This window comes from Nomia melanderi, chromosome 8 (assembly GCF_051020985.1).
Source record: "Nomia melanderi isolate GNS246 chromosome 8, iyNomMela1, whole genome shotgun sequence".
Classification (NCBI taxonomy): domain Eukaryota; kingdom Metazoa; phylum Arthropoda; class Insecta; order Hymenoptera; family Halictidae; genus Nomia; species Nomia melanderi.
Genome location: NC_135006.1, coordinates 468,781 through 1,622,213, shown reverse-complemented (window position 1 = coordinate 1,622,213; position 1,153,433 = coordinate 468,781). Strand labels below are relative to the sequence as shown.

Sequence of the window (1,153,433 nt, the reverse complement as noted above, 5' to 3'; positions counted from 1 at the left end):
GCGCGCCACGATATTCACCAGCGAATGCGCTGCGAGTACAGAACCCTTGCGCGACCGGTTGCACTGAGTAACCCACGTCACCAAGGTCCACATGAGCGGGGGAGGGAGTACTCGCAGTGATTCAAGACTTCTCCTTTTAACTGGACACTTAATATTGAATCGAGTCAAAGCGCCGCTGTCGAGGCGCAGTCCTACACGTGGGTCGATCAGCTGAGTGAATCACGTCTCGTCCGAAGCCTTTCAAAGCATCCCAGTCTTGCGAGCATTTCCACGCGAACAGTTATTTTCTTTTTCTGCTAGCGACTCGCAACCTTCTTTTCATTTTGAACGCACTCACCGGACACATAGGCTTATACTAGCGATCATGAAATGAAAATAATGAATCTTACATTAACGTTTGAAAGAATAAATAGTTGTAATTCGGTGAATATATTATATTTGTGAATGTATAAAAAATTTGTTCCTATATACAAGTCTCATTTTTCTCCAGGGTTCGACAACTTGGATACAGATGAATTAATTCAAGCGTCTAAATATTAGTCGGTGTTAGTTGTTTCGAAACAGGTTTCGTTAAAATTCCCAAGTGTCCATCCACTTTAAGGAGTGCATTGGACTTTCGGGATCATGGGCAGATGGGCCAACCATACCGTACGCCAATGGTGAAAACAAATAGAAACTGAAACAGACGTATGTTAATCATTCATGTATGTTATTTATGATCACTTGTTTCTTTTCATTATACTCACCTGTATGCAGTACTTGAAATCACAGTACCTAATATTACGTGATAGATCACGTATCCCACTTTGTTTGGAAACATAATGAGTAAAGTCTCTATTATGTAGTTCAGAGTTATTCCACTTAACATTGAACTATATAACAAAGCAGGGAAGTAATGATGAAAATATAAAACCCTACTCATCGTCCAAAATGGCGCGTAATGCAATATCCAGCCAAGAAATAGCCATTTCCCTGCATTTACAATTTTGTTTCGTTGTTCAAGTAAAGCGGGCTGATCCATACAGCCACGCTGCTGTCGTACACAAGCATGAACATACAAAATGATAAATAATATTAAGAATACTATGTTGCCCCACCATATGATTGGATTTCCGAGTAAGTATATTCTTAAATTGTTTCCCGAGAAGAATTGACCCTGAAAAGATTACAATTAAAGTAAACATACACGTTTTCATTTAGCGAGCGAATAAAACTTACTCTGTAATTAATGGGCCATTGCCATGGGCGTGAAGATACTTCTCCTTCTTTTACTTTTAAATCTGAATTTCCTTGCAGCATCACCGCGTGCGATTCTAAAAATCTATTTAAAAATCCTGGCGCGTAAACTTGAAAACTTACATTTGGTACTATACAAAAGGAAAGACATTAACAAATAATCAATATAATTATTAGTATACTTTTTCTCTTATTAATGTTTTAGTACTTACACTTCGCATAATTGTTATCTTCAATATTCCACAACGCATTCTTATCTCTCATATTTGGATTGCAAGAAACTTCCTGCTGACTGTACGCCCTACACACCATATATAATGATTATAATATTTTTAAAAAATTGATTTTTATCTGTTTTAAAAATGCAGCTAACCATTTTGGCAATGTTTTCCCGCTACATGTTAAAACGCAGTGCTGTAGATAGTGCACGAATTTTAATTTACTCGTTACTGTTTCAACTACATCGCCATTTTTACCATTTGCTATATACACTATCCATACATCGTTTGCGTCTCCGGTACCATTCTAAAAAATAAAGATACGTGTAACTGCACAATAGACCATATTATTAAAAGATAAACATACTTCTCCGTAACCGGTAATTTGATAGTGTTTCTTTGATAATGGCGCGTACTCTTTATGCGAATGTAAATTTCGACGCGTAATAACATGTTCTAATCGAATAAGGTCACCATGCTTCACAAGCACCGGTTCATTTGGAATATCATCAGTATCCAGTCTTTTTACTAACCACATATTATTGTCATCTTTATGCGAATATGTCGTGATCTGAATAAATCATAAGTCTTAATATTTGAAAGAAATGTGCTTCCGAAGTGCGTATAAAAGTAAAAATTAATACTTGTTGTTGCCTAGCTCCAACACTTTCAGGATAAAGATGCCAATGAGAATGCAAATATCCTCCTCCAGTACGGTGATTCTTTAAAGTAATACTTGCCCCATAAGCTAATTGCCTTGGCATTGTTGCATTGTATAAAGAATTTCCTTCTAATAAGGACTGGAATTCAGAACTATAAAATCCATCTCCACTTCCACTAAAACGATTTAAATTTAATACTTTGTGAATAGTGTATAATATTTATTTTAAGTTATTTCCTTACCTTTTATTTAAAACAGAAAGATGTATATAGAAGAATAACATGTATAGTAGTACTGGCAAAAGAATAAGACAAATGCATCTTGCCACCAAATGTTTACCTACATAAGTCTGAAAAAGAATACATATTGTTGCAGACATGTATATACACAAACTCCAAGGCATCGACTAAAAAACTTACAATAGGTTCTGTAAGATTTCCTAATTCATTCCATAATTCAATGGCTGTGTGAAGCCCGACCAAAAGGACAGCAAACAGACCAACAAATTTTACGCTAATTGTACATGCAAGTGAAATTCCTGTAAAAGATAGCCAACCCCACCATTTCCACGTGAATGGTTCATTGCGAAGAGAACTCATGTGGGACATACCCCATGTTGCACACATCATAAAACATAATAGTATGGGATCCAATAATATGTATTGATTTAATGTCAACAAGCCAACATCTACAATACATTAATTATTAAAAACAGTGTCCTTATTAAGCAGAAATGTTAAAATGCACATACCAAATAAAATAAATGATGCAGAAAATACAGCTGCCTGAGTAGATTTTGTTAAATCCCATACAATTAGATATGATAGAGGAACTGTGGTTGCACCTAAGAACGTACAAAACTGAAACATAACGCATTTAATTTGTTTTTTTTTATAGTAAATAATTTAATCATTATAGTTGTATTAACACATTTGTGATCATGTGTCACATATGTGTGATCACAGATGCTTTTGTCGTCAAAACCCTATTGTCGTATTGGCTATATAAAAATATTATTTATGTAAAATACTTTTATCGTTTTATTTACTATGTTTTAAATGTGTATAAATTATTGTTCACAGTCTATAGTAAGGGTAATTCAAATTTGATAGTGGTCGCGAATGTGTTAATCTTGAATTATACTTACAAGCCTCATACCAATATATTTTACATTTTCGTATTTATCTCCTGGCTTGTCAAAAGCAAATGTTCCATTATATCCAGTTAAATATCCGGATAAACCTATTAACATCTGTAAATTAACAATGTACATTCTTAGTATACACATACAGATTTTATAAATGAAATACTTACCTTTCCAAGGGGTGGGTGAACATCGAAAAAGAATGTTCTATTTATATACCAACTTCCCATTTTACCAAAATGTGTCTCATCCCAACTAAAAATTAATACTTATGTAAATTACAAATTGTACGTTTATTCTATATATTTATACACTTACCAAACATGCTGTGGTTCCGTTACTTTGTAAAACCTTGTTCCTCCAGTGAGTATTACAATAAGTCCAAAAAGTAGCCACCAATTTCTATGAATATACATTTAAAAATGAAAAGTTTCATCATAGTTGAATTCTTTAAATTTACATTTAAAATAATAATATAATTATACATACATATTTTCAACTTTTTTACTTTCTATCTTTTTATCCTTCTCATCCCATAATGGCTGTTTATTTGTAGGTAAGTTTTTTATTTTATTCAAGCATTCCGAATTATTTATATTCTTCATTTTATCATGTGATTTTAATACTTTCATCATATAGATTATACTAGACTAAATATTGATTAATAAATACAGTAACGTAAAAAACTACACACCGTTATTTTAAATATATAATTCCAAAATTTATGGAACACGCAACAATCGCGCGCTTGTAATACTTGTTGAACTTCCAGTTGACCAACACAAATCTGTGAAAGTACCGCTATTGTCTCGCAGTAACGTACCATTTAAAAAACGAACCCTCATTTCCAAATATTGTTTACATATATTTTTCTAAATATTAAAATAATTGTAATTCTACCAAGAAATATTAACAACTGAGATAAATACATGAGAATTAGTTTATTTTAATCACAAAAATGTATTAATAGTGTGATAGTTTCGAAATATTTTGATTGTTTTGATTTGAATAATCAAAAGCATTAGGTGTCACATGTAATCAAATGGAAGCTACAGTTTGATACGGTAAGAGCGCATAATTTGTAAAGAAAAATAGTAAAACAAGTGCTTATAATCCTTGTCTTATTACATTCGAAAGTTATTTACAGATAAATATACATTGTTTACTGTTTTATTAGACATTAATCGAAAAATGGATGTCCTGGACATATTCGGTCCAAATGGCACATTTCAAAGAAAAACATTGGTGGGTCCTTCGAGCCGAAAAGAATTACCGAAAAACATGTCTTTATTAGACGCACAATTAAATGTAACAATGAAGAGCATAGGTGGTGGAACAGATTATGTAGCTGAATATATAGAAAAAGAAGAAAAAGAACTCTTAAAGGTACAGGAAGTTATTATTAAAAAATATTTTCAATTTTGCTTAATATTTTTTTCATTTTTAGTCGACCAATTATTACAACACGAATGATAAAAACAACTTTGAAATTGTATCACATGGCACGGAAGCCATCCAAGATATAACAAACAATGAGGACACATTAAAAATATACAAAACATATGATTTTGCTTATCATCCAAATATTAAATTAACGATTACTTCTAAGAAAGATGAAATAGTGTCTATGATTGAAACAAATTCTGTTGTAGCAATTCAAGGACCAACTGGTTGTGGTAAAACGACTCAGGTACCACAGTATATTTTAGATTCATGTTATAAGAAAAAACTTCATTGTAATATTATAGGTAATTTTCTTCTTTTTCTTAATGTATAAATTAAATTAAATAGAATCTTTACAATGTTACATGTTTAATAGTTACACAGCCTAGACGTATTGCTGCCATAAGTATTGCAAAACAAGTTAGCAAAGAAAGAGATTGGCCTATAGGTACTCTTGTTGGATACCAAGTAGGTTTGATAAATAATACAAGTAAAGATACTCGTTTAACATATTGTACAACTGGGGTCCTATTACATAAATTAATAAATTCTAAAAACATGTTGGATTATACGCATATTATACTCGATGAAGTTCACGAAAGGGAGCAAGACATGGATTTTCTTTTACTTGTTGTTCGTAAACTGTTACGTACCAATTCACGATTAGTAAAAGTTATTTTGATGTCCGCAACATTTGAGGTACAAAGATTTGCTAAATACTTCTCATCGCCTGTAAGGAACGAGCTTGTACCAGCTCCTATTATTGATGTTGCAAAGAAGAGTTACTTCAACATTGCTGTATATTATCTCTGTCAAATGGGTGCATTGGGTCCGGTAAATATATAAAATAAGTTACAATATTAATCTATTTTAGTTTTCATAGTCTATTATACTTTTCTTTGTTGTAGTTACCTGAAGTTTCTGCCACAGATCCAAGGATTACAAAGAAAATGCTGGATTTTTGTGTGAATCTTATAAAAATTCTTGATGATCTAGATATAAAAGCCGACGATGCAAATGAAGCTTACAACGCAGAGACAAATGTTTATTTAAGACATGTAATTCTTGTATTTCTACCAGGAATTAACGAAATTGAAGAATTACATAATTTATTGTCATTACCGAAACACGAAGAAGCTAAATGGGATATAGTAGTATTACACTCATCGATTACAAATGAAGAACAACAACGAATCTTTCACAAACCACCCCACGGTTACCGTCGTGTTATTTTATCTACAAATATCGCTGAAAGTAGTATCACAGTGCCCGACGTAAAATATGTAATTGATTTTTGTCTGACAAAACAACTTGTTATTGATCCAAAAACGAACTTTCAATATTTGGACCTTATATGGGCAAGCAAGGTGAATTGTGAACAAAGAGCAGGTCGCACAGGTCGAGTAATGGAAGGACGAGTATACAGACTAGTACCGCAAGCATTTTATAAATCTGTACTACCTCAAGAATTACATCCTGAGATATTGCGAGCTCCGCTCGCAAATCTTGTACTTAAGGCAAAACTACTAGACATGGGAGAACCAAAAGCTCTTTTAGCACTTTCCCTGGATCCCCCTGATCTCAGTAATTTAGAAAGAACGATCCTGCTTTTGAAAGAAGCAGGTGCACTAATCGACACGCCCAATGAAATACAAACTTTCAATGGAGAACTGACAGATCTTGGCAGAGTCATGGCTAATCTCCCACTGGACATTCACATAACAAAATTGATAATGTTGGGTCATGTCTACAGTGTTTTGAAAGATACAATCATTATTGCAGCCAGTTTGACAGTAAAAGATATGTTCAACAGTCCATTTCAGCAAAAATTGTTGGCGTACAATGTTCGACTCAGTTGGGCAGATAATTCTTGCAGCGATTGCATAGCTTTTATGAATGTCTATAAAGTATGGATCTGCGAGAAAGCAAATCGTCGAGTAAGAAACGATGCTGCAGAGAAGAAATGGGCAATGAGAAACTTTGTGCAAATCAGAGTGTTGCGCGAAGTCAAAGCTTTGGTTTCGGAATTGTCGAGTAGATTAGAGAAACTAGGCATAAGAGAAAGCGAAGGCTTGAATAAAGTAGTTTGGAAAGAAGCGGAACGACCGTTCGTTCTAAAATTTGTGATCGCAGGGGCATTTTATCCAAACTATTTTATCAAACATGTTTCAGAAGCACAGGCTGAGGAACATGCCGGAATAAAATTATTGGGCGGTTTAGATCCGTCTAAAACAGTATATCTGCAAGGATGGCCTCTAAGGCAACCTGGTCTTCTGTATGCTCGAAAAATCCAAGATGTTTTAAAGAATACTTTGCAATCTCCCGCTTGCAAAATAAGAGTATCCTTCGACGCTTCGTCTCGAATTTATATACAATTTATAAAAGACAAATTACACGAAAATCACAATAATAATACGCCGAAAAAAGTGTCTCCAATTGTGTACAAAGCTATCAGAATAAGACAGTGTAATATACCGTTAGAAATACCAATTTTGAATGAGGATATCGCTGTTCAACGGGCAGAGGAAATGAATTTAAAAAGAAAAGACTTCTTCACTTGCGACAACCTCATTAAAGATCATATGAGACCAAGGTTACCGAGTTTACGAGTGCATCGTATTCCCATTATAATACAATATGTACATAATCTAAAAGTATTTCTAACTTAATGTTCCGTGCGATTAATTGTATATTAATAACTTGAATTTTTTCAGGTTAAGAATCCCGGTCGATTTTGGGTGCAAATGCGCGACTCTAAAGTGAGAAAGGAAATAGAGAAAATAAAATTCATTATTGAAAGAAATATGTATCATTTCGGTCATTTTACTACAGCTCCGGAAACTGGTACAATTGTGATTGCACCGTACGAAATAAATAATTACAAATCATATTTCCGAGCAATAGTTGAAGGGCATATAACTTCACCAGAAATATTGGTACAAATATTTTTCATTGATTATGGTTATTCAAGCGAATGTCGTCTACGTGATTTAAAACGTTTGAACGTCGACGAGATTGCTAATATTCCTGCATTAGCCATGGAATGCGTTCTAGCGGAAATCCAGCCATCCATAGTGCAAAATTTAAATGACAATTGGTCGGAGGCTGCTTGTGACTTTTTCTGGATGTTAGTGAATAAGCCCGGTATATTGTTCGGTGAAATTTATTCTATTGTTAACGGTGTTATTGCACTGGAGCTAATACTTAAACATAACGATGAGGAAATTAGTATCAATCAATCACTGTTGGATAAAGGGTTTGCAATTGAACAAGCAGAAGGCTACTTTTCACGTTTTAATCATGATTTAAGACTGAAACAGGCGGACATGTCGGACGAACAGTGTTATCATTACGAGCAATTACAGTACAATGAAGATTACATGCCAGACATTTATCCAGAATCACCAAGCGACTCAGAATGTTTCACAAAGGTGACTTTGCGGGGGCCTTTCTCACCCCTAGAAATAGAAATGAAACACCTTACTATGGCTGGCAGAGATAAGAGAGTACACATGGCCACAAATTCTGTAAACTCCGTTCTTCTTGATACCGACCCGGAAGATTGTCATCAATGGCTTTTTGTAGCTGGATCCGTGTCCCAGAATGCGTACGGCAGCAGTTTAAATTTGTACAACACAACGTTAATGCCACGTCTTTCTGGCTTAACTGCGTTAATCATACTGATATTTACACCTTGTATGGAACTAAGACGTAACACTTTTGGTACATATTACATTGGCGCGTTGTGCGGACTTGGATTTAATCCTACCACCAAGAGAAGTCTATTCCCAGAACACGACATAGAGCTTCAGTTCGATGCCGAGATTACCATAGACGATCTGCAATATGTAAGCAATTTATTTAATTTATTTTTGTTTCGTCGTATACTTTCCTAATTTATTTTTTCTCGTTTGCTTGTGTATTTAGATAAATAGACTGCGTCATTGGATGAATATTGGAATGCAAATTAATCACCATTTCCAAAGTAGCGATAACATGGAAGACATAATAATCTGTCAAAACAGGATAAAAGACGCGTTACTCAAATTGATTGATAAAACACGAAAATCTCAAACACTTGAGAGAATTAATAACTTTGACACATGGAATCTCTATGATGAACGCCTTTATCTACGTCCTAATAAAACATCTATGATCGTCAATAATATATATAAGTTGCACAATGCATTGGAATTAGAAGAGACAGATCAGTTACAAGAAATTATAGAACACGTAAAACAATTACGATCGCTAATAATGGAGTAAGTAATAAACAAGTGAAAATATATTTTAACTAATGTACCAATTACTAATAATACATATTTTAATTGAATAGAGATCCAAGGAATCCTGAAAATATTAATATCCGCTGTAAACTGTGTCAAATTGTAGTGGACGACATTTATGACCTTCGTAGTCATTTATTCACTATCAGTCACAGAGAAAAGGAAAGACAATGGGGCATTCAAATTTAGGTTATTGTAATTAAATAATGAGATACGTTTAGTAACGAAAACAGTATTATTAGTCATTACTATATATTTGTTTACCATTTTTGATGAATACTATAAAATTATGTTAAGTTTATTTTTAGACAAAATATTTTGTTATATACTTCTAACTCAGGATTTACAAAGCTATATTTTGTTTTAACTTCAAAACGTAATTATTAATTTCCATTCAAATGTATGATAATTGTGTTTTCATAAGAAAAATATTGACCGTATGAAGAAACGAATACATAAATAAAAATTAGTATTGCGTACTTCCTACCAATGTTATATCTACAGACTGTGTATTTTTACAATGTATGTGATTAGTTCACGACGTATAAAACATGATTTTTTACAATTGTGATACTATCGACTATACAAAGAATATATTGGAGTACCTTAATGTAAGCAAGTGTTAATCGATATTTTAAACCTCTCTCTGAAGGTATCTCGCACTAGGTTGAGTGTATAATAACCGTCCAGGAACGTTTGCACCAGAAGCACTAACGTAAGTACCAGGTGGTGGTGGTGGGTACGGAGCAGGTGGAGGTTGGGGTGCTCTAACTGGATATCCTGATGTAATACCTCCTGTTTTCGCACCCTGTATAAAATTACAATATAAAGATATTGTATTGTTTAAATATACTACAATATGCAAATGAACCAAACCTGAGGTGGCTGTTGAATTGGAATAGCTCCACCATGTACAGTAACATGACTACTTGGACGTAAATAAAATTTATCTTCTGCATAGGCACCTTTATGATCCAATGAATGTAAGCTTGTTACATATGCTGGCAAGTAAAAAAACAAAACATGTCAATACTTGTTGAATTCTGTAGTTTACCCTTATCATAAAATATAAATTTATAAATTTTAATATACCCGTTTGATGTGTTGATAAAGTTCCTCTGTTCCCTGAAAGGTATACAGACTTTGCAGGTTCGGGTTCTCGAGATGGTTGCGTGGTAGGCGCTGAATAACTGTAGACACTTTGACCGGTAGGAGTTGAATAAAAGCTGGAGGCAGAGTACTGATTGTTTTCTGCAAGATAAGACACAATGATAAAATTAACAGTAGAATAATGCAAATGTTTTTGTTGATGGTTTCTTAAATCAAGAGCATAGAAATTAAAGAAGGTTTATTCACTCACTGTTCCAGAGAACAGCTCGGGAATCGCCAGATCTCCTAGCAGCTTCCTCAGATTCTATAGAGGCACAAACATCTACGTTTAATACTGTCTTTCTTTTACTTTCATAAATTATTTGTTAAATATTTAATTTTAGTACAAGGGTACGAGTAACATACGACTATGTACTTACTGGAAGGTGGAGGATTATAACTTGGAATCGAGGGTGCTGGTTTGTACCCATAACCAGCATGATACGGGGAGGCTGTTGGTGGTGGTGATGGACTGTGTGTTCTTTTCAAAGGTCCCTGAGGAAACAAAGGGTACAAATGTTACAGTTGTTCATGGAGATATACAAATAATATGTACTTACACTTGGCAATAAAGTATGTGTCGGTGTGCCAACAGTAACTTTATAAAGAGGGCTATTGCTTTGCGGTAATGGAAGGAATACTTGAGGATGAACCACTCTAGGACCTGCACCAGGGTATCCACCCACTGCATTTAATACTTCAGTGCATACACTGTAGAATGATAAAGTTCAATTATGATGTATCAACAGACTATGCATTTTATTCCGTACAAAATTTAATACAAACTTTGCTTCTGTAATTAATTTCCTTCTTCTATTATCATCTTCGTTCAATACTTTCTTTAATTGTAAAAACAATTGATGCTTTTCATCTTTTAACTGCGAGAGTTCATTTTCAAGATTTGATATTTGTTCTCTGGTTTCACCTAGAGTCATTACATCTTGTTTTTGCTGACGTTCCCTTTCCTTCCTCAGGCGTTCTTCCTCTGCATCTGCTTCTTGTTCTATATATTTATAATACACATAAATCGATTACAATTTTTTGTGTAAACTACATTTTTAGGGAACAAAAGCAGCATAACGATTTAATTTATATTAATTATAAAGCTAGAAACTTCAAATTTTAGAAATAATTTAATATGTGGGCTAGGTTACCTTGTTTCTTCCGTTGCCTTTCTCTAGTAATGTGGGTTTTTAATGCTTGCCACATTTGCTCGCTACGTTGAGGGGGGCCCACAATTACCGCTGGCATTTTTAATTAATTGTTCTTTAAGCTTAATACAATATAATTCTGTTACAATGCAATGACAAGTCGTAAGTACATTTCCAGATGTACTTTTTGTATACATTACTATACTGACATGATACATACATAGACAATTTTTACTACCGTTTTTCAACGCTAGGTGGCGAACAACTTAGATCGTAAATGCATAGAAGTGTACAAAACTGGAATTGCATTTCTTTTTTACAGACAGATCAACCATTGTGGAATTGTTTTCATGTTGTATAATCTTATTTCCAGTTAACATCAATAAATAAAAGATATTTAGTAAGTTATACCTAATTTCTTATTAAACCGTATTGAATAAGATACTACATAGTGTAGGTTTTGTTTACATCCGCATGAGATATATATTTGCCGAGGTACATGCTACTTTATTGCTAACTTGAATTTTCTTTTTCAGATTGTGACTGTAACTCAGATTAAGAGACTAAATTTTGTTCGAAATTTTAAAATAATTCTAAAACATGGCACATTACAAAGGAGCAGCCAGTGAAGCTGGCAGAGCGATGCAATTAATGAAAAAGAGAGAAATTGCTCAGCAAGAAATCGAATTAAGGAAAAAGAAGATAGAAGATGATTTAAAGATTCACAATATAGAGAATAAATTTGCAACTCACTATAATGCTGTTGAACAACAATTAAAAACATCCACTATCGGTTTAGTGACGTTAAATGAAATGAAAGCAAAACAAGAGAATATAGTAAAGGAACGAGAAAGGAAACTTGCGCAGAAAGAACGTGAAAAAGAACAAGAAAAAGAGAGAGCTCTTGCCGCGAAGCAAGCTGAGAAGAATAAACAGAAAAAACAAATACAAGCTTTATCATTTAATTTGGATGAAGATGATCTAGAAGTTTCTGATGAAGAGTCAGAATTGAAATTAGAAAAAATGAAAGACCATGATGATGATGATAAACCAGTAATAAAAAAGATAAAGAAAAATCCAGATGTAGATACAAGTTTCTTACCTGATAGGGAAAGAGAAGAAGAGGAAAATAGATTAAGGGAAGAACTAAGGCAAGAATGGGCTAGAAAACAAAATGCGCTAAAAGAAGAAGAAATTGAAATAACTTTCAGTTATTGGGATGGGTCTGGACACAGACGAAGTGTTGTAATGAAAAAAGGTAAAGGCCTATACTTATATGTATTTTCTTGTAAGATTATGTTTGTCAGATAAATAATTTGATGCTAATTGTTATTAGTTCGCACTGTTGGCAGGTAATTCTATCTATCAACTCCTTCAAAGATGTCTAGAAGTTTTAAGACGTGAATTCAGTGAATTGAAAACAGTTATGGCTGATCAGTTAATGTATGTGAAGGAGGATCTTATTCTACCACATCATTATACATTTTATGACTTTATTGTGACAAAGGTAAATGTTACATGGAATAAATAGATGATTACAATCATAAAACTATAGAAATCACCCATTGAAATTTGTTCTAGGCACGAGGTAAAAGTGGACCCCTTTTTACATTTGATGTTCACGATGACATTCGTGTCATGCATGATGCTTCTGTTGAAACAGAAGAATCTCATGCCGGAAAAGTGTTGCTTAGGTATTTAATTCTTTAGCAATAAAGGGTTTCTACAACAACATATATTTTACTAAATCATCGATTATTTGCAGATCTTGGTATGAAAGGAATAAGCACATATTTCCTGCTAGTAGATGGGAACCTTTCGATCCAACTAAAAGTTACGACAAATATACGGTATCCGATAAAAATAGGAAAAAGGATAAAATTTAATGTATATAGTATAGAAAATTATTGTATATGGACAAGACTGTGTTCAATAGAAGAGAATGAATACTATACAGTAAGTTGAATATTGCGGCAGGTATTAAATATTCGAAACTTGTATTAATATATATGTATTTAATTATAGTCATTCGAAATTTACAATTTCTTTAATCATTAAGGGTAGTGAGTAGGCACTGCTTAAACTAGAAGCCAAATATCATTACATATTTTTTGTACATTTAAAATAATGCATAAAAATTCCATTAAGCTATTCTTAGAAAAATATTTCATATGTATCATTAATATAATATTTTCAGAGATGTTTTATTTTTCGATGGTCTCATTTATGTCATTTCAGTGTTTCATTTTGATTCTGTTAAAAGACCTGACAATACTAGGAGAAATTTGACACTGTTACGAAAAAGTTGTAAATGTATGAGATGAATTATATAATTTTAGAAAAGTACATTTGCCTCATACGTTTATCTCAACTTCGGCGACATTTAAAATTGACGATGGATCAATGATTCGGGCTTCCTTTATCACTTCATCCAGAAGATTTTTATCGGTATCTTGCAAACTTTTCATTGTTGGTACACTGTTTACCGTGGAAATCACAATACTCGCATTAAACACGCTATCATGCGGCTTCATAAATTGCCCTCGATCATTGCGGAAGTCCTTACGATAGACCTGTTAATTTAAAAATTTTAAACAGCATTTTCCTTATGAACTTTTTCTCAAACTGTTTCGTTAACTCACGGAAATGTTCTTGTCCACTTCTAGAAGTACATTCTTTGTTTCCTCATCCACGACATACGGATTAATATCAGAATCTAATACTTCATCGATTACTCTTTCAACATCGCTTGTTGAATTCGTTACTCTCCAACTTTCATTCTCAGCATTGTTAAACAATTCCAAATCGAAATCGTTCGACTAACAAAACGCATTGAATCATGCTTCCTAAAGTTTATGAGCTTCAAGAAAGATGATTTAATACTTACTGAATTGTGAAGATAGCTAAGATTCATGGTATCTTCATTTCTAAATGTTTGCGGATTAAAACCGTTCGCCCCGATCGATATGTTTGATACGTTATCGTTATCTGATTCTATCTTCGCAGCGGTTGAATCGTTTTTTTCGTATTTCAAACGCAACTCTTTAATATTTGTTTTTTGGTTTTTTTTTAAATTATGTAAATAAATAGATCATTAGATATGTACATTTGAAACGTATGCTATCTATAACAGCCGATGATAATGTTCTCACAGTTTTATAAACTGACAGAAAAAATACATTATTACCAGTTTTTTTTTTATTTGCATATCATTTTTATTGTCATACCTGCGCTAAGTGTTATATATGTCGGACATAATTGAAGAAACAGCTGTGTATTTTCAGCTAGTTTTCCAGTTTCAGATGGACTGGCTGATAAAATGTTTTTCAGCCTTTTCCGATTTTCACATTGGCAAATCAACGTTTCTTCTCTTGCTTTCTGCGGTGTGATTTACATGTTCACAAATGTTCTTTCTAATAATATAACGAAAGGATATTCACCTTTACTCGATCATTCATTTTCCATATAAGATTATCAAGATTCTTCATATCTAAGATTTTTCTTTCTATGTATTCCTCTTTCACGTCTGTAGCCGAACTATCAATTTCATTTTGACTCTCATTATCAAACGATTCTTCGGTGAGGCGCGATTCTAGGGATCTCGTATCCAATTCGGATAATTGCTTCAATGATCTTAGTCTCTTCAAAGCGACCATCGTGTTGTCTATGTCTGCACTTTCGTACATTGTTTCCCGTTCTAATCATACACAAAATAGTAATACACAGGATGTCTCAGGTGTGTTATTTGTTTGAGATATCCTGTATACGTGGAAATGTGTATGCAACGAAAATCAGTCGAATAAGAATACGCGGCGTATCTTAATTCCTGCGGAAATGCTGAAATGTGCAGAAGCGAGATCGAATCGAACATTCAAAGGGCTATTTCTCGACTAACGATTTACACAAGTACACGAGAGAAATATTTCACACGACGAGAAAAGTCGTGGCTCTCGAACAAATGTACTCTCTTATAAGAATCTATTAGGTCGTTCCTTAAATTCACGTTGTCATTTCAATATATACATCTGTTGACTTTTTCATGTTGAATAAAGCGACAAAGCATTTGAGACTGCGCGATATTCAAAATGTTTTATACATTACAATAACAATACTAGACCCATAACTTACAAATCGTTTGATCAAAGTTATTGAAATTTAATTGCTAAATTTTAGTGGACCCATCGTACTTTACAGATATTTTACTGACTGATTATCGTGTGTTCTTTTCTCAACGTATAGAATTTGTTCCTAAATAAACAATCTAAATGCGTGGATGTTGTAAGAAATAGCATCCAAGAATATACAGTGAAAAAATGGATTATAAAAAAACTATTTTATTATATACACTAAATTAAAAATTATTTCCATCAGACTATAATAAAAAATTATATTCTCATAAAATGATCTGATATAATTTTTAATTTAGTGTATACTAAGAACAGTGTTGATAACTGAAAGCAACATTATAGTACAGAAATCGACACGAATTTATGAAATGACCTAATAATAACGACGATAAATTATTTTAGTGTCTGTCAGCATTTATCTGCCTCTTCTTAGGCATTATTACTAGAAGTAGGTAATACAAAGGTACCTCTTTTCGTTTTCCACGAAATTTTCGCGTCATCTATTTCATCCCAATCGGTAGGGAAATCAGATGAATTTGTATTTTTCATGACCACAGTAGGTGATTCCCCTACAGGATGATGAAGTATTTGTGGTGATTCCGTTACTGGTGGGCTGGATGTTTTGACAGGCGTTGATGTGTTTTTAGGTACTTTAGGTGTATGCCCTTCCGTGTTGTTGCTCTTGGGAACACTGGTAGATGAGACCTTCACTTTGGTTTCGGTAGAATGAGTGTCAGTTGACGAAATATGCGATGACTGGTTGCTGTTTACTTTGCGACGCAATGTTGATTGTGTTGTGCATTCTTCCTCATCACTGCTACCCTCCGTATACAGTTCTTCTCCTGATATCCATAATTCTTCTTCTTCTTCCTAAAAGAAGATAGGCTGTACAATGGGCAAGCATGTTATTATTAATATTGAGGTAACTAGATCTTTTTTTTAATAATTATTAGGATATTAAACATGCATCTATTAGAACTAATAAAATCCACTAATTTATTCAAATATATGCAACAATAAAAATCACGCAAATTCTAAAAAGATGTATTCTCAGAATTTTTATGAAAAAATTCTAAATTAGCAAAATTGACTATTTCGTAGATTTCGAGCTTAAAATGAATTTCCGAAGCATTACGCAATATCCACAAATAGAGGAAAGCGGAAGTCCTACCTCTTTTTTTATCCTGGCAAGTTGCGATTGCACCGCGGCTTTCATCGCCTGCTCTTGCGATGTCATGTTGCTCATTTTATTGGCCACCTTAGCCCTAAATAGAACACAAAGGATACATGAATAAATAATTTCATAGTTCACGATACGCGAATATTGTGTAAAGAACACCAAGTGTATTTAATATCGCAGGACCGTTGACGTGTGAAAAGTCATTTCAAGGGACCAATCGGACCGTGTAATCGCGGGCTCTATCCTGTTGTAAACGTTAGTTAGGCGATATGATATATCCGCAATTTTTTGAAAGAGATGAAAATCAACGGGAATTGATTGCGACTGCGTTCACGAGATTTAGCTAACGTCTTTTTTTTCTTTCTTGCAATTCAATCGATCCGAAACACTGTACAGTGAGTCCTTGAACTAGGAAAATCTAGAGCAAGGGTGATACGGGTCAGGGTCATGCGTCACGATAACGATGTATGGTGTTCAAATTCAGGGTTACCGGAGTTCACTGTAACTCCAAATGTTCAACAGTGGAACATTGTTATGGATATGTTACAATGAACCATGCAGATTTTATGCATTCATGACATACTCGAATATGTCAGACACAATAAAAACAAACCCTGATTAAGGTTCAATCAATTTTATTTGTAAACACATAAAGCTCCAAGTAGAAAATACAAACTTCGAATCTATTTCAGTTATAATAAAAAATGTTACGAGTGATTCATATCTGCACAAAGATCCACTGTCTAGTTACTGACATTATACTTCAAAGATATTTTAGTCGACGCATGTGTACGCGATGTATTTGTATAATGGAATATCTTTTTTACTGTCAACTATTAAGGGGTTGTTTCGTTACAACATCGAATATCATGTTTCATGTAATACATGAAATGTATTAAATTCAGCGTCAACGGATACAAGTTCAAATTGTTTATACATATAGTCACCTTTTCATAATATCTGTTTGAATAAGCTTTATTATTTACAATGAAATGTCAAGAGTAAGTATATGATGGTGAACAGCGAGCGATACTTAATGCCTTGTTTACCTTGCTCTCGTGGACCAAACACCGTCGGGAAACACGAATTTATTGTGGCAACTTTGATTTTTAATAATATGACAGTTTATTTTCAATAATGACAGGTGTTATCAGGCAATGTCTCTGTAAATCTGACTTAATGTTTTATTGATTCAAACTTGTTTCACGACATGTTTGAATAACACTGTTGCGGTGTGTATTTCACGTGACGTTTTATCGAGTTTAATTTACAAATGGATTAACAAAAATAAAGAATCTTGACGTTTCTTTCTTGTTGCACAGTTTAGCAAGTAGTCGAAAGCTGCACGAGATACTCCATACTGGCTTTATAATCGCGATAGCAGCGGCGCCTATGGCCAGATACAGCTCGATATATAAATAAATGTATTAGCTCGCTTGCGCGGTGAACCATTTGTGTTTTCCCACTGTCACTCTGATCTCATTTTTTCTAAAATATTTACAATTGAGTGGAAAGGAAAGGAGAAAGGCGGGACATGCTTGCCGCTACGAAGAATAATTATGAGATATAAAAGACTAACATAAAATATCAAAAATACTGTATTGCATTTATTAATTCCTTATCATACAAATATCACATAATATTTAAATCTCTGCGAAGTCATATGGAATTAAGTTGTGGGTTTGACACAAGCGGGATCCATGTATGTAATATTATCTGGGAAATGATCCATGATTATAAATCGCTTCTCACTAGGTTCGGCTAAGGTATCCAAATATCCAAACCAATATATTACAAGTCCTGGACCAAACCTGTTCCAATAACTTAAAAATTGTGTTTTTATGTATTTGTGGTGGATTTCTTTATTGCCGAACCTTGCCTTGCATTCAATCCAATTAATTACAAAACCGTTTACAGCAATTGGTACTTCAAGTTTAAAATCTGGTGTTTTGTCGTACCCTCTTGTTCTCAAGTGTTCTTCATTACGAAATGCAAGATTTCTCTCTGTTAAATAGTTCTGCAGTTTTAACTCATATTCCTGACCAACTGACCTAAAAGTATAATGTACAAGAACACATATTAAAAATGTAAAATAACCTACTACAGTTATTAATGAACAATAAGATACTTACAGTCCAATAGCATCTGCTATGGGTCCATACAAATTATCATATAATACACACTGCAAGAAAAGTATACATGTTCAGCCATTTGAAAATAAATTAATTTATTAATTGAATATTTTGTAAAGTCAACATATAATTACCAAATAAACTTCATATGAGAGATCTTTGTCCTGGATCAGTGTGGTGTCTTTAAATAATTTACTAATTTCATCTCTAGAAACTAAAAACTTTTTTCATAACAAAGAAACAATTCAGTCTTTATCAGATTTATTAAATTGTATAAAAATTACCATTGGGATCATGTTTTTCACAATGTTTTTCCAGAACATTCCTAGCTAATAATGCAGGGGGTGCGCCAATATCCTTGGCCAGTTTTAATAAAATGCCAACAGGTTTACCATTTTGTACAGCTTCCATGTAGCTGTTGTTTAAGTAGAATAACAATCATTATATACATTTTAGTACAAAAGAATATGATATACTGAATGCTTACGTATCGTAATAGTTCCTATTGTTACCAAACAATTTGCTATGATTGATTTTCATCTTATGTTGAATATCTAAGGATAATATACTATACAGTGTATTTGCTGGAACACTAAATAAATAAAATGTGTATATGTATTCAAGCACAATAAATAATCATAGAGATCACAATAAATAAAAATAATCTTACTCTTTGTATTTTTGTTTTAATACATCACGACAATCCTTTGATAAACCCCGAAAATTTCGTATTGTAGACACAATATCATTGTACACATCAAGCTTCATGTTTGATTATTGTTTTTCAAACTTTCAACAGAAAACTTTGTGAAGATATGTCAACTTTTTGTCATTGTAAATATTTAGACATGACAATATTTCAAATAAATATCAACAATTAACACATGCTGACAGATAATTGTACTCTTCTTGCCAAGCAATTGAAGTCACTTATTAATTAAATTTAAGCGAAATCAAAATTTGTCTCACAAAAATCACATCTCTTCAATGATCTTTCATTCTTATGAAAATATATAAATATACCTAATGTTTAACTACGTGTAATATATATTTTAGGGAGTGATTGTACAAGTCATGGTAAAATAAAAATCGAAAGTAACTTATGATTTCAACTTTGCTTTCAAGTTATTGACGATTAAAAATCTCCCAAAACTATGGTGTAGATTTAAGATCTCTATAATCAAAATACAGCGGTACCATCTACTCACAGAAAGCTGCTATTAATTAATCAGTTGAAAATTGTTATCAACAGATGAGTTACCGACTGTGTAAAAAACCAAATGTTTTATTCTTCAGGTCTTATTCAAAGGTTAATAGGAAAACTACATCAAGTAAAATGATCGAAGTTGACCAACTAGTAAATATGGTAAATAAGTATTCAAACGTATCCGTTTTATAATGTTGTCATGTTTCAAACTTCCAACGCACGAGCTATTTAGATACTTATGTCGGTACCTCGTCTGTGGTAGAACATAAAAAACGACCACTTTTTCTACATGATCGGTATTGCAGATTATCAGATATGAAGTTACCGTCAAGAGATAAGACAGACTAGATATCTTACGGGATTTCGTGTCCAATGCTGTCAAAAATAATATTATGGTAAGCAAATAAAAGAGAACGTTATTTATTTATTTATTTGTCTTTATTTATACTCTGTTGGTACGATTGTAAGTAACACGGAAATGATAATGAAGTCACATGACCTCCATGTGACCAAAATTTACATTGGATGTCATCTAATATATTTATCGATAAATTTGTTGCCCCGAATTGTTTAACAGTTGTAACAAATGCTTCTTATGGAATGTTATTGCATAGTTTATGGGCTGTTTTCTCATGTAAATTGTTATAAAGTATAAGTAATAGAAATGGAGGAGATTAGAAAAGAAATTTTTTATATCCAAACTTCATTTTCTTTCATCGGAAAGATAATTGAAGGATGGGCAGCATTGTTTCTTAAATATTTAGCAATACTTTTTATTTCTTTTTTCATTTCCAAGCTACACACTAACAACATTACATAGACAACAATACGATTTTCAAATCCTCGAAGCTTCTTATTAACATACACACTCAGACGATAATTTAATCGTGGATATATTGTCAATAATCACAGATACTTTTATTCTCTGCACGTGGTAGGCCTGTGCCGATAGTTCGCAAGAGAACAAAAAATACGTCGCACTCTCAACAATTTATGTACAAAAAACAGGTATCGGGGCGGGGCGGGGGGTGGTTAGGTACTGATGAAGATAAAAATGTTTTTCGGAAATGTGCAATTGAAAAGAGCGGAAGACCGGTGGATACACGTTGTCGGTGGAATCCTTTAGATCCCGATTTCCTTCCTCCTTGTGCAAATAAAATAAAAATGAAAAAAGGTGATTCTCGTCGAAGAACGAGGCGGAAATCGAATCAAGGTGAATGTTTGTGCTGTAAATTATGCGTCGATCGACGAAATACTTAGGACTATGCCGATACTTTGGCGCAAAAGGTTGCTGATACAGCAAAGTTACAAACGTGTAAAATAATCTGCGCTCGCGTTTGTCGACTCTGGGAGCGTTCAGAAATCTTAATAATTGGAGAAACCAACGTCAACGCTATTATTTCTCTTAGACATCCTTCAAATTTCAAATCAGAGATATGTCTTTCGTAAAGTGGATTAGAAACAACGGAACTCGCGTTTATCTAATGTGTCAGGTCGCATCGCTGTTGAATCGTGGGAAGTGATATAGATTATTTTACAGTACAATTCCAGCAGAAACGGGCATCACAGTATTCTCGTATTACATCGAAGTATGGTAACTATCATCATCGTAACTCTTCGAATTGTACTTCTCTCTCTATTCATCCGACTATCAATCTCAATACTTTTACAGAAATATATTATATCTATGTGTATATATTATATCGTACAACACTCGATCCTCTGAAAATATATACATATATCTATACACGCTACTATTAACATGTAAACATCTCAACTGTTCAACATCGTCGATTACGGGAGCATTCGTTTCGCATCGTAACAATTAATTGACTAACATTCCCAGAATTCCTCTCACCGCCTCTCTCAACTGTTCCAGCAATCAGAATCAATCTTTCATCTCAAACTTTGCTCAGCAAACTCTATCAAACTATGGAATGCAACGACGACACGACACTCTAAAAATAACTTTTCAATATAATCCTAACGAATGCCGCGCCGTCGGAATAATTTACGTTAAAATTTCAAGTTGATAACAATTAGAAGAATACGTCGATTAATTGTTAACACGGTAGAACCTCGCTTATCCGAACTAACTGAGACTAAAGTGGTTCGTGTTATCAAATGGTTCGGGTAATCGAACAGTACAGTGGAACCTTGGTTATCCGCGGTAATCGAGACCAAATTGATTCATACGATCAAGCACATGGTTCAGATAGTCGAATGGTAAGCCGAACGAAAAACGCTGAGTCAGTGGTTCGGATAATCGAGGTTCTATTGAATATTCACGCGAGACATAGAAACGTCGTTCTTATTGTCGACACGATCGTGCTCGTTGGCAAGGGAGTAATGCAAATTTAAATCTTGGTCAGTGGAACTACGATATTATTTATCAGTGATCTAGAAAGCGGAATTATCGAAAAATCGAATTAATCCCCCTCGCAAATTGGTCGTCGAGCGGCACGATAATCGAATGCCCGCAGCCTCGGTAGATGAATTTTATTAATCCGGTCGGATCAACCGGCAAATTAAATTCCTGCGGTGTTGGGGGATGGAAGCGTTCGCATCATTCGACCCGTTTCTGGGTCATCGAGTTATCGAAAATTGCTCCGGCCTAAGAAAAACGTGGTCCATTAAAATTCCGAGCGGAGAACGTTAAACCTTTGCTCACTTGAGTATTTGTCAAACTTCTGAAAGCTCTTTCCTTAAGAAACTGAATGATACATCGAGATCTTGAATCTCCGAAGTACTATGTAAAAATAAAATATTAACATATAAAATTTCTCTTTCAACGCGAATAGATTGCAGATTTTCATGCGAGGTATGCATCCTTCGTTAATGATTTTAATTGATAGCTTATAGTTCTCAACTTTTCATAGTAATGTCGCGTACAGTTGAATTTCATACCTCGCACTTAAATGTGTCTCTTGCACCTGCGTTTATTATAAACGCATCAAAATCTGTACTTTATTACAGGAGTTGCTCTAACGGATACTATTCATGAATTCAGTGCAATGTGTTTGCAGCGAACCTGGAACTCTCGTCTGAATGGTCAGATTCGAAGACGCACGCCCTACTCACACGAATTTTCGGTTTTGGCATACGATTCGTTGAGGCGCTCACGCACACTAATCGGGTCGCGCGACAAAGGGCGGGGAGAGCCGTTTCCGGACTTGCAATTGGATTTCTCGAAGCGACTGTTTCTGCCCCTGTGACGTCACGAGTGCCAGGTTTGTCGCAACAGACGGTACTTATCTGTACGTCGCTGATTCCAAAGAAATGTTAAACTCGTTTTTCGTGGTTACGTTCTTCCATCACGCAGTAGATCACCGAGATCATTTAGTTCTTCGATTTATTGTACTTCACAGATACTCCATCGTTTGTTGCTCGTCTTTTAAATTGCTATCTTACCTCCTACGTATCCGGCTAAATTAAATACACCGTGGAAAGTATGATTTTCACGTTCGTTTCGAACCCTATTCCGTAAACATTCGAATTCTTCGTGATATTTAGGGTAACATTTGTACGTCCGACGATTCTCGTCGCGATTAAACAGGAATGGCGAAGCACCATCTTTTTTCCAACAGCCTAGGCCTCTATAAGCTTCGGACATCCGAATCTTCCGTCTACCCTGCTTATAAATATCCGATTACAGGCAAACTGCGAATATTTATGCATTCATGGGAAATTTCAAGGTGTAAGGTTGCACGAAATGAGCACTATAAAGAGAGATATATAAAATACCTAAAGTGCAGTGTTTTTTTTACGCTTTTAAATATTTTAATGTTTTATAGAAGAATAAATAAATATTTGAATATTTCGTAGAAAAAAGAATATTTTCTATCGTGATCTGTATCTGTATCATAATGTGCATATAGCGTTCCGTTTCTCTAATTATATTTCTTGAAACCTTGAATTTCTATAAATGCTCGCAGTCTAATTATTATAAGCATCGGTTCACGGCAGCCTTGGCGCGAAGGTTTCTAATCTAAGTTCATCTTCGTACGATGAGTCGATGCACAGCATCTCGAAATCGTTTCAACAGGGCTTAAGGGCTAAGAATATTATTATCATCAATATCACCGTTTCTTTTCCTTTCATTAGCTACACGAAAGACTACCTGAGCACGTTCCAAGTCTCTGATCCTATGCTAGCTTGTACTCGAAATGGTACGTTATCGACAATGGATTCCTTGTGAAATACTCAATAGAATCTCAGATCTGGAACGATGACCCACATTCACACTGCTTCCTCCTGTATTATCGTTATTATTATTCTGAATTTACTGATTCATTATCAATCAGATCATTCTTTGAGTAATATTGTTTTTAAGGTTCATCTTGAATCAGGCAAGGAACTTATACTTTAGCCGTATTTAATTATTGTCCTTTGTTATTACACTTTATCTCTTGATTAATCTTGGCTTGAATACTCTAAAAATGATCGATTGGTTGATTGTATAAAATAAAAGGGAAAAGACATTGCTCGTGGAATGATCTGGCATATATTTGGACCATTCTGTTATTTCTCTCTTTTATGACAAAACATGGTCTGAGATATGTTTTGCTATCTTAAATAATTCCGTGTACGTCGACATAATTTTAGTTGATCACTCATTCGAGATTTCTTTAATTTCCTAGTAAAAATTAGGTAACACAGGAGAATCAGAATAATATTAACAATAACCTCGACAGTGTCTAAAAGGGTCCTATCTATTCTTTTCCACAAAATAATTTTATCTCAACATTTAAACATCTAGAATCTCAGCAACAATTCGTATTCTCTACCTCAAGATTCATTCAAACACGAAACGCTCGATCCGATGAATCGAGGAGAGGACTGGCAACTTTTCGATCTCTTTTTTCCTTTCGATTTTTCGTGCTGTTTAGCATTTAGCATTCTGCCTCCGAAGATCGTTCGGTATGATGGTCGTCAGGAACGATCCGACGGCTAAAGTGACGCAAAGAGCAATGTTCGCCCAGAAGTCGCCCCATAAATTAAAGAACTGATCGTAAAGGATCGTGAAGACAATACCAAACACTTGGCAGACCGCGTTCAGCAGGCCGGCCGACGTTCCTTCCGGTTCCGGGTACGTTAATTCTGCTGCGAACTCGAAGCCCACTGGCAGGTATCCGGTCATAAAGAATCTACGAAGATATCAGTAATTAAATTCTTCGTGGAGGAAGGAGGAAACGATTTAAACTTTTATATCGATTTTTGGAAATATCCTGGAAGGCGCGTATTCTAGGATTTAGCGGGGGATGAAGAGTTAAGGGTTTCCAAGATGATAAGAAAATTAATACTTCGGTAACTAAATTTTTCGTGGCAGAAGAAGGAAACGATTTGAATTTTTAATTTTTAGGAATACTCTAAAGTGTGAGTATCCTAAGATTTTTTTATCGGAGGATGAAGAATCAAGAGTTTCAAAGTTGATAAAAAAATGAATAAATTTTAAACGAAGACTTGTTTTAGTTTCTAATTGATTGTTAAAGAGACTTACCCCAATATACCGGCTGTTATATAGATTACATAGATTTGACTGGTGTTGAGGGTGAACGTGAAGATGATCATGCCGAGGAACGAGAGCAGGTAAACTCCGAGCGTCGTTTCTCTGTGGAAATGTTTGGAAAAATATTAGTAAAAGAATTGAAGTTGATAATGAAGTAAATTTTTCTGAACTATCATAGTATCATAGAATTGTTACTGACCATGATTACATTTTCTTATTCGCAAAAACTATCAAAATGTGTCTCGAATTGTCAAAGATATCATTTAAAAATGATTAAAGATTTATTTACTTAAATCTGTGCGTTTTGTCGAGAACAATGCCGCAGACAACGGATCCCAGCATCCCAGCGCAAACAATGGTCAAACCTATTCTCCCCGCGTGTATCTCATGATGCTGCAACAAATAGAATTCAAATAGAAATATTGACTCAACTAAAATAATAACGTAAAGAATCGACCATTATCAATACAAAAACTCAAGAAATTATTATTTCATCATCGACTATGGTGGAGTTATTATCTGTTCAACATTATCCATCATCGATTCTATACAGCTGACAATTGCGAATATACATATGTTATCATTCGTGAATTAAGAAGAAAGAAAAAAAAAGAAAGGAACAAGGAAAACGTTCGAAGATTAACGCACGATAATTTCGATTTTGTTATCCTGGACCGGTTAAAGTTTAATTAACGACCTCAATTTTAATGATCATCAGTGGATTGCTCACCGGGAAATATTTAAGAACGATAGGATTCAGGTGCGTGCTGATAGCATAGAAAATGCCGACATTGATGCCGTAACTCAGCAGGAGCAACAAGTAACCGACGTTCGTGACCAGTTTTTTCACTGACTGGAAGAAATTCTCCGTGGTTTCCGTTTCCCTCTGCACGGCTTGGGCCGGGCTCGGTGGTAAAGGTGGCTCAGATTTGAAGACTGCAATAAAAGTGGATTAATTACACAGCTCGTTGCGATTTCAAACTGGCGCTACTAACTGGATGAAAACGACTAATTTCTAATTTCTTCTTTCACCGTTATTGTTAACACTAGAACTACCAAACAGTCAAACTGTCTTTTCGAAATTTCTCTGTAGAAACTAAATGGTGCAACTATCGAGACATCGATTGATTTGCACTGTAGCTTATGTATTACTAAATCAATTTCTCTAGTAATCTCTCAGAGAAGCATTCGTTATCTTTTCAATAACTGGAAAAAAATCATGAATGGGTCATTTTGACCCATCCGATAGTTCTAGTGTTAAGATAAAGCTGCCTCACCGAGACGTTTTAAAGAAGTCGATTCAATGATATAAGTCAAGTAAGCTGAAATATTATACAGGTGAATCGAGATCTGATAAATGTTATATGTAATTTTTCTACGAAAATCGAGAAAACTCAATAAACTCTGAGCATTTCGAATGTTCGTGTAATCAGAAAATAGCAACGAAAGTGTAGTTTATGGTTTTTACTGCATTAACGATTTGCGCGTTCGACTTATGTGTTAAATGAATTTTCTTAGAAATTTCATGTTTTTCTTGCAAAGTTTACATAGAAATGCATTTATCGAGTGATCTATTCGAGTAAATAAATTCGTTTGAAGACTGCTTCACGTACAGATTACTATGACGACTAGAATCACTGAGGTGAACGTAGCCACGATGTAAAACATGACTTGCAGGCCCCGGCCCATGACTGCGGGGTCTTCGCTGCTTGGGACCAGCATTGGTGGGAATAGGAAACCGATGGCAATGCCCAGCTGCAAATAAAAGAAAATTGTTCGCGCGTTAATTGGAAATAAAGACATTCTAATTCTGAATTCTACAGGTGAAAGAGAGAGTTGTTTGCGAACTGTTCGCGTAGTAAGTTGCAACAACTTTCAATGCAATGATTTTGTTCCGTTGTTATAACGATCATTAATATATCTAGATCTTATTTACATTCATATTTTATCGCAGAAAAAATAAGTTACAAATTATAACTTTCAATGTAGCAATCTTGCTATCTTAGCACGACAATCATTACAAACTTCAGAAGTGATTTATGTAGATTTATGTAGACAGTTCATTACACTTTCTGAAAATAAATCAGAGTAAATTAGCAAACTAGTGGATTCGCAAATAATTTGTAAATTATGATTCTTGTACGTTCAGTTGATGCAAGCAGAATGATTCCGAAGTGAAATTACAGAGGAGCGGAATGTTGCCGCGCGGGGTTGCAGCGCTTGTTTCAAGGAAGTAAGAGATCATTATTCTTTTCAGCTCATCACGAGTGATTTCAACGAGAGTTCCGCTCTCGAAAGCTCAGCGGAGTTCTCTGACACGTTGAAGGTATTTGTCGTCGACAAGGTCAACAATCCGTCAATAAGTTCGTTTCGAGTGACGTGTTGCGTGAAGTATCATAGACGGCGACTGACAGGAATTTAGATAGGACTCGCGCGGATCTAACGCTGTGACTTTGAAATTTCAATGAGAACTTCAAAACTGAAGTTTACAGTCAGCCTAGAATCAAAGTGAAAATCTAAAATCCAAGTTTGCTCAAAAATTGATTTTCAGATTTCGTTCATCTTAATATATGAATTACTTGAAAAAATACAATTTATAAAATATATTTTTCTGTTATTCAATCACGAAGAAGGCAATCGAAAGATTTCAATCAATTATTCTTTTCCATTTCAAATGAACGGAAATCAATGAAAATATATTCAACACTTTAACCAACACGAGGATCACCAATGATCCCCGACCAAATCAAATCACTATTATTCATCCACTTAAATGATAATCGTTCGCTAATTATACTTATCATACTATGAACAATCCAAAATGGTGACATTCAAGATAAATCTGCAAGGAACAATAATGCAATTGCAATTACACAACTTGACATTAAATTCGTTGCATTATGCATATTATGCTCCGCACAATCTCTAGCATCTTAAACAATTCACACGAAAATCGTCCAACATTCAACATATTAAACGACTTCTAGTCCATAGATTGTGGATTTTTATACACTTTGAGAAAATTTCAACGTTCAAAACTACACAGAATCCACACGACAATGAAGAATATATAAAATATCCAACGAACAGAGATTTTTATAATGTTCCTCAGGAAAAACCATTCTTCGTTGTAATTTTGTTTTTGTAATTATCTTTTACAAAATTTGTATTTACATAGAGATTCGCAGTCCGCTAAGGTAAGGTACTGTCTCGCAGTGTTCACTTGTCTAATGAGGAAGCAGAAAATGAAACGATATCAAGGGGGTTCCTGGGACGGATCACACGGGCCGACAGGGTGCGCGGTAATGGCGGCCACTGAAATATGGCGGTTTAATTCGCTGGATGGGGCCCGACCCCCTGCCGTCGTCGCGAAATTAAACGTGGGTGCACCGTTCAGCTCGGTTTCCCACCTAATCACCTAACAATTTAACTCGCAATCGACCCTGTCAGTCGAACTAGAATTTTAGCCGGCAGGTAGTATGTGTACTCGAGTCCTATTTACATACGTTTATGAACGCGTTTGAATTCATTTGACGAGTCCGGCGATATTGTTTCGCCCGGTGCAATTCGAAACACGAGTGAAAATGAAACGAGAGAAAAGTATAAGCCGCCGAAATAACAATGACGAATCATTCCGCTGGTAATCCATGTGCTCGCAGCATGGGACCCGGGAGTTGCGACCCTGAGACCGCCAATTGAAGTCTCTCTGAGCCGATTTAATGAGACCAGCAATAAATGAAACAAGTGGTCTCAAAGAAATTGCCGTGGTTGGCACTGTCTCCTGTTATTGTTGCGATCGCACCGTTATCTCTTATTAGAGAAATGAATTTCCAGCGCGACTGATAAGTTGATCCGTGAGCCACAGTGAAAATTAGTGATAATTGCTTTCCGTTGAATTTTTAAACTTGAAGGTCCGGTAATTTTAATGTTTTATTAGATCGATTCGATTATGTCATTACCGACATTAATTATTACTCAATTCAGACGAGTTTCTTAATATTCAACAATCAAAGGATAAGATTCCAAGTGATGAAACGGTGGATTAAGATTATAGATATATAGAATTAGAAAAATAATTTATACTAAAATTTCAAGTATTCCTTCCAATCGGTACACAAGTTTTTCTCGTTTTTTATTTACGATTAGGTTCAACGGTTTCCTCGTTTATCTATTTACTAATTATCAGTTCCATGAATATGCATGGTAGCTCAAGATTAAAGTGTTCAACTGAAAACAGGATCACCGGTGGGCGGCGATTGGGCGGGCTCGTTGAAAAAGTATCGGAAGTAACCGTGACTGACCTGATTTCCAAAAACGCCGATGCTGCACGCGCTGCTGACCTGATCCGGGCCGAACCAAACCGCGGCCAGACGAGCTGGGACCGACAATATGAAGGTTTGGCTGACGGCAACCACCGTCTGCCCGATGAAAGTCAGCCAGAACAGGTCTGGGCTCACGCTGAACACTTTGATCCATGCTCCTAACGCGTTCATGACCGCGCCGAGCAAGGCTGCGAACCTCAACCCCTGAAAGAAAAGTATTTTTGTTTAACTCATTCGATACCATCGCCGTTTATAGTCAATATCCGCATAAGCATTCATTTATTTATATTATTGCATCGCACAGTAGAGGGAAATATCCGTTTGTTACTTAGTAATGTTTCAAGTTTCAAGTTTAAAGGTTCAAAGTTTCAAAGTTATAAAGTCTCAAAGTCTCAAAGTCTCGAAGCCTCGAAGTCTCAAAGTGTCAAAGTTTCAAAGTTACAAAATTTCAAAGTTTCAAAGTTTCAAAATTTCAAAGCCTCTATGTCTCAAAGTTTCAAAGTTTCAAAGAGCAGGAGCAGCTCGGGGGAGTACAATATCAAGTAATTTCTTGCAAATTTAAACCGATTTAAATAGTTACACGGAAAGCTTATCTGCAGAGAAGCACGTAGTGGGAAAGGGTTAAAACGTTCATTGCCATGGAAAACTTGAGCGCTGTATTAATTATTGATAAAAGAAACAATTATTAATTACTTTAGTATCGCAATGCCTACGGTACACTACTATCCAGTTATTCACGCTATTAGTATATCTAACAAATAAAATATAGAATCATAAACCCATTGATAAAGAAGAATTTTATAAATTATTACAAAATCATTTTAAAAACTTTAGACTATCCGATGAAAGTTACTTCACCGAGAAAAGAAATAAACTTTATTTAACAAAACTTGAAGTTTAACACGGAAGCATGAGATACGTTGAAAGAAGAAAAGAGGAAGAACTAATTAATCGTAACAGAAGAAGAGTGACTGAAACTGTCACGTATTGAAGTACCTGTGTACTACTTCGACACAGCTTAATGGAATTACCTCCTCGAGTCCGCAGTCCACAAAACTAAATTCATTAATCTCTCGAACAAATTCCCTTGTCAATCGCAGCACTGAGGTGTTCGTTTGTTGAACTCCTCGCGAGCGTTAATCGAATTAATTATCAAGCGATTAACAAAACCGGCGACACAAGCGTCGAAGGAAAACAGACGGAATAAAGTTCAATTTTCGATATCTGGAATTGAAATTCGAACTTGATCGGCTGGCGGAGCGACGAGGAACGATCTGTTTGTCGGTTGATACGATTTTATTGCTTTTTTCCCTGGGATCCGTTATCAAACACGGCCTTCCACAGCCAGAGATGCAACTTTTGACGTGCACGTCTCGTCAGATATCGCTCGTCCCCATCATGAGATCCGATTAGATCACTCGGATCCGCTTTAATTAATTAGCGATGTTTACCGTGACGTTTAATGGTCTGTCAACACGTAAATAAGGTGTAAACAATTTCACAAGTTGCAGTTACGCTCGAGTTACAGAAAACTTCGATAAGGGAAGAACTCTTGATCTGGTAGCGTCGCGATGTTCATAGTTCACGAGAACAAAGCGTGTTTCAGCTGTGGACGAACTATTGGAAATCAAATAATTTATAACCTCAAGCTTCGGAAAGTTTATTATTCATTTGAAAAGTTGTGAAATTTTTAATTTTCAGTGCGTTGTCGATAACGCGTTATACGATATTGGTTATCGCTGGTTTGTGTCACGATAAACGCATGGACATTCTGTGTCGTGCGTAATGTTTTATTCATGAACGTTTATTGATGACCTATCGATAGGTCAATTTTGATCAATATTTAAATGTTCAGTTGCTTCCATGGATAGATAATCATTGATATAATTAGAATAACAAATATTGACTGTACTTGGATAATTCTTGGTATAATCTCAACGAAAAACTAATCACTGTAGTTAGATAATTATTGACGTGATTCGAGAAACAGTATTCGATGTAATTATTGATATCTGGAAATGGTATTCAAGCAAATTTGAATTTTCTCGTACTTACGAATTTGTCAAGCAGATAGCTCGCCGGAAATATGAATGGAATGTAGGTTATCATGAATATCATGCTGGTCATGTCCACCAGAAAGCTGGACACTTTGTAATAATCCGTCACGATGTTCACGATGATGCTGTACTGGATCCATTGCATCGCGTTGCTGGCGCTGTACACCACGAAGATCATCAGGATCAGCCATCGTCTTTTGTATACCTTTGTCTCGACCACCTACGCAAACATCGAATCACACCTGTTACTCGATTTACGTTCACTCGATCTAGAAACTATTCATTCAAGATTGCACACTGAATTCTGACAACAGAATCAGATAACTCTATAACTCTCCTGGTACTAACTTTTAACAAGCAAAATATTGACATTTACATTCATTTTAAATGATTGAATCAACAAATTTGTATTATCATTCTTTAAACTTCCATACTATTTTTCGCTTCAAAATGTAACATAAAATTGCGAAACCACGCAATGAATCACTTTCTATATCAAATCACATTCGTTCCACAAATATGCTCTATATAACGGAATCCAGTTGTAAACCATTCCAATGACAACTCAACTTATACAATTTTTAAATAAAACAATGTAAACCCAACTTCGACGTCGAACTTCACTCTCCAAGAACACAAAATTCCTTAAAACAATTATTTGCCTTTGAATTCAATATCCTTAAAGGAACTTTCAATTTGTATCTAAAGTTTCTTCTCAAATTCCCTTGAATGAAAACAGACTTTAAGAAGCCTCGCGTTTTTAGACGAGAAGGACTGAACAACGGATTCTCCTAAATCTTCTCTCGGAAACGTGTCGCCTTAGTCACCTGGGTCGATTGCACGCCGCTCTCGATGGCCTTAGCGTAATCCGCGGAACTTTTTGCCATTTTTCCTTCCTGTCCTTGCTCCATGATCCGTTGGCGAAAAGAGGCGAATGATACGAAATGATGTCTCCAACGTCGTCGCGATTAACTCGGATCGATCCACGTAAATTCCGACGATTCTTCTTTAGCTTCGGCCGGCTTTCATCCAACTTTGATCAACTTCTCGATCTTCTGGCGACACTGGCCGCCTGAAAAGGGAGACGAACAGGAAAAGGAAAATTTCAGACGCAGTATCCTCTGTCGCAGGGTGATCCGAAGGAGAACTGGTCCCCGAGGTTTTCCCTCTCGGCCTTATTCTCGAGCGAAGTCGCGGCTTCGAGAATTCTTAATGATTTCGCGCTAGTTTAGAGTACCAATTAGCGGCGCGAAGGCTTCTCCATTTCTCTCTGTCTTGTTCAACTAGGATACAACGTCGCCGTACGTGGACAATAGGTCACAGTGAGAAAATGTTTGGAGCATCCTCGACCCTCGTTTATATTCCTACCTCGCGCGAACTTCGCGGTGAACGGATCGAAAAGTGTGCACCGATGCAGAAACATTTTTGGGGAATGTTTATTACATTGTTTCGTTGGGCAAGATGTAGACGATTGGTATATTGTATTGCGAGAAATTGATAAACGATTAGTATTCTGTTTTTTGGAAGCGGAGAATGTGCATTAATGTTTGAAACTTTGAGGAAGATGGGAAAAATCGTTAATATTTGTTTCGCGGAGGAAGAACAATGTTGGAGGTTTTATGTAAAGGTCTTTCTGAAGGACAATTAACGTTAATAATTTGATTTTTGTTGGGAGTTGATGAAAAACTGCGGATTAATAAGTGTGGAGACTCCATGGTTTGTTTCCTTGGATATTTGCTCCTGGAGAATAAGAAGTTGCGATTGAGAAGATTGCTATAGTGTGATTAAAAAGTGGAATTACTTAAGGTAATACAGTTTCGAAATTTTAGGGATTCTTTTGATAAGGATGAATAATTAACTAGGTTTCATTTAACTTCTTGCTCTGTGATTTATTTTTCATCTATGGCCGATACAACTATATTCATTCTATGTGTACGTCTCCTCTAAAGTATATTAATAGATAACAAAAGAATAATATTTAATTCAAATTCACAAGAATTCAGTAATATTTATGTTTGTTAAATTTCGTTGAAAATTTTCACTACGAGTCTGACACGTTATTTTAAGGCAAAGAGTTAATATATTGTTGTAAATATTTATGTGTTCCTTCAAACTAAAGGTGTATTGTACGTATGGTGATGACGTGGAACTGATAGTGTCAATCATGCCACGGAAATCACGTCAACGCGCAATGGAATTATCTTTCCAAACAGATAAACGTACTCCTATTGACAAATTTACCGTGTTATATAACCTGAACTTTGGATAAGCAACAATCCCGTGAGAATTTATGGCTATTGTGATTATGATTACGATTACGAATATACTGTAATCCTTTGTTTTTGTTAAAATTTTCGGTATCTTTCTAATTGTAGCATAAAATCACAACAAATATGTATCATAGTACAGAACTGATACATGTTGTATCAAAGAATAAATTTATAGTCCGTAAATCATCTTTGTAACTTTTTAATAGAAATATTTACTTTCACAATCTGTTTCACAGTATTTAATGATCCTTACAGACGCCATTTTCGTTTGATTTCACTGAATATTAATTAGGCACGGTATCGCTACAAACGAGTCGGTGTTAATTGGACGGTAAATTTTTCTGCTCGGTCACCGTGCACTTCCGAGTAAAATGAAAATATCGTTCAGCGATAATTGATAAAAATGCGAGAACGCCGGGTGATAATCATGCGAAATAGTGAATCGGGAATTAGCGTAGGCGTTCAACAACGTTAAGAGTATAGTAATGCTAATCTCTACGACAAGAAGAAAACAGGAAAATAGAATATTTTACTTCGCAAACGAGGAATTATTCTCAATTATTATGATTGAATAGTAAAATTAAAATTGAAATTAAAATTAGGACTTCGTTTCAGTTGAAGCAGAAAATATTTTAGTCGTGAAAAATATTGATCTAATACCGAACAGACACAGTCGAACTAAATATTTCAATTCTTAACATTTACTGTACTAATATTATGGTATAATATAAAATTGGCAACTAAACTACGCATATCGATGCAAATCTAAGTTTTCTCAAATCAAAAGATTCAAGTGACAAAATTCACAGAATATTAATATTACAATATTAATATTACAATAAACAAATAATTAATTATCTTTTCTCAGACTTCGAAAGTAAGTGCACCAAATGGAAATTAATATTCTTCGGGGCAATGAGTTAATTAAACTCAAACTAAAGTAATGAACTCGCGAAAGGATTACAAAACTTCCAGCTTTATTGGTTCCGTGCATTCTACTTTCCAGTGAGTTAATAAAGTTCATAGTCTGCGGATGACATTTTCAGAAGTTTGTTCCATCACTTTACGCGCAAGGGTTCTCCTTTCCCTATTACTCGATTCAACACTGTTCCTCGATGGATCCCGCGATCGTATTGGCACAGAATGAGTCTTTCGAGCGAAGGATCCCCGGAGGTCGAGCCGCGTGGCCACCGTAGCGAATTTATAGGAAATCGATAGAAGGTCGATTCGAGTTTCTTCTAGAATTCGAGATTTTACGGTCAAGGATCATGGGGTTGGCGTTGCCCGTGTCTGACGTGAATGCAGAGACATCGACAGTTTCCGGTGACGAATCGCTTCGCGTGATTTCGTGGGATAGTTGACCTTTCACTAGATAAAATTGATATGAAACTAAAACTTTTAAAGTTAATCGAATAAAATTAAACACCATCAATTTTGCTTACGACAGTACCATTATTCTTTTATAATCGGTGTTTAATGGCTCGAGAACAAATGAAACTACAGTAACAACGGAATTCTTTTTCCTTGAACAGATAACCGATAAGGGCTTAAAGGTTAATATATTAAAATATTGAAAAAATGCAACATGAGAATTTAATATACTTTGAACGACAAGTTACCTGTAAAAAACCATTACGTAAACTGTATGCAAAATTATATTTGACACGTGTTATACGTTTGCAGATATTTATGTAAATATACGTTTTCGAAAACAATAGATGGAAAAAGGAATTGCGCACTTCAAGCCGAACAATGTCGCTTCGAGTAATGTAAGAATATTAACTGCTTCTATTAGAAATTTTAGTTAATCCGATTCAAAATATTTCATAGTCATACCTAATAGACGGGATTTTAACCCTTTGCACTCGAAAAATTTGTCACTAGAAATATTCAATTTATCTTTATGAGATATAGATGACATTTTTTTAAACTAACTTAACGAGGAATCTATTCACAAAATAAGGGGAACAATGGTATTTTATTTCCACATTTCACGTATCGACAGATTACTCAAGACTTAATGTTAAATATTACAATTTTGATGCACGAAATTTGACAATTTTTATGCACCAATCGGGTGGTGATTGAGAGGCACCTTTGCAGTGCAAAGGGTTAATTTATTTAGGGGGAGCGTATAAAATGGAGCTGCGAGTGCCAGCTACCGATAAAACAGGTTCCTAATCTTTCTAATTCGAAGTGTTCGTACAGTAAAAGTAATGTGAACTTTCAACAATTTTCTTGTCATCATCTTGTCATCTTGTCACCAGTGACCCCCGACCAAATCGAATTACTATAGTTTACTCAGGTAAACGATGATTATATGAAAATATTTCTATATTATAAATAATGTTATCTAATATGGTGACATCCAGCTAGATGAATGTGGAATAATATTAATGCAATTCGATTAAATGATTTAATATTATGTTTTTTCCATTTTGTGTATTTCCCTTTATAAAATCGTGCGGCGTTCAACGTGTTAATCATGCTCGATATCTACTGGCAGAGCATGATCGCGGGAAACATTCCGAAACAAACCCGATGAATCAGGTGCACAGGAAACGGACGTTCGAGGCGGAACATTTCCAGGATTCACATGGTCCCCATCAGCCGCAAATTATTATCAATTATCAGCTAAGTTTATAGATCCCCGACGAGCACGCCAGGCCATCCGCGCGGAGCCATAAACTAGAATAAATTATGAGGATTGTTTCCCGAGCCGGCGAGTCTCCACGGAATTACTAAATTATCAGATTCATTCGCGAATTCTGTTCCTCCCCTTTGTAATCCTCGCACCGCGGTGCCTGGGTCTATTTTGGCCGAGGTCCGTAAAAACTTCGTCTATCTTCCCAGTTATATATAACTTACTTTTGTTCTTAATTGATTATATCAGATTTAACATGATCAATGCGTCTCGCAGAAATACGTTTGAGAAAATGTCTGTTTTAAAAATCAATATAATTATCGTGTAATTAAATATAAAAATAAATACTGATATTAGACTTTCAGATCTAGAATGTAAAGTTACAAAATGATGATTTAGTAGGTTCTATTTTGGTGTTCTTACAAATACACTTTACTTGACACTTTCTGACAAAATTATCTTCATGATTTAAATAATTGCGAAACGTACATTTTGTGACTCATTTCGTCCTGTTTGGTAGTTCTAGTGTTAAGTAACAGAAGATTAGGCATTTCCTCCTTTTTTGGTGGATATTTAAAGGTTCTACGTATAATATAGATTTTAATTATAAGGGATTTGAACAATTTCAAATATGTTCGGCTGCAAACGGTTGATAAGTAATAATTGCAAAGGTAAATGCGTCAATTATCGTAGCGAATCTTCGGTTCTCACGTTTCGATACGAGATAACCGATTTCCTGTTTTGAGGCGGGTCGTTTTGTGAATCCCCGGCCTTCTTTCATGCGAGATATCGTTCTAGATTGATACGGAAGCAGACGTACAAAGCTCCACGGAATTGGAAAACCTCTGGAACAATCCGATTCGTCGAATCATGTTTCCCTGATACAATTCTCGTCGCAAAAGACGAGATTTTTCGAGCTTTGACGGCCGAAATTGGACACGGAAATGTTTGCGGATTTGTTTTTGAGAATTTGAAACGAAAAAAAAAACGCTTTGAGTGCCGCTAATTGGTTATCGTGCTAATAAAACCTACGCTGGGCGAAAGGATTTTCGGGAAGGCCAGTTCTCCGAACGAATTATATAGGTGATTGGAATTTTTCTGTGTAAAATAAAATTGGAGTGTTAATTTTCTTGGAGATAATGAACGAACGAATTTCTGAGAAATTTGAAAGATTAGAAGGATCCTTTTGATTGTGATTATGTTTATTGAACTTCTAATTTTATGTTTCTTTAGGTAGTCGAGAATAATTAGAGGATTGTGTGTTTGTAAATGATAATTTTTTTTAAAGTAATTTGTGGATTTGTATTGTAGAATTTCTGAATTTTTAAAGTTTAGATCTTAAAGTTTAAACGATATTATCATTCTGGAGTCAATCTGAGCGAAATGTTTTGAGTATAACAGTCTGTGAAGGTATTCAGTTTGAATTATTTATTTTTAGAATACTAGATTAGAATTGATGTTATGAATCTTATCAAGAGATAATGTCACAGTTGTTTTGAAAAGTGTGGTACTTTCGTTTCAATTTTAACAATGTCAATGAGTCATCTAACGTAATAGAAGCTAAATAAACAAAACTTGGGACGTATCTTCTTAATTATGTTTCTCAAAGCTAACGGGCTTATAATTGAAGTATTTAGTTTAATGAGATTATATTGCTCCCATTATTATATTGAACAACATAATCCTTACTGAATCGTAATGCGTCCCGAGAATATTTTTAAATGAATAACTTTTTGAAAGCTGTGACATTCATTAAAATTTCTTCTCACCTTTCCTACAAAATACATTTATCCTCTAATTATTTTCAGAGTGTAATGAAAAGTCATTCGTCCAAATATAGACTTCAGTTCATATAGCCGTTCACTAGAATCGTGTCTAATAAATAATACGTTGACTGCGAATATTTATGCATCTACAGCTCGGAAAAGTTTTCAGAAAGCAATATCATATTGACGTCATTAGAATATCCGATCATTTATCAATTCCATTCAAACAAAACAGAATATTTATCAATTATAATAACATAACGCATATATTAAGTATAAATACAATTTCGAATTATCACACAATATCAAAACATCATAATCATAATCATAATCATCAAAATATAAATATATGCATTCCTACTTCAACTTGAATTGAATTAAAAACAGAAACTTAACCATTCGAATATCCAAACATTAGAACAATGTAATTCAAGATGCAAAGTATTAACCTGATTCCCCCAAAACCCGTTTCCCAAAATAGAACATCACACAAATACCCCGTAGTCGAGCAACAAAACATCGTTCACTATCCCCATAAAAAAACCGCGTGAAAAATCGCACCGCCATGAAAAAGGAAAAAAAAAGAGACTCACCTCTGTCTCAAACGCCAACACCACTGCTCTCCCGAAATGAGAGACTCGCGTCCCGAACCTCCCCGTTCACCGTGTCTCATAAATGACGAACGATCGATCCGCACCCGTGAATCTCACGAAAACGGTGGCTGTGGCGCGGTTCCGCGCAGAATTTCGCGCAAAACCACGTGGATATCGCGGTGGCTCGAGCCGGCCACACGATCAAAACAAACCTCTGTTGCTCCGTCAGCCGAACGACGCGCGAAAGTCCCGAAAATCCAGCTCGATGGCTCGATCAAACAACAATCTATCTTACAAATTCTGGATCGAACTCGTCACGGAACTCTTCCTTCTCCAAATATACGCCTTCGGGAAATTGTGGGCAAGATCGGACAGAAGGATCTTCGAACGGAAGACTCTACCAACAGGTTTCCCGGGCGAAAAGATCGTCGAACGAAAGGATCTCCAAGGATCTTCGATGTCGAGAGATGCGCGCCGACTCGTCCCTTTCTCGTTCTGTGTACGGGTCTTTCTCTTTCTCTCTCTCTCTCTCTCTCTCTCTCTCTCTCTCTCTCTCTCTCTCTTTCTCCCTTTTTACGTTTTATCGATCAGCTGCGGGGGTTAGAGGACTCGATGAGCGGACCAGCTCCGTCGGCAGGTTTCAAGGAAGCAATAAGGGGTGAGACGTTCTGTGCTGACGCGGTACGCGTTTCCCTGTCATCGCCTCTGGCAGCTTGCCGATGCGACATCCGAGTCCACGGAGTGCTGGACATTAACTAAATCCGATGGATTCGGCGCGGCCCGACACCACCTACGTCCTTCCTCTGATAGCGGCTCTCTTGTCTCGCGCATCGTCCGACCGCGGGCCGCCTATTGCTTCTGCGCGAGGCACCCGGTCTGCGGTTCGAAGCCCGCTGTCGTTTCGCGATTAGACGCGCGGTACCGATAACGGCCCCGTCTTTCTCCTAATTCTCCTCGTCTCGGTTCAACACGACAGCTATTTGTCCGTCCCGGTAATTATATAGATTAGCGTTACTAATCTTGATGAGCTTGGGGTGCGTTGCCAAGGTCATCGGCTTTCGACAATTCTTTGATGTAGGTGCTATAGGCGGTCGGTCTTATTTTGCGGGAGGATTATTTCACGTTGTGTGTTTAATGTGGTAATTATACAGATTAGCGGATAGTTATTGATATTGATGAACTTGGGGTGCGTTGGCAAGGTCATCGGTTTTCGGCAATTCTTTGATGTAGGTGTCATAGACGGTTCGTCTTAATTTTCGAGAAAACTTGGAACGCTGTGTGTTTAACCCTTTGAGCGTTGAATATTCCCAGCTGGAACGTTTCGTGTTGAATATTTCTTTGCTGATCTGAAGATCGATGAATTATATCATTCTATACAATTAATTGAGTTGTACTTACATTGAAATTGTAATTCTTCTGTTTCGTCATTGAATAATGCTAAGAAACGCGTGCATTAATCTCATATACCTATAATTATCATCACGGCACGTGTGAGATTAAAAAGATTGAAGAACGCATATATGCGCTTATATCACTTAAAGGGTTAATTAGCAGTTATCGTAACTGATGTCGATGAATGTAGGATATATTGTCAAGGTCATCCGAACGATTTTCGACTGTAGATGTTAACGCTGGTTGGTCTTACATTGCGAGATACAGCTAAGAATACTTTTAACGCTGTGTGTTTAATGTGGCGATTATACAGATTAGCGAATCGTTACTGATTTTGATGAACTTGTGATAGGTTGTCAATGTCATTACTTTTTTTGGACAATTTATAGGTGGAGGTGATACGGTGTGCCGTTACAGTAAGCTTGCGAGATATGAGATATTTTCAATATTACATGTTCAGTGTGATTATATAGATTATAGACTACGTAATTTTGAATACACACGAAAATATTTGTAACAAGTTAATCATCTATAACCTACATTTTCAAGTTACTTGGAAATAATTACAATATGTTACATGATCAATATGGAATAAAAATGTTTAACAGTGTAAGTACTTAGATAATAGTATGAGGTAGTTTTTTATAGTCTATTGTTTCAGGTAATTCACTTGTTTATCTTACAGGGATAATCTACAAGGAAATTTTTTTCACGGAAGAAATGTGTTTGGAAAGTAAATGAAATGGGGTGGTTGTTTGAGATAGTTGAGAGAGGATGATAAAATTTGCTCTGGATTCTATAACCGATAGATAAGGGGTGCATTAGATTCTGTGAGAGACATAGATAAAGGTTGCTCTAGATTCTATTCTATTTTATATTAGCATTGTTTCGTAAAGTTTCAGAGTTTGGATAATCTGAATTTATTTGTTTGATCTATTGGGAGTATAAAAAGATTAGAAAATTAATTATGATAATCAGTCGAGATAAATCCTGAAGAGCACAGATTGTATTAAACTCTGATGATTTATCCACTCGAGATATCAAGGGGTCGTTTTTATAATTAATAGTGATTATAATTAATCATTCGAGATAAACTCTGAAGAGTACAAAATGTTTTAGATTCTATGGCGATTTGTCCACTTCATACATTACGTACTTCATACGTTTTTGCTGAATCTAAAAAGTAAACAGTGCTTCACAATTTGTTCGTCACCGAAAACGTTTTTATATCTTGTGATACCTGGCATCCGGTTCACGAATCTTGAGATAAAAATTACCGTTTGATCAATTTCTTTTGAAGAATTACCAGTGCGCGTATTGTTACTTTGCTCTTCCTGCTGGAACACCAGATATACATCGAAGGTTGTCTCTTCTCTACAATTAAATATTCCGCCAGTGAACGGAGCACTCGATTTTTTAATACCGAAAGATTAGTATTCCTCGCATCCATTCGATATTCACCGTGGATCAGTCCAAATATTTCGAAAGAATGATATCGTTGTATACACGAGGATGTCAGCAACATATCTGATAATTTCACTGCTCGAATATGTGCACGTCATGCGTGAAACGAGAGCATTACCGTAAACAGAAAAAGTTCATTCTCGCAATAATGGCGGTGAACGATAACGACACGACGGCCTGGTGCAAGGCCATCGCTGTTGTAATGGAACTTTTGATGGTCTAGTAATCTGGAGCAACGCTGGATACTGGACTTTATATACAAAGTTTACTTTAAACTGGACTTTATAAACCTGGAATGGTACATAATATACAATACAAGAATGAACTCCATATTACCGTTCATGGAGATTCACAACAACCTTTTACACATCGATTTCACTCCTAGCATTTTCCTTCTCATTTCAAAATTTCAAATAAAATACAAAACACACCGAAATAGTCTATAACATGAGTACATTATAACACGCGTCACTTATCATTGTGAAAAAGTACCGTGACTCAAATTAAAAGAATGTAGAACTACAAATCTGTTTTACCGACAGATAACACTAACGATCCATTTTGTGTTCTTTGAAGACTAATTTAAAATTGAAAATATAAAATGAAGCGTGATAAAGTTAACCATGATGTGATCATTTTATTTTTAATGGAATTGAATTATTGACATTTCTAGAATTAATATGCAGAAGTATAGAATTGTATTGCGAAACCGTTCTAGTCAATGAGTGTCTGACCAAAGACGCGACGATTCCACTTTCGATTCGGAAACATCTCGTACTACGCTCCGGAGGATCAACGAGGATCAAGTTTATAGAAATCCTCGGTGAGGCAGACCAATTTCTCGAAACTAGTGTTCTCGATTATATGTTTAACGACACGTCACAGATAAAACGCTCGAGTGAACCATATCGATAGACTTTACTTTATCGTTTCATAGACGCGAATTTTGCTATAAACATACGAAGCGTTCGAGAGACGACAAAGCCGCCATAAACATCGCGAAGTTGCGATCTAACGGACTGGTTTCCTTTGCTGAAAAATTGAGATTGAATGGATCGGATTAAAGACGTACTTCACGGGATCGCTGGAAAATGGCGGACTTATCCGTGACCGTTTTATCGATTGTTGGATATTCTAGTATCACGTTGCATTATCAGCCATCAAATTATATACAATTAAAATAATTTTCCTAAGGAGACAGAAAAATGAACATTTCTCGTGATTGCTCTCTTGATTTTTTTAAATTTCCTAGCTTCAATGAAATTTGATCGGTTAGATATGTCAACGAGAAAATGAATTTTTGACCTTTTGAGAACAAATCTCGCCATCTTGGTAGAATCCAAAGTTTCAAAGAAATAACTGAATTATTCGAATAAAAAGAGATTGTTATATTTTTCTCTAGCATTTAGGAGATCGATATGTAAGTTAACTGTCTTAGATCAAAGTTTTGAATACCTCAAAAAATTCTCGTTCGCAGAGGGGTGAATGTATACAACAACCGATGTTATCGGAATTCGGTTGACACAGTGCTTACAGTGTTAATCGAAAGGAAAAGCGAAGACAGAGAAAATAAACTGGAAAATAAATAAGCATCGCCGGCGAAAGGTGCGGTGCGTGACGCCGATACCGATCGCTCGGTTCGTGCTCGGAGCGTGATACAACGGCGAGCAAACAGCGATCTTCCGAGAATACGAGTTAAGTCCCGACAAATCCGATTTTACTGGCGCGGGATTCTGGAATCGACGATTAGAGAGCCTATTGTAAATTATTATTGCACGGCGAACGACGATGCAGTCTCCTAATAATAAAACGTAAGTCTGAAATAGATCGACGGGAGCTGCGATTTTCAGAAAATAAACGTGGCTTAGACAGTTTCGATTTATTGCAGTTTCGCGTTATGGGTTTCAAGCGATTCGAGTTTTTCTAGGGGATTCCACTGAATACTATTGGAGGCTTCAAAACGATACGTTGACGAAACTGATCTTCGATAACGGTCGATTCGAATCTCTGGATTTAAGAATAAATCAGTGGAACTTGATTCCAAGATTCCATCGACTTCGATTTATTTTTAATATCGTTTAAGTAGCTTCAAACGTAAAACGAGCTGACGCTCGTAATCAGCAGAGTACATTCTCGAATTTTATATAAAATTATAGATCTTTGTAGACTATTTTCATTCATGAAATCACGCTCGTGCGTAATTTAATCTAAAATTTATCGCGATGGAATATTTCTACATTCCTCTCAGAAAAATTCCGAAGCTTGTAAACATTTCGTTGAGATCTAAGATAATTAAGTTTTGATCAATTGTACAAAGTGGTTTAGATTAAAATAACCGATCGATTAGAGATCACCAAGCTCCATTACATACATTAAATAATTGAATGTGTGCTTATCTGTTCAACGGGGGAACGGAATAATTCGGAACAAGCTTCTCGAATGAGACGGTACATTTTTTTCTTATCGTTTACCCGATGTTTCTACTCAATCGCCGAGAATGCATGGCCTGATCGATTTTTAACGACGCAGAACATAACCTCGCCGTCTCGAGAGTCAAAGATAAGGGAAGATTCAATGGTGGTAGAAATTTTCTACGAGATCTCCTCGATAACCTTTTTATTTGTTTCAATGTTTGCAACTGGTTCTTTTGTCATCGTAACGTGAACGGTCTGTGGAACCTAATTTGTTTCAAAATTTGCAACTGGTTCTTTTGTTATCATAACGTTCACAAATAATGTCAAAGTGTGCAACTGGTTGTTTTTTTATCGCGACATTAACGGTTTCTGGAATTCGAAGAAGATTATCTGATCGATCCGTCGATGGATCACTTCGACAGATGTTATGTCATTGATGACATAACACGGGAAAATAAAAAAGAAACGTCTCGGCGATCGCGAATGTTGCAGAAATCACGACTCGAAATCTAAACAATCGATACGTGGAACGAGGAAAATTTTTTCCAAATCTTCGTTATTTTATTGTTTACCTTGTCAGTCCTATTGTTGATATCAAAGCTAACTGGATATCGTAACTATGTTCCAGAAATATTTTTAATAATTTTATCTTTGAAATTTGAGATTATAATTTGGCAAATATTCTAAATGTTTCTATAGAGAAGTTAACATTTTCTTAGAAGAAGAAAACGGCTTTTTATAAGAAAATTATTGAAAGATTAGAAATGTGTTTATTTCGTATTTTACTTAATTATTATTAGATCTTTATTTGAGTTCCTACAAAACAAAGCACGAAAATATTTTAATGAAGTTCATGAATGAAGTGTACAATTAACAGTTAAGAGTCATTAACAGTTTCTTGAGAGAACACCTGACCTAATCTACAATCGCACGAGTGTTAATCTCCTCCAGAATTTAGATAAGGGACGGACAATTGTTCAGTTTATTGGATCGTAATATAAACACGTTCCGATATACTGAATTCCTTTTATGCTGTTAGTTTCATGGCGCAGTAAAATAACAGTGCTTAGCTTAAATTAATCAGAAGCGGCTTCTTATGCATCACAGTCATGCGCATCTTCAATTACTCGTAAGTGATACTATATCTATGTACCATGCAAAATAACTAGTTTTAATTCTCTTAATTCGCAAACAGTGATAGTATAGAACCGTTAGACGTTTAAAATTATTTAATACAATTAATTATTTCACTTAAATACTATAATAGATGTCATCAGAAATTAGAATTGAATTCTTATAATTTTTTGTTAAATTCTCTCTTTTTCGTTAAACTCTTGGAATTGGAGCATGCCCGTAGTCGCGATCGAACATATTTGTTTTACTAGTAGTTAATAACTCGCTATTATTTTGGAAGAAAGATAACTCGCGGTCGATAAGGAACAAACGGACTCGCGTCTTTCTGAAATCGTCGGAAGGCCGAGGATTAAGCGCCATCCGCATGTTTAATATTTATGGAACACGTGAACGATTTACATGCACCCGCGCGGACTCGCGTTGCATAACTTGACGCGCGTAGTCAAGTATCATAATTTATATCGTGTAATGCCAGCACGGCGCGCAGATAATATAGATAATACTCATCGTGGCTAAATGTTTTATCAATGATGCGTCTTATCACGACGTTTCGACCGTTTCCTCTTTGTCAGATGTTCAAATTGCCCGCCCAAAATGGCGTTTCAATGGCCGCAGACAAACGTCGCTTAATATTCTTAAACTTTCTTCATCCTTTGCGAATGAGGATTTTTAAAAATGTCGAAAGGATCTTCTATAGAAAATGAAATTTTATATCAAACTCTAAAATATTAGTAATGAAGAAAGCTATGTATATACTTTTGTTTATATAATTAAATTTTTGTAGCCTCAAAGGGTTAAAGAAATGATCGCTGTATCTGTAAATTAAGAGGAAAATTCTGATGTTTTAATAATAAAAACATGACTCTGCCGTTTTTACTGGCCTCTTTTAAATATTTTTGGACATTTCTTGATTGGCACAAGGAAGGTAAGTACCAATTTATTTACACAGTTGATTCCATTGTCGAATATTTTAATAGATTTAATGAGGAAGGAAATTTTATTGAATGTTCGATGAAGATTTTCTTTTTGTTTGTTATATTTTATACTTGAATTGTAACATGTGTTTATATGATATGGTTTTATCTGCATGTTCGTAATATGGTACAAATTCAGTGCAAATTTAAATTAACTAATTACTATTTATGAGATAATTATGCTTCGGAGTAACAAAGCATGCAATTGGAAGCATTGTAATGCTTTACTGCGAAAGTGGTAGATACACTACCCTCCAGGAGTTTGGACTGTAATTAATTTTCATTTAGGTACAACGTGAACAATTTGCCCCTGTTTCAAGATTAATATTGCTTGTCAAAGGCAATTACATTCTTTTTATAAATTACTACAGTTACCAGTAATTACTTAACTTCATTCATTCATTCGTTCACAGTGTAATTACAAACTTTTGGTTTGCAGTGTACGTTCGCTTCATTGCAAGTTTCCCGAACTCAGTGAAACAAAAGATTCGTTCCAAGCCATTCAAATTATTCATTCACTTCACAAGTTTATTGCGTAATTGTTTAACCATTGGAAAGCAAAGCAATGACCACAGACCATTTCACAATCCAATTCGAAATTTTCAAATAAGTAATAAGTTTCAAAATTGTCATATCCTTTAGACACTTCACACTATATAAACACTGTAGAAACATTATTAGCAAAATAGCTTCACAAAACTTTAATTGTTACTTCTCAATATTCAAAGCCTATAGAAAAGAAGTTAACAAAACAACGTCACAAATCTTTACTTGAGACTTTTCAATATCCAAATTCTATAGAAAAGAAATTACCAAAACAACTTCACAATGTGCGCAATTGTTATTTCATAACACTTGTGATTCATTCCACACTAACTTTCTTTTGATAACAAAGGCTCCATCTGGCCGACAACATTTCGAAACAAACTTGCCACGTGTTTTCTCCCTTTATCGGCAAGTAAACCTATACTTCCCGCTAAAAGGGAATGAAAAAGGATCCATTGGAACGCACGGTATCCTTTCACAAGGAACAGCGTGCGTTATGGTTCGAAAGGGTTCATTTCTCTTTGCATGGATACCTACGACCGCAAAAAGCGCATAAAAGTTGGCGCTCGGTCCTTAGATCGGTGCCGAACAATAGGAAAGTTATTCAGCCGACTATCTCCCAGGTTATCTAATCAATTCGAGCGTAGTAGAAAACGGGAAAAGTCCGTACCTGATTGCGTGACACCGGCCGAAGGGAGGAGTCTCGATTCGGAAATAAAAGCCCATCCAATTCCTCCGCATTCCCTCTATCTTCATTCATTTTCAAAATGCTCGCTGATTTCTTCTCCATTTTGCTGATCACTTTTATTCTTCGTAATTTTCGATAAAATTCTACTATACGTTTATTTTACTGAGATATTTCGTTCCAGTCACACTAGTTTATTTACTTTTCTTTCTCTTTATTAAGATGAAACTTTATGTTTTTACTTCTGTACTTCGATAAATCTTCGCGGGTTTTTCTTTTACTTAATCAGTTTTCGTTTCCAAATTCTCAACGCTTCTAAATGTACTTTGTCGATATTCTTATCATTTGTGTTAAATTACTTCGTTACCAAAACCAAATGAAAATCTAATTTAACTTTAAATTACTTCTCAATTTCCTATTATTCTTTTGGCCACTCTATTCCAAACTCCCAACAAACTACTCTTACTATTTCCCTCCGAAATATCCTATTATTCACCTTAGAATATTCTTTTCATTATAAATACCAATGAAACTGCAATACTACTTTTATAAAATTAACGAGTCACTTCAAAATTAGGCAAATTGGAATCGTCACCATCGATCGACATTCAGAACCAACATTTCACGCGGATGGGTTAACGAGGAACGTAATTGCACTTGGTTTCGGTTGCGTTAATTGACGGTAGCCGTCGTTTTCACAGCGTCGTCGTCGCGCCGATTAGCGAAGCGGATCCGCAGCTTCGATATTAATTTCGCTCAGGCGTTGATGTTTGCAGTGGCCGGGTTGAACACGCGTGTAACGGCTGATACAGCAGGTTCGTGATCGCTCGCTCGCCGCGCGGGATCGCGGAACTGCGACGCTCTATCGGCGCCTCCGCGAATTTCCGTCGATCGGACGCTCTTATCGGACACTGATTTCAATGCTAATCGAGCCAAGCGGCTCAGCGACTCGCTCAGGAATCGCTGACGACCGCATTAATAAAAGAACGCCCCGGTCCGGCAAACAAGTTGTGCAAATATTTGGATGTTACGTCGCCGGATGGAAATGTTGGCCCGACAAGGAAAGACTCTTTCGTTGAAGGAGTTTTTTTTCCTTTGCGGCAGTCGGACATTAAATTGGATCGCAAACAACGCTGATTTGGAATAGACTTGTTAATTTATTGCGGGTTTTACGGTGTCGTTTCTGAGATTACAGCCAGGGTTGCTTAGTGAATGGATCGGATCGACGAGTAAATCAATCGACTATGGGATTTTATGGGTCTATGATAATTGGGGATTGGAAGATGGGGAATAGATAATTAGATGTTTTGAAAGCTTAAAAATTTAAATACTTGAAAATTTAGAAATTCGAAAATATGTAAATTTGAAAATCTGAAAATTTAAGGATTTGAAAAATCTTACAAATTAGGTCACAAAAGAAATTTCTTGATGTTTCATGACGTTAAGGTTGATGATACGTTCTTCAACAATTTACCATCAATAGTAGTGAATTCTAAATGTCATTTCGAAATATACTACGTGTCTTGGAAATGAAAATGTCGCTACCAATGCTTAGAATACTACTAGTATAGGAAACTTCTAGAAGAACGAACATTTAATCGAAAGTGAGCTACGTAGCTCCGAAGGTTTGTTTACGAGGGTCTCAGGAGATCCATCGAAAAGAGAAGTAGGTTGTCAGGTGATCAGGTTATAGTCGGAATGATTTGTTGCATTTCTGACCTAGTTTCCAAGGGAAACAAACTTTGCTTCGCTACTTCAACGTGACTGATAACTTAGAGCAAGTGTCTCGTATCAGAGGAGGCTAATATTTTTTAGTGTCACAATTTTTTCGATTCGAGGATTTAAATGAAAAAAGGATACAAGTTTTATGTGCCCTGAATGAAATAAATGGCCGGACGTTATTAAAACATGAGTGTTTATTGAAGTAGCGTCCGGTGATCAATTCGGACGTGCTTGATGTGATAATGAGACTGTACGTGTATAGGCATAAAACTGTCCTTCGCCAACACTATTCGATCAGCACGAAATTCTCCACAGGATAAATCTACATTGTCGACCTGTGTATTGTCATGCATAACAATACTCTTGTATTGCTGTTTAATTGAAAATTATACCTTATGAATGATGCTGAGAATGACCGTTTATGGTAATGGTAACTCACAATAATACTTGACAGTGCAAGAAACGAATCTTTTTAATATTCATAACAAGCATTTTTCTTTTCGATAAATGAGTATGAACTGTAATTTAATTTCTTTTATGAAATGTGAATAAAAAGATTAGATAAATAATACAGAAGGATTAAAAGGATATTTGAGATTATGTATTTATTATACATTTTACAATGTTCATAATGCATTTTATCAGTTGATCAGTTGATAAAAACGTGAATTAATACAAATATTTTATAATGATATATTTTTATTTTTAATGCCTGGTAGGACTGCTGGTAGTAGTTACCGACAGTGTTAGTCAGGCACTCCTACCAGGCAGGCAACCCAACTTACACAGCGAATTGCATCTGCACTCTCGTAGGAGCAGAATTCTCCATGACGTAAAAATTGCATATGACTCACCAGAGACAACAATTCAAATCTTCACGTAATAACAATCTCCAAAACATCTTGTTACTTTAATAATTTTTAATACTTCAATTTCGATGCTTCACGACCACCACTACTATAGGATATTTCTTCGAAAAAACAGGAATAAAGAATTCTTGGCCCATTAAAATCTTAAAAAATTCAAATCGATCAACAAATTAATGTATGATATATAAAATAAAATTCCAAAATAAAATTCACTAGAAACGAAAAAACAGTTCAAGAATGCATTGAATTACCGTGAAGAATATCAGATTCAACAGGAAGCGAACAATCTGTAAAATCATTTTTTGAAACCATTTAATGGAACTATATATAACGGAAGAAAAAAAAAACATTATTCCCGTTCTTTATCGGCAGCATTGTACCAGCCACACGCGAATTATTTTTTCTCCTTTCGCGAACGACATGGGCCGAGGTAACGGTGACGCAACGGCCTCGAACGAAAGTTACATAAGCATCCCTCGGTCTTTTCTCCGTTCCTCCACACTTTTGTCGTTTTCCTCTGTAGTAGGCTTTTTACAAGGGAACGTTTTTCCATCTCCGTAAGCATCTCCGCGGTTTTCACTAAGGGTTGCCCTTAACCAATCAAACTACGAGGACTCAATCTCCAGGTGGAACGGGAAAAACAAAAACTGATAATAAATAATGAATAATACAAGATGAAAAGCATTTAATCTTTCAAAAATTAAAGTTACCATTTAGCGTATCAAATTCGGTGTATAGTAAAAATCATTTCGAAGGCAAGTATTCTTTGCATCATTGATAAATATATAGACATTAAACAAATGTTTGCAGCACTTCTGAATTCCGTTTTATAATTCCAACATTTCTTCTAATAATAAATCAATTTTCAACCAAGGAAATGTCTCGAAAAATATATCTTTCACGTATTTATTAAACTCTTTAATGTATTCCATTTTTTGTACAATTTTGGTTAATTTTAGTGAATGTTACTCCGAATTGTAACCACACCTGTTAACCTTCGAACACCCTGTAGAATTGACGCACTCCTGCGAGAAGGAAAAAGATGGTTCGCTTCAACCGTCGGTATTTTTTTCCTAGAATAGTGGGTTACCCCGCTATCACGGTAAATTGATCGAGCGATTTTTATTCAAAAGAATTTAGCTGAAGCTAACTCTCCACCGCTCGCAGTAATGATAATGAATTTCTCTTTGTGGAAATCTTTTCTTTCTACCGAACCCTTTTTCCCGGGTGAAGCATGAACTTTCTTCTAGCCGACTTGTTCCTTCTTTGACTCTCGGCGAGGAGAATGGATTCTTGGAGTTAAAATTCTCCTTTACCCTCGGTTCTCTCTGATTTTCTGGCTGATTTAATTATCGGGGCGATGTAGAATCACGGGACTGCGATTGCAAATTTTAATTACGTTATGCAGTAGGACCTCCTGTAACGTGATGAAAAAATCGTCGAAAAATAGCTATGGAAGATTTTCCATAAGAAATTGATAAAAACAGGACCAAGTTAACAGTATACCTACCAGTCGGATCGAATTGACGTCAGAATGTTGATTTTGCAAGTATTTAAATTATGAAGGCGTTTTTGCGAAACATTTTCAATGAAATTCGTGTGTTCGCACAGATACAAGGCCAGGAGGTCCTTCGAATCTCAAGAAACGTATTGTTCTAATTTGATAAAACATTGGAAACAAGTCACTGTAATTGCTCGGTAGTTTTAGTGTTAATGCAAGTTGAACCAGCATCAAAAAGGGGAATTTAATGTGAAATTCGTAAACGGGAAATTAAGTACGCGGGCCTTTTTATCGTTATAAAGGGTTCTATTGTAAAATATTCTAACGTTTAAAATAATGTAAATAAATGTCTTTACGTAAGTTGATGAATGTTTGTATTCTCTTCGTTTGATTGAAGCGTTTAAAAGTGTGTAAGTTTTTATGCGTGATTTTCTCGTATGTTTGAGAAAAGAATCCATAGAAAACAAGACTTTCCAAACAATGACTGATAATAGAGAGTTAGACGCATTTGTGGCTGAAGCTACTCGTATATATTATTATCCGAACGAAGGAAGAAGAGTTATGAAATAAATTTCACACACTTGACGCGTGAATAAATGGATCATGTACTTCATTCGTTTCACACGCTTCATATATTTCATGTGTTTCATGCTTCCTGTAATTCATACGTTTTCACGGTATATTTCTTACGTGCATAAGTCACGTGCATACATTCCATTCGTATCGAATGTGGTCCATTAAAAATATACCCTGTAAATTACGATTCTATAAAAATGACTATGTATAAAATACATCCTACAAGATCATGAAACTTCAAACTTTTGATTGTCCATAAACATTTCCACCAATTAAAATAATATTAGAAGGTATTTCTTCATTAAAGTACATTATTAAGTGTTTACTTTCGCGTAGATTATTTTATTTAATACATTCCTCCACATAACATCTCGCGAAGGAACTATCTCTCAACTCGTCGTTTTGTTTATCATTTAACAAATCATGCCATTAATGAAATAGATAAAAATCTAGCCGACGCTGAAAGAAGCAACCGGTTGACTAATGCAGCGGCGAATGAGTTTGCTTCGGGCTGGAATTGCTCTATGAGCGAGCAATCGTCGAGCAATCATCGGGCTCTCGCAAATCATCGAAACCGTGACGTCCGGACGAATCCTAGGCGTATATCGGAGCCGCGCCGAGGCGCAATAACGACGGCCGCGCGACGATCTTGGGAATGTGCACGCGTGTATGCACGCGGGACCATTGCTATGCTTCAGTTCAATCTTATCGTGCGGTCCGTTCACATCTCCTGGATACTCCAGTTACCATTTTAATCACGGTTACCAACGAGCACAGCGCACCGCGCCCGAAGAGCTTTCGGAATTTTCTCGGGGAAAAGTACGTGAAAGTGCGACACCGTTCGACGAATTGGTCCTCCTTTGACCGAGAAGATTCGTACCACTGACGTTGCTCCTGAATTATTTCCTCTCAAAAAACAGAGAGAGATTTCGACGATTTCTGTTGGGTAACTGAGACATGTTCGCGCAGTCCTCTGCCTGAGAGATTGTTAAACGAGCGTTTCGTTTGCCGAAGTGATTAACTTTACCGAATGAGAGAGAACAGTTCGATGGAATTGTGTACATAAAGAGCCAGTCAAGTGGTTCAGCAAATTGAAGAAGCCCAGAAATTGAAATTTGTAGTCTGGAGTTTGAAATTCGAAGTCTGGACTCAGAGATTTGATGTCTAAAACTTGGAACTCGAAATTTGAAGCTTGAAGTTTGAAGTTTGAAATTCGATATTTCAAGTTTCACACTTTGTAACTTGAGAGAAAGAAGAATTTAATCTCCGCGTAATAGAAAGAAGAAACGGACTTTCATCTTAATGAAGGAAACATGAAACAGCAAAGAAGAATAAATGAGTTCCAGTCTTCAGGAAAATTGAATAACCAATTAGTACGATTTCCTCGGAACCCATGACATTTTCCTTGTAATGGCCTGTTTTCGATTCGCTTCCTACTAGAACGTAAAATATTTCATCAAGATTTAGTGTCCATAAAAGCCAGCAAGACTCAGGAACACTTAGCTTCACTTTTTTAATCAAGAAAAATGATAACACTGTTTACGTTTTAACAGCCCCACGAGGAATCTCTTGAAAACTAAAGCCTGCAACATCGGTAAAAATTGAAGAAACAGAACCCCATTGCTTCGAGAACAATCGCAGTAACAATTTCCTGTTTGTATAAACAATCTATGGTCCTAGGGGAAATCAGAAGAAAATAATCGATGAGCTCGAAGTCCATAGGTTCAATCGGGGATCGATCCCGGAGAATCGCGGCGTTCTTCGATCTCGCGCAATCCAGATCGACCGAAATCGCCGATCGAGGCTTTATCTGAAGTCAGATAACCAGCTCGCGTATCGATTGCCCGACAGAAATCAGTCGGCCTCAGTATCCGGGGAGCAGTTGTACCGAGTCCTCGTGTAATCATTCATCATTCGATTAATTGATTCGCCTGCCCTAGGAGGAATTTAACACGTTGGTTGCCACAGTGGTCACTAATGACTCTCAGCTCCCTGATTGCTGGAAAACAATTGCAGTACGAAGATTGACGTCTGATAAGAATATTCAGTAACGTGAGTAACTGAATAATAGTAAAACGAAAGGACTGTGACGCCGAATTAATAATTATTTCTAATATCATTTAGCATAATTGGTACTTATCAATTGGTTACCATTTGACGTGTAACTCGCTTCTACAATTTTTCGGTTAATCGTGTATATAATCACTTAAATTATTTTGTATATGATATGATTTTATATGAATAAATTAAATTAAATGAAATCTTTGCTATGAAAGAAGAAACAATATTAAAATATATAAATTAAAAATTTTCGTGGGGCAGTCAACGTGTTAAACGAGACTCAAGCCTACCGGAAAGTGTGGAAGGATATTTTTTATTTCTGGATGAGAGAATCGCTCGAAGAGGAGAGCAAAGGAAAAAAATGGAACTCGGGGGTAACAAGGAACTCTCTGGATCCATCAGTAATAATTAAACGCGACGAAGAGTTCGTATATACAGTGTGATCGCGATCGATAGCCACGATTCCACGAAATATTCCGCGACAGGGGAAGAAATGATCGCGTCATCCGGGATCAGCTTACTGGCGGCGGGCGTCGCTTCCGGGATCTGCTTCCTTGTCTTCAGCGCTATCCTCAAGGGGTAAGTGAGCGAGAACAGACGTTTCACCGTTTATTTCCTTGGGGAGGGAGCCTTTAATCGTCAACTGAAAATGGGAACCTTCCTGTCGATGCGAAGTTCAACCTCAAATTGCTTTTTTAATGAATTATTCGAGATAATTAGTGGATTGAACTTCCGACGAATGTATATTTCAATCAAATGATACTTTATTATTGCTGATTGCTGATGATTGATGAGTTGACTGGACTGTTTATCTCAATAATTCTTTTCTGTTTATTGGAACAATCCGTATTTACATGTTCAAAAAGTTCAGTCATATTTTTTCGAATACTACATTGCCATAGATTGGAATGATATTAATTTTGATTGATTGGAATCGTTTATTTTATTTTAATAACAGTGCAAACAGGACAAGTGTAAACAAAGCTGCGAATAATTCGGACATCTAACGCAGATACTTCGAGTAATGAGTAACTGATTTATTCGAATAAATTGTTAAATTATTCATTATTTAAGAAATTATTAATGACAGACTGAGAAAATTTGATGAATCAAGGGGAAAGAACGCGAATAATTCGCGAAAGAAAAAGTGGAAGGAGACACCGATGAAAGGAACGAAATCGATTAAGATCCAGCCACGATTAGACGCGATTTCTAAATTTCACAGTGGACCACCACGCTGTCTATGTTATTTTCTAATCCCACGAAAGCTCGAAGTCCGCGCACGGACTCGTTTCTCCGGACAAAAAGTCCCCGAAGAGGCCTGAAGCGCGTCGCAAACAAGCCGAGCGTGTGTTCGCGCCACGTCACGCGTCATTAACGCCCATCCGTGATATCCTCAAGGCTCGAAAGTGAAGTTTTTCACTTCGCGTCCATCTAAGCGATCTCAAACAAAAATTATCTGCTGCTGGATCACGCTCGATAACGAATGAAGCCGGTGGAGATTGATATTTTATAGCATTTTCCCTTTCCTTGAAAAAACGAAGAGGAACATAGACAATTCTACTGGAAGACGGATATTATTAAACATCCACGGGAAATTTGAAAGTATAAGATTGCGTAGAATACACAGGATACGGTAACATATCCAAAATTTAGCTTTTTTCATAATGTTTGTTAGGGAAAATCGTTTCCTGTTGCAATTCGATTTTTTCAATTGCATTTTTAAATATTTGAATTTGCATTAATAGCCGATGAATAAATATTATTCTTATGTTTGATTCGATTGTTGAGAAGTAAAAATTCTTTGGTTGCAGTGCAGGATGCAATATGCATTTTTTGTTAGGTTTAATTACCATAGCCGATGCTCGACCAATACATTAAGCGGTTGTGCCACAATTTTACAATCGTTGAATCTGATAACGGATTGTTACATACGCAACCGTGTTTTTTTTTGTTGAAGAAGTATTTAAAAGAAATATTGAAGAAATAATTCTTCGATGGATAATGCTGAGCACCATGTACAGTAAATTATACGTTGTGTGTTTTTATACGTCTGTAACTTACAGAGCAATGGAAATAAATAGGAACGAATTATCCAAGCGTTTAAAAATTAATTATACGGAAGTTGGGTACGATGATTTTCTAGAAATAATAGATAATTACTATCCTGGCGGAATATTCGAATAACTGAAACTTATTTATCTATTTATCTTAGATCAAGATTCAGCCAATTCAATTTCAAATAATGTTCAACTTCGCTACATAAATACTCTGTAATCACTTTTTTCACCTTACGTATTAATCCTTATAAAAATTGTAATATTTCTTTTCGGTTTATTCATATATAGTACTGAACTGAAATCATTTATTTTTCAAATCATTTCAGATTAACGCTTTTAACACTAGATTTATGGAACGAAGATCAATCTGACTCATATTGACTTTTATAAACATTATTTGCCAATATTCAGATCGATTTTGATTTATGCAGATACGTAAACATAAATTGTCTACTTTTAAACCTATAATTTCCAAACTCTTAACGAAGGAATATTAGTTTCTATACAAGCGATAGAATAAACTGTAAATGTCCTTAAATCTAGTGATAAGAGATGAATAAGTACAGGTTGTAATGATTTTCACGAGTGAGGTTGTTCTACTGTTAAAGTAGAGAAAACGATCCGTGGACCGGTTTCGACAGGTAAAATATCGCGAGATAAATTCGAACGGAGATTAAGGCGAATTAAAAGCTTATCGTCGCTCGATTTCTTATCGCGGAAATATTGCCATTCTCCTTCGCGTAGAATCGAGGAACGATCGTGCTTCCCCGAGAGAATCGAATGTTTTCAAAAAACGGATTCTGCAAATGCGATTCTAATCGATTCCCGCGATACATTCCGATGCATAATTCGTTGGGGGAAGAGAAAAGGAGGAGAATGATTAAACATGGACGTTAAACAGGCACGATAACGGTACATATTTACGGCAAACAAGATTTTAATAAGATGTGCCATTTTAATCTAGATAAATGAACATATATTCTTTTAATACATACAATATTATTGAGTGCCATTTTTAAAGTGTTATTTTCCAATCTTTACGAATAGATTTTATTTACAAACACGATCGAAATGCAACGCAGTCTTAGCAACAACAATTAATAAATTAATTGAAAGGGTTAAACAGTAAATATACGCCCACAAACAAGACGAATAAAATAATATTAATTACTACTTTGTTCATTATCCCGATAATATACAAAATTGTATTAGACTCAATACGAACATTGAATTCGAGAAATCAAAGTGCTATATATCTTTTTTACATATGAATTAAACATTACTTTTTCATTATTCATCGTTAATCTTCGGTGTAAAAGTGTACATAGAATAGACATCAAGATGTTTTCTTCCCTTAATAAATCATTAACGATAAAGTAATCGTATCGATCATAGATACGAAATAAATCATGGGGCAAGGGGTTAATTCGCAGTATCCTTCACAGGAAGTACCATTCTTTAGAGAAACTTCCACCAAACAAGATTTTATATTTCCACGATCTTATTCAAGATTTCGTATAAAACATACTATTCACTGATCACCGGCGAAGATAATTAGTATAATAATAATTACAGTAGTCTACGATGGTCGAAGGAAGAGGAAAACCGAAAAAATTCTTTCATAGATTCAGGGAACGATTAGCGACTGACCTAACGCACAGTTCACGGCGGCTAGAGGTCGCGGGGCAATCGCTCCGACTAGACTTTGTATGTAAACAACAATTATCTCCAGTGACATTCGCGATTAGACGCGGTACGCGCGGTCGATGGCCATTTTAGATCTTTATCGGCGGTGATACCGATAACGAGCGAGGAGGTGGGGGTCCTGCAAGTTGTCCGAGAGGTCTGCCCGGTTCCTTAACGATCTCGTTGGAATTTCTCGGTTCGGTCGCGTCGCGGGACGAGCCTCGCGTCATTTCGACTCCGTTGGGCAAAGTAGTCCGGGCAAAGGCCTCGGAGAAGAATCTTTGGCCGTTATGACCCGCGAGCTATACGAACGATCGCTCGACGTTCCACAACGCTTGTTCGCGCGATAATTAAAATGTTTCCTAGGAGCCCGGCTCGACAATCTATTCAACCAACAGGTGTAACCCATTTGCATCGCTAAGTGGAATATTCCGCGAAATATTCCGATGCAGAATAATCTATGACTTAAGGTTAATTAATATTCTTCCAGCGGAATATTTCGTAATTTTCGTATTGTTCCGAATGTTGTGTTTATTATTAATACGTAATATAGCGTTTTGAAATATTTATTATTGTTAGCTGGTAGTATAGGGGAGTAGCAAATGTTCGAACTAAAATAAGTTGTGATTAGCTTGATGAAATTATGAGCACGTAGGTTATTCGAAGTATTCGAGGGTTAATTAATAAATTGTGGTAACTATGATATTCGATAAGGTTTTGTACAAAACCTTCAATACATGAAGTTCCACACAACAGATACTACTTGTTAAAAATATTCGTTAAATTAAAAATGCTCTTATCTTGTTTATTAGATAAGCTACTCAATCGTATCTTTAGCTCCGATATAATTAAAACGAATAATTCGACCCGAGATAAATGATAAAGTAAGAACGAAGAAAACAATAGTTAGCAACGTCTACTTCCTTTGTAATATTCCCTTTTCCTCCAAAGTGTCAATTACTATGATTAAATAATTTTTAGTACATGTGCTTAGAAAGTAGTTTAAGAGTGTTCTGTTAACAGAAAAGAGGAACGAACGGGTCTTGTGGTTCGTTGTAACCAAACGTTTCGCTAGAAAGCGTCAATCGAGATGGAGAACATGTCCCGGCCAGCATAAAATTCGAACAAAAATGAACGTTCGGCCGTTCTTGCAACGTCCAGTACGTGCTCCTCTTTATAAACGAATATCTTCCCGCGCGCCGCGTGTACCAAATATGTGGCCGTGCAACGAAGTTTGGTATGCAGGGCCCGGTTTTATTTACTCTCTTCCTCTGACCAGTCGGACGAGTGTCGCTCGATATTCTCCTTTTTTCGCCGGACTTCGGGTAAATTGCTTTTCGGCGATTTCCCTTTGACGAGAAGAGGAGCCACGGCTGAAATTGGCCTTAAATCGCTAAAGAATTTAGGGTGGAAGAATGTCATAGAGCGTTCTACAGAAATTGAGCTAAATTTAAACGAAATTTAATCAAGTTATCTGAACGTCGCCCCGCGATTCGTTCGACGGCGGACATAGTTACGAATATTCTTATTATCTGTACCACTGAATCGCGGAGTATCGAATTCGATATTTCTCAATTGCTTTTATTACGCAATTGCGAAGAAAGTTCGGGACAGATTCCTTCTTTGTAGTTTCATTTTGGCAGTGGATTGCTGCCTCCATGAAATCGCGAGGTTTGTTTGTTTATTACGCGAAGGAGACTCTTAATTGAAGTCTCGAGAGCTTTGAATTTTAATATTGTATAATCTTGAAGTTTCTTGTTGCTTTTCGTATTTTTAAGTGAATTTGAATACGAAAGATCAATTGAAAGTTTCTGTTCTCGTGGAAATATAACTATGGTGTAATTTTCTCAACGTGTTATTGTGTGCATATTGAATATATCTAATTTTGTTAATTTTTTATATGTTTCAAATAGACATAGTATACATATAATAATACACTACAGAAATAACGTATGTTTGAATAAAATAAAAATACATCGGCACTACTCAATGGCAGAAAATTATTACTCACTGTCATCGCAGACACGAGTGTTCCGAATGTTTACGACCACTGTGTACACTAGTAAATATTCGACTGAGCCTGTATCAGGCAGCGATGTCTTACGTTTACTATAATCAACAAATTCCTTGGAATTCGACGATACTATTTCCGTAGGCGACAAACACACGAAACAGTCTAAGTCACTTCTTTTAATTTAGAGGCTTTGTCGCGCAGTAACGTTACCATCATACGTTAATTGTTCAACAATGACGCAAGTCGGTCAGCGATAATGTCGTGGAAGAATTATTTCCTTGGTCAAACTAGAGAAACAATATATTCTTCTAGCCAAAGGAACAATGTTAATGAACCATTCATTAATTTCGTATATTAATTGTTATCAATTTGAATTTTAAAATACAGTTTCAAGCTATACGCACTTAGATTCTTTATAAATTTAATTCAATTCAGAGTACTATTATAAACATTTATAGGTACGTGAAAGGAAAGAAATATATGAAACAAGGATCAAAAACGAGAAATACACAATTCAAGAGATGAAATGTTAAACTGATCCAATTACTGAATCCTCTAAGGTACTCACTACTTTCATAAAGGAACGCGCAGAATTACTCGAAATATTCCAAAATACTGAACAAAGCGAATGATATGTACTAATGAAACTCAAGAAGAAATAAGAAAATGGAAACAACAATAAGATCGTAAAACGTTCGCAATGAACTATGCTCGGATAATGATAGGCTGCTAGCCTCTTCGGTAAATCGAGTTTAAGAGCATTAAGAACAAATGAAGTTCCGTGCCGTTCGCCATCATCTTCGATTACGCCACGATTACACGCCTCTTGCAACAATGTTACGGACGATTAATTAATTAAACAGCAAAAAGTTTCGTACGGTTCGCGACTTCCATCGCCAGCAGCCTTAATAATTCGGAGCAGATCGATATCAGGCGCCGCGTTCCAAGATAACGAGTCGCGCATTGTTTCGTTGTAAGTTGACCCAGATGAAAAAGGAAGGAAAAAAAGGTAATTACTCAACGAGCGCTGCGAGAACGCGTGCCAGTCGTGGGATAGAGTGCGTCTACAGTTACATCGAACGACTGTATCTTCGTATCGTAACGATCAAACGCTTCAGAAGCGATGTAAGTCCAGAAACAATGAGTTTTCAAATGGTCTCGAATCAGTTTTCGAATTAGTTTATTTTTCTGAATACAGCGGAGCACAATTTAACAGTGGTAAAGACAATTAGAGTGCATAGCTCATAGATGTTAAGATTCTTCAAAATGTTCCTTTCGGAGACGACTAATATTTGATAATTTGTTTAGAATATTAAATAACACGGATAATGTGTATAATAATGTAATGTAAATATTAACTATCGTTTCTTTAAAATATTAAATAAAATATTAGAGTTTCTTTATTTATAATGATATAAGTTGATTTCACTGATAATCACTTTTCAATTTTTTAATAATCAATCTGTACCGAATATATTAACGGCGTGTATTAAGGAAAATTCTATCTTAATAAATGATTCTCCGAGTTAGATAGATGAATAGTTTGCCTAAAATTAGTAGTGTATTAGTCAAGTTTGTTTTATAAGACGCTTGTCACATAATTGTGTAATATGAATGGTCAACTTCTTCGAAAGGACGATATTCTAATTCTCGTCGCGATCCGAACAAACGGGCAGACGAAAATAAGTACTTCCGATCGAATCCGTGATCCTCGGCATTTCTCAATGATTCATGTCGCGTCCGCGATAAACGCGTCGATAAAAAAGTCTCCCGCTGGTTCCATTATTCACGGACTAGATTCAGGTTCACGGCCCGCCATCTTTGTTTCGATTTCCTACTCGGCTCGTGTTCCAATTAGCCGGGATTGATTTACTCGACAGTGTTTCGATTCCTTGCTCACTTTAAACGATTTATTACCTTACATGTTTTAACAAATGTATTTTGACAGGATACCGTAATACACGAGTCGTATTAAAAAAGCAAAACGAGTAGATTTCTTGCTGAACCAAATAAGAAATACAATAATGACGTTAAAGCACTTTAAAAGAAAAATTTCACACGAAAAAGGAAGTCTCTTGCATGACGATAGCTCAAAGAGAAAGGTAAATATATATCTTATCCGTACAAATATAAGAAACTACGATAGAAAAAATTATGTTACTGTTATATAGCAACCTCTTTCACTGCAAGCTACTTTAGATAAATTTTCATTGTCGTGGCGGGAACTAGATGTTCTATGCTTTCGTTACATACAAAATTCATTTGACAAGGAAACGAAAAGATTGATCAGAAGAACAAAAAGAAATGATTACTTATATAACCAACTATATAAACCAACTATAACGATACAATAGTATCGTTATCAAATAAGTGAATCACCTATTATTCATCCCATAAATGATGCAGTTTCTTATATTCCTTTTATTTTTAAGAATAAAGATAGACCAAACTTTTTATTAAAGTAATTATAATGTACCGATAATCAATTTATAAGTAACGAAGGAGAATATGTTATCAGATTAAGAAGAATAAAAGAAATATAAAGAACCGCATTATTTATGGGGCGACCGAGTATTTCCTAGCTTCTGTAAATAAATATTTAACTATAATATTGCCGATGTTTTTATTATTCATTTAATCGTCTCGCTTACAGTTAGATAATTACAATGCAAGTGTGTAATTTAATATTAACTTTGACCTTCTCATGCCGTATAAGCACAGTTGCGAGTTAAACAGCGGGTCGTTTAAGTGTTAATAGCACCAGTTCACGCGGAGGACCGCGAGTTCCTGTGGCACGGGGAACGAAATGCAAAGCAGCCCACGATTTCACGGGCAAACTGTCCCGACAGATGCCGGCGGCTCCCGCAAACACGGAAAATGCGTCGGTGTATTGTAAACGGGGCCGGGAATTTCTGGTACCGTTAATAATCACGATAATTCGCGCCTGATACCGCGGCGAGTGCTTCCCCAATCAGAAACAGGTCTACGTTAAAATAGCAGGAGGATCAAATAATACAATTATTTTAAATAATAATTATTTTTATTTAAAAATACGACACAAGCAATCGAACTTTTGAAGCAGATATATTGCAACATCCACATATTTCAAACCATTTTAATTCATCCCGGTCGGTGCACCTATATTCAGCTAACCGGAAGTGTCTCAATCGGAAACATATAAAACCTTCTCAGCTTCACATGTATAATAAATTTCCATCGAATTGAAAACTAAATTCGTTGAAAGGAAGTTTTCCTTGGATTATTAATGTATGGAAATGTATAAATAAAGTCTTCGTATTTGTTACGTAAGTAATAGGATTCTTCAAGTGGATACGATAGAAATCAGTAGATTGTAGAAAAATTGAATCATTAATGATCGATAAGCGTTTAGGAATGTTCATTTTACCTACAGAAGAAGATAATATTCATAGAATGTGGGAAAATACTGATAAGATTTTTCATACAATAAACTAGAAAATAAATTCGCAGCAACGGCAATATATTGAAAATAAATGAAAACAAAATTCACTATGTTCGCTTGAGCTAATAGCAACTGAAGCAACATGAAGTGACGCGAAACGTCAAGTTTGTCTTGACGCAACACTGACGAAAGGTTAATGCACGAATTGTTCGATGCGGTTAGTTAATTCGCTTCGTGTTACGCAATCTGTACGCGTCGTGAATGTCTTATTAACGGTTCGTTGCTTGACGCAAGGCGATCGTTGCGTTTCGCCGGTATTTTTTCGATCGCGGCGCTCTCACGATCCTCGGAGCCGGTCTCGTTCCTCCGGCACACATCCGGAACAATTGAAACTGTTGGCGCGTGATACCTAGTACCACGTTTCGCGCGAAAACCGTTGTCAAACAGGGCGGTCGTGATCGACGCGGATCTCGCAGACGTGCGTCACAGTTAATACCGCGCTAACGAGCGTTCCTCCCCTTTTTCATCGCTCGTTTCAATATTACAAAGCGGAAATTCAAGTGAGTGATATTCGGTAGAAAAAAGTTGTAGACTATGTAATTAGTCAGCGAATCTTTCTGGCAAAATGAAATTCTTTTGCCGCAATTTCCAGGTGGATAGTATACTACCTTTACCGTTGGAAACTATTTTAATAGTATTACGTCGCATTTGAAAGGAATATTGAATTTAATTGTACGGTGTGTATTATTGCGTATCTCAAATGTGTATTTGCTGAATTAATTAATTACAAACTCGTTGAAAATTTCAAGGCTTTCCGATATTTTGAGAATGAGAACATTTGCAAAACTGATCTAGAAAATCCAATTGTAAATTCAATTATAAATCTATACGAAGTTTCATGTTTACCATTATTTTCAATATAACAGTACCATATCGTTTCACATTCATTGTTAATTATAAACAAGCTGACATCAAGGTGAAAATGGAATAAACGAAGAAAAGAAATTTTCGGTTTAAACTGTTCGCCTCAAAATGAACAATTTCGATTTCTTTTCTGCGCCCCCCTCAGACATATAATAAAAAATATATGTTCAATCGTCGACTTAGAGGGGCGTTTTCACTCGTTTAAAGTTGTTGTTAGCCGATAAGAAAACATACGTGTCGAATATTTACCTGAGAACTGTCTCACGTAAGTTCCATCAAAATCGGTGTGTACTGGTTGAGAAGGTTCCCTTGTTAGCATAGGAAAGAAGTCGACATTACTTACAGGATGACCTAACAAATGCCTGTCACAGAGTCCCTCGAGCGGACGAAGGAAATTTCCGTGGCGATGCGAATATGATGCACGGAGGCGTTTAAGAATGCGGCCGATGTATGGTACGCCCACGGAGAATCGTAATGTATTCGCGGCGGGTTCGTTGAAATTTGACGGCCGTTAAGAAAACAGTTATCCAACCCTGCTCGCTCCCCCGTTCGTAATATAGGAAACGGAGGAAGAAGCAGCCTGATAACATGAATTTTAATGAGCATAATCCCGTTCGTGGGAGTTATTACTCTATTTATCGAAGGACTCCGTGCAAGTACGGTTAAGGATGCTAATATCTGGCTAAAGATGTTCGTTGACCGACAGGGGGAAAGAGAACGAGAACGAGAACGAGAACGTGAATAGCGAGACAAATCGAAAACCAGAGCGCCCGGAATCCAGGAAAGTTAATAAAGAAACTTTTCATGGCAGAATAATGTCAGGTTTCCGAGGAATAACGCTCGAAGAATTTTGAAATGCTCATTGGATGTTTAAAGTATATGTAAATACAATTTGAACTTTGGGGATATGGAAGATGCTGATGAAAGATCTGTAAAAGCGAGTGACAACATTGAAAAGAACAATCGAATGAATTGATGAATTGAAAGAAACGTGTTGGAGATCGAGCGTATTTTCGTAAATGTGTATTTTATTCATTTATGTATTTTGGGTATAGAATTTTATAAATATTTTCTTGTTAAGAAGTGTTTCATTAGATTATACAGTATCCTTTCAAATTGATAAATTTAATAAAATTCTTTATTAACCAATAATTATTTTATCAAATGTATATTTATTCGTTTTATTAGTTCATTAAATATCAACATTAAGAACTCCGTGAATTGGCTCTTGAATATTTTTGATTCGATATATACTCTCCTTTTACACGCAGCGAAAGTCTGTTGGATTTAATTGTGCGATGTCTGTAGAATAAGCACAGCTGCTTTAATGCACGCTACGAGACCATTAGAGACGCACATTCAGACAAAAAAGATAGCAACGGGTGCGTAAAAAATTCACAACAGTAAAAATGTCATAAACAAAATCAATTAAAGCGAGATACGACGCGAAGAATGCTTAAGCACCTAAGGCAAATGTCCTCGTTCGCGGGCACGACGTTTCTATTGCCTACCGACCAGTCGCCGCTTTCATCTTATCGAAAAACGACAAATAAACATTTAAGCTTGTAATACTTTAGTTTATAATTCACTTGGCCGGCCGTTATGACCAGTATTACGTGCAATTAACGTAAGAGTTTTTAGTTTTTGATTGGGGTACTCGATAGAAGATCAGAACAGGGCAGTAACGTTAACTTGAGGGATAATTATTTTCGTGGCCGCTTATTTCGTATCAAAAGTTTATGATCCTATAAAATTATAAATTGACGAGCAAGAAAAATTCGAACAGCTATTAAATGAAATAAACCCGAACCTTTTTACAGAAGATTTCCATGTAACCGCGATCGTCTTTATCTTATTGTTAGAATGTTATGTCTCGAACAATGGAAACATCGAGGAACGATCGAAGCGATGCATCGAAAGGAAAGGTTCGTTAACAACGAGCACGTCGAACTCGAAGAACCGTCCCAGAGCATTGCTCGTCCGGCGGACAGGTGTGTCCACGTGTAACCTCGGCGCGCACGTGAGGTCAGTATCGGTTGGTGAGTCCGCGCGCGGCAGAACCGGAAACGCGTGTGCGCGCGACCGTCCGACTCTCGATGCGTGTTTCGGTTCCGCAGCATCGTCGCTCGATGCTGAGAGAAAGAACAGAGAAAAACTCGATTTAACATTAGGTTTACGGAACGAACCAACTTGACGCGCGTTGAATTTTGTAAACACTGTTTGGTAAATGTTTACGTCGATTCTGATTGGTGCAATCTTAGGAATTTGTATGCTAATCGCCTGTTTTTGTGATTTTCAAAGTCTAAAAGAAGGAACAGCAGATTTTGTAGGAATAATGGAATAATCTGTACGATAAATTTCTGTGGTAAGTCAAATTTAATGTCACGTAATAACTCGAAAGTAACTTTATCTCTAAATCATTCAAGTAACCCATATGTTTTTTTTAATAGTCCTTAGCTTTCAAACAGTTCGAAGAATTCAAACGCTTATCTCGGGTTGAGCAACTGAATGAAATTCAAATCAGCTCGCAAACACAAAGTAGTAGTACCACTGTAGCATCCAGCAGAAATTTTGGGAAGATAGCATTATACAGTTCGTAGTAAGATGTAGGACGATATGTCAGAATGGATCGTATACAATTCAATAACTGCGCATTCGTTACGTATTAACAAAACGAAAGAAACTTGTGGGACAACCTAATACTTGCACACTTCTAACATTTTTACCTCCACGTCAAAATCCGGACGGCATAACCTTAATACGCATTTAAAAACGAGTTTCCTCGATACTGTGTCAAAGAAACCCAATTTCACACTACGAAATGCATAAGATTAAGACAACAATTATTATGAGAAATGTTCACATTTCAATATTTCTTCCTTTAACATTGAGTATTCCGATTGTCTATTTTTGGACCCCTAATTCCTCAGATCTAAATAAACGAATATTAATTGTTCCAGGAACAATAAAGTAAGCTGTACAGTAAATATCCGTAAACCTAGTGTTAAAAAGTTTGTTCCGATTGCACGAGTAATTCGACGAGTGGCCATTTAGCGGTCAATGCGTTAAGAAGCTGTCCGAGTTCGGTCTCGATTCTGTCCGGCGTCTGCCGTCGTCTCGCCGTCGCTAAATGGTAAACCGTCGGTTACACAATGGCCGTCGTATCAAACCATATTAAACAATAGGTTCGAACGGCGTTTGTGTAGGGGGACCGGAAGCAGAGGAGGAACCGTGCGGGGAGCCGAACAACGGCTCCCTCATTGTCGAGATGCTACGTGTCGCGGATAGTCAGTCAGCCGTCGTGTTCTGGCACATCTGTTGCCGTTAGAGCGCCGGTTCTTCCATTTTTTGTTTCTTCCTTATTCCTCATCTCCTGCCTCTTCCGTTTTTTTTTTCGGCAAAAAAAGTCAAAGCGAAGAGAGATCAGAGACGTCGGTCCCGATCGAAGAACGGTGCTGCCTGTGACCGGAGATCCATAATCTATTTTTCGCGCGCGTTAACACGTTCGCTGACACCGTTTCCAGTTTATTGTTTTTCTCGTTGGCGATGGTATTTATTATTCAGAGTTTTCGTTGAATGCAAGGTGGCCTTTTTTTGTGGGACGTTCCTGCCTGTTCGTTGGGTGATCTTCGTAGAATTAGTCATTGTTCTGCTGATGGATTATATGTAACAATGAATCAAACAATGATCTGAAGTTGGAATGTTTTGGAAATTTTCGAAGTTGTATTGACTATGTATCGAATATTGAATTACTATTATAAAATGGTGACCTCATACATTCTATATATTATGATAGCATTATTAGAGCAAAGAATTTCTTGATAAATAAATTCAAACGATTAAACAGGTTTTTCTCGATTGACAGGCTAAACGAAGCATTACAAAAAAAGGATCGTATATTCCATAAATACGACACCATGTATTTTAATTAATGAAATATGTAAAATTAATTTTACTTTCTTTATTCGAAATACAAGGTAATATAAATATATCAGCAAACCTGTTAACAAAGAATAAGGGCAAGTTAAATGAATCAACATCAGTGATTGTTCGATAAAGACGTTGGCAGTGTGACCATTTATCACCAGTGCCTTAGATTCTCAGTGACATTTCGATCGAGCACAGTGTCCCGGATGATCAAAGGGTGGTAGCTAGGTCGAAGTAATCACTCCTCGTGCTTAATGAAATCGGGCGAGGCAAGGCGGCTGATCAAAATCGTCCTGCTGCGGACCATACTCTGCCGGAGAAAGCGCGAGAAACGGTAAGGATGACGGTTCACGGTACAGCAATGTATAATAGGGCAACCTCATAATAATGTTGGACATGGGAAAATATCGAGGATCAAATTTACGAATTGGAGTATACTCTCATGAACCTATGAACCTTCCACAATTATTACACAATGAACAGGAATTAACTTTTACACGTTAACTGTCATGATGACCTATGACCGGCGCTTCCAAATTAATTGCACAGAATTACAATAACGAACATTTCTAATAACGTAGGCAACTAGTTAATAATGCAGCATAAGAACTATGTTAAATAATTATCTTTTAAGGGTCGATAATATTTTATTTAATTGAATAATGGTCACTCTACGATACAACAAAATATTGACTAAATATAAAAGAAGACGATAGAGCTTCAATCGTTGTATCTCATTAAATAGATATGAAAACATTTTCTACACTTGTTCCTAGAAAACTCAGTATTCCTCCATTTTGATCTCAGAAGCAAGAACTTGCATCAAATAACATCTACATAAACATTCCTTACCAATCTTCAAAAAATTCAATATTCATAAAACGGACGTGTTCAGTAAACCCAGTATCAGAGGTCAATAACAGTTTTCAACGCCACTTACCTTCACCGCAAAAAAATAACCAACACAATAAAAGATTCACAATTCTCTCAGCAGTGAACGTGTTAACACATTGTTGGCCGGTCACGAGTTAACTGTTTCCACTTGCATTAGGCATAATAACCGGTGACATGAGATAGCTTCCGCGTAAAATTGCCGGTCAACAGAGTGCTACCACTGGTTATACGGGACGCGTGAATTTGACGCATATTGAATTTGATAAACGCTATTTGGTAGATGACTGAGTCAATTTTTGTTGACGCAATTACACAAGTATACATCTTAATTGTCTATCTTTCAATCTCCGATGTTTGGGATCGAACGAACATCAATTGTTCTAGGAGCAAATAGAACAAGCTGTTGCTATGGTTAATACTAGATTTATCGAACTCGCCAATTTCACGGACACCGAATGTTTTAAACGTTACTTAGTAACAATTTAAGTTGATCGTGATTCGCGCAATTATGCGAATACGCATTGTAATACTCTAGCTTTGAAGCTGAACTTTCGCGTTTTCAAGAATAACTTATAAATTATTTATTTTTAATAAAACTGGAAGATTAGGTTCATAGTTTGGTACAGAGGACAAGTATTTCTACAGGCATGTCGAAATCTCAGCCGGCCTTACGCGTCATTGATCTTAAACTAAACTTTCTTAAAATTCTAAGCGATGCCTATGCATCTTCTTCGACGGCGTCGATAAGTGCAAGAAAAACGGTTTCTTGTTTAAGCTACCTAATGCCGTTACGCATCAGCGTCGCTATATTCCTAACCTGTGATGCTGCGGCTGAGGTACTAGCAGTTCAAGTCTAATTGCTGCTATGATGCATCAACAGGCCAAAAATCGGCTCCTTCGGAACGAAGCCTAGCCGTACATAAACAATTAACTATTCAAAAGAGAAGAGTTTACGCTACGAACAACAGAATCAAGTGTAGAATAAATGTCCGTAAATCTAACGTTAAAGTGTCAATCGGTCAACGGAATCTCGTTGCATCTTACGGCCGGAAACCGTCGACGGCTGGCGTGGCCCCGGTCGATCGAGTCGCGGCGGCACCGTACTTTCTATCGATCGCAAGAAGATCGAGGTTAACGGTTTTCCGCGATAGCCGAGGGATCGGCCGTGGTGAACCTGAGCGAATCGGGACCGCGCGAGCGCGCTCTAAACTCCGGGATTCGCAGTTTCATCGGTTCACCGAGCCGAGAATGTTAATTGCCCTGGCGCGGCGATACGGCAAACGCGGAGAGTTCATCGGGACCCGCTCGTTTCTTGCCGCGGCGCAATTATGCACGAGAGATAGGCGGTGCTGAATGCCCGGATTTTTTTCGCTCCGGCCGAAACACGAAAACGTTCGCACGATTACACGGCAACGAACGGCGGTGGTCACCTGTGAGGCTTGTTAGTGTAGGGACTAGATTTTTTTTAACGCGTTAAACGTGCAGCTCTTTCCGCTTTGCTTTCCATTCGGACGAGGTGTAAATTAAAAATTGCCTTTGTGCCCGATATGCACGGGAAATATACAAACAAAAGAATATTTTTATACTGTAGAGGAAATATTTGTATTTTGGTTTTAAGGGATTATGAAGGATACGAATAGAGGTTTTTGTAAGTATCATATGATTTATGAAATAGTTCCTTGGGTTTGATATTGTCGGTTAATTAAATCAGACGTTGTACTGGTGTTAACGATACTGGTGACAAGCTTTTTTGTCTGAGGGTTAATTTTCTATAGAACCGAATTCGAAAGATCATTATTTGTAATAATGCTTATAATAATAGCTACGTGATACTTAAGAGTTGCCAGATTCGATACAGAAAAATATTGAAGCGTGTGAGGACTATCTTATTTAAATGAAGCAAATAAATCAGTTATGTTATAGATCAGTAATCAGTAATGTAAACGTAAAATAATTACTATCTTGCCTTGTAATTGTTGATATAGACGAATGGAAGAACAAACGTGGAATGTTATTATTATTTTGTTTACGTTTATAATGACTTATTAATGAAGAAGTTACAGCTTTATAGACTCGTCAGCAATTCATCGAAAGAAGTGAAAGACGATTATTTTGGTTTATACGATTATGTAATTATGAATTGATATGTCGGACTACTATTGAATCGCTACGAATTGAGTCTTCCTCGTCAAAACGTTCCTTTTTATTGAAACTCCTGCCCCCGCAATGCTATTTTCGTTGTTTGTCGCGTACATGAAAGGACGACGGTCCATAAATCTACGTCGAGTTGACCGAAGTCGAGCAAACATCGCGTGTAGCTGGTCTTCCGCCGCGAGTGGTCCGATGAATTGCGGATAATCGTTCGATTAAGGTATTATGCAGTAATTCTGTACTCGACGCCCACGTTGAAAACGAAACGAGACGAGTTGCGTACACGTGATCACTTTCCAACTCTCTCGTTCGATATTCAATAACAGACGAAAGCGGCGCAACAGCGATCCGTGAATTGTTAGATAAATACAAATTCCTACGAATTAATTAATAGAAACAAATTCAATTGAATCCTTTTTATTCATTGTTGATCCATTGCGTTTCACAAATCTTCTCTATAAGAATCTAAATTATATGTAAAATTCTTAAATCCTACTAAATTGTTATTTAAATAATTAAAATATTTACTGATAATTTGCGATTTTAGATAGCAAAATCTATTTCCACCAATACGACGACTTTCGTTTTAAAGAGGGTTAAGGAGTTCCATCAGATTAAAAAGAAAATATGAACTCTACCAAACTTTTTGAAAAATTTCGTTATAATACTGAATCTTAGAAATTATTAATCGCATAAACTACGATCGAAGGTCACGGAATAAAAATCAACAACGGTATTTTTAAATGAATAAATCAGGTTTCGTTACATAACGGATTACCAAATTTTTCATCTTGAAACGAAGGTTGCTTGCCACTGGTTTCGAGAGGAAAAAATCGCCGAGAACGATAAATAGGAATTAAGGCTCGATCGATCTCCGTCGCGATTTCCGACGGGCGTCTACCGCTTTCGACGAACGCGAATGTGTTTATTATGTAAGGGGCGAAAAACAAGAGAGATGGAAGAAATTACACGACCGTTATGTAACTGGATTACAGCACCACGTGGATTTGTGAAACGCGGCGATGGGGAAACGAGGATAGAATCTGTCGTGTAACGTTACGTGGTCGCCGATAATGTTAAATGAACGCCAATCTCTGATTATAAAATGCATTTTGCGCCACGTGAAACACAGTTTCCTAGAAAACTGGCTGGCGGAACTTCAATTTGTAACCCAAATATTGGATCACCAGCGTCGACGCGGTTGAATATCTACAATTCACACTACCGTTCGCAATTGTTCGCACGTAATCAACGTTTTATCAGTCTTCCGCATGGCGTCGCAATAAGATATTGTTGGAAATTTGTATAATAGTAATTAACAGTTATCTATTCACTTTATTCATATGGTCATTATTTTTTTATAAATACTATTGATATGATAATTACTTCTTTATAGATATGATTGATGTTTAGTGTATACAATCGTAATACAGAGTTAAAATACTAACCAATTCAATGTATTGTTATTTTAATTTTGATTTTCTCTGTCAGACTGAAATATGTATTCAAGTATTTGTGGAAGATACCGTAGATCTGCCAATGAAATTTTTTGAAACTTCTTGCATCCGATTTTTTTCAATTTCTTTAAATTTCATTGTACTTTTAATAAATTATTTTTGTTCCAAGTAGATGGATGATTTTTATTTTATTTTTGATTGTTCGTAGTAGACGTTTCCGAGAAATAGTGAAATAGAAAGTAGAATAGTTTTATGATACGCTTTGCCTGAAAATGATGAAACTATTAACGCACAATAATAGATTTCATCTCGTTCAGCTTTCATGCAGTTTGTTGATAAAAACGATGATTTACATGAGTAATCGCATGCAAATTAATTATTTTACTTCATGCAGATTAAGAGTTTCGGTTTCGTACTACTCGGTTACGCGAAAATTTCATTCTTTTATTGCCGATTGCGTTATCAGGATGGTAGTGAAAAAATCGTTTGAGATTTCAGTGAATTTCTTTATTTTCCATTGTGCATTGTTTACGAATGTTGTAAACACGTAAAGTACGCAATATGATAATGATACTCGAAATCCTTGTCTGATAACGGACGCTTTGTTTACTAAACGAAATAAAACTTCAAAAATCATTTAACACGAGGAATGTTACCATTTTATGGGCAAACATCTAACAAAGTAAAACCAATTTACTCCGAACTCAACATTATACTTCAAAAATAAACAAATTTTTCTTCTGATATTAGTACACATTAGGTTTAACCTTTCAAATTTCTCACAATATCTGCAGTACGTCATAGGAAAACTTTAAACTGAAAGATTATGAAGAAATGTCTGAAAGATGAATGTTAAGGAATTTTAAACTACGCCGTTGCCTTCAATAAACAATTTCCGCCTTCAATAGCGTTTACAATTTGTCGATAATACCTGTGGTCGAGCAATATTCGCTTCCATGTAATCTCCGTAATATTGTCGGCGAGGAAAACGCCCACGTCGAGATTAATCGTACCGCGGCGCGTCAGGTGAAATCAACAGCGTGATGCAATCGATCATCTTATCAGGAAACGTGTTTTAAAATTATCGGTCGCTCTTCGTATCTGGGGAATCTTCGCGCGGCGAGCGAACGTCGGCTGTCAAACGTACGAAGTAAATATTTGGGGGAATTATCGGCAATCCCTTACACCCTGTTTACCATGGCTGGTTCGTTCGTTTTAATTATGAACTGATTAAATCGCGTATAACAGTATTCTAGGCTTGGTTGCATCGCAGCGAGTATCTGGTAGCATTCATTAAAAGAATCGAGGAATAATGAAAAATATCATTCAATACTCTATACGTTCGAAAGAGTTGAAGAAATTAAGGTCAGATTTATCTTCGATCGAAATGAACCTCAGATTCTCAAAAATATTAACACTAAAACTACCGAGCATTTAATACAATTAATAGGCAATCAATATAAAAACTATAACAATAGATTATTTTCAGTTTCGTCAGACATTTATTATCGTACTGAAATGAAACTATTTATTTTCAAAATCATTTCGAACATTCAATGCTTTGAGATATCAATAATTGCGAAACAAAAAGATCGAAACCAGTCGTTTTGACTGGTACGGTAGTTCTGGTGTAAATAAAGTATATTTACATAGTGAACAATATTAACCTTTTGCACTCGAGAGGCGACTCACAGGCACCATTTGGCATAGAACAATTATAAAATTATCTATTCAATATCGAACTTTAATATAGTGCAATTAGATATGAAATAGTTCTATCTCTTCATTAGTATATTATTTCTGTTTAACACCATAAAAAATTTCACTGGCATTCCATTAGAAAATGATGAATATACGAAGCAGAAAAACTTTTTAGTGCAACGGGTTAAAAAAATAGAATACCAAAATCAATCTACTATTATCTGAAGTAAGCAAAAACCGAAACAATGGTTAATGACTTTATTAAATGCTCGAGGGGAGGAATAAATGAATAATGATTTAGGTAAGTTACTTAAATTAGAAATGATTAATTTATGGGCAGCAGCTCAATAAAAAGAACTCCTGTGGATATTACACAACCTAAAATTATTAAAAGAAGCTTCAATTGCACAAACTGTTTAAAGAAGTCAGTCAAGAAATCTTGTTTCCGTGCATAAACGATGAAGTGTCATTCTACACGTGCCAATCTTGAGAAACCGATATCAGCGACGACGAAATCGCCTGAAATTCAAAACGAATTAAACACGAATGAAGAGACTTTGGCGAGATCCACGCAAATCCATGTAACTGAAGTCGGTCCCGTGAAAGGTTGATGGACCACGTAACAATCGCTTTCGAAGTTACGTCACTGCGGCTCGCGGGTTCTCGATTTCGACGAATGAGGACGATCGGCTCGACGACGATTTCAGCAATCTCAATTTCGCCTCTAACAACGTTTTTATATACTTGTATGTATAAGGTGAACAAAGATAAGTCGAAAGAAGGAAACAAAATGAAACCGTGACGAAGATTTCAAGCAAGAATTAACAAATGTAAATATCGTTCTAGTATCTAGAAAGGTAAACATAAAATGAAAATGGAATTCTTCCTTAGTAAATTATTAGAGGTAAAGCTGTCATAGCGCTGTCCTGAATGAAATCGTAGTACAAACCGTTAAATGTTCCTTTAGTGTTTAATTACAAATATTCTTTACAAACACAAACAACTCATTGATTCATCGAGAAACTCCTACTATCTATACAAATATATTCAATCTCAATTTTCCAAAAACGAAGCGTCAAGGGAGCCAATGTTTCCTTTCTCACTTAGAATATACCAAGATAAACCGAATCACAGGGTGTTTCGAATCGAAACAGCAATCTAACCCACACCTGTAGTCTCACAAATTATATTTCCCTTTCTTTATTCCTCATTTGCAAAGGAAGAAAACAATCTTTTTAATTATTAGCCACTGACGTTCAACTATTTTCATTTCCGTACCAACGAGCAGTAACTGATCCGATTCACATCGGTCTGCCCTATTTTCGCGTATAGAATCAGCTATCGTCTGCTTGCGTCATGATTCACGAAACACCCTGTATATATTTCCTGTGGCTCGTCGTGTCGCGTCGCATCGCCTCGCGTTCGCAAAACGCACGGTCGAAATCCAGTGAAAGTACACATTAATTGGTAAACAGTGGTGCTCAACACGGTCTGCCCGAGGAAATGGCCGCAGCCGTCGGGGCCCGGCCAGAAATCTCCTACCATCGGCGGAGGCTCGTGTGCATAACGTCGAGTTTCCCCGGCAACCAGTCCACTGTCACTTTCAAACCGGCAGCCCGACACAAAGGAACGAAGCACCGGCGCAACGCGGCATCATGCCCACGAAAATGGTCCACTGGAAGCCAGCGTAAAGGAAACCACGGACACCGCTGACGATCCTCGAGCTTTCGCGAGCTGTTCGAGCCGAACAATCCACCGAGATCCGTTCTCTTCGACTCCGAAGCCCTTTAAAAGCGTTCTTCCTAAAGAAGCTATTGGCTAAACATTGTAAAGAGTCGCGCGAAGATCAAAATATCGAGAGGACTGTTGAACTTCAGAGATGAAGTTGAATTCAAGGAGTGGCAGCAAGCTGATCTTTATTTCCGATACTTTGGGATCTTATGACGATTGACATTTATTTTGGAGAATCTCGTGGGGAGTATCGAGGAATAGTGGCCATTTTGTGAAGTGTCGATGAAAACGTTGTTGATTTGATTGTTGGTTCTTGAAGACTTCGAGAAGTTTTTGGAGGGAAGCAGTGAAGAGTAAGTTCAGTGGCATTTTGTGATGTTTGGAAGACTGAACGCTAGGAGAGATTCGGTGTGACTTTTGGAAAGTGTCTTGAAGAGTTTCAGCGGTAGATTCTGAAGAAGGTACTTCGTCGCAGTTGACATATTTTGGAGAGTTTGAGATTTAAACGGCGTTTGGAAAGTATATTGAAAGGTGGTTGAAAATCGCGAAAGAATTATTTGACACTGCGATCCGCTGCGCAGCCACTGCCATCTTCAAATAAATTAGCTGACGTCATCAAATTCAGCAGGGCCTTAATAGAGCATTGGATGCGCGAAGAATCTTAACTCGACTCTCGCGAAGCCTCCAGAAGAATAATAACAAGAATATCAAGCTGAGGCCAGAGGTCTTCCGAGGCCGAATAAATCATAAAAAACTCGTACAAAATTACCTTGTTTTTTCTAAACTGAATCCGCATTAAAGAATTACGTCATTAAACCTATTAATAGGTTTCCCATTAATTCCTAGTGTTACGTGAAGCCGGGAGGTCAACGCAAACACGAAACTCAAGAAAGCTGTTATAAAGTTGCGATAGAAACTCGGTAAATCTATCAGTAGGTTACAGTGAATGTTAATGGACACTGAAAAATCACCGTAGTTCGCCTTCACAACAAGTTTCGATTTCTTCGAGCGGTTGTAATCGGTTTTGTTCAGTTTCTAATTACATTTCATCGAACTAGCGTGGGTGAGAGGGACCAAGGATGAAAAATCGATCGAAAAATTGATAAATTAATGTTGTAAGCAACGAACTTCGATCTTTTAGGAAGCTTGATAAATCAAAGTGAATATTGAAGTCGTAAATCACGAGATTAAAGTCGATAATTAGAGAAGTAGAGAATAATTTCTATAAAGGAAAATCAGTTTACGGAGAAGTAAACTCTCGTAAACTAGTAAGTTCTTGTCGATAACTAAAAGATCAAAGAGCAATCTCAGCGAAGGTGCTTCATTAATCCAAGTGACAGTTGGGTCGAGACAACGAAACGTGACCGACCGGTAGTGTATTACAATCTAGACGTCCAAGAACCACGTGCCATTCGTGCTCAGGTGAAATAACACGATAACGCATTGGGGACCCGGCGCTGCACGTTCCCGGAAACTGTTGCTCGTTAATGCTACGCTGATTGAGCAATTCAACCGTTCGTTCCAGTATTACCGCCGTCGCTTGGTTCGTACGACCAGCCGCTAGAAATTGGCGGGAAAACCTCTTACCGCGATCGAACACGACGATCAAACGACGATCAAAACGGATCAGTGCGTGTGTCGAGTAATCAACATCCATTGAACTGTTGCGTGTGGTTTATAGAATCTGTAATACAGAATAGTCGTTGTTTCCTTCGAGTTTCTTCTTTCTCGTCGACAAACAGAGAATTGTTGAATCGTTGGAAATAGGGAGAGATAGATTGAAAACAATTTTGCGTGTGCCGAATAATAAACATCGATCGAATCATTAGATGCAGTCTTGAGAGTCTGTGAAATTGAACAAAAAACTGTTGTTTTTCTAATTTTCGTCTTAATCATTGAGAAAAAGAGGATTATTGGGGAGCCATTGAAAGAAAGAAGGTGATTAAAAGTAATTTTGCGAAAGGGGATATTGAGCCGACATGGTGCAAGGAAAAGCGGGCGTTTTTCCGGTTAATTAGCTGACTGCGTGATGAATTGTGCGTTGCTCTGCGGAAGTCAGTGTTCATTTTTCCATCCGTGACGCAGTTATTGCGTTGCGCGCGCCCGGCAGCCCGCGAAAGGAAGATCGAGGTGAATGAGGCGGACGTTCGGTGGATCGAGAGTGAAAACCGTGCCGCAATGTTGGCGGTCGTGTCGAGCATCATCTCCACTTTGTTGCTGGAGGGCGAAAAGGTGGTCACGGCACAGGAGAAGTACAACATGGCGACGTTCATGGTTCTGTTCCTATTGATCACCATTGAGGTGGTAGTCGTCAAAGTGGTTACGTCCGACATGGAGAGGGACGAGGACAGCCACTCCGGTCTGAGGGCTGCTGCAACTTTCTTCGACCGCGAGGATTGATCCTGGATCGTCTTCATCATTGGTGTTACAGCTAGCTGTGTTTTTGTAGTTCGTTTCATGAAAGGACTTTTAAATATTCGCGAAGTCAATTAGATTTTCATTCAATTTTTATTTAAGATTTGGTCATGGATGTTGAATTTTTCAAAGAGTGATATGTAGTTTTAATTATTCTGTGTTACATAATAATCCTTTGAATAGGAGAATTGATCCTAGATTGTTCTGTATTGGAGTTTAAACTAGCTGTGTTTTTGTCATTCGTTTCGTCAAAAAACTTTTAAATATTTGCGAAATTATTTAGATTTTGTTTAATTTCCATTTAAGATTTTGACGTGAATTTTTAATTTTTCGAAGAGTGATATGAATTCTTCATTATTCTGTGTTATATAATAACTCTTTTACTAAGAAGAATCGTCCTGGATCGTTCTATTCGCATGCGAACTAGCTATGTTCTATATATTTTTGTATTTTGTTTCGTGTAAGAACTTATAATTGTTGGAAAAAATTCTAAACTAGCGTCTATTCGACTATGCTCTTTCTGTAAAAGGATTAACATTTTCTTATGGTATAAAAGAATACGTGAATTATTCTAAATTTCGCTTAACTGCTGTTTACATGATCGTTTCAGATTAAAAACATCTGGTCCTTTCAAATGAACCTAAATTTTATTCAAATTCACTTGCACGAATTCGAGATCGAGATCGAGATCGAACTCGAGCAGACCGAAATTCTTTTCAATGCTAACGTTTCCGAAGCGTGACGAGAGAATGAAAGTGAAATACGTTTCGGCTCGCAAAATAAGGGATACCGACACGTGTAATTGCTCCGCTTGGAATAATTAAAGGCTCGCTGCGTTGAAACACTTAGGTAACACCGCGAGCAAAGTCAATCGAGTCGAACAAACACCTCAACATGTTACGTCTCTAATTATTAAATGATCAAACGTGACGCAGCATTTTTTATGAATCATTTTGGGCTGCAAAAATTAGAATTTCACAAACTTATAAAAAATAATTTTACACACGTTCTTAAAAGAAAAGAACAGAACGCTTTCTAAACGTTTGAATTTCAATTTTTTCTAATTAAGCAAATATGTTTGAATAATTGATTGTGCGTAATATTACACATATTTATTTTCAATAAAATATCAATTTCATCGAGAAATCTCCTTATTTGTTGCCAAAAGTGTTCCATAAAGAGGGATTCGTTTATATGTCGATGTTTTTAGTTTTCTAAGAATAAACCGACGTGATCCAATTAATCGAAAGTGAGAATCGATCCAGCGTGACTCGAGAATACGCAACAATGCTATCTGACATGGATGTGTACCGTGAAACGCGTGGAATGGCGAGGAAAGCAGGCCGAAACGCACGCAAAGCGTGCACAAGACAGTAGGAAACATCGAGGAGAAAACGGATCTCGTCTTTCTGGTTCTCGGTTTACGATCGTGCTCGGTGCCGCGGAGCTACTAAACGCGTAATCCGTCGGGCCCGCATGAATAATTAATCGGCGAGCGAAACCGGGAACAATGAACAAAAGTCGACGTGTCAAGGATGATAGTTGGAGGCGGCGTTTCGCAAGTGCAGCGGAAGTAAAGGGTGTCGTTGACGCTCGCGCGAGCGAATTGATCGCGCCGTATCATTTTGATCCTTGGAACATTTCATTTAAATCATTTCAAACAAGGAAACGTAAAGATCATTGAATTCGAATTACGTTTGAAGCAGTTAATATTAAGCTTTAACATTAAGTTTGACAGTCAATGGAATCACGATTAGAAAATATTCGAAGCAATTGTCCTTTCGGGTTTCTGCAGAAATTGATACAAAATGACTTTCGTTCGTTCCACTCTCGCCAATAATCTTCGATTATAAATACACAAATCGATTTGAAATCAAATTTTGAACACCGTATATTATTTCCAGCTACTTTCCTTTGGGTCCAATGATTTTCTCGTTTGAAGATGGAAAAGAAATGAAATATAAGTTGAAGATTACACTTTTATTTTTATAAAATGCTTCAATGTTATGTGGTTAACTATTGAAATAAGAATGGACAAACGAGAAACCTTGCAAGCGACCTTAAGAAAGTATTGATGTTACATTGAATGTATATGATTGCTTAGTGCTTGAATTCGATGGATTACCGGCTGAGCATGAAAACGCATCTTCTTGATAGAAGCGCGTTTCGTAATCGAGCGGTCCAGGAAAGTTGGCTAGATTTGATACAAGAAAGCATTTCGAAAGTGTATTTATTTAAACCCGTTATTGCGCAACGCAGCCACGTTGCACGGCTCGCGGTTACAGGCAGAAGTTGTAACGCGTGTAGCTTAACCGTTTCAGTTTCGATACGGGACGCGACTGCGCGGCGTTGCGTACTATGCAATTAACCTGCTAGCTGTGTTGCCCTATTTTAAAATCGTGTACCCGAATTATGACGCAATAATGAAAAGACGAAGAACATGTTCGTCGAATGCAGGCTGTACCGCTGCTGTTGAATTGGATAAAATTGTAACGAAATGATATACTGTGTTTTGCTCTTACGAAATCAATTGTTTTTTTATTTGAACTTGTTGACAGTGAATGGTAATTACACACGACGTCTAATGACGTCTATGCTTAATGTAAGATAAAAACATTATTATTGTTTCCTCGCGATGAGTTCAGTCGTCGCACACAGCTGACGGGTTAACGAATTTTGTGGATTTTTGTAAATATTTGGAAAATTAGAGAAACTGTGGCTTTAAGATGATTTATTAATAAAATTCATTTATTCGATCGTTGTGTTTCTTCCTTCACATTGTGTTCCTTAATTATCCTCGCCGCGTAATGGAATCAATAATTTTCAAAATACAATTTACAACTATAAATGTTCAATGAAAGAAAATAAAACACGATTACTTAACACTAATGAGTAGACACCGTAGTCGTCTATGAATGATTCATAAGGACGCATGAGTCACGCTTACCTCCCAATCACAGTGTCATCGCCGCCACAGTGCATTGTATCCCACATTGCAGAAAGTCCGGGAGCTCGAAGGAGGAGAGGCAGCGGATCCCAGTCGATGAAAATCGTTGCGCCTGCTGTCTGAAGCCGTTCATCCTCGTCCGCGGTGTCCGTTGCGGCGATTGCTTCGCGAGATCCTGCAGGAGCGGCTGTTGTCGTTGGGACTCGACCGACAAATCCTGGCGTTGCATCTTCTGTCGCCAGCACAGGTTCATCATTAACTGTATCACTAATTAACACGTGGATCGGCGGATCAATAACATTTTAACGATAATTCTCTCACCGGATTCGAAAACGAATGTTTACGATAATTTACTAGATGAACCAAATCGAGATCTATTGGTTTACATTCGATTTTATACGGATTTTCGTTTAATTAGTGAATTAAGTTACAACTGCACATATTACAATTTTAAATGATCGAAAATTCATTATTTATGAAGTCTATCACCTGTATGATCATTAATTTGCTGAAAAAGAAAAAAACTCATTCGTTATGAATCCACATGTTTCACATGAATCCATATGTTCATCTCGAAAATTAAACATGTTAATAGAAGAGATTACGTTTGATTTCGATTTAAATTACACGACAGTGCATCTGAATCAGTTTAAATCATCTCTCGGTGAAGTCGTTTCAATATTCCAGAACCAGACGAATCGGACATCAAATGTCTTTTAGAATTTGTGAGATCGAGGTCTCCATGTTCGCGTACGTCTATGTATTTTACTGATTCTAAAAGTTAGTCATGGCTAGGCCGCGGTTCCGGTTCGACTAATTTTGATATTAACGAAATATAGGCAATGAACTCCCAGTAATGACTTACCGAATAATAATCCACGCGTAACTGTACACTAAAACGTTACTTAATTATCGCCAGAAAATATTCTAACGGTTCTTTAATGAGAAATACTTTGCCAGGCACTGGTTAAATAAAACCGGGCTCACGGCTGACAGCGGACCGATCGACGAGAGGGATCTACACCGATACTTCAATACGGCCAAATCACGGGTCTACGTTGCAGGTTTGTGTCGAGATATCTTTACACGATTTTGTCTCGCGTTCTATTTTCCGATCGGTACTCCCGCGGACTCGCGACTCATTAACGATGGCAAAACAGTCGTCGCTAATTGTCATGCTTCTTCCATTAGTGGTTTACCATTCCCGTATTAATGGAGCATTTAGTAGGAAAGGCTTACGTCTAACCTGTCATGACGTGAGAGGTAAGAAGTAAGACTCAATCGAATAATGAAAGAGCAGATACATAAAATGTCCCAGATTCTCTCTGCAAAACGGTGCTACGTTAGTCTTAAGATAAGAGTAATTCGTGGAATAGTTTATAAAGAATTTAGTATTTTAAAGAATGCAGTTGCCTCGGTTAACGAGTCAACGAAAGAAATAGAGACCTTGAAAAATTTGAAATTTCTGTCTCTTAACGTATTCGACGAATACTGGCATATTAGAATCTTTTTGGTAATCTTCATTTAATAGTGAGTGGACAATAATAATCAATAAAGTAGGCAACCATTATTAATGTAATTGCAGTACGTAAGTCTCATAAATTCTCGGGTCGACTCTACCAACAGATTGAACCACTTCGTTTAACATTAAATTCGTAAGCTTTTAATATACAATTTATTGTTTCTCGAAAACTGAATCTTTGTTTGTACAACATATAAACAGAAAGTACAGCGTCACAGCCAGAGGATTAAGATGTATACCTATTCCTGTAATTGCATTACTCACAATTAACGTAAACTTTAACGTAATGACGTTTACAAAAAAGAACATCGAATTAACGTCGAGTTAACGACGAGTAAGGCACAGGATCGTTCGAACAAAGGAAAAAATGGTAGGTGGATAGTTTGCGGGATCGAAGTAGCAGCGAGGGGACGAAAATATCCGTCGCGCCGTGGAAATCAATCGAGAGCGGCGGCGATCCGCGATCCCTTATAAATAATGCAGCCTCGAACGCGGTGTAGGGTTGAAGCATTCCTACGAGTTCCTCTCTAATGCGGTCCCGCCGGCAAGAAACGACGGGGAAACCGTTGTCCCGGTCCCCGGGCGGACGGGAACGGGCCCCGAGGACGACACCCGGTCAATTGTTCGTCCCCACGGACGAATTGATTTGCAGGTGGGAGTCCGTGGGCGCGGTGAACGATCGACGGATCGATGCACGCTGCGCATACAACTGAACGGAATTAATTGCATCGCTAGCCGCGGAACATTCGAATGAGTTTTCATAGTCCAGCCGCGCGGTGCACCGAAGAACCTCGTGTTGTTTGGAATTTTTCACCTCTTGGCTGCGCGATCACGAATATACTCGTCGTGAAGGAATAGTAATTTTTAGGGGAAATGACAAGTATTTTCGTCACTAAGAAATAGCAATATTATTGATGTTTCGAAAAAAGACTAGTGTTCTTTTTTGTGTTTATGATGTTAATTGTGTTTTGGATCTTAAATATTACTTTTTTAATGATCTTTGATGTTCATTTATTTCAGTCTGATAAAAAGTAATGAGCCATGATAGAATGAAATGTATGTGCATGTTGATAGAAGATCGGCTGATCTTACAATTACACGTGTGATTTAATTATAAACTATTTATGTGCAATAACTGTACCGTATGACGAACGGGACTTGGTAAAGTGTATTACAAGATTTTTTTCAATTAAATGAAGCAGAAGAATCTAGTTGAACTTCGTCGAGATTCTACATCGCGTTTTAGACATTCCACTACAGTATTCTACTACAATAGAACTCGCAATCTATAGATAAGCGATCTACGGAACTTATCTTTCAAACCTGAATAACGAGTTTTTCTATAATCAATATCGGTCGTTCGTATTGTTCGATCCTTATCTTTATATAATTCAGTGAACACAAGGCTCTTAGATCGCTAATCCCATTATCAAGTTAGTAACTGGCACGTCGGGATTAAAATTCCGAAGAGAACTGCAATCACATCGAGACTTATGAAATTTCTTTCTAAAAAACGAAAAGAACTCCACATATAATAACTAGCACATCTTGCATTTGTGGAAAAATTCGAAAGTGCACAATTGGAATGCACACAATACAAAAAACTATACAAAATATCCAGAACCTAGCGCTCAGAATATCTATTAGAAACAACTACCTTCTCTCATAATTCTACTTTCCGAATTATATTTTCAAAACGTCAAATCAGCATAAGAATCTACAATCTAATAATTAAATTTATAAATCCCATTCGAAAACATGAAACACACCAAACCGGATTTGAAAATATCAAAAAATTTCTTACATAATACTTCAACGCAATAAATGTATATAATACATACAATATAACATATGTATATAACATAATACTCAAACGCAGTAAAACTAATCCTTTGAAAAATACTTTTTACCATATCATAAACAAAGTATCTCCAGAATTGGTCGCTAAAATGAGTGACCAGAGTTTCTCCAACCCGACGAACCTTTTAAACGAAGTTTAAACGACATTTGATGCTTGCGAGAATCCGTGACACGCTCTGTCTGAAAAAAGGAGGGAAAGAAACGCGGAAAATGAGATTAACCCGGAGACGACGACGGGCTGAGAAAGTCGCGGGTGAAATGTTAATTGACGTTGATTCCATTTTGCCCGGGCTCCTCTCGAGCCCATTGTGGCGCGCCGGAGGAGGACGGTCGTCCTTGTTCCTCGGCAGAAAAGTCGTGTAACGGAAGAGCAACAATAAGAACGGCCCCGCGAAATGTCTCACGCTGGATTCCCCGTAATGCTCATTGTTCGCCGCGCAACCTACGATCTTTCCCCGTGAATCGTATCAGGCCGTTTGATCGGGAACGAGCGGTTCCAGTGTTTTCTTCGGACCGACGAAAAATCGTCGCGTCGCAACCGGATGTCAACCTCCTAGGTCTTTGCGAGACACGATAATTCGCGTTTAGATGAGTCACCGTATGGGTAAAACCATATTAAACGTTATCAGTTGCGAATTTTATCGATCAGAACGCGATAATCGCTTAGAATTTGTGTTTAGGCACTTTGTGGAAGTTGAAAGCTTATGTATGGAATCTGTTTTCGAAGGAATTATTTTCTGATATTTTGATTGTTATAAATTCTATTAATCGTATGTTTATAGCGGGATATCGAAAATTTGAAGTTATTACGGTAATCCCTAGAAATGAATACTTAGAAATGAATACCTAGAAATACCTTTCAAAAATGTCACACTAAACCTTTAATTACTTGAATGATCCCTGATCCCTTCGAAATTCCCATCAATCACTCCGTTGTTTCACACTTTACTCCTGCAATTACTCGATGTTTCATCCGAAAGTATTAATCGCATCAGAATGTAGTGTCGAGCGAACGTAAAAACTGGAATTAGAGAAAGAAATTGTGTGGCGGATATTAATTCCTCGGCCTACAAGAAAGTGGCGAATGAAAATTTTACTGCTCGAGAAAATTCAATTAAGGAAAGGATCAATTAAGGTCTAGGATCCTGACGATCCAGAAGGCGGTGAGACTAATCCGATGGAATCCTCCTTCTTTGTGCTTGAGGCGTACACCAGGTTTCCACGTTTGCTAACTGCGGCCTATTCCAAGGATCGGTACTGGCCAAACATGGTCAGACGGCGTCGTGTCCCGGACACTTTTGTCTCTGCTTCTTCGTTTTTCGCGCGCCGAAAGATGCGCGCTCGTTATTTCTTCTAGGAAACGAGTGGGGATCGCGGAGCGATTCGCATTCCGGCCGGTTGCATTTCTCCAAACCAGATTCCACGGCTGGACGCGAAATAATAAAATACAAGGGGGATCTTTTCGTGAAACAAAAAATCGATTTCGTTCCATTCTTCGATGGAGTCCGCGGTGGATTATTACGTATACATAATACACCGGCGCGTAAACGCTAAATTAAGGACGGATTCAATATTCCATCGGAACTAGGGGAAACATTTATTAAAATAGTAAGCGCAAGGCTAACTGTTTATTCGCTGAAGGGTAGTTTGAAGTACCACTTTCGTTAAAGTACTCGTATAAATCGGATACGCATCGATTTCACTTGGAAAATTATATTAATTTAATTTAAAGTACTCTGTAGAAATTTATGGGCTAATTATTTGAAAAGAGAATTCCGAGGAATAATAAGAATTGTAGGAAAGATTTATACGTCAGCTGTTGATTCTCTTGAACCCTGTCTCTAATAACATATACGGATCCAAACGCCCGTAGCGATTAAATTGAATTAGTAGTAAAGTTGGATGCATAAAATGAATGAAATTTCTATTCAAAGTACTTGGGATTACGAGTAATAGTTAAATAGTTGAATACTTTTCGTGTAATGGCAGCACTTAAATTGAATAATACGTATCTATTAAAATTTCCATTAATTCGTATCTCACACTGCACGTTAATACGTCAAATCATTCAAAACTTTCTTAAAAAAGCGTGTGGATCTTTTCAACAAATTTTAAATAGATTATTCTACTTCGTTTGGCAGTTCTTGCGTTAAACGGTATTATTACTAGTCCAAGTCTTATTACTAGTCCGAGTTTTACTTACGACTATTTGGCAACTTCTCTATATCATAAATTACGCTCTGATTCCGCTGTCATTCGCCAAAAGAAAACTTCAATAATAATAACGCAATTCAATTGATTAATTAGTCACTATATTTTGTTCATTCTGTATATTTTACTCCGTAAAATCGTGCAGCATTCAACACGTTAAATATTTTTATCAGGTCGAAAACTTCGTTTTATACGCGTGTCAAGGGGTTACAGAGAGGATGCACGAGTCCCGAAAGAGGATCGATTAGGGGAATCGCCGGGGAGCCGGGTTCCGATCGGTTTTCGGTCCCCGTGGAAGCGGAACTCGCGGCGATCGGTCTCATTGTCTCCCGGGGCCCGAGGTGGCGAACCTCAGTTCTGCTCCAGTACTCATGGGAGTAACATCGCGCACTCCCGCGATCCTTCTTTTCTGTTGCTCCCAGCGGCCGGGCTCGTCGAGTTCTCCCAGCTCCGTTATACTCATCGTCCCCGGAAGACGAGCCCGCGAGCCGCGATCGTTCGGTCCACTGTCATTTTCATCGATCGGATGAAGCGCGGATGTCGCGTGACACCTACCGGTGTCCGTAGGATCGATAGACAATCTATCGGTCGAACAAGGTGACGGTCATGGTTCTTCCAGAACAAGTTGCTCATTAATAATTTCGCGTCACGGAGCTAGAAATCGATGGCATCGAGGAAGAAGGCTTCTTAAAGACTCTTCGCTCCTGGAAGTTTCGTCTTTAATAAAGGATTTGATTCGGTTCGGAATTCCAGTGGTTGGAACCTGGGATTTAAAGACGTTTCGTGTCTGGAAGTCTTGGTGTAGTTAGAAGATGTACTTTGCAATTCCGGTGGCTGGCATCTGTTACGCTAACTCCGTTGACAGTGAGCCAAGATTTTTACGCAACGATAATTGTGCCTCTGCTGTGTTCCTTCTGACTAATAACTGACGATTTTATGCAACCGGCGGTCGCGTGCCGGCAAAACGCTAAGTAACCGACAAGGACGTCGGAAACTGGTGGGAAACGCGCGAAAGTCGCGAGACTTGATCGAGATTGGAAACGAGCATCGGGGAAAAAACGATCGGCGCCGGTAAGAGCGAAGACTGAAAGCGGATTTATGAGGTTTGGCGATTGAAGAGGTCGTGGGAGTGTTCGGAAGTTTCGAGGAGTTTCTTTGCAAGAATGTATAGAGAGTTAAACTGTTAAAACAGAGGTGCCTTTTGATGATTTTTAACGGCAACAGTGGTAGTTTGCATTTCATTAGATGTTGGCTGAGTGTATCATAGCAGCGCGAATGATGAGAAAAGTAGACATTGCGAAAGGAGCGTAGGAATTTGTGCAGAGAGATTTAAAGATCTGCCGAGCGGAATGCAAGAATGTTGAGAATGTCTCGCAATGGAAACGGCGGAAAGCAAGTTTGATACCAAATCTGGAAGAAAGAGGGTAATCTTGGTCTAGAATCTAGTTGGCGAGAGACTGTGGCGGTTGCCCATAAAAAGGGATCGGACTTCGGTGAAACGAGTGACCCGATAGAGACGCGAGATCCTCTGAAAGTTTCCAGAAACTTCGCCGGGAAATAGCAATATCGGGGTGAATTTGTAGAACAGAGAATAACATTCATCTTTCGGAAGCAAGGAAACCTTTCTGAAGATTGAAAGAGCCCTGAGCCAAATTTTGGTAATCCGATGATCGATCTTGTTCATCTGAAATCCGTTTAAGTCACGCCGGAATCTTCGGATCGCTTCGTAATCCTGGATTAAAGTTTGTCAATCCTCGGAGCTGATAGTCTATTAGTCTATAGTCGATAACATAGAAATCCGCGCAAGTTTCTCTGGACACTTAAGATTGATTTGCTGAACAGAATCTCTACCTTCTTCTAAAGGCTTGAGGGGTTTACGAAAGAACTGTGGCAAGTTTGTGATCGGAAGATTCATCGTGATCACTTAGAATCCATTAAAACTCTCTTAAATCTTGTAAGACACTTATCATTTCTTTCCAAAAATTATAATCACTATCGAGTTTTAACCTCGATTCACAGCTTTCCTCAGAACAAAATCCTCAAAACAAAGTCTAAACGACCTATGAACAGAAAATTCGAAGCACCAATTTTCTATATACATTCTATGTAACTTCTCTATAAAAATGTAGCCACTGCCAAGTTTTAATCTTGACCCACAGTTTTTCTCAGAACAGAATCCCCAAAACAAAGCCTAAACGACCTACAAAACAGAAAATCCAAGGAACCAATTTTCAAGCAACTATACCGGATCCAGAAGGATAATTAGCAGAAGGAATCTATCGCGACCTGGATACGCTGCCGCGGACGGCGTCGGAAGGTCTCAACCTTGAACTACAGCTTTCCTCGGGTCCAGCCGTGGCCCCCGGTGATCGAGGCTGCGAAGCCCGGCCGTGATCGGCGTGGCTCGGCCGTTGCAAAAGTATCCTCGGGCGAGGATGAACGCGCGGCCCTGCGCGCCTCCGTGATAACTGATAAATGTATACCGGTCTTGCGGTACCCAGCAAGAGAATGCGGTTACAAACACCGATGAAAAAAAAGGAGGAACAGGCCGCCGGTAGATCTTTAATGGTCGTCGATACTTTCGTTTAGAAAGCGCTCGGCCGTGTCAGTTGGACAGGGATTCGCGACCGCGGTGCATCGTCCTAGCGGAACTGTCCCACGGAAACGCATCCGAAAACTCGACCGTGAGTCCTTCGAGGATCACAGGAAGCCTGTTCGTTGTTCAGACATGTAAACATCCGCGACATGTTCGCGGCCCGCGAAGAAACGTCAACCTTGACGGGAGAAAGTTTTTGCCGCATGAATGAGTAAGTTTTTGCTCCGGTGTTTCCGATTCTTCGGCGTTTCTTCGTCCTTTTTTGGTTGCTTTTCACGTGTCTTCGTTCGAAGACATATTCGAATGACGCGCGACGAAGGTATAAATGACTGATGGGAGAAATGCCTGGGAAACGTCGCGGATCGCCGGCTCGATTTTATTTTCTAAAGGATCGTCTGAGATGATTCTTGTTTCGGTCTATTTAGTGCCGCGAACGGGACACCGTGTATCTTATCCGCGCGTCGCCACAGAGGAATATTTATGCGATGGTTCGATAAGGTGGAAGTTATGTTAATGTCGCACCGGTTCCACCGTATCCGATGACCCACTTCGAAATGACAACGCACGAACAGCTGTTTTGCGCCGTATCAGCACTCGCTATAATCCTTTTCCCATAGTCCGCTTCTAGAAAGTTTTGCTGTACAGTTTGCACAGCACCCGCCGCGAATGGGAACGTTAAACTTCGGGGATCAGGGGAATTCAGGTGAGATCTTTCAGCCGAAATTCGGCCGATCACGCGCGAGGAATGATGCCGCGGGGTTTAGCGTAACGTCACACTGGAATTGAACCTTTGAAATCACCTGGGACGTGTCCTGCTGCTTGATTCGGACCCATTGCTTTGTAACGGTCGTGAGAATCTGTAACGGATCGCTGTTGGGGATCAAGTTATTCGAGAATTATCGTTTCATTTGTGTATTAGAATAATTCGTTTATTGATGAATCCAGAATGGAGTCAAATGTTTTTAGGTTTAATTCAAGCTTCTCAAGTTTATTATTTAAATTCAAACGATGGAATATTTTCATTAAATTATTCTTTGTGTTTCTTTGAAACGAGGAAGAAATTGTAGATAATCCTCTTAATATTAATCCTACATATGTATCCGACTTTGTCCCTAATTGCCATATCCTTGAAGTCTAGGGAAGCAAATGTAATTTGCCGAATGTAAAAGTAATTTATTACGCTTGTTAATATTCCCTGAAGTGTAAGAGGATCGCAAACTATGTAGATAATATTAGCCTAGAGTCAAACTGCATATTAGCCTGCGGCGCTTTCTCAGTTCCCTAAAGCTGGATATCGTAATATTCTGCCAATAAAATGGAAATTGCAAAATGTACTTTAAAATGTCACGGCGGTGATAATTTAGTGTTTGAGTGCTGGGGAAGCCTTTTCATTAATAATTCAGGGAGACATCGAATATACAGACGCAGGAAACATTTATATGAGGGAAAGACTTATAAAAGGATATAGTGATACATTAGCAACACCTAACTACACTGCATTACATGCAATTTACGTAGCTAAGAAGTTAAACGTGTCCATTTCCGCTCAAAACTTTGGAGTACCATATGATTTTAACGCAAATAAAATATTTCTACGCTCGAAAAGCATATAATCCTATAAAATATTATTCTGTCACAGTAACAGATAACACTTTCAAAAGTAGCGTCTATTATTGTTTATTTGCCGTTTTCGATTTATAAGAAAATAATGCTATATACATGATGATAATGATAAACAAAATAATGCGACAACCGAGATCGAAGTGTCAAGGAGTGCTCCAAATTTTTTAACGGTAATATAAACAGTTTTACGTACATGGGTCAACCGGTACAAGCGAAATATGTTTGCAGGAGTGGAAAATGCAGCTGCCAGCTCGGGCCTGGCCGTGGCCCGTCCGAAAGAAGAGGCGAACGCGATGGAAACGGTCCGTGACTTCGTCGAAAAGATCGTGGAGGGTTTGATCGGCAAAGTGGACGACGCGCCGATCGATCGGCTATACGATCATCCAGCATGTAAGTTAAAAAGTATGACTTGTTCGCAACATTTACGCTCTTCCACCAGTCGTTTAAATTTTGAGCGAATCGAGCAAGGAAAAGGAGAAAAAGTTTGACATTGAAATCGAAATCGCATCCGTTGATCTCAAAGAATTCGATTGCGTTTAACCCTTTGTGTCTCAAATGATATTTTTTTACTATTTATCCTTACCTTCACTCCAAATAGTACTTTCTCACAGAATTTTATTCTAAATTAGTTTCCTAACAACATTTACCAAATATCATCTAATAATTTGCAAGAAAGAAACGGATTAACAGACTCTACAATCACTTAGAATATTCAGAATTTCTATATTTCCCTTAACAGTATCTCGTTCACAATCCCCTGATAGACCTACATAAATGTCCATTTCCCACAGAAAGAATTTGTGCGATTTGAAATATCGAGTTTTCGACGACCGCACACATTTTCCCACTCAACAGCTGGAATTAAATGTAGGAAGGAATATTTCTCGAAAGTTATTAGGGCGTAAAACCAAGCGTCAAATTAAATTCAGTGGAACTGCTTAAAAAGTCTAAGTGCATTTAATTTACGGCAACGTTTCATTGCGAAGACATGAAGGGTTAAACGATACGAGTACCTACTTATGTACACCCGACAAAACCATCAGAGCGTGTCGCCTCCGTTCACCAACAAATGCTGCCATCTGCTGAAGAGCCGCGGACACTGCGAGGAACCGCGCTCACGCTAATCCCTTCCCCGATATCGCGCCGACATCGTTTCCGCTATCTGTTACCCACTTAACTCCCGACGTTCTCGATTACCGGTTGTTATTTTTTCTCTACGCCTTCGGTTACTCTACGAAACACGAGGTTTACCACCCAGCAATTAACTCTCGGCCGTGCTGAGATGGCTTCTTCGACACTCTGGAAACAGCTGGCAGAAAAAAAACGGTATAAGATTATAATTACCGGAGCGTGGATATTAATTGATAATTTATGGGAATAAGGGTCAAAGTAATTTATTCCTAGCATTAAAGATTTTTGTTGTATTACACGTGGAAGGAGTTAATGAAATGTAACTGGGGCTCGTAGTTCACTCCGGAATGTCGTATCTGTCGCGGAAGATGGGAATTATGTAGAGATCAACGAGTGAGCGGAATGTTGAAATTAGTTTATAGCATGCCGTATTGTTAGGGAACGTCGGAGAAGCTATCTGGAGTTTGAGAATGAAATTGTATTGTTCTGTGCTGTCCACTAACTACTCGACTAACGCTAATTAACAGATAACAAGCTTTTGGAAAAGCATATTGTTCCCCTGGTCGACGCGCTCACTCGTATGGCCGTGGTGCTGCGATTGTCTTTGTCAAGTAAGTAACTTCTAACGCGATAACAGAATAATTCGGTCAGATTTCTGTTAATATTTGAGACTTTCGCAAGCTTTACAAGTATTTCTAGTATCAAATTTAAAGATCCTTAAATATTTGAACGAAAATTTTCATGACCGAAAACATTATTTTTTAATTATCGTGCACCTTTCGTACAGCCGTGTAACACTGGTTGCTTGTTCCAGGCGCTTTCTGCTTTGCTATTCGTTCTCCTTATAATCATTGTAAGAAAAGATATTGCGACACAAATTGAAATTGAAACAGTACATCAATCTTTGCCTGCAAAAGTAAATAAGATTATGTAACATATCCTTATCTTGCGTCTTTGAAGTTCTTTTCACTCTATCCGTCAAACAGGAAACCCTTCGTGAAATATAATTTACTAATTGCAAGAAATAAACTGTCATAAACATAGGAAAGCAGTAAATCTTATATATCATTCGATTCATAAATAACTCTACCAGAGAAAAATCCGAAAACAAATATTTTTTTAACTGCCGAACTCTTATTTCGGATAAATATCATATAGAGATAAGATACGGCCTACAGGTTGCTTCAAAACTACTCGATTGATACTCGAGAAACAAACTGAATAAAAACAAGCCTACTGCAACACAACTGATATTTCACTGAATACAAGCAAATTAATTGTTTCACTCGGATTGCTGAAAACATTCGAGCAAATTAATTGTTTCACGCAATTTGCTGAAAATATTCGAACAAATTAGAAAAAACCTCTTTCCGCTACCGATCTCCGGTGACCCAGCAAATTATCGAGGCCAACAGACATCGATCCTCGAATCAAAACCGCTAAGACGTCCGTCAAAGCTGATTAGAGCATCGCTAGATCAGCTAAACGGTCCTGCATTCTCTCTCCGGCGGCAATTCAATTATATTCGAACAGCTCGAGGGTTGCGCAACACGCCGCGCAGAAATCATAATTGTCACTGACAGCTCCGCAGTCAGAACTGGCTGTTTATTTACCTTCCCACGGAAAAGAGAAATCTATCTGCCGCGGAAAAGTGTCAATCGGAGCGCGGACCACCTCGCTGAAAGTTCACGAACCCGCGATTCCCACACAGCCAAAAGAATTTCCTGAACAATATAATTAAGACCGGCTTCAGTCATGGGAATCGACTATTATGCCGGGCATAAACACAAAAAACAGAAACCACCAAGTATTTGATAAACACAGTCAATCCTCAAATAAGGCGGTTAATTGGCTACATTATTGTTATTCAAAATAGCGTCATAGGAGAATTAGAAGTCATAGAAATGTAACGATAGTATTTTAACACTACAACTACCTGACAGGTCAAATAGACCTATTTCAGAGTTTTGATTTCACAAGTGTTTAAACTATGAAGGCGTTTTTGCAAAAGGTTTTTAATTAAATTTTTGTGTTTGTATAGACATGGGACTACAAGGTCTTTGAATCTCAAGAAACGTATTATTCTAATTTTTACAAATAATTGGAAATTAGTCAACTGAACCGTGCAATTGAAATTCAAGTTATATGTAATAATAATAATGACGATGAATTTTATTGAGAGAAACTTTTTGATATAGCAGAGATAACTATTTCTGTGTTTCGAGAAAAATATTTGTTATGAAACGTTTGTGGATTAATGAAATACTAATACTACAGTGTTATGAATGATATTAATTATTTTGAATTATTGATATTAGTATATAATTAATCCAAGAACATTTCACAGAAGCTTCTTTTTCTCGAGAAGTCAGAAATAAGAGTTAGACGATTACTATTCCGAGCCATTCATATTTTTGACTGTGTTATTTGAGAGTCAAGTAATTCATTCAATTCGTTTCACGGTCGAAGTTGCTGTTTCATCGATATAAATTCGGGTGGCGAGAAAAAAGTTCGGGGTGGATGACTTGTGATTATTTTAAATAACCTGGAGAGAGTATTTTGAGAGGATAATTTGTTATTATTATTATTTTGGGGGTTTTATTAAAGGATGATTGGAATCTGGCACTTTGGTTACATTGTTGCATGAAACTAATAAAAGGGTGCTTTAAAATTTGACAGGAGAGAATGAAACACGAGTTAATCCTTTTTGGGATTTCTTTGATTGCGGTGTTTGTAAAAGCTGCTTCACTTTGATGCAACCGCCATATTGAAAAGGAAAGAAGACTTTTTGATAATGTTCTATATTAGAAAGTGATGAAAGAATTTCTCTTATGATTTTAAGTTGAGTTCTGTAGAAGTTACCAGTATCCGCCATTTGTATTTGAAAGGTCGCATCTGATAATTTGCTAAGGCATATGAAACATGCAAAATGTTGCATAGGAAGGATATACATATTTGCATGAGGAAGTGATCGTTGTACCGAAGACGCACATAAAATTTGCTTAGATCATTAATTAAATATGCGAAACATCCATTTATTCAATGAAGACACGTGTCACTGTATTTACATGGATAGCAGTAGAAAAATGCGTTGACAAAAAGCTAAGATATATATGGGAAAAATTCGAATTGAATATTAAAGTATCCATTTCCTTTGTCTTCTCTGGACGCTCGGTAATTTTCTATTTTATTCAAACAAAATGCAATAAAGAAAATTGCTGCCGGATGAATAACTGAACAAATATTACGAAACTATGTTATTATAGATGATTCACAAATTTCAGGAGCGTGCGGCGTTTCGTAAGATGATTGAATAAAAATGAAGATTGCTTGATGTTTTGCTTTGATTTGATGATTCCTTTCATATTATGAAAGAACACTCATAAACCCGATTTATCTTTTTCTTACGTTTCATCTGCAATGTTTTCAAGATTATTCTGGATTCTAATTAGAAAATTCATTAAAGTGGAACTCGATGCGAGGTAAATCGTTAATTATTCCTGTTCGAACTCAGAAAACCGATCTTAGAAATCACCAAAGATAAAATGCGATTACTTAACTGTTAATTACAAAATACCAATTATTATAATACTATATTTATAATATTAGTCATTCTAAATTAAAAGATCATTATTATTAAAAAAAGGTATTGTAACATTAATTATTCTAAATTAAAAGATTCTTATTATTAAGAAAGTATTATAATATTAATCTTTGTAAATGAAAAGATTATTACCATTCAAAAACTATTACAATATTAATCATTACAATACTTTAGATAATTTTAAACATCCATCGCCAATAAAATTTAACGATTTCCGACGTTACGGTAACTGCAAAATGAGTCATCCGCGTTTTATCCATCGAAGGACGGTGCTGTCCAGTAACAATGGAGGATGCAGTTATCCGAGGACAATAATCTCGAACTAGGCACACTTGACTCGTCTGTCGTTTACGTAAGAAGTGAGTCAGTCGAAATTCAAAGGAATATTTGCCTTATCATTATTCCAAAACGGAACATGACTGTTCGTTTCATCTGAGAAATGCGATCGACGAGGGATATTACTTGAATTAATTATGTATTCGGCGTTCTGTTTACCCGACAGCTTATTTTGGAACACCGAATTTTCCGTCTGCTGAGCACCATTTTCTTTCATGCCTATTGTATTCGGAACACACACGGCTGGAAAAGAACGCGTCATTCGCAGTATAATCGCGTGACCTTCAGACACGCTGTTTTATGATAAGCTTGCAAATTTTACTTGTTTCTTCTGCTCCGCTATTTTTAACATTTGATTTTCATTTGAAACACTTCGACGCAAGAAAACGGTTTCCTTTTAGCATGATCGTAGGTGCCGACACTTTCCTTTTAGCATGATCGTACTCGACGATCTACTCGAAGAATGGAGTTGTGCGTTATTGAGATAAAATTAAGTTATTTTATGAGATTATATAAAGTATAAGGGAACAGTAGAAAATTACAAAAGGATAAAAAGTTTCGTTTGAAGGTGTTATTTTTTCTTTTTAATATCTTGCATTAAATTTGAAGTAATGTGGAGAATATCTCATTTCTTACGATTTTTTAATCTTAATCTCATAATATGCGTACAATAGAAGGAATATTGACTAGGATTGTGTTATATGTGAATATAATACTTTATTGTTTAACGTTTCTTTTAGACATTTCACGTGATCACAAACGAAACATCAATAAAACCCTCGTTACGGGTTTTTATTTTATATTTCACGCACACTTACACGTCGTAAAATCCAATCTAATCATCATATAGTTATAGAGAACGATCCACGTGGATAGGATCAACTAAATTATAAAACCTGTTGAAAGCATAATAAACTTCTTTTTGTGTGCCAATAATAGGTGAGGATATTTACGTAATCCCATTTATATATAACTGTGTAGCATGCATACACGTCAATGGTTTAGTATGACAGTAACAATCTTGATAATAATGTTAATAGCAAAATCCCGCAGCAATAGGCCTCAGTATTTATTCAATTTTAAACGAAATCTAATTGCTAATTATGAAAGTATTGACAAGCCGATTATAAACGTTCAAATTGATCTATTTAATACCTGTATTATATATTATTGCCATATCCACGATATCAGATAACTGCCATGAAAATTAAAATGAAAAATATAATGAAGACAATGAATTCTATATAGAAGAAATCATTTAGTTTTTGATCATATTCTTTAATAACAACGACACAATTATCAACGTGCGAAATAATAAAGCAATTCAAGCCAGGATAAGAAATTGTCCGGACAATTTGCTTGCGATAAATATTAATCGCGCATAAGCCTGCAGCACTTTGCATAGAATGACGCTGCTCGTTTCGCCGTTTATTGCAATCGATCCCGTCGCCGGTGTATTTCAATCGAATTCAAATCGAAGCGGTCCCTCGACCGAACGGGAAACACCACGAACATTAACCTTTCCTGACAGGTTAATTAATTTAAGTCTTCGAAATCGGTGTCGCCGCTATGACAGTATAATCTTATTCTTTAATACTAGAACTACCGAGCATTTAATACGATTAATATGCAATTCTCATAAAAATTGTAACAATAGATTATTTTCAATTTCTTTAGATATTCATTATAGTACTGAAATGAAACTATTTATTTTCAAAATCATTTCGAATATTCAATGCTTCGAAGATATCAATAATTGCTAAACAAAAAAATCTAAACCAGTCATTTTGACTGGTACGGTAGTTCTAGTGTTAAATAGATACATGTGTTATTTTGTGATAAGGGTAACAAAAATTGAAAGCTTTTTGTTTCCATGAACTGTAGGTAATATTCGACGAAGTATATTTAGTTGAAAATAATTTGTTTCTTTAATATATACTAATATTTACTTAGATATCGCTTGAGCGAAAATAATTTTGTCATAGATACTATGACATATCTGAACATTTGATTTTAGTTTAACATCAATTAGAGTTCAACGAAGAAACACTCGTCACCTTAATATTGTTCAATTTATGTCAATTTGAATAATATAAATATTTAACAAAAAGAAGATATATTTTATGGAAGTAAATACAGAAAAATAGTTAATCAGACCTCTGTGCATCTCACACAGAATTACTATACTTATAAAATTATTCTAACTGCATAATTTTATAAAATTATTACTATCTGTTTCAAAAACAAATTTGGTCCCAAAAACGTAAAATATAAACTTGCTTCTGCTGGTTGGTAGTATTACCAAAGAAATCTACCGATCGCAAAGGGTTAAACCTTTGTCGCACGTCCCAGGTCGTAAACCTGGGAATGTTTTATCAGCATACGAACGTTTTAACCTAGCCTGGCACGGATCGCTTGCGTCAAGCCAGAGAAAACAGTCTTGTTCGAAAAGTTTCCGCTTCACCCGATAAAGAACAGCTCCGACGTTCTTATTATTCATTCCTTGAACCTTTGCACGCGGTAAGAGGTCGATGAATTTTTCAGTTCCTCCGGCGATCGACGTTACTACGTATTTTGGGATTCATGATTTCTTTTGTGGAAGTTGGAAGGTTCCTTTTGGAAATGGTAAATGTCTGTATGAGGGGACAATGGATAGATGGATTTACATATTCCATGGCCTTTTTTTGATATGCATTTGCTCTCTTTTTGGAAAAGGAAATTTTTATCGAATGCGAAATGGGAATTGCGAAAAATTTTGCAAATTGGAAGTTGTTAATTTTGTTGAGAATAAAAAGGAGTAAATGAGAAATTAGTAAAACAGACGAATGATAATACTATTTGACAACTGAACGCAGAGATAATTAATACTATTTTAAGTCTTATTATTATGGAATAAGGCCAGTTTTTACTGGAATTTTTCAAGAATATTTCAGAATTCATTCAGGAGCTATTATAATTCATAAATAGTCAACATTACGCTGAGCCTGATATGGAAGACCTCGTTCCAGTACCTTCAAATATTTACACAATTCTCTTAACGAGTTTGTAAGAAAACATTGAATATTCCTCTGGCTTATTGGTACTCAATTTTCATACAAATATGGCTGATACTATGCTGAGCACGGTAGAGAAAACTATTCTTATCACTTAACTATTATCTTTCTAGCAGAAATAACACCTGCAATCGTATCTCGCGCAACAGTAGTTTCTTTGTGCTGATACCGAGACACATTTTAAATTCTCTGATAACCTATGTACAATAAAATTCAACTTCAGTTAGCTACGATTAATGCCTTGTTTACTTTTTATAAGTTAAAATAAAAGGCAACTCTGGAGAAGCTTGAAACTTTACTCGTGTTAGCACAGAGGAAATCGCGAGTAAAACCGTACAATTTCTTAACAACAAATGTTCCGCGAAGCCACTTAACAGTATTAAGATCGAGAAAACAAGGAAAAGATCGTACAATATTTTTCATTTATATACAACGTGCAAAGACATTTCCTTTAAAGATTAACGCCTATAAATACCGATGGACACAATGTTCGATTTCACTTTCAGTTTCAATTCGATCCGAAAATTACAATTCGAATTCGAACTAAAACGCTTTCAGTTCCAATTATAATTATAATAAATAATCTCAATTGAAGAAATATCAGTTCGAACCTAAATTTCATTAATTTCGTCGTTGAAGTTTCACTTACATGGAAATTCCAGGCCCACTTCGGCCGATTAAAATTCCACAGTCGAATATCCGTGCGATCCAAGAAAAATTCTCTGGGATTGCTCTATCAGGGAACAGCTCGAGCGTTTCCCATCGGAGCAGGCGATCGTCTCGGACGATTTAACGATCAAGACCCGTTCCGTGAAGCGAGACATTTTCCCCGGGCGACGCGTGAACGTACGAAAGACGTTCGTCCGGCGATTTTAGAAAATGTAGGTTCCCTTGCAAAAGTATCCCCCACTAAAAGGAAGCCGTACCGCGGCGTATGTGGGGTACGTAGCTCGCGTATCAGGCCGCTTTGGCAAACGCTCAGTCGCGAGCGGCGCAAGCCTGCGATTACACACAGAACACCCGTGTGTTCTTTCGTTCATTCCCCGCCGGTAACCATTCGCGCACGCTGAACAAGATAAATCAACTGTGTGTCCGCGAAAAGTGCAAACTCCGTCGTTAAGTGATACCACATTAATTAGAGCCACGATCGACGCGTCCGAACTAGTTTCAACCCTGCATATCGTACACCCTTAGTGACAAGTGACGTTGAAGTGGAATCGCACGCGATGGCAACTCGGTAGGATATACAGGGGGATATTTGGGGAACGTTTTTCATTTTTTAGTGGACGAGGGAACGCAATCGACCGATCGTTGAAGTGCATCGGAACGTTTGAACTTACAGGGATGACAATTTTAGTAGGGCAATATTTGGTAGGGATAGTAGGGAATATTTACTTTAAGTTAATTTCATTGAATTTAATTACTTTGTGTGTGTTCCAATCGTTGAAGGAAATATTTATAGTTGTCCAATGGTTAATAAGATTATTTTGAAGCACGAATCCGCAACAAAATTCAAAATACGAAATCGTAAAATTCAAGAGAGAATGGGTTAAAAGTGTCTGCAAATGAGAGAAATGCGATTGAGTTTCTATTAAAAGAAAATTTATTTCATATCGATGTATTATCTATTAATTCACCTGGAAGGAGGAATGATATCATCGCCGATACATGATAGGAAATTAATGATCGTGAGAGGAAAAGTATCTGTTTATGGACTCGAGGAGGATACCCGTAATTATCAGCTGGGTGTACTAATTGCCGGCTAATTGCGCCCTTGAAAGATAAGATATCGCGCTGAAGGAAACTAAGAAAAAGAGAAGCTACCGGGATCGATTTCCGCAGCCTCTCACAAGTTTTAATTGCCTCGTTTGGCACTCGATTGGAAAACCCCTCTCGCTCTCGATCGGTCTAATCGATGTAAACAACGTGTGCTCGTTACGCATAGTACCTATATACACGTGCGCGTTTCTCTCTTTCTCTCTCTCCCTCTAACTTGCTAAAAACAGTGTTGTGAAAAACGTAAGCTTTGATTACGCATTAACCCTTTGCCCTACAATATTGTGTCAGTCTCGTGGCAAAGATTCAAATAGAATGTAATAAATATAAATATCACTTAATTCTTTTAAGACCAAATTGAATATTATTTTTCTTTATTAATTGCAATTCTTTTACGTAAATGTAGACATGGAATACGCATAGAATTCTCCTCCACTTTTAATGAATTATGTCTATTGAGCGCAATTAAAAAAGAAATCATAGGGCAAGGGGTTAAGGCTAATCACTAACCCTTATTTTAGCAACCAAAGTGTTTAAATTCTTTTATAGTTCAATGTTTCTCGCGCAAATGTTTTATTTTCGAAACTTTTTCATTGATTATATGTCTTTAAAAAATGGAACTGTGAAGCGATTTTATTAATGTTTTAGGAGAACATAACAACTTGTGTAGAATGAATAATAAAAATGATTACTCAGGTACCTATTGCAAACTACTATCCGCAATCGTTAATTAGGATTAACTACCTCAATTTCAATTGCAGATTAGCAGTAATTGATGGTCATGCAAGATGATTTGTAATCGAATCAATTGCATTTCAATCATCGTCAGTAATACGTAATCAGATTACATTTTCCACAATTCTGGCTGGTTTGTAGCTTTATCGATACAATTCACGAAGTTGCACAGGGGGAACGGTAATTGGCTTTGATAAGCAGGGGAATAGAGGAGGAGCGAAGCCATTCAATGACTGTTCGCGGATCTTTGGATCGAGGCAACTCGCTTGCGTCTCTAGGAAAACATTTTAACGGATCGTTTTATTTCCCTTCAGTAAAAGGGATATCGAGTCTTTCAACATACTTTTCAAATTATAATTCCATTCTTCGAAAGATATGCAAATTGTACGTTTTCATAGACTTCTTTACTTATTTCTTTGAAAGGATGTTAATCTTTTGCATAATACTTCGAGTCGTATCATGTTCTATAGAATTTTGATTTGTCAAATTATATAATTCAAGGATTTCTTCGAAAATCAATTTTAACCCTTTGCACCTGACAATATTTTTCATTCAAATATTCATTAGAGAAACAACTATTTTATTTCTATGTTTCATATGTTGACGCATTACTTAAAATTCGATATTGAATTTTGAATTTTACAATTTTGATGTGTTGAATCAAACGGCGGCTAAGGGCCGCTTCTGGAGTGCCAAGAATTAAGACCAGGAAAATCGTGTTCTCCAGAATTAAACTTGTATTTTTGTTAGTCGTATTTACTTTCTCATTTGCATCGTCTTCTAAAAATCATCAAAACAGCAAGGTGGTGTTTCGTTCTACTTGAAATATCAAAGTGAACATTGCGCAACGATAATTACGATTGCGGGGAATTAAGAGGCCGTGTCGCGAAAGAGAAAAGGAAAAAAGACGGCGGCCATTTTCGCCGGTCACCGGGACACCTGAAAAACCGACGCAATGGCGGCGAGAAACCTGAAATTCGCGATCGCTGATTTTTTGTTGGTTTAATCCGGATTACCGTGTCAATTCATTAAATCCTGGAATGCCGCGGTACTCAACGATCCGGTCTAAATGCTGAATAAAATGTGATATCGAATAGTATACAGTTCATTTCATACCAAATCGTGCGTGCAACTTTGAAAACAAAACGCCTGATTCATGTGCAGTCAGTTTGTAAAATAGTATCCAAAGGTATATAGCAGTATATTTAAAGAATATCGATGAAACTTTTGCTTCTATTCCGAAACATTTCTGATCGGGTTCGTTAGATTGATTTCATATTCTCGAACGAGTAGCTTAGACGATGCAAATATTTCCAAACGATGCATATCATCCATGATGCAAAAAATCAAATTACTCTTCTGTCTACAATTTCCACTTTATATTTACAATAAAATGTTAACCAATTAATGTCTAATACATTTTGAATGATATTTGAAATATTTCTTCTTTCCTTTTTAAATTTCAAACAATTCAGTCTGAATTCACATTCCACAAAGTCGAGCGCAGGTGATTGAAAGTCACGGAAATCGGTGATTCGTTATCAGTGACGAACAATCAACGACGATCCAACAGGACGCCGCGTGATCAAAGAAAAAGTCGTTCAGTGTCGATCGAGAAATTTCAAAATTCAGAGGATCGTCGCCGGACGACTATTCAAATGAGGGTTTAAAGGCTGTCCCCCATTGACATGTACGAGGATTCGTTACACATCCTTAAGCCGCGTGTCGCGTGTACAGGTGTGCCGCGCGCGTAATTAACCGTGTTAGTAAATGTGTTACATGCTGAACGTGTTATAGGTGAATCGCATGAAGCATATGAAGACATTAGCGCGACAGAATGTGGCGTTCCTAATGTAATCGTCTGAACTCAGAACATAATCGTTCGAATTAAAAATATAATTATTTTCGATTCAACCCTTGCCCAATGAATTATTTCTCAATTACGACTGATGCAACTACTTTATCGTTAATAATTTATTAGGGAAAAAAGAAATTTTGATGCTTATTCCATGTATATGTTCACTCAAAAGTCTAACGATTGATAATAGGAAAGTAATTTTTAATTTATGTTTGAATAAGATGAATAGATTTATCGAATTCAGTTTAAAATTTTCGTCACGAGCCTGACACGATACTGTAGGTTAAGGAGTTAAAAAGAAATTGAAGAAACGATCTATAAAGATTCAATTGCAAATTTATCCTACGAATTAAGGAAATAATTTTAACAATATCATTTTCCTTAAAGAAGAATATCAAATGACAATTTTAATTATAGAAGACGAAAATAGTATGCAATAATTGCAGAATAAAAGGTAAAATTCAGTGAGATCGTATAGAAAGATATTGTACTGCGCGAGAACAATCTAATGTATCACTTTTTATCAAAGCAAAAAAAAAAAGGAAAAGCGTGGTAATCAGGCAAGGAAGGAAAGTAACGAAACTGATACCGAAAATTTCGATCGTTGAATGAAGTGATGATTTCCGGGGTAGCCGAATATCACCACGACCAGGGAAATTTTTTCCGTAATAATCAGAAATTGCCGGCAGTTAATCGCCGTGGCCGAGGATGCTCGCTCGGAGTCTTCCGGTATTAACCGATCATGAGAAAACGAGAAAGTTATGGCTTCTAGGTAATATCTTTAACTGATGCGTTCCCGAGCGGAGCTTAGCAGAAAATGTTTTGAATACTATACCAAATGCCAATCGCATATCTCGAATAAAACCATAAAGCAAGTAGGCAGTGAAATTTTAAAAAATTTCAAAAAATACAGATTCAATACTTTCTTATTTATATATATAAAGAAAAAGAAAGTAATAAGAAGCTACGATATATAAGTAAAATCGATGTACAAGTAAATTCATATTTTTCAATTTCATTTTTAAAATTGAAACATATCAAAATGGAACTCGAAACGAAATATTATTATTACTTATGATTTCAAACACTCATTGCCTAAATATTTTTTCGTAAACTTCGTGAAATCTAAAATAACGATTTAAAATAAAACAGACGCGTCGAAGTGATATTTTACCGAGCACCGATCTCAGGTTATCGATCAAGGCATCGTTACGTTCGAAACTCTCTCGCGTAGCATAGTAGGAAGAAACTGAAAAAACGAGAGGAAAAAGTCGTGGCAAACGACAAAAAGGATCGTTAGCGTGATAAATGCACGATGCACCGCAGATCGTCGTTTCCCTCGTTCGACTGTGAAGTGAAAATCGATTTTTTTCGAGTGTAGTTCCTTTTAACCGGGATACGAAGACCGTTCGAGATGACGGGCGACAGGAGAGACTGGATGAAAGAGATGCTCGTCGAGGCGAAATCTGATTCGACGTAGCGAGCCAGCGAACGCGCGCGCGTACGTGTCCCGCGAATAGTGGAAAGTGTGAACAAATATTTAATGTTCGTCGGGGAGAGATACGATGTGAAAGAAGAGATAAATGTTGCTGGAACTCGTCGTAGAGATGCTGACGCTGATCGGCGGGCTGCTCGTCATCTATTTCGTCTACGTTTTCTTCACCAGGAAAGATGGTAAATATCGTGTTCTTCGCTTCGATGCGCACTGAAGGGATCGCTAATTAAAGCGGATCGCGTGATTGGATGAAAAATTTCCTTTGAAGTCAAAGAAAAACATTGAAATTCCTTAAAGAACGAGGTGAATTTTATTCGAGAAGGTTAATCATCTTCTTGCTCGCGCACGGTATAAATGTGAAAAAAATTAATTTATTTAAGATTAATTTTGTTTGAATTTTATTTCTATAATAATATTAACCCTTTGCACTCGAGGGATGCCTTTCAGTCGCTATTTGATTTGACTCAAGAAAATGATAAAACTTAAAATTCAGTATTAAATTTTTATATATCACTAAATTTTTATATGTCACTTAATTTATGTAAGGTATTTATTTATGTTAATTGTAAAAAATATCATTGACATTTCATCAGAAAATAATGAATATTTGTTCAGAAAAATATTCTCGAGTGCAAAGGGCTAATAAAGTTATAGAGGAAAGACTTTCAATTGAAATGTCGAATAACGGAAGATCATAAGGAGAATTACGTTTGTTGGTCAGACCACGTACAATTAAGAGTTTCACAATCTCTCCTTTATCTAAACCAAGACAATGTTTTCCAAATACGGTTTATATTTTATTCCTATTAACAGCTCCATGCAATATTTATATTGCACTGCCTTCTGACACAGTTTTACACAATGTATCATTCTTTCACCGTTACTTGAAAAATTTCCTACGGTGTTTCACCGTTCCATGTAAGTACGTAAAGATTCAGGTAGCAAAGATCATCTGCCAGCCGAGTAAAACCGGTTGCGAAATCGCTGATCGAGATTCTACCGTGGAAGCGTTGACGGCATAGATTCGTCGCGATTATTGCGAATTGTCACCGCGACAGACGCGTCCCTGGCACGGTTGCGCGTAATAATCCGTCGCCGAGATTCATCAGACGAGTTACCACCTTTTCCTATCCTCCTTATCCGTCCCATCACCTTTTACGGTTTCGCAGGATATACATCGTAATAACAGTCGGTCGCGTTTCACAAGAAACGAAACGCGAATCGCGGATCCTTCGGGATCGCTCGCGCCATTGTTACGCACGTTTTCACACTTTTTTTTATTTCCCTTGAATCCTCGTCCTGATCTTCATTGGTTAACGCGAGAACAGCTAGACAGATTACAATTCGTCCACTTTGGATTTTGCACTTTACAACTGGGTCAAAACGATTAACTGTACTTTTCACTTTTTTTTTAAATCATTTGAAATATTGTTTTAATATTGTTGGCACTACTTTTAATGTTGCTACTATTTTTTATAATATGGTTCAGTTTGGAAACAAATGATTCTTTCTAAAGAAATTATAAACTTTTATGGGACCTCAGAGGGAAGTATTTTTTCATAAAAGTAGTGACACAATATTTATACATACTATAGTATTAAAATATACCTGTAAGTCAATTGTAGTACCGACATATGTATACTTGAAGGTTGTACAAGAAAATACAAATGACTCGATTTAATTGGTAGTTCTAGCGTTAAATGCCAAGACTACCGTGGATGGCAACGTTAGCTGCATTTCTTCGTTGTTACGTAGTGACGACATTCGTGGATTAATCATTGCTGATTCGATTACCGGATTGTAATCGGCCGCTGAAGAACAACGACACGTTGACGCGATAACGCGGCTTGCCTTCGACGAGGTTCTAAGCCATTCACCGAATGATTTATCTGATTTACTCTATACTCGAAAATGTTCTCGCGTGTTCGACGTTCTTCGTGTATTTATCTATAAAACTACAGCTAATTGCAGGAAATTGAGAAGTATTTAATAGTGTTCTCTGCTCAAAGCACTTAGCTTATCTCTTAAATTAAATTAGTCGTTATCTCTGATAAGCTAAGACGCTTGGCATTTTGGAAACCGAACACTGCAAACTGCAGCATCGAAACCTTTGCATCGCACTCTGTCGTTTCATTAATACTAGATTTACTAGCTATGAATTAATACATATTTAATACTATAAACATTATTTCCTGAATGCTTACGTTGTCTTTGATTGATGTAATCACAGGAATATGTCTCCCGATTGTCTCTTGTTAATCCTCCAATTTTCAAGATCTAAATCGTACACAATATTTCCTGGATTATTCTCAAATAGCTGACTGATAATTCAATGGTCATGATTCATCCGGTATCTTATCAATTAAAAGAAACTTTTATCTCGGGCAAAGGAAACCAGAGTTACCGATACACTTGCCAGAAAAAGGGAAATCATGGAAGCATTATCAGTGTTCCCTTTCACCTAAAGAGTCATTAGAGAATTTCTGTGCACGGCAACGTTAAACGTGAAACAATTTTATACGCTACGCCGCCACAGTCCATTGACATAAGATTTCACGATGAAACATTCAATTGTGCTTCCTACGAGGCACGATTTTCCCGGGTCGACGTCTTACCGTCGATTCGACACAAAGAAACCTTTCCGCGAGGCTGTTACGCGGTACGTTCGATAATCACTATAATTTCGTTACGTGGGAACGTTTACGGGCACGTTCGAGGGCCAAACACGAGTGGGAAGTCCGAATTTCATATCTTCGCGAAATTTCAACTTTTATAGCGGTTTGATTCTGTATCTGAGATACAAAATTGGTCACTATGGCTCACAAAATTATCCCAAATAATTAATCAAGTGAAGTTTCGTTAGTTCAATATTTAATTCGAATAATTACTCGTTGCTCGCGATAAATTTGATATAAATATTTTAATACGTATATACTATTAATAATTTAATAATTTACTTGAACAATGTTGTCTACTACTAATTCGATCAATGAAACGAGAGTGTTTGGATTACTAGTCATTCAAATAATGAAAAACTCTTTCGCAAGAAGGAAAGAATTGTACATCTGAATCATCCGTTACTAAGAAACATTCTGAATTTGTATAACAATTGTACAGCAATCATCACAGATCTTGAATAATGAATTTTCGAATGGAAAAACTCCATTGTATGAATTTATAATCAGTTGCCGGTGCAATCGTTGTTTGACACGTGCATTCAAGACCGAACCCATTGAAACCGCCACTTTTTCGCGTCGTTTAATTACACCCCTGGACACCGTGCTCATTGTTTGCGTAAGTTTATCAACATATACAACTACCGATCGATCAGAAGCGAAAACACTGTTGCTTCAAAGTCTCGTAAGGAAAAACGTTCGTCGCTGATGCAACTCTGTATTTTTTGTCGTTCGATGGCGGAATAGGTCGGATTTATGCAAACACGTCAAATTAATTTCCAATGTAAAAAAATTGTACGCCGGTGTCGAGTGTTTTTGCGGAAACGAATAAATTGCGGATCTGTATATAAATCGGCTTTTTCTTCGAGATCATCTTATAAACAGAATTAAAAACTTATGAATTATTCCTTAACTTCTTCTTACAACAGAAATAAATCTTTCTTCCTTTTGAAAATATTAGGTACCGGAAAAAGTTCGTCCGTCTTTTTCCTTAATAATGAATTGGATCCTTATTAAAGTTCCAACAGATGCACTCTTGAAGTTTCTATAGAGAAATTTCAAGAAGTCAATTTAAGTGCTCGGTAGCTTTAGTGTTAAGCATACCTTGCTCAGAGTTACGGACGGATGATCACCGATCCGGTGTTTTTTATTGGCCAGCTGATCAATTAGGAAAGAGAATAACTTATTTTCGATAATCTTCGATAATTCCCGGACGAATTCTGTCAGGCGTTAAAACTGAGATTCCCTGATGAAATTATCGAAGCGATTCATCTCAAAAATAAATCTGGAGCGATCCGAATAACTGACGCGACACGAGGCCGTGAGAGATGGCTCGCTAATTGATCAAAGTTACCATTTAATCACGCGATTCAATGAATAATTACGTACGCGGTTAGAATCGGCTGACGAGAGTAAGATTAGAATCGGCGACATTGTTCGAATAGGGAAAGATCGATCGACGTGTAATTAACTGAAAGGCGACAGTGCGTTCGGTGTAACTAATGAATGGCTACGGAGATAGGCGAGCGACGCCGGAGACAGGTAACAGGAAATAAATGTAGGCGACCTTCACCTTCCAGCGAAGGATCAGGGTTAGAAAGCCCATTGGCCGGCGGCGTCTGCGTTTCGTACGCGGGGAAAAGCTGTCTCTCTAATCTGCCACGAAGAATGCGTATTAGCATACGTTCTAAATTTAGCTGTGTTCCGGCGTGAAAATGAAGACAGCTTGGCATTTAACCCTGCCTGTGTATAGCGAGGTGTTATTCTTATTACAGGAGCACGTGACCTAGAAATCGTGTTTCCTTAAATTAAAGGCGTTTTAACACTAGAACCACAGCTTCTTCATATATTGATTGTAGCAGTGATTGATTGTTGAATCGAAACTACTTATTTTTCAAGTAATTTCAGATATTTAACGCTTTCAAGGTATCAATAATTGCGAAATAAGAAAACCACCATTTTGAAGAGTACGGTTGTTCTAGTGTTTTTATTTAAAAATGGAAGAATATATTCAGCTAGTAATTGCATTTTCCATGAAAATGATGCTTTTAAGAGCATCCAAGGCACAAAGGATTAGTTCATCAAAAAAAGGGATACTTAAACGAAGAAAAGGAGACTGAGAAGAAATCGAAGGAATAACAAAATTCACTGGCAATTTTCTAAGCAGGGTTAATTGGATTGAAGTTATAAGATTACTTATAACTTGGTTTATACGGTAAAGCGTGGAAAGTGTCTCTTCCGACATAGAAAACAGAGTATTCGTTTAAAACATTTTATTATTCTGCGGAATGGTTGCACCTCGTGTACCGTTTAATATAAAAAGCAATTAAAGTCGATAGTTGCAGCAGTTTCTAAGGAGTGCAAGAAATAGAAGTAGAGAGTTCTAGGAAATACAAGAAATAGAAGTAAAAGAAATGAAGAACTAGAGTTTCTAAGAGGTAGAGAAATAGTATTCTAAGAACAGTATCCTCTGAAAAGGATGCAAGGACGGATCTTGCTAGATCTTTACTGCCAGAGGTCCGAGTTTTCCGCCGTAAAGAGTTCAGCGGGTCGTCCCGATGGATTTCACTCGGGAACGGGGCGAGGGAACGAGGAACGGGAAACAGCCGACAAGGCCGGGCCGGTGAAATTACGTGTTGTTGCTTTGGAACGACCGTCTCATCGTCTGATCCATTACCGATACCGGGCTACCGGCTTGAGGAAAGTACGCCAGTGTGTTTTCCTGCCGCGTCACACTCGTTAACCCTTTCGCAGAATTTATTTCCTTATCGAGAAAGTTTCTCCTCAGCTCGATCTGTCGTGCTATTGAAGGAGCTCTTCGTGAATCTCGTGTCTAGAGATACTACTAACAATCTGGCTGCTTAAATTGAAATAAAACAAGAATAAATAATGGGTTTCTATTAACGAGCAAACGTTTGTTATTTAATTATTCCGAAGATGAAGAAGTAGGTAGAAAAGTAAAGAATACAACGAGTCATTGGTTTTAATACTACATATTCTTCAACCTTACGCATCATGATATGAAACTTTGGAGAGTTGTATTTCTATAAATGTGGCTGTCGTTGATGAAAAATGTTACGTGGTAGATCATCCGACTACTAAAAAATTGCAATCTAAATTCAGGGTCTCAAGTCAATGTCACATAAATCACTAACTTCTGTTTTATTGTGCAAGAAATACCAAGTCGAAAGTCCGAAGATATTATTTAAAACAGGCAATCGAAGAATCAGTGTGGAACATAAATTACCAACTTTAAGAATCTCACTAAGTGTCGCTAGCGAAAAATGCACGGTGGTTAAACGTACAACATTGTTTCAACTCGAATTCAACCCTTGCGTTAGCGACCAAAACGTCTGAATTTATCCAAATTCTAACGTTACAATATATGTGCAAAAATTTTTGAAAAAATCCAAAAAAATCCAAAGCAATTTTGTCAAACTTTCACGGCCACAATATAACGCGTATCGACTATTGCGAGCCAATGCCAGGGTTAATCAACCTCTTGCCCTACGCTTCATTTCTCTACTATGATCGCAGCAACTACTTTGCCATTAACAATTTATTGTAAAAAGAGAAAACTACTATGTATATTCTATCTATGTTTGCTCTGAACTGTAGTTCTTGATAACAGGAGGATAATATTCCATTTGAATTCAAAAAGGTTGAGTAATATTTATGCTTGCCAAATTCTCTTCAAAATCTTCACCGCGTTGTTAGAAGGCGAGTGGTTGAGACTCTGCATAGTCTGGATCGCGAGAAACAGCAGTTTAGTTAATTGAAGACCTACTCTACTAATACAATAATTAACATTCCCGTTTCCAGACAAATCCAGCGCAGACTCGCCGACAATGGCGCACACGGCGCTCCGCGAGATCGTGGAGCGCGCGGTGGAGGAAGCTCGCAAGCTGCCAGGTCTGGGCAGTTCCGTGGAAACCGAAAGCACGCGGGAAGGACGGGACATCGTGGACCACAGCTACGAGGATCTCCTCGCCACAGCGATACTTAACAAGGTTGCTATAACGAATCGTCCCGGGTGTTCGCGCGCGTGACGCGTCCGTCCGTTCGCGGAATTCGAGATATCCCGTGGCGATCGCGCGAGCCTCGGAATAAATCGATGACTGGATTTTCTAGGTCATCGAGAAATACCAAAAGGAACAGGTGGACGGCAACAGCAACGTTCTCCACGGGAAACCGGTGTCGACGGCCAAGTGCGCGATAAGTAAGCACCGGATAATCAACGATTTTACTCTCGCGATTTAGAAAATACGAATAAATACTCGAGCACGGGTGAAAGCGAGAAATTATGTTGACTGTCTCAATATTCATTTCTTTTTTGTTCGTTTTTTTGTTTGTTTATTCTCGAATATAGATGAAAGCGAAGGGGGACTTGACGAAGGTGTCGAGGAAGGTTGCAGCAGTCTCGAGCCCCTGTCGCAGGACGACTGCAGCAGCGAGTGCAGCGCGTCCTGCTCGAGACACCCGAGAAATCAACCGGAACCATTATCCCTCACGGTGGGTCATTCTCGCGATACTTTACGGCGAAAGTTTCACCGTGACGGTGAATTTATGCGGGATTCGAGAACTCCTTTCGTTCGTCCTCCCGATCGTTTAGATAACCAGCCCGAGTTTGATATGCGGGCTCGTTCCTGAGGGGCTTAAAAGTGATCCGCTAAATTTAGAAAATCGCCGTCGCGCCCTGCTCGGTTTGAATGACTGGCTCTGCCGGAGCTTTATGACTTTTGTATCGCGTTTCGCACTTTTTCGAACCCTACTCGACGGGATTAAAGAGCGCGGATCCGGAGCTGTCCTTAGGAGATCTCGGTACAGCTCGATGCTCCACGCGGTGAATATGTTTTGAGGTACCATTTTCATTAAGATACCGCCCTGAAGCGGATACAGCTTAGGCGCTCGTACAATTTAACGCATAATTTGAAATTTTTCGCGTCGCTTAAACTTAGAAAGTGAAACAATTGAAATAAATAGAAATTCAAAGGAATATAGAAACTGACATATAAAAGAGATTCACGATACGAAGGATGAATGGGACAATCTTAAGTTTTTCAACCGTCGAGTGTCCAATAAGAACAAATGGCAAGATCCTTTCTGACGAACGAACGGAGGTGTAGTTTCGCGAGTTTCAGAAATCCAGAGAAATAGAACGGGAACGACTTTTATCGATTCCCATTCTCCCAAACACGAGCCACTTACTAGACAAATTGATTAACTCCGCTAAATAAAAAGTAGAGAAAGTTAATGCAACAGTTGTTTGTTGAGTTTGAAAATTTCCGTTTACATACGAAATCAAATAATCATTATAGAATGTATTTTACTTTATTATTACAAGTACAGCTTTAATCTAACGGATATGTAAAATGTATAAAGTAGTGCATCCTTGAAGTAATTTTTATTATTATTGCAATTTTTACATTCCCAAGAGACTTTGTATTATTTCATGGTACCAAACTCAGTCATAATGAAATTTATTTTAAATATAAGGAGTTAAGAGGCAATGCAGGGCGTTTATGATAAAATCTTGAAAAATTCAAAAAGTAGAGTTAATCGATTTGGCTAATGAGTGGCTCATTTTCGAACGAAAATCGCGTGTTTCATCGCTCCAGATAGAGGAACGCATAGAGGAAGTGACCACGGTGTACACGTCCGACGAGGATCCCAAAGATAATGACGTCTTGGCCATTAGGAACACTCATCGGGTGCCATTTCCGGAACTTGGAATGGACATTATCGATCGTAAGCAACCAATCAATTTTTAATGTCGAATTCCAATAGATTAAACATGTTTCAGAATAGCATTTACTCAATTACACCGTACATCTTCGATATTACACGGATTTCTTATAATTATCAATAATTTATATTTCAAACGAGGTGTCTAATAATTAAATAATTTCCCTTGTTCTTCATGATCAATCTTTTCAAACGCCAGTACGTAAACAACCGTTGAATACGTAACGTATTAGCGACGATTAATTTTTTATCCAGTTATTAGTCTGACTAAAGTTCTAATACAATTAATTACGTAATTCGACTTACGACTGAGGAAGCATTGTCAGAGCATCATGGTGTCGCTTATTGGATAACGATTCAACTTGCGTGCAGCATTACTCTTTCTTCTATATTATTACATCAGTGTTTCTCGGTCGATGTAAAATACAAAATTTTCCACCTTTTTGTTCTATGATTATTAATTATTATTAGACTCAAGATTTTCCATGTATACAGCCTGCGTTTATAGCACTAGCGCGCTGAAGTGCGATTAAACGAAGACTATAATAAAGGTTTAATAAATCGATCATTTTACTCGCGATTGAACAAATCGGTTCCGAATAAAAAGAATAAATTACTTATTTACATATTATAATCAGTTTAGGTAAAAAACTGGGCAATGTTACGTTCAGATATTTATTTCAAATGTCTAGTAAAGGAAAATTAATTATTGATCTAATAAAATCTAATTAAATTGATTTAGTAAGTATATAATATTACAAATTGCAGAAATGCAATACCAGTTATTTAAATTATAATATATCTATGGAAAAATTAATGTTTCAGCTTCACAAGAGTCCTCGGAGGACAGTCAAGATGAGCCAGACACGCTGACGACGCACATAGGTCTGGTTTCTCCGATAGAATCATGGGAAGAGAACTGGTTGTTCCAAAAGAAGAGGGTGCAGACTCAGGCGGACCCGGTCGCCATGTTGGTGCCGAACCCCAGCGCCGATTTCAAGGCACTGATCGGCGACAAGGACGCGGAGGACACTTCCGACTTATCAGAGTGTTCCTCGGCGCAGTCGGACGAGGAAATCGAGAAAGAATTAATGGAAGCGATAAACAACGTGGTACCTCGAACTCCCACCGACCTAGAATTCGAAAATGGCCTGGACAACCACTCGGAAATTCCAGGCAGCCTTTCGAAAATCGAAACCGTGGACCAGGTTCCTCCTCGACTATTTATTCGGCCAGAAAATGAGAACAAAATTGTCGAACACGAAACCAAGAAGGCAACGAACGATCCAAAATCAACGCCGAAGAACGCAGAAACCAACGAAGCCAAAGAAGTCAAAGAGAAAGATGAAATTTCAGAGAAAGTTGACGAGAAACCAGTTCCAAGCTCCCCGAGCGACGATCATCCGAAGATTCAGGTGGAAAGTCGATCGATCGCCGAGGAGTTCGAGGGAACAGGTGCAAAATGTTTCGAGAATTCGAACAATTCGACGAATGCGAGCGGATCAACGGAGCGGAAGGAGCTCGATCAAAACGATCCTGCGAGCCCGAGCTTCTCCAAGGATGCGGAAACCGAAAAAAATGTCTCGCGTGTACCAATCACACCCACGTGCACGCCGAGAAGGATTTCCGAGTCGGAAGTCGGTGCAGGGAGCGCCAGCCACGTGGAAGTGTTCGCTCTGAAGGACGAGAATGTCCTGAATTCACTCGAGTGTGCTAAAAAGAAGTTGCTGGCTGTCGATGAAGATATGTCGAACGTTTTCGGGGAGGAGGAGAAATGCGGCGAACAAAGAAACGATTATCACGGTAAATTAATGTTAATTTGCTATTCGTTTCACGTGGAAATAATTGCGGTTTTTGTTACTTGAAATTTCGGAGCTTGCTTCGAAAATTTGGAACCTGTTTTAAAGCAGAACATTTTTTTTCTACTGATTTGGCGAATGAGTTTGTTCTGATTGTTCACTGTTATTTATTCAAAATTCTCAAAATGAAAATGGAACAATTTACAATACCTGTGCATATATACTTATTTCAATAATTAATAAAATTGTGGATTATTTATCATCGCAACGATGATTATTTGGACGTTGTTACAGCCGAGGACATTCAACAAGAGAGCGAGTACACCGAGCATTATGACATCGCGACGCAAAGACACTTGGACAGTTTAACAAAAACTGAGATTCCAGTCGTGGAAAATGGGTCGACTGATGCTGAGGTGGATCGACAATTACCAAAAGACGAAGACAGGTGACGAAAAAATCGTAGACTAGGGACAGATTGCGGATTCACGCGTTTCTATTCTGAAAAGGTTTAAAACTTGAGAACTTGCATAAGAATACTGCAATACTGATTTCATATGATTTTATACATTTGCACATTACAACATTCACGAAGACCCGCAATCTGAAATAATTAAGGATTTGATCGATTCGAGTCGCTCCTCGGATGTTCCGTATCGAAACGACTTGACGCAACGTTCGTTTCGTAACGTGAACCGTGTTACGGTCTGCCAAATGCCTTAAGGGTGTTTCTTTTTGCCAATGATATTGTGATACTATTTCAACATTCCTCTGTGCAGCAGGTGCCGGGAAGCTATGGCACTCGCCAAGGCTGGCTCGGCTTCGCGACTGTCTCTGCGGAACGAGAAAGATGAGAGGACGCAGCTGGCAACCCCTCCGAGGCCAGGTAACCGAAACTTGATTTTAGTGAAATAAAAAATCTTAGATTTTAATTAGACTAAGATAAATGTGTGTGTATTTCGTATTAATTGTATGCTTTTCAATTCAACAATTATATTTTTATGCGCGGCAGGCACGATAGCTGAACGGGAGCATAAAAAGTGGGAAAACGCGCCGCCCATCGAGAACAATCCCTACAGCCAGGAGAATATCCAAAAGAGGTTGTGGGAGAGACAATACTCGAGAAGACCCTCCGACATTCCTGGGTAAAAGTCCATTCTGATTCTTAAACTGACCAATCGACCGTTAAATCGGATGTTAATCGACGAATGATTTATGCAGAATCCACACCGAATTGCCGAAGAGCAACGGGACGGATTTGGATGTGGTTCTGACGCCCCAAGAACCGGATATCAAAAGGTAATTTCGATTTCTGCATAAAGATGTCATACTTAGCGAATTATCTGCGGTTCATAATTGCATAAATATATGTAAAATTAAATATTCAGTAAAAAATATTTGAATGCGAGGAACATTCTAAATCTTTTTATACATTCTTATCAAGTTCATTAATACCAGAAAGTCTACTTTCTACGAAGACTTAATTTAAATTACTTCTTAATCTATGTAAAATCTTAGTCCTCGTCCGAAAACAACCTTGGCTTCGTTCTTTTGAATGTTTTCAGAGGATCTTCGCTGTTCCCATTTATTTGCTCCTAACTAAAATAACCGAAACATATTAATGTAATTGTTTCTGTCATTGCTTTTGATAAATTAAACCGTGTTTTGTGTAGGTTCGGCAGGGACTACTACATCAACGACTCGCGAGCGGCAAGCAACGAGAAAGGGAGGAGATCGGCCGCGTCCACCTCGAGCAGACCGAGCAGCTCGATGTCCCAAGGATCGAGCTCGACAGGTGCCGACCAAGAACAACAGGTGAGTTTCCAGCTCGAAAAGTTCGAGGAGGCTTCGCTGCGCGGCAGCCTCTCTAGGTGGACCTATCGCGATCCGTACTCCAGTCCAAACTTCGCGGTGAACCCTCTTCTACGCATGGAACTCGACGGTAGCAAACCAACTAGCACTGATTGCGCGAAAGAACATTCCACAGAAAGTGTCACGACCAAAAGAAACTCAATTTGTTGGAATGAAACGATCGTCGATGAAGAAGAACAAGTATCAAGGAGAAATATAAAACAACACCACATTAATTCCTTCGGCAAATCTCCACGTATTCATCAAGATCAGCCAAAAACAATAACGACAAGTTTGAACTTGGACACAGCTGAAAAAGTGGCTTACAATCCTCTCTACGAACTCAGCCAATCGCCACCCTCGTTTCCAAAAAAACTGAAACTAAATCGCAATTCGAAGGATTCAGGAATGTACTCTATAGAAACGGATTCGCAGGATCTAGAAGACCAGAAGCAAGTGGATGACTGTAAAAGACTGTGTAGCGACGATTGGTCCAGTGACCAAATTCTGTCATCCAACGGCAGAAGGTACTGGGGCTACAATGGAACCAAGTACCACACGTTTGGTGGAATAAAGAATCCCCTAAGATCCATAAACGACTCGGATGAAGACAATTTTGAAAACGAAATCAACGAACCTTCCAACGCTAATATCGCTGATTTCAGCAAGATGAAGTTTCAGACGTTCGGAGGAATCAAGAACAGCAAGACAGAAGGAAAGGGGATACCTATGTACAGGAAGATTAAACTAAGATCACCATTGAAAATTCGAAAAACCAGACGCTCGAAGAGTCCTCGAAGCGATTCTAGTTCGCCGGACCATAAAATGACACCCGAAGATTTCAATTTAAAGTCCATGTCCGGCTCTCAATGGACGGAAGAGGAATACACCGAAGAGAACAGTTCACCGAGAAATGTGTCACGCTCTTCGAACCGGTATAAAATGAATAACAGAAGAAGTCTAGGCACTGAATCGCTTGGTGGAAAAGAAATGATTCGCTCTTCATCGTGTCGATCATCCTCGGAAGACGATTGGCAAGACAACGACTCAAATGTGCCTGACAGAACGGTGATGAACAAGTTCCTGAAAGACATATCGAATGAGGCGAAATCGCGACGCAGTCCTTCGAAGAGTCCTTCGTACTTTTTCAACACTTCCAAAAGGAAATTGTTCGAGGACTTGAAGAGAACTGGCTCTCCAAATAAACATCGTTCCGATGATGACAATGAGAGTCTGAAACTGGAGCCACCAATCGTGCCGCAAGTGGTTGAGAGGACCTTCGAGAGTCTGCGAGACATTCGAGTCGCAGAGGAAACGAGAAAATTTAAAAGCCGCGAGTCGAGACGGAAACGAGCTGCGTGGAGCTTGAACAACGTCACGATCTGGTGAACACGGAAGCTAATCTAATTAATCTTCGTCATCGAAGGGATGATCTACGGTTTGTACAGTTTTAACGAGGCTTCTCACGAGGTTCCTTTTCTGTACACACGGTGCCATATCGTCAACGATGTTCCTTGTTCCGAATGTATTGGACTCGATCGGAACTTCCACAGAATTGACACGTTTCATTGCACTTTCGAAACTTTCATCCAATTTTTTAGCAGTCGTGCATTGTAGAAATATATGGAAAAAATATAGCATCTCATTTAAGAAAAACGGAATCTCCTCCGCAACGCGGCATGCAAGTTTTGTACGAAAATATTCAATCCCTACCCTGTATATATGTTTATAATTTGTAAGTGTACAGTTTGTTTAACCTGTTGAGTTTGACTACATTAATTGAAAATGTTACGAAGTTTTCGGACGACCGTATATTCTTCAACGAAACGTGTAAACGCGACTGCGTCGCGACGTAGAACGTTAATATAAGAATGTCAGAGGATGTATATTTTATTTTTTAAATATATTTTGTTCATGACACAATTTGACCGTACTTGAAATGCATGGTATACTCTTCTGGTGTAGGCTCTCGTACCTCTCGATCGACTCATAACAAAACCGATCCCGATTAAACGAAGATTAACAACCCTCTTCTCTCACCGCGCTCAGAACTTGTAAATATAATATTCTGTGGCTGTTTCTTGTAGATGCGCGCTCGAGTAATATCAACCCACTTACGGTACGATACGAATCGATTTTCACGTGTCTTCTGTAAATAGTAGATGTAGATCGTAGCGAATGAAAAGAAATGAAAAAACTAATAATAAACGAGGCCGGAACGCTTGGTCGAGCGTTCTACGCGATCGATCCTGCGATCGGTAAGTACCGTTTTTATGCGTTTATAAATCGGGGGACCGGTGACTAACAAGATTTATACTAATGTGGTAGTGCATGCAACGGTTGAAAGGAATTGTCGGTATGGTTTATTAGTTTCGCCGATGGTAAAAATCTTTGCATCATTCGGCACTCGGAATATGGTATATGAACGTTTACTAACACACAAGAATTATTTACTTCTTGCTCGAGACGAAAATTACTTGGCTGTGGCGTAATGATTCTGAATACAGTACGCTTCGCGAGAGGAACACTTATTTCCACTTCAATACTTTCTTCTATCTCATTTTTTAGCGCTCCATCTTCTAAAAGCTTTTTCATACGGTATATACAAACTTTCGTATACTTGTTGCTCAAAAATTAATAAAGTCCTCATTACTTCCTCCGTTAATTACAATATCTTCTTAGTTCCGCAAGTAACACAGTTAATAGCAGGAAAGCGTTAATTGTCATACGAAATCACTAGACAACAACATCGTAGATCCAAAAAGTCCCTGTTTCGCGAGGTCTACTGTATTGCAGCGCTTAAGACTGGGCTGATCCATTTGCTGCAAAACTGACCGCACTAACAGTTGCAAAGACCAGTCAGGAGACGACAAAGCTGATCGCTACGCGGATACGCGGTCTGTCATTCTACCCGAGCTTCTTTCTGTTCCAGGAGGACCCGCAGTACAAGGAGACCGAGTACCTGCTGAACAAAAGCAACGACGTGAAATCAAAAGTAGCGAAATGGCAGAGAAACAACAGCCTGGAGAACAAGTACGAATCGCCGGTGCGGAACGGCGAGGACGCGCACGAGACGGAGAGGAAGAATGGGGACACGCAACGGATCTGGGAGGACCAGAAGATAGAGGAGATCCTGGAAAACGAGAGGAAGAACAGCAAGAACGAGATTAACGCGAAGCTGAACAACCAAGAGAACTACGAAACGATCGAGACGAAGAGGACGAATTCGGATGACAATCAGAAGAAGATCAAGAGGATCGATCTAAAGGCGTACGGCTTCGAGAACGAATTCAGCTTGGGCAAGAGCACTAGGACGTCTAGCCCCAGGGTGGTGAATAAACTGGATCTGAAATCGTTCGGCTATGAAGTCGGCGGGATTCGACGAACCCAGTCGAACATTTACCTCAACAGGATCGCGAGCGAGGACTTCAAGCCGAGGATCAACGATAAGTCGAACTTGACGCGTCGCAACGACTACGGAAACGATCAGAACATGATAGAAAGCAGGGCTGCCGGAGATAATAACCTGGCTCAGAGCTCGGAAGCGTTGAACGAATTTGAGGACGAGGCTTACAACGGATTCGGCTTGAAGTCTGCGAAGTCGGTACCTAACATCGCCAGATGTTACTCGAACGATAGCAGCAACCAGGATGACGAAGAAGTGGAGAGTTACAATCAAAATTCGTACACGGAACTGGAGACGATCAAAAACGGGTCGGTTAGAAGTCTGGCTAGTACTTATAGTTTGGAAAAGAGCAACGCGAAGAGCAGCGTGTCCTCCGTCGATGAATTGGAAAACGATACGGACAATTATTCCGAGAAGAACCAGGGCCAGACAATAACCAATGGAAATAAGAAGAGTCTGAGCGATGAAGATACCGATAACAAGGTGCTTCCGCTGCCATCGGTTAGGAGACTTGCTCAGGCGTTCAATAGGCAGGCGGAGCCTGCTGCACCTGTTTCGAAGGTACAAGTTTGTTTTTTCTACTTCATTAGTTTCTTGGTAACATAAAGAATTAATGGAATGGACAGGTAAATGGTGAAGTTTGTGAAGTCTTTTATTGAAAAGAGTTATTTTATATAATGATATCTATATAGAGTGAAACTTCTGCATATAGTCTGAGCAAAATAATAGTCTGTCAAGGTAATTACCCCCTCCAGATTTCGCTGATCTGTTGCCTCCCCTCGTATTTCTTTGTTCCGCCCTTACAATACAAAAATGATGATTCTTCAGAAAATATTTATTTCCGGCTTGTTTGTCAACAGGGAAATAAAACAACAACTGTGAACAAGGACAGATCGTCAACACCAGAGATACAAATAGTCGAAACTCCAAGACAAATGCACAGTTTGACCGCCAGATCCCTCTCGAAACAGTTTCGGGAGGGTCTCAGGCAAATCCCGAACAAGGTCACCTCCCCGCCAGCTAGTCACGTGACGATGGAACAGACCAATATATCGGAGAACCAAACGGAAGTGGTTCAAGGGAAGAACGAGGGCGTGGCTAGTGACACGAACGTGATTCTGCCCGGGAAATTGAAATCGAACATAATATTCTGGGAGCAGATGCAGAGGAAGAGTTGAATTGCTCACGGTCCGTTCGGGGATGCGTATTTTGTGGACGAGATGTGGAAAATTGTAATTAATCGTACGAACGCCCTGTTTCCCAATCGAGAAAATAAATGAACCGAGGAATCGAATGGAACTTAAGTCCGGGAACGATGTGAAAAGAGTCCGAAAGTGGATAATTCGCATATTTTCTTTGTTGTTCGAGGAACAATTTGATTAGCGGAGAAGATAGAACCCAGTAGAACGGTTTGACATTCTTGCTGTGAACGTAAGCGTGCGCAACATCGTTCGAACGGAATCGACTAACTGTGCGAAACAATGTTGATCGATGAGTTCGTCTACCGGTGCAACGTCAAAGGTAAAGCATCTCGCGCCATTGCGATCGCGATCGTGCCAAATAATACCCGCTTGCGATTAGCCAAAGAAAATATGACAAGATTCTTGCGTTGCAGGACTCAAAAGAAATTTTTCGGTCATAATTCTGTCCACGATTTTTTCCAGGAAATAACAAAGCAAATTGTTAATGTACATAAAAAATGCAAATATATACGGTATCTTTTGTTGCTCGAGCGGATTCATATAAATTTCTGTCGGCGGAGATTTATATAAATTCCATTTTTAGAACAGATATGTAAGAAACATATAGTATTCTCGTATGTTATTTATTATTTATTAACATCGGAAATTTTATGTATATAACAAGGTATCCCAAGGATTCGGTGGACAGAGACACTTTCCTTTTATCGACTACCAAAATTTGTAACGACTTTTGTGTTGTCTGTACACTAAAACTGTACTATATTGATATTATATAAATATATTGTTTATTATTACAAAACGAAGAGTGTTATAGCTTCATGCCACGTTCGACGTAAATAAAAGTAGAGGATCGAGGACCTTTCGAAGAGGGATTCAACCAATTCATAAAAGTGTTCAATTTTATTCGAACGTTTCGGTATACATTAATTGATAATTCATATTACGACTGAGTATTAGTTAATCATAAAAATATATCTTCTCCTAATCGTTTGTAAAACGTGATCACAATACCCATTGCTACATATAACTGTATAAAAAAAGAACATTATTCGTGCGTCGATATAGATCCTACACCCCCTCCTTGAGCTGTTTTTAAAGTTTCTAGCATTTAGAAACTGTGGCACCAGGAAAGACATAGAACGCTCAGTAATATATGCACCTGGTTTTGTGGAACGGTATGTGTTCCAACTCAGTAGCGTGTTCCCGCCGATAGTCCCATAAAAAGTGGTCGATTAGTATCGCGTTAATATCAGACTTTTTCAATTCTAAGTTGGGATAACGCTCAATCAAGGCACGAATTTCGTCCCTCACTCTCTCAACAGCCTCAATCGAGCAACCACGAATTTCTATCTCGTCGTCCCCTCCATTTTCTAACTCTACGTCTGAAAATATCACCGTTTATACTACCTAATAGTTAAACTATTCCCTCGTTATAGAATACATTATCGACAGTTACCATTTAAATATAAATATAACTATATTTATACATAACTAATTGGCTCTCATACCATTGAGGGGCGACAATCACTTAACAACTTACCATTCTGTAACCTGCTCATAAGTGGATTGCTATATCGTATTGCACCAAAATGCACAAGAACCTGGGGAATTCGATAATCAGCGAACATCGTAACATAGTCTATATCATAAAATTCGCCTAGTCCTTTTCCCTTGAAGCAGGCCCAAATATCGCCTATCAATATCTGAGCCCTTTTATAAAAGCTGACTAAAAAGAATTAATTTATAATTTAGCCTATCTCCTAGGAAAACAATTTATGCGTTTATTGTACATACCTCTGTGACCCTCATAGTCTGCCTCGTCCTGGTAAGACTCGAACTCGTTTACTACAAGTTTAAGCAATTGTTCAGCTGAATGTGAACACGATTTGATACACTCCACAAAAGTTCCTACAATTGAGTTAAACTTTATAATCCAATATAGTGACTACAAGTAAGTGTTCCTGTACATAAAGAACCAAACATTTGGATATGCATTCTACTCAATGCAAATAAAAAAAAATTCTTTTCGTCATTGTATTGAGTAAAATGCACTTCTAAAATTTAGCTCTCCACTTTGGGAACACCCTATATGTGAACATTAACATCTAGTGAATTGAGCTTGAATATTGGTCCCCAAAAAGCAAGCTCAAACACGTATTTACAAAGCATTTAACTGTCCAGTGTATAACTTTACAGTCTGATTTGCAGCTTCTTCAAGGAGTTTTCAAGATTTAGGAAAGTCTTCCTTAGTATGTACATTTTTTTCATAGAATAGTTCACTGATTGGGCTATAGGTCGGTAAAGTTCTGCACCAGATTCTCGTGGCTTAAAGTATAAAACAATTGCAAGACAACGATTTCGGGCCTGTACCTTGGTATTTCCCTAATAAAATCTTTCCAGCATCTCTCAAAGACTTTAATCTTTCGTCTAAAAGCGGTATAGTAGTTTGATTATCTCCCCGAAAAATGTGCTCGGCGTCGGACCTTGTTATATGAGAGTAATACTTGGGGTCGATTATGGGTTTCCCCTCCTGTTCGGAGCAAATTAAAAAGAATGCATAATGTATCCATGTACAGCTCAAAACATGATGATTTCGAAGCAGTGCATGTACATGGAACTGTTTTTCAAACGTGAACACATAGTTTGTAAACAAAAGAGGATAGACATTAAACGAACAATACAATGACAAATTGAATATAGTGAAATCTCAATGTAACCACTATGTAAAATGTTATTAAGGATGTACTGAAAGTTTATTCATCCAAAAGCATTGCTTATTGAACAATAAAATGAAATCAGAGTGTAACAAATATGTAAATGACATAATTGGTCTCAAAAGGCCAACGTGAGTATTTAATAATTAATTAAAATTTAATGAAACATTATCATCTTTTCTTTAGTAGTATCATTTCATTTTTACATATTATACAATTTATATATGAATTAGAGGTTTGGACAAGCTTGCAGAATCAATTCCTAAGCCTAAAGGTGCAATACCAAATTTTGGTCTACCAAAATGGAAAGTGATGCCATTAGAGTCAAAGATACCCATGGTCCCTGGACCAGAAGGAGCATATAATTTCACCCGTCGTAAAATTGGAAAAGAATTATGGATCCCTGCACCTGGTGGAGATTTCAACTTAAGTGATCCATACTGCTATGAAATGGAACTGTCTTATGATTCGCTTCATGATAAACACTTAGTTTCTTACTTCTCTAGACCACATAACATTCGACATTTGATAAAAGCTGGTCTTATTACAAAGAGTCTGGATGCAAAGTGTTCCTTGCGTGATTACAACATGTATAGAAAGTATTTACGGAAGTTACACTGCGACAGTATAAAAAAGGAGTTAAATAAAAGATCCAAATTGTCCACAGAGGAAAGAGCTATTTTATACGCACAAGAACAGGCACAGAAAGAAGTGAGAAAGTAATGTCCAAACTGTATGTTAAGTAACATATGTAAATGTATTATTTAAACATAATATTGAACAATTTTATTAGATTGAAGAAAAGAGAAAGATTAATGACATTAGTGGGAGCAAGCATCAGAAAACGTGAACAAGCTGAAAAAGTAAAACTTCAGAAACAGAAAGAGAAACAACAAAAGATAGAAGAAAGATTACATGCTTTGGCATTAAAAAAACAAGAAGACAGACATTTGCAATATATCAAGAGTAAAGCAAAAGCTGAACAAATTCAACAGAAACAAAAGGTAGCAATAGAGAATGAACGACATAAAATAATTCAGGTTCTAATAGAATGGACCAAAAAGGAACGAATTCGTAAGAAAACTAGAGAAATGAGACTGATGCAAGAGAAGGAAGAAAAATGCCAAAAAGTGGAGAAAAAGTACATAATAAAGTAACAAAAGAAATAAGTTTATAACTATTAATATTTGATATTGTGTTTAAGATGGCAGGAAAGACTAGAATTTCAAAAAAACCAAATGAAGAAAGAACAATTTTTGCTTCAATGTATAGAGGATCAACGTACACAGTTTATAGAAGCATATAATGATAAAGTACAGAGGGAAAAGGAGAGAATGCAAAGTATGAATTACATAGTAAATATGAATTGATAGACATACATTAAGATATAATATATATAAATATTATATTTGCAGAACTTTTAAAAAATATTAAAATGTTTTTGAAGTGTTACTTTGCTAGACATTATGGAGGTATAGAACGTATTTGCTGTAAGAAAGATTCTGATGATGACATGGTACTAATATAAACTTATATTTGATTGTTGAGTTTATTCAATTTCATACTATTAATATCATAAATCATATTACAGGAACAAACTGTAACATCATCTATGACTCTAGGTGGTTACAAACAAGGATCTTCACAAGTTTATGAGGTAGAATTATTAATATCTTTTAGTGACATGTATGTTATCTTTAGTGATATATGTAATCTGATAACAATTTCATCTCCTAGGGAGTAAGATACCATGATAAAAATGTAACGCATGATCAGAAAGATAGAAGTAAACTTATAAAACATTCTAGACGAAATAAAAAGGGGGCAGAGAAAGAAATGAAAAAGAAAATTACAAAAGAAAAGAAAATAATTGTTAGCGCTAAAAAAGATTATAAAAAGAAAATAGGAAAGAAGAAAAAGAAACAAAAAAAAGAAATAGATGAAGAAGAAAAAGTGGAATCAGAAGCCACAAAAGAATCTGAATCTACCATGAAAACTGACACATCTCAATCAACGATGACACCTACAGTGTCAGAAAAATGTAGATGTCAATCAATTAAAGATAACATGAAAGTTACTTGGACATAGTAATCTTAGTATTGACAAATCAAAAAAGCACTATATTTCTATTAGCAGAAATGAAATTTCATTGTTAAGTACTGAAATTATAAAACTGCATTCACTCACATCTATAGCCCTCTTAATAGCAGCACACAACGCAAAATATCCACTTTGACCATTAACAGTCCACCAATCCTTTGGAGAATCCTTCTTGCTCCAAAAGGAATAATTCAGCGTGTCCAGAACAAATATCCAATCAACAGCTCTTGGATCATCCATAGATGGGTGCCACTCACATTGAGAAAAATTATTCATGTTTATTTTTTGATTTTTAAGGCCTTCTAAAATCTGTAAGGAAAATCCATTATTTAGATTTAACTACAGCTATTAAAAAAAAATATATATTTTTCACATTTATTTTTAACCAATAGGAAAACAAAACAAATCCGATAACATATGTGAAAAATAATTTATATAAATGAAAAGTAGAATTCTAAAATAAAAAGTAAATTCCGAAGACGCTGAGAAATTACTCACCGCGCATGCAAGATTTTTAACGCCTTCTTCTTCGATAAAAACATTCTTCGACAGTCTTGCTATCAATTTGGCGGATTCTTTCGGCATTAGAGCCATGATTGGAAAAGTATCACAGTTTTTTTTAACAGAAATTAAAAATTAATATCAGAATAATTTTTAACCGGGTCTACCTTCTGTGATAGTCAACGCACTACATTGTCCCGCAATCAAGCCAGTGATCACATGATAGTGTCACGTGACCGATGATCCGTGGCACGTTAGCAACGACCGCGTTGTAAACAAACATGGCTGTGAATGTCAAAATTCGTAGGATCGGATTTTCGATCGTTTCTTAATTATACGCACAGATGTTCGGTTTGATATGACAAGAATGATATTTCAGAAACTTATAACGCGTCAATATAAGGTAAGCATTTTCTGTTTTAAAATCACATATTTAGTACTACACGCACCATTTGAGCACGGTAGCACATGTATACTATGTTTATATGGAGCACAATAACAAAAGAGTAAATTTAATGACATAAACCATAAAAAATAGTTCAAAAATAATATGGAATTTGTACGCATTTTACTATCCTATTTTTAACGTTAAAATATTGTTTTCTGTAAAATTGTAATACAATTGTAAATGTATATGCAACCCTTCATCTGTTTACATTACATAAAGTACAAAAATGAAGTATGTAACATATTTTTTTACATCTTCTTTTCATCTCAATTATTATGTAATTGTATTACCTACATTCATTAATATGTATATATTGAATAATAAAATTATAATTCATTAAGGGTTTAAAGCTATTCCTTTTCCACATTAAAGCATGTAGTTCTTAAAGTTGATAAGCAAAATATAAAGTGTCATGTCACTTTATTTAATCAATCATAACATTTAATAATACATAATTTAACTGATAAATGTATTCTGGTTTAAGTTTTTACATAAGGACATGCGTTTCTTATTTTACGATACACTCGATTGTAGGTAATACCTAATTTTATTATCATAGGCAACTATTCTTCTGTAAAGTTTGATAAGATTCGAAACTTCAACGCTTCATTTGTAATTTACATACGTAACACAAATTACAATGTGGAAATAATATGCGTGTTCATATTTACATATAAAATTTCATTATTGCAATATTTAGTATACTAATTTTTTTTTTTCTTCTTTGTATCATATCTCTGTATCTCTCTTAATTCTTTCTTTCCGCAATTAATAAAACGATCCTTTAGTCTTATACATTTAAATTGTTGCGCATGCAGTTTGCTCCAAAGATTTTTTTCCAAAAGTTATCAAATAGTATGGTTAAATAAAATATTTTGAATTACGATGTAACTTACAAAATATGAATAATATTACAAACATGTTTCGAATCCTAATGTCTGAGAAGTCGAATGGTAGTGTGCTTCATCGCATTCATTCATTCAAATAACATATGTACATAATACCCCCTCAACGTAAAGTGAACAGATTAAGGCTCCAGCAGGCTATAGGCTACATTCTACAATGTACAATGCATTATGTACTTTGTTAGTTTCCGTTTTCGCGTACATGTCTGGTTGTGTAATGTGTGGTAAGCGATAGCACCAAAAGATTCTCCCTTTTTTTCCAACATCATTACTCGATACAAATGACCCATACAACTACAATATGATTAACACAGAAATTAAGTTGCAATGATTAACATTCATTTTATTCAATATTATTAAACTTTGCAACGTATCTGCCATAATAGACATACTTATCGTAAAACAATACATCTTAACAAAAATGTATAAATTTATACTTTATGAAATATAAAGTTAGACAAAAATAGTAGGCCTTGCCCACCAATATTTGTTCAGAATTAAGTTTTCCTTTGTATATTTTGTGTACTGAATGGTATGAACACGTAATGGTATTCTGTACTGGATCGTGAGTTGAAGATAGACATACCTATTCCGTTTGATATTAGATATTTTGACATCACCTGTGGCCCCAGCATGCTATTATATTTGTACATAGCATGAAACCAGTATGGTAATATTCGTTTAAAGATGTACAAGATGTGTTATTGTGCTTTTTAAGTGTTACAAGGCTTATGTGTTAGAAGAGGTTGTATTTATTGTGCATCTAATGAATTGAAATTTTAATCCTCATTGTTTCAAGTATTTTAACTCGATGATTTCATTAGGCTGACCGAACATGCACATGTTAGACAGCTATTTCCTTTCCACTGTGCAACATTTTTCATTATGCTATACCTTGACTGTTAACATCACGATATCGATGTAATTTAAAAGAAAGGTATTCAACCTTTTTCTTCTTTTAGTGTAAAGCTTCAACTTCAAACTGTGATTGTAGTAGGTTGCATAGAACAGAAGTTACGGAGCAGAATAATCCGTTCATCCAAATTATCAAAAAGACAATAATCTCTATAAGTAATTGTAATGGATAAATTCAATAAATGCAACTCATCAGAAGTGTTCATGTTAAAAGATAATTATTGCACGAGATCAGGAAAATATAAATTAGCTATTTTATACCTGTTCAATGCTAACAGAGTAGATTACTATCTAATTGATAAACTTTGAATGAATCCATTAAATGCATTAATGAATTTCAATATTCCACTCCCAAGTTTCAGATTCATATTTGATTTTTGCTAATAATTACAGATTTAACGTGGTTTGATTGACTAAATATAATTCTAATCAAAATGCTTACCAAAAGTAAGACCAAGGATCCCCGTTACCCCGAATGTGTATATTATTAAGTACCACTAATTTTATAAATGAATGTAACATGGATCCATTAATTGAAGATTAACATACAAATCAATATTATCTTGAATATTGTAAAGCAATAACTGTGTGCTTTTAGCAGCATATAAATTCTACTGTATGTGAAATCAATTATAGCGAAACATTTACTAACAATAAAATTCATTAAAAATAAAATACAAGGTAGTGAATATACATTTTGAGCAGTTAAAAATTATTAATATAGAACTTAATGAATAAAAAAAGCAATAGTATACTTTCTCTCTTTTTTTAAGCAGTGTATGACTATGACGATGTTTCTTATTTTATTGCTTTAATTTTTGCAATAAGATACATTAAGGGGTCCAGAGGAACCTTGAGTGGCATGCATGAGTTTCAGTCGAACATCTTTAACCAAACATTATATAGCATTGTTACATTTGCTCCCATGCACATCACACCTCCAGACTTCACCCATGCAGCAAAATGCGCTTTTTAATTATTTCTCTTAATATTATATAAAAAAATCTATTTCTATTGACTTTTAAGCTCTTTGCCAATACTGTACGATACAATTTTGTTCCAGTCAATTTTCGTTCGCATAACGGGTAACTGCCTTCGCAAGGCCTTGAAGGTTGTGTCAGACATTGTTTGGTAGTTTTCCGAAATCGCAGTCTGATAAAGATTTTCTGATTCCTCAACAAGACGTATTAACTCCTTCGCTGTTTGTTTTTCATTCGAAATTGGTAAGCTTTCTTTTACTTCTTTGCTACTGACCAGTTGTACATTTCCATCTTCATAGTAATGAACTTGTACTTTAAGGCTACCTCTTAATTCTGCATTTCCTGAACTTGGACTAAAACTTACAGTCCATACAGAACGCCAACGGCCGTTCCAAAAATTTTTAGGTTGAAATTGATGATCCTCTATGCAAGCTGTTAATGTAATGTTACCTACATACAAATAAACACCATTCATATTTGCATATTTTACTTCAAAATAGCAGATTCTGTTCCTTATTATTAAAAAATAATACCTCCTTGATTTTTGCCAAAAATTGAACATGCACCGTGTCTATAATGACTTTGAGTATAAGTTGTTATTTCATCCTGGAGAGCTGACCTCCATGGTTCAGCTACAGGATCTGGTTCATATGGTTCATAATCCTGCGCCTCCTTTCTGAGATGATCATATTTAAAACTTTGCTTACTACGAGCATCGTAAAACCTTTGTCCACCTAGATCATTGTGTTCTGTTATAAGTGCAGGATACTCGCTGCCCTCAATCTAAAGCGAAACAGAACAAGTAGATGTAACATAAAATTCTTCAGTTATCATCTTGAAATCTTTAATCACAAAATATCAGTGTCTAACCTTAACTGAATTTAAATGGTTCAACTGAAAGGTTCATGCATATAGCCCCGAAGTTACAAAATCAAACAATAATAGAATCACAAGAATTGAAATTAAAAATCGATTCTGAATATTTTCTGTAAAAAAACAATCAAGAAAATGTAACTAAAATTAACCCTATACCGCCACACGAATTCGATCGAAATTTCACGAAGATTTTCACGCAGGAACTTCTTCGTACTAAGTTGACCATATTTTAAGTAAACAATCACACTAGCCTAATGAACATTATCGCGCTCCAATTTCACTATAAAGTCAACGTCACCTGTCGAAATCCCGGACGCGTGTTACCCGATTAGGAGCGGTACTGGACGTTGAAATTCGATCCCGCGCGTTCCTGAGATACCTTGATCTTCGATTACCACAAATACGAGACAATACCGCGGATACTATCATAAAAAATCGTAGAAGATCGCCAGAGAGGTCGATGATGTACCTTAACAGGCGTGAGCTGATCCTTGTTGTATAAAGCAAATGCCCCGGACGCACCCTCCTTCAACAGGTTGTCGTTATTCAACAAGACCCTCACATCATTGAAAACCTCGTTGAATTCACCCGGTGGTGAGTGTAGTATAAAGTCCGAAACTATTCGTACTTTTTCTTGATCAGGAATCACATCTCCGTCCGCCGCCATCTTACCTTTCCACTGGCACGCACACTCCGCGATGTCAAACCAAGGTTAGTGCAGTGCAGGTTGTACCGGCGTATCGAAGCACTGCCCCATATACCCGGTGACGCATCATAAACGGGACACGTAATCCATGATTGACTAAGAATTACAGTCTTCCTTATTCTCTTTCACAAAATGTTTTACATTTCACAACGTTTTATAATACGAAACAGAAATATTCTCTAAACAATTAAATATTTTGTTCATGTTTCCGCGGATCACGTAAAAATACTTACAAAATCATATTGAAGTATTTTACACATTTTAATTCATAAACTGTATACAAAAGTTATTTTACATGCTATAAAATGAACTTGTAGCAAGATTGTATCGCATGAGAATGTATATGTAGTTTCGTGTTGTGTTTACTGCGAACAATTATAGATGGTGCTTACAATTATAGCGTACAGAAATAGTATCATATAATTTATTCAATATCGTTTTGTTCGAATTAGGAGAAATTATATGAAATGACGGGACAGGAAGATGAACAAGAAGATAAAGTTGAGATGGTTCCCGACGAGAATTATCGGCCCCAAGGCAACCACTGTGTTCAACGAACCTTGGCGAGCATAACCCTTGAATAGCATTTGTGGTCTCTGGTGCCTCTTCTCAGCCAGGCGTAGTTCTGTTGCTGGCCGATATCGCGTTTTATCAGGATATTTCTGTCCGTTCGTGTAAAGCACCGACCGCACCAAAGTACCGTACTTTCCATTGAAAGTTCGCCGCCGGGTATCTCGGTTTGCCCGCCAAAATTTAAACCGCTCTCGAAACGAAAAAGAAAAGGGGTTCGAGTTCGAGGCAGAACCGTACCGCGCATTCGCGCCCGAGATATGTGGATTTCCATATATGGCAATCTAACCGTTCATTCAACTTCGAAATTGAAAACATTTTAAGCCCACTCATTCACATGCTCGTTCTTAATGTTTCACGACCGAACCTTAATAAATTAGGAAATTAGTTATAAAATTAATGAAGTTTCATTCATTCTATCAAATTGACGATGTAATTCTGTTTCTCAGTAACGTCTCGTGAAAATAGTGAATTGTGGGAATTTAAATATATGGCGGACGATCCAAACCGAGACATTTTGCCTGTGAAGGAAGGTTCCTACACGGACACTTTCCGAAGTTCCATAGGTTCGTACTTGTTACATTATTCATTTTTCTATTGCATCGAAATATAAATCATTGAAATAAATGCTAACGGTAAGATTAATTATAGATCCTAGAGAACGGCACTCGGTAATCAAGCTTGACCGTTATGAACTGGAGGACAAGTATTTACGTCTGCTCGACGAAGCAAGCAACTTGAAGAAACTGTCAAACATTCAGGAGGACAAGATCAAACGTTTAGCGACGAAGTTGATGAGAGCGGTTGCCAATCCAAGGCCGTCGTCATCCTGCTTGAACGTTTGCGACGATAAAAACAAATTAATCGCTCTAGAACTTGAAAATTCAAAGGTACTCAGGTACCGCCTCTTTAGAAAGAACAATCATCAGTCAAACGAACCACTGTTACAAATACATTTTCATATTCAATGTCATTCAGATTTTATGGTAGATAGTTAATATGTGCACGCCGATCGCGTAAAAGCATTATAAAATAGGCGCATTTCAATCGATGTTCCAGCTGAAAGATAAAATCGTTGTGCTGAGGAATCAATTGTTGAGTCACACGATACACGGTAGAACGTCATCGAGGAGTCGCAATCCCCAAACGAGGCCTTCGTCCGGTCGCACGTAAGTGCACAGCGTCGTATTACAAGCGATTCGAGACGATCTATGATTCACGCTGCGCGCATCGCGATAGATCACTGAGCCGTGATCCTTGTTTTAGAACGGGTCGAAGCGAGAACAGCCGCATCAAGATACCGTCTTGTCATTGCATCGTTGAGACCGTGAATGACGACGACCACGACAACGGCGACAACGGCAACGGCAACGGCAACGGCAACGGCAACGGCAACGGCAACGGCAACGGCAACGGCAACGGCAACGGCAACGGCAACGGCAACGACGACGACGACGACGACGACGACGACGACGACAACGACAACGACAACGAGACACGAGTCAAAGTCGAGGTACTCAGGATCAATGCGGATCTTTAATTGCGTATAATTGCCTTGCGCATTCCTCCGAGGATACAAGGATAGAGGATTGAAACAGCTGGAAATTTCCTCGCGTTTGCTTGTTTCGAAAATTAAATACATGAACTATGCAATTAATTGGGTAAGCGTTAAGCGTTAAACTTCTTGAACAGGAACTGGAAACGCAAAAGAAAGAGATGGCTAATCGAATAGTGGAACTGGAGAAGGAGCTCTCGTCTCGCGCTGTCAACAACCAGAGGGAGAAGGTCGCGGAGAACGTCGAGTACATTAGGTGCTGGCGGCAAATGAAGCAGATGAACGATAAACTAATAGCCGTCGAGAACACAAACGAGACGTTGAATGCGCAAATCAACGATTTGAGGAGGATGCTTCAGGAGGCGACAAAGTATGCTCAACGTCTCTTACGATCTCCTTGTGCACAAACTGTATGCGCGCTCGTCGCACTAGAAACCATTTTTTCTCTCGTCCATTCTCACTTTAATAACGTCCCTTTTTCTATGCTTTTCTCCGCGCTTCGCACAATACGTTTCACGATAAAAATGATGCAAAATGTTTAAAAAAATTATAATCGACCCTAATACAATTATAGAACTAAATGAAAATTCCTCTTCTATCTCATCCTTCTCTTCGTCCGATAAATCGCAGTTGTTAAGTATTTATTGCAATTGTTAAGAATATAATAAATAAAGCAATTTATACGTGAAATCCTTATAACAATGCAATTAGGAAGAACGAAGAGACCACGTCGGCGCTGTTGAAAGAAAGGAAACGTTCGTCGGAATTGGACGAGGAGGTGCTGAAGGCAAAGAGCTTCGAACTTGCCTTACGGGAGAAGGACGAGCGGATAAGGGATCTGATGAACGAGATAAAGATAGTGCAGCAACACAACAACGAATTGGTCGTTCTGAGTTCCAAGAAGGGCGAGATTGAGCTGGAAAACGTCGAGCTGAAGAAAAAGGTTAGCGAGCAGCGTAAAGACCAAGAAACTTTGCGGACAGCTTATAATAGCGAGCAAGCTAACATCGTGACCCTACAAGCCTCAAACGAGCAGCTGTTCGGGAAACTTCAAGAGCTTCAAAAGAATATAGACAGTTTAACGGTACAGTTAACGGTCAGTTCATAGTTTCTTTAAAATTAACGCGTATCAAATGAAGTCTATATTAAAATGTACTGTAAACATACGTATTATAAATGCAGTTTGAACGGAGAATGAGAATAAAATGTGTTACAGTCCTTCCAAAGCAAAACCGAGAAACAGGAAACGCAGATACCAGCGAAGCCGGCAGATAACAAGATTCCGCCGATGACTAATGCAGAGCCGTGCGAACCCATTGTCAACCGAGCTGTAATATGCAAGAAATGTTGCGAAGAGCCTAAACCTGTAGTACAATTGAAAGAAAAGGTTTACGTGGGTGTACAGCACCCGGTTCATCCGTTGGTAGACAAATACGTGCAGACGGAGTTCGTAGTCCAAGTGGTTGCCACGGAGACGAACGATCAAGGTACATCAATGATGACTCCCGTTAAAGAGAAACCGAGGGACGAAGAACGGACGATTCCCGTTACGAAATCCGAAAGAACGATAGTAGCGGAGAATTCATTGACGCCAGAGACGATGTTGAAACTATTGGAGCAAGCTCAAATTACTGCGCCCGTAGATTCATCAAAATTCGCTCATAAGAATGTAGCCAGCAACGTGGACTATAACGTCCTGGATCTGAACCAGAGGCACAGGCAAGTTGTCTCCCTTGAAAAGCTGCTCTTCGGCGACTCTAACTGTTGACAAAGACTGCCAGTAGTTAGCTACAATACACTTTGACTTCAATGTTCCTTTCCTTGAGGATGTAGTTGAAAAAGCGTCGACCGCGAGAAGTATTAGAATCTTGGTGCTTCCAGATTCGTATGTAGGATAAAATAAAATATTTCAATAGGATATGGTTTGAAGTAACTACAAAATAAAACGCTGTTTTACCTAATTTTAATTTTGTAAGCCTCGATGAAGTAGTTTAGCTTATTTCACATGTTATTTTGAATTGATCTTAACATGTAAATGATGCCATGTTATTTAATGTTTTTTTTATCTCTCACAAGTACATGTATATTAGAATTACTTTACGTTGTAATATGTTCTGATATTACAATAATAATAGCTACTGAAAGTGTAAAGTTTCCTGATATTTATTGTTCATCGGTTATAAAACCTTCTAATATCTCTGTAGCATTAATTTCAGGATTTATCGTTAGATTATGTTACAGTGATGCGGCAAGTCTTGCTCAAAGGATCCCAGCGTGCCAATCTCAATACGAGCAACAAACTTTTGACGCGTGTCCCACGAAGTGCCAATCACCCTCTACCGATAAAATGTTGTCTGTTTTGTTTAACATTTTCCAAGAACTTTCCTTGTCTGCCAAAGTGCTCGACAAGGCTACTAATTTATATCGTCCCGCGATAAAGAACAATCAGATCGACGTTAACAATAATATCGACGCGACGTGCGTTCAAATTCAAAAAACAGGTCCTTTAAAAAGCCAGCAAGTCGTGAATTGTCCCTTCGAAATGGATACTGCGAGTGAAAAGAACAGAAGCTTGAAAGTGGCACGAACTGGTTGCAGTTCAAAGAAATTCTGTTCGAACGTTTACAACAGACTGCGCCGAGAGAAATTTAAAAAAAAGGGATTTTATCCGAGCTTGAAAAGAAGCACTGAAGTTATGAAGTTAGTGGATAACGCTGATTGCACTTGCAGCAAGAATCTCGATTGCGAGCATCGCTGCTGCGACATAGGATTCGCGAAGTCTACTGGAGAGTGCTGCAATAGCGGCAACGTGCAATCGATGATAATTAAAAATAGTAGTGAAAATGGACCTGCCATCAAGAACGAAATATTTGATTCTATGATTCAGAATAATGGACAGACATGCGTTAACACGTTACACATGGCACGGTAAAGAATATTCTTCACCCTCTTTAAGCGATTCAAAGAGGAACAAATTTCATTGACGCGAAAGCGGAATGATTATTTTTTTTAAGTAAGCTGCAGGATGAGGATAGCAGGGGTCCGTACAGATCAAAGAATAAGAACAGTCGATGTTCAGGGGTGGATCAAAATGAGCTGGACGACGCCAACATGTTGCAGGAATATATTGCTAAGCTGAACAGATGCAGACAAATCCTGGACAAGAATTGTTCTCCCAACGGTGTTGCCGGAATTTCAGTAAGAGAAAATCGTATTTTAGCTCGCTGAACTTCCATTTGAGAAGTTAAAATGTTGATAATAACAGAGACGTCTAGGTCAAAGAGATAATACAACACGCGAAATTTGTGGATCCTCTGCGGTGCTGTGACATGCCGAATGCGGAGTCCATGTGTAGCAGGGATTGTCCCGACGAGTGCGTCGATATTGCCAGTTCAGTCTTTGACACGTTTCCGTTGGTAATTCCGGACGGTCAGGGCCTCGTGGAGCTTCATGTATTGTCTTTGCAGCTTTCAACGTCCGTTAGTATCTATCTATAAAATGGGAGGAAGATTGTATCCATTTCAACTACAGCTTTTAGTAGCAAAACCGATATTATTGTAGGGTTATTTTTATTTAAATCCCACGTGTTGCCGTGGTGAAGAATAAAAAAGAAACGATTAGATTCACTAGATAATAATAATAACAAATACTTTATTCTATTATAACTCGCTGACTCGCTAAATGTTACTCGCTAAAAAGATCACGCTCCACAATGTCTCTCTATCCGCTGTCACGCACAAAATGTTCTTCTCCGCGGTCTCGCACAAACTGTTCCTCGCGCACCCCTTCCCACTCGCTTTTAACACACACCCCCATTCGCTCTGTCTTTCTCACCCTTGCACTCTTCTCACTCGCATCTTTCGCTCATAGTCAAAATTCACGCAATCATGTACACGCTTTTCTCGCGGTCCAATCGCTCAGTTCCAGACACTTTTCCTCGCATTCTTTCAGCCACTCAAGATTTTCTAAACGCAGTCACACTATTTTCCAAACATCCCGGCGCCGGTCCGTCGCAATACGACCTGGTCGCCCCTACGCACGCACAACGAACCATTCATCTTACATTATTATATATTTTTGTAATAAAATACGTCTAGGCGAAGCAAGTGTTATTCCGGGAGAACGACATGAACAACGTTCGTCTGTTCATAAGCTGGAACATGTGGGACCAAGAGACAGCCTTCACGCCGACTCTCAAGTGTCCCAACTTAAACTTCAATTCCTCCATCGTCTACCGCATCTCGAACTTATTCTATTTCTTCAATTACCTCTTGTCGGAGGTCATCACGTTCCAAGTGAACGTTCACCGCGACGATAGCGACAGCTACTTGGTAGCCACCGGGAAGCTCTTCATCAAGGATATACTGGACTATCCTCAGAACAAGCTACACTACATCGCACCGATGAATAGCGTGATTCCCTGTTCACTGGGCGTGAACTTCGGCCAATTGTCTTTCTGGGTCAGGCTGAGCTGCGACGTCGAGCAGGTGGAAGCGTTCAAGAAGAAACTTAATCTACCGATGCAGCCTGAGTCAAGAACAGAGGCACTTGCTAGACGAAGCACTGCACCCGACTCCGTGTTGTCGGTACAGCAGCCCGGGGCATTCGCGGAGAAAAGTTTCATATCGTTGAGGGACGAGTTCCCGTACAACGACACTAAGGACGTATACATATCGCATACATCCCCTATAAGCGCATCAAGTAAAAGACGATAACATTCGCAGGAGCTGCTTCTGAAGTTTGCCCCAGTTTAGCCCTAAATTATAACGGAATTCAGGATGGAAAACATTATTTTCATGTCATTTAAAGTTTATATTAAATAAATAGAGATGTGTATATAAATGTTGAAGAAATTTTCATTGAAATCCAAGGGGCAATGTCCGAAGCCGCTCTTGTCGGTGAAGCTTTTAAAACTCGTGCCGATTCAATAGAAATGAAAATTCTTTAAAGACCAGTCCTATTCCGACGCAGTCGAGAAAGTCGTATCTCATCCTACCGTGGACGAAACTCAGCTGACTGTGATGAAGGAAAGCGCATCTAGGTTTCAACTATATGTCTCTCCCCTCGACGTAACGGAAGAAAAAGACACGATCACGATCGATAATACGAAAGAGAAATCAGATTTCGCTGATGAACTCGGTGGCGGGTAGTCGATGTGTGATCTTGTGTAATATTTTCGATGTTTCCCTGTTTATCATTGAGATACGCATTCCTATTTAGCGGTCCGACTTCGGATCAGGAGGCCAACAAGAAGACAGCGAGCAAAGTTCCCAATGAGTCATCAAGTGTGAGAGAGTTTAATGCTGTCTTGAAGAATGGTTCGAGCAAGCAGGATAGCCCTAGTAAAGACGATTCGGATGACTCTTTGAAGGAGCTGAACGACGTTTTATTGGAAAAGAATTGGCAGCAATACCGCAAACGAAGTTTTGTCACGTATAGCCAGCTTAGTAATTTCAGCTTCGCGATTCACATGCATTGCCACTCGAATGCGTGGAATCGTTTATCATTACCGATTTTAATTGGTTATGGCAATTTTGATTGACTAAAATTCAGGATAACAGAATATTTAATGCAGTTCAATGTGGCGTTTCTTGCTTGAAATATGCTGAAACTTTTTACGCGAATTGAGTCACAGTCACTAATTCATAATATTGAGAAACAGATAGAAATAGTATGAGTTTTATTCTACCAATAATTATGTTCAAATGCTTTAATGCAAAAAGCATACGTTCATAAAATTTGCACTGCAGTTACGAGCGATCCTACTCTTTCAAGTGATTTCATAATTTTTACAATCGCGTGTAACAAGTAATTGAAAATGAAATTATAGAGCAAAATGGAACATCGGAGAGCCAAGACAATAAGGACGGCGAGGACCTGAAGAGTAACGTATGACTCTCAGTTTATCCAAGACATTTTAATCCTCATCGATCTGACTTTGCTCGTTCTTGCAGTCGCTAGAGGAAAACACGATAGTCATTGAAGTTGTAAATATCATTCTATTCCCAAAATGTTCTGTAATGAAGAACCCCGATATACAGCTTCTTTACGTCGAGTATTGTTTCCTTGGGTATTGTGGAGCCGACATGGAGACCATTTCCGTTAGAAAACCGAAATCGCCTGATCAAAAGTTGACGTATAATTTTCGAAAAAGTAAGAAAAGACCATTAATATTCTTCCTACAAATGAAGAGAGAAACAAGAATTCTCGATTACAGAGTTTCGCGTGGACATGGAAAGGCACACGGCGCAGGACAACATTTTAAGGTCCATGCTGAACGAGACCGTCAACCCGAATATCAAATTCATTGTTGTCTGCGAGCCCATTCCAGAAGAAACCGAGTCGAAGGAGTGCATAGAAATCGGGTAAGAGAAAATGGAGTCTAAAATGCAGCAATCATTAAATTAATAATCGATGATTCCGAGACAACCGAAATTCTAAATCAATCCTAGATACGCCCACTTCAACATTAAAAAATACGCGTTAGGGGATGGCGAAAAGGTCACGTCCATTCCGATTTACACTCCGGACGAATCGGAACAAATTGGTTTATTAAAGGTAGAGGAAAATTCTTAATTAACATTATAAATCACAATTTAACTTAATTCATGTAGATCTCGGTGTTGGGTTTCGACGCTATACGCCAACGTTTGGTAAAACCTGAAGCCAGTGATTAATCGATTGTTCAAAGCGTCCGTGTACCTGTGCGTGTGAGAAAAACTAAAAATTTGTGCAGTATCCAATGAACAGTTTCTTCTCTTTCAAATGTAAAGTCCCTCAATTAAAAGGGGTCCGTAAAGAGAAGTTGAAGTTTATTAGCAATTACCTACATCATAGTACAAAATAGTCTATAGTGTATCTGTGTGCGCATTAGTATAAACTGGTACGTTAGTTGTATTTGCCTCGTAGTCTGTATTTGTCTATCGGTACTTCCACCTTTCAAGCTACAGCCGAGTGATACAGTGTACATTTTCAAAATATTCCTCCGCGTCATACGGATTCCGCTGATGAGGGTACCTAGCTTCGTTTCTTTTTGTGCTCTGCCGTCCCGTTTTTCGATATAGTTGTATTCTGCGTCTCCTTCAAGCTGGACAGCTCCGTCTTCCGGAATATGTCGTTGAAGACGCTAGTAGCTACTTGAAAATCCCTGCAGTCTTTCGGGGACCGAGCGACCGACCAGACACCCGCTATCGTGTCGATACCTTGGCACACTCTGCATGCACCTAAATATTGTTTCTTAAATCAATCCGTTGTTCGTTGTAAAATTATACAGCCTGGCCGTTTGTTATTGGCACCCCATTAACGTCAAATCGAATACGTTAAGCTAAGAGCTAATATTTTAAGTTGGATCATGATCAATTGGCTCGATCGCTGCCAGACTTTCTCTACTTTTAATCTACTAAAACTGTAACAAGTGATATAAATTTACTAAGCTATTTGGCAAATAAAAAAAGGTATCAATCTTGAACAAGATTTGATAGTCGATAGTTTTTCTTGATAGACTCTAAGAATCACGCAACGCGAAAGTTCTCGTTAGAACTAGATAAAAGTTGAATTTGCTTAAGAATGACGTACCGACGAAGACAGCCATTGAGTTGGTGGTGTTATCGGTCGCGATCAGAGTGAAGGGTGAGCCACGGTTGAACGGGGCGTGACCGGAAACGTTCCAAGTCCCATTGAGCAAGGTCTCGTGGTAGCGCGGGGTCGCGAGCGCCGAGAGCGTCACGATTATACTGTGATTCACGACCTTCATATCCAGCTTCACGCCCGCCTGAGCCGTTGACCAGGACCCTGACAAACGGCAAGGTAAGCCTAAAAATATCGCTTGTTTCACATACCGGGGGCAGCCGAGACGCAGTCCGCGATGCGTCTCAAAAACCTTCGTCGCGCGTTATTATTTATAAACGCAGGATTGATGCAACGTTACTTACCTTCCTTCTTGCTGCTCTTCGAGCTGTCCAGCTTCAATTCCGCCAGCTCCTCCATTATCGTGTCCAGTAACTGACTGGCGATCACTTTGGTGTTCTGCATCGAGTCGGACATGTTCCCATTCTTCTCGCCTTCTAGCAACGAGAACAAGTTACCATTTTGTAATCCCGTCCTGAACAACTGTCTTCGACGGTGGTCCCCTCGTAATTTAATGTTATCGTCTTTACCGTTCGACGCTTGCCTAGTATCTTCCACAGTATTCACTTTATCGCAACTAGAACTCGCTAGGGCGTGATCCGTTGGCCGATCGTGCGGTTCGTAATAGGACAACGATGGATCGTTCGCATTGTCCGCAACATTGTTCAGGTAAGGAGGGCTAACGTTATCTTCTCCGTTTGAATTAGGCGAGTCTATGTGCACGCTGATCCCTAAGGACTCCAGGACCTTTCCCAGCGGTTGGTCCATGGCGTTTGGAATATTCACAGCGGGTAGATTACTGCTCTCCATCACGGGAATACTTTGCGAACCCTGATTCTGGTAATTCAGATCACCCATATTCGAGATCAGCTGAGGCTGGCCGTAAACGCTCTGATCGATATTGCTAAAATGTTGCAGACCGTTCCCAAAGTGCCGATAATTGTATAAATTTTGCAAGTCGAGTGCGGTGAGTTTATGGGACGCTCTAGGAACCTCCACAACAGAATTCTCGCTTTGAAGAATAGTTTGAGGTTCGACCGTGTCCAGAGATTTGTCGTACTGACTGGAGTAATGAAATGGATCGAGATTCTGTGAAACCACGGGTTGTTGGATGTCTTGGCTTATCGGAGTCGCGTCGAATACGCCGAAATTGTCCCGAGGCTCGGGGGCGATATAATCTTGTTCAATTAGTTGCGGAGATTCCTCTGTGCTAACAACGTACACCGAGCTTTCGATTCGGTCGTCAGGCAGTCTGTAACTAGGTTCTTGATAAAGCAAAGTATCATCCGATCCAAGGAGTCGAGGTGCCCGTTTCAATCCTGCGCGACGTCTGATTGATGGATATCGCTGAAAATCATTGAGAGAATCGGCGGAATAGTCGGTGTGTCTGAAATCATTGCTTCGCGTGTCGTAATCGTGATAATAAGGCTGGCCAATGTCGATCCGATCGTCAGAGCGATAGACTGTAGAATTTCGAGCCTGTCGAACAAATCTGTCATTCGGATTTGTCAATTCCGCTACGTTTATTGGGATCTTGTTCGCCACAATATCTTGGAGCACGTCGTCCTCGCTGTAGTAATCTGAATATTCGCTTCCTTGATCATCAGTGTTGTTCTCCAATGGATCTTTCGTCGTAGTCTTCATCAGACTCTCGATCATAGCACTTCTAGACTTCACGGACCCCACGTGTTTACGTGTAACCGATGAAATCGTGGAAAAGTCAACATAATCTTCGTCGTCTACCTTAAGGCCGGTAATTTTGTCGGTGGACTTTGAAACTGAAGGTTTATTCTTCTCGCGATGCTTACTAACGGTTGATCGATCATATTCGATCTTCGAATTTTCGTTTCCTCGGTTATTCAACGTTCTCTAATCAAAGGAACATTCTTCAAGCGTTTATCTGATGCTCGGTGGATTTCGTCCCTTTATGTCCTGAATCATTATTCCTAGTTTCTATTATTACTTTCATATGGAATATGATTATTGATAGTTAATTTACAGTTGTACGCAGATTAATTCATATTATACTTTGAGTTTGAAGGAAAGCATCTTCAGGAAATAAAGGGTCAACGCGCGACATTAGAGCGCGAGATACGAGAAACACGCAGAACGAAGCTTACCTACCTTTGCGGACACCCTTCTCGGCCACTCAGCGCGTTCTTTTCTGTGCCGTCGATGATGCCTACGATAGAAACACACTTTTTAATTTTTAACATTCACATGTTACCTATTGAAAATTGTATCAAGCGATTCTCAATGCACCGTTTTCGTTTCTTCTTTTTTCTTCCCTTGATTCTCGCGCGGCGGCCATTTTTCCTCGTTTCGCCATTCAACCTTGAATGACTCCGCGGTGGCGCTGGTACCTTCACGGACACGAAAAGCTTCTTTTTTTTGGGATCCCCGCCGCGCGAGAGCTTCTTCATCGTTTCTTGCATTTTCGGGGACTTCAGCGCATCCTTAGCCATCTTCCTTGCCAAGTTTTCATTGCCGGATCGGGAAATTCTGCCTTCCAACGCGTGCATTCCGTGCGATTTTAAGTTGAGTTCACTCGAGATCCTGTTCCTGCTCGCCTGTCTTTTCCGTACGATCGAATCTTCATCCTCCTTTGCAAGAGGACCGCTCTGTCTAACTCTGGTTAAGGATTTGCTACCCTCGGGCGAAACGAACGATAATTTGTCACTGTTGGTTACGATGCTAACTGCGCTGACTAGTAGCGGAACGATCATGGTCAATCTATCCAATTAATGAAGCCACTGAATTTCGTATTTTTAATGTTATATTGATAACAGTTATTAATCATGTGTACCTAAGTAAACTTAGCAACATTCCTCTACAAGGTGAATCGATCGGAAAATCGTCGCTGGTGCCATTGAATCCATGCACACCGATGAATAATCGCTACTTGTAGCTCACTTGTCACCGTGCACGTTCATTTCGTTCGTTGTTTCTAGCTTTACGAGATCGTTGCGTTGATTAACTTCGATTAAAACGTTTCCAAGCTTAATAACGCCTCCCACACGGTGGACATATCCTCGATAGAAGTTCGCGGAAAGCGCTCACGTGACGTTCGATGCTCATTTCTCAGCGACCAACTTTTGTCAATCGAATCCCATTAACCGGGATTCACATGTCGGTCAGTTTGCACGCGCCCTTAATTATTTTTGTATCATTACAAATTTAATCTTACTTTAAATGTAGTACAATATAAAGTATCAGATTAATAGAAATTTCGTTTTTACTTTAACTTTAGATCACTAATCTGTTGTCAATACATCTATCGCATCTTTTATACCTATTCATAAATTTTAGTTTCATCAATATTTGATTTTTGTTTGAAATTAACCCTTTGCGGACGAAGATTCTCTAAAGTATACAAAACCTTTTGTAGATTCTACTAAATCACACATCGAATGCCTAAATAATATAGAATAAGGAAATTATGTACTGATTTCTTACTGTTTGAGTATTTTAATCATTTGTTTGCAACTGAATATTACAAACATGAAAGTTAAATCTCGGCAAAGTGTCGACATTTGTCCGCAAAGGGTTTATGAGTTTGAAATTTAACATTCAATTGGCGATCACCTTTAATGAGGGATGAAGTATGTAAAGAACGTTGAAATGCAGTTTGGAAGGAAATACCCGGATACCCGGTTATTGGCACGGAGGTTAAAGCGTGGGTCGTTGTAAAATAGGCCTTTGAGGACCGCGGAATAAAGGGTACGGAGATACTGGTCCATTTGTTTGCTCTCGAAAGCGGCAGCGCGTGTTTAAATCTACGATGAACACGCATCCAGGAACACGCGTGTATATACGTACATGGTCGCACGTACACGCGCGTGTATCTCGCGTAGGGTCGATCCCGGTGCGATCAAAGTGACTTGGACCGGCGCCAAGTACACGCGTCGGCCTCAATTAGTCAGATATTACGTATGAATGTCCTACACGCGGCCACTCAGCATTAATAACACGGAAATGAACTTATAGACGTCTGTTGCAGTGGTAACGCATCCTTTTTTAATCCTTCCCGACTTCGTACCTGACTAATACGAGTCGAACAGGGAATTTCAAGCGCAATTAGAGTCCTCGTAGTATCCTACAGACCTCTTTTAACAAAACAATAACGTTGAACTTAATATTCGTCTCCTCGAAAAGTGGATTCATTTTCGTTGCTAATAAAAGCCAGTTTTCGTGAAAACTAACTTTTAAGATGTTAACTGCCACGAGAAACACTAACGTTTTATGTATGACTTATCCTTCCTGTACCAAAGATGAAGAGGAAGAGTTATTCATTGTTTGGTATCACAATTCTTACATTACACTATTATCTAGTAATTTACTTATTTATAAGTACTGATTATTTTCTTGTAATTTGAAAGCTCTGGTCATCGGTGATCTCCATAATAGTGTTAACGGAGCTCGATGGATTGTTTGGAAAAAGTAATCTTCTCTTGACAGAGAATAACAGACAGTTGGACACCGAGGCTAATCTCGTGGCCATTTCCTTCGATAAAATGGCGCGATGATTAGGTTACTTTTCCAGCGGAAATGCGGACTTTCCAGAGTTTTCGAACGTGGTTGAACGAGTAAGGAGAGGCAGGATATTTTCAATGAGATATTTTCAGCGAAAGATAATTGACGAATTCGAATGGTAATTAATTTCCGTTTGGGCTCGATAGGTGGCGAAAAAGGAGCATCAAAGGAGGAATGTATACGTCGGGGTAGCATATTTCGTCGGTCGTAAAAGTACTTAGGCGGTCAGGTTGTACGGTGCGCGTATTAAAATCAAGTCAGAACACAAATAGACTCCCAACGATCCGTCGAAGTACCATCGGCGCCGGACAGAAGCCGGCTGTGGGCAGCAAAAAGGACGAGTCGCCGGCGTAAGCGACTGGCTTGCGCAGCCGGAGAAATTATAACAACGTACATACATATCGGCGTTGGACCGGCAAGAGAAATCCCTGGAGACACGTAGGCATTGATTATTATTAGAACCAGCCAAAGTACAACCGATCTACGTTCGTCTGGGAACGTTATTGCAAGTGCACGCGACGACCAAGATAACTCACGACCCTCGGCTTTCTGGATCACGATTTCTCCATGCGGTTGGACCTTCCCCCGTCGACAACTTATTTCTTCGTTAACGCGTTGAATGCTACAAGGGTCACCGATGACCCCTGATTAAATCGAATTATTGTAAACCAGTCAATTAAACAATGATTATGTGCTAACTCTTTTATATTATTAATAATGCTGCCTAATGCAATGACATTCGGTAAGATAAACGTGCGATAATAATAAAACGATTCAATGAAATGAATTGATATTATATTTTGTTCATTTTGCGTATTTTGTTACAGGCGGTCGTGCCGCATTCAACATGTTAATACAAGACGAGCTTCGCGTAATCGAATTAATAAGGAAACGAAAGTGTTCAAACGGTGGAACGGAAGCTGTTCTAATATTAGAATGTTCTTAATTAATATTCTTTTGTGACTTTGATATTGACTTTTTATTAATAGTCTTTGTATGAAATCATTGTGATTAGAGGTTTTCTAGGATTTCGTGGTAACTTTGAAATAATAACGATGTTCTCTAAAGGTAATTGATATATTTAAATCTTCTTCAATGAGGAAGTACAATGATTATGTACATACATGTAATCCGAGTAATCGTATTCTTAGTCTAAACCGTTAATTCGGTTGCTCAGACGATCTTGTTCAACTGGTTCATCCAACGAAAAGTAGATGGCAATTAATGTTCGTTGATCCTGTTCTAACAAAGATAAATTATCTTTACAGGTATAGTAGAACGAACACTGTACACACTAGCAACGGTAACACTGTGCTGGTCACTGCGCGACAATTCTGTTTACATCAGACGGATACACGAAACGTCCACGATACTGCGATCCTACAGAAAGAGCAACATATAATTGTGAAAGCGATCGTATTTTTAAACGATCTATCTCGCTTAATTGCGTAATCGAGCATTTCCGATTATTTAATTGAACCTTGGCGCGCGTACAGACGTTTCAACGAGTACGAATCGGAGCACAAAGAGATTAGACATTAATTCACTTTTGGGAATGGTAGAAAATCCGTTGTTTATTGCGGATAGAGTGATCGGATCTAATGGACACGATATCGTTGAACGTCGATAATTCAGAATTGTGCAATGGCACTGCGTTAATTAACATTTGGCGCGGTTACAGCAACGGAGGAAGTTGCGGACGAATACCAAAGGTCACGGTGTCTGCATTCCGCGAGGAAAACAAATCTCGCGTTATGGATTTTAGAATCAAAACATTTAATTAAGATCCACTTTACACACTTCATTTAAATTTCCAATGACTCTACATCTAAAATTAGTATTTAATAGTTAAAAAATGGTTATAGTAAATAGTAAACAGTAAAAAGTGGACCTACCAATGAGTAACTTACTCTCTCCGTTTGTAGAAAAGGAATTATTGAAATTTGACGAGAAAAATGACTAAAAAGACTTCAAATTTGAAATTCTGATTCAAACAATTTCAATGCTCGATCTAAAGAAAAATTTGTCACTCCCTCTACTTTACAAGACATTACGAGCCCTTAATTCTGGAATCTATTTTCATCCCCGCAACATAATCCTTAACAAGGAAGGAAAATATTTCCCCTAAAGCATATATCCGATATAATCTAGGTGACTTTTATTGCGATACGAAGACATGATATCCCTAATCTCACAAGCAGCAGAGCCGTCAAAAGGCAAACTCTTCGATGAAACACAGACGACCCAATGAAACTTTCCTACACATTTAACACTAGAACTACTAAATAATCAAATCCACTATCTCCTATAAATAGTTAAATCCACTATCTCCTACTAATCAAATCCTTCTATTTCCATCTAAAAATAGGAAGTCCCATTTAGTCAGATCCTAATTCGCTTATGTTTCAGTTCATTTAGTAATTCCCCACGAAATCCTACAAATCTCCTCAACCTTCATAAGACAAAGGCCTCGGAACGGTTCATTTCGATCTGTCCAGTAATTCTTAAACCACGACAGGTGCGTTGTTCTCGGGGAATCTCCGATAACCGTCAGGAAACAACGGACCCGCTCGGTGCTGTCCGACGAACCGTCGCACCGACGTCGTTCGTGGCGAAAGAAACGAGGGAAGAGAAAGAAGAAGACGACAACGCGGACAGCAATGAAGAAGAAGAAGAAGACGAAGAAGAAGAAGAGGTAGAAGAGAAGCGCGGAGGGTGTCGGGACGCGTTGCCGCTGGCATTGGTAGCAGTCTCGAGATAGCCGCCGGCTGGCTTCCTCGCCGCCTCGGGGGATTTATTCGGGGATTCCGAGCGCAAAGTGGCGAACGATATATCCAGTGGGCCCGATCCCGTCGATCGTGCGCAGCGGCAGTGGTCATCGAACGGCCTGGCAAGGGTGGCACTAGCGAACCGGTCGCGCGACCCCTCGATCGTCTCTCGAGCGCCTGCCTCGAGGATAAGCCCTCGAGCGTGTGTTTCCTTCGGTTGCGTTCTCTTTTTCTCTCGTTTCTCATTAGGTGAGTCTCCTAATCGCGCTCCGACCCACCGAGCGTTTCACCGAGCCCCTCTTTCCGCGCTCGTTCTCTCCTCTTCCACACGGCGTCACCGTGTCAGCTCTTCGTCGTGCTATTTTCGTGAGTGTTGTGCAAGTGTCGAACTGCGTTCGAGCGGCATTCGAACGCCGTACGCTGGGCCGCGGATCGAACCGATCGAACCACGTCCGCCGGACGTTCCTCTCGTCCGATCAACCTCGGTGAGGCTGCCCCGCGACCCTTCCTCGATCAGAACCGCGAGTTTCCCCGTGAACCGTCGCCCTTGGACACCGACGCGCGATCGTCGATTATTTCGGGAAGTAGAAGATTAGCAGGCGAACACGCAGCATCGAAAAAATTGCGATCACCGCGGCTCCGGAATGTTGGAACGTTCACGAGCGCGGCCTTGGGGATGCTGAAAACATCGCCCGCCTGCTACTGTTTTCGAACGCGGGGAAATCATGCACTCGTCTTTAAAATAGACAGCCAGCCCGAGCAACGCTTTTCCCGTTGACCAGCGACGCCGGATGGAATCTTGATGTTCGATCTCGTCGAAGCTGATTCAAGCTGGTAGAGGGAGGAAATCGTTGAGGCGGCATTGGGGGTGGATCGCATACGCGACGTCGCGGTTCCGGTCGTCGAGCTGGTCGCCAGGTTGACAGATATGGCATGTTGTCAACTCGCCATGTGGAAGCACATGGACAGGCCGCTACGAATCTTCCAGTGATCGCCACTCGATCAATGCCGGCGCGTCTTCTGATCGGTTCGCGATGAGAGTGGCTGATAATCTTGATACACCGTGAGATATGATTGGAAATGAATTGTTTATAACTGTTCATTGGCTTTGAGTCTCTCAGTTGATGTTAATAGTAATCCCTTCAGTGATGCGAAAGATATAATTAGATTAAGAGAATTGTTGTGTATCTCGATATTTATATCAGATGCGCTAAGTTGTGAGACCGTACTGTGTTAGACGTTGAAACGAGCCAGAACACTAATCGACTTGTTTAATATCTTCTTCTGTTGCATAGTAAATTCAGTTCACAAGATGTTCTTTAGCAGCTCCACGTTTCTAGCGATTAGTATCTTTATCGTTATCTTGTTCACTGTTTATGAACCGCAACGCTTAACGGATTAAATTGCAGAATTATTCAAGTTAGATTTTTGAAGACACGACATGATAGGCAATCGATTTCGATCGTTTGGAAATATGAAGTGCTTTTTCCGTGTCCGTCACGCGACGTGATTCGAGTAAACGCGTCGCTTACAATTAGAGAGCGACAAGGTTAAACGGTGGTCGCGGTCCTCCCTTCGCGACGAGCCGGTGACACTGGCCGCTCCTCTAATAAACGTAACCGCGGCGGAAACCTGGGGCGAAATGAAATTCTGTGTTACATGCTCAAGGTGCCTCATAAAATAGTCGTGCTATTTTACTGGCACAGTTTCCCTCGCGAGTCGAGACCGTCCAGTGAATCAAACCGTGGGGTTCAGTCATACGAAGGCCAAGTTTTTAGGTTTGCGGAAAGATGACTGAACGCGACAGAGAGAAAGAAAGAGCGAGAGAGCATGGCCGTGAAGCGAAAGCGCTCGTGACCGGAAGTAGCAGACTATGCTTAACTTGAACTCCATAGAAATGATTGTTTCGATTGAATCGATCATATCTTCAAAAAGCTTCGTACATTTCGTATATTTTGAAAGTATAAAATCAATATTAGGGATTCTTCAAATGTGTCACGGTGCATTTTTAAATTATTCTCCTTTGAAATTGATTCGTATCTGAAATAGTAGTTCATCCGTATTCGTGTTATGATAGATGTTGGTTACAGTTTAATTGGGTTTCCAGAGCAAATATATTTGCATTGGGTGGGCTGAAAGTTGAGGCTCTAGGGCGTTTATCAAACCAGTGTGGCGTTTGTTAGCTTCCAGTAGTTTATCCGTTAAAATTACTCGAAGATGAATATAGTTTATCTTCTGAACTAATTAGGGAGCTAGGAATGACTGCGCGAATTCACTAAATTCAGTAACGGGAATTTATGTTTCCTATCAAGATTCTCTTTACATTAAGAATAACGCGATTCAGAAATGAGTATTCTTTCATTTTATGATGAGGATTAGAGTTTATTAAAAATATTTATAAAATCCGCAGACTGATATTTCTACATTAATTCTATTTTCTCCGTTTTTCGCGGCGAACTGGATGATTTTAAAGTCGTTCGAAATTACGGAGCAAGATATTCATTGGATAAAGTGCAGCGGTGTTCAACGAGGATGTATCGATGACGCTTCCTCGATCGCGTGAATCCAGGTCCTGCAGTTCGTCGATCGTAAACTGCGAGGATTTATTTGTTCGTGGCTTTACGCGCACTCCGCGTGGATCACCGGCGTCGAAATCAATGGCGGAAGTGACCCGATTAGCAGTGAAACACAAGAAAATGCGGCCAACCCCGCACAGTGCTAGCGGGCCAGCCAATCAGACGAACGAAACGGGTGCTGCGTGTCGGAAATAGATTTCGCTTAAACTAAAGGTTGATCCACCGACGCCACTTTAACCATCTACGAGGATCGTTCGATTTTGTCGCCCAACGAAATCGATCGAACCATTGGGTGGCACCGATCGTTGCTCAGAATACTTAGAACTACCTGCCAAGACATGAAACGATACCCGAGTTATCATGCTATCCCTATAAAATGAGTAAATTGTATTATTCGTGTGGAACCAGTTTGATTTCCGTGGCCTGGATCAAATCAAGGGATGATCATTATTTTCAAACTCTTCGAATTGCCACCAAAATCAATTATTAGGATAGGGTTCGTCTTAAATCATCATTTATATCGCGTATAAATTTGCTCAAACATTTTATTATGAGTTTGCGAAAATTAGGTGTGTTTAATGGAAAATACGGACACTAACGTTTGACGTTTCGAAGTCGATAACTTACCATCCGACCGAAAAACTGTTTCCGCGGCTGCTGAAATCCGGTACTCGAAATTAGGTGGCAGCACTATTATGAAAATTTGGTGTCGGTCATCTTTCCTTCGATAGATAGGATTAAAACTGTTTAATTGTCGTAATCACGATAAAAAGGAAACGCTAATGCATCTCTTTTCTTGTTTCCGTGTTTTAGAATGATGGTGTAATGTGGAATTTACTACAATGGCTTCCAACATTTCGATTACATCTAAAACGAAACAAGGCAAGTTGTCTCTAACCCTTTGCTTCTATTCTATTATAATATTCCTCAGAAAGTATTCAAATTCTAATCAGATCTATCCAGATTTAATATCAATTTTATTCTATTAACAATTCATTTTTAATTCGAACAGCCTCAACGGAGGTAACTCGAGTGACCAGAAGAGAGGGAGTCACAGTCGCGTCATCAGGCAGGGTGAGTCCCACTTTCATTTACTCTTCTCGGTTTAATTATTATCGATAGACGTAAGATAATCATCTACAAATTAGTCGATACTTTGCTGGTATCTTCGAAGACAATTTTAACAGTGAGAAAACAATGTTTCCGTGACCAGTAAATATTATTCCGAATATCTGTTTCGTGGGACCAAAGAGTATCTATGTCCGACTGGAATCGCGGCGACAATTTCCGTTCCAGAGGAGGCACCGCCACGGATAAAGAATAAAACATCAAACGTTTTTGAGTAATAGGCTAAACGGCAACTAACAAGACGTATATGCCTCCACGCTAAATACGTTACGTCACGACACCACCATCTAAATTAAACTAAAACCAAGGCGCACCACGAAGGTAGATAGAATATCTGGTTCGATGCCAAAGCCTGAAGACAACCAAGAACTCACCGCCATTCCAACTACTCCCGCAATGCACGAACACGTCCCTCATTCTTCTCGGGGATCGTTCCTCCTCCTCCTCCACCTCCTACCTTTATCGGTCCCTTTCGCTAGCCTGCTCTCACCCCTTAATTCACTCGGACGAATTCCCCTACATATTTTTTGTCTTCCCTCTGTCCTTTTGGCCCCCGCGCGACATGATTGATACGAAATGCATTTCTGCCGGCGTTTCACGCTTCCTGGAAGAACGAACGTCTTCTGTTAGCATTCGCAGAGCGCATGCCACTCGGTTCCGAGCGTCTCGGCACCGTTCTTAATTAGGCCTTAATTAATTGCGGGATATATGGGATTCTTCGGCGCGCCGGTTGCGATTGCAGGAAAAGTCACTGCCCATTGTGAACCGTTGACTTTCTCTAACAAGAATAACTGGCATGACGCTCGTTTTCTTTTATAGTCCCCTATTCAATATGACACATGTTGCTGACACATCCACCGACACCAGACTTCACGAAACCTGCATTGTTTCAGCTAGCTTCCACGTTCCCGAAATTTTTCAGTTCATTATGCAATACCGACGTGGAGAGTTAAATTCATGAATATTGAACCTAGGCTTCTGATTCCTGTATCAGATATAAGTTGCATTAATGGAGATTCACCGGTATCGACCTACACGCATCGAAACATGTGTCGTCAAAGCTTCTGTTCTATTACCTTGTTTGGTTCCCGGGATTAGCGGGGTGTTATAAATAGAAGTTAAGACAGTTCAAGTTCTTGTTTTACCTGTTATTTATGATCGACGTCGCGTCACGCGTGTATCAATGCTACAATCTGTTCAAGTCTCATACTTTGAAATGTCTGATGTATAAATACGTCGGCGTGACGCGTCAGGGTTAAAATAAGATGACAGGTTCCTCGTTACAAAACTCCCTTCCGGTCCAACCTTCGAGGAATGTAATTGTCTCTCCTGTAATTACTTTTCTTGAAATCTTGATAATCCGTTCGCTCGATCGCGCATACGGCCGTTCGTTTTTATTGCTCCCGTCGCAACTATTTACCTCTGGTTCTTTAGGTACCCTGTCGAACCAATCCGCCGGAATCAAAGTTCATCAGGTTTATATTCGAGAGATTTTGGCAATGCATCAAAGTCTTTGATTCGCGTCAGCGATCGCTCGTCGCCTAGCCAGCGGTGAAAGTCTGCAGTATTTACTAATAGTACTGACACCCGACGAGAAGCAGAGTTTCGCCGTTCGGTGCTCAGAACCAACGTCGCGCGTAACGGGAATATTAATTCATTGTTGCATGGAAAAACAAATTGTAGTCGCACGGTTTATGCTGTTGAGACACTCCGCGTTGATGATCGCGCACGTGATCCTTATTAATGACGGACCCCCTAATTGCGGAACGACTGGCTCACGTTACAGTTTAATATCTAGCACTGCACGAGTTCTAGGTTGTATATCTTCGCCGTGAGAAATCAAAGAGTCTTGCAAATTAAGAATCGAGTTTCATTAGTTATAAATTGAGGTTTGAGAATCGAGTCTATTGTAGCAGCTGAACTTTTCACCGATTGATTGTCATCAGATCGTAATACCTTAAGCAATTCTACACCAATATTAGGCGCCAATTCTCCTACATTTCGATTTGCCGATTAAATCATCCACGATTCTCGTCTTCAAAATTCCGCAAAATACCATAACGATGAGTATTCAACTTAGTCATAAGTGTCCCGAACGCGTTGCCAATTGAACCATACAAATCGAGTCAATTGACGTGTATCCAAATACCCACGTTTATGTTTAGAATTGGCGTTCCCCAAGCCGTAAATCACTGTTTAAACCGTTGGTGCTTTGTAGGAAACGCATTTGAGCAGTATAGCGCCCCAGCCAGATACGCGCGAAGTAAAACCAACGGGATCGTCGGTTGCTACTCCGATGGCGGTCCTCAAGGTGACCCAACTTATATTTCACTTAACCGTGGAATAACTCTATCGAGTCGGTGACGGTTTAATTAATTTATTGTCGCAGTTCTCGTCGGGTGGTAGCCGTGAGGATGATTTAGACGTTCGCACCGTGTTGCTCATTTCGCGGCGGCCATTTTGAAGGACACCGCGTCGCACGCCATTCGTTCGGGAGTCAGACAACCGCGACCACGATCGCGATTCATTTCGTGAATCGCGTTCGAATGTCAACGACTCGATAAGATGAGTCACGGGGGGCGCCGCGTCGGCACGTTCGGTTTCGTCCAGGTCGAAATCTGTAATCTTTGGCAGATCGTCAACCGACCGCGGTTTAAACGAACGCGCGTCGATGTGCCAATAGGTGCCGAGCCGACCGTTACTTCGCGCGGAAACTTAACGTGTACTTAGTTTCGATGAATAACGACCGGCTGTCAGCTGGTTGTTTGGCAGGTTTAAAAACCACACGCTACGCGCTATTGGCAACGGCAACATCCGTTCCCGCGATCGTTTTTCTTTCATCTCATCCGTGGAAAACGGCTGTTTACGAGAATATTTAAACGTAAAGAAGACCGCGTGAGCTTCTCCGACGCGCGAATCTTATTAAATGTGTACACAAACGTTGTAAAATGAATGATAGAGAGAGAACGCCGAGGCGACGCGGTTTTTTATCGTTCGCTCGGGATTGCGCTGCCGCGACAACCCTGTGAATTATCGTCACGGAACCGGCCAAAACGCTGTGACAGAAACAATTCGTGATAAATCAGCATCAGCCTTGGCCCGTCCCACAGTTATTGCTCGGCTATAAATCGAACTGTAATCGTTCATCATCCTGAACCACTTGGGGACAAAACGTTCCTAGATGAGGCTCCGTTTTTACCCTTCCAACGTTTTATAAAAATAGAGAATTTTCCATTCTTAGGACTCCCTTTTCTTTAATTTCTCTTTTTATTCGGTGAAAATTAAAAGTAATGGGCGTATTTTCATAGTTTTGATTGCTTGTTGTATGTGTTCTGCTTTTATTGGCTTCTCTTTAGACATGTTAGACAAATTTTAATAGATTTAAATGATTGAATAATAGATTGAAACCCTCTAGATGCTGTAACAAAATAAACCGCATCTCGCTGTTCAGTCTGACTCTCCATATTTTTTGCATTAACACTAGATTCACAAAACTCATCAATTTGTCGGATAGTAATTTTCATGAATATTATTTGGTAAAAGTTTATATCAATTTTAATTGATACAATTATAGGAATACGTATTTGAATCCTTTGTTTTGGAGGTTCTAATTTCCAAGATCTATATGAATGAACCGCTGTTGTTCTAGGAACAATACGATCGAGTGTACAGTAAATATGCGTAAATCTCGTGTTAATTGACTGTTCATAATTTAGAACGATGTACGGCTCAGTTCAGCCGTTCCAAAAAGATCTTTTTTTAGTTCGAGTTTAAGACTCCGTACCAAAACTGTTTGTCGTTCTAATTAAATACAATAGGTTTCGCCGGCCCTGTTTGCTGTCCAACCGAGGCACGTTCCGCTCGTTTTTTGGCGTAAACATTATCGTTCCCGGCTGTACGGCTGCCAGAGCTGATCATTATAGGATTAACAGCCGAAACGAGCCGAATTCTTGTTTCGTGAAACCACGTTGCAGCGTTACCCGTTTCACCAAGAAAAACGAAAACGCACCGCGTGGCGCACGGGAAATATGTATCTTAGATTCAACACTAAAACTACCGAGCAATTAAAATGACTTATTTTCAATTTGTTACAAAAATCAGAAGAAACTCTCTCGCAAAAAAGCCTCCACAATTTCAATATTTGCAAAATAAAAATTCTGAAGTGGGTCAATTTGACCTGTCTGGTAGTTTTAGTATTAGCGATTGAAGTATCTTCCCGTTAAACATTTGTGTACACATTGCTCTGAAAGCAGAAGCTTCTATAGTTTCTTTGCCTCATAGACTGATGCATACTTTGCCCACACGTGGCATCGCGTAGGTGATTTTACCCTTGCTTCAAACCAATTACCCGAAGTCGTAGTTACAGATACACAGGTTGATTAAAAAAGCAATAATAAACAAACGCTGCAAGAAAGTTCCTATAAACGTAAGCCATAAAATTATCAAAGTTACTATCATTAATTTTTAAACTTCTAAACAATTTTATGTTTTCATCGAAGCAATTGATTTTTTCCATCCGCATTCACTAGAATTTTTTCGCAACACTCAACGGGTGCTAACTCCCCTAGCCATCATGAACGCCTTTTCTTCATCACCCTGTATATATTCCAACAGTTTATCGCACTCTCGATCCCAAAACATTGGCAAACGAGATCGAAACGCGGATCGACGATGCACGCGGATCAATCGCATCTCATCTCGCGACGTTTCGCGCGTTGATCGCTCGCCGCATCTGTTGGCACCGAGGCGTGGCCGGCTATCGAAATTTACTGGCATTTCAGAAACCAGAATTCGACCGATAATTCGAGAGGGGTACAGACGGGAGGGACGGCGGGGAAGCTGACTGAGAGGGCGTGACTGAAAAATGGTAACAGGTGTCTTATTCATCTCCGGCAAATTGCGTACGGTGACACGCGTACGCGCCAGATTTATCACCCACTATATCACTTACTCTTGCTCGAGCGCACTTCGAAATAAATAAACTCACTTGTCGGCGGCATTAGTTATCTTGACAATACTCAATTTCTGCCGGGGTTTCCGTATTTCGTATGAAAATCTTTTCGCGCCGGTGCCACGTTCCCTCGCCCCTTCTCGTTGCGCGCTGGATATCGATGGTTTCACGAGTGTTTCGCGTGCCTACTTACTTGCCCGCGTACAGTGCGCTGCGCTGATAATTTTAGAGGATCAAATCGGACGCGATATTTCATATCGCAGCGTAACTGGGTCGAGAATAGTTTCTCACGCGCGTACTCCCCGGAAAACCGGCAGGATTTATATCAAATAATGACGCAACCGGTACTAAAGAAAGAAATCGGGCCTGCAGTAGGCGGTTGAGGCGATAATCGGCATGCTTTAAATAGCTGGGCTGCACAGCGTTGCCCTTTTCCATCTTCGCTGGTTCAATTATCGAGTTGAATCGAGTATTCGCGTTATCGTGGGCGTGCGTATTTGGTATCCGAATTCTGAATGCTTTGTGATTGAAATGTATGGTTCTAGCTCATTAATTGATTAATTGATTAATTGTTTTAATTGGATGAGAGTTCAGATGAATTTTAGATAGATTTGTTGTACTTCGTTTATTTTAGATTGGTCTTTTGTATGATGGGTTTAATATGGTTCTACATTCGAAGATGGAGTCGTACATCTCGAGTAGCAGTATCTCATGACAATTTCCTAGGTGACGCGAAATGTTACGAATTTCTCGTCGAATGTTTACAGGGATTCGACAAAATAATGGAAACATTACTTATAAACCGTGTACCGTGTAGCAGACAATGAAATTAACTTCTCAACGAACAGTTGTATATTATATCATTACCTGTTAGTCAAGACTTATACGATTTCATTTAAGTTCAGCTGTATGAGACTCGAATAAATAGTCCTACTCTACATTAACCCTTTGTCGTATATCGTATCACACTCGTGACGAAGATTTCAAACAGAACTTCGAAGATTCAATTTCTTCGAATCAAAATTATACCTACATTATCTTTCCCTTATTAATTGTTAATATTTGAAGAGGTAAATAAACGATGGCACTAAATGTAGACATAGAACGAATATAGGATTCTTCCTTTAGTAATAAACTATTGACAATAAAATAGTTGTAACAAGCTGTTACAAAAAAAATCATAGGACAATGGGTAACACTAGAAGCATTTAATTCTTTACACTCGAAAGTTTTTCACTGGAAATATTTTATATTTTTCGACGAGATATAAACGACACTGTTTGAAACTAATTTAACGATAACTCACAGATAAATTAAGCGACAAAGTTATTTTATTTAAATATTTCCTATAGCAATACAAAGTTTAATTTAAAATACTAAATATTCAACTTCATAATTTTGCTGTATAAATGCAAAGGGTTAATATACTTAACATATAGTCCTTGCAAAAATATACTCGTTGCAGTATTCAATCGAACCTACTCACGTATAAAATCATTTCAGCTATTTAGCATTTTTGAGATATCAATATTCGCGGAATAAGAAAACTGAAATCCGCCATCTTGGCAGTTGCGGTAGTTCTAGTGTTAACGAAAAATTCGTTAAACGTACGATCAGTTTCCGTTATTTGGTCGAATCCCCGTACCGACACCCTTATCCCGCGTTGTCGCGGACACGCGCGCGTCTTCCCCGGAGCCCGTGTAACTCCGTTCTAAAGATGTATTGGAGAAGTGTAAGAAGGGTAGCTATTTCTGGTCGTGGGGAGCCGGAGAGACTCGTCGCGCAAACGGCTCTTAGCCACTTCGTACACCGAGAGGTAGTCTGGCGTTCGCCGCGTATCGGCAATACGCATTTCGGTGGGAAGCAGAGCAGCTACGGTAGCGGCAGCGCGAGAGATGACACGCGCGCCGGCTCTCGCGTCCTCCTCCGTCTCCTCCTCGCAGTGATACGCGGCTTAAAAACGACTCTTCGACCGGGAGAAACAGATCTCGCGACGGATCAACCGGACCAGTGTCCATCGGAATGTTCCTTTCGGCGTGTTCATCGCGCGGAATCTCTAAACTCGACGATAACGATGAATCTCCCAAACGGAGAGGATTAATCGACATTTAAAAACGAACGTGTCGCAACGACTCTGACTCCAACGTCTCATCTCGAATTTCTGTGATTCAGTCAACCGGGGCCAGAATAAAATTTGATCTCAATCCCATCGGGATTTTCTATGATTTTCTATAAAAACCGTCTCCGAGGGGGTGGAAAGTGGTTCACGCTGGTGGAACAGGTGATGCCGTACGTGTATTCCGCGCGAGCGTTCTGCTAATTCATTGTGTTCCGCGAAACGGCGTCGGTTAGGTCTGACAACCGATATAGAGTGCAGTGCACCGGCGTGAAAATAGATGGTGGTTGGTGAAGATCGGTGAAAGTGACGAGGTGGAAACGAGCGGCGGCGCCAGGGGAAGACGGATTGGAGCTACGGACGCTCGGTGGTTTATCGTGAAATACCGGGGTATCAGGGACAGCGTGTCGTTTCGTCGCGCAGCAAACAAATACGTCCAGTGTTTGAAACATCGACGACATAAATATCATTGGACAAAACGCGTCGACAGTGTCGTGTCATCGAGAATTTGTCTTTGGGAAAGAAAAATACTCTAGGAAAACAAGCTCGGCTGCTCCGTGAACCGGTGAATCCCACTGAAAAGAGAATAATCATCAATCGGGCAGGATGATGGACGACATTTTGACAGTGCCGGGGGTCGAACGCGTCAAGCCAGCGTCAATCGTTTGACGCCCCGTTGCCAACCGTGTTGGAGCCTCGAGGGCGGCCAAGAATCCCCTGAGCGAGAACTGACTAGTCGCGTAATCGGAACGGGTCGGCGCCGAAGGGGTCGGTCGGCCGCACGAAAAAAGAGCCTCCCCTTTTCTGCCGACGAGGAAATCGTCGAATTGGCCGGGTACCAGGCAACAGCGGTAACGAGGAGAACGGAATCCTCGCGGGCATACCTTACGTAAAAATAAACCGTGGCTGGCGCGGGGTTTGACGGGAAACTTTTTAACGAGCGGTCGGAACGACGACGCCCCGGGGGAAAAATTACGGCTGCGACGAGCCAGGCAGAAGAAACGAATCGAATCTCTCCTCGCGCAAGCATCTTCGGGTTGAAAAGTAATTTGGGTTAACAGGGACGCGCGGAGAGGCTCTTTATTTTAAGCGGGACTGAAGTGAAAATAAGAATAGCCGCGCGAAAAATTCGCCGACGAAAAGTTTAAATGACTGGAAACGGCTTCTGGGCTCCGACTGGTTCGCAGTCGGATGTTCGAGGAGCTGAAGTTTAATTGGTGAAAGGACCCGCCCCGCGACGCTTTGGCGATCGCCTCCACGTGGACGAGTTATGGCGAGAAAGAACCGAGGGCAATGGGGGCCGACGCCGTATGCGTTCACTGACGGGTCCGTTGCGGGCAAGCCAAGAGGAAGTCACGGCTGACCGATCGGGTACAAGGGTCTCCTCGTGGCGATGCCAAGCCCTGGGCGAGACGGTCGGGGTTAATTGAAATAAGTCAATCAAAGCTACGCCTCCACGGTGAACATTCGATTCCCTAGTGGACGGGGTATAGTGTATCGATGAGAGTTTGAGTCAACTAAAGGAGACAGGATGTCCTTCTGCAGGATAACCGGTCGGAGCAGAGGCCTGCCGAAGCCGAACTATTTCCCGCTGCTGCCACCTATCAGCCCCGCCGACGCGAAACGCTTCTGCCGCATCACCGGGAAATCCTACGGCCTGCCCACGCACCATTACATTCCAGTCCTACTGGGCGTGCACAGCCACGACAAGTCGAAATGCAAGATCACGAACGCGTCCGGACTTGGACCCCATCATTACACTGCTGGCTTCGTTTTGGGCGAGAAGAAGAAGCACGTGATCCTCAAGGATTATCGTTACGTGTTCCCTGTTCTGGAAGGCGAAGGCGAACAGCAGAGGGCTCTGAGGGATTTACTGAATACAAAACATCCGTCTGCCGAAGAAGAGGCTGCTAAGTTTGTCTACACGGTACAGGAACGAAGATGCAGCCTGGTGTTCCCCTCAAGACTAGAGGCAGCGGTCCGAGATGGAGACGTAAAAGACGTGATGCTCTCCAGGGACTGCGACACCGTGTTGTTTAGGTTAAAGCAGGGGAAAAATGTTTCGGTGGACTTCAAGAACCTGGAGGATTTCGAGAACCTCTATGATGGGCTAGGTCCCAGAGAAGACGTGTTGAAGGAGAGAGAGAAGCAGGAAGCGGAGGCTAGGAAGAGGAAGAGGAAGCGACAGGCTGGGCTGAGTTATGCGAAGAGGATCTTTGAGGAGAAAGAGAAAGCTGCTGAAGAAGAGGAGTTGAGGAGGACGAAGCAAGTTAGGTTGAGAAGCGTCAAGGAAGAGGTTCAAGAGGAGAAAGTTGAGACTTGGAAGAGCGTCGACCTGGAGCAAGCTAGAATCAGGGCGTGCGAGTTGATCTCTGTTACGGGATCGTTGAAAGAGACCGCCAAATCTCTTCCTCAAACCTTGGACTGGAATTCGTTTCAGGAGGCAGCGAAATCTCCATTGTTGCCTGTGGCGGAGAAACTGCCATCTCCTATTAAAACGGACCCTCAGGTCATAGAGCAAGGTGCCTCATCTGGGTGCACCAGTCCGGTTTCAGAGAACACTGGCGGCTTCGAGGCGATATCGGTGGTGAAGCCACTGACGCCGCTAAAGATAGACCTGGACTCGTCTGTGCTGTCGGCCATACAGAATATTCCAGCTGCAGATTTGAAAGAGGTATCGAATGTGAACGTAAAGCTTCTGCAAGCTGGTGAGCAGGCGCTGGACGAGCTGCCGAAGGTAGAGGAGATCCCCGAGCTGGTGCAGAACATCGCGAAAGGAAAAGAGGCTACCATACACCGGATCAAGGGGTTGAAGTTGGACATCAAGTCCGCGCAGAGATTTATTGCCGGACAGACGGTGCAGACGCCGTCCGGCCCTATTTTCGTACCTGGCCAGACGCTGCAGACACCTCAGGGACCTGCGTTCGTGCCTGGCCTGACCGTGAACACGCCTGACGGTCCTGTCCTCGTGCCGGGTCAGATATTCAACGTCCAAGAGCAAGACGACAAGAGGACGCCGGTGTTCGTGGCTGGACAGACACTTCCCACCGAGGAAGGTCACCGGTTCATTCAAGGCCAGACCTTCCATACCAACGAAGGAGCTAGATTCGTTCAAGGACAGACTGTACTCACTGAGGAGGGACCAAAGTTCGTCGCGGGCCAAGCGAAGGAAGATGGAACCTTCGTGCCTGGTCAGACCATCCTCACTGCTGATGGACCTAAGTTTATGCCAGGTCAAACCATAACCGATCACCGAGGAGAACAAGTATTCATCCCAGGGCAGAGCGTGCAAATAAATGAATCCTGGGAGTTCGTGCCTGGGCAGTGCATAGAGTCTCCGACGGGTGAAACCAAGTTTGTACCTGGTCAGACGCTCCCGACACCTCAAGGACCACAGTTCGTACCTGGACAATATGTGGCTAACAACTCAGGGGAAGGCCGCTTCGTGCCTGGTCTTGTAAAAGACACGGACCAGGGCGCGACCTTTGTGCCCGGCCTGACTCTAGACACGCCGAAGGGCCAGAAGTTCGTGGAAGGTCAGTTGCTGAGGACACCAGAAAGCGAGAAGTTCTTCCCAGGGAAAACAGAGCTGACGAAAGATGGCTTTCAGTTTGCTGCTGCCACGAAGTTCGACGAAGTCGTGTTCCACGACGCAGGGCCAGTCGGCATACCCGTCGACCCGAAGACTGCGAACGTGTCCTTGCAACAGAGCGAGATCTTCGGCCACATGGTGCAAACCGAACGAGGTGTGGAATTCTTTCCGGAAAATGCGAAGAAGTTACCCGAAGGGCGTCGGATAGTCCCGGGACAGCTGGTCCGCGGAGGAAAGGACGGTCCAAGATTCGTGCCAGGTGTGATGACGGAAGACGGTTTCTTGCCTGGCCAGATTGTGATGACAGAGAAAGGTGAACAGTTCGTGCCTGGCCAGGTGATAGACACCAGCACAGGGCCGAAGTTCGTTCCTGGACAGATGGTAGAGACCAGGACAGGGTCGAAATTCGTGCCGGGCCAGACGGTGGAGACTGCTGATGGGCCGCGCTTCGTGCCTGGTCAGATCGTCGAGACCAAGGTCGGTCCCACTTTTATTCCTGGTCAAGTGATCTCCACGGAGGACGAGGGATCTCGATTCGTTCCTGGTCAGGTGGTGGATACTCCGGAAGGGCCCAGATTTGTACCAGGTCGCGTGGTGGAGTCTGGAGAGCTAGGGGTAACCTTCGTGCCTGGGCAAATCGTTCAAACGGAGGAGGGTCCGCGTTTTGTCGCCCCGGATCTAACGGACACACCCGAGGGAGAAGTAGAGTTTTCTGTGCAAGGGTTTGAAGTCACTCCAGAAGAGCTGAGGCTCCTCAGACCGCAGCATTTGCACTACAATCCGCATGTGCAACATCACGGGGAGACCAGCATTGACGCTAGAATGTTGAGACAGTTGTCGGAGGCAGGATTATCGGTTGGAAGAAAGGTTGCTACCGACTTGCCAGCTGTTGACGTCGACGTGGACCCAAAGGCAGTGGCTCTAGAACACGCGCTGGTGATGGCAGAGAAACTGGGACTGCATGGCAGCACCGCAGTTAAAATGGCGCAGATAGTTTCTACCGTTGCCCAGCTGGCGAAGAACATTGCTGTCCAGCAGGAGCTCGATGAGAATCTCGTTACTTCTAAGATGTTGAAGAGTAGCAAGTCTTCGATGATTATAAACAGCAGTAAAAGCGATGATCAAGGAAATGGGAGCGAGAATGATGACTGGTTGCGAGACGCGATCAAGTCAGCGTTATCTAGCGCTGTCCTAGCAGTCGCGAACTACTCCATGGAAACCAACACAGAAGAGCAACAGGATTTCGTTTACTCTTGCATCAGCGAGGCTTTCAACGTGCACCTGCGGCAGAAGTACACCAGCATGGAAGAATCTGTCGAAGAGATCCTGCATATACTTCTAGTCCCTCAGAACAGGAGCAACCTGTGTCAATCCGCGTTGCTAGAGCTGATAGAGAGCAAAAACAACAAAGTGGACATACTAAAGTCCACCGTGGTTAGCCAGTCTTTAAAGGACGAAGTGGTGCTGGACAGACTGTCTATGGTCCTGGAAGAGGATCACGGAACGGATTTAGTGGGTCCAGCCTTTAGAACCGTTTCCAAGAACGACCCGGAATTGGTCTCCAGAGTTCTGCGCAAAGTGTCCGAGGAAGTGTCTACCATATCCACCGAAAAAGAAGCAGCGGAGAGCGTTCACAAAGCGATCGTCCACGCGGTTCGCGAGTCGAGCGAGATTCGAGTGCAAGAATTGCTGAACGACGATGGAGAGAACATTCGGGAGCTGCTTCTTCAAGCTGTCGGTCTAGCTAGAGCTTTAGGGATGTCCAGCATCGCGAGTAGCCTGCTAGCAGTGATCAGCGACGAGCAGTCCACGCAAGTGTTAGCCAGCGACAGAGTGACACTGGACGTTTTGAAAAGGCTGACAGTGATGAGGAAACTAGCCGAAGAGAGGCCGCCATTCATGAACGCCCTGACGCAGCTCTGCAGCGACCCAGAATTAGCGAGGACCGACCCGAGGCTCCGAACTTTGGTGCGAGAGAGTGCAGCGCTAATGATCGTCCCTGAAGAAGCGCCATTGCAATCGTCCGCTGATGTACCCAGCGTTCTGCTTCAAAATGACAACAGTCTAGCAATGGAGGAGTTCCTTCTGAGGAGAAGTCACCGATCGTCGTCCATTTTTATGATCCTGAAGCAAGGCATGCAGGCGGTAGTGCCGAGGGAAGCTTCCAGATCAGTTCTCACGGGTCAGGTGGCATACACGGTCCTCGACGAGGACGGTATCAGCCATTTTGAACCGCTGCACGTATTCTCCGCTCTCAGACTCAACCGGCCCACCGCTCATCGCTTTTCTATGTACTGTTGCCCGGTCGCGAAAGAGGAGGACTTGGATATCGAGATAGTGTCTACGTTCACTGGGACTACTTCCATCGCAAGTAGCCTCGATGGGTCCGGAAATGGGAACGGCCAGAAACAGGAGAGTAATGGAGTCGTGCTCTCCAGGTCGGACAAATCTTGCGCATATTCCGCTAGCAGAGAAAACACGCCGAGTTTGAGAAGATTGAGCAGCCTCCAGCAAGACAGTAGCTCTGAGCGGGTAATGTTCGAGGAGAGGGTTTCTGTTATGAATAGAGATCCTTTTATCAACAATAGAGTCGTAAAACATTCAGATGCATATTCATTTCGATACCTTCAAGCCTACATTTTCGTTCAATTATAATTTTGTTGTTATTACGCTGTTGGAATTTAGGTTGATGTTGGGAACGGGATAATATTCCTAATTATTTTATACAAATTCAAAATGTCAACTCACTCGAGTTTCTCGATTCTTTAAACGGAGTTCAACGAAAGAATTCATTTTCTTTTTGCTAGAGTCGTCATTGCGATTCATCTGTGCGATATTTCGATCTTTCGGTGAAAACTTGAAGCAGCCACGACTCGATGATCGTTTTCTCTGTTACAGAAATCCCTGGACAACTATATCGTCGTGAAGGATTACAAGAGCGACACGGGCGATTTCTCCGTAAATGTCGGCGATATCGTCGAGGCCCTCGAATACGCGGATCCAGCCAAGTAAGCAGTCTCCAGCCAGCTTCATAAAATGGAAGGGAAAACAAATGATCCGTGTTGTTTTGTTGGATCGTTGACTCCGCGTGTCGGGGCATTTGCGTGCGCCGTTAAAATTCTATTTCCGTGTGTGTGCAACGTGTGCGCGGCCGAAAATAATCCTCAGCCCCTATATAGCCTATGCCCGATGGGATACGGGAGTTTGTTGCGAGCGATCTGTCACTTTCGGAAAACTCCTCCGGTTTTCGGCCGCGTAATCAGGCTTCTCATTAACGGGTGCTGCTTTCATTAACGCCAGGTTCGCGTCGCGTCGTCATAACTCATTCATTTCAGAGAGGGTACGCAGGAAACTTATGACTGCCACCCGCTGTCGACGTTGATTTTTGGGATACATTGAATTTATTATACTATCGTTATTGAGTTCAATCAGGTTACACCAGTAATCCTCGCTGCTTTCTCTCATTCTATTGCACTGGCTCGAGTGTTTCTTTATGTTAGATTATTAATCATAAATAATACACTATTTTTCTAGTTCGTCCATAATTTTCAAATCGACGAATCAGTGAGTTGCTATTTTTGAAAGTAGAAAATTTACTTCGATCTCTTCACACTTCAATCTTCTGTTATAATTGTTCTGTGGATCTTTACGCGAATTCCTGTTTTTCGAGGTTGAGTGGACATTGCTAAAATATCGCCGGACAAAATGGTGCGTCAACCAGAAAACAAGATGTAACCTTGTTTGGCGACTGTCTTTCTTCTCATTCACGAGTCGCTCGGATAACACATTGAACGTACAATCAACGTGACAAAAGTCTACATCTCGTACGGATCCACAGTCCAGTCGCAACACTAATGTATAGCCTAATGGTGCGCGCTGCATGAAACATCCAAAACATCGCTGGAAAATGCATTAACCTCGAAGGATAACTCCGGTGCATCGAACAACGCGAAGGAACCACCGCGGTGGCTCGAAGCTCGGTCGATCCGCGTGTCAAACCACGGGAAACCGTCCCACGGGCTCCCCTTTGCTTATTTTCGCGGCGATATTTTTACGCGAACGACGTACCGGTCCCGCGTTTATAAAACACGTCGACGGCACTCGCCCGTCGGCAGATGGAAAGTTTCGCGCTTGAAACGGCTTCGTCGCTCGTCTCCAGGTTCAGCGAACGGTTCCGCTCGGCGCGACGGAAATAAAATGTTCGGCGGACCGTGGACAACGCGTCGATGATCGAGCTTTCGGTTCCCGGAGGAAATAGCGATAACAGACGCCTGTGAACGCCGCGAATAGACACGCTGGAGCCATAAATATCGGCAAATCGAAGCCGAATAACAAACGGAACGGTGAGAATGCCAGCGGAATGAAAGCGTACCGCATACGCGTTTTAACCCAGCACGGCCTCCGCTTGCTCTGCGATTAACGGCGAATGATGTTTAGTCTGCATGGAAGCCCGAATTAAAAAATCAGCGGAACGTGGACGACGATCGGGGCCTGACTCGGCCTGCGGCTAGCTCTATTCTGGGCGCTTTCGCCGTGTTCTAGGAAGATCAAGCTGGACCCTGATCTGGATATCGGAGAGATCGGCGACGTGCTGGACAACTCCGCCGCCTGGCACAGGCTCTCCGTCAGACCGCGACGGAAACACGCTGACCCCCGCGCTCGGTCCGTTTCGCGATCGAGCTCGGACACCAGCCTTCAGAGGTACCGTATTCGCGCAACGGCGTTTCCCGGGTGATTGTAGAGGTTTGAGGAAAGACATACATTTGGATTAGTTAATACTATTTCTACCGGAGGTATTGAAAGTTATCTTTTGACGTTTTAATTATTCTCTCAGTTTAATCATTTTTCCTCAATTGAATTTTCGACATTTCTTGTAGTTAATCGTATAATCGTTATTGGAACAGTCGAAAAGTCAATTCAGAATATACGATTAAACTTGGAAAATGATTTTAAGTTAAAAATTCGAGGTGTCTTTTGACACCTTCCGTGGAAAGAGTGTTAAGATCGTTGGCAGAGGAAGATGTTTGTAGCGTTTAGAACTTTTATTGTGGAAAACTGCGATTTCAGGTTCATTTTAGAGTCGTTATTGATTGAAGACCTCTGTAAAGAGCGATGTGCAATAATGACGCACGTGAGGCAGGTCAGTGCCCACGCTGCCATTGACTCATCGAGCTGGAAGCAGGGTATAAACCTAATTCATGTGACGCTATTGGTTGATTGTTGGTATCTTGAAAGCGAAGCTGATAGTTGAATTCTTTTACTATTACTGAACAATCTTTAACTTTCTTGAAACCTTGGGAAACGCTGTCGTAAATCAATTTGTAGAGCTCAACTAGATCAAAAGGAATTGAAGAACGTAAGCGAATGGACACATAGTAGTGAATGAAGTGTGTTAAGAAAATGATAAATTGGATGGATCGAGGAAGATATCTTGACTCTATAAAATATTGTCGTCGAGATAACAACCGAAGCTTGAAGATCATTCAATGACAATCTCAACAATGGATTATCGTCAGAACAGAGTTCCGCATCGAAGCGTGAAAATTTCGCCAAGGACGCATCATCGTTACGCCTCAAGATCACTGGTACAGGTCACTGAGTTATGGTCCTAACAGGTGCAAGCTGACCGATAAATTTCACTCCTTCGACCGTTCTTCGTTAAACCATGCGTGCCTCTGTCACTTTCTAATTTGACGATATCTCGTTGAAGGATCGGAGAACTGGAAATCCGAAATGTCTACTTTAATATATACGATATGCTTGAGAGTTTCCAAAGGCGAATTCCTTGATCAAATTAGAAACTACATATTAACTCGATGGTTATAGTATTGTTTTGACAACTACAATACCGCTTTAACAGTTATATTATTGCTTTCAGAATAACACTATTGCCTTGCGAACTACAGTGTCGTCTTAACTGCTTTAGTATCGCCTATAAAATATAGTACAGGCGTTAGCATCGCCTTAGAAACTGTTTTATCATCTTAAAAACTATAGTATCGCCTTGAGAACTGTAACATTGTTTTGGAAACTATAATAACAGCTTGAGAACTATAGCATATCCTTGATTATCTGCCTTAAGAGGTACACCATTGACTACAGTTGGGGACACCAGTGGAAAACTGATATCCGCTTTGAGAACTAGTTTCGATCCGCATTAACTCTATTAAGAGAACCAACATAAAACATCAATTCGACAATCGAGCGATATCAAAGGCAAGATAAAAGGAAAGATAAAAAGTCACTGTCGAACGAGTCGAGGAGTACTGCGGATTTCACGGAGGCCTCTCATGACTATATCCGTGCACGAAATATAGCAACGACAGGTGTTGCGGTGAAACAGTAGCCCGGGCATTACGTTCACGTCGGAGCCAATGAACTCGTCGTATTTCAACCTTCCTGCTTTACAACGAAACGACTATTAATCCATTAAATGTGCCTGTTCGCTCCTTGATTCCGCGGGAACATATTGCATCGACCGTTCATTACAGTTTTCTCTTGCCTCCATTACCTTTATTTATCATTCCACGGCCGGACAGCGATTTCTCTTTCAGATCAAAGTCCCTTTGATCAGAGCTGTTCTGTGCTCGATCCATTCATTGAATCTCTAATTTTATTGTTAATACGACATAATCATAGATTATATTATCCCAGAACCGAGAACGTTGTTCGCTCGATTTACATTATGATCCGAGAATTGGAACTCGAAACAGAAGCAGGTATGTCCTGCGCGAAGGATGCTCGAGGTTACATTGTCTGTAATATTAATACCGATGATGTCTCAACTCGATGCGCTCCAAGATAAAACCAACCGCGCTAATTTATGACGACGTTAATGAAGACGAAACGCTTATAAACGTCCCTACGGCAATAATATCCTGAGACACTTCGCATGATTGGCCGCCGGCCAGAATAGTTGCAGAGCCGATAATGTATAAATTATCCTTCGGGAAATTACCGTTCTCGCGCGTATCGGGAAATCGCGGGGGCGTGATCGCGTGTTTCGTTCGATTTCCTTTCGTCGAGCAGCCGCGTCCAAGCTCGGCTGTACGCGTCGAGACATTTTGGAGAATGTGTCGCGTTACGTCGGTTCGAGATGAAATGTTGCGTAGCTAAATAAAATTCGGTTACATAATTTAACGAGTTTCGTACTATTGGCTCGCCAAGGGTACCTCGATTCCGGGGAAGGCGAAATATCGGCCAGTTCTGAAAATAAGCTCGCGTAAAGGTGAGGTTCAAACTAATACGTCGGTTTCGCTGGTTTGGCGATAAAGACATTCAATGGACCGCGGGCTATTTACCACGTTCCACATTATGTTCTACGGGAAATTTTATTGAGAAGCTTGCATCGTGTACCATTTCTCTTTAATAAGCGTATGTACTAACGTTAAAAAATATTTGATCCGAGGAAAGAACGAATTTCTTTTGTTGGCAATTTAATCGGAACAAGGAAATAGAAAGCAGGACAGTTTTGTCGAATTTCACAGGTTGATTTCAATTTGTATAATTAGTTTAAGTCTCTATTTTCATTTGATTTAATAAAAAATAGAGGATCATTTGTTTATTAAAGAAATAACCGAATATTTTAGAACGTTAGTAAATTTATTAAGAGGTGTGTAAATGTACGATTTATATTTGACGATGTTTTGCACCGTTTTTGTACAATGTTACGTTTTCGTGCGTTGAGAGCGAGCCAGAATACGATTGATCAAGATGCATCATCATCGTGAGGAAAATATCTTTTCTAAGTTATATTCCAAAAAATAGCCGCATAGACAAGCGGGTGGGCGGTCGGAAGTTATATTTGAGTTTAGTGACTAAGGCAACAGGCTTCCCGGTTCTCGTATTCGTCGTTCATTCAACAGAACGCAAAATTTGTTGGCGGTCTGTTCGGCCCATTAGGCCTTGAATTCGTCAGTACCATTTAAAGTGGGCCAGTGGATATTACTGGCGGCGAACCTGAACATTTTTGTACTAAATTTACGTTCACGTTTAATCATGCGTAGAAATATCAAGTCTGATGTGGTCCCTTCTGCAATGAACGAAGTATGAAAATGTTTAAAATTACAATATTTAATATTAAGCACTGGCTGTTAATTGTTTCCATTAATCAAGTTATTATAAAAGATCTTTGGCGCCGATATGTACTTAAATGTTCTGTATAATGTGAAAAGGTAGAGGGGAAAATTTGAGGAAGTTTCTTAATTGTGAATGAAAGGACAAGTTGTACAGTCTACTCATTTCATTATATTAGAAGTTGTATACATTTTTTCTGATATATTTTTCTATATAAAAAAAAGTCATTTATTTTAATCTCAATTCCTTTTTTTTTAAAGGGAAAATGAGAATAAATATGTACCACGAATTTGAAATTTTTCTTATTTAAAAGATATATTGTCTGATGAAAGTCCCTTTTCGTAGAGTCTACGTTCGCACAGCAGACTCTAAGGAAGGATGGCTGCCAATGTCGATTTTAATGCAAACCGCCCTCAGCGAGGACACAGCGGCTGGACACCGCCCCGAGGACTCGCATTATCGAAGAGAGTACGTCATCAAAATAATATTAACGCATTTTTCTTGTCAACATTTTACTTACTTGATATTAAATAATAGCCTCCTCATTTATTGTGATGAAAAAGAATTTAATTAACTTCCTTTGAAATGTAAGTAATTAGATTTTATTGGTCGAGATCACTCGTTGATTCGTGATTCTAATGTCTATTGCCATCAAAGAATTTATTAAGAAATTTTTAGTTGATAAACATCAATTTTTAAAAGATTATTAAATATGTTACTCGTAAGTTAAGTGTTTATCATTGATCTTACAACAAAGTTATAAGTAGTCATAAGTAGTTGTAGTTACTCTATGAATGATAAATATTAGAAATTTATGTATACCAGTATATTTAGAATATGTTATATGATATGACAGTATATAATTATGATTAACAATAACATTTTTCTAGAGCGGTGGTGAAAGAACTGGTCGAAACCGAGGAAGAGTTTGGCAGGGACCTACAGCTGGTCGTCGAACGTTATTTGAAACCCCTCGACAATCCGGACGTGCCGCGAATTGTGCGCGACAACAAGGACATCATCTTCACGAACCTGAAGCAAATTGCCGATTTCCACAATACGTACGTATAAACGGACGCGTTGGCAAAGGAAACGGAATTCACTGCGACACATCGAACGAGATATTCATTACAAAAACGAAACAATTTGCTATTCTATCTGAATTTACCATTTCACAAGTCACATGACAGAAGATACAATCGTGATGACCAATTTTTCGATCAGAAAATGAACCTCAATACTCTACTACAAAATTCGGTAACGAACAATCACAACGTATCTCATCGAACGATATATAAACACAACCATACTGAGAATCAAGCTGAAAAAATACACGACACGCATCGCACATTATTCGCCAACGTATATTTCTTTTTTCTTTAGATCGTAAAATGGCGTAAGTTCGGCAATGAATCATAGTTTTGTGTGATCGTGTGTTTCGTGTTGGCTGTTTATACAATAGTCGAACTAAAACCGTTGATTCCTCGAAAGTTTTGATCACCTTCCCTCGTAGTATGCGAAAGCACGCTTTTATTCACCCTATAAATTGATTATTCCAACGAAAAAACGACACTCCCAACTAATCGAAAATATAAAACGAATCTTTTACTTTCTGTTTGGTTTTTGAAAATATCTTGCATCATGTCTAACTGTGTCGTTGCTCGTTGGAAAGATGTTCGATTCTCACCCAAAAACGTAAACCAAAAAAATAAAATAAATTCTTGTGTCTCACCCGTAGAACTATTTGATAATACGAATACTGACTTGTGTCTCACCTCAAGGATTATTTAATAATTTTAATTTGTGTCTACCCTTCGATATAACCTCCTGTTCAAGCAGCTCAATAGATAGTCTAATGGTGCATCGATTTGTGAACGATTAACGGCCCCCAAAATCGTTGTCAGTAGTAAAACTGCACCCTATATGTCGCACTGAAACACTGGAGATGGGAGTGGATCCCGGCTCGTAGGCATGGTGTGTGATTTAGCGTGAATATTAATTAGAGCCTTACTTAGATCGTTCGGCAGGGTGTTGATCGAAGGGGTCAAGTACTATGCGGATCAACCACGTATGCTGGGCAAGACTTTTCTTCGATTGGTAATATTTTTATCGTAATTACACGCATTCTAAATAGTTCTAATAGTTCAACAAGGCAAATTGAGCAAAATGCGAAATTTTAACTTTAGATTTTAACTAGAATTACTAGGTTCTAACTTTTGATATCAACTTTTTAGATTGTAACTTTAATATAAATTATTTTAGAGAGAAATAAACGTATATTGAGCGAATGAAACAAATTTAAACTTAAGAAAGATTTAAAATTAATATAAATCAATCAAATCTGCAGTCTATTAACATCGTGGCATCTCGAGAACCTTAGAAAGTTAGGGTATCCAAGTTTAAGTTCAGCGCTTCAATGCCACAATCAGTAATTCTTAATCAAACAAATAAAATGATATTCGACGACCAAATAGATTAATATTTATGTTTATAAAACTATTTGTTCGTGCAGGAAAGGGATTTCGACAAGCACGTGGCCTACTGTAGGGACGAGCCAGCTGCACAGGAGTTCCTGCAAATGAACGACGCTGCGCGAGAATATTTTGAGGTTAGTCCATCTCAAATCGAAATCCCTGACAATAAAACATAACAATACCCTGAACCAATCACTAAAAATCTCAAAATTGAAACTTCAAACTTCGGAATCCAAACTTCATCCATCGAGAAGTTGGTAAGACAGATCTCTGTCCACCATTTTGTTAGTTCGCCGTCCCGACGCAGCCACCGGCCATAGCACCGCTGCGTCTTCCCCAACCGAAGCTCACATTTGTTTCTAATAAATCTAAACGCGCGCGTTCCGCTTCAATGTCTTCTGCGCTTTAACGGCTCCCTTAAAAATAGTCGACGGTTACGATCTCGAACGGACCGTCCATAACATTCTGCTTATGAACATGCTTTATTCATGCGAAAACTTTCCTTCCGTTTCGTTTGTTTCCTTTTCATGTCCAACGAGATACAAAAAAATCATGGAACGATCGATGGCTGATGTTCCACGGCAGTTTCGTCCTGTCTATGTGAATCGGAGGAAATTTCGCGATTACGTAACGAGCAGGAGGGAGGGGGGCTAAGCGGGCGTCTGTCCAGCCCCCGAAATAGCTCGGTTTATTCTTGACGCGCGGAACATCTTTCGCTCCTCTTGCTTATGCACGAGAGTCTCGCGGCGAGACGCGTGCCCCGCAAAAGAAACGAAAGAAAGCGCTACGTTATCGGCCGGTGACGTCGCGGCTGTTGTCATTACGCGATGACAGCGTAATCCTCGCATCGATGATGGAGACCGGCGTTCATCGGTACCTACATAAGTACGGTGTACGGGCTGGTCCTGAACTACCGACGAGAATATTCACTTACTCCCCACGCTACGAAATTAATTAAGAAGTTCTAACTGTTCCTTCGAGACATTTATATATTTACATATTTTATTAATATAGTTTTACTTGTCTGAAAATTATAGAATTTATTTTCAAAGTAAGAAAATTATTAGATTGAAACTGTAGGACTGTAGTGGAATTGTAAATATGGAAATTATGAAGGGTTAAAGTTGAAAACTCGATGGAGTGGCGAATTAAGGATTCAATTCGATTCAAGTGTTAAGTGATTTAACAGAAATTTGAAATGACCGAAGCCGTGGTAGATATCGATGCTGGGATGTTTGAAGTTCGTTAACATTTGAGTTTTACGTTTCGAATTCGTATCTTCGCGAGGAGCATTGTTCTACGACGATTAGATTCCGCGCAGTTTCCGTTGCTCACTTTTATAATTATAATGCAGGTGCTACGTGGGCGGCCGAGAAGTTATACGTCAAAGTTTTGTTATATCCAGCCTGTTCGCTTTTTTCCGCGTGATCGCGGCGTCGTTATTTCTGGAGCCTTGACTCAAGTTCGCCGAGATTTTCACACGATCTCCGGTGACCGTTTTAATGATACGACATTAAAATTAGATCGGTCGAATCGTGTCCGGTTACAGGCTCGGTAGCATTAAGTGCACCAGGACAACTCGTAGATTAGCCATGTTTACGAGCCACATTTCCGTTTGTTCCGTGTTTTATTTGGATTCGATTTGCGTGTATTTCGGTCCGGGCCATTAAAATCGGCCCGACACGGATAGGGCGTCCCGGGGATCTAAGGATGCCGATATGGCAGTGAGAAGGTGGTTCGTCTGTCTTTCGTATTATTCTCATTGGGAAACTCGATAACACACAGTTACCCAATGGGAAATTGCACATGAAAATATCCTCTGGTCACTTTCCTTTACTCTATAGTCGTAGTTTTTTAGAATAGATGACTCAAAAGTTCGAAAGTTGATTAAAAAGGACAATCGAATGAATCAGTGTTGTAGTAATTACCTTGAGTCGCAGTTAAAGTCCAATCTTTTCCATTTTTGTCAAACACGACTGTCCGAAATTTGATGTAACTAAACACTATCATAAAATATTATAGAATTTTTATTTAATTTAAAAAGTGAGTCTAAACCAATTCCGTAGTTTCTCATAAAAACGTGGATAAAAATGCACAATTAATTCTTCCAACAAAGAACTATCGATCAAACTATATGCTAGTCGCAAAGTTCGTTACGATACCAACTTTTTCTCGAAAAATCCGCAACGTCGTTCAATCTATTCGATGGAACACGGCAGTCTTCAAAACAACGTATACGAGCAATTTCTAAAGCCGGCGGATACTCGATAGAAAAAGTTTATCTCGCGTTCCCGGCGGGTGTCTTCCGGTGTCTCCAAGAATCTGGAAGAATCGAATGGACGCGAGCCGGGTGCTCGTAAAAGCTGTCCGCGATCCGGAGACGGGCTGCGTTGTTTTTGTGCGTGGTCAGTCCGCGAGTTCGTCCGGCGTCTAAGTATAGCCGTGGCCGTATTGGTCTCCTGGCGGGTGATTTTCGGTAACCACCGACTGCGGAGGAAGAGAATCGACGGAAGAGCAGGGACCTGGTCCAGTCTGCGACCAGCCACGGTTATCTTCATCCAAAACCAACGACTCCGAAACACGAAGAACGGTGTTTACGCCCCTTGACCTCCGTTAAGGTGCGCCCGCCCTTCCGGTTTGTCGGTTCCGCCCTCCACGTTCGCCAATCATCATTCTTCAACGTTATCGCTGTGAAAGCTCGTTCCTCCGAAAAGGATTTATCATCGATCAGACGAGATTTCGGACTTTTTTAGTGCAGTCCTATCACTTTGTGACAACAGTTTCTTCGATATTTGGGATTAAATCAGGCCAATATGGTTTTAGTTTGCACGGTTATCGGTATTTTGCGGTAGAAGTGGAAAGGTTACGTTTTATTTGAAATTTGTGTGACGACACCGTGACGTTTGTGATAGTTGTGCCGGATCTTTGGAGGGGAACTCCTAGATCCAGTGACTCTCAGCTTCGAAGAATACCCCTTTGCCGATGAAGACTTCGCTCGTTGAAGTAGCCGCGGGACGTTTATTCGCGTTGTTCTCGTGGAACGCAGCGTCGTAAAACGTCTGCTCGGCCCCGACAGATTTACAGTTCGACAGATTGCGAATAGTTTGCGTGGAAAATCCAATACCATCCAAAAATACGCGATCGTCTTCGCCCGGGTGTCGAATTACAGTGACGGGCGACACGTGCGAATTAGTTCTGATCTGCGCGCGATATCGAAACCGAAAACGTACGTACTTCTTTCTTAGGACACCGATAACGCTGAATTCGAACGGATTAATCTTCGGATTTGTGATTAAAATAGCCACGATACGTTTAAAATGAAATTATTTTCGACGATCTTCAACGACAGAGGTTCCAAAAATTCAACACTCATAATTCTCTTTCCATAAATTGATCCCTGAAAATATGATATTATGTTCGTAGCAAGAAGCTCGTCGAAAATTGTACGAATCCGAGTTATAATAGGGTTTAACCGAATTTCAGTTCCTTTGAACTCGCCCGCGATACGTGCGTGGATCGGCATGGGGGCCTGCCGCTTGTCAATTAGCCCGGGAGATATGTTCGAATAATTGACGAAAAAGAGACGCTGGGATAACGATATTCATCTGAGATTCTTGTTTGCAGGAGCTGAGCCAGACTCTCCGTGACGACAAAAGTCTATCGGAACACTTGAAGCTTCCGATACAACGCATAAACGACTACCAGCTCCTGCTCAAGGTAACGCTGTCGATTCCGCGGTTCCCTCGCTCCCGTTCCGAAAAAATCCATTTCAAAATACATTTCAAGGGTGTTTTGACAGAAATACAGCATGCCGAGTATATCTTTTGAAAGCATTCCAGCAGTTGTGCATAAACCACCCGCGTAACTAATCGTCATATAAAGTTTCTGCTGAAATTCGATAGGTTTCGTCACGTCGACACGAGCTTCACGCTTTTTTTTCGTACCCCGGATAGCTCGTGTGCATATCCTTCGCGAGGAAGCACTTGCAACCATTCGTTGTTTACGTGAATTTTAATAGATTCACGTGTCTGACACGTGTGGGTGGCAAGTTTGGACGTGAAGTCGAGAATTAATGGTTGATTGATGGGTTGAGAGGAATTCTGTTATATATAGAATCTGTTTCATTGAACTTTGCGGTTCAAGAAGTTTAGAATTAATAAATGGAAGATATAGAAGAAATATATGATATCTTTGACGAAGTTCCTTTATATTATATCACAATAATCGCACTACAATGAACGATTAACTTATAAATGAACTAATTTAACATTTTCATATTGACAGAAGAAGCTTCAAAGAAGTATCTCTATTTTCTAACGATATCAGTTTGACATTCAACCTGTCAGAATCAAAACTTCCACTTCCTAAACTCGTTGCTTCCCCCTCAGGCTCACACGTTGACTACCACGAAAAACTCCAGAGCTTTATGTATCGCTTATTCTTTTGCAGCAAAGATAAAATATCGTGATTCTTACGTTATACCATTCTCTAGTTGTTTACTCTATTCAACATTCTCATTCGACGTCAATTGTCTGAAAAATTGTAATTGTTCTTCTAGTGATTAGGAAGCTCCGGTCATCGATGGCCACCATGACAGCCAACGTGTCATGCGAAAGATTCCATGGTTCCACAGTTTTCTTGAAAATTGATATTACGTTTAACAGATATGCATTTCATTGGATTTTAATCGACGAAAATTGTTGTTAATCATAAACGAGTGTTTGCAAGATTCGTTCTCACGGCGGCTAGACACGACGACCCGCAAAATCCGCACGTGACCTATATCCGTGCCGAAATTTCGATCTGTCGGACGAAAATAGCGCGGCGCTAAAATACTTCCCGGTTCGCCTTGAAAACGCATGCCGATGGATTAATTGTTCCGCGCGAGTTTAATTTCCTCGCCGAGGTCGTGTCCGCCCCCTCGGGTCACCGATTTCGGTTGACCTCGCCGGGAATTATGAAAATATTTCATTCACCGCGTCGCGTACCGACGAAACTCGGCTCGCCATTGGCACGGTTGATTTATAACCATCGCATTACGTTAATCTCATTTTGTTGCGTGCAAATTTCTGGCTCGCCGCGAGGATCGGTTTGACTCGCGTCTGGGCCCGTTGCCCGAAAAAGAATTAGGAACATAAGATGCTGGACAGGAGACTGTGCGGCTCGAAAATAAATGACGAGGCGGAATCATTGAAAAATGTTATTTTGTAGCCATTTAAATTCTGTGTTATCCAATTACGAGTTTCAGCTAATGTTCTTTAACTATTACGTCGGAGGATGTTACGTACTGTACAACACTTTGTTGCATTGTTTCCTTCATTTTATACGAGTCGCTCAGAAGCGAATGCGATTAAGTCCAGAAAACGAAAAATTGAAGAAATTAATGTTCTGACCTCTGAAATTATTATACAACATATTCAGAAGCTATATAAAGAACGGCTTTCTGACCTAGAAAAAACGAGTATAATCAGAAATCCGAGAAATAACTAAAGTTTACAAAAATCAAGAAATATAAAAAAATCGTCTGAACTTCATTGGCTTCTGAACGACTCATATGTTACAGAAATTAAAAATTCGGATCATCTGTATTTATAGGTGTACACTTATTCGTTTTATTGTATTATTAATGTACGAAGGTTTATAGAAATATTTTTCGAAATTGAATTTAAATTCTTTCTATATATACCGAGCTGGTTGACAGTAACGACAATAACGAATAATAATTGGGGTACAAACTCTTATTATATAGCATCGAGAATACTCGACACCGCTGTTAGGGCAGCGTGACGTCAAGCTGTCCGGAATGCGTTCACATTAATGCTGTCCTTAGTGGTTCCATGATCCGCGGGGTGGATATAGATCAAGGAAAGTCACAAAGTTCGACGATGTATAGTTGTAATATCGCGACAGAGCGTTTCTCAGTAGTGTGCGAACGAGTGGGTGCCGTACGGATTTAGCGAGCTAAAAGCGGGTCGTCTTCGCGTCGCGTTATCCTTTTCTCGTTCACCGTGGAAAAACGTTATCTGCTCTGTCGCTGAAAAAAAGAATCCATGAAAATCGATTCTTGATGATACTCCCTCGCGAAATCTATTTTCAATCGATATACTCCAACTCTTATAATACAGATTCGTACACCCTCGATATTTTCCGAATCTCTTTAAAAAGTTCACTGAAATTTCTGGAATCGTTATACTTTAATTTTTACAGTCACAAACACTTTAATTTTTAAAATCTAGAACTGACAGAAGACTGTAATCTTTAAAATCTAAGATTAAGAGAACACTATCTTTTTTAAACTTTAAAACGGAGCATTAACTTTTGAAACTTTGAAAAGTGTTGAGTCCATAACGATATTAGATAATAAGATGCCCGAAATGCTTGATAATTTGAAAGCATAAAGATTGTTAGTATTACTGGGTTTCGTTAGGTTTCTAATAATTAGACTTTAAATCCAGGAGCTGGTGAAGTATTCGACCCGACTAGGCGAAAACTGCGACGACCTCCAAAAGGCTTTGGAGTTGATGCTAGGTATCCCCCACAGGGCAACGGATAACAAGTTCATTAGTAATATCGAAGGATACAAAGGGAATATCCACAAACTTGGCAGATTACTCACACACGTTAGTGCATTGAGATTCTGAGTTTTATTATAATAAACATTTATTTCTATACCGTACCGGTTCTATGATCCTGCATTCACAGGAGTGGTACACGGTAATCGACAAAGACGGGAAGTGCAAGGAGAGATACCTGTTTCTTTTCAAAGCTCGCATACTCGTCTGCAAAGTTAGACGAATATCGGAAGACAGATCCGTGTTTGTCTTGAAAGACATTATCCGAGTGAGTAATCGTTTTACTTATGAACATACAAATTTATTTTATCTAATATTCAAACTCGTTGCATTATCATTTTCAATATTTATATCACGAATTAATCCCGAAACTGCATTTTACATTTCAATTCCAAATATCATTTTATCAGAACGATGTAGCAGCTGCTGTATTAACCCTTAGCACTCCAGGTTGTTTTGTAATCTATCAGCAACTGCAACTAATTTTTATAGTATTCTTAGCGAAAATGAGAAATGCTATAACATTTCGTCGAGCTTTTATTTTCCTTCTTTGCACAAAATTTGGATGTATGGAGAATCGAATGATTTTAGGGTAATTTCTTTTAGATTCATTAAAATATTTAATATTGTAATTGTTGCAATATTGGAGCCTACAGAGTTCAAAGGGTTAAACAGTATCACTGAAGTTTCTTTTATCCAAACTTTGCTTAACCATTTACCATTTATTTCACTTTTGTTTCAACGTGATCGATTTCTAGTTACCGGAAGTAGAAGTGAAAGATCACCCAGAGGACATACGATCCTTTGAACTCCACTGTCCAGGGAATTCTACCTATCCAATCACTTTGGTAGCCCACAAGGATCCTGTGAAGGTTTGCTGGCTAAAGGAGATCCGACAGTACGCGAGCGATGTGGTAGCGTTAGCCGAGCACGCTGCTGACGATCTGCAATTGACCGAAGTACCCGAACCGAAGGAAGAGATCAAAGCGAACCCGGGCAATCCGAAGGCCGAAGGGAATCCGGGACCAAAGAAAGAAGGGAATCCAGGGCCGAAGAAAGAAGACAATCCAGGACCGGAGAAAGAAGGAAATCCAGGACCAGAGGAGAAGGTCGTGGAGAAGAGGGCCAATCCGGGTAATCCGGAAAATCCAGAGTCTAAAAAGGCTAAAGTTGAAGAAGAAACTGCAGACATGTCGCGAAGATACTCGTCCAGTCGATACAGCAGCTCTTCCAAAGTTGTGGAAGGTAGAACATGAAATTCAAACTTTTTACGTAACAATTATTATTCACTATTACTGATGATGTTAATATTAACCCTTTGCAATAGAAAGATTTTCATTCAAAATATTCACCATTGTTTTATGAAATAAGGGTAATATTATTTTAAAGTAACTAATAAGGGAGCACACATAAATTAAGAGACAAAGCTGTTTTATTTAGATGTTTCATATATTGATGTATTATACAAAGATTAATTTCGTATATAAAATTTTATAATTTTGTTATATCAAAGTAAGTGGTGACTGAAAGTTACCTTTCGTGTGCAGAGGGTTAATACATATTGATTATTAACGGATACTAACTGAATTATGGTTACTTATTACTTACTGGTTAGTCTATTGACTGATATTAACTGAATCTACAACTATTATTCCATAATAAACTTCCGATTCACAATTCTCCCTCGTTGCATTAATTTTCACAGAGTATTCCGCAGTGTCCAGCAGCACTCGCAATGGCGTATCCGCGTACGTGGAGTCCAGCAGCGCGATGATGATGGAAAGCAGCTCTAGCAGTTATCAAGCCGCCGGCAACGTCTCTTCTGTAGAGACGAAAACGAGCACGGCGAAGATCACAGAGGGCGCGAAAGGGAAACCTGTGTTCGTCAAAACGATCGAAGGGTCGAGTGTTGAACGTAAGTATCGAAATTCAAATTCAATGTGCGGTGATTAATTGTATATAGAAATCTCTCTGGTTGGCGACGAATGAATGGTTTAAGTTGTACGAAAAACTTGTACGATAGCACCTACGTTTATTGATAGAAGGAATCTGAGGATAACAGAAAATATCTGTCAGGCATCCTTAACATTTATTATTCGATATTCGACGTTTAATTCTAAGAGAGTTGATTGAAAGTTGATAAAGAATAGGAATGGAGAGCCGAGCACGTGACATAAGACACATTTTTACTGTTCTAGCGATACCAGAAAATAACGTGGAATTGATACAAGCCGTAGGTAAAGTGACACGCAGTTTGCCTACTATTCTGAATCATCCACTGTACTATGCACATTTCTCTCTCAGTCTTCTATCGTACTGTATCACTGATAATTATCTCTTTGTCCTCCTGTTTATTATCTTCTAGCCAGCTGAGTAAAACGCTTCTATACGTTCCACTAGGCGGTTGGTTGAGCTTCACTGCTAACCCTAGATGTTGTCAATCTCTGTTCATTTATATAAACACGTTATATACACAAACACGCAAACAGGCACGCACACAGATACATATTTACACGATTTCTATAATTTTCTGCGAACACTCACAGACTCACCACGAACACGCTTTACTGCCTTGTCTCTACATTTTTTCACGTAGCCACTATTTTTCTACTGAATGTTTTACTGTCTTCTTTTCGCATCAACAATTCATCATCGTCATCCTACCTCCATTTTTTCGTAGGAGACCACGCGTTTTTGCCCCAGCCCCGAACTGCACTTAACGATCGAACGGAAAAAGTTTATAACAGTGTTGTAATAAAACAAGCACCGAGAAAAGCATCAGTCTTTTAAAAATCATCATAGTATCGTAGATCTAAAATATGCTTTGGTCGCAGTTGTACATTTATCGAGATCTACTTAATGTTTCACGTAAAAATCAAAGATCCCGTACTTCAGTTTTGATCGCTGTTCCATTTTATCTGAGTAGATACTACCCGTTTTCTTACAAACATCGGGTACGTTTGTATGTAAACTTGTAGAGAAACGAGTAAAATATCACCAAGCAAGTAACAAATTTGCACACCGGAAATAAGCGCCACGTCTGTGATTCTTTTATCATTGTCTAATCGTTTCTCGTTCCTGCAGCTGGAGAAATGGCGTCATTCGAGTGCACCTTGCTGCACACTGACTCGACGACTATGGTGCAGTGGTTGAAGGACAATAAACCACTGGAAGATAAGTTGGCTGATCGTTTGACAGCCTCCGCTGTTGGCAAGACCTTCAAACTCACCCTGCAGAACGTCCTCGAATCGGATTCCGGCATTTATATCGCTCGAGCCATGAACAGTGAGGGTCAGTCCACCTGCACGGCTCAACTCGTGGTGCAGAAACGTAAGTTTGTTATAAAAAAAAATATATGTGACGAGTATTTCATCGTTAAATCCATTACAGTTACACAGGAAGAGAAGCAAGCAAGAGCTGAAGCGAACGCCCCCATCTTTTTGGTACGCCTCAAGGATACCGAGCTACTGCAGAACACTTTCCTGCGTTTCATGGTCAAAGTGAAAGGCAACCCGAACCCTGACATGAAATTGTAAGCCTAAAATAATTCAGCCATTTGCCTTATACAATAATTAGGTCTTACGTACAGTAAGTTAGATTGATAATTTGCTAGAAAAAAAGAGTAGTAAGTAACTTAAAACTTCAAACTTAAAGTCTTTGAAAGATGAGTAACTATAACAGAGAAATAATATTCTGTTTCAATCAAATTTCAATTCGTATTTCTCAAATGCTGTCTTGCAATCTTTCTTGCAAGTCTAACATTACGAGGCAAAAGATGAACTTTTAGAATCGTATGAATAGATTGTGTTAATACATTGTTCACTTCTTAGCTACAAGGACGATGTTCTGATCGAAGCGAACCATCCACGCGTGAAAGTAGTCACCGAGCAGGCAGAACACGGATTCTATGAGTTGGTTTTAGCGGATGTTCAGAAAGAGGACGCCGGAAAGTACTCGTGCACCGCGAAGAATCGCTTTGGAGAAGCGTCGTGCGAAGCCGTGGTGACGGTGACCGACGACAAGGTGCTTCTCCTGCCAGAGAACTTCCTTGAACCCGGCATGGAGCCTACGTTCACTTGGCTCAGGGATGGACAACCTTTCGATCCTGAAGATCGGTTCAAGGTCCTCTTCCAGGACAACGAAGACACATTGGCGTTGGTATTCCAGCACGTCAGGCCGGAGGATGCTGGTCTCTACACTTGCGTAGCACAGACTAGCACAGGTAATGAAATGGAATTATTACTTTTGCTTGTAAACACGTTTGTTCCACCATTTGTTGGCACAAAAGTCTACGAAAGTGTTTTGTTAACCCTCGCGAACTTTCATGATAGTTAAACAGAGAAACAAGATGATTACCTGAGTACGTAATTCGAATATTATAGGTAACATCAGCTGCAGCGCCGAGCTGACAGTGCAAGGTGCAGTGAATCAGCTGTTCAAAGAACCGGAGAGGCCGAAATTGGGTTCAGAGATGAAACATTCAGAAGTGAGCGCCGGTGGTTCGGCGATGTTGGAGCTTCAGATCAGAGGATACCCTAAGCCGGACATCAAATGGACGAAAGACGGCCACGAGATCGTCGCTGGGGGCAGGTACAAGTACCTATGGGAGGATGAAGAATCCATGTCCTTGGTGATCAAGAACGTCACCGCGAAGGATGCAGGTGTCTACACCATCCTGGCTAAGAACGAGCTAGGAGAAGACACCACACAGATCGAGCTGATCGTTAAGTCCGCACCGAAAGTCATAAAGAAGCAACCGGATATAACTGTCGCCGTGGACGACACTATCACGATGGCGGTGCAGATCGAAGCTACACCAGCGCCGGAAGTGAAATGGTACAAAGACGGCCAGGAGCTTAAAGAGGACAGCCGCATCAGCATCGTGAAAGAACAAAACGATATGTACAAGCTGATAATGAAGAACTCTAGGATAGAGGATGCTGGGTCCTATTCCATCGTCGCTCGCAACGATGTAAATCAAACCACGGAGATCTGGAAAGTCAGAGTGCTCAGTCCACCGAAGATCGTCAAGGGATTGGGTGAACCTCAGATTTTGGATGGAGGAGATACTCTTATATTGTCCGTCGATGTTGAGTCCAGAATGCCTCCTTCTACCAAATGGTTCAAGGACGGAGTACTTCTCGAACAAGACAGCCGCGTGAAAATGGTGAAGGAAGGTAACAAGTTCATCTTGAAGATCGTTGGCGCCACAGTTGAGGATGCTGCAATCTATAAGGCGGAAGTGTGGTCCGATCACGGCAGTGTGTCCGACCAAACGAAGATCCAGGCAAGGAATATTTATGATCACAAATCTGTCAGATTCTGTTCTATATGAAACTGTACTGTTTTAGAAGAACTTCTATTTAATCGAAAGATAAACATTGCCATTACTAGCTTTTCCAACGAAATATTGATATATTCCATTTTTATGAAAACACGAATACTCAAATCGAAAAGAGATAAAGCAGTACAAATGACACAAAAGTAGCACAATATCATTTTTAACTATCTTATTGTATTCCAGGTACGAGGTCTGCCGAGGTTCAAATCGAAGATGTCAGACATTACGGTGAACGAGGGTGAAACGAACGTAGAGTTCAAAGTGGAGATGGACGGTTGTCCAAAGCCAAGCGTTCACTGGTACATCGGCGACGTGGAGATCACTGAAAAGAAGAAGGAGTACATTCGCACGGAGGAGGAGAACTTCTGCAAACTGGTGATCACGGAGGTCAAGTCCGAGATGACTGGCACGTTCACTTGCAAGTTGAAGAATGAGTTCGGCGAGGTCAAGACCAGCTCGACGCTGACAGTGAAAACGCGACCGAGATTGATCAAGAAACTCGCCGACTTAAGGGTAAAGGAAGGAGACACCTTGAAGCTGGAGTTCTCAGTGGCCGGCACGCCCGCACCTGAAGTCAAATGGTACAAAGACGGGCAGGAGGTCTCAGCGGACGCTAGGATCAAGATCACGAGGGACAGCAAGCGTCAGGAGAATTACGATCTCACGGTTACCTTGGTCAAAGGGTCCGACGGAGGTGTCTACGAGGTTAGGGCCGAAAATGAGCTCGGCTATGTGACCAGCAAGAGCAAAGTCATCGTCATGAGTAAGGATTCCTTTCGTTTCTCGAAATTTCTTTACGCTTTGGGGTCGGCGATGTTTGCTAGTCTCATCGAGCTCTATAAATTCAGAAAAGCTACATCCTTGCTCGCTTTTTATAATAGGATTGAAAGTTAGATATAGATCTTAGATGTGGACTTTAAATAAAAGAGTCCATAGAAATTTGTATTTATCCATGAATTCTTCTGTTAATTTTGTTTATTCAGGATCATATTTTAAATTTTGGATTCTTCTATCTATCCACTGTCCACCTATAAGCCGAATTTATATTAATTTTCAATGAGACTGTTCTGAGTAAGCTTCAGACATAAGATTAACGTCAGCGCCGTGCTGGTGACTTCAACGCCTGGTAAAGCGGCATCGCCGACCTCCCAGCGTCGCTCACGGTTCAATCGTCGCGCCGCTCCATCGCCGTCGTCCGCTCTCGGCAATTCTTTGCTCTGACGATAACTGATACTAAGAATCGGAGAATGAAAATTGAAAAAATAGAGGGACGAATTTTCCAGAGTGGAAAGTGTCGATGGGGCGACACGCCGAGCGCGTAAAGTGCCCGTACAATTTCATAATTTCCGAGAACCACCAGCGAAAATCGTCGTGTTTTATCAACGTTCAGTAAGTAATGCCAAGGTACGGTTTCGTTTTTCTACGGTTTGCTGATTTTGATCGTCACCTATGTGAACGAGAGCGAAGAACCACAAAACACAGTCGTTGACAAGATTTCCAACGAAGTCTCTTTTTAACAAGACCAACGGAAACCAATTTGGGAGTAACTAAAAAAATACGATCGCGTCAGATGCCCGACGTTGACGTGAAACTTTCTCTATCTCTCTCACTCTCTTTTTCTCACGTCTCTATCTCTCTGTCTTTCTCTGTATATTTGTCTCCTCCGTGTCTCACAGCAAGAAGCATTTTTTGCGATGTGCGATATCCGTACGTTTCCTATTTTTCTGTTGGATTCATGTGTTTCTCCCAAGTTACTTATTTTATTTTCGTTTTCCTACACGTTTTTTCTACTCGTCACTTAACTGCCTACAATTATGTACCTTACACGTAACCGACACGAGACGACACAACGACGACCGTGTAAATGATTCTGTCGGGACCGGTACACGTGTCTCCAATATGTGTGTGAAATTCCGTAGCGAAAACGGAGGAAAGCGTCGAGGAAAAGACGGAATTGAAGAAGGAAACCGTGGAGAAGATCACGGTCGAGGAGGAAGAGAAAATCGTGGAGGAGGAGATCGAGCCGACCGAGCAACGCGCCAAGGAATCGGGACCGGAAGGTAATCCTGTCGATCGCGGGAAATCGAATCGGTAGTAAAGCTAAAGAGATGAGTGTTAAGCGAGTGAGCTGTATAGAAAGATTTAAAATAAGCTAGATATGCTTCGATGGCTTCGATCTGTGTCCCATGATCGACGCGATGTCGCAAGATTTTGGTAAGAGGAGTTTTTACACATCTCGGGAATATTTTGTTTTTTTTCGTCGAGCTCTTGCTGACATACTTTTCACGCCAATGAGTCCGTGGATGTAATGCAAAACAATGCGAATCGTATTTACATGTGGAGATAAAGTTCACGTATTAATTAAAATGCAGAAGATCGGTGATACTAACAATAGCGATTATAGCAATGATTAACGTATACAACATTAGAGGTAAGTGAAAATAGAAAGCTTGATGAATAGTAAAATTAAATATTACTATACCTCATTCGCATATTCTGCTTTCATGTAAAGAAAACAACCGAAGGCAACTTATTTGTTTTACGATAAGAATTTAATGAGTTTAAAATGAAAAACTCATAGAAACGGCTCACGTCGTTTTGCATTGAAACCGCGGAAATATCGCGACATGCGTTTAATTAAAAACTCTAGCATAAACAGGCTTCGTATTTTCATGTTAACGTTTGATTTTGGTACGCACACGTTCATTTTTCTTTTTGGTGTTGCGATACGACGTTCGAATACGGCATCGTCGGCGGCCAGATCATTGTTTAATAATTAATATCTTGTCGATGGATTGATGAGAGGTGGCTGATTGAGTGTAACGCGGTAGATCGTAGTCGAAAAAACTATGTCTGGTATAAATCTCAGGTCGAGTAACGCTGGAGACAGCAAGCGTGGAAGTAATACGTGACCAGGGTGACACGATCACGATCTCCGTGGCCTCCAAGACGACCCACGAAGCTATACTCACAGGTAATGACACACACGCTCGCGTAACCATCTTCGCAATGGCGGCTTTTGCGGCTGAAACAATTCAGAGTGCGAGATACATTCATCTATAAGGGAAGCACTAGAAAACAGTGGTAAAATATATTTAGAAATCTAATATCAAATGCGCTTTAAGTAATCTAATTTTTCATTCGAGTTTAATATTTGCCATTGGTTCACTATCTCCGTCAATTTCGCTATTTTGAAACAGCATCGAATTAAAACACTATCGAGTAAAAAAAATATAAAAAGCAGCAAACAAAACCTTTGGAAAATTGAAAACTGAGAGTCAGAGAAACTTGGAATTCAAACTAAATTCTTAATTTGTTTAAATAACAAACGACATTTAATTCAATGAAGCACACAAAAATCAACAACCATAGTCTGTAAATGCAACTTTTCATTCCTCACTCGTTAATTCAGCCGCAAGCTCCGTCGCAGCGAGAGCAAAATAACGCCACACCAAACAAAGCTTTCACGAGCCTCAGACGGAGTAAAAGCGGTTAGGTGGGTGGCAACAGCATCGACTAAAACTTCCCAAACCCGAAGCTGCGGGTTTTCGGCTGCATCCGGTGGCTCGCGGCGAGATAAAAAAAAGAAAGGGTCTCCTCTTTAGTATCGTTAGTCAAAGGTATCGGTGACGAGCCAGACCGTTCGCAGGTCCCGACGAGAGCCACACGATCAGCAAGATGACCGCGACAAAGGTCGAGTGCCAGGAGTTGTACTCTGAGAGCCCTCGGGTCGAGGAGATCGCCTCGTACAATTACACGGTGCAGGAGGAGACTACTCAAAAACAGAACGGCGGTCCCCTGATAGAAGAGTTTTCGGAGGCCAGCGAGGAGAATCGTCATCTTCAGGTGAACCGCGGCGTGTCCATAGTTTCCGTGTCCGACGACGAGTCGACGCTGAAAGCGATCTCGAGGGACGTCAGCACCGACGACATGCAGTGCGCTGAGCTTTCAGAAGACCAGAAGCTGACTAATGGTTCCTACGAGGAGTTCAATGGAAACGGGCTTGAAGAGAGGCTCCTGGACGAGATAAAACCGTTTAGAGGCAGCTTGTACACGGAAACGATCATAGAAGAACGATCGATAGACGAGGCACCGTCCGAAAAGTCGACGCAGGAGATCTCGAAAGAGCCTAGGAATGGTACGCTGGAAGACGGCCTCTCCAAGAAGACCTCGAAATTGGAGAGAAGACCCTCGTCGGAAAAAATCATCGAAACCGTGCTGGAGCAACCGCAGACTCCAACAATCGAGGAGGGCAAACTGCGTAAACAGAGTTTGAAACTGGAACGAACGAATTCGATCGCTGAAAAAGCTGTCGAGAAGAATCTGGAGGAAGGAAAGGCGTGTGTTCAGAACGGTCTGTCGAGGCAGAGCTCAAAGATCGAGAGGATGGATTCCAGAGAGTCGATTAAGGTGGTAGAGAAGTCGTTGTCGAGGCAGAACTCGTTGAAGGCTGCACAGAGCGCTGACGAAGAGGTCGACGAGGAGCTCGAGGCGCTTCTAGACCGCGTTAAACGGCAACGCAGCGTCCTCGACGATATTCTTGAGAAGGAATCTAGCAGAGACTCAGGTAGGACCGGATCGATCAGCTGCTGGAATGGATCGTTCGTATCGAGGGGGATCTGACTGCTATTCTTCGCCGTTGTTCGCTTCTTGTCGATCATTCGCTTCTCGTTTCTATGGAACGTTACCTTCTCTTTGTGTTCTAACTCGTTTATTATTCTATATTAACGGAACCATTCGTGCTTGCCACCTGTATACGTTAACACTTGCGGTCGGAAGCGTTTGACAAAGTTAAGTCGGTAGTTAATGATATTTGTTCGTCGAGAGAAAGGAAATGTTTTGAAATAAGTGCTAGGAGAAGATGTTTTGGGGTGGGATTATAATTTTGTCAGCGTTTCCGAACACGACCGATACTCACTGTTTGCACGAAAGGTCAGTCAAGAACTGTTATAATGGTCTCGACAATTGGTAATGCGAGGTAAGCCGATATCAGAGTCACTGAACAATATAAAATTAATCTTCCATGCGTTGAGAACACTTGAAATTACAACTCGCGCATCTGACATTCCAAAATGGCGCGCACGTGGGCCGCCATTTTGGTTGCTTCTTGCCACATGGCAGATTAGCTCGCCGATAATCGCGTATCAAGCGTACCAATGAGTAATCAACGCATACTAAATTAATATTAACGTATGATAGAATCAGTAACCAACGTTATCATTAAAATATTAATAAATATACTTATCGTATTTCGACATTAGCATGTTGTATCGCCATGTTATACCGCCATGTTGTATCTAAAAAGTACAATCCCGTTCAAGCTTACAATATTTCAAACTTAAATACTTGTTTGATTTTCAATTGACAGAGAAACTAACGCAGATCGCTTATTGGTATACTTGGTTCAGAAATTAGCAAAACTGTCTGGCGTTCGAAAACTGTCTTAACAAAGTATCTAGTAAATAACAAAGGCAGCACGTCGCGAGCGGTATGCATTAGCTGCACGGCAAACAGAAATGTTTAGAGGCGAGATCCGCCGAGTCGTTTCCTCGCGAAACTGTATTCACATTCTCCTTCTTCACTTAGCTCCTCCTCACATCACCCACGCGAGTCTCTCCGATCTAACGATCTACGAGACTCAGAAGGTCCTCTTCGAGATCACAGCGACAGGTCTGCCGAGGCCGGACGCGAAATGGTTTAAAGATGGGAAGCCTTTGCGAAGTGGAGATCGCGTCAGGATCACCGCTGTCGGCGACCATTACAGTTTAGAATTGAGCAAAGCCATCCTCGAGGACGAAGGTGTCTACACGTTCACGATGACGAACAAACTTGGCGAGGACACGGCCGAGGGATACCTAACCGTCGGCACCATCGACGACCTGAAAAGACCGAAGTTCACCGAACCACTGAACGATGTGGATGTAGCCAAAGATGATTCTGGCCAGTTCAAAGCCACGTTCACCGCTGATCCTGTTCCTGAGATGACTTGGTGAGTGGAATTGATGAAATATTAATTGATCGAAATACGAACGTTTAAGATAAATTGAGAAAATCACAGTTTCGTTTTTTCGAAACCGTGCTATTGATTTTCCAAAAGCTTCACTGCGAATAATGATCACAGTGTGACAGATTAATCTTAGAGATTATTAAATACTTCCTAAAGCACTCTATGTAACTTGTACGCTATTTTATATTATCTTTTTATACTAAAGCTGTGTACTGTTTCTAATTGTCGCATACAGAACGAAACGTTAGGTAGGTCAATGCTGAACGAATAATCTAAGAAATTAATTGTGGAACGTTTAAAGGATACTTGAAGGTAATTTGCTCGTGTAGGTACTTCAGAGGAGAGGAAATCCCAGTTGACGATAGCCGACTGAAATGGACTGCTGAGAATAAACCAGCTGCGGATAAATTGACAGAGACCACGGTTACCTTGAGCGTACCTAAGTGCACGCACGATGACACCGGAGAGTACACTTTGAAGCTGAAGAATAAATACGGCGAGGCTGAAGCTAGCGTCAGTAACGATTCAAGTTTACTAAAAATAATCATTGTATTCGGTTTCTAACGATTCAAAATTATGTAGGCTTTCCTCAATCTTCTATTGCGACCGGAGATCGAGGAATTCAAAGACGTGGTAGCGTCTGTCGGAGAGTCACTCTCATGGGAGGCTGTTGTAAAAGGAAACCCCAAGCCAGACGTCACGTGGACGAAAGATGGAAAAGTGTTGGAAAAAGGAGAGCGATTCGACTTCGAGGAAGATAAGAGAAACAATAAATTCAGGCTCATAATCAAAAGCGTCGAGGTAGAGGACAAAGGAACTTATAATTTGTCCGTGAAGAACTATCTCGGCCAAGCGAGCGCGCAAGCGAAGCTGCAGCCTCATAGTAAGCGCCGCCATCTTGTTTTCTGTAGAAACGTGACTTCGCTTCAATTTATGATTCAAATGTTGAAATAGAAAATAGCTTTTAAATATTATAATTTAAAAAATTGTAACTTCGGACTAATGTAACGTAAAATATTACAGCTGAAACACCAACTTTCCTCAAGGAGCTCACCGACATGACTTGCAAAGATCGCGATGACATAGAACTGAAAGTTCGAGTCACTGGTATTCCCAAGCCGAAGATCGCGTGGCTGCAAAATGACGTGGAGATCAAGGAAGACAGCCGTCACACGATAACCACTCATGTGGATGGCCTTGTGGACAGCGTCTACTCTGTCAAGATCTTCAGTAAAAGCGACGTAGGAACTATAAAATGTCAGGCAACCAACGTGATCGGAAGTGCTCAGACCAGCTGCAACTTGAGCATGGAGTTAGTCACACCTACATTCTGCCAGACTTTGCCAAGATCTTTAGATGTTGATGAGGGTGAACCTCTAGAACTGAAAGCAAAGGTAGATGGCAGTCCTATACCCGAGGTTGCCTGGTACAAAGATGGCGAGAAACTTGTTCCGGATGATCACGTGAAGATCGAGACTCTTCCGGACGGCACCACCAAGCTTACCATCGACTGCATCAGTCCGACAGATTGCGGAGCTTACAAGTTGGTGATCTCTAACTCCACTGGCGAACACGCTTCTTTGTGCGCTGTGGCTGTTAAACGTGAGTATCGTTTGTTTAACTTTGTAGCTACTCTTCTGCAGATCCATTCTAACGAGATCGAATGTGATTACAGCTCAGAGAAGGAAACCATCCTTCTCAAAGCCACTGGAAGACACCAAGGCAATAGTTGGTCAGCCTCTAAAACTAGAAGCGCAAGTAGTGGCTTTCCCCAACCCTCAAGTTCAGTGGTTCAAGGACGGATTACCGTTACGACAAACGAAGGAGATGTACTTCATGAACGAGCCGAATGGTTTGATCGGTTTAAGAATCGACAACGTTCGCCCCGAAGACGCTGGAACTTACTCCTTAACAGCATCGAACTCTTTGGGAGAAATCACTGGGTCCGCTAAAGTGGAGGTCGAGGAGAAAGAGAAGCGACCTGAATTTATAACGAATCTTCAGCCACTGGCTGTAGTCGAAGGCTTCCCAGCTAAGATGGTGGTGAAAGTTCTAGGGAAACCTGCACCGCAGCTTCAGTGGTTCAAGAATGGAGAAGAGGTAACTATAGTGTAATAGCATTAGGAAACGTGGTAGACGTTTTTTGTTATTGAAAATATTACTGGAATCTTCCATTTCTAGATTAAACCCGATGGTAAACGTATAAAAACAGTCGCACTTCCGGACGGAAGTCAAGCACTGATCATCGAGAAAACTACACCAGAAGATGCAGGAGAGTATCAAGTGATAGCAGGCAACACGGAAGGCACATCCTCCTGTAAGGGTGTCATCAGCATCATGGGCAAAACTCAAGCGGACTTGCCTGAAGAAAAACCTGTTTTCGTGAACCCGATGAGGGACGTGTACGTAGAAGAAGGACAGCCATTAAACCTATCCGCCTCTTTCACCGGAAATCCCTTGCCAGATGTGAACTGGACTAAGGACGGCTTACCTGTGTCGCCTTCCGACCGCGTGACAGTGACCTGCGATGGAAAGAAGACCGAATTGGAGATCAATCCGTGCGAACCTCAGGATGCCGGTGTATACGAGTGTCGCGTGACCAATCCGCTCGGCGAGGATTCGACCAAGTCCACCGCTAACATCCGAAAGATCTTCCAGTCGCCGATCTTCTCGCAGACGTTCACAGATCTGCAACAATTGCCAACATTCGACGCTAAGTTCCCCGCGCGTGTTTCTGGTGTCCCACGGCCGGACATCAGCTGGTACTTCAACGACAAGCCGATACTGCACGACGACGATAAGTACAAAATGAAACTAGACGGCGACGCTTGCTGCTTGTACGTGAAGGATTGCACCTACGCTGACTCCGGAATGTACAAGTGCAAGGCGGTGAACCGTTGCGGAGAAGTGGAGTGCACCGCTAACTTGGCCGTAGTCGATAAGATGTACGTGTTACGAGAAATTCGATTAGCGTTTCAGTTCTGAGAACGGGACAATTGAAAACCGAAGGTTTCCATTTCATGGACACTGTTCTTCGTTTTTCAGAGGAAAGATGCAGAAGATAGAACCACCGTCCTTCCTGAAGAGAATCGGCGACACCGAGGTGTACAGAGGAATGCCAGCCAAGTTCACAGCGTGTATCACAGGCAATCCGGAGCCAGATTTCGAGTGGTATCGTAATGGCGACCGAATATGGCAAACGGATAGGATCAGGATGGACCAAGAAGGTAGCTTGTTGCGTCTAACTATATCTAATGTCGACGACATGGACGCAGGAAAATATGTCCTGAAGATAGTGAATCCTCACGGCTCGGACATGTGTAGCGCGGAATTGATCTACGAATGTAAGAATCTTATCTTATAGCATTAACCCTACAAGAATTCTATTGAAATTCTATCAAGTCTATTATCAATCTAACATTCATTTACAATTTCATCAGCACTGGAGCCAAGACCAAAGAAGCCACTGGCCGACCAGTACGCAGAATTCGACAAGTACCGGAAGTCCGGTGTCCCGTTGCCCCTGGCCGATCGTCCGATCATCAGCAGGATGATGGATCGTCATTTGACGTTGTCCTGGAAACCGTCCATCCCGATAGGCCCCAGAATCCCCGTCACGTATCAAGTAGAGATGTGCGAATTACCGGATGGCGATTGGTTCACCGCTCGCTCGGGAATCCGCAGCTGTGTCTGCGACATCCGCAACTTGGAACCGTTCAGGGACTACAAGTTCCGAATCCGCGTGGAGAACAAATACGGTCTGAGCGAACCATCACCGTTCGCGCAAACGTTCCGCGCGAAATTGGAACCTGACCCACCGAAATTCTTCCCTTACTTGCCGCCGGGCATCGACTTCCGCCCGGAGACCAGTCCCTACTTCCCCAAGGACTTCGACATTGAAAGACCGCCGCACGATAACTATGCTCAAGCGCCCAGGTTCCTTCGCCAGGAACACGACACCCAGTATGGCGTGAAGAATCACAACTGCAGCCTGTTCTGGTTCGTCTACGGCTACCCGAAGCCGAAGATGAGCTACTACTTCAACGACCAGCTGATAGAGTCTGGTGGCAGGTACGATCAGAGCTACACCAGGAACGGACAGGCCACTCTGTTCATCAACAGAATGCTGGAAAGAGATGAAGGCATATACGAGGCCGTCGCTACTAACGAACACGGTGAAGCCAGGCAAAGGGTTTTCCTACAGATTGCGGAGTACCCGACCTTCATCCAGAGACCGGAAGAGGTGATCGTGATGGTACGAAGAACTGGGCAGTTAACGGCTAGGGTCACTGGTGTACCTTATCCTGAGATCAAGTGGTACAAGGATTGGAAGCCTCTTACTTCTTCTTCGAGAATCAGGGTTAGTTGCTTTGATATTAGCTCTAGAAAGACAAGATTTAAAAAATGGTTTGACCTAACTGAGAATATTCATTATCATCGTTAAAGACATAGACAATACTTTTTGTTAAATATTCTAGATGAGACGAATAATATATCTTGAATGTTAGCAATTATAGAAATCCTTTCTGATATGTGTTTTCGTAGATCGAATTCACGGAACCTGACACTACCGTCATGGTCATCAGCGATACTATAGTGAAGGACGAAGGTCTTTACTCGATCAGCGCAGGGAACGTGGCAGGGTCGATTTCGTGTTCCGTGATGATACACGTTGAAGAGAACGAGCACGAGTACGGATTCAGGACATACAAGAGGAAGAGCGATATCAAAACGCGTCACGACAGACCGTATGATGATTACTACGATCTTGGTGATGAGCTGGGCCGCGGTACTCAAGGTGTCACTTATCACGCCGTGGAGAGATGCACCGGAAGAAACTATGCAGCCAAGGTTATGCACGGCAGAGGAGAGCTCAAGCCGTACATGTACAACGAAATGGAGATCATGAATAGTTTGAATCACAGGAAACTGCTGCGACTGCATGATGCTTACGAGACTGACCAAAATGTCACATTGATCATAGAACTGTATCCTTTGGCAGAAATATTTCTTGTCGTTTTGTTCATTTCCTTTTAATGTTGATATTTAGGGTTTATTGAAATCACGAACACGGAATATGAATCCTGCTATGAAATGTTTCTTAACCACACTTTAGAGCTGCTGGTGGTGAACTCGTGGACACTCTGACCAAGCAGGCATACTATACTGAGTCGGAGATCGCTGGCTACATTAGACAATTGCTCTGGGGACTGGAGTACATGCATGACAGTCACTTGGCTCATCTTGGCTTAACGGTTGGTTGACTTCCCTTCCATTCGCTTGTTTCCATTCACAATTAATTGATTAATTATAAATTATTACGAATCGAATCTTCGAATCTTTATTTCGGTGATCTTGCTGCAGCTTGGAGACCTGCTGATTTCGCACACTGGAGGCGATGACTTGAAGATCGGCGACTTTGGTCTAGCCAGAAGAATTACTCACACAAAGTTGATGACCCTGGCGTACGGAATGCCAGAGTACGTGGCACCGGAAGTAACGAACAACGAAGGAGTCTCGTATAGCGCGGACATGTGGTCTGTTGGTATCATCACGTACATCCTTCTCTCCGGAATCTCGCCGTTCAGAGGTTTCAACGATAAAGAGACTCTACTGAAGATCAGAGAAGGAAAATGGGAATTCGATGACCGGTGGCAGAACATTTCTGAAGACGCTAAGGATTTCATCCGTTCATTGTTAATGTATAATAGCGATAGGAGAATGGACGTCAAGGCTGCCCTTGCTCATTCTTGGATAACCGGTTACGCGGATAGATCTCCTATGGATTTGTACAAGATACCATCTGAGAACTTGAAGAACTATTATAAATTATATCGGTATATGATTCACAGCACGCATGAACGTTGTATTTGTCAGATTGATACTTATTTATTCTAAATATGTTCACTTATTTCAGTGATTGGTACAACAACGCATCTTGCCGCACCTGGTTCCGCAGACGCAAGCTGGAAACTGCTTTCGATCATCCGTCCAGAATGGTCTATCCACCTGGTCACAAGTACACTCCTGAACCCAGTGATGATAGAATATCGAAGAAACCTACAGTCAAACCTTGGGACAACCAAATGGCTACCAGGGAGCCACTTGACACTGAGATTGGAATGATCAAAAGCGAAAGCCAGTGAGTAGTAGTTTGAAGAACAAAAGTAAAACATTTAATCCTTAAATTGTGAATAATATATGATTGCTTGATTTCACAGCTACCAGAATGGACCAGATACGTACCTCCTTCAACTTCGGGACACCGATTTCCCTGTACGTTTGCGCGAGTACATGAAGGTTGCCTGTAATCGCAGTCCAGGATTTTCACGTACCATTGCTGAAGAGAATTTCGATTGGAGGGTAATGAATAGTTCTAAAATTCAAATAGAATACTACATCTCCAGTTCGCTAGATTCTAATTCGATTTTCCTTAAATGTAGGCACCCATTATACGCGAACGTCGTCGCTTCACTGATGTTATGGACGAAGAGATTGATGACGAGAGGCGAGCAAGGATCAGCAGATACGGAGCAGCCGATAACTTTACGCTGAGACGCTTGAAACACGAGTTAGGAACAAGATTGGACAGCTATGCCGAAGCTGAGGCGATGTTGGAATCCAAGAAGGAAGGGCAGTTACCATTCTTCCGTGAGAAACCACAAATCAGACCTATCGAAGAAGGAAAGCCTGCTCAGTTGATGTGCCTAGCGGTAGGAAGTCCTAAGCCGTTGATTCAGTGGTTCAAGAACGATATAATGATCCAAGAGACGAGCAGGATAAAGATTACTGAAGACAAAGACGGCAGGTCTATACTTAGTTTCAGTCAAACGAAAGAACACGACGTGGGTAGCTATAAAGTTGTGGCTAGAAACACGGTGGGACAGAGCGTTGTTAGGTGCAGACTGGTGGAGGCAGTTGTTCCATCTGGTCCTGACTCTCCTGAGGTAATGATAAAGATTTTATGAACCGTGAAGCCTTCGGTTTCTAATAACCATTTTTGCAGGTTTCTGATGTCTCAGACATGGAGATCCTTCTTCGATGGAAGCAACCTAAGTATGACGGCAATTCACCTGTTCTCTGCTATAATCTCCAAATCAGAGAAGGTGATGGTATTGAATGGATAGACCTCGCTTCGAACATCGACCACGAATTCTTCCTGGTGAGAAACCTGAAGCCAGACACCAGTTATAACTTCCGCTTAGCAGCTCGAAACCGTATCGGCTGGAGCGAGAAAGGAATCCCTTCGAAACTGATTAAAACCAGGCCAACAGGATGTCCGAAAGTGCAAATAACACGGGCCATGAGGCATCTTCAAGAGATAACAGAATCTGGACAAGAAATAGTACTGGAAGAAGACAAACCGCACATGGACTATTCCATCGAAGATCATCCTATTGAATGGTCGACCGAGACCAATCTACAGAACAAGTATAGCTTCATTTCCGAGATAGCTAGAGGCCAATTCTCCGCTGTGGTGAAAGGGGTTGATAAGGCCACGGACCGTGTCATAGTAGCCAAGATCTTGGAGCTGAACGCAGACACTGAGAAGCAAGTAAACAGAGAGTTCGAAGCTCTTCGCTCTCTGAGACACGAAAGGATAGCCATGTTGGAAGCAGCATACAAGTCGCCAGGCTCCCCAGTTGCGATATTTATTCTAGAGAAGCTGCAAGGTGCAGATGTACTCACATATTTCTCAAGTAGACACGAGTACACAGAAAACTGCGTGGCGACAGTTATATCGCAGATTCTTGATGGTCTGCAGTATCTCCACTGGCGAGGATATAGCCACCTAGATATTCAGCCTGATAACGTGGTGATGTCTACTGTTAGATCACTCCAGATAAAGCTGGTCGACATGGGCTCAGCTCGGTTTGTAAGCAAATTAGGCACTCCTGTGCCTAAACTCGGTCATCCCGAGTACAGAGCACCTGAGGTCTATAACGAGGAGCCAGCTCATCCTCAAACAGACATCTGGATGGTTGGTGTCCTAATGTACGTTCTTCTATCTGGCACCTCACCGTTCCGCGGTAAGGATCCTGATGAGACCAGGCAGAACATCCTATTTGTCAGGTACAGATTCGAAAATCTGTACAAGGAATTAAGTCAAGAGGCCACAAGGTTCTTTATGTTGGTCTTTAAACGGGCACCTAAGTATGTTGAAATAATCAATTTTGTTCATTATTATATGTGTACAGTGATGTAAATGTTATAAATTTATGTTGTAAATTTTTTTTTAGTAAAAGACCATTGGTAGAGGAGTGCCATGAACACAGATGGCTTCAGCTGTCAGACTTTATGATTAAGAAACGCGAGAGGGCTGTGTTCTTGGGCAATAGACTAAAAGAATACAGTGAGGAGTACCACGAAGAGAAATCAAAAGCGGCATCCGACAGTCAAACATTGGGAAGCGAAAGCTTGTTAGGTTCCACGCAGAAACTTATCAGATCGACTAGCATACAGGAAGAACTGCTCACCACGTTCTAATGAATAAGATACGATTAAGCAACGATTTTTCCAATTTTCTTTACCTAACGTGACCGTAAAACTTCACGCACTTATCTAGTCAGTCTTGTGGAGGACAAGGAATCAGTTACTAAGAAGAAATGAAACGCAAGAGCTTCTTTTCCTTGTTCTCTTTTTTTGTTATTATTTATTTGTTACAACTTTTAATTATTTTAACAGATACCAACGTCTATCAGTACGTGAAAGATTCACAGTCAAGATGGCAAAAGGAATGATCAGTATATTTGAATGTAACGTAAGGGGTACCATGTTTTAATGAATCAAGGTACGAACCGCACCCTTTGAAATTGTACAAAAACGATAATTATATTCTAATAAAATCACCAATAAATGCTAAGTAATAAAGACAAAAACATGTACATTTAAACACGGATATTGTCCCATGGTGTTCACAAATAACGCAATTAAAAATCTTATTATTAAATATGGAATTTATTTACAAATTATCTTCCATCATTACAATGCTCTATAAAGAGGATAAGCATATTGTACAAATGACATATTTCTCTGTCCTCGTTCCTTGTACCAATAATTACAAATATAAATTGTATCATAACTGCAATGAAGTATTAGAACAATCAAAAGCTGCATACAATTAACGACACGGAAGTACAACAGATACGATCTCCGTAAATTGAGAAGACTAGTAGCAAAATATTGTATATGAATTTGATTGGTATCACCTTAAAAAAAGAAAAACACAAGAATCTTTCAAACGAATTTTAAACTTGTCTGTCAAAGTCAGATAGCAACTCCATAATTGTAAAAATACATTATTAGAATATTATTGGCTAATTTGAATCATCTCTTTGCGTACTGCATAACATAATCTTTCACCTTACTCCGAAATGATTCTTTATCTGTTATGAAAAGGTCAGCTGCGTCTCTATTCAAGGGATCATCAAAATTTAAAAGATCCTGAAAAGAATAGAAGTTATTTTTGATGAAGCATTACAAATTTGATAAAATTTATGCCTTATAAATAAGACTTTACTGCATTTATTATATCATGCTTTTAGACTCACAGTAAAAAGGGAATTCAAGCCCCATACAACATCCTGAAGCTTGCGTGTTGGCGCCCATCCCATTCCATCTATACTACTTTGTCTTAATATTGAAAGACATACGTCACCATTTTCACTTATATTAGGATGCCATAATTTTGTTAAGCAATTGACTTTTGGTGGCTGTAAAGGCAGCTTGTTAGTATCTACTTTGTTGTAAGTAACTACGTTATAAACACTAATAATATATTTACAGCCATGTTATAATCTTCGGGTATATAAATTTGGAAATAAAATCGACCTCCCAACCAATACCCTTCGTCAGGAACAATGAGAAGTGTAAACTCATGAAGACAGTGTGGGTCATTAAATGTAACTTGACAAGTACTAGGTAAAGTTTGCTCCATTTCTTGAACCTAAATAAGTAAAAAATATTAATGTTAAATAAGCCACAACACATTAGTCAATTCCAAACATTTTGAAACAATTGAAATAATTCATAATTTTATATATCTTTATATAGCTGTATCTACCTCCTTGACAAGTAATTTATCTCTGACAGAAATGCGTTTGTTATAATCTCTATTTTTTGAGTTCGCCAGGTCACCATCCTTTTTTAATTTTCCTCTTAGAGTAATCATGCTTATCTCAATTAAATCTGTAAACACATAATATTGACAATCGTAAAATGCAAAGAACATACCTGAAATTTAATAACTCGGCGATTCATATAAATGAAAATGAATTACGTCAAGTATAAAATAGTGATCAACCTATTATTTTGGGTTAAGTGATGACATTTAATCGCAACAGAAAAAAATGTCCAATGTTTTATTATGTCAAAATGAGGAAAATTATAATATACCACTGTAAAACTACAATGTTGAGTAATTTTCTGTGTTGACAAATAAAAATTATGACATTCGTTATCGTGTAACGGAAATTTAAGGTTAGGTCATCGTATTAAATTTAAATTTCTGAGAAGTTGTGCCTTACACGATGATTAATATTGTAGCACCAAGTTAAATGTTTATTTATACAATTTCTTCAGTGATAGCACATTTCGTTAAATTCTGTATGTTATTCCCCGATCCCCAACCATTTAAAATAAAACGGTAAATATTTAAGTGCACCAAAAGTCAGTCCTTCTTACTGTAGATGGCAACACCGATTAAAAGCCGAAAGAATGTTTGTTAGAAAAACCAATGCGATGACTGCTTCTCGAAGATTCACGTTTATTTTAAATAACAGTGTACAAACTTAAATAATTTCGAAGTTACCTGATAAACACATAATAATGAAAAGTATATTGTACAATTGAAACGTGAAATAATGATAAAAAATGAAAATAGCACTTTATGAAAGAAGTTTTATTTGAAATGACTTTCAGTCATCACACTATCAAGAAGAACAATCTTTTTTATAAATTTTTGAAAGTTTTACAAATTACATTTTGATAAGATTATATTTATAAGATTTCATAAGAACTTTCCTGTAAGAAAATGTTGGAAAAGCACAGCAACTACCATTTTTATACAAATGCTTGTCATGTTTGTAAACAGTTTGGTGAAGGAATTTCATTAAAAAGATGTGGCAATTGTACAATGATTGCTTATTGTTCTAAGGGACATCAAAGAAAACATTGGCCACAACACAGAGATTTATGTAGTATTATATGCAATATTTTGAATGATAATAAATTATCAAACTTTTTGAATTATGGAGATATTAATATCAAAAAATGGACTGATATGAAGATGAACTTCATGTTATTGGTAGCAATGAAAATTCCTAGAAGATTAAAACATTATGAGGAACAAATGTTTAAATTTCTTAGATCATGTACAGTGTGTCACAACCGAAATCCAAAAGAGCTTGTGGATTGTTTAAATTGTCCTGCAGCTAGTTTCTGTGTAAAACATAAAAATCATGCAGCACATATAAAAGTATGCTATATGTTTAAATTATGTTTTAAATTAGATTTGGCTTTAATAATGCATGAGAAGAAAATACCTGAATTAAAACTACCTTGTCGCATGAATTATATGGATCTACCAGGATGTATTGAAGATTTTATAAAACAGTATGTTAAAGAAGAAATGTCTTTGCAATTATCAATAGAGGAACAAACAATAATTAATGCAGAATATCTTACACGACCTCTAACATGTCTATATGCAATGAAAAAGTTAAAAGAGTTTTTGTGGGAAGATAAGATAATTATTCACATAATTGCAGCAAATATGTTAGAAGTTAGTGGTATAAATTTGTGGGAAATTTTGTTACATTGGTTACCAAAATCAACAGTAGTACAAATCATATTAATAGGGCCTGAAGTATTTCCAGACCCTATATCAATAAATCTTTGTAATCATTGTCAATCTAATAACAAGAAGCTTTTAATTGAAACGCATAATGTATTTTATACAAATTATTTTAATAATATTTCAAATATGAAACCAAATTTTATTATTGGATATAATGCAGGAATTAGTGAATGTGAAGACTTAAAATTTGGTAATGATACATGGGCACAATCTTTACAAATAATTGCTGACCAACATTGTCCACTCATTTTGACATCTTATACAATATCAGAAGCAATGGAAGAACAAGCAAGATTAAAAGTAGTGTTGAACAATAATATAAAGTGTTCATTCTTAGGTCACAATCCATATTCTGGTTTAAGACCATACAGAGATTTTGAATCTGAAGGTGTATATTATCAAAACCAGTATATAATTATTTACAAAACTTTAAGCAATCATAATTATACATGCTAATAATTTTATAGTATTATACATATAGATTAAGGAAAGCACTATCAAAAACATTACTTTTATAGATTACATTTACATAAAGCCACATTTTGATATTTGATGATTATATATGTTAAAATATTTGTACATATTTGGAATAAATAAAAGTAAATAATATTTATAATTTTATTTGTTAATTCTAACAGTTGATTATTTTAATTATAATCAATAATAAGAAAAAATGTAATAAAAGAACTCACACCGTCATCTACGATAAAGTCTTCAAACTTTTAGCACAAACTTATTTATTTCTTTACTCCATCGATAACCTATCTTTTGTGCTATCTTGAAGTTCTTAGAAATTCTACGAACTGTGTCGATGGTGGTTCAGTAGTTGAGCGTTTGATTCAGGTAGGGTCCGTTACTACATCAGGACGAGGGTATTTTTGACGTTGTCGGTATTTCAGAACAGTAGACAGAAAAATATATTGTATACACAGTCTGTACATATCTTAAGTCTGTGCTTCAACTAACTTGATTCCTGCTATAGATAAATATTTTTTAGTTACTGGTGCTCACCACATGTACCTATTAAATCTGACGGTTATGTGACACGTCAAATTTATAATATTTTTATAATTTGTTTTGCGTATAAGAAACTGTACGTATATAAAAATGAAGACTCGATTTAATTCTTACGATATTGTATGCACCGTAACTGAGCTGCAAAGGTGAGTGCATTATGCAAAAATGTAACAGAGTTGAATCCTTCAATTTGAAAAGCTACAATATGATACATTTAGTTTAAGTTCTGTTTATTGCTCACAAATTTTTATGATAGATATATAAAATGGTATATCTATGTATTAATATTAATTTCCAGGCTCATTGGTATGCGTGTAAATCAAATTTATGATATTGATCATCGAACTTATCTCATACGTCTTCAAAGAAGCGAAGAAAAATGTGTCCTTTTATTAGAATCGGGTAATAGGATTCACACAACTGCATTTGAATGGCCAAAAAATGTAGCTCCATCAGGATTCTCTATGAAGGTTTATATTAATATTTTAATTACTATATGCTTTGTAAATAATATTTACGTAAGACACTTCATTTAATATCTGTAGATGCGTAAACATCTGAAGAACAAACGATTAGAAAGTCTTACTCAAATAGGTGTAGACAGAATAATAGATTTACAATTTGGTAGTGGCGAGGCTGCTTATCATATAATATTGGAACTGTATGATCGAGGTAATATAGTTCTCACAGACTATGAAATGATTATTTTGAATATTTTGAGACCTCATACAGAGGGAGATAAAGTTAGGTAAGATATGGTTCAAAAATTATGTTTTAAATTAGATTTGGCTAATCAGTCTGAGATAGTAGGATATTAATAAGACTATACAATAAATAGATTTGCTGTTAGAGAGAAATATCCTATGGATCGTGCCTATAAAAATATCATGCCACCAATAGAAGAAATTCAACAACATCTTCAAAATGCTAAAGCAGGAGAAAATCTCAAGAAGGTTTTAAATCCACTTTTAGAATTTGGTTCTGCATTAATTGATCATGTTTTATTAAAGCATGGTTTCACACTTGGTTGCAAAATTGGCAAAGATTTTAATGTCATAGATCACATGCCAAACTTAATTCTAGCTTTAGAGTGTGGAAATGATATGATGGAATCTGCCAGAAAAAATGTTTCACAGGGCTACATTGTACAAAAGAAAGAAACAAAACCAACTACAGATGGCAAAGAAGATTTTATATATTCTAATATTGAATTTCATCCAGTTTTATTTGAACAACATAAAAATTCTCCATATAAAGAGTTTACTTCTTTCGATGTTGCGGTAGATGAGTACTTTTCTACAATGGAAGGTCAAAAATTAGACATAAAGGCTTTGCAACAGGAACGCGATGCTCTTAGGAAATTAGAAAATGTTAGAAAAGATCACGATCAGAGACTCATCACATTAAAAAAGACTCAAGAATTAGATAAACAAAAAGCAGAATTAATTTCTAGAAACCAAGCTTTAGTAGATAATGCCATATTAGCTATACAAAGTGCTCTTGCTAATCAAATGGCTTGGCCAGATATAAAAGTTTTGTTAAAAGAAGCAGAAAACAGAGGGGATCCAGTTGCATCTGCAATAAAACAATTGAAATTAGAGACAAATCACATTTCGCTACTTTTACATGATCCCTATGAAGACAGTGATGAAGAATCAGAATTAAAACCTATGTTGATTGATATTGATTTAGCTCACTCTGCTTTTGCAAATGCTAGCAAATATTATAATGCCAAGAGATCAGCAGCTAAAAAACAGCAAAAGACAATAGAGTCTCAGGATAAAGCTTTAAAATCTGCAGAAAAAAAAACAAAGCAAACACTAAAAGAGGTTCAAGCCATTCACAGTATTAACAAATTGAGAAAAGTATATTGGTTTGAAAAGTTCTACTGGTTTATCAGCTCTGAAAATTACCTAGGTAAGCTCATGAAATTATATATTTAGAATAATAATTTAGTAATAATTGTACCACATTACAGTAATTGGTGGAAGGGATCAACAACAAAACGAGTTGATAGTAAAAAGATACCTTAAATCTGGAGACATATATGTGCACGCTGATTTAACTGGTGCCAGTTCAGTAGTAATTAAAAATCCTGGTGGTTCTCCGGTACCTCCAAAAACTTTAGCTGAAGCAGGTACAATGGCTGTTGCCTACAGGTATACAAGAAATTATAATTTACTAATAGATATTTTGTGTCATCAGAATTTTATTACAAAAGAAATTTATATTGTTAGTATTGCATGGGATGCTAAAGTAGTGACTGGAGCATGGTGGGTAAACAATGATCAGGTGTCAAAAACGGCTCCGACTGGTGAATATCTTACTACTGGATCATTTATGATTCGTGGAAAAAAAAATTATTTGCCACCATGTCAGTTAATTATGGGATTAGGATTTCTATTTCGCTTAGAAGAAAGTTCAATTGAAAGGCACAAAGATGAGAGAAGAGTTAAAGTTGTTGATGACGAAAGTGAACATACAGAATTAATAGTCGAAGAAGATAAAGAAATAGAACTAATAGGAGACTCTGATGAAGGTAAAATATTAATTTGAACAATTAATAAATGTATTTATTTACAGCATAAAAGTTAATAATATAATATCATTGTTTTAATATTATAATCATGAATTAAATAGAAGAGCAGACAAATAATTTAAATCCTATTCAGGAAGAGTCTAAAGAGGATTTAAATGCAGACGAAAATAATGTTGATTATAATGACAGCGATGAGAGTGAAAATATATCGCACTTTCCAGATACAAAAATTAAAATTGATGTCTCTGGTTCTAAGTAAGTTACATTACAAAGAATACAGATTTAAAATTTCTTTGTCATAAAATCTAATACATAATAAATATTTCTCGTACTATAGAATGAAGTTACATATCGATCAAAATCAAGTATTAACACCGCAAAATGAAAATGAAGAAAATGTAATTTACTTGGGTGATGATAAACCAATAATATTAAATACTGCCATTAAAGAAAAGAGTTCTAATAAAGGAAAACAGAAACAATTTCCCAAACATGAAGATAACAAGATCAATGCGGAAACCAAAAAGAATGAGCAAGTAGTATTGAAAAGAGGTCAAAAAGGAAGGTTAAAGAAAATGAAAGAGAAATATAAGGATCAGGACGAGGAAGACAGAAAATTATCTATGCAAGTTCTTCAAGTAGGTGTAGTTCCAAATGCAATGTACATGACATATCAAAAAATTGCATAATAGTGATGAAAGGGTACATGCAAGAATTATTTCTTAATATTGGATTAATGCAAAAATTTTGATGTTTTTTGTATGTGATTAACAAAAAAATTTTTGTCTTCAAAACATATAACGTCTGTTTTTAAATTATTATAACGCGTATGGAGGACACTTCTTCCTTCATTTTTATTTAGTTTTTGTTTATACAGTGAACAGTTCAAAATTCTTCTTTTTATTTCTTATAACAAATAATGAAAACTTTTGCAACAACCCAATAATACAATACAATTCCTGTAGTCAGCAGGTGCTGCAAAAGAGGATAAGAGAAAAAATAAGAATAAAGATCCGTCTGGGCCAAAACAACAAGGAAAGAAGAAAGGTATAGCGAAACCACCCACATCACAAAATCCTCAGATTATGGATAATGTCGAAGAAGAAGACACTGGTCCAGGACCGGAGGTAGATATGTTGGATCAACTGACGGGAAAACCTCTTACAGAAGATGAATTGCTGTTTGCTGTACCAGTAGTCGCACCTTATAATACTCTACTGAATTATAAGTACATTGAAGTGTATTTATATTAAATTTATATTATAATTTTTGTTTGTTATATTTACGTTTATATATTATTTTTCAGATTCAAAGTAAAATTAACGCCCGGGACAGGTAAGAGAGGAAAAGCCGCAAAAACAGCAGTAACAGTATTCTTGAAAGATAAAGATATTACTTCACGAGAGAAAGACTTACTGAAAGCTGTCAAGGAAGAAATAATAGCTAGAAATATTCCAGGGAAAGTTAAAATAAGTGCTCCTCAAATACAGAAATTGAAGAAGTAAATCTTTTGTGTAGAAAATTCAACAAATTATTGTATACAAAGTGTATATAGAGAAAATTTCAATCTGGACTATGTTCCTAATAAATTATTACTCTTGCTATTAAGAACAAGGCATATATCTATTGCAGCGTTCTAATGCTTTTGTAATTTTTAAATTCTGTTAATAAACAGACATGTGTTTGTATCTATATTAAAATAGTCACATGTACAGAAATCATACATTGATAAAAATTTCAACTTTAGCTTATAACTTAAATCTCTTCTTTAACGTTTAAATAATTTAAAGTACACAAAGTTTATTATTTGTATAAATATAGAATTAATACTGTTTAACAGCCAGCACTTAACGCTACGACTCTTATATTTTAGGTGAGACGTATCAAAATATGTATACAATTTTGAAAAGTAAAATGCAGTTGCAAATAGTATTGGTTTTAGCATAACTAACATATTAACAGACTGTGTTTTTTATAAATTTCGATATAAATACAGTAATGTACAATATTTTACCAAATAGAAATGATTTTAATGCGTGAAATCGCATTCAAAACAGAATTCATAATGTTCGAAATAATTATGCATCAAACATATCATCATCAGATGCACTTTCGTGGACAACCAATGTCCTTGCTTTTCGAGCACTGTTAGGCCGTGATTTTGATCCCTTTGATATAATCTACAAAAATAAAACATACATATAATCTTTTATCGTTACCTTACACTTCATAAATAAAATTAAAGGTATTATTATTCTGTTATTTTATACATGTTTCTTACTTCTGGTTCAGAATCCGAAATTGATTCATCATGATTTTTCGCCTTAACTCGACTCCTGTTTTTAACTACAGTCTTCCCGCCCTTAATTTTATTTACAGAAACTGAATCAGTATTTTTTTTCGCTTTTTTAACTATTTTTATATCGTATTCTTCGTCAGATTCAATATCATTTAATATTTGCTTTAGATCTGCCACGCCACCACGTTTTTTATCAATTATAATGCCTACAGTACTGTCGTCAAGACTTCTTACTGGAGTTAAATTCTTTAATGCCCTTATACGCGGACTTTTCCGATTTTTATCCGCTGTTGTTTTCTTTACTTTCGGCGGATTAGGGGATTTTAAAATATCCAGTTTACGATCATGAATACTATTTTTAAATTCCAATTTCCCATCCGGTTTATGCGACAATTCTTTCAAACCTTCTGTTAGTATCTTTTCAAATTTATCATAAGCTGGTACATCATTGTATTTCATACTCGCTAATAGAGTCATAAACTTAAGAACAGGATTTGGTACTGATCCTTGAAAACTTTTAGTTAAAAATTCCGGAATATTTTGAAATGCTTTTTCCTTCTGCTTTTGTACTGCAGCTGGACTTGATAAGTCTTTCTCCCATAACAGTGAACCGCATAACCATTGAATTATGTTATAACCCAAAATTTCCAAATCACCACGCATTGTTGGCACTGAAACAAAAAAATAGTTTATTCTAATTGATATCTTTCCTTCAGAAGTACAAAGATAAAAGATAAAACAAATTCTAAAATCTAATTTGTGATTATCAGTACCTCCCATGTGAGCATCTCTACTAGTATACTCAATGGTTCCGTTATGTGCTTTCTTTGGATCCAACTTATATTCACCCTTCGTGTAATGGGATGCTAATCCAAAATCTACTAAATAAACTTGATCTAGAGAATTTGAGTGTAACAATAAATTTCCACCCTTTATATCTGCATGAACATATGTTTTAAAATGGATGTACTCTAGTACATGCATCTAAAAATATAAATACATTTTTTTAATTTAAATGCATTACACAAGTGAATTCAAAATGTATGTTGAATTGTTCCTTACTATTTGTAAAGCTATTTTATACACTGTGTGCTCTGGGAATCGTTTATTATTATTTTTAAATAGTTTCCATAAGTCTGTACCATATCGTTCCATCACTATAAATCTATATTTAATATTTTTGTATTCATGACTTCCAGAGCCAATATATGGTGGCATACCAAGCTTAGAAAGTTTCTTCTTCTTTCTCCAATTATCAACTAAAATGAATATCCTTTCTCACAATATCTGAATAATTATATATCATAATGTATAAAGACATAACGTTTCAAAAAGGGCAATATAATCATGTAAAATTGATCATGCAAAGAATCTTATATTTTATTTTCCATTTACCAATACCTATAGAATTATATTATATTCAGTTATATTACCTATCCTGAATCATCTTACACATAACTTACTTTCATCAGATTTAGCATTTCTCATATAAAAATGCATTTCTACAAATAACGGTCCATTTCCATGTGGTTCCTATAATTTTTAATTCCCAAAAAATGTAACACATAAACAATTTAATGCAACCAGTGAAGAAAAAAACACTTACAATTTTAATTACATTTGGATAATCCTTTGGAGTTTTCCCACTATATGGAGCAGCTGCAATTGTTATTGTAATTATATTAAATTTATTTGTCACTTTTTAAATACAAATGGAATAAAATGTTGTTTATGAGAGGAAACGAGGTTTCAATAGGAATAAAAAAGTGTATACCAGAATAAACTTCGCCAAATCCTCCAATACCGATTGACTTGCCAAGAATCCACTGTTTTTTCGTTATGTCTGTTAATATTTCGCCAGGCGATATAGGATCTGGCATTTTATATAATTTAGATGCTTTTTTCTTAGGTGCTCTTTTTACTTCAGCACACATGATGAGGTTACGAATGTAATAATGTTTATAATGCGTAAAAAAATGTGTGTCACTTCAAACAGAAATGACAAAGAACTAAGGATAATTTGAAGTATTATAAAATAAAATTCTAACGCTTGAATAAGTTTAAATAAACACTTTACACGCTATTCAGTGAGCAACGATGTTTCACGTACAGTCTCTGAGCGGCTGTGAATACGAAAAAAATTCAAAGGCGGGAACTGTTCAGTGTAGTTCATGAACGTTATGAAAATTCCTATGACAAGAAATATATAATAACATGAAAGTTCCATTAATAATAAACATAATAAAAATTATAAATATTCTTTGACACGTCACAGAAAATTTTTTTTGTTATTCAATACATTTAGTTTATATTGGTCAATTGTTGTATAGAGGAAAGATGTTGCCATTGGTAGTCCCGGTTATTTCGCGCGTTTTGAAGTATTCAACGTATGCCAGAAATGCTAACTTACTCCCCTCACGCTAGTAACTTGAAAACAGCGTTTCCCCACTACCTTTACTTTAAGAGCTGCCCGAGACTGGATCGTGAGTAGTTCTATGTAGTGTTCAATACAGACAGGTAAAACTAGGTTTGGAGAGGGTAACTTTTCATGAGGAGAAACACCCTCACATATGCCGTCACATGCTGATACACATGTTCATATTCAAAAATGTTAAACAGCCGTTAAAGTGTATTTACATATCACGCGAGAAAAACATATAATATGAAAGAACGATGAATAAAACTTCGCATTTCTTGAGCCGCGGTTTCACTCTATGAATTGAAGCATCAGTATTTGACGTTCCATTAGATAGGTTCGCGACTTCGTACCGCTTAGGTTATTTTTTTAAATGGAAGAGGTCGCAAGTCGCTCTCTAGATTTACGTCTAGACGGTAATGATCAAATCATCGAGATAGATGATGAGAACTCGTGTGGAAACGACAATGATACCGAGTGCGAACGGGAAATCCCGTACGGGGAGTGTACACCGCGGCAGGCATCGAGTAGACACATGGACAACTCAATTTTTAATACAATTTCTAAAATTGTTAACCCCACGGCAAAGGTAAGGAAGAAAACAAAATACTGTTTGAATTACCATTTAACTTGTCTTATCTTATCAATGTTTACACATCTTCATTGAATCACTCATTCGGAGTACTATGGACTTGGTTATAGATCTTACATTAAGCTGCATTGTTCGATTCCTATACGTTTTAGGTATATTTCTGTGTTTTTTTACTTATTACACATTTTCTGCAATCGAGAGATTAATTTACCTACATTGTGTTTAAATTTCAGGTACCAGAAATCCAAGATTTCAAAATTGTGAAACCTATAAGCCGTGGTGCATTTGGCAAAGTATTCCTTGGATACAAGAAGTCCAATCCTGAGAAGTTGTATGCGATTAAAGTAATGAAGAAAAATGAAATGATAAACAAGAATATGGCCTCACAAGTTATAATTGAGCGGAATGCATTGGCTTTAACTCATAGTCCTTATTGCGTACAATTATTTTATTCGCTGCAGTCCCTGAGCAGTGTTTACTTAGTAATGGAATATATGGTGGGTGGAGATCTTAAGAGCTTGCTGGGTGTATATGGGTACATGGAAGAGTCCATGGCAGCTTTTTATACTGCAGAAGTATGTCTCGCGTTGGAATATCTTCACTCTCACGGAATTGTACATAGAGATTTAAAACCAGATAATATGCTTCTGTCACGAGAGGGACATGTTAAACTTACAGATTTTGGGCTTAGTAAAATATCCTTGCATAGGGATTTAGAAATATCTGATTTAGTTAATTGTACACCTAGTCTCTGTATTAGAACACCAGGACAGCTTCTGTCATTAACGTCGCATTTGTCTTTTGGCTCTGGACAGAGATCCACTAGCGACTCCAATCTCAGTGATGGAAGCACGCCCGGTGTTAACTTACTGCCTGCATTACAACGGAAGTGTACTAAATTTCCGTCGTCGCCATGCTCTGTCGTTTCCTCTGCTGCATCGGAAGATTATTCTCGAGTATCTGGTGTTACTCCCTTTCAATCAGCCGAGGATCTCCGATTAGGGGAACGTTTTAGAGAGAATATTATAATTGAAGGCAATAATGACGAAGAGACTGAAGAGAGTAGCTCTGGAAGTTATCACACATGCGAAGCATCTTCTATTCGCGCTAATAGTGGATTGAATCAAAACGTGGACGACGAAGATGAGTCTACGCTGGAAGCAGAACGCTCTGAACGTACTTTTTTCCATACTAGCCCTTTGAGCACATGTGTTAACACGGTCGCAAGAGGTTCTAAAAGGAAGAGGGCTCCAGCACTAGGTACAACGGGCTTAACGTGTGAGATAAATGCAATGGATTTAGAAGTAGACAAAACACCAAAACGGAAGAACCGTGGCTGCATATTTTCTAGGAGTCCTATGAACTCCACCATTTCAGAATCATTGAAAGAATCAGACAATGCTAATAGCGTAACCGGAGGACAAGAAAAAGGATCAGGTGGGAGGGTCGCCTTCAGTACACCAGTGTCATTCACGAAACAAAAAGAAAGAGCTATTCAAAAGAGTAACAATGAGGAAGAAGAGGAGAAAGATGGTGTAGAAACAGTACCATTGGTTAAGACTACAAGGTTTCAACTTCCACCACCTATGTCAGCACACTCAGCTACCAATATACCAATAGATACGTCGGAGCAACACCGCTCTCCTCAAGGTATATCTCCTATCAAGACCCCGGCAAGTTCAGGCAATTGCTACACACCTTATAGAACACCAAAGTCTGTTAGAAGAGGCCAGGTTGGCGTCAACAGGTCAGACGACCGTATACTTGGAACGCCGGATTATTTAGCTCCGGAGCTACTTTTGAAACAAGGTCATGGTCCTGCGGTGGATTGGTGGGCTTTAGGTGTCTGTCTTTTTGAATTCTGTACCGGTGTCCCGCCGTTCAACGATGAAACACCACAAGCAGTGTTCGCCAATATTTTAGCCAAAGACATTCCATGGCCGGAGGACAACGAAGCTCTGTCGACAGAAGCCACAGAGGCCATCGATGCACTTCTAACTCTAGACCAACACGAGCGCCCTTCTGCGAAGGAAGTGCGGACTATGAATCTTTTCCAAGATTTCCCTTGGAACGATTCGCTTAAAACCGTTCCACCATTTGTTCCTCAACCCGATGACAACTACGACACATGTTATTTTCAAGGTAGGCTCGACTAGTGCGGAAAGACTGAATTTACAATTTCGCGATCATATAAATTTGTCTTGTTTTCAGCACGGAACATAATGCAACACTTGAACGTGAGCAACTGTGACACGTGATCATTAGGAAAACTGTTTTTTGCGCTACCTGGTCTATCATGGGAGTAGACGTCATTAACACAAAGATTGTTACAACGTAAAACTATTTTTTATATAGTTGTAAATGTATAATACTATAAAATATTTTGTTACAACTTATAAGTTTCTGTGCGTTCACTTATCTCTAGGCGAAGATTCCTGACTTAACTGTTATGCTTCTTTGCATGGTCGTGATCAAAGATCGAGCGGGACAAGTGTATCGTTGATAGGTTCTCTTGATCAATTATTACGTATTATGTGTTCAACGAATTTCTTTATCATACATGACGATGCATTGCGTTGTTCGATGACGATGAGGATGATAACGAGCGAAATACTTTATCAAGCAGGAATGACACATTCCCGGCGTCGCGATTTTACTTCAGATTCTTGTAAATCCAGGGTAGGAAGTGCGTCACTCTCGTGTACACGCCTGGATATTGACCTTTGCCACATCCGATACCCCAGCTGACGATACCAACTTGCGTCCAACGACCATCGTTGACCATCAACGGGCCACCGCTGTCACCCTGTACAACAAATAATGCTGTGTTAGTTAATTCCAAAAGAAAGTGAAGAACAGGAATATCGCAATACACACCGAGCAGGAATCTTTCGCAACTCGTCCTGCACACAAGAAACTGTCTACAATGCCGCCAGGTGCAGCCGCGCCGTACTTCGATTTACATTCACTGTTCGTCCAAATCGGTATCGACACCTCTTGAAGTATAGCTGGTTGTGGTCCACCTTGAAGAAACAAACGTTACGTTATATTAATCCTAAGGTCAATAATCAGTATTCTTTACAATAATCAATCAGGTTATCGCTATAAAAGTTAATTCGTCGCATGGAAATTCTACAGTCCTAGTTACAAATCTGTGACTGATTTCAATCGAGGTTAGACTTACTTTCCCTCAGGGATCCCCAGCCGATGACTGTCGCGGTTTTCCCTGAGTAGAGCTGCGAACCGCTAGGCAGGCAGATGGGTCGTATCTGTTCGGTGAACGGGACCGGTTCGCTGAGAGTCAGAAGCGCGACGTCGTTGTACAGGGTGCGCAGATTGAATCCTCTGTGTCTGACCACACGTTTCACTCGGCGCTCGATATGTCTGATCTCGGTGTGGGTCTTGATATTGTAGTCACCGAGTCGGACCGTTAGCCTTGCCACGTCCCAAGGATTCATACTGCGAACATAGAGCGATGGTCGAGGTGAAGTGTTTATTCATAATACTTGGAATAACATTAAGTTGTACGATTGATAAAATTGAAATTCGATCTAGGTTACGAAGCTAATACTGGACTGGTACTCTAGCGGCTTCCAAGGTTCATCAATTCTATCTTTAAACGATACAGTTAGGATCCGCAATCTTGAAAGACAATGCTGAACATTACAAGTCGACCAGCAACGTACGAACGACTATAGGCCAAGCGAATTCTTCTCTGGAAATAGAGATTCCTCGTAGGCAGTTTAGTCATGTACTGCGTCTTTCTGCGACTTACTTGGAAACGCAATGAGCTGCGGTTAGTATGTGTCTATCGTCGATGAGCGAGCCACCGCAGAACTGTCTGCCTGCGTTGAAGAGCGCTGCTATCCAAGGCCACTCGCCAGGTTCAGCGTTGTGACCTCCTACGATCCGCTCTTGGTCCTGGTTACCATTCTTTGCCCCGCATTGGGAAGTGTCCAGGGTAGGGAACGTTCCTATCGGTTTCTGGGTAGTGGCCGGCGTGGTCGGCGCGCCCGGCCACCAGGCAGGTTTCTTCGTCGGCCAGGTCGTGCCTAAGCCCGGTTTTTTCGTAGTGGAAACTGGTTTCAACGTGGAGGTCGTCGCTAAATCAAGGTACGGTGGATGCGTTGGCAATGGCGGCAAAGTGTGGTCGGGTGGATGCGTAGGGATCTGCGGCGGCCATGAACCGTGAATCGGAGGTCTTGGTTTTATGGTCGCGGGTCCCTTGTCTTTTTCCTCGGTTTCCTGCGAGACATTTCCAACAATATGAATGTTCACCGCGATGCTATTCGACAATCGCCGAGAAAGATTTCACAAAGGAAAGGCGAGCGGTTAAGGAGAGTCGTAAAAGTTTCGTTTACGAAATCACGTCGCTCGATAGAAGTCCAAGCCTGACTTTCTACACTAGATCTAACGTTTTCGATTCGCATCACGTATTATTTTTACGAGTTCCTGGTAAGTAATCGGACCGCCTCGATCAATCGTAAAATCGCGTTGAACCAAATCTCCGTCGTAGAGTCGACGGAGAGAACCAATAGCTACCAGTAACGATTGTCTTCGAACGTTATCGTGCCGCTGATGCATTAAGATTGATCACTGATGCCTGTTACGAAATTGATGCGATCAATCACCTGGACATCATCGACAATTGGATCAATAGGATCCTCATCGGTGGCCGGAGGTGGAGTAACAACTGGAAGCAGGTTGGAGCAGCAGATTCCAAAATTCGTTTGTCCGTTCTCCTGGATGTAGCTGCAGGTGTCGTAAACTCCGAGCACCCAGCCATCCAGAGCGCTCAAGTCAGGGATTTTGAAGTAGGGGTAGCATTCCTTGAAGCTGGTGCAACGCCCTACTTCGCCTTTCGATGTCAGACAGGACTCGCGGCTCGAGATACCCTTCCATAAGATGCCTCGGCCCCCTCTCGTGTCGAATCCAGCATCCAAATTACTTGCCGCTTCATACGCAAATAATAATATTGAGTTACTAATAGAAGAATAAATACATCATTACAAGTGGAGGATAATTTGATAAACAAGAGAGTACTTTTAAATTTTCTTAGGACAATGCAAGTTGGATAACTGCAGAAACTACTTTACGATTCAAAGATTAAACTAAATCTGCAAAAACAAACTATTGTATGAATAATAAGATCATATCATTCATTGAATCGTTATTGTTAACATCTTAACGTTATAAGCGCTTAGTTTCCTTTTTATTTTTCAATAAATCACTCGAACAGGAAGATGTTTTATTGCATCGATAGAGAAACTGTTTCTCGGAGTTCGCTTCGGCACGTCCGCGGATACACGCGTATGCATTAACGATGTCTAACAGTGAATGACACATCGTCTACCGTTGTAATGAATGCAGATCGTCCGCGCCGCGTGACGCATTTGTCTAAAGACCATGTGTTATTGCCTTCCCTTCGACACTCTATGTATATCGGAAAGAACTTGGCGATCAAAGAAGTCCAATGTTTTTCGAAGGTTTTCGGTTTACCCGAATCGTTTTCATCCGGTGGTCATCAGCTTCGCGTGAATTCACATTGAACCGCGCGCCCGTAGAACGTATCACTGAACTGTGCAGACTTGTACATTTGCTCCAATCGTCGCGAATGGTATTCCTCTCATGTTCCACGGGACACATTCTGATACGTCCTATTGTTGCAGAGAATTTTAATTGCAAAGGACCAAGAAAATGACCCACTTCACGGCGATTGGTGTGTAACGATCGCCGCCGTGTCGCCGGAATGTTCATCTTCGACTGATCAGGAATGAGATATATTATAACACAGTTACGGTCGGATTATTGACAGCGAGTTCGCTGACCCAGGATTATACACACAGGAGTCACACATGTCTCGGTGGCGTCGCGCTTCCGTTTGCCGTCTATGGAATGCGCGAATCATCGATCATTTGTCGATGCTCACCGTTCGTCGTTCGTAGGTATCACACAAAGTTCAAATATTCCTCAATCATTTGATAGAACTTTACCGCATCCGGCAATCTTCTTGCATCTTTCATCGAGATCTTAAAGACGACACTTAACAATTTAAAGTCACGATAACGATGTGTCTCAAAATATCAAATATACGCTACATTTTTATTGAAAAAAAACAATGCCTATTGTTTCTATATTTATCTTTAAGTTACTACGATCATTTACAAAAGGACCAATCGGATTCTGCGGCGTTAACTTGCTATCAACTCTTCTATCAATTGTTCAGGTATAATTGATTGATTCGATTATAATCTTAGATTGGCTCGTTATGCACGACTTACCTTCAATGACCACCGCGTTATCATCTTGCTCATCCTGCCGGAGGTTGTCCAGCGATGACTCGAAGATAACCGACTTGCCGGCGGAATCAGTGTGGCTGGTGTCCGCGACGACCAAGACCGCGAGGATCGCCTGCACGACGAGCACCGTCACCATCTTGGCCTGCGAAAATCGTCGGTTCTAACGCTCGATCGCGGAAATCGAGGGAGAACAACACCTGGCGGAGAGACACGAGATGTTAGGGCCCGTCCGCTGTTACCAGTAGGGACCCTGGGACCGGCACTAAGTTGCTAAGCTGCTGAATAGCCGGTGCTCGAGCTTATAACGGGCTCGTTCTCCCCTCTCGGGCTCTCCGCCGTTCTTTGCCCCTAGCTGATTCGATACGGCGAGTCATTCGGCAGTCATCGGTGGCTCTCCTCTTGTTCTTTTAGCGGTTCCCTGCCAAGTCCGGGTGCACCACGTAGAAGAGGGTGGGCTGAGGGCGCAAACCAGAATATCGAAGTACGAAAATTTCCACTCGAGAGAATTGAGAGATCGCCGCGGCGAACGCGATCACGCGAGGGATAATACTCCGCTTACCGATCCAGCTTGTTTTCATCGGGGAATGGAGATTCTTACGGAGGATGATGGAAATCGTCTCAACGAATGGTATCGCAGAACGATTTTATTTGAATGCTCGACTCATATAACCGAATAGAGTTATTTCAAATAAATTATCTGGAATTACCTCCTCTTCTTGGAAAGAACTATTCCAATGGTCAGGTATTTTCCGATCGAACTAAGATGTCCGTTATAATATACTACTTTCGAAGAAGTCATAAAGAAAGAGTAGTAAGAGAGTAAGTCTGCCTTTAGAGTAGAGCGTTCCTTACTTGAATGAATAAAAATGCACGTTTATCAGGTGATAGGACAAGTACTCTGTTAATCAAGTTTCATTGAAACACAGACTGGGACATTAGATTAAAGATATCTATTGTATTATTATGATTACAGAAACGTCTAGACTGTAAAACGATCGGTTATCAGATTATTCATATAACGAGCGCTCTTGTGCTTAAATCTAACGCAAAAAGTTGAATTAATTTGCATTTACCGTTCAGCAAATCGTGTTCACTGGATCGAGAATAATGGGCAAGCGTTCCGGTAACGGGTCCGAAGAGTCAGCTGCGGTCACCGGGAAGACAGTTCTGATTTCGGGGCTCTTTTTTCTCTGTCCGGTAGAAGAAAAATATCCTCGAGCCGGCCCGATTTGTCAGTCGATCACGAGATCCGTGCCCAATTCGCCCGCTCGGTAACGGGCGAGTGAAGGACTGTTAGCCGATAAGTATCATGAGTGCGTGTGGTTCGTCCTGGGGAACGAAAACATCGATCCCCGGGGCGGGCAATAGCGTATCGGTGATTATGCAAGGCGACGGTGACGGAACCGGATCAATTTTGATTTGTCGCTGGCCGATACTCCCCAGCCGAGCATGAATGCCGGCCCCGGAGTCGCATTTGCATAGAGAGTACGATCCACGGGGCCTGGCCTTGAAGAGGCCGAGGGAAGGCTACACGTAAGGGACGGCCGTGAACTTACCTTCGCCAGCCGGCGTGATCCTCCGCGATCTCGCGCGCCGTCACGAATGCCAATCGATACGCGTGCATTTCCTTCTGACCACGATGAATGGAATTTTTTCGCGTGGCGAACGTGGATCGTATGAGACGTACAGTTTCCACTTGTTTGCTTCTATTTTCGCGGTGGGCCTGCGTGCGCGTACCAGCCGCGATGGGCGTGGACTACTCATTGGAATCTTTGTATCGCGATAAATTATTTATTCCCCGCGCGCCGACTTTTTCCTCGTCTTCGTTTCTGGCTACCGGGAGAAACGGGGATTCTTATTACCCGCGCGCGGTCCCGCATTGACAGAGACGGGACTTTTTGCTCGCGCCACCTCCGACCGAATGCGATTCGTCGGAATTACAGGGGATGCGAATTTTTAGCGGGTTTCTTTATTGCGTGTGACGGAGGTCTTTTGTTTTGTAGATGTTGGTACGTTTTATTTTGGGAGTGGACTGATCGAAGTAGTGGAGTTGGTTGTGGATAGTGGAGATGGTTGTGTTTGTAGTAAAGTGTAGATATGTATAAGTAGATGAAACCTTGTCCATAGTTGGAGTACCTGCGAGGTTCGAATGAATCTTGTTTAGAGCAGAGAGTGATTGGTTATTCACGATACGAATCAATATATCAGTTGAAGGTACAGGTGGAAGTAGATTGAGTCCCTCAGTCAGCCATGTCTGATTTCTAAGTGGAAAGTCGTCGCTTTTGGCTTATCTTTACGTCAATTAAAATGATGGTTATTAATATATTATAATTAGCATATCGAGCAAAAGAATAGTTAAGGATGTATAATGTACAGGCTTTCCAAGTATATATGAATTTTTATCGGGAATTGAGTGTGGCGAGTATCCTTTCAGCAAAAGGAACGAACGAAAAGAAGTTTCAGGCCTTGGGTTGGACATAAACTTTGCGTTTCATGGTTCAATGAACTGCACCTTAAAGGGCAAGGGGAGTAAACACGGCTTCGCCTCGCCTTTTTCGTTTGCTCTTTTCATGCTCACTTCTGGCAGGCCATTAATAATCATCATCGGCGGATCCACGATCGCAATTAGCATCTTCGGCAAGTTCTATGCATCTTAGATGACATCCCATTTGAATAACTTATATCGATGATTCTCATACAATATTTACAATGAATAACAGTCAACGTTCTCAGAAATTTATTATCGCGAATGTACACTATAATCTGAATTCTCTTCCATAAGATACACGTGTATATCATTCTAGGATAATAAAATAGGTTTGCGTCGATAAATTATTTCGCGCAACCTATTAAGCTAATGCAATTATCTCCGGACACACGCTTATAAAAGGAAATTATTGTACCGTATTATACCCAGTATATTAGCCACTTAAGCCTTATTACTGGAAAGAATGTGAAACATAAAGTAATGTATACGCAAATGCGCGCGAATATAAATTTACCCAGGGATTAGACAATCAAAGCGAGGTTGCTAGAAAATTTCGCCGTCTTGCTTGTCAATCTGAATGTCGCTTCTCATCCCTGTCACTATATTTATGCCAACATATTTTATTATTTCCAACCGATAAGTCCGTATTACGAAACACCCCTTCATCTACGTTCACAGTCTCATTAAACTTCCTTTGGCGAACCACGTTCAATATGCGCAGTCGATATTTATGTAAATACGGATTTCCGAACGTTAATTTGTGAATCCCGGAATCGAAAGGTAGCGAGGAATCGAAGATTCAGAGACAATTGCATCTGTCATAAACGCATAAAACCCAGTCTCGTAATAACCCGCAGAGAAGGAGAGCGTCACGTGAGTGGCCAAACCGGCTCGCACCAAAAAATATTCGCGGGCTATTCGTGGCCAAGACCGAGTCGTTTCGAGCTGTCGATACTTCTTTTCCCAGAAGAACCTGGCCGAACTATTGTCTGCCGTTTTAATAGCGCCGGTCAAATCAACGCGCTATCTGTGCGCCTAATTGCGAACCGATGTCAACCGGGAAAATCCTGAGAAGCCATCATCGCTCAGTGACTCCAGGACTCTCGGAATTCCATCTTGGCTCGCACGCACGCACGCACGCACTCATTCCCTCACGCACGCACGCGTGTTCCTTTTTTTCCTTTTTTACCGTGTGTCGGCGCCATTACCCTCTATTGGGGCCAGGCTCGTTCTAATTTGGACTGCCTTAATGCCCTCATCTTGGACCTGATTTAAATACAAGCGAGAGATTTATGGGTGACAAGTTATTCACGATCATCCTCGCGCGACCAGAACAGAATTTTTCTTCTTCTTCTTCTTCTTCTTCTTCTTCTGCTTCTTCCTCTGTTCTTCTTCTTGGTGAGGAATTTTTGTAATCGTTCTTTTGGTTACCCAATGTTTGCACAAGCGTAGGAAGTTCGACGACCGGGCCCGCCGGTCCCAGGGGGGACTTTTTTGCGGCCCGCGGGACGGGCCTTTTATTGCGGGCGAAATTTGTCCGGCGATTTCGCGGTTGGCGCCACCGTTCGATCACCGCTGTCTCCCGCTCCGGGAAACCGGTTGCGTCAGGGCTGCTTTTTATTATGTGCTCGTAAACAGTACCAAAGTACCCCGGGCCCTGATTATCAGCCGCGTCCCACGGCGAGCGACGCACGGAGAACACGTCGATATTCCGCGGACACGTTTGCAAACAACGCGGGATGATCGGTCGCAGACACAGCTTCTGGGAAGATCATTTAAGGACGCGGCAATGGCGCGAGAACAGGGGCTGGTCTTGGGATACTGGAATCGTCGAAGAAGTAACAGTTCACCCCTGCAGCTGGTAATTTAACACTTTGGATTTTAACCTTTTAACGCCGTTGCAATAGCACCTCGAGACTTGGTTATCTTAAATCGACAGATAGAAATGAATAATTTAATTATTTATAGGTATGCAGTTTTCTTATTTTCTAGCATTCCAAGCCTCGATGCAGGATCGAGTTTTTGTGGATAGAGTTCTTAGAACTTCGAAAGGTTTTTGTTAAATCTAGTTATGCTAGACTAATCGTTGACTTTGTAACTTCTGTTAGATTTCGTTTAAGATTATGCGAAGCGAAAGCTTTCTGGTTAATTCCGAAGCGTGAATAAATGGAACAATAATATTTTTTTGAGAAAAGATGGACACATTGGAGGTTTTCAATGAAATATTAAGATACTAGTGTAAAAAGCGGTTGAATATAGTAGCCGGTCGTTTAACCCTGTCCGCCGCTTATAGTAAACGGTTAATAATCGTCTTGTATAATTGACCAATATCGTATATCCTGTACATTTGATCGTTTTAATAGCTGACAATAAATATCTCGTCTATTGCTATTAATTGCAGCGTTACGAAGGAATCTATCCGAGATCGTTAAAACATGTCCTGGTCATAACAAATTCCGGTACAGAGTCCATCCAATGAATCAACGCGAACAAGATTGTTGGTCCTCGAATTTCATCGATTTTCTAATTAATTTCGAGTCAGTCAACGTTTTTATTCTGGAAATCAATAAAATCGAACGAGCAGCGCGATATTAAACGTTACATTTTCATACTCCGTTGATTAGATCGACTAACTGCCACGTTTTTCAACGACACTAGCGATACTAATGGTAGTACTTAACGCCTTAATCAAATCGATTATCACGCCGTCCGCGAGATAATACTCTCCTTTGTTTCGTTTCGCATTGAACAGAACGCCGGGATTGCCAGAGATTTTCGAGGTAAGTTCAATCCCCGAGGGGATCACGCGTGTAATCACAGTAATGGTTACATAAGAACCACCCTCTGTGAGTTATTGACCATCAAGGAATTCACGTAGAGCCGGCCGAAGGCGCAACGTGTGCGGATAACTCAACTCAGGGCCAGTGGCCCCCTACAAGGTCGTGTATTCACGCGCGATCGTCGTAGTGGGTATCCGTGCATACAATATCTTTCGATTAGAGGCGAGCAACACGATCTTGATTGCAGAAGGCTATCGATCGTCCTCAACGGGGCTGCCACAGCGTAAAATCGGTCGGGCTGCGCGGCGTACGGCACGGTTTCATATACCGTACAATCCCCGGGCATAAATACACGATCCTCGGAATCGATTGTAATCTCTCTCTTGTAACAATTTCCATTTTGTTCCTTTAATTAATTCAAGAGGTGTCCGATTTCCACATATTACATTACCCACGTGTAACGTGGACCCTTCTAAAATTCAGCTCGGGCACGCCTCGGACCTTCATCCGACTTTACGGCCAGACCAACGTTCTTTTTTCCTCTCTTTTTCTTCTAACCGTCTTATTTCGCCTTTCCCTCGGGACCATGTACGAACGGAATCCTTTTATTGGATACTTCGCCAACAGGTTTCCTTCCGACGCCTCGTCCGCAGTATCCTCTCGCGTCCGCAGAAACAAATGTATCGGGATTATTTATAAAGATTGCTTTATTATTATCGTTCCACGTCTCGGATCAGGTTGTCAAACGGTTTGGAATGTTAATAGAACCTTGCGGGACGCGGAACGAGCTATATTAGATTCTTAGAATTTCAGATAAGAATTACCGGACTCGGCAGAGTTAGCTAGAAACATTGGTATTTATAGATCCTGATGTATATTCTGAAGATTTCTCAAAGGATTTCGGGAACCTGGAGATCCTGGTGATAGATTTAAGAGCACATGGACCAGGGCATAAGGTTCTTGGATGTCCTAGAGACCATAAAGGGTCCAAGGACCTCGATGATCTTCAACGTTCTGAGGATTGAATATGTCTCAAAGATTTCATTGATTTTAAAGATTCTAAAGACTGCAAGAATATCGGAGATTCTACGGATTTCAAGGATTCCCAAGATCCCAGGTCCAACGTTTACAGGATTCCAGAAATTCCAGGAATGTTAAGGATCGCGCAGTTCTCAGAGATCCCCGAGGATCGCAGACAAGAAGGATCCAAGGTTTCTACAAGCGTTTCCAAGCTTTTCGAAATATTCCAAGTGAATTCAAGTACCACAAGTTCAACTGTACCGACCACCACGACTATGAATCGCGTGAAGTCCTCAACGCTGGAAATGACAACACAACAGTTTATAAAACGTACTAATATAATATTTATTGTTTGCAATAAACAGCGTAATATAATATCACCTCTGGCACAATCTCACGATGGCAAGACAACGCGAAAACGGTACATATATTCGGTATTCTCACATCATTTATCTGTTATCCGCAACATTATAATCCGGGCTTCACGGGCTCCTCTAACAAATTACAGCGTCGCGCTGCGCTAGCGACCGCGCCGGGTCGGTCTGTTCCGCAACGTTCCTCCGTTGACGCGGGCAACGTTTCCAACACGAAATGTGATGGCGAAGAAGCCTGTGGGCTACGTTCCGCATCGTCGTTCACGTTTAAGTACGATATCGGCGGCGGCCGCGTCACGATCACGAGAAAATCCAATATACACGTCCCAAAAACACTCGACGACGCTCTTCATTCGTAGAGAAAAGAAACACAGAATAAAAGTTACGCTTGTTTGTCGCGTAATCAACGCGAAAGAGAGCGCAGAGAGAACAAAAATGGCGTCTCCGTTATCATCTTCCTTTCACTGTTCGAACGAGCTTCGTCCATTCACCGGTCTTGTTCAGGCGATCCACTGTCTCCTCGTGATCCTAACGCGACGGTCCTCCATAATGTATAATTAATTAATAATATTAATAAACGTAAGGATAATAAAGGTTCGATACGATAGCGATAAGAATCATCTCGCGACCGCGGCACGAACGCGATTCCTCCGCGTCTTGCTGCCGGCTGCTTGGCGAATATTTGGGCGTCTTGGGATGATTAGGGTTCGGGGAGGGGGCGGGAGTCTGCTATCAATTACGGAGCAAAAACAATGTCATGGAGCAACGCTAAACGATCCTCGTTAACCTTGCAGTATCTACCACTCCGTTCCGTTTTGCCCCTTTCACGCATACTCGTTTCGGTTTTACCATTCATTCTGCTCATTCTTTCTTACTTTCTCTCTTTCTCGTTTTCCTCGCTTCGACCCTCTTTTACGCGCACTTTCGTACCATGAAAACATGCATTCCTTGTATAAAAATAATAATAATAATAATAATAATAATATAATATAATAATAATATTAATAATAATAATAATTTTATATATATATACTATAAAATATATATATAATATATATATATATATATACGTAATTACGCAGCTCTAATCAATAGAATCAATAATATTAATAATATCAAACTATATGCTGTCTTGCAATAGATGTAACAAAATATAGTACTCATAATAATATGCATTTTACAAGCGTATTTTGATCCTTGCTTTGATATCGGTGTGTTCGCGACGCGACGTGTTCCGTGTGTGAATGTGTACATAATATATTCATATTTATATTCATATGTATAATATATATATTTATTTCGAATGTGTGTATGTGTGCGTGTGAAAGATAAAACAAGTATCGTGATCATAATGTTCTCTAGTCCAATCTAAATGCGAGTAAATTACTGTACTTTTCGATCGGTGATGCTGGATGGATATGAGAGTGTATGTATACGTGTGTTTTCGTGTTTGTATGCGTGTGCACGTGACCTCTTAAAAATGTACGCGACGAGAGTGGCAAATGGCTTGCTTTCACCAGTGGCACGTTAATCCCGCTTCGCTTTGCAACAGAAACAAAACAATATAGCCACGTGCCGTCGAAACACGTTTATCTACTTTTGTCGCTCTCGATCAACGATTTTTCGAGGCGCTGAGAATCGGTTTTCTGCCGTGATCGAGGCAAGCTAGGATTGAACTTTTTGAAAACGATTGGGACGAAATGCTGAACAAAGAGATTCATGAAAAAACTGTCAAATTTCGTTAAATTAGAATATTAAAAATTCATGTTTTCGATACAAAGATACGTATACGCTTCGCCTCCTTGTAAGAACAACAAATTTTCTAAAATATCGGTCGCGTATGTGATTCACAAACGATTGTTTCATCCCCAAAGAGTCCGAGCCTCGAGGTTTCGTATGTACAAAATATATATTCGAAATATTCACAATTGAAAAGAACACGCTTGCCATACGTTCAACTTTCAAGATGTGACTCGTTCGAATTCGATTCTATATTAACGGACACCAACATGTCGCGAATCACCTAAAGATCAACCCTCGGTCCTACGAAATTTCGGGTTCACCTGCGTCGCGGGAATCGTTTAATCCTTTCGCCAGTTATTCGACCGTGTTAATTACGTATCTGAGTAATACTTGGTGTCTTTGTATAATATCAAAGGATCCTGGGACGCTCAGGACGTGGAATGACAGCGAAGTTGCTCGGAAGAATCCTCGGCTTCCGAAATCCTGAGGGCGAGTATGACACTAAGCGGTTCGGAACCCGAACAAAAATCAAAAACGAAACTTATCTGCGCGCGGTACATTATGTATATATGTGTATGTATGAGTGTTACGTGTGTTGCATGTCTGTACGAGCGTTAACGCTATTATAATAATGCTCGATGGCACCGGTCTGTCTTGGAATGGCGTCGGACAATTCGCGACGATGCTTACGCAAAATATAAATCTACGGGCGGACTGTGTCTCGTTGGAAAATAAAAATAAAAAAAAGAGAGAAAGAGAACATCAGCCCGCTGAGAAACGCGTAAACAATGAATTTAAACTCTACAGCGACGATACGATAATAATAGAGTGGCGATCTCTTCATATACATCTTATACGTCACACGTATACTTAACATGTAATGGGTGAGGGGGGAGAAAAATAGGGGTAGTGGGCGTAGGGGAAGATTCCTTAAATCAATTTTGATTGATTTACAATATAGCCATCGCGTGTCACCACGACGTTTTCTCTCATTCTCTCATTCTCTCATTCTCTCATTCTCTCATTCTCTCATTCTCTCATTCTCTCATTCTTTCATTCTCTCATTCTCTCATTTTCTCATTCCCTCATACTCTCATTTTCTCATTCTTTCACTCTCATTCTCTCATTCTTTCATTCTTTCATTCTCTCATTCTTTCATTCTCTCATTCTCTCATTCTCTCATTCTCTCTCTCTTCCTAAACTAACAACCATCGATATAAATTGTTCACATGTGAAAACAAACAAAATATAGAACATTAACGAGCCGCCATGGCGGGGCACATGCCCCCGCCATCTTGGACGCTGTACCGGCCGATTCGACGCAAGGTGTCGCGCGGGCGCGCGAGCCGATCCGGTCGTAAAAAAAATTTACATAATCTCCGACGAACAATCTCACCCGCGAACAATAATAATAAAGATCTGTTATCCGGGATCCAGCTCTCGCGCTCGCGGACGCTCAACGAACGGTGTACAGCTCCGGGCGGTTACTATCGGCTAACGATCAATCTGACTTCTTAAATTGTACGGTACGTTAGTCCCTTGGGGCGGGTCCGAGTCGCGGCTCTCCGTATCTTCGATTCCTCTTCAAGCCAAACATGAAGTCTTTCTTCTTCTTCTTCTTCTCCCCCTTCTTCTTCTCCTTCTTCTTCATCTTCTTCATATTCTCCTTCTTCTTCTTCATCTACGTTCATATCTTTCCTCCGATTCCTCCGGGATCGAGCGCTGCGCCTTGAAACGCTGCTGTTCTCGCATTGCACCGCTGCATTGCTGCCTCCTCAGTCCCTCAGACTTATTTACACCGGGTCACAACGGGATACACGTGGCACGGACCGTCGTGGACACGCGTACCCTCGGCCCGCGTCTCTTTCACGTGTTGCCGGTCTCGTGTACGTGCGCGTGACCGTGCGCCGAGTTCGTTAGAGGCGAATGGGCTATGTGGGCCTGGGACGACGGCAGCTCGATCAGGGTAACGTCGTAGCCGGCTGCTGTCGGCGGGTCCCCGGGATCACCAGGGTCACCCGGCGACCCGGGATTGGGGTTGCGCTCGCTGCTCGGGTCCGGATTCACTCGGGAATGGCTCACCTCCAGGAGAAACAGGTCCTCGTCCACGTAATATCGGATCATGTCGTCGTCAATTTTCGCTGTAATTCTGAAACACGCGGAGAGGATCGTTAGCTACCTGGTAATCGAGGCACTGACGGGCCGTGGATTGTCTACTCCACTTTAAACTGTTTTGTTTTGCCTTGGGGAGCTAAGTTTGACGGTAAAGGCCTTTACACATTGTGCTACGTGTTGCTGATACATGCACCGGTACTTAGATTGCATGGCGCATGTGTCGATGCGTGTAGATCGGCATTAGTGCTAGAGATGTATCGGATGCAGGAATCGGAATCCTAGGCTCAGTAGTTTCGCTTTTTGTAAATGATCGTAGAGGTTATTATTGAAACTAACGCTGGCACTGGCAGAGAAGATATTTCCCGGTGCGTCAGTGTTGCATGATAAATTGAGAAGAATTGGAAGTGCGGAGGCTAGCTGAAATGATGTTTCATGATGTATCAACAGCATGTATCAGAGTGTGTAGAGGCCTTAAAGGCAGTTTCGTAGGAGCGATTTTTCTATGAACAAAGAATCGTGGATTTGTTTTGTTTCAGGATTTAGTTTAGTGTTTTTTGTAGTTGCTATTAGAAGGTGTTTGAATAATCGCTGATACGAAGCAGATGTAACAGAGAGCTCGAGAATAACATTAGTCTGTCATATGTGTGATTTTCGTGTGGTTCTTCGAGGGACTGGGAATTGTGAGTTTTGCACTTGGTATATGTTTTAAGCAGAGTATGGTTAATGGTGATTTTCAATAGGTCGACAGACTTGACCGCGGCAATGAAAGGATCTTCTTGCGGGTTTAGAGTGCGCAGGAACAAGGATCCGTGTTGTTTATAATTTGATGATTGTATTCCTGATTTAGAGAGCTATGATGTATACATAATATTGGCTCGAAGTGTGGGAACATATCTTGATCGTTGTTACATGGTAGCACGCTAGTAAATAAATTTAATTAGTATATCGATAAAAATAAATAAGAAGAGACAAGTATTATATGCAGCTTGAAAAGTTTAAAGTACGAAAATATAATCAGTTCTGGAGCTTCCGAGGTACTGAATTTATTACTACTTAGCAGATAAAGTCGTTTGCTCATTGGGTTGTAAAGTGATTCAGCGTCAGCATTTTTTGGTGAAAATGAAAGTATCGAGTTAAAAGACGCGTGAAAAATATAGGCTACATTCACATCAACAGAAAATTTCAGGCGTCTTACAAAACATAAGAATGCAGAAGAACGAACTACCAGATAAAATTCATTAGAAACATTCATTCAGAAATAAAGAAAGAAGTGATTCCTTTAATCAGTCAAAATCAATTCACCTCGCAACAACTTTACAACCCAATAATGAACAAAACTTCAGTCAAAGTCACCAAAATTAGAACATCCTTAGTATCTGAATGACTCGCGGCGTTACTCCGCGACAAAATGGCGGCTCAAATCTGTCGACTCTATCGTGTCGGTGTATGTACAGTGACTAACGAATCGACCTAGAATCTCTATCCGGTCTAGCACAAGAAAGTGAAAACACAAAGAGCAAAAAAAATACGTGACAAACAAAAAAAAAGAGATAACGGAACGCGCGTTACAAATTACAGGCGAACTGGATACGTGATGCGTCCGAGAGGAATTGCAACGTGCAGGAGAGTTCAAGCGGGTCGTACGAGAGGATTCGTGCAGGCAGGCTGTCGCGAGAGTAAGATGCATTCATGAAAAATTGAAACAGTTACACGGTCTGGCATGTTACGAATATTATTAGTGTTAATATCGTTAGTCGGGAATCACGAAATTACAATTAATAGAGAGACATTCTGGTGACTGAGGAGAAACAGAAAAGTTGTAGGAAATATTAATCGATTAATCTGAAGACGGATCTTCTCTTGGAAAAATGGCGGATGGGCGAGGAATGTTAAGGGGGGAACGATACCAGGCGGAAAGAATTGATTAGAATTCGTAAAAAAAAATTGTTCCCAGAGAGATACAGAGAGACAGAGATAGAGGCGTGTGATCGCACAGCGTGTGAGAGAGAGAGAGAGAGAGAGAGAGAGGGGGGGAGAAAGAGAGAGAAAGACAGAGAGACAGAGAGAGACAGAGAGAGAGAGAGTGAGAGGGACAGACTACCAAACCAGCCAGAGAGAAGTCAGGTAATGTCACCGTTATGGCATGCACTACATGGGCGGTGCATGCAAGTAAAGATGACACTCTACTAAACTTACCCCTTTGTGTTTTTGCGATAGAGGTTATTAATACTCGAGGATGCAATTTTGTACTTTGACTCAATCTGTAAAATAGAAAAAAGTAGAACATTAGAATTTTGACAGTGGTTGCGGACCGTCGGTTTGGGGAGAGGTCAGCTCGGTGCTCGAGACGGTGCCGGTTATCGCTCATCGACAGTCAGAGAGAGAGAGAGAGAGAGAGAGAGAGAGAGAGAGAGAGAGAGAGATAAATAAGAAACGAGAACAGAGGGTAACAGGGTTGGGACAGAAAAGAAACTCGACCAGATGAAAACAGAAAATAAAAAAATTCGATAAAAATTTAAATTAAAAAAGATGTGAACATTCGAGAGAAGATCAACAGAAAACCCGAAGGGACACGATCGTCTTCAATGATTCAGAAATCGAGAACGAAAAAAAAAATAGGATAGAAGGAAAGACAAACAGAAAGAAAAAAGAAAACAGAGAAAGATACAAGATGGAAAGACAGAGAAAAGGAAGAGACGCGATCATCGAGAAAAACCATTTATCCATTTCTTTCCACTTTTTTCTTCTGGCACTGGATCCGTTCAAAAATGTTGCGATCTTGCAACGATGGGCGGCGCACCTCTAACGCCGAAACCCATCGATCGTTGCCTCGCACATGTGTGTCAATATGAGTTTGTTTCTGGGGGTTGGTGGTTGGGGTCGGTGGTTGTTGGGTGAATTAATTGCGAGGAGATTCTTGGTGGTGGTGATGGCATGCGCGTTAATATTAATCAAACCAGCGTTTATGGAACAATGGTGCAAACAAGTATAATTGATTAATGGGGTAGTTTGTGGCTGTGTCCCTCGCATGCATGGCTTTTTAATACTTGAGAATGGCCGTGTCTCTTGTAGAGCCTGTGTTACTCTCGCGCATCACTCGTTAGCCATATCAAAATCGCGCGCGGACGCGCCGCGGTACTTAATAATTAACAATGCCACGGATCTTTCGCAAAAGTTCTTTCGCTTCGTCAAACCGAAAACAAAGAAAAAGATAGGAAAGCCATTAAAAAAAACAGTAGATAGCATGATTACGGTTTTCTAGGTCCAGATTAAAGAATGCCAAGCGTCGCAGTCACGTTAATTTTTTATTTCTGAGAAGGCAATGAATGAAATGGAGGAAAGATACATTAATAAACTCGATTCGAGTCCAAGAATCGATAGGCTAGCTTTAGGTACTAAACGGGAGAAGCGCGATTACGTTTGGCACTCGAACGGTTAAGTACTCAAGAGATCACGTCGAATCAAAGCGCGGCCGCGATACGTGATTAATTGCCCGCGTCGAGATAGCCGCGAGTTAACGTCGCGGGGCCGCCGCGTGTCTCTCGCTTTCTAGCGGGAACTTGTTGCAGTGCGCCGTTGATTTCGAAACCGTGCGTCCACGGTATAAATAGACGCCGGACGGGATACGCGCGCGCTTTCAAACTCACCCGAGCTTAACCGCGGCTCCGCTTATGCAACGCGAAACGTTGTGCTCGATTTTTCGACGGCGATAGGCGTTTTCACCGTTTTCAGACTTTCCCGCCCTTCGGACGTTCAGTTTTCGATGGAACTAGATCGACTCAAGGGGTGCGAAAAACAAGTCTGTTATTTCCTAACTCGTTTTTATGCAGACATTCAGGATGCCTTGATGAGATTCAGGTTTTAACAGGGAACCTGTTCTACGAACCCCTCAACAGCGACTGATGACGGTCGATCCAATTTGTCACCGCGATACTATGCAGAGATTCAGTCGAATAGAGGTAAGAATGCAATCGGAGATACTACTGTTACTAATTTTAATACAAAATAATACTTTCGTTGCTCAGAGTAGTTGAAACTATCCATGTGGAGGTATTGAACACTGTCAGCACTGAAGAAATTAGATACAAATATCTGAATATTGAAATTTTAAGCTAATGAGACTTAACATTACCAAGATAGTCCAGAATCATCAAAGTTAACTAGCAATACTTTAAAATTTACATCAGCATCCCCTACGATCGCAAAATTCTCCTTCCAATTCGATCATCAGCTCCGCCTGACGCTTAACACGTATCCGCTGAAGTGTCTCTAGACGTTCTTATCGGAAAAGATAGAATAAAATAGCTCCGTATCTCTTACAGCGTTCAAAAGTCCCTGGACAGTTGGCGGCGTGACGTGCAGAGGCGTGTACACGTCCTCGGATTCCTGGCGAACGTACAGCATCACTCTTTCTTCAGCGTCCGCCGGTCGAAGATGCGGCGGCTGTTGCTGGAGATGCAATCTGTTTCCAACCCCCGAGACGACCGTAGCCCCGAGACCACCCTGTTGCACGCTCTGCAGCACGGATCCATGCAGCTCCTGCACCTGCATCAGCAACGAGTCCTTCTTGTCGTTCAGGCTAGTCAGATTGTCGGGCGGGAAGTGGTTGTGAAACTTGAGGGCCGGCAGGCTCGGTCTGCCGCAGGCAGGATAGGGGCTGCTGCCCCCGGCCTTCAATCCTCCGCCCTCGCCATTACTCAGGGACGATGTGTCTGTATCGCCACCGCCCCCGCCGCCACCTCCGTAGAAGCCCGACAACTCCATTGTCGAAAACTGTCGTGGAACAAGAAACAGAACATTTGTTCTCCGGAATTTGTCGATGCTTGTTCGATTTACCGGTTTGTGTACCCGTAAAGACGGAGGCAAGGAGTTCGATGTGTAGTCTGTGTCTTGGAGAACACTTGAGACGTACTAGCTGTTCGATTGTGTGTATCGGATAATTTAAGGGATGATCTTGTGAGCCAAAATAAAACATATTGTAGCCTAGAATTGCTGATAACTTAAGAAACATTAGTTGAAACCACAGCTTTTCGGGTGTATCGATATTGGTGTCACTTTGAACCTTGCGAAGTCATCTCTTATAGTATAATATACGTAATCGAACACTTTGTGAAGCGATGGTTATAACGACTATCCACTCTACTGCTGGATAGATATTATGACCGAGAGTGTCCAGTGTCTTCTTTCGAGAAGCAGACTACAATTGCTTCAAAGAGGATTCAACGATTCGTGTTTGCTTGTTCTTGAAGATCAGAGAACATGTATCGGCTCGAGTATAATCGTATTTCTAGCTTGCTACTGACACTACTCTGGTGGGTACTAACAACTCGTTCCTGGAACTCGCTATGGTTGTTATGGCGATGTAAGAGTTGCGGTTAGTGGAGAGTTCTGGCGGTGTTGAGAGCAGAGGATTGTGGTGGAGACTACGTAGATACTTTTAATTTTCTCAAGCTAATCTGAACGTAGAAGAAGCTAACCTCTACCAGCTAAATATATCTACATATCTCGAATCAAAACAAAGAACTTGTAAGAGAGAATACATTAGTTTGGTGGGAATAATATTGTGTTCTTGATATTTGTATACCGTTTAGAAGTACTTTGGTTTGTGTATTGTATTAATGATCTCCAAGTTGTGACGCTCCGCGAACTTAACATTCAAAGTCCGTAAATACTCCCGCGACCCATTAATTTCCCACTAATCTAACAATCTTTCGTTTCGTTGCCTTCGTCGAGATCAGAAGTCTGGATCGGTACCTTGTCGATGGTGTGCTCGGCCGGCGGCGAGAACAGGACAGGTGGTTTATGAAGATCCACCATCGAGTAGAATTCGCTGCGCTCCGTGACGGAATGGTAGAGCTCGTCAAGCTTTTTCCTACCGGTCGCGGTCATTTTCCTCTTCGCCGCTCTCCTCTCCTCGTCTCGTGTCTTTCTCTCGGCTCCCTGTTAAACATCGAAGAATTATATCCCCTGTCATGGTAATCGACGTACAGGCTTTCACATATTCATAACAACAGAAATTGAAATATCTAAGAATGATCACTGAAAAACCGTAAAGAATCCGTTGAAAATTGAAAGGATGACGCGTAGCTTAAACAAGTGAGAAATTTTATTAATTTTGACACCATTCTTCTGTTATAAAGAACACAGGTACCGTGTCTTCAATTCAACTTTCCGTTAACACATTTCACGAAGAGACTTTCCAGATTAATTAATCGTAAATGCAAAAGTAGATTCGACACGGAAACTGTTGATTTTGGAATCTATAATATCGATGAACCCTTCGTCCTAGACGTTCTGTACGTTTCTAACATTGTTAAATAAATGTGTACACGCGTATGTTGTCTACCTTATCGCAGAAGACTTTGATCTGACAATATCCACGGTGCGACGGGGGCGTGTAGGTGTGAGCATGCGGCGGCGGCTCCTCATACGTGTCCACCTGAATGTGCAACGGCAATCCCTTCACGCCCTTCTGACTGGAGAAATCTGTACTAAGACACTGCACCGCCACGTTGATCTGTAACGAGACAAGCGCGTGCGCGCGCGCGCACCGCCACGATGAGCTCATGAAAATATTTTTCCCCGGCTGTTTAATAATCGCATGAATAAGCAGGCTTCCATTAAAGCCACCTATAGATCGTTCTATGCAAATGGAATCTCTGTAATGAACGGACGAAGGACTCTCATACCTTCGCCGAGGATTCGAGTGGGTTCCAATAAACGGCAATCGCATTGTGCGCAACTTCCTCTATGCAGCCCACCAGTCCCACGCTGTTCTTCGTGTCTGTAATCGTACAAAGATTATTGTTAAAGTTGCAAATCACCCTGGCGAAGAATGGCAAAAGGGCGAGTGTAATTCATTTCTTAATTAAAAAGAAAACATTGAAAGAAACATTTTTATCCGTTTCTCTCGCAACGAATTCCGTGATCGATCTACGTGTAGTCTTACCGATACTGCTGCGATCCGAGCGGCTTGCATGGAAAATACGAGACTTCGTTGAATATCGTAAACACATCGATTATTGTAATAAATTACGAGTCGTCTAACATAGAAACGGGGATAAGCGAATAATTAACTTTACAGAAAAAGAAACATTTTCGTCTTTCTATTTTACAGTGAATTTCGCTATGATTCGAAGAGCTTCAGCAGAAAATAGTGACGTTGAATATTCTACACACGATTATTACAAAAATTACGAGTCACAGGAAAGCAACAGGATAGTGCGATCAACTTCTCATTAAGGAATAAGAAATCATTTTTATTCTGTTCTTTCCGCAACGAATTCATGATCTACGCGTAATCTGTCCGATGCCACTACGATCCAAGCGGTTTGCACAGAAAATACTTTGGACTCCAAGAGATCGGACGTTCGAAAAAGCATCAAGGAGTACGGCTAGAAGCACGATACTTGGACTGCACCGATTAGATTGTAACCCGAATGGGTGGGCAGGCGTTGTTTAAAGGAGAGGGCTTAATGGGCACGGCGCTTTACTTACCTGCGTCGAGGATACGCTGCTTGACAGAATGTTGCCTTCCATGCCAGAACTGCCACGCCTTAATTTCGTCTTCGGGGCTCTTCTCTTCTCGGAACATCAGCATTACCACGCTCTGCGCGACAAAACACAGAGAAAACAGTGTAAGTACTTTATCACGCTTAATAACCCGCGGCCCGGATAAATGGTCGGCGGTCCCGATGCCGCACGCAGTATGCTATAGTTTCGCGAAGGTATGCATCATTTCGCGAAAAAACTGTTCACCTGGGACACGGCTGTAGTAATCGCTTCCACGATATTTGCGCTTTATTACAGGTGATTCCCGAGCAACATGGCTGTCGGTTGCTAATAAATTGCGCGCATGATTGCTAATGGGGGCAGCTCAGTGTTATAATTAGAACCGTCGTTGCCTAAAATGCTTCATCTTCAGTAATGGTGGAACGATTAATTAAATGTTGGGTTGTTCCCTTTGAAGCAAGCAAGTGTGTTTCTTCCGAGAGCCAGATGCTGGAGTTTAACTTTTCTCGGTGTAATTTGATCAGGACGATTTCAGATTATAAATTGGGTATTTTTGATCTATCAAAGGTTTGAGATTCTTTAAACTATGAATGGAATATTCATGTTTCGAATGTACTTGTGACTTAAGATTGATACGTTGGCCATCACGAGGCCAAAGGCAAATCGTAATGGAGTTATACAGTTATTAATAGTTTGGTATCATAGTTCTTAAGTTATACTGTTATTTAGTTACTCGTCTTATTAAAAATTTTAGTTCGACATCAGTTTTCTTCCTGTAATTGTTTTCTAGTCAACGTGTTAACCCTTTGCACTCGAGAGGTGACTCTCGATCAACACTTGATTCGATACCGCATAATCATAAAGTCTTATATATACTATTGAGGTTCGTGAAAAGCATCAATATGTCAAATATTAAGATAAGACATTTTAGTTTCTTACTCTGTGTATGTTTCTTCAATAGTCAGTTTCAGAGAATGTCGCGTACGTCTCATGGAGGAATATTAACTATATTTGTTAACAAACTTTCGGGTGTAAACGATGAACAGCAATTTAAGAACTGAAAGAAAAGAAATATTCCTACCAATTAACACTAACCGCATCCTCAACCGGTCAAACGACCGGTTTTATAATTTCATTAAAAATTCTGTTTCCTTTCGTTCATTTAACTTTATATCAATTCTTATATTGCCTTTTTCCAATTTTTGTCCTTCTTTTTGTTCGCACTTCCACTAAGAAAAATGTATCATCCAATTTTCTCACCTTTCTTTTGTAGCCAATTATAATTATTGAATTCTATTAATTTCATTATTTGATTATAAAAACGATCATTTAACCGGTTACAATATTCATAAGTGTATGCAAAGTGTCGGTACGATTAGTGTTAACTAACGTTCGCTAATTCTCAAAATAAACGTCTACCGTGGACGTCGTTGTGACGTTTCCCCCTCGACTAAAATGGCGACGATTTTCCAGAAAGCCGCCGCAGGATCAGGGTTTTGCTCATTTTCGACAGGAAGCGGCGGGGAAAAAACAGTCGGCAGGATGTCTGGGATTAACGAGATTCGTGGAAGAGCCCCGCGGAGTACGGCAGGGAGGGAGCGGAATCGGCGACGATCGCCGGTCGAAAGTTTTCGAGCGTGTTTACGCGACAGAGGCTTGTCGAGTTGTGCGAGCCGCGCGCATCGTAAATTACGCGGCAGCGTGCAATTATGCAACGGAAATTACAGAGATTCCGGTATCGACAGGCATCAATGACCGGTTACGGATCGGTTGCGCGGGATTTTTCGAATTTTACGGATAATCACGCGACGTCCGATCGATCCTTCCCTCCTCACACCCCAGTTTCTTCCAGATAACGTAATTCCTTTAAAGATTAACTCTTCAGGATCCTACGTCGAATCGAGCTCAACATTCAATTTCATTTCGATATCTACTTATGTTAACGCGTTGACCGCAACGAACATTCAGATCGTTTCATATAACATTACTTATCGTATCGTAATAAACGCAAATGATATTAGAATGAATTAGCAACGATTTGGTACCATAACTCCTAAGTTACACTATCATTTAGCTACCTACATAACTAAATATTTCGATACATCGGATTTCTTCTTATAATTATTTTCAAGTACCATGGACGCTTCGGTTATCGGTGGCCACTGTGGCGATCGATGTGTTAAAGTATTCATTGTCACAAGAATTTGTAACATTTTATATAACATTAATTAGGCAAAACCCGCACGAGTGATTTGCAGGAAAACGTTTTGTTTTAGAAGAGTACATGAAGATCTCTAATCCTTCTTCTTCAAGATCTTCTTGAAGGTCTCTTATCTTTCATTTTGTGAAAAAGCAAGACTCTGTCTTTGTTATAATTACTTGCAATCTCGTAATGACATCAAATGTTCTCGAACAAATGATTAAAACGCCATAGGGAACAGTGATTGAGTTAACGTTGATGTTAATGTTCTCAATGATGAACGAAGAATATTTAGAGTCGGAAAGGGTTGAAGGAGGATCGAGGCACAATGGCGAAGCGGAACCGACGGGAAACACGAGACGCTCGCGCGATTGCACGCGAGCAAAACGCGCGAAATTCGCGTGAGCGCGGCGACACGTGGACACGGTCGATCGGGCAGCGCGTATAAATCACGCGGTACCGTATAATCCGGTAGCATAAATCGCTGCATTCGACACTGCTAATTCCCAATAAACGGCCGGCCCGTGTCCCCATCGGACAGCCGTCTTTCCGACGATTTTTCCGTCGACGCGCGACGCGACGCGTTGCGTGATTCATTGGCAACGACGTCGCACGGTGGCAATTATGCTGATTAATCGGGAGAGAACTGGCACGTATGGTCCCTTTTTTCCCTCTTACACCCCCCGTTTTTCTGACTATCCGTCTTTTCGTCCTGGATCGCCTGTTCCGAGCGAAATGGCCGCCCCGGCCGGAGCAACGCTTCCCGGTCTGTAATTACGGGATATAGGGTTTCGACGCGTAACACCGCGCGCTCGGGAAAAATTCAACGGGCCGCGTCCTAGGTTCTACTGGATACAAATTGATCGAATTAGGATTTCCAGCTGATAATTCTGTCGCAGGACGGCACTGATCGTTAGGTATCGTTATTTATAACCCGTACGTGGATTAAATAGCTCAGCGACGAACTATTCATGCGATTTCCTTGGAAGATCCGCGGTAGTATATTAGCTCCGCAGCTTGGAGTATCGAACTTAGGAGGTACTAAACAGAATTCAGCGAATATTTACACTTTGCAGTTGACAATATATCCTGTTATAAATATTCATTACTTTCCGATAAAATCCATATTTCGTACAACTTATACGAAGATCAATATGGAAGAAATCAAGAGACTATTGGATTTGAATGTTTCGCGTGTCGATATATTATACAATAACGTGGAAGTTGAAATTTTCTAATATTCCTCTGTTGAATCGAACGGTAACTGACTTGAATTTCAAACCTACCGTTCGTGTGATATCAATATTCGATCGTTAGAGTAATGTCTATAGATATTCAGCCAGCACAATATTCCTTGTCTCCCAAACAAAAGACGTTAATGATAGAGCGGTGACTCCCGAGAAAGGAACGCCAAGCGTGTAACGCGATTAACGAGCGAATCGTTCCGATTTTTGATCGGCTGCGTCTGAAACGGGGACAGCGTCGTTCCGCGTGCAAAACGCGTCTCGATAGAGACTTCTATCGCGTGCCCGGTACAGTTTCCTTATTGTCCCGCCGTTTCAGTCCGACGATCAGATAAAACGTTAACCTTCGCGGCTAACCAGTTACTTACACGTGTCCCCGGTGCCGTTTTCATGGGTTTAACATTCATGGGCCGGCGGGGCCGCCGGTACAGATTGCCGACAAATAATTTGGGATCAGGCGACCATTCGCGTTTCTCTTCTGACCGGCTGGCTAACTTCGGCGATGGTAGGCGGCGAAAAAGCCCCTGATAACGCGTCGCCCGCGTGTGCGTGACATCGGTCGCGACAGAAGCACGGTCCAGTGCGCAGACCGGCGCACGTTCTGCGCCGATTTTTCGTGATTCGGGTGAATGGTCGAAGAATTGCACGCACCCGGCTAATGCGGCTCCCATTGGCAGATCGGATGTTAATGGGAGGACAGAGGAACCACGCGAACGAAACGGAAAAAGTTCAGGTTGCTAGTTCTGGCCGCTTGCTCGACGGGAGCGATAAATACTTGACAATTAAATGAACGAATATTGAAATTGACAGCGTTATGTTTTCTCATAGGAATTAGAAGTGTCTTATATACTAGAAGGGAACCTTTTCAAATTGCACACGCCGATTTTGATGAAACTTACGAGAGACGTAGTTCTTTTTTCATGTCGGTCAACATCCACTTCGAAGGGGGGAAAAACACCCCTCAAAGTTCAAGATTAAAAGCATATTTTTTGTACAATATCTCTGAAAGTATGGGGTGTATGAAAGAAATCTAAATTGTTCATTTCGAGACGAATAATTTAAAAACAAGAATTTTTTTTCTACACTTCCTAGTTTCAGAGATATTGCGAAAAATATTCTTCCAATTCTGGATGTTTCATCAAAATCGGTATGTGTTGGTTGGAAAGGTTTCCCTGTTAGTTTGGGTGTCATTAAATTCAGTTATTTCATTGTTCCCTGGGAGATGGATGTGGATGTTACTATTTGTGAGGGAAGAAACTTGAAATAGGTTATTTTTACCTATGTGCTAACTTTGGTGAGAACATGATTGGTACGGATGAAAATGAATTTTAAAAGATATTACTTTAATATACCGGGGTATAAGTATGTGGGCTACGAAAGATCGAACGGAATTGAGATAACAGTTTTTATGAATTATATAATTAAATTACAGCATGACTGGTTGAATGAAATTTCATCTGAAATCCACGTGTTTCCGCACAAGTAATAATAATAAAAAAGGTAATGGTGTATTTAACGCGCGTATTAATTTTATAAGGGGCATAAAAAGAATGGCGTGAACGAGAAGGTAGAATAAATAAGTGTTAACACGATTCTAGTCGCGCGCGGGTACATCCGTAATGAATCTCTTGTCTGAAAATGAAAATATGCATTTTATGAATCCGTCGCGTCCGCAAGCGCGCGCGTGGCAGTAAAATAATCATTATTTTGCCATTACTTTTAACGCGTCGAAGTGTTTAGCGTAGGAAACAAGTTTCTAACTTAACGCTTGTCCAATAAAACACACTAAAGCAACATTGGTCATGCAACGTAACAACTTCCTTCATAATTCTCAATTAAAAGAAAATCAGAAGAATGCATATATCTCCGAGGACACAACACGAAAAAGCCTCATAATAAACTTTCAAGCGATGAAGCGTTAACACGCGTCTCCGTTGACTCTCGCCTCAACTGGACGCGTCGCCAGAAACGCGAGAAACCTTTCACACGTCCATTCACCAGAAATCCACGGGCATAAATCCATCTCGCTTCAACACGCTTCAACACCTCCATCAAGGAACAAAATAAAACCTAGCTAAAACAAAAGAACCTGCACAGGCTGAGACGATGAAATCAATTTTTCATCGATTCCGTTCGCCATAAAACATCCTCTACGAACAGGAATTCCCATAAACGTCCGCAACGCGAGCATAACGTTGCCCCGTGGCTCATCCCCTAGCGCTGCGAGCACGCGTGCACCCATGAATCCCGCGAGATCGGCCTGGTCTCCAGCCGAGGGGCGAGGAAAGCCGGCGATGTTTTCCTTTTGGTCGACGCGAAAGGAGATCGTCCGCGAAAAGAACGCGGCGAACGGCGATAAACAATAACCGGACGCGCATAAGCGGGTGAACACGGCACCTCTCTTAAATTGCATTAGAAGCCGCGGCGCGCGTACCCCGCGCGAGCGTTTCACGCTCGTTTACAGACTCCTACGAGCGATAGAATTCGCGCAGCCCGAAAGAAGAAGTCGGACGAGGTCGTTTGTTCTCGCGGCTCTAATTGGCAGCACGGCGCACCGTTAGCAATTTCCATCCTGATAAAGCTGCCGATCCTTTTTTTTTCACTTCCCCTCCCGCTTCCACGTCCCGCCACGGCCGGCTCCCGTCCACCGCTCCCCGCCAAGAGGAGTTACGACTTCCTCGTTAATTGCTAATCGAGCGTTCAGCGGTGCGGCGATTCGAACGTGGGGGAGGGCGAGGAGGGTTGTTCCAGGCTGTTTGCCTCCCTCCACGGTGCTCCGTCTCCGCCGTGGATGCTCGGGTTCGAGGGACTCGCGCGCCATCGATTTGCCCTCTTTCGTCTTGCCACATTAATCCCCTGTAAACCGATTACGCTTTTTCTTTTTTGCCTGGCTGCCGCGCCAGTTGAGCGATTCCGTAGGTTTCTTTAACTCTTTGCGCTTCGGAGGCGACTCGGTCGTCACTTGATTCGGTGTGGTGAAATTGTGAAGTCTGATAGTTTGTTCAGTGAAATATTTTAATGAAATGGCTGAGCTTGTTAATTTGTGCGTGATTTTTCTTTAACCCCTTGCACTATTTATTTTTCAATGAGAATCGATACAACTACTCTGTTAGTAATAATTTATTGAGAGAACAGAAAGATTCTGGGTATACCCTATGTCTACATTTGCTCTAACGTATAATTATCGATAACAGGACAATAATGTTTAATTTGAATTCAAAAGAGTCAAGGAATTATGCTTGTTAAATTCTCTTTATATAGTTGTTATAAGGTGTTCACTTGGTTTTAAACAAATATCTTATCGTTAAGTTCATATTAAATATTGAAATATTGTGCGTGTTGAAATATTTCTAATGAAAACTTTCGAGTGCAAAGGGTTAATGAAGTGACGACGCGATTCGAATGCCGTTTGCCTTCCCGCCGTTCCGCGCCGCGAGAATGGCGCCTGTTACATGGGACTAATGAATAATGGCTTTCTGGATAATCGGTGGAATGTAATAGGCTGATTTTTGCTTTTCGCCGAGTTCCTAGTGAATTTTTTCTCCCGTTTATTTTCTCGTGTTTCGGCGGTAGAGTCTAATTCTATGGTTCGTCAAAATGGGGTTATTGAGGTAGATGGTTAATGGATGCGATTGGAAAAGGACAATGAATCTCTTTTTATCGTTATTACGAAGGAACTGTTCTTAATTACTTTCTTATCGCCTCGAATTTCTGTTCTGACATCGGTTAATAGTTTGTACCATTGGATTTCATAGAAGTATCACTTTCTTCTCAAGCAGGAAATTAAATATACACGTTTGACAAATTACAGAACATTTCTAATACGACAACTCTGTTTTCTCCGTTATACTGTAATTATCATTCTTCATCACCACCTAATTCCGTTCATCAAGGTAGTGATTACAGACTTTCAACAACTCTGTACGATCTTAATCCATTTTTCGCTGGCGCCGTGTAATCGCGACACTCCCGAAGCTCTGCCTATAATTACTAAACATTTAAAAAATAAGACTGTACGATCTTTTGAGTTAATGATACGTGTATTAAAATAAACGACATTGGGGTCATTTTCTCCTGTCTCCCAGCAGGAATAAAAAAACTCGCATGATCGGAGAAAATAAGGTTAATCGAAAAAGTATACAAATCATGCAAATATATTAAAATTCCATGAATTTTACAGTACATTATACATTATGATTGTTCCTTTCGTAAATCTGGAAATGTTAACTAATCCATTGAAATATATTACTTGATCGATCAACGAATAGAGTTCATAGAAATTGTTTGCTCTATTTACAATTAGCGAAAAATGAACGAACATTACATATCATGTTACGTTCTTTCGTGTAAATGTGGGAATATTAAATATCCAAATTCATGGAAGTATATTACTCGATAAACGAATGAAATACATCCAAATTGTTTGCTCTTCTTCGACGATTAACGAAAAATGAGTTAAAATCGTGGTTGGCTGTAAAAATAGGTCACTAATTGGATCGTCGAATTTCTAATCGGTATTTTCGCTCACCTTAACCGTCTGTCCAGTCTTGAGGGTCGGTTTGTCGGGATCCGGCACATAGTCCAACGTGATTCCGTAAAATTGTCCCTTGTTGATGTATGTAATTCTGTCGTCCTCGCGGCGCTGCGACGTGCTAATTGGCGACTCCAGGTGATACTTGAACCCATAGGCGGAGAATCTGCGGACAGAATGTGCGTACGTGAGAAAAACAGTTACAATTTTCCTGCGGCCATGTAATTGGTCTTCATCGGCAACCGCGTCACGCCACGTTGATTTATCGGCGTCGGTTGATCGGTAAAAGGAAAAAAAAAGACAGAGAACCGTACCGTCTCCGATTCTAGCTATCGACAAAAGCGCGAACAGACAGGACAAGACTGTAATTTTCATACATTAATGGAGGTTCGCGATAAAAGAAACGAGGAGATCAGCATTTTCCAGATAAACAGACCGCGAAGTCGATGATTTTCTGTTTAATCGGTGTGGAATATAATTGCCGATTGATTCCTGCCTGCTTCGAATTCATCGAGATTGACGAGCGGCCGAGTTGTTCCGAGCTTCACGCGGAGTAATCGGAATTATTTATCATAGTAATCGAAGCGCCCGAGGAGAAGATTATCAAAGATTCGTTTGTCATTTCACGTTGTTGTCTCGCGGTAGTACCATTCGATTTGAATACCATCAATTGAATGCTTTTCAGGAATCAATTTCTCGAACGACCAGTTCCAATGATAATAAGAAAACGAAACTCACAATTTTTGCCGTCGAAATAAAGAAAAACGAAAATAATCATTCTCTTGTTAGAATTCGATTCGAATACTCTTACATTTCGCATTCGAAAAGAGTCAAACGATTCGCAAATATTCTATGCAAATTATCTAATAAAATAACGACAAAAGTCTACTTTCCTGCGATTCTAATTTTAGAACGACTAGGAGCGTTTCTAGACACACAGCATCGAAATAAAAGAAGATTACAAAGCAGAGCTTTTCTCCAGCAGGAACAGCGGACTTTCCACCGACTTTGCTCGACCTATTATCTTTATCTGCCGCGACGACACGCGTCGCGGACCGACGCGGCGCAGCGTGGTTTCGTATTCTCTGCGGTTTTTTTTAGCACGGTCGCGCCGTTCGCCGACGGAGAACAAGCGGGACAGCGTGGTACGCGCCAGCCGATATAACCGAGCCCAGCCTGGGTGAACGGCCTACAACACTTCTGCTCCTGTTCACCGCAACGCCTACCTCGTTGCGACTTATTAGAAACTCTCCTGTAGGTTACAGGCTGATCGTCGTGAACAGGGACCACCCTAAAACGAGCTACAATTACGTATTCATGCTAGTTTCGCAAGTTAACGTCGAGTATCCTGGCTTCATAGGGTATGTGAAGCGAAAATGGAAATTCGTTGAAGCATTGAAATCTTCGGATCAAGGGTGTCAACCCTTAACTGGTGAAAGGGATCATCGGAGACATCGAGGAACATTTTGCTAAGAGATTTAACGATAAAACTATCAGACTGGTAAAAGTGACCCATTTTATATATCTTTTAGCGATTGTTAAGAAGATACATGTTCCTGTGAGAAGTTATTAAAGAAATTGATTTAGCAATAAATTCAATTGAATGAAATTAATTGAAGTCCCAGTAGACACTCTTGGAATTTCTATAGAGAAATTTCAAAAAGTCAATTCAACTGCCCGGTGGTTTTGGCGTAAATAAAAATGTTGATTGCTGCGTGAATGTTTCTGGTCGAGTTATGTTATCATCTTAGTGAATTTAAAACGAAGTTTCAGGAAGATTTAATTATTGTATTCAAGAATCATGATACTAGAGGACAGTTTGCAGATGGAAGAAGCATCATGTTTGCTACTTACATTTTTGGTATCTGGATTTTGTCCGCGTCGTTCTGTCTCCCGAAATCGTGCCAAGGTCGCGACCTCGGAGGATTCGGGTTGGGGTTCGGGTTCGTAGCGGCCGAGGATACCAAAGTTCCACGTTGCACCTGCGCCTGTGCGTGGCTCTGTTGCAGTTGCAGCTGCAGCGGCTGGTGGTGTATCACTGCGCCGCTCTCGAGGACCACCGCGGTTCCGGTCGCCGTTCCTCCGGGACACAATTCCGTGTAGTCGAAGGAGGACTGTTCAAATCAGAAGCGAATCCTTCATTACTTGATCCACGAACAATCGTTCATCGTTGCTTTGTCTAATACAAATACAACATAGAAATTTCGCAGTTTTACCGTCACTCATTAGCAGTTACTGACAATGGAATCCCCTAAAACTCCACCGAATCTAAAGAATCACTATTATCGCCAACAACGCAACCGATAATCGATCACTTCGCCCCCGAACATAAAGCCGCAAAGTGTCCAAAGCGGAAGCGGAACATTCCCAACCAGCTCTTCATTAGAATCCGATCGCATCGTCGATAAATTCCACCGAGCGGTAACGAACGTAACTTTCCCATACCAGAAGAGACAAAAATGAAGAAAAAAAGCAAAAGGAAGAAGGAAAGAAAGAAAGGAAGAAAGAAGACGGAGAAACGACGTGGCCGATCCACCCTGAAGTAGTCAGCGGCGTATCCCCGTGGGCTGTTCCGCGAAACAAAGGAGGAAGGAGCCGAAGAGTAGAATAGGGGCCTTGCGGTCTCGTAAAATTGGCCGGGACCGGCCGCGCGTGCTCCGAGCGGAGGTTTGTTAATAAGCGGTCTGCCGAACGGTTTATTCCCTCGTACGTCTTCATGGAGTGGCTCGCCTCGAATGTAACGCGGTTACCCGTAGCTCGTTACTCGGCCTGACGAACGGCATCGCGGAAGCCATCCATCGAGCCACGCAGAAACGAACCGCGCGCCGCGCTGCGCCGATGCGTCTCGCCATGCCCTTTTCCCAGCGGAATAGATCCAGCCGATGCCTCCGATCCCATGGTACCCCGACGCGTTCTCGCCTCGTCGCAATCGGCGTAACGCAATAAATTAATACCGCGTCGATCCGCAATTAGAAATAATACTATATTCGAACGGCACGCCTAATCGGTTACCATTTTATCTGCGAAACGGTCCGCTGACTTCCGACTAATTATGCTGGGAAACGGCCTGGCGCGGCGGCGCGGCTTCCCGCGAGGCTCGAGCTACAGTCGTACACCCGGGATACAGAGGAACGCGACGGAAAAACGAACGAGACCGGCGAAGCTCGCCGATAAACACGGACGCCTTTGCCGATTAATTAATCGCGGCCACCGTCGGTGACTGCGATACGATAGCTTTTTCCTCGATCGATTCGTCTAATTGCGTCGTGATCGCTCGGTTCCTCCTCCCACCCTCGTCGCGGTTACTTAAAATCATCGTGTATTCTTTTAGAACGCGTTTTTCCTCCTTTTGTTCCGTTGTTTCCCGCGCGTTACACCCGTAAACCTGACGCGCGCCTCAAGCGAAACCGCGATCCGGAACAAAGTTTGGTGTATTATTAGCGACCGATTAAGCGGACGACATAATCAGGCGATTTCTTTTTTTGCCCCGACTTCGTTCTTCTCTGTCTCCGCCCCTCTTCGTCCGGTTTTTGCGCTTGTTCCGAGATCTGCATGCGCCGACCGTTCGCTTTATTATCCTCGCGTTCTCTTCGTCTTGTTGTTTTCGGTGACAACCTCGCCGACGATACCGCGACGCAAAAAAACTCGTGCTTTTTGCGTGTCCAGGAAAAATTGGTGATCAACGTGATCGAGGTCCGGCGATTTTCGTGATTTATCGGATGCCGATGTCGGTGGGTTCCTTTGATCCTTCGCGCGCTGAATCATAACGATTTTGTCTTGTATCAGACACGTTTCTGTCACTATCTCTCGGACGGGCGAGCACGTCGTTGTTGTTCACGATTTTATTTGACTCCTACGGCAGTTGGAGTGAAAATTCAACGAAGTTTGAATGAAATTACGCCGGAGGAAAAGCCGAGCGTGTTCGATTCGGATCGGGGTCTTAACGAAGGGAATGCATTCAAGTATTTTCAGGATTAAAGCGAATCGTTCTAGCGCGTCCACGGTGAAACTAAATTACTCCAATTACTTTAATGTCGTTATTAAGAAGAGAAAATCAAGAGATTACACGCGTCCGTTTTAAACGGCGAAAAGGGCGGGTAGACTGAATTTAAACCGGTTTACCGTTTTAAAGGAGCAAATAATTGGATTATTTGCATCTAGACCCGACATTGCTGATAATTTCGTTTCAAGGATAAACACCGGAATAAACTCCGTACAAAATTCCAGACTGCTTCTCGTAATTAATCTGTTACCACAACTCCTCCTGTATAAAACAGAGTTCACATATCCGAATTTCTCAGTCGTGATCGATTCGAAGCTAAGAGGTCTACGCGCGAAATCTAAAGGGAGAGGAATATTAGGAACGATTTTCGCGTCAAGGATATCGTCCCTTATAAATTATAAGCTCGCGGTGTATCTGTCGCGTAATTTTCGCCGCGTTCGGTGCTTCCACGCCGCGCCATAACCGATTCATCACTCCCACGCGCGATTCGGTTGTCGCCGGTAATCGGCCGCTTCCGGAAACATTAATCGTGCGACGGGGGCAGAGCGGTTTATCCGCGCGAGTAAGTCATTAGCATTGCGGTTGACATTACGAATTAGAAAGCACGCGTTCCGTTCTGCTCTGCTTGCACGCCGCGGCAAATAAAAGCCGGAGCTCGTCCACCGTGCACGCGTGTGCGTCGCGCGGTGTGCAACGCCGCGCAACCCGCTTGAAAACCGATACGTCCGCGAGGTAATTAAAATATTCATATTCGAGCGGCGCGGTGAAATTCGTTTTTCCCCCCGCCGCTGACGCTGTCCCGTTGTCCCTTTTCCTCGCTGCGGTGAAACCGTCTCGCTTCGAGAAGCAATTTCGGATAAACTGACCGATCGACGACTTCCGCAACGCGCCGAACCGACCGATTACGAGTCGAAACGTGTCTCGCCGCGGTTTTTCGTTTGCGTTCGATTTTTCTTTTTCTCTTTTTTTATTTTCTTTTTCCTTCGTTTTTTCGTCTTTCATTCCCGTTTATCTCTAAGCACGGCGCTTATTAGACACCATTAGCGGAACAGCGGGCGATCGCGGAGACGTGGAAAAGAATCGGTGAGTCTCGAAGTGACGGGAAAAACCTACCCCGTGTCCGTGTCGCTACCTGTTTGCGACGCGTGAAGTGAAATTTCGGGATTTTTCTTCGTTTTATATTGTTATTTCCCTTCGTCCTCGATTTCGTAACTCGTTAATAGGCCACTTTCGTCGGTTGATTTTCGCGCGAAAAATGCGCGGTTTTTGCCTGTCAGCGTTATTTATGAATTTATGAGTTTACTGATTTATGGGGTCTCCAATGCGTTTCTTTGTAAATCTTGACAGCGTGTTTAGATCGGAATGAAAGTTAAAATGTCACACGATAAAATGCAGTCGAGTGTTTGTGAGTTGTTACACGATGTTTTCGTTTGATTTTTAAGCAGACTGTAGGCTGGTGAAGTTTGGGTAGAAACTCATGTCGCTCCTTATAAATACCTACATGCATAGGTTTCTTTAAAGTTTCATTGTGAACTTATGCTGCCTTTTTTTGTGAGTTTCTTTCGTGTGTAGCGATAATGTTCCGTCTTCAATGAGTTGTAAGTCTTCGTTCGGTTGACATTTACTGGAGACTTCAACATCAGCAACGTGTTTCAGCGATCAAACTTCAAACAGCGATTGAAACCACGAGATTTTCTTGTATCTCGCGAACAGTTTCGTTTGTTCTAACAGGAAACGCTTAGTCACGAGTTTTTATAAGTGTCGAAAGTTTTAGAAATATATTACTACGCATAATTAATTTTACACGCTCGACAGGATCACAAAGTAATGTAACCAACGACGCTTATCGCACACGTGACTGTAATTAACAACCGATCTAGATCAATTCAATTCTATTTCCATATTATCGCATCGGCCGCTACAATCGTTCCATAAATCTTCTTTGAAAATCGAGCCGCACGACTTTGTTCACTGTTTCATAAAAAATTAACAATTCATCAACCTCGTTTACTGAACTATTTTCTCGTGTACTTTGATACAGTGTGAACAAATATGTTAGAACTAATATCATTAACGATGTCTCTTTCTCACTGACTTAATACATGCAACTCTCAAAACTGTTGATATATTTCCTTTACTATTCAATTATCATTTTTCCTATCATCTTTCCTTTCCTATCATCGACAATTTGTAAGAATTAAAAGAAATAAGAAATCATCTGTCTATGAAGGGTTAAAAAGAGTACATTGAAAAATTCGTAGTTCGAGGAATATTTAAAGAGAACAGGCAAAATATTAATGAAATAATTCCCGGAGCATTTGGAACAGCACAGGATCAACGTTTTCGGTGCAGCGATCGAGCGGCGAGGGGCGGTTTTTCGACGGAAACTTTCCTTTCCACCCACAGATCCGTCGCGGAGCGCAGGCGTAACACGTTCGCGACGCCGTGTAAAAGAAGTGGCCCCGTATTATATGATTCTCATCGGGTATAAATAAATGTGTCAGTATCCCGGCGAGATATGCGTTGCTGATTATGTAAAACGCTCGTGTCGTTACCGGCTCTCCGTGTTGAAGTTCTGTTCCGAGAGAGCGCGCAAGCAGAAAATTATTGCGCGTCGAAGAAGTTATTATATGCCTACCGTAGACTTTTCGGGGTGGGAGGTATAAAGAGGTACGGCGACGGAGCGCGATAACGGTTTAACGGTAGGTGTTGTCCGATTAATTTGTTAGTAGCGATCAAAACATCTTTACGGTGTCTGGGCACGAAATCAACGCCGATGGAAAGTGATTCCGACGGGGGGAAACCGTCCGACGGCGAAAGTGCACGGGCGAATATCGAGGATGGTTCTGCACGAGTGCCACTTAACTGCGGGACCGCAAGAAAATCCATCGATTATCGTTTGATGATACGAATTGAAAATCCTTTACCTGTTACTGTATTGTTAATGATCACTGTTTAGGTAGCTGTTGTTTATAATTATGTTAAGATTGAGAGTGATTGCAATAGTGGAGAGTGGATTTTTGAGTCCTACAGTTATAAGGTAGAGAAATGTGTTATTTCTTTTCGATAAAATATTAAACAAGTATTATTGATCGTAGTAATATATCTTCGAGATTGCTACATAATCGTTGTTCACAGACACTACTAGATTATTAAATAATACTAAAATAACATTCTCTCAATCGAAATCCCAATAAATCTGATTCTCAATCTCGAAGACTAATCGCGTCAACGATTCTCAAACCAAATTCCTACCATTAACAATCAGTAGATACTAAATCGTCAAATCATTAACAAATATTAACACTAACCGTACCGCGACCGATCAAGTGACCGGTTTCAAAATTTAAAAAGTCTTTACTTCCTTCCGTCCATTTCACTTTCTCTCAATTCTTATATTCCCCGATTAGTCAATTTATCATTCAAATTGTTCACCTTTATTATTGCATAATTATTCAGCTGTTTAGAGTGGAAATAGTTACATATAAAGTGTTGGTACGTTTACTGTTAATATCCCCAGTATCCGGGAAGCTACCTCCAAGTAACGCGAAGTAAATGTCAGCCTGTCAAGCCGGAATCACCGCCGCAAAATTACAAATCAATCTACTCCCCAATCTCGAAGACTACGTCTACCACGTCCGCGATTCTCAGAGGTAACATCGCCTACCCCCGATCGGTAATGAGTGGAAGAAAGTAAATGAAATGTAGGCTCGAGGAGGGTTCAGCCGAGCATAACGAACCGGTAACATCGTTGTCTCTCCACTAACCTGATGCAGCGCCGTGGGTGGATGATGATCTTGCCTGGGCGTGACCGCGTCGGCGCCGATGCCGGAGTCAGGGCTGGGAAGATCAACGGTCAGGACTTTGCTGCTGCTCGAGGACGAGCGTATCGCGTGTGTCGTCGCGTAAGAGCTTGGCACAACCTCGTACCTCGTGTACGAAGCGGTCGTAGTCGACAACGAGGACGAGCTCGAGGACGCCAGCGGCGGGAGTGCGTCACCGGTTACGTACACCGCGGTCGCCTCCTGGTGAAGACCTCCCGGATTACCAGCGTTCGCCGCGCCCGTCGCCGAGGTCGACGTGTACGCCGTGGACTGCAGTCGAGGGCTGCACGAGCCGTAGGGGTCGTAGGGGCTTCCGTACTGTTGCACCTGCGAAATCCGACGATGATCGATTACTTCCACGCGAGCGAGCAACGCCTGCGTCCCGTTCGACAGGATTGATCGATCCTTCGATAGGCCGAGGAACGAACAGCTGGATGCTGTTGATCCAGGATAGCTCTTCCTAGCCGAGTTGCGCAACTCGATGCTCCTGTGACGTTCGATCGGCCACTTTCGATCTGATGATTAAATGCTGGTTTCTAGGAAAGTTTGAATCCCCTTTCATCTCGGTAGGTATAAAATGTAGGTTTGCACGATTAAATATCTGTTTTGGAACTGTTTCTTGCTGCTTGGCATTGATACTTTGTTGAGTATGATTTAATACGTTTCAAGAATCTGAAGTTTAGGAAGGTTCTTCGAAGTTTGTAGCTTTTAGCGACAGTGTCGATGAATAGTGATGCTTGATGAGCGGACTAAGTAAATTATTGTATGCTGCAATATTTGAAATATGCATCGAGGATTGATATGAAAGTGAAAATTCGATCGAGTATATTGTACGTCGTGCGAAATATTGGAAAGTGTACTGATGCGGAGCTTTCGTTGTCAAGAGATATTCGTCCTAACAGTTGACGTGTAGAGACGTAGATTATATATGAGATGAGGGATATAAATAAACAAAAGATAACCGGTTAACGGCGTGAAGTAGAAAGTGCGTCTATCGGGTAATTAATAATGCTTGTTAATAAAATTTATCTTGTATGAGAATGAGATAAGCGATGACCGTGCGAAACGCACGGGGGGGGGGGGGGGGAAGGCTCACGATAATTCTTGTAGAGTTTATGATGTAACTTCATGCATAAATTCATAACAATATAAACCGTGCTCCGATCGTGTACCCGTAAGCTATTAATTACTTCTATAACCATCGTGGTACTGCACAAATTATATATAATATCATTGTAGAGAAGATGCAGATTGAAAAAAAGTTGGAGCACAATACAACAGAGAATGTAGTAGACGGTAATCGGCCTACAAAAAGAACGATAATAATCATGATAACAACAATAATTTATCTTTATTACAAGCACTCATTAACTTATTAACCAAGGACGATGGTTGTCGTTTATGTTCATCTCCATCTTAGGCCGATTTATAATTCTCTCATTTATTCGCCTACAAATTCTCGCGCTAAATTGAATCATAACGTTAAAAAAAAACTCGAATTAAACCATAATTACGTTCATAATCAAGGAACAACACGGTTGACAAGCGAAGTTATCAAAAATGAAAAAGAAAGATGGAAAGATGCTGGAAACCAGTTAATACTGTGCAATTAAATATCGCGATTAATAATCCGACTTTAAATAATACCGCTAATGCGCACGGACATTCCGATTATCAATGAAACGACCAAACAAAACGAACGAATCGCTAATTGGTAAATACACCTGTATACAATCTGTCCCGAGAGAGTGCACTGGCGATAGCCACGAAAGCTGATCCCTAATGAGGGAGAGATCGCGATAATCTAATCATAAACCTTGACGGCGCGGTAACTGATTGAATAAAAAATTCTATGGGCGACCGAATGTTCTATATAATCTCATAAATAACTGAATACCAAATTATCGAATCTCTATAATTACCAAAACTTCATTTCAGTATTTTCATTTAAGTTTCAGTAGGTGAAAGGCAATAAAATGTACAATATAACTAAAAACTTGAAGAAATTAAGGTTTCATTAAATTTTCTACAAACATACTAATTTTCCCAGTGACAGCCAGCATGTTCTCACAACACAAAGTATGAGGCCCATTACACACTATCAGTCTGCTAAAAATTCTTTCCTTATCTATTATTGTCGACGAACCAAGAAGACCATTGAATTAATATCAAACTGAAATCCATTTAAACAAATGAAGAGTATTTCACAGAACCAAAATCGAATCAATCTAACCGATAGTGTGTGTATCAGGCCCAAGTCAAATCAATAGCGGAAAGATAACGGACGCGTCGGAGAAAAAGAAAAGGGCTCACCTGCAGCTGATGCTGATGATGATGGTACATCCCCGGTGGCGTGGGACTGTCCGGCTGGGCCTGTTTGTGCCTCTTGTTGGACTGCTGCGCCCCTCTGGAGGAGCTCAGGTCCTCCGGCTCCCTTTTCACGCCGGTGATGCCGGCGCTTGACGATCCGTCGTGTCTGAGCGACTGCGGGCTAAGCGGAAGCGGAAGGCCGCCTTGCAGGCTCTGCCCGGGACTGTGGGACTGCTGGTTGTACTGATGGAGGAAGTGGTGTAGCTCCCCTCCCCCGGCGCCATCGCCGCCTTCCATGCGATTCGCCGAACCGGAACCGGAGCCAGGCGCCTCCTGCACCAGCAGCTTCGGGCCCATCACACCCCTTCAACAGTCCGTGGAGAATCGCGCTTTAGCGGCGCGCGTTGCGCCCTTCTTTCTTTTATACGTGGGTATTTTGGTAGATGTGAGTCGTTCACAGGGCGAAGTATAATTAATTCTGTTTTTTACATTTTCTCAAGTTTCAGTGATAAAATACTGGACTGCTGTTTGATGTGCTAGAGCTCGTGGAATGTTTGCCTCGCGCAGTTAACGTTGCGGAGTAATGAGAATAATTGATTTATAATTCCTTAGAACACTTAGGAGAAAATGTTTCTTAAGATTTGAAATAGTTTGAAATACCTATTATTATTGTATTGGGGCAAATGCAGGGATTTATTGGAATTTGAAATGGTTCATTTTTAACATTTTGTAGTTCTAGTGTTAACTTGGCAGATGGACGGCTCAGATAGTATGCACGACTTTTGGAAGGGAGTTCTTCCGGGATATCCCAGGATCGATCGTGACCCGTGTGTACATATGCTAAGTGCGCGTGTCGAATTCGCGACACTCCGCGTTGCCTCGATGGAATTCGCTCCTCGTACCCAAAAGGTTCTCTGTCTGGGATTATTGGCAGGAAGCGGCTGGGACCTTTTCACTGGTGGATCATTGTTAGGGAAGAAGGAATAACATTAGGCTGTTGTGCGTATTCCGGGTGTCAATTTCTTAGATAGGGTAGGAAAGATTTTATTCGGGAAACTGTTCTTGTGATATCTGAGATCTGTACGCGAAATTGATATTGAATTACTATGTCTAATGCATTCGAAATTCTGCAGTGACTAATTTGTATATTATATTTTCGAATTGTATCGGAAGGAGAACAATGAACATTGTAAAGTGGCAAAGAAATGAAAGAAGAAGTTTTACACTAGTAATTTTAACACTAGATTTACGGACATTTGTTCTATCGTTTTTAGAAGACTACATGTTTGTTTATATAGGTCGCGAAAATTAGAGTTTCAAGAACAGAGAATTCTAATCTGTATTCGCGTAATTGCATCAATCAAAATCGACTTACACAGTTAACAAATAGTGTTTAAAAAATTCAATGTGCGTCAAATTGACGGGTTCGGTTAATCTAGTGTTACAATAGACATTGTTTGTTTGTAGAGAAAGCAATGCAGTAGAACCTTATGAAGAAACTGCTCCAGAAAGCAACGAATAATCAAATTTTTCTGGAGGACATGATAAATAACCATTCGAACGTTCGTCCATTGAGAACTTATCAATGATGCTTGTCTGCAGCCTCGAGGCGAATCGGCGGGCAATTAATTAACGCTCGAGTGGCATTCGCTTATCGTTTATATTTAGTAATGATTGGAGACCATTGATATTTATCCGGCGATCGCGCTTCGTCTCTGTTTTTCTCTTTTTCTACCAAGAAAAGCAGCTTATTGCGAAACGCAAGCCATAACGTTATTGACGAGACACATTACGCCATATTTATTCGCCGTGACGGACCTTGAAAATCTATGAATTAATTATACTTTTTCCCTCTCGCGGACGCTTGTTACGCCGGCCGCGATGATAATCGTCCATCGCGATGACAAATGTGCCGCAGAAATCGCGGTGTCGATCGATGCCATCGCTTCGTCATAAAAGCTCGATCCCTGCCATAAATCGCCCGGATCGTTAGTTAATACGGTATTAACATTACCGCTTCCCACGGGCCCATACGATTTAGCCAGCGCGAGCGCCAATCGATTCGACGGGCTCGACAACCCAATCATCTGCGACACGCGAAAGCCTATTATTATCTCGACCAGGATGGATTTTATATTTCCCCGGAACAGCATTCGTAATTAAATGATCGGAGATTTGACGCTTGACAGCGTCGAATTTCTGTTGATTTTCATTCAATCTCGGCAGAGCCATTAAACCTCTGATTTATGAATTTTTTCCAGTTTCCCTGTGTCTCCTAGACACTTCTCTATGCCGCAGAGAATACCATTTGTTCAGTGATTTCTTTAACCTTCCCGTTGCTACCTTCTCAAAGCTTCGAGGAGTCACATTACACACTCGGAATCATCTGCATCGTCGCTCGTATCGTTGACGGTAGAATTACCAACAAACTCACAATCGTACGATTATTTTATTACCACGAATCGTTTCATGCAAATATCCCTTCCCCGATCGAGCAGTATCGCCAGCGAAAAGTTCGTTGATACTACGCAGATTCTGTCGACGAAGCCAAACGTGCCCGGGTCTGGGAACGCCGATATCGTTCCGCATCTGCCGAAACGTACCGACGGCAATAAAATGTTCTGGGCGCGGAAACGCGATTCGCCGAACGGTCGTACGGAGAAGAATCGAGAGGATCGCGGGCCGGCATTATGCGAAGTAGTTAACATGTTATATTTAGCATGATAATACGTATCCACAATACCGGGGACCCTTATAAACTGCCAACGCTCTCTCAGTGCACATACTTCGTCCCTCTCGCTCCCTCTAGCCGCGCGTTCTTTTTATCCTTCCCTTTTCTGCCATCCCTGGTCTCGTCCTTGCCGTGTCGTGGCAACCTCCGCCAGGTTCACTATTCTCCTCCTTCTCCCCACTCCCTCTCTCTCTCTATCTCTCTGTCTCTCTTTCTCTTACTCTTCCATACACCGACAACACTAGAGTCCTCGTGTCTCTTTCGTCCTCTTTCTGCCCGCTGAACATCGCCACTGTGGTACCAACCCTACGGTCAGATGCTCCCGTACAATGGCTCTTTTTTTTTGTCCACATGATACCTGATCTCTCTCTCTCGTCGTCTAACCCTTCTCTATCCCCCTCCCCCCTGCCCCGTTCCATCTCGTTTCTCCTTTTTCACCGCTGTTCTCCGTCGTCGTCGGTTTTCTCTCGCCAGGCATCGAGGCCAGGAGATTCGCCCCGAGGGGAAAAAGGGGCGACACGAGTGAAACACGAGGAAAAGGAGTGCGCGAGAGAAAGAGAGAAAAAGAGAGAGAGAGAGGGAGAGAGAAAGAGAGATAGGAAACGCGTCGTCGCCCTCGGCACACTTGTGCCTGAAGAGGTGCGGATAGGAAAAACGGCGTCGCAACCGGTGCGCGGCTTCCTTCGAGTGATGGAAAGCTCTGCGACTCTGTCATAACCGGAGGCCACAGCCTCATGAATTCGGCTTACGTGAAATGGATCTCGCCGTCATTCGTTCCGCGCGACTCGGAGGTAATGCGATGCTAATCCGTGATGTAGCGCAGGAGATTCGATGGAGATCACGACGATCGCTGGAGGAGAAGGGACGCTGTGCGAATATTTTCGATCGCGAGTTGGATTCTGTCGGCCGGCTGACGGGTTAATCCTTGGGGGATCGTGTCTGCTTGCTGGAGTTTGAATAGTAATCGAATTCGTTGGGATTCGTGTTTGTTTGAGATAATCGGTCGATTAAATTATTGCCATTAGAATATTTTGATTTCAGTTGATTTTGATTTAGATTTTATTCCTTTTGCATTCGTGTACTTTCGTAATCGTTTTGCTCGGTTGAATTATTGGTTTTCTTTTATTTATTTGAATTTATGGAATTCAATTAAAGGTTTTTAATTGATTATACAGTCAAGATAGTTTCGACCTGTTTCTAGGAGACGCGGAGCACCGAAGAGCATTGGTTTTCACTTTGATACGATAATACAGCGAAGTGTCTTCTCGATTAATGCAACCACTATGCCACCAAGTTCAAAGCGTACTTTAGGTGAAAAGTAATCTCATGTAAATGTATCCTTCAACCGCTGCCGAGCTACGGGATTGAATTACAGGGAACGTCTTCAGCCTCGAAGAATGAAGTTCTAGAAAGACACCGTCGAGAAACCTATCTTCGGGCGCAAGAAAAAAATCACATTATGCGCGAGGGAAACTTCCAAACAGCATTAGCGGAGAATGAAATGCTAGAAATCCTACTAAATCACGTCATTAAAATATCAATTACCATCAGCCTCCATTTAATAATCGGAAATCAACGGACGACGCGTCTATAATTTATTTCCAATGAATCTTGATGAGTGAACGCACGGTCCAAGAAAAATAATGTCCGAATGAAAGTTTATATTTTCACGATGCTACAAGAAACTCGATTAGCGAACATCGTGTACCGTCAGTGTCTTCACGGTCTTCCGCTCGGCTCAATTAATCATTCTTGATCGACTGGAAATTCTGCGAAAATCATCGTTTCAAAATAGAAGGGAAGAAAGTAGGATGAAGGAATGACGGGAACGTCGATATCGTTCACTTCGTCCAGGGGAATTGACGGCTATTTTCAAACGAAGCTCACGATGAACGCGCGGGGATTTCAATTTCCTCCTTTCCATTTCGATAATTTATAAAACGGTCGTTGCCGTAAACTCGAGACGGCTTGCGTATCAAAGACTGGCTGGCCAGTTACCAGGGCCCGTTATAATGGAACTAATAATTGCAACGAAACGCGCCGATTCCTGTTAGGAATTCCCCCTAACGGCCAATATTTTCGCGCGCCATCCGGCAAAACAATAATGCCGCTGCTTTTCCTGTTTACCGTGTCCTGTGCGCGCGAGAGCGCGAGTGCATCTGACGATTATGTAACGTGTATCACAAATTAAACGTGGAGTTACTTAATGGCGTCGCGGGGACGCTTCGCGGAAGTTGGCCGCGGAACTATGCGCCTGTGACGCTGTATATGACGACATAAATTCTCGAGGCACGATGGAAAAAATACATAATCGATCCTAGGGGCAGATCAATTTCGAGAGGTTGCGCTCGGTGGTAATGTCCCCGCTTAATTGCTTGTAACTTGTTGGGTACTTAGCGCTTGACAATGACTACTTTTACGCTTAATAGGCAGATGAATTTTCGTGAAGTTGCTGTTTCTTTGGACTCGTTATGAACTTCGTGTTCTATTAACAGCTAGTTTGTTCGTAGGTTTTCGAGTTTTGATAAAGGAATAGTAAATAAGAATTCCAGAGACCTTTTATTCGATACATGTAAATAGACCAGTAAGTTTGAAATTTCAAAGATCTCAGCTTCAAAGATAAGTACTAGTTTGAAATTTTCCAAGACAAATTAGAAAATAGCATATCCAAGACCAAAGCGTTTCAGTTTGAAATTTCCTAGTTTACAACTTCAGAAGCCCCGAGGACCGGAGAACAAGAGTCAGAAAACGGGGCGAGAAATTCGCAAAGTGGTAAAAATTGGGGGGCATTAATGCACGGCCAGACGAGTTCGATCAATCATCTTTATCTTTCGGCGATCTAGGCGACGCCCGCGGCGGAATTCCGGAATCCGCGACCGTTCGCCCGTGCAAACGAGCAAATTATTCCGCGTAACGTTACACGGCCGTTTTTGCGGCGCGGCTACGCAACCTGCGTCTGCGTTTGTGTACGCGCAAAACAGGCAATTACGCGGTTACGGTGCGGCGCATCGACGACAAGACAGACGTACCTAGCGAGCTTCGAGGTCGCCGGGTCACAGCGGAGGGTCATGACTGGCTCACGGATTCGCGTGTGCGTTTGCACGTGTCCCGCGGAGGGAAATAGGGGGCCCACTACGCAGAATTCTCGGAAATGGAGAAAAGGATGTTTATAAACCGAACATCGCCGGGGTTTGATCGCGGATGTTCGCAAAGTTACGATTCTCGCGGCTAATCTGACGCGAAGACGCGGACCTTTTCGTGAAACGTCACCATAGAAATAGCGTGCGAAGTGTATATTGCTGTGTACATAATCTAGTGTCTGCTGCCGGTACACTTTATGCGAAATTTAAATTCCTTGAGTAAATAAAGTAGAAATAGTTGATAGTTATAGTGGGACTCTTTGAGATTGCTTGGATGCTTCTACTGGCAGATACGCAATATCAATTCTGCGTGATTTTTTTAATAGCTCTGACTTACCGCACGTTCGAATGGGAATTGTAATTAGGATACGCGAGGAAAGTAAGTGTCGTAAGGTGAATTATCCTCGTCAAGAGTCGAGTAACTTGATAGCAGCCCTTAAACGATCCCTCCTTGCACCCTATTGATTCGATGCTTCCAATGAGGATCTTCATTAGGGAGTACCTGCAGTCGGCACCTTTGAAACTTAAAACCATCCCCTATCCCTTGGTTACAGTCCACCGATTTTCTATATCAATAGAAGTATTTATTCGGAGCGTCATTTGTGCCTTTCAAAACCTATAGTCTCTAAGTCATCGCTGACTCACGATTAGATTCACCCTTCTCGTGTACCAATATCTTCTTCCATACCATTTCAACAGTATTTCATTCTCTTTTTCTGAAAATATACATTACTAACAATATACAACGAAACTGATTGCAACACATATATTAACACCCTTGCATCATACCCCACAATATGAAGTACAATAAACAAAGATCTCAATAAAATCCAATCTCGCATAATACACTTTCAACATGTCAAAACATAACTCCTTCATCCTTACGTATCAACCACCGAAATATCAAATTCCTATATCCCTTCAGAATTCACAAATTACTGATACGTCCGAAAAACAGAGAGAGTCCGGAAGGCTCCAAAAAGCTCAGCCGTTTCCGTCCGCGTACGGTAATTCTCGGCGGCGAAAGGTCGAAGGCTCCGCAGCAGGGGGTCAAGGTGCGTACTCGCGTTCACGGGGGCCCGACGAGCTTGCGGTACCAGACAGGACCCGGTTCGGAACCGGAATCGGCGTCCCTCAAACCGGAAATCGGCCGTATCGGAAGAGTGTGCGTGGACCTGCCGCGGTCGAACTCGAAAGACAGGTCTACCGGCTGGGCCGGGTCACGCGTTTGATTATTATTGTCCGACCGACTGCCTCCTCCTCCTCGTCTGCTTCTCCGCCTCCTTCCCTCGTTCTCTCTCCATCGTCGTCTTGGTTTTTTTCTTCGCCCGCTTTTTCCAAGGCGATGAATATACGCGGCGCACTCGGGCTTTTTTCCTTTGCGGGCACGCACCACGTCACCTGTGCGCGCAGCACGTGCCGCCGGGGAACATGGTATGCATATCTACCAGAGTTTTTCGACGATCCGCCGAATTTAAATGCGCGCGGCGTGGACACGGCATGGCTTCTGCTCGCGACCATGCCGCCTAGATTTTGGCGGTCAGTCTTCGGGGATGAATGCGGCGGGAATTTTGCGTTGTCTTTGGGATGTCGGAATGGAGAGGATCAGAGTCATTGTTTCATTGTTGTTCCGGCGATTTTGGAAATTTTTGAAGTTTTGAAATATCTGGGCTTTTGTTCGGAGACTCGAGTTATATTATTTATTGACAAGTTCTCTGTTTTCAATAGTGTTTTGAGCTTTCTTTAAGGCTTTCTTTACTTGATTCACCTTTATCCCGCCTCTCAGTGGATTCAAGTTTCTAATCAATTATCTTTTTATCAACTTTGGTAGCTTTCATTTGATCTCCTTTTCATTGTCTTCTTTATCTTATAGCTGGCTATTAGCTTTAAGTTTAGATGTTAGTATTTAATTTCACCTACATTCTGATTCTAGAGACCTATACTCTTGGACACCTATTTATATTCGCTAAATGCAATGAAATGTTATTCAATTTTAACCTTGTTATAATCTAGTATACATAAAAAAAGAGCTAACACGTAAATACACGAATAAATCACAAATATTCATATTCTGATCGTATCAAGGAGTATCCGAAAGTTCCTTATAGCTGAGTTTACCATGATTTGTAATGAAAGACGCGTGGATTCGGCTGTCACACGATTCTTTGACCTCCTGAGCTAAACAGTGAACGCGTCGGAACGGCAGCCGTGAACTCTCGCGCCGCGGGATTCCGGATTCTCGCGCGTTCGCTCGTTTTTGAGACTGAAACGGCACCGTCCACGCCTTCCTGTTTCATAATGGTCCGGTTCTATGTTACGTCGAAGCAACCCCTCGCGAAAAACGAGCCGCGAGATCGTAGATCGCGTTTGACCCCGGCTGATCTCTATGCCCGGTTCTCGTCGTCGTTAGACGGAGGTGACAATTTCAGCGGAGACACGGAAACCCGCCGCGGAAAGAGATATCTCGCAGTCGTGCTAATGAAAATTCAAGACGGCCCGCTAATGAAACGACATTGCTCTTTTGTCCAGTTTGACTAGTATCTCCGTTCCACCGTGTCCGTAGTCTTGATCCTTCGACGCAAGAGGAATGTCTTTCTTTTTTTAATCTTTTTACTTTTTCTTGGAACAGAGGTGTTAGTAACCGACTATGTTAGTTTTCGAATGTTGCGTTTCGTTACTTGTCGTGGATTATTTCGTGAGAGTGTAGTTCTTTAGTAGAATTCAGGCTGCTGCGAATGGTTTTGAACTTGCGTGGGAATCTGAACTCAAATTGGAGAGTTTAAATTTAGGAATTCGAATTTAATGATTTGAAGATTTGAAAGTTTCATTTAATAGGTATCAAAGTTCTTTTGGGCTAATGAGATATTCAGTACAAATATGACATATAATTCATTATTTTCCTTATTTTTTGGTTCTTCGAAATGCAGCCGCAATTTTACATTCGTGACAAGTATATTTCAATTATCAGAATGTCCCTTTTCTCTTCTGTTTTACGAAGAACCGCTGCCCAATCAGATAGCATACGCAAGACTGTTTCTTTCGATCTTCCTGGAAGGACTCGTTCCGTCAACCGGACACCGTTCAATCACTTCCACGTCTACCTGCTAGTCTAGAGTCACGTATGTATATATCTAGATCGAGTCCTCGGAAACACCGGCCGCGCATACTAGACGTGTAAGTACGAAGGTTTGTCGTAACTTCAGTGGTTCTGGGAATAGTGGTCTGCTTCCAGGAGTTTTTCAGTCCCATTTGTTTTTCGTTTGGTGTTACATACAGAATAAAAATGAATTTCTAGTGAATCGGATTCTTTTTACGTTTCCCCTCAAATTTGAATGTTAATTTCAAACATACGTATCTACAAATTCAACCATAATTAATCTGTTTACAACGTAAACGTTAAAGTCGCGGTATTCTTAGTTTTTCACTCTGAAAGTTGCAGCACCAATATTAATTCATCTTCATACTGTACTAATTCATTCCAAAATACCTGAGAATTGCTCAAATTATATTTATGGACAACATAATCACAATATTGTAAACAATTCTCTCAAAAACTGCTAAAATACACAGACGAACGATAAAATAAAATGTCAATCTCAACGCAAAACTTAAACATAGATCGATTGAATTTCCAAAAATTCGAGAAACGGTCCCGTAATCAAATCCAACAAATTCCGTTAAAAAAGGTCCCGGTAAAAGTGGAACGAACCATAATCTCCGCTCCCTAATCTACTAAAAATCCGGTATCTATCTCCGCGGAGCATTCTTCTGCTCCGTTCTGCGTCCAAGACCGTTCACCCTCGCCGCGATTCAACGAAACGCTCCGTTATCGCGACGATCTTACGGCTCGGAGCGAACCTCGGCCATCTCCCCGACAGTTTCGTTGTTCGCCTGCGCCTCCCGCAATTACGTCGGCGGCCATTTTTCCCCTAGGACGGTCATAAAACGGTGTCCGGCGCTCCGCGATCCGCGGACGACGCTTCCGCGAGAGTCCGAGGGGTACAGAACGCCCGCGCGAGGGTGTAATTCTGTACGAGGGGGCCAGTGAAAACGTTTACGGCGTTTTGCGATCATAAATTCAAATAAAGGGGAACGCGGTCGCGTTACGTGTTGGGCATAAAGCACCGGTAGACAGCGAAAACGGGGCATGCCACTCGTCCGCGGCCGGGCCCGATTCTGGTTCTTCAGGCCCGTTTCGTTTTACGACGTGACACGAGGCCCCTCGTCAAGTGGGTCAGAGGCCAGCGAGTACCGCGACGCGACTACTTATACTCTCCTCGCGCGCTCGACAGATCTCCGCGTAACGATAATCGGACGACAAAACGCGTAATAAGGAGCCGGCTCGACGCCGGACGCCATGTTCACGCTGGCCCGAAGTTGCCTGCGTTTCAGATGTTTCAAACTTTCGCTGTGTGAAACTATGTGAAACTATGTGAAACAATGTAATACTATGGAAAATATTATAAAAGGTTCTAGATCGTGTGTGATAAAAAGCTGCGTAAGATTTTGACTAGGAATATTCAGTATTTTTGGTTAAGATGTGGACGACATTTTTTGAAACTAAGTAATGAGGAACTATACGAGTTAAGAAAGTTAGTTTATTTGTATTATGTAGAAGATTTTGTGATTTTGCTATATGAAAACAAGTGGCGACTGAAGTGTTATAGTGGTCCTGGTATGTCGAATTGTTTAAACCCGACACGTCCCGAGTCATAGAATTAATTACCTAACCGTCGCGTTTCTTTAACCATCCATGAGAAACAAGTCAATAATGATATGAGAAAGCGCGCGGCGAGGGAATCACGAGTGGAAACGACTATCAAAGATGACGCACGAAGAGACGCGTATAATGACCACCTTCTCGGATGATTCATGCGCTACTGAAAATAGACGTGGCACTACGCGCACGCATGCACAAAGCCTCCGTTTTTTTACGGAGATCGCCGCGAAATGATAACCCCCGGCGCGGGTACGCGAGTAAAAAGCGGCACCGCAAGTCAGTCATTGCGAACGTTACCGCTTTCATTAAAACGCGACCTCTAAATGGGACCCGCGTCGCGATTCACACGGAAACGGAATAGTTGAACAGGTTTCGTTTTTGCTTAAAATTTACAAAATTATTCTTGCCCCTTACTTGAAAAGTGGAACGTTTCGAATGTATTAGAATTGTCTATTTTATTTTCCACTGAAGATATTGTTTAATGACTCTTCTAACATAGAGAAAAGGAACGTGTTAGAAAAGCGTAAACACGTAGTTCTGTCTGCAGATCACTGGAATAGTATCTTAGAAATAGTACTTTTTGATTATTTTTGAAACGTTGAGAAAAGTGAATTATAATTTGTAAGATAACTGATGTCGAATAAAAGTGTTCAACTAAATGCGTAGATAACAGTGTAATGTAGGAATTGTGATAGCATGTGGTTAATAATTGTTCTTTATCTTTGCTAAGAAAGACTAAGTGATAGATAAAATGCTGAGGTTTTCCGTAGCAACGCGTTAAAGTGAATTAATTAAGAACGACGCACGTTCAAGAGTGTCAATGGACTTTCATTTTCGAGAAATGCTGACTTTTTGCCGTCGATGTAACGTTATTATTACGAACGACAGGAAACGCGAGCGAAACGAGATCCACCGCGAACGTCGCCGGCTCGCTCGGTTCGAATTCCGTTTCTCAATACGTAATGCATCCCTCGCTACTATGTAAGTCGGATGTAATGATACACTATCGCGTGTCGAGGAGAAAGAACCGACAAAAACCGTGATACTCGGCTGGATTGCAAGAAACGATTAATAATGCCGGTGAACCTATGCAGTCAGCGATATCGATGTATCCGATCCGTGGTTATTTCTCTACCATCTGTTGCCCTCGGTTTGCGAATGACAGCTACAACGCAACACCTGAGAGCAGGAAATTTTTCAAACACTTTCGGTTCACTTAAAAATTACTCGAAATGAAATTAACAGTCTCAGTGGAAGAAATTATTAAATTTAACATGTAAAAGTAAATCATAATTAAATTAGAAGAGTTCAAAATGTAGCAAGAAATATTCTCAAATTAACCTCAATAGAAGTCGATAACTGCCAAGAGAAAATTCAGAAGAAATATAATTTTATTATAAATGGAATATTATACATGCTGCGTAAATAATAAATTATTTTTTCAAGAAAACAGCGAATAAAGTTAATGCAGACGTTTTCAAAAATTTCTCATTCCCTTTCCGAGATCACCCCGCGCGATTCAAACAAGTATTCGTCCAATTTTTTCGTTCCAGTGTGGTTCCCCGGCTTCGAAGATCGCATATCGCGGTTGTCACTTGTCTGTACAAGCGTTTAGATTAAAGTAGTGATCTGGCGGGACGCGGGCTTTACTGCGGCGGCTTGCTGTGAAACCATACGCCGATTCAACCCCATGGCGAGCCTCAAATGACTCGGGCTCACAGTAACAGCCCCCTCACCGAAATTATCTCGCCCGTTTCGCTGCTCGTCACGCCGGAGATTTCGTCGACTTGACAAAACGTAATGGCGCCATCCCGTCTCTCCTGGTAATAATAATTCTGCTCGTTAAGAGTGGCACGCTTCGCGCGAACTTTTGTGCCGCTCGTTTGAAACTTCTGGGGTTGCACCAGAAATTCAAATTTTCTTCTATTTTCTTCGGTTATAAAATGCTCTTTTAACAAAAAGTTATTTGAAATGGATCATTCTCATAGATGGATAATCAATTGTCCCAAAAAATTTGGATATATGTCAGACTGAAGATAGTATTACTAAAGGAACATAGGTTTTCGGTGAAATTGAGCTCGACACTCTTTCAAAAATATAGTAATACTATGTAATAAAGTTTCGTCGAGTACTCAGAAGTTCAAATGATAGAAATTGACACTTGGTATTCTCCCCCAGCTCCTTTAAATTTCATTCAATCCACCTTACGCGACGATTTTTTATCTCGATGGTAATTTTCTTCCGAATAATTTACTGTAAAAGAAACACGGCTCGGCTGTTGCGTGTAAATATCTGAATTTCGCAAGATGCGGGAACATTACTGGCGGTCCCATGAAAAATCCCAGGATCAATAAAATTAGGATAACCCCCATAAAATAGTTTGAAACACTCCGTCCCTGAACATCGCAGCGGAAAGCCGTGGGTACGTCGGGCCCCGACGTAGTTTATTGCTGCGTCTTCAGGGTTGCGCAATCTCACGGAACTTCGACCGCCGTTAGTAACATCCCGGGATACTTTAGAAACTTTGACTGGGTCTAGAGAGCCCCATAGAATGCTTATATTTATCGTGATCCGTGAGTTCCGGGCGGCGCGGCGCGAGGAAAAAAATCAACGGGCAATTACAGCCTCCGATGAGCGTAATTCCTCCTTCCTATGCGGAGTCGAAAAGTTTGAAACGCGATTTTCAAGTAAAAGTGACAGTTTAATCTACCCAAGAACGTAAATTTGTACGTAAAAATCCATTCAAATAATGAATGTCCTAATACTTTACATTGAAACACGAATACTTTCCTTTAGGTATCTAAGAAAACAATATTAATTCGAATCTCTGACAATAAGAGCAGAAGTAATAACTATATTGAAGGAGAACAGATCTTAAACATTTTAAAATTTAACTTGCTTTAATAACTATTTCGATACATTTAATTATTGAAGATCGAGAAACCATTTTAACACGTCGGCATTTATTTGAAATAATTGTGCAATCTTAAACATCGAAGAATCGTTTCAAATAAATAGTCACAGTAATTATTCACGATAAGTATATATATATATACTTATCTTCGCCACGAAGGAATAACTAATATTATTCAAACACCTAAGAATTCTCGTGGCACTCAACGCGTTAAACAACATTATTAACACGTAATAATACAGTGCACCGCGTTCACGTAGTCTTCACCCCCCGATAGGTGTGGAAGATTATTCTCTGTCTCTACACCTCCCAGGATGCAAAAGTGCGAACGCGAATTCCAAGCGTCTTCGTAGCTCGTAGGTCACGGATAAACAATTTAGAGAAGGAACCGTGGAGATATGGCAGGCAGCGCGATGTTGCTCGCGGGGAATAAACGCGAGGACGTGGCGAGATCCTCTCGCGCGAGCGCGGCTCTGTTCAGGGTATCGCTTACTAATAGCGTGGATATATACGCTTGAACTGTGAATACAAGGTCTGGGTTAGGCATATACCGTTGCCGCGTGTTCAGACGTTGGACGGTCCCGCACGCGAATTCCAGCACCGGATAGCCGATAATATAAACGCGCGACCGTTAAAATCGTACGTCATCGCGATACCGGCGAGGACGCGACAGGCGAAAAAACGCCACCGACAGGATTCTTCGGCTACCGTCCGACAAATTGTCTTGTTAGGCGCTCGACGCGAGGAACCTCGGGATTTCCGTGGGTATTTCATCGATCGTGATTTACTCTTTTTATGTTCAACTTGTTGGGTTTAGCGTTTGATGTGATGTTGGTTAGGTGTGAGGTGATTAGAGATTGTTTAAATAATGTGTGATTATAGTGTACGTTGAAAGTCATTTAAAGATTATTGAAAGGTACGTGTTGAAATGTTAGAGTTGGATGCGTGGAAGCAGTATTTTGAATAAAATCGAAAATAAAGACTGCGTTCGAAACTGAGTTGCTGTTACATCTGACACTGTGCAGTATTTAAAGTGTTCTTATAATTAAAATGAGAGGAAATGTTGCAATGGTAAATGAATTAATAGAATTGTGCTTTAAAGATGGTAATTCTCCGAGTAAAATATTGCTGAATGGATGAGAGGTGCGAGAATTTGCGTGAATATGGAGACAAGCGACAAGCGTTGATTCGCGAAGGAATCTCACAACTTTTGGGATTTTTCGGTTAAACGTTCAACGGCTGTGATTTTTCTGTGTCGGAGATTCACGATGCATCAAACTCAGCTTCTCAGGTGTAAATAATTCCTCAAGGAAGTGGAAAGATAAGCCGTATCTTTAGGTTCGCCGGCAGAGATAGATTCGATCTATCAGTCCCGATTTTTCAAAACGCACCAAGGTTTCAACAAACTTTCTAGATTCCTCCGCATTCCCGAGGCTGGACGGACCCGCTCGCGCCTCGGAGCATTATTCTCGGTGTCACGGAAAATTCAAGAGAACCTTCCCGGCGCATTTGTACAGGCGTTCAACCGCCTGGTAGGTTTGACAAAGCTTAATATCTTCGATTCGTCGCCATTTAAACGAACATTCGCAATTACTTAAATATACTTGTTCGCCGAGGAAGATTCTCACCCTCGATTCTAACGTAAAAGTTCCTTCTCCTACTTACGTCCATAGTAGAAATGTTTGAAATACTGCTCGTTTCCTAATTACCAGAAGTATCACAGTCTTGTCGGTTTGACAAATAACGAACGAATAACTAACGGTAAGATAAAATGAATTTTCAAACATCTACAGCTCTAAAATGATTGTAAAATACACGAAGACAGGAGGGAGCGCTTAAACTGGGAGTTTCCCGCACTTACAACACTCTACGATCTAAATTTCAATTACATATTATTACATTAGATAGGTATCATTATTTAACGAAATTCCTATCAATATCTGGCAAAGTTTCCATTATCTTTGGAACGCAACAGAACCCGATATCAAAACCAATACATGTTCGTTTCGATAAAATGTTGAACCCATAAAAACTTCTATTTGCCCGAGGATCCGCAGTCTACTAATCGCGATCCAGTTTCCATCGGTAACAGCGGCGGCCGCCCGAAGTCAGCGAAGGGGAAGCGAATCGGTGGATCCAGTTCTCCCATGGAGAGATCCCCGGGGCGAGTCTCACGCGTCGATCGCGATCCCCGGCTCGTCCGCGACACAATGAAATTGGATTAAGCTCGTGCTGCCGAGCGGTCTGCACGAGGAGTTTTAACGATCCACCGGCGTACAAATTGTCGAGATGTTATCCGGCAGGCCGCGGGAGCCGTCGAGAGCACGGAGGAAGATGGAGAAAGGTAGAAAGACGGAGAGAGCCTGTGGAAGCGGCTGGCTAGCAGATAGCGGAACAGATAAAGCGGGAGCAAGGGAGATCCAGGAGCTGCGGAGAGATCGGAGATGCGAGACGATCCACCGAGAGGAGATGCGAGGGAAGATTAAGGGCGGTGAATCTCCCTATGGCAATGCGGAGGCTTGCTGATGTCACTGTTGCCGCAGAAAGAGACACGGATACTCTCTCCTCGCGTCTCTTTGTCTAGCTTCTAAGTGACGTCGCCCTTGGTTCCCGTTGGTACGTTGAGGATTCTCAACAGTAAATTACAAAATATGCTAAGCGGTCGATATAAATCAAAAGCCCGAAGCTAGGGTGCCGCCGCCGCCAGCAGAAAGGGGTGCGAAACGAATTTCTTACCCCGTCGCGTACGGATATCCGGCGGAAGGGGTGCCGGCACTCGATCGGTCCGCGAACGAGACCCAAAATAAGGGGTCGCGAGGAACGGGGATGATCAAACGTTTCCTCGATCTCTCTTTCTCTTCCTCTATCGCTTTATCCATATTCTGCCGTCTCTCACGGGGCGACGCGGAGTTTACAAACCGAGCAAATGGACCGGAAGGCTTCGCAGAGACGCCGGTGTAAATAGGCCGCACAGTTTCTTTCTATTCTACGATACCGGGATTCGGTTATGAAATTCGAATTAACCGGTGCCCTGATCTTTGGATCGTGATTTATGGTGGGTGCGTGCGAGAACGATGCAGCTTGATTTTGAAGGTTCGATCGGATGGTTTAGATAAAACTGCGGCCGTATTTGATTCGGAAGCCGAAGATCGATACGCGATCGAGATACAAGAAGATCGAGCTTGACCGATAGCCGCGGAGATCGCCGGCTGCCACTGTTTGCACGAGCTCGCCCACCCCCAGGGAAAACGTAATAATTGCGAGACAGTGAAAAATCCAGTTTTTATCAGAGTTGGATTAAGCTGCGGTGAAAATGCTACAGCCATGATTATAGCAAGTTTTCATAGCCTTCGTAATAGGACTGATCTTTTGGATACCATGGAACTTTGAAGATTGAAACGTTTCTTAGTGTTTAAATATAAGAGCTGTTTCATTTTGTGTATTAAAACTTTAGAGTACCTATGTATGTCTTCTAGAAGTTGGATTTGAGAAATCTATTTATACAGATTTACATAAAGAAGCATTAAATATTTCGAGCAAACATCATTCAGAAAATATTGAAACTAAACGAACAGTAAATGTGATAACTTAAAGCGAAATGATTAACTTTCCCATTAGAATAATCGCATCCTCAAGTTAATGAAATTTTACAGTCTGGCGTTACAACCTCGGTTTTTGAAAAACGTACAGGCAAATAAATCCTAAGCAAGTTTCTAAGACCATTAAGACCCTAAAGGGAAACGTTTACGTTATAATTTTCTCGCAGCTTTCAGGCACGTCATCAAGTGCAACTGGCATAATAAATTGCACGCTAACGCAATAAACCGGCGTATGTACTTACCAGTTCCCGCGAAAATCCATCGTCGTCCATTAATCTCAATTTCGAGCGGCGGGATCGAAAGTGCGAGATAAAACGATCGGCATGAAAGTTTCGCGTGAAATGGGAAACTCGTTCCCCCGGCTCGCGTTTCTTCCTCGGGCAGAACCGATGCCCGGCGTCACGCGATTGTTCCACATAGTCCGGCGTCGCGATAAATTATGCTACCCGCGAGCACTCAATTATGTGCGCGCCGCTATTAATCGAGATACGGGGAAACGTGGATGTTAATAAAGCGGCGAGCCGCGACGAGAGTGTTTTCAGCGACGTTTACACGCGGTTATCTCGCGATCTACGCTAATCGAGGATCCAACCGATCCTGCGCGCGCGCGCGCGCCGCGCGTTAGCTATTTCCCTGGGACGAGATCCTGCGAACTCTCTTGTCTACGACCGATTCGAAATCGGGCCCTTATCGGCTCGTAAATTCGCCCCAACGAGCCGTCGCTCGTGAATATTTATGAGCAGCTTCGTAAATGTTCCCTGCGAAACGAATATTTTTTGGTGTAACGGCCGCGCGTTTCCGATTTTTTTAATACCGCGAGATGGTCCTTAATCACGGACATTTTGTGCAATATTATTTGCATGAAAGTGTCAGCTTGATATTTTACGCCAGTTCCGCAGAAAGAGTAGGCGGGCGTTCGAGGAATTGGAAATTCTGTAAGACAGAGTACGAGCACCGTTTCGATGTAGATTAAATAACGCTCGTTTTTCTTTCGTCGGCTTGGCTTAAGCGTTTGTTTTTCTTCGGAGAACGGCGTTGTATAAGAATATATATATATATATATATATATATATATATATATATATATTATGCGCGTCGCCTAAGGAGAGCTGGAGACTTCAACGCCAGTCACCCGCACAGGCGATGCACGCCGAGTATCTCGGCGCATCGCAGCCGCTGGATAGGCATGTTGGTTGCAGGTATACTCGCGGAAAGCCGCGATTTTTATCTATGCAATGCCCCCAAGGCTCAGATACTAATATGTCATAGGTTAACCTCGAGGCAACGCGTTCGTTTGCATTAATAACGCAATCGTACGGGGCACTTATTAAAAATTACGAACGGGGTATACGTTGAAACTGATGTAAGTGCAGCTGCCGCGCGTCGTACGACGACGTACTAACTCGCGAGTCAATAAGTATAAAATATATGCAATAGAATAAATAATATTGTAGAAATTCGCAGGCTATCATGTCTTTAAATTTTCGAGTTAACGCTTTGACTGTCATCCACTTGCGGACGTCACAATTTATATTCCGAGGCTAGAAAAAGTTAATATCCGTGGAAAAAATCATTAAATAGCATAAATTTATTCGGAGTCAATCATATTTGAAACTGTGATAAACATATAAGTATATACCCGCAAGAGGCAGTAATTACCATTGAAACTTTCTGCAAACTCTGTCATTTTGGAAAAGTAATTGCTAATATTACAGTTACTTTAAGGTAACTTCACAGTTATTCCTTTAATCCAACTATCAACTATATTTCATAATCTACAAGTCCTTACACAGTCTTAGGATTAAATAAATTTCTAAGCGTCCCAAGGATACCTTGTAACGTCCACTTTTCAGCTTCACGATCGTCGAAGAGTGAACCTATTTGTCCCACAATCATTTCTTTGAAAAATTTGAAGAAAATATTTTTCCCTTATAGAAGATACATTCGGAGAATAATATATTTGAATATTTCAAAAATATCGCTAAAAATTTAAAGAAAGCCTACCAGTGAACGGGGCAAAGTGAGTTAAATGTAAATTTCAAAGGATCTCTTTCGTTTGATCAGCAATTATAAAGACTCACGTGGACCATAGTTCATGAGTTGGCGGCAGTTTGACCTCCGCCGCGGTCTTCTCGGGTAGTTTGTAGTACTCGTAGACGTAGGAAGCGGCAGGATCGTCGCCGTGGCTCGCCACGGCCGAGACCTGGTGCTGCTGTTGCAGATTGAGCATCGCCGCGGTCGCTACCGAGAGCGGATGCTCGCAGTAGGTCCGCCAGTCGCCCTCCATACCCTGCACCTGCACCTGCACGGCAGCAACCCTCTTGTGTACCTCCGGGTCGGCGCCCTCGGCGCCGCTTTGCAGGGACTGGGCCGCCTGCGCCGCCGCCTCTTCCGCCCCCAGTTCCTCCTCTTCCTCTGTCTCGCGCTGCCCGGACACGTAGCTTGGCTGCTGTTGCTGTTGCTGCGATGCGTCCTCGCTGACCACGCCGCTGTTCGTCTCCTCCTCGCCGCGGCTTCGTCGTCTGAAATGACAAACCCTTTTGTTAGACACCACCTACTGGGAGATACTTTTGTTCCGCACGCGAGAATCGTCGCGCGAGTCGGTTTCATCGTGGTTCTCGCGAGAGGCTTAACGCTTTCCACGTTGTAGTCGTAGGAATTTATTATTGGATTGCTCTGCGACTAATTCTTATTTTAAATCTGCTTTCTGATACTTATTCTTGGAACATTTTGTTCCTAGGATGGATGATTCAAAGAATGCTTGATTCTGTTCGAAAGGATAGAATTTGGAATTATTCGTGCATACTGTTGCGCGTTTAACTATGTTATAACGCATGTAACAAAGTGGTTTGCTTACTTGTACTGTATTGGTACAACTACCAGCAATACCAAGTATTGGATCCGAAGAGAGTGTAAAAATACGTCAACGTTCAGCGAAGTGTACATTCGTGACAGAAATGATAGATAAGTTGTGAAACATGAAATCGTACTATGATTCGATAGCATGATAAAATCCGCTTGAGTGCGAAACTCAACACTTGTTGGTAAAAAAGCCAATTATTTAATCTGCTTCGGTCATGTTGACCTAAATCATGCTACGGTTCTGTATATGGACCTCGGGTTAACATTTTTCTAGAAACGTCAAATGCAAATTCATTACACCAGGTATAGTACTCGAACCTGTCATTCTCTGCAAGATAAAGCTTTTAACACTATCAGCAATTTCAGGGATAATATACAAATAATATGTGTAATGAGTGCGCAAGCAGTGAATTTCTTAAAGACACATTGAACTACTTATTAATTCTACAAACAACAACTTGTTACTCAAATTAACCACTAGAAATTTAATAAGAAAATGAAGCTTCGGAAACGGTGAGTCAAAACAGACCTAGTCACCGGCGTGCAGGGGTTAAATAATTCCCTGACACAGCAAATAACTCAAGAAAAGAGTAGACGTTCCATGTCCTCGAGAAATTTTTCTCCCCGAGCTAAATGAATTATCCGAGCCCGTCAACAGGACTTTCCCGTCCTGACAGGCTAGACGGTAGCTAACAAATGCATCCGATCCACGCGAGGCCCGTGTCCGCGTGATCCTCGTCGCGATTTCCCGGAATACCGTCTGTTGTATAATGGCTTCAGCGCTGAACAACTGTTAGAAAACATCGTCCCGCGTCCCGGGATAAATCACCGCGGGTCCATCGAATTTATCAATTAACGATAATCGCCGTAGCAAGCGGGTTCCGCCCGGGATGATTCCTCAATTTAGCAAACGGCCAGCGTGACGGAGGGTCCCATCGCGCCTCGCACGCTCGATAATTTATCGCAGTCCTCGACGCCGGTGTCTACTCCGTAGACACTGCGCGAACCGCCATTTCTTCGGCCACCTGGATATTCGTCAGAAGTCGTTAGTTCCCGGGGGACGCGTGACTCGTCTAACACGTTCCAACGTCACATAGATTTTGCGACAACTACAATTTTACGCTTTGCATACAGAAAACCAAATTAATGTCGTAGAAATTATTAGCTAAGTTTACGAGACACGAAGCTGCATTTAAGAATTCAATGATTCTTCTCAGTTCCATTTTTGAATATTTTATTTAGAAGTTGTCTTAATAGAATATCGTGACTTAGAGCATTGTCATTTTAAGCAAATAGTAATGACAAATATGTTACGGTCTTATAAAATTTCTAGCTTCCCTAAAAGTTAATACTATTCATTGCACATCGTTCGAAGTAAAAGATTGGTTCCCTATTACCAATATTGTTCCTTCAAACTAAATGCGCATATACGTTGAACAGAAGATTCCGAGCTCTTGCAGATTATTAATAGTAAAATAAATTTGACGAGCATGGCCCTGAAAGAAATCGTACAGCAAGGGGCACAGGAAAGAGAAAAAAAAAAGTGAGAAGAAGGAAGAAAATATGGCAGACGCGAGCAGATGCCTTCAACGCGAGATACCGAAAAGAAGGATCGAGCAGGACGCGCGGAAGGGTTGAGAAGGATAGGGTGTATGTATATATATACACGCATGAAGATTAATTATTATAAACCCCTGCCTTTTGCCTACAGTCATCAATTTATACTCCTCTCTCGTCCCAATTCCAATCCTGATCCCGATCCCGTGAGTCGCCCAGCGAATAAAGGCTCATCCTCTCTAATTTATGCATGTCGAATCAATCTCCCTCTTCCCCTTTTTGCACCCTCTCCTTTTCTCCCTCTCACTCTCTCCGTCCCTCTAACACGAGAATCTCTTTTTATCTGGTTCGGCTCGCTTCCATCGAATCGTCGAGCGAGACGCGGTTCCTCCTTCTTCTTCTTCTTCTTCTTCTTCTTGTTGCTCCTGTTCACGCTGCACCTGGGCGGGGGGAGACCCCTTCAGCTACCCCGATAATGAGGGGCCGTGTTATCCTGTGCAAATATTTTCCTCGGTCGGTGTTTGCACAGCCACGCCGGGAATGGGAGCGATCGAACGCATCGCGAGATCCGCGGAGAACGATTTAACGAGTTCATTCGTGATCATCTGGGTGGAGAGCAGCGGGGATTCAGCAAACAGAGGATTCGAGGCTGTTTCCGCGAGGGTAGCTGCTAGAGGGTTTGCCGGAGTCCTGCATTTAATTGAGCGCAAGCAGCGAGATCGAAGCAGAATCTCAGTCGTTGGCGAAATTCAATTGAATTCAATTGAATCGCTTCGTGTTTTGTCGTTGCAGCTCTACTCGATATTAAAAGTGAAAGTTGCGATGAATTTATTTCCTCGGAGAGAAGCGTGGATAACGTGTAGCGATGTGAAGATTTTTGTAGATAACGTGAAAAGGTCGCTTGAAGCGAAATTGAAACATCCGAAGACCGCGGGCAGATTTATTTTTCACACGACCACGTTCTTCGCGAACAATTGCGCTTCGACTCGAACATCTTTTCGCGCATCCACGATCGTTGGAGGTATTCAAACGTTTCCAATCGCATGTCTAACAGTCGATGGAATATAGATATCCCTGTCAACCGAACAACCTCTGGGAACCCGTGATCCGAACGTGAAATATCCTTCGCAGATAATGTACTTCGTAGCATCGCGGAGCCGCGGGAGCGCAAACCTGGACCAAACATTCTCCGGATTCGCCTTTCGACATCGGCTCAGTTTCGAAAGACTCGACGATTTCCCAGGAGATCGAACCATTAAGAAAACGACGGGCGGAGGAACGTTTTCCATGAGAGTTTTCGAGTGGAATACCGTTTGCACGGGGGAACGAGAAACGGTGGCAGTCCCATGTCAGCGAAGACAAATTGTAACATAACGAGGCTCGCAAAACGCGGCTAATCCGCCGTTTATCAGCGGCTTGGCGGACGTGGAGAGCGGATTCGATCGTCCATTCGTCTTAGAGCCGGGTAGCTGGATCGCGCGGGAAACTTTCAATGGAAACGAGGCTGAAGGCATCATCGGGTAGCTTGCTGGTGGTCGTTAGAATGCATTAACGTTGCTGTTGGATAGGCACGGCATCAAGTTCATTGCGCGCTTACAATTTCAGTCAATTTTAGTAGATATACTGGTTTAATGAATTTTAAGCATTACTCACGGGAAGGAATGGTTCGTTGAATAAACTTGTAAGTTACAGGTAGACATTCAATCTGTAGTATTCAAGCTACATTTAAACATAGCTAGAAATTTAGGAGATATTATCATAAGTAATTTGATGGTTGACAGAATCAAGTAAAAGAAGATGAATGATCTTATCATGCGCTATTTCTTTGTAAGAATAGTTATCAATCAATGCGACTATTAATTTCATGTATCCAACATTGTAAACTATGTTCTCTATTTATTAAATTACACTTTTAATGAATTTAATTCGAAGTCTCGATAAGGTTTAGGAAGGAAGCAATAAAGTACCCTCGAAACGTTTGACCCTACTTCATCGAGGTTTGAGTTATACGAATAAATTCTGTTACGTTTCTCACAGTAGTTACGATCTAACTTTGAGATTTTAATTTACCTGACAGTATCGTTTTATCTTATGCAAACCAATTCGTATTCATACTCCAATCTATTTAATAATTACGTTTCGCCCCATCTTCGAATTCGAGCGCACCTACCTCAACGCTCGGACGTTGCAGGTAGGTGGGCACCGGCGACGAGGTAAACGGGCACAGGAGGAGTAAACGCGTTTAATATTCCGTGGGAGTGTTGTCCACGCGACCTGGGAACCCACCCCGTTGCTCCCTCGCGTGCATTTCAATAAACCCGCCTCCACGTGCGCGCGAGCACGTTCCGCCGGTTAACATGGCAGTCGATGAGTTTTAAGGGACAAGTCTCGTCCAGCCCGTTCCCAAAGTCGTTTTTATGGCCCTTTTTAAGTCGACCGATAAATTAATCCCGTTCGAAAAACATTGTCGCAATTAACATTCGATAAATCAAATTAAATTCTTAACGAGCGTCGGCCGCTTCGACCAATCGGTACAAACGTTTTATTGGAGATTGCGTATGATGTCAAAATACGTTCTAAATAACAGCATGATTTCGAGAAGCGGATAATTTTATGTGAGTCGCTGCTTTTTTCCCCCGTAATCGAGCCATTTCGCGTTAATACATGACGTACGTTAATTAATGTTTTAATGCAGGACTCGTCGCATCTCGTAAACAAGCGGATCAGGTTCGTTACGGTACACCTTGTACGCGTATATTATTGATATTACACGGAAATCTGTGTTTCTCTAACAAAAAAATTGATGAGAAATATGAAGGCCGGCTGTGTCGAGACGAAACTGGCCCGAGCGATGCGTCGATACATTCCACCGATGAATCCGCGGATAAACCGTTTGCCGGAGAACAGAATCGCCGTTTAAAGATCGTTGTTTAGCTGTTCGGAATCGATTCTATGAACCTCGACCAGTTCCCCTGCTTAAAAAGGAGACTGTTAACATTATTAACTCATTATCGGTGTTCAGCGTAATTGAATACGATTATCGGTTCGTTCCGGTGTGGTTTTATAATGCCGCGGAATGTTGTTTTTCAATGTAACCGATCGTAAAGGTTGTTTGATCGATTGTCGGCGCAAATTTACACCTAATTGTTTCAATGCTCCTTCCCGATACTTCTCCTTTAGCGTTAATTGGTGATATCTATTCATCTGAAAGCTGGCTCGTTACAAGTACAGCCTCGTTTGAGAACTCGAACATTCATGGCAACAACCTAAGACAACGGAATTTCTGAATAATGGAGGTGTTACCATTGGATCGATCGCCGGCGTAGCAATGGCGTCCGCGCAAAAGCTTGTCGATTCCGAAAGGATCGGCCGTTTTCTCCATTGAATTGCTTCCTCGATTGTCTCGTAACCTCGATGCATAATCCATTGGGCCCGATCAGCTCGGTGTTAATAAGATTTATAAAGGAGAAGCGGGGAAAAGAATGCCGCGATCTTTTTTTCCCCCTTGTCGATCGGTATCTCGGCGTAATGTCACCTTTGCTCGCTCACACGTCCCCGGTTGTAGTCGTTCGCTCGCTCGCTCGCTGCCGACCGCCGAGAGTGCGGTATGCATACTAATTCCACAAATAAATCTATTTCACCGCGCTGCGAAGGTCGCTTACACCGCCGGTCGAAGGGTGAATAAATTTCCGAGGATATTTTCCACGAAATTATTTTTCACCGTGCTCGGCTTTTCAATGGCGGCAGCCGAGATTATCGTTCGTCGTCGAACAAGAGACGATCATCCTCGAAACTGGGACGTTTTACGGCTCCTCCCTGTCCCCTCGGGACCCGGGAAGAAAATTGATGGGGGAAATTGTTGCACGGTTTAACGCTTTGATGGTAATATTCGACGATGATACTGCTGCCGGCATTGAAATCTCCGTGACGTTATGACCGTGCGTTGGAATTTTCTACCTCGCGTTTACCATTACGGGTAAGGTGAATCTGCGTCGGTGAATCTACTAAGGATTCGGATCACCGTGATAGTGATTCTATCACGCGTTCGAATCTGTGCCGTGATATTATTACGATGCTTTGACATTTAAGCGAGAGTACTTTTATTGCTGGTTGAGATCTTTGAATGAGTTCGACATGTCTATTCACCGTGCGTTGAAGTCTCTGCGTGGTTGTGTTACCACGCGTTGAGGTTTGCGATGCACTGAAATTTCTAGGATAGAACTACCACGTGTTGAAGTATCTGCAATAGGACTTCCCCACACGTTGAAATCTTTACGTTAGCACCTGGATGATATTAAAATCGTCATTGTAGTATATTTTCACGTATCCATATCTCTTTACATTAATCACAATTTCGATGTCGTGTTTGCAAATGTAAACATGACAATTCGACACGTAAACAGCAGTAGTATTTTCAAGGACAGACTATTCCTTTCGATATATTATAGTTCTCTACAGTTTCGCGCAGGAAGCTGTCGTGTACCGTCTTCACGGTACGGTCTCCGGTCGTTCTAGAGCAGACTCGCGTGTTTCGCACGCATAACCGTGCCCACGTATTAAAGCCGACCGGGGGACACTTTCCTTTTTCTGTTTCGGTGGCTGGGTGGTGCTGCAGCGGCCGGAAGTGGCCGGTTACCTGGCTCAGACACACGAGACCGGAGGAATACTGATCGCGGGACCGAAGGTTGCCTCGAAGTCTCTCTGGAGCACAAAGATGTAACCAACAAATCCAGAAAATGAACGATGTCAAATAATGCTGAGAAACTGACGAGCAACGGAAGTCAAAAAATGATGCACGAATCTCTCCTTTTTTAATTTCATTCTTTTTGAGTCAATCGAATTCATTGATCGATAATTCGTGGACCTAAAAGATATCCAACGTGCTATCAACCGGAAAAATTGAATTCTCATCGATTCAGCGAAACAAGCTGTTCGCAATACCTTCCATCGATCAATGAGAAGAACAACAAAGGACAAGAGCAAGGGAAAAGCAAGAGGAATCGACTAGAATCAAATGAAAAACAGTAGCGACCGCGAATCAGCCGTGGAAAAGTAATAACAGAGAATCGGGGGATTGCCGGTGCCGCGTAACGGCGGCAAATGAACGGCTGCTTTGTTGAAGGGGGCGGTTCAGGAATTGACAAGCCCGGCCAGGAGATAATGGCAGCAATGAATTGACGTCGGGAAACGGCGTGTAATATTCCGTGCGATGGCGACGCGCCGCTTCGAACGCTGGCAACCCGGCCAGGCCGGTCTCTCGTTTTCTGTCCGCTGCCCGACGTGCATGCGCGCGCGGATTATCGTAATACCGGTAGGAGAGCGTTATTAGAGGCCGCCGGGGGCCGAGGAATGTTGATCAATCCCCGTCTTATCGTTCGGATATCTCACGCACCGGGAAACCGCCGAAAAAGCCGCGTGTACGCGCGCCGTTCCGTCCACGATGATCGTTTTTCAATCCGGTTCTCGATTTTCGATAAATCGCGTCTCGCTACGGCGATAGAGATTAATCGCCGGTCGGTTATGCTGAACAAAGAGACGTGTAGACGCGCGACAGCTATGCGAGGCACGCTGTCGCGAGCGTTGTTCCCGTTTTCGTCCCGCTGATTTTTACGTGGGCCGACACACACGCGAGCGGCTGATTTACGAGACCATTGTTCGCTCGTTAGACAGACGAGGAAACGAGAAACGCCGGCGATATACCCGCGGAAGATTTAATTGCGCGATTAATTGCGCGCGCCCGAGCGCGCGTGTCTCGCGTTCCCCGCGGAACTTTTAATTCGCGAACCGATTCCGGGAACCTGGATCAGCGGGCGGCGTTTTCTTGGGTCGGAATGCGTATGAATGATTTTTTAGTGATCGCGCTTTGAGAAAGTGAATCGATATGAATTAATAAAGCTGGGTTATTCAGATTTTTACTTATATTTATTTACACGTTTCGCTTAAGAGGAGGACAGAAAGATAAATCTGGGAAATAACAGAAATTCTACACTCTTTTCATTTGCTTTGTGCAGATGTATAATGGAGTACTAAAGAATGCATTTATGAAATTAGTTTGAAGTAGACATTTATAAAGCAATAGTCGCAGACGATAGGGAAGCTGATATCTCTTCAGAAACTTGTTAAGGACAAATTTAAAATGGCAATATTCAATAGTATCAGTATTGCCTTTAAGAAAGTAACCTTTGCTTGGTAAAAGACAATGTCCCTATTTTTCTCATGCATTTTTCGAGCGTAGCGTTCCGTTTTTCGAAAGACAGTTAATGCTCTCTTCGCCCTAAGAAACGAAAGCACCCCCCTGCCGGTAATAAGTTCGTCAAGCGCGTTCGACATGCTCGTAAAACTTTCACCGGAGTGTCCCACAGCCGTCGCAGTTAAAAATCTGGCTGCAGGCTAGAGGACAGGAGGACCAGCGAGAGAAAAGAACGAGAAAGGGGGTAGGAAAGGTGTCAAGCGTTGACTTTGATGGATCGAAGATCCCCGGGGGCCTCTCCTCTCCTACCCTCGTGAGCGCGCGCGTTCGTACCGCCGACACGTTTTTGTTCGTCGCCGCCGCGGACCAACCGCGTCGCTGTTTGTTTTTTCTTTCTCCACGGATAAAACGGCGTATCCAACAGGTTACTCTCTCACGGTGTATGTTAACGTCCTTTGCACTCGATACGATACGCGCACGCTCGCGCGCGCGTCACGTTCGTGTGCGGATGCGAGCCTCGCACGAGATCGAGCGGCAACTATGCAGCTGCTCACGCCACGCAGCGTCGGGAAATCGGATCCCGAGGTGAATCGATCGGCTGAAACTTCACTTTCTTCGCGGCGGATCGTGATCCGACGGCCAGGAGGCACGCTCGGAGGCGTGGGCGGCCTTTCGAATCGGAAGGTCAGGGCCTCGACCCTTGATCTTTCGGCGAATTCGTTCGGAGAAGCGGCTACCGTGCGTGGAATTCATGTTGTTTGGGAGGAAACTGTGGTTAAGTTTGATGCTTCGTCTATCGCGAATCGATTAATACGTTTCTATATTTTCTAGTGGTCTACTGGTAAATTTGGAATTCTTGGTTTTCCATTTCTCGATCGATGACTTAACTTCTCATACCTCTAACCTGCCGAATTTTCGAAGTGTATTTTCGAATTTCTAATTTCCAATTCACAGTTTTGAATATATAATCTCCAATTTCTAAGTTTCAATTCCTGTTACCTTTAAATGCATTCAAATATTCAACTGAATGTTTCGCAGACTTCGGTCAACTACACTCGACAGAGACGAACTCCCCATTTTCAAAATCCACTGAATAGACCGAGAAATTCTTAAATCTTCTCGCGAAACTATTGAAGTCGTGACTCCGAAGAGATCGGAGGAAAGTGCAAGAGCGCGTTATATAATTTGAAAAACTAGTGGCAAGCGACAGATCGCAAAATGCCGTCACGCGGACATTTGGCGAAGTGTCAAACGATCGCCGTAAAAGGGCAAGCAGTGGCGAGCAGTCGCGAGCGTGGCGCGAACCGACAAAACAGCCGGTCGGCTCTTAATCCCTGTGGTTACGCAAAGCCTGCGAAACCGAAGGGGAGAGATCTCGCGCGATCGGTCGGCCGGCGAACGCGAAAAACGTGGCGGCGAACAAAACGCGCGGTGTGCACGCGCCTGGATAAGTCGTACACGGGACGAAATTACAGGACGGCCGATATGAGCCCAGATACTTACGCGAGCGCGCAACGAATTTGTAACGCGACACCGGGTAACGAAATATCAATAACGCGAAAGATAATACGCGATCCTGTAACGCGAATATCGGCGCAAGACGACGAAGACGAAGACCACGTTGACGCGCGCTGCCCGCAATTTTCATTTCCTCCATGAAAATTACTTGCCCGTAATGATGGGTTACCGAGGTTTCGAATCGCTTCCGATACGGAGGTTGGACAAAATAATGGTACTGCTCATGAATCGTGTATTGTGTAACTGAGATTAGTAGAAATGAAATTGATCGTTTGAACAGTTCCCATCAAGAAGAAAGTTCTAAGAACCCGTTGAATGGTATTCAGGACTTATACGAATCAATTTTCAAGAAAGTTCAGACGAATTACATGCCGATAACCGTTTTCCATGGTATTGATGAAACTTGCTTTGCATATGTGAGATGTTAGAATGGCTTCTACTAGTTTGTCTAACATTGTGCATACGAATGTTTTGAAAATCTTGAAGCGGGGATCCCTTAGAAGTCAATTTTTCAAGACTTCAGGAGTCTATAGATACTCGAGTATTGGTTGTCATCTTACTCGAAGTGATTCGAATTTTGATTTTTGCATTCAGATGTTCGTTGTTACTTGATCGTGCTACAAAAGCTCGGTTTTGCTATCTACACGCGTTTTATTATCGATCCCCAGGGGCGTGACTCACGTCGATCCCGCTCGACCATGGACAATTATGTAAACTATATCGGAGCGGCAACAGTGTGTCGGAATCGGGCCCGCGCGAGAAGTTTTTTTTCGGGCAGCGGTATCGAACCACGGTGTCTGCCGTGCGATACAAATATGGCTGGCAGCTGTGATATCGGATTAGGCAACGCGCGGAGGCGCGTAATGCAGGATATCCGGGGCTGTCGGCCCTATCTCGCCGTGCGTTTCGAGCGATCGAACGCTGCACTTAGCCAAGATCGATGATAAAAGGGGAAATCGACCTCGAAGGCTCGCCTATCGAAATTGCTGGTTGGTATTGGTGTTGAGGAATGTTTAGAGATTTATTTTTGTGTAGGAGACATTTATCTTATTCTTTCAAGCGTTGCGAATAATCTATCTACACATTTTTTAATACGCAAAGGTGGTTATACTGGAAATTATAGTGAAGTTATAATTATTGTATTTCACAAATTAATTTATCGAGAACAAGTTTGTTCTATCAAAAGTCTCATATACATATGAACGTGGATGAACGTGTAAAACGACTTTTAATCGGTTTCAAAAATTTAGCGACCATTACGGCATACCGTGGAGTAATAAACCAATTAATACTTTTCCCATCTAACTTCTTTCCTGCTTGCGAGTGGGATTTTAATCGGACACTCTGATAGGTCTAATGGTGTCTCCTTTTTCGCTCTTTCCGAAGAGCTGCCGGTATCGATTTATATATGCCACTCGAAGCCTTTCGATGAATTATGTTTATGTAAGTCGGCGAGCGAGGAGAAAGTTGCAACATTTTAATACGGTAAACGTAGTTGGACGAGTGCAACATGTATCTACGCAACAAAGATGCGATAGCAGCAACGCTCCCTGAGAGGCCGGGACCGCCCTTCGGTTGTAGCTCCGCTGCCTACGTTGGTAGTCGTCATACCGAGACAATCGCTCATCAAGCGAAGACAGAGGTTACGCAGCTCATTGTCGAATGAAAAAGTCAATGGTTCGGGTTGGCGCGGTGGAACGTGACTTTTAACGCCACCGGCCCAGGAATTTTCCGATGCATATCTCAAGGAGGGTGTGCAACTCATCGGCTCCTTTCGTTTCCTATTCGCTCCGAGCGATTTCTTAACGTTCATCCTGCTTGTAACTTGTTGCAACCCTTTTAACAGTTGCCATACTCTCATTTTACTTCTCTAAAATTGTATAATCCTATAATATCATGCTGTAATGTAAAATAAGTGTTTCCTTTTGCAGAAGACAAAATAATTAAAAATACATAGCATGTTTTGCATAAAAAATATAGGATAATTAACTCATGGTACATGATATGTTATAAATTTATTCTTCAATTTCTCTTATAATACCGCCCCAATTCGCGATGAAACTTCAAATTCAATCGAATAAATATATCACAGCAAAAGAAGAAGTATTAAAACAAACCGCGAAGCGAGGTTAACATTATTATTAGAACAACCATTTTAATACGATTAATATGTAATTCATATAAAAATTGTAACAATAGAATATTTTCAGTTTCTTCAGATACTCATTATACTATTCAACTGAAACTATTTATTTTCCAAGTCATTTCGAATACTCGTTTATTCTACACGTTTATTCTATTGGTTCTTGCAATCTACGTGTTCGTTTATATAGATCGCGAGAATTGTAGCTTCGAAGCTAGAGTATTACAATGTGCATTCGCATAACTGCACGAATCAAAGTCGGCTTAAACTTCTACTAAGTAATGTTTAACAAATTTACTATTTGTCAAATTAACGAGTTTCATAAATTTAGTGTTAAGGTATGAATAATTGCGAAACAAGGAAACCGAAATCAGCCATTTCGACGGGTACGGTAATTCCAGTGTTAAAGGCGAGCCTCGAAACTCGCGGTGGAAGTTCGTCCTGGTTCCCATTACTGGCCGGGAGCGAACTTTTCCTCATTCCCCGGATATCGGATTAGGTAATGCCCGCGGAGGCGCATAATGCAGGCCGTTATCTGTCCTTACAATGTACCTTGTATCTATCTCCCCCCTTTCTTTCGTTCTTCTCGCAGTGTCCGGCCGCGGTTCCCCGTGTCCTCCTATCTGGGAAACGGTGCTGCGGGACGTGGCTACCCAGCGTGACCGGCAAAGCCGATAGGATAAGCGTCACCCCGTGTTCACTTCCTACGCCGCTTGAGAATTAACCGGACAGGATGAGAACAATTAGCATCGCGGCGGCGTAATCGCGCGGAGGACAGGGAGCCGTGATAACAGGCTGCCCGAGCGCAAGCTTGAAGCTAACGGAACCAACGGACGGACGGATGGACGGGTTCACGGTGGACACATAATCTGCGTATCGTGAAGGAACTTGGAAAAGAATTCGCGCGGACGGCTTGGAGACTATTTCCGTATTCACCGAGATTCGTTTAATCACGGTTCAGTAATTTTTACCCTTGTCAGTTTATAAGATACAAGGAGAGAATTGGTAAATTCGTGGTATCTTATTTTTGTAAATATTACTTTACTGTTAATAAACTTTAGTACTTGATTTTCGTGGATCTCTAGATTGAGACAATTTGCAGTATTTATTGCGCAACATTGTTATAGAATTAAAATTTGTGAAATATGATTCATTTTGTATAACTTGAAAGATACTTTCTTCGCAAGTGAAATGTGTATAATAGTCCACAATAATACTTCTCTAATACGCGCTGTTGAATAGGAATCCAATTTGTCCGTTCATAATTCGAGATTTCCAGCGTTCGTAAACATCGATACACGAGTATCAGTGAAGCATTAAAAAACAATTATCTCGAGCACGAAGTCTCCCACGGGAAACTCTTGTTCCATGTTCCCCTTTTATTCCTTTCATTAATTTTCTTCTCGGTTGTACTGCGATTTAGGAAGCACCCTGCACATGCCAGAAATGGAACCGACTACATATCGAGGCAGCGGCGCACGGCAGCATGATTGTCAGCGGTATCTATACCGAATCGGCGTCCCACGAGCGATCGATGCGTCCGGGCACGATAAAACCGGCGCGTAGAAGTATTAATAGTGGAGCAGCTTGTTAGCGGTGCGTTTCGATAGAGCTATCATCGGCGAACAAGGATCCGCACTTAACTCAATTTGCCGTTAATACGGACACGGCAGATCCCCTCGAACAGCCGATTCGATTACACCGATATCGCCCCCCCTCCCCCCCCCCCCCGCACTCTAGCCGAGGATAGGATAGCCCGGGAGTTCAAGTTCGATCGTAAAGTTAATAATCCGCGGTCGGGCTGATTAATGCGCGCGATTATCCACGTCGCGAAAGATAGAGCGACGCCGGCAGAGAAACAAATATCCGCGCGTCCCCACGTTCCACCGTAAAAATCGACCGATCCCAGGGGGCGAGGAACGGGTTCCCGTTTCTGCTCGTCTTCTTCGGACGTTATGCAAATCGGTCACGTGAAATTTTCATGTCGCGACGCGTATGATGTTTTCATCGGGCGAAACCGCCGCGAACATGCGTGCCACCTTCTCGTCACGGCCCATTTTTTGTTTCTTCTCTCGTTTTCGTGTTCCGCGCAGCCTCTCTTTCGCCGAGAGGTTCTTTTGTATTACTCTGTAACGATTTCAACTCGTGGATCCGTGTTTCTCTGCGGTTTTGTTTGGCGGTGGGCGTGCGCGAGTTACTTTTTGGTCTGGGGACGGTGATGCGCACTTTTTGGAGACAAAATGGGAGCTGTTGGAATTCCTTCGTAGCGGAGTACAGTTATCTTTTTTGAAGGGGATTTATGAAATGTTGGTGAATTTGCGAGTGTAAGATTCCTTCAAATAAATTCGTGGAAAGACGAGAATGTAGAGTTCGACGTTGTTTGAATTTTTCAAAACTATTTCTGTCGGTTGTTACTCAAATTTTTTATAAAGATTCGTTTTCAATAAAACGACGTATCAAAACAAACAATCGTCGCCTAAACGAATAACATCAAGCACCACGGAGATACAAAAACCATTCGCCACGGGGTGTCTCGTCATAGTTCTCGTCCGATATCCTACTGCCCAAGTCAATCCGGCAAAAACTCCTCACCCAGTGCGCACGTGTCCTCGTCACGATCTTGCTTCTCCCGTTTCCCGAACCCTTTCGCCGACGAAGGGAACGCGGGAAGACGCGCGAATCGTCATCCGTGAAGCCCCCCTGACTTTCCGCGCGTGCACGGAACGCTGCGCGAACCGCACAGAATATTCGTCAGCGGGACGTCCCGTGCGCGAAGAAAAGGATGAAAGCGACGTCGACGCACGCTTCGTTTACGGTTCTCGGCGAGAGGCGCTGGACCGAGCGACCTCCAGCGTACTCGACCCGGCAGTGAAGGGGTCGAAGGGTTGAGGCTCGCCGGAATAAAGACGAATAAAGAGAGCGGAAGAGGACGCGCAGAATAGAGGCGCGAGAGAAGGTGCAAAAGGGGGCGTGGATTCGCCGATATGAAATATTCGCCGGGAGAGAGTAACTCTATATTATTATCCTCTTTCACACCTCCCTGCACCTCTATGCCGCGAGGAGAGAGCCTCCGGGATCACGATGAACGGACCGGTGGCCCCATTGTCCTCTCATTGTCATGCGCGCGCGCACTGCCGCTGCGGAATCTCTCCACCATTCTCCTCTCCTCGCCTCACCGAGACTCGCTCATCGGAATTAATTAGCCCCGACGTGGCCGCTAATTAGCAAATCGAGCCGGTCGCCCGGGTGTGCCGCGCTGCGCCGCGCCGCGGACGATTGGAAAGCGAGCAACAGCGACGGCGGCGGCACACGGCCTCGGCCGGTGGACTGGACTTTCACGTGGCGAGGTTTTTGCACGGGGATCCGAACGATCTCCTCCGGAGCGAGTCTCTCTTGGACTCTCCTTGCGGCTCGCGAGATTATTAAGTTTCTTTTTCTACCGCGTATCTGCTGCGTGCGTAGCTACGGTTTTGCCTTTAGCTCTTCTTCTTTCCGTCTCTCTCCTCTCCTTTTCCTCCCTCTGTTTCCCCTTCGACGTCGTTCCCCGCGTTGATCTCTCCATTTCTCTTTTCATTCGTCGATCTTCCTTTTTGTCTTTCTTTCTTTCTTTCTTTCTTTCTTTCTTTCCTTCTTTCTCCCCGTCCGTGCGTTTCCTTTATTTTCGTGTCGGCCGCTTAGCAGAGATCCGCGCGCGAGCTGGTTGACTGCCAGCAAGTTTATCTAGATTGGCCGTTCGTCGCGACCGAGTTCGAGAGTTAATTCGTTCCCGGCTGGACAGATAGCATTATACGTCGGCCGGCCAATTGCGGCCGGAAAAATATTAATAAGCCGGGATATAACGCGAATCTAATTAAGAGTAGCAGCTGAAATCTGGAACAGGTTCCCGCGACAATTAGGCTACCGGGATGCTACCGGCGGAATGAAGCCCGCGAGCAGACCGAGGCAGTGCGCGCGCGACCGTCTTCCGAACATGGACGTTAATCGCTCGCATTCCGTGCGGCGCGCGTAAAATCGGGTACGCGACTCGAACGGGGCTTTTAAACGGCGCGCGGGAATCGTTAATCGATTTCGCCGGTTAATCGAACCGAACCAGGACGCTAAATGCAACTCGACAAGGATTTCAACTTCGAACGGAAGCGTTTCGATAGGGTTTGATACTATCCAAGGGAGATACGTCGATGCTCTCGCGGTAATGAGCACGCAGAGTGCGAGCGCGGGCGGGCTGGGAGGGAGGGCGGCACGGCCGCGTGTAAAAATACTGGCAGGCAAAATGGCGGGAACGACGGTTAATTAACTGGATCAGTTGGCTACTGATGAACCTGGTTCGACGGTAAGTGTTAAATGTTATCAGTTATAACCGAAGTAAAATTTCTTCCCCCACCTCGGTGCTATTCGTCGGATGAAAAAACTACCGGGAATTAAAGAATCGTTCCACGGCCAGCTTATTAGAAGAGAGTCGATGAGCATGAGCAAGTTGTGTCGTGGAAAATAAATACGTCGTTACGATGTTGAGGGTCCAAGTATGGTTAAAGTTTCGTTGTTTCTGTTTTGAAAGTTGGCATTGCAGCATTATCTTCTGTGAAGTTTAATAGAATCTGCTGAATTCCGTGGTTGCACTTGAAAAGAAAAGTTTACTAGTTTATAAAACAAAAGGAATTCAAAATTAGTTTCTCATCTTCTTCGTGACGAAAATCCTCACTAGACATTGTAAATTCCCAATTAATTCCAGTTACTGAAAAAGTAGACGCAGGCGAGATTCTACTTTTCAGGAAGATCAACGATCCACCATTTAAAATGCGCCGAAGGTTCGCCGGATTGACGAAACGTGATAGAAAATTCTACCTCGTGTCGCAAGGATCCATCAAGCATCCTCGATCGAACGCTCGACGACGGCGATCCATCAGCCGCGTGTCTCCTTCGTCCTCCTCGGTATTAAATAATTCAATGAACCGCTTGGCCGCAGCATTCGCGCGCGCGCTCGCGAGCAAAGGGAAAGGCAGAAAGGACGGGCAGCGGGGAAACGGTAAAAAGGACAAAATGAAGATAGTCAGGCATGGTTACGCGCCGAACCGAACCGATACGATGCGTGACATTGCTCGTCTGAGTATTTTTCCCGGCGCGGCGCATTGTCGGCGCGGTTATCGCGCGCCAACGCGATACCGCTAATAAGAGGTGTCTCCTGTTTCGAGAATTATTCCCCCCCCCCCCGACGGTTTTTACACGATTGTTAGCATCTCTTACGGAAGTCGAGCCGTGTCGTCGACCTCGATAATCGGCGAACGTGGCCCGATAAAAGGGCGCCGTTTCGAATCGCATTAAGATAAAACCGTGAACCGTTTTTCACGCGTTTTCGCATCCTCTCCGTTCCTTTCCCCTTTCGACGACAACCACTTTTTCGAGGAATTGTTATGTTCAAGAAACTTTTTCTGGTATTCCTGCGTTGGGTTATTGCGATTTGAAAGGAAATATGTTTTAAACAGTTGCGTAAACTGCAATTTCTGTGACCACATTTTTGGAAGTCTACTGTTTCAGATAGCACCAAGGAATATTTAGCTTATTCACTTAAACAGAAACTTATTCGGTGAATAGAAATTCGTTAATTAATAGTTACTAATAGTACTTTCGAAATATAATTAACCCTTTGCACTCGAAAGTTTGTCACTAGAATTATGCAACACTTTCATAAAAGCTTAATATTATATACAATGTCTCATAATTTTGCTTTATCGTATCAAATGGTAACTGATAGTTATCTATCGGATGCAAATGGTTACTAAAATTGTAGCGCCCGACGTCAAAAATGGAAAACCAGTCGCGTTAAAGGAAGGAGGAGTAATCCCCGCAATAAATCGCGCGATACGTGTCTCATTGATCGGCGTATCAACGACAGGATAAAGGATTAACCGCGGCGTGGCCGCGTTATAAATCGTCGTCGGGTACAAAGTAATTGGTTTCTTATTCCCGTTTAAAACACCGTCATTCGGAGCGTTATCTTTGCATCGTACCGGCAAGATGACAAGTCCGCGCCGGCTGATATATCGGGCCCCGTGAATCCTTAAGGGATTTTATTTTCATCGGGCAGATCGTCGATCGCGATACCGCCGTCCGGGGATGCAGGTTTCCAACTATACCGGGGCTCCGTTGACATCGTTCGGTGTTTGCGAAACGCGCCGCATCCGAATCGATGTCACGCGCAGGGGGAAACCTGAATCTTGGCCCCGAGACGCAGAAACAAATTGTTTATTTGCCGGCGGACGCCCGAAAAAAATAGGGACGCCATTTTCGTCGAGGGTTCCTCGTGGAGAGCTTAATTAATGTTACGCTCGTAAACACCGAGGAGAAGCTAAGGTGGCTCCGCGGTTTGTTGAAACCCTCCGGTTGGGACGCGTTATTCGATGAAAATTATTTGATGTGTGCCATATTCAATGTTTATTGGACCACCACAATATTAACTTCTCGGTTTATAAGCGGTAAAGATCTTACGCTGGAATTTCATAAATACCGGTCATCCCCGTAGTAAAGAAATACTTCCTGTACGTGTTGAATAATATAAAACAGTCTGCCGAGATCTAAATCATTATTCCAGTATTTAAACTTATGATCTTTAGCAAGCAAGACTCCGAATTTGAAAATTACCTTCAACGAAGAATAGTTAATTGAGGAGTAGTAAAGATCTGAACGACTGAGAGTCAATGTCATTTATTACGCACAGGGTAAACTAAGAAATGATTTCGCTATTCTGAATGATCCTATCTTCGAAATAAATCTACCTGCAACGAATAGAATATTCTATCTCGCGAACAATTGAAAATCGGCTAGACGATCTTAATCGCGGTGAAAATTGCACGGAAAAGGGTTACACAACGAAAAACATCAGACTATTGAGATTTTGTCCAGCATCCGAGCGCGATTCACGAGCAAAGGGGTCTCGTTAACAACTGCGTGCACGGGTAACGGATGCAATCCCGGCGACCGTCAGCCATCTGCATCCGGTGCAACGAGCGAGTCGGTTGCCCCTCGTGGTGGCGGAGGTCGATCGGCGGTATATACGCGCGTTACCGATCTCCTCTCCTCTCTTTCGCGGATCGTGTGAGCGAGAGGAGGCAGGAACGGCCGAGCGGGCGCGACGAGGATGGTAAATGGTAAATGGGAAATTGTAAATGGTAGGCCACTAGTGCGCACCGAACATGAATGAATGGAACCTGCTTCGCCACTTGCATACCCATTATAGGAACTCAGCTGGTACGTGTACCAACCTCGGACGTGGGCTCGCATGTGTTGACCAGTTCACGCGCGCAGACACACACATTTAGGGCGCGAACACGGACGCGGAACACGTGTAGACACGCGACCGTCTCGGTACACAATGCGCCGATCTGTTTATCTGTCTGTCGTTCGTTCGTGAGCCTCACGAGATGCCTTCGGTTAATAGATCCGAGACGACCGGTGAGTCAGTCACGCGGATTCATCGCGTGCGCCTAGGTCGAGGTATAGTGAATCGTTTCTACGGGTTTTCGTGAGCTGCCGGTTTTCGCCTGAATAATATTCGGTACATAGAAGCGTGAAAAATTTGGAACATACGGGTAGCTTCAACGACTGCATGCCGTTTGGAGTATGGATCAGTTTTATTAGAAGATTGAAATCAATTTTGTTCTGAGATACTTTGCCGGATAGATGCTATCCGAATAGTTTACCGCAATTTTGTGTGTATATTCTTATCTACTATATTATCTACAATCTAGAATCAAAGTAACTCGAATTCTTATCTTTGTCCGAAGATAGTAAAAGAAAATATATAAATCAAATTATAGCTTCAAGTCCAAAGAAAATTCGGATCAGGAATTCAATTAACGCGGGTCCGTGGGTTTCGCAATCAGGCAGGCCGCGGATGTTTTAAAGAGCGCGTCGGCTAATTGGTAGACCGCGTAGCTTAACAAGGCGACGGGGAATGATCAAATTTTCAATCGTTGTCCGCGATCGCTGGTACACAGTCGTCGTTCGCGTCGGTGAAGTGGCTCGTTACTTACGAGCCGGCCGGCCGATAATTACTATCCCGTTTAACACACCGATGAAATTTACAGGGCAATATATTATCCTTTACGCGGTCGGCAAACGGACCGATTTAATGGTTTCATTCGCGCCGCGGCGGATAGGCTGCGGGTCCCAGGCCACGAAAAACCGTCGGTTGCACAACGCCGTCGGACGAACGTCGTCGTCGATCCGTCCGGCGTCGTTTAAATCAAAGCGCGGGTAACGGCCGCCTCTCCCGGCCCGTTTCGCGCAATGTTGTAACGACGAGGTAAATCTTCGCGCTTCCACTCACTCGCACGCTCCTCCTCCTCCTCCTCCTCCTCTTCCTCCTCCTCCTACTCCTCCTACTCGACGTTTTTCTCGTTTTCTCTCTCGTTTACGCTCCCATTCAATCCGTATTCCCCTCTCCGTCGCTCACGGCAAGTTTACGAGCGAATCGGAGCCGACACTTAAACTGCGGAATGTTCTTAATTTCTCTTTTTATGGCGCGCTCCCGAAGCCTGCCGTTAATATCGGCGGATTCGTCCTACTTCTCCGTGCTAGTTGGATCCGAGATACGTTATCTGCGCCGATTATTTAAATCGGATACATTGTGGGATACAGACGTTTGGGAAAAATCCTGACGCACCGATAAAATCGCGGGACTCGCAACACACATCGGCCGGAGACTTCGATGCGCGGCGAGTGGTGTCGCGTGACCTCGAACCGTCGCCGAAATGAATCTCCCGGCTGGCTATGGGGTGGCGGAGAAGTCGGCGACCGATTGGACTGTCGCAAACAGGAACTGAGGGGTAATGATCGTGTAACGTCTTTTGTATGTGGTTTGGTTGTCGAGCATAGTGAAATTTTATGCGGAACTTCTAATCATTAATCTTTCGGTTTGTGGTAATAGAGTAATGAACGTGAAATTTGTAATTTAAGTGGGGAATTATTGGTAACGAAATAATAAAAAGAGCTCTCAGATACCTATCAAACTCTCTGACAATGTAAACCAAAATCAAATCTTCAAAGAAATCAATCAACTTCCGAGATCAACATCAAACTTCAGAACCACCCAGTATCCCTGACCATCGCTACCTCATGCGGAAAAGATTGCAACAGACGCACCGCGGATATTCAATTAAACGGTAATTGCGCGTATCGCTCAACATCATCATCCATTTAATCCGCAGAAAAAAGAAGAAGAGGAAAGAATCTATAAAAAAAGAGGAAGAAACATCTTTGGAAGAAGCCTGCTAACTCGATCCGTCCGTAAGCCGGCGAACACGGCTGGCAGCCGCGAAGGGTTAAGGGTTAACTGGTGTGCGTTCGAAGTGACAACCGCAAGCGGTACAAGTACGCGTTGCCGATGAATCGTGATATTTCGAACGGCGATGGGACTGCCGATTACCGGGACCGGCCGTGAAAAATGGTTGCGCGTGTGGCAGCGCGCGCGGGGGGGTGCGTGGCAGCGGGCAGCGTTATTACCTAACGCGATGTTACCCTTTGGGGTAGAAAGTTCAACCACTGAGGAGCCTCTCGCAATTACCGACGACCCGGGATCGCGAGATCGCTCGATCGAGCCTTCCTGGACAGCTGGACGCTGTCGCGGAGGATTACCGATTCAGCTTGCTCCTGGAAGCGGCGCGGACGTAACACAGCTGACCAATTTACACGCGTTTTACGTAATAGGCCAGGCGGATCGCTTCCCGCTCAGCAGATCACCGAACGGATCGTGAATTTATCGAGCCGCGCGGGAAGAAGCGATCGTTACGTGACCGCTGGGTTAATCGCCAATTACACCGATAACATCTGTTGCGCCGCGAATCGTGCGTGCCTCGGAAAGTGTAACATTGCGTGCTTTGTCGTACAAAAGAATAATTTTTCATTTATGCGAGTTACTTCTGGTTATTTTTTAATTAAGTTGTCTTTGATTTATTGGAAACCGTGGCAGTGGTTTTGAATTAACTTTGCTTTTATGCGTTGTCTGTTTTACGTCGTTTCTGTGAGAAAGTATTTGTACTATTATATAATTGTAATTTTCGCTTTCAATTAGAATTAAGTGTAAGTTGTATCACGATTCTCGTTCGTCGGAGTTCATTCAGGAGCCAGAAGAACGGTAAGTTATAGCTTCCTATTGAGAAGTTTTTCGTTTCGGTTTACATGTTTTGTCTGATTGTCTCTTTGTTTCGCTCCCAACGCTGACCTAAATCGATTAATTCCATGTGTTTGTAACGGTGCCGGCCGCTGCGGGGGATTGTCATTTTTCATACGATTCCCGGCCACTGTTCCCCCCACCATTCCTCGCTTTACCGGTAATCTCTACTTTCGATCTGCACTTTCGAACCGAGACGTCAATTAATTCGGGCGTCCGGCGCAGAACACGCGACGAATTGGACACGTCCGACGGTCGTCTAAATACGGACATGAGAAACCTGATAGCAACCCACCGGGCCAACCAAGGAATTTTAAATCGAATTCTTTACTAATAATTCTTCCGTTTCGACTAATTTCGTTGCAGCCTTCGGATCGTTAACTCTTTTTCTCTTTTAATTGTGTAATGACTTGCACCTTTTTTTCACCTGCTTTTAAAAGGTCTCCCGACGGTTCGACAGAGTGTTGCTAAAGTGACATTTTTTTTCATTCCGCTATTTAAAATTCCTCTTTAAATATGAAATTTGTAATAAAGATATATCGTGTAATTTAAAGATTACCATGGTTAACATCTCAATTTACTGTTTAATACTACAACATTTCTCATGATTAGTTTAATATTTCAAATTTCTTTCATATTTTAACATTTCGCAAAAACCGTAACAATGACCAACGTATCTCTAGATAACAGCTACAAAACGTAAAAAGTTTCAATTTTCATATCAAAAGCATGCAGTATCGTGTAGAAAAACGCGTAATAAATAATACACTCATAAATACAATTGGATAATAAATAACAGGTACAATGAATTCAAATTATGATCTCCGACAACTCGATAGTACAAGGCTAGGGGTTAAAGACAGTTTAAAGACTCTCTCGCGATCCGAGACTCTCGATCCCGCTCCGTTCAAGTACGTATGATAATAAGCGAGAGACAGCTCGATACCGATTTGAAGGAAAGTTAACGAGCTTATCGACCTTCGGTCTCGCCGATCAATTCGTCGACGTGCGAGATAGCTTCCCACCTCTGGTCGTTGGTTTCTGCTTATGCAAAAGCGGGCAGCCTAGGCGTAATTAATCAGCATCGGACTAGCCGATCGTTCTCTCGCACGGTAAGATAAAATTGGAAAAAGAAAGGAACACGAGGAGAAAGAGAGAGAGAGAGAGAGAGAGAGAGAGAAAGAGCTAGAAAAAAGAGACGGTAAGAAAGAGAGAGAAACGTTTACAATATTTTTATTGCCCCGCCTCCAGCGACCGATCGTTTCACGGCTGCAGTAAACAGATAACTGGACAATGATCCAGATCGATTACACGCGAGAGCGCGAACGTCGACTCATGTCCCCTCCCCCGTTCGACCTCCCTCCACCGTGGTTCTCCTTTTATCCCTGTTCCTTTCGTTCGCAGCACGTTGCAAAAATTTAGGTGGTTACAGAGGAAGTCACAGTGTATTACTTACGAAAATAATTACCGTCTCCAGGTAAGATTAATATATGATAATAGGAAGCGATTTTAATGGCGTGCCATTAAGGGTTCCGACTGCGCCTTGAAATTTGCATTTTGAATACCGTTGACGCTTAAAATTCAAGATAGAAGAGATCCTCCTCTCACTTCTTCTTCTTTCCCTCCTCTTCCTCTCTTTCTCGCTTCCCTCTTCCCCGACGTTCGATTATATCGTTCGTGATTCAAGCGATGGAACTAAACCGGCCGACCGATTAATCGATACAATTACTTTGATAAAATGATTAGAACGGGGCCGGGGCGAGGGGGGAACGTGTAATTCGCAGGACTCGTTAGCCGGGCACCGATTTTCCATCGAGCCGCCGTTATCCCGGAAATTATCGTCGGTTGGGTTTCCTCGTAATCTTCCCGTCGACGTCTTCGCTCTCCGTCCCTTTGTCGCCGTTGTTTTATTCCCGGCATTATCCGAAAGCGTTTCGCTGCGCTCGAACCGCGAGGGATTCGCCAGTGACGTTATTGATTTACGTCGCGTAACTCTTCCCCATCAAAATAATATATCCGCGTACACTTAGTCGCGCGTATCTGATTATATTACGTTGATTAATAGCATCGGCCGTCGAAACGATAACGTTTCAATTCAATTTATGATCGACCATACATTAGCCCCGGCCGGTTAATACGCCGCGATATATCACGGGGTCCGACGCCGCGCCGCGCACGTTTCCTTGCCGAGTTTCGCCCTAAAACGTCGAGGGATTCGGCTTTTCCTTTTTTCACGCCGGGAGTTCGCAATTGCATTCCGTTTCGCCGCGCGCACAACGTCTATCGGGAAAGTTCGCGATTGACGCGAAATTACCGCGATTCGTGGACTTCTTTTTGTAGTCTCCTGTGATCGATTCGCGCGTTATCCTGCGATTACTAAGAGATTATTGAACATTGTTAATCATAACCTGGATAATATTAATTCATCTCTAGTTTCAAATCTCAACAAATCATGAAACTTCCGGAGGAAACAGAAATTTCTTTGTAACTCCAGTATCTCCAAACATAACTAAAAAAGATTCAATTCTATCCTGCTTCAATTTATCTCAAATATACAAAAATTGGCGATCAGTGATTTAACATTTAACCAGTGGGAGTCTATGAAGATCGATCGAGATATTTCCATCGCCAGAAGCGTCCGAGCTAAAAATGATATTAAACCGATCAACCGGCCGACATCGAATCCAGCGAGGGTTATTATTACTCGAATGAAAATAAAACGCGCGTTCCCGGACGAACGGTTCAGCTACCGGCGTACGCGTCCCGGCGGATCACCGAGCAATTTAACACGTGATTCCGCGAGCAAATGAAACGTCCGGCCGGAACGAGCTCGTCTGCGCGGCCATTGAAATCGCCAGGCGCCGTTAGCACGGCGAGCGACGTGCCGGCTAATCAAATATATTTCAGTTTCTATGGAACGTCGCCGTGTCGCCACGGCATATTTCAATTCAGCCCTCCCGGCCGATGAGTCCAATGAACACCGCGGCCTGAATTATTCGTACGAACGCATGAATATTCCTCCTAGGATAGCGCGGCCTGTATTCTGGCCTGAGAAGGCACCGCGCGCGGGTTCCCGGCCGGCTTCGTGTATCAGAAAACCAGTTCGAAGTCAGCGAAGCATTATGATCCCGAATACACATCCGTGGCCCGTTAACTAATCTCCCTATGGCGACCTTCCATTAGCTCGATTCCACGGCCGATACATCATCGCGCGCGCCTCGCCTCGCCGTTTCTCTCTCCTCTTCTTCAGGGTTCGTTCCACCCAGGCTGGGCCGGGCGACGCCTGCCAGGGATGAGACGCGCAGCCTTCTGCATCGACGGTTCCCGAACCTTCGACATTTGAATTATTTCAAACGATTCACTTGTTTATTCGTACTCTAACCGCGCGTTTTCTTGTGAACGATATGCAAAAACTGAGTGTGATGTGATGTTTTGAACAGGCTCGATTGTATCTTTTTATTTTGAGTTGTTGCGATTTAGGCTAATGGTTTTTGCGATACCGCGTTGGATGACTTGGCCGTTTAATTTAGTAACTGGGTATTTTAGCAATTTTTTGCAGCAAGTAATGAGCAATACAAGGATAAATGAATAGAGAAACTCGGTTTCTCACTGGTGGTTCGGGAAATGCTCGATGCTTGCCGTGAAGATAAAAACACTTGTTCTTCAATTTTCCACCGGAAGACGCCGCGTTACTCGTCACGCGAGATTAAATACTTTTAGTCCCATTATTTATGCTTCGCAAACATTCGTTTCAGTTTCTTTTCAGGCTCGAATATCATGATTGATGGACGATGACGATAAAGATCGCTGCAGCGTTTCTTTGACTTTAGGAGGAAAAACGCCTAAGGGTGATTGATCGCTTCCGCCGATCTATGATTTTCATTAGTTGCTTTTTTCGAACTTACATCTGACATAACTCGAGCATCTCGGACATCCACAATCGATATGACAAGCAAAGCAGGCCTACCAATGTAGACGTAAATAAGAAGCTAAAGTGTCGATTCGAGACTCATATAATCGAAGCTCAAACTCCTCCTTAAATTCCCTACAAAATTCCGCCATAATTACTGGCAGTCCGCCGCAAGCAGAACCGTCGCTGAAAAAACCAGCCACCCGTGAGTCCGATCGAATCGCAGATCGCGGATCGCAAAGGAGGTTGCCTGCCCTCGCGGCGGTCCGAACAGTCGTTGGGCCCGGAGCCGAGCTTCCGCCGCTCGACAAATCATTTCTCGTTAACGGTGGGCCCGATCTTTCGGGCCCGACTCAAGACAAAAAGTATCAATTTGCAGTATATCTGGCGGTGGGTACCCCGGGACCGGTTAACGGTGCCTGGCGAGCGTCCGATTATCTGCGGTCTCTCATCTTCGTCGCTTCGGTTTTCCGCTTCCCTCCGTTCAGCATCTGATCTACGCGTTCCCCGCCCCTCTCGCCGGTCTTTTCCGCTCGCTTATCGTCGTAAGCGATGATTTATCCCCGACTTCGACGCTGCCGCTTGTTACGGATCGAACGGGACGCGCATTATCCTTGATTAATCGCTCTGTCGCCGTTGTTTGGAGCGCCCGTAATCGATTCGCGAGGTACCGGCGTTCGCGGTAACTCTGCGTGGACACTTTCATCAGTTTCCGCGGGGTGGAACTGGCCGCGGGACTCGGTTTCCCACGCGCGGAGGCCGCGACGCGTCCTTCCGAGCTCGAACGATCCTCGAACGCGACGACAAATCGCTCATCGTTAACGCGATCCTTTTCGTTTCCGCTTCGGGAAGAGAAAAACGATCGAGAGAGACGCGGTCCCCGCGTCCGCCTAACGGTTCGCCAGTCGCGGATTTATCCTCCGTCCAAAGGCGCGTCTTCCGCCGCGTGTTTTCAACGCTTGGCACGATAACCGCTCGGAAACCCTGGCCAGGTAAGTAGAAGGCAAGCGAGGATAGGCGCACCGCGATCATTCTCGTCGGTGTCACGGCGGCGTGAAAGGCGCGCCGAGGACTACGAGGAGGCGCGCGTGCAAATGGCGTCCGCCACGGACCGCTCCGAACGACGATATTAACACGATTTCCGACGTTCCCGCGCCGATCCGCAAAAACCAGACGGGGCAATTAGCGTGACAGTATCACGAGCGGATGTCCGCCGCCGCGGACGTCGCCGTTTTTCCATTCCTCTAGGTTTTTGCGGGCGCGCCGACGATCCTCCCGTGTTGGCGCGCCGATTCTGCGGATGATATGATAATTCGTCGAATGATCTGCACCAGATAGCGTAACGAGTGGACGGCGGACGCGTTTCGAGGATCATGTGCGATAACTTTGGGGTTCGTCAGAAACATGGGAGATTTTTTGTTTTTCTTGTTTTTCTGTTTTGCCCGCGAGGTCGCCCGCGACGTCCTTTTCCCCACTTTTCTCTTTTCAATTTCTCTTCTGCTCGTTTTTTCAGTCGGCTCCCCTGCTTACTTCTTCTCGCTCGCTTCGTTCGTTTTTCTCCTCTCCGCTCGTCGCGTTATTTTTCTACCGTGCCGTATAATTTCAACATTTCGACGATCCATGCAGAGATACGGAATTCCTGCGCCGGGAATTTTTAGCGCTGCATCATTTATCTACGGACCGAGCAATTTTCTGACCGCAGTAAACACCGAGCACTGATATATTTTGCTTGCGCCGAGAGAATCCTTTCCCGCTATTTGCGCCGGGACATTCTATCACTTAAATGGGCCGTGTTTTGGGGGAGCTCGCGTGGAAATTGCGTTTTGGCTCGTGCGGTCTATAATGTTCTGACTGCAACTCGTTTAGCCGATGAAATTTTTGCATTTGGTATTTCGAGGATCTATTTCATTTCCATTCAGTGGGAGGCAAATGAAATTTTCGGATCAAAAGAATATCTTTTGGAAACAGTGTCAAGAACTTATCAATCAATCATGCACTAATCTGTAAATTCATATAAATTTATGAAACGTTTATTTCGTCATCGTAATTCCAATAATAATAAAACCACGAACTCAGAAAGTCAAAAGATTACCGCGTTCCACTCGTCTGTACAGAAACCTTAACGAAGATGATTACAAATTGTAATGCCCAGAAAAACTCGTCGGTTCTCAATTCTAACCACAATTACTACACAAAAAAACTGTTACAAAAACCTCATTTAAACACATTTTTAAAGCTTCTAAAAGAACCATCGACGGAACAAAGTGCAAATATACCTATTAACCATTTTAGGCTAGATACCGCGAATCTCAGGTCCGAGTTCCGTACAATAGGGACCGCACAAGGTCTCGTGCGGTTCAATTAAGCCGAATAATAAGGATACTCTAATTTTCCCGGGCAAGATCGGGCACTGCCCTGTTCCCAAAGGATACCCGCGAGCGTCGTCGACGGGAAACCCTGACGAAAAGGAGGCTCGTCGCGTTAAGTAGCGAACGTCGATCGACAATACCCGACGGGAGTGCTTTTCAGCCTGTTACCCGGTCGCTCCCTTTCGACCATTCATCAGGAAACGCCTCTCGCATTATTGGCATTGTCGCGGCGCGTCGAGAGCCGAAAGAAAAGCCGGGCAACCCCGCGGTTCTGCTCTCGGTGGGCTAACGATCGTGTTATTAGCGCAAATAAAATTGGCGACTGTCTCACGGCAAACGGACAAAAAGGGCGGCGGGTGGCGGGAGGCCGGCCCGGTCCAATTTACCGGTGGCACGCAAAACGAAGCGTTAATTTGCATATCGGAATCGAACACACGCCCAGTAAAAATGACTCTAATTTCTATCCCTGCCGACCATAACATCCGACGCATAGACTCTTCCACCGACACGGGAAGTCTCTTTTGTTTCATTTCTGTTCAATAATCTCTACATTTTATTCGTTCGACTGTAATTGCGATTCCTTAGGATTCAATTCCCTTTTTTTCTAACGAGGGTCAGTTATTCACTGATTGAAATTGATGTAGTACTTTTGTTTCCTTCTTTCATAACACGTTTCCGTGGCAAAACGTTGAATCTTTGTTGTTGTGGATTCTCGTGTCAGAAAAAAAGGGAGGAAAGTGGCGTGCGACGGTCTCTAATAGAAAATTTCTATAACAACCTCATTAACGTATACATAATGCGAAAATTGTGGTTCACGAAGCGAAGGATGGGTTCTACCTTAATAATTTCTCCAACGACAATTGCCAAAGCTATCATCTCTGGATGTTACATCTGTACTCGTATTTACGAAAACCCTTCTAATCACGACTCCTTCGTCGCAATTTCCATGCACTAAATTGAAACTCCGTATCGCCTGAGAACAGACCAAACCATTCAAATCGCGTGACAGAGTTGCAGCGACGAATCAGGCTAACCCAATCCTTTGTCGTTACGCTATGTACGCCAATCGTGAAACGCGGGAACGGTCGTTCTGACAAGTTAAATGAGGATATCCTTTAATCCCGGCTGATTATACTTTCGCGTGACCCTTGTTTCCCGAGAAGGAACGCGCAACTGCTGGTCAACTGTCGCGGAAGACTGGGATTTTCGCGGTACCATCGTTCCCCGCGTGATTTCCATCGGTCCTCACGCGATTTCGCGGGAAGCGCGACCATATCGAGGGAACCCGACCGATCCGTCCGCTTTTCCGTCTCATTCTCGCGGTAATGAGTGGAACTGGTTTGTCGGTTTTCACGGGCTTCGCTTTGCATAACCCTAGCTGCGGCAGCAGCAGTGGCAGAAAACAGCTGCGGCCGCCGCCGCCGCCGTCGCCGCTCGTTCTCATATCTCAGCCATTTTATCCGGTAGTGAACGGCGGTTAATTAGCACGCTGTAAAACAGCCAGCGATACAACAATTTATACATCTGCCCTATTTATTGCTATTATTATCGTGAGCCGGACGATAAACAAGGCAATGCTCGCGCCCGTTGCTAGAGACCGTACGCCCGCTGCGTTAATTGCGCTGTTCCACCCTTTCTTCCCTCTTTCCACGTTCGATTCCCCTTACGCGGTACACATCAACGATCTTAAAGAGACGATAACACGAGCCCCGATCTGATTACAAACGCTTCGATTCCAGTTCGCAGCACGATCATCGACGACCGCCGCAAAATCCGATGTTAGCTCCAACGCTGAACCTTTTTCTCGCTCCAGCGCAGTGATCGCTGTACGTGCTGGGATACCAGGCTTTTCTAATGGCTCTCTCAGTGTCCTCGTATTTCTGCGTCTTAGAGTCCCGCTGAAACGACATGTTACGCGTCGTATCGGTTCAGCTATTCGCATTGGGAAGTTTTCTTTATTGCGCCGGATTAATGGTAATGATATGCGGATCGGCGCGAGGGGAATGCAATGGGGGGTGGTTTTAGGAGACTTCGGGTTTGTTCTTGTCTTAATCTCCAGCTCGGAACTTTCATATACGAATGAGTATTTTATGCGAATATATTGAAGGTATTCGGTTGTTTTTGTTGATAAGACTTGGTGCAGTGGATTTTACTGGAATATTGTTCAAATAAAAATGTATTAAGTGGAAATTCTTTGAATTCTGGTTCGAATAAATTCGGGGAACCTGAGGTGAATTGAAGTTAACCCTCTATGCGTTGATACTTAAATGCTAGGTTTACGAGAAGTCTGCTGACAATCGGTGCGTTTAGATTCTGTGTAAAATTAAAAGTTATCTTACCCTCCACGCTAATTTGTTACCGCCCATAAAACACATTATATACACTGCGTTTCCTTTATCCATCGCACACTCTAACGCTCCAATGAACAACACTTCATATTCAATCTCCGCGTTATAACCTCGACACAAGTATGCGTAATGAAAACGGCCGTGTAAAATAAAATTCGCGTAATTCACGGCGCAGGAATCGTTAAAAAGGAAAGTCGATAGCAAACCGATTCGAATCGTAAAATCAACGGCTACCGTTCGCCGCCGCGGACAACACCGACAAGACATAAACCCCGCGTCGTTCCATAAATTCAGAAAAACGGGCGCAAAAGTCACGATCCCCAATCGATCCGGGAATTCCGAAGCTGGGGCGTAAAGCGGCGCCCATTCGCCGACACGTTGTTCGGCCGATAAACATTGCTTTATCATCGAATCTGATATCCGCGACTCGGGCGTTCGACTGAAAACGGAATCCGGCCGATTCGCGATGCCGTTTTCGCGGCCGTGGCTCGATTACAACGTCTCGGCAACGACGATCGATCTCTCCGATCGGCGTTATCGATCGTGCCCGCGATTTCACGGTGCGCGCGGCCCAGTTGTCGCTAATAACACAGTCCACTCTAATTCGCCCCGCGCTCCCTTACGCAATTCGAGTACCGGCCTCGCCGCGGAACAGTCTTAATCTTAATACGGCTTTATAGCTCCATTAACTCCGCGAGATAGTTCCTCGCGCGCGCTCGGACGCACGAAAGACAGCGAGCTAGCCTCTCAGCGAACGATTTACTTCCCCCGAGGCTCTTTGCAACTCGGTGGATCCCGTCGATCGCCCCTCGGAGACTAATTGTCGATTACATGGATGGCAGTTTGCGACCGTACGTACCTCGCGACGGATCGCGATCGACGTACGTGTCCACGCAGCGAAATCTCGAATTATTTTCTACGTACGAGGCCCCTATCTTCTATCCCCCTGTGTATGCGTGTCGTGTTTTTTTTTTGCCCAACACGGTGGAGCTTCAACGGACGTTTGCCGACTTGTGGGACCTGCGCGTTTCCCTGCATACAGGGTGGCCCATTATCCTTCCACTTTCCCGCCTCTTTAGTTTACCCTTCTTCTCTAGTACCTGGCCCTCGAGGATTTCTGCTGCCTTTTCTCGTTGCTGGCTCGGACACAGGAAACTGGACCCGTGAATTCTTTTGATAAATATTGATTCTACGGTAGCGATCGTTCGTTTGGTCGCGATCGGATAGATTTTTACCGTGGGTGTTTATGTAATGTTTTGCTTCTTCTACTTTTCCTTTTTGTTGGACCATGGTAATAATGTGCGAAGAGTCGAGAATTTATTTTCTGGTTCCGTGAGTTTATTATTAAGTGGGTTAAATTAACTACATTCTTTTTTGTGCTGCTGCTATTCTCACATTTAATTTCCGATGACTTGACTAGTATGACGTAAATCATTCGTTCTAATGATCCTTTTTTCGTTACTTCTTGTATGAATTAAATCTCTTGTAAATGCCGCAAGTGCAAAAAAGCCGTCGTTAGCATTCAAAACTGTGAGCCCGATTCCGGTGCACATGAACAGTATTTTAATCGTGGTCTGTCGACACCGGTATAAATGATTGGATTTCTAGGGAACTTAATTGTAACTGAATCAATATTTTTATGTGTTCTGAAATCGAATAATCGAAAAGTATTCAAAATACAGACTAACTAAATATCTTCAGGTACTTTAGCTCTAGGCAATTTTTCAACGATTTCGAGTCGGCATCTTCCAAGTGCAAAGGCAGCGTATTTAATACAAAAGTAATAAAAAGTAACGGAGAACGCGACCAACTATACAGCAACAGAAATAAATAAATATTTTCACGTATTTCAACCCCAGCAATTTTCCAACGATTAACGTGTTCGGATATCGAATCACGGGTCCGCCAGGTGCAAAGGACGCGTTAGGTATATTTAGACGACACCCTATAGAGGTAGAAAGAGGAACCTGTGGGTCTTCGCGGGGCACAACGGGGGATGGTCAGGAGAGTGTCCGGCAGGCCTGACCGTCTCCGAGCGGTCACCCGTTCTCGAAGGGTCATCCACTGGCTCTCCTCTCACTTAGCATAAAAGGGGTAACTAGCAAATGCTCAATGCGTACACGCTATAATGGGACGAGTGTCCCATGGACATAATTAGGCGCGACCCATGGGAAATTCAGACCCCATTTCGGCTTTCCGTTTTGTGCGGACGCTGCGTAAGCCGGGCAACGCCGGAAGGGTCATCGTCGAAGAAAAAGACAGCAGTGTTCTCTTATGCAACTTTTGCCCATAGAGCACAGGACATGTGCTAGACTTCGACCGTATGAATAGTTGAGAAATGTGTCTCGAAAAATAATTGCGAACGAAGCTACGAAACTCAGGGTAATAAAATTGCCAGACTACGACTGCTATGATCGTCTATAAAGGCGCTTCCAAATCGACTAAAAACAAATGCAATATGTAAGATTAACGGTGAATAAAACTGTTTAATATCTTAAGTAAGTAAGAATTGATAATTGCTTTTATGCAACTTTGTTGAGAATGAATAAGTGACATGCAAAACATTCAAGATGTTCGTGGGCATCATTTTGTCGAACACAATAAGGAACTTCGCGACAACAAGATTTTAAGCAGAATAACAAAGTTTCGGCTATAAAGTATCCTATTTCGGCGATAAATCTCGGGGAACTTTATGGAAAAACAGTGTCAGCTATATATTCTCGTGAGTCACTGCTATCAATCTTATTTGGTCATCGGGCCGTAATTTCTGAGTCAACCTCCAACACCTTCCTGTTAACAGATCGCGGCGATCGGAACTACGAAAAATGGAAACTACTATCCGATATTTAACGAGGCATACATACAGATATATCGCAAACAATAGTGAAATGCTATTTTGCGTGTAAAATACAATGTGCTCCAAACGTTCCAACCAAATTCTTCAAAAATGTTCAAAGAAATTCATTGAAGCAATTTAAACCAATAAAAATTCAAACTTACTAACAAAATCACGTTTCAATGACAAACTCTTTCCGAACAATCAGAACGAATAAAAACGATGATTTGATGACGCGTGTCGAGCAGAAATATTTCGATCCAAATAAAATCGACCGGAGGCACGATTAAATCGCGCGAGTCGCGCGAAGCTTAGCAGCGCGATAATTCGAAGCCCCCGAACCGGAAGTCATCGGGAACACGGCTGATAATACCCGCCCGACAGAATTCCAGTTCTTCGCCGGCTGTTCCGAGGTGGTTATCGTGGGAACGCGTTTACGCTGGATTCCCGAATACCGCAAAAAATTCGCGGGAGTTCAAGGGACGAGTAACACGGATTCCGTTAAACACTCGGATCGATCAATAATACATGAACACCGAAGGGGAATCTCGTTGCGTGAGCATCGGCGGATCGCTAGATTCCTCGAAGAGCTGCGCGTGTCCCGCGTCGCGAGCTCGAGATCTCCGCGACGATCTCGTCGGTCCGTCACCGATTTCTCGATCTTCGCTTCCATCGAATACGCTTAACAGAATAAAACCGTCGCGTCTCCGCATCATTTTTCCCATACGTCTCAAGACACGATCCTCTAAAAGTAATTCAATACTCCGAGCATTGAAAAACACTCGTGTCATTGTTCGGATTCCATAAAACGCTAGATTCCCGAGCGCTCGAAGGTTAAATCTATCCTTTATTTGCGCGGGACCGTCCAGGAATGCCATACGCTGGAAAACACGGGTGTCTATCGGGGTTCGGACTCGAAAACAATGTATCCCGCGGACCGAAAAACGAGAAACTCGACTCGAGCCATTTCGACCGGGACGTTCGCGACGGACCTTTTTGCGTGGCCGGCGAGAGATCGCGTCGCAGACGAACGGGAGCTGGGGGACAGGACCTCCCGCCGGGCGCACACGGAATCGTCGCGGTCCAAGGGCGACGTCGCCGCCAACACCATAGTCGCATTAGCATTTCGCGCGGAGGACGATACTCTGCGAGCGACGACGTTGCGCGATTCGGGATTTCCGACATCCAGCGCGCGAATCCTCGCGACAGGTTACCGGTCGCCGAGGTTTCGCGCTATTCCACTGGGAACGCGGGTAATCCGCTTATAAATCTGAAGAGTAAGACTCACGGTTGCACGGTTTTTCCGTTGACGAGATGTCAGCGACCGTTGTCTGCTCGTCGGACGAGGCGACTCGCCTGCGTAGATCGGGATCTAGACTGTTTATCCGAGCGAGACATACTCGGCCGGTCAGCCGCGGAATGTTCGACTTCTATCGCAGATTTCGAGGAGAAGAATTTGCACAATATACACACACACAAGTACACGTGGATACCCAGAAGGTGTTACGCGCGAACCGGCTCGGTTTGTGGATCTCTGAATGAGTACACCGATGTCTCCTCACTGTTTTTGCTCGAACGACACTTTCACGCACCAGAATAAAAGGAAACTTCTTGGGATCTTCTTCTTAGATGCCCGCGCTAGCCGGCCACCAATCGGTTCACGCGGATAAGAACGATTCTAGTCACTGACAACGATGTATCCACTGGCACGATGACAGCCACCGTCGCCGATTTTCGAGCGGATGAGCGGCCAACCTCCGCCTCGCCGACTATCTACCGAACTGGCTGGTCGAGTCTGCTGCCGCTGCGCGCATTCATTAATATGATAATCATCCAATACGTATACGATGCCTTTCGACGATCATCGTTCTCGTTGTCTTCATCGTGATCGTCCCCGCCGTGGACGGCGCGGTCGCGCCGCGGATCACCATCGCAGGCTCGTTACGCGATCGACGCGCGGAGATCGATGCCGACGCGGTTCGTAGCGGTACGACGCGTTCCCGATGAATAATGTCACGCGGAGCGAGCGAGTCACGGGCTGGTTGGATCGATTCGATTATCGGCCGGACAGATCGAGCGCGCGGCCCGCATCATCTCGATCGTCTCGGATGGTAGGCCCGGTGGTCGCCGGGCGGTCCGTTTCCCGCGCGGTTCCCGCGGATCGCACGAAAACAACGGGGCAGCGGGGTCCGTTCGTCGCGTTCGTTTTGCCCGGTGTCTGCTGTGGCCCCGAGGATCGCTCAGCACCCGGTTCCGCCGCACATCTTTTCCTCGCGGACGTTTTCTTCCTGCTCACCGTCACTCTCCCGTGTCCCGATACGTTTTCACGTATCTCTGCTTATTTCTGTTATCGTGCCTCCGCCTTCACCGCCGCCTCCTGCGTCCTTCTCATCCTCCACCTTCTTCCTCTCCACCTCCACCAACGGCGTCACCACTACCGACCGCCGCCGCTGCTGCCGCCACCACCACCACCACCGCCGCCGCCAACGGCCACCGTCAACCACCTCCTCCTCCACCGGTTTCTTCTTCTTCCACCTCCAGTCCTCTTCACCCTCCTTACGGCTGATACCCGCGGTTGCCTTCTACGTGTATCTCTGCTTGCGTCTTTTTCTTTATTTTTCTTCTTCTCCTACTTCTTCTCCTCCTCCTCCTTCTTCTCCTTCTTCTTCCTCTTCTTCTTCTTCTTCTTCTTCTTCTTCTTCTTCTTCTTCTTCTTCTTCTTCTTCTTCTTCTTTTGCTTCTTCTTCTTCTTCTTCTTCTTCTGCTTCTTCTTCTTCTTCAGTTCGCACAAACCAATTCAAAGCCAAGCCAAGACAAGACAAAACCAAATCGCGTTCCCGTAGCAGGACAACGACGGACAATGGGCAGCGCGGGTAAAAAAGGTTATCGCGCGGTCGCGTCACTCCGCTAATTTTCGTGGTCGAACTTTCCGGTCCGGTGTCTTGTATTGGACTGTGCAGAAGTGGCACCTTCCAGTTTCTGAACTTACATCTTGGCAGGTAAGTGTGAGCTTTACCCGTGTGCCCCGTAGGCGAGAACCACGAGAGTGTCTTGCTGTAGTTGTGTGCGTGTGTGAGCCGCGCGAGTGTGCCGCGCGCGAGTACACGCATCGGGCCCCGGCTGCGTGTGCCAGGGACCCGCCTCTCTATCCCCACCACTCGGGGCGCGACTGCGTCTCGCTCGCTCCACGGGAGCTCGCAATCGCCGCCATACGCGCCTGATAGCGGCACTCTCTCGCACACACGCCCGTTTACCTGCGCTCACGCACGCACACAACGACGCCCCTCGTCCCCGAGCGGTTCACGCACGCGTCCACGGGCTTACCCCCGTGTGTCGCCCGTAGACCACTGGTAGCTTCGTTCACTCGGATAGAGTCTGTCCGTCCTTGTCCCGTTCGTTGCCTTTGTCTCCCTCCCTCTTGCCACGGTGCTCCGTCTCTCTCGCTCGTCGGCACGTTCTCGCTCCGATACCCACTCCCTCTTCCTCCACCTTTCTATGTCCTCTTACCACCTCTTTCCCTAGGTGCGTAAGTGCGTGACTCCGCGGCGCTGCGGGGACGTTTAGCGTGTCGCGATCGCGTCCGCGTCCCCACTCCTCGCGCCGGGCCCGACGGTTTTCTATGGGACCGCGCGGAGTGGGGACGGAAAAAGCCGACCGGCTAGCGGAGCTTCGCCGCCGCGAGAGAGAAAGAGGGTAGGGGGATAGTTTTCGACGCGCGAGGAAAGGGTGATTCTTTCATTAGACTCTTCCGGGGGTGAGCTCGAGGACGTCGGGTACTGGCTGCCGCTCGTTTCTGGTTTCACGATACCGCGCGCGCCGGCTATCCTCGGTGTGACTGACCGATATTTTCTGTTGTTGTTTATGACCCGCGACTGGGCCGTCCCGTGAATGGGCTTTGTGTCAGAGACGGTGGAGGTGTTTCGGATGGATGCTTGTAATTCGGCACGGGGGTGTGGGTTTGGCGTGGGATAGTTCGTAGAAATTGCGAGGAGTGTTGAAGAGGGATCGTGAGAGAGGAAAGAATTGTATGTGAAATAGATTGGAGGAAGACGCGATGGAATTGATACTTGTGTGTATATTCGATTTAGGAATTGTATTGATAGATGAATGGATGTTGAAACTGTTGAATTACTGAGCTTGTTTAATAGATTCATGGATCGGTGATATTTCTCCGAGAAGTTGATTCAACTGATAGCTTTTTTTAGAAATTTTTGGTTTTGTAATAGATTAAAAAGTAGGCGAATATTGATTAAGATTACTACTAGAAATAATTTTGAAGTATTCGAGGTAATATATCTGTAATAATTTATAGGATACTAACTAGAGGAACCACCACCTTTGTGCTTTTTAGTCCTAAAGACACACTTAACAAAATAGAATTCTTTTTCAACACTTTATGTTCTACCGTTAAGCTATTCTACATTAAATATCCCATGACAAAACTTTCTGTCGCATATCACAGGACCTAGAACATAGCTTCTAGAAAGTAGACACCAATAAAAACGGATTCAGCAGCTTCTAAAGACTCTATTAAGAACAAAACACGGCGTACGAATCTCATCGAATAATTCAAATATCACGTTGTTCCTGGTGCCAGATCGCGTCAGAAGGATCCGTTTAATCAACGACCGCGATGGAACGGGAACGAGTCACCGGCTCGCGGCGCGAAGTGCAAAGAACGCATCTGGAGATATCCGGCAGTCGGTCGGACGGATCGTAGATCGTCGTTTCTGGCACGAATAATTCACTCGGCGAACAACCTCGGGCGTGGAAAACACTGATCTCCATTACGCGCCCGATCTTTTTTACCCGATGGGAAACTCGAGCCGAGCGTTTCACTGCAATGTCACCGCTAACTATCCAAGTCGAGAGATGTCGATTATAGATCGAAGAGACGCCGGCCACGTGAAACGGCGAGCGCCTTCGTTATCTGTTGGACGCATCCCGGCGAAACGGTTTTGCAAGAAAGTCCGTGCCTCGAATACGTCGCTCGGCCCATTATAGATCGGATCTAAGGCCGCGCGCCGTTTAATGCCATATAGACAAATAACGGATCGCTTGTTTCTACCTATTATCCGACGAATTGATTTCCTTTATGCGCCGTGGCAAACCTGTAATCCACGGATCTAATTGATCTTTAGAGTGGGATCTCGCTGCACAGCGGATCTAAATTAATAGGTTCGTTAGCGGCGATTGTTTTACGATTGTTTCCCGATCAGAAACGCCGCGTTTCATTTTCCAACGTCTCAGATGCGATCTGGTTTTCTATATTCTTTAAACTAAGAAATATGTTATTTACGGTCTACATTTTTCTTCGCATTCAGAAATAATCATCATCAGATTCCTAGTCATAGATGTTCAATGAATTCACAAAATTATTACGGATCAAAATCCTGATATCATATCCCAATTTCCTACGTTCCATCGCTAATACAAAAATTCATCAAAATTCCTAAAATCCTCAAAACACGTTAAAAGGATGCCTCAACCGTTCACATCTCGGACGACTTTATCAAATTATCAACTAAGTAGTTCAATGCTAGCTACGAGCGAGCTTCGGTAGCATCTCCTTCCCGACAAACGATATCACGTCGTCGTAAAAAGTTGAAATAAATTTGTCGTAGAAAGGCCTGGTTAATAGACTATAAGCCCCGCAGGAATGAGGCCGATCCACGATCGGTCTGCGACGGGAAGACGACGCCCATGGAATCCGTCCGTTCGAATTTAATGAAAACGCTTTCATCGGGTCTGCCGCGGCGAGGCACGTCCGTAACGATTGAATTCGCCCGTTTCAGGCAGAACCTCGGGCGTGGAAAACGCGGATCTCCGCTTCTTGTCCGCGGTTTTTCTCCCTCTGCCCCTCTCTGCCCGCCGGCACAGCCGTCCCTCGACTATTCCCATAGCGAACGGGGCCCGAGCGCGACCCGGCCGGCCGGCCCGGCCCGTTATATATTTTTCCCCGGAGTTTCACCTCCGCGCGCGCGCGCGTTCTTCGTCGGTTATTTTAACGAAGCCGGGGCGCCGCGCCGCGCGGTGGTTCGCAAATAAGAGATAGTTTCACGACCGGCTCGTCGCGCGGCGATCGCCATTTTTCCATTGCCGGCCCGATCTCATGGGCCGTTTACGCCCATAACCGATCGCCGATCCTATAGTCTATAACGAGGCTGATCGAGAGCGCACCGGTTCTCTCTCCCATCGAGGAAAGAGAGAGAAAAAGGGGAGACACTTGCGAAATGGCCTGTAAGAAGGTGGCGGGGGGTGGGAGGGGGGATGACAGAAACGGAGGGGCGAGGGGGAGAGAAATGAAAAGAAGAAAAAAGAGCGGCGAAGAGCGTAAGGTACTTTTAATCAGGTAAAATCCGACCAGTTCGAACCAGTTTCGTTAATGAAGCGGTGACACTGTATTCATTAGCCGGGCCGATTTTTGCTCTCTAAGCGAAATTCGCTCGGGAGAGCTCGCCGGACGTGCTTTCCTCCCATAATTAACGGGATTACGTCAAACGACCGTTCATTGTGCTTAATACGCGATTGTAACGTGTTACGGTCGGTTTATCGGCCGCGGGGAGCTCGATCCGGTCGTTTAATTAACGACATTGTTAATGACGATTATTCGTGAATTGTTTTTATACGGAAGATTTGCGGCAAATGAGCTGGTCGGATTGGGGTTTTAAGGGGTTGTGGACAGAATGTATGTATATTGTGCTTAACATTTGATATTGTTTTGGTGTCCCTGGATCGCAGGTCGTTAAAGTTGTAACTTTGTAAACGTATTGCTTTTCTATAAATTACTTTCTTCCACTGAATTTTGTTTTGATTCATACATACTTTTATTCTCCAAAAGATATCATTCTCCACGTTGCATTTATCTAATCCGTGTCTACACATGTATAATCTACAAACGTACAAAAATGTACAATTCGTTCATCAATCACAAATTCTCCACTCCCCTACAAAGTAATCTTCACACGACAAGTCGCATCGTAGCGATCCGCAAAGATCCGCAAAGATCCGCGCAGAACGAAGAAGCGTTTCACTTTCCGCGTGATCGGGATAGTTCAAGAGTTCAACGAATTGGTTCCGCGCCGGCTAGAAAGTCGCGGGCGCTGTAAATTATGTAAAAATCCGTCGGGCCCGATCAGGTTTCATTAACGAACCACCGACACTTCCTGCATTAATTAATCTGTCGCGGCGGATTTTTGCACAGGCCGCGTAAAATTCCAGGCGGCGTTTAAGTGTCAGCTCCGCTGCCGTAATCGCGGCGGGGACATTTCACGGCGGCGTTTATAACCGGCGTAACGAAGTCTCGAAGTGCCGGGTACTCGTAATCGGCCGCCCCGGCTACGATACCGGACTTACCCGGGGTTTAACTATATGGTGAAAAGACCGGGGCCCCGCGCTGCGCGCCGGGTAACTATACACGGCCAAGCGACACAGCCCCAATAAAATTCTATTTTCTGAATGCGATCATGAAAGTGGACGAGTCGCTTTCACGTTATTAATACTGATAATTCAAACGTATAATCGATTTTTACGTCAGGATTCAAGCAGAGCTTGGATCGCGCTGGCGCAGCTGTCCGGGGACCGTTACCGGCCAGACACGTTGACACGGTATGTCGCAATCGACGCGGCTCGTTCGAGTCAATTAAGATTATTAAGTTTTCCGAGCTTGAGTGACGCTTATCTATACGGACGCTAAATATCGCATAAAATCACGGTCCGGTTATTTTATATCGGTCGCCCGATGTTTCCTACTGCTGCTCGCACCCCTCGGGATTTTCCCGGGATGCCGACGCTTGATATTTATACACCGATGTGCATACGTGTGCTCGTGTTTGATACTTAATATGAATACATTGATCTTAGTATTAATTTTATTATGCCATGCATGATGGACGTTCTTAAATGGTTCGGAATTCGTTAACAATTTTGGAACGAAGAGCATGGATATGAAATTCTCCTTGATTATCATCTTCCTCGTGGAATTTACTTCCTTATAAATTTCTTTCAAAAATGTATCGTTTCAATGTTCTAGAAATTATTTTGACAGAATTCAGGGCTATAGAATTGCTCTAGGGTGGAACAACAAGTTACTCATTCTTAAACTATCTGTTCTGAGAAATATGTGGTTACCGCTAGGTGGCAACACTCACGCAACACAGTCGACGAATAATAAACTTCTAGACTCCCCAAATTATTACAATTCTTTTCCTCCCCTCGTTATTCGTAAAACTACTAAAGCTAAAACCCTGTTTGTTCACCTTGTCAACGATATTCATAAATTTCCGACAAGAAAATTGACGCTTCGTAATTGCAACTCAGGACACTCGGAATAATTATCTTGAGTTCTACAACCGCTCGAATTCGCGTTTCCATTCACCCTAACGTTTAATGCCGGCGAACATCGGCCGCTCGGTATCAGAGCCCATGAAATGCGAAAGCAAAAAATAAACCGAGAGTCAAGAGGAAAGAAGGTGGTTAGAAAAAGAAAAAGGGGAAACGAAGGATTACGAAGTCGAACGGACACGAGACGAGCAAGGATTACATACGCGGCGCGCGTGTGTGCTCGTGTACCGGCGATATATACATACGGTGCGTCGCGGTTGAAGCGCTACGGACGATTTATCGGGTCTCTTTTCGAATTCTTGCCGCGCTTCATAAAAACGACGTCGCACGTTATGCTCATGTGCCCCGTGGGCCGGCCCTACGGTGTATAACCGTGAATTGTCGTTACGTTTGTCATTGTCGTTGTAAATAAAAGAGCCCGCGGCAATCGTATCTGCCGGTGCCGCCGAGAAAGAGAGATCTACCGCAGATATTCCCGGGTAAACGAGTATCCCCTCGCGTCTACAGCGACAGTAATGTCAGACCGAGCTCTTTTATTACTCGACCCACCCCTTCACGACCTGACCAACCCCCTTCCCGCGATCGTTGTTCCACTAAATTTTCTACGACTCGTTTTTCCTCCCTTTTCTCTCTTACTTTTCTTCACCGAGAAATATTCTCTTCACGTTGAATCGATGGATCATAGGATTTTGTACTGGAAACCGGAAATGTAACATAGTTTCTCCATTCTTCTTATTTCTTAATGAACCTAATATTATTTATCGCCGTTCTTATTTTCTGTTTCTTTGAAAAGCTGTATTTATATTAGAAATGTGTAAAAGGAAAATTTCTTGCGATTAGATCACGGGTCTTGTTTGTTTGAAATTGTGATTTTTTACTTTTCGATATTCGGAATTGTAAAGGCGGGGTTTGGTAATTTGATGAACAACAGCTCCAATTTTCTTATCTAATTCTGTCCCTGCGTTTTTCTGTGAAAGAGCCATTTCTATAGGCGCGAGAGGGACCCGAGGGAGGCTCTTTCGATACGTGAGTCGAATTGAAATAACAGTCACGCTTGGAATAGTCTTTTTTGTGAAACGCGGAGACTTGGATCAAATGAAATTTTGAGGACATTCGTGGGGGTCAGTTCGTGGCAAAGATAAGGAGATTTCTTAGTAGTAATGGTCCGAGAAAAGTGACCCTGGGTCGAGGTACCGTTCCTATTGTCCTCGAATCGAGGGTACCTTAATATAAACTTAAAATACCAAATGTACAATGTCCTAATTCCTTTAAAAATATAATTATGTCATAGTTTAAACTTTGACACCGAATAACAAATATATGCAAATTCACTAACAGACAGAACAATATTTCCAATAAAACATTTATTCACTAAATCCACTAACCTTCCAACCCTCTACAAGTCGACAAAAACAAAATTCAAAGATTCAAATGCTCACTATATTTCCAAAACACCTTCAATAAATTTCCCATCACGTTAAGTTCCTCAAACATTCATTTCTCAGGGAAATACAGATTGACTCCTTACTTATAAAAAGAGAAAAATTGTTTAATCAGTGGCACTAGGAAAGTAATGTTTAATTTACGTTCAAAACAGTAAATAACATTTAGATTTTTCAAATTCAGCTGAAAATTATCATTCAGACTCTGACACGGTAGGAGAAAGAATTAACTGAATTGTCCGAATATTCAAGAATCCGAGTATCCTAATTTCGTCGAACGAAACACGATAGAAAATAACGAGGTGGAAATTGTGCCACGAATTGATCGGAGCCTAGTTGCGTAACATCTGGGATAGATTCGGATCGGACGGACGATCGATTATTGCGCGCGCGAACAGAAAATTGCGTCATTTTTCGCGAGTAAGTGACGTTTTCCGGCCGAACGATCTCCGTGGAACTGGAGGGGCGGAGGAGAAAATGAAACACGCCCGATCACCGGGCGGCGCGAGGGGAAAAACGATTTCCGAGGGGTTTCGCAGGTGCGTTAAGTGGTCGGACGTGGCGGGCAGGCCTATCCGTCCGCTGGACGTATCAAGATTTCGTGCGCGAGGAGAACAGGATCGGCATTTGACACTCTCACTACCGGCACGGCCGAATAACACGATCGTTTTAGCGACTCGCCGCTCCAAGGCAACATTTCATGCCGGAAAGACGTCTGGCGGCTCGATAAACGGCAAGGGTTCCCAGACGTGATCGATCCTTTTTTTGCCGGGCCCCCGACACCCACCTCGCGAACCGGAAGCGCGGAATTATCTATAGCCTTAACGGTACTCGCGGAACGGAGATGGAAAAATCAGATAAACACTGGACAGATTAATGACTGGCGATAAGCTTAATTATGAAATCTTAAGGTTCTTCGTCTTTCTCCGAATAACATTCAGACCGCCGCAAATCGTGATGCAACCGTTCGATTGTTTCGTCGAGCACTGAATAGGGTAGACCGAGTCGAATTGGTTCGAAATAAGAAGCCATTCCGCATTTATCATGTAGCAAATTATATTCCTCACCTTTCGTCTCTTCTCTGCGAAACGCAGATTTAAAACCTCTTTTCCATTTCTTGCTATTAACGTTCGAGTACTTTATTTCTATACTGTCAAAATCATTTGACTCGGTCTAGCATATTCGTTAACGGATACTCGACAATAGAAGATTCGTTCAACTCCTCGGAAAGAGGATCGAGTCAGAAGATTCGAGGCTAGAATCGGTCGAAATCAATTTGCAAGGACAATTCAGGAAACATTATTTGTTATCCCGTACACGTTTACGATTTCGCGCGAACGGGAAAAACTGTCGCGAATTGATCCGCGATAATAAAATAATAATTCGCAATAATAAAATCCCGCTGGGCAGTTCGCTCATTACTTACTTTTATTTAACGATCGTGTTTCTGCTCTTCGTTTCGTCTTTTATCCGGCGCGCGCCCCTCCCTCCCTTTCATTACGCGGCAATAATTGTACGAAGCGACGCGGAAATATTGACCAGTAAATCCGTTTCCAGAAAGCCCGCGACACGGCCGCGGCCCGAGTTGCGCTCCGCGCGACACAAGACCCGCCAGTTTCCATCTCGCATCGCATTAACTCTCCACTCCCGTTTCCTGCACCATTTCCTCGAGGGACCGGGAGGGAACGGTCGTCCTATAAACCGTTCCCGCGACATCGGTATCGTCCGAACAAATGTTTCTCTTCACGGTCCCGCCCACGTCCGCCCGGTTACCGTAATCAACAAGCTCTTTATTAATTTATCAACCGGTGAAACGAGCTTCTCGCACCGATCCCTCGATAACGCGGCTGAGCGGGTGAAATCCGCGCGGCCCAGTCCAGCGTTCCGGGAATAATCCACGCGACTGCCGGTCCTTCATTCCTCTGTTTAAAGCTGCGGTTACGTTGGATGTATATTAGGGCGAATTAGCGTTGTATGAAAATTCAAAGTCGAACGAGCAACTAAATGCAAGGCAACGTACTCCTTGTTTTATCGTATTGTATGAAATTGGTAATAGTTGCTTGAATCGATGTTTGTAAATGTGAATGTGATAAGACTGCGGATTTGGTTGAGTTTGTGGAAAATTTGAGAGTGCAGAATACAGAGTATGTGGAAAATGCACAATATATGGGAAAATATCCGCAGTGTAATCATTATATTCTTCTGAGTTCTTGAATGTCATTTTTCTATTATCGATTGGTGATTTTTGGAGTAAACGTGGATGTAGGACGAATATAGAATTCTTCTTTTCTGGATTAACGATGGCGAGCACAGTCGTGGAAGAAATTATAGAGCAAGCAGTTCAGAAGAGTTCTAACATATGTTCAGATTTTTATTGTCAGAATCTTAATTCATCTGAATGCAGAACTGCTTTAAACGTGGCTTTATCCACGGGAAATGTACGCAACGAATAGACGAATTATATATTAATGGACTTTGGCCATCAACGGGGCGAGCATTCGAACAAATTCGTTTCAGGAACTCGTCGAGGTTCTACGAGGATGCGAGGAGAACCAGTCTGCAACCTGTAATGTGTGACAGTTATCTTTCTCTCGCGTTAACGAAACGGCGATGAAAAAGGCACGAATTTATGCGAACGAGACGCTCAGCGATTCCGTCGCGGATCTACACGTTTCTAATTGCGAGCTCAGCGTTGGAGGCGGAACGTTACGACGGCTGCGTAATTGCAGGTTCGATGCCTCCAGAAACGTTGGTATTGAACACTCGATGGCATTCATTTCGCTTCTGATTCTCGGGGAAAATTCTCGCGAGCACGGTAATTAACCGAAGATTTTTGAGAACGGAAATATCTCAGATGCTGTATGCGGTTCTTACGCATTCGTTGCATAACATCGCTGAATTATTTAAGAAAGTCTGACGGGACTTTTAATTTATATCAAATGCGAGGGATCTTTAATCTTTTGCTTCATAATTTCAAAGAGATATTAACGGAGTATTCTATTCTTCGTTAAAAAGACATACTGTTTCCTTTATCAAATCTTACTGTCGATTAAAGTCAATATTTCGAATACAAACGATTCCAGATTCGCTTACGAACTTTATACTCCGAAGTCCGATGACAATCAGAAACGAGCCAGACAATGGATCCGAGAAAATTGAATTTTCCGTTGGTTTCTTTCGAGGAACGATAAAATATGCGTTGCCAGATGAGATATTTCACTTCTGTCGAGCTACTATCGGGCCGAAACGGCGCGACGGTGGACGGTTTCGCAATCCCTCCGATTGTATTCGCTGATTGTCCCCATACAGGGATCGCCGGATTTATTGGGGCGTTCGGTATACGTATGAACGTGTATGTCACGAAATTAACGCAATTTCACTGGGCGACAAACTGGTCCGAGGAGGCGTTATCAGCGGGAGCGCGCGAGCAGGTAACGGGCGGACCGCTAAAATTAACAATAATATATGAATATTTACAACGCCGCGCGTTCACGGTGGCGGTGTAACGATTACATATAAATATTACGTAATTACTTTTACGTTCGCTTCGTTATCGTCTGGTATCAGCGGGGCTGTTCCGCCGGGACCAATGGCACCGGTGGCGACTCGGCCCGAACGCCGAGATAAATTTCACCCACGTATCAACGATGATATCGACTTATTTAGTGTCCGCGGCTATTCACGCGTGATTTAAGCCGCTCGACGAAAATAGATTCGAGCAATCGAAACCCGTAACCGGGGAATGCTAATACGCTGATCGACGCCGTAAATCGTCAGCTTCCCCTTACTCCAAGGATTTTTAAAGAACTCCCGCTCGATCGACACCGGCTCAATTATTTATCACGGAGTACCGCGTGAATGGATTAACCGAGTGCCACGCATAATCTAAAGGTTTTATGCTTCCGTTTTCATACAAGTAGGCGACATTGTTCGATACTTTGCTCCAGATTTCAGTTTGACCTGGCAAAAGATTGTCACGATTCTCGATACAGCGTTCGATGGTTTTAGTATCGAGATCGACAGAGCGTTTCTTCGTGAAAACATTTATCTTCGATTATTCCGCAGCGAATTTATATAGTTGAATCCCGGAATATTCATTGCTTGTTATACGATACTGCGAGTTATTAATAACTTCCGTTCGCGGAACGAGTGTTGAGTCTATTTCATAGTTGACATTAATGTTTTGCGGATGTTCTAGCGATTATAATTGAATCAGGGTACACGTATTTATTATTCCCTTGTAATTTTCTGTTATTCGTAATAAACGTTCGTCTCCTTTCAACTTATCGAAAAAATAATATGTCTCTGTCCCATTTTTATATTTCTGTAGCATCTTATTAGCCATCGCGCCTATTCGCAATAAGATCGAACGGAACTATTTATTCCCTCGAATCGAACGTAGATAAGATAAATCATATTTACTCGAGCCCCTTGTTACAATTCGAATCCGCGTTCTCTTTTTCCCGTTTCCCATGGGAGAGAGTTATCGGCGCCGTCGAGTGTGAAGTACGAGCGGAAAAATCATTTCGGCTCGGGTCAGGTATCGCGGTGAAACGGGCTTAATTATCGCATGCCAGCGAATCGCGCAGCCATTAACGCGAATCCCTTCGCGGAATGGCGAGGATGATTGCGGCTCGCTTACGATCTACGAACGGCGCGGATCGTGCCGAACATAAACGCAGAATGTCCGCAGAAAACGATCATTGTCCGCGACGTTATGGGACGCGGTGTGCTCGGGCCATCTTCAACGGGCCAATTAAACGTCCCCGGGACAATCGACGACATTATCGTCGTAACTTTATGCCCGCCCCTTTCCGTCGATCCTTTGGATCCGGGAACGATTTCATTTCTTCACCGAGAAATCCGTTCAACGGTTATTGGCCGGGAATGAACGTTCCGTGTCTCGTACGATCGCCCGAAGAAATTCAATTCTTATTGTTCCGCGGTCGTTACCGGCCGCATAGACCAGAGTATTTTTGCCGTTTAATCTCCAGACGCAGCAGACCGACATTTTTCGTTTCCAATCGCTGATTACCGACTTCGCCGTTCACGTGGTTTTATTTCCAAAAACTGAAACCGAAACCCCCTGTTCTTTCCTAGAAACGTTCCTTGAGCATGATTTTTATTATACGGATGATTCCGTTTGTCCTAGGATTATTCAATTAACTGTGGTAACTAGTTAATACACCCATCGATATAGAAAACTTCGAAGAAATCATGAAAAGAAACATCGCTGAAAGCCGATTTTCAATTTCCTTGAAAATTAAACCCCGCAGTGGAAAATCAGGATTCCTAACCTTTAGGCAATCAAATTTAACCTGGAATATTAACGTAACATACGACATCCGATTTCTTGTACCCAGCGGAATATTTTCGCGTCGTTTCGCGAACGCCCATGGGAAAAGTGAAAAGCCGTGGCGTTGAGCGGTCTAACAATTTATATTCTCCCCGTAACAAGAATCCTCTCTCGCCTCTCCCTGCGCGAGACTTGCCTGTAGCGCCGCGTTCGTTAGAGTCAATTAATTTCCCCGATGCCCACGGAGAAGATCATATAACGCGCACGTTGATAGCTTAATTAAACGAACGCGCGGTACATTCCGAATCGACCGTTTGATTGGTAGAAAAACCTGATCGCGGCGGCCGTTTTACGCTCGACGCCGGCGATCCCGTTTTCGAAATTCAATTACTCTCTCGAAACTTGTGTCCGCGCGATTTTTTCCGCATTTAGATCATTGCACGCGTGGCCGTCGGACAAATATCAATTTTCTCTATCGCCTCAATTGTTATCCTGCCGCGTTTTCCTCGATTCTCGGCGAAGAAGTCCGATCTCTTCTCCGGTCGCCGACGAAAACAAGCAACAAGCCGTTTCTCCGCGCGCGAGCGCATCGTAAGCTATCATAATGGGAGAACGGAAAACCGGGGCGGGGATGTTTGAACACCTTGCGCGGCCGATTCCTTATCTATTTTCTCCCCCGTCAATTTACCTGTCCCAGGCTCATTTTACACGCCTCTTCCTCCATTCCCGGGCTCGCTGGCCGCGTTATTTGTTTCTTTAATGGCCTTCTCCGCGCTACCGAGCGTTTGCTTATCACCGTATCAATCTGACCGGCGTTATATTCAATACAATCTGCCCCGCCAATTGCATCGGGCGTCGCGCGGCGCTGAGCCGCGGTTTATTTTTGCCACCAGTCCGCACACCGCTATCTGATAACCAGAACGGCCGTCGTTATCGGGCCCGCGAGTCGCCGCGGAACCGTTCCGCGTTTTGCTGTCACGGAGCGAAAAGAAAAAGGGAACACTACAGAGAAGGGATCACGCGGTTCCGCGTGTGGCTCGGACGATCAACGAGTCAATGTCGCGCAATACATTAATCCGCGGACACGCCGGAGCGCCTCGGATACGGTTATCGCCTCGTAGACGGCGGCCATTTTACGCGCGACCCCTGCAACTATACGCGGGATAACTCGTTCTTTCCATTTCGTTCCTTGTCATCGGGCACCAGCGCTTCGCCGCCGATACAGTAGAATGGTGTTTTAGTAAGATGGTCTTGGGGACGATCGGATCCAGCGGAGCTTGGTAGACTATTTAGACGGTTAACGGTGTGTGACGAGAATACTCGTCACGGAGGAATGGAAATTTTTTGCGTTACGACGAATATGGTAATGATACGTGTTTAGTATTAAGAACTATTGAGTAATATTGATATTATTATTTGTTAATAGTATGCTATAATAATAATAATATTGTATAAAAATTTCCATAAATTATAGAAATTTATGTGTCCACGTGTAGAGATCGTTCGAGGAAATGTACATTTGACTGTAGTAGCATTCAGTGAGATTTCACTTTAAGCTCGATTCAACGAATCAAACGGTTTGCGAAATACTAGAATTATCGTGGAGTTCAACGCGATTTCGTTTTGCTTAAGATTTTTGTTATTAATCCTGAGAGTGGTGAGCGAAACGCAAAATATTTGCTGTATTCAGTGAAGTATGTAATTAAATACAGACTTTTTATTCCTTCCAACATAGTTTCGTACAGTTTCATTTTATTTTCGGCTTACCTAACGAAACCGCTGAAGAATGTGCAACGTTACAGCGGTTTCCTGTGTTTTATACGGAAATTTCGTTTTAATACGCTCTCGTAAGTGTCTGATAGGGCAATGGACAGCCCGTTATCAGGAAAGAGCGCTGCTGAAAGCAACTTCTATCGGCTATTAGCTCGTGCACCTGCGTTTGACAGACCGTTCACTCGCGCAGATCGAAGGGGAAAGAAAGGGGGGGAAAAAAAGATCCGCGCGCCGCAGTTCGATCGGTTCGTGGGTTTATCGTGCTCGTGGCTGCGTATCGCACGTGCGTCTAGCCGATTGAAAGGTCGCGAGTGCGTTAATGGTAATAGCGAGATAGAGGCGAATCGGTTAGAGAGAAAAAGAAATATCGATGCCGCTTACGCTGTCAGCGGACGTTTCGAAAGGTTTCGCAGGCGCGAGCTGAAAAAATCATTGATATACCGCTCGAGAGGCCTTTGGGAAATGCGTAAACACGGCTTCTGTGGCCGGGGAGCACCGATACCCGGAGACACGCGGCGTTGTCGCGTGAAATCGCGATTATCATCTCGCCAAGAGTATAATTATGCTTTTCTTGCGGGCTTCATCGGGAGAAATTAATTTTCGATCACCACGGTGAAACGCAGGAAACGGCTTTTGTATGTGTCAACAGTACCGCCGCGACGCGTGCTTTTCTTAAGGAGATTATAACGGTCGCGATCTTTTCATTCAGGATAAGATGAACAAAAATATAGAAGAGAAGAGAACGTCAGTAGACGATCAATCATTCGTCAGCAGAAATTATGAAACCCGGAATTTAACAAAACCAGTGATATTATACACGTTTGAATAAATCTGAATAATATTTTTTTTGCCTATAAACGTTGGGTTTTAATGGGAGCAAACAAAATGTATCGAACGATAAGAGTATCTGTACCCGCAAACGAATTACTTTAAACGGCTCGCATTATCACAAAATTCCCTGTCGTAATTATTTCACAGCCATTTTCCCCGACGAATCTTAATTAATTCAAACCGTAATGACCGTTCCGCGTGCACGGTAAATATCAAAATGCTAAGAGCGTTGCGCAGTTCACCCTGTAAATTTTCCGCAGGAATAAAATAATTGACCGAGAAGGTTATTTATTTTCCGATCAAGTCCGCAGATTGTTGCGCCACACCGTCGATTGGCAATTTCCCGGGCGGCAGGTATGCGCGGCCCGTGGAACCGTGACGCGCAAACGATCGAATTAAGACAAATAAGTACTTTGTCCGACGAGACCCGTGATCGGATCGCCGCGTCACGGCTCGCGTGCTTTCTCGCCGAAACACGCGAGCCGGAACCGTCTCGCCGCCGCGAATAAACGTCCGAATAACATTTACTCGGCCGGGCACGCATCAGTCCCCGATGTAATATGAAGTCCCGGCGCGGGACGGCGCAAAACGTGCACGTCGAGATGTCGTGCCGCGGTTTTCAGACCCGTGTCACGTATTAGAGCCGAGAGACGGATTAAAATATCAAAGATAGCCCGCGGCCCGTCCGCTCAGAGCTGACCCGCCGATCGAGCGATCGTAGCTACAATTATTTACATGCTTATTTAACTATCTAACTAACTAACTAACTAACTAACTAACTAACTAACTCTTTTTTTAATTTGTTTGGAAAATATTTGAGAGGCTCCAAAATCTTCTCCGATTTTGTTATATGTAATATTTTTTTGTTCCCCTGTAGCTTATCAGTTTGAAATTGGATTCTCCGTTTTTTTGTTTAAATGTGAAAGAAATCTGTCCAATTTATTTGAAATGAATAAATAAAATTCTACTTATCTGATGCGATTGTGATTTTATGATTGAGTATAACGGAGGTTGGTGAGATTTGTGGCGATGCTTCGGCGCAGGACCGCGAAGGATTAAACGAACGGTCCCCCAACTTTTCACGACCGCAACACGTCCAGGGGGTTGTTGAACTTCGAAAATTTCAGACGATTATTATGACTTCTTTCAATGAAAAGAATGTTATGGGCGAGTGTAAAACCGAAGAATCGCCGGTTGATTGCCCATATTACGTGTTTATGATGCGAATAAGTAGGACGCAATGAAAACTTCAGTGAAGTTTACCGCGGATTTTATTTTCGTCTTCGCATGATGAAACCGATTATCGAGGTGGTGAGTGCTTATTTGATCTCCAGTTGCTGGTAAATGCTTCTAGGAAACGATGTTGCATAAATGCATACTAGTGTTCTAATCTTCGGCGATGGTGAAAAAGGTTGAAATCCGAAAAACTTGATGCATCCCGCGCGACGGATTTATTTATTCCGACAATCATAAATTGAACGCGCGTTGCCAAGTTTACTATTCAGGAGAGTTATCATCGAAATACAATACGGTTTTAGCTGACCCACTGGCACAGCGTCAATCGCATAAACTTGGCAGTCTTCTCGAAATTCACGCAACTTTCTTGCTTTTACGCTGAATTCCTCAAGTAAAAACGAAAGACCTTTAACATCTTCAGATCTTCATGTATTTATAGCTTCCATAGATCTCTGACAAATAATAAGGTAGAATCTTTAATAAAATTTTAATCCCCTGTAAATTATTTCCAATCTACCGAGACGATCACTGTAGAAAATGAAATTCCTCTTTATTACCGTTCTACCAATAGCGCGGCGGCGCCGCGGTGAAGTTCTCGAAGTACGAAAAGAACGCAAATAGTCGCCGTTTTCCTTAAGAAGAAGCAAAATAGTAATCCGACGCGAGGAATATTTACCTCTCATACTTCGTCTTCCTTCGTATACTTTTCTATCATCGAATCCTTCCCTAACCTACAACAACCAATAATCCGAATACTTATCGAATTTCACAATTCCATTTCGATTTCAGTCTCGCTTCTTAATTTGAAATTCAAATAGATGCCCATTCTCGAAGGGTTAACGCACTTCCTGTATCAGAAGTGTTAACAGAGAGACTCGAGATCCAATCTGGATCAAAGCGTTTCCCGCCTCTGAACAGAGAGACAGGGGAGAAAACGTTCTGGTGTATCGCGTAGCTCTCCGGATCAAAATAACAAAGGTCCCAAGGTATCGTTGGTAAATACACTCAAGGCTCACGACCAATTGGACGCGAATGGGCGAGAGTACGGACAGGCGGTCAGGTCGCTGGTATCCCAGAAAAAGGGGACAAAGGATCGACTAGTAGGGGATCGATCGGTCAATTACCATAATTTGTGTATGAGTGCCACCTGGAAGGGTCGCCGGCGCATCGATCGTCTCGCGGACGAACCAGCCCCCCTTTTTCGCGCGGCGCGCTCCTCTTTCTCCGGCTACTTTCTCCCCGCGGCCCTTTCTGGCTTCCTTTCCCGACGGTATGCGAGCACTCCGCTGGCTAATGCTGGCCGAGAAAAACGGGTTGACCAGGAACGATGCCGATCTCGTCGAAGAATCGGCGTGGAGGAATTCTTCTTTTTCCTTCGACGTCCATTGAGACCTGCTAGAAATCGCCTAGGAGGTTTGCACGTGTCGATTATCGTCCCCTTTTTTCTCCTGTTCGCGTCTCGTTGCTGAGCAACCTGTCTCTCTCTTTCTCTCTTTCTTTCTCTTCTATCTAGACGCAAAAGGGAGGGAGAGTAGGGTGAGGTGGGAAGGGGTGGCTGTGTAGTCGGAGTTAGAACGATGTCGTTCGGTTCAACGACAAATTTACGGCCGCGCGTAGGAAACCGTGTTCACTGTCCAGTCGGCGGTCAGTCGGTTGATAAGGAACTTGAACCGCTACCGTGTCCTCTCGCTGAAAGTACCCCCTATCAGCACAACTCGGTTGATTTAGTAGTTAATCGATTGAATTTCGTTCGCCGCTTCCTGTAATCCCGGTCTCGCGCCTTTTCGTTTTTCGTCTCCTTCGGCGCGAAGGGTGGGAGGGAAAGGGGCATTGACAGCCTTAAAGGATCCGAGACGGCGGTGTTGCGTAAGATCGTTAATTTCCTCGATCGGGTCGGAAAGTTTCCGAGGGAATTTGCATATCGCGCCCGCGACTTAAAGGACGCGTTGCGTTCCAGAGAAAGTACGCGGCGCGTTATCATGAAATGTGTGCATGTGCACCGCTCATTATCTGCCGGTGATGTGGAGTGGACACTGGAATCGAGACTACCGTAATACTGTTTGAGATAAGGGTTCGATTAGCGTAAATTGGAAAAATCATTCGGCCGGGGCCTTTTTTACTTTTTTTTATTATTCCGCGATAAGTGGCTCGTTTTCTATTTTTGTTTTCCCTTTTTTTTTCTCTTCTCTTTTCTTAATTGAACGTTTAGGTGGACATCTGAGAATTTCGAGGGCAATTCGTTATCTGGATTTATTCGTTCTAGACATTTACTGATTTCTTTTGACGCGTTTTAAAAAGTTAAACTGCGAAATGAGATGAGGTGTTGAAGGATATAAGACCGGTTACATTAGCTTCTCGTTTTTCTTCTTCATCTTTTTTATACATTCAATATTGTGTTCAAGTACTTTCATGTGAAATATGTATTAATTGTGCAAAAAGAATCAAACGAGGTGTTACCTTTTTTGGAGCTAAACTAAATATAACCTCGTTCAGCAAGGTTATACGCGAGATATCAAACATTGTTTGTAAATAAATGAATGAAATCTAATTACCTAGCTGCGGGCGACACATGTCATTTCACCGGTTTTTTCGGCTCTAAATTTATTCTCGAAACAGGTTCCACGTATTATGGTACAACCTATATAATGTCGCTAATAGAATACCAAGCAGAATGTTGTAGTATAATTATAAAGTGTTCAGCGCGGAGACAGTATCGACCACGCATTGGAATCACTGAACGGCCAACGTCGCTTATCGCGCGTTGAAGTCTCCGGAGAGGCGAGGATACCACGCGTTGTAAACCTTTGTTCCCGTTTAGTATTCGGGAGCTTTTAATGCCTTGAGTGACCCGCGGACACATTTGAATCACTTGAATGATAAAATTAGTAACTTTACTATTTCGGATTTACTTATTATTATAAAGAGAAAGTTAGAGATATTTCATAAACTTTTCCTGAACGAGCAAAAAGGAAACTAGTACAACAGTAGCCAGAAAAATCGCATTTCATAAAGTACCAATGTTTTCGGTACCTTACATAAACACTGACCCCTGAGTTATTATCCACTAAAAGCCTGATTTATTTGCAATACCTTCAAGAAAATATAATTTATCGCAATACACGCAATACATAGAATGCCGCGACTTTATCGCCCATTAATACGTATTTTATTGGGATCTATAATCCCTGGCCAAAGTTCCGGAGGCAATCTCACATCCCCGTTACGCGGAGACATTAATAAACAATAAAGTTCCCAAACCCCGCGTCATATATCCCCAGGCACGAACATTCCGAAATAACCTAAATGCTGTTCCCTTCGTACCATCGAATCGAGTCATCCTCCACCGTTGTCGTCGTTCTACCCGCGAACAGCGACGCGCGCAGCCAATTATATAATACCGTACCGTAATGAGAGACGACTACAAAGCAGTCGTCAAAACAACCATCAGTCTCCCCCGTCCGACACTAAACTATTCAACGATAAATCAAAAACTTCCCCGGAAAGGTCAAGGCGCTCGTTATCTCCGGGTAACAGTGTCCGCGATTTTTACGAGCACCCGTGAATACCTCTTCCTCTGCGGTTGTTTTTATTCCGGCGCGGGTATACACCCGTGGATCGTGGGTTCCATTAAATTTCACGACTGAGGCCCCGTACACCTGCGTGTTGGGCCGCGGCCGAAACGAAAAGCCGGGCTCACGCGCTCGCGCGCGCGGAGAGACCTCGTCGCGGTAAGCCGAGACCTCGACGCGATCGTATATCAATCGCTATAGGTACATACGTTGCGCGAATAAATATAATTATAAGTAAGAGCAAGGCTGGACCACGCCCTGTCTCCGTTCTGCTCTCTTTTTCGCTCCGACTGGAAGCCGGTACTCCGTCGCTCGGTGCGTGCGCGCGCGTGTATCAGGCACGCACGGTATCCTTGCGCGCGCTCTCCTTTCCCCGTCTCTTTTTCACTGTTGAGCTCTCGATGGCTCGGTCCTCGTCGAGTCGCTCGGCTCGTCTCCGTCGAGAGCATTTTCTGTCTTTCACCGAGTTTTATACTCTCTCTCGGTTCCATAGGGTTTGCTCTCTTTTTCGCCTCACCTCGCCTCGCCGCGCTCTCCTTCTCCGGCGCTCGTCTCCCGGGTACGTCCGTCTCCGTTTCGGTATAAGGTATACTCGCGGCACTCGCTCTTTTCTCTCGTTTTTCCACGGCTTTTCCTGCTCCGTCTTCGTCCAGCACGCGAAACCGCGCTTGCGCTCGCGCCCCTCGAGTCGCGTCCGCGCCGCACGATAAATGGGCTTAACTCCGGTTAGCTCCTCTTTTCTCCTATCGTCCCCGTCGCGCACACACTGCCGAGATGGGTGCCGAGGCTACGCCCGGCAGCGAGCGCCTATGCACGCCGCAAAATCCATGGAGGATCGATTCTGATCGCCCTTGATGGGAGTCGCACCGTTGCCAGCGACGCGCCGGGGAGATCATCGTGGGACTTTGGATGACTTCTCGGGTGGACGTGGAAAGTTTTATGGGCGGTTTTCTACTTTTAACGTCAAATCACTGAAGACTACGTTTGCTGTAGTGCAGCCACTGTTACGGAGTATGGCAAAGAAGGTGGAATGGAAGAGAACCAGGATGAGGATGTAAATATAAGGTATCTGGAACATTGGGAAGTACATGTTTCTTTGTAAAACACAGAAACATCCTCGAAGAAGCTAACCCGATACAGGGAAATATGAAAAATCGAAGGACACGATGTCGGGATTGAAGTTACAGCTTACACATCTCGGCGAATCCGCAAAGAGAAAGAGACCGAGAGGAACGTCTCGAACCGCCGATATTCGTCGACGATTAACGCGAGGAGCCGGGCGAAGCGACACCGGTACAAGAAAAGAGAGCACACGGTCTATCCGCAGAGGCGAGTGTCCGGCTCATAAGTGTATAAATCAGGAAGAGAAACGCCAGCCCGCATATTTTATAAGCCGCGTCGCGCCGCTTATAGTCCTGCACGCTAACAAGATCGCGTTAATGTAAATTAGAGAAAAAAACATTTACAAGCGGGGAGACGGACGGAACGAGTCCACGGAGCCCCGAAGAATATTGCATATTCCCGGTAACGACATGTGATCAACTTGACAAAGAGGTCTCTTCGTGGCGCGGTGTGGCGGCGCTCCGTGGCGTCAGCGGTGAGGACCCCGTGCGCGAAAAGCAGCGTTCGTACAGGGTTGTCGTGACATAATCGCCGGAGCCATTGCGAGCGGCGATACGGTGTCGCGTCTGGCCCCGTCTAGACTAATCGGCAAACGCGATTAGACGCGTCGCTTTTCGTCGTTCCGCGTAGCTCGTTGCCCTCGGCTTTTACGAGGGAAATGGAGAAGCGAGCGCGCTCGCCCCGTCGCGCGTTAGGGCATAAAGAGAAACGAACGAGTTTTGACGAACGCGGTTTAACATGCTCGCTCGTTCGCCCGCCGTGGTGGTCATCCGTGACCAATACCCGCCTTTTAATGCGAACGAACAATTTTAAATAAACGCGCGGCGCTGGCCAACATAAAAATCCCCGACCGGGCAAAACAGTTTTTACCTTCGATTCAATGATCGTAACGTCGTCCGGTGATTATCGAGGACCACCTGTGAGATAAACACACCGTGGCACGGGGATATAGTTTTGTCTAATTACGCGAATATCCCATGCGGATTCGCTATTTTATAGGCGATCGGAATTAGCTCGAGTTAGATCGCGATTTGTTTCGTCCGGGAGATCTACGCTTGCGGAGTTTTTCTTTTGGATCGAGAGTTAAACGAAATCTTCGAGTTTCTATCGAGTTTTTTCGTTTACGTTGGCTTGGAATGTTCATAGGATAGTGTAAATTCTTCGAGATAAATATTGGTACACTTCGAATAAGAAGTAGTAGATTACTAAATAGCACAAATTATAATATATTATAATATACGCGTGACGCGTTATACGAGGTAATCTGCTATTCTTGCGTTCCAATACCCATAAGGATATCAAAAGTCTGAGTAGTTTCAAGTCTACATCGTCTCGCGAAAAAGAACAAGCCGGCTAAATAATTGCACACAGTTAGCGTAAAATGTATCAGAAATGGTATTAATACGATGCAGTAAACAGCCAAATAAGTCCAAATAAAATTATATTGTTAAAATGCGAGGCCGTAAAAAGCTTGCGGCGTTTCTTGACGAGAAGAATGTCTCGATAAGGAGCCATTTATATTCTGCGAAGATTACTTTCGAAGGAATATCGGTAGCGAACGTGTTAACGTATAAAACGTATCGAACACGCGTTTCCTGGATCTCGCCGGCGAGGGAACCCGACGATCACGGTTTATTTAAGGTTATCGAGGCGTAATCTCGTTGCCATTTCGCCGTTCATGATCGCTGAGCTAATCGAACGCGATCAGAGCGAAACTAGATCCGAACGAGCGTCCTCGTATCGATCAAGACGTCGATTTGCATGCGCGTTAACGTTCCCCACCGCCGCACCGTCGCCAGACAACACACGCTCGCTCGAAAGGAAAAGGAAAATCGTCGGCGAACAGTGTGAGTGATTCCTCGACTGAATTTCCGCAAGAATCCGGCTCCGTCGGCTCGAAGATTCTCGGATCGACGGCTTTTCTATGGACAAGGAGTCGCGGAATCGTTCTCGAGCCGCGCACGGAATCTCTAATCAACCGCGGTTCCGCGACAGTTATCGAACCCGACATTACGCGTCGAGGAACGAACGTGTAATTTCCTGGCGGGGAATGGTTGACGTGATTCTCGTTTTTAAAGGAAGGGATCTCGTGATTTTCCTCGTTTCCCTTGGAGGAAATTCGCGAGACGACTCGCATTCTTGGAAAATCGTAACACTCTCGGAGGAGTTGCTTATATCATGTGTTCATTGAAAAAAGTAATCTTCGTTTCATAAGTGAGATAAATATGTAACTGTCGAGGACTACATTGTATAAGGTTTGAACATATACATCTTCTTGAAGTATATCTGAAAATATAATGTTTAAAATGGTAATCGATGCGTGGAGAGAATAATGTCGCAACATAATTTCACTGAAATTGCTTCCACTCTTCACTCTTGACGGTGAACGAGGCGTGTTCGTGTCTGTAGGACTTTCGCGTGGCGTTCTCGACTTAGCAACTGGATGATTTTTCGATCACAAATAATTATATGAATGAGTAACATTGTTGCAGAAACTACTGGAAACTACGGGAGCAACTATTCGAGGAACTTGATTGACACGTACCTATTACAAAGTAATATCTGGACTGTGGATTTTTATGGAAATTTAAGTGGTACTTCATTTCCAGCGCTAATAGCAGCTGCACTAAATATAGTTCTCTCTATGCGACTTTCGACGAGTTTTTAAAGTGGTCGAAACGCCGGTAAACTAGGGGAAACGATCGTAGGTCGAAAAGACAATAAAAATATTGGAAATGCTACCGGATCAAGACAAGAGTATCTGAAAACCGAACGCAATTAATCGAAATACAGAAATTCCTGTGGATCAACGAACACGAATCGAGATTTGCTGTACAAATTGGGCAGGTATCGACGGCGATCCGATAGCATGGAATTAATTAATTTACACAGCTGATCTAATAAAAGATCGTGACTGGAATTACAGGCGCGAAACGAAAGTAGCCGGTCCGGTCCGCGTGAAAAGTCAACGATCAAAAAGCTTATTAACATCACCGCGGCTGTCGCCGTTAGTCTCAGTGATAAGATCCATAAATCGGATGCTTTCTAAATTTTGCGGGCTGGTTACGTTTACGCGCGCCGGCAATTGACATTTCGAGACCGTCGATCGTTCTTAGCCGCACGTTGAAACCACCGCGGTCCACGTTTCAACTCCAGCTAACATTACGCTCTCGAGCTGTACCTACACGGTTACAACTTGTAACGTCGATTTAACTTCTTTACCCGCGCTGTCCGCAGTTTATTGCACGGTAAAAACCGTAAATTTCGAACGGTGTGTCCACGGAGTTTTTACACGGGAACGAGATATTATATTTGAATCATTGGCCACTCGCGGCTCTCGCCTTGTCGCGAGCTAAAAAAGAACAATCAGATAAAGATTCCTTATGCACATTCATGTCTTCATTAATGTGCAAATGTACTTTAATAATTATTTTATCAATTATGCGATTTCTTTTCGTGTACCGTTCCACCTTTCACTCACGCATTGTATTTTTAAACGGCGAGCTTTATGAGTGTACATTAGAGTTCAAAAGCTTCAGCTTGCTTTAATTTCGTGCTTGCAACGTTTAAAGTGGCTCACAAAATATTTTAACATAACACCTGCTCTGCGGTCAAAGTTTCAATATCCAAACTTTCATAATCCATAAAACATTTCATGGAGCACGGATCAAACAAAAGGATCGACAAACCCCATCCACTCAATAAAACCCAGCCAAGACGCTACATTATAACAATCCCTAATCTGCCAACCAAGCGCAAAAAGCACCGAATCAGATTATTATTTCGTCATACCCCGTCCCAACGAGGCGTGACTATTACGCAGAAGCGATCCCGAACCTCCTTGAATCGTCGCAAGAAACCGCAGATTCCTAGAAGCATTCCAGGACGGTCCGCGAGTGGTCCAGTATCGTGGAAGCAATTCTCATGGTAATTTAAAAGCCGATTCGCCCGTCGTCGTGGAGGGCGGCCTCCGGCCCGATTCGTGGTCGTCCAGCCGAATTCCATGGAAATTGCGAGCGAAACGACGGGGGCCGTGCCGGCGCGGCGAGAGTCGCTCGTAACGAGCGAGCGCCGCTAAAAACCGTTCCACGCCCCTTTTCATCCGTGCATGCGAGATCGCAATTGTCGCGGCTCTCCGCGCGCCGCGCCGGTGTACGCGAGAGAGCAAGAAACCGCGGACGGACGGGTAGAAAAGGCGACGCGCGAGTCGACGGGCGCGAGGAGTGCAACCGTCATAAATCAAAAGCATTCCTCTGGCACGGTGACGTAAGAAAAACAGCTGCTCGCCGGACAGTATATACGCACGAAGGCGTCGGATGATATGCATGAGCCGCGATCTCTCTCCTTCTCTCTCTCTCTCCCCCCCATCCTTTCTCATTCTCTCTGTCTCTCCTTCTTGCTATCCGAACACTCTCGCGGAAAGTTACACGTGTGTAAAGCGCGTCGACGAACAATGCGCGAGATAGCACAAGGCTCGCTAATTCCGGCCGATTGTGCCCTCTTCGTGGCTGTCGTTCAACACGCTGACAAAACCAGAAAAAGAGAAAAGGGAGCCGGCTAAAAAAAGGGGGGAGGAACAGAGGAGGAGGAGGAGGAAGGAGAAGTGGAAGGAACTTGACCGTGGATCCGTCCAGACAGCTGCGTTTCTTCTCTCCGCCTCCCTCTTCACGGTGCGTGTCTCCTTGATTTTCTGTCTTCCCCGTGGTCAATTGTGCTCGTCGCGTCGTGGAACGAGACACCACGGATCGCGGCGGCTCCCTCATTCACCGGCCGACACCCCGTCACCTCGTTCGCCGGCCCGTTTCGGGGCTACGGCCGAGCATTGTCCCGTTTCCAGGCTGATTCCCGCGTGTGCCGCGGAATTGCGGATTGTGCCGCGCTGGACACCTCGGAAAACCATGGCTGATTCGCGGCGGACACGCGTGGGAGTGTCCTTGGATCGCCACCGGGAATAATGAATCGCGAGGAAACGAGCGGATTGGGCCGCGAAGGCTGGCCGCGCGCGTGTTACTAGGAGAGTTCGGTTGTTCGCGGACGGTTTGAGAGTGCGACACATCTTGCAGGACTTTTCTTGCACGTTTCGCTTTCGCGGAGTTACGACCGCCATCTGTTTGGATTTGATGCTTAGAAACGGAGGTTGCTATGCGGACTATGCGATAAATGTCAACGGGAAACAGAAGGCGGATCTTTCTCTCTCTCTCTCTCCCTTTATCCGTTGATTTTTCAGAGATCACGGAGTAGGTTGGAATTAAAGAGGCTCGTGATTTGTTGGAATCGGTTCGTTCGACATGTTTGTGTCCACGGGACGCTTTAAGCGGGGCTTTTAACGCGCTTTAACACGCCGGTCGAAGCAGTAACGCCGACAGATTTAGCCCAGTTGTCCGAGGAAAAGTTTAATTTCTTAATAAAAAGAGAATGGAGCATTGTCATCGGTAATCTCGGCCGTTGGCACCGGTCGAAACTTGTAAACCCGGGGAACAATAACGGGGAGGAAGTTTCGAAGGTTGAAAGTGTCAATTCATTGTTCTTAGTCCCTAAGTAATAACGTTCAATAGGGGAAAAGTCAGTTTCATGTCCGAGGAATTTAGTAGGTCGGAATACAAGGGTTCAAGTTGAATGAAATCAATCCTGCAGCAGATTACTCGCGGATAAACGTGAGCGTAATGTAAGTAGGTTATTTTGATTCAACTTATACGAGGCAGTTGAAAGCGAGGGCCATTATGCTGCATTTAAACCGAACGAACAAACGCTCGTTCGACAAATGTTCTGTTCAGATTTTTTCACGTCCGATTGCATTCGCTGGAAACGTTTACTCAGTTGTATTTCAGCGCGAGCAAAATACTTTTGGTACAAATACATCGTTTCACGTGCCAGTCGCTTGTTAAAGCAATTAATTCCGCGAAACGAACAGCGGAAGAATTTTATGAAAGTACGGATGAAAAGATCGGTCGACTGTTTTGGTACTAAAATCCGAAAACATTCTAAAATTGGAACAACTTAAGTGTATAGTAAATCACTAGTTTTATGTATTTGCGTTGGACAAGTGAAAACTACCGTGGAGATCTATAAAAGTCACTTCCTCTTCGATCCAGTAAAATCAATTATTCAAGCGCAACATCTTTGCTCTTTTTCTCTCATAAATTTCTCCGTGTGTGCATGAAACTACACAAAGATCCGACCCACTTCGGCGCGCAGAAAAAGATTCAAAAGTGTTTAGAGGACGAAGACGAGCATTAGAGGCGAGTGAACTCGTCTTCTCGAGAGAATAGGTCAAGAAGAGGCTTCATGCTATGCAGGAAGAGACACCGAAGAATCCGCGCGCGAGGAATTCTCTCGCTGATCGAGACGAGTCGGGGAACACACCCATGTCCGCTGACTATGAATAGACAGATACCGGGTGGGTATCAGGCCACCGGGACGTCGGATGCATAGAGACGCGGCCATGCGCGTTTGATACGCGGATGTAAACGGAGCCACGCACGTCGGCTTGAGCTTTCTCCGATTTGACGGAAGACAGAAGTGGGTATCCGGTGTCTCCGATCCTCGGCCTCGTCTTCTAGAACGCTGCTCCGTGAATAAATTTCTTGTAAAGTTTTTAAACGAAACCGAAAATAAAAACTACTCATTATTAGCCAAAATGATCAACCCCTACTACAACCTATTTAAAAAACACAGATCGACCTTCTTATCACCAAATAAGCGTCCTCGACTAACGCATCTAACCAGAGAACTTTGCGCAACACTCTGTTATACAATCTTATCATTTCACAAGATTATACGCATATAGGTGTCCTCATCAGAATCTCCTAAGCAACTATTGCAAAACTGGTGAAAGACCCGTTCACCGAGGATACCGTTTCATCATTTACAAGTGCGCGACGAGCACGCGGAGACGCGGATACGATTAACGCAAACATCAATTTTATCGTGCCAAAGCGCAACCAACGATACTGTACAATTAATTTGTGTTTCTCGAGTGAAACACCCAATCGATCAGTAGCTAAACAAGGCCTCTTCGCCAACAGGCTAGCTACCGTTACCTTCGATCTCTCCCGGTTCGAATTGCCGCGCGAATGGCTCTGCCAGCCGGTCTAAGGTGAAACGGTCCTGCGCCGCGTTCCCATTCATACGTCCCATCGGTGGCGGCGGCGGCTCGCTTGCTAGCTCGCTCGCTCATGCACGTTCCAGCGGTTAACGATAAGTAAAGGGTCGCCACGGGAACACCCTCGGCGCGGTTAGCGTAGTCGAGCTTTGAAACGAGACGGATGATGGCAGGAAAGATAGAGGCCGCACGGCTGCACGAGAAAGAGGGAAAGGACCGCTGCCTCCGTTGCCGTTGCCGTTGCCGTTGCTGCTGCTGCAGCCGCTGCCGCCGCCGCCGCCGCCGCGCGGAACAAGTGCAGACCTGCCTGGTCTCGGCGCAGGCTGCAGGCGGGCAGACAGGTTGTCCAGATTCCACGGAAGGTCGTTTGCTTTGCTTACCGCGGGTCGCGGGAGACAGACTCGCACGCTGGCCGGCCACTTCGGCCATACTTAGGAAAGAGAGAGACGAGGACGAGGAGAACCAGCCATCCCAGGGGCAGAGAGACAAGAGAGGCGACGGTGGCTGCACGATGGAACGACGGAAGGGGGCGGCCGCGGTGACACGTGCACGCACACCCGTGAAACGACTGTTTACGCGCGAGGCAAAGCGATAGATACTCTTCGTCGCATAGAAGTTGATTCTTGGCAGGAATACGCCCGCAGTTGGTCGGTTTTTATCTTCTAGCGTGGTATTTTTTGTACGATTTTGTTGTTTGTTGATGTGGTTGCTTGTAAGTAATCCAAATTGTAAAGCAATTATGTAACGAGTGACTCCTTTTGCCCTTGTGTCGTTTTGGAGTTCATTTCTGGTGGAACGAAAAGTAGGTCTGCTACACCCTCGAGAGCTTCTACTTTTGATAGGCCCTGCAGATTCCTACCATGGGGAAAGGAAACTATTATCTGTAAGTTAGTGATCTTCGTTGACTGTAGACGATATGCTGACTTTAGAAGCTTTACAACTCTCGATAATGCAGTCTGTGGTAATTGGGGTGTCTTTCAACGGGGAAGGCTTCTTTGATGGTCTAAAAGTAATTGAGCCTGTTTCAATTATATTTTTCAGTAGTCTATAACTCTTGTAAACGAGTTTATTTTTATTAACGAACAGAATGAATAGCAATAACGTTCCGGGGCAATATAGCATCCAACCTGGCAGCGTGAACAGCCGTGATGGAAAAGTGAATCTTTTGTTTTTGCGAAAGCTGAATTTTAAAATGGTAATAATTTATTGCGTTTAAATATTAAGTTTCCCGAGATGATCGTTAAAATTCCGTATGCCCCTCGGTACGCCGGGAAGGGGTTGAAATTCTGGAATCTTGGATTCATAAATCAAGTTGAAAATTTCATGCATTTTATGGTACTTAAATATTAAACGGGGAGTGATGGAGGGGGGGGGGGGGAGTGAATTTAAATTCTCTACACCTTCAGCGCGTGGTTGTAGCTACGGTACAGCGGTTAAAAGTTTGTAGCTCTGAATTCATAGATAAAACCGCAATATGTCGAGGTTCTTGTAAGCGGAGAAAAAGCACCCCTTCGGACAGTACATAAACCATTAATTGCATCCCAGCAGCTTTTCATTTCTATGCGTCGCGGCGCTGTGTATCGCGTAATTTGAATTTCTAATTACGGAAAAATACCTCGCGGGAATAACACCAGGATTGGTCGCATGCATATGTATGAGGGACGAATTTAATCGCGCGCGTGTCTGCGTACTAATGACCGAATAGCGCACTAGAAAGAAAGAAAGGATAAAAAAAGGGGGGAAAGAAACGGCAGAAAAGGAAAAGAAAGGATAGCTGGTCGAATAGCTCATCCCGCGACATTATGATTTTATATTTATTTTCCCTGTATAATGCCCGCCTATCATCGAGCGTTGCCGTCGGTAATCATTTAACCCTCGAAGCGCTAATAGGTTATGTATATTCCCGGTCGCTCGAGCCGCCATTTTTTCTTTATGCTTCGGCTTAAATCAATGTTGGTGTACGACGAACGGTGTCTTGAACGGTTGACTTTATGAATGTTTAATATTCATGTATTTCTGTATGTATACAGGGTGTTCCCGGTGTTTTAACGAAATACGGCGTTAGCTTATCCCTCGACTAAAATTACGAAAAAGTATAAATATAGGCTAGCAAATCCGTTATCGAAAAAGTTTGACGAAAAATACGTAGCAACCAGGCTACTTCATTTTAATTTCATGAGATATGCAAATGAATTACAGATAATTATCGCGCAATTCCATTTCGAATTGTCGTCATTTGTAACGAATCCGCGATTTACGTGTACAAGAATTGAATTTATTACGTTACTCCTTATTAAATCTTCGCCAGTGAGTATCGACGAAGATAGTAAATTCAATTTACAACGGCTTCAATTAGTAAACATTGCATGCGCGCATAGATTAGATACCGACAATTTGTTGCTATGATAGATCGCGCGAAGAACTAGTCCACCGATGCCTCTTGCTTCTCTTACAATTCTTCTGCGAAGCTTATATTTATATCAGAATTTTTTCTTGCTTCGGTTAGATGATAAGATACTCGACATTCATACGGAGAAGGTGAAAGACATCCACTATACCTATCGTCGATAGTTAAATCGCCGGCGCAAGGAATCTTCGATCGACGGGGAGCTCGATACCCGAAAATTCAGCGAGCTGCGTGTATCGACATCGCCCCCGAGCCGTCCCCACATCGTAAAAAGACGATAAAGCATCGTTATCCAATAAAGTGTCCCCGTATTCTCCCGATCGGGAATGAGAAGGAAAAAAAGGAGCTGTTTTCACGAGCGGCGATTAACACGGGCGGACGATTTAAGACGGAAACGACGGCCAATCAGGGGTCCGGGTATCATCTTTATTTTAGGGGCGCCGATGAATCAACGACATCGCGGTTTCCACGTGTTTGTCGAAACCGACGACGGCGACGAGCACCTTTTTATTACCGATTCACGGAATCGTTCCATTCCGGCGCCCGATCGTTCTCCTTCTTTCTCCCCCTTTCTTTCTTTCGCGTTTTCTTTTTCTTCCCGTCGCTTTTACACACGCTGCCTTCGTTTTGTGATTGCGCGCCACGGTCACCGGTGCCTCGTGATGGCCCGCGACATTTATATTACCTCGGGACGAGAAATTAAGGGGCATTAAGCGGTTTACGCTACCTTGTCGTCCGCGTGACTCGGCCGACTCGGAATTTCATTCTCCGCCGTGCTGGGTTTCCTGCGACCGTATACTACGGCATCAATCAGTTTTACGTTTTTCGGCAGGAAAGTTTCGAATTGCGCAGTGAATTTCAACGGGAAGAGGTTCCCGCTAATGGAAAAGTCCGAATTTAAGAATATCGAAGTTTGAGTTTCGGCGATAATTAGATTCGGATCGCGTTAATCGCGATCGCAATGTTCGCGATTACGATGTTTACCGTGCACTTAATCGAAATAACCGTCGCGCTCGTCAAAATCGGAGCGAGATCGAAGAGATTACAGCTCGGGAGGCTCGATACAGAATTATTTAAGACCACCGCGTCACAGTAAACGGGAGAAACGCAATCCCATAAAACGATGCGTATCGCTATTCGGCAAAACACACATAGCCGGATCGCTCGACCACAGGAAACATAATCAATTCTCGTATTACGCGTATAACGACGGAACGGAAGAAATAATTTCGCGCGGCGCGGCTGGATCGTTCCATTGGAAACCGCCGCGGATCCGTTCCGACCTAACGACTGGCACTTTCGATATTTCCATGCGGCGCTCGGTTGCGCGTGCGGCGGAAGCAAAAACCGCGGTCCCGCGGCGGCGAGGGGGAGAAAAAAATCGCGCCGCTTAACCCATAATAAACGCCGTTTAATCCGTGGAGCGTGACAAACCGACCGGGCGAAGACTTTTAATTCCCGTTCAATCGCAGATAAATCAAATTATCGTGAAAACCGATAAATCCAGCGGCTCGTTTCAATTTTTCATCGCTGTCCCTCGTTTACCGTTCCCCTCCTCCGTCCGCAACAACCAATCCGGCGTGACGCGGTGCTCCGTTTAATCGAAAATTGGATTTTTCACGACGAGCGATCTTACTGGAAAAGGAGACGGTTTCGTAAGGAGAAAGACGTCACGACACGGAGCCTTCGATCGGAGAGAGAGCGGGGCCCCCCGTCTAGCGAGCGTTGCGCGATCCTACATAGTTGGTCCCACCATTCGGCGCGCCAAGTTGCACCGCGCCGAACGAACACGCCGCGCTCTCTCCCTCGAGGTGGTCGAATCGATATCCAGACGCGATTATATTAATTACGAGGCCGCGTTATGAAACGGCCCCGTTCCGCGTCGATTTCAGCTTCATTCATTAACCGGCCTTCTATAATTGCCACGGCGATCGCGCGCCGGCCGTAAAGTATCGCCGCGACGTTACACAGCCGGCCACCGATAATTATCGCGGACGATGGATATCGATCGTCGGGATATCGATGAAATATCGCGCGGCGAGCGGTTACCGCGAAACTGTGGTAAATAGAGGGTAACGCTTCGCCTTCGTTAACGAGCCCGATCTCGAATCGCTCGATTACGCTCCGACATTCATTAACAAACCATGCATACGCGCGTCGCGCCATCGTCGTCGTCGTCGTCGTCTTTCCTCTTTTGCCGTTCTTTTTTTTTGACCGACCGCTACGCACCCTATCTTCTTTTTCCTATTTCCCTCTTCCTCTCCCGAGATTTCGCTCCGTGTTCCCTTTCTCACTCGCCGTGTTCGCGCGTAATCCTCGTTCCTTCTCATTGCCCGATTCTTCTCCGTTTCTCGGGCACGATTTCCAGCGACGATATTCACCGGTCGATCGACGACACGCCGGAATCGCTGTTCGCGGCAATTTACGCGCGCGAGCTAACGTTAGAACGCGCGCGATCGTTTCCGCCGCAGCCGGGAGCACGCCGAGGACCGTTTTACCGTTAAAACGATTTTCCACGATGCAGGAAGACGGGGACCATTGAATTCGTGTCCCTCGCCGCGCGACGATCGCCGGAAGCGTTAAATTGGCCCTTTTTACTGGACGAGCGGACGGAATGCCGCGGTAATTGGAAAAATCCGTTTTCCGGGTAATCGCGTCGACGGCCTGCTGCCTCGCGATCTCCGTTTCGCCTGTAGATGTGTAAACGGTCTCGCGTTTCAGTTTTTTCCCCGCGGTCGGTACGATATTTAACACACTTTATTCTCATTCCTGCGCGTCCATTTCGCGGATCGCTACTTTGTTTCTGTGGATCTTGGCGTCGGGTTGGGCGGGATCGGTCTTTTACGAGCCCGTCTTGAGTTTTACGCTGACGCGCGGTGTCGTGTTCCTATGAGTTCTGCCCGTAGATATGGCCTGGTGTCACGCATACGTGAGTCCGCGAGGGTTTTTTGAAATAGATGATTCCCGTTTCAGTCGTTCGAGAAACAAGAATCACAAGTTTTGGACGTATATCAAACAATGACAACATTGACAATGATGTATAATATAGCATTGTAGGCCCACAAACGTATATAAAGAGAAATCTCAAATATTCTTATAAAAGGCGTTTTTAGATTGCTACCTTAATGTTAGAATCGCCGGAATACTACTACGACCGATTCAAAATTTCCTCTTTCACGATTATTGCACAAAGAAATTTCTCCGGACGATATTTAAATGAATTGACACACGCACACACCTATCGTGGAGAAATTCGCGCGTAATCTCGAAAAAATGCATTCCCGCAGTTTCCATAAGAAAATTTTCAGCTTGTCACTTCGATTTCCCGGCAAATCTGCACGGCGTTATATACGGCCGACATCGCTCCACCGCGCGTCAATATCGCCTAGCGCGCAACGCGCGTACAGCGGCGTCGCTGTTCAGTGAATGGACAATTTCTGTAAATTCTATTACCAAGCAAACGACCCGGTAATGAGGCAAACCCGCGATGGGACAGGAATGTCACATGGTGCGGGTAACGGTGCGCGATTAGCAGACACGCGAAATCTAATCGGAATCGTCGCGCGATTAAGTGGACGTGTAGTACCGGTCTACTTACCCGTGTTATCAACGAAGAAAAAAAGACCGACGAAGAAGAGGGAAAAAAAGGAGAAAGAGAAGAAGGAAAGGCGAGTTGACTATCCTCGAAGTACGATGATTGTCTTATTGCCGTTAGCCCGTTTGGGATGTACATAAATAAGGATCGTCAGTGTGAAATTTACGCGTGCCGATGATCTGCGCGGCGAGTAGAGTCGACCGGTCTAACGGTACAGACGTTGAAACGATTAAATCGCCTGAAAGGATTAGGACGAGTGGTCCCGACGCGATCCCGGTGGTTCGTCTTCTTCTGATTTTTCAGCTGGGAAGCATCTGAGACGCTGTTGCAACATGTTAAAGCAACCGTGACTGGCAACGCCGACGATGCAACAATTTGAATTGATTATCGTGTTATACGCGCTCGATAAATCGGAGGCCGGCGAAATGGGCCCCGTGATTTACGCTTGATGCACTTAAGGGCTTTAAATCTCCTCCTTCGCTCGTTTTCCCCCTTTCGGATCGACGAGTCAAAACGGACTTCAACGAAGATGCTTGTGAGATATTTGGTTTGGGTTAAATGTTCGTAAAATTGAAAATTTGTGTGTGCCACAAGGATAAATTCTTTTTAAGCAATGTTTAAAGTAGAATTTAAGTGTACATGGTTAGAAAGGCTTTTACACTGTTTGTGTATTCTTAGAAATACGTCTAAAGTAAATCGATCAATCTCCATACATAAAAGCTATTGCAAAGGGGATTATGAATCATATTTTTATTAAAATGGCACAATAGGCCAAAGGTAGTCAAGAAAACTCAGTGGAACGATTCAATCGATTCAATGATCGTCCTTATTATAACATGTTCAATCTTCTATCCATTTAATTCTTCAATATCCACGTGGACCCTTTTCCTTGCCACGAAATCGCTTATATTCAAACTAGAAATGGGCCATATCGCGAGTTGCGTGCGTTTATTCCGCGATCACAGTATTATTTCTAGCAAGCGCCAACGTTTAAAGGGTGTTATTACGCGTGTCTGACACACCGAGGTCTAGTTTGTGAGTTTCTATAACTTTTTGCCGACAAGAAACGCGATTAGATCATGTTTCTAGATAAATCCTGCTTGTTACTTCGTTGTAAACACATGGTCAACATTTTTAACGAAATTTGCGGTCAACTTTCCGCCAATTAGCGTATCCTTAATCATCTTCGTTTTTAAGAAACCTGTCTAAACGAGCACTGTTCCGTTTTCGTTCTCTTTGCCTCGAACAAAACATTCCTGAAACATTTCATTTAGAACGTTCGTTGTCAAGTGGCTACAGGATATAAACCAATTCTAGTTATACATTATGCGATTACAACTAACATAGATACACATTACTTTATAATACAAGTATTTGTTCTCTTAGAGACGTAAGGAGAAGGCAATTAAAAAAGGGGAAACGAATATTGTCAAGCGGCAACGTCACGCGTTTAAGGGTTGAAACCGCGATTGTCTTGCACGTGGGCAGACCGAGCCGCGGCAAGGAGGACGCGACCGGTTATTACCGATGTCGTTCGAACGAGAACGTGTCCCCGGCTGTCGCGATAACGAGTCCTCGCGTCCGATTGCTATGATCGCGGGCCGATTTTTCTGCTACCGACAGACGGCCCGACAACGGAGCGGTAATTTCTTGTTCGACGCCGCGCCTTGACCGGTGATGTTTGATTTTATTGCTGGAATCCCGATATCCACTCCTCCGCCCCTCTACCGCCGCCCCGTTGTACGTTTACTTTATGCTACTTCTGGTACAACTTGGACGTGTACACGCAACGGTCTATTAAAACAGCAGGTGTTCGCACTTTTAGAAAGCATTAGAAAAACAACCGTCAAATACAGCCCGACTCACGATGTTTCGTACATGTTCGCCAGGGAACTCGAGCTAATTCGTCATTTATATTCAAATGTGCCTTCCGATCGTTTTCTTCGTATTCTTCGGTACCTTTACTACCATAAATTATAACTTCCTCGAGCTTATCGTCGAATCAAACACTTCAGGCACTTTGAGGCGTTTTCATTCCTCTACGACCGCTCTCCAACGCTTTAAAGGACTTCTCTTTTTCCTTTCTTTTCCTTCCGAAAGTGCCTCCCACTTCTCTTTACTTAACATTGAACGTGACAGGTCAAATGACCCATTTTTTTCAATTTAATTGAAAATTCTACGGTTTCTTTGGTTCATTTAACTTTAAGTGTATGAATTCCTACATTGTCCGATTAATTAGTTTTTCAATCGTTATGTTTCCTGTTCTTTCTGTTTCTACTAAGAAAAATTAATCTCCTTATTTGTTCACTCCTATTTTGTAACCACTTATTCGACTGGTTACGGTAGAAATAAATATATATAAAGTACGTCAATTTTCTCTCAGAAAAATTCTGTTTTCTCCAGTAGACAAAATACTTAATATAACGTCCAAAAGTTCCATGATTCTCCGCGCATTTGTCCAGTAAAAATGCTTCACGCTACTGATCTCAAAATAGGTTGTTGCGTCACGTATTCGGTGATCGAGTCGAAGGAAAAAACCATTTGATTACCAAGTATTCCGCGATCAGTCGAATCGCGCGTGCATGCATGGCAAGAAATAATTGATTATATTTCGTGCTCGTTAAGCCGCGCCCAGGGGTGTTGTCGATCCTATGAAAATCGAGTCGAACTATCTGTCGATCGATCGGTGTTGATCGAACGCGTCGACGCACGGCGAAGGACGGGAAGGTGGGATTTGAGCTCGATTACTCGGAATCGTAGTCGAATTCGCTTTTATCCGTCTAAACGAGGCTCATGATTATGGTGTTTTTCGCGGATCTAATATTACGAGGCGAGGCCTCGTGGCCACTCCGATCCTAGACGGGCCGGTAATGATCGTCGCGCGCTCGCTTATTACCCGCATAGTATAAACACCGGTGCTGACTGTCTGTTTCGTCTCGCCTCGATCCTCGACAGAAGCGTGTCCCGGAGACTGGTGCGGAGGGAAGGGTTGAGCCGCGCGCGGAAATTGCGGTTGCGTGGTCCGCGAACGAAATGGAAGGCGTCGAGGAACCGCGTGCCGCGGTCTTAATGGAAACTTATTGCCCGGCGATAATGAAAGTTAATAGTGCAATTTTCGATACGACCGCGACGAGCGGCCGCGGTTGCGCAGTCCGAACTATTGTGCAACTGCATGGACACTAGGACCTAGTAGAAACTACGGGCACAAGCCCGAGCGCTTAATCTGTTGCCCGCGACGTCTTTGTTCGTTTTGAAGCGAATCGTTTGATCGCGCGATAAAAGCGCGTGGTGATACGATTATGACTTGTTAACGCACCTCGCGAGTGCGTAAGTGCATGTGGTGCTATGTGGTACGAAAGCATTGTATAAGTGTATAGCAGTGGTTTATTATCTTGGTTTATTGAGAGGCTGCAGTCTAAAATGCATAGGAGCGCGCGATACAGTTAGAGTCTTGTAGTAGCGGCTGAAAGTATATGAGGGTGCAGTATTAATGTGTAATAGAGGTAAATTGTATTACTGGGTAGTGGAAATTCGTAGTTTTAGTTTATGGTGGGTTTGCATTGTGAAGTGCACGGTGGGAATGAAATTGTCTGCACCGTAGACAGATGTAGATTTACGGTGTGCAGTGTCTTCGGTGTTTCTATAGTTGTACCAAGTAGGGTACATCTGCATCGCGCAAGTGCAAGCTGCACGATCGCAATTTGACTGCACAGATGCGTTGCACAGTGTGCGGTTCTGATAGCAACTGCACGATGCAGTATACAATACGAACGAGTTCTTGCCGGATGATGTAAGAATACCTTGCACTGCTCAGTATCGGACTACTTTATAATACACAGCGCGCGAACTAAAACAGCGTAACACTGTTGCACCACGGAAATAAGGCAGCGCGTATAAGAAATTTATAACCGAAATTCGTTATGCAAATGCACCATAAATGCTGCATATCACGGCTACATTATTCAAGTGCGCAGTGCTTCATAAAGATGTACTCGCGCATAATGCGACTGTGCGGTGTGGACGCGTGACATAAGTGCACGGTGAAAGTGTGTAATGCGACGCATCGTAAATTATATAGTGCATAATACGAGACGATAATGTAATTGCTTAATACTCGCGGTGCGCTACGGACCGCCGCGATTCAAGTTCACGTCGTTGAATAAAAACGGTAATTAACGGTAATCGCGCGATTCAGCCGTGACTTAAAGGTATTTTTACGAACAGGTAATCCTTGGTTACCCCCGAGATAATCCGACGGTACCTATCGCTGTGTAATTCGATGAAATTTTCGATGTCCCGGGATTCGACGGACCAGTAAACGTCCCGTGGTACGCGATCAATCGCGCTCGCGCGTGCGCGCGCATCGAATCGCTAGGCGAACGTGACAAGACCGATAATAAAATTACACGCATAAACCGACAGCGGGGCCCGTGCGCTTACGATCCTATTCGTTGGGTCCACCGTACGAACGGCGCGGTCTATCGAGCAGCGCGCTTGGAATTATTATAATCACGCGAATTAATCGTTCCCCGGGGGCAAGCGTGCGAGTACCGCCATCGATCGCCGCGAAGCATAAAGCCGCGTGTAGGTGAACGCGGGACAAAAGAACTCCCGATAATGAGAGTCTCGTTAAGAACACCACTGCCGGGCCCACGTAATTTCCCGCGGCGGGAACTCGACTGCTGGCAACACGCGCGAGAAAGATAGCTGTGCGACTCGTTCATAGGGTACTTAGATTTTTTCCATTAGCTTAGAGTACCTATTCAGTCAATTCGATTACATTACCGGGAAACTGATAGGCGACTGCACGAGAAAAAAGACGGTTGGTTTTCTAACAGATCCACTTTGAAGGTATATCTAATTTGCGTATGAGCCGTTCCGTTAATTATTTCAGGCTTGAATATCAACCCGTTAATCAATACCCTAACATGTTATAGTGATACTCCCATTAAGGGAAGTAGAAGCAGAAAATCATAGACTAGTTGACGAACTGAATCCATAAGTTCAATAGCCCTTTACTTGAGTAATTTCCACAACAGTGAATTCCATCAACAATTGCTCGCGTATCATCAATTCCTTTTCAAATTTCAATCAGTAAACCCATGGAGCAGAGTCCATCGTGAACCGAGTTCCGTTGTCCCCCATTGGTAATCGATCTTTTTCGATCCGCGCACCCCGTCCCTTTTCCGTCGAACGAAAACACGTCGGGACAGATCTCCGGGGCCGCAGGGACGACGTGTCCGCCATGTTGGCGAGGAGGATGCGTGAACGGCCGCCGCCGCGGGGTAGACGAGGAGAAAAGAGATCTACCGCCGCCGCCGCGGGACGAGCCATCGTAATTCGATAAACGTACAGATCGTTGATTTTGCGCCGGTTTTCTGGGTAGTCGGTCGCATAAAACACCGAACGGCTCCCCGCGTCACGTGGCATCATGGCGATCGACCGCCAAAAGAGGGACGCGGCAGCGCGAGGGGGAGGGAGAGTTTTATGCGGAGGAGCACGAGGGAACCACCGGTGGACCCGAACGCATACGGCAGCGACGAAGGTTTCGAAAAGAGGACGGGAGACCGAATGCGGCGGCCTGGTAGGGGACGGAGGAGGCAGAGGGAGGAGGAGAGAAAGAAAGAGAGAGCAGAAACGAAGGACACACCGGTGGGAATTAAAAGGAGAGACGGACAACGCGGAGGTCCGACGCTTTTCCCCGTACAGGACTGGACCCCAGAGGCGGCCATCTTGCCCTCCTCCTTCCCTGTCCGCGGTTGCCTCGCTCTCGTTCCCGCATGCGATCCGTTTCTGCGCTTCGTCACGGAAATTTTAATCTTCGGTTCTTAATATCGACTATAAAAATGCGTAATATTGTTTCAGGCGAGCCAGTGAAGCAGCGATGGGTAAGACAACATATTGATTCTTGGATGCTGATGTACCGTGATGACGATGTTAAACGGAGAGATGTTTAAAATGGGGAATTACGAAAATGAGGTAATGTTTAGTGATCGTTGTAATATCTAATAGGTTTGAACATGAAGATTAAGAGGTGAATCTTTTCTCGAAAGGTGAAGCGTGTGTATGATAACAATGATCGTTGAATAATTGCAGCGGTTATCTAGGACTTAAACCTTGTCCATCTTTATATAATTCGAACCCATTGTTCAGTCTGAAAGTGGGACAATACATAACATTAATGTTTCTGCTTCAGCGAGTACATTTGTCTACAATCAACCACAATTCATACAATCTTCATAAACTTCAACAACCAAACATGTCACACACAGATCACATTAAATCTCGATCCATTTCCCTGAAACCTCGTTCCAAGTCTTCCCTCCTCAACTCGAACCCATCGCTCCGCGCAGAGACGGAGGAGTACCGCACACACTCTCCCCTGTATCGTCTTACAATGTGGCTTAGTTTCTCACCTACGTCGATCCATTGGCCGGCGAATTATGCCCGACATTACGACTGCTTGGCAACACGGTGACCGGTTGAATTTTCACGAAAAACGAAGCGCGCGGGGGCGGATCGCGCGCCATTACGATGCAAAACAGAAGGAAAACGTGGCCACGCGGATCAAGCAGACCTGGCATCGAGTAGGAAGAACGTCCGCGGGGTTCGTTGATCCCCTATCGGTCGGCCGGCGGCTCTCAGTCGGTGCAAGAAACGGGGCACACGAAAATTTTCATCGTTCGAACGACGCGTACTAAATACTGGCAAAAAGCGCATCGTAATGCAGCCGGCAGAGTTCACCGGTATACCGATCCGGAGTCCCGGGAGTTGTTCGAGAGGATGCCTGGACACCGCGGTATGAGTAATACGTTTAGGTATGTGATCCCGGGGCCCTGTCCCTCTGTTCCTCTCGGTCCCCGGCATGGGTATCGGTGAGATTTTCTTGCGCGCGCGCGCGTGACGTGCACGTACTCACGCGCGCATCGCGAACCACCCGACTTCTTTCGCTCTTCCCTTATTTCGGCATTAGTTTTTACCGGACCGAGGCAGCATAAGGACACCACCGCGACCGACTAATTGGAGTTCTTTGCCCGCCGCGGGGCTGTACGTGCATCCATTTCAAGTACAATTAAAATCGTTTGGGAAATTACTACTACGCGGTACGGAGAGAGGATCGCTGGCCAGTTAGGGTACAGAGGCTGGACTCCGTCACAACGAGCGCATAACGCGTGCGTATGGAGAGACCGCATGCTTCGATCGGACCGGCAGTAACCTAACGGCTAGCCGAGGCAACTCCGTAACATAATTGCACATCGTCGACGCTGGATGCAACCGCGTGATATTGTAATCACGTTACGCTGTCTCGCAGAGAAACGTTATGATAGAAGCCCACGATGAGCTTCGATGGAGATATCGACAGAGAACGGGAATTGTTCGAGAAAACTGCAGCGGAGCATAATGCGGCTGTATAATGAAATTCCGTGTTGTTTGTGTAACTGCACTTTGGATAGACAAGTGCATTGCGATGGAATGCTGAAATGCGTAAGGCAAGTGTAAAAGAGTATTGCAGAATTGCGCAATGTAGTTCCGTAATGTTGACTATAATTGTATATCAGTCATGGTGTAACCATAAACTGGTTAAATTGTTGATGCAGTATACCAGAACAATGTAACCACGCTACACAACTTTGTCTTGCGACTGTATGCAAATAATGCATAACGAGATTACACGGAGGATCTACATGAATTTGCAACTTCGTAATATAATAAAATTCGGCGGACATATTGTGTAACCTCACAATGCATCCGAGGCATATACACGCATAACGCATTTGCATAACTCTTGGATAAACTTGCAACCGCATCCCACACAATTACACACTGTAGCATCGAATTGTGTTACGTCGAAAAAGAATAACTATAAAGTATAATTCCGCGATACCGTTGAGTCGCGTAGCCAGGTAATTCTAGTGTACCATGCGCAGGTGTGCAACGTAATAATGCACAAAGTAGCCATTCGAACGAGGAAAATAATAAACCGTAATCATCGATCCCGAATGTATAATATATATTGCGAGGAGTGAGTGCAAATGCAACCGAACGATCGGGGTTGCAATATTATTACCGTATTTTGCGGCACAAGCGTAAGGAGCTCTCGTATCGCTCGGAATGCCACGGATACATGTCCAAAATCGCCTGAAACGTTCGCCGAATACATTGCGCTCGTCCACGCGCAAATCCGGCCGCGATCTAGATACGGGAAACGTATCTGGCGGAAAAATGGCAGCGGCGGGCGGGTTATATCTTATTGGCGCGGCACGGTCGGTGCGTGGCGTGGAAATATGTCGACACGCTCGGCACACGCGGCCACTATCTCGAAATATCGTAATCACTCACCGGCGCGAACAGAATTTGTCTCAACGTCAGCCGATTTCCATTGGTGAGTGATTACGATCCGGCCAGACGGTGATACATGCGCGCCCGCCCGCGCGCACTGCTGTTCCGCGATGGCGACTGAACCGGAAAGAAAGGGACGGAAGGCGAGGGAAAATGAAGTCGCGAAAAATGGTAAAGAGAGAAAAAATCGTGGCACATCAGGGTATTGGAAAATCCCCAGTTTCTAATTTTAGAGCGGATCCGATGTATCGAGACACCGTCACGCTTCGGATGCAATAAAATTCGTCATCTTTCGGTGACTCGCTATCTTTCGGGGAACTGTGGAAAAGTTTCCTCTACTCGTTGCATTTATCATGCTTGGATATATTAAAGTTCGAAAGATTTGAGAGGTTTCGAGGTATGGTACTGTAGATACAACGTGGCGTGCGATTTGATGGAATTATAAATCACTTTCCAGCAAAGTATAGTACTCATTATTCGTTATTTGAATTGAGGAACCTAGATATTCATGTATTTAACAAAGTTATTGTTATTAGTACTTCTAGATCCTAAAAGTCCTATAAGATTCCAAAATATATTTTATTCTTAACTCGTAAAACATAGAATATTTTATAAATAAAAATTTAGTGAATAACTATCGAAGTATAAATATAGAAATAGTAGCTGCAGATACAAGAGGGTGAACTTCATCGATGCAATAAAGCGCGATTTAACCCTCAAAAAAGCAGTCGAGACACAGTACGGTGGGATAACAGGGTAGCGGGGTGTCCCATTATTTTCGGACCAAGTTTCCTGCCCGTCGAGCTCGTTTTGCGCGTTCGATCGGGCCCGCCCCTTCCTCTTCGCCCTCGCCGGACGATTTTTATCGATCGATGTACCGGTACGACATAATAATTTCTTCTTTACATTGTTCCCCGCTTCAGTCTCGCGTCCCCGGAAGCCGCAAAAAGTCGAGAACCGCGCATATATGTATTCCGAGGCTGAAAACGCGACGGATCAAAGGCACCTCCGGACCAGGCAAGAAGCAGGCCGCGGCGACGACACAGGAGGGACCCGGGTGTCTCTCCCCGTCTTGCATTCTGCTTTCTGCGAACCGCAGGCCTTTTTATCGGCGCACGCCGTCATTACGGCAATTTGGCGCGCATACGAAAACGCGTGCCCCCGGTGATACGAAAATCCCGCGACGGGGGCGAGACCTTCCGTCGTGAGCAATTATGCCTCGATTTACGAGGCATCGTTTCATCCTTATTCCCTTTCGTCACCCCTATTCGATATCTTATTTTTTCGAGAAATCCGGAGAGATAATGGGGAACGCTTTCGATTGCAAAGAAATGCAGTAAAGTTTTACATAATCCTAATGTATTCTTGAATATAATGAAATCTTGAAGTATTCATTTCTACTTGAAGTCGAATTTTCGGGATTTGATCCTGGAAGTTGACGTCGATATCAATTCGTCTTTAAGACAAAGAGAAAGATTGCAATTGCTGAGAAGGGAAAGGAAGATGAAAGAAGGATGGTTAATGGCAGGTGGTTGGAATTGTAACGAATGATAAAAGAAACGTTGTGAAAGGTGGAAAGTGGAACTGCGAGGAAACAGGAATGGTAAAAGAAGAATCGTCGAAGGTGAAAAGTGGTCGGCTAATTCCCTTTAATCTTCGATCGACAATGTTGAGCGGAAATGATACTTCTGTCGGGAACGTATAATTAAAGATCGAGCAAATGAGGGACTTACGTTTGAATTATTTGACAGAAGTTTCATTAATTGTGCCGCGACAGAAGGCCCAGAAAACGGGTACGACCAGGTTCGATAAATCCGGCAAGATGGAATCGCGATCGGCCGAAGAAAAGCTGGATTGCCTGAGGCCCTCGCGCGCTCGTAATCTATGTTAATGCGTCGGAGGTGGGTGCACGCTGTCTATAATAATAGTGTTTTCGAGGATGTGACGTCACGCGGGAACAATACACCCGCGGACCGAGCCGAGCGGTGCGCGCACGCTTTCGGTCGATTATTTATTTGACAGACCTCCCCGCGGGCCGTGTCTGCGTTTACAGCCGGCTCCGCAACGCTTCGTCCCGGGATTTGCAACGCGCAACAAGTTTTTGCGCTGCTAAAACGGACACGCCGGTGTTGCGTTATGCAACCCGGTGGGCGCCGATTGTCTTCTTCTCCACGTTTTTTTCCGACTTCGAACACGATGTTTGTTTTTTGGCGATTTCGAAACTGACGGTCGTTTAAACGTATTGCAAGTTTACGCTCGTTATAGCTCCTTTGATTTTATGCTTCGATACGTTTACCGGATACAACAATAAAGTTCTCGGAGGAGATCCTTCTTTCTGGTTCTAATAGCATGGCCGTTTCTACGGATTTTAATCGAATAGAAGATAAAATTTTTAATAAAAACAGAGAAAGAAATGTTCTTTGAACTTCGAGATCGATAACATATAACCACGCATCGAAATCACTGCGAGCGCTTCGCCAACCGCGCGTTGAAATCTCCGGAGCGTCTTCTCTAGTATTGAAATGCCTTCGTTAATTTTCATACAAAAGCATTTGACTCTATACATCCAAACTAATTACACGCTTCACTGCACCAGTTACTCCAAAGCAATATCAAAATGAAAAACGCTAAATAACTCAAACGGACCAATTATTTCTTCCATTCTGGGTATCTCCATATCACCCAGCCCTCCTCTCAACGATTTCCGATTCACAACCTACATCATCAGATATTTCTTAATCGCGTTAACAAAAATTCTGTCGCGCCGTCTCGCGCGATCCAAAATACAAGCAAAGGAGGTCCGGCGAGCCGTCTTTCACATTAATTTAATTACAGGCCCCGGTCGCCTGTAATTTGGCGTACTAAAAGAGGAAGCTTATCGTAACGAGATCTCGTGAAATGTTTTCGCGCGATGAATAGATTGCGACAAAACTGCGCCGCGTCGTCGAATACCACCGGCGTCGATCGCTGGACGCACGCTCCCCGCGGGCACGCACGACACCGTGGCCACGCAGAAACGTTTCCTACGAAAATGTGTTCCGTGCGTGAGAAACGGCCGGCCGGGATGTTAACCGGCCGCCGGTAATTTCGACTTCACGGCGGGGGCAACGAGCGCGGTCAGGAATTGCGCGAAATATATGCAAATTTGATCGCGGCTCGGACCCGGCCACCGTATTCTTCCTCTCGTATTTTAATTTTATGCTGCGTATCGCAATTTAGCTTCTTATTTCGCAACCAACCACTCGCTCCCGTGGACAGTTAGTACGCGGTCGTACAGTGCGAAACACGTTGGAAGTAATAATCGCTGAGCCCCGACACGTGAGAAACCCGCCGGACACCCGCCGATGACGGTCCCGATCGCGTTGCAAAATCGAATCAGCCGCCGAGAACGGCGGGTCTCGGAATACGGAAGCCCACCGAAAATCGGCGACATGACTGGGCGTGTTGGGGTCACTTGTTTTCGGCTCAAACGTGTGTTTCTGGATCATTATCGCTTACAAGTTACTGCTACAACGATTCCGTGAGTTCTGGACGGTGTGTGAAATCTGAGATAGAAATGGAAATAATGGTTTAACATTTATATTTTTCGTTTAAAGTTTGTTAGTGAGGATTAGACTATGATGAGCTATTGCTAGAACGAATGTATCATTTTTGTTTTATCTTATGTTTTGTTTATATTTGTTACAGTATTCAAGTGATACTATTTTTCAAATCATTTCGGATATTTCACACTTTGAAGATATGAGCAGATGTGAAACAAGAAAAGTGTAACGAGTCACTTTGACGGGCGCGGTGGTTCTACCGTTGATACATGAAAGTTCTGAAATATGTTTGTATCTATCTTTTCATTTAATATTATCAACGGTTCAACCGCGCGCACTGGAGTTACATTCGAAACGCATTCGACTACTTATTTATTTGTGAACGTTGTCGAAACTCGAGATTATTTTCATGGTCGATGAAACGTTTCAGACATTTTGTACATATCGAATTTTCTTCGGTGCGCCCCAAGGCCGACTCACGAATTAACAATCTCTTTCTCTCCTCGGCCGTTTCTTTCCTTGGGCGCGAATAGCAGCTTACCTGGCGGGATTGAACCGCCACGAATCGAGAATCCGCTTCGGATTTCCTTGACGCGTGTGCTTAAGCCCTGGAATAAGGCGCTTACGGGGGGTTGCGGAGACGAATCTTGTTCCGTGACAAGTTCAACGTCGACTGACGCGAAGCTGATCGAAGCTTTAGCCGATTTTAATCTGATTACCAGCATTTTACTCGCGGAGGATAACCTGCTTTCGCCGCGGTTAGAAACATCATTGCGTTTCGATTGTCTTGCCTACTTCCTAGGAATAAAATTTAATCCACTTGCAATCTCGAATGAAACCTTTATTAAACAACCATCACGTTTAACCGCGAATTTGATACAAAAACAAGCTAAGAGACACGATATTGTTTAAAAGTCCACGATTTATTCGTATAAAAAAAGCAACCGACTTCGTCGTTTTACGTTAGCCCCGGAATAAACCTCACTCAGAAACATCATTCTGCAATTAATGAAACACCTAATTCACGTGGCTACCGACTCCTCCGGTTTTATCGTATCATTAAAAAGATAATATTATCCTGCTTCATTAATAACGAACCCCGATCCTATACTTTCGCCTCGAAGCGTCACCGAAAAGAGAAGAAACGGAACTAAGGGGGCAACAAACATTTAATCTACACCGTAGACGTGTCTTGAAAAATATTGCACAGTGTCGCGGCCCGGCAGCAATAAACGGCACTCGATTCCCTGCGGCTCGACACCTTCTTATCTTCGCTTTCATAAAACGCCGTGGCACGACTGGAGTGAAAGGAAGCTCAAATTTTCGAAGACAACGCGCGTCTTCGTTCTTCAGCGGCCCGCAGTTTATACCCGTCTCCGCGATGACGAAGAAAACGAAAGCATGGACGACGGGGAACGAGGAGAATAAAAAAAAACGGACGACCGGGGCCAGCCGAAACGGAGGAGCCGGCAGATTCTGCGCAGATCGGCACCGCAAAACATCCGATTTATAATAATCGAGCGGGAGCGAAAAATAAGCCGCGGCCGTCGGGAGGAGCCCGCTGGTGGAGAAGGAGACACGGTTGTTTTCGAGGCCCCAAGGTCTCCGCGTGCATATCTTACGGCCGATTAATTGCAGCTGATTTTTATTTATTGCAAAAGAGCAAGGCGTGCGCGGCTGTGTGCGAGAGCGTTTTAATGGTTATATCGGTCCGCGTCGCTGCTCCGCGACTACAGGTCGCTACTAAAGACTCGCGCGCAGCCCTGAAATGACAATTCGCGCCGGCTGACTCAAGGTTCAATGATCAGTAGATTGATTTTTCATATTCATATTGCGAGCGACTAAACAGAAACCGATAGAATTAAAATATTCTATGAAATCGATGAAGAGTTTATATGTACTTTGATTTTTATGAGAATTTGGAGATAAATATACGTTTTTTCGAGATTGAATTGGATGTAATAAGAAAGTTCCTTCGGTTGATTCGGTGTACCCATTATTTTTGAGACACAGTAAGATCGAAGTGTTTATCGCAAACTGTTTGATTCGCCGTGGCACTTGCGTGACGTTATTCTGATTTTTTTCCCTCTCCGTCGTTCCGACGCCGATTATTCATTGTGTTACGGTTGGACGCGTGCGCATAGTTCAGCGCGCAACATTTGAAAAGAACGTCATTTCTATAGATACGGTACCGTGCGCCGGGTTAAAAGCGCTGTTCCCGTGTTTACCGATGTTTCGCGCGGCCCGCGAGGATATATTAAAGATACAAGCGCGATATGGAAATGTTACAAATTAGTAGATCCCGATCTTGATTGCGTTCCGATTTTCGAGCACCGCTTTGGAAAACGGCTGCGAGCGTAACCGTAGACACAATGAGCACTTTACGAGCGGCTCGTTGTTTATTCAGGTCGCTCGCCGTGTACAGGGTTATTTAAATGTCGCGGACCGTGGACTGGTTTTTCTATGAAAATTGATTTTAAACAATATCCTCGTCTCAAAGTACTTTTAGAAAGACATTTTTTCGGTAGACATTGGCTAAACGTTCTGGAAGATGAATTTTGGGAATAAATATGATTTGAACTTTTGGTTAGTAGTACTTTATACAGTTTATATATGGGAATTGAATAGAATAAAGAAACTAAAATAATTATGAATATTTAAAGAGACATACATGCCACTACTAATATTTATATATCAATATACGTGAAGAGATTTAGCAACGTCATTTCAAAAAGAAATTACAATAAACTTCATTTCTTCATATATCTGTGTATCCACAAACAACTCAAAATTCACAGATACCACCAACATTAAGACGCAAGCCCACAAGTCTCCAACCACAAGAATCATTTAGCCCGTGGAACCGAAATCATTACTCTTAAATCCGGAAAATATTACAATCCAAGCTCACGAATCCTGCTACCGAACGCTATCAAAAACACCAATCGAAATCCCACCGCAACTGAAGAAGGAGCACCAAATCAACGGCCGCAAGATAAATTCTAGTCGACAGATCGCACATAAAACAGCGAAAAGTAATGAAACCGCAATCAGATACGAGTTACGAGCATCATCCGGTAACAAGTATCGAAACGACGATATCGAAATCGAATCAAGTGGATCAAATGCAAAAACGAAGAGAAAAAAGCAAGTGGAAGATTGTAGATTGGCTCGATGGGGCAGAATCGATCGACGACGCTGACGATCCGGCGGGACACCGCGACTGGGCGGAGCTGTAACATTCGCGCACCGTCGTAATAATAAATTCTACGCAGCAACGTGACTTATCCAACGCGCTGCTCGCGAGTAGGTGTGCGCAATAATTGTTAATTGTCGGCGCTGATACACGAGCCCGATAGCGCGCCACGTTTCAACGTGCGCGCAACGCGGAGGGCGACTCGAGTTTTTCCGTGCGAGCGAGCAGGCTACTGTCCGCGACCGGGGACACTTTTCGCGATACTTTACGGCTTATTAAGGCGCGAGAAACTATCCCGCGCCAAGCCACGTTGGGACAGCGCGCGCGGCCGCTTTAATACGAATCAGTAATTGTCGGCGGCTGCTGCCGGCCGCCATGGTTCGTTGTTGCCGCGGAATTTCATTTTTCCGTGGCACAGTGGCCGGCCGATTGTTCGCCCCATTCCCTTTCCACGGCGCGGTATTTTTGGCGGGAAATGCTTCTGCGCTGACTGTGCCGATAAATTGAATAACGAATCGCCTGTAGTTGGCCGTTCGTGCATCTAGCAGGCCTGTATAACGTGTAAGTGTGCAATGTAGCTTGAAAATATTCGATCGTAGTAACGACGATGAGGTTTTGAAATAGATTGTAACAACGTGGTTGTTGGAATTATTAAGAGGATTGCAAAGGAAACGGTGGAATGAGAAAAGTGTAGAAATTAATGGGGAAAATGGCGAGATATAAATAGTATGGAAAATGGAGACTGAAATCGAAGTGAGAGTAGAAATAAAATAAGCGAGAGGCGACGGTGAAAGAACGATTCAAAGATGCGCGGCGGCTGTGGCGGCGGCGGCGGCGGCGGGATTCAGCGAGCAACAAGCGGTGTTATTAAATGTAATAAATATTCACAATTCATAGAGGAAGATAAATTAGGAGATAACGCAGTCTTCGGTTAAGTATATTAACTTGATATATAGAGAAGTTCGAGCATTTATTCGCATATCTTTCATTGGACCGTCGATGCTTATTTTTTATCGACCATGTGATCGAACATTTCTGGGTGGCGATGAATATACATTGGTTGTATAATTAACTTCACTCTTTTTTTACTCGCGGTCCGCTAATCTAAAATAAGCAAATACCGTTATACAACTAGATTCCTGTTACTTTTTTCCCGTTTCGAGGAGGGAATTGGGTCATCGATGAATTTTTGTAAATACCAAGCAATCCATTAAGAGTGCATTTCATCATTTTCCTTCGTCCACCGGTATATACAGCTTCAAGATGGCATGCGAGCCTTTTTTCCCCCGCGAGTGAATATAGTGGATTAGACATTTCACTTAAAACTCGACGGGAAAGAGATGTGATTTTAACATTTAAATAGACGAATTTTCATAGTTAATGTTCCATTTGTCTCCATTTTTTCCACCTGTTAACTCGAACACGGTTTTCATTTTACAGTATCGTTCGGGCCCGCGAAAAAAATGCAAATTACCGCCACTTTTATCGTGAAACAGCTCGGGGAAACGCTTCGCCGCGAACAGGTTCCCTGTCGTAGGAATTTCGCGTACCGCTTTTCGTTTATACCGTGGATCATGCGAGCCGCGTTGACGAACACCGCTGCGCATTGGGCATATATCTCCCAATACTCATAAAATTGCGAATATCGTCGATGCCTTAAGGAGTGGTGACGCGCGGAGAGTGTCATTGAGCGCGCAGGATGTTTCTTATCATATGCGGACCACCGTAAATATTCGCCCGAAGAGTTACTTGAAAGGATACTCGAAAGGGACAGGAGATTCTCTGATGTATTCGTACAGTTATTACACTGTTCCCTTCCTCTGTCTCAATATACTTGAATGGAAAAAATGCTCGGTCTCGATGCGAAACAATAATTATTAAAAATATTTTCGTACAACTCGCCAAGTAAAAATGTGAACATAGCCAAGAATGAATTTTAAAAGGCATTACGCCCAAACACGTTCCTTCGCTATTAAGCGCTTTTACTATAATACAACATTTACAGTTGCTGCATAACTGTATATCACTTGCTATCAATCAAACCCGATGAATAAATATGACAATAGGATCGTAAAGCGACTGGCAACATGATTTATCAGCGGCCGCAGGTTCTCCAGTTATCAAGGACGTTGAATAAGTGCGTCGCAGGATACACGTCGAACGTATTTATACATTTTCTAGATCTCATTCTATACATTTTATTATTTTTATTTACTCATTCACGACGATCATTTTTCAAGATGATGTATCATATGGGTACATCTTGTACAAACGGATCTCTCGATAACACGTTATCTTAATACAATATATGATCAGATTTAATATTATTTATCCTTATCATAAAAGAATAAATAATATCCGAAACGCTGAAAATTCAGCCAACAAGTTAACGAACCAGAAAACAATCCTCCACCAAACATTCCGAAAGAAGCATTCTTTCACTTACCCAGCCCGTAGCGAGGCAGCGGCAGCAGCAGCGGTGAGGGTAAGTTGCTGTGCGGCTGCGGCGCCGGCAGCAGGATCAGCGGCCACCAATTCGGATAGGACCAGGACTGTTGTGGTGGTGGTGGCAGCGGCGCAATTGGGCACGGTAGCGTTCACCGCGTGGCGCACGCCAGGTGGCAGGTCGTCTTCGTGTTGTAGCTGCAGCTGGGGATAGTGGTGCAAGTGCAGCGCCGCGGAAGCCGAGGCTGATCTTGGTGTGACGCAAGCCGGGGGTAGCAATCCAGTTCTCGTGACGGCGGAGGGTGGCGAAGGGGATGGCGGTGAGGGCGGTGGAGGAGGATACTCCACCACTTGCACCCTGTCAGCTTCGTTCTCGTAAATGATCTCTTTGTCATGGGTGTACATCACGGTTTTCTGACCGTCATTGTAGATCAGGTCAATCATCTTGTGCTCGCCAACTCCGAGCGTCGGATTCCCGGGTCCTGTCTCGGTGACCGGCGTCACCCTACCGTCGGCTTCGTCGCCGGTCCGCTGCTGCACGTCGTCCGGATCACCCTGGATGTGCTGCTGATGGTGATGGTGGTGGTGATGATGGTGGTGACGGTGATGGTGATGATACTTTGGATGAAGGGAATGCACCGACGCTGGCTCGTGCAGGTCCAGCACGTTCACCGGCTGCATTGTGGCGAGTAACACCTGTTGCTCGCTCTCGTTTTGATTCTGGTTGCTCAGGGAGGAGGACGCTGGAGACACTGGGCCCTCCTGCACCTAGGGGGTACAAGAGTGGATTCGTAAAGACATTTTCTCTTTTTTGCTTTTCGGACAAAATTTTCTTGTTTTGTTGAAATTTGTCTCCAAGAATTGTTTGTGTGCCATTGTCATGGCGATGAAAAGTAAATAGAATTGAGTAACGGAAATATTTGTATCTAAAACTATGTTTATGTATATGTTATGTCTGAAAATAAATAATTACTATGGTAGTTTAGAAATCATTAATGCAATTTTTAATAATTAAGAAAGAAAAGATTATTAATTATTTTGATTTAAATAAATCAGTTGATTGCAGTACACAAACCGCCTTTCCTGCGCGCGCAGCTTAACCTACTGATCACGTGATGCGAGAGCGGGAACAAATGTGTCAGTCTAAACCTGATCGAGTGGTGTCTCAGTGTCTTTAAGAAGATTGTGTCTTTCAGATTGTTCTTCATTCAGATATTGGAACTATATACGCTTCTGTATATGTGTTTACTGATAGTTTCGTAATAAGTAGTGTAATTCTCATCATTAGTAAATAGATATTACTTGTGAATAGAACAATAAACTTTTCCATAGTTTAAGCTAACCTATCTGAATGAACGACTGCCTAACAATAAGCCAGTTTCATAAATGATATAATCTCAATATTTAGAACCGAGGGAGATCGTTGAAATTATTTAAACATACCACAAATTAAAGTAATGGCGCAGTAATTCTTCCCATGTATTCATCAGATATTCACTTTTCTTAGGTTAAGTTTGTATTCTTAGGTTCACATAAATATTTACGTACTTTTAAATTCCTTGTTTAGTTTCCCGAAACAAATTAGAAACTTCCGTTGCACAACATTAATCTGACTTATTTTGTTTATTTATAGAACGCAAACTGCTTTTACCACCACGCACGCAATATGTCCAACGGCGCGAAACTGTGGAGCTCTGGAAGCTGGGTCACGTGATCCGCAGATCGAACAGATTGCGCGCGCAGCGAAGAGGTTATTTTACGGTTGTCAGTTAAACGAAGTGGGTGTTGTAACTTTGTGCAACAGAATTTTTTAAAAATTATATAAAAAATTCGAACCAAGTAGATAATTGTGTAAAAATAAGTTGTTCAGTTAACGCAATGTATCTGATGAACAATTAGAACATCTTTGAGTATTTCAATGAGCAGTTCAAAAAAAGAATTAGGACGGATGTTGGCACAGGAACACGTTGAACATCCTTACAGCAGAATTTCAAAGTTACCCATATGCCCCACTTAAGGTGAGTCTCAATATCTTCAAAATTCTTTCTTCACAAAATATTTAAATTATCTATTACTTATACGGTAAATCTATATGTTTATAACCTTGGCACAGAAAAATTTATTATTGTTATCAAATGGATAAATGTACTATCTTTGTGATAAGAAAAAGTGGTGTTCAAATTTAATTAATAATTATGACTAGATAGCAGATAATATACCGTAATTTGCACAATATAATAAACAAATGGGCTCACTAAAATTTAAAGAAATGTCCATATTATTTTTATATAATTGAAATGCTCAGAAATAAGTTTAATCTTCTCGAGTAGTAAACACACAAAAACCCACAATCTAAAGTTAAGTACGCCATTACAATATATCGAGCTAAAAAATTTGAAGGAAATTGTTCATCATTAAAAAATCTGCTAATAATATTCCACCAGACAGTGAAAGTATTTAGAATAACCGAAAAACGTTCCCAATGTACAAATCCGATCAAATTACAAGAGAAAAAGAACGCATAACAAGCAAAAAAAGGCTTATCAAAGTTAAAAGCCCGGTAGATCAACGTTACTTCATAGCCGCCTCTTTTTGTCGTGGTCTAGCTGCTAGCGAGCGCGTGATTCAAGTCAGTCAAGCGTCCATAACTAGGTATCGCCAAAGAATATTCAAAGAAACTATTGACACGATTCAATTACAGGGAATCGGTTTTTGTCAAACGCTAGACGCCTGTTTCTTGCGTGGTTTTTGTCGTTCGACTGCGCGGAGGAAAGGTGTTCCGCGCCGATAAAAACTGTTCCGCGATCGGTTCACGGATCTGTTCATGCGAATGAGACTGTGATCGAATCACCCATCAAAATTTTCGAAATTTTCCATCGTTGTTATAATTTATGCTTTTTAAGACAGCCAATAAAATTTTCGAAATTTTACATTGTTACTGTAATTTATGGTTTCAAGGTAGACAATATGATTTTCAAAATTTTCCTTCGTTGATTACAAGCCAGTTGCTATTCGATTTCGTTCCACTCCCACTCGAAAGGATTGCGGGGCAGTGGTCGAGTTCAAGGCCGTTCGGAACAAGAGCAGAGGAGCGTTTGAATGGGAGCATTGAGGGTGGCGATTCACCGGCGACTCGCAATTCATCGGGTAGGATGGTTCCTTTGACGAGGGTAGATCTAGGAGGGAACCGCAGCTCGATTGAAGCCGAACGCGACCTAATAATAGGGCAGGCGTTCCATGAATAACTCCGGGAAGCCTTTGTCGACCGGCGACAGTAGGAAGAAGGCCTAGGGTCCCGTGAAAGTCTCGAATTTGAATAGAAGAAAATCAGGAAGATCGACTTCGCGTCACGGGCTTTACATAATTTCGTCGATTACATAATTCCCCCTGTCCGCGTCCAGGAAACGTTGGATCGATTGACTTCAACGTGTGATCTAAGAAGTCGCCTCTCCCGACGTGTTATTTATCACGGTTGAACTTCCTCGTGAAAAGTTCGACCCTGTACGCCTATATATCTGCTGTCCGACGGCCGAGCAATTTATTTCTAATTCTCTGGGCCTCGTTCTCGTCATCGCCCCTTCCAGTCGCATCGTCGCTCGTCTCAAAATCCGAATTTTATTAATCACGGTTTACGACCCTCGTATTTATATTCGCGCGCGTTGCAACGCGGCTTAACATTTCCGAATGCTAATAACGGTGCAATAAAAATCGTACTAATAACCGCGAGGAGACCGACTCGCACCGAGTCAATCGGCGATAATTAATCCCGGCCCCCGATGTAACGCGTCCGGCAATATTCTTCTAATATGAGCAAAGATCAAAGGATCATCGGCGAGCTTTCCAGCTGGCTTTCTACGCGGATTACAAGGTTACCGACCCCCGCGAGCGATCCTTTTTCTGTCAGAAAATCGGGACCGATCGGGCGCACTTTCATTTCCGAGAAACGGAGCCGGCCTCGGCTCCGAAACGCACGTTGCATCGAAAATCCCGACGAGCTCAATCCGGTCGGCCCGCATTAATCAACGATTTTGCCGATTGATTCTTTTCGATTCGTTTTCGTCGGTAACACGCGGATAATTACACGTCAGCCGTCGCGCGTCTCGAAAGAAACGAGACTTTCTCGCGTTTAAACACCATTCCGTGAAGCAATTCGTAATTTATCGAGGCGAATTAAAGTTCGTACTTCCGAGGCGGTGCGCTCGCCTCGGCGCACGGTGAAACGCGAAGATTAACATGCTCGAAAGGGCACGGAAAAGCGCGTTATTAGTCGGCGAGAGGGATTTACGGCGGCCGATTCAAGAAATACGACCGGCGCGTGGATGGAAAATAAATAAATTTCCCCACGATTACCCAACTGATATTTAAGCGGCTGGACACGCCGTTGAAACGTGAATATCAGCCAGATGACTCATAACATTGTTAATTACGTTAATTGACGGTGCGCATAGCCACGCGATCGTAAACGGCGTCGCATACTTCGCGGCCGAAGGGATCGAAAGAATGGCCGAACCAAGCGGCCGACCATAATTCAGCTTCGACTCGCTGAAAACCGCTGTGATCCAGCGGCACGTGAGAATTTTCTAACGATACCTTCAATAAAACTGCGTCAGTTCAAAACTGTCTCGTACACTTACAGACTGTAAGGGTGCCAACATTTCTTAAGAGTTAAGGATTACAGTAGTAACATCCTATCTCTCCAAATCAATCAATTTTGCCTTCGTACTCATCTCCTCCCACTAAAACCGTCACGTTCAATTTCAAACAATCAAACACCTCTATTCTCGAATCAATTTCACTGGCTAGTTCCATTATCTAGTATTCCCAGCTTCTAGAACCTTCTAGCTACCAATTTCATCCCCTAACAGCGGAATCCATCGAATCCAATTTAAAACAATTAATGAATCCTAATCTTCCTACAGCTTCACTAAAATTACGTTGTTTTCCCAGCAAATTCGCCACACAAACTCAAGCGTTCCCGTTATCGGTAAAAACATGGCTGTCGAAATGATCGCAGGACGGTAGCGGATGCTGTGATACGTCGGAAGTCTCCGTTTCTCTTAAACCGGGCATTAATCAGCTCGATTACGGAGCCTCCCGCGGCCGCGACACGACGTTAAGTACTCCCCAGCTCCGAAGCCGCGGCCTGTCGTGTACCGACTTCATTCGAAATCTAATCGCGCACCGCTCACCAGGGAAATTTATCGCGATCGTCGCCGGCGAACGCGTTGACTCACGGGTCCCCGGGACTGAATCCATTACGTTTTTACGACGTTTTACACACGTCGGTTGACAACGTTACGCCGACGCGGAAAAGGAAGGGAAACGAGCCCCGTGTTCGTTATGTACTCCCCGCACGAATACATATCTCACGATTTCGTAGTGCTTCTGGAGGATGTTATCTCGGGATTTATGAAATAACGTTCTGCACGGCTTGCGCAGCCACGGGCCCGTTGTACTATAGATCCAATCTAGTATCGCTGTCAAGGTGAACGATTATGTAACCCCCGGGCCCCCGCGACAGTATTTTCACGGCGCGGTGCCCGTGAATAGTATCACCCGCCGACTTCGACCTTGCCGGCTCTCTCCCCTCTCATCTTTTCGGTCCTTAATTGATTTTGGATCGTTCATTCGCGTCGGATAGGCGACGGATTAAGTCGTACCCGCGCACGTTCTTACGTAACCCCGCCTCCTTGGGTCTCGCGAGGATTTAGCGCGCTCCCTGTCTCCCTTCCCTTGCAACTAGAAAATCACTGAATAGCTACGTTCAGCAATTTATAGCGTTCTTACGTACGCTTCGCTAAGCAACCGAGATCTGTCGAAGTAAATAGTTCGGTCTTGTGAAAGCGATCCTTGAAACTACCTCTTCCTCGTGTTACTTCGCTAACTGAATCTTCTCTGGATACTTCTCGAAATAGATGGTATACAGAAACGATCGATGTTAAATTACTTTATGAACTATCTCAAGCAACCCTCATGCTTTTAACATTAAAACTACCAAGTAGTTAAATTGACTTTTCCAAATTGTTTTATATGAACTCTAACAGTTTGCGTAATATATAAATTTCTTCACTAATTCCTAACAGCAGCATCTCTTGTCGTTTCAATAATCGTGAAAGAACAATTTGGCCTATTTACCAGTTCTACTTCAACAGCTCAAAGCACATAGTTCCGAACATCCAACAACAACCTCCACCCTCCAACAAAGAAACCCCAGAGACCCAACCATCGTCGCACACGCTCGTCCTGTCGCATGGTTCCGATCGATTCCCCGTAATAAAAAGGCTCGCGGTTTCGAGGGATCGGAAGCGGATGCCGCGGATGCTGCACGTTGCCTATGACCGGCGCTGTTTACACGCAAGAACCGTCCGATAATAACAGTTAATTGGCCTGCGCCCCGTGAGAGACTGTTCCATGGGACGGTAGTCCCAGACGTGTCTGACGGTCGAACCTCCGGCGCGTAGTGCGCGACGACCGTTGCTCGCGCGGGACCGACGACGAAGACGACGACGAAGACGACGACGAAGACAACGACGGTCGTTTCTTACCGGTTGCGCGGCGTTATTGCCGATCACGTCGTTGGAATACGCAGCTGCGTGCACGAAGATACGCGGAATCGTTAAGGGCCTTTCTTTTCGCTTCTCCTAGCGACCAGTGTTCCTCGTTGTACACGCGCGCATCCTAGCCACACTGGCGAACGCTCATTGTTCCCTCGAGCCGGTCCCCTCCAGCCCCGGAGGCATCCCCGTTCGGCCAGCGGGTACACGATCGCTGAGGGTTTTTGCGATCCGACGTTGAATCCTTGTTATATCGGCCGTGCTCTGCTCGCGGAGTCTACACTCTCGCTCCGCCTCTTCTGTTTCTGGCTGCCCGTCTTTTTCTTTCCTTCCTTCTACCCGCACGGACGGGGAACACCTGTCAGCGTTTCTGTTATTGCGGCTCGCGCGGCCAGCGATTTCTTTCCGCGGCTGCTCGCTCGCCCCGTCTTTGGGCTTTGTCTTAACTTCCCTCTTTTTCACTGGGCTCCTCGTTTCCACGCACGGCCCCGCGTCTCTTTCTTCTTTCCCCTTTGTTCACCGATAATAATTGCATCGCAGATTTTTATGCAAATACATGCCGGGTTTCTTGAGTGCTTTCGGCTGAAACTGGAGTGGTTTGCTCTTTTTTGTTGGGGGTGATTTGACACTTGTTTATCGCGATGGGAGTGTTTGGGTAGTTGAGGTTCCTTTTTTTTCGTGATGTTGAGGAGTAACGCGATTTTAATTGGAATTTACGAGGAGGTGATAAGAGTAATGTGTTTCTCGTCTGATTGTAATATGTTGCGTTAATGGGTTTGGAGTGTATTGGAATAGGAATACGGGAATTGCGCGGTACGGCGGAATAGATGCAGCGTTGCGAGAGAAGGAAACTATACTCTGATTGGTAAATGCTCGGCGGGTAAAATAAAATAATAGAACTCTGTAGAAAAAGAATGAGTTAACTCATGTTCTCCGGTTACCAGTTTAATTAAATGAAAGTATATCGAAAAGTATGTGAAGCGAAAGATCATTCAATAAGAGGGAGGATTTCAATTAATGTAAGTCATGTGGGATAATTACAAGTCACTTTGTGGAGATATAATGACAAGCAAGAAGCGAAAGGTGAAAAAAGGGAATACAAGATACGATAGCCATAATTGTTACTTAAGGTTGAAAAAAGAGACACGAGACGGGTATGCTGGGATATGAAAAAGTAAATTGGGTTTTCCCTTAATCGATCTTCAATGTTCGAGCTTCAAAGAATTGGAGCACATTGTTCTTTCTTGCGGTTCTTGTGTTAATTAACTTTACTCCCCTTCCTCCTTCTATTATTCTGGATAATAATCACCTTGAAGAGGGAGAGAGCTGTATAATAAGCGATACTTTTATTTTGCGACTGATTATTTCTCAATGTTATAGCTTTTGATAAAATTAACGAAAGATACTATTGAAGGATTAGCATAAGAACTGATTACTGTTTCTTTTAATAAAAAGTGTTCCCCTAATCTTCGTGAGTAGGGTATAATGGGAACGGGAATAATGGTAGCAAGAAACGCAGCGAGAGCTGTTTGGAGATATCAATCAAAGGTAATGGCGGTGGAGAGATTTTTGTTGTTACATTCACCGCGACCGCAAACGCGACTGTAGTATCGTAAAAAAAAATGATTTATTGCTCTGTACACATCGGCCAGATTCATGGGACACGTGATAATTATATGAATAATAATGCAATGCCCCAGTGTCAACAATATTACTTGTTTCTTGTTTCGTAAATTATGATTGATGACGCTTAAGTAATGGTAAACGTTCGATGAACAACTACGGTAGATTGTTCCAGAGTTTTAAGATTCTATATACGTTCTATGATTTCTTGGAAAATATTTTTATTCTTCCTGTGACTTAATGTTTTGTTTCGAGAGATTGATAATATTATTAAAATGTGATAATTGCAAGTCGATAGGAGTTTGTATAAGAATGTTTGAAAATTTAAAAATTTCAAGAGTGGACATATGGATATTTAAAAATTTGGAAATGCAGAATGGTCTTAACGCATCAACAATATTGCCGAAGCAGTGAACGAAGAATTCAAAGTGCAAGTGAAATGTCGATCGCCTATCGAAAAAAAGCCATAACGATGGAGCACTAATGATACGATCGTCAGCAACCGTAAACGTATCACAGCAATTCCATTTACCTCGGCTCGCCCGCGGGCATATTCGTGATGCCCGGCGAAGAAAAAAGGAGTATCGCGAACAATCGCGTAGATATTTTCATGATTATCGTGACTCGAAATAGCGACAGGAAGTCGCCAAGCGTAAACGTATGGATACATGTAACTAATAGCAGTAATTTATTCCGGATCATAGGTGTGCCACTCATTCTTCAAACGGAATTTTTTAATAAGACCGTTAAACCCTCTGTTACACACAATATATCCCACAACAATCCCGCACGGCGATAAATACTCAAGACGAAAACGGATCGAGCGACCTAACAATCATGAAACCAGTCTAGAAAATAACAACACCGACAACGGTGAACACGATTTCTCGCAACGCAAGAAACAATTTCATTCGTATTATTAAAAACCACCGGAGTGTTCTCAGAAAATAAGTCTCACCGAAACGAATTCTTCACGCCGATTTCCTTCCGTGCCCGCAACAATCAAATTGATGGGGACTTGTCTCAATTAAAAGCGCTTTAATTCGAAGATCGGCGAGACCGTGCGATCGGTGGGCGCGGTCGTTGAATCGATCGAAAATTCCGAAAGACTGCCGGCAGCTGGTTGTACCGACGGTGAGCGAAAATGAAAAAGAGACGGAAAAAAGGGGAACTTAAGAAAGAAGGTTTAATAAAGAAACAAAGTTCGGAGTTGTCCGGATTCTATTAAGTAATCTCTGCCTGTTACTCCAATAATGAATAGCACGATCGCCGACCGAGCGTTCGACCGGCGAGAGAGCGGTGTGTATCAGGTACGAGAAATCCGGCGAGTCATCGTACACAGCAAAATCGTCTTCCTCCAGTCTTTCTTTTCCCCCTTGTCCGAGAAGGCTTGCCCACCGAGAACGGCCATGGTGGGACGAATGGGACGGCTAACGTACCGTTCGCTTCACGCGGACGAAAGAATGCCGGCGTTCGATGGGGATTCTTGCCCGATGGAAAATTCTGCCGTGCCGCGATAGGATGTTATTGCCATTCTTCGCCGCGAAGAAAGCATCGCTCGTCCTGCATATTCTCCGAAATATATCGTTATGTTGATTATCGATAGAATTCTTAGAGTTCAAACACTAACGTGCCATTAACGGTTCGTAACGCGGAAATTGATTTTTGAAAAGTGTGAATTTGAGGAAAGTTAAATTTGATTGGGAACTCTGTTGCAACAGACGATTCACCAATAGTATCTTTGCGTTGCTGTTTAATGGATTCGATAAGGAGAATTAGGGTTTATGTTGGACACTGATAAATGTCGTTTTGTTGCATCCTTGGGGTGGAGAAATCAGGTTAGAAGTTCGAAATTGAATTAGTTCAAATTTAGGAGTTCCACTTTTTTTTTAAATGTTGCTCGAAAAATAATTTTGTGAGTGTATCAAATGTTTCTTGTTATCCAGAAGCACAGACGTTCTGTCGGATTTTGTATACTCAGCTCATTTTCGTCAAGCAACGATTATACTTTCAAATGAATCAATATTTCAAATACAAAGGAGCTATTAAAAACATGTAAGCATTTTCAAGAAGTATATAAATCGAACGATGGTTAGGAATACATAAACTTCGCGCGCATAAGACAAGTGCATAACTCTTACGCGCTTAATCTTGTTTAACGTTAATTTCCTATTCAAAATTATGCTGCGCTGTATTTTACAATTACCAACTCGAGAGTAGCCGATGAATACTGATTAACGAAATATCTATCCTCTAAACTCGTGCTATTCGAACGCACTCGGTTCACGTTTCAAATAAATCTGTTAAATCCGACAAACGAAACTCATTAATAACTGATTTAACGTGTCCGAATAAAAGAAAAGTATAAAAAAATCTGTCGCAATCAACCTCACAGGTTCCTGACGATCTCGATTTCGTTCACGTTACGAACGCAGAATTAATCACGCGCGAATTGTTATTTAATCCATGAACAACAAACGACCAGCGTAATTTCTTTAATCGTTTGCCTAGAGATTAACGTCGGACGACGCGAAGGATCAACGCGGGAACGTAAACTGAATTACAATCGACGTCGAAGCACCGGTATTTGACAAACTTATTATAACCACGAAAACCGCGCATCAGTGCGAAATTGCGTTTGTTTATTCCGGATTGGATTCACGAACATTCCGCGAAGTGAATTACAGCTGATTCGCGGGAATAATAAAGACGAGCTTGATGGTCACGTCGATCGGCGAACGCAACGACGTGAAGGCAATCGCATTACCATAAATTATATCATCGTTGGGATCGCCGGCCAGCTTGGTGGCAGCGGCCAACGAAATCAACTGTAATAATTCCACGGGGATTTGGCCGTAATGGCCGGAGGCCTCCGTAAGATTCTTAGGGGAGACGCTTATGCACGCGGAGACATTCTCATTGTGGAGCAACGCCACGCAAATAACGGGCTTTCGTCCGGCTGAGTTTCACTTTTTAAGCGGCAGGTATACCATTGTCAGGTTAAAAACCTGCGGCCAGGTGACAGTGAAAATCTTTTCAGGCTTCCCGGCCGAGGAGTGGCCGTCGGACGGGAATGCGTGTGTCGTCCGGCTGGATAGAGTATCGGAATTCGTTTCGGGACACCGAAAATCGACCACGGAAACCGCACACTGACCGAGAATAACGATAAACACCGTACACTTGTAAAAAGTTCGATATTTCCCTCATAGAAGGTGAATCGGTCGCTTAATCGATTAACGCACGCGAAAGTGTGGTTGTCTTATAACCTTCGATTCTATCTTTAACCGTTAATAAATTCTCTTAACACGCGTGGAACACGCTGCAGTCGTTAATTTCTGCTCACGTTTTCTTCTGAAGAGTCATATTTTCATGATTCGGCAACAATACTTTATTAATCCGCCGCTTCAATAAGCTTATCAAGCTCATCGGTTAAGATAAAGGTTCTTGACTTTATTTTCCTAAACAAAAATCCGAATGAAACGTGAAAAAAGCAGGATCAGCGATATTACTGATGTTCCGAACAAAACAAGATAACCAGTCAAGAAAGTCTCCCGTGTACTACGCACGAGCAAATTAATTTCAACGTCCGTGGAAGCGAGCGAGCGAGGCCATCAAAAAATGGGGGACGCTGGAGGCGTCCGGCGCGGCCGGGGAAGCTCCATTAAGCGGGAATCGAAACGGAAGCCTTAAATTCCAGATTCCATCTCCGTGGAAGCTGTAAATTCCGGCAGAAATTCGGCCGGCCCGGTTGGAACCGCGTTTAATGCGCTTAGAGTAGATTTCGGATGAATATAAATACCGTGTCAGGCGGAGTCCCGGGGATTTTTTTTGCCGCGGAGCATACGGAGGCGGTCGGTCAAGGGGCGGGAGGGAGCTGCGCATCGAGGGGCTCGTGATTAACGACGCGGAGGTCTTGCGTCCACGCCCCATTCGATTTCGACAATTCACGGAATGCAATCATACCTCATGGCCGGCGTTTCGTGCGGGTCATCGGTTGACCTTCCTCCCTTTCTCTTTCTTTCTCGCCCCCGTCGCGGCAACGGTTCCCTCCGCCCCCGACCACGGGTACCACCCGTTGCGCGAAATAACGAGAATGGCGGACCCGGTAAGATTATTGCCGGTTGTTGTTGTGTTGTTCATCCGTGCGCCGAGAACTTCTGGGACCGACCCTGAGACGCCAAGGTTCGACGAGTGATGGACGAGTCTGCGCGGAGACCGAAAGATTGAGGATCGGCTGTCAATCTTCCGGCCCGCGAGTGCAAAACTCGGCTCTCCGCTGAACAAAGATGCTCGTCTCTCCCCTGCCGCTCGGCAATTCCCTCAGCCGGCGTTCGGGAACTATCTTTCTCGGCTGCATTTCCTTCTCTGTCCATTCCAGTTCGGTCAATTTGCTGCTCGATCGCCGCTCATTTTCAGTTACGTAGCCGAATTCGACCCGGGGCTCGCTCGTTCGCGTGCGTCACGCTGTTGTCCACCATCCAATGATTCCTCTGCGGTCGCGCTACAACCGGGGAAGCGGTGATTCCGCCACGAAACCGTGCGTCACGGGGTGTGAGTAAGCCTTTCTCAGCTGATTATGAATATTTTGAGGACGCTAGGAGGAGCCTCGACCTCGCTGTACGGCTGTAGTCATTTTTTTACTGCGGACTCTTGAAGGACGCTTTTTGTATCGCTCCTGCGTTTCTGATTCACCCCGTTCCGCCGTTTTTCTTTTTTAGCTCTGTGGAGCTTTCTTTTGTAAACAGCGAAAGATACAGTGTATCTTATTTTGTTGTGTGCTCGGTCTTGTGTGAATGGACAGAAGTTACTTTATATTTCTTCTCAGATATATTTGTGTTGGTAAGTTTTGATATCGTTAAAGATGATTGTTGAATTAATTATTCGAATGTAAAATTTTCAATTTTGATGGAGGCGTTATTTTTATCTTGAATCATGGAAAAATTTGGAGAATCGGTTTACAGTTCCCCAAATTACAATGGGATACTTTGCATTATTGTTGACAAAGTTGCTATGTCTGCGACTTAATAAAAATTTATATCTGTCTCATTGAAGGCTAGTATTTAGAACTGCATCGAAAAAAGTCTACATAAAAAATTCACGTCACGACGCTAAGTATAAATTCTTGATTTCTCAGAAGACTTGAAATATAACGCGACGCACTAAACCTTCGCTCTGGGCTATAATTTAAATAATCAGTCCACCTCTTTCCTTTCACTAAATATTAATATAAAAAATATTGAGGGTCAGATTTAATAACGACGTTGCGTAACTCGTCACGTCCTGTGTGGGTTCTTTAAACCGGCGGTTTCATTAAAATGCCACCATAAACCAAACATGTTTAGAATTTCCTTAATTTAATTTACTTTAGTGCAGTTCAATTTAATTTAATTTAACTTAACTTAACTTATTTTAATTTAATGTAATTTAAAACGCTACCATAAAAAAACAACCCATGCATTATTTCGATAGTCCTCAAGTATCTAGAATAAGATTGCCACTAAAAAATAAGAATTACATAATTAAGGGCATAAAGGCCCGTACGCACGGTCATTATTCTCATTATCTTACACGATAGTAAATAACTGTAATTATTATTGCTTTTATAGTTTTAATGATTGTGCGCGCAATAAAGGCGAATTATTATTACTATTATTAATTTGAACATCCAATAAAGTTCAGTCGCGATACTGATTAAATACCGATGCGAGCGACGAAAAATCCGCGGGGACGAAAAGCGGAGGGAAAGAAAGAAAGCAGAAAGGAAGAAACAAAGAAAACGAGGGAAAAAAAGGAAAAGAAAAATGTGAAACTTGACTAACCGGGGACAGAGCCTCCTGCATGTGCAGGGGTGCGTTGTCGGCCTCGTCGGTGCAAGTCGACATTCTCCTGCGCTGTCTTCCGCTTCTCTTTCCTCGCCGTATCGTGGCGTCCTGTACACGGTCTCCTTGTCACGATGCAGCGAAGCTGGCGTCGAATCTCCGGGACCCCGGCGACGTCTCCTGCAACGTCTTCAACGGCGGTTCCCGGTGGTGGGTTTCCCTAAGCGGTCGACTAAACTTGACCGTAACTACGTTTACATGAGCGGAATGACTCTAGTCACGGGGTAGCGTATCACAGGCTGCTGTATGGCACGTCATTAACGGGAAACGGAGGAGCAGGGGTCGACCGAGAACCTGCGAAACATAAAAACAAAGAAAAGAAAGAACAAACAAAAAGAAGCGCAGCATCAGATAAATCTTTCGACGAAAAATCACAGGGTAATCACTGCGAGAGCGAGAACCTACGAAACACAAGAACGAACAGTCGAATCGATCATCGATTTTCTGACGAGAAAAAATCATGAAACCAGCGAGAACGAAACGCAAGAAGCAAAGCGTTGCGGCTGATCTCGGAGGCGACGCGCGTGTATCGTTCCGATTGCGCAACGTGCAATCAGTGGGACCAGAGCCGGGTTCGCCGTTCCATTCATTTCAAACTGGCTGCGAAGCACGTCAAACTGGAAACGGTTTCGCGGTCGCGGCTCTGATAGACAGGTGTAATAAACCGGCGTCGAAGAGATAGACAGACAGACAGTCAGACGGTCGGACGAACGGAGAGACGGGCGAACGGCCGAGTGTACCGAGAGTGAAAAGTTGAAACAGAAACACGTTCCATTCGGCGGGTCCCTTTCTTCCCTAAACACCATGGAGATGCAGACCCGGTGGCCCGCCGCCGTCCGTGGGCAAGAGAGGAAGGAAGCCGTTGAACCGGCTGCTAATCGAGGCAGAAGAAGAAGAAGAAGAAGAAGAAGAAGAAGAAGAAGAAGAAGAAGAAGAAGAAGAAGATGAAGAAGAAGAGGAAGAAGGAGAATAAATCGGGCTCAACAGGAAGCTGGGAACCGCATTTTTGCCAGGCAAGCCAGGTTGACGTCCCGTCCGGAAGAACGAGATCGCGACGGAATCAGGAAGGCCATCGGGGGAAAGAGGGCGGCGTGTTGTTTGCGCTCGCCACGGATGTGTACGCGCGGTGGCTGCGACGGCGGCAGCTCCGTCGTGCTCGGACAACGCCGAAGGAGAGGTTGAATAGCAGGTTCGACGGTTGATTCAGTTATCACGTGGCCGGTTTGTCCGGCCAGGGAATCCGTTCGGATGTTGGCCAAACCAGTCGGACACCACGAATTCTACATCTTCAGCGGCGGCGGCCGCGGCCGCCGTCCAGGTGGATAGTTAGCGAAACCAGTTGGTTCCCTCTTCTTCTCCTCGGCCGGCTCGTTCATCTCCTCCTACTACCGAGGCACACAGCGCGCGCGCCGCGCGCTCGAAGGAGGGCAGCCGCGTAAAACTGGAATTCAGCCCGCGACCGCCGCCGACTGACGGATAGACAGGTGTAATAATAGACGTAACGAGGAAGCCGGACCATCGAGAGCGAGCGTGCCGCGCTCGGGACCGTCTGGGGAACGGTTTCATCGAGAAGAGGCAGAGCATCCCTTCCAATTTCGGGGACTCGTTCAAGGATCGTCGAGTCGCATCCTCCTTTCCTTGGTTTCCCTGAAGAAAAAGGGGGAAGCGGGAGACTGCTCAAGAGGCGCGAGATGAACCGGCCCTAGGTGTATCGCACAGTGGACGCGGCGAGCAGGAGAGAGAAAGAGGAAGAGAGAAGAGAAAGGGAGAGAAAGGGAGAGAAAGAGAGAAGCCGAACATGGTGGCGGGAAGTAGGTAGGTAGCCTACCTACTACGCGGAAGAAGGAGATTGGGGCGACCGGGGAGAAGGAGTAGGTACACCAGGCCGGTATACAACCGCGGACCGGAGACGAGAAGCCAGAGGAGCAGGTTCGGCCGGTCTAACCTGATTCTCAAAGGGAACCCTGCATCAGATTGGACCCACCTCCGTGGGTCCGTTTGTATTTCAAGTACCTGTACTCCCTCGCCTCGCGTCAGTGGACGATGCCTCCGGAGACGGAGGACTCGACGAGAGCGAGCCAGGAACGGGAGAGAGAGAAAAGAGAGTCCACCTTCGCCGCGGCTCCGATGATCACCAGGGAATAAACGAGCCGTGGTCCCATCACGGGGCACCACGTATTCGCGGTCGGCCCGGGCACGCTGCGGACCCGATCGATCATCGGCCCGCCTTGTGATCGTTCAGTGTTTTTCAACAGTGAAATAACATCAAAGAACACCAGTGAAAGTTCTTCACCCATCCTGCTCCCTGAAGAAAAGGGAGTAAGGACTTGTCAGAAGAGAATCAGACGCGGCATCACCGTGTTATAGGTGGATTCGAGGTGATTCGCGTTAAAGGATCCTCGATTCTCGGGATGATTCGTTCGCCGGTCCAAGCAAACTGGAGACTAAGCTCTCCGTTCAGTGATTCGGGAGTGAGAATCAGTGGCGATTTTCGGTTGCGGGAAAGATCCTTGGCTCGAGACCGGGAAAGCTAACGTGGGCCGAGCGATTAGCACGTGTCTCCGCTGACCGGAGAAACGGAGATATAGGGAGCGATAGAGGGAAAGAGAGACAGGGGAATCGAGCGAAAGAGGAGGACAGAGTGGGCCGGTGCGCAAGGGACTTGCGTTGGACCATTCGAGAATGTTCTCCAAATGCCTGTCGTTCCTCGACGCCGCGTTATATAAACTCGCGGAGGGTGGGGGTAGAAAAGGAACGCGCTGCATTCGGGGCGACGTCCATTAGCGGATACCATAAACCGAGACCAATTATATTCGCTATAGGGGCTTCCATTCACTCTAACCGCGGCCGTGTATGCTAATCGTCGCGGATTTCGAGAACGCATGCAATCGCCGATCGATCCTGGCCAGCGAGAAAGAGAAAAAAGAAATAGAAAAATCGAAACCCGGCAACCGGCAATCTATTCGACCGTGTAATTCGATTCTGGTATATCGCGAAACCGCTCCGGCCGCGAGAAAATTCACCGCTGTTCCTCCGTGGTCTTCGAACGTTCGCCGTTGTACGTCTATTCATCTCGAGGATCTGCAATTATATCTTCGTAGCGTCTCGGTACTGGCAGAGAGAAACGGAAACACGCCGAAGGAAAGAGAAGTAGAAAGAGACTGACGGCCGGAGATCGCTCGACGATCCATTCAAGAATTCAGACTCGACAGAAACCCCTGCGAGAATCGCTTGTCGCTCGGCGACAGGTACACTCAAAAATGGTCCGCGCGAACCCGAGATGGTCCCTCGGAACGACCGCTACCGCGACTCGTTCTGTGTCCCGATCGACTTGTTTACCGGCGGGTCACCTGCGCGCGTCACCTGTGCGTCACCGCGCAGGTAGCCGGTGAACATCCGCCGCGAGGAGGTTCCCGAGAGAAGCCGGCCACGTTGCGTCGTCGGAGAACAATACCGGTACGTTATATACGAAAACAGGCGGAATACTCACTTCTCCGGGGGGTGTCGACGGGGTGGTGGGGAGGTGGCTCGAAAACATGGAGGGAAGGTAGCTCGCTCGGCGGACAGAGAAGAAACGATCGCCGGCTGGTTTCGTCGTCGGGTGAGCGCTCTCTTCGAATTCGGCGGGTGCGAGAGATTCGATAATAATCTATCCTATAAGTCGTTGTGTGCCGGGGCGATACGCGGACGATCCGGCGCGCGATTGCGTGTGTCTGCGTGCGGGAGTGTGGACGCGGCGAGAGTCGCGAGCACGGAACAAGGTGGCGGAACGAACGGCGAAGCTGTAGGTGGTTAGGTGGGTAAGGTTGCTCCGTTGTTGTGCGTTAGGTCGACGGGGGTGCTTGGTGTAGTTGCGTGGGTGGGGGTGGTGTCTCGGAAGGTGGGGGGAGGGGGCCAACTACAAACTACTAAACGTCCCTCCTGTGTTCCGGATCACATCTCAACGGATGATAGTGTCACCACCTTCGGCCGCGGACCGAGGCGTCCCAGGCCGCGTATTCTCGCGGGTTACGTCCGGTACCGGTGCGCGCCTCCTCTTCTGGATCAGGCGGACACCCCCTATTGCCCGCCACCTTCTTTCTTTGTCTTTCCCGTGAAATGGTCCCTTCGACTCCTTTTCAACGGCTGTTCTTGTTCTCCCCCGTCTTTCCAGCCGCCGGCTCGGCTCGCTTCGAGTCCGAGAGAGTCGTTTCGAGAATCCCGGGTTATCGAGAGCCGGCGTTGCGGCGCGCGTCGAGAGGCAGCCGCCGCTGTTGGCGCTCTCCCGGAACAGCCGGCTGGTAACCGCGGCGTATCACGACGAGAGTAAACCCCGTATAATCGGCGAGCACCGTGGAACACACGAAACAGCAATCACTCCGCGCACCGCATTCTCCTAGCTGATCTGTGGTCCGTTTCCAGGACGCGGGCAGCGTCGCGTCGCAGCATCAGATCGTGATCGTCGAAAACCAGTCACCGCGTATCGTTCCTTTCGCGCACACCACCCCTCTACGAAACGAGTCACGAGGAGGTTTTTTCCAAACCGGATCGTCTTGTCCGCGGATTCACACTTGTACACCGGCTTCAGGCACACGCGCACGCTCGCCAGGACCGGGGCGACGACGGGTACGGCAACGACGACGGTGATAACGACGTGGACGACGATGACGATGACGGTGACGGTGACGATGACGATGACGATGACGATGACGATGACGATGACGATGACGATGACGATGACAATGACGATGACGGTGACGACGACGGTGACGGCTGCAACGAAGGCCGTGGTGGTGACGGCGACGGCGTCGGCGACGGTGATTGCGACGGCGACGACGACGACGACGACAACAATAACAACAACAACAACGACAACGACGACCACGACGACATCGTCGCCGGGGATCGAACGCGATTCGTTTACTCCGCGACCGGACGACGGACTCGTCCTGCGAGCCACCGATGCTCCCGCAGCTGGAACGTGGATTCTGACGAGGGTGGAACGATGCACTACCCCGAACTGTACGGCCCAACAGGTAGAATTAAACCGCCCAAAGTTTGGGCAGCCGCTGCAAGCAACAAACGAACCAGCCTCACGGTGCTCTCTCGGATCGTTCTCTCTTCTCTCGGGATACGGCAACATGGCCGCCGTCGCCGCCGCCTCCCAGCATCCCGCTCTCGGCTCCGTGTCTCGTATCCCCCCTCCCCTCTCCACACTCCTCTCTCTCCTCCGCTCGCACGCACACACAGGCACACTCGCGCGAAGCTTCGCTTCTCTCTCTCTTTCCCTCCTCCCGCTCCAGCTAGCCGTCCCGCTCACTCCGCGGAGAATGACGCGTTCCTTCTCTACCTCTCCCAACCTCCCTCGCTCCTGGATCGTCTCGCGGTCTCTCTCTTTTGCTCCCCCTTCGTCGCATATATCCTTCCCGCGTTCGCTTACCTGGCCACCCTACGACGCCTCCCCATTTAGGCTCTTTCTCCTTTGATCCGGTATCCCGCTCTCTCCCACGGCTCACGTTCGCTCGGTCTCGCTCGGTCTCCGTCCGTCTCGCCACAGGTGTCCCACTCCCTCTTGCCACCTACCTGTAGCGTTGTCTCGGCATTACTCCCACTCCGCCCGGAGAGAATCCAGCAATAGGTATATACGCGCCGCTGGAGTAGAGGTGAGAGGAGAGGGCCTCTCCAGCACCGCCGATCGTTTTCTTCTCTCTCTCCCGCTTCGGCTTCGAGATCACCGCTTCTCTATCTCTCCGCTGGACGTCTCAGTAATAGCTCAGGTGAGACGAGAAGGACGGACTCGGGTGTCGGCGCGCGGCGGCCGGAGACCGGCGGGGATCAAGAGACAGGATAGCCGGCGCGCAGGTAGCCAACGGTGAACGAGGATAAGCTTATGCGACAGGTACGTCAGCGGGACAGAGAGGAGGAAAGCCAATGCGAGTCTCTTACGGCGACCTGCACGGATACAAACAGAGCATCGAGTCATCGACGAGGCAGCCAGGCAACCGGGGCTCTTGGCCACCCGGCATTATCGTGTCTCCGCGACGTTCTCCGTCTAGCCCGCGCCCTAGCCGGCCAGCGCTCCTCGTCGGTTCCAGCTACCTTGAGAAGGATACCTGGTCCCGCGGTGGCACGAGAGAAACGAAGAGGCGCGTACCACGCGCACACCTAGACGCACACGGTATTATCGTCCCTCGTCCCGTCCTTCTTCGGCGTCGACTATCCGCCCGCGCTCTCTCCTTGTCCGTCTCGCTACCTTGAGAAGGATACCCCGGAGCCGACTCTCGGGATAGATAGGGGCTGGCGGGAGAGGCCGGGGAGAAGGACACTGCGTACGTAGATTATCGTAATTTTCCCTTCCCTTCAGATCGCGCAGCCCCAACGGCGCTCTGTCCTTCCTACTCTCCCTCTTTCCTTCTCTCTCCCTCTTTCTCCCCTCTCTTTCTTTCTCTCCCTTTTCGCTTGTTCCACCCACCCTCCTCTCGCGTCCTCTTAGGGTACATTTCTCCTGTTCGCGGCGTATCGCCACCTTGAGAAGGATATCCACGGGCCGGACATCCGCCGAGAAGCCGAGGTCGCGTCGTATCGCGGTACCAATACGCCCGGGCGACGACGACGCGGCGGTATCGGTAGGCAAGCGGGTACCCACCTAAACGTCAAGGTGAACGAAATGAGAGAGGAAGGCACGTGTGCGTGCATGCGTGCGTGAGTGGCTGCTGCGGCCGCGTTTATCGATCGGCCCAGAGATGGGAAAAAAAGGTTCTCTCTTCTCTCGTTCGACTTTCACTTCGTCTTCTCTTTGTTCCCCACCCGTGCGCGCGGGCGCGCAAGCAAGCGAGCGAGCGAGCGCGGGTACACGCACACGGGTGGACCGAACTCGAATGATGAGGGGGTGGGAGGAGGCGGGGGACAGAGCGGTGCGGATCGGAGTAACGAAGACGCGAGAGGGACGCGACGTATAGGACCGTTCCCCCCTTTTATCGAGCTTTTTATCGAGGACAACGGTGGGGGAAGGAGATTCCACCGAAGAGGTTCTGTGAAGCTGCCTTCTCGGCTGACTGGCAAAAAACGGCACCCCCTAGAAGAAGAAGAAGAAGAAGAAGAAGAAGAAGAAGAGGAAGAAGAAGAAGAAGTAGAAGAAGAGGAAGAAGAAGAAGAAGTAGAAGAAGTCGGAAATGACGAAGAGGACGAAGAAGAAGAGTAAGAACGAAGGTAACAGCGAGTGGCAAAGCTGAAAAAGACGAAAAAGGAAGAATACGCTGAGAAGAGGCTTCTTCGCGTACCGATACCTTCACAGACACACGTGCGTGCTATTGATTCCCCGTTGCACGGGGACCTCGGCCGCGAACAGAGTATATAGACACGCAAAGACGGCGAAGAGGAACGAAGCTGCCGTTGCTGCTGATTCCGCTGCCGTTGCTGCCGCTGCCGACCAGCTACGAACGGAGATGGACTCCGGGGATCGAACGAGAAGTCGGCGGGGCGGGGGATGTGGCAACGGAGGGAAGGATAGGTTGGGAGGAGAGAGAGAAACAGAGCGAGGGACAGAAAAGAGGTGCGTGTGTTCCGATAGAAGGAACGGGAGAGGCGGAGGAGAAAATAAGCGAGCGGGGACGAACGTCTTCGGTGTCCCCCCTCTTCGCTCCTCGCACCACGTCTCTCTCTTTATCTTCTCCTCTACTCGTTCGACCGTTTTCTTTCGGTTCTCTCGTTGTCCCTCTCTGTCCGACCGCCTCCCTGTTTGGTCCTTCTCGAACGCGCACGAAGGGAGAGATTAAAAAGAGAAAAGGGAGGAGTTGGAATTAAAAGAGGAAAAAAAGAGTCGCCGGTGAGGACGGGAAAGAGCGAGGAGGACGGAGAAGGGAACCGAGAGGGACGGCGTGATACGACGAGGTTGGAGCGAGAAGGAGACTCGTGAAAAATGGGCAGCCAGCGAGAGAAGACAGCCTCGGGCTACATCGCACGATGCGACCCTGCTCAGGGAGGGATCCATCCGTTCCTCAAAGATATATAAACTTCGTGCAGAGCAGCGTGCGGGACTCGCGTGGAAATTATTCTCGCGGTTCCTCTGTGGCGTAGAACGGGAAAGGCAGAAGGAGCGAGAACGAGCAAGGGGCAGGGGGAGGCCGAACGTTGTTCCGCCGCGATGTTTAGCAGGGAGTAATTAGGGGATCGTCTCGTGACAGCGCCGCGTACCGGAGCCGATCATTTGAATACGCACGCCTTCCCGTGAGAATCGTCGTCGCTCTGGTCGTTACGCGTGCACGTACCGCGTGGGTGGCTGCACGCAACCGCGTGGGCGGATCGTGGAGGAACGAAGAGGAGAAACGCGGACGTTTTTCGTCGAGGGAACAGGACGGCGGGAGAGACTACAGGCGCGTATTCGAGCGCGCTGCCTCTTTTTCGTCGACCTTGACTTTTTTCCGCCTCCGATCGGACGCTCGCGGTGCCCACGAAACGCTGGGAACTAAGAGGATCTCGAGTGGACGGGGTGGAATCAGCGCGTGTTAATTATTCGGGGACTTTTCACGTTGGATCACGAAAACTTGGTCGATTCGGAGATCCATCTATTGAATTTTGTAGGAGAGAACCATTCGCTGAAAAATGGTATGAAGCGCACCGTGAGTTTAAATATGGAGGATTGAGATTCTGGTTTCTTTATTCAGGAAATGGCGTGATAGAGTATCAATGTGTTTCTCGATCGATCGCATCGACAAGAGTCACGGAACCGCGGGAAGAGGAATTGCCGGCATCGCGGCGGTGCGGCAAGCGAATTAGTCGATCGAGCAGCTACAAGATCGTTTGATCGAACACATCGCGGCTCGGCGACGTTCATTTCATTTAGGCGGCAAACGATGCCGCGGGAAATACATCACCGTCCGCCGTTTTCAGTGGAAAACGTGCGGCCGGCTCCATCGTGGGTCGTGTCGTTCGTAATTGCACACATCCTTTCGAACGGTCGGCGACAAGTTATTATCGGTGAAATACGCGGCTCCGTCGACTGAACGGCCATTTGTCATTGACCGCGCGAAGTGCGAAAATCTTCCTCTTGCCGAGATGTTTGCTTTATCTTTAAATTGTACAAGCACCGAGTTTCTATGAATCGCATGAAAAATTATAGTCTCGTCGGGAAACTTCGTGTTCTGACGCACGATTTCTGAAGTGCTGAGTATGCAGTTTCCACGCGAAGAGAAGTTTACATACTTCTCTCGTTCGTCTTGAAGATAATGGACCGAAGTTGGCTGGAATTAATTTAATCTGACTTGAAATTCTAATGAATTTTATGCAATCATTGTGTAGGCTAGTGTGCAGAATAAAAAATAAACACCGTAATGAACACAGTATTTGATTTGTATTATATTTTTAACTTTGCAACATCTTTAACTGAAGAGATTACAATCTATTGAATTTCCAATCATATAAAATAATCATCAAAGCATTTTTAATCCTAACTTTTTCCATTTGTTTTCCTATATAATCGACCTGTCTTCCTTTAAACAATTACAAGTACAGCACACTTAGGGTTTCTCCTAACTAAAAACCACATTGTACCGTGATTACAGTGCGCGTACTTGAAAACGGGAGCGCGTAACGCGACTGGCAATTACAGTAGCGGTATAGAGTTCAACGCGCGGCTAGGCGAGGTCGACGTAGTAGATTCGGCGGCTGACGTAGCGCCTGTGCAGGCGTTGAAGTCACTGAGAGCGCGGCCGCTCTGGCGCGCGTTCGCGTTCACCGTGTAACGCTCGGTCGACCGGTTCACGCGGTTTCATTCAGAGAGACAGACGTCAATGTTGCATCTATTCACGTATACGGCCACAATACATCATAGGCTACCTGTTTCTCGATGAAAGACCGGTCACCGGTCGGTCTTGCCCGCGTTTTCAAAGTAAACAGAACCCACTTACACGGGACGAGGAGCGGCGAGACGAGACGATGACGCGCGTTACGGAGGCGCTACGGACGGACAGTAAAACAATTCGTCGTTCAATAAAGGGAAGTGCTAAAAAGGATTTTACAACGAGGGCCCGCGAACGAAGAAAGAACTATTGTTAACGCTCGGGACCTGCGAAGTGGGATTAGTGATTCTTTTCTCGGAACCCGACCACTTCTCTTTTTCTGTTTGCGTTTATGATGCGTGGAACCGTGATTTGCATAAATCGCCGTGATCATTTTAGCGGGACGCGCTCTCGCGCCGCTTGCGACGTTGTCTAAACGGTGTACCATTTTCGCGGTCGTCTCGGTGTAAGCGTATAGCTTCAGCCGTAGCCTTGAACGGTTTCGGATTCGGAAGGTTCTTAACCTTCCAGGTGTGGACACTTTAAGAAACAAGAACGTGGAATCTTGTAAATACATGTACGCGAAGTTTCTGTATCCAGTGTTACTGATCGGTTAAATCTTGATAAAGGAAATTGTTTAAGGAAATTTAATGACACTTTGAAATGTGGTATAAATTAATATGTTTTGATGCTTTTTGTTGCAATATCTCCTATATATCATAGCACTTCTCCCGTTTACATTACACTACCAATTTCTCTTTTACCAACACCATCCAACAAATTCTCTTACCACTTGTTATGCAAGGAAAATTCATATACTTCCTTCCAGTTGCAACTCAGAGAAGCCTCTTATTCGAGAACTGAAGTACTAAACGTTGTATAAAATATAATTTTCCACTATGATTTACTGCCTCTATCAATGACTCTAAACATAGCAACGCTCAAACAAAACTAACACAGCTTTTAATTGCGTTTTTCCAATTACCACTCTGTACGGCATCCTATAGAGCGACTCGATAACCAAGAATTAATTGGTGCCGATCACACCGTGCAAAATTGAGTATTGCGTCCGGAGGTTCGAGCCCGCGAGACGAAAACAGAGTCGAAAGCAATTTATCTCGCGCCTAGCAATGTGAATCTGGAACTTTCACCGGGCTTGGCCAATGCGTGCGCGCGTCGCGTTTAAAAATGATTATCGGCCGTTTACCATTAATTACGCGCTGGAGCGACAGAAAGGAAAGAAGAGGTGGAGGGAGAAAAATTAGCGGAGGGAAAGAAATATTCTCGCCAATTACGGGTCCCGGGACAAGTGTGAGCGCGTTTCGAATCGGTGAACCGGGTATCGGGCGCAGGACGCTCGCTCGGTGCTCCAGCTCGAGATTGTCGGCAGGAAACGCGAGCGGCGTCGTGATAACGGTATCGAAAGTGTTACGCATGCGAACGGCGGCGAAGCTGGTTCCGCGAGGTTATCGGTGGTTAAACGCTCGGTTCTACGAGGCAGCGCGATCAGGACGAGCAGCAACCTCTAATTTACGTCACGGAGCCGTGCTAATCGGCGCACCGCGCGGAAAATTTATTTTCGCGGTACGTCCGCCGCCAGCATCGCGCTAAACCTCAGGGCGCTGTCCCTTATCACTACGCGTCACGGAAGCCGTGTCACGATTACTCTCGAACCGTCTGCCACGATTCGGCCGTGGTTCGATTAGTCGATGCCGAGACGTGTTCATCAGCTCGTACACCATTAGAAACATCAAGTGCCGCAAGAATGTCGGGTTAAAACAACTCCGAGCAGCTAGTATAGTTTCATCAGGCTGCGTTTTATTCGTAGTAAATATCGGTGTAAGATAGAATTCGAGTTATATAATGGCTAGATTATGGGTTTAGTTGATTTATAGCGCGCGCATTATTGTAAAATCGAGTGTTGGGTAAGATTGATATACTTTTGAGATTTTCGTTTTCGGTTGAGGTACGATCGGAGCTTTTTGATATTTCCGAGTCCGAGGAATGATAAATGTTGCGTTTTAGAGTTACGGGTTGTGGTTTTATCGATAAACGGTAATGAATATCTCGGTTCGGTTTTAACACCTACACTCGAATTTCATGCAACTCTACAAAGTATTATTATTTTCTTCTGTCGTACAATAAAGTGTACAATTATTGTTCGTAAATCCAGTGTTAATGGAGCATTTAGGTTTTTCTTTGATTACAGTGTGCAAAAATTGATCAATAAAATTCAATATTTGCATAAACATCCGTGCCGGGGTAATGAGGTTCTGATGCAATTCGCGATCAATGTTGAGTACGAGGCAATTTGCGCTAGTATATAGGTATTATAGTACGTGTAAAAATGTTAGGTGTTTTAGAGCGAGGTAAAAGTTTTCAATTCTTGCCGGGGCTATTATACGCTCGTAAACCTTGATATAAGTAGAATCCAAGCTGGATATTGACGTTTCCATGCAATTTGTTTCGCGATCAATGCGAGTATGAGGTAATTTGCTCTAGTATATAGACATTATGGTTACTGTAAAAATGTTACGTGTTTTAGAGCGAAGTAAAAGATTTCTATTCTTAACCAGGCTATTATATACGCTCGTAAACGTTCATGTAGGTAGAATTCGAGTTGGATAGTGACGTTTCGATGCAAATTGTTCCACGATCAATGCGATTATGAGATAATTTGTGCAATATAGTATAGATGTTACTATACACTTAACAAGATTAACTGTTTTACATCGAAGAAAAGAACATTGTACCGTCAACAAGATCAATCTTAATTGTTAAGCACAATTAAACGTTATACAACATATTGTACAACGATATTTTCAATTCGGCAACTTTCTCACATTTTTAAAACAAATTTAAGAATAAGTATCACTTCATTAATTTCAATTTCAATAAACCATCTATCGTGTCCAATCTTCAAAAATAGGACACAGATACGTTACTATCCTATAAAACCTTAGAAAACATAAAATACGAGATCTTTATTGACCAAGTACATTTTAATCCAACGTTTCAATCGCATTATTGTTGCCTTGCAAAGACAAGCTTGCAAAGTTGCATAATGGTATATCCACGCGAGCCCGATGCGCCGAATATCGAACGTTATAATAAAGGCGTGCGCGGTGATTATCGATAAAATTTACGTGTTTCGGTCCGTCTGCGAAAGTCGAGAAGAGAAAACGCCGCGCGGCCGCAGCCCAAGAGAACCGTTCTCCGCATTGACCGATTCTCAGGAATGGGAAAGTCGCAGATAACAATCATCGCTTAACAATATCGCGCGAGGAATAAACGTTTCATTACCTGCCGGCAATCGGCTGTCATACGATCGTGCGGCGGTCACGGTGTTGCGGAACCGCAAGGAATTACGCGGCCCGTTGTAACCCTTTCGCGCACGCAAAAACATCGAATTCAGCAAACAATAACGACCGCGCGATATTTTCCCGTAATAAATTCTCTTTTATGGTCACCGCGTTCCCCGCGTTTGAAACTCCCCTGTGCTGCGATACGACACGGTGTTTCGCAATGAGCCGCCGCCGTGTGAAGTATGGGGAACGCGGAAAATTTGATTGGCCGTCGGGAGAGAAATTGATTGCATTTCCCGATCGACTATTTTGTATTAGAAAAATCATTTAAGATACACGAACTTTAAGTCTACATACAATTTACGATAGTTTAATTTCGTTTTAGATCAATGGCAGCGGCGAGCACGATTTTTCATTGCATTCCGCGCGAAATATTTCAAAGAGATCGGATAATCGAAGACAAGCATGTTTCGTTCGCGAGAAAATCGTCGGTGAAATTCATCGTTTTCATTTCTCTTTCTCGGGCGGTTACAAAATATTTAAAAATACCTGGACGGTTATTACGGGAATCGTTTCTTGAATTCTGCGCCGCATGCATGTTTTTCACGTTCATGCGAGAAAAACATTAGTCCCAAGGAAGAGCACCGGAAATAATATGCAGTTATTTCAGTGTTAATAGATACTCTTGAAATAGAAGTAAAACGAGCGGCGATCTTTCCGAGAGAGTCGTTCGCGATTTTCAGACGAGCAGAATTTATGGGAGACCGGTGTCTGCCGATTGAGTGAGAACATTACGAACGGCGAAAAAAATCGAATCGAGTAAAATATATGAAAGGTCGAACAGACGAGAAAAAGAAAAATATCGAATCACCAGCCCCCCCGGTGCAGAACGCATCGTTAATAATTCCAATCCATAAACTCGTCGATGTATTATTAGCAGGCGTGCGTTATATAATTATTCGATAATTTATCGACAATCAGGATACGTCATGAATTGATTCTTTGTAATCTTCTCGCGGAGGAATCGGGGATACGAGAGCCAGTTTCGACCGGTGTGTAAAATGAATAATGGCGAATCACCGGTTATAATTCGCCGACGCCGTTTTACAATCCCCCGTAATGCCATAAAACGCATCGTAATTTTCCCATTAGAAAAAGCTATTCTAATATTCAATTTCATCGCGGGCAAAATGCGTTTTCAGCGGGCCTGAATCACGGGGATCGTGTTTCGTCTCTCTCTTTCTAGTCAGCGCGCGCCGGTGTGTATTGTGTAACACCAGCGAGCCACAAAGCCGGCCGGCGCGCGTACACTTGAGCCTATTTCCACCGTAAAAACTGGACTACCTAACCGAGCGTGTCTAAACCGAAATCATTTAATCGAGTCACGATTAATGGATACAATTAGCTTCGCCGGGAGAAGCGTCGGTGTGCGGCCGGCGAAAGAGAGGATCGTGATCGGCGAAATCAGGTTGCTGGGCCGACCTCGGCTGTACCAGAAAAAGAACTTTCTTCGCGTGATACGCCTTCCATGGACCTACTCGAGCCGCCCGCGAACTGATGTTTGCGTACGCGTCACGCTCAACAATTTATTTCATTTTTCAGACCGTCCAGGATTCATTAACAATGTCGGATCAGGAAAAATTGCAGAGATCTACGGCTTCGTGACCTAACTTTTGTGTAGAACGAAAGGTAATTCAATATTTTCAATTTGTTATTGCATTCATTTCATTTTTCCTGCGTTTTTCAAATCGTGCATTCCTTGACAATAAGCGGATGATAAAGATTGAAAAACTAGCTAACTTAGTAACCTGACTTTACATGGAAGAGAAGATTATTCGATATTTTCAAAGGTTTATGACTTTTTTGGCTTTTATAAAATTCGAAAGTTGTAATTTTGGTTTTTAATATTGTAGGAGTGTTACGAATATGAGATATTATTTTTGTTTTAGTGTTTAAGTTTAAATTACGTGGGAAAGGTCTTTTTACTTTATACTTGCAATACACTGATAACACAGAATTATTGTTCGGTCTTATTTCTGAGTGGTGGAAGATACTAAATATAATTTTTGAAGATTACAAGTTGTTTACATCTTTGCCAGGTAATTTCCCATGAAAAAATGGTGAAATAATGTTGGTTATTCGGCAGGGAGACCGAAGCGCATTTAATTATGCGTCGTGTGGCTTCATCTTATCGGCGTGGTGTAACGCGTCGTTAAATATGCAATGCGAAGTTCGTTTAGAGAGATACATAAAACAAGTGGGCAGCGTTATCTGTGTCGCGCAGCTTACAACGTAGTAACATTTTTGTAAAGTAAAATTCTAATTGTCAATGTTGTATACTTTGCCGTCGGTATGAATAATACACGAGCCGATAATGTTTCGTTAACCGAATGAAGATATTGATAACCATTAACGAGTCATAAATCTCGAAGATGAGGACCGTAATGGCTGTTTAGTTGGAAATAATTGATGGCCGATACAACCGACGTTTATCATATTAACCAATGAGACTGTTGCCCGATTAAAAAAACCTCTCTAATTAAGCACGATCATCCTTGACGCGTTTCACCGAGAGAATAACCGACTTCCATTAAAATTTACACGACCCTCTTCTATCGACATCAAAAATATATGCAAGATAAAAGCGAAACGCAACGTCTGCGAATATCGAGGAGTTTTAATACAAAGTTTCACATTAATGCTAATTCGGGGAACAACGTTATTCGTGTTTTCGCAAACAGGTCACGAGCGTTTGTCACGTCGCGAAAATAAATTAGATTTGAGCCTATACCTACGACACTTATGTTAATCATTAACATGCCTAAACCGCGCGAAACAACGATCGAGCGAAACTTTATTCAAATAATACGCGGTTTTCAAACATTTCCAGACGTTTAACCTTCCATCTATCACAAGGCATTCAACATTTCCAATGGAAAAACACAATGCTTTCATTCTCCTTAAACAAATTATAAAACTAATAAATCACACAGGGAATTCCGATTCATTTCAGTATACTCGAACACACAAAACGAAAATTCAGTTCTTTACCCAGTCCGATTAAAAACAAATATTACAGGAAAGCGGTCAGATTGTTATCGTTTACGGGTTAAGCAAAATTCCCTTATCTGTGTAACGAATTTTCTCATCGCGTGAAAGCCCCGAGGAGGAGTAAACAAGAGGCTGGAACGGTCGAAAGAAGTCGAGCGCGATCCGAGGCGGTGCTCCGATAAATCGATCCCCGACAAATTAAGCCGCTCTTGCGTAACGGTACGCGAAAATCGCGCGAATGCCCGAGGGCCGTTCTTGCGATCGCCGTGCACGGCGATCCGCCTCGCCGTTGATGTCGGGCGAAATTGCGCCGCGCCGCGCCGTGCCGTTAACTTTTCGCAAGAACGGAAAACAGTTACCCCGCTCAGACATGCGCGACCGGGGGATAAGGAGAGCGTTTCATTGACTCCGCTCCCGGGACCTTAATGGCCGCTGCGAAACCGGCAGCGATGCGGCCGCCGCAGACCCGACAAGAAAATACCCCGTTTCGTTTCGTTAACGAGCGGAAATTTCGTCAGGCTTGCTTCTTTCCTTTACGCTTCGATCGATCACCTGTAATCAACGATAAAATCCTTACGTAACACTTGTTTTTTTCGGTCTACGTTATTACTATTATATGATTCGCCTTTCGAAAGAATCATTGATTTTTGTTGACCGCCGAGCTGAATGGGAGGATTATTTCAGGCCATTCGTTCGGAGAATTTAATTCTTTCGACAGAAATTGTGCCGTGGCGACGTAAACTTTCATATTCATTAGAAAAGCTCGCGAAGCACTAACTTGGCTATTTAAATAATGAAAGGTTAATATGCATACAGTTTCCTTCTTTTCTAGTATTTAAGAGTTCGATGCATGATATAATATCCGGTAATATTATCTGTGATACAGATTTTGAGTACTTTAAAAAATCTTCGTGCTCAATACCTACTTTCCAATACAAAATTGACTTGAAACTAAATCTGATACTTTCGTTCCATAAAAAACATTACAGTACTTTGCAGAATAAAAGTAATTTAGAATCAGCTACATAGATAAACAGAAATTCCTTGAAATTCCTTGAAATGTAGCTGACAAACAATATTTACCAAGTGTGCAGTATATTCTAGAAAATACTTCTATCCAAGTGTCCCGATAAATTCCACGATAATGTTCGTCAATATTCGATATTTTAACAAGCACGAAACCGAGCCTCGGAATGTTTCGTTGGCCTCCGAAAGCGCGTCGGGTGCATGAAGCCCGGAATAATCGAAGCCGACGGTGAAATTTGCATTCGCCTTCGTTAGAACAGCGCAGCGACGGTTGGGGGCGGCGAGGGCCGAGGTGGGGGGAAGTGCGCCCGAAACGGAACCCAGATATGCCCAATCAACGGCCAAGCAGAAAGAAGGGTTAGCATGAGCGCAGGGTCGCGCGATAGTGTGCGAGACGCGGGTCCCCGTGTCGGCTTATGTGTCGCCGGTGCAACACGGACACAGGCGGCCTGAGTTGGATTGGCGAACAGCCATCGGGGACCCGCCATCAAGGATAGTCCTGAAACGAAGCGGCCGGCTTTTTATCGGCGGTGGTGCTCGGCCTCGACTTGATATCGCCGGTGATTTGAATGCCGGCGCAAGCGAGATCCACCAACGAGGATAGCGGAATTGTTCGTATGGGACGCCGGCGGATGTTTAGATTGCGGACGACAACGTATTTAAATTCTACCCGAGGAATTTTTCGTTTACACGAAGAATTTTCTGTTCCGCGGAATTGTTTCGCGCGAAATTATCGACCGACTTTATCCAGCGGTATTTCCATTACAAAAGCTGTCCCAGTCAATTAGAATAATTTAAAGTAAACCGGGTGGGAAAGGATAAAAAGCGAGAGAGCAGTTATCGGATTAATGGTTCCAGTCGCTCGTAGCTGATTTAGATCGCAGGAGAGATACAAATTTCCTGTGCGTCGTCGTTTTGTTCGGCAGCGAGGCACTCCGAGCGCGCTACAGCCTAATTTTCAGCGAACCGTGTAAACCTTTCAGAACCTGTTTCTATTGCTATTTAATTCGACCCGATACACAGATCGGAGACATTGTTTCAAAGCGTCGCATGCGAGGTTTGGACGGAGGATGAAGAGAAGAGGAGATGCGCGTGTTTCTTATTGCTGTGTCGGTCGCGGCGCTTGGCGATATAAATGCAAAATGGCCGGCGGTACGCGATCGTTTCCGCGCGTCGCGCGACGTCACGGTCTCCCCGACGCGACGGCCTATCGCATCGGTTTATTTAGACGTGCGCTTTTTAACGGCCGTTTAAGAACTTATTCGCGCGTAAACCGGAATCATTAACCCGCACGCTGTTTACCGTCGCCGCTCGTTCCCAAGCGACCGCGCCATGTTATTATCCCGCGGCGCTGTTTAACGCCGATCTAATAACGATTAGTTCGTAATCGGCCCCTCCGACCCCCCGATACCGAGGCAATCATCGCCGTGTAGAATCCTTTAACTGCGGAAAAAGGGAACTGGGGCCCTTTCAGCGGGACTAGATAAGTGAAGCAGTAAAAAGAATTCTGTAACAAATGTCCGCGATCAAGGGGGAGGGGGATATCGCTTAGATCCGCGAGATTGTCGAACGATCGTTAAATTTTCCTGTCCGGCCTGTGTAAATGTTCCGCGAAATCGTTACGTACGGTGTCCGTCGAGCGATTTCTGCGAACCGCGGCTAGAATGCGGTTGGGAATTTTGATTTTTCGAATTTATGAAATATTGCGAGTTTTACGGTGATGTCGCCTCTTTTTTTCCCTCTCATCGTCATTAATTGAATAGGATTAGGAAATTGACTCTTACCGGCAATGAAAAAGGAAGACATCCGCGAAGTTATTTATTTGGATTTGTCTGGTCTCGAAACGACTCTATGGGGATCGCTAACGCTGCTAGTCCATTCTCCAGTAACGTATAAAATTTCAATAGAGTCTTCGGCATTGAACGGGGATCGAATGACAGCTTTTAATTAGCAGCAAGCAAGCGTCGCGTTGAATCCTTTCCATTTTTTGTGCCGAGATTTGTTTTACACCGGAATACGGAAGATTTATATTGAATTTCAACTGTTGCGGAACGTAATGTTGCCTCTTCTAAGCTAGAATGAATTTTAGGCTTTTTAGGATTAAGCGTGAATAATGCGGTATCAACGATTATAACTATCGCAGCTGGAATCGCGTGGAAGATCTAATCGTAGCTCCTAAAGCTATGCCCACAGGAAAAGGAACTTACAGGCTGTTAGAGGAAAAGGTTCGAGATGTTGGCAGCAGATAGTATCCTCGAAGAATGCAGAAATAATCCTCCAATTTCGTTAAGCTCCGTCAGACTGACAGTCCGAGGCCGAATCCTCTCTTTCCGGACACAGTAAATTTCACGTTTCGATTAGCCATTGATTATCGTTCCTTCTTTTTCAATTACCCGTTCAATAGGATCATTAGAGTAGTTTTGTCAATGGCGCTTGATGGGCTTTCGTCGTAACTTACACGCTCGATGCTTTCGTCCGAACCGCAGCCTCGGTTCCTCTCGTCCCTCTCCCCGTAGTAAACATCGCTAACTGTCGTATTATTGAGCAACCAGCTTGTAATTAATATCTCCCGACGAAATAACGACGGGCTGAAAATTTCAGCTGGCCAGGGGTTAGGAGGTGTAATCAACGCTAATTGCGCAACCTGTCTAATGATAAATTATCTCCTCTTCTGCGGGTCCACGCGCGACGCGACCTCGGTGTACATCCTCCACGCAAAAATTGCGTCTGGCCGCGGTGTTGCGAAATGATCTCACGCGGATGCATCATTTATATTCGTCCAGGAGATCGACTATGCTCGAAACTCTCCAACGTCGATTACACCGGAAAAATTACCTGCGAAAAGCGAACGGTCTGAAGATTATGCCGGGCGCCTCCTTATGTAAGTTCATTCTTTTATTCGTATTCCTAAAACTATTGTCGATGAAAATTTATTACATGGTTGTACACCCAATGAGTAGATTTAAATTTAGGGACTTGAATTGAAAGACTCTATAAGATATTTATATTTAACTTTATTTTAGAATACACTATACACGTATATATGTACCTATAAAGAATTAGGAAAATATGAACTTTTACAATTATACAACACTTTCACAATATTAAAATAACAATGACTTCCTTAGTAAATATAATCATAGTTAACAGCACAGTAAAGCAATAGACCCATCAGTCCACTAACCAAGAAACAACGAATTAACTCGTCTCCCCCAAATTGAATAGCGGATCTTAGCATAAGAAAAGCGGCGGACCTTTTCCGTGGTAGCGATCGACAGTTTCCGATCTATCGTCCGTACCCCCGGAGAAAATAAAAACACGTAAAGGGGGCCAGTTCTCACGGCTGGAATGCGTTGGTCCTCTTGGCGTTCGCGCTGCTGCCTTCCTCCTCCGCTGCCCCTCAGCTGGCCGAACCTCCACCAACGCCGAAAAAGTTACGATGCCGAGGATTATGCCGGGGAAACCTTCCCCCGGGTCCCGAGAAAGGTGGTAAAGGTTTTTTGGCTTTTTACGCTCCGCCAGGTAAAGCCCTGACGGGGGTGTTCCTCGACCTGACAGGTGCATCTCCTCCCGACGTTTTCTATGGGGAACCGTCCAACGGTCCAAAACGCGCGTCTCCTCTACGCTCGTTGCGGAGTCGCCGCTCTCTCACCTGTGTCTCTCTCCACGCGTATACACGCCTCGAGATAAATATACCCTCGGCAGCCAGGTAGATGAAGGCAGTGCCGGGAACGAGACGGACAGGTAGGAAGGAGAGTCCCGTATACCTACTTGGTCCCTTACCTGGGGTCATCCGAGTGACCAAAAGAAAAAATACTATCTGATGGCGCGACAGCGATCTAGCCAGGGGAGGACACATGGAAAATTCGCAGCGGAGGAGGTCGATGTGTCCTTTTCCCTATTTTTCTCTTTCCTCAAAGGAAAGGACACTCAAAGTTTGGAGATGCTGGGGATACGCTGGATCCTCGCGGATGTTTATTGGCGGCGCTGACTTCTTCGATGTGAAGGGTGTTCGTGTAGCGAGTTGGGGTCCTGAGAGTTGGGAATTCGATTTGGACAAGGAATGGGGGAATAATTAATGTCTCCATTTTGATTATGAAATTAACTGTAGTAAAGAATGTTACTTTTAATGCGAGGGTGACGATTATATGGCGAATAAGGGTGATACGTGAAAATGATCGGTAACAGCCACTTAAAACGATGCGGCCTCCAAGCTCGAAATCATCGAATCTATCGAAAATCAATTCTACATTCGCGTATATCGTAAACTTTAAGCGTCCATAACCGTGGAATAGTGTTATTCACCCGTGGATCAACGGAGCGTAATTAAATTCAATTTGAAGCCCTCGCGCGCGCGCGACGTGAACGTCATAAGATTCGGAGGGCGGAAAGAATACCGGCGATCTCAACGGTCTATCCAATTAGCCAAAACTCGCTATATCGGCGAAAATAAAATATGCCGGTCTCAATTAACACCGCGGTCCTTTGACTAAATACGTACCGTTTATGGGTCGATTCGCATAAACTGAGACCTGCGGGAGAAGATTGCATCCCCTATTTTATCGAGGAGGGAGGCGAATCCGGGGGCGAACGGATTCGGAAGTTCGTTAAAATTTAATACACGCGATTATGCGGACGCATGAAAGAAGCAAGCGCAGTGGTCTACTTATTAATTTTTTAATTGCCTGCCGTAATTCGAAAACGCCCCGACCGCACCGAAAAAATTATTGGAATCAGTGTGTTCCGCGTGTCCCGGATGCGGGTTATTGAATTATAAATATAAATCCATCGGCTGATTAAGATTCCGGAAGAGGAGCAGTGCCGATCAAAGTTCTCTGGCCAGGCGTTTATGCCCCGGGGACCGAGCGGTCGTCGTCGTCCGATGGGGCCCACGGGTGAAACCGTCCGGTGGAATTGGGAGGGCCAGCCCGACGCTGACGATCGTATCGATCGTTTAATCGATCCTGAGCTTTCATTAAACCGCCTCGAAAGTGACTTCTGGTTGCGTCATCGCGGGGAGAAACTCTCTCCGAGGCGGCGCGCGCACCGGCCCCTTCGAAAAGTCGACTCGACGGGGATTAACTCGACGGATTTAACGCCGCCGCCGCAGCCCTCGGTTTCCGGTCGATCGACGAGCCAAACGAGACGGAAGATTGACGGAGACCCGATCCGATGCTGGCCACTGAGGAGGCGGGGGAACCGGGAACCGGCCACGATAGCCCGATGATATGTTAATTAGCGGGCCGATGCGCGGCCGGCTGTAAAGTTTTCGGGGCAATGAAGCCGTTCGGATGAGTTCCGCGCAATTGTCGCGGTGAATGACGCAGTTCCCGCATGATCCACGCATGGAACGGAGGCGTAATTTGCGGAGAAACTCCGGGATACGGCCGTCGTTGTTCCATATTTCGCGACTGGAATTTTTTGCAGATCGCCGCTTTCGATGGGACGCACGAGACGCGATAATGATTTTTATCTTACCTGCCTCGGGAAACTTTGACGGGACTGTGATTTCTTTATTCACGGACAGCGCGAAGAGCTCGGAATTCTTTCGGTCGTGGCAGTAACGTGTATTCATCGTGCAATTTATTAACAATATTTACGTATGATTTCTGTACCTATTTTCTATTTGATTGCTACTTTCTCGACAACAATCCGGTCATCAAAGTCATACTCCAAGTCTGCAAACAGAAGTGTGCTACTCCCACGCGATTCGAGCTATAGCGAGACGCATTAACGATGTAATAATTAATCCACTACGATTCTGAATTTGCAATTCTAACTTTTCGATTCTCTCCCGAGAAAAATATTCCGTCGCGTGTAACTTGGCAGACCGCGCGGATGGGATCCTCGGAGCTGAGGTATGAGTCGAATGGAAATCATCGGAGAGGAAGGGGGACAGCGGATTCGCAGGGGGAGGAAATGTAGACGGGACGACGCGACGTCCGTCGTTGAGGAAAAAGGAAAACGACGTGGAAACGCGTGGTCGGTGGGGGCAGGAAAAGGAGAAACTGGAATGGAGCGAGTATAGGCGTTTCCTATTCCCTATCAGCAAATTGCGATTGCCCCCACCCTCCCCACGCGCGGCCGGCGGCTGACAGCTTTGTGGACGCCTTTTACGTTATTAATTACGAGCAGGCATGCGAGACGATCCGTATACGCCGGTTTTCTGCGAAACGGCCTACCGATCATAATTATTCCGCCAATAATAATCGGCCGTTGCGCGGTTCCGTGCACTCCGAGCGGCGCGCGAGCTGGCCGCGATCCACGCCCGGCACGTTATGTATATGTACGAGCGTCGATGGAGGATTTATGGATCGGCGATCGCGCCGGGTGTAAACAAGACTCCGCGGACCACGATCGTGACGGGAAATAGGAAAAAGTTGACGCGACACGACGCGGATCTCTCGGCGAGCAGCGCATCGTGTTGGTTCGGTCGTCGACGATTCGTGTGCTCCTTCGACGCGTTGGGTCGTTGCCTGAGTTCTGCGAGTTCCCTGTGCGCGCGGTGGATCGAGAGAGAGGTTCCGTGTGATTTTGTTGGATCGTGAAAGGTCGATGTTGAAGTCTGCGTGTATTTGTTGATCTGGATACGGAATGGATGAAATATCGATGGCGTTAGAATTGTTGGGAATTATCTACGTATATAATGACTAGGAGGTTAATAGATGGTTGAAGATTTTCTCGTTACTGTTGGTACTTTGTATAATATTTACATTAATATTTGCAATTAGTTAATCATCTAATATTTTGAAAGCGAAAAATCGTTTATAACGTTTACATGGGAATTTATGTGCGACATGGGGTTCGTTGATTTATATGATATGAAATAGGTGATGCGACTGTATTTCTTTCAAAAATAATTGATACAGTTTTAGATCTTGTTGATTCTTCGGCGACGTACTCGTGGAAAAAGAACTTTTTAGAATCGTTGGAAAAAGTCGCTTCCTCCTCGATGAACTAGTCGATAAGGCACACCACGATGAAGTGGTAACGATTGCTGCTACGGGCGAGGCGGAAGCGTGCCTCGCAAGATATGAACGCCATTAGTTCGTTTGTTGGAATCGTTGGCTCGCGGTTGCGTGTTACAAAGACGTTTCGTACCATTATTATAATGGAATAATTGTTACTGCCACAGGTAAGCGGATGGTATAAACCACGTGGCCGAGAACTGGATTTATTTTTCTTTCCGGAGATACGTCACGACTTGCCAACGACCGCGAGGTACAATGCAACTGAAGATATAACGCGTGCCAATGAACCCTGTTGATAACCTCAAACCGTTTCGACCTCCCTTCCACTTAAAACACTTATTAAATTGCGTTCACGTTTTACAACGCTACTATCTCAATCATATATCAAAGATCCCCTTTTTCTCATTGAAAATAGCAACACTTGAGCCGAGTGTCTCAGTTCGAAAACATTCATTATAAATTAAACGAAGAACACGAATAAAGTTCGACTCCACCGTCCACCGATCGAATCTTATTAGCGCTATCAAGAAATCGCGACACCAGTCCAACAAACTAATATTTCTTCAACGCACTTTTCCCGCAATTAAACAAACATTTTTAATCCGGCCGTCTTTTAAGTCCACAGCCATCCGGCTAATGATGAACATTGTCCAGGGCAAATAAATCCACTCGCGTCCACGGAAATCCGATCTGGACCTGCGTAAAAAGGCGAACGGTGGACGGTTAATTACCATTTCGCCACTCGTGTAACAGGGAGGCGAGGCGAGCGGCAACAAATTATCATCAGCGCCGCCGTTGATTTATGTTCCGGCGGATTTCGCGATGGAACTCGCGTTCCGCGAATTATTTACGCGTCCGGGACACCGGAATCCCGGTCGTTCCTCAACGGACGCCCGCGTCCAACCGGTCCAAGCGGAGAAAGAAACTCTGCGCCCCCCCTCGATCGCGAAAAATCCTGGTAATTTCGATTCCGGTTTTCCGGCGGACCGTCGGGGCCATTGAACAACATCCCCTCCCATCGTCGGATACCGGCCAGACCGGACTGCGATCTGAATATCAATGAAAATGGCGCATCGCGTAGCGTCGCTTTCGGGACCTGAAGTCCGCGGCCGCGTTTATCATTGCGTCCGTTTGCGAAACATCGCGGTTTCGCGGCCCGTTTTGCATTGCAAAGGCCGACGGACGGTGTCTCGGTAGCCTATCAGCCCGATCGGAACAGCCGGACATCTTTTCCGCGCGTGTAACACCTCGATGTTACGATCCCTGGTACAGGCCAAGTGCAAATAGCAGAAATAATCGATGGTAATAACGCGATGCTGCTCGGTACAGCTCTTCTAACTAATCTAAATATCAATTCCGCGGATCCACCGCTTCCGGAACGGTCGCTGGGCGTCGGACCACAGCGGTTCTCATTCGTCACGCTAATATCGGCTCATTCGAGCGATCGTTACGCGTTTATCGTCGGTTTTATGCCGGATTCCTTGTAGGTTTCTGTACGAACTTTGCTCGTGAGTTTTATGGACTGAAATAAAATTATAGTATGGGTTATTCGAGACGAGGGGCTTCTTGTTTGCGGAATAACTTGTATGTTTGTTCACGCGGTGAGTTTTGATTCGAGTTCTGTCGACGGTCCAGTGTTTTTGTAATTTGAAACTGATGTTTTTGATGGAAGATATTGAGATTCGTGCATCGTTTGTGAACTAATGCGATTGTTTGGAGTTAGTGAAGTTTCTTGAATTGATGATTCGAAGTTAATTGGGTTGTCAATGTGTGTGTCTAGTATGCGAAGAATACTTGAATACTTGAAGGCTTGGTTACGTAATAGCACTTATATAAAAGTTTGAGATCATTTATTTGATGAAAAAAAATGAATTTTCCTTTAATCTTGAAGCTATGAATGAATGTTTCAACTTTACAGACACTTACAGAAGAACGACAATATTACTTACTATATATTGTAGTATTCTGTGCTAATTTCAAATTATATCTTCCGCCCACTTCACGTTTCTTTCGTCCAAATAAACTTTCTGCGCCTTATCAAGCATTTGATCACCATTCCGTCAAGAAAATGATCTCGAACGAGAAATTCTTTCAGAAGCCATAAACATCTAACTTAATCCACCACTTTGACATTCTTAACTTGACTCGGAATCAATATATCTAAACGAAAATACCGAATCTTTTAATGGAACACGGCTTGAACACGACACTAAAGATAAAAATGCGAAACCGGCGGGAAAGGAGGGAGCGGCGGGAGGAGGAAATACCGGCGATTTAATGATAATTTGAGAACCGCTGCGCGGCGACACCGGTTACGTCTATATACGTCCGAGCGAGCGCAGAATTTCTGTCGGTTAATTTCAGATAAAACAGAGATGGTCGCGGCTTAATTACAATTTGAATGTAAATTCCAGCGAGAAGTAACTTACGTCGCGTGTAATTTCAATGAATGGCCCGACGTCGCGTCGGTTGGATCGAAGCAACACGCGCCCGGGAAAAATGAAATTGTTTGCAGACCGTTCTCGATGCAACGCCAGACCCGGCCGACCGGCTGTAATTGGATTGAATAAGAGGTGAGACGGGTAGGCCGGGAACGTTGACGGTGTAATTCTGTCCCTAATAAAAATACGTTAATGCCCGGGTATCGGGCGGTAACTTTGAAAAATGCGACAGTATTTCTGAATTATTGCGTAAACGAGAACCGCGGTCGCGCCGCTCGTCCTGCAACTCTTTCCGCGGCGAGAGAAAAAAAGTTCAGGAATAAAAGGAAACGAAAGGAGAGCGAGAGAAGGGAGAGGTGCAATGAGCAACAAACCAGATTGAAAATCGTAGACGGAACTCTCGTTAACATTAATAACGAAACGCGAGGTCCCGGTCGGCGTTAACTGCGAGGCCACCGTTCGCCATGGACGTTGTTCGGGCGAACACGAACCATGGAAAAAGATCGAATTCCCGCAGCGTGATATCACGCGAAGTCAATTTTAAGGTCCGCGTCGCGCTCAGCGGATAAACGTACGCGATGGATCTCGATTTATATAGTTTCCGTCGTAAAATAACGCGTTCCGACAGTGTGGAAATGTTTATGGATGTTAGCGCGCCGCGGCCGGCGAGTTGGCGCGGTCCCGGGAAAAGTTGCCATTAAGTCTCATTGAATATGAGGCTCCATTTATCCGCTGTCATGACGTATCATAGAAATAGCGACGCTATAAATGTGGAACAATGACTATTCAGAAATCGTAGAGGTCCGCCGCGCGTTCAGTTCGCCCTGCGATATTAAATCACCGCTGGAAAAATCGATGGAAATTGATTCAATCTCGGATTCGATCTAACGTGAAACTTCTCGAAGAATGCACATTGAAAAGGAGTCGCGCCGGTGATTTCAACGCGCGGTCAGCGCGCTGCGTACCCCGCATAGTGGTTCGACCGAGTACAATGCGAGTGCGCTACAAAAAAATGAATCATAATAAAGTCAGTTCATTCGCAATAACCTCAGTCTACCAACTGGACTAATTTAAAAATTAAACAGCACGAACTAAATATAATTTAAACAACATCGTCCTGCCGTTGAACAATTAGACAAGTTTCGAAATTAATCGGTAACTCTTGTCAAGCTTACACGGGAGCTTCCGAATGCTATGAAGCAGTAAAGATCGTTAGGAAAATGGATCTCCGTCGACGAAAACGCCGAAATGAAAGCAAAAGAAAGCTATCGCTTGAGGGCCCCGTCAACCGTCTTACGTCATTTGCATATATTACGCTTCATTACGCGTCTCGCCGTGACAAAATCGCGGCGTCCTTCAATTTATAGGCGGAGCCGCCGCTTTTCCCTGTTCCATCAATTCAGCGTATCGCTCAACCGGGATCTGCATTGCAAAATTCGAACGAGTGCCGCGTAATCTCGTCGCGTATCTCTCGCGGGCGTTATCGTTCGCAAGGGACAGCTATCAGGGCCAGTCGAGATAGCAGGAAGGATTTAACGGAGCAATACGACTTAGGCGGACGACGGAGACCGGAGAACGGCTGCCAGAGGGAGACCGATAGAGATACGAAAAGAGAGAAGAGAGGAGAATATGCACGAGTAACCACGTTTACGCTGTTCTCGGATCGGACGGCTGCTTGTCGGCCTCGGCAACCGATAACGGAGACCACGGGCTCGAATGCTCGAATCGAAGAATCCAGACTTTCCGAATAAATATACCGGCGTCTCTCGACCGGCGACGTTTCCTGCGCGGATTTTGACGCCACCAGGAGAACCGCGCTCGGTGGGCGGTGATCGATGCGCCGCGATCATCGTCGAACCTCATTACGGACGCGCCGTTTAATGAGAATCTTCGGTATTCAAGATGGCGACCGCGCGGCTGGTTCTCTTCTTACCCATGATTTTTTAATTGGCGTTTATTCTCGGTTCTGGTATCTTTAGGTCCCCTTGCGTTTTATCAAATATTCTTATTGTGAATCGGGATCTTTGTTAATGAGATTTCTTCCACCGATCTTTTGGGAGTAGTAATGAGAAATCGTATGTGAATTTGCGTTACGTTTGATACCATTTTTGCTAGCTGATTTAGCGGTACTATGTAAGGATGGACGTTTGTTTAATTAAAATCATCGGGAGGCAATTGTATATCGGCAGAAGGGGTTTAAGAATATGTAGATGCTGAAGAAATTCGATTATGAAACTCAATCTTCGTAGTGAGTTTATTTAGATAAAGGGAAAGTTCAATTCAGGAACAACATTCCTTTGAAGTTAAGAATATTTATTTTTTGATTTTGTTTTCAAGAACACTTCGCTGCAAAGAAAGTGTACGAAAGGATTGGTTGATTGAAGATTTACAGTCGGAGATATTGGAACCGGGCAAGGTCGACTACTCCTGTTCAGAAGGTAAAGAGACTTCTTCTATCCGGAATAAATCTACAATTGTCAATCATCTGTTTACTTAGCGAGCAGTGAAAGACTAAACGTTCATCCGATAGTACTCACCGGCAGACGCGGCGTATGAGTGATGGAAAATGAGTCCGGCGTAAGTCAATTTCTCCATACCGAAGAGAAGTAAGCCACCGAGAATTATAGCTGGCGTAAATCAATCTCGCCTTACCTCGAGAGAGCTTCATGGCTCCCTGAAAGTAAGACGGACGCGTGTCGATTTTACATCACATAATGAATTCGCGTCCGAACAGACGTAGTCAGTATTAATAATGGACAGATCAATGGTGGCGTTTCAATTACCCGATAATTAGCTGCCTAAACACGAGACGGAAATCGAGAGAGTACTTAATCCTGTATCTCATACATAAATTGTCGATCCATTGTGCCGTATAAACCAAGCTCCGCTAACCCTTATCGTTCGACCCTTGAAAGCTTGAACTGTGAACATGAAAGTCAGTCCCGTAGATCGGAATGTTCAAATAACCGACGAACAATCCGAGCGTGAAAAAGAAACTCGGAAAAATGCGTGAAATACGCGAACAGGAAAGAAAACAAAAAATAGTTTACAGACGCGGTGTACGTACATAAATAGAACGAAAGTGTATTTAAAAAAATACGAGGCTGTAAATTAAATCCTCGCATTTATGACTCTGGGAAAACCCACTCAGCTATGCTCGAGTACGTAAGAAGACTATAAGAAGAAACGTTATATGTCCCTTCAATCGTATAACCTTTAAATGGAAGTCTTAGCAAATAATTATTTCTGCGGCCTTAGAAAAATGATAAGACACATTTTACAACCATATAATAGCGCGCAGAAAATCAGTCAACATGTTAACAGCAACCGCATCAACGAGGGACAACTCGAACTCCAGCAGGGACGTTCGACTCTTAATTAACCGTATAATCTCAATTAACCATTACTAATTGATAAGAAACAATCAACAATTAAACCAATTGCAAGGTTAATTCCAACTCCAACTGAAATCCCAACTTAGTTCTTACCGATTAATACAATTAATTATTTTCCGACACTTATTGAACGTCAAAGGAAAAGCTTAGGAATACTACTTCGATAATTATTGCACTACGTTCGAAATCTTCGCCACGAATCTAACATAATATTCAAAAGCAAGTAGCTACATCCTCATCTTCCTTTAAAATACATCTTTCCTATTAATAAAATCGGTTCTCAGCCACAATTTTATCTCTAACAAATACAAGTATATCGGTTTACGAAGATTCACGAAGTCTCTGAGATCCAAGCTCGGTAGTTCAGGGTCAAAGCGAATTCGCCAGGCTGATCTAATTAAGGGTCAGTCCCGGCGGGGACCCTCGGTAGCCGCGGCTCCGCCGATAATTCAGCGGGGATGACGTTCTTAGGGGACCACGCAGGGGCCCGGTGGGCCGCAACGCAGCGGCACCAATGCGCACGAACGTAAATCATAACGCATAACCGTTCCCAAGGCAGGCTCCACCTTCCGATTGCGGCGGGTGCACGCGCGACGTTGTTACCATTATCGCGCGGCTTCTAAACGGCGCCGCTCTGGCGAGCTTCGCGGGGAGCGCACGTGAACCGACGACGCCGCTGGCAAAACAAGCAAAAGCTCGGCGGAGAGTTCCGAGACGGGAACACGTCGCGGGGACGAGGCAGTAGGCTCTCTCGAGGATGAGGAGGGATTATTGAATAACGCCGCAGATTATTCAAGACGTTCTCCGAGCCTTTATACAGGGCGATAAAAAAGAATTCAGGACATTAAAGGTAGATAGTACTCGCCGAATGGAGCAATAAAGTCTGAGTAAACGGGTGTCGAAAAATTAATATTTTCAAAGTTATAAACGATTTTTCGTCTCGCTCGGAACGAGTGGGATATCGCTCTCGCTGGATGGATTATCTTGACGCTTCTTTTTCCTTTCGTCATGATTACGGGGGATTTTCTCTGCGTTCTAGGGTTTTCTTTTTAGAATCGACGGGCGCTATAAGCTCCTATCGGCGCATACATTGAAATTAGAGATTTAAAGTGTTCTTGTTCGTTTTTGTGAATCGGATTCTGTTATCTATTTACTCGCTAGATGGGATCGATTAAAAAATTGAATCTGTATGTTTCGATTCATTTTAGTCTTAGATTGTTTAGCACTTCTGTTTCTCTTTCTTTCGTCGCCTTATTTTTTTGATCATACTATTATTACTTTATCAATACTTTATGCAAATTAGAAAGTACAAACATAGAATGCAAGCAGTACTGAAACATGTATAAAATATTCGAAGTGCAACGTTTAGGGAAACTCATTTTCCATCACAATTCCACTTCTGTTAATTACACTCTGAAGGACTTGAGTTTTATCCATCTACCGATTAACCGTTCGAGTGCCACGGGTTTTTCCGAAAACCCGTTCGAAAAGTGCCCAGCAGCGCGATCGCGCTTCTTTCATTTCAATGCAGAAACTGAACTACGCTTTTCTATTTTTGCACAAAAAGATTCTGAATAGTGCGAACGTTGCGTTTTGTCATTTTCAAGTTGGTAGTAACAGAAATGAAAATAAATAATTAGAAGAAAAGTGGATAAATAAATTTCATTTGATTCTACGAACCGATGAGCTGACACTTCTAGGCAGTGTAACGGAGAAGCGCGATTGCGCCGCTTGGCACTCAAACGCTTAATAATCCACTTCTCCAAGTACGTTTAAACCTTTCTATTACCTCCCTCTCATTGCTCCGAACGTCTCTGAGAAAATGACGATCATTACCATCCATCTTACGACCGGCCCTGAATCAGCCGGGCCCGGATTATGACGTCGCGAATAATTAAACCCGCCATCCGGCGGACCAGTTTAATTGTGAAATATCGTCGACCGCGATCAGCTGGAGGTCCACGGATGAATCGCAAGGGAATCGGGTCGCGCTCGTGCGGCTCGTTCGGAAAAACTCGCAACGAAGAAAAATCATCTGCGTGCGGAGCGGCGTTATATCAGCCGTGGAATAATTTATTGGTCGTTCCTCTGAGGAATTATCGCGACCGATATAGGCGGCGTTTATCAGACAACCGACGCGGAAATAATGTACCGCCGCGTAATTTAGTGTGTATTAATGCCCCGACGCCACGGGATTTTAAGGAATACTTAATTTAATAATCCTCGGTTCCCGGTCGGCTCCGACTTATCGTTCGCCGCGATATTAATTGAACCGATCTCTCTCGACGGGACTGGAGCGGCGGTTCTCGGCTTCCGGTTGCGCGCGGCGCACTATACGACCGCCGACCGGCTAAATTATGAATCCCTCGCGATCTTTACTGTGCTCTCGAAATTTGGAATGTCAAATGCTCGAAAACCGATGGTATTGATAACAAGATATATTAATATTAACGACACAAAAGATGTGTGAATGTGAGATCCAGAGAGTGTAATATAAATTATTACTTCGTTACGTGAATTAAAATCTGTTCATAAGATTGAAAATGATAAGGTTTCATTTTGCTCTAACAAGCGAAAAGTGTAATTACATATTCTACTACATTGGTTTACGAAATACTTGTATCTTTTATAAATGTCGTGTTCCATCGTAGATCGAAGACCGCGTAATTCGACCGGTTCAATCGCCCTTGTCAGACGACGAAACCAGAGTGGCGCGCAATAATTCAAAAAACTTCTGATACATCGAAACTGGTTTGGGATTCCCTTCATCCGCTAGAATAACTCCTCCGTTTGCCCGATAGATACTGCCGTTGCCCCGGCCGCGGATCCGGAGGAACAACCGCATACATTAAATTGCAGGTATACCGAATCGTAACGCGCTGCGCCGATTCCCCGGAATATGTACTCCGTCCCGCCAGAAATCCGCGGCACGGAGCTGCGTTTTCATCGCGATCGAGTCACCGTCCGGCGACATTTATCACGGCTCCCACGTTTTATGGTAATCCGGGATTCCGCGGCGTCGGGGGAATCGATATCTAATAAAAGCAAATGAATCGGTCGGGCGTGGAGAAAAAGCCATCGGTGGCGAGGCTGGCTCGCACGCAACTGGTCACGATAAATCATACTTAACTTCAGCGAAACCTATAACTTGTTGCCCGGCCACGTAACCCGGCGAAAGACGCTGAAAAGCCCGCAGCGTGTACGATCCGGCGGGTATCATCGATTTATGATATCTGCAATTCAGTTGCACTCGATTGCTATTCGAGCCGTGCCGTGAGACTTTCAGCGCGCGGCTGCCCGCAGTTTCACGGATTTTTCTGCCTCGTCCACCGGCGAATCCCCGTCCTTTTTTCTTGACTTCCATTCCAATCCCGATTATCCCATTCGTCTTCCTTTTTATATCGATCCTACAGACGTCTATCGATCTTTCATTGTTTTTGCGAATTTATTTTCGCCTTTGTCCTTAACCATCCTCATTGACGAAGTTTCACCTTATCTTTTCCCTCCACATTTTTCCAGTGTTCTCCAAGTAATTTATGTACTCGCATGTTCGGTTTATGCAGATTAATTCGCTTCAAATGTACGGATGCTACTAATCATTCCTACAGACTTCGTGTTTTATCGATAACTGTAATCTTGATATTTGGAAACCAATGAAATATGTGAGTGGAAAACAGAAATATGTAATGCTCGTTTTGTTTGATTCTTCAGAGATATCGTGTCCAGATGACGGTTAACACGACAGAGTCGAGATTATCGAGAAGTGTTGCGTTAGAAGCGTGTCAATTTTCATTCACAAGCGACACCGAAATATCAAGCTCTCCGAGGAACACTTGTCTCTCGCTTCCACTATCGCGAGGGTTTAAATATTCTTCGTCTGCGCCACAATTCCACCTTTCTACCACCAACAACTCCCATTCACTTCGAATTCTCGTCCTCATCATCCGTTCCGAATCCTCCGCATCTCTCTCTCTCTCTCTCTCTCTCTTTTTCTTTTCCTTTCTCGAATCACGGATCCTCTCCCGCTTTCAACGTTTCGCCTCATCGTCGAAAATAAAAAATGTAGTGAACAAAAAAAAAGAGGCGATCGTTCAGCGTTAAACGCGAGAGAGAAAGAGAGAGAGAGACACGAGTATAAAGAGGAGAGAAACGAAAGGAAGAGAGAGGAAGGGAAAAGGACGAGGAGGATCGAGAATCTGGAAAGGCCAGGAACCGCTTGGAATTTCGAGGCGGGGACGGTGCACGGTATTTTTAGGCATTAAAATCGCTCCATAAATTAAATCCGCAAAAGGACGAAGCGGCCCGCCGCGCCGGAATGAAACAGCGCCGCTGGAATCGTTTCAGAGAGCCTCCTTGAGTTTCTCCGCATCGCGTCGCGACGCGCCGGAGATAAGCCCATAACATGACCTGACTTAACGCGTCGTTCCGCGACTCGCGCGTCCCACCGAAATCTCCCCCACGAGATTTTCGGGACCGCGGCCGAACGCGCCGAGAAATTACCGTCATCGCCTCGAGTAACAAAATGGCCGGGCTCGGGTTTACCGGATGATTTACCGCGCCTCCTTTCTTCCTTATATTTAAATTATTAATGAAATGCGGAGATGAGCCCAAGGATTTGCCGATCGAGATCCGACATGCTCGTATCGCGTCCGTTTCGCATGGACACGAAGCTGTTTTCGTTCGCTTTTCAATTCGGAGGATTCGGCAGTCGATTTTCGGATTATTTTTGTGCGTGATTGATGCGGCGTTAAGTCCCCTTGCGGGAGTTTGTTTTACGAATAAAATGAATCGCTGAGTTTGAGTTTTGAATGATCATTTCTCTGTGTGTATTAGTAGTGTGATTATGTAGTTGATTATAGTGGCGAGGCTTGATTTTTGTGGTTTTAGTAATATTACTGGTATATTGTTACGGTGATGCTAGGAGTTCAGTTTGAAGATATGTCGGTGAAAATCAAATGGATTTTTATTTCATCTTTGGATTGAAAATGAATTATTGTTGAATGAATTGAATATTGTTGGAAGTGAATTATTACCGATTCGCCAAGTAATAAGTTGGTTTATTTCAAGTTTGCCAATGGTATCAATTATCTGTCGCGCGAAATAACTTTGCTGGCATTTAATTTAGAATCGTTGACGCATAAAAAATTGGAAAGCGAGGAGAAATAAGCGCCGTCGCGTGATCGCCGGCCGAAAGTAACAAAATGGCCGGAGCAAAGTTTACCCAATGATTTACTGCCCTCTTTTATGCGTGGAACTTTCGAGAAATGCGCCCGGAACGATGAAGGTTCACTGTTAATGCAAATTCGAAGATATCACCGGCTGGTTTCTGTATTGAATCCGTGTTTCCTTTATAAATCAGTCGACCAAATGATATACGCTTTTAACCGTGCTATCTTCAAATCGACGTTCGGATTTCCGTCAAACGAATTGCCTGCTTTTGCGTCCGTGCGACACCTCTTTTGAACCGTCCGGTACGTAAAGACAGATTTGCCCGGGGCCGGTTAGAAAAATAATTAATTTATACTTTGATATTATAGTGGTTGTAATATATTACGGGTACGAGATTATGGATATCAATTTTATTTAGTTCGAAAGTAACTCACGAAAGTAACTTCACGAGCCACTTAGAGACCTTTATAGCTAATTCAAGAAAGTGTCATAAAACAAAATTCCCATATAAACGAGATATTCCTAATAAACCAATTAAGAGATTTCATGTAACGTCGCGGACCCAGTCGGTCTGTAACTGTAAAGGCATCTGGATCTCGTTCATTTAATTCGCCAAAAGGAACAAGAATTATGTAGACGGTAAAAATAATTCAATCCCGATCTTGTCAGAGGCCAAGGACCATCGTGACGGAGGAGCCTTCGTCCGGAAGCGATAATTAGGTGGTTAATTAAATGTCAAATTTTCGATTCGCGGGAAAAGGGCGAACGACCAAACGGTTGAATGGATACATAAATTATGTGCTGATCGCGGCGTCTCTCCGTGGCTCGGCGTGGAAGGACGCTTGGTTGATAAAATTATAATTTTTATTGCACGACGGTCCGCGGCTATTTTCGTCGACGACGCGGACCCTAACCGCGGAATATTCCCCGGGGAACGTTCGTCACCGACGATATTTCCGTGGAGATCGCAGAACAACCAGAGGAGTTGAATGACTCATTTCTGATTTTACAATCATTCAAAGAACACACATAGATTTCTAGGAGTATTAATCAAATTCATTTGGGAATCTAGGATTATTAAGTGAATTAATATCGTAATTAATACAATCTTATAGTTTGTCAGACTTGTATCGAAAATTTCGAATAGAAGTTATCAAATATAAATATAATTTATACTTCCTAGAGTGAAATTAGATGTTTTTTATCTATTAACGATTTACGAAATTTGCTCTGTTTCTAAAAAATTTCGATCGACTTTCTGCAAAACTTTCATTGAGCGAAAAGATTGGAATATTGCTATTGTCATTTTCAATTTAATAAACTTTCTAAATCTCGTAGCAATATATAGAGTAACCATACCAAAAAGTATTCAAAGATTGTTATAAATGAAGCAACAATAAAAAAAAAATCTCACGTCGATGCGGTATGTTACAGAACAGGTTCGTGAAAACTGAATTTATTTCCATTCCGCTTTGAAATTCATCGTGCACATGTACGGGGATTCTATCGGGCGGCAGCAAATAAAAGAGGGTATTCCATCTCTCAGCACAGTCGGATTACGGGTCTAATGGCCGACGAGCGAGCACGAATGCCGATCACGCGAGGCTCGTTTCGGATTTCTCGTTACTCTCGTTACGTGCGGACCGATCGTTACGTTGTCGAAATATACTGTGGAAAAAATGAAACGCGCAGTTCACCACGGCGAGCGGACACAACGCCGTCGGCTTATGATATAGTTGTCAGCGACACGCCGCGTTCACACTTCATTGGAGCTGACGGTCGACCCGTCTGACAAGTCACCGGGAAATGCGCCTTTCTACTCGCGACAGAATTGATTACGCGGCCTTTCGAAAAATACAAGTGAAATTGTAAAATAGTAACCGTTACCCAAGAAATAATAGACGAAACTCTAGATCGGTTCACGTTTCTAGAAAGTTCCCTTTTCGACTGTAATAGATGTTACATTCTCACGAAAAGCTCGAAGGCTCGAGGAATCCAGAATCCTGTACGATCAGAGAACGCTGGAAGTCCCTGCCATTTCGATGAGAAATGAAGTAAAACGGTCTTGATAATTGTGCATAGTATGGCCTTTAATCCTGACATTTCAAAGTATCCAATTTCTGTGGATTCATATCGAAAGAAATCTGCATATATCATTTTAAAAAATGTATAAACAACTGCTGACATATGGCTCGCATCAATCAAACATGTATTAGATATTTATAATCTCCAATACGAATAACTTCATTATTTACCATCATCATACAACTTAAACACCTCAAGAGACTCAACACTCATCAGAAACTACGCAAACTAACGTATAAACATGCCTCAAAGTAGTTAAAACCTCTTCCACATTTCAATGCCAACATCCGCAATCAAACATCCCCTATTCTTTCTTATATCGTCCATAATAAATTAAACAATCATTCCTACCAAACCCCAAGACTCATTACCATCAAGAGACCCGACTATAGCATCGAAGAAAACGAAAAAGGAAAGGTCGTAGGAAGCGATAGGACACGAGACAACCGACAATGAGAATCCTCGCTCTTGAGACTTGTACCGGTGTCTAGTTCTCACCGGGGCCCGCGTTGGTCCCTGCCGGCGAACGGGAAGTTCGCAGATGTCCGCGAGAGCGCGTGCACAGGTGAACAGAAGGAAGAAGAAGAGGAAGGCCCTTCAATGCCGAATGAACGGCGGGCCGGAGGAGAAGGAAGAAGGAGAAGAAGAAGGATGAAAAAAGGAGGGGAGAGGAAGGGGACAGAGCCGGTAAACCGGGGGGCCCCGTAAGACACGTGAAACTGACCAATAGATCCGGTTTAGCGGGTTTCCGGATTCCGCGGGTCATCGGGCGGGACCCCGTTGCACACCGGTACCGTGGTCAGCCCCCGTTTGTTCTCTTCCGTCTACTCGGGGGCCCCGTGAGAGAGGGAACGGAAGGTCCGGTCGGCTGCGCAACCCCTTTTCCACGTACCGGGCGTAATGCCCATTCGCATACATTAGCGATGGACATCCTGGCTCCGGAATCCGGTTTTCGACAATGAGTGACCGCGCGCTGGCCGCCCCGTAACGCCGATCACCCTGGAGAGAGGACTGCGAGGGTTAGCGCATATTCTGCTGCGGGACACACGGGGGTTGCGCACTGTCACACAGCGGACAAGTTGTCTGAATCGATGATAGATAGCTGCGCTGTCCGGCGTTAGGCACCGTGTGACAATTTCCAGGAGGAGTTTGTTTAGACGTTACACGACTGTTTTGGAGGCATTCGGGGTTTAAATAGGGATTAGTTGTTTAATGGCGATCCCTGGGAATGAGGATTTTTTGGAGAGTTTAATGGCGTTTAAAGGGAAATCAGTGAGTTTCTGGTAGGGTCACTTCGAAAACGCCATCGTGAGTTTTTATTGAATGGTTTCTTAGTTTGGAGTTTTTTGAATTATGTCTTGTAATGATTGTAAACGAGCATTTTCCAAGAGGAATATTGGTTTGAAAATGGCTCACTATAGAAATTTCTGAATGTTCGAGTATATTAACGCATTCGCGTCGGAATATGTGTCTGTATGTTTAATCGTATATCGAAATAATAACAATGTTTGTGAAAGTAATATTGAAGTGCATTCTTTCGTTACGTCTTTAATTTTCTGAGTTGCTAATTGCGGATAAATGTAAATAAATAATTTACTTATTAACTTTGATTTACTTGAATGTTAGAAATTATCTGTGTACCACCGGTGGTACATGCCGAAGCGTTAAAGCACATACTCTTGCAATATTAAACGATTACCATAGGGGATGTTAGACAAATTTCGTCGCACTGGAAAGCCCGTGTCACGTTGACAAAAGTATTAACGTACAAAAATATCAAGGAGCTCGTAACTCGCATAATCGTGACAATCCCCAACCCTTCTTTATCAATTTATTCCATGATCAAAGTATTATACGCGAATAAAGTAACCATTATGCGCACCACCCGATACTTGACTGAAGGTCTCGAACAAAGTGGCGATGTTACGTTAGCCTTGAATTGAAATTGGAGCGTCTTTTCTTGGTCCGAATAGATATCCACCCCTAAGGTGGCGAACAATCGCTGTATTAGACACATGCTCACGCATTATAAATCGCGGTGATTTTTTCTCGCGGCAGGTCCCCGTTTCATCCCCCTGGTTAGGTGAAATGTTTGACCCTCCGAACGGTGCGAGGGCACTGCGCATCAGGTATTGTCGAAAACCGGATTTCGATGACGGTGGACAGTCAGCGGTAAATGTATACGGACGGTCTGCGCGCATTAGATTCCCTGAGGGGGTTGCAATCTCTTACATGATGTTACGTAATTAACTTCGATCACCCGTGAAGAGTTCGAAACTTCTAGAACGTCTGAAAATAGTACAGGCTGGGAAATACTTTTTTGAAGTTGATATTGCAGTTATATTTCATAATATTCAGTACTGAAATAATTCATAAAGGGGTGGGATTCTATTATGATTTTAAGTTTCATTTGTTTCAATTACCTGAGTGCAAATTTCCGTAGACTTCTGCAGTCTTCGAAGTTTCACGAATTGTACTGTAAATTCTTAAATATGATAAGTAAAATGTTCTGTCATTCAAATAGGGTATCCCCTAACACCAAATAATACAACTAACAAATTCAGCTCATAGGAATTCAGTTACAAAATCTTGCCAGTTATTTAGCAACCAGAATATTTAACGAAATTATTTCTACAAATTATCTTGACATTACTATCTCCTTATCAGTCGTGCACAACACACATCGCAACGCTTCAAATCTAATCGCAACCGAAGCGAGTAGTTTCAGCAACAGCCACGACTCTCAAAATCTTCCCATACCTCTTTCGATCATTAAAAATATAAAGAAAAGGAATAGAATAGCCCTGCAATCTCGCACAACCCTCCGATCACATCCTATCTTCCACCGAAATTTTCTCAACTGGTCTGTGCCCCTTCCTCCGTGCTGACCTCCGTCCATCCGCGCCCATCGAAATCCGGTTTCTGGACAATAAACGCGACCGTAGGGGCTGACGGGTCAGCCGGTTCCGCAAAGGAGGCAGAAGATCCACGGCAACCTGTCGAAGAGGTGTAACAGAAGGGACCAGTCCGAGGGTGACTTGAAGAAGGGGAGGACAGTGACCACACGTTTGTCCGGCGACGTCCTTTTTGGGGATGACCATCGATAGTACAGGGGTTGCGCGACTTCGTCGTCCTCCTTGTTGTCATTCCTCTTTTCTCTCCTCCTCTACGTACGGTTTTTTTCTTCTTCGTGTTCTTTTCTTTCCTACAAACTCTCTTCTGCTTCTAATTCCGTCGCCGGTTCTGTGGGAACGAAAACTCGTTCGCGGGAGTCGCAAAACGGCTACCAGGCGAGAAACTGTTGGACAATGGTGAAGTTCGAAAATTGAGCCAGTGGACAGGAGAAAGACAGAGACTAACACGAGGATCGCACCGGTTAATAACGACCATCACCGGTACCGGTAAAGATCGGCGCGGTTGTCGAACGGGCCATGGGAAAAACCGGACCAACCGGACAACTGACCACCGCGGGACGGAAGTGTCTCTCGATAAGACGCGGTTTCGGTGTGCGTGAACCGCGCACGACGGCCAAACACGAAGAATGGAAAAGAAATATCACCTGGCAGTTGGCCTCGAGATTTCACGCGATCCGCCGACGGTTACGTTCTCCGCGCGCCCTTAACGTTCGTGATCTTAACGACTACTGCGGACCTCCGAGGGGTGGACACACCATCGTCGCGACATCACCGTTGATCATCGTATGATTCATAATATGGGGAGAGAGCTTTTTTTTCCATTTCTTTCTTCGCCGAGGCCACGTATGATCGTATTCTTTCCCCATTGTTTCGCGACGAAATCGTATCGTTATTCTCCGGCTCGCCTTTTGATTCGGACTTTGTGGTGAATATTTAATAAAGTTTATTCATTTTTCGCTCGTGATCGAAGCAGTGTTTGGTAGTTGCACCTTTTTTCCGAAGGATATTCCTATTCTTGTTAGAACTAGTGATTGGTGGTTTGTTTACATGAATTTGGAATGGTTTTCTTATTGGTGTAGTGATATTTTTGTAGAATTAATAGTGTTGTGAAATTAGTGACGTTTAAATTAATAGTGTATCTTAGAAACGAGAATTTAGCGATCGAAGTTCAAAATATGGGTATTTACCTATCTTCATTATATCATCCTAATATGGATTTTCTATTTTTCCCGTACTGAATAGAATTCTTGTTGCATATAAACTCTTATAAAATAGGAACTCGCATTAAACATACAATCTGGTTAAAAAGAATTCTTATTAACAGCTGGAAGCAAGAATCAGTGCACGTGTTCTCTTTCGTAGTGCGAATCGTCCAATCGAATTTTCAAGAATCTCCTCGGTGTTCCTCGAAGGATTAAAAAGAACGACAGATCGATCAGCTTTCTCCCGTGCAAAGAGTGGAAAAAGAACACTGGACGTTCGAAAGAAGCACGCCTGAGGCAGGAAACGAATCATCATCGCGTTGCATGCTCATGCAGGATATTAAGCGAATGATCATGGAAATCATAGAGTTTTCCGATCGTTTCCACGATTGTCTGAAAAACGATTATCATTGGCGGCGGTACGCGTTGCATGAGAAGAAGATCCGTTCTCACCGAAAGGAGGTCGGCGGTTCAGGAATTTTTTCGTGGAAACGGAGAAAGAAATTGGCCGTGCAACCGCTCGTCAAATCGATCAAGATGCAAATCGTGTTTCTGGCTGCCGTACGGTGGAGCACTGACAATGAAATCGCGTGATAGCGGTTCACGTGCACGTTTATTGAATAACTGGCGGCGTTCGAGGAAAAACGCGAGCTCCGCTAACAAATTTAAGTGCATACTAATTGAAACGAAGTTTCATGTTAATGTTTCATGGAAGCTGTAGTTAACACAATATTACGCGAATAATAACAATATAAAGCGTTAATTGTTTCGGTATCTGTTTGATGGGGGATCGTGAATATTATTTTGAATTTTAAAGTATAGAATTGTTAAAGGAAATGACTGATGTTAGTGGAATTTTAATTTAAGATGAAATAGTTTATTCTTATAATTATCAGAGAATATTGTTTCAATCAATTTTGTAAATATTGATCGGAGAAAAAACTGTGAATACTATTAATAACTAATAATTCGTAATAATTCTTTAGCTAAAAACTGAAAAAAATTCCATCTTAGGTATGAGAGTTTCTTCTGAATAATTATTAACAATCTTTTAATTATTTCTGGGGCTATCAATGGATCTAGAATTACGCTCGATACATTTTCCATGCGAGGCTGCGCATGTCTCTTCTCGTGATTGATGGACTCGCCGGGGCGCGCGTTCAACTAACGCGATCCGATTCGATTTCTCTCCACCGATTTCGCCTGTCATAGTCTGAAGGCTTCATTATGCGGCGCGGTTTATTACCTGCTGCTTTTATCTAGCCCAGCATGCAAACAACGCACGCGGAAACGTAGATTTACCGATTAAACAGCAGATAATTATTTGCTCCCTCGTACATACACACTTTGCACTACCGTTCGACGCCCGATACACGCGATCCTAATTTTCTTATCGTTTTAATCGATTCGTTCCAATTTCCGTTTTACGAGGACGTAAAATAAGTTTCCTAAACCCTTTCACTCATTGTTCGGAGAATATTATCCTCTAATGCGAAATTTTGAACAACGAATCTTGGTTTGATTCAATTTCATTCGAAAAGATTGCTAATTTGTAACAGTAAATCCGTTGGATTCTTTGAATGTGTAATTTTAATGGAATAAAAATAAGTAAAATATGTAGTTTAATTATCACTATCTTTATGCTACGATCATATAAGTTCATAACTGTACAAGTCAAATTACTAGAACTAAATAATTTCAATTGGTAACTTTAATTCTTAATAATGTTAATCGTTGGCGAAATCAGCAATTATTAATGACTTTCACTTGACTCGTTTCAGAGACTCTTATTTAATCGTGCTCCACGGATTAACAATCGAAATCCGCGATACAATTGTAACGAGGCGTAGTCGGGGAAAGGATACGGTCGCCGACAATGGCTGCGTGCCTAAACCGTCGATAGTTTGACAATCGAACGGAATTCATAATTAACCATCGACGCGTGGAGAATTACGGGTCCGTTGTCCGGCCGCGCAATCGCGCCGATCTGGTAATGTTCCGGCGATCGTTTGATCGTAACGACATTTAATGACTGGCGTCTGAACTGTCGGGGCTGCGTTTGATGCTGTGCGACCGATAAAGCAGCCGCGCGTTTATCGTTGGACCGATTGCTAAACGTTTAGAAGAATGTGAGAGGCGGTGATTGTCTTCGGTCGGGCCGTTTCGAGGAAGTTTCGAATATTTCTGATCGATCGACTTCGAGAATTCCAATTAACTCTGTTTACGGCCTTTTGATGTTCGTTTGATCGTTCTTCCAAGCATCCATGCAGTCAAAATTGCGAAAAGATCGATCACGCACGAGGAAACGTTAGCTTTCACGAGTAACACTTCCTGCAGAATGATTGTAAATTATAGGTCTAAACTATTCGGTATCTCTGTATTTCACATATAATTACGATTACCATTTTAATGTTACTCAACAGTTTTCAACGCGTAAGATCCAACGAAGCCCGCGTTTGAACGAAGATCAACCTCACAATTTTATCTTCTTCCTCGAAAACCTTCGAACCTCAAATTTCACTGAAATTTCACTGTCCACGAATAAACCCAACTGTTTCTCGTCTGTTTTTAGAACAATCCTCGACAAGCTTCGTCATTACTTCGCGACGTGTACATTTCAATCACTGCATAGAACGAAGTGAAATAAACGGGGTACGCGTTGCCGCGATTCATCTTCCGTGGAACCGTTTAATCATAACACCAGCGAACGATTTTAATTGAGTTGTTCGCGCGAACCGGCGATTTTCACCGTTCGATCCGCACATATTGGCCGGTGACGTTGACGTTCGGCGGGGCCGCGCGAAAAATCCTTTATCGCGATCGAAAGGTTCCGTCGACGACTCAATGTTGCTGTGTCCTAGCGTGTACCATTAATTTTCGCTCGGTGCGATCGTTAAAACGCGCGGTGGTGGCGGCGGTCAGAAAAAAAAGGATCGTGCACTTCATCCCCGTCTGGCGCGCGGCGCGGCCAGGGAACGGGCTTCCTGCGAATTCGCGATCGCGAGAACGATAATAGAGACGCGTACCGGTTTCCGGGCAAAAAATAAACGGCGCACGTTTAATAAACGTGTAGTGGATCGGTCGCGGAAAAATCCACACGGGGGAAAAAGGAATCGACGTCCCGAGAAACGATATCGGCGCATGTCATGCAAGAACTAAATTGAGTTTTCCAGCGTGCAAACGCTTCTGGCATTCCTTTTCCGGTGGCTCGACGACTCCCTTGCTTCCAGGAGTCATCTACCATTTCCTTTCCGGGCGAAATCGACAGCTTGTTCTCGAAGTGAAATGATTTCGATGCTCTTTTTGTTCGGAATTTAATATACCCGGGATTATCACTAATTCGTCAGGGGGCGAAGGAATTCTGCGTTCATTGCAAATCGATATCTCCTGTAAAGGTCGGGAAATTGATTATGACGGAAGTAGCATCGAAACAAACGAATGATATCGTGTTGAATCTATTTCGAGACCTTTAGAAACCTCGTTAGAACGACACACGTATTTCTCTCTTCAATAGGTCTGTATCAAGAATGAATTAACGCCTAATCAATAAAATCCTCGGTTCATTCTATCAACTTGTTCCATGCACACATATATCCAACACAAACCAACCATATTCTCCACTACCCATACCTTCAACCCAACCATACCACTAACGTCACCCACTTCCATTCACTTGCAGATCACAATATTCCACCCACTTACATCCTCTACCACCTCAAGCAGAACTCCTAAATTCATCGATAAGAACACCGATATCGAACCCAACTTTTCCGATCGTTAACCAGAATCATTCGATACCTAGCTGCAAAAGCTGCAATTACGTCTACATGCACGGACTCTCGAGAACTCTCGTTACAAGATCCTATAGTACCTATCCAACGCGTTCCCTCCATAATGTCGCGCGGAAGGTATCACTGGGACACGGCGCGAAGCCCTGAAGAATGGGAGAAGTTAAGAGCGTAAAGGACCGCGGGCAAGGAACACGTACCCCATTTCGAGCTGGATAATCCGTGGAACGGTTTCGTTCGAACGATCCTCGTTCCGGTTGTCCCGGTAAATAATTACCGATGCTTAGCCGCGTCTCTAAAACAGCCGTGGCCGAGTGTCGAATGAAGCCCCATTACGCCGTTGCGTCGCGATAGCGCGACGCCGCGCGGCGCGAGGCCATATTCAACCGACATCGACCGTATAAATACGTACACGGACGCGCATTCGTTCCGTTAAAAGCACCGTGTCATTAGTGCGCGGCGCGCGACGATCCCCGTGGCTCCAACAGGGGATCGCTTAATTCGGTGCCGACGCGACGGACACCAAAGACGGAAAAACGGCCGAAAAATCCGGCTGGGGACACCGCATTGAATTAGTGGAAGCAATTATTGTTACGTTCGGAGGAATTTATCGGTGTCGTTGATCGGGACATGTACGGTCTTCGACGAACGCGAACGGTGGGGGTAATGTTTTCCTTACCGAGGCGTACAGGGTGGCCTGTACGCGGATGGAGCTTTTTGCAGTGAGGAGGTTCGCTTTTTTGGGGAGATGGATTTGGAGACGGTTTGAGTATGGAAGTGGTTGTAGCTGTTTGTATTGAAGTTGATTGCGGCTTCTTGCGCGATGTCTCGGGACTGATGGCAGAAAAGACGGATGAGTGGGAAATGTAGATTATCCTGATTCTGGTTTTACACGAGTTTCCCAAGTTCGAAAAATTGGAGTATCAACTTAGGGGAAGATTACATATAATTCATTAAGAAGAAGTATTAAACTGTCTATGAGTTGGTTTCATTCTGCTTCCTTCGAACGTCAACCTCTCCATCATAACATGAAAAACCCATCACTCGGCCAGCTACTCCTTTCCCAAAACAAAAGGCACTAAACCCAGCAGACTTGGATCCCATCATCCCACACGCGGCACCGATCTCAGAAACAACGCTGCCCCGATCGAAGATCCCCGATCCCCGGTGTCGTGACATCGCGTCCCGTCCGTGCTGATAGAGCGCTCACACCGGACACGGTCGTATAACCGGCGGTTCGCTCGATAAATAATGGCCGGTGCTCGAAAAGCGGACGGTCCCGTCGAACGAACGCCATTACGGTGCCGTCGCAGGGCGATAGCAACATTATACGAGGCCGTATAGATCAGCGTATCCGGTCGTCGCGACGTGGCCGAGCGCATAAATTTGCGGAGGGCGCGCGACGTTCGCCGCTCGCGAGCGAAATCGCCGTCGGATCGCGCGCGATCGCCGGGTTCCCCGGTATATATCTCGCCTCGTTCGCCGACCGGTTCGCAGGTCAACGGGGAGGAATCGTTCGCGAGGCCGGTCCCGCGCCATTATCCACCGGCCGAGCTAATTTATGAATGGATTATGAATGAGCGCGCGTGCTCGCGGGACCGCGAACGCGCGACCGACCTCGTTGTTTGGCCGCGAGAGGCGAGACCGGCCGCGGGCCGAATGGGAAATCGGCTTAAACGGTGCTCGGAGATAAATGATTCCGCGGGCCGGTCGTAACGAGGCTTCCTCGTCGCGACGATGCGCTCTGCCCGTCCTGATGGGATGATTTAATAGGTTAGTCTGGAGGGACGGACAGAGGACGGGCTGCCCGGTTTAATGGTCGCTCGGGCCCGGATCGATATTTATTTAAAACTTCCACTGTTTATCGTTACGTGGACAGAAACGGAATTACTATGGAGCCGTTGTGCGGAGGTACGGAGCGAAGAGGAGGAGTCTTTTAATATCGTTTTGTAACGCGCATAAAGCATAAACGGGTTTCTTTAGCCGGTACACCTTGTACCGCAAAAATACGGGACCACCCGGAACATGGGCATTCCCCGCGTGAATACGAAGCGAGGTGTTCTTCGGCATTTTTATTTCTTGCGACTGCTACTCGAGATGACAGTCGGGGGTTGATACTTGGTCGATATTTAGTAACATTGGGAAACGGAACGAGGATTTTCAACCTGACGGACTGACTGGATTTGAGGAATGCTATACGTTAGCAGAGGATTCTTAGTTTCTAGGTCCTGCTATGAGAAAATTTGCAGCTCGTCAATTAGTAGTAAGGGTAAACTATTTCTGGTGTAGTTCTATGATATGAAAGTGTTATAAAAGAAGAAGTAAACGTTCAGGAAACTAGGAGGTCACGGTAACTGGAATACTTCGAAAACAGAAACCCATATATTACGGCATAAAATTGCTGCATTTCGGTATTCTCCTCCTCAGATGATAGTCTCGTAACAGTACTTTATCTGAGAGCCCATAAATATCATCCTCCGAGCCATTTAATGACAATGAATACTTCACTAGTCACCGGTTGCGCAGTCCAAGTGGCTTCGCCGGCGTTCAAAGGTGGCGATGCATCACGGTCAAGATTAGTGGGTAATCACTGGGGATTCTCTAAATAGTGTCTATAGTGTTGGGCCTGGCCCGGCAGCCAGTTAACCGCGAGAAGATCGGCGTCGGTATGAGTTGGCATCAGCCGATGACGCGACTTGATACCGGGACTTACAATGTACTAGCTGCTTCTAACGACCACTGGCAGAGTGGGGCGGCCGCCCTGTAATTTCATTTGTCGAGATCGTATCGGCAGAATTTATACGGTCGCCCGGTGAAAATACGTCGTGGAAACCGATAAAACAGTCACCCGTGTAATGCCGAGCATCGGTGCCCGTGATAGAGCCACAGACGACGGTCGGCCCCACCCCCCTCGACCGCCGCCGCCGCCGCCAATCTTTTCCTGCACGACGATTCTCGTTTACAACGTCCTGGGACTATCGATAATTATTTATCGGTTGATCCTGAATGATGGTCACGTGCCTGCAACCCGAGACAGGATCCCGCAGCACACATCGTGCATCGGTACGCTCGGTATATTACAGGCAACGATGCGCTGGCTGCGTCGAATTATAAGCTTCCGATCGTCCGCGCAGCAGACGTCCGCCTGGAGCGGATCGCGCGAGGATTTCTCGGAGGACACGGGCTATGGATTTTCCGTGGGACACGATCTCGCGTCCTTTCGGATTTCAGTGACAGGTGCGGTTATGCTTTCATTCGAGTTGAGGTATACTTTAACCAAATAGGAGATCCTGAAAGTAACTGCGTAAATGCAAGCAGAATTTTGTATTGGTTTTATATTGATTATTAAAAGAGGATTGATATATTTTCTTGCTTCTGTAAGCACTCGAAGCATTCCGAATTCAACTTTCAAAATTTAGTCAACTGTAGAGTCAAAAGTGCTAGTTCATTCCGTCAACTCGCAGGAAGCATAGATACAACTCTTACACCTTCAATCGCCATTAAGCAATCATCAAACTTCTCCAGTGAAGATTTCCTCGCAAAGGAAACATCAATACAACATTATCCTCGCTTCATTCTACTCGAAGGATCACCCAGCATCCTCACATACAATTATCGCATCGATGAAATGTCGAGTGCGCGTCGGCGCCGCGAAAGGTTACCGCCCGACGATCCGCCTCCGTTATTGCAGCGTCGGCAAGAAAAAGCTTCGCATAAAATACCAAAAGAAGCGATTGCTCGCGCGCGTAGATCCCGTACCGTCAATTTATGGTCCCCGTAGCCGCGGAGCCTGTACACGCAGCGGTCGCGCATTGTTTCCAGGGATTCCCCGAAGATCGTGGGTCGCCAACAGGCAAGCAGCGGCGCGAGTCGGCCGCTGGCGGCAGGTTGATATCGCGTTTAACGGTATTACACCGGCGTCCATCGGTATCGGGGTACCCAGGTTAGAAGTAAATACTCTTGTAACGATATTCGCGACAAGGAAAACGAAGGAAGGAGCGGAGAGGAGGGGGGCGCGTCGGACGGCCCGTTAGCGATGACCGATGACATACACCCAGGGAGTTAGGTACTCCCCGGTTAATAGATAGAACGAGCGTCGCGGCGGCCATTTTTCGCGCGCGGTTCGGTGTCGAAACAGGCTTGCCGGTGGGGTGCTTGCAAATGAGACAGGCATACCGAGACGGAATTAATGTTGTCCCGGTAAACAGTCCGTAAATCATTGCCGCGTAAATTAGACTTAGGGCACGGCCTGATGGTTTGTAAACCTAATCCTCGACGGTCAGGCACAGAGAGATCTGGGGCTGCGTTTCAGTTAATCCGGTCCGGTACCGTAACGACAGTATATTTGACAGGCCGAACGATCCGACAGATCATTCACCGGATAACAGGTATTACAGATATGACGTTTATACAGGGTGTTCCGGAGTGGAACGATCGACCTTTGTTAATATGTTGTCGTAAAGTCGGCCGCGCCGGATTAAATTGCGCCGGTAATGGCGAATTTATTTACGACAGTTTGATTTGACTGACAGATGTGCCTAGCTGCCATTTTTATAGACGAATCATTGAGATAATGAAATTAAACGCGGCCGTATTACCGGAGGTGATACATAGTTTTTAAGGAGAACCGCCAGGAACTGAATTAGATTCCGATTGAGCCTTGTATATTAACTTTTACGAGCTATAAATATATAAATCTCATCAGGTGAACTATAAATTACTCGGTCCTTTATAAAGTGGAATGTTGGGGACAGATAATGAGCGCTGTTAACGCAACAAAGGCGATTAAAGTGCGGGAAAAATAGGGTACTTTTTCGAAACTGAGATGTTAGTGTGTATTCATAGCGCATACGTTATCACCTACGTAATAATAAAGTCTAATCGCTGGATACTGAAACGTGTCTGTAACTACAAAGTTGCTGCTGAACACTCCTATACTCGAACCTCTAAAAATTCCACGCTACGGCTGTCTTATAAACAATGATTCGTATATTCCGCAAGTTTATCATTCTTTTTCTACAACAGTCATCCTAAAAATATAATTCTGCCATTTCTATGCACCTGATTCTCCGACAATGCAAGTAAATCAATTTATCCACCGAAAGAAACTGCATCGAATTCCTAGCTTGGATCCCCTTGGCTACCGTAATTAACAGTCTCGGAGGATTATAAACAGCGGAGGCAGCAATGTGACGCGTCCCGATGTCTCGGGCGGTGTTTACGAGCGATGGAACGCAACTATGTGCAGTTTGATAGCTGGATGCACCAGGAGGCGGCGCCGGTGCGCGCAACGGCGAGCGCCTACCTACCGGACGAGAAGTCGGGGACCCATTGGCCACCGCAATGACCAATCATCATTTGACATTCTTTCACCTTGCTCGTAGTGTGCGGTAACCCGCGCTGGACGCAACTGCAACCGCGACGCCGCCGCCGTCAGAAGAAGAGACGCCGTCTACTTACGCGTGTCGAACCGGCCACCGTGTCGCGAGCCTTGACAACCCCGTAGGGACACCGTGATTTCACTTCGGGAGACCCCGTGTATCGCACGTCGCTTTCAAATTTTTTGCTGGACCAATCAGCGCTGTGCCACTTTATTTTTAGTGCCTTTTTGGAAAAGAAATATCGAAAATAACATAATGGTACATGATAGTTAAGTGTTTTGATTATATAAATGATTTTATGTAGCATTAAAGATCAAGTATGGTACAGTATTTTCTCAGTGTAATGATTGCCTCCAGTGACAAGAACGATAACTGGTTTATGAGTATACTTTGTGCTCGAAAACTAGATATTAGACTGTTCACTCGTAGAATAACTGTTTTTCTCCCATTTAACACTTTGCAATATGATCTTTTATGGGATTCTATTAACCTTTTCTGCACCTGTTTCAGACCTTATCAATATTCAAGTCTACTCACTAGATAAATTAGCAAATCTCCTAATTCAATATGAACATACTTAAATTGATAAAAGATGTTCATAAATTCTGAAAAGTTATCATTCAACAATTTTGCTAGGAAAAATAGATTAAACTGTACAATAAACGTCCTTAAACCGGATGTTAATATCCGTTGATAATATGTTAGATCAAATTTTCTAAGAAACCAGGCCAAGCTCGTAATCTCGATTATCATTTCCGTTCGATCCGAAACGTTAATGTCAGTGGTACTGGGTGAATCGATACAGTTTTCGGATGCCATGGATTCCCTCGCAGGCAGATTTCCCGTAAGACAGTATGCTATGCATGGGTGTGTCCCTTTCCTTTTCGCGAGCCGAACGCGAGTGCCTTTCGCCAACGCGCGCCACACAACTCCAGGAATGCCGTGTCGATCTCCTTCTCGTCGATCCGCGATGCCTGCGTTCGGCCTGCGGAATTTCATTGACCGCTATCGTCCGGGAATCGTCTCGACCTCTAAACCGATGAATCCCGACGGCCATTTAAAACTGGAAACTGCCGCGCCACTCTCAATGGAAGGGGATACGGACTGAGCAAAATGTTACAATATTTCGTAATACACCCGGTATAATAGAAATGTTTCAGTATTCACATGAAGTACGGAAGCACGGAGTTCATTCATAAATAGACCGCAGATTTCTCGCAGCATTCACGGTTTTCTAAAACCTGCCGAAATACTATAATGCTTTATAAAGTTCAATCTGGTTTTCACCTTTTTCACCGAAACGTGACGGAACACTTCGTAAATTAAAGTGATTTTTCTTCGAATTCCCATTTCCATAAATTTGTGCATGCAAAAATGTACATGCGTAAACATCCGCAGTAGTCTATTTATATGTAGGTATGTATATTTTTCTTGTGACTCAGAAACAGGCTAATTAGTTACTTTCTTTTTAGAAATAATTTATATACCTGTTGTAGGTAATATTGAATATTCCAGTCATTGGATTAATAGAAAACTATATGTTCATTCAATTGAATAGATAGCTATGAAGTACTATATATCCCGCAAACAAGCCATGATTTTTACGAAACTACTGGTAAAATTCGATTTTAAACTAGTTCCTTGATATTCATTTCCTTTTCAAACAGTTGAAAAATCAATTTTATATTCGTACCGTTTGCTTAATTTATCAATAACATTAAAACGTTCTTTCGCAATGTTTAATGAAAATCTCGTGTTATACAAGAATTATCTCTATTCACCGCAACATTTACACGTTACGTTATCAACCAAAATATCTTTATTCGATATATTATATTTATTACTTTTATCTTTAATTAAACTTTAGCATCACAATGCTTTTGTATACGTTTCTTTATTGTTATAACATAAATGAACACGAAAGTGTTAAAAAATACAGATCCAAAACAATTTTTTAAAACTTTCACGAGAACGTAGCAAATTCTATAGGATAAAATATGAAAGTAACCATACAAATGATCACCCAGTGGCCGACACAAGGGTTAAATAGATTTCTTAACACTAGAAATTATTTAAAAAAACAACAGATACTTTTCTAAGAAACTACTAAAAAATTCATTTAGCAATACGCAAACTAAATTATAAACCAAACAAAACCTCACTAAAGGCACTCTCGAAGTTTCCGCAGAGAAATTTCAGAAAGTCGGCTCGAGTTTCGATATGTCCAGTGTTAAATAGAAGATCAGACAGCCCAACAACAATTTTCAGCTTGATCCATGAGTCCCCTGCGATAAAACATTAACCAACAGGGAGCTGGCAGCGAACGGAGGAAGCAAAACGATCGTAAGATGCCGCGGATAGTTTCGTATCGTCGGAGCATACACGCGCGGTCTTGCAACGAACGAGTAGTCTGGTGATCTTGGTCTCGCTGGCGCGCGCGCGCGAGTCGCCACGGGGCTTAGGGCACCAGGGACACGGGGGTTGTTGACTCGGCTCCTCGCTTACATGCTTGACGGAAAAACGTCGACTTAGGCATTCAACGTCAGCTGCGACCGATTCCGCGGTAGCACACGCCAGACCAGTTCAGCGAATTGAGTAGCTCCACTTGCCATATCCTGCCACGTCCTGCAGACATTTTCCTGCCTATTACGGCTCGGCCGGATCGGCCTCGGGCAAAGAACTGTTCAATGAAATTCTCCGGTCGCCGCGCGCGGACGATACCAGCGAGCAAATCGCCGACGACAATTCCGCTTCCGTCCATCGATGACGCCGCGGCCATCTTTGGCAGTACTCGATTCGAAACTTTTCGAGGAAGGCTGGGTCAGCGTAGACTTAGAGGATGCGACATCTTGGAATATTTTGGTTGGTATGTTTGTTTCCTGCTATTTCTGTAATTTAGATTTGTTAAAAGCTTTTGGAAAGTGTGGCTTGTCCGGTTTGCAAAAAGAATCTTTTAACGATCAGTTATTTATAGAAAGGCGAAACGAGATCTTGTAATAGTCTGGCTCACGTGCTATTAGTGGTGATTGCGAGTAATATGATTTGGGAAAAGATACTCTGATCAAGTTCGTTGTTTAGATCTTTTTGATAGAGATAACGAGGACTTAGGGGATGCCTATATCCAGCTGTCTATGAAAAGATAGCAAATCTTAATGCTTAGAAAAAGCTCTAATGGATAACTCGTAGGACTTGGTTTAAAATTCTTAAAATGCTGTTGACCGATGGCGCAAGATGTTGTTCAAGTATTGTTAACAGCTTAACTCCATTAAGGATCGGTGCAGTCATGCGGGTTTCAACGCCGCGCTCAATCATATCAGGAGCTAAAAATTCATTGCATCGTGCATTGGACCAAAGTTCAAGGATTAGAAAGTGTCCGGGCGGATCGAGGCAGCGTGTGTTTTCATTCTTTCTCTCTCGTCGAAAGTTCGTCTCCAGAGGTTGTCGGAAGACCATCAGCGTTCCCGCAAAAGGATGGATGCCCCGAGGCGATGAGTAATTTCCCAAGAGGGCTGTTTTGAGGAAAACACCATTAATGGGTGAATTTCTTGCCGCGTTTGTCTAGTTATCCTTGCAACGGTCTCGGAATATATGCATGAGCTGTAGAAAGTTCGCTTTATTTTAAGATAGAACATCGCCGACGAACTACCACTCTTCCAGCTTTTTATTTCAGTTCAGAGAAAACCCCCGGGCATTTCGTACAAAATTTTTCTTCTTGAATGTCCGAGCATTTCCTGTGCAAAGGTTAACGATCACAGTCCCGTGGGTTAAGAAATCGAATATTCCGATATAATCCATTAATATACAGCGGATGATCGTAGAGTTCCTAGTTTTTAGGGACAAGGCTCGCGATAATCGACATCAAACGGAAAATTAGTTTTTTTCACAGAGAATTTCAAGGCATTCGCAAGTGAATAAAACTCGCAAAAAATTGTACACGTATCGACATTCATTCTATTGTTCAAATAAAACTGTTTCCCTCCTCAATACATATGTATTCAAAATTCAATATTCTCGATCTAGACTGTACGACATTCGATATTTCAAGCAGCGATCAGCCATCCTCAATCGACGCTCGCAAGATCCAATCGTCTCGATCTACGAGATCAAGGAAGAACGTTGATCGAACGTAACAAGACCGCGACGCGTTATCGAGAACCTGAAAATTCCATTCGAATTTGCCTCGCGCTGGCGCGGTCGCGAAAGTGAGTCGTAAACGAACCACAAGTCAAATATGCGTCACGGTTCGCCGCGCATTACAACAATCGCGGGAAAAATGGCGGTCATACGACGAAGGTCGCGGCGGCGGCGCGCATTACCATTCAATCGGTCAGCTGGTATGCACTCTCGAGCCGCGTTTCACCTTTTCCGCGAGCGTCGCGGCGACCTAGGAGCCGTGTTGCGCGCTCCGAGACGCTGATAGAGAGACAAGGAGAATGGCTAATAAGAAAAAAAACTGGGGGAAAGAGGAAAATGACGGGAGTATAACAAATGACGGTCACTGTTGTCGCGGCGGGGAACGCGGTATCAGAAAACGGTCTTTAATCACAATAAACGTCGCGATACTGATAACAGGAACGACGCTCGGAACGATCGTTCCCCGTGCGCCGGGAAAGTTACGCGCGAGTGAATAAAATCCGCAGTAAAATAACGTGCGCCGGGGTATCGGCGCACGGGGAACCGGTAAACTGCGTTCTTGTTTCGCCAATTGCGTCATTAGTACCACTCGAAATTATATTGCCCGGCTCGTTAAGGGGCGCGTTAAGGAACGAAGATCACGGATGATCGGCCAATTCGCCAGCCAGTGAGTAACTCCGCTACTGTTAGGCGGGCCCATTGAAATTAATGTTGAGAGAACGGCCCCCGTTTAATAGTCATTTAATATCGTATCATAGGATACCGGTGGGTCCCGGGGTATTTCAATCATAAAAGGCTTTAATTTGTCGTAAACCCGAGGGAGATTCTATTACCCACTTCGCCAAGTAGCAGTAATATTAATGCCGGGAAATATTTTAATAAGCTTTCGGCGATATTAAAAACTGATGAGACTGATTCGCATCGTTTCGCGGGTATCGGTCTGTGAGGTGATCCCCTGGAAATTAATTTGTGAAAGGGAGATGCGGTTCTTTCTGGCAAAAAGAACGGCGGCGTGGCACTGCCGGTGAGACGATGACTAATCAGAAAAATATAAACGAGACAAATAATCGGTTCTTCGAGGGGTGCAATTAAAGTTTCACGAGTCGGACGAAATCTCTGTAATGGTACGCAAGAACTTTTAGTATTTAGAGATATTTGGTAGAAGTAATTGTTTTTCTGATATCTCTGTCGAATGTTATTAGCTCGCCGCGCCGGATTTTTCTACGCCGGCCGAATGTAATGTCAGCTTTCTTTTTTCATTTTACCTTCAGCGCGAATTTTTTACTTCTTCGCAGAGAAAGAAATTCTATCTCTATTTGACTGTTACGCGAACTTACTTATGAAAATTCAAATTTATATAAACGTCCATCAGATTATTTAGATATTGCTGGTACTTACTGTGCCTCTTAATTGCACGTTTTAACAGTAATTACATTTGAAAAAGAATATAAGCATTAATACGGTGGTGAACATAACCCACGAACAAAGCTCAAGGAGATTTCGAACTTTCATTAAGCGTGCGCGAAAAAGAGACGAAACGAGTGTCTCAAGGATTCCACCGGGAGGCGCAGCTCGAAGGGAGTTTGTCCATTGGCGTAAACATCTCAAGAATCTTATCGCGACCATTTTGGTGCACGTCTCGTTTCCCTTCTCCACTAGGAACTTCCATGTTCTTATATTACGCGTCTTCGAATCGCAAAAAGCCAAAAACGCAAACTCAAGACTCAATCAGAAACAAGTCTTTAATCTACATATTAATCGCAAAAATCACTTCCTAATTTATTTACCCACACTAAACCACGCCACATTCATCAATCCTCGCAAAAGTATCTATCAAACAACAAAACCTCCGAACGACATGAATAAATTCCAAAACGTCCGTATTTCCGTTGTTTCACGCGGCGGTCCCCCAAAAGGAGAGCGGCGGGACGGTGTTGCGCTCCTTTCTCCGTGTCCCTGCGGGCTCGAAAACTCGCGCGGAAGGCCGTTTTCGCAGGGAAGAAGACAGGGCGTGGTCGCGATCTCCCGCGCCGCGAAACGCGTTTATTTCATCGAGAAATTTCTCTCGGCCGCTGCCCCCCTCCCGCCCCCACCAGCCGCGCTGCACGGATCGCTGTCCTCTCCATTTCACCTGGTGGCTCTCGATATCGGCCCCCTCCCGCCGATCCACGCTCCCGTTTGCTCTCGTTCCGTTCGCGGCCGACGCACACGCGACATTTCCCTCCCGCTTCTTCGTCCGCGCGTCTCCTAGGCTCGCCGTTTCTCATGATCCCTCTCTTTTTCCCGTATTCCACCCTTCCGTCCCCCCGTTGCTCACCGATCGATCCCTTTTCGTCGTGGTTCTTGCCTGTCTCCGCCGCACGAACGAACCGGGGGACTCATCTCGTTTTTCTCGTGCGTGCCCCCGCGTCCCGGCGTTCCCGACCGGCGACTAGACGCGCGCGCGAGCGCATCGCGAAGCGCGTCACGCGCGCGCGAGAGTTTCGAAAAAACTACCCCTCGCGCGGCGCGGAGACCGAGGAATGAAAGCATGGATCGAGGAATTTCGGTTGCGAGCGTGTTCAGCTTTTGGAGCTTCGGCATTGGGTTTGAGATTGAAAATGGTTGGAGAGGAGATTGAGAATGTAGTTTGATCGATTGTTAGGATCTTGGAATGTAGTTTTTAGTCTTCCTTTGGGCTGCTTCTGTTAATTAATCTTCTGTTGGAACAATTCACTGTTGACTGGTGTTGATGAGTAATGGTGAAGTATAGGTGAAGAGAGGAAAGAATCAAATGTGGAAGTTGTATTTACCAAAATAAAGAGAAACCGTTAAAGTTAGCAGAATATAGGCTTGCGTCTGCAAAAGGAATCGGCATTGGTGAAATTCAAGATTGACGGCGCGAGAAATCGACTAATAGCAACATTTATTCAATACTCGCTTTTCCTAGATATTTTTTAAGTATACCTTACAGTTCATTCCAATTATATGTATCATTTTTACAAAAGTTCATATCGAAATCCATGCAGTATACGATCCAAAGTTCATTCGTTACGTAAAAGAAACACATACGAACTGTCTACAATAATCCTTCGAATCACAATTCGAAGTACACAGAAGCGACACCAGATGAAAAGAAAAGTCGCGGAATCGAACGAAAGAGGAGGAAACCCGGGAAAGCAGGGTCTCAGACGTCGTCAGGAGGTGTCGACGCGTCCCATAGTCCAGTGGCACATGCGCCGACTGCGCCGAGCAAAATTATATCCCCGGATGTTCCGATTAATTGGAAAGAGAAGCCGGCCGCGCGTTTTTAACGCGGCCCGTAGCATCGGCCGGGGGATCGGCTAACGAGTAGCACCGGCGTCAGGGACGTAATTACAGGGCGTGGCGGATGTGGCGCCAATGCACGGCAAATACTTCGCCGCTGGGGAATGAAATTAATCTGCATTAAAGGGGGCGCTAGGAACGCAGGCGCGCGGCCGTCCCGCCTAATAACTGATAATGAGGATAACATGGTCTCGAGGAGATCCGGCCGCTTTCGCGGACACGCGGATGGAAACGCGGTGGCTGCACCGGCGACCTTGAAATAGGAGCTCGAAAATGTCGATGCAACCGTACACCCTGTGGATGAAACAGAATATTGCGAGTTTTTACGTTACCCCGGTTTAATCTTTAATAAATATTCGTCCCAGGAGACCGGGGGGGTGCCGGCGGAGGACCGTGCGAAAGAAACGCGCGAGCCTCGTCAGTCTTGGATTTTATTCACCATTACATTTAATAATAAAGAAATATTCAACGTCGCTTTTTGTTTTCGACGCTACGACCGTTGGAATCTGGATTTACACAGCGAAAACATACAGAATGGAGCCGTTACCGCTAACTGTCGGCGACGGAGGCTCTAGCCTTGCGTTTCGAGCTCGAGACGCCGGGTAATTCGAGCCGTTGGATCTCTTCGGGGTAGTAAAAGTAATGTGGATTACAAAGCATGCGAGCACTGTGAAGAGGTTAAATTATGCTTGATGAGAATACGGTTTTTGCTGGTCGTAATACAGATTTGCTGGAATTGTTCAGCAGTCGTTGGTGTACGGTGTAATCGATCGGAAATGTGGTATGATTTTTTGAAATGCGAGTCGAAAATGTGTAAAGAAAGTTTTTTATTTTACTGTTCCCACAGAAATTAGCGTTAAAAATTTGTCGCGTGTCGACCAAACAGTTTTTAACGGAATCTTGTATATAGCATAGAATTCGTCGTTTGTTCTCCAAAATTTTTCAATCTAAATCAAAATCACGTGCTCAGCGACCACGTTTGAACCCTGTAAGGAAGAAACGAGAATTGTTCCGCCGACAAATCCGTGTCCCGCGCTATACCGTCTTTTGAATTCGACCGAAGTGGCTTGTGGGAGTTGCGACGCTCAAAATCACAACTGAAAAATGCACACCTGACACGATCGTAAATTAATCTCGACAGAGGCACGGCAGCCTTTATGGCGGCTCGTAACGATCTCTTTCTTCTTTTTTTGACCGTGTTAGGCAATATTCAAATGAGACATTCGGTGCGAAGTGGATGGAAGTGTGAAGGCCCAGTTGAACGGCCGCCAAGGGTCAATACCTGATCCTCCGAGGCTCGACTTTAACCGACTCGAAAAATCCGCAACTTTCTAGCGTGAAATTAATTACGAATATCTAAAAGTCAATCTCAACGAAGAAAATAGTACACCTATAGTTCAATTAATTCAACCGAACTACATGCAATGTTGCATTGATTAATGAAGTTACAACTTCAATATCAAATTTTTCCCAGTAGAAAAGAAAGCAACACGTTAAATCTCGTCCATTAATCTGAATTTCAGTCTTCGAGAACGACTTCCATATTGACGACATCAAACTTTCATATCTTAAATACAAAGTTGCGACGAACATTTAAGACTTTGATACATGATTTAGCTCATTCTGAAGATTACGAATACTATTTCAAAAAGGGTTGACGTATACATCGCATATCTTCGACGTTAAAAGGCGACAGGGTAGGTACCAAAGCGGAAGGGCGAACGAAGGAGTAGCAACCATTAAATTTGATTTAAAGCGAGAAATATTATCTCGATATCGAGGCGCGTCCGTGTCTCTGTAAAGAGATTGCGCCGTTAAAACGATCGACGCGCGTAACGTCCGTCGTTCCCGAAGAGAGAGGAGAGCTCCGTCCATTTGCCGAGGCAACACGCAGCTCAATTCGTCCGCCAAAAAGGATCTGTCGATCGTCGCCGGCGATACGCGCCGCTGTGTCCCGTCCGGTAACGGCTTAAGAACGTCTCGCGCGCGGGGCAGCGCGCAGCGATCTCAAAAACGACCTCGATCCACCGGCGACGTATCGTAACACGGGATCTCGTCAAGGCCGCGCTACCGTATGAGACCCGGAATCGAGCGGGCTCGGCGTGGTACCGCGGCGAATACCGCTTGATCAAACGCCGCGATCCCTTCAAAGGCTATCACCTATTTAACCCCTCCTCCTATAATATCGTGTCAGACTCGTAACGAAAACTTTGAACTGGATTCGACATGTCGAAGTGTTACTTATTTATCTTTAACGTTAATGAAATATTACTTGTCGCGTAATTGAGAGGCGACTCTCAGTCACCATTTGATTTGATGCAACAAAATTACAAAGTGTCATATATAATATTAAGTTTTGTATAATGCATCAGTATATGAAATATTTATATAAATTCGCTTTGTTTTTTAAATTACGTATGTTTCCTCATTAGTTCGTTTCAAATAATGTCATTTATGTCTCATCGAAAAGTGTCGAATGTTTCTAATGAAAAGCTTTCGAGTGCAAAGTGTTTATCTTTAGAGTGAACGCAGAGACGGAATAATTATAACATTCTTTTGTTTGGTTGCTGAATTACTAATAAAGTAGTTCCATCACACAGTTGGGAAAGAAATAAGGGGTATAGTAGAACTAGAATTAGCATCAACTTCGTAGTTATTGATATCGTGAAAGTGTAATATTATATAATATTAGAGATTAGTTTTCAGATATATAGTTGCAAGTGAATAGGGTAAGTTGGGGACAGATGGCCCATGTTTATCGAAAGAAACTCTTATAGCATAAGTATCATTTATATCTATGAAAAAGAAACATATTTATGGAAGTAAATACGTATAAGAAGAATAATTAACCTATTAAGAGCAGTCTGCTAGGCAGCGTTAACAGCAGCGTATATGAATGGCACCTGAGCAACGTCAACGCGTTTGCATTATTACGTGTAGTTCAAAGATAAATTCACCTATCTGTAACAGCGCAACATCGATATTCTTCCGGATAAGTATCAGACGCATTCGCGTTTCACGTTTGTACCTACATATAATCATGCAAACGCGTTGACGTTGGTCTGGTGCCGTTCATGTGTAGTTAAACGAACGACAGCCTTAAGTGCTGCACGGGAAACATACGCTACTTACGGTGGCGCGGCGCAACAGAGCGCGTAGCTCGTTAATTATTCTTTAAGCGACTGCCACGCGAGGCGATCCTTTAGCGGGTTCCTCCGTGAGTTAGGGGATACATCGATCCAGCGTAAGATCGTTTGAATCGGGTTTCCGCGTTTAACACTGAACAATCTGTTATGTTTCTGTATGATAATAGATCAGTATCATTCTATGCATCGCTAAAACTTCTTTATAATACAGGTACTAAAGTGAAATAAATAAATTATCGTTGTTATGTTATGTAAGTTATAAATACTATTATTATTATTAGACTAATAAGGTAAAAATGATTGTTATGAGATAAATGAAGTTCAAAGGAAAATTTCATTATGTTAAATTAATCTTCATTCAACTCCGCGTTGGATATTTTATTCGACAGATTCCTATCATTTTTCAGTTTGCCCATTTACAATATTCGTTAGTACAGTATAATATACACGCTACATTAAAAATTAAACCGACAAGACTTTCTTCTCAGCCTATTAATTCAAGAAAACAACGCATGAATAAATTGATTTGAAAACGTGGACGACGAATACAACTGCAGCATCTTTCGAATCAATGAACGAAGTCCAACGGAGGCGATCCGACGCTCCAGACGTTACGAGAAAAAAGAGCACCACGAGAATAAAAAAGGCGACGAATTTCGTTTATCCCTTTGCCTCCTCGGATCATTATCACATACAGAGACGGCCTATCGAACCAACCTCCGAGTTTTTACGTTCGCGGATTATATTATAGCGCTTCTCACGTTTCCCGATACGCAGCCAGAAAAGATCGAACCTGATGCTGAGTGCTCCTCTCCATCCCATTACATAGGGTGTCCGTTCGGTATTAACACAGAATTCTTTACGTCAAAACAAAACCAAATACTACCTCAAGTATTACTCAAGCATCCCCGCTTTTCCACAAACAAAAAATGAAGCTTCTTTCAATCTTTTGCATCCTTTCTTTCAAACAAATAAAAACACCCGAATCATATCTACCTCATAACACACCATCACAAAAAGTCCTCCTTAAAAACAAGCAAACCCTTCAAACTTCCTAGAAGGACTTTTACACAACTATCTACGCCGGATAAATTTCCACAATAATCACTGTCTAAATTACTTAATTCAAAAGCTTTACCTGCAAACGGGATTCATATAAAAGAGTATTAACAGAAACAGGACGTTTCTCCCATCCAACTCTCAATATACAAACAATGTTCCCCCTCATCTGAAAAAGTCCCCGGCAAGTCCGAGCGAATTTCATCCGATAAAGGTGAGTGCGCGGTCGTTTTTACTTCCCTATCAAGTTACTTTATCATTTCCACCGTCGGATTCGGCGTGTCGCCCCGAGAGTAGCGGCGAGAGTCCACCGTGTATTAATCGCGATAATCCGGCCGCCGGTTACGGCAATAATCAACGCTGTTTATATGGGAATGGCGGGGTGGCTTGGAGACAGCGTAGCCCGCGCGGCGCACTCGCCATATTGTAACCCCGAATTACTGTAAACGGTTTAATTCGCCGGACAGGGGCAAAACGCGGGACAAAGGGGCGCCGGCGCGCGGCTAATTACCCAGAGTCCCCTGAACGCCGTCTTATATCCGATTACCGGTCGGCCCGCGTGGTTTCCGGCGGTGGGGGGCGCCCGTCCCCCCGTGGCCGCTCGTTAAATCGCCACGGGCCCGTAAAGCTGGGCGACGCGACCGATAAAAAATGTGCCAACGATAATCCGGCCCGATCGCTTCTTTCTGGGACCTGGGATCGGCGAGCGGATCCCAAGTTTCAGGGTACTGGCAGTGGAAGAAGGGGATCGCGACGAGAGCTAATGCACGGCGAGAAATAAAAGAGGCCTGGAAAATCTTTGACACCTTCGCCGACGCGATTATCGAACCGCGTCGATCGGAGGACGTTCGAACGTTTTTTATGGTTCCCGGAATCCGTTGCTTTGGGTAAAGAGTGTGGCATTTTATTTTATACTGGGGTGCAAGAATGATTGCATGTGATGAATTAGAGCGTGTTCGATGAGGTTTGCTTTTGTAATGTGAAGTTTGAATTTGGAGTTTGGTATTACATGTTGATGCTGTGGATTAAGTATGAGATTGTTTTTTGTGAATGTAATTTGATTAAAGGTGCGCTTTCTGTAAGGGATATTGTACACCGAATACATTTTCAACGAACACGATTGAGATTTGTTCGGAAATTCGATCCCGATACCACGGATACGATGAAAATCGGTTGATCCGAGACGGAGAATCTCCGAGCGTAAGAGAATCGAAGGATGAAGATGGGGGATACGAGGAGCAGGAGAGAGAGAGAGGGATGGCAGTAGGAGGGAAAGAGAAGAAACAGCAGGCGAAAGAGAGTAGAAGGCCGCGAAAACGATGTCAGCACGGCCGTGCAGACAAACGGAGGCGGGAGCGAAGAAAGAGTTTTAACCGGGCTCGGTTTTCTCCTCGGTCCCCGTGATCGCGATCGCCTCGATCGGCGTGCACCGGCCGGCCGGTAGCTCGTACGAGCAACAGGAGAAAAGAAAAATACAGGGGCGAACCGATGCTGCCCAGAGGATTTTTGCATCGTCCACACGCGTGTACAAGACCTGCGCCTATCCCTTTGTGCACCGGTCGGGTTTCGAATCGATGGAATTGAGAACTTCATCGTGACAGCGAAGTCTTGTTTCGCCGTTCTTTCGTTCGCTATATTCTGTTCCCGCAGTATTTAATTATTCAGAAACTTTTCAAGAATAACATAGTTTTGATAAACTCTTATTCTTCCAGTCATCAAACTTAAATTGCTTAAAATTACAGATGAAAGGGAAACTATGATTATTGTTTATTTCCAGGAACTTCTGTTTTTCCCATTTTTCCACAGCTTCAACGTATCAATTCCCTTTACCACTAATTTTCTATCACACTTCCGCTATAGTAATTTTGAAAACAACACGAAACGACGGTTTCAGCCCTCTGAATCTTTACAAATAAACATAACTCCAGTAACCTACTTCGATTTCCAATATTACATTCCAAACACCGCTCAATAAATCAAAAAACCTCCACGAACACTACTACACCATTAACTCCGAACTGTTTCCACGGTGTTAACAAACCCCACACAAATATAACAAAAATAAACAAAAACGCCCAAGGAATCTTATATAAATAAATGAAGCTCCCAAAGAACTGTTGCACCACACGAAATCCAGCGTAACGTGACCAATCCGCGTAATGGGCTAATCCAATTACGAAGATTCGCGCGTTGAGCGGCATCAGGGATCCCGCGTTTATTAAAAGTCCCGTTGCGAATCGGCGTGACGGTAAACGCGTCGCGGCGGCGCGTCGTTACCGGAGAAAGTAGCCGAAGCGGTGCCCGATCCCCGGCCAGAAAATTAATGGCTGGCGCAGTGGACAGCGGGCGCAGCCGAAGAAAGCGAGCGCCGCGCGGATTCCTCTTCCCGTGATGTGTAAACCCATGGAATATAACATTGTTGGGAAAAAGAGGAAGAAAGAGGAAGAAAGAGAGAGAAAGAGAGAGTGAGAGAGAGAGAGAGAGTGAGAGAGTGAGAGAGTGAGAGAGTGAGAGAGTGAGAGAGTGAGAGAGTGAGAGAGTGAGAGAGTGAGAGAGTGAGAGAGTGAGAGAGCGAGAGAGAGAGAGAGAGAGAGAGAGAGAGAGAGAGAGAGAGGCGCGCAGAGTGGCGGTTTGCGCGCATCGCGTCGGATTTCACGTGGCGTTTGCGGTTCTTCGGGAATGGATACTCGGTTATGGGTTACGGTTACGGGCCCCGCGGATCCCAGGCGGTGCCGCGCCGCGAGATGTGGCGCGATTTAACCGTGAACGATGGAAATTACACCGGGGCCGAGGCACGTCGCGGAATTTCGCGCGCGGAACTGCGGTTTATCGCGACGGGTTTCTTATATCTCAATTAGGGGGGCCCTGAAAATCGCCGCGCGCTCACGTTCTTTAACAGCTTCTTATTAACTCCGGACAAGACCCGCGCTGTAACTTTTCGTTTCAAAAGTTCCGTTTTACTGGCTCGTAAATGTTTCGTTCGAATGTTACGGCTGAACTATGAAATAACTGTTCGTTTCTAATTAGTTTGTTTCTGGAGTTCGGCCGGTTCGCTTGTGTGTAACGTGTGTTTCTTTCACTTTCAAGTGTGGTGGAGTTGATGTCTCGCATCGTTGAAAATTCTGATTTGTCCGCGTATTCTTTCGTGTAGCCGACTGCAGCATTTGAGGGTTAATAAACTTCTGACTGTTTCATTCTTTCTTATTACGTTGACATGAATTATGAAGAGTGAGTCGTATTATTCTAATCGAGAAACAGGTTTCCAAGAAATGTGTGTATATTTGTGCTGAGAATATTCAAACATAAAATTTCTTGACCATAGCAATGTCTCTCAGAGTCAACATATCTTGACCATTACGTAAGATCCGTTTCCTCAAAGTCTACAATGTGAAACCTCGCAAGTCCCGTGGGACGTGTGGGACGCTCTGAAAACGTATAAAACCCAGTACACAGTATAACCTATTGTTTACGGTGAACGAAGATAGGACAAGATCAAACCGGGATTCACGGAAATGTAGAGGGAAAAATGAAATAGAATTTGAATTTGGGAATATAAGCATATTCCGCGAACGGCTGTGTTGGCGATGAATATCTATTTTAATCTTCATCCTTCTCCGTATTAATAATCAACATGACAACGATCATCAACATCGACAGTCGGTCGAAACCGAGGCATCTAACGAACCCATTGATTCTGAGGTTTAGTCTATTAAACACAGTTAAATTATGATCAACTGTGAATTTCTATCTTTTCGATTATAGAACAAATATTCGATCAACCCGAGAATAGATTGAGACCTAACTAATATTGTGTGTCCGGTTTAAGAAAGACAGTCTGCTGCGGCTGCCATGATCGCGTAGGACTCGAGCGCGGACAGTATATAAACCGTCCCGCGAGGAAAAGACCCACGCTGACCAGCCGACGTTCGATTCGCGCGCCGGCCACGCGGTGCCGCGACTCTTTTCCCGCAAACCCGTTCGCAACCCGCGAAGTAAACGCTCGCCCCTATCAACGAGTGAGCAATTACGCTCCCCCGGCGAGCCGACCGTCCATTTTTCCGGGCGAACGAACGGAGCCTAGCGCGCGCGCGCCGATCGGACTGATCCGATCACGTGAAATTACGTGGATAAATTGGCTCGGATGTAATCGGGAATTTAATGGAGACGATTAACCGGCGACGAGCAAATTACGCCTTAGAGGCGGTGACGGGATGCTCGCTTTTGCCTAGGAATTGGCCTCGTGAATTTTTTCACCCTACGCCGCAGTAAACAGGTATCCGTGAAATGGTTCAGGTGGTATAATCGGACGGAGCGCCGATGATGGCTCTATCGCGCATGCCCGGGGTACAGGCGGGAAAACGAAATGTTGGGTGTCTTCGGCTCAGATTCTATGGGGTGTGGGAAAAGCGTCGTTGGTTTTGAACAGAGGGTTGCGATATTATTTCGATTTCGAAGTTTTCTGCCTTTGGTTTGTGAATTTCATTCTGTATTGATTGTTGATAAGAATTATTTTATGAGTAATGATCTTCTGGAGAAAGTATTTCATAGGTAGTTATGTGTGCGTGTGTGTGTGGTTCGTGAAGTTGAGGGTAGAATGCTTATAATTGTAAAATTAGAGCATTCTTCGATCAAAGTGGATCTGATATTTTTGTTTAGTAGTTTGTGCTCAGTTGCAATCTTCGATAGAGAGTTTGATGTTACAAGATAAAGGTTTAATTCTGGATTTTTTTGAAATTGTTATTGAATTACCTCCGACTGCCAGTATCGCGAAATTTTTCAGAAGCAACTGTAACTAAAAATGTTTCTGCTGCATTCCTTCTACTGCATTTTCAACACGGCAAACTTGTCGTGCAACGTGAATTAAGGAATTCAGCCGTAATTAAATACACGTTTAACTTTATTTTCAGTGTAACTGGAGACTGAAAAAATACCTAGCCGACTGAAAGTTAAGAATAAATCGTGTCTCGTGTCGAAGAAAATTCTCCACACGCGCGATTAATTGAAATTTACGTTTAAGTAGTCGTCGACATTTTATATTGATACCAACAGAATTTTAAAACGGCGACTTGCGATTACAGTGAAAGTTAATTTATTTAGGTGATACGGTATCAAGTATCTAAATTGGAATGATAAGGTTTAAGGCATGGGGCCAACTTTCCCTCGCTCCAATTAGAACCTCTTATCAATTACCAGGACTTTTGACAGTCACGCGTGTTACGTTCAAGCAGTATCAATCTCACGATTTCGCCGAGCCAAGAAACCTCTTCGAGTCGTCGAATGTGCAGAGAACTGCGTAACTGATAAGAATCTTCGTTACCGACCGAGCTTCCAATAATCCATCTCGAATTCATTTCCGTCAAGCGAAACAATTCGGATCAAATACAAAAGGAACATTTATTCGATCTAACTTTAATCAACAATCTCAACAACGTACAAAAACAATGAATCATAGATGACAGTAAATTAATAAACAGTAGTATACAAATTTCCTTTAATCGAAAGCTCTCGTTTAGCAGCATTCACCGTTCGAAATCAATGTTCAGACGATCTCGCCTCCTCGATCGAGCGGGCTCGCTTCGTCAGACGATCCGCGTGGCGCGATCTGTCGGGGGACGCCGGAATCCGTTGAAGGGTAACACAGGAACTACCCTCGAGCAAAAAACCCTTCGTGTGCTTACCGTTCTGCACGTCCTGCTTCCCTTTCCAACGACCGCGTCCCGGGACTCTCCAAAACCGACCGCGGCTGCAAGAAATCCGCCGGGAATGCCTCGCAAAACACGCGCGTACGTGTTCGACATCCGCCATTTTTCCTAATTAACCTGCGCTCCCCGCGGAGGAGAGCGGGAAAAAATCGTCTGGCTCGTCCCAGAGGTGACACGCATTCCAACAGAGGTGCAGCCGCGAAACGACACGGCGGAAAAGGTGGAAAAAAGGGAGACGAAAGGGTGACGCGAAGCTGTCGCGCTCGAGATTTTTTCGCGAAAACACGCGTTTCTGGATAGCGGAGCCGGCAAAAAGATGTTCCATACGATGGCAGTGACCCGAGCTGGGTCGCTAAACGGGTGTAGCATCCACCGACCTTCGTCTCTAAATGGTCAGAAACCAGGCGGCGCGTTTAAGGGCATGGCGCGGACACGCCAAGTGCCGTTCGCGCCGACATTTTTCTTCTCGGTGGAATAATTAATTCGCGATCACGACGGAATCGTAATAGGAGCTGCGCAAGAATGGTGGAGTTTAGGCTGGTGCATACGAAAGTCGTGTTTCCTTTCTGCCGTAGCCGTTCCGTCTCGAAATTCCGATCGGTCACATCGATTCTGGAAGATGACTGGAACAGAACTATAATAGGCTCGCTACAGCGGTCGGACAGAAATTCTGGAGACTGCAGGTTCTTCTTTACGATACTTTTTCGTAGTTTTTTTATTGTGGTACAATTTTTTACTTCGGGGCAAAAACGAGCCAATGTTTTCGAAAGTGAACCAGAAAGCCAGTGGAAAAGGTTCCAGGTTCGAGTTTCGTTTCATCGAAGTTATAAAATATTTCGATCCTCGTACTATCGTCCTGGTTCGCCGCGGTTTCCGGTGTACATCGCGTACATACAAAAATCTTCATCGTCGAACGTATTGTGTCAATAATCATAATTATAATACAATCTTATTCCACGAGGTAGTGTAAGTACAAAGTGCGGAGGAACGGTAACAATAGTCGGATGTAAGATGCCGGGGAACGGAAACGAAGAAGAGAAACGAAAAATGAAAGGGAGGTATTTAACACGTTCAACGTACAGCGAGAAAAATGGCGAGGTACGGCGTTTGTGTTGAACCTATTGGACGCGTCTTCGGGAAGACGCTCGGCTGGTTGTTTCTTTTTTCCCGTTTTTGTTTTTTTATAAAATTCCCGGTCGACGTTTCCCTATGCACCAACCTAACGTCGCGCGGTCGTGAACCGGAAAACGCGTTGTTACCCGATGACCGATGAACACACTTCCTCGATACCGTGCGAACGAAAGAACCATGTTAGGAGATCTCTTGTCGGGTTATCAAAATTACCGTCTAAACTGTACATTTAAATAATATCGATATCGATCTTAATTACGTGACAATTAGATACCGTGCCCCGGCGCCGGGGCGGGAGCCTTAATAAGATCATCATCGAAGAATATCGTTTAGTCGCGTTCGAGATCGTCGCGTCTCGCCGAACGTAATTATCAGTACGACCTGGAACATCGAATTGGATTAAACTGCCTAGAATTCGGGGGGAGGGGGGCGTCTCCGACGTATTGGATCCCCGAAAGTGGACGTGATTCGATTTTCCGTAGCACGGCCGACAGTTTCAATACCAGTCAGAATCATTTTCTCTTTTCATCACTTTATTTACCCTCGCGTTCCATTCCGCTCTCCCTCTCTCACTCTCTCCCTTTTATTGCATATCGTACACTCCGCAGTGCCGAAGAATAAAATAAAAAAAAAGACAATAAGGAAGGAGAAACGAAAGAAAGACAATGGAGTCCGAGTTTTTTCGTCTCAGTGTTCTCCGTTCTCGTTTATCCCTTGAAATGCAACGGATGACGCGTTCGTCGACGAGAAGAAAAACGGTTCGTCACGCGCGTTGCTCTCTCGAATTGTCGTCGTTCGGAGGATGCGAAAGCGCGTGCCGGGGTCGAACGACGGCGACTTGTGAAAGGATTGTTGCTCGCCAGATAAAAGAAGCGGAGGATCAAAGATGTGGTTCAGAAAAATTGTGCGTTTATTAGTGAAGACGACGCTCGGCCGACATTTCTTCGCGTCGCGCCTCGGCCTCCTCCCCTGCGCGCCACCTTTCCCGTCCCGTTCCCGGTGGACGGGGTGCAGAAGAGGCTCTAGGTCGCGTGCCTCGAGCATCCTCGACATTCTTCCGCTTTCGAGACTCTCTACGGTTTCCCGTGTTCGATAACAAAGCAAAGGAGACAAGAATACTTGGAGTTTCCATTGAATCCTCGGCCCCTCCGCCCGCGGGACGGGGCGAACGTTTCGCAACAACGCGACTCATTGTACAACCCCGTGTCCTCTTTTCGTCGCGAAGGTCGGCCCGACCGCGGAACAATGCATCTACCCCCCCCCCCCCGCGACGTACGCGTTGAACGCGTTCACGTTTCGCGCAAAGCGAGCCCTGTCTTCGAGTTTAGCGTTTTTACCCTGATCAGTTTTACCGAGTCTCTTAATTTGTACCCTTGGGTTTAACCCTTCGCGGACGAGGAGTTTCCAAAGTATCCGAAAGTTTCGATACCAAAAGCTGAATTATACGTCGAACTCTTTGGTACCGAAGAAACAGAAATGCATACAGTATTCTCGCGATTAGTATCCGAAAATCGGGACTGCAACCGGACATTGATCGTGCAGTGGTGTTGATTTCAAGTCGAGATAAGATTCGAATCGAGCCCTCAGTTTGCCCTCCGTAGAAAAGGACGACGCGAATAATACAGATCCGAACTTCAGATCAAAGCAAACAGACGCATGATAAGATATTAACGCAATGTTGAACCTGTTTATTTTTCACTTTTACTGACTGAAATTTTTATCAATTGAATTGTGAGGATTTTCTTATTAAATCGAGACCGAATACGATACATGTCGGAACATATTTACTTATTTAATAAATTACAACGATTTATTTTCTTCTAATAAATTGTGAGTTAAAGTATGTTGTATGTGGTCTTATTTTAATTCAAAAAATCTCACAAATGCGTTAATAACAGTTTCATTTACCAAAAAACCCTTATAAGAAAGTGATATCATCGCATCAATAGCGTCTCACCTGCAGTACTAATCCTGCAGATCGGACCGAGTACTAATCGCGGGGATACTGTATATCGATCTTTGGTTATTTGAACGACTACGTTGTTTGATTGCAACTTGGTACGTCATATGACAAAGTTTGATGTCGATACAACGACATTCGTCCTCAAAGGATTAATTGTTGTAGTCGAGGGGTGGAATTTTGTGAATGGATGGCTCGAGATCGAGAAAATTCGGTTTGCGATCGCGATTCGTTCGTGGGACAGAAAAAGATCGCACGGGAGCGGAAAAATGGCGGCGCGTGGGCTTACGGCTCTTTTCGCAATGGAACATGGGACTCAAAAAATTCGAAAAGGTATTCGACGCTTTGTCTTTCTCTCTCTTCCTCACCGTTTTGCTCACTCCAACCCACTCTCTCCCGCCTTTTCTCCCTGTCTCGCGCGCAATTCGCACCCCGCGCAACCCTTAACGCCGAACATATGTAGCACATGTACGTGATTCCATATATATTTATAATATATATATTTGTTTTGCTTCATATATATATATATATATATATGTATATTTATATATTTGCATGTATAATTAGTTTAATCCTCCTTCTCCCTCGTCGTGGTAACTATCTATAATATTATCTACAGGGCAGTAGCCAAACGCTGTGCCTGACTGTGCGATTTGGTTTTTTTCATCTTCTCTCATTTTTTCCTCTTTCATTTCTCCCATCGCGCGTTGTGCGATCGGCTCGCGACGATGTGCGCTCTGTCTGCTTTCCCCTGTTTCTCGTTTCTCTTTGTTTCCTCTTGAAAATCAATCGAGTTTTCTCCAAGCGTCAGACGATCGAGTGATTTCGGGGTCAAGTATGTGGCCCCGGTTATGAGTCTCATCCCATTTTCTCATTTAAAACATTCCATGATCCCGCGACACGAAGGAAGTTGGCACAAAGGGAAATCAAAATCGTTCCTGAACATTCCTTCGACGAAGAAAGTACTCCCTCGAGCTTTTCAATCAACAAATGAAGCGAATGTTTCATTTAAACTCCAAACAAAATAGCAGCTTCAAGGAACACTTCTTCTTCATAATATTAAAAATGACGAACTTGTAATCAATTTTTTGATGAGTAACGAAAATTATTTGAACCCGTCGTTTAATAAATAGCAGATTATTATTACCGAATGATTCGTTAGTATTAACAGCAGCACTTGTCGGTTTAAGGAGCCCGATTAACATTCAACGGAAACTTAGATCCGTGCTGTCCCCTTCGGCTTGTAATCGTAGTGGAATTGCGTCAGCGAAAGAACACATGACCCCGCGGGGGGGAAGTCGACGAGTTTCACTTTCAACTCTGTAAAATTGTGCGGATATAAATGGAAACGGGACCTCGGTCACGTGTCGGACCGTGTGCGTGCCCGTTCGTGTGTGCGTGAACCTTTTGTGCGCTCGCCGCAAGGTCTGCCGTGAAATTCGGATCGTTTCCGGTTCACGGAACCGCGAGGCGAGTTCCCCACCGCGTCTCGGTGCAAATGGAAGTCAGGATAAGCCGTACGTAAAAAAAAAAGAAACGATCATGTTCAAATAATCGTCCTTCGCGGCGCGACAAGAACGAGGAATTCAAATTTCCCGCGTAAAACAAAAATCCGACCGAATCCTGTTGAACTTCCCGAGCTTCTCGAACTTTTCCACGAAATTGTGCCAATAATTCGCGAACCGTAGAAAATCGTTTAATCATCGGAGCGATCGATTTTCGCGAAAAAGTTCGGGAACGTCGCAACGCGACGCGCGGCCGACAAGATGGCGGCTGGTCGAGTCCCGGGTATAGTACGAACTTGCGGCCCGAGTGAGTGTTCCCTGCTTAGGCCATTTTTTTTTCTTTCGTCGACGCCCATCGTCTTCGAGCGATGCTGACTAGATCGTTCCATTTCGTCCCCCCTTCTTCGTCGTCGTCTTCGCCTACCCTTAATCGTCGGAGCAGTTCGATTCATAGTGTGTCTCACTGGCAGTAACTCGGTGCACGCCGTCCTAGGATTACCGGTCCCTTCGTTCAACGGAAGTTGAGCGTCGCGACGTGAGCCGGCTCCTCTTCTTTCTTTCCCTTCTTTCATTCCTTCGTCAACTGTACATCATTCTCTCACGATACATATCGTGGACGAGGGGTACGAAACAAAATTCTTAAAACTACCCTTTCAAGACAGCGACAGAAACGAATGTTTCGAAATATTCAGTCCCAAATGCTATTCTCTATCCGCAGTTTTCTGGGTTTAGCTCAGATTCGACGCGAAATGCTCTTGGGACGTAACATTTCCATTCGAAATTAAGTTAATCCACTTTAAATTCGATTGTGTCATTTACACACCGTCTGCATACATCAACAGATCAGAAAATACTTATCGAGCGGTTCGTTAATAAATAGATCTGTCTTGAAAGGAGCCGAAGCACTCGAACCCTGGAGATTCATCGCAAAATCAGTCCACCAACCACACACGACGCAAGAGATGGACTATCGAATTTCCTCGGCGTTCAACGCTGGAAGCGGCGAGCGCTAAAAATGACTAGCTTCATCGAAATGACGAGAGTGCGTTCGTTGGGACGTCGATTGCGATACGCACGAATAAATAAACTTATCCGATAATTCCCCGCGAAATCACCTTTATAATCTTAACAATTGTACAACATGTAATCACAAACGGGCCTTGCCGACCTGCCCGGTGCTTTCAGCGTTGGCCGTCGATCGATCTGTCAGGGCTAGGATCCGCCATAGTTCTCGATTCGGTCTCGGACGATCCGTCGGCGAGACTCGGCCGCACGGGAAACCTCGCGCGCGAAACTCCACCTGCCGCATTCTAAGAAAAGTCACCCCCTCTTTCTCATGGTCCCGTTGCAAGTAAATCGCGATTGTGACGAAACGAGGGTACTTCCGCGATCGGTTCAGACACCCGAAGAATCCCCGCAGCCGCTCGCCACGGTATCACAAATAAGACCAGGCGGAATAAGACATTTTTCCCCGTGAAAGCAGTGTGGCTCCCGCCGGAAATGATCGGGAAAGGAGTCCCTTCGTGTGCAGGAGTTTCGCACGCAAGGCGGTTGCGCGCCGCACGATTTCTCGACGCTCCGCCGATCCCCGTTCGATAAACGATCGATTCGATCGACGAGATTCATTCGCACTTGGTGAATATTGCTTCTGCGTCGGCTGTTGCCTCGATCGGGTGAGCCGCCATTTTGGAGACGCGGGGACTTTAACTCTCAATTCGTTTTCTCGATCGTAACGAAGGTAGAATGGTCGAGCCTTGAAAGCTAGAGTGACCTAAGTCCAACAATGTTCTTTTAAATAACGAAAATGTAAATTTGTAATAATTTTCTAAACAACTTTATACATATTCATTCGGCGATAGATCAAATAAGTTAGCAACCTTCGGTTGCCAAACCTCGATAAGATGTTTCCCGATTCTACGATCATCACGTCAGAATAATTCCATTATCGGAGCAGTCTGCTTTTCAATGTTTCCATTATACAACAGGAAGTACAACAATTTAACTACAAAGAATTTCTCTCGTTTCCACGATCGAGAGCTGAGTCTCCCGTGGCTCGATCGCTTGGATCCCGCGAAGACCTTCTTCGACGATGAAAACCGGAGGTGTTTATCGTTAAAAAAGAGCGAGAAAGAGATGAGAGAAACGGCGGGGTCAGAAGACCAGTGAGAAAAACGGAGGGAAAGGTCGCTCGAGCGGGAGAGAGCGGACGCGCGACGCGTTCCGTGCCGAGGAGAAGGAGAGAGACGATCGATCGCGACGATCAGTCGCGAAGACACTCGAACGATGAACTTTAGGAACTTCCGCGACGGATGAACGTCATCCCCCGACCGACCCGTGTGCGCGTCCCGGTCTTCTTTCAATCTCGTGTGTAAACCGTGTCGCGTAGGAACGGGCGAGCGTGTGTATATCAAAGAATAATCCTGGAAAGAAGAGCCAGCGACGATCCGCGCGACCGTGTCGCGCTGTACTCGCGTTTCGTGCCTCTCTTCCTCTACGTACACACCCCGTTCGAGTCATATCTCAAATCCGGCCTGTGTCTGCGCGTGCAATATCCCCATCGATTCTTTTTCTTCCCTTTATTTTTCGCGTTTTCTCCTCTGCGCTTTTCTTCTTCGTTTTCCCTTTTCTTTCTTTCTTCCGAAATAATTCAGTCGATCGTCAACATTCGTGCTTCACGTTCGCTGGCGCGGCGAGCGTGCTCACGTGGCCCCGATGTGGCGTCGCGTGGAAGAGCGAGTCGCTTCAAGCTTCTTCTTCTTCTTCTTTTGTCTCTTCGTCGTTTTCTTCATTTTCTTCCCTCGAGATCCCTAAGGACGCCTGTCCAATCCTCGCGGATTTCGACAGAAGGATTTCGATTTCGAATCGACGACGGTCCGAGACGGGGATCGACGATGTCCTCAATCCCGGGCCTGAGTTTGCCTCTGATCGCCGATCGGCTGATCGGCCGGCGTATCGCAGCGATCCACGATCGTGTGTTTTGTCTTCCATTTCCTCTTGATCGGTGGAGAATGCTTCAGAGACGGAGGGTGTTGATCCGCTGCCACCCCAATCGCGTCCGCGAGACCCCGATTACGTCGCGCCCTTCTTTCCCTTCGATTTCACGGTTTTGTGCTCCTCGTTGGTCGCGCTCGGCGGCCCGTTGTTGTCCAGTCTGGCCACCCGCCGGTAGATGTCGCTGTTTACAAAACGAGGATATGAGTCCCGCTGCATCAGCGTGTAGATCTGCAGCTGCGCCTCGTCGAAGGTGTGTGGAGTCGGCTGCTCCATGTTGTTGTTCACAATCTCGCGCACCCGCGCGTCCAGGCTCACCTGAAGACGGTTCAGTATTTACTATGAGTAACCTTCGATTGATCCTCGTGGATCTTGATAAAATTTCAATTGAATTTGAATTTGTATTTCCTATGGTAAACGCGGTTGTAATTATTGAAAGCATAGTCGAAAAAATGAATATCGGACGCAAGGAATTAGCGTGTTATTGATTTCATATCTCAATTAAACTTCTAATGGCAGAACCCTAGGAAAATGAAGAATTCACATTAAAGACTCAAACTGACAATTAAAAAAAGCAACTCGACGTTAAACCTTCTAGCTTCTCAGCAATAGCCAATAAAAGTGAAGAATCAAAAACCTCAGACCAAAAGAAAAGAAACTGAAGGAGTACATTAGAACTATCAGAGAAAAGATTCAAACGAAGTCAAATATAAATAAAGATAAAAAACTCGGCGAACCAAAACAGATGAATTCAATGAAAAACTGTAGGGAAACGGTCAAAGAAGATAAGGAAACGAGAAGAACAATTAAATCAGTCCACGAGTAAGGTTAAAATCAAAGGGGCTTTGTAGATGAAAAAAAAAGTATCAGGGAAGAGACAAAGAATCGAGGTGAAGCATCAGTGAAGTGTCAGAACGAAAAGGACCAGGTTTTACCGGTTAGAGGATTGAGGAGAACAGTGAAAGGGTTCGCTAAAAGATCCCCGGGGACTTGACTCACTTCCTTCGACGAGTCCTCGGATATGTACTCCTTGTAGATGAACTGCGCTTCCGTCTTGATCCTCTCTGGGTTGTTCTCCCGCTTGAAGTCCTCGCACGCCGTCCAGAACGCGATATTCTCCTCGCTAAACTCGCTCCTGAGGAACTCCCTGAATAGCTTCCGGCCTGCCGCGCTCCTCATCAGTTTCTCGAAAGAGGTGCCCCATGTCCTGATCTCCTCCAGGTTGCATTCCATGCCGTCATCGAGGCCGTTCCCCGCACCTGCGTGCTCGACGCCGCCACTACCGTGCTCGCCGCCGATGCCAGCGTTCCCTTTCTTCTTCCCTTGGTCGCCAGCGCCCTCTGCGCCCGCCGAGTTACCCCCGATTGCCGCCAAACTGCACACAAAATCGCACCTTCAAACCCTCCGCGCTCTGTCGCGCGATAAAACGCAGCGATCGGGAAGCAAATTGAATCGCAAAGCGTAAAGCTCGCCGTGAACATCGGATTTTGTACTTTTTACGCCCGCGTTCGTGAGACTTTGAACCATTCTCTTTGTTATCGCGGCTTTTATACACTTTCTTTGTAATTTAATGCAGTTGACGATGATGGTTTTAACAATGACGTTCCATAGGGAACGTCTATACCTTTAACAAATCAGCGAAGAAGGAAACAAAGAGAATAATGCACAATCTCGGAGAACTCACAAAAAATTGAACATTACGTTCAACACTGGATTCAGCTTTAAAAACCGACTCCTTCAGAATCACTGATACCATTCACAGAAAGAGACTCGTTCGAAGACAAAATGATCCACGTAGAATGTCTAGCAGGAACACGTCGGTTCCTGGAGATTTTCTTTTATCCGCCGCAATTGTATCAAAAACCACCGGCGGCACCGTAACACAGAAACACAGTCGGAAGCGATAACGCGACCGAATAGGGGCGCGGAGAAAAGTGAAGAGATGGGAAAAGGGAGGAAAAAACTGGCGGACGAAAAGGCGTTCTGGTTTGACGCGCGGTTGAGGGCGGGCCCGTAACAATGGCGACGATAAACCGGCGCTGGTTCCTCGAAAAATCGAAAAATAAGCGCCCGGGTTTCCTTCGCGTTCCCAGTGGCTCGGCTCCATTATCCCGGAAACTTCCTCGTTTCGTTTCTGCAAACAGTCGACCGGGAAGATAGCGTAACGGCGGCGGGGTTGGAGGAGGTGCGCGGATAAATAAGCAGATAGTGACGGCCGGAAAACCTTCGTTCCTCCCCGGCCGGGCCAGATTTCCGGCCGAGGGTGGACACGTGTTACGCATCCGGGGGGTTTTCCGCAGCGAACGGCCGCGAACGATCCCTGGGACGGTTATCGCCGGGAAATCTTCGTCGGCAAGAAGATTGGCCTCCCCGGATATGAAATTGCTCCCACATAAACGTCTTCGAGCGACGGGGACGCTGTCGGATCGCGGAATCGCGGGGAAACACCCTGACGGGAACCCGTTCTGTTTTATAGATTCGTCCGAATTGATTTTCTGCTTTCTTTGGCTTTTGTATTGGACTTTTGGGATGACGAATGTGTATTCGGTATTTAGGGTTTGAGAAATTTGGGAACGGTTTTAGGGATGAAGTACTTTGAGTTGAATGTTGTTCAGTTTGTTGAATATTGTTGGACTGGTGAGGTGTTCGGGGTTTAATTTAATTGTTTAGTTAATTGTATCGTGGTTTTTAATATGTATAAGATTCTTTCCAATAATTATATTTGTGATGTTGATTGAAATTTTGTCTTGTAGATTGATACGAAGGAAAGGAAACAGTATATAATTGCAGACAAAAGAAATATAGTACATCCATTGCGATTTATCTTCAATGTGTACTATTTAATTAATAAACACATCGGGAACACATTTCATTCACTCGAATATAATGTAGTGCTTCAAACGTGGGAGTACGGAATGCGAAAATGAATAATAATTTATTTCGGAAACGGCTGTGTATAATTGTTCAACAACAATAGCGGATGAAGCGGATAAATTCAGCTCTCTCATTTGCAGAGAACTCTTACCGATCCTCCCTATGCCTGAAAAATTATATAAGAGATCATTCAGAATCTGGAGCCCGGGGTATTAACAACCCTCCCGGATAATTCAGAGCTGGAGATCAAATTAAAAGCTCCTTTTGAATCATTATCCCAATGAGGGAAGAAAGGATGTCGGCGTAATAGAGATAAAGCTTGGACAAATTGGGAATTCTCGATGAATATTGAAAATAATATGAAATCTCCATTACATTGCATTAAAAGAATTTGCTTCATTAAATTCCGCGAATACTGACTCTTCAATTATACGCTATAATTAAGTCAGCGGCATATGAACTAAAAAATTTCAATACAGACGAAACTTGATTTGATTTAATGATTTACCATCATAACAGATGAAAGAAAGTGCACACCAAAAACACCCCAATACAAAACAATTCATCACTAGAACTAAAATAACATCTCAATCAATTTTACTAATTATTTCATTTCACACGTTTCATCTGTAAAGCTACAAGGTATCCATTCCAGTTGCAATTCACGTTATCTAAACATTCGTGTGCAAAACACACCGAAAATTTCCGGGTCGCAAACAACGTTCGAACAATATCCAACCCCCATGAGCGAGGCAGATTCGCATGGAAATGTTGGAGGTTCTTTTCATTCGCTATCGCGACGGTGGAAAAGAGGGAAACGTTGACTGTAGATAGGCGACCGAGAAAATTCTGAATTCTTTGCCGGCGATAACGTGTGATAGCCATTTCTCGTTGCAGCCCCCGTCCCGAAAATCCCGTCGGGGTCGCAGCGATTACCGTACAAAACGAGCGTCAACGTTTAGTCCGGCCCCGGTTGGCCTGCTTACCATTTATTCCTATGCGCGGCATGAAACAGAGAAAGAGTGTACACGTAGGTACGTCTGCTCGACGGTAAATAGGTCGTAGCTCCGTTTAAAGACAATGGACTGACATCGTTCCGCGGACGATTATATTACGAAACGCGGCGATAATGGCTTGTCACGCGGCAGGATATACGCGGAGTTTATCGCCGGACGGTTTCGAGGATCGATCGCCGGATGTTCCCACTTTTTCGCCCGACTCGCGGACCGACGGTTTCCATTTTATTTTTTCCTCCACCCGCCGCCGTTCGGATGATTGTCTTCGAACAGCTCACGTTAACGCTGAACGTGTCCTCGCGGCGGATTCGGCGGAAGGAACGGGATTAATAGCGTGGAGATCAACGTTTCTGTGGGGGTTGGGTCGTTTAACGATCGCATTGACACGAAATTTGGGGATAGTCGGTTGAGAATTGTTTTCGCATAGCCAGTTTTGCGATGGGAATTGTTAACAACAGATTGGGGTGGAGGTTACTGCTTGTTTCTTGGTTAGAGATAATTAAGTGGAAGATGTGGGAAGTCTGTTATTTGTTGAACAGTGGAAGATTATATAAGAAATAATTGCTGGATTCTACGAACGTTTGAAGTTATAGAAAGACTAACAACTGTACTTTATCGACGTTATATTATTCAAATTAAGTAATATCACCTTTCTCTCGATATAAGGACGCCCGAATTTCGTCGAATGCGGCGAGATAAGTCACATCCTTGCTATCCGTCGAAACGACCAGTTGCTAACTTCGACCAGATCATCGTAAAAATCTTTTACAATCGTTTTTACGGAGTAATATTCACGTTGTCAGCACGATATCATGCTACCCGGAAAATATTGCGCGTCAACACTTCAGTTTATTAAACCGCGAACATGAGAATAGAAAATAATGGAGTCGTAAACTGCTACGAAAATTAAGTGAGAGCCGATAAAAAGAAACAGCCAATCAGTACTAACATCTCATTTATCCTTTCTCTCATAGAAATATGAGCAAACGGAACGTTTCTTCGAAAATCGCAACCAGCATCTCATCTATCAAAAATCCTACTAACAGTCTTTCCAATAACACTATACTTCAACTAATAATTTCAAAATAAATTACATCATATTGCTTCACTTGAAAATTGCTATTACTTTCAAGTAACATTGATTAACACTTTGACTGCTACGGCGGTCACCGATGACCGGAGCTTTCAAATTACAAGAAAATAATTATGACTTGAAAGATAATTGATTTCGAATACAAATTTTCTGTAACGTAAATAACTAGATAATAGGGTAATATAAGAATTTTCATATCGAAGAATTAATCATTTTTGCTTTGTATCTTTGCTGTAGAAAGGAGAAGTGACGCATAAAACGCTGATGCTTTTCGTGGCAGTCAACGTGTTAAGCAATCTAAATCAATCGATTTTTAAACGACTACCGACCAGTTCGCCAAGTCTTTAACAACTGATCTTCCGAACGAACTCCAAGAATCCAAAACGAAATAATAGTAATAGACAAGAACGGTAATACCACAAGCAACTGCAGCACCAGCACAGACAACATTTGTCCTTCTTCGAGCGGCCCATGATCCCCGAACCCTGGCGTTGCTGTTGCTGCGGCTGCTGCTGGGACGAGGGCGTTTGTTGCTGTTGCAACTGTTGTTGCTGTTGTTGCTGCTGCTGCGACGACTGTTGCGGATTGTTGTGCTGCGTCGAGGAGTCGGACGCCTGACCTTGGCTCTGGGCGCGGAGCCGACAACCACCGGCGACACCGTCGCCACCCCCGGTCCCGTGACTAACGCCGATCCCCATTGCAGTTGCACCGATTCCGCTCGACATCTGCAAACGACATCGCGTCCGGTAAAACAGCCGCTTCCAACCAATCTTCGCGCTGGCCCTACGCACTCTTACATTTTATCCCATACATATTTCTGTCTTAATTTACATTTACATTTGCTCTTTTATTTCCCTAGCTCGTTGTGAAATAAGTCAGCTTCCTTTTCACTTTTATACATTCTCTTACTTTAACCCTTGGATATATTTCCATTTATTATTTCTACAAATGGAAACATAAAATATTTTTATTTCAGAGTTGTTGCGTCCTTCTTTCGGCTTGTGTGAAATAATTTTTGTTCTATTCTAGTTTTGTTGATAACGTAGATATTTCTAGTTGTCGTAGATATTTTTTCTCCGAAACTTCGCTTTTGTTCTACATTTTTGGAGAATTATCGGTCCTGAAATGCTTAATGTGTGAGATAATCCTGTCCCTTCCCCGTGCTCCGAAAATAAGTAGCGCGACGGGCCACCGCGGACACTCGACCTTAACCTTCGCGACCCGGTTTCCGCGGGGAATACGAGCCTAGCCCTCCGGAGGGCTTCTATCGGGGTCGTCGGAGAGGGTTACGACGAAATCACCGATACGAGTATAGCCGACACTGTTCCGAGCCGTCCGCATACTTTATAGGAGAGGCCGACAGAGGATTCAGGGAAATTTTAAGAAAGATTACATTCTTATAAGAATTCTTTAAAAATAATTTACATGTCTGAAGATATTTACATTACATCCCTTTAGGAAGGTAATAGCGTCATTTTTGTATGAAACGTTTGCGAGTGATCGTGATTTATATTTGTTTGATCAAAGACGTTTATGCCGCAATAAACAAAGTTTATATTTTGCAGAGAGCGTGCTTCAGGAAACACGTGGTGTTTTTATAAGAAATATTTGTTAAAGGTTATGATTTTACATTTGTTGGGTTAGCGAGACTCGTGTTACTATAATTAAACTTTATATATTCTATTGGAATACATTCCTTTGCAAATGAAACAAATGTGATGGAAATAAAACTTATGCAATGAAAATAATGATAAATTTAATCTACCACGATAACCAGAGAAAAGATAATTAATCGTATTTATTTATTCGAAGAGATAAACGAGTGAACGAGTTATTGCTCATTAGTTAAAGACTTCTATTACGTGTTATAAAAAATTGCTCGTACAACGGATGAACGACGAAAATTCGTTCGAATTCATCAAATTCAAACATCGACTTCAATTTTTAATTGTTACAGAAAGTCGAGCGGAGCGCGCGGAGTACTTTTTAAGCGAGCAGAATGTGTACCAGAAATTTTCTCGGGGCACGGAAGTTGAAAACACGAGAGAAAATTGAGGAGGTTCGAACGGGAAACTTTCGCAGCGTAAACCATCCGAGCTTTGCCAGCCAAAGCAACGGAACTTTACGTGCACTAAAGCTTCATTAAAAAACTAGGGGAAGTTTGATGGTTAACGGTACCACCCGCGCGCACGCTCGGTAATTCGAAATCAGTCCTTACGACTTATCAGTTCTCATTAGCAGTTCGGAACTTTTCCTGCCAGGGAATTCTAACTCGACAAAAGTGATCGTGTAGTATAAAATTAATGAACGAACGAACAGTATACTTAGAAATATATTCGGAATACGTCCTTCTATTTAAAAAATCTGAATCTCGTGTCTCATCCAGCGATTCAACAGAAAATCAACCTTTAATAATAAAAAGACACCATTATGCGGAAACGTGAAAATGTTAATTTCTATTTGATACACTAGCTGTAGTTTAAAATATATTTTATATTTCATTAAAGTATCAATTTAACGTTGCTTCCGCAACATTTAATTAACATTCTGTTAGCGAATGAAGCGAGTATTATTACAAAAATTATAAACAGTTAAGGGTTAATAATACTTTGCCCATTCGAAACTGTAAATAATATTAATTCATGCATTCGCGATCCAAGTAATTTTCCTAATGCAAACGGTCCGCTGTGAAATCCCGACCATTCTCTCAGAGAAAAAAAGAACCGGTCGCTGAAAGGGAATATCCGTGGACGGCGGAAAAAAAATCGCTGACAAAAGAATTGGGGCGCGATCCGATCTAGCGTGCACCGGCAACTGGACGGGCCCACGGCTTATTTGGCCACTCGAAAAAACATCAGAGCCGATCCGCACGCGGAATCACGATAAAGTCGTTAAGCTTTAATTGAAACAAGCTGACCGTATGGTAATTGACACATAAGCTCTCAAAAGGCGGCCAATTAGTTTAGACAGCATTGTCGTACGCTCAGCTGCATCTATCGATCCGCGCCCCGGTGTTTTCGATGCTAACGCGGAAACAACGACACCTGAATGCAAAAGACTCGCTGAAGAGATTTACTGTCCGCTGCGACATGCTCGTAGGGCGGAAGACAAAATGGCGCCCGACGCCGTTCTTTTTATATACCATTATTTTAACGTCGCCGCCTTCGTGCTCAATATTTAAATCCCTCCGGGATAAATTTAGACGTATCGACTGGACGCGGATTTCGTAAACGTGTAAATATTCATTGTCGGACTTGATTGGAGGTTCTTAAAGCGAACGATTGAAGTGTTGACTTCAGATCCTTCCGTAGAGCCTTAATATTAGATCGAAAATTTTTCGAAGCTCAAAAAATCTTGCAACTATAAATTAATTATTCAATTGTTTTGAATATTCGAAAAAAATCTTCAGCAAGAACGTTTTAGTAAACTACTTTGTATACACTACAAAGAAGTTAATCAATCATTTATTACATTCATTGGATAATCAAACGGTTGAAAGAAGAAATTGATTTATCTGGAATAATTTGAGGTTCGCTTGAAAAATTAGATCATCGGATCGAGCATTCCTGATAAAAGTTTTCCAAGAAAAAAGGAAAATATTATGATGCTCGTGTTTGTTGTGTAATTGCCGGATGATCGCGATCCAGCAAAGGAACCTCGTGGATCGAGGCTCCAGTAAGCAAAGCCTCCGCGCATGCACAGCCTCTCTCGATCCTCTCTCTCTTTCTTTCTCCGGCTCGCTCTCTTGGGGGCCGCTTTATTTTTACGCCACGGTGTACATCGATGATCTGCTCAGGCTTCGCACGATAACGACCACACTCGAGAGTCGCTAATACGGGCTGTGGGCAGCGATTGATAAACAGCAGACTTTCGTAGGGATGCCGCGGGGCGCACGTGTGTGTGCGTCAAGATGGAAAATCGGTGGATATTCTTCGACGAAACGGCCCGATTTAGCGTCATTAATGAAAATTACAATTGCCAGGGTCCACGAAACACGAAGATACCGGTAAAAAAAACGCACAAAAACAGAATTCCAATTTCATTCGTTGAAATAATACCTCGAAAACATTTCTTAGCACCAAGTGGCTAATTAAACCAAATAATTAAACGTGATGAAACGTAGCTTGTCCTCGAAATGTGGATTATAAATAGAAACAACTGTTCCTGAATGACGAGTGATCTTAAAACCGGCCACTTGAAAATTTGGAGCATCTAAGATTCAAACTCTTCATGTCTTAGCAATTCTAATAGCATTTTCAAGGATACAAGATTTAATTGGACGACTAAAAGATCGAAGTAAGGAGAACTCACGGTATGGTGTCGAAGGTGTGTCAAACGCTAGAGAACGAAGAATTCCTAATGGAAAAGAAACACCGGGGATTATTAAAGGAAATATTATTTGAAATTGGATGTTTACAGAAGCGAGGCCCGGAGCGGCTGCTCGAATTTCTCGTGCGCCGGGGTATTTTCGAAAATACTCCACGGCGGAGTGATTTCGGATCACCGTGTACCTTCCAGCTACGTATCCTATTAAAAAGGCGGGCAGAGATCCCGGGCGTAAAAATACAATAGAGCGTCGACGCGGAGGCAACGAAAGGAAATACCGGATGGAAAGCGTTTTCCGCCGGGTGTGTGTGTGTGCATTCCGCGCGCCGGGAGGCGCGCAATATCGAAATAACGAAGGGAAACGCGTCCCCGATTCGAAAAATATTACGTCCCGTCGACGTTCGTCACGGGACCGCGTTCGACGGAATAATATTTACGCCGGAACGATACGGGAAGCGTAACAGATACAAGATGGACGAGGGATCTCTAGGTACTGAATCACCTCGCAACCGTTGGACCTGCGCCAAAAAGTGCATTCGCACAATGTTTACATTCTGCCGGGGCGGAATATAAAAATATTTTCCACTCAGAAATATCCGCGCGAGAAAAATCGGACAAAAACGGAGAATAGAGCGAGAGAGGAATGGGGAAGAGGTGAAAGGAACGCGATTGTCGCGAGGAGCGAGAGCGCGTGTCGCAGTGGCGCCCGGCTATTTTTATTTCGCCGGGCCATCAAACTATTATTGTATTGAACGCGGGCACGTTCGGAATCGCGCCACTTGTTCTAATTATGCAACGCTCCTTCCGGACACTTGTTGATGCCCGGCCTCCGTTGCCGAACCAGCTCGAACATTCCTCGAAACCGTGGCAAACGGCGGCGGCTCGTTATCGACGCCAATGCGTCGGTGGATCGACCCCATCGGCGGCGTTGCTCAATTGGTGAGCACGTGTACCGCATGAGGAATGCGGCTCCCTAAATTCGTTCCGACTCGCCTGTAGCCGCGTATCCCGCCCGATTTTTGTTTAGGCTCGGCCGTCGTTAACGCTCGAATCACTTCGAGCGGATTGTCTCGCGGATGGAATTCTTTCGCGCTTTTCCTCGTCGATGCGGGGATCGCTGGGAAGTTGGAATTGAAGATTCTGTTTCGCTATGCTGAGTAACGATTTGTAACGTCGGATTTGTGAGACTGAAAATTGAGATGGAGAGGCAACTCTGTGAGATGATCAAACAGTTATTGATGGTCGGTGTTGAACAGTGGTATACTAAATTTATCGTTTCTTGCATCTTATTTGATTCGGGTTTAGATGCGCTTACGTCGATAATAAATAAAGATGTTTGGAACTTGAAGTTACAATATCACGGAATGGAGAATACTTGATTCTTATAATCACAGAAATCTCTCGTTAATGGTTTGATAATCCGTTTCCGGCGGAGTAATGAATGGGAGCGGTTTTTGGAACTCGTGATGTATAATACATTAAAAACGAGTAACTTCTCTCGTCTAGAATATTAAGAAGAATTATTTATTCATTATGATCACAAACTTTTCTCGTATTTCGCGAGGAAAGTTCAAACACGAATTCCACTTTACTAAATTAAACATGATTAAAATATATACTTTCTATATCTCGGCACTTCGGTGTATTCATTCTTTAGTCGAAACACTTCTACCACAAACAAATCAACAATACCCATATTCATTGAACCAACTTTCAACCCTTCACAAGCCTCGACAATCACATAAAAGGAACCAAAACTTCTAGTCAATCACCCTCACAATTCTCAAAAAACTAACAAAACACATACAATCATTCTTCAGATCGATCGGTCAGATTCAATGCGAAGCCTTTAGGGTTAAGAGCCAATCGAAACGCACTCCAATCCCCACCACCCAACGTTCGATCACTGTGACTAGATCGCGCGAGAGGGCTATCGTAGTATCGGCGCGTGTCAGTCGCGATTCGCCCGTGTCGAATATGAATCCGCTTGGATCAACAGGCTCGGATGCGCGTCCAGCATCATCCTTTTCACTGTTCGAGACAACCAAAGTTGAACGTCCCAGCTGTTCAATCTCCGGAATCTATGAAACCAAAGAATCAACACCGAAAGCACTTTTCGTGAAATCAAATTCTCGATGAAAATCCCTGTATAGTTGATCGAAACGGGAGCAAGGGGTTGCATCGCACCCATCGTTCATGTCCCGTGTGCCGCGGCCATCGGCGTCCCCCGCTTGACTAGATATACCCCCCAATCGATAATCGCATCGGTCTCACCTCTATCATGTTCCATGCGCCCGAAAGCGAGTCCAGCTCGCTTCCCGCGTTTCTGAAGTTCCTCGGCTAAAGGACGCGCCGTTCCACGGGTTCGGGGCGGCCAGTTCGGTGTGTCGGGTCACGGCACACCAGCACCACCGCTCGGTCTCGCCTCCACCCTCGCGGTGCGCGCGGGGATCGCGGGTTATCACCTTTATCCCGGTCCGCCGGCGGGACTAAGGCCTCTGCGGGCCTCGCCCGATCCCTGCATGTTCTCGCCCGGCGTTGGCGTTGTCCAAGGAGCCCCGAGGCGAGACGCGCGATCCCTTCCCGGGCCTGGCCACCTCGTATCGCTGCCCTCTTCCTTTCGGCGCACTCACACGGACGGACACATATACACGCGGGCCGAGCAGCACGGCGCGCACCGGTGTGTGCGAGGGCTCGCTGCCGCACGCTCGCGCGAGGGCCGCCTCTCGGGGGATGAATCCTCCGCACTAGGGTAGCGCCGCGGCGCTGGAGGACGGCGACGCGTACCAGCTCGAATCGGCGCGGCTAGGTCCAGCCCGACGGTCCTGCTCGCGCATTATACACCGCCGGCCATTTCCCGCCTCCTCTGGCGGCTCCTTCCTCCCGGGAGACACTCTTCTTCGACCGATTTTCAGCGAAACCACCGTCGGCACACCTGGTCTCGGCACTGTCTTCGTTCGTTCCCCGAAGCGAGGGATGCCTTGGCGTCGCGGCTCGACAGCGTCGCTATCGAGGGACGAGCGCGAAGACCAGGACGAAGACGGAGACGAGGAGGAGGACGACGAAGCGACGCGACGCGACGTGACCCAACCCCATCCACCTATAGAGAGGGCCTAGCGGCGGGTCCTAGCCGCGCGCAGATCGCACACACAACCACCAACGAAAGCGGCGAGGAAAGAGGGAAAGGCGGATGCGCGACGGTCGATCACCACCACGGCCGAAAGGGAAAGACCAGCGGCGGCTGCTCTCTCTCCTCTTCTCTCTTTCTCACTCTCTCTCCCTCTTTCTCTCTCTCTCTCTCTCTCTTTCTCTCTCTCTCCCTCTCTCTCTCCTTCTCTCTCTCCCACCCTTTCTCACTCTCTCTCTCTCTCTCTCTCTCTCTTGCTCTCTGTCAATGGCGTCTCCCCTATGGGTGGGCACCGTTCGCGCCGCACTCACCACGACACACGGTGCCACGATCACGACGACGACGACGAAGACCACGATCCTCTATCATCGCGGACACCAATAACGTTTCGTCTGGCCGAGCCGCGTCCATCGACCGATCGTTCCGGGGGCCACCGAACTTCCGTCCGAAACGGACCAGGAGCGTGAGTAGGAGAATGTGTGCTCAGAGAGGTGTCAACGGAGGAGGTCTCGGAGATAGGAGGCTAGAAAGATAAGAGAGAAAAGAGATGGAGAGAGCGAGAGAGTGAGAGAGAGAGAGAGAGAGAGAGAGCAAGAGAGAGCAAGAGAGAGCAAGAGAGAGAGAGAGAGAGAGAGAGAGAGAGAGAGAGCAAGAGAGAGAGAGTGAGAGAGAGAGAGAGAGAGTGAGTGAGTGAGAGAGACGGAGACAGTGGATTGATCGTCCTGCGTTGGCCCACTCGTCACGGGGATGACGGTACACGACGGTTCTCACTCTGTCGATCGGGTTCCGATCACGATCAACGCGCGGCGTGTGCCGAACCACGGACGTTCCACCCGGATTGATCGGCGAGAGAGAGAGACTATATCCCGGCGGTGTTCCCGTTTCTTTCAGCTGTTTTCCGGTTGAAAACCGAGCGACGACGATGCGCGTACCGCGGCGGTCTCTCGTCGTCGCACCGCTTCCTCTGGCCGAGCTGTTGCTCGCGTGGGTGGCCGAACACGGCGCTGTTCTCGCTACGTCGTCCGCTACGTTGACGGTGTATAAATAGGTTTCGTGGCTGTTTGAGGCAGGGCGCTGGCGCGGCCGGCTAGAGCGCCGCTACCGCCGCCTCTGGGCTGCTGCTGCTGGTGCTGGTGCTGCTGGTGCTGGTGCTGCTGTTGCCGCGACCGCCGCCGCCGCTTCTGCTGGCCGCCGCGTCGCCGCCGTTCTTTCCCTCCGACGACTACCGGCTCCGTCCGTTCGACGGCTCCCGTGTACGCGGAACGCTGTGAAGAGGGCGACGCGGGGGTTCTAAAAGGGCGGCGGGCTAGGAACAGCGGAAACGAGGGGAGAAGAGACAAAAGAGGGAAGTGGGCGAGGGGAGCGGCGCGAATCGGACGGAAGGAAACGGGGAAACATCGCGGTCATCGGTGCGACAATAATATTTTTTCTAAGCACCGCTCCTTGTGTTCTCTTTATTTTTATCAAGCTTCCTCCGGCCGATCCCGGGATTCGATTCCGTCGTACGGTTCCGCTTCGTGTTCTGAGAAAGACAGGGAGAGATCGCTGAAGAGGGAAATACAGAGAGAAAGAGAGAGACAGGGAGGGAGAGAGATCGAGCGAAAAGGGCGAGGGAGACAGAGCGAAGCGTGAACGAGTCGGTGCGCCGGGTTATTGATTGGCAGAAGTCGGGACCATAGGAAGAGACGAGCCTACCGCGCGTTGTCAACGCCGGACGCCGAGGCTACTAGCCAGTCGCCGTAATTCACGGTACATACACACCACCGTGGTCGTCGATCCACGGGGGATTGGTCGCGACGATCGAGGATCGATCTATCCTGACCAGCGGGTCTCACGAGACCTGCAACAAGCGACACCGGCCCCTCCTCGCCCCTCTGCTACGCTCATCCCGTCGACTAACCGGTGAACTTCAAGTGGCCGGGATCTAATCGCGGTACCAAGTAGTTCAATGAATTTCAAGCTAATCGATTCCGATTCTACGATCGAATTTCATTTCGCGTTCTCGATGGGGGGGGGGGGGGGGGTGGAAAGGGTGTAGGCCGAAAACGTTGAGACCGTACCTCAGGACTCTTACGCACTGGACACTTCCGAACACTGACACACTTCTAGCTTCTGTCTCTCCCTTGTCCTTTCTTTCCCTTCCCTCGATTTTTTCCCTCTGTCTCTCTCCCCAATCTTTTCTTTTCTTATCCCTGCCTCGTTCGCCAGTCGTGAAAAGTGTTTCGTCTCGTACCCCGGCGTTATTGCCCTCTTCCACCACCCCGTCGACCTTCCTCGCGGCGGGTCGACACGACACGCTGCCTACGCCCTCGTTCTCACCCCCGGGCTAGGTGTGTCTGTGTTCGTACCATCGGATACCGAGCAAGCTCCGGCCGCGTTCACGTAGACGCGCGATCGCGTATACACAGACAGCCGCGCGCACCCACACACCGTCCCCAGGTGAAGAGTTCGCTGCCAATATGGCGGATTCACGCGGTCACGCGACGATACGCGTTCGCCCAGCACTGTGTGCGTTGCCTCCGTCGACGGTCCCAGCGACGCTGACGCGAAGCGCCGCACCGCGTCGCGAACCTACCGTCGCTCGTTGAAACGACGCCTCGTAACACCGACGCCGACGCGGTCGGGATTCCTGGTGGAACGAGGAGCAGGGAGCAAGCGGTTCACGCTACGAGGATTCCCTTCGGCGTGCGAACGACCCGCTGATGGACGACCGACTCGTCTGTGTCGTCGAACGATCGACGATCCGCGTGCGAGACGCGAATCGCGGGACGATTTTGATTTGGTGCGCGCTGCGTTTAGAGTATACGATACATTCATTCGATGACATGATTGTTTGCATGAAATGAAGGGTGCAGAAATGACGATGAAATCGCGCACGTGAAGAACTAATTGTATACATTTTTTAGTACAATCTGAGGACATTGAAAAATGGAGTTAATCGCTTTGATTTTTGAAAGATTCTTTTAGGAGGACTTATATTTGGATTGCACTGTTATTCTGCGGAGATGTTTGTTAAATTAATGCTTGATGATTGGGTTGATGATTCAGGAGTGGCTTCGGAGAATAGTTTGGTATATAGTTAATAGGGGTAAAAAAAAAGATTGGAAGCTGTATTAAGGAATATTTTATTGAATGATGTATAAAGCTGCAATGGTTACAGAATAATACATTTTTATTGAAGAAATGACTTTTCTTTTGGTGTACCCTTTAGAACAGTCTCATTTAACTATCGTCTAAAATGGTCAACCTTCCTAGTTTCCACCCGAAGAATAAAGTCAGCCTTGCAAATATTTAATCGGGTCATAAAAAATTGTATCCACGTTATCAGACATCTGTTAAGTAAACATTGATCACTCCGTATTGAACATTCCCCTTTGCAATGTATATACAAGATTCTATCACTTAAACTTTTCCACCGTTGATTCGATCAATAAAAAAAAACAACTCATAGAGTAACACATATTTAATCTACGTTATTCGAAATAACACGGCGAACCGATCATAAATTTCAGTAGACGCTATCGTACCCCATATGTACAGAGCGGCTGGAAGTAACAGGTGCCATTTTCGCTAGGTTCTCGGCGCAACAGTACGCGTGTGATCTGCGTAAGAGTAATAAGCAATGACGCGTACCACGTGCGACACGGTGTGACGACGAGCCTTGACGTAGGCTGATGTGCTTAAATCTTATCGTTTCGAAGGGTTGCAATCTTGAAATGCGATATCTCCGAGCAACGCGACTGACCACATGACCGTTCTTAATCGTTCCTCGTCCGATAAACTTCTATTATCGATTCCAGAGTGAATATTTTCATTTTACGCGAAAACCGATTTCTCAATGGAACGAAATCCCCGTACAGTTATCCTTTAATCGTTTAAACGTGCCCTGCACTCGTTCCGCGTCCCTCGAGAAAGCCCCGTCCGATCGATCCTCCCAATTCCATCCGCCCTTTACTCATCCCGAGGAAATTACACGCGTTCCATAATTTTCCTGCGCGTTTACGCACGCCCATACGTCACGCTGCGTCATCTTTTACGCGAGACCGACCGCTCTTTCCCGTCCTTAGGGTGTACTCGCCTCATTTATTTATAGCGGACGAGCCACGCGAAACATTTTTACAGAAATGCAGACGACGCCTATTCAACCGTTTTCAAGAAACAGAAATTTCCGTACGCTTATTAAAATTCAACGCCGCTCATCAGCATAGGAAGCGGAACGCCGGCGAGCGGAATAATGGGGATAAATATTGAATTCATTAGCCGAACAATAACGCCGCGGCTGAGGCGCAACAGTATTCTTCAAATATTTGCCCAGAACGAGTTCCGACAAATGCACTAAATTTGTTAATAGACTGAAAAGCTACGAATAGAGTGAATTCTTGAATTTCTTATTTGACAAAACTGCGTTTCGAAAAACCTTGAGGAATATTCTTTCCTCATTAGATGTATTGTATTGGATATTAAGAAAACTTTAAGTATCGTGAGATGCATAATGTCTTCGATATAAAGGGTGTTCTCGTGAATTTACATGTCACGTTTTGACTTCTCAATTTTAGGGGATGATCGCGACTTAGCTGATAAAGCTGTTCAAACGTTTCCGATCGAAGCTGCTGCCATCTAATCCCCACATGCTCAAACTTAAAAGATGGCAACACGAAAATACCGACAAGTGTGTAACCGAGGTTTCCGGATCCGTTGGCAATGCAGGTATCTGTAGTTATCAGGCTCTCATTTTTGTAAAGCTATCAAGACTAGCTATCTACTTGTTAATCCTAGAAAATCGGGGAAACGATAAGCGATTCTTCTATTCATTAAAATTATTCTTCAAAGTGCTGCTAGAGACTATCGAAATTGGTAGAAGATTAACTCACTTCAATCCTCTCCATTCGTCGAAACCAATAAAAAAGAGAATATTAATGATATGGATGGAAACGAGGAGTTATGAATCGGTTGAATTGAAGAACGAGAATTTATCGGTGAATCGAATACGACGCAATTTTCAGGATTCGCAGGCGCTGATGATCGATTCTTCGCCCCAGATATCGAATTCTCCTATAAATAGAAAGCCTTCGAAAACACCTGGCACGCGAACTTTTAATCAGTTACTTCGCGATTCAACTTCTCTCGCGCCCCACGGACTTCCCATTCCACGGTTTGAAATTCTGATCATTCAAACATCGCCGAAGAGCACTAAAAGAGTTCAAAGATGTCATGAATCCTACAGAACCCTTATTAAATTTTTCCTTATGATTCATAACATCTCTGAATTTTATTAAGCCCTTTTCACAGTCATTTCAAAGAATCCATAAGACCTCCAAATATCTTGCAAACATACCTATTTCCTTACCAACGTATAAAGAGTATCTTTCAATTTTCAGGATCTCCTCCACATCGATTCCAAAACAACCGAGAAACATCTAAATCACTTCCGAAGTCTCGTTGAAAACTATTCAGAGACCGCGTTTTCCGAAAAGACTCGAGACATTCCCATCGCCGTAGCCGCAAGTCCCGTCGAGGACCCAAGCATCCGGTGCAGACTTCCGCCTCACCCCCGCACAAACGGGCCGCCGTAAGAAATACAACCCACGGCGCGGCGCCTCCGCGCGAGAAAGAGAGGCCCGAAAACCGTTTCAAAAACGTTGCTCGCTCGGGCCTGTAAGGGCCTCCGTAAATTCTCTTCCTCCTCCCTATTCCTTCAGCACCGAATCCGCCCCTCGGACGCAGGCCGTGCGTCCCGAACACGTGCAGGGAGGGTTTTACGCTGCGCCCGTCGATGGTTCTTTGTCCCTCTCTCTTGGTCCAACCGAGCGTCCGTATTCCCGGCTGGAACGAAAGAAGAGACCCGAAGGGGCCCTGCGTAGGCCGGAACGGTTGTGTGAGGCGCGTGTGCACGCACACAACGACCAACACGACGCGCACGGTGTGCGTCACGAACACGCGTGCACAGGCATCCGTCGTCGGCCGACATCATCCTCGTCGTCGTAGACGTTCCTGGCTGGGATATGCGTGGCGGAGGAGAGAGAGGGCGGAAGGTTGGGTGGGAGGCAGGGTGGCCGGATGGTAGGGGCGGGAGGACAGCGAGAGGGGAGGAGGGACGGTCGGGAACAGGCTCGACTGCTCCCCCTAATACTGCAGGATTGAATGGGCGAGGAGGGTGGTATTGGGTTCCCTCACCCCACTCCCACCACCCACACGCCGCTTGCTCCCAACCCACCCGCACCACCCACTTCTGTCCGCCTGCCACCCCGCCTGCCCACCCACTCGCCACCCGACTGCCGTCGAGGAAACAACCTGCAACCGAACCAGGCACAAACCGTTTTCTCGAACAACGAAAATTTCCGCCGAGGAACGGCCCCGAAGGAAGTTGGTGCCGGCCGAGCGCCGAGGCCCGGCCTCCGGGCTTCCCCGTGACGTCTACGACGGCGGACCGTCACCGTTCAACGGATCAACCGACGTGAGTACCCACCGACACCGCCGCTCGGCTCGACCCGTCCGTCCGTCACAGTTCCGTCCGCCCGTCCACCACCCGTGCCGAAACACAATCGTTCCGCGCACTACACAGTCGGCTACGCGAAACGGCCGACACAATCGCGCGCGCTGCCGATCTTTCCTTTTACCTTTTTCTCGCTTTTGTCTCTCGCCACCGGGCTCTCTTCCTCCGCGGGAGAAGCTTCTCTCGTGCTCTCCTCTCGCTTTCTCTCTTAGCCGCCTATCCTTCACTGTCTTCTGGCTGTCACTGGACTCTATCCTCTCCTCTCCTTTAAGCAAGCTTCTTTCCGTCCAACGTGTTGTGTTCATCTGTGTCTTAAAGGAGATACAGAGACGGAGTGTGTGCGAGACAGAGTGTAATCGACTAGACAGAGACAGAGTATGCGCAGGGGAGAGAGATCAAGTGAGAGAAAGAGAGAGGAACGCGTGCCGTGTGCATCGCGGAATAAAGTTGCGTGCGTGTCCACGCGAATCGAAGAGACGACGCGCGCCCGAAGCGAGGAGAACACGGCGAGCCGCCAGCCCGCGCGCGAGTGGATGATGATGGTACACGCGTCGATACGTGGCGCTGCCCGGCTCGTGTGCGTGAATCTTCGGCTGCGACTCGTACTTTTCTTCGTTTCACTGCTTCTTCCCTTTCTTCCTTCTCCCGGGTTTCGTTTCCGCGTGCGCGCGCGCTCCGTTTCGCGCGATCGCGATGCACCGGACGGAAGGAAACGGCGAGAGGATCGCGAGGAACACGCGAGAACAGCAGAGGCGGCGTGCGAGTCCGCGCTCTTTCCTTCGGTACATTTCTAAATCTCTCTCCTTCGGCGAGCAAGCGAGTCGGCGCGCGCGGGCACGCACGCTCGCTCGCCGTCCTTGGTTAGTCGGTAATAATTTCCGGATGAATTTGAATGGCACACTGCGCGCGCCTTTGCCTCTCCGCACCCCCCACCATCGACCCGTGTTCCCCTATTCTAACCCCACCACGCAACTTCTCTTCGCTTCTCGCGGACGGCATCTTTCCTTTTCCCTCTCGCGCCCCGCGCGATGCGTTTTCTCTTTCCATTCCCCCTTCGGCTTTCTCCTTTTTTCTTCTCTCCGTTCCCTCGTACACGCAGCACACAGCTCTTCCTCCCTCTGCCCCGCCGTGTTTGCCCACCCGCATCGCCCCTCCAGCGGAGCGTGGTTTTCTTCGGAGACAGTGGCTCTCAACCGGCGCAGAAGCCCGAGGAACGCCGTGACCGTCGCGTACATGCCACCCGACCACCCACCAACCCCCGCCGCCGCCATCTGTCGCCTCCGCAGGACGTGTCCTCGATCGCCGGGGTAGGGGAATATTGATTTATTCCCGTGCCGGTATATAACCCCTTCCACATACCAAACGTTCTTGCCCACCCCTGTGTGTGCTGCGCACCGGCCCTCTAACACACCACCCGACCTTACCTACATGTAGCCGGGTAGCTCTGCGTCCTCGCTGACTAGGGTTGCGCGTTTCTGTCTCGTTCTCTCTTTTCCTCTAGCTTACTGTCTCTCTCTCTCTCTCTCTCTCTATCTCTCTTTCTAACTGGTTCTATGGTTTTGTCTGCAGCGATCTCTCTTGTTCTTGATCTTTCTTCCTTCCTTCCATTTTCTTTTCATATAGCTTTCTCTTTCTCTCTCACCCTCCCGCCCTTCTTTCATGTAGCTTTCTATCTTCTTCTTTCTCTGGTTTTATGGTTGTGCACCTCTCTCGCTCCCGTGCTCTGCCATTCTTTCCCTTCTCTCTCCTTTTATATAGCTTTTATCTTTCTCTCTTTTTCTTACTACATCTCTCCTTCTCTCTTTTCATATCTCTCTCTCTCTCTCTCTCACTCTGTCGCTTACTCTGCCCCCCTCACCCTCCCGCTCTTCGTTTCCCACTCGCGCGGCAGCCCGATCAATACGCCGACAGGCTCCTTCTTCCTCATTCCGGACAGCACCCACCCGAAAACCGTGCTGCGTCCGCCACCGGATCGAAATCAATCGGACGTCGATAGAGGTGGGATCTAGTTCGATGCCTACTTTCCGGGGCTGAATCAACTGGTTGAAACTCTGCTACCTTTTTCCTTGGACTCTTGGTCTGCTCCGTCGGTCCATTGTTCGATGGATGCGTCGCGCCGCGAGGGTGGAAATTGTTGAGAAATTCTGTTTCAAGAATAGACGGGGTTTCGTGAGCTTGCATTTGCACTGGGGTTGATATTTTTTTTTGGTCTGTCTGGTGAATAAATTTTGGGATCATTGTTTGAGGATGCTTGAAATTATCAATGGGGTTGATATCCGATGGAAATCGTTTTTCTATTAAAATTACTTGTCAGTATTGATTTTCAAATGGTATATATTTTTAACGACACTTCGCTTATGGAAGAGAATTTCAATAGCTTGGATTTACCTTAGAATAATTTGTTTTATACTTCTCGGTAGGTAGATTCGGTAATACTTCCATAGCTATTTACTTTTGCAAATTAAATATCAATTAATTTCTACCCCTTTGTTAATCTCTTTAACATTTTAGAATAACTAAAATTGGTAAACATTTCTTAATGGAACGAAAAGTGTATCAACAAGAATCGATCCGAGTAAAGACATTTTCTCCTTGGAAAATTATCGTAGCAATATTTATTTTGTATAATATCCTACTCTCAAAGATGAAAAGTTATTTCGCCCATCTGTGCATGATGCAGCAGTTAGCATCAACATGGCCGTCGTGTTTGGAAAACCGTAGTCGTTCCTCGAGACTTTTTTCTGTAGATGGGAGCTATTTGAGTATTAGGGTTGAGGATAAGAAATCTGTTGAACGCCTGGATGGCTGCGTCGGTTGGAGTCTGGGTGGGTAAACGATGGATCCCAATCATGGGACAGCGAGCCATGTGGTTCGTTTTTTCTTCCCTCCCCAGGCAGTTGCTTGAAGGGTTCGAGACGTTTGGGCGATGGAGCACCGTTACTCTAGTAGGGGATGATTTGTGTTTAGTTAACTTTCGTGTCCATCATAAATTTTACTATCGACAGTATCACGCTATTCTTATCGCAACAGCCAGTTTCAGTTAACCATTTCTCCGTTCACTAATGAAGATCGAGCTCGTCCAATAAATAAAGGGTAAGGGTGAAACCAACTAAGAACAAACGTATCTTAACCAAAAATCGCTAGACAGCAGATGTTTTCTAATTCACATCTTCACGAACATATCTTCCAAAAATTTGAATCAAAGTAAAATTTCAATTACTCGAAATTAAACATTTCATAGCAAATCTATCGAAATATTTAATGAAAGGTTGCTTGCTTATCATCTCCTGGACAGCATTGATAACGATACGCGAAGTCCGTTTATTAATTGCATTCAGTTTCCACAATAATCGTTATCTACGTGGACAGAATAATTCGCAGGGATTCAGCTACGAAGGAAACGGAGGCTCTCGTTCGAGTTCTAAGTGAAAATCGATACCCCTTTTCAGTCAGCCTCTACACTCTGTACCACCGCTCGAAAGGCGAAAGATTTTCCGTTCATGAATATTTAACGCTCTGTAACACAATCAGGATTGGATTTTTCGCCCTCTACTCCTGGCAGTAGAACGCGGCGGGGGTTGAAGAATTAAGACTGCTTGCGCTCAAGTAAATTACAAAGTGACTTTAACCGTCGATCGAGTTCCTCGAGATCCTCCAGGAATATCCGTAACTGTTCCCCGTTCCTTCTTCATTATCGCGGTTCCTTTCAAAAGGATATTGCGCTACCTCAAGTGCTTTCCCGGTACCCTCCATTATTTCTCCACTGTTTCCTTCCGCCCTTAAATATCCTCGAGCGATTTCTACGGGGAAATTTAAATTGAAAATACACAAACACTTGGAATCGTATGTATTCAAACAGTTTAAGATCTTTTTATTCATTTAGGTTGCAGCTCTTTTCATATCGTACATATATGTTCCAATTAATATCACCAAAGCCATTGTCTCTTCTTTCGATGCTTTAATTAATTACATTATTTCTATTAAACGATTATAATATTTAGAAAATACGATTTTAAAGAATCATAACATATTTCATAATAATTACCTATACTTACTGATGTTACACAATCGACATCAAACTTTTAAAGAAAGGATCGATCGATATCGATAAAGAGAAACGTCAGTAAATTAATTAAAAAATTAGGAGAAAAACAAAAGCGGAAGAATGCTGAATTAAAAATATTTATTCACGAAGCATATCAAAGCATTATGATTGATCGGAGCGATTCAATCAGTTAATTCTATCAAGGCATTAGACTTCTCGATGAAATTAGAGTGTCTACGGGCCGGAGTTTCCTCGAGGCCGATAAACGGTCGTCTCGGGAGGTCGCGCGGGTCACGCCCGCCGCGCATAATAATCACATCGCGCCGGTGTACTTGATTTCCGAGAGACTCTAATTGAAGATCCGTAATGTCGATCGCTGTTCCTAAACGCTTCGTAACAACCCCGATTCTGACGTCGCCGAGCCACCCTCGTCGAAGTGCTCGTTAACGCATCCGACATGTAGCTTTCGCGTTTCGACGCGTTCCTCGGAACTTGCGTGCGCGTCAACCCTCTATTTACGACGGAAACGCGAGAGGAATCTCTTCTGTCGCAATTTCGAAACATATTACGCGCTAACTGTCTTATCGGAATTGGAGAATGGAATTGGTTTCATTTACTTACTCCGTTGATGTAAATTAAATTCATTGAATTCATCGCATTTAACTGATCTATTGAAACGAATATTACTTTCAGTGGAATTTAAAATATTTTAATAGATTCATATGAAAGTGTTTGGTTGAATATGATTACACTTCCCAGACAAATATTGGAAATCGTTGATTCTGTTTTCCGATCATTTAGTGCTGTGAATATTTATCTGCTTGTTGATTATAGATTACAAAGTTGTGTCGGGAAATATTTTCCGTTCGTTTAATCATTTCTGATGCTTTGAACCTGATGCATTCTTGAACCACGTGAATCTGAATATGGAGTTCTGCTTCCGGGAGGAAACCGTTTTACTCAGATATATTCTATGTGTGTGGTGCAGCTGAATATATAGAAGATAAGGGCGAAGGGGAGAGAATGAAGTGGGGGTGGGATGGAAGGGAGTCTCGCCGAGCGTTTACTTTCAGTCAGCTCCTTTCTCACAGATTACACGGTATGTTCGAAATTTTTCGTAGCTTCCTATGATATCTATGAAGGTGTTCCATTGTTCCTACTAGCGCATACGTAATTTATTATTCAGTTAATCGGCGATATCACGTTCTCCTAGGTTCCTACAAGACCCGTGAAAGATAATAAGAAACGTTCCATAAGAATAGGCTTTCAAAGGAAAGTTTTATTCATACTTTCTCCATTACATTTTCTATATCAAACTTATAATAACGGTTTCTACAAAGGAATCATTATTTTATTCTACTTATCTAGTACAAAATTAGGGGAATCTATTAAATAATTCACTGCAGTTTCATTAACATTGCAGCGCAGCTTACATTTGAAAGATAATTGCATTTGCCAATTAAAATCCTTTCAAGCAAATATAATATTATTTACCGTTACTTTCGCAATACTGAAATTTGCCGTATTTCGATACGGGCTTATCTACTGCTGTTCAGTATTACATAATGTTACAGCTCAATCACTTACAAAAGCAAACTATCGAATACGGCAGAGCGTAGCAAATTACCTATCAATTCGCTTAATAATCCTCTCGCAGATCTCACTTTCCCTTGCCGAACGCTTCATTATTCACCGCCGGAGATTTTCCGCGCGGGCGGAGGTGTAATTTGCGCGACGGGGCTGGCCGACAGGAAACGTTGAATCGTCTCGTCGCTTCCCCGAATCCCCGAGCCCCGTCCTCGAGGATTTAATTAAGGTTCGATGACCCAATTACCGTAGCACCTTTCATCGATTCAGCCCCGGAAAAAGGGTTACATTCTCCGAAGACGGCGAAAGAGGTGCGCGCGAAAGGGTAACCTCTTAGCTGTACTGTCGCTTTTCGAAGTGTGTATGTCTACACTGTGCCTCTACAACGATGCGACAACGATTGTACTCGTCAAACACAGGGTATATGTAAGATCTGTGAAATTGAATTGGCACGTTGAATGCCAATTAAATTGAATTACTATGGTTCATTCAGTTAAATGTTTATTATTTAGAAACATTTCTATATTACAGAGAATGCTAGCTAATGCGATGACAGTCAGCTAGATGAACGTGCAATAGTAATACTGCAAGTCAATCAAATGATTTAATAGTATATCTTTACCATTTTGTGCATTTTACTGCATCAAATCGCGCAGCATTTAACGTGTTAACCCTCTACAGGCCCGTGTGACTTTGAAGTCACACACCAATATATTGGTGTTTTGTTGATTCATTTCATTTTGCACGGCAATGTGCCGAATAAAACTCAGTAATTAATTAACTCAATCTTTTGTACGCTCAGGCGCGAAAGTTCAGCGTCATTGTAATAGAAATATTGCAAGGTATATTTATTTACGTACAATTATTAAAGCTATTGAGTACACTGTTCATTTATATTTGCAGGTTGATATTTGTTCATTTTATTTTACACATATATTTTTATAGTCACAAGCAAAAATTCGGCGTCCAGAGGGTTAACTTTCAAGCACATAACACTAGTTCTTCTCTTTTCTTAATTAACACTTAATCTACAACCCGAATACGTGCAGGCTTATACGAAATGTGGACTACCTTTCGCTTTTACAATTAGAAGAAATTCAATTTTTCTTCGCCATACCGTTCGAACATCCACAGCATTCGATTATTCGCAACATGTTTCCCAGTTTCCAGGAGATTTCTTACAACGCGTCACTTTATTTTAACGAGATAATGGCACTTTTCCTACCGTAACTAGTCAAATAACTGGCTACAAAACAGAGACAAACAAATTAGACGATACATCTTTTTTAGTGGGAACAGAAACAAAAAGAAAGATGAAAATTGAAAAAAATTAATCGGACAATATAGGAATTGATATAAAATCAAATGACCAAAACAAGACGCAGAATGTTAGGTTCGGTCATTTGACCGATACGGTTAGTGTTAACGCATGTATGTTCAAAATTTTAAAAAATGCTCGAATTTTCAGCGACCTGCAGATAAAGTGTTAACCTCTTACGCTGGAAATTAATTCATAGATTTGGCAATGTCGCGCGAAGGATTTCGTTTATCTTATTTCGTACGGAGTGATAGATTTCGAAGAATCTAGTAGGTATAATGCAACAAGACTATCGATGTCTGTAACATGTCACTGGCAATTCTGGTAACATCTCGACGTGAGTGGTATGCCTTTCCAGCGCAAGATTTTAACGATGTCTCGGTCATTACAGATAAATTGCCATTTCTTCGTGACGAGTGCGCTCGTCATTTACAGCTAAGAGGTTAAGGTCAGCCTGGAGCGGTGGGCGAATGAGCTCTGTGGGAGGGTGGAGAGGGTTTCGGATGGATTATGTATTAGTTGTAACCCAACTTACGAGCCTTCACCTCGTGCGCAGGTAGCCGAGCGGTGAGGGTTTATTGTTCCAAGGATATAGTAGTTGACCGCCGAGCTCTTCAAAAATGGAGGGCAGCGGCACCGGAATTAGCAGGCTCGACTGCTACGAGGATATGTTCAAGGAAATTACCAGGAAACTCTACGGCGAAGATCCTGACCACAGAAGTAAGACTTTCTTTTAATAATTATTCACATTTCCATGATTGTAATCATTTCAATCAGCGGGCCAGGGATTTTTTCGCGAATTCGAATACTCGAATATATTATTGGAAAAATAGCATTACAATGGGAAATATCTCTGTTATAATAATTACCATAACAACTGCATTTTGGATATTTCATACACTTTTTCGTATTATATAGAATCTATGCATTGCTGCACTTTCAAGTAGTGCAAGATAATCTATTAACTGTGACCAGCGTGGCGGTCGTCGTGTTGATATTTATTTAAACGTATTTAGAAGGTTTCCTCATTTGAAATTCCATTTTGCGGTAAATGGTTACGGCAATGATAATGCACAAGATAAGCCCGTTTTGGTGGTTACAAGTTCGTTTAAGGTAAAAGTCGAGTAACGATAATAAAAGCTTTATTGGATTTTATTCAAAATTGTTGTTCTATTCTGCATATTGCATATTGGAGGGCGGTATTAATGCATGAAACCCGCAGTTTAAACGAAGAGTATGTAGCATTAGACCGAGGGAGAAGTAAATGGATATTTAAAATATATGCAAATTAACGGCGGCTGTATTATTACGGAATTTTAGTTGAATTGCCGCGCCTCTGCAATGTTCTGCTCTGTTACGATGAAGTTTTCGTTTGGTTTCATTGAGATGCTGCTCTAGATACAATATAAATATTATCCATTTACTTCCCAACTGTTTGCATTTAATTTTCAGTTAACCTTATATAACACAGCAAACAATTAACCCTCCGCCGGCAATGTGGTTTTCCACCGACGCGGTCGGCAATATGGACCATTGATCGTCAGGCATAACTTTTCCTTGGGATGTCTGTAGAAATCGAAAAAAATTCCCAGATGCTTACTGCAGTCTATAATTTAATACACAAATAACACTTTGGTCAAATCTTCATATCAGTTTGCAATACAAATTTCAAATCGAAGTGCAACTACGAAGAAATAATATTTTGTTTGAAGCTGCATAACTTTATAATAAACAAATATTGGAAAAAGATATTCTACGGTTTTACGCGTGAGACTACGATCCTTCGATAAAATATGAAGAAATTTGTCAGTCCTTGAAAGAGTATATTTATATTTTTAAGGCTTCAATTTGCATTTTCGACTCGGTTGTGTCAGTGGAAAATAAAGTAAAACATTATTTTGGAAAGTAAACTTGTAACTGATGTATAAAGATGAATTGTGAACAAACTACGAAATATAAGAAACAACTTTTTTAATAGTGTGTCCTTTCACATTGCCATACTGCATTGAATAATTCCGAAAGGTTAACGAAGGACGGCAATATGGTCAACAGTAAAGGAACAAACATTATTTCATTTTAGGACTGTACTGATACCCTGCTTATATGTGACGTGTCTAATCCTATGGCCATGGCAGTTTTAATCGAAGGGTCCAGGCAGTTTTTCTCAGCAGTTTAACGACGCTAAACAATCAAAGTTTCAACAGAACTTTTATGACCTCTAATTTCCGGCGGAGGATTAGGATTGGATTAAGTGTTATTTTACAGATTTAAGAAGAAATGTTCAGCTTTTTATAATAAATAGCTTATGACAGGGCGCGTGGTACAGTCGGGGAGGGGATGATTCTTGATGAAAAAGTGAATAAAGAGAAAAGACTAAAATTTGTTCGTGAAGGAATTCATCAAGGAAAATCAACCTTCGAAAATTAAGGAGCTCTCGAGTGTTTGATTTGCAATGTCATATCGAACGTATGTCTGCTTGTAAACAGATTCTCATGTTAACGATCCTAGGTGTATAAGCTACTAACATGTTCAAATTCTTCGATGATACGATCGTATCTGTAGATTTACTTTTTGTTTGTTTTTGGTATGTTTCTATTAGTACGTCTACGAAACAAAATCGAAGTTTCAAACGAATAAACTTTCATCTTCCCCGCGGCTTGTTCTTTTACGCGGAATCACCTTCTGTTCGGTTGCACCACATGTCTACTGCACTCGATAAAAATTATTTCTACGAAATATCAATCCTGTTTAACAGTTTGTTTGATAAATATAAATTATCTTTATAGAAGCAACTTGAATATTTCGTTTCGACTCAAAACTTCTCATTAACATAAAGAAAGATAAGATTTTTCTGGCAAGTCTTGAACCGTGTTATACGAGGTGTGATTCAATTTCTTCCGCTGAAGAAGTGCAATCTACAATTTGTTCTTTGTGCAGCGTCGAGCGTACAGAACGAGTTCGAGACGTCGGTGTCCTATAAGAACGACGAGGACACCGGAAACGGCACCGACGGAAGCGACGATGGAAACTGGACGTGTGAAGAGGAGCCGCTTAAGGGGACCGATGGAAGCCGTATCGCAGCTTACCATGCTGGAAAAGCGACGTGGAGGTGCTACGAATGTGGTTCGTATATCTTCCTTATCGAATTTTCTCGAATCCAATGCTCGAGTCATTCCGGGACACTCATAACTGCAACGTAAAGAACGAAATTTAATACTTACACCTAAATTTCTTCGCAAAATCAATTCTCAAAACAAAATTAATGCTAGATTTATGGGTCCCGTCAATTCGATGAATATTAAATGTTTTAAATATTATTTAGTAACAGTTTAAGTCGATTCTGATTCGTGCAATTATGCGAATACGCATTGCAATACTCCGGTTTTGAAGCTACAATTTTCGTGATTTATATAGACAAACACGCAGTTTCCGAGGAACAATAGAATAAATTGTAGAATAAACGCTCGTAAATCTAATGTTAAGTATCTATAATGACAAATTAAATGCTTCAACTAATCCGACTAATCCTCCTTTCTTTACGCCCAAGGACCTCCCACTTAGACACACAATCATTACCGTCACCATTGACGTCACCGAATACACCCCGTGGAATTTTACCTGTACCTTAATTTACCTCAACGAACAACAAACATTCTGGAAAGTCCAACCAAAGATCCGCGCAATCTCGATTTCCCCCCGCCAGAAGTGTTCGGTTAGCGACGCCAAACAGCTGACATTAAAATTACCATTTAACTGTGAGGGCGTGAACGGGTTAACGAAATGAATTCCGTGAAACGTTCGCTGTTGGAAGGATCATTGTAGACGTTCGCCACGAGTTTCCCCGGTGCGAGGAGGGCTCTCGTTTAATTACTATGCTACAACGTTGAGTGCCGATGGTCGCAAATGGGGGAAACGTATCGTGGAAATAACGGGCCACTGAACACGAAAGAGACCCCCACCCCTTCCCCTTCCGCAGGCTTGGCAGATTGACACGGAATCGAAGTGGTAAACAATAACGAGTCGCTGCCTACCCGGGAGGTACAGGTACCTCTCGGGACAAAAAGGGGTTTTATTATCCGCCCGGTAATTCTCCAACTTATTCCGTGTCATCGAGTCGAGCCGAGGATGCCGGGTGAGCTGTTGTAACCGGAAAAATCGTTGCGTCCGCATAACGACAACTGCATTTTACGCGACCGAGCTTTAAAGTTTCTTTAGTCTTCGGGTGGGGTGGAGGCTCGTTATTTAGTTTTCGCGCTCTGAGCTGCGTCACGTTCGACGAACTCTCGACCGGACCCTGTTAAAGCGAGCATTTCGTTCCGTTACACGGCGAATTTAACCAATTACGTGGCTGAGCGCACCGGTACACGGAATTAATGGGGCTCGTTGTATCTTCGAGTACTAAGTGAGTGAATCAACCGACGGACACTTTCTCGCCGTTTTCGACGCGATGAGATTTGACGCGGATACCGGGCTGAGGGCAGGGGAGGATAATTGATATTTGCTTTTAACCCTCGCGCGGTGTCCCGGAAAGTGTTACGTTTATGTCTCGGTAATTGAATGAGATCTAGACGGAGATTTGACTGGTCGAGGGAAGACAGGTCGGTATCTTCTGTTGCAACGAATATTATTGTTCCGTGGGTTGATGCTTGACAATTTAATTTGTTTGTTGGAAACATAAGTTTCCGTTTTTTAATGGTGGTACTGTGGTAGTGATTTTCTTATCGAGCAGGCAAGGGTTATTTCGTTATTAACCCCTTGTTTCATAATATCGTGTCATGCTCGTGGTGAAGATTTCAAACAGTTAACAAACATAAATATTATTTAATCTTTTCGAGTTTAAATTAAGTGTAATGGTTTTGTTATCGATTAATATACTTTAGAGGAAACATGGACATAAAATGTTTCTAGAATTCTTTTTTTAAATAAAATATTAATGGTAAAGTAGTTGCATCGATCATGGTTAAGAAAGATATCGCAGGGCAAGGGGTTGATAATTAATTGGAAAAAGGAATCGTGCATTCAGTGAAAATAAGTTTAAAATTAAGTAACGTTAATTAACAGTGGGTACTATTATTTTTCAAATCACTGTGAAGCTTTCACCGAGGGTTTAAATAAAAATCAAACTTACTTATATAAATATTCGAAGAAATGATTTGCATGTAAACAGCTGTTTGAAAGTAAAGAAAATCAGTGATGTAACATGATGTAACTATTCGAGAAAAATCACAATAGTACGTCCGAAGATAATGTCCGGTGGGAAAAGAAAATCGAAGGGTGAGGGTAAGGAGGCGTTATTAAGGGTGGGGTACACGTACATTTCGAGGAAAATTGACAAATCCACATTGTCCGACAGGCGATGTGATGGGAGGTGGCCCCCGCGACGTGGCCGAGCACTTTATGGAACTTCACTCCTCGAGGATACTCGCTGACGACAACAGGAACAGGCATCACTCTCCTCGCAAAGACTATCTGCAGTCGGAGCTCAAGATCGAAGACGTGATTTCATACCTGGAGAGGCTACGGGAGCGAGCCGAACGTGTAGCACCACCGTCAAGACGGACGCAGGAAACTCAAACAGTACCTGCCGCCTTATTGCCTGTTACGTCGACTTTCCTGCTGCAAGAGTTACCTTCAACCCCATCGCCGCAACACCTTCACCAGGTACAATTGAGAAAACTTTGAAATCTTAACCTTAAGAAAATTCTAATTGTTACTTTGATCGTTCAAAGAAGCCAAACTGTCGAGTCCAAATCCAACCTGTCAAGAAAATTCTAATTGTTACTTTGGTCGTTCAAAGAAGCTGTAATCACTGAATGCAAGTAACGAACGTTGCGCCTGACTTCGTTTCTTTCGATCTTTATTCAGTATCGTATGTCAATTTTCAATATACCGATACCAATGCTAATAACAATGTATATTACATTTTAGATATATTTCATTGGTAATGATATTCTCGCCTGACACAAGACCGATTTCATTGTCGCTGTAACGAAAATTATCTTTAAGACCCGCGAATGGATTCCGCGCAAACAGTTTGTACAAAGATAATTGTTTTTTCAGACAACGACGACAATGCCGACGTCCGCTGCGGTGTCTGCCAGCGGGAAAAGGTACACATGTCCCTATTGTCCCTACGGAACCGATCGACGGGACTTGTACACGCGCCACGAGAACATCCACCGCGAGGAGAAGCCGTTTCACTGTTACATATGCTACAAGCCGTTCAACCGTGCCGATCACGTGAAGAAACATTTCTTAAGGATGCACCGGGAACACGGCTACGAGCTGTCCAGGATACGAAGACCTGCTGGATCCAGCGCGCCCAAGCCGCTCCAGCAGGACTCGACCACGGGAAACACCGGCAACGGCAACGCGAACGGCCAGCAGCAACAGCAACAGCACACGAGCTATGCATCTGGGTTCAACAATAACAAGAGTTACCAGTTGCAGCCAAACCCTGGTAACGGAACGACTACAACCACAGGGATTTATCAGGCGACGTCGATGCCTGCGCCCAGCATCATGCAACCAGACGCGGCGAACTGCGGTACTGCTAGAAGGGTCCAAAATGGCGGATGCAACAGTAAGAGCCATCTCAAGGGTGGTTCTAAAGGCGCACAAGAGCGGAGGTGCGGAATCTTCTGTTGAGTTTCCCGTTTTCTGATTTTGATTTCCCTGTTTATAGACACCTTAAGTGTCTTTTCGTTTTAATATTTCTTATATTGTAACATATAATAACTTAATGCGTCATATTTGAATAATAAGAAGAACTGAATGTTTAATATTTTTATCTTTTGTTTGTTAGTTATTTTTACGAATTGTTGTTCAAGATAAAGATTGATTAATTATCTATCTATTCGTGAAAGATTCTTTACTAATCAGTTGCTTATTGCTTAAGAAGTGATGACTGGTTTGTCTGACAACAGTTGTGGTTTACACCGAAAAAAATGAGTTTAAGGGTAAACAACGGTTAGTACGTCCGACTGATTGATTCCTTGTTTTCAGGTACACCTGCTGCTACTGCTCCTGGAGCGGCGTAGACAATTGGTGCCTTAAACGGCATCTAAACACGCATTTGAAGCCGTTCGCGTGCACCCTGTGCGAGTACAAAGCTGCACGAGCCGAGCGTTTGGCAACTCACGTGTTGAAAGTTCACAACAGGCGGCAGTGTTCGAGGTGCTCGTTCCTAGGCGAGGACGCGGCGCAGTTGCAGATGCACCAGCTGCACGTCCACCGTGTCAGCAGCGCGAACAACGCACCTGCAGCATCCGCGGCGCAGGCACCGCCACCGCATAATAATCGCCATCAGCAACCCTTGCAGTAAGAACGCGTTGTTTTCTGTAATTCTGTTTTTATCTTACAATTGAAAAGATTGCTTATCAGTGTTTCATGGTTGCGTTAAGTTGGACGGGGTTGATTGGCCGCAATCTTCATTAATTTGAAGATTCGAAAATTTCAATGTCGGTTAGTTTATTTAGAAACGTACCATAATGTGATTGATAGATGGAAAGAGCGTTTCCTCTGATTCTTCTAGCGCATAATTGTAAAAGTCTCGTTTCTGTCCAGAGAGCATCTCTCACAAATCTGCACACAGCGGTACCAAGGATTAAATTAAACTGAATTAACTGAAAACCTGTGAGTATCTAGTTTGTAACAGTAAAGTTTACGAAACATGCCGTAAACCAAGCTCAGAAAACAGAATTTTTAAAAATCCAGTTTAATTTAATCCGAAGTATCGCTATAATATTTATAGTTTGCGCTGGCGAAAACTGGCGAACATCCCGCTTAGTTCTAATTAAACGATCCGACCGTTTCAAATTAATCATCCATCGCTAACGATCGTTCAGAGAGCTCCATCAATCGTCGAGAATTGAATCCGAGCGATCCGGGGGAACAGAAACGAGCCAGAATTCAATTCGAGCCACGTTTTTCTCGACGCCGGCCAACCATTAATTAAAGTGAGACCGAAGCGGACTCGTCGAGCGTTATAAATCTCGACGCCGGTGTTTAGTTTAGCGGCCGCGCGGTCACCGGCGTTCGCCGAGCACCCTGGCCGTTCGGAGATTCATTAAAACGATTTAATTGGAAGTCGATCACACGACTAATCCGGGCCGTTACTCTTTCGGCTGCGTTCCGCCGAGCAAACACGTGTAACGAGCGGTCGACGGATTGAAACTTCAATGGGAACGCGCGTGTTTATCTTTTCCGTTAGGCTAAATCGCCCCAGAACACCCGATCACGGGCAGCACTCGCTTTAAACAGGATTATTTCTGTCAGACAAATTTACTGTCCAGCGTGATGAGGCCCCGCACGTTCCGCGGACGAAGAATCTGCGTCCGTGAAACGATTGATCGTTTTTTGATGAAGGAATAGTTCGGAATCGCTATTTTTGATAATGCTTCTCTGTGAATGGGTACTCGATACGGAAGTTTCGATTCAAAGAATGTACAGTTCTTTTTCGTGATGGAGTGATTTGAAACAAAAGGGATTTTATTATTTTTTTAATTGTAGCATGAATTGAGGATCAGCTTTTTGGACTTCTTTTTAATAGAGTTTTATGAAGCTCTATTTTTGTTCATTTTAGATGCTGTGCAAGGAAGATTTTATCGATCTTTAATTTTTTTTTAATCTAATGTCACTAATAAATAATTTTTGACATACAGAATCGAATAAGTCAATTGTAACCATGTGCAAAATTTGAGTATTCTATATCGAGAATTCCCATACGATTTTCATAAAATTGCAAAATTACGATTCACCGTAGTATCGTAGCTCATCATTGACAAACGAGATTCACTGTTAATTATGAAATTTACAGCCCCGCGGGAGGAGGTCGTCCGCCACCTGGTCCGCCAGTTTTTCCAGCGCCAGCACCAGCCATCGCACCTGCTACCACCGTGATACCACCGACAACGATACTCGGGTAAGCTTCTACAGATTTTCTGCCGCCCACGCTATACTTGTCTGCTTTCATCTTCTCCACCCTGCAACTTGTATTTCCGCAGCGATGCGAACGTTTCTTATATTTCACTCACGGTTAGAAGTTTTTCTTCCATTTCGAACTTGATTTCTCCTGTAACAGTAGAAACCGATCGACCGGTCCCACGGATGGTTGATAGCAGAACAAATTGATTTATCGTCTTTTGACATAGATTTAAGTTGCGAGTGTGATTCTTACGCTTTTTTTTTTTAAACATGTTCAGTCGAATGTGATGGCTGCAGGAACGATTAATACATTCCTCAAAAAGTTTTTCTTTTTTTTGGTACAAGGATTTACGAAGAAGCACAGCGGAGCCAAAATTTGTCAGTTTTCCCAGTGAAAAGATGGTATCGCGTGACCGTTCTTTTGGCCGTCACAATACACACAATAATCATTCATCACGCCGGGTCGACGTTGTTCAGCAACAGGTCGCAAGTGAAACACAAAACCTTATGTTCTCTCGAATCATTTTCTTTCAATGGCTACTCGTAAAGCGAGAGAAATGAAAATTACAGAAAATTGCGACGTGTATTGCGACCGGTCGCTGAATTCCCGCTCTCCCGCTCCCTCTCCGATTTTCTGTTACGTTGCAGCGTCATTTTTTGGTTGGTCTCGTTAATACCTTTTCGTTCGCGCGTGCACGCTTTCGTTTGTCTCTGCTTTCGGTGTTTCTCGCGGCGGGCGCGGGCTCCGGCCGCCATTGCAGCGCGGCGGCCCGCGGCCGCCATCTTGTTGTACCACGTGTTGTCTTTTCTTCTTCGCTCGTGAGAGCGTACCCGCGCCGTCGAGCGTCGGGTCGCCCTTCCACTGGTAGAAAAATGACGCGAACGTAACTTATGGAACAGTGCCGCGGTGGTTGCAGCCACGAGATGGTAAACTCCCCTGCAACTGCAGCGACAATGGCGTACCCGACATTGGAAGAGGAGAGGAGGCGGTCGAGCGACCCGAGCGGCGATCACAAGCACGAGCGGGCCGTCCCCCACGGTTGCGAGGTGCCCCGTCCTGAGACCGTGCACGATCGAGGCCTAGACAGTCGCCTAGATACCGTCGTAGACGTTGGTCGCAGCGCTGGACCGGCCGCGGATATCTGTGCTATACTAAATCCTGATTTTGCGTGCAGCTACCGAGCGGTGACCAACACGTGCCAGGCCATGGAGTCTCCCGAGTGTCCTTGTACCGAGCGGAAGCCGAGCGAGAGACGGTCTAGGAAGCAGAGCCAACCGAGGAAGGTCACGTGGAACCAGGAGTTCGAGGACGACGATCTGACTGTCCCTGATCAGAACGTTGTAGACGTAGAACAGCCAGAGGATGCAGCCTTCAGGCCAGCGAACAAGAAGATGCTCATAATAAACGAGCTGAAGAAGAGGTATCGACGTCGATCGACCGACCAGAGGCTTCTCAAGTGCGTACAGTGTCCCAGCGATTCGCTCGCTAGAGGATCCGTCTACAAACCGTACCACACCAAGGCTTCACTGGAGTTGCACAAGCTGTGGAAGCACGGCGCGTACGATAAGCATCTCAAAATCTGTGCGTCCAAGGATCGCACGACGTCCCAGGTGTCGTCCATCACGCTAAAGGCCACCGTCTTCACCAGCCATGGATACGGCTATCATAGATAACACGCGGCGATCCCGTGGACGTAGCGGTGGGCGACCGGGTTGGTGCACGTTGAACCGCGGAATACACAATTCTTTCTCGACGCTTTCGATGCTGTTGGAAGTTAAATTTTGATGTTTGTTTTCTGAGAAAGGCTACTGGCTTCTTGTCTTTACGTTGAAGGGTATAGATTTGTTAAAATATATATTGGTTATTAATTGGTAATTCGTTGGGAAAAAGTTCGTAATTACACGATTTGCGTTTATAGTAGTTACGAAACTAGGATCTATACAGTATAAAGAACTTATTTGTACAGTAGTAGCGCAAACGTTGGAGGTAACGTTGACCCTTAACGATTCTCAACAAGCATCAGAGACCGAACTTTCCGCGTTTCGAAGTCCACCTGCTCCGGTCGCCATTTTTGGATTCAGGGTATTCGATGCGACTGACTTTGCGAATCGGACTCGTCGAGGATCGTCGTGTCCAACCTCTCACGGTGATATTTCTGGTGACTGACAAGGAACAAACGCTCATGTTCCGAGGAACTGTGGTAATTTACTTAAATGTCTACGGGGAAAGGGAATGCCCAGGTCTCCGTTGTCGCGGGACATTTCGGTGATTTCCGTCGCAGCCAACGAAACGATAGATAGAAACCAATTTCGTCGATGTTTTTTGAGAGCCTGGATTCAGATCACTCGCGGAGCTGAAGCGGCGACGAGAAACAGTCTTAGGATAAGGATGAAAACTGATCGAAAGTACCTTGACACGTGAACTGCCGATCACACAATTTTAGGTCCTATTAACGATTAAGACGTAATGCGAAGAGTTGGCGCATCGAAACGAATATTTTCATGTATAAGAACTGTAACACGACGCCACGTTGCCCGGTCATCGTTTCCAATCGACGCGTCGCGCGTTTCCGCATCGCCCAATCAAGCAGTCAAACATACGTTCCATCGAAGGACGGAAATTTTGTTCAGAGACGCGCGCAAGAGCCGACGAAAGACATTGCGCCGGGAGAGTACGCCAAAATGGCCGCCAATCGACTCTCGTGACCGTTCTCTCGGCCGGGGGCGAGCATGATTTTTATATTAAGGGATATTTGTACAAAAACCACTATCTTGTTTACGTTATTATATGAAATATATTATATCTATTGTACTTAAGCGCAGCACGCGAGATACCGCGAGGCACGTTGAGTTGCAAAGACGATCGCACCAGTTCTTTGGGACTCCGCGGCTTCCGGTGTATTCATTTTATTCGACCTGTCCTCTGCGAGACGAACTGTGATTCATTTTTGTCATTTAATATTCGAGTTTATACCCGGCGTTACCGTTTCAAGGAAATGTTACATTAAGTCGTTCATCGCTTCGCTTTCTTAAACTTACTTTGTATTAACGAGTGTATAGTTCATATTAATCTGTTGCATATTATTCGCGGCTGTTAATTACTCAGACTGATGGGTTACTTTATTCTACAAGCTTAAGTAAGATCCTGAAATGATGGTCTCAGAGAATCCTCAATTAAGATCTGTAACGTATAGAGGCTCACAAAATGATGTATCACGAAATTATGAATCTCGCAGCATGATATTTCAATTCTTATTTATAATTAATTTTAATCAACGATAGCGATTCAACTGAGTGCAGTGAAAAAAATGTTCATATTCTTACAAAGTGAAGACAGTAGCGAATAATATTCAAATTCTCTGGGATCCTGTATCATGCACTGCAGGAAAATGACTACGCGTAAAACCCTCTGTTCATTTTCCTCAGTTTTCATTTTCATCTCTTTCTTTCAAGAAACATTCTCCTCTTACACCCAGTTCCACGAGGATCGCCTCCGATCGGCAACCGGCTATACACTGAGGCTCCATTACGGTCAACGTACGGATATCCTCAAATCTACTAGGCGTTTCCAAACGACTGCGTTATTTCCGCAGTTATTTTTACGCGCGCTGGAAACGCGGCCCGCCTAAAAAATGTAGATGCGCCGTTTTGAAATTCATCTCCTAAATTATGGAGGAACCGTGGAACGGGAACGACGGCGGTCGTAACTCGCGGCCGGGTTGCATATATGTATGATACCGCTAGTCGTGTCACCTTTATCACGCCGAAACTTTCGCGCTGCGGCTTTGCCGAGCCAGGGAAAAAAGGTAGAGGAAAAACAACGCATCGATATTTTTGACCGTGTCGCGGCTTTGGCCGCACGCGTTGGACAGTTTCGAATTACAACGTAAAAATTACCCTCCGCGGAAACCTCGGCGGGTAAAAACAATTCACGACGAAATTACATTGTTTAACAGGTGAGAACAAAGAATTCTCTCACGCAACATTTTTCTTGCGTCGTTCCCAGCACGTGCCGCATCCTTTCAAACCGCGATCCGAGAGGTGTTTTCATAATACCCGGCGCGAACCCATTTCTCTTCTTTACGGGGAAAAAATTGAATTTTTTACTCCTTCGGGCGGGAAACGCCAACGACGAGGACGAAACCGCGCTGTTTTGTCGCAGTAAAAGTTGTCAAAATACTCGAGCGATGCTCGGAGCGGTTCCGTTTGGTACCGCGAACATTTGTTCGAGGCGGTTACGCGCGCGAATAATTTTCAGATGACTTCTGTTTGGGAAAAAGGGACTACGGTGAACGTATTTTTCTTTGGTAAACGTTAAAAGTCGGGAAGATATGTTCCAGAAGCGATTTGTGGAGGCAAGACTTAAAGATAAATTCGTATTTTTCAGGAAAAGTGAATTTTATTACGTACATATGTATGTTACAAAAATTGTATCCAATTTAGTTAAAGGTTTCTGTTGTTATTTCTTGAATTTGTATATGGCGTAAATATATTCACGAAATAAAATCCAGGGATTTTCCGAAATTCACGTTCTCTTTTCACAGATTTTCCTTTTATTTCAGACGAAGAACTGCATAAGTAATGCTTTATTAATTCTCTAAGAATATATGAAATTAATCAGTTCTAGGTAGATATTCTGCTCAATTTTTCGCAAATTTATTCAAATTTTTTTAGTTTAAAAGTTATCAAAGTGAGCCGATTTCATGGATATTTTCGAAAACTTCTAGTGAACTTCAATAAAGAACGCGAACATGCTTGGATCCGTGGTCGGAAAGAACACAATAGAACTACATAGATCGACGTCACGCGTAACGTGTGACGTGTAACGAGAAACCATGCGGAGGACGCGGGAATGCGAGAGCAAACCGGAAACGCTCGGTTCGTTGCGAACTCCGTTCCATACGGTCACCAAACAACAAAGATAGTTGCCGAGGCGAGACCCTGTCGAATAGAAAGAGTCGAAATTAGTCGAATAAGAAAACAAGAAAAAATCAGGAGAGGAAGAACATTGTCACGTGAACTTCCGATCGATCACCATTGCGTGACAACGTTTGGTTCGCTTGGATTATATCAATATTGCAAGAGTTTATAAGTACGTGACGCCGGCAATTGGTTTATTCATCTGCGCGCAGGGTAGTCATTGTTAGAACAATGAATCGTTTAACGCGAAGTGCGTGGCAGCGATTAGTAGCGCTGAATCGTTGATGCAGAGATAGAGGAATCATTTCAATCACGCTTGATTAATTGAGAATTCACTTAGTTCCATAATTTATTGAGTTCCGCATACAGGATACAGGGAACTGACATTTCACATAGGAGTGACAACCTAATTGTTTTATGAAAAACAGTCATCAATAGCTACGGATTTTTTAATACATTTCATTAGTAGTTAGAATAATAATATTTGCAAACCAACAGATCGTATTGGCTAAGATAATTTAATAATTTCTTTCGGAGTTGTTACTTAGAAGAAAAGCATAATCATTGATTACAATGAAGAAAAACGCGTCACAGATTCTTACTGAGATTAAATCTATTAAAAATAAGAAAATAGAAGAACAATTTCTATAGTAAATTATCATTTCACAAATTAAAAAACGAACATGTATGTATCATACTTTGTGGCGTCCACTGTCTCTCGTAACTCCGCTATTAAGCAGCCATGTTTTCGTTACTCGCGAGATGAAGGAAAATGGCGGACGTTCATCAACAGTACACGATCCTTCGACCGCGAAACCAGGGCGTAGGAACGATGTACGGTATCGCGCGTGGGAATTACGCATGAAACTATATCAGTACGGAATTGACGTAATTAAAATGCAAAGCGCATTTCCGCGGAGATAAATGAGACACAAATAAACGATTACGAGGACACTGGAGAGCTGAGTGGCCGTGGAAAAGGGTCCGCAGAGAAAAATGTAAAAGAGAATTGCATTTATCATTTGACTGCCAGTGGCGTATATAAATTCTTTCGAGTTCCTTCTGGAGCGTTGCATCCGTTAAGAAATTAAAAAAAAGGTCATATGTCATGAATATTCATACGTTAATGCAACGTGCGTTTGCCACGAGAGTGTTGTTCCCTCGCGGTTCCGGGCTTATACTAGACTCTTCAGCAATATAGGTCAATAAAGTTCAGGATAGCAAGGAACACACGAAGAGACAAAACATAAATGTCCTTTAAATTATCTTTCAAGCATACCTCCTCAAGAGACTACTGTTTCATTTCGTAAGATATTATGTATATTTCACAATTTATATAAGAAATAATATGAATAATATTAATAATATTGGAATAACGGCAATAATCAGATAAATCAAGTGGTCCAATGCTTCCTTAACTAATTTAGTGATACACTCTGCTTTCCGTTGACGAGTAATTTAATGCTAGAAGTCGCTATGCGTTTAATCAGCGCGTACGCGATGCATTCGCTTTTTTCTATTAACACGCTCCTACTAGTTTTTCACCTTCAATTTTCAACTTTTTCTTCCGAATTGCACGATCCGGACCGCGCCGCGGGCGGAGCGTAATACGCGGCCGAGATAATCGCGATTCTGCGGGGCCACGATAACAGAAGTTTCCATTAATGCGCGACGGAGACGCGGCGTGCCGCGGAGTTGTCCTGTATTTTTCGAAGATAGGGGCCGCGGTGGCCGTAATTTACGCGCCATTACGCGACCCGCCCGTTGCTTGGGACGTCCGGTGGTACCGGAGAACGGCCCGGCCTCATTCATGAATACGCTATACGTGCCCACCCGGCGCAACTTGCTCGCGAATGCATTTTACATGGACGCTGGCCAGGCTGAAGGTTAAGGAATACCGCTCGCCATTTTTGTTCTGCCCACTTGGAGGACGCGATAACGGCTAGCGGAGCTTTTATCGTCGCTCCCTTTTCGTGAATTCGCGGAAAACGGGTCGCTGACGCTGGAGCCGTATACTTCGACCGATTTAACGTTGGAACCAGCAGTCAAATTGACTGTAACTGACTTGCATCGTAGTTGATGCGTTATTACATTGTTTCATATAACTTTTTCAAATATTCTCTGCGTCTGATCAATTATTGTGACAAACAAGTGTTCTAAAAGAATCCTGAGAAGCCTAAATTCGAAGCTTCTCGTTGATCCTCAAAATGACCAGCTCCAAGCTTTTTTACAAGTTTTGTAGTTAACGATAACGAGAATCTATTAAATGAATGAACTACAAATTTATCCGACCTATTATTCGTACAGAACTATGTATTCGAAATGCACCCAACTCTGTCAAACTCGCCCGAGTACTCGATAACTTGAACAAACCCTCTCACTTGAACCTTTTCGAACTAATCTGTCCCATCCAAAACGGAACTCGTCCAGCTTCCGCGCGCGTGGTAATGCGTTTCGGCGCACCGGGCACGGGAAAACTCGAAACGGCCGAGTATCGATCGATCCCCGACGAAGGAGCAACATTTTACCTTTGGTCCGCCAATTTATTAATGAATGATTAAAATTTCTCGCTGTTGATATCGCTTCCGGAGTGGCAGACGTTCCTCTCCCGACGCTGCCGCAGCTATCAGCCTCTAATTGTGAATTAAACAACGATGCAGGTCTCGTTCCATTAAATTCCGTGCATAATTCAGCGCGTTAGAGTCTCCCATCGTGTCCGCGGCCTGTTCAAGAAACGTATCGCGGGGGCGAGGGAAAGTTTACGCGCTCTTGCACTCCGAGAGATCCAGTAAAGAACGCCTGGCGAAGATAGAAAGGCCGCGGCTCGAAGTTTCGGGACCGTATCGGTCTCGCGGCCAACTTTCCCTCTTGCCTCTCTAGCATACGAAAAATATTCGTTATACAGGGTGGATCGGAATAACTGTACATACGTGGACTAGCGACTTTTCCAATTTCTGTTACCAGCTTACTGGTGTTTCACGTGAACATTTGAAGTCGGTGGGTTGGGGAAATGCAACTGGTGAGCTGTAAGTATAATAAGATGGCGAATTTTACGTTTAATAAAAACCACGGGGCAAATTGTAACTATAGTTGAAACTATGTTATATAGAAATGATTATATATGTTACTGTATGAAAATATGGTATATTATGAAATGATTATTTTATATGGAAACTATATGTTACTATACGATAATTTACTGTATTATCAGAATTATTATATGGAAACTGTACATTAGTATATTATTTCCGTATGGTATAATAATTTTCATTGGTCAATAGTTTCTAAATATCGAATTACATTATGTTAATCCCGACTATTGGTTAATTCAGAATTGCATCACACCCGCTGATCCATATTATTTCGACCCACCGTGTATATCAATTAAGGGGTGCGTAAAGTTAACATAAATTTACAAGTTCCGCGGACCGTTTATCGCGGTGACGTATGAATCCTCATCACCTGCGCCACATCGAGCTCCCCTGTCTTAAAACGGCGAGCTTAAGTCGCCCCATTTTGTGAGGAAAAACTTTCGCGGAGCGATATCAAAGGATTTTACTGCGTGTCCCGGGAGGAGATAATCTCGATGATCGATCGAGCATCGGGCTCGATTGATGTACGGTGCTTTAGAACGCGATGTTTAATCGTCTTCTATAAACTGAGATTACTGTGAACGGATAATTATGGTTTATAGCTTCCACAGATTGAGATAATCGCCAACGATCGTTTATTATAGTTCGTGAAAATGTCGAAGATAGGAAAAGATGGGAACCTCAGGAAAATTTTTATATTGCCTCAAACGTACCGAGAATACCTTTGACAAATAAGTAAACAGTGTGTACACCAGTTTCACAATACCACGTTAGCAACAATGTTGATTTATACAAAACAGAATCGGAATCTGGTGATTCGTTATTGTTTAACAACGCTAACAACGGCTGGTTTACATTTTTCTGTACAAGTCGCATTCCCGGCGCACGAGCGTAACTAACGATTACTGAATTTGCGGATATAAATGTGACTAACAGTCAGGGAATTTAAATACGGTTAAATAGGGCGCATGTTTACACGACTTCGTTTGTTGTTTTATAACCTCGTCGCGCGTCGCAATTAAAACCGGTGTATTATGAGGCGCTCTGTACACCGTCGAGAGTGAAAATGAGCAATTAATCCCCGACAACGTTCGCAGCACGCCGCCGGCCGAGCTCCGAATGTTCGCGTTTCAAAAATTAATTATGAAGTTTAATGATGCAATGCCGAGGCTGATGGCGGCCCATAAATATCGGAAGTCATCACGAATTACTATGTAATATGTTTGGGTAAATATTGGCGATGACCGGTCCCCAGGTTACAATCCCTGCCTAAGGGGAATAAGCTGAATTGAATAAACTGTCCGGCCGAGATTCGATCTTCCACGTTAATCATGAGCGGCGATTAATAATCCTTTATTAAAAGTACTCCAACCGACGTGCATGTAAATACATTACTGCTTTTTCGTTTCGGCAATGCTGTTTAAATCTCGATCGCGCGTAACAGAAGTTACAGAAATATCTCATGCTTTCCCTCGGATTTATTAATTTTTACACGTCACCCCATTTCGTTGAGACTTTTGTATTTGTGCACCATTGTCAGTGAAGATCATACGAATTTATTAGACTTTATAATTTGGTAGAAATTCTGTTGAGTATTATTATAATAATATTGAAATCGTTATAAATTTCATTACAGCCTTATTGTGCTTTGCACGTGTCATTGTGCACACAAAAAACATTTTCTCCATGGAAAAAGTGAATAATGAAGATTATTAAATTCCGTAGGAGAAGATCCGAAGCTTGTTAACTGTAGATTCGTTACAATCTGGGCTCTTCAATACGGAGGATCTTCCTTTTCGTTCCCATACAATAGATAAAAGGGAACAATGCTTCTTCTCATTGGAGAGTCATTAAGAAATTTCGGAGTTTTATGTACTTTCAAATATTCTCAAATACTTCAAAAACTTTTTTCTATTGCGTGCATCTTGTGCAATTTGGATTCACGAATTTCCCATAAACACAGATAAAATCCACAGCTAAGTCATTCAATTTTCCATTTTCATGCAGAATCAAATTCTCAAAAATATTATTAGAAACACAGAATAACGTTAACAAATGATTTCTCCACGTAAATATTGCAGAAGCAACAACACGTTGAATATTTCGAACATTTGTTCCCATCGTACGCAATTTGTGAAATTTTGCATTCACGGATGCTCCATAAACGCATACAAAATGGGCAATCCGGTTATTAAATTTCCAATATGAAAAGTATTCCGTCCGTTACAGTCGCGTGTTTATTGCGCACAGAACATGTTTTTCTATTCCGTCGGTGTTTATTCGGTTAAAAACGTGCGAGTAGCCAGTTGTCGCTCGAATTTTATTTGATAATCGCGCGGCCCCGCGTCATCCGACAGCGTTGCAAATGTTTCGGGGTTAATACGTCGGAACACGACAGTATTGAAGCGGGCCGGGGTCGGCAACCGATGACACGCGAACCGATTTTGTACGGTTTCCTCGGCGGCGGGGTGGGAGAAACGAAAAAAAAAGTGTACGCCCGGTGTTCACGGGGCACCGTTCGTAATGCCGCGATAGAAAAATACTTGATGCGACGCTGAACATTCCTCGGTTTTTCAATATTTGCGATGAAACAACGCACGAGCGGCGAAGCTTTAACGAAGATTACACCCGGTGGCTGGCGTTAACAACCGATCCCTGTAACATCGTCTGCGTTGCATACCATTTTGTATCGCGCGCTACGAGACAGATGAACAACAGTCAAACGGAAACAGGAATTTTTTTTATTGTAGTAACATGGAAAATCTTGAAAAATTAATTTCTGCGTGTCTACATATTAGAAGTGCAAGAGTAGCTTCGTCTATTACTATCTGATTTCAGATAGAAATTTAACTAGGTCAATGGGTATTTAATGTAACTTGAGCGAGATTCTGTCTAAACGTAATTACATTTTGTAGGAATCCTGAAGTACAATCCTAAAGTAATATTTCTACCTGAATTTCAACTTTACGAAGCTAATCGAAGAGACTTTTAATTCCAGTTATTAGAATTTATCATAGCTTCTAGTTCATTTTCCTAACAATTTTTCCCAGAAAATACATTCCATCCATTCAATCCCAAAGATTTCCAATTTACGCCGAACCATTATGAGTCAGACATACTAGCTACGCCCAAATACATCGATTCCGCGCGGGAATTATTGATCGGGCGAACCGATTAATTGCGCCCGACGGAATCACCGCCAAATTCCAATATATAAATCGAGCAATCCGAAGGATTACCGAAATGAGTCCGGCTCAGCTTCCAAACAATTTCCGGCCAGTTTTCATTCACGTTCATAGAACGGCGCCGTAATTTTCGAGATTATAATTGACCGATTCCCGTCTCGTTCCACTGCCCCTCTCCACGTCCCATAACCGTTTCTTTTTCTACTTCGTGGTAGGCCAGGGTTCATGCCCGCTAGTTTCTTTCTCTTTCTTCCGCGGCGCTGAGCAACGGCCTAGGCCAGATTTTCTGGAAAGATATTTCAGCGTTATTCATAACCATCGATCCCGCGCCGCGATAAATAATCGCATTAATAATCGCGTAATCGTCGCTCGTGTCGGCCGCGGCGCTCGCGTGGCCGAGAAATTAATGCGAAAGAACTATCGCGTGTCCGAACCAGCGACGAGCAATCTTCGATGTTGACTCGACCGCACGCGCTCGCCTCGCCTCGTGAAAAATGTTAAAAATGGGGCAATAAAAGCGCGCACGGAATCCTGGAAGTGTTTATCGCGGGCTCATGGAACTCACGGAGAACTGTTCTCAACGTCGCGTTCGACGTTTCCAGAAAAATTCTGAGAGAACGAAGTTTAATCGGTCCTTTCTCGCAGGCAGAAATTTGGAAATACTTTGAGTCAAGTTGTCGATGTGCTTAGTTCGCACCGATTTATATGATTTCCGAATATATTATCGGGGATATGATTTTGAACAGCTGTTTCCTTTATATGTCGTCAATGGAAAACTTTAGTTTTCGAGATAATCGTGAGAAGCTTTCGTCACTAATGCACTGAATTCTGTATTCACGTGCGCGTCCGTCCCCGACAACTTCATTCTACTTCGGCCGTGGGGTACGTTATGTGAACGTTTGTTGAAAGTTAGGAGATATAGTATTATCGTTAACATGTTGACTGCCACGAGAATTTTGAGCGTTCTGTATAGTATTATGTATTCTTTGAAAGTAAAAGCGAATGATAGGATTAATTGTTAACCATTTGGTTTTATATTTCTTTAGTTACTACATTATATATTATCATTATTATTTGGGAGGTACATAAGTATTTGTATTCGACAGAAATTTCCATTTCCTCCTTGTAATTTCTCTTTTCAAGCAATTGAGTAACTGATACTGGCGATCACTATCGCGTGTTAATGAATTCCTGCAGATTCTTTTATCATTCCTAGTGACATTATACGAAGATTTCAGGGAATTAAGCGGTACAATGGATTCGCTTAACTGTTTTATCCTTCTCTTACCTCCTACTTATTTCCTCTTATACTCATAATCCTAGAGAGATTATACCTCGATGCTGGGCAACCTGCTTGTCCACATAACTATTTCCTTCAAACACCTTTTTACAAATAATCCATTTATTTAAAACTTATTAAATTAACACATGATTCTTCAATATTCATCTCGAAAATATACATGACAATATAATTCCTACAAACATATAATATCGTGTTAGACTCGTAACGAATATTTCAACTAGAATTTAACAAATATAAATGTTACTCGATTATTTCAAGTCCAAATTGAATATTACTTTTCTACTATTAACCCTTTGCACTCCATAGGTGCCTGTCAGTTACCACTCGGTTGGGTACAGCAAAATTATGAAGTATAATATTTAATATTAACTCTTAACGGCCGAAAGGCCCCGCTACGGAGACATGAAAAGATCATTTCATTTATTTATCATCGCTGCAGTTTCCTTCATCAAATATTGCAACTTATTACATCATTGGGTTGTTGATCATGCATTGACAACAAATATTTACCGTAATATAACGTCTTATGAGCGAGTATTACAAAAAAGAGGTTAAGTTTCATATTATGCATTAATATATGAAATATTAGAATAAAACATCGTTTAGTTCATGCGATTTCTCGTTGAGTCAGTTTCAAGAAATGTTGACTAGATTTCATCAGAAATTGTGTTGGGTAGTTTCCGTAGAAAACTCTTGGAGTGCAAAGGGTTAATTGTAATGCTTCAGAGTCACCGTAGACGTAGAATAAACGTAGAATTTATTTCTTGCTCTAATGCATTATGAACCGTAAAGTAGTTCCGTGGAGCGCTGTTGCGAAAGAAACCATAATGCAAGGGGTTAACACTTTACACAAGGCAGTCTGAACATTAATCTTCGTAACTTCGCAATCGGATTCCTGGCATTCCCTCTGATCACCACCCATCCGCGAATATTTCATCCGTCGTCCGACCCCGTGCGATTTTTCTCGTTTTCCCCGTAATTAACCGCTCCACTCCGGACCATCAAAGATTTCCGGTCGCGATATCACCAGGAAATGAAGTCCCTTATCTTTTTACCTCCGGTTTTACAGAACACGGTCCGAGGGAGGGCAGACAGTGGCTACTTAACGCGGAGATAACGGGCCGCAAGGAACCTCACGAACCCCCTATTCTTCTTGGTCCGTCCTTCCGCGACCCTCCGCGCAAATCCTTAAAAAGGGACGGATAATCCTTCGAAATCAATTTTCGTTCCCGCGGTCTTAGCTCGATCCATCCGCCCGAAATCGTCGAAACAGCCGGCGGATCCCGCCGATCCCTCGTTACGGCTCCGGTCCAGTCTATTTCGCGGCGTAACACGTAATCTCCTTGGAATGACCGATGTCCGGCATTATTTTCGGACGGCAGACGGGATTGGCGGCTTCGTTGTACCACCGTGCATAGTATTTGTTGCTAGGGCGACTAGAGGGAGCGGATCTGTGCAATTGGATGTTGGAGCGAATGTGAAGGCTACAAACGAGGGTAAGAGGAATTTTGTGGGTATTATGTTTATGATGGATTATATCATTCCGTTGCATTCGGGAGGCCACTCTCAGTCGCCAGATGATTTGATACAGCAAAATTATAAACTTTGGTATTTGTCATTAACCTTTATGTACTGCATCAATAAGTGAAATGTTGAAAGAAAGCTTTCTTCCCTAATTTATGTGATTTTTTGATAAATTAATTTTAAAGAATTTTATCTACACCTAATTAGAATGTATTGAATATTTCAAGTGAACAACTTTCGAGTGCAAAGGGTTAAATAGCAAATATAATAACTATAGTATTCTATGGTATAAATGTTATAGCATTTTTGCTATATGCATATACTCTGTAAAAGAATAGTAGTTTCGAAGTTGAGTTGTACCAGTTCTTGTAAAAGAATAATAAGACTAAAAATGAGGAACACTCGAAAGTCGAGATATTACAATAACCCGGTACATATGTCTCGAAGACAAATTTCTTTTATATAGTTTTGACGATGATATTAACTGTAACGAAGATATGTAATAATACTGTATAAATGATGGTAAGGTACTGATGATAATAACGAGATAATAATGAACTATTAAAGATAGAGTACATGCTTACCTGAAGACTTTGATACTGAAGAAAAATTCGTACAACGTTTCCAAGACATGGAAAGTGTTGCAAGAAATTTGAAGAGTAAAAGGCGTAGTCAAAAAATGCCAAATTCAGCACTTTTCGAGTGCTTTAAGGATAAAAAAATTTGTCGGACATTGTTCCTCGCGTATCCAGCTATCTTAAATAGCAGAAATTTGTCGGTTTAGGTAACATTTTTCAAATGGACTTTTGGAATACCACACTGTGCGTTAGTCTGCTGAAATTCCACGAATGCCTATGCTTTTCTCCACATACGAAACAGATTGCACGGGATTTCGGACAGTGTTGGTCGGATCGATTCACGGGTTTTATTTAATGATGGGCCCAGCTGTGTTCGTTTCTCCGTTCCTCTCCGATTTTACCTCTGCATCGTAATCGATCGGCAAACCTATATCCGACCGGATGAAATAACGGTAAGCAGCGGCAGGGATTAATTAAAAAGTTAATCCGGTTGATCGTTGCTCGCGTGAATTCTCAGAAAATAGTATTGGGGGAACGCGGCCTGCGAGTCACGATCGTGGATCCACGATCATCGGCTTGGTGAATTGTGGCATTTGGTTTAATGATTATTAATTCTTTGCTTGGTATTATTTAAGATGCAACAGTATACAGATGCGATGTTGATCGACTGCTACTAAACCGTGGGTATTTCGTTAATGTCATTTATAACATGATACAAATTGTAGTAATTATTGTTCACTGTTTTTTGTCAGTTGTGTCCATTAGATAAAATTGTAGTTAATAATCAATGTTATTACAGTATTGTTTTATTAGTTCGTTAAGAAGTTGATTCCTTAAACTGTGAAATTTTGACGAAGCCTATCAACGCCTAAATCAAAGAAACAAGTAATTCATTTCTCACCGTACTAATTTAATTAACCCTCCTCTTCATCCACGCCTCACTAAACCGAATAAATCATTAAATCCGCATTCTATCACCTTATTAAACATTCTTCCCAACCACAACCACCTTCCCCCCCATGAACTAAGGGAAAAAACGACATCATTATAATCTGCCCCGAAGAAAACGAAGCCACGCCACTTCAATTATGCAAACTACCACGTGTCTTTAATTGAAACCGGATAGCACGAGTCTCGACATAAAAGCGTCTATTGCACTCCGATTATGAATAGCGGACACTTTCCCACAAAAACGAGCCGGCTCCCTTCACGCAGCGCTTTAACTGAAATAATATCCGCTTCATTTTCACGGTAGATTGGCCCCGCCATTCAACGTTACAATCGGAACAGAGGAAAGTAATCCACACGGAGTGTCATCGCACGCGTCTTCAGGCTTCGATGATCGTTAGCGATCGCAGCGCGATCTCGTCGATGATTAAATGTGTCGCGGTTAATAATTCAGTTGTAGAACAGGTCGAGAAGGATTGGATACGAGATTAACGAGATGAAATCTCGATCGGCTTGTCTGGTGCTCGAAAGCTCGACGACTCGTTAATTTTACGTAAGTGCGCTCCACCATCCGCGTACTGCAATTGATAAAACATTGGCCGCTCGGTGTTTGATTCGTTGCCCCGTGACGACGACGACGACGACGACGACGTTGACGTCGACGATGATAATCGCGGGGACACTATATTCCGCGGCTGTCTTCTCGATGTTCGCGGGTGACACGTGGAAACAGGGCTACGACGAAAGGAGAGACTTAACGAACGACATTAATTAGCGACGTGGCGGAGGGGGCGAGGGTGGCGGAGGATATCGACGGAGGAACAAAGCCGGCGGCGTTCTTCCGCAAAATGGTCGTTATCCCGTGGAATAATTACTCGGACGAGTGTCGGCCGATATAATACCTTGTTATCGGTAAATAATTACCGCGACGTTGACTGCCGAGAGCGGACTGCGGTGCTTTGTCCCTTTTTCTCGGTTTATTGGGGAATGTATAGGCACGCCGGGGTTTTTGTACGTGTTTCGCGGAGGACAGGGACAAGGAATATTTTACAGGCCGTGAAAAGAGGATCGGTAAAAAGAAGAAGTACGGCGGGACAGTGGGTGTATTGTGAGGAGGAAGAAATGCGGGTTGAATATGAAAGTATCTGGGGCCTATAAATATCCTAATGGGGTGGCGAGTTGGTGAATGAGAAGATCGAGGATTAGGGGTTGGTTTTAGTAGGTTTTAAAGGCAGCAGGGGAGTAGTAATAAGGGCATCATTGCTGTAATTGTTGTTGTTGTCGAGGACGGAGGCGATGCCTTTGGCGATAGCCTTAATCGAAATCTTAACGGTGGGGAGAACGGGATAATAAAACAGGGAAAGGAACTCGAGCGACAAAATCAACAAGGATAACATAAGCAGGAAGGTCAGTAAAATCGATAAGAAGAACGGGAGCAGCGTGATAAAAGAAACAAACAGAAAGAATAGCAGGGATGGCAGCAATGATAATATTCAATTGATAGTCACAAATGAACAACATAGTGTGCTTTAGAGTGAATTTAAATTTCCAATCAATAAATAATTTTCTCTTTTTCTAACGAATTATGAACAATAATAATTCATTAATTTACTAGCTTTAGTAGTGATTCATTATTAGTTTACTACTTTTGTCATGAAATTATTACTAGCCTGCTATTTTTGTTATTACTACTAATATATTATTTTCTCTTCTTCTAACGAATTACGAACAGTAATAATTCATTAATTTACTAGTGTTAGTAGTGATTCATTACTAGTTTACTACTTTTGTCATGAAATTATTACTAGCCTGCTACTTTTGTTATTACTACTAATAAGATAGTATCAAGAAGAAATTGGGGAGGCAGGGATTTATGAAAATTAACCCTAGTTCACCAATAGAGTCGCGGAGCTCCCTTCGGATCTAGAGTAAACGGTCGATTGAATTTACAACCGCGATATGCAGGGCCACACGGAGGAAGGAAGGAAGGACGGAAACGAGGCAGGGTCAGTGTCATTTCCGGAACGAATACACGAGGGGACAGAGCACTGCACGCCGCTGATAATTGTCGCTCTTACTCGGCCTGGAAACGTGGCCCGGACGATTAATTTATTCGCGCAGAGGAAACTCGCGCTATAGCCGAATGAAGAATAATGTTTCTGCCCCACTAACTCTATTCCAAAGGACACTCGAGGTTTCAGAATTTCCCTTTTAATAAGCGGAAATTGGCGAACGACTATTCCCTTTGTTAAAAGTGTCTTGCATATGTATACGTGGAGTCCTTCGGAAATAGAGAAACCGCGGATCTCGATATTCATTGAACGACTGCCAGTCTGCTTAACCAATATTACTGTGTCGTGCCAAGTTACCTAATTGTCTAATGCATTTTAATCATTTTGTGAATTAAAATAGAGATCGCGACTCTTACGTTATTTCTGGTACTTCGGAAAGTAATAGAAAGTGAAATCAATTTCTTACTTTTGTCTATCGTTCAAATGTTCCCGTCTATTTTGAAACAATTGATATCCTGAAGTGCCATAATACTACACAAAGAATTTCTGTAGGAGAATAAAAACGAATCTTCTATTATTAACGATTCATTAATATAATATTGATATAAATTGTTTATTCCGTTCCTCAGTTATAGCTGATACAAATAGTATGTTCATAAAGAGCCGTTCATTTTATTTATAACAAGCGAAATCCGAGAATCGCGCGGAAAATTGTCATACCGTTCCCGACAACCTGACATGCGACCGGATCGCGCGCGCTATTAAAGTCAAACCTGGTGAACGCGCTTACAAACACGGAACGTTGGTTAATTATTTAATTTGTTGTTATCGTGTCACACTTCAATTTCAATCATCATCCGGCGGACCGCGCCGCGGGTCCAATCAATTTCCCCGTGCTCGGCACGGTAAACCCAAGTAATTTTAATAACCGTTTAAAATAATGACGTTAATTCGATCGAAGCTCGGGATCGCACCGGAGGCTCGCGGCGTTGCCTGGATTCAAGCGCGGAATTATATTCCATAAAAAGCTCCGCGATATCGGCGTGTCTGTTAACACCTGAAATCGAAAATATTTGCCTGGCCGCTTTCGAGATAAATGGCACGCAGACAGTTTCTGACGGTACGCGGCGAGCGGTAATCAAATTTGAATGTCATTAACAAACGCTCGTTGATTTCATATTTTCCAAGGAAGTCACGCGCGTTTATTATCCCGGGCGATGTGCATCGACGAATCGTGAGTGAAGAGTCGATGTTAAACAATTCATTTCTGTGGAAGATCGGGTAACAGAGGAATTAAGTTTTCATCGTTTAAAAAGGAATAATTTTTTTTTCTTTCGTCGATAGGTCGATTTCTAGAGCATGGACGATATTGTGTCGAGGGGTGACACGAATAAATTGCACCGGTAATGGTCGATTAGCCCGGAGAGGCGCGATTGGAAACAGCATCGGCGGGCTTAGGGAAGAAAGGGAGTTCATTTTGGAGCGATATATTCTCGCCCGGAGTCGATACAATGATTTATGTATTCAAAAGAGTCGGCGAATCGATCGGCCATTAGCACACTCGGCCTGGAAATATTATCGCGACACGTGTTGCCACGAACGATGCGAAAATGAATATGTTGCCCGAGATCCTCGACCCCCTGCTGGTTTCTATGGGGTATTCCAGAAACGAAAGCCGGCTTTCAGGAAACTGCTTCAATAATCCTTCAATACATAATTATTTTGAATAAAAATTAACAACGCAAATCAAGAACTATCTAATTCGGACCTAACCTATCCCTATACATGAAACATGAAAATAACAATCGTCTTCGTTGCACGCAAAATTCCCAGGAACTTTTCAAGTAAACCTCATAGGAATAAAGCTTCGGCTCGAGTATAAACGAATCAGAAATCGTACGAAGTTCTCTTTCTCTCGCAAGTTGCACGGATAATTTGAGGGCAACCGGTAACAGAATTCAATTCAACAATATTACTCAACTTCATATTCTTCCCGTGATTCCTTTGCGACGTGAATGCATAAAGTTTCGCAGTCTACCGAACGATGAACATTCGGGGGTTGGCCCGGAGGGAACGCAGCCGACAGGTCGGCGACAGCTCGCGCAATTTCGAAGATCGCCGGCCCCTCGTGAGAATTACTGGCTGCCTCGAGGTGGGACGCATTCCGCGGTGTTCCGTGGGCCCACATATCAGGGGCGCGGCCGCGTTAGTTCATTCGCTCCGGGGCGAATGAATGTTTAACCTCTCCGGCCGACGAGCTTCATACGTCGTATGGGCTGGCGTTTTATCGTACATCATCCGGCTTCATTAATTTTCCTCTTACTTTATCTCCTGGGGCTGGGCGAAGCTATTTATATTTGGAAACTGTTTAGATTGGTTCCGTTCTGGATTAATGTAAACGTGGTTATTATATCAACGCGTCGATTGCTGTAGTGGTTAACGATGATTGGATTTTTCTCGCCTGGAAGTGACTACGACGGGACGATCGATGTCGGGAAAATGTGTTTAGTAATGTATGGAAGTGACTTGGTAGGTGGTAGAGTAAAACAAGGTTTATGATAGAGTATTATTGTTATACATTATAATTATAATAATTCTTTTTCTTCTTATTATTACTATTACTGTCATAGTTATAATAATTATTTTTCTTCTTATTATTGTTATTATTATAATTACAATAATTCTTTTTCTGAATAATTATTTTTAATTATTATAATGATTATTATTTATTATTACAATTACAGTATTATGAACAATTAATAATACATGATCTCTAATATCATTGATCTCCACTACGAAAAAATAATCCACTGCATATATAATACATGATACGTTCAAGATTCTCGTGACAATCAACGTGTCTCAATAATTGTGCAAATTTGAAACATATTCTTCCAAGCACTTCGAATTCGTCTGAAAAGTGTTACGCGAACTCCATCGTTGAAGGCTCGAAGGGAGACTGAAGCTCGGACCTCGCTAATGATTTCAGATCGATGCAGTCATGTTTGCGGGATTATTAAGCCGCTGATTAATCGCGTGGCCCGGCGTAAATGATTGTTATTAGACAATGAGACGAGCCATCTGACAAGATTGATTGTTGCTCGATGAAAGGTACACTGAACCCGTTGAACGATCAGCCATTGTTATCGTCGCCGGCCGGCGCATTGTTTGCGCGGGCGCTCGTTGACGGCAATGAACGCAAACGGGACACGTGCAAGAGAACGGGCAGAGGTGGCGGGAGCCGGGAGGGCAAACGAAAAATACAATCTAACCGCTGCGAATGACTTCATGAGCGTTTAATTAATTTCATCGCGGTCGGACACGACGGATTCCCAGGGACCGGTTGACGTTCGTATGAACCCCGAAATGATTAACCGATCCGCTTCGACGACTATTTTTCACGGGCACACGCGCCGACAGGATTATTTTATTCGTTCCCGTGCTTTAGCCAGGAGGGATATTAATTGTTTGCACCGCGTATTTATGCGCCGCAGATTAATAACTGCGATATAAGCGGATTACGAGTGTATGTTCCTCGCTAATCGAATTAAAGGTAATATCGTTACAGCGGAAGGGATTAACGAGAAACCTCGAACGTTCGGAAGAAGGCATCGCTCGAAGAAAATATTCGTGAACGTTATCTATTGCTTAGAGTGCCATAACGAGCAGCCGAACAATGTACGCCTAACATTCAACGGAATTCCCTCGAGTTGGAATTTATCCGGTTTTCTACCGTTAAATCTCGCGAACAGCGCGCGTAAGAGAAAAAACATGGAATTAGATATTTGAACCGAAACGAATTGTTCGAATTCAAACGCGGGCAACGATGTTAATTGACCCAATCAAAATAAGCACGCGCGCGAAGGTAGGCGAGGAGGGCCGGCTGAAAACAGGGCAGGCTGCTGTTCGCGAAAACAGAAATCCGCAACGGCGCGGATTATCCGGCGGGCAACCGCGGATTAAAAACAACCCCTCGCGAACACCGAAGCCAACGGACGCAACAAGCTCGCGTGTAATTTACTACGGGATAAAAATTATCTGGCGATAAGAAACAGCTGTGCTTGCAGTCCCGGAAATTCTCGGCGGGACCGGCCGCTCCCTGGCCAAAGTAATAAAAGGCGAAACAACCACCGTCAGCATCGATCACCGTTGTCCGACGGAACGGACCGGTAGCAAGAAAAGCTTCCAGCCGGGGGCTGGAGCCTGTCGGATCTACTTGCAACCCCCTCGTTGCCGCTGACGTTGTGTTCACGTAACCGCTGCCAATTTTAACCTCCTAACGAACAGATTTTTTCGGTGTGCAGTGTGGTTCATGGACTTCGAGTCAAATATTAGCCTTGCTACCTGTTTACCATCAACCTGAAACTGTTACATTGCTTATGGTACAAGTTTCTCGTTTGTACAGAAGAAGTAAATCATAATCTGTAATTTATATGAATCCATAAAGTTTAACACTGTCGTTTGACACGAATGTGCCGAGTGCCTATCAATTTTCGTATGTTTTGCCATTTTACCGGCACTTTTAGCGAAATATGGATACATAATCGGAGAAATACAACATGAAATCATTCGATTGAACGGCGTTATTGATTTTCACGTGTCCACTTTAACGAATATCACCGTTGCATGTATGTAATATTATGTTGCACCACTCGTAACTTTGGAGAGTTTGCGAGCTATTCTTTAGCCGAACGAATTACAGTGATTTGATTTGATTGGAGCGACTCTTGCAGTGCCATTCAAAAGTTGAGTGCCGGACACCGGTGACCTGTACAAGAGCAAACGTGTTAAGCCAGCCCCGAAGACGGCCCAGACCGTTGGCCGCGTATCGAGGCCGTAAAATCGATCGGCGATTAACGGTCCTCCTGGTAAAAAGATTACCGTATCGCGTGTTGGCTAAAGAGATAGTCGCGGTTACAGCGACGGGACACCACAGGTCGACGAAGGGGTGCGAGGGGGCTGGGAAGAGGGTATCATCATCCGGTCGCTCGCCGAGCCAGAAAATTGCCACGACGTCGACGACGTCCTCGTTCCGTTCGCTACCTGGATTTATTCCACGCAATTACCGCGATAAGGGGCCGCTTTAATAATCGTTCGTTAATCGTCACCCCCGCCCAGCCGCCCCTCGTTCCGGCGTTCGAAATCCCAACTCCACTTCCGAAGAGGATGCCGCAGCTTCCACGATCTTATCCGGTACAAACGACTCGGGAATGGTATTTAGACGTTTTCGAGTTGGCCTTCTGCGGTTGGTGGAGACTGATTGTTTGCTGTGTCTGTGGGGGTGGTGTTGGCTTCGTTCGCTTCACTGTACGATATTGGTTAGTAATTGCAGATTGAAGTGGCTTTAATTGAAGCAATTGGGGGTTGCGTGTTGGAATAATTATGCGAAGGTGAAATATTGTGTGTGGGATGTATGTGTTTAATAGTAAATGGTGTTTTGTATTGGTGGAAAGGAAGATGAGACGAATAATGAGCTGATTGGAATGTTTAAGTAATCCGAAAAGAATGTTAGGAAAATTTGTAAATGTCAAGAACGTGCATCCGATTCTAGTGTACACTGAATTTTGCGATTCGGAGAAGAGTGCAATCGAATTAGGCAGTAACGATAATTGTATTGTTAAGTGTTGACAAGTATTACCGAGTGTTCAACTTTTGAAAAGGAACGATCTTAGCGATATTTTTCTTATACTTTCATTCCGATGTATTTAAATAGAAACGGTGCGTTTAGCAGACCCTTCGGCCATGTTTTTATTGCGCTTTTAATTTTATCAAGTATTCCGATGTGGAACATTGTTGTTTGAAGAACAGTTTATTGCCAATATCGAACTTCAACGTTTTAATACGGCAATGTATTAACAGAGCAATTTTCACAGTTTATTCTCTGACCGGCGCAGTAAAATTTTGTTAACAGTTGGTTAACAGTTTAGTCGCTTCGTTCGAGAGAATCGAGCATTAAGTTGAGCAAATTCGGTCGATCACGCAGCCAGAAATTAGTTAATTAAAATAAATCCATTAACGAGCTATTATGGAAGCGGTGTTTTAATAAAGGTGCAGGGATCGGTGGGCAAATGTTTGTTCAAAAGCGATGGTAAGTCATTCTGAGATGGCTGTAGGGACCGCGTTCAACACAGTTTAATGAAGCGCGTTTATAGTGATAATATGTATCGCGTGAATAATTTGAATGAATTAAAAGATACAATAAATATATTTGCAATCGGTTACTGACGCAAAGCTTCCTTTGAAATCAATATTATATTCATTTTATTTTTTTGATCGTATCATATTTTTATGAAATAAAGCCATTATTTCTATAAGTGCGGTTTAATATTTTTATATAATATTTTGATGTAATTTTATTGCCGTCCCATGCAATCAGATTTCACGTTACTCAGATATTATTTATTCCTTTTTTTATGTCGTTTAATATGTTTCTATCTCACATTAATTGACACGGTTACTAACAGGAAGAATGGTTTGTTTTTTAATTACCAGACACCAGAGGTACCGTTTTATTAACAACAGCAAACGTTGACAGAAAACGGAAATATTCCTCTCGATTCGTTGCGTTCACGTGATGATGTTGTTCGGGGATTTATTTGGCAACTTTTTATTCACTCTCCACAAATAATACAACATTGCAAAACTTTTAATTAACGCCAACGTCGAACCCGTTAATATAAATTTCAGTCAGCTCCGGAATATCGAAAACTCGTTCCAGCGATACATAATCAATAAAATCAACGGCAACCGTGTTGCTTGTCGTACTTTTCAATTACCGGTTATTGAAAAATCGTGGCTGCGCGTGGGAATCATAATCGATCGACGCAATTAAATTATTAAAAACTATCTTTTTTATAGTTTATTAATGTCAACAATCTTCGTGGATCCTTATTAAATTACAAGAAATAAAATCAATCACAATCCTACGAGCATTTCTTGCACTAAAATTCCTACTTCATCAAACTTTCACAATTTTTCAGACAACTTCAAATCCTTTCGACTCGATCTCTCATTTTGTCTCGATTTTCAGTTAACAAGTTGACTACCACGAAAAACATCAGCGTTTTACGTACCACTTACACCTTCGTAACAAAAATAAATAGAAATAATTATTAATTATTTGCTATCACAATTCTTACGCTACAATATTATCTATTTATTTGCGCCATTGAATATTTTTATTTGACGTCAGTTATCTTATGAATTATAATTGTTTTCAAATTATTTTAAAGCTCCGGTCACCAGAGACCACTGTGGCAGTGAATGTGTTAATAACGTCCTGGTCCCGTCCAGAAAAATTTAAACTTGAGAATATTATACGGAAACTTGCCAGTCTATTCCTAATTTCTAAATAATATAAGTACACGGATAAATCGGGTGGCGCAGAAATAAAATTATTTCGCAGCACCCGATGAATTAGGAAATTCCATATACGCCGAGCTGTCCGCAGTCCGCTGTCCTCTTTACCAATCAGCCGAAGCGGTTCACGAATTTCCAATTCCAAAAACACCGATAGAATTCTAAACACGATCCATATTTAGCAGCAACTTGGAATAATATCGCCGTGAAATTTTCGAAAAGAACGGAGCCCGATAATGGTTGCCGTTATACGGGGGTTGGAAAGCAATCGCCAAGTATTAGGGTTGTTACTTATTCTCACGTACGCCGGGGCTGCGGCTGTGTTACGTGGCTCCGCCAATGCTTCCATTACTCCGTGATATTACGCGTTTCTGTTTCCCGCGAGTGTTTCGACGCGCCCTCCTTTGCCCCTCGCAATCCACCCCCGTCTTTGGTGTTCGAAACGTGTTACGTCAGCGAGACATTCGCACGCCTTTACAGTGCGTGCCATCCGTGTGCCAGAACCTACGTAGCTACGTGTACACGCGTTCACTGCTGCGCGGAAGTATTTGGACGTTTGATGTCGCGTTATTAGAATGTTTATGCTATAAAGACAGATTCTAATAATATAATCCGTTCAGAGTTCCCTGTATTCCTATCTTTGCACCAATGAAATTGTGAATCTCTGGTGTTAGGAATGTCTCTTTACAGGTATTCAATTAATGTTTTCTCTCCTGCGATATTTGGATTCTATTAAACTGAATGTTCTTTCAGTTCAATGGTTGATTAACTGAATAGATACCATTAGTCAGAGCAAGATTATTATTATTAATATATCATGTTCATGGAAGTTCTATAAATTCTACTTCAATATCAAAATAACATCCCACATCAGATTATTATTAACCCTTAGCATTTACAGGTTCCTTAGAAATATTTAATATTTTCTGATGAGACGATATTCTTTGAAATTAACTCGAACTGAAATCACCAGTACATTAAGGGGCAAAGCTATTTTATTCGAATATTTCACGTATCGAGGCATGATACAAAGTTCAACATTAAATATCAGATTTTACAATTTTACTGCGTTAAATCAAGTGGCGACTGAGAATCACCTCCCGAGTGCAAAGGGTTCATAGATGAAATTCAAGTCCTCTGAATTCCGCTTCAACACTAAAACAATACCCTTCGTTTCATTCTATTGATTAAAATATTTCACAATCCCCACTAACATCTCCAATAAAACCCTACAAAGTACTCCGATCGCGTGCACCCTCTCCGACCACAGTTACGTGGGAAAATTACAATGTACCAACCGCGAAGCACTTGAATGTCGTCTGAACACACTTCTATTCCATTCTGGAAGGTGAAGAGCACAGGCTGAGACCAATTCTAGAGAACAAGGTACCGCAGAATTTTTCCGGAACGGATTCTGCACTCGCGACGGTCTGGTTCGCAATGCGACCCGGCATTCGGAAGCCGCGAATAATCCGTTAAAATACGCGTGGAGGCATCTGCGGGCCGGCAGTTCTGCGGAACCGCTAAAACCGGCGAAAACAGCCCGGGAATATCGTAATTGAACGAGGTACACCGGCTCCCGTCGGAATTTTGGGGGCGTCTCGGCGCAGGCCGAATACAGCGTCCTCGAGGATGCGATGCTATGATGTACACATACGTACGTACACGCGCGTTTACGGGGATGGCGTAATATCGCGCGGTTACACGGCGCCAGCAATAACAATAGCATCACCGGGAAAGATGACGGCGGCGGCCGGGGGGATATAATAACGGTATCACCATGCTACGTTGACAATTATTCATTCGACGGTATTAATGGCTGTGCGCCGCAGAATGTTTATTGTTAGGTGGCTCCTTGATCCTGCGAGGTATTCGTCTATCACTTTCTCCTTTGGCTTCGTTTTTGTCGCTTCTGGCGCGAGGAACGGGGACTGCGAGTGTCAAAACGTGAAACTGGGGAAGATTAAGGAGAACTTGCACTTAAATTATGACGCGGAGATGGCAAATTGCAGGATGTACCAAATCGGATCGCCTTTTCTTTGACGATAAAGGAAGAAAATTGCTTGATTATTGATAATGAAAAGCGACGAACTTCTTCACTTCTCTTTTGCGAACGAGAAACAAGAAATGAGGAATGCTATATAATAATAGTTTGGAATTATATAAATGATTTTATAGGAATTCGAACTCTTTTTACAAGATTTTCCTGTGAAGATTCTTCAGCGTAACAACAGTGAATATTGTTGCTTTTTTCCATTAGAGATAATTAATGGTTACCGTTTAATTACTTCGTGACCATGTTACGATCGAAATTACTTGAAACCTCACTAATGCACATTAAAATAATTCCAAAATTATAGGAGCGGCGATAAAGAAGTTTCGAATATTCCGACCAAATGATTAACAATAATTGATTATCAACGAGTCAATTATTATAGGTGAACGCGTGGCAGTCGCGAAATTAATGACAAAATTCGTTATCTGCCGTCGGGAGTGCCCAGCGGAATTATTTCGGAATCAGGATTATTCGGATGATCTTTCGGTTATAGGGAACAAGCGAATGTCTTGTTTGCTCTGTGTAGAATCTACGGGCCAGCAATTGGCTGTTAACAAGTTGCCTGTAATTAATTATTAACAGAGCCGTTTCTCGAGAAAATTCTGAAGCGACAAAGCCTAACAGTCGAACGGAAGATACGCGCGCGCTATAATTGGATATTGCGCGCGGAGTATGAGCCCAGCACGCAGAAGGGGCTTCCGCACTTGATCGTTCGCCTGTGAAACGGCCTTATCAGTTTGGCTGGTTAACCGCGGCCCCATCGATCCTGCTTTCAGGAAAAATTCTTTCGCGCTGTCGGGTTCCGTTCGCGGGCACACGAGAATTGAAAATTCGTGACTTAATACCTCCTAGGAAGTTCGCGGCTTCTACATTTATCATCTGGAACCACGAGAGCTTTTAAGATAGTTTTCAACCCTTTGCGGAAGTGGTTTTTTCAAGTATTAAGACCCTTTTCCATAGGAAGTTAAATTATGCGAGGAACTCTTAAATACTAGAAAAGACGGGAATTTAGAATAAAGAAATGTGGAGAATATGGAAAATCTAACATAAGACTCTTTTTTATATGATGTGTAATTTTATGATAATCTCATTTTCGAGGTGATTAGAGTTGCTCGTACTGTCTGTGAATATCGACGAGTCGAGCGTACTTTGAAAGTCGATTATCCTGGAAACGAAGTCTTCTGTGAGAAGATTTTATTCTCCATTCATTTTCTCGTATATATTCTTTGGTTTTCTAGTTGCACTGCCATCTCAAAGATAGACCGTATTAAATCTCGGAAATATCGCTTTCAGTGATGTTCAACGTATCCTGTTTAATAATCAATTATGGAGGATCCCACGTATTAAGGGATGAATCTCGGTTTATACGGTTCCCTTTCATCGCGAAATCGGTTCCAGCCCTATGAAATTTTTATCCCCATATTTTTATATTTTTATAGCGGGATTAACCTTATAAAAGTTTTATAGACGCCGGTCAATACGGCTGGCGTGCTTTTTCACCGCTAGAGTCTAGAGCATTATCATCGCCGCTCGTGAATGAGAAACATCGTCGATATCCGTTGCAGTTTCGGATCAACTCGCTTTATTATAGGGAACGTCCGTGGCTAAGTACGACTGTAACAGGTGGAATGTAAACCCTGTACTTAGCGTCTTATAAATATTTGACGAGTGGACAAGCTACGACCGCCGGATACGTGGACACGTCCCCTTCGCGATTTACGTGCCCGAGGAAACGCGCGCAGAGAAACTAGGTCGTTCCTCGCGTTTACTCTACGCTAATTAAATTCGGCCGAATCGAAATCAACGACACATAACCATAAACGCAACGTAATTGCGCTGAGCATACACCGATTCATGTTGCTTGACCTGTGATTATAATTAATTGACTTGTAACCGGCCACTACTGTACAGCTTTCAAGCTTTATTTTCACTCGATTGTACAATCACTTTTTTTCTAGAATACCTGGTAATATTTATGTTCACTGAACCTGTAGCGAAGCGAACAATACGATGTTTTTATATGTCGATGTATTCGGTGAACTAGTACTGAGGCGCTACTGTAGAAAACGTTGAGATTCTCATTACAATCGATAAATTGATAAGGAAGAAATAATGTAGGTAATCTAGAAAGTACTTTCTGCGAGTAACGAACTAGTAACGAGGTACTACTATAAAATTTCCAACATCTTTTACTAGACAGTACTTGATTGAACCAGTAAAAGAGCTACTATTGCAAAACCTTAATAATCTCTTCTCGCAATCGACGTGCAAGTATCGAAGCTTTACTGCACTGACGTCTACCTTCACGCCGGCTAACTTAATAATAAAGTGTTGTAACGCAACCGTTCATGCCTCCGCATAACCAGTGGACTACTATTGGCACTACCGCAAAAAGCCAAGATTATCTTCTCGCGATCAACGAAACCAGCAACGGGATATTACCATTTGCCAACGGGGCTCGTCTCATAGCTTGAATACGTTTCAGTGAACGGCTCCCCCGAATTTCCAGCGTCGGAATTGTATATAGGTTTGATAATATTCCCGTTCTTAGGCGTGGACGGCACGAAACGTCGACGCCGCCTTAAATCGGCTGGCGCATAATACCGTGCCGGGGAAGAGATCGTAGATTCGGAGACAGATAGACCGAAATCCGGAGCTCGCCGCCAGGTGAATACTGAATACATTACCGGCGTAATGCAGTTCGCACATAAATTAACATACGCCACCGCGGAATCGCCGTCCCGCGAAAGCTCCTTAAACTTTCAATGGGCCGCGAAAACTTTCCGACGAAATGAAAATTTCTCTCGAGCCTCCATTCTCCATTCTCCCTCTTTCCTTTCTCTTTCTTTCTCGCTCTCTTTCTCTCATCTTCTCTTCCTTTCTCTCTCCCTTCCTCTCATCTTCTCTTTCTCTTTCTCTCGTCTTCTCTTCCTCTCACTCTCTCTCTCTTCTCTCTCTCTTGCTCTGTCTCTTCACCTTTACTCCCTTCATTCTTACAGGCGGTCTCCGGGGTTATTATGAGTTCGTTAAAGTACCGAGTGGAAAGATCGGACTTATCTGCATCTGTTCGATCGATTTCCCCTTTTCTGAATAGCATGGAGAAGCTCTATGACGCAAAGCGTATTGTCGGCGCGGAATAAGGAAAGTTCTTTTGCCCTAGAGCTCGTTTCGCGTGATTCGATGAATGGGATTTACTCGCGAAGTTTTCCTCCATCTTTCTTTCTTTCACTCCAAGTTTCTTTTTTTCGAGGGAGGCGAATTACGTTAATGTGTACCTCGTTAATTGCGGGGGACTACAAAGTAACAGCATCCAGGTTTCATTAATTAAGCGACATTACACTCACCTGTGTTGCAGACGCAACGACACTGACGCTAATGCAACTAAAACGCAATCGATTATTGCCAACCGAACTCCCATTAAACGATCCTAAACCACCCGCGTTTCGTCCAATCAAAAACTTGTTCCGCTTTCTCTCGCGCGTTACTCGACTATCGGTCCCATTCGTACAGTCAGATTGGATTCAATTTGTCTGGTGGATGTGGCGCGTGGATCTTCGATGCGATGGAAGTGTGAGGCGGTAGAGTGGTGAAAATTGGTGGCAAGGGAACGAGCAAGCAAACTATAATATTTAACTATCATAGTGGAAAAATTACCGTTCTATTTTTAACCATGAAAACAACTGTCCGAATACCAAGGAGATATCAAGTAATTTAACAAAATTTTATACAATCTATGGTTTGATTAAATTACTTGTAATCGTACAATTTGCAAAGTTACAGTTACACCATTTATATAATAGAAATTAAGATTTTCTCAACAGTCCAGTCATCTCAAACCATCAAATTTCTCTGCAATTATCAATCATCGATTATCAATTCGCCAATCACCTAACCAAACATCTTATTTGAAACGATACCCTTGAAAACTGGAGAGCTCAGAAATCAATATAAATCACATTTTGCATTACAATTGCATTGCTAACCAAACATTTCAATAACAGCAACGTTCATGGGATGTCTCAAATGATAATATGACTTATACCCTTCAACTTCTGAGTCTTCTAATTACTTCACCAACTGATCCTTCACAAAAACAATTTGCACGCTTTGTACAGGACCATCAAGAGACGGTGCTCAACCTGTGCCTCCTCTTCGGCGGCACATTGGTCGTCGCCATTGCGTGCTCATTGCTGTCGACCAACGCCTGGTGTTTCCTGGTTCGGTTACCCGTGATCCAGCTGCTGCGCGCACCCACGAGGATTATCGTGACCCTTAGCGGTTACATCGTCGTCGCCGGGACGCTCACGTTTCCCGCCTCACGAGTCCTGTACCGCGAGCACAACGTGACCCGGGATCGTTCTCTCCTGCCGGTGAGTCTGTTCCCTGCTCTCCCTTGGCTTGTTTTCCGCCCCTGTCTCCCCGACCGGGGGTAATTAAGGAAATGCCGCGATTACGTAAGAGTGCGAGATAATTGAAGGGCTTTCGGACGGTTTACGAGTTCCGTGGGACGACGCGACGCCCAGGCGCAAACTGAGCGACGTTACGAAACGGCTCGGCGCGCTTGATAGCGTGGTCTATCATCTTGGCGCTCTTTATCGTTCGACATGCTGACCGTCACGAGAGTGTTGACCCTTCTGTGCGAACCGCTTATTAGACAAATTGGTCGACATTTTTCGAATTTTTATCAATTTCACTGTCAAGGTTTCCGATTGATTTTTAACACGTTGAATGCTTTATTATATTTTGTTACATTTTATTATATTGTATTATATTTTATTTTATTTCACTACTATCGCAAATAAATTGAATTTAGTGTTGTAAACATTTCGAATCCCCGGAATCTCAAGTTTCGATATTAATACGTTGAATGCCACGGGGGTCACCGGTGATCCACGACCAAATTGAATTACTATGGTTCACTCAGTTAAACGATGATTATTTTAAAACATTTCTGTTATAAATAATGCTACCTAATACGGTGACGCTCAGCTGAACGTGTAATAATCATAATGCAATTCAATCAAACGATTTAATATTATACTTTTTCCATTGTGTGCATTTTGCTCGATGAAATCGTGCGGCGTTCAACGTGTTAACTTCCTATATTTAAGACATTTTTTTTATTATTCGCTGTAATGATATGAAATAATAAAAATTTAGCCAGGCGAGCGTAGAGTGGAATAATTATTTTATCCATTTTGCACGTTCATTAGGTTGACGATACACCTGTGATAATAAAGTGAGATACATTTTATAATGTTTATTTGATGTTTTACCTAAAGGGATATTCTGTGCAAGCAGATTCTACATTCATATTCTCTATTCATATTCTATGCAAATAGAATTTCATTGGGTTGTAGTTATTCAGACTTTATTGAACTAGTTAGGATTTAGATTTCGTTCAACGTTGAAGAAATGAAATTGATATATTGAATCAGATTGCTAGATTGATATTGATATTTATTAATTTAGATGATTGGATCTTGAGCAAACAACTGTGCGAGAAGAGTTTATGAAATGGTTCATGAACCCTTAGTAATTGAGATTGAAGTTAATGAGTATTATTGTATGCTATTTCGCGTGATGTATCCCCATTTTGTCAAGGGAATTATTGTAAATTATTAGCGAAGATTGATAAAGCATCTGTTCTATATTCATCGGCGAACACATTAAATGAAAAAGAAAAACGAAAGTTTGGTTAATTCGCGTCGATGTTTTTCGTTCGTCGTGCTTTCATGTTCGCGTTTATTATGAATGCATAAAGGTCGCAGTGTAATTATAATTAATGGCCAATCATTATTCGTATCTATAAAGTATCGTAATTCTATAAAATTTACATACAGGGATCAAAGTGTAATTAACTATAATTCACTCTAATTTCCGGGAATTTCGCTTCCACCACCTGTGCAAAAAATAATTACAGAAATTTCACGTATTTCATCATTGCGGCAGGGACGATTAATAAAATACGAAACGGTCCACTATGTCACGCTATTAATAATTAATAACGATTTACATGAAATAACAATTAAAAATATACACCAACCATGCAACGCGCAAGTATTATTTAAATGCGATCGCTGTCCGTGCTGCGTAATACGCAATAGCGATTGTATTGAATATTGAACGCAACGAACAATCATATTTACATGAATAATAATCGCAATACAATTCACAATGCGGTGCGGATGAGAAAAGGAATTTTATCGCGGAACTGCTCCGCGATTCTAAGGCAGACATTTTACCGAGAAGAATGTGCGACTGAAGAAAGAGCCGAAGATATAACGCGCACTCGACACGAGTGGAATTGATCCTCCAGCATTGCGCGGTAAATTTGATTCTCCTCGGCTTTGATACACCGCGTCGATAAATACTCGCTAGGAACTGATACGATCGCGAAAGACGCTGATCGAAAATAGCGTACCCACAGAAACTCAACAAAGGGTTTTCCTTTGTTCCCGGCCTCCTTAAACCGCATCCATTTCGTTCTTCATTCTGGAGATTATTAACCGTCGAACAGATATCGGTATTACCTCATTTTCCAAAGGATCTTAATCGAGTCTAACGTCTCTATCGTCGATAAAACCCTAAGTACTATAAACTAACAATAATCGACACTTCTTCGCAAGCAGATCAAATATAAAAATAAGAATTCAATGAATATTCGAACTTATTAAGATTAAATCAAATTGAGAGACGCCTAATGTATAATATAGAACTTTTATTGTATACAATTTATTTAATTAAAATTACATTTTCATCATTATCATGACCTATATCGTCCGTAAGTCAATAATGAAATAAATTGGAATTAAATGAAATTGAATGATTACTGGCCACGAACCTTTCGCTAAATGTGATTGCATCCTTCCACCCCCGATATTCGCAACGAAAAACCCTGTGTAATGACCTCCGAATGACCCTGCTGAATTATTTCCGTCCTGAGTGCATCGTTCCAGTACCCGGAGCCGAACAAGAGACACTTTACGACCCGATATACGGTTTCATTGAGTCAATACCGAACCCGGATCACCATAGATCGTGAAACCCGCGTTATTGCTGGAGAGCCTTCTCGCTATCTGCATCGGAATGAATAAAGTACGTTCCCTTTTATCTCGGGCTTTCATCCTGTAACAAGCTCGCGCCTTTTTTCGAATGGGGAACTTCGGCTTTGTTTCGCGGCTGATCGCCGCGAGGCTCGGCGATTGCACCGAATTCGTTCGATCCGAATTAAAAAGTGTTATCTGGACGTAGCACACCCGGAGACTCGCGCAGGAAACGCCGCTACGATCGATCGGGCGCCAACAGAATGCGGCGTTTAATATTTTCGGAAATTCGAAACGCTCGAGTGACAAACGAATTGTCGGAATTGTTCGCGACTGACGGATCGTACTGTCTGCTGAAAGATACTCCGAATCGGATAGAATTTATGATAAAATTTGATAAGGTCGCGGCGTATGTACGTTATTGATGTTCGTGATGCGCCGTGTACACGTTTCGTGCATAAATCGTGCTCCTTCGCGAAGTATTATTCGAGGGAATCTTTAACATTGGATTTAGGGACATTTGTTGTTCGCTGTATTATATTAAACGTAGAAAAGTAGCTGTTCGTTGCGGTAAGATCATTGATCTTGGAAATTAGAGCTTTGAAAATAGAGTTAGGATACGTCTTTATGAAATTTGATATTCGTCAAATTGACGGGTTTCGTGAATCCACTGGTAACAACGATTATTATACAGTTTGTATTGTCTTTAATATTCTTTGAAGAGTGACAAGTTTCTTTTTCTAATATTGTATTGTATTTCCTTTGTATTTGTATGATAATATCACATAGAAGAAGATTCATTTGTCATGATGATACTTGTCTCCGAAAACCTTAGTATCTTGGAAACGGAAGCTGGAAAGTTGACGTTAGATCAGAATAAATTTTAAAGAGGAACAAATAAACTGCTTGTACAATTTTTATCAGGGCCCGCAGATAGCGTTATCAAGTAGAAAATGTCGCCGGCAATGAAACCGGACGTCAATTCAGTGAATGATCGGCGATGTAAACGACATGCCGTCAAGCTGACGATTCTCTATAGTTTCACTTCGGACTGTAGTACGTCCGATGTCGTAAAACACGTGGCATATCGTCTTGTGTGGCTCTACCGAGGACGTGTCCTTTCGGAACTGTTTTCCTCAGCGCAGCTCGTTTGGAACATCTGCCCCAAATGGGCTAAGATCTGACGGGACAGTTCGCTTCCGGTTCCGTTACTTCGATTCACCTTTAGCCCGAACACAGTCCAAACAAATAGGAATATTTTCTCAAATCAAATCAAATGTTTCTGTTCGCGATTTATTTTAAATTTACTATGAATCCATAGCATTTACTATGACTCTGGACAAAATGCAAGAAATCATTTTCTGAAATACTGAGATGAATTCACAATTTGATTGTGAACTACTACTTGGATTGAAATATTTGTAGATTTTAATCATTACATTTGCTTCATCTAAGATGTATCAAGTTACTTAGCATTTATCATAGATGTCTTCAAAAATTATAAAGAAATACGTAATCCAAACTCTCATGAATCTAACTAGTCTACAGGTTAATAGGTTGAATGCCATGGGGGTCATCGGTGACCCCAACGAAATTCAGTTACTGTAATTCTCTCAGTTAAACGATGATTATTTGAAAACGTTCCTATATTGTAAATAACGCTACCTAATGCGGCGACATTCAGCAGGACAATTAAATAATTTAATATTGTATTCTTTTCATTTCGCACATTCTGCACCCTAAAATCGTACATACAACATGTTAAACAATTTCACCAAGAGATATAAAAATTGGATTCATAATTCCACTATTAATTATCCAATGAATTTTCCTAGAAACAAAAAAAACAAACTCCACTCAACGTCCTCACCAGCCGACCACGAACAAAATGGTAAGGCATTCGTGAACCGTGTACCGCCCGCAATTTGACTTATCGCAGTTCACCGAACTCAACAGATAAAACGACGATAGTTACAGCCGCTGGTTTCGCGTCGTTTGTTTAACATCAACAGAGCTTTGAACTAGACTTAGTTATGTCGGTATGAGAGACTTCAACTCGACTTGCAGACGCAACTGAATCTCAACCGTATCCTAGAACTACACACCAAATTTACCTGTAGCACGAGACTGCTCGAGCAAACAACCGAAACTCGGAATACCGAAGATTCCCAGACAACGTAAAGAACAAAGAACAAACTAACTGTGGAGCTAAATAAATCTCGAGAAACGACGTCGAGGGGTTCACCCCATTGGACGAGGGCGCAAGCAGTCCCGATAACATCGAAGCGGATTCGCCCTGCCAGATCAGCCAGAAAGGGAACACATCCTGAGCCGCCTAGGGGGTTAATAGGTCGAGAATCTCTCCCAAAGGGAACTCGGAACGGTAGCCCGAGGGAAATTTATTTCCGTCGCGGCCTGTCCGTCATAGATCACGGTGAAATCGTCTGCGAAGATTTAAGTGGTCGACCGCTAGTTCGACGGTCGTCTAACTCGACCAGAATTTTCCCTTAAATTTCACACTGATTCGTCGCACAATGCGGCCGCCTGTGGACGAAACCCTAAAATTCGACCATTCACACAACGAAAATTGAAGGTTACCAATGTGTCGCTAAGTAGTCCCTGCTGTACAAAATGTTTTTCATTCTAAACATAACAATGATATGCAAATAAATTCCATTTCTCTATTTACACAACGCTGGAATCGAAAAGCGAAATATCTATCGTCACTCAAAAAACTTCATAATATCCTCATAATGTAACAAAATGTAACCACCACATGTTTAACTCTGCACATTACAACTTTCGTCTGAAGCATTTGTTTGTATCACTCATATTTTCCAAGTTATTGTTGTTTTCTCTAGAAAATTGCGCGTCGCGTTCCTCGATCACCTGTGAAAGAATCGGAGTTCGGAGCGCGTCGATAACGAGGCACTCGCACGTAAATACGTACGACGATCTCACGAGGAAGAAGTCAGATGGCCTCCATTGATTTTATCAGGTCAGGAAGACACTGAAAGAGCTCGATGGTACAAACTGGATTTCATCCCCTCTCTTCAACCCCCTGACTCCACAACCGTTCGAATTTATCTTTACGGCCGGGTTCATGCCGGATGGAATAAGATCTTTCGACGCTGTCCCTTCGACAGAGCAATATATTTTCCTTTTCCGAGCGGCGTTTTCATCGCGCGCACGGCGAACACGCGCCGTCCCGAGATCGGATCCGTCCGCGCGATTGACGATCTCGCGCGATAACGCTCGAGGGACCTTTCCGTATCGCGCAACGTGGGAACCGATTTTTGAAAGCGAAGCGGTGTTTGTTTGATCTATGTTGACGACTTTCAGGATAATCTTGTTTGGGATTCATTGTAAGGTTGTTTGAGTTTGTCGTTCATTTGTGAGGTATTGGAGAGGGATTTTGTGTTTGCTACAAGTGCGGATGTGTTTTGGAGGTATTCGTAGCGAAATGGTGTTTTGCTTGGATTTATGTGCGACATGGATTTAGATAATTGAGGAGTTAACACCTGAAAAAGGATTATGCGTTTTATGGTATGAATGTTTGTGAAATATTTTAGAAGTATGAAAGCTACGAGGAAGAATATTTAGTGAGATTTTTAGTTGATACGTGAAAAAGGATTTTAGACATGTTTGCTGCAAGTACCAACAGTGGGAAAGTAATGTAAAGGAAGCAGTCCACGTATTACGCGTTAGAAGTTTTCAGGACGTTTACGAACATTGGGAGAATAAAGAAAAATGTTACGTTGTAAATTAGGAATGCCTTCCTAGAATTTCAATTAACGAACGAAAAGAACTCTCACATTTCACGGCGAGCGTTACAGACGGTATTATGAAAAGAAATCTTCGAATTTCTCCTATAAAAATTCGAGGTTATGGTATATCCCAAAATTTCGGGATTCCGCTCGTAGCCACTTCGTTTTCTTGCACCGTGTACCCCTAATACCGTGGGACATTACACACGGTAGTTTAACGGAACTTACAGCTGAGACCGGAAACAGTCAGCTCCTAACACCGGTGAAACGTGCACACACGCGCGAACTTTCTGTAATACGCATTACCGAAACGAGGGAAAGTTCGTTACAGTAATGCGCGCAATCTAACAAACTCGTTACACGGTCGGCCGAAATTCCCTCTTTTATGCTGAACATCGTATTCAAACGGAGAAAAAAGGGCAAGAAAAAATGGAAACGTGTGTGTAATGAAATTCCGTCGGCATTTCAAGGGACCAAGAATTTCCACCTCTTTCTATTCAATTATTTCCGGTCGATTGTTTACGAAAGCAGTACGTTTCCGGAATCTGAACTCCGATGTATGTCATGAACTGTGAATAGACTGTGAATTTGTAAACCTTTTGAAATACGAGAAAACAAAAATACTTGTGGGTAGTCGCTTTTACTGCACCGTTAATCTTCAGTGTAATATTATATTTTCATAGGGATTTCCTTGAAAGTTCAATATTTATTCATTTGAACATAATGACTAATATTATCGTAGTTTCTTCGTGCAGATCTACGTACATATTGACTTTTCGAAATATAGTTTAAATTGCAAATTTGCAAACGATCCGCTTTCTTCGGTGAACCAATGTTCCTTTGCGTTGTTCTTTAAAAATTCCATCTACCGAACTTCTCAAATATTTGAGGAGAATTGAAGACACCCCGGGAATTTTTCAACTTTGTTGAATTAAATATTTAATGTGGTCAAGTATGAAGGAAGATGAGAAACAGCGAGGGAAAAAGTAAAATTTCATTGGAGACGGTTCGTAAAAGTTCGACTTAATGCACTTAGACGGAACTTCCAAGCGAACCTCGCGCGCTATCTACTAAAACCGTTCGCGAAACAGGGAATTCTCGCAAATATCCGCGGCTTAACAGCAAACAATATAACGAGACAATGCTTCCATTCGGGAAACGGAAATATCTCGGGGAAATACTTGAACCCATACCTCGCGGGTTTTTAATTCTTCAGACGATTAACTCGAAAACGATCCTCATAAAGCTGTATACACAATTCCAGAGGGATTCGAATAATGCCTGTAGTTTCCCCGTCGGATCCGCGGAAAGAAACGGTACGAAGCGTCCCGAGACTCAGGATTCTTCACCCCGTTGCCGAAGAGAATTCCTCGCTTCCTGCGGAAGCATCCTAGCAAGCGAGCGAGCGAGCTTCCCGCGGCAGCGTTCCGCGAAAATAATTCACCGAAAGAATGATTTTCTTTCAGCATACACGAAAAACGGAGATTTAATGCTTAATAATCGCAGTGAAAACATGAAAAAATATAGAAAAAGATGCAGTAGAAAATAAAGGACGCAAGGTTCTAAAATTATATCAAAAAGAATGAAAAAGTATAGAAAAATATACAGAAAACAATGAAAGATTCAACGTTTCAAAATCATATAAGAAAAATGAAAATATATAGAAGAAAAATACAGGAGAAAATGAAAGATTCAACATTCTAAGCTTACATAAAGAAAATGAAACGACGCGGTAAAGAATGGAAGGATCAACGTTCAAAAATCGCTTGAACATTATTTCCGTCAAAACTGTCAGAAGACACCTGACATTAATTATAAGATTAAATCCAAGTTAATTTCCAAGTCCAATTATTTTCCAAGTCTAGTCGTACATTTCGAATTGACTTTTCCCGTGATTAATTTTATAATTGTTATTGAAAAAGTCGAAAAGTAAAGTCGAAAATTGTCCGCGATTGAATTTTGAACATTTCCTGTGGTTAATTTTATAATTGTTATTAAAAAAGTCGGAATATCCAAAATTCTATCGAGGACAAATTATTAAACTAAGAAAACAATCACAAGCTAAAATCTTAAGACGTATATTTCGAAACCTTCGGTTAACAGAATGAAAACATAGAGACAAAGATTGAAAGTTTGAGCGTTCGAAAATTATAATGAAAGAATGAAATATCCGTTGTAACACACGGTTATTACGGTGTCCACTGTGTTTGCTAATACATCACACTTGAGACGGCCTCGCGGCTCGTTGTTGCGCCGCGCACTTGTTCCGCCGGTCAATTACAGCGTCGAACGAAGATTAATCACGGGTTTCGGGGTCAGCCATTTTTCATCGCGGCCGTCGCGCCATCTTTTATAATTATTGCGCCCGAAGGAAAAAGGAGATCAACGGGAAACATCATCTCGGTGAAGGGTAGAATCATAATATTAATTTTTCGAGCATTCCACTCCGCGAAACGATCCTTTCCAATTTTTTAATTAACGTCCGGCGATTCCCATTTCAACATAAACAACGGCCCCGTTCGCGTAAACACCGTCACCCGGTGTTTTCGTTCCATTAAAACATTCCGCGTCGATGTCCTCGTTTGGAACTGCCGCATGAACTCAAGATAATTGGAATTCGTAAGCTCGCCATTCGATAATACCCGGTTTTAAATATTTCAATCATTTTATCAATTGCCATACTTGATCAATATTTCCGATCCTCGCAGTATGAATGTCCCCGTAAAATCAGAGTCTTCGAAAGTTCCTCGAAATACCTATTCCCTAATAATACCTCTGTTGTTACATTAAAATCATTTTATTAATCATGGAACTCGATAACGTATTAAATTTTTCCCCGCGACACGAACCTTCCATTCAAATTAAAGGACATAAATAAAATCGGAAGTCCCTCGAAAACCCGAGCTACAAAATTCGTCGTGTTCAAAACAGGAGAATTATCTCACTATATAAAAAAGAGGAAAAATAACTTTCCTTTGGATGGATAGTGCTCGCATCAGAACGAGATCCAGCAATCGCGTTGCATTAAAAATACGAGCTGTTTCGACAGAGGAGGGAGCGATTTAACTGCTCTCGGAGCCAGCACTTCGCGCGTGCCGCCGCGGACCATTCTTCATTGTGCTTGCTTCAAGAGAGAAAAGGCAGAGGTGGAGGGACGGGAAAAACAAGGGATCAGTCCCTTCGACATTTTTCAACGTTTGATAATTCCAGAGGAGAATGTTTTGTCCGACGCACGACTGCATCATCGTTGCCCGTTTTGTCGCCGGTCACGGCTTAAATAACGCTGGTGCCATCTTCTTCCCTCCACGTGTGATCGCTGTTGTTTCCTTTTTTCATCCATCGAACGATGGACCGCAAGGTGATGGAATATAGACGATATTATCGACCATGATCGATAGACAATCGTTGCATTCTACATTCTTTTGTTCCTCTCTCTTCCGTCGAACGGAAAGGCTAGACGTAAACGAATGACTTTTTGTCGGCGTTGCAACTTTCTGCCGTTGCACCGTGTCACTGCAATTTCACGCTGCATCGACGATTGCGAAATAAGGCGACAAAAAATTAGAAAGATTCGCAACGTCGACAAACAATCTTTATCTGTGTCCAAGTATGCGACAGTGCGATCACCGGTAGAAATAAGCTTTTGTTGATACCGTGGAATAAATTACAGCACGAGAGAATTCAATTCATTTGAATAAAACAAACGAATCAGTCAATCATACGCGATCGACAATTATTGCAAAACTGTAATGAACTTAATTTTAATACGCTTAGAAGTTTATGGAAATGCGCCCGGAGTGTTCCAGATTTATTTGAGTCTAGTGTGTGCGTGTGTGTGTTCGGCGAAGATTTTATTTTATATAATTAATTCGTGATGTAATCATTGAATGTATGGAGAAAGACGCTGCTATTTAAATTCCCACGCGTTCTCTCGCTGGAAATCGAGTATCGAATGTTTCTCGGGTTGCAGGGAGAGCGATGTTTGCGTCGGTCACGGGTGACCGGCGGATTTAATCTGTTTGCAAATCGGCGCCGCTACCGCGGTTGTAAAACTGTCGCGAATGGACTCACGCTACCCTCGTGTTTATTAAAACGTCGCGGTCGAAGACTCGCGACACCCGTGAAATTGACCGCGCGAAATGTTGACGGAATTTCATCCTGGAATGATCCAGGGAAACGAGCTGCTGTTCGGCGTGCAGTCAGACGCGGTCGAAGTGACGATTGCCTGATATGGTCAGACGTGACACAGAGATTGGAAAAATTTAGTATTTTAGGCTGTGAAGTTTTTCAACTTGTTGTGAAGGTGTAGATACATTAACAACTAATTTGTGATATTTGTTATTATATTACAAAAATGTTCAATTTAATTTAATTTTATTATATTATATTATTTTCCATGTTTTATTAGATTTTGTTATATTTTATTATATTTCATTGTATTTTATTATTTTTCATGATGCTTTATTGTATTTTGTTATATTTTATTATATTGTACTATATTTTATTTTATTTCATTATTATCACAAATAAATTGAACTTAGTGTTGTAAACATTTCGAATCCTCGAAATCTCAAGGTTCAATATTAATACGTTGAATGCCATGGGGGTCACTGGTGACCCACGACCAAATCGAATTTCTGTAGTTCACTCAGTTAAACGATGATTATTTTAAAACATTTCTGTTATAAATAATGCTACCTAATACGGTGACATTCAGCTGGATGAATACAGTAATACAATTCAATGAAATTATTTAATATTATGTTTTTCCATTTGTGCATTTTACTCTAACAAGTTGAGTGCCGCACGATTTTATAAAGGTTGTTTCCAAAGTCTCAAGACTCAATCTTAAAGTTTTGAAAGCTCGATTTGGGCTTTAACAACCTTCAACGTTCGAGTTTTTATGCTGCTTCGAACATAGGTTACTGATTAACTGTGATTTATCTTCAGCAAGTGATATGAGTCTGCGCATGATCAAACATGCAACGTACAGGAAATTCTGTGTTAGATTTGATGAGTGTGGAATTGGTTATATACTCAGTTGCGTATGAAATCTGTTCTAAAAATTATACGCTGTTTAGTATTCAGTGGCGCAGTCAGTGAAATAAACCCGTGTATACTCAGACGGGTTATAAAACTGTAGAAAATAAAAATGCATAATAAAACGGCGCATCTGTGTCCAAAATGTGTACTAAAAATATTTTCCATCTTCTCTATAATCTAGATGTTCTTTATTCTTTAGAGCTGAAGTTAAATGTTACTTTTGTCACGTTCATTATAATTAACAACAGATCAAGGGTTTGAATGCCAAACAAAAACCCTTCGAACTTCCCATAAAATCGAAACGATTTTCTCAATAAAATAAAATCCAGAAGATTGAGATTCTTTATAGCGATTGTTCTAGTGTCGTTGTGTCTCTTACGTCAGCGAAAAAATTAATTTCGAAGTTTACGTTAAAAAATGGTGTCATCCGAGTTAAGGTAACGTGGTAGTAAAAGCGTTAACGCTTTGCGGTCCAACGTCGAGTGTGGCTCGGCATAGTATTGAAATTTAATTTCAATTTAAATTTAATCAAGTAAAATTTAACAATGATTTATGAAATCACTGTACATTGCTTTACAATTTTAGAATTTCCGTATCTTTATTGCGAAGTAAATTACTTTATTAACCCTAGATAACGAACCTCCAATTAGTGTTACTATGTAACTAAGCATTCGTAGACTACGAATTAAAGCTTGAAAAATATATTAGTAAACTTTAATTAGAAAATAGAAGAGCGTAGGAAATTAATGTTCGTAATCTCGGTAGATATTAATCCTTTACACTCCGTATTTCTTTTGCACTGTCTCCTCGATCACTGTATTATTACGATATTTTATTTAAAATGCTTTCTAAAAAACAGTTAGTTTGTAGAGAGCAATGTAAATGATTTTTCTTAGTAATAACATTGAAAATAACATAATAATATAATGCGTCTGAATATCTAGTGTTAAAACCGAGACAGCGCTCTTAGGTATATAATTAATTGATAAAAGTCAACAATTAATTCGGATCGAACAACTGGAAATCGTAAAGATGAATTTGGACCGCAAAAGGTTAGCACTGGAACTACCAGATGAATGAAAATGATTTGTTTCTGATTTTCTGTTACAATTATTGAAAAGTTACGGGTACTTCTACGAAGAATTATTAACGGAACTAAATCAGTAATAGCAAAACTGAAATGCGACACAATTGAAATCGAAATAAACGCGAGCTTATGGTTTTTATAAAGAAATTCGTAAAAGTCAGTTTAAGTGATCGGTAGTTTTAGCGTTGAAGAAGATCGTACCGATTTCTTCGTGGATCATGACACACATCTCTTCCGTTCAAGCAGGATCGCGTTAGTAAGACGTGACTCACGGATCCACTTACTTCCGTAGATCTCGAGTGAACCAGGCGTGTCCGTGTACGCACGTCGAGTATTCATCAGTATGCGTACTCTGGTATTATAGATCACGTACCGGATTACCTGAACGTATCAAGCAGCAGGTATCTAAGCGCAGGTCGATCGAGAGCGGCCATGTCAATATTATCCGCCGTTGTAAATCAGCCAGACACGTGGCTCGATCTTGCCGAGATGAAATAGTTCCAGCTTACAGTTGGATCAAGTCGGTGCTGCTAATTAAAATGCCTAACAAGAATTAACTTCCGGACTGATTGCTGCTGTCTGATTACACCGCTTCCTTCCGGGCGCTACTTTCATTACAGCTAATGCGTCTTTGATGCTCGTGCGATATTCGGATCGATTTCATTCGAGCTGAAATTTGGAACGTTGCGTGAATGATGAATATATTGGAATTATTCTTAAAAACGTAAAAAAATATTTAATTATATGTTCAACCTTTTTATATTAGAATATATATGTAGATATATAGATTTCGTTACTTACGTTTTACTGGGAAACATCAAAGGGACAATTCCTTGAATTATATGTACGATAATTTCGTATTTTTGAATTAATTGAAAGCTGCGTGAAATGATTAATTTCAACGTCCTACTTTGCAATAACGAGTAACCGTGCGCGCCATGGAAATTTTGGTGCAGATTTATAATAATGGAACTGAATAATATTCGTTTCGAATGGGATAAGGTTTTTCGTCCCATTTTAAATTGTTTTACTATTATCAACGCTTAATCTCGACGATCCGCATACGTCCGCGATATGCATTCAAATTATTGTTCCCGCCGCGAGGTATTCACGTTACATTAATTGTTGTGTACATTGCTCGCGAAAGGAATTCTAAAGCAACGGGTTAACATATATTGGTATGTATTCGGCGTTCCGCTACTTGCACTGATATTTAAATCCTGAGAAATTCACGGCTGAGAAAATATTTGATTACTTGTTTCGGAAGTAATAAACTTCGCCCTTTTGATAAACAGAAAACGAGAGAACATATTCTTCCGTATATCAGTATGTATTAAATTCATTCTTGAAATTTAAGTGAAATTCTGTAAAATAATATTTATAAACAATTTTTGATATTTTAACTGATCCATCAAATCTTTTCATAAAACGGTATCACGCCCGACTATACGCAATCCCATACTACTTGCTCACTTTCCAATCACATCCCGAACTGCCATAAAAACGGTCAACGATACGCTCGATACGCATTGGCGATGCAGGTCCTCTTAAAACGGCAATATCCGTATAATCCTCCCAATGTGTTCAGTCGCAGCAATTTCATAACTCTGCAATTTCATAACATAGAAGAAAGTACAAGTTTTAGTCAGAAAAGGTTAGCGAAGAATTTCGAAGCGGTTATGGCCACCATAACTCGGGAAATAAGTATTAAATATAAGTAACACTTTTTATACATAATCTTTTCCCAGTACTAGCTAGTAAACAGCAGAATATCTTAAGTAAATATTACAAAGAATATTTCAAGTATTTACCGACAAACTCCTTAAACATTGTAATCTTGTAAATGCTCCTTTATAAATATAGAACCTTTATCTATTTACAAAATCTGTAATACTCAACGCTTTGCACTCGAGAGATAATACTCGATCGCCATTCGATATTAGATTACAAAGTTCAATATTATATTATATTTAATTAGCATTAATATTTAATTAGTAATATTATATTATACTTATTTAACTGGTTTGAATTATTCAAACATTATTCAGTAACAGTTTTCATGGATATTGCTTCGTGCAATTATATAAATACGTATTGCAATACTCCATTTTTCAAGCTACGATTTTCGCGATTTACATAGACGAACACGTAGTTTTCTAGGAACAATAGAATAAAGTGTAGAACAAACGTCCATAAATCTAGCGTTAAACACAATATAACAACAACGCGCGGTATCGAAATAAATTATTTCGGTTCCTCGGTTTACGCGTTAATTAGCCCTGAGCTTCAAAGAAAACATCATCCATAAATCACCAGAAGTTATTGAATATTTCTATAAAGACCTTCGAGTGCAAAGGGTAGACACACGGCGGGGGTCACGAGGAAACAGCGGAATGACGGCGGATAGTACAGAAAGCAAGCGTGGCAGAGGGCGGGCACCTCGGGGACCACAGGCGGTTCATGCTCGGAGGCAATTTCGCGAACATCTACGCGAAAAAAGGGCGTCAGCGGGCGTGAAACGAGACGGCAGAGAATTCATTTTTTCCGCGCCATTGGTTGCCGCGAAATATTCCGCTTTGTGCAGCGGAACGAACGCGCGAGCACCGACAGGAAACTGCGCGTCCTCCCTCCCCCCGCTAGTTTCGAATCGCAGCCAAGCCGAAAAATATTTATCATATTTACACATTTTCCCCCTTTTATTCCGGCGGTGAGCGAAACGAGTTAATGGTTCAATTGGACGGTTCACCAATCGAATTACTAGCGCGCAACGCTCCGACGGCCGAGTTCCGTGAAATTACAGTTCCGCGTGTACCCTATCGAACGATCGATCGACGGGTACATCGCCGCGGGAACAAAGGAGAAGTCGACAATCGAACTGCTGACAGCCACGAAAAAAGCAAACATATATTAAAAATCCTGTCGGCCGCCGCGGCGACGCCCGATATAAATCGTGGACAAATTATCAGATCCACGCCGGGTGAAAAAATGGCACGAGTTATGGGCCTCACTTGGACTGACGCTGGCTTTATGGCGATCGCGTTGGCGATAGAGTGCGGCTATCTTGAGGAAATCTGTCATGACGTTACGGGATTAAAAATGGGAAACGGCGATGTTGAAGCCTCGGCGCGCGGGAATAATGCAGTTGAAAATGGTTTGGTGAAAAGAGTGCGGTAAATGGAATAATGTGCAGTGAAATTTGGGATAGATGTGATAATGTGATAATGTGGAGAACATGTTTGGGAGGTATAGAAGGTATTAAACATGTTCTGGAAATGTTGAAGATGTATGGTTGTTCTCGTATAGAAGATTTAAGGAAGAATTATTGTTGCTGTTGATGTTCTCGAGATAGGTGTTAATGAATTGGTTTTCGTTTAACACCTTGTAATATCGTGTTGGACCTGTGGCGAAGATTTCAAATAGAGTGTAACAAATGTAAATATCACTTGATTTTTCCTAGTCCGAATTGAATATTATATTTTTATTATTAACACGTTCCATGTCACGTGTACCGCAGTCGCGGATATTTGTAAGAAAATATTTTTAATAGATACATGGTCACGGATAGTGGTATACGTTACAAAGCAGTGAAGATATAAAGAAACAATAGCGAAATACATGAAAATGACCAGAAACCTGAATATAACTTATTATTTTATTGAATTGTCATGGTTCTGAGTAGAGGTAGAGATATAATAAGCGTACAATTTTCCTCTGTTTATAATGAATTATGAAGAACCAAATATCTGTTGAGCGCAGTTGTGAAGGAAATAGGGTATGGAGTTATTGAAAATATTATTCGTAAAAGAATACGAATTTTTTTGAGATAGCGTCTTAAAGTTGTTGTATTTCGGTCGAGAACATAGGAATGAAACGGTACACTGGAGGAAAGTAAGCTGATACAAAATTGATGGGACGCGATGCAGAATTTGCCATAAAATTGAGTAACGTAAGTCAACCTAAAGCACATCACCGTTCCGCCTATTATCGCGCGGGGGATACTAAACACAGTGCTTTCGTGTATAAAGTATGAATACCTTGAGAAAGTAGTTTGTCGCGTGCATAAAGGAATATACTTCGTCAGCTGACGGAATCTTCACTGGATAGAGAATAATTATTTATTCATCGTGACACGACAGTGAGGAGGATGCTTTTAGCGTATACATAATGCAGCCTGTGTACGCCCAGTTTCCCTTATTTGTAAATAGGTGACGAAGCCCGTTCTCCCGCGCGGAGACAGTGAAAGTCCTGCTGTTGACCCTATTAAGTTATATCAACTTTATACTATACTATACTGTACTATTTTATTGTATTATTTTGTATTGTATTCTATTGTATTGTACTGTATTATACTGTATTATATTACAGAATATTTATTATATAATATCGATATTATTAATATTTGAATTCTATTGAGTCAATCTATTCAACGAACATCCACCGCACTCAAAATACAAGAAATAGTGAAAAAGGAAAAGGAAAAGAAAATGAAAACACATATTGTACAGTTAAACATCTAATGTACAGTTTTCTTTCTGCACTTAATATTGCCATCAAACCTATAGCAAATAATAATAATATTACTAGAGTACATAATACTATAGTAAATATTTCGAATATCTGTATTACGATTGATCGGCGCAAAACTAGTTTCTAAATTTTATCCAACAAATCGCATGATTGTACTGTTCGTCTTCTCTGCGATTACTCCCCCGCGAAAGGAAAAGAGTAAATTCAGGCAAGCGACGTTAAAACATACCCCGTCTGAACACGTTTCGTTCATATCGTAGCTATGACTGTTGCGAACGAACGCGATACATCCCGGGAATTAAAGATATTCTTCTCGAGTCGCGAGTTACACGATTACCGTGGAAAAACTGGATGGTCTCTGATCATCTCCGTAAAATGCAACACGCTCGTTATACTCCACTTTCAGGCTGTTGCATATATTGATTTTCTTTCTCTTCGCATTCCATTTTTACGTCACATCTCTCATTCAAAACTCATTTATCAAAATTAGAACTCGAGTTCCATGTACCATAACCTTTCTGTTTTACATTCTCATAGCAATTCCCTGATAACCAGCGCCAATAAAACACACTCTCCTCCAAATAGAAAACCAAACAATCTAATTCAAATTTTTATTCACTCATTCGTTAAAACTCTCCAGAAAATCTACAGACACAAAAATCCTCGCTCTATTTACACCCACGAATACTGCCTCGCTAACCGTCCTCAAACCCACTATCCGCAGCGAAGTAGGCAACTCGATGTCGCAAAAAATTCCGTAACAAAGGGAAACTCTGATTACGAGACAGCGTTGGGCGGGGACGAGCGAAACGCGGGCTAGTCACAGCGAATTAATAAAGTTTCCAGGCAAGCGTTACTTCAATTCCCGGTCCGCCGGATAAATCTCTCGACGGTCGACCGGATCGATCCGCCTCGATAAATTGAACGGTCCTCGCGAAACGTTATTATTACACGCTTATTAACCCAATAAATTCGCCAGCCGATAATTCTCGGCCCGTCGAACTTTTGCATATTTCGGCCGATCGGCAATTTCTCGGAATCCCGCGCGTAAATCCGGCCGGCTCCTGTTGCTGCGACAACCGTTTCATGCATCTTTGCTGAGGAAACGGCGTCTCCGAACGATCCGGAGCCGCGGAACCTTCTGAAAAATTCGTCTCGCTTCTCGTGAAACTTCACGCAAAGAATACCGCTGGTCGCTGCGACGTTTGACCGGGGAATAATTTATGAGCCAAAGACGACGATGGAATCCAGACGGCTTAACACCGCCGCTACGGGCCTCTGATTCCGTGCTGAATGATGCAGAAGGTGTATGGCTGCGGCTCGAAGACGACCGGTACGTTTCGAAGATTGCCGGAATCCCTTGGTTACACGCGGCAAGTGGAACACGAAAGTTTAGCTGGAGCGATTTTCGATTTAATTGGGTGGGAAACGACCTGAGGGGTGAGTAATGGAAGAATAATTCTGTAGTAATTGGAGGATGGCGAGGATAAAGGAATTACGAGCGGGTTGTTGTGTTGGTGTAATGAAGGTGGGTATTTCTTTTGATCTTAATCCTTATTTCTTGTTGTGTTTAATCATTTGAATGGGTTTGAGGGATTTTAGCGGTTTGTAGTTGAGTGTTTGTGTGTTTTATAGTTAATGATTTGAGCATTTTGTGCTTGAGTATTCGAGTATTCTATATACGTGAAAATTTGAGTAGTATATATTTGAGTATTTCAGTAGTATATTCTTAAGCATTTTATTCACGTGTTCAAATATGAAACTGATAATCAGTGTTTTTTTTTGCAGACAAAAACTAATTTCCCGCGGTTGGATAGGAATGTTTCAAATTTTCCAGTAAAAATTCACACCAGAAGGAAACTGTTCGACGAGCAGTCCCCAGCTGCTCCCGAAATTAAAGGCCGACCCCTCGAGTGCACTCCGGAGACGCGACACGTAGCCGAGAACCGAATTTTTCCAAACGAAATTAGCGACCAATCTGTAACTGTTCGGGAAATCAATTCGCTAAACCTTTAATTAAATCTGTCCCCTCCTTGCTTCTCTCCGTGCAATCAGCCGTGTTTAATCTACAATAATTAAACACTTTTGCAAATTATATACAACTTCATTTCGATATACATATATACATTCGAAACTTATCCATCCAATTTGAATATTAAACACTAGTCGATCGACTTTATAATATTCAAACTAATTATATTTTAATAGGTATATCGATAGTCAATTAATAGACCAAGAGATAGTTCTCTCTAAAGCTGAATTAAACCGCAGTGCCCAATCGAACGTTGACACACTCCACTGAAATCGAAATAAGTTCAATACACACCCGATTGTCTGAAGTAACGTTGCCTTTCTTTTAATTTAACATCAACCAGGATAGAATACACGAGATCAACGTAAAGTTTTACAATTGTATATTTCTAGTACATTAAAAAATATGTGGTATTAAAGGAATTTAAGTATGTTTTATTTAAAAAAACAAACATAGGAATAAATAATTGAATAAAATACAAATAAGTAGAAACAATATAGCTCGCAGTGTATAGGTCTTTTCTCTTCTCAGGTTAACGCAACTCTCTCCAAAATCTCTCGCCATCCGCACTTAAAAATCATTCTCTCCCCCACAAGCATTCTTCTTGCTCACACTTCCAACAAATTCTCAAACACACCCTACTCATCATCCTTGCTTACGCATCCCTCGGGAAAACTCGTCAACCCTTGGGCCTGGTGTCCATGAGTCCCTTTCTCTTTTATGACCCTTAGAATACTCGCTATCCCACTGTCTTAAAACTACGATACTACAAATATAATCCATTAAATATTTAATTTCATACCGAAAAATCACAATTTAGAAAAATTATGTATACGACGACACTAGTCGACTAAACTATACCGCATAATATAAATTCAATTGTCAAATAATTAATAAATTGTATAACATAAAACATCAAATTTCCTGTCGCATTCGCCAATTCCATCGTTCAAGTACTTGTATAATAATACGTTTCACAGTTACAAGATTGTTGTGTTCATTTACATGTCGATAATAGTGTACATATTCTGATTGATGAAATACTTATTCAAACATAAAATCAATGTCTTTCCCTCCTGCTCTGTTTCATGTTATATGAGCCAATGATATCGGTGAACAAAGGGAACGCGTTTCCCGCCACTGAACTAAATCAATTGGCCCGGGGGCGGATAAGCGTTCGCGCATTCTACTTAAACGCAACAACCCTCAATAATATTCGATCGGTGCAAACGGCCGCAAAAGGTATCCCGGATTAAATCTCGGCGTGCCAGACCGCAAAACACGGTGGAAGGTGTAAATTTCCGTTTGTAAATCGAACGGTGCTCGACGTTCGACTGCGGAAAGACCGCGGGATTCTCGCGTTTAGTGGCCGAAACCGCCACGCGCTCGGCTTTCGTTAAACCAGAAATCCGCAAGCCGCTCGGTCGATCGATCGAAATCCTAATAGGCCGTCTATCGCTCTTTTCCGGGCACCTTTCGACAACAAACGCGTTCGTTACTAAACTACTAATTTCGTTATTGATCTCTAAATATTTAAATGAAACGTACAAACTCAAACTTCCAAATTTAAATTTCCACTTCACTAACACTGATTCCTTTTCCAACGGTCGTTGATTAAGAATTGAACAAGCTCATTTGAGTGCGTCCGAATTGAATCACTTCGATATTCGGGGGCTATTAACACCATATTTGAACCATTCACGCTTAATTAATGAGTTTTATTGGTGTAGAAATTAAACCAATTGGATTAGATAATCTAATAAATACTTCGTTGCTAGCAGTGTAACCTACCGTTGCAATATGGTGATCGATTAAACATATTAATTATTCGAAAATTACTACAGTATTTACTGGTTCCACTACAGTGAGCCTGTTTTTCAATACACACGGTTAACAACAACATGTACGTCGCAGTGAATAATTATCGCGACGAGCTTATCGATCGACAACCAATCATCCGAGTCCGAGTCTTATTTATCCAATTATTATAACACGATTATAAATGAATTACACGAGCCGGTAAATAAAATATTCGTCGACGCAGACGTTCGCATCCAATTTCCATCGCGTCTCGAATAACGATTGAAACGGGCAGTCCAATAAAATTTGTGATCCGCCGACGAAAGGAATCCTCTCATCTGTCCCGGACTATTAGAGAAAACGTCCGAACGCGCGAAAGTTCGCGCAGTCGTCTACGCTGGCCAACAGTCCAACGAGATCATGGTCAAGAAATTTCGGCGGCTCGGCGTGTTTACCCAAAATAACCGGTCCGGCGTCGAAACGCTCCGGACACTTATCGAAAAAAACGAGGAAAATGCCTCTAACGAAAACGAAGGAAAAAAACATAATCCGTACCGGCAATATTTGCTGTAAACAGGCTTATTTGCCCACGATCCATAAATAAAATTACCTCAACGGCGGCTCAGCGCAAACAGCTCCCGGTCCGTGGCTCTCGCGCGTAAATTCCTCCGGCTCCTCGTCGGCAAATGGTCGAAGACAGATTTTAATCAATCGTCGCCCCATAAATCTTCTTGTCCCGGCGCTTCTCGAGCCGGCGCGGAACCGTAAATTCGTTCGACGAGCGTCAATTATCCTCGTTCACCTCTTTTCCCCCCTCCCTTGTTTCGCTCGCCATCCGCACCCGTCGTTCTCGTTATTAAACAAATTCGTTTCGTTTCGTTTCGTTTCGTTTCGTTTCGCGGACGACGGTGACGAACAACCGGGAAAATTCGTTCGCGCGACCCAACCACGATAAACAGAGCCGTCCGCCGCGGATATTCCCGAATTTCCGCGGCGGAAAATTGGCCCGCGTGGATAATTGGCCGGCGAGACACCGCGCTAAGCCGACCGACATCCGCAAATTACGGACGCGATGCGTTAGCGTTCTCCCGGGGCCGGACACCGTGACGCTCTCCATCGCATCGCGGGATTTCGTTTCTGTCGTCCGAGCCGATCCAACATTTTGTTTGGATTTCAATTCGCCGCGTTTTTGGTATTTTTAATTGTTCGATTGTACGTCCCTGGCTGGTCTTTCTCGCGGGAATTTTTAACGAAATGCGATTTCAACGCAGTTGGTAGTGTTGTTTGAAATGTTTGTGGCGGAAGCGGATTGTGTTCGTTTACAAGGAAGAGGTGGTTTACAAGAAAAGGATTATTTAGAATAGTAACTATTGTAACTGTTAAATGATTGTTTTGAAAACAGACTTAACCCACGTGTGAAATGAATGACTCATTTGCTTTGGTGACGATTAAGTTCAACAAACCTTCGAAATGAAACAATGGGAAAATAAAGCTGGAAACGATTATTGCATTTTGGAATGTAATGATGTACGTTACAACTATAAATTATAACATTTAGCGTTAATTTACTGTCTTTTGTGAAAAGAATAATTATAAGATTGTAGTCGTTATGAATGTGTAATGATAATGAACGAGTGTTCCTATGGCACTAAAGCTTGATTCTATTGTTAGCATGAGAGAGAAGCTTAATATTCAGAACTTAAATGCAAATAAAATGTTCCTAAGCAGTTTAATGTACTCAGATTGAAAGTTTCATAGCGATTGTAAGTTCACAAAGTCTGCGATCTAATTATAATTTGCGGAACGCCGGAAATAGAGCGATGGAGGATGCAGAATTTCAATCAGAGAAACTAGAGTTCAACTGTTGTACTTCAGAATCTGTCGTATTCCGACAAACTCATATCGCAACGAATTCAATGCGGCGCAAACAGTTAGCGGCAACTGTGGAGTACGATGTAACGGGTACTCGGAGTTTTCCGAAACAGTGCGCGTGCACATGGTAAACAGTATAAATTATTCGAGTATAAATAAAGGTACACGGTGTCCGCAACCAAAACACTACGGTACAAACAGTATAAACATGTCTGGCAATAGTGCTTACGGATATTACTATCGAGGAGTTTACGTATCCGAATTGATACTCCGCAGGAACGTCTAGAAATATTCATTTACCAAAGCAAACATCTGTGATTCGTGAAATTCAAACAGCAAAAAGGGATAGACATATCAATCTCTCAAATTCAGAAAAAGCTCTATTTTTTCAATTGAAGAAATTAAAAAATTTTGAATTTTATTGAAAAACTGTTACCTCTTCATCTTTGTTCATGAATTTCATCTTTAAATCTTGTACATTGTTCACTATTTGAACATTTAACTTGACAATTCGTTAATTTTATCTATATCTTAATACAGTTACGTAGAAGGTAAAATACACGGGATTTCTGAATGAATGGAAGATAAGGGTTACAAAAAACAGAGAAGAATTTCTACATGCACATCAGTTATAATTGAAGTTAATCTAATAAGTGAAATAAGAAATGAAATAATTGATTAAATCCTTGAAAATTAAGGGCAACGTGTTGGTCCTTGGACGAACTAGCAGCGCCGCCATTTTGCGAAACACACCTTGCGCATTAAGGTCCGCCTTAATCATTTCCCGTGACCCGATCGCCAGCTTCGTCGAACCATAAATAACCCCGGTTGCATCTGATAAATTGCGCCTCGTTTCATTTTATCGCGGCAGCTTTAAAGAACGTATCGCGCCGTCATTAAAATCGTGCACTAATTCCGAGTATTTGTGTTGCCTCCGGTGAGTTTCGAGTTTCCAACGTTGCAGGTCATTTTCGGACCAAACAGACGTTCAATGTAAATGAACTTTCCAAATGAACTCTGGGCCAATGAGAGTCATTCGTGAATATTTCATGAAAAAAGCATGGGGCATCGACTGGTAATAGTTAATTGGATTCGTCAAAGGAATGATTACACGCTGACATTCAACCTACTTACAATGAAATAAACTTGGAGTGAAAATAACAAGCGAGCCAATCAGTATTGTTTGCTCGACGAAACAAATAATTGATATAAATTTTTTTTTCGTTCTCATTTTATTTTTGTTTCATTTTTTCCCCGGTGAAATTACGTCGAATGAAGCGCAACGAAATAAATGGTTGTATTAAAATTTCAAACAGCTTTCACGTTCCTTTCGTTGTAATGGAGGCCTTGATTAAAAAATGAATATCGATTCAGCGCCAGTTCACGTGCAATTAGCTCGTGAAAATTATTCATTTTGGAAATTTCAATTTCAACATTACGCACACGCGAATTATTATTCGGCTATGAATTACTTTTTTTATTTCTATACGTTTACAAATTGTCACGTGACAAACGGGATTTCCCCGCACGAATAAACAAATCAGAAAATAACCATCGTTCGTTGCTGGGAAATACCGTTCGCTGCGCGAAACGCCATTTTTATTTTCCAAGAACGTCGCAAAGCGGGCGAAACATTTCCCAAGGACTTCCATAAGGTTCAATCGTTTATAAAAATCTCGTTCTCGTTTCCGAGATTAGGTCGCGGAAAATGTACAGGGTGAGTCACGAAAAACGCATTTCTACGCTCATAGAACAACAAAATACACACGAAATTCCAACAAACTAATTATCTGAATTTTCACAAAACGATAAGAACCGATTACTTTTTATTCTCAATCTTTCCAATCCTGAAAAACAACCACTCTGAGATGATCTTCGAAGTGTCCTTGAAAACAGTTTCCTCTTTTACATAATTATAATCCTTAATCTTCTATAACTTGTTTCTCAGGAATTTTCTATTTCCATTAAACTGACAACAAAAGTCTCAAAGTTTATTAAAATTTCAATATTACAATATTTATCCGTAAAATTATTTCTATTGAAACAACAAAGACATGTAAAAATATTCCAAAAGCGAAGATCAATGGCAATTTTGTGAAACCTTTACAAAAACAAATTTCAATAAAATCGAAAATGAGTACTCCAGATGCTAATATAAGAGTTGAAAGTCTCGAGAGTCCCGTTTTCCTCGACCCACCCCTTATACACGCGTTGCGTGCCCATTCGCGGGTCTCTCGCGGCGCAGTGTTCCCGCGATGCGATAAATGGAACCGCGTCAGATAAGAAACTCCGAGAAATTTCGATGGAGGTCGAACGGCGGTGTCGCGGCGCGCGTGAATGGTCGGTCCCGGAGCGAAAAGCTCGCGTACGTAGAGGGAAAAGCTGAACAACAGATGTTGCACGCGCCCGACGAAGCCGGATCGATCTTCCTTGCCTCGACCGAGTAAATTCGCGACACGCGGCGGCATGTTAACCATTATCTAGGTAATTTTTCGTCTAAGAATATTGAAGCGACCTGAATAATACGGAATAATGACGATCTACAATGATTTATTATACAATTGGCAGTAATTGCAATTAAATGTAGATTCGCATGACAATTCTGATATAATTTAATGCAAGAATCTTTGAATGAATGAATAAGAAAACAGAAAGACAGTTGAAGGTAAAGAAAAGATTTAAATTACCGTGATTCGTTCGACTACATGATAATCGGAGTTACCAGTGACGTAACACGAAACGTTGATATTCTTCAAGATAAACATGTAAGAAACGATAACGCTACTCAGTTAGGTCGTTGAGTATTATATTTCCCTAATTATGTATCAATATTTCGCAGAGAGCGCCGGTCGCTCGAGCAAAACACACGAAAATCGATCGGTATTCGAAGTGTCAATAAAAATTGACGTGTCGTCGTTGGTCCGACTCGAAAAATTTATAGGACGACGCGAATTTTGAGCGACGCGTGTCGTTGTTTGGCAAAATGTCTGCTGCTTCGACGAATCTTCGTCTGGAGCGGCGAGAATGCTGCGGATTTATCGATACAAAGAGTCGACGAACGAGGGAAAGAGAGAGAGAGAGAGAGAGAGAGAGAGAGAGAGAGAGAGAGAGAAGCGTGGAGGAAAGTATTCTGACAGCCGACAGTCATATGGAATATTAGATCCGGATGGAATGGGGATTTATCGACGACCCGGATAACTCGATTGATTCCGGCCATTTTTCAGGCAAGAGACGCCGCCCGCTAATCCTGCAGATTGCGAGAGAAGAATTCCTTCTAGCTTTACGTTCGATTTAACAGTCGCTTCAGATAGTGAATTTGCGGGGACGGCGTTGGTGTCATTGAGCCATCGAAATGATGGATTACGGAATGTTGGTTTTAAGATAATTTAATGTAAATCAGAATCTGCCTGAAAGTGCCAGCTCATCGATTCGTAGAATCAGATTAAACCTATTTATTTGTTTCCCTTCTAGTTATTAATTTTTATCTTTATCATCACCCGCTCAGAAATGGAATAATGGAACGATCACATTATTTAACATTTTCTTATGTAAAAATAGAAAAGTCGCAATTCAGTTTCGAAATTGAAACGAAAGAATTGCGATCGCGCCGCTTGTCACTTTCCGGCTCAAAGTGATCGAATATTCCTGAGCACACGACTTGTACCAATTAGTTTCAGTGCTAATTGACCTAAATTACTTCTCTTACCGCAAGCACCGATAGTTAGGACTTGTATATCAACTTGAGAATGGGCGAAAGCTCTTTAGGATCTTAAGATCTTGTAGCCTGTTAATCGGCTTTTTGCTGTCAGCGTTCATCGACTCGTAGCATATTAATCGAATTTTCAAATTTAGATCTTCATCGATTGCCAATAGCGATGGTATGGTAGGAAGATTGAAAACGCTGCGTTCAAACATCCTAGGTTACATTTAGTTTCGCCCAAAAGCGAGTTTCGATGTATTTTAAATATATTTTTTGCCGTGAAGTCGTATAAACTAGTATAACGAATTTCAAGTAAATTTCTTTGGCTGACCGTTATTTCGCTAAAAATACAGGATGCTAATATATCATTCATAGGCCGCTGTGAAAGTAACCCTAATACACAAAGTTTTAATATGGGACAAAGTTGTCGGTAATTAGGTAGACGCTGAGAGTGTATTATATTAAGTAGCCTGAGAGCTTTATATTGACTTTACACCGCTTAATTTCGCTAGAAATATGTTCTCACTACGGCCGAGTCGTTTGAGCACGACAAAGTTATTATGGAAAACCGTGGACAGGATTCTGCAACTTTTCAGCAAACTACAACTCGTCTAACTACGTGCCTTTCTTCTTTTAATCAATATTTTATCCCGTCATTAGCACTGTGCAGTTTGCGTTAATGCTATAACGAGGAAATTTAAAAGGTGAATTCATACAGAAAGTGCACCGTATCCGAACGCACATCAAACTCTTTTGTAAAACATGTCGCAATATACAAAAATCTACCTTTCAAAACTATAATATTGTGGGATGAATGGTTCGTTGTATGTGCGTGCGGGCGGCTGGGTCATATTGCGACGACCGGCGCCGCTATGTTTGGGAAATAGTGTGACTGCGTTTGGAAAATCTTGAGTGGCTGAAAGAATGCTAATGTTTCAAGGCATCCTGGTTTTAACACTAGAAATACCGAGAAATCAAATTAACTTCCTTTTATACTTCTGGAAATATTATAAGAGTGTATTTTGTGAGATTGTCATTGTCTTATATTATATTTTAGTCCCGTTTCTCTAGTCATTTCTTTAGTCATTTTTCCGAGAAACACGTGTATCTTATCAATGATTGTAAAAGAAGAAATCAGGAATAGGTAATTTTGACCTGTCCAGTAACTTTAATATTAAAAATCGCAATTCAATTTCCAAAAACGAATATACTAACTTTCGATACAATATGCCACCGTCGTTTCTAATTTTTCCGCCACAAAGCGCCTCGGGATTGAACGAGGTGCCGAAAAGATGGCGGTCGGTCGCGTTCCCGAATCCCGCGCCGACGTCGATTCCGGTTGTTTCGTCTAACAAGCTTTCCGGTATCCCCGTTCGATTGAGTCAGGTCGGCCTGACGGTGGCTAATGGATTTTCAAAATAGTATTTTTCAATGGAAAGTCACTTCCATCACATATGCGGACCGTTGCGTCGGCGCTGTGACGGCTGAAAATCATTCGGAATAACAATTTCGCAGCAACGACGTGAATTTTTCAGGTAGCGATCGGCGATCCGCTTTCAAGATCGACTTGGTTGCTTTGTCGGCGGATGAGAAACATCGACTGCCGAAGCTGACGATGGCACCGCATCCGGTGATATGAAAATGTCTACCAAATCGGGTCTGCTTCCGGTACCCATCGCTCGTTTGGCCAGAGACGTGAGAACCGCGATCGAAATCTTCGATGACGCCTGTTTATTCGTGGCCAACTATTTTATCATGTGGTGATTACGTTGATTATGATAACTTTTACTATTTTTCTGCGATGAAGAAAGTATTATGGGGATACGAGTGACTGATCAGGATAACGAATAAAACTTTACTCGAATAAAATTGTATTCGGTGTTAATCAGTAACTGGTTAGCGGAGTAAAAATTGTTTGCTTGTGTAGGATAAGATTAATTATCTTTTACTTGTCTGTATTGGTTTTTGTATTAAGTATGCTGTTTTAAGCTGAATATCTTAGGATACGGTAACAAACATAGAAATCGTGAAAACTTCTCCATTACAAACTCACGCAGGAACGGAGTAAAATTTGTTAACCACGGGCATGCCCACTCGCAATCAAAAGTAATATGACGACAGCAACGGCGCGCGCTTTCAGTTGCGAATAAATTGAGAGCAGCGCGGGACTTCGGCGAAGTTTGATATCGCATTGCGCTCCAAACATTTGAGCGCGCGATAATTGTATAAAATTCGGAGCGAGCAGCATCGAATTGCGAGTTAAGGGTCAAATATTGAACCTGCAAGATCTCGCCCTAATAAGGAACGAGATTTGTTTAAAAGTTCCAGTATTTACACAGTCCCGACTTCACAGAAGTCGTATTAAGGCCGTAACTTCGTTACGTCATACACCTGCGTGGAATTCTAAATTTACCGATTAAATTCGACCCTCTTTCCGAAATATGAGGAAACCTTCGTCATAGCAATATAACATTAAACTTATTTACGTTAAATCTAATTTAATTCGCTAACAACTCAAGTTACAGATTCAAGGTAGTCATAGTTCGAATTCCGGATCGGCTGCGGAGCATCCGACCGTTCGATTAAGTAATAGGCAACGGGACAGATAAATCAATCTGCGTTCCAGACGATCACCCTGCTCATCGTGTGCTCGATATTCCTGGACTGCTGCGCGAGCCACGCGATCGTCTACCGGATGTCCGCCTTCCTCGAGTTCGAGGGTTTAGCCACGCCGTCCGCAAGTATCAAATCGAATTCCTAAGAAACCGGCTCGACGTTGTCGTGCTTGACCGATCACTGCATTAGGTCAAGACACAACCACGCGCTTTGATTCTTCTAGACGGATTTCAAACGAAACTTCTTCTTTAAATGTCAACTTAATATGAATGATCATGAAAATTCAAATTTCGATGTTAGGTACCGGAGAAAGTTCGCGTGGGCTCTGAGATCAAAATTTAAACACAGCGAACGCTTTTGTAAAATAATCTTATTTTACTTGAAACCAAATGCATAAATACAATTTAAATATAAATTTAAACTATAAACGTCATTCATCAAACTGGTGAAATACTAATTGAAATCAGACCACTGCTAACAAGCAAACCGCACGAACTTTCTCCTAATAATACTATAGTTTATATAAAAACACGATCATTTTCAAAAATGATCAACCTCACACTCTTAATCGTACGACATCAAAATCAAATCACTCAGAATAATTCGCAAAATCAATCACCAAATTTCACAATCAACGATCACCAGTCCGCACAGTCACGTAGCAAACATAGAAAATGCGTTTCGTTGATTCAAATCTATTTCTATCTCTGTCGGTATCAAAGTTGAGCGATTCATCTGAGGAACCTGAAATCAGTGGGTCATCAAGAACGCAGGAACGTCGCAGAGAAGATGGCGGAAAACGGGACGTACCGGAGACACGCGAATTACGGGCGGGCAGCCTCTTGTTTTCTCGGCGCGCGTTTTCATTACGCTTGCTCGCCGGGGAGTCGAGAGCCCGTAGGGCTCTTATCCTTGCACTTCCGGTTCAACAGGCATTAAGATGAGTATCGTTGACATCGTTTCCGAGCTGCAGACGCGGTGCCCAGTGCCGGAGCCGCGCGCAAACGGAATTTAACGAACAAAAGAAAAACCTGTGGACAGGGAGGGCCGTGTAATGTCTCCGTGTCCCAACCCCCCCGTACCGCCGCCGGAGTTCCGTTCGTTTCAGAAATCTTCCCGCGGCTGCCTGGAATTTATATTCCCTCGACAGACACCGGAAACTGCACCCGCCCCGCGTCCTTTCTCATCCCGCGCCGCTCACATCCCCCACGCCCGTATCGTCGACGGCCTCCCGGCTGGTTTTTCGCGACGCTCGCCCGAGATGTTTGCATAGGATACTCGGGATAATGTGAGAATACTGTTCCCTTGACGTACATTCTTCGGAATGGATAAATAATGTTCGATAATATTGTGGACCGGCGATGTTTGATCATCTCTTCCGAGTGAACGAAATCGATCCTTTCTTTTCCGTGAATTGGAGATCCGTCTGAGAAGTATTCCGAGAGATTTAAAAGTGACGGGTTTGAAGTTGGACTTGTATTGGAATTTGAATTTGAAGATCAACGATCGTGTTCGAATTTCAATGGTTAAATTCTTTTCTCTTCTTTGAAGTTTAAATTGTAATTTCAAAGGCTATCAGGTTTCAAAGGACAGATTGAAATTTAAATTTCAAGAGCCTTTGGTTCCCATTTCAACGGTTAAATTTAAATTCAACTTTTAACGGTCACTTTCAAACGTACGTATCAACGATCGAATTCTAATATCAGTTTCTACGGGTGCTTTGATATTTGAGGTTTGAACATTCTCGACTTACTTATAAGTAAATTTAAATTCAGAATAAAATTGAATATCAACCGTGAAGTATCGGAAAAAACGAAACATTCTCGACTCGCCGACCTAGTTTCGATGTCAACACCTCATTCTCGATGTCAGTAAATCCTGCAGACTTCCCAGAGTCCCCAAAGCATCCGACAAAATCGTCGTGAACGCGGTCACGTCTTACGCGACGTTAACGACTAGCCATCCACAAGTTTCCTCGCCTACAGCAGAGATTTTGCAGCGATTCCTTCTCGCAGCTCCGTCATCGTTTAAGGCGCTCCGTTAACAGAGGATGACTATTCACTTTCGCCTCGCGTGACGTAGTTAAAATGGCGGCTCGTTCACCACTTCACGAAACGAAGTTCCTGCTTTACTCTCTCATTCTCCTCCTCTTTATTTCATTTTTTTCATTTCATTTTTCTCTTCGTTACCACGGTCCACGACTGCCGCGGTTATCGTGCTGACAGCGACGCAAAAGTTTTGTCCCCGTTTCCCGCGTTTCCAGTTCAGAAAACTGATCGAGCTTTAACCCTAGTACAACGTATGTTGAATCATTTTACAGCGAACCTGCTCTATACCAGTTACTATATTTACGTATTTGCTGATCGATTAATTCATTTACATGATTATATGCGCAGAATTGTAATTGGTGCAGTGACTAGTGTGCAAAAGATTTAATACAAAATTCCTGGTGAAACTTGATTGAAATGGGAATTATAGAATGAGACAGAAATGTTTGTCTTTCCGTTTTCAAAGCGAAATATCCACCGAATAATATTGTATTAACAATATTTAACTTCTCCGGAATTTCATCTGAACTGTTTGGTAAAAAGAAAAAGAATTGGTAATAGAATATGGCGTAACGGATGCGAAGTAAATATATAATGTAGCGCAAGAGTTATAATCTCTACGGTAACATTCCACTCCACAAAGAAAAGAGTCTGATCCATCTCGCGGCAAAATCGCGCCTATTCCTCTTCTTCTAGAAAGCACTTCGCGGTAAACTCTCGATCCTAATCGCGCGCGTGCACGAAATAGCAGTAAAAATTGGTACACTTCTAGTTGCGCTTTTCATACGTTTATCGCGACCGGCGGCGGTCATTTCCAATGTAATTACACAGGGCCAATAAAACCTTTTTCAATAAAGCAATTAAACTTCTGTTTCAATATTATTCTGTCAAATTACTCGGGGCGAAATTATTCTACGGACCCTTCTGCCTAAAACACGACACGGAAAAATTCCTGGAATCCAAGAACGCTTTAATTAAAAACGTTTTGCAAATTGTTTTACACGAGAAGGGGTGGATTTCGATTGTGCGCGACCAGTGTCCGTTTCATGGTCATTTCCACGTCGCTCACAATTACAATTCCGTAGAAAATAACCGTAAAAATGAGTCAGACCTCGAAACATGATCCTAGCGGACAGGGAACGAGTTCTTTAAGATGTAAGCGTGTTTTCACGCGCCAATATCTGTGTTAGAATTTACGTTTGCCGCATACTGAGTGTACGTATAAACAAACAGAAGCGTTTAGACGATGATTTTTGCGAGACTCAGTATCGAGATGCTGATTGTTCACGGACGGAACACTAAACCGAATTGCGTTATCCACGATAGCAAGCACGAGTGTTCGAGGAAAGAAGATAGATTCAGGTAATAGATGAATAACTGATAGGGAAGGAAAAGAAATATTTATTGAATTATAATATAAATACTTTCGGATATATTTAATCCTTTCTTATATCATTAATTTAAAACAGTGAAATAACAGCGTTAGATCTAACATGTCAGAAGTAACTTCTTGTTCATTGTAATTATACACGCATTTATGTATATATGTATGTAATTATACACGCATTAAAAACTTATTTATGTTACTATATAATAATTCTCAGTGTTACTGCCGCGATACACGTATCACCCTACAAAAGGGATCTAGAACTGATTGATTCGACGTGGAAATTCCAACCACAGAGGAATTGAAAATACAGGTGGTCGTTGGGTCGAGGACTTTTATCAGTCGAACAATTTCACAAGGCGAAAGCTCCGATAATTGTAAAACGGCGGCGTGTTTAAAACGCGCTCTTTATATTCGCGGGCCGGCGCGATCGCCATCAACACACGAACGAAAGAACGAACGAACGAACGAACGAACGAACGAACGAATGAACGTTGTCCAGCTGGGAAGCCGGCCATTACGTGCTAATTAAAAGGCAGATTTAGAAAATTTATGCTCAGAGCAGGAAAGGTGGACGTCACGCGACGCGAGAAAGTACGGGAAACGAATCGCGAAATAACGATTCCCTCGGTATCCCGGCGATAATTCCGAACGAATATTTTTGCTGGTTATTTCCCGTCGACGCGGGGAACAATGTTCCTAATTAGAAATAATTTTAAACAACGATCCCGCTGGTCGGTCCATCCGGTCCTCGTGTTTGCTCCGGAAACACTGCGACGATCATCAAATTTGAAACGCGTCGTTCGTCGAGTTTCTTTCCCCGTCGATTAAATATTTTTACAAGAAAGCTCACGAGCGAAATTTTCGACTCATATTACTGGCCGCGCGGTCCAGCAGTTATATGAGTTTCTCTTCGAACTTTTTCGCGAACCTTTGCCCGGTGAATTCCTCGAAAACCGGGAGTGTGTTACAATATAACCTGGATGGCAGTGAGCGGATACGTCTCCCGGAAGTCGGGGCCGAGATCACGCGGCATCGGCCGGAAGTTCTCAAGATGGCGGATCGCACTCGGGAACTTCCATCTTACGAGTTCCTGTCGCGCAACGCGGGATGCTCTTTTGTTACGTTCTTTGAACTTGAAACGGTGCACGGTTTTGATATATTCTTGCCGTTTACCGGAAACCCAGTGTAGAAATGATTTTTGAAGTTCCCGAAAAATTCGTTACTTTAGGAATTTAATTTGAATAGTTACGCGATCCGATCGAAAGGTCTCTCATTTTGTAACACAATAATTATGACCGCATTGTGTTCGATCGCAACGAAATATCTTCGCGTCCCTTTTGTATTGGGTTGATTATTCCATCGGAAACTAGATTGACATCTATTGTACCTTAATTACGATTTCACCATAAAACCTACAAGTTTGAATACACGCGTTCGACTGCTGAACATTATTCGCTTTAATTAATTTCGGATAGCCATCGATCAATAGTCTCGTTAAAATAAACGCTATCCGACAGATAGCAAATAACATAACATGCATCGATTATTTTCATTCATAGCACTATAATCGAACGTACGAGTAACTCAGCTCGATCATTTTAAGCTTTCGATACATTAAACTGATCTTATCTCCAGAAATTCGAATGCCAACACTCAAAACTTAAATTCTAATAAGAAATTCAAGTATCAACGCTTAAATTCCAACCCAAACTGTAACGCAAAACTCAAATATCAACGTTCAAACTTCAATGCAAATATCAACCACCAGGTTCCAACATGAACGCTTAAATTCAAATACGACCGACGAAATTCGGTCAGTGAAAAAAAGAACGCGCGCACAACGTGAAAGTAATTTCACCAGAAATTTCAATCGAGAAATTGATACAGAGAGTAGAAGTCTCGTGTCGCGCGTTTTTCTACACACCGTTCGAAACGCGTTATCGCGGTCTCGTTAAAATTTCACGCGGAACGAACGTGCGAACGACGCCAGTCCGTCGATGAAGAGTCGTTTGAATCTCGAGTAGAGATTCCGCCGGATTTCCACGGGCCGCCCATAAAAATCGGCCACTCTCTCCGTAAATCGCCGGACATTTCGGATTTCCGGATTAGACCCGTCCGCGCGGTCCGCTCGACTCGGCCGGCCGGCCGGTCACGTCTCCTCGTAAATTCTTCCCGCTGAAAACGGCTCGTCGGACGAGCGCGAGGACTGTTTCTTCCCTTCCACGCGGCGACCATTTGTCTCGACACATTCATGACCGGAAATCGCTAGTTCCCAGGATGGCGAACGTTACGGCTGATCGTCAAACGTAAACCTCACCTATACGTTGCGCGGCGCAGATAGAGTTGTTCCCTCGACAAGAGGGCAGTCCTTAGCCGTGAAGCGATTTACACGCTATCTTACCGCACTTATCCACCTCCTGTTTTGTCGGTATAATGTTGAGGTTCCGTGAAATTTATGGATTTGTAGGTTATTTATGGACATTGCGAAAGATATTGGTGCGCGACAGGTGAATCGACGTTCTTAGCAGCAATGATCGTTATAGTAATTGGATTTAGTAGATAGAAGTTAAAGCGTTAAATTGTACAATATACATCAAGACACCTAATTTATATTTATGTCTAGATTTCTACAATCTACATTTGTTTAACATGTTGCCAGAACTTCCAGCGTTTCGTATTATTTATCCTTTCATAACAAAAGCAAGTGGGTGCTAGAATAGATTATCAATGATTTGGTATTGCAGTTCTCAAGTTACACTATTATTTAGTTATGTTACTAAATATTCCGATTCAATATCAGTTTTCTTCTAGTAATTGCTCTCAAGTAATCTGAAAGCTCCGGTCATTAGTCGCTACGGCAGTCAGTGTGGTATGAATATATTGAAAACGCACCTAATAAAACAACCTGCTAACATGTTAGCAGCCTATTACTACAATCCTTAGACTTCTACTCAAACATCAACAGCAGCGATTCATCATTGAATCCACGCGAATAACTTCGACAATTACCTACTCCGCAGCATTCGCAAACCTCCTGCTGCAATGCGCCCAACAAAAGTTTCATCCGTATCAAAAGGTTTCAAAAGCCGACGGAACGGTCGAGCATTTCGAAACCTCCCACGGAAGCTTGAACTCCCGGAAGCGTCGCAATTATACTCAGCCAGCGTCTATATATCGCGACGCAACGTCGTTAAGCTTCTTCACGGCGAACGGAAACAATTCGACGGGAGCAGATTCTCTTGGTCGCGAGCCGGCCAGAAAGCCGGCGCGCCCATGGAATCGGCGCCGCCGACGACATAACGCCGACGACATAATTTGCCGGCGAAACTTTCCCAATGTATCACGCGTTCGGCGTCGCCAAACAGAAACGGTTTATCGCTCGCGCGGCCTGGTAATGGCTGAGCGGGTTAACAACGCGGGACAAGCAAACAACGCCCGAGACAGTTTCCGCGGGCGAAAGTTCGCGCGAAGAGAGACACCGCGGGACAATAACGGGGCCGCGGCGGCGCAACAACCTCGGATTACTGCAACTTCCCCGGTTTTCCGGCAGCCCCCAAGAGTTTATTAATATCGCGGCGAGCGGCCCGGGACGCGCTCGCCTCTTCCGAACCCTCTGCGAACGGATTAATGCCGCTCTTACTTCTCGTTTGCGAGATTACGCGAACCACTCGCCCGTCTGGGATTTAATGCAGGTGTTACTGGGAAGGGGATGACGGGGCGGTGTCACTGATCGGACAATGTTGGACATTATTCGAACATTTATTTGAATGATGATGGCGAGTAAATGATCAATCTTTGTTTGGTTATTTGTTATTGCTGCTGTTCGATATTGCATTTTCCATGGTTTTATGAAGCGGTATTTGATACCTTGCCTGGGAACATTGTTTGGGAAAGTTATTCAAAATGATGAGTGAATGTAGTTTATTTATTCATCGATTTTATTTATTTAACTGTTTTCGGATATTCTGGTTAGTGCTGGAGGAGAAATCTCGTTTTTATATAAATATCTACCTTCGTAGCTTTGCTAATTACCACATAATTTGTAACAATATTAAATTTTATTAGAACTGATTATTTTAAAATTATTTACAAATTTATCAAATAACAATAAGATATTTGAATATTTTACATATAGTCACATAAGTTGATCTCATTGAAAATCAGCCACGCATCTCAGTTTTTTAATTAACTGGTACGCAATGTGTTAAGATTGATGACTTAATGTTGGAGTAATCGGTAAAGGAAATTATACTGTTATTCTGTGATTTTTATTTTGAGCGGCGTGACATGGTAATTCATTCATGGTGATTCATTAGAATGCGATTAAATATCGAAATTGGAATACTTGAAATTAGGAGTGTGATCATTTCGAAGGGTAGTAGTTTTTATCGCGGAGGCAAGAGAATATTCGTTACCGGTCGGAGTCGACCCAGCTTCCGGCTCGTACGTAGAAGGTTAAATACCGTAGTTAGTGTGATTTAATGTCAGTTAACCGCCCACGATGTGCTCGAGTGATTAGCCTATACTTTCAGCAGGAAATATCAGAGGGCGAGACCGCCATCAAACTTGGACAAGTCAGATAAATTGCACCGTCGCCTTTTAATCAATTCAGTCAGCTAAATTACTTCGAGGATTCTCTTCACTCTTCCTTCCCAAGGAATTCTTCTTTCAGTCATTCCTTAACTAAATGGATTACCCGAACCCACCAATCCGACCGCTAAATTCCGCGGCAGGATGAAAATTTCAAACAGAAAAATCACATCTTCCCCGAGGACAGCAACAAACAACTAGATTCTTGAGAACTGCACAATCTCGCGTCACTGGCTCGCTCGAAATCTAATTAACTCGCAAAAATTGATTTTACTTTTAACGTTCAATATCCTCAACGACGAGTTATTCCTCGATCTTCCATTAAAATTCATTCGTGAAATCTAATAATCTCTCGGGCAAGGAAATAGTTTAATCGATTTTCAAGGAATATGTATGTACTAACCTTTTACTATAAAAACTGCGAAGGTACACTCGGAATAAATTTATATTAATTATGTGCAAACGAGTGTAGCGGATGCGAGGTTCATGGAAATTATTTCGGTTCGTGATATTTGTCGGGGAACGTGTAATGGATGTAACGATACCGATATGTGAAGAGGAAGTCAATAAATCGGGATGGCAGGTTACCGTCCAAATTATCTGGTCAGAGATCGTGATCGACCTAGTTACTAGATGACGATGTTTTCTCGACCGAGCACGGTAATTGACGCTCTTTTTGGCCCTCCCAAGGGAGAGTGCACCGTTTAACTTAATCGATTGTCGGGTTTTTGTGACCGGCCATGTCGCTGTATTATCGATACCCTGTATTGCGCGGCGCTCGGTCGATTCCGACGTGTGTCCAAACGGATAGTACCGCCGCTAACATCGGCAAAAACTATCTCATTAGAATTCATAACGAGATTATTCAAGGAATTACAGCACGCTTATTAAAAGCGAAAGTCGATATTCGACGTTAACGAAAGAATTTAATAAATCCGATGAACGTATTAACGAAATAATTTACTCTCGCATCTCTCCATTAAATATCGAATAAGGTATTGTCATTTTTGGATTTCTATGTTGTTAAAAATTCGTGATACTCGACGAATGAAAGTACACGAACTTTTCATTTTAAAAGCAAAACATTCCGTTCGGATTTTCCGCCATTAACGATTGCATTTTTCTTCCAGCTCAAACAACTCATAATTTGTATAGAAATCGCTCGGATCGTTCGGGCGTGCACATTTTTTGCTAGAGGGAATGAACTTATTCGAGTTTGACGTATTTTCCATTGCGAATGCAAACAATCTTTTCACGCTGCATACAGGGTAATATCGTTCCGAATTTTTTCTGACTTTCCCTTTGAAACGCGAAATCGCGCGTATTATTCACCCCATCGTTCAATGCTCGTACGTCTAACAAGTCGCGAGTGCTCGCACGGTACACGTTTCCATCTGTGCGCCTATGATGTCACCTCACCGTTCTAAATAAAAATGCATCACTTTCTGTCGAACCTCACTAAGCTTATTAAACTAAGCATTTCCATGTTCAAACATTCATTTTATTCTACTTGAAATAGTAATACGGATAATTCTCCTTTCGAATAAAAAATTGTCAGACCCTATTCACAAAAATAGAATCACAATCGTAATAGTTCTTCTCAAATACTATAAGAAACACTAGTTTAACACGTTCGCTACGTTCATTTCGATGACGTCCTTCACAGTCGTAATATTCTATTCGACTCAACAAATCTTCTAAACAAAATATTGAAGAAGTGAAACTGAAACGAGTCATTGAGTCCCCAAATATAATGCTGCAGCTTATAACTTCAAATAACAATATTTATAGAAATAATTTAACTTTCTTTATGTAAAATATATTGCTGCCGCCACACATATGTGACACTGGTAGCGAACGTGTTAACAGATTGTTGACCGGCAATTTTACGCGGAAGCTATTTAATGTCACCAGTTATTCCGTAATTAACATTAGGTTTGCGGGTAATCATTCTGCAGTTTATTCTATTGTTCCTAGGAAAGTTGATATTCGTTTATTTAAATTGCGAAAATTATAGATTTAGAAATGGATAATTAGAATACACATTCAAACCCGTCGAAACATTTACTAAATAATGTTTATAAAATTCAATGTGCGTCAAATCAACGCGTTCCGAAAACCTAGCGTTGAATACGAAAGTGAAACGATCTAAATAAAACTTCAATATACTTTATTTATCTTATACGTAATAAATTGAAATGAAACTTTGCACGTACCTGTTATATAACTTTGAATATTTTGTTTTTGCGATATCTTATATTGTCCTATGTTTTGAAAATTCATATAGTTGAAGCAAGTGGAGATACGAGTTAACTCGTGACCGGTCAGCAATGTGTTAACACATTTCATAGATGTTTTCATACTTCCAAATATCTGTATAATCCATAAAACTCCATAATCCACTCGTAAAGATACGTCTCAGTAATCCCAAATGGCAGCTCGAGGAACCTTGAACCACCGAGTCATCGGCCGGATAATTAATTGGCGAAGTGATGTCCTCGCCGCGTTACGACGAAATAAATCGTCCGGACCGCGGACAAAAAGGCGTGGACAGAGGGCCCCGTCAACAAGCATGCTGGCACGGTGCCGTCGGAATTTCAGCGTAAGATTGTCTCGAGGCCGCGGGTTGCCAAACCCCGGAGTCATGGCCGCGGAAAACAGGGATTTTTACTCTTTTCTCTATTTCCGTTCCTCTCGTCGGCGGAAAATGAATTTTCCACCGCGGCGGGACGATCGAAACGGGGTCGGGCTACGTGCATGCGCGGCGTCAATTAAATCCAAGTTATAATTCGGCCCACGGATACAGGCCCTCGAATATACATTTCATAATTGCGTCATTAATTCGTGGAGCACGAATCGTCGCGATTCGTCGCCGACGCCGAACACCGGTGCCCGCCGGGAAGCCCGATCCGACGAAACGCTGGAAAATTCAGCGCGACGATTCGACGAACTTCCGAACCGTCGGATAATTGCCGCGACCTCTTCCTCCGTCGCTTTTTATTGCATGCCCTCTGTATTTTATTCGTTTCGAACCTGGTTATTTAATATGGGCATATAACTGTGTTCCGCGAGAGCTCGTTTCATTGTGGCTTCTTTCATGTTTCCCGTGAAACGAGAAATTGTTTAAGGGTAATATATTTTTGGGGAGTTTCGGGCTTAAATCGTCGAATCAACTGAGTGCTACTCGGTTTTAAAATTAGTTTCGTTCTATGCCTAATTACGTGTATTTTTCTATTGCAAGGTATTTGGATATGGTTGAAGCAGTTTTAAGTGATTCACAATGAACGCTGTCGGAACAGTTTTAATTTACTATTGAAACTACAAGCCTACAAATCTACGATATTTCAAGACCTTGACAGCAACTGCTTATTGCTACGAATAATCATCACGTCGTTTCTTCAGACAATTCTCAAACGTGTACAAATTAGATCAAACTCGTAATATTCAAGATAAACAGAAACTCATTTCTTTTAATAAGCTTCAACACTATTAGAATTTCCTAGTTCTGTCTGTACATAAAAATTACATTCCAATTCCAACGTTAACAAATAACTACAAACAAGCTCAAACACTTGAACAACTCTCCAAATCACTTTTCGTAAAACTCCTCGATGTAAACCATCGATCCACCTTCCATAGAAATCGATCAATCTATCTACACACCCTTCAAACCCCGATAAAAAAATACAAAGGCAATCGCTAAGTTCGTAAGGTAGTGAAACGCATCTGCGATGGCGCGTTTTCGGTGTTACAGCGTGAACGGCATGATCGACTCGACACCATTGTCGCTCGCCCCGACATCCTATCCCGGCGTCAGGTCGGTGCACCCTGAGAAACAGCCCGGAGTGCCTGGAGACGTCGACGGCGACATGAGTTTCAGATTTAGCAGCCGGTTTTGCCCCGAGGACCCGTCGGAAGATGAGAATCCGACGAGCCCGCTAAGCGTCCGAGGCTCCTCTTTAAAGAAACCCTCTCTCGGTGCCACTTAATCGATCCCGGACGGCTTTTAGGGCACGGGGATAGTTCGTCGACCAGCCCGTTACCAGCCACGACCCGGCATCCGGCTCGTGAGAACGGTTTACAAGCCGCCCACGTGATTTATCTGACAACAACGGAGCTACCCCGGTCTTCTTTGGAATTAGCGATCCCGAGTCCCGCTGCCGCTGTCCCCGTGAACTTCGAGACCGTGCTCGTGTTGTACACCTCGGCTACGGGAATCTCGATTTATGTCGTGTCCCCTTGATTCCCCTTCGGTTTTCTCATTCGCTTCTGCTCTCTCCTTTTGTTTTCCGAGTTCGAGTCGAAACATGAAAAATGGATATAGCAGTGAAGAGGTACAAATGCTCAGTTGTTTAAAGGTGATTTTCGTTTGGAATAGAGATGATTTTTTGTTAGTTAGACTTAGTTCGAAGTTAACCCTTCGCACTCGATAGGTGATTCTCAGTCACCGTTTGATTGGATATAACAAAATTACGAAGTGTTATGTATAATATTAAGTTTTATAGAATGCGTCGTGAAATGTTTATGCAAAATAGCTTTGTTTTTTAATTTACGTATGTTTACTTATTAGTTCGTTTCAAATAATGTCTATGTCTCATGGGGAGCGTTGAATGTTTCTAGTGGAAAGCTTCTGAGTGCAAAGGGTTAATTAGACAAAGGAATTGAAGGAAGAAGGAAGTAGTTGGAAATCTTTCTTTTAAACGCGTTTTGTCTTCATCATTTTTCAGTGTTTTCATTATCCTATGTAGATTCATATTTTCTTGTAACATAGGTATTACGGTTTTCTAAAGTTTAGTGCAACACAGAATTTCAGTGTTCAAGGAAGGTCTCCAAGTTTACTTCGATGCAAGGGAATCTTTGACAAGGCGTACAAACGCCTTGAACTCCAGTCTCTGCAAATTAATGCATAAAAATGTACATTTTTGTAAACATCTGGCTTTCTTTCTCGTTACATGGATGAATAAAGAAAAGTTTCCACGTTTGCCGGGTAGTCTTGCTATGTAGTGGCTGCGAAGAAGTTGGGGTTGCACGGAGATCAACGACACGATTACACAGAAGGTATACGATTCTTCTGGAATTAAATCCGAGCGTCTCTAAAGTCTCGGGACAATTCATTTAAACATTGTAGGCGAGAGATTAAACAGGCACGGAGTTCAATGAAGTTTCCAGAAAGAGGCTGAGAACGCGTTCCTTTCACGACTCCTTTTTATTCGAGGAAATAAAGAAGAGTCGCGTGGCTGATGCACACACCTAGCTCGCCTGATTTGTCTCCCCTTCACTACTTTTTTATCTCCCCGAGTAAAAGGGACGATGAAAGGAGCCCATTCTCATTCAGTTTCGGAAATTCGAAGTAATGTAACGCTGGTATTAAAACGGACACCAAGAAGTGGCTGCCAGGAATGTTACGATCAATGAATCCGACGCTGGAATGCGCGTACAGCGTCTTCGAAAAGAGCGTTTTCAAGAAAATCACACCACGTATTCTTAATATCTAGAATGAAAGTTTCAAGTGAATTGTTATCGTTGCTTTCATTACATACAGTTGTAAAAATTGTTCCATCAGACTTGGAAGACACTTCTGGGAGTAATAGTTGTCGTACACTTTATTTTATTCGCGATCGTTCATGTCGAAAGCGTGAAAATAACCCTACAAAAAAGGTAGAATCAGAAATTCTATCATATAAAATATTACACCCGAAGATCATTCTTCTACAATATTTAAACATTTGAATCTGTCGACTTCCATTTTTATATGAATATTGCGAATTTACGTTTAAGGTAATTACAATTTATCTTCAATTAAAGTTCTCTTTTAACATATTGCATGCTGGTAACAGGAAATATCGTTTTTTATGTAAAGACATTTAGCTATGTAACATTGCTAATTACCACAGCATTTAAGAAAATATTAAATTCGATTAGAACTGATTACCTGTTTAAAATATTGTATATTACATAACAATACATTCGAGTTTCTCTATATACAGTGATATAACTTGATCTCACTGAAAATCGTCATTCGTCTAATTCAGTTTTCTGAAAATTAGCCGGTACGCAATGTGTTAACCCTTTGCACTCGGAAGTATTTCGTTAGGAATACTTAACATTTTCTAACCAGACAAAGAAGGTATTTTTTGAAATTAACTCAACGAGAAATCGCAAGTAAATTGTGAAACAAAGCTATTTTACCGCAATATTTCACACACCAATGCATTATATACAGTTCAGTATTAAATATTAAGTTTTATAGTTTCACTACATCAAATCAAGTGGTGACTGAGAATCACTTCTCGAGTGTAAAGGGTTAATATAGGTAAACACTTAGATTTCGAACAAATAACTCAGATGTTTGCACGCGTTGACAAGAGATTAATAACGACTTTTATACAAATGTACAAAATACAAAATAACTGCATAATTACGCCGGTAATATTAGAAACTAGGAACAGGTAATATCGAGAAAGAGTGAGGAGGGGGGGGGGGGGGGGGGGGGAGCGCACCCTTTTTCCTCTTCGGGTTGCAATAAGTTTGGAAAGAAACGGGGATCGAATCGGTTAATCGATTCCCGCGCCCGATGGAATTACTCCCGGCGAATGGTATTTGCATAAATGGATATCCATTCCCAATGGGACGAATCATATCGAATACCGATTCGACAGCAGATGAATTCCGGGTAACGACGTTTACAAGACTGCCGGGTTTACTTTGTATTCACATGCGTTTAATTGCGAGACCGTGCGAGCAATTCCATTTCGCGGATGCCACGGGAAACTGTCAGTTTAACTTTAATCACGACCACCATGGCTGTTTGCCTCGATTTTACTTCGACGAATTTGAGAATTGCTGCGCTCGCGTGCCCCACTGTTCTAATTACTCCGTCGAAACGAAATTAACCAATTACCGTCCGTGAAAATTTGGGAAATTACGCGGCACCGTGCTAGCGAATCCATCCACGAAACCATTGATAAACTTTACTTACAAATTACTTTCCTCTTTTAGTTTTTCATTCAGTAATTTACGGCGAATCGTTTCAAACCTTACTTTTACCTATTCCACAAATTACTTCAGTTTTCCTTCACAAATCGTTCACAGTGTTTAAGACATTTTTAATCCACGAAATCTTGGTAAATTACATAAAAAATTCTTTTCTTGCAGTAGAATAATAGGTTGCCTACGATGACGTATTTTCATCTTAAAAGCGTTAAAAATCGTATATCACTAGTCTGTACTGTATAGAGTTAAACGAGCGCCGAAATAAATTTGGCTAATAAAGAACTGAAGAAATAATTTAGCGCAGCTGACAAACATCCGGTCAAGTTGAGCACTATCTCGCGAAGAACTTTCAACTAGGTTCTCCGCGGGAGCTTCTTTCTCTCTGTCTAAAAACACACTCGATCAGAATTATGTACCTCCGAGGGAAGTTCCGCTGTTCCGGCTCTGCTCCCTGAAGTAGATTCAGACATTACGATACATCCAGAACATTACAGTAAATACCGGCGGAAAGTCAGAGACGACGTGAAGATAAAATTTAATGAGAATATCCGGGGGGCGTCCGCGAAAAGAAAGGGACTCGTGACTGCTGGCGCAACGTAACAATAATTATCATCGTTTCCAGCCGCGGTCACGTACCACTCGTTCAAGGGAAATATCGAATAATCTTGGCAATTAAGAGACTTCGGGAAGGATCTCGTAGGATCGCGGGATCTTATCTTGCTCCCAAGAGAATACCATCACCGAGATAACGGACGACTATTGTTAACGAAAGCGATTTTCTTGCGAAACGCTGTTAATAAAGATACAGAGATAAAATATTCCAGAAAATGTCCAACGAAAATGATTTGCAGAGGGGAAGCAGAAATATTTACTTTAACACGACATAATACTCGTTAACGATTTAATTACAAGTTTACTTACAATGCAGTATTGCAAAGAATTGGTGCGTGTCGAGTGAAATTAATTTATCGGCGTTACGTTTTTTAATCGTCGCTCGTATCGACCACTCGACGCAATTTTCCCATTCAATATCTCGTTCGTCCGATCGCTCGTTACCCGGCTTTACATATGCACGAAGAAGAGCATATGGAAAACTGGGGATTATTGTACATATTTTATAAATACAATATACGTGTGTTTCGGCGGTACACCGGAAAGTGGCTCGGATGGCTCAGTGCACGGAAGTGTTCCTTTTTGCCTAACACGGTTATGAAATTTACGAGGTCGTGGCACGAACCGAAGAAAGAAGGATTACTTTCCAGTTGAATTATCAGCGCGCCGTAATCGGCTACTTACCGTGTTCAAGTCAGCGCGAGTTCTGCGACCAGGCGTCGAAAGACTATGGAGCTGGTATGATCTTGCGAAACCGGTCAATCGGATCAGAGGTAATATCGATTTATCGATTTGCGGCGCGACTGTGAGATTACTTTGTGTCATTCGTGAAGCGATTAGACGTTACGAGTAAGTTTGAATAAACCATGGAAGATCCTTGAGGATCGTTTGAGGACTCGGAGGGATCTTAGAGATCTTTAAAAGGCTTTCGAGGATCTTGTACCGAAGTTGATGTATTTATGAATCGTACTGGACATTGGAGATCTTTGTGGATTCTAGATGATTCGAGAGATCCTTATAGATACTTCAAGGAATGCATTAAGGTCTTTAGAAGATCAAAGGACTTTGTTGGATCTCTACGAATCTCAGTCCTAAGCATCTTCAAAGGATTCCTAAAAATCCCGCAGAACCTTAACGTTTCTCCGTGAACTTTATTGAGTCTAAAACGATAATCTATGGACTCTGATAAGTTTTAGAGACCTCGATGGACCTAACCGAAGTTTATTTATATTTTCAAGATTCTTGATAGACTTTCAAAGAATTAAACCCTGGACTCCCTAATAACTTCATAAAGCTATTAACGCTTAAAAGTTCCTTCAACGCCTCGAGAACTCTGATACTGATAGAAGACTCTAAGAACTCTCAAGATATCTAGCACGACCTCAAGAAGGATCTAGTGAATCCTCCGTGGACTAAGAATGTCCCTCATCAGTTTTATTGAATACCCAAGGATCCCCTGAGTCCTTAAGGACTTTCCAAAGACTTCGATAAATCAGTGGCATCCACAAACAACCAAAGAGAATTTTCAACGAGCGAAGTGACACTCGTTGCTGCACACTTCACCGACACCCTCTGTACAATAATTGTTTTATTTCAATCTACTAAATATGAAACTGCAAAGGCATTTTATTCTGAAATGTCGGCTGTGCGTGAAGACGTATTGGGTATAAATAGTTTAATATTATATAATAATAAAATAACCTCAAAAATAATATAATAATAACAATAATACATCCTGATGTGCCTGAGCCCAGGGAGTCCGTTTAAGTAAGCTGTGCAATTTAGTTCGAAAAATCTCATTATGCGTGCAATAAAGTTAAGCAATAAAGTACAGTTCTTTACTGACATGAACCTAGCTGGCCAGTCGCTTAATACGTTCGCTACTAGCGCTTATTTCAGTGACTGTCTCCTCAATTATAATATCTTCTACAATCCAATAAATCTTCCAAATAAAACATTAGAAAAATGAAACTGAAACGAGTCATTGAGTTCCAACGTTTAATGTCGTAGTTTATAATTTTTAATAATAATACCTATAGAATTAATTTCATTTTCATTATGTAAAATACAGTATTACGGCCGTCACAAATATATGAAGCTGGTAGCGAACGTGTCAAAAGTGACTCGCGCTCGGCCTGACAGTAATGGCAGAATTAGTTTCGGTACATCATTGTTACTGGCCGAGTCCCTTTGCCCTTCTTCACTTTTGAGCTACAAGCCGACTTGTCTAACATGAGCAACGTGCAGTAGAAGCGGAAAGACTTTGGAGCATTGGCCCTCTGTTGGCGAAGAGCTAGAACTGCCGCCACAAGGTAAATAAAGTTCCGCCACATTCGAGCCTAATCCCGCTGTCCCATCGCGCGATTCAGCGTGTCGTTTCTTCCGCGATTTCCCGGTCGGAGCGAGGGGTGAACTCGCGTCCAGGTGTATTTTTATTTAGCGCGTTCAAAGGGACGACTGTGAAAGAGCGCCGCGCGGAGGGTCGTACGGACAAGCGGGTCTAGAAGCAGCTTGAAAGCGTGCGGATCGATGCCGTTCACCGTTTAATGTGTCACGCAACTTCGCCCCAGCGTGCGGATGTCAGCTATTCAAAAAAAAAGGAGGAAAAAAGAGAAGCGAAACACGAGTAAATAAAAAAAATACGTACGGGACCACGATCCGCGGCCTCTTTACATTTTCATTGTTCCTATCATCGGTGTATCTGCTTCTGCCTCGGCGCGCGATTTTTTCAAAACGTCCTATCGTCTCGTCCCGTCAACGTTTCTCAATATTTACGCTGTTCCCCTGGTGAATTTATATTTGCCCGGCGACATCCCGGGCGAACCGATTCGATCGTACGAATGAAAATACCGCGAAACAATATGTATATTGTAAATCTCGTTCATGTTATTAAATATTCGTGTCGCTGTATTAACCTTTTGCACTCGGGAGGTGACTCTCAGTCATCAGTTGATTTGATGTAGTAGAACTGTTAAACCTGATATTTAATGTTGAACTTTGTATAGTGCCTCGATACGTGAAATATTGAAATACTTTGTTCCTCAATGCACTTGTGGTTTCCCTTTGAGTTAGCTTCAAAGAATATTGTCTTCGCCTCGTCGGGAAAACAGCCGTTTGGCCGCACAATGCAGCCGCCTGTGGACGAAACCCCAAAATTCGATTATTCACGCACCGAAAATTAAAGGTTACCAACTAAATAGTCCCTGCTATACAAAATGATCCCTCCAAAAATAACGATTTTGTGCAGATAAATCCTGTTTCTCTATTTACACAACGTTGGAATCGAAACGCAGAATGTACATTATCACTGAAAAAACTTCACAATATCCCCGTAATGTAAAAAAACCATAACTACCATATGTTTATTTCTATACCTTACAGCTCTTGTCTGAAACATTTGTTCGTATCATTGATACTTTTCAAGCTATTAACATAACAATTTCAGTCATCACTTGATTTGATACAGCAAAACTATGAAATAGAATATCCAGTATTTTAAATTAAACTTTGCATTGCTATGTGAAACATTTAAATAAAATAACTTTACTGCTTACTTTATCTGTGAATTATTGTCAAAATCAGTTTCAAACAATGTCGACTGTATCTCTCGAAAAGCTTTCGAGTGCAAAGGGTTAAGTTTTCTCTAATAAACAGCCGTTCGGCCGCACTGTGCGTCGACGAAATTGATTCGAAAGTTCGAGCCGGGCAGAGACGATGTGAGAAGCTTAGAAAAAAACGCGGCGACGCGAATTCGCCACGAGGACTCTTCGCAAGCGCGTGCAGCGTCGAGTAGCTCGTGTCGGGGAAAAGATCTACGAGTCGCCACTTCTCTTGCGCCCTTTTTTCCCCTTCTCTCGCCAGGTTTTCTCTTTTTTTCCGTGGAAAGGGGAAAGAGAAAGGGAGAATTCGTTTGACGACCGTCACGGTTGAAACTTCGACGGACAACTCGCGGACCTGTTCCTCCATTTTTTCCCTCGTTTTTCGGTCCGACACTCTCTTCGCTCTGTTGTACCCTTTGCGGCCGACGATTGAGCACGATTGAACGGACGCGTTTATAGCTGCGGATTATAGTCAGAATGATGCTAATGGACGCGAATATCGCAGCGAGAACGTTATCGGACATGGTGAAATCCGAATGATGGGTCGGAACTGATTTGCGATGAACGACGAAAAGCGAAAGTGAATCGACCACGGAGATTAATGCTGCTCAAGGTGGAGGGGGTATGAAAGAGTTATCATTAACAGACGGGACCGCGCAAAACGTTTATATCTTTGTAATTAGACGAGTTGACAATAATCGAATTGCTAGCGATTATGTGAATTCATCCTGTTCACCAGACGCGACGTTGGAACGGTTTGTTGCCGTATCACAGATTTGTTACCTTTAACGAAGTGATAATTACGCGCGCGCAGTTTGATGTTTGAAGTAACGAGCTCGAAATAACGTTACATGAATGGGCGTGGTGGGAAATTGTATTTGATAAATGGAGCGTGGAAATAAGATAACCTTTGACTGATGCGCGTGGCATTGGGTTAATGACGATATCGAACTGCGTTGGATTTAATGAAAGTTACTTTGGAATTGAGAATATTTGGAAGGTGATATCGTGTTTGTAACATGAAATATTCGCAACCGAAGCTTCCAGTTTGTGAGATACTAAAGTTTCCGCTGGCATCCGAAATTTTTCATTATTCTCACTGCTTAATCCCGTTATATTTATATAGAATAGGTTCATAGCTTTATTTGATGAATTATTTGCTTCATCGTTACCTTCTCGACAATCTCGAAACAAGAAATGTCTTCTCGTAAATCCTCGTTTCTACATGCATTAAGATTCGCAGATGATTAATGGTTGATCAATTAAAGTTAAACAACCGGGTGACACGCGAGCCGCGTTTCCTCGGAACCAACATTGTTCCTTTTCCAGTCTGATCGCGGGCGCAAATGAAATCCGATGAGACACTTTGATAGCTCGCGGGGAACGGTTGACAATGATTTTTCCGTGAATTTCATGTTAGCGCAGCGCCATCGTCGCGTCGCCGGAAAATCGGATTTCTCGGTGAATTCGAAAATGCGGCGAAGACCGCCCATACTTCTCGCCCATGTTCAATTATTAACCCTTTCGCTTCCAGTGGCGTCGCTTTGAGAGCACACATTTCAATATCGGTAAAACGCGAACCGATAGATCGGTCGGGAAGGCACCAGTATAAAATCGATATAGTAATCACTTCCTCTTTTCCTTGACGGTTAGAATAGAGTTTTGTATAAATTTATTTTGTTAACCCTAGGAACACCTCTCTTGTCACAATGACGAGTTTCAGTTTTCTTATTTCATAATTATCGACACCTTAACAGTGTTAAACAGTTGAAGTGATTTGAAAAATATATAGCCTCACTTGAATATTACAATGAATACACGAAGAAACCAAAAAGAAAGGCATTGTTACAATTTTTATGGAAAGTGCATATTAATCATATTAGAATCAGTAGTTCCAGTATTAAAGTTGATAAGTTAGTTCGCGTATATTGTGAAAATAAATGTACTTTTTGCTAAAAGTTTCTATATGCAACCTAAACATTGAAACAACCGATCTCGATCGTGCCTATCGTGGAAACTTATAAGCTTCCGCCGGCATCGCTGATCGCGCTTAATACCCGCTCGTTCTTTTCTTTTTCAATTTCCTGTCGAAGCCGGTGGCTTCGGTGACGCCGCATTCACATTGGCAGCGACGATTCACCGTCGAAATAATTAACGACAGCGTTAACGAGAAATACTCGCGATTTATTCGGGCCACGGTCCTCCTCGCGTTCGTTCGTTGCTTTTCTGCTCTGGAAAATCTTTTTCCGTAGTCATCGAAACGGGCGTACTAATATAATTAACGAGGCATCCATGTGAGGATACAGATTTTTCCGACTATTCGTTCGTCAGAAATGTTCGGGATATCGTTTTTTTTTTCTTTTTTTTTGGTATTTTTGAAAGATGTATATTCATGAATTTCGCTTCTGTTTTTCACGTTTTCCGTTTAGCTTCGTATTAAAGGAACTCAAACATTTAAGTTTCATTATTTGTTACCCCTGAAGATTTTTCGTATTTTTCCGTTTTTATTCAACACTTTTGGCATTTATTATATTGATTAAACGGCGTGTTGACATTATACCGGCAATTCTTCCATCACGTAGATTTTACGATATTTGTTTCCGCGTTCCGCAGCTGCGTTATTTTTCTATATTTTCCCGCATGATGATTTCGTGTGATACCGCCTCTCGTTTCTCTCGTATTTGTTCAATATTTTCGATGACCAAACGCCCGTGCCAGAGATAGGGGAGTTACATCTTTCCTTATACACAGAGAATTGAGGCAAACACGGATTAATTGTGTCCATCGGTTTGCCCGAGTATTTTTAACGTGTTTTGCCCTGATGTATCTGTTTGATTAAAGTATTCCCAATGAAACGGTTTCATTAGTAGTACAAATATTTATTAAGTAAATGTTTTGCGATATTTTTAAAATCCTTTAATGTATTGCTCTAATTCCAGTTAACACGTTAAATGCTGCACGATTTCATACAGCAAAATACGTTTGAATTCGATTGAATAGCATTATTGTTATCGCAAATTCATCTAGCTGAATGTCACCGCATTAAGTAGCATGGTTTATAATACAGAAATCTTTTTAAATGATCATAGTTTAAATGAGTGAACTATAGTAATCCAATTTGGTTGGGAGTCACACCGTGTTAAATATAAATACTTTTCAACGAGAAACTACGATTTTCTTTAACTTCCTTTTAAAAAAATTGCTTATGGGGCAGAATGGGTTACAGACCGACGGAGTCTGTACGTTGTGACTTTCTTGTTTATATAGTTAGAGAGCGACTGTTATAGTACCCATGGAAAATCTGATCAACTAGAGCATTTCCAAATAAAAGAAAAGAAATTCCTGATCGATAGGAAGCTTTGATACATGTTACATCAAGTTCACATTTTGTCCTGTGATAAAAACGTAATAAATGTTTAAGACCATCGTCACCGGTATTTTATCCATTGCTCTACATTTCGTCGTGCAAAATGTATTCTTCGCAAAGAAAAACAATTTTCTTACCACATTAAATGAATTATAAACATACGTGTATACAAATCAAAATGATCAAACATGAATGAATTAATGATTCATTACGGAGATACTATCTAATAAATAATACATGTGTATTCCGATCGATGTTTATCGCCTTAAAAACTGTCACAATTATTCTTGCTAAACCTTTGCGATCATTCGTTCCGGAAACTTTCAAATTCATATATTTCCAATCGACGCACGATAACACGAGGAATGATTAATATGCTCTTGATACAGTCAACTGTTAAAAACGATGTTGCCTGGAAACGATAATGACGTATTCGGGATTATTGCACGTTTCCGCTGTGAGTTGACGCAGAATTTGTTTTCGTCAGTCCGTGAAGTTCACTGTGACGTGAGCAATATAAATATCGCCAACAATATAAATTCCGTGTCCAATTTCAATTCCATAAAACTCACCCCTAAGCTTCTGTATCCTTCAAGGCTCATTTTCTTCACAAAACAACCTTCCATCAAATCCCCATAATCTTCGTCCCCTATTCTTCCGTCTCATCCCTGGGAACACGTGTTAAAACAGAGTTGCGTTTCACTCCGACACGTACAATATGAACACTAGACACTGATATAGAAATATTGTCACGAAGATTGCTAGAAATTTATATATGTAGAACTAGTAATCGCATCAGTTATTGCGCATCAAATATCAAATTCAATTTAGAACTACGTCTTCGAGAACTCCACCGTGCAACAAGAGTACGTTGGAATCAAGCAATATAGTCAGATGTATCATACATTCTACATTACTATTCCCACTTTATTTGATTCCCATTCACTACCCTCTTCCAAACACCATCTCAGTGTTCAAAATTTCAGTTACCACAACCAACAGAATCGCATGAATGATAAAATGGCGAACGATAAACGATAAAACGAAATCCAATAACAATAATAAACAGAATAACACAATACCCAATGAATATACTAATACAACACAACATTCCCGTTTTATTTAACATATGCTTTCTTTGATTTCACGTCATTTTGCGTTTCCCTCCCCGATACCCACCAGCAAACAACGAAACAATGGAATTAAATACCGTAATAAATGATAAAACGAAATACATAAATATACCAATGGAACACGACCCCTCTGTGCTCCCCGTGGATTGAAACACCAGCAGCTGCTGATGTTTTCTTGACTTATCCCGGACTCGCCGTATAAATATCAATCGGATCGGGGTCAGCGTGCCTCGTTCCCGGCCGAATCTAGTTCACTGTCATTCCACGCTCCTACTCTATCCGGCCGCTGGTAATTCCCCTTTAAGCTCCTTGCAGGTGGTCCACTCGCGTGTCACACATACCACGAGGGGAATGAATACAGCGAGTGGGTGCCTTGGCGAGGCGAAGGGGTGGTCGGTGGGCTCGTTGTCCCCGATACACGACGACGCCCGTGTCTATCGGTTCTCCCACCCCCCAGCGAACCCTGTATTGTTCCGATGCGCGCGCCCTTATAGTCGGGGACGTGGTTTAGGCGCGTACATTCGTAGGAGGCTTACCGAAGACGACGACAACCGACGACGACAACCGACGACGACAACCGACGACGACGACAACGACGACGACTACGACGGTCAGACGCGGCGAACAATAGGGCGATTAACGCGGCGAGTAGGTACATGGAAAAGCAGCGCACCGATAACGGAAACGCTTCACGCCTGAAAGGCCCGCGGAACAAGCGGCTCGTAAAAGTGGGTTGAGACGGCCAGGAAAAATATGGCTCGATGAAGAGTGTGTTTTCGCGCGCGGAGACGATAACGATGCGGGATCATTCTTAGCTCTTCGGACGAAGGTTTGTTCCAGTATTGGGGAGCTCCGAGCTGAATCGAACGGCTCGCGCGTCGATGAAGCTCATTTGAATTCTTTGGGGTTGTGCCTCGGCGCCTCGTTGAGACTGATGATTACCTTCTTGCGAATGAAATGAGTTTCACTGGTCATTGGTTTAACCCTTTGTGGTCGTATTAATTGTATACGTATGTGTGAATGATAGCAACGTAATAAAACGAAATATTAAAATATTGAAATTACATTAAATTAAAATGATAAACGAAATGTATTATTTTCTTAAAATTGTAGACAAATTTCATGCAATAATAAAGTTTCATTTAATAGAAATATTAGACTGTACACACCTGGAACAGTGAGAGAGCTTCGATATCTGGGAACAGACGTACGACCGCAAAAGGTTAATTCTTTGAGTGCTATGAACGCGTGTATGTTTTGGAGATTTCTAATCGTGACGTGGCGATAATTCTAAGTGTAAGCGATTTGTATACGTGTTTCTTAGTATTGTTCAACTCGAAACTGGAGAATCACAGTTTACTTACAACTTTATTAATTGTATGAATTAATAGAGTTCAGCAATCTTCAGACAGAGCAAATATGTGATTCTCGTGAAATGTTTCAGTTGGAAGTCAGCATTCAAAGAGCTAACACGATGATATGGTGAATAGGTTTTTGAATAGGGATTGATATATTTTTTTCAGATGTCACAGGTTTTTTAAAAGGAGTGGCATTAATGCTGGCGAATAAATGTGTCGGTCAAGTGAGGGTCCAGAAGATCATCCGGTTGCGGCAAGTAGAGGCAATTAGAGTGAAATCAGCGAAAGCTTCGTTTATATTCCGCGATCCCCCAGCGAGATTGGAATGAAAGAGATACGCCCTCTTAAAGAATATCGAAGGCGTAATCGCAGAGGGGGTGGAAAGTCGATATGTGTGGCCGAGATGTCCCGCGATAAGAGGAAAGGAGGCGATCTTTATCGGAGGTCGGACCGCGAAAGTTGTTGGAACGAGAACGACTTCGGGATCCGACGAAAAATGATCCTGGTTCAACTTTGAGAACGTCAACATTACACGCCCCCGCCCTTTTTCGAACTTCCCGCGTTAAAGTTCACCCTGGGGACGAACGCCGTTCGTCTCTACATCTGTGACTGAAGACTCTTTGAATTTAAACAACTTCAAATTTTTCGCCTCGGCAGCGGGAGAACTTGTACTCTAATTTTATACGTTATCCGTTTTACCAGGTAATAATTGTTAAATTAATTTTGCCTCTGAAATATAAGCTCAGAATTTTGCTCACCTTTGCACCCCTCTTTTTTCGCAGAACTCTAGTTGAAAATACTTAATAGATTCAATATTTTCATTTCTGTTAACTTAAATTTATTTCTAAGACTCAAGTTTATAATATGAAGTATCAAATTTTGTGTAACTTCTTTTTTTAGTTAAACAAATTCGCCGAAAATTCTACGAAATCAAACCTTGAAATTCCTAATACACACAATAATTTTGTTCGCGTCTGAGCACTCCTTTTCCGCAGATCCCTAGTTAACAATCCTCAATATGTTCAATATTTTCATTCATAATAACTTAAATTAATTTAAGAAAAACAATTCTTCGAATTATTTCTACGAAATCGAACCTTGAAATTCCTAATACACAACGTTGTTAACTGACAAACAATGAATAGAAAATCGTCGTCATCGAATTCCCGAATAATTCGTCCATGGTGTGATCGTTCGCGTTCAACGAAGTCCCTCGTTTGAAATCATTTAACCCTACATCACTGACGTATATTCAACTGGTAAACATTTGTTCCGTAGACGTAAATAGACAAGATAGTTATTTCGACGACAGATTAGTGATCCAGGGTTAATTTCATTTAATCGCTCGAACAGCGAGCGTCGAATCCGGTCACGATACCAGAGGCGGCGCGGCGTTGCGGTCTCCGCAATTGCGTGCAACGCGAGAGGGAGTCTCGCGGTGCACTCGCAGTCGGCGCACTCGAGGCACAATGAGCCGCGCCGGGTAACAAAAGTCCCGGAAACTCGGCGAAAGTAAACCAGCACGGGTGCCAATAAAAAAGTGCAACGCGTCAGTGGAACGGCGTTGAACCGTTCCCGGCGACGTGAAGAGGCGAAGATCAACGAATGGAGATGACGCGTGGACAGGAACAGAGAAGAAGGCAAGGAGAAAGAGTGAGAAAAGAAGAGAAAGAGGGAGAAAGGGAAAGAGGACACAATTAAAAGGAAAAGAAGGCAACAAGCCAAAAAGACAGGGAGAAATAAGTAAAGACAAATAGAGAGAGAGGAATTAGGAGAAAAATATGTAAAGAGAAAGAAAGACAATAAGGGTCAAAGAGAAGGTGAGGGGGAGAGAAATAAATAAAAAGAAATAGAAGGAAGGTAAGTAGGAAGGAAAAAAGGCAATAAAAGAGAAGGAGAAAGGAAGACAGGAAGTAAAGAGAGACAAAGTGAAAGACAGAGAGGTAAAGGCAGAAAAAGGGGAAGAAATATACAAAACAGAGAGAAAGAGGGAAGGTTGGGTTTCAAGGGAAAAAAAGAGATAAAAATGGCAGGAGAAGATTCTTCTGCGTTCTTGTTCCCCTTTCTTTTTTCTTCGCTTCTGCTGCATTTGTCGTGTAGATGGCCCGCGACGGTGAACATCGTGAACAATAGGGGCAATTAAGATGGCGGACGAGACGAGAGAGGCCACGCGTCTTGTGCGCTCCGAACGAAAATGAAAGCTCGTTCTCACGTAGAAACAACGGGCTTAGAATACCGTGGAAAGTTTTTTAATGAATTGCATTCAAAGTCGTGCGGTTTTTTTCCATTTTTTCCTCGAGCGGGAATGAAACACAATAAACCGCGTGGAGGGGTGTCTGCGGTCGTTTTCGGGAAATGACGCGTCGGTTTTGGAACAATACAATTTGTGGTGAACTGGTTCGGCTGACTTCTGAAAATATTGTACATCTTACGCTGAGATCGACGATTTTCAATTGTTTTTTTTATCAACACGAACGTATTTTCTTTTTATTTTTTGATTGCGAGCGACGCGCTATGGAAATAACAATAACGGATATTACAAACTTGCAAGAAAATTTCAAAAATCTTAATCTGAAAAACGGCTCCGTCGTCTTCTTAATTCAATCGTGGACTTCCGTGATTTGTCTACACCGTTTGTCTACACTAATCGCAAACCACGAGAAACCCTCCCGGCATTGCGCGATTCATAATCCAACGATGTGTTCCCACGAATTTCCAACAACAACGGAAACACCAAATTTCCCACAGCCTTAATCGAAAAGTTCAACGGAGAACAACTCGGCGAACTTTATATCACTCGAACACCGAGGAATCTCTCGAATAGCTGTTTTTCCTGCGACACTGTGCACAATCGGCGTTCAGGCTGAGATTTTCATCCCCCGGCTTTTTCCCTAGGCCTCTCTCGCCGTAATTACGGTCTTCAGGCTTAACCTTCGTCTGTGCTTTTTTGACGAAGCGAGAGGGGGAGAGGGGACACGAAGAAGGGGAAAACAAATAAACAGGAACGTCTGGGAAGAGCTGAACGGAAGAAGAGGGTCGGTCGGCGGCTCGGTTATCGCGTTGATAACGGGCGGGGGAACACGAGGCACGAAACAGGGCGACATTCATTAATCGACGCCGTAGCATCGTCACCCCTTTAGGCGCAAAAGCTTTCGCGTCTCATTAGTGCGCCACCGAGGGAGGGTTGCGTCGAAGAGGAGCGCCGCTTCACATTCATCACTTTCTCTCTTTCACTCCCCTCTTCGACCACCTAGCCGACAGTGGCGTAGGCCAGGTATGTTCATTCTCATCCTCTTGTTTTTCTCTTCTTTTTCGAGTGGTATCAGATTTCGATACTCCGTTTTGTACGGAATACTTCTTTCCTCCTCCGATTATTGAGGGACTACTCTCTGGGAATGATAAATGATCCTTGTTACCCTGATTTGCTGTAATTAGTTTCCTGTTGGTTAATAGTCTCGTTATGGGCGGGCTAGATAACCGTTGAGGGACAACGTAATTAATCTGGACAGCGTGACGTATTCCCTTTGATTTTTTATCGTTTGCACAGGAAATCGTTGGAATGAAGTTTGAAGACGTAGCATTGGAAGGATTTATTGTGTCACTTTTTATTTACGTTGGAAGTGTGAAGCTCATTGCTGTGTTAGCGACGCAATTACTTTGTTCTTCGATGCGATGGAAAGATATAGTGTGAGATATAGTGTGTTTATCGACAATTCTTTGATCAACTTTGATCCTTTGCAGTCGGAAGTTTTTCGCTGGATATATTCAATGTTTTATGATGAGACAGTTGGCATTCTTTGAAGCTAAGTAATGAGAAAGCACACACAAGTTAATAAGAAAGCTATTTTGTTTCAATATTTCCCGTATTGGTACGTTATACAACATTTAATATTATATATAGAATTTTATAATTTTGTTATATCAAATTAAGCGGTGAGTGAGAGTCAGCTCTCGAGTGCAAAGAGTTAAGGATGAATTTTTATGGTCATCTACTTCCGGTTGTTCGAAAGCGAGGCAAAATATAAAAATAAATGTAAATGTATAAACTGTATGGATGAGAATAAAAAATATTGTTTGTTTCTCGGCTTTCGTCGGCGAGCTTGCGTCAATATCGTTTTTTTTTTAAACGCGAACGTTGCGCCGCTGGGAATTCGGATGTACGGGTCGAGAAATCAGGCAAGGACGTGGACCGTTGCAACGATGTTGCCATCGATTCTGGATCTGAAAACTTTGCCGCGTGAGCCTCTGCATTGTCACAATGCAAAATCCACGGCGAAGCGATTTCAGGGCAGACCTCGTTTCACGTGACGCGGAAGTCAAACAGGTCCCCGCGCGAACCAACTTGACAATGAGTAAAACCATTGGCAATGTTTACCTTGCGCGCGTTGCCTGCGCCAGGGGGAGAAAGAGAGAGAGGACGTAGCTGTGTACGTCTATGTGTGCGCACAATGCCGCCACCTTACGGAAACAAAGTTATTCGTCGCCATTCCTATGAAAATTCGGGAAGTTTGAAGTGAAGGACTCGGTAAAAGTTAGGGAAAATATTTCTATTATTTTTCCTGTCGTACGTTTCATTTTGAAAGAACAAAGCCTCCATTCCGAATGAACAAGGCTGAATAAATTGAATAAATGAAATGAAAATATTTGAATAAACTGTTCAAACAGAACAATAATTTGCTGTGAATAGTAAGTAATTACTATTATCATTGTCATTGCTATTACTTATTATTACTTTAGTAATATTTTCTAATAAATATATCAATAATTATGATAATACTGATCAATATTAGTAATTATCACATTGATAATAATACGGTTAATCTAATAATCTAGTAACAATATTATTACTAATTCATTATTAACACGATTACCGCCACCATGGTCACCGATGATCGGACCTCTAAAAATGGCTGAAGACAAGTACACGAAGAAAATTGGTGTCGAATCAAAATACTCAATAACACAAGTAACCAAATAACAGTGTAACTCAATAACTATGACACCAAACCATTAATAACCAATTCCAATGCCATTTGCCTTCGTTACGAAAAAACTCGTAACATTTTAAACGAATAACTTCCACCTCCTAACGCTACGAAAAAGTCACATAAAACCACCACCATTCCATATATCAACAAAACTCCAGTCGAGAAGACTAGTTTAGGTACCCTTGTGTCGCAATTATTGACACCTTAAATTCATTAAACATTCGAAATGATTTCGACAATATATAGTTTCACTTGAACATAACAATGAATGTCTGGAGAAACTGAGAGTAACCTATTGTTACAATTTTTATACGGATTACATATCAATCGTATTAAATCCTTGGTAGTTCTAGTGTTAATTGAATACACCATAATTGCGCGAAGTTCGTAAATCAACGTCGACACCCCGACAGGTCCCCGGAAAAGAGTCTTCAATGGGTGCATAGATGATAATCTCGCGAGGTAAGGTAAGGGTGGCGCGATAGAGTGGAACCGTGTGCACGTGTCTGTTGCGGCTCGACTAGCTACGCCACTGCCTCCCCAATCGGCGGCTCGTGAGGTGGAAAAGGGAAAAGGGAAGAAAACGGTCTGGCACGACGAGGGTGAGAGGACACTCGTACGCTCGGTCGAATGTTCCCTTTGTACTTAGCCTCGACGAAGATGATAACACTGGCGAAAAGAAGATCGCGCGGGCTGCCTGGACGCGATAACGCCGGATCTCATGTGGATTACGGCGTACACCGTCGGGCTCTGCTCCGCGGAGATCTTCGCGAACCTCTTGGTCGGACACATTTTGGCGGCCCGTTAGATGTGACAAACGATCGGTAGATGAACCAAGGACTCGTCAGTCTTGTTCACTCGCTAAATGGCAGTTAACCCGATCGGGAGCAGGGTTTTCGTTGAAAGTTGTGGGTCTATTGATTTCAAATTCCTAAATTCTTTTACAATTATTGAAGAAATAATAGATTCTTCTCTAACGAATTTCTAAAGGAATTGTTTTAGTAATAGGCGAACTAAGTTTTAAGTGATCGAATGGATGGATGCACTCTTGGGGTTTCTATGGAAAAAGTTTGAAAAGTCAACTTGACTGCTTGGTAGTTCTAGTGTTAAGGAATGTACGTTGCCATGGGGAAAGTTTAACCTTTGCGCTGCTAATATGATTTGACAGCAGATTTATTCGAAAGTATTCTACTCTGTTGAAACATTTTTTATTTGTATTATGTTATTATACTATTTTTAATAGTATCGGTGAAAAGAATCGTTTACGCTGTTTGCTATTAACTAATTGTCTTTCGAAATACATTTCAAGTAAAATACTTAAAGCACTACAGAATTATGGAAAAGTAAATATGAAAAGAACTCGGAAAGGGTTGACGTTTGCGAATAAGTAATGGCTTTTCTTCAATCATTGGATAATCAAATGATTTTTTAATTGGTTAAGGATGAAGTTGCAATTTCATTTGGAATACTTGAATACTGGTTTGAGCTGGGTATCCCTTGGTTTTTATATTATTCATGTTATTTCTATTTTTGTCAGATTAAAGTAGATTGTACTTGATAGCTTGATTCAATTAGACAAATGTTCCCTTTTTACAGAAGTGTCGTTGATGACAGGTGGTCGAAAAAGACAGTGAATATGTTTTTGTACAATTCATCTTCGGGGACAATTGACTTCTTCGATTAAAACGTTCCTCGTATAAGACATAAGCTGCGAGTGTCACAAAAGTTTGTTAACGTGAACGTTGTTTTACATTAAATGCATAACAAGCCGCCGTATACTTACGATATTTATTAATATTCACGTTGAATATTCGTGCGACGTGCGCGACGAGTTACGCGAAAGTCGTTCAATTTCCGAACGCGAAGAAAAGAGGGAGCAGGGTAAATTGCGTCAGCGACGAGGGCTTCTCGCAGTGGACCGATGTCTCGCTAGAAGTTCCCTCGAACTTATTCCGTCCGATGGAATTAGTTCGCGAGCGCCCTTAACCCTATCCCGTGTAATGACAAGTAAGGCTTACGACAGAGATTTCTAGTTCGATTTAAGGAAAATCAATATAACTACCTACTTACACATAGCCTTAATTGAATTATTCTAGTATTATTGGGGTATTATTTTTAAAATCAATGTGTATTCGCGATGAACAGAAAATTCGATTACGTTCGCGAAAATGATTAAACCACAGTCATTAAATCTTTAACCTTAAATTATTGAGCTTTAATTATAAAACCTTCAACATGGAATTATTAAGCAATTATTAAAGCTTGAACCTTAAAATTGGAAACTCTAAACTATTAATTAATCAGATAACGTTTATTATTAGATAACGAGAGATAGATCTGCGCTCTTCTTCTTTCTTAATGTTTATCATTTATATTTTCCAGTTTTCACATGGAAAGAACTTTCCAGAAATTTAATCAAATTCTCAACTGCAGAGGATTAATGGTAACAGAATTTTGACGAACATAGTGGCGAAGAAGATCGTCCCGTCGTATATTAATAAGACGATCGATGCACTGTTTCAACCCATTCGTCAACGGCGAGGATAGCAAACGATGTCCAGATAACAAGAGACGAATCTCGCGCGCGCGGTACCTGTATTGCCTTTCGCAGACATTATTACGTTTCATTTGACGCGAGCATCGACCGTTCCGCCCGGCATGAGAGTTGTAAATAAATCGCTGCGTTCCCAACACTTTTTTTTCATTGCAACGCTGGTCAGGAATTTAAGACCATTCGGCCAATGGAAATAGAGATCGTTAAAATGACGAACTTGACGCGTTGGCTATGGGTGTGAGGTATACAAAACAGACGTAAAACTATATGTTAATTTAACGAACCAATCGCAGTCCAAATAAAATACTAAAAACACTTGTCCCCCAATGTTTATTCATGCCAAAATGAATCGTATAAAAATTCGTTTCGCGACCAAACTGGCTACACACTTGAAAAATGAACGCTTCAAAAAGGATTATCGGATTACGAAATCCATAACCGTTAGCATCGATCGAACTGAAAATTCTTTGACCTTCCAATACGCAATTATAAAGAAAACATGAAATCCAAATAATCCTGTTAAAAAAAATCCTCTTCACGCTTTATCTCAAAGCAAATTCGTTCCGGAGCACGACAAAATCGTTATTAAAGAACGTATATTCCTCTACAAAAGAAACTTCGCAATCCTATTTCCATTACGGTAAAAAGTCGAACAAAAAATTATAATATCGCTGTGGTAAAAAAGAGCCGAGACTCGACGGTCCCAATTCCGTTTGACAAAGGGTTTCATCGGGCTCTCCGGCGGCTTCGGAAAACACGGAACACCGCGGCAGGGACGGAGCAAAATTGAAAATCCGTATTGTATGCCATTTTTTTTCGTGAGAACGGAGGAAACACTGGAAGAGAGGACAGTATCGAGCCCAGTGTCACTTTAGCGCACGAACGGTGGGACGACAATAGCGGGTGCGCGCGGAAAACAGGATATTCCGATGCGATAACACCGAAGATGCCGCGTCGCGTCACACGTTATTGGCTATCGCGCCGCGGCGACTTTCGGGAGCCTTTTGTGCGCGGCCGATCGGCCCAAATTGTGCACGATTGATTCGCTGCCAGATGTACACCGCCGCCGATCGAAACTTTTCTCGCTCGCCGGCGCGAATCCGCTTCATCTTCTCCCGACCCCGACGGGGACAGAGACGGGTCACTGGAAACCGACTTGTTTCGCTGCGAAAAATAGCGAGATTGGAACTCGACGGGAAATTCGTTGATGGCGAACGTTAGTTAATCTACGGTGTGCGGACAAAGAGAGAATGAATCGATCGAGGGTTTTTGTTCATTTTAGATGATGGAAAATGATGGAGTTTCTGTATTCGAAGTTCTGCCGGAAGAAATGAAGTGATTAATAGAGTTTTATATTCTTTTGGTTTATTTGGGCGTTGCTTTTCTTTTTTTGCGATTAGATCGCGTTTTGGGAAGGTTCTGACATGATGTTGAGGACGAAGTTGTATCGGTTGTTAAATATTTATTCAATGTTTATTGAAATCGTTGCTTATAATTGCGGTAGTTGGATAATCAATTTTAAAGTTGTTTCTGTGATGGTTTGTGTAAGATAGAATGCTCAGAGAATTATAGTACAACTACAAAGGTGGCAATATGTGCAGATTAATGTATTGAAGTACTATTAGTTAGTTTATATATATTGGACCACAGAGATCCCTCCTCACATCGGTAATAATATAATTTTCAACGGAACACTTTGAAATTCAAGCTTACTGTTCTCCTCTTCAATATACTCAAAATTACCTGCAGCTGTATCAAACTGTATTCTATTAGCTGCAATTATCCTTTCATTAGAAGCTGACAAACACCCCCAGCCGCCGTCGATTTGTGATGCGAGCAACGTAAATCTCGTCAGCGAACAATTTCTTCAAATAATTGTCGGCATAGTCTCGCATTGGTCTCGCGCAATTATTTCCCATGAACGCTTCGCCCCTCAAAACTATTCCAATTAAATGCAAAATCGAAGCGTCCCAGAAATGAAACGACGCACGAAACGTTTGACAAACCTCGACCGTTTCCAGGGTCTTGCGGCCCGCTAGAAAACGGGACATTAAATTACTAATTAATTTCGCAATCAGTTTCATTACTGAAATTAATGTTCCGCGCTGGCGGGAGAGCAGCTAGAGCGAACTGCCGGTGAATTTTTCATTGAAGCACCCACTCACGGCTGTGTCCGGGAGAAGCTCGAAACATTTTGCACGGTGGATTCGTTGACACGTCGCGAACGTGCGACGGAAGCTTCTCCTCGCACAAATTAGGCGCGTGGAAACCGTTTTTGGACACCCGGGGCGCGTGTTCGGGCGCTTCTTTAATGCTAAACGCACACGCACTTTGTATACAGGGTGAGGCACTTAAAACCGGCCAGCTGTATAACTTTGCTGCTATTGGTAATAGGAAAAAATGCATCAGGCCAAAATTATTTGCTATCTAGGAGCTGACCATCCGATTTTGCTAGAAGATCATCTCTGTTCTTTTTTAAATGGAACGGTATATTTTTTTACTTACATTCTGATAGAGTATTTCAAGACGAATACAATGACCCATTGGAAAGGTCATTCGTGTTCTGGGTTAAGCGAATTATGATGGAATATAATTTATACAGTGGCGTTCAAAAATTTCCGGCTAGATCGTTTTTATAACTTTCCCTACACAATAAAGGCTTTCAGAACTGTTTGTTATTATGGCATATAAAGGACATCTTGCATAAGAGGATACTGTAAAAAATCATCTATTCTTTGTACATATTTTTTTTAGAAACAAATAATTTAGAAGAAATGTTATGGTGGTTGTTACTACATCCATTTTATTTATTGGTTAGTTTGCTGACATTGAAATATGTGGTTTCGAGGTGATCCTACAAGGGCGTAAATATTAATCAATTCTTGTGATTCTAATTAAATATTATATTCTTCTGTTATCAATTGTATTGTACTTTACAATGAATATCGACACAGAATATACCTAGAATTTTTCTCTTAGTTCATTAAATAATTAATGACAAGGGAACATTTATTTATATTTTACTGACAGGGTGTATTGACTTTACATGAATTATTTAGCTATATTCCACAATTTTTTCTTCGATTCTTGTATATTTTAACATCGTTCCGTTGCGTTCTCGTTGCTTTCGTAATCACAGAAAAACATTTTTGTACGAAAATTGGCGTGCAACTGTTCGACTCTCGTGTCACCTGAATTCGGATAACAACTGTTTGTATAGATTTGAAAATTAATTTCACCGATAGCGCGTCAAACGAATTTCGTTGGATGCGCGAAACGCGAGAAGTTCGAAAGAGCAATCGTTATGACAAATTTCGAATTTTCCGTTGCTACTTTATTTAGAAAATAGTTTATAAAACGAACAAAACGTGGCAAAATGGAACTATTATTTTAATCAATTCCTGTTCCGTTAAGTGAATTCCTTCATTTTTGTAAAATCTTCATAAGCGCGCTTTCAGCGTGTTAAAGACGTTTGAAACGCGCGAACCGCTTTTCTGCTCACACCCGAGGCGAAGATAAGCGGCGGTCGAGGAAATTATGAAAGCGTTCAGGTAACGAGTTTACGGTGAAGTTCCGCGCCACCGGTATCTCTGCCTCCACACCGCAGAAGTTTCGGTTACAGTGAGTATTCACGAATGGTTTCCCTCGATCCTCGCGAAAACTACTTTCGTTTCTCATTCGTAGCCGATTTTTTTCTCTCGCCTCCGTTCCTCCTATCTCTCGCTATCTTTGCCCCTATCTCCTCCCCTATTCATCAGTACCTGTATCCACGAAGTGAGACATTTAAATGGGAACACCCGAATATCTTCGTTATTTACGGTCGAGTAAAAAACTTTGCTCGGAACAGAGCAATAGACATCTTAAATATTACACCTAACAATAAAATAAATTACTCCGTATTCGTTATTTCAAGATTTCACGGTAATAAAATTACAAAGTATCATTACATCGTTCTACAATATTCTTCGAAAACCTTCGTGCTTCGTCTACAATTTTTTATAGTTTGAAGTTCGAAACTATTTGTTGAAACTCTATTAATTTATTTCTCTCCTTTCATATGTTTTTTAAATATTATTTCAGTTATATATCAATACGTGATATATTATATATTAACACATCGTCAATCAGTTTACCATTATAAATCAACATTCCGTATTACACTTGAAGTTTCTATCAGCCCGACATATTGTACTTTCCTGCAGATTTCCCCCGTTAACTTTAAACAAATAAATTATCTCATCTTCTCTCCCCTCACGTGTCTTTCGTCTCGCGTGATCGAGGGCGATGCAAACGAACACGAAAGCATCGGCCGTCCCGGGAAGATGAGGGGATCAATGATTTATGTGCGAACGGAGCAGCGTCCCGATGAGAATAATTTTCCATCTGCGAAAGTGGGACGATAGGATCGCGGATAAATGGAGGATCGGCGGGAGGTGTGTTCAATTTATTTCGTTTAGCCATAATGCCGATAATCAAGGACAAAGGAGCTGGGGCTCAGCGAAATGGGAGAAACTGCGAAGAAGAGACACCCACCCGGCTCGCTCGCCTAGGCATCGATTATTCCGCAGACTTCGCCGCGAGTAATCCCCTTCACGCTCCGATTAATAGCATTCAATATCCCGCGATGTAAATTCCATCTTTCGTTGTTTCCCCATTGTCCCACGGGAATCGAAAAACTTTGTGACTTCGCGAAGTTAAGGAAATCGAGGATCGAACCAGGTTACCGCGAGGTCAGCTCGCTCTTCGGTTCCCTTTCCACGTGTTTCTTGTTTTGTCCGTGAGAAACGACGGAACTTCACGCGATCGTGAAGTCGATGGAAGATAGAACGATTGAGCGAAAGATCGACGCTAGATCGAGATACGTGTTTTTTTAAACCATCTCTTTTCTATTTTCCTCTAACGTCGTTCAAGAGTTACTTCGAAATGGGTTAAGTTTAACTTTGTACCGTTTACACAGTTCTTCTCTTCATCTTTATCGAAGTTTTTACACTTTTGCACTCTCATTTACTCCACCATCCTCCAATAACATTCTTTCGAATATAAATTCAAGTAAGCAATAAAGTCAAAATGTGTTCTACTTAAGATTCACAAAAATCTTCAAATTCCATTAACCCCTCGCTGATTTCTTTCTCAAATATGACACAACTACTTTGTCATTAATAATTTATTAAGAAAAAGAATAAAATGATAAGCATACTATATATCAATCTTCACTCCAAAGTATGATAATTGATAACAGAAGAATAACATTCAATTTGAATTCAAAAGAATCGAGTAATGTTCGTGCTTGTTAAATTCTGTTTAATATCTTCACCACGAGTCTGACACGTTATTATAATACAAACTAACTTTAAACATACAGAACCAAGAGAAAAACTATATATTTACCAAAGACTAATGAACCTAGAAAAATTCACGCACGTCAGCAACGAATAAATCGAATGACAATCCATACGTCAAACCACGAGTTCTCCGGCCTTGGTCTTCGTACCCTCTTCACCGGCGAGAAGAAAAATCATTAATTTTGCGAAAAGATATCGCGGAAATCATAGTTCCGCGTGGAAAGTGGGACACGTCTTGGGTGAAATGGACACGGTTCTTCGCGCGGCGAACACTTAGACCTCCCATTGAGATCAGTTCCAGCGATCCTAGCCAGACCCTCGGCCGTTTCGTGGGTCTATCGATTCTGCTCCTCGGTCGCGGCGACTGCATATCGTCCATCGTCCGGCCGCCATTGTCCGGCTCTAACGACGACGGAGGATCGGCTGCCGGCGATAATGGAGCGCCGATGTAAACGGATCAAACCGGAGATAATCAGTCCGTTCACGGAAGAACTGCCGGCCGTACCGCGACTGGTCCGAAAGCCGGCCTAGGACGCCGACCCGATTACGTATGCTCGGTCCTATCCGACGATAGAACCGTTGTTATCGCGGCCAGACATCTTGTTCACTCCCCACGGCCCTTGATCTTCTGGGGGTTGTCGAGCAGAAGGTGTCACTCGATTTTCACGCCCTTAAACGTTCTATTCTAGCCCCGCGTCGACCCTGATGGAGACTCTGTGCTTCGTGGAGTTGATTTTTAACCCCTTGCCCTATGATTTCTTTCTCAACTATGATCGATACGACTACTTTATCGTTAATAATTTATTAACCGTGTAAGTACCAGAGGTTTTTAAAAAACATGGAAAATAGCGCCTTCTGAATGGGATGCGAAAAGATCCAAGCAGCATAGCGATCCTTTTATTTCATGTCGAGAAAAGCCATGCAGGGCGACAGCGCTTGTCTTAATCTATGTTCACATTGAGCGCCGACTCCGTGAAAGTGCGGGATCCTGAGTTTATCGCTTGAGCACCGGCCCCGCAATAATGCGGATTTCTGGATCCGTTAAATTGTATATGACGAATATGCAATTAAAATGTACTATTTTACGAAAATGTATAATGTTTTGAATATTTTTTTTTGACTACTCATTGATCAGATACGAAATACAAAATGTATTACTTAGATTACTTATATGCAAGAAAAATAGCGATGCGACGTACATGCATCCGAAAAGTTGAACGCGTTTCTTCAGATTGTGAGTGCGCCTTCAGTTTTCCGTACCGTTCAAATACGCTGGGTTTTTTCGACATGTAGCATCAAACGGTTAAGAACAGAAGAAATTTGATCCCTTTGCACTCGAATGAGTCTCACTCACGAGGCTGTTCTTTGCATCAACTCCAATGGCGAGTCACGATCACTATTTTAATTTATATGAACAATGTGCGTTAATTCTAATCTTGAATCTTACGTACTGTTCCAGTATTTAGTGGTGTAGATCAATATCTTTCAGAAACCACTTGAAATTTATAACATTTATGCGGATTGGATTCACTTGCGATGGTGGTTAGTAAGCGGGTTTGATAAGTGAATGGGTTATTAGGTGATTCGTGGAGTAACTAAATTTGTCGAACGTTAATTTAAACATTGTTCCATTCATATTATTTCAATAGTTCCAAGTACGTGAGAATGTAGATTCATTAAATCAAGATCAGTGCAGCTGGTTTCAATTCCTTTCGCGATTATTGAAATCGTGAAGATATTTATATCACAGAAACTTAGAAGAAAGTGTCGTTATAGTTTTCATAGCAACAGTTATATAGAATATCCGGTAGATTTAATATTCAATGGCACAGAACAATTTGACAAGGGAACTGCGTTAGCGAAAAAAACACATTCGTGTTTCACGTTCCGTCAGCACATTTTCGACATACGAAAGAACAGATTGCAGAAGACGGGGAAAGAGTACCGGGCTAAAAGGTTGTAGAGCGTGAGCCGTGATTGGAGCCATTTAAAATTCTGTATGATAATGCCCGTCGGCTGGCAGGATCAGAGGGATTCTCATTTTCCAGACGACTGGAGCATCAGAGTGTATACACACGGATCCCGGTAATTTCCGAGTGCAATTACACCGCGATCAAACGACACTCTATAGGGGGCCGAAAAATCCCATTTGCACCTCGTCGCGCCGCGAGAACTGAATATTTGAAACAGTCGCGTGTTTTCTGGGCTCGCCGCTTGCCACGGGATTATATCGACTGTTGATCAGTTTACAGCGGCCCTCCATTATTCCCGGCGCCCAGCGCGCGGCGCGATCAAGCGATCGTGACGGCGTCGTGAAAAGTTATGACTCCACGGAATCGCTTTCTGAAGGTCGCCGCGGCGATACCATGGAAACTGCTGGGACGATGGGACGACAGGGGGAAGAGGTAAAGGAGACTCTTGTAAATAGATTCTGCTCGCGTGGTTTTCTTTGAAAACAAATTTTTGGGGGATTGCATAACATGGAAAGTTATCTTTCTTATAAAGTAACTTAAATGCAGTTGAATTCATATAGTGTATTCATTCTGAAAATCTTTATTTTCACGTACCTTATTGACAAGGTAGAATAATGCGCTAAGAAATATTCTGGTTAACAAAGTAGAAATTGGTTATACCAGTGGAAAGAGACTGTTTCTGCTGAAACAAGTTAACTGCATTCTTAGTTACGACAGTTTTCTAGATAGACGAGAAGATAGGGCTTTCCTCGACTCGACAGGAAACAAGGAAAACCCTATGTAGACGGGCAAGTAGATATTCTGTTCTAAGAGATATATAACAAAGAATACATAGCAGTCAGTAAGTAAACAAGTGAATTAAAACCGTCCCTAATTAGACCAGAAGTATAGTACAACGGAAAGTATAATAGTTGATTTTTAAAAATAGTCAAAAATAACACTAAGTAGATTGAGAATGTCTCCAGCCAGACAAGCTACAATACAAGCCATCGCCTCGAATCTAATAGAACATTCTCCTAAAATATTGTCGCACTAAAAGACGTCGCTGTTCCAGCATAAGTTCTTCTGCCATTCGCAGCCCATTCAAATGACCGCGAAACGTTGCCTCGTTAGTAGGGGATTCGATTTCTATTTCACGGGGAAAATCGATGCCGCGCGCTCGGGAAACACGATGGCGAACGGAAAATGGGTCGAGTCAACGAGTAACGACTCGCGATTACCAGCCAAACGTGGAGGTGTCACGTAAACGTAATCAGAAACGGTTCCTTCATCCCCTCTCCGTGTCAACTACCCCGTCGCGACCACCTTTAACGCCGCAAATGAAAGTTACGGAGACCAGTGTAATCTGTTTCCCTCCTTGGGACACGTTTTTCTCATTTAACGAGATTAATGGAAGACCATCGAGCATCGTTTCTAACGGCGACTGTACACGGTCGCCGCTGTAACCCGCTGTAATTTATTCCTAACGAACGTTACTTATTAATCTTACTTAAAATACGCTGCGAGGACGCGGCGAAGTGTCGCGGCTGCGTGCAGCTTTTGACGCGTCCTCGTTTAATCCAATGGCAGCCAGATTGCCGCTTTCGTTTTAATATCGTCCAGCGTGCACTACGCCCATGAGAGATTCCGCGATCCCATCTAATGCCTCGCGCTGCAATTTGTCCTCGTTAACCGAGGCTTCCATTCGTTTTTATATTTTTATTGCTTGAATTTCCGCTTCCCAATTATTTTGAAGATTTGCTTCTCTTGTGACAAATTTTGCTGCGTCCAATAAGAAGTGTCTCACTAATCTGGAGAGGTCTCTCTTAGTTACTCGTTAGTCATTAATTAAGGGAAATCGGCGTGTGAAAAGTTGAGATAGAAATTTCGGTACTTAATAGCAATTGCAGGTATTAAGTAGTTCTGTATTGGGTTTCTTCTAATTAAAGTTACTTCATTATGATGATATTTCTGTAGAAATACACAGTTTCACCGAAATACGATGATCTGGAATTCCTTTTACATATGGAAAGAGATTTCGAATGTATTAGGCCATCTCATAAGATCTTCATGTTAACACATTGTATACTGACAACGAGAGATCTCGATTTTATATACACTTAGCTGTGTAACTTTGCTAATCACCGCAGCATTTGAACAAATATTAAATTTGATTCGAGCTGATTATCTATTTAAAACATAGTACACAGCAATATATTTGAGTTTCTCTATATACAGCGATATAAGTCGATCTCGCTAAAAATCGGCACCCACAGAATTCAGTTTTCTGAAAGTCAGCCAGCAATGTGTTAACTTCTGGCGAATATAAAAAATGAATGCTTACGTCTCTCTTTAATCTTCAACGATCATCATTATTTATAATATTTTCCCATTTCTCGATTAATTTCTTAATGCCACTCTCGAAATGGCACGCAAGAGATATCTCGTAAAGTAAGATAAGGAACTACATTGCTCACGGTACGACACAGTATTTTAAGCAGCAATTGGACTTCTAGAAATGTAACGTGCGGTGACACACGGGTTTCCTTACGATGTATCTGCTTACATGGTGCCGGGATGGCGGGCGAGCTCCATGCGTCCATTTAATTTGAAAAAACGGCACACCCCGAGGAAACGGAAGCACATTTTCCGGGCACAGACGCCGCGCGCGTGTTTCATATTCATGGTTTCGGAAATCCATGCGGTACATATTATTTATGTGACGCGTCGCGGACGCCGGCCTGCCGCGGCAGCTGCATTTAGACTAGTAATATATTGTAATGAGACCTGGAGTGTTTGGCACGCGTTAAATCCTCTTAATAATTCACTGCTCGAACCGTTGTCTGCAATTTTACGCGCGGTTGTCGAAATTATTCGACGTTATTGTTTAAAATCCTCTCGCGCGGATCGCTGTGAATCCTTCGAGAAAATAGTGTCGTATCGGGGATCGTTTATTCGGAAATACCTTCGTGACATCGAAATTCTAATTACGAGATTCCGTTTTATAATTGACCCCTGAGCCCTGTGATCTATTTCTCAGCTGCGGTCGACGCAACTTTATTGTTAATATTTTATTAGAAAAGGAACAAATTTTGATGCTTATTTTATGTAAAAATTTACTCCATATATTGATTATAGGAAAATAAAAATTAATTTCTGTTCAGGTCAATTAAGTGACACTTAGATTTGTCAAATTCAATGTAAACTTTTCGTCATGTGAATGACGATATTGTAAGCCAAAGGGTTAACGTACAGGGTATTAATCACCGAGAGAACATTTTCATAGAAATCTTTATTTTGGAAATTATTTATCGTTCAATACTAGTGTTGAATTCCTCGAAATCGCTGTATTTACGAATTGAAATAGTATTCTAATAATTATTTAATCAATATATTAGAATAATTCTCGTTCCATTCATTTTCCGACTTATTCATTTATATCATAATAAATAGAAAATAAAGAAATCATACGAACCTCACTAACGATCACATATTTTCCGTTCCATGTTTCTGTTTACAAACGACGATTTTTCAGCGACGATGGTCCCGTTAATACTCGGAGAACAGTGTTCCCGAAACTCCGAATTCCCGGTACCGTGATTTTTTATATAGACCGATACTCTCAGCGTGACGTTCCTCGCTCCTGACGAGGCGTCGCTCCTAATTCTGGAAACAGAGAAAACGAATCAACGAGCGAAATTGCGACCAGCGTGTTCCAGGTCGGTCGGGGGCCGGGTGGTGATCACCAACACGCTCCGAACTTCTCTCGAAAATGATAACGTTGGGAACTTCGGTGGAATCGAAGCTAACTCCCGAGATGTCAGCGGCCGTATGGACGTCCCTCAAACGGATATAAATCCGAATCCGGATTAAGTCCTGAATTTTTCACTGGCAGGACTGTGGGACGCAGGCTGCTGACTTTCTCCTTTTTGCCGGATCTTCCCTTTCCCGACGGGAAAACGACCGACGGATCCAAACACACGGGAAAACCGTCAATCCTCTAGGGACGCATTAGTAGCTGGACACGTTATAGATTGTGCCAAAAGTCCTTTCAGCTCTTTTCCTTTTTTCTCTAGTAAATGGTGGATTTGTGGAGTCGAAGCAAAGGAAGAGGCGATGTTGCGCAGCAAGATATTCCTTTTGAAATTGTGTTTGAAATTAATGGTTCGGTAATTGTGACTACTCGATGTTAATTTTGTTCGTTTGAAATGCGATAATGGTTAACTGCAGTGTTGTATGCATTTGTCATTTAACGTGTACACACAAGTAGATACTTCTCATGCGAGAATTGAACCGAATGAATTTGTATTTCTGTAGATAATGTAATTTTTATGGTCAATTAGTGTTTCAGACCAGATTAAAAAGGATTTGAAAATATTTCATACATACCGCTGCAGAGGCCAAATTAATTATATGAGCGTACCTGTTCGCATTCATAGCGTTTGATGAGACTTTTGTGTTACATTTTCTAAATGCTTGACAAAGATAAATTTAATGAAATATTGTACCCATGAAGTCTGACATTTAATCACGTGTAATGAAATCGAAATTCGAAATAGAATTTTGATAGAGTACATTAATTACAGTAGAATATTCATTAAGAACATTCCTGCCTTTCTTCTTCTATTATCAAAAATCTGAAATATTTATTTTCTACTTCATGTAATACAGTAGGTCTTCGCATGGTCGGTGAACTCTTTTCTTCAAAACGATGCATGTTATAGGCAAACGAAGCACCGACTAATGGACGTATAAAACTTTTAAAACTTGTCATTCGAACGACAATATTTATAACGGTCTAACTACAATATACATCATACAGTAACAAACAACAAATGTATTAATCATTTAGGAATACCCTGCGTATTTTCAATTCTTTGCCATTCTGTTTACACATGTTGGCACAGAAACTGTACTGTTTGTGTTAATCCCTGCAGTGTTGTATATTTTTCCCGGAAACTCTGTTGATAAAAATTGTTGAATGTTCTGAAAAATAACATGCGTGAAATATTTTAAAATTTCTCCCCATGATAGTACACTATACCATTTTGTGTAAGAGTCCAAAAGTCAATAAATATCACCAAAAATATATATATATATACATTGTATCTACCGCTACTCGCGCGCTACACCCTTCATATATATACAGGGTGGAAATTATAAAGAGTTACAGTCGAATATCTCCGAAAATATTGATTATATGCAAAAATGATTCAGACGAAAGTTGTTCAATACCGAGGGGGACATCATGTGGTGGAACGTTTATTTTTCCTGGTGGACACTCCAAGGTGAGGTGAAGGTCAACTTTAATGCGTTTTAAGACGAATTTAACGACCTATGACTCAAGGTCATTCAAGGTCAAACTTGCAGGGAAATGGAGAAAAGGTGTGATCGTTTTATCTGTACTTTAGTTCGTGCCTTCGAACATTCACACCAAAATCTGCATTGGATGAGAATAACGGCGTTTCAAAATCTATGGACTCTGAACGTTTGGTGCGGCATTATCGACAATTTTGTCATTGGGTCGCACTTTTTCGAAGGACGTTTAACTGAGCAAGTTTATGTTAACTTCCTATACAATGTACTACCCCAATTATGTGAAGAAGTACCTTTAAATAAAAGGCACGTTATATAGATACAACATGACGGTGCACCTCCGCACTATGCACTATGCTCTCGAACAGCAATGAATGAAATTTTTGCAGAAAAGTGTCGAGGAGGTCCTGTAGCCTGGCCGCTCCGTTCGCCGGATTTAACACCAATCGACTACTTTCTATGGGGTCACATTAAAAACTGCGTAATATCCATTAAGCCTACGACGCGTGAAAACATGAAAGTCAGAATACGCGAAGCTTGTGCTAAGATAAATGTTGAAATGTTGAGCAAAATTAGAGAATCATTAAGAAGAAGAATTGTTAAGTCCATTGAAGTAAGAGGCAATCATTTTGAACACATATTAAAGTACAAATAAAACGATCATACCTTTTCTCCATTTTCCTGCAAGTTTGACCTTGAATGACCTTGAGTAAATAGGTCGTTGAAATCGTCTGAAAACACACTATTTGATGGTAGATAAAAAAACGTGTCATTCTATTTAAAAAAAGAAAGTTGACCTTCACCTCACCTTGGAGTGTCCACCAGGAAAAATAAAAATTCCACCGCATGATGTCCCCCTCGGTATTGAACAACTTTCGTCTGAAACATTTTGAGTATAATCAATATTTTCGGAGATATTCGACTGTAACGCTTTATAATTTCCACCCTGTATATAATGTCCAACAAGAAAACATCGATCATTTTTAACATTTTTAAACAAATCACAGTATCTCATTTAAATAGAAAACATTTCCCACGAACGATTATAACAATACGAACCAACTTGCAAGCTTAACTTTAATATATTCCAAACAAAATAAATAAAAAATCAACGCTCGATTCAGATACTATTTATAATACTATAAAATTCACGGAAATTTAGAATACAACATATGCTAATTATAAGTGAAAATATAAATTTCTATATACTATAAAATTCATGTGAAATCGTCAATCGATTCCCCATATTCCGACCGTGTTTCGCTTTTCCCTATTTCACGGGCATTAACCGTCTTCGCGTTACATCGAAACGGTTCGCGGAGGGCAGAAGCGGAACGAGGATTAAACGGCAGTGTATTAATGGAGGATAAATTATCGGCGCGGCGAGCCGTGAGCAGCTGCCGCTCCGAAAATAATTGTTGTTCCACGGCGCGAGCTAGTAGTCGTAATTATTGCTGCGACGTCGATTTATAATCCCGTTCGGCGCTCGCGGAACTGTTCACGCCCCGAGACTTCTCCGCCTCGATCTCGATCAACTCGTGAACCAAGGACGGATCTGACATGCCGCGAGCCATTACTGCGGACTCGCATAATTTATTTAAAAATGATAAGCACCGTTCCCACCCCTGTCCGCATAATTCCGCTATTCGTTATCTCTTATCTGACCACGACGCGATCCCATAATCTAATATCCATTTCCCCGGAGACTTATAATTTACTTGGCGATTTATTGCCCGTCAATTCCTCGCTAGTCAGGATTTTGTAACTGTGTACTTTAAAGATCGCAACCAGCTGTGATAATCTACCGTTTGCAACTAGAGATTCTTGTAATTTATCATTTAGAGAGTTTCACGGGTTTTTAACCCTTATCGTCAGTACGCGAGCTGCCTTCGCTGCTGAACATTGACACGAACGCAATTGCAACAGTGAAATACGTATGAATTAATTTCTGATTTGAAATTGATAGAACTTATTTGGAGTAACTGGAAATTATTCTGTGATGTTCTTGGAGTGATGACGGTTAACACGTTGTAAATGGAGATTTTTAAATTTGTAAGACTTTGTTGTAGAAACAATTAGATTATATATCGGAATCCGTTATGTTAGAAAGGAAGAAAAGAAAAGAAATTATCGATCTCTCGTTGTTTGAATATTTAAATTACTCATTTACAGGTTTCGGTTTTAGATGTGAGAATTGGAAATCGCTGTTACGGTGATACAGGGTTAACACTTTGAACCGTTATAGAATCGCGAGTCTTTCAATGGACGGAGGATTTTTGTATTTTGCCTTTATTCCGGAGAGTGTCTTGCAAAGCGTCAAATTCACACTAAACAAGCATCGATCGATGACGAGTTCAATTAAAACCTCACACTCGATGCTCACAGCTGTGTTCATTGCGCAGTGAACTCGAAACTAACGAAACTGCCGATCGATCGGACTTTATTTCCAGAACGGAAAGGTTCCTGCCAACGGATTCAAGCGATTTTGTCATTTTCAGCTGGCGGACAGAATAATTCTGTGTGCATTGTCGAATCCGAGGATGCCAACTCGTGTGAAAATTATCAAAACAAGAAAGAGTCATATCTGTTCCGAAGATCAAACAAAATTCGACAATACTTTCGTATCGCTAGTATAGTTCTTCCATTTAAAACTGAAGATCGATCAAGTAAAACATCGCAATAATTGTCACAAATACAAATTCCCGGAAAATTAAGAACTCCCAAGAAACTTCAAATAATTGTGGCTTAACCTACAATCATTCACATTTTACGGGACAGAAATGATTTACCCGAGAAATAGATAATTCAAGATATTAAGTGATTACAAATAACGAGCGCTTAATCTTCCAATATTCCCACTTTATGCGACAGAAACGATTTCAACCCAAGAAAGCGATAACTGATGACATTAAATAATCACGAACTATTCGAGTACCGATGAGACTTGAAAATTTATGATCAAAAGCGACCATTACCGAGTGAATGAGACATCAAATTAATACTAAAACTACAAAGCAGTTACGTTAAATATTTGAAATTTCTCTATAGAAACTCCGAGAGTGTATCTATTGAAACTTTAGTTCGTTTACAATTGAGTTTACGCATTATTAAATCAATTTCTTTAATAATTTCTTAGAGAAACATCTGTTATCTTTTTAAAAATTCCAAAAGGAATGAATTAGGAATGGGTCGTTCTGACCCGTCCGGTAGTTTTAGTGTTAAGTTCACCGGTAGGTCCAAAGTTCCTCAAGCTGAACGCTTTAGTAAAATGATTTGTAACGAAGCGCGCGAGCGGAATCGATACGGGTTTCGAGGATTCCTCGAGAATCGACGACGAGACCGACGGACGGAGCGTACATTTCTGACGCGACACCTCATTTGTGACGGACGGTGAGTCCAAGGATTTTCCATCAATCACTAGTCCATTAAGTTTCGGGCTGGTAATGCCTTTGAGCAGAAATCTCAGTCCTAATACCGAATTCCCTTGCGTTTAAGATAGGATCCGCCAGGTAATCCTACTAACAAGTTTCCTGTACATATACAATGACGCCGGAAACTGGGCCAGGACGTACAACCAATCGGAGTGTCCGACTTTGACAGCCTTGTTCGAATCAGGCGGAAAGTAGAAATACAAGATTCTGACAGATGCACGCGTTTCACTGTCCGTACTGTTTAGAACTGTCCGGGGAATTTAGTTTTCGTGGGCGAGCGGGGTGGAATTGGTTCTTACCGGACAACTGGGGCGAAGATCATTGGAAATGGGAACAATGAAACAGGTTCTTCTAACACATTATTGACTGGTCACAAGTTAACTCATGTTTTCGGGCTATAACGTTGTTGACCTGTCACGAGTTAACCCGTGCTGGCATTTGCATTAGCCATTTCAAGTTTTGAAATGCAGGGCAATATAGAATACTGCGAAAACAAAATATTCAAAGTTTATTAAAGTATATTAAAGTTTATTTAGATTATCTCATTTTCATATTTAATTACCGAATAATAACCGGTGACATGGGATAGTTTCTGCATAAAATTGCCAGTCAACAAAGTGTTAACACTGAAGCTGCGCGCCCGTCAAAATAGCGGGTTTTAGATATCTAGTTTCGTGATTATTGGTATCTCGAAAATGTTAGGTACCTGAAGTTGTCTGAGAAATAAAGAGTTTTAATTACATACTATAATGACGCTACAGGGGACACATGGCGATTGTGCTATGGGAATTGGCAATCCCAGAGCATTTGACCTAGGCGAATCAAGCTCTGCTATGTACGAGATACCTATGTATCGAAGATATTGCTTATTCATATATGTGAGAAATCAAACAGGTCTCATTAATAGAATAAAAGCGATAATTGGTACTCCGGGCTTGTGCCAATCCGCACATTCGGAGTTGACTTCGTAGTGGCAGTGGTTGAAAGCTTGCATGCTGGACTAGAGACCTTTCGAGGGTCTCGGCGCGTGAGCAGCGTACTACCTACTCCTGGACCGTACAGGAAATGTGGTAGTGTTTTGGAAAGTGAGCTCGGTGCTGGCAAGTGTACTTCCACGGGACTTGTCATCCTCAGGAAGCTATGCTGGTAAGGCTTCTGCTTCGGCTGATTGGGCCTAATCCCAATTCCACGCCCATGAGGGCCCTTCTTGTTAGGCATTTATGGCGGGTACAAGGAGGTTAAGCAAAATTTTCTCTATGTACTATAATGAATGTGTAAAGAAATCGAGAAAGTTTCATTTGTGGCCACTTGATTTCTTCTGATGGCGTTCTTGCGCATCCTTATAATTTTGGAACTAGATTAACACTAGAACCACATGGGTCAAAATGATTGGTTCCGATCTTGTTTCGCAATTATTGATATCTTAAGAGCATGGAATATTTGAAATGAATTGAAAAGTAAATAGTTTCACTCGAATGCTATAATGAATGTTTGAAGAAAATGATCTATTGTCACAATTTATATAGAGGATACATGTGAGTCGTATTAAATGCTCGGTAGTTCTAGTGTCAATATACAATAATTGCCATCATGTATAATCAGTGAATGTAGTTTGACGCAAAAATTGAAAATAGAAAGAATACAGTAGGATTTGTGGAAACCTAGAATGTATAGATGTGCTAAAATTTAATTTTATGAAATACCGACGGTGTCCAATTTTGATTAATTAAATTATTGTTGTCATTTCGAGGCTCGTATAGGCGGTGAAATACATCAAATACGTAAAATCCGCTACACGAGAGTATAAAACGAACGAAACTCGTTTAAAATGTTGGAAAAAATCCACTGCTCACGAAATTTGCGTAAAGCATGACATCAAGCTCTGATCGATAGTCATTTATAGAGAAATGTGATCTGTTCGTTTGATATTTATCTTCCTCCGCGAACGATGGGAATTACAAGGATATAGACGCTTATCGAAAGAGTATCAACTTGCCGGGTAAATTCTGGTATCCGGTCGTGTCGGATTTTTCTTGTAAACGCTGCACAGAGCTCAAATTCTGGCAGAGAAATCTCTCGCGAGTAAACTGGCGACTATGTAGTCTCGTTGCTAATATGAACGGCTTAACGTCTTCGCGCAGGAAAAAGAAAATGAACGGAAACCGTGAATGGCTCGAATCGGTCAAAGTTTTCGGATACATTCGCAGCAGCAATCAGCCGTTTTTAACGAGTCCCGAACCGTCAAAGGAGCCTCTCATTTTCCCGAGGGATCGATAATTGTTCGCGAGCCGATAGCGACGGCTTCGATACATTTTCTGGCCGCGGAGTATAAATCATTTCATAAATATTTTCGTAAAAACGGCCAGGTTGGAACAAACTTTAAATAACCTTGTCAGATTTAATCTCTCGACATCCATTTTTATCATTCTTTAACTGCTTCGGGTCTGACGGGACAATATAAATTGACTTTTACAGGAACAGATGGAATATTTGCTTCCAGATGTAACTGTTTATTCGCAGTTCCGCTTTTTTTACAGTTCGAATTCTTTTTTTCTCTGTCGACGCTCGGACCTGTTGGAACGAATAAATTTATTGCTCAGCGCTGATGGGGTAGCGCACACTATTTCGACAATGATCGTTGACTACTGTATTAAAAAAAACGATCTGCCAGGTTAAAATTTCTCGACGAAGTTGATGATGAAATACTATCTGAGAAAATAACATTTGTCATTCGGATTACTAATCTAACACTTTGCACACGAGAAAAATATAAAATTTCATATTTAATACTATACTTCGTACAATGCATCAATTCGAGGAATATCGAAATAAAATAGCTTTGTTCCTCGACGTACGTGTGAATTCTCCTCGAGCTAGTTTCACAAAATACCATCTGTACATAATTAGAAATTGCTAAAATATTCCTAGCGGAGAACTTCCGACCGCGAAGGTCTAATTTGAAAGGAAATCTGCATATTCTTAACTCTCTAAGTTTTCTAATAAGAGACCCGCGAAACACGTTGGTTATTGATTTCCATCTAAAACTGAGCTACTGCACCATCATTCTTCCACACTCGCAATCGAAATTTCAATGGCGCAAGAAGAAAAGCAATCGGAAATCGGGTTAATATGAGATTGTTGAATTAGGTCATTTAATCGAAATGGTATTCGGTAACTCGCAGACAATTTCTATCGCAATCACTGGCTGCAGAATTGCACTTAAGCTCGTCGGCGCGGGAATCAAGTACCCATCGCTACTCGCGAGCCGAAGCGAGTGAGAAAAAGCCGCGTCGATCCGGCCGATAGAGCATTTAATTGGTACACCGGAGCGGAGCCATATTTCGCTCCCGCCGGATTTCAATGGCGGAATTTCCGGGCCGGAAAACGCCGCGGCCATTGAACGCCTAATACGAAGGTTTTAGCGCGATAGAGCTTTAAGACTGACCCGGGCGAATAAAGACCGATTTCATGGTTGATAGACGCGCGTTGTCCGACCACGTGCGTGAACTCAATATAAATAGGGTGTATATATATATATATATACGTAAATACATAAGTATACGTTTGTGTACGTATTTTCATCTTTTTTTTTTCGTTAAATAAAAATTCTCCCATGACGCGAAACGCACTGCCGCGTTCGTTACCGACCTCGTCACTATAGAAAAAATGGAGCGCGCCTCGCATGAAAACACACGCCAATGAAATTTCCAACGAAATTCCATTTTCAAGGCAAATTGTTATAATGCCGATTCTGGATATTGAAAGCCGGACAATTTTCAATATTCCATGGGTTTTTTCCCCGTTTATAGAATGCCACTGGTCCTGTACTGCTGAGGGCTTATTTAAATCCCGCATCCTGCTCCAAGCGCGCGACAGTTATTAGTTTGTAAACGGAAACATTGCCGCCAAAGTAATTGTCCGGTGATTTTGGATCTTTTTATATCGTGCCGTGAATTTTTTTAGCAATAACGCAAATATTCTTTTGGGAAGCGAATTCTGGGTTTCTGTTTTGTAGGAGTGCTTTTACTCTTGAGGAATGCCTGAGAAAATTTGCTAGTAATAGTAATAGTTATCGATTCAACTCGGTAGGATAAAGAAAATGTTTAGAAATTTTGTACGATTCTGAGTGCACTAAAACTTATTACGAGGTAAATAAACTTTCACGTTTTCAGGATTAGTATCGAATTTTCTTGGAATTATAGTAGAATATTGTGGGATGATTGGTTTGTTGTGCGTGCGTGCGGGCGACCAGGTCATGTTGCGACGGACCGGCGCCACTATGTTTGGAAAAGAGCGTGACTGCATTTGGAAAATCTTGAGTGACTGAAAGAATGCGAGGAAGAGTGTCTGAAACTGAGCGACTGGACCGCGAGAAAAGCGTGTACGTGACTGCGTGAATTTTGATTATGGACGAAAGATGCGAGTGAGAAGGGTGCAAGGGTGAAAAAGACAGAGCGAATGGGGGTGTGTATTAAAAGCGAGTGGGAATGCGTGCGCGAGGGACATTTTGTGCGAGAGAGTGGGGAGGAACATTTTGTGCGTGATCGGAGACAGGAACATTTTTGTGCGAGATAGTAGAGAGGGACACTTTGTGGATCGTGGCCTGAGTTGAGCGTGATCTTTTTTAGCGAGTAATAGTTAGCGAGTCAGCGAGTTATAATAGAATAAAGTATTTGTTGTTGTTACTCAGTGAGTCTAATTCTTTCTTTTTATTCCTCACCACGGCAATACGTGGGATTTTAAAGAAAAATAACTCCCACAATATTTAAATACATTTCAATATTTAACTAAACGTTAAAATAATATGTCGAATGATATGATTTTTCAGGATCTTATTAACACGTTGACCGCCGCATTGTTTCATAGAGTATAATACACAAAATAGAAGAGATATAATATTAAATCATATGATTGAATTGCATTATTATTACTGCACGTTCGTCTAGCCCGATGTCACTGCATTAGGTAGCATTATTTATGATATAGAAATGTTTTTAAATAATCATTGTTTAATCGAACTGTAGTAATTCGATTTGGTTGGAGGTTACCGATAACCCTCATAACTTTCAACGTGTTGACACTAACCGAACCGGTCAAATGCCCGGATTTAAAATTCTACGTTTTCTGTTGTTCATTTAATTCTATACAAATTCCTATATTATCCGATTAATTGGGTTTTCAATTTTCATCCTTCCTTTTGTCTGTTTCCACAAAGAAGAATGTGTCATCTAATTTGTTTATCTCTATTTTGTGGTTATTCGACTAGTTATGGTAGGAACAATGCCGGTATGGTTAGTGTTAATTTCAAGGAACCATCCGCTAGATTTGCATCCTCAGTCCCGACTTCCGATTTCCCATGCGTAACGACCGCGAGGATGTCTGATCCAATGAGACTGAAAAGGCCTCGCGTCGATCCCTGCGATCGATCAACTGCGTCAGAATGCGGCCCGTCAAAAACATATCGTTATATCCTGCGAACGAGCGCTCGGCTGGTTCCAGAGGCGTTCGCGAATTGTCGAAACCCGTAATAAATGAACCAAACATTTATACGTGTCCCGCGCAGTGATTTATGATTTTATTTTGGGTCGCTCGCGGACACACGGGACACGACCGCCGATTTTTAAGGTCGTGATGAAAATTTGATGATCAGGGAAAGCTTTGGTCCGCTCGTATAAATTTCTGTATGTGGAAAAAGGAAACTATTTTTATGGAAACAATGGTCAATTTCGAAATCATGAATAATGGAATTTTTCGTTTCACCGGAGATGATTATTCGTTACGTTGTCATTTATTTTAATAACGCGAAGCACGCGGTCAATATCAGTCGATGATTAATGTAGAATAATGGAACTATTATTATATGAGGTTACCCTTCACGGATTATTAGGCACGCCGCACAAAATTGTTTACGTAATCGCTTGTTTGTTATCCCTCCCTGGTTTGTCAGCGACAAACAATAATGCAAATTTGCACTCCGATGAACTTCTGCAATTATAATATCCCTACCGGGTTAGACACAAACGTTTCAAAGTAAATTTTGAAGGTGAGGATAAAGAGAATAACCTCTGTTAATAGTAAGACATTACTCAATTGAATGTCAAGTATAATTTTTCGTAGTGTCTACTGTGTTGATTTATTAACCCTTTGCACTCTACAATATTTTTCACTACAAAAATTCATTATTTTCTGACGAAATATTAACAATATTATAGTGATCCCGGACGAGCCCCAAGTTTATAGTGGGGCTAATATTATTATAGATATTGAAAAGGTGGATCTTCAGTAAAAAGAGAATTAGGAAACAATATGGACAACACGTAAAAATACAACTTAATACCACGAAGGCCAACACACGACTCTCTATCACGCACAAAATGTTCCTCCCCACTCTCTCGCACAAAATGTCCCTCACGCACGCATTCCCACTCGCTTTTAATACACACCCCCATTCGCTCTGTCTTTTTCACCCTTGCACCCTTCTCACTCGCATCTTTCGTCCATAGTCAAAATTCACGCAGTCACATACACGCTTTTCTCACGGCCCAGTCGCTCAGTTCCAGACACTCTTCCTCGTATTCTTTCAGCCACTCGAGGTTTTCTAAACGCAGTCACACTATTTTCCAAACATCCCGGCGCCGGTCCGTCGCAATACCACCTGGTCGCCCTTACGCACGCACAACAAACCATTCATCCTACAATATTTTAACCTACGCTAAATAATTCTAGATACTACAATATTATTTGTAACTTACATAAAGAAACATATTGGATAAATTATGGGACAGGGTTGTTTTATTTATATGTTTCATGTGTTAGTACCTTATTCAACATTTTATACTGAATTTTTCATTTTATAATTTTGTTGCGCACAATCAAATGGAGACTGAGAGTCGCCTTTCGAGTGCGAAGGGTTAATGTAGAAATTAGAATTATTAGAACGGTAATTGCGGTACGTTGGTATATTAATAATAAAGCAAATAATAATTTGATACGTTATTATACCAATAGTAAATTAAACAGATGTGTATTAGTAACGTAATAAATAATAATTGAAGTCATTGAATACAATAAATTATTATTACTGCAATCACACGCGTATACAGTTTCACAAATTGTTCATTAATTCTCTACCCACCGTAACCATCCAGTACGATCTAACAAATAGTTGGTCATACTTCTCCTCGTCGGTGGAATCGCCCTTTCCTGCGCCGCTGCTTTTCGTTCACCACTATCCTACGATCCTTTTCACCTCTCACCCTTCTCCACCACACCACTGTTCACCCCTTTCCCGCCGAAAGTACCGGGCGCTAACGTCGAAGACAAACACTCGCTCGAATTTCTTATGCAGCCGTAGCGCATACAAACGACGTGTTTAGGGAACCATTCTTTCCCCACCCCATTCGCTGTCACCGTCCCCCAGTGTCAGTTCACGAAGGCTCCCGCGAGAAGCTCGAAAGTGAGAACCGTGAAAGAAAACCGGGCAGTTTTGTTCGTTGAACCGAGGACGAAACGCTCGAATCCCTGTCGACGAGGGCGAAAATTGTCCCCTCTGTACTTTGGAGATTATAATTCAAACCTAAGGATACATTAGTTCGTCCCATAAGTAATGTCGTTTACTTCATACTAACTTCTAAGGTAGAAGCTTAATAATTTACACTTCTTTTTAATCATCGATGTATTGATGTCACATACGATATTCCTCCATTTGTTCACTAATGTTTCAATACCATTTTGGAAAAAGTAGTGCATTAACAAAGTTCATAAGAAACGACATTACTCATCAGATAATCTGATATATCAAACTTCGTTGGATCGAACGTAAAACAGTTTGAATACCAATTAAAGTGATACGATATTTATTATAACGCGTGTAATACTCATTATTTATAAATTCTAACGATCGCTAACAGAATTGTATACTTTTAAGAATCTCCGAGTTAGAAATTCCCTCGATAAACATCATACATAATAATCAAACAAGCAATCTACAGAATTAGAATTCATCGCTCGGTCAACCTTCCACATGAAAAAATCCCTGGTTCCAAGAGTCACGACCTTGAACTTCAATTCCAAATTGCGAGGACCAGGAAGCAATTACGTCACCTGTCTGACCTTTAATACGATTTGGACGTCCTGCCGCATTAAGTCGCGCAAAGGGGCGATTATCCTCTTCATTAAATAATGTAGGCTGGAAGTGCGACGGGGGGGATCCATGATAACGGAGAACGGGCGTCCTCTATCGTACGTTTCGAGGCCTTTTGTCCCGGCGAAACGAATAATGGATTTTCGGGGTTGGGAGCCCCGTGTTCCCGGACCACCATCGAGCTGTGCCAGTAGGCGCCGCACGAAAATAGAGAATGTAGTTGATGAATGTTGCCCCGGTAAAACTCGGTTAACGGAGTCCGGTGAATTATGAACAATCCCTGGCCGTGCCCGATCGCCGGATTTAATTATCGACGTGGTCGGGAATTATTAATTGTGCCCTGCCGCGTAGATGGAATGTTACTTTCCGATACTGCGGGTACCGGGAAAAACGTTACAAATTGCATGGAACGAATTTCGAGGTACTGTACATTATCAGCGAACTGATAATGTATGAGCTTGGTTAAGTGGAGCAGCAGTTTCAGTGATCGGACGAGTGAAACAGGGAATGCAAGGGTTGTTAATTGTTAGGCAACTGGAATGAGTATCGTCGGTTACAAGGGAAGTTTTGTTTGTGAATAACGAGACGAATGAAATGGAGATTTTTAGATAGGTAAGTATAATAGAGATTTTTAGTTTTAAGATGAGGGTGTGCAGATTTTTAGTCGCGAGATAAGTGAATAGAAAATTTGTAGTTGTTAAATAAGTGTTGACGCGCGATGTCACAAAACGAAATACCGTTACTCATCGGTCTTCCAAATATTTCAAGGGATCGTAGCTCGAATAACTTTATGGAGCCATCGACCATCACTTTTAAAAACCACCCTCAGATGTTCGAGGATTAGCATTTTTCTATTTTTGAGTTACTCTTTACATGAATTTCCCTGACGTCACACGAAGGTACTCTTGATACCTGCAGGTAACCGATGGACTTGGAGGCGGTCAACTTTGCGGTGACTGTCACCAATCAGGGAAAACGGCCTCCTCCTTGTCCAAAACTCAGAGCTCCATCAGACAACCAATCCGCATGTCTCATCCCCCGACGCTACCCTCACAGTAACATATTTAAGGGTGGAGCTTAGCAAAAAACTCCGAATTTCTAACTAAGAATTCCACAAAGTAAAACGTATCGAGCTCTGACGAGAGTCGACTTCATTGAAACAACAACTCAATTCAACTAAATACAATCTGCTTTCATCTTCAATTCAACAAAATCCTCATCGTTTCAATCAGGCTCAGCATCACTAATCTGAAACTGAGCCAAAGCAATCGTCGTTCTTATTGCGACGCTCAACAAGAAGTATAATAGAGATTTTTAGTTTCAAGATGAGCGGACTGGAGATTTTTAGTCGGAAGATAAATAGAATGGGGATCTCTTAGTTGTTAGGTAAGTAAAATAGAGATCCTTAGTCATAAGATAAATGAAACATTTCTAATCGTCGAACAAGTAAATCAGAGACTTTCAATGGCTCAACAGGCATTTTCCAGTTGCCAACGAAGTAAATGAAAATCTTCCGTCTGAAACAAGCGGATTAAAGTCTCCATTCTTCCGGAAAGTACAGCGGGCACCGTTACTCGAGAGAATAAAATAAAGATCGTTGATCATCAACGAAGTGAAGCGAAAATCTCAATGCTCAGGCCAGCGGATCATAGATCTCAATTGTGCAACTGAAGTAAGGACCAGTCCGACTAATAAAACGAAGTCCATTCAGGTAAGTGGATTGAGCCATTAGTTCATGTTGAGCGAGTAGAGCAACGAATACCACGCAAGAAGAGTAAAGTACCAGAGATCATGAGATAAAATATGGACGTTCAGTGGGTGGACAAGTAGAATATGAATCGCCGGCAGTTATGCAAGTAGAACGGGGAGGGCCGGTTCAGAAAATTACATCGTGAGATTCTCGCGGCTGGTTGTCCCACGAATTTCCTCTTCCTTTGCGTTCACGGTCCCCCGAACCCTTATGAATTTTTCAATCGCGCTCATTGACTTCGTTCCGCCAGCCCTCCAGCGAAGTCGACAGGAAATTCCCGTTAAATAAAGTCACACCTAGCCCACCTTCGCTGCTTTAAATATTCAGGCATTCATCGTGCGGAGTACTGTTTAATCTTTCAACGTCGGTACATTCGCGCGCTCTAATTTCAAACTACGATTTATCACCATCTATGGAGGGTTGCCGCGCACCCTTCTCCCTATCCCTCTAGCTCCCACGCGAGAACATTAAGCGGACTGCGCAATGATACGCCTGGATTACTCGCCGGGACCGGATTAACCGCGTAATGAGCCCGGCTTTGTTACCGTTATTGGGCCAATGTTATTCGAAAGAAACGCTTAGCGGCAATACCGTCGGCGACGCTACATTGCAATTTCTAAACTGGAAGTGTTATCGTCCACGGCACGCCGGAATTAGTAATTCTACGTGTCGCTTGCACTGCTACCTGGAAACCAGCAAGTTTCGGTTGCAATTCTTAGGGTTATCTTGGTTCGAGGGCGCCTAATTTTTCTTACAAACGATCACTGGAGTTCTCGAGTTTTCTCGGTTTTGGGGAAATAGGAAATTCGATCGTTTCCTGTTAGAAATCTCTTGGAATATATTCCTGTTGGAATATTAAATACTTGATATTTGGCACATTGCGTACTGGCAACGAGAAATCTCGTTTTTATATAAAAACTCCTAACTATGTAACTTTGCTAATTATCATAGGATTTAAAAGAATATTAAATCTGATTCGAACTGATTGTCTATTTAAAATATATTACGTAACAATATGATATTTCAGCTTTTCAGTACATACTGATAAGTTGATCTTACTGAAAACTGCCATCCGTAGAATTCAGTTTTTTGAAAATTAGCCGGCGTACAATGTGTTAACATGTAATCATTTGGATCGGAATTTAATTTGCGTTTTTAACTTTGCAATGCTAAGAAACTAATGGTCGATAAAATAATGAATGTGCTCCACTTTTGTGATTGTTAGGTACTCGTGGTTACCGTAACAGTGTTCGAGCTTTGTAGGTGTTTGCACGTGGTGTGCCGACTATAAAACTTGTACGGTTCGAAGGACCACCCGATTTGATCGGGAACAAAACTTAGAAATGTGTAGGAGGTGAAGTGGACTTTGACTCTAGTGCTATGTGCTTGATCGAAATTGCTATTTGATACTTGATACTTTGTAATCCGTACTTCCTACTCCGTACTCTGTGCTATGTACTATGTGAGTTGATACTTGTCTAACTATGTATTTCCAACTTGTATTTTGAACTGTCTGGACCTCCCAGAATCGTCTTCGACGACACCTCCGCAATGTCGTCTTCGCGGGGGTGAAGACGTTCTGGTTGGCCCTTTTAGATCGAGATGGTTGTGGAAGGGAGACACAATCCTCTCCCTTCTCGGTTCTTCCTAGTTGCTAATGTTAATAACTAATTTGTCCCGTTTGCAATCGTCGACCGTGGCAGGTAAAAAGCAAGAAACTCTTTGGCCTTAATAACACATGCTAACAGACGGGCTAGAGAGTTAAAAATGCTGGTGACTGGACGCCAGATGTGAACAATAGACAAGGAAAATCTACAGTAAGAATCGCGGGCCTTATGGGTTCAGGGATTTATGGCTGTCACGGTCCCTTCTCGTAATACCGTAAGGACGATTGCAAGTTGCGACGGGACGAAGGCTCTTATTGTTACGAAAAACTACCAAATGTACAGCTAAGTCTTAGAAAATATAAAAAGTGTATACAAAACTAAAACTACGGCGGTTTAAGGGCCCGAACGAAACGGTGAGGCTATAAGTGGCCTTAACAGTGATTATAGTGGTATAACAATAATGTTGTTTATATTCCGACTTCATACAAAGTGAACAACGACCGAGACCAATATTCAAGATTGCCAACCCAATTCAATTGCAATTAATATTACCCGTTACATTACATACCCCCTGCCTTTTTCCACGCATAAAGCTTACACTGCAGAAAAACGTTACAGCTGCGCAATCAAATTTGTCGAGGCGTTCATATAAACCGCGGCAATAAGCACGTGATGAACAAACGAACATCATCTGATACGCGTTCGCTCCCGCGTATTCTTCCATTGTTTTATTATACTTCGCTCGCATCCATGGCGTCCCCTCGCGTTAGTCTATAAGTCTGTGTATCGTCGCATGGTCGACCTAACGTTCATCGAGGTTCACCTCCTCATCAATCATATCAAAATTCATTGGAAAAGCCATTTTTCACTTACCCCCTTCGTTATAGAATATTCAGCTGTAAACAACATTTCTCGTTCCGAGCTTCGTTACGTATGTATTTACATAAAAACGTACGTACTCATCGTTTCCAGAAGGCAACGCGCGGACTTTAAAACGGCCTTTCGCACAGAACGGATCGCAAACTTGGAAATTTGTCATTCTCGCGGATCGTCGCTGGTGACGCGAATCCAATAAATAATAATCACAATGGAAAATCGCGCGAAAAGCGATGGGACAGCTTTACAGTCGAACGCCATAGATCACCGGGGTCACCGTCGAAAACGGGGTTCGTCAGAAAAAATTCTCAACGCCGCGAACGAGAGTGCCAGGGGCAAACGGAGGAAGGGAAAAGGCAGAGCTTAATAAAATTCCAATTTAGAAGGATTATTGGGAGCGAAGGGAAAGGAGAGGCCGGCGCGGCGTTTCTCGTAAACGGAGACAGAGAAGGAGCTTTCGCGGAGGCGCCGACGCCTGAATAGAGAGAAATTACCCCGAAGAATTGAAATTGCCGGCGCGCGGCAATCGGCCCTTTGATTTCGCTGTTCCCGCATCGGCCGGTGTACACGGTAGTCCGCGAAACTTTTCATCGCGTCAAACGCGTCCGCTTCTTTGAATCGTTTCCCGGAGCGGTTCCGAGCGTCCTCATTCCCTCGCGACGAAATAGGGAGTCTGGAGGAAAAGGGATCGCTCGGTGGACGGGCCAGGAGGAAAGAGGCCAAGAGATCGTTACGATACAGAGAGGTAAATTACAGTTTTAATGCTTCGTTAAGATATGGATTCGAAAATTAATTTTGTTAGTGATATGTAGGGAAAATCAAAGGCTCGAGTTTGCGAGGTATAAAGTTAAACGTTTACACTCCAGAGGCGCTTTTCAGTCGCCAATTGATTTGACGCAGCAAAATTGTAATTTGATATTTAACCCTTTGCACTCGGGAGATGACTCTCAGTCACCGCTTGGTTTGATACAGTAAAATCATAAAGTTCGATGTTTAACACTAAACTTTGTATAACGCAACACTATGTGAAATATCAAAGTAAAATACTGCTGTCCCTTAATTTATCGATTAAATTATTTACATTAGTCGCAGCAAGCATCGTCTATTTTTTATCAAGGAGTGTTGAATATTTCTAGAGAAAAACTTTGGAATGCAAAGGGTTAATATGAAATGTTATACAACGCACAAATATGTGAAGTATTAACAGAAAATAGTTATTTTCTCAATATACGTGCGATTTCTCGCTAAGTCGAATATTTAGTGTTTCCAGTGAAAAACTTCTACAGTGCAAAGGGTTAATTTCTTCTTGGTTTCTGATAAGGAGATTGATGGATTACGGGAATAATTTGGTGGGTCGATTTGGTCAAGTTGTTAAGATTGAACCTGAATTGATAGGAGGTTAGTAATTGATATTGCCCAATTTGGATTTTGTCAATGTACTAATTATGGTTGTGAGTACTAAGAAGGTCAAATTTTAGTTGATTCGTTTGTTTTGTTATTTGAAGCATGTTTATTGCTGATCTATTTTAGGACATATCTTGGTAATGAATTATAAGGGGTGGATAAAGAGAACTAAAGAGTTCACGATGAATGGAGAAATGCAGAGAAAGGACAAAGGATAATTGAAGGACAGCTGAAGGACGTAAAGGGCCAAGCTGGATGTCGCGTTGTCTTTTTCTCTGTTGTTCTTTTGTTTTGGTCTGTCTGTAGGTTCTTGACCTCTGGGGAAAGGAAATTAGACCGGCACTCCGTGACAAGTTTGCCAGCGGTGAATCTTTGTACAGAACCAACGTAGAATTATTGGCCTCGAAGGATTAATTGAGAGACCCCGCTGCTGGGGACAATGGTCTTTAACAAGTGGTTGATGGAGTGTTTGTCTTTAAGCAATGCTTTCAGGAATGGAATAAGGTTCCTCGATGAATGACGCTTAAAATGTAGACAGAGGGAAATGGATCTGTATTCGGTGGTTTGTAACTGAGAAATTGTAATTAACGAAGGAGTAATTGGGGATGGACTCGCAGGAAATATATAGGAGGATTAAATTCGCTAACAGGGTTCTCGTTTTCGAAGAAAGATTTAATGAGATTGGATAACACTGAGTTGAATAATTATTACGATGACTATTGAGAAAAAGTAAGTGGAAAATGCAACTACAAAGAATCAAACCCATTCGTATCATTAACGTACACACACGCTCCCACGCTAGACTGTCAAGAAATAATTAAACAATATTACTAGTAACCTGCATCACTACATTATTATCATTACTATTGTTAGTATTATTCACTGTATTACTATGATTATACACTACGATCTACGAAATAATTTCCAAACATTTAAATACAATAAAAAAAGAAGGAAATCCGAAGATACATTTAACTCTACCATATGAAGGCAAATGGATTATCGAATCATCTAGATACCGAACGATCACGTTCGATTGACAAAAGCCATTTTTAGTTGATAGAGTACACATGCGAATATTTGTAGGAAGTAAATTGACGAATGAAACGTCAGATTAAAGGTTAATCTTTGTAGAGCAGACAACGGAAAATGGCGACGCGGTATAGTGGAAAGCACTTTAGAGAATAAACGAACACGGCCGACGAACAACACCGAAAGCTCCTAAAAATGTCGGTGGCGGGCTGATCGAGCCGCTCGCGCCAGTTAAAAATTTGCATCGGCAGTTATCGTCGTTCGCGAACGACGCGGAAGAAACGAACGCACCCGTTTCCGGTCGCGTGCAATATGCATCCCCTTTAAACAGTAACTTTACGATATCGTTTCGCAGCGTTTACACTGTAACGTAGCGTGCGCCGCGCTGGTTTCAGCTTCAACAAATTGCTGCGGCCGGCTGCAGGGCGCGTCCATGTTTGTTTAACGCCGCGTGCACTCCGCCGAAGAATGGAATTTCGAAATTGCAACGAACGTTCCGCGCCGCGCGGCGCCCGCGGATCTGACGGAACGCTTTTGTAACGGAATCTCGCGAGAACGAGGTTTCTTCCCGGAAACGGAGGAGGACTGCGGAAGATCGTCAGCAAACTTGGAACATTTATGCAAATTACTTGGAACTGAAAAATTCCCTGACTCGAGTGGAACGGAATTTTAGTAACGACCGTTTTAAATATCGTTTTAGGGAAAGGGAGTCTATTAATGATTCTGCATCATGCTTCTTACGTTGGACAATCTTTGTTGGAAATCTACATTTGTAATTTGGTTGTGAAGTTTTAGCAACTTTTAGAAATTATAGGAAATTGTATATATGTTTATGTGATTTATCACTGGATATTTAAGGAAAATTGTATTTTTTGGATATTGGGCGATGGAACAAAGGGATTATTTAAGTTCAGCTTCGTTTAATATTTTAATCGTCGCTGTTTCATATTGTTTTCGAAAAAGAGAGTTAATCGGCGAAATAGAAATTAGGTCACGTTTTAATGTACTTGCGTTTGCGATTCTTTATGTTTGTCGGACACCAGGCTACCACAATCGAGCGGAATTTCACAATTGTCGCCATAAATGTCGGCTAACAACACCACAAATCGCTTTAATGAACCAGCAACGTCAATCCCCCCATTACGCCTCTCATTACGTTCTCATTACAAGCAGTAATTCCAAACTTTCTGCACTCGTCCCATAACCTCGAACCAGCCGCGACCTGTTTTGGAATCAAATTTCACCTAACTATCGCAAAGAACTTCATTAATCAGCAATTTCCTTTGACACCGTCGATCCGTCGTAATTTCGTGGTATCGATGAATCCATTGTTAACGATCCCATAATTTAACCCTTTGGTATCGCTTTTATCCTTCGTTAAAGACGAGCTCTTGAATAGAAGATCACAGGAGCTTTTAAATCTTCACAAGGAAATTCATGAATGATTTATTTGTATCAAAGGGTTAATAACTATTTCACTTGCTTTGCGAGTTCCTCGCTAACTGTGGAGAAAAATTCATGCGGAAACTCGAGAGGAGTTTGTCTTTATAACTACCGGAAAATTAGTGGTACACGCGGACAAAGATCGGACTGTCGGCAACTCGACCCGGGAGTTCCATTCTAGCATTCTTCTGTAAACTTCCAACCACCTGTATAACAAGTCACGATATTTAAGCTCGATTTTACGATGAAAATGAATGCAAGTTATTAGCCTGCAGTGGTAAAGTTCATTCTTCTAACGTAAACGAATCAATTATTCCTTATCCCCGAAAGAAATGATCGTTTACATTGAAATTCATAGCCATTTTATTCTCCAAATCACTACAATATTAGTAATTAACAGATACTATATAACCACTAGTCTCTATTTTGCACCCCTTCAAACATTTTTTAAATATTTCTCAACAAAACAAGATTTATGAACAATTAATATCCACTTTCTCCTCACGATTGCCAACAAATGAGTAGCATCCATCAGAAAAGATCAGACAGAAGATTGCCAACCCCCAATCCCACAAATACCAGCCATTTCTCCGTCAAATATACATATACGTTCCAGCAACAATAGAAGTTCAGGCTTGAATCGAAAGCAATTTTCCACGAAATTACCACGAAATTAGTAATCTGCCCCAACGAAGATCAGACAACCTTTCGAACGCGCCCTCGACCTTCGGCGTCGCGAGTCGAAGATTACCGAGGCAACGGTATCATCAATCATAACCTCGTTAACGGAACAATGCAGGGTGAAACACGAAACCGTAGGAAAACGTCGGAGGGGTCGCAGTGGAAAGGTCGGGGAGTCTCGGAGCCGAGCCACTCGTTGGTGCAACGATGTCGTTAGATCTTAATGGCCGACACCGACGCTTAAGGACGTTTCGACGAGCAAAACGCACGCGGCCAGGAGGAACGAAGGGTGGCGCCGCGCCGGGAGCGTTCAAGGGTCGCGTCTGAAGGCGAGAAGAGTTCGTTCACAAAACGTGGAGCGCGTGTGCCCTAGGGGATGAAAGTATTTGCGCACCCGGTGCGGCGAAATAAAGAGAACCAATATAGTCAACAAATTTTTCAAGGATAGAATGCTAGAAGAATGGATTGAGATTACCAGAAGACCTGCGTGATCCGCGTAAATTTGATCAAGGCAGTGACAAGGGATGTTTTGTTATTTAGATACTGTAAAACTATCATTTAGTTTGGAAGTTATAGAGTACGATTGTAAAATATCACAGGATTCAGTGATTATAGAGATTTTTGGGAAAAATGAAATGACACGCTGAATAAATTGTAGATTGAATTTCACCATTGGTCAATTTCGAAACTGTAGCGAAAATTGAAAAGTTCATTACAGCAGTGCGAGGAATAAGGTTCAACGAACTGGCGATTAAAAAAGAATAGAGGCATCGAGAATTCGAGTGAGAAAGGAACGTGGAAATTATTGCCTACGGCGCGCGCTAGATTCAAAAATGGTAAACGACTGTGTATTTCGTTCGCAATAACTTCATGCAAACGATGCTATTAACTGCGGGAGGGGGGAGGGTGAGAATAGCAAGGCGCGCGACGCTTAAATCTCGCTTTAAACATGGCGCGCCGAAACGGTGGGCTTCCAGATGCATGCCGCGCGAATAATTTTGTCCCGAGCGTCGGCACGGGGCGAGGAAAAGTCGCGGGAAGTCGTATCACGTAGGAAAGCTGCGTTTTAAAGCCGCCGTCCGAGATTCACTTCTTCCACGGAATCCCGACGAAATTTACTTCCACGGCTGCGTGGGAATAAGAATTTATCGTGGTGAATGAACTCCCGACGTTCACAAAGAAACCCAGGAGCAACCCTTTGTTCGACCCTCCACCACCACCCCCTTTCCTTCCCACGCTTTCTCGTAACCGAACGAACCTTAAAGCTCCGCTTTAACTCGATCCTCGGAGTTTCTTCTTTGATCGAGAGATGTTGGCAGAGTTGCGATCGGCACTTCCCTTTGATTAACAATTAGCCATAAGGTTAAGAAACGATCTTTGCCGAACATCGCGAACGCTTTCAACGAACAGGTTCGGTGTAAGTGTTCGTCTAACCTGTGGAAGCCTTTATTTTTTAGTATCGAGGTCAAATTGCTATTTAGTTTTTTAATATTGAAGTGGAGCTAGTAGTTATTTCTTTAACATTAAAGTGAAGCTACTATTTATATTTTTAACGTAGAAGGTTGTTATTTAATTATATTTCATATAACACGCAGGAGAAAAATTATAAGGAACTAAAGGAAGTCATAAGAAATTTATTTCAGTCGATAATCGATCGATTCCTCGTTTAAGAAAAAAAATCGTTGTAATCTGAAAGGATTAAGCATGAGAACCCTCTGATTCTTTATGAGCGGAATTAAACGTGAGAATCGTGATTGTAATAGCATGGTTAGTCGCAAGGGCAGAAGGGGTGTACGAGCCGTGCAAGAAAAGCGGAAGGGTGGGCAAAAAGAAGAGTGGACAAGAGCGCGGACGTGACAAGCAGCCGAACACGCGGCCGTGAAGGATGCGGGGCCATTGAATTGAGTGCCCTACACAGAGTCCAGTTCTCGAACCGTAACTTTCAAGCAGGGAACTTCAACGAGCTGCTCGAGAGGATTCGCTTCATGAAGAATAAGTCCAAACGGATTTTTGTCCGTGTGTGAGCTCGCGTCGAGTGTTTCCGACTTCCTCCACCCCTCGATTATTCCCGGATGACGCGAAACAATTGATTCGTTGTCGCGGAACGTAACCGATACGACTGATTCCGGGACCTTCGAAAATTAACGATAAAACTAAAGAACTTTAGGGTAATTTATTGTAGTTACTAATTTCAGTTCTAATTCAGAGAGCTTCTTACACAATAATTTCCGATCATTGACGATACAGCGAAATTTTTGCAAAGAATTTTCCTAGTTTCCTTCTATTTCATATTAATCAGCAGTTAAGGTATCTATGGTATATATAAATTGAGAAACCTATTAGAAAGTAATAATTAAAACACGATTCGAGGCGGTATAAATACAGAGATAATATGATCGTCGATTAATAGTGAATAACGATGACCAACGTTAATCGAACGGAATGCGCCCGCTGCCCGTCTCGCCCAAGTAGTTTGTATTTTCCGCTCGGAATTCCGCGAATCATTGTAACTGCGGCATATGTATATCGTCCGGTTTTAATGGACAGCTGCGCAGAACCGAAGCACTCTCGGCCATTAATTCGATGGTCAAAAACGTGTTACTCGGATAAATCGACGGCTCAGTGAGCACCGATTAACCGGGCGCGCCCGATTTGCCGGTTAACCGCGTCAGCGGCAATTAAAACGCTGCCCGGAGGAACGGTTTTACACGGCGCCGCGCGAGCGACGCGACGGTGCCACGGAGCACCGCCGAGGACATCGGCAGTTAACGTTGATGTTCCCGGTGCGATGCTCTCGTCTTATTCAAATACCATTCGCTCGGAATAAAACGCGGGATAACGGGGCATCGTGCAAATCGACTATCGGAACACGCCGCTCCAACCGATTTCCCGTCATAACGATACGAAATGCTGACAAAAGGAGGAGGAAGCAAATGGCCGACCGTATCGCGCGATTTCGTCGAGATGGAAATGGATTTAGGGACGCGATCGAGATTGGAAGTCGATTGAATAGTTGCGAAAATGTTTCTTTCGAAGAAATGGAGGAAAGGTATGTTTTTTGCGAGAATTCAGGTGACCGGTGACCTTGGTCTATTGAGGTAAAGCTCTTGGAAGTTCAGGTTTAAATATAACGGTCATTCGGAGGTTAAAGTAACTCTAATTTCAGCTCCAAGTCCGGGAGAAATCTTAAAGGTAACCTGAAAGATCAGGTAAATATATGAAGGTCAGTCGATAGTTCATACTAATTCCGTCTTCAATTTGAAGAGAAGTTATAAAGGTAACCTGCAAGCTCAGGTAAATTTATGACGGTCAGTCGGAAGTTCAAATAATTATTGATTTCGTCTTCAAGTTTAGAAGTTACAACACTATGCAAGGTCAAGTAAAACTGTGAAGATCGAAAGTTCAAATAATAGTAACTTATTACGTCTTCAATCTTAGAACTTATGAAAGTATCCTTCAAACTCAGTTAAACATGTTAGAACCAGCTGCAAGCTCAGGTAAAAACATCGAGCTCACCTGCATGATGGAATGCAAAATTCTCTCTTCCCACCAGCATCTCAGTTGGAACTCAAGTTTACCTGTGAATTCAACAGGAGCCATGCATTCATCCTGCAAGCTCGGGTAACTTGAACTCAGCTGCAACTATAACTCATTCATTCTACCCCTTAACCGGCTTGATTCGCTCGCAATCCACGATCGATCACCTCGGTCTCGACTGGCAGACGGTCTCGTCACCCAGAAAAGCCGCGTCACGGAGTGCATTATTGACCTATCGATCGCAAAAGCTCTCGATAGAAGGAAAAACGATCCCCGGCTCGTGCTCGGAACTTTCGCGCGAAACAGGGAAACTTGATCGGAGGACCGCGGAATTATAACGTGATTACATGGCGAAACACGATTACACGCCGCCCGGTAACTGTTCCGCGAAATTATTCTCGCGCGTGAATCTGCGCCGCAAACGAAGTTACGACGCGCACGAACAATCGGCAGCCGCGACCCGCGGCGCTGGCAGCTCCGCTTTTCCTCCGCCGATTTGCAACGTTAATCGATCGCATCGTCAACCGGGAAACTCAATTTGCGCGCGGGCGCGGGTACGAGGAGAGGAACGGCAGCGTGGCGTGGGGAAAAGATAGCCGCGGAAACGAGGCTTTGTTCCGGCACAGCAGACCCGCGTTTGCGTTCCGACTCTTTTATCCGTAAACCGGTTCGCGCTGCTTCCGATCCCGGAGATTCGGAAAACAACGTCGGAGAAAGGAGAACGAAAATTATTTCGGGGGCTACGCTGGTCGACTGTCTCGTAAGTGCTAGCTCTTCGTTCAGCGTATCTTTGTTGTTGTTTTACGCGTTGAATGAGTGATCCACGCTGAAGAATGTTTGGCCATTTTCGATATACTTTTTATTGTTCTGCTTCGGAGTCTCTTCTTACGTTTGGTTTTGAAATTGATTAGTGAAAGGATGATTCAATTGGATGAACATCCAATTTGATTATTGTATACACTTGAGAAAAAGTGAAATAAAAACAGTCTCTGATACCGTAATCGTACTTTCGTCGCTTCTCTACAGTGATATTTATAATCTCCATACAGAACCCGTGAGAACAAACGATCGGAAAGGTTTAAAAAATTAAAATCACAATTCAAATACAATTTTCACTAAGATATACAAGATGTCCCAAAAATCTCCGCAATCATGATCCTCATAGATAAAAGAAAATTCCCGATTACACGATCTCGAAATTAATCCCTGTAAGATCATACTCGCATTACGACTCTAATTCAGCGATTCCGCCCCCCCCCACAGTACCGAGTAAAGAACATCGATAGTTTCCGTGTCCATTTCATCCGTCCAAGGAATGCCGAAGACAATGCGCCGATGAACAATTTCCGCTGTAATTCGGAGGGAAGTAACCAGCGCCGTCACATGCACGCGGAACGCGCGATGTGTTCGCGCTGAGAGCCGAAGATAAAGCGTAAAGGCTCGTGAAATGACCTCATAATAATTTTCCAGCGACGTGAAAAGGAAACCGGGGAATTCCTTTGCGAAGAATCCCCGATGGAAAAATTGTCCGCGAACCCGTTCTACCCCCAACCCCTTCCGAGAGATTATCCAGGCAGCGCCGCGCCGTTTTAACTCTAGAACAGATGGAAATGAGTTCCCAAGGCTGGCGCGGTCCACCGATTAGATAAACTCGTTAATGGTATAATTCGCTGATTAATTAATTTAACCGTCCCGCGGCGCGGCCCGGGGAACGGAGGGTGAAGAAAAGCTTCCGCTTTATCGTCGGCTTTCGAGCGATAACGACGGCAAGATACTGAAAGGGATCGTTCAGCTTGATGAACAATTTGTCGGGAACGGCGCTAAGGATTGCGAGATACGCCGGCTGCGATCGGGGATTCGATGTTCCAATTCTTTTTTCCTCCCTCGTCGAGGATATTCTTCACTTATTATTCGGATTAACCGGAATACTTTCTGAAGCGGATGGAATATATTTAATGCGATCGGGATTTTCGAAAGCAGAAGTGAAACGTGACTTGTATTCTCGCGCGGGTGTGCCAGTGAATGCAAGGGATTTTAAAGTGTCTACGTAAACTGGGGGATCTAGAATCAGAAGATGAGGAGTAGTGTGAGAGAAGAATTTTTAAATCGTAATTCACGAAAGTAAAGAGAACATAATGACTCGAAAATAACATCGTGTGTATATTCGGAATATATATATATATATCGAATAAATGTAATATGTACAAGTTGAAGCTTGATTCTTGAATGTTTCACCATTTTCGTGATGTTTATGCTTTTTGATTCCATTTGAAAGTAATCTACATAACAAATTTTCATTCGCAGCTTAACACGTTAAATGGAGGTCATCGCCAAACCACATTACCATAGTTCGTTCAGTTAAACGATGATTATTTGAGAACATTTCAATGTTATAAATAATGCCACCTAATGCAGCGCCATTCAGCTAGACCAACGTGCAATAATAATAATGCAATTTAAACAAACGATTTAATATTATATTTTCTCCATTCTGTATATTCTGCTCTATGAAATCGTGCGACATTCAACGTGTTCAGGAAACATGGAAAACAAAATCCAGTGGAAACACGGGCAAAGCGTCATTCCTTTTTTTATCATTCTAGCTTGCCGTTTACCCGATAAACTTCAAATTTACGTCCCCGTAAATTATCCGTCTTCCTCGCGCCATTGCTCCAGCCTTATTTCGCACAAGATTTCCGCGCAAACGCGTACAACGCGATTTTCGTCATTAAAACGAATCGTCGTTATTCCCGCGCAGACGAGGATGAAAAAAGGTTCACGCGTCCCGCGACGAAGAGTACGCGACTGTGTGTCCTCCCGCGATATGCATATTACACTCCGGCCTCATAAGTTATGGATGTTAACCAGCGCCCGGATTCTCGGCTCGCGTGCACCGATACAAAATGCAACAAGTAAGCCGCATTGAAACGAGCAACGGGTCGCGGTCATATCGGTGAAGAATTCATGCGGCAGATCTCGGCCGAAATGTTCAAGTGAACGTCACTTGAACCTCTTGCCACAACTCGACGCGTGAGCACGTTAGAATTTTCAGCTTATCAGGAGGCAATATGAAATTCAGTGAGTTTTTGTGTACCAATCTAGTAAAGATGTAGTTAAAGATGCAACTTGTATTTCTCCTTCTAGTAATTACCTTAAAACAAGAATAAATACGAAAGTTTATACACAAGAAATACACCTTCAACAGATACAAGCAGTTCTGGAGTAAAATTACGTGTTCGAAAAGTGGAGGTCCGAAACGATTTTGTGAAAGTTTTAAATAACGTAGCAGAAAGTGTGAAACTGGGCAGTTACGTAGGTAAGTACCTGGTTGCTGAGATAAAGGTTAAATTAGTGGTAAATTGTGTTAAGTAAATGTTTAATGAGAGAATCGGCGGATCTCGCAGAAGTAAAATTCAGTAGAAATAAAAGAAGAGAGACATAAATAGAAAAAGTATATAAAATACCAGATAAATGGAGGTTTAACCCTTTGTGGACGAAGACTTTTTAAACTAGAGAAAGCTTGCAACGTATAAAGCTGAATTATACATCGAATGCTTAAAAAATAGTAAAAAAGGGAACTATGCACTGATAACTTGCTATTCAAGTAATTGAATCATTCGTTTGCAACTTAGTATTCCAAATATGAAAACTTCATCTGATCGAAATGTCGACATTCGTTGTCGAATCGTTAAAGAATTATCTTCTAAAAGTTTACCACTTTTCCTCCCATTGTTCTTAAAAACAAGGTTTCACTGCTTACCGTAATTTCGCCTGTTTTTGGCACTTAACACGTTCAGTGCCACGTGTACCACACGTGGTACACGTTAATTTTTGTAACAAAATATTTTTAAGGGACACATGATCAAGAATAGCTGTATACGTTACAAAGCATCGAAAACATCAAGAAACGATATCAAAATATATAGAATTAAAAAAAAAACTTGAATATAACTTAATATTTTATTTAAAAAATCAATACAGTTCATAAGCAAAATGTGACCGAAATTTCCGTGGCACGGAACGTGTTAATTGAACTGTCTACAGGTATCGCGACGATTTTCACGTCGATCTTTATCCGAGCTTAATCGACCCGACAGCGAGTCGCTTGCGGAAAGACCGTTCGTAACGATTTCATTACATGCCACAATCTGATATTAATTTGTAACCTCCTTAAGAGTTTAACCGGCGCGAGCGCCTAGCGATCGACGGGCTTCGCTGTTACGTGATCGCCCCAGATGGAAGGCTTCAAGGTAAGTTTCGCTCCTGTAATTTACGGGCAGCTTCACGCCACGTGTCCACTTGACGGCTCTCAATTTCGCGAGCAGAGGCGCTCCGAGGTTCATAGCAGAGCTTCTCAGGTGATAGGATAGATTACTGAAGACTCCTAACACCTTGCCTTTGATTCTTCCCCTCGTGGAGTTAATAATAATTTTCTAAGGGAAAAGGCAATAATGTACTCGTTTAAAAAATGAATTTACAATAGAGATTAGGTTCTTGCAACTGCAAAATTGTGTTCTTGTAATTCTTCTAATTACTATTGATTATATAGTACTCATATTCTTAAACTTAACATTCGTATAAAATATTCACCACGGATCCAAATCGACAATACAAGATAACAAGTCAAATTTCATATTTCTAAGTAAGGTGGAGTGAGGTAAGCGCATAAACGGCCTCTTATTAATATACTATGAGAGAAATTGCAATATATAATATGTAATAATCTACTCAAAGTTAATAGCATCCTATCCACGCAGATGTTGCCCAATTAATGAGGAGAATCCCCGACTTATGCCAACAAGTTCGAAAGCACCACATCTAAAGAGCATGTCTACTTATGAAATACATTATATACTACGAAATAAGATATTTGAATGCGGTAAAAAGTATTTTATAGCAAACATATCAATAGTTGTACTCTTGCCTCGTAGCATATGATATAAGACTTCAAATCAGTTTTAATGGTCGGTTGTGCAAATGCCCCATTTTTGGGGAAAGAGTACAGTTGCTGGATTTTTTACAATTTTTAAAAAAATTAAAATATACAAGTGAAATTAGCGTTTTTGTCAATGTTAATTAAAGCGTATTAACTTAAGTATTCGTTTATTTCAATAAATGTTAAAGTATTATAAAACAAATTAAAGATATATGGGTTGAAAGTCAAACTTATTAAAAACTGGGGTGCACTTACCCCACTCCACTTTAATCATTACTGAACTTTCGAATAATTACTAAAATGAATCTTTGATGATCAAACAGACGAACCAATATTTTTCGAGTATTTACAATTGACAATTCACAATGCCACAGTGAAAAACACTTCCAAATCGAGATGAAATTTTTAAGTGAAAAACGAATGCAGGGGCTATGGTTCATTTATGAGCTGAATTCGGTGCATCGGAGGGTCACACGGAGTCGAGGGAAACTCGACAGACGTCGACCTTTCTGTCGTTCGCGGTGAACGGGGCAAAGCCAACGGAGCGTCGGAGGATTTGAAAGTTCAGCCCTCTTGATCCGATCACGGCTAGACGTCGATCGTACGATTGCTAAACAACGCCGTGGTTTTTTATTGCCTCGATCACGCTCTCGTCTCGCAAAGAAAAAGGAAAGACAAAAGGAAAAGTGAGCCGAGCACGTGCTCCGCCGTGCGCCTCCCTCGATGTTCCCCACCCCCTTTGTCACTGCCACAGGCTCCTTGTAATCATTTCCGTCGGGCTTACGGCTCGGCCGCACGCCATAAATTTCTGGGACGAAAGTGTAATTCATTTGCGGAACGACTTAATTCAATGAACGCCGAGACCCGCGGCTAGAACGAAATTTTTCTTACTTGGCTCGCGGAGTTTATTTTTTTATAATCACGGCGGCCGTGAATTTGAATAAATCGCGGGATGTACGCGCGTCACGTCTCTTCCTGCGAGTAAGAGTGAACATTTGGTGAACTTGCGGAATAAATTTTTCCGAAACTGCGTTTGGGAAGCGTGATTGAAACGTCAATTATAAATTGATTTTGGTAACGTACATTGAAACAAATGAATATCGAAATAAAACAGAATATTTCCTAATTCTCAATTTTTCTAATTCGTTATATTTGTCTCGTTACGGTGCGTATCTTTTCTATAACATTCGTCGTCAGTTTCTAGCAATAAGAGAAATGGAAATACTCGTAATCAAGCACAAACTAAGCTTCGGTGAATATTTCGAAAATTCCCCAGAAATCCAAAGAAACGATGTCAGAACCGTCGATTTACTTTCACAATTATATTTGCGTGGTTCTCCAATTATTACAAGCATTATAGCGTGGATCGTGTTGTGGCTGGTCGATGATACTCGAAGTCAATTGGTTAATTACATCGTTTAACTGAAAAATAAATTGTTCGGTGCTTAAGGTGCTCCGTAACTCCGTGGATCGAAGGGAATTCTAGGAAACGCGAAACCGGGGATAATCACTCCAGTTTGTGTCAACCTTTCGCCGTGATTAATTATTGATTCCACCCTCCATCATTCCGCCGTTATCGTTACACCGAGCGGCAAACGGAGAGGGGCGGGGAAGATCATTTCCCCGTCCCGGTTCGCGAAAGTATCCCATTTCCGACATAACAATATCGATTGACGTATTGGCTCATCTAGGAAATTAGGTTCCCGGTCCAATCGAATTATCCGTGATCGGGTATGCAATCACTATATACCGCCCCTTCGTTGGCTTACAGCAGTTTCCTTTTATTGGCTCCACTTGGTTGCGAGAGGAACGCCAGTTGATGAACCGTGTCCAGTGACGATTCGTTACAAGCTTACTTATATCGCTCCCTTTTACTGCTCCAGAGAGGGTTAAGTATGCCCGATGACTGTTAACGTCGGCTTCGTTAGTCATACTGCTAAGTAGGGGTGGCTAGAAGATTGATCACGAGCCTCTCGGAGAATAAAATGCCAACTCATGGCAATTAATGAATTAACCTGTGAATTGGAATGTAGGTTTACTAATAGTGCCACTTTGTATTGTGATATGAGTGTACCGTTACGTTCTCACTGGCATCGTAATTAATGGAAATATTTGTAAATTCAAAATTGAATTCGAAGATTCATTTCTTAGATGTAGGTAATAGGTAATGGACGATTCGGGAGCTGCGAATGAATAGTTTCTCCGAATAACGGGAGATTCGTATCTACTCTTCTGTTTCAATATTTAAGACTTCAATGGATAATGCAGCTTGTTATAAAAAGGATTTTTCAAAGTTTAACGAATTCTCTTTCACGGAGGGTCAAAGGGGAACTTGCCCAGAGAAGCTTCCTAAAAAGCTTCGTCGAATGATTAACCCTATCTCATTTCTTCCGCGAAAAGTTCTTAATCACAATCTATAATTAAAACCATCTTAATAACGATTTCAGTTTCACTCTGTTCAATAATTTAACAAGTCTAATGCGTGCATTCCTAAAAAGAGAATCTGCAATTCCACGTTCATTTCAAAACGCATTAATTATGCACCAAGTTTATTACTTTTACTATACTCGACCGGACCAAGAATTACACACTCACAGGAGGATAGTTACTACAGTCACTTTAAGGATCTACCGAACAATATTATTTCGCCGAGGCAAGAAGAAAGCTCTCAGCTCTTATCGGTGTTCCAGGACACTCGGGGTGGCTTGTAAAGACTTTCCCCCTCCATTGTCCCCTCCTCCTCCTACTGAGCGTAATGTGTTACGTCGATTGGTGACTCGGTGTAATCGAAAAAGTTTCAGGTGGAATTAAATGTAGGAGTCCGTGGGGGGAGGCAATTTGAAACTTAAATAACAGCATCGACGACTTTCGAACTATCCCCTCTGCCTTCTCCCGCGACGCATCGCGAGCAAATAAAGGAGAGGAGAGAGGAAAAAAGATGACGGAAGTCGATCGACCGATTCAGCTTCCGTTCCCAGAGAAATTATGCGATCCTTGCACGCTGCCCGGTGAGGTCGGAAGACACTCGCGCAAATCGTAATTTACATGCAAATCAGCGCCGCCAGTATACTCCACTGTTTTAGAAAACGACGAAGAATAATGGGCGCGCCGCCACCGCGAAACGTTCGAGGATCCTAGCAGGATGCTCTTTGGTCCTGCAATCGATTGAAAACCAGTTGAGCGGTGATAACGTGAATTGTATTGTTACTTGACACTGCAGCAATATATAATGTAATGTAATACGGGTTCAAACATGAAATCTACAGTAAACAGGGAAATTTGATTATATTTTATCCTTTGTCGAGAAATATTCAATGTAGAAACTTTCACTTTTATGTCAATTTGTTTATTCAATATTGCAAAAAATAATGTTATTTCGATACTCGCATATTTATTTGAATTTCCGACGAATTTTAAGAAATCGATGCAAGTTTCACTTGCCATGCAACAACAAAGACAAGTTAATTTCTCTTTGAATATATCTTCTCAAAAATTGATCCGAAAAAATGTGAATCTTCCGTGAACGTTTATGGTGCTCTTCCAAAGTGTACGCTCTCGGAAAATTCTATGAAACGCCTGGAGCGATAAAATTCGGGAGGATTTTTTGTTACACGAATTTATTTAAAAAAAAATGAGATTCGTCCGGACGGTAATTTTCGTAACACCGGTACTGCAGAAATGCGGATCCGTGTAAACGACTGCACCGTTGATATCGATACTAGACATTTTTTCAGAGGCCATGTCTTCCAGCCTCGATAAAAAGGTGAACACCAAAGAGAGCGAGGAGCTAGTAATTTAGGCTCCGACGAAGATACTTCATCAAAGCGGGCCAAGTTACCGGCGTCGTGGAAGTGTAATTACTTCCACAAAACGAGGCAAACTTTTCCAACGTTCCGAACCCCTGCCACAATTATCTCCGTCCGCGTTATGGTGTGTTATGGTGCGTTTACACTGACCAAACGAGTGCTATACAATCTAAGAAAAATGTCTGCTTCCAAAGAAAAATCATACAATGCAAGTCACATTTTGATTTTGGACATATAAACAGTGTTACCGTCATTAAAACTTATCATTATTAACACGAATAATGTAATTATGCCAAATCTAGTTATTATTATTAACTAATAATGTAATTACGTCACTAACCTTTGTGCCTAAGATTGAATTCCACAGATAACTCTCCACTTCATCAATTAAAAGTTTCAACGATCAAAACTTTTCTAAACTACGCGGAACGAAAGTGTGACAGTGATCGACTCTTATGTTCTACTTTCTAAAATCAATCGCGTTTGTCGAATATATGGAAATATTCAGCTTCAGTTTAACATTGGAAATTCAACGAGCATTCGTTCGGTTTGGCGTAAATGCAGCATTATAAACGTGCAGCGAGCAACCCTCGTAGATCCCCATTTCTTGTCGTCGTCGAGACATCGTTCGCCAGTCCTGACGAAGAAACGACAGACGAACTCCGATAATTGCCGCAGGGTGGAAAACAATTCGCGCTAATTATCGCGGTGACGTCGAGCGTAACATCTAATTACCAGGTTATCCACCCTGCCGTCGTCTTCCGACGGTTTTTACGGACGGATCGCTCGTTAGAACGACGAGCTATCTGCAAATTCTCAAACGTCTTAGAAACCATTTTATCTATTGTTCGGTGATCAATGAACTGACTTGTTTCAGTGAAGCAAAACGCAAATGACATCGTCGATTATTTATTGAACGTTCATTAGTAGCATTTACATGTACAAGAAGACTATAGTCGCAAGAATTGATTGAATTTATCAAGTGCATCATTCGGTTTCATTGAACTTTGCGTCACTTGAAATTTCACGTAACCGTCGATACACAAATGCATAAAAGCTGCGCTCAACTTGTGCTGCGTGGAACTCCGGCATCCCTAAACTAGTTTCTCGCTACTAATTAATAGTTTAAAACGTGTAGGGGACGTTTATTTCAGTGAAGTTTCGGGGGATTTAAAGTACCGCTTTCACGAAAATGCTACAACGATCCGCGTGTGCTTACAATATTTTAGATGCAATTTAACTCAACTTCAAGCAACGCTACATGCAATTTGGACAATTTAAATGCAACTCAGCAGTCTTCTAGCAGTAGATGCTATAGACAAGTAGATATCTTCAATCTTGAAATATTTAAACACAAATAACAGTTGACCCTAGATAACTAAATTTAAATTAGCGCTACTATGCAACTAAACATTCGATTCATAGACTACGAGTTAAAGCATGTATATTTTTATATTCGTCCATTTATTTCAAACAAAGTAGCACAGTTTACGAGATATACTATTAGATTTTAATTAGCAAATAGAAAAGCGTACAAAATTAACATTTGTAGTCTTGGTAGACGTTAAAAATCTGCTTCTGCCTTCGAATTCGCAAAAGTGACAGAAGTTTGTGTACTATGTAGACGAATGTTTAGTCCTGTAGGGTTAAAAAAGAAGATTTAGACCCACTAAGACACAGAGAATTTATTATTTACCATTATTCACTTATCATTAACATTCAACGACACCAAAAATCTTCAAAGGCTCCTTTCAATCTTCTCAGCCTGTGCCTAGTAATCTTCCACGTCAAAGAAAAGACTATCGACTCTCAAAAAAGAGACAACTCGAGAAACACGAAAACCACCGAGCACAGCCTTTGCTACCAAAATTCCTGAAAAGACAAGAAGCGAATTGCGCGCGGCGGAGCATCATCGAAAAAAGCTTCGGCAGCCGTGTCGCCAATAAAACATTTACTACCGTCGCGAGGAGTCCGCCGGTGATGAATAATAAACCCGAGGAACGAGACGAACGAGTCCGGAGCGGCGCGACGCTCGTTTTATTCGTGAAATTGCCGTGGAAACGTTCAACGGCCGTCTAGTGTTAATAACCGGCGCGGATCGGGCAAGGGGTGAAAACGCGCGCGCGATGCTGGACACGAGGGCGAACGAGGCGCGCGTGGAAGGGGGTCAGACGTGCGGCGCGGCGGGGCGAGAAGTCGGGCGTGGAGACCAGATAGAATGAAAAAAGGACGCCGACGGAAGGCGGAGAAGAAAAGGAAAGGAGAGGACGGCGGAACAGGCGCAAATGAACGGGTAGACAAAACACAGCGGCGAAGAATGGAATAACGCGGCCCGATGGGGTGAGTGGAAGGAGGAGGACGAGGAAGAGCGGCGGGGCTGGGGGGATAGGAAAAATGAGAGCGCGGAAAATGGAGAAGGGAAATAAGAAAAAGTCAGGGACAACGGTCGGCCATTGGAGAAGGCAACGCGAGGGAGGTCAAGATGTAGGTGAAAACGAAGGAAATATGAGTAGGCTGGCGGGGGTGCGGCCCGAGTCCTCGTAGCCAGCGCTCGCAACTACTAATATTTTCCTTCGCCCGCCTCGCCATCGAGCTTCCGTTCTCCTTCGAGAACTTTGCTCGCGTTCGTTTCTTTTGTCGAGCCAGCCCGTCGCGGAACACAGTCTCGAGCTGACCCGTCTCTCTATCCGGCTCCACGTAAAAAGTTCATTTCAGGACCGTAGCGACGGGCTTCGTCTCGCGGACGTCTCGCGCACCGACTTCTTCCGCCTTCGTCACCTATTTTCCGCGTGTACCGTTTCGCTTCGCGGGTTCCTCGGCTGAGAGGGGCGCGACAGACAGTGTACTGATGTCATTGCTCGGCTTTTATATTTTATCGTCTCATTATTGATGTTAATATGTAATTCTTTAACACGTTGAATGTTGTGCGGGTGATATAAATCGAATAACTATAGTTCACTTAATTAAACCTAATGCGGTGACACATTCGGCTAGACGAGCGTGCTGCGATACTAACGCAATTCAGTTAAATGATTTGGTATTATATTTTTTCGATTTTCTGTATTTCGAAGCCGTGCGGCGTTCAACGTGTTCATACGGTTACACGTGATCGATGAGAGAATTGCGATGAAGTGTAAGATGATTAACGGTCAAATTGATCTTCCTTGCGCGAGTTGGTCTTCGAATGTAATATCTTGCAGATTTGTTAACTTTTGATACGTGATATTGAAACTCCGAGTATGCGTTTTGGCACGCAAAACGTCCGAGCCATAAAGAATTGCGAGGACCCATAGAAATTCGTATCCAACCGTCAATGACGACCGATGCAAAAGTTGCATCCTGGGTTCGGATCGAGTTTCAAATTTGCCAATTTGAAATTATAGTGAGTTTCAAAATATGAAAGCAAAGCTTGATAAATGCACAGGAAACTTAATATATTTTATGTGGTCAATAAGCTACACATATTTCATTGCCCACAATATGCTAAATTTAATTAAAATCTCGAATCCAACCTGCGCTGCCAGTGTATCTAAAAGCAGTACCATGTCGCTCGTCGGGCGCGTTGAACAATTCGCAATTCGTCCGCGCGCAACGCGCGTTCATCGCAATCTCAATAACACAGAACCCGGCCCACTAAAAAGTTTCATCTGGTTCGATAAAACTTTTATTTCACTTCGGCTCCAATAAAACCTTGACCAAAGGAGTCAAACTTTTATCATCTTCCAATTTTCTGCAAATCGATCCATAAAAATCTATGTTGGCGTAAAATATCGTGGCATCTAATCATAACAGGTAACTGCGTGGTGGCAAACGTTTCCCGTTCAACCGGAGGATGCATTTTTCATGCGCCACGTAATAGTCGTCACTCTGACGAAATAATGTGTACGCGTTCGCACGCGCGCGACAAACCGTGGTGTTATAATAACAAATACATGCGTGGCGTTACTACCGTTGCTGTTGTTACTATTATTGTTGTTGCATTAGCGTGAGTTTGCCGGGAAATTATTAACGTTACTCGGCCGGTGCGCCTGCTCATTACTTCCGGCTATAATGGGCCGTTTTATTGCGATCAGCTCGGGCCTCGCACAAAGTAACGGAGACACGGATAATTGCGCGGGCAGGAAGTGGGTCAATTTTCACCACGATTGACAAACACACGGCTCCGCGATTCGCCATTTGCCATGGGAATGGCCGCGCCAGGTAAACTACGTAATTCGACTACGGCCAATCATTGTTATTAATCGCGCTTTGTCCCCGCGGAAACAAAGGAGCGGCGAACACAGATCCTTCATTGCGCGCGCGCTTTCTCTGCGTCAAAAGGTGTCCATTTAATGCCTCGGCGCAAACAATTCGGAAAATACTGAATTACCGCGAGCCGAGCGGTCGTTTCCTTAAGTGAATGCCTCCACCGGCGGGAGGCGAGCATAAAAGTACCTTTGCGCTTCGCTGAATGGGCGGAGTATGCTTTATTGGAATACGCGTGATCGAATTATAGATCCTCAAGAGAATTTTTGCTTTTATGGATTATTTCGTCTCGATCGAAAAAGGGAAAAATTCTGTTTGTCGTTTCGCTCGTGTATCTGTGAGCAGCAGTTTCTTTTACAAAGGAAATTGGAAGAGTGCTTCGAATGGAAATTTCATTTATTGTATAATCTAACTGAACGGTAAAAATTCCCTTTGTTTCTAATACAATATGTAAAATCTAACCTACCGAGACAGCACATTTGATATCTCAGTTTGGAATAGAAATTAATATCTCTATTGCTTCTACGTGTATAATCCAACTATCATTGTTGCGTATAAATTACAATAGAATAAAGTAGAACAGAAAACTAAATTACAGCGTTACCCGTATAATTCAGTTATCATAGATAACACAACAGAACAAGGTACAACGGAATAACTGAAACGATGCGCACAACACCTCGATTTAAATTGAAACCAAATTTATATTGCTCCTAGTCTCACCGGTCCAATTACCGACGCTCCTTACAAAACGTACGACAATAGAACGGTCGTCGAAACACGACGAACCAATTGAAAAGATGGCGTCCTCGCTGAAACGAGGTCCAAGCAGCGCGCTCGTACCGTCCTGTGTGTCCCGTTCGCGGAAAGTTTCCGCGCCGGCGTGTCCAGCGATCTCTTGTAATTGGGCAAAAAGCCAATAACATTCCGCCAGGCTGAAATGGGGCGAACTTTCGTCCGGTTTTCGGTCGCGGCCGGTCTTTCATGGCCGCGGAGACGTTGAATAAGTACGATGCCGTGCGATACACGCGACCGTTACGCTGTTTTGTTGTCTCCAGCCGTATTGCCGCGCTTCGCTGACCCAGTTCGGCGATGAGTTCCATACAATTCGCGTTTAATCATTCCATCGCCGGACAAAAGGTAATTAATGCCGGCCCTTAATATTCGATTCCTACAGCGCAGCGGCCCGCTCTCGCGGAACGACGTGACGCGAGCGCGCACCCGTCATTATTACGGGCCACGGACATTCCTGGGCTTCTGACGAGATTTTCACCTCATAACACTGGAAGAACCGAGTATTTAATATTTAATTAGTATGCGATGCCTATAAAAATTGCGAGAATGCGTTTCTTTTCATTTCTGCTTGTTGGTTGTTAATATACTGTGGACTCTTATGTTATTTATGGGAAATTTGGAAGTGTACAGAATGAAAAGAATGCGAAAAAATATATGAACATATTTTTGGGTGTTTTGAGATATTTAATCAATTATCCTTTGGTTTTAACAGTAAGTATGATAGCAGCGTAGAACAATGTTCCTTTGAAACGTAGCCGTTAGCCACATAAATGTTTGCCTCGAAGAAAATTCGTGATTAAATGGAGCGGGAGAACAATGATCGCATAAATACCGTTCTCTGAACGGTGTAGCTTATTGCAGCCTCCTTTGTATATCAAACAGGTCTGTAATAATTATTCTGCACTGTTCGAAATAAGAAGATTACATACTTCCATAGCAACCTGTAGCAATACTCAGTATTTCACTGAGCAAATTGAATATTTCTCAGAAAAAAGAAATATTTAAATTATGTACGAGCAAATCAAACCATTAGAGACGAACAGTCGTCCCATTTTTCCTCAATGGATGAGCCTCGAATAACAGAAGTAGATAAAAAGAAATGAGGTCCCCGTCGATTCGACGCCGCGACGAACGCCGAACGGCGAAACACGAATACAGAGATACGTGTCTTCAACGGCACGAAGAATTAATACAGCGTCGCGATATAATCTCTCTGCCGCGACGCCCGCAGTTTCGTGCTTTCACCGGGACAATAGGCAGTCAGTTCAGCGATAGTCTAGAAATGGTCTGGCCGTGTTCCGCATAAAATGCAAACTGGAGTGTTCATTGTATTTAATAAAATAGCGGCAGCCACTTTCGGCCGCCGGCGACACGTCAGACCAGCGCAACAATACGCCCGCTCCCTCCGAGTGAACGGAACGAGGAAAAATTACAATCAACGTCCCGGACGAACTCGCAAAAACTGTTGTTCCAGTCGGGCCGTCGTTTCTCACCGGTGTAACTTCCGGAACGCGGCCGACGCGCGTTTGTGACGCGACTGGACGGCGAACCGGGGTCAAGCTTAATGGTTTCTGACCAACGGTCACTGTCGGGCATTTTTCTTTAACGTTTCAGGGACTGGAAACATCTTCGTGCATTTCGGAGTATCGTTTCTACGGCGAGACGAATTAAAATGTGAAACCTTTGTATGAAATTTTCTTCTGGAACGACATTGTACGACTGGAGAGATAGGTAAATGTCGTAACAACTCTGCGTTTTTCACTTTCGCAATGGGACTTTTTTGAAAGTTGAATTATTTTGTTAAATGGTAGAACGAAAGTAGATAGAGAATATAATATTAGAGAATACAATATTTGAACATACAATATTAGAAAATACTATACAATATAATATTAGACAATACAGTACCAGAGAATATAATATTAAACAAAAGAATGTTAGCTAATACAGCATTATGTCTAACACAATTAAATACAAAATTGTCTTTGCCTGAAACAATCCAAAACATAAGGGGTCAAATGAAAATCCACTACTCCCCTAAAGAACTGACAATAATCTAAAAAAGGGGTAAGAACGTTCTCGAATTCCCCTGAAGATTTCTCGGTGTCGCGTCGCGCGCGTTCGCGTTTATCATGAAATGCATCGGATCATCGGCCCATTGATCGTATTCGCAGAGAGGTGAACGATCGTCTCGTCGTTCTCATCTTTTTTATATTTCGGATCGATTTGAAAGTCAAAGGGCTCGTTAAAGTCTCTGCTCGTGAACCTTTTCGGTCGGGAAGAGTGGATTCCCCGGCGCGCGGCGATGCGTCGCGATACCGATTTCCGGGACCGTCGGGACAGAGGTCGGGAACGTGACGTCTGGGATCGCGACGTAATGCCGCGTTTGAAATTCAAAGGCGAGTCATGTTACGCGCGGCCACGCGCGATCGATCATAGAATCAAAGAAACGTCTCGCAGACGATATCGGGACCCGCTGCCAGCGGAATTACTGGGAGCATTGTGAGCGCACGCGGCAACCTGTAACGCGACCGCGAACGGGACAATCTCACGCGAGAAATTATCGGAAAGATCAACCTCTTGACCTCTAATATCGTATCTAAGTCGAGCTACATTTCAAATAAAATTTGACAGAAGTAAATGTTATTCAATTCTTTTGGGTTGGAGTTCAATGTTGTTGTTCTGTTATCAATATTTATGCTTTGAAGTGAATATCGATGTAGATGGAATTCTTCGTTTGCAGTGAATTATGGATGACAAAGTAATTCTAGTGAGTGCTGGTGTGAAATAAATTATTCAATTGTTTGAGTGCAACGTGTGAACAATTTTGCAGAGGATGGTGCAATTTGAAGAGTTTGACATATGAAAATGTCATTTTCTATTTCTAATTACTTTCTTTGGATATGGACCCCATGTTCTCAAGTTTCCTAAGGTATAATTTACTGCGTAAGTCAGAGTTATTTACTGCTAATAGACTATGTCTAAAGAATCTTCGAGAGTTTGCAAAGTATGAAGTCTATTTCACTTCATCTTAGATTCTCATAGATCAATAAGAGAAGACGGAAATGTCAATAGATTATACTTTCGTCGGCTTCTTCCACGAAAGGCAAAGAAACGGGGTTGTTCCGATGAAAATGTTTAACGAGCCTGTACAGCGAGCATTTCATGAATCGTCGCGTGCAATTCCAACGCGGGAATTATCGTGAATCCGCGCATCGTCGCGCAGGCGTAACCCGATCCCCGGTCCCGCCATGAATTTTTAAAGTTTCATGAATTACATATTTCACTGGGAGACGCGCGTCGACCCGCGATGAATATTTATACCATTAAAATCGTTGTTTATCGCGCGGTCGCATGCGTAGATATCAAAGATTAGCCGGCGCGTCGTGTAAGCGTGATGGAGGTCTACATAATTCATAAGCATAAATGGCCGGTTCCCTTCATCCAGCCACGAGACGCAAGTTATTTCGAGAATGTCGCCTATGCTTGAAATCTCACGGAACGATTGCGCGCCGGGAGATATTAAATAGTTCCGGCACCGGCACCTGCGGCATCAGAACGAAAAATCGTTCCCGAGTCGGTGCTGTGACTTCGCTGAAATTGAAAAGGAAGTCCGACCGAGTTCGCTGAAGTACGGCTTTACTTCGATACTTGACCGATTTTAAGAACGACATTCATTGTTGCGCTTCAGACGACGGACAAAAGAATTGTACAAGCCTCTTGCCCGTACTCGCTGACAAATCGGTGCTGTTGTCAATTAATTCGCAAGTATGCGAATTAAGCAAAAATTTGCTTCTTTGTTTCTCCTCGAAATTTAGAAATTCATCGTAGGGTTCTTGTAGTTTCAGGTTTCAAATGCAATTACGTTGCTCCTGAGTAACTACAGTATTCTCAGAAATATTTCTTAGAGCTGCACCAATTCTTAATGAATGCAATTCTGTGATTCATAAGAGTTATTGGGTGGAACCTATTCTTTCGAAAAGAATATTTGATTCGAACCTACTTCTACGAAATAATCTTCAGAGGATTTGCAGTTTGTACAAATTATAATATAAATAGTGAGCATTTGATATTTATACAAATTTCAGTATAAAATCTATTCTCTTGAAACAAATGTTTGATCCGAGCCGAGTTACAATCCGAAATGAATAGATCGAGGGCACGCGATTACGAGATTCGAACGACGTATTTCCGCGCAGGTGGTGTTCATTCAAAGTTTTCATTGACGTCTGGCGCAGTAACTTCGCGAAACGGCGTCCGGATTGTAACGCGCGGTGCCGTGGTCGCAGACTGGCGGCTCGAAAACACAACACACTAACGAGATTCCGTGAGTCCCCATCGACTGCAGCAACGATACGCATTGTCTGCTCCCACGGGCGTTTCATCGCGCATGCATCGGCCCGGAATGTCTCCCGAGGTGCATATGCAGCCAGTGTTATTATCGTTTAAGCGGGGAACGACGCACTCTCGCACGCTAGCGCGCTAGAACCCTCGATCGTGCAGTCGACGTAACATTTAGTTGGACATAAATAATTCTAGCGTGCAAATAATTGCGTAACACGAGAAAAATCCCTTTGTGAAATTGCGCTCGCATTTACACTGAGAACATAAGGAATTTTCTATTCTGCGGATTTTCTTACTTAAAGAATGGATTTTCCATGTAACGAGTGATGAGGAAAGAAATGTAGAGATTGATGTGAAGTGGAAAATAAATGTAGAAATATAAATGATCTAAATAATATTTGAAATAATAATAAATGGAAAATAATATTTGGTTGATAATACGAGTTAAGTAAGAATGTAATTTTCAAAAATATAACGAAGGTCCTAATCAAATATGTCGAATGTTCAAATATTCGAAATAATTACCAGAAAAGAGATTCGAGTGGAAGAAATACAATCCTAGTCGAAAGACGCGCATTTTCTCGAAGAATGCTACATTATCACAGAAAATTCGAATTTAATGTATTTGCAAATTGATTATCGCTTCATTTCAGGAGAACAGGAACACTCCCTGCTCGTTAGGAATCCTCGTGCATCACAGTATTAATCGTTCGATACGTTCGGCCGTTTCTAATAATTCTTCCCCCTGTTATTTGTATTTTTCATTTTCCAAGGTTTGCAGACGTTCGCGGTGGAAGATAAAGCACTCTCCCTGGTAACAACTTATTGTCGAGATTTATAGTACAATAATTCACGGGCGCTGCGTTAAGTTCCAGCGCGGCCGGGCTTGCGAGCACGATTAACGCCTCGTCAGCGAAGCTATTCCGGCGAATTAATTATTACGTTTCAGACAGACTCGGAAAACTGGCAGGAACGGAAGGCTGCGATACTTTCTCACGCACGTAAGAATCGTTATTAACCGAGACGCGTGCACTAATCGAAAACGATTAAGGAAATGATTCATAGCCCGCGGTAATTACCCCGCGCCCGGCGGTTTGTCATCCTTCACGGGTAATGAGCTAGCCGACTACACACGTTTCCGATAGCGTTGCATCAACTAAGCGCTCACTCGTTCACTTTCTTCATCAAAAAAATGTAATTTCAGAAGAAAAAGGTTTCAAATATTTTAAGAACTTCAAACGGTCTTTGGCACTGTATAAAATATATTCGTGTAAATAAAATAAAGCTGCAAATATTAAATAATGAACATACGCCGCAATTTTTTATTTTATTTTAGGTTGAACAAATTTTTTATAAAATCAATGTCGCACTATATTTTACAATACAACTACGGGAAATTTTTGGTGAAACTCTGAGTTCAATTTTTTGAGTCTCTTCCTTTGTATATAACCTAGAACTTTAAAGTACGGTATACTCCGTAATAAAACAACGAAATAAATAAAGTAATCCAATCTAGTACGCAAAAAGTGACAAACATGGCCAAAATCAAGATCAGCCTATCAAAAGTCAAAAATAATATTATCCTGAATCACATTCGTGATCGATATCAGTGTCATTGTCGCGAAGTTGGAATGAAAATGATGGAAAAAGTATGAAAACCGACTTTAATGTATTCCAATTTGTAATTTGAATAGGACGGAAGCCGACAATTCAACGACGGGAAAGTTAATCGCAGGAAAGCACGTGTCCTCGCGGCCCCTGACCGAGATACGGTGCGGATCCGTGAAGCATCCGAGGAAGAGGCGCGAATCTCCTCGAGGAATGCGGCGAATGCAACGACTGCACCGGCCCCTAATGACCGCCATTCACCGGCACCCTCTTCCAACTTTTTCATCGGATCAGCCGTCCCGAAAGCGCGGCCGAATGTTATTCGAGCCCCAGAATCATTGGAAGTCTCGATGGTTTTCGAGTGCTTCCCCGAGGACCCTCAAGCCTTTACTCGCTTTCCAGGCCGCGGACACGAAATATGCGAATTTTATGTCTACTTTTCCCTCGACCCACCCCCCGCACCGCTTCACCGCCCTGAATCATTCATTTCGCTACCGGATACGACCGTCTCTCTCCTTTCTCAGTAATTTTGTAACCGGGGGAAAATGTTTCGTCGCCGGAAACGTTGATCGATCGAGGATTTTATGCGACATTCTTGAGGTTTTATCTTCCTTGGAACGCGATTAACCCTTCGCGGGGATTTTCTGACGATATTAAAGCTTTTAGCGTAGAAAGACGCATTACAGATCGAATTTTTGAATATTACGAAACGAAGAGAAGCTAATCTTCCGTTATTATAACAACTGAATTATTTTACTTATGTTTGTATAGATCATTAACGTTAAAACTACCCAGCGTTTGATATGATTATAAAACTTGTAACAATAGATTTATTTTCGGTGTCATCGTATACTCGTTACAGTATTCAAGCGAAACTATTTCTCAAACCAATCTGGAGGTTCAACACTTTCAAACCATCAATAATCGGGAAATACGAAAACTGAAACCCGTCATTTCGACGGGTGCGGTATCTCTATGTTAATATCGTGACACTGAAACATCCATTGTGTTTTTCGATGCGATTCGTTTCAACTGGATCAGAATATGAACGGATATGCCGAAAATTGGAATTAAGGGACAGTTACGGAAATGTATGTATGTGGAATGCAACTCAGCAGAATAATCACGTTCGAATAATTTATATAAGCCGCAATTAATCATTTTACCTTCTTTCGCGAATTCATGAAACTCGAATCGAGAACAGCATTATACACCAGCGGAACATGCGAAACGTCCCAGAATTTTGTCCGGTTGTTTTATAACAGAATGTAAACATACCGGTTTGTGTTCCATTTCGCCGTTCCGCGATTCAACGTGAAATCACTCTGTGAACGGAGGGTCGGGAGCAAGCGGGGGCCAAGCTCGTAATCCGAGCGGTCGTTTTGTATCGAAATTATATTGAACCGAGCAGTCGGTTATCCTCGTTTTCATATATAACATCGGAAAGCGTATTATTAAATTTGGCCCACTGTTTTCGTTTCGACCGGCCGACAAATTTATCTACGCCATTCGTGTATCGGACAGACGATCCGCGAACGTAACGCATTTACTTTTGAACCCTATTGTCGTCGATTTCGTTGAATTACCCAAACAAAGGGAAAAAGAGAACAAAGTGTATTTTTACCGATATTCGTTACCTAACAGCACGATTGACATTTCGAATACCAATTGTACAATTTTGAACCTGAAATAGTATGTTTATTTTCTCACTCGTTATATAAGAATGAAGAATTTTAGGTAATAATGGCTCACGGGAGGCGAAAGTAAAACCTTCACGCTTTATAATGAGTTAAGGAAGAATATTGTATAACTTTCTGAACAAAGTTACTGGAGTTCGAAGATTGATTTTTTTTTTACAATGTAGTGATTATTTAATTTTGTAGACTAGTGTATATTCATCATGTTTCAGAAATAAGGTTCTGTTGACGTGTTCAACGAATATATAAGAAAAATATTAAAATGCCTATTTCAGCAAATGTGGCCCCCCTCTGGAATACGCAGCGCTGAAAACATTAACATTAGGTCTGTTACACTTAAATTAACGGATATTAAATTTCATAAACACTGTGCGCTGAAAATCTACAATTTTGATCGATGCGATTACTCGAACACGTACCGTTCCTTGCTGCCGAAGCTCGAATTTCCAAGATTTTCGCGAACGAACAGCCACTCGTCAGGAAAGGATCGAATAAAGTGCACGATAAACGTTCTTAAATCCAATATTAATCCTGAAGATCAATCGGCGTGGTCCTCATAAACCGGCATACCAATGGCGCAGCTAATAATCTTCTCCCAAATTAGCTTCGATTAACGTTGGCGCGAGTAATCAGGAACAGGGCGCGTTTTACCCTGTGACCGGCGCAGTAAACTCGCATTACGAATGGTCCGTGCAATTCATTAGAATTTAACGTCGCGTCAAACGTGTGAATAGTTTACGCTAGTACACACAATTACGACGGGGACAGTTGGTAATTACTCCGGAAATATTACGGACAACGCTGCCGAGAATTCCGTGTTATACATCATTTATGTATTTATATGTTGGGTCCCGTACACCGCGTATTGATTCTCCTTAAATTGAAATCAGCATGCTCCGTATTCCGTGCCCCGGAATTAAATCATTTCGAGAACGTACGAAATTCAGTTCGTGTATGGGACATAATTTTCCTGCTGGAATTGGTATTCCACCTCGATTAGCCATGTCGGACAGAGAAAAGCCCGCGTTTTCCACAATTTTCCGAGAGATAACCAGAAAAGGTTCCTGAGTCGCTGTCCCGGGTCCAGGGAACGCTGGATAGAGCAGAGGCCGGCGTCGTCGTCCATGTACACAGACGGATCTTCTCGTGTACGCGACGGCTAAGACCAATTTCGTCCTTTGGATCATCCCGACCCGTCCGCCGAGCGCGCGCCAGCATCAGAGGAATCGTCATTTTTCCGCGACGACGACTAGAAACCCGTGGAGAGCTCCGAGTATTTCGCTCACGTTTCCGGAGAATCGTTCTTCTCTTTCCTTTTCGAACGATTATGCGCGTTCACCAGCACATACTCACTAGGTAATTCCTCTTTTGCGGATAGGAATGCAACTTAGACATTTGCACTCTGAGATTTCTTGATAGAAATATTCGACATCCTCCGATAAAGTATAGGCGACATTCTTTGAAGCTGACTAATAAGGAAATATACATAAGTTGCAAGTGTTAATTGTTTAAGGCATAAAGATGGAATATGTAAATAGAAAGAAAAGTGGAGTTTTGAACTGGAGGATCATCGGTGCTTTGAAGCGTATGGCTTATTAGAACAAAGGAATCGAAGGTTCTGGAAACGTCGAAGTTGGGTTCTCCAGGTGCCTATAGTCTGGAAGTAATCGAGTCTTAGGATCGAAATCTTATTGCAATATGGGCTCTAATTACTCAACTATTAGAGTAAAAGGACTATTTTTGGTCCAAGTCAGGTCTAGACTATGTTATCCAAGTATTCTGGATGAAAAATTGCGAATTAGTGAACCTGTAAGACTGTCGTGACCTAGCACTGGTAAGATTACAGAACTGAGGTCCCAACCAATAATTTTAACCAGTCAATGAATCTGAACCTAATAATATGAAAAGCGAGGTTTCCCATTATTCTTGACTCCGTCAAATTTTCTTTTGTTCCAATTGTATCCATCTGTTCTGCAGAATTTCACCAAAACAGTTAACAGATAATTGAACGTAACAAGAGAGGCATCGTAATTAATGCGAGTATCGTTGTGTTATTTATCTGGCTTCGGTCGGCCGACATTAATTCCGTCGTTGGAATAACAGTGAAATGTAAATGCTGGAATACCAGAAATGAAGCGGGCCTCCTTCTTTTCCACGAGCCAACCCGTTTTTTCCCCCGTAAAGTACTTTCTGTATGCATGAGTTACGGCTTAAGTTTCGCGAGGGAATGCGTGTTAGTGGAATGGAGCCGGGGAGAACAAAGATGCCAGCGTCCACAGAGACAAATGTTTAAAACATAACACGGATGGGTGAGTATCACTGACGGAAAAGTAAATTTTCGTGTTTCCCGTCTCCGCGATTCGACGGTGAGCACTGAAACCGAATTACCGGGGAGCCGCGCGACATTTTTACTAGAGCCCGCTGATCACTTTGAATTTTCTTTATTTACATTCGCTGGCTATTTGCAAGTAGCCCGTTCGCCGTCGATGCTGCCACCGTTTATCCGTTGTTCGACGGGAAATTGTACGCACGGCATTTTTGTCCGTAAAATTTCCAGTTACGAGTGGCGCGAGATAAAAGAGCCGCAAAACGCGGGAGGAATGGGTCGCGCGAAAACGATTCGTATAAAAATTCAAATGGGTATCGTCGAAGGGAACAGATGTCGTGTTTAACCCCTTGCACTGTGGTATATTTCACCAGTGCACTCAAGAGAACTACTGTAGTGATTCTAATTCATTAGGAAAGAAATAGTTCCACGATCATTGTACATTTACGTATGGGTTCTTGAAATTGCCACAATTGAATTGCCACAATTGGTAACAGGAGAATAATATTTAATATAACAGCATTGTACTATAATATTTAATCTGATAGTATTATACTATAATATTTCATTCAAAAATACTGTAAGACAATAGGTTAACTACCAACTCTTGATCCAATTCTTTCACTTTTTTATTTTGCAACGCTTTCCAGCGCGTTCACATTTGAACTCTCACAGATTCGTAACTCTCGGGAACTACCACTCTTTTTTCTTTTCCGTGGATAGTGGCCCGTGTCCGGTATATTTCCTTTTTCCGTTCGGCGCAACGAGTTTCCATGCAATATTTATGGTGGCCGGTGTCAAGGTCAGACTGGTGGAATGAAAATCTCGAATTGGTAATTCACGGAGGGTAATAGAATCGGGAAATAAGAACGGTGAACTATTAGCTGTGTCGGACGGTTATTTCTTGTATTTTTAAAGAGGAAACGGCAATGTAGTTTAGCATCGATGTATCTTCCAGTTCACCAGTTTAATAACGATGGAAGACATTGGAGAAAAACGATGAGTTTTAGTTGAGAATTATTGCCTGTCGACTTCCTGCGGAATAAATATTGGTCTTGGCGTTAGATATTGAATTAATGATTGCTTTTGCAAATGTTTGAAAATATGTTACTGTCCAGGGAATGGCGTCGACGATCAAGAAACCGGCGAAGTGAAACAATTGCAGAGGAATAAAAAGAAGAAGCGGAGAAGGGGAATAAGAATAGGAAAAAAATTGGTACGTTTCGTTTACGGTAATTGGACGCCATTGCTTGTAGCTACGCGCGGAGCCCGACGGAAATGCGGCCATTGTCAAAATTAAAGCAAATCCTTTTCCCTCCGACCGCCGGTGAATCTCGGAGGAAACGCAATCTTGCAAATTTCTCAAAGTTCCGGTTAAAATAAACATCGATTGGTTCGCTCACTGTTGGAGCTTAACGAAGCTTACTGCGCCGCTGTTTTATCTGGAATGTTCCACCGGAACACAAACTTTTAAACAAACTGAGGCTTCATGGCAATAAAAAAGGGGGAGGGGATACACTATTTAAACAACGATTGAAGTAAATAATAAGTTTCTCCTAAATAATTCGATATACAACGATTTCGGGGAAAATAAACAGGGGAGTTATTGCTGCCTGCATTCACTCAAAGTATATCCCTATTAATTTCTCATTCTCGTTTATAACAGATTCGGCTTATACTACTTTTAAAACATCGACCAACGAAACGACGAAAAGAAAGCTCTAATACAATTCTTACAAAATCCCATCCACAATAATTCCAAATCAATCCAACTCAATACCATTACCAGATTATGAATCTTCATGCAATAAAGAACACAATTAGAAACATGAAATCAAGAGCACAAGTAGAAAAACAGAACTACGATAAAAAACATTATAAACACCTCTATTCTTCAGACGTTCTCTACATTTTTCCTCATCATCAGCATCCCGTTCAACGTCGAACCTTCGAGTTCCCTATAAAAGCACAAAAAGCCGCGGTCCAATCATTACCGAATTACTTTCCCCGCTTTCACGATCGATCTCGCGTATCACGGAACCTCTCTCTCCAGCGAAAGAATTTCGTTCGCTATCGATCCGCGTATTCGCGAAGGCACCGACTGTTCCAAGTACCCACAGCCGTTATAGGGGCCCGTGTATAGAAAATTACCCCGGGCATTCCATAAATACCGCGGGGGTGTATTCGCCGAGGTTCGACCAGCGAATCGACTGCAACGGCTGGGACGAGGCCGAGGGTGAAAGGTCGGGCGGGGCGCGGAATTCATCTTTCAACGGAACGTCCTCATTAACTCATTGATCCGGTGGAACGCCGGCACCGTCATCGACGCGGCATGATTACCATCGCGCCCGGTTCATTTTCATCGATGACTTTTCGATCCGCGCTCTCTCCTTACCGGGAGCAGCGTGGCTCGTCTCCCTCGGGTTACGCGCGACCGCGTTTATTTCCTGGCAGAGGGAAACGCTGCGGACTAAGGCGGAACGTGCGCCGGAATAATGGGAAGGCGGGAGGGCGTGCGCGTTCCTCCTTTTTTTTGTTTCCTTCTCTCCACTTTTTCATTCTGTTCGTTTTTCGAAAATTGAAGAACGGAATGGGTATCGAGAAACGATGAAGCGGGAGCCCGGAGCAATAAAAATAATAAGAGGAATCGGGGAAAGACGGAACACAGTGAATCAGCGCGACGATAAACGCCGCGGAACGTGACCGGAAACGCGAACGGCCGACGCTCCCGAGAACTACGACCGATACTAGACATTAACGAATTTCGGATCTCCGCGGCGGATCTTGGATTCGTTTTAATGCGATTTCTTGTTGAGCGGTTCGTTTCTTTTTTAGGGTGACGTACGTGGAAATGGGATCTTGCGGTAAAAGCGGCTTGGACTTTGGTGGAGTATAGTAGAATCTTGATTGCGAGGACATTGGTTATGGGAATTCTCGGTTTTACAAGTTGTTCGATTACTTGTACCGTGTGTTTCACTGTTGGGACCAATTTGGTCTAAAGTTGTTCATTGAGATTTTACTATATTTTTCTTTATTATTAGGGTTATCTTGATTGTCTTGCTGTTCATTATTTCGAATAATCAAGGTTCTATTGTATTTAGAAAAGCTTCTAACGAGATGGATAACTTGTTTGTTTGAACATTGAAGGTGAATAAATATTCAAGTATTTTGTGAAGGAATCGGGTTCAAGATGTAGCAAAATGATTTTTATATATTGATATTAAATGTAAAATAGAACGAGCGAGAATGTTGACCTTTATTATATACGATGACTGTAATGTTTATGCAACTTCCCTTTGTTGGAGGCAACGTTTTTGGACATGACATCAAAGGGGAACTCCTGCCTCTTATTCAAGGTTGTTCTTGACTCTAAAAGAAGCTAGGAATGTTGTACAGTTTCATCGCGATACTTATTTCTCTGTTTAAAATGTGCTGTTTTAAACGTTCTCTGTGTTGAACAAACTGTTTTATACTACCACGCGCGCTTTGAATACACGAAGTCCGCGGTACCGTAATAAAATACCATATAATTTTTGTACGCTGCAGAATATCCATGAAAATTCTCGGCGTAGGTAAACATTTTCGGCGTAGGAAATTGATATTTGCGTAAATACGTTAATAAGCGACGCCGGGCAGTGCATACACGACGTGTTTGATTGACAATTAATGAGGTTTCCACTTATTATTCGATTAACAACCGTTTCCAATTGATAAAATGTATTCTACGGCATTTTCGCGAGAAGTGATTCCACAAATACAGGTATAGTACAGTGAGTCATAAAAGTATTGGCACACCCAGTTTTCTTCGAATATCTTTGAATTATAAAGTAATCTATTAATATTAACTATGTTTATTAGTCCCTTTTAATACACGTGAATAGTATGTTTACTGAAAATTCTCAGTTTTTTGTTATAAGAAAGTAAAGTAAAAAAAAAACAACCGACAAATTCGGTTCTAGGAAGGAAAACTTAAACACTGTTATGAATTGCTCCTGAGATAGCACAGTCAGTTTGTGTTTACACTTTGAACAAAAATCATGTCTACGAAGAAGAGCGAGTTATCCTTGTGCGTTGCAAAATGAAATTATTTCATTGTATAAAAGTGGTGAAAGTTACCGAAAAATCGGTAATTCATTAAATTTAAGTTTTTCGACAGTGAGAAATGTAATAAAAAAATTTAAAGAAACTGGTAGTGTCGAGAACAAGCCTCGATCAGGTTGTCTGCAAATACTTACAACTAGAGAACGAAGAGACACTGTCAAAGAAGCAATAAAAAATCCTTTTGTAAGTGGCAAAAATTTAGCTGTTGACATTACAACATATTCGTGAAAAGATGTGGGTGCTCAAACAGTCCGAAATGTTTTACATTCTGCGGAAATTTAAGGTAGAGCAGTGAGAAAAAACCGTTCATTAATGAGAAGAATAGGAAGAAACGGTTCGGGTTTGATAAAATATATATAAATAAGACAATGGAATTTTGGGAGACGGTTATTTTCTCGGATGAGAGAAAATTTAATCCTTTCGGCTCTGATGGAAAAAGATTTGTATGGAGAAAACCGAACATCTAATTAAATCAAAAGAATATTATTCCTACAGTAAAACACGGTGGTGGTCACGTCATTGTATGGGGCTGTATGTCATACCATGGAGTAGGAAATTCGGCTTTCATTGACGGTAATATGAATGCAGATGTCTATATCGACGTGTTGTGAAGTAATTTATTAACGAGTACAACAAAAATGGGCGTAGACGGAAAGTTTTTTTTGCAACAAGACAACGACCCGAAGCATACGGCAAGGAAAATAACAGCATGGTTATTGTATAATGTACCAAAACAACTCCACCACTTCAGTCGTCGGATATTAATCCGATAGAAAATCTTTGACATATTATAGACTTAAAAATCCGAAAAAAGAAAATAAAGAATAAAAATGACTTAAAAGCAACGCTTTTAGAAGAGTGGTCTAACATTTCATCGGAAATTACACAAAAACTTGTCGAATCGATGCCTAATCGATTACAAGTCGTAATTAAGGTCAAAGGTATGCACACCAAATGTTAGGTAAGTTCATATTGTTCATTATTGTGTTTTCCTCGATAACATCACACGTGTGCCAATACTTTTTTGACTATGGAATTTTCGTTTTTTTACTTTACTTTCTTATAACACATAACTGAGAATTCTCAGTAAACATTCTATTCCTGTTTATCAAAAGGCACTAATACACATAGTTAATATTAATATATTACTTTATAGTTTAAATATATTCGAAGAAAACTGGGTGTGCCAATACTTTTTTGATCCACTGTATATGTTTTAAAGTGATTTAAATAAATCATTAAATGATGCCTGCAAATTATTTTAGAACGGATGATTCGATTTCCAACGTTCTATGCTCTACAAACAACACTGACCAAATTTTTAAAAATTCTTCAGATTCAAACTTCACAATTCGATCATGGAAGACTTTGCGACAGAAAAATTATTCGAATTATGTAATTAATATTTCCTAACTAAGAGAATAGTAGCTTTACCATATAAAATACCAAATATTCATACATAAATTTAATAAATAAATACAAATATTTATATCACTCCTTATGTACACGAAAGGTTCCAATCAAAACATGGTAAAACGCCGCATAAAGCATTCCAGTTAACACGAAAAACGGAAAGGAATCACCCATCGTAAAAAAAAGGCCAAATAACCCAGTTCACACGAAGATTGATAAAACTACAAAGCGACGGCCCGTTCGTAAGAGAACGGGAACACAAACAAGACCGCGAGCGCAGAAAAACGAAATGCAAAGCGAGGGGAAGCGGATGCGAAGATGAATCCCCTAATAATTAATCCCGTTTGTTCGCGTCTTTTTGCCCCCGACCGGAATCGAAACTTCGCAGCTCATCAAACCCCGGCGTCGCATCCCTTTGTCTTTATAGCGTGCAGACATCGTTCTCCTTTTTTCACCAGCGGATAACTTTCGCGAGATAAAAACAGCGAACGATGGGCAGGAGGGACGGGAAACGCAAAAGAACCAGAAAAAAAGGAATCGAACGGAACGAAAAAAAGAAGGAATTCCCGCGGGGGAACTTCGTTGCACGCGGCCGCGGAAACGAGCCGAAGCAAAGCGAATGGATTAAGCAAACTAATTTATAGAAAAAAGGAACGAAACAGCGCCGGAAAAAAATAGAGGGGCCGGAAGCGAGGGCAGAAATACGATTAACGTGGCGAACGGAGAGAGAGAGAGAGAGAGAGAGAGAGAGAGAGAGAGAGAGAGAGAGAGAGAGAGAGAGAGAGAGAGAGAGAGAGAGAGAGAGAGAGAGAGAGAGAGAGAAAGGGCGCGGTAGCATCGCGCGAACAGAGACGGAAGAGAGAAGAACGAAAAAAACGCTCACGGTCATGAAGAGCCGCAAGATCAGAGGGAAAACAGGTGAATTTGTTTCTCTCTGTAATTAAACACTCCGGGCCGAGGGTCGACGGTGTGCTCGCGACGTCGTCGTTTGACATTAATGTAAACGCGGACCTTTGTCGCCGTTCGCGATTTTCCCCGATATCCTCGTCCGACGAAGAATTCTTTTTCCCAGGGCACAAAGAATCGTTCTGTCACGGGGAAGTGAAAGGGACGAAGAAAAGAAAAGGAATTGCCGTTGGGTAAAGAAGAAAAGGAAGAATCAAAAAAGAAATAATAGCGGGTGGGTAAAATGGAAACAAGTGGGCGTGGACGTTGAAAACGGAGGAAGACAAAGAAGAAGACGAGGAAAAAGAGAAAAGAGAACTAACGAAAGGAAAATTTGCATTTGATTCATCGGTATAATTGACCGGTTCGATTCGCGCCTCTATTCAATCGTCACCGGGGAAAATGTCGCCTTATTTCGGATTAATAGGAATTCCGTCTTCCGACGCTGCTTTTCCTCTCTCCCCGACCCTCCTGCGATCACGTTCTTACACGGGACGCATTGGTTCTTTGTAACTCCGCGGGAGACACGAGATTTTCGAAGGATGTGAATGAAAATGGTGGAATGGATGGGGAAAACGAGAGTGAGGGTTGGAGAGGGTGGAAGAGGGTGGAAACTAGAGCAGCTATTTATGCGATTAGTGTTTTTATTTTGTGCATGTTACTAAAGTTATTATTAACCTCTTGATCTATGAATTGTGTTACAATTGAACTCGACAAAACTAGGTTATCATTAATATTGTATTAGAAAGAGAAAGAAATACGGCTCTTATGCTATGTATACATTTACTTTAAAGGTTAACGATAGGTAATAGAAAAGTAACATTTAATTCGTATTTAAGGAAAGTAAATGATACTTAGATTTTCTGTATTCTATTTAAAATTTTCATCACGAGTGTGACACGATATTATAGGGCAAGGGGTTAATCAAGCTTTTTTGTGAAAATGTTTGGTTCCTCGTTTCTAATTTAAAATGATTGCTAAGTTGGCTAAGAGCAACAGCTATAGTAAACTAATCAATCACAGTATTAGAAAAGAAAACATTCGGTGTACTTTGCTGAAATTGACAGCATTCCTACGGAACATTCCTACGAAATGTCGGAAGTAAAATGCTGAGACGAGTCTCTTGAAATATCTACCCTGAAGGGTTTTCGTTTAGATTCTTTCTGTTTGGTTCTTGGATATTCGAATTGTGTTATTTTGGGGAAAGGAAGCGGTTAAATTGTAATTGAATGTATAAACTAAACGTAGACTTGGAAAATAGTATTCAGTAAATATTGTGATGATGTATTGTATAGAATTTTCGCCATTTCTAGTTCATTAATTTGTGAATGGCATTGAAAAATAGGTAAATGAAGGGAATTTTAAATAAATTGTTCAATTATAAGGTATTCACGAATTTGTAAATTTACAACTTGAAATGTGAGACCATAATATATGTCAATGCGAATAACCTGTTCCTTTTTAAAATAAAATCGGAATGAACCTTAGGGGATGCGTTCGACTCGCCTTGAAGAAAGTTCGCACAAACATCGGCCTGGAAATATTTCCTTTCCGAGGCGCAAGCACGCTTTGTTTACGAGAGCTTCTGGCAAAGTCACCTGTCGAGGAGAAAAGTCCAAGGACTGTTGCCTTTCTCCGTCTATTTCAAGTAAATAGCAACACAGCTCCTGAACTTCTCGGCACATTCGACGGTCATTGAGGTGTTTTTACTTTGGAGACCAAGTATTTCCGTGTTTCCGTATAGGTGTGCTCTCTGTCTGCTTTAGTAGCTTACTTCGCGATCAGCGTACGGCTTCTGGTTCCATTGTTTTTTGCGCAACGCGTTAACAAATGCAGGCAGAATTGTATGGACTTTTCCATCCGCTGCTGTTTCCGTAAATGAATTTTTATTCGGATCAATTAGTAAACTACGGAACAGAAACAGTACATTTTTGCATTCGTTGAAATATAGTTATCCGAGACAACAGCCATAACTACCCTTTTCATTTAAACCTTCTCTCGTTATTTGCACACACCAATATTGCAAATGATGGAGAAAAATTTTCGCCGAGAAAAACAAGCAATAAACAATAACGATAACAAAACGATAACAAATACAACTCAATACGCAAATTCGTATGCTAGCAATATAAATAACGAAAAATTTCGAATTCTCTGAACAGCGAACAACCGGAATTCATTTTAATTCAAAAGTGAAGACGGACACAGGTCTGTAACATAACCAAGCAAAATCTGTACACAAAACGAACGACCAGCGAGGCGCGCAACGAAAACAATTTTCTCCGGCTTAAACGCGGAAGCGGTGCCAGCCGGGTTCTGCTGGATCCCTTCCGTGAATGATCCATCGGCGCGCCTGCGGTTCGAATCGGTCCGTTGCATGAACGCTCGGTGAATTAACATAAATTCTCTGTCTCCATTCGCCTTTCTTCTCCGAGTGGTTTCATCGAGAGATCAGATACCATAAAATATCCGGTTAAAACAAAATGACTCGCTTATCCAAGATGTATGTATGCATCTAAAATGGTTGCATCCAATTAGAAAACGCGGACTCGTTAGTATTTTCATATAAAACTGAAAACATCCGATTTAAAAAAATTTCTTTACAGTTTTGTTGTTCATCGTATAAATTGTAAGTAGGTATACTGGAAAGCCTTATCGTACTTTAAGCCCTTCAATCTCGCAACTTGTAACTTGAATTCGAATACAGTAAAATTTTAATTAAAAGGCAGTCCAAATCGAATAAAACGTTCGAAGCACAGTTCAACGAAGTTCAACCTTACGAGGTGAAAGTTTTCTTCAAGTCTCGTTTAAAAATGATTGTACTCATTGCCGTGCACCACTCGATGACTATGTTGAATGCAACCCTAATTATTCAATTCTCTTTCCCCGTCTTGTCTTCTACGCCAATTTCCTATTCGCCAACGCGGTTAGAGGTAACCGATAAAAACTGCATCAAATACAATGATGAATGAATCAATTAATAGAAGCCTGCATACATTGAAAACAAAACACATCGCAAGAGATACTTATTCCTCTACCATCCGTCTGTCCGTCAAGCATTATACAAACAAGTGATTTCTGTTCATCCGAGTACCTCGCGGACAATCCAGGTGCCCCGCCACCTAACGAACAACAGTCCACTCGAACTCCGTGCGAAACGAAAGAGGATCGTGAACCGGAAGCGATCGTCGTCGGGTCCTCGCGGCAACGGAGGCCAACTTATCCGGCGAACGGCGAGCTGAAAGGAGAAAGCGCGAGGAACAGGGACGAAGACAGAAGGCGCGCGTTGTTCGATACGCATGCGAGGTAAAGGGTGTGCGCGGGCGCGTACAACGGGGCCTCTTTTCGATCGACGGAGCCGCACACCGCGACTCGACGACCACGGCGACGACGATCCTCGACGTCGGCAGGTGGCCCGCTCCCTGCGCTGTATTGGTAACGTTGCACCGGCGTGTCGCACCCCACGAAGAGGGGGTTGAAAGAGCTACGAGGCGGTGGGGGTTGCGACGCTGGTGGTGGTAGCGGCGGCGGTGGTGGTGGCAACGGACCCGACAGTGGCGACGCTAACGTCGTCCGCGACAGCTCAGCGTGTGCGCGACGCACGGTGGCCCCGGTGGCTGGTATAGTGTCACGGAGGCGAGCGAAAACTCGCTCGAGTGCGAGTGGCGCGCGTTCTTCGGTCGGGATTCGGTTTCTGTTCGGTGAATTATTCTATTGTAACAGCGTATCGTCGGTTCGTTTCTCTGCTCGACGGGGGAGTCTTTCTTTCGGATGGTAACGGCGTCGACGGACGAAACGAACGATAAGAGGAGTGCGAAAGTTCAGAAAGTTCGCGAGATGAAAGATTACGAGGGATGACCGGAGAAATGTGCGCCGGGTAAGATCGGTGGTCCTCAGCGTTGGAGTAGTTTGGATTATCGTATGTTAATGGAAAGATACTAAGTACAAGGAAGATTCAGATGATTGGATTGGTTGATAGCGGCTAATGAGAAAGCAGGAACGCGTAACATCGCGTGCGAACGGTGTTGCTCCCGGAGTGATCTCGCGTGAATTCGTGCGCGTCTCGTTGGACGTTGTGCTTTGAGAATGATTCGCAGTGATTGATGGTGCGCGTTTCTCGGCTTGTGCGGGTTCCCCTTGTTTGCAGCTGGTCCGAGGATCTATAGGGTACCAGCAAATCGGGTGCACCCGTTCGGCTTGTGTGTTGATCCTGCGGATTTCACGGTACGCGGCGCGGAAGAGGTTTCGAAGTTTCGTCGCGACGCTGGGATATCTGGGAGCGACGATGCGCGAGGAGCGTGCAACGGACACGCGGGACGAGGACACCGGAAAACCGGTGCCGTGAACCGCGAGGGAGCACAGCCGGGACAGCGGCGGCGGCGGCGGCGGCGGCAGCGGCGGCGAGGATGATGCTGCTTGATGATCGGTTGCTATGATCGAGCCGCGGAGGGTTCACGTGGAACGATCATGATTTACCTTAGGCTGCACTTCGGGAGGAGTCTACGGTGCAACGCGAACGCTAGGCACTGGAATGTGTTCATCGTGCCGCTCTTCCCGCTCTGGATTATCGGTGCTTTCTGCGTGAAGGACAGTGAGTACAATGACACCACTTTTTCTGATGCGCGCCGAGTGGGTAGGCGCGCGTTAGGCGTTTACCTGTGTACCCGATCAACTGCTCATCCTCTGTGTTCTCCTTTTATGGGTGTCGGTGCGGTAAACTACCTTTGATGGATGTAAATATGGAATGTGTCTGGAGAGGGAATTTCTTGTTTTTCAAGGGATGCGAGGAAGAGATTCTGATGTGAATTGTTTTTTATTGGAGGGATAGGTTTGGTGATTCATATTTGGCGTGTTTCAATTTGCTTTTCACTACTGAACAAATGTGAAGAAGAGATTATGAAGATTTTTAAAATTAGGAACAGTGTTTTGATATATTTCCGTTTAGCGGATTGGAATTTGAAGTTTTTTGGGGGTAGTTTTTCTTGATTCTTAGTGGATGAGACGAAGTGTTCTTCTTTAAATCGTTTTGAATGAAAGACGTAGGTTTGACGAATTGCTGTGTGAATTTAAATCTGCACTCCTTTCAGGGGTGGATTTTTTGTATTTCTGATTGAATGTAAAGGGAAGCGACTGTGATTTTTTCCTTGAAATCGGAGGTACAGGTTTGATAAATTGCCATTTGGTGAATTTAAATCTGCACTCTTTTCAAAGATGGATTCCTTCAACCCTAAGTAGATGTATAGGAGAGTATCTTCTCTTGAATAACGATTTAGACCTTCGCAAGCTCTTTTTCTTCAAATTATGAGGGTGGGTATGATAAATTGCTATTTAATGGATGTTTATCTGCACCCTTCGAAGGGTGAGTCTCTCTTTATTACAGAACGAGATAGTGTGGAAAGGTTTATTCCCTTGAGCAACAATTCTATTCTATGTATATTGGCGCGATATTATCGTCCTTAAAAATGGATGATCTTCTCCATTGTTCTCTGTATTGGAACCACAAATCTGACAGATTACAATTTAATCCAAGTAACTTTTAAGAAACAATTTCTCTAGATTTCTTTATCAAAATCGCTAATTCAAAAAATTCTGTCTTGTCGAAAAATTTCAACCCTTCCCTGAAATTACTACTTAGCATCAGAGTATTCTAAACTACAATTCAATCTATTTTTCAAACTTAATTTCCTTTACCTAAAACACTAACCCACAAAATTCTCCCTCAAAAATTTCAGCCGTTTCCCATAAAAGTATTTCTCAGCATCAAAATTTAATCTACCCTTCCAAGAATCAACTCCTTTACACTCCCTCAAAAGAGCTAATTCACAAAATTTCCCAATCAAATTCTCTTTCCGAAAACGTTAACTCTTTCCAATGAAAGCATCGTTTGGTATCGGAATCCTCTAACCATTACCAGCATCTAAACCGTCAGCAGTTTCGCCCAGATAAGCTCGGGAGTTGTCGAACCGAGAGAAGTATTCGTTCCTCCCGAGCAGCCATCTCGCAGCTTCCGGAGCCAGGTCGTTCGATAGCGAGCTTCCATGGACAGACTTCCAGCGAGACAACGTCTCTCGATCGTCGCAATTCTGGCGTGGGAATTCATTTACTTCGCCGTCGACCAAGAAAGAAACAAACGCTGCGTTGGTGTATGACCGAGCAGAACTGACTCCGCACTTCGACACGCGTTCGCGACGCAACGCTGAACAAACTTCTGCACCGGGAAGCTTTGACACACGATCCCGTTAGCCTCGAGGGAAAATTAGAGAGCGAATTTCCGAGAGCACCGTGTTAATCCTGTAACATTCGATTTATGGGCATTTATTGCACCGTTTATTCCATTGCTCTTAGAAAAGTTGATGTTGATTCATTTAGACCCTGGAAATTGGAGATATAGAAATGGACAATTAGGATACACATTCCTGTAATTGTATCAATAAAAGTCGACGTAAATATCTACAGAATAGTTTCTAAAATTCGATATTAAATTGACGCGTTTTATGAACCTACTGTTAATGTTTGATTTGAAATGCCAGAATGGCATTGATCACCGTGAATATTTGTCTGTCAAGACGTGTCGACTACCATCGACTCGGTTGAAGGTTCAACTTGTAATGCTGACCACCCAGATAGGACACGTGTTCCCTTATAATGATCGAAACGAGGAAATAACGGGGCGCTCGTTATTATTCACCCGGACAGTTCTATTGGGTGCTCTGAAGAGTTTGCGGTCACGTACTGCCTGTTCGCTTCAATGTTACACGTCTACCTCACTGCTTGCTTCGACTGATTTGTTGGACGTTTCGATTATATACAATAGTACGTGTTAGGTTAGCTGCTATACTCAAGAAGAATACCACACTAAGATCTCTTTGAAAAATCATATTCAAATTTCTTACACCTTCTACTCGCAATCTTTGAGTAATTACAAAAATTTCCCAAAACATTCAACACTTTTACACAAATATTAATATATGTCTCCAGTTACCTTCAAATTCAACAAAACATTTCTCTAGGGAATGCTTATTCATATTTAAAAGTTTACTGTATGAAACGATAAAGAACTGCTTTTACAATTTTCCCCGTAAAACCGTGGTAATATTAAGTTTGTTAAATCCCGGGCTCGACGTGTATCTTTCCGAACTGGTAACTCAGCATTACCTCTCGCAACTGGGACCCAATTTTCGTCCGAGCCCGGTTCCACCGGGTTCCGACAACAGTTAATTAAAATCCCGCAAATCGATCAGCGTCCGGTATTTTAATTGGCCCGAAATCATCGGCCGACCCAGCCTGGAACGCGTTACATATTCATCGCGGACGCAATTGCACGCGCGGTTTGCGTTTCCTCTCAAAGGCAGCTTCGGGCCCGTGTCAAGCCTCGGCGCCGGCTCCTCGCGAGCTTTTATACCGGAACAAGTCGGCGCCCGGACGATTGGCTTCGCCTAGTTGGTATTCAGCTTGTCCGTTCGCGTCACTGGTGTACAAGCCGGCGCAAATAAAATGTCGCAAGCTGTTCGTGTCGGAATTGCTGCGGACATCGATTCTATCGCTTTACATGGGACGAAGAAAGGGATTAATCACTCGCTACCCAGGAAATCGCTCTATTGAGCTCATTCGCGATCTTATTATTAAAAGTCGGAATTCTTCATTTCCTAGGACTTCGACTTGAAGCGGTATCTTCGAAAAACTAAATTTTATCGTAGTTTATTCTATCTTCTAATTTATTTCCTTCGGAATTGTTTCTAATCAATAAGACGAACGAAGAATAACGGCCAACTGTTAGTAGAGTTTGATAAGAATTATTAAAAGAAGAAAAATTGACCCTATGCAGACCGGGATATTTTAAAACAAAATTCTATTCCAGAGAAAGCTGGATTGAATATTGTACTCTTAAGTTTTAGAAAATGAGAAAACGTACCGAGCTTTCGTCGTTCGAATAATTAAATTGCTGGATTGCAGCTCTCGAAGAGTCCAACATGACGACATTTTTTACTAAAGGGTTACAGTGTTGTTACGTAACGTTGGTTCTTTTCAGTTCTTTAAAAGATCGCCAGTAGACTTTTCTGTTGGTACAAGGAACACGCAGCACCGAAGATCGAAGTGAATGTCTGCAGTGGATTGAAAGGGAACAGACTGCTGGATCCGGCGATCGTGCACGAAGTGTGACTGTTTTGAGAAAGGTTCGATTCGTTGCGCGGAGCACGTTCCCCTCGAATTCGAACGGATCGTGGGAGCGGCGGGAATCCTACGAACGGTTGTTTCTGTTGAAGATTTAATGGCGTAAGACCCGGAGACAAAAAATGGCGACTCGTGAAATTGCCGGCTGCGAACGTTCCTCGGCTACGAATTACATTTTTCTTGTGTGCTCCGGTGATAAAGCTAACAGAACGGCTGGCAGTTTCTCGATGCCGGCCTCTTTCAGGGCAGACATGCGTGCTCTGCGTCGGAAAGAAGTGTGGAGACAGAAAAATTAGGTTCTAGACGCGTTTTCCAGGGAATTAAAACTGGATAGCAGGATATTCCTTTAGAAATAGGATATTCGTGAAATCAGTGATTTTCGGAGGCTGTTATGAAAATGGTTCTATGGTATCTTAAAATAGAACGTGGTTAAATGAAACTGTAAAAATGTGATGACCAAGTAACTATTATCAAAAGTAACAACGTTTGGTAGTTATTGAGAATTTACGAATCCCGCGGATTAGTTTTCATTGATTTAAGTGAACAATGTGGCGGACGACTCACAAGGGAAAGGAATTTCAGTAGTTCGAGTTGACTATAGAGACCACTAGAGTAGGTTCTAGTAGTTTTAGTCAACGATTTCCGAATCTCACGTGATTGATCTTTCTTCGTTCAAAAGAACGATTTCTATGTCTCTATTACATGTGTCTTGCATCTATTCATTTTTCTCCCAATCTAATAATTAACAAACTTCATTTCACGAAGACCTAATTTGAAGATTAATTCGAATGTTAAGAAAAGTATTACGCGTGGAATCGATATTTCGAGGTTTTTGTATACATTCCCAATTCCTGTAAAGTTTCGTAGCAAAAATATTCAAAACGGTTAAGGAGGGCTACGACTCGGTGTACGTGTATGAATACATTACAGCAACGTAATTCCGTTACGGTTTGACGGTCCTGTTTCAAGCTTCCCGAACAATATTCTCTGGTCGGTGACCGTGTTAAACCAGCACGTGACTTTCACGGTCGAAACAGAGACGCAGGAAGCTGCGGGCGTCGTTGAATATGTACAGGCCGCATTTTTCTCGCAGCTCGGCTCGTGTGAAATCAACTGCACATGCAGCGTTGCCCGCGGCGCTTCAATTAGACCGAGAAATTGCTACTATTTATGTGGAAACCGTGCAACACTGATAGCGTTTACAGTTTGTATCAAACATCAAGGATAAAGAATGAAGGGGAAAATTCATTTCAAAATTCGCTGGTATTATTCATTTTATATCCTCTGAATATAAATTTCAGAATTCCTTTATTTCGTATCTTATCGCTCGATTACTCCGATAATTTATTTCGCTGCTCTTCCCTGCTATACAGCAGCGAACACTTACTCCAATTTCAAAAAATTCTAACTTCAACTACTGCCCCATATAACTTTAAGTGAGGCAGCCATTTTATTTACAGCTACTAACACGTTCAAGGATCACTAATTTCATTCCAGATTTTAGAGATTCCCTTTAAAAAAACTCTCATTAGACCCTCCTTAATAACTTAACAGCGTTTACAGTCATAATATTTCACTATATTCAGCTCGTCCCTTGTATAAAACGCTGGAAAAATATAACAGAGTAAACTCATTAATTTCTTGAACATCACGCAACGCGTTATAACTTTAAATAACAGCTCACAGAAAATTAATTCACCTATCTCTACTATAACAGACGAGGTCGTCATAAATACGCGAGGGTGTTTATTTTATCTCGCTACGTTATTTTAATAATTCTGAACGTTATTCGTAGAATTTCCATAATTCCCCGAGAATACCTGTACACGCTATATTAAACTATACACCGATCAATCGATTCAATGTATCATCCCCGAAACAAACATCTCCATCATCAATCTCCTTCCCAAATCCTTTCCAAATATCCAACACTGTTTATCATATTTTCCATCGTATCAAAAACTCACATCTTTTTCAGAATCCTCCGAGGAAACGTCCACTCACTATATTAAACGGTACACGGAGCAATTGATTTGCTCGATGGCCCCCTTCCCGAATCCTCCCGTCGACGACAAGTTCCCTTCCAAACGCGTGATGGGAATATAATGGCTTGGCCAGTGTTTATTCAAGGCTGGTTACCCCTTTTCATCAGTAGAGACAACAGCGTTCGGCTCCGGTGCTGGTATCATAAGTCAAAAAGTTTGTGACGGCTCCCGCCGCCGTTTACACGTTCATCATCACCGTGGCGGGCTTCTCGCAACTCATCGCGCAGACAGATCACGTCAGCCCCCGCGACTACCGACAGTTCATCCTGTCGGCAAACAGATTCCAATCTGTCGCCCGCCCTTTCTCACTCGCCCGTGCCGCTTCTGTTTTAAGCCGAGCTTACGCTCGAGCCCGCGTCCTTCCGCTAATCGCAGTGCAAATTCGCCGGCCGAAGATTGCTCCGTTCGTTATTTGACTTCGGATTTAGGCCTCTCGAAGCTAAGAGGGTTGAACCCTTTTCAGTCAGTCGGTCAGGGTCGACCAGTTGATTTCGACCTATCTCCACACTTTCTACTCGTGCAACGATGGGAACTAGTTTTCTTATTAATCGCATCTTACTCCACTTTTCGGTGATTCGACGCTTCCTCGTTTTGTTCTGTCGTTCTGGGCTTCTACGGTTCCGGTTGTTTCTGTTGAACGAATTTCCTTGAAGCCATTGCATACATGCGCATTTTTCCAAATTCTCTTATCTAGGTCTACGATTATTCTGGTTACTTGTTGCCAGAATTTTTATAGAGTTACGGGATACATCTGAATGATACAAATGAAACTTGAATTAGACCCTTGATCCAGTCTTTATCATTCAATAAACTTCGAGAACTGCATAGTAACTTCATCGATCTTCTGATTTAATCGATCCCAACGCAGATCTTCCAATCACCGTTGAATCCCGTATTTCTATGACCATAAAGCAAAATCCAAAATATATCAAAACATGCAGTGCAAACATACATCGATATTCAGATGAAAGAAACATTCAAGAAACCTGTGTCAAGAATGAAGAAAGATTTACTACAAAGAGACACACGACAGAGATCCCGAGGTACTTTTGAAATTCGATGCCGAAAGGGCGGGTTCCATGCCGGAGCAAGGGTACTAGGCTCCTCGAATACTTCCCAGCCCAATGTATACAAAAGGTACGCCGGTCGGCGACTCTATAAATTCTCCATCAGCGTCATGCAAGTTTCATGTCCGTCGAACGCGTCGCACGAGCCGAGAAATCCATATCTCCGTTTCCCGGCGGCCATAATACGTGCGTTCGTAGCATGCATAATCGTCCGTTGTAATCTTATTATCGCATCATTAGAGTGGCGGGGATTCCCGGCGGCGGACGTACGCGTTACGCGTTTCTCGGCCGATTGCAGCAATACGCGATGCTCGGTATTGTACCGGCGATTCGGCCTGGCGCGGATGTCCATCGTTTTGGAAATTCCTTTGGTCGTGGTTGTGATAACCCGATTACGTCTATACAACAGACGGTTGCCGCCGGATATGCAGGATGATCGAGTTGTCCGTTGGCTCGTTGTTTCCTTGCGTTCCACTGATTTTTTTGGTACTGACGTGGAAAAGAATTTCGGAGAAGAAATGGAAGTTTGGCAATGGAAGAAAGTTTGGAAGGTTTGTAAATGAAAGATCTGGTTGTTGAGTTAGTGTCGCTGTAATGCAAACGAAGCTTAAATTTTGCAGTTTGTTATACGCTATGGTATCGGGTTAAGGTTGTGAAAGTGTTCGAATGAATCATGGAAAATTGTGAGTCCTTTGAACTATTATGACTAGACACTAGATCTCTATGTAAATTGAACATCTGAAAAATATGATTAGAGAAATAGAGTAGCCATAGAAAATGGTTTTCTATAATGAATATTATAAAATCACTATATTCTGAATATTTTATACATCGTTTCTTATGGCGACGTCCTGTTCAACTTTGCGGCATAAAGTTTTTCATGAATGCATAAAAATCCGTTGTCTGGTCATTACATTGTGAAAAGAAATCGTATAATAATGAATCCGTATTCTTTTTAAAGCGCGAAGCTTCTACTTTGATAATGTTCTGTTTGTTTTCTTTAAGATACTTTTATATCACGTAGCGAATAGAAATGTGACAGTACTTCTATGCCTTCAATGGCCGGTTCGTTTCCTCGACTTAAACGGACCTCGATGTCCTTTCTTCGACTCTGCGGCACGACTAATTGGGCCAATTCCGTATGCGGTTTCGTGATCGCCGCCTCTTCGTGCTTGCTGAGTTCGCCATCCGGGACGTTGAACGTCCGGGTGAAAATGTGGTCGGATTAATCTGCGGTGAAGGTACCCTGTCGCAGTTCAAACACTTCCAGATGATATTTTGTGTTAAATGATTGATTGAACAGTTTTTGTGTGGATATCGTCAGAAGCAGGAAGGTATACATGTGGAAATTAATGTTGAAAAATGCTAGCGATGCAAGATACAGCTTTAGCTTCAGTCCTATTTCATCCTACCGTGTTATTTCGAATTAACATGCTACAATAATTTTCATTGAATAGTTAATAAAAAAATAGGGTATCAAAAACGAAATATATGACACGTATAATCAGTTTAAACAAAATTCAATTTATCTAACGATAATAACTACTTCGTAGTTACACGAATAAAATGTATCTTTCTATTTGAATAAGCTAAAATAATTTTCAAGTTCGAAGATCTCAGAGAGTATGAAGTAAATATAACACGTCTGACTATTGTGTACCATTTCCACTTTCTAAAAATTTCTCGTTAATATCACAGCTCTCAGAGAATGACTACAAAATAGGAGAACATATTTTATTATTATCATCAGGGTGGAATCACAAGAATTCGCGTTTACTTTTCAACGGATCATGTTCGGCGACGATCGCCGAATTCCCCGCGTCGAAACCGCCCAGTATCCGTCGACGTTTATTCACTTTCGCGGCTCGGAAGCGTCGAAAGCTGTCGCCTGGCTGAACGACGAAATCCGATTTGCATCGTGCCGACAGGATTTTACAACGAACCCAACGCCATATTGCGAGGTAATTCGCCGAGCGAATGGATTCTCGAGTCGTTCCCGCAGCCCATGCGGAAAGCGTGGATATCCACGGCGCAAATCGACCGCGTTTCGCGATGACTGACAACGTTTGCATAATTTCGAAAGGCGATTTTCCGGGGTGGAGGAGAGGCGGGAAAAAACACATCGGTTGATGTTATTCCCCCGCCGCTGTGGGTTTTCACGCTCCGCACGCTTTTACATCCTCGTAAAGTCGCAAACTGTGCGCGCCAAATCGGACAGTATGTCCCCAGTTAATTTCGGCGCGAGAGGGATACTAGAGAGGACGACACGGAACAAGGGAGATATTGATACGATTCGTTTGCACGACCCTTTTGGGATAGACATAAAATGCATCGGTCTTATTTCTCAACTTTTTCTGGTATTTATCAATGGTAATTTTTGTATTTAACGGTCGAATTACTGAGCAAGTCGAACTGATAGTAATTTTGTTATATATATGTAAGTTATAATGATACCTTAATTGAAACTTGGATTGAATTATAATGTAGTTTACATATTATTGAATATCTTAGGCTATATTTAATAATAGTTTAGAAAACGATTTGCATTGTTTCAGTAACCGTGGGAAGAGAATTTCAAAGTGAAGCTAGTTCGAATGATTTAGTTGTTCTACTATAGCACTAAATGATTACCAGTGGAACAAGTCAATCTTTGAAACGACCACTTCAGAAGAATTAAAATTTCTGCGAGTCTAGAGAATTTATCGATCAAGGCATTCTCGAGCCAGGATGTTTTCAGGAAATTCCTTAGTTCGTCGAAGGCCTTCAGGAGTTTTGCTCAACGATTCCTGAGCCATTGTAGCGGAAAGAGAATATTCAGTAGTTTCAGTCGGTGATATTTGATACATTGCTAGGGAAAGAGGATCTTCGAGGGTTTTAGTCCGCCATTCAAGGAACGTTCCAGTAAAAAGCGACTGGAGGCAGACTTGATCAACTATGTATGAAACATTTTGTAGCGGAACAGGCGGAACGCGGCGTTTTTCAGCGGCAATAATCTTTCCGTCGGGTTTTTTGCCGTCCCTCGCGATGCGAGGCCCGCGTTAAGTCAACGTTCTTAGGAGAATTTCCGCGCGAATGACGTTAATGCCGGGTGAAATTCGCGGAGGAGGTGGCGGTACATTTTCAAACGCATTACCGAGGTAATTCCCTGTGCTCCATTTGCAAAATCTTCCGCAATTAACGTCGCTCGGGGGATTCTGTAAACCCCCGGCAGACCGTGAAACTTACGAGCCCAGGTTTTCCGTCGTTCCGCGAGGAATCCCCCATTCCGCGATTAATCATCGCTCCAGATTCGGTGTCTTCAACATTCGATCCAGTTATTTATTTTCAATTTCTCCTTATCAAAATCACTTGCTTATTTATTTCTCTGTTTACCGTTTATTCATATTTGTTACTTGCTTTTTGACAATATACTGCATCATTTTATTTCTCTCTTAGTATCAACATATTAGCATTATTTATCTACAATTAGTGGCACACAAGAAAAATTGAAGGTTGCGCGACGTTATACGTCAAATACGTAGTTATTAATATAATTTCTCAGTGTTTTAAATTATTCAAGTTATCTAACACGAAGTAGGAAAATTCGAGTTTCAATGAAACGGTTACGAATTTGAACGCGTACACCGCAGCGATAAAGACGTTCGACCGTACGTGGCGTTGACCACGAGAATTTCAGTTCTTTCAATCGATTAATTAACTTTGAACTTCCATACACGTGACTCGTCACGCGACTTCGTCGCGGACGTTGCTCGCTCCATGGAACTCATTAGTGTTCTAAATACAATTTCCTTTGACCGCATTCAATTACTCGTCCATGTGTAGTACTGCTGAAAGCCAAGTTTAATGACAAGAATAATCGGATTATTAACTATAGTACTTTGCTTCTTCATTGTATTAACGTTTCATTGCATATACTGCCATCTTGATTATTCTTATCGTTAAATGAACATGCAAAATAAAATATTCAATTCACGATCAATTACATATCTTCATTCATAGATAAATTCATATTCAATTAGACGTCTTCATTACATATAAAGTGTGAATGGAAACTATTTTTTCTTATTCTCTTGAAACTGTAATTTCTGTAAACAATTTCAGTCTATTTTAATTAAGGGAACGCCAACGTAAAGGTCACCTAAATCAAGCTACCCTAAAGGTTACATAAAAGGCTTAACAAGCAACAGTTCAAGAACATCGTGATTCTTCATATTTCCCATAGCTAATTTTCCAGACAGAAAAGATTACCTTGTATGCAGCGCGTTACATACCGAAAAACTAATTTCAACGAATAGAATATTAAAAAAGAAAATCATGCGCGATGTAAAAGCTTTGCTCACGCGCGTGTTATTACCCGCGGCCGGAAGTTTGAAAGCAACCGCATTTTTCACCACGAAGTCGAACGACTGTATAGTAGACCCAGAGAACGCTACACGGAAAAATATTCTTCTATGCTCGCGAGTGGGATCTTCACTGTGCTTACCTATGCAAGCATCGTGACTCTTATCTCTAACACTTGATTTACCGACAGTTACTTAATAATTTCCTAGTCACGTAGTACTAGCCTTCTGAGTATTTTAAGCGTTCTAAACAAGTCGTCGCAAATAACATTATTCAATAGTATCTCTCAGGAATATTATTATTTGCAAGATATGAGTCTATTTGGAAACTTCTTATTATTATTCAAAGAATAAATTATTATATTTCATAACATATTTTCCTATAACATCAAATTTCTTACCAGTCGCGACCTGATCGTTCAACTGTTTAATTATACCTTCAAAAGATACAAATGTTCCGAGGAATATTTTAAACACGCATCTGAGAAAATGCATACGTTCAAATATAACATGCATTAATTAACACAACAGTAATCTCAATTGAAAATCCAAATTCTCTTCCTGGTTGAATGATCACTAATTTCTCACTCTCCGTCTGAATAATTTGAACGACCAAAATTTCTATTCCCTTCGAATAAATAAATTACGCATTAGTTACACGACTTAGTGGTTTCCATACAAAGCGCCGAGTTCCAGTAGCAGCGTCGAATCCGCGCCCCGTTTCTCGAATCTTACGTTGGCACGGAGTCACTTAAATTGCCGATAAACTGCGCCCCGACCCAGTCGATGCTCGTGAGGTTTGCGCGCGCGTAACTTCGCCCGTCCGTCCGCCCGCCCGCCGTGCCGTCGCGAGTTGAATATTTAAGCATTCGTAACCTCGCCGGTAATTTTCATAAAACTGCGTTTTTCAACGGCAGCGCATAAGGGACGGGCCCGGCTAAAAGCGCCGTTAACCAGCGCCGGATGTAAAAGCCGGCCGGCCTGAATTATTAGCGCGGCAACATTATTGCCATTCTTAATTTAACGGCGCCCCTTCTTCATCTGGCTGGATTCCAACTTCGCGAAATTAGCATTGGACCACGGATCTTCACCCTCGGAACTCTAAATGCGAGTCTCGGTCGCCAATTGTTTGGATGCAACAAGATTCTAATAGAACGATATTTGATGCTAACGCGTGAGTGGCTTGAAAACTTCGGTGTTTTCTGGAGAAAAATGTTCTGTGAAGGGATTTTGATTAATTAGGTACTAACGTTGAAATGTTATTAATAATGCTAATTAATGTTGGTAATTGTAATGTTAGTGTTTAATTAATACAAGAATATTTCACAGAAGCTTGCCTTTTGCTTTAAATCCCAGAAATTGGAGTTAGATCACTATTGCTATGAACTGTCTATCGACAGTCGTTGAATAGCTTATTAAAGATTAATAGCCAATACCTGATTTCTTAATAAATCTTTCAATAGTAACAAAAGTGTAATTCTAATTTAAAATATCGTAATAATAATATAATCGAATTACTTTCATTTGTGAATATTATTCGAAGAAAATTATTGAACTGCATTTTGATATAAGAGAATCGCTGAAAAACTAGTTGATAATCATTTAATAAATAAAGTCTAACATTCGAAATATTGTATTTATAATCTTGTAACATAATTGACAATGTCAAGACAATGAAAACGGAATAAGAATTCAGGAATCGGAATCGATCGAATCAAACGTTTTTCACAAGAACAACCAACTGGTTGCTGCCACGGCTGATTGCCCGATAATTTAAACCCGATTCAGCCCAGTCGTTAAACGGCAATGGAAAGAAACATCAGGGCAACGTAACTTCGTTTTGTCGAGCTGTTGAGGCTCGGCCGGTTTCCCGAGAGCGTTGCTGGAGAAAACATCGCTCGTACCTTTAACGTTGCTTAAAAGCTCCACCGAATGAAACCTGAAACAATGAGGTTATACAGTTTCCAGTGACCGCTAGACAATTACACGAGATAAACCGATTAATTCGGTCGGAATGACATTTTCGTTAGCAGTCGTGAATGTTGCAACGGCCAAAGTGGTAGTTTTTTTCGGAGAACCTGAAAAATGAGATTCAATCTCATCGCCTACAGTCTATTTTAACCCTTAACAATGTTACTAGTTATATTCGGATACATACTAATGTATAAGTACTTCAAAAGAAATTAACCTATTTAATGGCAACAGCGCAGCATTGGCACTTCTTATCGTCTCGATAACAACTTCACTTACAACATTCGCCACTTCAACTTCAATTCAATGTAAATTCATTTCAAACTTCTCGGTACCCAGTACTTTCTCCTTTTCCGACTATTTTCCTCAACATCGAGTAAGAACACCACCACAGGCACGTCTTTAATAGCGAACTTCGACATTTACAAAAACGGTCGACGACTACTCGATGTTAAAAAGCTTTTCGTTCCTTTTAAACTAGAGGAACGTTTGGTCACGCTCAGATAACTCGGTCACCGTTCACACCGGACGAGCAAGAATTTGTCAGAGCAGCAGTTGAACGAGCATATTCATTCTATTGGTGTAAACGCACCGTAAAACGCGTGAAGGAAAGAGAAAAGGGGGGTGGGCAGAGAGAGAGAGAGAGAGAGGCGCGTTCTACATCGTCGCGGGGGATTCTCGACGAGCAGCTCGTCGACGTCAAGGATCGTCGCGTTTAATGCACCTTTCCGCTGACAACGGTGTCGTACTTCGGGAAACCCTCTATCGGGTATTGTGTTTTCGCGTCAGCGAGACCGGGTGGAAGCCACTCTGCACACCCACTCACTCGACCCACATCTACGCACTAGGAGCTTCTTCTTCTTGCGTAAGACCGATTTCCGTGGGTAAAATCTGGAGCTAGTACTTTTAACCGGTTACTTGAGTACCCACGAAATATCTGGATAGACCAAAATTATTGAGAGCGGAGTACCTGAGTATCCATGAAATGTCTAGATAGAGCAAAATTATCGATAGCGAAGTACCTGAGTACCCATCGAATATCTAGATAGACCAGAATTATTGATGGCGGAGTAACTGGGTACCTGAGTACCTGAGTACCCATGAAATATACAGATAGACCAAAATTATCGATAGCGGAGTACCCGAGTACCCATAACATATTTTTATAGAGTAAAATTATAGATAACGGAGTACCTGGGTACCAGGGTACCTGAATACCCATAAGATACTCAAATAGAGAAAAATAATCAATAGTCGAGTACCTAGATGCCTGAGTACCTGAGAATCCGTAAGATAATCGTATAGTGCAAAATTGCCGATAGTCAAACAGCAAAGTACCCGAATAGCTCATCAAATTTGATAAGTGAGTAGTAGAGCTTTAGTACCCGACCTATTGGGTACTCGGAAACTCGGGATTGTAGTTACCTGACTCTACAAAACATTCTCGAGTATGTTTTACTGCAGAACCTGCTTGCGTTACTTTAATATTCGGGTAATTCATATTCTTGTATGAAATAATGAGAATAAAATAATTATTTGATAAGGTACTCGGGTATCCGGCTATTCCATCAGTTACTGACTCCAGTAAAAACTGAGAGTCTGATGTTTCCCCTTGCCTCGACCATTCGACAGACTGACCGGTAGCTTTTTCGGTGTCTGTTTCTACTTTCGGAACTCCCGACAAGTGGACTAGACCGAATTTTCGAGATTGTTTTGACAGAACTTCCATGTTTGGCGACTGACGATTGATTTTGTCCATAATGTGGACCGTTTTTCTAAGGCATAGTTAAATGATTTTGGAATTTCATACAAAAAGTGTTAAGATAAAGCAGAGGAAAGTTTCTCGTCGAGTTTCTTTTAAATAAAATTGTGGACACTAAGTAACGTTTTTGAAATACGTACAGTGAAAGTAATTCTCAATAGTTTTAAGTAATAATTATTGTTAGTCGGTAACAAAGGGAGTTCATGAATAAATATTTAATTTTCTAACATATTGCGCTCTTATTTATTCGATTACCAAGAAATATAATTGAACTTCAGAAAATAGTGAGTTACATTAAGAAAAGTGTATTCTATTACGAAACTTTTTTATCATAAATAATTCTTCAAGCTTTAATTAAAATTTCATTTTGATGTATGAGATCCAGGATTCGAAGTGTACGCGTAATGTGTAACTTCAGTTTTTAGCTGTTTCCAATATCAGGTCATGCCCATCGCAATATCCCGACGCCGCGCCGTCCTGAGAGTCAATTTAATTCTCACACTTTTACAGAGTAACCAAGCTAGTTCGGTGTTGTCAGTGGGCCAAGTAAACGACGTATATTAGATTCCCGCGAGAAATAATCGAGTAGATCGTCAGGCTCAGCGATTGCAGAGGCAATTGATCCTGCGAATTCTCCTATTTACCAGAGAACCGCTCATCCAGCTACCACTTAACTTCAAGATTAAAGCCTCGGAGAAGCTCGCGTTGCGTTACATCAGAAATTCTACCTTACATAGATAAAATTCTTCGAATTGTTCGTGTGCCTGTCCTCCGCAAGCTCTTAATGAATAAATAGTTCACGTGGCACAACCGCGTCGATCATTAAGATAATCAGCGAGATGATTAACTTACATTAAAATTTCAAAAAGCCCCAAGTACACTTTAAACTATTTAAATAGAAGTTTAGCAGGCTGTTGCTCGAAACAACTACTCAAGCACAAAATTGCATAACTTGTTATTACAATACTGTCAGCTACAGCAAGCACACTTACCCCCGCATTATTACCATTTTAATTACAACTTGGTAATTAAAAGCTAACTGCAGTTACAATTTAATGATCAGACACTTTGCGATGTTTACGACGTTTAACACTGGTACTACCAAGCAATTACAGAGATTTATTCATAACTTCTTATAATAAATGCAAAAGTGTCTTTCTTGGAATTTGACGAATATCTTATTATTGTATTCCTTCAAATGCACAAAATGTAAATTCTCACAAAAACATCTTTATTGTTTCAACAATTGAAGAGTCGTCATAAAAAACACTATAAATATCACAACTGAAAAAAGTAATTCTTTTATTATATACGTTCTTTCTGTAACTATTCATTAATAATACTGACAACATCAAAAGATAGCATTCGAAAAAATTTGATATTTGACGCTTACAAGCTTCTCTCCAAATACTCCTCAATAGCAGAAAAATTTTCAAATGGGTCATTTGATAGTTCCAGTGTTAAGAAATGCTCGAAGCATACGCCCGTTCGTTTTTACTTCAGCCTGGCCGCATTTTCGCGACCCAATATGATTCCCCTATCACCGAATACGAATTTTACGTCTCCTCGCGTACGTGTGCAGCGAGCAGCATCTGAAGTTTCGCGTCGGATGCGAGTTTACGTTGTTTTTCGATGATGTCGCGCGTCTCGAGAACGTTTCGTCTCCTGGAATAGCAATATCGCGAGACTTCAAACCCTTTACTGTTCGGGTGAATTTTATTTTCCGCGACCGGTTCGTTTTACTGTGTTGAAGCGATAAATGAATGGGTGTCTCGAAAAGGGAACAAATTTTTACAAATGTCCCAAAAGCTGCTTTCTGCGGAAATAGGACAGAATGCAATGCAAAGGACGCTTCAGTGAAGTTTTGTTCCTTAACTCTTTAAACACAAATGTTATTCACGTTGGTGATCGAACTTTGATATCGAAAATCGAAAGTTACAAACTAATATTTTAAATATTCAAATAATAAATCAATCTATACTTTTCATTTTTCCTACCAGTTCAGAGTTTGACGTGAAATTCAGCTTGTCATAGAAAAGATTTTTAAAGTGTTAATAAATGTTCCTCTGTGAAAGGTCAATTATTATTATAGATATTAGTAATTGAGTGTAAATGGCCTAAATTAGAAATTTCAATCGACATACCTAATAACATATCTATTCTACACAAACATTTATTGTTTGTTAACGAATAGAAAGAAGAGCTTGATTCCATATTGTATTTTCGCAAAATAATAAATTCCTTTGTAATTATTGAATTATTATTTTCGTCTTTCAAAGTGGAAGATTTATTTTTCCACCGTTCTCCAAAATCTATGAAATTTAAGATCGACCCTTCTTCTAAACTCCCATTCAAATATTTATCGTATAACTGCGAAACAGCCGGTTGGCCGAGTATCAAGCGAACGCGACCGGCGACACTTAACGTTCGCTGTCCGCGGCGCTCGGGCTTCATCTTGCAGAGACACAACGAGCCTTTTACGACCGATAAAGAACGGATTCCTTTTAAAAATTACACGGCTACGTTCCGTTGGTTCCGAAGTGCCTTCCTGGCCACTCACTCGTACAGTATTTATTATCATACGCTGCTCGCGAATCGCTAACTTCGCGCGTGAAATCCCGATGAAGTGGATAAACACTCCACTCCCGCGTGTATACTCTTAGGAATAAGTTCATCGATTCATGTGGCTCTTTTAGAATCAATTCAACTGTTTCATCTTGCATGATCCTAACAAATTTTCTAATATTCATTAGAATTCTAAAAATCTAATTGCGAATAACAGGAACCATTTTAAAGTAAATTCGCATCTAGCACTGTTGTTTTACTATTTTTTGAATCCAATAACAATAGAAAAATAAAATTTAATTCATTTCGATTGATTTTCATTTATAACTTCTAAGTATGAACTTAAGGTACATCAAATATTACTTGTTAGGTATTAATAAATGTTAATATTGGGAAGAAATAAAAAAATAAATCTTAGAATTGCGGAATATAATAGATTAGACTAACTATGTTAATATTGTTAATTTCATGAATATCATTAGCATTGAAATAATGTTTCGATTGCTTGCGTGGCAAGAAGTTTCTATCTGATACAAAATAACGAGGCCACGACTCGTAGACAAGGTTAGACCAAGTTAGACCACTCGACCCCGCGAAATATCGCTCCGGGAATCGGCAATAATGTCTGACTCCCGGGGCGCTACACCGCTGGCTGCATTAAGCCGATAGTAAAAAGCCGCATCAAGGAAGCCGTAAGTAGCATTGCCCGTCACAAGTCAGCCGGAGTTCCCGAGACCATTATTCCTTGGACGTTCATTGTATTCAGTGGACCTGCTCGAAAAACTAGTCGCGAAACCGCAACTCGAAACAGAGATTGAAAAAGATTTTGATATCGATTTCAGTTCCCAAAACAATTGTGAAAAGTGAAAAACATCCGTAACTGGACATATCGATTTTATCCGTTTCGGTTTTGTTTCTGAAGAAGTGATATCACTTCGGTTACATAACTGTTTTTTTTCGGTTCTGTATCGGTTAACATTGAATTGAGGAGTTATATGCAAATTCAGATTTCTGAACATATGATTAGAAATATAGAATTACTGTGGGAAATACTTCTTTCTAATAAATGCTCTAAAAGGCAATACCACATGGTAATTTTGTATTTCTCTAAATTTTGTAATTTTGTATTTCCCTAAATTTTGTAATTTTGTAACTTTGTAATTTTGTAACTTTATAACTTCGTAACTTCGTAACTTTGTAATTTTGTAATTTTATAATTTTGTAATCTTGTACTTTCTAATTTCCTACAAATGCATAAAAACCTTCAGTGTATTTATCATAATGTATAATTGCACTACAACCAACACAACACTAAAAACAGCGGTTGTAGAATATAGAATCGATATAGAGGTGAGAAATAACAATTACAAAGTTGAAATAATGTCAATTCTAAAAAAACTGAAACAAAAACTAATGCAAATTGAAACCGATACATCCACAACAGTTGTAAATATGTTCTTAGGTCTCGTAACTGTTTCAATCAAAGTCGATATACAATAATTCGAAATAATTATATTCGTAACTGTTTCAGTTTCTGCTCGACGCTGCCCGCCAATAATTAACCAATAACCGATCGCGCGTGAATATTCGTCTTCAGGGTTAATTAACGTCGCAACGGAATAATATAATTAACGGAGAACCCTGATAATTGATCTTTCGTGATTGAACGGTTTCCGCGGCGATATTACCGAGTCTTTCAGGCCAGTTATCGGGCAACGAAAGTTTAATTAAAAATGATGACGGTGCCGTATTAAGAAGTTCGAAGCGGTGAACAGTTCGTGCTCTCGAGGCTTAAAATTCTTCCGGTCCTGATCAGCTCTCGACGGCCATTTTAATTATTCAGGCGTACTTTGACCGGCGCGGTACCTTAGACCTCCACGACACTCCATTAACACCGATTTGCTGGCTCTTCGCGCGTTTTCCTTGGCTCGATTTGACGGCCGTCGAATCCTGACTGCACATTTCATAATTAATAGGTTTTTAGCGGCGTTTTACCTCCACGGCGATGTCTCGGGAGTAATTTCTTGTGTGTAAATATTCTGTCTGATATTTTGGTAATTTCTTGAAATCTGTCTTCCTTTGAGGAACACATGATATTTATTGAAAATGTAGACCTAGTGCTTCGAATTATCTGAAATGAGAAATATTCTCATACTAATGATCTAATATTATTTTCAATTGACGAGTATAGAAATCATGAAAGCAGAACTACAGAGAATTATCGAATAAAATCATTGACAATTTTGATTGAAAAATTAGAAACGTGTTTAGTTTAACGAGTAAACTTACTGTTAATATTAGTCGAAGTTTCCATTATTATTCCTTAGCAACGATTTCACGCCGTAAAACGAGTCGCGAGTTAATAAGCAGATATTACTTCTCGCAGGGCGTCTTTTTCATAAAAATTTACTGCCATGTATAATAAGGATAGACCGTGAGGATAAATGAAAAGGGCATATAATTTGTTTAATGTACTAGAAAATACGAAATAATTAAGATAATGTTCCGTGCGAGAGCGAGAATCGGCGAGTAAATGCTGTTATAAAATTTAAACGAGATATAAGTTGTTACGAAATAAAACAGCGAGGGGAAACTGAATCAACACAGAACACACGGCGGCGTCTGTGCAGCTGCTGACGTTTTCATTGCGCGAAAGATTTAATTTCTCCGTGGCAATGCTATCTCTGAACATAATTTGCGTTGTTACGTGCATCGACGATGGTGTGCGCCGCTTCGGAACTTCCACGACCGATTCTTTGTCTTGGCTTAAATTGAACCGAATTCCTTCGATATTGGAGTCATAAGCCGTATGCAGAAACTAAGAAACGTGTTATTGTGATTTTACTTTGATCCGTATCGCGATGGGTTACGAACGAAGCGATAGGATTAAATTTTCACGTATGTGTAGATAAACGTTTTTTTCACTTTATTCAACCCCTTTCCAATGCTGAACCTTAACATCTGCGAGCTGCAAACTTTAATTGAAAACTGCGTAAAAATACTCAGACTGTTGAAATTGGAAAATTTCATTAAATCGGAGATTAATTAGTTAACTTAACTAACTAACTCAGCTAATCGTGCAACAGCAACGAATTACTATAAACTAAATACTGTTATTACAGGCAACTAACTAAACTTACTTAACTAACTTCACAACAACAATTATGTAACTTTCCTTTCCCCGCGAAAAATTTGGAGTTCAGCGCGTACCATCATTCCTACAAATACTCTACAATAATTGAATCGAAAGTAATTTTTATATTTTATTATTTTTGTAAATTTTAATAGAATAAATAGCATTATATTACTTATTATATATTACTTGTCTCTTCGTTTTTACTAGGCCAGGAAGCCCTTGTCTTTATAGCTTCCGAATATGTCGTATAATAATTTCAAAAGCCAGAACATTAATTTCCTAAATTCTTCCTTTCTGGACTTAAGCGCGCCGGCTTCCGAGTGGCGCAAGTTTTACCACTACAAGACATATGCCACTAGAAACACACTGCTCCGAGGTTTCCTCTTTTTTTCCATTAGATGCCGATTACCGGCACCGTTATCCGGGCTTTGGCAGCAACACGGCCATCGGCCGAGTAATCTCGGTATTAACCGTGGCGCCCCGACGACCGTGCCACCGAAAACGTAAACTGGCGCGCCGTCGTCGCTAATCTCGCCGGATCCTCCGTATCCTTGGTAGCGCACTTGAACTCGGCGAGTAGGGCATTTCGAGCACGGTCGACGACGTTATCCCGTTACGTCACCGAGACGGCAACCGCGGCTGGGTGTCGTGTTCTAGTCGAGCATTCTCAGCTTCGAATACCTCAGACGTGTCGCGACACGAAAATTTAACAGGAATCGGCTCGTCGACGGGTGGAGTCCATCCGGCGTGACGTCTCGTGTTTCTTTAACGTTTGGACTGTCAAATCTTTTCGATAGTGTTATTCGCGAATTTAGTAATGTTGTACCGGTTTGCTTATTAAAAGTGAAACCGTTGCCACTCAATTGCTAGTGGTAAAAGCTTTTCCTTCGTAGAGAGAAGCGAAAGTGGTCTTGAATTTAAGGAAATTGTATTTATTAATTAAGGTTGTAACGCGTTCTCTCGCTGGACCAAGCGTTACTCGTGGGTTCGAGGTAGGTTGTGTCGGGCGGTGCGGATGGAACACGACGGCGAGTTGGGTTGACACATATAAACTGTTTATTCACAAGACTGTACAAATAAATATCAATCGTTTGAACGTGTGAGGCGCGCCGCGAGTAGGAAGAGCGTTCGTCTGATAGGCATAGGTAGGAGAGGCGTGGTAAGAGGGATCAAAGTGATCGGGTAGCACGCACTATTTGTCCGGCGAGGTCCACCCAAGGGAGCCTGTTCAGAGCTAGATAGATACGTGGGAGATAGGACTCGCTAGTGTCGGTAGGTCCGTCCAGGTCCACTCCGGAAGCCTTTTCAGAGCCGTCAGACCAGTAGCGGAAGGGCGCAGGTGAGATCTTTGAAGTCCGAGTAGGTCCACTCCGGGGAGCCAGGTCAGAGCTCCGCAGATCTTGGTGAAGGGCTGTTCTTCGCCTAGAGGTCCGTCTGGGTCCGCTCGGGGAGCCGGTTCAGAGCCTCGTAGGAAGGAGCTTGCTTCTGACCTTTTTGCTTACGCCGGGCCTTTTTATACCTGAGCCGGGGCCTAGGTTAAGTCAAGGTCAGAGGTAGGGGTAGTCTAGGCGTGGGGGTGGCGTAGGCGTTAGACGAGCGCAGGGGCGCTACTCTGATGGGCGCGCGGGATAGCTACGGGTCGTGTAGGGCGCTACAAGGTATAATATTGATTTTGCATTTATTATTTAATGTTAGTCTGTGATGTTTTAATATATAATGGTTTATATTAGTGCGGACGTGATGGTTTGACGAAACACATATTATTTGTTGAATGAATATGAAAACGATGTGGTATCGAGAAATGAAACTGAATCTGAATTAATTTCGAAAATTGTCTTGATGAACGTTGTTGTCAAAAGGTTTCATCGTAAAGTGGAAAGATCGGTAGATTTATTGAAACTTTTACCAGATGGCAAGTAAAAGATTTTGAATCTTGATAGCATGTTCAATACCAATCGTAACATTAACGATTTTAAATGTCAATAGCGTCGAATTCGAAGGTTTTCACATGGAACCACAATTAGTCCCTACTTGCTTGGAAGCCAGTGATCACAGTTTGCAGAGTTTCTAGGAGTTTCAGTCACCCATTCGCGAAGCGGAGTCACGTGTAATCATTTACAGTACATTTAATCAATAATATCGAAAGCAATTACAGCCAGGCGAAGATTTTCAGCAGTTCTAGTCAACCATTATCGGGAACGTGTAGCTGGTAGCTGGTTTCGGGAGTTTCTGTCAAATATTCAGGCGGTATTCCCATAGAAGACGACATTCAGTAGTTCCAGTCAACAGTACGCGAGACGCTACGATGAAAGACACGTATCAGAAGTTTCAATCGACTAGTTAGGCAACAGTCACGTGGAAGACGTGTTCGGTGGTTATTGCTAACAATTCATGAGACATACCCCCATACTAATCAGCAGAAATAGAAACTGAACAATAATTTATTATATTCCTCCATTTAATATAAAACACGTCTAATTTTTAAAAAAATATTATTTTTCTTCTATTTTGATTGAATATTCATTGTATTAGATATTGAAAATATTCAAAAAATAAATCCTGTCATAAATATTCAAGTAATTCCTGTTCACGCGTGATAGGGAGTTTTTCGTTTTAATCGACATCACGTCTCCATTATGGATTTTTATTACATTTTCTAACACTGTAACGAGTAAAGATTATATCCCCTTGTGTCGATAATCAAAAACCACACGATTAAAATTCCTTTAATAAAGTTCCATTTGTATAGGATCCAGTTAGCTGGCACGTTTCTTCGCGACGGAAAAAAAACTTCAGCACGGCTGGGCGCCGGTGGAAAAGCCGGTGTCGATGAATCGATAACCGATCACCGTCCAGCCGTTTCCAGTCCGGTCTGGAAAACCGGTCAACGTAAAATTGACGAACCATCGCTGAACGGTCCGATGAAAATAAGCGCAACCCCGATGACCAGTTTGCATATCGTTCCAACGATCCGCGGTGTGCCTTTGACCGTAACAAAGATGGCTCAATCGATGCCCGGCCACTTAGCCATTGAAACGCTTGTGGATTTTAAATACTCGTAATCGACCGTGAAAACATTCATTATAGAATTCAAGCGAATTATCCGAACCAATTTTTCAATGCAGAAAATTGGATGAAAGAGGTTCGAATTGAAACAGATATATTTTAAGTACAATTATTCCAAGAAACTTTTCCTAACCAGATCACTTTGGAGACTGAATACCATTTAAAATTACTATATTTCGAATATTGCTTCATATTCAATGCCTTATCAATTTTTTCATAAATTTATAATCCTTAAAATTAATGAAATTGATTAAATGCATATATAGCTCTAGAAGGCTACAGAAACTATATAATGTTCTTCTAAACAATAGTTCCCAAAGAAATGGTTACTCTAAGGTTATTAAAGAAAACTGATTAACGATAATATCGTTTATTCGAAAAAATCCCTAATAATCTTTTATACTTTTAAAACACATTTCCAAAAACCTACGTTCCAAAATAAAAATTCCAGCAAATTCAGGAACCCGAAAACCACCAGTATTTCGTTCGTCCGCGCGTTTCTCTAATCTTGTCCTCCCCGGAACTGCCATTCTCTCCCTCGAAAACCCGACAGACACTCAAAACGACAAATAACAGGACTGCTCAGGGTGCGAGCACGTTCACAGAACGCAAAAAACGCGAACAATATCCCAGTGAGCGGCGTTTCGCAGCACACTCAAGGGATTATCCAACCGACGCCAGTCCCGGGAGCACCGAAACACTCGTCACATTAACAATGAACTTCGTCTCGGGCTCGGTCTGATACGAATCGCGACAAAGGGTGGGTCGGGCCGAGCCACTCGTAACGCGCGCGCGCGCGATTCCAGTCGTAATTAGAAAAACACGGCGCGGTTTTCCGTGGCTCGCCGGGCCCTTTAGCGCCGCTCGAGTATTCTCGAGTCGTCGTCGAAGTTAGCGAGCTAACCGGGACCGGTGGGCGTCGTTCCGACTTAGCTGACGCTTAGCTAACGAGCCGGCCGGCCATTCCCCGTTTTCGATGGAAACCGAATTAGCGAACGGACGACGCCACTTCCGCCTGAGGGACCGAACGTCTTCCGTAACGGAATTTGCGAAACCGCCGCGTGATTTCCACGCGAAATCGTTCCTTGAGGTAGAATTTAATATTGTTCGGTGCCAACGTCGTTCGTGTAGATTGTGACAGACTGAATTCGTTGGTGAATTTGCTTCCGGAACTCTTTTTATGGATGGTTAATCCCTTGGCACAAAGGAAGTTCGACGTTCTCACGAAAGGAAAAAGGTGCTTCAAATATCGATTTCTACGATATATTTAGGAATTATGGAAATTAGTGACGAAGTATGAGGATGTATAAGCTTACTTCTGGTAGTGATGTGTTTAATGGAGCAATTGGGCGCGAGGAATTTTTGTTTAACGCATTTATTTAACGCATTAATGTTGGCAGGAGAATTTGGCACCAAATTTTTAAAACTATATTAAATTATACTAATTTATTATGGTGATATTGCACTGTTGTTAGTATTCGATTATAAAAGCTTTGATACCCAGCCAGGTAAGATGACGACGAAGATGTCAGAGAAGTTTCTTTCTCCGTACCGCCGCATCAATTCGCGAGGAAGGATCTCAGGGATTTGCTTCTCTCTTCCCGGATTTTTATCCGGTCAGATTTTAATCCTTCATGTTCTGAGGATACTTTAAAACTGCGCGCCTGTTAAAACGCTGTTGCTAGTTAAATATTCTTGGGTTTTCGGGAAATTTAATTTGCACTGCCTCGGCGCGAATTAGAGCGCTGGGATTTGCAGAACATATTTATGTATATTATTCAATTTCCGTATGAATGTACAATACTTCCTCGTTCATTCGTTTGTCCGTCGGATTATGCGCACGTTTAATTTGAATGCACTCCGTTGGAAGATACAATTACAAACAGAATTTGTTTATCCAACAAATCCGCGTACAATGAAAACTCTATTAGAAGTTAAACAGAAAGCACATCAATTTCACACATGTCTTCCTACAGACTGAAAATACACAGAGGCTAAGGATCCTGTTTGACGAATGTACTTTTCAACAAACTGACAACTCACGTTTGTAACGCAGCGTTGCTCTAACGCGGGATGTCACAGGATACGTAGTACAACCGTTCGCGCTGTTGACTGTAATCGATTTGTATCATACCTCGCCGAATGCCGTGGATGTAGCGAAACGCGGGACACATTGTAGCAAAAACGATTGATGCCGACAGTAACGAAACCCACGCGGCAGGCTCGACAATAGCCGAACCGATCGAAACTTCGAAAACTTCGGAGTGCATCGCGCCGATCCTAGCAGGAATTATCTTCTCGCCATTGTTGCTTGGTCGCGGCGAACGGCGGAGAGCTAAAATCATTTTATGGGTACGCAGAGATCAACGAAATTCGTACAAATCGACGGAAAACACGATTGTCCGCCGAAAAGGAGAGTGAGGGGCAGGCGTGATTGACAAACACGCTTGTCCGTGGTCGCTGGAAATTAACGTGGCTCTCGTGCCCGCTGGAAAATTGTTTCGTTCGGGCGCCACGAGTTCTGTAACTGAATTCATGCAATCGTAAAGTTGTCCGACCCGGTCTCGTGCCCGGAAGTTCCCACCCGGAAACATCATTAAGGACAATGTGTCGCCTTTCCGGTGAGATTCGGTCGGAATATTTGTCGCCCGTGTAATTATTACCGTGGGATCCAGCGAGAAAAACCGTGCTCTGACATTGACGGAGCTGTTCTATCGATTTGTCCTTTGCTGCGGACTCTTCCCATAGGGTTTGAATTCTCTTCATCCCACTAACTACTGAACTACGATATTTACTCTTAGAAAGATTGTACTCTGGAAAGTTCCTGACCTGGATGGTCGTGATAATTTATTTATGAATTATTAGTTTATAATTATTGTGAATATCTGGAAGTTCACTCATTTGTGTTGATGCGACTATCATAGAAGATTAAGGATAGAATTTTTATTCGAACGTTGTCATTATACTACCAAATCTCTATTAAGATTTATCCTTTAACGAATTAAACTATAGAAACCGAATTGGAAAAGAATTTATCTACGAATGGCGAACTCGATTTCTATGGAATTCCAAAGAAGTTAAATCTCTTCAATCTTCACAAAATACTTCACCGCACTGCGCGTATTACGAAATCTCCAGTCCAGTCATCACTTATACCATCAAAAATCTTCCAACTCCAGGTTCCTCATAATCAAAGGAATTGCTGAAAACGTTTTCGTCCGCTGCATTAAAAAACACAGATCTACGGAGTCCAGTGTATAGCGCGCAGCGAAGAGAACGAAAAAACGCTAATCCGCGGCGAAGGCTCCATTAAAAAGCAGTCAGAGCCAACGAGGGAACGAAGTAAGCTTAATTCGCGCCGGGAACTTCCGGTTACACTCAAAACTCGCGAACGTTCGCTCGTTCCCGGTTTTTAATCGCGCAAGAACCAACGGCGGAGATTAATAAACACGATTGGCGAACTGGTACATGCGTTTCCGAATAAATTTGCATGGCGGACACGGCGTCGGGCACGTTCGCCGGTAATGACCGTTTAAAACTCGCCGCGCTGCCCGCGATAAAGTGTCTTCCTCGAGTTTGTCTTCGGTGTTTGAACGACAGCGGGGTATCAGCTTCCAGCTGCGCCGGCACACCACCTGTTAAGTGTTGTCGAGCGAAATGTAAACGAGAACGGCGCATGTACACATGTACTTACACGGGCGCGTACACCCGCGCGCCGGCCTGGCTTTGACTCAAAGGCGCCGTCGTCCGTCCGCGTTTTTATTCCGTCTTACGGAAACTCCATTCCCCCGACCTGCCTGTTTCGGAATCACCGTTCCGCGACGATATTCGACCACTTTTCCGCCGCGGCGGAGGATCCTTTGAGAACACCGGAGCCCTTCGGCCAATTGTCGATGCGACAGGTGTAACCTTGATGGCAGTCGAGATATTCGATTTCACAGCTCAGTTTCGGAGAAGTTTTTGCGCTTCGCCGCAATTTGAAATATTGCGAGGGCCGTTGTCTTTATAGCGTGTTTAAATAGCTTCGGAAAGTATGAGGTCGTAGTGGGAATATTTAACTTTGTACTTGGAAATGAGAGAAGTTTTCTATTTTTTTTGGGGTAGTTCCCTCGGTGTACGGTAATTTCAAATATTGCGAGGGTTGTAATGTCTTTGTGGTTACAGTGATTTTAGGAAGTGTCTATGGATTAGCAGTGAAGGTATTTAACTTTGTAGCAGGGAACGAGAGAAGTTTCCTCTGTTTGCGGTAATTTGAAATATTACGAGCGTTGTAGTATCTTTGTAGTCAGTGTTAGAAGTTTTAGGAAGTATGGGGTAGTAGTGAGAATATTTAACTTTGTACTGAAATATGAGGGAAGTTTCCTCTTCCCGTGATAATTTGAAGTATGGTGAGTGCCGCAGCGTTTTGGTACTCGGTGTTAGTAGATTTTGGAAGTAGGAGACACGAAATATGTCACAATCGATAAACACAGTGGCAAGATGGTAGCAAGAAAGAATCAATAGAAATCAGTTTTCAATGGTTCCATTTTCACTTACTACTCCTCTAATTCCCAAAAATCCACGAAGTCCCCAATAACCAATACCCAATCGCTGAAATAATCAAACAACCGTCATTCGTGATACCATAATCCCCATCAAAAAGCGAATCACTCGCAAAACCCTTTCATTCCTCTTTGCCCGTTCGCAGTCCCATCAATATTTAATTCCTGCTCGAACCGGACTGACCATTTCCGCTCGAAAGAAAGGGAACAAAGGGAAGCCAGAGACACTTATTAATTCACGATGGGGAAAAAAGGTGAGCACGCAGGGCGGGACCAAAGAAACGGAATGCGGAATGCGCGCCAGCGTAAAGCATACAAAATGCGAAATCGATCAGTCGTCCAGGAGGCTAGTCTGAAGCTGTTCCTAGCGAAATTCTAATCAATATGTCGTAGGGGAACAGCTTTGGAGGCTCCAACCCGTCGTAAAGCCTCGTGTACCCTTTCGCTCAATAACGGCCGCCCTCTTCCGCCCCCCCGAAATTCTGTCCGCCTCCGATACGCGAAATTATATTCCACGAACGGGCACGATTGGCCCGGGTACGACCGTAAAGCTCGAATTTACAGCGTCGTATTTCGTTCAGCACGTTGCTACAAAGAGGCGGCGGCCAGGGTTAAAGGCCAGACGCGCGATCGTAATTCCCAAGATCCCCCCCCCACTGACCGGCCGTGCTGCCAAGTGGATCGGGTGGGGTGGCAGACGCTTAACGGCGTAACGACATCACCTTTAACCTGTAAACGCTTCGGGTAAGTGGTGAACCGAGTGCAATGTAAACGGCCAGGACAACCGGCTCTCTGCCGGTTGCCTCCACGTTTCCGACTGCGAAACTGCGCCCCGGTCGCGGCAGACTTTCCAGTCGGCCTCGAGAACCACTTTTCGGGGTACAGGCCACGAAAGACCGTAATTGCCGGCGCAACCTCTTACGGCAGACGCGAAAATTCGCGCAGCTCGTGCTGCTAGTCCCACCAGGGTGCACCCGAGTTCAAGGGAAGTGGGGGAAGTGACGCTAGGAGCGGGCTGCTCGTTCGACGGAGTATAGTTGGTTCAAGATGGTGAGCAGATTGCGGATCTGTATGCGAATTTACTCTTTTCGAGAGTGTGTAGGGAGTAATAGAATTATATCAAACAATAGTATCTTATAGCATACTATGAACGACACTGTACTTTGGACAATTTATATATGATCGTTGCAAATTTTTATGTACCGTGAAAATTAACTTATTTCATTTTATTTGTAAATAGAGATTTCTAATTATTCTAAGTACACATTTATTTCGAACATAAAAGCATTGAGAGTAGCTAAACAACTGTTCGTGTCCTTCTATGTGTAACACACTAGGTCCCCCTATAAAACGATTAAAAAATGATTGAAAAATAAGGATAAAAGTGAGACTTTTTCTTCGTAAGAAAAGAATAAAGTAGACGAAGAAGTTGGACCCGCGAAAGTTGACTTTCAATCGAAATTCTAATCGCGTTACACAGGTTTCTGCTTCAAATAACATTGACTTTTATTAAATTCTTCTAAACATCTGATGGTTTAAATTTCTTGTTAGCAACCGTAAGTACTGTGTTCATTAACGGTTCTTGAAACATTGCTGATGTAGGTAGTGCGACAGTTCGCGGTGTCGACCGTCATAAACCTGACCACGGTGAAGCCCCGACCGAGGCTGATTGCGACTGCTTTCGACGTCGACCTTAGCTCCTGGCCACGAGCCACCCGTATGCAAATTACCAGCTACACTTACCAATAAAACTGTCCGGCTTGCTCGAACTTAATTATCGCCGGAAGTTATGTAACGGATTGCGCCGTGGCCGGCCAGGTCGGAGACAAACGGCCGCGCGCGTGGACCGGGAATTAGCAAGGGTAAATAACGATACCGGCGAAAGGGAAGGACTGGGAATTAGGTGAAACCCGGTACTCGCGATCTGTAAGGTTTAATTGATCCGGGTGCCTTCGAATTAACTATGCTCGCTTATTGATTCGTTCGCAATGCACCGCGGTCAGAATAAGAAAATTAAATCTCGACACTGTTCGTTCGTTTACTCGTTCCGGGAAAAATGAACTTCTTTTGCAGTTGTTAATTTTTCGGCGGAATTGTTTGCAAGAGAGAGAATATGAAAAATATTGATTTTACTGTATTTCTTTTATGTTTTATGCGAGGTCGTTAGCGAGACAAAAATATTTTTTTACATTTGTTAATTCTTCGGGTGCAGTAGTTTGCAAGAGAAAATCTAGAAATATTTTGTTACGTTTGTTAGTTCCTCGTGGAATAATTTGCAAGAGAAAATCTAGAAATATTATGTTACATTTGTTAATTTTTCGTGAAGTAGTTTGCAAGAGAAAATCTAGAAATATTATGTTACATTTATTAATTATTTCGGTAGCACTTTGCGAGGCAGAAAATTGTCGTTTTTGCATTTCGTAACTTTTAGGTATGATTGTTTGCGAGAAAATTCTTTCTAATAGGAGAAAAATATCTACTAAATAATAAAATTGGTTTTGCGAGGAAGAAATATACAGTGACTGTTAATTATAAGTAATTCGATATATTAAATTCTGTCGCGTCATTTTTGGATAAGAATGGTTGACAGAATAAATGAATAGATATGTCGGAGCCGTAATTTCCGTGCCACACCTCAGCGTTCGAATTCTCGGAAGAGAAATGCTCGACACTCGGTAAATGATTATATTGCGGCACCATTTCTAAATTCTCCATTGAGCAAGCAACATGGACGACAGCGAACAAATGGTACATTTGAATGGAAAGTGCTGGTACTTATTTATTCAAGCCCGCGTGAAGAGCGGCAGCTGAGCTGCGCGTGTAGGGCTTAAGGCGGCGCATTGAGGCAGTGAAAATTAACATTTTAAATGTTTCATTAGCGGGATATCAAGCTTAACTTCCTAATTCACCGTGAAATCATTTAAGCGTGAATTCGCCCAGTCTCTAGTGTGTTCGTAAAACCACGTCGCTTCTGCAATTTGCACGACGATGTTCATGAAATTGTCCCGTAAGCGCTTATTACACAAAGGGTGTCCAGAAAATGTCCCTGCTTCTTGAATATTCGAGCGTACTGTTACAGCGCTTGCTAACCTGCAAACACTTAGAAGTTAAGACTTAAAGCCCAAACATTTTTAACACGGCGTATTACACGAATATTCAAAGTTTAGGTATCTTATTACTGGTTGCTACAATAATAACATTTCTCCATGATCCAATAATACAATTTCTATTTTACACCATCATCGTTTCACTCGCATCATATCTCCCCGTCTTTCATCAGCCATCCCGAAGTACACCAAACAAGCAAATAAAACCTTCACAAAATATTCCACTCAACATCCACCAAACACCAAAGCAACACGACAGATTACCAGAAACATCATCAAAAACCCCCTGTTGTGCATAAAGATCGATCAACCGAAGAAAAAAACACTGCGATTTTGCATAGAAGTCGTTCCGCGGAGAAGAAAGGCAAAAAAAATACCGTCAATTTGCATAAATATCGCGAGTCCACTTACGAAGCGGGAGAGCGTGCACGATGAGCTCTCGAAAGAATGCCTCTCGGAGCTAGCGAAGTGCCGACAATATGGCGGCGGGAACGAGCAAACGAGTGGATAAGACTCTCTTCGCGCGCGGATAATAAAGAGACCCGTTGATTCCGTTGCGCGCAATTTCGTTCGGCCGGCTAATAAGTCGAAAGTAATGCGGCTAGCAGCTGGAAAAACCGGGAAAACGGGACGGTGGGGGGTCGCGCGGCTTGTTGATCACATCTTAATATCCCGGCCGCCTCGGTCCAGATCTCGCAGTCACGTTCGCGGCCCGTTCCGCGCTAAAACTTCGACTTTACTGTCGGTCCCCGTTTCCGGCGTTAATCTTCCATTTAACGTGGCTCGAAACCGCGCCGCAGCACCTGCTGCCGGCCACTGCGGAAAGATTATTTTCCGCGGCGGGGAACGCGACTGCGGGGAATTCGTACCGCGGCGATAACGCGCGGCGTCGCGCCGATATCTGGTCTGTTAGCACGTCGTTACCGCTTTATTTGATTAGCCCCGGATATACGGGTTCCTGCTCATTTCGGACACGTTTATCTTCGACGTCGCGATCGATCGTCAGACGGTTTTGTACATTCGACCGCTGGCACAATTTTGCCCCGGGAGGATTACCGACGATAAAAGAGCTACTTATAACAAGACTGCGGATCCCGATGCGGAGTTCTATGAATGAGTTCGCGGAGATTGGTGGGAATTTTTTAGCACCTCGGCACGTTGTTTTTATGACTCTAGGTGGAGGGCAATCTCGTTTAGATTGGGTCGTTCTTTTGAGGTACTTATTTACAGTTTTAGCTGAGAGTGTTGAAATTAAGTCTTTCTGGCACGATTTGTTTGATGATGCTGCGTCGTTGGGCGGTTTCATTTTTTTTTTCATTGAGCTGATAATTTAGATATACTTTTGTTGCTCTAACAATTGGTATATAATATCTGTTTCATGATTAATGTATTAGTGTTATTGTCAACGCACGATCGCTAGGAAAATAGTCCCATATTCTTAGGTGCGGCTTATTATTGTCCCTTATAACGTGGGACGCTTACAACGAGGTCGGCAACAGATGATAACTGTTGATTGGATATAATCGATTGTAGTTTCCAAATAAGTAGTAGTACACCTCAGGTGGCGGCTCGGCCAGTAACAAAGACGTGCTGAAACTAATTCCGCCATTACTATCGGTCCAAGCGTCGCGATTTTGCACATCCCCCCTTACCCCTCTTCACTTTTAAGCCACAAACCGGCTTGGCTCACTTGAGTAACGTACTGTAACTGCAACAGTGGTATAAATCTACACATTGTGTCTTCGATCAGAAGCATCAATGATTCACGATCATGGTTGAAAATAAGTCTTCCAGTCATCCGGAATCAATTAGCATCGATCACGAATTCCACGACGGACATGGGTACCAGGAATGTAAAGCCTGCGGCAGCAGACTGTGTCAAGATATAACGAGCCACCCACCGACACACGGATACCTATTGTAAACTGTGTTATAAACCGCAGATCCCATGAGCTTCTGATAGTTAGTTAGTAACCGGCGGGGACAGATCGTCGCCGACAGGATCCTCTTCGGGCATTGTAGACGCGAGACACCGCAACGCAGTCGCGCGTTCTAACCGCCGAATTCGTCTTTGAACACGTGCCACCGTAACGCCTACTGGCGTAGAGTAGACGTGCAACCATTATGCAACAGAACATCACCGAAATATCGGCCAGAACCTGTACCTTGAAAATACCTAGCGACGTTATGAAGCAAAGTCGACGGGGCATACCTTGAATTGTACAGATGCAACACAGAGAAACAGTGATTCATCAGTTTTTAAAATCTGAATTTTTAAATAAAAAATTTCAAATTTAACCCTTTGCACTCGGAACTACGTCAAGAAAGAAAGTTATTTTATATGAATATTTCACATATTGGTGCGTTATACAAAACTTAATATTATATATAACACTTCGCAATTTTGTTGTATCAAATCAAATGGTGAGTGAGAGTTACCTCTCGAGTGCAAGGGTGAAATGTTCAAATTCTATAGTTAAATTTAAATTTTCAAACTTTATTTTCAATGTTAAGTTTTCGATCTCTTTCCAAACGTCAAATTACCGGGTAAACAAAAGACGTCCGGGTAAAACAAATATCGTTCCTTCTATTGTGAAATTTTCGCTTTCAATTTATTCTATAATTATCGTTTGTAGTAGAATCACTTTCTCAGTGACTTCTCAGCCGACTGATTTAATTTGATCTCTCTTTAATACGTCGGCACGGTATTGCATCAGGGGCGACTCAAGGGCTTTCAAGAAAACTATTGTTGTCACAGCGGAGGTGACTACAGAATGTAAAGTAGCCTTCGAACGGTTCGCAACGCTCGCTCGTCATCGTGTATAGAGGTCGTGTTTCCATTAAAATCTGCAGTGAAAAAAAGGAACGCGCAAGAAAGCGGTATACATCGTTCATCAAACAAGGGAGTCAAACATTCGCCGAAGGCAATGAAAGTTTTTGAAAATCAATCGAGAACGTGCGCAGTTCACGCGAATAACCTCGCCGATCGCGTAAAAACATCGGTGAGCGTGTAACGACGCTCAAGAATGTTCGACACGGTTGTCGAAGATTCATGTTTAAAGAGCCGTAAACATTTCTGGGTCAGTCGAGCGAAATACACGCCTGGAAGAAGGTCCTTTAACGCGTCCCGATGCGTTCGTTAATGGCGGCGCCGCGGCAGTCGCGTATCGATTCTGGCTCCCGTAAAACGCAAATTGAAAGGCACGAACATGTTGAAGTAAAGTCAAACATAACGTCCGGTCGCTGCGTTTTAATTTATCGGAGGACGAACACTGGCACTTCATACCAGCCCGATCGAATCCTGCGTTCCCGATGTTTTCCAGCGGTCAGCCCGTTGTTTCCAGTCCTCTATTCCCGGCGAAACGTTTATTTCGTTTTAAATCCGCGGCAATTTTATTTTAAGCTCATTGGATATTTGTTTAATTGTCGGATTGCAACTCGTTCAATCACCCTTGGAATTACTTCTTGTTTTTCTTTATTTGATTTCTTGGTTTACTGTCATTGAAAAGCTACAAATATTTCTTCCCCGGGAATTATTAAATAAATTAATTTAGTAACATATAAATTACGACATAAATTGATCGAAATCTTAATAAATGCACCTATATAATTTGTATAACGAAATTACAAATTCTTACTGAGTTTAAGTGTACCCTAAATCTAGCTTCAAGAAATTTCCGTAGACTTCATTTAACCCCTTCCCGTGCCATTTAGCTCGACGAAACTGGGACCCAAACGGTAAGCATCAAAGCGTGGTAAACAAACCAGACTGATGCTCGAGAATAGTTACAATGCGAGCCTGGCTCGTGATGTTTATGTTTGGCCCGACTATCTGTTCACGAGCCTGGCTCGTGATATTCGTGTTTGGGCCAAAATCTTCATCACGAGTCAGACTCGTTAAAGCACGGGAAGGAGTTAACTTTCTACTTTCTTATAGTTAACTTTAGTTATTAACTATTTATATAATATTTAGTGAGAGGATCGGAGCATGTTGTAGATGCGCGTTAAAAGAAATATCTAATGGCTCAATGTAATGGCTCTAAACACCACCGCTTATAGGATCTTCAGGAATGTCCCATCTCCAGGGGTTAATTCGAAGCTAACGCTTATATCATTTCATTCCGATTTACAGTGACGACCTGGTCGTATTCTGTGTTAGGAAAGCTGTATTGGAAAGCAGCGATAGACAACGGCGGCTTATGTCGACGCTGAATTATTAATCGAATATCGAAGCGGCATGGGGAGTTGAAGCTAGACCTAGGTCTTTGGACGTCGCGGGACAATCGTCATTTAATGCCGAGCGGGGCCTAGTATTTATGCAGAAAGAGAATACAATATTAAAGCTTAGGGATTCGCTTTGTCGCAGGACGACGTGCGTTAGTCATGACATAGATCGAGAATCTTAAGCTGTGTTCACAGTGGCTTACCTCATATTGGCTGACGGTTAATTAGAAGGGACACTGAAACGTGATAAAGACAAAGAGATAGGTTGATGAAGGTTAGGGTTGCATTATGGTAGTTCCATATAGATATTGTCATATTCAAAGCATCTTGAATTACTTTTGATACCAGTATAGACAGGTTTTGCTGAAGAATTCCTTAAAAGATTGAAAATCTATAATGTCTGTACGTGAAGAATGCATCGGTGGAAACATGGCTTAATGCCAGTGTAATTCCTCGTAATATAGGGGTAAAGACTTCTTTCGAACTGTTATTCGCGAAATTAATAAGTTGCAATTCTGCCATTCAGTTTTCTTTTTTACGAAGAGAAATCAATATTCTTTTATTTATTAAAATTAATTTAAGATTTCTAAATTGACATTATTAATACTAGAACTACTGGACGGGTCAAAATGACCTATTCCTAATTTCTTTATTTCCAGTTATTGAATAAATAATACATACTCCTCTGAGAAATTACGAATGAAATTGATTTATCAATACACAAACTGAATTGCAAATCAATTGAAGTCTGAATAGTTGCACTATTGTAGTTTCTACAGAAAAATTTCGAGAAGGCAATTTCACTGCTCGGTAGTTCTAATGTTAACGCGCTTCAGTAAATGAGGTTATGTTCACCATCGCAAGACTGCTTAACGAATATCCCTTGATTACCATTTCTTGATTTTCGTATATTCAAGATAAGCACCTTACTTACGCAATTCCCACTAAGAAGTAGAACTTCCTTTACAAAATTATCGCCAGTCAGACGTAAACAACTTCTACCGCGCAGAGTTTTTACGGAACAGAAACAACAATTTTCAAGCAGCTCTTAATTATTAAAAAACGTCTACACCTACCGTTAAACGGAACATCATTAATTATTCATCGCATTCTCTCCACCCGAAACTTGTCTGCACCAATTACCAACCATTCCACTTTACAAGTTCCCGGCTCCTCGACGTAAATTAAAAACACTCTTCATCAATCTCACCGCCCGCCAACAACGCGATCCCAATCATAGAATCGAAACGTTCCATCGACTAGCGTACACTTCTAACCAATCAGGACGGTTTATCATTATTCGATCCGCGCCGTGGCAGCCGCTCGAAACCCATTAAATTTGTTCTTTGAATCCACTGCAGAAAGATGGCGTGCGCGAGTGCTAACTAGAAGCGTCCGCAGATGAGCAGTTCTAAACTCGGCATTGTACACTTGACTGGTAACAAAGCGGACTCGAACAAGTGGCTCCGCGATTGTTTGGAACAATATATTTGCGAAAGTTCCCGGGATTATCGTGGATCCAGGAGCCAGGAGGTCCCGGCCGAACAAAGAGAGAACGCCTCGGATAGCTTTTCCTCCCGAAGCTTTTCGGTCTTCCCGTCGAAAGGTCGAACTTCTCCGCTTTGATCCAGTTATTTCAGCCGAGTGAGTATGCCCCGTGGGTCGGGGTTTGGGACGGCGCGGATCGAACAGGGACGGGAACGAGGAGAAAGGGAGCGATCGCAAAATTCTCACTTTCGGCCCGCCATTACCCGGGGCTTCTTTGTGTCCGCCGCGTCGCGTCGTATTGGTTCGAGACGCCCCACCAAGGCGTTTCCGAATGTCCTAACGCGGTTAGTCTACTCGTGCCGACCGATTAACCCTGTCGCGGCTGGAATTTCTTTCAAGCGAGTTTCCCCGAGTTCACGGACTCCGGTAACCCTGCCGGAAACCACCTCAGGGAGATTTCAAAGATTGTTTTAACGCGACGGGCAAATTTACTCAGCGAAAGTTTCCGGCTCTGGCAAGGAAATTTGGGGGGGGGGGGTGGATTAAAAATTCACTGTTCGTCGCTGCTCCCGGATCCCCGGAACTCGTTCACCGGAAGTTTCGCTGCGAGCCGTTGAAAGGTTGTAATCGTTGTTCCGGGGTAACGGTAGCTACACGCGCGAAATTTAATTCTGAGACACGCGAGCGAGAGAGATGGCTACTTTCGTGGAAATTCTCATGAAAGTTCTCGGATCCTGTTGCGGCTCTTTCATGTTTGTTTTTTGATTATGTTGATGATAATATTTTACTTACAGGTGGATCATCTTTTTTTACGTCTCTTACGGTTAGAGAGAAAAATTATTGAAAATATATGAAAGTATGTGTTTAGGTTCTTTGTTGGATTCTTTGTACAATGTTAACACGTTAAACGCCACGGAAATTTTTAGCGTTTTACATAATACTAATTCTTTTAAATAGCAAAATAAATAGGATGTATTAATAATTATTTATTATTATTATTATTATTAATATAACAATAAATAATACATATTATAAATATTTTCTAGCAATTGAAAAGTGTTAGTCATCGGTGACATATATAGCATTTAACGTGTTAAGGGAGATAGATAATAGTAGAGATACAGATAGGTCTAATAGGAGTATAATATTATAACGACACTGTAGAAGGTTTTTATTTGTTAACTTTTTTAATTATGTAAAGTTTCCATAACTTCGACTTACACGGAAAAGTATAACGCGAAACGGACATTTCGTCATAATGAACAAGTTATACGTTTAAATTGTGCATATCATTCGATACATCTATTGAAATCAGATTATACAAGGTTATCAAATTCGCGTCGTCCCGCTTTAACGTGTTCATAATCGATATCATGCATATCGAAATATTATAGTGCCATGTACTCTCAAACCACGAGCTGATTGCAAATCAACGATTGAAGTTCAGAAATTTGTTCTCGTGTACGAAAATCAAGGTTCGTATTCAAATTCAATGCCAAATACAAAAGCAGTATTATCTCAACCACGATGAAAATTAATTTTTCTGTTATGTTTATAAACCTAAAAGAAAAACTCTGGATTCGCAAGTTCCGAGAGGAACAATACATTTCATAAAACATGGAATTACAGCACCGGAGTAATTATGTTTTACAACTATCTCCATAACATTCCATTAGAGTTTATAAACACCAGACACATTAGTATCTGGAAAAGCTTTTACACTAAGGTAATAAAGTACTTGACCTGGAGTCCATGTATTTACAAAAACGGGTCAGAATTTTTCATCCTGGGACTCATATAACATTAAACAAATAAAACTGGAACAATTCCGAATGAAAACGAAAACTGTTGTAGTATCTAGTAAAATACTGTACCCTGGTTAACCTTCACCGAAAACAAATACTAATGTAAACAAATACTAATACTTAAAATAAGAATCTATTCCGAGATCTTCCGGTAATATGAATAATCCACAATCATCGAAATTCCTGCGTTTTACTCGTCTCAATGAAATATCTCGAAACAGATTTCTAAGGCACATTTTAAGTACCTCACGCTTCCATTTTTCCATGGCCCATGCGTTGCGTTTAATTGCCGAATCGCTCTCATTGTCTGCCCGATAAACCAGAAGCAGCGTTATCCGGGCAAAATCAGCAGCAGCAATGCCGCTTCGTTATCCAAATACATAGAGCTGGATGGCCGTCAATTTAACGAAACGCGGGGAGCAACGACGGGCTGGTGCCGGCTGAGTACAGGCATCGTAGACACGCGAGGTAACCGGAAGATAATTAGGCGCGTGCATTAAACGACCATCCATCGCGCGGTCTCGAGGAAGTGGCCCATGAAACCCGTTGCCCCGGCCCTTCCGCGCATGTTATGACGAGACAGGCATAGGGAGAGGGAGGCGGAGGCAGCCGAGTGGTTCCTGCAAAACTCGTTCGCATGAGGGAGGTTCGAGGGAGGCGATGGTTGGCGTGACGAGGACCCATGAGGAATTTAAACCGGTTCGCCGACTTCGCGCCAACGCTGTTGCCCATATAATTAATTTTTCATCCCCTTTCGGAATGCCGTTCTCGCGTGCCCGCTTCCGTTGTCTGCAACCCATCCACCCCCGCGAAATAATTGCTCACATGGACGTGCTTCCGTGCAGCCGACACCAGCGTGTCGGGCACGGCGATTAATTCTTTGATTGTCTGGTTAATTTTAACGCTTGTGTGGGAACACGGTGGCCATCCTCAACGGATCGTGAGATTCGCTGGCCCCGCTAGGATTAAGCTTTCGTGGATTTTGCAAATTTCTAGGGAGTTGCTCTTTTTTATGGACAGTTGCAATTCAGGAAGAAATGAGAATTGGAGAAGAGGAGGAAAAGAAGGAAATTGTATATTGATTTTATATTTCAGACTTAAAATTTTAAATTATCAAATTTTGAAATTGTGAATCTCAAATTCTTTTAACTCGACAAAGTGGTTTTGTTAGTCTTAATACACACTTCTGAAATACTTTCGTACCTCTCATTCCGTCACTTAAGCTCTCGCTTTTTTCATCATTAATTACTTCAACAACTTTCATCCAAATGACCGTTAGACCGCCGTTTCAAATTATTGAAGTTCGCCGCAGGGAAGCTTCTTTAAAAGTAACTTTCGAGGTCCTTGGAGCAAATAACCTACTCCCGGGTCAAAGAATTCCTTCGTTAAAGAATGATCACGTTCTTCGGGCTTGGTGGGTTACGAGGCAAATGACGAGCGGCGGCTGGCAGGAAGGGGTAAGTGGGCTGGAACACTATCTAAGACACTCGGATGCGCTCGGTCGTGAGCTCCTTCCGGCATCACGAACAAGAGGGGCCGTCGTTGCTTAAGTAAAAGTCACGTTCGACGGTTACGGAGAGTGGCACTCGTTCGAAACAATCACGAACGAGCGGAACCAGAGTTCTAAACGACTAGACGAGGTGACCGTGCTGGTTTTAATACATCGAATGCCTTAGAGGTCACCAGTGACAGACACTCAACTTTCCAGTGATCCCTAACTAAATTAAATTACTGTAATTCGTTCAACTAAACGACAACTGTTGGTAAAGTTGTAAAAGTTACGATCGATGTAACAGAAGGCAGTGATATTCGACAATACAAACGCGCAAAGAGCAACAACGCAGTTCGACTAACACTTTGAACGTCACATTCGAACTTGGGCGACAACTTTTATATCTATACGGAAAGTTATGTCGCCTAAATATAGGTAATATAACATTAAAAGTGTTAAATGAATTGTGTTATCGTTCTTTGCTTTTATCGGTGATACATCATGTGAATTTGATTTTCTTGAATCTACCAGATGCAAGACAGTCAAGAGAGCAATCGCTAAAAATCTTATCCTTCCGATTTCCGTTTTGTTGACAAAATTCTTTCGATTCTATAGGACTTAAGTGACTGTCGACTAGGTAGTTAACTGCGGTCAAAACGCGTGCACCGCGCGATGGACGCCACTTCGAATGGAGAATTCGTGGGGTGGATGACCGATAAGACAGAAACGAGAAATCCAGCTTGTCCTCCGGAAAGAATGTTCATTCTTCCTTGCGGCACTCGAGACTTTTCAGCGCTCAACCACTTGAGCTTAGAGGCTCGACGCTTCAAAGGAAGCAAATTTAGCAGTTTCGCAACCCTCGTGGACTCTTCGGACGGATTGCCGCTGTGCGGTCTTAGACGAGCCTCCCTTGAAACTTGAAACGCTGTTCAGAATATTTTCCCCAACGTAAGCACGGCTTCTAAATTTCGTAGAGCTGGGTCTCTTAGTTTTAGTTCTTAAGAAAGAGGTCTTCATACAATCCTGAACATTCCCTACGAAAGTATTGTTTTTTAACTAACATTCAACGCTCACGAAATTTTCTCCCATTAGTTTTCATTTAGACAATAAACACTAATACAAGTATAACCACAAAGACTCCTAACATGTATAAAAAATTTTATTTTCCAATTTCAAAGTTTCATTTTACGAATTACGTATACGTTCTAAATGACATGAGCTCCATACATTTTTTCCGATTGAGGTTAGGTTCAACTGGTCCATCGCAACTCCGCCATTTTGTCGGCTTACCTGTAAAACACTTTGGACGCGTCTTCGCCTCTCTATCTATCATTCATCCCACGGTGAATTAGTGAACAGAATGTCTGGGCTGCGTATCGGCACTTTGAGCCGTAAAATCGCGTGTTTATCGTCGCGCAGGAGAACCGGAGCGCGCGTGGCTCGAGGCGAGGCGGAATCGATCGATGCCGCGGAGGAGCGCGCAATAAACAGTGGCCCGGCCCCTGCTCCCCTTATAAAACGCTATTTTACGAGGGTTACGGGGGTGCGAGTAAAAACGGTGTCGTCAATTTTTCAAGTTGAACGCGACCCGGTGTGTCGCGACACCGGTGCACATCGTCGCTTTTAATCTGCAAATTGCGAGTCGAGTTTACGAACCACGTACCAATGCGCCGAGACGGGTTCCGATACGCGTTGTGCGTCTATGTCTTTCACCGTCGGTGTTTCCGCTTACAAATAGGCGCGAACAAATGCGATATTTACTTCCGAGGGGAACTGAGTTGTCTTCGCACGATGATATACGCTTGCGATATCGTGAATTACATACGCGTGGTTCGCGTATGAAATATCACCCGTGCAAGAAGATGAGAAGAGAAAAGATGAAAATTACGGATTTCTTTCGAAACTTTCTTGTTTGAAACGCATAATGTAGTTTAGCTGATATCTAAATTACCTATTGTTCGTCTACCACTTGATAACTAAGCTGAGGAGTTATCCAAATAATAATGTGGACATCAATTGCGAACCGACAATTATAATTTTCTATATGTCGATATTTCCTTTTCAACTTTTTGTCTTGAAGCGCAGGATATTACACTGAACAAAATGTGTAATACTTAACTGAAATGTGGTGTGAATTTATTCAATATTAGATTTACGAGGATTTATCGTGTAGTTTGTTTTATCGTTCCTAGAACACTAGATGTTCGCTCACATGGATCTCGGAAATTGGAGCTTCAACAACAGAGAATTACGATACGGTTTTGCACAACTGCATCAATTAAAGTCGAATTAAACTATTGACAGATAATACTTATGAAATTCAATATCCATCAAGTTGATCAGATTCATAAACCTAGTATTAAATGCGTTATTCTAATTGTTAGAGGTATCCTCTTTTCCTGAATACTTGGTTGCATCGCTTTCGTGTGAATAATGCTACGGTTCTATTGATTGTGCATTCGGATGAACAGATAATCTGATGAATGAACACCTGCATATTTCCGTGCATACATGTTTAAAAATTTTTCTACGTATCTGATCGCTCTGGAATATCGAGCTCGTCAGAACGTCAGTATAGCACCTGCTTAAACTGATTTGATTCAGTGTTTCGTCTGTTTTGAGACGAGAAGTATCGCGATGCAATCGGTTTATACGGACAGTTCGCGTGGAACTTCGGAAAATAATTTTTTGATCGTTCCGTGGCAGACGCGCTGATCGAGTTATCGTCGTGCGAAAGCGGTCCAACAGAAGAAGGGGATGGAAAACGGATCGAAGCGCGAAAGGGGGCGTTCAAGCGTTTATTTCATGAAAATTATAAAGCGAAATAGATTGAGCGCATATACGGGTCACGAATAACTACGCTGACGAAGATTGGGACCCGGCAGCCAGAGTAGATTAGTGCCGAACCACGGTTGGAACGGGATATTGCATGAAAAGCCGGAAAGCCGCAGGATTTTCGGTTTTCGTTCACGCTGGGCGAGAAAAATTGGACGGGAAGCACGGGGAAATGTGGGCGACCCTTTATTGGTTTGCCTACTGAAATTCGAGATGATTTCTCATTGGCAGTGTTTGAATATGGCTTACACTGTGATGAAAGTTTTTCGTGAGTGTGGCTGAAAATGAAAAATTTCGTTTCATTAATCAACGATTTATGGATTAGTAGATTATTCAGAATCGTCGGATGCATACGAGTGGAAAGAGACTATGATATTGTTAATACCTGTTCATTAGTATATAATTTTGGGTTTAAATTTATTTACAATTGGCGTTTTGAAATTTTTTGTGTGGTTTATTAATGCATAAACGAATGTTGGAGAATCTTATAAACGATTTTGAACATTTTTAACCATTCTAAAGGATTATCTAGTTGACATTATTACGTGTATTAATTTGGGATATAAAAATTGATCTTTCCACGGACAATCGAATATTTTCCAGCGTGAAAAAAAATCGAGGTCAGCGCAAAAATGGCCGCCCGCGGAAGGCTCCGAGCTTACGGGATCACCGGTCAACGAAACAGTTGTTAATTAATTACCAAAGTTAACAAAGTAACTTCCGTCAGAGCCTCTGATAATTTGGATTTTCGAAGGGAAAAGAAAGTTCGGAAGTGTCACCGGTATTAATTAACGAACTTTCATCACCGGGAACGTGTAGAGATCCGATAGTCCTCGTGTCGCCATTTTTTCTTGTTTCAAGAGGGTGTCGATAGACAGACACGTCGATTACTTTTTTCTTTAACACGTCCGCTAACAGGATTTTGTGTCCTCTGTAATCTTCATTTCCATGATATTTTGTGATTCTCTTTTTCTTATGATTTCTTTCACAACTTTGCTCGGTGAAACTACTTTATCCTTAATAATGTGCAAGAAAAAGAGAAGAATCTGATACTAATTCTATCTACGTTTACTTTATAGATTAGCAATTGATAATGAAAAAGTAATATTTCATTTATATTGAAAGAAAGTAAATAACATTTAAATTCATCGAATTCAGTTTGAAATTCTCATCAAAAGACTCACACAATATTATGGCACAAAGGGTTAACGAGATGCAATAAAAATTTGCACAATATTAACTGTACTTTTTCCATGAGAAATACGAAATTGAGATCGTCGCAAATATGTGAAGCTGCTTTGCCAGCGAACATGTAAAATGTTTTTCATTTTATTGTGTTACCTTTGGTCGACTGCAATCTGAACTTTGCGGGGTTTCGAGCGACGAGACCCGCCTAATCGATTGTATTATGCCGGACGTAGCGTGCGGCGCACGGTAACGTGCAATGCGGCTCGATTATCGCGGTGGCAATACATAATACCGAGCTGGAAAGTCGAGAATATCGAAAACAGCAGAAAAACGAGATTTCCGCGATTCCAAACCGATGCTATCGTCGATAATACAAAACTCGAATCTAGAAAAATGAATTCTTTGCTACTTAGAATCCGTAATTGTGTATTGTAATTGATTATAACTGCTATCCGAAAGTCGAAAGCCGCGCGATAAACACAGAAAATTACGGTGTTCGTTACGAAGCAAATTTACGATACTGGAAATTATTATTAAACGTTATTGTAATGCGATTAGAGTCACGAAAAGGGGAGTACGAGTTTAAATATAGAAAAAAGTAATCCTTCCATACAAAGTTCGAGATTTTTCAGTTACGGTTCTGCTTGCTCCGGATTTTGTTTCGAATGTGGAAACCGTTTAAATTTTCTGTTTTCCCAGTTTCTGCTGAGCAGAACGTGCTAACAAATTCCTCTCTTCGAAGCCATTGAAGTATTTAATATTTACCGAGCGTTACAAGTTCGTGAACATCGATTGCGCAATTACACACGGAATAATTTCTTTCGTATTTACTCCATCTACCTCTGAATTCATTAATATAAATTTCCACTGACAACCTGCTACTCCTTCCATCTATGAAAAACACCTTCAGTTGACAATTGAAACACGGAACCATTTAAAATTTATTCAACGTTCCACCGTTTTGAATAAAAAATCATTTTCACTGAAAGTCCACACATTTCCCAGTCCATTGCTTCTCTAAAAGAATAAATAAAAAATAGAAACTAAAACAATCAAACGCAAAAAAAATCCTCCAATTTCGCAATGAATAACGGATTAACCTTCTAAACCGAGAACCTTTAAAATTTCAAATCCGTTTGAATAACTCTGCGTTTAAAAATCCTACCAGCCACTAGCTGGTGTTTCGCGGAAGTTTCCGGTAACCTTTCTAACGGGCGAGGTCGAAGTATAACAACGGATGGTATTTCACAGTGACCGCCTAAGCAATTGGACGAGCGCGTAGTTTACAACTCGACGCGGGGAACGAGCGGAATTCGCGGCCGGGAAATGGGAATGGGTGCAACCGAATTCCCGTTTTGCGCGGCTACTTCCTGATATCCGTAAACCTTTTAATGAAAATTCACTATTAGCCCTTTCTCGGTGAATCATTTTTAACCGCTGGCCTTGTAATTCCTTTCAAAACCGCTCGCTGTAATTATTTTTATGTTAATGATTTATTAGACATATAGAAGAACTCTGTAGTCATTTATTAAGATTATTCTATGAATAACTTCCTTCATTATTTTACTTTGTGAAATATTTTTTAATGGCACTTCGAAAATGACTCAATCAAATGAGGAAAGGTTATACATAATGATTAAAATTTCGTTACCAAAACTAAATTCGCGATTCAAACACATCAATATATCGAAGAAACTGAAACCAATACTTCCGACTCGACTCACTCCATTCATCGTTCCACCTTGCGGGCCCTTTCCCAGAAACAGTCTCAATTATTTTCGGAAAACTGAATATTCATGAACCCTGTGTGCGCTAGTTGCTAGAGGGTGAATAAAAAACGGCTGGGGCGTTTATACAGATCAATTGGAAGCTCTTCGCGCGAAGGAGAGATTGTAATACCGGTCGGCCGGATATTAATTAAAACGGTATTACGCGTCGTTTGCATGCGCCCTGGTCCGGTTTTCCAATTACACATTTTTTAAATTGCAAACGGAGCGCCGCCTCGCGCAGCACACCGCCACCGTGTCGCTTCGGTGTGCGGGCAAAGTATATTTTGCGCACGAACTCGCCGCGTGACTCGGGAATCGAAATACGCCCGTGCTTTCGGGGTTTATTTGATCCGGCGGACGGATCCATTTCACGGGCGAACGGGACAAAAACACCGGGAACACTTATTCAGGAAATAATAACGGTCTGATGGAGGTCGCAAATATTTTGAAATAGGTTGCGAGAAATTGGTAGGGTGCCGCGATTGGTCGCGCGGACTGTCCTTTCAGAGGTAAACCGTGGAATTTGAATTTATACGCGGTATGACGTTACAGTATAAATTCCACTTGAATTTTTATGCGCTTCGTTCTGGATTCGTTTATTAGCCAACAATAAATATGAAGCTTAATAGATTTCTTTGAGTAATTTGAACACTTAATTATAGTATTTAAAAGTTAATCTCCTGCTTCACGACTGTAATTGTTATTACAATATATTGTCACTATTATCATTGTCATTATCAATAATTGAAGCCTTAACGTTGAATAAATATTCGTTCCGACTTCAACTGATATGTAGAAACCTTAATTCTTGATTGCTTAAGTCAACCTGATTACAAGCCAGAATTATAATGCGGCATTATAATTGGAGGATTGAATCAACACGACGGGCAATTAATTTTTAGCGGCTCCCAGCTATCTGGCTTGGCGTTTCTTACAATTCCGGGGATTCGGGAATTCTCCATTGTTTAGCACGGGGCCGCGCAAATTAAGGGGTCACACGTACACGCGATGAATTATGGGAATACTGAAAGGGCCGGCCGCGTGCTCTAAACACGATTTTCGTGGACTTAATTAAATAGGAACTTCGGATATAGAAGTTTTCATCGTAATTCTCCGAGTGGCTTCTCCACGGTCCCATTTGGTTCCGGTTCCGCCGCCGTGGCCCGCTGCCACCTTTACAACTTCGCCCCTTGCGTTGTCACAATTTACTCTTCCGCGTTCCGGTTCGAGTAAGATCCCAAGTTGCAAAAGTGTTTCTTGGTTGGAATTCTCCGCGGCGACTATTTTGGATTCAAGGGTCTTCGCGTCAGGGACCGTAGTTCGGGGAGATGGTTACACTCGCGAAGATAAATGAATATTCCATCTTCTTTTAATCTCGAATGGTATGATATTACATGGAATATTAAAAAATTAGAATTCGACGCAAATAACTGGATACCAAAAATTTGTGCAAGACCTAGTATTCGCAAATTTCACATCGTGATTTCATTCATATACCTACTATATTCATATACCAACGAACAAATCACTTGCACGTACATTTACAACATAAGCCGCGTTTCCCCGCGCCACACGGAACGACTGAAACAGAAATCCATTTCCCATATTGAATCTGAAAAATATTCGACGCGCTCTCTAATTTCATTTTCCGTGGAAGGATCATCCCTTACAAGAGCCGACAGGCGTTATCGCGGTACGATGATACCTAGTCCGCGTGTTTCCTGGGTTTCCCTCGATTTTCGCGCGATACATCGGTCGTTTTTCACGCGACGAGGCCGAGCTGTGCGAATTCACGCGCGAACACGTCGAAAGGGTCGGCGCCGCCGCCGGGCGAACGTTTCCTATTGATATCGATGCCAGTTTTCCACAGCGGCACGGCTCGGACAAAAGCTTCCTGGCACGCGTTGTCCCTGCTATTTTTTCCCCGGCGGCCTCGTTCGACCGGCGCCGCCGACCGGCTCGCATGGCCGAGCATCTCGAGCAATTACGCGAACCGTCCCGGCCCCGTAAGTGCCGCTAACAATCACCAGACGAACGCGTTATTTCCTAGGCGAGGCCGACCCGAAATACGCTCATCGATCCTGGTCGCGATTTGAATATTAGAATCGGGAATATTCGCGTTGACCCACAGCGTTGTGGACGGTGCGTGAACTTGGACGATCGTTGGGACCTTAAACTTTTGCGTTGGAAATGAACTCAGAGATTTGGCAAATTCTTGCACGAAGAATTTTGTTTTTACCTACTTTACGCGGATATGTACAATAATTTTTTTCTTAATCATTTTGTATAAGTTGATACATTTCGAAACAGTATAGTGTGTGTAATGTAACAAGACTATTAATGTGTATTAGACATCATTAGTAATTTTAGAACAAAAACATCTCGACATGGCGCGTCTTTCTAGCGCAAGAGGTTAACATGTTCGCGCGATGATCATTTATTATAATCTCGAAGACCAGTGAAATGACGAAACGTTGTCATTTGTCGATCATTTCCTGTAAAGATTGACTTGTTTTTAGCTGAATGTGAATATGTATAAGATTTTGATTGCCACATATACTTATAATGATAGCATTTTTAATGTTAGTATTTATGATGCTAGCATTACTTATAATGTACAATACTTATAGACTACTATAATAGAAATTTACTTCACGAAAAAACTACTGCGATGATTATTGGGACTGTTCGATTACCTCTAGATATATTTTTAATTACACTAACACGAATCAACAAGATTAAAAGAAAACCTTCGGTAATACGTATCACTCCGTAACTTTCGGTTTCTTTTTAAACTTGTTATTCAATTATGTAGGAAGTACGTTCCTAAGTAAACTGCTTGCAGGAAGAATATTCAGTTAACTACGTAAAATTTTATCAGCAATAAGCAAACAGACTGGTAATTATGTTACCCACAGCATCGGACAGAGCCAACAAGTGCCATTTTGTCGGCACGCCAATGGGAATGGCATTGTATCCGCGGCGTTTTCATCGGGACTCCATCGGGGCCGGGGCGAACACGGCTGACATCGAAAGACGCAATCCGTAGTTGCCAGTAAATCTGACATCCGGGAAAGTTTTAATTGCTCGCTGTGTTTCCCGCCGCGGAAATGACTGCCGCATTCCGCGGCGCGATGGCGTCCGCGACGTGTCGTGTTATGATTCCCTTTGAACTCTGCATGTTTCACGGTTACGCTTAGATTCCGGAATATTATTCTCCTAATTCCTGAACATTTCAGTTGGTCAGTCCTGAAATTACTTCCTGCGGGTTTTAAAACAGAAAATCGAATTACTTATAGAGCAGACCGAATCGGAATTAGATCGTTTCCTCTTAGAAAATACAGGAATAAAAACACTGAAACCTTACTAATAACAAACGAAAAAGAATTTTTAAATCTTCCTTTTGCCAGTAAGAAATAAGAAATGAGAAATATATTCTGCGATATAACAAACGTGCACTGAATTCTTATTTCAATCCGATTCTCCTTTTGATCCGAATCGCCTCGGTTTACCCTAACAAGAAATTCACAAGATCCGCTTCAAGATCAGCATAGTACTTCACATTGAATTTTTCTCTAAACGAACGCGCTTCTCTCAACAAGTGTCTCATTATCGGACATCCGCGGGACGCATGGGTTTCGTTTAATTTCATTAACCGTTTAATTATTCGAGCAATTAGTCGCCGCGCAAATATTACCCGTTCGTGAGCAGAAGTAATTAATCTGTCAGCGGTTCGCGCCGTGTTTCGCGGATAAAACGGTGCGTTATTGAGTCGCCGTCCCGGGAACGTCGACCGCCTTCGTCTCCTGCGTTTTCTTTTTTTTTACGCTCTCCCCCATCGCGGTTTGTTTTATAAAATTAATGCGCGTCGCTCACGGTGATGTAATTAAATTACAAGGGTGAAAGTGGGTCGCTTTGAAAATAACCGTAACCGCCCATCATCGTTGTATTCTATAATTCGCCGGGCTGCCTTGTTTATTTTCTGCTCGGGGATTCTTCAGCCTCGTCTCGGTTTTTTTTCACGCCGCGCTCGTAACTTTCCACGGGGAGTCCCCGGCGAGACCCGTCGGACTGAAACGCGCGCCAATGAAACTGCGATCGCATCTTCCGAGTGCGGACCCCCTGCGTCATGTTGTCCGCGGAACGGTCACTCGTAAAATCGAATGACACGACGCGTTTTATATAATATCGAGCACGCGACGCATCGTCGGCGGACTTTTTATGGTACGTGCTTTCTCCCGTCAATAGCGCTCGTTGAAATCACTTTCGAGCGCGACTAACCGCTCGTTACACCGCCGTGACTGTATTACGGGCTGATATTACATCAATTTGCGGATATACACTTTTGAAAATAAACAGCGCAACGCGGAAATTGCTGCCGTGCTTCCGGAAATCTGTCCCTCGAATGCTCGGAATTTAATTAGGGAATTCGGGTCGCCTGGAATTCGATATTCGTGACTCAGGCTTGGGAAACGTGATACAATTTGCTTAAGGTGAGCGGAAGTTGATATTTCCTGTTGAAGAGAAGGAAATTTGATTCTTAGGACTCAATTGGTTGTTTAAGTTACGTGACATTTGATACTGAAAACTTGAAGTTCTTCAAGGTCCTTTTTTATACATTTTTCATAAATCATTATTGTTTTATGTATCATTGGATACATATGGATTGTAAGGAAAGTAATTTGATGCACTTTTACTTAAAACAAAGAAAATTGATTGCACGATTCCTAAAAGGAAGGAAAAATGTATTAACTGGAATGAAATTTGATACTGTGACTGAAGTGAAATCCAACACTTTCGAGTCAAGATGAGAGAAATTTGAGCTCCGAACTGGAACGAAATATGACGCCGACAACTCAAGATACGCGAAACTTGATACTTACAGTTGAAACTGTGTGCGACCTGATAAGAACTTCTCAACACATATGAAACACGATACCTCGAGGCAAACGAAACTTGACACTTTCAGCTCAAGACAAGTGAAATCTGATTCCTGGCTCTCAACCGTTCTAACGCATTATCCTCAACTCAAGAGGTACAAAACTTGACACCATTTGCTGGGGACTAGCGAAACTTGATACCTTCAGCTCAAGAAAACTAAGATCAAGATCAATGAAATCTGACATTATCTACTTAATACAAGAGAGACTTGACGTTTCCAACTTAGAACAAGGAAAATATGATACCTAGGCTTTTGTTACCTATAAACTACCAAACTAATAACATAAGTATTCGAATACTTGAAGCCGGTTAGTCTCGAAGGCCATCAAACCTGATGTTAATAACTTAAATCTACGGCATAATTCACTAACGAAATGAGAACTTAAATCGACGCTAACCAATAAATTGATATCAATTAAATGAATGTTAACCAAATTAACATTACCTAACCAACGCTACACTAGTACACCAATTAATATCATCCAAATAAGTAAGTATACCAGTAACATCGCTCACAAATTCCAATGGCAATCCCATTCCTACATTGCACGTTCTCCAATGAACATCACAGGCCCAAACGCGTTATTGCTCTCGTGTCGAAGACTCGCCAATATCACGCGTCACTGGTCCACGATGATGAATCCTTTGCGCGTTAAGTAACGTGATTAAAATCGTCTGTGCACCGTAATCGCTCATTAGCGCTCTTGAAATACACGCGCGGCGGGTGGCGTTCGACGAACGACTTTTCGCGCTAGAGAATACTTTTGTCCGCGACGAGCGTTCCCGATCGTGCCAGGTTCATCAAAGCGTTCTGTATTCATCGATTCGTTGCCAGACGCGTTCGCCGCCCTTTAATTAAAATGTAGCGGCGAACAAAGCTCGGTCGCTCGCGGCCGCGTCGCATAATCACCGACAGATCCTTCTTTTTCGTTGGAATGTCGCGCGCGAACGGGACTACGCTGCGGCGGCAGCGGGGAAGATGAAAGAAACCGCGCGAAATACGGAGGCGTCAATTATTCTGAATATTCATCGCGAAATTAATTAACAGATATCAACGGGGCGAGGTTACCGCGCAGCGGGCCGCATGAAAATTTATCGCGCGGAGCGTTCCGGCCGCGCGTGTGGCGGAAAAACGGTTACGACGGGCAATCCAGTAATATTCATAACGGAGTTGTTTATAAAAATTGGCGATCCCGCGGTTCGCGTGCAATAAAATTTTTACCGCTGTTCCGCAGGATTGATCCCAATTCCCGGCGGCCTCGTCGCGACCTCGGTGAACGGGGCTCGCGTAAAATTTTTACGGATGATAGAAAATGCTGAGGTTTTTTATTGTCACGAATTCTTCTGGTCGGATATTTCTACGTTATTCCTTCTTCTCATCGCACGCATATGCGTTTCGAATTTGTCACTTCATTATTAACTCCTTGCTGTAGGGTACCTTTCTCAAGTCGAGTCGATACGACGACTTTGTCATTAATGATTTACTGGAGAAAGAGAAAAATTGTATGAATGTTATATGTCTATGTTTGCTCTTAAGTATAATGTGAGTCTGACATGTTCAAAATCCAAACGTTTAAATTGATAATGGCGTTTCTGTCGATATATGATGCAATCTTTGTTGTTTATATTCGTCAGATTTGATTAATTGCCATTTGAAATTTTATTGTTACATACTTTCTTTTTTGGAAATAATTGGTTCGCGTAGTGTCTAGTCTGTGAGCTCGTGAAATTTGATTAAATCATCAAATTTAATTAAACCTTCAAATTTAGTGAAATCGTCAAATTTGAATTTTTTTTATTAACAATGGTGAATTCAGGCAGCTTTCTGTGAACTCGCTATATTTAATTAATTTCCACGTAAAATTCTTCCGCCACAATTTTTGCCCGTTTTATCGGAAACAACCGATCTACCTTGTCTCTGTTCCCCGAATTAATCAAATTTCACCAATATCCATGGAAAATTCCACCGTTACAATCTTCTTTTATATTTTATTACAGACGATCGATTTGCCAGATTTAATAATTCAGGTTAAGAGTGAATTTTCTGATTAATTATGCGCTGCTGTTGTTAAAATATTCCATTACTGAACGAGAATCTGGCGTGATATCGGCGGGGTAGGTCGAAAGGAACACCATCGACACTGCAAGTGAACGGCCACCGTAATTACGTATTCCGACCATTATTCGGTTCGCGGGCCGATCGGTCGGATTATCCGGCTGGTCGATGAATTATTAAAAGCAGAAACGGTGCCGCGCGCGATTCTTGAAAGCCTCGTTTCACCGAGGCACCGGGCATATAAGTCGTTTTCACGGTTCTCGCGTTCGGTGAAAGCATTCCGCGGTAGGCGCTTGTAGAAATAGGATGTCGATGGGTAACAGTTTCCCCTAAATATTCGTGATATCGAGTCCGAGAAAGTACCGGGGTCGGGACCATTAAAATTCATAAAGCATAAACGAGGTACCAGCCGGAGATCGGTTCCTTTTTCCTTTAAAGCGAGTCGGATGAGATGCATATTTAGACTGCAGATGCAGATCGTCTCGCCTCAAGAAATCTACATATGCATCTCCTATGCGCAACAATTGAAGAGCTCTACGAGCTGAAGTAATTAACTTGGAATAATATAAATAATTTTCCAATGCCCAAAACTTCTAATTGAAAGTTTCGAACTTAGGGCGTATTGTATTGAACAATTGTATAAATACAAAACTGTGATTATCACAGAATAAGCATGATGAAGTAGAGATTTAGAAGCAACTCTTCGAAAAGAATAATAATCGTATGTTGAAAATTTCCAAATGAGAGCTTCCGAATTCCAACTGCATTCGATAGACATTTCAAATTTTCCAATTCCGCTTTCCTTTGGTCAGTAAAATTACGTGAGCGCAGAACGAAAATTGATTATTCTCGACTGAGAGTCGTCGAAGTAGCGAGTTGTAGCCAACTCTTCAAAAAAATTAATTATCCGCGGTGGACTGTTTCAGCGGTTCTTAATTAGTCCCTTAATTGACGACAATAAGCAGTCCCGGACGCGTTGATTGTTCAAAGTCTTCGCGATCCAATTAACAGTTAAAGCTTCCCGCGGGACACGACTGGTTTTTATTTACGGCTTCGGGTTCAATCGCGGAAACGTTGTCGCGTCGAACGCTAATTACACGAAGTACCGTGGAAACCGCATTAAGCGAAAATGAACGCGGAAGTCCACTTTCGTCGAAGTGTTCTGCAGGCGGGGGGCAGTTTTCCGTGAACGTCGTCTTGAGAAAACCTCGAGTAATCTTCCTATTAAGGGAACGCCACTTACCTAACAAACTCGATCGGCGTGCCGCGCCACTGTTTGTATCGCCGCGCGGGAAATATCCCGATTCCGTTGAAAGGGATTTCATTCGGACTCTTCCCCGGTACTTTCAGTTTTCCCTGTTGTGTTTCTTATTGGATCGATACCCATGAAATTTCTTATTGTACTCGTAGATTACGCAGCTCTAAGGAATTGGCAATACCGGCGGGTTGTTTTCCGAATTGGTAGATTTTATAAGCTGCAATTCAGTTAATTCTCATCTCAGCTGATCGTGGACGTTGGAATTTTCAATTTCTAGGAAATTCGAAGAGAATAATCGTCGGGAATTAATACTGTTTAAAATTTCATGGATAAATTGTGGATTACGTTACTTTGTATTCGAACAGTTTTATTGTATGTCGTGTATTCACGGAACTGAATAAAGTTTGTGGTCCAAGTCTCAAATTTTTCGATTATAGTAATAAGTTCGGCGTTTTTGCGGATGAAAGCCGGGGAACCGAATATTTAGGGCACGTAATTTATTACTTTAACGACGTCGGGAATGCTGGATTTGTGAGATTACTTTTTCGCGTGATTTTTAATCAACTTACGCGGATCGAGCAGCATTGCGAGCATCGGGTTGAACGGGAAGTCTGTATACAGACTGCTGATTAAGTCTCCGTGGATGATACGATATCTCGAAAACTATCGGAAAGAGGACGCGAAAATACGTTGAATGGTTGGATGGTTCGAGCCGCCTGATTAGTATCATGCCTTTTACTAACGAGTACCGGGTGATCGATCGGTCACAGGGTCCAGAACCTTCCTGCGTTATAAATAGATCGCGATCCATCACCTCCCGACAACATACTCCGCGATTTAAATAACTGGCCCTTCATCCACTTTTCAAAGTCCGACTTTTCACCCGGTGTCGTGACCTGATCGATGTTTTTCGTGTTTCCTTCGTGCGATTGTCACTTTGGACAAACCGATCTTGTAGTACAAGAATAATCGGTCAATTGTACGAAACCAGAATTCGAGATTAATGAAGAAAGACAATTAAATGATTGACAATTAATTTGAGGATAGTAACCTGTGAAGTATTTCGTAAAGGAGGTTGTGATACAAAAAATGTTACTTTATATTTTTGACCTGTTTGTTTGCGTAGAAGATGTAATTTGGAAACCTTTTAGTGTTTCTAATTAAGTATGTTAGATCACTGGGGAGATTCATATTTTATAGGAAAATTACTTAATATAGAAGAACCAAATTGTATCGTGATCATTGTTTTATCATTGTTATATTATTATGGATCATTTTGGACTATAATTGTAACTATATTACTTACATAATATGATGTAATTGGACAGATTTCGCGGTACTTTAGGGGGAATTACGTGAAATTCAATTCATGTCAGCGAAAGGGTTTAGGAGTTAATGAAGAGCATGTAGACAGACGTACTATTCCATGTGTACTCTAAATACACAGGTATTCTCGTTTCAGAATCTATCTCTTTGAATAATTAATAATAACATCCAAATACTTGATACTCTTGAGCCCTTAGAGTTCTAACGCTCTAAACAAGCTACAGTCAAACTTGCGGAATTCTAAGACAGTTTCATTAGTCTTAATATTTCCCCGCAATTCGTCTAACTAATCTCGCACCTGTTTATTCCGCGAGAAAGGGGTAGAATCAACCTCAACCGTATAGTAGGCGAACACTTTACGCAGAGGGTATATGTTTACACACCACTGAAAGAAGAATTTCCGATAACAACCAGATTTTATATTTTATTTTCATTTCGCTTCATTAAATTTTCGTGACGTCAATTACATTCCACAATTAATTTACAACAATCATATTCCTTTATTTTCGATAAAACAATACCGCTGTAATACTATTTCCAATAAACAATTCATTTCGAAAGATTCCCGGCAAAATGAAGCGCAAACCCAAATTTAACGAATTCACGCTCCAATTCTCGAGCATCAAAACTTCACGTTCCACGGCATAACGGACCCAAGAATATACAAATATATTTGAATTATTAAACGAACGCGGAAACCTATATTTATTCTATGAAAGAATTATTAAATCGTGTCTATCGGCAGCAATAAAACATTCCTGGATGCATACATATTATACGGACTACCTTTGTTTTCTAACTGAATGAGTTAGGTCTGAGTTATTATTTATTTAATATTATAACGCATTATTGATATCTCATTATTATTATTGTCATTATAAATTACTATTATTATTAATACTTCATTATTATTCTAACCGTTATAAATTACCTTTATTATAACGTTTTATTTCTTAAATACAAAAGCAGTCCATGTAATACGTAAGTACCGATTTCTATACCAAGGAAAACAGCGGAAACAGAGCGGAACCGTTACGAAAACGCAGCTGCGATCGTAACGGGTGGCCGAGACGAGACGAGTCCATCGAAGCCCCGGGAAAACGGGCTGCGATTACTTCCAGCCGGTTTGCCGATTGGTCCGTCGAGTGGCGTAGCGCCACGGCAACGAATTAATTTGAGCGGCACGGAAGGGAAAGCCTCGCGGGAAACCGGCAACCTGTAGATGCGGGTTTTCTGTCGCGGAAAACCGCGCCGCGAGCCCTCGGTAATCCAGGCACGTCCGCGGGACGCAGCTGCGCGTCGCCGCTTGTGGACGGAGGCTAGAGCGATAGAGCATCGGTGAGTGGGAGGAAATGGCAGAGAGTTAGAGAGTCAGAGAGAGAGAGAATGACAGAGATATAGGGGAAATGACAGGAAACTTGAGAGTAAGCGAGAGCTAGAAAGTAAGGGACAAGGAATGAAAGATAGCAAGAGAGTAAGGAATAGGTAATGGTAAAGAAGAAGAGTGTAAGATAGAGAGAGAGAGAAACAAGAGGAAAAGAAAATAATAGAAAGTAAGAAACAGTAACAAGAGTGAAAGAAAATGGAAAATAATAAAGAGAACAAGAGTAAAAAAAGAAGACGGAGAGTACCAGAGAGGGCAAAAGTAAAAGGACAAAGGAACAGTAAGAGAGGCAGAACATCGGTGATAGTATGAGTAAGAAATGGAATATGACAAAAAACAAGAGGGTAAGATAAAGAAGACAATGGAGTCCAAGAAAGTAAGAGGGAGAAGGAAAATGATACATAGAAGTTCGCAGGGGTCTAAGCTAACTAGATGACGAGTGTGATCGCCAGGCACGTGTTGCTGCACCGCGGTAAATCGTGCCCCGCATTCCAGCCCGTTCGCTCTGTCGTTCCCGGTTCGTGGGGAACGGCTTGGTTAGGGAAACGATCAAGATCCGGCCGGCTACGGGGAGGTAATCGAATTCTGACCCGGCGCAGGGTTTGGCGCCCCGTTTCAAAAGTAATCCAAGATCCTCGTGGTTATGGTTGAACCGACCCTACCACGGTTCTGGCTTGGTTACTGCAGGGACTGGATGGCATAATTCGGCTAGATGTCTCTGAGTTAGACTGCAGACGGGAACTAATCGAATTGTAGGACATCCATTTTCTTACCTGTTTATTGCATCTTAGATATGTTGGCGTTTTATCTTTTGCACTCACAGGCACTGCTAAATTTTGGCACTCAAACAGTGCCTTTCAAGCAGATTAATATACTGCATTGAAGGTCGAACTGTTTGAATTTACAGTTAAACTTTAGTTGCATGTGATTTCGCGTGTCATTGATTTCAGTATTTAGTTGTTCGCCTAAATTTACTATTCATCATGGTGAGATAATTCGAATGCAAAAGACTGAATAAGTCTGAAATGAAACTATTTGTTTTAAGGCAAATGGATTCTTTTGAGCATTGTGTAGAAGATGGTAGAAAACTGTTTAGTTTCAATAGTTCGATTTTGATGATTTACTGTGGAGAGATTAAAATTGTAAGGGAAAATCATTACTGTGTTGTTAATGATTTTATTGGAATATATATTCTTCTGAGTTTATGGGACGTATTATGAACTTTCCCCTTTCATCCGCTGGAAAATGGTGGAAATGTACGCCCGCGAAGTGCCTACAAATGGCACGTCAAGGTCCCCAAATTTGTGGCCTGAAACTTCAAAGGTTCCGACAGAAGTTTCACCTCCGTAAAAATACTGCTTCGTGATACCGTAGTTCCGAGGCTCGAGTCTTGCCCGACTCAGTCAACAGTCGGGATCGACCAGGCTTTTCGCGCCGCTGCACTTCCTCGCGTGCTCACCGCTTCGGGAGGGTGGACATTGTTTCCTAGAGTGGTGAGTTCTATGGGGTGAAGAGTTTCTTTCTAAACTCTTAACTGCCGGACTGCTTGCTCCTACAAAATTTACGAGGAATTGAAACTTTCGTTTGGAACGTTAATGCATTGACTGACACCGGAGACTGCAAGATATTAATTTTGGACGAATATCGGTTGGTTAAAGAATCATTAGACCACGTCAATATGCGCTGTTCAAGGATAAATCAAGAACGATGAACAATTAAGAGAAAAAGTATTTTCTACGCTCCAATTGTAATATATAATGTAACAAAAATGTAATGAACAATATAGAAAAATCATCCCCTCTTACAATGTTACGAAACAATTCCGAAAGCTGTTTAATACGGAATTAGCAATTCTTCGCATTGCATTAAATCAACCACCGGAACCAAATTTCAGCCCCTTTCGACGAATTCACTCCAATTTGCGTTCAGTTCAATTCACTTTCACTCCACCTCCCGTTCACACCGGTTTCTTCGAGTTTCTCCGAAATAAAACGAACCGAGTACATCTGTTCCGCAATCCTTCTTCGAAGAACGCAACAGGAAGTTTCCTCGAGGAGCCCGAATAAATCGTGGCTTCCGATAATTCATCCGGATCGAATTTCGAAGCTCGATCCCCGGGTGTCCCGAGCCATTATCGCTGATACACAAATTCCGGTGGTAATCCTAGAGTATACCCGTCGAGACATAAAGGTCGATCGACACCTCCGGATATTTCATAGCTGCCGATATTTTCGGGGCCCGACCATCGACTTAAAATACCGCGCGCTGAGGCCGTTAGCCTGCCACTAAATTTTACCGCGTACATACTTTGTATCTACAAGATGTTTGGAAAGGAATCTAATAATTCTTTTCAGTATATTCGGTGAATCATTTTATTATAATTAAAAGACGACATACACATCGTGAATTCCATTTCACTTATTATTACAGTTATTCTATTTACTCTATCATTCTATCAATTAATACTGTTCTAATGTAATTTTAATAATTAATATTTAGAAATGTACTCGAAATATTGTAATATTAATACCTAATTTCAATAGTATTTTCATTAATTATTATATCTACATCAATATAACCATATTCTATATAAAACTATATACCTTTTTACGTTAGGGTACAAAAAATGGTGGCCTTCCTCGCGCGAAAGTATATCCATTAAAATTTTTAATCGTTGTCACAACACTCTCGGAACATCAATTCGAATGTCGTCGATTGCATTGCGTGTTATACAAGTTAAACTACGATTATCTCGAACCGACCGAGACCCATGGGATACATTACTCTTTTCATTCGGAACAACCTATTAAACAGACCGGTAGTATTATTCGGTTTCCTCTCGGGACACCCTGCGTATCGCATATGCACTGCATCCAATTGCCGCGCGGAGAAGGTTTCTCACGAGGTTTTTTCAATTCGATAACGAAAGCCTCTCTTCGCCCTTCTGCACCGTGAATTTCGAATATCAAGCATAGCCGATACCGTTCCGCAAGGTCAGCCGCGCGTACCCATCATCCTTATGCGTAAGGCGGGCAATGATGTACGAGCCTCGCTCCGGGCTGCACTTTTCTTCCGCCCGGTGCAGATAACCGCGCGCATTACTTTCACACCGACATGATTTTCCACCGTCGAAATGGCCGATTGGCTGTAGAAGCCGATGCGCGGCCACGGATCGCTGGTTTCCCTTGTATCCGATGAGGGCGGAGATGAATGGAAAGTGGGTCGGCCGGGGAAATTCTAATTTTCTGGCCTCTCCCTTGGAATGTTGTTCGACTGTGCATCAACTTCGAATTCTCCACGCTGCGAGGAACGCTGGTAGATCGAATATGAATCATTTTGTCACTGACAACGTTGTTCGATTGCGTATCAATTTTGAATTTTCCATACCGCGAGAGATAAGTATTTACGTTATTGTTCTCAATAGGCACTAGAGGAATAATAAAAGAAGGTATTCGGAATGTTTGTGTAAAATTCGGAGAATATTTAAGTAACCAAAATATTTGAGATTGTACAAGCTTTGGCATTACACTTTCAGAAGATCTAGCAGAGCGATATTTTCTATATTTTCAAAATATATATACATATAAAAGCGTTTGAAGAATTCAAATATCAATATTGGAATGAATTTAATAAATTGTTATCGAATTCTCATGAGTGAGGTGTCAAATTCTCACTATAAACTATGAAAATGGGATTCTTAGTAACTAATGATCCACATAGGATTTAAGAAAGGGAGCTAATAATGAACAATATAGATAAATAATGCTTGACTACTAAATGCACAAAGAAACTTGGAATACACACGTGCAACGGAATTAACAGTTTCAAACCTAAGAACATTCTTTCGTTTCGGTGAAAATGAACGAATTACCCGCGACAACCCCCAGACTTTCTGGTCGCTTTATTGGGGGGTGGCGGTAGGGCGAAAAGACGCAACGTTGCAGACTGTTTTCCGAGGATATCCTCCGGCCTCCCAATTACACGGAGACACCGTTGACAGAGATAAACAGTGGCGGGATTAAGGGCACGCTGGTCGACGATAGAGGGGTTAGGAGGGGACGAGGAAAAACGTTTCGTAGCCGGCGGCAGTCTGGCTTAATTCTCGGCCTCAGCTCTGTAGAATGTAATTAGTCGCGAATTATCAGGCGGTCCGAGGCGGCTTGATAGCGAAGTTTTGACAAAATTGATTCGGTCTTATCGGCGGTGGGGCAAAGTTCACGCGAGTCGCGCCGCGACGTTGAAATCCGACCGCGAAAGTTCCGAGACAAAATGGCGCTCGGTTTACCCACAGCGTTCTATGTATCATATTAGCCGAATGCCTGACGCTTTAACGGCTTAACGCCTCCATTGCATAAATAGCTTGATATCCCAGTAATCCGATACTCGAGTATTCCGATTACTCGATTCCCTCTATCTCGATAGCGGAATGCTAGGATGCGTGGGGAATTTGATAATTAGATACCGTAAAAGATCGATAGCCTGGTGCTCGGTTACCTTAATGATCCGATAAATCAGTAAATATTATGGTCATCGAATAACCCTCATACAACAATCGCGATAACCATCGGCGGCTACCAGTTTTCGTTATTCATTTCTCACTACTTTCCACTTTCCTCTGAATTCTGTATTCCGTGATCTACATCCTTTGCGAATTGATTATGAACTAGAACATAATACTGTTTCATACAAGAAACTTCTACTTCGAAACATGGACTCTATACGATACCGATGATTCGTACAAAAGCAATATTCTCAATCTCTAAACAGAGATTTTCGGATTTCCATCGAATGGGATAGAATATATCAACAATTCTTGCGAAACCAGCTGCAGCCCGGGTCGCAGAGAATCGACGACGGCGATAGGTAATCACCGTCGAACGCTTAAACGATCGAATAATTCCGGCCGGTACACGCTCGGGGGTAATTAGCGTGCGGTAGTACTCTAGATTTAACTGGAATGATCAATCATACAAGTTGCACGGGGTACCAAGTTTCACCGAAATCCGGCGCATCTCTATGCCGGCGGTGTCGGGCGCGATCTTAATCGAACGGGAGTGAGCGGGAAGCGGCCGCCCTCGCATTTGCATTAATCCGCGTCGCCGTGGCGCGTTTCGTCGAAGGGAATTCACATCCAGCTTCCCGCATGACGCAAGCGACATCGCCAACGAGACAGACGGGAATTCGTGGTTTTCATTTTTCTTTTTTTCCACCTTTTTTTTTTAAACGGGTCACCGCCTGCACCGGCGAAACCGGCAATTACGGAGATAATTGCCCCCGCAGAGAACGCCCCTAACTCGCTTCGATTATCCCTTCGATTCCCGTGTCTCGTTCCGTGAGCGGGCTCCGGCGCACCTTTCAACGTGAACGTGCCCCGGATCACGTGAAAAACGATTTTATATCCTCGTTCGCTCCGACAAATATTTACGTTCCATTCGACTCTGTGATTCAATAAAATGCCTGGATGTTCTTCCACAGCGTTCCCACGTCTCCCGGTTTTAGTTTCTGCGCTTCTCGATGGCTTAGTCTAGTTGCCCTGAACGCGAGCGGCTGAACTTTCGCACAGCTGGAGCGAATGGTGAATAGTAGTTTTAGACACGTTGGAAATCTTCGGTAATAACGGGGTCTAGATCGATCTGTGAACCTTGTCACTGTGCTGGCAATCCATAAGGTCTTAGAATTCGAAGTTTTTGTACTGGAAACCTGGAACAGATAGTCCAGACTCGGTTCGTATGAAGAATCGATAGTTCGATACCTCAGATAAATATTGCTAAGCTTGGTCTACGTATAAATGTAAATATTTGATTAACAAAGTATTTCTTAATACCCGTGGAAAGTGATCATTATCTATTTCTTACCACCAAATGTACAATCTTCATTAGAAAAAAGTTCAAAAACTGATCTTCATCAATGTTTAGTAACACACCAATCAGAATTACCTGTCTTACGAACAATACAAAGAACTTTACTTCCATTATACAGAAGGGGTACGTGTAATCCGACGTGTAGTGATCACCGCTCTATTCTCGTTCCTTTAATCGCACAGGGAACGGCTCTTGTTCGCCCATTTGTCCCTTTTTGACTTATCCGATCCACATTTTAGCTCCGGAGAGCATCGCCATTAATTCCACCGCAACATTTAACGTCCGACCGTGCCGCGAAACGTTACCCTCCCTTCCGCCGCAATAAAAATCGAAAGAAATACGGGTCACGAGCCGGTACCAATAAGATAAAGTGGCGTCCGTGGTTATTCACGATGCCGGATAATACACGGCGCGACCAACCGCGTGTATTTTTATCCCCGGCGCTGGACAACATGTCCCCGATTATTATTGACATCGCCTATTTTACAATTATAGCCGGGCAATATCGCCGCGCAGAGAAAAGGAGCGCGCCGGCAACAACCGGACCGCTCGAAAAGCGGGCAAAAATGTCGGATGGCTGAGTATAGAGACATGAATAGACACAAAACGAGCGGTTTCCTTTCTTCCCTCATCTATCGGGCCGTCTATCCGGCCGCGGTACGTGTCTCCTGCTTCTCACCGCCCGTTCCTCTCGAATATCATCCATCTAGCCGCTCATCAGGCTTTCAGCGAATATTACAAGCTTCACCTTTTCATCCGCTTCCTGGCCTGAACGGGAAGACGAGCTGAACATGCGGCGCAATACGATAAAATCCTTGTTGAACATGGGACGGTTAATACACAGCCGGAGAGGATGAAAAGTATACTTACAGGGAAAACATTTTGCGCCGAATTCAAAATCTTTGAATCCATTGGGAAGGTATTTATAGAAAAACGAATTCTTTGGTCGAAGATCATGTTTATAGAAATTAGAAAATTTTGTTCTACTTTTGTCTTGAAAATCGCGTACATGGGAATAGTATAATTTCATATATTGCTCTTTCATATAACTTTCTACTGCGGTTTTTCTATTTTTGGAAATAACTTTAGTGGGACGAAACATAGGAAAGCTATCCTCGCGAAATTTAACGCTCCATCATCCATATTTCCGGTTTCCAAACTATTGCGTCTGGCCGTGGAAAAGCTGTCGCAGGGGGAATAATTTCGGTTCGCGGTGCTCGACCCGGTCTATCAGAAACTTGTCATCGGTAATAAAGTTTCCCAGCTGTCCCGGACTTAGAATCATTGCAGCAACGTGAATTACTCCGATTTCGATCGCGAGAGGACTGTAGGCGACCTTTAATTCCTCGGTCGGCCGAGGGATAATTTTCAGGCGATGTTCTGGCGACGCTTATCGCTGGGAGATTGAAAGACCGTGGCTTGAACGAGGATCCGTTCGTTTGGAACACGGATTATCGATTTCCGGTAGCTTATTGTGACTCGCATGAGTCGATGTTTTTGATAGAATAACTCGGCTTGGAGATTACCGCGCGAGGTATTCAGTAATATCGGATTCGAGATTTGTTTGGATACAATCAGGAAGTTATACAACCTTCAATGAGAAATCGTTGTGGCATTCGCATTTTTGCACATTTATTGCCACGTGTGTGAAATAAAACGAACGAAAGTTTCTTTTCAATTTGTTGGGAGAGGGATTTATTTTCATCTTCGAACGCTAGTTTTATCTCTATAATTGTCAGTGATGGAAAATGAAATGTCATATTAATTTCTTTTATCTATCATCTTAAATATTATTGCTGTATATAAATCGCTCGATTTATTCGTCACTAAATTGCTTAACAATTATTTTTTAAGAATCCACTTTCGTCGTCTACTGCGATTAAACCATCTGCCGACAAAAGATATTCAAAGAAATTTAAAAGCAAGAGGAAACACAAGAAGGAACAGCAATAATGAAACAATAGGTTGGATGATTTTTTACTTTATTTTCCTGCTTGATTTGTATACAACGGCCATCAAGCCGGACAAAAGTAACAGGAATCTCGGAAACAAATTGAGTCGCGCGGTATCCTTCTAACGAATTTCCGGAGAAGGTTTCTGGTACAAGTGATACAGGTCAATGGCAGGAACCGGGGAACGGTGGGAGGGAAGGAACGGAAACAGCGCAAGAAGGGTCGTAAAATTAATGCAAACGTCGCGGAGGCTAGTGACAATGAACGGCTCGGATACAATTGGTCCAAAGCTTCTGTAACGACTGTTTATTCTATGATTTACGTTAATGAACCTCTAAAGTTAATGAGGTCGTTCGCGAAACACTGCAGGGCCCAGAGAACGGGATTAGAAGGGCTGACTGAAGTGTCTTCGTGCCATTTCAACGACGTTCGTTCTTATATAGTTGTTCAGGTCCATTAGCAACGTTGCATCGTGTACTATTTAGCTACGCAGGCCGGATCGGAATACGCTGGCTACTTAAAATGACCAATGGAATTAGCCTCTGCTCGGGAAATATATTACTTTACACTTCTAATTACTCAGACACTTTCTGGAGACTAAAATGTATAAATATTGCTGAAATTTGTAAAAAGAAAGATTGAGGAAATATACAAAATATTAATGTAGAGATGTGATTGTCAGTGAATGATAGTTTAAAGGATTTTTATTAAACTCGACCTTTCTCATTTATTTTCACATGAAATATTACCTATTTGTTGGTCTAGTATTCTAGGTTCGAAGAATTCTAGACTCAACGATTTAAAACCACTGGATTGTATTTCTAAACTCCATTGACTAGGAATTCTAGAATTTATAATTTACGAAATTCTAAAGTCCGAGAATCCTCTACTCCAATATCCTAGGAAAATCAAGTTACTCTAAGATTCACAAGCCCTCGAATCTCGAGAGTAAAATATTTTGTGCTTCCATAACCTAAGGATTCAACCACCGTATCAATCCAAAGTTCCAAGAGTCTGCGCCCCTAAAGACCTAGAATCATCTCGAAGCCCAAAAGCCCCTGTTCTACCATCCTAGAAACTAGAATGTCTCCAAAAATCCAGTGACCCGGAAACATCGAAGTACTTCAGCTGCAAGACTCAAATACCATAGAATCCATAAACTTCCAAATTTCAGTAATTATTTCAATGTTCCGAGATATACAATTCATAGAAGCCCTGAAATCATTTAGGAGTCCAATACTCCTCTATTCCAACATCCGATCCGATTATGCAGTGACCCAAATCGAAGTCCTTCAACACGATGGCTTAAATATCATAAGATCCATAAACTTGGAAATTTCGGAGCTGCAGTACCTCGAGACATACAACTCATAGAAACCGTGTATCCCACGCAACTCCAATTAAAGTCCAAAGATCTGGAATCGCCCGGTAACCTTCCACCTTTAGAACACTACATCACGCGTTCCCATTCTAGATTAAGTAACGGTTCCCAGCGTTGCATGATCCCGGAAACCCAGCTGCTCGATTGTTTCGCCGGTGTTACGATATATTAGCTCGGTGTTCGGCAAACAGCTTCCCCTAAAGACGACCGTATTCCGTTGAGGACGGTACAAGCTTTAACTACGGGTCGGCGGGCCCCGATCGTACGTTCTCCCGGTTGTTAATAACACGGGCGACAGGGTTCGTTGCCGCGCGGGGATCGAAATACGCAATTTCGCCCGACGTCTTTCATAAACGACGCCGCTTTGTGCCAGTTTGCCGAATAGACTTGGCAATATCGATGCGTTATCACGTCGCGTCGACGCCTAATAATTACGTAACACCAGCTACCGGCTTGATTGATTTTTTCTGCTCGATGGAAACCAGGTCGCGATTACTCGAGTAATTTGTTCCTACTTAATCATTCTTGTCGGGCGAATATTGTTGTACTAATAACGTTAGACTTTCATATTTGAAAGAGAGAGATAGAGAGAACACAGACGAGTGATTTAACTATTCATACAATAAAATGGTTATAGATATTTTTCTTCTTATTTAACAATTCGATTATAATTTACCTTTCTGCGATACAGCTTTTAGACAATAAGAAAAATTTTCGTGCTCAAAGGGTTACTGTCATTTGTCCCTTCATTTATTTTACGTTAGTTTTATTGATCAGTAGGAATGAACTTAGTTTAATTTTTTAGTTTATTATTATAACGCGAAAGAAGAATATCCGACAGTCGGTCAGATAACGATCACCGTGCGATGTATCTATTCGTCGATCGTTCCATCATCTTCCCTTCACTTTTGTAACCTTTTATTCTTCGTGCCCGCACCTTCGCCATGCGTTTTATTCATCCTTTATCCCACGGTTTGTCTTCCACCTATCGTTCAACTTCTTTTTCCATGCTCTTTTTTCCTTCTTTCTCGATCACGTCCCGCGATTCGTATTCATGCGAGGGCACGAACGACGCCCGCGTATCGCGTTTAAATCCTCGAGCGTCGGGTGGACGCGAAAACGCGATCGCGCTGGAAATAGCGATTTCGGTTGACACGTGCGCGCCGGCAATAATCCCTTTCCCTGCGAGCGATGTACACTGCCGTGCATAAGTATTTAGACTGTCGCATTGTTGGACGCGCGTGAAAGTGAAGAGATTAATCGTACCGAAACGTGACTATGATATAAGCGAAGAAAGTTAACCGATTCGCATCATATTATAGAATAAATTGTACTCCATTATCTTCGAATTTATATATTTTCATTATCTTTGAATAATTAGAATTCAGATATTACTCGATGTATCATAATATAAAATCATGGTAATACAGTAAATAATACTAACAGCAATGATAATAATGCAACGATGTGGATTACCAGTAATAGTGATTTTGGAATTCATTGGCAATCTTCGATTCGATAATGATATGATCCTACGATCAAGATATTACTTACACGTAACAATATTTTATTATAGTAAAGAAATAAACAGTTTTATGAGATTGCATCTGATATCCAGAAACTTATGCACCGTAGTGTACATGCACCGAGCCGCTGAAAATAGGTACACGGGTGAACTGGGTATGTCGTTCGAATCAGGACCGAGGAACATCTTCGGAAGACTTGGCGATATCGGTACATATTTCTGATAGGAGGAAAGCCAGTGGCTTAGAAGATATTTTATCAAGTTGGCAGGGAAATTCTTTCACGAAACCGAGAGTTGTAAGTGGATTGTGGATGCCCATGCAAATATGAGTTCTCGGGAACTTGTTTGCAGCGTTCGGGATCCGGGAAATATTTATTTCGTCGGTGAAGAAATGTAGTGTGTTAACATTGATACGAAAGTTTTGTTGGTGCTGTTGCTGTCGGGGAATCGATAACTGCAAAGAATCGACACTGAACGAAAGGAAGAATATTATTAAGAATATTGATAATCTACCTATTCATTTTAACTAATTTTATAATCTACACTATTTGATATATTTATAAAATATATTGGCAACGAATTATTGCCCGATTATCTCACTAAAAATTCGAAACCTATCTTTCAACGATACAACAAAATTTATTTTATATATAATATTATACTCGTTACAAACGTTTGAGCCAATATTTCAATAGTTGATGTTTAGTAGTCAATACTTTTAGTAATATATCGAATAATATTATCGATTCAACGAAAAGAAGACGATTCTAAAATTCACGATAGATCCGAGACACATGCCTCCTTTTCACTGGTTCGCAAAGAAAATATAAAGCATCTCTTCTTATGCATCTCACATTCAGGTAACGAAAACGAATACATCAATGCTTGCATCTCAAACGACATAATCTACTCTGAAGATCGCGAGCTGTGTTTCACCTGCGAAACGCAGCCAGATGCCGGGTATTCAAAGACATAGTTGTTTCTCTTAGCAACATGGATCGCTTAAGCCGCCCCCGACGTTCTGAAAAACGAGGCCTAGCTCCATGGACGCGACGTTTTCCATTAAATGGATCGGCGACCTGTACAACGCGGGCATAAATGGTTTTCGAACAGGATGTCGTAAACAGACGATATATCCGACGCCGCGAGACGGTTGTCATAAAATGCTTATAAATCCAGCTTGTTTGATCGAGGAATATCCTACGTGAGCGCCATGTTTATCCGATAATTGATAACGTAGTTGTACTAGGTGTTGCGAACGATTCTATCCGATTTTTACGTGCAATCAACGCTTTATTTGAAAGAACATTCCAATGCTTAATTAATCGTTATTTTTATTTATGACGTTCTGCTTCTTTTCTAGGAATCTATGAATAAATTTGGCAGCTTTGGCGAGATGAATTTATTCAGTCCAGTCAAGCTTATCGTAAACTTTTTACTGCACCTATATTTAAAGTGAAATATTCTGGAATACAGACACTAATGCGATTGAAGCTTGGGAACACTTGAGGGGTTCTTTGAGAACTCAGAGGAACTCTTGGATGGCCTTTGAGCAGCTTAAGTATTTGCGGAGGGTCACAAGGTCGTTTGAGAAGCCTAAGCTGCCCTCTAGGATGTGTAGAATATTCAATGGGTTTTAAAAATTGTTCGAACAATCGGAAATATTTTGGATTCTTGAAAGATTCTAAAGATTTCTTGAGAAGTTCAAAGAATGTTGAAGAGTGTTAAGTATTCTTCAGAAATCCAAGTTCCTTTCATAGATCTCTAGGATTACCCAGAGTTGCTAGAAAGTATCCGAAGAATTCAAAGATCCTTTTCAGAATTTTCTATAGTTTCACAATTCAGAAGTTTAGAATCTAAAACCACTCTGAATTCAAAAAGTCCTGTAAATCTTTTAAACAGTTTAAGAAATCCAAGATCATAGAGTTCATTGGTCTCCGCAGATCCTGAAGATCTCATAGGTTTCCATAGAACCACAAAAGTCCCGAAAAAACATTAAACATTAAGCTGAAAAATATTGCAACTTCACTCAACCTTCTATTGCTTCACATCCTTTTCTTTCATATAAGCGGTTAATAAACGGTCTACAATCTCCGACACCATTCACCATTTCAAACCCAAAGCGCATCTGTTCATCATAATAAAATCTCGTAATAATAATTCATTATCGGGATTAATGTCATCGGAAACTACTATTAAACACATTAGTGCCATCGAAAACTCCTTCCCCAGTCTATTTAATATAAAACTAGCGCTGTGTCCGCGAGTTGAAGAGCAGCCACGCGTTATTTGTAATTAAAATTAATTACTGCTGCGTTCCCGGGTGAGCTCGTTTCTTTCGGGACAGTCTCCACGCGTCTTCGAAAACATTAACGCACGTCGAGTGCTGCGAAACCGTAGCCGCGACGCTTCCACTTCGTTAGACACGGCGCGAAAGCCTTTTCCCTCGCTATACCGATGCTTTTTCCAGCATGAACGCAACTTTCATAGTCACGCCTCACCCTCGCGTTTCTCTTTATTTTCATTCGCCGTTGAAACGTGAATAAATCTCTCAAGACCCCGCGGCCCGCTTAATTGAACCCGTGCCGCCTGCATCGCGCGGATATTAGTCGGTTCTCTACTTTATAGCGACCTTCAGCGGGGAAAAGGAGGCGAGAAAAAAGAAGAGAACCTGTTTTACGGTAAAAGTTTATCCTAATTAAACCGAAGTCTCTTAATATTGATGAAAAAGTGTAGCCTGCTTTCCGAGGATCATGAATAAATGCATTAAAACTTATCATTCCTTATTTTCTGGCGGTAATGGCGGCACGAGGCGGGGACACTGGATACATCTCGAATGTCGTTCGTGTCTTTCATTTTGATTTCGTCAAGGGTCAAGCTTTAATATTAATATCGGCCGAACATCGTGTCGATGTTACGTCGATATCATCGAAGTTAATAATAACAATAACTTCCCCATTTCCCACTCGCGGTAAGGGTTTAATTTACTACGCTCCTCCATATTCATGTAATCAGACATTCATAAAGTTTGTTCCTCTATCCCGTGAAATTGAATTTTTCCGGTGCGACGGTTAACAACGATAAAGTGAATCCGATAAGAGTCATCCGGCGAACGATAACCAACGATTTCGCGGGAGCGGATCGACGGTCGGGCTGTAAGTAAATTATCGGCGTGGCCGTCACCACGACCGTTCACAGGCGGGTAGTATAAAACGCACGCCAATAATATGAACTAATGATTATCCCGATGATGTATGAATATGCATGCGACGAAACGTTAACCTCTCTCTCTCTCTCTCTGTCTCTCTTTCTCTCTCTAGTCTCCCATTTTGATAGTTGCCAGGAACGTGCGCCGCGTCGTGAACCTTCATTGCTCTGCCGTGCACGTGTGAACAGTGAACCGCAACTGTTCACTTGCACGATGGACAAAGCTGGCGCTCCGTCTGCGCGGTATAACAATCCGATGGACTCTGGGAACGCCGCGTCGAGTTACCGCGCGAATAAATCACAGAAGAATTTCAGGCGCACCCTGTGGGCTGCAGCTGCGTTTTATCATTTCGCGCTGGATTTCGTTAAAGCGTAGCCTCTAATTTTTTTCATTGCAACTTTGGACACTTGTCGTGCAAAAACTCTACTTCCTCGGTTATTGCGACTGGTTCCTGAGTCTTTACAGCAATCTTGGTTGAAAATTAGAAACGAATTAACGTTGTTAGGTAGTTTCTTCGCTCCACGGCGGATTGCGATAAAAGAAACGATACAGCTACAGCTCCACGGGTTTTGCGATGCCAGTGAGAGCGCGTATGGCGCATGTATCTACATTCGACCCACTAACAAACATGGGCAACACACTGTGCATTTGTTATGTGCCAAATCGCGAGTGGCACCAATCAAGATATTATCATTACCACGTCTCGAACTCTGTGCAGCTACACTCCTAGTAAATTTGTACCAGGAAGTTAAAAAATCTCTAGCAGGTCTTATCTTTAACCAGGTTAGATTTTGGTCGGATTCAACTATCACTTTGCATTGGATAAAAACGTCTCCACACTTACTAAAAACGTTTGTTGCCAATAGGGTAAACCAAATACAATCACACACCAATTTTAAGGATTGGTTTCACGTTTCAAGTGCAGATAATCCTGCAGATCCCATTTCGAGGGGTCAATTACCTTCAGAATTTCTTAAAAATAGCATGTGGTTATATGGACCACATTGGTTGTCAGAAGACGAAATTCATTGGCCGGTTAATATTCTTGAAAATATTGACCTGCCAGAAAAGAAGCAATCGGTAGCCTTTCCTATTCATCCAAATATTGTCAGTTGCTTTTCACGTTATTCATCCATTGAGTTGTTAAATAGAGTAGTTGCCTATATTTATCGTTTTTATAATAACGCAAGGCGAATTAACAAGCACACTGGTGCTTTGTCGCTATCCGAAATCCGTAATGCACATTATCACATTATCCGCTCCGTACAGGTAGAAGCATTTAAAGGCGAAATATATATTTTAAAAGGAAGTAAACCTGTTACTACAGGCAAGCTGCTGACTTTAAATCCCTTTATTGACGATGACGGTATTCTTAGGGTTGGTGGTAGACTGAAACACGCTCCGCTCAGGTATTCGCAGAAACACCCCATTTTATTGCCGCACAGGCATCATATTACAGAGCTCATCATTAGGAGAGAGCACTTGCGTCATTGGCACGCAGGTGCACAAACCACTTTATACGCAGTCAGACAAAATTATTGGCTGGTGAATGGTAAAAGTATCACTAAATAAATTGTACACAACTGTGTTCGTTGTCGTAAACTAAATCCTAAGGTACCGCGATATATACTGGGAGATCTTCTAAAAGGTAGAATCACACCAGCCCGTCCTTTTGAAATAGTTGGGATCGATTACTGTGGGCCTTTCTTTATAAAGGAAAAGAAATTTCGCAACCGGTCAAAGTTGAAAGGTTACGTAGCTGTTTTCGTCTGCTTTTCGACAAAAGCAATACATCTGGAATTAACTACGGACTTGACTACGGAATCGTGTCTAGGCGTGCTTAAACGTTTCTTTTCAAGAAGAGGAAAACCGCGACAAATATATTCTGATAATGCCACTAATTTTGTTGGTGCTAAAAATGAGATTCGGCGGACACGTGAATTTCTGTTGTCAGAAGAATACAAAGCAAAAACGCAACAGTTTCTTACAAAGGAAAATGTTGAATGGCATTTTTCTCCTCCACGCTCATCACATTTCGGTGGTCTTTGGGAGGCAGGGGTGAAATCCTTCAAGAATCACTTATACAAAACTGTAGGTGATTCAATCTTTACATATGAACAATTTTATACGTTAATAATTGAGATTGAGGCTATTTTGAATTTTCGTCCTTTAATACTGCTTTCCTCTGATCCCAACGATCTGCTGGCTCTAACCCCTGGCCATTTCCTTATTGGTGATTCGTTGACCAGCCTACCGGAACAGGATTTTGTCGATATGCCAATAAATAAATTATCACTCTGGTAACACATCCAGAAGATTAAACATCACTTCTGGAACCGGTGGCAAAGAAAACATTTACAGGAGCTCCACACCAGAAACAAATGGCACAGCGGAGACACCACGCTCATCAAGGAAGGAACCTTAGTGACTATCAGAGAAGATAGTAGTCCCCCACTGCATTGGCAACTTGGACGAATAGTCAAGGTTCATCCAGGAGAAGATGGAACTGCCCGCGTGGCTACCGTGCAAACCACAACTGGCACTTACACACGAAGCATCAAAAGACTCTCACCTTTACTGATTGGATCACCTTAATTCTATATGTTTATATGAATTATTTTAATTTGTACTTCATTTTATAGATAAGCTAGAATAAGGTCAATACTATTGTATCAAGCACATTTAGGTAATTAACCGACGTTTTCTTTGAACGTTGCCGTTCAAGGCGGGCGGCATGTTCGGGCCGATTTGTACGGGGTTTATGGCAGGGATTAGAAGCACAGCTATTTTTGAGAATTTGTAAATTTAGTTTCTTTTTTACCATCTGGACGACACTCGCCGGATGGTACGCTCTTTACAATTTTTACTCTTTGTCATAGCATTTGTCGATACCTTTAGTTTCTTGCACGTATTTTTCGTTGGTCTCAATAGTTATTGCCCTGCTGTGAACCTTCACGGCCTGAGCATGTCAGCAAGAACCATGGGTCACCCAACGGTTTCTGCGGCCGATGCAGGGTCAGGAAACCGTCTCTGGTGTTGACCAAATGCGTCGTCCACCACCGCCGAATTCTAGAGTCTCTCCCCCCTTGGAAAATCTCGCGACCCCTTCCTCAAGGAAACACGCCGAGGGCGTAAAGGAAGGGGTGTCTTCTAACCTAGGTTCGCTGATTGGACTTTTCCAAAAATTGCAAGAACCAAACAGTGGACAATTGCAAATTCCAAGGGGCAGCTGAGAAACACTCGCGAGTTCAAATTCCATTCGTATAGCAACCACCGACTAGAAGAGTCACACTTAGAAAACTTGTAACCCGGCTAAGTTGTACAAATACAGTCCACTTTTTTCGCTAAGTCGCGATTTCTAAATCATTCACGAGATAGAAAGATAAGAAACCGCGGAGAACAATGCCAAACATTGTTTTATTTCAAATTACAGTAATACATTCAATGAAGGTTATTAATTGGCAATAAAGAATATGTGCTCAAGTTCCACCTATTCGCGTAATTCTTTTTCACTGCGAAAAACAGAGATTCCCGCCAACATTCGCAGCTAATCGCAAGAAGCTCGAGCCAGCAACGGTTATACGATACCGCAACCGATGTTGCGCGCGTTCCGCGAGGAATTCGCATGATTCCACGGCGAACAAAGCCTGGCTCGATTATTAGTCCCCCTCTGACAATCAAAACTCTGTCGGCGCGCTTCCTCTTCGAGATTAATTACCGAAGGAAGAGCATCGCGGGCCAAGTTCTTCCCAAGTTCGTCAATTTACGCAGACTCCGCGGTTCACCGCCGATCTTAAGCTCGATGCGCAGCGCTGTGCCGGGCCAGACACAATCAGACCGCTTTCCGCATGTTATTCAGTCTTGCTGGAGCAACGGTTGCTCGGGCGCAAACCAAATAGCGCCGGTTGAACGTCTGAGCGAACGCATTCGCGCTACGTCGGATAATGTTGGAGCACAGCGGCGCACTCGCCAGTGCAAATCGTGAGACTCGCGTAAACGATCGAGCTTCCGGTTGCAGCGCGGTAGCCATATGCAAACATCGCCATTCACTGTCCTGGATGCACGGTTACGCTCAATTTTAATCTCCGACCGACGATCCGATCGGCTGATCCGCTGCGAATTGAAATGCCTGCCGCGGCTAATCAATCTGCGACCTTGGCAGCTGCAATCTTCGTCGTCTATAGAAAATAGGGCATTAGGGATCTTCGAATTGATCGAGGAATTCCTTGGTCTCTGTACAAATGTAAACCTTTCTTCTATTTCTTTTGCAGCTAGCTTGACTGCAGATGCTTCGTTGTTTTAATCTTTTTGAACTTTTGTAATTAGCTTGATTCGATATTGTTGAATAACGCGTTGAATAGGTATAGTTTTGATCTCTCAAGAATTTTCCCAAATTGTTTCTTTTTAATCAGTACATTGCAACTTGCTATGTATAGCTACCTTATAAATTTTGCCGACAATCTTCGCATAGTGTCAAATAGTACAATAATACCATAAGTAGTATCTTTCTAAAATTCGCAGCAATATCGCTAATAAAAGAAAAATGAATTACCGTCGCTGAAAACAAAGTACACATCCCCCAAATACGGAAGTACGCTTTTTAATATTTCCGTTAGCTGGGAACGGAATACTGCGTTTATCGGAACGGCCTCTCACCGCCGCCGGCGTAAATCAAACGAGGTTTCCGGAGGGTTGCCACCCCCGTTGAAAAGGGTTGAAAACTCTCCGACGAAACTTGTTCGTGTGGTAACGGGCAAGTCCCATTAATGCAACCGCTAATATCCGTAATCGAATGAACGTCGATCGGGTTCGTGTTTCGGCGTACGTACGCTCGCACGAACACCCGGAGCGTGGCCGAGTCGGCGAGCGGGGGGCGGACGTGACGATTTTATCCGGCGGCGCATAAAAATCGCAATTGCCGTCGACGCTCGTCCCAGCGGACGCGAAGTCATATTTCACCGGACACCAGGGGTAAAAGGGATCCCGTTGATGGGAGATCCGAGCGTTGATATCTCCCCGCGCGGAATGAAATTACGTGATCGCGCGCGGTCCCGCTGCGCCGCCTGCGGACACTTGCTCCCGCGTTTCATACGATTTTCGAGCCTCCGGTGATGGATCCGTGAATCTTCTCTACCGATCTCGTTTCCCCAGAGTTATTACTACGCGTTTCGAGCAAACAAACGTTGGTATTGTCACGAATTCGAGGAAAAATTTCGGCGATAATCGTTTGGTATTTGTAGGATATCATTGAAATCACTATTGCACTGTTGTTTATTTGGAATGTAAGAGTTGTATTTGTATTATGGTGCTATAGTTAGATGTTACTTACGATGTTATTATTTGGAACATTATTGTGGGTAATATTACTGTTCCCAGCATTAATGTTTGCAAGAGTATTATTATTAGCAATAATAACTATTACGATATCGTCGTTTGCAATATTATTGTTTACAACATTGATTATCGCAATGTTATGACTGTAATAGCGTAATTATCTACAAGTATTGATTATTCCAATATTGTCATTAGCTGCGTAACTACTATGACAAACAATTTCAGAACATGAAGAATTAAAATCAAACTTTCATATCCTTAATTATAATATTTCGCGTAACTGTTCAAGCACAAAACAAGAAATACTCAACTCCCGACCCCAAATGAGGACCATAAAATTCCTTCTTCACGAAACTATCCGTTAAACTTCCGCGCTACTGTACCAGCGTGGGATCAGCATCTAAATCCACTGTCCCATAAATTCCGCGCGAAAGATCTGGAACAATAAGCTCGGATCATTCGCAGTGTCCCAAATAATAGAGCGGATCTCATCACAGCGACGAGCCGCACTTCAAATTTTCCCCACAGCCGTAAAACGTGAAAACCGCGATTTCGCGGCGCGCGTGGCGATCATCGTCGTCGTCGCGCGCGCTTCCTAGGTCGGCGGTCCGTATTTTAATTGCCGTTAATTAATACAATCCCTACGCTGCGTTGCGTTCCTGCATTTTCCGGATTATTAATTTCCCGCGGGTTACGGGGGTTACGTTCGTTTATTAAATTAACCAGCGCGTCCCGCTGATAAAAATGCTCGGCGGTCGATATGTTACGACGCGCGCGCGGCTATTACTGGGTAATTAAATTTCCACCGCGACTCTGTTTTACGATCACTAATAACGCCGCGGGAACGATAACGAAATGCTTCGGCTCGTTACGCCCCGTTAGGCATCGATGTGTCCCGAGGAACGCGACGGGGCCGCGGAAAAACGAGAATTTCGAAATTGAATCTCCGTTTCCTGGCGCACGGCTAACGAGTCGTTACGCCTCCGATGCTTGTTCGTTCGTTCATTCGTTCGTTTTATCGCGAGACGGCCGTGGGCTGTCGGTTAACGAAGGGTGACGAAAGTAATTAACGCGGAGCGCTCCTCATCCCACGAAAGTTCCGCCCTTAAGCGTGCCGCGAAACTTTATCTGACCGATGCCGGATGGTTTATAAACCGTGTTACTGTGTTAATTGGGGCTCGATACCGGCTCCGCCGCCGCGCCGCCGTCAAACTACCGAGCGCCCGAGATCGCGTCAGGAATTAAGATCACTTGATATCGTGCGGAGCGAGTTGGACTTACTCGGCCGTCTGTACGACATTTCCTTATTACAATTGTTTTCAACTAATCTGGAAGCTCCAGTCATCAATGTCCACTGTAACAGTCAACGTATGAATAAGAACGCTGTTTACATATAACACGATTTACAGCTGCAAAGAAAATGTCGAATTAAGAAATGAGTATTTACCGAATAGGATTCCTTAAGTCCAAACAGGTTTTCCGATAAATATTTACCATCTCCACGCTCTTGCTTTTGGAAATACAATTTAATATTCAGCTTTGAAGCGGTGGGTGCTCGAAACTTTTGAACGTCAGTGTATCCAACCAGGAACTTCCTTCATTATTTCTATGCTCGCGGGAATCGATCCGCCGGAAATGTTACGTGCGCGTAGAAACATTTTGTATTTTACACGGAGAACGGTACAGAAAAGCGGACAGATTCATCGGGATCGTTGAACGAGAATCGACCGGCCATAAAGAGCAGATTGACCGTATTCCGATAGAATATTAACCGACAGTGATCACGGCCGAGCCGGAACCGAGGCGGGGAATTAATTGACGAAAGTTGACGGCTGGCATTTCGAACGAGCCCATCGCGCCGCCCTCTGAAATTAAAACTAGAAACTAATTTCGTTTCGGACGAGCCGCGTCGTGTTTCCGATAATTCGCAATCATTCTTCGCGCGCCGGGATGGGCGAATTTATCCGGAGTGCGCGCGCGCGCACGTTTAAGGTACGCCCCGCGGAAAGCTAATTAACATTCGAAATAATGGCGCGTCCGGTTGATTAATTGCGAATAAAATCGATGCAAGCGTACGCGTTTTTGCTGAGCCGAGTAACGCGTGTTGTAATTTTTGTGTTAATGGAAACGGATGTACTCGCGGCGTGGGAGAAATTGTACGCTTGGATTGGCGAATGTAATTATTGAGTAAGTTAATATTCCATGTAGACGGCTGAGCGAATATGATGTATACTATATATTTATTTTTCATATGGAACTGTCTTTTTCTATCTCGATTACTTAGCTACTTTTTGTAGACATTAAGAGACAAATGAAATATGACGAAATAAATGAATATAATAAATATAACTTAAATATAGCATAATGTTTTTCTTAAGTATAATTACACATTTTCTTCGTTTTCATCGAACATTTCTCAGACCTCAGTACCTCCAATTCTAGATCGTACCTCGGTTATCTACCTTCTATGAACACTAACAGAACGAACGAAATATAACGAAATGAATAAACATAGTGTAATACATATGGTTAAAACATAACGCGATATTTCTCTCAGGGGCAGTTATAAATTTTCTTGATTTCCACTGAATACTTCTCGAAATACAAATTCTCGAAACGAAAGCTTGCCACTCAAAGCTGCTGCGTAACCAACAGCGTTGCCAACTAGATAACACGATAATTTTAGATCCTGCCAGAACAAAGCGACGTCAAGCCGGCTAAAGAACTGAGCGAGCTTCTATCCAGGGGTTCGTTAGCGAGATTCTACGAGATTGGATGCGTGAGTCGCGCCCTTTAACTGTTAATTTAACGGAGGACGTCGCGAAGCGAAACAGCGAGCACGGTTTGCGAGCGGGAAGGCAACTCGATTTAATTCTCCCGTGTTTTCCTTACCTCGTTTCTGGAAGCGGCGCTGTTCCGCTCCGTTGTACCCGTCGCAGCCAGCGGATCGCCAGCGAAAACGGTCTCGATCCACGTCCGGCAGATCTCGGTTTGAACTGACGCTCTCGCTAATGAATCTGCGAACGCTACACCCTTTAAAGACAAAGGAACCGTCCGAGCGCCGGCGACACAAAGGGGGAACGCGTTCTAGCGAACGACGTTATAATCCGCGTGCCACCGTATAAATCATTGGTCCATGGAATCTGTTCCTTTCTTCAATTCCGATCGAATTGCGAGACGCTTGTGCATTGCTTAGCAATTCGATGTGGGAATGTGAGAAGTGCATTAAGCAATAAATTGGTTTTCATGCCGTAGTGGGGATAGAGTATTTCAGTAACATTCAAATTGGTAACTGTGAATAACTTTGATGTTGCCAAGTTTCAGCTATACAGCTGATAGTAATTTCTCGGACGCCCAGTGTATAGCTCCATCGCGTATCAGAAGGTTAAACGTTAAAGGTTATTAATTGCGCGGCTCCTTTCGCGAATAATATTCGCCGAACAAAAGAAGCGTGACAGTGATGGCTGGTATCGTGCTTCGAGCGTATAGTGTGTTCTTCATCGTGGAACGTCGACCCGTTCGTCAAATCGAACATCGCGGCGAACTGTCGAATCCGAATCGCCGGCGGGGGAGGGATCACTTCGGGCTTCCACTGTTTTGCATTCAATCTACTCCGAGCCTCGCCATTATTTGCCCCGAGCCACTCTACATACACGCGGAACCTCGTTCCAACCCTTTACACGCTGTGTAACACGGACGTGCGATGCCTTTTGATGGTTCGCCGAAATGTCGATCATGGACGTGCTGCGGTTTGTCACGGGATCACCAGAACTTTCGGTGCTTCAACTTCGATCATCGTTGACACGCGTGAACGACTAGTAAAATACTGCGAATACATAGTTAACGTCATTATTCGACAAGAATTGTTTTAACACGCTCTTCGTGCCGTATCATTTTCGGCACGCACCAAAATCTATTCTTTAGCTACATGACCTGTCTTGTCATTGGTAATAGAAGTTCAAGAAAACGATTCTTTTCACTGCTGCACGTTGTGAAAATTTATTTTGGCTGTTGTATAATATACTTTATGATTCTAGTGCTCATTTCAGTAATAAACAAATTTTGCAGCTAACACAAATGAAAAGTATAGAACTTTATATACCTATCAAAGATAGCACCCATTATTTTCAGTGTATCTGTGGTTAAACTACGTTCTTTGCCACAATGGTATACACCTTATTATTGAAAATAGAACTACAAGAAAAGTTGTATCTTTTGAATGCAATGCAAGGTTAGTTTATGGTTATATGATGCATTTTATAGTTTTAGTGTTTCCTTTGCTAGTACATAAAGTTACACCTCAAGGAAAACAGAAAGAATATAAGTTTGATGTATTTAATCAAACTCAGTAAAATATTCCTGACGATGTGAATTGAAAAACGTTATGCGGTAAATGCGTGACCGGTAGGAATGGCCGTTTTCGTGGACCATTCGGGTTTTGTTACGTTCTACGTCAACTTTTTAGAGATCATAAAATGTTTTGGACCGGTTTTACCGTCGGGTGATACGATGCTCGGTCCTTCAGCTTTATCTTGCCCTGTCGTCTGGTATTAGCGGCTTGACCCATGCTTCCTCTTACTTCGCGATTCACCTTTTTGAAGAAAATTGAGATTTACGAGCCGACTTGTTCCGTTTTATGAACATTTTGTTAATATTAAGTTTCGTCTCCTCTTAGTTCACAATTTATCACAGTATTCTCAGGTTACAGACACTGAAACACAAAGTTGTCCAATACTATACACTAAATTTCATTAATCACGTTCAGTAATATTCTAAATTCCAATAATATTTAAAATCAACATTTTTCGAAACTATCTATGCCAATAGAACCATACAATAAATAAATAAAAAATAAATGCATTTGTTACAACTTCGTATTCCTTTGAACGCTGATCTAATTACCCTAAAATCGGAATTCATTTCTGAAATCAAACGACGGTTCGTTGAGTGGTCGGAAATATTCACTAAATAAACCATTCGTTTCCAAAATTGACCGTGCATCATTCACTAAATGAATGCGAAATGAACGAGCGCTCGTTTGGACTTCAATTTCGTCGGAGTGGTGTGCATTCGTCTGGTCAGTGTAAACGCGCCATAAGGGAAGCGCAGCCAGAGGCTGTCGGCAACAGAGAATTCAATGAAGCCATCGAAAAACCCGCTCGTAAAGAATTATGTCTGGCGCACCGAAACCGTGGTCCGCGTCACGCTGGTTGCCGGCCGTGTGTGTGGCGCGACGCGGCGCAGCGCGAAGTAAACCGTGCCGGAAGCGCGTCAATATCCCGTGGACGCGAGGACCGGGGCTGCGGGCGAAATCCGGTGTCACGGGATCGTCAAGCTAGGGACAGACAACAAGCGTTTAACGTATTTTCGCGAAAACAACAGTCGGTCGCGTTTTCACTGGGCGTCCCTGTCTAGGGTAAAGCCTCTTTCACACGGAGAAACATGTATCGCGGTGGACGATGCTCTCGAATAACACTGTTTCATTCAGTAGTATACTAAGGATTTTTCCATATTCATGAAGAATTTGGAAATGGAAGATCGTCGAGTGCATGTTATATGAGAAAGTACGTGAAATGTCTAATGTGCAGTGACTTTTGGAGTATTTGTCAAGAAACATATTTCTGTAGTTGGGTCGTTTTAAACTGTATTGAAAATTTGAGTTTGTATGAAGATACATTGCGTGGTTGTTAGGAAGAAGGTAGATTGAGTGTGAATCGGATTGACGAATTATTTGATGAAAGAGTAAAGATACTGAACAGTGATTAAAGAAAAGTGAAAAAGAATGTTTGAACATTTCTTTCGCAAATAGGGAACACGTCTGATATTTTCGTAGGTTGAGCTATTTGAACGATTATAATATTTCAAATCTTAGCTATAACAATTTTACAGAGGAGTAGAAAAATTAGTTGAAGGATGGTAAGAGGTCATTAAATTTATTTTCTTCCTTTGTTGTATTCATGTGATGTTTCAGAATAGCGATGGAAAGAACGGTTCAGTAGTATTTTTCACTGGAATCCATGTGCAATTCGGTATCCGTCATACCCGTGTCATCGTGTGAAAGCGACCTAACGTGATCCGGCCGGACCAGCCTCGTAACCGAACGAAATGAACGAATTAATGACGCGACCGCGCAAAAAGCTCGCTCGCACTGTTTGCTGTCGCTGCGCGCAGCCGGAGCTACTCGTTTGCACTTTTGTTCCGCGCGCTTTGAATGGAACACACGAGCTCCGGGGTTGAACGGTCGATGGGCGGACCGGTCGCGAATACAAATAGAGATGTGCGACCGAATTTCGGACGCGTCGTAAGTTGTATTTTTCTAGGAACGATTAGCTCAAAATTTCAACTGAATCTCAATAACGATCTGGTTCATAGTTTTCTCTTGAGCATCTGCAGAGATGGGTCGTATCTAACGCAATGTTATTCGAATATACTTACTCTAATTTTATCAATTTATATTACTAAACTATATTATATCACTAATAATTGCAGAAAACATTTCAAAAGACTTACGTTTAGTTTCATTTGGATAAAATAATTAATCGGAATAGAAAGAAGCTATTACGTATGCAGTAACAAAATATTAATAGATAATTTTCTATAAATTGTAATATAAATCTCTACATACCTGAAGAATATATGAGATCAAGAACGAAAATGATAAAAATATTAAGCAGCTTCTCTTTAGAAGTGAAATATCTTTGCACGTGGCATTAAAGACAATGAAAACAGCTCTGTGCCCAAAGAATATATCGCACCAAGAACGAGAACATTTGTAATCCGGGAACAATATCAGACGCGTTCACGCGAGCTCTCCCCGTGAATCTTGTTTACCGAAGGACGGGTTCTCTGGGACATCCTGTATATTTCACTCAGAGGAGTTAGCGGGCGAGACTCTGAATAAGACAGCTTGGAAAAAAAGACGGTCGGTTGGAGTACAAGGAAAATGAAAATGGATGCTGACTTGCCGAAGGTGGCGGGGAGGGGGCGTGGGATGGGCGCGGAGCAAGAAAGTTTACGAAAAGACAGGAAGAGAGGGTAAGGGTAAAAAGTGGCCGCGGCAATAAAGGACGAAAAATGGTTGTCAAGAAAGATGGCGAAGCGGGTTAGAGGCGAGGCAAGAAAGCGAAAGAAGGGAAACAATAGTGGAGGAGCAACGGAAACGCGCGAACAAAGAAAATATGAGAAGATGATAGAAAAAGGGGGAAGCTCTGCCTTGACGAAGTAGGATCACCGTTAGAACGTACAAAACAACGTAAAGGCGACCGTGATAAAGCACCTCGGTAGCAAGAAGCGGAAACGCATTAAGGATTAGTGTACAAATCAGGCTTGGAAACTCTCTTACATCGTCTTCAGTTTCCCCGTTATCTTTAATATTTGCCAAGTGCTACGGGGAAACGGAATAAGATCGTAAGAAACGCATCAAGGATGATATATATAGAAATCCAAGATGAAACGGAAAAGGGATGAAGACACGGTCTTTCGTAATCCAGTTAAACGCTAAAGGCAATGCGGCGAACGCGGGTAGAAGCAGCACAAGAAGAATTTATCAAGAATTCAGAGGTAAATTGGGAATGAAAATTCCTCTTTGCGGAATACGGGAACGCGAGACTTTAAGACTGCCGCTCCGGACGTAACATGAGAAATAAGGGACACGAACGGGGAATGAAAGGAAGAAGGGACAAGAGCACTGGCGAACTTCCTCATTCCGTTTGGACTGGTTTATCTTCGGAGACAGAGGAGCAAAGAAACGTGAAAGGAATTTATACATCCGTGAATTGGGGATGAAAACTGCATCCCGCGTAGAATGCGAATAAACACGAGATATCATGAGCAACACAAGATAACAGAAAGTATAAAGCAAGCGTACGGTGAATATAACAATGCGCTAAATATGAAATAAGCACGCGAATTCGGGACGAAGATTGTGCCTCCAATATTCATGGAACGGCGCCGAGAAAAATAAGCTCACAAGGAGTTTATGACGAATGGACATAGGAATGGGGAACGAGCCGAAAGAGGAATGGCTGTGTAATACGAGATATTCGTGAAACGCCGGGAATAGAAATAAAATATTGAAGAAAAATCTATCGGGAGGGCGTGCACGAACGTGGGGGAAGGCAGCAAACGGGGTGAAAGTTGATTCTTTGCCGGAGGGTCGGACGGGACGTTTTGAAACGGCGATAACCCTTAGAGACGATGACCTTCCGGGTGGAGGGACGGTCGAACCGAAGCGGGCTGCTGGTTGTCGTTAGCTCCGAGGACGAGCCTCGGAATTGTAACTACGTGACCGGGCAAAATTAGAGGGTAGCTCGGAATGAAGTAAAAGGACGTGGCGGTTAATAGCCGACTAGGAGGAGCTGTCGTCCTAAGAGCAGCCAGTTAATAGCCGGCGAAAAGCTGTCGCGTGAAAATTTATAATGACAGGAACGGCTTTTATCGCTCAGGCAAAGTCCGCGCGAATTCTAAGGAGATTTTTACCGAGCGGACATAGCCGGCCAGCTCGAATATTGAAACGAGCCGGTTAATCGATGCGGTAAAGCCTCGAACAACGGACCCTCCGAACGGATAATTTATCGAATCGTCGGGAAGGCTTCCGCCTTTTTATAATTCACCTGCTTAAGCGCCGATCGCCCGTCTTTCGTACGATGGCGCCGCATAGGAGTTTCCGTTCTCTTCGCCGGCGATAATTCAGGATATAGAGATTCTTTGTCTTCGAATATTCATTGTTACGCGAGATATATATTCCCGCGGATTCGAGGTGAGTTATTGCGCTCGATGAACGGTAACCTGTTAATACTTGAATTGGGGCAGAGGAAACGTATTAAGTAGTCTGGGAATGTGAAAGATAAGAGATGTTAGTGAATACCTGGTTATTTTACTCTTGTATTGTACATTCTTATGCCTTCTCATTGGCTAGCTCTTCAGAAGCTAGGTATTGAAGGCACCTTAATCTAAAACCTCACTACTAGGCTACTATAACCTTTAGGTCTTGGTGTTCTTATAATCCGAACGATTCTCAGTTTTCCTTTCATTGTTGAATACTTAGATCTTATAATCTAAGTCATTTATATATTGCAACTCTTCTGACTATCTCATTACCTAGTTTTCTAGGTCTTAATGATCCTACAATCTGAACGATTCCCAATTTTTCTACTATGACACTTGGACTCCGCATCCTAAGCTTGTCAAGAATTGGAAGTAGACTTTGTCTCAACTGAAGACTTTGTTTCAAGGGTGCTTTGAACTTACGACCCCATCAGCGCTAAGTTACCAGGACTCCGAGATTTTGAGTTTGCAAATCAACTAATCCCAACTTTTTCGTCAATAACAATTAGATCCCGCAGTCTAGACCTGTCCACCGATAGAAACGGTTCCCCTTTTCCATTCTTTGCGCTAAATTTTCCACAAAGATCAATTGAAACGGCAAAGAAATGGAGAACTGCGCGGAAAGAAGCGCGTATTCAGCTTTAACCCGGCAATCCTATAGAGTTTGCACATTGCACGAGCGAAAATCGCATGTCGGGCCTGGCGCCGCGTAATTGTTCTGGTGAAAACAGGCCGGTAGCGGCCGAACGGTCTACATTTTATTCCGAAGCCGCGAATGCCTCGCAATCGGCGCGTAGAATTGATTAACGAGCGGCTTGCCAATAGATTTCCCGGCCCGGCGGACGCTCGATCCCCAGAGAGAAATTGCGTAACAGATCGTGTAATTGTTAAGCTCCGCGTACACCAAAATTTTCCGCTCGCAGCGGGACCACGAAATAGACACGTGTTTGCAGAAACTGGAGCGATTTTAATTATTCTGCGATCTTCCGACCACCCTTCTGTTAGGCGACTTCCGGTTTCGGCGACAAAGAGAACGAACGCTCGCTGTACCTTTGAATCCTTCCGGTACTCCGAATGAAACATTGAAGCGCGAGCTTTTAACGTGGTTCGGAGAAATAAAAAATAAACGTGCGTACGCAGTGTGGTACGAAAGTAGGATTGTAACACGGGTTCCGAGCTGCTTTTCATGAATTCTAGAACCTATTGAAACAGTTTGTTATGTATTATACATAGTAATGTTCTTTCTTTAGAGGATTCTAATTCTGCGATTTTTTCTGAAGTGTTTCTTATCTGTTCATTTCTATTGTGGTAATATTGTATTTCAGTGTTTTCAATGTTGGATTAGTCGATAAGACGCGGAACTGCTTAAAGTAATCAACCATGGAAAGGTCTCCGCGGGAAATGAATTTACATTCAGAAATTGCGGGGAAAGCTTGCTCGCTTATTCATCGTGGAGCGCATAGATTTTTAAATTGTCCTTTAATTAATCACGGGCCACGACCAGTACTCATTTCACAATTTGTACCCTCCGCAAACACGAGGAGTTATAAGACACTCAATTTCTTATTTCCAACGGCAAATTCTTTTCGAGGCCACCCCTGTCAGTATTCTTTTCACTGATTCTATCCTGCAGTCGCGTTTAATTTTTTCCCCTCTCTCTCTGGTGATTCTTTCAGCCCTCTGTATCCCTTTCTCGAACTTTATTTCTCATTTCTCCCTCGACTTTTCTTAAGTGCGCACAATACCTTTTCCTTCTCTTTAACTTTCTCTCGTCCTTTTCTCCTTTTTTTGCCTTCTTTTTAATCTCTTCTCCACTTTCTTGTTTTTCCATCTGTCCTACTTCTCTGCTTTCTGATTTTACACGATTATTGACTTTTGTTCTAATTTTGTTCTAATCCATCCAGTTTCATCAATCTTTAATATGTATATTACTTATTCATACGAATATATTAGGAATAATTATCGTTATAACTAATTACACTCGAAACACAATTATTACAATTATTTCCAAAATAAATTATTCTCGAAACACGAGGGCGACTTGCCTTCATTTCAATGTATTATATTTCCCATAGCTTCAGATGTATTTTCTATTTTAATATATTAAAAATCCTATCAATGTTTTTCCTACATTCAGCTAATACTCTATTGCCTTACAGCTGAAGTATGAATTCCTAAAAAATTATAGACTGCCCAGGGTTCAGCGTTGAACCATCGAGAGGCACCAGTCTTTACGAGCCATAAACCGAGACTCCTAGCATTGTCTCGACCATAGAAACTAGTGCAGTCATTTTCGAGCGACCGTTCTTCCTTGCGAAGAGCGCTCGAGCCTCGGATTCGTTTGCATGGCCATTGTTCATGCAACTTTATTACGTCGCTCTCGCGAAAAGACTTTCGTGTTTCTACACCGTCGAAATATTTTAATAGGGATCAAGCTCAATGTACTCAGTCCTATATTAACTGTTTCAATTATTTTAATTCTCCATCGCGAATGTTGTTCGATTGAAATTGTCCGCATTTCTTTAGATTATGAAGAACAATACGATCGATACAACCTCCGTTTCTTTTTGTAGAATTATGTTCGATTCAAACGCATTTTAAATTCATTTTTAGAAGAGCCTTTCTCTCGAATTCCATTCATCTACCGTTGAATTTAATAAGTCATTCTTGTGCGTATTTAGTGAATGGCAATATGGAAATATTCATAATGAAGTCTCTCTGACAATTGTTCGACTTATTTAACGTTATACAGTTGTTCACTGATACGTTAATAATGCATATTGAACGTCTCTTTGTCTCCGAATTTAATACTCCAATTTGTATAAAATATAATGTGTATTTAGGAAAGCATAACTTCGATGTCTGCGTTCATCTAAATTTTTGTAGAAATTCTTTATTTTCTAAGCAAAAGTCAACATAGAATTGTTGAAACAATAGAAATCCAAAGCAACATTGACAAATTTTCACAGGAACAAACAAATTACGTAGTAGAAGGTTTCAAAATGAGTACCTAAGTACCTAATTACCAACCTAAGGATTAAAATCGCATCTTCCAAGCGGTCAGCGTGTCCGCGTTTCGTTTAATCGAGGCAGGTAAAAGTTTACGCAATACGGGTCGGCTTATAACTTGGCCGGCAGCGGAGAGATCGAGAGAAGTTTTCTCAGGTAATTCAATTCGTCCCAGAAATTCGCTGGGAGAGCCGAGGAAAAATTAAACGTCTCGGTACATGTCAAGAGCCCTCTCTCTCTCTCTCTCTCTCTCTCTCTCACTCACTCACTCACTCTCTCTCTCTCTCTCTCTCTCTCTCTGGATCCTCCAGAAGCTTAGCACAGCATCCGAGGGTTTGAACATCGTCACGGGACGTGTCTCGGGGTCGAGAACTCACCCCATGAAGCAGTTTATATTCGCGGTAGGGAAATTGCCGGTTCTGTTCCAAATAAAATTCAATCTTGCCCTGTGTCTACCATCCCCGAATTAGTTCCAATTCTCGAATCCACCCTTCTCGATTCGCCAACCCCTTCTTTCCAGCTTAAGCGCGATCGCTTCTGTTTCTGAAACTCAATCATTGCCACTGAGCTGAACACTTTCAATACGTTACTAAATGTATTCCCTATAGAATAAAATTTGTAAATAAAAAGTTTCAGGTATTTGCTTTATGAAGACATCTTGTGTTGTTTTCGTATATTCACGCGTTGTCGACTAATCGAAAATTTTTATTACTAACCTGTAAAGTGCATACTTCGCAGCGTGAATATACCATCTAACAATTTTCTTTGCGTTCGAGGTTGAGAAGTTGGCGATTTTTTGTTTATTTTAATTATGCACCGGAATAGTGAACATACTAAAAAGTACATAAGTTAAACAACTTTCCATCATTGACGGAAAACGTAAACATTGTCTAAACATTTACCTATCGATGATTATGTATTCTACATATAAATTACAAAATTATCTTGTCATATAATATATAATTAAAATTAAAAACGATTTTTCTAAATTACTGGTGATGACCGAGCTGCAACCTTTCCGATGATCCAAAATTTCTGACGTCCGCTTGCGGTATTGAAACTGTCGTGGGAGAGCTACCTGAACTTATCTGTCCGCCGAATGTCCAAAAACGTTGAAGAAAGTACAGTCTATGAATCCTTATGCAAATTTCGGTTTTTAAGAAAATATTTAGAATAAAAGAATCATGATAGAAAATCGGTTTTCTTACTAAACACTGTGCAAATCACTACGTTTTGAATATGTTATATATTTTTTTCAAATTCTTCGCGTTCTGTTCAATTTTGCATTATCAAATTTCCCATAAATGCGTGAACATCTGTAGTGTAGAGACTACTGTTCCAATTAATTCATATTTTACAAATTTGAAAGAAATTTGATACAATAAACGTCTGTATAAAAGTTCGTGTTTTAATGTGAACGATTGACTATGCTAAAGTCGAAGATATTCATTTAATGGAATGGAAATTGCTAGATTAAGATATATCATACGACGTCGCGAAGATTAATTTCAAAGACTGTGGAAATAGTTCCTAGATAACCGACATGGCAGTTAATATGTTTAATTCACTTGGAATCACTCGTGTAGAGTGGATTGAAAGCGACACGACGATATATGTACGAAATTCCCTGCTAAGTCGGAGACTTGGGGCTACGAGCCGCTAGGGGTGGCAAGGATTTAAAGTGTCGGAAAGGGATTGTTCCGTTCGGGATTAAAAGAGGAAGTTACGTTCTTGAATGGATTTCACTCTGAGCAGAGTGATTTCGGAGCGTCCTTGTACGGACAGCTGCTTAAATAGTCGATCATTCTACAGTCAAGCAGAAACGTTCCATTATACATTAACAAACAGCTGAAACTAAATGTTCTCGATTCTCACAGCGAAACATTCAAAATATTTGAATAACTTATGATATATCAATCACAATAAGAATATAAAAAATTTTAACAGAAATTGCCAGAAAAATAACCAATTTCTTTAATTCTGAAGTACGTTCAATTTTACGTTTGAATATCATCCAACTCTTCGAACCTGAAAGTTCTTATCTTTATCTAAGTGTAATTGTTAATTCATCCAAGTGCAACACATCTCTTATCAATCGTGTCGATAATCCACGACTAAGTGCCATCGTGTAAACCGAATAGAAAGCGAATCACGGTGGAATTTATTTTTGTTCTTTGTGTCGATGTCTGGTTCGGTCGCAATCCTCTCCAGGACACTCGGCTTTATAAATTACCCCCTGTTGATTCACGGCACTCGTTATCCGACTGCCGATCGCATCGGCCCGAGGCGATGAAAATTTAAACATTCATCCGGTCACGAAAGTGGTGATAAAATTTTAATCGTCTCCCGATTAAAATCCATCCGGAATTTTCGGCTGAAATCGATCAAGGACGAAGTTACTTGGCTATGCAAATTCCCTGTACCGCCTATTCTTTCTATGTATCACTTATAGTTCAATTATTTGATTCTACTGTAACGTTTCCTTTGCACGATTAATATTCTACATTCATCAACCATTTTTATATATTTCCCATATTGTCCATTCCACGAGAAAAAATTTTCAAACGAAGGAATCAAATCAAATGAAAAATCACATACAAAATCCGGTGATCACTGCAAACGGCTTACAATCATTTATAAAACAAAAATCCGAACCCTCATATGACAAAATGAATTCAATATCAATTTTCCGTGATCAAAGCATTCTTTACGAATGTACACCGTCCAACTGTATTAACATCACCAAACTCCAAACATTAATAGAATTCATCCGTTGTTCATTTACAAAAATCATCACCGCGGAGAGTAACGTTTCGGTTGTATCCAACTAACGCGCGGTACCGGTCGTAAGAATATATTAGTATATTTGATTAAAGACCGTACAAATGCGCCGTGTACATCGTTACAACAAGGCATGGCAGTATCCATAGAAACGGCAGCGGCGTGACAGTTATCGAGTTACGAGATCCATGAACTCGGCAGTACGATGTAAAAGTGAAACTCCATGAACCGGCAGGTCCAGCGCTCTGCCGCGGCCATATTGGTCGCTCTAAAGCAGCGCGCGAAGCATTATCGCTTCGTGAACAACAATTTCCCAGTCGAGAACAAATGACGCGGACGCCATTAATAAACGTATATTATTACGTATGCCGAGTGCTCCTCGATTTTGCTGCCGTACCTGTAATATGAACACCGATCTGCTGACGCAGTAACCGAGATATCACCGCAGTATCGCGGTTTACTCTCGAACTCGTCAGCTTCCATTCCATGCAATAGTTAGGACGTCCGAACGACCGCAATTCATTCGGATAAAACTCGACTGGAACTGGCGCCCGGTTTGGCAAACGATTCACGGCCAACTGGGAACGAAGAATCATCGCGTAGATTTGTAACGCCCGTGATCGTTATCTTGGGAACGGTTCGTTCGCGTGTCGAAGGAAAACGAGACACGCGCGTTAGATGAACGGTGCGAGAAAATAATAGTTGTACTAACAATTAGTTTTTACTGTGTACGCAATCGTTGAAATGCGAGATTAAAGGAATTTGCGATATATCGAATTGACACGTTGATATGGGACACTATGATCTTTGTAAAATTGTGTGTGACGATAGATACGTTTATCAAGGTTTCTAGATTGATTCAAGGTTTCACGTTTGATTGAAGTTTGCAGTGCTCGGGATAATTTAGAAGCAATGTTATTAAGTGCAATGTACGGTAGAAAGAATATGTAGTTGCGCATGGAAAGGAAACAGGGAAAGTGACGTTTATAGAGGTATTCTTTTTCCATCTCGTTTTCCCTTTGATACCATCCCTGTTAGGGAGGATAATTAGATGGCTTGTTTTACAAGGCACATCTCTTGTAATGTCTGCCCAGCCCCCATCTTTATTTCCCTCTCCTCTCGTTCGTTCATTTTATTTTCCTCTTGCAGCCCCTAATTTTCTTTTTCCTGTCTTTTTTCTCTATTTCTTACCGACCCTCCCCTCCCCGTTGTCTCCCTTGACGTACCTTTCTCGCTCTCCGATGCACTTTAGTACGAGGAAAATAGTATCCGAGCATGCACTTTAATTATTGAAGTTGAAGACGCAATAGTGAACGGGGCACAAGAGCATGATAAATGTAGAATGGCATAACAAGCTGAGTGAAAGAAAGTTGAGTCGTAGGATGCATCTGTCTTGGAACGGTATGAAAAACGAGTACTTCGATTCGCGGATCCGCCCCCTGCCGGGGCGGATAATTGCCTCGAGTCCTGTCTGCCAGAGGCAGTGTCTGAAATGTAAACAAAGTTGCCGAGTTCCAAGCGTGTATAATATTCTAAATGGATCCTCGAAATGGTCCACCGAGAGTAATTCCCCTTCAGTCTGTTTCCTTGAATCGGACGGCAGCGAAACAACCGTCCGCCACGGAGATTTCCTCCTGTAACCTCGCGTCGTCCTCGAACGATTTGGGAATAAACTTCGACTCCCTGGAGTCTGAAGATACGGTAGTTTTTTTTTTAGAAACTTTGAAATATGTACAACTGGAATTGAGAACAGAGGGCATTGAAAAAAGCAGCGTATCAAGTAAACAAAAGCAATTAGTCTGTGGTGAAAATGATTTTAGTTATTAAACATCGCTTTTATTTGGCCATAGAAATATTCTGCTTGATAGATCAACATTTTTAACGAAGCAATAACCCCTAAATATATAATAATAAATATTATTAATACATGTATAAACTCATTCACTTGCAAACCTCAAATATTGCCTTCAAATCATTACATCACCTTCCCAAAATATTAGACACTTCATTAGCCTCTCTTAAATATCATCTCCAGTTTCCTATAAAAACATCCTACCAAAACTATCAAACATTCTCCAAAATTCGTCATACCCAAACTCCAGATCATCCTTGGATACTTAACAACTCCTAGACACTGTCTCCGATTCTCAACAAAAGCACCCAACTAAAGTCATCAACCATTCTCCGTCCATACAATTCAAATACCAACATACTCCAAACTCCAAATCCCGATTCTCGGGCAATTAAGAAAACATCCCACGCGAAGACGCAAGCAGATCCACACCGGCATCCCCGAGTTCCCATCGTATCTTGAACCCTCAGCGTCCCGATCCAACTACAAAGTCATCAACTTTGCTTAAAACGACAAGGGTGTTCGTGGAGTATCACTTGCAGGAATGCGGGTAACGTGCATCCTCCATGAATCAACGTGTTTCCGACTGCAACCTATATGCAGGGGCGTCCAGGGAAACCCATCAGAGCGAGGTGGTTTAATGAGACGAGTAAATGATACGTGCAAGATCGGAAGTTTTGCCGGCGCTGTTCACGAGGCCCGCGATATCCGTCCGACTCTGGAAACACCTCATCAAGATTCCCCCGTTGAGCCGTTCCCGCGCCGCTTCCCCGCCGACACCTTAAAACCGCCGGAATTGTTCCGCGAAGGAAAGCCTCCCGCGCTCGAATTACATCTCATCAGCGCGAGTAACGCGCAATATTCAAATTATCCCGCTGACTGCCGCCGCCTAATGAGACTGTATGCAAATAACACGGGGAACGGCTGCGCCGAAGGTGCTCGGCGCGGGGCCACACCAATTATTTAGCTTAGCTAATTATTGTTTGACAGGGAGCGACACCGCGGCGCCGAGCGAGGGTGGCGATGTTTCGGTTGTTTTAGGGTTCGGGTGTACCCGTTGCGCACTTCCGGTGTTGGATTTAGGGTTTAGAGGCGCTGGGCTAATGGAAAATTTAAGAGATGGGGAAGAAAATGTTGAAATGAAGGTATTTTGGATTTTTCTTTGGATTTATCTTGTAATGGAAATGACACGACTGACGTTTCGGTTATTTTAGGATTCAGATTTATCCGTTATGAACTGTACACGTTGAGTTTAGGGTGTAGTCGGAATGTGTCGTCTGCTCTCACTTAAAAGTCTAGGTAATCTAAGAAACAGTTCAGTAATTGAGAAAATGAAAAGCATCCCAAAGCAAAGTAGAATTTTTATGAAAAAGACTTAATTGAATAACAATCCTTTAATCCTAGAAAAGTAGATATTCAAAGATGGAGAAATAAATATATTGAGCAACGATTCTTTATCCTAACGGACTTTCGAAAACAAGAAATTTGCTTTCGAAAGATCTAAACTAAAATAAAATTTCTTCCTTCTATCATTTAACGCAAAAGCCATATCAAAATTCACCAAAACCATTTATTTTGTAATATTCCACGCGTCCACGCCGCCGAAATCCACAGTCCACCTGTCACGGTATAAAACCGATGTCCCGCTCACCCGCGGCTCCTCTCATGTAGCGACGGAAATTATCGCGCATGCGAATTACATTACCTCATCGCGAATAAGATCCGCTCGCTGCTTATTTATGTGGCATCCAAACGCGTATTAATAAATCACATCGGAGCTAAAGTGGCTCGAGAATAATCCTGAAAAGCGAACGGTCCACCGCGGCCGCTACAAACTGTCGCGCGCAATTATTTGCTCCAAGCTAATTATGTTCCCGAAAATGCCGCCGGATCGAGGAAACCCCGGAAACTCTCCTAATTGGTCCTGGCAAGGGAGCAGGAACGAAACGTTGTCCCGAAAAGGCTACGATCGAAAGTGCTCCAACGCGCGAGCGCGTCAGCCGACAATCGGTCGACGGATAATTAGCCGACGGGAGCAAACGGTCCTCTATTATTCTAACTTAATTAATCCGACTGCGTTGCCCGCCCCGGCATATTTAAATTATTCGGCGCCCGGTGTCAATTGGTCGCACAAATAATCGGACTCTCGGCCGATCCTCCGCGATCGATGAATTAATTATCACCGCAATGCTGACATTAGTTATACGACCCGTAATCTACACGCAACACCGGCTCGCGCCGTGTGTAAATATGACCGGGATTCGATGAATGCGTTACTATTTCCAATGTTGTTCCATTTGACTTTGGATCAAGCGAAGCTGCGGCTTTGCCCCGGCAACGTCTTTTAATGAAGATGTTGCGCGCCAATCCTGTAAACTGTCCTGTCTCTGTTCCTCTCATCGTCGATCTCCGTCATTCCCGGGGTGTAACCATAATTCCGTATTAACCTCTAACGCGTGAAATACGTATTACGTAACGGCTGGGGCAATGAATAATCGGAGGTGTTCGCGACACTGGCTTGCTTCAGTTCAGTAAACCGATCACGGGATTCTCCGAGAGTTAGAACAGGCCTCCGGCGTGAGTTTTGATTGATAATTTAATGGAAATTGGAGTAGCAATGGTTTCTCTGTTTTTAGCTTTGTAAAGTAGGAAAGGAGAAGCTTTGTATCGGAAATGTTGTTTTGTTTTTCGGAATAATCTGAATTGTTTTCTATCGTATGAATATTTAGGGTTTTGGTTAAATAGAAAATAAGTGATTGTATTGGGGAATTTATATACGGAGTATGTAGATATTTCTGAACACGTCGATGATGTCGATTGTTTAACGCCGTTTGAAACTGTTTGACGGTCTATTAATCATTCGGGAACCACTGATTTCAAATGAGTATACCAATAGAAAGCTTCAAATAAATCTTTGTGAATGTTTCTGTTTAATTGGCAATTGAATATTCATGGTACTCGTGTTACCTGTTATTACATTCTCGTGTAACATCCATGTAATCGTGAACATTCATAACATGAGAGTTTTCCCTTTCGAATGTCGAAGTAAGCTTAACATAGAAAACTGTTTGACATTTCCGACGCGAATAAAAGGAAATGCACGAGACACGGTAGCACCGGCAATGAATAAAGCAATTAATCAAGAAGATTATATGTGACGATGTTTCAGGAACATTCAACGTGCAGGAAGCTTGAAAACTGCGGTCACAAAGCGCCGCGCATCCTCAATACAAAATGAAGGGAGGTCGGCACAAAGGCCGACACGGTTGCGTATCTTACCTCGATCAATTTTCCAACAGTTTTCCAGCATTAAGCTTGCAACGCCACTTAGTAGCCCTTTGAGGACCGACGTTTTTCTCGAAAATGAAATCTTCTCGTTTAATTATGTCTCGTTTGCGGGCCGTGCTTTGATCCGAGATCCATTGCTGCTCGGGCGCTTTGGGGTTGAATGCCGGCAACTGTGCAATTAAAGTATATTTACGAACGAGGGCAGCAATAAAACCACCGTTTTAAAATGTTTCCTCTTGCGCCGGCGATCGTTGAAACAAGAGGAGTTGGAAACTTTTATCAGCTATGCCCCTTTAATGCAACTTCTTTCGTCGATTTCAAACTGTGCTTTTCGCTCTACTGAAATATTGTTCCAATGCGGCGAGATTCTTGATGAAAAGTATAAATTTCTCTTTGAACCGTGTTGTCGAAAACTGATCGATGGTAACTTGAGTTTCCAGAATCTTCTTCGGTTTCATGTGATCTCGTTTTCTTCTATTCTTTCGGGATTGAAAAGAATAGATTTTTAACAAGCAATTTTATATATTTATTAATCTAGTCGTATCAATCTAAGTAATATTCGATTATTTCCTTTCATTTTCGTTCACCGAAGGAAACATTCAGAAACCAAAGTCACCTTTAAACAAAGAATTTTCTGAATCTTATCTACGCTAAAGAGATTCAATTTTCCGAACACTTGTTAACATAATTAAAATTAGCCCCGCAGTTTGTTAAGGAATTCAAAGTGAAGCCCAACACCTATATTTTCTCCTTGAACATCCTTCGCAAGCATCTCGGATCCTCGAGGCAAGAAATATTATTTTACAATTTAAACAAGCTTGAAACGTTCACCAAGCCTCGCGAAATGAAGTGCGGAAAATATGCGGAGCCCTTAATACCTTTAATCCCCTCCAGCATTCTTTCTTTTTTCATCTCGGCGAACTCCAACATCTCCTAACCCCCTCTTGAAAGAAAGACGATCGGTGAAATCGTTTCCCAGGTCGCTTAAGTATTCACGTAATCCGGCGCATAAATAGCTCGAAATCAGAGGGAACCGATACACTTAAGCCCGCACGGCGAGGCAATTAAGCGGTTCCCCTTAATGAAACGTATTTTTATTGTCTCATCAGCGGCCCGGTTCGAATTACGCGGGCCCCTTCAACGAAATGCATGCAAATGGCGGCAAGCTGTGCCGGACGAATACCTTTACTTACGCTGTGCACGGTCAATTAATAGCTGTATGCAAAATTAATAGGTGTTTCTATGCGCAACATGATATTTAAATATCGACACACCACTGTGATATTAATTAATCGAGCGTTTCCCTCGCGTTCGTCCTAATTTCCGTTAATTTTACGCGTTATGCGTTGTTTTGCGCTTCTTCAGCGACGTAACTTTCCTGAAATAAAGGAATATATTGTACTGACTCGTGCTTGTTTCATTGAAATTTTTTCGTTTTGAAATTTCAACTTTTACCGTCGTCGTTCAACTTCTGTGTTCAAATATATTTTTATTGCAGCGTATTGAGCAAACAAAACGTTGTTCTTGAACATGGAGTTTCCAGTACCGAAGTACAATATAACCGATGACAGAAGTTTCCAATGCTCGTGTAATAAACTCTGGTATGAACTTCTTTTATGAACCGTGATTAAATTTTACACGATCGTCAGGTACTCCATTCTTCCATGGCAAAAATGGATGTATGATGTCGAGTGACAAAGGAAAACGGGGATGAAATGGAACTTTTTATACGAACTGCTTCGTTCTGAACGTATTCCTTTATAATATCTAGGCGACGACGTTTGAATTAAAAAAGAAACAATATTTACATTTATTATATTATCATTACAAGGAGAGTTAATTATGACAGATTATTTATTAATACCGCCTTTAATCAATTTCGTTGAGAACATGTGTTCTCCACGGGCACCTAACATTCGATTCTATTACCAAATAGATTCCGTTACCGTCATCGATGACAATTATTGGCCTGTATTGGAGCATTCGTTAGACCGGAAGGTTAGTTACTGGCGTCCAGACGTGATAATGCGTCGACCAATGACAGATCGACACGTGGATTAACGACGCTACTGATTCATGGGACGCGTTGCTCTACAACCCTGTTCGTGTATTGATAACCGACTTCTGTTCAACAAGTAGCGTTAATTCTCACATGAAACTCGAAACCTTTAATATTTCCTCTCATCTTAAAATATTCTTTAATTCATTTTAGTATCACAACTAATTATTAATATCACAAAATCTTAGAATCCTTTCCCTTCATATTTAGTTTCTAACTTGAGATAAATGATACCAATTATAATATCACAAGTTCTTAGTTTTTAAATATAAAAAGATTAATGTACTATCAATAATTGCTGCAAGATACAGACGAATAAAGGCAACATCAACACATCCAATAAGGTTTTATTGTTAAGGTTTCAACGCATCATCGATTACTCCGCTCGGCACCAAAACACAAATAATCCATCAGTCTTAACCAACGTTTAATCTCCAAATAATCAAATCTCGATCGAGAACAGTAATTTCCCGATTGAAAGCTAGAAACTCACGTGTGGAGTACGCTAATACCCGGAAATCCCGTTTCAAAATTTAGTGGCGTGATAAACATTATCTGTAACCGTATTGACGAATATCAAGTTATCTATGTAGTTTAGCAGAAATATTTAATAGAGCAGATAAACACTGACTAATTAGGCCAACATTCCTCATTTTAACCTTCAAATGGTAAACGAGCAATACATGCTCCGTCATTGTACTACGGAGACGTTTACGCTGAAGTGTCGAAGATAAAGCGACTATCATCGATTTAACCGTTGACACATACTGTTGCTTTTCTGTGATCGCTTTTCCAATAAAAATAGAAAAATTAATTAGTCAGGTACTTAGGTAGACACGTATTATACTGACTACCTTTGTTTTTAAGAAATGAGATATCAATAATAATAATAGTTATAATAATGATAATAAAATAAAAATAATAATAATAATGTGAATATAATGATAATAAAATATTAATAATAACAGTAATAACAATAATGAAATATTGATAATGTGTTATAATGTTAAATAAACATTGACCCGGACATAACATAAATGGCTGATTTAGTGCAACTTTCCAACAAGAAACAAAGAAAGCTATCTTTAATATCCCAGAAAAATTAATTGGTAGCGTTTATTAGACCTGCTACATCGACTGAACAACTGAAACCGTATAATCATCATAGCTCCGCGATAAACACAAAAGAGACCATCTTGAATGTCAATGCTATGATCAACGCTCTCTTCCCTAGCATGAAGTTGCAGCGTAAACGCAGTCTAACTCCGTTCGCCGGCGAAACGGCGTATCGGTTTCCGTCGGAGATCGGTTTCCAGGGCGGGTCGCTGAGCCGTTCTGCGGCGGAAAATAAAATGTCGATATAAAGTTCCGACGTGACGTTTACTGGGTCGCGCGAGCGCGACGACGACGACGGCGACGTCTCGGTACACGGGAAACGCGTGCACGATGCCCGGGATAGATCATAAGCGTCAGGAAATAAGCTTCGAAACCGGGTCCCGGCCGTCCAGAAAGCTAGATACGAGTTCCATTATGTCACGTTCGCGGTGCGTTATGAGCTCCGTGGCTCGGAAGAATTTCCAGCCCGCGGGGGAATTAATTTCCTATGAGAGATTTGTACGCAGCCCGCCGCACCGTGGCGGATCCTATTCCTTCTGGATTGCGCGCGGAGGATTTCGGATTCGATTACTTTGGAAAAGCGCGGGATTATCTGATCACGACCTTCATTGCGCCCCCGTTAGATTCGCACACGAGATTATTTATTCAATTACTTGGCATTAGCTCCACGCAACCGAAATACTAAGGGGTTTGAAATATTCTTTTTTATCTACTGTAGTAGGTGTGCTTATGTTCCCTTTTAATCATTTGTCTAGTGTGCTGACACTTATACTTATAATTTTACAACTACCCGCTTACTGTTTTCGCTCTCGGCGCGTTTCTTCGGAGTAGCGGTAGTTGTTAAAAAAGTAATTACAAATTAACTGAACCCCTTGGCTCTTTTATTTGTTTCTCAATCACGAATCAAAAGCATGCGATTGTCTAGAAGACGAGAGAGGAGAGAGCTCCTTCGCGAAAGGCGACTGACGGTGAACTGATAGTGTTCCGGAATTTTTATAATTGTTCACCGTCGTTCTCCACTTTTCGTTTCGTATCGGCAATATTTAGCGACTTTCGGCCCTACTCGCGGTCCCCACTATTATTACTTTTGAATATTTAACTATTGAAAGAATATAATGAGTTTTACGGAAACTCTAAGACTGTACACAAGCACATGCCTTATTCATTAACACGCGGTTGCGATACCGATATGTGTGTCAACACTCCTTCCTCACTGTGCCCAATACTTCCTCCCAAGAAACTATCAATTCTCACCACCCAGAGAAGCGATTTACAACAAAATTCCGACATGCCTCCGAACATCCATCGATCAACCAGCACGCTCGTCTCGGTTATTAAACCGGAACCCTCATCCGACCCTCCAGCCGAGATTTCAAGCGCACGGTAAACCGGCACCACCCTCGGCGATAAAGAAATGGAAATGAGAGACCGGGAACGTGCCGGAATTTTACAAAACCAGAACAGACGGGGAAGCAAACAACGAACGAACGGAAAGAGCAAGAGGAACAGAAAAAGAGATCTCTCGATCAGTGGTTTCTGGAGCAGGTAGAGGTGTATGAAGTTCGATCGCGGCATAAAAATGACGGGCGTGGAGAAATCGAGAACATAGAAAGAAAGCTGACCGAGGAGGTACCCAAATTTTCTAACCTCAGAGAGAGAGAGTGAGAGAGAGAGAGGGGGGGCGAAGAACTAATATTCTCCATACATCAACTACTTCGCAAAATAACAACAAAAATGATAATAATAATTACTATTAACAACCATATTTCTCTCAAGATTTTTATTATTCTTATACTTAGTAAACACAACCTAATATCTCATGAATTATTATCAATATTAATTCACAAATATAATTTCCCAATTATTGTCAGCATTCCCCTAATTATCATTACCGCAGCAACCATCATTACTACAGATACCACATCAAAGTTATCAGTATTACCATTTTTCTCCGACTTGGAAGAAAGTGGATCCCACCCAAAACCAGGCCAAACGGAGGTGCAACAACCGACTAAATATGTAAATGCACGAAGAACAGAGAAAGAAATCCCTCGATCGGCGGTTTCCGGGCCGAGCACTGTCGCACGAAGTTCGATCGCAGCGCACAAATGGCGGGCGCGGAAAAAAGGAAAACACAGCGGCAGAAGCTAAGGGGAAGGTTAGGGAGGGGGGGGATCGCGCGAGGCATGTCCGTGCATTGTGTGCACACGACCCTCGGCTGCGCCGCGAAAACAAAAGTTCCAGCCGGCTCTGTCGCGGGCTCTCGCGCGGCCCTGCTCGGTCGCTCGAGGGAATAGCTTTCCGGTGAAGCGTCGGAGAGATTCGAGGGCCGACGCGACGCTAGGCGCCCGAAATTGCACCGGTACACTTCTCCCGCGCGCATCCTGTTGCCCTCTCCGCTGCGCAACCCCTCGTCGCGGCCACCACGTTCAGCCGTCGGCGTTTGCACCCCCTTTCCGCGGACTTTTTTTTTGGTCATGGACTCCGGGACGAGAAATGGATTCGCCGGGGATGCTCCGAGGGTGTAAACCGATCTCTGAGATCTTTATTTTCGGGTCTCTCAGCGGGGTTTCCAATGGATATCCCTGTGAAAGGGTGTCGACGCGTTTCGTGACATCGAAAGGCGTTGTGGTGATTTTTGATAGGGAACAGGTACTGTTATTAACATTAACCGTACTGGAACTTTTACCGTAACCAGGCAAATAACTTGCAACAAAATCAAGGTGCGCAGAATAGATAATGAATTCTTTTTGTAGAAATGGAAATAATGGGAGAATGAAAAATTGAAACAATTGGTTAATCAAGCAATTTAAGAATTAATGTGAAGTTACATGAACGATAGGAAACGCAGAATTTTTAAATCCGATCGTTTAACCGGTTCTCGGTACGATCGGTGTTAATCCTTGACAGTTGAAAGTTTTCCTGCTGTATTCGTTATTTTGCTAATGAAATACCGATGAAGCCTTTGATGGTTTGAAATAGAAGTGGTACACGGACGAAAGGATGGAAGTATTTTATTGCAGTTTTTCATGTCCAATTGTATTGCATAAAATTTGATACGCGAATGACGAGACGGAACTATTTTATTTCAATATTTCATGTTTAATTGCGTTACATGCAATTTGATATTGAATATAGAATTTCATTATTTTTCCATGTCAAACGGCGACTGTCTGTCGCCTCTCGAGTGCGGAAGGTTAATATTCGCGAAGTTTGCGGATGATTTGAATCGATTGAATTTAGAACAGTTGTGTGTTTACTTTTTCTGTTTCGATTCGCTGACAATTTGACAAATTGTCGTTTGATTTAATCGACGCTAATCAATGATACTTTGACACGTTTACTGTACTGCACTCATGAAATATCGCGAATATGAACTCCCAGTCTATTATCCATTATTATGAACGCACCTTTGGAAACAGTTGTGAAATGAAATGATTATTGTATGCCTGTCGTTATTCGTGGAAATGAATTTCGAACGCTACAGCCGTGCGCTTGAATTTGCATTCATGATTTCGGTTTGTAGTCGGACGTTGATCGCTTTCGCCTTGATCTGGATCTTCCGACGTTAGGTGAATATTCTGTTCCAGATTCTAACTCCTTGACCTATAATATCAAACTCGCGGCAAGATCTTTAAACCGAATTTTGGAAGTCGAAGTGTTACTCATTTGTTTTAAATATAAATTAAATATTTCTCTGCTACTATCAATCGCTAACGTTTGGAATAAACGTAGACATAGAATAAGCATCAAAATTCATTCTTCTTCTAATAAATTAGTAACGCTAAAGTAGTCCCATCGATGAAAGTTAAGTCTGTCATAGGACAGAGCGATCAGGAAATATAAGAATATCTGGAACCGCATTTTACGATAGTTTTACATATATTCCTAGTGTATTTCACGAAAGTTCATCGCGGTGACGGTTTCCACGAGTGCACAGCTCCCGAAAAACAAATTCCACGCGTCGAACTTTTGCCGAACCTGCTGAAGAACAACTAGCAGAGGAAGCGTATAGATCAAGCCGGCGAACGGCCGAGTTTTTCGGAGACACGCGGCATAAATCTCGGGGGCCACGGCGTGACGAGGGAAGCTTTTTTTCCGTTCGCCGGCTTTTCGAGCGAGAACCGCTCGGTGCGCGCGAGAGCGTCGCAGCGGAACGAAACGTGACGTCGGTGTAACCGGGCCCGGCAGAAGTCGTTCGCGAGGTGTCGATCCGTGAATTACAAGGCTCTGTGTGTTCTAGCTTCATGGAAGCACTCGCGTGCCTGGGATTCTCTAACCGATCGGTCGAATGAAAGTTTCTGACGACTGATTTTTAAGCGTTGTAGAAATGGAATTAACACAGAGGACGAACCGTGAAAAAGAAAAATTTTTCTTGCTTCAGTTCACTAGATTGAAGGTTGCATATTTGTGAGCCTTCAAGTTATTTTTCAGTTAATGTGAACTGAATAGTATTTATAATTGTTAAATTTAGAGTTTGTACAATCAGGAATTAAATAAAAAATTTGAAAAATGGGGAATTTCATATTATTCGTTAGTTATGTTTCGGAGATACTAAGTTCCACCGTCTAGGCGTCAGTATATTAAACATATCGTGCTTCATTTACATATAAAACATATTAATCACATCTGAATTCCCAACAACAAAGCTTCGATAATTACTCTCCAAGCAATCAGAAGAAAGCTACAAACAAAAACGATGAATTCACAAACAGATCGAACTCCATAGTTCCCATGAATTCAACGTTACTTGCTTTAACACCTAATATGTCCCAAAGATTTTATTAACCTCTTCACCTACATCGTGTCAGGCTGATAGCAAACATTTTAAACCGAATTTGACAAATGTAAGTGTTATTCATTCTTGAAATTGAAATATAAATTAAATATTACTCTTCTACTGCGAATCGTGAACCTTGTAAACGTAGACAGAGAATAAGCATAAAAATTTTTCTTTTCCTAATTAATTATTAACAATTAAGTAGTTGCATCGATCACAGTTGTACCGAAATTACATACTTCTGCAGCGATTTTCGACAGCTGCTAACCAGATTTTTACCGGACACTTTCGGGAAATTTTAGTTACTTTACTGCTCCTAGCAGACTTCCCTGGGTTATCGTTGAAATAATTGTACGGTGTATTACGTGTACAATTGAATTGAATAAAATATGTAAACCGAGGAGATCGCCGAAACAAACGTGAGTAGCGAACGTGTTAGGAAATAAATCATAGAGCAAGGGGTCCCATGAATCCATCATCGAACGCATCAGACCGAGACGATATCAGGTCCTGGGAGAACAGTCTCGCGAGGCCTCTCTTTCGCAGCTTCGAGTGGGCTGCGCGAGGAGCGCGACACGTTCGGAGACCCCTAATCCGACGAGTTCGTCGGATTCGTTCGTTCGTTCGCCGGGCGCACTTTGAAGCCACTCCTGAACGAGTATCGCGTGGGACGCAAAGCCGAGCGGCGAGCCTTAACGAGGTGTTATAGCGTTCCAGCCGGGGTACACGGTTCCCGGATCCATCCCCTTGAAACTCGGTAATTAATCTCCGAATGCCGACTCGGTTTCCGTTTCGTGCGCGGGCTCGGCGCCCGCCACGTATACAGTTACTCGCAAAAGTATCTGCGGCCTACCTAGCTGCCTAATATATTGGGTCTATAGATTATGTTCCGTCCTATACGAAACACCGTAAGTAGAGATTCTCGAAGTTTCGTTTATGACATGGATGGGATAGACACTTAAGTGTCGTATTTATTCTTATTTAATACTTTTGGGCTTTATTTACTACAATCGACATGTTTGTGACAGCAAACATTTATTTTAGTCAACTTGGATAGCATAAGTAGTCATAGAATTTTGTCTCTTCCGTCTTAATAACCGACTAGGTCATAAACTTTTGATTTCGGAAAGGTCGGTCAAACATGTGTACACCGGTCCTTACAGGCAGGTTTCAACCTGCAGGATATCACTACAAGCCAGCGAACCTTCGAGAAACCACCCCGCTCGGAAAGAGGATGGCTAAAGGGCGTTAGTTAGAAAATAGCAAGGATGCGCCGATTGGCGTAAAAGACAAAGGGAACCTCTCATACAATCCAACACAAAGCGTCGACGTTGGAGACGAGAAGACACTTCGACACTTCTCGCTAACCACTGGTACAGTCAATTTCCCACGATCCAGTGGGTCAGTCAGCCTTCACCACTTACTGTGATAGTCATCGAAGATACAGTCCACTCAATACATACACCACAGGACTTCATCCAAAATTATCTATAGGTAATAAAGGAGAATATGTTTTGAATTACAAGTTGCAGCTGAAGTTTTGGAAGTAAGAGGAGTGTCGAGGAACTGCGTTAATTATGATGCTATATTTTTAATCAATGCTACTGTCCTGAGGTTCGAAGTGTTCTTGTTTTTGGAGGGATGAAAGTTGTAGTTTAGTATTTCATTTTAATATCGTTTATTTGAAAATATTCGAGGAGAAAGTGTACTTAGCGCAGATGATGTGATTTTAATATTGTTATTTTATACAATATTATGGGAATAATGTTATAAAGATCAATATTATAATTGTACAGTAATAATTTTATCGATATTTCTCAATGTTTCATCTTCGAACTGAAGGTGCACTTGGATGAAATATTTCTTTGATATACGTCGATATATATTTATTCAGAATCCTCAGTTCATATATTTTACATTGCAATATATTTGATTAACAGATTATAGACAGATTATATATATTATAGATTATATATATTAGAATATGTTTGATTAACAGATTATAGACAGTTCACTAAGCAGAGCACTATATAATTGGATAAAATATATCGTGTATACAGACGGGCAGACACTTTTCGAAATAACGGTAGACGCTCGATGCGTAGAACCACCCTTATATTTCACCCTTGTCCGTCTTCTCGATCCCTCGGCCGCTGCCGGGCATTTTTCGGCTCCACCTTTTTCTTCCGCTGCTTCAGCAGTCCTCGCAGGGTGAACACGCGAAAACGACGGAATTCACAGCTATACAATGCCAGCACGCTCCCCTTTGGCGATGGTGTTCGGTTGTCACTGCACGGAGATACGCCGGCGAACACTGACATACCGAAATGACGTGCAGTTGATTTCTGTAGTAACCGGTGCAACGTGGTACTCTTGGAAATATTTGACGCGTGTTTCCTTTTCGTTGGTTTTCGTTCGCGTCGGAGGGGTGAGAGTGTCTGAGAAGGGTAGGAAATATGGTTGGATGCCTTGGGAGATAATAGTAATAAGGAAAGTGGTGGAATTGTAAGCTTATTCGTAGATTGTGAGAATGGTTGTATTAAAATTCGCAGTTCATTGCGTTCCACTGTATCTAATATAGGTTCGTAATGCAATTAGAAGAATTGTTATTTATATTTATTTACAAATCGCACCAAGTGTATTAATAGTAATTTAAAATTTAAATAACAGACCTAATGAATAAAATACTCAACCAATTACCCTATGTTTCCATTGCAGAGCCGTCGGAACAAAACTACTACCAGAGATTAACGATCCGAATCGAGTTCCCGAAATTTCTAACATTGAAGTATAATAACCAAATGATATTTCTTTAAATTTTATTTCATTCATTACTTGTTTGACTCAGACTTACGAACAAACTTATTTTCATCTATATGCGGTTTTTTAACACAATTCCTACCGAAGATGTCAAAAAACATCTTTTGGAAGCTTAAAATTATTTTCTCAGTTTAATCAATTTTCCTCAATTGAATCTGGATATTTCCTATAGGTAATTTTGTAATAGTTACTGGAAAAGTAGAAAATTCCATTCAGAATATACCACCAAGCTTTGAAAATAATTTTAAATTAAAATTTCAGAAGATGTCTCTTGACGCCTAGAAATAGAAATAGTATTAACCCCTTGCAATACCATTTAACCAGGAAAAATCCCGGTGGCTCATGATATTTATGTTTGGTCCAAAATTTGTTTCCAATTTGTTTTAACATTGCATCGATGACTAGATCATTATCGACAGAAAATTGTTCGTTTGCTCTACTCGAAATTTTGTTATACAGTTGGGTTTCTGTCAAGTTTATTGTATTTCTAATGTGATTCTATCTAATAGAACCAGTGTCTAGGTTTAGTTTATATTTGAACTTTAAGGTTTGATATCTTTGGCATTCGTATAGCAGATGTGTTGCTATTCTCAGGTTGCAAGTGCTGCGGAAATTTGGTTCCATCTTTTTTAAAAGGTGTTCATGAGTGACTAAAATTTTTATCATAAGTCAAACTTGTTAAAGTATGGCAAGGGGTTAAAGAACCCAAGACGACCCAACTAGATCATCGGGTTGCCGCCAGTTTCGGGTTCTCGCACCTCCAGATAACCAATTCATCAAACCACCAATCCCCTCGACTCATTCCACCACGAGGAATCTTTCTCGCGAGCATCGGCCCACTAAATGGATTATCCGAGCTCATCACCGGGACTCGCCGGTAACCGCGGCAATCACGGTAACAGGAACGCGGCAACAAACTCCTTACTCGATTCTATTTCCCTCGCCGATCCGAAATCTCTTCGGAATCGGTTCGCGCGAACTTCGCCTTAGAGCCCGTTCGCTGTATAGGGCGTTCCGAAAATCGTGGCACAACAGGGAAGAAAATTGTACGGGGAAATGAAAATATTCAGTTGAATTATACACTTCGTCTCCTTCACGTTAATTAGTTAAAATAAATGAACAAAGTTCGCGTAAACTTATAATTGATATAATACCAACAATCAATTTAACAAACATTTCGAACATTGATTTTATTACTTTCATACTCTTTTCTGATCGCTAATGAACTTTATCTTAACCATTATAACTCCAGCCAATTTAACCTATCAACAACTCCAAGTCATCTTTATAGTACCCCAATTGAAAGTTAAAGAATACAATATTTCTGAGATTCTCTATTTTCCATGCCAAAGGTGTAGAATTCACCTGTGATAACTAATACCAAACATTTCCTGCCACCCAGTGCATACAGCGTACAATACGTATTATGAATTTCACCTCGAACTTTCAAGACACCCCGCAAGTACGGACAACGAAGTATTCTGAAACGCCTCCAGTTTTCACGCTTTCCACCAGCTCGCCAGATCGAACGGCCCACTAAACCGGTCCTCGTAAACGTGGGCCCCCGCGCGATCTTGGCCGTCCTCGTTTCTTTCCCTTATCGTGTTATAAAGTCCCACCTCCTCCCAGCCCACACTGCCAGCCGACCCCTTGTTCCCGTTCTCATTGCGAGCTTTACGGCGCGCCTTAAACTGAATCGGCACCCGCGAGCGAGGGAGAAACGCCGGGCCCCATCCATTTGGGAATCGCAGGGGCGAATCTCCATACGAGAAAGTTGCGTCTTTGATGATCCTCCGTTGACGCGTCGGGATTTCAGGAATACACTTGGTTTTTTATGCTCACGACTCACGGTGTTCGTTCTCGTGACTTTTATTACAGTCCAGAAATGGTGGAGTCGTTGATACGGAGATGTAGGTACTCAATCTGTTGTTGGTTAGCTTATCCTCTAACTGGTCTCTTTGGTGGTTGACTACGTTGAGGGCGGAAAGAAGGAATGATGGGGATAGTGTTTGAAGTGGTAGGTTAGTGTATAGGGTTTTTGTATGGGTATGGTTGAGTATTTGCAGTAAATATTGTAGAGTTTCTATGTTGGATATTATAAAGTTTCTGTATTTTCATATTGTAGAGTCTATATTTTAACCCTTAGAGTGGTGACGTCGCGACGCTGAAAATTTGTCCAAAAAATGCCAGCGTCGCTCTCGACTCTTTGTTTTTGATAGCGATAAGTAATCATGAATAGAATTTTTCATATTTTCCGTTTTCTCTTTATTCGTGCCTCAGATTATGCATTATGATATAACGTTTCCCCGTTTTGATTCAATTTACAAATGGCACTCAATGGGTTAAACACTGCAGTGTTTCTGTATTAGATGTTATAGGGTTCCTTCATTACATATTACAAAGCTTCTATACTAAATATTAAACATAATAGAATTTCTAGATTAAATTCTACAAACCTTCAAAGAAAACAATATCTCCAAAAATTACAAAAATATTTGAAAATATTTAGATAAGAGGATTATCATCCTCTTCGAATCCCTCGCCACCAGCAATCTAAGTTACCGCAGCAATTTATAATTCTCAATATTGCACCGATCACAAATACTATCTCAACCCTTGGCACTACAATACCTTCCATTACAAATATTCATTACCTTCTGCCGAAATATTGACAAACAATTTACAACAATCATAAAGAAAAATCTTACACAAATAAAAAGTGACAACTATATTATTCCGATGCTTCATACCTTGATAGCTAATACGAAATTGAAATTCGAATTTCAAAGTTCACAATTTACCCATACCTAATACAATGGTAACTGAGAATTGCCTCCCGAGTGCAAGGGGATAATACTGCAAATGCATTACGCACCCCTGCTCATACCATATAAGTCTTCAACAAAACCATTCCAACCTCCCGCAACACAGAGTATTAACAAATCACAATCTCGGCGAGCCGTAATATTTCCCTCGACTTCTCAACAACGAATTGTCCTAATTACCTTCAGCATCTACCCGTAATCCCATCGAGAATTCTCCAACGAGCAGCTCCGCGAGCGTTGCCCAACCGGGGAATCGTTGACGGAGGAGACCGTAGCCGGGAGGATCGTAAATGATAACAACGCGACAGCGAATGCGCGATGTTAATTGAAATCAGGTGGGTTCTTTCGCACGTAACACCAGAAAAAACTCCGGGGAACGCGGGTAAACTCCGCTGATCCATTGATTCATCGTTCGCCGGGGGCCCGTGGTGAATTACGTTTGCCTAACGTTGTCGGCCGGCAGCGCTGGCAAGAAGAAAAAACCAGGTGAAGAGGAAACCGGATAAAAACCGGGGAAAAATTATTGCCTCCGCGGGCAGGACGCGTTGCTTCGGCTTTTTGCGCGGATTTCTCTCGTGTCTTGTACCGGCGCGTTCCGTTCGCGGTGGAAAAGCCTGGTGAAACAACTCCGCGTTATATCGTGAATCACGCGGCACCGGGAGCCGGTTTCCCTCGCGAAAGCTAAGGGAAATGCCCGGGCCATCCGCGCGAGTTCATGAAACAGCTCGGACTCCTATTGTACTTTGTACGAGATCTCGCTGTGGCGCTGATTAATTGTTGTTGATTGAATCATTCTCGGTTCGGCGATCGGTAATTGTTGATTACATCACTTCGGACTTAATTAGTAACGACAAATTTAGTTATATTCGATTCGATGGGCGATGAATTTTCATTTCAATATTTCAAATTTGGCGATTAATAACTGATTTCGTTATCCTCCATTTGAATTGGTGGGTATGGGTTCAATCATTTTCAATTCGGCGATCGATATATATATTAATTTCGTTGGGTTTGATCTGGGGATTGATAATTGCTAATTAGATTGTCCTCTCTTTAGTGACTGACAGTTTCTTCGGATCTTTCACTTTCCATTTTGTAGTATCCATTAGGTTGACAAACGTATAATGGATGGCTCAATTATCAATCCAATTACTCTCAATTTCACGATGAATAATTACTAATTTAATTGTATGAAATTTATCGATTAATAACTCCTTTCAATCTAGCCGCTTATTATTTTGCAGAATTAACTATATCGATAAACAGAGGTTGACACATGGTTAGACACAGTTATATTACTCTAATACTTATCATTTCCGATAATTAAATTCATCGAAGCATGTTGATGCCGTCTCAATGAAAACTCTAGCTGATTTCGAAACGATTCTCGCACGTGCCAGCGATCCCAACGAGGGAACTCGAGTTATTATGCATTATCGGGAGCGAAACGCGGGTCGCTGAGGCGACTGCCAGGTGCGGAAGACGCGTCTCGCACGTTAACGGACGAACGCTTCTCGAAATATGTTTGCAAGTCCCGATGCGATTCCTCGGCGGGCGTAGCTTCGCAGATGATTGGCTGCGCTGTAGGAATCGTGGAATTGGCTTCGATTTAACGGAAGCGGGAGTTCCACGCGCCGGGGACGAGGACTTCGTTAGCCGACGCTTGAATTGTAAGGGAGAAGAGTCGCGTAGAAGTCGAATGCCAGCGAAATTAAATGAAAAGTTGGCCGGCGAAAAATTTGTTTAATTAAGTAAGTGGGACGAGGCCTGAAAGTAGAACGGGACGGTGCCCGGCTAGACGAGCCAGACGACAAATTGTGTGAGAGGCTGAATGTATGGACTGCTTTTTGGTCAGGCAAGTGGGGCAAGATTGTACTCTTAGTTGGACAATGGGTATGACGAATGGTGCTGATGAGGACACAGATTTTGAGACGACGTGTCTGATTATTGAAATGGAACAAATTCTACTGTAGCTGATGTTATGGAAAACTTTCAACGTAAAGTTATGTATATTAACTAGTAGATAATGTTATATATTAAAAATAAATTATTATTATTGTGCATTACCTCGCTTCGTCGCGCGTAATTTCTTTTTTAATTCGAGAAAAATGTTTATCTCTTATTGAAGATCAGATTTTTTTAATATTGCTAGACATTTATTGAATGAATATTGTTTAAGACAATGCTACTAGCAGAATAGTGTGAAATGGGATCAAATAAATTACATAAATGGTACATTGAACTCACAATTATCGAAAATAATCATATATGAAAGTATCACCATAGATAATGAGTTTATTAAATTCATATCAAATATAATTCTCGATAAAATACCCACAGTTCCCCAAGAAACACTAAACCAGTCAACATTAACGTACTATCTCCCTTCGCCAAGAAAACGAAATAAAACTTTCACTCAGTCGAAACAGTAGAGCAAGATCGACGACCAAAAGTAATACCAGAACACAATTCCACCAAGCATCAAGCAAGCAGAACAGCTTACACAATTCGCCCAAACGATACATCTACACTTTAACCCTTTGCATTCCGAGTGTCTTCTACATTTCCTTTCCGAGAATTTTGTATTGTTTTAAGTTGTTTCGTTTAAAATCTAGTTCGAAGTAAATTAATTAAACTAGATGATAGGAAACAAGTGTATTCTTTTCACTAATACGATTGAAAATTCTATAATATAATTCTATAACATAATTCTATAATATAATTCTATAATATAATTCTATAATAATATAATTTTAAATTGTGTCAATGGAAGAGCACACTTTCGAATAAATCTGATGTCGAGTGATATTCGACAGTAGGTCAAAAGGCTAATGATCAAACTAGTCGAACCCATTAACCCTTTGCAAGATCGAATGAAAGTACAGCGTGTATATCGAGTAGCGCATATAGATAATTAGTCAGGTCCAAAGTAGAATATAATCCTCATTATTCTGACGGGTGAAATGAATCGGCAGCGCCGGTCAATCGCATTCGGCGAATCCGCAGATTGTTGTTAAAATGTAAACCCTTTGAAATATCCTGTTTCATCTTTTCAGGCGCGTTTCTGTTTGGCCACGTTCGCGTCCGCACCTTTCAATGTTTTATTTTCAAAACATTAACCGCCGCGCGCCATGCACCTGTAAATAATATCTGCGCAAAAATATCTCGTGAACGGTTCGCGAACCGCCGCAACCGATTACAAGCGGCGCAACGGGACATAATTAATTAACGGTTTCCACGTGTCCGCCAATAAACTTCTCAATTATTCCGTTCTGCCTTGTTAATCGCGCTTCTGGATTTCTGTTCGGTGAACGCGTATACAGAGAGGGGCGGGGGAGCGGGGGACATCGCGTGTTCCGACCACTTTATTTGCCGCCGATAATCCTGCAAATTGTATTCGTTGGCCGTCAATATTTAAATTATTATTAAATCCTTTATTAGCTGCAAGCGTGCGTTCCTCTTCCCTGGGAATTCGTTTAGCCTTAATTCGCTGATTCGATCTCGCTGAGCGCACTGTTTGGGCAACGAAAATAATTTAACGAATAAACGTTACAGAATACGAACGATCGGCGACGCGAATATTTTTAAAGAAGGAACGTATCTGATATTCGTTCCCTTTCTGCGCTGTTTCGAATGCTACGCGCGGTGGAATGGGTTAAGATAAAGCAGGAGGGATTCGTTTAGTCAGGATTTATTGAATACTGGGATTATATTATTCCAGGTGAATGAATACCGAAGCCAAAGCGGTGTGAATAAAGTTATGTAAATAAAATAAAAGTTTTGGAATGACGCTATAATTCGATCCAATTTAATCCAATCCAATCTACAAAATGCATTAGTTGTTACAATATTCAATCGGATTGGAATTGCATGGAGGATAAACTTATTATTCGCGATAGGTCAATAAATAAATGTTTCGGTAAATTAATTTCATTTTCCACAAATGCCTACCCGAAACCTCGTTCCCGTAGTCAAAGATCCACAAAGATAGAGGGGAAATAAAAATCTTTGGAATTATTATTAATTACTGATAAATGAATCTATCGGTAAATAATTTATTTCCTGGTAAGTGCCGATGCATTGTCGCAATATCTCAAAGTCTACAACGGCTAAGAGGAAATAAAGAGTATCAATATTAATAATAAACGAATATTTCAATAAATCAATTTCCCAATTTCCCAATTAATATCCACGAAGACAAAAGCAATATCAAAATTACTTCTCAATTATCCGTCTCATCATCACCATATTCCAAGATCCATAAAGACAAACCGACGAAAAGAGAATAAAGAGCAGCAAACCTTTAACTTCGTCCCAAGATTTAATTACGCCAGGGAGGAAGAAAGCTTCATCCGAGGACAATAAGTTCCGTCAGGGGAGTGGCCAGGCGTCGCGGGCAAATGCCACTCGGGGTGAGCGGCTTAATACGGTTCCCCTCGGCCGGTGGGCTCTCAACCGTCCGCGAAAAGGTCTCGCGGGTCCCTTGGGTCTCGCGATCAAAAGTGGCGGTGGGGCTCTCAGGGAACTTCATCAAAGTTGCAGCCGTTCCGCCGCGTAGACACCGGTGGTCGTCTTTCGAGTCGGCGTTCGACGAATGGGAGAGAACGAGCGGGTCAAAGGGGAGAGATTGAGGTTTGGGTTTCACGCTAGAACTACTGGACAGACAAATAGACTATTTAGTACTTTATACAGAAATTCTAACAGCGGATTCGTTGAGATTTTAATTCGTTTACAACTTAGATTAGTTACAATCTCTTTGTTTAATGATCCTTCAAATTTATTTCCGTCGAAAACTATTAAAATAGAAGTATAAAATAGGTAATAACGAGTGATTTGGTAATTTTTAAGTTTTCTTCAGTGCCAACAGTATTTCTTCGATAAATATAAAACTGAATAATTTTAGTATTCAGTACCAACCAGTATCAAACATCTGTCAACTGAATATGTATTAACACATCGCACACCTGTTATCCTTATTTCAACTCACTTAAATCACATTAATCTGATTTACTGGTTACCGAATACGTTTCTGAGAGTTCTTATTACAAGTATGAGTACATTCGGTCAGAGATAAACGAGGTCAAACATATATACCACTGGAAAAACATGTTCTCACGCGATCCGCGGGGCATCAAGCTCTAGTCAGTTTCCTTAAGGTGCCGATCAAACAGCGAAGCGGGAGTCGATTCGAGTCCCAAGTTTCCCTGGTGTTGGCAAAGGGGCTCGGTGAGTGGCGGAGATGACGATGCACCCGCGGGGATGGCGCGTGCACGCGCGGCGCATTAACCGCGACGGGACTTTGTCTGCTCAGGATCGCGTGACACGACGCTTTCAGTATCAAACTTTCATCTCTCCCCTTTGCTCAGACATCAAACGCGTGCTCTCGCATTTCGAGGTGGGCCGGGATGCGGGCGACGAAGCGGCTGCTTCTTTGCTAATTTGACCGGGAAAGCAGGATGATGCCTGCTAATGAGCTCTGCGAGGAAAATAATGAATTCGTTCGGTATTATGCAGATACGGAATGAAATCTACAGAATGTGGATATATTCATTCAAAGAGAAAGCAGATTCTCATACGCGTTTTTAACTGTACCACGCTGTTTGCTGGAATGCTCGATTGCGAGACGACGAATAGCAGAAGCCATCTGATTATATTAACCTTTTGTATTCGCAATATAGAAATGATATGAATAATAAGAATGATATGATATAGAAAATTTCATATATAACGTTAAATTCTCTAGAACATACCAACGCACGGAATGTTCTAATTAAATTGGCTCTTTCCTTGATTGTCGTCATTTAATTTTCTGTTGGTTGCTCGAAATGTCGGCGACGTTTCGTTAGATGATAACTGGCTCTATGAATAGATTTTCGTGTGCAAAGAGTTGCAAATAAGCTGACAACTTGTGTAGAGTTTTGCAGTAATTGTTGATTCCAGGTCTGTAGTAGATTGATTAGTTCCGTTTCTTTAAATGAAGGACTGTGTCCTGTTATGCGTCAATTTATTTGGAAATATTAACACTGCTCTGCCTCTTCTTGCGGTCGGAGTATCCCTGACTCTACTGAATACCATACTCTGGGCGCTCGGGTGTATGTGTGGAAAGTGGAATGGTCGGTCATTAGTCGGACGAGTGAAATATGAGCAATCCTTGATTGGGTGAGTGAAATATGGTCGTCGGAAGGATGAGCGGGACTGATGTCTTGATAGGTGAGAGATGTGCTGGAGAGGTTTGTGGAAGATGAAGATAGTGGATGCTGCTAAGTAATAGAGTACGTTGCTAGGGTACGTTGGATAATTATTTTTGTCCATATAGAAGGAACAATGATATTCAATTAATGAATTTTATACTTCGCAAAATTCTAAGCATCGACATTGATGTTTCAAGAAATCAGAGGAAATAATGTTTGCTTACCAAATGAATTATATACACAAATTTTATTTTAACAAGTGAACAACGTACCCAATGTTCCAAAGAGAAATATAACCAATAGCCAGTTCGCAGCCATAGTAACACGTTCATGTTAACAATTGATACATTCAAATAAAAGAAACACCTGACTTTTCAACCAACCAGAAGATTCGCGATTCCTAACGAAACAATTCGAGCCAACCGAGATAAATCAATGAATCCTCTCCAAAAATATCCAACCACTATTAGCCATGCGATACACCCATAATCATGCCACCTACTACATTCAAGCTTCCCACAAAGGAACCAGAATGAAAGGAACCCCGTAATGAATTCTCCCGCGACCACGTCGAGTCTCATCGGCGATTCACGAGCAATTTTTCCCTCGTTCGAAGCTCCATCCAAGTGAAATTCTGCCGTCATACTCACCTCGTCTCAATTTAATTTAATTTGAAATTCAAGTGCGGGACCGGCGCGGCCCGATAAAATTTCGAAATAATGGCCACTAGTATATAGTGCGACGCCGTAAGGGGTGCCGCCTGTAGAATTTTATTCATTCATTAACTGCATCTTATCCACGGGGCGTGACTCGTCCGTCGAAATTTCTCGTTTTCAGCCAGTGGGACGGAACGGGTGACGGTGATCAAGAAGCAATAACTCCGCTATTGTTGTGTGCAATCGTTTTAATGAAAGTAGGAGGAGTTGATCGTTGCGGCGCAGTTTTTGTGTGCTATTTCAGTGGCATTGGAACACCAAGGGTCTAGGTATTCACTTATCAGCCATACTAAACTCGTAACCATTTCGTGCAATGAGAGTTTCATTCGATCGTTAAATTCTTAAACAGTAGGCAAACGTATCAGTTAAATTTTGTTGAAAGGAAAGGGCGTATTCTTTAACACTGGACAACTGTGGTTCCTATAGCAATTTCTATTTATACCAAACATAAATTCCAATAAATACCAGAATAATACAATAATACCAAAAGCAACACTGACATTCTAGTAAATAAGCCTTGAAATAAAAATTCCGTGCCACTTAATATTTATTCTACATTAACTCATTAACACCGACAGTCACCATACGGTGCGTTCAAAAGGTTTCTACACAAGTATTTCTTCATTACTTCTTTATTATATTTGTTAAACACAAACATCCTTTTTTATTAGAGAACTAATTATGTTGCGAAAGGAAACAATAAACCGAAAGAAAAAGGGACTTAAATTCTAACACGTTAAATCACAAAAAATCTCGGAAAGTGTTGACTCGCGCGAGAAAGTTCTGCTGTTAAGGGGTTAAACAGTGGGCTTTGATCTTACCAACGATTCCAATGGCAAAACCGAATTCTGTTGTACTAAAGGAACCTTATACACAGGATTTCCCTCAGAGAATGTTGTTTTACCATGTCTGAGAGACAAATACCCCGTAGTACGGCGGGACAGATGAACTGGCCGATCCGTGGCGCTTTACGAGCCTGCATTTTCATCCGCGTCGGCGAACCGCTCTTCGTTTTCTGCAGTTTCCGGCGTCACGAAATGTGCGCTGCGCGGGAGGGGGCGGGGAGGAGAGGGCAGGGAAAGAGTTATTGCTTGGTATTTTGATTAAATCGACGAACGTCGAACGCATCGCTCGCTATAGGGAAGATTGGACTGCGGGAATTTTCGAGTTTCGAGCTTTCCGCCGGCGCGTCCATTTTTAACGTCCGCCATTATATTGATTCTAGCGCGCGCGCGATACACCTGGCGCGCGACGCGACGTTTCATGAAGTTTTATCCGTCATAATTTGAAATTCCGAGCGTGTCGGATATATTTCTTCGAGCGAGCGAGATCCTGCGGTGGTTCCGAGCTCGCGGGAACCGTTCTGCGTATTCCTTCGATTTTTATCGGCCCTGTTAAACCTGCACGATATTGGATCCCCACCTTTCTTTTTCGCGCGGGAGTACAGTGATATCAGAGGAATGGTTATCATCGTGATGTTCCGGCGATGTGAGAGCTGTGGCTATTTCGAGGAAAGCTTAGGTGCCGAAGGAAAGAAGGTTTGGATATTGCGGAAGGATTTACAGGTGTTCCGGCACGGTTTATTTGGTTAAGAGACATATCATAAGAAAACGGCAGTTCAACCACCTAAACCCCGAGTGCACAGCTACCGGTACCTTCGCAGGTCAGATGGGCGACGTACCCCCTACCTCCACTACAAGTAATGTGGGCGTAGGTTTAAAAACGGTAATTAGCAACACCCCCAGCGTTCTAGCCTGCTGATTTGTCACTAAGGACACCGCCCTATCTCTGTATTTTTATATATATAGAGAGGCATTGAGACAGAAAGACAGACATACATCACAAGTTCATAACGATCACGCTGTACTCACTGGACAACACACACACTTTAACTTTGTAAACATATACACATTCCTTTCACTCAATATTAAACAAATACAGTCCACTATCGAACGAGAAAAGCAGAAGCCTCTTTTCATCACATCCATTTCACACAAAGTTAATTCGGCGTGTGAAAGTGTTACGCCACGTCCACTAATACTGCCTGGACAGCGTGCACGAACAACAGGAATTTTGAAATTTGTTCTCGAATTCTGTGAATTTAAGAACAAATGAATTCTTAAGTTATTGACTATTAATGTTTATGGGGCTTTTAATGTAGTTGGTTTGATGACGCGTTGGTGTTGATAAAGATGTAGTTAGCTAGCGATGAGTGTGATGTATCAGAAACTGACAAGTAGTCCGAAAATTTTGGTCAAGATAGAAGCAGTTTGTTACCAAGAAAGAATAATGCAGTGATTTCTAATTATTACGACTCGGTAGATCCAGTTGTGAAAAGTTATATTTGAATCCTAGAATTAGAGGATTATCTGAAGTATACTAGATCTTCCTGAGTTTGGAAAAAGTAGTTCTCCCAAATGCATAAATTCGATGGCATTGTCGTCAGTCGGAACATTCTTAAAACGGCTGGAACACAGAAAAATCGACTCTCTTCGTGTTACACTCGTCTTGTTTGCTTTCCCCGGTGTCATAAAGATTGCGTCGAAGTGAGTTCGACGGGTCGTTATTATGATACTAGATCGATGCTGACCATGGAAGGGGGCAGTAAACCCAAGTCGAATTACGGTCGAAGGCGTTGCGAACGCGTCCCATCAAATTTTAACGTTCTCGTCAAGTCTTTTCTGGGCTCGTCCGCGAACGTTCCCGACGCTGCTCGAACAGGTTCGGACAAGAATTGGAGCCGGGGGAACGATCGAGAGATCTGGCGACCTGTAACTCCGTGGGAGGGTTAATTGGGGGCAAGACCGAATCGCGCGGGAACGAACTGGCGAATAAGCGTGCGGCGGGATTGAAATTACCGGACGGTCGATTACACGATATAATGACGGGATAAATGGTGCTCGCAGGTTTATCGGCGGTCCAATTGTTTTTAAATTATCGTTATGCTGGGGACTTTCACGCGGATTTCCAGAGATCGACTTGTGGAAGCCGGAACGGGGAGAATATTTTCGTAACCGTTTGCACTCCGGAAGCTCTTCACTGGAAATACACAATATTTCCTGATGAGCTGCAGATGACATTTTCTGAAATCGACTTGAGAAATTATCGATACATCGAGGCGGAAAACTATTTCCTTTCAATATTTCATGGATTGACGCATTACACAAAGTTTAATATTGAACATCAAAGTTTACAATTTAGCTGTGTCAAATCAATTGGTGACTGAAAGCGTTAACTATTTGTGGATAGTACTACTGTACGATAAAGGCAGAAGTGGAATCAAGTTTTGCTTTTGTAAATATCTATTTTTAACGCGTTGAATGTCACACGATTCCATACAGCAACATACACAAAATGGGAAAAATATAATATTAAATCATTTGATTAAATTGTATTTTTATTATTGCACTTGGCTGAATGTCACCGCATTAGCTAGCATTATTTATAATATAGAAATGTTTTCAAATAATCATCGTATCATTGAGTGACCTATGATAATTCAATTTGGTTGGGGTCACCGGTGACCCCCACGACATTCAACGTGTTAATGAAGTTTTAATAAATCGATGATTCGATAAAGTCTGTAAATTAATTTTGAAAAAAAGACAGGCGATTTTCTGTATAGGTGTATTTCTTGTGAATAAATTTTTGTATTCATTTCTGTTTTAAGATAGTTATTAGAAGGAGGGATACACGCTGCACCTCCAATTACAGCTTCACTGGATTGCTGTTAAAAAACTCACTGAATTTCGTGCTGCGGAAAACCAGGAAATCCTAACGTGACGTGATATAAATTGATTTCATTTCCTCCCTCCGGAAATCAGTGCCCTTGCCACGCTCACCTTTTTAGAAACACGTCTGCAGATCCTTCATCGCACTCAACGTAGCCGGCATCATTCTCATGAGACTGAGTTCAGTGTAATATAATTTATCATGACAGTGAAACATGTACAGGCTGGATCACGCAAATGCAACGGTGAAATATCTCAACCGCTTACGTGCATGTGGGAGAACAGCAGAAGACATTGAAGTATTTTATTCATAAACATGCGATTATACAATGTGAGCATGATACAAATCTTCCCTGAAATATTAAAAATATTTTTTACATTTATAATGAATATCAAATGTCCACTTTGGTCTTTGATATCCAATCGCTATTTTTGCTTCCTTGTCTGATCACCGTCACATTCTACTTATGTATTCTCCAAGCACACCAAACTCATAACCATTCTCAAATATAATTTCTGTCAACTAAGTAATTGAACCTACATAACCCTTCAATAATATTCTCCTTCGTCATCCATAAATGACCCATACATTACAATTACATTAAAAACTATCTACGTAAGTTTCTAAGACACGTAAGACAACATTACGTACAAATTAATCCAATATTCTTCTATATATTTATTCCCATAACTATATACATAAATTTTGTATTAAATATCAATAATATTCAATCTCTAATCAATTTTATACATTTTTTACAATACATTTTTATTTATTTACATACATTTTTGAATAACTACTAATATTAGAATGAAATCTCAATATATATGTATATTTTAATAAAAATTTGTTATTGGTTAATTTTTCATTAATAAAATTAAATTATTATAACAAATAACAATTATTAAATAATCATATTTAATAAATATATTAACTTTTTCATAAACAAAATATTGGGATTTGTAAATGCTCATTAAAAAATAAAAATTTAAAGATTAGACTAACTCCTTCTATTAATAAATAATTATATATTTTATATAAATAAATTTAAAAAGAATGGTTAATTTTATTAAATAAATATTCAGAGTATTTCTATGAATCAGTTAAAAAATAAATAATATATATATATTTATATTAATAAATTTAAACAAAGTGCGCCATCTCCTCCAACTCACCGTCAAATAAACTTTTCTTCGACTAAACTCCAACATTGGTTCCTTACGTTAATTTATGATGCAGGTCCAGAGCCCTGAACAATGGCGGACACCGGTGGCCGGGAACGCAAATATCGGTCCGCGTTACACGACGCGGCAACTTTCTAAGTGGAATTCGCGATTAGCTAAATCAGTATAGAGCAACGAACAGCGCGGAGCGTAATCGAAGTTGGAAACATCGCTGGAATCCGAAGGGGCCGGGCGCGGCGTGTACCGAGCAACTTTGCTCCGCGGCAAACATGCACGCTGGCCGCGTACAAGGACCGGTGGTATCGCAACAGTAATCGGCGGGCCGAGCGCCGAACTCCGGCAGAACGATCGGTTCCATAAACTTCGGCTACGATTGTCGAATCGCGCGCGGAAATTACGCTTAAACTGCGTTACCATGTTTTTCCCGCCGGCCTTTTGGAGTAACAGTTATGGTTTTCTGCACGAGCTCACTAACAATAGTCAACGAAACGAACCAATTCCCTCTGTGAACGAACGCGCGACCGATTACACGTGTTCATTTCGTCTTTGTTGCGCGTGAACCGCGATCGTCGTGGCCTTTCATTGCTCCACGAAACATAGCGATGTGTGTATTAACAATTCGTCGGTGGGACGGCTATTGACAGGGTTTCACGCGAGTTGTAATTTTGTATTGATCGTTTGTGGTTCGATAACGATAACTTTGGCCTGTGATATGTAATATTGAAAGCGAATCGAAGCCGAATAATCGAATTATTTGAAAAATGGGAGATTGATATGTAACTCTCTTTTTTTTGTAGGGCTCCAATGGTGAATGATGGTTTTAATATTGTAGGATTTTTAATGTACGTGCTGCGTAGGAGAGGTGTAATGAACAATACTCTCTGGATTTTAATATACTTTTAATACTCTTAACTCTTCCAACGCTTGTCTCAGACTGGCGCTCCTCGCTGCCTTCACGCATCTTATTTCATTCTGAATTATTCTATCTTTCTCTTGCACTCACCCTCTCACTCACACAGTCTTTAACATTCGATCTCAAAACACTCTTCATTCGCACCTTGATCTCTCCATCTCTGTCAGTCGGTCCTAAACATTCTTCTCAGTCACCCGATCCCTATCGCTCGGTCATAAACACTTTTCATTTACACCCTAATCTCTCGCATACCCTACACTCCTATCTCTTGGTTATATACACTCTTCATTAACACCTTAACTCATTCACTGCCAATCACGAGTATACTCGTAGCAAAAGATTGCCAGTTTGGTACAATCTTGGTTGTACTTGAAATGTATCGTAATATAAAGCAAAATAAATTGAAAGTACAAATGAAATCACACGTTTTATGCTGGCAGTGAATGGGTTACTACAAGATTTGTCATTGTTATAAAAGAATAAGGAATATTGTATAGAATGTCTAAAATTCTCATGGCAGTGAACGTGTTAATCTCTCTCGTACCCTGCAATATTATGTAAAGTGGTAAAGTAGTATCCTTGCGATGTAGTAATTCTTTCTTAGCGATAGTTGTAGTATCACGGTTAATTGAGGAGGTTGTAAGAATCAATGCAACTTACTTCGAACACATTTTATATCGGATGCAGACTCTTAGATACTTGTTTTGCGAAGGTGAACGAAACTGTGAACCTGACTTTCGAATTTTAAGCTTCCATAATGTGCAATGAACAGAAGAAAATGCCCGGCGTTGCATAAACTTATAATGCAGTTTAAAAGTGCACGCACGGTAAAGCGCAATGATTTCTGAAGGTATTAGGTCGAACCGGTTTGATCTTGCCGAACTTCTTCCTCCGACTTCGCGTTTGTCAGAGAAGTTCCCGACCGGAAAACACCGTGGCTGACTAAACACAGATATATTCTACTTATCGGGGCTACGGTTCGTAATACTGTTACTTGTGTGTGTGTGACAGTACTGTAACTTAGGCAAAATGTCTGTTTACAGAGTGACCTACTCTACTGAATTGTCTGAACATGATCCTATCTCTACTTGTCCGACGCACGTTGCGTTCCTACCTGACTGGCCACTCGTTGGTCCATTCCACTAGTTCGAGCGGACCTTGTTCTGCTTATTTGACACAGAGTTGTATCTAAAATTAGATGTTCCGATGTTATGCATCGCTAAACATAAATTATTTAAACACTTCTGTCACATTGTTGTCCTCCAGTTCACTGCAAACAAGTAACAAGCTTAATAAATTGAAAGTCCGAAGCAGCAAAAGAGAAATGGTCAATTATCTTTATCAAAATTAAGGAATCCTTATTTTTATAAAATTTATATTAGAAGGATATAGGAATGTACAATTTTTAGTGAAACAGAACAAATACATTTATCTTAGAAGACATTTCGAAAGACACTCCCGTTGATTGCAAAAAATATTGAACTCCTGTTCTATATTTGGAACAGTATAATAATTTAAAGAGAATCTTGTTGCGTCTGTTGATTCGATAACAATCTCGCGCTACTGATCCAAACACTTTCACTCCGTGGGACAGTTCCAAACGGAATTTTCGGCGAGGCAGCGTCGTAAACCGGAAATTCCTATCGGCCGGCACCGTCACTCCGTGGATAGAATTTTTATAGACCTCTTCGCGTCGCTATAAATGCATAAAATGTAACTCGTGCAAGGAAACACGGAGGAAGGAATGGCTCATAAACGAATATTTATGAATCCGGGGGGTTAAAAGTCGTCGAAGTCGCAACGTGCGGTCTTCTTTATAAGATCCCGCATAAAATGCACAGGGTGTCTTAGTTTTAAAGATCAAACTTCACTAATTCTTTCTTTAAGCGTAAACAAGGATAAAGTGTCATGTAGACGTAGGACCGCAAACTTTTTATAAAAGGAAGTTGCACGAAAGAGAAACGATAGTGTATTGGGCAAGAGTTCATTCGGAACGAGTATTTTGAATTAATTAATTACTTTTGAATTAATTAAATAATTAAAGTACTTAGTATTATTATTTTTAATAGAAATATTAGCATTATTAATATAATATATTTAATATTATTGTTAATACAATTATCAATGTAAGAATCATTCAATTTCCATATATATTTTATAACATTTTGTGTGTCACAATTGCACAACTATTTTCGTGTAACATTCTTTTTCGTTTCTATACAGCAAAAAATCTAGTGAAATTTATTCTCCGAAATTGAGACACCCTGTGTAACAAAGACTCTTCTACTGGCTCGAGCGTTGCCTGTAACTTGAAAAACCTACCCGCCAGCCGAAATGTTTCAATGTTTTACTCTCGACTACGTTCCTACGTCGTCTGTTTGACATGTAAATAAATACTCAGACCGTTCGGCCGTCGTTTGCATAACGGGTACGAGCCGTACGCAACTCTGTGTCAACGATTGCGAATAAAAACGAAGGTAAACGAACGGAATTTCACCTTTCTTCAAATACACCAGTGTACAGCAGTATTTCAACAGTTAATGCGGTTTTACTGTGTAAAACATTTAAGTTTTTACTGTAATATATCGTTACCATATCTAACTAATATTTTCACTGATGGTTTAATGATTTAGTTATTAGATTGATTGTATTTCAATGACCGTTAGGATCAGCATTACAGCTGCATTAGTAATATTGCATTGGCTTATTAGTCTCACATTAGGATCGAAACTGTATTAGCTTCTCGAACAATGCGAAAATGTAATTTACGATATTCTTTTTAATGTTTACGATATTTACTACATTTGTAGTATTTACAGTATTCACAATATTTATGATATTCATAATATTTACAATATTTACAATATTCACAATATTCACAATATTCACAATATTCACAATATTCAAAATGTTCGCAATATTTACAATATTTACCACTTTGGCTGCACGATAGTGTTCCTGTTCCTGTCGAGTAACGAAATTCTAGCAGTTCTCTCGCGCCATTACGTTCGAGTTTTCGTTGCCCAAATGTTTTATCAGCTTTTATTACTTTCACGCGTCACGGGCTTGAAAACTCGGAATTCGTCGGTCGGTGGAAAAACTCGCTGGGAAACGGAGAAGAGAGCTGGCGAGGCAGGCCGGAAGATTTCTACGGCATTCCAAACTGATTGTGCAAGCGAACGTGCCGCGCGGGGATGGTGAAAAAAATTCAGAATACGGGATGAGCGGGTGGAAGACAGGACCGGGCGTGCCGGTATCATTAACGAAGATGTTTTGCAAGGGAATGGAACGTACTCGCGGTTTTGAAGCTGCGAATGCTTCACTGGCTTTCTGGGCCGAGCGACAATTCATTCGCGCCTGATAATTAATTTGTTGTATTTTCCACGCGGTAATCGCAACGAAAATATATAACAGAATATTTTTCATGCAGCCTCGACAAAACAATGTCACGTACATACTTCTGTCACTAATAGTCGCAAGGAAGAAAAAACTTCTCACGTAGGAGGTATTAATTATTTCTAGAGCGCAAATTACGATAACAAGAAATTCGTTCCTACGCATTACTTCTCAGTCGATTCGATACTGTAAAATTATAAAATTTCATATTTTATATTAAACTTTTCATAATACATTACTACGTGAAATATCGAAATAAAATAGTTTTATTCCACAATTGATAAGTGATTGATCTTTAACTTGCTTTTAAAAAACATAGTCTATATCTCATCAGAAAATATTGAATATTTCCGGTGAAAAACTTTCGAATGCAAAGGGTAAACATATTTTCATGCAACACGGCTGCCCTTTAAACATTCTTACACAGTAACAAAACGGCGCATTTAATTGCTCCAACAATGCATTTCGCAAATTGCACTTACATGTTCCGAAGTCACACATTCCGCTCGGAATGGCCATTCGCAACGCCGCGATAATGGCCTCTCGTAATAAACAATGTATGCGCTTGAATTTTCTATTCCCCGTAACACAATTGAAGCGTGTGGCACGGTAACTCTCCATTAAGTACACCAGAAAATTAACGAAATCCCATTTCCGTTCGCGGTATCGCTAGCCTGGCGGGACCATTGACGCAAGAAAAACGGGGGAAATTCGTTTTATTCGAAGTTCCTGCTATTCAATACATTCATGAACACGAGTTACATATGTGTGACACAGCGATTCGTTTAGCGAGTTCAGCATCACATACTGTGACGCTGTTAACTGCCATTGCTGCGATAATGTTACACGCCATTTTGATTCTGGTCATATCAAAACATCACACATACGCGGCTTTATTTAGTTCATTTACTAACTATGAAATGTGTAACAATTATTGAATTGCTGCCACAGTTTGACGTATTTTGTAAATATTTAAGAAACAAATCTGTCTTCAAACTATCATAACATGTATAAAAGTCACTTTTTTCGTTTTTACTCAATTTTGATTTAAAACAATTAACACATTGAATACCATGGCGTCACCGGTGACATTCAACCAAATCGAATTACTATAGTCCACTCAATTAAACGATTATTTGAAAACACTTCTACATTATAAACAGTGCTACTTAATGCAGTGATATTGAGCAAGATGAACAATAATAACAACACCCTTCAATCAAATGATTCAACACTTTCTTGACCGGCAATTTTACGCAGAAACTATCCCGTGTCACCGGTTATTAATCCGTAATTAAATATGAAAATCAAGTAATCTAAATAAACTTTAATATACTATATTTATACATAATGAATTGAAATGAAATTTTGGACGTATCTTTTAAATAACTTTGAATATTTTGCTTTCGCAGTATTCTATATTGCCCTGCATTTTAAAACTTGAAATGGCTAATGCAAGTGCCAGCACGGATTAACTCGTGACCGGCCAACAAAGTTATAGCCCGAAAACACGAGTTAACTCGTGACCGGTCAGCAATGTATTAATATTACATTTATCTCATTCCGTGTATTTCGCTCCATGAAATCGCGCAGCGCTCAACGCGTTAAAAGCTCTTCCTTTTATTTCTCACAAAAGGGCGTCAACATTTTTGCATCGACCCAATACAGAAGCAACATGTCGCGCGAAACAATTACAAGAATGGCACAGTCCACAAAGGGCGTGTTTCAAATTCAACCGTGGTCGCGGACGCATTGCATGCAAATTCACGAAAGCGTCGAGGCTCCTGTAAATCCGGCGTTCGCCGAATCGCGACGATATTTCGCGAATCGTCTTGTCCGGCGCGCGCGGCGCGGTCCTCCGTCGCATAAATAATTTCGGCGTCGCGCGGAAAATAACCGGCGGAAACGGTCTAATGGAAATTTATGACCCCGGATACGCGGCCGGTTATTGGATTTCGTTCGGCTCGGTCCCCACTTCAATCGCCGCTGATTACTTCGTTTACATTCGGCTGATTTCGTTCGCCGATTAAACGTCGTACGCCGTTGATTTTTCTTTTTTTTTCTATCGGCAAACGCTATCGCGCCGGAAGACAGGTTAGGGGAAGGGGGTAACGACGAAACGGCGCTGGGAAAAATGCCAGTCGAATTTCATCGTCGAAACAACGACAAACAGCCGATGATGACGAATTAGTCGCTTGTCCGCGGCGAATCGCGTGCCCCGTCGCATAAACGACGTTTGGACAATCGCTGCTAATTGTGGTTTAACGACTGCGCATTGATTCCTGCTACGTTGCGACCTCGTGTTTTCAATGATCTTTCTCTGCCGAGCTATGGAACTTTGTGAACGTCATGTTTCTGCGGTAATTTCTTTGTGAACTTTCGATTTGGCTGTTGGCATATTGTATTAGGCGATTTTATTAGTTTTTTATAATATTCTGTGGTTCGAAAAATTAATCTTTCACGCTCCAGAAGTTTTTCATCGGAAATACTCAGTATTTTCTAATGGAATGCAGATGACGTTCTCTGAGATTGAGTTGAGAAATCGCAGTACATCAAGGAAGAAAATTACTTTCTTCCTATATTTCATGCATTGATGCATTGTACGAAGTTTAGTGTTAAACGTCAAATTTTACAATTTTGCTGTGTCAAATCATTTAGCGACTGAGAGGCGCTTCTGGAGCGCAAATAGTTAATACTCTTCGGTTAATTATGGATGTATCGATGATTATTGTATGTGATGTTTGTCTATTTCTCGATTAGCTACTTAGTGCTACCTTTTAAATGGCATTAATCTCTTGCAGTATGATTTCGCAACTGATTTTAGTATGGTTTTCGCAACTGCTATCGACAGAACTATTTCTTATAACAGTAGAAAAAGAAATAATCATACATTCATTCTATGTCTACATTTACTCTGAAGGTCCACAATTGATAATAGAACAGTAATATTTCATTTGGATGTGAAGGAATTATGTGATATTTGTATTTGTTACATTATAGGGGTTAGAAGGGGGTTAAAACATTTTACATTTCTGTATTTTTTATTGTGTCTCGTGTCGTATATACCTTATATTTTTTAGTACAACATAGAATGACTTATATTTTCTAAATGGTTCGAAAGTGTTTTATTTGACGATGAATGAGGAATTGTTGTATGATTTGATAAAGTTTGGAGATCCTATCGACTGGGGCTTGCTTGCCATGGAATTTTTGTGGGACAAGGCGCGCTGCTCGTGGAATGAAAAGCGTTTCTGCGCCAGGTACATCTAATCAAGGCTCTTTCACGGCCACTGACCCCGTAAAACGAGACATTTTCACGTGATGACTGGAAACATTGGTCAATAGAACTTTATGCGACCGCGTAAAGCTAGCTACCGGTGTTCCGCAGCTTTGTGTACGGTTACGTGTGCGAATTTTTCGTGGAATTAGAAGTTTATTACGCTGTTCGTGGGTTTTATATGGCGACATTTTGCCTGACGAAGCAATCTGATATTCTTAAAATTATTATTATAATTCTTGACAATATATTTTTGACATACTTCCCAATGATAATAAAATGCTTTACGAATCTTCGATATGAATAATTTATCAGACACCTAATAATTTAAACAACTGCGAATTTATTTGTACCACAAAGATCCATATATTCCTGAATAACAATTATCTGCAATGTCCACCAATAAAATCAATCAGTTCAGATCACCATATAATTCCATTTCTTTAACTCCCAAAAAGCTTCGATAGTTTTCTCTTTTCAATGCCACCGAGACTGTGTAAAATAATCTTAACGAAGGGAAAGTAGAACGCTCGAAAGTCAGAAGTTAACATTATTTCTACCGAAGGTGTCAGAAGACAACTTACGAAATTTCAACTTAAAATTATCTTCTCAGTTTAATTATTCTCCCTCCATTGAATTTTTGACATTTCCTACAGTTAATTTTATAACCATTGTTGAAAAAGTCGGAAAGTCAATTCAGAATATACCACAAAACTTGGAAAATAATTTTAACCATCTGCAGTTGGGAGACGACTCTCAGTTACCACTTGATTCAACGCAGTAAAACTATAAAATCTGATATTTAACGTTGAACTTTGTATAATGTTTCGATACGTGATATATTGGAACAAAATAGCTTTATTGCTTTGTTCCTCAATGTACTTGTGATTTTCCTTCAAGTTAGTTTCAAGGAATATCGTTTTCGCCTCGTCAAAAAATGTTAACCCTTTGCACTCGAAAGTTTCTTCCTAGAAATATTCAACATTCTTTGATGAAGTCTAGACGATGCTTGTTGCGACTAACGTAAATAATTTAATCGATAAATTAAGGGATAAGAGTATTTTACTTTGATATTTCACATAGTGACGCATTATAAAAAGTTTAGTATTAAATATTAAATTTTATAATTTCACTGTATCAAATCAAGTGGTGACTGAGAGTCACCTCCCGAGTGTAAAGGGTTAAGTTAACAATTCGAAAGGTGTCTTTCGACACCTTCAGTAAAAATAATGTAGTATCGAAGTTTTAAGGCAGTGGGATAGTGAGTATTCTGAAAGACAGGAAGAGGGCCATAATAGAGAAAGGGACTGATGGAGACCAGGCCCAAGGGTTGCCGGGTTTTCCCGAATGATGCGTAAGCGAGAATGATGAGTGCGTGGTGGTGAGAGCAGGGAGTGGTTGAGAATTTGTTGAAAGTGCCAGTGAGAAGAATACTTGCGGGGAGAGAATGATTTTTAAGTGATGGCGAGAGTTTTTGGAGAGAGTTGCGTTGGCTTTGGAAGACAGAACACCTATACCCTGCGAGCTATATCGTTTCTATTTATTTGTATCTTATTCAATTAACTATTCATATGTATTTTTTAAATAAAACATATTTACTTCCATCAATACCACAATAATGTTAAGCCAGAGCCACGCCGACAAGAAATGGCCTTCTATCTAAATAGTGCCTTTCTCAAGACATTCCTTCAGTAGCCTCCAAACAAAGAACATCAGATTAAAAAAAGTAATATTCAAACCAACTTTTCACCATATTATTATTATTGATTCCATAAAATCTCATCGTACAAATGTTAATTAAATTTCCTCTCGATAGTTTATTTTCCTTCGAATCGCCCCGTAGTTGTCGTTCGAATCGATAATTTCCATCGTTCCAACGGCATGACATCGTTCATCGGTAAACAATATAATTCCACGGGTTTGAATGAGGGTTCGGTTGAAACGATCGCGCTCTCGCCGCGTGCGTTTTATTCCGAACCGTTCCGTGTTCTTCGGGCTAGAAAAGGGGAATAAAAGGCGCAGCACCGCGGCGACGGAGAAATTGCGTCACTCGACCTCCAAGAAAACAAACCGCGAGCAATCCGTGGCTCGGTTGCTTCCTTCTTTCGCTGGGGAAATTAGAGCACGACCGTGTAACTGGCTCCGTGAAAACAACAACGACCCGGGAAAAATATCTTCGACAGCTCCTGATTCGTCAACGACGAGAACGTTCCTGCGTGTATCGAAGTGCAGAGGTTCTTGGTTGATTGTTCCGTAACATTTCTCCATGGAGGTTCCCCCTTGAAATCACTTTTATTCATTATTAAACATTCATGATTAAACAAACTCTGGAAACACGAATTGTTTTAATCTTCTTCCGTCGCTTGCTCCTTTTAAACAGTTATTTACTTTTAAACACTCTTTTAAAGTACTTCTCTTGGTAATGTTTACTAGTGTTTCAAGTACTTTTTTTCCAAGTAATTTAAATTTAAAAGATTATCTTCTGAAGTTCTTTGAAGTAACTTTATACTCTTATTTCTGTGGATTTTTCAAACAGATTTTTCATTATTTATTTCGTAACATCAATGATATGCTCTTTAAATGATATTTATTCATCGGTACTTGACGGTATTTTCGGGAAAATAATATTTATCCTCTGCCTGGCGTTTATAAGTATTTTCCTCTTCGAATATTTCAAATATCTATCACCCTTTCAGGTATTCCATTTCTTTTTGCGATTTTCTCATTCCTCGTTCACTAATATTTCCGAAACAATTTTGGCTACGTAATTTTTGCGCGCTCGAATGTAATCCTAGATGAACGCATTTCATACGGCTGATTGAAATTCCGATACGGGATACAGAAAAAAGTATGAATCTATTGTACGGATGGGATACAGGGATTAAATATTTCTGTCGCTTTGGCTGGTACCCTGGTACGATCAATTCGGAAAGATAATGTCGTCTATTGAGATAAATTCATCCGATCCTTTCATGTTAACGGTGGAGAGCATAGAATTGAATATAAAACTCAGAAATTGAAACCGAACGCAGTTCCTCAATCGAGTGTAATAATTCGATATTATCCATTCATCGCGTAAATTAATTTCGAATCTTCTACTTTTAATTTATAAAAAGAAACGATTGGATATTACAATATCATCGTTACGAAGCCACGAGGAATATTTAAACAACTTTTCCCAGCCAGACATTTCCCAATGTCATCCCTCCGACAAGTCATTTAATGGGAACAGCGGGCACTCGCTCGTTCCACATCGGCATCATTCAGATTTACCTAAATATGCATGCAAAGTGATTGGCAGTCAAATATAAACACAACAGAAACAATCGAGCATTCGAGCAATTCCAGTCGGAGAGGACAAAGCGCGCGTTGATCACCAATCCGAACGCATGAATTTTTCATTCGACGGTCAATTACGCGTGGGCATCGTTCGATCGCGTCCCGTGCTGCGTCGAAGACGTTTCGCTCGGTAATCGAGGGAAATCATATTGAACGGTCGAACGAGACCGGCGATAAATGGAACTTCAATTAGCACAAATTGGACGGGTTAATCGTCGGTTTATACGATTTATTTTTCCGCGCTTGATAAATGAATTTCGCCGGCGACGTTGCAAATTGCAACCGCGTTTCACCTGGACGTCGCAGCGATTCACCGTGGCGGCGGCCGGAATTATTGAATCCGCTAACGATATACGAGACGCCAAAATTCTGCAGACTGCACGTAAACCGAAAGTAATTAGTTCTGATTGAATCGTAGTGGATAGGTGCGCGCGCGCGCGCTCGCGCGGCTCCGAGCGGATTTTAGTTATGCATTTACGATGCGCCGGGCACGCGGTGACTAATTGCCATTTACGCGGCACTGTAAAATTCAATTACGCGGTCTGTTTGTTAAGTTGCGCCAAATCGAGGCTGAACGTTAAGCTGTCACGATACAGCCCGCGGTCCCGACAACGGCGCTGGGTTTGATTACTCGCGAAGACGTGGAATTGCGGAGATCGAGAGCGGCGACGTGTATTTACAGTCTGATAGAATAATTATTATTTTTAAGGGGAAAAGGAATGGTGCAGATGTCATTTAATTAGGGAAGTATCGCTAACACTGAAACTACCGAGCAATCGAATTGACTTTCTGTAATTTTTTTATGGAAATCTTATGGGATTTTTTTCGACTGATTCATCATTCAGTTTGCCTGTTACGGAAACAATTTCTGCAATGATCCCTCGGAGAATAATTTGTTATCACTTCAATATTCGAGAAAGAAGTCAGGAACGAGTCATTTTGACCTGCGTGGTAGTTCTAGTGTTAATGAAGAGATTTATGTGTTTATAAAGTCTTATTACCTGAAGTAGTTATTATTTAGATTGTCTTTGTTTCCTAATTGAAGGTTGCTTTAGTCAGTTAGGTCTGGGTCCAGTATTTATTTAATATTATAACACATTATTTTGTATTTACTTGATAAGAAACAATACATCCAATATTATATTATTCATTACACGCATAATATTTTCCTTTTTAAAACATAAATAGCACAATCCAGAAGTTGCTATGGAGAAAAGGAGCCCAAGAGCGTTATCCTAGACCTGCTTTGGAAAATCAGATTCTCGAACAATATCCATCATGCACGCTCACTATAAGGAGTAAATTCCAAACAAAAGAAGGAACAGGGGGAAACAAATTTAAACGCGATTACCGAGAAACGTAAAACTCGCATGTCCAGAACGATTCGTCGAAACAGACCCTTGTATCGGCACGTCTAATCGAAAAATGTCCGAGAAACCCTTGCAGAGGCACGCGAGTGAAGCCCGAGACATCTCATTTGCCGCGTGTTTACAGCCTGATCGCGGGTAAACGCGGATAACGAGAAGATAAGGTATAATAAACGAAAATTTCCGTCGAACACGGAACGCTTAGCTGCAGCCGCAGTGAAAAAACGAGTCTAACGGCTAAGCACGAGCGGCGAAAACGAGCGTGCGGCCGCAAGGAGGAAAAGGACGGCGTGTAATAAATCGCCGGCTGAGTATCTTTTATTACGCAAATCCATCGAAACGGACGCGGAGCATCCCGAGCCACGCGTTTCCACGGGAAATTTCAACGGGCCGTGCTTTACAAAGGGTGGAAACGATTTCGTCAATTGTTCTCGTTCGCCGCGAGATCCGCGAGGACCCTGAAAGATGGCGGTAATTCATTTTAAACTCCTCCATTATGTAAAAGCCGGCTCCGGTAATTCAACAAAATCGCTCCCGCTGAGAGCAACAGGACAGAGGGCTCCGGAACGAGGGTTTTAACGTGCGCGTTCTTCCCCGTTTTCAGCCTCGCTCCGTTTTGTCGCTTATAATCCAGCTTATTTATTTCGACGACGAGTTTCGTGGCTGATGTTGTTTAGTGGCTCTTCGCTTGTAATTATCGCCAATGGATGCGACTCGGCTGATTTCGAATGGACAATATAATCCTTTGCGGATGAGGATTATTTGACATATATAAAACCTTCAGCAGATGAAGTTGAATTATATATCAATTCCTTAATTAATAGAATAAAACGAACTACGTGCTGATCTCTTACTGTTCGAGTAGTTGAATCATTTGTTTGTGACATAGTCTTCCAAACATGAAAATTTCATATCACTGAAATGCCATTCGTCCGCAAACAGTTGACGGGAATACAAGAAAGTTCTAATTTAGGGTGATATGGACAATTCATCGATGAAATAGCTATTTTATTGAAGTAGGAATCGGAGAATTACAGATGGCGTGAAGGATTTATTGTAAAAGTTTGTTACGTTAGATTCTCGGTGAAATTCGGTTTTTGATAATATGTAATGAAACGTGGAGATGTTCGTATATACTTTTATAACGAACATTCATTAATCCCTTGCACTCCAAAGGCGCCTCTTAATTGCTAATCGATTTGACACAGTAACATTTCAAAGTTTGATGTTTAATATTTAACTTTGTATACCAAATCACCGTATGAAATATTAAAATAAATTAGTTTCAAAGAATACCGTCTGTATCTCATTAGAAAGTGTTGAGTATTTACATCGAAACGCTTCTGGAGTGCACAGGGTTAATACACGAAACACATTGCTGATGAAACTAGACCGACCGAGAGTGTAGTAATCTATGTAAAAAGATACAATTATTATTTACTACATTTTTGTACCGTATTCTTAACAAAAACTTTCGATTTCAATTCATAGCGTATACAATATGTGTATTGCTAAATTTCTGGAAATAATTTGAAATTACTCATTTATGCGAATGTGACAAGCAACAAAGTTTAATAATATTATTAGTAAATTGAACATTGTTTCAATGAATCAGTAGATTACTCAGATGGTACATTCAATTAATTCTTAATATGGCTTTCGGTTCACGATTATCTCTGTTTATTTTCCGAACAATGCGACGGAACCGTTCAAACGGAAGCCATCAGCGTACCGCAACTCCGTTGCCCCCGATCAGGTCACATTATCGAGGCGACGACGTTTACTTTGAACTCCGTGAGTAGAAGTTACTTTACGCTTTCGCGCGTAACCGTCAGCTTGACGTTTCCCGCGACGCCCTCTGAATATTTTATTCATAGGATCGATTGATTCCGCGGGCATACGTTAGCTTGATTAGCATGAGGTGTGTTGCGATCCTGTGTACCCTGTGAACCATTCGAAATCCCCTAACAAGACCTCCTAAGAATTCTTACAGTTCCCTTACTCGTTCATTCTTCTACATTTCACACATTCCTGCGATATAATTACCACGTAACACATTTTTAATCTAACTACCGCGCTTCTCAATTTATCTATACATTTGAAATATTACTTAAAACAATAAAACCACGTAGACCAGTCACAAATTCCTTATATTTCCAGATTCAACTTGGAAATGAAGATGCGATTAACTAAAAAACTAAACAATCGATAGGACGCTAAATAAGTAAGAAAATGATGGTGTCAATTAGATCCGATGCACGCAATAGAGATAAATGTCCTGCAATCAATGAATTTACAGTCGTTATCGTTAAGCAATTAATTACCAAGTATCGAAACAAGAATCTACTCCCAGACTCGGTACCAGTGATTATTTCCTCCCGAAAAAAGTCGAGAGGTAGCCGAGAGTTCCTCGAAAATAACTTCCAACCCCGTTTCTCCTTTCAAACCCGTTCTTCAAACATACCTAGCGCCAAATTCCCCAGTCGCGACGCGTCGCCACGAATTCCTCGGAGCGAGGAAAGGGGACGGGGAGACCCGCCATTATTCGTTCCCGCGAATCCACTGTCGTTGTTGGCCGAATAACTCGGTTATATTTGTCAGTATTTAGTTCGCGCTTGTTTACACAATTAACTCGTTCGTCGCGAGTTCAAAGACTGGCCGTGGAGGGTGGGAAGGGGTGAGGAAGGGAGCGAAGGGTTGCGGTAGCCGGTTTGTTTTGTCGAGTTTTTCGTTTGTTCGAGCAATTTACAGTACACAACTACACCGCGAGCTTATGAATTGGCCTCCCGTCGCAATAAACCGGCGTCGAAATGAGTACAGCAGTGCCGCCGCAGCTTGGAACTCGATTGATACGATTTTTTGTTTTCTGTGAGATAATTTTCCCTATCGCCAAGAGGACAATTTATTTATAAAAATTCGTGCGGCTTCTCTGCGATGGAATGGAGCCACGAATGAGCAACGTCAGTGGTGAATGTGTTAACGATATCCTAACGATCTTGTGAAAATATAGAAGTATCGAAGAATCGAAATGACCCAGTCACATCGAAATATAATCGATAAAGTTATCGAATAAGGTTCCAATATTATCGAATAAAATTTCAGTATTATCGTTAACTTCACCTATAACATTTGAATATTATCCGTAAATTTATCGATTGCATTTCGGTATTATCGATAATCGAAATATCGGAATATTGATGATTGAAATATTGAAATACGGAATATCAATAATCAGAATGTCGCTAATCGAAATATCAGTAGCACTTTTAAACGCAAACCCGGCTTCATCGCGTGGTACAGATATTTTTATGACAATCAATCCGCGAGATGTTTATGAAATATCCCGCTGAACGCTCTTCTCATTTTATTTTTCGTTCACCGTTTTGTAAACCTGGAAATAATAGGAACCGAGGATCGGCATCGTATATTCTCAGCATCATGCCCGAACGCGAGAAACATTAGCGAATTTATTTTATTCGGTGTATCCGCCGCGGCGTTTCGGTGCGCGGATCACGAAAATTTTAATTAAAGTGTCAGCGATTTACTCTCCAAATCCCCGGCAGCAAATATCGCGTGCACAATCCGCGTGGAAATCGCTTTTGAACGGAAGAAATAAACCACATCGGGAGGAGGACGTTGACAACGGGAAAACATATTTTTCTATGGAAACTTATTTTCGAAAGGGACGCTGAGTGTATCTAATATTACCCAGACTTTTCGAAAATGTATCCTGCTTGCTGGAAATTTTCGGCAAATATTAATGAAACGTGTGTTACTTATTTATTCACTCGATGTTTGATATTATAAATATTCGTTATTTCCTGGTGAAATATCGATAACATTATTTGCAACTGACGTAAAGAAAAATCTTGCATAAATTAAGAGACAGAACCATTTTATCTTTATGTTTCACGTGTTGATACTTCACACAAAATTTAATATTGAATTTGAAATTGTTTAATTTTACTGAGTTCGATCAAATGGTGACTAGGAGTCTCGAGTGCAAAGGGTTAAATCATTTGCATTATTTTGTTATTTATTTATGTTGATTTATTATCATGAGAAATTTGCGCGAGGTTTGCTTTTAATAAACGAATGAATTTCCCAATATCCGCGTGTAACGAGCTATTACAAGATAAAACAAAGGTTCATAGTACCAATAAACTTGTATCATAATTAACTAACACAATGGAATAGTCCAATCTACAATTTAAGATCCACACTCTTATCGATATGAACCCACGAATAAAATTTTCATGAATCTACCGGGTACACCAGTACAATCTTCCACATCACGAGCAGAGTGTAGATTTTTTGTACTCGTAATATCTTGATGCTCCGAAAAGCGTTTCGCTAAACTGCTTAATAAGGTTGAACGAGGTTTATATATTCCCTGGGGCATGATCCGACCTGTAACAGACTGAAGAAACTTCATTTTCAATCTCAGTCCCCATGAACGAGTCCATAAAAGCAGGCAACATAAAGATCCTTGACTCAATTATAAGTTCATCGTATTCATTCACCAGCGTTACAAGTTCATACTTCGCTGAAGCCTGTAGCAAAGAAAATCATCTAACAAACATTTACATGCATAGGCGTTTCGCTGCGTCATAAAATTCCAAAAGATTATAACATAAAACCCAAAGAAAACCGCGTAAAACCGTCGGCAGGGGAAACGCAGAGAAGCGAGGGAGCGTTATCAGAGACAACGTAACCCTCAAAGAAACACTTGCCACTTTTTCATCGCTCGTAAGAATCTCGCTAGCCACCCAGCCAGCATTCAGCTTAAAAATTCAGTGCATCCATTTCTCAGCGTCACCGCGCGTGGAATTTCTCGAAAAGTTCCTGCTCTCGAAAAACCCTCCTCCCTGGGGCGCCTAAAAACCGGCACGGCCGAAGTTCCCGGCATCCAAAGAAGATCCGTTTGCGCCCGAAGTCGTTGAAGACATTTAAATTTCCCGCCGAAAAAAGTTCCCCGCCGCGGGAGAAGAAGTAAGAGAGCCGCGGGATGGAAAAAGCTCGCGAAAACTCTCGAATCAACAAGCGCCGAACACTCGATCTTGTCGAGCCACTGCGCAACAGTCTTTTTGCGGTCCCGTTGCGCGAGGAGTAGCGGGACGAGGCTCGGGGGAAGGAGGCGGAGAACGAAACTAATCCTCGAAAGCAATTAGTACGAAAAACTGGGTCAGAAAAACCACGTTGCCGAGCACGGCGGCGCGCGGTGGCGCGCGCAAGATCAGAAACAAGACGCGGATTACTCGCGGCCAGCAAACAGGAAGTCCATTTAATCTTTTCTCCGTCGGGCCGGACGAAAAATGGAGCAGCGACCCGATGCGTCGACCCGGTGTACTGGCCTAGTAAGGCCCGGTGCGGGTAAACGATCTTTTTCGTCGGTCCGCGACTTTTTGTCGTTTATCGTTTGAACGGGTTTTCGCGTCGGTAACGCATTTCGGTGCTGATAATGATACCGGCGTTTAACCCTTTATGATCGGCACATTTTTCTGGTGACAGTATCAACTAGTCGAAGCAAATATATTTAATTATTTCTATTATGGGTGATTTACTATAAACATATGGATATTACAAATTTGTTGAAGCTAATGTGTTTTGTTGAATATAAATTCTGTACAGAATAATAAATACAAGGTAAAATAACACTGTGCTCAGAGAAAAAGAACATGACACCATATTGGCGACGCCGATTTCGAAAACAAATGTTAAATGTCGCCGATGTGGCGGCACCGATCGCAAAGGGTTAATAGTTTTAATATAAAATATTAATATTTATGAAATAACGATAATACATTCATAAATAATCTTTATGAAAATTGTAATAATAGATTTGTTTTGATTTCTTTGTGTGTTTGTTATAGTATTCAAGGAAAGCTATTTATTTTTTAAGTCATTTAGGATATTTGACGGTTTCAATATATCAATAATTGAGGAACAAGAAAACCAGCCCGCCGTTCCGACGGTGCGGTAGTTCTAGAGTTAAGTAGTAACGCCAATAGCTTGAAGCTTAGAGTTTGTAAGCTTCTATAAGTAGTAACGCTTCTTTACTCACTTTGCTCTAAAAACTTGACATACTTGAGAACTCGAATTTCCCAGTTGTAACTCGAATTACTTGCCTCGTGTTCAGTATGTATTTTACTTCTACTCATTCTTGATTTCTTCTTTCTGCGACTATTAAAAAGATAGACAGTTCTCTGATAAATTACTAAAGGAATTGATAAATTTTCTAAAGGTCAATTTGACTGGTCGGTAATTTTTGTGTTAAATTTCCTTTACTGAAAAACTTGATAAGATAAATTTTTATAACTCCAAGGACTTTTGCCTTTTACTGTCGTTTAACTGTAGATTCTCAACCCTTTAATAGTGCACGATTTTAAAGGTGAATTCGTCGCCATATTTATGGATCTGAGGGAAGACTGAAATAAAGTGCGGTGAAATGATACAATGACTAATGCAATGACTAGTCTAACGGTACAATGACAATTGGCTAGTTTTTTATTCTTCATTAAAGAAACGAGCTACGCATGAACACAATGGACGATAAGAGGAACAATGGGATAATGGAAAGTTGACGAGGAAAAGCGACTCCTCGTGAGTTAGTAGGATTCTTTTTTAATTAAAGGAATCAGCGAAATGGTTTGCCATTATTTCGCCAGATCCGTAGTTTTTCCTTTTCCTGTTGGTGATTGGTGGCACAATTTCGGTTTGTAACATTTCACGTGATTGCTTCTGCGGTATTGTTGGCCGAAGAATGTTAGTTTCCAATGTTTCATGGAATTCTTTTGTGGCACTGTTGGTCATAGAATTTTAGTTTGTAACTTTTCACGTGGTTTTCCTGTATTGTGAGAGAGTTGTGTTGGAAACGGTAGAGTTACGGCATGAATTGGGACGAAGCTATTCCATAGTCAAATTTGAAGAATTGTATCAATAGAACTGCAATATATCGCTTAACCGAAATTGGAGTTTTATTAAAGATAAAAGAGTAAAAGAGAACTGTAAAATCGATTGATAGTAAGCTACCTATTTTTATAACATATAGAAATTTTCGAAATAGAAGCGTTCGCATGATTTTATTTTTCCCCATTCTATTTTCGTATCGAAATCTGTTGGAAACTATCAACGGCAAGAATGAAATTTCGTTTTATTTTGTTCCCACGATTTTCAACTGTAAAAATGGAAACACTCGTAAAAATCCAAGCCCCAGTAAGAATAAACTATTTTCATCTGGCTCGTGTGCGCGTGCAGAAGAATGTAAAGATTTTCATCGAACGAAAATCGATCACAATCGAGAGGCGCAATTCGTAAGGGTGGTTATTCCAAACAAACTACGAGGCACCGAGAGCAAACCGAAACTCGTCACGGTCGCGGAAACGGAAGACACAATTCGCGGAATCCTATCAGGAAAGTTTCAGCGATATTCGAAATTCTGGGTCAACCGAGGGTTTCGCCGACGTGTCGACAAATTCGTAAGGGTCAATAAAATCGATCAGCGGCGTGCTCTCTCCGCAGATGTTGCCGCATCCCTTTCGATAAATACTCGTAAACTAGTTCACCTTTGCGACCAGTCGTTTCACGTGTTTGTTAGAAACGCGACTGTATTTCAGGCGCAGATGTGAAACTTCCACAATTTATTCTATAAATTAAACAATACAGTTAATCAATTTCATTCGAATTTCAATCAATTTTTTTCGAATTATATATATATATATATATACGTCCACGCAAATAAAACACGAGTGGTCGGCTCAGCGGGAAAATTATTTATAACGTCGGAATATGAAAGCCGAAATAATATTTCATTCGGCAATTAATATGTTCACGATACAATGCGGCGATCAAATAGAATAAATCACATTGTATTGAATTTAAATGAAATTCGAAAACCAACAACGCTTTCTTTATTCAAGATAATTAGGTTGATTTATAGGGTGGCGTAGTGTTTTCAGACAGAAATTCTTTTACGTTCCATTGGTCTTTTAAAATATGCGCGAACACGTGTTCCCGCGAGAGGAGCCGACTGATTTTCCGTGTAAAAGGAAAATATCGTCGGAGGAGGAGAAGGAAAAAAGGAACCAGGAAATCTCGTTAACAGTTCGAAGCACGAATATGCCGTAGGATCGGCGGATTTCGTCGGCTGTCAAGGGTTTCGTCGGCTTCCGGCGACCCTTTAACGCGGCCGGGAGCAAATGGAACGCTTCTTACGGCGGCGTGCCGCGCGGAAAACTAACGAGCTTAGAGTGGTTGCATCGCGTGCCCGCGAAGACTGGCAACGCTTTCCTGCGAGTAAAATGAAAAATTGTAGGCTGATTAGAGGGAACGACTGTTTCTCGGTTCGCCTCGCTAAAGTATTATGCATTCCGAGGACGACCCTAGAGGATCATTTGTTTGCTCCTGGCGTGAAATTGGGTAACGTGACACTCGAACAACGAAAATTAAACGAATAGTAATTGGGTTTAAATGTTAAAGGTTTCTTGGAGATCACATAATCGTTACAGACAAAATATTCCTTGTCTGCGTAATGTTATATTCTACTAAAGTAATAAAAATCTGAACGATATATTTGAATCGAATGAATATTTTAAGATCACTTAACGAAATAGAAATTGTAATAATGTAAATGATTTTATTTTATTTATATATTTCATTTGAAACATGTACCATTTTAACAAATTACAGTTACTTACGTAGGAGATATAATTGTTTATGGTATTGTTAAAATTACTTATATAAGAGATATAATTCTGTCCAGTTTTATCTTGCGTAAATCAGCGTTTAAAACTTCGAATTGGCAAGCTCTGCATCCTATCGCGTTGCACTTTAGAAAATAACAAAATAGTCGTGTGAACCCGGTAGAAACTTGTGTATCTCCGGCGTCCTCATTAATGGTAGTAAGAAAGGATGGGATGGTGGGTGGATGCTGCGTGGGAGTTCGCGAACGAGTCCTCGACAAGAAATTTCGTCGGATGATTAAGGCCACGATACGATATTCCGTGTCGCAGTGAATCGAGAGGACTGAAATATCGCGCGTCGTCTCCATTCCATAAATTACCATTCATTAATGGTAAATTGCCAGGTAGCTTTAACCAGAGATTACGCCCTCGCTCTCTAATTGATTATTATCGAGATCAGATCGATGCAAATGTTTTTTTCCCGAAGACCTCGCGTTATGTTTCTGATACGTTCACGGAAATCGCTGATTCGCGTTGTTACTGCACGACAAGTGAACATGGGGGTTTCAATTGAATCTTCCGGTAGTTCATTCAAATTGTAACAAATATACGACGAGGATATAGAAACAAGAATATTAAATTCTATTTAACCCGAATCAGACCACGATGTGACTTTGAGTCACATTTCAACTTTCCACGGAAATTTTTTGATTGTTTCATATTGCATTTCCAAAAGTTTGTTGGCCTTTTAAAATTTTTGCCCTATAAACAATGTTAAGGCCACGTATAGCCTTCCTGTTTCGCCCGGGTCCTTAGATCACCGTAGCTTTAGACTTGTATACATTTTATCTTTCCTTAAGAGTTATTTGTACATTCGTTAGATTTCTTCAACAATAAGAGCTTTCGTCCCGTCGCGACTTGCAGCCGTCCTTACGGTATTACGGGAAGGGTCCGTGGCAGGCATAATCCATGAACCCATAAGGCTCGCGATTCTTACTGCAGCTTTTTCTTGTCTATTGTCCACATCTGGCGTCCAGCCACCAGCATTTCTAACTCTCTACTCCGTCTGTTTTAGCATGTGTTATTAAGGCCAAAGCGTTTCTTGCTTTTCACCTGCCACGGTCGAGGATTGCAAACGGGACGAATTAGTTAGTAACATTAGCAACTAGGAAGACCCAAGAAGGGAGGGAACTTTGTCTCCCTTCCACAACTCTCTACACTTAAAAAACCAACCAGAACGTCTTCACCCCCGCTAAGACGACTCTACCGAGGCATCGTCAAAGACGATTCTGGAAGGTTCAGGCAGTAGGAAGTCAGACCACAGATAGCATAACATTAGAACGTAATAAGTCACAACAAGAACCAAGTCTACCTTAGCACCTACTCATTTCCTAAGTTATGTTCCCGATCATTCGGGTGGACCTTCGAGAAATATAAGTTCATAAGTCGGCACACCACGTGCAAACGCCTACAAAGCTCGAACATCCTTGCGGTAATCACGAGTACTTAAGAAACAAAAACAATAACATTTTAAGCATTCTTTTTATTCTCATAAGTGACTGAGAGTCGCATCGCAGTATGATTCATTATAAAAATACGTGGTACAATTAGGGTTAATTTGTCCTCTTCATAGGTTAGGTTGACGGAAACAGAAATTCTTCACTTATATTGAACGTAATCGAAATAATATGTTACCCTGCTAAATGCAAAAGTATTCACGCCTCATGAAAATGATCGACAGCGCGCCTAAAGTTATAAAACACATCATTGTTTCCTCATCAGTTGGATCTAATTATCTTCCGACCAATACGTACAATTCGCTAATACACAAAAGACCTATGGAAGTCGCGGAATTGTTCATAATCGATAACGATCGTTTCAAATTGTTATTGTCTCGCTCCGAAAAGCTACATTATTATAAGCAGTTCCGTTCGGTGCTTGATTGATCGGTGGAAAATCAGGAAATGTCCTCGCGCGCGACGAGATATTTAAAACACACGGAAGCTGTGCGCGATCGTTTATTCGCTGGACCGGTCAGCCATTGTTCATACCTGACGATTGTTCCGCTATCGAAAAGTGAGCCGTACGGGGACATTCGAACGGGAACATTTGCACGTTTACGTGGCACGTCGCGCGTTGTATTACGCGATCATATTTCACGGCGATGCGCCCACGATAATCCGCCGTTCGACAACTATTCATTAACTGAATCAAACGTACCCATTGTCGGGGCTCGCATTAGCTGCTGTTTTCGTTCCAGAAATTTCCTGGCGCCCGTTGTCCAACGGCCTGTTTAGGCTCATTTACATGTGGCTTGCGATACAGGCACGCACAGAGACACATTCCCTGCATGCTGAATATTTAATAGCGCCGCCGACTATATCCCCGGGAAAAGATCGTCCAATTCAGCCTAGAATGTTGCTCTTATTATTCAGCCGTTCTACCTGGACCCCTGAGCCATTCAAGTGAAAGGGGAACGGTAAGAGCATTGAAAATTTCATGATCGCAGGCTGCAGGATATATGGAAATCATTCCTGAACGTAGAAATAGAAGGAAATAGAATATTTAAGGTGGATAGATACGAAGCTGTAGACTGCGGGTGTAAAAGTCTGTGCGAGTTACGTGAGCAAAGTGGAAATTGTATGTGGCAATATCGAATAAAATGCAGCGAATGGGATGGATAGGTTATTTTTTATTCTGGAGAGAACTAGATTATGATACTCAAGTATCATGTATGAAAAAATGAGAATCGAGTAGCCTTTAGGATTGTCAGACTCCTAGGTACCATGTAGTATAGCACTGTTAGAATCCTAGGCTTGAGGTCTCATTAATACAAGAGCTCTAGTTACAGAATCAGTAAGGTAATGAGTTAGATTTAGACTACGATATCAAGATGTCACCTGTGGAAAATTGGTATTAGCAGTGATAGGATCCCAGATTATTGTTAGAGTCGAGATCCGAATGAGCCATAGGCTCTAACCAAATACCCAATGAGTTAGATGTTGTGCCACTAGTGCCAAGTTAATTCAGTCTACGATATCCAAGTGTTATAGGAAAAACTTCGGAAATCTGATATCTTCGAGTATCACCAAATCTCTAGGGTCTCCATAGTCTTCTGATAAAATGCTCAAGCTGAGATTCCAACAAGACAGTCTTTAGTTAGGCCCAAATGTTATTCTTTACAATCGTATACGCGCTACTTACTACACACAGAAACTATATCGCCAATTAATCTATTCTCTCCTTGTATCGATTCCATCACGATCACAATCCAAAAAGTCTCCATCCCACATTCTCGGACACATAATAAAACGAAGCCTGACGTTCTCGTCAGGGAATCCAGCTGAACTGCAACTGTCCCGGCGTCGAATTCCTCGTCGTCATGACCTGCCTCGAGAAAGACCCGATCCAGAAGCAATCCAACTCGCTTCATCGACCGAAGTTCGCCGCAATCTTCAGGATTTCCGGTATCCTCGGTATCCCCGAACCACCGTAAAGTCGAACGGCACGTATGATTTATCCGTCGCGGCGGTTGGAGATTTATAATCGAACTTCCCGGATCGCGCGGAGTCGCGAAGAGAAACTTCCGCTTTATCGTGCCGTGACAACGGCCAGTCTCGGCCAATTAAACTTTTCCAACAGTATGAAACGATATTTCTATTCGCTGTAACCCGCGGCTCCATCGCGACTAATCGGTGCTCGGCTCAAACGTGGCCCCTGTGTTTATCAGGAAGCCAATTAATTATTGCGGGAGTAATGATCGCGCACGATCCAGCTTCGTATACTGCTTGAAATTTATAGCCCTGATCATGATATCTGTGTAACATACACAATCATTTTTGCCGCTGAATTCGGGGAGAGCTTGAACTGGATGCGGATCGATTTACAACGTGACATGGCAACATATGAGAACGATGTTTTCATCATCGAAATTTAATTAATGCTCTCCCGGTGAATATCGATTGTTCTCTGTCCTGATGTCTGCATGTTAACTTTGCCTCTCGCTGTTCAACAGATTCGTGGTATACAAGTGGTAGATAATGAAATTTTTTGTAAACCTAGAGTCGTAACATAGAAAAACCTGGGATCGAGCAAGAACTTCATTAGACTGAATGAAATTTTTTATTACGCCGTTAATGGGAGTTCCTAAATTACTTCAGACGGGCAATAATACAACAGCGATAATTGGAAAGATGATATCAACAGGTCCAACTGCGTTTTCTTGTGTCACGACAAGATTTACGAATCCCCGGCCCGCAATTCACGCCGGAGTGAATTATAAACTACCCTCCAGCGCTTAATCCTTATCAAACGTTCGAATAGCTGCGCAGCTAAGAAACTTCCTCGCATTTCCTCTTATCTAATCATTAATCAACAATTGGCCTGCAACTGTGACCGTGTCGACCACGCACGCATGGGTTACACTAAAATGCACAGTTTAACGCGCAGTTGTTTAAATTACACCGAAATTACAAAGTTTGATATTTAACATTATCTCTCGTATAATGCAGCGACGTGTGAGATATTAAAATGGAACAGCTTCGTTCTTTAATTTATACGTTATTCCTTATTAAGTAACTTTCGATCGATCGATTGGGAAACCTTTTGAAGCGCAAATAGGTAATTGAAACTTCGAATGTATGTCCGCTACTTCAACTAATAATGCCGGAGAGATCAATTTTTTACTCGTTCCTAGCTTCCGCAACCTCGTGAGCGTCGATATTAGCAGGAAAATCCGCGCTCGACCAGTAACCGGTTCGCGGAACTGGTTGAAACTGGAATCGTGTTGATCGTTCAGCTTATAAGAGAGGAATCCAGAGGAAACGCGGAAACTCTCAACGATCTTCTTCCCTGCTGTTGGCTCTCACGACCAGTGATTTTTATGTCGGCCCAACATCGGCTCCCATCGAACCTCCGCCAGGTTGTTCCCGCTCGCGGGAAACCGTTACACCCGGGGATTCCCGGCGGTTTTGGCTGTGGCCGCCGGCTGGATCAGATGTTCCCGATTCTCGGGATTTTCGGGATACGCACGTTAACCGGAACCTTTTTCGTTATTTCCGGCTGCGGCCTCTCGAGAGCTTCCCGTTGACAGCTTTTAAAGTTGATCTTCGGAAGCAAAGGGCTTTTCGCGTTTCACGAATTCCATCTTAACGCCTCATCCATTGAAAGACTGTTAGTAGGTTTTCTGACAATTGAGATGTATAAATAGGGAGCTCAATTATCTTCTGAATAATCTTGAAAGATATTATGTTACGTTGCCAAAGATAAATACCAATCCCAACAGTTGTAATTGTCGAAACGTTCATTGCGAAATTTTGATCTGTTAATATTGAATACTCTTTCCTGGAAATACTGTATAAATACAGCATTAGGGGAATTAATTTTCAAATAAGAATAATTAAGTAATCGTGAAACACCTAAGAGAGAAATTTTTCTTTGCAAGTTTCAAATTAAGATCCAAGCTACTCGCGTCTAATTTTAACTAAAATGAACCCCTACCTTAAAGTATAATCCTTCGAGCCAACCAGAAAAATTCAGTAGGAAATAAATACAGTGTCAGAAAGGTTAGTAGTATTCAAATAACATCGTGGTATATCCCAGAACCGCAAGAATTTCAATTTGTACATGCTTTTAAGGAAGTTACTTCCATTATTGCGATTTGTTTGTCATCCAGCAGCCAGCATCGCGTGATCCACGCGTGACGTGCTCGCTCTCGAATGCTTCGCAGCCAGCAAATCAAAGAGACGTTCCTAAGCGAAAGTTCCGCGCGTTCCTCCGCGGCAATTTCGTGAATGCGACGCGAAAGTTCGAAAACCCACCGCCGCAATAAAACGCCTCGCATTACTTGCTCCTTAGTGTTCGGCCGGGGACCCGGGCTGAAATCTCATCTGGCCGCGGTTTCCCGTCAGCGAGGAATTCGTTTCCAGTCTGCGCGACGCGAGGACGAGGGAAGCTGGATGAAAAATGAGGAGACGCGGAAGAACTCTCTGGGAAAGGATACGAAAAGCGTATACGTGAAAGAAACCGTGGCCCAAGTTGGAAATTTAATTGTCACGCAGGCTGCGGATTAATTTCCGGTGATTTCATAACGTTATCGTCTACGATGTACAGGGGAGAAAGCGAGTGGAAATTTTGTGAAATAAGGAGTAGAATGAATATCATCTCATTATATTTAACGAGGTATTAATAATAGGATTATAATACATTATATGTATCATATATAGTAATAAATGAATAACAAAAGAGAAGGCGAGTGGAATAAATAATGTGTGGATTATATTAGTGAACCAACAAATAGAACTGACTTCTTGATATGTGTCAATGTTAGTTCTGGCGTTCACTCTATAATAGTGTAGACAAATTGTTTGTTGGACAAATGAACAGTACCAATTTCTAAGGAAATAAGTGAAATCGATGCCTGATAAGTGATATCAATGGCTACGTAAACATGTAGCATAAAGCAATGCTTATTCACCGAAATCGAAGTAAACAGGTGAACCATACCAGTGTTCACCAGTAGTACAAATCAATGTCTACTCGGACACACGACAAGCACCAAAATTGAATCAAGTATGTAGCCTAAGTAAAGCTCCACCTGCGTGTGACCAAAATAATTAAATCTGTGTAAGCGGTCCGCGACAGGGGTCAGCGTCCCGTGACACGGGAATGTGGGTCAACGGCTTGTCTGTCAAGCAGGAACCGTGCCGGGAAAAATGGCAGAGGTTCTTATAAAGTTCAGAACTAATTTATAGCGGTTTCTGAAAGATGCTCGTGAGTGACAATTGCCGAGAAAGTCGGTCAGAGCGGGAAAGAAAAGGAGAATTTTAGCCGGCCGATGTCAAAACTCGAGACTCGCGGCGTCCGCGAATGGATGAGAAGACGCTCCCCGATGCTCCGCGGAACGCGGGCCAAGGACGAATTTATGGGAGTTTGATCCTTTAAGAGCGCACTAGCCGTTGCCTATGCGGAATCGAAGATCAAAGAGCGCAGGCTTGGAATAAATTGAATCGTTTGGCTCGGAAAGTCGGGACCCGGCCCTTTGTTGAATTATTAAATTGGCTCGGAGTTTATCCGAATGTCTTCTTTGTAATTTTACGGAACCTCGCGGGTTGACCATGCCGTTCCTGTAAATTCATAATTTATCATCGGGCTTGAACTACTGCTGCTTCGAGATCCTCCGCAAGAGACTTTGATATTCTCGAACACGAACGATTATGAATAATCTCTCATAAAGGGGACTAATAGTACATAAATTAAAAATATAGTGCTTGGCAATTAGTGAATACACTCCAAATCACAGCGCGAGAATTTCTATATAAAACAACAATTTAACAACAACTAATAAAATATTTAAAAAGATCGAACCTTGCTCTATAAACTTTCCTATACAAATTTAGTATATATTCATTTCATAATTTATTCTATAATCAAGAAAGTAGTCAACAGATTCACTTTGTGAAACCATAAATCGTGTATATTTCTAGACTACCGTACTCGTCGACATGACGAACTTCAGTTCACTGATTTCGCAATTAGTGCTATATTGAAAGCACTAAATATCCTAAACGATTTTACGAATAGGTACTTCCGCTTCAATCCTATAATCAGCATACACAGAACCCGGAAAAGTCTATTTCACGATTTTCAAAAAGATTACGCATTAACCGTATAAAACGCTCGGTAGTTCTACCGTTAACGAAGCGTTCGCTAATTCAGCGGAGTAGCGTCTCTCGCAGCGGCCGCTAGAAAAAGAGTCCCCGCTATTTCGTCCGGCGGTCAAACGGAAATTCGTACAATGGACGCTGTCCATATTATTCAAATCTGTTTGCAACGGGCTGGAAGTTTTCTGCGCGGCTCGGTAAATCTAGCATGGAGAGCGCAAACGGTCCGACCGGGCTTAATACATCGCGGCTACTTTAATCCGGATATTTCGTGCACCCGGCCGAGCCGGCGCGGTGGCGGACACTTCTGGAATACTTCGGGAACTATGCGAGCCCCGAACTTCGCGGGCTGCGTCAACTTTTAAAGTGCACCGGGCATAAAACTGCGTGTAACGCTCGCGACGTGTTCCGGGGAAACTGTAAAAACCGTTTCGCCACGGTCCATCGAGCCACTTGGAGCTAGAAAAATATCGCGGCGCGCCGGGACGAAAATTTCGCCGTCCCGTCGCAGGATTTTCGATGGCAATAGCTTTCAACCTCGAATTTTTCGAACTCCGCCGTCCCTCCGATCGCGCATGGAAGTTCATTCCGCGCCGGAAATGGACCGGCGGGAAGGAAGTATATAACAATAATAACAACGTGTTTATTGCGTCTGACGGATGGAAATGTTTGTAGTGAAAAGCGGGGAAGTCGGTAAAAATCGAAATAGAGTGAACACGTGAATGCAGGTAATGGGCGAAACGCGATGGGAAAACGAAAATACGTTAATTAGGGGTGAACGGGGACGTTCGTCAATGGGTATGGAAGATTCCGGATGAATATTGTTGTTGAACTTTGACCAGTTAACTGTGTAATTTGGTTTGAAAGACTCTTTGCGCAGTGAAATCGAATAACGCGTCAAACGCAGAGCACATGCGTCTATAATATATTGTAGTGGGAAATTAGAGAAGAGTAAAGAAGAATTGCACATTTATCTGATAAAATAAATGGTTGAAAAAATTATTACCGTTCTTTAAGATGACGTCTATACTCGTCGAACGTAGTTAACTGGTTAATCCGTAGACGTATTATTTTCTTTCTCTACTAAACTCATGTAATATTTCACTATCTATCTTTACTATGGAAATTTAATTTGGAGATAATACATTGATAATAGTGAAATAGTCTTTTCCTTTGATCCGTGGACAATGAACAACATTGATTTTTGTTCATCGCTAAGGCGTATAGTTAATAGGCGTATAATTGGAAATATTTCATGCGTACTTTGAATGTTAATGTTTCTCTTATTGCGATCGATGAAGGAGTATTTCTGTTTTCGTAATTCAACTAATTTTGATTTTGTAAATGATTTTACAAATCTGCCGCATCGTAACCAAGATAACTTTCCTATTTTCATAAATAAATTTCATAGAACCTGTTCTAATTTAGTTTCTCTCGTAACAGTTATGTCGACAGAGTTATGGTAAAATTAAATAGCGAGAGTAAGTACGCTCGAGACGAAAGAAATCGTAAGGCAGGAGGTTAAGGTTGTTATCTTGCGTCACGTTGTTGGTAGCGTTTTTATGAATATTGTATTTATTTAGAAAATTTGATAACGATGAATTTGAAGACATAGATACTTGATATAAGTTCGCTAGTATACACGAGGAATTTAATTCCGAAAATTCCCACTGAAAACACGTTTTAACAGTAAACGTCTTATTTAAAGAATGTCTGTGCAAACCGTGATCGAAATATGATGCTTCACCTTCTAATACAACAGAATAATATAAAACACACGTTCAGAATATCGAGGAAAGAATGATCCACCGCGTTTGACGTTCTTTCAAATATTATTCCTCCAGAATAAACCTTGGAGGTAAATAGTTGCGCGCACAAATAAGTTGTTCAGTATGGAACACGCACTTCCCAGCTGCTTCTCTCTAAATATTCGACTTTCTAATGGTAAATATTTCTCCGGGGCGCCTAAAAATTCCCGAGGAAATGGTCTAGCGTTCCGTTTCTCGGCGGAAGGCGGAAAAATGGCGGCGGAAGTTGTCGCAGGCAACGCTATCCGCTGATGAAACGGAACCAGATTCTAGTCCCGGCGGAATCCTTGAATTCTCTCTTCTTCCATGTTCATATCGCGGAATCAGAAGTGTCTTCCGGGGAGATAACTCGATTCGCGGGAGTAATGTGCCCGAGAACGAGCGAAAGAAACCGCGACGAAAGTTTGGCGGAGCATGGACTGCCGGCCTCCGCTGTGCTGGGAGAGAACTTTAATTTAGATCTGAAAAACGTGGCCGAATACTCGCGTGGGAGTTCTGCTGGAACTTGTGGTTTTAATGAGTTCCTTTATCTGCAGCTTCCTTGGTCCTTGATCGTGCATTATGTTATTGGGACCAGTGAAAATGTTGGAATCATTTCAAGCACTAAAGTGTTACTAAAAAAGATGACACAGGTTGGTAAATTGGACTATTATTTGCTTGCATAGATACCTTTTTTCAATGGTACTATAATTTTTATTCGATCAAATCAAATTCTTATTCGAACATCAAATTCTGAATGTTCCCTGATTCAATATTGATTATTAATAGTCACTTCATTGTAGAAACTTGCTATTATGGTATTTATATTATACTTTATCATACAAGATATCAAAAAGGTCTGTAATACTGTACTCTGTGTTTCTTTATAGTATTGTCTTCTTCCTTTGGATCTCCAATTTACTACCTCAAGACAAATAGAACCTATTACAAGGAAAGTCATAGAACAAGAGAGAAGATTCTGTTCTCGTTACATGGTTCGCAGCTCTTGAAACACGTAGCGGTAAAAATTCAGGAGATGAATGCCTTGGTTAACGTATTCTAATTTTCAGCATCTTACATTAGAAAGTTCTGAGACTTCTGATTGCAGTAACTATCGCAACTTTTATGTATTCTTTATTAATTTGTTTATACGATTATATACATATATATGTAGGGTTAGAATTTTTAGATCCAACCCTTCATTAAGAACAATAGACGAACAGGTACACGAAAGTTACAAATACGCACAAACCAAACAGTTAGAAAATCGTAAGCCGTAATCGTAAATCGTAAGCCGTAATCGTATTTCGTAATCGTGATCGTATATCGTAATCGTACTTGTACTTGCTTCGTGACTCGTAACTCGTAAACTCTTTTCCGCGCCGCGGTCGCGTCCTTATATGTATTTACGCGGCGCCCGAACATTCTCAAGCTTTGATTTCGAACCCTCGCGAGGTTTCGATGTTCGTTGGGATTGTGTCCCTTCGTTCGCTTGTCAACAATCACTCATACATACACACGTGCACACATACACACGGGGTCGACGCGATCGTCGGTAACGGCTTCGCCGAATCAGCTGTTTAGCCGCGCGGTATTATTATTGTCGTGTTCAGGATCTTTCTAGCCTATTCGCGGCTAGAATTTAATATATGTACAACATAAATCAAACATATGGTAAATTAAGTATCTTAATACGAATATGAAGATATAAATATTTAAAATGCAATAAAAATTCTATTATGAGTTCAAGTGGCGATCCGTCATTTAAAGGTAATTATCGTTGCTTTCTTCGAAGCGAGCGATCAGCCGTCAAATTAATTTTCCGCGAGGAGTTAGCTCGAAGCGAAGGAAACTATTACCGGGGCGATTACGGCGAAGATTCAGTCGGACAATGCCCGGAAGTTTCGACAGGTTCCGAAGTTCCGCGAGGTGAAAGGATGGTCAACGGAAGAAATCGTAGAACCAACATGCGGGCCCTTTGCGATCCTGCTCGAGAACTACTTCGGGAGAACGGAGAAATCCGTTCGGATGGAACGGGAGTGGAAAGTTGCGATTTTAACGAGGCAATTTCCCTGCCGAACTATTACTAACAATTCAATTGCACTTTCGAACATCCGGTAACTTTATTAACACTTCGACTGCGACGTCAGCTGAATTCGAGTGACGCGATTTTTCGTAGAGATTTGTAAATTAAGTTTCACCGTAATATATATTAAGCGAAAAGAAAATTGTTCGAATCTAGGAAAAGAAAGAAGATTAAGATAGTAATCATCCTGAAACATTCTACCCTTCAATTTCTATTCGATTAATAAGAAAACTTTCCAATTTCGAATTTCACATCTCAATATTACAACTTTGTCATTTTGTACAATTACTCGAAAGACATGCACACTTCTTTACAAAATTATCAAATGAATTAATCTAGTGACACTTAGGCTGAAATATGAGTAAATCTAATTGAACCGAGATCTCAACTAGTTCTATAGTTCAAAAGAAACATTCAAGAATGTCGACTTTCTGATCAGTAGTTCTAGTGTCTACTAGTGCACGATTTCGACGAATGCTAATTCGAATCACGCAACAAGTTAACCCTTTGCGGACGGATGTCGGCATTTCGGTGAGATGAAATGTTTATATTTGGAGGACTAAATCGTAGACAGATGATCTAATTACTCGAACAGTAAGATATCGGCACGTAGTTTTTTTGCTGTTAATTAATCAATTGAAATATAATTTAACTTCATATGTTGAAGGTTTCGTATGTTTCGAAGAATCTTCGCCCGCGAAGTGTTAATTTATCCTCGTAACTCAGATGTCATCCGTTAATGACTTTCTTCCCGTATGTACTCGTTGATCGTCGCATGTTGCAGTTTTTACGTGGCCTGCGAGCAAACGCATGCAATCATCCAGCGATACAGTTCGCCGTTGCTCCCCACTCGACGTGAAATATTATACCGCTTGAAAAATCACCGCGCAGTCGATCAGAACCGCGAGAAATGTAGAGGTAAAATATTTAAAATACTCTTTAAAATGCTCGCTGTTGCACAGATCCAGCGAAATGATGTTTCTAAATAGGAAACGAAATTTCAGCGAGCGAAGAATTTTCATTTTAATAATTTGCGCCGTGGATTGGTGCATTTTAATCTTGTATTTAATATGCACATTTTGACGGTAGAAGTGAATCGATATAGAAAATGAATTCGATAAGTATATCGCCGTTATTCCAATGTCACGAATCACGGTAACGAACCCCACTTATTACATATTTATCGAACGAAACAGTTACATTCGAAAAATATTGCAACCGGCGACGCATTTCATTGAATTTATTTGAAACGGTAAAGTTGTTTGAATGGAAGATTAAAATGTTAATTACGTTTATTCGTTCAATTTATCAAAGTTTCCATTCAGTCGAAAACATATTCAAAGTCGCTGCTTACGAATGTACAAAGATCCGACGATCTTTACCAACGAATTTATTATCCCCTATAATTCGAAGTTTGCTCAAAAGTAGCTTTTAAGAAAGTAGTTTCCGCGAATCCTTCAAGTTAAGAGTCAATACTAAATTTCCTTAGAAGTGCTCCGAGGATTAATGACAAACTTTACCCGGTCATTTAACGAACTTCGTGCACCGGGCGACTTCTTTTCAGATTTCGAAGTTACACAGCTCGAGGATGGAAAAAGCTGAAACGAGTTCAGCAAGCTCGAACAAAGCTAAACAAGTTTTCTTCTTCTCGTTTCAATATCTTGACATAGATTGTTCCCGTTACGAGAGCCTTGATTAACGCGTTCCTCCTCGGAGTTGCTTTATGAAAGCGTATTGGCGACGCTGAAGCACGATTACATGGAAGAAGGAAAGAACTGATGAGGAACGAGCTTCAGTAACGAGTTTTGGTGTGGAACAGAATGATAGGGCGATATGCGCATCTGTATAATGTAGAATTCTTAGCGTAGGTTAAGGTATTTTTAAGAAGAGTGAATGTAAGAATGAGTGTGAGTGAAAGACAGGTTGTAAAACGGTCGAGGGAAAGTGTCCTGCATAACGTCGCGGACCCAAGATTGCAGGGCCAGCTTTCCAGGGGTGCATCCGAGTGTTTGTGATGAGTGCGAGTGAGAAGAATGCTCGTGGCGGAGAGAATGATTTTTGGGAGAGAATGCCTGTAAGAGAGTTGCGGGAAGAGAGTCGTGTGTTGGCCTCCGTGGCATTGAGTTGTACTTTTTACGTGTTGTCCGTGTTGTTTCTATATTTTATATTTTTACCATAGTTTTAGCTTTATTCTATTAAATACGTACATTTAATCCTAGCTCTCGATTACTCAAGATCTACCTTTTCATTATTTATACTATTGTGATATTAATGGTATTTTAAATATGTTTTATTTTTTAAAAACACAGGAATAGATAATTGAATAAAATACAAATAAATAAAAACGATATAGCACGTAGTATACAGGTCTTTTCTCTTCTCAAGTTAACGCAACTCTCTCAAAATCTCTCACCATGCGCACTTGAAAACCATTCTCTCCCCCACAAGCATTCTTCTTATTCCCATTTCCAACAAATTCTCAAACTACACTCTCACCACCACGCACTCATCATCCTCGCTTACGCATCATTCGGAAAAAAACCCACCAACCCTTGGGCCTGGTCTCCATGAGTCCCTTTCTCTTTTATGACCCTTAGAACACTCGCTATCCCACTGTCTTAAACCTACGATACTACACTATAGTAACACTATAATAATCAAAACGAGGAAACGTTCATTTGACACACTCTGTATATCGAGTATGTGTACGACTCGCAATAAGGAGGATAGAGGAAAAAATGTAAAGGACACGCGTTGATCTTGATCAAACAAAATGATAGGACAATTATTATCCAAAAATATTTGATTAAGCAAGGTGTTTTAGATTTATGAAATTACCACCTTTCATTTAAGTTTTAATCTTATACCTTTCCGACTTCCAGCGTTCCAACTTTTCATTCTTCAAATTTTATTACACCGTGATTCCAGTCATTAGAATGTTGAATTTAAAGATTTTTACTACTGTCTGATGTCAAGGCGTTACAACGTTTCATTTAAGTTTTCATTTGAATAGTTCTTTTAAAGTGTTCTAATTTATTCATATATATTTATATATCATTCATTTCCGATTTAAGGCGTCTCAGTTTTCCATTTAAATTTAAATATTATTAACATATAATTCAACGAGTTCCGATTTCTAATGTAAATTTCAATCTCATTAATTTCCAATTCAAAGCCTTCCGATTTTTAATTATTTCCGATTATTACTACACTTTTAGCAATGAAATTTCGTACGTGCGTGCCGAACGTCTTAGAAGTTCCCCAGACCTTTCATGCAGCTCCAGCGATTATCGCGATGCTAGCTTCCGTCGAGTTCCAGGTGCTCGTTGCGAACTCGCCGAACTTTCCGCCTTTGTTTCAACCGGAACGCGTCGACTACCATTTTTTTCCTTCCCCGCCGTTTCCGTTTCTTCCAACCCCCGAGCCACTGCATCCAGTAACAGCAACTTCTGTCCCTGTAATTCTAACGCGCCTCGCTTACTTTCACCTGTTATTTCGCTGGAACGGCTCGCCAGGACCTAGCACCATTATTTCAGGTCGCTGTTGCACGAATTGGCCGCGTCGGTCGCCAGTTTTCTCTTCCTGCTGGACAGGAGTCGCTGAGTTCGACGTTAACCGACCTGTTAGAGCTTAGTTAAATAACGACGAGGGATTTAGCTCCTTAAGTACCGTAATCTGAGTTAACGTGAACACTTCAACCGCGGGTTTTCGGGTAATACGCGTTTGAAGTTTCTGGAGTTTGATGATTATTCATCTTCGAGTATTCAGACCATTCACGCTGCCACGTTCAGAGTGCGGGATTGTTACAGTGAAAGTTAAACTGTAAGCTTCTAGATAGAATACTCAGTGTTAATCGTTTGTCCAATGGCTTCTCGGTTCCCCAAATTTTAAGTCTTCTAGATTAGCTTAACACATTGTTGACCGGAAATTTTACACAGAAGCCATCCCATGTCACCGGTTATTATTCTCTAGTCAAGTATGAAAGTGAAACAATATAAATAAACTTCAACATACTTTATTTATAAATAACGAATTGAAATGAAACTTTCGACATATCTTGTATGTAACTTTGTATATTTTGCTTCTGCAATATTCTATACTGCCCTGCGTTTCAAAAATTGAAATAGCTAATGCAAGTGCAAACAGGTCAACAGCGTGTTAACAATTTAAGTTCGTTTCAAAAAAAGTAAATACTTTCCTCATAATATTCTGTATTATACATTTTTCATCGTTTCAAATTCTAGACCCTTGGTACTTGAAACTTCGAAAGTTCTCAATCGTAAAAAATTTATATCACAGAACTCAAATTTCAGAGATTAGCGTTATATCCTACTTCCTCGTAATTGATAATCTTGTATCGTTAAAATTCGGGTCTTCCAAAATGTTCATTTCGGAAGTGTCAAATTTGATGTTCCAAAAATGAAACGAAATGTTTATCAGCGTTAGGTAACCTCTCCTATTATACCTCTTTAAAGTTTCGAATTTTCTGAACTCCTAATATCGAGTAGCCAACTTCGTTATACAAGGATAGGGCATATTAGTTTTCGAGTTTCCAATTACGCCGATAATGCTGATGGATACCGTCACTTACCCGTTGCATCGTTGACGTCTCGCGAGACCCTGCTCGCGTTACGAGGATTCTAAATGTCAGTTTCTAATTTCGCTCTTGATGTATCCCTGCACCTCCGCTCCGGCGTAAATCCTGCCGTTCGACTCGGCGGGATTTATATTTATGGGGGCACTAAGGTGGGCCACCGTGCGACCTCTATCTATCGTGTATCGACGTAACAAGAGGGACGACTTACGAGTGAACCCGAACGACGATAGTATCGAATTTTGAGAGAAAGGTCCCGGGCTCCGGCGTGCACCGTGGATGTTTTAAATCCTATCGGTGGCGTTTCAATCCTGTCTCCGGCCCGGATTCCTTGTAAACAGCGAGTTATCGAATCGTTTCTAAATCTTCGCCGACTTTCCCCTTGTTCTCTGATACTCCGGAAAATATCGTGCCGGCCGGGGACAGTGTTCCCGTCAGTTCGTATCTTCCGCGAGATAGCATACACCGACGAAACTCTCTGAATAAATTGTGAAATTTGTGTATACAATTCTTTTTAATTCAGTTTCATTTTGTTTCATACTATTTGGTTTACTTAATATTATTTAGGACTGTTTTATATTATTTTATATTATTTTATACTATAACTTTATATTTATTTTTAGTTATATTCTCGTAATTTGGCGTTTGTACTATTCTAGAAGTATCTGAGAGAATTTATCATTTCTGGAATTTACGTGTATCGTGGTTGGGATATCCAAGTTGCTCAATTATACGAAAACATTCTCGATTTCGCCTTATTAACAAGAGGAAATCGGTGGTTTGCTTGTCTGACCACCGCCTGGTCTATTCTACTTAGTCGTATACGCGGACGGTCTAATCTACTTGTTTGACCAATGGCGAGCCAATTCTACCTGATTGGCAAAGGGCTTCTATTGCACTTCTGCGGTTAATTACTGACCTGCACTACTGACACTCCTACACAGTCCTCCTAATCCACTTACCGGGTCAAAGCAGTGTTTATTCCACGCAGTTGAGAATAGACAAGACTGGTCTCATTGTCTGATTAAGGGAAAGCATATGCAATTTCCTTAATACCCGTTGTTCTTAATATTTCATTCGTATGACTGAAATAATAATTTCCAATCTCGTGTTCACTGAAAATTTCAACTTCTTCTAAGTGGTGAATGGAAGATGAACGCGTTTCAGCTGTCCAATTAAAAATTAATTCGTTCTAGTGGCGTCTAAAGATTAATCCCTTTCATTTCTTTGACAATGCGAAAGATATTCCTTTATTGGCCTGACTAAATATTCACCTCTTCCACTTGCTCGTCTAAAAATTGTCCTCCTCTACTTGCCTGATTAAAAGTGACCTTATCCACTTGTTTGACTAAAGATAGAACCCTTCTACTCGCCTGACTAAAGATCATTCTCCTTCACTTGCTTAGCTAACCATGATCCCCTTCTATGTGTCTGACCAAAGATTAATCTCATTCACTTGTTCGAGTAAACCCGATCCTTTTCCACTTGCATAATTACAGAAGTATGTTCTCAGCTTACTTCAGGAAACCCAAACCCCTTTATCTTTATCCTGTCTGATTTAAAACGAATTCTTTCCACTTGTCTCGGTAAAGTTTCTCCTTCACATTTCTGACTAAAAATTAATTCCCTCCACTTGCCTGGCTGAATATAATCTTTCACCGCTAGCTTGACTATATATTGTCCTCCTCTAGCTTGACAAAGTGTGACGTTCTTCCACTTGTCTAACTAAACACGAACCTTTTCCACTTATCTAATAAAACACGATTCCCTTGTACTAGTCTGACTAAATATAACGCCCTTCCACTTGTCCGACTAAACACGAACCTCTTCCACTTGTCTGGCTAAATATGAACCCTTTCTCTTTACCTGACTGTATATGCATCTCTTTCAATTTTTCGAGATCCACAGATTACAACTAACATTCAGAATAACGGGTTAGAAAAACAATGATCTCTTTTTCCAAACGCTATATTCCGTTAACAGTCATCTCTCAGAACCCATTAGAATTAAAAGAATTTCAACTTCGTTAACCCCTTGCCTTATAATTCATTTCCTCACTACGAACAACTATATCATAACCCATTAAAAAGAATGGAAACAATTCCAAACGCATACCGATCCATATTTACTCCAAAATATCCCGCTTAATAACAAACAAAATCTTCTAAGTCTACCACGTCAAGGAAACACAAAAACCAATTCATTTATTCTCTCCTGCAAACAAAACCAAGAACTAACCAAACTAACGAAATCTACAGAAACCTTCAGAAGAGTTCGTCCATTGTTCAACGAGCGGAGCCATCTCGCGCGGCGCGGTCCGCGAGAACAACTTCCGTCGCCGGAAGCGGTGCAAAACGTCGAGTCCGACCATTATTTACGGTCCCAACGGCCGGACAATTTCGTTCGTTTTCTGGCGGCCAGTGATTAACCGTGGCCCCCGGATCCAGGATTTCCAGAGGCGGCGCGTTCGATCCCCGCCGCCTGAAATTCGTCCGGGAGTTTGTCGGCCTGGGTAATTGCAACGCCTTTCCGAGATAATTGCCGCGACAGCTTTGTCGCCGTGAGCGCGCCGCCGTTCGAGGCTTCGCAATTAGAACGGCGGGGCGGAGAAAGATGGAAGGAGACGGGCCGGAGTCAAGACGCGTGGGAAACAGGGGCGCAACAATGTCTTCCCCCGCGCGGAGGGGTTCAACGTTGTCGAGTGGCACTCGACTAAATAGCTGGCTGCGTTCCGAACGCTCCGGTTTGTTTATGGGGCGCACGCGTGCGCTTCCTTCGCGCAGAATGAATTTCCTAGTGCCGCGTTCTTCCGGCTTCAACCAGAATAATTACTTGTGATTGCCTCTTGGCGATCGTCTTGAAATCAGTGTTACACTGTGTGCAGGGTTCAACCCATTGCACTCGAGAGGCGACATAGTCGCCACTTGATTTGATGTAGGGAGATTGACAGTTTTACGTGTAACGACGAAATTTGTGTGACGCGTTGCTTCGCGAAATATTGAAGCAGCTTAGTCTCTTATGTTGTCTCGTTAGTTTCGAGGAATTTCTATGTCATTGGGAAGCGTTGGATGTTTCTGCTGAAAAATTGAGTATGGAGGATTGCTTAGTGACAGAGTGTCTGTTAAAAGTGTCTAGAATCTGTTAAAAAGTTCTTTCTATTAGATTATCTATCTATCAGTAATAATATGTAGCAAACGATGCTAAATGTAAAGCAGTAGTTTAAATAGTAGACAGACTGCGCGTTTTTATTAATTTATGGAAAAATTGAAAGTTCAAAGTTTCATAGAATGCAGATGCATAAAAATACATAAAACGTTGAAAGTCTCCTCGGTTCATTTTATTTATTCCCATTTATTCTGAAATCCTGCGTCAGTACCGTTATCCTTCAATCTACTGTCACATTAATTACCACACAAACGTGGTCGGTGGCAGATTTTAATCGAACACAACCCCTAGCAAAAGTGCTAACGTTACAAACAGTTTCCACCCTATGAACAGAGAATTATCCAGAATAGTAACGAACGATCGCGTAACCCGAAACGACCGGTTCACGCGAGAAAAGTGTCCGTCGCGGGCCACTTCGGGCCGCAATTAATCACTCGTCGCGGATGACGGATCGCGCGCTGTCATGGACGCCGCCCTGTTTAAGCCGGCTAGCCGAGCCGCGCTCGAGCCACTCGATAAACGGGAACGGCGTGGGAAACCCGGGAATCGCGGTCGAGCACGAAATTCCGTTTTCCAGGAGGAAATAGCGACCAGGGGGGAAAAAAGCTAAAACAACGGCAAGGCGGCGCGCGGGGGCGGGACGAGGAATTTGTTTCGGCGGCGGGTTTCACGCGCGCAAATAAAATGGCTTGATCGACTGCGGTTCCGGAGCTCGTTCTCTCCTTTTCCTTGGCAAACTTTCGAAATTGATTGCCGACCCCTGTCGGGGCCGTCGTCCGTTCTCGGTGTCGATAAAGCGTCCTCCGGCTGGGAAATAAATTTCACAAACGACAGTGGATTGCCAGGCGAAGTTTTTGGTAATTATCATAAAATTAGCAGCGTCTTCACTAAGATGATAGCTAATGAAATGTAGGAATGCGACTCGAGTGAGGTGAAATTGGAGGAGGTTGAAACAATGGTATACATTGGACGAAGTATAATAGATGTTATCGTAACTGTTATTATACAGGAGTTTATTATTATCTAGAATCATTCGTTGAACGCTGAATATTTGATAAAGGTTATCGTTGACGAAGTAACTGAAACTTCGAATCTTCAGAATTGAAGCAGATGAAACTCTAATGTTGGTTAATGTATAAAGTAATTTCTATTTTCAAAACGTTTGTACTTACGTTCAATCGTTAATGTAATGTATAATTAATTAATTCTGTAGGAAATAACCATTGGGTTAGAATAAACTAAATGGTTTTATTTACGTCGCTGCTCACAATATCTCTCACTATACTCTCCGTTCGTCAACCTCTCACTATGACTCGCTACAACTCTCTGACCTGCGGCTGGAAAAACCTATTGCCTATGGCCACCCTCTCTCGTGCACCCCGTACCCCGCTACACCCGTCTCGATACTTTTCGTTGCGACACTCGAACCTTAGCCTAAACAGTCACCCGTCATTCACACTATTCACTCGTCCCACTCATGCGACCACTCCGTTCACGCACACACCCCACAATTCGATTATAACATAATGTAATTTAACAACGTTCATTTAAATTCTCTTAGATATCTGAAACCTACAATTCAATTATAACGACCGAACTTCCGAAAAAGTCAAATATTTGCGGTATTTAATATCGAGGGTTCGCTTAATCTCCGAGATTACCTGATGCTCAGCAAACTTTCGAGTTCCATTGATTGCCACTTCTCGCGGGAACGAGCCGATCAGTGTATCAGCGTTTACGTAACTATTTGTTCAACCGATTATTGATGGTGTAATAAAATTTCTAGGGCAGGATTACGGTTTCCACGGGAGCTCTTTCACTTATCAGGAAACGGATATGCCCAGATACCCGCCGGCTCGCAATATTTTCATCGGTATGATCGGCGTCGCGCCTTAGGACCTGCCGCACAGTGCGGCCAAACGGCTGTTTTCTGGACAAAACTCGATAACTTCGAAAGTTCGAATGATATAAACAAAATGCTTCAGAAAGCTGTAAGGTATTGTACTGAACATATGGTGCCTACATTTTTGTGACATTACGTGGTATTATCAAGTTTCTCCAACGATAATCGATACTTTACGTGTCGGTTCAAACGTATAAATACAGAAACGGAATTTATTTGCACGAAATTGTTATTTCTGAAATGAAAATCAGTTCGCGTAGCAGGAACTACTTAATAACACATTGGTAACCTTCAATTTTCGTTATAAATAATAGAATTTGATGTTTTGTCATAGGCGGCCGCATTGTGCACCATACGATTGCTCTCGCCGGTTTTTGTTAACAGTACAACTATCGAGCACTTGAACTATCTTTTGAACATTTCTTTCTGAAAACTAAAAGCGTAAATTTATTAACATTTCAGTTGACTTATACTTCAGTTCAGGTATTGCTGAATCGGCTTCTTTAATCGTTTCTTAGAAAAGTATCTGCACCTTTGCGGTAATTCTAAAAAAGAAATTAGGAATTGGTCATTTTGACTCATCTGGTAGTTCTAGTGTAAACTAGATCACAATGAACGAACCCCGAAGCGATCCGACGCCTGAATAACACCCTAGCTGGCCGCGGCCCACTTTAACCGCGAAGTCCTCCCGCAAATCGCGCGCTTGCCCTCTCGCGATCGCATTTTTTTCCTTCGTGGTATTTTGTTTTGTCGGCCAGCCATCCGTTGAACGCGACACGCTCGACAGATTTGCAAAAACAAGAGTAATTTTTACGCACGCCGCGAGTGTGATCGTCGTGGCACACCTTTCTCTGTATTTTTTGTTTGCTCGCTGAAAAATAAAACACTAGGACATGAAGCATCGCCCGCCATCAAATACCGCGAAGCTCGGGACACTACGCGATATTTCCTGCGAGAATCGAGAAGCGTCGTATTTTTTAACGCTGACGCGACCCCCGGTTTTTGGTTTGAAATGTCGTCGAGAAAGTGGAAACGCGTGGTTTAGGAAATTATCTTATGGTGTTCTTGGATGTAGAGTGTCCTTGAGAGAATCTGAATGTGGGGGAAATTGAAGCTTGGAAATGGCAGCGTGTATATTTAATCACGTTCATATAATATTCATGATTTATGTATAATCTGTTAGCTTGTGCCTTCGTTTCCAATTATGATTATTGAGAATTTGCTAATTGATTAATAGTTGTCTGCGAGAATCGGAATTCTGTGGTTTTAGGGAGGCAATGTTTGTTTCAAAGGTGACGCATTCATGGAGGAATAATTATTTTTCATTTTAATAATTATTTCAATAATTATTTTCATGTATGAGATTTAAGAGATTTGAATGGTTTGATGTTTGTGCTTGTTACACTCGAGGTGTATTCATAAATAAACAGGCGACAAAGATGCGTTCCAAAATATAATCTACAGCAACGCAGCTAGCGCGGGGAAAGTAAGGACGTTTCCCGAAATCTCGTTAATTTTTCCGGCCTCCATGCCTGGGTCATAAAACACCCGGTCACCGCATGCAACGCAACAGCTACTTCAAAACTTACCACCATAAATCACCACAACGACGAGACGAGACGAAACCAGACTTCGACAATTTCCCACCTTAAGAAGTAAAATAGAGACACCCACAACCAATAACAAAATACAGCTTTTCTCCACCTAAAACTGCAACTGACCAATACGAAGAAACCCGAGGTTTCATAAACTGTTAAAGATCCAATCATTCCATCAGTATTTTTACCAAGAAAGTTCAATTTGTATAAAATAAAGTGATAGTCATTATCTCTCGCCTTGTTTTCTTCCTTCGATCGGGACAAGAACCTTTCCATAAGTTGCAGCAACATAACAGTGCTGTATGTATGCCAAGGTATTATATTATAGGTCAAGGTGTTAAGGAATTTCCAATTTCGAAGAGCGCATCAAGAATTTTACACTCGAATTCCGTAACGCAGTGCTATAAGTCAACCTGTCGTTAGAACAGCTGTACATTTCCATTTCGCCGGGCAAGTAGTTCAGGTCGATTACTGGACTTGCCAGTAGAATGAATCTCCATTTAGTCAGAACGGGAGTTCAGGTCAGTCATTAGCTACTTCAGGTGGTATGTGTCTGTATTCTGTCCGACAACCAGTGCTGGTCGGAGTCTCGTCAGACCAGTAATATAGATCACCTTCTAATTAGAAAATAAATGGAACAATTCATTCAAATTTCTTTAGAAACGCAAACACAGAATATGCAAAACTCTTACCTTCTTAATTAAATTCCTAACAATAAAATAATCCCAACAATTACCATCGCTTATTCCTTAATAACAAAGATAAACAACAACTAATAACCCTTTGCACTCAAAAGGTGACTCTCAGTCACCATTTGATTTGATAGAACAAAATGATGTTACAAAGTGTTATTGCAAAGTGTTACATATAATACTGATAATTGATAGAAATTGATATTACAAAGTGTTATATATAATATTCAGTTTTCTATAATGCTTCAATTAGTGAAATATTTATATCCAATAGCTTTATTTCTTCAGTCACGTGTTTCCTCATTAGTAGGTTTCAAATAATCGTCTAGGTCTCATTAGAAAGTGGATTAACAATTTAATTATCACAACTATAACATCACATCATCTAATATACTCACACTATTAAACATTCGTCTCCATTATCAAACATTCCGTAATTATCTCCTCCTCGACGAAGCAAAATTTAAAACAATAACAAACATTCCAACGCTATCTACAACATTCTACAAGCAAAATGTTTTGATCGCAGTATCTAATCCACAAAATATAATAAAATATCTCGTCTTTCTCAGTGGAAGGGTTAACACGTTGAACGCCGCACGATTTCACACAGGGAAATACACAGAATGGAAAAAATAAATTTTAAATCATTTGATCGAATTGCATTATTACTATTCCACGTTCACCTAGCTGAATGCCACTGTATCATGTAGCATTTATTGTAATACAGAAATGTTTTCATATAATCATCGTTTCATTGAGTGAACTATAGTAATCCGATTTGGTCAGGGGTCACCGGTGACCCCCCCCCCCCCGGCATTCAACGTGTTGAGCTAGGTTTCAGATCTTTTAAAACTGCGAAAATAATTCCCGCAGCGCCGGCAAGTATTTTATGCGGCACGACAAAAGCGGGGACTCAATGTGGACGGTTTTCGCAGTGTTCCAGAAAACTCTTTGAAAATCAGGAGCCGCGGCGGGAATTCCCGGCTATCAGGCAAAGAGTTCGATCCCGGTGCGGCGGCTTCCGCGCGCGTTTGATCAGCGACTTCCTTTTTTCCCGCGGCTGATATATCGCGCTACGGCAGCGTATACACGGCCCGGGCGAAAATCCGCGTGCGCTCGCGGGCCCCGGGCGAAGCTTTTTTTCGGCGGCTGGCGTTCATCCAAGGGGGCCGAAGGCGCGAAACCCTCTCGTCTTCCTGGAATCGTCGCGGAACGCTTCGAGGATCGATCCCCGTTTGTTTTTGCACGGCTAACCCGGCGTAGGGACGAAAGAAATTCCGTGGACGATTTAACCCTCTATGGGCCGAATTTTTCTCCATAATTATAACAAAACGTATGCAGTAGAAAATTAATAAATATCCACATACGAATTAACAATGTATTCAATAGTTTCAATACTTTCATCAAACGAATATATCTTCTAATTTTCAAATTACGACATTAAACTTTCACACCTGAACGCATGAAAGCTTAAGTTATCTGATTACACAATTTTATTCACCACTTTGAGTGCACAGCGAAATAAATCCCCAAGATGCCAATATACTGATATGTGAGTTGAAAATTACATAGACCTACAGAGGGTTAATGCTGGAATTACCGAGACTCAGATCGAATGTTAAACAATTTTTTGTTGTTGATGTTGTAAAGGATGTTGGTTGGTTTGTGGTTTAGTTTTTGGATTGGGCTGATGACTTGTCTTGATTTTTTTACACTATTTCTACCGGAGGTGTCGAGCAACAGCTTTTGAAGTATTAGCTTTAAATTATTTTCTAAGATTAATCAGGTTTCTTCTTTCTTTCTTTCTTTCTTTCTTTCTTTCTTTCTTTCTTTCTTTCTTTCTTTCTTTCTTTCTTTCTTTCTTCTTCCTTCTTTCTTCTTTCTTCTTTCTTCTTTCTTTGCTTCTTTCTTTCTACTTACTTTTGTAATCGTTATTAGAAAAGTCAGAAAATTAATTGAGAATATAGGACTGAGCTTGAAAAATAATTTTAGGTTAAAAATTCAGGGGTCTTTTGACAGCTTCGGTGGAAATAGTGGTAATGAAGCTGCTGTGCCTTTGCTGTGATTGCGGGAAGAAATGAGGGATGAAAATGAAAGATGTTTCTGTGATGACACATGAAAGTGTTTTTAAATTGCGGTGCAACCACGAAGAAAATTGTTTTCTATAGAAAATTCAGTAGAGAATATCACATTTTTCTGGTATAATGTTTTCGAGGTAATGTTCAACGTTCCAAACTGCTTCTTTATATCTTCGACGCGTTTTTTCACGATGATTCACTTTCTCCTCTATATTAATCCTAACACATTATTTATTCTTTGACGAGTTATAAAAATTGTATGTTCAATAGAATGTCAAATTTCTTGATTGCACGAGAACGGTCTGAGATTCCGAGAAAAAAAGGTATTTCTTACAGTTGAGGCGTGTGATTCTTCGGACCGGAATTTCCAGGTCCATTGACACCCGATGTACATCGAGTAACACGTTTCAGCCGGCGCCATCTTAGCGCAATCAAGGTGTAACATCATATCCTCTTCAAGCTGGCTACACCGAGAAAATATTGATTTTTCTGCACCTGTTACGGTCTCTTGCCCGGAATTAAGAGAACCCGGAGGGAACACGGGAACTCCGAGTACGAGTTGCGCCGCTTCGAGTCTGCTTCGGATTATTTATTTATTTATTCATTTGATTAACGGTTGCGCGCGCTCTTTGACGCGACGGACACAGAGATAAAACGAGCGAGTGAAAACGAGGGGGAGCAGAAAGATAAGAGGCGCGGCGTTAATACATAAAAGGAGTTAGATCATGAGTAATTTCTCTGCCGGTGCTAATTTTTCACGTGAAATATGAATATTTATATTAATTTTCAGTCACTCGTGTATTCATCGTTTCTCCTGCTATTGCTCCTCGCCTCTTGAACTTTTTTAATCCGAATGCAAATAAGAAGCTTTGAAAAGTTTGATATTCTGGGAATAGGAAATCTTCAAATTTAAGATATTCGAAATTAATTATCGGGGATGATTATTTAACAATTTTGTTTTCAACATTCTTCAAATTGCCGGGTTAGAAAATTGATAATAATTTTCAAGCTCCCAATACAATATTTGTAACTATAAATCTATCTATAACTGTAACTATAATATTTATAACTATAATTATAACTATAACTATAATAGTTTAACTTTCATAAATATCTCACTCACACTATTCCTTAAACGGTTACCCGATTAATCGGGACGCCATCGAGGCTTTAATTTTCACCAATTTTTCCCCGACGCGAGAGGGCAAAGCTTCGCAGCGGCCGGAAGGCGAGCTCTCGTCCGGCGATTTCGAGGTAAAAGTCACGAGGAAAAATGGCGGGATGGAGCCAACCGGTTCCTTCTGTTCGAGAGTTCGAAACAATCTTCCGCGGCCGGCGTTCCGGGCGAGGCTTCTTCGAGGCCGCGCGAAGAGGGATGGATATACGTGACCGCCATCCCTTTTCCTGCCATCTGACGCTTCAATTTCAGGGCAATTCACGGCGGCCGAGTGGCAATTCGCAGGCAGCGCATCGACCGCCGACACGAAACGAGATTTCTATCTGTCGGAATGAGCTAATGCACTGGCGAGTCTGCTTCCGCGCCCTTCCGATCCCATGACCTAGATTCCGCTCGCCGGAAATAACCTCTTCCCGGCCAAATTTCTACGGTATTTTTTAACATTTCAGGCTTGATCAATAACCATATGTCACTGTAACATTGCCATAATTATTATTTAACCACCGTTTCATTTAACTTTAAATACACTGTAATTATAATATTCAATCCTCAGTTTTGGAAGATTTATAATGTCGATTAATGGGACAATTATTGAATTATATATTTATGAAATTTTTATCATTACTGTGAGTTGATAATAGAATTATTATTAGTATATATTATTATACGAAATAATAAGAAAGTAATAATAGAAATAAACTTCCAGCGAAAAGTTTCATCGTTAAAATATCGAAGTCGGCCAATTAGAAACATTTATGTCAATCCCTGAGAATGAAGAAGCAAAAGTTCCAGTGGCAGTCTGAGAAATTCATTACTGAGCTTCGAGTCAGACGGAAGTTCATCGAAAATCAGCAGCTTCCCAAACATTCGGTGCGCGAAGCGGCGAGTTGTAACGTTATCAGCATTCGCGAGGCTTCGTTAAAATTCGAATTTATTGAGATTCGGCGGGATAGGTTAGAAAACAAAATACTGGGAACTCGGTTGGAACAACTAATCTCGTTCCATGCGCCTTTCCCACGCTCGTCCCGCGAATCTTATTTCCGTTGGTTGATTTTAATTGCGTAAGCCGCGAACGCAAATAGAAACGAAGTTCTCTGGGCGCTTCAAACTTTCCCTAAACAACGCGGAGACCGTAACAAGTAAGTACACGTCACAGCCGTGTCAGGTGTTGAGGCAAATAAGTTTCCGCCGTGAATTTTCCACCAGCCACCGCGTAGCGCATTTTCAGCGATGATCGCGACGAACTTTGCTAACATTTCCTTTCGCCATTAATGAAACTTCTTTTACATCGGATTATACCTTTCCTCGTTCGAAGCACTTCGAAACTTCTTCGATCTAGAAATTGTACGTTTTATTACGAGACATCCGACACTACACCAATATTTTCACATCTTGCTGTTTATGTTCTTACCTCCGTATTTAACCCTTAACGGTCGTAAATCACCTTTCATGTGACGACAGTAATTCGTCTCTGCAAATAATAGTTGAAAGCTTACAAATAATTATTTGAAACTCGTATATTTGTAATACCCCTTCAATGATAAATAATTTTCAACAGAAATATTATTCTTATAATACTGAAAATTGCATTTACCGAATATCTATTTACCGAAATCAACTGCAACCTGGTGAGAATCATCTACAAAATGCTAGCGTCCGATAAGGGTTAACCCTAATCGTACCACGTGTTTTTATAATGAACCATACTACGATGTGACTCTCAGTCACCTATGAGAATAAAATGATTAAAATGTTATTGTTCTTGTATATAGGGTCAAAATTTTAAAAGACCAAACAAACTTTTGGAAATGCAATATGAAATAATTAAATAATTTAAGTGAAAACTTCAAATGTGACTCAAAGTCACGTCGTGGTCTGAGTAGTAACCACATATTTCTCGTTATTATTACAAAAAAATGGAAGAAATTGTTAACATGTTAACCGCCACGGTGGTCACCGATGATCGACACTTCGGAATTGCTCGAGAATAATCACAATATGTAAGATGATTGAGGCTGAATAAAAATGCGTAATAGCGCAAATAATTAGATGATAGTAGTAAGTAAAAATCGTGATGTCAAATGATCAATAATTGTTTCTATACACTACGAAAGGATAAGCAACACATAGAATTCTCAAGATTCTCGTGACAGTTAATGAAACAAAACATTTACTAGTTTTATTAGATTTACCAGATTCCTTGTTTCTCACCAGAAAATTTACATAAACCAAATAATATTTACGATACACAATCCGCAAATTGATCCAACTCATGAATCCAATATTTACCCTTTGAACTCGAGCGGTGACTCTCAGTCATACGATTTGATATACCAAAATCATAAAGTGTTACATATAATATTAAGCTTCTTACAATCCATGAATATGTGAAATATTGAAATAATAACTTTGTTTCTAAACTTATGTTTTAAAGGATGTCGTCTGTAACTCGTTGAAAACTATTGAATATTTCTAGCGAAAAACTTCCGAGTGCAAAGGGTTAAAGGAAGAAAAACACAAACTCAGAAATTTCCAAAAATTCCAAAAATTAGTCCTTCGAGAGACAAAAATTCCATTCGAATCACGAAATAGAAGACGAGTCGCCGTGGAAATCGTTATATGAAACGAATCGGTGACACCGTAGCGAAGCGCGGGAGGGAAACGCGAGCGAGCGGATAACAGCAAAACAAAGATGGTTGGAGAGGTGCAGCGATGATCGGGGTGGAGGGCAATCAATCCCGGTCCCTGCGAAATCAAAGAGAGCGGGCAGACAGAAGAAGCGTTCGCGAGCCGCTCAAAGGAGCCGGATTTCCTCGGCAAAAAGTGACGTTCGCATGCGCAGCTATTTCGTATGTATGCAAACACAGAAGAGCGGGGTTGGGGGGGATGATTCGTTGGTAAATGCGTTCGGTCGAGAGAAGACGGATATCCAAGATGGGATGTTGTCGCAAAGAGCATCGGGAAGAAAAATAATGGAATTTTCTTCTCGCGAAAAACACGATAGTCGAACCTTTTGCGTAATTTTTCTTGTATGCGCCGCTTCCCGCGTATCTGTTTGAAGAATTTATGACCGTCTCCGTTTTATATGTCGGTGGATTCATCGTGGAACACGTTTAACCCCTTGACCTACGGTTCAGTTTTGAGGTTGAAGTTATTTGAACCACTTACTGTTAATAATTCAGTAGATAAACCTGAAAATTATGTGGTTCTGTATGGTACCTATGTGGTTAAACTTACTCTAGTAAATTTTACTTTTAACGGTAAAATTTTGAAATTTTTGTTGTAAAGAGAATTCAAATCTATTCAATGGGTATATTTTAATAGAAACGGGACTCACTAAAATTTCGTGTATATTAACAATAGAACTACCGTGCCAGTCAAAATAACTGATTTCAGACTTTTCGTTTCGCAATTATTGATATCTTAAAAACATTGAATTCGAAATGATCTTGAAAATAAGTAGTTTCTCTCGAATACTATAATGAATGTCTGAAGAAACTGGAAATAATCTATTGTTACAATATTTATAGCGATTACATATCAGTCGTATTAAATGCTCGGTAGTTCTATTGTTAAAGAACTGAATGATCGAATCCCTGGTATCTTTAATTATCTTTATCTCCCAAACTCTCCCGTTTTCATTGCAGATGTTACCATAATACATTAATCATCTAAAACTTTTGATATTTCTCCTGTCTCCAAATCTAGGAATCACAATAAATAACAGAGTCCGAAAATAAAAGATAATGTCACCGAAAACCATGGGACGCAGAATTTCCAAAGTTCCCTCACCCCATTCCTCCTCTTCCCAATCGCAACATCAATTTCTCTATCATTCACCCGCCGATCAAAGAACTTTCCAAAAAGAAACATCAATTTCGCGTCACCCAGTTCTCGTGACCGTTCAATCGCCGGAAACCGTGAGGAACAGGGTTCCCAAAGTTCCCGAACCGTCTCGTTTATCACGTTCCCGGTTATGTAGATTCATATTTCACGTTTAATTTGTAGCGGCTCGTCTTTCGCTTGCCTTTTAATTTATCGCTTAATAGGACACCCAGCCCCGGGCCATTATTCGATCGTGGGTCACGCGAGCGTCGCGGCAAGCGGGACGTTAAGGAGGGTCGCCTCAGCCCCGGCATTCCCTCAGGGGTAAGGATCCATGAAGGGTTTCGCAGGGACGTTCCAATAACCAAAGAAACCGGTGATTTATCGCCGCCTCGGATTCTTCGATATACCGGGGGAAAATATTTCACGGCGCCAGCAGCGTCCGCCGATCGGGATCAAGAAGGAAACTGCTCCCCTACGGCGCCTACTCGCATACCTACTTATCCGCAGCTAGATGAGGCGTGGTTGCTTTTTAATTAACATTTTTTTCGACATTAACGCGAACGCGGCGGGCGCAGAGGAACAAAGTTCGCCGCTAACGAACCCGAGCTCCTATAAAAATTTCATGAAGCGGGTGATGATACCGGAATTTCCGCGCCTGAATAGCACAAAACCTTACAGCGTTTAATTAAAGCCGACCGATGCATAACACTTCGGCTTCGATTCGCCGATCGGCGAGATACGCGAGAACGCTGAAGTCTGACCGCCTGACTTTTTGAAAGAGTTACGAATTTTGCAAGAGATTTGTTTGCTGAAGGATTGTTCTTTGAAGTAGTTGATACTGAAATTATCGTAGGAGTTAATTGGGTTCTTAAACCTTTGCACGAGAGGTGACTCGTCAGATGATTTCATGCAGTAAAACTATAAAATTTGATATTTAACATTATATTCGTGCGATGCATCAGTTTGGGAAATCTTGAAATATTTCGTTGAGTTAGTTTCACAAAATATCCTTATCTCGTCAGAAAATATTGAAATATTTCTAGTGAGAAACTTCCGAGTGCAAAGGGTTAATACGTGAATAATAGATGGAAGGAGTTTCAAATCAAGTAACAAAGTCTACTTACATCATTTTGAAGTCTTAACTCTTTGCGGACGAAGACTGTTTAAAGTACAGAAACCTTGCAACATATGAAGCTAAATTATACATCGAATTCTTAAACAATACTAGAAAGGGAACTATATACTGATCACTTGCTATTCAAGTAATTAAATCATTCGTTTGCAACTTAGTATTCCAGATATGAAAATTTCACCTGGCCGAAATGTTGACATTCGTCCGCAAAGGGTTAATTCATTTTGATAATAACTTAGACAAAGATACCTAATAATGAAGTTTAATCTTGATGTTAACTCTAACTTTACTGTAGGTCGTAATTCACACGAAAAGAATTAGAAGACAGAAGTTTCTCTAATGTAATCAAATATAAATTAATCGATTCAAGATATCGATGATCCTTCTTTACGGAACGATAAGAAGGAAGCACCTGATTGTTCACGGTTTCAAGCACCGATCAAGCTTGATTAGATTGGTAGCGAAGCAAAGAGAAGTTACCCGACTCTGCGCGAAGACAGTGAAGTTTCCGATTTGAAGTGAGAACGTTCGATTGAATCGTCGTCGCAATTATTGACCCGCGCTACTTAAGGGAAGTCGACAATGGAAACACTTCGGGACCGCAAACGCGGTAACAGTTTCTTCGGCGAGCCAAACACTCGGGCTTACCATTCGTACGGTTAATATGTTCGGTAGGAGGGCGAAGGGGTGGCACCCTATTTAAACTTTCCCGGAAGTCGGATAGTTTCCCAAGATACCCACGCAGCACGAACTTAAAATTTAGTGAACGGCTTAAATGCAAGCCCACCGTGCGACGTCTTAACAAGTACTGTTCACGAATCGCGATGGCGCTCGAATGTGCGTCGCAACGTGCCGGCCTTTGATGAGGTTGAATACGGTGTTACTATAATTTTTCACTATAAAGAATTTGTTATTTATTTTTTAATTTACTGTTATTGCATAGTTATTCTTTGATTCATTGTGTGTTTGTTTTTTTTTTCAAATTTAAGGACATTGTGTTTTGATTTTTTAATTTACTGTAATTTTATATTTATTGTTTGCTGATTTATCCAGTTCACAAGATACATCTTGCAATGTAATTTTAATATAATTTCATTCTACTCGTATAATGTTACGATGAATTGATTAAACGTTTTATTTAGGTATTTTATATAATTTTGAACCTTTCAATACTGTGTGCAATAATTTCGTATCGTGAACGATGAAAATTAAGATAAAGATTTAAAGAAAGATTTATTTACGATGTAATGATATATTATAAATTCGAATGAGAAAGGACAGAAGAAATACGAGCGACATTAAACTGAAGTGATTACCCCTTTTTCTCTTCTAGATTAAATCAGCTAATTAGAGACTCTGTATTATACGGTTTGTCCTTTGTCTGATTACTCAATCACCGACGCGAATTTTCGATCATCTCGATGTTGGAATTTATTTACAATGTAATATTACAATTAAAAAATATTGGAACAAAATATTACAATTACCGACGTCGTAGACAAAAAAAAAGTGACGCCGAAAGTTCACCGAATTTGTTAAGAACATTACCAACAGTTTTTCCCGATTGCTAATTACATCGGCCGTTCGACGAGCTCGTACCGTGCAATTTCCCATTTATCGTGTTGCTCAATTGCCAGCGGAATTTTTCAATCGCGCGTCTAACTGTAAAATGATAAATGCATTCAATGAATTCATCCGCTGATCGTGTGGTACAGTGTACCAATGTTGTAACCGGAGCACCGATATTTCCATGGAAACAGATTTTCATAGCGTAATTTAAGGACGCAGGAATTTATGCAACAAAATATTAAATTGCGGAAAAGGTGACGCTCCTCTCCACATTCGCAGCAGGCAGGAATTTAATTTTGCGCGGAAACATTTCAGTCCACAATTTCGCTGCGCATATTTCTCTTTTTTTCGGGAGTCACTCTTCTCTGTTCGCCACTTGAATGATGAATAGAAAGCCGGAATAATGAACTGAATTAGATCAACCGGAATTTATCGCAATTTACGTTGGAAATATTCTAGCGCGTCTTGAGCAACGATCCACTGACCATCACCCAGGGACTCGATGCCTTCACTGCACCACAGGTTCACCACTAAGACTACTCACCATACCTAATGATCAATAATGGTCCCCAAGGGGGTCGAAGACCTGCCCTTCGAACTCGACCGACGATCAATGACCAATTAAAATCGAGTATCCGTAAAGATCATATTCGCACCTCTAACGGATAATGTATTAGGTCGACTGAATAATTGATTAGATCTACAAGAAAGTTCAGGAAAATACGTTTATTAGTATTTACTGAACAATATAATTTCCAACGTTACTAATAACCTCTTCCCGGCATGATGGTAATTTGTGGGTTACCCTGGAATGGCTCATCTTTGGAAACTTGCGATAATGGGACAGAACTTTCCGGTAGATCTAATGTTATATCAATTAATATGCAATTCATTTCATTATAGATCGTGTGCAGTTTAGCTCAAGTTTGGCTTAAGGTTCTCTGTGCATGTGAAATATTATTTAAAATGTAAAAGGCTATTGCGTGCTGTGTTTAGTACTCGAATTATTCTGGAATTTAAAGTAATACTTGACAAAATATCACGAGCAAATCGAAAGAAATTTAACGAACAGTGCTAAGAAAATAAAAACACGACTGGATCGACGACCGAGGGGCGTAGGAGGGTTAAAAAATTAAATTATTGGAACAGTCGTGTAATATTTTATTTCAGTGATACAGAAAATATTGGAGACCACTTTGACACGCTTTGAACGAAGAATAAGTTTATTTTATCAAATGTTTCAGTTACTTGCATTATAATAGAATTTATTCTCTTAGTTTTAACATTAAGAAACATTTAAAATACTGACATAAAAGTAAAAGAGAGAAAATATTCAACCACAATTTCACATGTCGGTTATCATACAGTTCGTAAAAAAATCATCTACCACCGCCGGGTTAAAAATTCCATCAAGTAAAATATATATTTATTTTATTAAATCTAAAGCAAAGGGCGCGATACTTTAATCCCGCGCGCAAACATTTGAATCGAGATATCAAAATATCAAAATATTTCGTTCCATAGTTCAGAATTATTCCACCAGAGAATTTATTTTGTAATTTCTCCGCGTACGTGAAAAACACGATTCCGTTTAATCCCTCGCCTTACAGTTTCTTCCGTGACTGTACCCTTTAAATCTTTGTTATCCTTAAGAATTCACTGGAAAAAGGGACAGAACGTTTCTACGTTCACAGAAATCTTATGTTCACTGCACAAGCATTCACAAAAAGAAGATAAATTTCATTTTATACAAAGACAATTCAATGAATTTCATAGATACCAGTTAAAGTTACAAGATATGATATTGTATAATACCCATAAACTTAACAACTCTTTTCAATTTCATTTTTCAAGCATTTCATTTCACTCGTGTATTGTATTTAATCAATCATCGCAACTGAAAAGATTCAGGGACAAAAATGGTGGTGCAACGTCTAATATTTGAAATTCTTGTTTCAAATCGTGGTCAGCATTCCCGTTCGGTGACATTAATAAAAACCAACCATTGAACGTAGTTCGAGGGTTAGTCCCATGACAGCGCTTTAAGACGGTCCACGTAAAAACAGGCTATTATGTTCGTATGGGGCAGAAGTTTTCGGAGCCGTGCGGCGCGACGTTGGTTCTCTGCGGCCATGCGCCCCACCTATCGATCCGCGCCACCCCCTCGACCACCTCGGTCACCCTTGGCCTCTGTAACCGACGATAGCCGTACGAACGAGACCGTCGAGGTATTTTTGTTTCGCGGAACGCCGCTGGCTAGACTAGTGATGCACAGCCTTTTGCGTACAAGGCCGTGGTCACGCAGTTGAAACGAAGTTATTAACCCCTTGCCTTAAAGTCCTATGTCAGGCACGAGAAAGCTTTCGAGCAGAAGCTAGCAAACATTAGAAATATTGTTTTCAGCAAATAATGAATATTATTTTTCTACTATGAATGATTAATCTTCGAAAAAATCAGGTGAATAATATATAAGTACATCATTAACACTAAAATTATCAGTTAAAATCACCCATTCCTGATTTCTTCATTTTGAAATTATTAAAAAGATAACAGATGTTTGAGGAACTAGTAAAAAAATTGAATTACCAATACGCGAACTGAATTATTAATTGATTAAATTGATAGATGGACTCCAAGTTTCTATACAGAAACTTTAAAAAGACAATTTGCCTATAGTAAACTCAATGTTAATAATTTCTTTTATTCTTCTGATTCTCTGTTTACGGAGCTCCAATTTCCTATAGACTTAGACTTAGTAACTATAGAGTGAGACTTAGTAATAACATGATCTACGATTCGACAAGAACTAAAATCACGTTTATCAGTTCCAACAACAATTTGCCCTTGAACGAGCCAACCTGCACCCTCCAGTCCATCGTTTCGTCGCCCCCTTCCGATCGCTTTTTCCAGGGCGATGGAGATACGAACCGCCGCCGTTTCATGCCGGACACTAAACCGACGGCTGTATAATGACAGTAACGCGAAGGGACGAAATGATCAGCAAGGTCGAAGGGACCGTAAGGGGAGCCGTTAGGGGGTGGACGGCCGGCCGAATGGTTCCCGGGGGTGGGTCGCCGTGAAAGCGAGTGTTTGCATGAAGGTGATCGTCCGTTCCGACGGGACGCGGGGACGGAGATTGTTTGCCCGAACGCGAGGGAAACAGGAGAGCGCGGTTAGAGGTGTGACTGAATGATTTTGTTGGGGAGCGTTCGGGGTAGCCAGGGGTGGCTGAAGAGCGAGTAAGTGAATGGGGAAGCGTTTATATTCGTTCTATCGTTGAAATTGATGGGCTCGCTTGTCGATGAATCGAGTACGGATCCTTGTCGGCTAGAATGTGGATTCCGCTCGATGAAATCGTGCGGTCGCGACATTTAATGAAGCGGATTTTCAAGGGTTTCCAACGTATCGGTTGGAGAGATCGTTAAAAATATTTGTTCAATCAAATTCGCGTTGACTTTTGATTGATGTGATTCCGCGAACGTTTAATTTACCTATCCCCCTTGATTCTAGGATCATGTTTTTTTTTTATTCTGAGAATACAGAAGGGTGCAATCAATGTTTGCGAATTCAGCGTGAATGAAGGTTCGGTGTAATTCGGTAGAAATTTGAGGAACTCCTCATCTCGAGCCGCCAATTAATGTAATTTATTCTAAGAGACTGTGAACTTTCTGAAGCAGTTGATAATGGTGAATGACTCTCGGAAAGTGTTTAACGAGTAATTATAAGTATCATAACGAGGGATTGCGAGGGAGCCCGCGGAGACGCTCGCTTCAGTGAATGAAATGAAGTCTTCCCTCATCTTTCACCGTTATCTAACTCTATCCAGCGATTCGCTAATTAGAAACTCGCCCGTGATAACCCGATCACGTGAAATTCTCAACTAATCAGCGTTTGTAAGAGTGCCATAAAGCTGAAACGGTTCGTTTAATACAATAGACGCTGGAACGAATTTATTTACTCAATGACAAATAATTACTCTAATTGATTTAAGTTAAATTACTTTGTCTGTTTAGTTTATCGAAACTAATAATTGATTCAACGATATAGAAACCGAAGAATCAGGATATATCAGAGAAATAATTTTGATACTTCTGTATCTATTAAATCCGAATGAAATTTGATTTGAAATCTGAACAAGGAACGTTCAGATTCAAAATTCTTCGTCTAAGACTAACTTCGAAGTGTCGGTCGTTAATCGGAAGGCACCAATAGCGATAAAGTAAGCAAACAACAGCTTAAGCAGACAATACAGGCAATCGAAGGGAGCCACAATGCCGAAGGAACTCTTCCCAAAGAAAACACTTTGTCCCCGGGCCCTCGAACACTTAAAACTTCCATTGGAACGATGTTTCCTTTTATTCTCTTAACCTTTTACAACGTAAGTGTGCCTTTCTAGGTACAAGCAATATCAGAGCGTCATTGTCCAACTGCGCCTGCGAGACACATAAAAGCTCGAACTTCGATACTGAACCTTTCGAGCACCACTAACCCCCGTACCAATACCATTCTGTCTTGTTTCCCTTTTTTCCGTCCATTCCGCCCGCTTTCTTCGTAACCAACGCGCGTATATTATCGACTTGCCTGAAATTTAATGGCGATTTCCTGTTCGAAAGGAAGTGGCATAGACGTCGCTGTTTTTAACATTATGGAAAGCCTTCTCAGCAGTTTCTCTTATTTCGTCTGCTATTTAGATTATTATTTAAATACAATCCACAATGCATGCCCTGGGTCTCTTATCGAGCTGTTTGCATAAATTCCCAATTACTCAGAAACATAATCTAAAATACAAATATCAAATTATTTCGGAAAAGTGTCGTTCCAAAAAATTACTTCTACTAACAAACGACAATAAATCGTTTATCATTGAATTGAATTGAATTAAATTAAATTAAATTAAATTCAATTCAATTCAATTCAATTCAATTCAATTTAATTGTTAATAATGAAAATAAAAAAAACATCTTGGTAAGTGAGACATTACTTTATTGTGAACCATTTTTCTAAACTCTTCACTTACAAGTCGAGTGACAAGTGAAAATGATTGCTAGAAGCTCATAGTAGATTTTCAGTGCAATTAATTCGTTCAACGATCTACCCAACGGTTCCTCTATTACTTCTAAATTTAAATTAGCATGGAATCAGAATACGCGATCGCACGAGTTCGAAGAACGTATAAAACAAGGCGAGCACGAACAAACTGATTAAAAATGCATGAACATCAGCGATACGAAAGCCGATGGAAATATTCAAAGAGGAGAACGACGGGAGGGCTCAATATTTCATCAAAAGCCGGGCTCGCAATTAAATAAAACGTTCGAAGTAGACTACCGATCCCGCTTTCCCGTTTCCAGGAAATCGCTTTCTTATTTTTTCTTATCCTCCGCCCGACGCAAACAAGAAATCCCATCGCTCGCGAAGCTGAATAACACACTCGAATCTGATGAATTTAATTTCCCGACGACGAAAGCGGAGAATTATAGCGAGTTAACAAATTGATTGCCGCGTCAGTCGCCGATGACCGACATTTCCAAATTGCTTGGAAATAATTATAAAAAGACGATCGATATCGAATGACGATATTCAGTAACGTAAGTAACTAGATAACAGTGTTACGTAAGAACTATAACACCAAATAATCAATAATTGCTTCTATTATCATTAATTATAATGAGAACAATAAATATTCAATGTTCATGGCAGCCAACGCGCCAACAATTCATCTCAGAGTACTAGCGCAATATTTCCCGAAATTAATAGCTCTCGAAGCTCATTTCCGAAAACAATCACTTTTAATAACTCATTCGATTATTCAAACTATATTCTCAACTCTTTGTGACGAAGAATTCAAAAAGTATTCAGATGTTTGCCATTAAATTAAATGACTAAATTACGCGTACAATTACTCGACACAAATATCAAAAAAGGAGGTTACACATTCTCTCACTGTTTAAATAATTAATCAATCATAGATACAGAAGATTGGTATTAGTGATATTGCAACATTCGTCCTCAAAGTGTTCAATTTTCAAGACCAACACTTCGCAAATCTCTGCCCCAGCGAGTTCATAAAATAGTGTACGAGTTTCGCTTACAAGTGGCAACGCTGCGAGAAGAATCCGCATGAAATCCAACGGCACGACATTGAGAGAAACAGAGAGAGAAAGAGAAGGAGATGGAGAGATTTAGAAAATAGGAGAACAGATAGAGAAGGTACTCCGCCAGCAGGAAACCCCGCCTCGGGATAAAAAATCAATTAACTGCCGGTTGGAAACGAGAAGCGCCCTAAGGGGTGACTTTTTCTGGCCGGACACACCGATGAACTCTAATCTAATTACGTCCGCGCATTTTCCAGTTGCGCAGAATCTAATTTTTGAAAGAGTCCTCGGCCAGCCCACTCTTCTGCCAGCTCGACAAACTTGTGTCTTTCAACGAACGCGAAAGTTTACCCGTTCGCGATTACTCGTCCGGTGGATCCTCTGATCCTGTTTCGAGCTGCCTTTCATCGCAACGATTCGCGGCCCTTTTCATTCTTTTGATAGAACCACGCGAATTGTCCTTTTTAGAAATGCATGGTGCAGAGAGGATTCTTTTCTTCTTTTTTTTCATTTTTTGAACAGAGGGTTTTGAATGAGGTCATTTTGTAAGCGACGAATCTGTTGTGCTGAGGTGCCTGTTAAATGTTTTGTTATTGTTAGTTAATATTGATTTACGTTGGTTAATAGTGTTTTCGATAGTTAATTAGTTGTTGCGTAGTTCAAATTTCGAATTAATTTACTGTTGATAGATATTATTCTGTGTCAATCGTTATTGGTGCTATTCGGATTGATTCATTAGTTATTAATTCGTGCCCATAAATCAGTCGTCTATCGAAGTTTCGCTCAGAACCTGCAATATAAAATCAATCGCATCTAGATAACCAGTTTTGTAAGAGACAAACTGCGCACAATTTCGAAAGTCAAATTTCAATATTGTTGGATCGAATCGATTAGTATCGGCCATGGTGAAACGAAACAAACTATCCGAGGTATCGCGATATTTTCCTTGATGAACGGTTTCGTCCCGAATTAACCCTGCGCAATAATAGTAGAATCATAGAAAAATATCTCCAATCGCTTACCAATCGTGACAAATTCTCTGCATGGTATGACACCGATGAAACTCAAATTTTTCCATTTAAAGGGAAAAAAATTGCGGCAGAAATTTTTTATTTATTTCTACGGCAATGCGCGACCAAAAATACGTTAGCCCCTTGCCTTTGATTTATTTCGTCCCACGTGTCCATGAGGATGGTATTTCAATTGTAAAAAAAAGTCTGAAATATTACAATTCAATTAAAATTCAATTAAGTTTCTCTGGTTACGATACGACAGATCAATAAAATAAATTGTAAGATCACCGTCATTCTGATTCAAGGGGTTAATAGGAAGTTTTGTAGGCGCAACATGAAAATCATGATACCGAGGGTTAATTCCCGGATTCGGGACTGGTGTGCACGATGCTCAGGTGTACCCATAATTTTCCGACCGATCCCGCAGGATACGCGTCACGTTTTAGTCCCCACGCAGCCATTATCGCCAGGCAGTTGTGCGCCGCGTACGCGCTGCCACCGGAGACAATGTACGGGGGAGTTCGGGTTCGTTTTCCTTGTTCGCTCGGTCAGACTGGTCGGAATTTCATTTTCCATTTGCGCGGGCGACAAACTGCACCCGGCGCCGCCCCGAAATCAGATTTAATGTGTGGTGTAGCTCGCTTGGAAATATTAACGATGGACACGTCGTACGATATATATGTAACATAAACAATAAATATGAATAATATATAATATAAATGTAAACAATGTTCGTTCAATCAATCAGTAAATACCGATGCGTTCCAGATTTTCATCCATTCAAACATATTTAATTCTGGTATTTTAAATTACATGCGTGTATTACATATTTTTAATTTGGAACACAATAAATAGAAAGTGTCGATAGAAATTTATCTGTAACTAGAAATCAAACTTTAGGCAGATCAATCTTGTGATAATAGAGAATTAAATCTATTACGCGTTGCATAATCGATATTTATGTTTGTAATTATGTTTTATAACGTTAGTTCCTTTGTTGCCCTAATAATGAACTAGTAAAATAAGAAATAAATTAATAAATACAACATTAGTTCGTTTGTTTCCCTAATAATGAACTAGTGAAAATAAGAAATACACTAATAAATACAACAATAGTCCCTTTGTTGCCTTAATAATAAAACCGCAGAAAACAAAGGAATTCCATCTGCACCAAGAAAGATTACATCGATAACGTCGAACCGCGACGAAGCAATTCTTTAAGGCTCCTTTAATTAAACCGTTTAACCAAGACCCCTCGTCTCATTCTCCAGCACTGTTATCAATCTCGTTCATTCTCCACTCGACGGGAGGGAATTTCTAATGGATATCGAAGATCAAACGATCGTTGGGGCGAAATTACAAGTTCTCGTCGCGCGACAGTGCCTCGATGGTACTCTGCGGGGACGAGCAAATATTAGAAGACTCGTTAAACGGATGACGATAAATTGTTTCCCGTTGGATGTTCGCCGGCGAGCAATTTTCGCAAGAATAATCCGGCCGCAAAGAAAGCTTCTTAACGCTTCGAATAGGAGGAGCGCTCCTCGATCCCGATGCTCGTCGATGCTCGGGAGACCGTCCAGCTTTTCGCTTCGGAAATAAGCCGAGATTCATCGTGCAAACAAAAATAATTCTTGCTCGGGGCATTCGGCTTCCGATAGGAGCAGACAAGGTCGAAAACTTGGATACCGGGCCGACTCGCCCGTGAAAATCGATCCGATAGCTGGCCCGGCAGGTCTTCCTCTCGACTTTGTTCCAGTTATTAGGCTCCCGAACTCCCTCGGGAATTACGCTGGCTGGTCTTCAACGACTTCGACGTTCCTCGCTGCGGTGAGATCCCTCTTTGCCTCTACAGGGCTGGTTATTTCATTTTTTCGGGAGGAATTTTTAACTATCGAGCAATCGGAATGACTTGTTTCTAGGTTTTTATAAAAATTAGAGCAATATATTCCTCGGTGTTTGCATGCTGTGCCCCTTATTGTTGTATGTGTACAAATAAACGAATTTATTTCACAATTCTTCGCGAAAGCCTTGTCACGACTTAACCTTTTGCGGGCAAATGCCGACATTTCGACGAGATGAAATTTTCATATTTGCAAGTTTAAGTCGTAAACAACTGATTTAATTACTGGAACAGCAAGAAATCAACACCTAGTTTCCTATTTTTCTATTATTCAAGTAAGTGATATATCATTTAGCTTCATCTGTTGAGGGTTTTGTATATGTTAGAGAATCTTCGTTTGCAAAGGATTATATACGTGCAAACTAAAAATTCTAAAATGGGTCGATCTGACTCGTCTGGTAGTTTCAGTGTAATATGTAGGTGGTTTTGAAATGGTACTTTATATACACATAGATAGATAATACATAACGGTATTTTATTATAATTATGATTTTAATACTGGCTGAACTGGATATCATTAACCCCTTGCCATACAATGGCGAGTAAGACTCGCGATGAAGATTTCTAGATTAATTTAACGAAACTCAATACTGTTCATTGCCGACGAATTAAAAGAAGAAGCTATTTTGCTATTATCTATGTATTATCTTCAAATTAAATTTCTGCTTAAAGTAGACTGGAAAATTTGTTGCTTTCCTTCCAAATTGCCGATAGTAAAACGTCACACGAGCTTAGTAGAGGAAGTAAATAATACGTCAAGGGTTTAAGTAACATAATCTGAATATTTCTTATAAGAATGGTGTATATTCGAGTTTAATAAGTAAATATTTCTGCATCTGCTTAATTGTGAGTAATTAAAGAAGGAAAACAAATTTAATCGTGTTTGACCGTTGTAGATGTGCAAACACGACGATTCAAAGAAACAGATGTGTCGAGTTCAAAACATCAGAAAGAAGTTAATAGAGTTCTCTTTTAAAAACATTGTTCATCGTAATTACTGATAAATATATGCAGCTCATAAGTTCCTTATCACAGCCATTTATTTTCTACTTTCAAACAAGCTAGTCATTAGCGTCACAGCGAAGCTACCGGGGATAATACACGCGATTGTTAACGCGCAGACCGCATCCACGCGAGTGTACCAATTACAACGGAATGAAGATCTCATCTTTAAGGGGGATTTAACGAGTACTCCGTCTAAATATTAAGCAGATAAAACTCCCCGTGAAAAAAAGCGAACACCGAATTAATTTCCGCTACTAAAACGGAGAAAATCTCGAGGAATGTAAATTTCTATGAGAAACTTTGTACAGCCTTAATGTAGTGTTTTCATTCGTCTTTGAATTTATGCGGCACACCCACCAAAGAATCCGGCAAAAAGAAAATTTCTCGGGCGTAGAATTTTTAACGAGGGTCTCGAGTATGAATATTGTAACACGCACGCTCGCGGACGGTTCGTTTAATCACCTGATATTTCTTATCTGAATTCGTTCATACCGTTCTCGATACATTAATCGCCATTGTATAAAAACCATTAATTTCAAAAATCTGTTTATTGTTTTCCATTCGTTACCATTCAATTACAGGAACACATTTCTGCACAAATTTTCTTTCAAGTTTCTATCAGTTCTCGGTTCACTATTTCATTGTATTATATCACGTATTTTTATAAATATCGTGTTACCTCTTTCGCTTTGCTTCCTACACAAATAACGCAAGGGCGAATGAGAAATGGAAATAACGCAGCCGATTTATCAATCCGATATCAATTGAGCCTTTCGTTGATTTCATGCTGCACGGATTCCTGATAGAATTACGCCGGATGCGCGGGATTCTTTCGGAAATAAATAGCTCGCCGCGTTCCATTTAGGGGCGCGTTTATACACGGCAAGAGCAGCGCAAGATTTTAATGGGTGGTCATTAAATAGGGGTATTGCGTGGGGGTGTCTTTGTCGTCGGAATAAATGAAAACGTTGGCGGCTGAAACGCGCGCGTAGGGTCTTACCTGGAAAATAATCGTTTGTTTATGCGGCAAAGGGAGAAACGCCGTGGGAGCCCAGCGAATTTTAACTCGTTTAGAAGACGCCTCTCCTTGCCCCAGGAATATTTTCGCAAAAGATTGGACATGGGAACAGTGTAAATTAAATTCACGCTCGCGGTTCCCGCAGTATTTCCCGCGAGTTCTATGGTTCCGCTCGACCGCGGAACGGGTTGGAGAAATAAAATGTTCCTCCTGCGTGTGAGATTTTTTTTCCAACATGTTTAGCGCGTTAGTCTCTTTAACCGGCGAAAATTATTCTCGGAGTTATTCATTCTGAATACGTTGTTACATGATACCGATTCGCTTGCCCGAGGGATTTGAATTAAAAATTGTATATAGTGTTCCGCGCGGGAGAATTCGCCGGAAGAAAAACGGAACGTAGTTTGTCTCCGCATTAGAATCGTGAAGTTCATAGATTCGGCTACAAAGGATTTCGCTCGTAAAATAAATTTCTGAAGCTTTAGTTTGATTATAATTTCAACTGGATACCGTCGAATTCGTGAAATTTTCGCGAATAAAACCCTTCTTTACTTCCCAGCCGGCTTCCCGGGGCAAAAGAATTCTCGACAAAAATTAACGCCGGCTTGTGAGAACGGAGACTTTGTTCTTTGAAACGAGTCCGGATAAATTCTCGCACTATTTCCCTCCGTGGAATTATAATAGTTTAAATAATCGAGGAGGATTTAGTAGTTTTACTAATTCTGCGAAATTTTTATACAGGTATAATTCTTTCATTAAATAATCGAAAGAATTCGCACGGCTTTTTAGAATAATAATTGAAAGCACCCAAGATATTTTATTAAAAGAAACCTTCTGGTTAATTAACATCGTAATTAAAATTTTCGTTAATGTTTTCTTTAAAACGTTCGTTTTGACATACATTCATCAAAAAATTATTAAAACCTTCGCCGTATAAAAATACGTAGATTAAACCAATCTACGTTTAATCAAGGAAACTCAAATCTGTGGGATTTGTAATTAATCAAGGGCAAGGTTTTAAGTAAATCTCAAGTTTAATATCAGTCTATAATTAAATACTCGTAACGCTCACAATTCTCTCTCAATACTCTCTGTATTAATTCGTTTGCTCCAACTCGCAATTCTCACACACGACACAAAATCAAAATGGCAAAAGACAAAAAGCAAAAGGCCAGAAACAAAAGGCGCCTTTCTCCATGCATCCCTCCCAATACACCAGTCACTCATTCACACACTCACACACACGAACCCCGCGGTCATCGCCTCTAATGTCTCGCTCTCATTCTTATTTACATTCGCACTCTCTTTCACTCGTTCTCTCTGTCACTCACTCTTTCGATTGTTTATGTCAGAATGACCGACAGCTGATCGGCAGTCCTATATTCACAGCTGATCGATAATCCTACAAATCTGTATATTCTATTTTCACATCGAATACCACACCAAATTGGTTTCTAATATTCACGTTTCAAGCTGCAACCTTCAATACTAGTTATAACGCAATTTGACGTGAATGGAATTTTATAAACATTCTATGGCAAATTATTAATTTTGATTAATGCAATTACATGAACGTATATTCTAATTTCCTATTTTTAAACTTCTGATATCCAAGGTCTAAATGGATGAGCAACAGTTTCTCTAAGAACAATAACATAAACTGCAGAATAAATATTCACAAATCAAGTGTCAAGTATCTCGATTGGAAAAGTGAAGTACTTACAAGCTTCCATCGGGGATCAGCCGCAAAGTACGCTCAACGAAGTGTTACCGCGTTCTCGAAAAGAATCTTCACAGCCGATCAAAGGTCGGTCGGTCGATGATCGGAGGCAATCGAGACCAGTTGCCTCCCGTGAGAACTATCGAGCAAAACCGCCACCCTTTATGATCCTCTATTAACAGTTCGCGGCGACACTCGATCTCCGGCTATAAAGTCGAAGGGCCCGAGATTAAATGAGCCGGCGAAGTAAAAAGGAACAATAAACTCTCCTTGCCGGGCGCCGCTTGAATAAAGTTAACTCGATGTTAAAACAATTCCCGTCTCCCTCTGAACGAAGCCCTCCACTCGAAACGTCGAAGCTGCTTTTCTCCGCTGAAAATCAATTCGACCACGACCAGTCGAGGGCTGAGGAAAGGGGCGCGAGAGTGGACAAGGGATTCAATGTCCCCTTCGAGTGCTATCCGCGCAATTTTTTCGCCTCGAGGGTGCCGCTGCGAACGCCACTGGCCTTTGCTTTAGCAGCCAAACTGTTTACTTTGTTCAAAGTCAGTCTAATACGATATTTTTGTATTTTCTAAGGGAAATTAGGAGTAGGTTTTATAGTAGGAGCATTGAGAAAATGGAAATTCGAGTAGAAGTAGTAAGAAAGCTATGAAAGAAACGGTAAGAAATTATAGTAAGAGCACTGAGAAAATGGAAATTGGAAGTAATTCTACGAAGTTTTTAGAAAATATTGTATAGTGAAAAAACACTTATTTACATTAGTGATTTATGTTAAAGTAATAGCAATATTGAATTTATTTCTCTAATATATTCTATAATACTATACAATTTATTGTATTATACACTTCATATAAGCGAACACATCCACATTTCAAGATTCTAATAAGTTCCTCACGTTATTCCCAAACACAACTTCAATCTCCCATACATTATTCCTAACACACCTTTTAAACACTTCTCACAAAACCACAAACTTGCCGAGACTCCGATCAATTAGCAACCCCTTCCGGCAGCACCGCCCAAGACAATCGTACCAGATGGAATCCATTTAAAAGGAATTACAGGAGATTCAACGGGAAGAGCGAATTAAAGGAAAAATCGCAAAGCTACCCCTTGTACGGAGTATTTATCACGGATCGATGCCCAAAGGGGATCGATACCCGAAATTCCCGGGCGTCCGTAAAACTGTTCCGTTGCCCGGAAACTCCGCGGATCTCGGATAGTGATTCAAAGGCGAGGATTACGCGGAGCCGGGGCCGGGGGAGGAGCGATTCAACTTCGCGAGTAATACCCGGGCATTCTACTACGGTGTATAAAGTTACGCAATCGAAAACGCTCGCGTAAAGCCAGCCGAAACGGGCCCGAGAAACACCGTGGCCGAAGTTTTCGCGGAAGATCTCCCCGCGCGCCGACTGTTGTCTCCCCCGTTCCCTCTCTTTCTCTCTCGGTTGATTAAAGGCATCGAGAAGTTTCTCCTCGGGCACCCTCTGTCTCGTTCGCGCGTTAATTGATTCGCGTCGAGCCGGGGACATGAATATTGCATGGGGAGGGAAGAGTCGACAACTTTGCGGACTGAAAGTTCGAGGAAGCGCAAAAAGCTCGGCTCTCGCCGAGAAAAATTGACGGCTGAGGAGACTGAGATCGTCGATGATGAGGACTTTGATTTGCTTATGGTGTCACGCTGGATAATGGAGAGTTGATAGTAAAGAATTACTGATACAGTCGTTTTTGTCGAGTTTTGTGTAGAAAATATGGGAATGAGCGATTCTGTTGAGTTGTTGATTGTTTTGTTTGAATGTTTTTGAAAGTTTTTGAAGTATCCTTTTAGTGATTACGGAAGTGAATATTCGGAACAGATTATGCTGATTTATTCGGTTTTGCGCTGATAAACAGGAATGAAGCTGCGTGAGGGATTCGTCTGAAGTATTCGAACGTTTTTTTTTTAACCCTTTGCGATCGGTACCGTTGCAATAGCGACAATTAACATTTGTTTTCGAAATCGGTGTCGTTAATATGCCGGCATGTTCTTTTTTCCTGAGTACAGTGTTATTTTACGATCGAGAGGTATTGTATTTACTATTCTTTACAGAATTTATATTCTACAAAACACATTAACTTCAACATATTTTTAATGTCCATATATTTATTATAAACTACCTATAGAAAAATAACTTTGATCGATGATAACCCGATCGTAAAGGGTGAACTGTTGATTCGTGGATTTTCGTAAAGATGTTCATTTTCCGGCGAATAACGTCATTCAGACCGTGCTTAGTTCGTTTCAGACAGTCTTTGCGCTGCCCACTGTTCCCTTCGAGAGATTTCCTACCTAGCTACAACTACCTTTGGCGTCTGGTCATCTTTAGCTACCGCCAACCCACTTTGATATCCTTCACCAACCTTCCCAACTCTCTCGGCCATTTTTGGTCGGTGCTCTTTGATACTTCGGCCCTTTGATCCTTCCAAGTTCCCAATGGTTCTGGAACTCAACCTTTGATCCCCGGTACCCGAGTAAGACTTAACGGAAGCAGTACTTAGACTTAACTGGAAATTTAATGTCTAATCCTTGCACGTGGCCGTAATTGGTAATCAGAGGGTTTAGAGATCTCGACAGTCTTGATAGACGACTCTTGAGTCCTAGAGACGCTAAGTGGCTCTAAAATACAGCTAATAGTCCTAGCATGTGAATCGTAAATTTCACAGCGGCAAAATATCCTCGTAAACTGGCCAGTTCTAAACATTTGCCTATGAAATTCGAGGAGTTTGTTTGATCCACAGATGTCGTGTTCTATCCTCGAAAGGATCAGGTAAAAGACTCTGTTCGACTTTCAAGAACAATTCATTGATAGTAGTAATAATAGAATTAATAGTATTAATAGTATTAATAGACTTATTGCTTTATCTGTAGTTCCAACAGATTATTAAATCACAAGTATCTTCAATGGTGCCAATAGCTAAGTATCAAGCTTCAAAAGATCAAATTAAGTTTCCAAGATTTTAAAATTTAAACAATTCTAGGTATTCCAAGAATTCAATGCAATTATTTTTTTAAATCCAACAGATCATCGTTACATTATAACTACGGAGCATTCAATATGATTGATATATAATCTCTATAAATATTGTAACAATAGAATATCTTCAGTTTCTTCAAACATTCATTATAGTATTCAAGTGAAACTACTTATTTTCAAGATCATTTCGAATACTCAATGCTTTTAAGATATTAATCACTGCGAAACAAGACAGCTGGAACCAATCAGTTAAACCAATATAATAGTGTCAAATCACGAACATCCCGAATACCATCAAATGCTAAATATGAAGCTCCGAGGAACCAAAATGATCCAATGAAAATCCAAAAAAATTCCGACTAATCTATACAGATCAGCACCGATCCTCAAAAACTGTAAGTGCTCCCAAGGGTTCGCTTTTGATCTTCGAAAACTCCGAATAGTTCCCGAGGACTCGACTTAATCGTCAAAAGGATTGATGCTTGACGTGTATTTTTGAAGGACGTTTGCGGTCCTCGGAGGAATCCAGTTCCCTTAACGTCGTCGGCGACATTGGTCCGAGGCCTCGACAGCGAATTCGCGGTACTATTCCCCGAGGACTAACCGGCAGCCAATGCACTCAGCGGATAGAGGCCGCGAGAGGCGAAAGGGGGTGCAGACGTTTCAAAGCGTACGCGTCCTCCTTTAGAAATACAGTTCGCTGTCGCGGGCGAATTTTTTCGATTGGAAAAACGTACCGAGCGGTGTTTATGTAACCCGGGCGAGCGGTTCGATTGAATGGGCGGTGTCGAATTGAAAATCCTTTTCCGAAGTATATCGCGGGCCGCCGAGAATTTTTGAGCGGTTCCCGAGATTCTATGGAATCCTGCGGTCCCCAGCGCGCTCGACAGTTTATCGCGAGGCTCGTGCCGAGAGCTACGCTGGAAATTCGAATTCCTTCGAGGACGGTCATCGGGCGATGCTATCGAGAACTCGACGAAGTCGATGTTAACGCATTTGGGACTGTTAACGGAGTATTGCGGCTTGTTTGATCTTTTTGAACGTTTGATACTTGATTTTATTGTAATTTTGTAGATACAGTTATTGTAACGGAGAGTATAGCATTACAAGTTCAATGAAATTTACTTAGGAGAATAAGGAAATTACTTTGGTTACGATATGGCAGATTTGTAAAATAATAACCATGTGACGTAATGTATATGCAATATAATAAGCACTGAACACCCGTTAACCTCTTGCCTTACGATCTGTTTCATCTCGAACGTTCCTACTCGCGCTATTTAATTTTACCATAATTCTGTGGGCACAGCTGTTACCAAAGAAACTGAATTAGTACAGATTCGATTAAATTTAGTTATGAAAATAAGAAAATCATTTTGGTTCCGATATGACAGATTTGTAAAATAATGTATAAACTCAATTTATTTTAAACCTTTTGGGGAGATCGTCGACGACGTAGTCCTACGGCATTTCTAATTGTTTCCACAGAACAACGGTCACTTAATTTTATGTAATATCAAAATGAAATGCTAAGTAATGTCAACATAGTTCTATTATATATTTTTATATTAGCTCAGAATTGCATGTGTTCGCCAGTGTGTTGAGAGCTGCGAGAAAGATTATATCTTGGCCGTGTTCCATTTGATTTCGAAACAAGAGTGGAAAGACCGGAAGTATCCCAAAGTCTGCAAATCCACGGGAGGTCCTTTAGAATTTGAAAAACAGAAATTGTAGGATTTAAAGGATACGGAAAGTATTTCTGACAAGAGAGCCCAAACGTAAGGTACTAATTATAAGCTACGTCCCTTGAGCGCTGAGATCATGTGCTTCTATCATGTCAATCTTATTTGATCACACTCACAAAGCAACAATGCATTATTAACTTGGTAAGATAATTCGTTTCTAGTTATATCTCTTATAATATATCTCTCACAGAAGCCATAATAATCAATTCTCTAAGATACAAAGTCTTGTTTCACAATTTCACTGCGCCCCACAAAGCCATCTTCATAATCCCAATACAATCGTCAAATAAATCCTCTGGAAAAATGTTAAATAAGATACCACTCTGTTATTCGCCTTACCTTATTGCTCCCAAAAGAACGTTCAATACGCATCATCGAAACATTTCAAAAACCTACGTTCTCCCACCTCCAACAACGACTTCCAATAATTTAGACACCCGACACGCGCGAGACGCTCCGTGCATACTTAGAATACAGCAAGCAACATGATCAGAGCAGCGTCTCAAAATTCAGCGAGCCCTCCAATTTTAAAAGATATTGAAACGAAGGTTCGTAAGGTATGCAGGTTCTTTGAGCGGGGATTCCGTATTCCCGGTGAAAAGTGTACATTCCACCGGCGGCGTCGGACAATTTCCGATTTCTACATGCTTTCCCGCGATACACGCTCTCCATTTGCCGTTTCCATCGAGGAAAGTATTCCCGAACTCTCCCGGCGGACACGATACAATCTTCCCGGGGGTTTCTAACAGCGACGCCGCTATCAGCCTTCATTCCGAGCCGAATCGCAGTTCGAGTCACTTCGAGTCTCGGACAACGGAATTAAGTCGTCGGGATTCCCCGTCCGGAGAGCGACGATACCCGGCTTTCCATATTGGCTCGAGATATATTTCGGGATTTACGATCGCGTATAAATCCACGGGTCGATGGGGAAACTTTCCCTATAACTTTTGTCGCCAGCCGTCGCGATCGAACCTCGTCTCTTTCCAGCCCCCCCTTCCGTCTACGCCGTTCCCCTGCGACGCGCTCCCAGCGTGTAATCCGCTTATTCTTCTATCCTGTTCCTCTAACCGCTCGCGCGCCGACGAGGAAGATCACGGTGTTCGTGGGGCTAACCCTGCCACAGCTCCCAGTTTTGCTGCAAATTGGAAATATTGGGAAAGTAAGAACATACGGTTTAATCGTAATTTTCTGTAGTACTTTTCATTTTGGAAATGTACTCGGGGAAAGGAGAACGCGATTAAGTTGAAGGAGAGGAAGTAAATGGATCGATGCGAAGAAAATGGAAATGTGATTGAATCAAAGGAGACCCGGAAAACGTAATGAGGTGATGTTTTTGGAAAACCGAGATTGCGATTAGTGAAGGTTTAATCAAGTTAGAGGGGATTTAGATTAATTAGTTACGAATGTAAATTGAAAGCTTTATTTAAAAATCGTTCGAAACATAAAAATAACAATGGGAATTTTTCTAGTTGTAAACAACAAAACCAGAAATCAGTTGGTAAAGAGTCATCACCAGTTAATAACTTCCGACATTTCAACGATCGTGTGACCCAGGCCTTAAACCAGAACGAACAAGTCATTTGTAGCTGCTAATGACGCGATCCAGATCCTCGCAGTTCGCCACAGGTTCGCCACAGGTTCGCCATACTTTCCTGACGGCGAAATCGCTAAGCGACCGACCAGATTACAGCCGCGCAATCACCGCCGCGAAATTATGCAATTAAACCCGCCCCCGCCTTCCAATGCGCGACCCGATTCGACGGGAAGGCTGGTTTTCCGAGTCGTGAAGGCGACTTTCGCTACGTTTGAAAATCGATACGCTCGAGCTTCTCGTCCCTTTCGAGCCCCTCGACGCCCTTCCAAGGTTTGCGCTTTTATAACGTATCGAGTGCAACTGTACCACGTTACTCTGGATTGTTCGGTTCACCGATAAGACCGTCGTTGAATTGTATCGAATTCAGTGCTCAGTTTTTACCAACATTGTCCCGATCTTTTCCTATTTATTGGAAGAATGTATTTTCATATGATTCGCGATTCTAAACGCGATCTTTTTGCATTTATCGTGAACAATTCTTGAGAAACTGCTATTTTGAGACTCGTCGAAATCAAAGTGGTGTCTATTCGAAGGTACTGTTTCGGTTAGGGGATGAAAGTGCTCGTTCATTTATCAATATCAAACGAAATTGCAGAAATATAATGCCGAAAATTTCGAGCGAGTTTCAACTCTTCGCATAGCATCCGCGTGAATGTTGAAAATTCAATGATATTTCAAAATCAATTTTGAATTAATGATTCTCCGGTTCAAATGAAATCGGACGTTCAGAGTTCTGCTTGCGAGAGGGAGGCAAATTGAATGTTCAATAATTAGAAATCAAAAATATCAACTATTTCATAACAAATTCAATTTCAAGTGCATGTTATGTCGAAATTTTATTTCGTTTTTTAAATTAATGCATAAGGTGTATTATATAGGAATGCTTCTATGTGTTTTATTGCGATGAATAATAACAAATTCATCGGATTATACGGATCATTCCTTATCCGGAGATGCTGACAGCTTCCGGCGGGATGATCAAGCCGCGGAAGTGCCTCGTTTCAAGGCGCCGTTCGTTGAAATATTTTTCGGCAAAAACTATTTGACCGACAGCGCAGATGCTGCTGACGTTTTGGAAAGATATATGAAACTTTCGGGAACTTTATTTTCCCGGGGAGCGTCTTTATTGTCGTGCCCCACTGGCGTAGGACTAGTTTTTCGTGTGAATCATTCCGTTTCGTTTCTTCTTCAGAGGTTCATCTGATCAACTCACAGTATTGATAAAATGACATCATCATCGCAAAGATTATGGCTAATACTTCAAAACCCTGACACTCATTTAAGAAATTGACGGAAATATTAATCAGAATCTGACGATCTAAGTTTTCTAAATAGAACCAAAATATCAGTTCACAAATCAACGAATATTTCCCCATTGTAGCAAACTTCAATTTCAAACAATATTTGAGTATAGATATCAAGATTTTCCTATCGCGTTTCTTAAGATATCAAGGTCGTAGGGGTTTTTCCAAACAAATCGGAACTATCACTTCGAGGATCAACGAAGATTTTCCCTGTGAATCAAATTGAAATTTCAAATTATACGTCAGATTAGGAATCAAAAGCTTTCGATCCCAATATCATCGAGGTTTCCTAAATAAACTTAAAATATCGGTTTGAATTTCAAATGATATTTTTCTATCGGACCGAATTGAAATTTCAAATTGGATAGCAGATAGAACATCAAGGGTCGCGATCGAGTGTTCGAGATGAAACGACTTCGAATTTTTTTAACGACGGAACTAAAAACCGGATTCGGAAGATTATACGAAATGTACAGAAATTTAATCGACCGGAAACAATAGTCGTACGGTGCAGTTAACGTGACCGACTTATCGTGTTCCTATGGTATAGGATGTAATATTTTTGTTTTTATATGAAAAAGGATTAAGTATCTCTACAAGAGGACACTGGAAGAATCGTGAGGCACGTGAGAATCTATTAATTTCTATTAATCCTTTGAGAACAAATATCGCCATATTGACAACATTATACTACAATGTGCAGTATAAAAAGTTGCAAATGAATAGTTGAATTGTTTAAAGGTCAGAAGACAAGTACATAATTTTCTTTTCATTTACTATCTAAAAGTTGAATACATAAAACTCCCCGTAGGTTCCCTAAAAAGTTAATTACCCGGTTGATTAATCGACACGTGGAAAACTACAATTTTAAGTAAAATTTAAAAACTTCGTCATGACTTAACTACGATTGCATTACATAAAGAATGAAAGAATACTTGATTTTTTTAATCAAAAATCAAATCAGGAGAAGAAAGTCTTTCATCCGCTAAACTCAATCTCTATTAATGAACACGTTTTCTTGAATTCTACAGAACTTCGTCACGATGAATTCAAATTTATATGCAAGGAGCGCAATGAAGTACAATTGAATTCAATACTGATTTCGCTCTGCTACCCCTGCATCCTGAATTTCAAATAAATCGAATAAATCAAATTGAACTTAAATATCTCTTTATCAGCAAGCGCAACTATCATCTACATTAACCCCTCGTATCACACTCAGATCCGGTTAGATCCTGAACTAAAGACTACTATCTTTTTACACAATACAGTGTTCGATTGCTCTGATGATGACATTCTCTTATCAAAGACATCTTTAAATAACAATAAATTCAAGCTCCTTGAAAAAGTCGCTTTATTTAATAAATGTTCGTACCAATTGGTACCAGTACAACACGAAGACACCACTATTGAAGAAAATACTGATATAAAGCGAAATGAGTTAAAACAATAAAGATTAACGACCAAGTATTACAATCCAAAGTTCGAAAGCACCGCGCTCACCCCGAGGGCCGATATGAACAATCGGATACAACTCAGAACATCTTCTACGCGGCATTAAAAAGTTGATTCCGTGGGACGGCCGGAAGTTCCCTTTATTTCATTAAAAGTACACTCGCCGAACTCGGTTTCGCCGGGACAAAACGTCGCCCCTGTCCCAGGAAAAACAACTTTTGCCTAGACGAAAATAAGAAAAGATAAAAAAGAAACGAAGGGGGCGTGGAGCCTGAACACGGAGAAATGAAGTTACGGCAACTCTCGGCGCCATACAGGAACTTTCCAGGGCAATCGCTCGCGGCGGCGAAAACCAGCGAACCGACCGCAAGAATCCGATAAGGTTTTTCCCTTAAAGACGGCCTGATAGCACCCGCGCGGGTCCCGAGCGCGCCGCGGCGCAGCGCTTCGATATACGCGTCGTGTCGCGTTCGATCCTCCTGCCACCGGGCCGACGCGTTAGAAGTATTGCCTCGTCGGGAATAAGTTTACCACGGCGGTTTCAAAGATCGACAGAATAAACACCCCGAAAAAACCACACTTCGCGACTGTTCACCCTTTGTGGACAGGATACATTCGACATCAATATTTTACTTTATACTGTATTTTCCTGCGAAGTTACTTTTCTCTCTCGTTGGGGTGGTTTCGTATATATTTCGATGTGCAAAGTTTGCGGAATCGAATGAATTTATATGAGGCAACGCGTGCGTGTAATTTCTGTATTGTAAACGATGACGCTTTTTAGTGATATTCGAACTGTCAACGTTATTTTAATGGATGCATCTTCGCGTAAGTTAGGAGGTGAAGAAAATTGAATGCGAGGTAATGTGTAAATGTTTCATGCATCGTAAATTACGTTTTTTATTGCTCTCGATGTGAAACGTTGGTATTTGCGGTTGTTTCTTGTTTAACGTGTTTTACTTTAAATTCGCGTATCTTTCCATCCATTCGTTTAGAAAATTCTTTTATCATATAACTGTAAATCTTTTGTCGTGAAATTTGTATCGCATATAAAATATTGCAGTTTTACTGTATGTTCAGTAAGAAGTGAATCTTCAAAAGAAGTGAAATTCTATTGACTTTCCACTGGAATAAATAATTTCGCAAACAAATGAATTTCCAAAAGTATTGATTGAATAAATAACTACAACATTAACCGACAGCCGGCCGCATCGTGAAATATTTGTTGAACAAGTAGTATCTGGCATATCGTGCGCCAAACCCAACCGCTTCGTTGTTCCCCAAGATGGCGGCGGAGATCGTAAAGCCCTTATAGAGCTCGAGAGGACGCGCTACAAAATTTTGTTACCGTCCGCGACACCCTTGATATCTCCCGGTCGTGCCGTTTCGCTAAACGCCGGGGATGGGTGGAGTGGCCCGCGAAGGGCCATGCATTCCCTGTAATTCCGCGCACGGTCGGGAAAAAAACCGGTCGATCGGTGGCGTGACCGAGTTCGAGAGGCAGTTACAGAGAGGGACGACTATGGAGATTCGTGCGATGTTGCTGACTAGCAAATTGGATAGTCACCTACGTGCTCTGGAGATTCTAAGATGTATTTTCGTTAAATCGCGCAATCTCTAGTTAGGAAAAATAGATATATTTTTTTATATTTAAGGAAATAACACTTCAGTCAAAATAACAGTTGGACTGTCGTTAACACATTGCGTACCGGTTAATTTTCAGAAAATTGAATTGTGCGGATGCCGAGTTTCAGTTGTTATGTAATATATTTTAAGTAGACCATCAATCTGAACCAAATTTAATATTCTTTTCAATGCTGGTGGTAATTAGCAAAGTTACGTGGCTAAGTGTCTTTACATAAAAACAAGATTTCTCGTTACCAGTACGCAATGCGTTAATATCGAAGTAGTTAACGTTAAGCTGCACTGCGAGTCGCTGTCTCACGAAAGGACAAAGTTGAGGTTGGTATAGATAGAATATAAATAGAAGGGGAAAAAAAGCAATTAGAAATTTTTCGCTGGTACAAAGGACAAGTTCGGTCCAAAGGGCTGCTATGACCCTTTGTATCGTGAAAGTACTTTAAAGTACCACTTTGTGTAACAGGCTTCTGTGAAAGAAATTCTTGGGTGTTCCTTTTGATTTGAGTTAATTTACTGATTACATTTGTGTTTTAAAGATTGTAACGAATATTTATAAGTAACTGTAGGGGATAGAAGTAGTACAATTTTTAAAATAAATGTTTAAAACCTGAACTTGAAAATGAAATAGTCTACGATACGATCATACGACATTTCAGAAAGTATTGTAGTATCTAGAATTCTTAACGTAGGTTAAGGTATTTTTAAGAAGAGTGAATGTAAGAATGAGTGTGAATGAAGGACTGGTTGTAAAACGGTCGAGGGAAAGTGGCCTGCACAACGTCGCGAACCCAAGATTGCAGGGCCAGCTTTCCAGAGGTGCATCCGAGTGTTTGTGATTAGTGCGAGTGAGAAGAATGCTTGTGGCGGAGAGAATGATTTTTGGGAGAGAATGCCTGTAAGAGAGTTGCGGGAAGGGAGTCGTGTGTTGGCCTCCGTGGCATTGTTATCCGCGTTGTTTCCATATTTTATATTTTCACCATAGTTTTAGCTTTATTTTATTAAATACATATATTTATTCCTAGCTCTCGATTACTCAAGATCCACCCTTTCATTATTTATACTATAGTCACACTATAGTATAATATTAAAAAACAAGTGTTTCGATCACATGAATACTTGTCCCATCGGAATATCTTCGTCGTTGTACAATCCCTAGCAAATATGTGCCAAGTTTCTCAGGTCATTCACCCCACGCAACCCTCGACGCAACAGAATCCTAAAAAAAGAATTATTCAAGGCTACATGCACTCAGGAAGCAGCTTTTTTTTATCGACGAGTACCAAGTCGAGTGTCCCGATGTTCGACACGTCGTTCGAGACGGATTATTGGAGAATTGGCTCGAAGTGGTGGTGGACGCGATCGACGGAGACAATTTAACCCTTAACAGACCAGTGTTGCGTGTATATTCGCTACAATATTGCAGCGTAAAGTCATTTCTTCATTTTCGTCATTGTTATTGTTGCAACGTTCTCACTTAACGCATTACCTACCACGTGGATCTCTTGTAATTAATTGATTTTCGTTTGTTACCCGTACATTCTCTGCAGAGCGGTAAGCAAATTTAACTTTTTGCGCTCGAAGAACGACTACTATTGAAAGACTATTTTTTAATTTACCCGTTTTCAATATTCACTGGTGCATTATAATAAAAATGTCACGGTGAAAAGTAAATTGATAAGACTTTCTGATCAACTCTATTATTTATAGTCACACTACTTTTAAAACGTATCATTAATATTTCATTAAAAAGCGATCAATACGTTTACCAAGAAAAACTGTCACATGTAAAATGTTAGAATATTACACTTCTGGACTTAGGCAAATAGTGTTTATAAAAGAGAATTGATTTTTCCGTTTTTCATGTCTTATATTTACGTTATTAGTATGATTTTCAACAAATATTTAAACACAATTGTCATTAATTCATTCTCCCTTTATTGCGTAACATGCTCATTCATAAATTTTCTAAATATCATTCTTATTTTGCTTTTTATAAGCTTTTTCCCAAAACCTTAACAAATTCGTGGAATTGATCCAGCATTCTTCACATAGGTACGATACTTTCAGTCACTAAAAGGATTAATCGCGTATACTCATAACTCATAAGTATTTTACTCACAAACTTACTTACAAACACAAATGTATGAGAGTTTTACGTGCATACGTGCATATATGCGTCCAGAGCGCTGAAAGGGTTAAGGGTTAACAAATACGAACGTACCGTGAGCTTCCCGAGCGGACTGTACGCCAGAATATCGATCAACCGGCCGCCCCCGCCGTCCCCGATATTTCGTGGCAGCGCCGTACACTTACGATCACGTGTCGAACGCGCGCCGTTGTATTACAACAGCATCCGAAAGGTATTCGCGCTCGACGTAGCCGGTATGCGCGCCCCACGACGAGACAATTCGAGGGATCCCGTCGACGACGAGAAAACACGCCTCTACGTATGCGCGGCCGAACTGCACACCCCCGAGTTCCCGATCCCCTCGTCGCCGCGACATTTTCCGCGATATTGAGGGCGCCGCGCCACTTCGCCCCTCGACCGTCCAGGAATTCTCCGTTCGCTTTTCGGACAGCCGGAGCTTCTGTTCCCGGATGCTATTTTAACGACTGGACTGTAACGCGGCCGAGTGATGCTCGGAAATGCGTGTAGGTCTGGACCGCTGCGCTGTTTCTTGGACCATTTGCATCTATTGTTGGAACAGCTTGATTTATTAGGGCTGATGCAGAATAGAAGAGTAGGTCTAGAGTAGATAGTAATAGAAGGTTTGTTGAACTTATATATTGAGGTATTCAAATTGTATTTTGTTGGTATTGTTGATTGTACGCAATTGAGTAGGAGTAATGAATAATTGAATTATTATTGTATAATTGATTGAGATTAATCATTGGAATCTGATTAGTTGGATTATTATAATTGTTGGGATTAATCATTGGAAAGTGATTAGTTTGATTATTACAATTGATTGGGATTAATCATTGGAATGTGATTAGTTGGATTATTATAGTTGATTGGGATTAATCATTGGAAAGTGAATAGTTGCAAGAATGAATTATTGAGTTGAATGTTGAAGTATTGAAATTAGAATCTTTGGGTTCTTTGTGATATTTTGTGACAATTGTTTATTATAGAGTACACGGTTAAGTTTGATGTTTAGGAAATAATATTGGTGACTTATTTTATATACGAAGAATAATAAATAAGGGGCTGAAAAATGTGAATGAGCAGTTGCAATGGAAACGTACGATGCTTTTAGACGCAATTAAACATTCGAACGGAATAATCCATAGGAAAGAATCGTTCTGTTGGGAAATTTCCAGCGACTGTATTGACAGAGACTTCTTTGCTTTGTAAACACGCACAAATGAAACCAATGGAAAATCAATTCCTGTGCCTTTATGCAAAAGCGAAATGAGCACGCCAATTCGGATCCCGGAGATTCTACTTTCACCGAATATCCGTTGCTCTCTTTCATTATAGAGATTGTGGCAGCCTTTTTTAGCCCTTGTGCCGCGATATCATTATCGGTAAATACTAATGTAATATCGTGTAATTTCCTGAAGGCAATCTAAACTTCGGCCGGGTTTATGGCAGTTTAGGGAATTGTTGGAGCATAGTTGCGTCAATAGTGTATCACGTGAGTTACTTCTCAAGTGTACACAAGCGCTTTCCCGTAGATAAATTTCACCGAAATTCGCGTGAATCCTTTTCCATTCCCGTACGTTCGGAAAAGATTAATTGAGTAATCACTGCACGAAAATCGTTTGTGCGAACTTTCGGGTAACCTTTAACTCTAAATTTACGGAACGAGTCGACTTCACTTATATTTAATTTTATAAACATTTTTGGTGAATGTTTAAGTCGACTTTGATATAGTTACACAAATATGTACATGTCTACTTCTGTAATGGTCTACTTTTAAACCTCTAATTTCCAGAATCTAAATAAACAAACGTCAATGTTTCTAAGAAGGATAGAACAAACTGTACAATAAACTTTCTTAAATCTAGTCTGAATTATCTCCTATAGTTAGAATGAAGTCCGACATATTTCAAGCTCTATTTTAATAAAGAACGCTCCTTTCTCATCGAATGAACGGCACGGATCATGTACCGTGTACACTGGCAAGGCAATAGATGAAAACTCAATGTTTCTTTTCCTCCTTTTGTCTCGTTCCGAGTGGTCCTTGCTAATTTACATCCCGTTCTAACGATCAAATGTATTAATTGCATCCCGAAACGGCACAAAAACGGTCGATTAACGATGAAAAAGGGACACTCGGAAGAAACGGCATTAATTGAAATATAACACGGCGAAAGAGGCTCGCGTGCAACGATCGGAACTAGCAATTATGCATACTTTCTGTGCAACGATCCAAATTGCCTGGGAATAAGGGTAGTGGAATCGATTTTCGATCACGTGTAAAAACGCGACCGCTCATCTGGAATATCAGAGAACGCGGGCATGCAAATTACAGCTTTGATATTGTTACTTGGTGGAACTTGTTACAGAATAACTTAATTTCAACGATTATTCCACGAAAGAATTCCTCGTTTCAATATTTTGCTCTCTGCGTGTTAATGTATTTTCATGGTATCAGGTTAAAGATGAATTCATTGTTAAGAATATATTAATATGTTATTGGCGCCATATATTATTCATAATATTACACGAAATTTATCTTTCTATAAAACAATGATGTCTATAAAATCGAAACTTGATTAAAAGTGTTTCCATGTCACCAAGTTTCTTGGATGCTTCATCAAATTCAAACGATTCGAATATAAATCATTCCTAAAATATTCCGTTCGTCATCATCATCATCTATCATCATCCATCATCGCCATCCATCATCATCATCTATCACCAACGTCATCGTCATCATTATCGCCGTAATTATTATCAACGTATCATCATTGTTATTAATAGCCAGCATAAAATTCGAAACTAGAAGTATCAACCACAATATGTGAAACTACCATTAGTTCAACGATTCGTCGTCTCGCGAGGACTCAATGAACTGAAATGACGAGGGAATCGATCGTCGAGAGGGCGCATCCCCTTGGATACGGTTCGATTCGATACCACTAGTGAATCGTATGATAATTGAACGTCTGGTGCCTTAACAGCTTGTATTATATTACATTAACCCTTAATCTCCAGGATGCATTCCAGTGCATCTGATTCTTTTCTCCCCTTAAACAGTGAAATTTTGAAATTTTTGTTGTAAAGAGAATTCAAATCAATTTAATGTGTATATTTTAATAAAAATGAGACCCACTAAAATTTCGTGTATATTAACACCAGAAATACCGTACCAGTCAAAATGACTGATTTCGATTTGTTTGTTTCCCAATTATTAATATCTTAAAATCGCTGAATATTTGAAATGATCTTGAAAAGAAATAATTTCACTCGAATACTATACTGAATGTCTGAATAAACCGAAAATAATCTATTTTCACGATTTTTATAGGGATTACATATTAATCGTATTAAATTCTCGGCAGTTCTAGTTAAATATAATTGTGTTACAGTAGATCCTCGATTATCCGATTTGGTTGGCTGATTAATATTCTAGAATCTAAACTCTGGGTAACTGGAAATCGAAGAAAAAATGTACAAAAGAAATCGAAGCATGTTTGTAAAATCTAACTTAAGATTCTAACTATTATTGGTGTAAAAAGTTTGAATAAATATACCGGCAGTAATTGATTGCCAATCTCCAACGATCTATGCAACAGTTATTCCCAAACAATGTGTTAATTACCCCATTTCCAGTCGTCCATTCCCTGCGGCGGAGTTTCGTGAACAATGTAGAACAGTTTAATCAGGGCTACTAGTCGATTAACATATTAATAACCGAGGATATCTTCAAACACCTTTATAAAACAAAGCAAATACAATAAGCTATACATACATTACTATATAGTCTATCTTATTCTAAAGAATTGTTCCTATAAACTACCACAATACGTCCAAAATTTTCAAATGATTTCATCTCCATCCAAGAAAATAATCACAATCGTAAGAATTATAAATAAAGGAATTAGAATGATTAGAAGAAAATCGCGTACGATACAAATCCACAATAAAATGAAAAACCGTACTCCTCGTTCTTTCGATAAGAAACGTTGAATCGATAAGCATCAATTAAAAATTTCGGTTTAATAGATGTTAACAAATATATCAATATACACACCACTAAAATATGTATCAATAATCACAGCACCAAGCTTTCAGTAACTAATATTGATCTGGCATGTAATGTATTAATATTGACATCACTTATTTAGTGATTTATGATATAATATACCATACTTATTTCAAACCAAATATCGTAATAATACAGAGTTGTGGTATAAAAAGTTCGATGGTGAAAATAATGTTTATTAAATAATCAAAGGAAGCATATACAAAGATCCAGCCGATGTATGATGACTCTTGGACTTGTGCGACGAACTGCGCGTTTTTCCGCGAGAATATCGGTGATCACGTCGCCGATCGTGTTTTATTCTACGTTCACGCCACACACACGCGCGCGCGCGCACACACGCACACTCTTTCTTTCTAGAACAGCGATGGCCAACCTTTTGCATACCATACGGCAATTTTGTTCACAGACGAGTTCACATGCGGCATACAACTCAAGCACCTACTCGACCTTACGTTCTCGATTGGGGTAGAAAAATAAGGATAGGAGTAATATTTGCTTCGCTTAGGGGAGGAAAAGGAATAACTCAATTTCGCAATTGAATGAATTCATTCACGCGGGTACAAAAGGCACACGTTTACTAGAGCACTTAATACGTTGTATGCCATGGGGGCCACCGGTGAACCCCAACCAAATCGAATTACTGTAACTCACTCAATTGTACGACGACTATTTAGAAATATTTCTATATTATAAATAATGCTACCTAATGCGGTGATGTTCAGCTAGATGAATGTGCGATATTAATAACGCAATTCAATCAAATGATTTAATATTATATTCTTTCCATTTTGTGTATTTTGCTCTATGAAATCGTGCGGCGTCCAACGTGTTAAAAAGAATAAGTAGGCGCTAGAATGCAATGCGCCACTTGTAACCATCTAAAGCGCCACGTTTGGCGCGTGTGCCACGTTTGGCACGTGTGCCACGGTTTGACCACCCCTGTTCTAGAACATACGATTATTTTTATGGCGCGAAATTTGACACACCACAAAGTTACCGAGGAAAGAATTGAAAGGAAATTCGGGATGCAAAGGGTTAAAGTGTTAATTCCCCGCGAATCCATTTTTCCGCAAAGATCGGGCGACTGTTCCCCAATCAGATTACCGAACGGTTCCGTTATCGCGAAGAAGGCACGGCTAACGCAACGTGAGCCCTTCACCCCTTTCGCCTAGCGCGCAGTCCATTCGTATAAGGGGCAGTTTCGCGGTACGTAATCCCGGCGAATGCGAGCCGTTTCCCCGCCGACCGGAAAATGGAAAATGGAACAAAAGAAGCCGCTGGAAGGTGAGCGAACGCGCGTGAATGGCCGGGCGCTCGGAAAAGTGTGCGCGATGAAATTTTAAGAGGTTTTCGGGGAGAGCGAACGCGAAACCGTCGTGTCCGGCTGGGAACATTTTATTTACGATAATTGATAGCGAATTTAATCCGCTCAGCGTATCCAGATTAATCCGCCGGTTTTTATTGTCGAACTTAATATTTTATTACCCGACACGGGGGAGTTCTCTGCACTTTTTTTCAGTATTCTGGGTGTACGTTCGTTTTGAAATAGTAATGATGTTTCAACGTTCCGATTAGGTCGAATTTCGGTTTTTCTTTTAGATTCAGATGTGCAAATAAAGTGTGTAACTATTGGATTTTAATGAAAAATTATGGTCTGAGTGTTCTAGAAATTTTGACTGAATGTAGTGCAAGGGATTTATTGTATTTAAATGATGAGTATTCGTGATTAGAAAGAATATTGGAATTATTCTTGGTGCACCTGATAGTGTATTGGGTTTTAATTATCGTTGATTTAGGAAAATGATTGATTGTACTTAATTTGCAACGATTTGAATACTTTAAAGGGGAACGTGTTTGTTCCAGTTTGTCAAAGGAATGAAATATTAGTACAGCTCTTTAAAAATGTACGATAAAAATCCGAGAAAAAGGAAAACTCTGCTGTAGCGGCACCTGTTGGTCGTATGAGAGCGACGCCCTGCGTCGCGTCACGGCAGTTGACCTCCGTGCAGTCGGGTATTTACCCGATCTGAGCGACCAAAATTGAAGGCAGGTTTATATCGGTTTTTTACAAGAAAATATAAGAATGTAATATAATAATATGCAATAGTATGCAATTATATGGCATATAACAATAAATTTATTAATATGAATTATATATAATTTCATATAAAAATCTAAACAAATATATAAATTTACATATTATATATTTTATGGTATAATATACAATAATATAATATATAATACATAATAGTATACCCTCAATAATATATAACTGTTTAATTTATTGATTTTTGGCAAATTTTCCATACTTGTAAGCAAAATGAAAGAATCGCAATATTTCTGTTGAAAAATTGCTGAAGTTGAAAGTGATATAATATATCACATAGAATCAACAGGATAGCGACAGAGATAAGAGAGAAGTGGTCGAAGGCAATTCTAAACACAATATAAAAGAATAAAATATCTTTAATGTTCAATTGCGATCTCATTTTTTTCACAAATTACCTCATAAAAATGATGTATTTAAAATTTCATCACTGAACGTATTTGGAAAATAATTACAAAAATTGTTTGAAGATTTACAGAATAATTTCGAGAATAATCCTGGAAATAATTAAAAATTATAAAATAAAATCTGAACTCTTCGAAATTGAAAAGCTTTCGCGAAATTATGGCTTGCTTACTCGTGCAGATATCAACGTAACGAATCTTGAAAATTGAAGTTTGTGTCCGGATCACTCAGGCCACTTGGCAAAAAGGTACAATCTTATTAATGGTTTTCTCAATCGATTGGGGAAATTTAATAACAGATATTGCACTGTCTGCCCCGACGCTCCAGTCAGACCTAACTTTCCTCGCTCGGCTTTATCGATGATTCAGGTCTGCTTCGATAGCTCCACGTCTGTCATTCGTGAGTCTCGGTAGGCGAAACATCGGCGAAACACGTGTACAAATGCTCTAAGGGGAATCGAACGTCAGCAGATACTTTGAATAATGAAATAAGGCACTATCGGGGATGCAAATTGTAGCATTATTCACAGCGTAGGCTTCGCTGGATTGGTTGACGGAATTCGATGGCGTCAGTACGTGAAAATCGATCTAAGCCTGTACCATACTGCTGGAGATTTATCTGTTTTCTCTACTCTCGGAAAACGTGCAATAACCACAAGCATTATAGAAAATCACAGTATCCATCAAATTTCACTTTTTCCCTTAGATTATTTTATACATATTATAGTGTTACTATAGTATAAATAATGAAAGGTTGGATCTTGAGTAATCGAGAGCTAGGAATAAATATATGTATTTAATAAAATAAAGTTAAAATTATGGTTAAAATATAAAATACGGAAACAACACGGACAACACGTAAAAAGTACAACTCAATGCCACGGAAGCCAACACACGACTCTCCTCCCGCAATTCTCTTACAGGCATTCTCTCCCAAAAATCATTCTCTCCGCCACAAGCATTCTTCTCACTCGGACTCGTCGCAAACACTCGAATGCACTCCTGGAAAGCTGGCCCTGCAATCTTGGGTCCGCGACGTTGTGCAGGCCACTTTCCCTCGACCGTTTTACAACCGGTCCTTCACTCACACTCATTCTTACATTCACTCTTCTTAAAAATACCTTAACCTACGCTAAAAATTCTAGATACTACAATATTTCATGCTTAGAACAATTATGTCACCTTAAGAATTCAATATATACAAGTTCTGAAAGTCATATTTTGGAAGAGTATTTCGTTCCGAAAATTTCTGAGAATAATAGAATTATTAATCCAACATTCTTCCTAATTAATTTCATAATAGAATAATTATTCTATTAGATCCTATACTTTTATTACCAACAGTGAAGCAAAGAGGGTAAATGTTCAACATAGTCCCGCATACGGAAACCACAAAAACTCTTGAGATCCCTTCACACGTAGTGTAGGGCAGCATTGAAGAATTACGGTGGTTCCACAGGTAGCCGATTGACGTGATGTTCCGAGGCAGCACTGTTTCCAGACCCCTTCGCGAGGTCGGCGAATGAACCGGAACGAGCTTCCTCTCGTCCAGGTAGGAACGAAACGATTGAATCTCGTCCGTACACGAACACAGCGACCGGCAGTTTCTGGAGAGTCGCCGGAAGTCGCAATCCACCGCAACCGAGACAAGGACTTCGGTCTCGTTAGACTAATCTCGAGCTTAGGATCCGCAAACTTTCACAATCGGACTATGCTCACCACTAAAAGTGAAACTTTCTAGTGAAATTAGATACGCTCATGTCAAAACAGCGAATTATCATCATGAAAAATGGTATTTTTTCTTATTATTGTTTATTATTATTATTCCGATCAGATGATCGTAAAAGACTAATTTGTATAAGAGTTTTTAATAAAAATCCGTGTATGGAAATACGTCAAAATTGATGGTATAGAGCTGGAGAGTAGATCGACTCGTGGATAGAGCATCTACTAACCACCACGAAAGCCCCAGGATCAATTCTCCGTGGTGTGGTGTTTTGTAATTCATGATTTTTCTTCGAATCTGAAGTTAATAAACTATAGAATATCATTGTATGAGAGTAAATAATTTTTCTCCGTGTAGAAGTAATATTTGATGAAGTCTGAACTCGCTGTTCTCGGGCGTGATTATACAAAGCCAAAATTTTCACAACCGTATTAGACATGGCCAAAGAGCGTGCCCTCCCTGGATAATTCATTCAGGAAAATCCTTTCATATTATCGTCCATGGACCCAGAAATCCCATCTTGATCCGCGAGTGTCCCGGATTCGCGCACTGACTCGACAAAATGAGATGAGAAAACAAGAGCAATTTTCCAAAAGAAGGGAGAAAACAAAAGACAGTCAGCAGATAAAGGAAGGAGGGTTATATCACAAGATCAAAAAGAAAACGTAGTTTACAAGCGAGTTGGCAGAAAATTAGAAAATAAGAAAGAAAGGAAGAAGAAGGTCCCAGTGGGCACACACGCACACACACACACACACACACCTTGCACAAGGAGAGTAGAAAAGTAGGTTTTCCTGGAGGAAAACAGAGGAAAATGGAAAAACGGGGGGGGGGGGGGTAACACGAAAAGAAAGTTGGAAAATGCAAGGAAGGAGAACTGAGATTTCTGATAATGACAGGAGGAAAAAAGTAAGCAAAACAGAAGGAGGGAATAACGATTAGGTGAAAATTGGAAGAAAAATGGGGGAAGAAGGATAATTAAATGAAAATGGCAATGCAGAATTGCGAGAAATGAATCAGCAGTCGGAAGAAGAAAGAGCGAAGAGTAAGCACAGTTATATATAAAAGCACTGAAGGAAGTGTTATTACCAATCACGAGAAAACCTGAGAAAAGTGGCGTTAGTACGAAAAGAGAAAATGGGAAATGAGGAAACAAACCGCGAGATTCCTGATAGCGACAGGGCAAAATGAGCAAAACAAAAGAGTGATTAGGCGAGAATTGAAAAGAAAATAGGTAGAGAGAGAGAGAGAACGAACTGAAAATAGTAGTAGTGTGTAATTGCGGGAAATGAGATCAAGTGGTTGAACCGAGGGAAGGGGTAGGAGAAATTGAGGGACAGGAGAAAGGGGAGAAGAGATAACTGGCCCGGCTTTACAGTAATCTCCCAGGATTCTACGACGAGGCCGACGCACAGTGTATGTGGAATACAGCGCGTGTAGAGGCGTCGGGTCACGCGTAACAATTAGTAAGGCCGACATCGGGGGGCCAACCGAGGTAACGGTAATGTGGACATTCGTAATATTGGCAGTAATCTCGCGGTAACGAGATCGCCGCCACGCCGCCGACCCGTTCAAATATTACGGATATCCTTGGCTTCGCCCGTTACCCTAACGAGCGAATCATTTTGCATCACGGCCGTTTCCCTCACTGTTGTTCGAGCGTAACACGTCAAGCAGGGGAAGGTTAACGTCCACTTGAATTACGCGATGCCTCGCCGGTTGCAGTTGCACGCGTACACACGGTCGGGCCGCGTTTAACGTAACGTCGCTCTGACGGTGACGTCCTATCGACGTTGAAACGATTCAAGTGTGTGTCGGACGCGTTGTAAGTCACGCGACGGTTGACGTCTGTTACGTTGCCACCGCCACAAAGGAACTTTTCGATTCACCGCCAAAACCAGTGCGCACGCGGTTCCTGAAATCGATTAATGGACTGTTTACCATCGTGCTCGTTCGTCGAATTAATCTGTCCGCGGTTACAGAAATATCGATGGTGTTTTTACAATAGCCAATTTAAAAATTGAGTACCGATAAGCTCTTTCCGAGGCGCACAAACTGGACTACGTTAAAATTGGAAACGCAATTTTTGAATGAATTTCATGGAAACATTTATTTTCGTTCCACATTCTCCGGAATGTGTTAACATTTGAATTCGTCGAAATGGATTTGTGAGCAGAATGATAAATATAATTTAATGGAAATTACTCTAGTTGATCCAGTGGAATGACAGTACGAACAGTGCAATGAACATTTCGTTTGTTAGTTATTGGTGACAGCATTCGGACCGGCATCCACATTAAATTCCTTTGATTCAGTTGCAATACCACACCGACAAAGTGAAATTTCAGAGTTAACACTCCAATCAAGCTGCCCCGGTGTAACTTTGGTCTGATGTTAAATCGACGTCAGTCAATGAGCTCTGACATTCAAAGGTGGGACTACTACAAAGTAGCAGAGGCTCAAGATTGATATGCTTCGGTATAAATATTGTACAATGAGCTACAACTGTCTTTCTAAATTTTACAATGAAACCTCAGATTATAAAAATTGCAGAAATCTCTTGTTTCAATTCTTTTATTTTCATTTTTATCTTTCCGAGCTTAATCTGTTGAAATTTCTTTCATTCGTTGAATGAACTCGTTTCCGCCAACAAATAAACGAACTTCTGATTTCTCATGAAGATCCTCTGCTGGTCACTGTTCCACGTTGAGCAAGCATTCGAACGATAGTCTAAACATCCGTGTCGCGATATACAGTGAGGAAACGTTGAGCCAACGAAGGGCACAAACATTGCGCAAACATTTCGAGCCGGATATCGTATAGAGGAGGGAACTCGAAATATTCGAGGATTCGTGTCCGTCGAATGGTGGAGATCCGGGGCGAAAGGAATTCACAGCCAGTTACGTCCGGTGTTTCCTTCTGAACAAATACGACGAGAAGAACAGATTTATCGACAGGGTCAACTAGATATATTGGAACAATCCAGCTCGAACGAATGTGCTGTCTGTACAGGGTGAATCGAATTAATTGGTACAAATGACTTTCTTCCAAATGCAAATATGAATTTCATTGTTCTTTAAACTAAATCCACTAAAAGAGAAGATCTCTTTGATTGAAATTTGATTCTTTTAACTATTCTTTGTCAATTATTTTATACAGATGAATAAAATACTATGAGTAGATAATTGAGTGAGTAATAATATGAATAAATAACTGAGAATATAATTTTCTTTAAATAGAAAATTAGAAAACTTTTGAAACTATATTAAACAAAAGAAAACAGTATAACCAGTAATGTAGTTAACGATGAATCAATTAATATTCAGCTTCAGATTAATCAGAAACAAATTTTCCTCGGATATTACAAATTACTTCTTGTAAAAGGTTATTCAAAGAGGTTTTAATACTTTGCACGAAATTATTTAACCCGTACACAAGATAGGCAGGCCAGGGAATCGAAGACATCACAAGCGATGCCTCTCAAAAGCCACGATCCGCCGCAATCGAGCCGTCGTTTCCAGGCTTTACGCTCATTTGCTAATCCCGTCCGGTTTAGGCAGCGGCGTGACCGACTTCGGCCGACGTTTTACGTAAATTAACCATCTCCGCCCTCTGGCCGCGCCATTCTAACGGGAAAAATGCTCCCCGGGGCGCCAAACAAGAATTTCTTCGCGCGTGAAAACGACAGGAACTTAGCGACTATACCAATTTTAGATTCCTTACTGAAGTTAATGTTCCACGCTAGCGGAAATGTAATTTTAATAATGTTTTCGTTTGAATCCTCTGATACTCGAAAAATGGAACTATAAATGTATACCACCGCTACTTTCAAAATAATTAACTTCAGCCATTTCAAAATTGCTTGTAAAATTTTTAATTGAAATTTATTGTGCTTTTTAATTATTCTTGAAATTGTATACACGTTTACCTTGGAAATTGTGTACAAAAGGTCGATGCTTTTAATTACACTGCGCGATGGATGGTGCACAGAAGGTTTAAAATATGTTATTTTTAGTTGCTCAATGATTTCAGAGTTAATGTTCTATGTTTGCAACGAAAATTATTTTGGTTGAGAGACTGAAGGATTTGGGAACTCTCGGAATTTCAGTTGGCATCAACGGGAATAATATTTGGCTAACATAGTAATTCGTGGCAGGATGAAATCGTGTTTTCGTTGAGATATTTCGGCGTCCGTGAGACAGAGCACATTGCGTAAACATACGATAAGCAGCCACTTTACTGTAGAATTTCCAATGTAAATAAGTGTGTCTTCTTATCAACGTAATTTTAATCGAATTTGTCGTTATTGATTCAATGTGACAATTATTCCTCCTACAACATCGAGAACCTCGGAGAATCTAATTCTCTGTCAACGAGAATAACATTTGTTAAGACAATAATAACTAGACGGTCGACTTTTATGCGAATTTGTATTCCTGAATATTCAGTACGTTAACTGAAGAGTTATGTAAGGATTCCAGAGTTAGGACAACAACTCGTCTTCCTGTACTTTAAAATCTGCATTTCATTTACAAGAAATCTACACGGTAAACACCCAAAATTTTCACGCTTTATTATCCAATAACCAATATACAATAAATTTTAGAAAAATGCACTAAATACGAACAAAATTACCATCGCTTAAACTGTTTTCCTCTAAAGAATTTATCTTCTCGTTCATAACATCGAAAATAGAAATAGTAATTTAAAAATTAAAATTTCTTTGGAAAATTTCCAAATAAAGTAAAACGCGCGACAAATGAAAATTTGTATTTTATAATTTGTAAATATGTATATCGCGGCTACGTAAAAATTAGCGCGATTCCATGCCCGATTTTGTTCGGTAACCATTCTGCCGGTATTATTAGGTGTTCGCGGTGCATCGGACGTTCATGTGTCCCTTTCTTAATTGGGTTGCTCGTAATAGTCACACGGAAACAATTGGATCGCGGCCCCACTAATAGCGGAACAGATGTGTCGAGGGCACTCCTGGGTTCGAGCCGTTGGTAATTCCCAATTTCCACCGCGAAACTAGCTCCGAAGCCGATGTTCGCCCGCCGAACGTCTTAGTACAGCGCTCAAGAATAATTTTTACTGATATCGAATCACGACCCTGTTTTCCCTCTTCCTTACATCACGAAGTGTCTTTAGTTCAATCCCATTGGAGGATTTATGTAAAGAAATTAATTAAAAATTCGTAGCAATCCTTTTCTTCGCACGGCACTAATAATTACAAAATGATTCAGTTCTTTAAGGTAACAATGAGATACCAGTTTTTTATTATTAATGTTCAGGATGAATATAGAGTTACAATGAATATATTTTCTATTATATCATTGGGTCATAAATAGCTCTAATTAACAGAGGAGTAAGTGATACCGAAGTAACCAATTCTAATCCTCAACCCCTTGACCGATAACATCTTCTAGAACTGCACTTAATAAAACTATTTCAACATTCATTTATTAGAAGAAGAACAGAATTTCATATTTGTTTTATATTTACAAAGGTAAACGATCGATAAAGGAAAAACTCAATACTTCGTTCATATACGAGAGGTAAATAACATCTTAACTTTCTAGATTCAATTGAAAATTTCCATCACGAGTCTGATACGGTATTACAAGACAAATGGTTAAAATGACCATTTGGTCTCTTTTGGATAGCGCAGTGTTCCTTTTATGGTTCTTCCGAGGGTGGTTGCTGTCCTGGTTTCCGTGGGTATTCGTAACAAAAATCGTGGCCGAGGGAAACGGGGTCGGCCATTTTTAACCCGGAGTTGGAGGGTCGGCCGGCGTGTTTCCAAATTTCCACGGGCAATTCCCCCGAGAACGAGCGGCGCAAAATTTTCGCCCACGGAGATCTATGCGTGATAACGGAACGCGAAGGTATGGCGAGCATCACGCAGAAATGGCCCCCGAAACGGCACCAATCGGGCCACCGGTCGCCATTCCGCGCCCCCCTGGCTAGAAAAGCTGCGATTTGTCGTTGTTTCCGGTTATATTGCGCTCGTTTGTCTAATCGGCGCCGGGTTACGTTGTTACGCGCAGATAACGGGCCAATTGCCGACAGAATTGCTCGAAAAAGTGATCCGTTTCGAGAATTGATGGCGCAGATGCGCGTGCTTGTATCGCCAGTCGGTGTCCATTGAAACGGGCAATTCGAGAGCTCCGTGAGCTCGTTCCCTGCGTTAATTTGTGATTGTCTTAACCTTTTTTCCTTTTTATAGTTCAATTGTCCGTGGGAAATGGATAGATATCGTGTCGTGAATTGAATTGTTGGAAGATGGCTGTTGATATTTTTGCGAGGAATGCTTGTAATTTTCAGGTCGACTAGGAATTTGATCGACTTGCGATGAAATTTATTTATTAATTGTTATTACTTAAGTCATTGTTTAATACTCAAGTGGTAATATCAATGTTTTATTTCGTGGAAACCTCTTGTTATCGAAGGAACACATGTTAATAAGATCATTGTTATTTTTCATTCTGTAGTAAAATCTGTGTGATCACTCAGATGAACATGTGGAGAATGAAAACATTTAGCAGAAATAGATATATTTTTATCGAATGTTACGCTGATACGACATATCCCTTCGCATCGCGTTATTTACGTTTTACGGCCAAACTTCTGATCGATTGAAAATTGCTCGTTTTGTTTATTAACGAGATTAGCTGCCTTTTCCATAATGGAACAGGGATTATTTCATTACGGAAAGTTTCGTGCTTCTGCCGTAATACTTCGCTAATTACACGAACGTGGCTAGTTCTGGCAACGAGTAATTCCATGGAAAAGTTTCATCATAGCAGATTCCTTTACGGCCGTCGTTGCCACTTTTATTTTTTCCGCAACCTTTAACGTCGGAAGATCAACTGCCACGTAGACGGTGCTCGATTAATCTACGACTAGAGTACCGAAATAGACAGCTAATTACATACATCAATTATGTTCGTGGCATTATTACGAAAACACATTCAAATTTCTACATTCTATTCCATTCCATGCCAAATCAATTTCGTTTTTTTCCACGAGAACTGAACAAGTCAGTTGACAATGTAAGGATTAAAAATAAATTCATTCTCATGAATATACAATTAGTCGGAAACTAAATCCTTAAACGATTGAGTAAATCATTTCAATGTTTTAAAATTCTTCCATATTTCGCTCAAGCAGCCGACGCGTTAAAGCGCGTCCCGCTCGAAATCTTTTGTGCTCCTACGCGCGGGTACCTGCCGTCTGTCCGACGAGCGGCCGCGAATTGTTCAACTTCCGTTCACGTCAGGCTGTTCGTACCTTACAAACGGGCCGCTCGTCGGCAGTTAGCGTTGGGTTACGGGTCGCAGAGACAACGCGCTACAGGCGGACGTAGTGCTAGCGCACACACAGCTATAGCAAAATTCCAGAGAGACGCATATACAGGGTGTCCCATTTTAATCTATAAATGAAATTATTTCTGGAATTATTCATTCTTCAAAAAACACATCCAACACAATTTTTTTCTATTATCTAGGGGCTTCGATGTAGACATGTTAATACTTCTTTATACAGTAACCTGGTGCACCGATTGATGCAAAAAATTGTATGGTTGCGCTCGAAGAAATAGTAGTAATCATTGCATATCCCAAAAAAAATTACATTCGAAACATTTTTCAAGTAACAAATTTGTATTTATATTATAATTTGTAGTTAACCAGAGTATTCGTAAAAAAGGTTGCAACTGCTAACCATCGAAAGTTTCGTTTCACAATTTGAACATTAGGTTTCAATATCAATATCATGGATGACTATTATTATCGATAACTATTTACAAAACAAAGATTACACTTATACAACGTCCTACCATTTAATTGCGTTTATAGATTAAAGCAGGTCACCCGGTGTTCTACGCACAGGTGGATAGAGAAAGAGAAGAGAGCGTGTAGGCTTTCGTGGCCAGCTGCACGTCGTCGCGTTGATCGATCGGGACGGGCCGAAAACCCCGGATGCACTGGCCGGCCCGCCAGCCCGTTTCGTTTCGCCAGTGGACGAGCCAGCTGGTCCAGCGGGCCGGCGACCGCGTTTAATTTATTTCCGGTTGGCCCCCTCCTGCCGATTTCGGAATCGATTCTACCCTTGTTCGACCGGCGCCGATAGTGTCTTCAACTTTGAACGCGGGCTCGCGCGATGGAAAACGCATCAGGCTGGATACGATGACGATGGGAAAGGAGATTGGGACGTTCCCGGATCCGGGGAATGAGTTCCGGGAAACTTTGATCTGTTCGATTCATTTTTTCCCTCTCCCCTGTCCGAAACGATTCACGTTCGTGATCGAAAGCTTTCGATCCGCTGGCGTGACACTTTATTTTACCCCGAAGTTTTCGGTAGGTATTAGGTCTATTGGAAAGTTCTGTCCGTTTTTGAATTAGAAAATACGCAGGCTGCTGCGAACGTTTCGGGACTCCGTTGTCGTTCAGTTTGTTATCTTTGTGAAGCTTCGGATTTTGAAGATTAGAAAATGCTGACACAATCTGGTAGAGAAGGTACTATTGTTGAAGGAGAATAGAGAAGAATAATAATTCTGTTAGTTTAAACCTATTTGTGAGTTTTGCTGTTTCTCGGAACTTTTGCAGTAAAGCGTGTAATGTATTTGTAATATGTTTGTTAATGTTTATTGAACAATATAATTTTTATCGGTATCTGATGATCTCTTCCCAGCGTGATGGTAATTTGCGGATTCCATTTCTGTGATATCGCTCATTTTTGAAAACTTGAGATAACATTATTTGATATCTGTATAATATGTATTGAACGTAATTTTATCCGTGATGGTGTGCTGGGGAAGCAACCCTTAGGCGATGGAATTTATAACGGTTAAGCGTACGATATCGAAATTGGTGAAATGAAAATGAGATTTTCCGTAAAATTGCTGGATATTCATTTTCACCGAAATTGAGAGAGATGTTTGCATTTAGTAGTTCATAACCAGTGGAAACGGTTATTATAATGAGTCGCTTGGAAATTCATTTGGAAATGTGTAAAATCTAAGAGGTTAGGTAGCTGTTTCGGGAAATATTATTTCGGAGTCAGGAAGAAATTAAAAATTCCATTACGCCGTAGGGTTTTACTGAAAACGGATAGGTGTGTGGCGGCCGAAAAGCTGCCTTACGCCACTGGATTTCCTCGCTATTCTTTTCCCGTTAACGCTGTCCTTCCGCGCGAGTCTGTTTCGTGTCATCGCACATTTGGCGACCAGACCCGCGCGGGCCCTCGAATTTTCCGAAGGTTTCCCAGGCCTCGCACGGAACTGCCCAGTTCGAGGGGCAGGCCCTTGCAGGTCTGGAAACTTTCACCGTTCTTACGACACTCTTGTTTACTTGTCTGTTCACCATCACCCTTCTTTTTCTTCTCTGTCTTTTGAATCGTTTCTCTCTTTCTCGTTTTTCTCCTACTCTCCTATCTGTCTGTCCTTCTTTAGAGGAATATATATTTTCCGGGGAGAGTTTAGGAGGTCTCACTTTTTCTTCACCCGCGTTCGTCGTCACCAGGAACCTCCGCGACACCGACCTCTGGCAAACTGTGTTGAGGGCCGTACTTCACCAGTCGTCTTCGGTTTAACTCCGCCGAACCCTCCACAAATTGGTGACCCCGACGTGATTCGGTGTGCGCGATATTCAACTCGAGTTCGTGAAGTAATTGACGTTCGATTTCCCGCTTTATCACGCGTATGAACCAAAGCGATCATCGTACTTTAAGGATGACGGATCCAAATACAAACGGACCAAATATGTCCACGGGTGTTTCAGCGACCGTGGACCGCGTCGCGGTTCGGGTACCGGAATTCTGTCCGTCAGACCCGGAGATGTGGTTCGCGATGACCGAGCGCAGTTTCGAGGCCTCCGGGGTAACGACGGAGAGGACGAAGTTCGGGTACGTCCTAGGCGCATTAAACTCGCGTTATGCCGCGGAAGTGCGCGATATTATAATGAATCCACCGGCGGCAGAACCGTATCAAAAATTGAAAGCTGAACTTATCCGGCGGTTAAGCTCGTCGCAAGAGCAAAAGACGCGACGCTTACTGGAACTGGAAGAAATCGGGGACCGTAAGCCGTCGCAGTTCCTGCGGCACCTGCGAGAGTTAGCAGGAAATTCCATAGCGGATAACATATTGCGGACGCTGTGGCTAGGTCGGTTACCGATCAACCTGCAAGGCATCCTGGCGACGCAACGGGACACCGAGCTGGACAAGGTGGCCGAACTGGCGGACGCGGTAGCAGAGACGCTGGCCCCGCGGTCCCACGTAGCCGAGGCCGCAACTCACAGCGTACCCCCCGCATACGGCGCCGGTCCCACACCAACCGACCAGAGCCTTGAGTCGTTGCTCAACGTAAAGATGGCCCAACTTGCGCTATCGCTCCGGCAGGAAATATCGGCTATCCGGCATGAATTCAGAGCGGAGGAGCGGCCCCCACGCCGAGGGTGGAAACGGCGCCCCAGATCCGTCTCTCGTCGGCGATGGCGTTCGTCCTCACGATCCGTGGAGCGGAGCGACGAGGGACGAGATTACCAGGGAAAATGCTGGTACCACTGGCGGTTCGGCACGAACGCGCGGCGATGCGAGCTGCCCTGCAACTGGTCGACCCAGGGAAACGACCAGGGAAATCGTTGATGACGGCCAACGATTCCAAAACAGCGTCACGCCGTCTGTTTGTCACGGATGTCAGGACCAAGACGCGATTCCTGGTCGACACGGGAGCCGACCTTTGCGTTTTTCCGCGGCGATTCTTGCGCGGACCGCGAGAAAAGTCGACATACGAGCTGACCGCGGCGAACGGAACGACCATTGCTACATACGGCATGGTAACGCTCACCCTGAACCTCGGCTTGCGTCGAGAATTCACGTGGAGGTTCGTGGTAGCGGAGGTCACAAAACCCATCATTGGAGTGGATTTTTTGGCCCACTTCAATCTGATGGTAGACATCCGCAACCATCGACTGATCGACCCCACGACCTCTCTGTCTACGCGAGGCCGGCCAGTCAGCAGCGAAGCACCTTCCGTCAAGACGGTGGCGGGAGGATCGGTCTACCACGAGCTCCTCGTCAGGTTCCCGGAGATCACTCGACCTGGGGGAATGCCGGCCGCCGTCAAGCACACGACGGTACACCACATCAGGACGACTCCCGGACCACCTGTTTCCAGTCGACCACGTAGGCTGGCTCCGGACAGGCTTGAAGCAGCTAAAAAGGAGTTCGAGCTCATGATGAGGATGGGCATCGCGCGTCCGTCCAGGAGTTGCTGGTCCTCCCCGCTACACATGGTCCCGAAGAAAGGAGAAGACGCATGGAGGCCCTGCGGCGATTACAGGGCACTAAATGCGAGATCCATTCCGGACCGTTACCCTGTGCGGCATATCGAAGATTTTGCGCAAAATCTCCAGGGTAAGAGCGTGTTTTCGACCATCGATTTAATGCGTGCGTACCATCAGATCCCGGTCGCCCCCGAAGACATTGCGAAAACGGCAATCACAACGCCGTTCGGCCTATTCGAATTCCCGTTCATGGCCTTCGGATTACGTAACGCCGCTCAATCGTTTCAGCGGTTTATAGACGAGGTTCTTCGCGGATACGACTTTTGCTACGCGTATATCGACGACATTCTCGTCGCATCAGAATCACGGGAACAACACCTCCAGCATTTACAAATGTTGTTTGAGCGGCTTAGAGATCACAGTATCGTTATAAACCCCGCGAAATGCAATTTTGGTAAGGACGCGGTAGAATTCCTAGGGTATCGGGTTTCGGAAGACGGGACACAACCTCTACCCGGTAAGGTGGAGGCAATCAGAGCGTTCCCACTTCCAAAGACGGCCAAGGATCTGCGGCAGTTTTTGGGGATGTTGAATTTTTACCGTCGATTCATCCCTAACGCTGCGCAGAGCCAGGCCCCTTTAAACGACCTGCTCGCGGGTAATATAAAGGGTAAAACACCGGTACCCTGGACGGAAGAAGCGCGGCAGGCATTTGACACCTGCAAAAACGATTTAGCGGCGGCTACATTATTATCACATCCCAAACCCAACGCACCGTTAGCGCTTACCTGCGACGCCTCCGATTACACGGTCGGGGCCGTCCTGCAACAGCGCATCGGCAACGACTGGCAACCATTAGCGTTTTTTTCAAAAAAGTTAACTTCAGCAGAGCATAAATACGGCGCATACGACCGCGAGCTACTTGCCATATACCTGAGCATAAAACATTTTAGACACATGGTCGAGGGTAGAACCTTTGCCATTTTTACCGACCATAAACCAATCACATTTGCGTTTAAACAAAAGCTAGATAAATGTTCCCCAAGACAATTCAGGCACCTCGATTTCATAGCACAATTCACAACAGATATCCGGCATGTATCCGGAAAAGATAATGTCGTTGCCGATGCGTTGTCGAGGATTGAGACCGTACAGACACCGCTGGATTACGAAGAATTAGCGCAGTCACAGGCCCACGATCCCGAAATCCAGCGGTTTCTGTACGCGGAATCGGGTCTACAATTACGCAAAATCAGATTACCTGGCTCGACTACGGAAGTGTTTTGCGACGTTTCGACAAACGCAGCAAGGCCCTTCCTCACTCCTCCGTTTAGGCACACCGCGTTCACCGTTACGCACGGATTAGCCCATCCAGGCATCAATGCGACGGTCAACCTCATGACTCAACGTTATGTTTGGCCGTCGATTAAAAAGGATGTACGCCGGTGGACGCGGTGTTGCATTCAATGTCAGAAAACAAAAGTCACACGGCACGTAGCATCCGAGCTGAGCCCTTTTGTTCCACCTACTGCGAGGTTCGAACACATCCATATAGACATTGTGATTCTACCAATTTCCGAAGGGTTCAGGTATTGCCTCACGTGCGTAGACAGATTCACGCGTTGGCCTGAGGCGTTTCCCATGGCAGATCAGGAGGCCTCAACCGTAGCTCGAACGTTTTATGACGGTTGGATAGCACGCTTCGGTGTTCCGCTACGGATTACTACAGATCAGGGAAGACAATTCGAAGCTAAAATATTTGCCGCACTTAATCAACTAACCGGCACAAAACATTTGCGCACAACAGCATACCACCCTTCGGCCAACGGAATGGTAGAAAGGTTCCACAGGCAACTCAAAGCCGCTATCCGTTGCCACGAGACAAATCGATGGACAGAAATTCTTCCGTCGGTCTTGCTCGGGATCCGAGCCGCGTGGAAAGACGATTTGCGGGCAACGTCGGCCGAATTAGTATACGGCGAAACGGTACGATTGCCCGGCGAATTTTTGACCACGTGCCCATTAGAGAGGGGAGAAAATGACAGGGATTTTGTAAACAACCTCCGCAGTCATTTTGCCAAAATGGGCCCGAGAGATGGTACGCACCATACCGCGAAACGCACCTTCGTTTTCAAAGATTTAAACACAAGTTCACATGTTTTCGTGCGGACCGATGCAACTAAACCAATTTTACAGCCGTCATACGAAGGCCCGTATGCGGTAGTACATCGAGGCCCGAAAACCTTCGTGCTTAACATTAAAGACAAACACATCACAGTAACCATAGACAGGTTAAAGCCCGCGTACGTTTTGGCAGAAAACGGTTCTGGCCAAGAAGATACACAACCTTCCGATCCACCAGCGACTACAGCAAGCGTGCCCCTCATTATACCGCACACACAGCGCGTTACCCGTTCTGGCAGGCGTGTGCGTTTTCCGGAACGTTTCCAGGCGGGCCTCCGATAAGTCACAAGCGAGTGACGCTCTACGAACGCCATATTGTACCGGGCGTAGTGCGAAACGGGTACCTAGAGCAAATTATGTTTAATTGTAGTGTACCAGCGATCGCGATAACACCCTAACCATGGGTAATCGCATTTAGCAATAAGTACCACACTGCGTGCGTTCCATATTCCTTTTTTTTTGTTTTCGTAATTAAGTCAATTACTGGCAGGGGGGTAATGTGGCGGCCGAAAAGCTGCCTTACGCCACTGGATTTCCTCGCTATTCTTTTCCCGTTAACGCTGTCCTTCCGCGCGAGTCTGTTTCGTGTCATCGCACATTTGGCGACCAGACCCGCGCGGGCCCTCGAATTTTCCGAAGGTTTCCCAGGCCTCGCACGGAACTGCCCAGTTCGAGGGGCAGGCCCTTGCAGGTCTGGAAACTTTCACCGTTCTTACGACACTCTTGTTTACTTGTCTGTTCACCATCACCCTTCTTTTTCTTCTCTGTCTTTTGAATCGTTTCTCTCTTTCTCGTTTTTCTCCTACTCTCCTATCTGTCTGTCCTTCTTTAGAGGAATATATATTTTCCGGGGAGAGTTTAGGAGGTCTCACTTTTTCTTCACCCGCGTTCGTCGTCACCAGGAACCTCCGCGACACCGACCTCTGGCAAACTGTGTTGAGGGCCGTACTTCACCAGTCGTCTTCGGTTTAACTCCGCCGAACCCTCCACAGGTGGTTCTGTATATCAGACTGCAGAAAATACGACGGTTTCGTTTCAGTATGCTGAATGAGCTATGAACATCGCGAAGAAACTTTTTCGGACGGTGTAGTTTTTATGGTTGCAGGGAATGAAAATGAATAATGTTAAAAACTTTAATTAATCCACCTGCAGATCATTCAACTTCACTTCCAAATGTTTTTATAAAATCTGTGTCATTTAACGAACGACCAAACTAACGGAAACATTTTGTATCTCGCTCACTGTTAAAATTTAAACGGCTAGACTGATTAAGTCTACTTTGATTAAGCAATACTGAAATACAGAAACAAAGTTCTTCTATCTCACAACAAGAAAGACAAAAAAAAACGTTTCGTCTCTATTCTTCCAAAACAATCGCGGCTGTGCTACTTTCCCGCGACAATTTGAGCGGCTATACTAATAGTTTAATTCTACAGAAGGTAATAATAAACTTTTAACCATTTGCAGGCGAAAGATGACTCACTCACCACTTGATTTCATACAGTAAAACTATAAAACCTGATATTTAATATTATGCTCCGTATAATGCATCAATTTGAGAAATGTTGAAATAAAATAGCTTTGTTCCGCAATGTACGTTTCATTTCTCGTCGAGATAGTTTCACAAAGTATAAAATATTTCTAGTGAAAAACTTCTGAGTGCAAAGGGTTAATTCTAAAACTTGAACTCTTTAAATGTCTAATACCTTCTGCGATGGTGATTAATGAAACACCCTGTACATTCGCCCTTTAGCGGCTCCCGAATGAAGGAATCGGTAAGTCAGCATAAAATTTCAATTAGTTTTTATAGAGATGTCAAGAGCTGCTAACGTGAACTCGAATTTTCCTTCATTAACATTTCTCAAGTTAGCTCGAACTTCTTTGGAAGCTCTTCCGTTCCTGGCTTCCTGGCCGATAAACGGCGATTCGGATTATCCGGTAATCGACTTCAGCCGCGTATTTTCGAGTAGAAAAAGATGCCGGCAATAATCTCCGCGTTTCCGTTCCACGGTTCCGGAGGACTAGGCGAAAGTTTTCCTCCTCCGCAAAAGAAGCGTTAAGAACGTCTGGGACCATTGTATTGAAATTGGACCCATCCAGATAATCCGCGCTAACGCCCGTCCAAAAGTTTTTCCGTCGTTACAACGACCGGGTCTCTCTTCATATACCATTAAAGACAAAATTTCCCGAACGAGCAAGGAAATCCGCTTCAAGAACCGATTCGTAGTAGAAAGTCTTCGATTTACTTCCACAGCCGCGAAAAACTATGTAATTTAAATTAATTCAAGCTAAGTCATACCGTGGATAAATGTTTTTATTTCGGTAGATTCGGTTAATTGGTTTTTTAAACGAATAGAAAATACGTTTAAGTGGTACAGCGAAACGTACGTGAAACGTTGTGTTTAAAGAAATAGAAAAAAAAGGATAGTTTATTGTGTGCTTTAATGGTGCAGTGGTTAGCAAGTAGGATTATGAATCTCTCGAGGACCCCGTTCGACTCCCATTGGGGTGGGTAGATGGTGGGGTGTGTTGTTTGGAGTTGTTTGTGTGCGTTTTGTTTGCCTTAAAAGTAAACAAATTTCCGCCTTTTCTTCGTCCGCTATATTCTTCTGTGTATTTATGGTTGAGAAAAAGTGTTACTTTCATTAAGACATCCAAAAAAACTTCTTATATTTTCGTGACGCTTGCAGTTTCTAGTGGCAAATAGCGCAGAGAAATAATTGCTGCTGTTTTTGTTGGTTAAGATATATTATGACGAAGGAAGAATTCTCTGAATTCTGATGAATTTTCTACGAGTAAAAAGAATTTTCTCACCGAATTCTACAATTACATAATTTAGAGTATATGATATGTGAAACTGCTGATAATAATCAGTAATGTAATTATAGTAGGAATTCTCCTGAATTAATCACATGGAATCTATTTACCAACACTATTTACCTATCTATTTATCACAGATTGTGAGACAAATAATTAAAGCTAGAAGAGCCGCCCTAAGCTTACTAGAAGGATTATATTATATATATACAGAACATGTGTTAAATGGATGGAATAATAAACATTATCATAATTCTAAAAGGAAATATAGAGAAATTCCAAAAAGAAATTGAACTTAAATTATGTCAACAGTGGAGTAAAATTCTAAACATACCACAAACCTCTAAGAGCTGCCAAAAGGGTTTCAATTCTATACACCTGCTGCATACCTAATTTGTGTTAAAATATATTGAGGAAAGTGTTCATCGATCACTGGCAGGAATCACAGTGACGCAGTCGAATTTTGAAAGTGGCTCTAAAGGCACGCTGTCGTTCGCAGCCAAGCATCGACATTCAGGGCAATGTCGCCCTATAACCTGCCTCGAGACGACACCTTGGAATGTGTGGCTACGTGACGTGTTGCTGCCCATATATATTACTCAAAATATGAGGAATGCGCACGGTATAAGCACCGGGCTTTTGCACAGCTGAACGCCTGTCGTAAGGATGAATAACGACGATAGAATACCTGGTGCGAAATATTTTAAAATGCACTCCGTCACAACTACATGTATGATCACAGGTCCATAAGCATTATTAAGATTCTCCGATATCTGAATTCTGTTAATACCATTATTTACGTTATTTTGTAAATCCATTATTTATTATTTATCAACGTTTCTTATTTTCTCTTTATATTATTATTTAAAATACATTATTCTATCGAATATATGGCGATAAAACAATTTTCAATAATCTTCAAGTTCTCTCATCAATAAACCAAAGCATTCAATACAAATCCACAAACAATCACAATCTGGAACAAAGTATAATACACTCTACAAATAACAATTTTATATAACTTAATATCTTGCCGAATGGAATCAGGTGAGCCATCTCTAAACCGTCGATGAACCGCGACATTGTCTCGCTGGAAGTCCTCGCGGCGTGAAAAGGCTGCGCGGAACACGTTCCCAGATAATGTAATCGAGTGGACGGTACGCGCTGGGAATGGAACGATGGCCATTGCTGCGCAACCAGGGCACGGGATCAAAGTTGGTCGCGACGTTTCTGGATGAGCGACAAGTTGCCATGGAAATGCTAGACATCTTGGTTCCCTTCATTCCGAGCGTCGACGCACGCTCGGCCGACTCGCGAATCTGCTCAGGACTCGGCGAATGGAATTGCTGGTACGATCGGGGCTTGCAGTTCGCCAGATTCGCTTCAGTCGTCTTCGTGCAGCTGAAATTAACGTGTCATAGAGCAAGAGGTGCGGAGAGAAAAGGAAGGGACCTGTTAGTGGACTTGTTAGTACAGCATTTCTAACAAAACCCTGCATTTGACGCGAGATTTCATTCTTAGGTTGGACTGTTAATGAGTATCCAATCAATATTATTATTGTGAGTAATAAAGAATGTGTGTGTACAATAGATGAAAGTATGGGTAATGTAGAATGTGCGTGTATGCAATAGATGAATGACGACGGTACGTATGTGTGTGAATGTTCATGGCGTTTGGAAGATTTCAGAATATATTGATTTTTACTAATATTAATTTTCCTACGTTCAGCCTACCGAAACTGGAATATTCCAAATGTACATGAAGTCAGTGCATGGTGACGAAAGAATGTTCTGCAAAGTGTGCGAGTGAGATGAATCCAGTGATTATTCCTACATTATTATTATTATTATTATTATTATTATCATTATTATTACTGTTATTACTATTAACTATTATTATTAATTACTACTGTTGTTAGTATTAACTATTATTATCAGTACTATCGTTGTTACGTACAATACTATCATTACTTCATATACTAATCCGTATTCTTATTTCTACGATCCAATCATTCAACCATAATTAAAAAACAATTTATCAATAACGTCGCATTGTTCATTCCATCGTACGATGCAAATAGATGGAAACGAGTCTACAGGTAGAGGATCAAATACTATCGAAAAAGATTTGTTTCATGCGTTATCATCGTAGTCCTCCACCGGCAAGAGTAGCTAGTGCCATCAAAGTCTCCTTCGCCTGGTTTTCTCCAAGCAGTCAAAAGGAATTACGAGCGGCCAACGTCAATATTGAATCGGCCGGCCTAGCCGACAGTTTGCCAAGAGATTTTTCCTCGCCCGCACGTGACGCGTCGATGATAACGTTCGCCGTCGGCCCGATCGCGTGCGCCCGTGCTCCGACAGGCGGTATTGACTCGCCGAACCGCTTCGGTAAACACCGAACCCCGCCGACAATGAGCCATCCGACGGCGATAAGTCATTTCCCTGGGTAAGAGGCCGCGGAGCAGCCACTTCTGGTCGGGAAACGTCATCAGCGGGCTCGAGCGTTATGTAGTGGATCTTCGACAGTGACGTTCATTAACGCTTTGACGTCACGGATACACGGTACGAGTTAATCAGCGACACTGTTGCTGTTACGGGCAAAGCGACGTTAAATTTCGGCTGTTCAAGGGATTCGAACCGTTCGCTTGGCTGAGCGGAATATTCCGTAGGAGATGTTGTCTATCGCCGATCGGGAGATAAGTGCATTGCCATGATTAACACTAGAGCTACCAGATAGGTCAAAATGACCTATTCTTGATCCCTCCTTTCAGAGTTATTGAAAAGTTACAAATGCTACTCGAAGAAATTACGAAGTATAATTTAGTATCGTGCAAGATGAGGGATAAGCCGACTGAAACGTCAATAAACGCATTCTTATAGTTCTTATGGTAAAATAACAAAAAAATCAATTTGACTGTTCGGTGGTTCCAGTGTTTATAACTCCGTAGTGGAATATTTCGCATCTTTTGTGTTACTCTAAATTTTATTAACACTAGATTTACGGACATTTGTTCTACAGTTTATTCTATTGCTCCTAGAAAACTGCGCGTTCGTTTATATAAATCGCGAAAATTGTAGCTTCAAAACCAAAGTGTTGTGATGCGTATTCGTATAATTGCAGCAATCAAAATCGGCTGAAACTTTTACTGCATAATGTTTAAAAAATTCGATATCCGTCGATATCCGTCAATCTATTGTTAATATGTGACTCGTGTTTTGAAATTTCACCAACATTATTTATGTAGTATAAGGGAGAATGAACATTTGAAATTTCTGAACTGTATTTTTATGTTAATTCGTTGATCTATTGGAGCCATTCTGGTGCTAATCTTTTTAATTCTAGATTGGTCTATTGTAAGTTGTATCGTAATTATTTCACTGTTTATGAAGATTCTTATTCAAGAACACCTGTGGTAGCTGCTAAAACAAGATACCTTCTTGTCGTGCTCGTAATGTGGGTCGTTCCTCCGTTTTTTATAACCGATGAGGAATAGGAAAGAACTTATCGGAGAATGTATCAGGTTTACAATACTCGTAATTTCGCAGTGACACGTTCCCCGGGTACATTTATGGCCGAATAGTAGGGTAAATGCGCTGTCTGGGGAGCATAAAGTGCTTATTACACGCAATCAATCGTTGCTCTCGCGAGCCGAGCTCGTAGAACGTGGTCATTATCATTGGGAACCGGAAGAACCGCGGCTATCGCCAGACGCGAATCGTTGAGGTACGATGGAGATCTTCATCGCGACGCTTAAGTTCCATTCTCCAACTTACACTCATAACTCTACCTTTTCAAGAACCACGTCAATAGAGCAAAATGCCCATTGAACGTTACCACGTCCCGTAATTCTTATTACTTCAGTATCTAAAGAAACCATGAAAGAGCAAAGAAACATAATAATTACTTCCAACGCATTACTTTCATTTACTTCCAACTGAATCACGTTTCCAAACATCAACCAATAAAACATTCTACGCAAAGAACATTAACCCTTCACGGACGAATATTTGTTTAAACTTGTAGAAAGTCTTCACATCAAAAACTAAAAATCCATCGAAGTCTCAAATACTAGAAAAGAGGAAGACCATTTAAATAATGAAATCGCAGCTTTCGATTAGACCTCGGAATCACCATTACAGCGGAATTCGAACGCAAAACATTAAATCCACGTTCAACTTGATCAAAATATCCGTTACACCAGTGCTTCACTAACAAATGAAATTCACAAAGACTTAATTTGCTTAACACATTGACCACAAGAATTAGCGTTTCGTAGAATATCCTATATACCTATCCCATCGTAACAAAAGGAAATACTAGGGTAAACTATTAACGATTCGGTCTTATACTTCTCAAGTTACACCATTATTCGGTTACTCACGTTACCAAACATTTTCATTCGATATCAGGTTTCTCCTTGCAATTTTTCACAAGTAATCTAAAAGCATCGGTCATTAGTGACCGCCATTACAGTCAACGTGTTGAGACAAATGAACTTCTCTCCGAAGATCGTTGATTCTACGCGAAGATCAGTTGCGCAGCAGCGTAGAACAGCAAACAATAAAATCAGTCAGCGAAACTCGTGCTCGGGAAGGAGTGAGCCTGGTTACCGGAATATTTATAAAGCGCCGTGAAACGCGTGTAAACAATTAGGCATGCGAACGAACGTGTTTCAACTGATAAAATCGTCGGAACGAATGCACGCTCACGAAACCTGCTACCGAGACCCAGACTTTTTACACTCCAGCCCGCCGCCGCTTTTATTTTATTCGTGCAAGTAATTTTCATAATTAAAGCGAGCGCGGGTCTCGAGGGCTTTTTTCTCGGCGTGCCGTATTCGAGCGAGCCGGACGCGCGATATTCAAAGCCTCGCGCACGAACGCCCCGCGCTCCGTTCCTCGCGGATTAAATGGTTATTTCGCTGGCCCGGCGAACCTCGTCCCTCTCGTCTTCTCCGACAACCCTTCTCCGCGTTCTTTTCCACCCTGTCCGCCGGATCCGAATTAAACCTATGATTTCTTTCCCAACTCTGATCGATGTGCGACGACTTTGTCATGAATAACTGATTGGAAACAGAGAGAAATTCTAGGAATTTTCTATGTTTATGTTTGCTTCTGAGTATAATGGATTAGAGAAGAATAATATTGACTTCGACCTCGAATGAATAGAGTAATATTGATGTTTAAGAAATTTGTTTCACCATGAGTCTAACACGTTGTAAGGCAACGGGTGAATAGCACCGGCGCCACTTTCCAAACCCGTCCGAAGGCGTCTATGAAATTCCGAATAAATCGGAGCGACCGAGTCGGCACGTTTCATCGATATCTCGTTTACTTGCATTCTGTTACCGTTGGCATTGTGTATAGTATCGATCGTTAAAATGTTTTTGGTAGTTTAAATCGGTAATATAAATAAATTGCGGCAAATATGTCTTCTAATAATTACATAAATAAATAAATATCTCCCGATCCTATAAGTATAGTTATGATCCATTGCGAACAGGTCCTCGAGAATAATAAACTATAATCACAAACTGAACTATAAAGAAATATATAATAAACTAGTAAATAAAATCATACTAATGATAAATAAAAGAACCGACAATAACATGTAACAAATTCAAAAACAGGAGCTATAAGAAACCCTAATTCTATTATCCCTCTACTTCGCCAACAAAGAAACCGAACCATTCAAGAACTATCGTCCCAGCGAAACTAATCGGCTCCCAGTTGCACACGCGATAAAGCGCTTTCTAGTCTCCCATTCCTGTCAAACATCGCCCCAAGAAATTCTAGACTGATCCACCTTTACAGTCGTCGAATCTCAAGTTCTATCCATCCTCCGACCCACTTCCGCGCGTTCGCCGTAGATCCGCAAAGTAATGACAACGAGTCCAGAGGAACGCGATCGTTACGCAAGACGGTTACGAATCCGTTCCGTAATTAGTCAGAAGTTTTCGGTGTGTATCGGGGCAAGTTCTCCCGTATTCAAAGCTGAGGCAGCCTGGATCCCGCATTCGATCCGTGACAAAGCATACAGCGAGGTATGAAAATGCAGCCTGAGAAAAGCCGATCCTAAGCCAATACAGCCGTGTCCATGGAAACGGCTGATTCCTGTTCCATTCGAGTTCCGTCGCCGCTTTAAGCCCCGTTCGCACCGGAGCTGGCGACCATGGCCGCTGTCGCATTAACAACCTCCTCGTGTAAATACGCGAGCCATCCGCCTACTCTTCCCGTTATTCCGTGTTTTATCCAAGCGACCCGACCGACCCACCGTCTCGGTTTCACTCGGATATTATTCCCGCGGATCGAACGGTGGAAGTGACGCCTTTATTACGCAGAAATGAGAAGCTGGCCGGGTAATTGCGCGCTGAAACACTCATTCATTCGCGGCAATCCCTTTGGTAGCTATAGCAACGATGACGTCTGGCTTTTGTTGATATTGTCCCGTTATGGATTGTATTGCTGGAAACCGGTGTGGGAGATTTTGTATTTGCATCGATAAATAAGAGGAGTACTGCAGTGCAGTTGAGTTAATTTGATTCTGTACAGTTGAACTTTGATGATTTGGTCTGTAACGCGTATAGCTTCTTTATTCCCTTTCGTAGTGCTACGAAAACCTTTGTGTTAGGTACTCGTGGTTACCGTAATGGTGGTCGAGCTTTGTAGGCGTTTGCACGTGGTGTGCCGACTAATAAACTTGTATGTCTCGAAGGACCACCCGATAAGATCGGGAACAAAACTTAGAAATGAGTAGGAGGTGAAGTGGACTTTGACTCTAGTGCTATGCGCTTGATCGAAATTGCTAATTGATACTTTGTAATCCTTACTTCCTACTCCGTACTCTGTGCTATGTACTAGGTGAGTTGATACTTGTCTAACTATGTGTTTTCAACTGACTGGGCCTCCCAGAATCGTCTTCGACGACACCTCCGCAAGTCGTCTTCGCGGGGGTGAAGTCGTTCTGGTTGGCCCTTTTAGATCTAGATGTTTGTGGAAGGGAGAGACAGTCCCCTCCCTTCGTGGGTCTTCCAAGTTGCTAATGTTAATAACTAATTCGTCCCGTTTGCAGTCGTCGACCGTGGCAGATAAAAAGCAAGAAACGCTTTGGCCTTAATAACACATGCTAACAGACGGGCTAGAGAGTTAAAATACTGGTGACTGGACACCAGATGTGAACAATAGACAAGGAAAATCTAGAGCAAGAATCGCGGGCCTTATGGGTTCAGGGATTTATGGCTGCCACGGTCCCTTCTCGTAATACGTAAGGACGATTGCAAGTTGCGACGGGACGAGGGCTCTTATTGTTACGAAAAAACTGCAAAATGTGCAGCTAAGTCTTAGAAAAGATAAAAGTGTATACAAAAACTAAAACTACGATGGTTTAAGGGCTCGAACGAAACGATAAGGCTATAAGTGGCCTTAACACCTTTGCAATTCGAATTATAACTACTTGCTGCGTATTTAGTAAGCATTTTGAGTCTACTCTGTAACACGAATTTCCGTTAAACCCTTTTTATTTGGTAGCCTGATTGGCTAATACGTTTAGAAGAACGAGATCTTTTAGCGTTCCTCGCGAGTCAACTTATAGCGGTGATAATGCCTACATTATACTTTAATTACCAAAAATGAAGGAAATCGACCAACGTCGCATTAATCTTATAATATGACCTGAACCTCGCGACACATTTACCATTCAATCGCACCACAATTAAACTACTTCCGCAAATCCAATCCTCATCGGCAGATCTTCTCCGAAGGAGCTCAAACAAGACCCTCCTCCGGCGTGAAAATAAAACGCTCCATTTGCAAAACTCCGAGCGCAAACACGTGCAAGGGAAGGTACCTCGGGTCAAGCACCATCCGGCCACTCGATTTCCCTTGCGCTCCCAAGGAACATTCCCTCCGTCGATGAACGGCACGAGCCATTGAGCCCGAGGAGTTTGTTCTCGTCAATGAGGAATCTAAACGGCGAGGAAAGCTGTGATACACCGTAAACGATTTTTATTCCTGCCCGCTTTCTCTCTCTTTCCCTCTGTCTCTCCGTGTCCGTGCCAGCCCTTTCCACCTTTGTTCTCGAGATCAGAGTTTACTCCGTGAAATTTCGCGGAGCGGTCATTGAAGCACGGCAAAGTGGAAAATTGGATTCAGCTGGGCCCGAGGTTCCCTTTTACCCGAGGCCGGTGTAACAGCACGTCTTCCAATCATCGTCGACTCAATTTATCCTGACGCTCGTTTAGGAACGTTCCCGGCGCGCGATCTTGAACCCTACGAACTCGATGGCCTCCTTAACCCTTTGCTCGAGTCGCTCACATAATCCTGGATTACCCGGGAACACGACGCTATCGCGCCTGGCCCGGTACAAAACACCGGCCAGGCGTAAATTAGATTTTATATCCAGTCTCGCGGAAACCCCCCTCGTAAAACGCGGCGCGCGTCGCGTCGCGTCGCGTCTAACAGTGCCCGGGATGAGATCGGGGAGCAAAAACGACTCGCAATGATGCAGGGGAACACCGACCTAGACGGTACCAACAAAAAGGCAGTGAATAAATTGCCGGCGCCGGTGCGCGCGGTACTGCGAACTAAAACGAAGCGCGCTAATTGGCCCGTTGATATTATAAACAATTCAATGGGCCGCGTTTTGTCGACGTTTCGTTCGCGCGCGAGCAAATATGCAACGGCATATGAATGAATATCCTTGAAGCTGCGCGAAGAGTTCTCGGTACTTTGAATTGAAATTCCGCGGGGAATAATTGGCCGATGATTCATTTGGGTTTGTTTTAATGGTGGATCTGTGGAGGAACGTGTTCAGTGTTGAGTATCAGTTTTTGATGTTGCGAGGATATCGGGATGTTCGTTTGCCTGTCGTTTAAAGATGCGAATCGATTTAGCAGATCATTCGCCGGGAAATCCGTGTTTCATTTTTAATTGTGGAAGAAGGAATTCGAATCGTTCTGATGTAGCTTAACGCTGCGAATTTGGCTAAAACAGGAATTATACAAAATGACTTTTTTAAGTAGAGAAATTTTCTGCATAGGTAAATCTACTACTGTTCTGAAGATTGAAGTTCGTAAGCTTTATAACCCTTTATGTGGGTTTGTTTAGTAGTTCGTAGTAGTTTGGATCTGAAAGTGTGTTGTTATTTCGTTGAATTAGAAATAATGGTAGTATGAATTGCCATAGGGACCATAGAATAATTTTAGATTGAAAGATTAAAGGATTGAATGTGTAGAACTTGTATGTGAGAGACAAAGGTAAATGTTCTGCGGAGATTTAATGGAACTCGCAGAGTAAAATGGAAGAGAAGTGGGTTTTTGCCGCTGCTGACCCCGCGAGATTTATTATATCGTTATAAAATGATACTGTACTCTTTCATTAATCATAAACCTTTATCTCGTGATTTTTATCGTGGCCATTGTGAACGTTTGATGTTGAAGTAGTTCTAGTGAGTCATTACGGGCACCTTGCATGCTGTTTTCGCATCGAAGGAGAAAAGCGTAGGATGGTAATTTATTTGTATTCGCATTAATGCCTTTGCAGCGTATGAAAATATAAATGAATGCGAGCCAACGAAATAGAGAGGGAAAAAGATATTTGACGTTGTTTAGTGTTATATAATGGACTGTTTTAAAGCTTGCATTTTGAAGATTATTCATTATCCAGGTCTATAGTTTCATATGTCTCATTCAAATGAAATTAAATATGAAATATAAATACGTAATTTAAATTTAAAGTAGATTTGTATCAACATCAACGTAAATCATAGAATATAAAATTGCAAAACGTTTAAAATCTAAAAATTCTAAAATGGAAATCTTGTACCTTAAAAACTGAATAGTACTCGCATATATCAGCATAGAGAATGTACAACTGCATTTACACATTAAAATTAGACAAAGCGGATATAATTATATCAAAATGAAACGAACGACACCACTTTACAGCTCAAAGCGAAACCCTGTCAAAGTATGCGTTATAGGACGGTCGGACGTGTCGCGACAAAGAGCGTGATCGTTGCAATTCCCATTGAACCCGCATATCGAATAATCAAAATTGCAAAGCGTGTTCGTTCGACAAGAGGATACGGTGGCCAGAAACAATCGACGAATAACTGCGTTCGTGTGTCAACATTAGAATCACTGTACCAATCAAAACGCCCCACTTTCGATTCTTTCCTTTAGAATTGTTAAAAAAGCATGTGCTTCTTTGAGGATATTTTAAATTAGTTAGTTTAGTAATTTGCATTTTACACTATGATTCGATTGAAATCTTAATAAATGCACTTTTGTGATTGTTAGGTTGGCAACGAAGTTCGCGATCTTCACTGTTCTTATATATATTTATTTATTAAAGTTACTCAATTAATGCAATATGTTTCATTGAAACATCTGTCATTTGAATCCATAATGTTCCAGCAGATATTCAAAAATAGTTCAATGCCATATCGATAGTCAGATTTTCCAAATTATTTGGTTACCTAAACTAAACTGATCCGAAATCATTCGAATAATCCAAGTTCCACTATACTGTACAACTCGAGTTTTCACTTTATTCGATTACCTAAATCATCTTTCTCCCAATTAGTTCGGATATTGAAATTTCTGCTTTACTGTAACTCGATTTTCCAAATGAAATAATCATCTAACTCATCTCTCTCCCAATTAGTTCGAATATTCAAATTTCCATTACACTATACCATTCGAATACTCAAAGCTCCACCATATTACACGATTCTCCAAATTACTTCATTACCTAATTCATCTGTCTCCCAATTAGTTCAGATATTCGAGTTTCTATTACACTATACGATTCGAATACCCGAAGATCCACCATACTATTCGATGTTCCAAATCATTTAATCATCCGAACCCTCTTTCCCCCAATTACTTCGAATCACCGAAATTCAACTCTATTGTGCAACTTGACTGCCGAATGCTCCCAATGTTAACAGAAGTCTACGAAACTATACCCGTCAATTCGACCGCGAACGGGCCCGCTCGCGCACGAATTCCGTATCGCCGGGACTGCAGGTCCGCGTCGGATGAATCGGGCCGTCTTCACGCCGGAATTATTCCGGTCACAATGAATCGCGGGGAATCCCCCTTTTGAACTTCGTTGCGTCGCGGCAACCCCGAGAACAAAGGGCCGCTTCCGCACAAAGGAGTCTGGAGAGAGCTCAGACTGGCTCTCTCCCTCTCTGCTCCCGCGTTTCTTAGAGGATCGGTGCTCCGCGTATCTTGGGGAAGGAAAAACATTTACCCCCGGATCGCTGAATCGACGGAAACATCCGTTCGAAGAGCCGATTAACGCGTTCAGCGACGACTCGAGCCGACTTTCCTTCCAATTCAGTTTTACGACGGGAGAAATAAAGAAGACGGAAGGTTTTAGCTCTAATGTACTCGATAGAGCTTCAATTTTAAGGCGGCATCTTCTGCAGAGTTTCTATATCCTTAGTTCTATCCTTTAATTTCGAAAAAATTGGTCCGATTATCTTCATGTGATATCGAAGGAGATTCACTACGAAGGTTTTGAAACTTAGTTTGGTAAATGTTGTTGGTATTATACAATTGAATCTTAAGACTGGAGGTTGATTAGTAATTTAATATCAGTCTAAGCAAACACGAATTTTCAGGAATATTATTAGAAAACTACGAAAGAAGATAGATTTGCTTTTTTCTTCGTAAGTGCAACCCTGCACCGTTGCATTCCCAAAATTCTCATAAATGCGTAACTGTCCTATTGATCAGTATTGAATTAATCCGTTGAGGGTATGAACCTTAAAAATATTTATAACAGGAAGGAATAGTTGATACGTCGACGATAAAAAGTAGAAACAAATATCAATCTTTTCGAACGATGTTAGGATCCGCAAAAGTTATCAGTGAAACGATCAAACGTATCGGCCATTATTCTCCAATCGTCGCGTAATAAAGACGACAGAATAATAGAGGCGTTCCGGAACGTGTTCGACAGACTTTATATAGTGCCCCATCAACCTATCCCGCGCCGCTATAGAAAGTAAGAGCTCTCGAAATGTATCGCGCGCTAAAGTTCCACAGTGGCTCGTCAATATTTGAAAAATTCGCAACGTATCGCAAGAAATAAATTCGCTATCGCGATGGGCGCGCAGTATGAGGGTCAGCGTTGTGCCGCGAGGAACAAAAAAAAAATGTCCGCGAATAGGAAAGTTCAGAACGCGTGAAATAAGAGCTCGACGGACGCGTCACTCTGAAATATTGTTTTAACGAAACGGGCTTTGTGTGCCATGGGATTGAATGCGTTTTGTCCCCGCGCGTTATCAAAAAATGGTTGACACCGATTTTCGTTTGGTAACTGGAAACTTCTATCAAAGGGAACTCGAGATTGGCTCGTTTTAATGGTGACGCCCGGAGCCCAAAACAAACGACCAGCATTTTCCTTCCCCGCGCCGCACTCGCGTGCCGGGACACGCCGGGAACCAGATTTCACGAACATTCGTCGCATCGTATTAAATTATTTGTAAAAAGGCCAGTTAAAATGCGATCAATTGATAGCTAGAACTGTTGCTGTTCTGTGACCACTATAACTGTAACATTTGAAGCTGTGTTATTATACCTTTCGGGCATGAATGTTATCATATCGATGTCAAAGGTGAGCATTTAAACAGAAATTCCAACAAATTGTTCGGTTCGAATAACCAACGGTGACTGCACAGTTCTTTTCTCATATTCGGGGAAAATATTCGAATATTTTCAAAAAATGAAATCAGCAATTCGCTTGAATCCGTATTACCTTAACTGTAGAGATTAAATATTGACATAAAGAGTACAATGTGATAAACCAACGGGTTAATTATAGGAAGCTTGATTATACAAAAATATTTATCTTCGAGTTTAACAATTGATCTTAAAGAGAAAATAATTTTAAATGGATTAAATGGTACATGAATATTCTCGGTTCATGTATCCTATTCATATGTTGATTACGAAGAGAGATGAGCTGCGGATAAATATTGATATCTGCAACGGAGGAAAGATGTTAAAGGCGAAGTAAGTAGTACAGGAGAAGCTGCAGTCAGCCACGGTGCTCTTCGATACGCGGATTAAGTAGTTCAGGTCTATATTTAGCCGGCCGATACGATCGCGGGCTGCCGGTGTCGAGAGCAAGTAGTACAAGCCAACGATTACGGAGACGATTTAATGTGCACAATGGGAAGATTAAGCAACTAGCATTGACGTACAATTAACGGGCGTGTTCGCGGTCGTACAAAGAAGGCTAAGTGCCGTCAGTTAATAATTACTCGTGTCACATCGTCTACTCGTGTAACACTCCGATCAAGTAGTGCTGCTTCGCCTTCAATCGGTCTCCTGCAAATAGACGTCGGATACGATGGAACTCTACCGCTCCGAAACAGCGATATACAATAGGATAAATAATTCTACAAAAATTTAGAATAATATCTCCATTACTAGCAGAATATAAATAACAAATACTGTCACAAATTATCATAAACAACGGAAACTCGTAACGAATATACACAAATGTTTATTTAACTGTAGTTTTTATAAATACATTCATAAGAAACTTTGTACGAAAAATCGGTTCAAAATTGAACAAGAGGAAGAAATGGAATTCGATATAACGTTGGAGACACTTAATGACCTCACACAAGTGTGATATCGGAATTGAATAGCGGAGATTAATGTTTAGGCGATCGAGCGTGATTTTCCGTGAAAATTCTCGATCGGGGAACGTAAGAGAAGCAACGCGGAAGAGATTTCCTGGCCGGTATTGAATTTTCCGCGATCGATTCGGGGAGAACGAGTAAGCGTCAAGAAAAATGACGTAGAAACGAGGGAAGTTTTCCGGGCTCGGTTGAAATCGGTTCGTCGAGGGATGTGGGGAAGGGACGCGGCGTTCGAGAGGCGTCGACTGACTTCCCGCGAAATTAGTTTCATTCGAGAAAAATGAGCCGTGCACGGAGAGTGCCGTTCTCGTCGGCGAGGAACAAGGAAACGACGGGTCGATGAGGGGGCTTGATTCAGTGCAGCCTTGGTATCCTGATCGACCAATTAACTCATTCAGCCCCTATCACGAGCGAAAATCATGGTGTATGACATGGGCTCGTATCACGCGAAGGATAATTATTGGAGGCTGACAAATTTTGTTATCATCAAACGAGGGACTGTATCATTTTTATTGTTATTGTAACTTGTTAATTTATTATTACTGCATCATTTTTATTATTATTGTTACTTGTTAATTTATTATCACTGTATCAATAATATCATTATTGTTATTTGTGTTGGTATTGATTTCATTACCGTTGTTGTCTTATTATTGATTGAATTAATCACTAATTTCAATTCAGACCAAATTCATCTGAGTCTATTATCAAAACGACAATAAATAATTTGTATATTATTCGTCGGAAATAAAAGAATTAAAAGAATACCAATTTCGAATAAACTTGAATTGATACTTTATTTTCTAGATTCTGTGCAAACTGACCGAAATTTTGGATAACACTCTTTTGATATCCGAGGCGCCGCAGTTTTATTAATTCAGTTAATTATTGATATGAATTTAATGATATTGAATATTTCGTCATTCATAACGTTATTTCGGAGATTAATTTTATCCCTCATTTTTCTTAATCAGATTATGAATAATTAAATACCTGCGCTCACCGGCCCCCCTGCATTTAGTGCAATTAAATTTGCAACAAACTCCGTGCAGTTCCATCAATAATATTAATACCCCATAGAATATTCATAGCGGATATTTATATTCTTTTTCCACCACATGTATTAATATTCAAGAGAAACCACTCACGGGAGCATGAACATTGATCTCGTCACACGAAATAATTAGGTCATAAAATATGCACGTGCATCGACAAGATTTTCATAATTTCCACTCGGCTCGAGCTGCGACCGCGATATTCTTATTTCGCGACATTCTCGTATCCATACGATCAAGTATTTTTATTACTTTTCCTTGTGCTCTCCTTATATTCAGATTAATACTCCTACGAAACGTAAATAAATAACCAAATAACTAAAGAAACCTCTTAAAATTACACCCTCCATCTCAACTAAACCAACGCGCAAAATGAGCTTAAATTTTTTAAAATAAATGTCATTTATTATTTCGGTCGAATTTTTGTGTTTTCGAGTCATTTATTTTTTAACAATTTCATTCGACCTCTGGTGTAAAATTACTGTCATAGCGGAAGCTTATCAGCCCAGCTTATCCACGGGAGAGCCCTCGGTGTATTCTGCTGGAAAAAATACAAATAAGGTAAAAAAACGCTAGGAGAGAGGAAGATAGCGACCAAGTAGAATAAGCCGGTGTGTATCGGACGTCTGCTCCGGCGCGGAATCTGATCCCCTTCGAATGATATTTGCGCTGCCGAGTATTTCCTTCCTGACATGGCCGCAGATACGGGCAATCGGATTTAAAATGCCGGCCGGAGCCTTCTGGCTCATCGAGATGCACGGTTATTGCTCATATCGGTCGGTCGCGCGTCGCGGATTTTCGATTCTCGCCGGCAATTTGCCCCGCGGACGCCGCTTTCGCGGGGAAATGGGGGACACGTCGAAGCATATGCGTTCCCATGGAAGACCGGCGTCGTTTAACAGGAACGAAATCGAATTGAAACGCGATAGTCTCAGGGAAATCGAATAACATCAATGGCACCGAGAACTAGCGAGTCCGTCCTTTCTCTATTGTTTCGTTTACTCCGGGGATGTCTGGGATTGCCTGCGATTGGAGTAGGCGTTCCGTTTGAGTGATATTTGTGATTGATATTGATGAAGATTTTTGTTCTCGCGATCTCTTGAGTAGCCTGGTTGTTTAAATGTGAAACCATTGTGTTGGAGAGTTAAAATATGTATTGTTATAACGTTGGAAAGGTACTGGTGTACGTATTTGTGTTCGTTTGCCGATGTTTGTAATGGAAAATGAAGAAAATTAATGAATCTGTATGCGTTACTTGAATCTCAGAATGTATTATGAATGCATTCTTTGAAATTTAGGAAGCATTGTAGATGCATTCTTTGAAATTTGCAAAACACTGTGGAATGTATTATTACGAATATAGTTTGAAACAAAGGGAGCAAAACGTTGACATAAATCGCCATGAGAAAGTCCAATACCCGAGGTCTGAAACAAATACATGGGATTTTTATAGCAAACTGTACCGTAACGCCATGCTACGAGAAAATATTCGCTAACCGCAATCCCTCTGCTCGCAAATACTGCTATAGAATACATGAGCCGGCTGAAATAGCAGAAGACAGCAACGTTCACAACAGTTTCATAAGCAGTTCGCAGTTCCTGGGGTCAGGAAAGTACAAAATCCAGCGAAGTTGTACAACTCGGCCGAGATCAACAAGTTTTTAAAGTCCTGGGAGACGGTCGGGTGCTGCACGAAATTCGAGATCGAAATCTCGGGGTCTGTCCTAGACACGCTGGACCGTCTTTTCCTCTTAACAGCTATAGGATCCGTCTCGGCGATACAGTCATATCGAGTTTCTTACCTCGTTAATTAAGAACAGCAACAGGGAAACAAAAATTTGAAAAATTGCAAATATCTTATTAACCAAAATCACACTAAACCACAAAATATTGAATAGAAAGATTTCTCTTATTATATCCGGAAATAATGTAAACTTCGTTTTATTATATTTCACTTAAAAATAATAAAGAAATATAATCGTCTTCATCACACGGTACAAGAAACAAACGAAAATAGAAAATTTACAAATTCTTAGAAATTCTTACAAATCATGTGTAACCTACATATTCACTAGAAATTCTACCCTCGAATGTTCCCAGAAATCCAAATAAATAAAAACATCAAGACACCTATGCATCTCTGCAACGTGATTCCGCGTAAATGCATACAAGCATGAAATCTTTTTAAAGAAACTTTCCCGTCGCGTTCTACCGAGGAGGATAGCAATTTTTCTGTTTTCAAGGATCCCGCTTCGAAAATGTCCTTCCGCACTCCCTTGGGCGGACGGTCTTTTTGCGCCGGGGGATGATTTATCGTGCGGCACGCCGCGGAACAAGGCTGCGCGATTTAAATCACGCGGAAACACGCGAAGCAAGCAGAACACGAGATATTAACGAGGGAATTGGCGAGCGAACCGTTTATCGGTAGAGAGTCTCGCGGCAACTCTCGATGGCGGCGGTCGCCGAGGATCATTTAATTAAATCGTTCGCCATTGGAAATCCCCAAATTTCGGCGGGGGATGTATTATTGGACGCTAGTCGAATAATAATACCGGCGACCGTGTATTGTGCGGACCGTGCACACGATCGTGCTTACAAGGTATGCGTACACGTCCGGATGAAGTATCGGTACACGCGCCACGGAGTAATTTAATAATAATATTCGCGCTTTGAAGCGGCCGGCCGTCCCGGGGAGAGCGTATTTCCCGAACTTTGAGTTTCGGTATAATTTCCGGCCGGCTAATTAAATTGGGGATAGTCAGTCGGATCGATAGAGGTCGCGGAAGGATCAAGAAAGAGATACGAATTTTTCTTTCACGGTTGCTCGCGTTGGTGATTAATTAAGGGGAATGATTGAGGGATTTTGGAGCAGTGGTTTGAATAATATCTTTGGGTTTTCGGGGGGAAGGTTTATTTAATTTAATGACATCTCATCGAAGCTCATAGTAGTATTGCCGTGTTGTTTATAGTGTTAGTTATTATTAATTATTTGTATTGGTGATTGTAATGGTTTTTCTTGGGAAAGTTTTTTTTAAGGAGGTAAGAACAAGAGAAAAGTAGAGAACAAGTACACTAAACAGATCTTCCGAATCAGATCTGCGAGGACACTTTCCATGTATTTGATATTTATATAATTCTTTATATGACATTATTTACAACACAATAAAACATTAATAATTCATCCTGAAATGATTTACCCTATTATTTTCCTCCGTTTGTATTCGTCCAACAGGAGAAGAACAAGTAATACGAACCGCGCGTGTCAGAAGATGCACGACAGAGAAATTAAATAGTTCGAGTCTGTGTTTAGTGCTGCGATAGGATCGCAAGTGTTGTAACGAGTTCCGGTGTTACGAGCTTGTAATTATAGAGACGATTTTAAAGCTCGGAATGCGGGGATAAGTGACGCGCATCGGTATATAATTAGCGCGGTCGTGTAAAGACGAATAAGTAGCGGGGGCCAATAATTAATCGCACGAAGCCCGCCGGTGTCTACAACCGAGATTAAGTGGTTACAGCTTAATTAGATATCTGGCGCTAGTAATAATTAGTGATACTTCGCACCTGGAACTAAATTAATCAGATTATATCTATATTTAGGGAACGCACGTTTTCGGCGGCCGGTGAAATGTTCCGGTAACGAACATGACTGATTAAGATCCGAATAGTTCACTTTCTATTAGTCAGTTAATTAGGCGTTCGTCGAGATATTGTTGCGTGTTACTGCGAATCAATAATGTGCCAGACCGTGCCCGTCCCCTATGAGCTAAATTAATTAGTTCAATGTTTATCTCCCGAACACACCCATACAGTTATATCAAATACAACGGATCAGTGTAAACACGATGCACATACGATGACTGGATTACTGCGCCAAGAAACCCAGGCACGCGTACCTCGTTCAATAACAGAAATCTGTATTTAACATTCGAATTTTGGTATCTACTTGTTAGCCGAACAATTGACTACATGCCTGCGTGCGTTACAATTAGATACGAGTGAGAAGTACTCCGAATACTAACATTGTAAATTATAATATTAATACTGAAACTATTTCTACCGAAAGTGTCAAAAGACACCGTTTGAAATTTCAACTTAAAGTTCATTAATTCCATAATCGTTATTAAAGAAGTCGAGGAGTCAATTCAAAATGTACGTGTAAGCTTGGGAAGTAATTTTCAGTTAAAATTTCGAAAGGTTTCGACACCTTCGGTAGAAATAGTGTTAAAGAAATATTAACGAAGAAAAATATTTTAATGTAGTAGTATTAATATTATAGTTCATACTAAATATTAGTATTACTATATATTACTGTATAAATATATAAATTGAATATTGAGTAATTATATTATTAAATATAACAACCAAAAGCTTCTATAGCTGCTTACAACAATAGTAACTGTAATGGAAACACGATCTGTCGATCTTCGTAAAGAAAATTCATCACAAGTGGAACAGATCAATAATTTACCGTTGCAACCCTTACTCGCCGGAATTGCGCTTATTCTAAAACGCTCCGGTACATCTATCGCGGAACATTGTTCCCGAGAGATGGAAAATCCATAACTTATGCATTCTTGGCGAAGCTCGGCCCCATTGCATTCCCCTAACGATAATATTCAACCATAATAAGATCCTGGGAAATCGGTGCGATCCGCAGGGCCGTCGCATCTGAGAAACCACGCGAGTACTGCATTCGAAAATTCGAAAGTTAATTAGAAAATTCGGAACATTCACGGAAATTGCTACCACGACCACCTTACATCCATTGCTTTTCATCCCTGTTTGTAGCTAGCATTAATATTATTTGGATAATATATTAGAATAATAATTATTTTTATAACACATCGTCGTATCTCGTTTAGATTATCCAATTAGTTTATCCAATGAAGCGCACGCGTTTCCTGCAAATCGTTCGATTGTTTGCATTTCGAATAAATCAAGTGTTTTATTTCATTTCGTGCATCGCGTCCGACGATCCTGCGACTAATTTCTCAAACAATTTCCCGTTGAGTTACGTCAACATTGTCAACTGCACGCAACCGGGGACATGTATTATTCAACGGCGATACCCGCGGTGAGGTTATCCGATACTTTAATATTGAATGCGTTAACTGACATGAAAAATTGTTTACCACTGATTCACTTGGTCTCGGTGCAAAATAAACTTACACCGCTCGGAACGATTCGTCGTGTCAACTTGTCGCCTTTTATCCACAAAGAGAATAATGAAGCAACTGAAATTATCCATTATATTCTGTTCTTATTTATTAACTTAATTACAAGCAAATTTACAGAGGACAATCACTGAAACGACGAAAATGATCGATACACCTAACGATGAAACGATTAACTAATTACTGCAATCAGCCATTTTTTCACTTCATTTGAAACAAGCTTGAAAACCAAATAAAATCACGATGTCAAACAAAATCGAAACAATAGAGCAGAAACACTGGGAATTGTTAATTATTCGAAATTGTCATATTTTATCTTCGTTCTCAATAAAATTTCCCCGAGCCCGAAGGATCTTATTCGACGCGATGCGTCATATCGAGAATATCGAGGAAGAGACCGTCCCCAACCAACTCCGATCCTCGCCCCCATCCGTCGCGACGCAGGCAGACGGCATTATCGAAACGACGTCTATCATCCACGCGATTTTTGCCGGATTTCAAAGTAGAAAAATGAATGGGGATGTACAAGGGTGAGATAGGAGCGGAGGGAACGGAAGGGAGCGGGGCGGGAGCTGCCCGTCCACCATTCGAATTCGTTCTTTCTGTCACGAATGAAATATGATCGCGGACCGTCGTTGCTTTATTGATATTCGAACTTGTTCCGCGGTACTCACGGTGACGTTCGACACAGACCATGAACCTTTTAGGTCTACGCGCAGTTTATTACATTCTGCACCGCCCCTCCTTCCCCTCTCTTCTGGGGGAGGTCGCATTGTGCATGGAATCTGTCGATAATTCTTTTTTACATAGCGCGAGGTACTCTTATGAGCTATTCTTCGGATCGTCGAACACCTGTTTCGACTGGAATCGAATTTCGAATAATTTTAGAAGATTCTTTTAACCCTACAGCATCGTGTCATACTCGTGATGAAAATTGTAAATTAAGTTCGATAATAAATGTAATTTCTTTCGTTTGAACAACAGTTAATTGTTACTTTTCTATTATCAATCGTTAACCTCTGGAATAAACTTTTCCTTCCCTAATGAAGTGTTAACAATACAGTAGTTTTACCGAGCACAGATGTAAAAGAAATCGTAGGTCAAGAGGTTAATCAAGTTTTAGTTATTTGTGGAGATGAGGGAAAAATTTATTTTGAGTGTAAGTATTGTCTTTGTTTGAGGTATTTTTGTAACATCTGATCTTAAAAGAAGTTTAAAGTATATTAGATGTTATATGTTAGATTATTATTGAGTGTGGTCGTAATGAAATTACATTAGAACTAAACGTTTAAGTATATTTATATTATGATAGTTTGTTAAGGGCGTTGGTACTGTGAACTTCTTTTAGAACAAGGAGACTTAACCATTTCCAGACGAAATGTCGACATTTCGGCGAGATGAAATTTTCGTATTTGGAAGACTAAGTCGCAGACAATGATTCAATCACTCAGGCAGCAAGAGATTAGCATGTAGTTTCTGTATTTGCTATTATTTAAACAATTAATATATAATTTAGCTTCATCTGGCGAAGGTTTTGTACATTTCAAAGAATTGAAATTTGAATCTTATGTGAATAGTGAATTGACTGAGGCAAACAGGCGATACAAGCTAGCGGAACATTTGCAGAGATGACAACGAGGTGATCAGGGAAATAGTAACATTCCCTCGTAACCATGTGGTCATTCGGCGAACGGTGTCAGGAGATTCCACAGAGTGAACGAAAAAAACCGGAAGTTAGGTCGTTTTTTAGAATAAACCGCGTAATAATCTCCCTGTGCGACCGTTAGAAGCGCGTACAATTGTGAAATTACGTGTCTCAATTAATTCTACCCGCGCTGTTCCCACCGCGATTTGACATCGTAATTTTACATCCCTTTTCCCTTGTCGCTGAATAAACTTCGCAGTTTTCACTTGAAAAATATGCAAACGAAGAAGAAAAATCGGCCATGCCACAGTGCATTTTCAAATTGGAGTAAACTACAATGAAATTTTTATAAGATAGAGATATTTTTATGGGAAAGTTGTACGTGATATACGCGTGACCACTTAAAAGTTATGTCGTTTGGCGGATATTTGTTAAGGCAAACGTTAACCTGGTTCGACGTAGCGCGCTTTAGCCGAGGAGATGCGAATTAATAGCTTCTTAATTTAAAGTTGGCGACGAGACTTTTCCGAGTCTCCAAGGCGATTCCATTGCGGAAGTTTAACACGGTTCGACGAGGAACTGCCATGCATATTCAGCGACGCGATTCTTCCGCCAGAGGAGAACGGTTGCACTTTTACCGGGCCGTTCTCCGTGATCACCGGGTTCTAAGAAACGCGAGAATAGCTCTGTTACACACTACTCGTTCTGTAATTAATCCTTAACAAATTGACAATTATGGTGGCCATCGATGATCAGCTTTTCTGAATTGTTTGGAAACTAAATAAGTAATTAGATAAGGGAGAAATTAGGTAACTGAATAACTGAGTAACTGAGTAACTGAGTAACTGAGTAACTGAGTAACTGAATAACTGAGTAACTAAGAAACTAAACAAGTAAGGAACTAAGTAAGTAAACAACTAAGCAACTAATAAACTAAGCAACTAAGTAAGAAACTAAGCAACAAAGTGACTAAGTAACCAATTAACCGAATAATAGTGTCAAGCAGATTCAGACACAAAAACCCAGATACAAAAATTTAGACATAAAAATAAATCAATTTCACGATCAACGTTTATTACTAGAAATTTAGGGACGTTATTGATAAATAACGTTCATTGCAGGAAACGTAAACGAAATAAATTCCCCCGCATCGTAAATGTCCGAAATAATTTATAGTTTATTGGAAACTTTTCCCCCAAAATTCCGATAAAATATCTATTTTGTGTTTTATTTCAATATTTATCGGATAATTTAATGCGTCACTCATAAATAACGAAAATATTCAGTTTGACATAGTACCGAGTCGTCTATTATGAAGGTACGAGAACGCTGTTCGAAATATTTGTCGAATTTTTCTCCGACTCCGTATCGCGATGGCGAGTTACGAAACAATTCCACGGGCGCGATCGATCCGCTTTTGCTAACGCGATCATTCGCCAGAGAACACGTTGTTAGGTGATCCTTTCGCTCCGGTAGATCCTCCTTTTTCCTGCTGACGGTGATTGAATTAATTAAACAAGAGACAGTGGCCGGTAGCAAATCAAATTCCTCGTACAGTTCTGATGCTACACCGAACGTATCGTGATACACGCAAACTCTGTTTGGAATATTTCTCCGATGCTGCGTCGGATCTACTCAATTGAACTGACTCTGCTGGAACAAATCGTACAAAGAAGATGCAGTGGTGTCTACTTCAACATAACGCGCAACAATTATCTCAACCACAAATTGATAACATTCAATTAAAATATTACAAACGTAAAATACGTTTCACAAATTGTATGGTTTAATTGAAACTCAGGGTAAAATGGAATATAATCTCAGTTAGAGTTCCATAATGCTTCAAATCTACTTTAAGATAACCAGAAAGCGGTTATTATACTATTATAGAAAGAACTGGTCTGTATGAGTATTTTATTCTCCAAAGAAGAATACAGAAACGTTGAAACCGACAATAACCTAAGTGATACTTGAAACTCATAAAATAACTGCACATCGTGAAACCGTACTTACGGTTCTGAACTCGAAATTACTATTATCATCAGTCCATGCACGCAATCTACTACTTAATAGCCCTCAATCAATAATTCTACTGTGAGATTCGGTGTGTCTGTCGATCTTCACGTTCGTCGATTTTGCCAACTTCAATCATCAATCCGAATATAATTCTTAAACTCGTCAATTTTAATCGTAGAGGGCATATAAAAACGTCTGTTGTTTCTACACAGTCAACATTTCAGACTACCGACCGCGAAGTCCCGTAAGGTTTCAAGTTTCTCCTGTTTTCCGTCCATGTTACTAAACAACACCTGTGACACCGTTTCTTCCTTCATTTCTCTTTTCCCCATTGCATTGTACCGTTCAATTAGATTTTATTACAAAATTAACAAGCAAATAACCTCGATAAATAATAGTTGCTCAAATTTAAACGTCCTAAACACGTTTACTACCTGTTCACATATTTGTGACGACCGTAGTCCTATATTTTATACAATGAAAATGAAATTAATCCTATAGATATTGTTATTAGAAACTATAAACTACATTATATTTAGGAACTCAATGACTCGTTTCAGTTTAATTTTTCTAATATTTTGTTTACATTTATTGGATTGAAAAAAATATTATAATTGAAGAGACTGTCGAAATAAGCGCTGATAGCGAACGTGTTAATCGTTCAGAATTAATCATCCCACTAGAACAGTGGTTCTCATCGCGCGAAATTCCGTAAAGAGCTTTACAAAAGAGCTCGAAAAAGCGTCGAGCACAGAGAAACTAGTGTGATGTTAATGGAAAATAATTATGTTTTATTTAAAAAAAAACATAGGAATAGTTAATCGAATAAGATACAAATAAATAGAAATGATATAGCTCGCAGTGTACAAGTCTTTACTCTTCCAAAGTCAACGCAACTCTTTCCAAAAACTCTCGCCATCGCTTAAAAATCATTCTGTTCCCACAAGCATTCTTCTCACTCACACTTCCAACAAATTCTCAACCACACCCTACTCTCACCACCGTGCACTCATCATCCTCGCTTACGCATCACTTGGGAAAACTCGCCAACCCTTGGGCCTGGTCTCCATCAGACCCTTTCTCTTTTATGCTCCTCTTCCTGTCTCTCAGAATACTCGCTGTCCCACTGCCTTAAAAACTACGATACAGCCATTGTTAGGGTGTGGTCGAGCCCTGATTATTGGCGCTAGGTGCCGTCTATGATGCTGTTACGAAGGACCACCCAAAGATTACAAACGGCTTTGAGACCGTAATAATTGCAGGACACGTGACGTGGAGTAACATTATTTATTAATTAAGTTCTGGTTGCACAGAATTTGTGTGAGCTTGTGAACGCGTGTGTATGTGTGCTTGTGTAAAGGAAGCTAAACTCTGGTCGATAATATGTGTACTGGGTAATCTACCCTTGTAAATACATTCACCAACACAAATATGATTTTTGGTTGATTTTTCAACGTTGTTGTTTCTACGATTGTTGTTTCTGCGATTGTTGTTTCTACGATTGTTGATACTGGGATAAGTTGTTGCTCACGCGAACCGATGTCGTTGTCGTTGTCAACTGCCCCAAGGAAGAAAAAAGGCGGAATATTTATAGTAAAATTGAGCATCTACCAAGCGACCAATCAACGCGACACGCATATCGATTGGCCGCTCAGTTTAGTGTCGCTTTTCCTTTGTTTCTTTGACTACCGCGGCAATGAGTGCCCGTATGTCATTGTTGGGCGCGTAACACTAACTCTAACAGCCATAATACTACAATTATGACAATGTCGGAGCGTTTGGGGGATTAGGCACCGAAATGTCAGTGGACAAACTATTGAAAATTTTTCGATCGATATGTTGAACACGACCACCTTTAAAAATATGTAGACAAATAAACACTTTCACTACTAGTGCACATATTTCTGACGGTCACAAACCTATATTTTATATTAAAATACATTTAGGGATTGAATGACTCGTTTCAGCTTCATTTGTTTCAGTTTGTTTAGAAGATTTATTGAATTGAATAGAATATTATAATTGAGAGGATCGCATAGATCCTTTAGACAGCATATTAACCCGTTGACTGTCACGAGAATTCCTTGCGTTTTCAGTAGTAATACTTATTCTTTAATAACAAAGGCAAATGATATTGAAAATAATTATTAATTCATAGGAAATCTCACTAGTAGTTCCTCCTTGGTCCAAGACTTCCAGTCCTTCGAACGGCTCGCTTGTTACGAAAATCCGACCGTGACGTTCCAGCGACGTATCAACGGTGTCCGTGCATTACACCGATGTCACACTGTTTGTCACGTCGCGGGAAACGCGCATAAACGGCTGTCGCGCGGCGTGTGAGAAGCACGTCGGCCTGGAATCGATAATATCAGCGGGAAGAGAGTAGCCGCCGGGACTGTTTGTGCGATTTTATCGGACCTGGGTTAGATCCGGAGAACAGTGATTAACTGCTCGTGGGAACTACTCGGGGCTGAAGTGTTTGCTCGGATGAATTGGATCCTTTGGGAATGTTAAACGGTGGAAGAAAAAGTATTGTACTTACGTGGAGTATTAAACTAGATCTAATTTGAAATCTGCAGGATTCGTAAGACTGTAGGAAGAAGATAGAGTAGGTGTAATATGAGTGTTTGATTTTATGTGAGTCTAACATTAGCGTCTAATTTTGGCTCGGTATAGAGTAGAGATTTAATTGTGGATGAGAGTTTTTTTAAATTCCTGAAGACCTTTATTAGAAAAAGTTGAATTAGGCATTGAACGTTTGAATATTAGATAGGATGAAAATTACATATCAGTCTGCCGTCGTTTGAATAATTAAATTCATTCACAAATTTTAGTTTGAAGGATCAACGTTCGCAATGAAATAACAAAAGGCCTTAGATTTCAACTATAAAAGTAACTTTGTTGCATATCTGTAGATTAATAAAAATATTTGCCGAAACCTTCACTCATTAAACGCCTCAATTTCACACTAACCCGGAAGGTTCAATAAATTTTACAATACCAAATCCCATTTGCCCACAAACTTACAATCGGCAGTCCGTTAGCATCAACATCCGACAAACTTTCATGAACCAACTGAAACGTCCTTCAAAATCAATGAAATCCAACCAAGAACTCTTCTCAACTCCTGTCGAAACTTACGATCAACGTTCTATTACAATCTACCTTCAACAAACTTTTACGAACCAACTGAAACATCCTTGAAAACCAAAGAAATCCGTCCAATATCTCTCCTCAACTCTTCTCAACTCTCCGAGAATCTCGAAGCACAAGAGAACCCCGAAGCATCCAAAGAATATGATTCTGATTACTTTCGAGACGGGATCGCGTCTATTTAGCTGCTCTCGAATGAAAGGGGCGAGGGGTGCGAGGGGAGGGTCTCGTCCGGGTTTTGTTTCGCCGCCAGAAAACCGTGCACCGAGAGTTGTCCTCTGGTGACCCAGATGCAAGCGTTCCAGGGTTAAAGTCGAGCGAACGAAACGAACGGAAAACGGGGATGAACTGGGGTATGAGGCGGCGGCGGGGGGGAGGGGGCAGCTGGTGAATCGCTGCGGACAATACTCGTTGCATCCGCAACGCCGAAAACATCCTTCTTCTGTTCGTCCGTTATTATCTTCGGAATAAATGGATATTGTGCGCCCGAGCGACGTAAGGACGAACGGAGCAGGGGTGGGAACAAAAGCTTATTGTTGGCCGTCGCTAGGCCGAATGGACGTTCGCGTGTTGTTCGTTACGTGAATGGTTCCGAACGCGTTCAGACTACGGCGTCGCTGCGCTACGAAACAATTTTCTGATTAAGTGCCACGCACGACGTTCGCAACCATTCGTGGCACGCATATGGGGTTTACCGTTAAATTTAGGTGATGATAGATAATATGATTGTTTTACGATTGTTGAGGATTTTATCGACACTTTATGGAGGTTTGCGTGTTGGTTTTGATTGTTGCTGTTAGATGTGTGTTGTAGTTTTATGTTTTTGAAGCTGTCATTTTGAAGTATATGCGGCTGAATGTATATTTTGAAAGAATGAAATAAAATGTGCTATAGGAGTAGTGTTTATTAAAGGGTGTTGAAGGATGAGAGTGATTCTGTTTTATGGACATTAGATGTGATTTTGTGACATCGAATAGTAACAGAAACTGGAAAAGTGCAGTTGTTTCGTTGTGGGATAATTTCAGTAATTTACAATCAGTACAGAGGATGAGGAGATTGATTAGCACCACTTTCCAAACAAAACTTTCCAAACAATCCCTTAATTACAACAACATATTCTATCCTACAAATTTTTCTCCTAGTTTACATATTCCGTAATCCAAAATCTAGACACACTCGCCGTGAATACTCTCCACCCCACCGTAACCAAATAAACAAACGAAACAAATGAATTGAGCAGGATCACTGCGCACTACAGTTAGAAACTTTGCAAATGCCACATTTCAAATCCAAATCATTCTCACCCATGTTATCCAATTTCTATCCTAGCAAAGAAACTGTAATGAAGAGCGACAGTCGCCATGAATACTCTCCACCCCGCCGTAGCTAAATAAATAAAGGAAAACACGAGAGCAAACGAGATCGCCACGTTACGGCGTAGGAGTATAGTGTTCACGGCGACATCAATAAGAGATTAAGCCAGACTCGGCGCGATGTAATGGCGCGACGTGATCCAGGCGGGCTAATCTCACGTCTCCATGTGTTACTCTGCTTCCAGTCCCTATATCGCACATCGTGGCGCTGGTCGGCGATCCCACGTATCTTCCCTGCGACATATCAACCACCTACGAGGGGGACTCGGTGCATCTTGTGCTCTGGTATCGCGATGATCTCGGTACATCGATTTACAGGTGAGATACAAATCAATCTGCACCGGTGTCCGCGCAATCTGCGCCCCGGCTGCGTTCCTCTATATTGGGCCGGGACAGGGCCGCAAACAAGCCGTCGACGCGGCGCAAGATTAGTGGCCGGTTCCGTCAGGGAGGTTGACTTCCATCCGCGCGGAAATTTATTCCCGACACGCTCGATGATTCACCAGCGCAACGACGCTTTTTAACCGTTCCCGCGCGGCGCTGTTGTGTTTCGTGCGCGACAAAAATACGGAGCATGTAATTCTGTATTTTATTTCGCGTCGCGTATTACGAATTTAAATATTTTTTTATCGCCCAGCAGCAAGCGTGCTCCGCCGGGAAATAGGAGGATAGGGGAATTTGGAAAGTGGGCAATTCGGGATTTTGAATACAGCGAGATGGGATAATAGGAGAACGGAAGAATAGAAGCATTTTCGAAATTGGAGTATTGGAATATTGGGAAAAACTGAACATTCTCGCTGGAGATTTGTGAAGATTTTCTCTGGGGAATATAAGACGCAATTTCGATAAGTTTTCAATTTTAAGTACAGGGGTATTGACGGTATAGAAAATGTTAAGATTGAATGGAAAGTAGTGGAATTGGAAGATTTCGATGGATTGGGATTGTACCATTATTCTGTATCAATTCGCTGCTATTTTCAATCTGTCCGTCGAATTTGTTCCAGTGTCGATGCAAGGGATCGAGACTTCGGCATCGCGCAGAGATGGTCGGACGAGTCGGTGTTCTCGAACCGAGCTTATTTCATGCTGGACAAAAATCCGGCCGAGCTCGGCGTCAACCCCATAAGGGAGGAGGATGCCGGGATCTACAGGTGTCGCGTCGATTTCCAGATTGGCCAGACGCGCAACTCCAAAGTCAATTTAACGGTGATAGGTGAGTCGGAAATATCGAGATGTATGTCAATTCGACTACTGAAATACTGCAATCGTAAAGAAATAACAATGAACAATGGAATTACTGGAACAATCCAGATTATAGTCGAGCAGAAACAAAATATTTTGTTTAATTCCAATAATTCAAGAATTATAAAGTTTTAAATTCAATATTCAACTTTATATAATGTATGAATACACGGAACATCGAAATTAGATCATTCTGCTCTTACTTTATTTAAGATATGTCCTTATGTTAGTTACAAAAACTATCTTTGATTCTTATCAGGATATAATGAATATTTTCTGAGGAAAATATTCTCGGGAGTTCTTTCCTAGAAGCAATTAATGTTCCATCGCGGAAAAAGGAGCCCTTTCAAGCACCGAGGTCCGCGGCACCTCGATACACGGGTCTGGTTTATGGCACGGACGAAAACACGGTCGAGTATTCGGAACAGTTAATCCGGGGCCCGGCCTCGGCCTTTGTGCAGGTCAGCCTTGCATTTTCTGTTCCGTACAAAAATTCTCCCATGTCATGAACCAGATGAATTCTCGCGCAGCGGCGAGGATTACCCGCCGCCATGGGTGCGTGCCCGTACTTAGGTAGGCACGTACACATGGGCCCACATAATGGGTTTTCCTTCGCAGTTTCACCGAACGTACGCGCAACAGCGAGGACTACCTGCGGACAAGGGTGCGTACTCGCATCGGAGTACACCCTTGCACGTTCGTCAACTAACGGGATTTTTCCGCTGTTGCCAAATCCATTCTTTTCCAAAACTTGGTCGTTCTCTTGTTACCACTCTGTCAGCATTCCCTTTCAAACATACGAAGGGGGGGTAAAAAGTTTACTTGTGGGTGCAACAGCTCGGACAAAGAACAGTCGCACATCACATTCGGAAAAGAACAGTCGCATACCACATTCGAAAAAGAAAAGTCGCACATTACATTCGAAAAAGAACATCGCAAAACACATCGTAACGAGGCACTTGCAACAACATACACGCTCGAAAGACTCGTTCATAACTCTCGCGACAAATACTCGAAATCACACTCGAATCATCGTTCCGGATTCGAAGACTTGTTTAGAAAAATCTCGACTCGAACACAAACGTAACGCGAAGACGCGACCACTGCTCCACCGACGGATCCAGGTGCCCAAGATTAATTTGGCGGGCACCACGCGTGCGGTCAACGTAAAATCGCGAAAACATTCGAGTCGCGAACAAGCGTCGACCCGTCGATCGTAACAATTAATATGCAACACTTTTCAGTGAGATATAAACGAAATTCTTTGAAACTAACAAATCGGAAACAGAGCTAATTAAGAAACAACGCTATTTGATTTCAATATTTCATGTATCGATACAGAGCATATTATACAGGGTGAGGCACCTAAAACCGGCCACATGAATAACTGGGCTGCTACTGGTGATAGGAAAAAATGCATCAGACCAAAATTATTTGGTATCCAGGGGCTGATCATTCGATGTTACTAGTTTTTTTATAGGTGGAGGCGTCAAGGAGATATAAAGGTCATCTCTGTTTTTTTTAAATAGAACGGTATATTTTTTTACTTACATTCTGATAGAGTATTTCAAGACGAATACAATGACATATTGGAAAAGTCAATCGTGGTCTGGGTTAAGTCAATTAGACGATGATTTTGCTGCGTCAAATCTAATGGACTGAGAGTCACCTCTCGCAAAGCGTTAACACGTTGACTGCCACGAGAATTTCAAGCGTTTTATTATAGTAAAATTAATTCCTTTATAATAGAGGAAAATAGTATTAGAAATAATTATTAATGTTACTAAATATTTTGATTCAATATTGATTTTCTTATTGTAATCGTTTTCAAGCAATTTGGAAGCTCCGGTTACCGGTGACCATCATGGCAGTCAACGTGTTAATATAATATCAAAGCCAGTAGAATAAACCAGTGATCGATCAAACCAATTCCTTTCCAATCGAAAGACCACTCGCCCCTCCGAAAGGAACTCGCAACAGAAAATGCTCGAGGAATCCAATGGCCGCCAAATAATCGAAGTACGAACCCAAGTGGAATAAGTTACTCCCCAGCCAGACCAGAGAAATATTCCCAACGTCCCTGTGGTACGGATACCGTATTCGAAAACAAATTGAACCAGACTCGGTCGACTCGGTCTCGTCCTCCTTACAAGAAGCCTCGGTAACTTCCGTTCCGAAGGATCATCAAAAAAATTAAAAGGCACTGTCACACGCGCGCACGCACGCACACATGCACGCATGCACGCACGCAGCACACACGCGCACACACACACACCTATTCTCTCGAAAATATTGCCGCAGTCAGTGGAACGGAAATTCCCAGGTGAGGCAACAATAAACAGATCCATCAGCAATCATGGGAACCGTACACATCGAAGAACCGCAAACTATTTACACACTGTTACGCGAAATTTTCGATGAATATGCGCGCACTTCAACCACCAAATAGAACCAATAATAACTATGATCGAATTACTTATAAACAGTGATGATAATTCTAATAAATAACTATCAATTATGATAGTAATAACTTCAACCGAGTTATCCATGAATAATAATCAATATAAATAACAATTTACCTATTTAGTGAATTCCATCTTCATAATTCACGATCTTCTTAAATCTATTTTCCATTATATAGCTAATTATATATATATAGTTATAAATTATATAATTATAAATAATAGCCTAACGTCTTTTCTTTCAACACACTCGAATAAGTAAAATACAGAAAGAAGTGGATCGTAATACGAAATCATATTAATCAAATAAATGACAATAACAATGATACAATAATACGGTAATGCCGATTGATTATTCACTGGCAAACCAGTTCAAGCGCAAACGATCATTCCTAAAAAATCATATCCTTGTGACTTTGCCTCCGCCGCTTTATCAAAAATAATTTCTGCACGGCGAACCGTTTTTTTATTCAGTTTGCCTCTCCCCCCTTTGTTTCCTTTGGCCGACTTTTCTCCGAAATACGACCGTTTACGCGAACCAGACGTTTCAAATCCTGGAGCATCGCCGGGTGAAATATTCGAGCTGGACGGGGAACGTGGAACGCTATCGGCCCCCGTTCCTGGCCGTCGACGAACCGTTTCGGGGCGGTTCCGGTGAGCGTTTCCGCCGCGCGCAATGACACAGAATGAGAAAATATATCAAGATGAGAACCGTGCCAGCTGGAAAGCGTCGGACAATGGCCGCGCGAGTCGCGGCCGCTCCCGCGGGAGCTGCACGCGGTCTATCTGCCCGGCGCATCTACGCGCACGAAGTTTTTAATGGGCTGGTTTATTGACTCTCTCTTCGAAACGCGAATTTCGATCGTCGAATACCTGATTCCTCCGGAGATAATGAAATATTTTGAAAGTGCCAACCTATAAGTGGATCGGGAGCATGCTCCTTCCGGAAATAATGAAAAATTAGGGAAGACTATAATGTATAAGTGGCTCGGGAGCACGATTCTTCTAGAAATAATGAAAAATTGGAAAAGATTGTAATATGTAAGTGGCTCGGAAGCATGATTCTCCTGGAAATAATAAAAAAAATTTTAAAAGTTACAATATATAGTTACAATATATATTATATTATAATATATTTATTAATATGTATTATATATTATATTATATAGCTGTAATATATATAGCTTTCTAAACATTTTTTATTATTTCCAGAGGAATTATCCTTCTATGTCACATACGTATACATGTCAATGAGCAACGGAATATGAAGCTTACTTTCTTCTCGAAATGGGAATTTGTAATTGAATTTGGAATTTATAATTTATATTATAATAATGAGATATTTAACAGTAGAGCTACAATAATACTAAGTTGATTAATACTAATATGATTAACTAATACTAATACTGAACCATATAGTATTAAGTTAATTGATATTAAAACAAATATTTCATAAATATTAAAATAAACAATTTGAAAACACGAAAATCATTTTTTTAAGGTGTCGTTTGTTTTCTTACGAGTATCACTTGAATCTGAGCATAATTAATAACTTAATTAGATGCGCGACGGGACTCATACATCTTAAATAAACTGTTCTTTGATCCTTTAATAATTCCACCTTTGAAACTGCAGCAAGTTTCTTTTATTACTCTGCTTCAGAAGATTGTTTATGCACTTTTACGTGGCTCTTCTATTTCCAAGAATCCCGAGGTACAACTTTTTTCGAGTAAAATACTCCAGTTGCAGTGGCGTAATTTTTTTCACTCGCTGAATATAATGCGGCTGTGTGGTGCAACTTTATACTTGCTCACAGTCTTTCATTCGTGTTTCCCATAAAGATTAAAAAACTGGCGGGTAACTCATTTAAACGAGCACGCGAAATGTTCTTGAAAAAAACGTGTGCCTGTGAAAGGGAAAGAAAACGTTATTCCTTAAGGGAAATCCACGAAAATACGTGTTAAGGGTGGATTCTGAAAGCGACAAGCGGTGAAAATGTTTTTGAATTCCTCACGGAAATGACGGTTGTACATTCATTAAGATATTCATCGCCGTGTTTCACGAATAGACCAGTCCGTTCGAAAGCGTCTTGTAAAGGTGGGTTTATTGTCTGAACAATAACAGTGTATAAAATCGGAAAAATACACATTGATCCGCCTGATAGTTCCATTGTGGATGGAGAACAAGACAATGCACGGTCAGACGCGCAGCGAAATCCTCGAAGCCGGTTTCCATGTATTTCTGCGCCCGTTGTATTTTCCGATATCCATTCGTATTAATTTCGCGAAGGTAACGACCTGCCATTGTCGAACACAATAATTCCCACCTACAAGCTTTCTCTCTCTCTCGTCCATTTCAAAAATTCAGGGGAACGAAACTGCTCTCGGACAAAACTGGAAACAAATAGTGTTTATTGACAGTCTAGTGATTTGCCCTTTACTGTGATCGACGAACGCGCTCGTGTAACAAATACACTATTTTTTCAAATCGCTGCAACTCGATCCAATGAGTCACGATTACTTACAATTCGTCGATGCAAATCCCGACAGAAAAAGGATATTTTTTGTTAACCTTTAGCGAATCGATGTATCTCTTTCGAAGCTTTCTATGATTCCTTAAATTGTGCAGAATGTGTATCGGATTAGTTCGTAAGTATTACCATATTTTCAAGAAATTTCGAAGCAATGCGAATTAAAGAGTATTTTAAACGACTATATCACTCAGTTTTTAATAAATAAATAAAAACAATGTACAGCTACAAGAAGACATACCTGAAAGTGTACTATTGAACCACATAAGGCTAATTTTCAGAAAACTAAATTGTGCAGATGGATTCTTTCTGCAACATCAACTTACATCACTATACACACGAAAACCGAGATATCATATTATTATGTAATATATTTGAATAATCAATTCGAATCGAATTTAATATTTTTCTAAATATTCTAATTAGCAAAGTTGCATAACTAATTTATATAAAAACGAAATTTCTCGTTACCAGTACGCAATATGTTAACGCACATATTTTTAATAAAAATTCATATAGTAAACCATTATTTAAAACAGATTCCAGTAAACAAGGTTTAAAGGTTAATTTTGATATAAAGCGATGATCTTCCATTTTCTGTGATCATTAAAGTGACGCCGATATCAAGGTGCCATTTTTCACATTTGAAAGTTCTAAATCGCAACGATTGTAGAAAAACAATCGAACCGATCTTTAAATTTCGCCGGCGATAAGCAATATAACGCGGCCATTACAATTTTTAATGGCGCCGCCTGTAAATCACCCGCGAAATTATTAGTTGAAGCTATCCCAGGGTGTTAACGATATACCTCGGAATAATGTGTCGACGCGGTAATACGTATTTCCGCTTTAATGATCGCGACAGTCCGCGCGATAAATAACCATAGTCGTTTACTTAATGGCTTCGATCCGATGACTACGTAAAGTGTTCGCCGGCCGGCCCATAAATCGCCGGAAGTCGTTGTAAAATTATACAGCCGACGCGGGTCAATATTTTTTTATGGAAAATATTTATCGCCGAGTCTCCAGAACCGCTTGCTGCGAGCGACAGGCAGATTAAATGAATTTTTTATCTTACTCGAAAGTTTTTAGTGAATCAAATATGAACACGAAGCAGAAACGTTGTTTACAGAATCTCTGTTTTCCCTGGAAGAAAGATATTGACGTTATTAATGAGGAACGTTGACATTTCGAGTGTAATGTCATTTTCACTATCGATGAACATTGTGTACTCAACGGAATGAGTTCTGTAATTCAAGAATACGGTTTGTAATTTTAATTGTAACTTCATATTATTACTGATGATACCATCAATATTAACACCTAGTATTTATAATAACATCAACATTAATATTAACATTTAAATAACATTTAGTATTAATATTAACATCATTAATAACCGGTAATTTTCATCGTACATAACAACAATCGCTTAACCAAATATGTGTAGGAGTAAAATAATCTTAAACGGCAGTTGCGACTGTTAGGAGCGATCGGCGGTTAAACTTGTAAACAGCAGTTATGCGTTTTTGCATGCCCTCCCTTTTTGCCTGTCTCATGTTTTTGTAAATCGGTGGTTCGGCGACAGAAACGGCGAGTGTTGCACATTCAGGATATCAACAAAAGGACAGGTGAACGACCTCAAGGCTGAGCGAGTGAGTGAGCGAGTGAGTGAGTGAGTGAGTGAGTGCGTGAACGAATATATGTGTGAGGACTGACCAAAGTACAGGAATAGGAAAGAAACGGAACAGGTCAGGAAAGTTTCGTTACGGCAGTCCATTCCGCTGGAGTAACGCCACTGAACGGGGCACTGTGCCGCAGTTTGCATATTGGTGTTCGGACTTACGTCTTTCAACGCTACCTTGTCATTCTTCGGATCGTACTCTTCTTTAAGTGTTTCGTAATAACATATTTGGAGATTTTGCAATTGTTATAAATAAAAATACAATTACCACGTTGACCACGTTGTGCCACGCTGACGCCGACTACACTCGGCGCTCGTACACAGAGGTCATCGCGTGGATGCCGGCTATAGACGGCGTTCGGAACGAAAAAGTTCAAGAGCCCGGTTTAAGAAAGAGAAATAGCATTGTAACGATTACCGACTAAATAAAGTACTTTAATCACCGCAATACGCTTAATTTTAGAAATCCCACATATGTCCAGGTAAATCGCTATGTAATAACCATTTCAACTAAAATACTAATAAATAAATTATTCCAATATACACAGTCGCTAACACGTTCTGTATTCAACAAAATGAACATACACATAATCAAATCACATATAGCGGCCCATAACGTTTCACCAAAATTTCTTCTCGCAGTTTATCAATAGCCCTCCCGTCCAATATGACAGTCGACGCACAAAAGAAAGTTCGAACAATAAGTTTTCCAAACGGAAGCTATATTTCATGTTTGAGCGACAGCGTTATTCCCGGCACAGGAAATACTCGACCAATATGCGGCCGCCATTTTCGAGGTCGAACGAATTCCGGCTAAACTTCTTTTATTGCGCTGCTTATACCGATTGAAACTTTTATGGGCAATTCCGTGGAACGTACTAAACACGACTGCCGAAGGAAATGTCCGTCTCGCAGCCTGGGCCACGGTTACGCAACGGAACGTGTACGGCCGAGGTATACAGCCGTTGAATTCTGTACGGCCAAGCAACGTTTGAAAAACGGTTGACTGGCCGCGGATCGTAAATTATGTCACTCACGATCCTGCGTGTATCGATTTGCAATGGTCCCAGTTGAAACCGATCGCGACGCAGTGTACTAGAGTCAAAGCAGGAATCGCGGAACAAGCTAAAGGAACTGCGAGACGCCACTTCCGGACGAAAATTCCTGGAAACAGACCGATTGATTCCTTTGAAACGGTTCGAGCTGGGAAAGTTGCCCGGTTGCTCAGCGTCGCAACAGTCCCCGATCCATTTGTCATTGACTGCTTTATTGAGTTTCTAAAATGGGGACTTCGATGGCTGAAAGGGCGATTCTTCTAGGAATAATGAGACGATAAGAAATGACCGATTTGTAAATTAAGGAGCGACAGGGGAATGGTTTGTAGAGTATAAATACCGTGTCTGGAAAACTCTATCTTCCTTATAAGCTTGAAATTTCAATGTTTCGAAGTTGTTATTCACTTAAAGTCCGATGTAATTGAAAATTTAGTGCGATTAATGACGGGATTATCGGTTCGGTTGAAGTTTAAATATAATATATCCTTTGGTGTATACGAGTAGATTGAATTTTCGTTTGACACCAATTTTCTTGGGTTAATTAAGGGATATATATTCGCGTGAATGGCGGTCAACGAATCACTGTCAGAATCTTTCAACGCGGCCACGCGGAATGTCCGCCATTAGCGTCGCCAGCTGACAGACGCTTGGAAATCTAATTATTACCACTTACGTGTCCGTTCCCAGCGGAACGTCCGGCGGAAATTGCGCCTTATTGACCGCCGCGGCGGCCCGTCGAAAAATCCCGACGGTGGCGTGCACCGGAAACTCGAGTATTGCGGCGTCCGGTTAGCGGACGTACGTGCGTCGAAAGCGACATGTTGCAGCGACGAAGAAAGAGACGTAGGAGGTTGCTACCCACGCTCCAGCAGCAATTTCGGAGAAACAGAATGTAAACAGATCACTTGTTTAGCACGTTGACTGCCACGAAAATTTCTAGCATTTTGAATAGTACTACTTATTCTTTAATAACAAAGGCAAATGATATTGAAAATAATTATTAATAGTTTAGTATCACAGTAGTCATATTACGCTATGATCTAGCCACTTATGTTACTAAATATTTTTATTTGAAATCAAGCTTTTTATTGTAGTTTTTTTTTCAGCAATTTGGAAGCTCCGGTCATCGACGACCACCGTGGCAGTCAACGTGTTAAGATACAGATCACAAATGTTCGTTCAACGCCATTGAATATATTCCGCACCATTAAATATATTCTATCTTGCGTGACTGAAAGTGAACCCCGATGAGCATGTCGGTAGCCCTTATATACCAAACAAATGGACTAAAAATGTCAATGGGGGTACGTGTGTACGCGGTTGGATTTTTTCATCAGTCAACCCCCGCGATGGAGTTAAAGTTTTCTATATATATAAAAAAAAAGCTCCCCTGAAGAGGCATGTGGTTTCAAAAATACACGTTCAGAAGCGACCTACCTCCAACGCCTCGACTCTCATAAGACAATGCATACCTAAATTATCAACATTTATCCCATCAAAACCAATCAAGTTCACGTTCCCGACAGCACGAAGATCACCCCATTCCAGTCATCGAATCACCAAACTCTCTCCGAAAGTAATCTTCCTATAAATCCTGTTCCTGAACTTCCAGCTCCTAAGTGTACACCCCACAGCTGCTGGCCCAAGTCACGAAGGCAACTTGTGGAAGGCACGTTAATTGGCGTTCATCCGGAAAAGGTTTACCCACCTGCGAGACGGTGTAGGCGATGGCAAGGATGATCGCGTGAAATGGTCTACCCGAGGGGGCGAAAGGGTGGCGGCTGCGGTGTTGGAGGGCGTGGGGCCGGACGACGAGAAATGTCGGCTAATTATCCCGCGGGAAAAATTCCTACGGGCAGGAACAAGGGAAAAGCGGCGACGTGCAGCACCGGCCTGCACGCTACCACTCCACCCGACGGCATCTCCATAACTCTTGAACGGGATTGTTAATTAGATTTTTTTCCTGTGCTCGCGCCGCTCGTCGTTTCATTATAACGCGCGCCGCCCCTGGCACCCCCCATTGCACCCTTCTCTCGTTTAACCTTTCCCTGCGCACCGGCCACCCCTCAGGAATTGTTTTGACCTGTTTACTCAAACCTTTCTGTCTCTCCCTTCCTCTCTCTCTCTCTCCCCCTCTCGCTATCTTTTCCCTTATTTTTCACCCCCATCTCACGGCACTTCGTTCTTCTTGACCTATTTGTCTACCGCTGTCTGTTTTCTCTCCACTTTCCGTGCACCACTTGATGGCGGTTTTCCGCGGCCATTTCCTTTTAACAGCTGCTCCTTTTCGTTGCCCCCCCACCGGTTTATTTATTTCTCTGACCGCCCACCCCGCGGTCCGCTGCTGTCTTCCCTCCGCGCGCTTCTCTAGTTTCTGTTTTCACTATTTTGAAACGCGGAGACTGGCTTTTACAAAGAGCCGTTCTCTTCGTTGAGTAATTTAATGGTTCGTTAGGTTACGCGTCGTTCCTTTGGCGAGGAACGCCTTTTGCGGCGATTTCGGGCTTTCGCGGTTGGAATTGTGAACTGCGAATGGATTATTTGATTGTTCCAGTGAAGAAATAGATATGTGACCTTTTATAAGGTTCAAGACTTCGGTATGTAGTTTTGGTTTTCGTGGAAAGAGTTTTTAGAAGAGTTTTTCATGACGGATTAATATTTGATGTGTTAGAGGGTACTATATGGTTCCTTCTAAATTAACAATTAATAGCTGAGGACGTGTTCGTTCAGTCTTCAACAGTTGCTGTGATTTGAACTGTAAATGCCATCTGGAAAAATGTGATTCAATGTTTTATTGTGGAATTTTTATTTGAAAGGAAAGTCTTGAAATCCTCTTTTCATGTTTCACAGTTATTGGGTAGCTTATTTATAGGTTTTTGGTAGGTAAGCTGTTAAGTTGAGAACTGTGACGTAACTGAAATGGAAACCTCGTTAGGAGAGTGGCTGGGTATATCGTAGCGATGCTGACGGCCGTGAAACTTTTACTGCCGCTTCACACCTACCGGTATGTTCGGTTCTCGTCGGATCTTCTTACGCTGCTGTCTCTTTTATCACAGACATTCCAACGGTCGTGAAACGGGAGCATGCTTGAGCATAGAAACGAGCTAGCTTCGGGAGTTTAGCAGACAGTTCTTTCAGTATAAATAGACTCGTGATTGGAAGTTGTTGCTTATTCCTACATTCATAAACAGACTCGCTAGGTGGAACGTTGACATTTTGCATATAAATTGAATTAGTATTGCGAAGCGAGTGGAACTGACACCTAACCACTTCGTCTACAGGAACCTGTGTACAGTTGCATGGAATCTGAAATTTAATCGACAATACAGTCATCAGTCGAATATTCGAAAATGACAGATTAAGAATACTTTTAAAACTAAATATTGAAAACAACTTAAAATCAAAGACTGAGAATAGGTCAACATTGAGAATGACTAAAACATTAGAAAATTATAAATAGATCGGAATTACAAATTAGGATTATTTTCAAGTGAAAACTGACAGATCACGAATGATCAAAATTGCAAATCGATTAAACGTAAGAATTACAAATTCTTGACCTCAAAATCCAAAACAGCAAGCAGATCGAAGTGAAAAATATAGAATAGAAATTCGGGAATTAACTGGAAACCAGCAAACTTCTCGATTCATTCAGAGCTAGACAGAATATCGGATAAAGTGCCGGAATTTCTGTTGATTAAAGTTTCCATAAATCAGCGCGTCAGCTAATAAAACGTCGGACCGAGCCCGCAGCGGCGGCGAGCGGCGCCGCGATAACTTCGTCCATTTGCCGGCGTCGCGCGCTATCACAGCCGGTAAACTAATTACGCGATGATGCTAAATTAATTTCCTGCAAGATTCCGATCGTTGTTCCTGACCTTTGTCGCGAGCTTAAGCCGTCCGTCCCGCTTTGTGCGCCCCCGGGATCGAAGTTCCGCGAAACACTTCTGAAACTCGGTGCTACTCTGTGGCCGTCCGGCCAACTGGCCAGCACTGTTGCCCGCGTCCCTTTGTGATTCGACGTTTGTCCAAGTTCAAACGCTGCGGACGGGGTACACGACGTCGTTGTACGCTGCGGAGCGGACGCTGTCCGCAGAGATTGCCTCCTGAACGATTCGCGCACTTCCAAACATCCATTGATTGTCCCTCGCCGCGTTATAAAGATGAAAATTGAGGAAGGAAACTGGTTTTCCTAAAATTCATTCATTAAGTGTTACACGTTCTTCGTTTCCTTATTAACTGATGTTATTGCTTGCGTCCAGATCTTTTGAAGGGTTATTTAGAATTTGGAAGTTAACGCCTTCCCGTGCCATTCAGCTCGACGAAACTGGGGCCCAAGCGGTAAGCATCAAAGCATGGTAAACAAACCAGACTGATGCTCGAGAACAGTCACAATGCGAGCCTGGCTCGTGATGTTTATGTTTGGCCCGACTATCTCACGAGCCTGGCCCGTGATATTCGTGTTTGGGCCAAAATCTTCATCCCCAGTCAGACTCGTTAAAGCACGGGAAGGGGTTAATGTCTGGAGGCATTGTAAATTTGATGTTTCAATTAGTTGGTTGTTTGTTGTGGGTAAAGGTTCAAACGATGATGCATTGAAAATAATATAATTTTATTTGAAATAAGATAATTGAAAATGATGAACTAATAATGTAAGAAGTGGTAGCAATGAAAAGTTAATCCAAAGGAACTGTATACAAATGTGTATTTTATGACGTGAGCAAAGGGTCGCGATCGCGATTTAAAAGATCCATTCGTAGAACACCTTCCTCCAACGCGAAATTAGTAGCGATGGAAGGACAAGAACTTTAATGCTTAGAATTTGCACAAGATGTGTTGCTCGGACGCTGTCATGATTTGATGTAACAATATCTTTTTTCTCGGCTGCCTCGTTGAAGGTAACGTTTAGATTTGTTTCTTGGAGAAACGGTTTTAATTGATTACTCCCTTCAACGCCTTGCACCACTGACAACAGCGTGAACATTTGTCTTGCCCTCGACTGCTTGCCACGTTTCATGTCATGGGAAAAACCGAAAACCCGCACTAATTTGGAGTTCCGTGCACCGTTCGCTAAGTGGCCAGAATTTCCTCCATACTTAGCTTATAAATGCTCAAAAATTCCAGTTTATTCGAGGTTTGGGCTTGCTTGTATTTATGGAGGCTATTGTACGTCTATCTCGTGTTGCGACGCGACAATATAGTGTATATATAAATACACACTCACGCAAAGAAATTATTAAATAAAACATTTACCTAAATATAGCTGTTACTGTGTCAAAACGACTTGCCACTCGTCACCCGGGAGTTGACGCTTCTTCGCGTTCCTCAACTTTGTTCTTGAATCGTTTCTCGTCGAGCACAAACAAACCCTTACCGAATCCGAAAACACAGAGAAGTTCGAGAGGTGTTGCTCGGCGTTCTTCCGGCGGTTGTGCGCCCGTCAAAAGAACTCTCCGGCGAATCACGATGATCCTCGAAGCGGCGGACGCGACGGATGGCGGGAAACGCGGCATGAATTTTTATTAAACCGGGAAATTTTGTATAAATCGTATGCATGGGACAGCGGCCGGGGAGGAAGGGAGCAAAAGGACGGCGAACGAAAGTCGGATACAGTGATGTATACGCGGGGAACATCAAAAGGATGCAGATCAACGCGAGCACTACCCCTCTAACTACGAACAATCGCTCGCGAATCACTTTTCGTCGCGATTTCAAACTCCATCGATCTATTTCCTTATGATTGAACAACGAATCAACACGTATTTATGACTTCCGAAAGTATTCGAAAGATAAAACAATCGTTCTTATCCTTAAATCGGAATGCTTTATGTGCGACTTTATAATTTCTCCTTGTTTTGATGGGACCTTCGCGTTGAGAAACTAATCATGGGAGAATGAAGAATGGCGAGGTGAGCATTGCAAATTTTTCTAATAAGAAAATGTAATCCCTATAATTATTCAAGGTTTATAAATCTCAAAACAGAAAATATTATTTATTGAAACGAACCACAGTCAATAATATAACAAAACATACTAAAAATCGAGTATAATATAGTACATTACTTTCTATTCCGTTTCGCTCGATAAACTCTCAACCTCTCACGTACAGTACACAAAATTCCTTCTAAATAGCTCTCCAGATTAAAAATTAAACCTATTTTATGCAGCAAATTCAAAGATATTCCACTTTTACTAAATCTCTCCATACTTTCATTAATAATCTCGCATTTCATTCATAAAAATCCAACAAACGATTAACACTTAATGCATCTTCCAAAACCATAAGATCGCAGAACCAAAGTACAAGACATATCACAAGACAAGCCACGTTCTCGTAATCCCGTGATTTTCCGGCACAGTTTCTCGATCAGAGCATCTTGGAAAAATTCTACGCCGACAGAAAATGTTGCCTCGAGACTCGTTCGCCGGTATTACTCTCCGGCGGTCGGGCGAATAGGTAACCGGGGCCGTACCGCGAATTTTTCATAGATCGACGTCGGGGCCCCGAATATCGTACAAGCCCTGATTTCTATTGGGAATACGGCGATATCGAGGCTCGTTCCGATCCACGTTCCCGTCACGGATCGGCCGTTCCGCGGAAATCTATTCTCGCTAAGTGATCGGCGTAAAACACCGACCAACGGAGTCAAGAGCTCGAAACTGGTGAAGAAGAGGTAGAGGAAAAAGTACGGGTAAAAAGGAGAACGACGGCGAGGACGAACGTTGCTCGAAGACGATCAGATTTCGCTTTAATAGATTTCTCGGCTCCGTCGGTCGAAGAACCGAAGTTATTTCTTTAGTAGTTTCTTCCTCGAGCGACCGGCGTAAAAAGTCGAAGTTAAGATTCTATGGGGCTCCCGCTCCACCTTAGGAAAGTTCGCTACAAGGCGCCATTTGTCGCTTCGAACTGTCACTTTCGTTCGATCGGGGAACGCTGCCGGCACGAGAAAATGGCCGCGATCGTTTAGCGGGAGATCTTCCCCCTTTGTTTCCTTTGGCTCCTTCCTGCCTTTTCGCTCGTTTTCGGTCGTTATCGCTGTTGTTGTCTCGAGTGGCGTTTATTGTGAAGCGGGTCCGAACCGTGAGTCGGGATGCCGAGTTTGGGAACAGCTAGGTCTGACTAGGGAGTTTCTGTTTACAGCAAACACCGATGATAATATGAGACTTTGTGTCCCGTGTGGAGAAGTGTTTATGTGTTGATGTCGAATTCATTGTTGAAGTATAAACATCGTTCTATGCACCGTTGATTTAGTACCTTGTAATTCATAGCAATGTAGCTTTCGAACCTATAGAAAATCTATGGCCTGTTATTTAAATCACCACGAACAGTTTCAATATTGTACAGTCAAACATTTACCAAACGAATCTCTAATTATAATGCTTCCATACTCCAATAACCACTAGCATCAGCCACAAACACTCGCCACATCAAACACCCGCCGAAACCCCATATTCCCACGGAGCCTAACTTAAAAATCCAAGCATCGAATTTCACGCAATTAACAACGAATTCGCTCGATTCAAAGTCCAAACCATCAAGCCGACAAATAGAAACGACAAGCATCGTCGAACCCGACAGTTGCCAAGAAGAAAACACTCGGGTCGTTTCACCCCCGCGGGTCGGTAGCTGATTGAACAGCGTCGCGGGGCACAGTAATCAAGCCGACCCTCGAACGGACGCGTTCGACCGTCCCTCTCATCCGATCAATTGTACGGGTTTACCCGGGGCGTCCAATAAACCGGACGTAGGAGAGGAGGGATTCCGTGGCTCCGGTGATCTTCGGCCGGATTTACACAGTCGCGAGCGGACGGCGTCGTGTTCTGTTGTTTCAACCTCCCCGCAACCCGGCCCTTAGGCCGCGGCAGCCCAGGAAGAAGAAGAAAGGATCGCGTGCGTTGTTGCGTCAATATTGGCCGTCGCGAGGCGACGCGACGTCCCGGTCCCGGTATTCCCGGCGGAAATCTCGCCGAACGTAGAAAATTTTCCGTGTTCGACGCCGACAGAGTTTAATATACCCGGGGAAATTTACATTTCCGGTGGAAATCAACAGCTCGGCAGGGACGTCCCGTCGGGTATTTTCATTGGTGCGCGAGCGTGCGCGCGGAACCGAGCATTCTATTTTTGTTTCCTCGCTCGTTTCGCCTTCGGGATGTTGCCCGGCCGAGGGGCAGGCTCGATGGCGCGTGAAACCTTCCCCGTTTAATCGAATGCACGCTCCCGTGGCGGTACGAGGGTAAAGATATCCCTTGCGGTCGCGCCTCTTCCGCAGATTTCTTCTCGCTTGTAGCTGACCGTACGTGTGTCGATTTGCGTCTAAGGTTGTTTGCGCTCGAGTCGGATGTGTGATTCCTTTTTCTTGCGGGATGGTTAGAGTCTTTTTATATTGGAACGGAGAAACTGTGGATAGGAGGTCGGGAAGTTTGAGAGAACGAGGAAGAACACGTTATTTGTTAACTGTGTTTGATAGATGTTATATTTGATATTCTTATAGTTTTGCTTTAATTTTCCAGTAGAAAACTTTTTTTTACTTTTACTTTGACTTGAAGTTTTGCTTTGATCTTCCAGAGGAATATACCGTGGGTGCGCTTGCTCTACGTTTGACGAGTACACACTTCATTTGTTCGTTTTATTGTGTGCGAAACAAGATTCTTGAAACTGAATTCCACTGGTAATAGGTTCACGCTTTAGGAATGGGGATTTTTCGTATTCGTAGATATTCTTGATATAGCGGAATAAATTATTTTCATTTCGACAGTGAAGCATCTTATAATTAACTGAATTGTTGGTATATATCGATCTCTTGTTTGAATAATTAAGGTTTAACGTTCGCCGTTTTCGATTTGAGCTATTGAAGCTATAATTATAGTAAAACACGGGTGAGATGAGTTTTATTTATACTTTATCGAGATCTCTAAAAACATGGGAGGACCCATGCACCGATCAGATATTTTTGTAGTTTCTTTGGGATAACTTCACTTTCTAAGTGAAGTCAGATGGAAAAGAAGACCTGTGCTTCGAGCGCCACGGAGATACCATTTATCTTTTCGAGCGGTATACACATTTCGAAAGGAATAAGCAGAGACAGGCTTCCCCGTACTTCCTTCCCCTCTTTTTCCCTTTTTTTAACGAGAAGAATGAAACGTGACCCGACGAAATTCACCGACGTATACTGACGGAACTTCCGCCCAGAGCATTGTCGTCTGCGTGCGTGTACGTGCGTCGATCTACGTCGCGTTGAAGAATTTCATCAAACCTGGGCTTCCTCCGCTCGTCTCCTTCTTCTTTTTCTCCTGTCGTTGAAGTTGAATGGATACTGTCCGTGAATAACGACGACGGTTAGCTGAAAAACTGCCTGATTCTTAAAAATATTGTATTGATTAATTATATTCGTGACAAGCCGATAGAAATGTCCTCTTTTGTTGCGCATGCACGAGGAAAGTTCGAATCGAGAATTGAATCGCGCGGTCGCAAAGGTTCCTAGAGGCTGAATCGGTCATTCAGATATTTGAATCAGAATTACGATAACCAGCGAACTGGCAATTGATACTGAAATTATCAATCGGATCAAAATGACCCATTTGGAAATGTTTACCATGCAATTACTGAATTTATGAGGACACTTTCGGAAGTAATTGTAAAACAGTGTTCGAATCCAGTGCCTCAAGTCTCCAGAAACGTATTTTTCTAATTTTCATAAGATACCATACATAAGATATTTTCTATTTTACTATAAGAATTATAAGAACGCATTTATTGACATTTCAGTCGGCTTATCCCTCATATTGCATGTTACTAAATCAAGTTACTTCGTAATTTCTTCGAATAGAATTTGTATCTTTTCAATAATTATGAAAGAAGAAATCAAGAACGGCAGTCCTAGTGTTAAAAAAAGATGTCCGTCTTTTTAATTTAACGATCCCAAAAAATAACCCCTAAGTAGCCCGTCCTGATTCATCTAACAGCCCCAGTCTTTAAAAAACCCGTATCAACCAAACCTTTTCAGGCCAACGCAGCGAATCTCGCATGACCCAGGCACAGTGTCGCGACAGCTAATCCGCCGAACCGGCGGTGTCGACCCCGAAAATTTATTCGCCCAGTGAAAAGGCGTCTGCCGACGGAACTTTCCAGCGGCTATGTATTTAGCTCGCGTCGGGGGCTAAATACGTTTGAACCTTTTATTGAATTCAAAACGAACGCGAAAGAGGGGCAAACTTCCCCCCGCCCCTCCGCCCGTTCGTCCCTTTTCGCTTTCTCGTTCCTTTCTCCGACGCGGCGTTATCGTTAACCGCGAAGCGTGCGGGCTTGAAAGAGCCGCGGCCGGCCAAAGCGATATTGAATTCTACTTCGGGTCCAAAAAGGGAAAGAAACAGGCGAAAGGGTCGCAAACGCCCGCAACTTCTCTGCGAGCCCCTTGCCCAGCGTCCTAGATAACGTTTGGCTGTTTTTCTTTTATTTTCGACTCTTCCTGCGCCCCTTTCCATCATTCACTTGTTCGTTTTTCGCGATTTCCTCCTCTTCTTTTTAAAGTTGTCGCACTTCTCTTCATCTTTGCCACTTCTTCTTCTTCTCCTTCTTCTTCTTCGTCCTCGTCTCCCGTCTTCCGCGGCAGTCCTCGGTGGCGGAAGTTGAAATAAATTGTGCCATTACGTCGGTAACGCCGGTTGAAATGTCGATTCGAGGACCTCAAAGAAACTGCCGGACCGAGCGCTCGCTCCCGAAGAGCTAAGGAAATTTGCCAAAGTGTCTGTTACGATCTTCGGTCCCGCGGTCCCCCTATTTCTCTCGGCTGCTCTTAGATTGGAATACGAGCGAGCCCGACCCTTTGTACGTTCGTATTGGCTCTCCTCTCGCGATTGAAGAACCGCTCGAGAACTTGGCGTGGATCCTGAGATGGTCGGGAATTACGAATTCGGTACTGATTCGACAGGAATTATTTTCGTTAAAGTTTCCCTTCGTCCAGCGTGCTGGTTTTTGTAAATTTTGTATTTAAATATTGTGTTCATCGACGTTTATTTTCTACTGGAAACCTTCACTTCTGGTGCAATTCATTTCGAAGATCCTTGAAGATTTGGCATATTGATTAGACACGTTGTTTACAGTATACACTGCTTCCAAAACAACAACTTTTACACAGGGAAATTACTAACAAAACAGCTCCCAATATTTTCAGTCATATTCGCTTTTATCCCTTGTCACACCACAATTTTCCAAAATTATCCTCCAGCACCTAAAGAATTAGATAAATTTCTTAGATATTTCCTCAGAAAAGTTTTACCATTTAAAACTAAACAACTTCCAATTTCAAACACTCATTGTTTCTCTTACCGACTGAAAATTGTGGTAACAACCAGAATAGACCTGTCAAATAGTTTTCAAGTTTGAAAACGGTTTTCAACGGTTTTTGAAGACTTGTTTCCCTTTATTTTATAACCAGTTAATTAACCAGTTACGGTTGAAATAGATACACGCGAAGTGTCGGTACGTTTAGTTACATTAATTACCTTAAGTTCCCTGTTGTTTCCGTATTACCGTAATTTAACGGGAGCATGGCAGCTCGGGGAAATAAACGTTCCTAGGATCATTAGTCAAGTACTTTCCGGTGGATAAGGCGATTGAGACGTGTTGTGCAATCGGGGTACCTATTCCAGGTGTCAGGGCAGAAGTATCGGTACAGTACGAAGCTCTTATCGTCTCCCAGCGCCGACGCCTTATCTTTGCCTTTCGTCCCGAAATAATCGAGGCGCCGAGCTTACCGCGTTCGAAGTGGCCGCCGGGATTAAACGAGATCGCTATCTCCGGCGGAACCGATTTTTCGCGAAACAATAACGGTTCAGGTGTTGACCGTCCCGTTCCCTCCGCGCGGAACCTCATCCCAGAACGAATGCAAACGAAGACCTGATGAGAGCGTACATATTCCGACCGAAAATATCCGAGGCAAAGGACAAAGCGCCACGATTCGCCTTCCCGGCTGTGATAATTAGCAGGATAAATACGCCGCCCGAGCTTCCCAGTGAATTTTCAGTCTCATAGCTTCGTCCCCTGGACGCTCGACGTATTTTCTTTCGCGTTCCTTGGAAATAATGTGAGAATATTTGGCGAGACTCGTGTATTTGATGGGTATTAATTAGTTCCGATGAAGATTCCGTCGGGTAGAAGCTGCCGCGAGTATCATTGACTCGCAAATTGCGAGTTGCAGTCGGATGGATATCTGGGTCTTTTAATTATTGATACCCCGAGGAATAACAAAAGCAACCTAGTACCTTAGAGATACCTTTTGTATTCAATTATCATTGAAATGTCGTTATTTCGAATAATCATGAATACTGTAATTATAGACACTTAAATTACTAAGAGTTATAGACACTACAATCATAAATACTAATATTCTATCAAGAAGTTTATGAACATAATTATAAATACCAATTTCATATACACTTATTCAAACACTTTTACGCCACAGCGTAGCAATTTTTAACCCTTTGCACTCGGATGTTTCTCACTAGAAATATTTAACATTTTTTGACCAAACAAAGACGATATTCCCTGAAACTAACTCGAAGGGAAATCGTAAGTTCGTCGAGTAACAAAATTATTTCATTCCAATATTTCACGTATCGATTAAATATCAGATTTGATAGTTTCACTGCGTCAAACCAAGTGGTGGCTGTGAGTCACCTACCAAGTGCGAAGGGTTAAAATCACTGAAGGTCCCGAGTCTCTCTACGATCGTCAAATTCCCCTGTGATTCATCAATCGCGGCGTCGCACGTATTATAACCCCGGAAGATAAAATATCAGCTCGTAGCCATCTCCCAGCTTCCATTTGCTCGGGCGAAAAGTTCTTCCTGCGCCTCCGGTATTCCAACCCCTTCGTACCGTTCCATCCCCTCGCCGCGGAACTTCCCGACGGCCACCCTTAAAACCCGAATTGTTCACTCGAAAGGTAATTGATTTGGATTTTCCCTCTCGCGCCTTTTTCCACGAACTTTTAATAGTATTTCCCCTCCTCCCCGTGCCCGGTAACACACTTCCCGAGCCGCTATCGCGAGCCCAGCCCGCTGCGAAATTCCGCTGATCGACTCGCCGGATCTCGAACCGATCCCGACGACTTTCAACGAAGGCTGACCCCCATCTACCGACTCGCCGCGCGGAAACTCGCCGAGATTGCTGAGCTTTTCGCGGGAGGAACCTCCGGATTTCGATTACCAGCTCGCAGAAGGATTTTTGAAAATCGTACGGAGAAACAAAGGGAAAAGTAGACGTTGAAGAAGCGGCATAAAATCGGGGATTACATTTTTTTAGACGGTTTCAACTGTGAGAGCGCGTTTCCTTTGTTATTAACGCGTCGAATGGCACGGAGGTGACCGGTGACCCCAAATCAAATTGAATTACTATAGTTCATTGAACTAAACGATGATTATTTGGAAACATTTCTATATTACTCTATATTTAATATTATACTTTTTCCATTTCTATATTATTCTATATATAATATTATACTTTTTCCATTTTGAGTATTTTACTGTATTCGTGCGGCGATCAACTACCTAATTTAATGACAGATGTCTTTTTCAAGGAAACATCGGTTTCATGAGAATTGTGTGAGTCAAGTGTTCAATTTTTTATAGTGAGCTTATGAATCCTTCACTCTAACTATAGAATCGCGTTCTTATCAAAAGGTGATAAGAAAATCTAAGATTGTCAATTTTTTGCTATAAAGAAAGTAAAAATAGAAAAAAAGGGCTAAGTGGTACAAAATTCAGTCACTAGAAGTGAAAAATTTTCAAATGTCAAGCACAGAGATCCCAGTATTAAACATTAAAATAGCAAATTATTCAATGCGAACAGTTTCGTGTTAACAAATAACTGAAAATGAGACGATTATTTGATTCAAGTTCTGCGAGTAACCTTATTTACCAAGGAAATCCGACACTCGAGCGGAGGAAACTCAAAGTGATCCAATTCCTATGACCACCATTGTTCACGCGTCGTCGCGAGTGTAATCGAGTTCTTGCTGGCGCGCGTTAGTCGGTAAACAATCGCGAAATGGTGGATCGCGGACGGACACGGTTAATTACCGCATGCTCCTCGCGTGGATTTATTTCGCCGGTCGGAATGCAATAACTGAAACGTTTCGCGGTGACTTATCGCAGCCGGACAGCTGGAATTTCGATCGCGTCGCCGCCGGTTCTTGCCCCTTCGTAATTACAACAGTCGGTTTTTACCTTCGCGGAGCGCGGACGCGTCGAAGGAGGACGCGCGCGCAGGACAAAAGCCTCGAAACCCGCGGCGGAAGATGTTTATTCAGCCGCGTGTTCGCTGCTTTGTTCTCCCGGGGCCGGGCATTCAAACGATAAAAACGAGTCGGGGAAAATAGTGTTTGAGGTTGCCAGAATGGGAAAACGGGTGAGAGAGGAACGCGTCGTTTCACGGAAAACCATGTGCGATTAAACACCTGTTCCGCGGGAACCGCTCGAAGAAGCTTCGGACTGGCTGCTGCTTCAAACGACCGCGGCGAATGGTTGTGAAAGGATTGAATGATGAAAGAGTAACGACGGTAATGGTTGCGCAGAGGTAAATTGCAGCTCTTCGCAGGCTAATATTTGGAGATTTGTTTATTGCAAGCTTTCCACTCGTGTTTACTTGGTCTGACTTTTCGAAATCTACCACATGCCTAAACGAAAACTGTACTTGCTTTAGAAGTGGAACTGTAATGGTAACTTTGATAATTAAGAAAGACTATAGTTTAAAGCCTACTTTGAAACTAGATATAAAAGAATTGTAAATCAAATTTGGAACTATGATCGCTTTACATATTCTTCGCGATATTTCCACAATTTAGAATTTATTTGCAGGATATAAACATTCCACGAGAACTTAATATAAAGGAAGTATAGTTTCCTGTTCTTATATGATACAATTTTTGATTGAATATACATTATATTGCTGTGAGCAATGGAACAAGATGACAGCTTTAACAAAACAAACGCAGAAAATTACGGCCGATTACAGCAATTCGCGCAATTAAGGTGAAAAAGAAGATAATACCTTCAGTCTGGCGCATATCAAATCTCCTTCGTAGAAGATTCACCGTGGCCACTGTAGGAAGCCAGTCGGCGTAATTGCAGACTATTGTCGGCCCGAATTCGCGAGCCTTCGCTCTCCTTCGTCCGCATCCCGCGCCTTTCGTTTTTAATGCCTGTTAATACCGTGTAACGAGGGTTCCGAGCGGATACCGTTGAAAAATGCGGAAGGAAGTTTGCAACAGCATTGCGGAGGCAGGGCTTCCGCGCGCACGTTTCCGTAAATCCTTTCACAGTTTAGCGCGGCGGAGTCTTGGGCGATCCGACACGTACGAAATGGTTCGAAATGGGAGAATTTCGGTCATTTTTCCACGGATTTGCGTGTGAGCCACCGAATCCCATAGTCTCCGCTATCTACGTACTCTCGTTCATATATTTTTATCGTCCTTTCATGCCTTACACCGTTGTAGCTTCTCAAATGCCTGAAGAAAATGAAATAGCTTCATCAGATCACTGTCGGGAAATACGATTAATCAATATGTTTTATTAATCTGCTGGTAAAATAAAACGACGCGCTTGGGAAATTAAGAAGAGTCCTCGAAGCGTTCCGAAGACTAAAAGTCGAGAATTAGGGAAATTTTAGAAACGAAGAAACTAATCTTGATTGCAGTGAACTCTGTAGATTGAAGCAATCATCGTCAATGTTTGAATGGAACGGAAATTGTAGAAAAATAACTTTTGCATTTCAAACTCCAATGTATAGAATTTATAATATAATTTACAGTTGAAGTAATAAAATATTTTAACAAATGTTCCACGATGATATCAGAATGATAAAAATCCTCTTTACGGCGTTAACCCTGTCGACGAACATCGACAACAAATATTTCCGCTGCGAGACATCCGTTTCCGATAGTCGGCGAGTTTACTCGTCACACTCGAATCTATCGAAACTTCCGCAAAACTCGGCCTGCTGATGAGTTTCCGTCGTGGCCGACTTATTCGCCGCACCGCGCCTCTGTGAAGCCGCCAAAGGCGCCAAAATGGCGTCCTATTGGTTAGACTAAAGACGACGACCGCAAACGGAACTCCCGCCGCTCGCAAATTGGACCGCGCCACTCGTTTCACGCCTTCGCAGACCACCTCGAGGCTTCTCGAGCCACGGGGAAATGTCTTCAGGACACTGAGTGTGTCGCTGGGGATTGGAGCTAGCAGGTAGCTTCATACTTATTAATGATGCAAGAAAAGAGAAGGAATTTTCTTATAAGATTGACATTCGAAGGAAAGCAACTCTTTTCGTATTGTTTGACTCGTGTTTCTGATTCTGACATTTCAAGGTCCATCCGAGAACTCTAAGCGTTTACATTTTGAATGTTTTTATTCTTCTTTGTTGCTGTCATTTTTACTGTGGATAGTTTAAAAATATAATAATAGTAATAATAGTAGTAATATAATATAATAGTATAGGCGTATGATGTGGAATGGATAATAATAATATAAAATATGATATAATATAATTTTATCTTATCAAAAATATGATTGTTAATATTATAATATTAAAATTTAGTAATACACCTGTAATATAACATTGTAATATAGTATTATGTAGAAATTATCCTCAATGTTGTAGGATATACCCCGTATAAGTCGCAAGATCTTTACAGACTACTAAACGCTCGCTCGCCGATTACGCAAAGTTTCGCTAAAAAATTCTCGCACTAACGTTTCGCTTAAAAGTCTCGCTCGCACATCACTCGCTTAAAAGTCTCGCTCGCACATCACGCACCAAAATGTCTCTCTCCACTGGCCACGCATTGCCACTCGCTTTTAACGCACACCCCTATTCGCTCTGTCTTTCTTACACCCTTGCACCCTTCTCACTCGCATCTTTCGTCCATACTCAAAATTCACGCAGTCACGTACACGCTTTTCTCACGGCCCAGTCGCTTGGTTCCAGACACTCCTCCTCGTATTCTTTCAGCCACTCAAGATTTTCCAACCGCAGTCACACTCTTTTCTAAACATAGCGGCGCCGGTCCGTCGCAAGATGACTTGGTCGCACTCACGCACGCACAACAAACCATTCATCCCACAATTATAGTTAACCTTCGGGTGACCCTACTATATAAAAAGATGTTTACGAGAACGTTGCAAGCGAACGTTGGAAATGGCAAACACAACTAGTGTAATGTTGCTTAGGAACATACGGATACCGTTACCAGGGGTATCTGGCTGCGGAGCTCGGAAGACAAGGATATCTTTTGTTAAGAGAACTGTGTCGGACAGCACAGAACTCGCCAGCTGAACCGTGAAACTCTAAATGAACCATTCGATTTTTATTTTTAGCAATTACGTTTCCGGGAAAATGGGAAATCGATGTGACAGTATAACGTGAAAATTGTGTGACCGATAGGAACGTTCAAGTTTAAAGTTTCCATTTGATTTGATGGAAATAATGTCCGAACAACAATAACACGGTTGTTCAAGCTCGAAGTAAATATCGTTCTTGGTTACGTGAATAATATTAATGAGTGGCCACCAAATGCACACCATTGTGGCAACACGTGGAATCGAATTTCATAATTAACAATGACAGACTGTGTTCGATTAACAAGTGAACAATACAGCACGCTGTTAACGATCGAAAGATACCTCCAATAATTCATTTTAAACGAAATTTCTAAATTGTTATTTGTATCCGAAATTTCGATATAATTACATATTGCCATGCAATGGGAATTGCTATTATATTGCAAGCATAAGCGTTAACAATAATCTGTATTGTTTCATATTTTCACTGTATATTGCACAATTCTCTAAATCGTTAACAAAGGATGATTGATATCTTATCTGTACCGAGCTACAGTCATTCTATTAAATAAACTACATACCGTACTTGTAACACTCTACTTACGGCACAAAAATAGAAATGTAGAAACTGTCATCATTAACCAAAGGCACCAGTCATTTAAAACAAATCATGTTACGCTGATTTCTTCAGTACCACCTCAATATCTGACTAATAATGACATACTTCACTTATAATACCTTGTAATTAATACAGGATATTATTAAAGCTATATCTTTCTGATATACCCACCTACACTACCTACATACAATATAAATATTTTATCATATTCGGATAAATACTATAGTTCCTAAAACTATGTAATACAGTCTGTTAAGGCCACTTATATCCTTCTCGTTTCGCCCGGGTCCTTACATTACCACAATTTTAGGTTTGTACAAATTTTATCTTGCCTTAAGAGTTATTTGTACAATTTTTAGATTTCTTTAACAATAAGAGCCTTCGTCCCGTCGCGACTTGCAACCGTCCTTACGGTATTACGAAAAGGGACCGTGGCAGCTATAAATCCATGAACCCATAGGGCTCGCGATTCTTACTGCAGCTTTTCCTTGTCTATTGTCCACATCCGGCGTCCAGTCACCAGCATTTCTAACTCTCTAGTCCGTCTGTTTTAGCATGTGTTATTAAGGCCAAAGCGTTTCTTGCTTTTTACCTGCCACGGTCGAGGATTGCAAACGGGACGAATTAGTTAGTAACATTAGCAACTAGGAAGACCCAAGAAGGGAAGGAACTTTGTCTCCCTTCCACAACTCTCTACACTTAAAAAACCAACCAGAACGTCTGCACCCCCACTAAGACGACTCTACCGAGGCATCGTCGAAGACGATTCTGGGAGGTGCAGTCAGTAGGAAGTCAGATCACAGATAGCATAACGTTAAAACGTAACAAATCCCACAAGAACCAAGTCTACCTTAGCACCTACTCATTTCCTAAGTTTTGTTCCCGATCATACGGGTAGTCCTTCGAGAAATATAAGTTTATAAGTCGGCACACCACGTGCAAACACCTACAAGGCTCGAACACGCTTGCGGTAATCACGAGTACCTAACACTATAGTTCCCAAAACTATATAATACAGTCACTGTTCCGTCGCGGAACAAGGGACCCTTACGGATGCCGAGGACCGTGGCACGTCGATACACGGCTCTGGTTTATGACACGGGCGCAAACACGATCGAGCGTTCGGGACAGTTGATCCGGGGCCCGGCTTCGGCCTTTGTGCAGGTCAGCCTCGCATTTTCTGTCCCGTAGAAAAATCGCCCCTGTCATAAACCAGACGAATTCTCGCGCAGCGGCGAGGATTACCCGCTGCCATGGGTGATTGCCCGTACTTAGCTAGGCACGTACACATGGGCCTACGTAACGGGTTTTCCTTCCCTGACTCACCGAATGTACGCGCAACAGCGAGGACTACCTGCGGACAAGGGTGCGTAATCGCATCGGAGTACACCCTTGCACGTTCGTCAAGTAGCGGAATTTTCCCGCTGTTGCCAAATGTATTTTTTACCCAAAACTTCGTCGATCTCTTGTTCCCACTCCGTCAGCATTCCCTTCCAAACATCCGAAGGAGGGGTAAAAAGGTTGACTTGTGGGTGCAAGAGCTCCGACGAAGGAGAGTTCATTTCACGCATTCGACAAGGAGAATTCATCTTACGCATTCGACAAGTATAGTTCACCTTACCGCATTTGACAAGAACAATTCACTTCCACGAGTTCACGTATTACATTCGACAAGCAGAGTTCACGTACAACATTCGACAAGTAGAGTTCAATCACCACATTCGACAAGCACAATTCACGTACTACCTTCGAAAACTACAGTCACACGAAAGACTCGTTTACTAAAATCTCGATTCGAACAAAACGTAACGCGAAGACGCGACACCACTGCTCCACCGACGGATCCAAGTGCCCAAGATTAATTTGGCGGGCATCACGCGTACGGTCAACGTAAAATCGCGAAACCATTCGAGTCGCGACCAAGCGTCGACCCGTCGATCGTAACGTAACATTTTTTGGTCCTTCGAGCCGGATCTGTTACGCATACAGTCACTTTGGAAACTATAGCATCGCTCATAAAACTGCCATATCATCTCAGAACCCACTCAGACGTTTCAGCAAAAAATTATAATTCTCTCTTCAATAAACATTCCCCAGCCCCGTTGAGCCTGTTAACGAAGTCTTAATCCTTTCGTACCTCATATAATTCCCCAACGTCTGATAACTGACAAACCACTCCACTTGCAACGCAAGATGGCCGCACTAAATCTCCAACGATCGTCCGATTACTCTCCAGTCTTTGCCACACCTACCCGGCAACTAAACGCTTCTAATATCACTAACGTAACGCTCCGTCCGACTATACGCCGACGTTATTCCACTCCTGTGAACATATTTCAGAATCCCCCAGTACTTTTCTCAGTCCCGTGTACCGTGCTCGCATTACACGTCCAGCCATATACTGGCTTCATACTACTTATTTTGACCGTGTACGGAGGTTATTCCACTTATCTGACCATACAGCGAGTTATTCCACTTGTCTGACCATGTACCGGGATTATACACCCTCGTCTGACCAGAGCGTGACCCATTTCCCTTACCTAACCGCGTATATCGATCGGTTCCTCTAGCGCGGCAACGACGGACGAGCTATCACGCGCAACGTATTCGTCGTTCCTTTTCCGTGGAGCACAAGGGAAAAAAATAAACGAGGGATATATATACACGCGCAGGGGAATCTGTACGCGTGTATCGCGAAAAGTTTGCCGCGGGAAATGTAAACCGCTGTTTCGTAAATATTTTAACAATGATAGCACCGCCGAAATATTTGCGCAACGGAAAAAACACGCCGCGCATCATTCCCGCGATTCGCCGGGCCTCGACTGCTTCCTTTTTCCTGATTGTAAATCTTCAACATTAGCCGAGCTGACAATGCGAGATCGTGCCGGAACTTTTTGTTCGCGAATGGAAAAATGTAAGGCGAATCGTCGGGGACGGAAAACGATGAATGGGAACGGGGTTCCCAGTTTCGTCTCTCTTTTACGCATTGTGTAGATTATTAACGAAAATATCTCCCCGGCGGATCGCTAAATGGAAACCCGACCGGATCGTAAAGATATAAGGTTTTAGAGCGTTTCGCCTGTGAATTTGTACTGCACGGTTATGGGACGGATGGAGCGCGCTGTTACTGCGAAAGTAAAATGTGTCGCGGTACGTTTTGGTTTCAACGCAACGACATCAGGATCGAATGATCGATTGAATGTCGCGTTCTATTTCGCTGCTGTTTTGATGGATGCTGCTTCAGGTATCGAATGGTGTGTGGATCGTGGTTAAATCGCTATGTGTTTGGTTGATTATCTTCTTTCAATCCAAAGGATAATTCTTAACAATTCGAATCATGCTTCTTCGTCAAGTTATTGACACGTTAAATGCCTTGGAGATTATTATCATAAACAATGGTTATTTGCGAACGTTTTTATATTATAAATAATGCTACCTAATACGGTGATATTCGGTAAGATGAATGCGCAATAATAATAAAACGATTCAATAGAATCATTTGATATTATATTTCTTTCATTTTCTATATTTTACTTCGTAAAATCGTGCGGCATTCAAAGTGTTAATCTCCGAACGCACAGTTAAAGAATAAAAACTTCGCAAATTCCGAAATTTCATCGAGTCTCCGTAACTTTCAAGTGTATTAAGAACTCCACAACCCAACGAGGAAAATCATTAAACAAAGCTCAGAGGAAGAATATAAAAAGAAGATTTCAGTATCCTAAAGAATCATTCAGCATCCTTGAAAGCCTAAATGTTCATTATTCACAATAAAGAAAAGTACCCTCGCCCCTCTATTTGCCACACAATCGAGAAATATCTCTGAAGAAACAAATTAAAACTATACAAACAGAAGCTTGTCGGTTTAAAATGAACTCGAGTGGATTGTTATAAAATTCTTTACCAACAGAGCGAGAACAGCTTAAGCCACCGACAATTTTTCACGAAGCGTTCGAATACTTTCGTGAGCCACCGTATAAAAGACGCCGCGGCGGAGCTGCTCGTCGCGCAGACAACAATGCCGGTTTGTTACAATAAGGCCGCGAGTATTAAGTCCCACGTCAGAAACACACGTACAACCACGGGGAACAGGTGAATGCCTTTGTACCGCACGCGGAGGAAGCGCAAAGACACCTTTAACTCACTCCCCCGGCCGCCAATCCTATCGCAAGCTCCTTTGTCGCGGGACTCTCCTCTTATTGACTGGGTCTTACGTGAACTTCGACCGGAATCCGCAAGACGCATTCCCGGGACGTTCGTGGTCGAACCACAACAGTATTACCCCGATGAAAATTGAAACCACGGTGCCGATACTGATAACGAGACGCGATTAAACGAAAGTTTCTTGCGCCGCTTTGGGAATCAGTGTTCGGAGGCCTACATTCGATCACGGAATCATATGGAATGAGTAATATATTAGATACCGAAGTTTTAACAGGTTGTTACTATATAGAGAGAAAGTTTGTCGATGGATTAAACTTGAAAAATTGAATTTTGGTCAAATAGAGTCTTGATTTTTGAAGAATTAATGGCAGATGCTGTTTCTTTAGTGAAAATGTGGAAGTTCTTTAGTGGAAGATAGATATCTGAGAAATATTGCTTAGAAGACTGATCGATGAATGATGAAAGATTAAAAGAGAAATTTGCTTCTTTAAGTAGTAAATACTAGATGTAATTATCACCATTGTCACAATGTTACACTATTAACTGGTTACTTATCACTAAGTATTTTCGCTCGACGTCAATTTTCTTATTGCGATTGCATTCAATCACTTTGGAAGCTCCGTTCATCAATCACCACTGTAGCAATGAACAGGTTAACACTAGAATCATCGAGAATGTAATATGATTAATATACAATCCCTATAGAAATTGTAATAAATTATTTTCAATTTCTCCAGACATTCATTATAGTATTTAAAATACTTCGAACATTCAATGCTTCTTAGGTATCAATAATTGCGAAACAAGAAAACCGAAACCAATCATTCTGACTGGTACGTTCCAGCGTTAATCGAACAAGACTACAATGTGCAGCATAAAAAATTACAATAACAGTCTATATCAGTCTGCTCGAGATTTATTATACCGCCATATTAAACCACGCTTCCTGTTTTGATCCGTCTGAAACGTTCACCGGCCCCGAGTAGAATCTTTCCTGACCGAGCGATAAACTGTAAACAACTTCCAGTCAATCTCCGCGAGCGCGCGAGACCCTTTGGACGAGGAAAAAGCAATTTTCCTTAAAGTTCGAAGCGTTTTCGCCTGGCATAGAGTCGTCTCGATCCCGGCCCGTGCCCTGTGTATGGAAACTACTAGAAACTTCCGTAACTTCGGGAAAACAATTTTTAAAGGAGCCCCGACAAATAAGATTCCTTCATCGTCCTAATTTCAGCCCCAGGCGGCCTCTGACTCGCCGCTGCAATTCCTTCCAGGACGAACTCCCTCTTCCATCAACCCCAAACCCCGGAAATAACAAAAACGTTCCCTTTCGCCGTGGCACAATATGCCCGAGTCGATTCAACGAAGTTGCGAGAATGAGAAATAATTTTCTGGCGACGCGCTTCGCTTCCTTTTCGTTTAAGAAAGTTGTTCGTTCGGGAGCCAGATGTTTGTTGCTTGTTTTGCGAATGTGAAGAGCGATGTATATTCTATGAGATAGTGGATGGTCAGGTGAATGGAGGATTTTGTAAGGAACGGTGATATTTATGCGATTCGGGGCGAATGATTTATTAATTGTACAACGAATAACGTATTCATTTGATAATTCGTGGAATAGAAATCAGTGCGACAATATGGCGACGTTTTTGTTGAGATTATTCGTGAATTACGTTTTGCATTTTTGAATATAATATAAATTTTTGTATAGATATTATCTAGAAATGGGAATGAATAAATGATAATTTTATTCTATTGGGAATTTTAGAATGCAATATTTCTAAGAGAAGAATCTCTAAGTACCGAGTTTGAGAAGATAAGTGGCAATATGTAATTCTACATTAAATTTGTTATTCGTCTCTCGTTACCGAGTTGACTAAAATTTATTTCGATAGAATTACACGATCACGAAGGCGTGTGGACGAGTTTCGGTCGTGACTCGACTTCCCAGCCGATTATCGAAGAGATCCGATCCATCGACCCAGCTGGATTTACTTAAACGACACCGAAGGACGGATTAATGTGATCCGGCTGATTGGTTATGAGACTTATCGCTCAAACTCGACGTTCTGTTACGCAACACGGTGCCAGATTTGCATATCTACGACGCAAGCCGTGTTCGCCGTCAAATATTAAGCCGTGTTACTTTGTTAGGCTCTCCTTGTGCGCCTCTAACGCTCCACCACGATCAACAGACACGGTTGGCTCTCTAACGAGCTAAAGTGTCTTAGCGGATTCAAAATTGAACTTTGAACTAAAAAGATTCAACGCTTGAATGTAGTTGTAAAAATGACGATTTAAATTATACAATTCAACAGTGTGATATTTTGTATTTTCCGGCTATCAAAGTTAATCTGTCAACTGCATGAAACTAAGTTTACGTTCAAATGTATAAATGTCAATATTAATGCTAGCTTTTGTTTGTTTTTCGAAAAATTTTAAGCTAAAGGTTTAGTGTGTATATAGAATATTTAGAAGTGTAATTAATCTTTGTGTACCAACGAGTCTCGTTTGAAATTCGAAATGTTTAACGAAAAGAATCTTCTAAATCCATAATAGATTCCAAGGATAATTAAATTTCACATTATATTTGATTTTTGAAATTTAGTGTTAGTTGATCGATGATTTTCGTGACGGATTCAGTTTTCGAAGAATCGCGGAGTTTATCGTGGCAGTGGAGTAGAACATTATTCCCTCTCATTTCATTCTTTCGTGTAATTTGAATGAACCGGTGGAACGAAGGCTTGTACGAAAAAAATATATTAAATTGCTTACCCTTTGTCCATTGAACACAGAATAAAAACGAAACGGAAGGACGGGCACAATGGCAACAGCACAATGATACCAGGAGTACCCGTGATTAATGCGAATGAAATATGAACAACCGTACATTGCCTTGGGTCTGCATTCATACTCCGTGTCGTTATGCTCAATTATTCCACGGTGTCACTTATTTATGAAGCCATCGGGATTCATGCAGAAACGTGTTCCTTTCGTCTTCGTTAACGTGTACGCTGTCACTATAGCCATTCGACGGTAACGAAAATCTAGCGTCGCCATTCCCTTTGTCGCGATACTTAACATAAATCTTCTGTGAAACACGAATTTTATACATTTCATGCTTGGAACAAATATTTCCATTACATGCAAATTCATTGAACACTGTATTAAAATGTTATAATGATAGTATAGGTAACGGTTCATTATCATTACCTATATTATTATTAACTGCGTTATTGTCTGTAGAGTACATTGTGTAATTTAAAGTTATTATAATTGACTGATAAGCAAGTAGATATTTATAATTCAAGTTTTCTGGAGTATAACTGAAAATCTTTGATCCGATTAGTATACAAAGCTTCAGGAGAAAAAGCTGGCAGACTGTCGATCGATTATTTAACGACATCGTGGATGCAAGCAACGACCGTCGAAGAATGTATATACCATTTGTTTTTCTTCTATTTTTCTTGGTAAGCCACGTCACCTAATAATAGAGGCATCGCGACGTAAAGGAACGCTTCAAACTGCCGCTTTGTAACCTCTCTCGGAAGTAATCGTGGCGATACTGACGATAATAAACAAGAATCGGTAACGAGCTATTATGTTCAGCCTCGGAGGGAAGAAATAGTGGCCGATATCTTGTTTCAAGAAAATTCTCCAAGAAATGGTCGCACGCGATCGCATTTCTGAGAAATATGATTCTTGCCACGGATGGAAAAGTGGGGTGATCTTCAATTGTAACTCCTGAAAGATCCTTGAAAACATCTTCGTTATTATACAACTACCACTGTTAATATTTTTCGATAAATGTCAAATAGAATACTAGCGTAATACATTTTAATAAATACTAAAGAGATTACTACTATAATGTTGTTAATAAATATTAAATAGGTTACTACTACAATATTCTTTAATAAGTATTGAATAGATTACTGCTATTATATTCTTTAATACATATTAAATAGAGTATTACTTAATGAATACGTTACTACTGTCATCAAGCAGTAACTATAATATTATAATAATATTGTCATTACACGAAGCGTAATGCAGTCAAAGTGACAATTAATTATCTCTAATGCCATAATAATCGTTTCGTTTTTCTACATAACTATATACTTTCACACGAAGCTTTTTAAGTGTATTAAAATAATGATTTCCTCTATACCTTCATAAACCGCAGTACAAGTAGATCTTGATTAATCCGAGATATTCCACGAAAAAATTCACATACCTTTAAACACTTCTTTCCATACATTTCGCAATTATAACAAATTCTGATATTTCTCGTAATTGTTCACTAGAAACAAAGGAGAATTCCACATTCACCTATGAGTGCGTTTACTTTAAAATATAACAATTGATAACAGAAATATATTATTTCATGTGAACTCAAGAGAATTAAGATTCAATTACTTCCGTTAATTTCTTTGAGATTTGTGTCACGAGTCTAGCCCTTGCGCTTCTATATCGAGCGTAATATTGGTTTTATTCACAGGTGTACTTCTTTATTAAGATATTTTTAACACTAACCGTACCAGGAACCGGTCAAATAACCGAATTTAAAATTCTGCGTTTTGTTTCGTTGATTTAACTTTACATCAATTCTTATATTGTCCGATTAATCAGTTTTCCAATGTTTGTCTTTCGTTTTATTTCTATTTCCATTAAAAAGAATTTATTATCTAACTTATGGTAGGAAAAGTGGCGGTATGGTTAGTGTTAAAATAGATTATATCATTTTGTTATTTTCAATATTATTAGTAAGAAGAGTCTCTTACACTGCTCTCTACAAACTATCTATTTTTAAAAACGCCTTTCAAATAAAATATCGTAACAGTACAGAGTCGTCGAAGAAAAAAATGCAGAAGAAATTCTGAGTGCAAAGGGCAAGCACATATTACAAGACAAAAAGTTATCACAATTAATTCTTATATTCCTCATACTCGAATCCGAATCAGTTTCAATCAATCTCCATTCATTATGCCCGCTAATCGAGAGCTGCCTGTAGACGGAACGCCGCCGAAGGTCGTCCGAGAGGCGACCAGCGTCTCGTTTTCCGCGAAGAATTCTATTACACGGGAATCCCGGCCCGTATTCCTTTCACGAACGGGAATCCCAGACCCCCGGCCCCCTGTCCCGGCCGAGCAGCATCGAAAAGTGGGTCTCTCGACACGCCGGGACAATCTTATCGCGCGGAGCCGAGGAAAGAACGAAGACACCTACGAACCGCTGAATGCGGGAGGGTTGTGCAATCCATAAGAAGGTCATCGGCGTCGACGAGTATATTTTTCTGCTGTCAAAGCGAATTTACGGAAGCAACGGAGAAACGGGGAAGGAATAAGAAAAAAAGCAGAGGGAAGGAAAAAGAGAAAAAGTGGACCGACCGGTCGGCTCTCGGAGTCTTTCATCTCGTCGGAAAATGAATTGGCCTGAGACGATTGAACCGGTGTATAAACAATGCCGGAAACAACTGGTCGGATCTTATCGTGCCTGCTAGTAGATTGTTTGAAATTGAGATGGCTCGGAAGGAAATTATTTCCGAATAATTCCGTTAGATCGTAATTGGGAACTAAGGAGAATGTTACAGGGTTATTGTTTTTACGCTGGAACATCTAAACGGGTCGACACGGTGCGTTCTTAAATTGTTTTATCGCAATTATTGAGAAATTGCTTGAATAAGGAATTGATTTAATAAGACGCAAAGTAGAATATAAATCAATCTTGATAGATAATGTAGGAAGTTCTACAGGAAAACTAGAAAATTTGATTGGATTTTAGTGTTAACTGTTGTCAGAAATAAGTAATTCAGCAAAGAGTGTGATCGCGAGATCATTGATAGAAATGTAATATTAAAACATATGACTGAGTAAGTGCGGTTGATTGAATACTGCAATTACGCGTTGATAAACATTGATAGAGCTTGAATAGTTCATGTTGCAAAATTTCGCATTTTTCCTTTCCCCTCTGAATCAGCGGAAATTCGTGCGTTTAAGATTCCGTTTCGTGGGTATAAAGAGTCGTTTGTTTCAATCTTACCCCGTATTTCAGCGGGGAATCAGTATTTGAACAAGTAGAATGGTACTGTGATTAAACTGACTAGCGTAACAAGACCAACGCTACGAATACAGTCTTAGAGAGCGTCTAGCTAATTAAGTACGGCAGTGCAAAGCGGAACTGGAGAAATAGGACTGTGCCTGGCCAAGCGGGTAGAAACTCCGACGCGTTACGTAAACACAATAGGATCAAGCTCAGACGATTAAGTAGAACTGGAAAGTCTTTAGTCAGCCGGCGAGAAAGATCATTGAGAAATTGTAATATCCAAATCATCAACGATATTCGTCTTTTTTTCGATGGAAATAGAAATTCCTTTCCTAAGAATTCCAATCTCAACATTTAATCGAACATTTGAATCTAACATTCATTTATTCATTCATAAACTACGTGTCTTTATACAGACTCTCATTTCTAGAGACTTATTTCTTAAAATTAGAATTTATTTCGCCCACCAAAAGATGCCTTATAATAAAAGCAAAATATCGTAAACGTTTCCTTTGCAAATTTGCAAACATCATATTTGAAGATATAAAAATCTATTCATTATTATATTGAAAGCAAATTATAATATACTTACTGAGAGAAAGATTAGAACATCTATGACAGGATTGAGGTATCAATGATATTTTGATAATATAAATGAAATACATATTAGCGAGTAAAGTATATTTAAAAGGGAAAGATTACTGAATATTTTTGCACTGAAATGAAGCATCCGAGAAAGCTTCGAGACATTTTTATTCCTGGACTCACCGCCCTGTTATCTCGGCTTTTAAAAACAGGGCCGATCCGGAAGGGTCTCGATAGCGAGGACCCGAGACCTCGACCGGAGGTCGGGTCGTTCTTGTTGGTTCAGACGTCGGACGAGACGTCGTGGATTCTTCCATCGTGAAAGGGAAATAGGGTGTGAACGAATTCACAGTGAAATGGGACGTCGGTGCGGGAACCGAGCGCTATTTGGGCTTCGCGGCAGGGTGAAGTTAATTCAACGCGATGGTGTAAATTCCGTCGAGTGCTTCCCGTCCCCTTCCCACAGCCCCGAAAGGAGAATGCGCTTCGACGAAAGGAAATCTTTGCTGCGCGGACAAGACCGGCCTTAATTGACAGTCGTTGAGGCACCTCGTGATTATCGTGTAAAAATATTGGATCACGTCTGCGAAATGTTTCGCGCGCGCGCGCGCGTCTTCCCTTTTATTTTAGAATTCTTTGAATAACCCTGAAAATCATTTGATTAAGCACTTGCTTAATGGATACTTGAACTAGTTTTGAATTGTGAAATTTGAAAGTTGGAGGTTGAGAGTGTGAAAATTTTGGAGATTAGTATATGAGAGCTTGGAATTTGGTAGTTTGAAATTTGAAAGTTGGAAGTTGGAAAATTTTGAAGATTAGAATTTGAAAGTTTGGAAGTTTGAAATTGTAGGTCTTGTTATTGAATTTCACCCTTACAATTTACAAAGCTGAACAATTACAAACATGTGACTGACTTTGTAATATATCAATCGTTTCCTCTTCGTAATGAAATATGAAAATCCACTGATTGCTTACACTCCACCGAATTTAATGAAACTTGCTCGAAATCATATCCGTGCAATATTCCTGCATGAATATGCAAAGGAAAAAATGAAAGAAAAGGGATTCTATTTTTCGATGCCACAAAAACATCAATATGGATAAACCAAACCACGAAGTACATATTAAATGCAACCAGGACGCAATCCTTTGACCATAACCGGCGATCCCATTCGGCTGTATTTTTGGACGAGTGCCTTTGAAAGGTTCACATCCCACCAGAATACAAGGAACGTTCAAAATGTTCCCGAAAAATTCTTATCATCCATAAATAAAACACTGTATTTGCAATCCATTAATATGCACGTAAACATATCAAAATTTATTTTATAAACATATGCTGAAAAACAGAGCTCTTAACCTGTTGCCTTAAAATATCAAATAAAACCCACACCAAAATTTTGAAATTCAATTTAACAAACACAACTACTACATTTTCAAATCAAAAGTAACCATTACCATTGTTCCATAAACATCTAGTCAGTACAATAAACATAAAATTCTATTCTTCCTAATTAACTATTAACCCCTAAATATCCTATCAGACTCGTGATAAAGATTTCAAATGGAATTTAACAAATATCACTTAATTCTCCCAAATCCAAACTGGATATTACTTTCCTATTATATATTCTAATGCTTCTCAATAAACGTAGACAAAGAATAACTTTAGAATCATCCTCTTATCTAATGAATTATCAACAATAAAACATCTCTGTCGAGCGCAATTGCGAAAGAAATCGAAAGGCAAGAGGCTAACACATTGAATGCCATGGAGTTCACCAGTGACCCGAACCAAATCTAATTAATATAGTTCACTCAATTAAACGACGATTATTTGAAAACATTTGTACATTATAAGTAGTCTCGCCTAATGCGGTGACATTCAACTAGATGATCGCGCAATAATAATACAATTCGATCGAATCATCTAATATTATATTTTGTCCGTTTTGTGTAGTAATGTTAAACATTACAAAATCTTCCAAAGAATAGTATCAAAAGAAACCATAAAGCAATTAGCCATAAGTTAATTCAATTCTCCACCCTTCACTTACGTTTCCCCCGAACTTCCGAACCCGCCACACACGCACAATCCAAACTTCACGCGGTTTAATTATTTATGTGTATTTACTTTGCCGCGTGAAATGCGTGATGAATATTCCACGGATGATTATCGCGCACGTGTCCATTAACGCGGCGCAACGTTACCGCTCGCGCGTTCTGACGTCTATTAAAACACTTCGATCGTCCGCTGTAAAGATTCCCTGCGTCGATTTATCGGCAATATTTACCAGCGAGCAACAATGCGACGTAAATCACCGCCGGAGATGTTTGCACCGCGAATTTCGATTTTGTGTTTTATCAATAATCCGTGGCCAGACCCCTCCCGAGGAGCGATGCGCGGCACGGTTGAAATTAATTTATTCATAAAACGCCGCTCGCGCATCGATATCGCCGTTCATCTCGCAATCCTCCCACGTTTTTTCCCTCATCCCCCACTCTGTTTTACTTTTTTTCCTTTTTTATACCGCATCCACGAGAATTCTGATCACGTTCGAGTATTTGGAAGCGGCGCGGGGGGAGGGGGAACGTAAGCAAAAAAGACCCCCAAAAAACAAATGTATTGATCGTTCGGATTTAGGATGAGAGAGCATGTCAGGCGGACGATATTCCGGAATTCTCGAAATATCACCGCGATCTCTGATTATTTATGGGGCCGCGTTTGTTCGACAGATTGGCTAATATCTTATCTTTATTGGCTTGTCGGCCCAATGAACGCTGCGAAAATGTTGTTCACAAATTCCGGTGCTGTCCCCGTGCTTTTTCGTGGGTATTCACGTCCTCTTTTCCATTCGCATGTAATTTACTTTACACGAGGTTCCCTAGACGTTCCCTGGCGAATCTTCATGCAAAATGAGAATTCCCGAAGCGATTCGATGCAACGAGATTTGAGTGGTAACTGATTTCTTGAGAATTTGTGTAAGTTGAGAATGTAACGACGTTTCCTTGATTCTCGTGAACATTTTCCTATTGTACATTTTTTGCAGTCGTATTTACTGTAGATGCATGGAATTTAAAATATTTTAATGGGAATTATTTATCGTAATTGTTTGATGAACCATTTATTGGATAAGCTGTGGAATACGGGTTCGGATTAATGTCTAATTACTGTCGATCGCTTTCACTTGCTACGATTATTCATGTACAAGTTAAATACATTTCCATCCCCTTTTATAGCTTGCAATAATGAAATAAATATTAGTGAATGAACCTTTAGTTAACAGATGTAAATGAAGACTACTAAAAAATATTCAACGTGTATTTTTTTTTATGACCGTCCATATTCATGTCCGCGTGCAGAAACAACCCCCGAAGTTGGAGATAAAAAACCCATTTTATGAAATTTCATAATAGGTTTTTCATTACCAGCTTGTTGGGCTATTTTCGCCTGCAAACATGAATATGCGCGGCTGTAAAAAAATACGTGTTGAATATTTTTCGATGTTCCACATAATGCTCGTCGGTAATACCAGCATATTATGGCCCAGTTTATAAGCTTCCTGTGTAAAATGGTTTTATTTTTCGAGCACAATATTCCACGAGGTCTGTCCAGAAAATATGGAAATTAAATTTCTTTTAACTGAAACTCGTGCCCGCGCAGTAAAAAGCATATAATTAATATCAAATGATAGCCGTAACTGCTCTCTACATTCTTGGACAACAACAATTTAGAACTTCAATAATCATGCACGCTATGACATGATAATTGCAGAATATTGGAAAACGTGTTTGGAAATACTGCAGAAAATGAAAAATACTTTTCGAAAATACCACCTATATTTGATAGATTTAAACGTCAATCAATATCACTCACATTCTTGATCAGAGGTTTCATCCTTAAAACTCTGAATTAATAAAACAATTGGGGCAATTATCTGCACAAGTAAATACGAAGGTAGTAACATAATTACATTATTAACCGGAAGCTTTACTAACAGAAACGCTCTTCACATATTTTGACTAAAAATATCACTTACACAATTTAACCTTTTAACTATGCCGAGACTAACCGCGAAGCTATACCTCTGTAAGGCAAAGTTTGACGCGATCTGCACGTCATAAATATAACATCACGATTTAAGAGTGATCGAATTTCTCACTGTGCAATTACGATAGGTTATACCATAATGTGCACAATTACCGCTGACAGAGTAAGAATTATGCTATAATGTCGTATCGTTCAAAAAGATGACGTACAGTGGTGTACAATATCTAAAAAGTTAATTTCAACTCAACTCCTAAAATATCAGTCCACGTTCCTAAAGTACTTACAAAATATTTGAAACGACATACAACAAAACCTTAATTTTAAAAACTTCTTCAAATCCTGCAAATTCCTTCTCCAAGAAATCTCACTCAAGATTCTATTGCACTCTATACCAGTACCATTCGTTCGAAAAAGAATATTTGTGGGAATGAATGTACGAATGGATGGTGAGCATGTGTGGAAATAGATGAACTGTGATAATACATGCGCGCGTGGATGTTCATGGTGTTTGGAATATTCTAGAATATATTGATTTTTAAATTATTGATTTCTCGTAACTATTGATATTCATTTTAATAAATCTAAAATATTCCAAATAAACATGAAGTTAATGCATGGCGACGGAAGAATGTTCTAGAAGGTGTGCAAGCAAGATGGAAGTATGCGATTGTATAAATCGGGGGTGCGCTTGAATTTCGGGGTATTGTGCATTGTGTGTTTTGACGAGTCGTGTGTTAACCCTCTGTAGGCCGATGTAACTTTTAAGTAACATATCAGTATATGGGCATCTTGTTGATTTATTTCATTTTGCACTGAAAGTGATGAACAAACTTAAGTAATCAGTTCACTTAAACCTTTATATGCCCAGGCGTGAAAGTTTAACGTCACTGTAACTTGAAAGTTACAAAATATATTTGTTCGATGAAATTATTGAAACTATTGAATACGTTGTTAATTCGTATTCATATGTGGATATTTACTAATTTTGCGCTGCATAGATTTTGTTATAATCATGAACAAAAATTCGGTCCATAGAGGGTTAAAGATTGAAGTCGAGTTGCTGTGCAAGCGTGACGACAAGTAACTATAATCAAACTCCTTAATAAAGTGTGTGTGTGTGTGTGTGTGTGTGTGTGTGTGTGTGTATTATTTTGCGTAAACTATTATTATTTCATATATATTTATTATCAAAAGTTAATAATAAAACCGAAATACACACATTGCGAAATACGAAGACAATCTCAGTGCAAGCATTGTAGTTCTCGTTTTTCCAACGTACAATCCTTTTTTCGTGACCTAATATACTCAACACGCGCACACCTACAGAATTTAGTATATAATATTCAGTTGAATTCGAACCCACTTGCAATATACTTGATCCCATGCCTATTAACCTGTTCAGATTATAGCACAACGTGTATCCCCGGTATGCGGACGCATCACAGCGCCGGCACGTACCGAGTCAAAGCCCTAGTCTGTGTACCGGGCTTGTGCACACTGAATGCACGCGGACAAACATTACGGTGCCACGTCCGCGTTGGTATTCCCGTTATGCGATTTTTCCGCCACCCGAGCCCGGGGATAAACGGCGAATTCAGTCGATCCGGCTCAGCCGAGAAACGGACGTTCGAGACGTGAGCCTGCCGAAGCAATTATTCTAATGAGGTATCGCCCGGGTTACCGGGAAGACGATGGATGCCACCCGAGGAACGAGACAACCTCGAGGTCGCTTGTCTGAGTCAGCTACTGTCGTTCGGAATGTCTCGCGAAGATGACGACGTTCGTCGCGATTTATACTAGGTTGCCAGGAAATAAAGGTGTATTTTATATTAAGTCTTATATTATTATAGGTCTTATATTAGATCTACTGGAAGTTCTGTCATTTTGGTTTCGAATTAACAGAGAACAATACGTTTTTAATATATTTATTAGTCCTTTGCGTTCGACGCGATTTATACTGGGTTGTCAGGAATTATAGGTTTATTTTATATTAGGTTTTATATTAGGTCTACTAGGAAGTTCTGTCCTTTTGTCTGATTTCGAATTAACAGGGAATAATACGTTCTTAATGTTATTAGTGCTTTACGTTTTAATGTCGCCGTAATGGCAACTTGGAGCTTCGATATCTGAAGCCGAAAACTGCAAATTAATAACTGAATTATTCAACTAATGAAAGACGGGTTGATAGAGTTCATTTAATTCTTAACATTTAAATCTTTTTTGTGAACTGATATTGGAATTTTGTAATATTTAAGGCTCTAATTTATAAAATTAACCTTGTCAAGATTAATTATGAAACTGACAAATAGTCTTCAATAATCTACGAAGTGTTCATACGTTTTTTAAAGGCACCCACTATAATCAATGGTTTGAAATGTTCATCTAAAAGAAAGAAGCTGGATTTTAATTTGATCTTCGTGTTCATATCCGTCACCATCAATCACCTGCAGAGATCATTTCGTTCACTTTGTGATACAGAACCTCACAGTCCCCATGAATCGTACATTCAGTGAAATGTGGAAATTTACAGGCGGATGTAAATTGTAATGAGACCGATTTTGTAGATGAAAGTCGTAGGAATTTATCTCCAAACCATAGAACTTTCTACATTAAAATGTTTAAACACAATTTGTATTATTTACAATCGTGCTAAAAAAAGGAGAAAGAAAATTGATGAGGTTATCGGAACGAAGCTTGAAACAACTGTGTCGGTTTCAGAATGCAACGAATAGATTGATGGCAGTAAACATGCCAATTTGAGTGGACCACGTGTTCGGTTAGCTCTATGTCAGCAGGAATTAGCTACGACGATGAATACGCCGGAACATCCATCCATCCGGCTCTGAATTAGATTCAGGAATATCTAGGTCACTTTGTAGTTTCCATGCCTGTACCGGGATAAAATGGAGATTGTTAAAGGCGCTGCACGTCACACCATCCTATATTACGATGTCCAGCTGTGAAACCTTACGATCTAGTGACGGGACCTTGTTAAAATTATCCGTCGCCCTGATCCCCTTTTCATTGGAAACCACAAATCTGTTCCCTCTTTTCGATCCATTCTTCAATTATCCAATTAATTTCATTATATCTTACATATTCAATGTTTGAACATCCTCTTTTCGAACTTTCCATTTCCCGGAATGACCGTACTCTAACCGTTTGCTATAAGCATTGAAACTTTAATAAAACTCACAAGATGTATTTCTTTTGTTAAACTACCCTTGTCTATTGCGTAAGAAAATATTATTACAGCAGAAATAAACTTGCAGTAACCCAAGTCATTTCTCAACTTCACCATCGAAATTCCATTTTCAAATTCAATATTTCCATCTATAATCAAGAACAACCAATGTACACTCGTCAGACACCTTTAAAGAGTTACCCAATCAAGTCCTCTAACTTTCCTAAAAATATCTCCTCATTCCTTCCTCGGGACTTCCTAAACGCTAGCCACCCTGTCTGAAGCAGCTAAATTAGCTGAAGGCCGACCCTCGAAGACTTTCGAACAAATAAATCCGCCGTAGACAAGATAAAAGCAGTTACCCGTTTGGTTCGCGACGATTCCCGAAGAAAGCTTAAATCAACAATCGGTGTCCAATGTTCCCATCCATAATCAAGAACAACCGATGTATCCTCGCCAAACACCTTTAAAGAGTTACCCAATCAAGTCCTCTAACTTTCCCAAAAATATCTCTTCATTCCTTCATCGGGACTTCCTAAACGCTGGCCACCCTGTCTGAAGCAGCTAAATTAGCTGAAGCCCGACCCTCGAAGACTTTCGAACAAATAAATCCACCGTAGACAAGATAAAAGTAGTTACCCGCTCGGTTCGCGACGATTCCCGAAGAGAGCTTAAATCAACGATCGGTGTCCATTTACCTCGATCCCGGTGCCACGGAATCCGGTGAACCCCCTGGAAGCGGCAGAAGAGAGAGGATTGAATAAATCAACGGCGTTGCGCGGCACGCTAATTCCCATCGGGGCTCGTGCGAGTTTTACAGGCTAACACGGGTTCGCTTAACTATAAATATAGAGCTCTTTCATAGAATCGCGGTTTCCGGGCTCGGATAAATAATTCGCGGCGCGAATCGTCCTCGGCGAGGAGAAATTCATTTCCCGTTTCACGAGTTAGGTTCGGGCGGGAAAGCAACAGCGGAACAGAGGATTTTCGAGGGTCGCGAAGGAAGAGAGGAACAAATCGGATGATGTAGGATCGAATCGCGGGGGATCACGATATCGCGGCCGAGCACGAAACACGGTTAACGGCCGGCACCGTTACGCCGGACGCGGTTTACATCTGTCGCGGAGATAGATCTTCCGCGGCCGGGATTAACGAACGCGCTTCCGTTCGGTTGAATAAATGAATGGAACGGCCGCTGAAAAAGAAATGTAATTATACAGATGAAAGTAAGTACCAACGATTTATCGGTGTTTTTTGGTTTTGGTATTTGACCGACGTGAAAATCAGGGATCGAGGAGATTTGAGTTCCGAATTGAAGGTTGAAGAGGGAGAATGAGGGTGGAAGTTTCTTGGTATCAAGCTTTGGTTTATGATGCTTTGAAGTAGCTGTTGAATAGTTGTTAATAGGATTCTTAAGGTTAGTTTTGGAATAAGTATTGATATACGTATTTGTGTATGAAGATTGTTTGAAAAATAGAAAACATTTAGCATGATAAAGCTAAATTATATGTCGATGGCTTAGACAATAAGGGAAAAGGGAACTACGTGCTGACCTCTTGCTGTTCTAGTAATTAAATCATTTGCTTGCGATTTAATTTGGTAAATATAGAAAATTCATCTTGCCGAAATGTTGGCATTCGTTTGCAAATGGTTAAAGTAGCTATTGAAATGATTATCAATGCAACTGTCGAGAGAAATATTACAGTTAGCGAAACAAAATAACTATTTTATATCTAGGAAACAAATACCTACTGAGTACAGTTTATACGTAATAATGTAGCACAATATTCAATACATAGTTACATTTTCGTTTACTAAACCAAAAATCGGACCTAATCAATTTTAAAAGCAATTTTTCAAATATCTTGATACTTACAACGAAACGAGGGCCGGAGGAAGTTCTCCACTGAAAGGTATTCGAAGATTATTGATATCGGCGTGTTTTCTATGTAATTATTAAAAGAAAACGACGAGGAGAGCGAGGCTGAAGGAAAGTGGGACGCGGAGACCGGGAATCGAAACACACCGGAAACGAATTGGATCGGTGGCATTCATCGATGCGGCATCGGTGAAAATCCGGGACTCTTTGAAAATTCGTGAACACACACAGACGTACAGTTGCACACGGACAGTGATGGCTCGATGCGGAACACGCGGCCGGAGAACGTAAACGAATATCGATTTCCGGCGCGAGCGACGCTGAAAGTGTAAGAAATTCGAGCCAGCAGATATAAACGCGCTGCCCCGCGGGGGAAAAAGTATTTTTTCCCGGTGCATTGTTGTCCGTCGTGCACCCCTCTCGACGAAAACTCGTTCGATCCGCGGGCAAATGCGACGGAATTCAAGAATCTCGGTTAACGAGATGTGCAACTCTTGGAAACGTCGGGCAAATGATGATTTCCTCGAAGAATGTATTGTCACATCTTTTTATTATCATGTATAATTATTATTATTAATATCTTCTTATTATATATAATTGCAATATGATTTATTAGTCACGTACTATATCGCAAAATTATAAAACAATAGTGTCTATAGAAATATTAGAAATAAAATATTTTTCTACTCACTTAATCGAAGACAGGTTATCCTTCATTTGTCGAAAAACGCCACCATTTTGAATCTGTAATTAACCCTTTGCACAGAGGTGACTCTGTCACCGCTTTATTTGACGCAATAAAACTATAAAATTTAATATTTAATATTGAACTGTGTATAATGCATCGGCGTGTGAAATATTGAGATAAGAAAGCTTTGTTTCTCAATTTACTCGTGATTTCTTTTTGAGTTCATTTCAAGAAACATCGTCTTTGTCTAGTTAGAAAATGTTAAATATTTCTATCGAAATACTTCCAAATGCAAAGGGTTAACAAGACAAAACTATGAATACACAGCTAATATATCGCTTAACATTCCTTACAAAAATGTCGGCACTTGCCGGGTGCGGATGAGATGAACAAACAAACTGTTAAAGGCACCCCTTCGCTTTAGACCGCCAACATCGCGTACCCCTTTAACTTCTCATTCGCAGTCCGAGGACCGAGCCCGCCGCAGCTCCGTACGCGTTGCGTACAGGGAATCGGGAATTCGTTTGCTCTGATTGTTTCCGAGGGAAATTAGACGAAAAGGAATCCCGAATGGGCCTCGCCGTGGCGAAATTGGATTTATTCGGAATTAATGGGTTAATTGAAGCTCAAAGTTAGCCCGACTCGGCGGTAATACGATTTGGATCTTCGGACTTGACCGAAGGTTGCCCAGAGTTGCACGAATGGAATTCGACGGGCCGTCAGACGCGCGTGAACCACGGATTGCGGAGCCAACTTGCCCGGTCTCAAAGAAGGTCGTGCGATCGAGTGATTTAGGACCTGTGTACACGACCGACGAGATCTCGCAGTGTTGACAATGCGCGATTTTGGAGAAGCAAAGACGTAAAGGTCTCTTATCCTTCTTCCATGGGACAGAAGAACTTTCTCCGTTACTCGGAAACAATCGCAGCGGGATCGTGTTGCTCGTGTGCATGCACTCTTAACACGTTGGCCGTCAAGATGGTGACCGATGACCAAAGCCCAATTTACTATAAAATAATGCTGATCAGTTATCTCTGAGTAATTGCTAATTAATGCTGTACCGAATGAAACGAAAACTCAACTCCAATTACAACTTTGGCTTCATCGATTGTTGTGCGATAGTAATGTACACCGACTGATGTTCCTCTTCGTTTCACGGAATGGTGGTTACAGGATCTCTCATATCCGACTTTTAAGTAGGCCGAGCGATGTTGTCGGTGAAAATCGTTCCATCTCGTTGATATTCCGGGAAATGCTGATATATTAACACGAATTTCTCAATTACTTGAAATGAAATTATAATATGATGATTGATGTCAAATAAACATGTTTAATAGTAAGTAGATAGATTATAGTGTAAAGTATGAATTGTCATATCAAAGAATGTGTAATTACTGTTTTTGTCTTTGCCAGGAAAGAATAAGTAATATATAAAACCTTCGAGATTCTTGTGGCAGTGAACGTGTCAACGATTTAGATTCTGGTTTTCTAGTGAAATTAGTAGTAACAGAGTTTGAGCTGAAATAAGGAACTAAAATATAAGGGGCAAGGTATGTGGCTAGAGTATCGCTGTAGCGTTAAGCAAATCCCGAACGTACATCGAGCACGTCGAGCATCGATGCTGTCTAACGTACTCTTTGGTCAAACTCAAACAGTCAAATATTGATTCGCTGGGCAGTCCACGATTGCCGGTGGAACACCGCTGATACAGTACAAATAGTCTAAGCTACACGGAACTGCTAATCGATCTTCCTAATATTACCGGTAAACCGCAGAACGACCTATTGCTGAAAGAAGTTCCTTCGATTGTTTCATTGAACCTGCAATATCAGTATTGTTCATCTTTATCGTGTTCATTCTCGATTGTAAATGTTAGAACACCCGATATACTTAAAGAAAATGTAATTAATTATCTCTGAATCCGATTTGGACCTAAATTAGGTAAAACGAAAATTTCTACAGGTTGAAAATTAATATTTCAAGCTAGATTAGATTCGTAGAATCTCAAAATTAATGTAGAATAACTGAAATCAGGCTGTTCTGAAATTTATAGAACATGATTGTTTTTAATTATGCTTGCAAATGAATATTTTCAGTTAAATTTCATTTGTACGTTTATACACTTTGCTAGAGTCGAACGAAAATAACGCGAGTTTCTGATAAGCGAAGTCACTCAAAGATTTTCCACGGTTTCGTTTCGTCCGTTCGAAATAGTTTAGAGGGGAACTCGTTGGATTGCTTATATTACTACTCCTAGCAGCAACCCCTGAACATTCTCCCCGAGGGCGCGGCGCCTCGACGTTCCCTCCAAGTTGGATACAGAGATTAAAGATTCAATTCGCGTCCGGTATCAAAGCAGAGGGATGTGTACATTACACAGAGCGTTAAAGTATCGTTTAGGCTATGAATATTGTACGGGATGAATGATATAAAAGCAAATGTTTATTGCAGCGTAAGTACCTCGGCTGTAACGGTCGCAAATATTGGCAGAGATGTTTTATTCCGTTCGAATATCCACGGTACGGTATAGTACTGCCCTGCATAAGAGAAGAAGCAACATGGAATAATATCGAATTTATGTTTTCCATGACTGTCAGTTTTTAAATCTTTGTTAGTGAAAAATAATCGTAGATCGAAAATCGAAATTATACGTGATATGTAACAAACGCAATGATATCTTAAAGAAAATCTAATTTAAAAGAAACCTAAAAGACGAAAACGATATCCTCGTTCCTCCATTCCTTGCCAGTAAAACGAAAGATAATCATAAGTTTCATAGTTAAAACAGAGAAAACATTCCAGGAAACGTGCAAAAAAATATAAAGAAAGAAGGCACGATAGAAATGAAAGAAACACGTGCGGCAATGTGTAAGAAAAGTATAATAACAGCCGCAGTATAAGGTATTACACGCGATTCCGCGAGATAGGAAACACTAGAGAGCCTAATGCCGACAAATGGCGGCCGTCCGTTCGCCATTTGTACGCTTCACTGGTGCGTGCGCGTATACAGTGCGCGACCGAATGATGTGTCAAGTGGATATGAGACGATTCCTTATGAAGAAAGTGAAAACAAAACTATACAATAAAATTGTATTGCTCAGATATTTAATTCTCAACAAGAATTTCTCTTAAATCTATTAATTTTATTATTGAATACCATATAAATATAATAGACCATACAGTTAAACATCACATACTGTGCAGTTCCACAACTGGAGACAATGTAACTTAACACTAAACCTACGAGTCAAAATAAACCCGTTTCTGATTTTTTCATATCGCAATTATTAAAAAGTCAACAGATGTTTCTTCGAGAAATTAGTAAAGAAATTTTAGAAAGACTTAGCAATATGTGAACTGAATAATAAATCAATTCAAGTCTCAAAAGGTGCACTCTTGAAGTTACTATAGAGGAACTTCAACAAGTCAATGTAACTGCTCGGTAGTCTTAGTGCTAACAATTGCAAAAAGAAGAAGACGGGAATTTTGAGCCGTCTGGTAATGTTAAACTCGATTTTCTCGAAAACTACCCGCCAAATAGCAAACTTCTATCCTACATTCTCTTCTTATCTTTTCATAAGGAATCCCCTGTACTCAAATAAGAACTCTATATTCATCCTAGACGTGGTAACCCTTCCATCACAGGCCCGCGTACTCTTTTCTCATCGCTTCGATACGCGGTCCATCTCGCCCCGCCCCGCCCCGACCCGACCTGACCCAGCACGCGGCATCGATTTCAGATTCCAATTTAATGCTGTCGCGGTATCCGAGCCACGATCTTCCAATACCAATTTCGCGTTATCGTCGACGGCTTCCGTCTTGACGCGATCCTTCCCAGACTCTTAGGACCGCCGTGCTCGCGCCGTTTTCAATGGAGCCAGCTCCCTGTCCCACCGACCCGGCCGAAAAGGTATTCAGACGACCATCCTCCAGATTTCTTTCGGCGATTTCTCTTTTATTTTCGCAGCGGGTGGGGTCCGCGACAAGGATCGTACTCGAAGTAATTAGCCCTAAGACGTTGGCCGGGATTGCAACGTCACGTCGTCGATGGGCGCATGTGTTGCGTGCGGCGCGACGCTTAATCAGCTGGAACTTCGAGTGATGTATCGATGCTAGTGGCTTAGAATCCATTTGGAAACGGTTCAACTGTTGCTGAACGGCTGTCGATATGATATCGGTTAACGCAAAATAATATTGATAATTGTTCGGGGTGTCCAGAATGCGGACGGATGAACGGGAATTGCTGTGTTTTAGTTAATGTCGAATGGGATGAAGCAATCGAGAGTAACGTAAAAATGGAGGTTTATTTTTCTATGGAATATGGAGATGAATCGTGATTAAGAATACGTTTGTATGTCTGCAAACTGTTTATTTGTAAATTTTATATTGTAATAGGCGATATTTAGCTCGTAACTATAATGTAAGATATATATGTAAGAAAGAGTATATTTGTGGTGTATTGAATATACAGAGGTCAGAATGGCAATGAGTACGTTCGAAATTTCCAAGGAAAGGAATGAGCACTAGCGAATTGGAAGAGCGTCTAATATAACTTTCATATTATGTTAATCCTTGTTGATGATCAATAACAACATATCTATCATTTCGCCTAGTGTATGTTTTATTTCCTAAATGATCTCATAAAAATTTTCTACAAGAAAATTCTTCTCTGCTATTTTAACAATTTTCTACAGATTAGTTACACTATAAAACTATACTAGATCGTCAACCCCTTGCCATACAATATCGAGTCAGACTCGTAAGTGAATTCCCAAACGAAAGTTACAACAATGAAAGACTACTCAATTCCTTTGGGTTCAAATTAAATATTATTTTCCTATTATCGATTGTTATGTTCTGAAATAAAGATAGATACAAATGAATCGGGAATGTTCTTTTATTTTTGATACATTATTAAAAACGAACTTATCCTTGCGAGATTAGGTATGAAAGAAATCATAAGGCAAGAGGTTAAAGGTTAAACTACATATATTTCCATTCACAAATTTCCATTAAACCTTTCAGTAAATCCTTCTGCTATTTCGATTTCCAAAAACCGATGTAATAAAATTTTATATCCCTACAGTTTCAACGCGATTTACGAAATGTATTTACGAAATGTATTCTATAAAAATTCAATGAACAAATGTACGAGGTGATAAAACATTCAAGAAAAATCATTCGGAACGTCAAAACTGAATGGGTATCGACGTGGGGGGATCGAGGAGTTAAAGGAGATCGTAAAAGCGGCGTGAACAGGCACGCGAGCGGTGTTTATGAGTAATTCCCTGTAGGTAATCGTGTTGTTTCTTCCGTGTTCCAGTTCCGCCGGACAAAATCGTGATCGTCGATGACTCTGGGATCGCCCGGGACTCGGTGGTGGGCCCGTACATGGAAAGTGACACTCTGCGGCTCTACTGCGACGTGTACGGCGGTGAGTACGATGCGACATAACGTCACCTCTGTTTCCGTGATTCGCTCGTGGGGACTACCGGGACAGTCGTTGCCTCGAAGCAACACCAAAAACCGGCCGAGCTACTGTTAGAGTCTCGCTTACGATGGTGTCGACTGTTTCGATTATTAGAAACCGAGATCAAGGGAAATACATGGCGAAAGTAACATTGTGAATCGTTTGAAATCGGTTATTCCTATTATTGTAGGTTTTAAGGAGACGTGTAATGTATAGTTACAATCGAAATAGATATATTCGTGTTCTAATTATTTTAACTAATGTTCTATAAAGTTGGTGTTGTGGAAGTTTCAAGGCTCAACTCGGTAGGTGTGTCTTTAAGGCTTTAGAAATCAATTTTGAAGCTTTCCATGCTGGAGAGATATAGAATTCCAAACCTTCGAGACTCAGATTTTAATACTAGAACTACCGAGCGATCAAAGTATTTGATATCCCTATAAAAATTGTAACAATAGATAATTTCCAGTCCCTTCAGACATTCTAGTGTTAAGGTTGAATTTTGAAGCTTAAGGATTCGAGCACTTTACAACACTAACGGAAGTATACGTATTACAGACGTTACAAAGACATACCTTGCAAAATTATAAATGAAATAGATACGTTGATGTTCTAACAATAGAAATATAATTTTGATTAACCCGAAAAAACGTGCCACGCGCCTGTTTTTGTTCTAAAATTGCCAATGGCATCTAATATACATCAATATTCTTATGGCATTGTACATACTAGATTGTCTTGAACTATATCACTCTATACAAAATGATTAATCAAAAAAATTCCTGCAGATATCCTCAAAGCAGCTAAAAGCAAAATTCTTCGCACAACGCTTAGCCGACTTTCCGAATTCATTTCCAGCGCAAGAGGTTAATATAATTTTGATACGACGGTATCTCAGGTGTTGAACAACTACATCACGTCTCCGTTCACTAGAAACCTAATAAAACCGGCGAGCATTATCTTACCAGGGCAGCCACGTATCCGGTTTCCATTTCATCGCGGGTTCGGGACTACGGTAAAATCCCTCCATTGTGAGCGAGCCTCTCGGTCCACTTGAAATATCCCTGCCGAGGGAATACTTACATATTCCATCAATCCAGCGCAATATTATTCATCCGCGGAGAGAGAGAGAGAGAGATCTCGCTCAATCCTCGCGCGGAATAAAACGGGTCAGAGCCGGGCCGAGCCGGGCCGAGCCGAGCCGGGCCGGGCCGGATCGGCGAGGAAAATCGAAAGAATTAATGTTCCGCGTTTCCGCGCCCGCGATAAAAGAGAATTTAATGAGTGCGCAGTACGCTGCTGTAAAAAATGCGCGGCTGGGGGGAGGGAGAAGGCTGCAAGTAGAGAAAATATACATGGAAGAATTCGGGAAATTCGTTTCGCTGGATTTTCGACGGGGATTCGCGTCGGTCGAATTTTTCGTGTCTTTACTTTTCGTTTGTCTTACTCCAGTGTTCTGGTATCCCTAGTGCACGAATCAGAAATGCAATTGATGCGTTTCCGCAGGTAAACCGGCGCCGACGGTGTCCTGGCACCGTAACGACGTGCTCGTCAGCGACAAAACCTTGACCGTACGGGACGGCGTGATGCGCAGCGAGCTCGTTATAGAAAATTTAGGACGGGACGACGTCCGCACCGTGCTGACCTGCAACGCGACCAATAATAATAGGTCGGTCCCGCTCTCGTCGTCCGTTCTGGTGAAAATGAACTGTAAGTACACCGGTGGCATTGGAATCCGGCGATGTTGTAGAACCCCTGTGGCCGATTTAGTACGGAACGTGCTTCGATCGTTGAAAAAGTGTTCGAGGATTTTTGTTTCTTTGAACGAATTCACTTTCAACGGTCGACAAGCTCCGTTATGTAAACACGTGGAAAATTTTGTTTTTGATTCTATGGTTGTTGTGCTCGCTGTGGGTTGGGATATATTTTTTGTTTTGTTGTATTAAAATTTTTATTACAATGTTCTCTGTATTTAGATATTAATACCCTATTCTTTTGTAGGTGGAGTGAGTATTAATGAAAGCTGTTAAGAGTTGATACGCGTATTAAATTTAAGCTGCATAATCTTATTTGACAATTTTTCAAAAGCGTACTGAGATATTTATGGGAAATTTGATTATCCGGATACCGGGGAATCTACCGTGTTTCATTCCCTCCACTACTCAATCTATATTTTCATTATTACATTCATTACGCTCCGCCGAACAGCTAATCCAAATCATCGTAACAAGCGCGCAACGGCACTCGTCCAAATTAATTCGCGTCTAATTGATCGATATTACAATTACAATGATAAACGCGCCGGTACGATTACAACGACGTAGATTTAATTACATCGCAATTAAATCAAGGTGCCGGAGACATTTCGCTTTAAAAACCGGTGAAAAGCGAATCGGATTGCGATTATGGATCGTCGGGGAGAATCGCGTGTTAACCCTTTGATGACGAGTGTCGTCATTTTTGTGGTGACAGACTTTCATATTCGGTATACGAAGTGGCAAAGAAATAATTGAATTATTCATACAACAGAAGACAGAATTGTTACAGGTCTTTATAGGAACGTTTTAGATCGTATTCATTCGATTCAATTGTTTCAATCGTTAACATATTATATGCAACACACTTAACATATCATATATATATGAATAAAATAAACAGTTTTCTACTAAAATTACCAGTCAGTAAAATGTTAAAGTTCAATCTACAATTCAGCTGCCTTTGCTGTCAGTTCTCGATGCTTCGAAACGTCCACGTCCTCCTCGTTCGCGAAGGGTTAATAAACTCGGTTCGTTGTAAAACGGAAGAAATGCAGTGGAATGTTTCCATAAAAATAGTTTTCCACGCGGAGGTAATTCGAGAGAACGGACCGTCCGAAGTAGGAACGAGCATTTGCCAGGTTGAATGCGATCGAGTACACAGATTGATTCCTGATACGGATATCGATGCAATAAATACGCGGTCGCACGTGAACCCGGCTGCTCGCATCTACGTCTTCGCGATAGTATTTCGTTATTGACAAGCCATCACCGCGAGATGTTTATCGGGATAATAGAAAAGCCGATGGCCATTTCTACGTTCCCCGTGTGCCGAGATCGGAACGAAATATCCCGTCGACAAGCCAGAGATGAAGCTTCCGCCCGCTGGCCAACGAAGTTTACGTCGACTTTGATTCCAATCCCAGCCTCTAAACAATTGAAAAATCCGATTGATTTTTCACCACGTCCGACGAATGACGGGACAAGCGAAAGGGAGCGTCTATACAAACTCCGTTTGACTCTGTTTTTCTACATTCAACGCTTTTAATCTCTATTATAACTGTTCTCATCGTTTGAGCGCTTTTTATATGTTCAATCGTGTTCAATATCTGAAAGCACATATCGATTTGTGAAGTTCAATCGAGTTTATTTATTAATTTTCTTTTATGTATTTCTGTTTTCTTTTTATTTTTTACTCGGAAATAGGGTGTTTTGTATTTTCTTATGTGCAATTAGAAGAGGTTTCGACTGCCAAATTTTACAGTGATCGTGAAGACGAATGTTTGGAGGATCAATAGAATGTTTTCAGATAACTGTATTATTTAATTCATTTGATATATAAAAAACACTTCGAGTATAGTCAAAACTGGGAATTATTAGAAGAATCTAATAAAAACTCTGAGGGCCAAAGATCCCCCACTGGTCTTCTAAAAAAAGGACCATCGTTATTCTCGTACCCTCGTTTAAATCCGTATCCCCTATTCGGTGTATATATATATATGTATCCAGCATCCCCTATGATCTCATCATCGAATATCATCCCCCATCAGCCACTTCCTTACCCCTACACCAGCAACCCCCAGAAATATGGAGTTACAAACGATTCATAAATCCGTACTTTGTTTCCAAGGCAGTTGTGGTAATTTCCAAATACACAAGTATTCATTGAAAACATTTCCACTTACTGTGGAGATATGAATTTTTATTAATATACTTCAACTGTACATATTGAATTGAAATGTTTCGACGATTCCCGTATTATTTCAATATCAGGTAATAATTCAATAACTATAAGATCATGTCAATTATAAAACATTTAACTATTAGTAATTAGTAATGATTAAATTACTATTCAATACTTTTGAAAATTAAATGCTACTGTCTTCACTTGACAAATTAAAATTCAAATAAATTCCATTTCCATGTTAAGAATGAAGATGAAAAGGAGTATTTATAAAAACAATCTTGTTCCTACTGAAACAGACATTCTACTTGATTTGTGACGTTGTTCCAGCGCAGTTGGATCGCTAACTAAATGCAATTATAACTACTTAGATCGTCGAAACATCGCACTGTACGGATAATCGAATTCCTTTCTACGGGAAAGAGCATCGACGACTCAATAGACGTTACTCACCGCTTAACGGCCAGACTCGTGACCATTCTCCCGCAATTTCTTCCACGCATCGCGGCTAGAAAATGGCTTCACCCCCAGGAAAAGGAGAGGAACGGAGATCCCCTGGGGAATCCTAAGGTTGCCTTTCACGAGAGATCTTATCGTCCATCTTGTTTCCGCTTTGACGTGTACACTTATTATTTCTTGTTATGGTGCTTTCATGTTGGCCCCGGGCCGATGATAGGGATTAGAAATACGATCGTGATCGAAATCTTTATGCTTCTGGCTGCGTTCGACTCCTGAAACCACTGTTCGAGAATTGTGCGCGTATCGATCACGGTTCGACGATGTTGGAAATTTTATTTAGGAGTAAGACAATTTATTTTAAACACAGATTTACGTCGGAAGTTAAACGATAGATTGATTAAGTAATCTAGAGAATTTAATTTTTCAACTAAGTAGTCTAAAGAACATAATATTTCATCGAGTAATTTAGAAAATTGAAACAAAGTCTAATAATTTGATTAGTTTCTTATACCGAAGACCGATCTCACAATTCAAAAATTTCAATGAAACAACAACGACCGAAGAAACACTTTTCATTAAATACAAACATTAATCATCGATGAACCACTAAAAACGGGAGCACTATATCGAGAAGCCAGCAGCCGGTTCAAACTGAAAATCTCATAGCTTCCGTCGACAAGTTCGAGCGGAACGTTGCTTAATGAAAATTAAAATTTCACAAATAATAATGAAAAGAAGCTTACCGAGCTCCTTTAATCAGTCCTCTTCGTTTGCAGCGTACGCCATCGTATCTCCTCCAGCATACCGGAGAATCTGAAACAATATCTTCGTTCGCGGCTCCAAAGTTTCCTCGAACGGCGCGCTGCTCGCAACAATAACGAAAGTCTTTTCACCGTCCCGAGATTAATCTTCCGTGGGCCGCGTATCTCAAACAGAATCGGCGAGTAGTCGGCAAATTTACCAGGGTTCCGCAGAACTTTCGAATAACCGGGTGCCGACGGCAAGAACCGTTCCGCGCCGAGGTAACGGTCACGACAATAGTACTTAGCGATTATTGTACTTGCTCGACGAAGGATCGATGGAACACGTCGACGACGACGTACACGTAACGTAGCCGATGGCCGCCGGATGACGAGAAGATATAGGGTCTGTTGTTCTTGCTTTTCGCGCGAGATTGTGCCCGCAACTGAATAGCGTGGCGAAGTTGCCGCGGATGTCCTCGCCCCGGCGTCCCGTGTTCCTTAAACAAAGTTCACCGATTGTTAACTCGAAGAGTCCTCTTGCAATCTTGATTGCTACTCTCAAAGCGATGATAAGAAATTCTGTGACCGATATACACACAATAAGCATCAGGTGCAGTGTTCCAGAGTTTGGAGGCGGGTAGAATGGAGTGGGTCATTTTTCATGGGCATTCCGAGTTGGGCACCCGTTTCTATCGTGATTATGCTGTTAAAATGTCGTTTTAGGGTGCAAGAGGATATATAATGGTAGTTAGTTTCTTTTTAATTTAGAGATGTTTGAATAGTCAATTAGAGACAATGTTTAACATCCGTCAATTGATATTTCTTAAATTTCACCGATTTCTATGAGTTACAGACTACAGAACATCTGTGAATAATTATATATTTACAATATTTCATCAACATCAACATTTCCAGGAGACTCGCCATTCTTCTAAAGCAAAACCACCTCATTCTTCACACCTTCGACCTCAAATACTTCTGAATCATAGAATCCTTCACTCTAATCAATGAAATACCAAATTCCAAGGTTTAATCCTTTGCGGACGAAGACTCTTTAAAGTACATAAGGCTGGCAACATATGAGGCTAAATTGTACATCGAGTGTTTCAACAATAAAAAAAAAAGGAAACTGTACACTGATCTCTTGCTATTCAACTAATTAAATCATTCCTTTGCAACTTAATATTCCAAATATGAACATTTCATCTCGCCAAAATGTCGACGTCCGTCCGCAAGGGGTCAATCTATGTCCAATAACTATAAGTCAGCGACCATATCCCAACGCGGTAGCTTCGAATCTCATCGAGATCCCGTAAAGCCCAAAGAAAACCAAGAAACGAAGTTCACCGCATTTTTCAGCCGGCCAGTGCCAGCGTAAATCTCGTCCGCGCCGTAAACGCCATCTCGTACCGGCGCGTCCCAGAAGTTGGCTGCGACTCGAAAGATGTCAAGCGCTCTCTCCGACGTGCGCTCGTGACACCTGTCCCCACTCGACGCACCGGGGCCTGGTCAGCTCATCTCGAGTGGCTCCCTGGCGGAATTCTAAATAATTTCCGCGTGTAATTCCCAGAAGTGGCGGAGCGGAGGGGTCGCGCGGAGCCGAGACAGTTGCCGTATTGTCGCGGAGCGACTTAATACGACCGGACGCCCGTTCGTCCCGCCGGGACATCGTTCGCGACGGTTCCTAGCGACTACGGGGCTTTCCCATTGGTTTTTCACGAACTTCCCGCTCGTATCCATCAGGCCTCCTCGGGGAGAACATGTTGGCAGAATAATAACCTCGCCCGGAATTGGTCTCCGTTCCCCAATTTCTGTTTGTTACAGTGACGAACGCGCGCACGCGGACGCTAACTTCGTTTCCGCCTCTTATATAAGGGTGCTCCTGTGTCTTGGACTTGTTGGGGAGACGTCCTGAGAGCCTGTTTCTCTTATGGCCAATAGATTGATATCAATTTCAGTTCGGTACGTTGATGGATCGTTCGGTGTTCGGTAACTTTCCTTCTACCGTTTCCCTCATGTACTACGTCGCGGAGTTTGCGCGTGTTTTTCGATGCAGATGTCGTGTTCCTTTTGTAGAAAGTTCATTCGATCAACAGCGTTGAATGTGTATTTAATCGTAGGTAACGTAGGCGCGTGTTCCGTAACCCTTTGACGTCGTATTTCGCATTGATTCTCCGTATTATTCTCGATACTATGCTTAATAGTTCCACATGCCTAATATATAGTTCGCAATACCTGTTCGTTGATTTTGATGACATTCAGATGAAACTTTAAGACACTCTCTTTCGATTAATACACATTGAAACTATATTCTTCAAAATGAATAATTCGAGTGTCTCATCGCGAGTTCAATATTCAATTCTACTACATGAAAGACAAGAACCACGATCAAATGGACCCCTTAAAAGTGCCTATCCAAAATACCAACACCTATTTCATTCTGTTTCGATAAACTACATCACTTTTATACCGCAAGAGCAAATACAAGGATAAATAATTCGAGGAGTGGGCCATGCGGCTGGAATCGATGTCATCTTACTACTTCGTAACGCGTTAAAGGTTCGGCCGTCGTTGTCGTTCGCTCGGAGTCGCATAAAACCCGGTCGATCGAATTTAACGACAATATTTCCGTGGAATTACTAATGAGAGGGAAAAAAGTAGCGATATCCCGTTACGGAGCGGCCGGTTTACGAGGAAACTCGATCGGCGATACTTCACCGATCGTCTCTGGCGAAGAGGCAGGGAGCGCGAGTGCCATTCCGCTGGGAAGTCGGCCGAGCCGATCGAAAATTCGATGAGCCGTGCAGTATCGGCTGAACAAAGTTCCCCGGTAATGTTTTCAGGCTTCAGACTTTCGATTCTGTGCCGCGGAAAATTCGCTATTACGTCAGCAACGGTAGCCCAGTTTCCGAGAGGAACGTCGCTGACGCACGCCGTTTGCCGAACCGGCCAACCGTCGCGTCTCTGTTGCGTTTGGGCCGATCCTCGAACGGGGTTCAAACGTTCATCCGGCTCTGTGCATTCCGCTTTGCGCGAATACATTAGCCTTTTGCGGATGAGAGTTTTTTGAGGTTGTATAAACCGTTTCGCATGAAGCTGAATTATGCATCGAAGCTCCAAGCAGAGGAAACCACGTGTTACAGGAATACTCTGGAGTTTTCGGAATATTTTAAGGATATTCTCTGAGTATTCCTGTAGATTAGGATGTAATAAAGTCACGTGGTAATTGAATGTTATTTGCATGGTTGAATTAATAACTCGTGGATTTGGATTTTGCATGTCAAAGTTTGAGTTAGTTTTTACAGAACGTTCGATTCGAGTTTCTAATTCACCGGTAAACATTCCAAAAGCAGAAGTGTAGTTACGCATACTATAATTATATTAGAAACAATTATAGCAGAAACTGATGACCTATTAAAATACAATGAACGATAATTGGAATAAAACTGAGATTCAATGTCAAAGTTTCAATAACGGGAACTGCTTTATCTCCACATACTTTATTTTCCCCTAAACATGCTGGAAAGAGCAATCCTTTAGTAACCTTTCAATACGCGACATCAGCGAAAAAAAATGGAAAGTCTTTCCAGCCGATCGGACGGAAAAAATGTGTTTTCGCGTCGAAACAGTAGCTGTCGATATCAGGCCGCGTTTCAGATGCCCCACTGGAGTTTCCGGTGAGTTGCAGCGAACTCCGTTGCACCGTAAAGATAGCTTACACTGGAGGATCGGGATCTCGACATGAAAGTTCCCAGGGCCCGAGAAGTTGTCCCCTCGACCGAGTTAATAAAGCCAACGGCATACATTCCCGTTCCTTTTACTATCCGAAAGTACTATCCATCCTGGAATTATCTTACGGCTAGGATAACGGCTAAGAGCCGCACTAAAATTCCGCAGAAAAAGACTGACCATTCATTTAAACGAGCCGCTTGAAGCGTCTTCGCGGGGCCAGTTTATCGCATTCAGTCATAAAAACTTTTACCGGCTTTAATCTTGCCCGTGTCCCCGTGGGACTCACCCGTTACATCGGCGGCCGGCTACAGATAAGCCGAAATTTATCCTGGACAACTACATCGGGGAAAGAACCAAATTTTTCGGCTGTACTGATAAGAAGGCGGCGCGGAGATCTAGATGGAACGTGCTAAGTGTAAGGCGTTCATTGCGTCGTTGTATAATCGTAACGTCGCTGAGAAGTTATCACCTCGTTCCCTATCTCTTAAGTTGCGTTATATTGCTGGCGGCACGTTTACTCGTATGGCGGGTTTGAATTGTTTCATTAATCCTTTGGGGATGATGCATACGTGACGCTGGTAATAGTGGTCTGACGAATTCTAGGTTTTTGGGGGAAGAAAACTTCTGCGAATGCTAATATTAGGATTATTAATGATATTAATTATTGTTCATTGATAATAGTATTTTGTTTTTCGGAGTATTAGGAAAACGAGTATAGTAGGTGAAGTTTAGTAATAGTGGGATAAGTAGATTACGAACAATTGTATATATATATATTTCCATGTTCATCCACTAATTTAGAATAATTAGATTTGAATAGTAACGATTTTTTAATTGTAGATTTGTTACGGCAATGGTGTCATGATTACTGTAGACTTCAGCAGAATTAGAACATCACGAATCCACGAATTGCTTCAGTCAGCCAGAAAAGGGCAAACGATGAAATCATGGAATATTTACAATAATGGAGTAATATACGGGGTCGGAACGGTAACAAGCTTTTCACACGAAACTAAGGCTTTCCTATATCGTTGCGTTAACAGGCGACTTCGAATTTGCACTGTACATTCCGACGTAGCACGCGACGCGAGTTAATAGCTAATTATACCCGATAACGTTGAATTATGGAGTAATTATGCGTATCAAGGGGGAAAAAAGAGACGCTCGTATCAAACTTCCACGCAAATCGATCGTACTCAATTACGATTTATCCTAACATATTCTATTATTTATTCATTCCATTGTTATTACCATCCTTATCGACATAATCTCAAATAAATAAAAAACGCAGGAAATTGTAACGGCGACTGCATATTTGATTGTTTATTCGTTCTATTATAATTACCGTTCGTTTTCATCTTACCTTATATTTATTCGTATCGACGGATTCGTGAACAAAAACAGAAAACACGGGGAAACATAGCAACGATCGTTTCGTATCTATTCGTACCGGCAGATTCGGAAATGAAAACAGAATCCCTGGGAAAACCTAGCGACGACTATTCTGTTATTATTCCGATTCGTTACTACCTCGCTCAATGTCTATTCGCATGTATAGAACCGGAACCGGAAACAGAAAACGCAGGAAAACGTATTAGCGAAGTAACAATCGTAAACTTCGTTTAGGTCCGCGAATAATTGGTATTTTTGACGGATCAAAGCACGCCGACATACGGAATAATCGAGTCACCTATACTGGCTGGCCTCGGGGATCCCCGATCAACGGCACCGTGAATATCTGCTGCGCGCAGCTTTTGTTGCAAAATACCGCTGCCGCAGTGTTGCCGGGACGCGTCGCGACGGCTGCGCAAACCTGGCCACGCCAACTGTTGAATACGTTCAACGGAAACGTTCCGTTTCAATGAATGTGCTCGCCGCGGCAGAAACTTCGGCTCCTTCGGCGGGTATACAAGGTGTTCATCCGCGCAGCACATGTTTCGAGGGTTGATTCTATGAGACACAATATAACGGAAATCTGCAGCAAAAGAATCGAGGTTTCGGTTTCGTTTTCCAGTTATTCACGACTCAAATCACCCGCAACGGTGCGCGAACCGTACCTCCGTCTCTGCGACACTGCGCGCGCTCGCAGGAACCTGCGCCACGCGATCCGCCATTGAAGCGCTATCCTCGAAAAGACTTTCGACTGTTCATAAATTGGAAACGAAACGGAAATCGAAATTTCTTTATTCTTGATTTCCATTTTGTTTAGATCTGTAGAATCACATTCCACAATATCAAATGTATAGGAAAATATAGTACCATCTTGATAATTGGAAACCGAAAAATTCTTGACAACTCGTAAATATCATTTCCTCGATCACAAAATTATATTATAATAACTAAATAATAATATATACTAAATAATATTTAGTTAATATTGACAATCGACAACTAGTTCTTCTTGCTTCCTATTTCTCCAAACTATTACCAACTACAATACCAGTCAGTATCCTACGAATATCGCCTTTCACAAAACTCCCGTCCGAAGTAATACCCCAATCCCCAAAACCTCGTGCCCAAGTGGTATCCAGCCTTTTCGCCACCTATTGCCAAGAATGGCAATTCAAATTTCCTTTAAGCATCAGGATTCCCATGGTGTGTCGATGTATCAACGGGAAATCCGTCCGACCGAATGGCTGGTGTTGAAGTTAGAAAGCTGGGAAGACCATTGAGCAAAGACCTCTGAAGAAGGACTTCCTCTTTCGCGGAACTGGTATTGCGCAGTGATACTCCCGCGCCGCGAAACACCGGAAACGTATTATTAACTCGGAGAGCGGCAAACTTCGCCTGAATACGGTTCGCAAAAAAAACACCCGCCGCCTCCGACGGCGGGAGCTTTTGTGCTCGCGGCCATAGAAACGCGCATAAAGAGGCGCGATGGCTTATTTTGTTCTCCCCTCCTTCTCCGCCTGCCCCTTGTGCCCCCACGGTTTTTCTTTTTTCTCTCTTTTTTAGCCACGCGTGCACGATGAGGCTGACTCGCGCGCGGGTTCCTCTTTACCTCGGCAACGGATCCCTTTGAATGCTTCAACGGTCCTCGGAAATTCTTGCGGCCTTCTAGAGGCAGGCTGAATTAGTTTAGTACTCGCTATGACGAATATCAATTTCGATCTGTAACGGAATTCACGTTGTACGCAGGTTAACGCTTTGACTATCCACAGTATCGTGTGAGGTGGATTTAGAAATGAATTTTTATCACGGCGTATTGAGTGATGGGAAACTTCTTGTAATTACGGAATGCGAAGAGGTTGAGAGAGCAATTGATACTCGTAATGTTGATCTTTTGTATTCTGTTTTGTTGGGCAAGTTGTTTTCAATGTGTAGTATTTCGGTGTTGAGTCGACGAGTAGTGTGTTAAAAAGAAAATCTATGAAATCATGTGAATAAATTAATGAATAAATGATAGACAAATGTAACTGTTGCTGAGAGAAACTTTTTGGAAGTGTAGGGTTAAGAATGTATTAATTCTTTCGTGTGTTCCTTCATTAAGCGGAATTCAATTTGAATAGTTCTAATACCTTAAATTCAAATATTTCCCTTCCACGGTGGTTTCAATGAATCGTCATTAGTGTAATATTTGCAGAAAACAACCCGACATTTGCGGAAATGATAATCGATTGCTAAAATTCACGTTGAATTCGATAATTCGTCAAAATATACGCGTAATGGCTGAATATTCGAATTCAAAATATTAGTGACAAGTAAATTCAAAGGACCGGAATTAGTTTGCACGGCAAATAATTATCACAAATGTATATTAAACATCGCTCAATCGCGTCGTTTAAATTTGTGATGCGGAAACTTGAATGAAAATTTATTATATTCATTTCCATTTTAATACACAGTCAGCTTATTTCGATTCTCGATTTAAGGAACTAATCACATTCTTACGTTGCGCAACTCCGGCGTCCCGTACAGTCTTACCTTATTTGGTCGACGTCGCTGTAACCAAAGGGTTAACGTGAAATTGAAGTACTCAGGTAGGATGAAGGTGTTACGTTACAAATATGAAGTTCCGAGTAAATTGAGTTCAAAGTTATTCTGCAACACGCGTAACTTATGTAACATATACCCTTCATCCCACCTGAATTTCACGGTAGGACAAGCTTCAAACATTTTCACCTGTTAATAGACCACGGATCTTTGTTCGTAAACAACGCTCATTTACGAAGTTCATTCGTTTGCAATTAATTATTCAGGAACCGTTCACAAAGGTTCCCGGAAGAAAGAACGAACCTCCATTTCCACGTTGCTGTGAAAACATCGAAATTACCGACGCAGAAAATGAAATTCCGTTTCGCCCTGGTTTCTCAATAAACAATCGACGATAAAGATGATAATTTGTATAAACATTTGCAGTCCGCTTACGATGACCCCGTAATTTTCCCCGGAAATTAAACTGATCAAACGGCATCGTGTTGTTCCGCGCGGCATCCTTTTGTTCTACAATTCTAAAAACATTCTCTTCTACCGAAATAAAAGAGTCGTTAACGTCGAACGGTCCTTATCAGCCTCTTTCACTCCGCCGTACATTTCCTACTGATAGGGAATGTGGTGTCACATATGCTGTCGCGCCGGCCGTAGCAAGAAATTTAATAGATCCGGCCATAAAAGAAATGGAAAACAACGCGAGCATCAGAGCCGCGTTCCAAGTGCCAGCGCACATAGAAATTTCCATTCGAAGCAACACTATATTCCTTTTAATCCGCGATTCAAGTTTAATCGGACATTCCTCTCCCTTCGACCAGATATCCCGCGTTCCAAATCACCAAATACCGCCATCGAACCAATATGTTTCCCTGCGTGACTCGGATGTTCCCCGCGAAATATGAATTTCACGGAAAACTCTGGTGCACGGCTTTCTCTCGGGAATCCCGTATACGCTTGCTTAGCGATACGATAACAAGCCGAAATTCGTTGAAAACCGTTTGAAGTTGTTTCAATAATTCCGCGGCGAATAATCTTTTCAGATTTATATTCGAATTCGCGGCGGTCCTTCTTGCGGATTTCGATTATTTGTATAACACGATACATTCAACGCCCCTTTGAGCGGTTTCCGCGTGCTCGCGTGAAAAAGAAATGGGAACGAAACGTGCCGACGCGTTCGTTGTTCGTGGACAATGGTCGCGGCGAGAGGCGCGAGGCTAAAGCTGCATTGAATCCGTTCCCCGGCCCCTTATAACACGGTAAATGGACTGCGCGGCCCGGTCGCGACTGAATATCCACCGGCCGAGAAATTATGCGACCCTTTGTTTTCAGTTATACCGGTCCGGTTGCTCGTAATAGATTCGCGTTTAAACTATACATAAGTACAGCCATTTATCGCGGTTTACAGGGAGTCCCGATGCGCGCGCGCGCGCGCGCGTATTCTCGAGCTTCACGACGGCCATTTGTTTCTGGCGGTCATCGCAGAGACGCGAGAAACCCGACGGAAATTTTCCCTCTGGCGCGCTTCCGACGCAACTTTCAAATAAATTATCACCATTAGAATCACGGAACTTTTATCTCCCGCGAACTTTACGCCGCCAGGATTTCCTTAGACGATACCATTTACCTCCGCTTTACGGGGACGATGATAATTTTTGAGTCGCCGCGCTACGCGGTGAACGAAACAAGTTCGAGCAAGGAAGTTTATTGAATCGTACATGGAAATTCGCGTTTACGGAGACTGATTTAAGAACGGAGTTAAGCGGAACTTTGTGTTACGTATTGGTGGTTTCAGGTAACTTGGATGTAACCTAGGAAAAAGTTAAATTCTTTGCACTGATTTGTTTTTCTCTGACCGCTTTCGTAAGCTTTATTAATACGCAGACTTGTATATTATCACGCAACTGCCTTGGAAACTATCGCAAACACCAAATATACAGAAAACACCTTGGAATCCCATACAATTAATCTAATTTCCTTAACACGTTGACCACCACGGGAATTTAAATGAGTATAACATTACTCATCGTGTCATAACAAACACGAATGGTACTAAAATTAATTACCAATGATTTCGTATCATAGCTCTTCAGTTACACTATTATTTAGCTACTTACGTAATTAAATATTTTGATACATCAGCTTTCCTCTTCTAATTGTCAATGGTCAATGGGTTGACAAAACAAAAATCGGATGACCAAGATTGTTCACTGCAGTTACTCTCTCGATCATCTGGCTGTGAAATTGCTTCCACATCCGTCACCGAGTGAATCAGTTTCCAAATTCACAGAAAGTGTAGTGTCGAATTCGAGTAACGCTCGCAGCATTAATCAACGCATCAGCGATCCCCGGAGCGCAATGAACCGGCCGCGAACATGAAACTTCCAGCAAGGACTTTGGGAATTCGCCTGTCAAGCTGAGCGTGTCCGTCCCGGCCAAGTGGCTCTACGAATTCTGCGCGCCCGGGAGCGTTTCATTTTCCTCTCGGCCGATTGGCCGCCCCGGGAACGCTTCCGGTGACACTTCAAGGAACCCGGGAAAAGAAAAGAACGCGGTGTACCGGGCGAACGACTCTATTTCGCGCGTCGATCGGGAGGGAATCGGTGAAATTTTCGCGAAGAGGGGCCGGCAGGAGGCAGGGGAACGCTAATCGGTCGTGAGAACCATTCCGAAACGAGGGCGAAAGGGGCGTACGAACGTCTCGGCTCTCCTCGGCCGGGTAATTGATCGGCGGGATCCAATTTCGCTCGCATAATGAAATTCAACCGGGAAAACGGGACGGCCGTATGATCGCTCTTATTCCATTTTGGCGCGTCTTTCGGAGCGGCTCATCCGGCGGGGGCGTTCCCTTTGATGAAACGCGACGAAATAACTAGAAGCTGGAAGTTATTCGCCCACCCCGCTGAACAAGACGAATGTTCGGCTGATTCGGGGGTCGGTTACCTGCACAGCTTGAATTTTTATGCGACCCGATGAACGTCCGTGTTCTCTTATTCGCAGTTTCTTGCGAGACGATGGTTAATGTTCAAGGTACTTGAAAAGATGGTCCACTAGAACGACGATTTTCGGTTTGTATTGAATATTTAGAAAAGGTTTTCGGGGTATTATCAAAATGAATTTTGGGGGTTTAGATTGAAATCCATGCAAGTCTTTGATTTAGTCTTCAATCTTCACTTTTTACCTAATTTGTATAGTTCGTCTCTTTGATTGAGTACTCCATTACATACTTGGTATGTAATTGCATATTTTTCGAGTTCCTTTTGTTGACGGATGGTTTGAAATGAATTTTGAGTGGTAGGAATGGTATTTTTATTGGAATAGGAAGAAAGAAGTTGATGTGACTATTTTATGGTTAAAATAGGAATTACTGTGAAGGTTTAGAATATTTTCTGAACGCTCAGATCGAGTTTCTACGTCACCGAGAGCAATAAATGTCTTCCTACATTTCCAGTTTCTTTCTTGTAAAATAATGGTCAACGGTAGTTACAGTTGCGGAGAACGTTCTTTCTATTGAAATTGGAAGAAAGGTTCAAACAGCGAATAGGTTGATTGAAAATCCCCTGCCAAGTCGAATCCTCAGACGATCAATTGCAATGAATTTTAAAATCTTTTTACTGATGTTCCTTTCGGTCATGTAAGCTGATAGCCTGGAATAGTTACCTTCTGATTGTAAGTCGCGAGGAAAACGACGTCCCCTTTGAAGAAACGCAGCTACACAACTAGAAGCCGGAACTTCCATGTCTTCCTGCGTGAAAGGGAATCCACTGAATTGATTTGCAAGTATGTTTGAATCTCGATGTTGTATCTGTAAGGAATCAGTCCCTATGAATTTCAATGTTTTCTTTGATATTTTCTTCTCCTATTATTTCCCCTATACAAACCCATAATTTACAGTAAACATACAATCATTTCGATTTCTTTAGAAATTCAATTCTCGATTCAATGGAAAGAACATGCTCATATTCCTATCAAACATTAATTATATTAACCCCTTGCTCTATAATTTATTTCACAGCTATCATCAACAACTACCTTAATAATTTCTTCGAAAAAGAAACAACTTTAATATTCTATGTCCGTATACCCTCCAAAGGAACGATTGATAACAGAAAAGTAATATTTAATTTATATTTTAAAAAAAGAACATAAGTTTCTCAAATTCAAAAACAGTAAGTCAACGTATTAAATTTAATTATTTATACTATACTATAGTATATTCTTAATAATATATAATATATACATATTATATTGCCAATTTAGAGAAACGCTTACAATACTATACGTTCCACACACTTCCTTATGAAGCTTCAATCCTACATTCCCCTCCAACTTCGCTCTACAACAAAATCGCTGCCTCCCTAGAAATGAATTGATCAAAGCAACGCTGCGGAGGAAGAGCCACAGCGAGAGAACGAGAAAAAACCTCGAGGAAACGAGGAAAAAGCCGAAAGAATGGCGGACCACGGGCACGATCGAACTCCCGCGGCCGCGATTCCGCCCATCGGCGGCTCCTTATCCACGGAGTTTGGTTTTCATTCGCTTTGCAATTCAATCCGTCGAGTCTCGCGAGATATTCCCGGTCTCTTTCAACGTTCCCGATCGTCGTCGACGACGTCGTCGCCGCTTTCTACGGGCGCGACGACGTCGCAGCGTTGTGTGTCGGGATCGCGACACCGTCCGGGTTATCCTCGCACCCCGAGGCGACGAATTAATGATTCTGGCTTCCCCAGAGCCCCGGAGTATGCTAATTCCGCTGGATTCGCTGTCTTCCACCCGGTGCCCGGCCTCGAAGCGACGACGAGACAATTGCTTCGCGATCCGAGCGTCTCCGCGAACAGCGAGAAGATTCTTTGTCCTCCGCGCCCGTGGATCTGGCTCCTCTTCGTTTGAAACGGGTTTGACGCATGAATTGCTTGATTCTTCGATAAAAATCATTTGTTATGTGATTCTGCTATCGTTACTGTCGTTCTACCGTTATCACAGCACTGTTTTTTCGACTGCTTGTTAACATTTGGAACTTCACACAGTCAATCGAGTTAGAGAGAAAACTGGAATGAGTTTTTGGAGCGTTACTTCGATTGATGAATAAAGTGGTTGTTTGATCGAAATCTTTTGTTAATTATTTTGATACCGTTACTGTTATTTTACCATTACTATAGCATTATTTTTCAAATATTCCCTAAGGAAAATTTGACAATTTCTTCAAATTTCTGTTCGAAGAAACAGGAAGTTTTTATTTGAGAATTTCTACGCTGTGCTGTGATTTTTACGTTTTAGCGTTAAAAGTTTGATTGTACAGCTGAATATCAAAATGAAGAATAAAATAGGAATTCGATTCGCATACATTCGTGAAAATTCAAGAAGACAATTCTTAGTTAAAGTTGAAACCCAGGCGATTGAACGCCGGATCAATAACCGCGGGAGTGGTAGATCTCCGGATCAACTAGTCTTCCGGAATCACAGACATCGCGGAACGAGACAGGAGCCTTCATACTCCTGGCAGAAAGAAGGCAGCTCAAACGAGAGCGGGGGCTGGTTCATCTAACTTTCATTTAACTCGAGAAGAATTTCGCCCGTGGCGTGGAACCACGTGTCGGCGACGGATCCCCTGATGCAAAAGTAACGAGGCCACGAAAGATCTTCGGAAACAGAGGCTGGATCCTCATTTCGCCTTATCTCCGCGGGAAATCCGTCCAGATTCCTGATCTCCTTTCCAGGTTTGACTGCACCGATCTTCGAGAGCGGTTCGCCCTCCTAGAAACACGAACCCGAGACATGGCTAAGTGAACATAATCGCATTAACGCATCCTCTGCAATCGCTAAAACTCCATCTCGTTACGCGTAGATCGGAGAAAACACTATTTTTCTATCATAGATACTTTACCTTCAAGGTAAATTCACAATTAGAATCACTGAAAAATATCTTCGAACTTTTAAAATCTTCTGAACCTTTCGGTATATAATTCACTTTTACAATTTCACAGGTTGGAACTACATTTCTTTAACACTAGAACTACCGAACAGTCAAATAGACTTTTTAAAATTTTTCTTTGGAAAGTCCAATAGTGCTACTATTGAAATTTCTATTGATTTACAATTCAGTTTGCCTATTGCTCAATGAATTTCTGGTAGTTCTAGTGTTAAGAATTCACTGGGAATGCAAAAAATTCTATGTCTAACAAAAATAATAATATTCTTGAACTTATGAATTGAATGACGGTTACATTTGTTAGACTCTATTCGAATCCTTCGGGGCTGACACGATAGCATGAAACAGGGGCTTAATAATAAAATCGGTTAATCGAGCATCATCGCAGTGAAAGTCACGAGACGAGGGGTTAATTACAGCAGTGTAATTTGGTTGGTTGGTAAACGGTGACCCTCGCGGCATTCAACGTGTTAAGCGCCGTTTTACGCGCGGAACCTGCATACAAATCGAGCAGCGAACGTGTCCCCGCCGCCAGGCCATCGCGAGACGCCTCCTTTTATTCATGACGTTTATGTTATCCACGGCACACCGGTTACAGACATTTGACGGCCGCGAAATCGATTCCTGTTTATACAGGACACCGGGAGCGAGCGAGTCGAGTCGAGACGCGAAATAATGTTTCCTTTATTCGGATACCGGGGGATGATTCAAGGCATCCTCTAAAACGTGACGCGCACTCGGGGCGGGAGACTGGAACGAACCATCCACGCGGAATGCTGAATAGACGCGTCGTCGGGACGTTGCCCTAAATTTCACGCGGCACGGGAACCGTTAAGCTCGGTTCACACTAACGATCAACTGTACGGGCACATCAGATCATTGTTGATCCGATGTGAGTCCTGATTCTCGAGGAAGCTGTAGCGATCTAAGCCTTCGATGACCGAGCTCTAAGAACTCGAGCTTTCAGCTGCAAAAGCCGAAGTCGCGAGGCTCGAGTCTTCATGCACGAAGACAGTTTGATCCTTCGAGCATGAAGACTTGAGCGCGGAAGGCTCTGAAGGATTAGGTATAGGTTTCGAAGCTTTACTGATGAACCCTAAAGCTCGGAAAACTCAGCCTTCACTGTTAAACCGTGATGCTTCGAAAACTCGAAGTTTAAAATTAAGTCTTCGAAACTTAAAGCTAAACTTAAAAACTTCTAAAATTTTCACGGTTGAAATTTGCAGCTTCAAGCACTCAGCTGTTACAGTTGAGCCTTGAAACTTCGAAAACTCAGCCTTCGTTCAGCTTTGAAATTTCAAAAGGTCAATCTTTAATCTTCAGCTTCCAAGGTTTCGAAAATTCAAGCTTTATAGAACTCTTCGAGGCTCAGCCTTTAAAATTAAACCCAGTGAACCTCAAAGATTCAAGCGTTATACAACTCTGCAACAGACCAGTATAACGTAATATAGCTCAACAGACGAAGTATCGTTGATCGATAAACTGAACGCAGCTCTAAGCGTCGTTTCGACATAAACGTTTTCATTTAAAACAAGGGTATACAGTCTTTCGCTTCGATCTTATCGCAACGTTCATCGCAGCACCGCTGTAAACGTATCCTTAGTGTGAATCGAGCCTTATAGAGGGAAGCCGCGGACCGGCCGGCTACCCAGGAGAGCCATCATCCGCCCCCGGCGACAGGGAGTCTAGGATCGCCGTTGCGTCCGCCTCCGACTCTATACAGAGATTTTACGGGCCGGCCGAGAAACGGGACGAAAATACCCTGGACCGCCTCCGGCCGGACGGTACACCTATCGACGAACCTTTTCAGCCCTTGTATACCTCCATCGGGGCTAGCCGTCGTGTTTAAAGAAGAAAGGGTTGATGGTTCTCACAGGCACTGCCTGAATGGAATGTTTACCCCCGGTGAAAGTGTTGGGATTTTCTTATTTAGCGAATGGGATCTTTATCTCCGATGGAAGTGTCTGTATTCCCCTTTTATTGTCGAGTGCGATCGTATGGAAAATTTGTTGATCTAGGGATACCTGTGATGCTCGCGCTTTGAGATTTGATTTTGTACTCTGGACGTCGGAGGAAGATCGAGTTGATCCATTGGAAGATTGATCCACTTGTGAAGAGTTCGTTAGGACGTCCAGTCGTCTTTGACGGTAGATGGTGACTTTATAGGTTAAAGATTCTTTTTGATCGAGACTTGAATGTTGAAGCTTAACCCTTTGATCTCTGTAGGCTCCAGTATTGCACCAGTTATAATATTAAATATTTTAATGAATCTTATAGAAACTACCCTAAAATTATTCGATTTTCCACACATCCAAATTTTGTACTAAGAAGGAAAATAAACGATCGAAGAAATGTCATAGCATTTCTCACTTTCGCTAGAAATACTATAAAAATTAGTTGCAGTTGCTGATAGATTTCCAAACAACCTGGAGTGCTAAGGGTTAATCTTTGAATTTCGATTCTGTGGACCGGAAGCTGATGTTTCAGGCCTGAACCTAGAGATTCAATGTTAGCCTCTATCACTGTCATTGTTTGGTCATAATATTATTTTATGTTATTTGTTTAATAACAATATGAAAGTAGAATAATGGAATGCAGGTTGAATCCAAAAACGTATCGATGAGTCGATCGGTTAACCCCTTGTCCTACAACAACGAGTGAGACTCGTGCTGAAGATTTTCAACATGATTCAGTAAATATATATATATATTACTTAATTAAGTCGAATTCAAAATAAATATTATTCCTTTGTAATCAACTACTATACTTAAAAGGAAACACATAACATATGCTTAGAACTTTTCTCTTTTTCCAATAAATTATTTATGACAAAGTAGCCGTATCGATGAAGGTTGAGAAAGAAATCATAGGTCAAGGGGTTAAATGAAAAATAGAAAATCCGAAGGATATAGCTTTAATGGAATGTTACGTCAGCGTTGTTGGCTTCGTTTCTTAGGAAGTTGGCAAGCCCGTTCGTAAGCCTGCACATGTGTACCAATGTATTATCGAGCATATCCCGTACGAGATCAAAGGATTCCCGCAAGGAAACTTCACGAAAAAGTGGAACACTGGTGCTGATCCACCATGACGCGGCACAGTGTTCCTCCACGATGAAGTAAATCCAGTTTCCCGTAACAACAGATCCCGCCGAAGAGCGGCTCACTTTTTACACGGATACTGTGCTAATGTTTGCATAATGTACGTGATAAATCCTGTTTCCAGGATCGCGGATTAACAGGCGACCTCGCCGCGCAATGGAAATTCCGGCGCTTGTTTATCATAAACCGTTCTATCGACTATGAAAATCAAAAATCGCCTAGCCCGTTTTAGAAACGCTTAGAATTAATTTCGAAATTCGCTGAAAATATCCTTTAAACTGACTAATAACGGTATCTACTACGATACGTACACACAGTAAATCTTCTCCACAATTTGTATTATGAAAGCATTCAATCTGCATAAATAATTGTTATTATTCAACTCATTCGAAACTAATCACATACCAAAAACATCAATGTCGCAATCTTCTCTAAACATTCAATATAAATACAAGCAAATGTTAGTCGTTAGTGATCATCTTTTAGGAAAACGTTGCTCTCGAATATATTAACAATGTCTGACGCACCCAATTTCACAAAACTATCAAAATAATCACCACGCTGAGTCTCGAAACATGAATAGTCTCGTAGACTATTCATAATATACAAAAATACCTAAAATATCCAAAGTACATAGCGTCCTATAACACTTCTCACGAATAATTTTCCTCTGTAATTCCATTTTTCCAATTGCGTCTTAAAAATCTGATTTTGCGTACAGACCCACAGTCTCCTTATAGGTCACTCTAACTGTGTATACACAACCCCGAATCTAATCCCCTGGTTTTCACCCCAAGGAGTCCCTCCGCGACTTCTAGCTGGTAGGCGACCTTTCCAGGTCGATTTCTCGAGGAGCACGGAATAAGTGGCCCCGTTACAGCGCAATCTCGCGTAACGCACGCGGGGGGCCAAATACGTCCTTGGAAAAACGTCGTTTCCATTCCCCCGTTCCCATCGGCCACTCCGGCGGCCGTCGTTGCCCGCGACGGCTTTCATCCAATTTTCCTCCCCCGGGCAGAGTGTCCCCGTCCATGGCACGACTCGCGGCTGCCACTTAAACCGGAGTGGAGGCGCACGGTGTCCCGATCCCAAGGGACCAATTGTAGGCCTCGAGGACCGTGGCCGTGGCTTGCCCACCGTGGACCATCTTTTACTTCGCCTTCTTCAGCTACTTTTTCTTTGAGCTTTGAACGTCAGCAGTGTCTACGCTTCTCCATGACCGAAATTTTCGATCATCTTTCGCTTCTGCTTGTAGGCTTTTCTTCAACGTCAGCAATGTCTACGATTCTCCATGATCCTAATTTTGGTCCGTCTTTTTCTTCTGCATGTAGGTTTACCTTAGGCATTAGCAAAATCTTCGATTTTCTATGATTTTAATGTTGGACCATCTTTCTCTTCTATTTGTTAACTTTTCTTGAACGTTAGCAATGTCTACGGTTCTCCATGACCGAAATTTTGTTTTAATTTTGTGTATCCGTCTTTTTCTTCTGCGTGTAGGTTTCCCTTAGACATTAACAAAATCTTCGATTTTCAATGATTGAAATGTTGGACCACCTTTCTCTTCTACTTTTATGCTTTTCCTGAACGTCAGCAATGTCAATGATTCTCCATAATCGTAATTTTGGACCATCTTTCTCTTCTGCTTGTAGGTTTCAGTTCTAATGATATTTCCTAGGTTTCTCAAAATTTTCCGTTTCTGTAGCGATTGAAAGATTAGTTTTATCATTGAATTATGAATTTGATACATTTCGGATACAATGTTTAGACGTCTGTGACAGATGTAACAAGTAATGTTGTGTTGGCTCGAATATTTAATGCAGTCGTGTGAGGGATGTTCTAAAACAATGTTGTTATAATTATAACCGGAGAAGATTCCAGCATATATCAGGTTCTGGTTCAATAACCAGTTATTATGTTGGCTCTACGTCACAGCTAAAGATACATCAGTTTCGCATCGGCTGAGCATCAATATCAAATCATTGCTGTAGCAATTATGTATTCGTTTATTAATTTCGAACTTTATCATCTGAAACCCTGCGTTATAATTGTATTATAAATCAAACGAATAATTAATGTGACGTCGATCACGACTGAATTAATTCCTAAACGAGTGGGGGATAAAATAAACTTCCACCCTGGGAACGATATTGCCAGCTTCACCTGCGTGGAAAGAACTGTTAAAACTTTTCGTACATCCCGGAAGGGTGAAATGAAATTTTCGTGATAATTTTAAACGATACGTAACCGTTATCGAACCGATATAATAATGGGTCATAAACCTGTAACTGGAACGGATATAAACCTTTTTCACCCGTAACTGTTATAACAACGTTTCGGTTCTTCATAACTGTTCCAGTCAGCACCTTTATATTGCTGGCTATATCCGAAATCGCTTCAAGCCTTCTGTAACATCAAATCGAACTTATTGGCGAATATTGTAAACTAGTTTCAATAAATACGATTATTCGTGTATTAAATTTACACAAAAAATACCACTAGCGAATATATTCTGAATTAAGTTAAAACTAATTTCTAAAAATAGTTCTGCATTAACCATCATTTTCATATTATTTGAACCTAGCTACATTATAATCAATTCTATGTTACATCCAAATAACATTACACTAAAACTTAACAAAAACTGAACCATTCAAAATACGATGTTACAAGAAATATTAATATTTAATATTAACAGGAATACCACAGTAATACCGTCGAGTAATAATAATAACTCAATTCATTCGCATGATTTAATATTATATTTTCTCCATTTTCTATATTTTGCTCTATAAAATCGTACAACATTCAACGTGTTCAACACTCGAAGAATCTAATGAAACGGTAAAGGATCAGTACCCATTCCCTAATTTCCGAACATTTAAGTATTCAATATCCAATTTCATTTTCTACGGAACAGATTTCCCATCCCCCTAAAAATCCACGTTCACAAAAGGTGAGCTACTATAGAACATCTGCGAGACATCCGTTCGAACTATCGCGATCCCGCGAGCTCCGGATGGCCGAGAGCTCGGCAATGTCTCGCAGTCATTTTCCGGTCGGATATATCGATCTTTATGCGGTTGGGAGGGCTATTAAGGGTAATGGCGTATCCGGCAGGTTCATGGCTCTCGTTCTCGCGGACGTAGTCAGCGGGGCCTTCTCTTTCTCCTCCCCTGGCCCTCTTCCGACGTGTTTGCGGATGAGGCGGAAGGTGGTCCTTGTTAGAATAAGCTTCCGCGGACCGATCAAATTAGCTCACTGTCATCGGCAGAAAATAGAAACTCCGATAACGACTGGTCGCTGGAACGCGGGAATAAATGGAGATTCATTCCGGGGATAATTTCACGGAAAGCGCCGAGTAATCAGTGTCAGCCAATTAAAGTGGCCTCTCCACTATTCATCCGCTGGACCGGGAGCGTATTGAACTTATCGATGGTGGCTGGTTTAGAAAGTTAACAATGCGAATGAGGATTTGTCGCTTTGACGATGCTGAGATTAACTACTTCGTCCACTAGGGACTTAATGATCGTGTTGTGCTATTTGCAGCGGTTGGTGATTGAGTTGTGTTAGTTGGATTTGTTTATATGCTGACCTCTTAAGTGATTTACTTGTTTTGTAAGTGTACACTGATTTCTTTGAGTATTTTTTGATATGTTGATTCGTGGTAGTGGTCTGACTATGTAGTTACTTATACTATTTGATCTATTAGATTTCTATTGTTGCCACGTGTCATCGGATATTATACTACTTGGAAATTTACATTCTCCCAAAGAGTCACAGTGATATCAAACATAGTATGAACTTTCATACCAAACACAGTCTACAATTGAACCATTCATCAAAACATCTAACCCCAATTTTTTGATATTTCTAAACGTTTCCAATCCAAATCATTCGATTGTTCTACTAGACGTATAATCTAATTTTCTACTCACGTTGCAAAGTTAACCTTTTGCACTCCGAAGTTCTTCAGTAGAAATATTTCAACATTGTCTAATGAGGTAAAGACGATATTTTGTGAAACTAACTGGAAGAGAAATCATACGTACATTGGGGAATAAAGCTATTATAGTGTTGGCTATTCTTATAGATATTGAAAAGGTGGATCTTCAGTAATCGAGAATTAGCAATAAATATATGTATTTAATGAAATATGGAAACAACACGAACAACACGTAAAAAGTACAACTCAATGCCACGGAGGCCAACACACGACTCTCCTCGCCACTCTCTTACCACTCTTTTACAGACATCCTCTCCCAAAAATCATTCTCTCCCCCACAAGCATTCTTCTCACTCGCACTCATCGCAAACACTCAGATACACCCCCGGAAAGCTGGTCCTGCAGTCTTGCGTCCGTGACGTTGTGCAGGCCACTTTCCATCGACCGTTTTACAGCCTGCCCTTCACACACACTCATTCTTACATTCACTCTTCTTAAAAATACTTTAACCTAAGCTAAATATTCTAGATACTACACTATATTATTTCAGTATTTCTCAAATTGATGCGTTACACAAGGTATAATATTAAATATCGAATTTTATAGTTTTACCGTATGAAATCTGGTGGTAAATGAGAGTCACCTCTCGAGTGTAAAGGATTAATGATTTAATTACTAGAACTTTTTGGCAAACCTCAGATACTCAAAATTCTTCACAACCATGCCACAATGGCACACAGGATAATGCCGCGGATAAAATTTCATTTCCAACCTTAAAGGCAAAGACTCATTTGACTTTGGTTACGTGGACGCACGAAAGGCGCATCGTTCGCCGAAAAGTTCCCGCAAAAACCGAAGCCTCGCTGTACGGGATCTGCGGATCTCCGGTTTCAAAGAGCGGCCGACGTTCCACGAGCCGCGTGGACGCCGTTAACACGCAGGCCATCCCAAAATTACGGTATTAAATTTACTTTCGGCCCGGCGACTCGTCGCGCGAGCGGAGTTTACGGGAGCCGACCGAGTATCGCTCCCACAGAGAGGGAAAAAAACGAGGCTGGGATTAAATTTCGCGGCTGGTTGAGACATCGTCGCCGCGATGCGGAACGCGGAGCATCGGGTTTCATCGCGGTGGTGAACGAGCAGCCGCTTTTGTCGCGGCCAGTGGCCATTAACGCTTGGAGTGCAAAACGGGTCAAAATAATTCTTATTCTACAGTTAGTGAAATTGTGAAAATGCTTCCACGAGGGACTATTATACGAATTTATTTCTTTGTGAAGCTCTAGTGGCGGAAGTTGCTTTAAATCTTGAAAATATACGGTACTTAGATTCGCGTGGACAATTGAAAACGAGTCGCGTTAATTCTTTGTAATTCTAGTAGTAGTCGCGAGAAATGGTAAGAACGTATTGCTCCACTATTCTTTTGTAAATTTTCTATTTTCTATCTTCTATCTTCTATATTCTATTTTCTATCTTCTATTTTCTATTTTCTATCTTCTATCTTCTATCTTCTATCTTCTATCTTCTATCTTCTATCTTCTATCTTCTATCTTCTATCTTCTATCTTCTATCTTCTATCTTCTATCTTCTATCTTCTATCTTCTATCTTCTATTTTCTATTTTCTGTTTTCTATTTTCTATCTTCTATCTTCTATTTCTATCTTCTATTTTATATTTTATATTTTATATTTTATATTTTATATTTTATATTTTATATTTTATATTTTATATTTTATATTTTATATTTTATATTTTATATTTTATATTTTATATTTTATATTTTATATTTATATTTTTCGTCGTTATTAATGTCTGATGTATACCGATGTGTGAAAGTTTCGTAGGAACCAACTCTCGTGCGACCACAACTTAAAACCAACCACGGTGGTCCGATAGACCGGCTAATATTTCAAATATTCCGTTCCTTCGCCACCGTCCACCTAGGCTAATCCGCGTCCCCTGCTGAATTGCGGCCGAGACTAATTTACATCGCTCGCGTGCGGCTAATTCGGTAGGTCGATAGCTTGAGGGGGGGGGGGTGAAACGATGTTTACTTTATTACGTAATCATGAGGAAAACCAATATTGACGCAGGCCGAGATACCTGCTGCTTTTCCGTTGCACTCCGCGGTCTCTTTCGAACGCGATCGCGCGACGAGCGATTTATAAGCTGCATTCTCCGAGAAATTCATTAGCGAACCCCGTCCGGCCTCCAATATGAACGTTTGCAACAGGATGGAACAAATAAAATTAACATTCCGGCCATTGATGGAGATTAATGACATTGTATTACTTCAAGATAATGAGTGTAACGAATGTAGAGTACCAAAATGTATCTCATTGATATTTTACTTATAGCTACGAATATTTACACTCTCCAAGTGAAAATACACTTTTAATTTGACAGAAAACTTGAAGCAATTAAATATATCCAGGTAAATATACATTCGAAAACATATTTTGAAAACAAAATTCAATCATATATATTCATAACGTCCAATCCAAGGAATGACTAAGTTTCAAGTTAGCCAATACTCTGAACAATCTAGATCCCGAAAAACAAAGGACTCGATTAATCATATTACAATATACCTAATAAGTTTAATACTCTCAATTTCCATACTGAAACCTCTACCGTCCATCTTCTGGAAATCAAGTCACGACGCGTCATTGTTCCACTCGGCGTGTCGCGACGCGTATCACGCGAGAACTCGACCGACCATACGTTGTATCGCGACGTTTCAGGAGCAACTTTTCCTTTTGTGTATCTGGCGTGCACGCGCGCACGGCGAATCGTTGCGTTCGCTGCGGCTTTGTTGGGTCCGCTGGCCAGCGAACTCTCGCCGGTTAACTTTCCCCGTGAATTCGCGCCGCGATTTCGGGCTTTCTTGCTGCGGCCGCGAGATTGCGGCAAGAAGTTTCCGGCCCCAACCGAGTTACCCGCAAACTTCCTGACGAGGTTACAACGGGACGCGGACGTCCAGCGTCCGGGAAACTGTTTTTCAGCGTTGCCCGCCCTGGGCAACGGAGTCGTGGGGCTGACTTCTTCCTAAAGGTGCGGATACACCGGCAAGAAACTTGCGACACTCTTTTTTTTTGGCGACTGTGGCGACACCTCCTGAGCTCGCCGCTAGAGGGCCGCGAGTTCTGCGAGCCTTTCTCGCTTCTGCTCAGTGCGTCAATGATTAGTATATGAATCTTCTGGTATTCGTTGTATGTAATCGCGTGTAAGGCAGAGATCTGCTAGGGAGTGTTACTGAAGAATTTCTTACAATCGTTGCAAAGTTGTTTCATGATTTTCCTGATGTACGTATACGTATCAGAGATTTCTGGAGGCAATTCATTTGCGACACTAATAAAATGAAAATACTTTTTATCTTATGAGAGTTAGATGATAATTGAACGTGAGCAATGTTTACGGTTCTCCATGATCATAATTTCGGACCATCTTTCTCTTCTGCTTGTAGGTTTCAATTCTAATATTTTCTAGGTTTCTCAAGGTTATCCGTTTTCATAGTGATTGAAGGATTAGTTTTGTGGGATGAATGGTTTGTTGTGCGTGCGTACGGGCGACCAGGTCATGTTGCGACGGACCGGCGCCGCTATGTTTGGAAAAGAGTGTGACTGCGTTTGGAAAATCTTGAGTGGCTGAAAGAATGCGGAGAAAAGTGTCTGGAACTGAGCGACTGGACCGTGAGAAAAGCGTGTACGTGTCTGCTTGAATTTTGATTATGGACGAAAGATGCGAGTAAGAAGGGTGCAAGGGTGAAAAAGATAGAGCGAATGGGGGTGTATATTAAAAGCGAGTAGGAATGCGTGCACGAGGAACGTTTTGTACGAAAGAGTGGAGAGGAACATTTTGTGCGAGATAGCGGAGAGAAACATTGTGATCTTTTTTACCGAGTAACAGTTAGCGAGTTAGCGAGTTATAATAGAATAAAGTATTTGTTATTGTTACTCAGTGAGTCTAATTCTTTCTTTTCATTCCTCACCACGGCAACGCGTGGGATTTTAATAAAATAATTCATCATTTGAATTATGAATTTGATGCATTTGGGATATAATGTTTAGAACTCTGTAGCAAATGTAACAAGATGTAATGTTTTGTTGGCTTGAATATTTAATGCAGTCGTGTGAGGGATGTTTTAAAACAATGTCGTTGTAATTGTAAATGAAGAAGATTCCAGCCTATATTAGGTTATGTTTCAAGTAAGGCAGAGATCTGCTAGGAAGCATTACTGAAGAATCTGATAGTAGTAGTAGATCCTTCTCTGTTCTATTCCTTCTTACAATCGTTGCAAAATTGCTTCATGATTTTCATGATGTATGTATACTTATCTGAGATTTCTGGGGACAATTCATTTGCAACACGAATAAAATGAAAATACTTCTTGTCTTATGAGAGATAGATGAAAATTGCCTAAGTATATGTCTGTACCTGTAAGGTAAAGCACCAATAGTTGGCTAGTTAACCCATTCGCTGCCAAGTCTATATTATATGAAGCTATTCCCATTGCCATTTATATTTTGAGTGATATTGTTTACCAAAGTTCTATTATTTCTTGGTAAAGGCACATATATTATCATGCATAATCATTTACATATATAAAATCAAAGACGAGTATACTCGTCTTGGCAACGCATAACACTCTGCCAAAGACGAGTACACTCGTCCTTTCTGTGTGAACAATAGTAAACGCTTGCCCTTTTACTAAATAGAGACTCTATGCATGAAAATGCTGTTCGAACTTACATTATGTAACGAATCGAACTTTTTTGAAATTTATACTATCCAAATTTTATGGACATTTTGAAAATTCAGTACTTGCAGAAGCAAAACTAGTAATGGACCGTCTGTTAGTTAACAGTTGGCTACTTATAGTAAAACCAAAAACACTGAAGGTGATTACTTTAATATCATTTATTTAGAACAATGATGACAAATTACAAGTAAAAAGACAAATACAAATGAAAAGAAGTTAATTCCATGTTGGAAATTGGAAGCATATAATCAATGTCAATGATATAAATTTTTAGTTTCTACGATAAACAATTCAATTCAGGTGAAAGTGTTTCGGAGTTGGATCAGTAGATGCTGAAGCATATCTATCGTGCGTTTATAGAAAGATTATTACTTTCAAAAATCTTATGAGATAAATCATATCTTGTGAAATATGTAGACTCAGTTTGAGACTGCTGGCGGAAAGTTCAATTCACTAGCAATATTAGTACTAGAATTATATGAAATGGAAGTATAAATACTTCTGCAGGTCCGCTGTTGGGTAGAACTGACTTACCAAGCAAAAGGATCGAGATATACTAAGTACTTTATTATTTATATTGAACCACATCCGTACACGTTACACATTTATGATATCCGCAATTTAATACAGCTTTGTCTGATCCCACACGCACTTGTACCACTTGCGCGACTGAACTCGGGTTGTGCCACTTGTCGGATCATATGCGAACTTGTATCACTTGGAGAAATCTACATTGATTTAGACTACTTGCCCGACCAAACGGAATTTGTAGTACTTGCCACGTGGGACGTTGATTTATACTACTTGTCTGACAAGTCTGTAATTTATACCACTCACCTCATCGTAGTGCACTTTGTCTGAGAGTACCACGTCTTGTACTACTTGAAGTATTACTCCTCTACCTACTTCAACATCATTTTTCATAACGATCGTATCATAGTTTTCTAAATATAAAACCCCAAACTCGATATTCCGAATGAAATTCAGCATTTCATAAGAAACAAGTACAAAAACACTCAAAAACTCTTCGATAACTCCAAATTCTTCCAACTGTAACAACGAGAACGATACCTTCGACATTCAAGACGTACAAATTTCTCCCAAAAGATCTGTCAATGAATCGCAATTCACGTCGAGCCAATAAACATCATTTCCATCGCGCCGCAGAGCTCGTTCCCCGTTTGTCGCCACTTTGAAATCCCCGTTCCATCATACACGCGAAGAAAGCGTGTTCCATTCCTCCGGATCGCTCATAAATTCCTTCGCTGCGGAACACCCACGTCGCAACAATGCGAGCCCCGCGGCAACAATACACGCCGTCCTCCGGCTTCTTGCCGAGCGTAATTGCGTTGCGTTACAAAGGGAAACGGCGCGGTGAAAAATCCGTCCGAGTCACGTGCAGCTCAGCCACGATTTAATCCCCTTCCGCCGCGCGTCCCCGGCGGACAATGCCCTCTGGCCGGCGCGCTTCGGGACAAACCGAAGAATTTTCATAATTAATCCCCGGCAAATGATCGCGTCTTACCGTGATAACGTCGCCTGAAAGAAAATTAACCGTCCCGGCTCGCGTTTCCGCCGTTTTCTTTCCTCGCTTCTGCTTTCTTTCGCCTCCTGCAACGGCGCGCGAGCCGCGACAAATTGACATTGATAAATTCTCTTCGTTATAAAGCGATACATCATGTCCGCGCTCGCCGAGCCGGCCAAATTATTGAGGAAACTGTTCCTTCGCTACTTCACACGCGTCTTTCCTCGGGAATTCGTATACCGTGACTTTTCGTATACCGTGCGCGGGTTGCAGTGTTTTAACGGTGGGAGTGCCGAGAGATTAAATTGAATATTTTGGAATTGTGCAGATATCCTTCGATTTCTTTTAGCTTAGTTTTACTTTTAGGGAGAAATACGGTGTGCTTTAGTATTTAGGAATGTTTATTCTAGGTTTCGCATTACTAAATTGATTTGTTTGGTAAAAGGGGCAATTTCACCCTAAATCATAGTAAAGTCATTTAGTCGATCCGCGTGTTTCCAGACAATAGTTTTGGAATTTTCACTTCGTTCGTCCAGACAACCGACCATATCGTAAACCGGGAATTTCCAAAGGGTCGACTCGAATTTCGTTCGCAACGATTCCTTCAGACAAGAGTCAACCTGGAGGAAATTTCCAAGGCATCGGCACATCGAGGATCCCTCGCACGTGGCCATTGCCCTCACCCTCGTACCAAGAGGGCTGGCCAAAGGGCATCGTCCAAAACGTCTCCGATTTTTTGGAATTATGCGTTGATGAGAAAGTCGAAAATACCCAATCAGCACGCTCGATGCGACCTGAAGATGCTGTATAACAACACGTACAGGATCGCACTCGGGACACTCTTTTTTACACACTTTTTATCGCAATACTTCGCCACAAATCCATCGTTCGGAATATACACAAGTTCAATCGAGTCACTCATACGAGACTCATAATCATACGCTCTTAGTAATCACGAATCCATCGTTCGAGACAACGCGAATACTCCTTTAAATTTAGGGAACTACAGTCCATCAGTCGGGATTTAATGCTATCGATCTAAATGTCCAATATTAATTTGGCGAACAAGTGTCAAAATTCGCGCGGTAAATCGTGACACAACGAAAACACAATTCGTTACATGCATCACATCTAATACTACTACTACTACTAATAATAATACTACTAATACTACTACTACTAATAATAATACTACTAATACTACTACTACTAATAATAATACTACTAATACTACTACTACTAATAATAATACTACTAATACTACTACTACTAATAATACTACTAATAATACTACTACTACTACTGCTACTGCTACTGCTACTGCTACTGCTACTGCTACTACTACTGTAGGAATTATCCCGTACGAGTCTTCAATGTTGTAAGATATTCCCTTACAAGTCGCAAGGTCTATACAGATTACTAAATGCTCGCTCGCCTATTACGCAAAGTCTCGCACTAACGTCTCACTCAAAAGTCTCGCTCGAACATTACACACCAAAATGTTTCTCGCGCACGCATTCCCACTCACTTTTAATGCACACCCCCATTCGCTCTGTCTTTCTTACATCTGCACCCTTCTCACTCGCATCTTTCGTCCACAGTCAAAATTCACGCAGTAACGTACACGCTTTTTTCACAGCCCACTCAAGATTTTCTAAACGCAGCCACACTATTTTCCAAACATCGCGACGCCGGTCCGTCGCAACATGACCTGGTCGCCTTTAGGCACGCACGCACAACAAACCATTCATCCCACACTACTACTAATAATAATAATACTATAAATAACAGAAACTCGTAAATGGTGGACATAAGTAACAAATGTACCTATGTCGTGTGTCACGGATATATCACCCATCTTAACAATATTCAGGGTTTCTGGACAGCGAGCACACATTTCCGGTCGCATTTATTTCGCCACGACTCGCCTTTCTTGCGATTCACGCGATCTTTCCGCAGCATCTTTGATCCACGGGCATTTACGTGTGTTTACGTGTGTTCCCGTGATCGAGTGCCCTTCGAGATTTCTCTCGGAGACACGCCCCAGAAGGCTTAAGACCCTTTCAACGAATCGCGGAAGCAGCACCTCCGTGCTGGTCGACTGATCGGGCGAACTTCTGCGGTTTTCTCGTTGATGCGTCTCGTCTATGGACTCCGTGGGGAAAACGGAAAATGGAGACACATATCAAATGCAATCGTTTCGTTCGCGTAATAATATTCGAGCAAACTTGAAGAATTTTAGCAAAGTTCCTCCTCAATTTCGCTTGGAACATTTTCGGAACATAATTTTTGCGGAGAGTCGAATCTTTGGATTTCGTCTGTGGTTCCTGGAAATTAATAATTTCAATTAACAAGTATTATTCTTGTATGCCATATTTCGTATACTGATAACAATAATAATAATAATGAAGGTAATGAAATATTAACGGAAATGAGAATACTATAGAAGGGACAACATGGTAAATAAACTAGGGACGACCGAGCCACTATACAAATAATTCCGAATAAATTGAAAGCGTGCGTTATTGTTTGTAAATTCCACTGTTTAATTAACCTTCCCATGGCCCCCGATTTAATTTTATATTCAAAACATTATTCAGGAAAGAGAAATACGTGTAACGCGTCCGGTATTTTTTCGTATAAGTCCGGAACAATTGAGAAAATTAATAAAACTGCGACGGCCGTGGTGAAATTTCTGTTGATTTATACTTTGTATTTCTATGAATAAAACTTCTATTGACTGTCACATGTTTTCACGAATTTTATAATGAAATCGGAAATTGCGTATTTAATTATTCGACTAATATGTGTATAACGTTATATTGATAATAATTTTGTTATAACATTTTGAAACACCGTTTGTATTTCCGAACTAACAAAAATTATTTATCTCGACGACATGTTATCTAATGTCTCGTACGAACCCGCCACTGTTCTCGAGAACGAAACTTTTTTTCGTCTGACCGCGGTCGTCCAATTCTACTTATCCGAGTACTTCTATTCCACTTGTTTGGATACTCTCTTATCTACTCTAGCCATCTGACTACACGGACTTCCACTTCCACTTGTTCGTCTACGGGCTACCTTAATCTACTTATCCAACCATGCAGCGTCCAATAATACACTGACCTATTCTCCTGGCCCATCCACACACTGTTGCTTTCCGAGTCTCATCTTCTACTGCTACGATCCTTCCAACTGTTATCTCTGTCATCTTCCCTGTTCATACCTTAACACTTTGCTCTTGAGATAATAAACTAATAACGCAAGAGATGTACATTCTATTTTAATTTAAAAAAGAACTATTATTTTGTAAAATATGTAAAAATGACAACTATTAATTTCGTCGTTAGCATTTTTATAGTAATAAACTATAAAGTAACTGTACAAGTATTCAATCTCGTTACTAATACCTCTATAGTAATGAACTATAAGATAACTACAAGTTTTTAAATTTTATTATTATTATTCGTACAATACTGAACTATAATATAACTATAAAAGTTTCAAGTTTCAAAATTCGTATAATACTCAACTATAAGATAACTATAAGAGTTTCACATTTCATTACTATTATTCGTATAATACTGAACTATAAGATAACTATAAAAGTTTCATGTTTCAAAATTCGTATAATACTCAACTATAAGATAACTATAAAAATTTTCTATTTCATCATTAATATCCATATAAAAATAAACTATAAGGGAATTATAAACGTTTTAAATATCAATGTTACTATTCGCGAATCGAGGAATTCAGAAATAGTCGTTTCGACAAACGTAGTAGTTCCAGTGTTAAATAATCTACAGCGAGCAAAGTGTTGATAATAACAGCCTCTTCGTCATCGGTTCACCCGGCCATTCGAAGTAGCTATTTCCGTTCATACATTTTCGTCCGGGCGTGACACTGATACCACGTGAACGAACGTTCTTGCAGTCAGCCCGCTCGACGTCAAGATAATCGGAGCGAACCAACCGCTGTCAGCGGGCATGAGGTACGAGCTTGTGTGCACGACTTCCGGTTCCATGCCGCCGGCCACGGTGACCTGGTGGAGGGACGGGCAACGTTTGGATAGCTCCAAGGAGATTGTAAGTAAAACTGCTGGGCGTGAATCAAAGTTGCCCCCCCCCCTCCTTCTTGACACGTTGAAGACCACGAAAAGATTCGGTTGCATTTCACTCGTAAAGTGCATTTCAGTTGCATTCTACTAAAATGCATTTACATATTTTCATATTCACGTAATATACATTTTATACGCTTTTTATTTATAAAATACACGTGCTTTTTTATATATCTTATATATATATATTTTGATATTCATACATTTTATACGTTTTGATATTTATAAAATATGTTTTCTTATATATTTTAATATTCTCAAAGTACAAATATATTTTTCTATATTTTGATGTGCACAAAACATTTAGCTAATTTGTGTACATTTTCAGTGCTTTTTATATACTTTTATATGCAGTTCACCAAAAATGGATGTTACCCTTTCCACATATGTTGAAATGAAACGCTATTTGGCTGTTGTCAATATTTTCAGTCGAAAGTAAATATGACCACATCAACTCTCTAATTAAATCATAAATAGATTACACGTGGAAATGGAAATATGGATTTCCATGGATCAACCAGCTGAGAAAGATCCGCGGGCATTTATTTACCAAGTTAATGGTTCCATCGAGTTTTAAATAAAATAATCGCTTCGTTACGGTTGATACAATTCCCTGTTATTTCGAATTTTCAAGCAATCTTATCGACAAATACATAAAGTATAGAATTTAAAAACCTATTTCACAATTATTTCAATTACAAATATCAATGAAACCTCCTCCTCCCCTGGAAAATTATCATTTAAATCTTCAAACATCGAAATATTTACGTTAACACTTGCAACAAGAAAACGTTACGTTGCACCCCTTACGTTGCCAACCCTTCTTCCGCGCTATATGATCCTCCTCTCACAAAAATGTAACAAATCCCATCTTCATCTCTCAAACACTTCTACATCGATTTCTACTTCGAAAATAGGTAATCCACGAAAACATATCGTAATACTAGAAGTTCGGTGAACGCAGACATTTCGGTTGCCAACAGAAGAGCGAAATCTGTCATCATCCACGAGCGGTGCGGCGCTTAACGCGTCAAATTATTTGTTTTATCATGTGCCGCACGTTTCGCGAACGGTGCCGCGCATAAAATCCGCAGTCCAGTTATGAATGGGTCGCTAAAATATCCCAGACACGCTTCCTCGGACAGTCCGGCCGCGGGCGAATGGAAGGGACGGGAGTTACCAATGAGATTCGATTTACCATCGTCGGCGCGTGCACTCCACGTAATTTGTAATCCCGTCGGCGGGCATCGCGAAGGAGCCGCGTCGCGTTCGTCCGTTCCCCGCGATGCGAAGCCGTGCGGGGATATCGTTATCGCGGGCTCGTGCCGCGCTGAAAACGCCATTAGAGTGGGAATAATTTAAATCGGCGCGATTATGTCGCGAGTTCCACCAGTAGCGTCCGACAGACGTATCTTCGTATTGATTTCATTGCGGGAATCGTGTTTCTAAGTAAATAATAATAGTTACAGTATATTATAGTGTATTACAGTGCATAGTTTAAGTTTGTTACTGCAGTATACTAATTGTCGCCCTATCATTTATTTCTTAACAAAGCGCCACGAAAATCTTAAGCGTTTCCCCGTAGTTTTTCTTTTCTAGCAAAGAAAAGTAGGAACAATTATTAATTATTTGTTACAATGTTTGCATTTCACTATTATTAACTTAGTTACGTTATTAACATTTTCATTTCACATCGGTTATCTTATATGTTACGATTGTTCTCTAGTCATTCAGAAGCGTTAGTCTCCAGTGATTTACATGGCGCTTAACGTGTTAATTATGATCGATATAATTACTTTATTGTTAACACGTTAAGCTATAATCTTGAACGTTTTATACATGATTTGTTCGTTCGTATCAAAGGTAAATAAGATTATTAATTATTTGGCATCAGAATTCTTTTATCGTTAACTGTTTATTTTATTGAATATTTCTAGTCAACAGCAGTCATATTTAATATTGTAAGTTTGTCAAGCAATTCAGAAGCCATCGGTGACCGACGCGACATTTAACGTGTTAATCATTCATTAGGAAAGAAAGGAATACTTATAATATTCAGTTTATATTTTAAACAAATGAAGGACAGTTAAATTTGTCAAATTCTGTTTAACATTTTCGTCACGAATCTGACAATTTATTGTAATCGAAGCAGTTAAAATGTAGTTAAAATATATTATTGTAGTATATTACAGTATATAGTTATAATGTATTGTAACATATCTCCCAAATATTTAAAAAAATAAGTAATATAATAATAATAATAATAATAATAATAATAATAATAATAATAATAATAATAATAATAATAATAATGATGATGATGATGATGATGATGATGATGATGATGATGATGATGATGATGATGATGATAGTAATATAATAGCACTAAGTCGTTCACTTCATTTTAATATAATAAATGTTACAAACATTTGCTACACGTAAACGCAACGTTCAGGACTTCCAGTGATACGTCTATTGAATACTAGTTACGGTACAAAAGCAGACCGGGCAGTTAAGGGTAAATTGATTCGCCAATTAATTAGCGACAGACGGATGTCGCGTTAAAAGAAAAACCGAAAGGACATTGCCGGACGATTTAAGGGTGATTAAGCGGAGAGTCGTTTCGTTGTTCGCCGTAGAGAGGATCATTGCGTTTTTTTCATTTTTATCCTTGCGTTTGGGAAGCCCCGTACACTTACAACGTTAACGAAAGAATGTATTTATTTGCTTTTATTCTATGCGTGAGTTTCGTCGAAACTTTACATTGAAATTAACACTATTCCTACCGCGAGCAGTCAAATGACTGCTTTTAAAATTTCGATTAGAATTTCCTATAGACAACGTAATTGAATCGGATTTATACTTCACGACTTTTCCTAAAATATATGTATAAATCATCTTTCAATATTCACACCTTTTTTTATTGTTTATTTTCTGAGAAAAATGTGTAGTCTGTCTTACCTACCACGACCGATCATTTGACCGGTAGAACGATTTATATCTTTTTGTAATAGTATTCTCTCAAAAACTCAATTCCGATACTATAAAGTCGTTACAAACGAAAGGTAATGCAGTTGTGGCATGATTTTAGCCAAAAAGTGCCTTTCAAGGACTGCTTTACGGTACTTCCAAGTGTTTACACTCCTCGTTCGCCTATCAGCCTCGGTAAAATCGGTAAAATCGGTAAAATCTAAGTGTCGGAGATGGCCTTTACAGGTATTTTTCAATATCCCAGATTTAGCCGGGATAGATGCATGGATTTTATATAAAGAATCCACGGGAGAAGAAATTTCAAGGCAAGAATTTTTATTTTAGTTGGCAGAAAAACTTGCCATTGAATATCAAAAAGAACTAGAGTTAGGCAAAAAAAATCAAGCAACACCCGTCACAAATACAAGTACAGGTTCACGCGAACGGAAACCATACCAAATAAAATATTGCACAAACAATAAGACTAACAAAATCTGTCTAAAATGTAAAAAGTACGTGTGTGGGAAATGTACAATCGACAAACCTATTTGTAAAAAATGCCCTGAAAACGAATAAAATGTAAATTATATACTTCTAAATAAAAGAAACTATTTTTATTTACTGTCAAATTAGCTATTATCTTCATTCTATATTAAAAAATATAAATTGTGCCAAAGACCAGTCATTTGACTGGTCGCGGTAGGAATAGGTATACGTCGAGTGTCGGTAAGAATAGTGTTAAACAAAATGTATCGTGGATACGTGAGTTTTATCATACACGGTTTTTTCACTATTATTTTGTAACGTTAATCTAATCCCTTGAACGTTATTCAAATCTAATAAATCTTCAATAATCTTTATAAATAATTAACATGTTGAATGTCGCACGATTTAAAGCAAAATACACAAAATGCATTATTATTATTGCACGTTCTTCCAGCTGAAATTAGGTAACATTATTTATGATATAGATATTTCCAAATAATCGTCGTTTCATTGAGTGAACTATAATTCAATTTGGTTTGGAGTCACCGGTAACCCACGGCATTCAACGTGTGAAATCTTTAATATCTTTTACGAAGATTTAATAAATCTACGATATCGTTCACGAAAATTTAGAGTAGGTCGTGAATAATTCTCAGGAAACTTTAACGAATCTTCAATGTTCATAATTGTTACATAGTTAAATAGATTTCGATCACTGCACTTTCCTGCTGAAGTAACCATTCCTACATCACCATACTCATTTAACGCGGACATGCCTAAAACGTTGTATCAAACAGGAAGCATTCACCTTGAGAAGCGTGGTTTCTGTGAGCGTGTTAGACGTAAAGCAGGACGGGCGACACGAAACTTTCGAAACTGTGAGATTACAGGAGGAAGAAGAAAACGACGACGACGAAGAAAAAGAGAAAGAAGAGGAAGAAGAAGAACGATCCCGTTCCCTCCGACGTTCTCCTATAGATTATAGGAGTTTCCCGCCGTATTTCTTCTTACGCCTCATCTTCTTTTGTTTAACTTTCTTATATAAGCGGCACGGGTAAAGTCTTATGGAATGAGGAGTATCGACTTCGGGAACAATATTTCCTCTGTTTCCCTCATCCAGCTGCTTCCCTTCGCTGTCCACCGTCCCGCTCAATCTCCGCGGCTCAAATATTTATACCTTGATTAAGTAGCACGCTAACGCGAAAGGAATTTCAACGAGCGAATTAAAATTTCTAATTTACAAGGTGTACCGACCGGGAGGAAGGTGAATGTCAGACGATAAAATTACCATTTTGTTTGCCGGTTAATCATTACGCGACTCGAATGCCGACGCGTGATACCTAGATTGTTGTGTTAAGGGAAGGAAGTTATAGAACCGCTTCTTTGTTGACGGTAGGATTATTCTCTTTGTATTTCTGTGTTCTGGATTGGAGTTAATCAAAATTTAATTGATGGAGTAATAGTAGTTTTATAGTAGCATTGGGAAACGTGTATGTTGTTATAATTATTATTATTATATTGTTATACTTTTATTGTATTATTATTATTATATTGTTATACTTTTATTATATTATTATTATTATATCGTTATACTTTTATTGTATTATGATTATATGGTTATACTTTTATTATATTATTATATAGTTACATTTTGATTATATTATTATCGTTATTAGACTATTATCACATTACTATATCACATTTAGAAAATTCGCACTGCGTATTCGTTCCACGATATATCATTTCATCACTGTTAATTAATCTAGTATCATAAGCCCGTATGCCTTCAAGTAGCGTGAACAGTACACAAAACATTCATTGACACTAATATTCTTCCACCTTTAATTCCACATTTCCTTCCTCCTAATTATACGATCCAGATCGCTGTGCCAAGAATGGAACAACAAAAAACGCAATTAAGAACGTGGTCGAAGACTCAATGAAGCATCGGCAATTTCAACAGCAGAACCGTGGCAACTCGCCACGATACATCGATACATCCTTACCTAACGATAACATATTGCTACATTATCGCTCAGATAATGGGAAACAGTGGTGAGAAAGTTTCCTAGCTTCTGCCGAGGAGAAATTACTAATTAAGAGGTGCCTCTCTTCTTCCTCTTTTCCTTTGTCTTTCTCCTCGTCGAGCCATCACGCGGGGACGTGCAAATAATGAAATCATAGAATTCCGAAAGGACCGGCGTCCGTCATAGTCACTCTCGTCTTCCGGCCTACGGCGGCCCATAACGACTGGCGAAGAAATATATGGTTCCGTGATGGCAGACGTTTCCGGGAATTCCGGGAAACGTGCGCTGCGTAATCAAGGACTTGCTAGACGTCTCGTAAACTGATCGCTATACATTATGTGGTATTAATAAAAATAATTATGTTATATTTGAAAAAAAAACATAGGAATAGTTAATCGAATAAGATACAAATAAATAGAAATGATATAGCTCGCAGTGTACAGGTCTTCTCTCTTCCAAAGCCAACGCAACTCTCTTCAAAAACTCTCTCCATCACTTAAAAATCATTCTCTCCCCACAAGCATTCTTCTCACTCGCGCTTCCAACAAATTCTCAACCACATCTTACTCTCACCACCGCGCACTCATCATTCTCGCTTACGCGTCACTCGGGAAAACTCGCCAACCCTTGGGCCTGGTCTCCATCAGTCCCTTTCTTTTTTATGGCCCACTTCCTATCTTTCAGAATACTCGCTGCCCCACTGCCTTAAAACTACGATACTACAATCATGACAATGTCGGAGCGTCTGGGGGATTAGGCACCGAAATGTCAGTGGACAAACTATTGAAAATTTTTCGTCCGATATGTTGAACGTGATCACCTTTAGAAATTATTTGTCTACATATTAACACGTTCGCTACCAGTATCACATATTTCTGACGGTCACAAACCTATATTTTATATAAAGAAAATGAAATTAATCCTATAGATATAGTTAGTTAAAGTTATAAGCTACGAAATTACATTTAGGGATTGAATGACTCGTTTCAGCTTCATTTGTTTCAGTTTGTTTAGAAGATTTATTGACTTGAATAGAATATTATAATTGAGAGGATCGCCACTGAAACAAACGCTGGTAGCGAATGTTTTAATGAATGTGGAGGAAACGGGATCGAAGAGTTGATGATGTTTAGACAATATATTAACGCGTTGATTGCCACGAGTATTTCTAGCGTTTTCAATAGTAATACTTATTCTTTAATAACAAAGGCAAATGATATTGAAAATAATTATTAATGATTTAGTATTACAGCAGTCATATTACGCTATGATCTAGCTACTATGTTACCAAATATTTTTATTTAAAATCAAGGTTTTTAATGTTCTTCTTCAGCAATTTGGAAGCTCCGGTCATCGGTGACCACCATGCCAGTCAACGTGTTAAATTGTTCTCACATATGGAATATTGTACTTGTTGAAATACATTCGTATGAAAATTGTGAAGAGTTCTTGAACGTGGCAATGGCGAAATAAAAACATCCAAATGGCAATATAGAATATCCAAACTGTAGTGTTTTCTATAATATCTGTTTGAAAAAAACCACTTTCCATCGTACTTCTGTTTCCAATTGCATTCTGAAAAATTAGAATTTGCATAGAGGTCCGAAGTCCAGTGATTACAACGGGTGCCAGCATGTCAAACGATAGAAGTGCCAAAGGTCGCCGGCGAAAGAGAGCAGAAACGAAGTTATCATAACATTGTTACAGACCTCCAGCGACGGGAACACGACCACCAGCACCTTGTCTTTCACCGCGTCGAAGACAGACGCCGGCAGAAACCTGTCGTGCCGGGCTGAAAATCGAATCATGAAAACCACGCCGATAAGGGACGGCTGGGTGCTCGAGATACAGTGTAAGCGTATTAACCTTTTAGATAAATATAATATATTACAGAACTATAACAGACTGCTTGTAATAAATGTAGCACTGCGATTTTAGAGTCATAGGATCTCCCAATGCCCGATTACTTTAGAATAGGCAGCAATCTGCATAGCTATCATTGGCGAGCTGTAGTTGAAAGGTTAACCTTTCGCCCTCTAACTATACTAAGTGTTCTATTCGAAATATATCTTGTAAATCAGTTAGTCGATAGGGAGCATTGTAAACCATTCTTTTTGCCAGCACTATTGAAAATAGTACAATAGCAGGATACAATTTCATGGTTTGAGTGCTAAACAAATTTTCTAGGTATATACCAAAAATGCGGAAGTGATTGGGTGTGTATGAACAAAGATGAATAAGAGTAGTTATCTAATTAGATCGCAGACATTGTGTTATTACAAGGCAAATATCAAAAGGTAATTCTTGTATTAATAATTTATTATAATCTATTCAAAGAAATTTCTTGAAAAACATAGTGAGAAAATTATAATTGATACTGATAAACAATGCCTGCACTTTTGGCACAACACAAGAGCGCTACAGCGTTCCTCAGGATTCAAACGATTAAAAATGTCTCGACAGAGAAGCACACCTTTGAATAAATCCAATGTCGGGTCGCGTTCGACATAGGACTGCAAAGAGTTAAAGACGGGACTCCATGGCTGACTTGTTCGGTCTGTCACGATTATCTATCAGTCGGTAGGCTGCGACTCATCGACGTTTCCGATTTGCAGACATACCGGAGACCAGGATACAACTGGGCGCCTCCTTGAACCCGAACGCGATACGAGAGGGCACCGACGTTTACTTCGACTGTCTGATCCAGGCGGAGCCTGCGGTGTACAAGGTGGAATGGCGGCACCTGGTAAATAATTGATTCTATTTATAATCGTGGCACAGAGAAACGGAAATTTTTATAGAGAAGCTTTGTAACGAAAATTTCGAAACAGGAGCAAAATAGATACGCAAAGAAAGTACGATAACAGAAGAATAGATAGTAATGAAATAATAATAGATCTGTTGTCAGTATCTATTCATTAGATTACACGATTACAAATGTCCATCCTAGATCACTGAGCTCTATTCAACCAGTGAACATTCGTAGATATAACAGTTGCTTCGACAAGAGATCAGTAATCGACAGTTAAAAACGATTTCGAATATAATGATACCTTCTCCACATCGATCGTACATTTAAATCAAACTATACAAATCTACTGGTCATCCTTTAATTACTGACTTACACCATTAATTACACACTTGCCCCGAATTTTTCCATTTAATCAATATCGTAGTTATTCAATCTCCAATGATTGACTGCATCACTCACCTAATACTCCTTGAAGCTACCCGATATTCCCATCTAAGTTACAGCTATTTCCTCGAAACGGTCCCATTCCCGGTACAACGATAAACGTAACTGAACGTTGAACACACTGAAACGGATCTTCGTCCTTTTCCTAGCATATTCCGTTATCGGACCAAGCCATATCGCCCAAAGACCATTATACTCCTCCAATTTGGTGAACGGAGGTACGGTCCGTTGCCTAATCAGACGGTGTCCCTATTTTACATCGTCCAACCAACACTAAGCGGATTCCACTTCTATCAGTGACAAACGGTTCCGGTCGCTTCTGACTTACCAATAACGATCGTAATCCGCTTTGAACGGTCAAAGACTATTCCTATTCCGTCCAAGAACAATCCTATTTCATTGCGTTGCTCTTTTTCACTTGCCCCCGGGACGTCCGCGCGCGCGGAAACCAGATAATACGCGGCCGTCGGGTTACCCCGGGCCGACCTATGTCCTTCGTTACCGTTCCCACGGCTTCACGGGCAACCGTGCCGGCCGCAATTTAAGAAAAGCCTATTTCCCAAGGATCAGAAAGTTTCCGAAACGGCCCGCTCCTCGGGGCGTGCCGGCTGCTGGAAAGTTCCACGCTGTTGCGGCTCTGCGCTGGCCGAGAACCGGCAGTCTATTAGTGTAAAAAGGGAAACAAACTTCCGGCGGGCGGGGTATTCAAAGTTCCATAATAAGTTCGATCGCGCGGCCGGGTTCTCTTCTATCTTGCCGTGTCTTCTGGAGAGGAAACTATACGTGGATACATGCGTCGCGCGCGGATTTGTAGACATTAGGTTCAGTAGAAAGTTGTTTGCGGTATCGGGACGGCATTCTTAGGTTTCTAGAAAAATGGCAGAATGTTATGAATAATAATGTTATTTTGCCGGTGACGCAGTTGTGTATTGTGTTGAATGGAAGTTTGGTTTTATTGGAAATGGGAAGAAACTTTTAGCGAACGAAATCTGAATTGTGCTCTTCCTTGCTTTGTGATTTCTTCTATGATTGGGCTGGGATTGTTTTATCGTTAATTAAATGGGGATAGAGAATTCCATGGTTGTTCTATATCTATATTTACGGTAAGGATTGACAATTGGTAGTAGACAAATAATACTTGAATTTAAGTTAAATGACGATTTAACACTGGAACTACCGAGCACTTAAACCGTCTTTTAAAAATGTCTTTATAAAAGCTATATGAATGAATTTATTAACATTTCAATTGATTTATACTTCAGTGTAGGTATTTAGCTTCTTTAATCATTTCTTAAAGAAGTATCTGTACGTTTGCAGTCATTCTAAAAGAAGAAATTAGGAATTGGTCGTTTTGACCCACCTGGTAGTTCTAGTGTTAAAAGACGATTGTTGTTCGAAACCTTCGTTACGAATTTGATATGATGTCAAAGACATCAAATAATTTGATATTATATTTTTTGCATTATGTTTATGTCGCCTCGTGAAAATATTCAATTTACACATTAGCAGATCAACATTCGTAAAACGCTGAATCAAAAGATCAAAGTGATTCATTTAACAGGATGAAAATAAAGAATTGTGATTCATTATAGTGATAGGTCTGCCCATCTTCTTGCTTCGCGATGGTCTCAGAGGAATATCATTTACCCGATGCATCACCGCAAGAATTAACAGTCGATATATTGGCGTTGGTTAAATCGAAGTGAACCAGAAATGAACTCGAGCATGTCGTATTATGTTTCAGGGTGAAACTCTGCACCACAACATCACGCAGGGTATCATTATCAGTAATCAGAGCCTGGTGCTGCAGGGCGTCGACCGTAAAAGCGCGGGTAATTACACCTGCGTCGGTTACAACACCGAAGGACACGGTGAAAGTTCACCGTTCTACCTGAACGTGACGTGTGAGTTGTCGTCGGATTCATTTGAATAATTAGTCACTTAAGTCGACACCTGATTCCGCAATCATACCCGTGTAACGGGAATTACAAGCTGTTCTTGCAAATTGCTTAATGAAAGGATTCTTTCCGTGACGAAAGTTATCGCGATTGTCTGTTCACTTGAACGTTCATTAAGAAATATAGAATTAGATCGGCGCGCAAAGAAATCGAAACTATATAGATAAAATTAGATTAAAATTACATTGTTTACCTATATCTATTACACAAAAATTTCATAATAATGATTATTATACAAAATTACAATTATACTTACTTGAAAGTTTCCAAAAATTTCGATTCAAACTTACTTGTGTATCAACTCCATGTATTCTTTAACACTAGAACCACCAGTGAAAACCACTGGTTTTTTTGTTTCGCAATTACTGATATCTTCAAAGCATTAAATATTCGAAATGATTATGATAATAAGTAGTTCTGCTTGAATACTACAATGAATGCCTGACAGAACTGAAAATAATCTATTGTTACGATTCTTATAGGAGTTATATATCAATCGTATTAAATGCTCATTAATTCTAGTGTTAATATTTCAAAGTTTGAACTTGTACAATTCGGATTGTAATTTCAGTTGCACCGACCTGCAAGCCGAACCAAATGAAGGTCCACGGCGTGGCAAAACAAGAAAAGGCAAACATATCCTGCCAAGTGGACGCGAACCCGCCCGAGGTTCAATTCCGTTGGACCTTCAACAATTCCGCGGAGAGTATCGACGTGGCAGCCGGTCATATCGCACGGGCCGGCACATCCTCGATCGTCTCGTACACGCCCATGACCGAATTGGATTACGGCACGTTGCTCTGCTGGGCGAGCAATCGGATTGGACATCAACAAGTGCCCTGTGTCTATCACATCATACCGGCCGGTGAGGTATCTTTACGTGGTAATTCGATCATGGAAATCCTCGCCGACCGTGAAACACTCTGTGTCCTCCTCGATCGATGCCTATCAAACAGATAGAAACGAATAACCGTTTCGATAAAGCTTGGAGCTATACCCTAAAGTCTTTCAGCTGCCTTTAAATCACGAATAATCATTTCATTGATAGTATTTTCGTCTTTAGAATGAAATAACACTTTTGATAAAGCTTGTAACTATATCCTTAAGCCTTTGAGTTCCCTTTGAGTTGCTTTTGTATCATTAATATTCAATTCATTGATAATGTTTTCGTCTTCAGAAACGAATAATAGTTTTGATAAAGTTTCTAGCTACACACTAAACCATTCGGATTACCTTTAACGTTAAATAACGTCGATAGATGCGTCAAAGTTGCAAACCAAAAAAACTTAAAATCGCCTTGAAACTTGAAATGGAGTTCTTTGTAACTGTCCTGTTAAGTGGAGATACAGGGTTGTAATAAGTTTGAAATTTAACTTGGAATAAGTTTCATTTTGCTATTACTTTTTACCCAAAGATACCAAGATAGCATTTTTTCTTCCTTTGACTGACTATTCTAGTCACCAGAAGGAAATAGAAAAGTCGAGACACTGAAAAATGGAATGGATCAAGATCTCCCTGGAAGTTAGTAGAATTACACAGTTACTCATCTTTCAGCCGTAAGATAATCTATTCTACTTACACGTAATCCCGCAGGGACTAACCCCCCTTATCAGACCAGCAACGCTTCCGTTCCACTTGTCTGCTCGAGGAACTTTTCAATCCTCCGCTGAACGTCGACCTGCTCGTCCAGTTAGATACTGTCTTGGTCTACTTTTCAGCTTGTCATCTCTTTATTCTACCTGTCCGACGAGTTGCTCAGCCTTCTACACGGGATAATAAATAGCCCCGCAGATTTTCGTTTCGCCCGCAAGCTAACCGGCCGGCCAATTTCCCATTGAACCACGGTAGATCTTCTCTCATTTATGACACGAAAGTTTCAACGATACGCCAGCCACGAACATGTATTCCCTACAATGTAACAAAATGTGTAGATATTCGCCGATAAGCGGAACCAGTCAAAACTATAATTCTCTTGTCTCTGTGTCGTCCTCCTAGACATCAAATCATCATAGTTCGATTGTCTCGTGGTCACTTATTGCCTGAGCTAAGCAATACAACTCTAGTTGGTCATTCTTTATTTCATTTACAATATTAATTTCCTCTTCGTCAACAAGCTTACACATAACATACCAAAACTATAAACAAAACACGCAATGCAAGAACTCTCTTGCCCTTGAACCGTCCAGCTAGACTCCAAGCCATCGTCAAACAGTACTACTGTGAAGTCACTTATTAACTAAGCTAAGAATTGCAAATCTAACTGATCACTACCCACTTCATTTACAATATTAATTTCCTCTTCGTCAACAAACTTACGCGTGACGTATCAAAACTACAAACAAAACACACAATGCGAGAACTCTCTTGCTCCTGAACCGTCCAACTGGACTCCAAGTTATCGGCTGCCGGTACGCGTAATACTTCTTCTTCTTCTCTATGCAAGGTTTCCGCGTAAGCAACGCGACCGGGTAAAAAATTACCGGCTGGAGTGGAAGGTCAGAGGGACGCAAAAATGAAACCTCCGCGTTTCGGTGTAATTACAAAAAAATTCCCGCGACATGTTAATCCGGAGTTGTTCGCGCTGTGCTGACTTCTCAAAAGCGACAATCCCGCCGCGCGGAATCGAGGAGTTCGGAGATTAAAATGGAAGTTCGTTACCGCGCGCGCGAGCGTTTTCCTGTGTGCGCCTCTGGCCGGATGGACCTTTTTTTTCACCGGTAGCCGCGATCCGTCCGAACGATCGAATCGTTTGCGCCGCGAGGAACGCGGCCATTCGAAACACGAGTCTGTGAAACGCGACTATGGTTAAATGAGAAAAGCTAGTAAACGTAAACAAACACGTGTGACAACTAATGCAAGGACTACGTTTACCTTTTGCACTCGAGAGACTCGCAGTCATCATTTGGTTTGATATAGCAAGATTATAAACCTTGATAATTTGAACATATATACTGTAATATATCATTACATCATGCAAGAATATCAATATCGAATTTAACTCTAAAGCTACCGAGCAATTGGAACGTCCCATTTCCAGTTTCTTAGAAAAATTAGAATAATACGTTTCATGAGATTCGAGAGGTCTCCTAGTTTTGTATCTGTATAAATACACAAATTTCATTGAAAATCTCTTGCATAAACGTCTTCATGATTTATATACTTGCAAAATAAAAATTCTGAAGTGGATCAATTTGACCTGTAGTTTCAGTGTTAATATAATTTCATTATACGTGAAACGTTGCAATAGAATAGTTCTACCCCTTGATTCGTGCGTTATTTGTATATAGCTTGTAAAATGTATCGTTAATATTTCGTTAGAAAATGACAGTATCAGAGCTTTGCACTGTGAGATCACTTTTATCGACACTATCTTTCCTTGAAACTCTTGAGCCACAGTGACAGAGTTTATACAGTTAGTCCGTGGAGTTAGTAAGCAATGGGAAATAGTTTTATCGACAAAATGCGTGGGATATCAGAACTAGAAGATTTAAGGCAGCGTTGATGGAGAATAGATGGTGAAAATGATTAGAGCGCAGAGGTGTAAAGTTCACCAGGGATTTAAAGTATGTCCTAGACAGTTAACTTGCTTATCACGCGAATGTTCTGTTTATGTCTACTGCCCCGCCTCGTTGGATAGATTATAATCGCGCGCGATACATTCTCGAGGATCGTTCGCGTAAATTAGTCGAGTGAAGACAGCCCCGTGGCTCTTTTCGTTCGTGGAAGTTCTCTCTAGCAAGTTTCGATTCGACGTCGCGCCTCGAGTAACGAGATATTTACTCGGGTCTTCTCGAAAGGCTAGCATTAAGCTCAACGGTCGAAGGAGAACTTGCATACATCCAGAGAAAAGGGAGGAGAGTCAAAGAAAAGATTTCAGTGAAAGGTGAATTTTGAAATGGGTGATAGGTGTCATTCGTTAACCCCTTTCCAGATGATTTTTCTTAAAAGACAAATGAACAGAATTTAACGCTTATTCTATATTCGAGATTCACTCCGAAGGTAAACGATTGATAATAGTACAGAAGTATTTAATTTATATACAAACAAGGTAAATGGCATTTACATTTGTCAGCTAAAAATGTTAGCCACGATTCAGACGATATTACAAAGCAAAGGTTTGAACGTGGTGTATAAAGTTTACAAAAATAAGGGCAATAAGTTAGAAATTAAATTTCGTAGTGAAGATATTTTCATATTTTCATCAAGTTATGAATGTTTTTTGTAACAAGCATTTATGAGTGCACAGGGCCTGCGAAGGGCGTTGCACGGGCCTGAGTGTCCGTGCTGGTTTTTCACGAATACTGAAAAAGTTTCTCACTGTGTGTGCGACATAGTTTTTTCGTATGCACTTCAGAGATGACGTAGAGTATTTCTCTTCCCTTTCGCTCGCTAATTACACACTGGCAGGTATTGGAAGTGAACTTTGGATGAAAATTCTCTCGTGTTCTATACAAACAGAAGTGTATCATGGGATTTTCTTGGAAAAATGGAACTGACTGAAAAATAATATAGTAAAAATCAAATAAAACTGATTCTTCAGGTGTACTTTTATAAATTACCAATTTCTCATCCAATAATTCACTCATTTACACTATTTTTTTGGTCAAATGTCGCCTTATACTATTTATCAGTATAATTATTGACTCACACTACTTATTCAACAAACAGTTTTATATAAATCAAACCTGTTTGACTTCAATTAATACCATAACTATCAAATGGGTCAAAATGACCAATTCCTAATTTCTTCTTATAGAATTACTACAAAGGTACAGATACTTAAACAAACAATTAAAGAAGCTGATTTAGGAATACCTAAACTGAAATATAAGCCAATCTAAGCCTTAATAAATTCACGCTTATAGCTTTCATAAAGAAATGTTCAAAAAACGGTTCAAGTGCTGGGTAGTTCTAGTGTTAACCTTCTTCAATTTACTTGTCTGAATACTGAAAGACTTACACTACTAGTCTAACCAAAGCAATTTTGCTACTGGACTGTCAACTTCGTCACTATAGATAAGCTCCCACATTATTTTACCCAACTACCGATCTTGTCTAATTCCATAGATTCTCGATTTGATCAACACAAGCACTCGTTTCCTCTCACTGACAGGGAAGAATCGTTCCTAACTGCAGTGGCACTATACCGAAGAACAAACTGCTCGAGCCTTTAATCTAATATCCTAAATGGAATTACACTTCGTCATGGTGCCGGCACGCGGACCATTCTCTTTTATTTTCAATTAACTTCCATTACAGCCGCGCTATATGTATTCGTACCTTCGCTCCATTTAGCGCTGCGAAGGGTTTTTATTAAGTTAACGGCCCGGCTAAAATGAGTCAACCCTTCATATTTTCCCATCTCTTAACTTTCAAATGGTTTCCCCGTCGATTCACGGAGCTCCAAGATTATCGCGGCGCGGAGCAAGTAGACGTTCACGGCCGCCGGGGAACGTTCCACACGCTATTCAGAGAATTCTGAATAAATTCGAAGCGACGAGGACACGGGAACGTGATCGATATCGACTGTCCATGTCCCCTCGAATTCGCCGCTGCCTTATTGATAGCACTTACTCTCGTAAATTCCGTAGACGCGTTGCAAATTCTTTCTGATCTCTTCAACTTCGACGCCGTCGAAGAGCTTCGAACGATCGTCTCGTGGAAGCCTGCGCTACTGGAACTTATTAAATCATGTGAACATTCGAGACACGCGAAAATCTAATTATGAAACCAGTACTTTAGACTCTCCATCCCGATGAACTAACATTTTATCAAGCAATTGACACATTGGCAATACTTGATGCACGAAATCAAATGGCACAAAGAACTTTCACCGAACATAGTAATAAAGTTAGTGAATATTAACATTACCAATACATTAAGATATTAAATATCATTTAACATTCCATAGTAACAAATTACTATTATTCCATAATACTATACAAAACACTGTCAAACTATCGACACTAGAAAGAAATTCCAACAGACTTTCGCTTCCGTCGTACATGAATAATAACACCGACATGAAGCTATAATATTCCTCTTCCAAGTCATTTCAAATATTCAACGCTTTCCAGATATCAATAGTTGCGAAACAAGAAGACTATAACCCGTCGTTTGCTCAGTTGCGTTTGTTCTAGCGTTAACCAACGCGAATTCCCTATACCCAATGGCGTCCCGGGCATAACCAATACGAACGGTCGCTCGAATCGAAACGACCCGGGTGTTAACGGCCGAGAACCGACCCGGGTGGGCATCGGGGATCCGAAACAACAGGAATTCACCTTATTCGAGCGAATTCCTCGGATAAATTGCTCGCGGAGGTTAACGAAGCGGCTCGTGGCCGTAGATAAGTCCTCGTCGCGATCGTTCCGCGCGTATTGTCGTCGCGATACGGCGCGCATACGAGCGCGGCGATAACGGGTTACGCGTGGGCTGCATTTTAAACGGCTGCATTAACCCCCCGCATCCGCCGCCAGGTCGGCCGGATATGGTTCACAATTGCACCACCTCGAACACATCGACGAACTCGTTCTCCGTGCGTTGCGCGAAAGGGTTCAACGGCGGGCTGCCGCAGTCCTTCCTAATGGAGGTGAGGGAGAGCAACAGCCAGGACTTGAAGGCGAGCCTGACGTCATCCGTGCCCAGCTTCAGCGTGACCAACCTCGATCCGGGCGCCCTTTACCAGGCCTGCATCTACGCGTACAACGATAAAGGGCGCAGCGAGGCGATGGTCGTGCAGGCCGGTACCCTCAGGCTGCCGGAAAAACAGTTGACGTCCGAGTCGGGTGAGTTCAGTGAATTCCTGGCGGTGATGAGAATTTTGGATGCTTGCTTTATGACGCGTTTCTGAGCTACTTTGAATCGCGAAATGTAGTCGAATGGTGGCTTCGATGGAGTTTTAGCCTTTGCAGCGGTTTCCACTCTTTATACTACTACGCCTCTCTATCTTTTAATAGATGTAATAATATAGACACAAGTTTTAAATAACTTTATTACGGATTAAATTGTTGAAGGTATTTTGAAATTGTTCCGTATTTCTTCGTGGCGAAGTGAATAACAAGAACTGTAGAGTAGACCGGTGGATATTGGTAAATTGGTCCTGATATTTCGTAAGATACGTCTATAGAGATTATGATAGTTGGATAATTGGGATAGAAGTGATAATGAAGTATACTCTTAGCAAGACTGTCGAAGTTCCAACATTTGAATAAGAAACCGAACGATGCATCGAAGTCTTAAATGCTAAAAGAGAGAAATCTACGTATATCTCTCGTTAGTTGAGGAATTAAATTATTCATTTGCACTTCGATTTTAGATATCGAAGCTCGAAATCATTGCGGCGACATTCGACCGCGGAGGGTTAATATATTTGTTTGATCACGAAGGATCGTTTCTATCGAGGACATTCGAATTCCGGTTAATTTCAGAGAGACCTCGGCAGAATATCAGGCTGATGCCGATGTTGAGCGTGACCATCGGCGTGGTAACCGCGCTGATCATTGTCGCGGTGATCGTGATGGTCGTGCTCAGAATTCAGCACACGCAGGTCGACGAGCAGAGCAAGTCCCAGATGGAGGACCACGACAAACAAACGAAAACGATCCCGATCCAGCGAGAGCTGAGGTTCCGCGAGGCAAGCAGTCTGCTCTCGGACGAAAAACATCCGAGCAGCCCCTTCCGGAAGCTCGAGAGCAGCGGTGACATAAGCGAAAACGACGAAAAGAACCCGGACATCATACCTCAGCAGATCACCGGTTCGTTGATTCCTAATTCATTCAATCCTGCCCGGCCGGAGCAGCCTTTTGTGCTTGCCCAGAAGGCCGAGCCTTCTATTATGCAGAATAATTAAACCGGCTCGTACGATTGGAATAACTTCCCGTTATTCCCTGACGGGTATACTCATCATTAGACCACGGATATCATCCTCTTTTATCTGGAATTATAGTAAGGTGGACTCTATAAAAATTTAATGAGATTTTTATCTTCCACGGAAAGGACAGGACTCTCGATGTATAGAGGAGTGGCTGGGTTTTAACTACGTAATTTGCGTTCGAGAAATTTTATAGTGATTTCCTAATTTGTTTCTTGTATTGTTTAACCCCTTGTTTTATAGTGACGAGTGAGACTCGAAGATTTGCGGATTGATTTAACAAAAGAACTCATTGCGTGTAGATTGAAGGGGAGAACTGTTGTGCCTTTTTCGATGGTACCTATAAAGTTAGTATGTACCTGAAATAAATGAAACATTTGTTTGTGTTTCTTGGAAATTACTGGTGAATTAGTTAGCTGAGTGCAAAGAAAATGTGGCAAGGAGTTAAGCAAAAATAATGTGGCATTGTAAAGGTTATATGTTCTGTAGATCGAATATTTCATATTTAGCACTGTTTCTTCACGAGTTTTGAAGAGAGAACGAAAAAAGAAAAATCGAGTGGTATGTTGATTCGAACGGTATTGACCTCCGATCCTTTCGAGCAGGGGACGAGCCATCCGAGTACTTGAGGAAGCGACGCCTGATCTCGACGATCGAGACATCGCCGTCGAGAAGTTTGTTGGAACACTCGACGGTCACTTCCGTCAGCGGTCACGGCAGTTACGTCGGCTATTGCACCATTCGCAACGGCATGCCGCTCCATGAGTTCTCGAATCTGGCGACGAAACATAAAAGCGTGAGTTCAATTTGCGCTAATTGCCATCCATCAACTCGTCCGCGTCCGGACGCTGCTCCAAACGTCCCGTTTCCTAACTTCCCTGCCATATTCCGGAATTCCATCATTCAACGCGTCGTGCATGCTCGACGAGCTATCAAATTATCCCCAGTACCTCAACAGAAAGCAGTAAATTTAAAGGAACACATTTCGATTCTGGCCCATAAAGAATATTAGTTTCTCGATTCCACGAAGAATGTTAGTTTCCGAATTGTGAACCACAGGAAATATTAGCTTCCCGATTCTCGATTCCCGATTCCCGATTCCCGATTTCTACATAGAATATTAGCTTCTCGATTCCTACCAAGGAACATTAGCTTCTCAATTCTGCCATACGAAGACTGCTAGTTTTTTAATTGTGAGCTACAAGAAACATTAGCTTCCTGATTCTAGCCCAAATAGAATATTAGTTTCTCGATTCCTACCAAGGAACATTAGCTTCACAATTCTGCCCTACGAAGACAGTTTCTGGATTCTAGTCTACAAAAAATCCCAGACATTCAACGTCAAACCACAAAGAATATTAACCCTTCGAAGGAATATTAGCTCTCCGATTCTCACTGGCAAAGAACATTAGATTTACGACTCTCCCCTATGACAAGACAAGGCTTACCGAGCGGTACCCTAAAACGTTCGCTCATCACCGCTAATCAATCGATCTCGGAAGCTCGCTCAAGCCCCTAAATCCACGGTCATCATCTTCAGTTTCAGCCAATAGTGGGGGACGTCTACGAGACCGGTGTTTGCACTCTGCCGAGGCAACACTGGCCGAGCCAGAGCGTCCAATCGATGTCGATGACAATGAGTCCACCAATGCTATACAGCGGGCTAGGCGTTGTTGGCAGGACCTGTCCGAGCGGCAGTCTGCTCGCGAAGGACGTCGAGGCGAGGATCCCCGGCCAGTGTTGCATCCAGTCACAGAAGGACGGGAAAATCAGCACGCCGATCGTGATGGCGAAAAGGGAGAGCTCCGTGTGACGATTCTCCAGGCTGCAGACCAGTGAGGTGTAATTATTCCCCGTTCGAAACGCGTCGACCGAAGCGCATCGCCCACGCATACGAATGAACTGTTTTCTCGTCTACGAATTCGACTTTTACGTCGCGGGCGACGGAGGAGGTCTGGGAATATAACTGTTTGTTATATAATCGATATTATATAATAAATACTATTCTGTCGGCCATTCGTTGGTCGCAAACTCGGTTCGCACGGTCGTGACTAGACTGCGGATCCTCGTGCAGATATAGATATTTAGAGGATAATTCTAGATGAGACGAATCCTTCCGAGGATTTTACTGGGTTCACCGTTGAACGAGGATTTCGTTAAATTTTATGGGAAGCTACGAATCCGCAGTCGTGATCATGGTTCCGTGATAATGGCTGGGAAATCTTGGTTGTTGCGGAAGTCTTTATCGGCGAATGTGACGAAACTGAGGCAAAGGGAACTTTATTGTTCTTATTGATTTCAGTAGCTAGGTGTTATGAAACAAGAGACAAATTGTGTTGAGGATTCTATAATAGTATGTTAATTCATCGCGTACCGTTTCAAACGGTCCTACGCGAAATTCAATATACATAACAGAAGATATCAACAAAATCTAAGAACACTGCGCGACTAATAACATTTCCACCGATTGTTTCGTCTTTCCGTGAAAATTCGTCGTTTCTTCGGTCGCATCACGATCTCCCCAGCCGCCCAGCGTATTATTCGAAGTCCAAGACCTCCGACGCGTTCTCAGCCACGAATCCAAAGACAAGCGATCGCTTCCGAACGAGCTAGTTTTCTTCCCAGCGACGGTGTTCGCGTTTTCCGTTTTTCTGTTCGATCAAGTGCCCTTTTTACATTGAACGGACGATCCTCGAGGTTTGCGAGCGTCAGAGTGACGAGAACGAAACGGGAGGACGTAGAGGAAACGAGACGAGAGCGAGGTGAAAACTGGAATAGAAAGAGAAAGCGGAAAAAATAGAGGCGGGAATGGAAAGATGAAACGAGCCGTGTACTATCCGTGCGTCGCGAAGCTGCGTGTGTACTAATAGAACGAATAAATATAATAAATAAATAACTTATACATAAAGACATATGCACGGGTGTTCGCGCGTGCTGTACATACTACCTTGGATAACGGATGATATTTTATACGAAAAAATAAAAAAAAAACAAAGAAATCGGTAGCGTTTAAAGGCGGAACGCGGCGCGCGAGCGCGAGGAGAGAGGCAGTTTGGAACTCCCACTTTTACTATCGGTACACTGTACAATTTCGTCTAGTCGATGTAAGTATAAATAAAGAGGAAACGACAACCAATGTGTATGTATACGCGCGGGACGGACGAGATCGATCGAGCAGCCAGAATAACGTACACCGAGGAGGAAGGCCCTCTTCGAGACCGAGATAGAAAAGAAAACTAAAAGGGATGCGAAGCGTTAACGAGAATCAAAACTTCGGAGCTGTTTAAACAGAGAACCTAACGGTGGAGGGAAATGAGAAATGAGTATATAGAGTCAATGGGAACAAGAATTTCGTTTGTGTGTGTGTATGTTGAATACGCGAATCAAAACAGGGTGGGGGTGGGAAGAGACACAGAGACATATCGTACAGCTTTCCCCATCGTCCGAAACCGGAATCAAAAAGAAAAGAAGCGAAGAAACGTGTCCAAAAAAAGAAAAAAATAGAAAAAAAAAGATGAGCGAGAAAAGAGCGGCGAGGGGGAAACGAAACGAACCCGACACGGTTAACAAATGAATTTATGATTGAAAGCGGGAGGGGGGACGGGTGAAAGCGGATGAGAGATCACCATTACTTTCGTCAGTATGCAGTATTCTGGATTTCATTGTAAGATTAAGTATCTGTATAATGTATAAAGTAACGATTTTCCTTCCAAGTAAAATAAACCGAGGCACGAGAAAAGGGGGAAAGGTGCGGCCGTCCCGCACTCAGAGACGATTTAGAGCTTTCCCGTGGTCCGATCGTTGCGACAGCTTTCGCTGCCTCTGTCTGTTGCTTGAAGAATGCCTCCGGGTGACGCTTGACACGGGGACCGGTGAATGTTTGCCTTTCAAGACGACTTGCGGCCCGGAAAGTTCGGAACTCGAGTGGGGGAATTTGGAACGTTATTAGTATATTGATTGATTGATTGATTGATTGATAAGATTGATTGATTTGTTGTTGATATATCGATAATATATTAATTTATTGATAATCCATTGATTATCGAATCATATTCGAAATGTTATTCTGTTTAAATTGTAGCTTTCTCGTGTGTTTATGTACTTAGTCAATTCGCGAAGATAATTATAGAATAAAATGAGACGATTTCTAAGACAAAAGATGCAGGAAATTCGACGAACGAATGGAGAAATGAAAATTTCGAGAATGTATTGTTATTAGAGAATACGCGTTACAGCTGAATGTTGTTCGATAGAATTTTCAACGATACACGAACACCTTCTAGAAGCCTTTATTCCAGGATTAAATTGAAAATCTCAATTCCGAAAGCTTTCCAGGACCACGTCGTCCTGCACTCGATTGAATCGTCGCATCCTCCGACCCCGCGACCGAGTCGCAGCCACGGTGCGGATTTTATGCGTTTATAATGAAACCCGAATTTGTTGAACAAAATCAAATAAACGTCTTGGGAAAAAGTTTCCGTTAGCGCTGTTCTTTCATTCACAATTCAAAAAAGGAACCCCCAGCGACCGGGAAGCCAGGCTTCCAATCGATTCCAGCTCTCATCGGTTACCGTGCGAGAATGCAAGGATTCGCATAAATATCCGCAATCCAATCATGACTGAAAGCTCGCGGAAGGGACTCGCGTGCGGAGAGAACGCGCGTGTGTACAGCTATCCTTAATCAAACTTTCTCGGGGCAGATCACGTTTCGCTTGCGCTCTGTAAGCGTCTCGATACCTTTTCCGTGCGCGGTGGAGTCTGTGTAACTTAAAAGCGAGAAGAGGAGAGGAGAGAAAGAATAAAAGGGAAACGGAGAGAAAGAGAGGGAGAAAGAGCGCGATCGAAGATCTGGATACTTAGATAGATAACTTCGGTGTGTAACGTGGACCGTAGCGGGAAAAGCGCCGGTTTTCTCGCGAGTCGTCGCTTCCTATAATATAATCGAGAAAGTTAATCGTTCTTTCGAGTCCTCTAGATCAATGTGTTCTCTCGCGATCGCTAGTCGTTAAGTTCTCATCCACAGCGACAGAGTATGACGCGCGAACGCGCGGCGAGCCAAGCGTGAACCAGCGTGGATCGTTATTTATTAATTGCCATTGATGGAATTGATGTCGGTACATAGCCAGCTGTGCTAAACACTTCCGAGTTAATCGTTCAAGAAACGCCTGTATTTCTTCTTGTATTAACGTTCGCGGCATGCTGGCCACGAACCGCTGAGAACATCGGGAGCGCGTACATAGGTGTACAGTTGATGGACAAGACACAGCGAACTGAAAGAATTTTCTTCAGTGATCCTGAGAGAGTCCTTTGCCGAAAACCGTCTTCGGACACTTCGTAAGATCAGTAGCTGCAAGCATGGTGATAGGAATTTTGGTTTTAAGTTCCCTTTCCGCGGAAAACTATTGCCGAAGAATGCAATTGTAACGGTAATGCGCTCAGCTTCATCGTTTTCCTATTCGTTGTCTCTGTGACGAAGTTTCTATGGTCATCAAAGAAAATTTCGCGAGTTCCTTGCACCTTGTCTTTCAAATATCGTGTTACCGGTTCGCTGTATGCTGTTCGTTATCTATTGAGTGGTGTGATACGAGGTTGCAGAATTTTCGAAAATTCGAATTCAACGCGAGTATTATATTCTAATATTTCAGTGATAGATTTCCATTGCAACAATTTTTTATTAGCATTCAATTATTCAATCATCCGACTATTAATTTTTCAAAATTACTCGAAACCCACTTAATTATTGATTCATCGAAACTTCGTATCACACGGCCGGATAAAAGGGTACGGTCGACGCGAGCTGAACAAAGGTAAACTGGCGGCACAATAAATCTCGAACGCATACTGCTAGCAAATCTCTGTTGATCGTTTATTCGTGACAAAACCTGTCCGGTGCGCTCGAAACACCTCAACGTAGCCTGAACACGCGATCGTTGCCCGATTGGAAGAGCAATTGATTTCTCGTCGACAGGGCCGAATCATCCGGAAGTTCTTTCTAGCGGCTCGTGTCGGGCGACGCGTGCTCGTCATTTGGACGATCGTGTCTCTCGGACGCACCGCTGAACATGAAATCGTGGGGTGGCGGCCAGATGCTGTCTGAAACAGAATCAAACCACCCGTTGTCAACCTGTTCACTGTGAATGTAAAGGCGTTCCTTGATCTTGTGTGAAGCTACTCTTCTTAGTGCCGAATCATTTGGTCGGCACGAGGAAACGTGTCGCGGTGTTCGCTGATAAATACTTCTATTAATTCCGTTTTCGAAATTATTCAATCCAGTACGACCAACAAACCGATTAATCACTATTCTCATTTAGGCAAGGAAATTCTAAGTTCTTTCCTTTCGTAGGAAAATGACCAAATTGAAGTATTTACCTGTGCATGCAATTGAAGTGCTAAAGTTGAATTAAGGATTCGAGTGAATTTTCTTTAAAGAATTTTTAACTGGCCTTAAAATGTTGAACTTTGATGCGTACTAAATAAGAGATTTCTAATGTCAAATGTGCGTTGGAGAATTCTTTGGATACGTGTGTTTGGATTATTTTTCATTTGAGTACAGTTGTGCTTAAAGTCGAGTGTTGTTCTTGATAATATGGTAGACGTTAGTGTAGCCTAATTACGTTTTACTGCGATAGGTTTCTATTTTATGCCGAATCACAGCGACGACCACACCGTTTGCTCTGTCGACCAGCATTTGCACACCATTCGCTTCGTTACTAATGTATCTTAGAGTAGCCAAGGATAAGAGCAGAAGAAAAACTCTTTTAGATTAAGACATGGAAGCACCGTACATCTAACTGCCGTACATCTTACTGCCGTACATCTTACTGCGTACATGTATAGCCTGTACATCTTAACGAACGAGTCTGACCAGCTGCTTTCGCGAACGAAATGAAAGACAAAAAATGAAGTCATACGAAACAAAAACAAAAACCGTTTGAATGAAATTTGTATATGTAATTAGTTTAGCGATATCTGACACAAATTTCATGTACCCCATAAAAGAAAGACGTTTTTTTGATATTGTAAATACTCTGAAATAAATAATCGTTTTTATTCAACCGATCGATCAACACTTCTCGGCCCTTTTATCCTGAATACAACAATAAAAAAGCTGTTACCTTGGTACAAATTGACAAACGGCACCGAGGAATGTAGCTTTAAATATTTTTCGATGCTCATTAGCACAGGAGAGTCCGCATTCAACAAGTATTCGACCACCGTGCTTTCGGGGAAGTATCTTGCGACCTTGTAGCTCAAATTTCGGACGACTTCCGTCATTGGAATTGACTTTGGAAAAAATATTTTCATTAATAATTAATCTACTTCTGTTGATTCGATTTTATTGTAGGAAATATTGGTGGAATATTTTAGAAAAATATAATATATAATCTGATATATTTAGTAACTAGAATCAGTTACTTGATCGCAGACCGTCTTCGATATCCTGTGACACAACACATACACTTTCGTCAAACAATTGGACACCTGCGTAAAAAACGAGAATCAACGAAAGTAAAATATTAAAGTCACATTAAAACAGAATGAAAAACAAAGTTTATTCATTTTATCATAAAAAGATTGACTATAATACACCTGCGTCATAACTTTAGGCAAATCATGCGATTCAAGATTTTCCAACAGAGTAGGCGGAGTCATGTACACGTGAAACCAATCTGAAAAGAATCTCTGAAAGTGTCAACAATAACTGTGTACCTTTCTTCTTCTATTTTCCGTTTCGTTGTAAAGTTTACCTGATTAACGTGATGGTGAAATGGAAGGAAGATTGATCTCGTCACTTTACAGTCGTCGGTTTGCTTGTCATAAAAATCTTTGAAATGCTTGTAAATTATGTCTTCCGGTGCCTGCATCGATATAAATTGTTATTAATGGTTTATTCTATTAAGTACATTATTATAAACGTGATCCATAATGAATACCTCTAACAAATGAATGTAATATTGAGGGTAGACCAGAAACATTCCTGTTATCGGAACATCGGAAACATCCATCTTCAAGTTGTTAATAACGGTTTCCATTCTCTGATAATTACAATTCTCATGACGTTCATATAACTATTTATTACTACACTAAGTTTTTTCATTATTCGTACCGTTGCCAGATTTTCGTAGGCGCCAATATATTTTCCAATATAAACAATGCGCGTTACGTATGAACTCTAAAAGTGAAGCATTCTCTTGATAACATGTTGTGAAAGGCAGATTTATTTTTAGAAAATTATATCGACAAGTAGAATAATAAAATTAAAATTATCAAGTAAACACGTTCCATTCATGTTTCATGCGAGAAACGTGCAGACAGAAATATATAATTCGAACAAAAAGTAATTATGATGAAAATAAATTGTTCCTACCATCTTAGCAGCATGAAGATTTCTTCTCACAACATCGAGCAAACTTTTCCTTGGAGGTTCAAACACTCGTCTCATAATTAATAATTGATTAGACGAAGCAAATTTTATTTCACTATTTTAATCCGTAAAAATCTTGCACTGCACGAATTCAACATACAATCCGAAATTAGACATTTCACAGTTAAAACACGGACGTTCATCGTTACTACGTTAGTCGATTAATTATAGTCACGTTATTTTTCATTGCACAATCATTCTGTATGTGCACGTAATTGCACTCAAACATTTGTTTAAAAACGAATTCCTTAATATATGTATATACAATCGATATTTAATCAATGCATCGTATGATTTTATAAATTGTTAACTTGCAGTTGAGTAAGTGTTATATAACCACAAGTTTCCGGCATGCAATTTGAAAATGAAATATATATTCATCTAAAACTTTATTACATGTACATTTTATTTAAAATATAATACAAATTAGAAAGAAATATATAATTAAAGTTACAAAGGAAAATATAAAATGATCAGTGAATTAATTATTGTACAGATATATACAAGATAATAATACTGTGCTTATAGCGTCTTAAACCTATAATTATAATGACTCAATTATTGCTATGTATTACGTACAAGTTGTAAGTACATATGTTAAAGAAATAATACTCTTAAATGCATAAAAATGTATCTTACGTCTGTGGAATTATCAAGCATAATCAATACGCTTAAAACTTAATGATAATTATAGTTATTTTTTCGCCTTCGGACACTCTAATATTGGGGGTGGCGGCGGAGTTGCTTCGCTGGGATTTCCCAGCCAAACGGATTTACTGAATCGACCCTTTGTAACAGGTGCTTGCCATTTATTGATGCACATAACTGTAACTGTAGGCTTTTCTGCAGTGACTGTTGCTACAGTTACTGCTCTGAAAGTGAAACGACAATTAATTAAATAATCAATTACACCTATTTTATAAACAATCTACTGGCCAACTAACTTAATGTTTAAAGATAGGATAAAATAGAAGGGTAAGATACAATATAAATACTGTATTTATTAAGTAAAAAGTATATTACAAATTTATGCTGTCCAAAAATATATTTTTCACTCAATCGTCATACAAAATATTATGCACTTTTTTCATTAATCATTTTACCGGAAAAATATTCCTTTTCAAAAGTATCAGATACTTTTTGAAACAAAAATGAATTAACGGTACGTATGTATGTTGTTTCTTCAAAACTATTAAAAAAATATATTGTAAAGTTCCTAGTAAAATATACATTTTATACCTACATTATGTAATAGAAAGATATAAATCAATAGGAGTGTGCATTGCTATAAACTGATAATGGATATAAATCGGCTTAGTGCTATTAGAAATAGAAACATAAATTTCGTACAAAATAAGAATAATCACTATCTTTATTATATAAATATAAATCCAATAGTTTTCATACAAACGGTATACAGTTGTATGAAATAACAAAGAGCATGAAGCCATTAATTGTAAAAAATAATTCATTCTCTCTAATGCCAAGGCACTTGGTTTGGATGACTGATGGAACCCAATTTGTAGTACCTTGTTGTAGAAGGTGTTTGTTGTGTTCCTGATGAATGATTTGGTGGTGTTGCTGCTGTAGGAGTTTCGGCACTTTGAGCAGAAGTGCCATCACCTTTTAAAACAGCAACACACTTCCAATTATTAATATAATTATCTTTCCATAACCGAACACAACCATCATCTCCTGAACTTGCTAAAATAGTGCCCATAATATTCCAACACACTCGCCAAACAGTGAAATCATGATCAAAAAATTGTGCTGCTGTAGTAATATCAAAACGTGGCGCGCCACTTTGTACAGTGTCCCTACATAAATCATAATTTCTTATAGATTCTCAAGTATTTAATGTTTATTACTCAATATTTGCTCATACTTACAATATAGGTTTCAATGTGATAATTCTTACATCCTTTGTGGCAATAGCTAACGTGTGAAAACTTCTTCCCAAATTTGGAGCAAATGCAATATCATAGACAGGGTCAATAATTGCTAATGTTTCTGTTTTTGCCCACCTTCTACTACTTTCAGAGTATTCGTATATGAACACTTTCCCCCCAGATGATGGATTTGGATCATCACTTCCGACTGCTATCATTGGTGGATGTAGCCTAATACACATATTAAATGATGAAAGTCTGAACAATCAAGGAATATAATTTTAATGTAGCACCACAATCTTTTTACCTTGACAAAGATGGATTCCAAGAGAGACAACTACATTGAAGCTTACAGCTAATATCATGTTGAAGTGTCCACTGACTTAAATTCATAACATCAGGAGCTTCATATATTCTAATTACTCCATCCTCACTGCAAGTACCTAATAGAAGACCAAGAGTTTTGGGTGCAAATTTCACATCTGTGACTGACTTTCTAGAATCCACTAAATTTGTTCGTCTAACCCAATGTTTCATGCCACGTTCACCTGGACCTGATCCTTCTCCAACTGTTAACAACACATGGAACTATGAAGTAAATAATGATAGTAGAGCGAAAGTTAACAAATTAAAAATAAAACTATGTGACAACTTTGAAGAAATTTTTGAAATAAGTACATACAAGAATCTACATAAAATTAGTAATGTAGCTACTTTTAAATAAAAAATAAAAAATAAATAACTACTTCAAGCACAAAGTATTGAGATTTAATTAAAACTCTACCTATTTCTTCCCACACAGCAGCCGTTCTATCAAAGGAACATGTAGCAAGTACTTGGCCAAACTCAGGATGAGCCCAAGTAACTTTCCACACAGAACCGCTGTGAGCTTTCCAAGATGCAGTTAAATGCCAATTCCCATGTTCATCTTCGTCCCAGACCTACATAAATTTGATAATCTTCACACATGACAACACAAACAAACCTACACAGTATAAACAAACACATATCAACTATAAACTTCTTACTTTCACATACTGATCACTGGAACATGTTGCCATTCGTTGGCCATAAAAATCGTAAGCAATATCGTGGATCAAGTCCTTATGCTCAGCATTAATGCTGTGTGCTTCAAACATTCTGAATTTATTTAAATTTTATAGTATATCGAAGAAACTTCCGTCACTAGTACATGAATTCTAGAAAGCTAGAGGTTAGAAGATAACGCTGAAAAATTTATATATAAACATTTCAAAAATCAAGATGTTGAAAAATTTCATCTACACAACGCAATATATGGATCAACTATTATCGATCAGAATCACTTACTTCCTACGATAATTGTACAAAATTTTTATATATTTAGAAATGGAGGGAAAACGCTGTACGACGAAACTCTTATACACATCCTATGTGAGTACCCTCCATTCAGAAGTAAAACGTATATTTAAAAGTTGAAAATAAAGTCACTGTTAATTGTATTTATAAAACAAACATTGTGTTATTCTTTTAACCTGGAATTTCAAATGTATTATTTGAATGGTTTTCAACGAACCGGTTAAAAACGGATTTACTAGATCTAACTGAATGAACAATATTGTTGTCACCAAAACAATGACGTATTTAGACGCTCCTAAAAATTAAAAAATTATTATTGAATTAAATAATTACTTAATTACATACATATAATTTATAACTCTATGCATAATCATTTAAAATATCTCTTTAATTTGATTTCTAATAAAAGGTTTAATTTACTAGGACATTAGTTATATTTCATTTTTACTAAAATAATATTATAGATATTGTATGACAGAAATGCTATGTAACTTACTCCCCTCACGCTAGTAACTCGAAAGAGAGTAACTTCTCATGAGGGGAGTGTCACTAGAGTGTCCGCAGATATTGATTTGGTATAATATATTATAATTTTTCAAAGGAATATGTACATAAATAATATATTTCAAGGAAATATTTAATCTTCTATAGACTTTAATACTTCCAGTTTATTTGATACATTTTTTCGACAGGTATAAATAAAATTTCTAGAAGTTTCCGTCAACGAGAATTTCATGACAGTTTATCATCCTCCTAACGTGTTGAACGTGTCAGACCACGTATTCGTTTTAAGAATTTTAATCAGTGAAAGGTGAAGTTTTCTATAAAGGTAACTACATCATATTTGCCACGACTTTATTTTAAAAATATTTTTTATTATCTATTTAGTTATAAGTATTTTATTTTCATGTAAGAAGTATAAACCGCTAGGTTACTTTTATAACGTTTTAGATGATCACGGATGTGCAACTGGCAGTTTTCTGCAATATCCTGGGCGCAACATTGTTTTGTTTGGTATTCCTCTTTCACTACATAAATGCGAATTATTCGAAATGAGGGGACAACATGTTACGTTTAATATAACCCTAATCAATATCATGGAATGTTATATGTACAAATGGAGTTGAACATCTATGTATTATTTTTTAATTGAATGAATCATGTAAATCATATAAATGGCTTATCATTTTATAAATACATTTCACATTAAGTAAAAATAACTTCAGTTTTTTAACACCTCTTACATTATGTAAAGTGAATATTTTGAAGTATTTTACTAAATAAATTGTACAGGATAAAATGTATAAAATTCATGTTTATTATTTTATAGTTATAAACTGCATTTCATTCCACATAACGCAATCAAGTTTTTATTGATCAGAGAAGAAACCTAAAATAAAATTAAATAAATAATGTGAAAAGATAAATTTGTTTACGTGTCAATATTACTTCCTATCTTCAGACGATAACATATATCATGAAGTTAGCTAACCGTACCTCATAAGTAATTATGTATAGTCAAGGTACTGTAGTTGTATTCACACACCTGCATATAGAAAATTCACAATATAGTTTTTGGACTTCTTACGTGTAAATTTAGAAAAGTTAACCAGCAATGACCGACGATTCTAATGGAGAATCTACATTTGAATTTGTTGAAAGGAAGACTGACGAGTCTTCTACGTCTGGAGAAATCGTGAAAACAGGTAAGACAGAAATCCAAAACATAAACACCTGCGTATCTGTCAAATAATCCCGCGAATGAAAGTTTTTGCATATGTATCAATAATTTAAAAATTCCAATAAAAAAGTTGAATATTGAAACGTATAAGAAACTTAAGGAAACTAATAAAGAATAAATTCGAAATCATATCTCGTGATACATAAAAAATATTGCAAATAATTTACGATAGATATTCGTAGAAAATGCAAGTTAAGGAATAAATCACTACTTTTCCTTTCGTAAGTGAAAGGAAAATAATTAATTTATTGAAAATAACAAAGTTTCTCATCATTGTTTCATGGCAATATATTTAGTATGTGTAGATGACGGAAACTGTAATTTTCAGATTCTTTTAGTAGCTTGTCGTCGTCTACGTCTCTGCTAATGCCAATAGGCGTATCAACATCTACAGGAAGTTTATTATCAAATGTAGCACCACCTAGTGCATTGCCTAGTTTCATTTCAAATTCAGGGACAGTGTCCTCAGAAAATTCTACCATACAAAAGAAAGACGAGTCTGCTAAATCAAATTTAAGTACTCCTTCTAAGCTTTCACAGCAAGAAATTCAACAAATAACTACAACTCCTATTGTAACTCAACCCACCCAAAATGCACAAACTACAGCGCAAGCGGGAAGCCCTGTGCAAGATTCAGGATTGGTTGGCGGCGGTTTATTATCCTGGGTTAAAGAGACAGTAGTAAATAGTAATGTTTTGAGCAAAGTTGCTGAGAAGGCAAAGAACAGTGTTAATACTATGATTACAACATTAGACCCCCAGATGCGTGAGTTCCTTTGTAAGTAAGAATGTTACTAATCCTGTCATGTAAGTCAAAGTAATCCAAACTTCCTCTATGCTTAAGTTCGTTAATATTATTAACACTCTGCATGTCAAGTTTATACTCAGATACGCTTCACTGTGTATGTAATTATGTTATTGCATCATAAGTGATGGGATATATATATGTGCCATGTTATTTTTGGACGAACTGCGAGCCAAACTTAATTCAGTGAACTGTACTGTAGTAGTCTATCTTAACTGTCAGTTAGAATACAAAAAGTTGAATATTTTTTTTTGTAGTAAATCTTGTGTTTGTGTTTTACCTATCAAGTGACTCAAACCATGTAACTTGTGTACGTGTAACTATACTATAGTTATATATATAAAAAACTGAATTATACAGATGCAAAAATATATTGGTTTCTTAATTTGCTCTGTAAATGTAGACAATAATGATCTAATTTTATGACAATGAATGAAATGAAAACTGTTTCTATTGTAAAATATTTTATTAAAACTGTCAATGTTATTTTAAAGAGGAAAGTTTGAGGAACTAAACACATATTCTACTACCCATGTATGAACTTAAACTACCTAACAGCACACTTTTTAGTAATCGTGCAATATGTTAGTTAACTTGCAATCATACGTGTGGGCCCTGTTGAAAATATACGTTTCAGATTCTGGTGGTGATGTAGAGATAATAGTTGCTTCAGACAAAGATGTGAAAGTAAGTCCTGTACGTCAAGCTTTTCAAACAGTGTTTGGGAAGGCAACAGTTACGTGAGTAATAAACATAACAAAATGTTTATATCATTATTGATAATTACCCACGTTCTTAATAAAATTGTTAATCATATTTTTAGAGGTGTAGCAGTTGAAAATTCAACTATTGCCGCGCAGCCAATTGGTTTTGCAGCTGGAATAAAAGGTGCGGAAACAAGAATTAGTTCCGCACGAAACATTCCGTCCATTCCAAAAGACATACCGATAGTTGCTGTAGAAAATTTTTTATTAGAAGTCGGTGAACATAAATGGTTCGATTTAGGAGTGGTACTTCTTGATGATCCTAAACGTAAAGTGACATTTCATACATTTACACAAATGACGCCAGTACCAACTGAAATGGTAATAATGGCACAAGAAGCCACACCTGAGGATTACCCTCCAAAATGGTCTGGATTAGCAGTTACTATTGATAGTTTAATAGCAAATGACTTACAGGTTTGTTTTATAAAATATAAAATTAAATTGATTTCTTTCGATAATGAATGTTTTTTTTTTTTTTAAAGGTTTCTCATAACGAATGGCATCATGTATTTAGCGGTGTCGCTAAACGAGATATTATACTTTTGGCAGCTCAAGCATTGGCCGGGATATACAAGAATGCAATTGATCCTGTGTAAATTTTTTAACACGCAATTTACCGTTATCGTGCGTTTTTGTAAATATAACTTTACTAATTTATAAGATACTTAAATATATGAAGATTAATTTCTTAGGTCTGTAATTTTAATAACTTTAATGTGTTGTTGGAATTAAAAATTTCAATGACGTATTTACTAAATTAGTAATCATAAATCAAAGTGTATTTTAATTAATGTCGTATTATGTATAAAAGATCCACGAATTTAAAAAAAAAAAACAAAATATATTCAAACGTAAATTTGGTACATAGAATGTGGTGAATTCTTTAGTCGCACTTTAAGTATAGTTGTATATTTAAATAATCATTAAAGAAATATATTTTGTTATTGAAATCATTTGCATTTGATAAGAGCCGTACTTATTTTAAGTATCTCATATTTATTTTAGAGAATTATACTAGTAGTAATTGGGTTTTTCTAAAAAAAAAAGTGATTCAATGAAGTTTCTGTTTCTCAAATTTATCTTTAATTTCTTGATGTATTTTTCCAGTATGAGTACATTGCTGTGATCTTTTTTATTATCAGTAACTTTGAATTTGTCGATTTTGTGAGAACATCAACAAAAAATAACAGACTAATTTTAATAAAAAAGCAATGTAAAAAATCACAATTTTTAATTTTTTCGCATTTACATAAGAAATTGGCAAAATGTTGCCACAATAAAAATAACAATCAAGTCTTTATCTGATGATGATATGCTAAAAACGTAAAGCCACTGGATGTCAATAACGTGGCGATGCTTAGTTAAATAAATGTACAAAATATTCCTCCCTGCGCTAGCATACATAGTTTTCATTATAATTACAATTTATTATCTTCCTTTTTTCATATTTATAATCGTGTGTTTCTTCACGGTTCTTTGCGCAAAACAAAGTTCATAATAAACCGATGCAGTTGTATACGGTTCCAGCGATATTAATTGAATTACAATATTTAAATAGATATTTAAATATGGTGCGCGAATCTATGGTTACAATTTGTCAAGGTATGCGTTCAAGTCTGGGAGACCTTCTTTCAATCCCTTTCGCTTACGTGTTTCCTGTAAAGAAAAAAGTAATTATGAATTAGTTATCATACATAACAACGTATGCTTACATATGTATAGGTTCAAAAAGTGAAGTATCTGTATGTTTCCCTATTCAGGCAAACCAGAATACACTACTGGAACACCAAAACAAAAAACAGTTTCTCTTCCACGAGATTAAAAATGGTAATATATTTATATATACTCATTACCATCAGTTATGATCGTGGGTATGTTTATATTGCTGCGTGTAAAATTTCTTCAGATTAATATTTACCTGCACAACTTGGTACGGTCTGGAGCTAGGTTCCATTGGGTCACCGGGTAAGATCTGCCAGTGGTCGAATACGCACTGCGGGAAAGCTTGTCCTCCGGTATTGGAACGTAAGTCGGCAGTAAAGCCAAAGGACTCGTTTACTGGAAGATATGCTTTAACTACGAACATGGGTGTACCAGCAATTTGCTGTTCTTCAAATACGTGACCTCTTCTGCGATTGAGTACACCGTATATACCACCGACAGCTACTTCTGGACACTGAAAAGATCATTTAAATTAATTAATATATGAGAACAATTGAATTGTTTTATACGATTGTTCAAATAAAAAAGTAAAAATTTACCTGAATCTCACACAAATAAACTGGCTCCATAAGACGAGGAGAGGCAGTGAGAAGACAAGCGTAAAGGCAACGTCTTGTGGTAGGGATAATTTGACCACCACCTCTGTGAATAGCGTCAGCGTGTAATGTTACATCGTGAATGTTGAAACGAACACCTCTCAAGTTTTCTTCCGAAAGAACACCCTGTAACGTTACGAATCTCAATTAATTACGATAAATTAAAACAAAATAGAAGCAAATCTTTTCAAAATACTGATACATACCTCTTTCGTGGCCCACTGGAATCCAGCTACAACAGAATCCTTAATTTCGTTAAGATACTGTACTCCCTTCGAGCAATCAATTATGATGTTAGGTCCAGTTCCATCAGGTCCGAAGCACCAGATCTTTCTAGCTTCGGTTACATCATAATCGTACTTCTCACTCAAATAACGAGCACGTACTTTGAAGTCGTCTCTTGGGTTAACTTCGCCCTGTAATAATTACAAACACGTAAGCACAAAAAAAACATGTACTCTGCATATTTCTCAGCAAAAATAAAACTTACACTGTCGATGTCCTCAGCAAGTCCATCAGGCATGGGACATGCCATCATGAACAAACGATTGTGTTTGTTGGGTGATTTTGAAAGACACATTTGATTCGATTGTTCCGAAATTGTTTCTCTGTACGAGACAACGGGGTCTGATTTCTTAATGGGTATGCAAGCGTGATCCTCCTCCAAATCTTTCAAACAGATTTCAAGGTGAAGTTCACCAGCACCAGCAATGATGTATTCTCCAGATTCTTCGATGATACATTGCACCATAGGGTCAGATTTTGATAAACGTTTAAGACCTAAATAAACGAATGATTTGTTATTCAATGATGTTCAGATAACAATAGTAAGTGTATGACTTTAATCATTATTTTCAGATTCTACACGAAATCACGGATTGTCATAACCCAATGCTCTATATAAGTAGTTTCATCCTTAAAAAATTCCATTATTCATATTTTCATGAAAAGATCTGTAAACGTACCTTCAGCCAACTTAGGCAAATCAGCGGGATTCTTAGGTTCAACAGCAACACGTACGACAGGCGAGACTGAGAACTTCATAACTTTCATATTATGCGCATCTTTGAATGTGGTAATAGTACCAGTTTTGACCAGGAACTGATCAACACCAACAAGACCACAAATATTACCTATAAAAAAAAAAATAAATTATTAGCATAATGGGTACAATCTTTGAACATTTTTATATTATCAACATCAAAAGTCAGTTGGCCGTTCTACTGTCTTTCAAAAGGTATCAGTACAGGTCTGTGAGAACAATCATCATTGAAGCTACAAAAAAAAATGTCAGATTTCAACACAAGATTTTTTTATAAAACTTACCGGAAGGCACATCTTCAATCGCCTCGACGTAACGACCCATCATCAAAATTGTACGCTGAATAGCTTTTTCGTACAAATCTTCTTTCTTGCCCGGTTGGAAGTTGGGACCCATGATACGTGCTTTCATACCGGTGCTAACTTTTCCAGAGAACACACGACCGAAAGCGTAGAAACGACCTTTATCAGAAGTCGGTACCATTTTTGAGACATACATCATAAGTGGGCCATTTGGATCGCAATTCTGTAAAATTAATTATATAATAATTACAAATTTCTTGGACTGCTGATTAAACTTAATTAAGTTGAAGTGTCTTTATCAGATAAATAAATTTAACATCTATCATTTATATCAGTACAGGTCTGTGGATAAGATCATCATATAACATAAGAACCACAGAAGGATGAAATTAAAAAGCGTTAAAAAAATTACCTTAATACCGATAGCAGCTTCGTCATCTAGAGGACCTTCGTATAACATTTCCATACGGTATTTTTGAGCGGTGACAGGAGATGGCAAGTGGATAGCAATCATCTGAAGTAAAGCTTCCCCAGCTGGTAGCCACGTTCTCATAACAACCTAAAATTTAAATAAACATTAATGTGTATGCAATGTACTACTTGTCAAATATATATTCTAATTTCATGTGTTATCAGGACCTGGGTTCGCATATCAATCAATAAGATTCAGAAGAGGTGTCAGAATTTTAGAACAAATCATCATAATATATTTCCCTATTTAAGTATTTGTATATTCATACTTGTCAAAACTTTTTTACCTTAAGAAGAGCTTTGCCGTCCTTGTCTTTATCTTCAGCTTTCAAAACAATTCCCAATTTTTGCAGGAGAGTGTCTGCTTCTTCTTTTTTGTAATTCATAATGCTATCAAATACCTGTTAATTAACATTATATTAGTACAGATTTAAATACCGTGTTTAGTAAACATAAGAATGACTGTTCATTAAGTACGTACCTTATAAATTGGATCTAAAACATACATGCAGAAAGATCTTTTGTTGTCTGCTTCCTTTTGTTTACTCCACTTCTTAGTTTTAGGATTGAAGAACGATTCTCCCCATAATCTGTTCATAAGTTTTACAACATCAATTTTGAATTTTTCAGCATACATTTCGGAGAATTGTTTCAACGTGAAAGCCCAACCATGAAGACCCGAACCAAAACCGACGGATCCTTTGCTAGGATCTACCTATTTTTAATGAATAGAAATTAATATTTCAGTAACAATATAATACAAGAAAAACTCATTTCACTTACTCTAACTTCACCCATGGGGCCATCATCATCAGAATATGTAGCAATAATAACGTTAACGTTTTCAACAATACGTTGGAAAGTCTGATACAGATCTTCACTGTCAAGCTGAAGTTCTAACAAAGCTCTGTCCATCTTGTTCATGAACAATACTGGCTTGATACGCTCAGCAATAGCTTGACGAAGTACAGTTTCCGTTTGTACACAAACACCTTAAAAACGGGAAGGATTAACCATTTAGAGTAACATAAAACAAAAATATGTTATTGTAGCAATTGTGTCGTAGCATGTTAGTAAAGGACATAAGGATAGAGGTCCACTAACAGCGTTTAAACACAGCTGCTTTTAATCTCCTTCCATTCATACACCATCAGCACTGTCCATGTGTATTAGCCAGATAAACCAGCTAATGCACTACAGAGTAACACTTTTTGTGCTGGAAGGGATTCCATGGAATTCACAAAGTCAACTGTGAGATTCTTACCAGATACACAATCAACAACCACTAGAGCTCCATCAGTTACACGAAGAGCAGCTGTTACTTCACTAGAGAAGTCTACGTGTCCAGGTGAATCAATCAAGTTAATCAAGAAGCCCTTTTCTTCTTTGTCACGTTGGTCAGGATTTGTAATAAAAACTAAATCTTTCTCCTCAAGGGCAAAATACATAGAAATAGCTCTGTAAAAATATGTTAATCATTAATTACGGAAGAATTTTCACTTACAAGAAATGTTTGAGTAGAACTTACGTAGATTTAATAGTAATACAGCGTTCTTGCTCATCCTTCCGGGTATCGGTAAATCGGGTCTCTCCAGCTTTAGCACCGGCAATAATACCGGCCTTGGACACAAGGGAGTCAGTCAAAGTTGACTTTCCATGATCGACGTGTGCAATGACGGACATGTTTCTGATGTTTTTCTTTTTGTCCATCATGGCACGTATCTCGTCCACCGTGAAATTCACCTGAAGTAAAAAGCTTTATGTTAACATACAATATACACATATATGATTATACAATGAACATCATAAAAGACACAATAATACAGATTTCTCATATTCTTAAAATTATACAATTTATATTACACATAATACTATCACCATATACACATAGTCAAATATTTGATATTGTGATCATTCTACAAAACAGTTTTTTCACTCTTAAATTAAGTGTACAAACATTTGAAGTTGCTCCTAAGCTTAAAATTCCAAAATCAAAATATCATTTGTGTAAAAAAAAAATTTCATAATTTTAATACTGACCATATTGAAATAAAAACTTCGTAAATCTTGATATATATTATGGACACGTATACATTAGAATTTAGAACAAAAAGAAATCGCAGCTTCCCATGTGGACATTTTTCTCTGCACAGCGTCCGTCTTTGAGCAATTCCTTAAAGCCTAGAGAACTGTATGACTTCCTCATTCTCTATATACATCATGCGAACAATTTCGACGTACTTTTCCGTATAATACCGAACCGTTGGATAATCTCCATAACGTTTCCAATGCACGAACAATCGCCAAGAATGATTTTTCACAGAGATTCACTATACGCCAAGAGCATGCTGACTCGTATTAAGAGCCCGACGAAGCTCCATGACACGTTGCCTCCCGAACGAGAGACGAAACATATTTGTACTTCGAACACCGACAACTCTGAGCCATTCCAACGGAAAATTCTCAGGATTGTCCCGGTGGAATATCTACAGGACCATCAAAGATCATTTGCTCCGGCATATCCATCGCGAACCTCAAAATTCGTCCTCGAAAAGAGTTGCGCAATCCCAAGTAATCCGCCAGTTTTCAATTTTCCCGAACTCAGGTGACACTCGTGCTTCAAAAATATTCGCACCTCTGCACTCCACACACGGTATAGATCAACGCGTTCATAATACTTTGCGATGATTATACGTACCATTTTGGATGTTGTCCGATTTCCGTTGGCCTGGTCAGAAATATACGTGCACCAACAATGGCGGACTCCCTTGGAAAGAACACGAGTTCCGTGAAAGGAACGAACGTTTCGTGCACGATAGAGGGCACCTCTCGTCACGCGTATATCGTGATGTGCACAGGACCAATTGGAATTTCATGATCCCTACCACGTGGCCAAATATGCGTGCGCAGTTTGCACGCGACTTTACGATTTTAAACGTAGTCCGTTAATCCCTGCGTGGGGATGTAGATTACAGTAACTGTTGCATTTGGTTCTGTAACCTGAACGATTTGAATGAAATATGCAGATCTAAGAATTATGTACTTCCTTTTCAGTATTTCTTTTTTCCGTTAATTGTTACTGCTGGACATATAGATGTTACTATAATGAAAGCAATTATATAAATATGACGATTACGGAGTACTTGAAAGGAGGAAAAGGGGTGGGAGATGGAAGAAAAGATAAAATAAAAAGATTACGAAAAAATCGATGGTCAGACACTGATACATTTATCGCTACACGTTAGTGTCTTATTTTTTGATAGTCGACAAGGAACTCATACAAAATATTATAGCTTATTTGATAATAACAATTCTATATCTATTCTACGAAGACATGTGTACAAAAGATATATTAGATTGCGTTAAGTCATAAACAACTTCCGTTTTATTTTTCGCAAATTTATTTTAATATTACATTAATACATAATAATATTAAATTAACTTCTACTGGAAATTATTTATGACTCAATTCAGTAATTACACATATACTACGAAAATAGTGATGGTTGTGCGTTCTCCTATAAAATATCCAATATTAAGGATGTTTAAGACGGTGCAATGAACATTACGTCCGTCTATTATTTACACATAGACTAGACTATGAAATTATTATACTTCTAATATATATGAACGTTATCAAAAACTAATAAAAAGAAAAATGATTCATTTTCTTGAAAGCACATTATTTACCAATTACAACTGTAACTTCTTTTCAATGTAGTGTGTGCACATGTGCATTGCACTTTTAAGATAGAAAGATATAAAAATTATACGAGTTATTTACATTGCATAAAAAATATAAAGGATCACCTATCGATAAAATATTCAATAGAGAATCAAGATACGTTAAGTGTACAGTATTTTCTTTCCTGGTAGGTATATTAAAAACTCAAAACGTGATTCTTCTACCATTGGCTTAAAGAAAGAATTGATTTAATTTGTAAAGAAAAAAATTTAAGGATCGCCACTCTTACAGTTATCAGAGAAACTAACGAGAGTTCTTGAATCAATTTTTTCTTTAAATCGATTACAACTATTTTAAGCAGTGTAATTTTAGCGATTTCCCTTGCAGCTGCGTTCGTGAACGGTTACACGATCAGGATTAAATGTCCTTCCGCAATGCTTACACGGAACCAATTGATTCAAGTGCGATTTCCAGTTGGCCTCTGCCATTGCCATCACATCCACTACCATGTTCCCTGATTCTGGATCACCTGTACATAAAACATGAGCATAATATTTTTAATATGAATATTTATTTCTACTTTCGTCTAAATTATTTGACACCGTATAGTTTGCACGTAGCTTCATATAGATTTTCTTGTATTTTTATCCAAATTAAATTTTGAATAAAAACAGAATTTCATATTTTCATTCTAAGTTCAGCTCTCACAGTTCATTGTAGGGTGCATTAAAGATTGTTTCAGGTATTTGATAAGGCTCGGCTCCGCCGCTTCCGGTTTACAACATTGCCACCCTCTGATCGATATAATCACGCTGACCTTAAGTTCATTGGTTGACCGCGGTGCCACGCGGTTCACTCATTCTCAGCTGCTTAGCAATAGAGAAGTCGGAAATGCAAAACAGAGCATCGCGTTGCGGTTTCGAGCACAAAACTGTGCCAAACGAAAATTATTCGGGGAAAATCGATCATCGAGGTTATTCAACCCCTGACATCAATTAAGCTGCGCACCGCAGGAATTAGCTATACCGCCAAACAAGAGAACCTTCGAAGTTTGCGGGGCAGCCCGGTAATCAAACGACAGTATCTCTTTCATCTATTATTTTCATCGAATATACGACAAAATTCTTGCGTCGCGTGCACCGCCAGGTTAAATTTTTAGAATCACTCTACGAATCGAAAGAAATAAAATGTTTACCTTGTTTACAAGTGAATTCGAATAAACATAGATAATTGCATTCATTGGTAAAAATTAAGAATCGAAAAATTCGTTTTCGCAGATGATTTCGACGAAGATTAAATAGTGATCTAATCAAATCTCTAGCTGACAATCTATCTTCTAGCCTCTACGACTGCAGAAACGTCATCGAACTTACGAGTATAGAGAACTTCCGGTTTCTGTGGTTCTTTCCTCCTTTGACCAGGCGGTAGCTTCTCATTCTCCGCGTGCCATTTTTTTAGACATTGCGGTTCGTGAATGGCCACACTGCTCGATCCGAAATCTCTACCGCATATGTAGCACGTGACCGTCCTCTTTTGCTGATCCTAAAACCAATCGTCTCCCGCTGTTTATCCCCCCCATTGACAACACTCGGACACGAATAGCAACTTTTTATTCACAACGTTCACAAGAAATTCCAGTGATCATATCGACTAGCACAAACAGTCGGGTTCACGGAGGATTTATTTATAGGAGTTTCGATCGAGGGAGACGTTCCTCAGGCGAACTGGAGGATATAAGCGTTCTTTCTAAGGCGACTCACCCCCGTCGGACTATTCGAAAGTTCTTGCATGCTGACGGTTTCTAATTTCGTTTGGCCATGTGATTCTCCCCTTCGATTGGCCGATTGCTTCACATTCTCCACTTGGGACCGTTTGACGCATTGTGGCTCGTGTATCTTAATGCTCTTTGTGCCGAAGTTTCGGCCACAATTTTGGCAAGCGACCGTTGGCGGTCTTGACCGCGACGAACCGGCAGACTTCTCCTGTAGCGAGTTCTCCGACTTCTCGGTGTCGGAGTTCTATCGATTTATTGTCAATTAGCATTGTCGTTGTGAGATTATAAATTGAATGTTTCCGAAAATTTCAGTTACCTTGAGCGAACCTTTGCAGCTTCTCTGGTGCACCGGAAGCCGTTCCGAGAGGAACGTTCTCGCGCATTTGGGACACGGAATCAGTTGCTCCTGAAAATAATAATTTTTAATGATACGTATTAAATTCATTATTAATTATTATTTAAATTATTTTTAAAAAGCAACACAATAATCTAATAATATAAATGATAATATAATGATTAATATAATTTCAGCTTTTCGCTTATTTTATTCTCTGAAATTATGACAATTAGCGATGGCATCAATGGAAATTATCCATTTCCAGTGTGACGTAAGTCACAAGTCTGAAAAAACCGTGGTGTTATAATCTCGATAAAAATATATAGGGGCCAGTCATCCCGATTGCCCAGTGGTTTTGTTAAATCAATAATGTCTATGTACCGACACCGCCTGCCGATAAAATGTAAATAACACGTGGTTCGAAGGAAACTGAAAGTCGGCGAGCAAGTTCTTCTTTAAAGCCGAACTTAATGAGTCGCAATGCGGTTCTCAGTTTTTAGATCAAACATAGCGTTACTCTAACGAAGGCAAGCGTATGCGATAAATGTGGGGCAGCACCTTGAACACGATAGGGCTGGAGGATTATAGTGCGTGACATGCTCTCTTTCTCTCTGTGGAACTAGAAACCTCATAAGCTCCTACTTGTTATGCCCATTCGTAATTCATACGTATGCAAACGCGCAAGAGCGAGCTTTAACGAGTTTTCTTACCTCACTGCACCTTTCTTTTCTAATCAAAACAAGATTTATTTTCGCTTAGCCCCTTCCGCCCAGCGAATACATTTCAAACGTCCGCGTAAATCCTTCATTCTCACGGTCGATTAAAAAAAGAGAATAAAAAAAGCATTATCCAAGTCAATAAATACAATGGAATATGACTGGTTTGAACAAAATATTTTATCAGTTTCAACGTGCATTCTGACCGAAATAATTGATCCGTGGAGAGCCAATTTATTTCAGTCCTTATGAATATGCATATAGTCCATGGTCTATTGTGCATTGTTCATAACCGAATTCACCCATGACGACCCGTAATTCGGTTACATCATCGCCAATCATATTTCCCGTCGCCTCCGATGAACTCAACGGGGTGACTCATTAGAACGGTTAAAATACGTACGTTCGTCTATACAAATACGGAAATGCTCGGTAACGTTGTCAAGCTCGAACGTTCGCGACCATTCACTTCGCTTAAATAACATGTTTATGAAGAGGAATAATGACAATTACATTTGATTCATTTCCAGTTACTGGTAATATTCAAGCGATAATACCTGGCTCTTTTCCCATGCCGCTGTATTCCAATCTGAGTGATCGATCGCGACATCAGGCCTTTGAGGTGTCGGGCGTCTTTGGTTCGCGGGCAACGAATTATTTTCACGCTCCCATTTCTGTAGAAATAACATTCATCAATCTTCGAATTGCAATAAAGAAAACTGCAACTGACGAGTCACGCGTGCAGTTAAGGGTACATTCCCTGTAATGGGAATAAAGAGGAAACGAGAAGAATAGATACTTGTCGCTTATTGAAAAGGACCTCGCTCGGTGACATCAATGCTTGGACAGGCAATTATTACCGAATCGTGAATCTCCTTTGCGACTGCCGACAGTGTTTAAATTTCGAATTTCAAAGGGATGCAGAAAGAGGCCTATATCCATCGTACGTTAGGATTAAATTGTGAAACATTGTATCAAAATTCAGTAACTCTTAACGCATTACATGTACTTTAATCTGGAAATTGAAATTCGTCTCGAAAAATATAACAAATATCTTGCCTAATGTTAGCTGGAATATTGAATTCGTTTTATCCCGCTCGGCAAGTGTTGTAAGCGTAAGCAGGAAATGCATTCTTGATAAAATAATGTAACAACCGCGATCGAAAAGTACGTATAGCAATTAATGATCTTTCGCAGATAATGCATGTATGTATATGGATATGTGCATAAAAGTCGAGGTCGTATATCGAAACGAGCGCGTACTAACTGCGCCTCGCCGGTGAATTGTATGACACTGATCATTCAACGTAGTGTTCACCTGGTGCGGGGTGTCGGTTTGCACATATAAAAGCGTTTCTGATATGGAAGTATATACACCGCGCATGCATTCGTATCGATTACCCAAAGAACCTTGACGTATTACATGTTTTCAGACAAGAGAATTCAATATATACCCATGCATCGTGACCGATACTATTAGCCGTATGAATATCGCAGTTCAAGTTCTGTGTAAAATTAGACTTGCTCTGCGCGAACCATTATTTTCGTCCCACTAATCCTGCACCCCCTCATGTTTGATGTATGGAAATCAGATAAAGTTATCCAATAAATTATTCTCTAGTCTTATTATTCATTCAATCGAAGCTTATCGTCGAGTAACCTGAGACACACTACTGTCCAGAAGCTGACCGATTGTCAATGAAGTCACGCTACGAGTGTTTCCACGATTATTATAAATCAACGGAACTATTATCTCGAAAGGTGACACTAAATAAAGCAACGCGATAAACGAGACTTCCAAGCATTTAGCTTTCTTCCGTTGCATTTCGTCGTTTTCGCAATCTTAGGGTAACGCGTTGTATACAACGAAGACCAAATGTCAAGGAATGAATCAATTAACGCAACTTACTTGCATGCATCTGGGCTCGTGAATAGGGAAACTGGCCGTGCCAAATTCACGTCCACAAATGTAACAAGTGATAGTCCTTGGTCCTTTCTTGATAGGCGCGGAGGACGGTCTGCTCGGTGGGCTAACGTGCCCTTGGGGACAATCAGATTTGAGCTTCGCCTCCTGAGCCACTTCCTCGGCTTTATTCTTGCACTTGTCGCTGCGAAAGTTCAAGGCGACAGGTTTCTGCACAGATTTCGGCAGCGACGCCTTCGTCTTTGAACTCGTAGGACCCTCTTTCAACTTCTGCTGCGTGGCCTTCGGATGACTGTGGAAACGTTCCGGCTGATCCGGTTTCCCGCAGCTTTTGCATGGCTCCGGTGCGCCTTTCGTGGACGCGGACGTGAACACCTCCAGATCGTTTTGTATCGTTGGCCTTGAACTCTTCTTCTTCAGCGTAGAGAGGGAGGAAACTTTGTGGGTCGTTCCATTTCTGGTCAATTAACGATAAATTAAACTCGTGAGTCTTCCTAAGTGGTCTATTTAGAAAGCATTGCCAGTTAAAACTACCCTCGAACGCTCTTTCTATAATTTCGAAGATATATAACAAATAATTATTGTAGACGCTTAGCTTCCGGATCGATATGTAATATACTTATTGCGAGTTCGATTTTTAACGTTCCCTCTTCGTAAATGGAACCTAACACGAACCTGTTGTTGTTGTCGTCCAATTTTCTGTTGTCGTTGCCCTTCTTCAACGCAGCAACGTCCTGGCCGGTGGTACGCGCCTGTTTCTGCATCCTCGGTGATTCCGCGGTGACGTCCAACTGTCCGAGTCTCAAGTCGAGAATCTGCTCGAAGCTACGCCGCTTTTGACGCTGAGAGCTGAGACCGTTGCTCCACGTTGCCGCTACACTGTTTGACATCGGTCTCTGTTGTTGTTGTTGCTCGCCGGTGGTCACAACTTCTTTACACCTCGACGACACTCCCCCACTAATTGTCTTGGTGTACCGGAACCGCGTCATTGAGTCACTGAGCAACTCCTTGCTCAGCAAAGACATGTCGAGTTTGTCGACCAGTTTCGGGTCCAGGACACTCGGTTTCTCGAGGTTCGCGGTTTTAGGTCGTTCCAGGTCTTCGTAGAGGGACACGCCGCGTTTAATTTTCGGTGGCCACGTGCCGGTGTCCGGCGTTTTCGATTTTCCCCGTTGTTTCCCTTTCTCTAAATCACGTTCGACAATTTTGATTTATTCTTCGCGCGAACTGATTTTTCCTTTTTACCAATCGAGCTCTTTTAACAATAGGATAACAGCGTACTCGAAAATATAAAAGTATACATTGTCTGTAAACTACTGCCACGACGAGATTTTAAATAATTGTAGGTTTCAGAGGTTTAATTACTTTCATTTACGTTATTACTTCATTAATCGGTTTCAAATAGAGTTGGATCAAATTTAGAGGAAACAATATTTGAAGAATATTTCAAAATAAAAGAGAATCTTCAGTATCAGTGCTGGTTCAAAGCTCGGTGCATCTAGTTAAATAAATAATCCGTCGTGTACTTACTCTCCAACACGTCGAGATCGTCCTTGATCACCAAGAATGTTTTCTCCGGCAGAAACTCCGTCGGAAGCTTCTTCCATTTCATGATTGCAGCCGTGATCGAAACGTTCTATCACTTTGAATTTGAACAATGATTACCGACGTCGGATTCGGGTCTCTCGTGACAACTGCCACGTTCCGGACGAAAGTTCACTTTATGATTTCATAATAGATCCGCGCGGAAGTTGGATCTATCGTGCATCGAACGGTACGAAATGTTAGGAATCGGATTTCAATTAAAGGCGTTTTAATTTCATCGTTCTTCCGATCGACTGTAATCAGTAATCGTGGATTTTATAACAACTGGATTTTTCTTTGACACTCGAACCGTTCATCCTCATTGACAACCCACTGAATTTAGCTCCCCTCGAGATATTCGTAAACTATTTCATAATTCACTTCCAATCGTTGCCTCGTATCAAATTGCATTAAAAATCTTCCAACGATTGTTTAATTATTTCTTATTGATTCCATAATTATTTATAATTGTTTCGTTTGATATACGGTCTTTTAACAACGCGAATACACGGGTGCGCCAATTATTTCGGACGTAATCACTATCCACGTGTAAAACGACGAATCCTCGAAATGGAATGATAATATTTCTGTTCACCGGGCACCGTACGAATGCACTGTTGTCTACATTGTTAGCTGAAAATATGAATACGCTTCATTTTCGACCGGTTTACACGAATTATTCATGAATTTAGTGTACATCACCATGACAATTTAAATTGTGCGCGATGTTCGAGGAAGAAACGCGATTTTAAACGCGCACGGCCCTTGTCGGCGAAACACCCGGTGCACTGAGCTTCAGTTTACCTTGCCATTGGCTACATATAGCTTTTACCTTTCTCATTGTGGTCGACTGTGTGAAGAATACAGGTGGCCACGAAAATCGATCCAACGACTACTATTAAACAACTGTATTGAGCCACGTTTGCACATGTTTTCGTCATCACGCGGAAATTGTGTACGATCTCGTGCCGGGACGTTTGATATTTTGAATGGGGGACGTGTCACGAATCACTGCAGCATACCTGGCCATTGTTCGAATAAAATTATTTTAGAAAGATCATTCCAATTCGTGAGAAATGTCGATTTTGTCGAAAAGTGAAAGGAACGTACGATTGATCGGTGTCAATTGCAAAATATCCTAGTGATAAAAACCAGGCGACCGATTTATTTATGATTTCCGTTAGTTCTTCCACTACTAAATGGACATTACGTCGGAGATTTTGCACGCTCCATTTCAGACTTATCGGATTGATTACTAAACAATGCAGGCGGTAAAGTGAAACGCCGATTGCTCCTCTTTGCACAATATTCTCGGTGTATCGTTTTCACACATGTGGGTATGTTTTTCGTGGAAAATAAATTGTCGTGCTTTCACCGTACGCTACGGCAGTTTTATTCAAAGAGCTCCTTAAAAATATGTTTATATGTTCAGCTTGGAAAGATCGTTAACTTGAAACGATTAAAAATTAAATCTACTGTACACCTAGAAACATATTTACAATATGTAATGTACATAATACCAAGGTATTATCGACGGTATCGGTATCGTTTGAAGTGAAACCATAGTTGAAAGATGTTGTTATGAAATTGACACCTGAATCCACGTTTGTACGAGTACTCCCATTCTCGGTTAACAATTTTGAACGCTATGTCTTCGTATGGCGGTCCAGCGTGGAACCTTAGAATCGCGAAGTCCTTGTTGTCGGCGCAAGGAGTCTGAAAATTGCAAAAATCTTATGTTAACGAGATATATTTTTGAACTGTAACTCAGTTAACTGAAAAATATCATCTTACCAAAAAATACTCGGGCGTTGTGTTCTTGTCTATAAGATCAGGATAAAATATGTTAAACTTGTAACCTTGAACAATTTTCGGAGGTGGATTGTCCATGTCATAATGCGTTTGATTGTATTTATTCCATTCGAAACCGGTGTGTACTCGATTGAAATATCTCGGCTTTCTAGGTCTGTATTTGTCAGACCATAAGTAAATCTGTGCTTCTAAAGACGATTCGACACTAAACTGTGCTTCGTCGGAACCCATATTCTTCCGTGCTTCTCTATGCATCGCTTGCTCCTCAGCTGTCATTACATTCTGAATCTTTCGCCCAGTACTGAGTACTTGATTTCTCGCATACTCTAACCGTTGATTATCGTCTTCTTCTAAAGTAACTAATGTCCCCGGTTCGAGCTGCGAATACGGTATATATTTTGGAGAATATCCTCCTGATTCGTATTCACAGAAGGACTCTGACAATAAATCATCAGCTGCATTAGTTGTTTCTTGCTCATCACTGGAAACACACAAAACAGACCCATATGTTGAAGAGCTCATATTTGCAAACACAGGCGTATGCAAAAAAGATACACACTCCGATTGGCTCTCTTCACTCTTTTCTGTGACTACATTAGTAGATGGCTCATCTTGCTTTTCTGTCTGTTCAACGGGTGCGTCGCTAACTACTTGCGAATCTTCGGGTTCATTTTCTGTTCTCGAAACACCCTGTTCAGCAATTAAAACTTCTAACTTTTTGCGCAGATTTTCTTGATGTCGATCTCTCAACCGTGCCCTCGCCATATGCGCTGAGAAGAGTAAATGGCTAATACAGATATGCACTTTAGATACGTAACATTAAATTAAATGTTAATAATCAATTTACAAGTTACCTTTCAACTGAGATAAAAGACTCTCCCAGTATCCAATATCTACACCTTCTGGCTTTCCTGTGATTTTTGCTTCGATTTGTAACTGTAATGCTTCCAACTGTGCTGCTGTCTTTCCTTTAAAAATGGCAGTCACATCTTTAGCTACCGATTCATGTATTCCTTCTCTTCTACCGACAGCTGTAAATGTAAAAGGTAGATTAGCCTCATTTAAAAGGAATCTTAACAAAGCTCTTTATATAGGTATAACATAGATACTTACCAACTTCGTACTCTGATCTTTCTAGCTTCCTCAATTTGTGTAGCTCATCTTCTACAATTACTGTAATGTCATTCCAGTAATCCAAATTTTTACCACGCTCCAATTCTTTATACACTTTAATATCCTCAATTAAATCTTCTAAGTCTTTTACATGTAGACCACGTAGGTATGTATAAGGTTCGTGCATTTCAACAGCATCTACTTCCTCTTCTGCGCTAATATATTTTGCAAGAAGATCGATTGGCTTAGCACGACCATCTTGTATTCTAATACGAGATCTCAATCTAGCTTGCTCTAAGTGAAATTGATCCTCCTGCCTTGCCCATTGTTCTAACTGGGCAGCCTCTTTTCCTCTTTGCAGCATGGTCATTTCTTCTTCCCTTTGTTGTCTTTCTAATTCTCTTTCCTGTCTTCTTTTTTTAACTTTCTCTAACTCTCTTTTATTCTCTTCTTGTTTATGCCTATTCCTAATTTCTAATTCCTCTCTACTGACACCTAGGAGACCCTCTTTCTCAAGTTTTTTAGACCACACAAATGTGGAAAGTAAATTTCCATCACCAAAAGGATTATCTGTATTTGTGTAATGCAAGTAATCATTATCCCATCCCATTCTCTCTTTACGTTTACGTTCTTTAGCTTCTTTCTTTTTTAAACGCCTTAATCTCTTTTCTTCTGGTGTTTCAGTAGCTTTCATTAGTTCCTTCTGACGTTTCCTTTCTTCGAGTTGTTTTTGACGTTGTTTTTGAAGCTTTTCTAAGAGCTTGGTAGAATCAGATGAAGAATCAGAAAAGGATGAGCTATTGGATTCACTTGAATTTGAAGAGGATGAAGATGACGACGATGTTGATCTAATGTAAAGTACACAAGTTATAAATAACAGACCAAAGAATCATACTTACGAAAATATTTAAATTTACCTTACCTTTTCCTGCTTTTACGTTTCGATAATTTTTTACGAGACTCTCGTGATTCAGAAGATTCCCTATGCTTAGACTTTTTATATTTTTCACTCGAATTTTTCGAATGTTTGTGTTTTGATTTCGAACTTCTTGATCGACTTTCATAATCGCTGTCATTGTTCCTACGTGAAATTCTATCTTTACGTCTATAACGATCTTTGTCTTCTTTTCTGGATCTCTCGTAATCTGTCCTGCGAGAGTATTTCTCCATTTTTATTAGAGAAGCGCTTAACGTGTCCTTTCATGCAAAGTATTTTACACTCTTTCCATTATTCTAACACTTAACCTCACAAAAAACAACGCTTGAAATCAGTAACGTCCGCCATTACTGAATTTCAGGATTTCAACTGATTCCGGTTTATTATGTATGCACTTCCGTTTATGTATAATAAAGTAATATAATAAAATACATTCACAATACTTAAATATTTTAATAAGAGAATACTAAATACATGCGAATTTTTTTATTATTTTATTCTATATTTTTTGTATATTTCGATGTTTCCCTCTCATTTCGCACGTATTATTTCATATAGACCGTCAACGAACACGGAGTACACTCCCTCCACTTCTCTTTTACACTACATCCGTTAAACTTTCAAATTGCGTAGCATACGAAGGCGAGAGAAGGTTTTCGAAAATTTTCGAGTGACTTTTTGTTGCATTTAGTGAATACACAGTTGGTTTTTAAAGTCTGTGAGATCATAATTCAGTGGATAACAATGTCCCATAAGATCTACTATTCGGATAAATATTACGACGATAAATACGAGTACAGGTTGGTTGAATCATCGGTAGTAGTGTGATTTCGATTTTTGGGCAATTGTGCCATTTTCTATGGTTCCTACAGACATATAGACATAATTCGTTGAACATATATTCCTTTTAATATTATGTTCATTTCATCAGCATAAAACGTTTGTTCAACAGGAATTTTATCATGATATTATTTCTTTGGGTTTGACAATAATCTCTTTGTTCATTTTTCGGGTACGTTTTCTGGGAATAAGTCGATGATACGTGACGTATGTCCAGCATCTTGATGATATCCACGCAACAAAGAATTGACACAGGGGGAAGGGATAATCTTAAATATTTGTAATTCTTGTTACTTTTGATAAATGTTTTTTACAATATAATTCATATAAGATACTTACTGGAATGAAATACAAATTTTCTTTAGTCTCTCGGTCAGCATAAGTCGGTCATGTAATTGTAACAATCTTAAGTTAATCTTTCCCATATTATTATACTTACATGTTAGTTATGTTTCTAATTTAATATTAATAATATATATATATATATGTTCAATATTTACATAAAAAATTATGTTTTGGGTAAGGGATAGGGAATTTAAAAATATGTCCATTTGTTAATGAAGAAATGTTTTATTAGGCATGTGGTTTTGCCAAAAGAGATGGTGAAATTTGTACCTAGTACTCATCTACTATCAGAACAAGAGTGGAGAGCCATTGGTGTCCAACAAAGTCAAGGATGGGTACATTATATGGTTCATAAACCAGGTATCTTTGTTATTGATATTATATGAACATTATCTAAATTTGGTCGTTTTAAATTCTTCTTTGACTTGAAGAAAATTTCATTTAATTATTTGTTTGTTTCAGAACCACACATCTTGCTTTTTAAGAGGAAAATTACGTCATCACCACCGGATAATTAACTTCTTGGCCATACTTGTACCAACCTGTAAATAATGCTTCAGATCATTGTTAATATTCATAAAAAGGCTCAACTACTATGGCAAACCATCCTGTTCATTTCAAAAATTCAAATGATAGTATGCTGTTGAAACAATTGCCATGTTCACTCACATTTGAAGATTTGTAAAATTTAGAAGATACAGTAACAAGTATGATGATTCTAAATTTTCCATTACGACGTCAACACAGCCTTCCGTTTTCATTATCAATAAGTCATTCACAAAAAAGAAACAAAGTATTCTGTATATATGTCTATAAAGTGTCTTAGTTCTTAATTGCAGTTTAAATAGTTCTTAATTTCGGAATTACCATGACAACTTGGTATTTCATTGAATGTAACTGAAGTGGAAATATTGAAACATTCTAGTTCATTCCTTCTCTGAGAACCGACAGTTCTGTTCAGAATTTATGGAATCAGGAATATCCTGATAATCTTGTGATTGCAGTGCCTTACACGTATATGTTAATCTTTAATTACTATTAAGTTCTACTGTAATACTACATATAAGGTAATCATTTTTTATATTTAACAAGAATAATGTACGGAAAATTTGTAAGTCTTTAAGTTTTACATTCATGAACAATGTGGATATTGAATTAGAGATTCCATTACTATTAGTTAAGAATGAAATTTTGCATTTTTTGTATGCCTTGCCATGAAATACTTGACTTCAATTAAGATAACACTATGCATTACACTTACTATATGCGCAATTTCATTCAGATTCTGCTCTCTACGTATATATTTTTTTCAATTGCTATGTTTTAGTATTAGTTGACTTCAGTTTATTTTTATAAGAAAAAACAAGTATTGTCAATGTTTCAATAAATATTTGTAACGAATAATTGTTGGTTTTAGTTTCTTATAGCGAAATCATACGAGTTTTTGACTTACATTCATACTGGAAATTATGTGGAATACAAACGTAACGGCATTCGTGGGTTCCTACAACCTACTCTCGCACGATAAAAAGAGTGAAACAAATTTAGCCAAATATGCGAATGGAGGAGGGGACAGAATAATTAAGACAACCACGTGACTGACCTCAATCCAATTATACAAACATTGTCCCTAGCGGTCAAGTAATTCTCACACTAATTTTTGTAAACTGTACATTAATTAAATCCTCGTTTATGGACTGACATGTATTGCGTACACAGTCCGTTTCACTTATATTACATAATTTCGTTAACAGTGTCTTTTAACAAGGAAATAAGTAATTAGCGGAATTCTTTCAAAACTGAAAAAAAGCGTTCATTTCCATATCAAGAACACCAAGGATATATCACAGGAGCGTGCGAACGTAAGAACTTCATTCTCTCAGAATCAATTCAACCCCTACGAATCTACCCAACTCGGCTTGATTCTAGGCATAAACATCCACCTTAAATTTATTAAAAAAGAAAAAGTTACACCCAATAAATCCTCTCTAAACTGTTGCGTACGTCAGCGTGCGTTATCTTATTGAGAATTTCTCAAGGAATCGGCCACTGTTTTGCAACCGGTGATTTAAAATCTACACGTCGATTGCTGAAGTCACTGCCGTATATGGCGTAACCATTCATTCAAGTTTCGTACGCGTGGTTCACGAAATCCGCGTATGCACAGGAGGCATGTGGATTCGTCGCTGGTTCTTCAGGTATAGTAGCAAATAAGTGTTAACCGGTACCAGACAACCCACCGTATCGCGTGATAAATAATAGTCTCTTTTATCTTAGATAACACCTGTAGCTCGGAGAATCAAACATTTCATCCATGCAACATAGTATTCCATCTGAAAATGATTGAATATCGTTTCAATCACATTCGCAAGTATTTCTATTATAATGTCGTTTCTCGTTTCTAACGCCATTCCATTTGAAGTATACAACATCTAATATCCTATACGGTATTTCAGCTATCTCCGCTGAAAAATTTTCCCATACGTCGTGGGTGCTCCGAGTTCTGTGCAAAGGTACATCGGCAAAGACGCTGAGGAGGAGAAGGGGCGACCGCGTACCCGGGAGTTCGGTGAAAGGGGGCAACAGAACGGGGAACGCGTGAACAGAGAAGCTGAAATAGTGGCAAATGTGCGACAACGAGGAGGGGTACCGAGGGGTCCGGAGGGGGCAGATACATGATCTCTGACGCACACATGCTGCATCCACGCGACGAAGGGCTCTGCTCTCATGGGCAAGCCGGCACTCCACGAGAACGGAGCGCGCCGACAGTACCACGACTGCGTCCGCGGGAAGAACGACTTTTCGCGCTCTCTAAAACCCGAACGAAACGTGTTCAGTATCCCGATTGGGACAATCGGCACGCCGACGGCGTGACTTGATCAGGACTCGCGCTCTTCCGCGGAATAGCTGATTACAACCGAATTAACGGGTAAGTGAACGAAGTTCTTACTTTCTTTTCTTTTTTTTTTTTTAAACATACACGTATATACATGCCTGGCTTCTGTGTGTGAAGTTTGCTTTATTACCGACCGAGTTAGAATGACAAACCGGGGGGAAAAGTGACGGTTTTATCAATTGAATGGAAACGCGACTGATTAATCGTCGGCAAGGGATTAACAACAAACAAGGCACTGGTCCGATGGGTTTCCCGGTGGATCGGAATTCGAGGAACTTCTCTCGGTTGAACGGAATCAGAGAAAAATCGAAGGCCGATATTATCATCTGTCATTCATGTGCGAGCGCTGATAACTACGATCTTTAAACGGGCACACCCGCTGAATTTTCTTATTGTGTATTGTCGCGTGTATCTATCGTCGGCGCAAACGAGTAAACGGTTTAATGAACTGCGTCTATCTTGCGGCCGCCCCGCACGATGGTACATGTGCACCGAGGAACCTATTCAAACCGTTCGTACGCCGACTATGACTAAACCCGTAGTTTTTGCCGCGGAATTGTCGGGCAGCGCGTTCTGCCCCAAGGCTCGCAACGAGCCTGAAAAAAAAGGACGGTAGCTGATGATGTCGTCTCGCCGCTAATATAATGAAAATTGTTATGCGCCGCGCTAGAAGCAATTATAACTTCCGGTCCCCTTTTTCTCAAACTATTTCATAACGAAACACCATCGTATGTGAATTTAGTAATCGCTGAATACCCTCGCCAGCGATCTATTATCTTCCGCAGCGACGGCGTCATTGAAATTCAAAGTGCACCGTGATTAGAAAACCTGTTCATCCTTAAAACGGCGTACAGCCATTAAACGGTTATTAATGAGATTCAAGTTTTACATTTCTTCGGGAACGAATAGCGACCGGGTAAACAATATTTCATTAGTCGGCAAACGTTAATCATTAACTATTACGTAATTATTCGGTATGGTCGACGTTTACAAGAACATTTTAGGATCTCGTGTGAAGGAATATTATATAAGATTGTTTTCGCCGATAAAGCGTCGAAGGAGTCGCCAAACCTGTACAGCGTCGAATGATTTTTAAAATGATCTAGAAGACTCGATTGATTCGAATTATTTATGACCGTTAAACGACTCGAATTACTACAGAAATTTCGGTACCCCGCGTGGTTACCAAATAACTCTTAAGGCGTGCGCGTGCGGTCGCTCGCCGCGCGAGTGAGCTACTTTTGCTCTCGACGATTCAAACAAGAATGGCACGTGTGTTTCGCTGTTATTTGGCTCCACTTTCGTTTGCCCTCGCGGAGAGGTGTCCGTACAGTCGAATCAACCAATCGCGCTCTAATAACACCGTTACAGCGAAGGCCGATTTCGATAGGCTCGCGCGTGTATCGTGTTTCTTGTTTGCCATTTTTTCCTTTTTTATTTCTTTTTCCTCCTCTTCTTCTTCCTCGATCGTTGTTGTTTCGTCGCCACGTTGTCGTTGACATTGTTTTCGTTCGCCACTGATTCGCCCGTTGCATCGATGACGGGACGTCGTTGGGAACCAAATAGGAAACCGGGAAAGGCGGCGACGGTTGCCCGCGCGAAAGGACAATAACAAATTTTTCTACGGCGCGCGATTTGGCTGATGGAACGCCAAAGGCAGATTTCCAGGACAGTTCGAACCGGTTGATACCAGTTCCTTCTAGATGTACGCACGTTACACGCGTGTGTGCATCGCACAGACAAGAAAATTCCCTGTTCGTTCATTATTTTCGATTAATCGATCCGTTCCGGTGATTAATTGCCGGTACATCCGATGGTTCTTTTCTGTCCGCGCACCGAAGTAGGCGTTCGTCGTTGTTAAGGGATAAGCTTATCGGTTCCAGTTTACGGGGTATTTGACTGGCCTTCCCGATGTAATCAATTCGTGTTTCTTCTCGCGCGTCGCTTGTCTGCGGATTTCATGAGTACGAGATAAGGCAGAGATTTTCATCGGTTTTAATCTATTTATTACCCCGCGTCTAAGTCGGAGAACACCGGCGGAGATGGATGTTTGTTTATTTTCAACTGTAGAAGTCTACTCTATAAAGCCATGAATCAGCGTAAAGAATTGCAGTTATTACTAATGCTCATAAGCACGTATCATTGATAATATGGGAAATATAGCTCTCTTTGTATTCGCAGTCTCGTCGCATCGATACTTTCGTCTCTCGTTGTGCACGAAATCATAATTATTCTTCGATTTCCGTGCTCCGATTCAAAATATTTTATAATCGTTTTATCACTGGCTGAACTGCAACCAGTGGTGCTCTGTACGGATCGAATCGTACAAACGAATTGCTGCAAGATCGATTGATATTAAATTTGTCACGAGGTCCTCAGGATCGAATAACAACGCGTTCCATTGTGAGACGCTGCATCTAATACCGGACGCAGCTCAAATTAGGAAACGGGATCAGACGTCCCATATTATTCGCCCAAATAGCCACGCTTTTGTTTACTCCCGTAGAATATACGAAACACATTACGCGACAATTAAGGCATTAGAATTATCGCATTCCTCAAGTCTTTCCGTTCCGATAAATCACTCGACTCATTTCGCATTCCTCGAGTGATTCGCTCGTGTTCACGGCGAAGACAATGGGCGCAGCATCTAAGGGTAGCATCTCAAACAAAAACGATCGGCACACATGAATATTGAATCGCGTTTCGGCATTATATAATAGATCGATTGTATTATACATCCCCACACCGGGAATTAGTATGCGGGATCAACGTGTGTTTGCAACGGAGATTGTTTTTCCTGCGCTCTTTTGTAATTATGTTGGATAACTGCGTGAAGAGCCACGATACTATACTAACGCATTAGTACGGCTTATGGCCAAGGACATATCTAAATGACCGTGGTGATTATATTTGAAAAACGAATATTCCAGGAATGACGAAAAAAATCACTGGATAATTGCATTCCTCTGTCGCTGCATGCCTGACCGGCCACTCGCAGAATAATTTTCATTAAGATATTTAATAAACACGATAGATGCATCGGTTGCGTGTACCGATGCAACGGCCGATGGACCATGAAGAAAGACAATTAATGTAATCGGGTGACTGGGCCGCTGACCGCCGTCGAATCGCCACTACCATTAATCAGTTTATTTACCTGCGTTAATTGCCCATGAATCTCGACCTTTAGTTCTAAACAACCCGGCAGTATCCGACGGATTTCGAATTGTTTCTCTCACAGAAACGAGAGAGTTTCAGAATTTTGTCGCTATGTCGTTTTGTCCGATACATCTCGCTTTTTCGGCCAAACTGATTTGCCAGTTTCTTTCTAAAAGCAAATTTGATTGTTTAATTGTATCAATTTTCTACGGGACAGTCACAGTGCAAAGACAACACCGGGTTGTTAAGGGTTAAACGGAATTACGCTCGGCCCGATAGAATCGTCCGGCCGCGTTATCCGTAACCGTACACTCATATTGTCGGTCTTATCAATCAGACTTTCAGCACAACGCGTAGAATAGTATTTTAATATGTATTTGCCCGCGATCATAAGAATAACGCGTGTTCCACTGGCCCGATATAAAAAGATAAGAAAATAAAGACCTCAGCCGGACTGTTCGTTACTTCATAATCTGCCGGGGGGGCAATATTTCGTTATCATATCGGTAGAAAAGTAGTTTTACGCAACGAATATTCTGCGAATTACAATATTCGTCGGGTGCTAGGACCAGTGGATGCCCGTTCACAGACTTCGCGTACAGTTGGCCACAAAAGTGTCTCTTCGCTATCCCCGAAAACCGCGCGCAACGTTGACCCACTTTTAACTCGCATTATGTTAAATTTCTCCCAATAGTGTTCCTATATGCCGCCTGGGAACTCTTCATCATTAGAACTTCGGATTGATTATGAATTGCTCTCTGATCATGTTAATTCTGGAGAATATTAAATAAATTAAAAAGTAATCGTCTTTAAGAGTGCCTTTTGGAAGTGTACATGACAATAGTTGCCTCCTTTTCAAAGTTTAAATTATTAAGTTTCGTGCATGCTTAATAAATGTTTGCGAATGTTTACGTTTAAAACGTATTGTTTGAGGTACGAGTTTTTAACTTTTCCATTGTTACAAAGATGATGTTATTGATGATACCAAAACAATACATTGAAAGCTATTTATAATCCTTGATTATCTTGGTTTGTGTTATGAGGATATACGAACTCGTGTCTCAGGTTTCAATATTAATATCAAAATTCAAGAATCGCCGATCGCTTATTTTTAATGCCTAAAAAAAGGAGATATTATATGTTATCTTTATGTTACCATGTTCATTGTAACGTATTTAGTTACACTTGGATAGTATTCATTATAATATGCACGATAAATTTACTGTTGTAATGCATGTTGGATAATTAGTTTATCAATCGTAAATACTGTTTAAAGTGGTCAGTTACTTTTGCAACCAACTGTAGTTTATGATTCTGTTTTTAGGATAAGAACGGTGACGACATGGCGCATCCAAAAAAATGGAAGAACTGCATGTCAGAGAACATGCTAACGATGTTGACTGTGCTCGGTGTTTTAGCCGGTACTGTCCTCGGTTTCATACTGAGATACTCCAGGGACGAGCCATGGACGAAGCGTGAGATAATGTACATCCAGTTTCCAGGAGATATTTTTCTTAGGATGCTGAAGGCTCTTATTTTGCCATTAATCGTAGCTAGCATTGTCAGCGCTATCGGTGGATTAGATCTAAGCTTATCCGGTAATTCTTGTACACCTACTCATTTTATCAGTATTTTAAATCGTTCCCGATTCGCACGGAGACATTTCTGGACGACTCGCGTTTCGGATAACATCAATCATCCTTCTTTCTTCGAACGTAACGCACCCGATCGCCGCCGTGTAATTCATTCTCAGAATTTCGTTTCTCGTTAAAGCGATGCAAGTTGATTTGCATATTATGTTTACAATACGCAAACAGTTTGGTCCTAACATTATGTAATAAGTAATAGTGATACTGTGTAGAATACGATGGAAAATATGCGTAGCTCGTATCTGCGGATTCCAACAATTACAATGTTTGAATTGGCAGGCATCCGATTCGCGAAAGGTTGCAACGCGGATTTTAATTAAGCTCGAGTTTTAACAAACGTTTATCAGAAAACACCTTCTTCAGTGTTCAGTTACTCTCGTGTATTTACACGCATGTGGACTAGTGATCTGTAGCATCCAATTACTTCTGTCTGCGTGGGTGAGCAAACTTGTTTACGCGAAGATCTTTAAAAGCGTAGATTACTGAAATTTTCTAGTTAGATCCGACTCGCCACTGCGAACAAATTCGATAGCGAAAGCTATTATCTCCGTTTCGGATTGTTGACTTGTTGCTGTTAATGACTTGATGATTAATTCGAAACGACGATGTTTTATCTGCCAAGCGAACGTTCGCTCGATCGAGTTCTCTTTTTTTTTTCCTCTCTCCTTGTCTGAACATTGAAGAATCGTGATATTTCGTCTCGCGATAAGAACTTGACAAACTATACATAAATCTTGATCACTTTGTGTAACTTTAATACACATGGCGGTGGTACGTTTTCCTTGAAGATAAAAATGCAGGAAAAAAACCAATCTTGTAATCTATGTTTTGTTTTGTAGGGAGGATCGGTGTACGATCGATTTATTATTATGCGTCGACTACGATATCCGCGGTAGTTCTTGGAATAATACTCGTTTTAATTATTAAACCTGGAGAGGTCAGCTCGCATGGTTTAACTACAAATGAGGCTGCAAAACCACCCAGGAATGTTACTACCGTAGATACACTATTAGATCTAGTCAGGTATAATGTTGTTACACCTTCTCTTCCTGAGATGAATTTTTAGCAGCATCTTATGAAATTCTTTTGTTTTATAGGAATGTGTTCCCACCCAATCTTGTACAAGCCTGTATTGCTCAAGTACGTATCATTGAAATGGAATTAAGTAACAATTTTCTTTTAATTGTTAGTTTTAATTCCATATCAAAGGCATCAGACATAAATCTATTATGCCTGTTAAGACAACATTTTAATCGACCGTTGTTTTGTTGCAGTACCGTACAATATTAATTGAGCCTGAAGATGCAATAAAAGGTAAGTACAAATTTGAACCTCTGATTACAGAACTAAACGTGACAAGAAGATTTTAATTTAGTTCATTTGTGTTTCAGCCGCTAATTTACAGAACTGGGAAATATCTCACAAATATGGAGATGGTACAAATACTTTAGGCTTAGTAGTTTTTGGAATTGTGTTCGGTATAGCTATTAGCAAAATGGGAGAGGCTGGAAAACCCCTACTGACTTTCTTTGATACTTTGTCTGAAGCATCTATGCTTATTACTAAATGGGTTATATGGTACAAATTTGCATAATATATTATGATGGATTAATTCAAGTCTGGATAAACTATGTTCTAATGTTCTTTTTTATTCTTAGGATTTCTCCAATTGGTGTTCTCTTTCTTGTCACCTCTAAACTTTTAGAAATCGAAGATATCGGCGCCATTGTTGGACAACTAGGTTTATATTTCGTCACAGTATTATTAGGTCTGATTATACATGGTTGCGGTACGTTGTCCATCATATTCTTCATTTGTACCAGAGAATTGCCATTCAAATTACTTGCCAAAATGGGTCAAGTTTTGGCCACTGCATTTGGCACTTCATCTAGGTAACTTCTTCATGATGTCCATACGTTATTCTATAATAGACTATTCTTAAATATTTAAAACATATATTCTTATGTTTACAGCACTGCCACTCTTCCTGTAACAATACAGTGTTTAGACAACATTGGTGTAGATCCTAGAATTACAAGATTTGTTGTGCCAATTGGTGCTACCATCAACATGGATGGAACTGCATTGTATGAAGCTATTGCTGCCATATTTATAGCTCAAGTCAGAAAAGTTCCAATGTCTCTCGGTACTGTTATTGGTGTTAGGTAAATCAATAAAGTAAAAAACAAATTAATTGGAATTACTGCACGCATACTTATTATAACATTATAATATAATTTTTCAGCGTAACTGCTACTGCAGCCAGTATAGGAGCTGCTGGTATTCCACAAGCTGGTCTTGTTACAATGGTTATGGTTTTGGATACCGTAGGTTTGCCTGCTGAAGATGTAACGCTTATTATTGCGGTCGATTGGCTCTTGTTAGTATATATTATTTTTTTATTTTTCAAACTGAATATCGTTTAGTTATATTTTTATAATAATCATGTAATTCATTTGTAGGGATCGTTTCCGAACAACGATAAACGTTATATGCGACGCACTCGGAGCTTATGTTGTTGAACATATGAGTAGGAAGGAACTTGAATCAACTGTCAATCTTCCAGAAGAGACAATTGAACTAGCCAGAGTAAGGAAAGTTGAGGCATAAATTATCAATCTTTCCTTTTGCTATTTGCCATGATATTATATAAACACAATTTTACTGTGTTTGTATTTTTTTTTGTATACTTCATAGTCAATTACTTGTACTAATGTATACTCATCCTGGGTGCAAATCTTACTTTACAAAGTAATCTATATATAAATATATATATATATTTATATAATTGCCGAATATTGTTATTAGCAGGATACTTATTTAGAAATTTAAAGCAACAAGATCAAGCACTAATGTACTTTTAAAGTCGCATCATTCATTTTAATTTTTCATGAATGTATTAAATACATTGTTTTTGTTTTGTCTTGTTATAATATTGTTTTATAACGGTTGTTCTTATATGTAAAACCAAAATACAACATGACTCATACTGTTAAAACATTCCACATATTTATTGAGTACAGCAAGTATAAAAAATTATCTTGAATATTGTTTCTACATGTATCATTTATGTACATATATAGTATTTATTATACAGATTTTATTAGTAATAAGTCTTAAGAAATAATATTCTGTAAACCATACTTAAATATGTACTTTTATAATTAATTTTGTGATTAAATTTTGGATATATTCCAATTTATGAATTCCTTATGTCACTCACTAAATCCTTTGATAGGCTTATATTTACATTTTGTAAACAATTCTGTTTATACAGTTACCTATTTAGAAAAATTTTACACCTTGATTGTCGTCAAATAAAATTAACTCTGCTTTCTTATTTGCTTCTAAGGTCCTGAGTGCTCTAATTAATACTTCTGTGTCAAGCCCATGAAATTCTAAAAATATTTAACTCATTATTCAGTTTTCACATTTTTTGTAAGTAATGTAACTTTTGATAAAGCACATACCTTGTTCTATTGTATCTTCTCCTTGCGTTAATTCAAATAAAGTGCATACAGATCCAATAAACCCTTTTTCTTGTGCCCAATTATAAATCATCTCACCCCATTCTTCTAAAGTGTGCCAATAAACTAACCATCTTTGTTTATTCTTATCTAATGAACTCGCATTCTCAGTCTTTGCTAATTCTTCTAAAAGTAATAGAACAACTTCTGATGGTAACTTTCCTAATATATACATTAAGGAAGAAAATGTTATGACTTCATCTATAAGTAACTTTTACATGAAGGATACGGTTAATTGCAGCATTATTAAACAATGGGCTTGAGTGGGCTTCTCGAATATCTACAATAGACTGTTTTGTCACACGGTAATATTCTAATATTAAACTTTTCCATGCTGCTAATTGTTTAGCTCTAGTGTCTGTATGAGGTTGAAGACTAGAAAAAAATATTAAAATCACACAATAAGTAGATGAATATGAATAATTACATATTATCAAAAATGAATTTAACATTCTGAATGTGACATTCTTTATACGTTAATGAATATGTAAGTTTAACCTCAATGTGTCATACGCACGTTAGTATTCGTTTTAGCGTACATATTTATTATTAGATATTTAATATTATTATTATTGTAAAAGATAACAATTTCAATTAATGTTACTGTTAGAAATATATTATTAAGCTATTAATACTTACGTAAAGAACGGAGGAAAACTATACTGCCACGGCCACTCAATTTCTGCCATTCTTACTACAATGTCCAAAAATTTTCAAAAATCATATATTATAGTAAATAATTAATCTTCCGTGATATTTTTTATAGATTTAATTAAATTATCAGTATCAAAAATATTTACACGAATGACGTTTACACTTCCATGCATGCGAATTTAATAATGTCAACTTTAGATCGTCTGCATTGCCGCACCAAGATTATTGTTCACGAATGGAAACTAAATCGATAAATAGATGTCAGGTATTCTTACAGATTAATTAACTAGTCCTTATGCAAGATTACACCATATTAAAAATTAAACTTTCAAGTATATACAAAGTGTCTTATAACCGGATGTTATGTCAAACTTGATAATGCATACAAAATTAAAAGTAACATAAAAAGGATTTCGACACTTTTAATGTTTGGTCACGATTTTGAATACGCGAACATAATTCTTTTTGATTCCTAAATATTGTACCTGGTAATATATACATTATTTTGATTAAAATTTTTATTTCAATCAGAGGAAGCAAAAGTAGGTAATAATATCACGAAATATTCGAAGATGGACATAGATACTTACACTTCATTAAAAGGTTTCATTAAACTTAGTTTTATTACAAACGTATTAAAATTTTTATTGTGGCAAAATAGAATATACGAGAAACGTCAGTAATTCAGTATCAAATCAAGAAAAAGTAACTATTTAATACAATACTGTTACATAATTTACATGGTTGTTTATATTTCCATAAAATGCTCGAAATGCCAAATTTGTTTCAAAAATAAATACGACAGCTAATCATTTTTGTTTTAACAAAATATAAATATGTAAACTTTGGCGCGATAAAGTAGCATCATAAAAAACTTACATTAATAGTTTATCTTATGAAGTATATTTTGTCGAGAATTATATGATAAAATGAAGTTTAATGAAGCTAGAAAGAGAAATATCTTTATGGCAACAGTATTAATTGTTGTATGTATATAGATATATACTTATGTGTACGACTTAATGAGAACGAAATATAAAAAAATATTAAATCTCAAAGTTCTTCCGTATTTTTCAATTGTTTAATAACGTTTTCATATTTCTTTTCTAAGCTTCTGTATTTTTTTTCTAGCTTTTGCAAACCATATCCAATCGTTTAATAACTCTTTTATATTCCTCTTCCAAACTTCTATATTCTTTTTCTAGAGTTTGCAGACGTTGTTCTGTTGTAGGTAGTGTAACATTTGATTTTTTATCGATGTTTTTTAACGCACATTCCAACTTTTTTAAGTCGTTCTGTTCACGTTTGTATGGGATGTTTAATCTCCTTTTTACATCTAATCTGTATTCACGATACTCGTTCTCGTTTGCTAAATCAGTTGCATGTAATCTCAAAATTTCATATACCCTACGAGCTTGTCTCTAAAAATCAAAATAATTTCTTACTGAATATGTATATACCCAATTTATATAAAAATCAAATGTCTATTATTAATACCTTGTTTATTTTGAATTTTTGTTTCGCTTCTGCAGCCATTGCTTTATTAAAACCTTGAAGCAAATATTCCCGTTGAAAAGTAGGTAATGTGCTACAATTCACTGCATCCACATAATCTCTTAATCGTTGAAAAGTCACTGATGGGTCTTCAACTATAAAAATGATAACAATGCATTACCAACATGAGGTGGTTTTACTAAAACGAAATTAAATGATCAAGCTTCACTTGAGAGTGCCAAATAAGTTGTCCTTGAGACAAAACAATGAGATACGGAGAAATATTTGTAATGTTAGTCATTATGTATTCATGTACCTGTTATATCCTTGACTCGATTTCTTCCTATATATTCGTGATAAATAGCATGTAACAAATGGGTACCAAGACCCATATTTTGAAATGGTGGTAATATTAAAACTTGAGCTATACGGGGCCTTATATGATGTGGATATGCATAATATTGATATACAGTAGCAAAACCAGTAGTTGCATAGCGAACAGTACCATCTGCTGAGCGATATTTTTCAAACCTATTTAAAATGGAAAAGGAATTATACATGTATTTAGCAAGTACTGAAGAAAAAATAATGAATCTCACATGTTAAAGTAATCCCATCGATCATCATCTATATCTATAAAGTTAGCAGCATCTATGTACCACAGGACAAATGTCTGGAGACGTTGATGGTATTCTTTAAACCCTTTGTAAGTCATATCAGCTTTATAAACTTCAAATTTTCTACCATCTACATATAAATACTTATTAATTTCTGGCACATAATTCTTAACAGTCACTGAAAAAATGAATTACCATCAATAGAAAATGAATGCAATAATGCTCCTTGAGGTCTGAATGTATCATCCTTTTCCAGGGATTTAATAAATGAATCTAAGTTATCGTGAACACGTGGAGCAAGTTTATCCGCAATTGTAGGTAATACTTCATCAGCTTCAACTCCTTCACAAATCATTTTGTTTACTTTTTCTGAATAAGTCATACCCAAATAAGTTTCTAAACAACCTGCCGAGTAGTAGAGCTTCACTCTAAGGTCCCGATAACCAAATATAGATTCACTGACAAATAAAATGAATAATTAAGGAAATAATCAATAAAGAAAGTTAATAAATAGAATATATGTAACATGATTGAGAGATCAGTTTACTTAATATTTATATGTAAGTAAAAAATATTTCTTTAGTTATATAAAGCTTAACAAACCTGTCTCCAAATACTTGATGAGACATTTCTGGTTTGAATGTAGTTTCATCATTTTCCAGATCTTCCATAACACGAACCAATTTGAATTCTAAGGCATCATTACTGCTTACAATTAATGCTTTTAATCGTGCTGTAGCTGGATCTTCCATTTTACTCTTCTAATAACAAAATAAAAAATATGGACCACCTTCACAGTCTTCAAATAATTTTGTTGAACCTGTTGGTAATCGAAACAGTTACATATATTTAAAAATTTCCTTGTAAAAATATTGATTATTATTTAATTCATCTTCAAATAAATAAATGAAATTAAAAATATTTAATAATACTACTTACACTATGGAACAGAAACTTCAAAGTATTTTAAATTTTATACTTAATTATATAGATTTGACCTTGATGAATTGGGATCCACAAATTTCATAGGTTATATTCTACGCATATAAAATAAAATTACACAAAAAATGTGGTATGCTCATTATTGTAAAATAAATTAAATACAATTTATCTGGCCAACAATAATTAAAATTTAGTGATTCAATCCTTTAATTAAAAATACTCCGCATAACCCGATGAACGTGTATTTCAGTATTTGAAAAAGTTATCACTGTTATATTAACATTTTTATATTGTTATACCTTTTTAGAGTATATTTATATTATGCGTTTCTGTAAATGCCACTTAATATTCTTCTTTCTCTTAAAAAGACTGTAAAACAACTTCGCGCCAAAAATAAAGCGGTTATTCAAGCTATAGTTATAATCCTCCTGAAGTTTAAGAAATGACTGGTGCCTATACATCGAATACTTATTAGTCATTGGTTACTAACGTAAAGTACCCCCTTTCCATGTAAAACATGGATCTTTTAAATTTAAAGAAGTTAATATTTTGTTTTCAATTTTAATTATACATAATCAATTAGTTGAAACTTATAAATTACGGTTTACTTTTAAATGAAAAATGTTATACTCTACCAACGGTACTACTATAGATAAAAGCATGTCATTTCAAATTCAAACACAAAACAGTAAAAACTGAAAAATCTGTATTTTGAATATAAATAACTTTTAATTGACAATATAGCAAATTAACAAATGAAATTGTATCGATAATAAACTTTTATACAATTTCATATAATTATTTAAAATTGTGAAATATATTACAAGTCTCTACGAATTAATTTTTAAATATGATATATATTTTTGAAATTTAACTAAAAGTCAGTATGTCAACTGGAGAAGTAAAAAAGACGGAAGAACCTTTAATTTTCCATACTTATCCTCTATGTAAAGTATGTAAGCCGGTTAAAATTCGTTAAAAATATTTAAATTTTAATATGGTGCATGTCAATTATAGTCTTTTTTTTTAATAGCATAGTGATATGTCGGAAGAAATGAAACAGGAGGCTATGGAAATATGTGTGACTGCTACTGAAAAGTATACAGACAATTACGAATTTGCGGCTCGAGCAATTAAAGACAGTTTAGACAAAAGATTTGGAGGACCGTTTCACGTAGTTGTTGGCGAATCATATGCTTGTGCAATTATATATCAGGAAAAAACATTATTATATATGTATAATGCCGGTAATATTGCTGCTCTCGTATGGAGAACGGTTTCAAATTTTTGATGAACATATTAAATCTGTGATCATATGCATAAACAAATATGCGTAGTACGTGTTAATATTAAAATTATATGATACCATTACTTAACTTTCAGTCTACATGTACACAATATAGTTTCGATTGTATCAATTATATCTGTAGGCTGTGTGATTTTCCTCATACCTAGTTATTACTTATAACTTCTCATAACTACTAAGGTAATTAGTACTTAGTAGGCTTTTGATTTCATCGACCTCAAAGGCAATATTACACGACGTTAAAAAGGTATGCACTACCGTAGACGCGGTATAAGGACAGACATTGCAAGTTTCCAGGACTTCGTGTCACATATTCTGAATTACCGACTGTGTAAAAAAATCAGAGATTTTTGAATGCCTAACAGAATAATTTTTTATATAAATCTGATTGCTGTAATTTACATAGTAAATGTATTTATAAAAATGCTTACGTTTGTGAATGAATAAAAACTGCATTGTCATGAAGTTCTGGTGAATAAATACTACTTCCATTGTTTAAATATATGCACCTTATAGATTTGTTATCGCTAAATCATATGACACACTCGTAGCAAAAATGAAGTATACAGCAAATTCAATTCTTACTAACAAGCTTAAAATCTTGTATTATCGGTAACGTAGATTGTGATACCGAAATGGTATGGGAGCCTTGAGACGCTGCAACTTGATAAGCTGCAACGTCTGTATATACATATCTTATGCTGTGTTTCAATATTTTTTATTTCAATTCCTATCACTTGAAGCGCTGCCATATAAAACCAACCTAAGTCAATATAACAGAGCATAACACGAAAATGGTAAGGGGTTCCCAGAATTCCCAGAGCGTGTGACAAAATTTTACATTGCATGTATTTAGTCTGTAGCACTACTTTTTCGTGCATGACAGAAATCATTCAACTTATTTAACGGTTTCTGAGTTAATGGTTTGAAATCTCAAACGCTTCAGCAATTCTTTTGATTTCATGCAAGATTATTTTATACCAGTTTATAGGATGGTCTTATAACTAATTTGTTTTCTTTTATTGTATATAAAAAAAATTACCTTTCAGTGATGTTTTATATACGTCCCTTTAATATAAAATATCAATATCCGTATGTTTCAATTTCATTAAAAGTACCGAATAATTTAAATGTTATAGTTGAAATTAAGATTTAGTTAATCCCAAACTGAATTTGTAAATATCTACCGGAAAACTCAAGTTTAAATTTAAAGTATGTGAACGTCAGTGACGTACAATCTGCGCAAAATAATTGTGCGTTGGCATTTGGTGCGCACATGCTTCCACGTAGTGACAGGCATTAAACAACATAACCTCTTCAACACTCTTTAATTAATAGTTCCTCTGTTAATGACTTTCTAAGTATACACTTTTAATATCGATAGGAAAACGTTATAAAAATGGTGTCCATCTTAAATACAGTCGACACCGGTCACGAGGACATGATCCATGATGCGGAAATGGATTATTATGGGTTAAGGTTAGCAACTTGTTCCAGTGACAATTCAATAAAAATTTTTGATTTAAAGAATGGATCGCAAAGTTTAGTGGCCGATTTGAAGGGTCACGTTGGACCAGTGTGGCAAGTTGCTTGGGCACATCCTAAATTTGGAAACCTTTTAGCATCTTGCAGTTATGATCGGTATGTTATAATACCATAATGTTACCAATATTGTGCATTTTATAAAAATTATAATTCACTTGAAAGATTCTATTCTATTTAACAATTCCTTTACATTGTTTTTTCTCGTAGAAAAGTAATCATTTGGAAAGAACTGGGGGAATGGACAAAAATTTATGAACATACTGGTCATGATTCCTCTGTGAACTCAGTAGCTTGGGCACCACACGAATTTGGGTTGATCCTCGCATGTGGTAGTTCTGATGGTTCACTGTCAATCCTCACGAATAATGGAGACACATGGGATACACAAAAAATTACAAATGCCCATACCATTGGATGCAATGCAGTAAGTTGGTGCCCTGCCATTGAACCCAGCTTCGATGCCACAGGAACTCAGAGAAATGGACCTGTAAAAAGATTGGCCACAGGCGGATGTGATAATTTAGTGAAGATTTGGAAAGAAGAAGGTGATAGGTGGATTGAAGAAGATAAATTAGAAGCACACAGTGATTGGGTAAGATCTTTGTCATGGATTAAGTGAATTACATGGTGTATAAATACTTTATTTTTGTAAATATTTAAATATAGGTAAGAGATGTTGCATGGGCACCTGCAGTTGGACCATCTAAAGCAGCTCTAGCTTCTTGTTCGCAAGATCGTCGTGTAATTGTGTGGACCTCAAATGATTATTCCAGTTGGACACCAGTTAACCTCAATGTTTTTGATGATGTTATCTGGAATGTTAGTTGGTCATTGACTGGAGGTATTTTAGCAGTTAGTGGTGGAGACAACAAGGTATCTCTTTGGCGTGAAAACACAGAAGGGCAGTGGACCTGCATTTCTGAGACAAATAAAGGTCAAGGAAACCTAAACAATATCGATCAGCGGCCACAATAATAATATCAGAAAATATAACATAGGATATTTTGTACTAATAATTGTTGTAAATTAAAACAACTGTTTCATATTAATAACTATCTTATTTCTTATGCTTGCATTTCTCTGTTGCATATCTATACACAAAGAATTATAATTTACAAAGTAGAATTAAGTCTCAATATTTCACATTCATGGTATAAAGGAAATCGTATTACACTTTCTATTTCACAATATATGCTTCATACATAATGTATACGTTATAAAAATATATACATCTCTTGACGATTAAAATTGAAGATGTGTTAAGAGTTTACACATAAAAATAAATTACTGTACATAGAACTTGTTTCATAATTAATCTGTAGTATATAAAGATGCGGTAAAAACAATGTCTCTTTTAATAACTGTAGAAGCTTCCTCCATCTTTTCTTTCAGAACAGGATCACCGATAGTCATAGCTGCGTTTTTAACGTCTCTTAATGTTTCACTTAATTGTTGAATACATCGCACTATAATTCCTTCCTGTACGTCCGTTTTTTCCATTATTTCAGCGAACGACTTAGATTGCGCCCAATCGTAAACCACTTCCACTAAACCGAAATTTAACGGTTGCAATGTCGATAATTGATAGTGGTTTTCTAAATTTACTAGTTGGGTATATATTTGTTTTATTTCTTCACATCCCTGAACAAAAAGAAACATTAATATGAACATTGATCTTTCACATAATTATATGACGTATAATTATAAAACTACTTTGAAAATTATACCTTTTTCAATGTCGCTGGAAGATTTGGTTCAACTTTCGTTCGTTGTTGGAATATTAAAGTAGACAACAGTGCTGCTATTTCAGCTGGTTCAAGTACCGTAAAGACATTTTTAAGAATAAGTTCTGTGATTAACAACTCATTATTTCCCATTTGCAATGCAACACGACCTTTCAGTGCAACTAAAACACAAGTTTTATTAACTTCCCTGTATTAACGATTCTTCTAAAATAACATTGTAGAATACCTCTTTCATCATGGTCTATATATCCTAATTCCTTAAGAAGGGCAACAGCATTTGTATATTCAGGAAAAAGAATCAATTCCTCATCACTAAGTCTCAGTTGAAGTTTCTTTTTCTTATTTTCCAGTTCATTTCGCTCAAATACAGTCTTAAATTGTTCTTCGAAGTTTGAAATTTTCGTACAGTTCATATCAGAAATCGTTTGCTTTAAATGCAACAAGTTCAACAGTTTCAAGTCCGCGTCGTAATTCAATTTCATCTCTACATATGGTTTCAAAATAGAAGGATCGCGTGCAGCATTCAGGGATAGTGTCATTAACTCTTGTATGGCTGTTTCGTACGTTGGACCATGTGGTTCATTCCTACAAATCATTAGAAGGTAGATCGAGTCGAAATTAAAATAATAAATAATTCATATTTATACTACTAACCTAAATCTCGGGATTTGCTTTTTTTCCCAATTCGATAGAACCAAAGTATAATCAACCTTAATCTTGCAGCTAGTTATCTCTAATATGTTCCATATAGGTACGGTTAACACTTCACTAGATGCAACTCCACTCGGTACATATAATTCATGTTTCGTTAAAGCCACAATATCGTGCCACAATGGATCCTTAGGAAATTCGGCTGTTTTGTCTTCAATAGATTTTGATGATTCAGAATCTTTAAGTACTAATACCCTATATTGTCTTATACTTTTACTCTGGACGGTACTCAGCAATAAAGCTAATTTATTATAATGACCTGCAAATGATATAAGCAAAACCCTTCCAGGTTCTAAATATTTCATTTCTCTCTTCTGTGTTTCAAATATTAAGGGTTTCAGATATTTTAAATATTCTATATAATCAATAGCTACTCTATAGAATTCACTGAGTTTTTTCTGTATTTCAGTTAAAGGTGGTGACTTCGCCAGTTCATCTTCCACTTTTTGCAATTGGACTTTGTAAGTGCTTTGCTTAAGAGCTAGCGGAGATTCTTTAAAGGATCTACGCATCATTGCTTCAACCGATACCGACTCATTCACTCTTCTCAGATTTAACACCATAGAGTATGTGACTTTGAATTTAGATTCCAAATTTTGGGGCTGACCACACATCATGGTATTTAATAGGTTGAAATGTGGTACTGATGTCGTACACATAACTATAACCATTCCTGCCGTATCGTGTCCTCTACGACCAGCACGTCCAGCCATTTGTATATACTCGGTGGGATGAAGTATTCGGAAATTAGTGCCATCGAACTTTTTAATCGAATCAAAAATTACTGTACGTGCTGGCATGTTCACACCCATTGCAAATGTTTCTGTTGCAAATAATAACTAAAACAAATAGAATTAGTACTAATGACTATTCACTCTCGTAAACAACGCTCTATAGTTGATTTTAGGGAAAACTAACAGTGAATATATTGAATCTGTTCTAAATACAATGCCTAATCGTAAACTGTAACAGACCTTTACAATTCCATTTTGAAAAAGCATTTCCACTATTTCCTTTAAAATCGGTAATATGCCACTATGGTGAATACCAACACCATTTTGCAATAGTTCCTGCATCATGAGAACCTGTGGTAACTCTCTATCGCTACCCTTTAATTGTTTAATATTATTTTGAAAAAATGTTCTGATGATATACTTTTCACTCTCGGTTGTAAGATCAACATTTCTCAACAGAACAGCGCTATTGTCACAACGCTTTCGTGATAGCATGAAGACAACTACCGGCAACATATTCTGAAATAATAAAATATAATCAAAAATATACATGTACAGTAATTAATCGTTAAATAAATATAATTTAATCATACATTGGTTTTAAGGTGATCTATAAAAGCATTCCACAACACCTGTTCCTGCTTTGGAGACAACTGATGATTCATTGGTTTTTTCCAATCTTTATCTTTATTTCTTGATTCCTTTGTGTTTAATGCTTTAGTCCACCTGCCATGAAAAATTGTCAATATTTAAAACCGTTGTAAATTCATAATTAAAATATTCAAATACTTAATACACTTAACAAAATATGAATATTTAATATATATAATATATCGTAAAAGATAAGTACCCATCTAGTAAAAATTGACCACTTTCGTCCAACACCAAAAATTTATTGTTTCTTGTTCTACCATCAGTTCCAGTATATAAATAATGTTGAAGTGGTACTGGTCTTTTTAGAGTGCTTATCACATACATCTTCTTTTTCTTAATACGGCCAACCCAGTCCGCAAATATTAACGGATTTGGCACAGTCGCTGACAACATTACTATGTTAACTGTTTTTGGTAAAAGAATGACGCTTTCTTCCCAAACATGACCACGCTGAAATCATAAAATAATGAACCGAATCTTTCAATAAAAATAAAATAAAGTCACGCTGAAGTTATACTCACATCGTCATTATTAATATAATGCACCTCGTCGAATATTACGAACTCTAAATCTCTTAAAACTTCAGATGCACAATATAACATAGATTGTAAAATTTCTGTAGTCATGATAAGACACGAGGCGTTTGAGTTAATTTGTAACTCTCCTGTTAACAATCCAACACTATCGAATTTTCTCTTAAAGTCTCTGTATTTCTGATTCGAAAGTGCTTTAATAGGAGATGTATAGATGACTCTGGAAAGTAGTTATAATTAGTACAATTAATATAAAGTCATAAATCTAGTATATAATACCTAGTCATGTGTTTTTGACTCAAAGCAATAGCATATTCTGCTACAGTTGTTTTTCCAGCTGACGTATGAGCTGCAACAAACACGTTACAATTCTCTTCCAACTTTAATATTGCTTGTTTCTGGAAAATGTCCAATTCATAAGGAAAACTCATTGCTAGTTCAGGAATACGTTTTTCAAAATCAATTACTGGAACAGACACATCTATCTGCTCTGCCCATTCGGATTTTCTATTTTCTGAAGGTTTTTCTGAGATTTTTAAAATGGGAACATTCGATTCTTTTAATAATGGAACAATATCATCAAATGATGGTCCTTGTACATTCGAAGTTTCTTTCCCAGTTTCTTCTTCCTTTGTTTCTTTCAGTTCTGGTAACCATAATCCTAGAACATTTCTCTCTTCATTTACAATTGACATTAAATTAATCTTATCTGCTATTCTTTCAATTTCATTTTTCTCTGGTTCTGAAACTTGTTCCTCTTGAGTAACAACCTCTTTAGAAGTACAGTTATCACTCTTAAATTCCACACCAGCACTGAACCCTCTTGCTAATGTTCTTAAATTATTTTCAAAGTCAATTTCTTCCATTGATGGATCCTCTATCATCTCAGGTTCATCAAACCCACCAGGAAAAAATGGAATATTGCTTGTATTACCTATATATAATTTTTGTATTTAATTTGACAAATTTTACTTCAATCTTTAAAAAAAATTGTGACTTAGGATACTTTATTAATACCTCTGATACTTTCCACAGCAGGTCCTGGTGCACGAGTCATAGACATAGAATTTCTTGCAGTTTCACCAGCTGACTGTAAAGGAACTTCACACATTGTCTGTTGTTTTTTACTAATGGGATCACAATCGAATTTTAAAGTAGTTCCAAGTGGGGCTAGGTCAAAGTCTAAAAGGGATAAAATATCTGGTTTTCTTGGCCAATAACATTGTGCATTGACAAGTTTATATGTTGGAAAATTGTCCAAACACACAATATATTCTGTTAACTCCGTCTTGATATCAGGCCCAATAGGTGGTAATTCAAGTGGAAACTACAATATAGGAACATTATGTATTCATAATTATATAAAAATTTGAATTCATAAATCAAATTATATATATATTCATTTTCTTAACATTGCGTTAATTATATAGTAACAAGTCCTTAGCTGGGATTTTCTTTCTAATAATTTATATTTTATAAAAGATTGAAATTATTAACTGTTTATAATCTCTAAAAATTAAACAATTATAGTTTTTCCAACTATTACTACATAGTAATTATCATTCCAAAAGTTTTTTATGTATATTTTAAAAATTAGAAGATTCCAACAGTTTTGATAAAGAAAAAAGTTGATCCAATTGTTGTTTTCTATAACATATATAAAAAATTATCAAAATCCGAACAGAGGATATGCTGTTACTATAATAATTACCAATATATTAAATATAAGCAGTTTTATAAATAAAAATTACCTCTATATTTATATTATCCTTTATATCCATTTTGTAAGTGGTATTTATTTGATTCATATAATAAAACTTTATAGTAATTGTTCAGTACATTTTGATTTATCCTTTAAAACCTAATAAACATTGATAAATTCTGTATAATAATCTGTAACTAAGAAAGGAAGTATAAAAATAATAATATTTACATAAATTAAACGTACGTTTCAAGTTTCAAATTACTGGCATAGACGTCAGATTTTATGTTTGTGTTACAATTTTAACAGAAAGCTTAAAAATGTTACGACATAAAATTATTCCATATATTATGTTTTTCGCAAATTGTCATACAACAATAAAGGTTATCTATAAACATTCTGATTGTGTTGGCAACAACTGTCACTCTACCAACATGAAATTAAATTTATTTCCTAGATTCTAACATGAATAAATCTTAACTTAAAAAGTTGGGTAGTAAATGATACCAGTTTTAATTTTGTACTCCATTTACCAATCATTTATTTATGGTATACTTTTTGACTAATTCTAATCACCATTATTATTGTGGAAAAATTCAATGAAGAATATATTGTATTACATAATTATATTCAGATATTTAAATAAAATTCATAGAGACATTTATTTAGATACGACAGTATTGTGTTTTGTTGGTAATGCATTTGAAATATTACCGTATTATTATATAGATAGCCTTGGGTCCGGTAGTCTCTATTCACATTACTATTAAATTACAAACATGAGACGGAAAGTAGATAAAATTTTACAAGAAATATTTTACAATGTTCAGTTTAATAAAACTAACCACGTAAATAACTTGAAAAAACTAAAGAAATGTTATGAACAGGTATAGCACTGTATCATATTAGCTTATAAAATTTGTGTTATTACTTTCAAAATATTAATAAGCAATACTTATTTTATTTTAGGCTAACTTTGAAGAATTCTGGAACTCATTTGAGTCGTGTTTTAGAGTTCCTCTCAGCATTGCTCAACATCATGTAAGAATTTTAAATACTTTGGAATTTGTTGCCAAATTTATTACCAGTTTATACACAGTGTCAAATGATGAAGAAGAAGAAACAGAATTATGCCCCTTTCTTGTTAAAATTTTTAACTTTATTCTTACAAATCATTGTGCTAAAGATCCAGCTGTGAGATTTCGCATTTGTCATTTCTTAAATATTTTATTGAATTCTATGGGAGATCAAGCTTTTATAGATGATGCTCTCTGTGATAAAATTACTGTGTCCATGATGGACCGTGTATTGGATAAGTCACCAAAAGTTAGAACACAAGCTATTTTTGCATTACATAGACTCCAAGATCCAACGGATGATCAATGTCCAGTTATAAAAATGTATATGTTCCATGCTACAAGAGATCCAAAAGCAGAGGTTCGTAGAGCAGCATTAATGAGTATGGGAAAGAATCAAAAAACTTTGCAAGTGGCATTAAAACGTACCAGAGATGTGAGCGATAAAGTACGGAAAATGGCTTATGAATTCATTAGCAAAGTTACAGTAAGATCGTTGACTATTACACAAAGAGATCAATTATTGAATGATGGTTTGAAAGATAGATCAGAAATAGTTAGAAAATGTGTAGAGAATACTCTACTACCATCGTGGTTAAGACATTTTAATGGCGATTTTATCAGTTTAATAAGGGCCCTTGATGCTGAAATTGGTACAGATGTGTCCACAATAGCTTTAGAAACTTTATTCAAGTAAGCATTCCATTTATATTTTATTATACAGAATTTTTTGGTTAATTAATTATTATTTTCATTGTTTTTAATGATATGGGAAAGTGAACCATACATCTGAAATAATATTTTATTTTTACTTATTTAGGAACAGTGCATTAAACACACTAATGGAGCAATTACCAATAAATAAGGAAACAAAATTAATCCCAATAGATAAACTGGGTAGTGAGAATGTATTGTACTGGAAATGTTTAATAAAACATCTTTACCGCGAGTCTTATACAGAACAGCTGGAGATAATTTTACCTGAGTTATCTGTATTTTGTGCATATATTTCAGACTTTATAGCATCGATATCCATAGATCAAAATGAAATGTGGGTAAACGAAATGCAAAAATTCATTCTTTTACAACTATTTGAGATAGTAACTACATATGATTTATCTGATGAAGTTGGAAGACAAAAATTGAATGAATTAATATGTAACACATTAATGAGTTCCTACTGGTCTGAAAAAATCATACAATGTACAGTGACACATTTACAGAAAGTTATACCAGATGTAAATACTAGATTAGATGTTTTGGCTAACATAATCAGTGATATCAGATTACCTTTGAAAGAACCTACACAAAGTAACCAAGTGTCTGAAACACAACAGCATGACATGAACTTGAAGGTAAGTTTGTAATACTAAAATTATTATTATTGATTATTTTAATCCATGCTTAGCACATAGCATTTTATAGAGAGCAAAACTCAAAGTGAGATTGTTGGAACTGAAAGAGGAAGAATATCAAGCTATACAAAACAAACAATATTTGAAGGCAGACCAATTGAAGAATGAAATAGATAAACTAAATGAAGAAATCATGAAACTGTCAGAAGTACCAGAACTACCAACGGTTATAGAAGATATCAAGGAAAAGAGTGATCCAGAAACAATGATTAAATGTTTAAGCATAATATGCACTATGATGCAGTCAGTGACTTCTTTAACACCAACTCTTAGAAGTCTTATGCAAATAGCTATCAATAGTTTAGATGTAAGTATTTTCGATTATCACTTTCTTTTTAAGTAGTAAACGTAATTCTTGTTTCTCAGGATGCCAATGACAATGTTCATATATTGGCAATAAAAGCAGTCAGCATTTGTTCTATATTAAATAAAGAACTGGCTAAACAGCATATCATGATGTTGTTTTTCCAATTTTCTTTGGAACAAGAAAACCCGGAAATTTGGATTGTAACATTAAAAGGAATTTTCGATCTTTTATTGTTGTATGGACTCGAATATTTTGATATTTTGGAAAATTCAAATGATACTACCAGTAGGACTGAAAAATCTCGTACTGTGAAATTGTACACGGAAACTGACAAGGAAATTTCTCTATCATCAACTCAACAATCTAGTACAGAACAAACCAACTGTAATTTTATTCAAATTTTAGCAAGATTATTAGACAATGAGGTGTGTATACATTAAATTATATTTAACGCGATAAATATTATACAAATAACATAATTTTTCTAAACAGAATCAAGGATTACGAACGATTGCTGCTGAAGGTATTTGTAAATTGTTAATTAATCAACGAATCAGTAGTTCAAATTTATTATCGAAATTAATTCTGTTATGCTATAATCCAATGAATGACAATGACTTTTATTTACGACAATGTTTGAGCGGATTCTTCGATAATTTTATATTACGTGTACCGGATGCGCAAGAAATGTTTGAAGAAGCCTATCTGCCGACATTACAAGTCTTATGCAACGCACCTGATAGCAGCCCCTTGCAGGAAATTGATCCCTACGAAGTGTCTAAATTTATGTTGAATATAACCAGATATGGGATTAAGAAATCTGGCACAGACAATTGCGTTCACAAGAATCTTGCATTTACTATTTTAGTGGAAGTACTGAATCCAAATAGTAAAATTAATCAAGAAGTTCTTATTAAATCTTTGAAAAATTTACATTTAGAAATAGATGACAACGCGTCGAAAGAAAATTTACTCATAGCTATTGATAAAATTGTTGAAATAGTAAGTATAATAATGTACAAAGTAGAATAATCTGATCTTGATTATAATTTTCAAAATTATTAATTCATGTTAATATGACCTCTATATAATTTTAACAGTAAATAATAATGTGACTTGTACATTAATGATAATTTCTCTACAAACCGTATAATCACCAGATAAGTATGCTAAGTAATTAACATTTGTTGTAGGTGAAAGATAACGACAGGCGCTTATTCAATCATATAGAGGCTTTTAAACAAAAGTTAGTAACTCCGAATGCTGTTGACGAGCCAGAAGATGAAGACACCGAAACCGATGACTGAAAGTTATCTGATAATTAATAAGAAATATTTATTATACAAACAAACAAGGAATTTTATTCACTGTATTTAAATACAATATTTTTTAATAAAAAAGATTTTTAAAATTTTTCGTTAGCTGCAATATCGTTTCAAATATTTCACAGTAGATGGTACAGTTCGCCTGTTCCCAGATGGTAACCACTCTATTAGTTATCTGGGTCAAGGGGCAAGGGGAGACGTCCACTCACCGTGCTTGACCCGATTGTTATGGCAACTGTTGCGGCATGTCTTTTTTACTGGCCGAGCCACGGGACGAAGAAAGCAGACGACCAATAATCAAGGACATGCCGCAACTGAGCCACCATAATAATCGAACCGAGCGCGGCGAGTGGTCGTCTCCCTTTGCCCTCCGACCCGAATAGCCAATCCAGTGGGTACCATGTGGGAAGAGACGCACTGTACACAAGTTTGTTTATGGATACTTCAAACGGCTTGCTGTCACTATTTTGTACGGTTATCGAAGTACTAAGCGCAGAATTGAGTTTGATAATTATGGAGAAACTTGAAAAACCGCAAATCATTTGCCATATTGAAAAATCAGTGAATTACTCCTTATTCGATGCGAAATGGATACCGTGCAGCGCGAAGTTTGTGGTTATGGGCTCTCGGCCGCGTGGTAGTGGGATTATACAAATTTACGAAATTTCCAGCGGTGAATTAAAACTCCTGAAAGATGTTGAAAGATCACAACCAATAAAATGTGGAACTTTTAAAGCCTCCAGTTTAAAGGATAGATACTTGGCGACCGGTGATTTTCAGGTATTACAAAAATACTCAATTAATATCGTTCTCAAAGCTGGGAAATACTATTGTAGCATTTGACACATTGTAAGTTTAATAATAATAATATTGAAACATGTACACCGAAGGTTGTCATGATAAACATGCTTTCACAAGTGTTTCCTGGTACAAATAGAAAATGAACAAAAATTTAATGAATTCTTGTTCTTATATCCAGAAGACTTAAAGTCACCTTTATTAGGGTAAACTAAATATCTACAACTTAGAAGATCCTTCAATCCCAATTTACACAGTCAATGCCCACAATGAGATTATAAATAGCATTGATGGTGTGGCTGGACAAAGTATTGGATGTGGAGCACCTGAATTAGTAACTGGTTCCAGGGATGGAAGTGTTAAAGTTTGGGATCCCAGGCAAAAAGGTCAACCAGTAGCTGTTATGGAACCTAAAGAAGGGGAAACCCGTAGAGACTGTTGGACAGTCACATTTGGAAATTCATATAATTCTGAGGAAAGAGTTGTGGCTGCTGGTTATGATAATGGAGATGTAAAAATGTTTAATTTGAAAACAATGTCCCTTCAGTGGGAAAGTAATCTTAAAAATGGTGTTTGTAGCATTGAATTTGACAGAAAAGACATTCGAATGAATAAGTTGGTAGCAACTACTTTAGAATCCAAGTTTTATTTATTTGATTTAAAAACACAACATCCCAAGAAGGGATTTTCCTATCTTACTGAAAAGGTAGTTGTTAAAGTCATATGACAGAATTTTAATGTAATAGGATCTATGTGCGATTTAATCTAATTTAGGTAATAATTCTAGGCTCATAATTCAACAATATGGCTAGTCAGGCACTTGCCACAAAATAGAGAAATATTTGTTACCTGTGGTGGTAGTGGAAGCCTTTGTCTGTGGAAATAGTGAGCATAAATTTTATATTCTGCTCTTTTTTGTTTTATTATTAATATTTTATATTTATATTAAATATTTTTTTTCATTTTAGCAATTATCCAGAAAAAAGAAAACTGACTGATGCAGATGGAATAGATCAGGGTGTTGTGGGTAATTTAAATCTTTTACAAAATGTTACTCTTTCAACACAGCCAGTTAGTTCTTTGGACTGGAGCCCAGACAAGCAAGGACTTGCTGTTTGCACAGCGTTTGATCAATGCTTAAGAGTCATTATTACCACGAAACTGAATACTTTTTAATCGAACGGAGGAAATCAATTACAAGTTTTCTGTATACAAATCTTTCTGTGCAGGAAGAGCAGTAATGCAAGGATGGACAATTAATGTTAATGAAACGTTCCATCATTGTATTGATAGTTGTAATGTGATTGAAAAACTACTTTAATTTATGTTTTATCAATCAACAAAAAAAAGCAATAAATAATTTAAAAAAGAAGAAATGCTATTCTATTTTTATTCTCTTTATTAGAAATGTTAACTTAGATTTACCCAGTTTGACAATCGAGCGGTTTCATAGAATTTCTAAGAGATGGCAGCACTGGTGTTTTCAACGTCTATCGATTTTTCTTTATTTGCAATGTTTCTTGCGGTTGGAAGCAATTGCGCAACCTCACACGGGCGGCCAGATAAAAGCGAATTATATGTCATTGGGCCAATCTATTTAGGATCAGACCCTTATTAAGTGGCAGCCATGCTACAGAGCAACGCGTTACGTAATGGGTTGCCATGTTGGGGCTCTAAGCGAGCCCACGCAAAGTGCACTTATGCCACATTGCTCGAAGTAGCATTCAACCGTGCAAGGTCAGAAATACCGCGAGTTTAATTACATAAATTAGCTCTTGGCTCTTCTCCTTCTATTTGCCCCTCTATCGCGTGTTTTTTTCAGTTCCTGCTCTCCTATCCTTAGCAAAATCGCATTCCAATTGGACAGAATATTTCGCCTTTGGCTATGTTCTCCAAAATGGCGTCTTGCGCGTGTTGTACCGTAACATGCCAGTGAATAAATTCTTTTTTATCTGTGTGTTTCGTAGAAGTATAAGGAGGAAACATATCTTTTATCCTTCTTCTAATTTTTCTAATCAATTTTGAAATAATAATTGTCAAAAATATCTTACTGTACCAAATTTACTGTTTTCATTCCAGTTCGTTACTAGAAATCAACAATTCAAAATGCAGTCAACTGATTGCTTCAGAAATTTGTTGTAGAAAAACGTATTTAGTAATTGTTTAAATTTCCTAGATACGATTGTCATAAACTTAAAACTTCCTATTTATCCGCAATATTCTTGCATTACTACCAATTTTCATTATCATTTCTTCAAACTGAATTGCTCTTTTTTAGATTACTTTTTAGACTGATTACAGATGGAAATTTTATGATGATATATTCTTGTCTACACCAAAAAGACTTTTGCGTACCTACAATTTTCCCAGTTTTTAATTGTTTCAAGTTTGTTACTTCTGAAACGTTATTGTACGAATTTAGAGTTCAAATTTTGCGCCTCAGAAGAAACCAACTAATTTCTTCAGTGTCTGTATCGCCAGGTCTGAATTAGGAAAGTAAATGATTTAGCAAAGAACTAAGGATCACAGGTGTAAGGGTCAGGTATAAAAATATTTTTATTAATTACCAGGTTTCATAAATGTGGCAGTAACAACAATGCTCAACGGAGATCCATAAAGAATGTGAGTGATGACAAAAACCGTAGCAAGTCTTCTTTCTGTTCGATGATCATCTCATTTTTTCGCGAGGAAAAACCGGAATAGTTTCAAATGATCCGTTCATGATATTTTACGATCCGCTTAAAAAAAAAAATGAAAGAAAAACAAAGAGTCTACTTAAAATAGAAATTTTCTAAGTCATATTGTGAACGCGTGACGTAGTTTAGAACGCTAGTTTTTTCATGAGCAGGTACATGTGTTGATCGATCTCGAAACCGTGTAGGTTGTTTGCGTCACCCTGCAACCTCATCAACAATCCTCCGAACGATACGTAGGCAGATCTGTAACAGAAGGAAAAAGTGGATCTGAAGTCACACAGAACTCGACAAGGACGCGCGTCTATTGTCTCGTTACGAATCTATCGATTCTTTCGCTTCGAGGAACCGAATCAGTGATTACTCCCATTACTCGTCTCTGATAACGGAGTTGTTCCAGTAGCAAACAATTATGCCTTTCGTGGACAGATACAGCTCAGAGATATTATAGAACTACCATGGTCCGTAAATCTTCAAGTAAAGAAAAACAATGGGAATTCTAATCAGAATTCTTGACTAGTTGATTATTTTTCACATCCCTTAGACAGTTCCATGATTCGAAATGAAATCTAACGAGAGACCGCGGGGACGGTGATCCTTCCAGATACGTTCCACGCTTTCGATGTCTCAAGTTTCCATGTTGTTGTTCTTGATCGTAGATCTGCGATCGTCATATAATCGCAGTGCCGATAGTGGTCGTGTCTAAGATCAACTACACAACCAGCTAACCACACTGCCAACATGCCAATCGCAAAAATGTTCTTCCAAGGATTCCCGGTTCTTCGTCCTCAGCCATGTCGATTATACCGCAGTCTCGTTGCTCCTGGTGTCTAAGGAAGCTCGATGTCTGCGCCCTCTGATCGATCCCGCTACGACGCAGAGATTCGACGGAACGATTAAACGGAAGATGATGCGTTTGTCTAAAATGAAAGTGTTAACAATTTCACACCGACTCACGACATTCGAAGAGAACGGTGAAACCCTGAACCCTGTTCGCCGAATCTAAAGACTAAACGGGACTCGCGTTGAAATCGCGAGACAATGTGGTCGTATTTACATAATTCGAGTAAAGTATTGCCAGTTGAAATAAAATGTGTCGATATTTTTTAAAAACATACACGAGTCACTCGTCGGTCTTCTGTGCATGAATAAACCCAAGACGATTTGGGGCTTCGCATTTACGATTGCACGAATCGAGTTGCAGTTTTTAAAGAAAGCGCGCGCGTCTCGAGCACACTGAACGCATAAGAAAAGAAATATTCTGAGAACTATTCTAAATGTCGCGTTACGAGAGGTTAGCGTCACTAGGAAACTGCTTTTTCAATTCATTTCGCGCAATTAACGATTCTTAGTTTTCTTTTCTTATTAAGCGTTCTCTCTTGCTTCCATGCAAGTATTTGGCGCCTCGATCGTTCAATACTATCTGCTGACGATAGATGAATCTTTAAACGAGCATCGAATTATTTATACGCGTGTTTAGGAAGTTGCGACGACGCTATCGATCGACCTTGCTCCAAAATTTCCGGCTATTCCCTAGTGAGAGCTGATTATTTTTAACTGGTGCGTGTTCTGGCTGCTCTCCGTTCCTCCCATCTATCGACCTCCTTTCCATCCTCGTCTAGGATCTGCACTTCAATTAAGGTCCTCTATATTAAAATCCTTGGACGTCAATACCTGAAAGCCTTCGATGTGTCATTGGCAGTGAAAATTCTCGCGGAGTTGCCTATTACTATTCTATTTACGAGCTAGCTGAAGTCGTTTATTCTTAAAACAATATGGCGCACAGTACATATCGATCCGCCATTTTCTGTATCGCCTTACGCGCGAAAGGTCCATCTTATCGATAAAACCGAATGAATTTTATTGCCGACTTATTACGTGTGCGCTGCTCAAAAGTTTGGAAAGCAGATTCGTAGCAAAGATCCAAAGAGCTCCGTGTAGCTAGAATGATCTGTTTCAGTGCATTAATTTCCGAAGTCCATTGACTCAAAACTTATGAGCAGCGGGGCACGCGAAATCTAGACTGCTATACTACTGTTTCGCGATTATGAATGTTACTACCATTGAAAATTTCATGCGAAAGTTATTCGCAATTAATTAACGGTTTCCGGACAGCTAGTCGATTAAATCTCTGATAGTTGAAGCGTACACTCTAAGAACTGATGTCTAGCGAAGTCAGGGTACCAAAAGGCTACGCCTGAAAGGTGGACGGTATGAAATGAAATGATGGGAGGTGGGGATGCTCAGCATGATTTTTATTGTCATTACAATTACAACGAGCGGTGATCGAGTACGATGAGAGAAGGCGTGGCTTACGTGCTAACAGTTTCGAAGTTCACAATACTTGAACAGGGAGAGGGGAACAAAGTAAACAAATAAATAATACACGAAAAAAGTCGACCAGCGTCCATCGAAACGGCCATTTGTCATCGAAGGATCACGGGCATCGCAAAAAAATCATTATCACGCCCGTTACATGATCGACGAGAATCTGCAATATGGCGGCGAATCTCGGGTAAACGCGATCCTTACACGATACTCTCATCGAAGCGGGACACGCGTGTCTTATATAACGTGACGATTGAAGCGTGCCAGGCATGAAAGGGCCAACCAGCTGTGAAACGTCCGCGGCGGATGATTGTTGCGCCGTTGAAGCTACGATTGGCCGGACAGCAGAACAAGAATCATTAGCCCGCGTGCCATAAAGTAACGAAACGGCCAGAATTGTCGGAGTAATACGTATAGAGTAATTCCGGCTGAAACGGCCCGATTTCATTTACATCAACAGATGTCTACATTTCTAATTGCTTTCAGTGGTATACTGGAATCTTGCGCAGGCTTATTTAATTACTCTTCTCGTATGTTTGCGCTTTCATATATTTTCGTGTAGGTACGATACGTGTAATATTCATTTAAGCAATGTGAGCCATTTCTCCCAGACTTACTCTACAAGAAATCGACGAAGAACGCCGACGGAAATCGTTTTTGCTCGCGTGAAAGGATCCCGTGGACATGCGTGTTTACGTTCGCAGAGACGCGCCGCTAAATAAAGAAAGCCAACAGTGATTTTTGCGAAAGACACGGATTCCTGCCGAGCCGACGCGGATAGATTTATCGCGACGCACACCTCGCCTCAGTCCGGCAGCAAACAAGTTTCCCCCGTGTATTCCTCGTGCGTGGATCGCCATTGGTATCGCAGAATACGCGTCGACCGCGGTGCACACAATGCCCATTGTGATCGGAGTAAAAATATCGTAAGGCCATGGGGGGTTTTCGTTGCTTCTAATCTTTCGTTGGGGTAGCTACCGGTCTAACGCAGAGATTCGCAAAGTTATTTGGCCCACCACCCACTTTTCAGGAAACGAATTAACATCCCCGGTGAGCGATGTGCCCTCTTTGAGAACCACTGGTCTAACCGACGGGACGCGCGGCGGCCATTTTGGACCGTTCGTTGTTGCATTCTTCGTTCAAAACATGCGCTCGTTCAACACAAAATTTGGAAGCTTATAAGATACTTTATTGTTACCTTTATAACGACGACTATATTTTTCTTACACTGGAAAACCTTGTGTTTTTATAATTAAGATAATTCTAAAATTGTATCGTTGCGAGCATGATACACGTACCGTTCGAAATATTTCGGCTGTTCTTTGTGCACCGGTCGGGGATGGGTTCACACGTGATCGAGCTGTATTTCGTGATTCCTTCGGCGGACGCTTTACAACGGTACAATTTTAGATCGTAATTTTGCAATCTCGATCCACGATCCAATTTTAACTTGGCTATACGCGGCACACGTTTGGAAGCCTCGACGACGCAGCGTGCATCTTGGCACGGGATTATCTTTCGCGTCGCCGGGGCCATTTTTAATTGTGGATCAAGCTACCTGCTGCTTGCAAAATATGTTATCTATACACGCTTCCTATGGAGGACACGTCGCGCGAACATTTCGAGGATCGCGTACTTAACACATTTATCAACAACCAATGGAGACACCTTGTTATTTCCTTTGGCAACGCATTGTCTGTTAACTTACTACATTATTGCTATTGCTGTTTAAACAGTTTCTACACGCAGTCTGCAATGTGTTAAGTAGTGACCCGAGAACCTTATCGACTGATTTCGTTTCGGCTAGTATCAAGGTCCATCGTAGCTCGATTCCTCAGATAAAACCGTGATGCAACTCGTGATAAGAGATTAATGTGAATTTATAAAAAGAAAGTAACCATTTTTGTTTACTGATCAAGACCGAGCTTAGGTCACGAGTTACTTCACACGCATCGGTCGCGACCAGATGTTTCTATTTAGCAATATTTCGCGAACGATTATAACGCGTCCCTAGAACGCAAGCGTAACATTGAATCTATCCGTAGAATCGTAAGACCGTTGGGATTATGTAAAAAGACTGGTTTCATAAATCTCGCGAATAAACAGAATCAATATTGTAAGAGACGATCGAGTAACGTCGGCGAGCATGGCGTTACGCGATACCGAAACTGAACACGATACACTTCTGTGCTCGAGTAACGCGATCCTTGTTCTTTACAGGTCTCCGATTGTTTCCCGATTCCTTGGCCCGCGAGCGTGACGTAACGCTTGACATTGTATCCCCGTAATGTTTTCAATGACACCGCATCGTATACTCCCTTTCTCTCTTTTTCTCGTCGACGTGTGGCTTTTTCTGCTGGGATGATACATAGACGAGGATAAAGACGCGATCTTATTGACACACGCAATCTGCACCCTCGTTGTTCATCGCGATATCGTCGTCGTTAAGCTTCCCCCACCACAATGCACATTCCTCCTCCACCTCCCACCCTACTATCTTTCCTATCTTTCCTTTATATACGTTAATCAAGGTCACGCTTCTTCCAATAATGCAGAAACATTTCATAGAGGTATCTAAACTACAATAAGTAACTCCTGTACAAATGTATACCATATCGCGAACCGTACAGTTAATTGTTTATTGTTTAACCCTTCGAGTCTAATACGACAGATCGAGCATTCTTATTCGTTTACGCAACGATACGCGTAATCCAGACCAAATTCTAGGAGCTAAACTGCTGAACATCGTTTTGGATAAACTCCTCAATTTTCACATTTAAGCTTCAATTATTTCGTTTACTTAACACGTTCACTACACTAGCGTTTGCTTCGGTGACGGTCAATTATATTTCCTTCAATCCAATAAATCTTCTAAACAAAATATTAGAAAAATGAAACTGAAACGAGTCATTGAGTTCTCCTATATACAATGTAGTTTATAATTTCGAATAACACCCATACGATTAATTTCATGTTCATTATGTAAAATATAGAATTACAGCCGTCAAAATTATGCGACGCTGGTGCAAACGTGTTAAAAATTGTCGTGCAAACACAATTGAAGTTAAAACAACACGTTCCAATGAAACGATTAAGAGAATTTCAGTTCGTCTCAATTAACCTACGAAAACAAATGTACACGAGAAACGTTCATGGTCAATTCAGGAAGGATAACCTGTCACTCGAAGGGTTAAAGAGAATACATGGGACTGTCTCTGATTTTTTTCAACGAAATGACAGAGTACGGACGAAATAACGCACTGTGGCTATTCCACGCGTGTAATCGTGTACTCTTTTTGTTTTCTTTTTTGACTTTGATCTTTTCTCTTTTTTTGTCGCGTCGCACCGCCGAAAAGTAGTAGCAGCTCGGTGACCGTTACTGGTGGCGGCGACAGGAGAGATGTCGTACCAGATAGTGCATTTACAGTATTCACGGCCCGTGTAAACGCGCATCTGGCACGAGCCCCAACTGCCCTGTAATCTCATATTGGCTCGCTTCCGTTTGCTCTCGTTCGTGCTCTCTAACACACCTCGTTTTGCCCTTTATCTCTTTTTTCCTCTTTTCCACGCTGTTTCTCGTCTTGCCTTCCTTCTCGCTGTACTCTCGCTATTACTCTTTCGTTCGCACGAATGCACACGACGAACAGATTAGGTCCGATGGGACATTCCAGCTGATCGCTAATGTCCGTTCTCCTTCGGTTTCTTTAAATCGTTTCTTTTATCGATACTGTTCGTAGATTTAATTGGTAATGAGTATTAATTAGAATTAGATTGATTCGTTTTTATAAATCGCGTATTTTACCGTGAAATTTTAAGAGGTTCGACCACATTCGGCCCGAAATTCGAACAGTGGGAGCGCAATTCGTTAGATTGACGTTTCGCGGAAGTGTTTTCGGGTCTGCAGGAAGTGTGCGATTGACAGGGGAACGCGGTCCAGGCAAATTGGTTTTCCTTTCGACTTCCCCTCAAGTTTTATTCGCGCCACCGCGTTGAGAGACAATGAAAAGGAACGGAACAAAGAACGCGGCCGTTTTCAATGTTGCCAACCTCAATGGCTCAAATACGCCGGACTAATTACTTCTCACCCTACAAACCGAGTGATCTTTTTATTTCAACTCCTTTTGTCGTGGTAGAGCAATTTCTCATTTTCACGATTTTTACGTTAAATTCAACTATCAGTGTTTAGAGATTCTTTTAAGGTTTCAAAATATTCGGCCGATTCAAAGGTGCGTCATGTTCACCATTGGTCGCATCTTCAAATAGCCGTGGTAGAAAACTGAAAATCGCGGCGAGTGTAAGGGTTTGAAGAGCGGAACGAGGAGAAGAGTTGTTTCTAATAATAGATAAACTGTCCTCGGTGCCGCGACGTCCTGGCGTCGAGACGAACTCGTTAGTTACACTCCACGCAAAACCGTACTGGGTGTAATTAAAACCGTCCCTCAACGAAACCGCGGGTTCGAAATTATTTCCATTAATCTCCAGTAATGTCCGTTGGAATAATAACCGGAACGACTTCGCTCGGCTATCGATACCTCTCTCATCGGCTTAAGTCACGTGACGTTGCAGACGTGATTGATATCCACGCGCGTTAGATTGTTTTTATTTCCGGGTCGACTCGATGTAAACGATTGACCCGCTGAGGTTCACGCATTAAAGAGTTCTGTAATTTGAATAAATTTCACGTGTTCAGTTTAACGTCCACACAACTTTCCTTTCCGCTCGCGCACAGAATTGCCCCGCGAATTAAAACTTGGATACACACGGAGGCTGTTTACGTTGGTCGCACAGGCATCGATATATTAAAATTCCTGAACGTGAGCGTTACCGGGACGAGTTTACACGACGCTGCACTTAGCAGGCACAGGTTGTTGCACAATCCACGAACCGAGTATCTTGATAGCCGACGATTTTGACGAATATAAACCCTGATTTACGCTCGATTCGGATTGCAAACGAATTGTTTTCTCTTCCTTGTCGCGAGTATTCGAAGAGATGAACATCACATAGGGATCCGCCTTGAAGATGGAAAATTCAGTTGACACCACACAGTCTCGAAGAAATTTCGAAATCTATTAACAGCCGAACGTTTCTTTATCTAATCTCTACTATCGGAATGAACAACCTACAATCCTGATAATTATCATGTAATTTATTCATCTCGATCACGTTCCCGAGCAATTAACCTGTCGTCCGTTACACAACGCGCGAAAAACCGACTCCGCGAGAGGATCGCGTACTCGGAGGGAAACAACGGTCGCCCGACGTTATCGACGAAGCAACTGCAATTCACGTGCGTTACGCAACTGTTCAGAGATACTCGCACTGTTTCCCTCGGGAGGCTACGTATCGATTAATAAACTCGAGAGAGTCAATTATAGCCGGCCTATACATGCCTCGGGTTACATAATCGTGAAATAATCCGCAGATCAAAATCGAAACGTGCGAAACGAGAGGAAAGAAGAATAAGGGACAACAGGGGGGGGGGGGAGAGGGAGAGAGAGGGGGAGAGGGAGAGAGAGGGGGAGAGAGAGAGAGAGAGAGAGAGAGAGAGAGAGAGAGAGAGAGAGAGAGAGAGAGAGAGAGAGAGAGAGAGAGAGAGAGAGAGAGAGAAAAGATAAACGATCCTCCGTGACACCGTGGAGATGGGACCACCGCTACCAACACAACGAACGGGCGGTACACAACTGCAATTCGCACTCCGTCTAGCGGGGCGAAGTGCGTCCCTAACGCTCGTTACACAATTACGACCTTGAAGACAGAGGCGTGTGCAGGAATTCATTCGACGAAATCAATTTGGAATCTCACGGTCTTCCCTCTGTATTGCACTTACTCACACTTACGCTCGTTGTTGGATGAAGTTTCGAGGAATTATGCGATACGTGAATCAGTATTTTCAAGTGGATAATAACATCGGCGAAACTACAATAACACGCAGTAAAGAATTCCTTTGTAATTGAAATACAATCGTTTACAAATTTTCATATGAAATTTTGAATTTTCAAGAAATCTGCATTGATATCAAGGGTTCGAAACGAAACAGAAATTCTTGAAAACAAAGACCCACTGTTCTCGAGGTACTTCGAATAGAGTAACATTTCGAGAAGGTTGCAACGGACGAGTTAAAATAATGATATCCAATACTATTTATATTCGCGTGTGTACAATTCGGTTGTATAACGCGCGAAGCGAAGCGCTCGGGACTGGTGTATGCCGATATAACCGACACGGCCGGTATATACATTTCTAATCGGCTTAAAGAACAAATATTCACTGGCGGTCGTGTGATCGTCACGACCGTACGTCGCGACCTTGAAACGAATGAATCCATCACCGCGAGAATCCACGAAGAAACGACATGGAAAGAATCGAACGGAATTTCGTGGTTCAAAACGAACTTGGAACTGAAGAGAACTGCACCATCATCCGTTTAGGGTAAAGGTTAGGTAAGGGGTAAGGAACACGTGTGTCAACTGTCGGTAATAAAGAGCAACGTATGCGACAATGGAGGACCGGAGCGCACGGAGATGCATCGATCCCGATCGATACACCGAGGTACCACAGAATAGAACCAGCGTGAACAACACATGTAGGTATGCACGGCTCGCTTGTTCGTTGGAAAAACGACGATGGAAGAAACGCGGTAACACGTGATATACGCGCGGCGACTAAACCAAGACTACAGGGGCTCCGGTATCGTCGCGGGCCACCAGCGAACTATGAGACACGGCCGTAGAGCAAACGGCGCTGCGCTCTCGCGTCTGTCCCAGCACAGTTACACAATCCGCTGCAGCAGCAGCAGCGTATATATCGGGGTTCTTCTCGCGGAGATCAGAACCAGAGGACGTTTTTGGACCCGGTTCACGCGGCCAAGCCTAAGTCCGATCGATCCGATCGTTGAACACGATTTATCATCAAGGTCGACGATGGTGTTCGAGGTCACGGGACCTTTTTTCCGTTGGAGAACGCGACCCGGACTCGTAAGGTGACCGTCGCCAGGGGAGGAAGGAAAACGGAAGATCGAAGTTACCGCTGACCGAACTTCTATTTATAGGAACCGCGAGAAGATGGACACAGCAACCGGAACGTTATTAATAGCTTGTGCTCTTGTTGTCATTTGGCGGGGATGAATTTAACATGCGGGCATGGTCGGTAACGGAATGCTTCGAATTCCTTTGAAAATATAGGTGATCAGTGGGAATATTCGAATTGGGGATATTTTAACTTAGTAGTTTTTCTTTGGCGAAGAGACTGTAGGAACGGACTGCGCACAAGATTCCACTGCGGCGCAGTTGGGTTAGTTTGTTCGTGGAAAAATCATTAGAGCATCGCGCCTCGAAGATTCTCGCTACTTGGAGTGCACACCGTAATAACGTTGGTATTATTTGGATCGATACACGGTATGATATATATCACAAGCTGGGTCTTGGGAGACGACAAAAGGGGTTCGAGATAAACTCGGGTCGAAGAATATAGTCTCCTCACGGAAGACAATTTAGGAACCACTGTGCCAGAAACTGACGCTGATGCGCGTGCCAAATCGGGGCCTCCTATAATGCGTGTCGGCGTCCGAAGATAGAAGACAAATGGAAGAAAACACGTGTCTACGCGGCTCTGTTGTTCCACCGTAAGTAATTGCGTCGTGTAATTATTTGAAACCTTTGGTGATCGAGTCCGTTCTAGATGGGCATTTCATGAATTCGACATTTATTGATCTTTATCGATAGATTGAAACGAAGATTAAATAATATAGAACTTCTCGGAAGTATCTAGGAAGAAATTATTTAAGAACTTACGAAGAAGTGAAAAGTAGGTTAGATTACACAATCCTGACCCATAAACGTCAACTGACTAAGAAAAATATGACTGATGTCTTCCGATACACGTACAATTTTACGAAGAATGGAGACTTTCGGCTGGCTGACATTTCTGTATACTCTGTGGTCAGTCTGAGACCCAATTCTAGTCTTTATTCCAGTCATCTAGGAGAAACTAGACGTCACGCAGGAACGAGACAAGAAACGGGGAACGAATTTATCGAGCGGCCTCCGATACGGACAACTCTAAACGGTCGTAAATCCCCGAAGAAAATGGCGGATAACACGGCCAACGAAAATGGGACGAACGAGGGCGAGAAAGGTCCACGGACCAATGGACGAACGGTTCTCAAACGAGGTAAAAGCCGCGAGAGCGGTAGCGGTTGTAATTGGACCACTTTGCCGCTAAACGAGCTTAACGATCGATTCTGCCTTCCGACAGTAATGGCATAATGCCGAGATACGACCGAATGGATACATATACATCTGATCGGTGACGTTGCTTTAATGCAGTGTCACCGGTTGATCTCGCGAACACGATTCGACGATGCTTCAAGGAGTCCAAGGATGTGGGGTGAGCGACGTTCGATTAGAATTCAAACGCAAAAAACCAATAACGATTGACATCGGTGCTGCTATCTTCGACGAATCTCTAACGACGGGAAACGCGTATGCGTGAGTTTACCAGTGGTTCACAATCGGTGCCACACCGAGGTGATTTCGCTTCGTAACACCATACACACGATTCAGCTTTGCTCAGCTTCCTAGGCTCACAGAGAAGATTTGGAAGATTTAGATTCAGAAAATTTACAGTCCCACTAGTTTACGAGTGCCCAAAGCAATACGTCCGTCTACGTGAATTCGTACAATTCCCCCGCTGAACTATCAATAACCAAGTCAACGGTAGTATTCGATCGAAGCCGGAGTCACGGAACACCCCGTTACCCAACGCTGAGCTCTAGCGTCAACAGAGTCCCTTCTTAGGCCAACACGGGCAATTCGAAACCAGGATCTCGAGAACGAGGCCGCGTGAAAACCGCAAATACGACGACGCCCGGTGGGTGCACCAAAGGATCTCGACGATCAACGGTCTCCGGTTGCGACAAGGAACGAGCACGAACCCGTTTTATTCGCAGTCTCCGTTCGGTGCGAAGGCACGCGCACCCGGCACGAGTTACCGAACCAACACGAACGGCGACTATTTCGCGAACGACAGAGAAAAAAAACGGGAAAGAAATGGTCCGAATGGTTGAACCTCGTGCGGAGAACTAGTCGCGACTAGGCGAACGGTACCACAATTGCGCTTGTAAAGCAACCAGCGGAGGCGATCAGCGGGAGAGTCTGCTGACGCGGGGGTTACACAACGGATGGCCGAAAAAGCGGTGCCAAGCTGCGTGGCGCTGGGCCACGGCGTAAATGCGTGTGTGTCCGGCTAACCTCGAAACAGAGTCGGTACACCGGCGCGAGTACTGCCGAGAAATGTCGCATACATGTACGCCGCTTGCTAACGTACATGCACACATGTGTGTTTGCTTGGATCAGGAGACAAGATGGTGGCGCGCTCGGTGTTCCCCCGTCTCTGTTCGTGTCCCAAAACATACATGGCTCGGGGTTGCGAAAAAGCCCAGGGTTATTTGGACCCCGGTTCCGTTCTATCGCGCGCGTGTCTAGGGATGCATGTATCGCGCATTGACGAAAAGCTGGCGTGCGGGAGGAATGTGGATCTCTAATTGGTCAGATCGCAATGAGACACGCCCACTTTTGCGCGCATTTTCCGTTTCAATACGCTGTTTGGAATAAACGATAATAAACAAAACAGAGAAAGAATCTTCTTGCCTCTCTGTGCTGTCTCAAGTGCCATTTTTTTGTCAATATAGCATATAGTCGTCGACAAGACACAGCAAGGTCGTAAACTAAGCCTTCATCGTTACAACTACCCAGCAATCGAGTCGTCTAATATTTTAGAATGTATTGCAGAATCGAGCTAACAATTCCCTAGGAAAAAGTGTGCATCTTTTCAACAATTGCAAAAGAATCTAAAATGGATCATCATTTTGACCCGTCTGGTAGTTCCGGTGTTGAGATGGAACCTAGACCCTTCAGAGTCGGTAGTAATTGATATCGCGCGATAGTGGACTGAATGATAGACGTCTATCATCGTTCCGAGTCCTAGGGAGATCACATTTCCGTCAATTCGCTTGTTTTGTCACTGAGAACATGTTTACTTCAACGGCTGACCGATTTTACAATCCGCTAGCTATACCTTGGCGGCAACTATATGCGCGCGGATGGACCTTCTAGGACACGTGGAACACGGGCTCGTCGCGCGACCTTAACGCGGGAGGGGCTCGCGGCGCACCAGGCCAAGAAGAGACGAGAAAACGGGGGCGAGAAGCTTGGAACGGATTTTCGTCGCTCGTTGCCATAAACGAGAACTCGGGGTCTCGCGGCTGCTGGCTGGCCAGACAGTTTGGCCGATGGTAAATGCGGGTTTTTTGGTTGACGACGGATACGATTTCTTCGATGGCAACTCGGCGGCACGCGGTCCCGATTTATTTGGGAGATCCCTGGTGGCCAAGGTCGGCGATTTATATTAGGTCGTCGCGGAAGGAATTTTATATCTGGGACCCGACGGTTTTTAACCGGGTAACTATGGAACTCGGTTTCGAAAATCTTTCCTGGTGTGTGCAATCGAATCAACCAACGAGTATACACGTCGAATACGAGACAAACGCAACAGGTATTAAATAAAAAACTAAAGCAAAATGAGAAAGAATTATGCTCCTTTGAAAATGTAAATAACTTTTGACAAAACTTAGTACGAATAGAGTAGAAATGAATAATCGCCGAATAAATAAATTCTGGTTTCTATTTCAAGCAACAAAGAAGAAAGATGAATTTTTCGTTTGCCAAGATTAATATCCTTTTATAATTAAGTTACTGCGCAATTCACGTAACTTCGTAAACGGGAGAATAACCGAATTTTCCGTGTACGAGAGCTAAATGGCCGTCCGAACGTCGAACAATACTTCAACGTCCCAATTTTTACGGTTAGCAGCACGGTGACCGAGTTTTCCGATAGAAATCGAATTTTCGTTGTGTCGCCGTTCCGCCGATAACGTCGTTTCGACGTCCTTCGTGGCATCAACTGAATTTTTAACGTACGGCCATTAAGTTCTTGATATCGTTTATCTAACCATGCCCCGAAGACACCCGAATCGATTCGGAAGGAAACGCGGAGGTTTTATCGAGCAGCCCGCTTGTTCTTCCCGATGCCTGGAAAACTCATGGCGCGATACGCGAATTCAGCTCGCGTATAATTCATTTCCAATAACGAGTTTAAATTCTACTCAGTCGATTGTGTACGTTCGTTTCGCAGCGATTACTCGTGGATATCTGGTCGGAATTGAACGGTTTCGATTTTAATTATTTACCCGACACCAACGTGCAACGAATACAATTGGTTCCTTCGAATGGTGTTTTGGTGATTCTGCGCACCAAAGATTTTTCTATTCGTTTTTCTTCCCTTTGTCGTGAGAATTTTAAAACGTGTGATCTGTTAAGAAGATTGCGTTAGAACTGCTTGTTCTTGTGTATTTAATACTAAACATCAATTCAATTTACTCTTTTTGTATTAATTATTAATCATCATGTATATTTCTCAAAAAGATTATTTTACGTCCCCGACAATTCGTTCAGGCTTCTATTTATTTTCTTTGCCGTAGTAATTATTGAATACCGTATGTTCAATTGTATTAGTATTGTTGTGAGGGTATTATTTAGTTTTTTTTTTATATTTTAATGTTCAATTTACTTTTCGAAGCACAGCGTTTTTCATGATTTTTTGAAAAGTGCAAGCGATGCAGCACTTCCTTCGGCGGTCGGCGAACAGTTGCATCACGCGATGATAAAAACCAATATGGAAAGAGCCATCGTAAAAACGGATCTTCGCGTAACCGGCTGCGCAAAGATTTAGCTCCGTATTAATTAGTTCTTCGTTAGTTCTTATCAGCGAAGAACATGTACACTCTGCACGGAATATTTTAGTACTGCCTGCAATGTCACACCGATCGTATGACCGCGTTTATGACAGTTTTAATGTTTAAACTTTTCAAGTGGAAAAATCGTTTTCCTTTTCTATCGGTCACCCTTTTGGAATTTTAAAGAATGATCGAAGGCAGAACGAGAACAATAGTCGTTTGACATTTCAGAATCGAGCAAACACGAACGAGACTTCCGGAATCAAGCGGCCTTTGTCGCTTCAGTTTCATTCGCCAAATAACCTTTGATCTTAGCATGAAATTGTGTTTCTTGGAATTTTTCGTTGCAGACTGTTAAGCTGCTGAATAGCCGTACCTATCAATTATCCTTCTGCGATAATTGTTTCTTTTTGTAACATTGACCATATTTGTAAAATAAATGAGAGCAATTTCCGATAAATTCTCTCGAGACCTCGTGAAACTTCACCTAAAATTCTGTATTTCTTCATTTCTTTTCTCTTCATTTGTATTTGCATTTGATGGATAACATCGGGCTAGTTAGAGGTAAATAAATTTGAACGTTTCCACTGAATACTCTCGTCGTTCGATCGAAACGCGGAAATTGAAACGGGAGACGAGCTCAAAAATAAATGAATTTCGAAATTCCCCGCGAACACTCTCTTAATTTCATCCAATTCGCGCATCGAAATTGAAACACGCACGGTTAAAAACAAGCGCGAATTGGATAAAAAAAATATTTCCCGTTCGCCAATCTCTTTAATTCCGTTTGATTTTCAGGTTTCACGGTTTCAATGTCCACGAGAGAAGATTTTTTACGCGTTCGCGATCTGACGCGTAAATATACCGCGTGGGCTAGAACAAGTAGACCGGGCACGAGGTTATTTCACGGGCGAAACTAGGTCGAAAATTAATAAAAATTTCATCGCCGCGCGACACTTCGTTTCGGGAATCATCAATCCTCGAACATTTATCACGAACCGCTCGTAAATATAACAATAATAGAGCAACATGTCCGTCCATGACTTGCTGTTTCCACTTATCGTCATTAATTCGATTGACGCGACTTTACGTCTTTTTACCGACCGAACCGAGTGAAACGGGTTATTACCATGAATACATTATTCGACTGTGATACTAACTTTTAAAAAAATATTCCAAGCAACGAAATATTTAATTTTCTTTTACGAAAAACTTCGACATTTGACCTATGAAAATAAAAAAAAAAACAATTGTCACGTTGACTGTCATGATGGTTAGCGATTACTAGGATTTTCCAAATTTCTTGAGAACAATTGTATCAAGATCAATGTCGAACCAAAGTATTTAACAGAAGTAACTGAGTAATAATGCAACGTAAGGGCTGTGACACAGAATCGTTAAGAATTCTTTTTACTCCCACTTCTCTTCGCTACGAAAGAGTAACCGATTCTACATAAAACACTGAAAACCGTCGTATCAGCCGACGTATTGATTATTCATTGCAACGTGGAACGTACCTTCGACCGACGTTTTTAATTCGTGTCGTTGATTGCGCGACGACTTACGGCCGAATCGGCAAAGAATTATCGTGTTCCATTTCTTTTCTGACTTGGATGGGCTCGGTTGTCCCGAGATCGATATATAGGTCACCATCGGGACCGATCGATCGATTCTCGCTGGGAACAGGGATCGGGATATTGCGTTGAACAACGGTCTCCCCAGCTTTTGCCAGTTCCGTGCGCGACCTTCACGCGAAATATAATTAGCGGTAATTATTGAATGCGCGCCGCGCACGGACGTCCCTGAATTTCGATCGATCTTCCCGGTAAATGGGGAGGAGGGTAGACGGGGGCAGAGAAAGAATAAAGCAAGCGCACAAAGTCGACTTGCATCCGACGTGCACGTGTGCTTTTACTTTTAATGTACGCGCCACATCATGCACGCCCACCCCTTGGTGCAATTAACCACTCGAGACTTTCCTTCCACGAATTAACGCTAGAACCACCTTCGTAATTATTGATATCCTAGAAGTATTAAATATCCGAGAGGATTTTAAAAATCAATGGTTTCACTGGGATACTTGTGTAATGAATATCTAAAGAAACTGAAAGAAAGATATTGTTACAATTATAACGAAGGTAGGAAGATATTAGTCGTATTGAATGTTCGGTAGTTCTAGTGCTAAGGACTCGAACATTGTTACCTTTCATCTGGACTTTTTACTTGTTTGTGACTTTTACGAAAATGGCACTTCGGATTGAAATTGCGATGATCGAGAAATTTGACTACATTTTAGATTAAATATTGTTATCTTATCTTTTAGTGTATTTTCGACTCATTGAAAAGAGTGACCGAAATTTGTAGCTTAGGTATGCGTTTTTCCACTGTAGGAACATTCTTATCGTGATTCAATTCGAAGCGAGACGAAAGTGCAGTCCGACGTCATACTCTGAATAATGTTCATAGTTCCTTTTTTGTTGCGTGAAATAGATGCGATATAATTGAAATTCGCATTGTATTTTAATTTCTTTTCTTGTGATTACCGAATTGAATGGAAATAGTGCAGTATCAATCGTACTATTAATAATGCGATAAAAAAAATGTTCGTTGCAATATGTTACTGATCAATATCTGTAATACCTGATATTTCATTTAATGAAGCGATAAACGTCGTCCAGTGGAACTTGTAACATATGTTACGGACAACGGACAATCAAGTCTTCAACAGTTAAATTTATTCATAGCATTTCCATATGTATATTCAGCACACTTTCCGAAATCTCCATGATTTCCTTGGTATATTTTAGATCGCCTTGATAAATATTTAAAACACGCTAGCGAGAAAAGTTGCATAAATCACTGAAGACTGCGGATCCTCATGGAAATACATACTTTTCCGTGCCATTTCACGGAAGTTAGAGTTGCGAGGATCATTAAATGTTCCCGTTAAAACTTTCAAAAACATGAACATAATGGAAAACTCTAATTAAACATTCATCGTGGCTATAAAATCTATGACAAACCGCACGCCTATGTAAATGCATAAAATCCGTGTTCCGATAATGACGTATTTCCCACAGTTTCGTCGTTAATTTGCAATTCGAAGTAGAATCGACGATAAAAGAGCCTACAATACACGACCCAAAGAACAGTGAATTGAACTTTAGCTCCGAGGATCGCAACGAGCAATCAAAACCTTTGAATCCCCAATTGTCACACGTTCAATCCAAAAACCTTCAATAATTATAATCTCGAGCAGTTAAGCCGACCCAGGCTGGAAACTAATCTAATCAAATAATCATACGTGCTCGACATGACGTCATCCAGACTCTCCGGCTCGTTGATATTCACCTGCGTGCGTTGCCGCATTCCATCTCCGATCAAACAAAAAAAGAGCAGAAAAAGAAAATCGAGCGAAGGAACACAGTTCTCCCTCCTCGCCATACCACGGTGACCAAGAAACATTAAAAACCAAGATACTCTGAACTCGAACGTGTTCTTCCATTTCAAAGCTTTCGGCAAGCCGCTGTAGTAGAACAGCTTCTATTAATAAACGAACAACGCGTGCTCCGAACGCAATAAAGAAAAAAAGGAAACATATAATTCGAGGCACGAGGAGAAAGGACTCTGCCAAGAAACGACTCGACTCGACTCGACTCGACTCGAAGCCAGAAGACAGGAGTAGGACACCGTGTCAAGAAACATGGGACGTGGGCGGGGATGCGAGGGGGTGGTCGAAAAAGACGATCTCTCCAAGCGCAGCATCTCCCTTGGCAGGTGGAGAGGAACCTGGGGCCGACTTAATCTTAGAACACCTCCACTGCCAGGCTGGTCCGCGTTCCCTCGTCGTCCGCTAGGCACCGTACATCCTCCCAGATGCATATACGCGTATATGTACCCGCGCGCACACGAGTTTCGTCCGCGACGGAAAAGCTTACGGTGCGTCCACAACACAACAACCACGAGAAAAACACGCAACAGACACGACCGCGACGCCGTAGCATACTAAAGTGGTTGGCTGCCGGGTGGCACACGCAACACGCGAAAACCCGAGGCGCACAAGGCTGAGACACAACGCGCGATACAACGTCGAACCCCTCGACGAAGAGACAGACGATCGAACGATAGACAACCGCAGAGGATACGGTCGCGATCTCGCGGGAGGGAGGAGCGGACCGAAAGGATATCCTGGTGCGTCTGGACGCCGTGTAAACGCGCCTTAAAGTATCTCCTCCTCCCGCGCGGTCCCACCCCCTCGCACCCCGCCCCTAGCCGTCCAACTGCCATACGCGTTCTCCGTCGCGCTCGCGCGTCCATCGAGCCGCAGGAGAGAGACGGAGAGGGGGACCCGTATCGCGCGGAAAAGCGCACCTGCGCGCTCCTGCGTCGTCGTTTTCTCGGTCGCGGCCCGTTTGTGCCTGTCCTACCGTTCCCTCCCCACACCGCCGCTACTCAATACAGCCCGATGATTCTGTCTTTCTCTCTCTCGAACGCTGTGGCTGTTCCTCCCACTCTCTATCATCCGACACCAAACCTCCTCACTCTTCTACGCCGGCGACTATCGTTGGTCTCCTACGTCGCTGGAGGGGACACGACACCTCCACGCGAACCACCTCCTCCTCCCGCCCTCTCGATGCCCACTGTAATTCCCCTCTTCCACCTCCTGGCTACTCTTGATACCTTTCCCCTCACCGGTCGCTACGATCCTCTTCAACGAGCCGACCCTGTAACACCACCCACCCCCGCCGTACCGTTCGTCGAGTAGCCGTGCATCGTCGAGAGTCGATTATCGTCGGGGAGAACCGGGACGGAGGACCCTTCCACGCTTCGATACAAGGGACACGAACATGGTCGATCGAAATCGACGGTACTGGAGCCTCCCGGCTGTGTAGCTTCGCCGATGGCTTTCTGATTATGTAAGCTCGCTGCGTTCAGATTTCCTTTTAGGGGATCGAGTGAAGCGAGATGGGAGATTGCGGTTTTTGTGGGTTTTGGGTTTATGAGCGACGGCGTTGATAGACACGTTTCGAGGATTGATGATTTGAGATTGTAGGCTCTGTGCATTGAGTTCCTAAAGACTGAGGAGTTCTTCATCCCCTAACATTTGAGTTTATCTTCCGGCTTAGAAGTAAAAGAGGTCATAGACCACAAAGGGAATTGCAGCTCCCAGTTTTCTTTTAATAATTTTTTCTCTCCTGCCACACTGAGAGTTGAAAAACGCTGGAGGATTATAAAAGAATTCTTGATCCCACCTGGGACAAGCATTCCACGATTCTTTCCCAACGCGACCCGTGTGGGGTTTCTCGTTCGTGGGCCAGAGGAGGCACGAAGCGTCTGCGGTACAAATCTAAAATTAGACACTGCCAATCACCGAGCGCGATCTATATATTATCGGGACAATCGATTACCATCGCGGAGAGAGAAAGATAGAGGAACAGAGGCCGTGTTTTCGAAGCAGTCATGTACACAAGTCAATATTAATCGACCGATGTGGCGCGAGTGGGTACTGAAGGCTCAAGTAGGGCCAAACCACGCGAGATACCAATCGGATTCATTGGAAGTTGAATAAAAGATTAACACATCGTGAACCAACGGCGTATATATATACGTTCAGCGTAAGCCATTAGCCAATGAAACCGATTCGTATATAGAATTAGGCAAGTTATTAACTCGAGATTTCATCATAAAATTTTCTATGCTTTCAAAGTCATCAAAAGATGTTTCGTAGTATTAAAAGCTATCAACGATTTGTTAGCAATTTTACTGTCGGCGTACGATGAAGCTCGACAGAGAACTGCACAACCGATTCTCTTTTCTGCTCAAAAAACGAAGCGTCGTTTTGAGAAATGCCAGTAAGACAAGAGCATTCGTCTGTCATAAAACGGTCATTGTTTTACGCGTGTAAAGTTCGGTCTCTGTGGGGGTTTGGCTCAGCGACAAACGCGAGGTGCGCAGTTGGCTCATCTAGCATGTTAGAAAGGACCCAACGCGGCTGGGATCGTTAACGGGAGCATAACAACAATCCACGCTGCGGCATCTAAAATTAATAACGTCGAACAGATTCGATGTCCGACGTGACACGTCGTACACGTTTCCATCGACATAGTACGTTTTTCTATTTCTGTCGACTGATGACATCAGTTTAATCATTCCCACGAGTTTTTCTCGATTGTTTGTTCTCTTTTCGTTCAACGTTCGGATATTCAATTAAAGAAATTCGATACCTTTTCAGATTATTACCAATGTTCACTGGCATCCCTCGATTTCATGTTTTTCTTTCTGTTCAATTTAAACAGTCTACGAAAGAGAAAATCGCAAGGATCTCATATTATAGTTAATTTCTAATATTTCTATTTGATTTTCCGTTCTCCATACACTTGATCTTCAAATATTCGACTATACAGAGAAATTCAAATGCTGGAACTTAAATGACCCTCGCGAATTGTCTTTCTACGTGCAATTAACAGCGAGGACTGTTATTTCCTCACAGTTACCGTAACACCGAATTGTTTAGATTTAATTGGCAGACGAGCTAACAGAGCACAGCGAGCTGCGCACTGGTGCGATCTAATGTTCTGATTAAGACGCGAGAGCGTGGGGGTTAATTAATTTAGTAATTCTGCCTCTCGTTGACTTATTCTGCTCCGTGTCTGTAGAATATTTTGAATATTTTACGACCTCGCGATGATGCCACAATTCTCCGTGTGTTAACTATATTCCGTACAACCTTAGAAGACTATTTTGTAGTCACTTAACACTAGTACATTAAAACAATACAACTCTTCAGATGTAAGGCGTCTGTTATTGTTGAATTTATACAGATTTTCCAATTTCTCACTGGAACATCGTAGTTTCAATACTTGTAAAGTATGTTTAAATGGATCATTTCGACTTTATTCGTAGGTTCTTGCGTTAATGGTCACTATTCAATCAAAACTATCAAGGTTATCAACCCACATCAAAATCTTGGTCTCTCGTATCTCTACTCTATCTCACATTCGTATCTTCTTCTCTACCAAACAATTCCCATAATCGGATTAACACTCGTCACGTCAGCTGCCAACTGAGTTTGGTCCGGACGTATATATACGACAGAACCGCTCGATGGGTTAAAACACCGAGCGAGCCGAGGACGCACGAAGGGGCACGAGGCTAGTCGAAGCAACACGTGGCCCCGGGGATCAAGACGACCGCCGCAACCCCACTGCCCGTGACCAGGCTCTCTCCTCTCCAACGCTCACCCAGTCGATTATTCTAGCCTACGAAAGTCCGGAAGAACTGTTGCAACACGCCTCGGCTGGTCTCAATGTCACGGCCCTAGCACGCGCGATAAACGCGCGTCGCTTACGACAGAATAGCGACAACATGAATCATATATCGAGACAGGAAAAGAATAAAAGATTTCCTACTGGCAAGCCCGTCAGCCAGTTAATAATATTTAACACTAATATTTCTCGACTACCGAATACTGTATCTTTAAAATGGAAATAATTATATCGTATCCACTCAAATCTATGGAAAATACTGGTTACGAATATAGTTTAGTGATCTATTTTGTACCCTGAAGTTTCATTGTACTTTTTTGTCTTTGAATAATTATTCGGCGCGTTCATTTGTTTCTCGATCGAAGAGCGCCCCCCGTGCTGCACAATGGACGCAATTGAACTTTACGAGCGCACTATATCGTTTTCGACGACCATACGAGCGGTGAACACGCACGCAGGTTTCGTCTGGATAGATGGATCGTTCAAGTGGGAGCTACCAACCGGATTATACCGGGTGATATATCCCGCTGGGCAGGAGCAATTTTATAGGACTTGAAATTCCGCGATCAATCTGAATGACCCAGATATCCCAGGTGGCGGAGAACGATCTACTGGGTGTGGAAAAATTATTCCAATTCTATGCGAAATATTCACTGATCATTTCTGACAACAATAAACCGGGTTCCTATAAAAACGTTACACATTTCCGTAAATATATTAACAATAAAAGGTAACTCACGTAACATTCCCAGTAATCGAGTAGTCAAAATGAGTAGTCAGAATTTTTATTTTGCAAATATTGGAACCATGAAGATACGAGGAACTGAAAAATCTGTAAAAATATACTAATAACAGATGCCTTGGATCTTGAGAGTTGTATTATTCTACTGTTATTGTTAATTATATTGTATATCATACAAATTAATAATGAATTGTAAAGACAAGGGGTTGAAAGCTGTTTGAACCAGAATTATTTAACACGGTGTAGCCAACGCGGGCGCGCGTGAGTGACTCCTCTCAGCGTTCTCGAGCGAAGGACAGACAGGTCGAGTAATTGGATCGAGCGGCCGGGCTGCGATTGGCAGCCGAGTAACAGGCCTGTTTCCAACCCCCATCTAGGAAGTGGCGAGAGGGCTCGAGAGGATCCTGGAGAGAAGCTTTGCTTAACTTGACCTTAATTTCGCGGGATACAATCTGATTGCCGTTTATCAGTTCTCGGGAATTCTAGGCCACCTAGTATCTGTCGTGGAGATGGAGAATCGATCTCCCCTTTGACCAACTTCGATCCCCGTCAATCGCGAATGGATCACACTATTTTTAACGACCCCCTATATGTACTTCAGTAGCCTCGGTTCAACACCGAGGTCCACCGTTAATTGCTATTCCATTGGAGGCTATTGATGACCGGAGACAATGCGCTTAATTGCAGAAATCGATTTTATATTATTTTTCAATTCAACCCGGACGAATCCCTTTCAATTTGTTTCAATTGCAGAGAGTATTAGGTTATAAGGAAATCTGTATTAATAGCGTGGTGGAGTCTAGCGTGTCGAATAATTGTAACATAGAACTTTTAACAAGATTTCTTTAATTACTATGATTACCATTTGCTTACTGACTGTTCTTGGATTATTCGTAAAATAAATTCCACCTTTACTTCATGTAATTTATAAACCTTATAAAAATGTTAAAAGGAAAACTCTCGATCACACTCTTCGAAGAGATTTATTTTCACTATCCACTCTTCATTATCTGTATTAAGTTAATAAAATCGCACCCCTTAGCATTATACATGGAAATAATTCACAAACATACAAATTTTTGGTAGCAAAAGAAAGGTTCTTACCAGTGATTCGCAACCGTTGCTAAGGTAGGCCAATTTCGACAGAGACGAAGCAGGGTGGCATTAACAACGTGCCACTCTCTTTTCTCAATTTTCATCTCCACTTCCTGGCCCAGCTCGACTCGACTCGCGCATAATTCCCTTTTAATCCGTCACCCTTTGATCTCTCCATCCTCTCTCTATCTGCCGTCCTCGTCGGAATGGCGGAACGCGTTCGCGGGTATATGACGTCAGCGGATTCCCCTCGCGACGCGCCTCGTCCTTCTGTAATCCCGGCCGGATACGGGGGCTGGGGGGAGAGGTCGAAGGGGAGAGGACGAGGGTGGAAAGTGGCACCTTCCAGTCAATAGCAGCCAGCCCCGAGATACTCGAACGTTTTCCGTGTTCGAGGGGCGACATTCAACCACCGGAAACGGGGCTCACCCCTTTTCGTTCCAACCTGAACCTTCGACTATCAAAAGCTCTAATATATCGTCGGCAATTCATCTTCTTTCTTCTTCTTTCAATCTTGTACTTTTAGTATTTTTGACTCCCCTAACTTCTCCTTTGTCGTATTCTAATCGCTGAAATTTTAATTTTTCGGTATTCCTTCTCTCTTCTTTTTCTTTCAACCTTGAACTCTTCGTATTCCCGCTTCCCCTAGTTCCCTATTTTTTGTACTCTACAGTTTCTTAAATTCACGAGTATCAGTACCATCAGTACCTCTCTTATCATTATTTCTACTAACCAAGCGAATTGAAACTCTGCAAATTACAGTAAACCTATTGTCACACATTTCTCGAAATTCACAGAGAGTTCAAAGAGATCGCTGATAAAACGCAAAGAAGCTTGAGAGTACCTCATTAGACGGGTCTTTTGTCCCCTGGAGTTGAATAAACGTGGAGAATATTTGTGAAAGGAATGTTACGTGACTGGGAATAATTCCGACGGTATTTAATGAAAAGGACTTGTCTGATTATAAAAGGACCAGGCTTGCGAGATCAAGCAGCTGTTCTGTTAGTTTTATTACGAATAATGTCGCTTCTTTTAATGTGCATTTTTGTCGCGTGACCTTAGCACGTAGAGAAGGTCAGAACATTAAGGAATAGTTAGAAACACGTGGGAACCTAATGGAGATATAGTGTCGCGGAATAGGAAGCGAAGAGACACTATCGATCGACAGTAATTAGCTTTTACTTCTTGAGGGACGTCTTTATACTAACCGTGAGGGGTTCAACCTTGCAGCGCATTAAGGGCACCATAGTTCGCTCGGTAGAAATAGGGCCAAGGACACGTCCTCCATGGCCCCGTTCGCTTGAATAAATGACAAAATATTGATAAATTGTTCGCTCTAGCGAAAGTTTAAGCACCGACGCGCGACAAAGTGACACTCGTCATTCTGTTAACCGGCCAATCTTGTCGACCGCGTATGCGGTACACGTTTCGTCGACCGTTCAAGAATTATTATACTTCTTATTAAGCTTAAACAATTAAATCTACGATCAGTTCAACTTCTCATCAATCATGAATAAATAATCCCGTGAATTATTTCGTCCAACGGTATCCACAATTAACTAAAAACCCTCCGCGACCTCGAAGTGTTCATTTCGAAAGTTGCCTCAACTTTATTTAATTCGATTAGAATTCAACGTAGAACTTCAATATATTTAAGAAGATTTTAGCAGTAAAATACTATATACAATACGAACTAATTATATTACGAATAATTACGATAGAATCCGATAAAATGCTCACCGAGACAATTAAACGTTTATATCGACACGACAGCGTAATGCGTTAAATCTTGTCCAACAAATAATCCTCGACCATGGAAGAACTAAGAAGGAGAAGAACGAAAAAAACAGAAAAAGGGGTGGAGAAGGGAAAGAGAATCAATTTGTCCCGAGCGAAGCGAAGGAGAGCAATTGGTAATTACCTCGCGTTTCCGTTCCCCTCAATTTATTCCGACGTCCCTTATTCCGTCTGCCCCGGGAGAGCGTAACCCATTTCTTCCCACCATCAACGACGCCCACGCGCTTTCTGGAAGCCCTGAAACCTTCTCTCCCCCTCTCATCCCACCGCTATGTTCCCGGCCGAAGCGACAGAGGGAGCGGGAAAGAGAGGAAGATGGCGAGGATTCATGCACGAGCGGCCGTCAGGGGGTTGACCTAATTTCGCGCGGCGTAGGTCAGCCTCTCTCTGGCTGTCTGACCTTTTCCCCAGGAGAGTCCCGGCAAAGGGGGGTGGGAGAGTAACGGTACAGATCAGGGATAGATCAGGTACACGTGTACAATCCTCGTACGTGGGCGTAGAGAAACAAACACGGAAAACAACGGGGTTAAAGCAGTAAGCGGTTGGGTGCGTGGGACGTTTAATGGAGAATAGTAAAGAATAGAAGAAAGAAGCTTCAGGCCAAAGGCTTGCCGAAAGATCACCGAAACACCATGAATTTTCATTTCGACTTTGGAACCGCGACAAGAATTCAAACCTGTAACACTTGGATGTTCCTTCCATGAATATTTACCGTTTCCTGATGAAATATTGATGACACCTCGTTGCACCTGGGTGGAACGTAACGGTGGATCATGCGTTAAGGAAGAAATGGCGCGTTGAAAATTTAATACTGAGTAAGGAACTTCATTTTGCATCGAACCAAGTGGCTACTTCGAATCGTATGGTTACTGTAATGGCAGATCGTTTAGTGTGCGAATTTCTTGACAATTCTTTGCGACAGGTGAAACTTTCTCTTAGTCTGCTTAGTTAAAGGGATCAATCGTTACAACCCTATGTAGAGCGAGATTCAATATTCCATTTCATTTTATTATGCATTCCACTAATCTGTTGTTATAAAACATTGTATAATAAATGACGTACGAAATACTAGTAAATAATAAGAAACCAGTTTGTTCAATATTGAGTGATGTCTAGTTTTATGTTAATCGAGGAACCTTCGGAATCTAAAGGGTTGTTCGGAGGAAGAGTATGTTCAGGAGTGGCGAATAGATGGACTGGATTACGCCGGATGCACGGGAGAGCCTGGCTGAGTCCGCGTGGGCGTAGGTTAGCGGCGTAGGTGGTGGAGGTTCGCCAGGCAGGTGGTAGGCGACCGTGAGGGGGATAAACGTAAAACTAGGTCACCCCTGGGAACCGTCGAGCCTGGGGCTCGTGTCCGGGAACACAACTAGCCAGAGCTTGCGAATATCGGCCTCGGCAGCGGAAGCTGAGCGCCGCCCGCCCGGTTATTTACAAGAGGAGCCTCCTACCACCTGGAAAACCGTGCGTGCGCCCCGCGACCCGAGGACCTATCGCGAGATAATTTGCTGATTCACAATCGTATTTCGTACGAAAGTTCGACCGAAAAATACGTTGACATTGATTACTAACGTTTAATGAACTGTTCAATAACTGCTGATAGATAACATATTAACAATCTATGATTTCTTTTGTAACTGAGCCAGCATACTCTGTCATCAACAATTAATTAGAAACAAAGATTTTTCGATTACATCGTTGTTTTGGAAGTATAACAATCGTTAATAGAAAAGTAATACTGAATTAGAACTTGAAAAATGCGAATTCCAAGTACTTGTTTTAACTTGTATTCGAGATCTTTCTAAAAAGTATAGTGAATCACTCGAATCTAAATGAAAATATTTCGATGGCTAACGTAAGGGTTAATTCTGATCGACAGAAACAGGAGAAAAACACGTCTGGTAATTAACGAGTAAAGAGAAGATAACGATAAACAGAAATAACGCGTGCAAACGACGAGCATACTCGCCGTTAGCGATTAACATTTTAATAAAACGACGCGACTGTACAGCCAATTTGTTATCGAAACAAATAGCGAATGTGCGAACGTTGAGTGCCAATCGCGAGCTCCGCCGCGAGTGTTCCGATGGATTTCAGGGTGAACAAAAGCGAGGAGGGAAATTGAGGCGTCACTGGTGCAGTTCGAGTGCCGCTCCGCGGAGAGACAAAGGGATCTCGGTCGATCGTCGAGCGAAAGGAAATATTAATAAACGCGATTCAGAGCTACGTGTTTCACGGAACATGGGAACGAAGCCGTGAAAAACGCGGAATTGAATGGTGCCGGTCGCGCACGTAACGCGTGATCGAGAGGAGGATATATCTCTCGTCGATGATATCGTTCGCGGCGCCTGTTGACCCACATCGTTCCAGCGAGAAACGCGTGACTCGATTATCCGCACCAATCCCGCCGCGCGTCGGTCAACCCTTGATCGACGGGTACCATTTACTCGGAGCAATTGTAGTGCCCGTGCCACACAGCCATCGATTTTTAACTCAACTTCTTAAACCCGCTGCTGTGGAAATTGATAACGTTATTGTTCGCATTTCATGAATAAAACTTGCACAATATCGAGAAACAAAATGGACCAGACTGCTGCAAATTAAATTTTCTCTTTCATTTGGGAATTGTCGAGGATTGCTATTCAAGAAACTATGGAAACTTGGAACTCGATTTGTTTTGTTTTATAATCAGATTTATTGGTATACTACTGAAATAATCTGATAAATCCTTGATCAAAAACTCCTTTTTCTATTCTAAGTTCTCCGTAGTCACTTTCACGTTGCATGCACCGCGTAAAAATAACGTTTGCTCGCGTTCATGGTGTAAAGATAGTTTTTATAGATTATCCTATAAACCAGCCACCTCGATCTATCTTAACTGCGTGATTATAATTAAAACGGAATTTGACGAGAAATAATATAGTCCATTTGAGAATGATCCAATGAACTCTTCCGACGGATGTTGCGGACTTACGCGAGATTCAAACTCGATACAGACACATCAGTCAAGTTGGAATCTCATCAAGTCCGAATTAACGTAACGTAATCGAATAACCTAAGGTCGCGTATCTCATGTCCAGCTGGAGGACCTCTGTTCGTTCCGCGTAAAGTGATTCCTGACGGTCTGCAGAGCCGACACAATGGCGTCAGCCAGCCACTAGAAGCCTCAAGTTTCTAGGTCCGCGGAAATAATGAATTTACGAAAGGAGAAGTTAGAATTAATTTGATATCTAGGCAAATTTTACTGAAGTAGTTGTCTTTTAGTATAAAAAAAAGATGACTATAAAAACCTTTTGTGAATTTCATACACTCGGCTGCATTGTTCTTAACTTTATGTTTACCATATAGAATTGCTTCTAAAATACACTTGAACTTTCTACTTTCTTACCGAAAATAAATTTCAAAGGGAAACTGATTACAAGAATGAAAAGGTTCATGCGATCTCAAAGATTGTCATTATTAGAAGAAACGGTTATAGAGCACTATCGTGTAAAACCGGAGGAAACAATATCAGAAGCTGCATCGTTCCAGTGAATCCGACGAGATGGATCTCTAGAAGATTCTGTTTGTTATTAGAATAATCGTTGCTATCAACGAACTATACAGGCACAATTACGCAACTGTTATTTATACGTGAGCCACCTGAGTCAGCAATTAAGAGAAATACGAGACAACAGTTGATACGGATGCACCGATCTATTTCCATCTTCGTTAACTATTCAATCTACGCCCTTGGCTGATCAGAACGAATTGAAATCGGCTAATGAAACGTAACACGATCATGCTCGGAAAGTAATATTTTACTCTTGCCTTCTTCCTTAATCCTGCCCGACAGTTCAATTTAATTACTGAGATTATTCGGAAACCGTTTCTCGAACAACGAGATTCAGAGCAGTAATTTTCTCGGAATCGTTCGAACACCAGGCAAAAAACGTAGGAAGCTAAAAAGGATCAGCTGTTTAGTCGGTGCACAGCCGGGACTGGATTGCATAATGCTCGCATTACGTGACGATGCATTCCCTTCCTCCTTCCGCTCTTCCGACTGTCTATGTGTGCCGTGCATAAAAGCCTCTAAAGTACAAGGCTACGAGCTGGCCAGTAGCGTATAGAACAGCGCTGCCGCGGCACGGGTGTTGCAACAGCGTAACGGGACGAGTTAACATTCAATCGTCCTCTCCCCCCTCGGTCGCCCTTCTATCTAATCCTCGTTTCAATTGTAATATCCGCGCTGATACATATTTCATTAATGATACCGTGTTACCCGCGATACTACGGGATATTATTGATATTATTATTCATCAGACGATCCTTATTTTTTTTTTTCATTCAGATCAAGACACACGTCGCTGAAGCTATTAGCATTTACGATGACTCTTAAGATCACTGATGACGTTGATACTTGCAAATGTATTAGTAATCAATGACATACCAACAGTTATTGTTTAGAAGATACAATATGATGACATACCAATAGTTATTGTTTAGAAGATACAAATCACCCGTTATGCGCATTAATATTTAGATATTGTAATCTTAACTCAGGCTTGTATAGACTCGCGATTAGTCTGCGAAACATTATGCAAGTGTACGTTTTGTTAGCGAATTCGAAAGAACTGATATTCAAACTTATTTCGTTACGTTATACCAACGAACCAAAAAGATTCGATCGAAATTTTGGTGCCGTTTTAGCTATTGATTACATTTCCTTCTTCGATTCGCCCGAATATCTAAGTTTCTTTGATCTTCTCGCAAACGAAGATATCTAATTGATCAATAAAACTGTGTGTAACATTCAGTCCGCCCAGTGTACGTGCACCTATGCCCAAGCGCCAATAATACACGCGCAGCGTCCCATCCACGCAGAATGAAAACTCTTTTCCCTGCCAAAAACGCGTGCTGCAACTTTACCATCGTTATAGCGTTAGCCTTACGTAATCTTCCACCGCCGCCGGTTCTAGTCACGGCATTTTTACGCGTGTCTGCCCCCTCTGCGCACACCAAAATCATCGAGTTTTCTCGCGGCGATACGTCGAGTGACGTGGCGGTTAAATTCTCCGCCGAGTAACGCGAAGATATATTTACAGCACCGAGAAGTTCGAGCATTCGGCTCCGAGCGTTTATACAGCTAAGAACCGCGCGCTGTGCAGCAATTTCTCTCGATATAGTCGTGTTTCGTTTAATTGGTAGTCACTGGAATTAACGTTGTACAATGAAGACAAAGATCGGTGGTAGAACAAGACTGAACCTCGAACTCGACGACTACAATGAGAGCTGATAGGTCAACGCCTAAAGTAACTTTACAGAGCTAACATTTTAGGGGATAAAGAATAGGGTAGACGATTTTAGTCTGCAATGGGATGAAAATTAAACGTAACAGAGGAAATTGATAATAATCTTGCCTATATTGGAATTGAATATTTCAATTATGACACTGTCATTCAGTAGAATATGAAGCCGAGTAATTTTTGAAGAAGATAATCTTCATAACCAGTGGAGAGTAGCCTCGGTCAGTCTTTGATCTTAAGATTCGAGTTCCCAGTGTTCTAAGATATGAAATAATCTCGGTTATTATGCGAGAAATTATAACGAAAATATTTTGTTCGATGTAGTAAATTTATCACGGTGTCGTTTCGATGACGGCGAACGTATCAGTGGCTAAAATTGTCGCAAAGATGGCCGTTGGCGAACTCATCGGGATCACACAGGTACAATTGCCGGGATGCAATTACACGAATTACGGCATCAAGACGGAATTATTAGAATCGCGGAGACAGATTGGTCTCCCTTTTCCCCTCGCTTGTTGCGACTGCGCCGATAGATAACAGGAAATACGGCGTGTCAAGCATCTGTATCGCGTCTCCGGATCCTATTTTCCATCCCGGCGCCCTGTTGCAGATAACAGTTAATAATCGGTTACGCTGGACACGGCTACTTTTCGCGTTAAAACCGCATTACCGGTCGTCTGGTAGTTTCCAGACGTCGAGCTGGTTAATCGCCAGCTGCCGTCCACTACACGCACGTCGGACACAGAGAAAAGAACGCCCGTTGTTTCACGACGTGTCGGCGTAAACGAGAACGTATCGCCGATTACTTTCCTTCGGTCGGGGAACATTTAATCGCGATAATGGCGGCAGGATGAAGTCACTCGAGACACGGAACGATGTGTCGCGACAAGCTCGATGAATAACGTCCGAGGATCTCGATTAATCGTGTTAGGTTGTCGCGTACAGCGGAGAACAGCAATCGAGAAAATTGGAAAGAGGAACGAACTGAATGGCTCTGCACGCGAAGAACGTTCAGGCCGAAGTTCCTCGTAGAGTAATTATGAAATGACGAATTGTCTTTGCAAACGGTAGCTTTCGAACTGAATGTTAACAATGACAAAGGGACCTTGGACTAATTGATTTAAGAATTTGATTTACGAGAGACAAACAGTACTAAAATGTAGTGTAACTTTAGTTTTATCTGCAACGTATTCAGGAAGGAGTACCTAAGAGAATCTTATTTGAAGAAAACAATACAATTTGTATGATAAGAAAGAAAAAGGACATGGAGTAGAAAACAATTTCTTCTTGGAGACTGTGCGTTTCTCAAGGATCGACGGTTCAGGATAGAAGCATCTCCTGCCGAGAGCTTGAGGATCAGCTGGTTGGCCACCAGCGCGTCAGCTGATTTTGACAGCCCCGACGACCTTGTGCGCATTCTAGCGCACCGCGCGGGACTAATTCGAATACGTGACTGCGATCGCGCAGGCGCGCGCAATAAAAAATATATGAAACCTCACCGCTGCGCTCGTAAAGCTAAAAATATTACTAATATCGCTAACTATCGCTCGAAATATTACCAACAATCTCTGCCAACACGATTAGCGACACTAATAGAAGCATCAAGTGCCCGCGCAACTTACATATTGATGAAACAATCCGGTTTCAAGACTAGACAACTTCATCGAAGTGAAAAGGATTCTCGAATATCAGTATTGAAGCGACGATAATAAAAGTTAAACGATTTTCTCGTATTTTGGTATCGCTTAGAATTTCTTAAGTAAACATTGAAAATACTGAATGTTCTGCGTTCACAAATACCGAATCCTTAGACACAACAAGCTAATGCAATGAATAATTTCTTTCTCTGTCCTGAAATGATTAATAATAAAGGAAGTATCTAGTTGGACGCACCTTTCGGACGAATACTGTATCTTGAACAAACGGTCACGGTCGAAGCATCGAAACGGGACATGTAAGGACATGCCCGGCGAACGCAGACATGGCGCCTCGTGCGTGCGCGTCGTCCCGTTCGCCAGAGGATTATATAGCTATATCCATCCTAGGGCCACCGGCGACCCCGATCAATAATTCATTTCCGAGTTGTCACGCCCCTGTTTGGTGGATTCACGCCATCGACAAAGGCGTACGCAATCCTAATGGCGACTGGAGATCCTACCTTTGCCACCGTGAATCACGTGGATACTATGCCACCGCCATTTTTTCGGGGAATAACAAAGACAGAAACGATGCATCACAAACGTGAAAGTACTGATCACACATGGTTACTATTCCCGTTGGAATATTACAGTATATGGAGATCAAACGTGTGACCTTCGCCCGTCATTGTTCTCCAATGAGTCACGCCTTCTTGGTGACGCAGGAAGAGAAAAATGGAGAATGGATGTCTCAGAGCATCGCCTATAGTAAGTCACCTCTTTCTTCTTACGAATCTTTCATGCGTTAGAGAAATGAGATTCGAAACATGGAGCATGATCATTGTAGATCATTACAAATACTTCTTGTTCAACGCGAAGTTCTCTAAGGTTCTATACTGGATCATTTACGTATTCAAACATTCCTATTACCACTGTTTCAATTATACCATTTCTGATAATTTTTACAGTCTGCTGAAGAACTCGTGCGATAAAATTTCCACTTGCATCGTTTATCTCATGCAAATGAGAACCTATTGTCACATTTGCACGTGTGTTGTCATTCGGAGTAGATAGCAGCTATGTATTCTGCGATGGGTTTCAGGATATCACTTTTGAAGTTTCTGCTCCCAGTGAATCTCGTCTCACTTGTCCCAAGGTATTCTTTCTCCATGGGATTACAGGTGCCGGCAGGTAACTCTCTCTCGCTCTCTCGATGGGTTGCCAACGCCCTCAGAAAACTGAGTAACCACCAGCTGTGTTCACCCACTTCATTACCTACTGAGTGAACGCAGAGTGGCTCCCTGTCCTCCGAGAGCTCGTCATGGTTCTCGTTTCCGTTCCCGTTTTTACCGACCGTGTCTGGTGTCCAATATCATCCGTGTGCGCATGCGCTTCTAAACGAGACTCGTTCAAAAAAAACAGAGGGACCCGCTTCTCATCCCCTTAACACGCAACATATTCTAAACACAATTCTTCTAACGTTTGATTTACCGGCTGAGTAGTCGTTGGTATTCTTCGTTGGACATCGATAAAATTAGAGTCACCACATAACAACTTACAGGAACACCTTTTTTTTTAAAAGCCCTGAAGTGAAATTTCCTTCGTATGATATTCTTGACATTCTTCTTAGTTGATAGAGTGATCTTGGAAGATAACCAGTAGCCACATTTCAAAATGGCAGAAGCTTAACACTTGAACTACCAGATGGGTCAGAATGACTTATTTCTGATTTCCTCTTTTACTGAAAAGGTACATATACTTCTACGAAAAATTATTAACGGAACTAATTCAGTAATAGCGAAACTGAAATGCAACTCAATTGAAATCTCAAAATAAACGCACGCTTATGGTTTTTATAAGGTTTGTGAAAGTCAGTTTATGTGATCAGTAGTTCTCTAGTATTAATGGAATCACGAATTCACGAATCATTTGTAGATATCTGCTGGACTTTCTCTGACAGATGTGAATTTGATTGACATTAGTAATTAGATAAAATCCGAACGGTACAAAATAACGATAAGAGACTGCAGTCAGACCAGATGAACGATCGATCTTTGAAATGAGATCTTTAGCCCGAGATCCCGACACGGATCGACGGAGAATATGAGATAAAATATCTGATAGTAACTGAACGGGACATGTGTACCGAGATATTAAGATGGGATTACCGTACAAAGAAGAGATCGATAAATCGATAACGAAGAGCTCTCGCCAGGGGTTGGATGGTGGATATTGCTCGTTGGGTAACATACGCAACGGGACCATCCCCTAAACAACAAACTGCGAACCGTCACTATTATTTTTACGACGGGAAGAGCTGCCAGGTGGCGTTAAGCACCTGACAGTATTCTAACACTTCCCTCAATGAAGTTGTCCTTACAACTGAAGCACAGCTATAATGTACAACTCAGGAATACCAAATTGATCAGTGAACACTAGGACTACCGAAAACAAACCGACCCATGACAATTTCTTTATAAAAACTGCAAACGTAGGTTTATTAAGATTCGAATCGCTTTAAATTTCAGCGTAGATATTACTTAATCAGCTGTTTAGTAATTTCTCAAAGAGGTGTTCGTACCGTTTTAGTAATCACGAAAGAAGAAATCAAGGAATGGGTCATTTTCACTTATCTGGTAGTCCTAGTGTCAAATTCTATAACATATAACAGTGCCTTCTGGTAATTAAGCATAGCAATGAATTTTATTCATATCTAGTAATTCAATTAGAGTCGTTAATCTCTAACGACGTCTCGAGAAAACAAGCATTATTCCACTAATTATCAACAAACATCGGTTCGCCGTTCAGTTACTTTTTTACCATCGACTGACGCGCGAGAAATATATTGCCGATAGCAGAGCTCCGAGGCTCTCGTCGATGATTAATTGCCGATTCGCGTCGTCGATCATTCTTGGTGCCGGTTTCGAACCACCGAGAATTCAAAAGAAAACAATTTTAACGGAAAAATACGGGCGGCTGCGCGCGCGACCGCGCAGGAAGACAATGTTACATAAGCATGGCGCGACGTTTGAAAGCCCCTCGGCGCGCGCGAACAGCCGTTATCTTATCGAGCGCCGTCAACGACGACGCTACACTCTCCTCCCATTCGCAACCGGACAATGACGAGAGTCGCAAACAGTCCCGGAGGGACGAGATACGTTTTTCGCGCGACACCGGCAACCTGTTCGCCGATTAAACATCAAAGCGGTATTTTGCATACGCCGAGTGCCCCGTTGCGCCGCCGGTAGGCTTCGAGTTTCAAGGTCACGCGATAAGTCGGTCAAGTCAGGGTTATCTGAGAACCCCTTTCTCCCCGCGTTGCGAATTCGCCTATCCCCCTAGCGATTCGCTAAGAGTGCCAACGATGGGCGCCGTCTGAGATCCAGGGATGATGTTTGGTGGACTTATTTGCAAACGATTTTCAACCCCTTGTTCTATAATACCGTGTCAGGCTCGTGACGACAATTCTGAATTTGGGAAATCTAAGTGTTATTTATTTTTTTAAATATAAACTGAATGTTACTTTTCTATTATCAACTTAACCTTTGGGGTTAAAATGTTTTTTATTATGGTTGAATTATTATGGTGATATACTTTTAATCGGTTTCGAGAGTATTCAGTGTTGCGACGGTCACCGGTGGCCGACAGTTAATTCATAGTTTGCACCTGCAATTTTAATTATCGTTTCATACCAGGCAACACTCTTAGGTGCACCTTTATTTTTATTTTCCTTTTTTGGTTATTAAGTAGTTTTTCAATAGAAAAATTCCAAGAAACACAGACTTCTCTATTTAACATTGATATGTTGTTCAGTCTAGGGCTCCTTAACGCACAATTATTTGCGTTGTGTATAGCAGTCATTATGCAAGCGGTCAACGCTTAGCAACTTTGACAACACGTGCGTAATGCTTTTCGCATAGGAAGTCTCCGGATCTAGAGTGTTTGAAAAACTCATGAGACTTCATTGAGCACTGGAAGCGAGCCAATCAGAGATTCACAGCAGAAAGAGAGTGCCGATTACGCGCTTCGACGAGTACGAGTGACGTCACAGTGTGACGCGTGCGTGCACGCAGGCACGCACTACGTACGCGGTGTGATTAAAGCGGATCGTAACAGAATAAAATAGTATTGTCGGTGTAGCACACGTTCTGAGCATTCCATGATTCACGTCACTGTAAGATGCGCTTAATAATTAGTATTCCTGTTTCATTGGAATAGAGAGTGAATCACAAATCGTTTTATTTCAGTTTGAATGCAAAGAACTATTAAGTGGTACTAATAGTACTACTAAGTACTAATATTCCAACTATTGCGTTGCGTGGACAATTAATATATTTTCCTGTTTGAATTTGATATTCCAAAATGGCTACCGTGTAATGACCAGGCTGATAAGAATGGCGTAACTCTAATGTCTATAAAATTTTACCGTATTTGGTGTCTCGCGTTACTTTCGAGTTCGATACTTCATAGCAAGGAAATTCGACTTTGTAATGTAACATGTATCGAATATATTTATTCAATGAAATTTATTCGTCTTGGTTTTGAATCCAAATTTTATTCTGTCTTGATTACCACCGTTCATAAGATGGAATGATATTCGTTGGGATACTTACAGTCTGCTGCTGGGCTCGTTGCTCGCCTCGTCACCCTCGATCCGATAAACCTTGCCGGACATCACGTACTCAAAACTGTCTGCCCTAGAACCTCCTTCCTGTTCCGTCGCATTCCACTCCCCGCCATCTGGATAACCGTCTTCCCTCAAGGTCGTCGCGAGCACCAGGCGAAATTTGTCACCTGCAACCGAAACGAAATACACGACGATTACAAGATGGCCGGAGAAGTCGTGCGAATTACAGGGGTTGAAACGTGTCGTCGATTCGACACGGCTGAACCGCAACGGAAACAGAAAAACTGACGTTTAAAAATAAACCTCAAGGCAGCTGCATCGAAAATACATTGGGGGCGTTGCAGACACGGAATGTTTATCGAGATTCACGGTTGCGATCATGTAAACCGATAGACACCAGGAAGACGGTAAAATTCAAGTTCGCGTGAAACTCGAATGCTGGAGCAAAACCATTGGAGACATCATTTACACAGTTTATCTGTAGTCTATGCTGACCTGTTCTTGTCGTCTGTTATTCAACGAAATTTGTCCACATTGAATACACATACGAGTGAAACTTGGATTATAAAATTCATTTTTCGTAATATATAAATTCTATGAAAAAATAGTATCGAGACTACGGTGCACGCAAAATTACGCGGGACACAAGAAGCGATGGCTTCGAATATAATTTCGGTTATGTCGCATCGTACGCGTACTGCGGAAACGACGGTATATATCGCCACGAAACGAAGCACGAAAACTGTCGTAAGTCGCGGCGATTATCTGCAGCCGTCGTTGATTATGCAACGGATCGTCGTAAGGTAATTAAAATTCAGGAACTGTTACGACGGAACGCTAACCGAGCAAACGAAAATTAACGAAGTATAATAAAACTTCCACTTTACATTAAAGTGAATAGCTAATAAGAAAGAAAACTCGCTTAAATTGCACAAAGTTAGTTTCCCTTCGAAATTACGCGCGACACGCTGAAACATATGTTGGATTCTTCAGTGAACCCTAATATATTTACGTAAGCGGTGACCGGAGAAAAAAAGGGCAGCTTCGTGGAAGACAAGGGGAGATACGAGTGGAGCACAACCGGAAAAAGGTTAACCTATTCCATGTGGCGAAATAAAGTACGGAACGGCGAGAAATTTGTTAGAAAAATATCAATGTTCGATGTGCTGCCCCCGCTGAAAGTACTGAGAGTCTTTCGTGCAAGAGTCGGAGAACAAGGGTCAAGGTTAAATCCAAGCTACACCGACGATAGATATAGCACAGTAATCGATAGCGGCCGTGGCAATGCCGAGAGAGGAGAAAGAAACGGGCAATCGTAACGAGAACTCGGGGAATCCGCATAGCCAATTGATCATGTTGCGAAGCGTAGGGACTAGCTTACATCATAATAGCGCTATAACGATTATAGATTATCTAGTTGAGCGATGCACCGACCGTATCCCCGGGCACGTTAACCATATAACGACGGCCGAAGAATATAGGTTCGTTCGCGTGATTTACAGCGGTAACCTTGACAGTGACGGCTCGTGTGTACCGGTCGTTTGCTCGGTTAGACGCATTAACGTTTCGCGATAAAGCTCTACCGTCTGCCCGAGCAACGCATTCGAGAATGGGGTTCGCCACGGCCGAGGCGAATGTGTCGTAAACACGTACTGACGTTTCGAAGTGTCGATGCGACGCACTTTTCACGGGAACGGGGTTGCAACGATCAATTCCGTAATAACTCCGCGGTAGGGATAAATAATCTAGCCAGAATAGCTAAGAATGATAGATATTTCACCTGGTCTGTTCGTGTCATCCAGAAATGTCGACCATCCCGGCGCAGAGAGCTTTAACAACTGTCCCGGGACTACCGAAAACCGCCATCTTGTCTCGTGACGTCAAAGCATGATCGCGGGGAGAGAACGGAGAGAGAAAGAGAGAGGGAGGGAGGGAGAGAGTGTGCGTGTAAGAGGGAGGGAGAGAGAGAAGCTACGATAGTTTATATCCATTCTTCGCTTGATGCGCATCCGCATTCGTCGCGCAGGACGTCCCGTTCTCATCCTCCTCTCGAATATGTTCCACGCACCTGTCACGACCTTGCCTCCGCATACAGGCGGTTCCCGCGACCGGTCGCGATAACCCACGAACATTTCCGATCGATTGCGCATAGTTTGACGTTTATACACCAATTTCCGTATGGCCATTTTCGTTTCCCGTCAATGTTCCTGCGCTCTGTCCTCCACTGGGGAAGAAGCGAGGATATCGCTTGACGTCACGTCGCGACTGCTGCGAAGTATCCGGATACGCCAGTACTAAGGGCCCCGCACCACGAAGATGCCGCAGGCTCAAAGCGTTTTTATCCGACCCGATAGCTCCACTTTGCTCCTCTTTGTAGTACACTGACAAACTGCGCTACAAAATGTATCTTTATCTTTCCGTTTAATCCCGTCATTCTAGGCTCTAGGAATTCTGCGCACCGTGCGTCGAAGTTGCGCGTGGATGACAGCCCCGTATGTAGGTTAATCCGTGCACGTACGGTAAAGAAGAAAAGAAGTCGCGGGTGCGTAAAGGCGGCACGCGTTGCGTCCTGACCAAGGAAAGGAAAAGCGCGCGCGACGGGCAAGGTTAAGCGCGCAGTGATGAATACTCGAGAGCCAGCCAGCGGATGGGAACGACTACGACGGCGGCGGCGACGAGAGGGTACACACGATCAGAGGAGCACGGAACACACACACGACGACGACGACGATCACACTTCTCTCGACGAGCGACGAGTAATATCGCGAGAGCGAGAGACCGACACGGCTGCGAGCCGTGGCCGTTTTGACCTTGGCATTGAACTTATGGGAGCTGCCGGGTGAGGCAGGCGGGTAGGGCGGGACAGCGGCCGGAGAGGGGGACCTCGCAGAATGTGGCACGGGCTGAGCGCGGCAACGGAGGGGAGATTGCGTCATCTCGCGCAAGCCTGTGCGCGCCGCGCGTCAATACAGCAGGACTGCCTGGCCCTATGGACTAACCTTCGCTCGTGCCCCCCTCCTCTCCTCTCTTCCACAACTAACTCCTACACTCACTACTCTCTCTCTCTCTCTCTCTCTCCTTCTTGCTCCTTCTCTCTTTTCTCTCTCTCTCTCTCTCCTTCTTGCTCCTTCTCTCTTTTCTCTCTCTCTCTCTCTCTCTCTCTCTCTCTCTCTCTCTCTCTCTCTCTCTCTCTCTCTCTCTCTCTCTCTCTCGCGCCACCAATTTCCCCTCCGACGCTTTTCGACCCCTGTGCTCCGATCGAGCCTGCTCCTATGAATTCGATCTTCGGCTTGCGCCGGTGGTAATATTTTGTAGAATGTAGTTGATGGGTACACCTTTGATAGCGAGACGCGTAATTAGCGGAATACAATAGACGCAATACTGTACGAAAGATATAATAAGCTAAAACGAAGTGCGAACAGTGAAGATAAATACGTAACTGTAGTTTCTAATAGTTATCCGAACATCCCAACTTACATGTTCTACCACTAAACTCTCAATTGTAAAAATCTGTGTTATCAGAATTCGCAGCTCGCCGGGACGGTACGGAAATGCAAAGCAAAGTTCTGATTACCATCATCCCAGAAAAGTTCCAGTGAATTCGTAGTAACTTTTACACAGTGGGTCCCCGACTTGGAAATCTTCTGAATGCCCTCGCTCGCGGATGCAATTTCATTTTCCCGGAGTTCTGAATGAACAATCCCGGCCAGTTAGGAACGAGTAACCGGATTGGTCCCGAATTCTAAATGTTCCTCTTCTCCGTAGAGAAACGGGCGGAAGAGGGAATGCGGAAAAAGAAGAAGAAACTATTTCGGCAAAACGGAAGGGCAGGGAGGCGGACAGGATACGAATCTGTAAACAGAAGAGCACGGGCGGAGGTGGATCAACGATGCAGCACGCCCCACATCCAACCCCCTACCCCCGAAACACACCGAGTGGGTGTGACGCACCCACTACTCCCTCTGCAGCGGCCGAATCAACGGGATACATCCAGAACTGTCCGTGGAGCGAGTTAAAATGACGATATTTGACTAACGGGGGTGGGGGGTTGCTTTGCTGCAGCGTGACGTGGCCTTGACACACTGCCGATCCCCCTGCCCCCCACCCTCGCGCACAATGCACGGTGTATCACGAATGCTGATCGTTTTCTACGTTTCACGGAACTGACGTGCCGAAAAACGGAAAGATCGTTCCGAAATTTCAAGCCAATGATGCCCAATAAAATACACCTTCGAACATGGGAGGAGAAAATAGAATCTTGGTGAAAGTAGGCGTGGTTGACCTTCAGAGAAACGGTGATTTTTCATAAAAGTAGATAGATTTTATATTTGAACATTCTAGAGATTCTAAACGAGCTTCACGTGTGCCCTTCCATATTTGTGAATAAATTTGAATGACGAAGTGGCGTTTACGATTTTAGAACCATGATTTCTCAGTCGATCATACAGTCCATCTGACATTTGATTGCAGCAAATTTGGTGGAGGAATAAGCTCCATTTGAATTTATCCAGGTTTCTTGACAAGCACCATCTCGGAACGTGCATTTCCCACGGACGAACCAATTCGGTCGGTCACTTGAGGGCGACAGATAAAAAGTGGTCATCCGGAGACTTTTGGTGTCGGTTTCACAGTCCCTGAATAGCATGTGTCCCGCCACGGAAGCTCTCAGAAGAAGAGCAATGGAAGTCACCTTGAGGCAACCTCGCAAAGCTGTCTTATATCTCGTTCGATCCGTCAGTATCCACTGCCAAGCTCTCATCTTTCCGGTGTCTAACCAAGAGAGTAGAAAGATGTGACGTGGAATAAAGAGCAAATGCAAAAATGCTAGTCGGAGAGCACCTGTGACCCTTAAACGCGAAACACGTGTCACGTTCGCCAAAGGGCGAAAGAGCAAAAAGAGATCGATTCATCGATGACGATCGAACAGCGCGCCCTTTTAACGCGGAAGAACTAATGATCTTGGCGTGTGTCAGTAGTTTTGGCATGCACGACGGTACTCTCGGCCGGATGTCGGGAAGAGAGAAAAGGAGAGAGAGAGCTCTCGAAAATCCGCTGAACAAGGAAAATAGGAACGCGACACTTTCGTCCGTGCCAAATGCGTCTCAGACGTTAGGCGACTTTCTCGAGCGTGAAAATCCTCTTCTGCGCCACAGAATCCGCGGCGACAGATATTTTAATTCCTCGTGGGACGAGGATCTAAATAGAAGACCAGCTACATTCTCGATACACCGAGCATTCTCGGTTGGAGTTACTGTTCCGTTGAATTCAGTAAATCTTTCGAGGGATCTCATAATTGTCCCTGGATCATCCGTCGTAATTTTTTTTCGTCAGCTCCCGATTAATTAAGAGACAACGCGACAAAAGCTAACATCAAAGAGCGGGAAAAGGTTTGCACGTGGAGGCTCCGAGCAGTAATTATTTATTTTCCAAGATGACGAAGGGAATAGAGGAAGGTATCGAAAATAGACTTTCACCTTGGTAAATCGAGAAAGGGACGAAGGGGAAGTTTCCGACTCGGCGACCGGAAATTACAACGGCGCTCGAGGTTGTGCGCGCGCGAAAAAGAAAAACGTGAACGCTGGCCTTTTAATCTGCATCGCGTTGCATCGGCTACAGCATCTGAGACGGTGACGCTCGCTTCTCCTTCTCTCTGTTCCTTTATCTTTCCGTTTGACGTCGCGAAACTGCTATTAACTAAGACGACGGATCAGCCCGGTTCCGCGAAATACATTTCGCTTGTAAAACACTGCAAGCTGCATCGATTAAGTAGGTACACACACGGTGGCACGTCAGACGGGGCGGCGTGTAAACACAACGCAACGCGAGCCGTGACAGCTACGCTGCGATATGGCAAACAGAATTTTCATGCGACGCGACCTAACATGTCGACGGCGAAGACAGTTTAATTACTTTCCTCCCGCGACGACCGTCACGGACGTGAATTTCTAATTCGATCCGTCATTGAGAGAATAGCGGCGGTTTGTCCAATTTTCTGGTAAAATTTGTGAAATGTAATTATTGTAGTTTTATATTCCACGCGAAAGTCAGAATATTCTATTCTAAGAAAATTAATTTTTCAAGGGAAGACTGGTCATTCTCCTGTTAACCATTAAGTCACCACTTCCCTCCATTTTCTATTTAAGATCGACGTTGGACTTAGTACGAACAGTCCGAATATTTTTTTTTAAACAGTTACGAAACCAGCTAAGAAATGAAACGAGTCATCGTTAGACATTTTTCGAATGCGAAAGCGAGGCGGTGCGGATGATCGTTTGAAACTAGTCGTCAATCTTGTTGACGGGACTTAATGAATACCAGACGAGCCTCTCTCTCCCGTTACACGCATAGTTTTTGAACTATATCCCTCGAGGTCTAAAAACCACCGCCGCAGAAGAGGAAATATTCGCAAGCCATTTTTCAGCAATTCTAATTAAAGAGATGATGATTTTAAGAACTTCCGCCAACTGAGAACTGTTAACTCCTTTCGGTATCGTATCGCGGTTTCAAACAAAAATAAAATATTGGGTTGCGTGTTACACACATTTCAATAAATTCAGTATTCTCATGGAATCAATGGTCGTTACATGGTGAACCATCTAGAGGAAGCACATTCTCAATGGATTATATTGTTTTCCCCATCAAAGTGGGGGAATAAATGAATGAATCCTTTACAAGCTTCCACGTTGCTGCATAAGACAAATATGAAGTAACCACTCACCCAGTTCCATAGGGTACAGCCAGCTGTTGATATCCAGGATCAGGTCCATCTTGAAGGACTCGGACTCGCAGTGGAGTCTGCTCACTGCATCCCAACGTCATCGATCGCCAGGCGATGCCGAGGAACCGGAAAAACAACAATAGAAGACATCATTGTTAGACGGTCGTCCAGCGAAAAAATGTTTCCTCGCAAACGCGGAAAAACAAAAAGGTGAAACGCGATCACGTGGTGAAACGTGACTCATAAATATCGTCGTAAAGTTCCCAATTGCGCGAGTTCGATTGGCTTGTGGAGTGAACGAAGAAAAAAGCGAATTTATTTATTTTTTTCTTTCTTTTTTTTTTACGGTCGTCCGCGAAACGCGACGCAGTCATACCACTTGACGGCTGCCCACCGGCTGTTTGACGTCACTGTCAGCCCGGCCAATCGCCGTTTGATTCGCGATACGAATTTATCGCCGTGTCGACACTCGCGAAACTCACCCACACTCGCCGGCTCGAGGGCTCGAACGTTCGGAAATGCGCACTCGTCTGTATACACCGGGTGGCCGAGAAAGTGGGATCGACGGATTCGGAAAAAAGATCGTTGAAATCGATGAAAAAATAATCATTCTACGATTCTTGCAAGATAATTTGGAGAATAATAAGAACGAAATGTAAGTTTTCAATGTCGAATACTTCGATCCGCCGGAAACAATGTTTCATCATGAATTTAATTTCTGATAGAAATGGAAATCGCATAATTGCTTTCAGCTGTTCAGTAAACTAACCGATAGTACTGTACGTTGATTATTTTTGGAATAATACCTAATTCCATATTCTTCGTGCACTTTATAATCACCCTGTATACAACACTTACACATTCGAGCTCGTTTCTGCACGTGCCTGATCAACAACCACGCAAGCAACCCATCGCAATTAATTGTCGACTCCAATTTTCCGTTTTGTTTTTTTCGTCCGCACTCCTCTTCTCGTGACTTACATGCAACCTTCAATAATCTAACGAACGCTACCATTTCAGTTTTGAATTCGAAACAGTCCAAGCATATTCTCAATAATAAACTTCCTCGATCCTCTACTACTCGACGCACTGGCTCCGTCAGAGCAGTTCATTTCATTATTCCACGATAATTGTCTACCTTTTCATCACGGGACTTTTCGCGACCAACATGATTAAAAAGGAACTGTTGAAAGTCGGTAACGAACTCCTTTTAAAATAAACGGAGCAATTCCGTTCAATTTTCCTTCACTGGCGAAGCAACGAAAAAATAGGATTCAGTTGTTCCCGGAGTCATTCGTTTTTTTTTAGAATTGATGACGACGAGCAACGTCAACGCCGGCTGCCTCTCGGGATTATATAATTCTTCCTTGCTCGTCCGACTTCGTAGCCACGCCATTGTATTCGGCGGGAACGTCCAATAAGAATCCCCCCGGCGTTGGGCATCGTTGCGCCGATCACCGACAATGGACCCGTCCGTCTGCGTGACGCGGCAATTTCGAACCGTCGACGATCGCCGCGGACGTCGAATTATTTCCACTCGGCGAGGGCGGATCCCGATTTTTTCCGCGGAAAGAACTCGCGTAAGGAACAACAGGGCGGATACGTGACGCGAAACGATCATTCAAGCCGCTGGGCGTGAAACAACGCGGCCAACCCCCGCTCGTATCGTCGGGGTGAAAATGAAATCTGAATATATATCGGCGCGACAGGCTGGATTTACGGCCTGGAAACGGCGCTCGGAATTTTTCCGGCCCCGAGAAGATTATTTGCGCGGTCACCGTTGTGCGCCGAGCTGATGAAGTTATTATTGGACGCAATGGAAATCCCGCCATTTTTGTCACGAAATATAAAACCGTCGAATAGAAGGTTGATTAAGAAGAGTTGATTATCGATTTGGAACTTCGGCGAGTTTTTATGGCTCGTGTAATTGGAAAATCATTACTGAACAAATTGTATGAATAAATGTTTGTTAATTGCCAAGTTGGAGGATGCAAGAATTTCATTTTCGAGGGAGAATTTAAATTTAATTGGTCCAAGATTTTTTGCGAGAATGCGTTCCTTTGATGAAGAATTTAATTGGGATGTATTCTGTTTTGTTTGAACCCTTTGATTCATCGACATTGATGATTAGGTTTTGTACCATTCGGTGAGAACTCACCCCCTTGGAGCGAATGATTCTTGCCGCTGACGAGTTCGAGTGCCTTATGCACAGCATGGCAAGAATTATTTCATTTCAACTGTCAGTTTAGTTTCACTGTTGTTCTATCCTGGTTGTAATACAGGTTAAAGAAATCGCCAGTGGACGTCGCTTTGCGACGTAACAATTATCCATATAGCATACGCCCGTACAGGCCAAGGGGTAAGACTAATTTGTATGTATCTCATTGCCTACATCGAACTCGTGTGAATTAATGAAGGGTCATTCGACGTGACTCAGTTTTATCGTTGTCGGTACAAACAAACCGGCATTTTTGCCTCTCTTTCTCTCTCTCGGGTCAAGCTAACATTCTTCACTCACAAAAAACTACCGAAAATATTTTTCAAACTACGAACTACCAAGAATGCGATTCACCAAAAAATTCTACTGTTCGACATTACGAAAAATTTGACAAAATTTATTATTCGTTTCGCTTAAGCTCTATGCAACTTGAAAAATGATAAAACAGTAAAATGGTCGACCGAGATTATTCCTTCATTCATTGTTCGAGAAAAAAGAATGCGACATTTGTTACTCGAAAATTTTCACAATGTCTCTCCTCAGACTAGAAGTAGTGAAAATTTCAAGGTTCGTATTGATCGCAATCGTATCGATATTCGATGTCCCGGAGTTGATGAATGACTCGCGGGTCCGAAGTCCCGCCGATAAAAACTCTTAAATCGTTCGACGATAACGAAACGAAATCGAGGATTCAGGTGGGTGCGAGACAGAGAGACAAATTTCTCGGAATGAACGGTACAGGAAAGAAGGGGAGGAAACGAGGAGACAATGCGGCGCAAATACGCACGTCGTGTCCCGGCCGTATTTACACGTTTAATTTGCGTTTTCCGGTTGCGCAACCGTTCCGCGAAAAAATATAAGAAGGAAGTAACTCGGCAGAAGGTGGAGGCGACCAATACAAATCCAGCAAACCGGAATACGAAATCGCGGCGGGGAAAATCGTTATATCGTCGGTGTGCCCCAGCCATTCTCTCCAGCGTATATGAAAGAAAAGAAGTAAAACAGGAACAGTATTCGTGTGTATGGTGTATGTGCGTACGTGTGTGTGTGTGTGTACTAAAAAATTGTGGTTTCCGGTCGAGCGATCACGAAGAATCCGAAGGAGCGACTGGGGGGAAGAGAGAGCCTATTCGTCTAAACAGCGTGACAAAGATGGAAAAAAGCGAAGCTGAACGATCTCTCCGATCGTCAAGGCAAGTGTCTACGGGATCCACGTATATTTCCCTTCGATTACTCACGGCGATCATCGCGATGGACGTCGCTAGGCGAAGAGGAGTCAGTCGAGCCAATGATCGTGGAGATTCCTGCGACCGGCCCACCGTCTCAGCTGATTCTCCTCCTCGGGACCACTTCTCCCTCGCTCCACCATCTCCTCTTCATCGTCCTCTTTCTCCGTACTGATCCTCCATCGATTCAACATTCGTAACAAGTCGATCAAGTCCTCGTCAATCCGTCCCATCCTCGAGACACCGTTCCGAAATCGGGTACGCCGAACGACGAAGTTATTCCAAATTCTTCGCAGAGAACGTGGTCCAGCCAGGACAGCCGTTCAAGGATTGAAGATTCGGAAGAAACCAGAGAGCGGATCCTCCACGGGATCCCGATGCTGGTACACGGTGGACTGACTCTCGTTTCCCCGTTGCTGACGTTTCTGCCAGCTGCTCGACTCCTGTGTGTGCGCCGCCCGATGAAGAGAGAGCAACGACGACCTTTACGGTCGCCCGGTGGTGCGAGTTCTCCAACGAAACGCACGGAACCTGCCTCCATCCCCCACTTTGTCGACCCTCGCCCCCTAGAATCCTGTCTGCTCTCTCCTCCCAACCCCCTTCGTCCTCATCTTCCCTACTAACCCTCTCCACCCCCGCTGATCACTCTCTCGCCAGCCACCCTCCCGTTCCTCCCACCGCTGTAGCTCCTCTTCGGCCGATCAGGCGAAGCAGCCCCTCCTCGCCCCTCCATTTTCCGCCAACCGAAATCCATCCCCACCCACCCCCGCGCCGCGTTCCTCTCTCCACCTGTCGCACTCCAACAGCTCCATCTGTGTTTTGGTTTTCTCCTCTGCTCCGCGATCGGGAAAAGGTCAAGAGGGTGGCTTTCGCTGTTGGTCCTCCCGAAAGTTGTTATATCGCGATAGGAGACGGTTCCTCGGCGACTTGTCCGCGTGGATCTTCCGCTTTATACTTCGGATCGACTGACGAAAGTAATAGAAACAGAAATACATCGGTGATGATCCGCCGTTTGCGTCGTAGCGAAGGAACACAAGGTTGACTGAGAAGTTACAGCGATGATGGAAGTGTCTTCAATTTTCTTCGCCAGTGATTCGTCTTCGTCGATCCTCTTTCCATTCCTCTGCTCTTCTTTCCGTTTCTTCGCTCCGACAGACGACGATTACGAGCGTCCTCCTTTCAAGCCTGTCCTCCACGCGGTAGCCAGACGAAAACCGGCGCACACAGCTGTGGCTGCTCGAATACACGTCCTTCGCCGTCGAGTGGCTGTCACGGCTCGTTCCACCGCAGGATGACAATACTTTGCGAACGCCTAATGGCACTTCCCTCGGTGAAATGCGAAAGGAACCCAGCCTCCGACTCTCTCCCACCCTTCATCCTTCGGCCGACTGCCCTCTCACCTTCACCGCTTCGTGGATACTCCACCCCTTCTCTCCACCTCGCGCCACCCAACGAAATTTTCTTGCGCGTGGCGAACGGGAGTGACACATTTTCCGGTCTCCGTTTTACGGCCTCTTCTCGTGTCTCTCGCGTACCGAATGTGTCCTCTGAATTTCGGGCAACTCCAATGATGTTCCACTAAGATGATATGCCACTACGGGACTTTTCTTCTCACTGATCGACGGGTTTCATCGGAACCGTCTCGTGGACGATGCGCAACGCACTGATCCGCCCCGTCGGATGCACCCAGCTGGCTAGACTCGTTAGAGGACACCAGGAAGAAAACCGGCCGTCCCGGAGAAACGGCGAACGCAGCGGCGACCTTTACGCGTTCGGCCAGTGGAGCAGTTCCTCCGACGAGACGCACCGGACCCTAGCTCTGTCTCTCTTCCTCTTTGTCTCTCCTCGTGCTACAGTCTCCCTCTCTTCACCCTAGCCGATCGTCGGCGCTTCGTCCCTCTCCAGCCACCTTTTCTTTCACTCTGACAGTCGTCACCCGCGTGTGTCTCTTTGTTCGGCTAACCAGCTTCCATCCCTCTCCCGACAGAACCGCCCACGCTCGATCCATCCCCTTCTAGACCTCCACGCCCGCGCCTCTGACCTTGCCTACCTCGACTCGCGAACTGGCGGAGAGGGAAGGGAGCTGACAGCCCCCTGATGCACCCTGGCAGGGTGCAGAAAAGGACGGCGATAGATTTACCCCCACCTCACCTGGGCGGCGCTCGCAACCCTCTGACCTCCCTTTCCTCCACCCGTTGTTCCCGACGTGTTTCTCTGTCTTTCTACCTGACGCCCCCGCGCGCACCCCTTTCACCTAGCTCTCTGCGGCAGGTACCGCACGCGTTGACACGACGACCGCTTCTTTTCCGCGACGAACTTCTTTATTCAAGTGTACACCGAATCTTCTTGTCCCCTGTCTCTTCCGCGTTTCCTTTGTTCGACGAGCCTGTCCTTTTTATTCTTCGTCCGCCGTTTTCCGAGCGATATCCCCCCCCGGCGCGCTGCTTATTTTGCATTCCGGCGGCCCGCGTCCGAGACAGACCCTCCCCCCTGTTTTCTTCGCTCGATACCTCTCGCGTGGCTGGCGATTCACTTTTCTTCTCTGTTCTCTGGCTTCTTTCACTGTTCCGCGATTCCGGCGAAGAGGGTTTTGTTGGAGCGATATCGTTGAGCTTCTTTTAAACGGTAGCATGGAATTCTTTCATTGGAAAGTTTTCATTACGAGATAGAGGTATTCCCACTTCCCAGATTCTTCTTTCCATATGGCAGTCAACACATTCTACGGAAGATTGAAACACCGAGATCTTGACGATTATCTTCTCGATCTTCGAGCAATCGATTTGAATTTCTGAGATTCAAAAAACGAAATTACCGGTAACTTCCGGAACTCCTAACGCACAACGTAAACCCACAAAACGAATACATCCCAAATCAAGACACCCCTATGAAGAGTCCAACGAACAAAATTTCATCTTCCGACGAAATCGAAAACATCACCGGGTCCGAGGCAGCATCGGAGCCATCGCGCGCCCGCTAAAAACTCCCAATCAATATCAATATCGACTCTCGCCACTACCCTCGAAGCACCCATGACCAATATCCTGGAGGAAAGAGAGATCCTCCCTCTCCCCGGCTTCCTCGCGCGGCGGCCCACTGACGTATAGAGAGCAACCCTGCGACCGACAGAGGCTGGAAGAAGGGAAAAACGAGAACGAACGGAAGAACCAGACGAAACAAACGACGAAGGGGGACTCGAAGAGAAGAATCCGTAGCTAAAAGGCGAACGCGCGGAGGACGCGAGAACCGACGAACAATGAGAGGAACTACAAAAAGGAAAAAAGAAAGGAGAGAACAAAAAAGAGTGAAGCGCGGTTTGGAAGGAGAGCCTTGAAACGGGGGTGGAGGTTTACGATGCGAAGAAGGAGAGGTCGGGTAAAGGGTGGACGGCAGGCAAGGACGGGGAAAGGGATGGGAAGAGGGTTGGAGGAGTTCGGTGCGAGGGCTTCTCAACTGCGCAGTGTCGCTATCCGCTGCTATCGACCGGTTCGCAAGCGCTATAAATACTGGGCACCGGGCTCTCGCCACCCCTGGCACACATCCCCGGTCACCCACGCGCGTCCCCGCCGTTCACTGTCTCTCTCGCTCGTTCTTTTCACCCCCTTTGCCCTGCTACTTCTCGTCCGCACCAACACTTGTACGCCTGCAGCGATCTCCCAGCCTCGCTCCTCACCTTCTCGCGTAATCCTCTTGCCTCTGGAAACGCTGGAGAGAGAGAGACAGAGGGAGGAAGGGAGAAAGAAGGGGGAGAAAGAAGGGGGAGGGAGGGGGAGAGAGAGAGAGAGAGAGAGAACGCGCGTGCGTATACATGGCACAGGATGCGAGCGAAAGAGAGAGCTAGAGCTAGATGTATATACACAGAGGGGTGGAAAACCTTGACCTTCAAAAGAGCCACGGAGGGCGAGGGTGGTAGCCGCCACCTACCGGTGACGCATCTCTCTTGCCCCCCCAATCCCTCGACCGGCCAGCCTTCTCTGTATCACCGTCTTCCTCCCTCTTTCCCGGTTCTTCCGTGTCGGGGTTTTTAATTCTGGCGTGCGGGAATACGCGGGCTCTACGGCTCGCGTACACCGGCCACCCCCTTCTTTTCCTCTTTCTTGCTTCGTTCATCGGCGGTCTCTTTTTATCCCTATGTTTTTCATCATTTCCTTTTTTGTTTAACCTTTTCGCTTTCGTGGAATTTTCTGCCAGACCCACCACTTCGTCGCGTTTGGGGTTAGGTTTCTCTCGCGTGTTTGTGCTCTTTTCTTTTCGTTTAACCCTTTGCGGTCGCTACGCGACTCACGGTCACCGTGTGATGCGACACGGTGAAATTATAAAATTCGATGTTCGATATTGAATCTAATGTAGCGTAAGTATTTTATGTGCGGTGCTCAAGTGAAATGGTTTCACCTCTGGATTCGTGTGTTATTTTTGTTCGATACGGTTAAAAGTGCATTGATGTTTCATTAGGTTTGGCAGTGTTGCCGTTTATTTGAATTATCGACGTCGATACATCTTTTCATTTTTGTCAGCTTTCTTGAGCTTCGACCTCCTAGTTGCTTGGTCGGGGATTACGGTTTGCTTTGTATTTCTTTTCGTTTGAAACGTCGAGTATCAATGAACAGACCGAATAACCTGACGATGCTTCGAATAGCTTTTAGATACTAATGTCAGGTTGACCTTTGCGAGCGTACAGCGTCATACCATCATACCATCTTGTTTTTATCCTGATGAAATCATTCGTAAAAGGAACCAAGTTTCCTCGTGAATGTTTCATTCAGTCGTACCTTCTCAGTGGAAGAACACGTATTCCATCGATACCGTTCGATGTGCAATCAATCGGGAACAGACGCGCGTTTTAATTAGCCCACGCGAAATTTCAACGGCCCTCGGTATGCTCATCGATCCGTTCCGTCGGAGATTAGGGGGTTTGCATTATTGATGGACGTATTAGGGGTACATGCAGCGGACAGAACGATTTTTGGACGAGCTGTAATTCCCTGTGAGCCGTGCGCGGCGTTTATCGACGCTGACTCTCGTTCGCGGAACGAGCTGTTAGCGTAATTAATTCGCGACTGTTTTCTCAGATTTTCAATTCTAACGTCGCGATCCAAGTTCGATTGATCTTCGAAAGCAGAGAACTTAGGATTCATACGTCTACTTGAAAACAATTTTCGATGAAGCAATGAATATATAATATATCTAAGTGTAAACTTAGAAAAGGGAATATAAACGAGAGACGTGCAATGCATATTTTATCAGACATTTATGAAAAAGTTTGCCGGTTGAATATAATTTCCTCTATAAATCAATAATATTTAAACTGAAGTAAAAGAAAATCTAGATGATTAACAGCTTAACTGTACTTAATACCCGAGTCAGTGGAATCTGCATGATATTTAACATTCACGACGAGATAAATAGTGTTGTATAATATCGTTGTTGTTCACGTGGAACTTGAGAAGTTCATGGCTTGTAAAATTACCCACTTAAAAGATTAAGAAAAGAAGAATCGAATCAGATCGGAACAAATTGGAGGGCCACGGTAAATTGAAAAGACGAGGAGGTAAGCATAGCTTCTGGGTCGAAGGAGACCCGAAGATCGTATCAGCGTAAAACGCATTGTACTGTCACGGAACGGTAGCCATATGTAAATCGTAGCGTTAATTGAGCGGCGAGGTATACTTTGTAACCGCTATGCACGAAAGGAAAAGAAAGAAAAGAAATGTACTGCGCGCCCAGCTCGGAAGAATCAAGGAAAATTCGTTTACAACCAACATCTACGCCCTGCGGAGCAGAAATCGGTTTGAACGAGGTTCACGGAATCTTCTGAATGAATAATCTCGTTATTTAAACTGAATTCTGTGCACTACAATACCGAGAAAGTATAACAAAGCGATATCCATTGATTTCCATATAGTTTTCATAGAAAATACGTCTCTACTGGCTGTTATCCAAACGAGACAGAATTCAAACGAATTTCCTTTCACGGATTATCCTAAAAACCAGTTGAGCTACAGAATTTAATTGGAAATCAGACGGAAACTGAAATAGTAATCGTCGATATTTATATCGACTTAAGTCAAAGTAACGTTAAAAATTTCCTTTTCTTCCCGAAGAAAATCTTTGAAGATAAATAAAAATTCTTCATATTGAAGTCGATCACGCACGCGACTAACGCAGAGATCTTCGAGAAGACAGTGAAACGTTCTCAAGGTCCGATCGACAAGGCGGAAACGACGGGTCGCATGAAATATGAATTCGAATCGTGAGGTTCGCGTCAATCGGCCGTGTTCCTCGCGATCGACGATGCGGGATGATGATTCGGTGTAGAATGAGACGCGCCGCGTAAGATCGCGGGACCTGAGGGGACGGGGTTGTCGCGATCGATTTAATAAGACAAGCTTGGCCAGCCGAATCCGGCGATCATCGAGAAGCCCGACTCTCGATGAGTCGAAGGTCGCGCGTAAACTCCTCCAGGGTCGGCTCGAAATCGCGAACACCCGCGCCAAGGGCGCTCCAAAGTTTTTCTAATTAGAGGGGCGACTTTCCGCGGATAATTAATTATTAATGGCGACGAAGAAACAAGAAACAGACGGGAAGAAAAGATAGGGACGAGAGACCGGTCTAGGAGGTTCTTCGATGAAAATCTCTTCAGCTTCTCAGTAGCCTGCAGACAAACGAACTCTGCGTTTCGAGTTTTAATAAAGCTCGAGCCGCAGGGAGAATTAAAGGAATCCGTCGCGAATATTCGCGGCACCCTTCATTGCTGCTAGAGAGTTCGTCGGTCGAGGGTCGCGATATCCAGATCGTGTTACAATGGAATTATTGTACAACAGAACTTAGAAAGACCTTGCACTTCAACGCTGGGACTAGTATTTCCGAACGTAATCAAGTAATCGAATAACTTATGGTGATACATTGAAGCATAGCTTCTATTGTATTCGTAACAGAAGTTAACTTTCGATGGGATTGAACGGAAACGTTAACTGAGAGCAAGGATTTTTGATTACGGAAATGAAAAGAAGAATATGAATTCGATTGATCCGATCGAACTGATTCTAGCTTTTAAACCAAAAAATCGGCCAGACCAAAAATCCACATGCCGACGAAACATGTCACGGCAACTGCTCGAAAAATATTTTCAGAGACGAGCTTGACCGGGCCGCGACGCGGGGAGAGACGAGGCCGTTAATACCTCATCGAGCGACCACCAGTATGAATAATCCTCGTAGCGCTCGAAAATTCGCCGCACAGGCCGCGATTTCGCATAAATCTCTTGCCGGTGAAGTCGAAAGGCGTGCACGAAAATAAATTCGTCCGTCGGACAGGGCCGACCAGCCGACCGTTCGGTGTAAAGGATACAAAGAGACCGGAATCGATGAAAAAAGATGAGAGGGAGGGAGAGAGAGTGGGAGAGAGAGCCAGTATACGAGAAAGAAAGAGCGACGAACGGACGGGCGAAGGAGAGAAAGAGAAAAAGGGAGAGAAACAGAGACTGGGGGAAAAAGACGATCGAAACAACGTTCGTTCGTGTTTTTTTCTCCCCGCCGTTCGCGAATCCGCTGAGACAAAGGGGTACCCAGAAAGAGGATGTAGCAAGGGTGAGCACGACGACGATGGGCGTTCCAATGCCACGGGTATTTCGAAGCGTTGCGCAATCCCACCATTTTTCGAGAGACCGCGCGCGTTGCCGCCGCCGTCGTCTTCGCTTCTTCTTCTTCTTCTTCGTTGGTGCTTCTACTCCTTCTTCTTCTTCTTCCTCGGTTTGTCAGCTGGTCTCAAGGTCGACTGGTAAAACCAGACCGGTCTCCACAGAAGCGAGTAATCTCCTGCGGAGACTCGGCGCGGCGTCGGGAGGCCCTCGTGAACACGAGCGTATGGCGAGACACTTTGAGATTAGGAGAGACCGATTTTCTGCGAGGAGACCAACCGAAACGGGTTCCCCGCACGCATGCACGCATGCACGCACGCACACCGCGAAGGGCCTCGATTGGAATATTTCGGTGAGCTCTGGCATTTAGTTTCTTCCGCGCGTGCGATACTTCCAATCGACCACGGGCTGTTGCCAATATTATTTTTGTAGCCCTCAACCCAGATGTTTTTCATTTATTCCTTTTTATTATTACTTTTCGATGGTTTGATGGAAATGACGTATTGCTATGTGGAGGTTGAAGGAATGCAGGGAAAATTATTTTTGAACGCCAAAGGTTTAGAATTGTTTAATTAATCGAGTTGATTTCATTCTGGGAATCAGTGTATTGTTTACGTCGAGCATCGAAGTGTGTAACATCGAGTATTTATAGAATAAAACAGTTAAGAACTGAAGGCGTGAATTACTTTTCCAAGAAGTCACGTTTCGAGAACGTAATTAGTCAACATTAATTACCGATTCGTATAATTATCACACGTTTTTCTTCGCCGTAACGGTCGAACTTCCACATTAAGAGTCTCGATTTACTTAATGGCTGATTCGAATTACGTCACGCGAGACAAGAAAGGAAAAGAAAGTATAACGAACGTTGTAATTACGGATCTCAATCAGTCGTAAACTGGCTACTGAGAACTGATGTGTGGTTCGGGAGAAGTTCATTTCGGATTGTACGCTTGGCGATATTCCGCAGTTACCAGACCGCAGTTACCGCAGCTGTCTTACGATTTCTTTATCCCCTTTGAAACTATTATCCTAGAGAATCAACTATAAACAATAGAATACAATGTTCATTGTACATCTATTTTCCATCGACAACGCACAAGTAATATTTAATTTCTACTTAAAAAAAAGCACATTTGTTAAAATCGGTTTAAAAACTCCATCCAGTGCCCCACTCTGTATTCCTAACCAAATCGAATTATTATATTTCATTCCATTGAACGATGATTACTCAACAACACTTGAATATTATAAACAATGCATTACAAACAAGATAAACGCGCAATGATAATAACGCACTTCAATTAAATAGTTTCGAATCATTATTCAAATGACTTTTATAAAATAATTCAAAAATTCCAATCGATAGCATAGAAACATATAATATCAATTTCCTCCCATTTTGTATGTTTTTCTCCGTGAAAGAGTAGGTATCAACGAGAATGTTTGTTCTTCCGTTGACCAAGGCGTTCAGTTAACTCTTCACTTTTCCTTTTTTATTCGTTCCAAGAGCCCCCCCCCCCCCCACATGCGCGTCCGATGGTATCAATTTTACTCGTTCCACGGAATTAATCGTCGGTAACGCGCGGCACCAGAATTCTCGAAAGCGGCGAGCGGGGGCAAGGTTTAATCGAAGAATGTACTCGCCGCGACGCCGTATGAGAAATTATTACGGTTGACCGTGGACGAGGAGAGAGTGGAGAAGAGAGGGGGCACGCAAAAAAAATTTCATTAGACCCGACCATGACGGAATTATAGAGAGGAGACGCGGGAAACGATAAGCATTTCATTTGTCCGGCTGTCGAATAGGTTTTTCCCGTTGAACCGCTGCTCCCGTCCATAAGTAACTTCTCTGGATACTGATCTAACGTAAATCTCGACGCTTCGGTGTACAGAAAACACGGATCTTGTAATCATTGTATGGAAACAGGGAGTTTGATAAATGTTTCAAAAACATTCATCTGATAAAAATAATGATGATGATGACGATAATAGATAATATATCGGTTCGAAGACAAATATGAGAATCGGTGAGGCTTCTGAACATAGAATTAATTAAAGGGACCTAATATATATCGTTAGTTGATGAAACGAGTCTGATAGGTGTCCAAAATATTTGTTTGCACAACAAATATTGCATATACTAGAAATTAATTAACACTTATTACGTCGTATTTAACAAACAAATATTTTCAATTTAATCCGACGCTAATTAACCCTTATAATATGTAAAAAATATTCAGTATTGTAAGATCATTTTCATTAGAAACAATTTATTTTACGAAACACTATTGCAAATGTACGAGTGTTGAATAATAATTTATAAACTTTCAGTGTATATTATTTGCACCGACAAAGTACTGTCGTCACGTCAGAGGTGACTTGCCTTTAAGGGTTAAGGACGACAGTATTGGTAACCCGTCATTTGGAAACGATTGGAATTCAAAAATAAAAGAATGCAAGGCTACAAAAGTACAATTTGAAATAACCAAGTCGGTGAGTTCGATTTTTATTCGCCCAGGGATTCCAAGGAATTCCGATTAAATTACATGATATCGGTTTCACCTGTCCACGATGAGTAATGAAAATCATTCGCGCGTACCGACCGGCCACCCGGTATATTGTATCACGGCCACGTCCGCCTGTTAGTCGAACAATATTTCTCCACCGGAAATATTTACGAACCGTCCTAATAAACGTTGCCATACGTGTATCGCAGGGAATCAATTATTTTCAGGATTTACCGTGCAGCCCCCCCTCCACCCACCCCCATTACAGCCGTCGTTACAATCGAGCGCAGCGGGTTAACTATCGATTATTGTGTTCCCGCGCGCGCGGCGTCGCTCACGCTCGTAATTTTCATTCGGCCGTTACTTTCTGCTGATCGAACGCCGCGGATTGGAACCGGTTCTTAAATCTCGGACCGTCACGAACTACGCGTATCCAAAGCTTCTACGTCGATTCGCGTTAAATTTCCTGCACCGCCGGTGACCGGGTCGGTTCTGACCCAGATTCGAAAAAATTTACGATCGGTCTTTATTGTTCTATAACAACTGGGCTACCGATAATTTCGAACCGATTCGCGCTTCCTTAAATGAACCCCTTGCCTTCGACAATATTTTTCATTAAAAACATTCATTATTTTCTGACGAAATATTAACAATATTGCAATTTGCATAAAGGAACATCGTGCATAAGTTATAGGGCAAAATTGTTTTATTTATATGTTTCATGGGTTAATACTTTATTCAGTATTTTATATTCAATTTTTCATTTTATGATTTTGCTGCGTTCAATTGACCGGGAGTCGCCTCTCGAGTACGAAGAGTTAATATATGTTATGGATTAATTATTCATTTTTTTTGTTTTCTTAGAGCCTTCATATTTGTTCGGTTTTTCTTTGTTTTGTGATTTATGCTGAGTCCCCGACTTCTCTTTATAAGGATACTTTTGAATTTGTTAAACGTGTAAGAGAATTTCGAATATTTTATACATTGGTAAATTTCATTACTCAGATAATGGTACCAGAATTGTTTTATTATATTAGTGGAACTGTTTTTTTCGTTGCGGTTCGATTATTTATAAGGACCACATGCACATAATATCCGCAGTCTTGCGATGAGTCACTTGAGGCGAGTTCGGAAGATACACATTCCGAAATGTGTCCTCGCTGCTGGTGGAGGCGGAGAAATATTTGCTGAGTCAACAAACCTAAGTAACTACAAACAACTACATTAATTCATAAAATCTTGTGAACCGAAACTCTTGATACCGTTTCACAGGAGACTTTCTAAAAACTAAGTATGAGTCACGAAAAACTTCGTTGCCAAATATTTTCACGGAACATTATCAAACATAACCACCGTATTAATTCATAAATTTACTCAATAAAGGAAATCCAAATACTAGCAAATTCGAGAAATATCCAGCATCATAAAATCCTCGAGCTACTAATAATTGCTGCGATATTTAATAATATATCCCTTGTACAGATAATAAGATCACGAACAAGGCTAACATTTTCGTAGAGAAAATTGCATTTTAACTAAGACCGTGATTGGTCCGAGGAAGGAAAAAATTCTTCAGGAACAAAGAACGACCGGTCAAAAAGCGGCTACCGTGCGGTTGCCAGAAACGTCCGCTTCCGGGGGATTAATTAATCGGGCAGGATTCGACGGGGCTTGGATAGAGCAACGCGCCGATCTATCCGTGTTAGCCTCTATGCTCCGGCGGTCTGTTGCAAAGAGTATGTCGATAACAGAACACCGGACTGCCCTAAAGGAGAACACGTGAGTGCTCGCGCGTGCATTGGTTAACAATGACGGTGGTGACTAGCTTTGTGCGGAGCGCGTCCCTATCGGAAAGGTTAAAAGATCGCCTAGGTGATTATGCTGTTATAACAGTGTAGCAAAATATTGAACGACGCAATATCGAGCAGTTACATTTTAACCATTTACGCTTGTAAGTGACTCCCAGTTGCCACTTGATTTCACGCGGGAATAATATGAAGTTCTGTATTCCATGTTAAATTTTGTGTAACGTATTAACCCTTTGCACTTGGAATTTTCTCATTGAAAATGTTGAACACTGTTTGACGAAGCGAGGACGATATTCCTTGAAACTAACTCAAAGGGAAATCTCAAGTACATTGAGGAACAAAGTTGTTTTATTTCAATATTTCACGCATCAAGGCATTTTACACAGAATTCAATATTAAACATCAGATTTTATCGCCTCCCGAGTGCAACGGGTTAATATACGAAATACTGAAATAAAGTAGCTATGTTCCATAATTCATGTGCGATTTTTCTGTAAGTGAACTCTAAAAATATGTCATCTCTGTCTCATTAGAAAATGTTAAATATTTATAGTGGAACTAAAATTTTGAATAAAAGGAAAAAGCAAGGTACTTTGATGTTAAGGGTTGCGCATAACAATAAAAACGTTTCTTTTCAGGATTATTCTCCGTTTTCACTGTAAGAAATAAATGGAAATATGTAATGTGCTTTTATATTCTTATAAAAGATTGAATAATAAATTGAAATTGCTGTAGCAACGTTGACGCGTGTTCCGAAAGCGTGGGAGAGAATTGTTGCATACGGGTTTATGTGTTCGAGATACTGAACCTGGCAAATTTATCCAGTGCGCGTGCACCCGTGGTCCGCGATAAGTAGAAACGGCGCGCAATGATCAGACGAGCCGATAGCTACGAATGTTCAAAGCTGCGGGGTCTTAAAAATGGAATGCTGCATAAACGATATTTGTATTGCCGTAGCAATAAATAATTTATAAACTTCATTAGCAAAATTCTGATATGTATCACATAAAAATGAAATACCTAACAATTATAATACTTAGTGTAGAAAAAAATATACTTCTAAACCGTTTAATCTTCTTGACAGTAAATATTGCGAATGTGGGTAAAAATAAAGAGTAGCCAATTGATACACCTAATATACCTGTCATTAATTTTACGAGAAATTTTTTTAAAACAAGCTGACCAATATTTCATTCCTTTTCGTTAAAGGAAAGTAAGCAGCTGTGCTTAACACTTTACACGGCTAGCCGGGTATTAATTCCCGTTTATGAGACTTACGTTTGATGAACGGTCGGGTATTAATACCCGTTCAGAGCGCGGCGCGAATTTTAATTATCCGCAGCTTATAATTCCGTAAATATGCATGAACGTTCAAGTAAGTAAAAATCTGGAAGGCTCTGTAATGGACAAGTGTTTGAGGTTATGTCCGAAGGATATCGAAAAACAAAAAAATATACCAAATACGTTTCCAAAAATGAAATAAATTTTCACAAAGGTGGCTCTGATATTTCCACAGAAAAATTTCTCTTAAAAATTTGGAATATTAATAATTTTATTTAAATAAAATTCAGTTGGGTTCAAAATAATAAACAATGAAAAATAGTCGGATTGAAAAGTTCGGAATGGTACCGGTTCAGCGCCATCTGGGGAATATGTCGACTGTTAATTCGAATAATATAGAAATACAAGTGATAATACGGATATAATTAACACGTTGGCTGCCATGAGAATTTCGAGCGTTTTGTTATAGTAAGATTTATTCCTTTATAATAGAGTAAAATAGTATTAAATATAATTATTAATGTTTTGATATTACCAGTATTCGTATTACACTATTATCTAGCTTCTCGTGTTACTAAACATTTATATTCAATATAAACTTTCTTATTGTAATTGCTTTCAAGCAGTTTGGAAGCTCCGGTCACCGGTGACCACCGTGGCAACGAGTTAACGAAGGGGATAATAAAAAGGGGGAAAAAAGAAATTATTATTAATCATAAAAAAGTAATAGTGAATTGTCACGCGTGTTTGTGATCGGGTTTCTCATCCGTGTATGCGCAGAACATGCCAGTTGTGATTCACGCTTATTCCCCTAATCGCGTTACCGGGACACCTAGGCGACCAACCGTCCTCCTCGTAGTCAGATCAGGGAGATACAAACCCGCTAACTACGCAATTTTCTTCTGCTCGCCTCCTCGCTCCACCGTCCGTCGATTTTGCGTCGTAGTTCGCGTGTAACACGAGGGTACCGGCCGTGTATAGCAAGAACTGCCAATACAACGACAGGCCACGGAGAAGTTCTGTTCATCGGGAGAACAAGATTCATAGTTCCTCTGGCCTATTGAATCTATGTTTTGTACTATTACGTCGCTCTGCGAGAACGTGACTATTCACCCAGGAACGCGCAATTTTTCCGCGAAAATCTTATGGAAGATTCTAGAGAGTTCAGTCGTCCTTCGATGGATTTAATTAACCCCTCATCATATGAATTATTTTATGAATAGTTTTACAAAAATCATTATATCGTTTAACACTAGAACTACTGAATGGGCCAGAATGACCCATTCGTGAATTATTCTTTTATAATTATTGAACACAACAAATGTTTCTTTGCGAAATTACTAAATTACTTAGTAACACGCAAATTGAATCGTAAGTCAATTGAAATCTCAATGGCTATAGTCTTAGAGTCCCTACAGACAAATCTGAAAACTTTAATTTAACTGCTCGGTAGTTCTAGTGTTGAAAAAAATTAAAATCCATTAAGTGCAAGATAATTCCCTTCAATTTGAATGAATGTGGTGTGAAATACGCATAATGTCCAAACGGAACTGAGCAGGCTTTCAGTTAAGTGGATAATTTTATGATTAAAAAGATTCGGTTAATTATTTTTTCGCAATGAATGCAAATAAGACTATGATGTATCGACATCGATATCATACATGTTTATTCGAACATTCAGATCTAACTACACGTCTATATGTGATGGCAACAACACAGTCCAAGCTAATCTTGTTAACCGTCGGATGGCGAAATGTCTGATAGTCTAATAAAGAGGGGAGCTGGGTCAATTCCCATCTACGATAAATACTATTACCTAATTAGTATTACCAAATAATACAAAAATATCAAATTTTACTTACAATCATTTTCACGTACTTCTCATCAAAGAGAATGTAGAATTTAGCTGACACAATAAACGTTTGAATATGAAACCTTACCGAGCGTTAACCTCATACAAATATAACCGAAAAGGGATACCATCTTCAGTCAAGGTCGAGTAAAACTGAAGACGTGGATAAAATTTTAATGACCGCGACCATCCATCGTGTCTACGATTACTTTTACGATCGTGTGTAAGTTTAAATCGTAGAATATCGGCGCTCTTTATTTTTACGGCTCGTTTCCAGGAGACCGTGAAAAATGGTAATTCGATATCTCGTTTACTATTCCGATTGCTAACCTAAGTGCAACGTAATACATCCGAACCAACCACTTCCTTCAATAATTGTCTCCGCGTAAATTGATTAATTTACAGTTCGAAAATTCTACGAATATTATTATAAGCGCCAATTGGAAACACTTTCGGCAGTGTTAGTGCGAACGAGATAAGGCAGACTCGATGCGATCGAGACGATTTTATCGTGGACATCGGTGTCGCTCGTTATTTCGCGCGAGCCGCCTTTCAAACATTTCCACGTTTCGGAAAGGGTATTCAACTGTCCGATAAGAAACGATAAAATGTGTCGCATTAGCATTTTTACGCGGCACCGTCGACAAAATTCGGTTTTCAACGTTTCAAATTCGTGCGATTCATCATTGTACCGTTATTCAGAGACGCCATTTCTATTCCGCACAATACTTTCACCTATCCACGTATATTCAAAACAAAAAACAAGCGAATAAGATATATCAGAATTCAGACACTCGACAGAACCATACTAACATACGTGTTCCATCTTCAAAACTTTCAGAAAAGTTCCTTCATGCTCAAGAAGTGTTACACCATCAACGGAAGAAATCTAGTAATCGAATTTCGTCCGTGAATCGATAACGCGATCGAGAGTACAACCGTCTCCCGAAACTCATCCTGTTCACTCGCGATGCTGTCGAACGTGCTTTCATTCCTATCCGGCGTTCGTTTCGAATAAAAAATAAAAATCAATAAAGCGTCGTACCTGTGTGATTTCAGCCATGGTATACAAAAATCTTTCCAATCACGTTCATTGTTCCGTATGTCGGCTTCTTTCCCGGGGTTTTCACGCACACACGCACGCAGACGCGGCACGTCGACGTCGACAACGACGACGTCGCAGTGATGCCGAAGAGGCGGCTCTATGCGATGCCGGTTCGACGTCGTTGGAACAGTCTCGAAAATGCATCGCGGCGAAAACTACGTGGCCGCGAGCGAACGTCGTCCGACGAAAGATCGATCGGGAACCGCAGCAAACGGCCCCGGAGGAATGACGGAACGGTACACGGCGAGACAGGCGTAGAAACGAAGGAAAAAGGTGGCTCCCGCGATTCGCGGTCGCGAGAAGGTTGCCGGCTGCCGCCTTGGCACTGACAGTGGCCCTCGCGCCTAGCAACACCGAACGCCACCAAACTGTCGGCTCGCCGAAGGCAGCCGGCACCGCCACACCGTGCCCCCCTTTTTCATAAGCGTGTCCCTCTCCTGCTCACGCCGTTTCTTTCTCGACCTAGCCGTTCCTTCGTAACACCGTCCCGCTTCCACGGCCGTTCCATCCTCCTCCGTGTCTCCCGTGTATCCATTTTCTTCTTTGTTATCTACCTTCGTTCTTATTCCTTCCAGCCCTGTCTCGATGCTTAAGCAGCATTTCTAGCAGTGACATCTATAGTCTCCGGAAATATTCTCAATCCCACAGTAATTACGGAATTTGTTAAATCAGAATTGATACTAAAAAAAAATAACTGTTGCTGGAGCAATTCATACATCGATCAAATCTGCCTAGGGGGCCTGCGGTCACCGTGACACAGCCCTGTCCTCTCGCCCGGTCCCATCTCACTCCTTCTCCTGTTCGAACCGCGCGCACCGAGCTCGGAACGTTCGTTTCGTCGTTTCCTCGTCCCAATCGCGATTTTTACGTTCATCCTTGTCTCGTGAATATATGCCCGGTGCCCGACGACTCTCGTTTTGCGCGCAATTGCTAGCGAAACCAACCGCCACGGGTAGCAGCCGGACGAAGGCCGTTACCGGCGCGCCGTACCAAACAACCCGCGCGATTGGCTGGCCGCCCGTTCGCCAGCCAATCGCGTGGCCGCATCGGTCGTCAAGCGGTGCCCGCGCTTTCTCGGCCACGAGCACGAGATGCAGCGGTTTTCGCCGGTCTCGCCGCGATCTTGCAGCTCTTGGACTGTTAACTCGTTGAATGCTATGGGGGTCACCGGTGACCCCCAACCAAATCGAATTACTGTAGTTCACTCAATTAAACGATGAACAGCTAGATGAACAGCTAGATGAACGTGCGATGATACTAATGCAATTCAATCAAATGATTTGATTGATTACATTTTCTCCATTTTGTGGATTTTGCTCTATGGAACCGAGTGGTATTTAACGTGTTAACCCTTTGCACTAGAAAATTGTTTCGTTGGATATATTCTTCATTTTTTAATGAAATATCAGTGATAGGTTTTATAACGAACTATTCTGTTTTACCGTTTCATGGATAGCTACGTTAAATAAACTTTAATATAGTACATCTAACTTTGTAACTTTGTTGTATCAAACGAAATGGCGACTGTAAGTCGCCTCTCAAGTGCAGTGGATTAACACGTTGAATGCCGCACGATATCATAAAGCAAAATACACGAAATGGGAAAAATGCTATATTAAATCATTTGATTGAATTGCATTATTATTGTTGCACTTTGATCGGGCTAAATGTCACCGCATTAAGCAGCATTATTTATAATATAGAAATGTTTTCAAATAGTCATCGTTTAATTGAATGAACTACAGTAATACATACATAAATGATGACTGAGAGTCACCTCTTGAGTGCAAAGGGTTAAACTAATCACGAAATCTCAGATAGATACAAGGAGTAGGTAGACTGCGGATTTCATACGTTTACGATGAGTTAAACGAATTACAGATTTGATAGGAGTCTGAGTAATGTGTAGCTAAAAGATATTTTGACACTAGAACTACCAGGTGGGTCAAAATGACCAATCCCTAATTTCTTCTTTTACAATTACTACAAACGCACAGACTCTTCTTTAACACGTTGGATGCCGTGAGGGTCAGCAGTGTGACCACAACCAAATCGAATCACTATAATTCATTCGATTAAATGATGATTACTTATACTTTTTTATATTACAAGTAGCATTACCTAATGCATTGACATTCAACAAGATAAACCTGCAATAATAACGCAATTCAATTACATGACTTGATATTCCAGTATTTTCGTTTTGTACATTTTTCTCGGCAAACTCAACGTGTTAAAAAATGATTAAAGAGTTTAATTTAGTAATACCTAAACTGAAATATAAACCAATTGAAATCTTAAAAATCCACGCTTTTAGCATTTATAAAGAAATTTTAAAAAGACGGTTTAAATGCTCGATAATTCTAGTGTTAATCCTGTTTAGGAGCTATACCCGCTATACTCTTTTTGTAAACAGACAGACCCAAAGGCTAATATGTGGCCTCCAAATCCGCGCGGTCTCAGGGCCGGCCGTCACGCGGAATGTCGTTTTCGTACAGCGTGGATTTCATCGAAATAGGTCACAGAGAAAGGGAGGAGAACCAGACGGGTCAGAGAGCGAGCGCAGCAATAAGGAGAACATCGGAGCGCAAGGATCACGCGGTGTTTCGGTACGTGCCTCGCATCCGCTGCGCAACGGTGCGTTCCGTTCGCCGTCGCCTGATTAGCTCCGGCGTCATTTATCAGATTAAATGGATAATGCGAGTCGGCGTCGACGTAACCCGTGAGCACTCGCGCGCACCAAAGAGCAGCCGTTTCTCAAAGATTCTTTATTACCAGCGGCCGCGGACGGCACGCCACCTTACGCAACCTCGCGCGGACTGAAATTGGACGCGGAACAATCAGACCCCGTTAACGAATTCATTGTGTTTCCGGTCGAAATACGAAACGAGGAGCGTAACGTTGCGCAATCGTTGAGAACTGACTGGATTTCAGTAATTCACGTGAAAATTGAAAAATCGATGGTCGATCACTGCATGCTAATGTAGCGATACATTTGTGTGAAGATGTAGCTGCCAACTATTAGAGGATGGTAACGAGGAGTTCAATAGAGGCGCAACTTCAGAGTGCAGCGAAATAAAGTCAGCGTATGCAAGATTCTTGGGACAGAAAGAGGAAACCATTATTAGGCTCGCGAGCGATCCGTTCGAGCAAATTGCTCAAATTACCGTGGGCACCACGGCAACGCAAGGTGACCCACTGTTAGAAACGGTCTCTCCGGATCGTGTGATCCCGGACTTGAAATTTTTCTCCACCCTGATCTTTTTCGCCTGAGACCGAATTACAAACTCCCTGGAATTCCTACGGGAATTGCTCGCTTCAATCAAGATATCCATACGGTTCAAATAAGTATTCAGTTGTTGGTAGGTTTATTTTAACCCTTTCCACTCGAGAGGTGACTCACCACTTGATTTCATACAGTAAAACTATAAAATTTGATACTTAATATTAAACTTCGTATAATGCATCAGTTTGAGAAATATTCAAACAAAACAGCATTGTCCCTCAACGTAAGTGTGATTTCTCGTTGAGTCACTTTCACAAAATATCTTCTTTATCTCGTCAGGAAATGTTAAAATATTTCTAATGAAAAACTTCCGAGTGCAAAGGGTTACATTTGTATGTTCTTTGACTGTCAGGCACGTAACTAATTCACGGTTAATTACAATAAATAGAAAACGCTGTGACTGTATGGGTCAGAACAAGTCCAGTCTCTTTTTCTAACTGAACTGTGGTTCAGTAGTATAAACCGAGACTAAACTGGCTCAAAACGAGATGGAGCCCAGACTTGGGTGTCGTCAACAGTACTATCTTTATAAACAAAAGTAGAGTACTTGGTCGACGTCGAAGCGTGATCAACCCATGAATGGCTCGATATTGTGGATCAAGCTTTAAAGTTTGCGACGATCGCAGTTCGATTCGCGGTTGTCCACGCGAAGTCGAGAACTCTGACTGATCTCCGAGATAAAGCGGCGGCCTTGGTAAACATTTTACGAGTATCACCGAGTGGTCAATTTATATGCTGATACGTTATCGTAGAGAACACACTTCACGGTATCAACGTTCTGCACACACCGAGGATCAATGAATAAATATTAAAAAGAAGAGAAAAAGAAGAAAAGGAGAACGCTCCTCGTTTATGTTTATTAATAAACGCACGTGCTCTAAAATCCCGCTTCAGACAATCCGTGCGCTCACAAAGGGACCGACGGTTGTTATTTATTCAACAAGTGTACAGGATGGGATAAGAGTCAGTTCACAGGGCAACGCGGATCAATGCAACGAGATCGTGATCCAATTCACCGGGAGGAAGAAGAAAGGACGGGTGAACGGAGCGCAAAGTCACGCAGGCCAAATGTCGTATAATGAAATTTTGAAAACCAAGTTCGACCTTTGCCTCGTATGAATTCCGATCAACGGGTATTCTTAGAAGCATATATGGACAGGACATAATCTTATGTACTTCTATCATTATTTCGAAGTATGCTTTTAACCCTTTGCACTCGAGAGGTGACTTTTACTCACCTTTCATACGGTAAAACTATAAAATTTGATATTTAATATTATACCTTGTATAACTCATCAATTTAAAAAATATTGAAATAAAATAGCTTTGTTCCTCAATGTACGTATAATTTCTCTTCGAGTTAGATTCACAAAATATCGTCTTTATCTCGTCAGAAAATGTTCAAATATTTCTAGCGAAAAACTTCCGAGTGCAACGGGTTAACATAATAAAACAAGAAAGAGATGTCGACATAACGGCTCTCAAATATTTCATCGGAATCCATTGGAACAGTGAGGGGTACAACTAGATGGGAGCAAATTGGAAAGCAAATCTGAAAATATAGGAACGTACATCAGTGAAAGAGGATTCGTAGACTGCACGGGTAGAGGGCAGACGTAACAAAACGCCGTAGACAAAATTAGTTCGGGAATAGATCGCAGTGAGAGTTTTATCGAGTCTATAGGAGCCTTCCATAAATATTACCGACACGAATTCATCCGGCTCGTTAAAGATGTAAAAACCTTTCACGGTGCAGTTGCCGGCCAAGGTCGTGGCCTTAATCGCGTATTGGCCGCCCCGGTCCGTATATACAGATATACTACTACGGAGTTAAAGTTTGCTGGAACTAGTGCGGCTGTATCGACTTCGAGGAGCTCTCTAGATAAATGATACGGCAGTGCGGAGGCTGAGACACGTTCCCTAACAATAGCCGAATAAACGTGTTCGAAAACTTCGATATCTAACCTTAAATCAGCCAATACGCGACGAATTTTCGATCTGCGACTGGAACAGACTTGTCGCGGGAGATCGACTTAAAAAGAATCATTTGCAGCCTTTCCCGCCCTTTTCTTTGTTTGCAATGGCGACACATGTTGGAGAATAAGAATCCTTGATCACCACAGGTTAATAGTTTTCTTCAAAATGAGGCAGAAACTGGTTACAAAATAATAGATTCGGTGTTATTAATATCATTACCGATCAGATTTTCATTAGTAACATCGATTTCATTCGAAGAACACGCTTCATAGCGATTGTCTCTATCGATCTGAACAAAATGCCGCAGACACCGTGTGAAAAAGTGCGGTTCGATGAAAATAATGTGATCAGTCTGGAACTTCGGTCACGTTGAAAAGGAAGTTGGCCCACGAGCGATGATTTAATCCCGATTGGCCTTCGAAACAGTAGATCATCGACGACCTTCGCTACGACCTGTACCAGTAGACCAGTCCCACAGGTCTTTGTGTCGCCGTTCCACCAATACAAAGGATGGTACCCGATTGCGTTAGCCTTATCTTTCTTACCGCATGACCCGTTCACTGAAACATACTTTAAATATCGCCCAAGCCGAGACCTTAATTCTCGCTAACTCCGATAGTATAGAAGAGAATGCTATTATCAAACGTTTATGACTTTAAATATGTACTCTGAATTGATACAATGAATGTACTCTTTGCTTTTCCGTTAAACTGCTTTACAATGATTCATAGATATTAGATAACTTATTGTTAGTGCGACACTCATAGTTTCTTGTTCGATTCGAGCAACGAGGCTATCAGAGAATCGGAAGATTTATGATTGGAGATGAAAACGCGATGGCATTCGCAACCCAAATTGATTTTCTTCGGGAGCCGGCGGGACTCGGTCGCGGGGAAGCGTCGAAGGTCGCGTTAAGCCCCGTTCCCACCGTTCGATCACGGTTAATCGAATAACGGTTGATCAAGCTGCGCGCCTGAATCATCAGTCAATCAGCGTTTTATTTGCGAATCCTGCTCCGTTCCCTGGTCGGTTTTCCGGGGATGTTACGACTTTTCTCCCGGCTTTTTACGAAACGTTGAAAATTCAATAGCGCACGGACACGGCCAATATTGCGGCTCGCCTGTGCCGTTGAATCGAGCGGCACGCGGCACCAATCGCCATTTCCCGAAAACTGATAAAAAATGATATTATCGTGGTATTGTCTGCGACGGACATTCCGGAAACACCGTGATATCGATTTAACTCCGGATTTCCTCTACAAAATTAATCACTAGGAGTAGAACCATCGTCAGCATATTACGAGTTCCTTTTCCGTGACTTCCAGAATCTATAACCACTATCCACTAACCATATAATCGACGAAAGACCGAGCAGAAGCCAAACTTGCAGATTAACTAATTTTAAAATGGCACCCGGCCAGCTACAAAAGTGCTCTCCCTCCGAATTTCCTAAAAAGAGGGTCACCCCGAAAGTGCTAAACTGTTCTCCTCGATCACTGAAACAAATACACACCATCCTTCCTACGTAAGATGACTGCGACCCAACGAATCCTCGAAGGATGAACCAAAGAAACCGCCGGGAGGACCAACGGTAACAGAGAAACCAGGGAGAAAACAAGAAGAGGCTACAGGAGAGAGAGAGAGATAGATCTCTATTAGACCGCAATTGCAGGGGCGCGTAGAGAGTCGTGGTAAGGGAAGAAGCGCCGAGGGAGATCACGCGAGGAGGAAAACGGAAAGAGAGGGGGCAAGCAACAGAGAAAGAGGAGACGCTCTCCGGCTCCAACGCGAGAGAGAGGGGACCGGCAGAGGGAGAGGCGAGACAGAGAAGGAAAGACCGCACCGGCTTCCTCCTGAGATGACATCTCCCCGCGACCTTGGAACCGAGACTGACCTTGACCGTGTCAACCCCCACCACGCTCGTCCTAACGCGTCCCGGGCGCTCTCTCCACCCTCCTCCTCTCTCGCCGACCACCCCGTGTTATCCAGAGTCGTGTCGTATTACGCGAATGCGATGTTGCTCAGTGCTGGCTGCTGCTTCTGCTGCTGCTTCTGCTGCTGCGGCTGCGGGCATCGTTGCTGCATCGACCGGTCGCAGCAGACTGCCAGCCTTACCCCACACCCCTCGCACACCACCTCACGAACCCCTAACGAGTCACGGTATCTGGTTTGCCACCACCACTGCTACCGCCACCCCTCTCACCCCTAACACGTCGCCACACCCTTCGAGCGACTGTGGTGCGGAGCTAGCCGACGGCGAATCGCGTCGCCCCACCGCCCTTTTATTCCACATACCCACATAAACGCGCGTCCCATCCCTCCTCCCGTCGATCCGACAGCAGCACCGGCGGATCGCCGGGTCCCGGTGAAAGTCGAGAGGAATCGCATAAATAAATAGCCACCGATGAGCGCCACGGAGAATCCCGAGGCGCCGCGACGATGAATCACGAGAGCAGCTAGCTGGTGATGATAGAGCCCCCGAGCTCTCATTGATGCAGCCTCTCACTCTCTGTCTCTCTCGTCCTATGCCCCCCTACCCATACGATGTTCCGCGCGTGTGGAATTGCATCATACGAGGTGGATGATTCGGGATCAGTTCGATAAAGATGCGCTGAGAATTTCTGTGTTACGGACTTTATGGGAGATCCTTCGTGGGCTCTTGGCAAGCTGGATTGGACAAATGGGGGTGAACTCGAGCCGTTTTTTAGGGGAATTTTTACCTCGTTTCAACGGTTGTACGAATGTTTTGAAAAATGAGATTGATGAATTGGGTGAAGTGAATCTAGGAATGACTGTCTTTTAGTCCTCTGTGGTGTGAAAGGCTAGCTTGAAGTGCAATATTCACATATGTGTCGCTATTGTAAGTGTTATTCCAAGTGTTCAACTATCCAAATCGAAGATATCTTATAACTAATATTTACATTATCGATGTCAGTGGAGGATAAAATACAACTCAAGGCATAAAGGGTTAAAAGTTAGCTCGAACTATACAAACATATAAATGTTATGCTATTTGCTTGGCAAAGTTGACATTAAAAGATATGAAGAAGCACTTAAATAAATATTTGAGACTGAAATGTACAGAACTCAGAATGCATTAGTGGTTGCTGCAACGTTTACAAGGTGCTAGATTCGTAACAGTATTCGTGTACAGATTACGGTACGCTTCAGGGTAGTTTTTAATCTGCAGAGAGATTTCGGCACAATCAACAACCCCTATTCACCCAGAATAATGAATTCAAATGGAAACACGGAACGTTTGCGAGTACTTGACCCTTCAACAATCCGATAAATTTGCTTTTGCCGTACGAAGAACTCACGAGCAACCTTAATTGCAGTTTTAACTAAACGCGCCTTCCGTAAACTCGTTTTCATTCGGCTTATTATACTCCTGTAATGGCTGAAGCCGCGCTACGCGAGACGAGCAACAAGATACCCACCGGTTAACAGGAGTATTATGACCTAGAAAGTGCGAAAAGCTCAAGACATTTTATATTTATATTAGAGGTGAAAACCACTCTTGAGAGGACCGGAGTAAATGACAGTTTGAATGACGGATTAACGGAACATAATCAAAAGGGGTTGGCAAATTATTTTTGTGAGGGGTCGTTCTAGTCAAAGAACCTTAAACTTACGCTGTTATAATTTTCTTTTGGATGATAGAAATGAATTGTAATATTTCGTTGTTATTATTTACTACGTAACTATATTATAATAACAATAAAATAGTCAACGGTATGCAGTACGTTAAATTTCAAACTGACCGTCTGAGTAAATTTCTTGTTTTTACTAGCGCAAACGTGTTCCAAGATCGCGAAATGTGAGTCTTTGAAACGACCGACCCGTGAAGTACCTATTATTTCCTCCTTTAACAGTCTGCATCGCACAAGCTATTCCGAATGCCAGCGTGAACATTTAAAAGCACCCTTTCAAATGTTTATACCTTCAAAACATGAAAAGAAAATGAAATTTAATTTTTTCTGGGTTCAATTTTTGAAGCCTCGTCACAGTGTCTAAAAAATATTGATACACGCTGAGAAGAAATGAAAATGTGATCGTATGCAACGGCTAGATAAGATAAAAAGTGTTTTCACCGTGCTAGTGTAATAGTACACCCTTCGAAACTACTTCAAGCGAGCCTCCGTACTTTTTCCCACCCCTTGCTGCATCCTCTTCCCCGCTAACCGAGATCCTGTTCTCTCTGTCGCTCGCGTAGCTAGCTCCACTGACACCCATCCGCGTGGAACACTGCTGTTCCAGCGAAACCCTTTCTCTAGTGGTAATGTAGGTGAAAATATAGGGTGACGCGCGATACGCGTCGTTTTTTCTCATTTGAATTGCACCGCACGAGTCCGAGATAATCGATGGTCGACATGGGCTCGCATTAACCGGACCATCGTTAAATTTTTATTTTTTATTATTTGCTTTCTGCGACTTTAGCACTATACTGCCATGGGTGCGTGCTAACCTTGCATGAATGAATGCGCAGCAAGTGTAAAAGAAGCAAAGAGTAAAGCAAAATGATAGACAAGATAAAACTGTGAATGCGTTATGCAGAGAGCATAAAAGAGAATTCCATTAAAGTCATCTTTCGGTTAGACACCGCAAGTTAACAGTCGAAAATAGAAAACCGATGGTTATTTCAGAAACAATATAAATTTTCTATATTTTCGGAAGAAATTCCTCCTTAAATCAACTTTTTCGTGTGCAAACTCTACCATATGGCGGCAATGACGCCGTTGTTCTGGTATGCGTATCAATGTTTAAACGACCTTGAATTCTCCGACTTCCATCTGTGATGATAAAACTGACACAGGTCAGAAAACGCGAATAAAAATATTTTAGTTCGCTTACAAAGCAATTCAACAAATTTTCCATGATTTTCAACCGCAGCGAATATTTTTGAAGTTTGAAGACCAAGGTAGCTTCAAAGTCGAATTTTTGCACGTTTTTCATAGGAATTTATATGGCTCGCGTAAAGTACCGGGATCGTGGTCGCACAAGATATTTAAATACGGCGATAAAAATACGATCGTCACATTTCGCGACACGTAAAACAGCGGGAACGATAAGCGGTTGCGATAAGTAGAACAATACACATTGTTGGGAGGCACGCGTGAGCGACGATTGCTAACGGTTTCGGACGAAATCCTTGTGTCACCAGATTCCTGATTTCAGCGCGTCGAGTCGAGCTTGCCGAGATACAGCGCAGACAGAGAAAAACGTTCAACGACAGATCTAGAATCGCGGGTTCAAGGCGACGAGAAGAGACATTCCTTTTGTAAAAGAAAACAACTCTAACAGATTTCTGTCGCGTTCGCCACGTTGTACTAGAAATGGACATCAATTGATGCAGGTAGATTTTAGAGAATTGAAAAATATTCGACAAATATATTTTTGTGTGGGTTTCCAATCGTATGTTTAAAAAGAACAAACAAAATACCCTATATTATCAAATATTTTTCATGCAAAAATTGCTAGTTGTAAAAGTATGAAAATTATATTTATCGGAACAGCATTCGTATTAGTGTAAAGTTCCAAGTTTCAGTGGTCATGGTTTTGTCGCGTTAGTATATATATATTGTTTGGGGCTTCTGTTTTGTTTTATTTGAGTTTTGAATTTCCCGCCGTTACAGCATACCAGTCGGTCAAGAAACAATTAATACAGTATACGACGAAGAAAGTAATAGTACGGTTCTTTGATCAATGGAAAAATGTTGAATGCTCGAAATAGCGGACAGTGTCAAGTCGGAGCATACTTTTTTAGCAGGTTCACGCAACAGAATCAGTATTTACATCAACCTGTCACACCATGTGCTTCCCGGTAACTTCCGCAAGGGAACGTTAACGACAGGACTCAATTAGAACACTTAGGAATTTCACAAAAACACAAACGATGCAGACGTAACACAGTTTATGAATACGTAAAGACGTAAAAAATGTTTCAGACTCACCCCTGTCGAACTTCTTGCCCTCTGGGTCGATGTCTTTTACGTTGAAAATATCCTCGAACAGCACACCCGCCATTTTAGACAACTCAAACAGTGTCGCACTCTCGTGGCCAATGTTACGTTTACAGCTAGGAACATAATTTCGGATCGCTAGAATTCGAAAATGTAGGTTAGTCATTTTGGTAAATTAAATTGAAACTTACGAAGCGTAAAGAATGCATATAACATAAAAATGACGTTCCGCTTCATGGAACTTATATTTGAACAATAACACGAATATTGATATTAGAATTTCATATGTGTAAAGATTTTAGAGTAGTTACATACTTTTATGTTCAAAATTGTGTCTATATTAATTACGATAATTAGAAATACTTTCTTAGATAAAGGTTTAATGTACACGTCTAAAATCGATTGTCATAAATTGAATGTATTTGCTCAGGTACCAGTTGTCAAGTTGTATTTGTAACATAATCAAATATGTGACTGATTAAATGTCTCTCATGTTAATGACAAAATATTAATGCAATTGGGAACTAACGATGTTTATTAAATTAGTCGCTTGAATAACCTTGAAATTTTGATTTCTAACGAGCTGGATAGAGGGAGTCACTGTACAGGTTCATGGTTTTTACGCAGCACAATT

General features: G+C 41.5%; 42 protein-coding genes and 11 long non-coding RNA genes across 135 annotated transcripts in view; 26 read left to right on the top strand and 27 right to left on the bottom strand.

The window, feature by feature from the left end:
* Positions 1 to 19, bottom strand: part of LOC116426444 (transmembrane protein 8B) — a 9,073-nt gene extending 9,054 nt beyond the window's left edge. The window contains exon 1 of the mRNA XM_031975400.2: positions 1 to 19. This exon is cut by the window's left edge and continues 131 nt beyond it. The gene's annotated coding sequence lies outside the window, so the exon portion shown is untranslated.
* Positions 20 to 273: 254 nt separating this feature from the next.
* On the top strand, positions 274 to 2,804 carry LOC116426457 (uncharacterized). Of its 6 annotated transcripts, XR_012999093.1 has the most exons (4): positions 274 to 423; positions 491 to 1,116; positions 1,201 to 2,072; positions 2,491 to 2,804. It is a non-coding gene; the product is annotated as an uncharacterized LOC116426457 (long non-coding RNA). The 6 variants fall into 6 exon arrangements; XR_004234911.2 differs by lacking the exon at positions 1,201 to 2,072 and having other exon boundaries at positions 491 to 687; XR_004234912.2 differs by lacking the exon at positions 1,201 to 2,072 and having other exon boundaries at positions 491 to 704.
* twisted (Protein O-mannosyl-transferase 2) lies at positions 529 to 3,899 on the bottom strand. Of its 3 annotated transcripts, none has more exons than XM_031975396.2 (14): positions 3,749 to 3,899; positions 3,578 to 3,661; positions 3,430 to 3,514; positions 3,263 to 3,357; positions 2,867 to 2,975; positions 2,535 to 2,803; positions 2,358 to 2,464; positions 2,099 to 2,291; positions 1,822 to 2,025; positions 1,610 to 1,761; positions 1,449 to 1,537; positions 1,219 to 1,367; positions 747 to 1,156; positions 529 to 676 (listed from the first exon to the last, which is right to left on the bottom strand). In XM_031975396.2, exons 4-14 carry the CDS (start codon positions 3,269 to 3,271, stop codon positions 571 to 573), a joined length of 1,797 nt encoding a protein of 598 aa, XP_031831256.1. In that variant the 5' UTR covers positions 3,272 to 3,357; positions 3,430 to 3,514; positions 3,578 to 3,661; positions 3,749 to 3,899; the 3' UTR covers positions 529 to 570. The 3 variants fall into 3 exon arrangements, with proteins under 3 accessions (XP_031831256.1, XP_031831254.1, XP_031831255.1); XM_031975394.2 differs by having other exon boundaries at positions 3,263 to 3,367; positions 3,749 to 3,894; XM_031975395.2 differs by lacking the exon at positions 1,822 to 2,025 and having other exon boundaries at positions 2,195 to 2,291; positions 3,263 to 3,367; positions 3,749 to 3,894.
* A 551-nt stretch (positions 3,900 to 4,450) lies between these two features.
* spn-E (tudor domain containing 9 protein spindle E) lies at positions 4,451 to 9,603 on the top strand. Its single transcript, XM_031975392.2, has 7 exons — positions 4,451 to 4,645; positions 4,707 to 5,007; positions 5,079 to 5,536; positions 5,611 to 7,341; positions 7,417 to 8,550; positions 8,630 to 8,964; positions 9,039 to 9,603. The coding sequence occupies exons 1-7, from the start codon at positions 4,451 to 4,453 to the stop codon at positions 9,175 to 9,177; spliced, it is 4,293 nt and encodes a 1,430-aa protein (XP_031831252.1). The 3' UTR covers positions 9,178 to 9,603.
* LOC116426449 (uncharacterized) lies at positions 9,374 to 11,520 on the bottom strand. Its single transcript, XM_031975417.2, has 8 exons — positions 11,292 to 11,520; positions 10,924 to 11,140; positions 10,698 to 10,848; positions 10,518 to 10,632; positions 10,349 to 10,402; positions 10,081 to 10,239; positions 9,865 to 9,989; positions 9,374 to 9,796 (listed from the first exon to the last, which is right to left on the bottom strand). Exons 1-8 carry the CDS (start codon positions 11,386 to 11,388, stop codon positions 9,623 to 9,625), a joined length of 1,092 nt encoding a protein of 363 aa, XP_031831277.1. The 5' UTR covers positions 11,389 to 11,520; the 3' UTR covers positions 9,374 to 9,622.
* Positions 11,518 to 13,312, top strand: LOC116426450 (protein FAM50 homolog). Its single transcript, XM_031975418.2, has 5 exons — positions 11,518 to 11,688; positions 11,825 to 12,546; positions 12,641 to 12,795; positions 12,870 to 12,982; positions 13,054 to 13,312. The coding sequence occupies exons 2-5, from the start codon at positions 11,889 to 11,891 to the stop codon at positions 13,172 to 13,174; spliced, it is 1,047 nt and encodes a 348-aa protein (XP_031831278.1). The 5' UTR covers positions 11,518 to 11,688; positions 11,825 to 11,888; the 3' UTR covers positions 13,175 to 13,312.
* A 14-nt stretch (positions 13,313 to 13,326) lies between these two features.
* On the bottom strand, positions 13,327 to 17,989 carry LOC116426448 (uncharacterized). 3 transcript variants are annotated; one of them, XM_031975415.2, is made up of 9 exons: positions 17,645 to 17,989; positions 16,587 to 17,555; positions 15,883 to 16,285; positions 14,729 to 14,985; positions 14,516 to 14,666; positions 14,176 to 14,330; positions 13,931 to 14,107; positions 13,649 to 13,861; positions 13,327 to 13,579 (listed from the first exon to the last, which is right to left on the bottom strand). In XM_031975415.2, exons 2-9 carry the CDS (start codon positions 16,659 to 16,661, stop codon positions 13,523 to 13,525), a joined length of 1,488 nt encoding a protein of 495 aa, XP_031831275.1. In that variant the 5' UTR covers positions 16,662 to 17,555; positions 17,645 to 17,989; the 3' UTR covers positions 13,327 to 13,522. The 3 variants fall into 3 exon arrangements, with proteins under 3 accessions (XP_031831275.1, XP_031831274.1, XP_076225870.1); XM_031975414.2 differs by having other exon boundaries at positions 13,329 to 13,579; positions 16,587 to 16,680; XM_076369755.1 differs by having other exon boundaries at positions 13,329 to 13,562; positions 16,587 to 16,680.
* Positions 17,990 to 18,180: 191 nt separating this feature from the next.
* On the bottom strand, positions 18,181 to 20,156 carry LOC116426451 (CDAN1-interacting nuclease 1). Of its 2 annotated transcripts, none has more exons than XM_031975421.1 (6): positions 19,398 to 20,156; positions 19,215 to 19,281; positions 19,012 to 19,142; positions 18,862 to 18,941; positions 18,728 to 18,777; positions 18,181 to 18,646 (listed from the first exon to the last, which is right to left on the bottom strand). In XM_031975421.1, the coding sequence occupies exons 2-6, from the start codon at positions 19,265 to 19,267 to the stop codon at positions 18,265 to 18,267; spliced, it is 696 nt and encodes a 231-aa protein (XP_031831281.1). In that variant the 5' UTR covers positions 19,268 to 19,281; positions 19,398 to 20,156; the 3' UTR covers positions 18,181 to 18,264. The 2 variants fall into 2 exon arrangements, with proteins under 2 accessions (XP_031831281.1, XP_031831280.1); XM_031975420.2 differs by having other exon boundaries at positions 19,215 to 19,319; positions 19,398 to 20,135.
* A 528-nt stretch (positions 20,157 to 20,684) lies between these two features.
* Positions 20,685 to 60,376, bottom strand: LOC116426490 (choline/ethanolamine transporter flvcr2a). Of its 5 annotated transcripts, XM_076370044.1 has the most exons (11): positions 60,191 to 60,376; positions 40,494 to 40,562; positions 39,096 to 40,406; positions 32,650 to 32,894; positions 31,821 to 32,042; positions 29,745 to 29,969; positions 27,057 to 27,198; positions 26,174 to 26,379; positions 25,733 to 25,836; positions 25,435 to 25,545; positions 20,686 to 25,081 (listed from the first exon to the last, which is right to left on the bottom strand). In XM_076370044.1, exons 4-11 carry the CDS (start codon positions 32,731 to 32,733, stop codon positions 24,820 to 24,822), a joined length of 1,356 nt encoding a protein of 451 aa, XP_076226159.1. In that variant the 5' UTR covers positions 32,734 to 32,894; positions 39,096 to 40,406; positions 40,494 to 40,562; positions 60,191 to 60,376; the 3' UTR covers positions 20,686 to 24,819. The 5 variants fall into 5 exon arrangements, with proteins under 5 accessions (XP_031831353.1, XP_076226159.1, XP_076226158.1 ...); XM_076370043.1 differs by lacking the exon at positions 40,494 to 40,562 and having other exon boundaries at positions 39,096 to 40,441; XM_031975495.2 differs by lacking the exons at positions 39,096 to 40,406; positions 40,494 to 40,562.
* On the top strand, positions 52,926 to 123,038 carry LOC116426488 (Myosin-7a binding protein). 11 transcript variants are annotated; one of them, XM_031975479.2, is made up of 18 exons: positions 52,961 to 54,424; positions 54,695 to 55,012; positions 81,814 to 82,008; positions 82,722 to 82,825; positions 91,802 to 91,963; positions 93,232 to 93,315; positions 112,059 to 112,246; positions 112,368 to 112,455; positions 112,606 to 112,748; positions 113,855 to 113,984; positions 114,807 to 115,784; positions 116,075 to 116,228; positions 116,560 to 116,666; positions 116,793 to 116,925; positions 117,002 to 117,079; positions 117,454 to 117,595; positions 120,564 to 121,598; positions 121,898 to 123,038. In XM_031975479.2, the coding sequence occupies exons 2-18, from the start codon at positions 54,927 to 54,929 to the stop codon at positions 122,213 to 122,215; spliced, it is 4,125 nt and encodes a 1,374-aa protein (XP_031831339.1). In that variant the 5' UTR covers positions 52,961 to 54,424; positions 54,695 to 54,926; the 3' UTR covers positions 122,216 to 123,038. The 11 variants fall into 11 exon arrangements, with proteins under 11 accessions (XP_031831340.2, XP_076226150.1, XP_076226152.1 ...); XM_031975480.2 differs by lacking the exons at positions 120,564 to 121,598; positions 121,898 to 123,038 and having other exon boundaries at positions 52,926 to 54,424; positions 116,563 to 116,666; positions 117,454 to 119,564; XM_076370035.1 differs by lacking the exons at positions 120,564 to 121,598; positions 121,898 to 123,038 and having other exon boundaries at positions 52,928 to 54,424; positions 117,454 to 119,564.
* Positions 123,039 to 123,120: 82 nt separating this feature from the next.
* LOC116426491 (queuosine 5'-phosphate N-glycosylase/hydrolase) lies at positions 123,121 to 127,701 on the bottom strand. The gene is made up of 6 exons (XM_031975498.2): positions 127,552 to 127,701; positions 127,141 to 127,362; positions 124,610 to 124,769; positions 124,034 to 124,147; positions 123,780 to 123,965; positions 123,121 to 123,621 (listed from the first exon to the last, which is right to left on the bottom strand). Exons 1-6 carry the CDS (start codon positions 127,645 to 127,647, stop codon positions 123,383 to 123,385), a joined length of 1,017 nt encoding a protein of 338 aa, XP_031831358.1. The 5' UTR covers positions 127,648 to 127,701; the 3' UTR covers positions 123,121 to 123,382.
* On the top strand, positions 124,763 to 127,195 carry LOC116426493 (uncharacterized). Its single transcript, XM_076370046.1, has 5 exons — positions 124,763 to 125,672; positions 125,747 to 126,094; positions 126,158 to 126,294; positions 126,369 to 126,610; positions 126,691 to 127,195. Exons 1-4 carry the CDS (start codon positions 125,266 to 125,268, stop codon positions 126,479 to 126,481), a joined length of 1,005 nt encoding a protein of 334 aa, XP_076226161.1. The 5' UTR covers positions 124,763 to 125,265; the 3' UTR covers positions 126,482 to 126,610; positions 126,691 to 127,195.
* Positions 127,702 to 128,405: 704 nt separating the features above from the next.
* Positions 128,406 to 132,345, bottom strand: cpa (F-actin-capping protein subunit alpha). Its single transcript, XM_031975499.2, has 3 exons — positions 132,148 to 132,345; positions 131,336 to 131,585; positions 128,406 to 131,252 (listed from the first exon to the last, which is right to left on the bottom strand). Exons 1-3 carry the CDS (start codon positions 132,343 to 132,345, stop codon positions 130,834 to 130,836), a joined length of 867 nt encoding a protein of 288 aa, XP_031831359.1. The 3' UTR covers positions 128,406 to 130,833.
* Positions 132,251 to 139,433, top strand: LOC116426475 (uncharacterized). The gene is made up of 12 exons (XM_076370040.1): positions 132,251 to 132,389; positions 133,404 to 133,520; positions 133,606 to 133,844; positions 134,014 to 134,123; positions 134,221 to 134,467; positions 134,647 to 134,879; positions 135,221 to 135,605; positions 135,726 to 136,228; positions 136,751 to 137,437; positions 137,524 to 137,707; positions 137,785 to 137,988; positions 138,607 to 139,433. Exons 1-12 carry the CDS (start codon positions 132,377 to 132,379, stop codon positions 139,222 to 139,224), a joined length of 3,540 nt encoding a protein of 1,179 aa, XP_076226155.1. The 5' UTR covers positions 132,251 to 132,376; the 3' UTR covers positions 139,225 to 139,433.
* A 240-nt stretch (positions 139,434 to 139,673) lies between these two features.
* LOC143174811 (X-linked retinitis pigmentosa GTPase regulator-interacting protein 1-like) lies at positions 139,674 to 141,249 on the top strand. The gene is made up of 6 exons (XM_076370045.1): positions 139,674 to 139,956; positions 140,340 to 140,398; positions 140,464 to 140,662; positions 140,727 to 140,874; positions 140,962 to 141,067; positions 141,124 to 141,249. The coding sequence occupies exons 1-6, from the start codon at positions 139,689 to 139,691 to the stop codon at positions 141,184 to 141,186; spliced, it is 843 nt and encodes a 280-aa protein (XP_076226160.1). The 5' UTR covers positions 139,674 to 139,688; the 3' UTR covers positions 141,187 to 141,249.
* LOC116426474 (uncharacterized) lies at positions 141,056 to 145,815 on the bottom strand. 2 transcript variants are annotated; one of them, XM_076370041.1, is made up of 6 exons: positions 144,942 to 145,815; positions 144,398 to 144,868; positions 144,260 to 144,317; positions 142,441 to 144,004; positions 142,085 to 142,321; positions 141,056 to 141,732 (listed from the first exon to the last, which is right to left on the bottom strand). In XM_076370041.1, the coding sequence occupies exons 1-6, from the start codon at positions 144,959 to 144,961 to the stop codon at positions 141,527 to 141,529; spliced, it is 2,556 nt and encodes an 851-aa protein (XP_076226156.1). In that variant the 5' UTR covers positions 144,962 to 145,815; the 3' UTR covers positions 141,056 to 141,526. The 2 variants fall into 2 exon arrangements, with proteins under 2 accessions (XP_076226156.1, XP_076226157.1); XM_076370042.1 differs by having other exon boundaries at positions 142,085 to 142,300.
* Positions 142,201 to 147,596, top strand: LOC143174812 (uncharacterized). The gene is made up of 4 exons (XR_012999187.1): positions 142,201 to 142,315; positions 146,515 to 146,721; positions 146,815 to 147,410; positions 147,496 to 147,596. It is a non-coding gene; the product is annotated as an uncharacterized LOC143174812 (long non-coding RNA).
* Positions 147,597 to 147,737: 141 nt separating this feature from the next.
* LOC143174797 (uncharacterized) lies at positions 147,738 to 154,600 on the bottom strand. Of its 5 annotated transcripts, none has more exons than XR_012999158.1 (4): positions 154,217 to 154,600; positions 153,515 to 154,125; positions 152,640 to 152,879; positions 147,738 to 152,340 (listed from the first exon to the last, which is right to left on the bottom strand). It is a non-coding gene; the product is annotated as an uncharacterized LOC143174797 (long non-coding RNA). The 5 variants fall into 5 exon arrangements; XR_012999159.1 differs by having other exon boundaries at positions 153,515 to 154,171; positions 154,286 to 154,600; XR_012999160.1 differs by having other exon boundaries at positions 154,286 to 154,600.
* Positions 154,601 to 159,890: 5,290 nt separating this feature from the next.
* Obsc (Obscurin) lies at positions 159,891 to 201,219 on the top strand. 6 transcript variants are annotated; one of them, XM_031975918.2, is made up of 37 exons: positions 159,891 to 166,331; positions 166,698 to 166,807; positions 168,342 to 168,500; positions 172,221 to 172,343; positions 172,766 to 172,936; positions 173,903 to 173,972; positions 174,388 to 174,483; positions 177,974 to 178,066; positions 180,805 to 180,969; positions 181,052 to 181,189; positions 181,680 to 182,166; positions 182,627 to 182,836; positions 183,120 to 183,158; positions 184,006 to 184,251; positions 184,312 to 184,453; positions 184,752 to 185,143; positions 185,304 to 186,208; positions 186,446 to 187,025; positions 188,182 to 188,322; positions 189,132 to 189,236; positions 189,912 to 190,829; positions 191,849 to 192,251; positions 192,599 to 192,782; positions 192,852 to 193,152; positions 193,293 to 193,871; positions 193,945 to 194,369; positions 194,451 to 195,214; positions 195,315 to 195,613; positions 195,710 to 196,629; positions 196,815 to 197,257; positions 197,386 to 197,524; positions 197,634 to 198,106; positions 198,187 to 198,411; positions 198,491 to 198,632; positions 198,713 to 199,216; positions 199,276 to 200,423; positions 200,510 to 201,219. In XM_031975918.2, the coding sequence occupies exons 1-37, from the start codon at positions 161,739 to 161,741 to the stop codon at positions 200,754 to 200,756; spliced, it is 17,079 nt and encodes a 5,692-aa protein (XP_031831778.2). In that variant the 5' UTR covers positions 159,891 to 161,738; the 3' UTR covers positions 200,757 to 201,219. The 6 variants fall into 6 exon arrangements, with proteins under 6 accessions (XP_031831778.2, XP_031831777.2, XP_031831780.2 ...); XM_031975917.2 differs by having other exon boundaries at positions 173,891 to 173,972; XM_031975920.2 differs by lacking the exon at positions 168,342 to 168,500 and having other exon boundaries at positions 173,891 to 173,972.
* LOC116426665 (NEDD8-conjugating enzyme UBE2F) lies at positions 201,209 to 204,960 on the bottom strand. 4 transcript variants are annotated; one of them, XM_076369990.1, is made up of 5 exons: positions 204,819 to 204,960; positions 202,333 to 202,457; positions 202,054 to 202,215; positions 201,821 to 201,982; positions 201,209 to 201,713 (listed from the first exon to the last, which is right to left on the bottom strand). In XM_076369990.1, the coding sequence occupies exons 2-5, from the start codon at positions 202,438 to 202,440 to the stop codon at positions 201,597 to 201,599; spliced, it is 549 nt and encodes a 182-aa protein (XP_076226105.1). In that variant the 5' UTR covers positions 202,441 to 202,457; positions 204,819 to 204,960; the 3' UTR covers positions 201,209 to 201,596. The 4 variants fall into 4 exon arrangements, with proteins under 4 accessions (XP_076226105.1, XP_031831792.1, XP_031831794.1 ...); XM_031975932.2 differs by lacking the exon at positions 204,819 to 204,960 and adding an exon at positions 202,796 to 202,983; XM_031975934.2 differs by lacking the exon at positions 204,819 to 204,960 and adding an exon at positions 202,665 to 202,809.
* On the top strand, positions 202,880 to 204,674 carry LOC116426664 (uncharacterized). The gene has a single exon (XM_031975931.2). It carries the CDS (start codon positions 203,302 to 203,304, stop codon positions 204,580 to 204,582), a length of 1,281 nt encoding a protein of 426 aa, XP_031831791.1. The 5' UTR covers positions 202,880 to 203,301; the 3' UTR covers positions 204,583 to 204,674.
* A 103-nt stretch (positions 204,961 to 205,063) lies between the features above and the next one.
* On the top strand, positions 205,064 to 209,374 carry Clbn (Nuclear export mediator factor NEMF homolog Clbn). Its single transcript, XM_031975926.2, has 10 exons — positions 205,064 to 205,289; positions 205,442 to 205,613; positions 205,689 to 205,891; positions 205,982 to 207,060; positions 207,122 to 207,302; positions 207,381 to 207,682; positions 207,784 to 207,937; positions 208,020 to 208,320; positions 208,648 to 208,910; positions 208,989 to 209,374. Exons 1-10 carry the CDS (start codon positions 205,234 to 205,236, stop codon positions 209,185 to 209,187), a joined length of 2,910 nt encoding a protein of 969 aa, XP_031831786.1. The 5' UTR covers positions 205,064 to 205,233; the 3' UTR covers positions 209,188 to 209,374.
* Positions 209,375 to 209,465: 91 nt separating this feature from the next.
* LOC116426663 (serine/threonine-protein kinase VRK1) lies at positions 209,466 to 212,420 on the bottom strand. Its single transcript, XM_031975930.2, has 7 exons — positions 211,756 to 212,420; positions 211,588 to 211,640; positions 211,445 to 211,514; positions 211,044 to 211,240; positions 210,755 to 210,965; positions 209,964 to 210,652; positions 209,466 to 209,862 (listed from the first exon to the last, which is right to left on the bottom strand). The coding sequence occupies exons 1-7, from the start codon at positions 211,913 to 211,915 to the stop codon at positions 209,761 to 209,763; spliced, it is 1,482 nt and encodes a 493-aa protein (XP_031831790.1). The 5' UTR covers positions 211,916 to 212,420; the 3' UTR covers positions 209,466 to 209,760.
* Positions 212,421 to 212,425: 5 nt separating this feature from the next.
* gwl (serine/threonine-protein kinase greatwall) lies at positions 212,426 to 215,388 on the top strand. 3 transcript variants are annotated; one of them, XM_031975928.2, is made up of 4 exons: positions 212,426 to 212,986; positions 213,223 to 213,486; positions 213,805 to 215,131; positions 215,201 to 215,383. In XM_031975928.2, exons 1-4 carry the CDS (start codon positions 212,771 to 212,773, stop codon positions 215,245 to 215,247), a joined length of 1,854 nt encoding a protein of 617 aa, XP_031831788.1. In that variant the 5' UTR covers positions 212,426 to 212,770; the 3' UTR covers positions 215,248 to 215,383. The 3 variants fall into 3 exon arrangements, with proteins under 3 accessions (XP_031831788.1, XP_031831787.1, XP_076226103.1); XM_076369988.1 differs by adding an exon at positions 213,100 to 213,141 and having other exon boundaries at positions 212,836 to 212,986; positions 213,223 to 215,131; positions 215,201 to 215,388; XM_031975927.2 differs by having other exon boundaries at positions 213,223 to 215,131.
* On the bottom strand, positions 215,385 to 219,549 carry LOC116426662 (proclotting enzyme). Its single transcript, XM_031975929.2, has 6 exons — positions 219,271 to 219,549; positions 217,621 to 217,943; positions 216,765 to 217,234; positions 216,174 to 216,448; positions 215,867 to 216,012; positions 215,385 to 215,795 (listed from the first exon to the last, which is right to left on the bottom strand). The coding sequence occupies exons 1-6, from the start codon at positions 219,422 to 219,424 to the stop codon at positions 215,643 to 215,645; spliced, it is 1,521 nt and encodes a 506-aa protein (XP_031831789.1). The 5' UTR covers positions 219,425 to 219,549; the 3' UTR covers positions 215,385 to 215,642.
* Positions 216,346 to 218,104, top strand: LOC143174798 (uncharacterized). The gene is made up of 3 exons (XR_012999162.1): positions 216,346 to 216,473; positions 216,545 to 216,950; positions 217,063 to 218,104. It is a non-coding gene; the product is annotated as an uncharacterized LOC143174798 (long non-coding RNA).
* Positions 219,550 to 228,703: 9,154 nt separating the features above from the next.
* On the bottom strand, positions 228,704 to 382,218 carry grh (grainy head). 5 transcript variants are annotated; one of them, XM_076369666.1, is made up of 15 exons: positions 382,149 to 382,218; positions 376,670 to 377,023; positions 362,675 to 363,441; positions 274,618 to 275,058; positions 255,436 to 255,796; positions 253,066 to 253,449; positions 247,150 to 247,409; positions 245,293 to 245,461; positions 237,306 to 237,417; positions 236,498 to 236,592; positions 236,155 to 236,325; positions 235,563 to 235,748; positions 234,129 to 234,581; positions 232,005 to 232,069; positions 228,704 to 229,842 (listed from the first exon to the last, which is right to left on the bottom strand). In XM_076369666.1, exons 2-15 carry the CDS (start codon positions 376,730 to 376,732, stop codon positions 229,560 to 229,562), a joined length of 3,810 nt encoding a protein of 1,269 aa, XP_076225781.1. In that variant the 5' UTR covers positions 376,733 to 377,023; positions 382,149 to 382,218; the 3' UTR covers positions 228,704 to 229,559. The 5 variants fall into 5 exon arrangements, with proteins under 5 accessions (XP_076225781.1, XP_076225782.1, XP_076225780.1 ...); XM_076369667.1 differs by lacking the exon at positions 382,149 to 382,218 and adding an exon at positions 381,797 to 381,839 and having other exon boundaries at positions 376,670 to 376,889; XM_076369665.1 differs by lacking the exon at positions 382,149 to 382,218 and adding an exon at positions 380,220 to 381,273.
* Positions 311,356 to 364,748, top strand: LOC143174764 (uncharacterized). The gene is made up of 3 exons (XR_012999072.1): positions 311,356 to 311,433; positions 351,016 to 351,129; positions 364,307 to 364,748. It is a non-coding gene; the product is annotated as an uncharacterized LOC143174764 (long non-coding RNA).
* A 62,121-nt stretch (positions 382,219 to 444,339) lies between the features above and the next one.
* Positions 444,340 to 467,265, bottom strand: Dhit (regulator of G protein signaling double hit). 4 transcript variants are annotated; one of them, XM_031975669.2, is made up of 5 exons: positions 466,644 to 467,265; positions 463,731 to 466,105; positions 457,551 to 457,855; positions 453,147 to 453,522; positions 444,340 to 452,465 (listed from the first exon to the last, which is right to left on the bottom strand). In XM_031975669.2, exons 2-5 carry the CDS (start codon positions 463,737 to 463,739, stop codon positions 452,226 to 452,228), a joined length of 930 nt encoding a protein of 309 aa, XP_031831529.1. In that variant the 5' UTR covers positions 463,740 to 466,105; positions 466,644 to 467,265; the 3' UTR covers positions 444,340 to 452,225. The 4 variants fall into 4 exon arrangements, with proteins under 4 accessions (XP_031831529.1, XP_076226368.1, XP_076226367.1 ...); XM_076370253.1 differs by having other exon boundaries at positions 457,548 to 457,855; positions 463,731 to 466,507; positions 466,644 to 467,264; XM_076370252.1 differs by having other exon boundaries at positions 457,548 to 457,855; positions 466,644 to 467,264.
* A 427-nt stretch (positions 467,266 to 467,692) lies between these two features.
* Positions 467,693 to 470,849, bottom strand: LOC143174834 (uncharacterized). Its single transcript, XR_012999242.1, has 2 exons — positions 469,919 to 470,849; positions 467,693 to 469,635 (listed from the first exon to the last, which is right to left on the bottom strand). It is a non-coding gene; the product is annotated as an uncharacterized LOC143174834 (long non-coding RNA).
* chn (zinc finger transcriptional factor charlatan) lies at positions 470,832 to 638,155 on the top strand. 7 transcript variants are annotated; one of them, XR_012999239.1, is made up of 9 exons: positions 470,832 to 471,037; positions 478,583 to 478,746; positions 480,964 to 481,149; positions 483,380 to 483,687; positions 484,087 to 484,655; positions 485,032 to 485,346; positions 486,845 to 486,949; positions 518,044 to 518,298; positions 636,385 to 638,155. XR_012999239.1 is itself a non-coding variant. In XM_076370249.1 (9 exons), the coding sequence occupies exons 2-9, from the start codon at positions 478,647 to 478,649 to the stop codon at positions 488,623 to 488,625; spliced, it is 2,373 nt and encodes a 790-aa protein (XP_076226364.1). In that variant the 5' UTR covers positions 470,832 to 471,037; positions 478,583 to 478,646; the 3' UTR covers positions 488,626 to 489,773. The 7 variants fall into 7 exon arrangements, 5 of the variants coding, with proteins under 5 accessions (XP_076226364.1, XP_031831876.1, XP_031831866.1 ...); XR_012999238.1 differs by lacking the exon at positions 636,385 to 638,155 and adding an exon at positions 523,095 to 523,286; XM_076370249.1 differs by lacking the exons at positions 518,044 to 518,298; positions 636,385 to 638,155 and adding exons at positions 487,297 to 487,329; positions 487,869 to 489,773.
* LOC143174833 (uncharacterized) lies at positions 481,082 to 688,058 on the bottom strand. 2 transcript variants are annotated; one of them, XR_012999240.1, is made up of 3 exons: positions 687,853 to 688,058; positions 590,820 to 591,010; positions 481,082 to 481,215 (listed from the first exon to the last, which is right to left on the bottom strand). It is a non-coding gene; the product is annotated as an uncharacterized LOC143174833 (long non-coding RNA). The 2 variants fall into 2 exon arrangements; XR_012999241.1 differs by lacking the exon at positions 481,082 to 481,215 and adding an exon at positions 532,413 to 532,478.
* LOC116426693 (neural cell adhesion molecule 2) lies at positions 632,767 to 1,020,048 on the top strand. Of its 5 annotated transcripts, XM_076370247.1 has the most exons (15): positions 632,767 to 632,982; positions 633,090 to 633,292; positions 905,523 to 905,655; positions 906,342 to 906,550; positions 958,173 to 958,283; positions 959,823 to 960,026; positions 994,310 to 994,461; positions 1,001,684 to 1,001,828; positions 1,002,592 to 1,002,722; positions 1,004,917 to 1,005,076; positions 1,005,702 to 1,005,995; positions 1,011,610 to 1,011,918; positions 1,012,561 to 1,012,887; positions 1,013,609 to 1,013,799; positions 1,014,544 to 1,020,048. In XM_076370247.1, the coding sequence occupies exons 2-15, from the start codon at positions 633,250 to 633,252 to the stop codon at positions 1,014,814 to 1,014,816; spliced, it is 2,682 nt and encodes an 893-aa protein (XP_076226362.1). In that variant the 5' UTR covers positions 632,767 to 632,982; positions 633,090 to 633,249; the 3' UTR covers positions 1,014,817 to 1,020,048. The 5 variants fall into 5 exon arrangements, with proteins under 5 accessions (XP_076226362.1, XP_031831865.2, XP_076226361.1 ...); XM_031976005.2 differs by having other exon boundaries at positions 632,767 to 633,278; XM_076370246.1 differs by having other exon boundaries at positions 632,767 to 633,292.
* Positions 1,020,049 to 1,020,592: 544 nt separating this feature from the next.
* On the bottom strand, positions 1,020,593 to 1,021,148 carry LOC116426521 (uncharacterized). The gene is made up of 4 exons (XM_076370207.1): positions 1,021,111 to 1,021,148; positions 1,020,938 to 1,021,039; positions 1,020,752 to 1,020,862; positions 1,020,593 to 1,020,673 (listed from the first exon to the last, which is right to left on the bottom strand). The coding sequence occupies exons 2-4, from the start codon at positions 1,021,034 to 1,021,036 to the stop codon at positions 1,020,653 to 1,020,655; spliced, it is 231 nt and encodes a 76-aa protein (XP_076226322.1). The 5' UTR covers positions 1,021,037 to 1,021,039; positions 1,021,111 to 1,021,148; the 3' UTR covers positions 1,020,593 to 1,020,652.
* A 761-nt stretch (positions 1,021,149 to 1,021,909) lies between these two features.
* Nup44A (nuclear pore complex protein Nup44A) lies at positions 1,021,910 to 1,025,145 on the bottom strand. Of its 4 annotated transcripts, none has more exons than XM_031975742.2 (8): positions 1,025,001 to 1,025,145; positions 1,024,647 to 1,024,831; positions 1,024,346 to 1,024,544; positions 1,024,102 to 1,024,258; positions 1,023,625 to 1,023,886; positions 1,023,318 to 1,023,548; positions 1,022,958 to 1,023,245; positions 1,021,910 to 1,022,300 (listed from the first exon to the last, which is right to left on the bottom strand). In XM_031975742.2, the coding sequence occupies exons 3-8, from the start codon at positions 1,024,454 to 1,024,456 to the stop codon at positions 1,022,123 to 1,022,125; spliced, it is 1,227 nt and encodes a 408-aa protein (XP_031831602.1). In that variant the 5' UTR covers positions 1,024,457 to 1,024,544; positions 1,024,647 to 1,024,831; positions 1,025,001 to 1,025,145; the 3' UTR covers positions 1,021,910 to 1,022,122. The 4 variants fall into 4 exon arrangements, with proteins under 4 accessions (XP_031831602.1, XP_031831603.1, XP_076226251.1 ...); XM_031975743.2 differs by lacking the exon at positions 1,025,001 to 1,025,145 and adding an exon at positions 1,024,902 to 1,024,920; XM_076370136.1 differs by lacking the exon at positions 1,025,001 to 1,025,145 and having other exon boundaries at positions 1,024,647 to 1,024,964.
* A 14-nt stretch (positions 1,025,146 to 1,025,159) lies between these two features.
* On the top strand, positions 1,025,160 to 1,025,875 carry LOC116426597 (dolichyl-diphosphooligosaccharide--protein glycosyltransferase subunit 4). Of its 2 annotated transcripts, XM_031975748.2 has the most exons (3): positions 1,025,160 to 1,025,230; positions 1,025,348 to 1,025,484; positions 1,025,607 to 1,025,875. In XM_031975748.2, the coding sequence occupies exon 3, from the start codon at positions 1,025,607 to 1,025,609 to the stop codon at positions 1,025,709 to 1,025,711; it is 105 nt and encodes a 34-aa protein (XP_031831608.1). In that variant the 5' UTR covers positions 1,025,160 to 1,025,230; positions 1,025,348 to 1,025,484; the 3' UTR covers positions 1,025,712 to 1,025,875. The 2 variants fall into 2 exon arrangements, with proteins under 2 accessions (XP_031831608.1, XP_031831606.1); XM_031975746.2 differs by having other exon boundaries at positions 1,025,203 to 1,025,484.
* A 245-nt stretch (positions 1,025,876 to 1,026,120) lies between these two features.
* LOC116426596 (protein PRRC1-like) lies at positions 1,026,121 to 1,029,296 on the top strand. 2 transcript variants are annotated; one of them, XM_076370139.1, is made up of 5 exons: positions 1,026,121 to 1,026,361; positions 1,026,725 to 1,027,162; positions 1,027,839 to 1,027,941; positions 1,028,025 to 1,028,382; positions 1,028,451 to 1,029,296. In XM_076370139.1, exons 1-5 carry the CDS (start codon positions 1,026,271 to 1,026,273, stop codon positions 1,028,562 to 1,028,564), a joined length of 1,104 nt encoding a protein of 367 aa, XP_076226254.1. In that variant the 5' UTR covers positions 1,026,121 to 1,026,270; the 3' UTR covers positions 1,028,565 to 1,029,296. The 2 variants fall into 2 exon arrangements, with proteins under 2 accessions (XP_076226254.1, XP_076226253.1); XM_076370138.1 differs by having other exon boundaries at positions 1,026,725 to 1,027,174.
* Positions 1,029,183 to 1,034,966, bottom strand: eEF2 (eukaryotic translation elongation factor 2). The gene is made up of 14 exons (XM_031975460.2): positions 1,034,800 to 1,034,966; positions 1,033,630 to 1,033,844; positions 1,033,366 to 1,033,559; positions 1,032,885 to 1,033,093; positions 1,032,583 to 1,032,816; positions 1,032,389 to 1,032,502; positions 1,032,043 to 1,032,189; positions 1,031,613 to 1,031,853; positions 1,031,252 to 1,031,419; positions 1,030,777 to 1,031,066; positions 1,030,493 to 1,030,702; positions 1,030,230 to 1,030,412; positions 1,029,887 to 1,030,144; positions 1,029,183 to 1,029,624 (listed from the first exon to the last, which is right to left on the bottom strand). The coding sequence occupies exons 1-14, from the start codon at positions 1,034,800 to 1,034,802 to the stop codon at positions 1,029,556 to 1,029,558; spliced, it is 2,535 nt and encodes an 844-aa protein (XP_031831320.1). The 5' UTR covers positions 1,034,803 to 1,034,966; the 3' UTR covers positions 1,029,183 to 1,029,555.
* A 337-nt stretch (positions 1,034,967 to 1,035,303) lies between these two features.
* Positions 1,035,304 to 1,046,370, bottom strand: cactin (cactin, spliceosome C complex subunit). The gene is made up of 13 exons (XM_076370141.1): positions 1,045,969 to 1,046,370; positions 1,045,047 to 1,045,894; positions 1,044,788 to 1,044,964; positions 1,044,493 to 1,044,703; positions 1,043,916 to 1,044,414; positions 1,041,773 to 1,041,792; positions 1,041,213 to 1,041,632; positions 1,040,523 to 1,040,994; positions 1,039,171 to 1,039,287; positions 1,037,877 to 1,037,966; positions 1,037,547 to 1,037,804; positions 1,037,160 to 1,037,328; positions 1,035,304 to 1,036,315 (listed from the first exon to the last, which is right to left on the bottom strand). The coding sequence occupies exons 1-13, from the start codon at positions 1,046,214 to 1,046,216 to the stop codon at positions 1,036,155 to 1,036,157; spliced, it is 3,690 nt and encodes a 1,229-aa protein (XP_076226256.1). The 5' UTR covers positions 1,046,217 to 1,046,370; the 3' UTR covers positions 1,035,304 to 1,036,154.
* A 203-nt stretch (positions 1,046,371 to 1,046,573) lies between these two features.
* Cks30A (Cyclin-dependent kinase subunit 30A) lies at positions 1,046,574 to 1,048,572 on the top strand. The gene is made up of 3 exons (XM_031975561.2): positions 1,046,574 to 1,046,783; positions 1,047,401 to 1,047,528; positions 1,047,631 to 1,048,572. Exons 1-3 carry the CDS (start codon positions 1,046,728 to 1,046,730, stop codon positions 1,047,684 to 1,047,686), a joined length of 240 nt encoding a protein of 79 aa, XP_031831421.1. The 5' UTR covers positions 1,046,574 to 1,046,727; the 3' UTR covers positions 1,047,687 to 1,048,572.
* On the bottom strand, positions 1,047,374 to 1,049,467 carry LOC143174825 (uncharacterized). Its single transcript, XR_012999212.1, has 2 exons — positions 1,048,622 to 1,049,467; positions 1,047,374 to 1,047,710 (listed from the first exon to the last, which is right to left on the bottom strand). It is a non-coding gene; the product is annotated as an uncharacterized LOC143174825 (long non-coding RNA).
* A 396-nt stretch (positions 1,049,468 to 1,049,863) lies between these two features.
* Eaat1 (Excitatory amino acid transporter 1) lies at positions 1,049,864 to 1,057,485 on the top strand. Of its 2 annotated transcripts, XM_031975554.2 has the most exons (10): positions 1,049,864 to 1,050,097; positions 1,054,551 to 1,054,824; positions 1,055,715 to 1,055,898; positions 1,055,973 to 1,056,015; positions 1,056,150 to 1,056,189; positions 1,056,267 to 1,056,453; positions 1,056,534 to 1,056,767; positions 1,056,849 to 1,057,040; positions 1,057,121 to 1,057,255; positions 1,057,338 to 1,057,485. In XM_031975554.2, the coding sequence occupies exons 2-10, from the start codon at positions 1,054,569 to 1,054,571 to the stop codon at positions 1,057,483 to 1,057,485; spliced, it is 1,419 nt and encodes a 472-aa protein (XP_031831414.1). In that variant the 5' UTR covers positions 1,049,864 to 1,050,097; positions 1,054,551 to 1,054,568. The 2 variants fall into 2 exon arrangements, with proteins under 2 accessions (XP_031831414.1, XP_031831415.1); XM_031975555.2 differs by lacking the exons at positions 1,049,864 to 1,050,097; positions 1,054,551 to 1,054,824 and adding an exon at positions 1,055,079 to 1,055,172.
* Positions 1,057,486 to 1,057,862: 377 nt separating this feature from the next.
* Vps25 (vacuolar protein sorting 25) lies at positions 1,057,863 to 1,059,431 on the bottom strand. Of its 2 annotated transcripts, XM_031975560.2 has the most exons (5): positions 1,059,203 to 1,059,431; positions 1,059,042 to 1,059,096; positions 1,058,632 to 1,058,777; positions 1,058,346 to 1,058,564; positions 1,057,863 to 1,058,273 (listed from the first exon to the last, which is right to left on the bottom strand). In XM_031975560.2, exons 2-5 carry the CDS (start codon positions 1,059,089 to 1,059,091, stop codon positions 1,058,161 to 1,058,163), a joined length of 528 nt encoding a protein of 175 aa, XP_031831420.1. In that variant the 5' UTR covers positions 1,059,092 to 1,059,096; positions 1,059,203 to 1,059,431; the 3' UTR covers positions 1,057,863 to 1,058,160. The 2 variants fall into 2 exon arrangements, with proteins under 2 accessions (XP_031831420.1, XP_031831419.1); XM_031975559.2 differs by having other exon boundaries at positions 1,059,042 to 1,059,431.
* A 308-nt stretch (positions 1,059,432 to 1,059,739) lies between these two features.
* On the bottom strand, positions 1,059,740 to 1,062,585 carry Hat1 (histone acetyltransferase 1). 3 transcript variants are annotated; one of them, XM_031975556.2, is made up of 8 exons: positions 1,062,409 to 1,062,583; positions 1,062,107 to 1,062,204; positions 1,061,771 to 1,061,987; positions 1,061,363 to 1,061,625; positions 1,061,150 to 1,061,297; positions 1,060,867 to 1,061,081; positions 1,060,554 to 1,060,705; positions 1,059,740 to 1,060,477 (listed from the first exon to the last, which is right to left on the bottom strand). In XM_031975556.2, exons 3-8 carry the CDS (start codon positions 1,061,917 to 1,061,919, stop codon positions 1,060,184 to 1,060,186), a joined length of 1,221 nt encoding a protein of 406 aa, XP_031831416.1. In that variant the 5' UTR covers positions 1,061,920 to 1,061,987; positions 1,062,107 to 1,062,204; positions 1,062,409 to 1,062,583; the 3' UTR covers positions 1,059,740 to 1,060,183. The 3 variants fall into 3 exon arrangements, with proteins under 3 accessions (XP_031831416.1, XP_031831417.1, XP_031831418.1); XM_031975557.2 differs by lacking the exon at positions 1,062,107 to 1,062,204 and having other exon boundaries at positions 1,062,409 to 1,062,585; XM_031975558.2 differs by lacking the exon at positions 1,062,107 to 1,062,204 and having other exon boundaries at positions 1,061,771 to 1,061,928; positions 1,062,409 to 1,062,585.
* A 2,079-nt stretch (positions 1,062,586 to 1,064,664) lies between these two features.
* Positions 1,064,665 to 1,066,259, top strand: Sec13 (nuclear pore and COPII coat complex component secretory 13). The gene is made up of 3 exons (XM_031975687.2): positions 1,064,665 to 1,065,056; positions 1,065,168 to 1,065,552; positions 1,065,627 to 1,066,259. The coding sequence occupies exons 1-3, from the start codon at positions 1,064,815 to 1,064,817 to the stop codon at positions 1,065,933 to 1,065,935; spliced, it is 936 nt and encodes a 311-aa protein (XP_031831547.1). The 5' UTR covers positions 1,064,665 to 1,064,814; the 3' UTR covers positions 1,065,936 to 1,066,259.
* A 12-nt stretch (positions 1,066,260 to 1,066,271) lies between these two features.
* tst (superkiller complex helicase subunit twister) lies at positions 1,066,272 to 1,071,480 on the bottom strand. Its single transcript, XM_031975686.2, has 12 exons — positions 1,071,286 to 1,071,480; positions 1,071,089 to 1,071,198; positions 1,070,355 to 1,070,664; positions 1,069,617 to 1,070,271; positions 1,069,326 to 1,069,557; positions 1,069,001 to 1,069,254; positions 1,068,744 to 1,068,876; positions 1,068,391 to 1,068,669; positions 1,067,360 to 1,068,255; positions 1,066,932 to 1,067,290; positions 1,066,688 to 1,066,866; positions 1,066,272 to 1,066,601 (listed from the first exon to the last, which is right to left on the bottom strand). The coding sequence occupies exons 2-12, from the start codon at positions 1,071,143 to 1,071,145 to the stop codon at positions 1,066,272 to 1,066,274; spliced, it is 3,684 nt and encodes a 1,227-aa protein (XP_031831546.1). The 5' UTR covers positions 1,071,146 to 1,071,198; positions 1,071,286 to 1,071,480.
* Positions 1,071,481 to 1,071,776: 296 nt separating this feature from the next.
* On the top strand, positions 1,071,777 to 1,075,291 carry Cap-G (Chromosome associated protein G). Its single transcript, XM_031975674.2, has 8 exons — positions 1,071,777 to 1,071,926; positions 1,072,009 to 1,072,080; positions 1,072,461 to 1,072,808; positions 1,072,936 to 1,073,470; positions 1,073,541 to 1,073,837; positions 1,073,897 to 1,074,262; positions 1,074,330 to 1,074,839; positions 1,075,031 to 1,075,291. The coding sequence occupies exons 1-8, from the start codon at positions 1,071,919 to 1,071,921 to the stop codon at positions 1,075,142 to 1,075,144; spliced, it is 2,250 nt and encodes a 749-aa protein (XP_031831534.1). The 5' UTR covers positions 1,071,777 to 1,071,918; the 3' UTR covers positions 1,075,145 to 1,075,291.
* Positions 1,075,292 to 1,075,364: 73 nt separating this feature from the next.
* On the top strand, positions 1,075,365 to 1,077,328 carry Wdr92 (dynein axonemal assembly factor 10). The gene is made up of 4 exons (XM_076370275.1): positions 1,075,365 to 1,075,942; positions 1,076,166 to 1,076,666; positions 1,076,748 to 1,076,845; positions 1,076,929 to 1,077,328. The coding sequence occupies exons 1-4, from the start codon at positions 1,075,598 to 1,075,600 to the stop codon at positions 1,077,134 to 1,077,136; spliced, it is 1,152 nt and encodes a 383-aa protein (XP_076226390.1). The 5' UTR covers positions 1,075,365 to 1,075,597; the 3' UTR covers positions 1,077,137 to 1,077,328.
* Positions 1,077,329 to 1,078,492: 1,164 nt separating this feature from the next.
* Rpb8 (DNA-directed RNA polymerases I, II, and III subunit Rpb8) lies at positions 1,078,493 to 1,152,907 on the bottom strand. Of its 4 annotated transcripts, none has more exons than XM_031975679.2 (4): positions 1,152,791 to 1,152,907; positions 1,121,942 to 1,122,025; positions 1,115,210 to 1,115,390; positions 1,078,493 to 1,078,899 (listed from the first exon to the last, which is right to left on the bottom strand). In XM_031975679.2, exons 1-4 carry the CDS (start codon positions 1,152,861 to 1,152,863, stop codon positions 1,078,782 to 1,078,784), a joined length of 456 nt encoding a protein of 151 aa, XP_031831539.1. In that variant the 5' UTR covers positions 1,152,864 to 1,152,907; the 3' UTR covers positions 1,078,493 to 1,078,781. The 4 variants fall into 4 exon arrangements, with proteins under 4 accessions (XP_031831539.1, XP_076226396.1, XP_076226397.1 ...); XM_076370281.1 differs by lacking the exon at positions 1,152,791 to 1,152,907 and adding an exon at positions 1,141,515 to 1,141,944; XM_076370282.1 differs by lacking the exon at positions 1,152,791 to 1,152,907 and adding an exon at positions 1,125,398 to 1,125,548.
* LOC143174836 (uncharacterized) lies at positions 1,080,888 to 1,090,087 on the bottom strand. Of its 3 annotated transcripts, none has more exons than XR_012999261.1 (2): positions 1,090,051 to 1,090,087; positions 1,080,888 to 1,086,050 (listed from the first exon to the last, which is right to left on the bottom strand). It is a non-coding gene; the product is annotated as an uncharacterized LOC143174836 (long non-coding RNA). The 3 variants fall into 3 exon arrangements; XR_012999260.1 differs by having other exon boundaries at positions 1,080,888 to 1,085,996; positions 1,089,917 to 1,090,067; XR_012999259.1 differs by having other exon boundaries at positions 1,089,917 to 1,090,054.
* LOC143174837 (uncharacterized) lies at positions 1,087,679 to 1,093,700 on the top strand. Of its 3 annotated transcripts, none has more exons than XR_012999263.1 (4): positions 1,087,679 to 1,088,605; positions 1,088,662 to 1,089,153; positions 1,089,238 to 1,091,535; positions 1,093,574 to 1,093,700. It is a non-coding gene; the product is annotated as an uncharacterized LOC143174837 (long non-coding RNA). The 3 variants fall into 3 exon arrangements; XR_012999264.1 differs by having other exon boundaries at positions 1,087,680 to 1,088,605; positions 1,088,706 to 1,089,153; XR_012999262.1 differs by having other exon boundaries at positions 1,087,680 to 1,089,153.
* LOC143174838 (uncharacterized) lies at positions 1,118,464 to 1,124,169 on the top strand. 2 transcript variants are annotated; one of them, XR_012999265.1, is made up of 3 exons: positions 1,118,464 to 1,118,658; positions 1,118,746 to 1,122,596; positions 1,123,250 to 1,124,169. It is a non-coding gene; the product is annotated as an uncharacterized LOC143174838 (long non-coding RNA). The 2 variants fall into 2 exon arrangements; XR_012999266.1 differs by having other exon boundaries at positions 1,118,464 to 1,118,766; positions 1,118,989 to 1,122,596.
* LOC116426568 (uncharacterized) lies at positions 1,132,663 to 1,138,425 on the top strand. Of its 9 annotated transcripts, none has more exons than XR_012999256.1 (5): positions 1,132,663 to 1,133,370; positions 1,135,353 to 1,135,514; positions 1,136,393 to 1,136,485; positions 1,136,566 to 1,136,733; positions 1,137,011 to 1,138,425. XR_012999256.1 is itself a non-coding variant. In XM_031975680.2 (4 exons), the coding sequence occupies exons 1-4, from the start codon at positions 1,132,756 to 1,132,758 to the stop codon at positions 1,136,638 to 1,136,640; spliced, it is 945 nt and encodes a 314-aa protein (XP_031831540.2). In that variant the 5' UTR covers positions 1,132,663 to 1,132,755; the 3' UTR covers positions 1,136,641 to 1,138,425. The 9 variants fall into 9 exon arrangements, 3 of the variants coding, with proteins under 3 accessions (XP_031831540.2, XP_076226391.1, XP_076226392.1); XR_012999253.1 differs by having other exon boundaries at positions 1,136,393 to 1,137,479; positions 1,137,975 to 1,137,994; positions 1,138,072 to 1,138,100; XR_012999250.1 differs by having other exon boundaries at positions 1,136,393 to 1,136,733.
* Positions 1,152,908 to 1,153,433: the final 526 nt, after the last annotated feature.

Excerpts from the sequence above, each read along its gene's own strand:
- LOC116426521 (XM_076370207.1), bottom strand. The coding sequence starts at position 1,021,036 with ATGGAAACCGTTATTAACAACTTGAAGATGGATGTTTCCGATGTTCCG. Across the intron at positions 1,020,863-1,020,937 it reads ATTACATTCATTTGTTAGAG|GCACCGGAAGACATAATTTA; the intron begins GTATTCATTATG and ends ATATCGATGCAG. Across the intron at positions 1,020,674-1,020,751 it reads TTCACCATCACGTTAATCAG|ATTGGTTTCACGTGTACATG; the intron begins GTAAACTTTACA and ends GATTCTTTTCAG.
- eEF2 (XM_031975460.2), bottom strand. Across the intron at positions 1,033,094-1,033,365 it reads GGTTGTTGATTGTGTATCTG|GTGTTTGTGTACAAACGGAA; the intron begins GTAAGAATCTCA and ends CCCGTTTTTAAG. Across the intron at positions 1,030,413-1,030,492 it reads TCCAGTGGGCCACGAAAGAG|GGTGTTCTTTCGGAAGAAAA; the intron begins GTATGTATCAGT and ends GTAACGTTACAG.
- Dhit (XM_031975668.2), bottom strand. Across the intron at positions 453,523-457,547 it reads TGGTGCTGCAGTTGCTTGTG|TTTGGCGGCAATCGGGGGTA; the intron begins GTATTACCGTTC and ends TTTTGTGTGCAG. Across the intron at positions 452,466-453,146 it reads CCGAGGACTCGTCGAAGGAA|GTGAGCCTGGACGCGCGGGT; the intron begins GTGAGTCAAGTC and ends AACCGTCTTCAG.
- chn (XM_076370249.1), top strand. The coding sequence starts at position 478,647 with ATGGAGGGCAGCGGCACCGGAATTAGCAGGCTCGACTGCTACGAGGAT. Across the intron at positions 484,656-485,031 it reads AAAGGCGCACAAGAGCGGAG|GTACACCTGCTGCTACTGCT; the intron begins GTGCGGAATCTT and ends CCTTGTTTTCAG. Across the intron at positions 485,347-486,844 it reads CGCCATCAGCAACCCTTGCA|CCCCGCGGGAGGAGGTCGTC; the intron begins GTAAGAACGCGT and ends TGAAATTTACAG.
- Hat1 (XM_031975557.2), bottom strand. The coding sequence starts at position 1,061,919 with ATGGAAGATCCAGCTACAGCACGATTAAAAGCATTAATTGTAAGCAGT. Across the intron at positions 1,061,082-1,061,149 it reads CGATGGGATTACTTTAACAT|GTTTGAAAAATATCGCTCAG; the intron begins GTGAGATTCATT and ends CATTTTAAATAG. Across the intron at positions 1,060,478-1,060,553 it reads AAAAATTCAAAATAAACAAG|AGACAAGCTCGTAGGGTATA; the intron begins GTATTAATAATA and ends TTTGATTTTTAG.
- LOC116426662 (XM_031975929.2), bottom strand. The coding sequence starts at position 219,424 with ATGGTGACGGTGCTCGTCGTGCAGGCGATCCTCGCGGTCTTGGTCGTC. Across the intron at positions 217,235-217,620 it reads CAATTGTCGATGATGTCCAG|GAAACCGAGGAAAAAGACAA; the intron begins GTGATTGATCGC and ends AATGTCTCGCAG. Across the intron at positions 216,013-216,173 it reads CTGGGGATCCCTGAGGGAAA|GTGGACCACAACCAGCTATA; the intron begins GTAAGTCTAACC and ends TGTTTCTTCAAG.
- grh (XM_076369666.1), bottom strand. The coding sequence starts at position 376,732 with ATGTCGACTTGCACCGACGAGGCCGACAACGCACCCCTGCACATGCAG. Across the intron at positions 245,462-247,149 it reads AAAATCCAGATACCAAAAAT|ATTCTCCGCCTATGGGTTCA; the intron begins GTAAGTAGCAAA and ends TTCTGTCCGCAG. Across the intron at positions 235,749-236,154 it reads TCAAAGTCTTCTGCGATAAG|GGAGCCGAGAGAAAGACACG; the intron begins GTAGACAACATA and ends GATGTTTAACAG.
- LOC116426448 (XM_031975415.2), bottom strand. The coding sequence starts at position 16,661 with ATGAGCAACATGACATCGCAAGAGCAGGCGATGAAAGCCGCGGTGCAA. Across the intron at positions 13,862-13,930 it reads AAGTGGACAAGAACATTTCC|GTCTATCGTAAGGACTTCCG; the intron begins GTGAGTTAACGA and ends TTAAATTAACAG. Across the intron at positions 13,580-13,648 it reads TCGCCGAAGTTGAGATAAAC|TGTCAAATTTCTCCTAGTAT; the intron begins GTATGAGGCAAA and ends TTTTCGTAACAG.
- Cks30A (XM_031975561.2), top strand. The coding sequence starts at position 1,046,728 with ATGTCCCATAAGATCTACTATTCGGATAAATATTACGACGATAAATAC. Across the intron at positions 1,046,784-1,047,400 it reads GACGATAAATACGAGTACAG|GCATGTGGTTTTGCCAAAAG; the intron begins GTTGGTTGAATC and ends ATGTTTTATTAG. Across the intron at positions 1,047,529-1,047,630 it reads TTATATGGTTCATAAACCAG|AACCACACATCTTGCTTTTT; the intron begins GTATCTTTGTTA and ends TGTTTGTTTCAG.
- Cap-G (XM_031975674.2), top strand. Across the intron at positions 1,072,081-1,072,460 it reads TCAGCATTGCTCAACATCAT|AGATCCAAAAGCAGAGGTTC; the intron begins GTAAGAATTTTA and ends CCATGCTACAAG. Across the intron at positions 1,072,809-1,072,935 it reads GCTTTAGAAACTTTATTCAA|GAACAGTGCATTAAACACAC; the intron begins GTAAGCATTCCA and ends TTACTTATTTAG.
- LOC116426490 (XM_031975493.2), bottom strand. The coding sequence starts at position 47,809 with ATGGAGAAGAAATCAGCGAGCATTTTGAAAATGAATGAAGATAGAGGG. Across the intron at positions 25,837-26,173 it reads TCGTTCTTAAATATTTCCCG|CATCATGAGATACACGCGGG; the intron begins GTGAGCAATCCA and ends TATTTGTTGCAG. Across the intron at positions 25,546-25,732 it reads GACAAAACGCACAGATTTAA|AGAAACGACGCTCGGAGTTT; the intron begins GTAAATAAATCT and ends ACATTTCCACAG.
- twisted (XM_031975394.2), bottom strand. The coding sequence starts at position 3,894 with ATGATGAAAGTATTAAAATCACATGATAAAATGAAGAATATAAATAAT. Across the intron at positions 2,292-2,357 it reads CTTTCTGTTTTAAATAAAAG|TGGAAGTGGAGATGGATTTT; the intron begins GTAAGGAAATAA and ends AAATCGTTTTAG. Across the intron at positions 1,538-1,609 it reads GGGAAAACATTGCCAAAATG|GGCGTACAGTCAGCAGGAAG; the intron begins GTTAGCTGCATT and ends TATGGTGTGTAG.
- LOC116426693 (XM_076370245.1), top strand. The coding sequence starts at position 651,200 with ATGATCGGTTGCTATGATCGAGCCGCGGAGGGTTCACGTGGAACGATC. Across the intron at positions 994,462-1,001,683 it reads TGGATAGCTCCAAGGAGATT|ACCTCCAGCGACGGGAACAC; the intron begins GTAAGTAAAACT and ends ACATTGTTACAG. Across the intron at positions 1,005,077-1,005,701 it reads GTTCTACCTGAACGTGACGT|TTGCACCGACCTGCAAGCCG; the intron begins GTGAGTTGTCGT and ends TTGTAATTTCAG.
- Obsc (XM_031975917.2), top strand. The coding sequence starts at position 161,739 with ATGTCCTTCTGCAGGATAACCGGTCGGAGCAGAGGCCTGCCGAAGCCG. Across the intron at positions 198,633-198,712 it reads AAGAGAATTTCGATTGGAGG|GCACCCATTATACGCGAACG; the intron begins GTAATGAATAGT and ends CCTTAAATGTAG. Across the intron at positions 200,424-200,509 it reads GTCTTTAAACGGGCACCTAA|TAAAAGACCATTGGTAGAGG; the intron begins GTATGTTGAAAT and ends ATTTTTTTTTAG.
- gwl (XM_031975927.2), top strand. The coding sequence starts at position 212,771 with ATGGAAGAGGTCGCAAGTCGCTCTCTAGATTTACGTCTAGACGGTAAT. Across the intron at positions 212,987-213,222 it reads TTGTTAACCCCACGGCAAAG|GTACCAGAAATCCAAGATTT; the intron begins GTAAGGAAGAAA and ends TTTAAATTTCAG. Across the intron at positions 215,132-215,200 it reads CGACACATGTTATTTTCAAG|CACGGAACATAATGCAACAC; the intron begins GTAGGCTCGACT and ends TCTTGTTTTCAG.
- LOC116426491 (XM_031975498.2), bottom strand. The coding sequence starts at position 127,647 with ATGGCTCTAATGCCGAAAGAATCCGCCAAATTGATAGCAAGACTGTCG. Across the intron at positions 127,363-127,551 it reads TTAAAAATCTTGCATGCGCG|ATTTTAGAAGGCCTTAAAAA; the intron begins GTGAGTAATTTC and ends TTTTCCTTACAG. Across the intron at positions 124,148-124,609 it reads TTTATTAGGGAAATACCAAG|GAACTTTTGTGGAGTGTATC; the intron begins GTACAGGCCCGA and ends ACTCAATTGTAG.
- LOC116426493 (XM_076370046.1), top strand. The coding sequence starts at position 125,266 with ATGCCATTAGAGTCAAAGATACCCATGGTCCCTGGACCAGAAGGAGCA. Across the intron at positions 125,673-125,746 it reads GCACAGAAAGAAGTGAGAAA|ATTGAAGAAAAGAGAAAGAT; the intron begins GTAATGTCCAAA and ends CAATTTTATTAG. Across the intron at positions 126,095-126,157 it reads TGCCAAAAAGTGGAGAAAAA|ATGGCAGGAAAGACTAGAAT; the intron begins GTACATAATAAA and ends ATTGTGTTTAAG.
- LOC116426451 (XM_031975420.2), bottom strand. The coding sequence starts at position 19,495 with ATGAAGCTTGATGTGTACAATGATATTGTGTCTACAATACGAAATTTT. Across the intron at positions 18,778-18,861 it reads TCTCATATGAAGTTTATTTG|TGTGTATTATATGATAATTT; the intron begins GTAATTATATGT and ends CTTTTCTTGCAG. Across the intron at positions 18,647-18,727 it reads ATAGCAGATGCTATTGGACT|GTCAGTTGGTCAGGAATATG; the intron begins GTAAGTATCTTA and ends TTATACTTTTAG.
- cactin (XM_076370141.1), bottom strand. The coding sequence starts at position 1,046,216 with ATGGAGAAATACTCTCGCAGGACAGATTACGAGAGATCCAGAAAAGAA. Across the intron at positions 1,045,895-1,045,968 it reads AAACGTAAAAGCAGGAAAAG|ATCAACATCGTCGTCATCTT; the intron begins GTAAGGTAAATT and ends ACTTTACATTAG. Across the intron at positions 1,039,288-1,040,522 it reads ACGAGCCCAGATGCATGCAA|AAATGGGAGCGTGAAAATAA; the intron begins GTAAGTTGCGTT and ends TTATTTCTACAG.
- Nup44A (XM_031975742.2), bottom strand. The coding sequence starts at position 1,024,456 with ATGTTTGAAGCACACAGCATTAATGCTGAGCATAAGGACTTGATCCAC. Across the intron at positions 1,023,246-1,023,317 it reads ATCACATTGAAACCTATATT|GGACACTGTACAAAGTGGCG; the intron begins GTAAGTATGAGC and ends TGATTTATGTAG. Across the intron at positions 1,022,301-1,022,957 it reads CAAACACCTTCTACAACAAG|AGCAGTAACTGTAGCAACAG; the intron begins GTACTACAAATT and ends TTTCACTTTCAG.
- LOC116426596 (XM_076370138.1), top strand. The coding sequence starts at position 1,026,271 with ATGACCGACGATTCTAATGGAGAATCTACATTTGAATTTGTTGAAAGG. Across the intron at positions 1,026,362-1,026,724 it reads TGGAGAAATCGTGAAAACAG|ATTCTTTTAGTAGCTTGTCG; the intron begins GTAAGACAGAAA and ends TGTAATTTTCAG. Across the intron at positions 1,028,383-1,028,450 it reads TAATAGCAAATGACTTACAG|GTTTCTCATAACGAATGGCA; the intron begins GTTTGTTTTATA and ends TTTTTTTTAAAG.
- LOC116426665 (XM_076369990.1), bottom strand. The coding sequence starts at position 202,440 with ATGATTACTCTAAGAGGAAAATTAAAAAAGGATGGTGACCTGGCGAAC. Across the intron at positions 201,983-202,053 it reads CCGAAGATTATAACATGGCT|CCACCAAAAGTCAATTGCTT; the intron begins GTAAATATATTA and ends CTGCCTTTACAG. Across the intron at positions 201,714-201,820 it reads GCTTGAATTCCCTTTTTACT|GATCTTTTAAATTTTGATGA; the intron begins GTGAGTCTAAAA and ends TATTCTTTTCAG.
- LOC116426450 (XM_031975418.2), top strand. The coding sequence starts at position 11,889 with ATGGCACATTACAAAGGAGCAGCCAGTGAAGCTGGCAGAGCGATGCAA. Across the intron at positions 12,547-12,640 it reads AAGTGTTGTAATGAAAAAAG|GTAATTCTATCTATCAACTC; the intron begins GTAAAGGCCTAT and ends CACTGTTGGCAG. Across the intron at positions 12,983-13,053 it reads GCCGGAAAAGTGTTGCTTAG|ATCTTGGTATGAAAGGAATA; the intron begins GTATTTAATTCT and ends GATTATTTGCAG.
- LOC116426597 (XM_031975748.2), top strand. The coding sequence starts at position 1,025,607 with ATGATCACGGATGTGCAACTGGCAGTTTTCTGCAATATCCTGGGCGCA.
- tst (XM_031975686.2), bottom strand. The coding sequence starts at position 1,071,145 with ATGAATCAAATAAATACCACTTACAAAATGGATATAAAGGATAATATA. Across the intron at positions 1,070,272-1,070,354 it reads TGCTGTGGAAAGTATCAGAG|GTAATACAAGCAATATTCCA; the intron begins GTATTAATAAAG and ends AATTATATATAG. Across the intron at positions 1,066,867-1,066,931 it reads TATAGACCATGATGAAAGAG|TTGCACTGAAAGGTCGTGTT; the intron begins GTATTCTACAAT and ends CTTGTGTTTTAG.
- Rpb8 (XM_076370280.1), bottom strand. The coding sequence starts at position 1,122,956 with ATGGTAGCGTTCGTTAGATTATTGAAGGTTGCATGTAAGTCACGAGAA. Across the intron at positions 1,115,391-1,121,941 it reads GCTGTACCCTATGGAACTGG|GTGACAAATTTCGCCTGGTG; the intron begins GTGAGTGGTTAC and ends TTTCGGTTGCAG. Across the intron at positions 1,078,900-1,115,209 it reads AACGAGCCCAGCAGCAGACT|ATCTGCCTACGTATCGTTCG; the intron begins GTAAGTATCCCA and ends CTTCTGTTACAG.
- Wdr92 (XM_076370275.1), top strand. The coding sequence starts at position 1,075,598 with ATGGATACTTCAAACGGCTTGCTGTCACTATTTTGTACGGTTATCGAA. Across the intron at positions 1,075,943-1,076,165 it reads TGGCGACCGGTGATTTTCAG|GGTAAACTAAATATCTACAA; the intron begins GTATTACAAAAA and ends CACCTTTATTAG. Across the intron at positions 1,076,667-1,076,747 it reads TTTCCTATCTTACTGAAAAG|GCTCATAATTCAACAATATG; the intron begins GTAGTTGTTAAA and ends TAATAATTCTAG.
- LOC116426474 (XM_076370041.1), bottom strand. The coding sequence starts at position 144,961 with ATGTTGCTAAGTTTACTTAG. Across the intron at positions 142,322-142,440 it reads GAAGAGCAGCAAGAAGGAAG|GCTTACCTTGCCGTTTGTCA; the intron begins GTAAGTAACGTT and ends CGATATTTTTAG. Across the intron at positions 141,733-142,084 it reads CTCAATGGCTGTCTTCGTCG|GTGCATGCAGAGTGTGCCAA; the intron begins GTACGTCATTCT and ends AACAATATTTAG.
- LOC116426488 (XM_076370035.1), top strand. The coding sequence starts at position 54,927 with ATGATCGCGTCATCCGGGATCAGCTTACTGGCGGCGGGCGTCGCTTCC. Across the intron at positions 113,985-114,806 it reads TGGAATGGACATTATCGATC|CTTCACAAGAGTCCTCGGAG; the intron begins GTAAGCAACCAA and ends TTAATGTTTCAG. Across the intron at positions 115,785-116,074 it reads ACAAAGAAACGATTATCACG|CCGAGGACATTCAACAAGAG; the intron begins GTAAATTAATGT and ends ACGTTGTTACAG.
- cpa (XM_031975499.2), bottom strand. The coding sequence starts at position 132,345 with ATGGCGGCGGACGGAGATGTGATTCCTGATCAAGAAAAAGTACGAATA. Across the intron at positions 131,586-132,147 it reads ATCAGCTCACGCCTGTTAAG|ATTGAGGGCAGCGAGTATCC; the intron begins GTACATCATCGA and ends GTTTCGCTTTAG. Across the intron at positions 131,253-131,335 it reads TTTTGGCAAAAATCAAGGAG|GTAACATTACATTAACAGCT; the intron begins GTATTATTTTTT and ends ATTTGTATGTAG.
- Vps25 (XM_031975559.2), bottom strand. The coding sequence starts at position 1,059,091 with ATGGCAGAAATTGAGTGGCCGTGGCAGTATAGTTTTCCTCCGTTCTTT. Across the intron at positions 1,058,778-1,059,041 it reads AGTTTTCCTCCGTTCTTTAC|TCTTCAACCTCATACAGACA; the intron begins GTAAGTATTAAT and ends ATTTTTTTCTAG. Across the intron at positions 1,058,274-1,058,345 it reads AGAAGATACAATAGAACAAG|AATTTCATGGGCTTGACACA; the intron begins GTATGTGCTTTA and ends AAATATTTTTAG.
- LOC116426449 (XM_031975417.2), bottom strand. The coding sequence starts at position 11,388 with ATGCCAGCGGTAATTGTGGGCCCCCCTCAACGTAGCGAGCAAATGTGG. Across the intron at positions 10,240-10,348 it reads CCGAGCTGTTCTCTGGAACA|AAAACAATCAGTACTCTGCC; the intron begins GTGAGTGAATAA and ends CTTATCTTGCAG. Across the intron at positions 9,990-10,080 it reads TTTATCAACACATCAAACGG|CATATGTAACAAGCTTACAT; the intron begins GTATATTAAAAT and ends TTTACTTGCCAG.
- LOC143174811 (XM_076370045.1), top strand. The coding sequence starts at position 139,689 with ATGTTTCCCTGTTTATCATTGAGATACGCATTCCTATTTAGCGGTCCG. Across the intron at positions 139,957-140,339 it reads TGTCACGTATAGCCAGCTTA|AGCAAAATGGAACATCGGAG; the intron begins GTAATTTCAGCT and ends ATGAAATTATAG. Across the intron at positions 140,663-140,726 it reads GACGTATAATTTTCGAAAAA|AGTTTCGCGTGGACATGGAA; the intron begins GTAAGAAAAGAC and ends TCTCGATTACAG.
- LOC116426475 (XM_076370040.1), top strand. Across the intron at positions 133,521-133,605 it reads CACTTTCCGAAGTTCCATAG|ATCCTAGAGAACGGCACTCG; the intron begins GTTCGTACTTGT and ends GATTAATTATAG. Across the intron at positions 137,989-138,606 it reads CTTTGCAGCTTTCAACGTCC|GCGAAGCAAGTGTTATTCCG; the intron begins GTTAGTATCTAT and ends AAATACGTCTAG.
- LOC116426664 (XM_031975931.2), top strand. The coding sequence starts at position 203,302 with ATGTTGGAAAAGCACAGCAACTACCATTTTTATACAAATGCTTGTCAT.
- Sec13 (XM_031975687.2), top strand. The coding sequence starts at position 1,064,815 with ATGGTGTCCATCTTAAATACAGTCGACACCGGTCACGAGGACATGATC. Across the intron at positions 1,065,057-1,065,167 it reads GCATCTTGCAGTTATGATCG|AAAAGTAATCATTTGGAAAG; the intron begins GTATGTTATAAT and ends TTTTTCTCGTAG. Across the intron at positions 1,065,553-1,065,626 it reads TAGAAGCACACAGTGATTGG|GTAAGAGATGTTGCATGGGC; the intron begins GTAAGATCTTTG and ends ATTTAAATATAG.
- LOC116426663 (XM_031975930.2), bottom strand. The coding sequence starts at position 211,915 with ATGTGTGCTGAAGTAAAAAGAGCACCTAAGAAAAAAGCATCTAAATTA. Across the intron at positions 211,515-211,587 it reads ATCCAAATGTAATTAAAATT|GAACCACATGGAAATGGACC; the intron begins GTAAGTGTTTTT and ends TAAAAATTATAG. Across the intron at positions 210,653-210,754 it reads TAGAGATGCTCACATGGGAG|TGCCAACAATGCGTGGTGAT; the intron begins GTACTGATAATC and ends TTTTTGTTTCAG.
- LOC116426568 (XM_076370276.1), top strand. The coding sequence starts at position 1,132,756 with ATGAGAGGGAGGGAGAGAGAGTGGGAGAGAGAGCCAGTATACGAGAAA. Across the intron at positions 1,133,371-1,135,352 it reads GCCTCGATTGGAATATTTCG|TGTATATTATTTGCACCGAC; the intron begins GTGAGCTCTGGC and ends ATAAACTTTCAG. Across the intron at positions 1,135,515-1,136,392 it reads AATTTGAAATAACCAAGTCG|AGCCTTCATATTTGTTCGGT; the intron begins GTGAGTTCGATT and ends TTGTTTTCTTAG.
- Clbn (XM_031975926.2), top strand. The coding sequence starts at position 205,234 with ATGAAGACTCGATTTAATTCTTACGATATTGTATGCACCGTAACTGAG. Across the intron at positions 205,290-205,441 it reads ACCGTAACTGAGCTGCAAAG|GCTCATTGGTATGCGTGTAA; the intron begins GTGAGTGCATTA and ends ATTAATTTCCAG. Across the intron at positions 207,938-208,019 it reads ATTGATGTCTCTGGTTCTAA|AATGAAGTTACATATCGATC; the intron begins GTAAGTTACATT and ends CTCGTACTATAG.
- spn-E (XM_031975392.2), top strand. The coding sequence starts at position 4,451 with ATGGATGTCCTGGACATATTCGGTCCAAATGGCACATTTCAAAGAAAA. Across the intron at positions 5,537-5,610 it reads AAATGGGTGCATTGGGTCCG|TTACCTGAAGTTTCTGCCAC; the intron begins GTAAATATATAA and ends TCTTTGTTGTAG. Across the intron at positions 8,965-9,038 it reads TTACGATCGCTAATAATGGA|AGATCCAAGGAATCCTGAAA; the intron begins GTAAGTAATAAA and ends TTAATTGAATAG.
- Eaat1 (XM_031975554.2), top strand. The coding sequence starts at position 1,054,569 with ATGGCGCATCCAAAAAAATGGAAGAACTGCATGTCAGAGAACATGCTA. Across the intron at positions 1,054,825-1,055,714 it reads ATTAGATCTAAGCTTATCCG|GGAGGATCGGTGTACGATCG; the intron begins GTAATTCTTGTA and ends TTTGTTTTGTAG. Across the intron at positions 1,056,190-1,056,266 it reads GCCTGAAGATGCAATAAAAG|CCGCTAATTTACAGAACTGG; the intron begins GTAAGTACAAAT and ends TTTGTGTTTCAG.